The sequence below is a fragment of the Lissotriton vulgaris genome, chromosome 7, assembly GCF_964263255.1.
Source record: "Lissotriton vulgaris chromosome 7, aLisVul1.2, whole genome shotgun sequence".
Taxonomy (NCBI): Eukaryota; Metazoa; Chordata; class Amphibia; order Caudata; family Salamandridae; genus Lissotriton; species Lissotriton vulgaris.
In genome coordinates this window covers 1,360,861,974-1,362,015,406 of record NC_141695.1, presented here as the reverse complement: position 1 = coordinate 1,362,015,406, position 1,153,433 = coordinate 1,360,861,974, and the positions used below count along the sequence as shown (strand labels likewise).

The window sequence follows — 1,153,433 nt, the reverse complement described above, 5'->3', positions numbered from 1 at the left end:
ACTAGAATTTTGAACAAAATCCTGTCGGCGACCGGGAGCCAGTGGAGAGCACAAAGCAGGGGACGGGCACTGGAGCGCCTAGGTGCATTAAACAGGAGTCTGGCGGCGGCGTTCTGAATGACCTGAAGGCGGTGAATCAGGTATGCCGGCAATCCACAGAACAGTCCGTTCGAGTAGTCTAGCCTAGAGAGAATTAAGGCACGGATGACTGTCTCTTTTGCTTCTTGTGGTAGAAGAGGGAAGAACCTACGTAGGGTTTTTAGGGTGGCAAAACAAACCCCGTGAGTTTCTTTATATGGTCCTCGAAGCACTAAAACATATAATCTAGAGCATATGTTTTACAATCCCCCCAAAAATACATGAAATGCATTTAAAAATGGTTGTACTCAAAAAGAGCATTTGTACAGTATGCATTTGAAAGCAATGATCTCATTTGTAAGCATATGATATGATAATGGTAATGCTAACCGAATGAGTCGGGAAATTCACATTCATGAAATGGCTCTAAATACAGAAAAAAGGTTGAGACCATCCCATAGCAGAATATACAAACTGTTTTAGCTTTGGTATGTGTATTAGGTCAATATTATTCCTAGGAAGTATTCAAAGAATTCTTGTTCTCTAAGAATAGTTTTACTTTTAGAAGATTGCATCGTGCCAAAGTTCATTTTGTTTCGGAAAAAAGTCAAATCAAAATCTTAGAAAAATGCAGTCCCAAAGTTAGTAGTAGTAGTAGTAGTAAAAGTATGTTTATTAGACCATTGGTCTCCAAACAGAATACATATTACAATAAATAGTTTAAAAACATGTATAAAAAATTCTGCAAATACTTTAAAAGAGACAAATTTTCCTACAGCACTACACCCCATATTGTAATCAGCAATACAGTGAAGCTTTAACTTAGGGATAGCGTTCCGCCCTAGACACAATTTTCTAGAGCGTGACCTACTATTACTTCATGCCAATTTCTATCCAACTATATTTGGATCCAACAGAGTCCTTTTTACCGCCTTCATATATTTTGCCATGGTGATTGCTATATCAAGATTTGGTATGTAAGTAGGTTAATTGCTAAGAGGCGCTCAGTTATACCATATTTTAAAAACAAGGGTCGCAAAAACAGTTTCCGCTGTGACACCCATTTTTGACAGTCTAGTAAGATATGTAGAATATCACACTTGGTACCTAATCCACAGCGGCATTTACCATCCGGTTGTACCAATTCTGCTTTTCTGTTTCTCAGAGAAACCCAACAGTTAATCCCTATTCTCCATCGGAGCACCTCAGCTCTTAATCCAGCATTAGGTAGTGTATCCAAATAGGGATATCATGTATCATTCTCCCAGCTATTTATCATATAATGGACTGACACTTTCTTTTTCAAATATATCATATAATTTTGCCTGGATATTTCTCTTCCTGCTGTTCTAAGCTCCGCATTTGAGGCTTCAACCGACAGTGTCGCCTGGTCAAATTTTCCATTTAAGTTTTTACACAGTGCACACAATTTCATTCTGATCCTGCTGGCCCAATTTAATTCACTGTGCAAGATCTCCTCTTTACACCATTGTGACACTTTTGTGACTTCCTCGGATCCCAATCTTTCCCAAAATCTTAAAAGGGCCACTTGTACCTGTATGTTCCATGAGGTCACGCCTAATTCCATTCGGATTGCCTGAATCATAGAGGAGCCGGGTAGTGACATCAACGGTTTTACACATTTCCCCTCCTCAATGTCCCAATTATTCTTCCCGCTCAAATATAGAACTTCGGCTCCATACTGCACTTGTGGGGGTATCATTGCCTTATAGGCTTTCAGTAATGGTCTATGTGACATATCCCCGTAAACTTGGCTAAATTTCCTTAGCCCGCATCCTGATGTATGGGCTTTGGCAGTCTGGGCTACTAAATGGATATCCCATTTTAAAGACTTTTCAAACCAAATACCGAGGTATCTGTATTCGTTCACACTTTCTAGTTTAGTAGTTCCCAGATACCAATTAGAATTCAGGGTTTTGTTCCCAAAACATAGAATTTTAGTTTTATCCATATTTACCGTCAGGCGTTTAGCCAAGCAATATTTATTGAAGGCAGCTAGCTTCCTTTGCAATCCGATTTCTGTTTGGTCAAAGATTACCAAATCATCGGCGTACAGCAGACAGGACAGATGTTTCCCATGCATTTTGGGGCTAGCACTTCTACTCACTTCTAGAATAGATGAGAGATCAGCCAGGTATATTGAAGATAATAAGGGGGCTAACACACATCCCTGTCTTAGGCCATTCTTAATCAATATTTTAGGAGTCAAGGCTCCATCTACATCTTTAATGACTTGCGCCCAGTTATGTTTATGTAACTCCTGGATAATTTTCAAGAGCCCCTCGGGGATATTAAGTTTTCTTAGGGACTCCCACAGGCAATTCCTGTCTACTAAGTCGAATGCTGCGCGGAAGTCTACGAAACAGCAGCATAACTTCCCCTGCTTTTCCACAGACTTCCTCGCAACCGCCCACAATGCGAAGCAGTGATCGATCGTGGAGTGCCCCTTCTTGAAGCCTCCTTGCTCCACTGGCACGATTGACCACCACTCCGCCCAGTCTTCAAACTGCCCAAAATTATTTTGGAGAATACCTTTTCCCCGACATCCAGCAAATTAATGAGTCTATAATTTTTGGGCGCTTTTCTATCGCCCTTCTTGTGGATCGGTCTGATTACTGCTCCCCTCCAGTTTCGGGGATCATGCCTGACTCCAATATAGCCAGAAACATGTAGGAGAAAAATTGCGCCCACCAATCTTGCTGGGATTTTATAATAATTGCTGGCAGGTTATCAGGACCTGCAGCACGGGTTAGGTTTAAACTTCTTATAATTGAATATACCTTTTCTGTTGTAAACAAAGGTTTTAAATCTACTACCGCCTCCGTCCAAGGACCAACATCCCCACCTTCTTCTTCAGCGTATGTTCCATATAACTCACCTAGATATTCTTCCCAAGCGGCTTCCTCTACTACATAAGGCATAGCCCCGTTAGCCTGTCCGGATGCTTCCTTTATCAGATTCCAAAACTTACGCAAGTTTTTAGATTCAATAATATCCAGCAAGTTTGCCCAGCATTTCTCTTTGAATACCCTCTTCAGGTTTCTAACTAACATTTTATAATCCTTCCTCATGTCACTTAGATTTTTATGCCTTATTGGATCATATTTTTCCCTCAGGGTTCTTTCTTCTCTTCTTATTTCTCTTTTCTTGTTAAGACACTCCTCATTGAACCAACTTGGCTGTTTACCTTGCTTATTGTTTAGTAGTGGTATATGAGTTCTTGCTTTTTAGGTCTACCTTAAGGCACTGCGCCATTTCTTTTATCTTTTTCTCGAACCACGGCACTTTCTTAGTCCTTGCGTCTTCCAAACCCACTTTATGTTGGAATCCTGCCAACTTTTCCATATACGGCTCGGTTAATCTTGTTGTCAGCCGTTTAGGGTACTCTACTTGTTGAGGGAGCACCAGTTCTCTAGAGCTTGGGGGTCCCCATGCTAATGAAAATTGCAAAATATTGTGGTCACTACCGTCACAAGGGGTTATCTGAAACCCCTTGATAAGGTCAAACTTCCACGCTTGCATAAATACGTAATCGATCGGACAAAGTTGGGAACCAAACTTAAAGGTCTGCTTTGCCGGACAGTCTGTTTCCCATCTGCCGTTTAAGCAAAACAGTCCTTTTTGCCCCAAAAGTTTGCCCAACTTCATGTCTTGTTTGGAGATTATACAATTTGGAAACAATGCTGGGGGTATGTTATTTGAGCTCAAGAGATCTTTAAACCATTGATAATTTCTCAAGGGGTTCAATTTATGATTGAAATCCCCCATTAAGATTATTGCATAGTTTCCAAACTTTTCACACAGTATATCCAGGTCATGTTCAAAACATCGCATTTCACTCTCATAGTCTTCATTTGATTCCCATTGCATATAAACATTTACAATTATCATGTGATCATTCAACCCTTCCGAGCCCAGCAAGGATACATCACTAACCAGTAACCATTTGCAAGTCGCATTTACAGTCGTGACCCTTTTTGCTGTCTTAGTCAAGACAAGCGTCATAATGCCCCCAGCAGGACGACCAAATCTTTTCCTTCATGCTGGCTTATGTAGTTGTACAAAACCTTCAAAAACAGGGGTATTGTCGCATAGCCAGGTTTCCTGCAGCCCTACTATTTCAGCATCTCGGGCTTAGAGTTAGAGGTTTTTTGTTTTGAAAAAATTGAAGGTCAAATTTTAGAGATCTCAATGAATGCAGTCATCAGGATTGGTAGCTGTTGGGGGCAACACAACACATGAGCCGTTATCGGACTCAGTAATGCATCAACATTCGTTGGCATTGTCAATGGTAGTGTTAGACAGATATCTAACACGCATTCCTCTCCACAAAGCAGGCATCATAGAACAGGTAAGATGCAATCCTGCCAGATTGGTCTGAATGACAGGAACCATGTGGTATTCAGATCTCTTAATCGAGCCAAGCCAAGGATCTGTGTTATTCTGTCACAATACCGCATGGCCTGGGGAGCATTCTCCATGTTGACTTGGGTATCGCTGGTGGCCGGACATGCCATAATGGAGCAGGAGGAATAAAAATAGGATCCCTGCTGCGAGTCCCGAGATGAGAGGCAGGCCGCCGAACACAGAGTGTACGAAGTTAGGAAAAAAGCCCAGGGCTGCTTCAAAGGGTGCTAACAGTCCCGAAAAAATCACCTTAAATACATGTACAATACCACTGGTATCAGACATGTTTAAGATACAACCTAACATTTCTGCGAAATGTATTGGGCAGTTTGTTGTTTATAATGCATGTATCTCTGCAGAAGTACTTGCAACTTGCAGATCATACGTCTCTCTGGACGAGGTCAGTGGCACTTTTTTTTGTAAAAGAATAGCTTTCATTCTGCTTAAAGTATCAATTCGTATAGAAGAGATGTTCAGTGAAGGCCATAGTTGTTTGAAGAATCCTCACAGGCTCCATGTAAATTAATGCCTTGACACAGAAGTGTACCGCTTAATGTGGTTTTACAGTTTTTTCCACTAAGAAATGCCTCATTTCCCCCACTCCAACATTTGTGTGTGAATGGTAAATCCCGGATCGACTTAATGTATTCTTTACCCAACCTTTCATACAGGCCTGCTGGTATCTGTCGTAAGCAATACTGAAACTGGAAAATCGTCACTGGTATCGTGATGATGCCATGTATTATCCATTCAACTGATGGTTTCTCAGAAACGGTCAATGGTAATCTCTCCAGTTTTTCTATGCTTAGCACCGTATAGTCTGCTCCCCTCTATGCCAAAGAAATGTGTTTATCTGTAAGGTTAAATACAGTAAACAATGACGTAGTGTTGATTAGACGCCAAGGCACATAGCAAGAACGAAGGTTTTGTAACGTCCTACCTAGCAGCATTATAGAACGTAATTGAGACTGGCCATGTTGTAACATAAGCAAGTCCTGTTCCATTATGTCTTTGACAGATGATACAATGCTGTCCAAAGACTTAATTCTGGACGACAGAGTTGTTAACCCATTGTCAACTACAGAGAGTGCTTTCTCTAAATTAATACGATCAATTCCTCGTATTCTTTCAGCTGTTTCCATTTGCGTGACTTTCCGTGCTTCATTATAAGCAGCGTATATACCGGCGTATATGAAACATTTATGGCGTGGATTACGAGGTCCAAGTAAGAAGTTTCGTAAGTTAACGCCATCTTTAAGCAAAGATAAGTGTTGTTTTATTTCTGGGAGTGTAGATTCTTTTAGTCATTCAAGTCATAGTTTTCCTACACTGTAAGTTGTTCTTATCCCTGGATGTTGTCTTTGGATATATCTTGGATCTGGACGAGTTACCGTAAACCTTTGTGTCTTGTTCAGGAATTTATCTTAACAGATATTCGTGTCTGTAGGCCAGATTAACAATGTTTTCCATTCAGGATTTGTTCTGTTTTGAAGTAAAATATAATTTACGTCTACCTCCTCATCTGAAGTTACATTACCATCAGGTGTGGGCTTAGGTATGGACGGTTTGTTTAAATCTTTTATCTTAGCCAGGCCAAGACAAGATGTCTGTTGAACAGTTTCATTTAAGAACAGTATTTGTTCTGGGATGATGCAGGCTCTGAACAATGCTTCTAAACCAGTCTTTTGTGCCCCAAACTGTTTTCGTCTCAATGTTGTCTTTCCAAAAGTCAAAGCCTAATGTGGACAATTGAGCATAAAAGGCTGCAGAATAAATTTATTTAGTATTTGTCAACATACTTTTCATGCCTGTCTTATTAACGTTTTTGAAGTAAAAGCTGTCTGGGTTTGTGATATTAAAACCAGTAAAATATGGAAATTTTTTATAGAATGTTTTCGAACTACCTTTTGGAGGTGGCGGACAATGTTCCCATTGATTATAAGTAAAAACATTTCTAGGGTTTGCAGATTTATGCAAATAATGATGACCAAAATGATTAAAACAATACATTTCTTCAAAATTTGATGAACCTTCTAAGTATAAATTGCTTTTCAAATTTTGCTGACATTTCTAAGACTTCCATCATGTTATTAACAGTCTCAAAGTCCCAATCATCAGAAAATGTACTAGGTGAAACAAAATCACTCAAGGAAACCTTAAATTGATGTGAAATTTTCAGCAGCTCGACAGGGCCCTAAATATCATAATCAGTTCTATCCCATGCTATTCCACTAGGTAGTGGAACCGCTGTGATGTTCACTGATGACAGGTCTCGTTGTTCACGATGAGATGATTTGTGAGGTTTCAGGAGCAAGTTGATGTTCTTACTTGCTGTGTCCATTTTAATGTGTTTTCCATCTATCAGCTTTCCCAAATTTAAAACAAGAATGAGCCATAGCAGGAGATATAGTACACCTAACCCAATCCAAAATTTAACCCATGGTGAAACCAGATATGTTTTTGCAAGCTCTTGACCAAGTTCCCTTAATTGTTCCTCGAAGGTTTTGTTTGTTTGCACTGTTTCAGGTTCACTGGGATCCTCAGAAAAGGTATCGAAGTTGATGAAATAGCCATAGGCAGTACTGTCAATTGTTGGTATTGCATCCGGATTATTTGAAATCGTTTGTGCTGCTTGTTCCCTTGACATATTCGCATAGTCAGATGCTACATCATTGTAGATGGGAGTTTCTTGACGAAGTGTTATTTGGGTTTCACGAGGCACAAGTTCCATGGCTTTGTTGCACAGTCCTTCTTTTTTCACTGCAGAATCTTCAAAGGTGATGAGTCTTTCAGTTTGAACCTCTTGGATTGGCGCTAGATTTGGTCGTCTCCTACATCTTGGGAGTCCACTGGGCCTACTACTTATTATCGGCCACATGATGTGGTTTTACCAGGTCAATTGATACAGACCAGTTCTCCTTTCTACAACCAAGGGGCGGCAGTAACACTCTTCTTGATCCGTGGACTGCTAGTACAGGTACTGGTTTTCAGTAAGGAGGTCCAAATTCCTTATTGTCTGCTATTTTTTCTCTGACCAGATCCCCAATCTTTGGAATCCAGACAGGTCTTGCTGGGACAGGTGTTTTTTCTTCAGTGGTCCTTGGCTTATCACTGGTATTGCTTAGACTTATTTTTGTTTCATTTAAGTCCTGTAAAACAGCCAAACGATCTTTGATACCAAAGGGTTTTTGTTTCACCACTGAAGTATGACGATCGAGGTCTTAAACCAATATTCTAGTACCAAAAAGGATTTCATATGGAGTGATTCCACCCAGCGAATTTCTTGGCAGGTTATTAAGACTACGTTGGACACTTGTTAGATGTTTGACCCACCCATCACCCGAACCTAATACCCTAGCTGGTATAGATTGCTTTATGTCATGGTTTTTTCTCTCCACAACCGAATTTCCCTCAGGATGGAATGGACTCGAAAATCGCAAGGCAACGCCCAGATTGGCCATGGCCTCCTTGTAAGCTTAGGAGCTAAACGCAGGACCCTAGTCAGAATGTAGCGTGCCAATTGTGTATGTGGCGATAAAGACTCGCAAATCTTCAATAACAGTTCGGGCGTCAGCCGAGCGCTGAGGCCACATCCAAATGAATCTTGTCCTAGTGTTTGCAGGACCGCTTTTGTCCATAGGGACATTTGAGCGTGGATAGTCTAATGCTATCTAACAGTGGTGTCTGTACTGGGCTGGCTACTCTGTAGTCAGGAATCTGGTGGTGCTCTAAGCTGTGATATTTGTAACAGTCACCACAATTAATTTCCGAATTCGTATACGTGAGCTTTCATCCCTGGCCACCAGTACATCTCTTCTAATTCCAATAGAGATTTTGAGATCCCTTGATGTATCAGACCCTCTCCCGTATGTGCTTCGTTAATCGGAGCACCTTTCCGGTTCCTGTTTGGAATTACCCTATCCCCCACTCCAGGGATTCGAGCAAAAGGAACACAGTTTGCATCAATTATGTATGTATGCGCGAGTGGACAATTTAGAGGTAACGCAGCTCCACTGCCTTTGCTTGTGACAATGACAGCGCGCATGGTTTCACCATCTATATTTGTTTTTGAACAAGTTATTGCAGCTACGGAAGCCGATAGCACGGCTGCCTTCACGGCTTCATCAGCCAATGAATTCACTTCAAGGTGAACACCATCACGCTGATGACTCAGTGTATGGATCACGTGAGTCTTTTGTAGTTCTTTCTATAAAAGAAAAAAGCCAAAGTCAACAATACAAGGAGTACAATTCTTGACACAGAAGTGCTGTGATAGAGGTTTAATGTTTTAAAGGTCGCTCCACCGGTGATATTTCCGACCCGGCAGGGCCCGTGACCATGTAGAGGAATAGTCTCAGTACGTGTAAAACTAATCGGATAGTCCTATCGTTGGAACACGGCGACCCGGGAGCACTCGAAACAGACGTCCTACTGATCCTAAACTGAAATTGGATTCACCTGGGGCTCACCCGCTCCAGTGAACTTTCACGGGAACTTCTCCCGGGATATGAGCTTTCTTTTCACATGACCATGGCGTACTATCATTTATTGACGCAGAGACGAATTTGATATTGGCAGATCTACTTGAACTCTTGAAGGAGCATTTCTTCTTTCCCAATTAGTTTTACAAGTACTGAGACTATTCCTCTACATGGTCACGGGCCCTGCCGGGTCGGAACTATCACCGGTGGAGTAACCTTTTGGCCAGACTTATTATATCGCAGCCCTGAGGAGTCGCGCATACACTGTTCCTATGCGACGAAACACGTGTCGGCTGGCTGTGGAATCATTAAACCTCTATCACAGCACTTCTGTGTCAAGAATTGTACTCGTTGTATTGTTGACTTTGGATTTTTTCTTTGTGTGTGCCATAACTGTACACGACTGTGAAAGACTTCTGTCCATGTGTGCATAGGCATTACTGTTGCAAGTTTTTTGTAGGTTAGTTCCCATTAACTTACTATTGAGCGGTTAGGGGGTCTTCTCCGCTCGCCTGTTGCACCTTATTTACTCCACTTTAAGAATCGCACACTATTAGTGTGGGGAATTCGCGATCGGTATTTTCAAGTGCAATCTTGAAAGCTTGTAGTTCAGCTCGCTGAGCTGTACAATCTCCGAGAGATTGAGTTTTTGTGACCATGGGTCTGAATTTACCATCACGCCAGTGACCTTTAACAATCACGTGCGCTGCACTATAAGCTTGTTTTCACCCTATTGCGGGATGTGCTGATCCATCTGTATATATTATACAGCCGTAATGTTCTAGAGGCAGAATTTCAGTTGGCAGAGTGCATTCTTGTTCATATTGGAGAAATTCTTGTGTCTTCAAGTAAGGATCGAAAACGTATTCAACGTCTGTCGCAGAAAGAGAATTAACCCATTGTATTCATCTTGGATGTAAAGCTTTTGCATTTGGAATGCTTGCCTATGTCACTGCCTCTAAGACAGGTACATGAATAACTATTTTTATGTGTTTACCCTGCGCGAGGGCTCTTTCTTTTGCTACCGCAGTCTGAACCGCTGTCAGAATTCTTTCAAGCTATTGGTACCTTTTCACCTTCATTAAAGGTTAGGTATGTGAATCCGCATTTCCCTGGGATGATCTGGATCACAAGGTTGCGTACATTGTCGCGTGTTTGTCTGTGTTTTGTTACCAACATGTCTGTATGTACTGAACGCAAAATTTCTGTATGTTTTTGAGTCCAATTAGTTGGTTTGAAATCAGGTTTGATTAGTTCGTAGAGAGGTTTAACCCTTTCTGCGTAGTTTAAAATGTAAGTTCTTCTGAAATTCAGGAATCCCAGAACTGACTGTAAGTTTTCAGCGTTTTTGGAGGTTGGAGCAGCGCACATTTTTCTAAAAAGTTTGCTGCCAGGCCTTTGCCTTCACTTGAGAGTTTGTATCCCAAGAATAGGATGTTGAGGTGGGCAATTCTTGATTTTTTAAAGTTGAATTTATACCCTTCAGAGGCGAATCCAAGTATTATGGTGTTCACCCAAGTGCCTGTTCAAGTCATCATCTGTAAGATAGATGTCATCGACATAAGATAATGCCTCATCATCATATGTTTGTAGTAACTCTGTTACTCTGGCTGAAAATAATCCAGGACTGTTCTTGAACCCCTGGGGGAGACAACAAAAGTGTCATTGTGTCCCCATTATTGAGAAAGCGGTCAGATTTATGCTTTCTGGTGCAATGTTTTGACAGAAGAAAGCGTTTGAAATATCTAATGTTGTTTTGTATTTTTTCGAACGATATTATTCATTAGTGCTGCACTGTGTGAATTTTGTACTGCAAACGTTTTGCAGCAGGAGTTTATATGTCTGTAATCCAATATTAGACAATATGTATTGTCTGGTTTAGAGACAGGAAACAAAGGATTGCTCATTGACAAGGTGCATGTTTTAATCACCCCTTGGTATTCAAGTTGATCTAATATCTCCCTGACTTGTTTTCCTTGCTTCCTGCTTTACTGGATACTGCCTCTGAGCAGTAGGTTGATTTTTTAACTGGATTTTATGGTGAGGAGAGTCCTCATCCCATCCCACATGATTTTTATATAATGCTGGAGCCTGGGCCACTGCCCATTTTCTGGCATAGGTGTATTTTTTATGAATAGGAATATAATTAGAGAAGCCTGGCATAATGATTTCTTCGCCATGTGGGCACTCCCCGACACATTTTGGTGGCCAGTCTTGTTCAGCCTGAAGGATGCCAGAAGGATGTCATAGCCCTTAGATAGTTTTTCCCAAAAGAGCGCTTTTATTTTCCTAGTTATGTCCCACTCTATCCGGAGTGTCACTTCGTATAACTTATGGGGTGCACTAACCCTGGTGTCGGCAGTTTCAACCTGAATGTATTTATTCAGATCCACTGTCTCCAGATGATCTTTCAGGATCCTGCGAGCTATGGTGACCTATGCTGCGCTGTCCAGCATTGTCTGGGCCCACTCCCCGTTTTTGAGGTGTGTCCTCAACATCCTCGGCATGTCTGATTTTAATACTTGCTTCCTTCTTTTTGGAGAATTGAGTTTTTTTGATTTTCGGAACGTGTTGATCGTCTTTGGACTTCACGCGTTCTTCCTTGTGTTCTGATCGTCCTCTTCTTTTGGATTTCTGCGAGGAAGTCTGAAAGGTACGAGAGGAGCTTGTATCAGTATCTTGATATCTATCAGGTTTTCTTAAATTATCCTTATTTCTAAGGTTATACCTTTTTTCAGAGTGCTCCTTTTGAGGAGACCTACCTCTGGATTGAGAACGCTTCTCTTTAGGAAGAGACTGTCTAGTATTTTCCCACTTCTTTTTAGGTGTAGTGAGGTTGTTTTTTATAAAAACTTTTTCAGGATTTTCTGTTAGTTCAGGTTTTACTGGTTTCCCATCCAAACTATCTCTTCCTAGTTCTTCATAGGATTTTTCAATAATTCTGGCAAGTTCATATGGTTGCTCAGTAATATCGAGTTCTTTTAATTTTTGTCGGATTGCCACGGATGCTGCTTCACCTTTAATGTTAGCTAATAATATAGCCGAGACCTGTTTGTAATCTTTTAGTAATTTCATACCAAGATTCGAGGCAGGTTCTGGTCCATATTCATTTTGAATCTGTTTCAGGATGTCAGGTATTACCACCATTGACAGAACACCATGTGTTTTTGTGTAGATGGAAGCAAAAACTGGGCCCCAAGTGTCACAGTCCTCTAAGTGTGGTGCGATCTCCATTGGTAAACAGATTGTTAAAATCCTGTGTTTCTCTTGAGGTGTACTATCGGGAAATACTGCGTCTATAACAGCAATCTGTTATTACATCTTGAAACAGACACAGATCCAGATCATCTGGAACTTTTGACTACGACGGCAGAAGACTTGGGCATTGATATTTTTCACTCTAAACCAAATACACTAAAGAAAAAATCTAAATTCACCCCCTCACTCCCAGCAGCAAATTGCTATGCGGGGACACAACGCAGCCACATTACGAACACAGTCTCCCTAACATACGCCAGACTGCTCCCAATTACCAGCGAGCAGGCGTTCCAACTGCACCATTGTACAAGCCTTTAGACGAGGCTCTTAATACAGCACCGTCCCGATTACGCCCCTCTCAGAGTAAACCTACTGAGCATGATTAAAGCATCCAGTAAAATCTTCTCTGGCCTGACATAATTGCTTTCTTGAAAACATGTCAAGTTGTTATTTAATCATGTCCACAAACAAGACACTATTTGGAAGTCACCATTGGGCCATCTAATGAAAAGGTTACTGACTTTAAATATAAAAACTTATGAATAAACTGTATAGAAATGGACATATATTTCATAAGATCACAATTGTATTTTTTAAAAACTTGGTTAAATGTCCGACCAGATTATTTCCTGACTGAGAAACAAGATAATGCAGTTTTCTAATGACCAAGATACAAACTGGGTTTTTTAACAAAAACTTTATTTAAAAAAACTTTATCTAAAAATGTAAATACATTGTGTCAACAGGTTAACAAACCGGAACTTATGGTGAAATTTAACATGCACAGATTGCGGCAATATGCAAAATTGTAAATAGGTATGAAATGGATAATGTCTTCCTCTCCTTGACTCTTTTTCTCTGTCTCACCACGTCCCGGTACCTTGTTCATTCACTGACGGAACACTCTCTCTTTGATTAAATTGGCGGAGGTATCTGCCCACCCCTTGATGTCTTCTATCTCACATAAATCAAACTCAAAATCTCAGGAGTCCTGCACCTGCTCAGCATAACCCGAGGTGGTGGAACTCTCCGGAAAAAATTTTCTTGACTGATTTTCCCTGCCTTGATCTTCTCTGCCTTCCTTAGGGCGGATTTTTCCTTTCCTGGTACCAAGGTGCCAAGGAATTTGCACTTTTTGATCCACTCTGTCTTTTCGATAACTTTGCACGGTCTGTTGGGGTCTTAGGCGTTTTTCTCTTTTCCTTTCCTTTTTGACTTGATGGACACTCACACCCGTTTTATTGTGATTTATTACAGCCTTGAGAAAGCCCTGGCGCAATTCGCCACAGGGGCGAAACACGTGTCGGCTGTCCACGTTTGTATCATCATTAATAAAGAACTATTTTTCTACAAAGAATTGGCCACTTTGATCTTCTTCATTTAAAAAAGGATTGAGCCCAAGGATTTTAAATTGCAACACTGCACACACTCATCATCCCCTCTAAAGACTTTGTTGTTTGAAAACTCAAGAGGTCCAGAGTTTTCTTGAGTGTGGTAGCATCAACAAACAAACAGTGAAAACTAATGTGGACTTGGTCTCCTTTCGTGGACCACCCCCCTATGTCTAATCAGCTCCGTACCTTAATTTGGAATGAAGAAGGTCAGGCTCTGGACTTGATTTCCCAACAACCCGCAAGGGTAGCTTGGAAACACTGGAGCTGGATTTCTCGGCAGGAGAAAAGACAGTGTCTCATGCGTCTGCTGGAGCGTCGGCTTCCTTCTGTACTTGCAGTAGCAGGATGTGTCGGGCAAGTAGACAGTCGAACTGGTCCAAACCACTGTGTGTTTGCTAAGGCAAGTGTGGGCATATTTATACCTTGAAGTTGCAAAGTATGTCATAAAGGTGGACATAATAACGTCATAAAAGAGTCTCAGTTCTTTGTAAACTCCATGAGTTCTTGGACAAGTCAGTTCTCGAGCAAGGGGAAGTCCCTAGCTGCAGGAACCGAGTTTTCCAAGAAATCGTTGTAGATTTTCAGAACTAGTGGAAGTAGCCCTGTCGTATTTGGACTGCATGAGCTATGTCTAAATATGATTATGATTCTTATGCCTATATAAGGATTTAGTGATTTATACCTATATAAGGCCATGAATCGGGAAAATTACAATATAGTCCTAAAATGTTCCACAACACCCTGATGTATCAGACCCTCTCCCAGATGTGCTTTATAAATCAAAGCTGCTCTTCGTTCCATGTTTGGAATGATCCAATCCCCCACTCCAGGGATTCGAGCAAACGGAACGCTGTTCGCGTCTATTATATATGAGTACTAGCAGCCCGTCCCGACGTTGTCCGGGTATGAATTGCTGCCGGCCAGTAGTATATTGTTTTGTAGGATTTCGTTTAGATAGCATTTCTTATCGGTGACAGGCCTGTGAAAAGATCCGATTCACAGTGCACTGCTGATGCACTTAAGAGTGCGCGTTCAGTAGTGTGTGAACTCGAGTTTCCCTACTTTATTTTTCCTTGCAATATTATATAGCGCTCGACAACATGGCATGAGCACAATTTACATTACAGAAGAACACATTCATTTGTGGTAGGCACGGGGAGACAAATTGATTCACCTGGAATCACAGGATGTTGAGCTGATGCCAAGATTTGAACGTAGCTCCCCAGCTCTAAAGTTCGCAATTCTAGAACTTGTGACGGGAGGTGTGTCTAAAAGTGTACGTCGGTGCTGGCTATCAATGAGAGAGACCTGTGCATTTTTCAAATGGGTGGTGAAAAAATATGAGTATGTTGCTGGAGATGTGGGCCGCCATGCCACCAATGTACTTACCGGGGGAGGGTAAACACCCATTATTCCGCAACTTTCTTTCCGCATACCATAACTCCACATACTTTCATTACGAAAGTACCATGACTCTGCAATGCCATTATAACGCATGGCATTACATTTTATATGCTTTTACCACGCATACATTTACAACGAAATTCGTTGTAAATGCATGAATGGTAAAAGCATGTTTTTTTCTAATGTTTGGATAAGGTTAGTATGGGTATAGGGGTATATGTTTTGGGGTACTGAGGTATATGTTTTGGGGTGTTTGGGTATTTTAAGGGTTCAGATATAGTTTTGGGTTATGGGGTACAGGGGTAGTTTTAGGGTTTAGGGGTAGGTGTGGGTTTTGAGGTACAGGGTTATTTTTAGGGTTCAGGGCTAGGTTTAGGTGTACAGGGGGATTTTTAGGGTTCAGGGGTATGTTTTGGTTTTGGGGTACAGGGGTATTTTAGGGTTCAGGGGTAGGTTTGGATTTTGGGGTACAGTGGTATTTTTAGGGTTCAGGGCTAGGTTTGGGTTTGAGGTACAGGGGTATTTATAGGGTTCAGGGCTAGGTTTGGGTTTTAGGGTACAGGGGTATTTTTAGGGTTAAGGGATAGGTTTGGGTTTTGGGGGAGAGGGTATATTTATAGGGTTAAGATGGGTTAGTGTTTAAGGGTGTTGGGGTATTTTAAGGAGTAAGGGTGGGTTATGGTTATGGGGTGCAGGGGTATTTAAAGGGAACAGGGAGGGATTAGCACACGATATGAGACATGGCATGAAGGGCGGAACGTACCACACGCCCCCAGCGTTTGTCACTCCCCCAGCACACGCCCACAGCACAACGCAGACACACCCACAAGGGACTACTTTGCTGGCACGGTTCTTTTACCTTTTAAATGTATATGGTGGGCGTCTGCATAGCCTATGTCCTTTGCTGCAACTGCCCTTTCCAACGCTGTATTGGGTGTTGTGATTGGTGCTGTGGTTCCTGAGATTACCCGCCTCAAAGGTTTGGGCTCTCTCTTTATTATATTAGTATGGATTTGAGTGGAAACTTTTTAGGTAACGCTGCACCACTGCCTTTGCTTGAATTATTGACAGCCTGTATTATTTCACTGTCTATTTTCGTTTTTGAACGAGTGATTGCAGCTATTTAAGCCGCTTGCACAGCCCCTTTCGCAGCTTCATCAGCCAATGAATTCCCTTCAAAGTGAACGCCATCACATTGATGACTCAGTGTGTGTATCATGTGAGTGTTTTGTAGTCCGTTTTGCAACTGAACTACTTCTTCCCAAAGCATTTTGTGCTTGATTGTGCCACCTTTTGCATCTTTGAAACCATTTTGAAACCAATTCTGTAAATATTCATTTTATGATTGAACACAGTAAAAGGAATCGCACACTATGAGTGTGGGGAATTCGGGATCCGTATTTTCATGTGCCATTATGAATGCTTGAAGTTCAGCTCGCTGAGCTGTACAATCTCCTAGAGATTGCATTTTTGTGACCATAGGTCTGAATTTGCCATGGCGCATACCACCTTTAACGATCGCGCATGCTGCACTATAAGATTGTTTACCCCCCATAGTGGGATGTGCAGATCCGTCAGTATAAATTAAAAATGTGTACTGGTCAAAAGGGAGAATGTCAGTAGGCAGAGGACATTCATGTTCTTATTGCAGAAATGCTTGTGTTTTCAAATAAGGATCAAAACATATTCAACATCAGTTGCAGCAAGATAATTAACCCATGTATTCATCTTGGATGTAAAGATTTTGCATTCGGAATACTTGCTTTTGTAACTGCCTCTAAGGCCGGTACTGGGGTTACGACCATAATGCTTTTTTCCCTGTGCTAGGGCTCTTTCTTTTGCTACAGCGGTTTGAACTGCTGTCAGAATTTTTTCTGTCGATGTAAATTTCATTTCTGCTTGTCTATACAAATGTTATTTGTATGCAATTGGTACTTTTTCACCTTCGTTAAAAATTAAGTAGGTGAATCCACATTGATCCGGAACGATTCGGATCACTAAGTTGCGTACGTTTACGCGTGTTTGTAAGTGATTTGTAGCTAACATATCAGCTTGAAGTGAACGCAGGATATCTGTGTATTCCTGTGTCTAATGTATGATTTTAAAATCGGGGTTGATTAATTCGTAGAGAGGTTTAACCCTTTCTGCGTAGTTTACAATGTATGTTCTTCCAAAATTCAGGAAACCTAGAATCGACTGTAAATTTTTCAGCGTTTTTGGAGGTTGGAGAAGCACACATTTTTCTAAAAAGTTGGCTGCCAGGCTTTTGCCTTCACTTGCTAGTGCATATCCTAGGAAAAGGGCGTTGAGATAGGCAATTCTTGATTTTTTTAAATTGAATTTATAACCTTCAGAGGCAAAGCCCAGTAAAATGGTGTTCACCCTGTTCAAGTGCCTGTCCAGGTCATCGTCTGTCAGATAGATATCATCGATATATGACAATGCCTCATCATCATAAATTTTTAGTAACTCTGTTATACTTGCTGAGAATAGGCCCGGGCTGTTCTTGAACCCTTGTGGGAGTCGACAGAAGTGACCCTGGGTCCCCATTATTGAGAAATCTGTCAAATACCTACTTTCAAGTGCTATGTTTTAACAAAAGAAACCGTTAAGAATATCTAATGTGGTTTTATATTTTTTACGCACAATGTTATTTATTAATGCTGTACTATATGTATTTTGTACTGCAAATGTTTTACAAAAAGAGTTTAGGTGTCTGTAATCCAAAACTAGACGATGTGTAATGTGTTATTTCATATAACCTATGTGGAGAGTTAACCCTGGTGCCTGCAGTCTCAACTTGAATGTCCTCATTCAAGTCCACTGTCTCCAGAAGTCCCTTCAGGTTCTGGTGAGCTATTATTACTTCTGCTGCACTGTCCAGCATTGTCTGAGCCATTCTCTTTTCTTGAGTTGTGTTCTCAGAATCCTCGGCATGTCTGATCTTCAGACATGCTACCTTATTTTTTGTGAATTGAGGTTTTGGTTTGTTTTTCTGAACTTGTTGATCGTCTTTGGACTTTATGCATTCTTCCTTGTGGTCTGACTGTCCTCTTCTTTCGGATGTCTGTGACGATATCTGAAAGGTATGAGAGGAACGTGTATAAGTATAATGATACCTATAAGGTTTTCTCAAATTATCCCTATTCCTGAGGTTATACATCCTTTCAGAGGCCTCCTTTTGAGGGGACCTACCTCGGGATTGAGAACGTTTTTCTTTTGACTGTTGTTTATTATTTTGCCACTTCTTTTTAGAAGAGGTAGGACTGTGTTTAATAGAGTCCTTCTCAGGACTTCCAGACAGTTGTGGTTTAACTGGTTTCCCACCCAAACTGTCTCTGACTAATTCTTCATAGGGATTTTTCACTGATGCTGCTTCTCCTTTAATATTAGATAATATTATTGTTGAGACTTGGTCAAAGTTTTTCAGTAACTTCATACCTAAATTCAGAGCAGGCTCTGCCCCGTATTCGTTTTGAATCTGTTTCAGGATATCAGGTATTTACACCGTGGACGGAACACCATGTGTTTTAATGTAGATTGCAGCAAAAACTGTGCCCCAAGTGGTAGTCTTCCAGATGTGGTGTGAGCCCCAATGATAATCAGATCGTTAAGATCCTGTGTTTATCGTAAGGGCTAGTATCAGGAAATCCTGCTTCGATTTGAGTAATTGTTTGAGCTATCCAGAATGGAATTTGTTCACGTTTTGCAGGCAATTTACCCATGACTGCGTGTAAAGTCTGTGGAGTGATTTTTAGTTTATTCTCTTGGTGAGAGGTTTGTTTTGGAATAACTATTGGAGGTTGGACTGTGAAAGTCTGCATGACATATTGGACCAATTATCTGTAGATTTTGATTAACTCTTTGAGTTGAGCAAGTAATTCTACGGCTGTCATGCCTTCGATTTCAGGATGAGGTGTGTAACCTGCTAAAACCGTCCATGTTGCTCCTGGTCTACTTAGTGGACCGAGCCTGGTAATGTGATTTAAATGTTTTAGGGCGTCTTTAAACCATAGCTCAGGCTCCTGGTATGTGAGTGGAATTTCAATATCCTCGAAAGGAATATATTCCTCAGGTGGATCATCTTCTTTGTAGAAGTGAAACATTTTAGTTACTGGATGTGATTCAGGGAATACTATCCATGAGTAGAATACCTCTGTCTGGTGAGATTCATGTGCCTTTATTACAAGAACTGCTCTACCACCTCTTGGTGTTAGACCATGCCTTATAAGTTTTAGAGTGATGGCTCTCCTTAAATTAAGAGGAATGAGTATAGCATTCTCATCGGTTGTATCAAAACCTGTAAAGTTAAAAGCTGGTGCGCCGTTGTCGCCTGTAGCTCCACCGGTTTCGATGTTCTTGTCGCTATCCGACATTGTTTAATGAAAAATGCAGGACATGTTTCAAGGGAACAAAAGTAAGGTGCACAATATTTTGGAACACTGTATCCTTCAACGTTGAACACACCAAAAAGCTAATACATAGGATTTTCGACCTACTCAGGTATGGCGGATATTATCCCTACCCCCTCCAGATGTCTTATGGAGTATTATGAGTAGAGAGTCTCTGAGAAAAGCACAACTGAGTTACTTCAGTATCTAGCGTTAAATGAGTGCCTTACCAAACTGTTGGGTGCCATGATCTGTAGTTCCTATATCCCTGATAGGCTCTGTGCATTGGAATAATATACACTATAGTTTTGACGTAGGACTGAGGTCAGTATGTCTCTATCGAGTACATTAAACTTAATTACTTGTGTGTGCCAGCTAACTAAGAGGTCACTAGAAACTTCTTGAATAAACAAGAAGGGATTAGTTTCTGACAACCGCATTAACATGACTATTTTGTTTACCTTAGAATCGGAACAGTCTCAGAATCGTGGAAACAATAGATAACAGTTTCACTAAAAAGGGTTTATTTACCAGTCTTATTTTTCGTGCAAGAGATATAAACTGCTACAATCGTAAGACAGATTACGAAGTATAATACGTACAGGGTTAGCAGTAAGATACAATACTACTGCAATAGCATGGTTTATAGCTATGACATATATTCATTAAAATACATACATAAATAACACAGGCTAAAATGTGAATACTCATCTGGTGCTTCTAGCTAGTTCTACCCCAGTATACCTAACCTAAGTGTAGTACGAGGTGAGAGGTAGGTGCTGCTTTCTATAGTCTAGTGTAGCTATAATTTGGACTGGTGTTGCCAAGATTTGCCAAAAGTCCCTCTAGGTTCTAGTCCGCTCCATACCTTAGAATGAGAGAGGTTGGAATCTCTTTCCGGGGCTCGATCGCTAACACCCCGCAAGGGGAGTCAGAAACACTGGTGCTGGATTCTCTGCGAGGAGGATGACAGCGTCTGGTCAATGTGTCAGGCAGGGACTCGATCTACTTCCGAACTTGCCTCGGCGAGCCGCATAGCTATGCCGTGCAAGTATAAAGCTGGAACGTACCGTAGTTTGCCATGGCAAGTGGAGGTATATTTATACCTTGAATGTGTTTAGGAATGCCAGTATTGACGTAAAAGTCGGGCAAAGGAACATCATGAATGAACCCCTAAGGAATAGATGTTCATGCATAATAAATGAGTTCTTGGAGACATCAATAATCCAAGCAAGGGGAAGTCCTAAAGGCTTAAGAGTCTGTTTTTCCAAGAACTCGTTGTGACGTGGATGGACGGATGTAGGTGGCCAAGCCTGTATTTGGTTAGCATGGATAATGACTAAATAAGAGTTGGATTTCTGAGCCTAAATATGTGCAATGCGAATTGTGCCTATATAAGGACATAAATCGGGAAACCTATATACGGTATCTAAATCAACACACAACACTGTGACCCTGGTAAGTCTTATTGGCACTGTGAAGCTTGAAGCTATATAATAGTAACAAATACTATGGGTAGCATGACGTGGAGAGAACATTTAGAAGTAATTTTCAACTGCCGTAAATCGCATGTATCGCTATTGCACAAATTAGGATAATTCGGTAACAGGAGGTGATCTTGGGCTGTAGATTTAAAATGTACAAATTTCACTAACACTGAGTAAGTACTATACGCTGCTTGAGTTTTTCAAAATGTAATGGGAAGTTGTACTCGCTGAGTAAGAGCAGCTGCAGCTCACAGTCATATAAGTATCAACAACAAAATTCAGCCACTTGATCAGCCCCACGTGTTCTGCAAGGGTATCCCTGGATCCGTCGATGTTGGCTCTCCTAACTGCTGCAGCCCAAGGGAAATGTCTGGGCAGGGCCGGACTGACCTGGGATTACACTGTGCATTTCCCCAGTAGGTTGCAGCCAGTGCAATCCGTGTTTGTAGGCAGGGGGGCTACTGCTGTAGTCTGCCATCCACCAGCAATGGCCTTCTTCTGCCTAGAAAAACCAGCCCAGGGTTTTCTCAGAAATTACAGCAGGCACAAGAGGGAGAGGGAAGAGAGAAGAGGAGGGAAGTGGGGGCAAGGGAAGGGAGCGGGGCTGGTTTGCACATTTTGGCAGGGCTGCTTCTGGTCCCCCAGTCCAGTCCTGTTTTTGGGTGTGCCCGGTTGTAGGGTAGAGTACCTTCTGTCAGTCTTTCAGTGGCACCTACAGCTATCTGTTGGCCTTCACTTTTTGCTTATACTTGCCATCTGCTTGCACCTCAGGACCGCCTCATCGTTGCGGCAACCCAGGAGAGGACTCAAGACCTGGCTGTTCTCTTCACCACGAAGAAGTAAGCATCTCCAGCGCCCTGAGACCCTCGTCGGTGATTTTTCTCTCCTTATAAATCCTTCATTGAACTTGCGTCCCCCTGTCAAATACTGCTCTCCGGTGTATCAGCACTGACCTCTGTCTCCAAACTCCTCAAGAGACTCTGTGACGTGAAAGCCTTACCTATCAAACGCAGTTGTCTATTTTCAGTTTTCTCCAGTAGGCTTCAGGGTTTTTGAATGTCCTGCAGCAGGTCACAAGAGGCACTCTGTCAATGGATCTACCAACAACCCCATCTGCCCTGCCAACAGCTTGGAACCGGCGTGATGGAGCTAAGCTGTAAGTGAATTCAGGCGAGCTAAGGAAGGTGCAGAGAAGCTTGTGTCAGAAGCAAGGTGAGCAAAAGAATGATGGATTAATCCCAGATCTGTGTCTGGGGGTGAGTGGTTGAAAAGTTTCAGCACTTCGTCTATCATCTTGTTGTATTTGACCTGTGTTTATTGCTGCCCACGGCTCATAGGCTTTGCCCGCACTCCCACATCTATCTGCACAGCACCTTTCACTCAGTGCCACATATTATGTTAACCACGATTTGCATAGCGCTGTATTTCCATTAGTATGCCTCGCAGAGCTGTCAGAATCCTGCATCTTCTCTCCTTCGGCTCGAACATTCCGTCGGAGACCAGCGTCTGTTTTCTGTTTGAGTCAGACAATTAGTATTGTTTGTGACTTTTTTGGTCAGGTTTTAGTATATGGAAAGCAGGCACCCCTGTGTGGTGAAATTCGCATGAAAATAAATGAGCAATATGCATTTTCAGGGGCATGTCAGAGACAGTTGTTGAATGTGGATTCTCCGTGGTCAGCTGGAAAGGAGGGCAGCTCCTGGTGTACTATCGGCTGCTTATCATGTACATGAAATATTGGGCCTAGCTTCTCATGTAGGACTGCTGCCCTCTAGTGGCGAGAATGGGCGTGACTCCACCATAGATCTTTTCTCCGACAGTGACGGCAGGCTATGCCTGCAAGATACATCTGAGGCCCAAATATACAATGCTAAAAGCTCCAAGTGTAAAGTTAGCTGTTTTTGAGCCGTCTTTTTAAGTATTCCGGCGCCAGTGGCTGTTCCATCCCATCCAATTTCCCGACACTTTTCTGAAGTCCGTTTTATCACAGCCAAGATACTGCTCTACAAAGCAGGCAATTAGGAACTATTCACAAATGACATACATCTACTTGTCAAAGCGCCATTCTTCCGATATGACTTTGCAATCCAGTGCATTGGGTTGCGTGCACGGCAGGAACTTGTATTATTAACTGGAAATGATTCTAAAATCCTATTTTTGGTCTTTCAAACCACGGCTAGATAAGCGTTATCAGACTGTTTTCGAACATACATCCTTTCCTGGTGTTAAAGAAGATGTTCTAGTGTCCCGCAAGAAGGCCATCGTCTTTATGTTCAAAATAAGTATTTTTTTAAGTTCAAACAGTGCGAATAACAACATAAAAAACAGGTAAAGAACTGGGCCAGACAGACCTTTTGTTCCACTGGGCACTTCCCCGGTAGGCTGAAGCCATTGAGGGTGAGGTTTAAAGCCTGGGCCTGCTCTGGGTGCCTCGGTAACTTTCCAGAACTCCCCGAGGTTAAATGGAGCAGATTTCACGAGAAGGAGGGAGGGTGAGTAGAGGGAAATCGAGCAGACAAGAGTAGTGTGTGTGTGTGTGAGAGAGAGAGAGAGAAGGTATTGATGGAAAGAGAGAGATTGTTCCCGGAAAGTAGGGACTGGTTTGAGCAGTTTTTTCTGGGACTAATTTTGGCTCCTCAAGTGTGTCCCAGGTGAAGTAAGATTCCATACAGAGGTTGGTTTGTGTGACTGTAGTAGTAGTAGTAGAAAAGCTTTATTCGATTTCACAATTTTATAAAATCATAAAAGCGACAATTCATTCAATAATTGATACAATCAAACGAATTACAGTTCATGTCAATTATACATCCATAAAAATTTTTTAAAAAGTTGAACTTTTCGTTTTCCTCAAGATACCTTTTAAGAAACTGGTTATTATACCAACACAGTACATATCATTTAAAAGTTGTAAAAACAATAGGGCCAGGCAACATTGTCGCCATTAACCCTGCTTTAAGGAAGGTTTAATCCATCTAGCCCTTTGTGATGAATAAAACTTAAAAAAATATATCACGTCCAATGTAGTTTGATCAGATAGGTTATCGCACGGACATTTGCAGAGCTTTCTGAACCAATCATTTGTTTTAGGAAGGGTAATTAAACAAAAGAAGTAATCAAATCTGAATCTGGTCAGGATGTACCTATCAAACCCCTCTTGACCCCAGACTAGGTAAGTTTGAATTGAGGCTGAGACCAGGGTAAGTTGATGTTGAACTACAGTTTTCTTGTTTAGCTCCACTCCTAATCTTAGGGTATCAAAATGATACCAACAGAGTGCCTTTAAATCTTTCCTAGATATAGTATATAAAGAGTCTGGTTTAACGTAAAACTCGCGCCTCCCCATATCATTAGTGAGGTTACGGATGTAGTTCAGCCGTGGGATCTTTGTGGCCTGGTCTAAGCCCATAGAATCTTTGATTATTTCCCTGTTTAAAACTAGATCAGGTGAGGTCCATGCTGATGCCATAACAATAGGGGTTGCATATTAATTACATCACTGATGTATCAAATCCCCAATTCTGTGTGACAGTTAAAAATAGATGTACTTTGAGGAATAGCTAAAATGAATCTTAAAAAAGCATGTTCTACCCTTTGAATAGGTGATGTATCATAGACTCCCCATACGCCTGCTCCATATACAGCTATACTAATGCACTTGGCCTGGTAAATTTTCAAAAGGATTTCCGGGGGGCTTTTCCCCATCTTTTTGGCGAATATCATTAAGGCCGCTGTTGATCTTTTAAACAGCAATGCCCTGTTTTTTATGGCTGGTCCCCAGGATCCTAATTCCTCTAAAACAATACCTAGGTAGGAGAATATTTTAGTAGGTGTGATTTTCTCACTCCCAGCGCCCAAGGGACAAGATCTCTTTTTTCCTCGACCGCAGGACATAACAAAGGTTTTTTTAACGTTAAGTTTCAGTCCCCGATTATTCATGAAATTTATATAGGTGTCAAGTGCCGTCTGAAGACCAATTGGGTTCTCGCCATTAAAACGGCGTCGTCAGCATATAAGAGCGAGACAATCTGATTGTTTTTAACCTGGGGTGAGTCTCGTACTCTGGCCACCAGTTCCTTTTCCCAGTCATTGGTGTATAGAGTAAAAAGGAAAGGGACAAGGACACAGCCTTGTCTAACTCCTTTTCTTACGTGGAAGGGCTTGGTGCATTCTCCTTTTAAGCCAAATCTCACCTTAGCCGTAGAACCCGCATACAGTTGTCTTAAAAATAATATAAGTACCTGATCTACCTTTAGATCTGCTAAAATCTGCCATAACCGGCTATGAATTATGCAGTCGAATGCCACGGTTAAATCGACAAATACTGCGTACAATTTACCTTTCTTGGCCTGAATATATTTTCCTTGTAAAACGGAGAAATGTAACACCTGCTCTACAGTGCCCCGCCCCTCCCTGAACCGATATTGAACTGGGGTTAGGACATTCTTGTCTTCTGCCCATTGTTGGAGGCGGTTCAACATGACCCTGCCTGCGACTTTCATGAATGAGCCGAGCAAGGATATGGGGCGGTAACAAGCGGGGTTGTCTCGGTCCCCTTTTTAGGTCTCGCTGCGAAAAGCATGCGAAAGCGCGCTCTCGCTGAGAGCCTATAGCTGTCGGTTCAGCCGACTTCATCCGACAAGGACTGGAGACAGAAGCTGGCCACGCGCACCACGCGCAGCATTGAAACAGCATGACAGAGTCATGGCAGAGTCGGATTACAACGCGCGCTTTAGGATTTGGTCACGCGCGTGAGCTTCTTAAGTTTCGGTTTCGTTTTTACCTCGGAGACCCAGTGTGAAGAGGGGCAGGGCAGCGGGGAGTTGGGGACGAGCGTCGGCGCCCGCGGAGGAACCACGACGAGCAGCAACGGAGGCGGAGGAAGGGGTAATGCTTGTTTTTAGAGCTTGCCGGGGGCCTCCTGGCTGTCATCGGGGTTGGCGAACTCGGGCAGGGGCTCGCTCGGGGGCTCGCTCAGCTCTCTGTCTTAAGTGGCAGCCGCCGCCTCCTCGCTTCTCGCCTCTGCCTTCATCTCATTCTGCAGCGACAGCAGCGCGGCTTGCTGACTTGTCCAGCTATCATGGATCCTAGGGGTTGGTGGGGGAGACAAAAGGGAGCCGGGAGAGGGGGAAAAAGTGTCAGAGGGCTGTCAGGGGGACGCTCTCTGCTCCTCTCAGGCACACACGCAGAGGCGCTCTTATCTGCGCTGCTCCCGCTGTTACTGCCAGCTGCAGTCAAGTGAAGAGCTATTACTGTTCCTGTGGCTTTTTCATTTACCCCCCACCCTGTTAAAGCTCAGCCGCCATGCGGGGATTCGGGATGTTGGAGGGGAGGCAACGTCTTGAAAAATACCATTGGAACTACCAATGCTTCCTCTGATCGTGGTTTGCACCTTTCCCACACCTACCCCTTTCTCCGTATTCCGGCCCACGCTCACTTGTCAAGGCGCACACTTGTTTTAAATATAATCTAATATTGATTCTATCTTTGCTTTGATTTGCGCATGGTGAATAACATGGCATCATATCTTCCAATCTCTTGTGCACATCTTATTTAAAACCCCTCCCATCAGTGGTGAAAAACTGCAGCATTTTCCGATAGGTGGACAATGGTGTTTCATAAATGTAAATGTGCATTCCTGTGATAATCCTAATTATAGGCACTGCATAATACTATGCCCATGACTAGCATGTGTGACCGGTTGGGTTGTATTAAAAAGTAATAATCCAGCTTGCGATGCAAGGATTTGTATAGTTTTGGAATGTGTGTGTGAGCGTACCTTCGTGTTAAGTGTAATGCTCGTAGATCTGTGTTCCGAATGGAGTTGCCAATACAGAAATCCACGATGCAGACAAGTCATGAAAGTGCCGCCTCTGGGGCCGCATTATGTCTGCACTAGAAGGAGGTCTTCCTGGAAGTCTTCTGAAAAGTTCTTTAATGTACTGCATCCGTGTTAGATGTAAAGCTCATGTTTTCATACTGTTTAACTTCATCCTGCTGCTAATTGAAGCATACCGTGTTTTTTTTTATTGCTGTCTCACGTAATTTAGAGCCGATTAGCTAGCTATTTTTGCAAACCCAGTTTCAACCCAGTTTTGCGGACATAGTCAAATTTGCATACGTACATTCTCAATGCCTGATCCACACATTCAGAATTTCTATTGAATGTGGACAGTTTGGCATTATGGCTTAATGGCTAGAGCAGTCGACTTCGAAGCTGTGAAACCTAGTTCGAGTCTCGGCAGGGACGCTCAACATCCTGTGATTCTGGACAAATCACTTAATATCCCTGTGCCTAACAAAATGAATGTGTCTGTTTGTAAGACAACAGGTGCTCATGTAAAGCACTCAGATACATCCAGGTCTAGTTCCCTCTATATAAAACTACCGCCCTCCGCTCCCCCACCCCAAAAAAACTGCACACTTTGGGTTAGGCATATGGTTGTGGTCATTATGGATGGATCTGCCTGTAAGATTGGGTGCATACCCTCAAATTCCCCTCCACCTACGTGTTTACTGACATATCATTCACAGCTAATTTACATTCTTGCCCTCCTCTTAACACACAAGTTTCTGCCTCAATGGTATCAACATAGGACCTGTGACACTCCCAGTGTGCTTGCCATCAAGTTCCAGCACACACGTTTACCATCAGATCAAAGCAGGGCTTTAATTGGGATGAAAAATCTGGGGGGTCTCGCAAAGGGGCGTGGCCAATGTAATTCAGGGTGTGTTACACCACAACCTCTATTCAATGAATATGGGTACAACCCCGAGCTTGCCCCTGAGGGCACAGTAAACCTGCATTACAAGATGTCTACAAGCTCTACACAACGTGCCGTGCTTTTGCTTGTTTCTCTCAGAGCTTCACTACGAAGCTACAGGGCTCAAATTGCTGGCACACATTATTTACGAACAGAGCTGTATGTACGAGGCAACAATGGACCTATAAGATGCACCGGACTGTCACCCGCTTGTTTTAGAATGTCGCTCAGCTAAACAATGATCTAAATGTACCATAAAATCTCTCAGCTCTTTCTTGTTTAATCTGTATTAATCAATTGATAAAACCTTTCACACAGGTTTAGTTGAACTGATCTCGTGTTGTAAATTAGTGACTACATCTAAGAGTTAACCTCATCACTGCTTGAGCGATTCCTCTGCTGTGCTGGACAGCAATAAAAACGGGTATGGTCATGACGAGCTCAGCTCGTCATGAGCACAGGAGCACTGTGCTGCATGACGAGCTGAGCTCGTCATGAGCATGGAAGGGGTTCAGATAATGTGGTATCCAAGTACAAGGCACAGATAGGAAAGATAACTAGGCAGTCTGTCAGGGTACACTAACCTGGAAGTCAGGATCCCACAGGAGCAGGAATATTTTCCATTATTCATCACACTCACAGCCAACTCTACAATACTATTGAGGAGTTATACAGCAGGCCTGGGGGAAGGGGAATGATAAAAGAGAGAGTAGAATAGACACTGGATAAATTCTCAGTCCAGGTTGTACAGCTAAACTTAATGTACACTTCTGAAGTGTTCATCTCTTAAAAGCAAAGGACAGCTTTAGTATAACTGTAGTTTGAACATTTGTTTTAACTTGAAGTGTTGTCTATGATATAGCTGCTGGTACTCTGTATTCTCACTCTGTATTCAATTTGAAACTAGGCCATTCTTCTAAGCTCTATCTATCTATCGCCCTCACTCTATCTATCTATCGCCCTCCCTCTATCTATCTATCGCCCTCCCTCTATCTATCGCATCACCACAGCAGCACTCAGCACCACCACAGCATCACTCAGGGGCACCACAACATCACTATGCGCTACCACAGCATCACTGAACGCCAGAGCATCACTCGTCGCCACTACATCACCCAGCGCCACCACAGCATCAATCTGTGCAACCATTCAACAACAACTGGTTCAAATATGTTCTCTCAATGTTTCAAGCTTTATTATAAATGTCACAAAAAGATGTTAATATTTCACTTCTGTTCTTGGATTTTCGTCACAATAAAATACAATGAACATAATCTTCACAAAAGTTATTTAGAAATGTTTAAGCTATTGCCAATTTAAATTACAATAACTTTTATTTACGTATTAATTATTTAAAAAAATTAAAAGCCATTTTTATTTGTAATAGCAATACATCTAAGTCACGTAAATACAACACATATTGTATTACAAATGCTATGTTATGTTATGTTATGTTATGTTATCCTGCATTTGTAAAGCGCACAGTTACTCAGAGTATCCCAGCGCTGTAGGTGTCACATTTGCGAAAGTTATTACTATTGGCATTGTAAATGACAAAGCTATTAATTTCGCTATTTTCAAAACCAACATATAAATAAAAAATGTGTCATTCACAATACCAATAGCTCAAACTTTACTAATGCAAGACCTATTGCATTGCAAATGCTTGTTTAAAAATGGGGATGATTATTGACTCAGACCAAGATTTGATGAAACCCTTCTCACAGCTTGCTTCAAGGTCTCAGGTTAATAATGGGGGCCAAAGCTCGGTGGAGTATTTATATAAGTCAATCGGGGTCCCATCCAGGCCCGGCGCTTTGCCTCCCTTACTATCTTTTATGGCTGCAAGTACTTCTTCATTTGTAATGTTGATATTAATTGGTACAAATTTTGCTACCCCCTCCTGGATGTCATGTTCCGTAGCTACTATTTTGTTTATTCCCCCTGGTTGTACACTTCTGAAAATAAATCAATCCATGAATCTTCAGAGATAGCCACCTCAATTCTTCCTCCGTCCCCCGATCTAAAAAAAGGTGCCTTGATAGCTACCCAAAAAAGGGAGCAGTCCCTCATTTGCGAGGCTTCATACAGATTAGTCCAGGCCGGTTCTTTAATTTCCCTCTTGCGCTTAGTTCTCGCTAGGTTCTATTCCTTCCTGCGCCTCCTAACTTCCTCGCTGTCCCTCAAGGTTCTTTGGAGGGCCATTTTTAAAAGGGAATAAGCCTTAGTACAATTAGAGTCAAACCATCCATTTTTTGGGGGGTTTTAAATCTCTACATGGGCAATTCAGAGTTTTTTGGATTACCCTCTTAATGTCGGTAAAGGAACCAATATATTGGTATATGATGAATCATCTTGCAGGCACTTTAACATTGGGATTTTTGCCTGTATCATTATTTTCAAATTAGTAGCCTCTGGGTCGCTCTTGGCCCATCGTAAAGAAAACCCATTCTGTCGTTCCAGCACACACCCTTGAGTCCGGGCTAAACTCTCAACCAGAGAACTTGCCTTTTTATGGGGAAATGAGATATTGATGCTAAGCAGGAGATGGTCACTAATCTCAATTGTGTGTGTAAGGAAATCCGCTGCCCATGTTGCATAACAGTTAGAAAGGATAATGAAATCGATCAAAGTACTATGACCTCTTCATACAAATGTGGGGCTGAAATCGACAGGTGGGGAACACAGCATGTTTGCAAATCCTAGGTTGTGTGTTGCCATAACTTCATTAAAACTGTCTCCCCCCTTGGAATGGATAAAATGGGGCTGGTGGTCCATGTCATCAATCTCCCAATCGCCGCACCCGCACAAGGACTGTTGGCAGAGGTTTTTATTAAAATCCCCGCCCCATATAAAGATGGAATCTTTCCCTGGGTTATCACTTAAACTCTTAAGTTCCTCGTTAAGATCATGTAACATATCAATAGCGGAACCCTTATCCATGTTATTATACATATTAATGATAACTAATTCAACTAGTGGAGACACTTTGATGACAACAATTTGATAACAACTTGACGATTTTACCATTTTTATCCCCACAATCCCCTACAGATTGGTAACGTACACTCAAATTCCCCCTTGACTCGATCAACCCACTGGGACATGAAACGTTCTAAAACCATCAAGATGAATTTCCTCCAAAGTCCAGGTCTCCTGTAGGCACATAATATCAAAGTTCCTGATAAAGTCTCCCCAGATTGGGTTATTAATCTTGGATTGGAGCCCAGATATATTCCAAAAAGCTACCCTTGCCCGCCCCTGGAAATACGACTATTGGATTCCACATGATGCAACACTCCCTATCCCAAATTTCTCCCTTCTTGTTTCTCTAGGGACTAAAATGTTGCTCACATGTCTACCAGCTGTTCTTGAATCTGATTGTAACAATTTATTCAGTTGTACATTTTGTACCTGCTCTTCCATAGCCATACTCATATTGTCGCCACCGGGGGGGGGGGGTGAGATGCTGCAACTATTGGAGCTTTAAAATGGACCTTCTTTTCCTCATTTGGGGGGGGCTGGGTAGCAAGTGTTGATTTTACATTTTCGAGGAGCCCTGGCTTGTATATGTCAATCCACATCCTCTAACAAATGTAGGGGACCAAACCTATTTGATACTTCCAGGTTATATCTCAGTGGGTTGTTAAGAGGATGACCAATTGAGGAGATGTTATACTTGTCGGTCATCTTAGGTTGATAGAAAAATCCAAGAGGGAGCACGTTTATCCCTTCAGCCCACCTTCTGTTAGCACCTACCCAGTTCAGGATTTCTTGTACTACGGGAGGAGAAGCAATTGATAGCACTATACAATCCCCGTCAAAAGACTTTCTGCTCGATCCTAGCCACCTCACTCGTCTCACCATTTTGAATGAATGAAACATTTCTTGAGTGAAACCTGTCTTCTGTCCTATAGCTTTATTTCCTAGCGTTTCCCAGTTTTCCCTCTCACCCTCCTCCAATAGAGGGACGTTAGCCAAAACCAAGGTGTAAGGGGCTGCTGCTGGGGGGAGGTTCAAACTGGGCAAAATATTACCTTGAACCTGATGGTAAGGTTTTCTATTTTCTATTTTACTAGGCTTATCTGCGGCGGACGAGGAGGTTCTTTGCCCACTATTTATATGGTTCCTGGACACAAGAAAGCAATCTCTGGACGGCTGACTAGGCTGTATATTACTAACCCTACCAGGAACAACCTGTTTGCTACTTTCATCTTTCAGTTGTCCTGTAAGAGTAGACAAGCTGGACTCTATTTGACCCAATCTATTTCCCATTGCAGCTACAGCTTCTTTAACAAACATAGTGAGGTCAGCAATGGATTTCACAATATCACCAAGTTCTTAATTTTTCAATCCTTTACTTAAATAGTGATTGCTAGCAGGTTTTGGACAAACTTTTGTTCTATTTCTTGCCGCCTCTTTAGCTGAACCCTCCTTTCCGGTCAAGGCTCTCCTTTTAGTCTTTAGGTCTTTGGGTGTTAACGGAGCTTCATGGATCTGAGGGGTAATACAGTAAGGGCAGGTTTCTTTGATACACATACTCTTTTGTGGGGGGGGGGGGGGTAATTCTGCCCCCTCTGGATCGATTACAGAAATCTCATCGCTACCCTTCTGCACTCACCAACTACGAAAATCGTGGGGAGATTCATTTGCTATAGTAATAACTATTTCGCCATTTGATTCATGGCAGGGAGAATCATTTATACTAGTGGCGGTCAAGCCAGACAACCCCTTGTTAAGTTTCTCCTCAACATTGGAGATTTGTTTCTCTAAGGCTCCTACTGCCGCCGTCAGATATTTCATTAAGGATGTACTGGATTCTTTAGCCTTGGACATTCTTGTACCCGGAGGACTAGAGTGCAACTTTCTTTTCCCCATTTTAAATAACCGGTACGTAACAACTACTCCTTGGTCAATAGTATGGAGCTAAAACCTTTGTCGTGACTTCAGAAGAGAGTGAAATATATACAGTTATGCAATTACCCCTCATAAACAACTAGCTTTGCTATACAAAAGAGATAAAAGCACACGGGAGTACACGACTTTTCGTACAGAATGGTTCAAAATTGCCCACAAGCTCTTATTCACAATCCCCTGGTGGCGCTCTTAGTCTAATTAGCGGTGACAAGATGTATACAAGTCCCGAGTAAGTGGGGACTAGGAACAAAGGCAAAGATGGTATAAAGTAATGAATGTTACCAAACTTTCAGATGTTCGTGCAGTTCCACTGAAGAGGAATGAAGCCAAGAGTCCTGGCCCAGCCCGGCCTCCTCCTCCGGGCGCTTGCAGATGACGGCGTTGGTCACATAAGACCTGTACCTATCTCCCCGCTCAGCATTCTGGAAGTGCATATGTTGCATGTGTGAATCAACAAAATTCCTTTTGTAAATAGATTTTTTCTTGGCGGACAGGTCTTCTGATACTGGTCTTTTTACCAGTAAATGTCCAAATGGGTTTTCATTGAAATGACGGTTGTGCACATGGTGCGCTGTCGTCATTACAATGAAAACAAAACTGAAACTTAGTTTCAGTTTCACAGTTTTGGTGCTTGTGGGGCTATCTCCGCCCCGAGCACCGAAAAACATGGGAGAGGTATCATTGGAAAGGGGAGAATCTCCCCTTTCCAATGGTACCATTCCCCCACTAGCCACCTGGGGGGGGGGCCTTGGCAAGGGCCTATGCTCCCTCCAGAAAGTTTTGCCAGACAGCCTTTCTGCTCCCCGCAGGAACAGATGGGGGCAGTAGCCCCCAATCTCCCCCCCCCAGGGGTGCAGAAATCACCCTAGGCACCAGGGATATTTTGTATGCCAGGGGCATATAATGCCCCAGAATGGGCATGCCAGTGTCCCCACCTTACCCCCCAAAGAAGGCACAAGACTTTCTGCCCCCCAGAGGCAGATGGGGGCAATAGCCCCTGATCTGACCCGGGGAGGGGGGGGTAGGAAAGCCCACTAGGCCCCAGGGAATTTTTTATTTTATATATATGCAGGGGTGGGGGCTGTCTAGAAAGGGCCTGTCAATGCCCCCACCTAAAAAAATACTACAGTCTTTCTTCCCCCCGGGGCAGCAAAAGGCAGGGACAGCTCACAAATGCAGTAGGCCTTTCAAGCTTCCCCTTCATGGACACAGCCCATCCTGGGGGAGGAGGCATGATACCTCTGCCCATGATGGGCTTTGTCCCTGGATCCAGAAAGTGGAAGCTCTCTAATCAGGGATCAAGAAACCTGTCTGGTGGTGGCAAATGGTTGGCCTCCATTCCGAAACCACACCGGGCTGGTCGTTTTACATCTCTAAGATGCCCCTGAGTGCATTCTACATCAAATTCCATACTGGCATGAGTGTGGGTTTAATGTGCTGAGAACTTTGCTACCAAAATTCCCAGATTTTAGTAAAGGCATTATGGATCTGTGGAGTACTTAATGACCAACTTCCAGACCATATTCTCTTTATGGCTGTACTACACTTACAATGTCTAAGAATGTAGACACGGTAGGGGTACAGGAGTATGCCACTGTCCGCTCACCTGAGGCTAGTGCACAGCCTGTTAGAGGGGTGACTTACCTAAGCACCAGGCAGTGCGTTGCAGTCATGACACACAGGGATGTGTGCTATGTTGACTCTTCACTTTTCTCTGCACCAAAGAAGGCAGCCTGCAATGGCAGTGTGTGGGTGTTAAGGTACAGGGCATCAAAGGGTGGCACAATAGGTACTGCAGCCCTTAGAGACTTTCCCTGTTCACAGTGCCTTTGGGCCCCATGGCATCTTTTACTAGGGGTTTACCTGTGGCCAGAGATGTGCCTATTGTGGGTACAGAAGTATAGCTTTGGGAAAGAATACAGGTCCTGGGTCTCATTGCTCATTGCACACCAAGTCAAAGGTGTATAAAGTGTCAGGCAAAAAGTGGGGGTAGCCATGCAAAAAGGGGCCCTTTCCTACAGTAAACGTTATGTGCTTGGCACAGAAAGGGTTAAGTGTGAAGTGCGTTTGTAGGCTGGCTCCCCTGTGCCTTGAGCCACTCACTGTGAAGGCAGGTGCAGGCTAGGAAGCAGAAAGAAGTATACCTTGCATGTGTATATCACCAGCCAGCCCCATACTTTAACAAGCATTACAAATGCAATAGGTCTCGCCTTTAATTAAGTTAAAGCTATTTGCTTTACTATACAATACCGTTAGAAAAGCAAATGGTTTAAACTTAATGAAACCCCCTCCCCCAGCCCTGTTACTTCCTTACCTTCATCCTTCATCGGGTGACCCGCTTCCGATGTGTTGGCTAAACAAAACTGCAAGCTAGCGGCATAGATCCACGATACCTCGGTTTAATTGAATATTAATTATGGACATCCTGTTAGCGGGAGTGGCTGCGCATCCGCATGGGAGGAAGAGAAAAGTGTAAGAACAGAGGCAGCCATGTTTGCACATTTTACATCTTGTCCAAACAGTTGCCCAGAAGCAAGAACTTGTGAGCGATGAGGGTGACTTGGAGTCTTTTTTCAGTTTCACGTATCCCATGGCTCATTTAAAATATACAGCGCCTTGATACCTTCAGGTTGAGTGCGCTTTATAAATGTAATTCCATTTAATTTCAAAGCAAGGGGAACAGCTGACACCCTGGCACTGAATATAGGGGTGCTGGAAGACTGCAGGCAGGAATTAAAGGGACTACCAGTGGATAATGTCACAATCAATCTCAAAACCCTAGAAGACGTCATCAAAGAAAGTATCATCCTAGAACGCCTGCTGTTCTACTGTTGCTGTTAGTTAGTTGTGGAAATAGACACTATACTCCGCAGCCCTTTGAAGTGCATTCCCCATGCAAATCACATAACGAAGCCCACTGACCCTGGGTGATACAGATATTTGACCTCGGTCAAGGCTGATGGGAAAACTATACCAGTTACTTAATACATGCCACGGCCCAATCTATATGAAGAAACAGTCCGAAACCATCATTATCAGTTCTACCTTATTCGGAGATTGTCTTAATCACTTTGTCACCATCCAGGTGGCCCATCTGCTCATGCTAGACCTACAACCAAAAACACAACTTTACTATGCATGTGGCTCCTCTCTCCAAATTTACTCCCTCGACCTGCCCTTTGCTGCAGCCAAACATTCCTGCCTCAAGCAACACACAGCAAGAACAAGCTTCAGTCCCTTCCAGAAATTAGCCTTCCTCGCCTATCACATCTGCTTCAACTTTACCCCCTGCTCCCTCGCTGCTATCATGCCCACCCAGACTGCCCCTCCGCTCCACACACCCATAGGGCCCCTCACCTGCTCTTCGCAGTTGACCGCCTCCTGCATTCGGCTTCCAGGTTCCCCATCCATTTCACCTCCCCTGACTCCTGCCTCCCCACCACGCTCTGACCCCCGGCGCACCCCCGCGGCTGCCCCTTGCTTGCTCCTCCTCCTTGTCATGATACTCTCTCGACCGCTCTTATCTAACGGACTCGCACAGACAACAGGCAATATGGCGGCACGTTGGGCTCCGGAGGGGTAAAGGTCAGCACCACCAACAGCGGACCATTATTTGATATTTGATATTTATTTGATATTTATTGGTTTGTATAGCGCTGAACTGCCCATGAGGGTATCTTGGCGCTGGGGACGGAGGAACATCAGAACAGGAGGGAAGAAATTTAGAAGAGGTGGGTTTTTAACCTCTTTCTAAATTGAATCAGATTGTTTCCTGAGCGTAACTGAGGAGGCAAGCTATTCCAGAATCGGGGGGCAAGATAAGAAAATGCCTTGCCACCACTGCAAGCCTTTTTTGATTCCGAGAATGGTGAACAAATGTTCGGTGCTAGACCTGAGAGTTTGTGACGGGATATAGGAGGAGAGCTTGTTGGTGAGATACCTGGGGCCCTTGCCATTACTGGCTTTGTGAATAATACAACCTATTTTGAACTGTACCCTTTTCTTTATGGGGAGCCAGTGAAGTTAATTGAGTAGGGGTCCAGAGGGTGTTCTAGATTGGACATTGTTGGTGAGTCGGGCAGCAGTATTCTGCACTACCTGGAGTTTATTAATGGCACTTTCGTTGAACGAAAACAGGAGGGCATTACAATAGTCAAGCCTACTCAATATTAGGGCCTGCATGAGTGTTTTTTTTGTAGAGGAGGGTAAAAGTGGAAAAATCCTACGCAGAAGGCCAAGAACATAGTAGTAGGAACCTGCGGTGTTATTGGCATGTGCGTTATGTGTGAGTTTGTGATCAATCTTGACACCTAGGTTCTTAACCACTTCTTTGGGAGAGGGGGCGGTTCTCAGGTCTTCTGGCCACCAAGTAGGTGACCAGAGAGTGGTAGCTCCTCCAAACAACATGATCTCTGATTTGCCCCCGTTGAGTTGTAAAAAGTTGTTATGCATCCAGGCAGCGATAGATTTTATGCCTTCGGAAAACAATAGGTCAGTGTTAGGTGTATTTTTATCAAATGTTAGAAGGAGCTGGGTGTCATCTGCATATGAGATTGGAGTGAACCCCAAGGATCTCATGAGTCTAGCCAGGGGGGTGACATATATATTGAAAAGGGTAGGGCTTAGGCAGGGTCCCTGTGGGACCCCCTTGCTCACTTCGATAGTGGCAGATGTAAAAGATCCCATGGTAACTGTTTGAGTTCTATCTGTAAGAAAGTTGGTGATCCACCTCAGTGCTAGCCCCTGAATGCCTTTGTCTTGGAGCCTTTCCAGTAGGGTGTGATGTGAAATGGTGTCAAATGCTGCTGACAGGTCAAGCAGCCCCAAAAGTGCCGCTTGACCGTTGTCAGTAGCCATGCGTATATTATCGGTAACCTCAATAAGGGCGGACTCTGTACTATGTTTAGCCCGAAACCCAGACTGAGAAATATCCAGTAGTTTGTGAGTTTCCAGATAATTAGACAGGTGTATATTGATGTACTTTTCAAAGAGTTTGGACTGAAAAGGTAAAAGAGATATGGGTCGATAATTAGTGATTTCGGTGGTTGGGGCCTTGGGGTCTTTACGTATGGGTTTAATTTGCGCATCTTTCCAGGCCGATGGAAGGCGGTCCTCCCTAAGGGAGCAATTCAGAATAGAGCAGATCAGGAGAGCTAGTTGTTCCGCAAATTTAGCATAAATCCTTGCAGGGATGGTATCCAAGGGTGAGCCAGATTTCATTGCTTCTATAAGGGATATCACTTCCTTCATATGAAGCTTGGGAAAGGTGTGAAGTTGGGCAGATGTGGTGTAAGTGTCAGGAGGGCAGACCGAAGGGGAAAGGGAAGAAGTGTTAGCAGCAATGATTTTCTGGTGAATGGCATCAATTTTGAGGATAAAATGCTCTGCGACATCATTGCATATGGACTGTGAGAGGGATTCTACAGTGTCACATGCTGATGGGCTAAAGTAGGCTTTTACTATTTTAAATAGTTCCCTGGAATTGGATCCAGCCTTCTCCAATAAATGAGTAATGTGCATTTTGTGCGCTGTTTTAATGGTATTATGATAAACTGCTAATGCGCATTTGTATTTAGTTCTATCTTGTTCTCGGTGTGTGAGTCGCCAGGTGCGCTCCAGTTTTTTACATTCACTCTTTTCAATCCGTAGGGCCGGGGAGTACCATTCTGTAGTAGCAGTAGAGCTTTTGGGGGGGTGAGTGGCCGGCTTTAAAGGTGCCGCTTCATCCAGTACGCTGGAGATAGTGTTGTTAAAATGGTTTAGCTGTTGTTCGTCATTGAAATTGCGGGTGTCAATGTCCCATGTCGAAAAAGAAGAGGCAAGGTGATGAGCTTTGATTTTATGCCAGTGTCTGTACCACCTACCTGTAAGGGGTAGGGAAGAAGGTGAGATAGGGGGGCTTGTCAGATGGAAATTAACTACAGAGTGATCCAACCAAGTAAGCCGTTGAGTATCTCTATATTCAATGAATTGAGAGTTGGAAAGAATTAAATCAAGGGTGTGTCCTGCTAGATGAGTGGGATCACTGTTGAGCTTGAGAAGCCCCTGGGATGCCCAGTCATCTAGACAAGTTTTGGCGTCTAAGTTGTTTAAGTCCTCACTATGAATATTAAAATCTCCTAGAAGTAGGAAATTTCGGGTAGCAGCAATATGGGGGGGCAATACATTCTAAAAGGTGACCATTAAAGTTGTTTATTGGTCCAGGGGGCCTATAAACCAGTGCTCCTTTCCAACTCAGTTGGGGATGTAGTTCAATTTTAAAAATAAGACATTCGAATAATTTCGAACAGAACTGGTCAAGTATGGTAACTGGTATATGTTCTTTATGAATGATGGCTATACCTCCGCCCGCTCGTTCTAGCCTATCAAGTCTTTGAATGCGAAAGCTGGGTGGTAGAGCTAGAGCTATCACAGGAACCGCATATGGTTTAATCCAGGTTTCCGTGAGAAATCCCAGATCTGGGTTAGTATCCTCTAAAAGATCCCAGATGGCGGTGACATGTTGGGGGAGCAATCTAATGTTTGCTAGGAGGCCTATCCATGTAGTATGGTGTGGTGATTCAGCGGGGGGGTTCGTGTAGGGCCATGTCTCGGCGATAGAGGGTGGTCTGGAAGTGATAGAATTAGCTTTTGTTCTTATATTCTTCAGGGGGGGGGCTGGTACTTACAGTTATAGCAAGAAAAAGGTCCTTCGGGCCATCCTCCAAGGGAACATAATTGAGGGGCTGGTCTAAGCTTCAACAAGAGTTCTCTAGTATAGGTGAGCATAGCTAAGGCTCGAGAGGAGCTATCAGGAATGAGCAGGGGTCCTGGCTCCTGACGACGGACAGGCGCGGACGGGCGCAGACGGGCTTGCCTTAGGCGCGCCTTTGGCGCGCCAGCGGCGTGCCCGCTGCGCGTGTCCGCTGCGCGTCTGGGAGTGCATGGGATGATATAGTGGGTGGGCTAACAGCTGTAGGCACCTGATTGGTCGCCCGGCCAGGAAGTTGTGAATCACTTCCTGTAGCTCGGGTCTTTGTCCCGCCTCCCTCCACACAAACCAAACAATTGGCTGTGGACCGGGGAGAATGGGATGACAGTTATAATACAGTGAGTGCCTTTTTAAAAACAGCGGCGATTTTACCCTTGTGCTTTGTTTTAAAAGTTCTGCGTGAGCCCTTTCCGGCGCTCCAAGTTATCTCCAGCTCGTCCACTCGCGTCTGGGAGTGCATGGGATGATACAGTGGGTGGGCTAACAGCTGCAGGCAGCTGATTGGTCGCCCGGCCAGGAAGTTGTGACTCACTTCCTGTAGCTCGGGTCTTTGTCCCGCCTCCCTCCACATAAACCAAACAATTGGCGGTGGACCGGAGAGAATGGGATGACAGTGATAATACAGTGAGTGCCTTTTTAAAAACAGCGGCGATTTTACCCTTGTGCTTTGTTTTAAAATTTCAGCGTGAGCCCTTTCCGGCGCTCCAAGTTAGCTCCAGGTCGTCCACTCGCATCTGTGAGTGCATGGGATGATATAGTGGGTGGGCTAACAGCTGCAGGCAGCTGATTGGTCGCCCGGCCAGGAAGTGGTGAATCACTTCCTGTAGCTCGGGTCTTTGTCCCACCTCCCTCCACACAAACCAAACAATTGGCAGTGGACCGGGGAGAATGGGCTGACAGGGATAATACAGTGAGTGCCTTTTTAAAAACAGCGGCGATTTTACCCTTGTGCTTTGTTTTAAAAGTTCAGCGTGAGGCCTTTACGGCGCTCTAAGTTATCTCCAGCGCATTCACTCGCGTCTGGATGTGCATGGGATGATATAGTGGGTGGGCTAACAGCTGCAGGCAGCTGATTGGTCGCCCGGCCAGGAAGTTGTAAATCACTTCCTGTAGCTCGGGTCTTTTTTCCCGCCTCCCTCCACACAAACCAAACAATTGGCGGTGGACCGGGGAGAATGGGCTGACAGTGATAATACAGTGAGTGCCTTTTTAAAAACAGCGGCAATTTTACCCTTGTGCTTTGTTTTAGAAGTTCAGCATGAGCCATTTCCGGCGTTCCAAGTTATCTCCAGCGCATCCTTATGACCTAGAAAAAGAGGGGCCATCTTGGAACGGAGATTGGTTTTGGCAAATGAGACGAACAAAAAAAAAAAACATCTCCCGATCACAAAAAACGCATTGAATTTAACAAGAAACAAAAGAAGCGTTAATGTATGTTTTTTAATGTAATCATAGCTGGGAGATAACATAATCAACTAATTATGTATTCATGAATACACCCTAGAAGGATTTTAGAGACTGAGGTTAGTGCCTGGCATGGTGTGTTGCACTTGCTATGTAAGTGAAGCCTGAGTGTTTCCTGATGCGGCTTCCCGCATGTGGGCTTAGGGCCCCAAGGCGAATGCGCGGCAGCCCAAGCCTCTCCAGGTCGCGGTCCCTGGGATACATGGCAGAGATGGGGGTTGGGGGGGATAACATACTAACCTGTTGCCCTCCGTTCCCGGGGGGGGGGGGCTGGCAGGGTCCCGCCGTGGAGCCTGAAGCCTGTGTAAGGAGGAGCTCGATCTAATATGGCTGAGGCCTGCGCTGGGGAGCAGACTGTCCTGCACAGAGCTGACACACAGAACAGTCCGAGGGAGGTACTGCAGCAGCGCACACACTGCCAAGAGCACAGCCAGGGACCCAGCTGCATGCAGGAGCAGGCAGGCGGAGGAGGAAGAGGAGGAGGGATAGCACTGTATGGAGCCCTACAGATGCCGAGGAGCAAATGCTGCTGTATACACACTGACAGGAGTGTGGAGATTCAGGAGAAGTCATCCCAAAGAAAGGGTCTCTTTGGCGAGGTGAATGGAATACAGATTCCCCAGAAAAAGTCACAGTATTGCTCAAAGAGTCCCACAGCCGTACTGCAACCTACAGCTGCAGTATCGCGTGGAGCTCTCCGAGCCCTAACATCGATGGAGTTTGCTGCGCATGCATGTCCTCGACAGAGACTTTTCTCTTTTGAAGCCGTCCCACTTGAACGGACTACCCTGCTTGCGTAAAAGGTTTCTTATTTTCTTTATGGGGCCATCTGTTTGGACCCATAAAGAAGATAACAAAACTTTTATGCCAGCAGTAAGTTGGGGAAGTCCGTCCAAGTGGGACGGACTCCAAAGAGAAAAGTGTACGTCACAGGACGCTCTTTTCCAATGGCTGACCACTGTTTACCCTAAACGGTGACGCCAGCCAATGGAAAACAGGGGCGGGCTTAAAGCCCGCTAGTGAAAGTCACCTAAAACCATAAAATCTCACCAGCGAGACTGCGCAAGCGCAGCCTATGCATGCCGATATCTAAAAATGGTGCAGTGAGGCTTCTGTGTTGTTGCATAGGTATGTGCACCCATCCGCCGCCTGTCCTCCTGCATTGTACTTGTATGAGGGAGACTAAAGGCATACATCCAACACCACCACAAGTCAAAGATTTAAAGAACATGTCTTCAATGGCTCAATTCCTTCCTTATAGGAGGAATGGAGAAAGTCAGCCTAACCCCATACACCTCTGAATCCACTGAGCTGATCTATGGAGTCCCCCAGGGCTCATCACTCAGCCCCAGACACATTATTATCTACATGGATGGGGGCGTGGCCAGCCAAGATGAATATGTGGCCGTAATCCATGACGGTTCCGCTGCCGAGGCCCCATTAAAGTATGATTAAAAGACAAATCTGCATATGAAATCAATGATTCTCACCTGGAGACACTCAGTGAGTGGTGTCACGGACCAGGACTGCTCAAGAGCTGCTGGTGAATGCTGGATGAAACCCGATAGCAGAAAGGCTAGTGCGAGCTAGGCCCGGGGTGGAGATCAGCCCGCTGCCATGACTGAGACAATCTTAAGCGGAATCGCAGCTGCAGCCCAGCCCTGCAGGGTACCACTGAACGATCAAATTACCACATTTCCAGAAGAACGCCCAGTGAAGCCAAGCACCGTCTCTGTGGTATCGGTGAGTGAGGAGTGCGTGACCTGGTATGTGGGAGGAAGGAGGCACCTACTTCAAGCGTAGAAGCGTGGTCTGCCGCAACTGACTCCAAAGCAGTCCCAGTGACGGAGAGACAGAGGCACAATCACACCGTGGAACCAGATGGGATCTGCTGACCGGAGGCTCAGAGGTGATCCGAAGTGACAAAAGCTGGATGCCTGACTACAAAATGGCACCCAGCCAAGATACTCTATAGACAACAGAGTACGCGGCCATATCCACAGTGATACAAGAGTGTTTTAAGGTGTGGCCAAAAGCAGTACACATCTCTTGAGCACCTACCTACTCGCCCCACCAAGGAAATAACGGCGCCCTCCACTCGCCCAACAGGTTGACTCCCAGACCAGTGGTGGGCCCACGATCGCAAGAGTAGAGGCAGCAAAGAAGTGAGAAAATAGAGGAGTGGGGCCGCACTATGCAGTGAGAAAAAGGTGCTGAGACAAGCCCCAGCACAACTCAACCCTGCTGAAAGAACCACCCTATATGCGAGTACAGAGTGAAAGTGCTGGGTCCCTTCAATAATGTGCTCAGGGAAAAACTGGACACCAGCGAAACCTGTAAAGACATAGGACTCATCTATGCCGCCAAGAAAACAGCAAAGCAACAGAGTCTCCTCCTACTTCGCCCCTACAGAAAATAAAGATCCACAGGTACCCACAACAGGGGAGAACAACTTTGCGCTATCTAAGGAAGAGCTTGTGTTTTCCTGAGGGAATTCAAACAAGAACTGTAAGAGTAGTTAAAGGCAGACATAGCACAATCCATGGACTCGCGCAGGGCCGACCTTTGTGGTAGGCTCACTAATTTGCAACAAGATGTCGACTTGGTGGGAGCCAGAGTAATGGGTATAGAGACCACAGCCGCGTACCTGGAACGGAGAACGGACCACCTGAAAACAACTACACGGGACCTCCAAACTCAACTACAAGCCGTCGTGCTGAAAAACAAGGACTTGGAGAACAGGCCAAGATAGAAAACCATCTTAATTCGCAATCTTGAATAAGGAGCGGAAGGGCCAGATCGGAGGCCTTTGTCATGGGTCTGTTCACTGAAACTATAGTAACAGAAACGACAAAAATAAAAATAGAAAGAGTTCATAGAGTGGAGAGGCCCAACCAAGGAGAGAATCGTCAACCACAAGATATCTCGGCAAAGCTGCACCCATTTAAGACCAAAGAGGCCATATTACAAGTGGCCAGGAAGCTTGATGCAGTGAAGTTCCCAGGGCACATCTGTTAACTCTAACAAGATGCAGCACCAGCAACTCTGGCACGCCGTCAACAACTAAGATCCTTCACGGAGAGTCTCAGGCAAGACAACATCAGATACAGCTTGACCTACCCTTTTGGATTAGGCTTCAAATATCGTAAAAGGGTACATTATATATAGAAGTCAAGGAGGCATTCAAATTGATGGGCCTTCCGACACCGGAAACTGATGCATAGGCGATTGGCGACGGCCAACAGGATGGCCCCCTACAGGGAGTGGGAAAAGGGAAGTGTCGTGTCCTTGTAGCCGGACTGCCAATACACCACACACGGGACTCAGGTTAGTGTATGCAGTATTCTTTATTGTGTTTGCAGCAGCGAGCCTCAGCATGTCCGTCCCCTTGCTCAGTCCTCCTTGTGTGTCCGTCCCCTTCCTGTCCCCTACCAGGATGTGGAGTCTGGTGACCTGGTCACCTCCCTCATGACCCACAGAGTCCTAGTGTCCCCTCCTGTCCAGTCGCCCATCTGTCAGGTCACTACACCTCCCCCCTTGTCGCAAACAAATCTTTGGTACATACAAACAAATCTTAGGTACATTTCACTGGACATTGTCACCCGCTTTTATGTTGACAGTCTTTGCTGATGATACTGGAGAGGTATAGAGAGAGAGAGAGAGAGAGAGAGAGAGAGAGAGAGAGAGAGAGAGAGAGAGAGAGAGAGAGAGAGAGAGAGAGAGAGATAGAGATAGACATTGATATAGGGGAAAGTGTGTCCACAGGTCTCCATTTCTTTGCATCTCCTCAATCAATCTCTTGGGCTTCTTGTCTTCTCTTTTTGGTCTTTGTTCCATTAAGTCCTCTTGTGCTGCTTTCCTTTGGGCGTCTTTCTTCAGCCCATGTTTCGGCCGCTCTTCTTCTTTTGTCTTTAATTCTCTAGAGTATGACTCATTCCTGGTGATGTGGTATTGTCCTGCTGACGCCGTTATCATTTGCCCTTCCACTTCCGTTACCGTCAGTGGGTCTTTTGCGAAAATGCTGTCTGACTTCCGTGGTTGTCTTTGTCGGACTAGCGCAGTGTCTCCTTCTTTCGCTTTTGCATCTGTTGCATGTCTCTTCCGATCAACATACACCTTCATTCTTGTTTTCGCTTCTTTGTCTCTTTCAGCTATGTCTTTTTGTTCCATCCTTTCCACTTCTTTCACTTGGGGCACCCTCGTTCCACTTGATCACCCCAACACCAGCTCCGCAGAGCATCTTCTTGTGGGGTTGTGAGGGGTGTTTTGACAGTCTCTCAGCACCTGACATAGTGCTTGTCCAATTGAGATCTGTGTTGGCTTGTTGCTCTGTGTTGCCTTTTTGATCGTTCCCATAGATCGTTTGGCCATTCTGTTTGCTTGCGGCCACAGAGACGCTATTCGTTGATCGTTGATCCCAAGGTACTCCATGAACATTCTGCATTCGTCACTAAAGAATGGTGGTCCATTGTCTGTTTGTTGTGTCTGCGGTGACACCCATGCTGCCAATATGTCATCCAGAGCTATTCCGTTCTCGCTTTCTAATAGTTCTTCGCTAATCTTTTTGAACGCCAACAGCTCTTCCTTCAATACTTTTTTTTCCCAGCTGTTGTTGTTGTTGGGGTGCCTCCACCTTTGCTCTTTGGTCACCTTCATTATGGTCTGCATGGTGATGTCTTTTTTTGTCTCTCGTTCTAGTTCTTTCATTGTTATCGTTGCCGGTGTGTTACGCTTCGGTGCAAAGTTTAGATGTTCCTCCGCCATGGTTGTCGCTTGGGGCACTTGTGGTAGCGTTTGCTTTGATATATCGTCTGCTGTATTGTGTTCCTTCCCCGTCTTGTGTATCCTTTTGAAGTTATGATCCATCAGTATTGTCCCCCACTTCTCTATCCTGGGCGGTCTCATTCCTTTTCGGTGTCCGCCTGTTGTTACCAGTGCTTGGTGATCTGTTGTTATTTTGAACAGCTTTCTATGGATGGCCATGTGGTAGCGTTCACGCGCCCACACTGCCGCCAGGCTCTCTTTTCCCGGCTGTGGGTATCCCGGCTGGGAGTATCCTTCTTCTACGTTTGATAGACTTTTGCTCCCATATGCCACCATGTGTCTCGGGGAATCTTTTCCTTGTTTGTGTTGTGCCAATATTGCTCCCAGTCCCACTGGGCTGGCATTTAGAGTCAGTTTAGTGCGCTGCTTGAGGTATTCTTTTAGGATGCTTCTTCTTTCTGGCATGTTGTATGTCATGGCCATGAGACCCATTGTTGGAGCTGTGATGATTCCCAGCAAACATGGCGCCGTGATGTCGCCCTTCAACACATGAATGTCCTCTTTGATCCTTTGGTCTTTGTGTGTCGGCTCTTCTGTAAATTTCCCCATGTTTGTCACTTGTTTCCGTGACCCCCTAGTGAAAACCTCGACTCGGGACAGTCTCGACGTCTGCTTTCTCTTCGTCTTTACGTATTCCGATACACACATGATTTTACATGTTGCACCACTGTCCAATACAAACTTTGTTTTGTGTGACCCTACTCCTATAGTCACGTACTCTGTCTTTTTCATTTTGCTTTTGCCCACCAGGCACCTTCTTTTTCCTTTTTCATCTTCATCCGTTAACTCTGTGGTAACATCCATCATACGATATAGTCCTATAGTCCTTTCTTCTTCTTCTTCTTCTTCTTCTTCCTCTTCTTCTTCTTCTTTCTCGCCCGATTCTAGTGATGAGCTCCTTATTCCTTTTTCAACATGTCTACTTGTTGACACTTGCGTTCTCCATAGTCTTCCTCTGTCGTTCCTGAACTGCACTCCTTGGCGTGCGCTGGCATAATCTTTTCTCCCGTTCCATTTCTTGCACATGTGGCCAAATGTTAGGCGTGGGCCTCGATGTGGAAATTCAAGTCCACTTCTGTAGCATGTTCCTTCATGGTGTTTCCTCGTGGCCTGTTCATTCCTGTCTTTTTTCCAGCTGCCTGCGCGATCTTGTCCCACTTTTTTGTCTTTTCCTCGCTTCATTTCCTTAACGTGTGCTGTCGCTCTTGCCTCCACTCTTGCTAGCGACGTGATATTCTCTAGTGACGTTTGTTCTCTAATTCCTACTTGTGGCTCAAACAACTTGAAGAGTGGCGGTCTTCTGTATTGTGCACTTTGTCCTTCTGGTTTAGTTTCTGCCATCTCTTCTATTCTCTGTGCTCTTCCTGGCACTTTTTTTCGTGTGCTCTTCCTGGCACTCTTTTGTTGTTTCCCGTGCTCTTTCTGGCACTCCTCTGTTTTCTGTGCTCTTCCTGGCACTCTTTGTCTGTTTCCTGTGCTATCTCTTCTTTTCTGTGCTCTTTCTGGCACTCTTTGTTGTTTCTGGTGCTCCTCCTGGCACTCTTCTATTCTCCGTGCTCTTCCGGCACTCTTCTATTCTCTGTGCTCTTCCTGGCACTCTTTTGTTGTTTCCGGTGCTCCTCCTGGCACTCTTCTATTCTCCGTGCTCTTCCGGCACTCTTCTATTCTCTGTGCTTTTCTAGGCACTCTTTTGTTTTTTCTTGTGCTCTTCCTGGCACTCTTCTATTCTAGGTGCTCTTCTTGGCACTCTTTTGTTCTTTTCTGCGTTTCCTGTTTCTTTTGACCTTTTCTCTTTGTTGTCTCTCCTTTTTCTTTTTTATCTATTTATTTATTTATTTATTTATTTATTTCATTTGCCTGTGCTTCATTGCTCCATTGCTGCTTGAGTTGGCACTTTTTTTCTGCTTTTCTCTCCTTTCTCTGAACCTTTCTTTTAGCTTCTCTTGCTCTTATTTCACTCTTTTGGCACCTTTCCTTCTTTTTCTTCTTTTGCCTGACTCTGTTATGGCTGCTCTGTTGTTTCCAATGCCCTTTTTTTTTAATGTCCTTTTTAAAATGGCCGCCGCTCTTCTCGCGAGATTTCGCGCTCGAAATCTCGGTCTCGCCTGACTCTAAAATGGCCGCCCACCACGCTCTCGCCTCCTATTGGTCCAGCCGCCTGGATCTAAAATGGCCGCCGAGACTCTCAGCCTCTCGCGAGAGCTCGCGCGTCTAATTTCGAAGCTTCGCGCTTACCGCAAATTTCTTTTGCCTGCTTCAGAGGCGGTCGGGTGGGCTCCGATATCGCTCCTCTCCTCGTTTCTTCGTTTACTAGCTTATCCAGGGTGGGCACCTGGTTACTCCTGATGGCAAGGTCAGCATGCGAACGTCGATCCACGCGTCGATCTGCGCGTCGGCTCGTTTCCCTTCGTTGCCAGTTGTCGTGTCCTTGTAGCCGGACTGCCAATACACCACACACGGGACTCAGGTTAGTGTATGCAGTATTCTTTATTGTGTTTGCAGCAGCGAGCCTCAGCATGTCCGTCCCCTTGCTCAGTCCTCCTTGTGTGTCCGTCCCCTTCCTGTCCCCTACCAGGATGTGGAGTCTGGTGACCTGGTCACCTCCCTCATGACCCACAGGGTCCTAGTGTCCCCTCCTGTCCAGTCGCCCATCTGTCAGGTCACTACAGGAAGCACTGGCATACCCACCGCCTTCCCAGATCACAGAAGAAAGAAATCACCTCTGAGATAACCTGAGAGGCCCGGACCCAAGATTGGACCAACAGAACCTACCCCAAACTCAATCACCACACAACAATTTGATGACGGCAGCTAATGCTGTTCCGACAAAAACGAAGAATATAACACCACTCTTTATTCCTATTCTGAGAAATCGATCATCACTGACAGTTGAAGGTTTGAGGCCTGACGACTGGAAATGCGTAACTGGAATATATCCACAGGGCTCAAACCGAAGAAGCAGGACTTGTCTTACGATGTAACTTCACTAAACGGATCTCAGCGGCGGACTAAGGTCCAACTCGCCTCAAATACCGGACGGACGCTCGGTTGGTGACCCGAACTGGGGACAAGTTGTCCCAACGTTAAAAATGTTGAACATTGACACCATTTTCTTTTTTAATTTTTTTATATTTTTCCTTTTATTGTTTTGTTTCTTGTACGGGGACCTGGGGGCGGGAGCAATGCTGATGGTGCAAAAAGGGGCTACACATACTGGAAACGCTGAGACGAAAGACCGGCAGGGAATGGAGGTGAGAGATGGCCTCTGAAGGGGAGCAAAGAGGGGGGCTCACAGGTAAAGGAAGGTGAACAATGTTTAACAACAGTGTTCACCCAGCCAAGATGGTGATCTGTACGTTGACATGGAATGTTAGAGGTATGAATGCCCCCTCGAAACACCAGAAGATATGGAAATATACACACTGACCAACACTACAATGTGGTGGCACGCCAGGAGACCCACCTTAAAAGATCAGAAAACCACAGAATAAAACACAAGACATATCCACTAATATAAAAATCATCGCTTCTACAAAACACAACAGAGTTGCCCTCCTCTTTCACTCATCCCTCAAATTCCAGCCAACAGATTACAAAACTGACAAGGAGGGGAGAGTAGTGATTGTAAAGGGCTGAATATAGCAGCACCTCTGTACGTTTGCGGCGGTATACGTACCCAATACGAACCAGGCAGCCTTCATCCACAATACCCTGACCCTATTGGGGGGCTCTGGGGAAGGAGATATAATGATGATGGGATCACAGTATGTTGATAAGGATGAAATCGCACACAAGTGTTCTTTCTATTTGTTTTAATGGATATGTGGATGGTCCTCCTACCAAAGGAGCAAGAAACCAGCCGAAACGTGTTTCGTCAGATCGGGTGTTAACCCGTGACTCTTCAGGGCTGGGGGTTACACAAAGAAAGGGAGGGGAATGGTACAGTAATAATGCGAAAGAACACTTTTCAAAATACCAGGGGAGATGTACAGACCGGTGATTGAGAAAGGACACCTAGTGTACGTGGAAACCATGGGGAATGGTGAAGAGGGGCAAATGTAGTGACTTTCAACTCTGTGAAACAGACTGTTAAACAACCTTGTGTGAGATTAAAAAATATGTACACAAATGGTGGTGAATATGAATACATATAATGACAATAGTGACTGGACTGTAAAAACGGAGATAGAAATGAGCACGGGAGGAAAAGGAAGAAAACATTGCCAAGTACATTAATAGTGCCTGGGTTCTGAAAAACAACCGGTAAAGAAAAAGAAAAAATGTGGCAAAATAATGCGTAGCACGGGTGAGTGGAGTGATGTGAATCCCTGAGTGGAAAAAAGGAATTGATGAGGGTAATTACTTAATAGCGATAATTACGCATAACCCCCTCATGAAGAAACGCGAGGGAGGCCAACTCTGGTATCTTGGGAGAAAAACATATATATATATATACGCTCTGTGAAGGAAAGGACAGGCATGGTAACATACAAACATGAACTGACTGAGTATCCCCGGTTCGTTTCCTCGTCAGTATCACTCGGTGGAGAGGAAACAAAAGCAAACATAATCTGAGCCAGAGCATGTTATGTTATTTTGACAGATAACGAAATGTGGTATTAGCTGAGACATGTGATATCATTTCACAGATTCCCACAGAGCAGTAGAAAGGGAAGGAAGGCCTGCTGTGTACAGGTCGGAGAATAGAAAAAAGGAGAGAGCAAGTTTTAAGAGGCGGAAAGTCGTATTGAATAAAATGAGAAAATACTAGCTGGGGGAATTTAAAAATGAAAATTAAAGATACCTGAAAACATGTGGGATAACGTGGTATCTGTGGGTGAAGAAGGAAGAAAAAAACGGGGTTTAAGGGTCCGAAAAATGCACTGTGGGTTCAGACCTGAAAAAAGGGAGTCACGGGTTAACACCCGATCTGACGAAACACGTGTCGGCTGGTTTCTTGCTCCTTTGGTCTCCTTTGGTAGGAGGACCATCCACATATCCATTAAAACAAATAGAAAGAACACTTGTGTGCGATTTCATCCTTATCAACATATTGTGATCACTCATATCATTACACCTATTTTGTGCTCTTGACTTTGCTTCCATTTACCAGAAGGGTGAATTTTCTCCACCCTTTGTTCTCAGAGTATTGGGTTTCCTCTGAACAAGCAGCACCAACCACTATCACTGTATCTCGCTTACGCAACCACTACCTGTGGTGCCCAATTCATTTCTGAACACTCAAAACCCATCGCTGAACTCTAATAATGATGATGGGAGACTTCAATCTTACATGGCATTCCGGTAATCACAGCACACATTCACATAGAGCCCATACAGGAAGCTTCCCAAAGAACTTGAAGCAAACTAAACAAGAACTATGTCTCGGAGACACCTGGAGGGAAGTACACCCAGAAGATAAAGATTACACATTCTTCTCCCACATCCATTGCACCTATTCAAGACTCGACTACGTTTTCATGAGCCACACCTTAAACAAGCTAGTTCAAGAAGCCACCATACACCCTATTATCATCTCCGACCATGCACCAATGGTGGTCACCTTGGAATGGCACAGCCATAAACCTAAATTTAAAAGATGGTTTACTCAATGCGGTGGCACGAAACAAAACACTACGCAACACCCTAAGCACGTCAATCAGGGAATTCTTTCAGCTAAATGATCCCCAAGACCCGTCTCCAATGAACAATTGGGACGCATTCAAGGCTGTGACTATGGACCAAAGCTTAAAACTAATGGCAGCTCTTAATAAAGGAAGAAAACCAGAAAGAATGACGCTAGAAGGGGAATTGAAAACACTAGAACAAACACACAAGGCCAACCCCACACACGCAATCCAAAGAAAGGTCCCAGCCCTGAAGGGGAAATTCCACGCGATCTATTCGAACAGGGCAGAATTGACACTGCTAAGACGTAAACAGACCTCATATGTGCAGAGCACATCTGGCACGTCAATTACAAATTAAGAGGGAAAAGGACTACATTGGAGACATACCGGAACCCTCAGGTACACAGACACAAGAAGACTCAGGAAAAGCAAGAGTCTTCAGGGACTTTTATAGTACACTATACAGAGCTGATCAACCCTATTCCCAGGCGTGACAGACTATCTCAGCACCGTGGAGCTCCCACAGGTCACACCGACTCAAAGTGAACAATTGGGGTAACCTATCACAGAAGAAATACAGAGAGCGATTGGAAGTCTAAAGCTACACAAATCTCCTGGCTCTGATGGCCTGAAAACACAATTCTACAAAACATTCGAAAGAGAGCTAATCTCCCATCTGACCTCTATTTTTTTTTTTAAATATTTTATTTTTTAAAACAAGGCAGTTACAATGGCAGGTATACCTTCAGTAATATAACAAAGTTACGACCATTTATCCTTACATAGTCCAATAAACAGTACTTATAGTGGCAGTAATACATTTTGATCTCCGTCATTGACAGTTCCCCCCTCACACCCTAATTCAATCATCATCTACCTCCTCATCCAAACTACCAACGTCCTCCTCAGGCAGTGGTTCACATATTTCCCCTCGAAACATGTTCCATTGAGTCCATATCTGATTCCACTTACGCGGACTCCCTCTGCTGGCATACACTGAACGTTCCGTGATCATTACCAGGTCCATAGGATTACACCATGCCGACAATGTAGGCCTATCTGCCGCACCCCATTTCTGTGCAATGTCTCTCTTAGCAATCATCATACCTAGTGTACCCCAAACCTGTCCGTGGCAAGTGAGATCATTCGGATCCCACATATTAAGAATACATTTTTGTGGTTCAGGTAGGAGGGATACCTTTAACGTTTGTGAAATGGTGCGCATCACCTGCCACCAAAATTCAGTTATTACTGGACATTCCCATAAAGTATGAAATAGGGTACCCTCATCCCCGCAGCCTCGGAGACAGAAGGGGTGTTGCGCGTGCTGTAGCTTATATAAAGTGGTCCTGGTGTAATGTATTCATTGTAATATTTTAAGCTGCACTAGTCAAAACTTAGCTGAGATGCCCACTTCCTTAGGAGATGCCAGGGCCTCCAACCATTCCGTATCGTCCATTTCACCCACTTCCCCTACCCACTTCTCACGTAGTTTAAGCGTTGGATCCGGTAGACTGTTAAGCAGTTTTCGGTGTGTGAGTGAAGTGGCACTGTGTTGCATATAGTCAGTTAATAATCGATCCTCCAATGGGGAGGCTTACGGGACATCGGTATCTGCCGGGAGCGCTGTTAGAAATGCATGTCTAATTTGCACGTACCTATACGTTTCAGTCGGACCCAGTTCGTATTGCTGCCGAAGTTGTGCAAAAGGAATCACTGTTCCCTTGTCCCAAAGGTCTCCCACCGTGGATAGGCCAATATTGTCCCATTGTGTAAAGCCCTTACTACTTCTCAATTGACCCAACACCTTGGTGTCCAACAACGGGGTGAGTTTGGTTATAATTCCTTTCCACCCCAGTCTCGCTTGTGCCGTAAACCAGAGTGTGACAGAGTGTTTTGTGGGACCTATCACTTTTGCGTTAAGTCCTCTATTGTAGAGCACCGCAAGCATGTTGTTCGAACCCAGCTGTGCCCTATGCGCCCTATATCCCGGATCATCTTGGGGTGCATGGATCCAATGATTGAGGGTTTTCAGCTGTGCCGCCCAATAATATAATTGTAGTTTAGGCAACACAATCCCTCCATCATACCAGCTCTTGTTCAATTTAATTTGCGCTATACGGGCCGGGCGGCTACCCCACAACAGGGTCGAGACCAGAGCTGCTACTTGTTTAAAAAAACTTAATGGAACCGGGTAAGGAGTGTTATCAAGTGCATAAAGAAATCTTGGCAGTGCCATCATTTTGTATAGCCCTGCCACATCTCGTCTCAGTCGCTCTAAAGGTGGTACCAAATTTTTTCAAAGAAGTCAACCGCTTCTCAGGTAACATATATACCTAAATATTTAAAGGAGTTCTCCGCTAGCACAAGAGGGCAATCAACCGGGAGTGAAGGAACTGGCCCCTTCAAAACATACAGTACTGATTTGGACCAGTTTATTGTGTATCCCAACGCTTTCCCTTGGGCGGTACAGAGTGCAAGAAGTTCAGGGATTCCGTGCTCTGGGTCCATCAGATACACCAACATGTCGTCGGCGTAGAGCGAGAGGCGATCCTCCCATCCCTCCTTCCAACTAATACCCCTCAGCAATGGGGTTGCTCGAATTAAGGTCGCCAGAGGCTCCAGGACCAGTGCAACCAACAAGGGTGATAAGGGACAACCCTGACGCGTCTCTCTGGCCAGTGGCACCGTGTGTGATAAATGCCCGTTGGCTGTCACCTGAGCCACTGGGTTAGCGTATAAAAGTCTTATCCAGGCCCTAAATTTAGGGCCGAACCCCATTCGGGACAGGACCGCGAAAAGATATTGCCATTCCACCATGTCGAATGCCATTTTGGCATCTAATGATAGTATCACTGCCGGTTCCGATAACGATGAGGCTCGTGCTAGCACCCCGTGGACCCGCCTGAGATTGAGGGCAGTGTTTCTGTTTGGCATAAAACCTGACTGATCCGGATAGATCAACTGCGGCAGGTGGGCCATCAACCTGCTGACTAACAACTTCGCTAAAATGTTAGCTTCCGCATTTAGCAGTGATATCGGGCGATATGAGGTGCATTCCGGTGGGGGCCTGCCGGGGTTTTTGGAATTGCCACGATCGTCACGATACGTTGTGACCTCTCTTTTTAATCACATAGCAACTACTAAACAAATAACACAAACTATGCATGAAGCACTCATTACCTGATTCCAAAACCTGGAAAAGACCCAAGGCAATGTGGATTGCACCAACCCAAATCGCTTCTTAACCTAGACGCTAAATTATATTCTAAAATCTTAGCCACCCAACTAGAAAACTTGATGCCCGGTCTGATACACCCAGACCACTCAAGGTTTATCAAGGGCAGACAGGCACACAACAACATGTGCATAGTGACTCACCTAATAGAAAAAACAACTAAAAGAAAGATTCCCCACAGTTCTTCTCGTCTTAGACGCTGAGAAAGGCGTTTGACCGAGTAGACTGGCGCTTTCTCTTCCAGCCCCTTCAAAGATTTTGTTTCTGTGAGACGTTTATTGGCATGATCAAGGCCAATTTTGCAGCCTCAAGTGCAAGAGTCTTAGTTAATGGAGTAGGCTCTGACCCCTTTCTCCTAGAATAGAGAACAAGGCATGGTTTCCCCTTATCCTCGCTCCGCTTTGCACCTAGCATTGAACCGTTAGCCACACAGCTCAGAGTGAATCGAGGACTTAGGGGAATCACATTTGGTGCAGACGAACATAAAATCTCACTGTTCACCAACAAAATCTTATGACAATATCAGACCCACAACGACCTATAATAACACTCCGGGAAGAATTGGGAAGGAGGTAGCAGGATTCTGCAACAATTTACAATTTTACTCCTTAACCTGACACTACTGGAGGCGGAGATGGAAGACCTGGTAGCTTCAACCCTCTTCCAGTGGGCCAAGAAAGACTTAACGTATCTGGGAATAAAATGGACCCCTAAAAGCTCAGGGCTATTTGAAGCTTACTATCCTCCACTCCTATGCCAGCTCCGGGCTGACCTTCGGAGATGGACACGCCTCTACCTTTCCTGGTTGGGTAGAATACATGCCGTGAAGATGGTAGTGCTACCGACATTTCTTCATCTGTTTCAGAGTCTGCCCATTGAACTCGAAAGAGATTTCTTTCGTGGGGTCCACACATTATTAAGGACATTTATATGGCAGAATAAAAGAAAGGCTTCCGTTCAGCCTTCCTCGGAAGTATACAAATGAGGGTGGCTTGGTGATGCCCGATCTGAACCTCTATTACAAGGCAGCACAACTTCGGGTCATGGTTAAATGGTCCAAACGTGAGTCAGATATACACTGGCTACACATGGACCGAGCAATCGTGGGTAGAGTAATATGGGATTTACTATGGAACCGGACCGACGAGCGAATGCATACATTAGTACACCCACTAAAACGACGTTTAAAACATGGCAGACGGAATGGACCACATTCCCCTCGCCATTCACTCCCATACACTAAAACCCGGCTTTCTCATCAGCACTACAGCCGTGCCCCTTTGATGTGTGGTGAGAGGGTGGTTGCCTCATTATAGCTGACTTGTTTCACAACTGGGACATTCTAACATTTAAACACTGCCAAAGGGACTTCTACAACCCAACACAGAATGCTTTGGGTATCTTCAATTGCGTCATTGGGTCCTACAACCCGAGTCAAATAGTAATGAAGGTTCTTAGGTAATACCTGTAGAGATAACTACAAGAGATGTGAATTGGATCAATCCAATAGAATCTGTATATGGTAATAGATTTCTGATAGCTATATCCGAATGCAAAGTCAAAATGTATTACCATGCTTGTTGATTGATGTTTTGTACAACTTAATAAAAACAAGTTTGACAAAAAAAATATCTACATGGCCCCACTCCCAACATTGTGCAAACCTATGGAATCAACATCATCTCCTACACCAGCACACAACTCATCCCTTTCCCACTGAAAGTCACCAGCAGCACCAAAGCAAAGTTCACAGAATGCATGACAGAAGTTAACTTTGAAATCCAACTGCCTTAAACTCAACTCATATAAGATGTACTTACTACTCTTGATAGTAAATTGCTTCCCTTGCTGCACAGCTTTGCCTGGTAGCTGTTGCCCCCTGACCCTTCCAGGTCCTGAGTTCGAGGCCCTGATCCCTGGTGGTCCAGTGAGGAGCCTCTCTGCTGCTGCTCTCTGCTGTCCGTTTTTCTGCTTTCTGCCTTTTAGCTCCTCTGCTCCTTTTTCACCTTCCTTTTTATCCATTTTATTGCTTTTCTTATCTGTTATTGCTTTTGTCACTTTCTCTGAGTTCTCTTTTTTGTGCCTTTTTTCCCTGTCCGTGCCCTTGCCACCGCACATCCCCTGGTGCTCTGCCCACCTCCAGTATAATTTTCCCGCTTCCTGCCTTCCAGCTGTCCAACCCTCCACAAACACTACGTAATGGCGGCCGCTGGCAAACCCGTCTGTGCCCGTCCATGCCTGGACCGCCCCCAGCGCCATAGACCCTGGTCCTCAGACCATCCACCACTATGACTCCAGCACCCACCACGCCCTCAACACTGGACTTTCCACTGCCTGCCATCTTGCATTGTCGAAGAACACCCAAGACCGGTTCACCTGCTGCAACTGCAACTTTGCCTGCTTCCGCAAACCAGATCCACCAACTGCATGACCCTCAAGAACCGGACCCGACCACCTCAGATGCATCCTACTCAAGACCTGGTCCCTCAAAAGACACACCTTGGAGGTCTGGGATCTGCTTGACTCCATCTCCCCGGAAATCACCTTCTTTATGGAAACCGGGATGAACTCACCTCAGCCCTAGACATTGCAAAGGTCATCCCCAACTGCTAGAAAATCATCCACAAGGACCGCATCAAGTGACTGGGAGGAGGCATAGCCAATCTTACACAAAAACACTCTCCGCATCACAACCAGCTCTAACAACCACTCATCTGACATGGAGCACCTCCACTTCCAAATTCAGACCAACCTGAACAACACCCTCGTGTACAGATCTCCTGGACTCTGCCCCCTCTTCAGCGAAGCCATAGCTGATGTCATCGCTCACCAGGCTCTTGCCTCAATGTGCTACATCCTCCTCTACTACCTCAATTTCCGCCTGGAGAACCTCAACCACCATAACACCTCATCCCTTCTGGAGAACCTCGCCACCATCAGACTCAAACAACTGGTCACAATCCCAACTCACTCAGCAGGACACACGCTCGACCCCATCTTCTCCGCAAGGAACAACATCTATGTAAGCCACACCTCTGAGCCACACTAGACCGACCACCACTGCATCCATTTCTTCTTCACCAAACCCTTTGTATGCCACCACGTCCAACGGGATCCTCGTAGAAGCTTAAACAAGGTCACCAAAGACCAGCTCACCATCTCCACCAGCAAAACACTACCACCGACATTCACAGATGCCAACACCTCAACAAGCAACCTCCACTGCTGGATCTCCAAGTGCACCAACACACTGGCTCCCCTAAGGAAACCTTCAGGCAAGCAGCCCTCCAAGATAACCAGCTGGTTCTCCTCCACCCTCCAAGAGTCCAAGCGCACCTGCAGATGGCTCGAGAAAAGATGAATGAACAGCAAGATCATAGCAAACCACGCAGCCTTCAAAACCACAGTCACTGACACTCCTACCTCATCAGAACAGCAAACAAAGTAGCCATCCAGGAACACATCAAAGACAATGCACACAACAGCAAAGAACTCTTTGCCGTGGTCAAAGAATTCACCAAACCCAGCACAGAGACAGCAGACATTCCCCCCTCTAAAGACCTCTGCGACAACCTTGCCACCTTCTTTAACCACAAGATCAAGGAGATCTACGACAGCTTTGCAACTCAAGATCCACCCACCCCACCCGCAACCTTAGCACCCAATGGCTCCAGACCCCAGCAGACCATGACCACCCTCACCTTGGACGACACCCTCAGGATCACGAAGAGCATCCACTCCAGAGCCCCTTCGGATCCCTGTCCTCATCTTCAACAGACCGCATCTTCAACAGAGGCTGCACCTCCACACCTGAACTCTGCTGCACCATTAACTGCTCCATTGAGTCTGCCACCTTCTCTGAATACTGGAAGCACACAGAGATCAGCTCCCTCTTGAAGAAACCCTTTGCTGACCTGACAGACCTCAAGAACTACAGACCCATCTCACTGATCCCCCTCCCAGCCAAAGTCATTGAGAAAGCCATCAATGCCCAATTCTCTGAGTTCACTGAAATTAACCAAATCCTGGACCTCTCCCATTCGGGCTTCAGAAGCAACCAGAGCACCATGACCACTCTCCTTGCCACTGCTGATGACATCCACACCCTCCACGACCAAGGCAAATCTGCTGCCCTCATCCTCCTAGACCTGTCAGCTGCCTTGACACCGTCTCCCACCACACCCTCTGTGCAAGACTCCACGACACTGCCATCCACAACAAAAACCTAGAATGGATCTGCTCCTTCCTCACCAGCTGAACGCAGAGTCAGACTTCCACCGTTCAACTCAAAACCCACAGAGATCAGCTGCGGAGTGCCTCAGGGAACCTCCCTGAGCCCCACCTTCTTCAATATCTACATGGGCCCCCTTGCAGCCATTGTTAGAATCTACGAACTCAACATAGTCTCCTACGCCAATGACACCCAGCTGATGCTCTCCCTCACAGGCGAACCCACAGCCACCAAGAGCAACTTTCACAATAGGATGAAGGTAATCACCAAATGGATGAAGAACAGCTGCCTCAAGCTTAACTCAGACAAGACCGATGTCCTCATCCTGGGCACACCCCTTCCAACTGGGTAACCCCTGGTGGCCCGCAGTGCTCGGAACCCCACCCATGCCCACAGACATGCACGAAACCTCCGCATTATCCTGGAGTCCTCACTTTTAATGAATCACCAAATTAATGCTGTTTCATCCGCATACCTCCATACGCTACGCCAGCTTTATAAGATTTTCAAGTAGATCTCACGGAGTCCAGAAAAACCCTGATGCCTTTTTTCTCTTTTTTGCATTTCTTTGTGTCCAGTCTTATGGGGTCCTGGCTGCCTGTGTGCTGAGAGTTGCTGGAGATGATGAGGTCTTGTTTTGTTGGCTTTAGTGATTCTGCAGCTGGTGTTAAAGATGATGCAGGCTGATAAGGGAAGTCAGCAGTGTTCTCTCAGGGTGTTGGTGAAGAGCCAAATCTCTCCCGGCTCTTCATGAGTCATGTTAGATGTCAGTAAGTGGGGTTAGTGTGAAGTTGGGTGGCCTGTAAAGCAAGGCATTTTCATTATACATATGTGAGAGTATTTGGGTGAATGATCTACCACATATCCTTATTGCGGCCACACAACCATGCTTGAACCACATGTTGGGATGGGGGTGATATGGCCCAGTGATGTGGGCCTTGCAAATATTGGTCTCCTTTACCTCCAGTTCACAGGGGGCTGCCTGTTTCCACATTTGTCAGTCTAGCCCTGGGGAGAACCCCTTAAACTCCCTTAGTGGTGACAAGTCTATGCATGGGGGCTGGAATCATAGCTTTTTTAAGGGCTACTTTTGGTACCCGATCAGTCCTTGCTTTCAGCTTTAGTTCATTCCACAATGCATTTTCTGTCTAGTTAATGGAACTCACACCCAGAACATAGAATTCCTACATTGATTACAGCAACAGTCATGCCATTCCCATTCCACAATGTATTCCAAAATTAGCTCTTTTAAAACAGATAGAGCCACATGTACAACAGGTTTTAGCAGTTGCAAATGTAAAATCATGCTGTTTGCAACTTTTAAAGACATTTTTGGCCTTTTACTAACCCTATAGTATTTGCCAGTCGGTATAAGGAAGGGAAGTGTTAAGGGAGTCCTTGCCTAACAGCGAGTCACAGAGGTATGTATGTTTTGTGACCGGAATGCGGTCACCAAACATTTGCAGACTCCCGCCTACTTCAAGTAGGTGGTAAGCCAGTCACAACAGGAATGGGTCCCCAGGGGATCTTGTTGGAATACATTTTTTTAGCTGTGCTGTTTATGTATTGTATGTCTTAAGTTAGCATTCGCAATACCATTTTATGTTTAGCCGCCATTTTGGACCATGATCGAAACACATTTTTTCTCTGCCTCTGCTGAAAGCAGTTGTGGTAGGTTTTGTTTCCCCAAGGTTGGGCCTTGCTGTACTAATGAATGCACTGTTCTTATTAGCGCATACCTTTCCCAAAAGATAGAGGCCTACTCCCACCTTAGGAGCAGCGGGCACAGGCAGAACGACCTTGGCATTGAGATAGTGGGTGCCCGGTCTCAGGATCGAAACTCATCCTTCTGTGCCTTCTTTGTCTAACTGCCTCCAACTGGAAACTTCCAGTCAGGGTGTGTCTTCATTGGTTCTGAATTGTACATAATGTATCACCATGTTTGCTGAAGTCAGTCCGTCTGCAGCAATCCCAGGAGGCTGGTGAGACTGGACTCAGCTCGAGTGTACCTGAATAAATAAACTTGGTTTGCATTCTCTGCTGTCTGACCGACTCTTCCTTTGTATGGAAGGCTGAGAGGTGGTTGAGAATAACCTGGAACACTTCCTTTAACCTCTTACCCTTTAGTAAATGGTAGCGAAAACATTTTTTAAGAGCAGGCAGTACTCCCGCAGACCGCTGCCTAATCTTAAAAAAAGAAACTGAAAGGTTTCATTATTCTGTTTGAAATGCATCCCATTTACCTTTAAAGAAAACGGGCTGCAAAAAAGTTGCTTCATTGAAAACAAACACAGACATGGTGGTCTGCTGGCCCCAGCAGGCCACCATCCCTGTCTTTTTAACGATTCCCAAGGATTTGCAAATTGCGACCTACCTCATGAATATTGGTGAGGTAGGTCAATTAGGACCCCATTAGGAATCCCCAAATGTGGCTGAGACACATCGGTACATCACATTTTGTGACTTCCTACTTGTGAGTCGCAAAACGTCACAAATAGGGAACTTGCAAAATCTGGGAGTCGTACATGTGGTTAACTCTACGCCATTTTAGCGAGACGTGAGACAAAGATATGTTGTCATCCCTGCTATCACCACCTACTTTTACTCCTAGTTTTCTTGGTGCGATTCCAAGAATTGGACGAGGATGGCTAACTCACGCAATATGACATGCTTCATCATTTGCCACCTCGTCCTACGCTGGTAAGATGATACTACCAGGGTGGACTCAACCTTGGGCTGGGGCTTATCGAGGAAGGTCGTAGATATAGCTTGTCTGGATAATGCTGTGATCCAGCTGACTGATTAAAAATACCTAAGGATAAAACACAAAGGTGTCCTTTATTCTGGTGGTATCCCAGGTATATTAAAAAGTTGCTAAAGGCCTAACTACACGAGGCATATATAGGTGTGATGACTGATATGCGTCTCTGTATATGCCCCAAAACAACTAGGAGTAAAAGTGGGTAGCGATAGCAGGGATGGCAACACAACTCTGTCTCATATCTCACTAAAATAGAGTACTGAGCTAAGCACCTGGGTGTCACGCCATTTTTGTGGTTTGATTATTGACTAAGGGCAGGCGTTAACCCACTAATGCCCTGTATCTCTCCCCGAATGAGATAGAATAGTCGTACATGTGGCCCATCATTCTTTCAAAAAGGAATGCACAGTGAAATAAAAGCCAATGGTCCTTAATGTAAAGCAGGATAAAATATATATGTTCGTTATTAACAACAAACAGGTTCATCACACCAGCAAATGTGTTAAGACACTTTTATAATAAACTTAGATGCTAGAATATGCATTGAATACATTTAACTGTAACAAAATAACATACAAATAAATGCAATTTAAGCACAGATGGAGAAGTGTATTAATAAATGTTGTTTTAATAGCTTCTTGTAAGAAATTGTAGCAATTGCAGTTTGCTAATCTTTTGAAATCATGAAGAGTGCCTTAAAAAAGCCAAAAACTTAGCAAATAGATATTAGCTGCACTGCAACTGAAGCAAGCATTGGCAAAGCCAATAAATCTGGATTTGTATTAGGGGAATTATTTGGTAATATGAGACGATCTTGGTGTAGCCCCAGCCAGTGCTTTAAGTTGGCCGGTACTGAGCGCCGAAGAAACGTAATACTTTAAATTGGAGAGTACCTGCACTCAATTCTTCCATTTCAAGCACTATATTAAAAAGAAAATCCCATGATGAAGCAACATCTTGAGATACAATATTGTGGATGCTGGGACTAGGGTACCTTTTCTTATTTGAACTGCAGTCGCAGAGGTCACTTTTACCCACGCAAAAGAATGTTATGAAAAAGTCAGAAAATGAAGTCTGAGATGTAAGTGATGAACTTATAAGGCATACACAGCAAAATATCACATAGTAAATACTTTAGACAAAACAGCAGTATTTTTGTTGAGCATTTAAAAAAGCCTATGAGGGGACATGTCTTTATTTTGCAAATATAATGAGCTGTAAATCCAAGAACAGGTTATCAAGATGGCAAAGTTAAACAAATGAATGACTATGGATGATTAGTCCTGCAAAAACTAGCAGTATGTATTACTCACACACTAAGGCATACAAATAGCATACATTTCCTAAACCAGTTGTCTTTAAATTGTGGGTGGGACCAGGGTCTGGGAGGGGGGAGATTGATCTGAGGGGGCTCTGGCCAAAAGGAGCATTTATTATGACACGGGGGAACAGAGGCAAAGACCACACAGAAAACATTGCTTTGTTTATATTGAAAGAAAACAGTTTTGCAGTGACCCACTCTGCAATAGCCCATCAGTAACGTCTTTTGTCACTCATATCCCGGCTGGGAGTAGGTTTCAAACAGTGTGTTTTGTTGTAGATGTCTTTTATTAATTTTATCCAAAAATAGAACAAATGAGCCAATATGTTCTGCAGTCATCGGGTTGCAACCCGGCACATCACTATTGTGTGCTTCAGGCCTTATCAACAACAAAGGGGAAAACAACTCCACCCTCCTCCCCAGAAAATGAAGAAAGACAATCTAACAAAGAAAAAAAGAGTGTCACTGCCCAGCCATCGGATCCCAAAGACGGCCAGGTAGCAGAGCCAGCAGTGACAGGCGCCGGGGGAGGATCCACCAACCTTAACAATCTAAGATATTTGGGACAAGGTAACTCTGTAAATTCGGATGTCAAGAGTGCGAGGAGTGGTGCTCACAGCTCGTGGAATGAATCCCTGGGTTTGGTTAACGCGAGAGAGATTTTCTCCATCCCCAAGATGGACCATAGCTTTTGGATCCAGCCCAATCGTGTAGGGACTGTGGTAGAACCCCAGTGTGAAAGGATATTTCGTACTACTGCGCCCACAGTGAGCGCCATCTGTTTGCCTCTCTTAGAAGTGAACGGGAAGGTGATGGCATTGGGGAGGACCAAGAGTATGTATGCTGGAAATCTTGGGATCTGGTTGTCTAAGTGGGAGTCAACCTCATCTAGAATTTGTTGCCAGTAGGTCCCCAATTTGGGGCTGTCCCAAAGCAAATGAGTGAGAGTACCTAGCGCACCACAAGCTCGCCAGCACAGAGGGCTACATGCAAGATTACCCTTATGGAACCTGACGGGGTGAGATATCAGTAGGTGGCCAACTTAGTGGCTATTTCAATGGATGAGACAATGCGGGCCGTGTAACGGGCTCTATAGTAAATATCCATCCATTCTTTCAATGAGCGCTCCCTACCTAACTCCCCTTCCTAGCGTAATTGGCCAAAAGATTTCCCAGTGTCTGAGGTGTTGCGGACAAATTTATACAGAACTGATGTTAAATGTATATCATCGTGCCTTGTAATTAACCATTTCTCAAACGGTGTGAGCCGTCTCTCCGCTCCCTCCAGCACTCCCTCCAGCAGAACCCAATGTTGTATCTATAGATACCAATAACGCTCTGTTTCGGGAAGCCTATGGTCAGTACGAAAATCTCTGAAGGGGTGTATACTGTTGTAATTGAAGTAGAGAGGCGGATATCAAAGTAATAATAGATGAAGGATATTTATTAAGTACTACAGAGAATAACTGGTGTTCCCATCAGAAAGCCAGGGAGCTAACTGACAAGGAAGAATCCAGACAAAGCAAAGCACAATATGACATCAGAAACATAGAATGTGAGTCTTAAAGCGATACAGCAAAATACAAGTAAAGAGAATACAACATATCCTCTTCCCTTCGCATAAAAAAGAAAGAATGATAATAAAAAAAACAAAATAATAAGCACATGCTCTTCACTACACGAACAAACGTCACTCACAAACGAAATCCTGTAAATAACTCGGAGGTCTCCTTTCCCTCCGACTTCTACTAGCACCACTACAACCACTTTTGTTTGATTCTAACACCCGGTTAGACTGAGGCAAATCAACCCCTCCTTCAGCCTTCTTATACAGTGCCACCCGCCTCAGATTCCAACTCTCTCCATTAAATAAAGTCACAAACCTCTTATGCACAGACTTGACTTTGAACGGATCCCTGAACTTCGTCAACCCAACACCAACTCGTCCAGGTTTTACTTTCACCCAATCATTCACCGCAAAATTACACTTATTGGCTGGCTCTTTTCCACCTTCACGCTTCTCGAAGACGCCAGTACCCAAACTAAGCATGAGCGAATTTTGCGGATCTCGCGTTCGCGAATTTGCGGATTTTTGAACTCGCAATCCGCAAAATCCGCGAATTCTTGCGAATTTGCGGATTTTTTTTTTTTTTTGTGTTCGCAAGGATTTCTGCCAGTTCGCGAGGGTTTCGTACCAGTTCGCAATTGCGAACTTACATTTCGTCGCGCAACGGTCGCGAATTATGTTGTTTCTACGTCTGGTTCATCATCACAGGTTCCCAGCACCCTCTGTTTCACCACTGCAACCCTCTGTTACATCAATGCCACCCTCTGGTTCATCATTACTGTAGATTATGGGGGGGAAAAGCAAGCACACCATCCCTGCTTCAACTCAGATGAATTAATTTGGGGTTAGTTTATTAATGTGTCACTGTTTTAAAATTCCAGTCTGGCACCTGCTTCCTTATCTGTAATTTTGCTTTCTGTTGCAGTGCATTTTTTTTCCCCAGGACCTTCTTTGTGGCCTACTTGTAGCTATTGTATGAGCCTGCTGTGAGGGTCAGAGCAGGGTCATACAATTGTTGCAACTAGCAACTGAATTCTGGAGGGGCCCCAGTCAGGAAGCACTACCGGGAATTGTTACTAATGATGAGTTTGAACTCTTGCCCCTGCCGAGTGCTTTCACTTTTGAAAAACTCGTTTTTCTGCAATTTCGCGGGGTTCGCGGGGTGCGAACACGCGCAAGATCGGATTCGGAAGCCGCAAATTCGTGCGAATATGCAATTTGTTTTTTTTGCAGCGTGTTAGTTGGCAAGGTTTTGTGCGTTTTTGCGAGCCGCTCGTAGCGCAAGACGCGAAGTTACCCTCGCGGTCGTGCAAGGGCGCAGCCATCTTGTTTGCCTGACGTATTTCCGTTTCCGGGCGCGAAGTGTAATCTCGCAAAGTCCGCGGTTTGCCAGTACAGTCTCGCGCGTGTTCGCAAGGAAAATCTCGCGCGAACTTACCCGCGCGGTCGTGAACGGGCGCGGCCATCTTGTTTCTCATTCATTGCTATGGTTCTGGGCATGGTCTTTGTATCCTCTGTCAATCTCTGCCATCCTTTGCTTGTTTGAAGTTTTTTTTTATCTATTTTACTTATTATCTATCCCTCTATTTTTCTAGCCCTATATTTTTGTGTTTACTGCTACTTTTGGTTAATTTTAAACTACTTTTGTAAACTCTTTTCTTTTCTTCTCTTCCCTATTCTATTTTCTTTATTCCTTTCCGCCCAGACCATGGTGAAGGGAGCCGGGAAGCATCCCGAGAAGGGGAAGGGTCCCGCACCCCGTGTCCGGCTCCCGTGCGGGCGTTTGAGGGGGGAGCTAGTGATGCCACGGGAGATCTTTACCCCGGAGGAGGTGGGCCAGCTCATTTTTTATGTTCAGCGCCGCCTCCCCAGGACCATCATGGGAGGCGGCAAGATCAGTGCCGGGTACGGGGCCCGGGAGCGCCGGAAGCGGTGGGAGAAGGTGTGCCAGGCCATTTACCACCACTCTCGGGTCTGGCGCACCTACAACCAGGCCACCCACCGCTGGACGGATGTCCTGACCCGTGAGCGAGATCTGCTCGACCTCCTTGGCCTTGAGATCCCCGGGCTTGGTGAGTAGTAGTAGCTATGTCTTTACTACTATGTTTTCTCCTGCTGTGTTATTATATTGCAAATTTTTGTTTTTTTTACAAGAGCAATAATGCTGCTCATTACATTGTAGGTACATTTTATTTCAAAATCTTCTGTGCATTTCAGGTACACTGCTCTCCTTCTCAGTAGTGTTGCTACTATGCTTATTTGTTTTAGATTTTGTGTTCATTTCATTGGCCTGTGAAATTATGTATGAGTGTAGTTGAAAGAACTGCGCAATGCTACACACTAAGGTTCAGATTTTTAATTACCGGCGCATCCCTGCAAAGTTGCAGGGATGCGCCAGTAATTGTGCGTCACGCCACCATCACCCATGGTGCGCCGTATTACAATGCGGCGCGCCATGGGCCCAAAACGTCACCAAAGCGTTACGCATCTGTGCCGTAAAGGTGGCGCATTGCTGGAGTTGCGTCGCAACGATGGTGCAGCTCCATCAATTCTCTGGGGTGCCCTATCTCCCCAATGCTGCGTCAAGCCGTACGTCTGCTTCAAGCAGGCGCAGGGTTTGAGTCACGCATCATTGTCCTCAAAGTGACTGATTGAAATCTTGTAGATTTCCCTCAGCCACTTTTAGGATGCGTTCCTGCGCAGGAACGCCCTCCCTTGCGCCGGAACACCCCTATTGGCGCAGGGCTTTACAACGTGATGCATCTCCCAGATGCGTCACGTTGTTAATATACGCCGCACCATTGCGCCTCTTATGTGCTGTCGCTGCGTCACAAAAGTCACGCAACAATGGAGCAAAAGAGCCGCAAGGGCCTTATAAATCAGCCCCTACAGACTCAAGTCCAGTCCTTCCTTTGTACACATGGCGATAAGAAGAAATAGTGGTGGTGGATTAATAGTTTGAGTATTTTAATGACTGGTGAATGTAGTAGGAAACTTTAGTGTTGTCGCTGATCTTCAATCACAATGGACTTTGGCTGTCACTTTGCGTGCTGCGGACTGCTGCCTGCCAATCCTAGGCAAACCTTTTTAGTACTTTGTTTAGTGAGTTACATAGGGTAGTTTCCAATTCGACGGTCCGCAAATCAAGCAATACTAAAGTAATGACGTAGTCGACCACATGAGATTGGTCAATAATATATCCCGTGGAGTCGTTCCCTATTTGCTATTTCGCAAAAATATTTTGTTACTTTGTTAGTTCTTTTTTAAATGTTTGATTTGGTTGAGAAATAAATATCATCCATGTTTTCTGTTTTTCTTTCTTTCATGTTGTACATCAGCTTCCCCCAGGGGCAAGAGGAGGACACAGGAGGAGGAGGAGGAGGAGGGTGCTGTTGTCGATGCAGGCCAGGACCGGGCAGTCGAGGGCTCCTTTGCTGGCCCCAGTAAGTTTTAATTTTAATATAGAGTACTTATTTTTTCCTAGCGTTCCTCATTCGATTTTTTCTAAATCGTCTTTGATCTTCTTGTAGACAGGATCTAAATTCTTATCCCTATGACTCCGTGTGGTATTACTAGATTATTCTTATTAGTCTGTCTGTGTAGCTAACTAAGATTGCACATTTGGCATTTCCATTGGACTCCCATTCTAGTCAGCAATAGCTCTATGCACTGAGTGTAGTCCTCTGGGATTGTCCATATTGTCTTTTCAAGTATTCTAAATGTTTATGCTTTGACCATTGCCAACAATAAAAAGGTGAATGACCACCACCAAGAAATAATAAGATACTACTTTACTTTTGGTTTGGATAGGACAATCCATTCTACTACTGTTGCAGGGACAAATCTGCACAAACAGAACTATGGACACTAAATAATGCATCGCTTAGCTTATCAATTATAATAGGTGCTGTAACTGTTAGACTTTCCACATACCTCAGTGATAACAGACTTTGTAGTTGAACCCCGGCCCCAATCTCCTTACTGACTAGATAGTGTGGCAGAGTCATTTAGCTCCCAAAGTCACCGATGGCAGAGGCACGGACTCATGCTTGCAAAAATTCGAAAACCTTTAGCTCATCCACTCTAGTCTGGAGGACCAAAAACCACAGACTCTATTTAATTTTAAAAGCTTTATTAAAAGTAAACACATTTATTAAATTCAAGTTTGTCATAAAAGTGAACGTGTAACTGAAAATGGAAAAGTGCTTAGTGCTGACGATTAATTGGACACATTTCTTGTGGTCGAGCCGAGCTCTCACCTGGTTTGAACTTGATCCTGCTCGTGTTCTTAGAAGTCAAGGTTCTGTCTGTTAGGAGAAAAAGTGGTGCGTGTTAAAAAGTAAAAAGCAAACATTCATCAGTTGTGCCAAAAAGTGCAGCAAGACAACAGCCTTCCCTGGAAAAAGGGACCTTTTTACTCTAGAGTAGACAGTCAAAAATTATTAAATTGTACACTTTTTTTCACATTTCTTTCTTCCTCCTAGACCAAATATTATATAGTAGTGAGTGGTGTATTCTAACATTATTAAATGTACTTTGTAGGTGGAACATCTGGAGACGGGGCCAGCGCGGAGGTGGTGGCATTGGACGAGGAGGACAACTCTGGGGAGGAGGCGGTGCAAGTGCCGGAAAAGGACATGCCTGTGAGGGTTCACACGGTGGTGGCGGGCAGAGGTAAGCTATACATTCCTTAGTCATTGAGATTGAAGACTGCAGAGTGTGCTTTCTGCACGGGTGTATTATAAAAAAAGCAGGTAGTAGCCTCCTCTAAATGTACTTCGACTTAGCTGTGAAGTTTTTGGCGAGAAGAATCCCAATCAGATCTGAGGTGAACTTGATGGATGGGATGAACGAAAAGCGAAAGAAGGGTGTAAGTAAGTGTGGAAGCACGAGAAATGTAATGATGACTGGCAAAGAAGAATGATATGTGTTTGCTTGGTCCCCGAGGTGGCTGGGAAGGTAAGAAAATGGTATGGTGCATGGCTGGGTGAATGATGAAGCAAGGATGGGTGGAAGGAGAACAGCCTGGGTGGGTGAGACAGAAACTGTATGTGTGCAATATACTTTGAATGGATGGATGCCTGGATCATTCATGGTACTATCTGACTCTTAGATAGCATATGTGAATCTAGAGAGAGTAGACGGTCACTGGATGAACTAAGTGTTACTTTGAAGAGCATGTAACACCGCACCCGCACGTCCGTTCCAGTGTAGGAAAGGCAAGGAAAAGAAGTTGTAACGTTGTCCAAAGACTACCATGAATAGTAGCAGTAGTTTGTATTGCAACTGCAAGCACAGCATATATCCAGTTATTACGGTGGGCACTCCCTACCTCCCTTAATAACTTTAGTTTAGTAGTAGTACGTCATTCATGTGTGGGGGTATCACTGTTCACTCAATAATAAGCAAAGCACCTAAAGTCATCCCATATGTCATCAAATACATCCCATGTGAAGTGATAGATAATCAGATAATTTAGCTTCTTCATTTTCCTTTTCTAATACTCATTTGCACTGTAGGGTGAAAGCTAAATTAATTAAGCAGTAGCCCTTTTAACAGAGTATTCTCAGTGCCACCCGTAATAGAAAAGTAAGAGCTTCACCACCTGCATGTACTGGACCGGTACAGTAACGCAAGTCTGTCTCACTCACCATGGTGTGCGTCTGTTTTTCTCGGGTGCAAGTTCACTGCGCTGGCATTATGCCGGCTTGCATAAGATAACGTACCAATTGTCCTAAACAAGAGAGAAGAAGAAGAATAAGAGTGGTGTACTGTCATAGTCGACTGTAATAGAAGTCCATAGTGCTCGTAGAATTTGTTCCTTAAACTCCCACTAATGTTAGAGCAAGGATGAAGAAGTCGGAGGTTACATAGATACTGTCCTCAATAGTTATGCACTGTGCTTTCAATTTGCTACTTGTACTGTGACAACTTTCTGCTCAATCATTTTGTGTTAATCTTAAGGAGCATTGGTTACAGACTATGTCTTTCTTTTTTCATGTAGTTGCTCCTTCCAAATCCAAGACACCATCAAGGAGGAAGGAGCAGGCTCGAATGGCCCGGCAACGGAGGCTGGATGCCACTGTTGCTGAATATCGGCGGCTGGTGGCCCTGGAGGAGGAGGAGACGCAGTCTGGAACAACAACAACGTCCACTGGGACAGCTGCCTCCTCCTCCGTGCGGGCTGCCAGCCAGCGCAGTGCTCCAGCGGTACGGAGCCGGGCTACCAAAGCCAAACGCCACCGCCCAGCAGCAAAGAAAGCAGCTGCCCCTCACAGGAATTGCAAGGCACACCGGCGCCGCTTATCCCTCAGACTGTCCTACCTGGAGCAGGAGGTCCATAATTATAAGAACGTGGTGGAGGGCCTCCGCTTCGAACTTGCCACCCTCCGCAAGGAGCATGATGCCCTGGCTGCTAATTCCAACAGCACCCTGCCATAGTGTCCCTTGCCCCTTTTTTAGAGACTTTTGGGGGGTGGGAATTGGGAGTTGTGATTTTTGGGGACTTTTGAAGGACAATCGTTGGGGTTAGGGAGGGTCTTGCGGGAGATTCTTTTGTTAGGGCTATAAAAATATACTTTTTGAAACTTTATCTGACCATACCTGTTTTTTACTGCTTTTGAGTCTGGTGGGTGGGGGTTTAACATAACAGTAAGTTTGTTTTCCTGAATAGTCCTAGGACTTTAGTAGTACTACCGTCAATCAAATCTCTCGTCTCTCCTAATACTCCATTATACTACCTCCAACCAAACGCCTATCTTACCTGTAATTTCTGTTTGCAAGTAGGGCTAGGCCCAGGGCTGGCTCCACGGGAAACAGCAAATAAGGTTGGCAATCCTGGGCGGATAAAATTTCCTCATAGCGGTGGTACTAGTGGTGTGACACAGTGGCAGTTGCTTGCCTATGAAAAAAAGAAAATGAAATCTGGTTTGTGCTCCTGAGCAATACAAAGGTACAATACAGAATATAGCAGGTGACAGAAGTACACTAGAACAGTGCCACGTTGTAGCCTAACAAATGTTAAAGTATAACTAATTCGGTTGAAGTTCTTTGACATTAGCCATGGGTCTTTGTCAAGCAGAGTAAGAATATATCATCGGATTTCTTCACCAGCCTGTTGCTATCACCTTATCCTCCCCAGCAAGTGTGTGGATTTATTGCTGTAATTTAGTCACACATCAATCAAAACCACACAGCCCGGGGGAAGAGGGTTAGGGTTTGAAAAATGGATGGGTACGGGGGTTTTTGGGAAAGGTTTTGGGAGACAAGAAAAAGTAGCACAGCATGGACGAACAATTGTGAACATAAACAAATCTTTGGGTACAAACCTATCCATCAATCTTTGAAAGTGCATACACTACTGTAACTGCATGCATGTCAGTTAAAAGTAATTAGTACTTTCGACAACTGTGGAAGAAAGAATGCGACAGTACAGGGCGTGGGTGGAAATATTGATAACTATATTCAACATAAGGTCTCTGTAGCCAGATACCTGAGAGCCTTGCTGGTCACTATAAATCCATTCACAACAACACTCAATGGGGTTGGTCTGGAAGGTGTCAGGTTTACTCCCCGTGATCCAGTCGATGCAAATATGGTTCCACTTCCAAATGTCACCAACACCCAGAAGTGTAAACACAGGGTGTTCGAGGCATTAGGCGGGGGAGAAAAATAACAAACTAAAATAAAAAATGTGGGATGGGTAAAGGTAGGGTCAGCAGGGAAAGGATACCTGTAACAGAAGACAAGACAGGCATCAGTGAAGTGCTGTCCTAACATACAAGGGTACTCTCATATAGTCTCACTAAATAGTCTGCAAGTCTCCCGCCTACTCATGGGAAATGTAGTTTCATAGTACGGTAGGCGCTTAGGGGCTGCGTAACCTGACAGAAGGTATAGTAGATAGAAAAGGAGAAATTGCTTTTTTTCTAGGTGTCCCCTCACTCACCAGGGTTGCCCCTTGGTGACATGCTTCATCATTGGGGCCATCCCAGTCCTCTACGGCCTGGGGCGTGCTGCGACTTGCGAATTACGTAGGAGCACTTACAAATGACTATGTGTGGTGCAGATGTGATAGTGGAGTGGACTAAGTGATGTGTTAAGGGATCAATGTAGAAGCAGAGAGAGAGCCAAGAAATGCAGTCACAGTCAGAGAAAAAGGCAAGGGATACTGTATCTATGTGGTTGTAGTGGTCCTGTTGGAAGTGGTAAGTAAGTTGCCCGCAGAAAAAAAATCCTCCTATTAGCGGCACTCCTCCATTGCAGCCGACGCTTCGTCCATCGATGTTGGTCACCAGAAGACACCCTGTCCACTGCCTGCCTGATGCTGAATTGTGGCTCGCTACTGTGAAGCCTGACTCCATCCTTTTTTCCCCATTGCAGAGACTGAAACCCGGCCTGTAATTATTCAACGAAAAACAGGAAGTGATATAATATTACAACACCACTGATAAATAAATATAAGGCATGTAGGCTGTGGAGTGCAAAAAGTCACAATTTGTTTTTCCTAGTAGACAGTACAATGTTTTTGAAAGTGCGTACTCTGAGTCACCTTTTGAAGGATGTATGGGCAAATTAATGTATCGGATCTTGCCCCTCAAGCTAGGTGTACTGTAAACTGTGTTTTAGAACAAAATTAGATCTTCCTAGCAGTGCTCCCACCCAGACCCTTACTAAAGCCAGTCGCAAAAATGTAGAAGACCCCCAATCAAATCTCAAAAAACGAGGCCTAGCAGAAAACTGGTGACAAAACTTACTTTGAAAGTAAAAGTAGGCCGAAGTACCCTAATTACCCATTACCCACCGTGGATTGCATTCAAACCACTTGCAAGCAACCAAGCAAAAGTAGCCATAGCCAGCATCGCTCCAAGACTCGAAATCCCCCCCACTCAAACACATGCAATAGAAATACTGCTAACCCTAACGAACCCTAAGTTAAGAATAGTGGCAAAGGCTTTCTTTAACTATGCCAAATCCCCCCTTTCCCACCATGGATTTTCTTCAAATGACTTGCAACCAAAATTACACATTCTCACGAGTGCTCTAAGACCCCAGAACTCAGTTTGAAAAATCTAGAACACCCCGAAACACATGCAATCCTGCTGCTAGGGCTAACCCTAACGAACCCTAAGTTACAAAAAGTGCCAAAACTAAAGGCTTTTCCGCGCGGATTTTGTCCCAACCACTTCTACCCGGTATTAGACCTTCCCAGGAATGCCCCAAGACCCGGCAACCCACCCGCCAAGAAGCGTAACACCCCCAAACAGGCCAAAAGCAAAATCTCATACTTGCAATATTTCTGGGCCTTCGGTCCAAACGCGCTGCGTAGCTAGGCCATAAGTCGGGGTTGGCACGACGGATTTCCTGAAAAGCAAATGCAATCAAGATTAGAGTGTCCCAGCAGTGCTCCCAGACCACGAAACTCACCCGCAAACAGACGGAACCCCCCCTAAGAGCACCTCAAAGGCAAGCAAGTCATCAAAAACACAAAAAAAATTCCGCCTGGGATTTGGTCCAAAACACTTTTATCCGGTATTAGAGCTTCCCAGCAATGGCCCCAGAGCCGTCAACCCAGGAGAAAACGAGTAGAAGACCCCCAAACAGCCAAAGAGCAAAAGTACAAAAATGGGGACTTAGTCACTTTTTCACAAATTTCCCAAATCACTCCGCGCGCGCTCTGCAGCTAGGCCCTAAGTCCCCTCAGCCACCATGGATTTGCTTCAAACCTCTTGCAAAGTAAAGTATATATAGCCAGCAGTGCTCCCACACCACGAAACTCACCCGCAAACACCAGGAAGCCCCCCAAACAGGCCCCCGAAAACGCTACATAGAGCAAAATGTCAGAAATAGCCCAAAAAAAAATCGGCCTGGATTTTGTCCCAACCACTTCTACCCGGTATTAGACCTTCCCAGGAATGCCCCAAGACCCGGCAACCCACCCGCCAAGAAGCATAACACCCCCAAACAGGCCAAAAGCAAAATCTCATACTTGCAATATTTCTGGGCCTTCGGTCCAAACGCGCTGCGTAGCTAGGCCATAAGTCGGGGTTGGCACGACGGATTTCCTGAAAAGCAAATGCAATCAAGATTAGAGTGTCCCAGCAGTGCTCCCAGACCACGAAACTCACCCGCAAACACCAGGAAGCCCCCCAAACAGGCCCCCGAAAACGCTACATAGAGCAAAATGTCAGAAATTGCCCAAAAAAAAATCGGCCTGGATTTAGTCCCAACCACTTCTACCCGGTATTAGACCTTCCCAGGAATGCCCCAAGACCCGGCAACCCACCCGCCAAGAAGCATAACACCCCCAAACAGGCCAAAAGCAAAATCTCATACTTGCAATATTTCTGGGCCTTCGGTCCAAACGCGCTGCGTAGCTAGGCCATAAGTCGGGGTTGGCACGACGGATTTCCTGAAAAGCAAATGCAATCAAGATTAGAGTGTCCCAGCAGTGCTCCCAGACCACGAAACTCACCCGCAAACACCAGGAAGCCCCCCAAACAGGCCCCCGAAAACGCTACATAGAGCAAAATGTCTGAAATAGCCCAAAAAAAATCGGCCTGGATTTAGTCCCAACCACTTCTACCCGGTATTAGACCTTCCCAGGAATGCCCCAAGACCCGGCAACCCACCCGCCAAGAAGCATAACACCCCCAAACAGGCCAAAAGCAAAATCTCATACTTGCAATATTTCTGGGCCTTCGGTCCAAACGCGCTGCGTAGCTAGGCCATAAGTCGGGGTTGGCACGACGGATTTCCTGAAAAGCAAATGCAATCAAGATTAGAGTGTCCCAGCAGTGCTCCCAGACCACGAAACTCACCCGCAAACACCAGGAAGCCCCCCAAACAGGCCCCCGAAAACGCTACATAGAGCAAAATGTCAGAAATAGCCCAAAAAAAAATCGGCCTGGATTTAGTCCCAACCACTTCTACCCGGTATTAGACCTTCCCAGGAATGCCCCAAGACCCGGCAACCCACCCGCCAAGAAGCATAACACCCCCAAACAGGCCAAAAGCAAAATCTCATACTTGCAATATTTCTGGGCCTTCGGTCCAAACGCGCTGCGTAGCTAGGCCATAAGTCGGGGTTGGCACGACGGATTTCCTGAAAAGCAAATGCAATCAAGATTAGAGTGTCCCAGCAGTGCTCCCAGACCACGAAACTCACCCAGAAACACCAGGAAGCCCCCCAAACAGGCCCCCGAAAACGCTACATAGAGCAAAATGTCAGAAATAGCCCAAAAAAAAATCGGCCTGGATTTTGTCCCAACCACTTCTACCCGGTATTAGACCTTCCCAGGAATGCCCCAAGACCCGGCAACCCACCCGCCAAGAAGTATAACACCCCCAAACAGGCCAAAAGCAAACTCTCATACTTGCAATATTTCTGGGCCTTCGGTCCAAACGCGCTGCGTAGCTGGGCCATAAGTCGGGGTTGGCACGACGGATTTCCTGAAAAGCAAATGCAATCAAGATTAGAGTGTCCCAGCAGTGCTCCCAGACCACGAAACTCACCCGCAAACACCAGGAAGCCCCCCAAACAGGCCCCCGAAAACGCTACATAGAGCAAAATGTCAGAAATAGCCCAAAAAAAAATCGGCCTGGATTTAGTCCCAACCACTTCTACCCGGTATTAGACCTTCCCAGGAATGCCCCAAGACCCGGCAACCCACCCGCCAAGAAGTATAACACCCCCAAACAGGCCAAAAGCAAACTCTCATACTTGCAATATTTCTGGGCCTTCGGTCCAAACGCGCTGCGTAGCTGGGCCATAAGTCGGGGTTGGCACGACGGATTTCCTGAAAAGCAAATGCAATCAAGATTAGAGTGTCCCAGCAATGCTCTCAGACCATGAAACTCACCCACAAACAGACGGAACCCCCCCTAAGAGCACCTCAAAGGCAAGCAAGTCATCAAAAACACAAAAAAATTTCCGCCTCGGATTTGGCACAAACCACTTTTAGTGCTTCCCAGCAATGGCCCCAGACCCGTCAACTCACCTGCAAAGAGGTAGAACAACACCCCCACAAGTGCTGAGTCTTTCTTCATTGGGCGTAAACCAGCCCTCTGCTTTGATGGAAATAGGAGTCTGGAGGAGGAGGATAGAGGAGCATGTTCTTCTGAACTTGTGAACCTGAGGAATGCAGACTGCGGCACCTTCAAATAAATTAGCAAACAAGTGAAGACAGTTCTGCTGATGGGCTTGTCTTTGTGATTATCTGATTAAAGTTTGAATTATATTAACTGTGCACAACAAAGAAAGACAGACACACAGGAATAAAAGTGAATAAGGATGAAAAAGAAAGTTATTGATTCGTTGTCTCATTTTCAGGGCTCGAAGTCGGAATCACGGTCCAGGAATAAGAATAAGGCTTCGTCATCATACTCTGCGAATTCAGCCCGGGTGAGGTCAGTGCCACCTGACAGAGTAGAAATTCCCTCATCTATGGTGCTGGCCACCTCCTCTTCATCCGGCACGCTCTCTCGTACTCTTATATCTGGTGGTATGAGGTGCTGATTCATCTTGATCATTGTTAACCTCTCCACATTTTTGGGCGAGAGGCGGCTCCGTTTGGGAGTTACAATCCCACCAGCCGCACTGAAAACCCGTTCAGAAGACACACTTGCGAGTGGGCAAGACAAGTAGTTTAAAGCCAGGTTGGTGAGCTGTGGCCACAATTCTTTTTTCCCATGCCAATACGCCAATGGGTCAGAATTAACATAGACCTCTGTGGAGTCATTCAGATAGTCCTTCACCATCGACTCAAGGTCCTCCTCCAAGGTTCCTCCACTTTGCGTAGCTCTTGCTGTGCCTCTGGCCTTTTGAGAACCAAACCCACGCAGAGCTAGCCAATCCTCTTCAGCCTCCAATGTTTCTGCTGCCTTTCGTGCAGATGATGCGGTTGCCGGTGTCTTTAACGGCTGAGAGGTCACTTGTGCCACAGCCACAGGTGCAGAAGTGGATTGTTTTGACTGGGGATGGCCTGCTGATGTACTGCCATTTCCTTCAATTTCCAGCCGTTCTGTTTCAAACTTCTTGGCTGACAAGGCTAGCCAACGTTTGTACTTTGTAACATCTTCATCAGCAAAAGGAAAGAATGCTCTGCCTGCCAGCGCCTTTTTGTAGCGTGGATCCAGAATAGTAGCACAAATGTAATGCTGTTCTGAGTGGATCTTTTGAAGACGTTCATCACCTTGTAGGAGCTCTAATAATGTCTCAGCCAGAAGCAAAGAGTCTTTCTTTTTGTCATCTTTTCGAAACACAGAACACACCTCCTTCAGTTGGTCCTCCAGCATGTACAACAATGGGATAGCTTTTCCCAAATTAGAGTCCTCCTTGCTGACTGCACGTGTGAAGACCTCAAAAGGACGAAGCATGCGTGTTAGGCTTTCAACTATGTTCCATTGCGGCCCACCCATCCTCAGCTCCTCTATACCCTCTTTCAAGAAAAATTGATCGAGTTGCGTATACTGCTCATACAGACGCTCAAGCATGTAGAAGGTTGAGTTCCAACGTGTTACCACCTCCTGGATGAGTGCTTTCACTGGCATTTGACTTTGATATAGCATGCTCCTCAGCTGCTTGCGGGCCTTAAAAGAATGCCTGAAATGCTTGCAAATTTTTCGGCAGTTCTCCAATACACTGTACGCTGCACTGCGTTTATTACCCAAGAATTTTTGGACAACCAGGTTTATACAGTGCGCCAAACACGGCACTCTGAAATAGTAACCGTCCCTCATGGCCTTAACTATATTGGAGCCATTGTCTGTGGAAACATAACCAACCTTGCGTTTTAGTGGGGACAGACAGTTAAGGACCTTTGTGTTAAAGACATCCAAAATGTTTTCTGCTGTGTGACGTTTCTCCAAACCAAACATGGCTAGTGTTGCATGTTTCCGAGCACCTTTAAAAACAATGTTAGTGTCAACACCTGAGTTTAGCTTTGCTTTAGCCCCTGAAAAAGAGACCCAGTGTGCAGTGATGCACATGTAATCAGCGCCTGCGCCACTGGTCCACATGTCTGTTGTCAGATGTATAGTGTGAACAGCACTCTTCTGCAAAGCTGCCCCAATCACCTTCAGAACATCTTCATGTAGTGCTGGAACCGCAACTCGGGCAAAATAGAACCGGCTAGGAACCTTCCATTTAGGGCAGAGCACTGTCACTAATTCTAGAAAACCAACCCCTTCTACAAAAGAAAAAGGGAGAAGGTCCAGAGCTAGCATTTTAGCCAGCTTAGTGTTATACAGACGGGTCATTGGGTGGTTGCGTTCATATTGCGCTTCTGTAAACAACATCTTTTTAATGTTGCCCTGGACCAATGATTTACGGGATGATGATGATCTCTTCGACCCAGTTACGCTCGCTGATGAACTTTTCCGCATTGATGTCTCACTCTCTCCCACACTCTTAGTGTGGCTCCCATGGGGTGTGCTGCTGACATGGGAACTGGGTGTAAGTGAAGTGTTTGAATCGTCTTCTACCTCCTCGTCATCAGCAGATGACAAATCAACGTTTTCATTACGTGCAATTCCGGCTTTCTTGACTGCCTCTAGGTGCGGAAACCATTCGACAGGGTGCCTTCTCTCAAGATGACCTCTCTGGCCTCCGGTACCATAGTTAGAACCAAGCTTACCACGACTAAATCGAAGCTTACAAAGGCTACAAATGGCTACGTTTTCCTTTTTTGGGCAAACACTAAAGAAGTCCCAAACTGGAGACTTGAAATGTCTTCGGGGGCCGGAGGAGGCGGCGATACTGGTGGTGGTGGTCCTGCTGCTAATGACAGATGAAGTGGAGGATGTGGATTGCCGAACTTCAGTACGTTTTGCACTTTCACCACCACGAATTGAGGTCGAGGACGAGGTGGGTACCTTCTTGCGAGGAAGAAATATGGAAGCGGTAGGTTTTGGTGTACTACTTAACTCCAAATCTAATGATTCCATTTCCATTGCCTCCTCGCCGACATCATCATCACGCTCAGCAGCTTCTCGGGATAGGGTCAAAATGTCTCTTTGCTGCATGCCCGGTGGGGCTGCAGTGACCTTTGTGATGACTGCCTCGTCGTCATCGTGAGAGGCTTCATCACCAGCAGTATCTGTCACTTCTTGTTGAGCCTCATCACACTCCATAGGTTTGAGTTTTTGGACGACCTTCCTTTTACGCTTAGGTACCGGTGGCAGATCATGGTGTGCCTCTGCCTCACTGTCAGACCGCAGTTGTCGTGGTTCCCAAGACAGATCACTTGCACCAGAACGAGGTGGGCTTGAAGAAGATGTAGACACCCCCCTTGATCTTTTCCTTGCTAGGGATGTGGAAGACAATGAATGATCATCAGGAGGAGTGGCTTCCAATGATACCTCAGCTTCATTGTCGATTTCCAAATGTGCCCCTACTTCGGGAGGAACAACTATTGTGGGCACTTGTGAACGTCCATGCACCTTTGCTTGCGCATCTCCTTTTGCTGCCTCTCCTTCCACATGTACTTGGGCGTGTACTTGCACATGGTGTTGTTGTTGCGGCTGTGGTTGTTCAACACTTGTCAGATGAGTTACAACAACCTGTGTTGATTCAGGGACATTGCTGCTACTTTCTTGCGATGAGCCAACATCACTGGTCGATGGTGATTGGAGAAGTACACTGACTGCCTCTGAAGCACTCAAGGGCTTTGACTTAAGTTGGCGTGGTGGTGGAGGCACTGAACCCAATGGAGCAGGGGTGCTGCTCTCAGGTTGGTCCCCAGCAGATCCTGCTGCTGCAGGCGTACTTTTTTTTTTGCTCCCAAAAAAAGTGGCGGGTGGCACACCAGCCTCCTTGGTAACTTGCTTCTTCTGCTCCTTACTAGCAACTTTCTTGCTAGAGGAGCTACGGAGAACTTTCTTTGGGGCCATCTTCTTCAGAGCAGGTCAGACAGCAGGCCGCAGTTGCACGAATTGTAGAGTTGTCTGAGGCCAGACGTGACGTCGCGTGACGTTATGCTGCACACACACACCGCTGCAGGACTTCTTCCTGGCACTGGTGGTTCTCTTGAGTCTTGTGCACCTAAAAAAAATGGAAGACAGAGGAACATCAGTTCAGTTATAGAGCACAAAAAAATCGAAAAACACTGCAAAATCAGCACAATCCCAATCCATCCATGCCCTCCATAATGTTTAAATTCAAGACAACCCACAGAAAGACTAGGCCCATGCAAGACTCACTACCCCTGGGCATAAATAAAGGTTGAAAAGTAGGCAAAATGGTTGGAGGCCTAACAACAAAGCCTGCATTCAAAATGGCCACTTGCCTGCCAAGCACATGGCCAGTGCCTGTAGCTGCACTCAAAATGGCCACCAGCCACATGGCATGTCCCTCCCCATGAACACCCCCAAAAATCGAAAAACACTGCAAAATCAGCACAATCCCATTCCATCCATGATGTTTAAATTCAAGACAGCCCACAGAAAGACTAGGCCCCATGCACCACTCACTACCCCTGGTCAAGGCCCCAACAACAGGTCAAAAATCGAAAAACACAAAATTTTACAAAAAAAAAAAATCGAAAAACACAGAAAAATCAGCACAATCCCAATTCATCTATGGCCTCCATGATGTTTAAATTCAAGACAACCCACAGAAATACTAGGCCCATGCAAGACTCACTACCCCTGGCATAAATAAAGGTTGAAAAGTAGGCAAAATGGTTGGAGGCCTAACAACAAAGCCTGCATTCAAAATGGCCACTTGCCTGCCAGCACATGGCCAGTGCCTGTAGCTGCACTCAAAATGGCCACCAGCCACATGGCATGTCCCTCCCCATGAACACCCCCAAAAATCGAAAAACACTGCAAAATCAGCACAATCCCATTCCATCCATGATGTTTAAATTCAAGACAGCCCACAGAAAGACTAGGCCCCATGCACCACTCACTACCCCTGGTCAAGGCCCCAACAACAGGTCAAAAATCGAAAAACACAAAATTTTACAAAAAAAAAAAATCGAAAAACACAGAAAAATCAGCACAATCCCAATTCATCTATGGCCTCCATGATGTTTAAATTCAAGACAACCCACAGAAATACTAGGCCCATGCAAGACTCACTACCCCTGGCATAAATAAAGGTTGAAAAGTAGGCAAAATGGTTGGAGGCCTAACAACAAAGCCTGCATTCAAAATGGCCACTTGCCTGCCAGCACATGGCAAGTGCCTGTAGCTGCACTCAAAATGGCCACCAGCCACATGGCATGTCCCTCCCCATGAACACCCCCAAAAATCGAAAAACACTGCAAAATCAGCACAATCCCATTCCATCCATGATGTTTAAATTCAAGACAGCCCACAGAAAGACTAGGCCCCATGCACCACTCACTACCCCTGGTCAAGGCCCCAACAACAGGTCAAAAATCGAAAAACACAAAATTTTACAAAAAAAAAAAATCGAAAAACACAGAAAAATCAGCACAATCCCAATTCATCTATGGCCTCCATGATGTTTAAATTCAAGACAACCCACAGAAATACTAGGCCCATGCAAGACTCACTACCCCTGGCATAAATAAAGGTTGAAAAGTAGGCAAAATGGTTGGAGGCCTAACAACAAAGCCTGCATTCAAAATGGCCACTTGCCTGCCAGCACATGGCAAGTGCCTGTAGCTGCACTCAAAATGGCCACCAGCCACATGGTATGTCCCTCCCCATGAACACCCCCAAAAATCGAAAAACACTGCAAAATCAGCACAATCCCATTCCATCCATGATGTTTAAATTCAAGACAGCCCACAGAAAGACTAGGCCCCATGCACCACTCACTACCCCTGGTCAAGGCCCCAACAACAGGTCAAAAATCGAAAAACACAAAATTTTACAAAAAAAAAAAATCGAAAAACACAGAAAAATCAGCACAATCCCATTCCATCCATGGCCTCCATGATGTTTAAATTCAAGACAACCCACAGAAATACTAGGCCCATGCAAGACTCACTACCCCTGGCATAAATAAAGGTTGAAAAGTAGGCAAAATGGTTGGAGGCCTAACAACAAAGCCTGCATTCAAAATGGCCACTTGCCTGCCAGCACATGGCCAGTGCCTGTAGCTGCACTCAAAATGGCCACCAGCCACATGGCATGTCCCTCCCCATGAACACCCCCAAAAATCGAAAAACACTGCAAAATCAGCACAATCCCATTCCATCCATGATGTTTAAATTCAAGACAGCCCACAGAAAGACTAGGCCCCATGCACCACTCACTACCCCTGGTCAAGGCCCCAACAACAGGTCAAAAATCGAAAAACACAAAATTTTACAAAAAAAAAAAATCGAAAAACACAGAAAAATCAGCACAATCCCAATTCATCTATGGCCTCCATGATGTTTAAATTCAAGACAACCCACAGAAAGAATCAGTCCACCCACCACTGAGTACCCCTGGGAAAAGGCCCCAAAACAGCCCAAAAATCGAAAATCCCAAAATTTTAGTTGCAGCAACTGTAATGCCCCAAACAAACTTACTTGTAAAATTTCTAATCCAACAGTGATCCAAAGAAAGTCAAAAAGGCCTCAAATCCAAAGATCCAGCAGCATCCACAAAAGGTAATCCTTCCAGGTCCACATCCGAATGAAAAGTGACCAGGAGATGGACAAAGCACTGGGAGGAGCCTGCTGAACAGGAACAGGAAGTTGAAGACTATGGGGCACTTCCTTCCTCCCACCCCCCTGCCCCCTCCCCAAAATGGACTCCTCGCTAAAAAAGTGCAGGCAAATGTCAAACTAAGGAGTTATTCACATAAAAATCATCATTTCTAGAAGGTTTATGCTGCTTGCTGGTGGATTTCTTGTGCAGAATTGCAAATTTATATTTTCGCTCGCCGCATCTCAAATCTCGCAAATTGCGAAGTACCGCGAGACGTGATCTCGCCGTACTCGCGTTGACAAACTATCGCTGGCAAGCCGCGATGACGTAATCGCGCTCGCCAATTCCCGCGGGATCACACAGCAAGATCCAAAATGGCGCAGCACTCGCAAACTATCGAAAAAAACAACTCGGCAAACGATGATAAACGCCGCGCGCCGCAAAAATTGTATCACCAACGCCGCGCGCCGCCAAAAAAATCCGCTGCGTGCGAATTTGCGGATTTTGCGGGAAATCCGCAAATCTCGCGGATTGCGGATTTCCCGAAAATCCGCAAAATCCGCGAGCGGAACGGATTTTCCGCCCACGCTTAACCCAAACACTCTTTCATCCATGCGGCGACAAATTTGGTACCAGCTGAACGCCCTCTCATCATACAAAAGGGAATCTTCCCAGTCACACCATTCTCAGTAGTTCTATAGGCCCAAACCAGATCATTAACTAACTCTCTCACATTCGCCCTAGATGAGAGGGCCATCTGGATCGCTCCTTTAACCATTCGGTTCGCCCTCTCAACTATACCATTACCCTGTGGGTTGTAAAGTGAGGTCCTCGAATGTACAATACCACATTTTTCCAAAAAACTAGCCATCTCCACAGAAGTCAATTGCGTCCCATTATCAGTGATTATTAAGTACTACAGAGAATAACTGGTGTTCCCATCAGAAAGCAAGGGAGCTAACTGACCAGGAAGAATCCAGACAAAGCAAAGCACAATATGACATCAGAAACATAGAATGTGAGTCTTAAAGCGATACAGCAAAATACAAGTAAAGAGAATACAACATATACCAGAAAGGTGAAAGAAATGTCCTATGGAGTGGATAGCCTCGTCGTCCAGCGGTGGAATTCCCCATAGTCTAGGCCAGGCGTGAAGTTCGGATTCTGCACAATGGGTGTAAAGGGAGATGGGAAGGTAGTGAGCCCCCTGGTGATCGCAGTTTTATCCCAGGCTAACATTGTGTGACGGATTACCTCCGACAGATACAGGTTGCGAGGCCGTCCCCTGCGAGGGAGGAAAGGAACTCCCCACAAGGATCGGCCTGCAAGCAATGTATCCATGAACAACCAGTGTTTCTCTAATACGGGACATAACCACTCCACCAATGCTCGTAATTGAGCCACCCTCCAGTATGCTAAAAGATCAGGAATTCCCAGGCCCCGATTCACAGGGTCCATGTAGGTAAGAGCTCTACGCATCCGAGCCCTCTGATCCCGCCATATAAAATGCTCTATGTCCCTCTGCATGGCACGTAGCACTCCAAGGGGGGGCATCAACGGAAGAGTGTGGAAAAGGTAGAGGATTTGTGGCAGCAACACCATCTTCAATGCCGCTATCCATCCCAGCCATGAGAGGGAATGGGGTCGCTATCTGCGGAGGGAGTCCCTGACCTGTTTCAACAATCTCGTGTAATTCGCCTGGTGATAGAGATGGTGGGAGCCACTCGAAGGCCTAGATAAGTGATAGCGTCATGGACCCACTGGATATGGAAATTATGCTTTAGAAGTTCCAATGTCTCGGGTTCCAGTGATAAGTTAAGGGCTTGCGATTTATGCATATTAATCTGAAAGCCCAAGGCTAGCGCAAAACGAGCTAATTTATCTAAAAAGCCCGGCAAGGACTACTGAGGCTGTTTTAGGGTCGCCACCACGTCATGTGCATACAGACAGAGCTCATGTTCCGAGCTCCTTTGAGCTAGACGCTCCATATAGAGGGCGAAGAGGAGCAGCGAAAGAGGGCACCCCTGTCTGGATCCCCTGCAAATAGAAAAGGCTGCCGATGACACGCCGTTCACCCGCACTGTGGATGTGGGATGTGCATAGCCCTGAAAGACCTAATCTATGAAGCGGGCTGGTAAGTCAAAGTGAGCTAGCGTAACTCAAAGATACGGCCAGTGGACCCTGTCGAACAACTTTTCGGCGTCAACTGATAGAATCCTGCGTTCTGCCGGAAAGTGCTCTGAGCGGTCCATCAAATGGGGGAGTCGTTTGGTATTATTGGAGCATTGTTGCCCCGGAACAAAGCCCGATTGATCCGGATCTATCAGACTGGGAAGGTGGCGAGCGAGCCTCCAAAATGCCGGTAAAAATTGTTAGGTCCACATTGAGGAGAGATATAGGGTGGTAAGAGCCTATCATTGGTTTGAGAATCACAGTTGTTAAGGCCTTTAACACAGAGGAGGGGATAGAAGAGGCCGGGGACAACCCAACAGAGTTAAAAACATGGATGAGAAGCGCAGCTAATATCAACGAATATTGAGGGTAGAACCCACTATCCTCAAGGCTGAGCACTCTTTTTACGAAGAAAACAAGTTTCTACTCCAAGTTTTTCTTTTTCAAGTTCATCAATTTTATTTGCATAGTTCAAATCTTAGTTGTTGAAACGTTGGATATTTGTAAGCAAAAATTCATAGCGAACATAATTCCATTCTTATGTCATCATAAACTGATTCTCTCAGAAGTTTCCATTCACCCAATGCATTTCGGGTCCACAACAACATGACCCTTCGTCAGGGGTCTGAAAATTAAGCGCAAACAGGACCAAATTAGTCACTCTTATAATATGCTACAACATTAAGCATAACACTTTGTTACAACATGATATCAAACACTCATCAAGTGATAACTCCATGAAAATTAAACCGTAAATCACGAACATTTAGAGTTAACTAGCGGCTATATTTAACTCTACCAACTGAAACTCAAGAAGTACATTTAAAAACTCTAAATCAAACATTTTGACACTTACGAGTAACGGGACGCAACAGCGTCTTCACGGTTGGGATTCAAATTCCGCGTGTGTGAACGGAAGTGTGGGTCACGAGATTTAAATCACCTGATCGGGCCCGCGGCCAATGGCGGCCCAGTGACTCCGATCATGTGAGAAACCTTTTCTGTTTTTCAAGCGATGAAGTTAAAAGAAAATTCCGAACTTGAATCTCAAAACTTTATCACATTGTGTTATGCTGAACAAAAGCTGAAATGCTTGCTAAGATCAACAGACAATTCAAACATCGAAATACTGTGAGACTGTACGGGGATCAGAAAATGTCAAAAGTCAATGCTAAAGTTCCAAATCATAAAAAACATGTATGTCCAATCCGGTCATTTAGCCCGAAGGGCTGAGTTGAATTCAGTTTTTTTATCCAGTAAAATTCTGCCCTTAGTCTCTGTTTCACAGGATCCATGTCTGGGCGTTGCTGGATACTCTCGATAACCATGAATTTTAACTGAGAAATTTGGTGGCCCATTTCTTTCCAATGGCTTGCCAACGCAGATTTCACGTTGCTCAGTCTAATGTTGCTTTTGTGTTCCGTGATGCGGACTTTGATCTTTCGCTCTGTTTGTCCAATGTAGATTTTTCCGCATGGGCATTTGATTAGGTAAATGCAATTGGCAGTATCACATGTACTGGAGTGATGCAAATTGATTGGAAAACCTTTTGTCGGATGACTGATTGTTCTTCCCGTAATAACATTATTGCAATGAATGCAGTTGAAACATTTTTTTGCTTACAAATATCCAACGTTTCAACAACTAAGATTTGAACTATGCAAATAAAATTGATGAACTTGAAAAAGAAAAACTTGGAGTAGAAACTTGTTTTCTTCATAAAAAGAGTGCTCAGCCTTGAGGATAGTGGGTTCTACCCTCAATATTCGTTGACGTTTGAAAGGCACGTTAAGACTACGTGCGACGACTTGAGCACCGCCTTAAGAGTTTAAACTGTGTCAAAACTTCAAAAAAACAGTGCACCGGGATAACATTTCTCTTTGAAGCGCAGCTAATATCCCACAGAACATTTTATAAAAAAAGGAGGTAAACCCATCGGCCCGGCGATTTATTCACCTTCAGGCGAGAAATCGCCGAAATAACCTCTTCCAAACAGATGGGGGCTTCCAGGTCGGCTGACTGAGAGGGTAGCAAGGTAGGAGTAGCTACATCATGGAGGTATCGGTCTGGTTCAGACTCAGGCAGCACTTGAGCCGAATACAGTGTTTCGTAGAATCGCCGGAAGGCCTCTATGATCGCAGAATCTTCGCTACATTCACCCACTCTAGGGTCTTCTACTGTGGCAACTCTATGAGCCTGTCTTTGCTCGTGAAGTCGGTTTGCGAGAAGCCGCCCACAAAGATCACCACCAATGTAGAAGGCATGCTTGAGGCTGAGAGCCGTGGACTCAGCTCGATCAACGTCCAACCCCGCTAGCTGTGCCTGAGCTGCCTTTAATTGTTTCCAAATCCTGGGCGCACCCGTTCGCTGATGAATACGTTCTAACTCAAAGACCTCACTCATCAAATGTTCCCTTTTCTCCCACCTATCCCTTTTGTCGGCTGCTGCAATACTAATAAAGATCCCTCGGATAACCACCTTCAACGTCTCCCATAGGGTCGTCAAAGAAATGTCCGGTGTGTCCTTTCGGGCTAGGTAATCGCCCATGCGCTCCTCAATCTGCTGTACCACTGAGGGACGCTGCAACATAGTCTCCTGAAGTCGCCAGAAGCGGTGAGTTGGGCAGCGTGGTGGCATGGTCAAAGAGAGCCGCAGGGCAGAGTGATCTGACATCGGACAAGGAAGGATCTCCACATCCCGGACCCGTTGTGTTAGGGAATCAGAAGTAAAAATATAGTCAATTCTGTTATATGTTTTATGTGGATGGGAATAAAATGTGTAGGCCCTAGTGGTGGGGTGCTGAAGTCTCCAAATATCGGTGAGCCCAGCTTCCGCCAGCAACCATTTACCAGCATTGGATAGAGTCCTAGTCTGGCCCCATCTTTGCCCAGAGCGATCCATGCTGCCATCTAGAACTATATTGAAATCCCCTCCCAACAGAACCATTGAGTCCGGTAGATTTGTGAGTTCCTGGATTGCTGTCTTGATGAACCCCTCCTGCCCACTATTGGGGACATATACTGAGGCTACTGAGAACGTGTGTGTGTCTAAGGTAAAAGTCTAAGCCAGCAGTCTCTCCCTAATTTCAGCTTATTTGCTACCACACAGCCCGGAAACTTAGAGGAGACCAGGATAGCCACACCAGCAGTTTTGGAAGTGGCTGCCGAGAACATCTGGTGGGGGAATACCTTAGATCAGAGCCTGTGGGTATCAGCAGGGAGCAGGTGTGTCTCCTGGAGTAGGCAGATGTGTGCGTCGGAGCGTTCCAACTAGGACAGAAGGACCCGGCATTTGGTCGGATCATTTAGCCCTTTCACATTAAGGGACACCACATGAGCGTCAGGGAACCTGGCGGTGGGGACTCAAAAACGCCGTAGGCGGCAACACCGCGCCAGTAGATGTGGGAGGCGTAGTAAAAGTGTGGTACAACCTGGAATGGTCCTTGGAGGAGGAGGAGGCAACCCAACAAAGAAGGAAAAAACAACCCCCATGAACGAACATGAAGAAAAAGTCAGTCATGTAAATAGCTCACAAATGTCCCAGGCTATCCGCCTGAGGTGAGACATGGGATGGATAGCAGGAGCCCCACCGCCCCCCCAACCATACTGACTGATGTGACCATACAGGGCAATGAAATCGACAACTCGGAAAGGAAACAAAAGATCAGTCCGCGGAGTTGGAGCCCTTGGACAGGGACTGGAGGACTGCTGAGTGTTCTTTGGCCATCGTCGCTGGATCCGGACGAGGGCTCATCGTCGCGTTGCCAACCTTCTGCCAACGGGTGCTGTCATCACAGCGAGGAGACGTAGAGGCCTTCACCGCATCCGCGTGGTCAACCTCTGGTAAACGTAGGAGTGACGCCGCCTCCTCCAGAGTGCGCTATTTGGCTAAGTTTGCCCTCCCATTTGAAAATAAGCCTGAACTGATGTTCCCAAGAGTAAGCAATGTCTTATGCGCGGTGAAATGCGGAAACAGGGCGGAAGTCACATCGCTTCTGTAAGGTAGAGGCAGACAAATCTTGGAAGAGAAGAGGTTTGCAGGAGCGAAATTCAATGGGATGGTGAGACCGTACCTCGCGCAAGCCTAAAATCGTGGACGCACGTCAGGATATCAGGAGGAGGGGCCTTAGGTGATCTTTTAAGGCCCACTCGATGTGTCCGGTCAAGCCAAATCTCCTGATCTGGGGGATCTCCCAAAATGTGGTGAAACAGAGCCACGACAAAGGCCTCAAATCCGTGCTCCTCCGCCCCCTGAGGCACCGCCCAAATCCGTATGTTATTGCGGCGGGAGCGGTTCTCCAAATCCTCTGTGTGGAACTGAAGGTCTAAGTTTTGTTCTCTTAGCTTGAGAACTTCCTGCTGGAGCTGAGATACCTCGTCATCCCTCACCGCAGTTTGGTTTTCTAGATTGTCTACCTGCTCTCCCATGGAATTGAGGTCCTTGCGCATCTCGCGGAACTCGGCTGTAAGGTCCCTCTTCATTGTATGAAACTCCCTGGTAAGCTCCGCAAAGAATGATTCCAGGACACTCCATGTAACAGGTCCATCGGGCTCAGCCGTCCCTCTCCGATCGCCGGCTCCACCAGTCTGGGACATTAGCGTGTGTGATTTTGGGAGTAAACATCCCCAAAAGTCCTGCCCCATATTTCTAATAAAGGATCACACTGTGGATTCTTTCATGCAGAGACTTGGCTGCCAAGAGACTGTTGGGAACAAAGTATTTGTGTAGGGAAACGTTACCATAACTGCTGTGTTTGACATAATATATGCTCAGGGCTGTCAATTTTATGGGATAATTGTATGAAAATGTTTGTCATTAGGCGGAGACCCAACAATTTTCTTTTTTTTTACACGGGTGAGGGCATGGCATTAAAATGTGTGAACAGGGCATCCGGCATTTTCCTGGGAGGCTGGAAAGGTGGGGGCCATTTTTGTCACTGGGGGGACGATTTTGGCGCAGTGCGGCATTATTGGCCCCAGGAACAAAATCAGCAGGCCAGCATAATCCACTCCGCATTTACTTTCGTTTCCAGACTCCCTGTACCTTGAAAAATGATATCAGTTCCCAGCAACAATAAAAGTGTCAAGATATCTGTGGCGATTAATATTCCTGCTGGAGAGGGATCAGAGTTTTGCCTAGTGGCAGTTTTGCCTTATCTAAGGTAGCACAGAGGGTTAACATGCCTGCTGCAAAACATGCATCACGCAGATGACAGGACTACATTTTATGTGCATAGCTCTGTGGATTACTGCTTTTGTCACAGAGATCCATTTGTTATTGTGAAGGTGATAATTTGCAAACGTAACCTAGCTCAGTGAGCTAAGAACTAAAGTCAAAAAGCTTCATGAAAACTGAATGGCACACGTTAGAAACATGTTTTTCCCCAGTCTTTCATTTTCCTAATGTTTTTTTATAAAGACGTGTTCGGGTAGAAATACATTCTTATTAGTAAAGTCAACCCTAACCAGTGTGTTATGTTTTGAATCCTGAGTTGCTGCTTCTCCAGATCAAGCACTCTTAAAAATGCCTACACCTCATAGTCCCCTTTGTTTCATGAAATGTTTCTCTATGTGTGTGTGATGTAAAGTGCTCAGATACCCTACAGTGATACGAGAAGTGCTAACATGTGAGAAAGGGGCTATGGAGAGATGAGGGGCACTGTTGGAGGCTGATAGTGAGGGAATCATTGAAGGGCCCCAACAAAGATTGTCATATCCTGGTGCACTCCAAGGTCATTATATGCTGTGCTTTAAAAGCTAATACAGTCGACTGTATATTGAAAAATGTGTTGTAGAATCCAATATTGCCATTTGTTTCGATATTTTCTTGGAGGGAGAACTGATAAATTCCCTTTATAGTGGGCAGGCACGCACACTACGCTCCCTTGCTGAGCAATATAAGGAGGCTGGTCTGACAAAATTTGCCAGGGCTGCTTTGGGTTCCCAGTGCAGCCCTGTGTGTGAAACTCATTGTCTTGAAGTATTAAAAGCCATAAACCAGCAATTAAATTGTTGATGACATGAGATTGTCTGACAGCTAATGATGTCTACAGCCAGACCTAAAAGCATGTGATACAAAAGTTATTTAAATCAACGTGCCACAACAAGAGCAATGCTTTGCCAATGTTATTACACAACCGTCAAGCAAACAAGTGCTATCCTTGGCCACATCCTCTTTTCTCTCTTCAAATTAATTCTGGCTTCCCGTACTACCTTTACTAATGAGTCACTGCATTCCAGTCTAATCATGTGCCTCGCTTCCATAATTTATGGGATCGCCTGTACTTTGTAGTGCTGTGTTACCAAGAGAGCACCTCTTTGCCGCCTCCATTGCACCAAAATCATTTCATTTCATTCCCTCCACACGCCATAATATCATATCTACACACAAGTGCCAGTTGACCCTCTGGTCCTTAGAAACTGGACTAATGCAACAAGCTCCTCACAGATCGCTCTAGTCCTGTTACTCTCTTCACATCTTTTAAGAATGTTGCACTTTCTAAACCATACTTTCTGATTTTCTCTTCCTTCTGCCCATTTTTCCATGTTGCCGTATTATTTTTTGGGGGATCTTGCCTTATATCATGTACTCGTCATAATAATGCTACTAGTGCGCCGTTATACATTACACGTGCCCCCCTTCCCTCCTGAGATAGTATTTGCTTCACTCTACAGCACCTAAAATTGCTTTCTCGACATACCCTTTTCGGCCGAATTGTTTATTCCCGCCAACAGATGTACCATGTTTCTCTACTCCTTCCTGTCTCTGATTTCTCTCTCACCCCCCATCACCCCTTTGTTTTAAGCGCGCCGCTCGAACCACCCACCCCTTTGTTTTAAGCGTGCTGCCCGCTTTTCGTAAGTAGAGTTGTTTTCCTTTGCCGTTACTTCAGTCTCTTCTAAAAGATTCCGTTCCCCTACTTCTGTGTACCAAGATGGCAGAAATAGCAAAGGCCTTCAGATAAGGCTCGGCTTGCTTTCGTCAGTTTCGTGGACGTTCGGGGACGGGCAGAGAAGGAAAAGGACTGTGTCGCTTCCTTACTGCCCAGAGAAGACACAGACAATGTTCTCTTCTTTTCTGTGTTGGAAGCTGCCCCCCCCCCTTCCTATTATTCCCTTTCTTTCTGTCTTGCTACTCACTTACCGAAACCGTGACTTGAAGAAACGGTTCACAACCTCTCTTTCCTTCTTTCATTTAGTTGCTTCCCTGTGAAATGGATTAAAAAAAGAACAAGCATTTATAACGCAAAGGTCTCGCCTTTGAAAAAGTTAGAGCTATTGGCATTGTAAATGACAACATTTTTATTTATGTGTTGGTTTTGAAAACAGATAAATAAATGGCACTGTCATTTACAATGCCAATAGCTTAATCTCTCGCAAACGCCACACACAAACACACAGACCCACACAGTCCCACACACATACATACCTACAGAGCCACACGCAGAGCCACACACACATACACAGAGCCACATACACAGACACATACAGCTACAGACACACACACTTCATCCACCCACTAAGTCCATCCACCTAGTCACCACTCAACTCCATTCCTCCACTGACTCCATCCTCCCAACCACACCTTGTTGGGTGACCTTGAGTACTGTAACTGGTGCACATGTAATGGCTCAAGTAACTCCAGGTCGAGATCACTCTATAACAAAACAGCAGAAAAGTGCACAAATAGGTGAAAACAAAACCCTATCATAAGGAAAGACAAATTGATACCCTTTTACTGGCCGATGTGTTCACTGTGAAAGCAGAAAACCTGGATAATTCACAGCGGCCCCACTTAAATTGTGTGATCTTAGGTAAATATGTTATTTCACCAAAAGTCTTTTTTCTTCATTATCTCATAGGAAAAAACGTTCAAATGTATGAATTCTGATACCAGTTGTTCAAAAACCTATTATGTTTAGTTGAATAAACTATAATGTTGCTCTATAATAATCTTGCCACGTACATGACAATTGTTTTGCCTCTTAATTGACTTATATTTCATGTTTAAAAAGTACTCTTTTAATAAGGTGCTGTGCGATGCTGCCACATGTTAAAGAAATACATTTTTTTGAATTTTGGAAGAGACTTTTTTCATATCTTTATCATTTCCAGGTGTATGATTTAATTAATAAATATTTTCAGGACTCTGGATGTCAATTTCTTGGCTCCACCTCTAGTTTCTCGTGCTGCTTTTTAAGATGATGTAATCATCGCCAATGACGTTGACAAAACCTCCTGACTGTTCTTTCACCCAAAATCTTTACGGAGAAACTAATTTGAAGTTTTATGGACTTGTATTTTGCGCATAGGCACTTCAATTACAAATTCCCATTGTGTGTAGTAAGCCGCGCCCTCCCTGTCTTCCAGTAAACAACAGATGTTTTGTTTTAATCAGTCATTCATTATTCGTGACATTAAACCGGAAATGGTGAGTAACCTCACCAAGGGTGAGGCAGCGTGCGCGCGGGCTTGAAAGCCATTTTTCCAGTTTAAGATTTACAAAAGCTGCCTCTGTGCCGTAGGTGACGTTTAGAAGCACTCAAACCTCTGCTCATTTGCATACACATTCTCAGGCCCTCCTCGGAGCCTGGAAATGCTGCAATTGGCACTTTCCTGATGCCCCATCAGCATCATACCCAAAAGGTACGCACTACGTTTAGTGTTATCAATTAAAAGCTGCGTAATGGCAAACGGAAAGAGCAACCGGAGGGCAGACGTTTGCCGCATGCCATTTGTTTTAATGGCTCATCCCTTGCATTTTTAATGCGGAAGTGTTTCCACAGAGAGCCATTTAAACATTCTTCAAAGGAGATTATTGCTGCGCTGGAGGATGATCGCCTCGGCTTGTGTTCAGACAAATAACGAGTACCCCCTTAGCTCGCTTTGACTGCCCAGGAGTGGCATGCGCCTCCCAGCTCGCACCAAGCTGGAGCAAGGGTCCGGGCAGGGAGGAGATCGTTCGCCAGTCGGGAGAGTCAACCACATTGGTTGGAGGGGGAACACCACGAACAACGTAGGAAAAAAAAACAAGGCCACGGACAGTGGGCGGGCGGGAGGGAGGAGGCACGGACAGTGGCCGGGCGGGAGGGAGGAGGCACGGATAGTGGGCGGGCGGGAGGGAGAAGGCACGGACAACGGGAGGGAGGGCGGGGGATAAACAAGGCACAAAAAACGGGAACGGGAGGATAGAGAACATGGACAACAGGGAGAAGGAGGTTAACAAATGGATTGCTGATGGCGGGATAACTCCTCGGCGAGAGGGAGGGTGTGGGGGGCGGTACTTAAAAAAAAGAGACTGAAACGCCCACGAATCGCGTTGTGACGGGGAAAAGAGTGATTGACAACCTTCTCTTCCAATGGCTAGCCTCCATTTATGGAGCTAGCCAATGGAAGAGAGAGGCGGGTTAAAGCCCCCTACTGAAGCTCAAAAGATTTCGCCTGCGCGAACACTGCTGCGCAGTGGATGCCAGGCAAAACCTAAACAATCTTGCGGGGAATACCCTTTTTCTGACATTTTTCTATTCCAATGTGCAGCCTTGGGATGGAGAGAAATAAAAGGTTTTAAATATGAAAAATAAATACATAACTAAATAAAGCAAGACAGAGTATATCGCACGCTTACTCTGCTAGCATTCGTGACCCGATTTCACCCTTAGACTATGTGTCACTCTTATTGATTATCCCCCTTTGGCATTAGGTTCTGGTTAATCATGCTCGATTTAAGCTTTCTGTAGCTTTAATTTTCGTGGTTGTCTTCTGAGTCATCTTGTTTTCCAAGATGGGCGATTTCATCTTTTTTTGTTTTGAAGATGGTTTAAATTTGCTTGGGATTGCAAACCATTTTTTAATTGGTTTAAAAAATGTAGGCACCACTTGTGTGTGGTCAGTGATATCAAGAGAAGTGTTGTTAAGCAACATTTATTAGTGTGAATTTCAGTCCTCACTACATAACACCACAGGCAGCCTGCATGCACCACTCGTGTGGTCATCTGACTCATTGCCCACTATGATGTGCTGTCATTTCCAGAGTTGCACAGAGAGCCCAAACCCAGCAGGTGTTGCATCTGCAGCTGCCTTTGTTGTTTTGGTTACATTAGGGGAGGGAGGGCTAATATCCATCTATCCCATGTGATTACAGCTTTAGCTTTGGTGCCAGTTCACAAATGCAAGGTGTGCAAATAACAGCAGGTAACATCAGCTAGAGAGGGCGCTAAACTCTGTATTCCCATGAACAGAGAACAGTAAAGCTGAACTATTATTGCTCAGTATTGGGCCTTGCTTATAATGCAGGTAAAAATAGATACCTTGGATTAACACACTATTCGCAATACATCACTATTGCAAAAATAACGGCAAGTGACTTAAGCCTGAGATTGTCTTGTGATACGGGGGAGAGAACCATTTAAAAACGAACTGCCTCGTTTTAGAAGCGCTGCAAAAACACATGGGTAACAGTCCAGCCTGATGTTTAGTGCAGTGCAAGCCTGGTTCTTCATTCTTTTATAATTGGTTAAAAAAAACAAGCATTGGCATAGCCAATAGGTCTTGCCTTTGGGACCTTATAAGTGTTTAGCCATGCAACAGTTGAAGTTGTTGCACCAAGGATATTGTGCTGCATAACTAAATACTTACAAGGTCCCAAACGCAAGACCTATTGGCAATGCCAATGCTTGTTTTTGTGGGCAAGAGGCGATTAAGTGATTTGCTCAGAATCACAGGATGCTGAGCCAACGATTAGGCAATGCTGAGACTCATACCTGGTTCTCCATTTCCAAAGTTGCCAGCTCTGGCTGTTATGCCACATCTTCCCCTCTAGTTGTGAAGTATTGCTGATTAAAGATGCCTATACTGTATTTTTAGGCACTTTTAAAGGGAGCATTTCATTAAGCGTTCCTTTTTTATATCATTATAGCACCAATCACTGGTTAGGTTATGATGTTTCTCATTTTCTGCAATGTGTTGCAGGATAACTTAAACAAGCATTGGCATAGCCAATAGGTCTTGCCTTTGGAACCTTTTAAGTGTTTAGTTATCCAGCATAATATCTTTGGTGCAACAACATCAACTGTTGCATGGCTAAACACTAATAAGGTCCCAAAGGTGAGACCTATTGGCTATGCCAATACTTGTTTCAGACGTGTGCCCTATAGCTACAGCTGTCTCAAAGGCCAGGCCGAACCAGTGCTTAATTTCAGCCGGTTATTTACGGTGCTCGGCACCGGCACTTCAATGTCAGCACCAGCCTTTGTGACAGCCTACCACAAGGCGGTGCTGTCTGGCCATTTTCAAGATGATCAATACAAAAGTTAAATATAAATGCAGTATAGATATAAAATTACTATTACCTGCTGCCAAAGCCATTTTTAGGTCCAGCCTGGGCAGCGCATGCGCTGCTCTGCATGCTGTATTAACTTGAAGCTCCGCCGGCTCCCCGCCCATATTTGTCATTGGCTTGTGTCATTGATCTTTGTAAATGCTGGTTTCTGCTTCGTTAATAGGCTTGTTAGTCCCTCCTTAGTAGCACCTTATCTTTATTTGTACTCTCCCATGAGGACTGGCCCTTTTATTTCAGTTGTTACACGGTGATGCTTTTTTAGTCTTTAAGCACTATTTTCTTTAATGAGTCTTGTCCTACGGCAGGCACTACATGCTGTCCTACAACATTCTGCTCGCCATGCGGGCTTTCACTTTCAAAGCAATTGGGACAATGGTGGACGCTGCTTTGCAATGCAATCGGTCCCGCAATAATAAGAGTTTGAGCTATTGGCATTTAAAATGACAATGCGGGGGGCGTGGCTTAGGCGCGAATGTAAACGGACGCGCCTTCAGAGAGCTACGGTACCCCGCTGCTTTCATAAGCATTTATAGCGGAGTTTCGGGGGCTGTGACGGGACCCCCTGCCTGCCGAGGGGTCACAGACACTGGTGTGACCACTGGTGGGCCAGCGACGGACCTGGGTGCCGGATTGAGGACCCTGCGGGGCATCGGGCGCGACCTTCCACGGCCCGCCATCTTGTCCCCTCCTGCGCGGGCACAAGCGCAGCCCTTGGCGAAATCTACACGGAGGTGCCCTGTGGATCGGCAGTGACATCGGGCTGCAGTGCGGGGGCCCGGAGGACAGCGCCTGCAGGCTGGTGAGCCCTGCGTCGCCCAAGCGGCTGGGAGGCACCCCGGAGTCCCCAGGCGGGAAGAGCAGCCGAACCGGAAGTTGCTGCGGACCGGCCAGGCGCACGGGGCCAGACCGCGGCTCCCCACGAGGCGCTAGGCCGCACTGGACGCGGCGAACAGACGGAGGAGCCGGCAGCCACACGGAGGGCGGACCCGACGCGGGGGACCGGGAGGCGGACTAAAGGATTGCACTGCTGCGCTCCGGGCGCTTCCCGGCTCGTAGCCCGCGGCTGTCTGCCTGCGGTGTGCCGGTCCCCCAGCCTTGCCCGGGACCTGGAATGGCGCCTCCGCCTTGACGTGCCCTGGCCTGAGGCTGCGTGCAGCGCCCGGGCTCTTCCATCGGCGGACTCCCCCTCCACAACAGCGAGAAAGAGGTAGCCCCTCACCCGATGCCCCAACTGCCCTGGAGGGCGAGATTCCCTGCGGGGGTTCCCTACTGCGGCCTGGGATCGGCCCGACTTGCCTGACCTCAAGATGGCGGCGGCTCCTGGGGGACGGGGCGATCCCCGATGTCCATGCTGACAGCCTCAACGCCTCACTCCTGTCATCCCCCACTTCACCCAGCGCCTTGAAGGGATCTTCTTGATCGGCTGCAGTGGGTGAGCCCACCCCCCTCTCTGGGGTCACGTAGGAGGGAGCGAGTGGCGAGCGTGACGAGCAGTGACTGCGGCCTGCGACCGGGGCGAGACTGGACACCTGGGAAACCTGCTGGGAGTGTTGACGGAGAGTGCCTGCCTCCACTCCACGAATTGGGGGCCCGGATCTTGGCGCGCCCGCCCGGGTGCGTGCAAGTGAGGCACCCCCTTGCAGCCTCGGACCTGTAGACTGACCGCGCTGCCCTGGTGAGTGCAGGGGGGTGCGAGAAGGGCAGAGACCTCCACATTGGCTGCTGGCGGACCCCGGGAGGAGACACTTTGGGGTGGCTCGGGACGGCCCCGTGCCTGGCTTGGCGACACTGGTGGCTGGGAACTAGACGCCCCGTCCCGGACCGGAGATGACTCGAGGAAGAGGGGGCAAGGCGGACCAGGCGGTGGCGCCGAAGGGTACCTCGGTGGTCGCAATGTGGGGCAAGGCGGGAGCGACTGCTCCGGTCGAGGAGCAGCCACACCCTGAGAACGACTCCCCGCCGGTGACACAGGCCTTTATGTCCTCCTTCATGGCAGACCTCAAGTCCGAAATTGGATCCCTACGCACGGAAGTGCACTCGTGCGTGAAAGAGATGCGCAAAGAGGTAACAGAGCTGGGGGACAGAGTCGACAGTCTCGAAAAAGTTATGGACACCCGCACAGAGGACCTTGAGCAATTGTGGCAGAAAGTGGCAGCCTTGGAGGAACAAAACATAGAGCTCCAGGTTAAGCAGGACCTCGAAAATAGGGGTCGGCGCAATAATCTCCGCATCCGGGGCGTGCCACTCGATGAGGAAGGGACGGACATCATGGCTTACGTCGCGCAGCTCCTGCACGAGGTGCGGGCGATGAGGAGGCCTCCCCACCGCTGCTGGACCGCGCCCACCGAGTCTACGGAGCCGGAGCTAGATCGGGGCTCCTCCCGGACATCCTGACCCGTGTCCACTACTTCACGGAGAAAGAAGCCATCTTAAAGGCATCGAGGGAGAAGCCGGATCTCCGTTACGGGGGACACAGAATCCAGATCTTTCAAGACCTTGCCCCCAACACCCTTCATAGGAGGAAGGTCTTCCGCCCAGTGACAGAGAGGCTGCGTTCGCTCAACATCTCCTACCAGTGGGGGCACCCATTCGCCCTCATATTCCGATGGGAAGACAAGCGGCGAGTTATCCGATCCTACCATGAAGCGGCACAGCTCCTTCAGCTTTCGAAGTCCCCGGCACATAGCCCCTCCCGCCCCAAGCAGCAAGAAAGGACCCCGGCTCGCCCGGAGTGGACCAGTGTGCCCGGGCGGCGCCGAACGTCCCCAATGGATGAGCACTCCGCTTCACAGGCCAAACAGGACATCATCGAACACATCCGCTCTCTGGAAGATGATCGCGACAGCCAGGCGTCGCGGCCTCGCACCCCGTGAGTTGAGCCGACAAGCCTCTTGTACACCACTGTCAAACCCATCCGGATTGACCCTACGGAGTGCCTCCATGAGAAGCCGTGGAACGATGCTGGTCCCCTTGGGGCGAACGTGAGGACACGTCCGGGCGGCCCTTGCCGCAGAGCTCTGACCCCCGTCAGTAGACCCAGGTAGCCTTATGGATTTTATTTTGCTCTCCCCCTCTTTGTACTGCACCAGATTCGCTTCCCCCGAAACTGTCTTGGGCAGCGGGGCGGGCGGGCTCCGAGGCTACAGGGACCTCTACCCTCAACACAACCCCCCCCCCCCACTTTGTCCCATAGGAAGTGACATTCCTGCGACCATCCAAACCCTCGGGCAGAGGATGTCCGGAACGTGGGACACTACGCTAGGGCCCTGTTGGCCCGCTATGGTTCTTTACTCTCGTGGTTCTTTCTGTTCTTCCTTCCTGACTACTCTTCCTACTTTTCTCCTGAGCTGTCCCTACGCTGTCCCCTCTTCTGCCTTTGGATGGGGTGGTGGCCCGAGGCTTCTGTGGGTGTGCAAGCGGTTTGTCAGCAGTGGTTATGGGGGAAGGAGACTGTCTCCAACCATGCGGGGTGGAGGACATCGGGTGGTAAGGCGACAACACCCCCCCTAGTGACGACGAATGTCCCCAGGCCCCTCAAGATCATGTCGCTTAATGTCAAGGGGCTGAATTCTCCCAACAAACGGACTCTGGTATGGCTCTACCTTCTCCACCACTCCCCGGACATCATATTCCTACAGGAGACACATCTCCTGTGGGGAGACACTAGGCGCATGACACATCCTAGATACCCCACACAATTTTGGGCATCGGCTGACACTAAAACGGCAGGGGTGGCAATCCTGTGCAGAACGGGCTGCAGGCAGGGACCCAACAAACCATATAGGAGCAGTGATGGGCGCTTAATCCGGGCTACGGTGCAAATGGGGGGGGTACAGTTCACCCTGGGTAACGTATATGCACCCAACCAGTCGCAGGACAAATATCTCCAGTCGCTCCTGAGAGACCACTTCAAATCCGACGAGCCGCGTACAATCTTGGGAGGAGATTTTAATCTAGTGTGGGACCCGGATGTAGATCGTGGGGCAAACGCGTACAGCGGTGCGGGCGCGATGTCCTCTACGCTCAAGACACAAATCACGGACCTGGGACTGGTCGACGTGTGGCGTTATCACAACCCGGGGGTCCGAGACTATACCTTTTATTCCCACTCCCATCGAACTTATTCGCGCATCGATCACATCTTCACCTCCCTAGATCTTGTCCGGGACACATTGCAAGCTGCCATCTCAGATATCTCGCTGTCGGATCACGCGCACGTGGAACTCACGCTGCAAGACCCCCGGGGGTGCGGCCCTCGGGAGCGACGCTGGACCCTCCCGCCGGGTATCCTTCGAGACCCCGAGGACGTGAACAGCATCTGTGAAGCCATAGACTCGTATTTCGCCGTTAACGATCGGCCGGAGACGCCCCTCTCAGTAGTGTGGGACGCCTTCAAGGCCACTATACGGGGTCACATCACGTCCCTAGCGATTGCAAGGCGACGAGAGGCCCACAAGCTGGAAACTAAGCTTACGGGCGAAATTAAACAGGCGGAGACGCGCAATAAGACTCGACCCTCCCTAGCGTCTAGAAGGGAGTTAGCCAACCTCAGGGGGCAATTGCGCCTGTTACGCACTAACAAGGCGGAACACTCCCTGCTAACGCTGAAACAGAAATACTATGAGGGTGGGGATAAAGTGAGGCGCATACTGGCAAGACGGCTAAAAGCGAGAACGGCTAGAGCTCATATCACTAAAATCCACTGTCAGGATGGCTCCACGGCTATCTCGGAGAGAGCAAAGCAGGACGCCTTTGTGACTTATTACACCTCCTTGTACGCGGGGGCACCCACGTCGCGGGAGACACGAGCGGCTGTCCTCGACACCTACGAGGGGCCTCTGTTGCCACCGGCATGTGCAGCAGAACTAGAGGAGCCCATACTGGACGAGGAGATCTCGGCGGCAATCAAAGAACTCCCCACCGGGAAAACCCCAGGGCCAGATGGCCTCCCGCTGATCTTCTACCAAATGTTCCAAACCCAGCTCCGCCCCTACCTGCTTCGGCTTTATCATTCTTTCTCTGCCGAGTCGGGTCCATCCGCTGACATGGGAATGGCGGAGATCGCGCTGATCCCAAAACCTGGGAAAGACCCTGCGCTTTGTGCCTCCTATAGGCCTTTGCCCTCTTAAACACCGACTTGAAGATATACACCAAGATACTGGCCAGGCGACTGGACCCCTACATGCCGGAGCTCATAGACCCGGACCAGGTGGGCTTCATCAGGGACAGACAGGGAGCTGACAACGTCCGCCGACTGGCACACCTGGTAGGCAAGGTGCGACATTGGAATATCCCGGCCTGCCTTCTCTCGCTTGATGCGGAAAAGGCCTTTGACTGGGTGGACTGGACCTTCTTGAGGGACGTGCTCCAGAAGCTTGGTCTAGGTCCTAGAATGATAACTAGCATTATGGCTCCGTACCTTGGGCCGCAGGCCAGGGTCAGAGTAAACGGCCAATTGACACCGCCGTTGCGGATACATAGAGGCACGAGGCAGGGATGTCCGCTTTCACCACTCTTGTTCGCCCTTGCGGTGGAACCACTGGCAGCAATGATACGACGCGACCAGAGAATACACGGCATACCCCACGGGGGGAGAGTGAACAAGGTGGCGCTATTTGCGGATGATTTGATCCTCACTCTCACACGCCCTTGCGAATCCCTGCCGGCGCTTCACGAGGTTCTGTGTCTGTTTGAGCAGGCGTCAGGCCTCAAAATAAACCACACCAAGTCCTGGGCGCTCATCCTCACTATTCCTGGGGATGAGGTCCCATCCCTGAAGGAGGCGGAACCATATCAGTGGGCGGAGGACCGAATCAAATACCTGGGCCTCACGCTAACCCCCCACCTGGAATCCTGGTCCTCGGTCAACTGGACGGAGTGTCGAAAAGCGGTGCTGGAGGATCTCCGGAGGTGGAGACCTCTGATGATCTCCTGGCTGGGGCGCCTCAACGCGGTTAAAATGTCGATATTGCCAAAAATACTATACCTCTTTCAGTGCCTGCCCACTCCGATACCGCTCCACTCCATCCGGGGCCTCCAGCGGGAGATCACCTCCTTCATTTGGGGCGGGAAGCGCCCCCGGTTCTCGCAGAAAATCCTCATGGACCCGAGGGACAGAGGCGGTCTAGCATGCCCCAACTTGGTTCATTATTACTGGGCGGCGCACCTACGCTTCGTAGTGGAATGGGGTGCATGCGCAAGTGACAAGCACTGGTTCCACATGGACCGGGCAGTCACGGGACGCACTATATGGGACCTGCCATGGCTCCCGCGGGCAGCGCGCTCTAAGAGTGCGTATATAGCGATCCCCACAAAAACGGTCCTGGACATCTGGGATACTATTTCTGTGTCTAGGGGCCTCACAACGTTCCCGTCCCCGCACACGCCGGTAGCGGGACACTCACCCTTCCCACCAGCACACCGAACTCGGGCGTTTGATAAGTGGACACAGGGAGACTGCAGAGTCATTGGGGACCTCTTCCTCGGGGGCTCACACAAGACCTGGGAGGAATGCAAAGAGGAATTCGGGCTCCCGCCGTCGGCTGCTTTTCAGCACTCCCAGCTACGTCACTGGACCGCGAGCGACGAGGTACACCAGGCGGCCACCAGGGCCTTCACGCCCTTTGAGAAACTGGCCCGCTCCCTCGGGGGGCTGAAGAGACTCATCTCGCAAATATATCGCATCCTACAACACCTTACGTCACCCCCCGCACACCCATACCAGGAACAATGGCAACGGGCGACGGGTGTAGACATCGAGCCCCCGCAGTGAAGCAGGCTATGGCTCGATATTCCTAGCATCTACCGCAGTGTCCCGCAACAGGAAAATGCCTATAAATTACTCACCCAATGGTACTACACCCCGTTGCGACTTAGTAAAATGTTCCCTAGGGCCTCGCCGCTGTGCTGGAGATGTGGCTCTGCGACTGGTGATTTTGTGCATATATGGTGGGCGTGCCCAACTTTGACGACCTTTTGGAAGGAGGTACTTAGTCACATCAAAGGGGTGCTAGGTTTCCCCATACCTGAAGAAGTGCCCACAATCCTACTAGGCATACACCCTAGCACACTCAAGGCGCTTACTCGCAGCGATTGGATACTCACATTACACATGCTAGGCGCGGCTAAGCAACTTATAGCCCTGTACTGGAAACGACCTGTAGCACCGCCCATAGCCTCTTGGTTTGTACGCCTATGGCAGGTGCTAGCGCTAGAGCTGCTCACGGCAAGACTGCAGGCAAGAGACACACGCTTTACAGCAGTTTGGAAACCCCTAGTGCGATACATTTGCTCTATACAGTACACACGATACATGCCCCCTAGATATCGTACGCTACGCCTTGTAGAGGACGCCATTGTCCCTGCGGATCCTGCTAGACTGCGTCCTTGAACGTCATACACACTACAGTCTCCAGCACTGCCGCGCATGCCCCTCCGCTCTACCCCTTGGCACGCCATCCACAACTACCGTTCACTCTCCTTTCTCTCCTCCCTGTCCTCAGATTTCCTTATTCCGACTATTTCTTCTCTTCCTCCTTGCCGCTCTGACCTTCGTCTCGTTCTGAGACGGTTGTGCCCCGTTGGGCTGTTTCTTGCAGTTGGGCTAGTTGCCTGCTACCTACTTCCCATGCATAGCGGGCGCGTGCTTGCGTGCGAGGCGCTTCTGGATTGCTTCCCCATAAACCACGCGGCCGGCTCTATCAAGAGAGTTGTAGGCATGGCGCTGTGTTAAGGCTCCGAGCCGGCTCCAGTTGATACGCAAACACAGGACTCCTTATAAACGTGGCCGGCCTCACTGAGAGGTTGTAGGCTTAACGCTGTGTTCCTGAAAATAAATAAATATGGCCTGCTTGGGCCTGAAACAAATAGTATCCTAACGAGAAACTCTAAATCTTGCAATTTTTGCAACTTTTGAAAGCTATGCAATCAATGTCAATGCAATACTGACCACAGTCCATGTACCCCATCACTGCTGAGAGTACCTTCACCACATACAACCGTTTCCACAGCCTCTCACCCACACATGTCTCTACTATCCAATATCCTGCTAATGATCCATGATCTCATCGCTGCCAACAGTGTCCTGAACACACTGCATCCACCCGTTCACTGCGGCAAAGAAAAACAAGGAATACAGAAGCTTAACAAGTGTACAATGCTTTTTTTTAATAATATGCTCAGAATAGTATCCACTTACAGACAGACACGGTGATTGGGTGGATTACCCGTGTCAGTGGCATGAGGTTCTGAACAGTGTGTGAGACAGCTGAGAATATATATTTTACCCTTTTCAAAATTTAGTTGCCTGAGCTGCTGTTATGCACAATGTTGCATTTGGAATTTCACCTCAGTAATATATAAACATCATGCAAGCACCAACCAATGGAACGAATACTCTTCTTTGATAAATGGCTAGAACCAAAACCATGTGTAAGGAGATTTTCAAATATTTGACTGCTGACATAATTTTAATGTGAGTAAGTTGAACTGGAAAACAAAATGAACTGCAAACAAACTTAAAAACATCCACTAAATCAAATGTGTAGAATTTTGTAAAAAAAAATAAGTATTTGTCCAAAGAACAGGATGCTTCAGAAAATCGACTTATCGTGTAAAAAATAATCTGTTCCTTCTGGCACTATGCAATGAAGTGATACATTATGACAGCTTTCTCATTATAATAGAGATATAATAGTGCTGCCGATTTTGTGGTCATTATTTCTTATGCGGAAAAGAATTCACATAAGTGTTCTAGGAGTACTTTCCAGGCATACTTCTATAGACTCTTGTGTATACTTGAAAGTTGAAAAGCTGCACCAATTCAAGGTCACGGATTGCATTACGAATGGGAACCCCTAATTTATTTTCATGATGTTCATGTTGTTTTACATCACTTCTTTATCTTTCTTACTTTAATATAGTTTCATTTTATTCTAATTCTGTGTTTGCCCGATTAGCTGCATGTTTCTTCCACAGGAGTTTCTACTTTCAATGTCTCATTTATTGGCTGGTTGTACTCCCATGAATCAGTGGAACTCCTCTGGTGGGGAAGGGGGGAATCGGGGTGGTATTAGAGGCTTATGGTTTCTTGACTCTACCCAATTATTGCGTGTTCTTGTTGTAAAATAGTAGGATATTCTTGCCATGGAAACTATGTTCATCCAGCCTACTTTGTTATAAAAAGCACTGCTTTGATTATTACTGCTTTGTAGTATTACATGCTTATGCTCTATACCATGTTATTTGTCAAAACCCTAATAAAGATTTGTTTGAAAAAAATCTTATTTAAAATGACAATGCCTTTTATTTGTGTTAATTTTCAAAACAGATAAATAAAAGGCATTGCCATTTACAATACCAATAGATTAAACTGTCGCAAATGCGAGACCTATTGCATTGCACATGCTTGTTGTATATTTGGGGGCTAAAATAGTCCGATTTGTCACACTTGTAGGAGTGTGGTGGTTAGTAGTGTGTTGTTACTGTCATTGGTAGCACAGCAGGGGCAAGAAATGTGTGGTGGATGCTGTATTGGCCTCCTGACGGATGTACCATGTTACTCCGCATACTTTTACTCCGCATACCGTTACAACGCGACTTTTACAACGCATACCATTACAACGCATAGCGCTTTGGGGTGCTGGATAGTGGTAAGTATAATTTACTATTCTAACTCCAGTCCCCGTGGACCCTAGGGAAGGTGTTGGATAGTAAATTATACTTATTCCCTATCCTAGAGCGCCCCCCAGCGCAATGCGTTGTAATGGTATGCGGAGTAAAAGTCGCGTTGTAATGGTAGTGCGGAGTAAAAGATGCGTTGTAATGGGTGTATACCCCTCCTGACGAGAGCCCTGGGACTCAAGTTTTTACAAATTAAGCACTTGAGCTAAAATATGTAGTTCCGCATACCCAAACTGTGCCAGTGATCTCGATCCATCAATCAGAGTAGATGGCTGCGGCCTGAGTGAAGCATTTTTTCCCACAGTGATTCTGACATGGGTGAGGTTTGCGCTGAGCGGATATATCTGTAAAAACTTGCTGTGAAGTCCACGCACTTGGGCGCGGCTGCTGCTAACAGGCTCTGTCACAACCCTGGCTTTGAGAGGTGGCTGGAGCTTACAGCGCCACTATCAGGGGCACACGTTCAATCTATTGCGGCGAGGGAGGATAAGGCATGTTTCATCCCAGGAATGACTGATTAAGACCCTTTTACCAGCCCAGGGAGGAGACAGCAGTATTCTGCTGTGGCTGAACGGACACCATGTAATCAGAACCGCATGGAGGGCGGCGCAAATGGCATTAAATAGACAAGCATTGACAGGGGGCGGGGTGTAAACATGAGGTCCTGTGGCTGCTTAAGAGACACACAGCAGCCAGGGCGTGCAAATACAAAATTTACAGAAAATGGTTCAATACAGCCTAGAAACAATTTTCTGAAAATGTAACATTGAAATAATAGTTCAGCAGCTGGTTCCTTTTTCCCCTCAAAGGTAATCAGTTTGAAGAAAATGCCTCTTTTGCAGGCAATCACTACTCTGCCTCAGTGTTTAAAGAGGACAACGCTACAATCTAAATAAGCAATGGAAAGAAGCTGAGACTGGTGCTCGTGTGAGCGCCTTGTGCCCGCTGTGGCGAAAGTGAAAGCGCCGCATTTGCCCATCTGTTTCCAAATAACACGACAGCGAGATGCGGTGCGATAATTGGAAACATATGGCACTCATGCTCGCTCCCCCGGACCCTAGGCCACAGATCAGAGAAGGCGGGACATGCACCCCCTTGGGCCAATTACATGCTGTCTTTCTTAGAAAGACAGCACGCAAAGCCCAATAGCAAGTGATAAATTCCAAGCACACGCACAAGTGTGTGTTTGGAATTTAAAAGCCCTCACAAAATGCCTCACAGAGTAGCGCAAGCGCGCTGGCTCAGCCGAGATCTAAAAATGAAAAATAGGACAGACTCCTCTTGGCAATGTAAATCAGCTCTTCACTGGTGCGGCAGGAAGAGCGACTGTCTTCACACAAGTAAACAGCCGACCTCCATTTGCTGCTTCACAGGCAGCTATTTTATTACACAGTTAAACAATGTTTGTTACAAAAGTTCAAACAATGAATTACTAGGCAGTTACACATTGGTACACATTAGTGATGAAAAAACATGAAGTCACCTGTGACCCTAGACTTCAACCTAATTCTCTACACATCCTTCATTGGAATTCTAACAATGCTCAACAAACCAATTCTTATTCTAATTTTTAATGCATGTGTATTAGGGATGAATGGATGTTTTGTGGTTTGAGTGCTTTATCATTGTGGTCCTAAGAGCTATCAGATTCCGTGTGTCTTGGCTAATTCAGTCTCCTCCTAGTGTCTAAATATTTACCAATCTATTGAAAACACAGAATACTTGCAGGTGTGCTAAGGCCATAAATTATAAATTCCTTTAAGCTTACTAAATGCGATCTTTCCTTTAACTATGACCTTACAGGTCTTGCTGGTCTCAGCAAAGGATTTTGGCCAGCACTGGTCTTTCGCCATGTATAGCTGTGTGACACTCTTTACTGATGTTTGCTATTGCGCCGTGTTTTCATATTTCATTTCCTCCTTAACAAATAATACGTCACCACCACCTACCACACAGCGACCTGGAGGAACACTGGGTGGTAGGAAATTTGTGGATCCATGCAGATTCCAGAACTTTCCCACACAGAAATTTGGGATAAAAGGTTTTTTTTTCCAGCTAAATTTGAGGTTTGCAGTGGATCCTGGATAAGAAAACGTTGAGGAGATCCATGCAAGCCATACCTCGCTGGACTCCCTCGGGTGTCTAGTTTTTAGAAATATGTGGGTTTGGTAGTTTCCCAAGATGGCCAACGAGCCTGGTGCCAAAAACCCAGGTGACCCCGTGCAAAACTAGGTTGTTTTGTGATAGGTCATTTTGAGGTCTTCTCAATACATTTTGAGCCCTTGCCTGTCGCGGGTACTTGACTCACCCACGCAAGTGAGGTACCATTTTTATCCGAAGACTTGGGGGAACGCTGGGTGGTAGGAAATTTGTGTATCCATTCAGATTCCAGAATTTTCCCACACAGACATTTGAGAAAAAAAAGATTTTTTCAGCTGAATTTGAGGTTTGCAGGGTAGGAAAACGTTGGGGAGCCCACACAAGCCATACCTCTCTGGACTCCTCTGAGTGTCTAGTTTAAAGACATGTGTGGGTTTGGCAGGTTTCCCTAGATGGCCTCTGAGCCGGGGACAAAAACCCAGGTGACTCCCCTTGCAAAACTAGGTTGTTTTGTGATAGGTAATTTTGATGTCTCCGGAATACGTTTTGGACCCTTGTCTGCTGCGGGTACTTGACCCACGCATGCAACTGGAGAACATTTTTATCAGGAGACCTGGGGGAACGCTGGGTGGATCCATGCAGATTCCAGGACTTTCCATCACAGAAATGTGAGGAAAATGTGGTTTTTGACAAAGTTTGAGGTTTGCAAGGGATTCTGGGTAACAGAACCTGGTGAAATCCAGACAAGTCACCCTATCTTGGATTCCCCTAGATATCTAGTTTTCAAAAATGTATAGGTTTGCTAGGTTTCCCTGGGTGCCGGCAGAGCTAGGGTTCAAAATCCATGGCTTGACACTTTGCAAAAAAAGGGTTCGTTTTCACTGTTAAAATGTTGTGTGTCCACGTTGCGATTTGGGCTGTTTCCTGCCACGGGCACTAAGCCTACCCACACAAGCCAGATACCATTTTTATCTGAAGACTTTGGGGAATGCGAGGTGGGTGGAATTTTGTGGATCCACTGGCTCGGCGGCCATCTATGTACATCCTACCAAACCCACACGTCTTTAAACTAGACACTCGGAGGAGTCCAGCGAGGTATGGCTTGTGTGGATTGATTGATTGATCCACGCAGATTCCAGAACTTTCCATCACAAAAATGTGAGGAAAATTAGTTTCTTTTTTTTTTTTTACAAACTTTGAAGTTTGCAAAGGATTCTGACAGAACGTTTCTTTCCCCCTCCTGAGGCGGAAGCCGGGAGGTCTATTCTCTCACTTTGCGCTTTTAATATTGCGCGTTTTAAATTTGGCTTGATTTAATAAGCTTTTACTTTGTTCTGCATTACCTTGTGCTTTGTGACCTCTCCCCCCCTCCCTTCGCCACCGGACCGCTCTCGGCCGAGTATTGACGCTGAGAGCTGGTTCCTGGTTTGGCGTGTGATTGACGGCGCCATATTGGGTGTGGGCTATTGCGGGGACGCGCTCTAGTTGCGCTTAAAAGGGGCTTAGAGAGCCCGGCGCTCGATCCTGACAGAACGTTTCTTTCACCCTCCTGAGGCGGAAGACGGGAGGTCTATTCTCTCACTTTGCGCTTTTAATATCGCGCGTTTTAAATTTGGCTTGATTTAATAAGCTTTTACTTTGTTCTGCATTACCTTGTGCTTTGTGACCTCTCCCCCCTCCCTTCGCCACCGGACCGCTCTCGGCCGAGAATTGACGCTGAGAGCTGCTTCCTGGTTTGGCGTGTGATTGACGGCGGCCATTTTGGGTGTGGGCTATTGCGGGGACGCGCTCTAGTTGCGCTTAAAAGGGGCTTAGAGAGCCCGGCGCTCGATCCTGACAGAACGTTTCTTTCCCCCTCCTGAGGCGGAAGCCGGGAGGTCTATTCTCTCACTTTGCGCTTTTAATATCGCACGTTTTAAATTTGGCTTGATTTAATAAGCTTTTACTTTGTTCTGCATTACCTTGTGCTTTGTGACCTCTCCCCCCCTCCCTTCGCCACCGGACCGCTCTCGGCCGAGTATTGACGCTGAGAGCTGGTTCCTGGTTTGGCGTGTGATTGACGGTGGCCATATTGGGTGTGGGCTATTGCGGGGACGCGCTCTAGTTGCGCTTAAAAAGGGACGGCCATGCCTCCGCGCAGCGGACGCGTGCAGCGGACGCGCCGGACCTGCGCCGGAGTCGTGCCAGAGTCCTGCCCGTCTGCGCCTGTCCGCGCACAGCCGGGCACACCGGCTAGATTCTAGTACTTTTACTTTAACTTCAACCATTCTGACCAAGCTAAAAGAGACTGGAATCATGTGTACTAATAGGAGCATGCCTGTGATTCATTCCAGTCTAAAACTAACTAGCCTGAACACTAGATCATTACAAAAACACCATCTCGAAATTTTTACCCTCCTTCAGAATGAAGACATAGATGTTCTAACCCTCACAGAAACGTGGTTGGGCGACAGCTCTCTACCCGATATAATAGCCGCCCTCCCAAATGAATATGACGCTATGTGCATAATCGTCCAGATAACGCCCGAGGAGGAGGTGTGGCAATTCTGTTCAAAAAACATCTAACTGTCACTAAATTAATGGCAGAAACAGTGGATTTAGCTGATATACTTGGGGTGAAGATTACTTTGAAAAACACCTGTCTTGTTGTCCTCACAGTCTATCGTCCCCCAAAATCTACCCCTGTGTTTAATGACCTACTGGCCCCCATTATTTCAGATATTTGTACACGCTATCAAAAGGTCTTAATAACAGGAGATTTTAATGTCCATTGGGACAAAACGCTTAAGGATGTGGCAACTCAACAGTTGGAAACCACCATGACCACACTTGGGCTCCAACAATTAGTAGAGGCACCCACACATAATAAAGGAAATACCCTCGATCTTATCTGGACTTTAGATCCGGATGTAGCTCTGACAGGTATCCTACCCTGTATATGGTCAGACCACTACCTGATAAATTGCAATATCCCAATAGATGGGTATCTGTCTCAACCACCACCCCCAAAAACTAAAAAAGTACGTCAATGGAGGAAAATTGACTCAGAAATTCTGACGGACACCCTCCTCAAAAATATACAGTTACATGATACGCATGGTAATATAGATCAGGAACATGCGAATGTGATGCAAAATCTTAGTCAGGCCATTGATCAAATTGCACCCAAAAGAAAGCAAAAGATAAAAAGAGCTGTAAAAGGGGCCCCATGGTTTAATCTTTCCTTGAGGGAACACAAAATAAAGCTCCGCCTTTTAGAGAGACGCTGGAGGAAAACAAATGATCCCATGGACAGGGATCATTATAAAACATTTCTTAAACTGTATAAAAACTATATTCTGTCAGCAAAAGCAGAGTACTATGAATCCCGAATTAACAAAGCGGAGAATATTCAGAAAGAAACCTTTAAGATCTTAACAGAGTTGAGCAAGAGGGTAGAAAAATCAGAATCCCCGATAGATTGCAACACCTTTCAAAACTACTTTCTTGATAAGGTAAAAACTATCCTCTCTTATATCAAGAATACCTCCAGCAGTCACCCTTCATTTTCCCACCTTCCAACCACCCCCCCAGATTACACCATTTCTAAGTTTCCTTTGATTGACTCTACAGTCTTAGGACAGCTTATGAATCGAACCAAGTCAGGCTCACCAGCAGACACATGTCCCCCTAGCATCTTTCGCCTGGCGCTCCCTACTTTACAGAGTCATTTTGTCTCCCTACTGAACAAATCATTAGATATCGGCCAGCTTCCTTCCAGTTTTAAAGAAGCACGAGTTAGGCCACTAATAAAAAAGCCAGGGGCCGATCCCACAAACCCAAAAAATTATAGGCCAATATCCCAGCTACCTTTTCTGTCCAAGATTCTGGAACAACATGTCTTGATATCCCTCTCATCATTCCTGGAGTCACACCATCTACTCCAGGAGCGTCAAGCAGGGTTTCGGGTGCACCACAGTACCGAATTGGTGATGCTTTAAGTGCTGGATGAGCTCAGAGGTATGGCTGACAGTAAAAAGCCGAGTGCCCTGATATTATTAGACCTGTCAGCGGCATTCGATACTGTCAGCCACATGCTGCTTCTGGACAGACTGGCCGCTTTCGGGATACAAGACACAGCCTATAAATGGCTAAAATCCTTTCTTTCTGGAAGAACTCAAAGGATTCAATTGGAGGACTGTATATCAGACTTGGGTACCCTGGAGTGTGGAGTCCCTCAGGGATCTGCTTTGTCCCCACTCCTTTTCAACCTTTACCTCCAGCCCTTAATCAACTCCTTGGTAAGCATGGGCTGCAAAACCTTCAACTATGCCGACGATACTCAGTTGTTACTTAGCATTGACAACACGGCATCTGCACAGACCCATGCGCAAAAAATTCTCAGACATACAGTGAGCTGGATGATAGCAAATTCGTTGAAGATCAACCCAGACAAAACTGAGGTCTTGGTGGTTTCAACTGAAACTTCTCCTTGGGGAGACTTGTTCTGGCCTCAAGACCTTGGCCCCACCCCGAAACCATGTTCTAATGTTAAAAGTCTAGGCATCAAGATCGATCATGAGCTGTCAATGGCCAGCCAGATTTGCTCCGTTGTTGGGACCTGCACAAATTTAATTAGACAGTTACGTAAACTGGTCCCTCTCCTTTCCTCCTCCACGCTTCGTACAATTGTCTCCGCCACAATAATTTCAAGATTAGATTATGGGAACGCCCTGTATCTGGGTCTGCCCAAAACATTGATTAATAGGCTACAAGTGGTCCTTAATGACACAGCCAGGCTGATTTTCAGGCTACCTAGACGGACTCATGCACCTCCGCTGCTGTGTAAGCTACATTGGCTCCCCATAAAACACTGCGTGGAGTTCAAAAGTTTATGCATCGCCCATAAGGCAATCTATGGCCAAGCACCTGCTTACATCAAAGAACGCCTTGGGGTTTATAACCCCACACGATCATTAAGGTCCTCAAACACTCAGCTGCTGTCTTGTCCCCGCTATAAATTAGCAACGAAGGGTGGCAGATCTTTTTCAGTGGTGGTTCCACAGATCTGGAATAAACTTCCAGAGTCTCTTCGTAAAGAATCAAATCTGTTGCATTTCAGGAAGTCTCTAAAAACACTCCTGTTTAGGGAAGCCTTAAGCACCGCTTAGTGCTACGGCCACATGCATCTTTCCTTTTACCTACTCTGCTAGTATTGTCTTCTTCTGTCACAAGCGCCTTGAGACCTGACGGTGATTTGGCGCTATATAAAATGTAGTTAACAATAACAATTAACAATAACAATAACAGAACCTGTTGAGAGGCACACAAGTCACCCCATCCTGGATTCCCCTTGCTGTCTAGTTTTAAAAAATATACAGGTTTGCTAGGTTTCCCTATGTGTCGGCTGTGCTAGGGCCCAAAATCCACAGGTAGGCACATTGCTAAAAACAAGTTTGTGCCTAGTGAGCTTTCTGACTCCCTGGGGGAGAAATTGGGGGGTGGGAGGGGGGGGGGGGGAGGAGTTGTCGATGTAAGGGAAGCAGAAAGACTGTGGCTATTTGTTTGGGGGGTGGGGCAGACCCCAACCCCAGGCATAAAAAAGCCTGTGTAATCATTGGCGCCGAGTGGCCTCTGACACCCCCGGGGGGTCAGATGAGGGGCTACCGCCCCATCTATCTCCTGGTGGGGCAGAAAGATTGTGGCACTTTGGGGTGTTGGTGGGGACATTGGCATGCCCATTCTGGGCCACCCATACCTCTGAATTAAAAAACAATATATTCCCTGATACCTATTGGGCTTCCTGTCCCCCTGGAGGCAGATAAGGGTTTTTTGACCCTATCTGCCTCCAAGAGGGGGTGAAGAATGACTGTGGCAATTGTTTTTGGTGTGTGGCATTGGCATGCCCATTCTGGGCAGCCTCCAACTCTATGTATATATACAAAGGTATCCCTGGTGCCTTGTGTGCTTTCAGCCACCCCCCTGGGGTAGATCAGGGGATCCTGCCCCATCTGCCTCCTGAGGGGCAGAAAGATTGTGGTATTTTTTGGGGGGAAGGGGGCACTGGCATGCTCATTTTTGGTAGCCCCGCCCCCGCGTAAATATAAAAAAATTCCCTGGTGCTTAGTGGGATTCAGCCCCCCCCCCCGCCCCCCGGGGAGCAGATAAGGGGCTTTGCACCATCTGTCTCCCAGGGGGGGAAGAAAGACTGTAGTATTTTTTTTAGGTGGGGGCATTGGAATGCCCTTTCTAGACAGCCCCCACCCCTGCGTATATATAAAATACAAAATTCCCTGGGCCCTAGTGAGCTTTCCTACACCCCCCGGGTCAGATCAGGGGCTATTGCCCCCATCTGCCTCTGGGGGGCAGAAAGTCTTATGCCTTCTTTGGGGGGTAGGGTGGGGACACTGGCTTGCCCATTCTGGGCAGCCCCCACCCCTGGCATATAAAAAATATCCCTGGTGCCTAGGGTGATTTCTGCACCCCTGGGGGGGGGGGGATTGGGGGCTACTGCCCCATCTGTTCCTGAGGGGGAGCAGAAAGGATGTCTGGCAAAACTTTCTGGGGGTAGCAAAGGCCCTTGCCCAAGGAGCCGCTCCCCCCTCCCTGGTGGCTAGTGGGTGGATGCATGCTTGAGGATCACCCACCTGGGGCGATACCAAAGCAGGGATCCACTAGGGAACGGTACCATTGGAAAGGGGAGATTCTCCCCTTTCCAAAGATACCTCTCCCATGTTTTTCGGTGCTCGGGGCGGAGATAGCCCCACAGGCACCAAATCTGTGAAACTGAAACTAAGTTTCAGTTTTGTTTTCATTGTAATGACGACAGCGCGCCATGTGCACGACCGTCATTTCAATGAAAACCCTAACATTGCTTTGGGAGGTTGGGGACTTTTTAAAGTGTGCTCTTGACGGAATGGTTCCGTCATGAGCACCCTTGCACTTATGCTCATAACGTAACCATTCCGTCATGAGCATGGAAGAGGTTAATCCACAGGGACAAGTAATAATGTAGATTACATTTTCTGAATTGCAGTTAATGTGTCTGTTGAGTTTCCCTAGTGTGCGTATGCCCAGGGTGATGGTCTTGGTAGTCTTTGGATCTCATGCATGGGATATGACGCTTTACCTGGGTGTCGGCCAAAAGTGTTGTGGTTTTGGGTTCAAGATAGCGTTCATGTGTTCTGGCGAGTACAAAGGAATCTTGTGAATTATCCCCTTGTTTGAAGGAAAACAGGTTTTCAAATGTCAAATTTCATGATATCAAACTTTGGCATTTTTTACTGGGCTTTTGCTTTTTACTCTAGTAGACGTGGAACTATAGGTAGCAAGACAAATCAATCAGTCTTCTTGTTTTCTGGCATTTGTTTGTAAAAGAGCTTCTCCATCATTGTTATTGGCTCATTTTTTGGCTTTCTAAATAATCCTGTGGTGATAGTGATGATTTTGTGATTTCTTACACAGTTCATCTGTTTTTTTTCATAGTCACCCCTAATGGTACAGTTGCACCAGACTCTCAAGATTGGCCAATCTCAAGATTCTCCCTGTAGAAGACTGAATGTCTTAATAATTCCAAGGAATCAAGAGAAGATAAAATAGGAAGTTTATTCCATAGGTTCCAATCACAAGAGGAACGCCTCATCAGCCCGGAGTCCGACAAGCAACTGAAGATGCCCAGCGAACCCCCGGCTTCAGAAGGCTCCCCACAATCAAAGCAATACATTCTGTGCATGCGATAGTGCATGCGGTACAAATACATTCTAAGCACGAGATACAATTACATTACACTACACTCCCGCAGATGCAGTGGATGGAATATTCACTATTTGGGTACCACGCATCATTTTCCAATTCAAAGTCTAAAGATTCTTCCCATATAGATCTAATTAGCGCAGAGGTTCTGATAATTTCTGAGAAAACACACAGATAGTTGAAGCTCACGGATGCCTGGAGTGGGCAAGCTTTATTCTACAGAGTTCTAGAATTGAGAGTGGAGCCCAACACTAACAGGACTGGTTGTATAGCATTTTGTAGACAGGTGACAAGAGGATGAAAGTGTGGGAGAGGTATTGCATATAATTCTTTTTTTGGGAATCTTTTTATTAAAGGCAAAAGACCAAATACACAACTCTTCACTGTTCCATACACCAGATACATTTTCGAAATTTGAAGATATTTACACCGTTTATTCTCATCCTTCCATATTGACCATTCCCCCTCATTAGTCTGGTTCTGATAACCGTACACAGGCTCTCGTGTCATCCAATAGGTAATTCCCATTGCCGCTACCTCCAGCAGTGCGTCCCACCCACACCAGAGTTTCTCCCATTTCTTGGGGCAACCTCTACTTTTGTAAACCACTTTTTTGGCCAGCATACGCCAATCCATATCTCTTTTCCAACATTCAACATCAGATAGGGGCCCCGTTCCCCACTCCTTGTCAATGTTTCTTTAAGCAACACTCAGACCAAGGATTGTCTAGATTTTCTGATATTTCGGTGCCTCTGCTTTCCCAAAATTTTTAGTACATATCGTTTTGCTGTATCATTCAGGTCTGTCCCTCCCACTTGCTTCATACATTCAGTAAGGTGCACCAAGAACATTTATATCGTCGGGCAGGTCCACAATATATGGAAGAATGCACCCTCCTGCCACACTCCGCAGGTATCCCTTCCCATTTTTGCTAAAGTCGTTCTTGAGTAGTAAGAGCGGTGCAATATCCAGAGATCACCAAATGGATCCCCAATTTGACTGCTACCTCCCTTGGGGCCCTAAGTGTCTCCTCCCACTTCCCCCTCCCAGTTCATCCTTACATTTTGCAGAGTATTATACAAATGATTTAGAATCTTTCTGTACGTCTGGGACACAGCTTTTCGGGGCATAGGGTCCCCTAGTAATATACCATTCAATGGAGAGGACTCCTCCAACTTCTCTCCCCTTGACATTAGTGCTTGCTAGGCCAGTGAGCTCTCCGGTCTTAGACAAGTTGTATTCTGTCACCAACTTGGAGAGAAGGACGTCCCCCCTTCCCGCAAGTCTCCAACCATAGAGATACCAATTAAGTACCATCTATTGAACCCTTGCAACCCATTTAAGGACTCCAGTGCTGCTGCATTTCATATAGAGGTCATTCAAGTGACAGTTCCTTCCCACCCCAGGTATGTTGTCCCCTCTTTCTATAAAAGTATGACTGTGCCGGTGTGCGGGGGCATTTCGACTAGGGATTTTCTCCCGTAGAGTGCCTGTGGGTATCCTCTGTCCCCTATCACGTCTATCCATCCTCAATACAGGCTCTAACTGGACCGTAAAGCCCCAGTCACTGACCGTCACCAACTAGGATGCCCAATAGTATTTCTGAAAATCGGTTTGGGCTATTCCCCCATCCCATCAGCTCCTTATCAGCTTTGTCAGGGCTATTCTAGCTGGGCCACCATCCCATAACAGTAGGTTCTGCCTTTATTCTATTAAAGTATCTTTTGGAAATCTCAAAGGGGGTATTCTGTGACACATATACAAAGCAGGGCAAGGACATCCCTTTAAATTGAGTGGCCATGTGGTCCAGTGTCTCACATAGCCCTCAATCCCTTTTACGAGAGGAGTCACGTTCTGCTCTTGGAAAAGCTGAGCCAGCATCTCTAGTTATATAGATGGTGAGGTATTGGAAGCCCCCCATCATCGCCTGCATTTCACATCCAGGGGGTAGTCTCAGCTCCAACAAGGGAGAGCACTTGGGACTTGTGCCAATTTATCACATAACCAGAGTATTTACCAAAATTTGTGATAATTTGCATGAGTCTGGAAACTGTCATCTCAGAGTCGGCCACATTGAGCAGGACGTTGTCTGCGCATAGTGATATTCTGTCTTCCCACTCTCCTCCCTAGTCCTGTCCCTTGCCCAGCAGGTCCTGCCAAACCCAGGCTGTCAGTGGCTCTGGCGCCAGGGCAAAAATCATTGGTGATAGAGTATGCCACTGTCTGTTTCCCCACATAAGTCTGAAAGTTGATGATTAGACCCTGTAAACCCTGACCCTTGCCATTGGGCCGATATAGTGGAGGCTGACTCATTGTCGGTAAGAGGACCTTAATTCGAACCTCTCCAGCACTGTGAACAGGTAGTCCCACTCAAGGGTATCAAATGCCATTCTGGCGTCCTAGGACACCACCACTGTGTCCTCCTGCAGAGCTTCTATAACCCCTAGTATACCATGTAAGCAACAAAAATTAAGCCTTGTACTATGATTGAGCATAAAGGCTGATTGATCAGGGTGAATGAGCGAGTAAATCAATTTACACAAGCAGGCCGCCAGGACTTTTGCTAAGTTCTTGAATTCCGCATTTAATAATGAAATAGGCCAATAGAAGGCACATTCATGCGGGGGCTTCCCCTCCTTGGGTATCACCACTATAATAGCCAATCTTTAATCTAATGGGAGAATACCCGTAGCTTTACTCTTCTCATACATATCCATAGGCTATAGTCTAGTGCAATTCGATAGTAAGCATGTTAGGACCCATTGCCTTTCCTGCCTGCAGTTCATGAATCAAAGTCTCAATCTCAGTCAGCTTAATGTTGGCTTCTAAGTAACCTCTGTTGTCTCTGGACAGCCTTGGCAGTCAAATATCCAGAACAAACTCCACTGCTGTGCTTATTACGACCTGCGAATAATATAGTAAGTGGCAAACTCTTTCACAATATTTTCGACTCCTCTAAAGGAGGCACCTACTTCATTCCTGACTTCCAAGACCCAATTTCGGTACTGGACCCGCTTATCAAGCCAGGCCAGAAACCTCCCTCCCAACATTGTACAAGTGCCTCAAATGCTGTGTTAGTTACTAGATTCTGTTATGTCGTGTGGGGCACACACAACACAGGATAGGGCCAGTGCAGGGACAGTGGAACCACCACTAAGGCCTATAGCAATGATCACACAGACACGGGTATGCTCTGCTCTTCGTCTTCCTCGCCATCGCCAACTGGCGTACGTGCGTGCGTAGACGCTATTTATTAGAACCGATGTCACGTGACTGTGACGTGTTCCGTCGGTTACGCCACCGACTACAACACTACATTCCTCCCCAACAAACATAAAACAACCATCAGTAACAAGGTCGTAGTTCTTCAATGCGCATGCGTATGTAGTCTGTAATTCGCAAGAGTTTCTGCATGGCGGAATATTATTCAAGATTATAAAATAAGAACAGTCTTACATTACATAGTCTTTCAGGCGACTGGAGGGCGCCGGGTTCCGTCGCAGCCCATATTGGGACAGTCCTCGGCTCTGGGTCTCACCAACACTGGACTCCTCCTCGACTCCACTGCTTTCCGGCACCGGCTCTGGTCCTGGGTCACTGCGATCAACGTCCTCACTGTCCTTGTTACCACCACAACAAAAAGAATCATCATCCATCTACTAGCCCTAACTTGTGGGCACTCTTGAACTGCCACAATGTTCATATCTTATTACAGACTTGATATCTACGGGTGTTCTCATCCATAATGTTCTGATTGACATGTATAATACCATTTAGGGAGGGCGGGGCACACAAGTGTTCTATCTTTTACCAAGGTTATAGCATGATTACAACGTTGCATATGTTTTATAAAAAAGTGGTGGGTTAATTGGTGTCTCATATATGGCATTATGGGACTCATAGCATAAGGGTGTTTTCACCTACCGTTTCATTGGTTGAAAATAGCAGGGCGGAGTCCCGAGGAACACTTATTAATGATGAGCATGTTGGAAAGTAGCCTAAGAACTCATTTTTAGAAACTGAAGGCCGCAAGGACCATAATCGAAGGTATGAAATAACTGAATTGCCCACATTCACAGTTTTATTAGAACGGGATAACATCCACGTGATTTTGGTTAAAGCTTACAGTGCTTTACTTAGCGCATAGAGGGAAAATGTCTTTTGGAAAATGTTTACTGGCATATGTAATAAGGCTATGTTTACGATATAGTTGGGACATGATTATACTTAACAGTGATGTTTATATAAATTTGTAGTGATCCCCTGAAGAAGGGCTACATTATAAGCCCGAAATGCATTGGGAACCAGCAGAATCACCAAAGATTTGTTTGAAAGTACAAGCATGCGACAGCAAGAAGTTTCTGAACACAGCTGCCGTGTAGAAGCAATGTTACTTTTTACGTCTACTTTGTAATAAGCACAACTGAGGAAACAATTCGAATACAAATAAAAGGATGAAAACTTGAAACTATTGATGAACTTTTGATATACGCCGTTCCGGCAAATGCGGCGCGCTCGAACTTGAAGTTACTCGCTTCAATTTCATTCGCTTGTTACCACCCCGACATGGAGTTTCATTTGGAGCAGGTGGAGCTTCAGTGGAGTTCAATATGTCCGAGGGAGCCTGAGGGCTACTGGGGTCTCTGCCTGGTGATGGGTATCTGACCGGGGATGGCGCGGAGCCCTGGGCCATCAAGGGTGTCGCTCTGGTTTCCAAGATCTGGTATTTCTTGAAATGTGACACGTTGCGGGTTACCCTTTCCCGGCCTCGGATTGCAGTGATTCGTGTGCCTTTGACACTGATGACGGTCCATTGATTGGATTCATAGGGGAGGCGGAATTTGCCACTGGTGATCCTATTCTTCATTATCACCACGTCCCCTTGGGCAATCTGGGATTGCTGGGCCCTTCTCCGTCGACTGGTTTGCGCATATGATCTTTGTCGGCGGGACTCCACCTGACATTCATCAGGAGGCGCAGGCTGCCATTGCGGATGGTGATGTATTGAATCCATGATCACACGTCCCATGAGCAAATGTCCGGGAGCAACACCGGTAGTGGAGTGGGGGGGTCTGCCGGTAGCATCTCAGGAATGTAAAGATGGCCAGTTCGATGGAGTGACCCTTGTCATGGGCAATCCTAATGACCTTGTTGAGAGTTCGCATGAACCTTTCGGCCTCACCATTGGCTTGCGGCCATCTTGGAGTGATCCGCCGATGCTGGATGCCTAGTGCGTTCAAGTAGTTGGCAAGTTCCTGTCCTTGGAATGGAGGTCCGTTATCGGTTCGGAGTTCTCCTATGATTCCATGTGTTGCCATGATCTTTTCTAGCTTCGGAATCAGTTCTGCGGCAGTGGTGGTGGACACGATTTCTACCGGATACTTGGAGTGATCATCTATTAATACCATCGTATGGCGACCATCTGGAAGGCTGCCAAAATCAAGACTCACACATGTTCAGGGAGATTTGGGTCGTGGTTCCACCAATATCGGGGCTGGTCTGGGGAGTTCTCCAGTTACTTGGCATGTGGCACAGGATCTGACGGTGGCCTCGACGAGATCATCCATCAATGGAAACCACACCTTTGTCCTAAGGCGCGATTTCGTCTTCACCATGCCTTGATGGCTTGCATGAGCTAGTTGAACCACTTGGTCTGTTAGCGATGATGGTATTACCAGACGATGTCCTCGTAGTAGACACCCCGTGTGGTCTTCATTCAGCTCCTCTCTCACATGGTACAGACTGTCCATTATGCGTTGGGCCCCAGGAGTCAGGATCTTCCACTCCTCTTTTGCCTTGTGCCAGTTTCCTGTCTGCACGGCCCCGATGGCTCGCTGAAGGCATTCATCTCTTCTCGTGGCTTCTGCGATGTGTTCTATGGATATGGGCAGCGGGCATGAGCAGGCCGTGATACACCTTACATATTCTTTCGTGTCAGTGGCATCCTCCATTTCCTCCCTAGTGGCTGCTCTGGGGTGTCGTGATAAGTAATCGGCAGGGTTGCGGGACCCGGGCTGGTACTCCACCCGGCAGTTGTAGTTTTGGAGCTGTAGCATTCATTTTTCAATGCGGGGCGGCGGTTTAGTAGAGGTCCCAGAAAACAACGCAACCAGTGGTTTGTGATCTGTGGCAACGACAAATGGCTTTCCATATACATACAGATGAAAGTGTCTGCACCCCCAATATATTGCGATCACCTCTTTTTCAATTTGGGAGTATCTCTGCTCCGTCTCTGTAAAGGACCGGCTGGCAAACGCCACGGGGATCCAATCTTCATCCGCTCGCTGACGTTGCATCAGTACTGCCCCTAATCCAACAGGACCAGTGTCTACCGCTACCAATGTTAGTTCCGTGGGTCAAAGAAGGCCAATGAGGTTGCTGCTGACAGGGCCTCTTTGATGTCACGAAAAGCTTTGTCCTGTTCCGGGCCCCATCTCCACGGCGTGGCTTCTTTGGTTAGTTCTCTCAGAGGTAATGTCAGATTGGCCAGGTCTCTCATGAACCTCCCGCAATAATTTACCATTCCCAGAAAACTTCGGACTTCGGTGACGGTGGTGGGGGGAGCGGCCTCTTTGATATCTTTTACTTTCTCTGGGTCTGGGTTTACTCCTTCGATTGAGAATGTGTATCCGAAGAATTGTATTTTCCGTTTCAGGAATTCACATTTTTCCCTGTGCAGTGTAAGCCCTGCATCCCGTAGCTTGCAGAGTACTTGGGTAAGGCGATTGTTGTGTTCGGGTATGGTTCTCGCGTGTATCATTATGTCATCACTGACATTTATCACCCCGGGGATATCAGCGATGAGTTCTTGTATTACATTTTGGAATACCTCTGCCGCGCTCGAAATCCCGAAACTCAGGCGAGTATACCTTCGGAGCCCTAGGTGTGTTGAAAACGTGGTGATGTTACGTGAGGACTCATCCAGTACCAGCTGGTGGTAGCCTGATCGCAGATCCAGTTGGGAGAACCAGCACGCTCCCGCCATTTCACCTATGAGGTCGTCGATGGTGGGGGTGATGTGGCGTTCCCGCTTGATGGCGGCGTTGGGAAGCCGCATGTCTACGCATATCCGGACCGCCCCCGGCTGTTTGGGTTTCCGCGTGGCTATGATCGGCGAGACCCAGGGAGTTGGGCCGGTTACTTTCTCAATTATTCCCGCATTTTTGAGCTTCTTCAGTTCTTCTTCGACCAACAGTCTCAAGTGAAACGCTATTCGGCGATGCCTCAGAGCTAGAGGTTGCACGGTGTTGTCAATGTGAAGGTGGATTTCCTTTCAGCTGAATTTTCCAATCCCCTTGAACACCTCGGCAAAGTCCATTAGTAATTGTTGAATGGATTCTTGATGTACTCCGAATGCGAAGGATACGACTCCTAGGTCTTCAGCCGCTTTGCACCCTAGCAGCATGCCCTGTCCATCTTCGGACACGAATGCATTGGCAGTGACCGAACGATCTCCATGGGATATTGAGGTCTTGAATTTTCCCTTGATCTTTAGGGGAGTGTTTTGTCCATATGCGAACACAGTGATGGCTGATGGGAGTAGAGCCTGCGGTGGATTCAGATTTTTGTACATGGCCGAGGCCATTAGGTTGATGGTCGCCCCTGTGTCCACGACGGCCAGGACCTCTTGCTTGCCAATCCTGGACGCCACACTGGGGTAGGCTTCTGTTTTTGCGGGTGGCGGTGCCTACCATGTGTACTTTGTGCACTGTGCGCTCCTCCTCCTCATCATCATCCATGTCACTTTGAGTCTGGTCTCCCTCTGGCACCGCGTTTACAGTCTGGCGTGGTTTCCTAAATTTCTTCGCTCGACACACTTTTTCGAAGTGATTGAAGCGGCCGCAGCCCGAACACCGCTTTCCTCTTGTGGGGCACTCTGCCGGTGTGTGTGGTGGTCCCCCACAGTAGCCGCATGACTTGGGTTGGCCTACTGGAGGTGCTCCACAACCCTTCTCGGCCCATTTCGTCGGGGATTTAACCGTGACTTTGTTGACTGGTTCCGCTTTCACCGGCGCCAAGAGTCGGTCCACCCAGTCTTTCCACCTGGGGGCTAATGAGGATGGGGAACCCTCCACCACAAATGGCTCAATGAGGGTATCGTGGCCATGCTGGGACCCATGCACGTGGCGTTCGAGGTGTGTCCGGGGGTGACGATTCTAGCATCTCGTTGAGATGTCCTGCGCAGTGGAAGAGATTGCCCCTCCCCCACTCGCCGTGAGCCACGTGGCGCTGGGCCTAGAGTAGGCCAAGACTCGATCCTCGAGCATGAGGGCCGGCGCACCTCACCTGGTGGCTTCGCGCACTGTCACTGCAGTTGCGGTGGGTCCTTCTTCCCTCCGATGCACGGAGACAGCCGCACTTTGGGGAGGGGTCCGCCGGGCACGAGCGCCGCGAGCCGGTGGCCAGAATCACGACCGCGGCACTGCAACAGCGAGTTGTTATGTCATGTGGGGCCCACACAACACAGGATAGGGCCAGTGCAGGGTCCGTGGAACCAACACTAAGGCCTATAGCAATGATCACACAGACACGGGTATGCTCTGCTCTTCGTCTTCCACGCCGTCGCCAACTGGCGTACGTGCGTGCGTAGATGCTATTTATTAGAACCGATGTCACATGACTGTGACGTGTTCCGTCGGTTACGCCACCGACTACAACACTACAGATTCCTCTATTACTGCTGCATAGGATCCAATTGATGTTTCTGGGTGTCAGACGCCTCTGTCAGGAGCTGGGACTCTAGTTCCTGGATCTTTCTCACTAAATCTTCCAGTGATTTCAGTTTTTCTTTCTACTCTTCAACTACAAGGGATTTTACCTGCCCTCTGACAACTGTTTTATAAGCTTACCACAGCATGAGGGCCGATTCACTCTGATCCCTCATTTTTGGTAACATAGTGGTTGGTGCATAAGAAACCAGGGGCTGAATGGCCATACCCTATACCGGCTGCCTGGCATATTTTGTTTGATTGCCCACAGCAGTAAATGATCAGACACACCCCTTGCGAGGTTTCGTACCTCAGACTAGAAGTTTACCTGTATGTGATGTGTAAGGACATAGTAAATTCTGGAGAAATGTTTGAGTGCCCCTGAGTAGTATGCATACTGCTGCTCTTGCGAGTTATGCGCTCTCCAGAGGTCCACCAGGCCCCCGGCCATCAGAATGTCTTGAAGAGGGCTAAGCCTTTCATGTATGGTTTTGTCAAGCAACCTATACCAGTCCTCTCAGCACCAAATTAAAGGCACCCCCCCAAAATAAGGATGCCTTCCGGGAGCTGCATTAAGAGGGAGCTCACCTCCGGCAGGGTGAGGGTATGCAGTTTAGATGGAACATATATTGAGCATGTTTTAAACTTTGGCCCCTCCCAGTGTCTGGAGAAAGCCACATTCCTTCCCTGTGCATTTTTCCGTGTTCGTTGGGGTATGAAAGGAATCGTCGTTTTGACTAATATGCCCACCCTTCTAGAACCTGTAGTGGATCCCACATGGACTATTGTTTTGTATACCCTTCTATCCAGGGCTTTGAAGTTGTTGCCCTTCATATGCAATTCCGGGAACAACACTACATGTGGGGCTTGATGTTTGAAGCACTGGAGCACCACCCTCTCTTAATCTTGTCCCCAAGCCCATCAACATTCCATGACAATATGGTCAGTGCTTTGACACAAGTTAGTTGCAACTATTCCAGTCCCCCGCAGGGACACCTCATGATGGGGCATCACCCTAAGTCGCCTGTACAATCACCCACAGAGGACCCAACCATGTCTCGTATTCACCCTTCTTGACAGTGAAATAAAAGGACAGAAAAGTGAACTGAACAATAAACCTACTCCTATTGTCCCTTTCCCTTTGGTGCATAGTGAGATTAAACTCGCCTCCCCAACTTTAAAGGGTGCCTGTCGGCCTTTGAGAAACATAGTCCGATAGTCTGAACCTGTGGAATGGACAGTGCCACTCCAAAAACACAGTTGGTCCCCTTACTCCCACACATCCAATTTATACACAGTACTGTTTCACTTAATGAGTCGAGGCATAGTTTTATCAAATCAGGGTTCAACAAGCACTGGACCATCCAAATACCTTGTACCCGCAAACTGGGTGTTAGCACGGCCAGGCTTTGCCAGAGGGCCGACACCTGCTATGTCATGAAGTCCTTATTTGGAGCCGAGCCGGCCTCTATTATACATGACCCACCAGAATTCTCAGGTGATGCCTGCAGGTTACTTCTTTCGGCCCCTGCTGAATCACCCCATCAATGTTGGCGGTACCAGGTGGGTTTCCAACAATCCATTTTCGTTGTGGTTTGCCATTGCATTGCATGAAAACATTCTTTTAGTTATTTTATTTTCTAGAAGAAAGCAAGCCTGGCACAGGTAAGCAATAAATACTTTACAGTCGTCATGCAGTTTGTAAACAGTTTGAATTGTAATTGCATATGCACTTTGTTTTGACTTACAGTATGGTTGCAGAGAAATGCAATACTTTGTAAATACAGTACATAGACTTGAATGGGCTTTTCAGTAAATTACCAGGTAAGTTACTTTTTAGATTACTTTTCTCACTCGGAGTAGTATACCCGGATACTACTCTGGGACATTTCCTGTCAACGGTAAGTAAAATCGTTTTGGTTAAAGAGTACAAATTTAAAGAATTTCTTTAGGTTTTCAAACTCCACACTTAGATACTTTTCCAAGAAAAACAGTCAATGTTATACTATGGAGGAAAATAGTGTTATCGGTTTTGAGGTAAGTATTTGGTAGTGGGAGTTAAGGTTCTGGGGATGGACTCAGGGGTCCCCCAGAATCAAGGAAGCACTCTCGTTACACCCTAAGCTGCACTAGGGCGGCTGGTGCAGAGTGCTGAGGCCCAATGTTATACAATGAGGGATAGTGGGCCTCCGGTTGGTGGCTGCTGGCGAGCAGGCCACAAGGTTTTGGGAATCAAGTTACTGGTGTTAGGCTCAGGGCAAAAGAGGATCCTGTTTAGCACAAAATTACATCTGCAGCGGTGCAGGGGCGGCTGAGTGCAGGGTGCTGATTTGGCGTCAAGTGCCCTGTTGTTTTCAATTGGGATTTTCAGCTGCAGGCTCGGTCCAGGAGGACTTCCAGGTGGGACCAACAGCTGGGCAGATGTGGTGTCCTCTGGCTTACTTCTTGTCAGCCACAGGTTCTGGAATGTGGTGAAGGTTGCCAGGACAATGTTTGAACTTGAAGACAGTTGCCCTGGTCTTACTGCTGGATGGGGGTCTCAATCTTGGTTTCTTCTTAATAAAGTCTCTACTTCAAACTTCATCTGCTTAAAGAAGTTACTTTCCGAGAGACTAATCTTCACATTTTTGGCGACGATGACCCACACTTCAAAATGAGACCCCAACAGCATTCTCTGCATTTCAGTAAATCTTCGCTACCCATTAAAAAATAAAAAACGGCGCGCACAGCTATCACAGCTTCCAGCTGTTTAGAATTTACTGCGTGTCAGCACCACTGTGACAATTCACATTTTATAACGCTGATACACACAGCATTATCAGTGTGTCAGTGGCTCATCAATGCTTAATAAAGACAACGCTGACACACACAGCTTTAACAGCATCCAGCTATTTAAAACATTACTGTGTGTCAGTGAATTCTCACCATTTGATCAAGACACAAAACGCTGATATACATAGCTTACATTATCATATTCTATCTCACATTGTCTTATTCAACACTGGTTATCTCATCTTTAAGCTTATTACAAAGTGTGTTTTATCTTTGTTATAATACTAATTTGATTTGCATTTTTCTCTTGCATATATATATTTTGTGTGCTTTACATTATGCAGAACGTCACAGCTCCACCATTGTTTCCCTCTTTTCCTGGTTCTCCTCCCATTCCTTGGAAAAAGGTTTTCTCTCATTCTGCTCGTGTTTGCGGCACATCATCAAGTGCAGAGAGGAAAACTTCACTTCTCATGCACTGTCTAGGTGCTGAGGGTCAAGAAGTTTTTGAACATCTTCCCAAGCTTCCCGATAGTGAATCTGCTTAACTTAATGAATATGAGATTTGTTTACAAAAATTAGATTTGCATTATCTGCCTAAAATCAGCACAGTACTCGAGCGTTATCACTTTGGTAGAAGGATGCAAAGACCAGAGGAATCGGTTGTGGACTATGTCTCAGTTCTACGCAAGTTAGCTTCTGCGTGCAATTCTGGCCCAACATTGGACGAACGCCTTAGAGACCAATTCATGTTGGGATGTGTTCTTGACAAGACCAGAGACGCACTTTGGCAAAAAGATAATCCCTCGCTGCAAGAAGTGATTACCGCGGCTAAAACCTATGAACACTCAAAAGCTTGTGTTGAGATCATAAAAAAGGAAACTATCACTGAGAATAAAGACAGTCCTGAAGTTAAAACAGTTGTTGACAGATCTACAAAGTCGAAAACTGTTCCTCTCAGAAAACCTGTCAATCAAAAAGTTTTTCAAGGTAAATGTTATAGATGTGGAGACTCTGATCATATGGCTGATTTTAAAAGTTGTCCAGGGTGGAAAGTCTTTTGTAAAAAATGTGGGGAAAAAGGGCATGTTACGAAATGTTGTAGATCAAGCTCTAACCAAAAATCAGTGAAAGAGATTGACCTTTTTGATGGAGAATGTGAGGAAGTCATAGTTCACCAAATTTTGGCTAATAGATCTGATGGCCCTTATGAGGAAGTTCTTATCAATGGAGCTTCGGTCACAATGTTGTTCGACTCTGGAGCAAAAATTACACTTATCCCTAAAGTATTCTATGATAACAATTTACACTGTAAAGTGTCCCTGTTAAAACCTGATGTTAAACCAAAAGGTTATGGGGGTGTTCCCATTGAGTTGAGTGGTTATTTTTGTGGATTTATCAATTTCAAGGGAAGGATCGTGTCTGGGAAGATATATGTTTCGGTGAAAGGGGACTCACTTATTAGTTGGTTGCACCAGAAGGAACTACATGTTTTTCTTGATCCTAATTAAGATCCACAGGTTCGACTGAAAGAATTACCAGTGATCAGTGTAGTTGAAGAACCTGCTCACGTTCTTGTGAGTTTCCTAGGGTTTTTGCCAAGGAACTTGGTTGTTGCAAAAACTATGTACATTGTATAAAATTGAAAAACAACTCTATTCCCCGAGTTGCCAAAGTTAGGAATGTTCCTCTCTTGGCTAGGGATAGTATGAGGTCAGAATTGGAGAAACTCAAAGAGAAAGAGATTATTCAACAAGTTGAAGCTACAGAATGGGTCTCTCCGGTTGTTATGGCACATAAGGCCAATGGAGAGGCCCGGCTCTGTGTTGACTTGAGAGAGCTGAATAAAGCAGTAATTGCCCATCGCTATCCACTACCAAATTACTGAAATGTTGTGCTCTCTGGACAGTGCAAAACACTTTTCATCGTTAGACTTGACCTCGGCTTATCACCAGGTTAAGTTACATCCCTCATCACAAGATTTGACTGCGTTTGTGACGCCATTTGGCACTTTAGATTTCTGAGAATGCCCTTCGGCTTAATCTCAGCTGCCTCCTTCTTTCAGAGAGTGATGGAGGACATTTTTGGGGATCTGAAAGGAGTAAATGTATATCAAGACGACGTACTTATTTTTGCGTCAAATGAACAAGACCATGACGTAAGACTCAGGCAGGTGCTAAGTAAACTGCAAGATGCTGGTCTCACCCTTCGAGATGATAAATGTAAATTTTATGTAAAGAAGACTGAGTATCTTGGTCATTGCCTTTCTGCATAAGTCATTAGAACGAAGTCGGGTCTGGTTAACTCTATCATCAAGTTGCGTTCACCTTCTACTAAGGATGAACTCATTAAATTCTTAGGTATGGCTGAGTTTTACCAAAAATGTGTTCCAAACTTTGCTGGGAGGACTTTGGCGCTTAGATCTTTGTTAAAAAAAGGCTATGAGTTTGAGTGGTCTGAAGTTTGTGAAAAGGAATTCACAGATATCAAAAATTTACTTAACGCTTCTTCTCTGAGCAGCTTTAACCCTTCCAAGCCTTCTTATCTAATGACAGATGGCAGCTCAACTGGAGTGGGTGCTGTCTTGTTGCAGAAGATTGATGGAGTTGAAAAAAACCATCTTGTTTATCTCCAGGCCTTTAAGAGGTGCAGAATGTAAATACTCGGTTATAGAAAAGGAAGCATTGAATGTTTAGGAGCCCTCCGACCTCTCGAGTCGCGGCAAACTCTGGGTCACTCTTGCTTGTGCGATAGCCAAACGTAATATTGCACAACTCTGGGGTGCTGTTCGGGCGCCTCGGGTTGGGAAGTGGATGGAGGACCTCGACTGGTGTATGTTCCGGGAGATGTATGTGTCGAGGGGGTAACCCCGCAAGTGGGGTAAGGTCTGGGGAGTTTGGAACGCTTATCGCCGGGACATTTGTACACCACCTGATGTGGATCCTGCCAGCGTGGAATCGGAAGACGCCTAAGCCCATTCTTTACATTTTGCTTTATTGGTCTTACACGGAAGTCTATGTTCTCTATATGTATATTTGCAGTCACTCAATGCACTCTGGTCAGTTTTGAGTTGTGTAATGTTCCTTCTTTTGTTCAATAAAAAGATGTTTAAAAAAAAAAAAAGAAAAGGAAGCTCCTGGTGTGTTCTGGGCTGTTCGGAAATTACAAAAAATGTTGTGGGGTAAGAAATTTAAAGTCTTGTCTGACCACAAACCTCTTAAGGAGATATTTTCAAAAAAAGGCATTGATGTTGACAGTCATCGGATACGTAAGTGGGTAGTAGCCCTTCAGGAATTCGATTTTGATCTCACATATCTTCCTGGAGCTAACAATGTTTTAGCTGATTGTCTCTCTAGACTGGGAAGTGAGAATGAGGATAAGTGTGATGATGTTGAATGGTTTGGTGATGAAGAACTAGAAGAAGAAGTCAATGTGTGCATTATAACTGAAGGTATTATTTCTGAAGACGAATGGAAGAATGGTCTTGGGGCTGATACTATTATACAAAATGTCATTACCATGGTTAAAGGAACTTGGTGTGAGAAGAAAGATTGTGATGATGCCCTCAGGGGTTTCTGGCAAGTCTAAGATGACTTGTCGTTTGTAGATGGGGTATTGTTACGTGGCAGTAAACTGGTTCCGCCTCTTGTCTTAAGAGAAAAGATAGTTAAGAATGCTCATGCCTCTCATATGGATATTGCCAAAACCAAAGAGAGGATAAGAGCAGTATATTGGTGGCCCAGGATGGATGTCTATGTAGAAAGACTTGTTCGAGAATGTGCGGATTGTATGAATTGTGATAAGTCATTGAAGTGCAGAACTCTACCCATGGTGATTAGGGACCAAGCTACAGCTCCTTGGTGGGACATTTGTATTGATATTTTGGGACCTGTAAGGTTAAATTCACAAGATCGTTATGTCATAGTCTGTCTGGATATGTATTCACGACGGCCAGAGATCAAGGTGGTTAATTCAGTTGAGTCCTCTGTGGTGGTGAATTTTTTAGATGAACTCTTTGAACGTGAGGGATTTCCTTGCACCACCCTGTGACCCCTGTGCCCTCGCAGGCGGTCGCTCCCTTCACGCTGCTCTGCCGCTCGCCTGCATGCTGCCCTAGCTGCTGCCTGGCCGCTACCTGCTCGCTGCCTGCTGCCCTAGCTGCTGCCTGGCCGCTACCTGCTCGCTGCTGACCTCCGCTCACCTCCTCCGCATCAGGCTCGCCTTCTGCCCGCAGCCTGCCGCCTCTGCCCCCGCTCCTCTCCGGCCCCGCTGCCCCGGTCACCTCCGTGATTCCCACCACCGCTTACCAGTAGCTCCACCTCCCCTCCACTCCCATTGGTCCTCCCGCCTCCCCGCTGACCCTCCCTCCTGGCTCCTACTTAAGGGGTCCCTGCCGGGTCTCTCACTGTGACCCCTGTGCCCTCGCAGGCGGTCGCTCCCTTCACGCTGCTCTGCCGCTCGCCTGCCTGCTGCCCTAGCTGCTGCCTGGCCGCTACCTGCTCGCTGCCTGCTGCCCTAGCTGCTGCCTGGCCGCTACCTGCTCGCTGCTGACCTCCACTCACCTCCTCCGCTGACCTCCGCATCAGGCTCGCCTTCTGCCCGCAGCCTGCCGCCTCTGCCCCCGCTCCTCTCCGGCCCCGCTGCCCCGGTCACCTCCGTGATTCCCGCCACCGCTGACCAGTAGCTCCGCCTCCCCTCCACTCCCATTGGTCCTCCCGCCTCCCCGCTGACCCTCCCTCCCGGCTCCTACTTATGACGCCCCCTCAGCGACCGCGCAGCGGACGCGCGCAGCGGGAGCGCCGATTGAGCGCCGAAGGTGCGCCAAAGGTAAGCCCGTCTGCGCCTGGACCGTGCCCAGTGCCAGGACCCCTGGCCCCCGCCGTCACCAGCCCACCCGCCGGACCTACAACGCCACAGAACTCAACGCCGGCCGACTCCCGGACTGTTAACGAGCCAACCCGAGACGCACCCACGGACCCTTCTGCTGCAACGCCTGCAAGTTCACCTGCATCCGGACCTGCACCACTCCAGCAGTGCTCAAGACCTCGACGAGCAACAGCAGCAACCACCTTAAGTGCATCCTGCTCAACACCCGCTCCGTCCACAGACACGCCGTCGAGCTCTGGAACCTGCTCGACACAACGTCACCAGACGTCGCCTTCCTCACGGAAACCTGGATGAATGCCTCTTCAGCGCCCGACATAGCCATCGCCATCCCAGACGGCTACAAGATCATCAGGAGGGACCGCATCAACCACACCGGAGGAGGCATCGCCATCGTCCACAGGAACACCATCCGCATCACGACCAACACCGACGACACCCTCGCAACCGCCGAGCACCTGCACTTTCAGGTCCACATCAACCCCAAGACCACCCTCAGAGGCACCCTCATCTACAGACCCCCGGGACAACGCACACAATTCAGCGAAGACATAGCCGACTTCATCAGCCCGCACGCCCTCTGCTCCGCTGACTACATCCTCCTCGGGGACCTCAACTTCCACATGGAGAACAACAACGACCGCAACACCACCACCCTGCTGGACAACCTCGCCAACCTGGGACTCAAGCAACTGGTGACCACCCCCACCCACTACGCCGGACACACACTCGACCCCGTCTTCTCATCCAGCAAGGACATCGCCTTCAGCCACGCCACCGGACTCCACTGGACGGACCACAGCTGCGTCCACTTCAGCTTCGCAAGGACCACGATCCACCCCCACCAGCAACAGGCTGCACGCAGGAGCTGGAACAAGATCACAGCCGACCAGCTCGCGTCCTCCCTGAGCATGAACCCTCCCACCAGCACAACGAACCCTAGCCAGGCGGCCACCAACCTCACGAAGTGGATCAGCGACTGCGCAGACGAGCTCGCCCCCCTGAGGACCCCGCCCAGCAGACCCGATAGCAAGAAAGCCCCATGGTTCACCGACGAACTCAAGAGCTCCAAGAAGAACTGCCGAGCCCTCGAGAGAACCTGGTGCAGAGACCCAACACCGGACAACATGACTGCCCTCAAGCTCGCCACCTGAAAACACCACCAACTCATCCGCGCCACCAAGAAAACTGCATTCAAGGAACGACTGGACAACAACGCACACAACAGCAAAGAACTCTTCAACATCGTCAAAGAGCTCTCCAACCCCAACGCCGGAAACAACGACATCACCTCTTTGCAAGACCTCTGCAACTCCCTCGCCTCCTACTTCCACAACAAGATCGCGGACATACACAACAGCTTCAGCACTCAACCGACGAACACCACGACCGAACCACCGCCCCCCACCACCACCCTCCGCGCCTGGACTCCGATCAGCACCAAAGACACCGTCCGCACGATGAACTCCATCCACTCCGGATCTCCGACCGACCCCTGCCCTCACCACGTCGTCAACAAAGCCGACGCTGTCATCGCACCCCACCTGCGGGACATCATCAACACATCCTTCGACACCGCTTCCTTCCCGGAGAGCTGGAAGCACGCCGAACTCAGCGCTCTACTCAAGAAGCCATCGGCTGACCCCACCGACCTCAAAAACTACCGCCCCATCTCGCTGCTCCCGTTTCCTGCAAAAGTAATCGAGAAGATCGTCAACAAGCAGCTGGCCGCCTTCCTCGAGACGAACGGATCCCTCGACCTCACAGTCTGGCTTCCGGGCCAACCACAGCACCGAGACCGCCCTGATCGCAGTCACCGATGACATCCGAGCGCTGCTCGACAACGGAGAAACAGCGGCCCTCATCCTCCTCGACCTCTCCGCGGCCTTCGACACTGTCTGCCATCGTACCCTAGTACAACGCCTCAGCAACGTCGGAGTCCAGGAGAAGGCACTGGAGTGGATCATCTCCTTCTTTGCTGGAAGGACACAGAGAGTCCGCCTCCCTCCGTTCAGATCTGAAGCCACCGAAGTCATCTGCGGCGTCCCTCAAGGCTCCTCGCTCAGTCCAACCCTCTTCAACATCTACATGAGCCCCCTCGCAGACATCGCACGCCAGCACAACCTCAACATCATCTCCTACGCCGACGACACCCAGCTGATCCTCTCCCTTACCAACGACCCCGCCACCGCCAGAGCCAACCTTCACGAAGGGATGAAAGAGGTAGCCGAATGGATGAAGAACAGCCGCCTGAAACTGAACTCAGATAAGACGGAAGTCCTCATCCTGGGATCCTCACCCGCCGCTTGGGACGACTCCTGGTGGCCCCCCGCCCTAGGCAGCGCACCCAAACCAACAGACCACGCACGCAACCTGGGCTTCATCCTGGACTCCTCCCTCTCCATGACCAGACAAGTCAACGCCGTCTCCTCGTCGTGCTTCAACATCCTGCGCATGCTACGTAAGATCTTCCGGTGGATCCCCACCGAGACCAGGAAGACGGTCACCCAGGCCCTCGTCACCAGCCGTCTGGACTACGGCAACACCCTCTACGCCGGAACCACCGCCAAACTCCAGAAGAGACTCCAGCGGATCCAGAACGCCTCAGCACGACTCATCCTGGACATCCCCCGCCGCAGCCACATCTCCGGACACCTGAGAGACCAGCACTGGCTCCCGGTCAACAAGAGAATCACCTTCCGTCTCCTCACCCACGCACGCAAAGCCCTACACAGGCAAGGCCCAGGATACCTCAACAGCCGCCTCAACTTCTACGCTCCCAAACGCCAGCTTCGATAGACCAGCCACGCCCTCGCCGCCGTCCCCCGCATCCGTAGAGCCACCACAGGGGGACGGTCCTTCTCCTACCTCGCCGCCAAGACATGGAACTCCCTCCCCACCCACCTCCGCCTGACCCAGGACCACCTCGCCTTCAGGAAGCAACTCAAGACCTGGTTGTTCGAGCAGTAGCAGATCCCCCTCCCCCAGCGCCTTGAGACCCACTGGGTAAGTAGTGCGCTATATAAATGCGATGATTGATTGATTGATTGATTGTCAGATAGCTGGGTCCAATATACATCTAATGTCATGGAAGACTTTTTGACCTCGAGAGGAATTATTCACAAGAAACCTTCTTTATATCATCCACATAGTAATGGTGCTGTGGAGAGGCTTATAAAAGTTCTTAAAGAACCTCTGCAACAAGCTAGGTCTTGTGGTGCTTGTTGGGAAACTGCTTCACGAAAAAAAGTGAGAGAATATCGTTTCACCCCTCATTCTTCAACAGGGGTAGCTCATTTTCGCCTATTTAAAGGGAGAGTAGCCAATGTTGAGATGACTCCATCCTGGATCTCAACTAAAAGGATTTTGATTGATGAGAACGTTGATAGCATTGATGGTTGGAAACATAGGGAAAGAAACAAAATAAATGAGAGGAAAATTCGTTACGATGTAAGAAAGGCTGTTAAGAACAGTAATATCAAAGTTGGTGATTGGATCAAAATTAGATTACCAAGGAAGGGGTCAGGTATGTTTAAATTCAGTCAACCCATTTGAGTGATTTAACTTTTTAAGAATGCCATACAAATAAGTGACCACAGTATATGGAATTTGAATAGGGTGGCGAAATGTTCATATTCTCACTCCACATGTAAGGTAAGGTAAGGTAAGATTTATTGTACAGTTAATAAAAACTCACCATATAAAACATACAAATATATAAAAAAAACAATCATGATTACAGTTAAGATTTATAAAGCAAGTGGGGCTACCTGTTGAGATCATAGAAAAGTCCCCATGAATTTTGTTCGAAACAATAGGGTTTTGGGAAACAAGGTGCTCCAGGGGACTTGGCTCAGCATTGAGTTAGCTGGTGCTTATTGTCAGCCAAGTGTCTGGTTCGTAAGCCTTCTGGCCACTATGTCAAAGAATTTAGTTAGTCTACAGTTTAACTGAGTCTCCTCAGGGTTAAAACACAGCATCACAGCCTGCCTGCAACTTGTTATGCCCTTCTGGTTCCATAGGGCCCGGAGTAGGGATCGTTTTATGTCCATTAGTTTTGAACAGATGCAGATTATATGGATAAGATCCTCTTTTCCTGATAGGCAGAGTCGGCAGTGGCTTGCTGAGCTTCCCCTTTTCCAAGGTGCCAAGTGCAGTAGTATAGGTATAATGGCAAGGCGCATATTTAAGAACTTGTTTTTATTTGACTGCGTAGGCCCTTTTTTAGATATTTTTGTGGTTTCAGGGCACTGTAGTCTTTCAACATGGCCCAACCATGGGCCCTCTTTATCAAGGTGGCTTTATCCTCTAAAGATGAGATCAACTTGGTTACTTTCGTTACCACTTTTTTGAAGGTGTTAAGATCTATTGACGACTCCCAGAGGTTTGTTAGATCCAGGATCTCTAATGAATCTTGAAGGTATTTCTTTGCGGGAGAGTTACCTCTGGTGGATAGTTCACTCCAGAGATGGGCTTTTAGGGATCCGTGGTCGGCGTCTGATTTTCCGCCACGTTTTAACGTATGCCTCCCCTCCTCTCCACTGTTTGTTTCAGGAGCCCAAATTCAAGGCGAATTTGAGCAGGCGAAGTGTAGGTGGTTAGTTGGAATATTGCCCTATATGCGTGACTGATGGTGTTGTCTAATAACGTGGCATCTTTTCCTTGTAGTGAATCGCTGCCGTACGTAAGCATGGGTTGCAGTCATGCTCTTATCACCTGCAATAGGGGGCCGAATGACCGGTTTGGAAGAACTTTCTTCAGGGGTTTGATTGCCAGGTAGAAAGTCGTGCCCTTCCGGCGGATGGCCTCTAGTTGGGGCTTGAAAGAGCCTCAGCTGTCTATAAAGACGCCTAGGTATTTATAGGTTGCTACCTGTTCTAGCCTCTGACCGTCCAGGAACCAAGTAAGTTTCCTTTTTTTGTTGTAGTTCATTGACTTAACTTTTGTTTTGTTTAAGTTGATGGTTAGTGAGTTGTTTATGGAGAATAGGCTGGTTGTATCCAGAAGGTTTTGGAGACCGATAGGAGACCAGCTGATAAGAACCAGATCATCGGCGTATAGGAGGTTTGAGAGTGTGATGTTGCCTAGTCGCGGGGCATGGGATTTGATTTTCTCTAGTTCCCCCGGGAGGTCGGCCAGGAAGAGGTTGAACAGCATTGGGGCTAGGACACAGCCTTGTTTCAAGCCTTTGGTGGTACTGATTTTCCTTGAGATGTGAGTTCTGGAGCCCAATTTGATCCTAACCCAGGTGTTGGTATGTAGCATGATCAACTGCTGTAAGAGTGGGCTTGGTATCCCCCATCTTTCCAGCTTCTGCCAGAGTTTACTCTGGTCTACATGGTCAAATTCGGCGCTATATTCAATGAAACATAGGTATAGTGGGCTCTTGATGGATTTTGCTGCATCTGTCAAAAGGGTTAGCGCCATGATGTTGGTCGTTGCGCCCTGACCTCTGCGGAATCCGGTCTGGGATGCTGGGATGATGTGTTTTTTGTTTGCCCAAGATGTTAAATCCTCCAGAACGAGGGCCGCATAATACTTTGCCTCTATGTCAACTAGTGCTATTAGTCGGTAGCTGCTTGGGTTATTCCTTCCACCCTTTTTGTAAATCGGGCTTATTATGGAACCTCTCCAGGTTTTTGGGCATGTTTCTGTTTCCCTTATTTCCTGGAAGACTGGTGCCATGATGTTGCTCCAAAAATCAGCGTCTTGTTTGTATATTATTGACGGGATCCTGTTAGGGCCCGGGGCACCCTCACGTTTGCCCTTAATAATTTGTGTTCTGATCCTAGCTGCTATGTCCGGATATGTGTAGTCCTCTCTGTTAGTGGTTGGTGCGAGGCTTGTTGTTGCTTCCTCGGTCAGCATACGAATGTGGTGTGGGGATGGTTTCCTTGTGTGGACGTTAATCAGTTCCTTGTTGTTTGTGCCAGTTTTGTTGGGGGCCTGTTCCAGACCAGAGTTCTGGTCTTTGCCTCTGGGCCAGCACCCCACTAAGTTTTCGGTATTGAAATGAGCTGATAGGTAGTTTGCCAAGACTTCTTCAGAGATGTTTGAGATGACGCCTTTATGATCTGGGCACTGGAGGGAGTGAATTCGTTTCCAGAATCTAGAGCTGTTCTTTTCTTTGGAGTCGTGTAGGATTTTTGCCCAGAGGTTATCGTTCAGCTGCCTTTTCCTTTCCCATGTTTTTTTCTTTAGCTGTGCTTTTAGGGTGCGCAGCATCTTTTGCGGACCTTCGTTGTTTGGGTCTTTACGGGGCTGTCTCAATGCCTGGTTTATTCCTCTTTTTAAGGTTTTTATCTCTGGTGTTGTTACATGGCCGACTGTGTTCCGTGATGTTTCCCTTTGACGATCTTTTGTACTTTGGCATGTTTCGCCCCGAGTTCCGCTGTGAATTCTCCCCAGGCATCTAGTGACCTTTTGTCTGCGCTAGATATCAGGTGCATGATTGTTCTAGCACTACTTGATAGTTCCTCAGCTTCGTCTGTCTTACACCTTATTCGCCTATAGTTTGAGGTGTACTCTGTACAGATGTTTGTTCTTTCCGCCACCCGATTCCTGCAGGACATGCTCAGTTTCACTTCTAGCTGCAGATGGTCACTTTGGCCACTGTCTCCTACTTTGAATGAGATGATTTTTCCAAACAATGGTAGGGCCGTGAGAGCAAAGTTGAGGTGAGAGGAGGTGGTTGAAGACAGGTATGTTGGAGCAGTTGGGGTGTCCTCTGCAACTCGACCGTTAAGAACTCTCAGGTTTAACTGATCAAGATCGATCAATAGCTGTTTTGAGATTTTTGTGTGCTTGTTTGATGAGGGAGTTACTTGGTTTGGGATCTCCCATGCGAGATCCATTTTCTTTGTCATCTCGTCGATTGGTTTCTTTCCAAAAAGATGGAGGTTAAAGTCATCAGCTACCAGTATGTTGTCCATTTCCCTTTCCGCCATAAGTTTTGCTAACTCGCTGACGAGTTCCCTTGCCGCCGGTTGTCTGTGCTTTGGGTGTATGTATGTGTTAATGAGAAATAATAATTGGGTAGTCTGATTAATTGTGTTTGTTATAGCTCGTGCCTGAGCCGCACTTGGGGGAGTAATTTTTATCACTATTTCTTCCATTGCTCCAATGGTTGATATTGAGGCGAATGACGCCAGGCCTCCTGAGCAGTGGCCGTAATTGGAGCCTCTAATTGTCGGATGGGTTAAGGTTGTGTAATCTTGTAGTGAGATCTCCTGTTCTTCCCAAGTTTCTTGTAGTAAGATCAAATCAAAGGATTTTAACCCCTTCGATGCTCATGACGGAACGATTCCATCATGAGCATCGGTTGAGCTGTGCTCATGATGGAACCGTTCCGTCATGACCACGCCCGTTTCCATTAGGGCTTAGCACCCGGCGGTAAATCGTACCACACGGATATGGTTAAGTAAGTTAATGTTTTGGGGTCCTCTAGTTTGTCTGAGAGGCCATTGATATTTCAGGTACATATATTGATTTTGCAGTTGGCAGCTGTCTTGAAGGTTGATGCTGTTGCTCTGTGTCAATTTGTCTCCCTTGTGGGTATTGTCCGCCGTATTGTTATTCTGTTTGTTGTGATTCTTCTCAGCTGTTACAGAGACAAAGTAATGAAAATGTTGGCGCTTTTGGGAGCACAGATAGGCCAGAACATTTGAAGCGTGCTCCCCTTTACTTACGTGACTTTGTTGCTTAATTTGTAACGTTGTACCCAGTAGCATGTTATTTATTTATTTATTAATTTATTTGTTGTTGTTGTCATTATTCTGTTTATTCATTGAGGGGAAGGTGATGTGGTGTCCTCTGGCTTCCTTCTTGTCAGCCACAGATTCCAGGTTCTGGAATGTGGTGAACGTTGCCAGGACAATGTTTGAGCTTGAAAACAGTTGTCCTGGTCTTACTGCTGGATGGGGTCTCAATCTTGGTTTCTTCTTAATAAAGTCTCTACTTCAAACTTCATTTGCTTAAAGAAGTTACTTTCCGTGAGACTAATCTTCACAGCAGGTAAGTTGGAGGGCTCGGGGACGTAGGTGCACCTCGGGTGCTGTGCTCCAGGGCGCAGGGCGGCTGGATGCAGGGGTGTCTTTTGAGGTCGGATTTCACCTTACCGGGCCACTCGTGGTTGGGGGGGGTCTCCGTACAGAGGCTGCAGGCGACGTCGGGGAGTCCTGGAGGGGTCAATCCACGGTGGACTCGGACTCTGGGGCACCTCGCTGAGACCGGTGGGCCACTCAAACTCATGCCTTAGGCGACGGGTGCTGTGGTGGTTCCAGGCGTCTGGTTTCTTTTTCCTCAGAAGGCTCAGAGTCTTTTTTGGGGTTTCTTCTGAACAGAACTGCTTTTCACAGGAGATCTGGTCTTTGTTGAAGGCAGTTAGTCCTACCAGGGGTTCTGGAGGTCGCTGGTTGCAGGATAAGACGATTTTTGGTGCAAGATCTCTGGATACTGCAGAAGGGCCGGTAGGGCTGGGGCCAAGTCAGTTGTTCTCTGCAATCTCCTCTGCTGGGCGCCTTCTTTAACCCCTTAGACACGGCCACGATTCTGCACCTGTGCTGCACTTTTATTGAGTGGGCGGGTTCATGACGGTCCCCAGCCGTCATCAGCACACGAGCACCGTGATGCATGATGGCCCCCGGCCGTCATCAGCATGGAAGGGGTTAATCCTTTTTCTTCTTAGGTTGCGGGAATCTGCCTTTTTGGTCCAGGGCTGTCCCCAAAATACTGTATTCAGGGGGCATTTTAGGGGTCTCGAGTCAGTAGCCAATGGGCTACTGACCTTAGGGTGCTCACCCCACGTGGGGGATTGAGCGCAATCTCTAATCCTGATTGGGGACTGCCTGCCATCTTCAAGATGGCTGGCACTGAAGAGTGGGCTTCACCTCGCCTTCCCCACCTGAGGGGTGGAGTTGGCAGAGGTGGGCACACCTTCTCGACTGGCTAGTTTTTTCCGCTGAAAAGGAGGGGAGACAGGAAGGGGGCCTGCTCCTGATAGCAGGAGAGGCTGGGGGGTCGCAATACAAAGGCTGCTAGGCCTTTGAAGCTCCCCTGCCACAGAGGCCACATCCTGGCCTAGGGGAGGTGTGAACACCTCTGCCTGGGAATGGCTTTATTTCTGGGCTCAGGGAGCGAAGGCTCCCACCCTAGGGGTCCAGAAACATGTCTCGTGGTGGCAGGCTGGTGTGTGCAATCAGAAAACCCACTAGAGGCTGGTCGTTTTTCCAGGGGGCATCCCTAAGATGACCTCTGTGTGCATTTTTCATTAAATCCCACACTGGCATCAGTGTGGGTTTAATGTGCTTTAAAGTTTGATACCAAACTTCTGTTTTCGGTGTAGCCATTATGTTGCTGTGAAGTTCATAATGACAAGCTCCCAGCACCATATACTTTTAATGGCAGCCCGCACTTACAATGTCTAAGAATGGACTTAGACCCTGTAGGGGTAAAGGGCTCATGCACCCGGACCCTCTCCACTGGCATATGGCACCCAGCTAGAGCGGTGATTGATCTATGCCAGGGCAGTGGGTTGTAGGCATGGCATACAGGGATGTATGCCATGTCCTCTCTTCACTTTGTTCTGCACCAAAACATGCAGCCTGAAAAGGCAGTGTATGTGTGTAAAGGCACAGGGCCTCTAAGGGTGGCACAATAAGTGCTGCAGCCCTTAGAGGCCTTCCCTGGTCACAGAGCCCTGGGTACCTGTGGTACCATTTACCAGGGGCTGGCCAGAGATGCGTTAGTTTTGGGGAAAGAACACAGGTCCTGGGAACCAGACTGGCAGGGACCCAGGGCACATCAATTCAAAGTGCATCAGTAGTCTGGCAAAAAAGTGTGTGTGTGGGGGGGGGGGGGTTACTGCAAAAGAAACCCACTTTCCTACACTGATGCCCTGTGTGCCCGCTCTACTGAGAAAAACTTTGAGAGCCCCTTGGGTTTCAGAGTGTTCATGATCAGGTCTTCTAAAAAAAGAGGTCTACACTCAGCCCCTCCACCATCTCCAGGCCCCTAAACACTCTAATGTTGTTCTTCCTGAAATGTGTCTCGAAATCCTCCAGCTTGTCCTACATTGCCTCTGAATCTATAATCAGGCGGTATACTTGTTCCCTAAGGGACTTTGTCTCAGTGCGAAGTGGAGCCAGCTAAGCCTCATGTTCTAAGACCCTATCACCCATTTTCCGCTCATCAGCTCGCAGGAGCGCAAGCTCAGTTGTCACTGAGTCTATTTTAGGTGTAGGGAACCACGCATCCCTTGTTTCACTGCCATTATGTCCTTGAGTGGGGGTTCTACCTCTCCTTGCTCCTTCTCCCTATTTGGGGCATGGGTCCCTGAATGGGGTGCAACTGCCATCAACATTTTCGGTGCGGCGTATTTGTCCAGTTGCAGTTGTTGCATGCATTTTCCATTATCACCTCCAGTCATATCAGTAGTGCTGAGTGTACCCAGGGGGCCCGTAGCACGGCACAGAGAGGGGCACACCCTCCATTTCCTGTCAGGGTGTCCCCTTTGTGATTCGGCCATGGTCCTTCTGGGGTTCCCTCCTGCTTCCCAACGTTCTGGCCTTTCAGGTCCCAAGTGGCCTCAATCAGTTCATTAGGGGTGTTCAGTCACCTTTCCCCACTGTGGCTGATATGCCTGTAAATATCATCAGACCCCCAAATATACTGCTTGGAGATCCCGTCTTCTGGTCACTCTAAGCACTTCCGCCCTCACATTTTCTGTTGTCTACTGCTTCAGTCGCTGGGCCCACCTGGATGCTTGCTGCCTCCCTCAGTGTGCGCTGCCGAGACAGCTCTCCAAACTGTCAGCTATGTCGGTCCAATGCCCCAAGAGGACCTCTGCCGATCAAAGCCGCCTTCATTTATCTGGGGGTAACTGAAGACTCCCTGATGCGTCCTTCAAATACTCACTGAAGGGGCTGTCTCGCCTCCTTGCGTGTGCAACCGTAGCTTTCCCTGAGGAGGTGCCGTCACCACCATCGCCGGGTACATCCAGCTGCACAGCGTCTGCATCCATTGGCCTTGCCGGCTCCGCTGGAATTCCCCAATATCTGAGGAATTCCAGCAAGTGGTATTTACAGGAAGATCTGAGACAAATTGGGGTCCATGTGGCAAAAGCATCAAGTCAATGCGGCTGATTAGGATGGCAGTGAGATCGCCACTGACAGCCTGTCTGTGGCAGTCTCACTGCCATCCTAAGCAAGTTTTTCACCCGTCACATTAGGATGACGGGCGGTTTGATGGTGGTCGGCAAGACCGACGGCCATGCATCCGATGGGCTCCTTGAGCCTGCTGGTGAGGCGGAGTAATGCATTGGCAATATGATATTCCTTTTAGTCAGCCCTTTCATGGTGGTGAACCCGCAATGAAAAGGCAGTCGGAAAGGGACATTGGTGGCCAGTAGCGGCCCCCTTGCCCTTAGTTTTGGTTTTTAGGGGCACCTATGGCACCCCCCTACATATCCCTGCACCATGTGGTAGGCACAGCATGGTGCCTGCCACATAGTGCAGGGATATGTACAGGGTATATTCTTTGCAAAGCGGTGGGTGCTGGAGACAGCAGCACCCGCTGCAATGCGGTCGCATCATAATCCCTATGGCGGGACCACCGAGTCTGGCCCAGAAGCAGTATTTGCAGATGTATTCCTGCTGAAATGGGTAAAAGGAACTGTATGTTTTCCCCTTTCATTAACATCCAGAGGGATCACGCACACGCCTGTCAACAGGTGGGAATACCGGATTGTGGTTTACCCTAGTAAGGGTAAAGATTCTAGTGTCTGCAAAAGAGTAACTGTCACAGCAGTATTAATGATGGCACACTGGTAGTTTGTCAATGTTATTTAATATGAATAGCCTTTATTTCTGCCTTTTGATGGCTTATCAAACAGGAGTTGATTGTCCTTAGGTTTATTATTTCTTTGTGTATTTGTCTCTATAGTAGATGTCTGAGTGAGTGGTGGTGTGCAAAACGTTCAAGGAGTGCTGAAGCACAGTTGATACTCAAGGAAGAAGGTGTACCTTCACAACCACTTAGTTAGAAAAAATTAATTAGTAAGAAGAACGCAGATCAATCCGTTATTCTTAGCCTATAACTTTGGCTGATTAGTATTTAATTATTCAACATTTTTTATGAAAGAAAGAAGGACATGTAATCAACTCGACAGAGAATACATCATTGCACAGTTGATGTCATCAATAGAATGTTGATGCTGAAGAGAATATATGGCAGTTGGGATTAGGGGGCTGACGAGATAAAAGCCAGTAGTAGAATCAGTGAAGGGGCAGAGCCCAGGAACTGCAGATTTTACTGATGACAGAACCCCTGGTAAATCTGAGATAACATGTATTTAGAGTTCAGACAATAACAAGGCTAACCATTAGAATTTAACAGCCATGTATACAGTAAATTGTCTTATTGCCAACATTTGCTTTGCAACTTTAAACAATCGACCACTGCTTCCTCAGAGCAAATCATTTATACTTTCTAATCCAGTATAAATCAATCATATTTCGCAATTTTAAACATTTCAGATGTCATCAATTTGAATAAACAAACACAACACACAGACAAAGAGAGGAAATAAGGAGGGATATATCTAGTGGGGAAAAACGTGGTTTTGGTGGAAATAAATATTTTTAACCTGTTCATGACAAGAATAAACTCTTTTCTTCCAAGGGAGACATTCAAATGACATTTTCTTTAATTCACGAAACCTATTTGGATGCCTACCCACATTCTCACTTCACCCAGACTCTGAAAGAGGTTTCCGTTTTTCAGTCCTCAAAGAACATTTTCAGTTCTAAGTGCTCCAGCTCCGTTGATGGATATAATTTATTCTGAGGGCATTCAAGTATTCCCATATATAGATGATTGGTCAGTAACTGCCTCTTCTTTTACCAAAGCATGCACAGCTATGCAAAGAGTCTGTGGTGCACTTCAGGGACATAGATTCCTATTCAAATTGGAAGAGTCATACCTGGTTCAATCTCAACATTTTCAGCTTAGTTTGGCAGCTTTTAAACAGATGTGAGGAAGATACACCTTCCGGCTACCAAAACACTCAAGTTGTCTTCTCATCTCAGTGCCTTTGTGGATCTACCACGGATGTGGCCAGTGAACGGCTAAAAGTCTAGAGATTAATGGTAGCTCGTCTCACTTTGGTTCATTTGTTATTGTTATGTTATGTTATTAAGATATTTATTGAGCGCGCTATCACCGATTGGTTTCTTGGCGCTAAAGTCAACAGTAACATAAGCGTGGATGAGGATTGGAGAGTTATTAAAGTGCTTGTCTGAAGAGCCAGGTCTTCAAGGCTTTCCGGAAGGAGAGAAGGTCTTGGCAGTTTCGAATCTCCAGAGGGAAGGTGTTCCATAGGTGAGGGGCAAGTGTTGCGAACCTGCGGCCTCCAGCGCGCTTAAGTTTGAAGGGAGGCGTCAGCAGAAGGCTCTGATGGAGTGAGCGTAGGTTTCGCAATGGTGTGTATCTGATGATTAATTGGTCAATGAATTTAGGGCTTTTACAATACAAAGATTTAAATATCAGACAGCCAGTTTTAAAGGCACAGCGCTGAGTGACTGGGAGCCAGTGCAATTTCCTAAGTAGGGGAGTGGCTGCCTGCCACCTTGGCTGATTTAGAATTAGCCTCGCTGCATAGTTCTGTACCATCTGGAGACGTTTAGATAAGTAGTTAGGAAGACCTAGATAAATGGCATTCGCGTAATCCAGATGGGACAGAACGGTGGAAATCACAACCTGGGTGATTGCCTCGGGCGTGAGTAGGCGACGGACCTTCCGAATTTTTTTTAGCTGAAAAAAACACTTGGAGACCACCTGGCCTACTTGTGCTTTCTGTGAGAGTTCGCAGTCAACGATGACTCCGAGTGTTTTGGCCGATGAAGAGGGTGTCGGAGCTGGACCTAAATCCGAAGGCCAATAATGTGGGCCCCAATGCTTGGAGCTGTCCCCAGTAAGAACCAACTCGGTTTTCCCTGGGTTCAGTTTCAGCTGGTTTTGGTCCATCCAAGATTTGATGAATCGCATGGTTGACTGAAAATGCAGAATGGAGTTTTCAGTATTGTCAATGGTGAACAGTAGTTGTAAGTCATCGGCGTAGTTAAAAACCCTCACCTGTTCGTCTCTAAGGGTCTGAATCAGAGGAAGTATGTATAAATTGAATAGGTGAGGTGATAAGGAGGAGCCCTGTGGCACTCCACATGTGATGGGTTGTTTAGCACCTGTTAGGTCTCCAAGACGTACTGCTTGACTGCGGTTTTCCAGAAAGGACCTCAACCAACAAGCCGCCGTGTCCCGTATGCCGGCCTGTCCGACACGGTCGATCAAGATGTTATGGTCTACCGTGTCGAATGCGCCCGACAAATCCAGGAGCACCAAGGCCTGTGGGGAGCGTCTATCAGCACAATCTCGCAGCGTATCCAAAACTGTAGTGACTACTGCCTCAGTTGAGTGTGCTGGCCGAAAACCTGCCTGATGAGAATCAAAGCAGGAGGACTCCTCAAGGAAGTTGGAGATGCATTTAGCCACATGAGCCTCCAGGACTTTAGCCAAGTAAGGCAGTAAAGAGATGGGTCTGTAATTAGCTTTACACGCTGGGTCAGCCCCGGGTTTTTTTTTAGGAGCGGGATGACAGTGGCCTCTTTAAACGCTAAAAAGACTACGCCGGAGGACAAGGAGTCATTCAGGAGTGTAAGGGCAGGGGCCGGGTGTGTGGAGAAACACTCTTTCAAGATGTGGGGAGGGCAGCTGTCTGAGGGTGCACCAGATTTTACTCTTGTCATAAGTTCCTGAAGTTGGTCCAGGGTTAGAGGTGAAAAACAGCTAAGGGTGCCGTTGTTAGGCTTGATTGTCATACCCGTGGTAAGAAGGGAAGACGGTTGGAGAATGCTAGCTTTGATATCTGTGATTTTATCAGTGAAATAGGTGTTGAGTGAATCACAGAGAGACTGGGTGGGAGTTATCTTGGGGCAGACTTAGTCCAAATTTGTCAGTTCGTTAAGGATAGAAAAAATATCCTTAGATTTATTTGAAGATTCTAGGATTCGGGACGAGAAGTAAGCCGCCTTGGCAGCGGAGATGGCAATCATATACTCCTTCCTGGCCCTTGTATATTTCAGTTTTAACTCAGGGATATATTTGCGGCGCCATTGGCGTTCTAACTGTCGCAAAGCTAGTTTCATGATTTTTAGGTCGGAGGAGAACCATCTGTTAGCGTTAGCCCGCCTTGCCAATCTGACTTTTTTATAAGGGGCATGAAGATCACTAGCTGCTTGTAACCAGCCAGGAAGAGTGGATACTGAGGAGTTAATCTCACTCTGAGACGGTGGGATGGTATTAGCTAATGACTTTAAAAAAGCAGTTTTGTCCATTGCGTTCCAGTTCCTGGCTAACCCGCCAGCCGTTGGTGTGGTAGTTGTAGCAGGGATAGTGCATAGTTTGGATTTAAGAAAGAGATGATCTGACCAGAGGCATGGCACAATGGTAGGGGTAGTTACGCAGGTGGTGTTAGACCACACCTGATCTAAGATGTGACCCTTGCAATGGGTAGGGGAAAGAACTAGTTGAGTGAAGTTCAAGTTAGTCATAAGATCAGTCAGTTTAGCCGATTGAGGGCCCTCGAGGGTATCTTTATACCAGTAGTTTAGATCTCCTACTAGAAAGACCCTGGGATGTTCGAGTGCCAAATTGGCAATTTGGTCACTCAGGGACATAGGGAACGATGGCATTGAGTTTGGGGGTCTATATAAGAGGACACACGCTATCGTCATGCAGGGGGTGGTAATTTTCAGCACTAGGTTGTCTGTGTTTTCTAACGAGAAGCTGGTCAGGGTAGGGACGACCAGATTAGACCGTATAATTGCCGCAACTCCACCCCCCCCCCTTTCCCCGTGGCACGGTCTGCGTGAATAATATAGTAGTTAGGTGGGAGGGCCGCTATTATATCGGGGGCAGAATCAGGGGTTAGCCATGTCTCAGTGAGTAAGAGGATGTCCGGTTTCTCCATGTCTAACAGCAGAAAAATGTCCAGCTGGTGTTTGACAAGGGAACGAGTGTTTAGGTAGAGAATAGTAAGCGAGGGGAGAAGTGGGACAGACTGAACCTGGTTGTTTGCAGGGGTTGTCAAATGGCAGCCTTGACTCAGGATGCCATACTTGCAGAGTCGACTAAGAGTCTCCCTCGATAGGAGGCCCTGGGCGCTGTTTCTAAAGTCCATTAGGTCGGACCTGGAGTAGTGAATAGGATGGGCGGCATGGCATGCCCCTGGTCCCGGCAGGGCGCGGACGGGCGCAGACGGGCTTGCCTTTGGCGCGCCCGCTGCGCTCGTCCGCTGCGCGTACGAAATGGCGCCTGCATATATACGTAGTGGTGGGCGTGGTCAGGAAGTTACTAGTCCGTACCCCCCAGTGCCTACCAATCAGCGCACGGGACGGCCACAGCAGCTCCAGTCGTCTGTGAGGGCGGGGGGACTAGCGCGATATACAAACGAGTGGTACACAAGTAACAAATGTGCAAAACAGGCAAGTTTAAAAAGGTTTAAAAACAGCAGTAATCCTTTTTCCCGGCTTCCGCCTCAGGAAAACATCCTTACGCTAGTTAGTGCAATCAACCGGCGTTAGGGAAACTCGCAGTTTAAGTAGTAGTGTGGGCGGGGTCCTGTGCCTACCAATCAGCGCGCGGGACGGCCACAGCAGCTCCAGTCGTCTGTGTGGGTGGGGGGACTAGCGCGATATACAAACGAGTGGTACACAAGTAACAAATGTGCAAAACAGGCAAGTTTAAAAAGGTTTAAAAACAGCAGTAATCCTTTTTCCCGGCTTCCGCTTCAGGAAAACATCCTTACGCTAGTTAGTGCAATCAACCGGCGTTAGGGAAACTCGCAGTTTAAGTAGTAGTGTGGGCGGGGTCCTGTGCCTACCAATCAGCGCGCGGGACGGCCACAGCAGCTCCAGTCGTCTGTGTGGGCGGGGGGGACTAGCGCGATATACAAACGAGTGGTACACAAGTAACAAATGTGAAAAACAGGCAAGTTTAAAAAGGTTTAAAAACAGCAGTAATCCTTTTTCCCGGCTTCCGCCTCGGGAAAACATCCTTACGCTAGTTAGTGCAATCACCTTCATATACAACCCCTAATTTAATATATTTTTCAGAATTGGAATTCCGTCTCTAAAAACTATGAAGTTCAACCATCTAATTACACCTCATTGCAGGCAGCATTAGGGGTGCCTGGCACCAAGGAATCTCAAGAAATTAGTTTCCCTGGAGGAGTCATCTCCCACAATAAAACAAAAAATAAGAATGAGGGGGCCTACTCTGGGGAAGGAGTGTCAGTCCTAGGTGATTGATCCCTGAAAGAAGCAAAAAATCTTACAATTGAAGGGAGCTTGCTGGGATCTTCTATGCCATGGGTCTTTTCTGTACTGAGAGGTAATAATGTTCAATGAAACATATTGAGAGGTACTAATATTATTAGTGATGTATAATTTAAATTTTGTTTTAAGTATATTAATTCAACCAAGCAAAAGCTTCCTAATTTAATAAGCTGGGCTACACACAGGTGAGCTACTCCGAGATAGCTGGAGAGCTACAGTAGCTCACGAGCTACAGGTTGGTGACCCCTGCTCTACGCCCTACAGCATTTCTCTTCCTTGCTTTAATGCCAGTCAGTTTGTGACAAGGAAGCCCAAGTCTACATAAATAGTCAGGAAAATTGGGGAAGAAGGTTGTGACTCTGGAGTCTAGTAGCCCAAGCATTAGAGAGCAGGCAATGGGTAGAAATCAATATGCATTCACTGAAAGCTCTGTATCATCTGAAGAATGAGACTGGGCCTTTGAAGTGTTTGAGTCAGACCTTTCCTTCCTCTGTATTGCTGCCTCAGTTCCATTCTATTTCCAGTGACAGCAGCATGGAGCAGTCTTTCTTAGCTGGATCTATGTGTGTCAGTGGAGATTGTACTACATGCTTTTGCAACCTGGTACCCTCTAAAAGTGTAGTGGAAGAATGCCCCCATATGCTTCTAGCCTCAGGGCCTATATTACAGTTTTCCTTCATTCCAGATGATCCTGAGTTTTACATAAATTCATCGATCAAGCCCTTCGCCTAGGTGTCTAGAGCTTGAGAAGTTAGCCCTTCAGGTGAAAGATTGTTCCATAAGTGGTTCACTGTTCTCAAAAGCATCGACATGCAGACACTCTTAAAGCATATGCAATAACTTTGAGAACTGGATTTCTTCCAAAGCTATTATTTTGATTTCCTATGAGATTGCAAAGATTTCAAACTTTTGGAGACCGCTTTATGCTGGGTGTAACTTTTCTACTGTAAGGAGCCACTGGGTGGCTATTAAGTAATATGGGATTTTAGAAGAAGCAAATGTAGAAGATTTGGGGTCTCATCTTCCTAGAAGCTTTTTCTACCACGTCCAGTAATTCATTCCCCAGCTCCCCCTAGTTATTTGCCTTTTGAAATAAAGAATCTCCTAGTTGCGCCTTTTGTTTGTGTGTTTTTAGAGTTTTATATAGCGCAAACTAGACCCGAGACATCAGGTATCAGAGCGCATTTAAAAGGGCACCAGTTTCATTACAGATGGACACATTCATTTTTGCTAGGCACAGGGAGAATTAAGCGATTTGCCCAGAATCACAGGATGTTGAGCGTCATTGCAGAGACTCAAACCCAATCCCCCAGCTTCCAGATCTACCGCTCTAGCCATAAAGCTACATCCTCTCCCCCAAAAGGCCTTTTGAACCTATAGATACAGTAGACTTTCCTTCTGCTAACGCTTTATTGCTAGAGGCTATTTGTTCCGGGCATCACATCAGTGAAACAGGAGTTCTACTGCAGATGTCTCTTTCCTGCATTTTTTCCCCCAGTTATGGAAGTTTGCTGTACACACCCTTCGTTTTAACCTAAAATTCCTCCCACCCTAGATCTTGTATGGTCAGTTTCCCCTTTCACCCCACTCCAACCCCAGTAGATGAAATCATACTTCAGTTTTTTAAATGGTCGTTCAGCAGTTCTATTTATGTGGCTCAAACTGCCTCCCTTCATGAGGTGGCTGCTTATTTGTTACTTATGGTTTACCCACTCACGGTTGTGGCTGGCCTACAGCTAGCATTGGTGGTTACAGAATATTGGCAATTGCAATGACTTAACAAAAATACAAGTAAATATGCCTATTAACATAGACTGGAAATTAGGTATGTTTCTGTAAGTAGAACCTATGGTAGGAATAGGATGAGGGATGCAGCAGTAATGTGCAGGTGCTTGTGTGTTAGAGTCTCCCAGTGTTGATGAACAATGGGAAAGGATGTCCAAGTGCAGGGGTATTGTCTACCCCCCCCCCCCCTCAACCCTCGCTTGAGAGTAAGCTTAATTTTCTAAATGTGCCCGCCCTCCTGCCAAAGGTTGGGCGGGGGGGAGTGGGGGCAGGGGTGGGGGTGGGGGGGAGAGGGGGGGAGAGGTATGTGTTTTTTTTATTTTTACTCTCTGCCAATTTCCATAAAAATCAATAGAGATGTAAAAGAAATTGTCTCTAAGATGGTGCTTTTATCTCCCCTCCCTTGAAAATGGTTATGCATACATCGATCCCTTTTAAACCTGTGCCTTTCCCAAAGATACTGAGTATATTAGTTAATTACCCCCATCTTGCCCAAGTTTAGGAGTAGGGCATGCACCCCCATCTCAAGTGCTGAAGCATATGTAGTTCACTCCTGATGTGGCCTAGCAGTTTGTTTTTTAAACTACCTCTGCAATAGTTTTCTTTTTTTAACTATGTCTGCCTTGCAGAAGAGACATAGTACTATCCACCCTCTGGACCAATTGCATGGGAGAATCACTGGGATTCTTCAGCCCCCTGCTTTGCCCAAAGACAGGAGAATAGTACATTGCGCAACACGCTTGCTTTGTCCAGAGGTATATTTTACGCTTTAACACCGCTGCCTTGTGCAATGGTTGCCTGTCAAATGTTGCAGGAATGCTCTTTAGTGACTCCAATATTAAACTCCCCTGCTAGAACTCTATGATGACTCTAGAATGTACCCCTAAATTCAGTGTGAAACGTGGGATTCGACAGGGTTGTGTTTTGGCCCCCCTCCATTTTATATTATTTATTAATGAGGGCGACGCAATCTTACAGAATGTAAAAGCTGATGCCCCCCAGATTAATGGTGTTTCTGTCCCGGTGTTATTATATGCTGATGACGCAGTCTTAATTTCAAGAACTCCCCTAGGTCTGTGCGCCTAATTGACAGATTCTGTAAGTTCATTCAAGATAGGAAACTGTCCATTAATAAGGGGAAGACGCACACCATGACCTGCGGGGCTAGAAGCAAATTCTCTAATGCCTTTTTTATTGATCATGAAAAAGTGCTACACGTGGAAACATTTTGTTACCTTGGTATTACCTTTTCAAGAGACAGAAAATGGACTGATGAATTTAATAATGTTAGTAACAAAATGGCAAAGAACGCCTATGGTGTTTTTAGATTCGCTGCAAAAGTAGGAGACAGGCGTACTAAGGACATGCTTCAAATTTATCAAGCTAGATGTACCTCAATAGCATTATACGGGGCAGGTATGTGGGGTCATAGATATACCCAAATTTTGCAAACGGAGGAAAACTCCTTTTTGAAAAAGCTTCTGTGTCTACCTCCGACCGCCCCAACTGAGCTGATCCACCGGGAACTGGTTATTTATTATCTAAGTGACCTATTGTCTTTAAGGCCACTCCTGATTTGGCGTTCCATCTGGCTCCAGGAGGAGAAGTCTTTTAATAGAGCCATCATTGAGGACTGCTTATCATTGGATCACTATAGGAAAATTCCCTGGTTAAATTATGTTGTTGATTGTTATTCAGAAAAATTTAGTCTTAATGTCCTGATTGACCCAAGAGCCGCATCTTTATCTCTAAAGCTGAGTTGAAAAGTAAATTTCTGGCCAGCAGAGCTAAGACACGGTTGTCAGCAGCAGGATCTATGACCACTGTCTTGTTCTACAATAGATATATCATTTCGGAAGGTTCACCATTTTACCTATCCACGGTGATTAGGCCATCTCATAAGTTTGTGCTTACAAGACTGAGGTTCGGAGTAGCACACCATTTAGTGGCCCTACCAATTCTTAAACAACATCCAATAGGGCCATGTCTGTGCGATGGCGTATCTAAAGAGAGCACTTTGCACTTTTTACTATTTTGTAAACTGTACATACATTTTCGTATCGCCCATTTGAAACCATTGTTTTTTAAATATAGTGTGTGTACAGTTAATCAGGCTATGAGCTTATTATGTAATCTGAATTCCGCCGACATTTGTTTTTATACTGCTTCCTTTTTAAACAAATGTATTTATGCAAGGAAAAATATGCTTTTTAAAATCATATGGACTGTATCTCCACTGATATCTGTTTTAATTGTCAATCTGAAACTTTGGTTATTTTGTTTGTCTGTTTTTTTGTGTGCTTTTATGGTCATGTTTCATGTACCGAATAAAGCTTCATGAATTTAATTGAATTGATTGGTTTAATTTTAGTTCGAATATTAGATTGACAATTTGCAGATTTACATACTATTCAAGGGCACAAGGGCATTACACTGGCGAAAGAGGCCCAATACAATATTTTCCAAGCATGTGTACTCTCTTGCACAACAAACTTTGCTGCATTCGCATGCACAAAGAAAGCTTCTTGTTGTGATAAACGAAGAGCTACTTCATCGTGTTTGTTTTAAAACAATGTTTATTATTGTATATTTTCTTTTTTTTGTGCGATTTATTTTCTTCAGTGTAGCAATTTTTATAACCATGAGTGATACCAACATGTACGACTGTGCAGCTTCAAATCAGGTTTGCGCATCCAGTCTAATCGATTGAAGATCTGATGACTGCCACCTTTTTGAGGCCCAAAATAACAATTACTGGTGTGAAATATCGACGGAGCAGTGGGCATGGAATTGATTTACAACATAAACCCATTTAAAAGAGTTTCTCAAACCACCAATATTATTGTTCTGTCGGAGAGCTTGTACCTCTCCAGTAAAACTGTATGTTTGTTGGATAACATAAAGATCTGGATTGTGCCAGACAGATTCAGTGCACACCTTCGGATATGTAGGCCTGTATCCCTGCTAGCCCACAGTGCACCCTTTGGACCCCTACCATTACAGGGTAACAAATAAGGTGCAACCTCAGAAGATCACAACCCTGATTCACCCACAAGGAAATTGTAGTAACAGATCTAGAACCCTTTCGTTTGGATTCTCATGCCTACCCAAAGAAATGCACAAGTGCTCATCAAGGCGTTTCAATACTTAATGAAGCATTGTGATACTTGTATAAAATACATGTGCCTCGATAATCAGTAGAATGAAACAGAATAGTGTAATTAACATGAGAACAATGAAAATGATAACTGATTCCACCATTGAGCTATAAGAGTGAGTATATGCGGGCATATAACATGGGGTCCGCCCCATGTTATATGCCTGCATATACTCAATCCTATAGCTCAATGGTGGATAGCTCAACTCCCAGGACATATTGTTTAGGGTCAAGGGCAACAAGTTTTCAAGTTTATTTTGTCCTTGGAACAAGTAGGCTCCGCCCCCTGCAACACAAACCCTTTAGATGCCAGTTTACAGCACCACATTAGGGAACAATGAAGGGCATTGTCTGAAGTTAAAGTAATTGTTTCAATATGTTAATGCTATTCGAACTTGTATTCATGGTTCATTAATACAAAGCCTTTCTTATTAGGGTGATTGCTCTAAGGAAATGTTGAAAGCTTGGACTGCACTACTGACAGTATGTCCAGTGTAAACATGTGTACATACGTTTACAAAATGTAACAATACGATGCAACTTACAATGCTCCCAGAACACTCTCTAATTAGAAGCAAATATTTGCAGACACTACAAAGAGATTAAAGATCCTTTTTGTTTTAAAAATAAAAAGTTCACAAAAAATGCAACTAGGAAAATTCTTTTGCTGAATTACTGTGAAATTGTAGGTTACATTTCTTTGACGCATCAATTAGTAAAATGTGTTGATGCATGCTAGTATTTACCAAAAATATTCATAATGGAAAATCAGTGTAGCCAGTTTCAAAATAATGGGAAAATGAAAATAGACAAGCATTGGCAAAGCCAATACGTCCAATATTGGTGGTCAGTCTTTTGTTTTCGTCAATGCAGGTCTTGTTTTGATATGGTTTGTGTAAAATTTTGTGGGAGCTGCCAGTCCGTCACTATTATAAAAAACACTGGGAAAAAGCAATAATATTTTTGGTCTTAAAACTCACACATTGCCACAGTGGTCCCTGGCACTGAGCAAAACTACTTTGTGTTCCGATATGCTCCTTGTGAAAGAGAGGAAGCCAGTCAATGTAAAGATAGAGTGATAGAATTGTGATAAAACCAAAAGGTCTCTGTTAACTCCAGGAACTAATTAGGGGCCCAATGCTTAAAGAAAGTCACAAAATTGCACCCACAGTATATGTCCTTTCATTAGTTTAGATTTATAGCTTTCATGAATTCACATAAGTACTACAGAAAATTGTACTCCTAGAAAATATTTGTGAACTACTTTTTAGACGAGCAAATATGCAGGTGTAGATTTCCTCATGCGAAAATCTGTTGAGTGTTTAACAAGTTCACTTTCCCTCCAACCACTTTTTTCCTAACCCTGGAAGATGTTTTACTTCTACCATTATCAGGAGTAAATTTCCAACCTCTCTCAATATGGGAAACAATTAGAGAACAGCTAGTGAAAGCCCCTGAAACATGGAATTTATTAGGTTTGCACAGACTCAAAAGGGCAACCCTAGACCTATTCCATAACGCTACCTCCAGCCCTAGTATGTTGATATGGAGAAAGGTGGCAAAATAAGTAAATTGCTAAAATTCTAACCCTACTATAGTATGAGCCCTGGAATAATCCTAAAGGCTTATATCAGAGCTTTTATTTAATGAGATTGCTGCCATAATTTGTCACTGCACTACGTGTCACCAAAGGAACAAGTGGATTTTTTTTTTACAGGACAGATTTATGAAGCAACCTATCCCAAGGACAAGTAGATATGTAATTAAATTCCACACCACTGATATAAGTACTGTGCATAGTGTACTTCTATCTAGCGCTCCCTAACCTAGTCTTGCCTAGGGTGGGCAATCTGCCAAATCCCTGACTGGTGGATTAACTCCTCATTACCTGCAGGCAAGTGTCATCAAGCTGCCCATCTTGGTGTAGAGCTGGACATCCCTTGTGTTGCTAAACAAGGATCAGCTGAGCTGGAATTCCAGCATGCAGTAACCTTGCAGCGTCAGCTGAGTGCTTCTATCTATTAAACAAGGAAATGGTGCTGTATATATAATAAACCAGTGGCCATGTCACAACCCGTCAGGCTGCAATTGTTTACTCTAGTTTGATAGCTTTGTCGCCTACCGGACAATAACAATAGTTACATTTGTGCAGTGAACTTTATCCCTTGTACCGGATGTTGAAGGTGTTGTGATAGTGTGCCAAGGAAGTAGAAATGTAAGGAATGTTGATTCAGATGTTATTTATTTATTACGTTTTATATAGCAAAAACGTGACCCTCGAGGGTATCAGAGTGGTTTACATTACAACATTCGGAAACACTAGATGGTTGCGGGGGTAATATACATACATTCAATGTTCGACATTCAATACAAAAAGAGGTAGACAGTGATAGATAGGATAACATAGGTTGCTAACAGTAACATATAAAGTTTTAGGATGTGAATTTGTGCATTAGAAGCATTTTCCTTCTTTTTTTGAAGGAGGAGGAAGGGATTCTGCGTACAACTGAAGGTAAGGAGTTCCAAATTTTCTGTGCAATACCAGAGAAGGCTCTGCAGCTCGTTCTCTTTTTTTGGAAGTGTTAGAAACGGGACCCCTGGCTGGCCACGGCTCGCGCCAAAGTCAGTCAGAGATCACCATTCCCAAGTCAGGGCAAGGGAGTTACACACCAAGATAACCCCTGCTCACCCTCTAGGTAACGTGACACGAGCAGCAAGGCTAATCTCGGAGGCGATGTGTAAAGCGTTTGCGCGCGCACCTAGCAACAACACCCAAGGCCCACCACAAAGGAAACTCCACACAAGGTTATATAAAAAAATAGCCTTTGTATTATAGCAAAACACCTTCGATAACAAGCATTTTCAATGCAATGGTTTCGCCTTTGGAAAAGTTTGAGCTATTGGCATTGTTAATGACAAATTTTTTATTTATGTGTTGGTTTAGAAAACAGATAAATAAATGGCATTGTCACTTACATTGTTATTAGCTTAATCTCTGCAGTCTCTATAACTCCATAACACTCCCTAGTTACTCTACACTCCCTAGCACTGTGCACTTCCTAGCACTCTCTAGCTTCCCTAGTAACTTCACACCTCTTAGCACTCTGCACTCCCTAGCACTCTCTAGTCACTTCCTAGCACTCCTTAGTCACTTCCTAGCACTCCTTAGTCACTTCCTAGCACTCCTTAGTCACTTCCTAGCACTCCTTAGTCACTCCTCAGTCACTCCTTAGTCACTCCTCAGTCACTCCTCAGTCACTCCTTAGTCACTCCTCAGTCACTCCTCAGTCACTCCTTAGTCACTCCTTAGTCACTCCTTAGTCACTCCTTAGTCACTCCTTAGTCACTCCTTAGTCACTCCTTAGTCACTCCTTAGTAACTCCTTAGTCACTTCCTAGTCACTTCCTAGTCACTTCCTAGTCACTCTGCACTCCCTCCCTAGTCACTCTGCACTCCCTCCCTAGTCACTCTGCACTCCCTCCCTAGTCACTCTGCACTCCCTCCCTAGTCACTCTGCACTCCCTCCCTAGTCACTCTGCACTCACTCCCTAGTCACTCTGCACTCCCTCCCTAGTCACTCTGCACTCCCTCCCTAGTCACTCTGCACTCCCTCCCTAGTCACTCTGCACTCACTCCCTAGTCACTCTGCACTCCCTCCCTAGTCACTCTGCACTCCCTCGTCACTCTGCACTCCCTCCCTAGTCACTCTGCACTCCCTCCCTAGTCACTCTGCACTCCCTCCCTAGTCACTCTGCACTCCCTCCCTAGTCACTCTGCACTCCCTCCCTAGTCACTCTGCACTCCCTCCCTAGTCACTCTGCACTCACTCCCTAGTCACTCTGCACTCCCTAGTCACTCTGCACTCCCTAGTCCCTCTGCACTCCCTAGTCCCTCTGCACTCCCTAGTCCCTCTGCACTCCCTAGTCCCTCTGCACTCCCTAGTCCCTCTGCACTCTCTAGTCCCTCTGCACTCTCTAGTCCCTCTGCACTCTCTAGTCCCTCTGCACTCTCTAGTCCCTCTGCACTCTCTAGTCACACATACACACTTAGAGACACACACACCCCCCTCCAAAGCCACACACACCCCCCCAGAGCCACACACACACCCCCCAGAGCCACACACACATACACACCTAGAGCTACACACATATCCAGAGCCACACACATACACACTGATTACAAACACACACAGAGCCATACACACACACAGAGCTACACATACATACCCAGAGTCACACACACCTAGAGTTACACATACACCTTTCCACTCTCGCCTGCTTGAGTCTTCTCTCTCCTGTCCGTCTCACTGAGCAAGGTTCGGGTACAAAGTCCTTTTACGGAAGTCCAGAATCTATGCAGGAGTGGGAGGCAGGACTAATGGGGTCAGTGAGCTAATGGGTGCGAGGAAAGGATACCATATGTCAGGATGTCAGGCCAATCAAATTGCAATTAAAAGTAAAATTTAGAGGCTCATCGCAAACCGCACCCGGTCAGAACCGAGCCGTCTCTGCAGGCTTACCCCCTGTGCCCCACTGGTACAAGCGGTTCTGTCTCTCAGCTGCGCTTCCCCCAAGATCCACCGCTTGTTACCTCAACTGTGCCTCTTAGCTGTCCCCAGCTGTCTCCACCGGGTGCCAAAATCTCCACTCCCGGCCAGGACGGCGTCGGCGTCAAAAGGCTAAACTGCCGCGCTGCGGCAACAGCGGAAACACGTACTGGCGCTGTCAACGAGGAGAGGATGAGATGTGCTGAAAATCACCATGTGTTGCTCAGCTGAGCTGACACAGAACTGTACCTTTCCAATGCCATGTTTGCATATGTGTGCCAACTGCCGAGCCGGATTGAATTCAGAGGGACTGCCCGCCCTGCAGACGTGTCTGATGTTTTCTTGTTTCCGCTTCAGCCTTCAGAATAATTCCTTCAACAGCACTGCTGCAGCCGAGTAAGTGCAAATGTAAAATATTTAACAACTGCTAAAATGATGGAGTAGAGTAACATGAGACAGGGTTATATCACGGACAGCGGGAGGGGGTGGGAAAGGGCTCGGACAGCGGGAGGGGGGGCGGGAAAGGCTCGGACAGCGGGAGGGGGGGCGGGAAAGGCTCGGACAGCGGGAGGGGGGGGGGCAGGAAAGTCTCGGACAAAAGACAACACGAGACGGGCATTGGAAATAACAACAACTTCAAACTCGCCAACCACTTCGGCCAAAGGCTTTTCCAAAATGACGAAAACATCACGGGACAAAAAAAATAAAAAATAAGTACACGCCCTGTAAAATCGGAGAACCTAACCTTCGGGAATGGTGGAGCCCGAACCCTTCTGACTTGTCATTTCCGGCTTCTCCACAGAATTACGAGTGGGAGCACGGAAACGAGACTGCAAGCGAGTCCGAGGAGAACGGCCCCTTTAAGTGGGCGTCAAAATCCGCGGAAGAGGCCCCGGCTATACACGACGTCACAGAGACCACATTGGTCAAAAAGGAGGAAATCTTGTATACAGGGTGTGGAAACACCGCGGAAAGGAAGGCGGGAGCTGGAGAGACGAAGAGCAGAAGTGAAGCCGAAGACGGAGACCGAGGAAGCCGTGCTGAAGATTTCGGAGGAGCAGAAGGAGGAACCGAGTCCCGAGGCGAGCCAGGAGGCCAACGGGATTTGGCATACTCAAACCTAGAGAAAGCCCAAGCCACTCAAAAACGGTACTATGACAAGGGGAAAAAGTGGAGGACTCTAGAAAAGGGGGATTGGGCCTTGGTACTTCTACCCTCATCCACACAAAAATTTCGGAGCGAGGGAAGGGTCCCTATGAAGTTGTAGAGTCCTTTGGGCGTACCACCTACAGCCTACAAATGTCCCCAAATAGGAGACAGACCTTCCACATCAATCTCCTCAAGAAATGGATTGGTCAATGTCCCCGCCCGGCTAAGCTAACCGTACCAGCCGGTAGTACCGGGTCAACCCTGGAACAACTGCCAGTGAACACAGAATTGACCGATGCAGAACGAGGGGAGTTGATATCAACTTTACTCCCCTTCTCTCCAATCTTCTCAGACACCCCGGGATGTACCCATTTGGCGGAACATCAGATACACACAAAAGAAGGACAGATAGTAAAACAGAGGGCCTATCGCATTCAAGCCGCTAAAAGGGCAGATGTGAGGAAGGAAGTGCAGGAAATGCTTCGACTAGGGGTGATAAGACCTAAGAGTAACTGGTCCTCTCCCATAGTCATGGTTCCCAAACTCGATGGGTCTACCCGTTTTTGTATGGATTTTAGAGCCCTGAATGCTGTGTCTTCTTTTGATGCGTTTCCGATACCCCGGGTGGATGAACTAATAGAAAGGATAGGGGACGCCCGATATATTACCACCCTTGACCTGACCAAAGGTTATTGGCAGGTGCCACTTAGGGAGGAGGATCGCCACAAAACAGCCTTTGCAACTGAAGATGGGCTCTTTGAATTTACTGTGCTACCTTTTGGACTCCATGGAGCCCCCGCTACTTTCCAGCGGTTAATGAACAGGGTACTGGCCACACACACACCTCATACAGTTTGGTGTATCTGGATGATATAGTTATCTTTAGCTCCTCCTGGAAGGACCATTTAAACCATGTATCTAATGTCCTAACCGCTTTACAAGCAGCCGGTCTCCATGTGAATGCAAAAAAATCGAGAGCAGCATACCCAAAAGTAAAATATCTGGGGTTCATGCTAGGGGAGGGAGTCATAGCCCCTCAGGAGGAAAAAAATCAAAGCTATAACCAACACTCCTTTTCCAACCACTAAAAGGGAATTAAGAGCATTCCTGGGTCTCATAGGATATTATAGGCGATTCATCAGGAACTTTGCTGACCTTTCTAGTCCCCTAACAGACCTCTTGCAGAAACACATAAGGAACACTCTAACGAATCCTCCATCAGAGGAGGCCCACAAAGCCTTCCAGACTCTAAAAACAGCCCTTACCACGAGCCCGGTCCTCATACCACCGAACTTTGATAAACCCTTTTCCCTAGCCACTGATGCCTCAGACACAGGCATTGGGGCCGTGTTATCACAGGAGGGGGATGACGGAGCCGAACATCCCATACTCTATGTAAGCAGAAAGCTTCACCCCAGGGAACGGAAATATCCCACGGTGGAAAAAGAGTGCCTCGCCATCCGGTGGGCGATAGACAAGTTGAGGTACTACCTAGAAGGCAAAGCTTTCATTCTATACTCAGACCACGCACCCCTTCAGTGGATGCAAAGAAACCGGTCCCAGAACGCTAGAATATTGCGCTGGTTTCTCTTCCTACAACCTTTTGCCTTCACAGTAGTGCATCGGAAGGGGGTGGACAATGGGAATGCCGATTTCCTCTCCAGGATGCCCATTCTCCCCGAACGGGAGAAACCAGGGGGGGAGGAATGTAAAATCGGAGAACCTAACCTTCGGGAATGGTGGAGCCCGAACCCTTCTGACTTGTCATTTCCGGCTTCTCCACAGAATTACGAGTGGGAGCACGGAAACGAGACTGCAAGTGAGTCCGAGGAAAACGGCCCCTTTAAGTGGGCGTCAACATCCGCGGAAGAGGCCCCGGCTATACACGACGTCACAGAGACCACATTGGTCAAAAAGGAGGAAATCTTGTATACAGGGTGTGGAAACACCACGGAAAGGAAGGCGGGAGCTGGAGAGACGAAGAGCAGAAGTGAAGCCGAAGACGGAGACCGAGGAAGCCGAGCTGAAGATTTCGGAGGAGCAGAAGGAGGAACCGAGTCCCGAGGCGAGCCAGGAGGCCAACGACCCTGCGGACCGCCGTGCCACACTCCCGAGGGAGGAGTGTGGCTGTCACAGGTACGGCGGCGTTGGACGGCCTGGGTGGGAAAACGTAATGCTAGTGAATAGTGCGTAAATATTCCTTTTTGTTCCCGTATCACTGACCCTTTCCATTCCTACCCTCCAACCCCCCCCCCCCCTATTTCCCTTCTCAATCCCACCTCTCTTACACGGAGCTCTGCAATTGATATAGTGAGTCACCGGGTGTACACCTCACACTCCCTGGGCGCAACCCTAATAGAGGACTGTGACCTAACGGCCTTCCGTCTTGTTGGTCTTTCTTTTGCATGTGGCGAGCCCCTCGGTGCCTGAAGTGAAGATCCATATTCCGAGGAAGAAAACCGGTAGAAGACCAGCGCCACGGACCCCAGTACCTTTGCATGGGAGAGACTGACATTTAGGACCAGAAAGACGTTCGTTACAAAACCCTTAAGAAACTTAAAAATAAAACCCTCGTTAAACCCTACAGCTGGTGTCACGGTCGTCCCTTCACCCACGTCCACACGCCCACAGCCACATGACGTCAGAAAAGAGGCAGGATGAGAAAAACATTGCCGAAACGCCCACGAGTCGCCTCGCAGGATGACGGACGCCTCTGTTTGCCAATGGCTAGCGTCCATTTATGGAGCTAGCCAATGGGAAACAGAGGCGGGACGAACATCCGTACTGTTAACAAAAGATTTCTCCTGGGCGGAGCTAGCGCTCCGGCCCCAGGCGAAACCTAAAAACACACACTTTACAATGTGCCAACAGGCACGGGCAGAATTTACAGGAGATTATGTACAGGACAGGGCCACCTGGACCACTGTCAGGGGTATGCACTTTTAGAACTAGCACTTGTAATTAGTACTTTGTAGGAGTAATAATACTTGTAGGTATAACACTAGCACATAGAACATATAATGACTGTAGCACCAAAATAGTACATGTAGCACACAACCAGTGATTACTGGTAAAGGTAAGTACCTTCTACGCCATCCTAACCACCTTAAGTAAAATCACGCAGGGACCTAGGACCTTACTAGCAGGACCTATAGAAGGAAAAACAATCACCTAAGCATCAAACACATAGCAAAGGGAAATAAGCAAAACACATGATGCATAAAAACATTCAAAGGTGCAGGAGAACACAATTGCGCAGAAATCACATTAGCAAGTAAATCACAAATTGCGCAAGGTGCACATAGGCACAACACTAGAACTGTCCCTCAGGCCAACTGGCCTCTCAAGGGCTCAAATGCCCTTAGTCCAAAATGTCAGGGTAGGCTGCGCAGGCAGCCAAGAACACAAGCCTAAACGTGGCAACTGCCCACTAAGTGCTGGGCAGCTGAAAGGTAATGATGGGGCCAACATTAGAGCCTCGTGGGCTCAAGAACAACAATGGGGCCAAACACAGCGTGGGAGCCTCGGGGCTCTAACCAACTGACTCGTGTCCCCCAAGAGCCTTGTGGCTCTAAATAAACAGAATGGCCCCCTGAGCCTCTCTGGGCTTGAACACGGTATGCCTGGAGCCTCTCTGGGCTCCTCAACAACAGCTGTGGCGCCTGAGCCTCTCGGGCCCTAAATGACAAAATGTGGGCGTGGAGCCTCGTGGGCTCTGAGAACAAGAATGCGCCTGGGAGCCTCGCAGGCTCTGAATCAAATATGCCCCTCACGTTGGAGTCCCTCCTCGGGGGACTCGATATCGCAAATGCCCCCTCGAGCCTCGTGGGCTCTCCAGAAATGCTCCCGATACGGTGGAGTCCCGCCTCTGGGGACTCGGGTCGCAAACAGCCCACTGGAGCCTTGGGGCTCTAAAACAAACGGGCTGCCACGAGCCTTCAAACAATTATGCCCCTCGTTGGAGTCTCGCTCGGGGGACTAAGAATCAGGAATTGCCCCCCCAAGAGCCTCTCAGGGCTCAATTAGGAATGCCCCTAAGGTGGGAGCAGCCCGCAACTGTGGGCCCGCTCGGAACAGGAGCCGGGATGGGACCGGCCCCTCTGTTACCCTCGGGGAGCCACACCAGCCCTCTGTGACTCACCGGGCGGTTCCGGGGACTCTGCTTCTCGTCGGAGCCCCGCTCTCCTTCTCTCGGCGGCTGCTCCTACCAGCGACTTGGGCTCTCTCTCCTGGGCAGCGGGGCTCTCCTCCCTACGACGGAGCCCCGCCTGCACCTTCCGCGCCTCCTCTACTACCCGCACTTCTCCCTGCCACCCTGGAGCGCAGGGTGGGCTCCCGTCCGCTTCCGGTTCTCGGGGGCGGGACTTCCGGGTGGCCACGGGCAGAGCGGCGGCCCACAGGGCACTCTTTGGCGATCTGGGCCAAAACGAGGGGTAGGCTCCCTCGGGAATGAAGTATAAAGCGAGGTAGGCACTCGCTCGGGGTACAACCGGCAATAAAAACGGGTCAAATGCCGGGTGGGCACCGACAAAGAGCGAGTGAAGCGCTCTCAAGCACTAAGGACAAAGAAAAGCGCTCTCAACGCTAGGCAGGGAATCACAGCGCTCCCCAGCGCTGAAGGAGAAGAGAAAAGCACTCCCAGGTGCTAGGGGCAAGAATAAAGCGCTCCCAGCGCTACAAGCAAGATAGAGCTCCAGCCAAGGTCTGGAGGCAGGCAGCGGGGGCAAGGCTGGGCCCAGAGCCAGCTCACTGGGCCTCCAGGCAGGGAGGCAGTCCAAGCGGCGGTCCTCCTGGCGCCCAGCAGCAGCAACAGCCCCCCTCAGACAGGATCCTGGAAGAGAACAAATTGTAAGGGGACACAGCCCCTTTTTATACAAGTAAATCCTTTGTCTTTGCTCAGGGTGAGTGGAAAAACCAGTCGCAGCTGGTTTGGGAGCACTCTTGACAGGGGCGGCTCTAGGCTCATGGTGGCCCTGGGCAGGGAGCGTAGGTAGGGGGCCCTGGAAGAGGGGGTCTGGGCGGGGCGGAGGCCAGTGAAGAGGGGGGGGGGGGTCAGGGTGTTTGCACGTAGAACAGAGCCGGAGGCCTCCAAATCCCTGCCAGGGGCCACCACGCAAATATGAATCCATCCTCAGAGGATTATTATATTAAGGATATATATTGGTGTGGTGGCCCCTGAGGTTTGGTGGCCCTGTGCAGGTGCACAGCTTGCACATGCCTAAGGCCGGCCCTGCTCTTGATGTGCTCATCCCCTCACACTATTCACTGGCAGGGCTAGGGTCATTAGACGCACCACAGGGGGTGGAGCCAGCATTGTGTGGGGAAAGCCCAGCCCTATTCCGGACCCAGGTGCACCCCTCCCTCACATCACTCCTGCTAATCTCTTCACTCACCACCGGGCAGACCCATCCAGACTCCTGGAGCCAGGCTCACAAGCCAGCTCCAGCCAATCACACGCCAGCACACTCACTGCACACACACGCCAATGTCTAGAAGTGGCACTTCCCCACTAGACACATACACGCCGCATACATCATTGCGCAACATTCAATCTCACGAGTTCGCACATACCAAACTCGAGCCTGCACTCCCCACACAAAAGGAATTAACATGGACACACACATTCCCCATGCATTCCTATGGGAGGGCAGGCCAGCCTCACTACACGCACGCACTTTACTCTGGGACACAGGGAAAAAGTGCGCAGAGACAAAAAATCACTAAAACAGATCACATACTAAAAGCAAAAAGATTAGGGGTGAACCTGCCAGAAGGGCCAAGTCCAACAGGAAGGATGTTATCTTCCATTGTCACGCACATAAATATATGCCAAAAGTCATTGTGTGTAAAGGAGAAGGCAACTTAAGAAACATCAGCTTGTAAATGGTGTTTCTTAACGCGCCTATCCTGACCATGTGACAGTTGTTAAGGAAACGCAAGATGTGCAAACTGATATAATACTATGGTACCATTTTACAGGTTGCAGATATGATCCACATAATCAAAAATGGTTGGCTAATTTCATGTTTTGAAAGAAATGTGTTATTGTATCTTGTAATCCTTCCAAACTAAGTATTTTATACCAGAGCAAACAAATGCCTGTTGCACACTAAATTAAAAAGGTACAGAAGTTCGGTGTCTCAATGGACACTTTGAATATTTCAAAAAAACTGTACTTAAATAATCATTTAGTTCGAATTCCAATCTTGAAACCGAGACTAATTTCCTCCTATTCTCTGAAAATCTGCTCTCTATGAGACTTACTTGAGGTAATGTTTGTACAACCACCAAGAGTGACCTCCAAATAACGACCACTATGAGGTAATGTTTACGTACTACCTAAATGATTTGCATAGTGGTGAGGCATCCACATAATGTGAATTATAATGTGTTAAGATGCCATTTCAAGAAAATGTTATTGCAGAATTGTTTGCAACTCATACCCTAAAATGATCTCAATAATTGCCATATATATAGAAACTGTGACTTAAGATACATTTTGTTAATTGAGCTAAATCGCTAACCGGTTTGTTAAATATTGCAGAACCGACGCATGAACCCCTTGCTCTCTGCATGTTGTGTACACCACGTGCATCACGTGAACCTACCCTCCGAGCATGATACGATAATCTTCTATCACTGGTTTTTTCTTTTGAATTTTTTCACACACAATATATTCACAATGGTATTCGCCATATTGGATAGGACACTACACACATCGCTGGCACTACTGACGCTCTAGTCACTTAAATCCGGGACATTCCCGTCCTACTTAATCACTTCCGGGTCATTGAATACGTGTCCGTACCCGGAACCACACTGCAGGAATACTCCTCCTGCCGGGTTCCCCACACACCGGGTAAGATAAGATCCGTCATATTTCTTTCCACCATGAAATTCTTAGGCGGTTTAATCTACAAAATAAAAACTTGTAGAACTGCTTTCAATTTGTACCTAACGTAGAGAGTTAGGAGAGATACGCCGAGCAACTCGTTTATTACTATTTTGTGTCATTATAACAGATAGAGAGCGTCCGATCTCATGCTCTAGTCTTTTTTCTTTTTATTCCCTCTCTTTGCCACTATACGTATACATCTAGAGCATCTAATTTACTGGGAGCTTCCACACTCCCCGTGACTGGTTAAGTGGACGCCAACATACCTACACCATTGGAAAGAACCTACCGCACAACAATATCACCCTACAAACCTTCATTTTAAAGGGGAGATGCTGATCCACTATTATTCTGATATGGTGAACCTGATCAGTCACACACAACTTGCATTTAAACTCGAACAGGCCCTTAACTCCCTTTTGTCTACATTCCTTTTATTTGTATCTCCTTATTTTCCAATGGGCATGAACAATCCTAGAATTGTACTGACGGCGATTTGGACCCATTCTCTTTACCTGGTCTCGAGCGGGGCCGGGTCGGAATTATCACCAGCAAAGCGGTGAGATTTCTTTCAACAATTAAACTCACTTTATCTAAATTTTGATAACTACCACTCACCATTAACTTAACTTAGTACTGAGTATTCAGAAATGATTCTTAAGTCGTGCCCCTCTTTCCTCCCCCCTCTCCCCTTTTGGTAATTATATAGACCTGCGGTCCGCCACCCTTTAATTACAGGTAGGACGCACGCCATCTCTTGCACTAAAGGATGTTGAATAGAACTAATAATAGGATCCACGAACATCCTTAACTCCTTTATAAGTTTTCTTTCTCACCATTTCAATAATTGTCTTGTTACCACACACGTTTCCACTTTTTTCGTACTTTCCCCTTGTGTCACTCAGACACGTTTCACCAAAGTTTAAACCGATGTTATACTATGTCACTTTCGAATTCACATTCCTGTTTGCGTCTCTACCTTTCTCTACCTACATCGGTATGGGGTACGGTGTCTGGTTCATCCACTACATTTTGTTTGCTCGTTTTTACGATTCTTTCATTTATCCCAGCACCTTCACATAATAAGTTCACTAAAGTAATTACTATGTACATTGTGTTATTGTCATGCACTCCATCTGTTTTCATCTTGTATCCTCCCCAGCCCTGAGGAGTCGCGGAATTACAGTATTCCATTGCGACGAAACACGTGTCGGCTGGCCAATTTAACACAATAAAAGAGGATCCGAATCACACAAACACTTGTGTTTTCTCTGACAGCGGAAACTTGAACTTCAAAGTGTCCATTGAGACACCGAACTTCTGCACCTTTTTTATTTAGTGTGCAACAGGCATTTGTTTGCTCTGACATAGCGTGTGGTCCTTACCACACACTTCTGGAGGGGTTATAGGGCTTTTCCCCTCACCTGTGTTTCAAATATCAGTACAAACCCTTTTGCGCTTTAATCAAAAGCAGTGCGCCCAGTATCTCCCTCATTCTAAAAACCCTGTTCTAAATAAAATTCTTAAGTATTTTATACCCTCAATGACTCTTTGTCCAAATTTTGTCATGAAATTTATTAGATTATCCATTTTTCAGCAGTTCACTTAAAATTACATGTATCCCTGAATAGGTATCACTGATATCTGAATCCCTGCAGAAACTAACAATTAATTGTATCTGTGAATTACACAGGCAAATGTGAATCTCAGTTACTGAATAGATAAAGAAAGGCTTTGTTTAATTAAAAAAAGTAAAATCCAGGTCTAAAAATATGACCTGCTCTCCCTGTTGATCAGCTAGCATATATTGTTCAATAGTCAACGAAGCGGTTGAACATCTTTAGCTAAAATACGGAGAAACTGAAAATGCGCAATTACACAATGTTTATGTTTTAGCAAATTTCAATATTAAAAAGCAATGACAAAGTCCATAGGTTTGGTTTACACGTTGATATTTGACTAAATTATTAAAAACCTAGCTCTCTAATAACAAAAATAAATAAAAATGATTTGTTTCTGTATAAAATTCACTTATGAAATAAACATTCTGTGTAAAGATTCAGACTACTTTTGAGGAACAGATTATTCCCTTGCCCGTTGCAATGCAAACACTCCATAGGAGGTGGAATAATACACCAAACAAAATATACCTATGTGGTGAGAAATAAATACTCCTTTGGGTAGAGCCAAAGCTTACTCTATGCATATTATAAATAATTGGTCACACTAGGACATCCAACTAATGTTGTCAAACCAGACCTAAAAACAAGCATTGGCAAAGCAAATATATTTCGCCTATGTGAGAGCTATTGTGTTTGCAAATATCTTCCAACAATGTTTTGCAGCAGCGTAGCTGCTGTTCCGCACTGCTAAACATTAGTGGCATGGTCTGCCGTAGAGCACAGTGGCAGAGAATGGTGTATAATACAGTGATGTGGTGTAGAGGATTTAAAATAATGCAATTAGTAATTTTTACTGTCCTAATTGTGACCTGACTGAGTACAGGTCTTCCAGGGAACCCCACCTTTAACTACCACAGCTCTCTACCGACTCAAAGGCCATCAAAAGAAACAAAGACAAGCGTTGCTGTTTGTTGTCTGACTAAAGGCATATGTGCCTACACAGAATTCACCAGCTGAGCTTTCAAATAGAATCTAGAAAATGGAAAATTAATAAAGTGGAGATGCCAACACATTAATATGTGTGTGTGTATATATATTACCCACTGGCAATAGCCAGTAGGTATATATAGTTAGGACCTAGTTTCCATAGAAAATCCACAACATTCTATTGGGAATAACTTTGGCGTAGATTGAGGAAATTGCGTGAAATTTTCCAAAATTTTGGCCAGCTCAGTTGTGCTCCTTCCCTGAAAGTTTTGGGGGGATTTGTCAAGTGGGGGCCGAGAAAAAAGGGGGTCCCAAAACGTGTTTTCCCCATGTTAATTTCCATAGGACGTTCAGACACGGCTACAGCCCGAACCGCCGAATGGAATTACACCAAACTTTGCAAAATTGTATGGACTGGTACGCAGAAGTGCCTTTTCTATATTTGGTGAAAAATGCTCCAGTGTTTTTTATGAAAATTAACTTCAAAAACACATATATATCTATATGCGCGCTTCGAGAGCTTACCTGTACGCATACCGGGGATCGCACCCGGCGTGCCACGAAAGTGCATGAGCGGAAAGCTGATTGGCTCTCGGGTGTCTGAACATTCCAAACGGTCCGGAGAGTCTGCCATCTTGTGTCTTGGTAGAACCGAGACACAAGAGGTGAAAAACAAAAGGGGAAAACTATAAAAGGGGGCAGGGTAGAGACCCCCCAGGTTTTCTCAGGGGGGGCGAGGAGGACCCCGAAGGGCAAAAGAACTAAAAATAAATTTTTTAATTTTGCGGAGTACGCGCTGGGTGCGATGCCATGTACGCTTACAGGTACGCGTACCCTGAGCGTACCACAAGGAAAACCAAAAAACAAAATTTTTTGGGGGGCTGGGGGGGTCCTTGTGGGACCCCCTGAGCAGGCCTAGGGGGTCAGGGTGCTTCTACCCTGCCCCTTTTGCGTGTTTTGCACCTTTGTTTCACTGCTTTCTTGTGCCTTGGTTCTACCGAGGCACAAGATGGCTGCCAAACCTTCCTGGTTTGGAGTGTTGACAGACAGTGGCAGCCAATCAGCATGCCTTTCACAGGAAAGCAGCATGCTCATTGGCTGTCAACACTTCTAACCAGGAAGTGTAGGCATTCATCTTGTGCTAGGTAGACCGAGGCACAAAAGAAGCAGAAAAACAAACGTGTAGAATGCAAAAAGGGGGCAGGGTAGAAACAACCTGACCCCCTAGGGCTGCTCAGGTGGTCCCACAAGGATATTAACATATTTAAACGTTATCCGCTAATAGAATTAGCATTTAAAAAACCTTGCAAATTCACTGAAAAAACCATAGGTTTCAGGCCTTATATAGTTAGGAATTAGCATTAAAAAAAACCTTCTAAATTCACTGAAAAAACCATAGGTTTCAGGCCTTATATAGTTAGGAATTAGCATATAAAAAACCTTTGAAATTTACAGAAAAAAACATAGGTTTCAGGCCTTATATAGTTAGGAATTAGCATTTAAAAAGCCAATGAAATTATATAGTTAGCTGTACTAACTATATTTTGCGCACCCGCAATCCACTGCTGATGAGGTCACACATTAGATCATTCATGACATGGTCAGTGACATCACTGATGACATCATCCATGTGACAATCACATACACCTTATCATACACTATTAAAATCTTTCATCACTCTTTGTAAAATACAGAGTATCATATTTGAATCCATTGTCACAGCAATACAAGTATCTAAAAATCCACTCAGTGATTCATACATGCATACACACAACTAATCACTTACCTGTAGATTCACTCATACATGCTGTCAATGAACAATAGAACACTATCAAAAATACTTATACACCTATACCGACGTTAAACAACAGCACACATCCTATTCACATTGGAAGTCATCCTACTCACTTATGCAAACAATGGATCATACTTACATATTTACTTAGCAAAACACTTATACAAGAGTTTTATGTACACTTATTTATATACAACTGACACATACACTGCCTTTTATTTTTCTAGTTTGTTGGACATGTACCATTGAGAAATATATTTGCTCATCACCACACCCAAAAAGAGATTCACTCACCCAAACTGTTAGAACATGTAGTTTTAACTTCATATATCTTCATATATCTACTGAATCAACTAGTCACACATCTTTGGACAGTCACACACCTCCCACCGAACCACACACACTTTCACACTCCCATACAAATACTCTGTAACTAATCAATAACTAATATAGACTTTCACATAGCTAGTAACCAACTGTAGAATCAGTTCACACAACAACTGACAAAGTGATACAGATATTCACAAAATTTAATCACTATCCACTATATTTAGTGAGACGCTATAAATTGGTCAAGTAAACAGTCAATAACACTGCTACTAAATCCTCCATCCAAATATTTCTTTATATATATCCACTCATTCTTTAATGCAAATTGCTATATATATATATAATGCATATTTAAACAACAAAGCAAACCACATTCACCGGATGATGTCATCAGGGATGTCATTTGAGATGTCATCAGTGATGTCACTGACCATGTCATGAATGATCTAATATGTGACATCATCAGCAGTGGATTGCGGGTGCGCGAAATATAGTTAGTACAACTAACTATATAGGAACAATTTCATTGTTTTTTTAAATGCTAATTCCTAACTATAGAAGGCCTGAAACCTATGGTTTTTTCTGTGAATATATATATATATATATATGAATCGACAAATTGCCCTGAAGCATCGGAGGAGCACACACGGTGTTCAGCCATCCTGCTTCTGGGCACTTTGTATAATATATATATATATATATATATATATATATATATATATATATATATATATATATTTGCGCTCCTATTTCCTTTGCTCAAAGAAAATCAGCACTTGAGTCGGCGTTTGAAGAACTTTATTTCTCCAGCAACAAGCAACAAACGCGTTTCGGCGATCTGCCTTCTTCGGTGTTACTGACACACCGGAAGAGACCATGTTTAAAACCATTCATTTGTGCATAACAATCGAAAAGGGACCAGCGGGATTGCGCCAACATGAGCTCCATTTTGTAATGTCTTATGTACATACATTTTATATAATACGGCTCAATTCATTATGAATACATTATGTTTGGCCACAGAATTACATCTATTTGTAAAAATCACAATCAATTAATACAGTGATTATAGATTTGTTGCCCAAAATTCATACCCAAGCATATTGCTCTAACAGCAACAGCCGTGTATCGGCCTGAGCAAAAGTATGGCACAGCGGTGTTCTATAACGGCAAAATTATATAACAATATTGAAAGAGGAAGACTAGAATAAAATAAAAGAATTAAGAGGCCAAATGAAGAGGAGACTATTGAAATACGAACAAAAGATCAAGTTGAGAAAGCAGGAGAAATTTGAGCAGGATGAAAACGATTATCTACAAGGACAAATTTTTACGTTTGCCTGCAAATTTGATGGTCCAAGAAAAGAACTAACACAAAGATCAAATAGAGTGACAACTCCCAGAGTGGAAACTTCTGAATCTGACCTGACCGAAAATGATCGTGCCAGCGCACCGGTGGAAGGAAGAAGGACAAAGACTCCTTTTCACGACGAGTTTCAGATAATTCGTCAGTCATGGCTACAAGGGGGGAAAAACAAGGCACCGGAAGAAAGCACTGAAAAACGCGACGAGCAGGAGGGGGCAGAAAGAGGAAAGGTACAAAGCAGCAGGAAATCCAACAAACTGCAATAGAAACCACAAATCTGACGGTTGTCAACCTTACACCTAAATCTCTAACAGAGACAGAGATCAAAGTATTAGCTTTGGGGTTAACATTCTGCCCTAGCAGTCACCTGAAAAAAAAAAAAACAAGGATCGAGCTTTTCAGTTTCATACGGAAGTTAAATTACACAAATATTTCAAACTGAGATCCACTATTAAAGAAACATAAAAAGTGCCACTGAGAATAACGGCTACAGATATGTTAATTGGACAAGACCTACCAACCATTGAACTTTTAGAAAATCTTCGCTTAGAACAAGAGAACTCTGTTGTCAACGAAAACATGGCACATAGAGCTAGAGAGGTTGGGATTGAGCAAGAAATGGAAGAAAGCCCATTCACACCTAAATCCCTTTCCATACCACAAATGCCGCTAGATGAGATTTTCTCGGAAACCATGGCTAACGACCTGTTAAAATTTAGATCTAAGAAAATAAAGGGTCCAATGAAGAGCAATGTAACGGTGGAAGAGAAATTGGCATTACAAAATGTGATGCAGGGTACTTCCATAATAATAAAGCATTCTGACAAGGGCGGGAATGTTGTTATTCAAACAAGGATACAATATTGTATGTAAGCTCTGAGGCAAATGTCGGATGAAAAGTATTATGAAAATACGACAAGTGAAATCTACCGAAAAAGCATACGAAGTTATGACAATTTAATCAAAAAATAGGACGATACATCAATCCTGGGAACTGTTGAGCACTTGTTCCTCCGGAACACTAATCCATTCTTCCCAACATTTTACCACATTCCCAAGCTTCACAAAAGTAGCCTATGTCCGCCAGGCAGTCCGATTGTGTCCTCTCAGAACAGTCTTACCGAACATTTATCTATGTTCATCGATCATTTTTTGTCTGTATTTGTGGTCCAATTGCAATCATATATAAAAGACACAAAGGACTTTTTGAACAAAATCACAGAGGTGAGATCCCTCAAATCAGCTAATGGTGCTGGACATCACCAGCTTATACACTTGTATAAGCCATGAAGATGGTTTATAAGCTGTACAGTCCTTTTTGAATAAGCGACAATTACGCATTGCAGAACACAATCTGATGCCAATTGAGTTTTTAAGGTTTTATCTTACTAATAACTTTTTATTTGAAGGTAAATATTACAGGCAAACCTCTTGTACCATTATGGGCACCTGCTTCGCCCCCAGCTATGCAAATCTGTTCGTTGGTGGGTGAGAGGAGCAGGTGCCCAAGTCCTACGAATGTGAGACCATGAGTGGTAAAGTGGTTGTTTGGCATCGATATATCGATGATCTATTCATTGTGTGGCAGGGGACAACTGAATCAGCTTACGAGTATATTAAAGCCTTAAACATGAATAAACTAAACTTACACTTTTCAGGAACAGCTAGCCCAGTGGCAGTGGACTACCTGGACCTGAAGGGGTTCATAGCAGAGGGCATGCAACACACAGCATTGTACTGTAAATCCAAAGCAGGGAATTCAACCCCATTTGCGACCAGTAATCATGCACCTAAACTTATACATAGCATACCTTACGGCGAGCTTCTAAGATTAAAAAGAAATAGCACGAGAGAGTTTGATTGCGAAGCGGCCGCTAAAGACTGCATGGCTAGGTTTGTGTTGAGAGGATATGAATTGACAGCATTGGAAAAAACATTTAACAGAGTAAAAGGGATCCCCAGAGATGAACTATTGATGGAGAAGAACAAATATTTGAAAAATGAAAAAGAGGGTAAGTTCAGGATGGTAACTACATACTCAGCAGAAGCAAACTTTTTGAAACGCATGCTTATGAAGAACTGGCATATTCTTAAAACAGATATCATCTGTGATGACATTCCTGCCTATCCCTTGGTGACCTTTAAAAAGGCAAGATCATTAAGAAACATGCTAGTAAAAAGTCACCTTGACAAAGTACCGCAGCCAATAAGCACCCTGAAGGAAATTAAAGAGTTTTTTCCGTGCAGGGAATATAAAGCCTGTTCATATAGTAAAAGGGTTCTGTCATATAATATACCTGACATAGAAAAGAACAAAACAATAACGAAGTTCCTACCCTGCAGTACCACATATGCAGTGTATTGTTTATTATGCCCATGCGGGTTACGTTATATAGGCAGCACGATTCATCTACTCAAGATCAGAATACTAGAACATCTTAGGGCGATTGACAAAACAAATGCAGCATACCCCGTGGCATGTCACTTTGCTGACAAACATTCAAGCAATAGAAATAAGCTTCCTGATGTTAAGATTATGTGTAACTGCAAAATAAAAAATATTTTAAAAGTAAAAAAAAAAAAAAAGAAATAAGCTACAATATTATGGTCCGGACTTTGTTCCCATGAGTGTGAGAGGAGGGGACAGAACTCGTAAATTGCGCAGATTAGAGTCTCGCTATATCATAGACCTGCAAACCAAATTCCAGAGGGGACTAAATAGTGGGGAGGAACTGGCTTCACATTTAGGATCATGATCTGTCAATGTATTTTGTCTGGCTGATACACAGCGTGATGAGCTGCAGCGCTTGTAATTAAGTTTATTAATTCTGTATGAACATTTTCAGGGTCTACTACAATAGTGCATTAACAAAATGTCAAAAATTAGGGACCCCTGCCCATCCACAGCAAGATTATAGAACACCACTGTGCCATACTTTTGCTAAGGCCGATACACGGCTGTTACTGTTAAGGCAATATGCTTGGGTATGAATTTTGGGCAACAAATCTATAATAACTATATTAATTGATTATAATTTTTACAAATAGATGTAATACTGTGGCGAAACATAATATATTCGTAATGAATTGAGCCGTATTATATAAAATGTATGTACATAAGACATTACAAAATGGCGCTAATGTTGGCGCAATCGCACTTGTCCCTTTTCAATTGTTATGCACAAAAGTAATGGTTTTAAACATGGTCTCTTCCGGTGTGTCAGTAACACCGAAGAAGGCAGATCGCCGAAACGCAGTGGTTGCTGAAGAAATAAAGTTCTTCAAACGCCCCCACGAGTGCTGATTTTCTTTGAGCAAAAGAAATAGGAGAGAAAAAAAATTGCGGAACACACAGCCGCACACAAGCACCCGCCCGAGAGTGCTTCACATGGAGGTGAAATTGGAGTGTATATATATATATATATATATATATATATATATATATACACACACACATACATACATACAGTCTTATTTTTTAAGTTCACATGAGTTACAAATCAAAATTACCTCTCTGGCAGAACACTACTGATTTTAACTTACGCTGCAAATTACTTGTCGAGGCACCAAAACTGTCAGAGCACAGACAAAAACGTGTTTGTGATCACATGGAGACATGCCCAAAAACCTAATCACGGTGTGAAATCGAACATACCACTAGTTAGGCAAATGTCTCCAAGCTGTCCTTTGAAAGGTGTAAAACTATGATTTAAAGCACCACCTTGAGGGTCCTGGGCACTGATCCTCAGGTGCAAACCACACTCACAAGTTTGTGGGAAGTGAGACCTGAAAATGCTGGTGCTGGTCATTTATTACTAGTACAGTCCTTACCCAGATGACCAGGGAACAGCCCTAGCCTTTCTATTAAGGAACAAAAAAGAAGTGACAACTATGGGTGCTACCTAAACACAGGCCATTTAGTGTTTTGCTAACCATTTTTTGTGTTTTTCTAATCTGAGGCAGCCAAGAGATGGCCCGTGGAGGAAAAAAAAAAAAATCATGTAAAACTGTCTGGATTCTTTTGTAAGATGATCATTATCACTGTTTTCTCCAACAGTCATTCTGCAAAAATTTTGACAGCTTGTGAATACCTTTTAACTGATTTCCTTGTGTAATTGCTGCTTTAAGTTTAGGCAGGGCTTTAAGTGGGCCAGGTCTCACAGGTGCTGAGCACCAGCAGTTTTTTTAAAGGGGGCCTCGAAACAGGCCTCTATCGTGCTGAGCACCAGCATATTTTTTAAAGGGGGCCTTGCGTCGGGGTACCACGTGGGTGGACAGCGTCCCCCCACTTACTTTGCCGGGGGGGACACCATCCCCCTGCCAAACAGCTGGACTTCACTCTTTGGCCTCTCTGGGATGAGGAGCTCGGCACCTTTCGTGACGTCACTTCCGGTCGTGACGTCACTTCCAGTGACAGCGTCCCCCACTTCTATTTTTACTACTTGTGCCCTGGGGCCTTGAAACAGGTATCTATCGGGCTCCGTTTTGTGACAGGCAGTCCGTTTTTTTTCCAGACTGCAGTGACATCAGGCACATTGATGTGTGGGTATGCACACTGCTCACTTCTCTCTAGTGGAGAAGTTAAATCATGAGGTCATGCCCTGTGAGCGTTGTAGGGGGAAGAGAAAACCTCTGAAGAGTCATTTTCGCACTGGATTTACCTCCTCCTTTGTAAATTCAGGAGCAGCAACATTGTGGTGTCACCAGGGCTTTAAGTGGAAGCTTTTTCAACATTATATACAAGCCATAGTTGCTGCTTATTTACCTTATGCAACTAACAGTCATTGACAAGGCCAATAGTACTGACTTGTAGGTATGCTGTTTCTTGTATATGGATGAAATGACAGAAACAGCTAAATACAAGTCGGGCAGCACACTAAGCTAAGCACAGATTTTTAGCTTGCGTGTTTTTAAGCCAAGCCTTTAATTACATGGCCACACCCCTTAGAGAGACCCCCCTAGTTTTTTCATCCCACTTTAAGCTCCGAGTTTAGGTTTCGGGCGGGGGCGCTGGAATGTCGCTGCTTTTCCCAATATTTTACTACCCTGAATTTAAAAATACAAGTTAGGCATGCAAAAAATAAAATAAAAAACTGCCAGGTGGTAACCCTATATAAAAAAAAACTCAAAATCTACCTTATCTACTTAATCACACGGGTTCTAGCGGGCAAAAGGCTGAAGCAATAAGGAAGTCGTACGCATCTATGACACTCGGGGTGTGGCAAGGGTGTCCCTCACTAGAACGCCAAAAACCTAGAAGTGTTAGCATATACAATAGTAAACACTCATGCACGACAAGGAGTGCATTGTTTAAGCGTTTAAAAGGGTAAAAAAAAAAAAAAAAAAAAAGGTAAAAAAAAAAACAAAGAAAAAAAAACGACGTTGACATGCGTACGGGACCCAGTATATAACACCGCAACGTGCGCGCTGAGGCCCATGTTAGTCAATCGTCATTAACTCCAACAGCCAGCGTGAGAAGCGTCTAGCACTCCCGCCTCCGTTCCAAAATACAACCCAGCATTGCCCCAATTGTGCCCATCGGCCGGTAGGCTCCCACGACAAGCCCCAATGCCAAAAACTAGTAAATTTCCCAACCGAATATGCGCACCTGCTGCTAGAAAGCAAATCGAAATCTGGTCCCCTTTTTTTTTTCGTTGAACGCTACTACCTTCGTGACAGCTTCAAATGTGCTATTTCTTAATTGAAGCTCACGCTGCGGGCATGGATACGAAACGAATAATACTTCAACTCAGAAAAAGGAAAAAAAAACTAGTAAAATCGAGGGACTCTCCGACAGTAAGGCCAACATTTCCTTTTTGACTGTCATAACCCGAACACAGCTGCAAAGCTCCTGGACAACACAGCCTGACCTCTGACAACAGACGTCACCACGCACGCCAGGCGCGACCACGCCGCAATCGTCAGTGCAAGCCTCCTAAGACGCGGTTTCCCAACTGCAGATTCGTCGCTAATGTGGAATCGGACAGGAGCCCGTAAGAAGAGAGTAATATTTCTAAAGGGACGACCGAGGGTCTGGGATGGGTCAGAAAAGGTTAAGATTACCTCTATTAATTCTTCTTCCAAGAGGAGATTTTTACCAGTTGTAAGTTGTGGCTATTGGGTGGGTTTGGAATATGCCTAAGCGCATACGTGACTAGCTGTCCCCCTTGTTGTGGTCTCCTACTCCTTAACGCAGTGTCCTGGGCCTAGAGGAAAGGCGCTATCTAAGTGGGGGGGCGATCCGGAGGCCTCCGGAGAGGATTACTGGTAATCGGAGGGCAGCAGGCAGCGCCCGGTGGTTCCGGGACACACGCCTGCGGTCCAGCGGGATCCGGGTGAGTGACAGTCTGACAGGAGCTTCGTCACGCATGCGCAGGACCAGTACATCAAGTGCACGCCTCTTTTTGTGCCCCGCGCTCCTGTGACGTCACAGGGGGGTCAGGCGAACCGAGCGAGCTCCCGTGATGTCACTTGGCGGGACTTGGGCAGAACTGTGATAGCCGCGCGCGGGAAGAAACGGTTTTATGTTATCCGAGAAGAGAAAAGCCTACTAAGAAGTAACAGCGCATGCGCGGGTCGCGTACAGAATGATGTCGCGTAGGCGGCCGTTGTGACGCACAATGCGAGGAGACGGGGCTGGAGCCGGGGCTTGTAAGAAGTGGTTATAGAGCGGGGCCAAGGGGGGCACCTGGAGGGGTGCTGAAGTGGATGACGCCTGTGACGCACCCACACAACGAAACAACGCGTCACAGCACTGAAGGACTGCGCTGGAATCTGACCAGAGGGATGCAAAAGTAGACAAGGGGAGCAAGAAAGGTTGTGACAGACTAGAAGGCATCGGCATTTGAGGAACGCAGAGGTAGGATAGGAGAGAACTTGGAAAGTGTATGAGATTTTAACAGTGAGTGGCATGTTGTGCTAAGATAAGAGAATACAACTTTGTTTTATTTATACAGTTTTATATAGCGCATAGATTGAACAAGGACGTAAAAACGCCTTGCATTAAAAGTGTTCTATTGGGCCTCTCAATTTCTGCATTTCGCCTGCACCACTTCTTACCTTAAAAAAAAAAAAAAAAAATCAGTTATTGTGATAAATTATTGCAGCAATCTCGTTATATAAGAGCGCTGAAATAGCCTCTCAGATTATTGCAGGGCTCCTTCCATAGTAGGGTTTGAATACTAGCAATTCCCTTGTGTTGCCAGGTGTTTGCAGATCTACATACTGGAACTGAAGGTAATGGTAAGCAATAGTTCTAGGGTTGGAATGCCCTTTGAGTCTGTGCAAACCTACTAACTTGCACGTTTTAAGGGTTTTCACCAACTCTTCTCTAATCTTTTTCCATACTGAGAAAGGTTGGTTATTTACTACTGACAATGGCAGACATAAACGTCTTCCAGGGTTGGGGTAAAAAATGGTTTGAGGGTAAATAATCTTGCAAACACTCAGATTTTCGCATGATCAAATCTACACCTGCATATTTGTTCATGTTAGAATGCAGTTCACAAATATTTTCTAGGAGTACAATTTTTTTGACTTACTTCTGTGAAGTCTTGTGAATTCACGAAAGTTGTATATCTGCACTTAATCCTAGGACATGTGTGCACTTTATTTAATAACTGGTCCCCATATTAGGTCTGGCATTGACTATGGCCTTTTGTGTTTATTAACATTTCTCTCTCTCTCTGTTTATCGGCTAGCTTTACTGAGAGAGCATTTTGGTCTTTCACAAGGAGCATATTGACACAGTCGTTTTGTTCAGTGTTAGGAACTACTGTGCAAGGATTGCTTTTTGAGATCATAACAATTTTTGCCAATGTTTTTGTTATAATAACGAGGGCCCGCCAACAAAACCAAAAGGCTGACCAACAATTTCAGATCTACTGGCTTTACCAATGCTTGTTTATTTTTGTTTCCCATAATCTTATTAAAACTGGTTACATTGATTTTCCATTGTATTTTTGGGAAATACTAGTGTACATCAATACACTTTACTAAGTGGTACTGCAAATAAATGGTACCAAAATAATTTCAGTAGTTTAGCGAAATGTTTTAGCATTTTTTTGTGAATGTTTTATTTTGAAAGCAAAGAATCATCAATCTTGCTTTCAAGCTTCTGCAAATAGTTGCCTTTAATCAGCATTCTGGGAGCCGTATACAGAGACTCATATTGCTAAACATTGAAAATGTGTGTACACATTTTTATACTCTTACCGCTGTCGGTAGTGCTGTCTGAGCTTACAACATTTACTAAGAGCACTCACTCTAATAATAAAGCCTTTGCATTAATGAACCATTAATCCAAGTTTAAACAGCATTAACAAATTAACACAAATACTACCTTAACTGCAGGCAGTGCCTTTCCCTCTTCCATAATATGGTACTGTAAACTGGCAGCCACAGGGATTGTACCATATGGGTTTGGGCCTACTTGTCCCAAGGACAAAATACACATGAAAACTTGTTACCCTTGACCCCAAACAATATGTCCCCGGTGTCGAGCTATATAAGTATGTAAAGTAAAAAATCTTTATTGCATGATTAACTAAAATCTTTTCAAAATAGTACGTTTAAATTAGGTCACATTTACCAATACATTTGTTAAAAGAACCTCAATGTACATTACAATAATAACAGTTCATTATCAATCACAAGTTTTATCGAACAGTTGGCTAGGGTAAAAGCAGATGAAAACTTCTGATTTAACTGTCATAATTATTGTTTGTGTCCGTAGTGCAGTGCCCTGCATTGTGCTCCGTTGGTTTTTGATTACGATTTCCAGTTAGAACCGCAGTTTGAGAGTTGCGGTTTCTTCCTTTTAAAACCAGATCTGTTATGTTACAGTTAAAATGGACATAGCTTTTGCAAAATTAACACATTTCACCAATCTGCATGCTAATTGGATGTCACTTCAATCAAAACAGGCTTTTAATGCTTGCCAGCGGGTTCGGATCTCTCTCATGTTCCAGGGTGGTTTTAATAGCAGTTTGCGCTCTTTATCTAAGCAGCTGCACAGCAAATGGAGGATATCGTCTTTGGATTCGCCACAGATATTACAGTTTATAATTGTGTCTAACCTTTGCCAAGGTGGAAGGTGCTGGTTGACCTGTAAAACTCCCATCCTCAGTTTCAGAAACGATTCCTTCACAATCTTTAAGAATACTGTTCCCAAGTAAGATTGTGGTGCAGCCCTTGTGTAACTTTGGATGACAACCCACCCTTGCGTTCTTTTGGATAGGATAGATTTGTCTTCTTCCAGAGACAATAACTTTACTGTTTTATTTACGAATTACTTAAAGGTTTTCTGTGGGCCATTGATCTCCCAAAGCTCTTGCAGGGCTAGGTGGTTTATTGCAGTTTGCAGATGAACTGCAGCTGGATTATCTTTGTTTTTGTTCATCTCTTTACTTACTTATGAGTTCATAGAACCGTTCTCTGCTCCCTTTATTTTGTACCAACACTTTGCGTAAGTCCCATTCCGTGCTACTTGTTGTTTTTGGAGGCCAAATTCTAATCTTAGCTGGGCTGGAGAGACGTATTGAGGGAGGATAAAAATTAATCGCATTGATTTCGACACTACTTTATCCAGAACTGTTTAGTCTCTTCCTCTCATGCATTTGCTTCCATAGGTGATGGTAGGAAGCAATTTTGCTCAAAGGACTTCTAGAAGAGGCAATAGATCAGGGCCTGTTATTTTTTGCTAGATTCTTTTTAGTACTACTGCCAGTGCAGTCCCTCTTGTTCTAATAGTTGCTTTGTGTTGTCCAAAGGAACCCTTCCTGTCAAAAATGATACCCAGATATTTGTACTCATCGACCACTTCCAACAATTTCCCCTGAAGTTCCCATCAAGGTTGCCCTAGTTTCCTTCGATTCAAGATCATCACTTTTGATTTCTCCAAGTTTATCTTTAGCCCGTTTCTGACTGAAAAGTTGCTTGTAGTATTTATAAGGTGTTGAAAGCCGACTGGAGTTCGGCTGATCAATATTAAATTGTCTGCATACAGTAAATGTGATATTGTTTGGCCTCCTAAATTTGGGGCGTGGTGGATGCAGTAGTCGAGCTCTGCAGAAAGATCAGACAGGAAGACGTTGAACAGGGTCGGGGTAAGGACACATCCCTGCTTCAGCCCCCTGGTGGTCGTTATTTTCCTCGACAGGATGTTACCGGTACCTAGTTTTATTTGGATCCATGTGTCGGAATGAAGTACGATTAGAAGGTTCAGAAGTTGAGGGTCGATTTTCCAGCCTGATGGCTTGGAAGAGAGTTTGCCCCTGTCGATGCTATTGAAGGCAGGCGTAAAGTCAATTAAACAGACAAATAGTGGCTTCTTCATTGTTGCTGAGGCGTCTATTAATAACGAGAGAGCAAGAATGTTAATCATTGTCCCTGTACTTCTTTGAAAACCTGTTTGGTTAATAGGAATTAATCCTCTCGTTGATATCCATTCGGTGAGTTCTTCCAGTAATAGACCTGCAAAGTATTTTGCCTCTATGTCAATTAGGGCTATTAACCTGTAGTTCTTTTCTTGATTTTTACTGCCTTTTTTAAAAATGGGGGACATAATAGATCCTTTCCAGGAGTTTGGGATTCTCCCCCCATCCAGGATGTCTTTAAAGAGGGGACGTAGATGTTCGACCCAATAGTCTGGGTCTTGTTTGTGTAGACTAGGAGGAATTCCATTGGGCCGCCTGAGCACCCTCTTTCTTGTCCTTTGAAATTCGATTTTTGATCTGTTTGATTGTAAATATCGTGGGATTCTCTTCTCCTACGTTCTTTCGTGATTGGAGATCGCAATTGAAGGCCTTGGTGACTTGAGTAATTTTGTCTGTATTTTTGTTAAAGTGGTGCTGTAGGTACTTAACTCAGTCTTCTTCTGTTATCTGTGAGTTTATTTCAAAAGACTTTGGGTTGTCTAGGTTGTACGCTGTGCACCAGAATCTGGCGCTGTGCTTAGTTTTGACGTCGTATAGCAGTTTGGCCCATGTCTTCTCTGTAGATTCATGCCATGTTTGCCAAGCAATTTTGTTCTTTCTGCACTTTAGCTTGTCGGGGCGCCTCTGGTGCAATTTGCGAATTACTCTATTGATTTCCCTTTTTATTTGCCTCAGGTTATGGGCTTGATTAGATAGAGGTGTCTTTCTTTGTTCGGTCTTATCATCTATGGGTAGACTTTGATGATTCTTAATTCTGCTTGTGGCTACTCCTGTGTTTGAATTAGCATTGGTTGAGCAGAGGTTTTCTAAGAAGTTCTCCCACGCCTTGATGTTATATCCTTCATTTATTCTATTTTCTTCCCAGCAAGTGTCGAGCTATAGGAATTCCACATCCTGACTACCAGCATGTAAGCTCACTTTGGGGAGTGGAAAATGGATTAGTTGACACCAGGTAGGGTGGCACCTCATTCCATGTTATTATGGACAATGGTTTCACTCCTGGGATTTGGAATTTCAAATTGTTGCTATAAGGTGTGTAAATCAAATATGTTAAATACATTCAAACCATTCCTTCTACACTCCAAACATATTGCTTTGTTGTGTGAGATTCAGTGACTGGATGTGTTGTCGGTGATTATATGAAGCGAGGCAAGCACTGTAACACCAGGTAGGGATAAAGGACCAAATGCATCAAGGTCAACTTTTGGAGTTCACTTGGGACAAGAATAAAGCAAGGTGAGGGTTTATCTCTGCCTAATGAGTGAGTGTTTTCTAAAGAGGTTTAATTTTTTTTCAGTTTGGTGTTGTACACTGGATCGACCTGTCACCATAATCTGATTGCAAATTACCATTACTTAAGAATGCACTGATGGCTTCCAGTAAAGGATTGGTGCTCCAGTGGGCTCTGGATAAAATATACTTCCTAGATGTAGCAGAATCTGCACCCTTTGTCTGTATGTGCTTACAGATGAGCCAATTTCTCTTCCACCCAGAGAGATCCAAGTCCTGAGATCTGGCACCTTGGACCATGGTCAACAATTCTGAGTAGTCACTGACCAAGCCACTTAGCCATATTTTACGGGGTGTGTTTCTTCCAGTGAGGTTTGAAAAGTGGAGTTTGCAGCAGCTTAATATCCATCTGCTGTGCAGTTCTACCATTGAAAGGCTTGTCTCTTTAGGTACTTTAAATAAATGTTATCGGAATGAGCTAGAAAACTGAAAAGATGCAGGAACATGCAAGAATTGTATTAGTGAATGCTGTACTTCTGGTAGTGGTACAACGTAAGGAAAGTACAGGTTCACGAGAAGCCACTTGTGGAAAGTCCAGCTGCATCACGATTTTGAAGCCAGGAGAAAAATTCAACAGTTGATGACCACTTATTGTGAATTGATGGTATCGCCCAAGAGGTTACTGCGGAACAGGTACTCATGTAGTGCTGTCAGCATTTTATTCTCTCCGAATTGTTGGCCTGCTCTCATGGTTGTCACAAAAGTATTTCAAACCCACAAAAGGTGATGGGTGGAGTGCTTGAAATGCGCTCGTGGTAGCCCCCAACCCATTGTTCTTTTGCTCACCATGCTACCTTAGTTTGTCACAAAAGAATTGTCATTACATAAGCACCAATCTGGTAGTTGTAGTTTCTGGGGCTGCTAAACTGCTGTAGAAAACAGTCACAAAGTGAGTGCCTGATGTGTTAAGCTGTTTACCGAGGTTGCCATCTCAGTTCAGTTTGGCGAATGAAGCAGTGATGTCTATGGGTAGAATGAATCTTTTCATTTTAAAGTATCCACGCAATTTCCTGGCAGGAAATGGGTGTCCTTTCTACAGGAAGGAGTTTCATGAGTGAATTGTAGGAAATCCTAAAAAAATAATGCATTGCTGATGTCTGCTCATGGTTGTACACATCAGATTTTAACATGGCCAAAATATGAAGTTTTCCACTCGAGGTCACTGGGTTATCACCTGATAATCTCCTACTTTGAAGACCATTGTTTGCACTGTACCCTCCTATTCCACCTTGTCCTGAAGCCAACTGATCATGAACATATTGAAATTGATAATGCCTTATGAACGAGAACTGTAAAAATGGAGTGCGAAGCGTCACGGATGGTGACGTGGTAACTAGAAAATTCTGCATGCTATGAGGGACTCCGTTCAGTCGCTTTTGAGATATGTGCTGTAATGTGCCTCTGGTGTCGTAGTTTCAGTTGGCTGGGTGATCATTGCTGAATTGAGTCATCAAGTCATCCAGTCTGACAACAACCAATGGTGAAAGATATCCTTTTCAAAGGCCAGTAATTCCTACATATTTAACAAACTGATGCCTCTGAGGACCATTCCTCTTCCCCACAATTCTGAAAGTACTACCTGAAAGCGCATAGCGAGGCTCCTGTCTGAATAAAAAAAGTTCCATACTTTATCCCTTCTACTGCCATTGAGAAAACTTTGTACTAGGAGCTTTATCTTTTTGTGAGACCATGATCTCTGTACTTCTACATTTGGGATGAGGTTTGTCCTGGTTGTACTTTGAGGGGTTGTGACATCTGAGGATTGTCCGTGTTTTATCCAGTGTGACAAAGTTTATAGTTCTATTTTTAAAATGGATTGTGTGCCCATGTTAGTCCTAGAACTCTTAACATCTAGGTCGTGAATGCACACATAAATTCCCAGGAATGCACAGTTGCATCCCCGGCTAATAAGGGTTCAGTCCTCACCACCAATGCATCTATTGTAAAAACGTGCAGCCAGTCATAAGTGAGGGTGTTGTTTTGAGCTTCTTTGCCATCTCTTCCTATAATTATGCATTAATACTTTCCTTTAGAACCCAGACAGGCCTTGGTGTTGCGATAAAAACATTGAGATCTGCAAGCACATGATCGTTTTTGTGTGGTTACATCTTAGAGTTGCAACCATGTTTTTGTATGTGGGGGGGTGGGCTTATTTTATTTATCCTATACCATTAAACTGTTGATGCTTGTAGGCCGTGGGGTCTCAAAATCATCATGCATGGGCTGGTGTCATCCCAATTGGTAAGTACTGATGAGTGTGTTTTGTATGGGTCTTCTAGCTATATGAAGGTATGTGTTTAGGATGACCTGTTTCTACTTCCGGTCAGCTTTTTTACTTTTCCTTGAGTGGATAATGTGTGTGTGTGTGTGTGTGTTAAGAGCTTTCTCTGAGATAAGACCTGCAGAGTCTGAGAGTCATCCACTGTACTGTTCTTGACTGTATTGTCTGTTCAAAGTTGTGTTTGTGGGAGTGCCTTCTTGCCCAAATTGGAAACTGAGGTCCCCGTGTCTTAATGTTACTGTTTTATAGTAATAAGAGCATCTTGATCTTACTTTCAGATTCTACTCTTGTTGAGGGTGAAGGCTTCGACTCTCTAAAGCACACTTTTGCATGAGTACAAAGTCCAATATTACTTTTCTTTAGTTTTTTTTGAGAAACGGTTGACTGTCTCTTTTGTTCTCTGTATCTCAGGTGTCTACTGCGAGTCTGAAGAGGCAGTAGACCAGTTGGGGACAACAGTAACCTATTTCCTTTGTTATGCTTATGTTTTGAAGAGGGCTAATTGTATTCTGCTTGTAGGTGAGACCACCACAATTTTGACAAAAAGAAAGTTAATAGAAGGCATATCTCTTCTTACAGAGGTTTGAACTGCACCCCTCATTATGAGTTCTGGAAACAACACTTTCTTCTGTTAAGATGATAAGTGGTGTAAAGAACAGTGGTGTCTAACTTTCAGGTGTAAGCATCAGAATGAGATTGCTTGTATCTTGTTAGGTCTCGCCTAGATGGCGTTTGCAATGTTTTTTTAAGACCTGTTGTAAATACTTTGTGGACTTGCAGCCCCCTTTTCATTTTTTTTTCTTCAATAGTTCTTTGAAAAGCCTTGCTTCCTAGTGGTTAATCTTTCCTATTTGTCCCTCCTTTTCGTGTGTTGTTACTTCCCATGGAGCACTGCCCCATTACTTGTAGCATTAGACTTGTCGCATTTTAGTAACTGCTTTAGGAACTTATTCTTCTTTGTTTGTCTTGGAGCACTTTTAACGAGCACTCCTCTTTTTACTCGCTCCAAGCTTTTATGTAAACAAGTATGTCATTATTTTCTTATCTTGTCACATTTGCTGTTCATTCAAGATCAAATGCCAGATGCTGGTTCCCAGAGGGCGCCTGTTTCTTCTTTCTTTGACCTCAAAGTGAGAGAATCCATCCTCCCACCCCCTCACTCAGCGCTGCTGTTCCCCTACTTGTTAGGGTCTGTTGCTGCTCTGACTTGAAAGCTGTCCTCTGCAGGTCACAAGGCCCTGAAATACTGCTTTACAACGACTCAATGCAGGCTCATTCGGACCTGCTGCTTTAACTACCCCGTATTCTTCTGTCTGGAGCTCTGTTGGCTTCAAGTTAAATTCCTGACTGGATTCTTCAAAGTGCTGCTGCTTTTGGTTACATTGTGCAAGCTGCACCATCTCGAACTGTGCTCTCCGCTCTTTTTCCTTGTGACGTTTACCACAAGAGGATTTCTGCATAGATTCTTCTAAGCGTTTCTGAAAGAGCCCATTGAGGGACACGAAAACAGAGTGCACCACGGGACTGTAGAGTGACACATGAAAGGGTCTGCTTCCCATAGAGCAGGCACCAGCATAAACAGCCCCATAATACTTAGCCAGTTGGCACACCTAAAATATTAGATTAGCCAGCCAGCTTTACATGTGAAATTATGTATTTTGGAACAGCAGCATTACTAATCGTGTTTTTGTTAAGATTTACATTGTTAGAAGAAGGGTGGCAAAAGACAACTACTGAAACATGTTCGCAGACAGTCAAAGATTAGGGATTTTCTGTAATTCTTTTGATCCATCACACCTGTTCTGGAAGAGGTAGTTGGAAACTTGCTGAATAATATATAAAGTGCAATTTTTAGATCTTCAGGGGTGGGGGTTAGCTGGGATTAGCAAAGAAGCAGATATGGTATGCATATATGTGCAGCGGCAGGGTGTATGTGCATAATGGATGTATCACACTGGAAACCTGGTGTGTATAGCAATATTAATCATAATCATGAAAATAACAAGAACAATAATATTACAGCTACTGCTAATAATATATTAGTACATAATCAAAGCTGATCCGCAATTTATCTAGAGTGAAAGCTTTATTTGAAGCTTAACGCTTCAGCAATCGATTGAATTTAATTTGAATGTAAAAACATTTGTAGAGCGCACTTATACCTAGCGGTTTCTTGGCGCTAAGGATTTATTGAACCCAGATAACAGCTGTGGGAGGACTAGGCTGGGAATGCTTGCAGGAAGAGAAAGGTTTTTAAGGCCTTACGGAAGTCAGCATAGAGTGGAATAGATCGAACATTGGGAGGGAGGGAGTTCCAAAAGATGGGGCCAAGAACTGCAAACTTCACCCCCCCATCCTCATCTTCCTGTAACGAGGGACGGAAAGGAGGGATTGGGAAGATGAGCGGAGCTCTCTAGCAGGAGTATAGCTGGAGATTGCCGAATTTATGAAGGCTGGGGCAGTTCCTGCTCGGGCCTGGTAGGCAGTGCAGCCCAGTTTGAAAAGAGCCCTCTCCCTAATAGGCAACCAAGGCAAGTTCTTTAATACAGAGGTGACATGATGGAATTTAGGGAGGCCATAAATGAGGCGTGCTGCCTGGTTCTGTACCAGCTGTAAGCTTCGAAGAGCGTAGGCTGGGACGCCATTGTACAGGATGTTCCCGTAGTCCAGCCGTGATAAGACCATTGCCATCATGATGAGTTTGAGAGCGGGAAAAGAATCTAGAGATTTTCCGGATAGTGCGAAGGGTAAAGAAGCAAGAGGACACCACTGTACTGATCTGGGTGTGCAAAGTTAGATTCTGATTTAACCCTTTCCATGCTCATGACGAGCTCAGCTCGTCATGAGGCACAGTGGAGCTGTGCTGATGACGAGCTGAGCTCGTCATGAAATCATGTAAATCTGAATTCTTCAGCACCGGAGGGGAAAATGGGCAGCAGCGATGTGGTTAATGTGATCCCAAGTGTTTTAACAGAAAAGGAAGGTGAGGGGGAGGGACCAAGTGAAGGGGGCCAGAACATAGAAGTCCAGGAACTGGATACACCCCCAGTCAGAACCAACTCGGTTTTGTCTGGGTTAAGTTTAAGGTGGTTAAAGTTCATCCAGTCCCTGATAAAGATCATAATTGATTGGAAATTAGAAATAGATTCAGGAGAGTGTGAAAGGTTAAAGATCAGCTGGAGGTCATCCGCATAGTTAAAGACGGTGACTTCCAGACGTTGTAGTGCAAAGATAAGGGGAAGAATATAGAGATTGAATAAGAGAGGGGAAAGGGAATGTCATATGGTTACTACGTTTCTATATATTGTGTTAAGTTAGCATGTGCTTATTAAATGTTTAAACGCCATATTTTCTTTCTGCTTCGGTTTTGCACACAACATCTAATTGTTATTGCAGCTTTTAACCTAGACGAAAGATGTGATTTATTTGAGAATAGTATGTTATTGCACTGATATCAGTCGTGCTTGGTACACTTGGTACAACTGTCTGCACACTGAGAACTGCACACTCTCAGAATAACCTAACACAAGGTTGCTGTAGGCCTGATCCTCGCACCACGTTAGTCATAACACAAATAATGTTTGTGCCAACAGATGGCTCTACGTGGGTTTAAGATACAGTTACAGGGAATGAATCAACACACTTGATGCTTCGCATGCTGAGAGCTGGTAGCGGTTGATGTGATCTCCTACTACTGAGAATTAGAGGTATGGGTCCGCCCTGCTAAGAACCCAGATGAGACCTTCTTAGATATAATATAATATGCTAATTAGGGTGCGCGAAATATAGGTGATACAGAATTCTAAAGATCTCTGCATCATAACATGCTATCACCTTTTGCTTATTATGGATTAGTGACTATGCTGCTAACTCTGATTTTTATAATATGTATGTTGATATTATATAAGATACTGCGTTTGAGAATGTTGCATTGAAAAATAAACATTTCAAACTTGCACGTGTGTTCTCTGCCTCCCAGTTTCGGTTTGTAATGATAATATAACGAAAGAGTGTTCATGTGTTCCACGATACCTGAGGTATTCTAAGTTCATGTTCTGGATTGTCTAAGGCATTGGGAAGTATTTACAACCGATGCGACACTGTAGCTAGCTTAGTAAGGGGATTTCTGAAACAAAGGTGAGTTGTGGGTCACCCTAACTCACCCAGGTTCTAGGTCTCTGTGCACAGTTCTGTGAGAGAACGGAAACCCTGCGACATGGCGCCCATACGTTGATTGGCCTTATATCATGACACTCGAGTAGTATATCATTCAAACCTTAACGCCTACATTCCCGTTTCCGGAAAACGGCAGTGTCGGAAAAACCTACCTATTTTTGAAATAGGTCTTTTTCAAGCTTGAATCTATCTAAAACGGTTTCTTTGGATTACTACCCAGTTGTGCTACAAAGTATTATTATTATTTTTTTTTCTTGTTCCTGTGCTGACATGGCTCAAGCCGTGGACATCCCGCAGCATAGTCGCATTGCGGTGCGTGACCATTTGCGGATGTATGATGTTCCTCTAGAGGGCTTGGCTGTGATTCTAGTGGTGAGTGCGGAACATGCTTACCCGTACGAACTGTTTTATTCGTGGGTGACATTTCCGCCGGTGGACGCTAATTCTGGTGTGTTCCACTCATACACTGCTTCAGATGTACCGGCTGCGTACGCTCCGTACAGAGCACTGGAAGTACCTATTGACGCTTGGCAGCATGGAGTTTGGTTTGGTGGCGCCCTACCGCACGCTTTAACCGCTCCGAGGTTAGGTCCATTGTCCATTCCGGGCGCTCCGTGGCCCGCTTTGGCTGGGTTTACTCCTCACCCCCGACGTGCCACTTGTAACGTGGGAGAACTGCGGCGGCTTCATGAAGTCGCGGTGGAAGTGATTAGAGCACTTGTTCATTACACTAGCCGTAATGTTCAGGACGCGGCCCCTAGGGGCGCACAGCTTCGTGCAGAACATGCTGGTCTGAAAATCAATCCGGTCATGGTTAATTCCGTGATGGGTAAGAAGCCCCAAGAAAAGGATGATTTTCCTTTCTGGCTTGCTGAGAAATTCGGCCAGCTGGAGGCTGTGTTTCCCAATACGAGTCCGGGTGATAAACACCGGATTCTTACACTAAGTTTGCCGAAGGATCTGGCTCCTGACCTTGCTGACTGTGAAACCTGGGGAAAAACTTTTGCGGCGGTCTATTCGAGGTGCTATGGCTCCCCGTCTGTGACCAATCTAGGTGGGGTCCTTAAACGGGTTCAAGACGAACACGGACCAGAGGCGGCTGTTGAATTGGGCATGCGCCTGTGTGGCTCATTTGAAGTAGTTTGCGATCTGATCCTTGCGAATGTCAAGGGGGATGCAGTGAACTTTCAGGTAGCTAACTCGTTGGCGTTGGTTCAAGAGGCCGACCGACCCCGACAGTTGGCAAAGATTATTGTGACTGCTTACAAAATGGTTGGCCGCAATGCGAAGGGGGTTAAAGCTTCTCCGGATAAGGAGAAGAAACAGCCCCAGGGTCAGACATCGGAAACTAGTGGTCAACAAAAGTCCAAAAAGCAAAATTGGCCTAAAAAGCAGAATCAGGGTAAGCAACAGCAACAACAAACACAGGTTTCTGCTCCTGCGTCTCCGTTGCCTGCGCAGTCGGATCGAGTTTATGATTTGCGCGACCGCGCGATGATTAAATCGCCTGAAAGGTTTCAGGCTTCTGACCAACGCTCTCCTCGTTCCTTTCAGGACTCATCGGCACCGTCAACCGGTGGTGGAGGGGGCGGCAGGGGCCGGGGTGGCCAGCAAGGACGTGGTCAGCCCCGCCCGCGCAACGGTGGAGAGCAGCAGGAAGGCTCTACGCCCAAGAGACCACAGTTTGCCACGAAGAAAGTCGCTGCCCTGACCGCGCATCGTTATGCCCCAGATAGTGAGAGCGCGGCTTCGGAATCTGACGTGGGCTCTGACCTTGCTGGACAGCGCAGCAGAGATTACCATAGTGAGAGAGGCCCTCCGTCCACTGTTGAAGGTGACAGCGACTGATTCTTCTGTTGTGATTGAAACTGCTGATACGCATGTTGCTCCCCCTGAACGACTTTTTGAAATTTTCCTGTTAATTGAAGGTGACATGCAGCGAACTGTAAAAGGGGTATTTTGGGAAAATCTCTCGTCTACATATGACATTTTGCTTTCGGAGGCTGACTGGCACCCACCTTTTGTTCTCGCAGCTCCGCGAGGGGAGGAGGTAATCCTACCCAGTTTCGCGCAGACTGTACCGAGAGTGGAAGCGCTGCATTTTGCAGAAGAGTGGGCTCTGGCGCTTGCGCCGGCTGTGTACCGTAATCAGTGTGGCTGGGATAAATTGTCACCTTGCCACGAGATTCCTTTACGGTCTCAACCACAGCCTCAACCTCAATATCCCATACGGCGTGAAGCGAAAGCTTCAGTCGCGGCTATCCTTGAACAATTGGAATATCAAGGTGTAATTGAAACGTGTGTGTCACCGATGAATAACCCACTTTTTACTGTGAACAAGCCGGACGGCTCATATCGTTTGGTTTTGGATTATAGGCATTTGAACTCGCATTGCCGTAACTGCGCAGTACAGAATACTCATGGCTCTGCGTTAGTGAATAGTCTTGAGCGTAAACGGTTCAAAACCACGCTTGACATTTCCAATGGTTTTTATGCCCATAGATTAGACGGTCTAAGTTCCCAATGGACCAGTTTTACATGCGGCGGTGTGCAAAAAATGTTTCGGCGTCTTCCAATGGGCTATAAGAACAGTCCTGGAGTATTCTCCGCCCGCATTGTCTCTCTTCTGGAGAGCTTCGACCCAGTTGCTTGTTCGTATGTGGATGACATTTATCTCACAGACGGCGATCTTTGGGAGCATCTGTGTCGAGTAAATAGCATAATTTGTAACTTTGCAGACGTCGGTTACAAGTTTAACTTTGCAAAATCTCACATTGCAGAGTACACAGTGTTGTTTCTAGGTTACGAGCTTAACAACGAAGGAAAGGGTTTAACACCTCACTTCCTGGAGAAATGCGCACAATTGCGATCTCCGACAACACTGAAAAAATTACAGTCTTTGCTGGGATTTTTGAATTTCGGGAGAACATACATTCCGGAATATGCCCAGCGTATCAAGCCTTTGTATGCTTTGATACAACCATCTTTTTTCAAATCATGCTGGCTGCCTGAGCATTCGGCCATTCTGCAATCTTTGCAGGCTGATTTGCTCGCTTCTGAATACTTACAGACTCGTGATAACCAGACCAACCTGGTGATTAGAATTATCCCTGGGGCGGTGGGTTTCACGTACCTGACTTTTAATGAAGGAGATACAGTACCTATTGCTTACAAGTCACACTTATACACTTCGGCTGAACTGCGATTTTCCACTGTAGAAAAAGTTTTAACGGCTGTGCAGATGGCTATCCTTAAAGAACGTGCCCTGTCACAAGGAAAACGCATGTTGGTTGTTACCCCGTGTCCTGCCTTAGAGGCGGTTACGAAAGCCAGTGTACCTAATTCTAAAGCTTTGCACCCTCGGTGGATTCAATGGGCGGCATCCTTGACGTCCCAGGATGTCACGTTCATTTTTGACGCCACGTTACGGTCGCAGGAGTATTTACAGTATGAATTTGTTCATCCTGCTCCTTTAGCAATGCAGCCGTTGGAGGATTTCCATTGCATCATTTACACTGATGGTTCGGCGCAGGTGGCGCATGGCTCTAAACATGCCTACGTTTCCGCATGCGCCATTGTGGTCGGTGCCATGGTGAACGATGAGTTCAAGTCCAGTGTCGTGCACACGCAGACACTTGGGGACTGCACCGCACAATTAGCAGAGCTTCGTGCTCTGATGCTTGCATTAGAGTACGCAGATCCTAGTGTGACGACTTTAATCGTAAGTGACTCTTACTACTGTGTCCAGTCTTACAATGAAAACTTGTTCTTTTGGATTCAGAATGAATTTCGTGACTCCAAAGGTAGCACAATAAAACACAAGACGATCTGGGTACGAGTGGCGGAACTTAAAGAGAAGCTGCCACTTGTCTTTGTAATTCATACTCTCGGTCATCAGCGCGTGGGGGTCCACGCTGTTGGCAACTCGCTTGCTGATGAAGCAGCGAAGTCAGCGGTATTGAAATACCTAGTTGCAGCAGTCACGAGGTCCAAAAGCAAAATAGATGATGACATCTTGGCAGTAGTTGCTGCAACACAGAAGGGAAGTAAATATCCTGCGGGGTTCCCTTCTAAATACACATACCACTTAAGTCCCGATAAGGTTCCTTATGTGAAAATCCCTGAAGTTGGCGAACGTCTAGTTCCCAACTCGGATCGCAGGGCTGCTTTGATTACAGCGGCTCATGAAGGCATGGCGTCTGCGCATGCGGGCGTCTCGGCCACTGTAACTCAGCTACAACAGAGATTCTGGTGGCGGGGACTGTACCAACAGACGCGTGAATATGTTCTTCAATGTGACATTTGCCAGCAGATTAAGCCTTCAACTGCTGCGCGTCCGCCTCAGACACAGTTGTACATCTCGAATAAACCACTTGATGTGTTTATTTGGATCACTGCGGTCCATTTTCTTCTGATACTGCATATAAGTACATCTTAGTAGCAGTTGATTCATGCACACGCTTTGTGTGGGTATGGCCGCATCGGAGCGCTGATTCACGTACTGTCATTAAGGATTTGCGAGTCTTTGTGGGAATTTTTGCCTGTGGTACCTTCCATTCGGATCAGGGTCCGGCATTTGCCTCTAAGGCGTATAAGGATGCTATGGTTTCGATGGGGGTCCAAGTCAAATTTTCGAGTCCCTACAGACCTGAGGGTAATAGTGTAGTTGAACGAATGAACCGCGACTTAAAGCAATCTTTGACAGCTCGAGTTATAGGCACTGGCAGAAACTGGTTAGCCCACCTCATAGGCGTGCAGCGTGCGCTTAATAATCTCCCTAGAAGGTCTCTGGGTGGGCGGACCCCATACGAAATGCTCTTTGGTATCAAGATGTATGTACCTGACCTCGATGGGCTAGACAGCAAGGCCCAGGCCATGGCCTTTGACGTAGATGAACATTGCAATGTTTTACAGAATCTACAAAAGACCAGAGACAGTCTTGCAAAGGAACATTTGCCCTCCACATCGGATGATGCGCTGCAGATCCCGGTAGTTGTCTGGCTACCCCAAGTTGGAGAACTGGTTCGAGAGAAGATCGATAACAAGAAAGAGTTTGGTCCCTCATATCGAGCACCGGTTCGAGTTCTTGGAGTGAAGGGCACACGAACAGTCATTTTACCACCACTTCCAGGTCGTAAGGAAAACAGATTTATTTCTATTGACAATGTCAAGACACACAGGGTGGCCGATTCTTCATAGCATGACACCGGCTGTATCCTGTCCTTCCATGGTGAGGCACTCTGTGCTGGCTATTACATCTGGTGCAGAACAGGAGGTGTCCCTCGAGATGCCTGCCATTTCCAGTCCTTTATTAAATACTATTCCTGATACTAACATTGATGAGCTAAACTACACTTATCCTGCTGATTTATCGATGCCTGATTTACAGACCTGTTTGGCAGGCCAGTCCAGATTCTCTTTTGACTCTGTTTCGGAAACTTCAAAGAAACCCACAAACATTGCAAGATATGCCACGTTGTTCAAAAAACATTTTTTAATTCCGCCTTGGACATACATTTGGTTGATTCTATTTTCATTCTATCTTTTTATGTCAATTGGTTTTGTGTTTTATTTTTTCCGCCTGATTGATGGTCACTACGTTAAAGAAAGAACAGGAGTTCGGTACCTTAATGGAACATTGGCCCCTCTTTCCTCTTCACATTCTGCGCACAGACTGAAACGAAACTTAAATACAGTTAACATTACTGCTTGGCCTGTCCTTGATGGGATTGTGTGGGATGCGGTTAGGTTTCAGATACATGGGCCTACTGAAGTGATTAATGTTCCAAATGTGCTTAGAGTAAACATGGGAGATGTAATTAAACAGAATATACGCTCTGATGATTGGGATATTCAGGCCGTAGAAGCATTATTCTCTGATTTAAAGTATTATGCTGCCTTCGATGCTGAGGATCTGTACACAGATTCTATTAATTATGGTGATTTGTTTTGTTTTCAACACTATGGTAATCATTTTTTACATAAAACAAACTCCAGGAGGGTTGCTGTAAATTATACACAATGGGAACATTGCCCTACTCCATTTTGGGGCAGTTCCAATACGTTTCTGAAAAAATACACCTATTTTACAGACTTTAATCAATCTAATCCCGAGTCATTTTATTTTAAAATGACACAAAAGTCCATGCCCAAAGTTAGACTTACCGATACAAAATTGCTGTATTCGAAGTCCTTTCTAGACAGGTTGGCTGTAGATGGCTACGAGTTTTGGAAAGGAACAATTGACCTTAAATCGATTTGGGGTACCAAAGATTGGCAGGTACAAGGCACTGAGGCTTTGCACCGTGCATGTCTCATCCCGAATCACATGTTGTTTTTAAATTCATCCATTTTCCAAACAACATGCTTTGGATTGGCTACTTCTAAAAAATTGAATACACCAACCATCCCAGATTTGGAGGAATATACAGGTTGGGGTAATTTTACTGATTTGTCCATTCATGAGTTGCAAACTCTTGTACACAATTCGTCCTTTAACATATCCAGTTTGGATTCGAAGGGTTGGCTGATGTGGCATAAAAGTGCTGATTCTTGCCAACGCCGTTTTCTAGGTTTGGCTAAGGGGTTCACAAAAGTCAGACTCGATCCCCGTTTTGAAGAAGACTATACTGTCACGACTTATTCTGTGGGGAAGCTGTGTCAGAATTGGTTACAACATTCCACTTTAGCTGCAGTTAAAATACATCTGTCTCTATTAAATGATAATGTGGATTTGAACGATTTTATAAAAGGCCCAGCTAAAGGTAGATCTAAACGATGGCTGTATGCGATTTATAATGAAATTTGGAAAGTTACCCAGGTTGAGGCTGCTAAACACCTGAGAGCTATTGATCAAGCAAATTTAGAGAAGGTGCTTGCAGTTGTTGATAACAGCATTAACACGCTTTCTTCCCGAATTTACACGTTAAATAATATTGTGTCTTCTATTGTTGACATTGTACATGATGAAATGTCCGTGTTATATCATGGTCAAAATCAATTGCGTTCTGTGATGCAATTTGCGTGGACACTACAGACTCTTAAGTCTGGTCGAGTGCCATGGACTTTTATGAACGTCTCATCATTATTTACCCCGTTTAATCTGACTGAAAAACAGCGCATGCTATCAATGAGAGATGCAACATTTTCTATGTTGCATATTGAAAAATTAGAATCCCTACCATTTTCTGTGGCTGAAGTGACTGCTGCAACGTGGCTTATTCATGGTGTTATAACATTACCTTTTGCTTTGTATAAATTTACAAATTGTATGAAATATATAGCCATTGGGCGATATGAACCATTAGGCAGCGCTTTCCTCCATGAGACATGGTCTTTACCATACACTTACAGATGCCTTAAGGAAGGAAATGAAGTGAATCTGAATGGTGAAGAATGTACACAGTCGCCTGACCGCTCACTAATATGCAGACACATCCAGTTGCATGGTTCATGTAATCAGGACAAACCTAATTTGGCCTGTGTTTTGAAAGGGTCACCAGTTCCTGCAATAGTTCCCACGTTCACTCGGTTGTCCAACGGTAGTTATTTACTTTTGAATAACGAATTTTGTTGTGGGTTAGAGGCCGGTATCGCATATGTGGTTACCGTGTCAGAGAGGGTAGTTTGCTGCAAGAATGTGTTGTATCCACCCACGCATGGGAATTCAGAAGTTTTAATTTGGCCGAGGATACCAACCTTGAGAGCTGAGTTCAATGGTTTAGGCCGTATAAGAGCCCTTTTGTCTCAAAAACAGGTGGCCCTGAGCTCTGCACGCGAAACTTATGTCCTTCACATAGCAAACACACGCACAGAAGTACAAGCACTTTTAAGTACTGATTTGCCGTTTCATTTTTGCGAGCTGGTTCATCAGATCTTTAATGCCTCCTCCACAACGGGCCTGGCTCATTTTTTTAAAATGGTTAGCAGTGGTCTCGTGACTACATTTGAAAAAGTATTTGGTATTATCCCTGCGTTCTTTCATTCTATATTTGCTAGCCTGTTTGGCGGATTTCCTGTTTTGCTGGCTTTGGCTGCAGGCGTTCTGGTGATATTTTATTTTATAAAACATGGATGCCCATCATGCGCAAGGAAACGCACAGCCCCTACTGATGCAGTTTCGCAACCGGATGCTTGATTACTATGGATCCTTGCCTCTTGCGACATTGAGCACGGCTTTTGGATTATCCTTCAGATTTTCCTATTTTACCTGTGTCCAGCCTGTGTTTCATTGCCTGAGCTGTGATTTCGACTGGGCCATTGATTTGTGTCTCTGTTTACCGACTTCTCCTGACGTCAACTTTGATCAGCTGATGTACCCCGTAGTGGCTCACGAGTTGGTCTGTTCTGGCGAAAGGGTTATGGCTGTAGCAGCGATGCATGGACTAATGGGTCAGTGGGACATATTCGCAGCGGCGCATGACTTTCTGGCACAGAGCGTTCTCGAGAACCCACTGAGTTGTCCTCTGATGATGCTAGAGGAATCAGTGTTGGAGGAGCACGTATGTTCTTTCCCATTGCTTAATTGGATGGCTGAACTGTTTTCGGATGATGGCAGTGATTTCATGTTGGAAGCTGTAGCTACCTATTTTGCATATTCATTCAACGAGGAATGACTCTGAATACTTCCATCTGGCACGTGACTTTTTAGTAATTCTGAATGGTGCCTTTTTTAATATGAACATTCGATTTTTTCATATGTTCTAGGCCTGTTAATTGAAATTAGGCCTCAAGTTCGACTTTTTATGTTTTGTGTGGCCACTATAGGCATTCATACATACATTTTTGTGTTTTTAAATTTTACATACATTTACATACATTTAGCTTGGCTCAATATCATTGAACTCTGCTTTCATGTCTTGCCTCTCATAGGGTATTGGCTTATATTTTCCTTTTTTAACCGTCCTCGGATCATTGGGGGGGTGTCATATGGTTACTACGTTTCTATATATTGTGTTAAGTTAGCATGTGCTTATTAAATGTTTAAACGCCATATTTTCTTTCTGCTTCGGTTTTGCACACGACATCTAATTGTTATTGCAGCTTTTAACCTAGACGAAAGATGTGATTTATTTGAGAATAATATGTTATTGCACTGATATCAGTCGTGCTTGGTACACTTGGTACAACTGTCTGCACACTGAGAACTGCACACTCTCAGAATAACCTAACACAAGGTTGCTGTAGGCCTGATCCTCGCACCACGTTAGTCATAACACAAATAATGTTTGTGCCAACAGTTGGCTCTACGTGGGTTTAAGATACAGTTACAGGGAATGAATCAACACACTTGATGCTTCGCATGCTGAGAGCTGGTAGCGGTTGATGTGATCTCCTACTACTGAGAATTAGAGGTATGGGTCCGCCCTGCTAAGAACCCAGATGAGACCTTCTTAGATATAATATAATATGCTAATTAGGGTGCGCGAAATATAGGTGATACAGAATTCTAAAGATCTCTGCATCATAACATGTTATCACCTTTTGCTTATTATGGATTAGTGACTATGCTGCTAACTCTGATTTTTATAATATGTATGTTGATATTATATAAGATACTGCGTTTGAGAATGTTGCATTGAAAAATAAACATTTCAAACTTGCACGTGTGTTCTCTGCCTCCCAGTTTCGGTTTGTAATGATAATATAACGAAAGAGTGTTCATGTGTTCCACGATACCTGAGGTATTCTAAGTTCATGTTCTGGATTGTCTAAGGCATTGGGAAGTATTTACAACCGATGCGACACTGTAGCTAGCTTGGTAAGGGGATTTCTGAAACAAAGGTGAGTTGTGGGTCACCCTAACTCACCCAGGTTCTAGGTCTCTGTGCACAGTTCTGTGAGAGAACGGAAACCCTGCGACAGGAAGAACCTTGGGGGAACACCACACTGCACCTTACGTGGGGGAGAAGAAAACCCTTCGAGATGGATGGCCTGGGTACGGTCACTCAGAAAGGAGGTGAGCCAGGCTAGGGGAGACCCCCTGATGCCCGCTGCCCTGACACGGGTGAGAAGGATGGAGTGGTCAACCGTGTCAAAGGCAGCGGACAAGTCAAGCAGGACCAAAGCCTGAGGATGGCCCCCGTCCATTCCCTCCCTAAGGCTGTCCAGGACCGAAGCCACTTGTCTCCAACTGATTCAGAAAAGGGGGTGGTGATGAACAGAGTGTCTGAATTAAGCAGACCACTCTTACCCAGTCCAAAGATTAGGGCTTGATCCATCACCGTTTTTTAGCTCACTGCACCATCCCAGCTCAGAACTTGGCTATATGCAAATTAGTCTGACCCTGGCCCAGTGCATCATGGGAACAGGGCAGACCAAACTACCAAGCCAATTCTTATACTGGGAAGGAAACAAGCTACCGGGGACCGGTTTCTGGCATTTCAGCCGTCTTCGGCCCGGCTTGCTTGAATCCTGATGGTGCAATGAGCTAGGGACTCACATCTGAGTATACCCTTCCACGCTTATGGTGGACAAAAATGATTCAGAAAAGGGGGTGGTGATGAACAGAGTGTCTGAATTAAGCAGACCACTCTTACCCAGTCCAAAGATCAGGGCTTGATCCATCACCGTTTTTTAGCTCACTGCACCATCCCAGCTCAGAACTTGGCTATATGCAAATTAGTCTGACCCTGGCCCAGTGCATCATGGGAACAGGGCAGACCAAACTACCAAGCCAATTCTTATACTGGGAAGGAAACAAGGTACCGGGGACCGGTTTCTGGCATTTCAGCCGTCTTCGGCCCGGCTTGCTTGAATCCTGATGGTGCAATGAGCTAGGGACTCACATCTGAGTATACCCTTCCACGCTTATGGTGGACAAAAATGATTCAGAAAAGGGGGTGGTGATGAACAGAGTGTCTGAATTAAGCAGACCACTCTTAATCGTTTTTGGCCACTATAGGTGTGGCAGGGTATACTCAGACATGAGTCCCTTTCTTACTGCACCATCAGGATTCAAGCAAGCCGGGCCGAAGACGGCTGAAATGCCAGAAACCGGTCCCCGGTAGCTTGTTTCCTTTCTGGTGAAGAATTGGCTTGGTAGTTTAGTCTGCCCTGTTCCCATGATGCACTGGGCCAGGGACAGACTGATTTGCATATAGCCAGGTTCTGAGCTGGGATGGTGCAGTGAGATAAATAACGGTAATGGATCAAGCCCTGATCTTTGGACTGGGTAAGAGTGGTCTGCTTAATTCAGACACTCTGTTCATCACCACCCCCTTTTCTGACTTGTCTCCAACTGGTCATATCAAATGTAGCATTTGTTGTATGACCATCAAAAGCATTCACTTAGGTTAGTAACCATATCCAATAGAAAAACCAACCAAAGTAGGTCTTTCCGTTGTGCTGTAAGAAAAGTGTGTCTTTCATTGGTAGTCCTACAAATTAAGGAAATATAAACAAGGTTTGTTCTGCTTAACTTAAGAATATGGACTAGCCATTAGGGAAATATTTGGCATTCTCCTGAGGAGCTCTCACTCGCATATCTGTTCCTGCAAATCGGAATGAGTGTTCCTTTGTCTGTTTTCCTTAATGGATACTCTTATTTGAGTCTTTTCAGCTCTAGTTGTATTGCGTTCATTTTGTTTGTGGCTATTATAGACCATTGACAAAGCCGAAAACAACAGACCATACTTGGGCGCAACCAATTGGTTTTGCCAGTGCTGTTTTTTTGGTTTTTGTTTTGTTTCATTCCTTGTGTGTGAGAATATAGTATTGTGTGCATGAGCGATTCCTGTTAATGGGTGGAGCAGAACACACTGGTTTTCTACTTGTAGCTCTTATAATATGACTTAATTAAGAAGGATGGCGCTATTGCTCAGCGATAGTGAGGCCAGGGATGTAAGAGATCTTCTACCTTGTAGCTGCTGTCCCTTGAATGGGTATCCTTGCATGAACTCAAGATGGAAATCCTTTCTCCTGTGTTATGTGGTCTGCTTGCTGTTTAGATGGCTCAGTGAGGTAGACACTTGCAATGAGTTGGTTTGAAATTGCAAGCAATAAAATTGCCTCTGGGCAAATGATAATACACATTATGTTTTTTATCCAGTGGCAATTGCACCACCCTATTCCGATTTCCGTGTTAAAATGAGTAATAATATGTCAAAACAGTTGCCTCGTGAAAATTCTCCATCTTTCCCCTGTTGCAGCCTTTTTTTCCCCATGCGGATTTAGCTAGATGAAAGCTGTCAAAACGTGCCTGTGCTACCCACACGGATGTCGGGATTCAACTAAAACAATATTTGTGCCCTGTCTCGGTATTTCTGACCTACTCGTAATTAGGGCCATAGTGTTGACTTGGTCCTTAATCATTGCCATGTTGTTAAAGAATACCATTAAATTGTGTATTAGTGATAATTGTAATTAGGAGTGTTAGGAAAAACTTGTAGGGTGCCAACTGAGAAACACAATATCACTAACACTTCATTTTTCCATCGTAGGTTGTGCCCTGACTCGTCATGTGATCTTTTCAAATGCCCCATACATTTGGTAAGTGCCATTGTATGAACATTGCTTTCCATCAGATTTGTTTGTTGCCTTTATCGCTTGCTGCGCAGTTTGCTGTTGTGGCATTAAGTCGTTCTTTCCCAGTATAACCTGTTACTTTTGCGTTGATTCTTTTATGTGACCATCCAAAACTGATGCAACGATGTAGTGCATTAGTTCATGTGTTGTCCATGATTCTTTCTGTTAGAGATAAAGTATGTTTAAAATATAATATTTGCCTAACACAACCTCACACTCAATTATATGACAAGAATGTCTGTACTCATACAGGTCACACTGTAAGGCTATTTGAAGACACATTCATCTTTAGCATCAGAAGTGATTTGTAAGTGACAATCCTATTGGTGAATGGTCATGCCAAGGTGTACACAATTTGAGTTTAAGAATTTTTCTCGAATTCTAACTTAACTTGAGATCGCATCTGTAGGTGCACCATAGCTGACTTAAAGGCCACATTCCCGCTAAATTTGCCCCCCTAGGGTGTTGCAATGAGTTGACGTGTATGAGTGAAATTATAATTTCTTACATTTTTCATCGCAGATGTTTTTTCTCTTATTGTCATCTGAAATGTGTGTGGAACTCCTGTTCCAGCAATTGTTCTCATACCCTCTATACCTCTAAAGTTAATTTTGACCTCTTCAAAATCTTTTCTTTTTAGGTTTCGACCTGGCTGGAGCACTGCGAAGCAGTGCTCCGCCCAGGCGAAAGCTTTTGTTTACAGTATGGGGGACTTGAATCCGCCCCTTCTTCCATTGGCTAGCTCCATAAATGGAGGCTAGCCATTGGAAGAGAGTGGCTGTCAATCACGCTTTTCCCGTGAAAACGCGATTCAGGGGCGTTTCCGTGTCTTTTTTTAAGTCCCGCCCTCTCCTCTTCCCATTGGCTGGAATTTTACCTTCCAGCCAATGGGAAGGGGAGAGGGCGAAAAACACGCCCCCGAATCTGCCGGCCGGGACACCCCGTGACGTCATTCCCCGGGCCGCGCTGTGATTGGCTGCCGGCCCGGGACCTGATTTGTTTTCCCCCGTAAGGGTCCCTTCTTGGAAATTCATTCAAGGATTGTAAAGTCACACTTTATTGAAGGAGAGATGTGTCATGCTTTGAATGCATTAAGCAATGTTTATTTATATACCCTTCCCCTCCCCTCCCTCCCTCCCTTCTCTTTCCGCTGCGTCCCCTCCCGCTTGGAACTATGGTATGTTCCTGGAATGCTGGAGGTGCGTGGATTCGGGGAAGAGGATGTGATGTTCATGCAGGAGTCTGCTTTGGCAGCTGACGAGCATAATAAAGGCTGATTGCTTTATATTACTTCTCCGGGTTTTGTCCCATGCGACAGGCACCGCTCAGGTGTCAGAATTTGTCCTAATTTGCAGTGATGCCTTTTAACTCTCCTTAAGATCCCAGCCTCGTCTCCGGTTTCCAGAAGGCGATCCCTCTTAAAACAAGTGCTGGAGATAAAAGCGATTTATTATTGAAGAGAATAAGTCAGTGAGTGCACCCCCTGGCAGGCACCGGCAGAGTCCTCAGCAGCCGGTCCCGGGATCCTGACACCTCGGCGTGGAGATTTAAAGGGAAACAGATGATAAGGAAACATAACAAGGTCTGGGTAACCTCTGGGGCAGCGCCGCGAGAGTCTTGCGTGCGCCAAGGCTTGATAACAGGCGGGCCCCCTCCCGGTGCCGGGGCACGCCGTCGTGCAGATGACATGCGGCGCAGGGGAGTTTAATGTACTGTCTGTAATCTCTCTCGGTGCTTTAATCCGCTCGTATTTTTCCTGCTGTCAGGTTGTTAAAGTGACGCAGCAGATAACGAGGCATTCGTCGCCTCATAACCGCCCGCCATTGTCAGGACAGTCTTATGCGGTGTCATCCCGCAGCTAATTAAGTGCCAGTCGGTGACCGTCTCAACTGGTACCCGCCGCAGCCGGCAGCAGCTTTCAAGCATTTGAACCCGCGACCCCTGGTGTAATGGAACCCCAAGGGGCCCCCCGTTCACACTTCCAAGTACTGACTCTGCTGCTGCACCGTGGGGGTCACCGAAAGGGCAGCTCCGGGCTCTGCTGCATGCCCCCTTTGTAATATGAAAGCTCCCCTGAGTGCGAACGCCCGGTTTCTCTGCCCAGGCTCTTCCGTAATAGGAAAGCTAGTACTGGCCATGGAGTAAGACGTCCACCCGAGACTGCTTGGTCTTTGGGGCTGAGCGTGTGCCCCTGGGACTGTCAGAGCTTTTCACCGGCGCTTACTACTCACTCTTGAGTATGGAGGCCCCTGTGATGACACCAGACCTCCTCATATTTATGACAGAATCACAGAATGTTCAGTGTCCGTGCTGAGACACAAACCTGGCTTGCCGGCTCCGAGGTCGACCGTCCTAGCCATTAGGCCACACCACTTACTGTGTCCTATGCTGAATATAAAAAAAACTACAGTTTAAAAGTATCTTCCCTCTGTTTCAAGCTATCAAATGATTCCCCACTCTGAAAAAGATTTCTTTTGTTTTGAGTGGCACATACATATGGGCAATGCAATAGGTCTCGCATTTACGTGAGTTTGATCTATTGGCATTGTATATGACAAGGCCATATATGTTTTGGTTTTTAAAACATAAAGGCCATTGTCATTTACAATGCTAACTGCTTAAACTCTCGCAAATTCGAAACCTATTGCATTCCAAATGCTTGTTTTAATGAGCCTTCATCCAAAAGAAGTTCTATATTTTCTGTTTTCCCTTGCTGCTTGTCTGATTTGTACTTAAGCGCAGTATGAACAGGTACATAGTGGATGCACCTTGTACTCGTTGACATTTGTTTCCTAAGTAGATGGAAAAACAAAAAATAACCTGACCCCTTCAGTATATCCGTCCATTTATGCACAGCGCAACAGATCCTCAAAGTGAGGTTTTGGTGTCAAAGTTTGCTTTAAGTGACGTTTTACTGATGCTTATGCCTTCCTACTTCACTCCAATTGTCCTGTTGAACACCACCTATATTCAGAGCTTATTTTAGCATGTGAAAAATGTTACAGGTAAATATGGTGGAAGATCACTTTCTCGTTGAAATATTATGTCCATATTACTAGTGAGATTCCTTTCTTTGCATCGTTTTCTACCGAGACATATTTGTTCTAATTTTAATTGGCCAATGTGGCAGCTGAGTACAACTACGTTTTGGTTCTATCTGTGCCATTTGACAATTTGATGATTATGCCTTTTAGTAGCTCAGTACTAGAGCACTACCGCACTGGTTTCCTTGGGCTGTGAATGTGCGATCACGTTTTAATCTTTCATATGCTAGTTTGGATTTGGATGACATATTTGTGTTTTATATATACAAATGTGTTGTTTTATCACAACCCTTTGGGAGCGGGGGGGGGGGGGGGGTTGGTCAGACACTTCAGCCCCTTTTCCATTTAGGAGGTTGAATAAAATGCTGCTGCATATTGGTTTTTTTCAGCCCATCTCCGAGTACATTATAAAAACGTGGGATTCACTAAAATCCCTGGCCTGTGAAGGACACCGTTTTGACCTGGATGTGACCTGTGGGCAAGGATGCTGCTTACCTGCTTCTCTCTGCTTTGCCAATGAAGTTGCATGGTTTTGTGTTGATGTGGTCTTCGAAATTTATCAGTAGTAGCCTTTTGAAGTACATTTTGTTTTTTTTATTGTGCTTCCTTTTTAAACTGGGGGAGTGGGGTGATTTGGTATGCTGGGGGTGGGGAAGTGATTCGGTATGCTGGGGGTGGGGAAGTGAAGTGGAAGAGATACCGTGAGATAATTGTTGCATTGCCAGATAAGCCTTAAATTAATCTGCTGCTAAATGAGCACAATCTAGAATTGTTTGTCATCTCAGAAACGCGGACGTATGATGCATTGGGCCCAGCTATTTCACAACGCCTTTGCTAAAGGCTCTGATAGTACTAATAAGGATAGGAAAGAGTGACTAAGGGGTTGCCATTGCCTTTAAATAGCACTTATAGGTAACAGTTGATGACACCCTAGATCCTGGTTAAAATTCAGAGAGATTTTCGGCTGTTAATGCTATATGCCAGCTTCTTATTTTATTTACTGGTTAACAGTTTACACACCACCTAACTTTACTGTAGCATTAATTGAAAGGCATTCTGAAGTTGCCAATCTTTTATTGATCAAATTATTGTAAGTGATTATTTTATGTAATTTTAACTTGTAGTAGGGTGCCCCGCAATCTGGCTCTGTATTGGCCTTTTTAACTTAATGGCCACTTGTAGGACTAACACCTGTAGTAAATCAGTAGACCTAGTATCATCATACAATGTACCTCCTTTTTGGTTTTCTCAGCTTGATTGAGTTTAGATCTTCAACCACTATTGAATGGATGGAAGGTTTTATGATATTATTTCATACACAGTTTTGTTTAATTGTAAGTTTTGTATTGGCCTAGTCAGCCTGCTTTCCATCCCAACCTTACATAAAAAACAGGTTCTGCCCTACTCAAAGACCAAACTGGAAACAGGACAATCATCAATTCAAGAACAAAGATTCCATGTAGAAAAATAGCATATAAGACAACATATGATATGTATTCAATGTAATAATTAGGACTCGTTCCACGTGAGTAAAAGGAAGGAAAATCACACACTTTACAGTTGTGCAACATTTTACTGCTAAGAAGAAGGTTCTCATGTGTGCTCACACAAGTGTAAATTATGTAAAGGAATAAAGTGTGTATAGTAGCAAATTGACAAAGGAATAATATAAGGTAAAACAACTTGCTTAACTCGCCTTATAAAGTCTTAGCCTGAAGACTGCTGGTTCATGCTACCACTAGGATTGCTTTCTAAAAGGTTGACTTTACAACCATCATCAATAAGGGTCGATTAGACTGGTGCAAGGTGCCCACTAGAACTAGTGCACATCATATGCCAGGCTAATTTCTCACACCGTAGACCTACAGTGTTAACAAAAGTGTGCAAAAGGTGGACCGAGATACCCATGTGCATGCTTTTTTACTCTAGAAGGGAAAAAGGATGTGAAAAAAGGGGGAGAACGGGACAAGAATAGTGCTGGCAGGAGACGTATTAACGATATTGTGTTAAAGTTATTCACGGGTATTGATGAAAGTGGCGTGATGATGGACTGATCGTGCTTTGGTCTTACCCGAGGAAGTGGACATGCAGTGTTAGGAGGGTTCATGCAGGATCAGAGCATGCTTGATATAAATGGAAAGGTGTGGGTGCAGTGCGGGGGAAAGAAGGGAAGGGAAGGGGGGAGGGGAGGGGCGGGTGCTGCGTGGGAAAGAAGGGGGGCGGGTGCCACGTGGGAAAGAAAGGAGGAGGTGCTGCGCGGGAAAGGAGGGAAGGGGGGGTGGGTGCTGTGTGGGAAAGAAGGGGGGCGGGTGCTGTGTGGGAAAGAAGGGGGGCGGGTGCCACGTGGGAAAGAAGGGGGGCGGGTGCCACGTGGGAAAGAAGGGGGGCGGGTGCCACGTGGGAAAGAAGGGGGGCGGGTGCCACGTGGGAAAGAAGGGGGGCGGGGTCCCACGTGGGAAAGAAGGGAAGGGAAGGGAAGGGAAGGGAAGGGAAGGGGTGGGTGGGGGTGGTGGTGGTGGTGGTGGTGGTGGTGGTGGTGGTGGGGTGGGGTGGGGGGTGGGTGGATGCCGCGCGGGAAAGAATGGGGGGGGGGGGGGTGCCGCGCGGGAAAGAATGGGGGGGTGATATAGTAGTTCAACTGTTGATTCATTACGTTTCTGAAATGTGGAAATACCAGTTTACTATAGGCTTTTTGGAAGCTCTCCAGTATCAATATAGATGCAGTGCATGAAGTTTCAAGAATGAAGTTGGCCGATAATGCTGCTTTGTGTAACTAAAGCGATACAAAAGGGGATGATGGACGGAGCGTTTGAGCAAATCAAACACTCACCCCCAGTCAACAGATCTGGGTTTAATCCATCACCTTTCTTTAGCTCACTCAGCCACCCCAGTTCAGACATGGCCATATGCAAATCAGTCTGACCCTGTGCCTCATGGGAACAGTCCAGCTCGAACTGCCAAGACATGTCTTCCCTGGACCGGAAACAAGCATCCTGGGACCAGTTTCAGATTCATAATCCTCATCAGCCAGGCTATCTTGAATCCAGTGGCCAAGTGAGCAAGGGACTCACGTCTGAGCATACCCTGCCAACTTAGGGTGAACAAAGCGATACAAAAGGGGATGATGGACGGAGCGTTTGAGCAAATCAAACACTCACCCCCAGTCAACAGATCTGGGTTTAATCCATCACCACGCTTTGTGTAACTAACATTTCTTTGCAGGTAATAAATAGTGAACCCCTATGAAAAAATTAACAAGTTAATTGGTATGGGCATGACCTCGAAATCATTGACACTGCAAAAATAAAATCTTCTCCATTCCTATCTGGACTCCATGGACACACTGCTACCATTTTTGTTCCCATGGGTGGTTTACCCACCTACATCTATACTGTCTTCATCATCCTTTCCGCTAACTGGGAAGCTGGGTGCTTTGGTAGGAGGGATTGGGTTAGGTTGTTACCCTAACTATGTTCTGACGTCCCAGCAGACATGAAATTACCATCACGCTCCTAGGTACATAGGAAAAGTAATAGGTGGAATCACAAATGGTTGTAATAACTCTGGATCGCATTCAGGTTTATTGTTCTTTTTTTTAACGTTCCATCTTAGACAGGAACCAGCCATATGCAAATCTGTCTTGATCCTGCTCTAATGCGAACGGTCTAATCTGAACTGCTAGGCCTTGTCCCATTTGAACAGGGAACACAGGCTGCCTTAAACCAGTTTTGGCCTACTCGCATCTCTTCAGTAATGGTGTAGCTTAAGTCCTAGGGCACAGTGAGCAGGGGAACCGCACCAGGGCTTATCTTTTGCTAAGGTTTATTTTGCTCCAGATGAAAAAAACGTTGAGACGAAAGCTGATCCTTCTGGCTCAAAATAGGGCTCAATTCAACCTCCACCCATTGTTTGTATTTGAGCTCCAATGCGGGAGTTAATTTTGATTAATACTCCTTAACTGCTTTAATAAAACATTTTGAGCCACCAAGTCCGGTGGCAATAAACATGTTATTCAGCGCCAAGATATCCCAGTGGTGTGCATGTGCTTTCTAAATACAGGCGCTGTGTGGCTAATTGACATCACCTTTTGAAACTATGGATTATTTTGTTTCAAGCAATAAACACAAAAACAAAATGAGACTTTGTGTAGTGGTGGGCACATTTCAGCTGCTTTGATAGAGCTGAATGGCAGCATTACATTGTAGGTGGCCCTCATTTGGTGCCTAAAATGTTTGCTGCACCCAGGGGGTCTGTGTTTTTTCCTTTAAATGGTGAAAAATAAGCAGTTAGTAGGTGGCCAACTGGCAGAAGGTGTTTTTCTTACAGACCATCCAGCATCTGCATTTAAGCTCCAGAAGGATCAGACTGGAGTATTACACAATCTGCCCACCTCATGAGTCAAAGTTGCTTTTCAGTGGTTGATATAGTGTTTGGCGTAACAGGAGTCATAAGGTAGTTCTTGTGCGTCAGCACTAGTCCAGTTATCTGCAGCTATTTGGATGTATCAGCAAAGATTTCATCTCTAAAGTGAAGTGTTAAATGCTCACCCCTACTGGAGTCCATGTGCCCAAATTAATGACTTGAACTTTGTGTTTTTCCACATGCTTTTGAACACTGCATCTGTGAACCCTAGGTTCGTTATCTGCCTGTCCTTAAACCTAATATAAAATACGTTTCATGTGGACACTACCCAGCTCCAGGAAGTTGTGGGCAATTTGCATTTAAAGCTGCTGTTTCAACAATGAAATGGTTAGGGAACCTTTTTAGGGCTGACTTTTGGGACTGTAATAGCTATATTGTCATTCTCTTTTGTTTTTTCAAAAATCATACACAATATGAGTGCTGGTGTGTCCTGTGTAATAATTATCGCACATGATCAAATCCATCACCGAGAGGTTTGTATTACATCATATGTGATAATTGTCTATCACATGTTCTGCCCACATATTCGGGTGTATTATGTGAATTTGGGTGCTTGCCACACTGAAATTAACATGTCTGTATTTCACGGCCATATTTCGCCTTGTTATTTTTGGTTGATTGCGCTGCTGAAATATATTCCAGTGCAAAAAATTAATGGGCGGAATGCAGAACAATGTCATATATTTACCCCAGTACAGAGATCTGGACCTAAATCCATCGTTTTTTTGCTCACCATGCCATTCCAGTTTGGAATCAGTCTTGACCCTGCGCCCAATGGGAACAGTCCAGCCCAAACTGGCATGCCAGGTACTCCCTTGCCTGGAAACAAGCATCCTAGGACTGGTTTCGGGCTGGTCCAAACTAGGGTGGTGTGGTGAGCAAAAGAATGATAGATTAAACCCAGATCCTGTGACTGCGGGTGAATGTTTGGATTGTTCAGCATTCCGTCCATTAATTGTTTCTTTCGCATATGTCGACCTAAGTGGGAAGGATATGCCCAGACGTGGGTCCCGTGCTCACTACACTGGATTTTAGCTAGCCTGACTGATAAAGGGTGATGCCCTGAAACTGGTCCCAGGATGCATGTTACGGTCCAGGGGGGACACGGCTTTGCAGTTCGGGCTGGACTGTTCCCACTAGGAACAGGGTCACAACTGATTGCATATGGCTTGATCCAAACTGGGGGGGTGTGGTGAGCAAAAGAATGATGAATTAATCCCAGATCCTTGTGACTGCTGGTGAATGTTTGCATTGTCCAGCATTCCGTCCATTAATTGTTTATTTTGAAATATTTTCCAGGGCATGCAGATTTGATCACAACTGGAATTTACCAAGCTCGATAAAATTCACTCCACTCATAATGCCAATAGGTGCATTATCAGAAGTTGCAGTTCATATAAGAATTATACTGGGCACTTGTAATGAGGTCCATAAAAGGCCTTTTTGGTCAGCATGCTTAATCTGTTGGGCTCTTGAATTGTAATTCACATGTTCCTTCTGCCCACTACAGCATGGGGCAGTTTGCCCACTTTAACTGACTGCAAACATCCTGTCTACATTGTTCACATCCGCCTGAAAATTGTTCCTTTCTGTTCAATGTGTGTGTTTTTTTAAAATTATCTTTAGATGGCCACTATTTATTTTGCTGACGCTTAGGCTTCCCAGTTGGATGATGTTTTATGTTTCATCTCCATACTTAACCCCTTTGCTGCTAGGCTGACCCCAGCCCCCATATGCTAAGTCTTTTTTATGCTTTTTGGGGTTGTTCGCGCTTAGGTCCCTGTAACTTTTTATCCACATAAGGTATCCACGTCAAATTTGCGTCCTTTTTTTCCAACACCCTAAGGAATCTAAAGGTACCCAAGGTTGTGGGAATGGGAACAAGTGCTACAGAAGAAAGCCTCTAGTTTTTTCTCTGCAAATGGTATCAACAAAGGGTTTGTGGTGCTAAAATCACCATCATCTCAGCTTTCAGGGCCAGCCAGGCTTTTGTCACAAAAATGTTGGCATTTTATTGGGACATAGCCTATTTTACTATTTTTTTGTGCTTTCAACCTCCTTCCAGTTAGTGGTAGAAATGGGTGTGAAAGCAATAATGGATCCCGGAAAGCAATACATTTCTGAGAAGTAGACACAATTCGGAATTCAGCAAAGGGTAATTTGTGGAGATCCTTCAAGGTTTCCCTATAGAAACTAACAGTTAAAATAAAAAAGATTGAAATTGAGTAAAAAAAAAAACAGCCTTTTGTGCCGAAGTTTTCGCCTGTAACTTCTTTTAAGTATGGCAGATTTTTGAAAGCAATATACTGTTACGTCCGCTGGACCCTTCTGGTTGTGGTGATATATAGGACTTGTTAGTTCACTAAGAACCCATGGTACCCAGAGCCAATAACTGAAAAATAGATATCAAGGACACCCATGTGTTTCCGAATTGGGAACAAAATACAGCGTTTTGAAGCAGTAGTTATTTGCACATCTCCCAAATCGTAGGTCCCCATAATAGTATGTGAATTAGAGGACATTTCTCAAAGTGACTACTTTTTTACACATTGTCTTATATTTGGAAGGTAGAAATGCATGGAAAGTCAATTGGTAATAACACTTGTTTTACAACTCTGTGTTCCCCCAACTCTCCTCATAAAAATTATACCTCACTTGTGTCGGTAGGCCTAGTGCCCGCAACAAGAAATTTCCCAAAACGCAACATGAGCACATCACATTTTTCCAGTGAAAACAAATCCTTTTTTCGCAATGTGCCCAGCTGTGGATTTTGGACCCTAGCTCAGCCGGCACCTGGGGAAACCTAGCAGACCTGTACATTTTTTAAAACTAGACACCCAGGGAAATCCAGGAGTGGGTGGCATGTGTGGCTCTCACCAGGTTCTGTTACCCAGAATTCCTTGCAAACCTCAAACTTTGTAAAAAAAACCCAGCATTTTTCTCACATTTCTGTGATGGATAGTTTTGGGATCTGCGGGAAGCCACAAACTTCCACCAACCCATCATTCCCCAAAGCCTCCTGATAAAAATGGTACCTCACTAGTGTGGGGGGGGGGGGGGGCAAGTCCCCGGGGTAGGGAAGGACCCAAAAAGTATTGTGTAGACATCAGAATTATCACAATACAACCTGGTTTTTCAAGGGAGTCACCTGCCTTTTTGGTCCTGGGTTCGGCGGCCATTTAGGGAAACCTTCCTAACCCAGACACTTCTGAAAACTAGACAGACAGGGGAGTCCAGGGAGATATGGCTTGTGTGGATCCCCCAACGCTTTTCTACCCAGAATCCCCTGCAAACCTTTTTGTAGATAGACTGCCCTGCTATTCCTAACGGTTCTATGCTTTACTCTTAGCCTCTTGAATTCATTGTGACTTGCAGTAGGTAGCTTCTGAATTTCCACTAAGTGCAAGAGCAATATTAATTTTCAAGATTTAAAACGTATCTAAAGACCAGGGGAGGATGGAGTTCCATATGACTGGAAGTTGGCTTCTTTCTTCCTGAGCTCTACTTTGTGGCTGCTCCTTTGTGTTGCCCTAATTAGGGTTTGGAGACTGTGATGGTAGAATGCTGCAGAGGACTGAAGCAGGCTGAGTGGGCTGATATACAGGTGTTGCAGACCAGGGTCTCACTGATAGTGTGACCTAACCCCTGCCCTTCCTTTCACCAAGCCAAATAAAATGTTGAGAAAGAATCCTAAAATGATTCTTGCCCAGTGGTAATTACTCTGGCCCACATACAGCTTCAGAAATATACTTGCTCTGTAAGCAATTCCATATGTCCTTTTAGGTGCAATGCATTGAGATGACAAATTATAGCAGTTTTCTCATTATAACAGAGCTCTGGTAACACTAAGTTAGGGCTCATATCCGGGTTTGGATTCTAGAAAAGTTTTGATTTTGCCTTATTTCTGAAAATCCGACCAGAGGGTCTGTAGGAAGTGGTACATCCAGGGTTGGAATGACCTATGAGTGTCTGTGCACATGCAGACTAATATGTGCAAGTTTATTAACTAACCCTCCTCAAATCGTTTTCCACACAGGAAAAGGTTGGAATTTTATCCCTGGCTAGGGCCAGAGTTTCATTTCTTTTTGGGTGGGGGGGAAAAGGGCGTAGGAAAATGTATTTGCAACAGCTCACAAGTTTTCGCATGAGCAAATATGTATGTGCTCATTTACTTCTGGAATTTATGAAAAATTGCTAGCAGTACACTGTTCAGGCCCATTCCGGCAACTATTTAGGATTTCTAAAAGTCGAAATGCTGCTCAAATGCAAGGATCTATACGTGAGGCATTTGTGATATTTAAAAAAAAATTAGGCTCATAATTCATGTTGCACATAATGTTTTTTTCACTGATTCTCATTTTTATTTGAAAGCAGACTATCACCATTGGTACTGCCATAGTTGCGTATGAATTGTCATGTAATCAGAGAGAATTTGTAGAGCATTAGAAATGGCTTCACATTGTTAAATATTGGAAACAGGCTTTCACATTTTTCTACTGAACCCACTGTCAGTGATGCAAGCTGGGCTCACAGCATTTCCAGTTAATACTTTTTTGCAGATCTACATTGTGGTATTGTAAACTGCCAAACAAAGGTTTTGTGCTGCTGGGAATTGGGCCGGTTTGTCTAGTGGACAACATGAATATTGAAACCTGTTTTCTTTGACCCTAACAATGTCTGGGGCATCAGGTGATAGGATTTCTCCAGCAATTGAATTTTCCTAAATTTACATGCATAAATATTTCCGTGTCCTGTGGCTGGAACTCCTCATGAGTCCACCATACACCACTTGTAGCATAATGACCTTCTTTAATGACACAAAGTCTAATCAACCAAGTAGCTAAGCAGTGATATCTACTCCATCGTAGAGGTTGCACTGCCAGCTTTTCTACTGCACATTGGTGTGAGAACTCCTTAAAATCTCTGCTCCTGTATTTTTGTTTATTTTTGAACAATTTTACATTGAAATCTAAATATTTATTATTTTTATGTAAAACATTTTTCATATCTTGAAAGCATTCCAGAATTTCAGATAATATATTCAGTCAGTTTCGGAAAGTGTACTAAATATGGAGCAAGGAAGATCTACATAGAAGGTAAGTACATAGGGTAAATTACATTTTCACTCCATGAACTTGAGAACAGAAAATGTGATATTAGTGTTGCGTACACTTATAAAAATAATAATGTGAAAGAGAGATAGGTTTATTCTTGCGCTCTTGGAAGAAGAAAATAACTCTTCCATTAGAACTTCTAAACAAGCATTGGAAATGCAATAGGTCTCGGATTTATTTGAGTTAGAGCTAATGGCATTGTAAATGGCAATGTCTTTTAGCCATGTGTTATGGAGTGTATGCATGTGGTGTGTAGTGGAATTATGTGGGTTGGATTGGAATTGTAGCAATGGTGGCATGCTGCGCTTTAGTTGAATATGTTTAAAAGTAAAGTGCACCATACTGCAATTGCTACAATGGTTAATTGTGGATGCGTTAACAATTGATGTGTGCACTGATGGCGTATGTGCCTGTAGAAATTGTTCGCTGGTGGTGTGTGTGCTTGGTGGAAGCGTGCACTGCCGGCTGGAGGTGTTGTATTGCATGTTCTGTTTTAAAACTAAACGCACGCAAAGGCCAATGAGAACGGACCTTGGGAATCCACAAGCACGAGCGTTGTGGAATTCAAGGTCCATTTTCAAAAGCCCTGAGAAAAGGACTCTGGGCTACGCCCACACTGCTTACGAGGTGTAGGCTAGGCCCGAGACCTAAAAAAGATTTCCTCTACATCGACTGTGGTGAATGCCTCCACTAAGGTGCAGTGTTCAGGTCAGCCGCTGTTGCCTGCCTGTGGGGAATATATAGTTCAGCTTCCTCACTGTTTGACCAGCTACTCCAAAGAAGTGCACTTTTAAAACAAAAAAACAACCTCACCTCCGTTATCTTAAACTCCTGTCACCTTCGTTATTCTAAACTCCTGTTAAGAAATCTAGAATATCTTTTACCTTTTAGTTGAGGAGCCTGAATTCACTGTCACTGGTGTACTCAAAAGCACAGGCAAAATAGATCAGTTTGATATACGTTCAAAACTGTCTTAAATCGGTTGCATCATCGTTGAGGCCCCTATGAAGGCAAGTCTATCCTTGACGATCGCGAAAAAGAAAAAAACGGGCTTTAGTGTCCACTTAGCAGCCGTTGAATAAGTCATGGAAAATGATATATCCATTTGTAGTATTGTTGTCTCATAGTTGACTGCCGCATTGTCTACTGCTATACTGGTAGTGTCCACATAGTTTGTTGCAGCAATTCACGCTACCACTGTATCCGCTCCTTTGCATGTATCTACAAATCGTTGAGGTTCTTAATCAAAATCAGCGGCTCATAAACCGATTGCACTCTTGTTGATTGCTAATGCGGACATGCATTTAAATGCAAAGAATACCATTTTGACAACAATAGCTATTTTGCCCCTTCCCTCCATTTGACCTATCCAATTATTTAATGGTATTACCTTTGGGGATATCCTAACGGACCCCAGAACTCTTGCTTCAAGAACTGGTTCTTGTGGACGAAGATTAGTATGGTGAGCATGAAGGGGCGAAGTCAGATTAAAGCTTTCTTTTAGGGCGCTATAGGAGAGTAGGGTCTGCTTTCCTATGGTCACCCCATTTTTTGCTTTTTGCTTCACTGGTTTTCGACTTAATGTGGCTGTGGGCCTGCTAATCAGACCCACAGCCTGCTGTTCTCTCTCTAAATTCACAACCATTTACTTTAGGTACATTACCAATTGGACATTGGGTCACCCTATCAGCCCCTGTACAGTGTACTATAGGTACCCAGGGCATAGGTGCATCCAAGGCCTACCAGGGGCTGCAGCATATCTTTTGCCACCCCTGGCTGGCTATCCAATCTGACACAACTGGCTTATCACTCAGCTGGGGCAAGGTGGTGTAATCACCCCTTGCTTAGATATAGTATACCTATATCTAAACCTATATCTGGACACATATACACCTATAAGTCACTCCTATGGCAGGCCTTAACAATCCTGGAGGCAGAGTGCTTGGTTTTATGTGAGATGGTGCTCTAGCATGAGCTGAGCCTGTCTGCAGCTGTCGGGACCAATTCCCTAAGCTGTTCCGGGATATTGCCATACCATATACTCTTAAGTGCATTATAATCCATCGCGGTTATGTGCTTACTTTGGTTTGGCTTTATCAAAACATGTCACAAGTCATAAGGTAGTTCTTGTGCGTCAGCACTAGTCCAGTTATCTGCAGCTATTTGGATGTATCAGCAAAGATTTCATCTCTAAAGTGAAGTGTTAAATGCTCACCCCTACTGGAGTCCATGTGCCCAAATTAATGACTTGAACTTTGTGTTTTTCCACATGCTTTTGAACACTGCATCTGTGAACCCTAGGTTCGTTATCTGCCTGTCCTTAAACCTAATATAAAATACGTTTCATGTGGACACTACCCAGCTCCAGGAAGTTGTGGGCAATTTGCATTTAAAGCTGCTGTTTCAACAATGAAATGGTTAGGGAACCTTTTTAGGGCTGACTTTTGGGACTGTAATAGCTATATTGTCATTCTCTTTTGTTTTTTCAAAAATCATACACAATATGAGTGCTGGTGTGTCCTGTGTAATAATTATCGCACATGATCAAATCCATCACCGAGAGGTTTGTATTACATCATATGTGATAATTGTCTATCACATGTTCTGCCCACATATTCGGGTGTATTATGTGAATTTGGGTGCTTGCCACACTGAAATTAACATGTCTGTATTTCACGGCCATATTTCGCCTTGTTATTTTTGGTTGATTGCGCTGCTGAAATATATTCCAGTGCAAAAAATTAATGGGCGGAATGCAGAACAATGTCATATATTTACCCCAGTACAGAGATCTGGACCTAAATCCATCGTTTTTTTGCTCACCATGCCATTCCAGTTTGGAATCAGTCTTGACCCTGCGCCCAATGGGAACAGTCCAGCCCAAACTGGCATGCCAGGTACTCCCTTGCCTGGAAACAAGCATCCTAGGACTGGTTTCGGGCTGGTCCAAACTAGGGTGGTGTGGTGAGCAAAAGAATGATAGATTAAACCCAGATCCTGTGACTGCGGGTGAATGTTTGGATTGTTCAGCATTCCGTCCATTAATTGTTTCTTTCGCATATGTCGACCTAAGTGGGAAGGATATGCCCAGACGTGGGTCCCGTGCTCACTACACTGGATTTTAGCTAGCCTGACTGATAAAGGGTGATGCCCTGAAACTGGTCCCAGGATGCATGTTACGGTCCAGGGGGGACACGGCTTTGCAGTTCGGGCTGGACTGTTCCCACTAGGAACAGGGTCACAACTGATTGCATATGGCTTGATCCAAACTGGGGGGGTGTGGTGAGCAAAAGAATGATGAATTAATCCCAGATCCTTGTGACTGCTGGTGAATGTTTGCATTGTCCAGCATTCCGTCCATTAATTGTTTATTTTGAAATATTTTCCAGGGCATGCAGATTTGATCACAACTGGAATTTACCAAGCTTGATAAAATTCACTCCACTCATAATGCCAATAGGTGCATTATCAGAAGTTGCAGTTCATATAAGAATTATACTGGGCACTTGTAATGAGGTCCATAAAAGGCCTTTTTGGTCAGCATGCTTAATCTGTTGGGCTCTTGAATTGTAATTCACATGTTCCTTCTGCCCACTACAGCATGGGGCAGTTTGCCCACTTTAACTGACTGCAAACATCCTGTCTACATTGTTCACATCCGCCTGAAAATTGTTCCTTTCTGTTCAATGTGTGTGTTTTTTTTAAATTATCTTTAGATGGCCACTATTTATTTTGCTGACGCTTAGGCTTCCCAGTTGGATGATGTTTTATGTTTCATCTCCATACTTAACCCCTTTGCTGCTAGGCTGACCCCAGCCCCCCTATGCTAAGTCTTTTTTATGCTTTTTGGGGTTGTTCGCGCTTAGGTCCCTGTAACTTTTTATCCACATAAGGTATCCACGTCAAATTTGCGTCCTTTTTTTCCAACACCCTAAGGAATCTAAAGGTACCCAAGGTTGTGGGAATGGGAACAAGTGCTACAGAAGAAAGCCTCTAGTTTTTTCTCTGCAAATGGTATCAACAAAGGGTTTGTGGTGCTAAAATCACCATCATCTCAGCTTTCAGGGCCAGCCAGGCTTTTGTCACAAAAATGTTGGCATTTTATTGGGACATAGCCTATTTTACTATTTTTTTGTGCTTTCAACCTCCTTCCAGTTAGTGGTAGAAATGGGTGTGAAAGCAATAATGGATCCCGGAAAGCAATACATTTCTGAGAAGTAGACACAATTCGGAATTCAGCAAAGGGTAATTTGTGGAGATCCTTCAAGGTTTCCCTATAGAAACTAACAGTTAAAATAAAAAAGATTGAAATTGAGTAAAAAAAAAAACAGCCTTTTGTGCCGAAGTTTTCGCCTGTAACTTCTTTTAAGTATGGCAGATTTTTGAAAGCAATATACTGTTACGTCCGCTGGACCCTTCTGGTTGTGGTGATATATAGGACTTGTTAGTTCACTAAGAACCCATGGTACCCAGAGCCAATAACTGAAAAATAGATATCAAGGACACCCATGTGTTTCCGAATTGGGAACAAAATACAGCGTTTTGAAGCAGTAGTTATTTGCACATCTCCCAAATCGTAGGTCCCCATAATAGTATGTGAATTAGAGGACATTTCTCAAAGTGACTACTTTTTTACACATTGTCTTATATTTGGAAGGTAGAAATGCATGGAAAGTCAATTGGTAATAACACTTGTTTTACAACTCTGTGTTCCCCCAACTCTCCTCATAAAAATTATACCTCACTTGTGTCGGTAGGCCTAGTGCCCGCAACAAGAAATTTCCCAAAACGCAACATGAGCACATCACATTTTTCCAGTGAAAACAAATCCTTTTTTCGCAATGTGCCCAGCTGTGGATTTTGGACCCTAGCTCAGCCGGCACCTGGGGAAACCTAGCAGACCTGTACATTTTTTAAAACTAGACACCCAGGGAAATCCAGGAGTGGGTGGCATGTGTGGCTCTCACCAGGTTCTGTTACCCAGAATTCCTTGCAAACCTCAAACTTTGTAAAAAAAACCCAGCATTTTTCTCACATTTCTGTGATGGATAGTTTTGGGATCTGCGGGAAGCCACAAACTTCCACCAACCCATCATTCCCCAAAGCCTCCTGATAAAAATGGTACCTCACTAGTGTGGGGGGGGGGGGGCAAGTCCCCGGGGTAGGGAAGGACCCAAAAAGTATTGTGTAGACATCAGAATTATCACAATACAACCTGGTTTTTCAAGGGAGTCACCTGCCTTTTTGGTCCTGGGTTCGGCGGCCATTTAGGGAAACCTTCCTAACCCAGACACTTCTGAAAACTAGACAGACAGGGGAGTCCAGGGAGATATGGCTTGTGTGGATCCCCCAACGCTTTTCTACCCAGAATCCCCTGCAAACCTTTTTGTAGATAGACTGCCCTGCTATTCCTAACGGTTCTATGCTTTACTCTTAGCCTCTTGAATTCATTGTGACTTGCAGTAGGTAGCTTCTGAATTTCCACTAAGTGCAAGAGCAATATTAATTTTCAAGATTTAAAACGTATCTAAAGACCAGGGGAGGATGGAGTTCCATATGACTGGAAGTTGGCTTCTTTCTTCCTGAGCTCTACTTTGTGGCTGCTCCTTTGTGTTGCCCTAATTAGGGTTTGGAGACTGTGATGGTAGAATGCTGCAGAGGACTGAAGCAGGCTGAGTGGGCTGATATACAGGTGTTGCAGACCAGGGTCTCACTGATAGTGTGACCTAACCCCTGCCCTTCCTTTCACCAAGCCAAATAAAATGTTGAGAAAGAATCCTAAAATGATTCTTGCCCAGTGGTAATTACTCTGGCCCACATACAGCTTCAGAAATATACTTGCTCTGTAAGCAATTCCATATGTCCTTTTAGGTGCAATGCATTGAGATGACAAATTATAGCAGTTTTCTCATTATAACAGAGCTCTGGTAACACTAAGTTAGGGCTCATATCCGGGTTTGGATTCTAGAAAAGTTTTGATTTTGCCTTATTTCTGAAAATCCGACCAGAGGGTCTGTAGGAAGTGGTACATCCAGGGTTGGAATGACCTATGAGTGTCTGTGCACATGCAGACTAATATGTGCAAGTTTATTAACTAACCCTCCTCAAATCGTTTTCCACACAGGAAAAGGTTGGAATTTTATCCCTGGCTAGGGCCAGAGTTTCATTTCTTTTTGGGTGGGGGGGAAAAGGGCGTAGGAAAATGTATTTGCAACAGCTCACAAGTTTTCGCATGAGCAAATATGTATGTGCTCATTTACTTCTGGAATTTATGAAAAATTGCTAGCAGTACACTGTTCAGGCCCATTCCGGCAACTATTTAGGATTTCTAAAAGTCGAAATGCTGCTCAAATGCAAGGATCTATACGTGAGGCATTTGTGATATTTAAAAAAAAATTAGGCTCATAATTCATGTTGCACATAATGTTTTTTTCACTGATTCTCATTTTTATTTGAAAGCAGACTATCACCATTGGTACTGCCATAGTTGCGTATGAATTGTCATGTAATCAGAGAGAATTTGTAGAGCATTAGAAATGGCTTCACATTGTTAAATATTGGAAACAGGCTTTCACATTTTTCTACTGAACCCACTGTCAGTGATGCAAGCTGGGCTCACAGCATTTCCAGTTAATACTTTTTTGCAGATCTACATTGTGGTATTGTAAACTGCCAAACAAAGGTTTTGTGCTGCTGGGAATTGGGCCGGTTTGTCTAGTGGACAACATGAATATTGAAACCTGTTTTCTTTGACCCTAACAATGTCTGGGGCATCAGGTGATAGGATTTCTCCAGCAATTGAATTTTCCTAAATTTACATGCATAAATATTTCCGTGTCCTGTGGCTGGAACTCCTCATGAGTCCACCATACACCACTTGTAGCATAATGACCTTCTTTAATGACACAAAGTCTAATCAACCAAGTAGCTAAGCAGTGATATCTACTCCATCGTAGAGGTTGCACTGCCAGCTTTTCTACTGCACATTGGTGTGAGAACTCCTTAAAATCTCTGCTCCTGTATTTTTGTTTATTTTTGAACAATTTTACATTGAAATCTAAATATTTATTATTTTTATGTAAAACATTTTTCATATCTTGAAAGCATTCCAGAATTTCAGATAATATATTCAGTCAGTTTCGGAAAGTGTACTAAATATGGAGCAAGGAAGATCTACATAGAAGGTAAGTACATAGGGTAAATTACATTTTCACTCCATGAACTTGAGAACAGAAAATGTGATATTAGTGTTGCGTACACTTATAAAAATAATAATGTGAAAGAGAGATAGGTTTATTCTTGCGCTCTTGGAAGAAGAAAATAACTCTTCCATTAGAACTTCTAAACAAGCATTGGAAATGCAATAGGTCTCGGATTTATTTGAGTTAGAGCTAATGGCATTGTAAATGGCAATGTCTTTTAGCCATGTGTTATGGAGTGTATGCATGTGGTGTGTAGTGGAATTATGTGGGTTGGATTGGAATTGTAGCAATGGTGGCATGCTGCGCTTTAGTTGAATATGTTTAAAAGTAAAGTGCACCATACTGCAATTGCTACAATGGTTAATTGTGGATGCGTTAACAATTGATGTGTGCACTGATGGCGTATGTGCCTGTAGAAATTGTTCGCTGGTGGTGTGTGTGCTTGGTGGAAGCGTGCACTGCCGGCTGGAGGTGTTGTATTGCATGTTCTGTTTTAAAACTAAACGCACGCAAAGGCCAATGAGAACGGACCTTGGGAATCCACAAGCACGAGCGTTGTGGAATTCAAGGTCCATTTTCAAAAGCCCTGAGAAAAGGACTCTGGGCTACGCCCACACTGCTTACGAGGTGTAGGCTAGGCCCGAGACCTAAAAAAGATTTCCTCTACATCGACTGTGGTGAATGCCTCCACTAAGGTGCAGTGTTCAGGTCAGCCGCTGTTGCCTGCCTGTGGGGAATATATAGTTCAGCTTCCTCACTGTTTGACCAGCTACTCCAAAGAAGTGCACTTTTAAAACAAAAAAACAACCTCACCTCCGTTATCTTAAACTCCTGTCACCTTCGTTATTCTAAACTCCTGTTAAGAAATCTAGAATATCTTTTACCTTTTAGTTGAGGAGCCTGAATTCACTGTCACTGGTGTACTCAAAAGCACAGGCAAAATAGATCAGTTTGATATACGTTCAAAACTGTCTTAAATCGGTTGCATCATCGTTGAGGCCCCTATGAAGGCAAGTCTATCCTTGACGATCGCGAAAAAGAAAAAAACGGGCTTTAGTGTCCACTTAGCAGCCGTTGAATAAGTCATGGAAAATGATATATCCATTTGTAGTATTGTTGTCTCATAGTTGACTGCCGCATTGTCTACTGCTATACTGGTAGTGTCCACATAGTTTGTTGCAGCAATTCACGCTACCACTGTATCCGCTCCTTTGCATGTATCTACAAATCGTTGAGGTTCTTAATCAAAATCAGCGGCTCATAAACCGATTGCACTCTTGTTGATTGCTAATGCGGACATGCATTTAAATGCAAAGAATACCATTTTGACAACAATAGCTATTTTGCCCCTTCCCTCCATTTGACCTATCCAATTATTTAATGGTATTACCTTTGGGGATATCCTAACGGACCCCAGAACTCTTGCTTCAAGAACTGGTTCTTGTGGACGAAGATTAGTATGGTGAGCATGAAGGGGCGAAGTCAGATTAAAGCTTTCTTTTAGGGCGCTATAGGAGAGTAGGGTCTGCTTTCCTATGGTCACCCCATTTTTTGCTTTTTGCTTCACTGGTTTTCGACTTAATGTGGCTGTGGGCCTGCTAATCAGACCCACAGCCTGCTGTTCTCTCTCTAAATTCACAACCATTTACTTTAGGTACATTACCAATTGGACATTGGGTCACCCTATCAGCCCCTGTACAGTGTACTATAGGTACCCAGGGCATAGGTGCATCCAAGGCCTACCAGGGGCTGCAGCATATCTTTTGCCACCCCTGGCTGGCTATCCAATCTGACACAACTGGCTTATCACTCAGCTGGGGCAAGGTGGTGTAATCACCCCTTGCTTAGATATAGTATACCTATATCTAAACCTATATCTGGACACATATACACCTATAAGTCACTCCTATGGCAGGCCTTAACAATCCTGGAGGCAGAGTGCTTGGTTTTATGTGAGATGGTGCTCTAGCATGAGCTGAGCCTGTCTGCAGCTTTCGGAACCATGTCCCTTAGCTGTTCTGGGATATTGCTATACCATATACTCTTAAGTGCATTATAATCCTCGCGGTTACTTGCTAACTTTGGTTTGACTTTATCAAAACATGTCGTGTAAGGTGTCATACGCTTTGGAATACTACCCCCTCGCCAGTCCTGGCGGCGGGGGTAGCATCCACCCTTCTAGAGGGAGAAGACATGTTACTTTCCTTAAACGCGGTTAAATCTAACCAGAGCCTCAGCATCACAAAATGGATGCTGCTGCCACAGACACAAGTCTGGCCTCCTGCTGCTGCCCGAAACTCTGGCAGGGGAGGCCTGGACAAAAGGTTTCCTGTCACAGGGAGGTGTTACACCACCCCAGACAGGAGATAGTGGATTGGGGCAGGGAGGGCTGAATGAAACTAGACACTGCCTGGGGCACACAAGGTGTCCCATGCAAAGTCCAGTTCAAACCGGTGTTGGGGCTCTCCAGCCCCAGCGCGAAACTGGACAAAGGGAAAGGGGTGTAACCACCCCCTTCCTGGGTCCCACCCATAGGAGGCACCTAGCAGGTGATCCAGCCCCTTGATTTGGAATAAAGTTAGGAGCTGTGCCAATGCACAGCAGATCATCCTGACTGAAACTTTGAAACAAAACTCTGGACCCTTCGACATCCTACTCAACGTAGAAGACTGAAGAATCTCCCTTGTGGTCAAGGAGGGGCCACCCTGTGCAAACAGGCACCATCAGCGCATCGAGACTTTCTTTGTCGTTGCTCCTGCCGGAGCTCGAGCGACAGAGTCCGACAAGACCCAGACTCCCAGACATCCGACAGCCCGATCCACAGTCCCAGCAAAGCTGAGACCCGTGGAGGCAACACAAGACGTGGGACCGGCCATCTTGAAAAGTCGACTAAGTGCTTCCTGTGCAGCTCCCGAGGCACCCTCGACGCTGTGCATTGGGGTTTGAGAAGCCCCAGCCCTGAACAGCCTGTGCTCCAAAGATCACCCCTCCACACTCACCGAGTGCTGCGTGGGGCCCTTTTGCACTTTTCCTGCTCGACGCGTTGTCCGGTCACTTGCTCGTTGGCTAGTGGCCTCTGAGACGACGAACCTACGATTTTGAACTGCTGGTCTGGTTGCTCCAGACTGGCCCTAGCTCCTCTGAAAAGGAGCCACCGATTTGACCTTCCCGGTCCGATCCAGAAGACCTCTTCGAGTCCTGCGTGGCTTGGTGACGCCGATTCGAGAACCGACACCGCCGACAGCAAGAGCCTTCGTGGGACAGCTCGTGTTCACCAGCTGGTCATACTCGATCCTTCCTGGTCCACGTGGCAGCGGAGACAAACTACTCGACAGCACCTGATCGCAACCCGACATTGCCTGGTTCCGTCCTGGTTCCATCCTGGTCACTGGCTAGTGACCCAGACTCTGTCCCTTCTGCTTTCAGGTACTCTACATCTTCGATTCACCCTTGGATCCAACCGGACTCTTCTCTCCTGGCCGCCTGCAGCATCTTTTCCTCCAGGCTCCATAGAACTTCACGAAGAAACCCAACGCACTTTGGCACCTATGCACCCGCTTCCTGTGGGTGAGGTAACGAGGGTACTTCGGTGCCCCTGTAGTGATTTACATCCCTAGTGTCCTAGTTTCAAGTGGCTAAGTTCTAGTCCAGTCGGAAGTCTCTTAAACCTCTAACTTTCAGATTTTTACTCACCATTGACTTGTATGGTAAACGCGGTTGCCTATAGACACTGCACCCGCATCCTGTGGGCCTCCTATGTCCTAACCTTCGTTAGCCCAGTGTAGGCCCAGCGATTCCCAAGGGCCTAGGCCTTACCATTGTTCGTGACGTGGTACTTATACCACTTTTTTAATATATGGTTTGAATGGCCACCCGGCCTATCCATAATTGTGCAGCTTATTGTATGTAATATTGAGTTCTTTGTTTAACGCTTGTGCTTCTGTGCTCATAAAGAGTATAGGGGATTATTCTAGAAATAAATACATATATTTTGTAATATATAACTTGGGTGGTGTCCTTTCATTTGGTATTTAAAAGGATTGCATATGGTAAAACAGCTGGCTTCACATGCCCTCTTGAGTTTAGCCTAAGACTGCTTTTGTCCATGCTACCCCTAGGATAGCTGGTCTAAGGTTGACTTACAACCAATCACCATAAGGGTCGTTTGGACTGGTGCAAAGTGCTCACTAGAATAGTGATCATCATACACCAGGCCAACGTCTCACAGGTGCAATAAGGGAATGAGTATCATTAAGCTACAAACCATCATCTGCTTTATATCCGCTATATTGATTATTGGTTGGCCAATAATGATGTCACCAACATTGCACTTGTATATCAACAGTAACATTTGCTGAATTATTCTGTTCAGTTAACACATACACCCCCTGCATAGGCCTATGATAAATAATATAGGTCTCATCCATCTTCCAGTGGTTCAAGTGCTGATATTTTTGTTTTCAATCCATGATGAAAATGTTTTCCGGAATGCTCCTCTAAGCCTCAACAACCCTAGCCTCCATAGTAACACAAACAAACCTCAACTGTCTTTAATCAGAAAGAAAACAAAAACTTATCAACACCAAATGAGTATCCTATCACAGCCCATCCTGTTAACCATAGCAATGTGGATGAGCGTGCTCATGATATTTGAGATGATGAGGCAGCAAGTAATCCAGCAGATGATTCCAGTGAACCTAAAGAAAATCTCGGATCTATATATATGCCTAAAAAGCTTGAGTTTGTGGCACCTGAAAGTAAACCATCGGAACCAATGCCCAAAGATTTGCTTTCAGATGATAATGGAAAATACCCTTACCTAGTTGAGAGAGTAGCAAAATATTTTTCTAATAACCAAATGTTATTCGTTTTAACAAGTATCCGCATCACCCCCCAACAATCGATTAACATCACCACAGTATGCATCGGATATGTGGACCTAGTATATACATTAGCAATGATCAACATCATTACATCATTAGTCCGTGATGTGCCCACCACCCACTCGTACCGTATCATGTTTTCGCGAGCATCCCACGTACAGTGTAGATCTGCTTTTCCTGGCACGCACACCAGTGCACCCATTTCCTCCAACCTTCCAACGAGGGGGCTCCGGCAGTTTCCAGGTGTGGGCAATATCCCTTTTGGCCACCAGTGTGGCTACTCGAATAAATGTCCTTTCCATTCTCAGCCCACAACTTCCTCCAAGAGACCCAGCAAGGCTGTCCACGGGCCAAGATCAATCAGGCGGCCCAGTTCCCATTATCACCCCCATGCCCTTAACTCTGCTGGTTTAATTGGTGCCACTATTCCTGAAGTTGACATTGACGTTAAAAAGTAATTCCCCTCTTGCTTACTGGTGTGTATAGTCTGATGTAGGCCACTGCACTGCATGTCCAATTTTACTGACTGAATGAATATGCAGGCCTTGGCACCTCATATAACCATTGTTAGTCGTTTTGGATTTTAACTTTTGGTACAACAAACCTCCTGCAAATTCTGAGTAGAAAGAGTTCTTTGACCTTGTGTTTTCTTTTTCTTTCATGCAACCTGTTCAAATCAAATCAAAATCAACTTTATTCGGGTTTAGGTGCAGAAAACCTTAAGTTTCACAACATCTAGATTTCATTCAAAACATGATACGATATAATTATATACAAAATACAATTCATATCAATAAAAGACAGAAAAAGGGCCCTGTTGAAGTACCTCACATACTAAACAATAAATCAATAAAACGGAGGGGTTGCTAATTGTCCAGACAGGCCCTAGTTCTCACCGTAGATTTCAGGTAACCCACGATGAAAAAAATACAATTAGCCTTCAGCAATTGCAAATACAGAGGGTATACAGAGTTATTTCTACCATGCATTAATTGAAGCTGTCATACCCCTACTGATGTAGGTCTTTTTTAAGTATAGGAGATGTAGCTACTGGTACTTCAGCAAGGGGGTATGACAGCTTCAATTAATGCATGGTAGAAATAACTCTGTATACCTGCCATATTGAGGATTTTTAATAACAGGTATTTTTCTCCTCTTTAAGATGGCCACTATAGTGATGACACCTGTCGTGACGTTAACATGGCCGACACCATCTGTTGCAATAGGTCATCTGGGGAGATTTCTGTATACATAAACACTTCCCTTTCTCAATAGATCTCATTTAATTAATTGTTGCACATGATTAATTAAAGAGCCTTACATGTTTTTACTGTAAAAAGGTAGTATCTATCCAGATAAAACATTGTGGAATATCAGCCTCCCCACTCCAAGATGTCTGACACGATAACACCTCGTGATCGGACATAAGATAATAGCGAAAATGCCTTTAATTTACGAATACGGTCGTCTTCTACTCAGAGGTAAACAGTTTTTCGCCCTCGTTTTTTTTTTTTTTTAAAACACTGCATTGTAAATAGGTAGTATTAACTCGACTAAAACATCGAGAATCACCAGCCTTCCCATCCCAAAATGGCCGACACGATAGCATCACGTGATCGGTACTAAAATTAATTCATATAATGCCTCCAAACTAAGGACAAATTTATTTACAACTGAAAGGGAAGCATTGTTTCTCCGTCTTATTATATAATCTGGAATTAGAGAGCAAAATGTTAGCAACTTATAGGAGTTGGGGATACTTGACCTCTGACCCCGAAGACGGGCCCTTTTAACCGCGACCTCGGTTATGGTAACCATCCATATCCGGAAGCTGTACCGACGAACGATGACAGGGAGGCCGTCCATCTAATCCAAGGTACACTACTACCACGCGGTGTTCATGTTGTTTTTTCCCGTTCGGTTGTAAGATGCCAACCCGGGAGGGTATAACTAGATAGATGCGTGCGGTATGCGCTTAATGTAGACAGGAACGCGTTTGGTCCTATTGGAATTAATCACGCCCCGGCCACCGTTTTTATGAAAAAAAAAATTCATATGTATCTTTTTCGCACACAACACCACTAAGCTGTAAATAGTGCGGGGCTAGATTGCGCCTAGAGATCAGTAGTGTAGACGCTCTAACACCGTTGTAGACGATTTGCAGTAGTTGTTTAATTTAAATATTCTAAACCCGAGGGAGATCGATCAGCAACCATTTTGTTTCCCGCATGATAATACAAACGACGAGGCATCAGCAAAGAGCACGTTTTTTTGTATTTGCAAAGGATTGAATTCCAGGGCAATTTACAATAAAACAGTAGTAATACTATAACTTTTCTCCTTAGGCTATTTGATTATTTGAATACAAGAAACAGACGGTCAGGATACGAGAAACAAAAAGAAGTTACTCGTCCTCAAGCCCAGTTGCAGTATGAAGTTATGACACCACTAGATCCCACGATTGGATTGTATTTTTTTACCCTAAGAAAAGGTAGAGATTTATTATTAAAAAAAACCATACCATTTTGGTTTCACATAAAGACTTCCGGGTAATAGACAGCATTCTATTTAAACAAAATCTTGTATTTCTGTCCATCTAGCTTTGTACTCTTGAATTACTATGCAATCACATATATGGTGGTCATCCTTGGTACAGCCTCCTTTTTTATCTATGAAAGCCCAACTACAGGTATGGTTTCGAATATGCTTCATTATCTGATTTCATAGATTATTTATTAGTACCATTCTTTAAAATTCTTATGAAACAGGTGGATGCTCAAAAGACTCGCACCGACATCAGACAACAGCCCAAATGATTAAGCAGCTTGGTCTTCCCCTTTTTAATCAATACTAATACTAGTCCCCAGAGACTAGAGGTATGTCTTGTATTTATATCTTCAATAGTGATCAAGTTATGGAAAATTACTTAATATGATGAGGGTCACTTTATCTTGAAATGATAATAGGTGGTGATAAAACAAATAGAAGAAAATGTAAACATTGTATATTAAGTTGTTCGGAAGGTGTAAGATGTTAACCTATGTTTTTTTTAATTAATCACTTCAGGTATATGAGAAATGATAGAGAATGGCTCTCTTAGATACCTAGACCGTACTGTTTTTAATGATTAACCATGTTTACGTCAGTATTAGTAGTGAGCCTGTATACTATGTAGTTTTTAGGTCTCGCAGAGAGACCTAATGCCGTCCATCCACAAAGCTGACTTTTTACGAGCCGGATTTGTAGAAGTGCACGTTCTCGTGACCGCGCTTCTATCACAGCCATCAGCCTCCCTCCCACGGGCAGCTTTGCCTCAGGCATTCACCCAAGCGCGACTTCTCCTCCCCCCTAATTACATCCCTGCTGTTAACTTCTTTGACGGCCGGGAGGCCGTGCTTCAAAGGATCCGCTCCCCCATCCTGCTTTAATTACATTAGCAGTAAAGGGCTTGCTTATTTTCACCTCCACCTCCTTCGTGCCACTTCGTCTCTCGCCGATCACCCCCTCCACACACACCTCGTCGTCCCTGCTAACGTGAGGTTTCTGCGCTTCCCACAACTCGCGGGATCAAGCGAGATTTGTAATAAACCCTCTTGGTAATCCACTGGAACCCGGCATCCGGGAGATCGCGTAATTGGCAGCCGCCCACCTCTGCCGCCTAGCCTACCCCACCACCCACAGAAGCAGGCACACTTCACAGGCACAGCTGTGATGCCCCCATTACCGGGACTTACTGAGCAAGAGGCCAAGCTTTTTCAAGGGGAGCTTTGGCACCGTTTCATATTATTTGAAAACTGGGAATAAACGGGGCACTTCAAAGCACATTTTCCAGCGCCACCACAGCATCACTCAGCGCCACCACAGCATCACTCAGCGCCACCACAGCATCACTCAGCGCCACCACAGCATCACTCGGCGCCACCACAGTATCATTCAGCACCACCACAGCATCACTCTGGAACACCACAGCATCACTATGCGCTACCACAGCATCATTCTACGCCACCACAGCATCACTCAGGGCCTCCACAGCATCACTCAGAGCCTCCACAGCATCACTCAGAGCCTGCGCCACCCCAGTATCACTCAGCACAACCACAGCACCACTCAGCATTACCACATAACTCAGCTCTACCCCAGCATCACTCAGCACCACCACATTATCACTCAGCACCACCACATTATCACTCAGCACCACCACATTATCACTCCGCACCACCACAGCACCACTCAGCACCACCACAGCACCACCACAGCACCACTCAGCACCACCACAGCACCACTCAGCACCACCACAGCACCACTCAGCACTACCACAGCACCACTCAGCACCACCACAGCATCACTCAGCGCCACTCCAGCATCACTCAGCATCACCACAGCACCACTCAGCATCACCACATCACTCAGCACCACCACAGCATCACTCAGCACCACCCAGGGTCTCCACGTCATCACTCCGCTCCACCACAGCATCACTCAGCACCACCACAGCATCACTCAGCACCACCACAGCATCACTCAGCACCACCACAGCATCACTCAGCACCACCACAGCATCACTCAGCACCACCACAGCATCACTCAGCACCACCACAGCATCACTCAGCACCACCACAGCACCACTCAGCACCTTCACAGCATCACTCAGCACCACCACATCATCACTCAGCACCACCACAGCACCACTCAGCACCACCACAGCACCACTCAGCACCTCCACAGCATCACTCAGCACCAACACAGCATCATTCAGCACCACCAGAGCATCACTCGGGAACACCACAGCATCACTATGCGCTACCACAGCATCACTCAGGGCCTCCACAGCATCACTCAGGGCCTCCACAGCATCACTCAGGGCCTCCACAGCATCACTCAGGGCCTCCACAGCATCACTCAGGGCCTCCACAGCATCACTCAGAGCCTGCGCCACCCCAGCATCACTCAGCACCACCACAGCACCACTCCGCATTACCACATAACTCAGCTCTACCCCAGCATCACTCAGCACCACCACAGGACCACTCAGCACCACCACAGGACCACTCAGCACCACCACAGGACCACTCAGCACCACCACAGCATCACTCAGCGCCACCACGTCATCTCTCAGCGCCACCACGTCATCTCTCAGCACCACCACGTCATCTCTCAGTACAACCACAGCATCACTCCGCACCACCACAGCATCACTCAGCACCTCCACAGCATCACTCCGCACCACCACAGCATCACTCAGCACCTCCACAGCATCACTCCGCACCACCACAGCATCACTCCGCACCACCACAGCATCACTCCGCACTACCACAGCATCACTCCGCACTACCACAGCATCACTCCGCACCACCACAGCATCACTCCGCACCACCACAGCATCACTCAGCACCACCACAGCATCACTCTGTAACACTACAGCATCACTCTGTAACACTACAGCATCACTCAGGGCCTCCCCAGCATCACTCACGGCCTCCACAGCATCACTCACGGCCTCCACAGCATCACTCACGGCCTCCACAGCATCACTCAGGGCCTCCACAGCATCACTCAGGGCCTCCACAGCATCACTCAGGGCCTCCACAACATCACTCGGGGCCTCCACAGCATCACTCGGGGCCTCCACAGCATCACTCGGGGCCTCCACAGCATCACTCGGGGCCTCCACAGCATCACTCGGGGCCTCCACAGCATCACTCGGGGCCTCCACAGCATCACTCGGGGCCTCCACAGCATCACTCGGGGCCTCCACAGCATCACTCGGGGCCTCCACAGCATCACTCGGGGCCTCCACAGCATCACTCGGGGCCTCCACAGCATCACTCGGGGCCTCCACAGCATCACTCGGGGCCTCCACAGCATCACTCGGGGCCTCCACAGCATCACTCGGGGCCTCCACAGCATCACTCGGGGCCTCCACAGCATCACTCGGGGCCTCCACAGCATCACTCGGGGCCTCCACAGCATCACTCGGGGCCTCCACAGCATCACTCGGGGCCTCCACAGCATCACTCGGGCCTCCACAGCATCACTCGGGGCCTCCACAGCATCACTCGGGCCTCCACAGCATCACTCGGGGCCTCCACAGCATCACTCGGGGCCCCCACAGCATCACTCGGGGCCCCCACAACATCACTCGGGGCCCCCACAACATCACTCGGGCCCCCCACAGCATCACTCGGGGCCCCCACAGCATCACTCGGGGCCCCCACAGCATCACTCGGGCCCCCACAGCATCACTCGGGCCCCCACAGCATCACTCGGGGCCCCCACAGCATCACTCGGGGCCCCCACAGCATCACTCGGGGCCCCCACAGCATCACTCGGGGCCCCCACAGCATCACTCTGGGGCCCCCACAGCATCACTCTGGGGCCCCCACAGCATCACTCTGGGGCCCCCACAGCATCACTCGGGGCCCCCACAGCATCACTCGGGGCCTCCACAGCATCACTCGGGGCCTCCACAGCATCACTCGGGGCCTCCACAGCATCACTCGGGGCCACCACAGCACCACTGAACACCACAGCATCAATCTGTGCAACCATTCAACAACAACTGGTTCAAATATGTTCTCTCAATGTTATAAGCTTTATTACAAATGTCACAAAAAGATGTTAATATTTCACTTCTGTTCTTGGATTTTCGTCACAATAAAATACACTGAACATAATCTTCACAAAAGTTATTTACAAATGTTTAAGCTATTGCCATTATAAATTACAATCCATTTTATTTCAGTATTAATTATTTAAAACAATTAAAAGCCATTGTTATTTGTAATATCAATACATCTAAGTCACGTGAACACAAAACATGTTGCATTACAAATGCTATAGGTGTCACATTTGCAAAAGTTATAACTATTGGCATTGTAAATGACAAAGCTATTAATTTAGCTATTTTCAAAACCAACACATAAATAAAAAAAATTGTCATTTACAAGACCAATAGCTCAAACTTTCCTAATGCGAGACCTATTGCATTGCAAATGCTTGTTAATTTATGCATTTTTTCTGTAGAGAAAACCGTCCTGAAGGTGTCACATCCACACAAACACTGAAACGCTGCGTCAACTTTTTGGTTTTTCTACAAATAAATTGTATATTGTGTTGTTCATGTACTGCTGACAGGGCTATGCCTTGTGTTTTTTAATAATAAATATTTGATGTTTTTAATAATGAATAATTTTTCTAGTGTATTGTATTTTACAGTGCTCCCCTGACGATCTGTGTATTTTTTTATTGCTTAGTATGGAGATCTGTGTGATCCGTTAATTTGGTCTGTTTTACCTATATTCAGGTAATTGTTACTTACTGCCTCCTATATGTCTACTATAGCAGACGGTAATGCCACATTAGTGATAATTCAGATCTTGTAATATGGACTTGTTTAAACCTTCTGGGGACCTACTGTGAAGAGAAACTTTTTATTGGGCCGCATCACTACTTGCAATATATAGGATTTAGTTGTTAATTGCTAAATCTCGGGCCCCCATGAAATTTAAGAAAGCGTCAAGCAGGGATTGAAGGCCCCAAGCAGTTCTGGATATAAGGACTGCATTGTCCGCGTATAGTAGGACGGGAAGACCCCGTCGCCCTACTTACGGAAAATCTGCCCCTGAGTCTGCTAAAGCTCTATCCAGGTAATTGGTATAGAATTTAAACAAAAAGGGGTCAAAATACAGCCTTGCCGTACCTAGTCTCCCGATGTTAAAATCCCTGGAAACACGAAGATCCTGAGAGTATCTAACGTTGGCCTTAGTGGCCCTGTGCAGATCCTCTAGTAAGTTAACGATATTGCTCTTCACCCCATGGCCCTCATGAACTGCCACAGTTTGGCCCGGTTGACACAGTCAAACGCGGATGAAAGGTCCATGAAGGCCAAGTAGATCGTATCTGGGCGATCAATCGTGTACTTACCAAGGATCATATAAAGGTTGAGCCTTTGCACAGTTGACCGCCCTAGGCAAAATCCATATTGAATATCAGAAATTATTTTGTGCTACTCTGCCCAGGAAGATAGTCTGTCTAATAATAACCCTCCCAGAACCTTTACCACTGAAACAAGAAGGGAGATCGTCCTATAACAAAAGGTGCTGTTGCGGTCCCTCTTTTTAAACACTGGCACAATGGTTGAAGTGGCCCAGGTCTCAGGACAGCCATCCCTGGCTGCTGCATTAAACACAGCCATAAGCACCGGTGCCGAAAAAGGAGGATCCGATTTAAAAAGGTCCGGTGGGATGCCACCCGGGCCGGGTGCTTTGTTACGTGTCAGCACGGCAATCCCAGCCTCAACCTCTTTCTGCTCAAAAACCACAATGGCCTTGTCTGTCTGGTGAGATTGTTACGTAGGGCCCTTAAACATAATTTTAAAATGGGACACCCAATCTTCCTCAGTGATATGGGAGCCTAAATCACCCCCTACATCACGCTCAAAAAGCCTGTTCAATTACCCACCCATGCTAGGGTCATTTTTTAGGTCGAGCAATTTATTGCTCTAAACCTATTACATGTGACCAAACTCTCTTGAACAAGCCCGGATTCTATGCAGTTCATGAGAAATGCGTGTGCACAGAAATCTGCTCCCCCACCAAGCAAGACAAGCCAAGAACATCAAAGCGACCGGGCGCTTTGAGTCCATTTGCCACCAGCCACTTCACGCAGGTCATAAACAGGACAATCTGCTCGTGAATGCTGGCATGCTTGCCCAGCCCCCTCACAGCGCTCGTGGCACATGCATTCCTTGTTTACTTAATCAGTGGATCCTCATTCACTGTCTTCCCCAATCCTATCTCTCTCTCCCATGCTCCTCATTTTTTTTTCTTTGTCATCTCGTCTCCCATTTATCCACTCTTAATCTCTTACTCGCACACGGCATCTTCTACTCCGCATTAAACTTATTTATTCCAATCATGTGGAACTCTTAAACGAATTTGGAAACTTGGCAGGACTGAAATGTCCGTGCTGCTGCTCTACTCTACTGGACTGCTGCCACTGGGTGGCAGGCGAGCGCGATGGTGGAAGTGGCTTGACTTGCCACGTGCTGAGAGCCCCCTTGCACAACCTTAGCTGTCTCGGAGCGCTTTTCATGAGCTCCAGTTGCATAGACGGCCACAATCCGTTTGTCATGCACAGTCAGTTTAGTGATTTGCCCAGCATCACGGGTTGTTGAGCGGCTCTGACGAGACTCGAGCCCAGCTTCGAGGTCAACCACTCTAGCCGCTAGGCCACATCCTTTCTCTCTTTTGAAGGGACTTGTATTTGTTGAAGGGACTTGTATTTTTGCATTTAATGGAATTGCTAAACACTGGTTTCACCTCACAGCTTTGTTAACGGCACAGGAGCAGCAGAATGAATTTAGAATGGGCATTATTACCGCCGGCTAATTAAAAGGAAGAGGGATCTCCGCCCACACGTCATTGTGTGGAGGTGTTTGCTGTCATTTTAAAGCCTACCCTATGTTTCCTGCGTGCTATTGTTTGCTATGGATTCCCTTTGATCTCCGCTTAATGGTGGGTAAACTGCGGGACACTTAACTCCAGTAACGCTAATTTTGGGCTAAAGCTGCAACTGCCAGCGCGGAGCTCTGACCATGAGGCGTTAATTGGCTTCACTGCGGATCCCGGGGCAGAGTCGCAACATGCGATTGGATGTGTTTACAGCTACGGCATTCCATCCCAGACCACCACAAATACCGGAAAAGCAAGTTATTTGCCCCAGCATGTTTTCAGACAAACTCCCCATGCTTAAACAGAAACAAGGGTACCTGTTCCTGTGTTAAGTAACATTTTACATGTGAAGAGCTGGTTCCTCTATATTCATTTTTTTTTGGTTGCGCAAAATGCCAGGTGAGTATGTTTTAGCACAGGTTGTCTATGTTTTGGATTCTTGTTGTTGAGGAAACATAGCACACATGTTTCCAGGTGCATACTTCAGTAGTATATGTTTGCAGTCTGAGGCTGCTAGTTCTGTTTATCCGATTATGAAATTGGGGCTACAAATTTCCAGAGTGCAAAGCAAAAACCTGACTGGTGTTGGGTTGTGTTTGGTTGTCTGCGAGTACCTCAGCCCGTAAGTTATTAATTTTCTATTTTGCCGTTGCATCTCACACGCTTCAGAAATGGTGAGTTTATTCTGTTATTGTCCATTTCCTTCTTATTCATTTAACACAGTTCAGCAAGGTCGCAGTACGTAGTCAAATATCCAAAATCAATGCATCTAATTAATCGCTCCCACCGACATTGTGGCTTTCCTGTTCTCACTCGCTCTTTCTTTTCACACTCTCTTCCTGTACTCTCTCTCAGGCCTGCTTTCCACCACAGCCTTATTTAACCCCTTGCATGCTTGTGACGGAACCGTTCCGTCACAAGCCTCGGTGAGCTGTGCTTGTGACGGAACGGTTCCGTCACGGCCCGCTCGCCGCGCCTGCGCGACGCGAATTCCGCGCCTGCGCTGACTATTTAATGGGCGGGCGGGTTCGTGATGGAACCGTTCCGTCACAAGCACAGCTCACCCGCGAGCCGTGACGGAGCGGTTCCGTCACAAGCACGGAACCACCGCGCGGCCGCCCCACCCCCTTAGCGCTGCGGCAGAATAGCCGCCGCAGCGAAGGGGTTAAGCTGCTTTTCCCTATTTTCGCCCAACCCTCTTTCTCTCTCTCTTTCTTTTACACCGTGTCTCCCAGTCCATGCCCGCTTTGTTCCCCTTATGCTTCCTTCGGCACTATTCACTAGCCCTCTTTCATAGAGAGTTATTAACTGAATGGGCAGAGTTCCGAGGGGACCACTCCAGGGGACAGTTTATGGCAAAGCAGTTTAGTTTCACTGATATTTACACCACTGATAACCGAGCATGCTTGAGCCTGTGTCTACTAGGATGTTGTTAGCTTACGTTAATAAAAGATGAAGCAGGTGAGAGGTTCACATTTCCTCAATCCTTATCGCAGTCTAAATAAAGCTTCTTAAATTTTAAGAGCTAGTCTTTCAAAACCTAATTCAGCCTTAGTAACTACAACCGCCAACAATGACATGTTTGCTGAAATATTTCCGAAGTTTACTTTCCATAAACTTTAAGATTTGACATGTGAAATGCATTGTCATAATAACATAAAACGGTTATGAAGGAAAATTTACAAACATTCTCCTGCATCACTCAACACAACGGCATCACTCAGCACCACTCAACGCCACAGCACCACTCAACGCCACAGCACCACTTAACGCCACAGAACCCCTCAACGCCACAGAACCCCTCAACGCCACAGAACCCCTCAACGCCACAGAACCCCTCAACGCCACAGAACCCCTCAACGCCACAGAACCCCTCAACGCCACAGAACCCCTCAACGCCACAGAACCCCTTAACGCCACAGAACCCCTCAACGCCACAGAACCCCTCAACGCCACACCACCACTCAACGCCACACCACCACTCAACGCCACGGCATCACTCAACGCCACGGCATCACTCAACGCCACGGCATCACTCAACGCCACGGCATCACTCAACGCCACGGCATCACTCAACGCCACAGCATCACTCAGCACCACTCAACGCCACAGCAGCACTCCACGCCACAGCACCACTCCACGCCACAGCACCACTCCACGCCACAGCACCACTCCACGCCACAGCATCACCTAGCACCACTGAAGGCCACAGCATCACTCGGCACCACTGAAGGCCACAGCATCATTAAGCACCACTAAAGGCCACAGCATCACTAAGCACCACTCAGCACCACTGAAGGCCACAGCATCACTCAGCACCTCTGAAGGCCACAGCATCACTCAGCACCACTGAAGGCCACAGCATCACTCAGCACCACTGAAGGCCACAGCATCACTCAGCACCACTAAAGGCCACAGCATCACTAAGCACCACTCAGCACCACTGAAGGCCACAGCATCACTCAGCACCTCTGAAGGCCACACCATCACTCAGCACCTCTGAAGGCCACAGCATCACTCGGCACCACTGAAGGCCACAGCATCACTCAGCACCACTGAAGGCCACAGCATCACTCGGCACCACTGAAGGCCACAGCATCACTCGGCACCACTGAAGGCCACAGCATCACTCGGCACCACTGAAGGCCACAGCATCACTAAGCACCACTAAAGGCCACAGCATCACTAAGCACCACTCAGCACCACTGAAGGCCACAGCATCACTCAGCACCTCTGAAGGCCACACCATCACTCAGCACCTCTGAAGGCCACAGCATCACTCGGCACCACTGAAGGCCACAGCATCACTCAGCACCACTGAAGGCCACAGCATCACTCGGCACCACTGAAGGCCACAGCATCACTCGGCACCACTGAAGGCCACAGCATCACTCGGCACCACTGAAGGCCACAGCATCACTAAGCACCACTAAAGGCCACAGCATCACTAAGCACCACTCAGCACCACTGAAGGCCACAGCATCACTCAGCACCACTGAAGGCCACAGCATCACTGCGCACCACTGAAGGCCACAGCATCACTGCGCACCACTGAAGGCCACAGCATCACTCGGCACCACTGAAGGCCACAGCATCACTCAGCACCACTGAAGGCCACAGCATCACTCAGCACCACTGAAGGCCACAGCATCACTCGGCACCACTGAAGGCCACAGCATCACTCAGCACCACTGAAGGCCACAGCATCACTCCGCACCACTGAAGGCCACAGCATCACTCCGCACCACTGAAGGCCACAGCATCACTCAGCACCACTCAGCACCTCTGAAGGCCACAGCATCACTCAGCACCTCTGAAGGCCACAGCATCACTCCGCACCACTGAAGGCCACAGCATCACTAAGCACCACTCAGCACCACTGAAGGCCACAGCATCACTAAGCACCACTCAGCACCACTGAAGGCCACAGCATCACTCAGCACCTCTGAAGGCCACAGCATCACTCAGCACCACTGAAGGCCACAGCATCACTGCGCACCACTGAAGGCCACAGCATCACTGCGCACCACTGAAGGCCACAGCATCACTCGGCACCACTGAAGGCCACAGCATCACTCAGCACCACTGAAGGCCACAGCATCACTCAGCACCACTGAAGGCCACAGCATCACTCTGCACCACTGAAGGCCACAGCATCACTCTGCACCACTGAAGGCCACAGCATATCACTGCACCACTGAAGGCCACAGCATCACTCTGCACCACTGAAGGCCACAGCATCACTCTGCACCACTGAAGGCCACAGCATCACTCGGCACCACTGAAGGCCACAGCATCACTCGGCACCACTGAAGGCCACAGCATCACTCGGCACCACTGAAGGCCACAGCATCACTCGGCACCACTGAAGGCCACAGCATCACTCAGCACCACTGAAGGCCACAGCATCACTCAGCACCACTGAAGGCCACAGCATCACTCCGCACCACTGAAGGCCACAGCATCACTCAGCACCACTGAAGGCCACAGCATCACTCAGCACCACTCAGCACCACTGAAGGCCACAGCATCACTCAGCACCTCTGAAGGCCACAGCATCACTCCGCACCACTGAAGGCCACAGCATCACTAAGCACCACTCAGCACCACTGAAGGCCACAGCCTCACTCAGCACCTCTGAAGGCCACAGCATCACTCGGCACCACTGAAGGCCACAGCATCACTCGGCACCACTGATGCTGTGGCCTTCAGTGGTGCCGAGTGATGCTGTGGCCTTCAGTGGTGCCGAGTGATGCTGTGGCCTTCAGTGGTGCAGAGTGATGCTGTGGCCTTCAGTGGTGCAGAGTGATGCTGTGGCCTTCAGTGGTGCAGAGTGATGCTGTGGCCTTCAGTGGTGCAGAGTGATGCTGTGGCCTTCATTGGTGCAGAGTGATGCTGTGGCCTTCAGTGGTGCAGAGTGATGCTGTTGCCTTCAGTGGTGCAGAGTGATGCTGTGGCCTTCAGTGGTGCAGAGTGATGCTGTGGCCTTCAGTGGTGCAGAGTGATGCTGTGGCCTTCAGTGGTGCCGAGTGAAGGCCACAGCATCACTCGGCACCACTGAAGGCCACAGCATCACTCGGCACCACTGAAGGCCACAGCATCACTCAGCACCACTGAAGGCCACAGCATCACTCAGCACCACTGAAGGCCACAGCATCACTCAGCACCACTGAAGGCCACTCAGCACCACTGAAGGCCACAGCATCACTCAGCACCACTGAAGGCCACAGCATCACTCAGCACCACTGAAGGCCACAGCATCACTCAGCACCACTGAACACCACAGCACCACTCTCTGCAACCATTCAACAAAAACTGGTTCTAATATGTTCTCTCAATGTTTCAAGCTTTATTGCAAATGTCACAAAAAGATGTTAATATTTCACTCCTGTTCTTGGATTTTTATCACAATAGAATTCACTGAACATAATCTTCCCAAAAGTTATTTACAAATGTTTAAGCTATTGCCATTATAAATTACTATAACTTTTATTTAAGTATTAATTATCAAAAAAATAAAATCTATTGTTATTTGTAATATTAAAACATCTAAGTCATGTAAATACAACACATATTGCATTACAAATGCTATAGTATAGGTGTCACGTTTTCAAAAGTTAAAACTATTGGCATTGTAAATGACAAAGCTATTAATTTAGCTATTTTCAAAACCAACACAAAAATTAAATATCTGTCATTTACAATACCAATAGCTCAAAATTTCCTAATGCGAGACCTATTGTATTGCAAATGCTTGTTGGATTTGGTATGGTCACCACAACACACCTATCAAGAAGATATTGGTCACCCCTTGAGTATGGTCAGGATCACCACCTCATCAAATGGAAGCATTTCTCAGGACTGACTCTTCATTGAGTAATGCCTGCCTTATTTCCTTGTGGCTAGTACCTTCTGTGAAACATGCCCAGTCACCAACTCCTTTGTTGAACAGACTTCTGTGTTTTTTTTTGGTTCCCATACCACTATGCGAGCTTTGTATAACAGCCAACTCTCTGTTAGACCTTTAGCATAAATCACTTGATCAGGGCATTGTCCCTGACAGGTTTAAAGCTGGAATTATTATGCCTTCCTTGCAGAAGAAGCTGGGTGATGACCCTAAGTTGCTGAAACATTATCTTCCCCATTTCAATTCTTCTCTATGCAGCCACAAGTTTTAAAAGTTTTGTTACCCAGGAACAATGCTGGTTCCTTTAATTATCCACCTTTCTTCATCTATTGCAAGCACGTTTCCTCCCAACCCACAGTTCAGAGACGGCGATGATTTATGTCCTTGATGATCTACAATGGGAGTTGGATTGGGGACAAGTGTGTACACTAGTTCTCCTAGATATATTGACTGCGTTTGATGCGGTCGACCATGCAAGCCTGTTGAATTGTCTATTGGGTAAGGCTCTGAGTTTGATGAACCAGAATAAGACTGAGCTGTCTATTCATTATCACAGGATGGATCTCTGGGCTTCTACTGGCTAATGAAGTAGCTGCTGGAAAACAAGCTGTGTCAGGTGTAGGCATAAACAAACAACATTGCAAACTTATAACCCAACTATCTTACCAACGTGTCCAAAAACACTACAAGCCATCAACACGTCCCAGTCTACCAGAATGTTTCAAAGTAGCTAAGAACATGGATCTTCAACTTGATGCTGCGGTCCGCAAAGCTTTTTTAACTGAATTTATCAAATCGCTTATTCGGTGCGCACTGAAGGATGAAAAAAAGCCAGTACCTACCTGGGCTGAAATTCGTGTTCTGATTTCCCAAAATGCTGCCCCTACTGAAGAAGGTTGGGTTTTTACCAGTAATACCATCTCTAGTCACAAACTACGCAATAGTAGACACAGCTCAATTTTTTTCTCCAAAATGTGCGTGTTCAGCTTGAAGAGCAGCCTATCCTGCCAATTCTTCTGCGATGGTGCTTTCCATATTGTAGCTGACATTTGTATGAGCAGTCAAGGAGGATTTGGTGATCTTTACCCAATGATAGGTGTTTTCCACATGACTAAAGTTGCGTTGCGGTGTGCAGGAAGTTATCTCAGTGGATGTGACATAGGCAATGTACTTATTGTGTCAGAAATCTTTGGAAGCAAAACTGTCCCATCAGTATTAAGCAGAACTCATTATGTTTCTTCGTTACAAGGTATGCTCATCATCTCCGAGGCTATAGAAACATTGTGATGGAATGATTTCTGGAACAAGATTGACAAATTAGGCATTGTATGTCTTAACTCAGAAGTGAACAAGGCACAGGGTGCACTTCAATCAAAAGACATAATGCAAAGCCAGGCAATGTTCAATACACTCAGTTAAAAATCAGAAAACCTGAAAACCAAGTTCGTATAGACTGTCAAAGAATGTGAAGAATAATCAGAACTTTGCAAGTACTGGGGAACTGTTTTACACATGATAGCTGTAGTGAAAAATTGGTACATGCTGATCTGGATGGTGATTCTGAGCTGCATATGAAGACTGTGGAGTCACTGATTTAATGTGTTTTCCAAATTTGTTTGTATAAACTATCTGAGAAATGGGTCCTGGTATTTGGAAAGAGTGAAGCCGCTAGATGTGCTAAAACCCTACCTCTACAGAAAATTCATCCAAAGACATTTGTGGTGAAAGACAGAGAGGGAAGGTTCAAAGCTATGTCTCCAGATATGAAACTGGAACAGACAATCCAGAGATCATAGAAAAGCTCCATGGTAATTGTTGGTCAGAGTCGTAAAAGTGAATATTTTGCTCAAAGTCAGCTACTTTACCATGAAGTCCTTTCTATTTGCAATGTTTTCAGGGAGATCACAAATTCAAAACCATCGTGAAACTCTTCCTCCCCACGAACCTGTGAGAAAGAGAGGGGAGCGTTGTAATAAACAAGTTGACAGCTGCCTTTATTTCATGCAACAGTATGGAAACCGTTTTGAAATGACTGAGCCTGTGCGACTATACAACTTCGTGACCAAATAATATGCGGATAATGATATAAAGACACGTCTACTAGATGCCCTGGAACATGAATCGAAACTATATGAAGAACTGATGCATAAGATATTTGTATTGAAAGAGAAATTAGCTGTTTGACATCACTAAATCAGAAGTTCCACGCTTTAATTGTCATAGAAAAAGTTCTGTCCAGCCAGCCGCTACAAAACAGATTACAAAAAAACAACTTTCGCTAGCACACAGACATGAACGTAGCAAAAGAAAGGGGTGAATTTTTCAAGGGCATTCTGTTGCATGATCTTCTCCCAACAAACAAATTATTTGATGGAGATGCTGCAGCCAAACGAGTGAAGCACAAACTTGGACAAGAGCTAGAAAAAAAACCTTTCAAACTGAAGAATTTAAATTCGAAAAGGTATTCTCATTGAAAACTGCTTTTGTGGACTATGTCACAATTGGAAACGGTCATCAATGCAAAACTTTGGTGAGGTTTTTCAGACTGTTCTACAGATGGCAAAGTCCAAGAACTGCACATTGTCTTTGACAGTAGTCTTGAACTATCTGTCAAAGAATGTGAGAAAATCAGATGAATGTCTACAAATGGAACAATTGACCTTGCCTGCATTAAAAATCGAACTCCTATACCTGTGCAACTTGATAAATTCTGGTCATCAACATCGAACAAGATGAACTTGGAGATGTTAACTCGCCAAAACATTGCTGATGCTCCAGTGAACACTGAATTGCCAGTTATTGCTAGTGGAATGATTGTCAATGAGGAGTTGGTGCCTGCAGAGAGAGTTTCAAAAGGTACAGGTTATATTGTTCAAGAACTTAATAGCAAATTGGAGGAAGCTGACCTTCCTGTTGTGCCACATGCTAAGTGGGCTGTTCTAAATGGTTTCAATCGAGTCATTTACTCTTCAAATGACACAGATGTCATTATTGTGCTACTTAGATTTGTTGCAATTTTCGTAAGTCAAGGATTGTCAGAGCTATGGATACTTTATGGGAAAGAATAGACCGATAATCCTGCTTCATATTCTGTACAAAAAACGTGACCCAAAGATGTGTTCTTATCAAGGCACATATTTTTACGGGTGATGACACTATGAGTAAAATTGTAACAAAGATTGGACCTTTAACTGCTGAACTTGTGAAGTTTCTGAAAGGATTTCCTGAGACAGAAAAAGAATGTGACTTTAAAGACATAGAAAAATACCTTGTTCATGTGTGGAAAACGAGTGCAGACTGTCTCGCATTTGACGATCTTCGTTACAGTGAGTTCAAGAGATCAGTCCCGCTAACTGACCTTCCACTTACGTCATAGTCTGTGCGTGGCCACATTAAAAGAGCGTTGTACTTGATCAGATGATGTGTAAATGTTTTGGATCATGCATATGTAGAGAAAGATCTGTGTGGATTTGGTTTGAAAGATATTGATGAGGTGCTAAAACTTGCAAAATTTCTAGAGCCTCTACCCACAGGATTTACACGTACATGTACTTGCAAAGCCAGTGCTACAAAAAGATGCCCCTGTCGATATGCTCTTAATGTTCACCATTCTGCACATGTGCCACAAGTGAATGCTGAAACAAATTAAGTGAACTATGCAAGTGAGTCCAAAACATGAGTGATATATATTTTTTTTCATATTCGGATCATAAACATTGTTTGGTGTACACATAAAAGGATTAAAAAACATGTTATTTGTTTATCTTTTTTAGAAAATGACGCATGGGTTGCATAAGGAGTTCTTTTCTGTCTCTATATGACTACTTGACCCCCAAAACCTATTTTTTCACACCAAAATGAAGTATATAGGTCTCATGGTTCCTGAAATATTACATCATCCTCCATTTCTAAAAAAAAAAGCTGTCCAGAAAAATTTGCCATTGATCACTGATGTCTACCCATGCTAAATTACTTATCTAATGATCCAAAATTACAAATGAGAAATGAAAATCTCTTGACCACAATTTATTTACTCTGGTATATCAGAGTGCCAGTATTACTTATACCCATTTAGACTATTGATTAATCAGAGCACCATCACTCAAGAATGGGTAAGTACGCAGCTCAAAGAACATGTTTACACCTTTGCTTGGTGATCAGTCAGAAGAAGTAGATTTTATCACTGACTTCCAGTATTTCTCAGAGTCAGGATTCTCTTGGAAGAAGAAAAGGTTTACTTATCCATTGAACGAGATCAGAAATTGATGAGTATGGTAGCATTTATCTAAAATAAGTCTGTAATAGTAAGAAAACGTTCAAAGACAAAGCAAATGTGTCTACATTAGCTGCCAACCTTTTGGCTTGATCAGTGCTTGTATTAATTTTCAATTTGTTTGTAACATCATAGTGTTGGTGTAGCTGCTCAGCCATTGCTAGTATAAAATATAAGCATTGGTTAAAAGCGGATACATTTTTTTGGTCTAAAATGCACACATTGCTGCAGTAATCCCTTGTACTGATGGGAGCTACTTTATGTGAAGATCTGTTCCTTATGAAAGAGCAGAATATAGTCACTCACTGTGAATTAGCCAGTGACTGAAATGAGCTGACCCATTGACCCATGCTGTAGGGGGTGGAAGAAGAAAGAGTGAAGGATACAACTGAACAATACATTGAGAGAACAGACTGAATGGCCCCATAAAATCAAAAGGTCGTGGCTAACCCTAGACCTAATAAAGGAGTTGCTGGGAAACATTTGCCTGTTACTCCACTGCAGCCTTGGAATGAGACCAGTGTAAGAGAAACTAAACAAGCTGTGGATTCAAGTTGAAGGAGACCGAGGATAGAACTGTGGTCAAGTACCTCCCAGCCCCGCCAACACCCAAATTAAACCATCTCTGCATTAGTGGGGAACTCCCAAAATATTTTTGCAGGCCAAATATACTGGTTTCACAATCTGAAGTTTCTCTCACTATGGGCAAATCCCTATTGGGTGAGGGTGCTAACTGAGCAGGCGTCATATCTGCAGTCTCTAGAAGATACCAGTTATAAGAACGCATTGCATTTAAAGGCAGTCTTGGATTAGCATTCAAACACATCTGCTTTTGGTGCATAACAAACATGTTATGTTCTGTATAGACAGTCCAACCATAATGTTTCATATCAGAAAACTGAGATCAGATCCATCCCATTCTATAAAGAAGCTCAAGAGCTTGGATTTTGGACTATAAAGTTCAGGGTGGACATTTCAGCAGAGCAAGTTCCAAATGCACTCATCTCCACGGATCAACCACAGATAGCAGTCTGGCAACTAGAATTGATATTTCGCGGATGGGGAAAATCAGAATGGGATCTTGGTTCGAGGCATGTGGGCTGCTAAATTCATATCTTTGCATTAGATCGCCACCTAGTGTTGGGTCCGGATGATCGCACATTGTTGTCCTGGAAGAGTCTTCGAAGTATCCTGAGATGGGTGGCTCCTCCCCTGGACTACAGTGCGCATGGGCATCGGCTCCATCCCCAGATTGTTTTTTTCCGCCATTGGGTTCGGATGCGGTCTCGACGTCTCTCCGTCGGAACCGAATAAACATCACTTTTTACGGCCAAAAGGCTTTGGGTTTTTTACGTCGGTATTGTTTGCGTACGGTCTCGAGTTCTTCCGTCTCTCGGAGCCGGAATCACCGGAGTTTTTACTACTCTTCGGACATCGAGGCCTTCTCATCGCGACTCGACACTAAAGTTCCCAACATGGAGCGGAGTCCCTTTAAACTCTGTCCGCTCTGTGGGTCCAAATACCCACATATAGACGTACACCCGGTCTGTAATAAGTGCCTTTCGCCAGACCATGACGAAGGTAGTTGCCGGGCCTGTGCGAGTTTCAGGTCGAAGAAAACTCTCACGATTCGGCGCGCAGTGCGCCTGGTGGCCAAACAGGCGGCCCCGGATCCAGATAACATCTTCGACGACCAAGAAGAGGAGGACCAGAGCCATCATCTTCAAATCTCCCCGCCTGAGACGGAGGTCGAGGCTGATCCGGAATATGACGACGACGGAGTCGTGGGTCAAGGCCTTGAATACGTCGACGAGGTAGGGGACGACGTTATGGTTTATGGGGCCGAGGAAGATAGCTCAGAGGACGAGCTATGCCCCGAAGTTGACGAACATCAGGAGAGGGTCGCGGGATCGCCTGTCGGCCTTACCCAAGACCCTGTAGCGCAAGCCACGGCCCCGCCTGCTGGCCCGGCCACGGACTTACTTGCTGCGCCGAGGATTTCGAAACCGAAACTGAAAGCAACGGTCTCGACTGCACCTAAAATGGCCGACCCGAAACCGAAACTGAAAGTTAAGGAAAGCGTCCCTAAGATGGCGGTCGCAACGGGAAAAACAAATAAACCGGCGGCCTCATCGACTCCGTCGACCTCCGGTCCGCAGAAGTCGAAGAAACACGGCGATTCCACAGGGTCGAAATCGGCGCCGGAGGAGAGATCCTCTAAAAAGGGTGGCACGCACAAGACAAGCGCGCCGGCGCCGGCGAAGCCTGCCAAGGCATCCGACACAACCCCGGCTCCAACGGGGACATCTGCGCATCGCTCCAAAGACTCAGGGTCGGCGCCGTCCATCCCTCCAAAAGACCAACGGAACGTCGCATCCGAAGGCAAGGCCACCTCGTCGGTGCCAAAGACATCGGTCACCGACGCATCTCTCGTGGCTGCTTCGCTACAAAGAATTAAGGACAAGGCTTTTTCTTCGTCGACGCCAACGCCATCGACGCAGAAGGCGGCAGACGTCCCGGTCAAGCCGGCAAGTAAGCTCCTCTTCCTCCTACCGCCAAAAGTGGCGCCAAAGGTTTTTTCCTCGAAGTCGACGCCAAAGAAGTCGGAATCTTCTACGGCAGGGACATCTTCAGGTCAAGTGCTCGACCCTGAAGAGGATTCGGAGTGCTTCATAGACGCGGACACGGGGAAGTTAACCCTTTATAAAAGGAAGATCACTTCGCAGCCGGTGGAATCCTATGTCATTCCCCTAAAGAAGAAAAAGTTTCCACAGGACGCCTCAGGCCTCATGGAACCTATCCTGCCTCCTCTGGGAAGGAGCCCAACACCGTCTCCAGACCACTCTGACAGTGAGGGATATGGTGAAGATGAACAATACACGTTCCCAGTAAATGAACCTGATGCACAGCCAGATTCTTATTATGGCATTGGGGACCAAGGCACCCAAGATGTGGGGCAAGACCCACAGACTTTCACTACACGTGCATCCCCAACGGAGGATTCTGCAGGTTTTCATGCACTCATTGAGAGGGCAGCTGCTAATCATGATGTGGACATGCATGCTGACCCAGTTGAGGAAGACTTTCTATTCGACACCTTTTCAGTTTCGGAAAGAACTGTAAAGACCCTGCCTATGCTCAAAGGGGTCCTCAAGCATGCTGCGGACATCTTTAAAGAGCCTACCAGGGCGAGGGTGATCAACCCACGTATTGAAAAAAAGTACAGACCGGCGCCTGCAGACCCTGCATACATTCGAGGACAGTTGCCGCTTGACTCCTTGGTGGTAGCAAACGCACGCAAGAGGGCCAACTCCCAAACGACGGGTGAAGCTCCTCCCCCGGATAAGGAGTCCAAAGTGCTAGAGGCAGGAGGCAAAAGAGTGGCTGCGCAGGCTGCCAATTTCTGGCGTATTGCAAATACACAGGCTCTACTGGCGCGTTATGATAGATCACATTACGACACACTAGAGCAGATTGTGGAACACCTGCCTCCGCAGTTTCGAGAGGGCACCAAAATGATTATACAGGAAGAGCAACTGATCTCCAACGCGGCCATAAAGTGCGCACTTGATGTCGCGGACACAGCCGCTAGGGCCATTAACACCAGTGTCATGCTCAGAAGACAGGCTTGGCTCCGTATATCGGGGTTCAAACCTGACATACAAACAACCATACTTAATCAACCAGTCAATCCGGATAGACTGTTTGGTCCAAATGTTGACACCACTCTGGAAAAAATTAAAAAGGACACTGAAACCGCTAAATCTATGGGGGCCCTACAATCTCAGCAGTTTCGTGGCAATAATTTTCGTCGCTCAGGTGCCCGTGGAGTCACCAGAGGACAGATGGGTCAACAGTCCCAGTTCCCTAGAGGTGGAGCACAGTCCTCGTACCCCAAACAAAACAAGAGGGGCTACAGGGGAAACAGCAACAAAGGACGTGGCAAAGGAGGCAACAATTCACGCTCCTCTGCCCCAAGCAACCAGTGACTCTCTGTCACTGCCCCCCGACCATTTAACACCTGTCGGGGGGAGAATACAGCAGTTCCTGCCCGTCTGGATCAACATCACCACAGACAGGTGGGTGCGACAGCTTATCCAGTACGGTTATTGTCTAGAGTTAAAGTCCACTCCACCCAACATTCCACCAAGGCAAAGACCTATGTCCGCAGAGCACTTGCACTTATTGCAGCAGGAAGTGTTGGTGATGCTGCAAAAAGGGGCAATCGAGCTCGTGCCAGCGGGAGAGGAAGGCACAGGGGTTGTTTATTCCCTGTACTTCCTCATCCCAAAGAAGGACGGATCTCTCAGACCAATTCTGGATCTCCGTCCCCTCAATCTGTACATACTGTCAGAGCATTTCCACATGCTTACACTGCAACAGATTCTTCCTATGTTAAACAAAGGAGACTTCTTAGCAACCTTGGATCTCAAGGATGCTTATTTCCACATTCCGCTACATCCGTCCCACAGAAAGTACCTCAGGTTCACTATCCAGGGCACGCATTATCAGTTCAAAGTCCTACCCTTCGGAGTCACAACTGCCCCAAGGGTCTTTACCAAGTGTCTGGCGACTGTAGCAGCGCACCTCAGGAGGCAGAACATCCATGTCTACCCCTACCTCGACGACTGGCTCGTTCAAGCCAGGTCGGAACAACAGTGCGCCGCGGACATGTCGACTACCATTCACCTCCTTCACGACCTGGGTTTCTCGTTGAATTACCCGAAGTCCCACCTTCAGCCGGCACACGTCCGGCAGTTTCTGGGTGCGACTATCAATACCCTGACGGCCACGGCACAACCAAACCAGGTCAGGATAGACGGCATACAGTCTTTAATCCAGAAGTTCAGACCGGGACACTCACTTCCAGCAAGAGTGTTCATGCAGTTGATAGGCATGATGGCCTCCTGCATCTTCATAGTCCCTCACGCACGGTTGCATGTGCGCCCGCTCCAGGAGTGCTTAGCAAATCAGTGGACACAGGCTCGGGGACAATTAACAGACCTAGTGTTGGTTACCAGTCGGGCATACAACTCTCTGCATTGGTGGACTCCACGCAACCTTTGCAAGGGCCGACTGTTCCAGGAGCCAGTGCCACAGGTTATCCTAACAACGGACGCATCTCTCCAGGGATGGGGAGCGCACCTGCTCACTTACACAGTGCAGGGACTATGGACGACGCAGCAACAGAAGATGCACATCAACTATCTGGAACTGATGGCGATCTTCATGGCACTCAAGTCCTTCATTGTACATCTGTGCAACAAAGTGGTGTTAGTCCGGACGGACAACATGACCGCGATGTACTACATCCAAAAACAGGGGGGTACCCACTCACCACAGCTGTCTCACCTGGCTCAGAGCATGTGGAAGTGGGCCATTCAGAGGAACATCTTCCTCATGGCAGAACACCTCCCGGGGAAGGACAATCAGATGGCGGATCTGCTCAGCAGATACAGTCATCAAATGCACGAGTGGGAGATACATCCATCGGTACTCCAGCCGTACTTCCAAAGGTGGGGGCGTCCAGACATAGACCTGTTCGCCACAAGGGAGAACGCAAAATGCCAAAGCTTCGCCGCCAGGTTCCCACACCCCCTATCGCAGGGCAATGCGATATGGATGAACTGGTCAGGCAAATTTGCTTACGCTTTTCCCCCGACACCCCTGATACCACTGGTGGCGAGGAAACTACGGCAACACTCCATGACACTCATCCTAGTTGCTCCAACGTGGGCGCGCCAAGCATGGTACACCACGTTCCTCGAACTCTCAGTGGTCCCGCATCAAAGACTGCGCCTCACGCCCAGACTTCTGACGCAGAACCATGGAGAAATTCAGCATCCAGATCCGCAACAGCTCAACCTAGCGATCTGGCTCCTGAAGTCTTAGAGTTTGGTTACCTAAACCTACCTCCTGAATGCATGAACATCATCAAGGAGGCGAGGAAGCCGTCAACCAGAGCATGCTATGCCGCAAAATGGAAGCGTTTTGTCATTTACTGTGCAGACAATTACATAAACCCGCTAGATGCATCTATTCCTAACATCATTTGCTATCTGTTACACCTTTATAAGTGCAAACTAGCGTTCACTTCTATTCGGATACATCTATCCGCCATCGCAGCTTACCTTCAAAATAGGCAGCATCTCTCAGTCTTCAGGGTGCCGGCCATTAAAGCGTTTCTTGAAGGCCTAAAACGAGTCATTCCCCCAAGAACACCGCCAGCTCCCGTGTGGAACCTCAATGTGGTCCTCACCAGACTGATGGGACCACCGTTTGAGCCAATGCACTCGTGTGAACTGCAATTCCTAACGTGGAAAGTTGCTTTCCTAATTGCCATTACGTCACTAAGACGCGTGAGTGAGTTGCAAGCACTCACGATACAAGAGCCATTCATCCAGATTCATCCAAATAGGGTAGTACTACGTACTAACCCCAAATTCCTTCCTAAGGTGGTGTCACATTTTCATCTCAACCAAACTATCGATTTGCCAGCATTCTTCCAGAACCCACAAACAGTGGCGGAAAGGATGCTCCATACGTTAGACGTACGGAGGGCACTGATGTACTACATAGACAGGACACAACACTTTAGGAAGACAAAACAACTCTTTGTTGCCTTCTCACCACAACACAAAGGCAACCCAATTTCCAAAGCAGGAATAGCCAGATGGATTGTTAAGTGCATTCAAATCTGTTATCATAAAGCCAAGCGCACTTTAACGATACCCCCAAAGGCACACTCCACACGCAAGTTGGGGGCATCCATGGCTTTCCTTGGAAACATTCCTCTAGAGGACATTTGCAGAGCAGCCACGTGGGTTACACCACATACCTTTACAAAACACTACTGTGTTGATGTACATTCCAAACAGCAAGCGGCTGTAGGGCAGGCTGTTCTCAAGACACTTTTTCAGGTTTCTGCAGCTGGCACGGGCAACCGCCGCTGATGGAGGGACTGCTATGTATTCTATGCAAAGATATGAATTTAGCAGCCCACATGCCTCGAACTGAATATGCTACTTACCAGTATGCATCTGTTCTTGGCATGTAGGGCTGCTAACATTCATATCGCCCGCCCTCCTCCCCGGTGCCTGTCGCAGCTGCAGATATACTATTGTATTCAATCATTAGCATGGACATCCTTTACACTTTTCACTCCATCCTCTGCCACAATGGCAAAAAACAATCTGGGGATGGAGCCGATGCCCATGCGCACTGTAGTCCAGGGGAGGAGCCACCCATCTCAGGATACTTCGAAGACTCTTCCAGGACAACAATGTGCGATCATCCGGACCCAACACTAGGTGGCGATCTAATGCAAAGATATGAATGTTAGCAGCCCTACATGCCAAGAACAGATGCATACTGGTAAGTAGCATATTCATTGCCACCAATCAAACAAGTGTCCAGTATTCACAAGCAGATTATGTAACCTATGTTTAGTTGGAGAAGCATTTTCCTTGGACTGGGGAAAAAGTTTCTATATGCAGTAGTTTCTGCAAATTTCAGCACTAATTTCAAGAGTACTCCACAAGTTTAGTAGAGCCTTGTAAGATGATTTAGTGCTCTGGCATGGCCCAGGCATCATTGGTTCCCACAGCTATGGGAAATGTCGAAAGAAACACTGATCCAATTTAAGGTGGACCAACACCTACTTTTGAAGCAGTAGGGATGAATAAGTCATCCTAGTCCTTGTTCATTACGTCTCACTGTTTGGCTGCTTGCAGTCTGTTTCAGTCCTTTGATATATATTTTTGACTGCAGACAAATATTACAAGCTGCTAGAGCTCAATCCGCAATGAAAAGCAGTAACTTAAAATGAATGAGAGTTCTGGTGTGAGCATGTTCAAATAAATTAGTCAGTGTTCTTTGCTGTTCATCACTTCTTTTCATGTTACTTCTATTGCCAAATCAGGACTTAGCCATTCTTCATTGAAAGCCCACCTCTCAATAATGTTGATATACAGATCAAAGGTTTCTGTTAGCAACCAGAATTAGTAAGCAGTTCATTAAGGTGAATTTTTCATAATCCCCCCCCCCCCCCCCCCCCCCCCCCCATAAATAGATGCCCGCCATCAGGGGAATGCAACACCGTTTTAGTAGCACTTACATGGTCCTATCAAACAAATTCACAAATCTCCATTAAACACTTGTCATGATAGACTCTTTTCTGTTAGCTGTTACAGGAATAAGAAGAGTCGGCGAGCTTCAAGCTTTTGCCATTATAGAGGTGTTTTATGGTGCTACAATGAACATTTTATTTTAAAAGCTAATCTAAGATTAATTCCAAAAGTTGATTTCACTTATGTCCTAGATGTACAAATCTGACCAACCGTTTTTTAAAATGTAGAATTAGCACCTGAAAAAGCCTTTCTATTCCATGAATATCGAAATGTATGTGAATTCCTGTCTTGGTAAAACCTCAGACAGTCTGATTTAGGTGTTGGTGGCTTTTGGTAAACATAAAAATAAAACAAAAATATTGAAAGAAGAAAGCTCACTGGAATGTGCCATGTATTCTGGAAACAAATGTGCTAATAGGTCCCAGTCATTTATCCAATGTTAACGCACATTTAACCAGAGGCATAAGGGCTACACATATTTTTGCAGAAATTCCACAGACACTTGTAAGGCTGCAAAATGTAGCGGACAATGTCTTCCACTGTACGAATTGTACTACTGTTTTAATTTGTATTCAGGCATTTGAATCTATGAAGGATCAAATGCTGGATTGGATAGGCAAATGTGGTCTCTGGCCTTGGTCAGAGTTATTTAAGTGCTTTATCAGGCACTCTTAAAGTTGTCTACTGAGGATTCCCAGCCTTGCGAATATTCAAGCATGTAAATCTATGAAAGATAACAATGGTGGAGAATTGTGGTTCTTTTCCTTTCTTTCTAAATCCCCAACTTCTGTCTGTCTGGAATTTATGCTACTGAGGGAGGTGAGGGAGGCTGTTCTTATTTTGTTAGGTGTAATTATTAATCTGAAAGAAACACGTTAGTGATAGATTCCTTACCTTAGAATATCCCCAGGCATCAGACTGGATCCGGAAAGTATTCGTCAGCAGTACCCCTGCACGTCGGAAGGTGGTGTTGTGCGGCTCCGTGTCCTTCGCTGGCATCGTAGGTGTCGAGATGACGTCACAGAGACTACTTAGGCGCCACCCATGCGCGCTGACGTCCGTTCTTTCTTTTTCCGCGCCAGCAAGCTCAGATCCGGTTAGAGCACGTATCCTAGTCACTTTTTGACTATCCTTTTGAGACTTTTTGTCTTCTCCTTTTGAGTCTTTGACTCCTGGTGCCACATAGGGATGCCTGGGTTTAAGTCCTGCAGGCCTGTCGCTGAACGATGTCGGTGGCCGGCCCCCATGGCATCTGTCTCTACTGTCTCTAGTGCGACCATGACTCCCGGTCATGTTCCGACTGTCTGGCCATGGCTCCGAAGGCCTTATGGGAGTAGTCCTTTAAGCTGCTAGAGGCTCGGCAGTCGTCTCCGTGCCGTTCGATATCCAGGGGTCGATCAAGGGACCGATTGCGGAGCCATCATCATCGCTCCTCGAGGTCGAAGTCTTCACACTCTGAATCGTGTAAGTGACGACATAAGAAGTCGAACAAGTGTTTCCGCTCTCCGATGTCTCCCCGTCGGTCTCCGGATGCAGACGAGGGGACAGGGGGTACCACCCCCACGGCTCATTTGGAGCCTGTGAGTCCCGTAGCCTACCCGCCCTGTCCAGGTCCGTCGGTGACTCCTGCCCAAGATTTTCATGCAGCCATGGACCGCCTCTTCAGGCCTCAGGCTCCCACTGGCGTTCCTTCGAGCCCGCGGTCCCAGTTGAGGGCCTTCCTTGCCGCCGGTGCCACTGCAGGCGCCGGCTCCGGCGCCGCAGGGACCTCCGCTGGCAGCTCTGATCCTGGTGGCGCACTGGGTTCCGTTCGTTCCGCCACCGCCTTTCCCCTGGTTTCCGGACAATTTTGCACTTGGTTGGGACCCTAATTGGGACACAGAGCCGGACCAACGCTGTCCAGCTGCGTTCCCGGCGCCATGTGGTCAATTTGTATTCCCCCAGTCCCTCCCCCGCGGCAGCCTGTTCCATGGGCATTGGAAGAAGGGGGCGATTGGGAGGGGTCTAAGGACCCTCTCGGACGGCAGTGCGGGTCGGAACAGGAATGGACAGAAGAGCTAGAGGATGCCATGGCCTTGACCTCTCCTCTGACCCTGGTTTTCTTTCTCCTCCTGCTGTTGCCATGGAGGAGGGGGCTACATACACTGTGGTGCTCTGTAGAGCAGCTGAGGCCCTTGACCTCGACCTGCCTACAGTGAACCTCAAGACTAATCTCCTCACTGAAGTACTAAAGCCAGCGGCAAGCTCTTTGCAGGCCCTGCTGTCCATCAATGATGCCTTAACTGACGTCTTGATGGGCACCTGGTCTAGACCAGCCACGGGGGTTACCGTGGATAAGAACGTAGCCAGGTGCCATCGCCCGGTCCAGGGTGACCCTGCTTTTCTGCCTACCCACCCAACCGCGGAGACCCTGGTCATCCAGGCCTCAACTTTCCAGAGCGCATTCCCTACCACTCCACCAGATAAGGAATCCAAGAAGCTGGAACAGTTCGGCAAGAAACTGTTTTCATCTGCCAGCTTAGGGCTGCGGTCGGTGAACACCGCATGCCTCTTCAGCCGCTATTGCCACGCTGTGTGGAACATGGTTGCGCAGGTGCTGCCTCAGTGTCCAGAGGAGGCTCCATATCAACTTTTTGGAGCTTCGGGCGATCTGACTTGCATTGAAAGCATTCCTTCCCTCTGTCCGGGGAAGTGTAGTGCAGGTGTTCACGGACAATACCTGGCAGGTTCCTTGAACGTCAGGGCGGACAAACTCAGACGCCGGTGCATGATGGATCATGAATGACGTCTGAACTCTGACGTGGCGCAAGGTCCCTTTCTGCAGTGGGGAGTGCCTTGGTTAGATCTATTCCCCACTGAAGATTACGCGCAATATCATCAGTTCTGTGATTTCCAAGGCGGCGATTGCTCGGCGACGCTTCTCGTCACGAGTGGAGCTGCGGTCTGTTGTACGCCTTTCCGCCTATACCACTTCTGCCCAGAGTGCTGAAGAAGATCCGGCGTGACCGGGCCCAAGTTCTTCTTGTGGCTCTGGATTGGCAACGAAGCTACTGGTATCCCGATCTACTCAGCATGACGATCGATCCTCTGATCCGACTGCCTCTTCGGGAGGATCTTCTGTCGCAGCAGCAGGGAACGGTCCTCCACCCAAACCTGTCCAGCCTCCACCTCCATGCGCGGAGATTGAGCAGCGACAGTTGACAGCTTTCGACCTTCCTTCTGAAGTTTGTGATATTATTATGGCAGCCAGGCGTCCCTCCACTAAGACGGTATACTCCTACAGGTGGAACAAATTTGTGACATGGTGCTCAGCAAAGGCTGTGGATCCCCTTTCGGCCCCTTTTTCCGAGGTTCTTCTGTTCCTTCTCTCTTTGGCCCAGTAGGGCTCTGCTCTGGGCACTATCAAGGGTTATCTCTCAGCCATTTCCGCCTTTCTACGGCTTCCAGGTCAGCCTCCTCATTTTAAGTCCCCAGTTGTTAATCGCTTCCTGAAAGGCATTACACACGTTTCCTCCCATGCCTTTCCTAATGCCTCAATGGGACTTAAATCTTGTCTTGACCTATCTAATGTGTGCTCCCTTTGAGCCCCTTCATAACTGTCCCTTATGTCTTCTCACTCTAAAGTCCGCTTTCCTGGTAGCTATCACCTCTGCCAGAAGAGTGCGTGAGCTCCAGGCTCTGTCTTCTAAACCTCCTTTTCTCTCTGTTCATCCGGACAAAGTGGTTTTAAGGACTCGTCCATCTTTCTTGACAAATGTTGTCACGCCCTTCCACATCGGGCAGACCATCACTTTGCCCACCTTCTTTCCGCATCTTTCAAAAGAGGAAGAGAGGCTCCACCGTCTGAACCCAAAACGTGCGCTCTCGTTCTATCTGAAGCGCACACAACAGTATCAGGTGGATGACTAACTTTTTTTGGCTCCGTGGGCGCCAAGAAAGGTTGGACCGTGCACAAACGGACCATCTCTTCGTGGGTCGTTCTGTGCATCAATGCCTGTTACTTGTTGGCTTAGAAGGAGCCTCCTGTGGGGCTGCATGCCCATTCTAGCAGGGCAACGGCAGCCACTACTGCCTTGGGCCGTGGCCTTCCCTTGCAGGACATCTGTCAGGCAGCTACTTGGGCCTTGCTGCACACTTTTACCAAGGACCACTGCTTGGACAGCCAAGTCCGGAGAGACTGCTTCTTTGGCCGTTCTGTTCTCCGAGACTTTCCGGTGTGATCTTGGTTTGCAGACCCTCCTCCCGGATTGGTATTGCTGGGGTATCTTTTCTAAGTTAAGAAATCTATCACTAAAGTGTTTCTTTCTGATGCACAAGTTACTTACCTTCGGAAACGATATATCTGTAAGAAACATTAGTTAGTGATAGATTCCTTACCGTCCCACCCATCCTCCCCGTTCTGCGAACTGATTTCTAGGGTTAAGGTCATCCCTTTCAGGGCCCTAGTTTCATGGCACCAGTGGTCAGTTTCTTGCATGGCTGTTTGTTCCTTGCGCGGAAAGTCGTGTACAGAACTGACGGCAGCGCGCATGGTTGTGGTGCCTATGTAGTCTCTGTGACGTCATCTCGGCGCCTACGATGCCAGCGACGGATGCGAAGCCGCACGACGCCACCTTCCGACTTTCAGAGGTACTGCTGAAGAAAACTTTACGGATCCAATCTGACGTCTGGGGATATTCTAAGATAAGGAATCTATCACTAACTAATGTTTCTTACAGATATATCGTTACCGAAGGTAAGTAACTTGTGCATTAAGAGACATACAACATGTTCTTTGTTTAATGTTGTTTTAAGCAGCTTCTAGATCCTCTTTAGTTGTACAAAAGTCTCTAACGTAGAGAGTTGAATACTACAATCTGAAAATGTTTGATGGCTCAAAGGAAAGTCTGCTAGATAATAAACATTCAGGTGTGAGTTGAATTGTACTGGAAAAAGGGTAAACCAATAAATATTGCTGTTCATTAAAGCATGTCTGCTTAAACTGTCAAACTCTGCATGCAGGAAAGCATCTATTCTTACTTGGATCTTTTCTTCCAACAGAGTAAATGAGTCAGAATGGAACAGGACGGTGGGGGAGACTTCCAGAAGACCCCAAATTTTCAGTGGAAAAGCTATAAACTGGTAGCGGATCCATCTTTAAGAAGAGCCAGCCAGAAAATATACCGATATGATGGCGTTCATTTTAGTGTTCCGGTAGGTTCCTTGATTCTCGCCTTCACAGATGCTTAGGCTCCATTATATTATGTGTAATATGTTGAAACCACTTTCTCCTACCATAAGTTCTTCTCAAATCTCTGAGCATGGGCAGTAAAGAAAGTGAAAAGGGATCACAAAAATGGAAAGGAAGCATTCGATTGAAAGAATGACAAAGGAGCTGTGTAGATAATGTGGCATACTTCTACACACAATTTTCTCACTTGGCTAATTGCTAGTGTTGTGGATATAATTCCTTGGTTGTCTGATTTGCATGTAGAGCAAGAATTAGCAGAAAAAGTGAAAAGGGGGTAGGGAAGCAGTAGGGTGGAGAAGTTGAGAGGTGGAAGTCAGTGAGGCAATATGACTTGAGGAACCAAGCCTCATGAAGACTTTGAAATCATAATACTCCTAGAGATCAACTGGTGCTTGCCACTGAGAGTCCTTGCAAAATCGAAAATACTATTCACTGCCCTTCCTCCATCACAAAGAATTATGTACGAAAGGGTTTTTAGATTAAGGGGAAATACTGGGCGCTCTGCTAACTGTGAACGCAAGGGTATTTGAGGATAACGGCTTATGAAGTGGTGCAACAGGGCGAGGTGATAAGCCCCATAACCCCCCAGAATGTGTGTTGCAGAGCCAACACACCGTAAAATTGCAACGAGGTACCACTGGATACACCAGAATGAGTAAAGCAAAAGTGTGTCCCTGTGAACACTTGTGAAATTCAATACACAGCTGACCGAAAAAACCACAATGTCTTTATATTTGATGGGGAAGTTTAGGTCTTCATTTAATTCCTTTGACAAGCCAGCCGACACGTGTTTCGTTGCAAAGGAATGTTAATTCCACGACTTATCAGGGCTGTGTAGCGGAAACAAAAGAAGTAAAAGTCAGAAATGGAGAAACCCAAGGTATGGGTTCTCGAACGTCTTAAACGTAATTTCAGACCAGTGGTGGAGCCCCGGTTGGCCCTTTATGCAGTCGAAAAGCAGTATAAATAGCTTGTTGCTAAGCGGTCCCGCAGGCTGGCAGACGAAATTTCAGAGAGCGAGTGATCTCCCATAGGCTGGATCTACTTGTATAGAGCAGTGATGTCGGTCGTAGTATTGCGGGCCGACCTAAACTTTCCCATCAAATATTAAAACATTGTGTTTTTTTCGGTCAGCTGTGTATTGAATTTCACAAGTGTCCACAGGGAAACACTTTTGCTTTACTCATTCTGATGTGTGCAGTGGGTACTTCGTTGCAACTTCCGCCATCACAATGCCAGTCAGACCTATCATAAAAGTCTCCCTTTTAAATATGTTTTTGCTGTGTGATTCTATTCTAATTTGACATTATGTGACTCTTTCTGTCATTTAGTGACTGTGCTCAGTTTATTAAGCATTGTACAAGGGTCATATCGACATGGCTTTTAACAATTTTGATGTGAAATCTACAGCTTCCTGCATTGTCAATGCTATCTTGAGTTCGTTTTTCCTGCAGTCTGCTTCGGAACTGCTTACATGGTCAAGGTAGAAGGAAATAAACTGCAACTCTTCTGTGACTACAAAGCATAGTTTATCATATCCTATGTACATAGATGCCCAACTTTGTCCAGTCTATTGCTGTGTCTTCGTTTCTTCGAGACCATACCATGCAGGGAAAAGTACCATCCATGTTTTGCATGATGTGTTGAGTTGGTAGTTTTTCAAACAATTATTGGATTTTATGGCTCCATCAGGACAGTGACAACTCAATGTCAGGCTTTTGCTCAGCAACTTACCAATATCATAAACAGGCAGACCATTTCTGGGGACGATTGACTTTATGGCATTTGGGTCTGAGTCTAAAAGCATTGGGACCAACGTGTGTTGCTTTCTTAAGCTGCACAGTTAGATCCAGTCTTCCAATTTCAAAGCGGAGCCTCTTCAGATTTGCACTTGTTTATTTAGGGTGAGGATGAACTGTTTCACTGTTATTGTAACTTTGTAAGAGATCTATACCACCAATGTCGATTTAATAAAATGTTTTCCAGAAGGTGACCCACAAAGGGCCCTGCTGCCATTTCAGAACTGTGAGCCTTAAGGCAAAAACAATAATTTATTTTCCTTCACACCACAGATGTTCTTCTCTACACCAGGCAAATCATTGCTTTATGTCAAAAATCTTTCTCCGCCTGATCCTAAGTAGGGTTTTTGAGCTGCATTAAAGCTTTTAATACTGTCACTTCCTCTGGGCCCACAGTCTTGAAGTACATGATTTCACTTTAAATTAAGAAAGTCAGCCAAAAAAAGGGTGGAGTATGACTCCAAAAAAAGATTCTACTTGCTTTGTAAGAAGGTTGTTCCCGTTATAATTTTAGAACCATTCTAGTCCAGTGCACCCATCTTCCCTGATGGATTGGACTCTGATCATGCTGCTCTGCAGAGTGCAGCTCATTGATTTGGGGTACATAGGAAGAAAAAAACATATCTGATAGAGACCTCTAGCTGTAGATTCCTTGCCTTTGAACTTCCAGGCGTCCGGGTGGATCCGGAAGATTTTACTCCGCAGTAGCTCTGCGCGCCAGTAGGTGGTGTCGGTCGACTCTGCGTGATGTCGTTGGCGCCGTGTTCGTTATCGTGACGTCTGCGTCCTCGGAGCTACCCCATGTAATTTTTTGACTGACTTTTTCGACCTTTTGTCAACTCCCTCTGATGTGTAGGATGTCCATAAAGAAAACCTTGGGGTTCTAACTGTGCAGCGCATGTCACTGCGCCATGTCAGTCACAGACCCCCGCTTGATGTGGAGGAGTCCCAGTGAGTTCCGCGCCTTCGGCCCTGGCCTCCAATTGGACCGGCACCGATCGCACTTCCTCAGTGGCCTTCCCCAGCACCATGTTCACTGCCGAGGTCCCCGCCGGCACCAACCGGCAGCGTCTCCCCATTCCTCATTTATGACTCTGAGCCGGTTGTGCAGCCTCCGACGTATAGACCGGCGTCGACTGAGCCATATGGCTTCATGCCGTTCAACCTGCCCTGTTCTTAGGAGTTATGTATGGATGAGGAGGATTGGGAGGGGGAGCGGGATCCCTTAGAAATCCAGTATCCACAAGACATGGACTCGTATGAGAAACTGGGTGATTCCAGTGGTCTGGACATCTCCCCAGATTCTGGCACGCTGTCTCCACCTAACCTGTCTACGGAGAAGGGAGCATAGTTTGCCAAGGCGGTGCGTAGGCCTGCAGAGGTCTTGTACCTGCAGCTCCCTATGATGTCCTTCTGGGCACCTGGTCCATACCCCAGCATAGGGGCTCCTGTGAATGGGACAATTTGCCTCTGCCATCACCCTGCACCGGGTGACCCAGTTTTCCTCACTGCCAAACCCTCCCCGCAATGCTTGGTGGTTCAGGCTTCTACTTTCCATGGTGCATTCCCTTCGGCACCCCTGCACAGGGAATCCAAGAGACTGGAAAGCTTTGGGAAGAAAATGTTTTCTTCTGCCAGTCCGGCTTTGCCGTTGGTGAACCCTGCATGCCGTTTTAGGCCCTTATTCCCATTCGATATTGGACAGGGTCTTGGAGGAGGACCGGATCCTACTCTCCCATACTATTTCAGAAGGAAGAGATGCAGCCAAATTCGCCATCAGATGTGGCTTGGACACGACCGACTAGCTGGGCAGCGAGATTTCCACGGCTTTGGCCTTACGTTAACACTTCTGGCTGAGGACATCTGTTTTTTTGGGGGATGTCCAAGCTAACCTTATGGACATGCCCTTTGATTGCTCCCGTCTCCTCTGAGGCAAAGCAGATGCCTCCCTTGAGCGTTTCAAGGACTTGCGGTCTATGGCCAAGTCCTTGGGCTTCACCACACATCCTGACCCGTGCCTGCGTTTCGCTCTTTCATGGCGACAGAAAGGTCTTCCAACCGTACCAACCCTATTCCAGCCAGAGGGCCCCTCAAGCTTTGCAGCTTCTTTGGGGCCATGGACACAGTTCACCCCGGCCCAGACCAGAAGTCGGGCCAAGCCACGATCCCCCCCCTCCTTCACCACAAAACCTTCCTAGTCCGATCCCCCAGGATCATCTCCAACACTGGCGAAACATCAACTTGGACAAGTGATTATTGCAAATAGTCCGAAGGTGCTACTCCCTCCCCTTTGAGACTACCCCTCAAGCTATGCATCCAGTGTAAAATCGTCCGACGGAGATCACCTTGCGCTGCTCTGCGAGGAAGTCAAGACTCTCTTGGCTAAGTGAGCTATAGAGAGGGTTCCTGGCTAGACATAGGCTGTGGCTGTTATTCCTGTTGATTTCTGGGCACAAAGAAGGACAGAAGCCTTTGTCCTATCCTAGACCTCAGAGCCCTCAACTACTTCCTCAAAAAGGAGAAGTGCAAGATGCTCACCCTAGCTCAGGTCCTGTCTGCCGTGGACCCCCTAGAGACTGAATGGTAGAGCTAGACATGCAGGATGCCTATTTTCATATCCCCGTCCTGCCTGTCCATCCTTGTTACCTGCGGTTTACGTTGGGCCATAAGCACTTTCAGTTTGCTGTGCTACCGTTCGGCATTACCAGCGCCCCTCGGGTGTTCACAAAGGTGATGGCGGTGGGCGCAGCCCATCTGCGAAGATCAGAGGATCCAGTCTTCCTCTATCTCGACGACTGTTTGTTGAAGGAGGGCTCGCCCCTAGCAGTCGTCTCCCACCTCCAGACTACAGTGAGTTTCCTGCATTCGCTGGAGTTCACTATCAATGTGCTGAAGTCACACCTGACTTCCCTCTCAGACGCTCCCTTTCATTGGGGCGGTTCTGGACACGGTGCTGTTTCGGGCTTATCCTCCAGAAAGGTGAGTCCAGGACATTAAGGTTATGATACCAATGTTTCAGCCTCTATCCTGAATGTCGGTGAGAATGACTCTGAGGCTATTGGGCCTCGTGACCTCCTGCATCCTGCTAGTGAACCATGCACGTTGGCACATGCAGGCTCTGCAGTGGGACCTGAAGTTCCAATGAGCACAGCATCGAGGAAATCTCACCGACCTGGTGCAAATGTTGAAGGGCACTGCGAAGGACCTGCAGTGGTGGCTAACATACCGCAATTCGGTCAGAGGCAGACTCCTCTCTCTTCCCCACCCAGATCTCTCTGTAGTGATGGATGTGTCTCTTCCGGGATGGGGCGGTCATCTGGGGGAGGTGGAAATCAGAGGACTCTGGTCTCCGACAGAAGCCAGGCTCCAACTTGCTGGAGCTTCGGGCAAACTGATAGGCACTGAAAGCCTTTTTACCATCCATAAAGGGAAGGCTAGTTTAGGTGTTGACGGACAATACTACCGCCATGTGGTACTGCAACAAACAGGGCAGAGTGGGGACGTGGACTCTTCGTTCAGAGACCCTGCCCAGCGTCTCTGGACTTTGTTGGACCAACAGGGCATTTCCCTGGTGGTTCAACATCTGGCTGGTTCTCTGAATCCCAGAGCAGACGAGCTCAGCCTAAGTTGCCTTGTGGATCACGAGTTGCGTCTCCATCCGGAGGTGGCACAAGGTGTCTTTCAGCTCAGGGGAGAGCCTTGGCTAGATCTGTTCGGCTCTAAAGAGAAAGCACAATGTCAGAAGTTTTGCGCGTTGGAGTTTCCATGACCGCTTTCGCTTGGCAAAGTTTTTCGTCGCAAGTGGAGCTCAGGCCTCCTGTATGCATTTCCGCCCATATCACTCATGCCCAGACTGCTCAAGAAGATCAGGAGCAACCGGGTGCAAGTAATTCTCGTGGCTACGGATTGGGCACAGAGAGTTTAGTATTCCGAGCTTCTAGATATGAGCTTCGATCCTCTGATCAGGGGCCCCTTCGGGAGGATCTTCTGTCGCAGCAGCAGGGGAGGGTCCTCACCCAAACCTATCCACTCTCCGCCTCCATGCGTGGGGATTGAGCGGTGACAGTTGACAACTTTTGACCTTTCTCCTGAAGTCTGTGAGTTTATTCTGACAGCCAGGCGTCCCTCTGCGAAATCTGTATATGCCTGCAGATTGAGCACATTTTGTAAATATTGTACAGAAAGGTCCATTGACCCTTTTTAATGTGCTCCCCGTGTGAGCCGATGCACAACTGTCCTCTATGGTTGCTCACTGTCAAAACAGATTTTTGGTGGCATTTATCTCTGCCAGGAGTATAACCAAACTGCATGCATTGTCATTATAGCCTCCTTACCTGACAGTTTTCCCGGACAAAGTGGTACTGAGAACTAGGGTGTCCTTTTTGCCCAAGGTTGTAATTCCCTTTCATCTGGGAAGTCCGTTACTCTGCCCACTTTCTATGCACCTCCTCATCCTTCCAAGGAAAAGGAGGGTCTCCACCATCTAGACCCAAAAAGAGCGTTATCGTTCTACCTTCGATCGCACAGAGTTTCGGGGATGACCAACTCTTTATAGGATATGTGGGCGGAAAGAAGGGGCGTGCTGTCCAAAAGAGGACCATATCACGCTGGGTTTTCCTCTGCATTAAAATGTTTGATGCCTTGGCAAAGAAGCAGCCTCCTGAAGGCCTTTGGGCCCACTCCACCAAGGCAAAAGCAGCCACCATGGCCCTTCAACATGGTGTTCCTTTTTCTGACTTCTATCAAGCGGCCACGTGGGCATCTCTGCACACGTTCACCAGACACTATTGTCTGGACTCTTAAGGTCCACAGAGAGGTCCTGTTTGCCTGCTCTGTATTACAGGATTTCCTTGTTCAAAGCTTTTCCTCTGTCCCACCTCCGAGGGAGGTATTGCTTGGATATCTGTTCAAAGGTAAGGCATCTGCGGCTAGATGTCTCTATCAGATGGACAAGCTACTTTCCTTCGGTAACGCCTTATCTGGTAGAGACCTGATCCAACTGCAGATTCCTTACCGACTCACCCATCCTCCCCACTCTGCGGAATTGTCTTCTAGTCTCAGGGCTGTTACCCTTCAGGGCCCTAGTCTTTTTTAACGCACCATGGGCTGTTAATTCATGGCTCTGCGCTTCTCCTGTGAAAAGTACAGATGTCAGCGCGCCGGAGTGGCGGTTATTTTGACGAAGCAGGACGTCTCGATAACTACCAACACGACGCTGACCACCTCAAGCAGAGTTAACTGATGCCACCTACCGGCACAGGGGTACTGTTGAGAGGAGCTAGGTTATCATCTCCAGTATCTCATGAGGAATACAATAAAGTGGCTGTGGCTGTGGCAGTGGAGGAGGCATCCTTAATCCCCTGCATGAATACCACAGTCTAAATGCACCTATTTTTGTGTCATAATTTTGGGTGTGGTGGTGAGTAAGTGGAAGTTTGTGAATATTGCATAGAATTAATGACCAGCCCCATAAATCACAAACCATGACGGACTTTCATGAAATCCATCTACAACCCCCATCTCTCCAGAGGTGGCAGCATCTAGCTTACTCCATTGGTTTCCCCTGCTAAAAAAAGGGCTTAGAGGAAGGATAGTAATCTGAAATATTCTGATCAGTCAGGTGTCTTTTTCCTAAACTGGTGTGCAGGTCTCCTTGGTACCAAGACAAGAAAGATCGAGTCTTATGCCAGTATCCCTCTGGTGTCTGAGGCAGGATACCCGAGTCAATTCTGATGATCAGCAACAGTTGATAATGTATATTACCCTTCAATCCTGAATGTTCATTGTATCCTTGTCGTCCAGGGTTTGTTGTTTTCCAAGACCAAATACCTCATTCAGACCATTCTAACTGTTCGAGCTGTTACCACGTATGTTGGCCTCAGACCCAAGGACAAATCTGCTCGTGATAATACTGAGAAACAGAGGGCCCTGATTAGTTCCTTTTTGCGCCTGGTTTTCTTATTTTTTTTCAGTGCTGCTCATTTGTATTTGCAGCGTTAAGATCTGCTGTCATATTCACTGTAGGCGTGGGAGGGGGGCTGGGGACACTCTCTAGGATGGTGACAGGTGCAGCAGCAGTAACAATCTGACCAGTATACTTCTTTAAGCTTGGCTTTATTTTGATAGTACGTCTGGTTCGATAAGTTAGTCTCTCCCTGGCAAAGTCTATGTTATCCGTGGTGGAGGTCTTCTTTGCGCGGGTGGCACTATGCTCGGGACGTCCTATGGGGTCGCCTTCCCAGGTGCAGCGTCGCAGGTACCCAAGAGAAAGAAGACGAACAGAGAGAGGCCGTTAGTCGCTTATCTGACGCTGCTCTACACCCAATGGGACCCAGTGATTGTGAGGGAACACCGGTGTTGTATACAGGCACACTCGTGTTCGGTGCTCAGGGAGGGGGAGGAATGAAGTGAGGAATAGGGGTATGGGGAAGGTGGGGGAAGCGGGTAACGGAAAGCGGGGGTCGGAAAACACAGAGGCAAGTCACACACGGGGTTTTATGCACTATGTACATGGGGCACTCTTTCTCCCCACCCAGGTCGCCCAACGCTGTCGTACGTGACTAAGCCACACTCCTCCCTCGGGAGTGTGGCACGGCGGTGTAGGAAGGTACCTCCTGACTATGGTTGCCCCCAACTTTTTGCCCTGTGTTTTAGCTGGTTTTTGACATAGTCGACCTGGGACCCTGCCAATCAGGACCCCAGGCCTACTGCTCTCTCTGTAAAATGGATTCCATGTACCCTAGGTACATTTCCAATTGGGACTGGACCACCTTATCAGACCCTGTAACTCAGGGCATAGGTGTACCCAGGGCCTACCAGGGGCTGAAGCATGTATTATGCCACCCCTGGCTGGCCTCCTAAATTTGACACAACTGGCTGCGTGACAGCTGGGGCAAAGTCGTGTAATCACCCTTTGCTGTAGGTGTAGTATACCTATACCTAACCCTAAAATGGACACACAGATTCCTATCAGTCACTCCTATGGCAGGCCTTGACAATCCTGAAGGCAGAGTGCTTGGAATCGTGTGAGATGGTGCTCTGGCATGAGCTGAGCCTGTCTGCAGCTTGCGGAACCAAGTCCCAATAGCTGTTCCATGATATCGCATACCATATACTCTTAAGTGCATTATAATCCTCGCGGTTAAATGCTATCTTTGGTATTGCTTTATCAAAACATGTCGAGTAAGGTGTCATACGAATTGGAATACTAACCCCTCGCCAATTCTGGCGACGGGGTTAGCATTCCACCCTTCTAGAGGGACACGACATGTATGTAACTGTGAACCCCGGTTAAAGTTAAGCGAAGCCTCAGCTCCACAAAATGGATGCTGCCACCACAGACACGAGTCTGACCCCCTGCAGCTGGGAGTCCTCCCAGTGAAGGGAGCCTGGACAAAGGGTTTCCTGTCAGGGGCGGTGCTAGCACCGTCCCAGACATGGTTTTGTGTATCCTGGGTAGGCAGGGCTTTTCAGGAAGGTGACTGCTGAGTGGCACCCCGGTGCTCACTACGCATAGGCCGGTCAGAACCAGTTCCAGGGGCACACCAGCCCCATGCCTGGGGAAAGTCCGGCATGGCAGAGGGGTGTAACCACCCCCCTCCTAGTCCCACCCATAGGCAGGACCTAGTCACCGGGTCAGCCCCCTTTTTTAGTATAAAGATGGGAGCGGGCCCCCTGTTCAAATTAGATCATCTTTGGAATCAAGACACGACTTTCTACGAAAGGACATCAAGATTTCTTCTTCAAGATTCTCCCTTGTGGCTAAGGAGTAGTCACCCTGCATCCGCAGGCACCATCCTAAGAACACTGCGGTCTGCTGCAAGTCCTTCTTCACGAATCCGACGACCCAGCTCGACGAGACCCGGCTTCCCTGGCACCTCTGACCTCTACTCACCTCTACAGCAAAGCTGAGAACTGTGAGTGCGACGAGACCTCGAGGGACCGACGATCGCCAAGACTGCACGACTTCTTTGTAACAAGCCCACCGAGTCTTCCACTGGTGAGTGCTTTGGGGTCCGAGAAGCCCCAACCCTGAGCAGCTCCCGCACCGAAGATCAGCCCTCCAGCATCTCCACGATCTGCGTGGGGCCCTTCTGCTTTTGCGTGCTCACCGCGCTGTGTGGCTACTAGCCGGCTGGCTTGTGGCCTTCTTCACGACGCCCGACGACATCACTGCTGCTGGTCTGGTTGCTCCAGACTGGCCCTTGCTTCCTTCTTCAAGAGAGGCACCCCGGACCCTCCTGGTCCACTCCAGACGCCATTTTGAGTCCACCGCGTGGGCTTGAATTTGCCAAGGCTTTGTTGCCCAATCCTGGGTCCAGCGACGCCGACAGCTTCAATCTTCGTGGGACAGCTCGCTCCTCCATCCTGGTCGCCGACAACGCCTCCTGGTCCGTGAGATCTGCGAGCACAGCGTCACCCACTCACCTAGTCGAGGTGGCTACCATCCGGTGCCCTCCTGGTGCCCACTGACTACTGGCTAGTAGTCTCGAACTTGGTCCCCTCTGCTTTCAGGTGTCATCTTCCTTCGATCCAGGCTTGGATCCATCAAACTTTCTTCACTGGTCGCCTGCCAGCAACTTCTTTCTTCCAGGCTCCTGGTCCGTCTACGAGGATTCCCGACGTCTTTTGAGACCTATGCAGCTGCAGCCCCTGGGCTAGGTAACTTCGGCATTTCGGTGCCCCAGCACAGCCTCACTATCCAAGGGTCAGGATCCACTTTCGTTTTCCTCCTACCAGGTCGGGTTCGCCCGAGAACACTAACTTTGTCATTACTAGCTACCATAGACTTTGTCCCGCATCACGCGTGAGAGTGCACACTCTGCACCCGAGTCCCCTAGGCCTCCCAGAAGTAATCTGAAGATTCTATAGTGAAGTCCTAGCGATTCCTAAGCCTATTAGTACTGTACTCACCTGCTAGTAATTTCGCATTCCACTTTCAGAGTATATGGTTTTCCGTGCCCCTCGGGCATTTGTATATACTGTGCTAACTTAAGTATTTTTGTAAGAGTTTTGGTTTGTGCTTAGTACCCTGTCCTCATAAAGAGTACAGGGCTGTTGTGATTTTAATAAATACACTGTTTATTTTCATAACACTTGTGTGGTGTCCTTTCACTGGGTATTCAAGGGGTATATGTGTGGTATAACAGCTGGCTTAACACGCCCTCTCGAGTCTTTAGCCTTAGACTGCTCGTATCCACGCTACTAGGATAGCTGGTCTATAAGGTTGACTTACAACCAATCATCAATAAGGGTTGCTGGACTGATACATAGTGTTCACTAGAATAGTGACCACTGCATATCAGGCCACCTTCTCACATTGGTGAGCAGCGGGTGGGATTTGAGCTTGCTGTTGTTTTACCACACGTATCCTAAGAATATCTTGTTGAAAGATCACATAAGTACTGTTAGGTACATATAACTTAGCTTAGAATACTCTGAGTTCTACTGAACCAGCTGTTGTAGCTCCTCAAGGCTTAGCACACCTTGGCTGCAACTCTTAGCAAGGGATCAGTAGGCAAACCCATAGTGTAGGTAGGTGCATCACTTACACCACACTAGAATCAGCATGGCAGACAGAGGAGGAAACTCTGAGTATCCCCTTGTGTCAGTGGACCCTCCACAGGTCACTTCTAAATATGCTGCTCTTAGCTTCCATGAGATGAGACAAGTGTGTACCCTCAGGAAGCTAAAACAGGGGTCTAACCCCACCACTTCCTTTCTGATTGGTCTCTTAGAGGCTTATGATGCCAGTAGGGCTGGTAACCCAGACCCTTCTAATCCAGAAGGAAGTTTGCCCTCCTTACAGGGACCCTTTGATAGCCAGGACCATCCCCTCCAGGAAGCAGATGATGCTGAGGATGAGGATGAGGACCAGTTGTCAGGGGATGAGGCAGATAAGGGACAGCTAGAAGTCAGTAGACTAAGCAGGTCCAACTTAAGCAGACATGAGCTTGGTACTGGGGGACCCCTGGGCCCACTCTCAGGTCAGCTTAACATTGGGAATGGACGAGTTAGGTCTCTATCAAGAGGCTCTAACAGATCCTTTCGAACCAATGGCTCTCTCAACTCTTCTCACAGAGGGATGTCTTCCCCTAAGAGGAGAGTGTATGAAGCTGAAGAAAGGGCAGTCAAACTGAGGATTGAAAGGGAAGAACTTGCCCTGGCCAAAGAGAGACTTGCCCTTGCTAGAGAGCAAGAATTATGTGGGCTACAGCCCACTGGTGGCAGCAATAAACCTAGCAATAGGGAAAGGAGTTTTGATACAAAGCACCTGAATAAGATAGTGCCCCCCTTTAAAGAAGGGGATGACATCCACAAATGGATTACTGCTTTGGAGAGAGCCTGCACTGTGCAGGGTGTTCCCCAAAGTCAGTGGGCAGCTATCTTGTGGCTCTCCTTTGATGGTAAAGGTAGAGATAAGCTCCTCACCACAAGGGTGGAGGATGCTAACAATTACAAAATCTTGAAGAATACACTGGTTGATGGGTTTGGTTTAACCACTGAACAATACAGGATACTGTTCAGAGACACCCAGAAAACTCAGTCTCAAGATTGGACTGACTTTGTTGATTGTGCCACTAAGGCTTTTGAAGGCTGGCTACTGGGTAGTAAGGTTACTGATTTTAAAGGGTTGTATAATCTAATTATGAGGGAGCAAATCTTAAATAATTGTCAGAACCAGTTATTACATCAGCACCTGGTAGACTCTGATCTGACCTCTCCACAGGAATTGGGTAAGAGGGCAGACAAATGGGTCAGAACCAGGGTTAGGCCTAAAAACCAGGGTGGTGACCAGAAAAAGGAATCAACCAAGCCTCAAGAGAAGGGTGGGGATAAATCCACAGAGAAGACTTCCCAAGGGCCCCAAAACTCCAACAAGGGTGGTGGGTCCCAGAACACTCCTTCAGAACAGAAGAAACCTTATTGCCATACCTGTAAACAGGTGGGCCATTACAAAAGTGATGCCAGTTGCCCTAAAAATGGCAATAAGGGAAATATACCCCCAGGTAATACTCCTAAACCTCCTGTTACCACTAGTGGTAATCCCCCAGGTGGTGGGAGTGCCCCCAAGAATGTGGTGGGCATTACTTTGGGCCATCAGGAGGACTATGGCCTAGCCAGGTTCCCTGACCACACTCTTGTCTGTGAGACTGGCATGGGGTTTGCCAACTTCACTACTGGACCCCACATTTTGGGAAAGTATAGACAAGAAGTTTTAGTGAATGGTCAGAAAGTTGAGGCATTCAGAGACACAGGGGCCAGCCTCACCATGGTGAGTGACCATCTGGTCCCCTCTGCTCAACTGACCCCTGGTTTTACTTATCAGGTGACAGACATTCATGGAATGAAAAGAAGGCATCCCATGGCAGTAGTCAAGCTCAGCTGGGGTAATGCCACAGGGCCCATGAGAGTGGCAGTGACAGATAACCTACCTGTAGATTGCTTACTAGGGAATGACCTGGAACTCTCAGCATGGGCTGAGGTGGAACAAGAAACTCATTCCAGAATGATAGGCCTATCCAGACAGGTTAGTGGGGCAGTAATAGCTACAGCCCCAGTCCAAGCACCATTCCTCCCTGAAAAGGTTGGAAGGGCAGTGGTAGCCATTGCCCAGGCTCAGACAGACTTTCCAGAACAGGATAGGAGGGCTGTGACAGTCACAGCCCAAACACAAACTGAGTGCCCTCCTGAAAAAGTTGGCAAGGTTGAAATGGTCTCAGCCTCTACTCAAACAGATAGTGAGGTTGTGAAGCCTGAAACAATGGATCACTCCACTCAAACAGAGAGCATTGAGGAGGAAGAAGAGTCTTCCCCCTCCCAGACACTAGGTGAGAGCCAGCCTCCTCAGGGAACTGACTCTACCCCTGTTGAAGGAACTGCCCCAGAGGTAGTCAGGCCTAGCCTGGCAGAGCCTCTGATGGCAGTGGACCCTTCCCAGGTCGGACCCAGTCTGGAGCAGGTAACTTGCACCTCTCTACCCTGCCTCAGTCAGCCCAGGGCTGAAGAGGTCAGGGAGGCCAGTGGTGGACCCCAAAGGGCCCCCTGTCCAAAAGAACTCCTTAATCAGCAGATTAGGATCACTGAAGCTGGTAAACCTAGCCAAGTGAAAAGAAAACAGACTCCTGAGGGATCCCCCTTAAAAGTAGTTAGGGACCTCCCACAGCTGGACACTGTTGGGCACAGCCAAACATGGGGCCTAAAAACCCCAGACCTGACCTGTCCCTCCAGTAAGCCAAACAGAGGGACTCAGCCTCCAGCTTTAGGTAGCCAGAGGCTGACCCTGAGAGCTCAGTGCATCTCGGCTAAAGAAAGAAAGGCACACATGATGAATGGTGATTGGAGGAAGTTGAGCCCAAAGGTAGAGGAGCCTCACTTCAGTACTCCATCCCAGCATCAGCCTTTTACTTTCCCAAGACACACCAGAGACAGAGATTCCCTATGGTGGAGACCCTCAGATACCCTTAGGGTGAGGGGTTGCCTAGTGGACCATGACACAGGGGGAAACCAAGCCAGAGCTGGTCCTTCCTTATATGGCCACTTAGGTAATAGAGGCTTATCTGGACAAGGATAGCCTTATCTCCTTTCGTTTGGGGGGGGGGGGGTTGTGTAGGAAGGTACCTCCTGACTATGGTTGCCCCCAACTTTTTGCCCTGTGTTTTAGCTGGTTTTTGACATAGTCGACCTGGGACCCTGCCAATCAGGACCCCAGGCCTACTGCTCTCTCTGTAAAATGGATTCCATGTACCCTAGGTACATTTCCAATTGGGACTGGACCACCTTATCAGACCCTGTAACTCAGGGCATAGGTGTACCCAGGGCCTACCAGGGGCTGAAGCATGTATTATGCCACCCCTGGCTGGCCTCCTAAATTTGACACAACTGGCTGCATGACAGCTGGGGCAAAGTCGTGTAATCACCCTTTGCTGTAGGTGTAGTATACCTATACCTAACCCTAAAATGGACACACAGATTCCTATCAGTCACTCCTATGGCAGGCCTTGACAATCCTGAAGGCAGAGTGCTTGGAATCGTGTGAGATGGTGCTCTGGCATGAGCTGAGCCTGTCTGCAGCTTGCGGAACCAAGTCCCAATAGCTGTTCCATGATATCGCATACCATATACTCTTAAGTGCATTATAATCCTCGCGGTTAAATGCTATCTTTGGTATTGCTTTATCAAAACATGTCGAGTAAGGTGTCATACGAATTGGAATACTAACCCCTCGCCAATTCTGGCGACGGGGTTAGCATTCCACCCTTCTAGAGGGACACGACATGTATGTAACTGTGAACCCCGGTTAAAGTTAAGCGAAGCCTCAGCTCCACAAAATGGATGCTGCCACCACAGACACGAGTCTGACCCCCTGCAGCTGGGAGTCCTCCCAGTGAAGGGAGCCTGGACAAAGGGTTTCCTGTCAGGGGCGGTGATAGCACCGTCCCAGACATGGTTTTGTGTATCCTGGGTAGGCAGGGCTTTTCAGGAAGGTGACTGCTGAGTGGCACCCCGGTGCTCACTACGCATAGGCCGGTCAGAACCAGTTCCAGGGGCACACCAGCCCCTGGCCTGGGGAAAGTCCGGCATGGCAGAGGGGTGTAACCACCCCCCTCCTAGTCCCACCCATAGGCAGGACCTAGTCACCGGGTCAGCCCCCTTTTTTAGTATAAAGATGGGAGCGGGCCCCCTGTTCAAATTAGATCATCTTTGGAATCAAGACACGACTTTCTACGAAAGGACATCAAGATTTCTTCTTCAAGATTCTCCCTTGTGGCTAAGGAGTAGTCACCCTGCATCCGCAGGCACCATCCTAAGAACACTGCGGTCTGCTGCAAGTCCTTCTTCACGAATCCGACGACCCAGCTCGACGAGACCCGGCTTCCCTGGCACCTCTGACCTCTACTCACCTCTACAGCAAAGCTGAGAACTGTGAGTGCGACGAGACCTCGAGGGACCGACGATCGCCAAGACTGCACGACTTCTTTGTAACAAGCCCACCGAGTCTTCCACTGGTGAGTGCTTTGGGGTCCGAGAAGCCCCAACCCTGAGCAGCTCCCGCACCGAAGATCAGCCCTCCAGCATCTCCACGATCTGCGTGGGGCCCTTCTGCTTTTGCGTGCTCACCGCGCTGTGTGGCTACTAGCCGGCTGGCTTGTGGCCTTCTTCACGACGCCCGACGACATCACTGCTGCTGGTCTGGTTGCTCCAGACTGGCCCTTGCTTCCTTCTTCAAGAGAGGCACCCCGGACCCTCCTGGTCCACTCCAGACGCCATTTTGAGTCCACCGCGTGGGCTTGAATTTGCCAAGGCTTTGTTGCCCAATCCTGGGTCCAGCGACGCCGACAGCTTCAATCTTCGTGGGACAGCTCGCTCCTCCATCCTGGTCGCCGACAACGCCTCCTGGTCCGTGAGATCTGCGAGCACAGCGTCACCCACTCACCTAGTCGAGGTGGCTACCATCCGGTGCCCTCCTGGTGCCCACTGACTACTGGCTAGTAGTCTCGAACTTGGTCCCCTCTGCTTTCAGGTGTCATCTTCCTTCGATCCAGGCTTGGATCCATCAAACTTTCTTCACTGGTCGCCTGCCAGCAACTTCTTTCTTCCAGGCTCCTGGTCCGTCTACGAGGATTCCCGACGTCTTTTGAGACCTATGCAGCTGCAGCCCCTGGGCTAGGTAACTTCGGCATTTCGGTGCCCCAGCACAGCCTCACTATCCAAGGGTCAGGATCCACTTTCGTTTTCCTCCTACCAGGTCGGGTTCGCCCGAGAACACTAACTTTGTCATTACTAGCTACCATAGACTTTGTCCCGCATCACGCGTGAGAGTGCACACTCTGCACCCGAGTCCCCTAGGCCTCCCAGAAGTAATCTGAAGATTCTATAGTGAAGTCCTAGCGATTCCTAAGCCTATTAGTACTGTACTCACCTGCTAGTAATTTCGCATTCCACTTTCAGAGTATATGGTTTTCCGTGCCCCTCGGGCATTTGTATATACTGTGCTAACTTAAGTATTTTTGTAAGAGTTTTGGTTTGTGCTTAGTACCCTGTCCTCATAAAGAGTACAGGGCTGTTGTGATTTTAATAAATACACTGTTTATTTTCATAACACTTGTGTGGTGTCCTTTCACTGGGTATTCAAGGGGTATATGTGTGGTATAACAGCTGGCTTAACACGCCCTCTCGAGTCTTTAGCCTTAGACTGCTCGTATCCACGCTACTAGGATAGCTGGTCTATAAGGTTGACTTACAACCAATCATCAATAAGGGTTGCTGGACTGATACATAGTGTTCACTAGAATAGTGACCACTGCATATCAGGCCACCTGGGTCGTTGGCCTCCTGGCTCTCCTCCGCTCTCGGGTCTTCTGTTTCCTCCGTCGTCTCCTTCCTTCTCCGTCCGGTTCTCCTCGCGTTCTCCGTTCCTCGATCCGTCGGTGACGTCACACGCCGCGTATAGGGCTTCCCCCGTTTTCACCCATCCAGGAATGCCCACGTCAGTAGTAGGCGGGGCCTCACCGCAGTCGTCGTACGCCCACTTAAAGGAACAAGTGAACGTTTCCTCGGTCGGTTCCTGCTGTGGTTCCCATTCATCCCTCGATGTTCCGGTGTGTAGGGCAGAAGGGTATGTATAATCAGGGGTCCACCAGTCTTCCCGGCCTCCCGTTCCGACCCCGTTACATCCACATTATAAGAATGTTCTGGCAGTTGTCCGCTGGGGCTATTAAAGATAAGTTCTGTCCTACCTTTGTTCACCAAATAACATTTGGATTGTGATTTCTCCTGGTTACATAGGTGTGTAAGAAAGTTGCATCATTTTAGTTCTACAAACCCCTGTTGCGCATTCTCCTGCCATCTAGTATTGGGTTCAGAATAAAACACTTTGCATTTCTTTGAAGTCTTTATTTCAAGTGTGTGTCAAATGTTTATGGTTGCTCAACCCCTAAATTTAAAAGTACACCAACTCCACCTTAGATTGCATTTTTCTGCCATTGGTTTTGGAGTTGTTTAGTTAAAAATAGTATTCACTAAAGGCGAACACTGGACACCAAAGACCGTATTGGAACAAATATGATTTGCTTTATAAGTATAGGAAAACGGTATGACTCAAAGGGATAGAAGTGACCAGATGGTTGTAAAGGCTTCCTTCAATCACCACAAGGTGCCTTTCGAGATGAGTTCAGAGGTAACATAGCTGCCAGTTAGGGGTTATTAAATGAAGTGAGCATAGTAATGTGGTTGAAACCGAGTTAACTTTGCTGCATAGTGAAGAATGGAAGAGTTTGGTTTATGGAGTTTATCAAGTTCTGTATATTACACAGAAACTCACAGACGAGGATAGATCCTTTATATATGATGCACTCAAAGCATACCATTTAAACACCAGAGCCATCAAAATGTACTCACGCATATTCTTGTATTTCTACACAAAGTACAAAAAAGTGCTTTATGGCTGGTGCCAAAACGACTTGAAAAAGACTATCAACCATGAGGAGAATTTTGATTTCCTCTGTGTCACTGGACTTGAGGAGTCTTAGCTTCATGAAGAAGACTGGCAGTCAGGAAGAGCATCAATTGCACAAAGATCCCAGTCTTTTGCTTGGAAAGAAAATGTAAGGCAACTATCCTGTATCCTCTTTACATTTGAGGACATGCTATTAGATTCCATCGTAATTTTACAGAACTAGGAAAACTTTTCATACTGGCTAGCAGATGAACCTCGCCTGGACGAAAAGAGCAAGAGAATAGAATCGGTGAAGTCAAGAGCAGCATTGGAGCCGCTATGAATTTGAAAATTGCAAAGTCAAAAGCTTTGCTTAGTAGATGTGCTCACCATCCTTCGACGGTCCATATCCTTTTGAGTTCAACGTGGATGAAAATAAAGAAAAACCGATATTGATTGCCAAGAACACCATCCGTACTAGAAGTAGGCTTTATGGTTTTAAGCTTCAACCTATTTCCTCTGGCAAAAAAATGTGGGCTTTAAAGTTGAAGCCTCAAACAACACAAATCCCCCTCTAGCTGGCAGTGTAGACTGTGTGAAAGTAATGTAGGCAGAAATGTGAGTAGTCCTCTCCCTTCGGAGTTGCTTTTGGGTTGTTTGCTGAAGTGTGCCACTGCTATTTTTTACCTACTGGTACAAGCTGGTAACTCCCCTGTGTCCAGTGGCTCATGTACCTGCTGTTCCTTCTCATGCTCCTCTTATCACTCCTGCTTGCTCCCAGGCACCTGATGCCTATCCCTTTAGCTCAGCTCCTTCTCCTTCTCCATCTCCTGCTGAAAACCCCTAAACCCAGCTCTTCCTCAATCACTTTTTTGCTTTCATGCTTTGAGTCCTCAATACGATAGACCTGCTTTAGTTACTTGCCTTAACATTACTTTGTGTTCCTTCTGGGCTGCTTGCTCTTAGTTAATTGATTACCATCACTTGTTTTGCAGGATTTGAGCACGTTCTTGCAGTAAACTCTTTACCACCCTACAGCTTTCACTCTAGAGTAAAGAGCTTTGGGGTGAATTAATCATCTCATTGTAAATCATTTACAGTAAAGTAGCATTGACTTCTAAGAGTCTCATCCTAACTGAAACATTTAGCAGCAATCAGAGCGAAAAACTCAGAAATGTGTAGATAATTAAGTTAATGTATTTCCCTCTTTACCAATTGCCTGATGCAAGGTGGTGTGTGGTTGAGGATTTAATGTGTACAAAATTCTGGTTTGCAATATTGGATTAAAAAAAAGTAACCAAAAATACTGAAAAACTAATTTCTAGACCAATTTCTTGAACTCCAAATGAAAGCCCCTTTCTGTGCCTCATTATCTTATCAACCCTTCATCTATCCATCCCTCCATCTGTCCTCTTTTCAACGGTCGTTATGGACCTTTGACTTGTCTAATGGAATCTTGACTTACTCCAGTATTGGAACCTTTCATAGATTCACATGACTGAATTATTCCCAGTCGTCGAGATAGGAGTCCCACGGTACACTGAAACAGCTATGTAATTTTTAAGGCCCCAGGCCCTCTAGTTTTGTAACAGATCTGTCTTTCTTTAAAAAGACAAAAGTTAAGTTTCAGTTAATCAGGTTGCATTGCCCTCTAGAACACCCCTGTGAGAAGCCCCATTTCCTCAGATTTTATACTGCAGGTCGTGTTAGGGAGTCTCTCCTGAGCTCTGCTCAGTTATATTTGTTCTACACTTTACCAATGAATCCTATCTCCTTTAGTGCTTCGAAAAATGCAGTTTTCACTTTAACATCAACTTGGGTCTCTATTTATTTTACTTTTGATTCTGACTTTGTCATGTCAGAGAAGGAAAAGACTAGCCTTTTCAGGGCCCGGGGTATGTGTACTAAGAAGAGGCTTCATTCAGATGACCCTCAACAGTACTGTATTTATTGCCATTATCCAGATCCTAAGGCCAAGGAATGTAAGGTATGTTGTACCTTTTCTACCAAAACTTTAAAAAAAACCTTGAGGGGCGGCTCCTAATATGTCTACAAAAGCTTAAAGCAAGGAAAGAGCCAGTATCTAGTGACGAGCGCGAGGATTCGTCATCATTTTCCAGAAGATCGCATAAGAGAGAGTGGTCATCCCATTCTCGCTCCTCTCTAAAGCAGCCTAAGAAAACCTCAAAAAGGACCACTCATGGGTCTTACAGGGGTCACAGCCGTTCCAAATCTCCTCAGGAAAAACGACAGGAGAAGAAAGAACCATCTACCTCCTTAACTGCTAAAAGAGCGAGGTCTGAGCCACTTACACCACCTTCTCAGGTTCAGCTATCTTTCAAAAAACCCTCTTCAGTGCCATCCACTGACAAAACGTCAAAGAATGTCTCCCCGTCAGCGAGAATATCTTTGTCAGCATCGTTGTCGATTAAGCTGTGCATGGCAACTTGGACAATGGCTACTGCCAGCACCGTTACTACGCTGTGTATGACCTACTGCTTCGGCGACTACCTCCTCGACAACGGCTCTAGTCCCTAAACCGTTGATGCTGACAATTACTATGACTTTGTCATCGGTGAAGACGGCTTCACCGACAGAGAAGACGCCCATCCCGTGTACACATTTCTTTTGCGTTGTGGCTTAAAGCATCGTCGATCAGAGATAAAAGTAAACAACATGGAAAATTAAGGCATTTGACCCCTGAGCGCAACTTTTTAGGTCTCGCCTGAGCCAGCGTGCATGCGTTGCACTGCGAGGCTTATTGTAAGGACTTCCAACTCCCAGACCTTTTCCCTTGTGTTTTTTTTGTTTTTACTGCCACGCATTTGATTGGCCATTGTGTAAGGCTTCCACAAAAGAAAGAAAGCAAATGGCCATAGGCTCGGGTATGTCTTGCCTTATCTTTAAATGTCCTCCCTATAGCCTGCATGTCTCTGGAGCGAGCGCACTAATTAGCCTTTGTGCAGTGTGCCAGCTGCACGGCAGGTTGCATCCCAGTATCGGGTTACTTTCGCCGCCACTGTGACAGAAGCCAGACATAGCACCCCTCCTCCATGTGGGTTAATGCGCTGCCACATTAAACCAAATGGCCATGGAATTAATTGATTCATAAACCGCTAGCATGCTGGCTGACTCGAGGCGCTTTCGGCAGACGAGGGGACAGTCATGGGTCGTGAAAAAGACATGTCATGCACTCTTTGCTGTTGGAAATGAGAGGATGTGGCATAACTGTTAGAGCTGGTACTTTGGACCTGGAGAACGAGGTTCCAGTCTCTGCTCACCATCCTGTGATCCTTGGCAAATCACTTACTTGGCCCATTCGTGTATATATATGTGACTGTGTAATGTAACCGGTGCTCTTGTAAAGCGCTGCAATACCTTTGGGTAGAGTTTGCGCTATATGAAAAATGCAAAAATATATTCTAGCCGAAACTAAACTGGCTAAACACTTATAAGGTCCCAAAGACGAGACCTATTGGCTATGCCAATGCTGGTTTAGCAAGGTGTCACCATTGCTACCAGCCCATCAATTGGAAGGAGAGGACTCGGATGAGGATGGGGTCTTTGGGTTTGCCCACAGCACTTCCGAACTTCATGTCATTTATGAAGAAGAAAATGACGAACAGAGTTTTTACGCATCTCAGGAGCAATACAGACAACAATGTCTGGATGATGTGGTAGGCTTGCCTTCATCATTAGTTACTGACTTACACTTTTATAGGAAAGGGCCCCTTTTTGCATGGTTGCCCCCACTTTTTGCCTATTGTTGATGCTCGTGGTCTAAGTGTCCCCTTGGTTCCTGCCAACCACGTACCCAGAACCTATGTTCTTTTCCTAAAACTGTACTGTTGCAACCCAATAGGCAACTCTGGCTACATGAGTCTCTTGTAGAGGGTGCAATCAAGGTATAGGACTCGCACCGCAATATATAGATGAAATTATTACGTGCCCCCATAATTCAGACCATATATTGTTTTTCTGTTTAGATTACTCCCCTGACGAAAGACTATCACAGTCCGAAATGCATTGGGACTGATCATGCGGAATGATTAATGTTTGGATTGGAATAATATATAATTTTCATTGGAATGAAATTTGCAATTCCATGAAGAAACACGGAACTTGTTCAAATCTATAAAGAAAAACTGCAACAAACTTTATTTGATCTTATTTGTTTATTGACTGTAATACCTAACTGGTAACATTGAAGCGGTGCGCAGGGGGACAACCCTTAATGAGGGTTGCTTATTGATCTCTTGTAGAGGGTACCATAGGTACCAAGGACACTGTGGCCAGGGAAGGCCTCTAAGGACTGCAGCACATGTTGTCACCCTTGGAGGTCCTGTACACTGCATGATGCGTGTTTTGGTGCAGAGTAAAGTGAAGAGTCGACAAGGCACACATCCCTGTGTGCCATGTCTACAGTCTACTGCCTATGGCATAGGTACGCCACTCTTCTAGCTCGGTGCACTATCCCACTGGTGAAGGTAGAGGTGCATAAGCCCTGTACCCCTACAGTGTTGAAGTCCATTCTTAAACTTTGTAAGTGCAGGAAAGCCATAAAGGGTATATGGTCTGAGAGTTTGTCATTACGAACTCCACAGCACCATAGTGGTTTTACTGAAATCTGGGAAGTTTGATATCCAACTTCTCAGCACATAAAACCCACACCGATGCCACTGTGAGATCAAAACAACTCTTCTGACAGCGGTTTTAAACTCATGGCAATCTTCTCAAGATTATTATTTCTTTTTTTTTAAAACAGATTTTATTAGTTGCATGACAGAATTATAGTACGTAACTCTCTGAGCACCAGAGACAATCACCAGAGCAAGTGATCAATAACACAGCATGCAAGCATTTTCATAGGCGACAAATCAGGAGAAGAATGTAAACAAGGAAATGTCCAATTATACAAGAAACCCCTCCGCCCCTGTCCGCCCACCCTCAACTCGCCCCCCCCCCTCCCACACGTGCTGCTGCCTACTCCGTCCGTGTAGTGCCAAGCGCTGCATATTGTTCGCCAGTACAAAGGCCGTAAGGCCATCAGACATACTGTAGGGTTCTCAAGATTATTAATTGCTCTTCAGTTAGGTTCTTATCGATGTACTGGTGGGCCTCTGGGAAAAATCAGGATCTTGTCCTCCTGTTAATGGTCATGTGGCAAGACAACACAGACCACCTCCTGGAGATCTTAATTTTTTTTTTTTATAACACCGTACTCCGTAGAGTCTTTTAGTACAGGCATCTATGAGTCGTACACACCCGATGGTTTCCCTATCACTCAAGGAATAAAATAAAATGGAGGCTTCTACAAAAATATATATTTTTTTCAACCAGCCTTGCTCTCAGATCAGTAAGTACATCTTGTCTCCTGGAGAAATACTCGCACTCCTTATGGGAGAAAGATACTGCCTTCTCTGATGAGTTCTGGCAAATCCTACAGCGTTTAATTGGATGGATTGGATGCTGCACAATTTTCCATAAAGTCAGGTTTTTGCATTGCTGACTTTAAAGGTAGAGTAGGTGGAACCATTGTGGCAAAAGTGGAATCAGCCTTTCAAAGGATCAAGGAGAGTAAGGCTACTACTCGTTCTTTGGGCAGTGGCCTTATTCTCCTTAGCTTTACTAACTAGGCAGCTCCCCAACAACAGCGCTGATCTCTAGGGTTTGAAAGAGGTTATCTGCAAAGACAAAACAAGTATTCTTGTGAGCAACCACAGAGCCTCAATCCCATAGGTCGGGAGATGGCCAACAGTGTTTAGGTTCCCTACGGTAGCATTATTCCCAAGCCCCAGGCGCATCCCTGCCGCTCCCCCACACCTTTTCTGCATCCACTGCAAAATGCCATTAATTTCACCTTCGCAACACAAGATTGACCTTTTGGAGGTTGAATCATCTTTTACCTCCCCGGATGGAGGGACATCACTTCGGATCAATGGGTGCTCTAGGCAGTGGAAAAAGGTTACTCCCTATCCTTCCTTTTCTGGCCTCCAGATTTAGGAGAAGCTTCGGCTCTCTTTTGCCAAGGAAGCAATTGAGAGGTTGCCGATTTCAGAAATCAGGACAGGTTGTTGCTTCCATTACTTTCTGATGACGAAGGACGGATGCCTTTGCCCCATCCTAACTTTCTCCCCTCTGAACTACTTCCTAAGTAAAGACCAGTTCAAGATTCTCACACTGGCCCAAGTTCTATTTCCCCTAGATCCAGGAGACTAAATGGTTGTGCTGAACCTGTGGGATACAAGTTGATGCTGAAACTTCAGCAAACCATGTTGGTAAACATTGTAGCATTGTCATATACAGTGTTAGTATCCATAAAGTTGCTACAGAGTATTCAAAAAGCTCCACAGACTCGCTAGGCAATGTGCATGCGCAGGTTACGATAGCACGTTAAAACTAGGCCAATCCAGGCTTCCGTAACTAACACCTCCGTGTTGTCGACATGGACGATAGCGATTGCATCTAAGGTAAGAACCGGCGGGTCCGGCAAAAGTTTGAAATAGTGGACGCGCATAATTGCATTTATTTAGTTAAACTGCACTTATTTAAACCGCGAACGGATGTAAACCACGAGGGGGTACATCTGAAAGGATTTAAGACGCAAGCGATAGAGCGGCAAAAAATGAGTTCGGTATGAGCTATACTTAGAATTTCAACCACATAGGGATACTTAGAGCACAATCACTTTCGTTTAACTAAATTGTTCGCATTTACCGTTGAACTATCGATTGTAACAACTTTTGAACATGGTTATGGCACAAACCGACATTGTATATTAAGGGTGAACTCTAACTTTAACAATTGTGAAAATGTTGAGGTAAACGCCTTACAGAATTAGATACGAGCTCACATTGACATGCAATTACTAATATGATGTATTAATATGAATAGTACAGTATATAAGATGGATTATTTGTATGATTTCAGATTTCCCTGATAAAGGTGCATGGGGCACCGAAATGCATTGGAGAATTTAAAGTTTGGCAAAAATGTTTCTACATTACCATGTGAAGAAAACATGAGGAATCCATTTGGAATAATGCAATAAATTTAAATTTAGAAGCAAAGTTGAAATTATTTGAAAAGAAAATTTTGAACATCGTTTGCTGAAGTTTCAGCATCAACTTGTGCCCGGGGAGAGAGGACTATGGTGTAATAGAATAGTCCTGCTACACTTGGAATTGTCGGATACTCCCTTGGAGGAGGGAGATACCCAGGAGCACGGATAAATTGCAACAAAACAAAGGCTGTGCACATCCCATTACCTACAGTTTGAACCTGTGGGATGCACATTTCCACACTCATTCTGCAATCTCAAAGGTGCTTTAAAATGACAGGGCTGACAATCTCAGCTGACAGTGCCTTGCGGATCACATATGGCAGTTCCACTCGGAGGTGGCACAAGGCATCTTCCGGCAATTGGGAAAATCCTTGGTCGATCTGTTCACCACCTCCGAGAATGCGCAGTGTCCAAACTTATAAGTGATTGAGTTCCCAAGGCAGCCTTCCTTAGTAGATGCCTTTCGCCTACAGTGGTACTCAGGACTCCTGTACTTGCTGTTGTCTGAATAGACAATGTTAGCACTCTAGTAGTTAGAACTCTGCATTGACGTTACAGTTGATTACTAGGATGTTAGCTAACAGACTGCTGCTGGTGTTGGAAGAACATGTTTCATCCTGCATGTCAGAATGTTTTACAGACATAGATATAAAGATAATTGAGAACTCAAGCTGCAGTAGAATAGTCGGTAATCAACGGAGATGCTACTGTCGCTGTCAGAAGTGCATGTTTTATTTAGGGTAATAGACTTTATTGCCACATGGCTGAGGGAGATAATATCAATTCATAGAAAATGTGTGTTTAGCTTCTGAAGCGCCTTCTATAATCTCAATCAGAAAATCATGGGAGAAAACAGTTTTCCTCAAACATGGTTCGTCAAATCCCAGCAGGGGGAATCCACATTTTTCTCAAGGTAAAATCCCCTGAGACCTTAACAGAATTCCTATTATGGGTACAAAACAACCACCAACTGGTGTATTTTGTGAATAAAATTGTTTATCACCCATAGAATAGAATAGAATAGAAGCCATTTGTAAAGCGCCTGGTTACTCAAAACAGAGTGTCCCCGCGCTGAAAACGGCAAAAGGAACCTGGAGGAATGAATACAGGGGAGAAAAAGGGGGAGGAAGGGAGATCAGATGCAGGGGAAAAGGAGAGTTTTCAATTTTCCTCAATCTTGTTTCATACGTGTTCCTTTTTGTGACCGTAAATAACAGGCTTTCACTACAATGTATTTCAGTGGGGTTATGACCCCAAGTCTTGCTTTGACTGCCACAACATGTTGACACAATGAGATGATGAACGAAGCGCTGAAACTTTTCAGACACTCCCCCATACCCCCCTCCCCCCAGTCACATATCTGGGTTGAATCCATTATCATTCTTTAGCTCCTTTGCCACCTCAGTTCAGACCCAGCTATATGCAAATCAGTCTTGACCCTGTGCCTCATGGGAACAGTCCAGCCCGTACTGCCAAACCAGGTCTGCCCTGGGACCGGTTTCTGGGTAACACCCTTCATCAGCCAGTCTATCTTGAATCCAGTGGCAAAGTGAGCAAGGGACCTATGTCTGGGCATACCCTGCCAACTTAGGGCGAACAAAGCAAATACATATTAATTATTTAATTAAATTAATATTAATAGCTGCAAGTATGTTTTGTCAGATTTTGTCATTCCATTTTTTTGTGTTAAAAAGAGCAGCTTTATATTCACTTCTATCCTCCTTTATCTCTTCCCAAACATGACCCTTGATAGTGGTATTCAATTTAGACTTGGCTTGTTTGAAATAGTCATTGATCCACTTGACCTCCCTAGTCACAGATGCATGGTTTGTAAAATATATTTTGTAGTTCTGCAAAAAACAGTCTGTGAATACTAAGAATTTGAATGTGAATATTTGTGAGATTTATCAAAACCAGATAGAAAAGAAACAAACAATTCATAAATCTTAGGGCGAATAAAGCAAACACAAGGAGTCCATGGTGTGGCCAGTCAATCAAGGTGGGGTCCACATGCTCCTCCCTCCCTTTCCACATACACATGGGGTTGACGTGCTCATTCTACCCCCTGTTATTTTTAAAAAAATATATATTTTCAGGATGCAAGTAACATTTCCCTGACTTTTGTCATTGCTGCCACAACATATTGTTCATTTGGTGGCCAGCCAATCAGGAATTACTAGTTCATTTTAAAGTGACAAATCATAGCCTGTCTGGACACCAACAGTCCAGCTGAACCTAACTTCTTAATCTCTTCATGTGCCACCCAAGCTTCTCTTTAACCACTAATTCCTCAAAATGGCTGACGGATTTACATAAAATAACAAAAAGTACACTTTATGCGTAAAGTTCTGACTTTCTGCTAAATTTGGGGTTATTCAGTTGATTAATTTTTTTTCTGGATCTGAGAGCTGAGCATCTTATGGGAATTAGTATGAGAAATCAGAAATCCCACTTTTTCGACCTCTCATTTTCTTTATCGACGCTTTATGGATCAGCACAAAACTTACCATGAAAAAGCAAACTGGGTTAGCCTTTTTTAGGTCTCGCGACCTATCGATGCGCGCAAGCGCATCGAGCGGAGCGAGAATTCATGTCGGCAAAACACAAGTCAAACCAAGGGCTTTCAGGCCCGCGGTTTTCTTGCAGTTCGCGTGTATCACGTGAGCAAACATGCACGCGCATCGCATGCAAGCCCAGCCTCTCGCATTCCCAGGCTCTCCCTCCCCCATCCGGCATCAGGCACTCCTCCCACACCTCTGTTCATTTCTCCTCCCCCCCTCCCCAGCCAGCTTCCCCCAGGCCCCTGCTGCTTCACACCCTCATTGCCGCTCGGCCCCCTCCCATGCACGCCGTGTCAGGTTTCTCCTCCCCCCTCCCCTTCTCTGCCTTGTTTTTTCTAATGTCTTACTCTCCTCTGTCCTGCCAAACCTATTTCCTTTTTTCCCATAAACAAACTCACTCTCTTGCTACACCTCGCTTTTTCCTGCATTCTGCCCATGTTTTCCTCTCATCCTCTTCAGTCCCCTTCTGCCCTCTATCAAGCCGACTCCCGCATTCACTCCTCTCCGTTGACCCATGCTCCTCCTCTCTCGCCCTCAACTTACCCATAGGATCAGTATTGTTAAACAGCTGAGAAATGCTGCTGTCCGTATGTCATGACTACAGTAGCCCGGCAGAGACACGTGTGTATTTCGAACCTATTCTTGAATTGCCAATGCTTGTTAGAATGTATTGTGACTACGAAGGGTGTGCTACAATGTGCTTTCAGAAACTACTGTTTTATAGCGCTGTAGTGCTTTGTCATTTTCGTTTTGGCACTAATTTGGCTTTTTTTTTCTAAATGCCACGTTGCCCACTTCATTGGTCGCTATGCGCATATATTTAATATGCATGGGTGCCACGGCGCCCACTTTCATCATTAACGACAACCCTCCCACCTCCAACACAGCATGGACGCGCACAGCAGCATTGTCACTTTGAATCCCTTGTTAAAGTTGTTTGCTTTTCCTCTCTTGCTTTGCATTAAGAGCCTTCCCCCCTCCCCACTCGTCGCACACACAACCTTTCCCTTAATGAGGCGGCAATGCCTTTTCAATACTCACTCCTCCTCCGCAGCATTTGCCTCTCTGCCCGACCTCCTCCCTCCACCCCCAGAGTTCTCCCCGCTCCGCCATGGCACAAATCCGCCTTCACTTTGTAAGTTCACATATTGTTAATTAATCACACTTTCTTAATCAGTTCAGTTGCATTTCTGTCTATTGTCTTTGGTTGTGCGTGTTTGTGTCTGACGCTTATTGGTTTGCGTGTGTGAGAGACTGTGTGCACGTGTGTGTGAGAGACTGTGTGCACACGTGTGTGTCTGTGTTTGGGGTGAGCCTCACTCTTGTTACTTGTTTGACATGTTCCTTAACGGTCACCATCCTTACCTCTGCCCGCATTCACCCTTGAAAGACTCCTGTTGCTAAGTGACAACTGGCACTGCCCGCATTTTCACCTTCTGCCTTGAAATAGGGAAGAAATCATTTGCAGCTGTAGGCAGCCGAGCTCTGTATTTCTGATGCAGAAATGATTGTTTCTCAGCCGGCTATTAAAAAAGTTAAAGCCTGCACATCTCCGCCGAATTCAGGAGCTCATAATGGGCAAGATCATAAAATGGGCGAGATTATAAATCTCGGTCTATTGTCCCTTCTCCGATTTGCATATATGCTACATGGGGAGAAATGAAATAGTGAATTTCACTGGTCCTGGTGGCAGCACCTTAGGGGAAACTATTGTTAATGAATGACCCCAGGACTCGTGTTTGTTAATGTTGGCACACTTGTCTGAGGTGTAGGTAAGTTAACAACATTGTGAATACTTCTCTGTGGCGCTACTTAGCTCGGTTCCTTCATTCGGCAGCTCATTTCGCTGAGCTTGAGAATGAGGCTTGAAAGACCCCAAAAGGACATCTGAAGAAACAGGACTGGCTAAATCACACACTGTAAGCTCCGCTATTGCTAATTATGTGGGCTGTGGTTAGGAAATAACGGCAACAATGCCCTTTGAATTGGGAGTTTATCACCAGCCGCGTCTGTCAAGCAGAATTATGTAGTGTTTGGTAGGTCTCCACACACAAAATGTATCTTGTTTTATCTTGGAATCATCATGCGTTAACTTGAGATTAGTTGTTTTTTAAAAATGTGCTTCTTAGAAACGTTGGCAACTGAAGCACTATTCTAGAAATTGCAGTGTTTGCTGCTCATGTTGTGACGTTTGCTTTGCCTGTAATGCATGATATTATTATAAAAAGAATGCAGGCCCTTAGAAGCAAAGCTTTTATAATGCAATTTGACCCTGATGTAATCATCAGGTGGGTTATTATTTTGTTCAACTGCATCAAGGGTTAAAAAAAAAGCACTTATAATACGTGCTCAATTGAGAGCTTGTCGGTCTATGTCAGTCTATGTGGCTTTTTAATATGCTAACGTGTGTAGGCCCTTATTATTCTCTAGTTTTATCATTATTTCCTTTTACGTTTAACAATGTACATATGTATACACTGCACCACGTTTTCTGTTCGAGACAATGCTAAAATCTAAAACAAAACATTTTGATCACGGTTTACATATAAATGTTGTTTTTTTCTAATGTATTCACATTTAATTTCTTCTGAATTTTGCAACGCAATAGGTCTCGCATTTTTTATTTTCATGTTGGGTTAAGTCTTCACAAGGACGTCAGGCTTAGCAGGAACCCGTGCCCCCTCTAACATAGCAAAGGCCGCATCTGTGGTTTCTAGAAATGGGTTCCATGTATAGGATTCATTGTCTGACTTCAGCGTGCACCTTCTCACAACCCCTTCGAGCACTGTTATCTTAACATTTGTGTTTCTCTCTCTTACGATGTCTGCCCTGCCACTATTTACTTGGTACCCTCACACCTCCTCACCCTCACACACCCTCAAACCCTCTCACCCCCTCACACACCCTCACTCACCCTCACTCACATTCACCCCTCACACACCCTCACTCACCTCCACCCCTCACACACCCTCACTCACCTTCACCCCTCACACACCCTCACTCACCTTCACCCCTCACACACCCTCACCCACCCTCACTCACCCCCTCACTCACCCTCACACATCCTCACACCGTCACCCTCTCACACCGTCACCCTCTCACACCCTCACCCGCCCTCACACCCTCACCCACCCTCACCCCTCACACACCCTCACAGCCCCTCACCCACATTCACACACCCTCACCCTCACACCCTCACACCCTCATCCTCACACACCCTCACACCCGCACCACCCTCACAACCCTCACCCCCTCACTCACCATCACACCCCCTCACACACCCTCACTCACCATCACACCCCCTCACACACCCTCTCACCTCACACACCCTTTCACACTAAGATATATACATCTAAGTCACGTAAATACAAAACATGTGGCATTACAAATGCTATAAGTGTCACATTTGCTAAAGTTAAAATTATTGACATTGTAAATCACTCAACATAAATATAAAATGTCATTTACAAAAACCAATAGCTCCAACTTTCCTACTGCGAGACCTATTGGCAACGCCAGTGCTTGGTTTTTTTTGGTAAGGTTTTGTAAAGATTTGTTAAATCGGTGATACTCAAAGTAAGGCCCGGGGGCCTCATGCGGCCCTCTTGACCTTCACATGCAGGCCCCCTGGTGAACGGCAGCACGAGCTGCTTTTTAGTTACTGAGCACTAATATTCAGATTTATTTTTTTACTGTAAATGGGCAAGTATTTAACCTGCAAATAAATGCTTACCAGTTTATTGTCATTTTTCTAGACCTCCTTACACAATCCCTGACACACCCAGCCCCCTACCACCACCCTTCTGGCATTAGTGCGGCCCTCCGTCACACCACAGACCGTCCTTTGTGGCCCCTGGGCACATTTTTGCTAGTGCCCATGTGTTAAATGTTGCCAAAGTTATTAGCGAAACAAAATAAATGCTCTTTGTGTTAAAATCTGACCTAAGCATACATAGTGACGACCACCACTGCGGAGTATTTACAATGTGCGAATATGTAGGTGCGCATATACTGTGTGTGTGTATATGTATAAATGTGTGCTTATATGTATATATGTGTGTATATATATATATATATGTTTTCACATGACAAAAGGTGAGGGTAATTCTTTTGTGTATTTATTCAAACTTGTCTTTGTTTTGTCGATTAAAAATGACATAATACAATCTGGGGATGGAAGGGGACAGCTGTGTGGTAATAAAATATTTAATGTATTAATAAAACAGACTTGAACATGTCAATCTTGCCATCTTATTAGCTAGGAAAAATGTAGGAGCCCGTTCAGTTTGCTCATAGTTTGTTTCATTTTATGCAACACTTTAACGATAAAAAAGTATGGCCCTTTGAGCAAACATTGCTTTAAAATATGAAGTTTCACTGCTCAGTTGTGTGTTTTGTTGTTAATAACTTTGTAATGTGACCTGTATGGCCCATCTTCCTTTAGGATTCTGGGTTCTTGCCTGTGGGAGATGTGCGAGACCCACGAGCGCGACGGATTTGGTCCAAGCACCGGGACCTCTCTCTCCCTGTTCCCAAATTTAAGGTAAGCTCTTAAATCCTTCACATGCCAATACTTCAATGTGATGGGTGGACCAGGCAAGGTATATCTACGAGTAATGGGCCTAGTGCCTTTTGACTTGGTCTTTTTTTTTTTTAGCTTCTCCACTTGCGAAGATCTGATCCAACTCCCATAGATTGTTAGTTTTACCGGTAATGCTCAGTACCTTATCGAGTCATTTGTCCAAGGTACACCATGATCTCTAAAAAGCTAAACACATTATGTTCTGCCTATATTGAGACTCATACCTGAGGGCTTTGAACAATTTATTTTAAACTAGAAAGTCACATTTGTGGAATGTAGACAGTAGTGCTTGCAACCGTTTGCTTGGATGTGTCAAGTTGTGCGCAGTGACATCTGCAAAGAGAACCTCCTTATCATGACTGAATCCAGAGGTCATCCCTTAAAGGCGCAGATTAGAGTTTTTGGCTTACCCTTAACATCCCCCCCCATTTTATCCTATTAAGCATTTAAAGGTTCTGCTGCCATCCAAATATTTTACCTACATCAGACGTCATGATCTCTTTTCAAGCCTCACTTTGTAAAAGTTTTCTTCTTTGATTATTTCTTTACAAGAATAACCAATTCCTCTTGTATTTTATTCTGAGCACAGTTGACATGTATGTTGCTCTTTCTGTAGTATTTAATCAATTTCCTATATGTGATCTTTAGAATTATTTCTTTGCTGCATGCACTGCTTTAGATACACATACCCTGCATATTTCTGCCTTTTAGTGTTTAGTGTGGATGTTCGCAAAATGTTTTTCTTCAAAAAGGTCTTTGGTCTTAAGGCATCTAGTGACTCCTCCTTGGCCCTAAAGCACCATGATGAAGACTCCACTTCAGATTTTTATTTTTTGTGCCATCTGGTTTGGGCGTTTAGCTCTAACTTTTGGACCATTTACTATTTCTGCTTTCCTTTAGGTTCCTGACATCAAATATCCTGACCCATCATCTACTTTAGCATGGATGACAGTGTTTCTTTGTTTTCAAACCATACCAGGGAGGGGTTCTTTCCAGGGGTCAGGTTGTATTGAAAATCAATGTTAAGGGGAGGGTAGGATAGTCACACACCCTTTCAGTTTTGCCCACAATGTAATAGCAAATACCAGTGGTCGGATCACTACCCGGGCTGCAGCCCTTTGTACAAGGAGTTGATCTGCTTTGTTTGCCTGGCGTTCAAAAAGACTATTAAATATTGCAGAGAGCACTGTGGCCTTATCACTAGATGCATAGTTGAGACTCCACCGACAATCTGTCAATCTGTCACCCTGAAGACATTGAGAAGAGTCTACTAGGAAGTAGATGGCGTATTGGGCATTTTACAAGCAAGCATGTCCAAAGACTTGGGTTACTACCTTGGGGGGGCTCTGATATAGAGGAGGAGATTTTAACTCCACAACCACTTCAAGGGCCCAGAGAATGTCTATGCCTATGAGGGTCCAACTGCGGAATCCCTGTAGGCGGGCCTACTCTCCCAAAGTGCCACAATCCCACACTGGGGTTTGCTGGGTCAATCTGTCCTTCCAGCCCAGTGATTTGGTGGCGACGTGCCACGCTTTTACCACCAGCTGGGTGTGGGCAGGGAGCGATTCCCCCTGCTTCCATGATACAGCTCCGTCCGGTGCCCAATGGTTCCCATTGCCTGACAGTCTACCCGGTATGCCGGGTCAGAGAGGGGAGCAAAGACCCAGTGTGAGAAGTTGGCCTGATATATGATGTCTCCAATTCTGGGGGCACCTTGTATCAGTCCAAACAATCCCTTATGGTGTCTGGTTGTAAGTCAACCTTATAGACAAGCTATCCTAAGGGTAGCATTGACTAAGCAGCCTTAAAGGCTTAACTCAAGAGGTCGTGTTAAGCGAGCTGTTTTACCAATCACAATCCTGTAATATCAAATAAAAGGACACCACACAAGTTATATATTATAAAAAATATATGTATTTATTACTAGAATAATCCTCTATACTCTTTATGAGTCTAGAAGCACAAGCGTTTAAACAAAAGCACAGTTAAACATATAGAAGTTGCACAATTATGGATGAGGCCCAGGGGCCACTCAAACCATATATCAAAAAAGTGGTATAAGTATCACTAATCGAACAGTGGTCAGGCCTAGTGCCTGGGGAATCGCTGGGAGCAGTCGGGACTAGCAATGCTGAAGTCGGGAAAAGCCCGCGGGATTCGGGTGCAGCGCTTAAAGCACACACATGCACCAATGCAAAGTCAATGGTGCGTAAAAGTTACAAAGTTACTGTAAAAGGAGACTTCCGTCTAACCTAGAAGGAGGAAACTTTAGACATATACACTAGAGGTGTGTACCAGTGCAGGAGCACCGGCGTTGCTGAGTTACCTCACCCACAGGAAGCGGGTGCACGGGTGCAAAGTAGTGTTGGGTTTCGTCACGCAGGTTGATGGTGCCTGAAGATGAAGATGCTGCAGGCGTCGAGATGAGAAGTGTCCGGTGTGATCCAAGGGTGGATCGAAGATGTAGATGATCTGAAAGCAGAGGGGACAGAGTCTGGGTCACTCAACAGTGACCAGGGTGGAACCAGGAAGGAACCAGGCAATGTCGGCGCAATCAGGTCGATGTCGTGAAGCTTGTCTCCGCTGCCACGTGGACTCTGGGGCACCGAGGATGTCCAGGAGTGGATCACGAGCTGTGCCACGCAGGCTCTCGCTGTCGGCGGTGTCGGCTTCTGGATTGGAGCAAACAAACCTTGACAAGCTCAACCCACGCAGGATTCGAAGATCGCTTCTTACTCGGACCAGGAGGGTCAGAGCGGGTGCTCCTTTTCAGGGGAGCGAGGGCAAGTCTGGAGCAACCAGACTCACAAGTCCGATTTCGAGGTTCGTCGGTACTGGGGCCGCTAGCCAACGGGCAAGCGACCGGACCAACACGTTGAGCCAAAAGATGCAGAAGGGCCCCACGTAGCACTCGGCGAGTAAAGAGGGGTGAGCTTCGAAGCAAGAGTGGCTCAGGGCTGGGGCTTCTCAAACCCCAATGCACATCTTCGAGGGTGCCTCGGGAGCTGCACGGTCAGCGCCTCTTGGTCTTTCCAAGATGGCCGGCCCCACGCTTCATGTCGCCTCCACGGGTCTCAGCTCTGCTGGGACTGTGGATCGGGCTGTTAGAAGGCAGGCACGCTGGGTCTTGTCGAACTCTGTCGCTCGAGTTCCGGCGGGAACTGCAACAAAGCAAACGTCGAGGTGCTGGATGGTGCCTGTTTGCACAGGGTGGTCACTCCTTGACCACAAGGGAGATTCTTCAGTCTTCTACGTCAAGTAGGATGTCGAAGGGTCCAGAGTTTCGTTTCATAAGTTTCAGTCAGGATAATCTGAGTGCGTTGGCACTGCTCCCATTCTTATACCAATCTAGGGGGCTGGATTACCTGCTAAGTCCCTCCTATGGGTGGGACCCAGGAATGTGGTGGTTACACCCCTTTCCCTTTGTCCAGGGTCGCGCTGGGACTGGGGCTGGTGTACCCCAGAACCGGTTTGACAGGATTATGCAAGGGTAAGCCTTGTGCGCCCCAGGCACTGTCTAGTTTCTTTCAGCCCTCCCTGCCCCAATACACTATCTCCTGTCTGGGGAGGTGTAGCACCTCCCTGCGACAGGAAACCCTTTGTCCAGGCCTCCTCTGCCAAGTTTCGGTCAGCAGCAGGAGGTCAGACTTGTGTCAGTGGCAGCAGCATCCATTTTGTGATGCTGAGACTCTGGTTAGGATTAACCGCATTTTAGTAAAGTAACATGTCTTCTCCCTCTAGAAGGGTGGGATGCTATCCCCGTCGACAGGACTGTCGAGGGGATAGTATTCCAAATCGTATGACACCTTACACAACATGTTTTGATAGAGCCAAACCAAAGTTAGCACATAACCGCGATGGATTATAATGCATTTAAGAGTATATGGTATGGCATTATCCCAGAACAGCTAAGGGAGTTGTTCCCGACAGCTGCAGACAGGCTCAGCTCATGCCCGAGCACCATCTCATGTAAAACCAAGCACTCTGCCTCCAGGATTGATAAGGCCTGCCATAGGAGTGACTTATAGGTTTATATGTGTCCAGATATAGGTTTAGATATAGGTATACTATATCTAAGCAAGGGGTGGTTACACCAACTTGCCCCAGCTGAGTGATCAGCCAGTTGTGTCAATTTAAGAACAAGCCAGGGGTGGCAAAAGCTATGCTGCAGCCCCTGATAGGCCTTGGATGCACCTATGCCCTTGGCACCTATGGTGCACTGTATAGGGGCTGACAAGGTGTCCAGTACCAAATTGGTTATGTACCTATAGTACATGTCTGTGAATTTAGAGAGAGAACAGCAGGCTGTTGGTCTGATTAGCAGGCCCACAGCCACATTAAGTCGAAAACCAGTGAAGCAAAAAGCAAAAATTGGGGTGACCATAGGATAGCAGACCCCACTCTCCTACACCCCCCCCCGCCCCCAAAAAACGCAGGGACATTAAACTTAACTTTGACCAGATAAATCTTCTTGTTCTAAGTGGAAGTACCTGGAGAGACCATCTGCATTACCATGGTCAGTGTTCCACTGTAAAGTCCATCCCCTGTAGGGAAATGGACCACCTGAGTAGTTTGGGGTTTTCACCCTTCATCTGATTTAGCCACAGGAGGGGCTTATGGTCTGTCTGAATTAGGAAGTGAGTGCCAAACAAGTATTATTATTATTATGTTTGAGCTTGTAAAGCGCACTGTTACCCGGAGGTTTCCTGGCGCTGTGTAACGCTGGGGAACCCGTCCTGGCTTTCCCTGTGGGATGGTCCCTGCTGGGAGTCCCCAAGGTGGAGCCAAGCATCCCCGGCGTTGGAGGGGCCGTTGTGGAGATTAGGCAAGCTAATGCCCAGAGTTGCCGAGTGGGACCCCTGATTAGAGTAGGCACCGAAGCGAGAATTATCGAGTCCGCTGACCAAAGTCCATGACCCTGCCGCGTCGGGAATTGAACCCTGGTCCCGGCCGACTTCTGCTCCCGGGTCTGCCGCCTCTAACCAGTGAGCCACACCACTCCACAAGTATGGTCTCAACTTCTTCAGGGCCCAAACCACAGCAAAGGCCTCCCTCTCAATAGCTGACCAACGTTTCTCCCTGGGGGTCAGCCTTCTGCTAATAAAAGCAATGGGCTGGTCTTGACCATCTACATTAAGTTGTGAAAGCACAGATCCCACCCCCAACTCAGAAGTATCTGTTTGAACAATGAACTGTTTACAGTAGTCGGGACTCTTCAGGATAGGTGCAGAGCACATGGCCTTCATCGGAAAGAAACACGTTAGTGTTAGATTCCTTACCTTAGAATATCCCCAGGCGTCAGTCTGGATCCGGAAACTTTTGCGTAGCAGTACCCCTGCGCGTCGGTAGGCGTCGTCTGCAGGCGTCCCCTGCGGCTCCGCGTCCGTCGTCGGCGTCGTCCGCCGTGATGACGTCGCTGGAGTATATAGACGCCGCCTCCGCGCGCTGACGTCAGTTCTTCTTTTTTCTGCGCCAGTAAGCGCAGATCCGAAGAGCAGTACTCCGGTCTTTTGACCAAGTTTTGTCAAACTTTCTATATCTTTTTGGTGCCTGGTAGGATGCCCGGTTTCAAGAATTGTGACGGTTGTGACCGCACGATGTCGGTCACGGACCATCACCGACTCTGCCTCCGGTGCCTGGGCCCCGACCACGACGTGGACGCCTGCGTCGATTGCCGGGCTCTGACTAACAAGGCTAGACGGGAGCGGTCCCGCAAGCTACTCGAGCTTCGGGTGTCGGCCCCGCGTCGGGAGCGGTCCCGGTCCGGCCGGAGGTCCAGGGAGCGTTCGAGGGAGCGGTCGCGGAGCCGCGCCGGACGCTCCGGAAGTCGTCACCATTCGTCGGGCTCTTCAGGTAAGAAACACAAGAAGTCGGGGCGTCGTCATCGCACCCCCGACTCCCCCCGACGCTCGCACGACGCGGCCAGGGGTTCGGGTGACCCCAACCCCGCGGCTCCGCGAGAGTCACCGGCGCGGCCTGCCCCATACCCTCCGGTCCCTGGGCAAGGTGCGACGCCTGAGGAGATTGAGGCGTTCCTCATGGCCATGAGGGCGCTCACTTCTCCGACGGGGCCTACGGTGCCTTCGGGCCCAGTGCTACCTTCTGGGGGCCCTGGCGGTTCGGGTGTCCCTGACTTGACGCCATCGGGTGCTCCGGCCCCGGTGCCGCCGACGGCTCCGACCCCGGCGCCGCAAGGGCCTTCGGGGTCGACGCCGGGTGGTCTGCCGGCCGCTCCGGCGCCGATTCCATCGGGGTTACCCCCGACGCCGCCCCCGCGCGGCGCCGGTTCTCCTGCGCCGGCTCCGGGCGGCGCCGTCCCCATGCCTTCCCCGAATCCGGACGCGGAGTCGAACCGACGTCGCTCGATGCCGGGCTCGACGCCGATGGGGCCTGTGAACCCCGAGGAGCCGGTCTACATCGTTGACTCCGAATATGGAGATGATGAAGAGTACGGGGAAGGTTGGGAGGGGTCTGAAGACCCTCTGTCACGTGAGTGCCAGTATGACGTGGACTGGACAGGTGATTTGGGGAATGCCAGTCGTCTGGACGACTCACCTAACCCTGGCTTTGTCTCTCCTCCTTCCGTGGCATCCGAGGAGGGAGCTGCTTATTCAGTGGTGTTGATGAGGGCTGCCAAGGCCTTACACCTTGAGCTCCCCGTCGCGGCCGTGAGGCCTAACATCCTCACTGAGGTCTTCAAACCGCAGTCATGCCCACAGGAGCCACTGCTGCCGTTTAACGAAGCCTTGTCAGACGTTCTGTTGGGCACGTGGTCCAGGCCCTCTTCAGGTTCGCCTGTTGATCGGAACGTGGCCAGACGCCACCGTCCTTGTCCGGACGACCCCAAGTTCCTGTCCACCCATCCCACCCCTGAGAGCCTGGTGATCCAGGCCTCGACTTCCCAGACCGCATTCCCGTCGGCCCCGCCCGATCGGGAATCTAAGAGGTATGACCAGTATGGCAAGAAGGTCTTCTCGTCCCTGAGTTTGGGACTGCGGTCTTGCAACACCGCTTGCCTCTTGGGCCGCTACACCCACTCTGTGTGGGATACGGTCGCGGACCTGCTGCCAGAATGCCCCATGGAGGTGCGGGCGAAGCTCGGCAAAGCTGTGGCTGAGGGCCGAGATGCAGCAAAATATTCCATACGGTGTGGTCTTGATACGACCGACTCGCTGGGCAGAGCTATGTCAACGACGGTGGCGATTCGTCGCCACGCCTGGCTGAGATCCACCAACTTTTCGGCAGATGTCCAGAATGCTTTGATGGACATGCCGTTTGATGGCTGTCGCCTGTTTGGTGACAAGGCGGACCACGCGCTGGAACGCTTCAAGGACTCCAGGGTCACGGCCAAGTCCTTGGGTCTCTCGACCCAGCGTCAGCAAACGGGTTCGTTTCGCTCCTTTCGTGGCCACGGAAGGGGCGTCCCCACACGTGCTGCCAGCCACGCGCCGCAACAGTCTTTTCAACGCGGTGGCGGCCGTGGAAACCGCCGTGGAGGCGGTCGGGGTCAACGGCGGGGTCAGGCCACACCTCCCCCCGCAGCATCTGCCTCCAAATCCTCCTAGTCCGTGCTTTCGGCCCCATGTGACGCCAGTGGGTGGCAGGGTTCGCCATCACCACGCTCACTGGCGCACAATCACATCGGACAGGTGGGTGCTGCAACTCGTCCGAAGGGGCTACTCCCTCCCCTTCGAGACCACTCCTCCAGCCATGCCACCGCAGAACCACCGTGTGTCGGGGGACCACTTGACACTTCTGCAGGAGGAAGTTTTGCAGCGTGAATCTTTCTGGATTCACTATGCTGTGCATATTCCGCGGTCTTGTGGTTGGGTCCGGATTCGTAGTCTTCTTTGTTTTTTTTTTTGTAGCCCTTGTGGGCGTCGGCGTCACACCTCCTCGGGTGCATTTCCGGTGACGTCGGCGTGCTTCCTGCGGAAGCTCCCACTCTTGGGCGCCATCTTCAGATTCTTTTTTCCGCGGTCGGGTCTGGATCGTTCCCGTTGGGCTCCAGACATTTTTGGAGAAAGTACTGAAAAAGCAAAAAAATCGAGAAGACATTGGAAGAAGACGACTAAGGAAGACTTCGCAGACCATTGGCGAAGAGAGAAGAAGGAGAGAACGTCGAAGTCTTCGACGATCGTCGACATCCACGCGGTCAGGGAGGCCTGAAACGCTAGAGGATGGACAACACGCCTTTCAAGTTCTGCCCAAACTGCAGACACAAGTACGCGCAGAAAGATCAGCATCCGGTGTGCAACCTTTGCCTGCCGGTGGACCACAGAAACGAAGACTGCAACGCCTGCTCCGTCTTCGCTGCGAAGACCCTTCGTGTGAGGAAGAGCCAGAGGGTAGCACACGCCACCCTCGAAGGAAAAGCCCCGACACCATCGCTGTACGACCTGGGGATGTCCTCGGAGGAAGAGGACAACGCTGCCGCCGAGCACGACAGCTACACGGTCGTAGAGACCGATTTCAAGAAGACACCTGATAAGGTAGGAGACTCGACGTCCCACAAGAACACAAGAGACCCTGAGTCTCGAAAGAACGAGGGCCAGACCCCGAAGGCGCCGACGCAGCGACATCTGCAGTCCGCGACCACACACAGGCCCAGCGGATCCTCGGAGAAGGAGTCCCTGGCGCCGAGAGCTGTTGAACAGCAGAAGGCGTCGAAGATAGTCTCCGAAAGGGACCGATTGACGTCGAGGGAGAAAGACCCAAAAGCCTCGACGACGTCCAAGGACCCGAAACCAAGTTCGACGTCCAAACCATCGACGCCGAAAATCTCGCCGCCGACCCAGGTGCGGAAGAGAGGGCCCAAGCGTTCCGAGGCCGAGAACGCGGCCGAAAGGGAAAAGAAAAGACGGCGATTGGAGGCAGAGATGGCGAGCATCTTGCAGCGGAGGAAAGATTTCGACGCCGAGATGAGTGCCTTTACAATTCCACACAAGACCAAGCACGCTGTGCTAGATCAGATCGAAGAGGAAGAAGAACTCGTAGACGGACAGGGGCCGGGCGCCGAGATGTTCGACGACCAGGGAGATGAAGAGAATCCCTACGAGGATTACGGCTATGACGAGGAGGAGGGCAGTAGGTTGGACGCCGAGTCGGCCACCTCTGACCCACACGAGGAGGATTACCTAGATATCGACACCGAGAGCCCGGAGGAGGCGGTCGACACATACCCCTCGAGGCCCTCGCCGCCGGACGACATCGGGGCATACAATTCGGCGATACAATCTGCCGCAGCTGCATTCAAGCTAAAGCTCGACGAGGAAAAGCAGAAGGCAGACTTCCTGCTCGAGACTTTGCTCCCAACACAAACAAGGAGCCAGTTCCTCCCAATGCTCGAGAGCGTCTTGGCTCAGGGAAAAGAAGCATTCAAGGAGCCCGCAACATGCAAGGCGGTAATCCCTAGAACGGAGAAGAAATACAAACACTCCACAAAGGACCCGGCCTACATTCGAGGCGAGGTCTCCGCAGACTCCATTATCACGGCCACAGCGAGGAAGAGGGCGAACGTATCCACTACCTCAGGCCCGCCACCGGATAAGGAGAGCAAGAGGATTGATCTGGTGGGCAGAAGGATCGAACGGAATGCCGCGACCCACTGGCGCATGGCTAACTCCAATGCCCTTTTAAACAGGCACATGTACCAGATCATGGAGGGCCTGGGGCACTTGGTGAAGGACCTACCCCAGGAGGCCAGGCAGAAGGCCGAACAGTTGGTCGAAGAAGGAAAAAATGCGGCAAATTCTTGCCTCAGGACGGCCCTGGACGGAGCAGACACCGCCAGCAGGCTGATGATGATGGGTGTCACGGAAAGGAGACACGCCTGGTTCAGGATATCAGGGTTCAAACCCGAGGTGCAACACAGTATCCTCAACACACCGTTCAACGGCGACACGCTCTTCGGAGCAACAGTGGACGAGAAACTCAGCCAACTCAAAAAAGATAATGAGACGGCAAGATCTATGGGGGCGTTGCAGTTTAGAGGCAACAAAAGAGGCAACCCGTCACGGAGGCCCGGCGGGAGAGGTGGAAACCAGCCAGGTACATCACACCAGGCTTTCCAGCAAACGCACCAGGCAGACTCACAGGGCCAGCAAGGTCAGCAGAAGCAGTCCTGGCAGTACCAACCAAGAGGTCAGTCCTTTCGAGGGAGAAACGGACGTGGCCAGAATAGAAGAGGGGGACAGCAGCCCACCTCGAAGTGACTTCACAGAACTCTGGGTGCCCAGCCACAGAGAAGACCCAGGGGGGCACCACGTACCAAGGGGTCGGGACAATCTAAACACCTACGACCACATGACACCAGTGGGAGGAAGATTGAAGTTTTACCTCCAGGAATGGAGGGAAATTACATCAGACAAATGGATCCTAAACATTATCCAATTCGGGTACTGCTTGGAGTTGGAGAAAAGGCCACCAAGCAGAAAACCAAGGGGAAAGCCACCAGCAAGAGAACAGCTGGCGAGGCTTCAGGAAGAAGCAACAGAACTTCTAATAAAACAAGCCATAGAAAGGGTTCCCTTCAAGGAAAGGAACAAGGGAATTTACTCAACGTACTTCCTGGTACCAAAGGTAGACGACAAGATGAGACCCATCCTAGACCTGAGGTTCCTGAACAAATTCATAAGGACACAGAAATTCAAAATGACCTCCCTGCAGGAGGTGCTACCGCAATTGCAGGTCGGAGACTTCATGGTCACGATAGACCTCAAGGACGCCTACTTGCACATACCAATGAAAGGGAAGCACAAGCATATGCTCAGGTTCACTATCGGAGGAGGCCACTACCAGTTCACAACGCTAGCCTTCGGACTAAAATCAGCACCGAGGGTATTCACGAAGTGCCTCGCGGCAGTCGCAGCGCACTTACGAAGACAAGGGATACACGTATACCCTTACCTGGACGACTGGCTGGTGAAAGCAAACTCGTACCAGAAGTGCAAGCAACATGCGCATACGGTGACAAGCACGCTCATAAACCTAGGGTTCTCCGTCCATTGGAAGAAATCATCGATGGAGCCGGAGCAGGTGAAGATCTTCCTGGGGGCAGAGATCAACACCTTACAGGGCAAGGTGTTCCCCAGCGAGAAGAGAACAAGAGCGCTGGTCAAGGAAACTCGCCTCTACCGGAAGGGGCAAGCTCGGACAGTGAGGACTGCGAGCAAGATCATGGGGATGATGGCATCATGCATCCACCTGGTGCCGAATGTGCGCCTCCACATGAGACCCATGCAAGAATGGCTCCAGGAACAATGGTCACAGGCTTCTGGGAGTTGGGAGGATCTTGTGGTGATGACGCACGCAGTGCAGAAGGAGATGGCATGGTGGACCAGGGAGAACTTAACAAGGGGAAAGCCTCTAACACCCCCAACTCCGACAGTGACCATCACCACGGACGCATCCCTGAAGGGATGGGGCGCTCACATGGAGGAACTCAAGGTGAGGGGTCTTTGGACGCCAACAGATGCGACGAAGCACATCAATTACCTCGAATTAAAGACAGTCTTCCTTGCACTGAAAGCCTTCCAGACGAGACTGTACAAGCAGAAGGTGTTGCTGCAGACAGACAACACCACGGCGATGTTCTACATCAACAAGCAGGGTGGAACACAGTCAACAACGCTTTCAACGCTGGCACAGGAAATATGGAGATGGGCCATCCCTCTCCAGATAGACCTGCTAGCCATACACCTACCAGGGAAGGAGAACATTCAGGCAGACTGGCTGAGCAGGCAGACATCGGCGTCCCACGAGTGGGAGCTCAATGCTCAGGAGACAATGTGGCTGTTCAACAGGTGGGGAACACCATCAGTGGACCTGTTTGCAACACGCCAGAATGCGAAATGCCGAAACTTCGCATCCAGACAACGCGAAGAGGGGTCCCTTGGGAATGCCCTATGGATAGATTGGTCCGGGACATTTGCCTACGCTTTTCCCCCGATACCACTGATACACAGAGTACTGAGCAAGTGCAGAGTGAGCTCCATGACCCTGATACTGGTCGCGCCACAGTGGGCGAGGCAGACATGGTACTCGCAGATCTTGGAGATGACACAGTGTGCACCCCACAGATTCGGCAGAAGAAAGGACCTACTCTCCATGCAGAACGGAGAGGTGCTGCACCCAGAGCCAGAGAGCATGAGCCTAGTAGCATGGCTCCTGAGGACATAGAGTTCGCACATTTGAGACTGCCAGAGAGCACCCTCGGGGTCCTTCGGGAGGCACGAAGGCCCAGCACACGGAAGTGCTATGTCGCTAAGTGGAAAAGATTCACGATGTGGTGCAGGCGAGAAAGACTTCACAATAAAATGAAGAAGGACTCCACAGTGCTAAAATACCTGACGCACTTACTGGAGAAAAACCTCAGCTCGTCCTCCTTGAGGGTTCACTTGGCTGCTATAGTGGCCTACACGAGGGGTGAGATGGGCAGAAGCTTCTTCACATCACAAGTTGTCAAGAGGTTCCTGGAAGGAGCGAAAAGGATCGCACCACCCAAGCATGTGCCGCCACCAGCATGGAACTTGAACGTAGTCCTGACGGAACTCATGAAGGAGCCCTTTGAACCGCTTCACAAGGCCTCCTTACAGATGCTGACTATGAAAACAGCTTTCCTGGTTGCAATAACATCTTTACGCAGGGTAAGCGAGCTGCAAGCGCTTACGCTACAGGAACCCTACATACAAATACACAATGACAGGGTTGTGATGAGGACCGACCCACACTTCATGCCGAAGGTGGTGTCCAAATTCCACATGAACCAGTCCATACAGATTCCGAGTTTTTTCCAAAAACCAACCAGCAGCGCAGAACAAGCTCTGCACACCCTAGACGCCAGAAGGGCGGTCATGCATTACATCGAGAGAACAAAGGGACACAGGAAAACGAAACAATTCTTTGTGTCGTTCGCCAAGAGTTACATGGGCAAAGCAGTAACAAAGAACACTATTGCGCGATGGATCGCGCAAACAATTCAACTCTGCCATAACAGGGCAGGACAAGGACTGGCGGAGGGGGCGCGTGCCCACTCCACCAGAAAGAAGGGGGCTACAATAGCCTTCCTGGCCAATACGCCCATTCAGGACATATGCCAGGCGGCAACATGGGCTTCGGTGCACACATTCACAAAGCACTACTGCATCGATGTTCAGATGAAGAAGGAAGCACAAGTCGGACAAAGGGTGCTCCAGCATATATTCAGAAACCAGAGCTCATCTTCCACCCAGCCGCCACAGAAATGAGAAACCGCTACAAAATCTATGCACAGCATAGTGAATCCAGAAAGAATCACGCTGCAAAACGAATAGTTTCTTACCTGTCGGTGTAGTTTTGCAGCTTGAAGATCTTTCTGGATTCACTAGCGAACCCACCCACCTCCGCCAGAAAGATGAGGCTGGAGAGGGAAGAGGTGGTTAAAAAAAAAAAAGAGAAGGTACAGAAGTAAGAGACTTAAAGGACAAAGCGGTAAAATTCTCACCTAAATAGAACATTGCCATTGCTTCGGAAACGAAAGGAACACGGAAAAAAGAATCAGAAGATGGCGCCCAAGAGTGGGAGCTTCCGCAGGAAGCACGCCGACGTCACCGGAAATGCACCCGAGGAGGTGTGACGCCGACGCCCACAAGGGCTACAAAAAAAAACAAAAAAAAAGAAAAGACTACGAATCCGGACCCAACCACAAGACCGCGGAATTTGCACAGCATAGTGAATCCAGAAAGATCTTCAAGCTGCAAAACTACACCGACAGGTAAGAAACTATTCGTTACGGCCCTCTTGGCCAAGGGGGCCATCGAGCGCGTTCCTGGGCCAGAAGTAGGGCGTGGTTGCCATTCCCACTACTTTCTGGTACCCAAGAAGGACAAGGGGGGCCTACGTCCTATCTTGGATCTACGGAACGTCAACGGCTTCCTCCGGAAGGAGAAGTTCAAGATGTTGACTTTGGCTCAGGTCTTGGCTGCTCTAGACCCGCAAGACTGGATGGTAGCGTTGGACTTGCAGGATGCGTATTTTCACATCCCCGTCCTGCCGGCCCACCGGCGTTACCTGCGGTTCACGGTAGGCCAGGAGCACTTTCAGTTTATCGTGCTCCCCTTCGGCCTTACCAGCGCCCCACGGGTGTTCACAAAGGTGATGGCGGTGGTCGCAGCCCATCTGCGCAGGTTAGGGGTTTCAGTCTTCCCCTACCTAGACGACTGGTTGTTGAAGGCGGGCTCGCCCCAGACAGTCGTCCACCACCTTCAGATGACGGCAGACCTCTTGCACGACCTGGGGTTCTCCATCAATGTGCCGAAATCACACCTGTGTCCCTCTCAAAAGCTCCTTTTCATCGGAGCGGTTCTGGACTCGGCGCAGTTTCGGGTTTATCCTCCGGAACGGCGGGTCCAGGATATACAGGCTTTGATTCCCATCTTTCAGCCGCTATCCCGGGTTTCGGTCAGGTTGACGCTGCGGCTGCTGGGGCTGATGGCTTCCTGCATCCTTCTGGTGCATCACGCCCGGTGGCGGATGCGGGCTCTGCAGTGGGACCTGAAGTTTCAGTGGGCCCAGCATCAGGGCAACTTGTCCGACCACGTCTTGATCCCGGAGGGCACTGCGAGTCAACTGCAGTGGTGGCTTACGGACCGCGATTGGGTCAGAGGCAGATCCCTCTCTTTTCCCCAACCGGAGCACGTTGTCGTGACGGACGCGTCCACCAGGGCTGGGGAGGCCACTTGGGAGAGGCGGAGATCAGAGGCATCTGGTCTCCGGCGGAGTCCCGGCTCCATATCAACCTGTTGGAGCTACGGGCGATTCGTCTAGCACTGAAGGCATTCCTCCCCTTTGTCAACGGGAGTGTAGTGCAGGTGTTCACAGACAACACCACCGCCATGTGGTACTGCAACAAACAGGGCGGGGTGGGGTCGTGGACCCTTTGCCAGGAGGCTCTGCGCCTCTGGCAGTGGCTGGAACGTCAGGGCGTGACTTTGACGGTTCAACACCTGGCAGGTTCTCTGAACGCCAGGGCGGACGAACTCAGCCGTCGGTGCTCGATGGATCACGAATGGCGTCTGAACTCGGACGTGGCGCACGGCCTCTTTCGGCAATGGGGAGAGCCTTGGTTAGATCTATTCGCCACAGAAGAGAACGCGCAATGTCATCAGTTCTGCGCGTTGGAGTTTCCAAGACGGCACTCGCACGGCGACGCCTTTCGGCGCGAGTGGAGTTGCGGTCTGTTATACGCCTTTCCGCCTATACCACTTCTGCCCAGAGTGCTGAAGAAGATCAGGCGCGACCGGGCCCAAGTTATCCTTGTGGCTCCGGACTGGGCTCGAAGGTACTGGTATCCCGAGCTACTCAGCATGTCAGTCGGTCCCCCGATCCGCCTGCCCCTTCAGGAGGACCTTCTGTCGCAGCAGCAGGGGACGGTCCTCCACCCGAACCTGTCCAGTCTCCACCTCCATGCTTGGAGATTGAGCGGCGGCAGTTGCGGCCATTTGACTTGCCTCCTGAAGTCTGTGATGTAATTCTGGCAGCCAGGCGTCCCTTCACGAAGTCGGTATACGCCTGTCGGTGGAACAGATTTGTGGCATGGTGCACAGCAAAGGCTGTGGATCCTCTTTCTGCCCCTCTTTCCGAGGTTCTTCTGTTTCTTCTCTCTCTCGCCCAGCAGGGCTCTGCTCTGGGCACTATCAAGGGCTACCTTTCAGCCCTTTCAGCCTTTCTAAGGCTTCCTGATCAGCCTTCTTTGTTCAAGTCCCCAATTGTAACGAGATTCTTGAAGGGCATCACACACATGTATCCACCTGTTCCGTTTGTGATGCCTCAGTGGGACTTGAACCTGGTTCTGACCTTTTTGATGTGTGCTCCCTTTGAGCCCCTTCATTCTTGTCCTCTCCGTCTCCTGACTTTAAAGACGGCTTTTCTGGTTGCCATCACCTCTGCCAGGAGAGTGAGTGAGCTCCAGGCTCTTTCTGTCCAACCGCCTTTCCTGTCCATTCATCCTGACAAGGTGGTTCTCAGGACTAGACCTTCTTTCCTGCCCAAAGTAGTTTCTGCTTTTCACATCGGGCAGTCCATCACCCTCCCCTCCTTCTTCCCGCCTCCGCATCCCTCAAAGGATGAAGTGCGGCTCCATCGTCTGGACCCAAAACGTGCCCTTTCATTTTATATGGATCGCACACGCCAGTTCCGGGTGGATGACCAACTGTTTGTTGGCTACGTGGGTGCGAAGAAGGGACAGGCGGTGTGTCAAGTCAAGTCAAGTCAAAGAATTTATATAGCGCACTACATACCCAGGGGGTCTCAAGGCGCTTAGGGAGGGGAGGAGGATTACTTGTCAAATATCCACGTTTTAAGTTGCTTTCTGAATGCTAGGTGGTTCTGGGTAAGGCGAAGGTAAGTGGGGAGTGAGTTCCATGTTTTAGCTGCCAGGTATGAGAAGGATCTGCCTCCCATGGTGGTCTTGTTGATGCGAGGTACAGTGGCGAGGGCTTGGCTGGAAGAACGTAGTTGGCGGTGGGTCGTTCTGTGCATCAAAGCGTGCTACTCTTTGGCTCGGAAGGAGCCTCCTGTTGGGCTGAGGGCCCATTCCACTCGGGCCACGGCGGCTACTACTGCCCTGGGCCAGGGAGTCCCTTTGCAGGACATTTGCCAGGCGGCTACGTGGGCCTCGCTGCACACCTTTGCGAGGCACTACTGCCTGGACAGTCAAGTCCGGAGGGATGGCTTCTTTGGCCGTTCTGTCCTCCAGGACTTTCTGGTGTAGGAATGTATTGGTTCGCAGACCCACCACCGGGGTTGGTATTGCTGGGGTATCTATTCTAAGGTAAGGAATCTAACACTAACGTGTTTCTTTCAGATGAACAAGTTACTTACCTTCGGTAACGATATATCTGTAAGAAACATTAGTTAGTGTTAGATTCCTTACCGAACCCACCCATCCTCCCCGTTCTGCGAACTGATACCTAGGGTTAAGGACATCCCTTTCAGGGCCCTAGTTTCAAATGGCACCAGTGTTGGTTCTCTCATGGTTTTGCGTTTTCTGGCGCGGAAAAGCTGTGTACAAAGAATTGACGTCCGCGCGCGGAGGCGGCGTCTATATACTCCAGCGACGTCATCACGGCGCACGACGCCGACGACGGACGCGGAGCCGCAGGGGACGCCTGCAGACGACGCCTACCGACGCGCAGGGGTACTGCTACGCAAAAGTTTCCGGATCCAGACTGACGCCTGGGGATATTCTAAGGTAAGGAATCTAACACTAACTAATGTTTCTTACAGATATATCGTTACCGAAGGTAAGTAACTTGTTCTTCAGGTCATCAAATGCCTTTTGACAGCTAACTGTCCACTGAACCTTTTTTGGCATCTTGTTGGATGTCAAGTCATTTAATGGTGTCACAATGGACCCATAGTTCTTTACAAGCTTCCTGTAATACCCAGTCAGGCCCAAGAAGGCTCTGACTTGTGTCTGGGTAGTTGGAGGAGCCCAGTCCTTTATGGTCTGGATCTTACTCTCCAGTGGTTGAACCTGACCCCCACCTACTAGGTGGCCCAGGTACACAACCTTGCTCTGCCCTATCTGGCACTTGGTAGCCTTGATAGTCAGGCCTGCCTTTTGCAGGGCCTCCAGAACCTTCTTCAGGTGGATCAGGTGATCCTCCCAGGTGGAGCTAAAGACAGCAATATAATCTAGATATGCTGCACAAAAGTCATCCAACCCAGCAAGGACTTGATTCAGGAACCTTTGGAAGGTGGCAGGTGCATTCTTCAAACCAAAGGGCATTACCACAAACCGATAATGTCCACTAGGGGTAAAGAATGCTGTTTTGGCTTTAGACTCTTCAGCTAACCTGATTTTCCAATAGCCAGCTGTCAAATCAAATGTGCTCAGAAATTTGGCAGAAGCCAACTTATCAATGAGCTCATCTGCCCTTGGAATGGGATGAGCATCTGTCCTAGTGACAGCATTGAGACCTCTGTAGTCCACACAAAACCTCATTTCTCTCTTTCCATCTTTGGTATGGGGTTTTGGCACAAGGACTAAAGGGCTGGCCCATGGGCTCTCTGATGGCTCAATCACTCCAAGTTCAAGCATTTTCTGCACCTCAGCCTTTATACAATCCTTGACATGGTCAGGGTGCCTGTAGATCTTATTCTTCACAGGCAGACTGTCACCAGTGTCCACCTCATGGGTGCACCAGTTAGTTTGACTGGGTGTGAGAGAAAACATACATCTATGGGCCTGCAACACCTGTCTGTAGTCTATCTGTTGCTGGTCAGTGAGGCTGCCTGCCAAGGCTACTCCATCAACTGAACCATCTTCAGGGTTCTGGGACAACAAGTCTGGGAGAGGGTCACTCTCTTCCTCCTGTTCCCCATCTGTGGCCATGAGCAGGCTCATGTCCTCCCTGTCAACAAATGCTTTCAATCTGTTAACATGGACCACCCTGTGGATCCTCCTTGGTTCCAAGGTCGACCAATTAGGTGACCTCTCCCTTCTTTTCAATTATGGTGTGGGGTCCAGACCATTTGTCTTGGAGAGCTGTTGGGGCCACTGGCTCCAACACCCTCACCTTCTGCCCTGGCTGGAACTCAACCAGAACAGCCTTTTGGTCATGCCAAGCTTTCTGTAATTCTTGCTGCCCTCCAGGTTTTTGGATGCTCTTTCCATGTACTCAGCCATCCTGGAGCGGAGACCAAGTACATAGTCCACAACATCTAGCTTAGGCTTTTTGAGAGGTAACTCCCATCCTTCCATGTTGTTTTTGGCCAGATGGTCAGTGAGTACGGCGTTCGCATGGGCTTCAGCTAATTTAGACACCCACAGGAGCAGTGAAACTGGTCTGTAGTTTTCCGGTTTTGCCGGGTCTAGAGTGGGTTTTTTAATAATGGGAGTAACCCAAGCCTGTTTCCAACATGTGGGCACAGTGGCTGATGAGAAGGAAAGATTAAGGAGTTTAGCCAATGAAGGTAGGAAGAAGTCCAACGCTTTTAAAAAGTGGGCTGGTCTCATGGGGTCTGAGGGAGAACCCGATTTCACCTTTCTTCAGATTGTAGCTAAGTTTTCAAGAGAGATAGCTGGTAGAAGGGTGAGCTTAGAGCCTTGGAGGGCCTCATTGGGATCCGCGGTGCAGACAGAGGGGGTATGAGAGAAGGTGTTGTAGATCTTCCCCACTTTTTCTGTGAAGAAGGTGGCCAGGTAGTCGCACTGTTGAGTGGAAGAGATGCATGAGGCTTGGTTGCCACTGTTTTGTAATTTTTGCACCAATTTAAAAATAGTTTTCGTGGGGTTGGGGCTGGACTCAATTTCTTTAGCATAAAAAGAGGCCCGAGACATGCGGATAGCTTTGTGGTATCGCTTGAGTTTGGCCAGATAGCATGCTTTCTCCTCGTCCCTATAATCTTTCCTCCACTGGCGTTCGGCCTTTTTACACTCTTTCCTGATATTTTTCAAATTCTCATCATACCATGGATTAGAGGGGGTACTCCGTCCTCTAGTCCATTTAGCTGGTATGGTAGTGTCGAGTCCTTTCGTAATCCACTCTTGAAAAGCAGCGTATGCCATATTGATGTCGCTCGCAATATCCAGATTAGGTTCACCTAAACTGGCAGGGAAGTCCGTATTGTGGAGTTTATGCCAGGGCCGATTAAAATGGGAGACGGGCAGCGCTTTTTTGGGCTGAGTGGCGGTCGTGATCACAAATGTGACCAGAGAGTGGTCTGTCCATCCCATAGGTTTAGGAGGGTCCACCTTCACTTCCGGAATATTGGTAAAGACCGGGTCGAGTAGATGGCCAGCAGAGTGAGTGGGGGATAGTATGCGAGGGGTCAGTTGTAGTGCAGTAAGGTCTGTTAGGAGATTACTAATGGTCGGATCCTCGAGGGCGTCAAAGTGGAGGTTTAAGTCCCCCAAGATCGTAAAGTTAGGTGAGCTGGCAACTAGGGCATGGGCTGTCTCTAGGAGTTCCTCTATAAATTTGGAGGTGGGCCCCGGGGGTCTATAAATGAGAAGGCCAGTTAGGGAGAAGTGAGGGCTAGTAGTAATTTTAAAGCGAGCACACTCGCATCCCGTAATGTCTTCCTTCACAAAGGTACAATTATATGACGTTCTATATATTGCTGCAATACCGCCTCCTCTCGAGTCTCTATTGATAGAGGTCATAGAGAATCCAGCCGGTAGCGTGAGATTAGGGATACTGGTGAGTTCATCTTTGAGCCATGTTTCGCTTAAAAACAAGATGTCTGGGTTGTCCTCTATAAGGAGCGTATGAACCTCAGGATGATGTTTAACTAGGGACCTGACATTAAGGTGAGATATTGTCAGCGAGGAAAGCTTCCTACTACTATCCCTGTGTCTGGGGAGATTTGGTTCAGCAATGAGTAAGTTACAGGACGTACAATTGAGGGCGGTCTGTCCCAAGCAACCCTCTAGTTTGTCACATCGTGGACCCGGGTTTAGTGCCAAGAGTTGACTTTTCCCAGAACAGTGTGTCGCTAGCGTATTTTGAGCAGGGGGTCTGGCGAGAGGCGATGACTTGGCGTGGACGGGCGAAGACGGGCTTGCCTTAGGCGCGCAAACGGCGCGCCCGCTGCACCCGTCCGCTGCGCGTACGGTAGTGACACATACTTTTATGAGGAGGAAGGGAGGGGCATGGCCTCCAAGGGGGCGTGGCCTAATCGCACGCCGGCAATGGCGCCGTGTTTGTGAAGAACCCGCTGACAGCGCTGGGCAGCTGTGCGGTAAGTTTACAGGAAGGAGTCCTGTGAAGCCAGGTGATAGGTGCTATTAAAATCAGCAAAGTAAGTTTTGGTGACACACAAGAGTAAAAACAGTTCGTATCTATCTCCCGGCTTTTCGCCTCAAGAGGTTCAAAGGTTCTGGCAGGTGACGCTTTAGCTCAGTGCTTAAATACCTGCTCAAGAAAAGGGGCGTGGCCTCCAAGGGGGCGTGGCCTAATCGCACGCCGGCAATGGCGCTGTGTTTGTGAAGAACCCGCTGACAGCGCTGGGCAGCTGTGCGGTAAGTTTACAGGAAGGAGTCCTGTGAAGCCAGGTGATAGGTGCTATTAAAATCAGCAAAGTAAGTTTTCGTGACACACAAGAGTAAAAACAGTTCGTATCTATCTCCCGGCTTTTCGCCTCAGGAGCTTCAAAGGTTCTGCCGACGACACCCAGCTCTTGTTTCCCTTCCAGACTCTTACCCCAGAAATTAAGAACTCCTTTGCTGAGGGCATGAGAGCGGTGTCCAACTGGATGGCTTCCAACTGCCTCCAGTGTAATTTGGGCAAGACAGAAGTCATGCTCTTCGGGAAATCTAATCTCCTATGGTCACCAGACTGGTGGCCTTTGGAGTTAGGACCCGTTCCCTGCCCAAAGCAATCAGTCAAGAATCTGGGAGTGCGACTGGATCAGAACCTGGTTCTAAAAGAACATGTGAACCTGGTGACAGGATCCTGCTTTCGGACAATTGGTCTCCTAAGAAGGGTTTTTCCCTTCCTACCAGACGTCTTTAGAAATACGCTAGTCCAGGCCCTTGTAATAAGTCGGTTGGACTACTGCAACGGCCTCCTCATCTCTGCGAATGAGCATGTGCTCTACCGACTTCAAGTGGCCCAAAACACAGCGGCCAGACTGGCCCTTAATGTCCCCTCGAGAACACCATCCAGACCCCTCTTAGAATAACTTCACTGGTTACCCGTAAGTCAGCGAATCAAATTTAAGATTTGCTGCATTATACATAAGTCTTTTTGGATCGGGTCCTTATTACTTGACCCAAAAATTTCAAACTCACATACCGAAACGCCTTCTGCGATCCAGTAGCCAGCTTCTATTAAAAATTCCTCCCATTAAGAAGGCCAGGCAGGGTGGCAGAGCACTTTCTTACATAGGGCCTTTCCTCTGTAACAAACTCCCCATTGATATGCGACAAAACACCATTCTCCTTTCCTTTAGGAAAGCACTTGAGACACATCTCTTCCGGGAGGTATAGCCTCCTGTCTGTACATCTAAAAGGCACTGACTTTGGCACCTACAGCGAGCCAAGCGCGGAGATACCCCTTCGGGAGTCGAGTCCAGCGCTATATAAGCAAATAAATAAATTTAAAAAAAATAAAAGACTGGCAGGTGCAAGGTTTAGAAGCCTTATTCAGAGCCTGCATTATCCAAGAGCAAATAATGTTTTTAAATAACACTGTTCAACAAACATCTTGTCTTGGCATGGCTAAGATAAGATTCAAACAAACCGTCCATACCTTAGCCCACATCTGATAGTCATAGCACTACAGATGAGGAGGTAGACGTAAATCTTATTTTACAACAGAACTAATCCTGATTGGAAAAAATGGTTAATCTGGCCCACAGACACGAATAACTGTCAAGATAGATTCCTGAACAAAACACAAGGGTTCACAGTGAATAGGCCAGATCCAAGATATTCCCACAGACAACATCCAGAGATAGTAACAACTAATAGTGTAGGAAAGCTATACCTTGAGTGGCTACAGAAATCCACACTTCCAGAAATTAAACAACACTTAACTTTACTTAAAGGAGGCGTTGATTTACGAGATTTCTTACTTGGACCTCGTAAGCCACGTCAAAAACGTTTCATATACGCCGGTATATACGCTGCATACAATGATGTATGGAAAACCACGCAAATAGAAGCTTCAGAAAAAATATAAGAAATTGATCGTATTACTTTGGAGAAAGCTCTCTCCGTAGTGGACAATTGGTTAACGACTCTGTCCTCCAGAATTTATTCTTTGGACAGCATTGTATCCTATGCCATTGACATAAGAGAGCAGGACGTGCTAATGTTACAACATGGCCAGTCTCAATTACGTTCTATAATGCTGCTAGGCTGGACGTTACAAAACCTTCGTTCAGGCTATGTGCAATGGCGTCTAATCAACACCACGTCATTGTTTACTGTATTTAACCTTATAGATAAACAAATCTCTTTGGCACAAAGAGGAGCAGACTATACGGTGCTGAGCATTGAAAAACTGGAAAGATTACCATTAACTGTTTCTGAGAAATCAGTTGTAGAATGGATGATACATGGCACCATCACGATACCAGTGACGATTTTCTAGTTTCAGTATTGCTTAAGACACATACCAGCTGGCCTGTAGGAAAGGTTGGGTAAAGAATACATCAAGTCTACCTGGAATTTACCATACACACACAAATGTTGGAGTGGGGGAAAGGAGGTATTTCTTAGTGGTAAAAATTGTAAAAACTCATTAAGTGGTACACTTTTGTGTCAAGGTATTAATTTACACGGAGCCTGCGAAGGTTCTTTAAATAACCTGTCTTGCCACCTGCACGGTTCACCAGCAGCAGTGATAGAACCAATTTTCAGGCAGCTCTCCAATGGCAGCTACGCTATGCTCAATGATCACAGCTGTTGCGGCATGTTGCCAGGAAAAGCGTATCTAGTTAGTGTGTCAGCCAGGGTCACTTGTTGTATGCAAGTATTGTATCCAAAAAGCAAGACAGACTTGGAGTCGGCGTTATGGCCTTCACTGAATATCTCTTCTATACGAATTGATACTTTAAGCAGAATGAAAGCCATTCTTTTGCAAAAACTGACTGGGCCATTGACCTCGTCTAGAGAAACGTATGATCTGCAAGTTGCAAGGACTTCTGCAGAGATACATGCATTTTTATCAACAAACTGCCCAGTACATTTCTCACAAATGTTAGGTCAAATATCTTAAAAATGTCTGATACCAGCAGCATCGCACATGTATTTAAGACGATTTTTTCGGGACTGTTAGCACCATTTGAAGCAGTCCTCTGCATTTTTCCAAATTTCGTGCACTCTGTGTTCAGCGGCATGCCTCTCATTTTAGGCTCGTAGCAGGAATTCTATTTTTATTCCTTCTGCTCCGATATGGCAAGTCCAGTCACCAACGATACCCAGACTACCTTGGAACAAGCCCTCCTAGCCATGCGGTATTGTGAAAGGATTACACAGATTTTTGGCTTGGCTCGTTTGAGAGATCTGAATACCACTTGGTTCCTTTCATTCAGACCACTCTGGCAAGATTGCATCTTACCTGTTCTATGATGCCTGCTTTGCGGAGAAGAATGCGTGTTGGACATCTGGCTTACACTTCCATCAGTACTGCCATCGTTTGTTGACGCCTTGCTAGGTCCGGTAACGACTCATGCATCGTGTTGCCCCCAACGGCTGCCAATCCTGATGACTGCATTCATTGAGGTCTCACCAGCAAGTCTAACTGATGGTGGGATACGAGGAACAACAGGCACACAGGTACCATCTGATATGAACATTGCTAACGCGGCACCTGGCGCTGACTGCGATGTTTCTAATCTGTGCACATTTGATCTGCTTGATGAAGTAGTTCCACTTTCGCCTACTATGGTAGATGGTTTCTTTGCCAGCCTAGACCATCTGATGTTTTCTCCAGACACCGAGAATAACTTTTGAATCTTGAACACAGCGTTCCATGAACTCTGAAATCCGACCTTCTCTTTTTCAAAACAAACATTCTAAATTGGTAACTCTATTTTTCTATGATTCAATTTGAACTTTTTCCAAATTAGAACTAATTATGACACAGAGTAATCTGCTTAAAGTAGAACTATTCTTAGAGAACAGGAACTCATTGAATACTTCCTAGAGACAATATTTGGCCTTGTCATCAAAACCAAAAAAGTTTATATATTATGCTGTGGGATGGTCTCAATTTTTTTTTCTGTACTTAAGAGCCATTTCATAAATGTAATTTCATGATTCATTTAGTTTGCATTACTGATATCATACTTTATGCTTAAGAATGACATCAATTCTTTTAAATGCTTTAGATATGTTTAGATGCTTATAATTTAGTAATGTTCAACATATTAAAGTGGGGTGGGTGTTGTGTATGAATTTAGGACCCTATTGTAATTTTCCCGATTCATGCCCATATATAGGTATAAATCACCCTATCCTTATATAGGCATAGAAATCAGAACCATATTTAGACTTAACCAGTATTAGGGGTGTCTTTCATAGATTCACATGCCTGAATCATTCCCCGTCGTCGAGACCGGAGCCTCCGGTACATAAAAAAGTAATGTCCTATAGACATACATAGAGACAAGCATTGGAAATGCAATAGGTCTCGCATTAGAAGAGTTGGAGTTATTGGTCTTGTAAATGACATATTTTATTTATTTGTTGGTTTTTAAAATTGCTAAATTGATGGCTTTGTCATTTACAATGCCAATAGTTATAACTTTCGCGAATGTGACACCTATAGCATTTGGAATGCAACATGTTTTGTATTTACGTGACTTAGATGGCAGCTCTGGTCGTTAGGCCACATCTCCAGAGAGCAGGAGATGCAGCAGGGGAGAGAAGCACAGCAATGCAATAGGTCTCGCATTAGGAAAGTTTGAGCTATTGGTATTGTAAAGGAGACATTTTTTATTTATGTGCTTGTTTTGAAAATAGCGAATTAATAGCTTTGTTATTTACAATGCCAATATTTTTATCTTTCGCAAATGTGACACCTATTGTAACACAATATGTGTTGTGAGGGTGGGTGAGGGTGAGGGGTTGAGGGTGAGTGAGGGTGAGTGAGGGTGAGTGAGGGTGAGGGGTTGAGGGTGAGTGAGGGTGAGTGAGGGGTTGAGGGGGAGGGGTCGAGGGTGAGGGGTTGAGGGTGAGTGAGGGGGAGGGGTTGAGGGTGAGTGAGGGTGAGGGGTTGAGGGTGAGTGAGGGTGAGGGGTTGAGGGTGAGTGAGGGTGAGGGGTTGAGGGTGAGTGAGGGTGAGGGGTTGAGGGTGAGTGAGGGTGAGTGAGGGTGAGGGTTGAGGGTGAGGGTGAGGGTGAGTGAGGGTGAGGCTGAGGGGTTGAGGGTGAGTGAGGGTGAGTGAGAGTGAGGGTGAGGCTGAGGGGTTGAGGGTGAGTGAGTGAGAGTGAGGGTGAGTGAGGGGTTGAGGGTGAGGGGTTGAGGGTGAGTGAGGGTGAGTGAGGGTGAGGGTGAGGGGTTGAGGGTGAGTGAGGGTGAGGGGTTGAGGGTGAGGGGTTGAGGGTGAGTGAGGGTGAGGGTGAGGGTGGGTGAGGGTGAGGGTGAGTGAGGGTGAGTGAGGGTGGGTGAGTGAGGGTGAGTGAGGGTGAGTGAGGGTGAAGGGTTGAGGGTGAGTGAGGGTGAGGGTGAGTGAGGGTGAGGGGGTGAGGGATTGAGGGTGAGGGGTTGAGGGTGAGTGAGGGTGAGGGTGAGTGAGGGTGAGGGTGAGGGGTTGAGGGTGAGTGAGGGTGAGGGGTTGAGGGTGAGTGAGGGTGAGGGGTTGAGGGTGAGTGAGGGTGTTGGCTATTGTGCGCCGGGGTTTACACTACTTCAGTTAGGGCCGCACACTGCATGTCAGAGAAGAGAGAGAAGGGGAGGGGGCTGTGTTATCTCAGCAGGGTCCAATCAACAAACGGAACAGTGCACCGCCGTTAACATTCTAGAAGTGGACATCCAGAAAAAATACAGGGATGGTTGGAAAAGGTTAATTAGCTCGTAGCCCACACGCTGGAGTCAGAGCAAAGTCTTCAATGTTTATCCAGGCGTACTTGACATTAACATACCGTATGATGTTTAATATCCGCTCCCCTTTTTAAAAAAAAATTCAGCCACAAAACAGCACATGGCGCTTATGATATATCAGTGGGTTGGAAACATTACCGGCGCGCTGGAGCGCCGCTGCGGCGCGCAGCGAAGCACTTGCCCCACTAGGTTTGGGGGAGAGATTGAATTATTGGACAAGCTGTCAAAGATGCATTTTGGGAATGCTACAAAACGCGCAATTACCCAGCAGCTCACGGCTGCCAAGAGGCACTTCCGGAACTGAGCTCTGAAATGGGTTGGGGAATGAGAGGGGGTGAGGGGAGGGAGAGAGAGGGGGGAGGAGAAATGCGACACGGCGGGCAGGGGAGGGGGCTGTGTTATCTCAGCAGAGTCCAATCAACAAACGGAACAGTGCACCGCCGTTAACATTCTAGAAGTGGACATCCAGAAAAAATACAGGGATGGTTGGAAAAGGTTAATTAGCTCGTAGCCCACACGCTGGAGTCAGAGCAAAGTCTTCAATGTGTATCCAGGCGTACTTGACATTAACATACCGTATGATGTTTAATATCCGCTCCCCTTTTTAAAAAAAAATTCAGCCACAAAACAGCACATGGCGCTTATGATATATCAGTGGGTTGGAAACATTACCGGCGCGCTGGAGCGCCGCTGCGGCGCGCAGCGAAGCACTTGCCCCACTAGGTTTGGGGGAGAGATTGAAGCATTGTACAAGCTGTCAAAGATGCATTTTGGGAATGCTACATAACGCGCAATTACCCAGCAGCTCACGGCTGCCAAGAGGCACTTCCGGAACTGAGCTCTGAAATGGGTTGGGGAATGAGAGGGGGTGAGGGGAGGGAGAGAGAGTGGGATTCGAAAGACAAAAGGGGGAGAAAAGACAGGGTAAGGGAAAAGAATAGGAGGAGAGGAGGGGAGAAAGAGACGAAAAGCGAGTGAATAAAAGGGTTTTTTTGTGACAAAGAGGGAAAGTGGTAGTAAAAGGAAGGAGGGGGGAATTTAAAGGGAGCGACAGGAGAGGGAATGGAGGGGTGAAAGGCAAATGGTGTACACGGTTTAAGGAGGATGGATTTGTTGCAAACTACAGTGGGAAGGAGGGGAGCCCGCAGAAGAGTTGGATGAGAGAAGAAATATGTCAAACAGCACAAAATGAAGGAGTCCAGAGTGGAGTGGTAAAGGAGAATAGAAAGGGAGAGTGGGCAGGGGAGGGGGCGGAGCGGGGAGAGGGAACAGACGGAGCAAAGGCAGATAAGGGGAGGGGGGAGGAGAAATGCGACACGGCGGGCAGGGGAGGGGGCGGAGCGGGGAGAGGGAACAGACGGAGGGAAGGCAGATAAGGGGAGGGGGGAGGAGAAATGAGACACGGCGGGCAGGGGAGGGGGCGGAGCGGGGGCCTGGAGTGCGGCTGAGGGAACTGATGTGCACGCGCTTTTAAGCTCAATGCGCATGCGCATTGAGCTTAAAAGTCACGGGCACTGCAAGGAATCGCCACGATTCCTTGCAAGTTGGTTAAAGAGTGGATAAGCCCCCATAGTCTCGCTTGCTCGATGCGCATGCGCATCGACAGGCGAGACCTAAAAAGGGCCTAAGGGCCTCCCCTTAGTAGCCTTTCCTTGTCCTTATGTAAAAAGGACCAAACTCTCAGTCAGCCAATCAGCTCCGACCTCCCTCTAGAACCTTCCTGGGAGGAGCCTCAGTCCTTCAGATTTTCTACCACACGTTGTGCTAGGGAGTTTCCAGCCTGAGCTCTCCTCAGGATTCCTTCAAATTCAACAGACTTTCTTTGAAAGTGATATCTGAACCCTCACTTCTTCAAGGATTACTTCACTACACTGTCTTAGCAGTAAGTGTTTTTCTTTCCACTGCTTCTTCCATGTCTGAATCACAGAAGAAAGCCCTTTTCAGGGCCTGCTCTTCCTGTGGGAAGAAAAGGATCCATGTGGATGACCAGCACGACCTGTGCTTGTATTGCCTTTACCCGGACCATGTCTCAGACAAATGCAAGATTTGTAGATCTTTTCCTAAAAAGACCGTGAGAGATAGGGAAAGTCGCCTTCTCATTTGGCTTGACAGGCTTAAGGACAGAGACAATCTGGAATCTTCTGTGAGCAGTGCTTCCAGGACCTCAGCTGTCTCTCAAAAGCGGCCTAGGGTGTCCTCCCCTGGCCCCTCAGACACTCCTCCTAAGAAGACCCACAAGAAGTCTTCAGAGGCGAGATCTGCGACATCTTCAGTGTCTGCTAAGGGTGATCAAACCTTTAAGAAGCCTGCTCCGTCATCTAGACAAGCCCAGAGGACTACCCCAGTCACGACCACAGTGTCTACCACATCAGCGTCGTCGCCTTCAGCGTCGACGACGACGACATCTTCCTCATCTTCAGGTAGACCTGTTTCCTCTATTATACTCCTAAAATAGTCGTCGACGACAAAGACCATGTCGGCAACGAAGACTACACCGTCGACGACGCCGTCGTCATTGACGAGCCCACCGTCGTCGAAGACGTTGCCAAAGATCCCACCGTCGACGACGAAGATGTCGACGAGCGACTCGACGAGGACGTCGTCTATGAAAACACCGTCGACTTCGCAGTCGTCGACGACGACCAGAAATACATCGCCCGCTCCACCGTCGACGAGGACCTCGTCGACGACTCCGTCGACGAAAGACTCGTCGTCGACGTCGAAGACCCCGTCGACGACGAAAGACTCTTCGTCGACGGCGAAAACTCCGTCGACGACGGACTCGACGACGACAACACCGTCGACGGAAGCCTCGTCGTCGAAGATGGCAGAGCCATGGAAAAACTCGAAACTTCGGAAGTATCGACCCTCATGCTGCCGCCGTCGACGGCTCCCTCGACGACGACGGGCTCTGATGCGAAGTCTGGCAAGCCTAACAAACTGCAAATTACCCCGGAAACAACATCTCCGAGCAAAGTGGAAAAGCAGCCACCTCAGGAAATCTTCCAAAGTGAAGAATCCGAAGAGGATGACCACCTAGATCCCGCTACTTCGGTCTCAGACCTTCACATAAAATGCCAAAGCACTGATGAAGAACAGGAAGACTTCACCTATCAGGAACACTCTGTCCATACTAGCGTCCGCACGGAAGTCACCCCCATGATATGCTTACCGGCGACCCTTGTCAATGACTTGAGATTCCTTGTACAGGATTACAAACAACGCTTTCCGGATGCGGACAGAGGCAGTCAAGCGCCTACGCCTCATGCGCCTGAGGACAAGGGGAATCAGACACCTACAGTCCAAGTACCAGTGTCAGCCCCAAAACAAATTCACCCTCACCCTCAGACTCACCATGCCGTCCAGCCTCAGGTGGTGGTCTCTTCAGACGATGATGAGGAGGAAGAGGAATTGGAGGAAGGAGAGGTCCAGGAGATACACTCGGACCAGGATGAAGAGGATGAGTATGTGGCATCATCCCCAGCTTCACCACAACCGCGTCAAGTGGACTCCCCGCCTGTGGACATTGCCGGCTTCCATAAACTTGTGGAGAGGGCAACGAAGAGATTCCATATGGCTGTGGAATCAACGGAAACGGACTGCTTCTTGCATGATTTCAAAGAACAGACACAAAAGTCCACCAAATCGATTCCGATTATAGAGTTCTTGTGGGAACAAGGAAAGAAGTTAATGCTAACACCTGCTTCTGTACCGGCGGTGGTTCCTCGCCTGGACAAGAAATACAGAGCACCACTTACTGCGGCGGCTTGCCTCAATGGTCACCCCAAACCAGACTCGGTGGTGACACAGGCAGCCCAGAAACACTCCCGCAACCCTTCCTCCCCACTGTCCGCTCCCCCGGACAAGGAAGGCAGGAAACTTGACACGATTGGAAAACGCTTCACAACCACATCGGCCATGACCATCAAGGTGGCCAACTCCATTGCCTTGTTGGGCCGTTACAATCGCCAACTCTGGGAGGACATAGCCCCTTACGTGAAGGAACTGCCTGACACAGTCCAGGGTGAGGTAAAGGCTCTCCTGGTGGAAGGTCAATCTTCAGCGGCGGAACTAATTGACTGTGCTATCGACGCAGCCATGACTGGTTTCCGTCAGCTTGCGGGGGCTGCAGTCCTACGACGTCAAGGGTGGCTGAGAGCGACATCTTTCCGCCAGGAAGTGCAATCGAAGGTTCTGGACATGCCCTTTGACGGACAACACCTTTTTGGGGAAAAAATCGACGAGGCACTGCAGACCATTAAGAAGGACACCGACACGGCGAGGGCACTGGGCACTCTGCAGTCCAGAAACCAGTCCTTTCGAGGCAACAGATCCAGAGGTCAGTCTTCTTATCGAGGTTCCTATCAGAACAGGTCCTCGTATTCATATAATAACAAAGGCCAATACCAACACAAACGGCAGCAAGGCCGCCAATCTTCGTTTGGACGATCTAACTACAGAGGAAAAAATACCAAGAGGGGCGCTGGCGGCCGCCAGTGACCGATTACTCCAGCCAGTCCAACCACCCTCTCCATCCTTTCAAATTGGAGGAAAACTGACCCATTTCCTCACCAATTGGCAGTACATCACCACAGACCGGTGGGTTCTTCAAATTATTCGATTCACCATTCTCTCGAATTCACCTCCATCCCTCCCAATACACCTCCACGCAGACGGACGCACAAACAACTGCGCCTGCTTCTCAAGGAACTTTCGACAATGCTACAGAAGGGAGCAATCGAAAGAGTGCCAGCATCCTCAAAGGGGAAGGGATTTTACTCCCACTTCTTTCTTGTACAACTAAAAGAGAACAAGTGGAGGCCCATCCTGGATCTCCGGGCGCTCAACGCCTTCCTACGGAGCCAATCGTTCAGGATGGTGACGATTCAAGAAATACTGGGCATTCTAGAAAGAGGAGATTTCATGACATCCTTATATCTCCAGGATGCCTACTACCACATCCCCATCCTCAGAAGTCACCGGAAATTCCTGAGGTTCGAGGTGGCGGGCCGTCACTATCAGTTCAAAGTTCTGCCATTCGGCCTCAAGTCCGCGCCGCGGATTTTCACGAAGTGCCTTGCACCGGTGGCAGCCTTCCTACGTCAACTGGGTCACCAAGTCTTCCCCTACCTAGACGATTGGCTGGTGAAAGCACCCTCACCTGGAGACGCAGCCGAGTCCTCTAACGCCTGCACCAATCTTTTTCGGAGGCTGGGATTGACGCTCAATCTCAAAAAATCCTGCATGGTCCCCTCAAAGAGAATTACCTTCCTAGGGGCCACCTTGGACACAAAGTGCACAAGAGCCTTCCCCTCGAAGGAGAGGACGGACAAGATCTTATCTCTGGCCACGGCTGTGGCGGCAAAGACACACCTAAAAGTTCGGACTTACACCTCCCTCCTAGGGATGATGTCTTCCTGCATACTCCTTGTGAGAAGGTGGCCTGATATGCAGTGGTCACTATTCTAGTGAACACTATGTATCAGTCCAGCAACCCTTATTGATGATTGGTTGTAAGTCAACCTTATAGACCAGCTATCCTAGTAGCGTGGATACGAGCAGTCTAAGGCTAAAGACTCGAGAGGGCGTGTTAAGCCAGCTGTTATACCACACATATACCCCTTGAATACCCAGTGAAAGGACACCACACAAGTGTTATGAAAATAAACAGTTATTTATTAAGAATCACAACAGCCCTGTACTCTTTATGAGGACAGGGTACTAAGCACAAACCAAAACTCTTACAAAAATACTTAAGTTAGCACAGTATATACAAATGCCCGAGGGGCACGGAAAACCATATACTTGAAAAGTGGAATGCGAAATTACTAGCAGGTAAGTACAGTACTAATAGGCTTTGGAATCGCTAGGATTTGACTATAGAATCGTTAGATTACTTCTAGGAGACCCAGGGGACTCGGGTGCAGTGTGTGCACTCTCACGCGAGATGCGGGACAAAGTCTATGGTAGCTAGAAATTACAAAGTTAGTGTTCTCGGGCGAACCCGACCTGGTAGGAGAAAAACGAAAGTGGATCCTGACCCTTGGATAGTGAGGCTATGCTGGGGCACCGAAATGCCGAAGTTACCTAGCCCAGGGGCTGCAGCTGCATAGGACTCAAAAGACGTCGGGAATCCTCGTTGCCGGACCAGGAGCCTGGAAGAAAGAAGTTGCTGGCAGGCGACCAGTGAAGAAAGTTCGATGGATCCAAGCCTGGATCGAAGGAAGATGACACCTGAAAGCAGAGGGGACCAAGTTCGAGACTACTAGCCAGTAGTCAGTGGGCACCAAGAGGGCACCGGATGGTAGCCACCTCGACTAGGTGAGTGGGTGACGCTGGGCTCGCAGATCTCACGGACCAGGAGGCGTTGTCGGCTACCAGGATGGAGGAGCGAGCTGTCCCACGATGGATGAAGCTGTCGGCGTCGCTGGACCCAGGATTGGGCAACAAAGCCTTGGCAAATTCAAGCCCACGCGGTGGACTCAAAATGGCGTCTGGAGTGGACCAGGAGGGTCCGGGGTGCCTCTCTTGAAGAAGGAAGCAAGGGCCAGTCTGGAGCAACCAGACAAGCAGCAGTGATGTCGTCGGGCGTCGTGAAGAAGGCCACAAGCCAGCCGGCTAGTAGCCACACAGCGCGGTGAGCACGCAAAAGCAGAAGGGCCCCACGCAGATCGTGGAGATGCTGGAGGGCTGATCTTCGGTGCTGGAGCTGCTCAGGGTTGGGGCTTCTCGGACCCCAAAGCACTCACCAGTGGAAGACTCGGTGGGCTTGTTACAAAGAAGTCGTGCAGTCTTGGCGATCGTCGGTCCCTCGAGGTCTCGCCGCACTCACGGTTCTCAGCTTTGCTGTAGAGGTGAGTAGAGGTCAGAGGTGCCAGGGAAGCCGGGTCTCGTCGAGCTGGGTCGTCGGATTCGTGAAGAAGGACTTGCAGCAGACCGCAGTGTTCTTAGGATGGTGCCTGCTGATGCAGGGTGACTACTCCTTAGCCACAAGGGAGAATCTTGAAGAAGGAAATCTTGATGTCTTTCGCGGAAAGTCGTGTCTTGATTCCAAAGATGATCTAATTTGAACAGGGGGCCCGCTCCTATCTTTATACTAAAAAAGGGGGCTGACCCGGTGACTAGGTCCTGCCTATGGGTGGGACTAGGAGGGGGGTGGTTACACCCCTCTGCCATGCCGGACTTTCCCCAGGCCAGGGGCTGGTGTGCCCCTGGAACTGGTTCAGACCGGCCTATGCGTAGTGAGCACCGGGGTGCCACTCAGCAGTCACCTTCCTGAAAAAGCCCTGCCTACCCAGGATACACAAAACCATGTCTGGGACGGTGCTAGCACCGCCCCTGACAGGAAACCCTTTGTCCAGGCTCCCCTCGCTGGAAGGACTCCCAGCTGCAGAGGGTCAGACTCGTGTCTGTGGTGGCAGCATCCATTTTGTGGAGCTGAGGCTTCGCTTAACTTTAACCGGGGTTCACAGTTACAAACATGTCGAGTAAGGTGTCATACGAATTGGAATACTAACCCCTCGCCAATTCTGGCGACGGGGTTAGCATTCCACCCTTCTAGAGGGACACGACATGGATGTAACTGTTAACCCCGGTTAAAGTTAAGCGAAGCCTCAGCTCCACAAAATGGATGCTGCCACCACAGACACCATACTTGTTTGGCACTCACTTCAAGATTCAGACCGACCATAAGCCCCTCTTGTGGCTAAATCAGATGAAGGGTGAAAACCCCAAACTGCTTAGGTGGTCCATTTCCCTACAGGGGATGGACTTTACAGTGGAACATAGACCTGGTACTGATCATGGCAATGCCGATGGGCTCTCCAGATATTTCCACTTAGAACAAGAAGACTCACCTGGTCAAGGTTAGCTTATTGTCCCAAAGTTTGGGGGGGGGGTCATGTAGGACTCAGGATGCGCCCGTTGCAGGAGGCACTCACGAGCCAATGGACTCAAAGTACTGGCTCCTTCGAAGACATTATTCGGATCACTCCAAAAACTTCCAAAGGTCTGGAATGGTGGAAACGTCGCAAGAATCTAACCGTAGGGTTACCGTTTCTCCTTCCAGCATCACCTCTGGTGATAACCACAGACGCCTCCCTAGAGGGATGGGGCGCTGTTCTCCAGGACCTTCAGATCAGCGGCAAATGGGCCACTCAGGAAAAATTGCTTCATATAAACCTTTTAGAGCTGAGAGCCGTGTATCTGGCTCTCCAGGCCTTCTTGCCACGCATCCAGAACTCCCCGGTGCTCGTCAGGACAGACAACACCACGACGATGCACTATCTCAACAAACAAGGGGGAACGCGTTCGCTCTCTCTCTCAAGCGAATCGCAAAAGATCTGGAACTGGCTAGTGCTACACGGAATCCCGCTCAAAGCGGAATATGTACCCGGAAAGGACAATACCATCGCGGACGCCCTGAGCAGGCAAAGATCCCTCTCCCACGAGTGGGAACTATGCGACAGCGCTCTGACTCACATCTTCTCTCAATGGGGAGTCCCAAGAATCGACCTGTTTGCCACCAAGGAGAAGGCCAAATGCCCAAACTACGCAAGTTGGCATCCCCAACAAGGGTCACTAGGAAATGCATTTTCCATCGGATGGTTCAGCGCATTTGCATACGCTTTTCCTCCATTCCCGATGATCCCGAGGCTCCTCAGGAAGATGAAGGCGGAGCCCTGTACCCTGATCCTAATTGCCCCGTTCTGGCCGAGGCAACACTGGTTCTCGGATCTGCTTCGACTCTCCATCAGATCACCGATTCGCCTGAAACAGCACCCGAACCTCCTGACGATGTCCAACGGGCAAGTACAGCATCCGAACCTCCAATCGCTCAAATTATCGGCCTGGCTCCTGAGCACAGTTCGGTGGCCTGAATATCCCACAGGACTGCAGGGATGTATTAGCTAAAGCAAGGGCGGACAGTACAAACAAAACCTACACTCTCAAATGGAAGAGGTTCTGCATTTGGTGTTCGGACCGGGGCCTGCGGCCCCTCACCATCACCCCTGATCAGATATTACCATACCTCCTGCATTTGGCTCAGTCGGGGCTAGCGCATGCGTCCATTAAGGTTCACCTAGCGGCTATCTCGAGGTTCACCAGAACTGTCACAGGGCCTTCTCTGTGGTCCAGTCGGCTAGTCAAGCAATTCCTGAAGGGGCTCTACAGATCCTTTCCGAGGCCTCGGAAAGTCCCTCCTACATGGCAGCTTAATCTGGTACTCAACCAACTCATGCGTCATCCGTTTGAGCCCATTCATCGGGCATCTATTAAACACATCTCATGGAAAACAGCACTCTTGCTCGCTCTAACATCTGCCAGAAGGGTTAGCGAGCTGCAAGCTTTGTCCATTCAGGAACCATATATGCAATTCAGACAGGACAGGGTGATACTGAGACCAAACCCTAAATTCATTCCAAAAGTACCTTCAGACTTTCATCTCAATGAACCGATAGTCCTTAAGTCCTTCTTTGCCAACCCTTCAACAGCAGCGGAACGGTCGCTGCATTCTTTGGACCTTATGAGATGCCTGAAGTTCTACCTGGACAAGACTAAGGCTCTCAGGAAATCTTCACAACTGTTCGTGGCATACAGCAGACCGAGAATGGGCCTGTCTCTCACGAAGCAAAGCATCTCCAGATGGATCTCCTCTGCGATTTCATTCTGCCACGACAAGGCCGGCCGGCCTTTGAACGATCATGTCACTGCTCATTCCACCAGAGCGATGTCCACGTCAGCAGCACTGTTCGCTGGAGTGCCGATCCTGGACATCTGCAGAGCGGCGACCTGGAAGTCACCGCACACTCTCTCCAGACACTACTGCTTGGATATCGAACTCCAGAAGGATGCAGCAGTGGGCCAGGCGGTGCTTCGCCATCTCTTTCAGTAAGGTGAGCCTTCCTACATCCCGCCATCCAGGTATGCACATTCTTGCTCTTGTGATATTCTATCTATGCTGTCTCCATGTTGTATGATATTATATGCATTATCTAACATGACGGCAGAGCAACTTTACTTTACAAATGTGCTCCTATGATTGCTAGCTATTCTGATTCAGGCATGTGAATCTATGAAAGACACCCCTAATACTGGATAAGAAATGCGTTACTTACCTGTAACAGCAGTTATCCAGTATTGGTGTCTTTCATAGATTCACATGCAACCCTCCCGCCTCCCCTGGAAGGACTCACTTCCCTCTCGGACTATATTACGCCAACCTAGCTGGGTGCGTACGAAAATCTGAGGGACTGAGGCTCCTCCCAGGAAGGTTCTAGAGGGAGGTCGGAGCTGATTGGCTGACTGTGAGAGTTTGGTCCTTTTTACATAAGGACAAGGAAGGGCTACTAAGGGGAGGCCCTTAGGCCGTTTTTCTCTATGTATGTCTATAGGACATTACTTTTTTATGTACCGGAGGCTCCCGTCTCGACGACGGGGAATGATTCAGGCATGTGAATCTATGAAAGACACCAATACTGGATAACTGCTGTTACAGGTAAGTAACGCATTTCTTAGCCTATGCAGTCCAAATACGGCATGGCTACTTCCACTAGTTCCGAGAATCCACAACGATTTCTTGGAAAAACCCGCCTTCAGCAGTCAGGGACTTCTCCTTGCTTGAATATTGATTTATCCAAGAACTCAAGGAGTTTTCAAAGAACTGAGTCTGATGACGTTAATATGTCCAACCTTACGTCAATCTCGGCACCTCTAAGGTATAAATATGCCCACATTTGCCCAGGCAAAGACACAGTGGTTTGGAGCAGTTCGACTATCTACTTGCCCAACGCCCTGCTACAGCAAGTGCCGAAGGAAGACGACCCTCCAGCTGACGCACTGAGAGAGACGCTGTCTTTTCTCTTGCCGAGAAATCCAGCTCCAGTGTTTCCAGGCTACCCTTGCGGGTTGCTGGGAAATCGAGTCCTGAGACAGAGATACAAGACCTCCTTCATTCTAAACCAAGGTACGGAGTTGATTAGACCCTTAGAGAATTCTTGGAATAGATTCTTGGCAAAAAGAATACTAATCTTAAGCTACAACTCACTTACTTCTTCCCTCGTACTAGACCTCGGTTAGGTACACCGGGGCAGGCGTATTTTAGAAACACCAGTTGAGTACTTTTAGTCAATATTTATTAATGTTTTTATTCAATGTTATTTTATATGGCTTAGAAACCATACCATGCTTTTACAGTATTATTTTATAATACTCTTTGAACTGTACGCATTGTACTTAGCAACCAGTATTACGATTGTAGCAGCTCATTTCTCCTGCATGAGGAAGAGGACTGTTCAATATATACTTTTTATTGAAAACGCCCGTCCCTCTATTTCTGGGGAAACAGAGTTGTCATGTTTATGCAGTTGTCAGAAACTAGTCCCTTCATGGAAATTCGAGAAAGTTTCTAGTGACCTCTGAGCTACTGGCTCTCACAATTAAGTCTAACATATTCGATAGAGACTTAGTCGACATCAGTCCTACGTCTAAACTATACTATATGTTATTCCAATGCGCATAGCCTATTGGGTATATAGGAACTACACTACAGCCTATGCCGGAATGCAGTGCCTATCATTCTGCTTTTACTGTCCAGCTCACTGGTGAGGAGCAGCATTTCCTACCATCTGCCAGCATGGAAGATAATTTTTTTTAAAAATTATTTTTATTTATTTTGCAACTGTTGGTAATCAAATCACATAACTAATAGTACCTACCCACTTGGATGGAAGATAATTTTAAAGGGCATCTGGGCTGTAGATACTGCTCCCACCCCCTCAAATTCTACTGAGGTGGATGGATCCTTCCATGTTGGACTGCTAGTCTAAGTAACAGTTACTCCATAGAGTCACATGCTTGAATCCTTCCTAATGTTCGAGATTTGAGTCCTGGTACCGTATAATGGTAATTGGGAGAAAATGGGGTTCTGTTGCAGTATCCTCCACTTTTTGCATTGCTTTTGATGCAACTTTGACTGTAGAGTATTGGGTCCCTGCTGTCCAGGCTCCCAGTATTAGTTTTCTTCCCCTAAAAACATGTTCACGATTGGTACTTCTGCCCCCCGTAAGTCCCTAGTAGGCCCCCCCACACACCTAATGGCTTTACTTTGCACATTGAAAAACAAGTCCATTACTTGTTATTAAGTGTTTTAACCCATGGCTTAATTGTCAGCTTTGTTTCATTTTTTTGGTCAAAATAAAAATATTCAATCTCTGCATCCTGAAGAGCCTGATTGATATACTCATATTGGAATTCACTACAAAAATGTACTGATGTCATTTTCTTTACCTATTTTTTTACTTATATTCCCATTTTTAATCTCCGCAATTAATTTATTGGGTAAACCTTTAGCAATGAGCATTAATATCCCCTTACTGAATTCAGAATTTCCTCTACTACTCGTCATGTTACAGCTTTCCGAGCTCCCCTGTGGGGTTTTCACTGTTTTCCTTCACAAATAAAAAACATTGACAAATACTTAACAAGTTGTAAAACTCAAGTAAAAATCTATTCTTTTTAGGTCTCGCCTGTCGATGCGCATGCGCATCGAGCTTGCGAGACTATGGGGGCTTAAACAGTCTTTAACCAACTTGCAAGGAATCGTGGCGATTCCTTGCAGTGCCCGTGAAATTCAAGCTCAATGCGCATGCGCATTGAGCTTAAAAGCGCGTGCACATGCCCCCAGCCGCCTGCCTTGCATGTATTTTCCCTCAGGCGCACTCCTCCCACACCCCCGCTCCGCCCCCTCCCCTGCCTGCCGTGTCGCACCTCTCCCCGCTCCGCCCCCTCTCCTGCCCGCCGTGTCGCATTTCTCCTCCCCCCTCCCCTTCTCTACCTTCCCTCCGTCTTGTCTCTTTTGGCCCCCCTCCTCCTCCTACTCTCCTCCCCACTATCTCTCTCACAGCCTCCCCCAGCTCCGCCCCCTCACTTCCTCCCCTACTCTCCTCCCCCCTCCTCCTCCTACTCTCCTCCCCCCTCCTCTTCCTACTCTCCTCCCCACTCTCTCTCTCCCAGCACAACCTTCTTTACTTTTGTCTTCCTGTGAAAACGCACGTCTGTATCTGTCTGATTTTTTCTCAATAACTAGGGAGATAAACCTGCGTTAAATGAACAATTTGCTGAGTTCCACGTTTTGGGGTGTGCAGGATGTTAGCTAGTATTTTTTAACACACCGGTGTGCACTGTGGAGAGGCTTCCGTGACGGTATAGGTCATGGGCGCTCATGTGGTTAAAGATGGCGATAGGCAGTGTGAGTGAGCAAAGAGCTGCTTCTGTGCGTGTTTTCAGCCGGCAGTAAGCATCTTTGTGAGACTGCTCTGCAGTTGTTGCTTTCCCAATCGGCATTGTGTTTCCCTTAATGGCCATTTGATTTCAAATGTTGCTGCTTGCAAATGATGCGTGTGAGAGACCCCTCTGGGGGCCTCTTATGTTCGTCATAACTTCCTAGTGGGATCGCCGTTGTCGGCCAAGACTTTTGGCGGGGCTGTTAAAGCGAAGACAGCGGAAAACGAGCCATTCTGATTACGTGCAGCACGGCCTCCAACTCAGCACGATCACAAGCAAAACCTCTCCCTGCTCCTGTCCAGTGCTAAGGACGTACCTTTTATGGGCTATGAGACTATATCTTGGACGGGCTTTGTGCTTTGACCTTCTCTTGTATTCGTCACTCTCTTGTAACCAACCCTCTATCATTCAAATAGGTTAGTATTTCCCACCACTTTCTTCCAAACATCCTCTAGGAGGCAGGATACAAACGGTTAATGTTGCCTGCATAGATTTTAATACGTGAGGAAAGTCTAACACGGCGCCCGATTATTGCCCTTCATATCTTCCCCGACTTTTTTTCTTCATTTCCTCATGTTTGTCAGTTCGCAGTTTTCCCTGCAAAATGACATTATTATTTCTCAGTGCAAGTTGGCACTGAAAGTGGTTGAACTCCTTTCTCGCAATTTTATTTCAACACCACTTGCCTCGCGAATTTGATGGATGTTGGAGATCTTTATTTTCTCACGACATTTTAAAAGGGAAGCAAAAGTCCTGATTTTAATTTGAAAACACAAATGTAAAAAACTCTGCGAACTCCAGGTAGCAATTATGCATTCGCAAGTATTACGAAAAGTTTACTAGAGAGACATTTTGGTTTTGCACATCCCTTATTCAATGCGTGACTACTGCAATCAAGTCTAAAGCCAGTTTCTGAGCTGTCATTGAAATTGAAATAGTCAATTGTTCCAGAAACTAAAGCATGTCGTTGAGTGTGTAACATCCATGTCATTCAATACAACAGCCATGCTCTAGATCAGAAGCTTTTCATCCAAACACCTCCCTTGATCTAAACCAATACAATGAGCTAACAGATCACTAACTTATAGGTGGAGTGTGAAAAATAAAATATCAAGGAAGCAAACCTGTATTACGCCTTGAAAATGGAGCAACACCCTTCTACACATAATGCTTGCACCTTCATTTCTATAATTCAAAAAAATCTGAATACATCTTTCTTGAACATTTTCAAAAAATATTTCATCCATTATCCATGATTAAAAGAGCACCAATTTGCCACCTCGGAATCCACTTAGATTACATTTACCTTTCTTCTGCTATCATCTGTATTATGCACAAAGTCATATCACCTCTTCCCCAAGTTCTACATACGTTCATTTTTAGGCCTCGCGTAAGGCCTCGCGTACCGACAGCTCATGTATGCTCATGTATCCCGCTTTCACCACATCCACAACCACCACCACCACATCCACCACCACTTTCACCACATCCACATCACCACATCCACCACCACCACATCCACCACATCACCACCACATCCACCACCACATCCATCACCTCCACCACCACCACATCCACCATCACCACCACCACCACATCCACCATCACCACCACCACCACATCCACCATCACCACCACCACCACATCCACCACCACATCCACCACCACATCCACCACCACCATATCCCCCAGATCCACCACCACCACATCTATATGTGTGTGGCTCTGTGTGTGTTTAGGTGCAAATGCAATGTTCTTGGATTTTCGTCACAATAAAATACACTGAACATAATCTTCACAAAAGTTATTTACAAACGTTTAAGCTATTGCCATTATAAATTACAATAACTTTTATTTAAGTATTAATTATTTACAAAATTAAAAGCCATTGTTATTTGTAATATCAATACATCTAAGTCACGTAAATACAACACACATTGCATTACAAATGCTATAGGTGTCACATTTGCAAAAGTTAAAACTATTGACATTGTAACTGACAAAGCTATTAATTTTGCTACTTTCAAAACCAACACATAAATAAAAAAGTGTCATTTACAATATCAATAGCTCAAACTTTCCTAATGCGAGACCTATTGCATTTCCAATGCTTGTTTTCCTTCTTGTTTATTTTTTTTTCATGTTTTAGCAAATAGGTTTTTTGCACAGCACTTTTTTTTTAATGAATTTGCAACAAAAGAAATGCCAAATGTTGGCTGTTTTCCCAGGACCATTCATGAACAATGTGATTTGGCATGGATATAGTGTATTAATAATTTGAAAGTGCTTGCCACTGGTTTGACAGAGAGGGAAAAGTTCACAGCCTCTAGTATTATGTGCAGGTGAGGACCAAATAATGTGATAGCGTGGACTAAATTACTTGGCCAGAAAAGTCAAATTATGCTGCGTAGTACAGCACAGATTATGATAGTATTACTTCATAATGTTGTCATTTCTGCACTTAACACTGCAGCAAGATTGAACCCCATTGGTACCGATTTAACATCCAAATACCGCAATAGGCAAAAGATCAATCAATCAATCAATCATAACACTTGTATAGCGCACTACTCACCCAGAAGGGTCTCAAGGTGCTTGGGGGAAAGGGGTCCGCTACTGCTCGAACAGCCAGGTCTTGAGTTGTCTCCTGAAGGCGAGGTGGTTCTGGGTCAGCCGAAGGTGGATGGGGAGGGAGTTCCATGTCTTGGCTGCGAGGTAGGAGAAGGATCTGCCTCCGGCGGTGGCTCGTCGGATGCGTGGTACGGCGGCGAGGGCGAGGCTAGTAGACCGTAGCTGGCGGGTGGGCGTGTAGAAGGTCCAGTTGGCTGGTGACGAGGGCCTGGGTGACCGTCTTCCTGGTTTCGGTTGGGATCCATCGGAAGATCTTGCGAAGCATGCGAAGGGTGTGAAAGCATGATGAGGAGACGGCGTTGACTTGTCTGGTCATCGAGGGGGAGGAGTCCAGGATGAAGCCCAGGTTGCGTGCGTGGTCTGTTGACTTGGGAGCGGTGCCCAGGGCTGGGGGCCACCAGGAGTCGTCCCAGGCGGAGGGCGATGGTCCCAGGATGAGGACTTCCGTCTTGTCTGAGTTCAGTTTCAGGCGGCTGTTCTTCATCCACTCGGCGACGTCTTTCATCCCTTCGTGTAGGCTGGTTCTGGCGGTGTCGGGGTCACTGGTGAGGGAGAGGATCAGCTGGGTGTCGTCGGCGTAGGAGATGATGTTGAGGTTGTGTTGGCGTGCGATGGCAGCAAGAGGTCTCATGTAGACGTTGAAGAGGGTGGGGCTGAGTGATGATCCTTGCGGGACGCCGCAGATGACTTCGGTGGCCTCGGATCGAAACGGGGGGAGGCGGACTCTCTGTGTTCTTCCGGCAAGGAACGAGATGATCCACTCCAGTGCCTTCTCTTGGATGCCGATGTTGCTGAGGCGTTGGACTAGGGTGCGGTGGCAGACAGTGTCGAACGCTGCAGAGAGGTCCAGGTGGATGAGGGCCGCTGTTTCCCCGTTGTCGAGCAGGGCTCAGATGTCGTCGGTGGCTGCGATGAGGGCGGTCTTGGTGCTGTGGTTGGCTCTGAAACCGGACTGCGAGGGGTCGAGGGATCCGTTTGTCTCGAGGAAGGCGGCAAGCTGTCTGTTGACGATCTTCTCGATGACTTTGGCAGGAAAAGGGAGGTGCGAGATGGGGCGGAGGTTTTTGAGGTCGGTGGGGTCCGCTGTTGGTTTCTTCAGTAGGGCGCTGAGCTCGGCATGCTTCCAGCTCTCCGGGACGGTGGCGGTGTTGAAGGAGGTGTTGATGACATCCCGGAGTTGGGGTGCGATGGTGGAGTCGGCCTTGTTGAAGACATGGTGCGGGCAGGGGTCGGTTGGAGATCCGGAGTGGATGGTGTTCATCGTGCGGGCTGTGTCTTCGGTGGTCACCGTGGTCCAGGTGCGGAGGGTGGCGGTGGGGAGCGTTGGTTCGACGGTTGGGTGCGTGGATGGAGCGCCAAAACTGTTGTGGATGTCGGCAATCTTGCGGTGGAAGAACGAGACGAGAGAGTCGCAGAGATCTTGTGAAGGAGTGATGTTGTTGTTGCCGGTGCTGGGGTTGGAGAACTCCTTGACGATGCTGAAGAGTTCCTTGCTGTCGTGGGCGTTGTTGTCCAGTCGCTCCTTCAGTGATTTCTTCTTGGTGGTGCGGATGAGCTGGTGGTGCTTGCGGGTGGCGTGTTTGAGGGCGGTCATGTTGTCGGTGGTCTGGTCGAGGAGCCAGGCTTTCTCGAGGGTGCGAGTCCTTGAGTTCGTCGGTGAACCAGGGGGCCTTCTTGCTTTTGGGTCTGCTGGGAGGGTTCTTCAGTGGTGCGAGGTCGTCGGCGCAGGCGGTCAGCCACTGCGTGAAGTTGCGGGCTGCTTCCTTGGGGTCCGTTGTGCTGGCAGGTGGGTTCTGGCTGAGGGAGGTGGTGAGCTGGTCGGCGGTGATCTTGCTCCAGCTCCTGTGAGGAATCTGTTGCGGGTGGTGGTGGGTTGTGGTTTTTCTGAAGCTGAAGTGGACGCAGCTGTGGTCGGTCCAGTGGAGTTCGGTGGAGTGGCTGAAGGTGATATGCTTGCTGGATGAGAAGACTGGATCAAGCGTGTGGCCGGCGTAGTGGGTGGGGGTGTTGACCAGTTGCTTGAGTCCGAGGTTGTCCAGCAGGGCGGTGGTGTTGCGGTCCTTGTTCTCCAGGTGGAAGTTGAGGTCCCCTAGGAGGATGTAGTCGGCGGAGGGGAGGGCGTGTGGGCTGATGAAGCCCGTGATGTCTTCGCTGAATTGTGTGCGTGGTCCCGGGGGTCTGTAGATGAGGGTGCCTCTGAGGGTCGTCTTTGGGTTGGTGTGAATCTGGAAGTGGAGGTGCTCGGCGGCGGCGAAGGTGTCGCTGGAGTCGGTCGTGATGCGGATGGTGTTCTTGTGGACGATGGCGATGCCTCCTCCGGTTTGGTTGACGCGGTCCCTCCTGATGATCTTGTACCCGTCCGGGATGGCGATGGCGATGTCGGGGGCTGAGGAGACGTTCATCCAGTTTTCCGTGAGGAAGGCGATGTCTGGTGATGTTGTGTCGAGGAGGTTCCAGAGTTCCACGACGTGTCTGTGGACGGAGCAGGTGTTGAGCAGGATGCACTTGAGGTTGCTGCTGGTGCTTGGCTTGGCGGGCGCGGTGCAGGTTCGGAGGCAGGTGAACTTGCAGGTTCTGCAGGTGAAGGGTCCGTGAATGTGTTTCGAGGCGGCCCGTCAGCAGGTGGGATTCCGGCCGGCATTGAGTGCGTAGAGGGCAGCGGCGTCGTGGGTCTGTCGTGTCGTCTTGCATCGGTGGGGGCCAGGGGTCCTGGCACTGGGCACGGTCCAGGCGCAGACGGGCTTACCTTTGGCGCGGAGCGAGGGAGGAGCAGCTGGGAGGCGGTAGCGGGGTGGCGAGTGGGGAGGGTCGAGGAAACCAGCAGGAGTGGGGGGGGCCGCGGGGGAGCAGCGGCAGGGAGTGGGGTGGGCAGCAGGGGGGACGGAAGCGCTGGGGAACAGAACAGAGACAATCCCAACAGGGCAACACTACGGCGAACGGGGGCAGGGCAGTACACGGGGCAGGCTTAACAGGACAATCAGGACAGCAGCACAATACAGATAAAACAAATCAGTGCGATATTACAGACCAGGCAGGGCAGTACACGGGGCAGGCTTAACAGGACAATCAGGACAGCAGCACAATACAGATAAAACAAATCAGGGCGATATTACAGACCACAGTGGGGGCACAATCAGGGCAGCGATGCGAGCAGCGGCGGCAGCAGCAGGGAACCGGTGACCAGTCAACCTTGGGAAGGGCCTTCCATTGAGCAGCAATACATGTCGCTGTGTTTTTGTTAGTTTTGTGTATACTTGTGAGTTAGAAACTATTTTCTCTTCAGATCGCAGAATATGCTGCAGATGACAGATTATTTGGAATATACAGCAAATTCACAGGTTTGTGGAAATGGCTATGGCTGTAGTAGTAATAGAAGTAGTAGTAATAGTAGAAATATATTTATTCGATTTTTATAAAACCATAAAAGTATATCAAAAAGTACAGTCATGAATAATATCAAGTCACCCGTTCTGATAGTGATATTGATGGTTCTGTTACATGAATTTTTTCGCATACGTTTTGATTGGGAGTTTCCTCAGCCCATGAAACCGAGTGCACAAAGCAGGGCGGCTTGCCAAAGTTTACACCACAAAGGATGTCAACATTGTATCATTTGCACACCAAAAAAACCTTGTCATGTGCAACGATTTCCTCAGGCCCGTTAGTAAAAACAATCTCATTACAAGATTAAGTTAAAACAACCAATACTTAAAACTTTGTAAAAGCTTCCTATCATTACAAACTGCTAAAATCTGTTAATACTATTCCACAATGGTAGCAAAAGATAGAAGCAAACACATTTCAGTGCATCATAGTCCATTCAATGGCTATTGGATAGTTTCAACATCCTGGTCCTTAGTCTCCAAGCATATAGCAGATATCTGGATACAATGAAAGTTAGCATCTCAGTGCAGTCACTTTTTAAAATCCTATTAATATTTTTTAAGCGATTTGCAGCTAGAATTCAGCTTATCGGAATTAACCAAGTTCTTCTAATCTGAGTGTATTAAGTACAGATGGCTGTAATATTGCTTAATTCCAGTGACTCTGGAGAGGAGTCTCTCTACACTTCAGGGGTTGAAGGAAAAGGGCCAGTTTAGACAGTTTTCTATAGGTTTGTGTTAAGACACCATTTCTTGCTATTATATTTACCCTAAAATAGTATTTAGTAGTGGTATTTTCATCCAAATGTCCTGCATTTTGAACTTTCCCTGATGGGTTAAAAAAAATTGTAAATGTTGCCCAGTTTTTTTTCTATGTATTCTATCTTATATTTGAAAACATGATTTTTGTATTAAAAAGACATGGAAAAGAAGAATCCCAGCTCCCTTCCTAGACCTATACTACCTCTCAATATTTTACAGAGACTACCCTTGGTGAAGAATGTATGAGGCAGGCTCTTTTTTTATAGTGGTCCAAAACGAGATACATTGTGTGAAGAGGCTAGGCAAACCCCACTTGGGTTACAGAGGCACAAATTATATCCCAATAGTCTGTTTTTTAATAGTGTGGGTGAGCAATTAGGCTTATCAGAGGGTAGTGCTAAGCATTGGTTTTATTTACAAAGGCAATAAATGAGACACACACTCAAAAATAAATAAGAGACCAATTTAGACAAAGAAGTTCTATTTTAGTATAAATTTTGATAGCAAGAACTTTGATAAGTAAGTACTTTCTTAAAATATTCAGTTATGCAGGTTAGTAAAACAGTCGCTTAAATGCGCCTTTACGCACAATGCTTTCCCATGGAGGAAAAGGCATAATTAGCATCCTAATATTTACGGTCAGCTTCTGAGTGTCTCCTTCAGATCTTAGGGTCATAGGGGACCAAAATCCAAAGTGCCTCAAACAGTTTCTTTTTACCTTCCCTGGGGTGTCTGGTTGTAGAGGTGCTGATAGCTGTGTGAGCTATGCCAGTAAAGGGGGGGGGGGGAACCTGGAAACAGACTGCAGAGGGGGACTTTGGGACAAGTGTGTGATCTCCCAACTGGGGGCTCTTGTCACAAGGTTCCTTTGTAAAAAGGGAGCATAGTTGGTTTGTTTGTACCTGGGCTAGGACGCTCAGCTGATAAGTGCAGTGTCGGCAGGGTTTGGTGTGTCCTACAGCCTTGTTGTTGTCTGTCTCGCTGGTTGAGGGTGCAAAAATCAGGTCAGCTGGCCCCTCTGGAAATGGGTCTTTGCAGTATTGACGTCATTCGGCTGCTCGGTGTTGTAAGAGTCTGGACTCTCACTCTTAGTGTGCTGCAAGGGCTTCCGGTACCAGAGTATTGGTCCTGTGCACGTCCGGTTGGTCCTGGTGTCCTCTCACTTGGCAGGGGACTGATCCGACCTTCAGGAGCACAGGTTGCTCTTCCTGAGGGGCTGCAGCGTCGGGCTGGCTAGTGAGCGGCAACTCATTGTACTTAACTTTGCTTTCTCGATTCCTGCTGATTGCTAGGGAGTAGCTCCTCTACTCCAAGGGAGATTGCTGGCAATTTGGGAAAGCCTGGCCGTCTTTCGGGGTTCTTGGAAGCTGGTCAGCTGCAGGGTGATACATTGGTCACGATTGTCAAGACTTGGTGCAGGTGGGCAGGTTTTGGCGGCAAAAGTCCACAGTCTAATTTGTGGTCTCGCTTTTTCTTGTGGCTCTTCTTTATGCTCTCTTCTTGATCCGTCGACTCTAAGTTCGTGGTGTCAGGGGTGCCACCTAAATACTCAATTTAGGGGCGTTGCGGAGAGTGACCGGTAGTAGCCAATAGGCTACTTACCTTTGGGGGTTTACACCCTCTAAATGACCAGTGCCTGAAGAAAGTGGGCATAAACCTGATCCAGAGAGCCTAATTCCGCCAAAACTAAGATAGGGTAATTATAAAAAGTAGTGTTCACTTCAGGTATCTCATCTTAGAGGTGGTACTATTGATCATACGAAAGGTCAGGGACGAACACCTCACAATCAATGAAAAATTCAATGGGCCCATTTACACAACCCGATTTCCTGGCTGTTTCGTTGGGGGTCAAGTTTTGTAATTTCACTTCAATCTTTGATTAGTAAACTCACTTGTAAACTCAAATTATTTGAGAGATTGGTTCAATATCTAACTAATCTTGACAGATCAACACTTTTCGTATGGTTGATGGACCATTAGTTGAGTAGTTTATGGTGATCTGAATAATTGACTAACTCATTTAGTGATTTTAGTGAAATAACCACAGACTCTCGGTACGTTTCAATGAATTTTATCTAAATCTCAGTCATGAATGAACGCTCATTAATATAAATTCACAGTGCAAACATCATCAATTTTTATGGGAGAGCAAATTCATTAGGAAATACATTGAATTCACAGACTCATTCAACAAATCGTTGCATTAAGAGTGAATAGATGAAGAGACAAAAGGCATAATAAATCATACATTTGCAAAAGTATGCAAATTAGAGACAGAATTATAGTTACCCAATGGTGATAACGGAAAACCAACTCTCTGGCCAAAAGGGCTGGTGGAGGTCTTCTGATTAAGAATCAGGAGCCAAACACTATAGGACAGGATCAGGGCAGAGCAACATTTACTAAACTGGTCTACAAACCCGATGCACCGGGGCACATCTCTCACATATACTCTCTCCCTCCTCGATATTCTTCTGGAATCTTCAATATTATCAGGTTGCCATTTAAGTATGAATCTTCCTAGTCTGTTCTCTCCTTTTCCTCATCAGCAGCAGCTCTCGCCTTTCTCTCTCGCTTGCAGCAATGTCAATCTCTCCTCTCTCATTTTTTTTTTTTTATTTTTTTTTACAACTCCCTTTAGTCACACTAGCTATAGTCTTTATTTCTGCATGTCCCACCCTCAAAAGTTACAAATCTTGATAAAATGCGAACTCTGATTGGGCAGGGACAGGGGAGTTGTCAATCATCTCATGCTGTCATATTCAATTTAATAATCATCTTTTGTCTAACAAACCCTTCCCCTCATTCATTATTCTTTCTTAATTCCTTTCCCATATATTTAATGTTGCAAATCAAAAGAACACTCTGAATGTAGTTCCACAGTTGAGAAGAGGTTTCACATGGTTTTTTGTTCCTTGGCTCTTGGCAGTGCTCTATATGGCACAATACGAGACCCTGTTTGTAGATAACAACAACCCATATAAGGACAAGATTCTACAATGGTGGCGATACATAGATGACGTCTGGCTCCTGTGGCAGGGGAGCCAGACCGAACTTTTAGCATTCCACGATTGGATCAACCATAGACATTTTGACATCAAATTCTCCATCGAAACAAGTACCACGAAAATGACGTTTTTGGACGTCGAGGTCACCTGTGAGGAGGGTAAACTTAAAACATCTTTGTTTAAGAAACCAACTGACAAGAACACCATCCTCCATCACAAAAGCTACCACCCCAGAAGTTTGAAGTCTAACTTGCCGTATGGGCAAATGTTACGTATCCGGAGAAATTGCTCTGACATAGGCGACTATGACCAACATGCACAGACATTCTGTAATGAAATGATCCATAGAGGATATCCACGTAAACTTTTGAAAAATTCTTATAAGAGGGCGAGATTTACTCCTCGGGAAACTTTATTGCAAACCAAGGAGAAGAAAGAATTGGACAGATTGGTATGCGTTGCCACCTTTGGGCCTGACACCCACAAGCTCAGACAGGCAGTCCTAAAAAACTGGCACCTGTTGGAAGACCTAGAATGTTCCTTCCCACGCCCCATTTTCGCATATAAAAAGAATCTGAGTTTGGGCCAACAAATCGTGAGAGCAGATCTCCCGAAGTCTCAACCAAAACATGATCTCCGTGCGCTATGGGACATGAAACCATTAGAGGGACACCATAGGTGTGGCAATTGTGTTTCATGTGGCAGTACTGTTGAAGGCATTGAGTTTCAACATCTAAGAATTAAATGGAAGCATCTTGGTTTTTCAAATTGTAAAACCAAAAACATAATTTACGCCCTCATCTGCCCATGTTCCAGGATTTACATAGGCAAAACAAATCAGCAGGTCAATCTCCGAATAGGACATCATAGGTCAAGGATCAAAAAGAAAATACTAACAGCCCCGGTGGTTAAACATTTCATTGAGATGTCCCACAATGAGAATGACTTTAAGTGGACTGTTTTACACACAATGAGTCACGTACAGCGCCCCGCTGACATTGACAAAATGCTACTCGAAAAAGAAGCATACCTCATTTTGAAATTCAACTGTATAATGACTGGCTTGAATAACATGTCAGAATTGTCAAGAATATGAGACTTTGTGTCACACTGCCGGGTCGTCACTGTTAAGACGACTTTATGTTTCCAGGAAGGATGTAACACTTTTGTTCTGATTTAAGATAGTGTGATGTAATCACACTGATGCGTGTCTGTGAGGGAACTTGCCTGCATCTTATAAGTTTCCATTGTGGGCACTGTCAGATCAACTCTGTTTAGCCTGCAAAACACTTGACTTTGTACTTTACGTACTTCAAATCCCAGAATGCACCCTTCCCATAGCGGCCTCCCTTTAACTATGGCAAAAATGGCCGCTGCTGTCACATACGAACAGCGAGCAATTGAGGAGCATCGTACTAACGCAGCTGAATTAGAAGGCTGACTAAGGTAAGCAATACAAACGGCCGCGCCGGTCAGTTTTGTTTATAACATCAATCCCACCAACCGCGCAGTGACCTTGAATGCGTCTTTTCAGAAAACGACGGATTCGTGATCGGAAGACGCCGATTACAAAAAGAAAGCGATTCCGACACCCTACAGCCCCGGCTGGGGCCGTAGACTGGGGGCGAGAGGTGGTGCCTTGCTCAGCAAGTTTAAAGGTACGAGATCCACCGCATTCCGCTCGTAGGATTTAATGTATGTCAGCACGGCAACTATAAACAACCACACACTGACTAGTGTATTACCCATACAGGCACATGGGAGATTCATTGACGGACAAACAAAGTATCCCCACAGTGGTGCACGAGACAGATATGACAAGTTCGTCAAACATAAAAACATCCGATTGTTTATCTAAGCATCTCCATCTATGTCAAGCAGGTATGTGTTGTCTACACAGGATTTAAAGAAAAGATATCCCTCCGCCCCTCCCTATGTTGCAAGACCGCTCAACTTAAAGTATGAATTCCTTAATTTTTAACAATAGGTTGTTTGCAATGCCCTAAGATCACGCATTGTAAAATGTGGAAAACACCTTTTGTTCATTCTCTAGATTGGTGTTTGTGTTGAAGTGGCCCCGGTTGTGACCTGAATTAAGGATTGTGTCCGTCAATAGAAACTACCACAGGCCAACCTCATAGGAACTTCCAGGTATTTTTAATTCCATCCATACGGTGCTATCTTTGAAGAAGGGGCCATTTGGTTGTATTAAAACGCGTTTTTCTACATCCCAACAGAATATTAACAAGAGCCCTGATGATAGTTTGGACACTTTTGGCCCGAACTTGAAACTCGTCGCATCGGCGGCAAATCCAGCAAGAGCTAATCACAACATTTAGTGTGTTTCAAAATACAATTGCCTCATGCTTTCTTGCTCTTGTATTGAACTGGCTCTCCTTACATCAAAAGTCTTTTACGAAATGGTTTATTGTATATTTCAAAATTGTGGCACTGTAATATGCATTGTTTGTTGGATGTAACACTTGAAGTTTTCTTTTTGTGTAATTTGTAAGTGTTCTTTTGTTAATTGTGGATTGAATAAGATTGTTAATAATTTATTGTATTTTGTATTCTCTTTCTGCCATTCAAAAAAACTTCAAATAATTGTTTAAAAAAAAGGTATAAATAAACATACCGATGCACCGGGGCACATCTCTCACATATACTCTCTCCCTCCTCGATATTCTTCTGGAATCTTCAATATTATCAGGTTGCCATTTAAGTATGAATCTTCCTAGTCTGTTCTCTCCTTTTCCTCATCAGCAGCAGCTCTCGCCTTTCTCTCTCGCTTGCAGCAATGTCAATCTCTCCTCTCTCATTTTTTTTTTTTTTTTTTTTTTACAACTCCCTTTAGTCACACTAGCTATAGTCTTTATTTCTGCATGTCCCACCCTCAAAAGTTACAAATCTTGATAAAATGCGAACTCTGATTGGGCAGGGACAGGGGAGTTGTCAATCATCTCATGCTGTCATATTCAATTTAATAATCATCTTTTGTCTAACAAACCCTTCCCCTCATTCATTATTCTTTCTTAATTCCTTTCCCATATATTTAATGTTGCAAATCAAAAGAACACTCTGAATGTAGTTCCACAGTTGAGAAGAGGTTTCACATGGTTTTTTGTTCCTTGGCTCTTGGCAGTGCTCTATATGGCACAATACGAGACCCTGTTTGTAGATAACAACAACCCATATAAGGACAAGATTCTACAATGGTGGCGATACATAGATGACGTCTGGCTCCTGTGGCAGGGGAGCCAGACCGAACTTTTAGCATTCCACGATTGGATCAACCATAGACATTTTGACATCAAATTCTCCATCGAAACAAGTACCACGAAAATGACGTTTTTGGACGTCGAGGTCACCTGTGAGGAGGGTAAACTTAAAACATCTTTGTTTAAGAAACCAACTGACAAGAACACCATCCTCCATCACAAAAGCTACCACCCCAGAAGTTTGAAGTCTAACTTGCCGTATGGGCAAATGTTACGTATCCGGAGAAATTGCTCTGACATAGGCGACTATGACCAACATGCACAGACATTCTGTAATGAAATGATCCATAGAGGATATCCACGTAAACTTTTGAAAAATTCTTATAAGAGGGCGAGATTTACTCCTCGGGAAACTTTATTGCAAACCAAGGAGAAGAAAGAATTGGACAGATTGGTATGCGTTGCCACCTTTGGGCCTGACACCCACAAGCTCAGACAGGCAGTCCTAAAAAACTGGCACCTGTTGGAAGACCTAGAATGTTCCTTCCCACGCCCCATTTTCGCATATAAAAAGAATCTGAGTTTGGGCCAACAAATCGTGAGAGCAGATCTCCCGAAGTCTCAACCAAAACATGATCTCCGTGCGCTATGGGACATGAAACCATTAGAGGGACACCATAGGTGTGGCAATTGTGTTTCATGTGGCAGTACTGTTGAAGGCATTGAGTTTCAACATCTAAGAATTAAATGGAAGCATCTTGGTTTTTCAAATTGTAAAACCAAAAACATAATTTACGCCCTCATCTGCCCATGTTCCAGGATTTACATAGGCAAAACAAATCAGCAGGTCAATCTCCGAATAGGACATCATAGGTCAAGGATCAAAAAGAAAATACTAACAGCCCCGGTGGTTAAACATTTCATTGAGATGTCCCACAATGAGAATGACTTTAAGTGGACTGTTTTACACACAATGAGTCACGTACAGCGCCCCGCTGACATTGACAAAATGCTACTCGAAAAAGAAGCATACCTCATTTTGAAATTCAACTGTATAATGACTGGCTTGAATAACATGTCAGAATTGTCAAGAATATGAGACTTTGTGTCACACTGCCGGGTCGTCACTGTTAAGACGACTTTATGTTTCCAGGAAGGATGTAACACTTTTGTTCTGATTTAAGATAGTGTGATGTAATCACACTGATGCGTGTCTGTGAGGGAACTTGCCTGCATCTTATAAGTTTCCATTGTGGGCACTGTCAGATCAACTCTGTTTAGCCTGCAAAACACTTGACTTTGTACTTTACGTACTTCAAATCCCAGAATGCACCCTTCCCATAGCGGCCTCCCTTTAACTATGGCAAAAATGGCCGCTGCTGTCACATACGAACAGCGAGCAATTGAGGAGCATCGTACTAACGCAGCTGAATTAGAAGGCTGACTAAGGTAAGCAATACAAACGGCCGCGCCGGTCAGTTTTGTTTATAACATCAATCCCGCCAACCGCGCAGTGACCTTGAATGCGTCTTTTCAGAAAACGACGGATTCGTGATCGGAAGACGCCGATTACAAAAAGAAAGCGATTCCGACACCCTACAGCCCCGGCTGGGGCCGTAGACTGGGGGCGAGAGGTGGTGCCTTGCTCAGCAAGTTTAAAGGTACGAGATCCACCGCATTCCGCTCGTAGGATTTAATGTATGTCAGCACGGCAACTATAAACAACCACACACTGACTAGTGTATTACCCATACAGGCACATGGGAGATTCATTGACGGACAAACAAAGTATCCCCACAGTGGTGCACGAGACAGATATGACAAGTTCGTCAAACATAAAAACATCCGATTGTTTATCTAAGCATCTCCATCTATGTCAAGCAGGTATGTGTTGTCTACACAGGATTTAAAGAAAAGATATCCCTCCGCCCCTCCCTATGTTGCAAGACCGCTCAACTTAAAGTATGAATTCCTTAATTTTTAACAATAGGTTGTTTGCAATGCCCTAAGATCACGCATTGTAAAATGTGGAAAACACCTTTTGTTCATTCTCTAGATTGGTGTTTGTGTTGAAGTGGCCCCGGTTGTGACCTGAATTAAGGATTGTGTCCGTCAATAGAAACTACCACAGGCCAACCTCATAGGAACTTCCAGGTATTTTTAATTCCATCCATACGGTGCTATCTTTGAAGAAGGGGCCATTTGGTTGTATTAAAACGCGTTTTTCTACATCCCAACAGAATATTAACAAGAGCCCTGATGATAGTTTGGACACTTTTGGCCCGAACTTGAAACTCGTCGCATCGGCGGCAAATCCAGCAAGAGCTAATCACAACATTTAGTGTGTTTCAAAATACAATTGCCTCATGCTTTCTTGCTCTTGTATTGAACTGGCTCTCCTTACATCAAAAGTCTTTTACGAAATGGTTTATTGTATATTTCAAAATTGTGGCACTGTAATATGCATTGTTTGTTGGATGTAACACTTGAAGTTTTCTTTTTGTGTAATTTGTAAGTGTTCTTTTGTTAATTGTGGATTGAATAAGATTGTTAATAATTTATTGTATTTTGTATTCTCTTTCTGCCATTCAAAAAAACTTCAAATAATTGTTTAAAAAAAAGGTATAAATAAACATACCGTACTAGATTTAAAGAAATTGTTTATTTGGTCCTCAAGTATAAATTCATTGAGAGAGGGGGCAAGCTTTTTGTACTTCAAATTTATATAGGGTCCAGCCCTCCCTCAGCTCTGCTAAGGACCTATCTCCCTTTGTGCGCGGATTTTTAGTAATAAACATATCTGCTGGATCTTTGAGAAATAGAATATTTTTTGGAAATAAATACTTGTGTAAATTTGGAATTTGTTAAACAGAATTTCGAGGATGTCTGACACTGAGTGGTGTAGATACTATGTATAAACAGTATCTGGTAATATCTAATATTTGCTGTGCTTTTTTTTGTGTTTTCTCTTTTTAAATAGGGTGGATTTAGAAAGAGGAAACACAGTACTGTTGCGCTTTTAAGCTTAGAGGATGATAAAAAAGAACATGGTTTTTGCCTTTAACAGAACACTTAAAGAATATAGTTTAGTGTTCAGAGAACCTGCACTTATGAGGTGATATTTCGTGCTTAAGAATTAAGTGAAGACTCTTGTGACTTGTAACTAGAATTGTGTTTAGCTATTGCTTACTTGTTGCTCAAAGTGTGCACTTTTTCCAAAATGTACCATTCTGGTTAGTGTGCGAGAAGAGATGAGGAACTGTAGTCTCTGTCTACCCTGCAGTCATCTGTTGTATCATTCTCTGACCTATGCTCTTCTCTTCTTTGCCAGTTGGACGAGCATTATGTTGGGCAAATTCCTCTAAAGGAGGTAACCTTTGCCCGTCTCAATGACAACATCAAGGAGCATTTTCTATCCGAAATGTGCAAAAAGTTTGGGGACATTGAAGAGATAGAGATCCTCTACAATCCCAAGAACCGAAAACACCTGGGACTGGCAAAGGTTCTCTTCACGAGCACTCGTGGCGCCAAGGAGACTGTGAAGAATTTGCACAACACCTCAGTCATGGGCAACATTATCCACGCCCAGCTAGATATCAAAGGTGAGTGAGGGTTTATTGGCACTTTTTATCACCTTTTACATAGTGAACACCCCTAACATCACCTTTTGTGAGTAGATTCCCTGCACCAAGCTGGTGATTCAGATATTTTTTAGTTATTCAAGCAATCAGTTTTTTTCTTAGAAAATGGACATACTTTTGAACAGTACAGAGTCTAATGTCCACAGTGAGAATCGTTAATATATTGTAGGTGTTTTTGAGGTTGGATTACCATGTTCTGTGTTTAGTTGATTTAAGCCACAGATTGACATCTGTTTTCAGTGCACTAAATGTGTTTTTGTATGCAACAGTAATTTTTAAGTTCAGCTCCTACTGTTGAGCCAAGGCCCTTTGGCTTGCAACTCTTCTTTGATTCAGCTGTACGCAGTGGAAGAGTGCTTTTTGACTTCGAAGACTACCCAAGAAGAAGCTTGGTGAGTTGTTTGGTGGATTAGGCTGCATAAGTTGAATTCCTCAGAATGTATTAATATGCCCTGGGCCATATCCCGGCCAGTGAAGCTTCATTTTCTGTAGGTCAGACCACTCCTCCCCCATTCAAGGGGCCATGTGGCAGTCAGGGGCCATGTCACTGGAGGTAAAGGTTGTTTGTCACGGTTGTCCCTCGGTCCTTCCTACTATGCCTCTGCAAACCAGGCCAAGTACAACCTGTTCAGCACTTTAACTTTAATCCGTGCTCGGAACCCAAGTCTCAGTGGTTCCTCCATCCCATCTTGGGGGTAAGTGGTATTAGCTTTATTATGGCACCAGAGGCAGTTACCACTCCTGAAGTTATTGCTCGGTCTTTACTGCTCGAAGTTATTGCTCTCAGTCTTTACTGCTCAGTCTGTTTTTAGTTTTACCTCACATGGTGCATCAGTCAACGATGAATCGGTACAGCCGCCCAGCTTCCCATCTCCTGTGCGCTTGCACCTTCTCTTTTTAGAGGTGGTTTGCCAGCCATCAGGTTTGTTCCCTCACCCCTTCTGCAGTCCTGCGCTATCATAGTCCTTATACATAAAACGTGTGTATTAAAAAGTACATTTCTCTTTCAGGTGATCCTCATCAATAATCATAAGCACTGAATATTCCTGCCCATGTGCGGGACCCCGGAAACAATATAAAAATATATATGTAAAAACACATATATCTCGCTCCACATATATGTACGTACATATATTATTTTACTCACACCAATGCAGCCCCAAAACTGAGGCTAAAACAATACTGCAATTAGTAAGGAAACAAAAAACACATTAGGTCAAATATCCCTTAACTTTGTGTTTTAATGAGTAAAACCACTCATAAATCCTGAAAATTGCTAATAAATAGACATTGTTAGCCCTCAGGCTGCATTGTTAAACAATTTATTTAACAACAAGGGGTGGTGAGGGACAGAGTTTCTGAATTAAGCAGAATACTCTCACCCATTCAAGAGATCAGGGGTAGATCCAACACCTTTTTTTAGCTCACTGCACCATCCCAGTTCAGAACCCGGCTATATGCAAATAAATCTGTTCCTGTCCCAGTGCATGATCCTTCAGTCAGGATCCTGGTGAAACCGCTCCCTTTTCTTTTTGACTTTCAGTCAAAAAATATTCTTATTTTACTACAGTTTTTGTTTCACTCGACGTCTTTTGGTTACTACTACCTTTTTTAGGCTTAACATTTTTTTTTCTGTCAAAATGCCTTCCCTCTTTGACAAATGCCCTTCATCTGGCAGGAAGAAGGCCAAGACTGACAATCATCCAGTCATTCTTCAAGTTCCTGCGAACACTGTCAGTTTTTATCATCCAGAACTCTCAAAGACAGGGAACAACACATTTAAAACAAGTCCAAAGTGGCATAACACAAGTAGAAATTTCGTCACATCAGAGAAGCCCCTTAGGATAGCATAAGGACAAGTCACCACCAAGTTGTTTAGATACAACTACTATGCATGATTATGTTGATCATGGTGATGATGAGGAAGGACCTGAAGTGGGTGATTATAATCCAGGATCAAGCAACGAGCACAAGAAGTGAATGTGCCAACTATGTGACACGTGTATCGGCTTCTCCATTCCTTCTTGCAGCTAGCTCACCACCAGATGATTTAGGGGGAATTCCATGCTATTTTATAAAGAGCTGCCAAGAGGTTTGATCTACCGTTCTCGTTTCAGCAAACACGCTGTTTCCTGTATGACTTTATGGAGTCAACCAGAAAATCTGTGAGATCCATACCAATTACCAACTATATTTGAGCTAAGAGCTTCCAGGTGATGAAGAATCCTGCTACAGTGCCAGCGGTAATATCCAGACACAATAAGAAATTCAATGCACCAGATAATTTGCCAGGCTATTTTATTGGTCACACTATACTAGAATCTGGTTTTGCAAGCAGCACGAAGATCAGAAACCCTGATACCACCTTGTTCAGCTCCTCCTGACAGGGAAAGCCGGAGGCTAGTTAACATAGGAAAGAACCTTTCTGCCATGGAGGCTATCATCATAACATTGTCCAATGCTTTGGCTATACTGGGCAGGTATGACCGTCGGATGTGATCAGACTTAATGCAGCTCCTAGATTCTCTGCTGAAGGAAAAGAAGGGGGCAAGAGCTATCCTTCAAGAACGAGAAAGAACATCCTCTGAAATTTTATGTACTGCAACTGACTTAGCTCTCACTAGTTTTAGACAAATGACTGGAGCAGCTGTACTGAGAAGGCAGGGTTGGTTCAAGGTAACTTATTCAGACCTGAGTACTATAGGAGACAGTGACAATGCAGTGACACTGGTTGCCTCTGTCGATCTAGCACCCTTGAATTTAAGAGACACTCAGCAATTATTATAAATATTGGAAGTCCATCTCGTCCGACAGATGAGTCTTGGACATCATTCTGTATGGACACACTCTAGAATTTATTCAAAAATCCCTTTGCAATTCACCCAGCAGGAGGTCATATTGATATCTTTGTTAAGAGAGGAAATACAATTTCTTATGCCGAAGGGGGCAATAGAAGAGGTCCCTCAAGATAATAGCATTAGTTTCTACCCTATCAAGAAAAAAAGACATACTTCTGTCAGGCAATACAAATCATTCCTAGGGTTGGTATCCTCATGCATTCTTCTGATCCTAAACTGTTGCTTGTTCAATAGGGCTTTGCATGAACAGATGGACAAAGTGGATACAAGACAAGGATTTACTCAACGATGTTATTCGTATATCAAGGGAAAGGATACAGGCTATGAAATGGTGGGCAATAGAGGACAACATTTCAACTTTTCACACCAAACTACTTTGTCATGACATCAGATGCTTCCATGGAATGTTGGGGAGCACATATCCAAGAAATTGAAGTAAGCAGGAAGTGGCAACGAGGAAAAGAAGCAGCACATACATTTCCTAGAACTGAAAGCGGTAGCCTTGGGACTTCGGGCTATCTTACCAAGACTAAAGAAGTCTGATATCTTGATTTGAACAGACAAAACAACCACAAAGTTTTTTCTGAATAGGCATGGTGGACTGAGCTCACACCTTCTGTCCAAGGAGGCACAGGACATTTAGAACTGGTGTTTCCAACACAAGGTCTCCATGAGAGCGGAGCATGTACAAGGCAAGGAAAACCAGTGGGCGAACAACTTATACAGGTCTCTGAAAGATTGCCACGAATGGGAACTGCCAGAATATAAGATCAACAGAATATTCAACACATGGGGAACACGGTCTCTAGACCTGTTTGGTACCTCGGCAAACAGAAAATGCCAATATTATGCAAGCAGATTCCCGCACAAGAGATCATGGGGGAATGCACTCCAAATATCATGGACAGGTATGTTCTTGCATGCCTTTCCGCCAATACCTCTAATTCCAAGAGCTCTGAATAAGATGAAAAGAGAGCTGTGCCAGATAATCCTGAAAGCTCCGACGTGACCAAGAGAACTTGGGTATACAGAGCTCGTACTAATGTTCGAACAGTGTCACACTCCACTCAATCCAGTCCCAGGATTGCTCTCTGGAAACAATTGGCAAGTGAGTCACTCAGTTTAGCAGCGTGTATCCTGAATACGACTTTCACCCGCTGAACATTTCTCAAGAATGCAGTGACATACTGGCACAAGGCAGAGCAGTGTCAACCGATAAATCATATGAAGCAAAATGATTACGGTTTTTTAATTGGTGTTCCTCTAAGTGTCACCCTTTCTCTTCAACACCTGCACAGGTGTTACCGTACACCTACTAAGCTCAATTTGGATTGTCTCATAGCTCAACCAGAGTCAATCTGGTAGCAATTTCAAGAATCTGGCATTCCAGAAATCAAAAGATCTCTACGGTTAGACAGACTGATAAAGGATTTTTTAAAAGGACTTTTTAGGGCTTATCCTCCAATTAGGAAACCACCAATTCCATGGCAGCTGAACACATTCTAGTTCAACTAATGAGGAGGACGTTTGAGCCTCTACATAAGGCAGATAGCAAACATCTTACATGGAAACAGCTCTTCTCGTAGCCCTTACATCTGAAACAAGAATTAGTGCAATACAAGCTATTACAGTTCAGAGGCCATACTTGTATCTCAAGGACAGAGCTATCCTACGTACTAATCCTTGCTTCATCTCGAAAGTGCCTACAGATTTCCACCTCAAATAACCTATTGTCTTAAAGTAATTCTCTAAAAAATCCTAAAATGAAGCAGTAAGACCACTTCATACCTTAGATTTTAAGATGTGTTTTAAAATTCTATATAGAAAGAACAACAACTTTCACAAGGTCCTATCAACTCATGCTTGCCTTTGCATCTCCGCAGAAGGGTTAGGCAAGTTCAAGAGTTGGTGTAGCAAGATTGGTGTCTGCGAAAATAGCTTTCTGATACACTAAAGCGTGAAGACCACTTGCATCCAAGGCGTGCTCCCATTCAAGAAGAATTGTAGCAACCTCTCCTGCTCTGTTCGCAGGTGGATCCTTGCCAGACCTAGGCAGAGCCGTCACATTGACGCTCAGGCATACCTTTACCAGACATTACTGCCAAGATGCTGCAAACAATAATGATGTGGCGGTGGGGCCAGCAGCTCTTCACAGTTTATACACTCGTTCTTCGAAATCTGAGGTGTGGCGTCACTGTAGAGGAGGAATGAGGCAGAAGCTTATCTCTGATTGGTTGAACTTTGATTCTACTCAAAACGATGTGGATTGATTTATATATTCCTATGGGACCTGTAACTTACATTCTAAAGCAATTTACTACTAGTTACAATTACTGTGAGACTCCCACCTCGGCGACGGACGATTCAAGCATGTGAATTTATGAAAAGTAAATACTGGAGAACCACAGTGTACAGATAAACAACTTTTTTTTCTTTTCAAAATGATCTGAAGACTCCTCTGTTATGAAATTACCAGTTGTATTCTGTTTCCTGGCTTTTCTACCCTAACCCATGCCTATTAATTTCTCCCATTGGTTCATTGTTAGGCATGTCTGCTCTTTTCTACTAATTCTTTGTTAATTGTGCCGTTTGCAAAAGCACCACACTACTGAATTATTCTGAAAACAAACTAAAAAGCTTGTCAAATTTATAGCTGATTGGGGAGTAATTGTTTAAATAATTACTTTTCTGTCTTACCAGCTCCAAAATTCCAACTCGCTTTTCACATCCCAAAACTACTTGATCCCCTCATGTGGTTCAAGAACCAATTTTAAACAGCAGCAAGCCTTTAAAAAAATGAACTAAAACCTGTGTCCCACACGTTTCCTGAGGCTCTTAAAATGAAAGAAGCCCATTTGATTAGGCAGGTATTCCCCTTTTCTCCAATTACTCCCAATTTCCATAACCTTGAATAAACCTGCCAAAACTTTTTTTCCTCTCTAAAGTTACTATATCTTAACAATGGAGTCTTCGTGTAGCTCATGTTGTCCTACCATTCTTTATAATGTTGTAAAGTTATTTTTGGAGTTGGGGAGTGCCCACCCCCTTAACTAACACAGTGCTGTTTTCTTTGATCCACACAGGGTACTTCGAAATAAGCCAATAATTTCTTGAGTCTCTTAATAAATTAGCCTTGAGAAAAACTTTTGAGGTACTGCTGTTTGTTAAATATTTGACTCCCCATTGTGAGAGGATATTTCACTGAGCCTCAGAATTATCCATAATTTCCCCCCAAAAAGTGTTGCAATCAACATAGTATAATGCATCCTAACATTTCAAAGCAGTAGCTGTTCTATTGACATTTATATTCGGTTTTACATATTGATTTTGTATTCAGAAATAAAAGGAAATTCACTAAGAACGTCTGGCAACCTTGTTATTTCAGTTTTGTTGTTCTGTTCAGATGTCAGTCACATTCCTTAGATTCTCCTGAAATACAGGGGCTGTCGTGAAACCCGTTATATACAGCCAAATACTGAATAAAACCTGCAAATAAAATTGGAGAAAGTGACCCTGTTAAGTGCCCCTACTGAATTCACACAGGACCCTTTTCTTTTGACAAGTAACCGATTGCAAGCCCAATTTCACAATTTTGTACACCTCTCTTTTTCTGTGAGATCTCCATGGAAGTTTTCTTCCACAATAATCTTTTAATTAATGATATGATTATTAAGCACCTCTATTCCCTTATTACCTCTGTGCTTATGTTTGGTAAGATCATAACACATAGTTCTGTTACATGCTTTCACTGTGTGAACTTAATTGTTTTTCACCTTCATTTTCTTCTATCTTGTGAGACAGATATGTCTTTCAAGAATCATTGAAATTGTTCCCAAACTATATTGCACTCACCTGTTTCTTCATTTAATGCAAATAAATCCTTAACCTGTTCTCTACAATTTTAAGGGAAACAAATGGAGTAGCTAGTAGCCACCCCCATCTGCCATACGAGAGGGATTGAGGAGTTGTGGCCTCAGCCAATCTCATACTAGATTTCATGATAATGAAATGGTCTGAAAGAACTGCTAGTGCAATTTTAGCTTGAGGCAAATTGGAGACTGGTGTAAGAAAAAGGCCATTCCTTCATTTACTTTGGTGCTGTTAACTTGCATATGTATAGGGAGCCAAATCTAAATATAATCACTGCCAAATAGCAAACGGACCAATGTTTGACACAATACCTTATCGATGACCCCCATAGTTATTTAAGTTTCCTTCAATCCACAGGCATGATGGGGGCTCTGCATACTTAATGGTTAGTATTTAGAGATCTTGGATCATCACTGATGGTCGCTTGTTGCTCACCGAAGTACATTCAAGGATGTTAGTTAGCTGCCTTTTATTTACAGTTGGATCAGTCACTGATCTATTTTATCGATTGTTGAACTCAAAATGTGAAGTCAAAATCTACTGACCATCCTTGCCACATTACTCTGTATTAGAATCTACTGCATGAGTTTTGGTTCAGTTGCAATCAAGCACCACAAGGTTAAAGCTACGAAATCCTCAGTTGTGAGTTTTTAGAAGAACTGCTTAATAATGGTACAATTGCACCATTGAAACTGTGTAGAAGGGAAATCTTTGCCAGTAGTGTATAATCCTACCATCGATTCAACAACACTAAATCCACCATACTTGTAAAATATTTCTAAGATCTTCTAGAGCAGTTGCATGTTTCATAAAGTGTTTTCTAAACATTTCATAATTTAGTTTGAAAATGTTGGTTGGTCACATTAACTGTACTTCATTTCCTTTGTTCACAGGGCAGCATAGAAAGAAGTTCTACGATTTGATTGTTAATGGCTCCTACACCCCTCAAACTGTTCCCACCGGCCTGAAGCCCGGGAGTGAGAAGCATCAGCCACCTCCTCCTCCACCCCCGCCTCAAGTTGATGTGGTAAGGGAGCCCCACCACTGTATACCCGAATAGGGTTACAAGTGGAGGTTAAAACGTTTGTAGCTTTAGCCTCTGTTCCACCTTTTTGCTCTTGATTTTAGTTTGATGTGGGACCATTTGCTTGGCGAAAGATTCAATAGTGTGACCGATTTTTCTTTTACTGCTTCATCAATGCGGTTGGAAGTTTCTAACATTTTAATTTCCTACAAAAATTATTTCCTGGCATAGTCTGAACAACATGCTAATGTTAAAGTGACTCGTCTTGTTTAGCACAAATAAAATTTTTAGAAAGATTGAACAAGTGGGTATTAGCACATATGGGATGTATGACATTCTACCAGAAAAGGAAAATTAAACTTTGTGAACACATTACCCTTAGTTTGTTTATTGTTTTGTATCTTTCCTAGATTAATTTATTCCCTGACCTCCGACCTGGAGAATATTATTCTCCATTAACATTTTTTAAATTCATAACTGTTCAATATATATTTTTTAAAGTATGTATTTTCAAAAGTATAATCAGTTCGATAAAAAAATAAACCAATGAAAGGCAACACAGTTTGTATTAGCTTTTTTAGACACCAAGTAGACCTTATCAGTCAAACTTAAGTACACTAGCACGAAAACCACTCCAGAAATGTAATATAAGTGAAAAAATAAAACTGGGAATCAGTAATATATTCAAACAACAATATACAGAGACATTTGTCTAGCATTGCACCTTGTTCATTGTGTTGTCACGTAATTGTGTGAACCATAATCTGTCCAATGTTGCAGATGAGCTTTTTATCTCTGCTATATCCCCATCCCTCACATAAACGCTTTCTTTGCGCAGATCTACTACTCTTAAAATAAAAGAAAAGACATAGGAGCTCAGAATTCTCTTTGCCGCGTTTATGGGTAATATCTGGTTTCTGATTGGTATAGCTCACTACAGATTCTTTACCATGTTGAATATCTCAAGGTACCAGACTGGATCAGGAAAGTTTTTACCCCAGATCCCCATGTGCCTGTAGGTGGTGTCTTGTGATTGTGTCGGCTCCATAAGTGACGGTCGAAGCCACATGTAAGGGACACACCTGCACACAGACTTCCGTTCCTTTCTTTTTGAGCATTAGGATCTGGGTTAGGAGCTAGCTCCCAACCTTTTCTCTTCAATTGACACATTTTTTAAATCAAAATTCTTATTTTCCAGTGTTCAAAGGAACATTTCCCCCTCTTAAAATTACACAGTTTAAACCTTGTAGGGACTTTCAGAAACAGTTGTCTGTGGCTGATCCCCGAAGAGGTGTGTCTTTTTGTGTGTGGCTTTGGGCCACAGCTCTGTGTCTTGCGAAAAGCGTGCCTTTATGAATCTGGAAGGTGATCCGGGATCCTGAGGCCAGACTGTACATTGCTGAACACCTGAAGTTGTGCCAGTCTTGTTCACGCTCGAAGTTGAACGTGTGAACACGTTCCTGTTCTAGGTGATGTTCCCACAATAGGTCATCATTGCAGTTCAGGTGTTCTGGTAAGTGTAAATCAACAATGACTCATAAGAAGCACATGTGAAAATAGTCCCATTCTCACCACTTTCTTTCTGATTAGTCATGAGAATGTTAAGGTGCCTCTTGCTTCCAGTCCTCTACTGAGGAGTCGATTCTGCAGCTTAAGCTGATGCACCCCAAATTTCGGGGCTGTCGGCGATATTGCACCACAGAAGATATGTTATGAATCTTTGGCACCCTTGTGGCTCCCTTGGGTGCGCCTTCTGGTCTTATCCGTAAAGGCCTCCAGTTGAGTTGCCACCTGAAACCAGTCTTCTGTGCCTCCTGAACTTGTTTTCGAGTTCAGCTCTGATTTTGGAACCAACTTCAATCTGAGTGCCAAGATCCCGGTTACTTCTGGCCTCAACACTACCAACTGATGTCAATCCTACTGTCTTGTCCGACTTTGGAACGGATTTAGTCTCAACCGAGGTAGTCTCATTGAAAAGTTCTGACTTGCCCAGTACCATTCACATGTGTGTGAATTCATTTGTTGACTGAGTTTGTACATCAAATGCTTAACAATGACCTCTGATACTGCCTTACTGCTCGACCAAGCTACCACTTTAAAGAGTAAGGTTCTATCTAACTTTAGCCTCTGCCAAAGCTTTGAATACCCTTGAACTCTATACAAACTGTACCTCACTGTGGTGCAGTATACATAGAGCCAGTTTCCTTCAAGGTGGCTGTATAGGGGCATCATCATGTTCTCTTCCAGGGGATCCTCATCAATAGTCATAAGCACTGAATATTCCCGCCCATGTGCGGGGACCCCAGCAATAATATAAAAATTATATATGGAATCACGTATATCTAGCTCCACATATATGTATGCACATATACCATTTTTTTCTCACACCAATGCAGCCCCAAAAAGGCGGCTAAAAAATGTAATTACCCATATAGAGACGTTATTTGCAAGCATATAAACAAGCATTTGCAATGCAATAGGTCTCGCAATAGAAACGTTTGAGCTTTTGGTGTGTAAAATGTAAAAAATTTTAAATTTTTGTTTTGTTTTTCAAAATATAAAAATATTAATTTTGTTATTAGAAATGCCAATAGTTATAAAGTTAGCAAATGTTACATCTATAGCATTAGTAAAGGTACATGTTTAGTTTTCCCCTGTCTTACATGTATTGATCTGACAAATCACAATGTTTTAACAAGAACAGAAGTGAAAACATTTAACATCTTTTTATGACATTTGTAATAAGCTTGAAACATTGACTGAAAATATTTGAACCAGTTGTTGAATGGTTGCACAGATTAATGCTGTTATGCGCATAATGATGTTGTGGTGCCCCTGAGTGATGCTGTAGTGGTGCTGAGTGGTACTGTGGTGGTGCTGAGTGGTGCTGTGGTGGAAGTGTGCACTGCCGGCTGGTGGTGTGTGCCTGGTGGAAGCGTGCACTGACGGCTGTTGGTGTGTGTGCCTGGTGAAAGCGTGCACTGACGCTGGTGGTGTGTGCCTGGTGAAAGCGTGCACCGACTGCTGGTGGTGTGTGTGTGACTGGTGAAAGTGTGCCCTGATGTGGTTGTGCATGTGGTTGTATGTGTGGTAGTATGTTGTATGGCGGGCGTGAAACTTCAAGTGCAGCCGGTCGGCCGTAAAAAATAATTAGGGGAGGAGAAGCCCTTTGATGTGGTGTCACGGCCTGGCGGCCGTGAAAAAATGCAATTGGGAGAGTAGTGGTGAGAGGGGAGAGGGGAGAGTGGTGAGAGGGGAGGTGAGAGTCAGGCCTGGAGAGAGTGAGGAGAGGGGTGAGTGAGGAGAGGGGAGAGAGGCGAGAGAGAGGTGAGTGAGGAGAGAGAGAGGGATTGGAGAGGGAGTCCTCAGAAGGATGAAAGGCTGAGTGGACCCACCAATATTTGAATCTGTGACCATAAGGTGAACACAGGCCGCTACAGTGGTTGCATTCGTCCCCCTGAACCAGAAGACTCGGCATAGCAGGATCGAAAACCAGGTTACGGAGTAGCAGGCCAAAGCATGTCAAAAGGGACCGAACCGGTGAGACACGTGAGACAGGGGATGGCATGTGAGAAAGTACAAGGAGATCAGCGAGAAAGACGGGAGCTGAGATAACGGAGGAGAAGAGGGTTAAAGAATACCGCAAGAGATGACAGATACTCCAGCACAAGACCAAATGTTATGTAGGCAAGGAGGGCCTGGGGAGAGCGCAACGGGGGTGGGCATGAGAAGCAGATGCGAGTCACGGCCTGCGGCCGTGATGGTGAGGGTGGGGGTGCTGATTAGGGGGGAGGAGAAGGGAGGCCGGCCGAGCGCACGCTGGGGAAGCCTGTGGGAGGGATGGTTTGATGAACATCGATAAAATTCCTGCAAGGAGCCACGAGGAAGCAGCACAAGCGAAAGAGGAAAAGGGGAAGGGTGGGAGTGGAGACAGCGAGCAAGTAATGAAACAAACAAGTACGGGAAATGCAAGCTGCGGGGGGGGCGGGGAGCGGAGGGACAGAGAGGAGGAAAGGTGGGAGGGAACACGGCCTGGGGGAAGCTGGCTGGGGAGGGGGAGGAGAAATCCGAGTAAGGCTGTGTTCCTTCCTTGCTCGTTTGCGGCATTGGGTAATCGAGTGTCAGGATGCTTTCAAGCTAAGTAGTTCGGCTGATCTTCAGAGTTTCCCCGGGTCCAGACTATGCGTTCAGTCCGAAGTGCAGGTGGTTCCCAGAAGCGAAGGTTCAGGGCCTCCTGTCCGGTCAAGCAGTACACAGTGGCCTGCTGATCAGGGCACGCATGCTGTCTTCTCGGGTGTGCTTGTTGTAAAGTTCTTTCTTAATTTTGGTGAGAGGGTGCGGGCACTTCACGTGTTTGGAGTTGGGCAGCAAAATGGAGAGGGTGCGTGCCACCGTTTTACAGACTTGTATGAAATGTTTGGTAAAAAAAAAGTAGTCTGTCTCCAGCCAAATCTGTAACAATCTGCAACAGAACTTTTCACATTGACCGGTTTGAAACATGGTTATATCACAGAGAAGTGGCTGATGCTGAGTTTGGGCTCCAGCAGGGGGAGGCCCCCATAAAATGCTGGCGTTTATTGCTTCAGGAAGGGGCGTCCGGTGTCCGCCTGGCAGTTTGATTAGTCCTGGCGAAGGGCTCCCGGCCTGTTTCTAGGGCCCACAGGATATACACGGCCTGGGGCGAAACTAGAGATATGGGGAGCGAGGGACGGAAGAAGGAAGGAAGATGTGCCGAAGTCGTGCCATGCCCCCACTGACAGTTTTCATAGTCTTGCATACATAAAGAGCGCATGCGCAGAACCCAAACAGTAAAAATGCCCATATTAATGAGACAAGATGAATGATACTTTCACCTTCGAGTCTGAGACAAAAGAGATGTAAGGGAGTTTGTATGAGAGTGGTATGTTATAAAGAACACAACGAAACAGAGAGCGAACAGGGAAAATGAAGATGAAATTAAGAGGTAGTGAACCTCTGGATTGGAGGAGGAATAACGAAAGAGGCGAATAAAGCGAGAAGGAGTGAGAAAGAGGAAAAGGGGAAGGGTGGGAGTGGGAGTGGAGACAGCGAGCAAGTAATAAAACAAGCAAGTACGGGAAATGCAAGGGGCGGGGAGCGGAGGGACAGAGAGGAGGAAAGGTGGGAGGGAACACGGCCTGGGGGAAGCTGGCTGGGGAGGGGGAGGAGAAATCCAAGTAAGGCTGTGTGCGGGGAGAGAGAGGGGAGGTGCTGGAGCTGGGGAACAGATGGCCGTGAAGCAGGGGGCGGGGCAGCGGAACCCTTTGATGTGGCCTGGCGGCCGTGAAAGGAGAAATGCTGCTGCCAGGGGGAAGTCTTGTGCATGAGAGCAGGTCACGTGATTGTGATTCACGTGAACTGTCCAAAATCCGCTGGAGGAGAGCCCTTGGCCTGAAGTAGTGGTTCAGCGGCATTAGACTCGCAATTCATTCCTTGCGGAATAGAATAGGCGAGACCTAAAAACACATTGTCAAATAGCACTTGAACTCTGTGTTTTAATGAGCAAAACACTCCTATATCATGAAAACCGCAAATAAACTAGACATTGTTAGCCTACAGGCTGCATTGTAAAACAATAGCATAGAAAATGAAAGCATTTTCAACAAAAAACTGGCACCATGCCTTTAAGGCAGCCATGACCCCCGGCTTCCCATCATGCCTCAGGGGTGACAGTTAGGTCAGTTGTTCTTTCCGGCTCCTTCAGTCAGGACCCTGGTTTTTCAGCTCCTACCTTTTTTGACTTTCTGTCAAATATATCTTGATATTCTTCAGGTTTTTCACTTTCACTCGACGTCTTTGGACTTTAGATTGCTGGTGCTGCCTTTTATGTTTTTCAAAAAAGTTTTATTTTTGTCAAAATGCCTTCCCTTTTGGATCCTTGCCCTTCCCGTGGCAAGAAGGAGCCAGGACTGATACACACCCTATGTGTATCCTCTGTCTCCCTGAGACACATTCTTCAGACAGCTGTCATCACTACAAGAACTTGTCAAGGAGAACCCTCAAAGACAGAGAGAAAATTCGTATTTATGGCCTCTCTGAAAGAGGTAGGTCTCCTAAAAGGCAGCAGAAGAGGAGAACCCAGTCGATGTGGAGAGAAGTCCCGACCTGTTCTCCGTCGGCGTGGGACCGGCGTCGAGGCTGCCTGCGACGAAGAAAACAGCATCGAAGATGACGCATCATCCTTCGACTGGGAAGACTTCGACATCGAGAATTCAGGTCCCTCCGTTGACGTCAACCAGGCGGCGTTCAACGTCGAGAGGCAGGTCTCCGTCGTCTCCAGGTGGGCATACGACGTTGAGGCAGATAACTTAGTCGTCGCCACGGCGATCGACGTCGAGGCACAGCGCTCCGTATATGCATCGGCATTCGACGTTGAGGCACAGGGCTATGTCGTCGCACCAGCGATCAACGTCAAAACACAGAGCTCCGTCGATGCCTCATCACCGGTGTTCGACGTCGAAGCAGGTTGCTGAACCGGCGTCTCAACGGCATTCGACATCGAGTCACAGGTCTCTGCCAAGGACGGTTCACCATTCTTCGGCGTTGAGACCCCAGACACCACCTTCAGCGTTGTGGCAGACGTTGACCCAGCGTACCGCAACGTCGAGGCAGAGGACGCCTGAAAGAACGACGTTGAGATTGACAACGTCACTGAACCATCACCGGCCGCTGTCGAAGCAGAGATCTCCAAAGCCGATGTCAAAAAAAGAAGCAGCATTGGCGTTGGAGAGGCGTTCTAAGTCAAAGGGACGTTCTCCTGTTCGCTCGAGCCCACCTTCTAAGAAGAGGAGGTCTTCTTCAAGGCAGGTGTCCCTGTCAAGACACCAGGCACCACAGAGTCGCTCCAGATCTCACTCTAAGTGCCCTTCAGGAGAGGCCTCTCCTCCAGTGAGCCTATCGTCATCTCCCTCAGGCTCTCATAACTCTCACCGTGGATCAACGTCTAGGTCCCTGTAGGTTGTAATCTTGTATTCTGACAGTGCAGTGTCAGAACATTCACCAGCAAGGTCACTACATGAAGAGGTGAACCCATCTCCTCCAGCACGTTCCCCTGAGAGGAGAGAAAGACAGAAGTTGCCTTTCATCAGTTTGTCACCTAGATGGTACAGACCATTACATCACTGGGCTCCCGACAAAGATACAGCAGCTCGGTTAACTCAGCAAGTGGATCGGGATCGACCCCCTTCCAGGCCCAGAGAGCGAACGCGCACCCCGGTGCGCTCAAGGAGACGGAGATCCATATCAAGGAGCAAGAGAAGAGAGCACAGATCTCCTACTTCTTCCTCGTCTTCTTCTCACTCATATAGAGACTATTCTCCAACACTGACTGACAGTCCACCTTCGAGAATCTCTCCGGTGGACGACATCTTCACTTTTCAAGACATTTTAGGCAGAGGGGCACTTAAGCTGGGGATTCCCATGCCAGTTCGCCAGAGCAAGTCTTAAGTGATTTTCGAAACACTGCATTACAAGGCAGCGGCCAAACCTCTGCTTCCCTTGGTTATGGGTATCATAGAACCAGTCATGGACGTATTCCGCACACCAGTGACGATCAAATCCGTTCCAGTGAGGATTCTCAAAAAATATTGTTCGCCAGAGGAGGATCCACTCTTCCTCAGAGCCGACCTTCCCCCGGATTCAGTAATAATCGCGGCGGCGAAAAAGACCCATGCTGTGGCATCTTCCTCCACTGTACCACCAGGCAAGGAGAGCAAGACGTAAGACTCCTGGGGACGGAGGGTATGCGGCACCTCTGCCTCCTTGCTGAAGGTAACCAATGCGGAAGCGATCCTGGGTCGCTACGATAGATCCTTCTGGGATTTTGAGGAAATCCTTACGGAGGGCAGCCTGGTTTCCAATCAGATCATTAGCGCTGCAGCTGACGGAGCTACCCTTTCGGCGCATGGATATGCTCATGGGGTATGCGCAAGGAGGTCATCTTGGTTGCGTCTTGCCGCGCTAAATCCAGAAGCGCAGTCTCGTATCATGAACCTGCCTCGCTGTGGGTCATCTTTATTCGTTTCACACACTGATGAAGAAATACAGCGTATGAAAACGGAACTGGACACACTAAAGGCCGTTGGCCTAGAAAAGAAAAAAGAGTTCCGTAAAAGATTCCGCCCCTACAATAGGCGATCTTCCCAGCAGAGGGTTCAAACCCCTCTGTGGCAGAAGAATCAAGACCAACAGGGGCAACAAAAATCACAATACAGAGGCAGGCGCTCCTCAAGAGGTGGAGGAAATCAGCGTCAAGGCAACAACTCCAACAAGACGCAATCCAAACCATGAGTTCTTCCTTCCCCCAGCGCCATTGAACACTCCAGTGGGGGGGAAGCATCACAAATCATATAGAAGAGTGGCGTGCCATTACAAAAGATCGCTGGGTGTTAGCTACGCTTCAGAATGGTTACTCTCTTCGTTTTCAACATCAACCTCCTTCTATCCCTCCAATGCCAACATCGGGTCATCAGTTAAAACTCCTGCAAAAAGAGGTTACCACCCTTCTCAAAAAATCAACCATTGAGAGGGTACCAATATCTCAAAGAGGGAAAGGAGTTTTTTCAAGATACTTCCTGGTCAAGAAAAAGGCCCAGAAAGCAGAGTACAGACCCATTCTGGACTTGCGGACACTCAATCTTTATGTCAAAAAAGAAAAGTTTTGCATGTTGGCGCTTCATCAAATATATCCACATCTCAGGCAGGGGGATTGGATGTGTTCGCTGGACCTACAAGATGCATACTTCCATGTCTCGATCACTTGCAGTCACAGGCAATTCCTGCAGTTCCGGGTGGGGACCTCTCATTACCAGTTCAAAATCCTCCCATTCGGGTTGAAATCAGCCCCCGAGTGTTCACAAAGTGCATGGCGGTGGTGGCAGCCGTTCTGCGCCGCAGGGGTGTCTTCGTGTACCCATGTTTAGACGACTGGCTGTTGAAGGGTCCCTCCCCAGACAGTGTAAGGAACCACTTTATGAGCTGCATCAATCTGTCACCGGTTGGGTCTACATGTGAATTTCAACAAGTCAACTCCACAGCCGACACAGAAATACATTTCCTAGGAGCTCTGCTAGACTCTGAGGCAGGAAAAGTGTTTCCTTCGGAGGAGAGACAGTGTTCCATCATTCAGAAATGCCAACTGGTTCTGCGCAACAAGGATCTGACAGTGCAATGGATTGCCTCCCTGCTATGGTCGATGGCATCCTGCATCTTTCTGATCCCCAATGCCAGACTACCGATGTGTCCTCTCCAGCAGGATCTGGAGGACAAGTGGGACCAGCAGTCAGCTCGCTGGGACGACAAGATAACTTTGTCAAACGCAGCTCGAGAGTCCATACCTTGGTGGATAAAAAGACGAAATTTGCAAGTCAGAATTCCGTTCCATCAACCTCCACCTGCCCAGACGCTGATCACAGATGCCTCTCTGCAAGGCTGGGGGGCACACATTGGTAATCTCCAGACGCAAGGGCTGTAGTCTCCCAAAGAGCGATCCAACCACATCAACATGTTGGAGCTGAGGGCAGTCGATCTAGCCCTTTCCTGCCCTCTATTCAAGCAACATCAGTGTTAGTAAAAATGGACAACACCACCACTTGAACAAACAGGGAGGAACAAGCTCACACACCATTTCCCTGGAGGCACACAATCTGTGGCATTGGCTCCTGGCTCGGAATCTCTGTCACAGCAGTCCATCTACCAGGAGAACAGAACGTGAGAGCTGGCGCTCTAAGCCGGCATTTCGAAGACGGAGAGGACTGGGTTTTCAACGACGAGGTATTCGAAAACATCTTCCAGTCATGGGGTTGTGCCTCCATAGATCTTAGCGGATGACGAAAACACCAAATGCCGAGACTTCGCCTCATGGTTCTACCAACCAGGATCGAAAGGGAATGCCCTTTTGATAGACTGGTCAGGGGAATTTGTGTACGCCTTTGCACCCCTTCCGCTGATCCCGAAGGTGGTGAACAAGCTAGTTCACTCGTACACAAAGATGATTCTCATTGCCCCAGACTGGCCGAGACAGTGGTGGTACATGGTGTAGGAAGGTGGATACCTGACTATGGTTGCCCCCAACTTTTTGCCTGGTGTTTTGCTGGTTTTCCGACTTAGTTGGCCTGGGACCCCGCCAATCAGGACCCCAGGCCTACTGCTCTCTCTCTAAAATGGATTCCATGTGTACCTTAGGTGCATTATCAAATTGGAACTGGGCCACCTTATCAGACCCTGTCACTCAGGGCATAGGTGTACCCAGGGCCTACCAGGGGCTGAAGCATGTATTATGCCACCCCTGGCTGGCCTCCTAAATTTGACACAACTGGCTGCATGACAGCTGGGGCAAAGTCGTGTAACCACCCTTTGCTGTAGATATAGTATACCTATATCTAACCCTAAAAATGGACACACAGATTCCTATCAGTCACTCCTATGGCAGGCCTTGACAATCCTGAAGGCAGAGTGCTTGGAATCGTGTGAGATGGTGCTCTGGCATGAGCTGAGCCCGTTTGCAGCTTGCGGAACCAAGTCCTAATAGCTGTTCCATGATAACGCATACCATATACTCTTAAGTGCATTATAATCCTCGCGGTTAAATGCTATCTTTGGTATTGCTTTATCAAAACATGTCGAGTAAGGTGTCATACGAATTGGAATACTAACCCCTCGCCAATTCTGGCGACGGGGTTAGCATTCCACCCTTCTAGAGGGACACGACATGTATGTAACTGTGAACCCCGGGACCGCCGCGGCCGGTCACACTGCCCCTACTGCGACCGGCCCCTTGGGAGAAACGAGTTTGGAAAACTCTTTTAATATCAGACTGGGCCTTATCTAATGAGGTAAAAGTGGCAACGAATTTACCCAATTCTCTCACAAAGGGGTCCTCAAACAGGCCCCCTTGGGCTACAGCTCCTGCCTCGGAGGACGCCAAGTCGCCCAATTTTGGGTCGAGCTTAATGACCAACGAGCGTTGGCGTTCTGTCGACAGGGCGCAGTTGGCATTCCCCATAAAGGCTATTGCCCTCTGCGCCCAATTGGACAGCACGTTGGAGGAGATGACAGAACCTGTCACTTTTGCCTCTTCTGCCATGTCTAAGATATTCGTCATTGGGCCAATGGCGTCCAAGAGCTTATCCTGGCAGGAGCTCCAGGATCGGTCAATTCCCTTGCGGGGTCTTTTATATACTTCGCAAGGAAAGTAGCCATTTTTGAGTCCATTTCGGGGGTAAGGGCCACTTTCCCTTCTAACGTGGGACGCGGACAATCCGCCCTGAGGCATCCCTGAGCTTCCTTTTCCAGAGGCTTGCGGAGGCGTACTGCCACAAACTTGACCACCTTGTCCCCAGGTGCCCAGACTGCGGAGCGTGGATGCATAATTTCATCTGGATTCAGCATACCTGAGGCATCCTGAGGCAAAGTGCCCGCAGAACTAAACTAGCTGGACGCCAAGAACGCGAAGACCCCTCATCGTCGTAGGTGTCAGTAGGGGAACCTCCATCTTGAGAAGGGGAAGAAGGTGCTGTAGACACTGCGGGCTACCGTGGAGTGGTAGGCGCAGAAAGGGGCGGCACGGTCTTGGCCAAGAAGGCACTCTTCAGGCGCTCGAAGGCATCCTTGTTCACCCCTGGCGCCCCCTCCGCGCCACCCTCCCAACATACCTTCTTTGGCGGTCGGGCACCCTCCTCTAATAAAGGAGCTGGTGCGGGGGAAGCTGCACCCACGTGGGCCTGAGCCAAACTAGCACACTCCACTACGATGCGGCTAGTCAGGCGCTCTTCCATAGGGGCTACCACCTCATTAACACACCTGAGGATGGAGCTATCTACAGCCGCAAAGAAGTAGTCATCCAGGGGTAGGTACTGTGTAGCCTCCTCTTCCTTATAGTAACTCCCCTGCTCCATTTTACCAGGGTACTTGATAGACAAGGGTTAACACTCCTAATACAACAGGCAGCACTTAGGGATGACCTCACAAAACACTAATTGTGGAACCCATCAACTGTTAGTGGACCGGCCGAGCCTGGATACATTTTTTGGCAGATCAAAGTGCTGCAGGCTTTAGGTGCGGGCAAACCCGTTATGGGTGGTACACACACCCTGAGCACGCAGGCCGTCAGACAGACAGACACGGCCTAGCTGCCACCTAGTGCGCTCCAAGGGAACGAGTGCACTGTTTCGCCGTAGGCTATCTATGAGGGAAGACTCCCTTGATACGGACCCCAGATGGCATGGAATTAGCGTAAAAAGGGGCAATACAGACCCGAAGGGCGCTCAGGTTTGGCGGCAGGGGACAGGCTCCGGCAAACTCGTCTCTCGCGGCGCGGCTCCGCTTTGACGTAACCACGCTGAGGGAGCAACAAGATGCGCGGGCGCCCCCTGGCGGGCTACAGCGCTCGCCGCAAGTGGGCCTGCCGCGTAGGAGTCATGGACAGTGTGGAAGGACCCTGTTACTGTGTTATCCCTGAGACTTAAGGGAGTTGATGTTTATGGACTGGATTTACTTGTTTTGTTTGTGAGAACAAATTATGTTTTTCTCTCTTTAAGAAAAAGTCATTTTTAGGTCTCTCCTATTCTATCCCGTAGGGATGGATAGGCGAGATTATAGTAAGCGGTCCGAGAAGTCTACCTAGCTGCAGATCGCGTACAGTTCATGTGAGCCAGGCGCGTGCACATCGCACACCCACACCATTGCCAGCCACATCCCGCACCATTTGTCTGAGCCTCGGCATTAGACTTCAAAGGAAGCCGCTCCTCGGCTCCCCCCCTCCCATCAGGCTCCCGCGCCACACAATGCCTAGAGCTTGTTTTTCTTGCCCTCTTTTGTTTATTTCCACTTTCATATCTTTTCTCTCCCCCAGTTATGCCCCCCCCCTAGCTCATGTCCCCCTCCTCCTTTGCCTATCCATTCTCTATTGCATCTTCTTCCTCCATCATCGGGTTATATTCCCTTTTGTCCCTAACTTCTCCATTCTCTCTACCTGTTTCTTTGTTTCCCTCAGTTTCCATCACTGGTGTACCCTCTCTCGCTCTCTCCTTAGTTCTGCATTGTAACTCACTATTGTTTGGTCCCTGTGCTCCCTTTCTCTGTTGTCTTAGTTCTCCAGTATTAGGGGTGTCTTTCATAGATTCACATGCTTCAATATTCCCCTTCGTCGAAGTGGGAGTCCCACGGTACCTAAAATAGCAGTAATATATGCATATATAGATCAAAAAATTACATAATCATACATATATACATATAGAGCAATAAGATATAAAGATATCATCACGTTAAGAAAGTACCATAGAACAGAAATAGGCCCATAGCAGCCTAAGGGAGAGTTCACTTTAGTAACATATTAGTCATTTTAATGGTCCACATTCCAGCCAATCAGGCTACAGCACCCTCTAGAACCTTCTCTTCAGAAGCCCAAGCCCAAGTCCTCAGATTTTCTACCGCACTCCGTGTGAAGGGGGTCTTCCTGAGCTCTGCTCAGTTTTTTCTACTTCATAGCTCATTTCCACTTGACAAATGTCTTCCTCAAAGAAATCCTTATTTAGACAATGTTCATCCTGTGGCAAACTGAGACTGTTTCATGAAGATCCACACAGTAAATGCATTTACTGTCTCTATCCGGACCATGAAGTCAAAAACTGTAAGTACTGCCGTACTTTTTCTAATAACACTTTAAGAGACAGAGAGGCCCGTCTCCTTCTGTGGCTACGGAGGTTGAAGACATCTGACTCAGTGGTCTCGGAGGTTGAGAGTGTCTCTACTTGTCATTCCAAGACCTCTCAGAAGCGTGGGCCAGAGACGGAGATGCCCTCTCCATTCCTCAAGAAAAGAAGACTTGCTGAAGTCTCTAAGAATGTCTCCCCACAGGACTTGCCTCCAACGCCTACGGGTCCTGGTTCTCTGGCGTCACAGTCCAAAGCCGTGCCATCATCTTCTAAAACGGGCACTGGCTCGTCGACGGGCTCGTTGACGTGTCCGTCGACGACATAGACGACGACCAAATCAGTTGATGCAGTCTCTACGTCAACGACGACATGTTCTATATCTTCTGAAACTATGTCGACGACGTCCACCTCGTCGATGACAACCCATGAGGTGAGACCCATTGCTTCCATCATTAAGATCTCGTCGACGACTGCCAAGACCTCCTCGTCGACGAAAAAGCCTCAGTCGACACGTCCATCTTCGCCGACGCGTACATCTTCGTCGACAAAAGCTACACCTTCGTCGACGGGAACCTCTTCGTCGACGGTGACAACTCTTTCGACGGTTGCATCCTCGTCGACGGTCGCACCTTCGTCGACTAATAAAATTCCGACGACAGCATCCTCGTCAACGGTGACATCTGCGTCGACGCCACCCTCTTAGTCGACGGCGTCGTCGATGGCGAAAAAACCTTTGTCGACGAAGAATAAAGGGAAGTCGCATCCAGCTTCGGATTCTTCATCAGCAGACCCAGCGCTGACAATTCAGCTTCCTTCAGAATCTTCTGCCGCTTCGTTGACGAGCTCGTCAACCTCACACCATCCACTGGCCACATTCACCACTTTCACAGTGGTCACCGCTTCAATGTTCAAAAGACGGGTACCTCTTCTGCATTTAAGTCCTGTAAAGAGTGGCTCTGCTCTTCCTGTACAATCGTTTCAGTCCGCGGAGGAGGACTCTAATGACGACTCATATGTCGATGATGCGTTTCGACCTGCGTCTAGCCCCTCTGAACTTAACATTAAGTGCCAGGACTATGACGAGGAGGAGGAAGAGGAAACCGAAGATTGGGCACATCTTTTCCCCATAGATCATTCTGAAACACCCATAACGGAACAGATGACACAAATACCACTGTCTTTAGTGTCTTAATTTGCAGCACATGCTGGATGATTATAATCGCAGGTTTCCGCCATCTAGACCTGCTTCTCCAACTCCGCATCCTCCTCCACAACCGCAAGTTTCTGTACCTACAGTAACACCCAAATCACCAGTACGCCTTCAGCAGGATACTGATAATGAGGACCAGGACCCTCAAAACGCGGATCAAGATGATGACGACGACAACGTCCTCGCTGATTGGGATGACTACAGGGCCCAAACACCGTCTACTCCGCCTACATCGCCAAGAGCTTCGCCTCCAATGGTCATTGGCAGCTTTCACAACTTGATGATCCGTGCTGCCAAAAGGTTTCACCTCACTTTAGAAGTCCAACAGACAGACTGTTTTTTATATTATTTCAAAGACCTTCCTCAGAGGCAAGCCCACACCATTCCGATCATCGATCACATTTGGAAGGAAGGTCTCAAACTAATGGAGCGGCCTAATTCGATCTCGGTCGTTTTACCTAGACTTGATAAAAAATATAAAGCGCCTGCAAACTCTCCAGCACGCCTCGTTTCTCAGCCAAAGGCGGATTCCGTCATAACACAGGCGGCTCAGAAAAGGTCCTGCAATCCTGCAGTCCTGCAACACCACTCACATCTCCCCCCAATCAAGAGGGCCGCAAATTGGATTCGATCGGGAAAAAGTTTACCACTATGGCGGCAACAACAGTTAGGGTGGCTAATTCCCTAGCAATTCTTGGACGGTATGACTGCCAGATGAGGTCCGAAATTGCAGCGTTAATTCCACAATTTCCGGAGGCCATCCGCGCGGCTGCGCAAGCCATTGTGCAGGAGGGAGAGAAGATCTCTTCAGAGATCATCGACTGTTCTGTCGACATCTCATCTACGGGATTCAGGCAATTGGCGGGGGCCACTGTGTTGCGACGCCAGGGATGGTTGATGTTAACTGCTTTTCGTCCAGAGGTCCAAGCACGAGTTCTTGATCTACCCTACGATGGCGATTCGCTCTTCGGCAAACATGTCGACGACGCACTCGAATCCATTAAAAAGGATACGGATACCGCCAAGGCTTTAGCAAGCTTCCAATATAAGAAACAGCCGTTTCGAGGAGCACGTGGTAAGGGTGGCAGCTCTTCCACTTTTCGTGGCTCCAGCCAATATCGTTCCTATAACGACAATAGACAACGAAATAACTACCAGTCTCAGTCGCCAGACCAATTCAAGACCATACCAGAGAAAAACCACGTACAGAGGTGGTTCCAACGCTAAAAAACATCGACAACCCCAGCGTAAAGTACACACCGTCTGTGAATTGGAGGTCGGATCTCCAAGTCCATCTTAAATTGGTCAAACATCACCTCCGATCCTTGGGTCCTGGATGTGATCTCAAAGGGACATACTCTATAATTTATAAAATTTCCTCCCACCCGCCCACCTACTGGTCCGCCCCCACCTCATTACAAAGAACTATTGTCTCAAGTCAAATTGATGATCAAAAATGGGGCTTTCGAAGTGGTACCGCAGGGGCAGCAGGGCAAGGGCTTTTACTCCCGCTTCTTTTTAATCAAGAAAAAGTCGGGAGAGTGGTGCCCTATTTTGGACTTGTGGGCCCTGAACAAATTCATCACAGCAAAAACATTTCAAATGTTAACACTACTCCAAATATTAAATTACCTCAATCCCGGAGAATTCTTCTCCACTATCGACCTCCAGGACGCATATTTTCATGTGCCGATCCACCACAAGCACAGAAAATATCTTTGTTTCACAGTCGGACATCTGCACTTCCAGTTCAAAGTACTTCGTTCGGCTTTCGCTCAGCACCGAGGGTCTTTACAAAGATCATGGTAGCTGCTTTTCTGCGCCTTCAGGGCATCCAATTTTACCCGTACCTAGACGACTGTCTTATAAAGGCTCCGTCATACCAGGTGGCGAATCAGCACACTCCGGTCTGCATCTCGCTTTTTCGCACCTTGGGCCTTTCAGTCAATCGCCAAAAGTCACACTTTCGCCCATCACAGCAGCGAGATTTTCTAGGAGCCTTGCTAGATTCTCAACTAGCAAAGGTGTTTGTCTACCAGGAATGACAGGACCGCATTCTCAAAATGGTACTTTCCCTGCAGTCAAAACAGTACATTTCTGTCCGGACGTTAAAACCATTCCTGGGCATGGCCTTCTCTTGCATACATCTGATTCCACATTGCAGACTACATATGAGAGTCGTGCAAGAGGAACTAGACAAGCAGTGGAAACAGATCTCAGAGTCGTTCAACTACAAGATTCACCTCACGCCCCGCTTTCAATCTGCACTGGAATGGTGGGCACACCCTCCAAACATCTCCATGGGATGGCCTTTTCAAGAGACGACTCCGACACTGACGCTCACGACAGACGCGTCATTGGAGGGTTGGGGAGCACACCTCGAAGGTTTGTCCGTCAAAGGAAAGTGGACTGCGCTCCAACGCACATGGCACATAAATCGCCTAGAACTTCAGGCAATTTTCCTTTCCCCTAAAATCGTTCCAGAGGGTAGTGCAGGGCCAATCGCTGCTGGTGCGGACAGACAACACCACCAGCATGCACTACCTCAACAAACAGGGCGGCACGAGGTCTCTTTTGCTCTCCAGGCAAGCACAAGAAATATGGGACTGGGCGATTCACCATCAAGTCCATCTCTCAGCGATCCATGTGCCGGGTGTCTCCAATGTCCTAGCGGACTCACTCAGCAGGTCTCTCACAGACAATCACGAGTGGGAACTCAATCAACCAACTCTAGAGTTCATCTTCCGTCAGTGGGGCCAGCCACAGATGGATCTTTTTGCGACTGCCTCCAACAGGAAATGCCAACGCTTTGCAAGTCGTCATCCCCACAGAGAGTCGAGCGGGAATGCACTTTTGATCAATTGGTCGAACGAATTAATCTACGCTTTCCCTCCGCTCCCTCTAGTTCCGCGCCTGTTACATAGGATGAGGCTTCAACCCTGTCATGTCATCCTAATAGCACCCAGGTGGCCACGGCGCCCATGGTTCACGGATCTCCTCCTGTTTTCTCAGAGCGATCCAATTCCGCTTCATCCTCTGCCTCACCTCCTGACAATGAAGCAAGGGCAAATCTGCCATCCAGATCCGGCGTATCTCCAGCTACATGCCTGGAACCTGAACACAATGAGTTTGCACGTCTAAACATCAACGCAGATTGCAGAGAAGTGCTGGCTCATGCTCGTGCTCCATCTACCATTAAAACCTATCAACTAAAGTGGAAGCGTTTCTGTGTCTGGTGTCACACTAAAGCCTTGGATCCAGAGACCGCCAAGCCTGAACAAATTCTACCTTTTTTCCTGTCCCTTGTGTAGGAAGGTACCTCCTGACTATGGTTGCCCCCAACTTTTTGCCCTGTGTTTTAGCTGGTTTTTGACATAGTCGACCTGGGACCCTGCCAATCAGGACCCCAGGCCTACTGCTCTCTCTGTAAAATGGATTCCATGTACCCTAGGTACATTTCCAATTGGGACTGGGCCACCTTATCAGACCCTGTAACTCAGGGCATAGGTGTACCCAGGGCCTACCAGGGGCTGAAGCATGTATTATGCCACCCCTGGCTGGCCTCCTAAATTTGACACAACTGGCTGCATGACAGCTGGGGCAAAGTCGTGTAACCACCCTTTGCTGTAGATATAGTATACCTATATCTAACCCTAAAAATGGACACACAGATTCCTATCAGTCACTCCTATGGCAGGCCTTGACAATCCTGAAGGCAGAGTGCTTGGAATCATGTGAGATGGTGCTCTGGCATGAGCTGAGCCTGTCTGCAGCTTGCGGAACCAAGTCCTAATAGCTGTTCCATGATATCGCATACCATATACTCTTAAGTGCATTATAATCCTCGCGGTTAAATGCTATCTTTGGTATTGCTTTATCAAAACATGTCGAGTAAGGTGTCATACGAATTGGAATACTAACCCCTCGCCAATTCTGGCGACGGGGTTAGCATTCCACCCTTCTAGAGGGACACGACATGTATGTAACTGTGAACCCCGGTTAAAGTTAAGCAAAGCCTCAGCTCCACAAAATGGATGCTGCCACCACAGACACGAGTCTGACCCCCTGCAGCTGGGAGTCCTTCCAGCGAGGGGAGCCTGGACAAAGGGTTTCCTGTCGAGGGCGGTGCTAGCACCGTCCCAGACAGGGTTTTGTGTATCCTGGGTAGGCAGGGCTTTACAGGAAGGTGACTGCTGAATGGCACCCCGGTGCTCACTACGCATAGGCCGGTCAGAACCAGTTCCAGGGGCACACCAGCCCCTGGCCTGGGGAAAGTCCGGCATGGCAGAGGGGTGTAACCACCCCCCTCCTAGTCCCACCCATAGGCAGGACCTAGTCACCGGGTCAGCCCCCTTTTTTAGTATAAAGATGGGAGCGGGCCCCCTGTTCAAATTAGATCATCTTTGGAATCAAGACACGACTTTCTGCGAAAGGACATCAAGATTTCCTTCTTCAAGATTCTCCCTTGTGGCTAAGGAGTAGTCACCCTGCATCAAGCGGGCACCATCCTAAGAACACTGCGGTCTGCTGCAAGTCCTTCTTCACGAATCCGACGACCCAGCTCGACGAGACCCGGCTTCCCTGGCACCTCTGACCTCTACTCACCTCTACAGCAAAGCTGAGAACTGTGAGTGCGACGAGACCTCGAGGGACCGACGATCGCCAAGACTGCACGACTTCTTTGCAACAAGCCCACCGTGTGCTCCACTGGTGAGTGCTTCGGGGTCCGAGAAGCCCCAACCCTGAGCAGCTCCAGCACCGAAGATCAGCCCTCCAGCATCTCCACGATCTGCGTGGGGCCCTTCTGCTTTTGCGTGCTCACCGCGCTGTGTGGCTACTAGCCGGCTGGCTTGTGGCCTTCTTCACGACGCCCGACGACATCACTGCTGCTGGTCTGGTTGCTCCAGACTGGCCCTTGCTTCCTTCTTCAAGAGAGGCACCCCGGACCCTCCTGGTCCACTCCAGACGCCATTTTGAGTCCACCGCGTGGGCTTGAATTTGCCAAGGCTTTGTTGCCCAATCCTGGGTCCAGCGACGCCGACAGCTTCATCCATCGTGGGACAGCTCGCTCCTCCATCCTGGTCGCCGACAACGCCTCCTGGTCCGTGAGAACTGCGAGCACAGCGTCACCCACTCACCTAGTCGAGGTGGTTACCGTCCGGTGCCCTCCTGGTGCCCACTGACTACTGGCTAGTAGTCTCGAACTTGGTCCCCTCTGCTTTCAGGTGTCATCTTCCTTCGATCCAGGCTTGGATCCATCGAACTTTCTTCACTGGTCGCCTGCCAGCAACTTCGTTCTTCCAGGCTCCTGGTCCGACTACGAGGATTCCCGACGTCTTTTGCGACCTATGCAGCTGCAGCCCCTGGGCTAGGTAACTTCGGCATTTCGGTGCCCCAGCATAGCCTCACTATCCAAGGGTCAGCATCCATTTTCGTTTTCCTCCTACCAGGTCGGGTTCGCCCGAGAACACTAACTTTGTCATTACTAGCTACCATAGACTTTGTCCTGCATCACGCGTGAGAGTGCACACTCTGCACCCGAGTCCCCTAGGCCTCCTAGAAGTAATCTGAAGATTCTATAGTCAAGTCCTAGCGATTCCTAAGCCTATTAGTACTGTACTTACCTGCTAGTAATTTCGCATTCCACTTTCAGAGTATATGGTTTTCCGTGCCCCTCGGGCATTTGTATATACTGTGCTAACTTAAGTATTTTCGTAAGAGTTTTGTTTGTGCTTAGTACCCTGTCCTCATAAAGAGTACAGGGCTGTTGTGATTCTTAATAAATATCTTGTTTATTTTCATAACACTTGTGTGGTGTCCTTTCACTTGGTGTTCAAGGGGTATATGTGTGGTATAACAGCTGGCTTAACACGCCCTCTCGAGTCTTTAGCCTTAGACTGCTCGTATCCACGCTACTAGGATAGCTGGTCTATAAGGTTGACTTACAACCAATCATCAATAAGGGTTGCTGGACTGATACATAGTGTTCACTAGAATAGTGAGCACTGCATATCAGGCCACCTTCTCACACCTTGCAAAATCAGGACTTTCTCATTCCACCCTTAAAGTCTTCTTGGCGGCACTCTCCCGCTTCCGTCATGATGGTTCCACGTCATTATATTCCTCTCGAATTATCCACCAGTTTTTCAAGGGCCTTTTTAGGATGTTTCCGCCCATTTGCCGCCCTCCGCCTGCTTGGTGCTTAAATTTGGTCCTATCTCAGCTCCTCCTACCTCCTTTCGAGCCCATCCATTCAGCGGGCTTAAAATTCCTCACGTGGAAAGTTGCTCTTCTACTAACACGAACATCCTCCAGGCGAGTAAGTGACATTCAAGCATTTACGATCCAACCTCCTTTTCTTCAGTTTTCTAAAGAAGCGGTTACACTACGCACCAACCCAAAATGTATTCCTCAGGTTCCAAGCGATTTCCACCTTAATGAACCTGTCCTCCTTAAGACATTTTTCCCTAATCCTCAGTCTCCTGCATTCATTGGACTTAAACCGTTATTTGAAATTCTACATTCAGCGCACTGCGCCTTTTCGAAAATCAGATCAGCTCTTCGTGGCCTATGGCCCAATCTGCAAAGGACAGCCAGTTACCAAACAACCCTTCACTAGGTGGTTTTCTTCTGCCATTGCTTTTTGCCACCAACGGGCTGGAAAGCCCCTCTCTACTCCTGTACGAGCCCACTCTACAAGGGCGGTGTCAACTTCCACAGCCCTCTTTGCCGGAGTGCCTCTACGCCACATCTGCAGAGCTGCAACGTGGTCGAGCAGACACACTTTCACGAAGCACTACTGTCTCGGATCAGCAGACGCCGCTTGTGGGACAAGCGGTGCTACGGAATCTTTTCCAATAAGGTGAGCCTCTGTTGCTTCCCGCCTCCAGTCATAAAGGTTTTTTCTCAAACTAATCATAGTATGCACAGTTGTGTTATGTACTTTGCTTATGCTACCTTTATGACTCATGTTGTGCGTTACTGCTTTCTATTCTTATTCAAGCATGTGAATCTATGAAAGACACCCCTAATACTGGACAAGAACATAAGTTACTTACCTGTAAACTGTGGTTCTCCAGTATTGGTGTCTTTCATAGATTCACATGCGACCCACCCTTCCTCCCCTCAGAGGCTCTCTTCTCCTCATGCACTCTTGAACACTTTGTGCTACGAAATTCGGAGGACTTAGGCCTCTGAGGAGAAGTTTCTAGAGCGTGCTGTAGCCTGATTGGCTGGAATGTGGACCATTAAAATGACTCTAATATGTTACTTAAGTGAATTCTCCCTTAGGCTGCTATGGGCCTATTTCTGTTCTATGGTACTTTCTTAACTTTATGATATCTTTAGATCTTATTGCTCTATATGTATATATGTATGTAATTTTTTCATCTATATATGCATATATTACTGCTATTTTTTGTACCGTGGGACTCTCACTTAGACGACGGGGAATATTCAAGCATGTAAATCTATGAAAGACACCAATACTGGAGAACCACAGTTTACAGGTAAGTAACTTATGTTCTTCTGCCTTACCTATTCTTTCCTTTCACAGTTTTCTTTCTTTCTTTCCCTCAGTATACCTCCTCTGTGACCCCTTCGCCCTTTCTTTCGTTTTCGCGTTGTATGTCCCCACAGCCTCTTTATTTAGCTTTGTTGTTCTCCGCCCTCCACCCTCTTCCATCTGTCGACGCCCCTCTTCTACATCACATGCCGCGCGCCACCCTCGTCTTATACACATACACACACAAACACACAACATCACCTCGCTAAACAAACATACTCTCTCCAAATAAACTGTGGCAACAGTGGGGCGGGGATTCCAGGATGGCCGAGTGGGGGGCAGGAAACAGATGTCACCCTCGCGAACAACCCTGGGAGGTAACCGAGTCCAGCCTGCAGGGATGCAATCTATCCTCACCCCCTGCTCTCATGACATCACCCCTGGCAGATGTTTGAGTTCGAAGTAAAACATATGAGAGGGACCCCTTTACAAAGACAGGGGAAATGAGGTACTTCAAACCAGAAAAGCAGAACTTTCCCCTGACGCACTGTTCTGACGTGCAGAAATACACGTGTCAGACTCTATGTTCACTTAATTAAAAAACATTTTATTTTCATTGATGAAAATAAAATGTTTTTTAATTAAGTGAACATAGAGTCTGACACGTGTATTTCTGCACGTCAGAACAGTGTGTCAGGGGAAAATTCAGCTTTTCAGATGTTTGAGCTCGGACATGGTGTTTCTGTGAATGTTGTACATGCCCAGTACAGCCTCACGCAGCTTCCTCCCTACCACCCAGAACTGCACACGCTGTGCCCCGATAGGACAAGTGACAATAGGCGAGTATATTCAGAATTCAGAGTGCACTATTTACCTGAGGTGATAATGTCATGAGTTAAGGGTCTACAGGTATTATTAGCCCAAATAACTTTTTACTATTTAAAAAACCTCACTCTACCGCCCTCACTCTACCGCCCTCACTCTACCGCCCTCACTCTACCGCCCTCACTCTACCACTGTACCGCCCTCACTCTACCGCCCTCACTCTACCACTGGACCACCCTCACTCTACCACTGTACCACCCTCACTCTACCGCTCTACCGCCCTCACTCTACCGCCCTCACTCTACCGCCCTCACTCTACCACAATACCGCCCTCACTCTACCGTCCCCACTCTACCACTCTACCGCCCTCTCTACCGCCCTCACTCTACCACTCTACTGCCCTCACTCTACCACTCTACTGCCCTCACTCTACCGCCCTCACTCTACCACTCTACCGCCCTCACTCTACCGCCCTCACTCTACTACTCTACTGCCCTCACTCTACCTCGCTACCGCCCTCACTCTACCACTCTGCTGCCCTCACTCTACCACCCTCACTCTACCGCCCTCACTCTACTACTCTACTGCCCTCACTCTACCTCGCTACCGCCCTCACTCTACCACTCTGCTGCCCTCACTCTACCGCTCTCACTCTACCACTCTACCGCCCTCACTCTACCGCCCTCACTTTACCGCCCTCACTCTACCACTTTACCGCCCTCACTCTACCACTTTACCGCCCTCACCGTCCTCACTCTACCGTCCTCACTCTACCGCTCTCACTCTACCACTCTACTGCCCTCACTCCACCACTCTACCACCCTCACTCTACCGCCCTCACTCTACCACTCTACCGCCCTCACTCTACCACTCTACCATCCTCACTCTACCACCCTCACTCTACCACTCTCACCCTCCCTCACCTCCGTCACCCTCACCCTCCCTCACACCCCCTCACCCTCACATCCCCTCGCACCCCCTCACCCCCTCACACCCCCTCACCCCCCCACACCCTCACAACCGCACACCCTCACAACCCCACATCCTCACAACCCCACATCCTCACAATCCCACACCCTCACAATCCCACACCCTCCCCCTCACACAGTCACCCTCACACCCCCTCACCCTCCCTCAACCCCCTCAACCCCCTCACACCCCCTCAACCCCCTCACACCCCCTCACCCTCACCCCCCCTCACCCCCTCACCCCCCCACACCCTCCCAACCCCACACCCTCACAATCCCACACCCTCCCCCTCACACACCGTCACCCTCACCCCCCCTCACCCCCTCACACCCCCTCCCTCACACCCCCTCCCTCACACCCCCTCCCTCACACCCTCACCCTCACAACCCCTCACCCTCACAACCCTCTCAGCCTCACACCCCCTCACACCCCCTCAACCTCACAACCCTCTCACCCTCATTCACCCACACACACCCTCACCAGCATAGCATAACACAGCATAGCATAGCATAACAAAACAAAGCATAGCATAGCATAGCATAGCATAACAAAACAAAGCATAGCATAGCATATCAGAACAAAACATATCAGAACAAAACATATCAGAACAAAACATATCAGAACAAAACATAGCATAACATAGCATAACAAAACATAGCATAGCATAACAAAACACAACAAAACATAGCATAGCATAACAAAACACAACAAAACATAGCATGCATAACAAAACATAGCATACATAACAAAACAGCATAGCAAAGCATAGCAAAACATAGCATAGCATAACAAAACACAACAAAACAGCTTAGCATAGCATAACAAAACACAACACAGCATAGCATAGCATAACAAAACAAAGCTTAGCATTGCAAAACATAGCATAGCATAACAAAACATTGCATAACAAAACATTGCATAGCAAAACGAAGCATAGCATAATACAACAAAACATAGCATAGCATAACAAAGCATAGCATAACAAAGCATAGCATAGCATAGCATAACAAAACAAAGCATAGCATAACAAAACATAGCATAACAAAATATAGCAAAACACAACAAAACATAGCATAGCTTAACAAAACACAACAAAACATAGCATATCAAAACAAAACATAACATATAATAGCGTAGCAAAACATAGCATACCAAACACAACAAAACATAGCCTAGCATAGCATAACAAAACATAGCATAGCAAAACAAACCATAGCATAATAAAACACAACAGAACATAGCATAGCATAACAAAACATAGCATAGCATAACAAAACATAGCATAACAAAACATAGCATAGCATAACAAAACAGCATAGCATAACAAAACACAGCATAGCATAACAAATCAAAGCATAGGATAGCAAAACATAGCATAGCATAACAAAACAAAACATAGGATAGCAAAACAAAACCTAGCATAGCATACAGCATCACTCATAACCACCACAGCATCACTCAGGGGCACCACAACATCATTATGCACTACCACAGCATCACTCGTTCGCCATCACAACTTCACTCAGCGCCACCCAGCATCAATCTGCGCAACCATTCAACAACACCTGGTTCAAATATGTTCTCTCAATGTTTCAAGCTTTATTACAAATGTAATAAAAAGATGGTAATATTTCACTTCAGTTCTTAGATTTTCGTAACAATAAAATACACTGAACATAATCTTCACAAAAGTTATTTACAAAAGTTTAAGCTATTTATTTAAGTATTAATTATTTAAAAAAATTAAAAGCCATTGTTATTTGTAATATCAATACATGTAAGTCACGTAAATACAACACATATTGCATTACAAATGCTATAGGTGTCACATTTGCGAAAGTTAGAACTATTGGCATTGTAAATGAGAAAGCTAATAATTTCGCCGCTCGGAGTCGTTGCTACAGGACGCACAGAACTGCTGCCTGCTATCACGGGACACGGAACACCCTCCACACGAACGGAGTAGCTGGGGCTAATCAACATCGGGCGTGCAGAACTACAGGCGGACTGTGAGTCCCAGGAGCCGCGGCATTCTTGGAGCCGCACCTGGGGCTCTTCCGCCTGACCACGCCTCCCGCCCCCTGGGTGCTACTTCACGACTTGCGGCCCCCGCTTCGCGGGTGCCGCTCGGAGTCGTTGCTACAGGACGCACAGAACTGCTGCCTGCCATCACGGGACACGGAACACCCTCCACACGAACGGAGTAGCTGGGGCTAATCAACATCGGGCGTGCAGAACTACAGGCGGACTGCGAGTCCCAGGAGCCGCGGCGTTTTTGGAGCCGCACCTGGGGCTCTTCCGCCTGACCACGCCTCCCGCCCCCTGGGTCCCACGCCTCCTTTCTACCAATAACAGAGGGGCATTGGACGCGCATCGCGGGACGTGCGCGGGCCAAAGCGCGGGGCGAAGACCGGGCAAAGAGTGGGCCGTTTGAGGCCGTTCGAGGACGGCAGAGACCGGACTGGGCCCCCCCTCTTTGTGCCCACTCTCTTTGCCGGCGTTCTGGCATTAGGATCTACCCAGTCTGCATAAATAGCCGCTCCACTATGAGTAAAATGGAGACCAGGAGCAAAACAAACTTGGCTGCGGCTGGACCCGTCACAGCTGGAACCGCCCAAGGTAAAATAGACAATTATTTCCTTAAGGCGGGATCCCTCTTGATCGACGATATTACTGTTCTAGAAAGACGTATCTCCCAGGAAATCGAGTGGGTCAGGAGGTCATCCATGGGTATATTAGCGTTAGCCAAGACCCCTGAGGAAAGGTTGGATGTTAATGGATCGTTGGCTGGGGCTTGTGGGGGCGACCAGCCACCCGCCAACTTGGATCTCTCCGAGGAAACCCTAAGCGACCTCGAAGACATGAGCCTACTGAACCTCCCATTGACCCAAACCGCACAACCCTCAACTTCTATTATTGAGGAACTCCCCCAACAAACCCTTAACTCACCCAGGGAGGAAGTCCCGCTGGTAACGCACATCCTAGACACAGTAGATTCACCAAGCAGAGCTAGGGGAGTAAGGGAAGGGGCTATACAAAAAAGGAAGATGGGGGGACCATGCAACAGAGAAAGGAAGGCCAAAATACCGAGATTAGGCACTACACAAGATAAGGGCAGCCCCGATAATACTAGAGCGGAGACTTCCATACTAGACAGAACTGAACCTCCTCCACTAGTTAACGCTTCAATCGAACCTCCACCTCTCACAATGGATGACACCTCGGAGGCAGTTGGAGAGGATATCGCACTTGCAGATATAAGCAACTTGTTCAGGTCATTGCTCAGCCCCATAGAAGCTCGCCTGATCAGGATAGAAGCAAGGCTGACCAACTTTGAGAAATCTACCACTCAGTTTGTGGATAGTTGGAAAGCCGAGAATAATCGCCCTTCAGTAAGCGTAGACCCAAAGCCTAAGAAGGGTGTGGAGTCTCAAAACCTGATTAAGAAAAAGGGGATAGAAACCTCCAAATCCCTAAACCCAAATCCAAAGCAAAAATCTGCTACCCAGCAGGTGCCTAGTGTAAAGGCCAGTAACCCTCCCCCATGCCCACAGCCACTAGTAACATCCACCGATGCAGCACACTCACAGCCATTAGCCACTCCACTACCTAAATCTTCACAAATTAATTCCCAAAACCCCAATAGTACATTACAGAAGATACAAAAAACAGTAACAGTAAATCTTCCACCAGAGGTAGCTGCATATACTGTAATTTTGGCCGGGGTACCGGAACTAAAACCAGCGACCATTGAAACAGGGGCCTCGTTAAAAAACAAGGTCATAAATTGGCTATCCACATTTAGGCCACTCCCTAGAGGCATGACTAGCGACATTCGCATGGTGAGAAGAGTCTCATGGGTAGGGAAGAGGCCCAAAACAATTAGCGGCGACTGTATACTGGTTAGTTTCAAAGAACCAGGAACAGTCTCCTATATTTGTGGTTGCTTTCTGGATGATGGGAATAATATCCAGCAGCTCCCCCTCTCATTCTTCTATCCATCAAACACCCATATAGGTAATGAACAGAGATGGGGATACCCACAGGATCAACTGGGAAACTGGGGGGACAATCAAGGAGGGAGGAGGAACCCATACCATCAAAGGCGAATGGCATCGGGCCATGCTTTGATACACAACGAGGCTGAGGGCTGGGAAACTGTCACCAGGAGAGGGTTGGGAATGGGCGGACGAGAGCGAGGAGCACCCTGGCCCCCTAGATACTATCAGCCCCCATTTCTTCCAACTTTCAACCGCTTTGATTGCCTCGAAATGGTGAATTGACAGTACGAGTCGAAAGATAGGGCACATTCTTATTTTCACGAGCAAGCCGCACCCAATACTACCGGGGGTGGCGGGTACAAGCCGTGTGCCATATTATGCAATACTAACCATGGGGAAGAGCAGGCTGCCTGTACAAACCTAGGAGATTCCCCAAAGAGAGTAGAAAGGGCACTAGATTCAGTGGATGACCATAGGGAACAAGGGCCCATACGGGGGACATCCCCGAAAGACCATAACAACTCAACGATAAATCCAGGTACACTGGAGTGCACCCAGAATGCCGCCCAAACAAGAGAGTATCACACGCTAAAGCTGCTGTCATGGAATGTAGCTGGATTGGCCAATAAAATAGATTCCCAATCATGGGCTGACCTTACCGATTCTAAAAGTGTATGTCTCTTTCAAGAGACTTGGGCAAGGGAGGAGCATACCTCCCGGGGTTTTGAGATATTTACGATACCGGCAAAATGGGGAGGGAGGGGTCGTCCATCGGGAGGACTTGCAATCTGGGTGGCATCGCACTTGGGTTGTCTAGCTACACGCCAAGATGTGGATTCAGAAGACATATTGTCCGTCCTCCTTGAATGGCCCAGATCATTCAAACTTCTTATAATAAATGTCTATTCCAGACCACTCCCTATATCCAGTCTCTCAAAAACCATAGAAGAATTGTCCTCTTTTCTGGAGGCCATTCCGGATGGTTCACCATATGTAGTGGGGGGGGGGATTTCAATTCGCATTTTGAGCCATTACCGGGCCTACTTGATGGACCCTTCCTAGAGGAGGATTTAAGTTGGCAGGTTCCTCCCACAGAGGCCCCCCTCCGAGAGCATGGACACCACTAGCCGTGCAGATAAATACGCTCACCCTTACCCATGGCCTCAGGGCTTGCAATGGCGGCGTCAAATCGGATATCCCGAGTAAATGTACATACAACAAAACAGGGAGAGAATCAAGATTAGACTATCTCCTGGTACAGTTATCCGCTTGGAAACAGATTATAGACTTCAGAGTAATACCCAGAGAAGACAGCGACCACAACGCCCTGGAACTGGAATACGTCAACCCCCGTACTGAGGACAGGGTACAGGACTAACAAAAGCCCCGGGAAGGACACCACCTAGAAAATTATAGAAAGAGAATAAGATGGGAGAAGCTGTCTACTAGAGACGATAAGCTAGCTATCCTCTACGCTAGGATTACACCGATTTTAGCAGAGGTATTCGCCTCGTGGGCGCCATTGAGTACGCAGGAAAATAGAGAGCACCTCCGGAGTTTACATGAACAATTAATTAAAACTTTAGAGATGGATCTGTTCAGTAGTGGACCCTCTAGGACCAGGGGAACATATAAAGATACCTGGTTTAACAATTCATGCCGAAACGCCAAACGCGACCTTGTGCTTACTATCAAAGCGGGAGGATCGCGGGAGGAGATTCGTGCTAGAAGGCGGGCGTATAAGACACTCGTGGCAAACGCCAAGATAGAGTGGGATCTCCAACATTGGGAGAACCTCTCTGAGTTACTAGCAATCAGGGACTCCCGCAAATTTTGGCGTGTAGTTAATCATGGTTCTGAAAATCTTCCATCGGCAATCGAACCAAACATTGCCCCGAGAGTGTGGCAAAACCACTACCAGTCTTTATTCGCCCCGGAGGCTGAAATGTCGGAATCCCCACCCCAAATCATGCAAAGTAATCAGGCACCGGAGCCTTTCACTGAAAAAGAGGTAAGGGCGGCGATTGCAGGGTTATCTTCTGGTAAGGCACCGGGGCTGGACGGGGTGCCGGGAGATTTATTTAAACAGGAACCAGACATCTGGGCGCCCTACCTTCTGTTGATGTTCAATGCAGTTCTTGAGGGGATGGAAATACCTGATACTTGGCTGGGGGCGGAGGTGGTCCCGATATTTAAAAAGGGATCTCCCCTGCTTCCAGCCAACTATCGCCCAATAAGTCTCATTGATGTATCGCAGAAGTTATTTGGCAGGCTAATACTGAATAGGCTACAGACCTGGTTGGACGAGACAGACACCCTTAGTCCACTACAAGCAGGATTCAGAAGAGGAGTCTCCACAGTCGACCAAATATTTCGATTAAATATCATTTATTGGAAGACAGCACTGATCGAGGGCGGCACTCTCTACGCGGTCTTCGTAGACCTATGTGCCGCCTTCGATTTGGTCCCCAGGGCAAAACTGTGGGAGGTAATGGTCGAGCTGGGCGTCCCGGGAGACATCCTTGAAATCCTAATTAGACTCCACAAAGACAACTACGCACGAGTTAGATGCGGGAAAGGTGGCAAGCTGACTGACAGGTTCCCCGTTCGCAGAGGGGTGCGCCAGGGTTGTCTGCTAGCCCGACCCTGTTTTGCCTCTTTGTGAACGGGGTGATAGAACATCTGAGGAGGATTGCCAATAAAGATGCACCAAAATTGAACGGCAGCAGGTTGCCCGCAATTATGTTTGCGGATGACACCCTGCTGCTGTCCAAATCGCCAATGGGGCTACAGAGGGTCCTAGATGGCTTCTTAGGCTTTTGCAATGAAAGGGGGCTTGAAATTAACCCTGCAAAGACGAAATTTATGATTCTTAACACTAAGGCCAACAATCGCCCAAATCCCCGCCTGGGCACAACATGTCTGGAAAGGGTTTATACAATAGAATATCTTGGAATAACCCTAAACCAGAATCTAACATGGTCGGCCCACATAACAAAAGCTAGCACGAAATTAGCTCAGAGGGCGGGAGGCATCACGAGAATTGCTAGGAAATCCCCACTTCACCCGTTGGCACCTGCCATCCATATTTATAAAGCTCAGGCTCGGGGGGGAATCATCTATGGTAGTGAGCTGTGGGGTCATACATCGACACACACTATACAAACCATAGAAAACAAATTCATTAGACAGCTGGTTGCCCTCCCCCCAAGTACTCCACTTCTCCCATTAAGACTAGACCTGGCTCTGAGACCTATTACGGAAGAACTGGGCCTCAAACCCCTGACCTACTGGCGTCGCCTGTGGAGTAGCCAGGACCTTGTCAACTATAGAGTGGAGCTTCAGGAATTTCTTATGTTACCTAATGCCACTAAAATTCCTTGGCTAAAGTACATAAGGAGAATGTGTGTGACTCTTGGAGTTCCTGAGTTATGGTCAGATCCGGAAAGTGCGTCCGCAAGGATCTCTAGAAAAGGACTGTCCACTTTGTTTTACAACTTTATGCTTCAAAAAACACTGAACACTACCCGGGAAGGGTCCTTAACTGATCTCTTCACTAAAATCAAAGACTCATACAGTCATGAATGTGTTTTGGATGGCATGACACCGGTGTTCACACGGAAGATCTTTCTGCAATGGAGGTATGGGTCTCTCCCCCTAAGGTCCTTTACAAAGGCTTGGGTAGGTGGATCAGAGACAGGGGCGTGCCCGGCTTGTGCATATAAACTGGAGAGCGACTTGCACGTGGTTCTGTTTTGTGGAGCCTATACCAGAAATAGGAGACACTGGCTGGCTCCTCATCTAAAAAACTTGGGCTTCAGAACATACGCTCCGGCTTATAGAGTCCTAAAGACGGATCTATCTTCGCCAACAGTCTTTGCTATGGCAACATTTCTGACTGCAATGTGGCGGGTACGCGCACGAATAATCAAGGACACCACAACACAATTCTGTGAAACACCTCCTCTATCTCCCTTGTATTTGGCATAACTACTTTTTAGAACTGTTTTTTATATAGTATATTTGTATACTGCTTCTATTGTGTCTTACACGTATTTTAATGATCAATTTATTGTGTATATCTTTTATGATCTTTATGATCGAAATAAAGATTTTTGAAATTGAAATTGTAATATCAATACATGTAAGTCACGTAAATACAACACATATTGCATTACAAATGCTATAGGTTTCACATTTGCGAAAGTTATAACTATTGGCATTGTAAATGAGAAAGCTAATAATTTCGCTATTTTCAAAAACAAAACATAAATAAAAAATGTGTCATAATACCAATAGCTCAAACTTTCCTAATGCGAGACCTATTGCATTTCAAATGCTTGTTATTGCTTTTCTGGCTGCTGTGTTTTTTACATAAGAATAAAAGGGAAGGAAAAAAAGCATAATCGGAGCCTCCGGTCCTGACAGTATTTGTATAGGGAAATGAGAAATTAATTTGAGCGGTGGACATGTGAGTCTGTTAGTTGTATTGAAAAGGATAATGGTGGGATAGAAGAGGGAAGGGGCTAGAAAGCGTTTATCTGGAGATCATAGCATTAGGAGGAGGTTTGATCACCCTTTTTATTTGGAAACTTTTATGAAGATTCGTTAAACAGCGCCAAAGTTAATAGCAAACCAAAAAACGCTCAAACCATTGTAACCAGGTCTTAACTAGAACTACACAGTGGTGACTACTTCTATATGTTTGTATATACAACTCTATATTTTAGTTAATTCTAAGTTTGTGCATGTGTTTAAAAGGGTTTAAGTATGTTTGTAAGTAGCTTCGCATCAGTGAATATTTAAATTTGTACCCTTTGTAACCATCTTTAAATGAACTGACATGTAAAAGCACTAGCTTCCGGTTCTCTTTGTATACCTTCAGCCACACCATTACTCAATAGTCTTTTATGACCGTTGAAGAATTGGTAGTAAAATTACTTTCTGTGAATTTTGTAAAACCAATAGTATACACCTAAAGATAACAAAATGAAAGCTGTAGAATAGGGTGTACTGAAAACTTTTAATAAACTTTTGCCTTGGGAAATTTGGCTTAATCTATTGTTTATAATGTGGATCACTTTTGTCTATTTTTAAAACAAAATAAAAACTGGTCCTATTGTGGGCAAAATTGCTCTCCTAGTAGGAGCACCACTTTGATTGTTTTGAAAGAATTAATTGTGAGAGTGGCCTTGCTATACATTTTATAATTTTATCTGCCAGAATTCTGCACAACAACCCTGAATGGCGTGGCACTATAGTGTATAATTAAAAGTATGTTTTATTTATATATATTTTTTTAACTTGTACATGACGCAACTCCTAATTTTGCTGGGCAATATGAAATGTGAATGAGAACTTTAACTCGCCAAACAAAAATTCATTGTTACGGGTTTACCTGGAGACTAATGTTCATTGAACCAAATTGAGTGAAATTGTAGCTAATGATTACCAAACCCAGGATTTGGAATTCTGCTGTTCCTGGAAACCTAACTTTCACACTTCCTAGCCAATATTTATTTGAACTATTTACAGGTTTATCCTGATCAATTTATTAGCTCATACAAAACCTTGATCAAACAAAGCCTCAGTCCCTGGATAGATGATACCTATTTTATCACTTCTCTAGAAGAGTTTCTCATATTGAATTTAAAACATCCCTAGCAGACTTGCCCTATTTACCCAAGCCTTTTTCCAACCCAATGCGCTCTGTGTGCTCAGTTGAGACTGAAAGTATTCTTTCTAGAGAAACCTCAGTAGAGCTACTGTAAGTATTTTAATTGTGCTTGTTGTAAAATGCAGCTGTCAAGATGTATTCATAAAAAAGTGCATAGTCCTATATTTGAAAAGGTCAACTAAGCTATTTAACCTCTACATTTTTATAGAGCATTTTTTAATGCTTGAAAATATGAAAATAGTTTTAAATTGTCAGTTATTTTTTATTTTACTATATACATTGTTACATTGTTGCCTTCTCCTTGAGTGCTTCATTATAATGGCCAATCGGTGTCAGCATGTATCCAATTGGTATGATTGGGTGAATGATTGAATAATATGGAATTTCACAGAGCCTAATATAGGCGTTATATTTTGGTTCACCTATCTTCATGAAATGCTTTAGGCATTATCATAATGTGTACTGTTTGTTGACCAATTATTTCTCACTCCGCTGATTGCTTGATTTTGGAGGTTATTGTGAGAAGTTGGCCTGGTATATGATGTCCAGTGGGCACCTTGCACCAGTCCAAACGACCCTTATGGATGGTAGGTTATAAAGTCAACCTTATAGAAAGCTATCCTAGTGGTAGCTGTGGAGAGCAGCCTTCAGGCTAAGACTTAGAGGCGAGTTAAGCAAGTTGTTTTACCAATTATAATCTCTTGAATTATCAAATGAAAGCACACCACACAAATTATACATTAAATATATATGTATTTATTCTAAACACAACCCCTCTGGTCTCTTTATGAGGTCAGAGGAAAAGGTACAATACAAGAAACTTAATTAGCATACGATAAGTTGCACAGTATACGTTATACCCAGGGGCCTCTAAAACCATATGCTAAAATAGTGGTATAAGAACCACGTGAGAATTAGAGAGCAGGCCTAGGGCCTGTGGAATCGCTGGGGCTGCCTAGAACCTCTATAGGTTAGGATGTAGGAAGACTACAGGAGACGCGTGCAGTGTCTAAACACAGCTGCGGGTTACCATTGACTTTCTATGGAGAACGAACAAGTTACAATTTTAAAGATTAGGGGCACTTTTAGACTAGGACACTTCGAGAGCCAAGACCCACGGGAGCACCAGAGTACTCGTGTTACCTCATCCAGGGAAGCCGGGTGCATAGGCGTCTTTTGGTGTCGGGTTTCGTCGTCGATTCCAATGGAGCGCTGCGAAGAAGTGCTGCAGGCGACCAGAGGAAAAGTGTCCGGGTGGATTCAAGGGTGGATCGGAGATTTGAAGAACCTGAAAGCAGAGGAGACAGAGTCTGGGCCACTAGCCAGTGACCAGGATGGCGATAGGAAGATGCCAGCCGATTTCGGGTGACTTCAGGTGAAAAGGTGCAGCTTGTCTCTTCAGCCACGAGGACCAGGAGGCGTTGACGACGACCAGGAGCTGGATTCGAGGTGTCCCACGAAGGATGTAGTTCACTGCAGTGTCGGAATCCGGATTGGACCCAACAAGCCTTGACAAACGCAATCCACGCAGGATGTCGAGATGGGCTTCGGTGCAGACCACCAAGGTCTGAGGAACTCCTCCTTTGGAGAGGAGTTGGAGCAAGTCTGGAGCAACCAGGAAAGCTCGAGAAAGTGAAGATTGGTCTTCGTGGGGGCTCACTAGCCAACGGACTAGGAACCGCGAAGACGCGTCAAGCTGAAATTCACAAAGCAGGCCCAAGGGACACTCGTTGAGTGTGGGCCTCTGATCTTTGGTGCAAAAGGTGCTCGGGCAGGGGCTTCAAATACCCTAATGCACAACTTCGGGATTCTTCGGGAAGTAGGCGCAATAGCAAAAATGCAGGATGTCCAGGAGTTCGTTCCCACGTCTCTCGTGTGCGCCACAGGTCTCCGCTTTACTGGGCGCGCAGGTCAGCGTCAGATGTCTGGAAGTCTGTGTCCTGTGTCGCAAATTCTTCGGGATCTGGCGGGAGCCTCGAAAATGCAGACCGGCAAAGATGCTGTTGGTGCTTGTTTGGACAGGATGGTCACTCCTTGACCACAAGGGAGATTTCTTCAGTCTTCCCGTCGAAATGGAATGTCGAAGGTCCAGGAATTATGTATCAGAGTTTCGTCCATGGTAATCTAAAGTCCTAGGGTCTGGGGTTCTATACTTATAGCAAGTTTAGGGGTTGGACTAACTCTAAGGTCCTTCCTATGGGTGGACTTGGGGAGGGGGTGGTTACACCGCTTCGTCCAGTTTCGGGCCAGAGCTGGGGTTGAGCGCCCCAGCAACCGGTTTGAACTGGGAAATGCATGGAGCACCTTGTATGCACCAGGCAGTGTCTGAAAAGCATTCACTGAATGCAACCCACCCTGCCCCAATACACTAAAGCCTGTCTGGGGAGGTGCTGGCACCTTCCTGGACAGGATACCTATGTACAGGCCTCCCCTGCCAGAGTTTTGTCCAGCAGCAGGAGGGCAGACTTGTGTCTGTGGCAGCAGCATCCATTTCATGATGCTGGGGCTCTGTTTAACTTTAACCGGGTTTACCAGTAGCTACATGTCTTCTCCCTCTAGAATGGTGGAATGCTACCCTGGCTGCCAGGACTGGCTGGGTTGGGGGGGGGGGATAGTATTCCAAAGTGATTGACACCTTACACGACATGTTTTGATAAAGCCAAACCAAAGTTAGCATTAACCACAAGGATTATAATGCACTTAAAAGTATATGGTATGGCTATATCATAGAACAGCTATAAGGAGATGGTCCCGAAAACTGCAGAGGGGCTCAGCTCATGCTAGGGCACCCTTTCACACAAAACCAAGCACTCTGCCTCCAGGATTGTCAAGGCCTGCCATAGGAGTGACTTATAGGTTACTATGTGTCTATATATAAGTTAGATATAGATATACTATATCTAAGTAAGGGGTGATTACACCACCTTACCCAGGCTGTAAGTACAGAGCTGTGGTGTCAGTTTGGAAGGCTACCCAGGGGTGGCACAATACATGCTGCAGCCCCTGGTAGGCCTTGGTTGCACCTATGCCCTTGGTACCTAAGGTACCATATACAGGGGCTCACAAGGGTGACCCAGTAACCAATCTGGTATGTACCTAAAGTACATGGTATCAATTTAGAGAGGCTGTGGGCCTGATTAGAGGGCCACAGCCATACTAAAGTGGAAAAACCAGTGAAACACAGCAAAAAGTGGGGGTACCATAGGAAGCAGACCCTACTCTCCTACAGTTATCTTCTTGTTGCAGGGGTTTCCTAGAATTAAATGAATTTTGGGTCATGAGTGGTCATACTTCCTATGCATGCAGTTGTACTTTTCCCTGATTTCTCGTTTCCCTCTTGTAGACTGAGACCAGACGGCGCCTCTCGACTGACACCGCCTTCTCCGCCAGCTCGGTGCCTTCAACTCCTGGAAATGGCACCCCATCCTCCCAGGATACAGCTTTCTCCACTGGACGTCAGGATACCTCTTCCCCATATGGTCAGTTCACACCTGGGTCTACGCAGTCATCCCAGGGGACACCCTATACTCCTCGAGGAGGAACCCCATTTTCACAGGATTCAGCCTACTCCAGCAGGTGCTTACTTGGAAAAGTTTGTTCATCTTTCTTACACAACCATCATTTGTGTGTGACAAGTGGTAGACTTATTTTTCCATGAATTTATGCCACATGTAAAGACAGAAACCTTTTTTTTTAATTATGTCTTTACTGTGTAGATTATTTTGTTGTGTTTCAACCACCTCAACATGTAAAAGCGTTTCTCTTCCCTTAGAGGAGGCATTGCTAAGCCTTGTCTGCATGAGGACAATAGTTCAAAATGGTTCTTTTTCCATTGCAGCTCCTTATTCTTTGAACTATTCAAAACAAATGCTGGTATCCCTGAAAGCTTTTACATGCTGTAGGAATGGGGATTTACCCTTAAGTTTTTTTTTGGTCATAACGCAACCATAATCTCAGTATCAAGTTTAGGCCATTGTCCCCTCTCGTGCAAAAATAGTAGATTTAGGGTCAATATTTGTGTCCACATCCAAAGGTATAATGCATAACACATTGCATCTTTCCCTGGAATCAATATTGAATCTTTGAGGGTGCAGAAGTTGTCTGGGGGTGGGGGAAATGGTGCTCAAGAGGGGTAGGGAAAGGCAGTCATTAACTGTATTTTTTTGTTCATAATCATGCCCCTGTGACACCTCTTCCAACCACCTAGCTACCGCCCCCATATCGTGTCAAATTTCTTAGGGCAGCCTCAGTCTTTATATACTGCTTTTTCCAGGACTATGCATGAGTCCATACCTCTCTTCCAAACACGTACCGTAGGGGTTGTCGTGCCACCCCATTTTTGGCTTGTGTACCCAGTACCCACCATATACCTGAGGTTCATGAGTAATGTTTTTTAACTGGTGGCTTCCACATATTTTCATATCCCCACATGTATCTTCCTTTCTGATAGATACATCTGCCAGTGGATTCCTCACCTTGTGAATATCCCCCGTCAGCAACATTCGGAAATTGTTTTTTGCAGCTTCGCGCCAACGTGGTCGACGTCATAGAGGCACGGCATCGCACGCGACTCCGCTGACGTCACCGACACCATAATAGGCCCACACCGGCGTGATGACATCAGTTCCCTTTTTTCCGCGTCGTCGACGCTAACGGATGCGGGGAATCTCTGTAGCTGTTGGTAACTTTGTTACTGTTTTCTCGTTTTTCCTGCTTCTTTGTATCTCTAACGATGTCGACTAAGAAGACCGGGTTCAAGCCTTGTAGAGAGTGCAGCATAATGATTTCTATCACGGACCCGCACGAGGATTGTATCTGGTGCCTGAGTTCAGACCATGATTTCGACGGCTGCTCTTCGTATAAAAAATGAACCCGAAGGCGCTTCGTGAAAGAGAGACCAAGCTTCTGATGGCGAAGTTGAGAGGTGGTAAAGAAAAGAAGACTTCGCGATCATGTTCGAGAAGGTCGAAGTCGAGGGCGAGGTCGCGATCAAGATTCTGTACGGCGTCGCTTCGAAGTCTTCATCTGGTCATGCTTCGAAGTCGAAGAAGAAACATAAGAAACGAAGGCATGAGTCTCGACGTCACTCCGGTAAGAGTTCAGACTCGAGACCGAAGTCGCCTAGGAGGAAGCATGGAAAGGATGTTATCTCTCCATCACCGGAAGTCTTGAATCCAGAAGGTGAGGCTTCGCCTTTGGAGTCGCGGGCTAATTCACCGACTCCGGCTCCGAATCTTTCTACGGCGCCGACCCCGGCTCAAGAGGATGAAGAGGTCCCTTTGAATGAGGGTTCGGTACCTGTGGAAGAAGAGGCGATTCCGGATCTTCTAAAGGGTCAGTCTGAGGGTTCTTTCCTTCCTTTCCCGGCTCCAGGTCAGGACCCTTCTGCATTCTTGAATGCTATGTATGGTGTCTATTCCAGAGCATGGTACCCCTCTGGTGCACCTTTGGGTCCTATGGGTCCTCTGGCTTTTAATTTAGGAGTTCCTCACTCCTATGCTCCAGCTCCCTTTATGCCTTTTATTCCGGCTCCAATGCCGCCTTGGCAATGCCCGGCGCCGCCGAGGTCGTCGACGCCGATACCGACGTCGCCTGCCCCGAGTCGACCTCGAGAACAGCGCCCTGGGACTACGGATTCCATCCCGACGTCGATTCCGGCGCCGTCATAGTCGTTTACGGATCCATCGGCGCGGCTGTTGAAGGAGAGATCCAGGAGGGATGCTCAGCAACTCTTGGAAGAACAAAGATATAGGGAGGCTGAGGCTGAGATGGAGGAAGGTGAGCTTCAGGATGATTGTTTTGAAGATCTAGGAGAAGCAAGTGGTCTCAAACTTTCTCCTGAATGGGAGCTGCCATCTGTCTCTGATGCCCCTTCAAAGGATGTTAAGCCATGCCACATGGTCATGAGGAAGGCTGCAGAACTTTTAAATTTGACTCTGCCTACGGTGGAATTTAAATCTAATCTCTTGACTGAGGTTCTCCATTCCCCAAGTTCTGTGACTGAGCCGTTGCTTCCTTTTAATGAGGCTTTAACTGAGCCTATTTTGGAGGTTTGGAACAAGCCTCTGACAGCTCCTGCAGTGTCTAAAAGTGTTGCAAGGAGGTTTAGAGTTGCACCTGGGGACCCTGAATTTTTAACCACGCATCCTTTGCCTGAAAGTCTGGTTATTCAGGCAGCCTGTTCTAAAAAGACTGTGGGTGCTTTCCCTCAAGTACCTGGGGAGAAGGAAGCCAAGAAACAGGATCAGACTGCAAAGAAGTCCTTTTCTTTAGCAAGTATGGCATTAAAGTCAACCAATGCCACTTGTCTTATGGGAAGATACATTCATGCCCTAATGGATTCGTTGCATCTGTTGGCTCCTAAAATCCCTGATGACAGCAAGAAGGATTTTTAGGAGGTGCTGTCTGATGCACAGGCGGCTACACGGCAGGTGATCCAGAGTGGGCTGGACACTGTTGATTTGGTTGCTCGCATCATGGGAACCGCTGTTGCCTCTAGGAGATCTGCCTGGCTGAAGTCATCAGACTTTTCGGCGGATGTTCAGGCTGCATTAATGGATCTACCTTTTGATGGTGTTGGACTTTTTTGGAAAAAAGCTGACGCAGCTTTAGAAAGATTTAAGGACAGTAGGGCTACTGCCAAATCTTTGGGGCTGCAGTCCAGAGGTTCTTCTACCAAAAGGTATAGAGGGTTTGGACGCTCTTCTTTTCGTCCCTACAGGCAAGGCCAACAGCAGCAGCAGCAGCAGCAAAATCCCCTGTACAAGTCTTACAGGGGTAAGAAAATAGCTCGTCCTCGGACGTCAAGCCTCTTCCTCCTTCACCTCTTCCAACCTCCCAGCCACAGAAAAGCAGCCCTAGATCCCCCATTCAGGATCATGCGGGTCCAGTAGGGGATCGGCTTACCTATTTTCTACAGCATTGGGAATCGGTTACATCAGATCTTTGGGTTCTCAATCTCGTAGAAAATGGGTATGCTCTTCCCTTTCGGGAATTCCCTCCAAATTACCTTCCTTGCCAAGGTTTTTGCACAGGGGAACACCTGTTACTCCTGCAGGAGGAAGTTCAGACACTGTTAAGGAAGGGTGCGATAGAGTTGGTTCCAGGGCAGGAAAGGGGTCAGGGATGCTACTCCCGGTATTTCCTGATACCCAAGAAGGATGGCAGGCTTTGTCCAATCCTGGATCTCAGGATCTTGAACCTTTACCTAAAACAGGAGAAGTTCAAGATGCTCACCCTTGCACAGGTTCTTCAGGCGTTGATGGAAGAAGACTGGATGGTGTCAATAGACTTGCAGGATGCATATTTTCACATCCCTATCCTGCGGTCGCACAGGAAGTCTCTCCATTTTTAAGTGGATTCACTGCACTATCAGTTTGTGGTCCTACCGTTTGGTCTTACTACTGCGCCTCGAGTTTTCACCAAGGTGATGGCTGTGGTGGCGGCCCATCTCAGAAGATCGGGGATAACTATATTTCCGAATCTGGACGTTTGGCTGATCAAAGCCGAATCTCCAGAGATAGTGCTCCATCATCTGCAAGAAACAACTCAGTTGTTACACAGGTTGGGTTTTTCGATAAATGTACCCAAATCTCACCTGGTGTCCTCCCAGCGCAACCTGTTCATAGGTGCGGTACTGGATACAACTGTGTGTCGTGCATTCCCTCCACCTCAAAGGATTCGCGACCTACAGGAGATGATTCCTTCATTTCACAATGGAGCGGTCGTTCCAGTCCTGAAGGTCCTTTGCCTGCTCGGTCTGATGGCTTCCTGCATTCTGTTGGTCAACCATGCACGCTGGCACATGAGGGCGCTCCAGTCGTGCCTCCGCAGGCAGTGGTATCAACACAACGGAGATCTCAGGGAAATCTGTGAGGATCCCCAGAGAAACTGCAGCGGATCTGACTTGGTGGGGAGTGGAAGGCAACCTATCTCAAGGGAATCCCTTTCAACTGCCTCCAGCTGTGGCCACAGTGATAACGGATGTAGCCACTCTAGGGTGGGGTGCTCATCTGGGGGATCTGGAGGTCAAGGGTCTTTGGTCTCCAGAGGAAAGGTTGCTTCACATCAACCTTCTGGAATTGCGGGTGATACGTTTGCCACTCAAGGCCTTCCTCCCTTCCCTTTGCGGTCGGTCGGTTCAAGTCCTAACGGACAACACCACCGCGATGTGGTATGTCAACAAACAGGGAGGAGTAGGGTCGCAGTGTCTCTGCAGAGAGGCTCTGCGTCTCTGGTCCTGGGTTCAGGACTATCAGATGTGTCTGTTGGCAAATCATCTGGCCGGAGTTCTGAACGTGTGTGCAGACAGTCTCAGTCGGCAGTTCTCAGCTGACCACGAGTGGAGGCTCCATCCGGAGGTAGTTAGTCACGTCTTTCGGACGTGGGGAACTCCTCAGGTGGACCTGTTGACCACTCGCGAGAATGCTCACTGCCCGTCGTTCTGCAGTCTCCAGTATCTTGCAGGGAGCTTTGGGGGGCGCGTTTCAGTTGAGTTGGGACTCACGGCTCCTTTATGCGTTTCCTCCCATACCCTTGATTCCTCGGGTTCTGAGGAAGATTCGCCAAGACCGGGCCCAAGTTATATTGGTCGCCCCGTATTGGCCAAGAAGGGTGTGGTACACAGATTTTCTCCACCTCTGCTCCTGCCCGCCGCTCCGTCTCCCTTTTTAGGGTAGATCTCCTCTCTAAGATGGAGGGGCAGGTTCTACACCCCCACCTCCAGACCTTACACCTTCATGCCTGGAGATCTATTCGTACAGATGGTCTAAATTTGTCTCTTGGTGTGGAGAGAAATCTGTTGACCCTTTAAAGGCTTGTTTGTCTGATATACTACAGTTTGCTCTTTCTTTGGCGCAGCAAGGGTTTGCTGTGGCTACAGTCAATGGCTATCTTTCGGCATTATCGGCATTTCTCTGTTTGCCGGATCAGCCGTCTCTTTTCAAATCTCCTGTGGTTTTAAGGTTTCTGTAGGGTCTCACTAATAAATTCCCTCCTACTCCCTTTATTGTGCCTCAATGGGACTTAAATCTTGTCTTAAACTACTTGATGGGTTCTCCCTTTGAACCCTTGCTTAAGTGTCCCATGAGACTTTTGTCTTTTAAGACGGTCTTCCTGGTCGCAATTACCTCGGCAAGGAGGGTAAGGGAGCTTCAAGCTCTTAGTTCAAAGCCCCCCATTCTTGACCATTCATGCTGAACGAATGGTTCTTAGGACCAGGGCTGCTTTTCTGCCTAAGGTGGTGACTCCTTTCCATCTAGGACAGTCTATTACCCTTCCTACCTTCTATCCTCCCCCTCACCCTTCCAAGGAGGAGGAGAGACTACACCATCTGGACCCTAAGAGGGCGGTGAGCTTTTATCTCGATAGGATTAAAGACTATCGTGTGAATGACCAGCTTTTTGTTGGGTTTGCTGGCAGCAAGAAAGGAAGAGCGGTGCACAAGCGCACCCTTTCAAGATGGATTATTCTATGCATCAAGATCTGCTACTCCTTGGCGGGTAAGGACCCTCTAGAGGGTATAAGACCTCACTGTACTAGAGCAAAGTCATCAAAATCTGCTTTGTCTACGGGTGTTCCTGTTGAGGACATTTGTAGGGCGGCTACTTGGGCCTCCCTCCACACTTTTGCAAAGCATTACTGCTTGGGTGCTGAGGTGAGAAGGGACGGCCACTTTGCGTGATCTGTCCTCCAGGATTTTCTGGTATAGGAGAGTGGACACCCTCCTCCAGGAGTGGGGACTGCTGTGGGACTCTATTCACAAGGTGAGGAATCCACTGGCAGATGTATCTATCAGAAGAACAAGTTACTTACCTTCGGTAACGCTTTTTCTGGTAGATACAGTATCTGCCTGTGGATTCCTCACTGATTCACCCGCCTCCCCGTTGTCCACTCTTATATACCTGAGTTACTGTGTTGTAATGTATATATATGTTCGAGGCATGTGGGCTGCTGAATTCATATCTGTGCATAGATCGCCGCCTAGTGTTGGGTCCGGATGATTGCACCTTGTTGTCCTGGAAGAGACTTCGAAGTATCACTAGATAGGTGACTCCTCCCCTGGACTACAGTGCGCATGGGCATCTTCTCCATCCTTAGATTGTTTTTTTCCGCCATTCGGTTCGGATGTTATTCCTATACTCCAACTTCGGAATCGAAACAAAACTTTTCTAAACGCCAAAAGGCCTTCGACTTCGACAGTATTGTTCTCGCTCGGTACTTATTGACTCGATCGAACTTTCCATCTCGGACCGGTCGTCGACGCGGGCCATTGGGCCTTTTCGACGCCACGTGGGCCCGCTGTTGATGGAAAGGAGCCCGTTCAAAAGGTGCCCACAATGCCACTCCAAGTTCCCGCATACTGACAAACACTCAGTATGCAACAAGTGCCTATCACCAGACCATAGGGAAGAAAACTGCCCATGCCCAGCCTGTGCCCAATTCCGTTCGAAGAAAACCATCCGGATTAGACGGGCCGCTAGGCAAGAGATGCAGCGACAGGCTCCGGAACCAGACAACATCTTCGATGATGACCAAGAACTTCCAGAAGTGGCAGATTCGGACCTAGAGATCGTCACCGTCGAGGACCACTCGGACTCCGATGACGAAATCTCAGCAGGGCAAATCTTGAGTACACTGCCCCGACACCGATTACCCCTTTACCAAAGGCTCCGGGCGAGGCATCGCCTACAGGCCTTAGCCAAGATCCAAAGAAACATTCTGCAGCCCCGCCGTCCGGCTCGGCTCCGAAACCAAAGACTAAGCCTTCAGAGACCCCAGGGCAGAGTAACGTTATCCCTAAAAGAAGGTTCTAGAACCCAAAACGGTCATCGACCCGAAGGGCGTAGAACCGAAAAAGGCCGTACAGCCTAAGGGCGTCGACCCGAAAAAGGCCGTCGAGCCAAAAGGCGCCGAACCTAAGAAGGCCGTCGAGCCAAAAAGCGCCGAACCGAAGAAGGCCGTCGAGCCAAAGAAGGCCGCTGAACCAAAGGGCGCCGACCGGAAGGAGGCAGTCGAGCCAAAAAAGGCCGCGCTGCCGAAGGCAGTCGACCCGAAGAAGGTCGCCGACGCAAAGGGCGCCGTATCGAAGCCTGTGGTCCAGCCGGAGAAGGCTATCGAACCAAAGACAAGTGCTCCAAAAAGACAGGTCGATCCAAAAAAAGCCATCGACGCGACAAAAGACAGTCAACCAAAAAAGCCTGTCGAGCACAAGAAGAGTATCGACCCTAAAGACCCGGTCGATCCGCAATCACTCGTCGACCCGAACAAAGGGTCCGAGCCGAGAAAAAGCAATAAGGCACCGAAAGTCGTCGAACCAAAAGAGGTTATCGACCCGGAAGAAATAGTCGATCCACAACAGACTAAGCCAAAGAAGTCAAAGACACAGCAACGGACAGTGGAAGAAGAATTCTTCCATCCAGATCCATCAGACGACCAGGCAAAAATATATATAAACCCTGAGACTGGTAAAGTCACACTCCTACACAGAAAGAAGAGACCATTGGACACGGGCTCTCATTCCCCCATTCCTCTAAAGAAGAAGGACTTTGGGACTTCTCCCTCTAGACCCTTCATTCCTTTCTATCCCACTATACCTACTACGCCTTTTGCTCCTTACTCTCCTTCTCAGTCTGGGGACAATGAGGGCGACACAGGGGAAGATCCTCAATATGATTATAACTACCCAGAGGATCCTAACCCTCAAAATGAACCATGGGCAGAGCGAACTGATCCATATGACACGCATCCCATCCCTGAAGTCTCCTCATACCCAACAAAGCAGTCACCTACTGACGAAACCATTGTCTTCAACCAGCTAATTGATAAAGCAGCGCATTAACACAACGTAGATATGCACAATGACCCTATAGAAGAAGACTTTTTATTTGACACCTTACCTACTTCTGAGAAAAATGTCAGGACCCTTCCTATGCTAAAGGGGGTATTAAAACACGCGCCTGATATATTTAAACATACAGCCCGGGCACGCGTAATCAATCCCAGGATTGAAAAGAAATATAGAGCAGCCCCTACAGACCCTTCTTATATCAGGTCAGTTACCATTAGACTCACTGGTAGTGGCTAATGCACGCAAAAGGGCCAACTCACAGACAACAGGAGAGGCTCCTCCTCCTGATAAAGAGTCCAAAATACTAGAGGCCTTGGGTAAAAGGGTAGCATCACAGGCCTCCAATTCATGGAGAATTGCAAATACATAAGCTCTACTAGCTCGTTATGACAGAGCACACTATGACCAGCTTGAAGCCTTGATGCAACACCTACCTCAGCCTTTCAAAGCCCAAGCCAATGACCTCATACAGGAGGGAAAATTTATTACAAACTCCTCCATCAAATGTGCGCTTGACACAGCTGACACTGCAGCCAGGTCCATTCACACTAGCGTTTTACTACGACGACATGCATGGCTGCGTATTTCGGGCTTTAAGAACGAGGTGCAGTCCACCATTCTTTACCAACCAGTCAATAAAGACTTCCTTTTTGGCCCTGCAGTCGACACCATTTTAGACAAAATGAAAAAGGATACAGAAACTGCAAAATCAATGAGTGCATTGCAGTTTCAACAACACAGAGGTTCCTTTCGACGCTCCTCATACAGAGCAGCTACACGGGGCAATACTTCACAGACATCATCTTCATACTAAGCCCTGAACTAGTCATGTCGGGATTGTTGGACCTACAAGGTAAGGGCTTGGATGATAAAACAGCATTTATTTTCTATGCTATATTGTTGGCCCGGAGAGAGATATGCAGAAACTGGGTCTCGACAGACCCTTCAACAGAGTTGAGTTGGTTAAGAGCGTTGAGTGCTATTGCTAGGTTGGATATTGTGGATCGGCAGAAGAAGAGATAACATTTTTGGACTCCTTTTCTGTTATTTTTTGGGTGTAGGGCAGATTTGTAATGGTAAAGGTTAAGGTGTTTCTGAAGTCCTATGATGAAGCTTTCTCAGATCTCGGCGGGTAAAAGTCTCGTGGAAGACCGGTAAAGGTGGTATACTTCCTCCTAAGAGATAAGAAAACCCCTCATATGAGATAAGTTGCCCTAGGGCGGTACCGCGAAATTCAGGGGCGAAGAGATGGCAAATGAGGACCCAAACAAAAAAAAACAGAGGTTCCTTTCGACGCTCCTCATACAGAGCAGCTACACTGGGCAATACTTCAGACATCATCTACATACAAAGGCATCACCCAAGGTTCCTTTAACAAGAACTCCAACAGAGGAGGTTAAAGGGGCAACAATAACAAGGGGAGAGGGCGTGGAGGCAAGAACACCAGAGCCTCCACTGCCACTAAACAATGACTTCATCACGCTACCTCCAGACCACCCAACACCGGTCGGCCCTCACTCTATCTATTGCCCTCACTCTATCGATCTCCCTCCCTCTATCTATCTATCGCACTCACTCTATCTATCGCACTCACTCTATCTATTTATTGCACTCACTCTATCTATCGCATCACCATAGCATGACTCAGCACCATCACTCAGGGGCACCACACCATCACTCAGGGGCACCACAACATCACTGCGCTACCACAGCATCACTGAAGCCACAGCATCACTCGTCGCCACCACAGCATCACTCAGCGCCACAACAGCATCAATCTGTGCAACCATTCAACAACAACTGGTTCAAATATGTTCTCTCAATGTTTCAAGCTTTATTATAAATGTCACAAAAAGATGTTAATATTTCACTTCTGTTCTTGGATTTTCGCCACAATAAAATACACTGAACATAATCTTCACAAAAGTTATTTACAAAAGTTTAAGCTATTGCCATTATAAATTACAATAACTTTTATTTATGTATTATTTAAAAAATTAAAAGCTATTAAGTGTAATAGCAATACATCTAAGTCACGTACATACAACACGTATTGCATTACAAATGCTATAGGTGTCACATTTGCGAAAGTTATAACTATTGGCATTGTAAATGACAGAGCTATCAATTTCGCTATTTTTAAAACCAACACATAAATAAAAAAATTGTCATTTACAATACCAATAGTTCAAACTTTCCTAATGCGATACCTATTGCATTGCAAATGCTTGTTTGTCGTAGTTTCCGGTTGTGTTCTTTCTATGGCATGCGCAATGAAAACTATTAAAAGCAATTCACTTTCCCGGCAGCATGTTTATAAAAATCACAGTCCACTATTAAACGCTGCACTTACAAACGTGTTTTTTAAAATAGTTCCAACGCACATAAAAAGTTTGCTGTCACATAACTTGTGCCACTGCTTTGGTTTTACGTCTCCTATTATGCACCGTGAGTCCCTTCAAAATATGCGAGCATGAAACCAATATCTCCCTGATCATTACAAAAAAGGGAACACAAATTGTTACTGATAGATAACTAATTTCTAATAATTCCTTCAAATGTGCCCTAGATTTATCGGTCACAGCTGTCAACGGTAGAAACATCAATTTGATTGTATGGTTTCCTTTCAATCAGAATGGTTTGAGTCTCTGTTGCGTCCATAAAGAGAATTGCTAAATTTGGGGCATTTTGCAATTGCCTTTATGAACTCAATAGAGATTCAAACCATTCTGGCTGAAAGGAACCCATACATTGACAACTTATTACTGTGGAAGAGAGATATATAGATATCTTCATGATTTGGAAGGGTGATGAGAACACCTTAACCACATTTATCACTTTGCTCAACACAAATTATAAAGGACTTGCATTTACATTCCAATCCAATAGCAAACACATTTTCTTTCTAGACTTACTGATAAACGACAATGATGGGCAGCTGTACACTACCCTATTCTGCATACCCACTGAACGAAACACATTACTAGCATACTCAAGCTTTCATCCCAAAGCACTGAGAGACTCACTTTCATACTCGCAATTTCTTAGGATACTTAGAAATTGCTTTTTCAAAGAGGATTTTTGCAAAGAAGCAGAGGTGCTCAAGGCCCCTGGCCAGAGTTTACCCACGCAAAACTTATCACAAAACCCATTAAGAGGACATGGTACAATCCACGTGAGTTACTACATTCCCCTAACACTAAAAAAACCTCAAACAAAATGGTATGCATGACCACTTTTTCACCAAGTTCTAATGAACTCAAAAAAACTATCAAACCTCATTGGCATACATTAAATACTGATGAATTATCCTTTGAACGCTCACTTTTAGCCTTTTAGAAAAGCAAGAACATAAAAGAGCACTTAGTTAGGGCATGGCTTCCTCCTACTTAGTCATATTTAACATTGTACGACCTGTGGGGATCCACACCTTTGGTTGAACATTACAAATGCGGAGAATGCAGTGTGTGTTAATACACAATTAGAACAAGAGTTTGTTCACAACAATGTGTGAAATGTTTTAACTGAATTTTTTTAACTGCAATACCCAGAATGTTATTTATGTTATTGTGTCCTTGCAAAAAGGGTTTTTGTAGGGCAAATCACACAAAAAATACACATCCGAATTTACCAATACAGGAGTCGATTAAGATGCAAGATGGCAAATGCCCCACTGGTGAAGCATTCTCAAAGGTGTGGACATAATGAAAATGACAATAAATGTCAAGTCGTGGAATTCGTAAAGGCCCTTCAACAAAACTGAACTGAAATGGATTCTGAAGATGGATAGTTTTCAAAAAGGACTAAAGCAGATGGAAGACTGATCTACGCTTGTGTGGTCATAATCATATAACTGCATTACTGGCTGAATGCCCTAAATGACCTTGGCACACATTCATAGAATATGATTTTGTAAGCATTATGTCAATTTGATTAATTTTTATTACAATAGGATTATTTGCTCACCTGTGGAGATTATGACGACAAGAGAATGACTTCATTTAACAATATATTTAATATGATATTCATAATAATAGGACCCCCATTTTGTATTCTCACTATTCAATTGATTGTTTCTCAATAAGGTCTATCGATAATAAGAGCCCTTCAAAGAGTGCCGCTGTCTTCTCAAAAACATTTACTATTCCTATTTGAACCAGTCCTATTTTTACTTCCTCTGTTTGTAAACATGCTCTGCTTTCCATTTTGAGCTTGTCCTATTTCTACTCCCTCTGTAAGCATGCTCGGCTTTGCACATTGCTGTCGGGTCAGCATGACACACATACTTTTTTTTTTTCGGGACCACTTCCCTATTAAGGTAGGACCCACCATCCGCACTGATAATTTATTTCTCTTTTACCGAAAAGATGCTCTCCATAATCGGAGGAGATATTTTTTACACATTGCTGTCATGCTAGATTTGTTTATGTAATTCTTCTCTGGACAGGCATTGATTCCCACTTGTGGTTTACTTTTGCATCGTATTTAAAACGCGTGTAAATAGAAGCAGCACTAGTAAGGGTCTTCGGAATTATTACTATACTAGTCTCTTACACCAGAATATACATTATACTCACTCAATTCCTTTATTTTAGAAATTTATCGTATTGTTATATGGGTGTTTATTTGTATTTCTCCCAAATCCGACACTAATTTTGGATACAACAGTACACTGCCTTGTAGGTATATCTACCCTTATATTTATCAATTCTTCACATGTGCAGGGGACTGCAGTCACACTCTTACCAGTCACCTTGACGCTATGGATTGATCCGTACATATCTAGTAATCCATTTGTTGCCAGGGCGCAAGATAGCATTTTGCCCCAGTCTCACTGTTCATGCAGGATTGTTTTTTGGTCCTTTGCTTCCATTACTTCAAGAGAGCTTTTCGCAGTGCACATCTCTCGAATTTCACGGCCCTAATATACATATTTTAAAAATTAAAATGGTTTCTTCGTTCCCCTAATTCTCATTCCCATGCTTTCCTTTTCTCTCCCTGTTTATTTTAGGTGCTTCATCTTCGTATGATACTCATGAAAATACACTAATTGCTTTGAAAAAGCCTGTTTGCTTAATTTCAGATTGTTGAAAAATCAGGCGCTTCATGTATAGATCAATTGATACTGCCAGGCAACTAATCCTCAGTCCTGATGATAATCCCATATTTTTACGGGATCAAAACGTCGTCGATATACACTTTGACCTGTTACATTATTCTTTGTAGTATTTTTGTTTTCGGTGCAGTAGTGTTTTGCTTGTAATAAGAAGTCACCTATAGGTGTTATATTAATGTTGGTCACTGTTTACTTGCCTGTATATGTCTATATATTTTTTGTTATCAGTTTTTAACTCTTGGTTTTCTGTGCATCATTGTTTTTTGCTCATTGTTTGTTTCAGTTCATTGTTTGTTTGCTCTCTTGATCTTTGGTTTTAAAAATTATTCCGGTTGGGGTAATTCAAATTTTTGTTCGAATTGTAGTAATAAAATTGAAAACTCTGCTCATTGAATCTGTTTATGGAACTGATTTTTGTATCCAGAAGAACTGTATTCAATGTTTTGTTAAGAGGCTGCTTTCTCTAGAATTACTAAAGTACCCTTGGTCCCTTACTATCTTTGCATTTCCCTTGTGTTCATATACCAAAGGCATAAACACCTGCATATTACTACGTAGGCATGCATGGCTGCTTGGGTCTGGATTTAAACCAGCGGTACAACTAACTTTACTAAATGTACCATTTGACAAGGAACATCTATTTGGTTCCCAGATGTACTAACCATTAGAAAAAATGAAAAAGATAATGAAGTATCCAAATCAATGGGGGCTTACAAACCTCCAATACTCGTGGCTCCTATCTGTGTCCCACTTATAAGCAAGGCACCAAAACTACATCTTCCGATGCCTCTACATCATCCTACAGTAAACAAAAAAAATCAAGTTTCCCCTTTTAGAGGATACTTTAGGGGTTCATTCAGAGGGAACTTGGTAGAGGTGCCTCTACACGCCCACACCCTCCACCTCAAAGAAATGACTCCCTTCTCATTCCATTCCCCTGCCCATTTAACACCAGTATGGGGTAGACTACAACAATTTTTAAAAAATTTGGAAAACAGTAACATAAGATCAGTGGGTGTTGGACATTAGCCAACATGGTTATTGTCTGGAGCTGATTACCACAACTCCAATCATTCCACCTTGCAGACACAATCTTTCTCTAGAGCATCAGCACCTCCTAAAACAGGAATTTGAAGATCTCTTGCTAAAGGTAACCATAAAACCAGTATCTAGGCGCACAGGAGTATACTCCCTATACATTCTCATTCCAAAAAAGAATCATTACGGCCCATATTAGACCTCAAGCCTTTAAATCATTATGTACTATTACAACACTTCCATATGGTGACTCTTCAGGGTTTGATTCCATTTCGTCAGTAAGGTGACTTTGTTAGCACTAGACTGTAAGGACGCTTACTTCCATATTCCCGTTAATCCATCTCATCGCAAATACCTTGAATTTGTTAAAGCAGGAAAACATTTCCAATTCTAAGTGCTCCCATTCGGAGTCACAACTACTCGTCTGTTCACCAAGTGCCTAGCGCTCAACTGCGGAGACAAAACATTCATGTCTTCCAATATTGCGATGACTGGCTCATAAAAAACAACACGCTTCTCCTGTGTCAAATGCAGACTCAAACCATTCTAAAACTTCTTAATTAATTGGGATTCACAATAAACATACACAAATCACATCTTCAACAATTGCAGGTTCAACCATACTTGGGGGTCATACTAAACACAGTTTGATTTAGCCTACCCATAGCTCACCAGAATCCAAAATATTCAAATGGTGTTGCACAAACCTACCCACATCTCACCAGAATATAAAAATATTCAACTTGTGTTGCACAAATTCCAGCCCAATCAAAGCATAACCTGTCCAGCCTGAAATCTGGCTCTCCATTGGACCCCTGTCCTGCCAAGTGTCTTGCGACCCTGGCACCTGCCCTAAACCCGATCATCAACCCTATCATCAATGCATCTTTGAACTCGGGCAAGGTCCCTTTATCGTGGAAACAGGCCCTAGTTCTGCCCCTTATTAAAAAACCGAATGCAGATGCTAAACTTCACTCTAACTACAGGCCAATCTCGTTGCTTCCTGCCCTGGCCAAAATTACGGAAAAACATGTTCATACCACCCTCACCAACTTCCTAGAAGAAAACTCCTTATTACATCAGTCTAAGTCCGGGTTTAGATCTAACCTGAGCACTGAAACCGCCCTACTTGAGGTAACCGAGGCTGTGAAGGAGACTCTCGACAGGGGTGGAAAATCCCCTGCTTATCATGCTAGATCTGTCGGCGGCCTTCGACACCGTTCCCCACGACCTTCTCCTAACAAGACTCTGGGAGATTGGCCTGCGGGGAACGGTGTTCGCTTGGTTTCAGTCTTTTTTGGCCGACCGGAGACAAACGATCTGGGCCCCCCCTTTCTCCGCCCTGATGCCGCAGCTTGAGGTGGGGGTCCCGCAGGGCTCCATCCTCAGTCCCTCCCTTTTTAACATCTTCCTTACACCTCTGGCGGCACGGGTGGAGGAGCTAGGGGCCCAGATCATATCCTATGCGGATGATACACAGCTCCTGTTCACTTGTGACCGGGGCTGTGACTTTGACGGAGCAGCTATCTGGAAGTGTCTGGAGTTTGTGTTTGATTGGTTCGGGAAAAGCGGCCTCAAATGCAACTCCGACAAATCCGAGATATTGTTCTTTGGTTGCCCGGCAGACCTGAGATGGAAGCAATGGTGGCCGTCGGCCATGTTCCCCCCTGCTAGTGTCTCGGTTACAGCAAAGAATCTGGGCATAATGGTTGATAACACTTTCCTTTAAAGCCCAGGTTGCTGGTCTGACCGGGAAGTGCTTTGCCATCTTAAGGATGTTGCGTAAGTTTTTGCCATACCTATCTTTGGAGCACAAGAAGATCACAGTGCAAGCCCTGATAGGCTCTCGCTTAGACTACGCTAACATCCTTTACTTAGGTCTTCCTGAATATCTGCTGACTCGTCTGCAGATAGTTCAAAATTCAGCAGCCAGGGCAATTTTTGGTCTAACTAGAAGAGCCAGGGCCAGCAATCTCCTTGTCTCTCTGCACTGGCTGCCGAGTCGTAAGCGCATCTCCTTCAAGACCTTAACTACAGCTTTTAAGGCGCTTCACAATATCGGCGCTGGTTATTTGCAGAGAAGGGTCAACTTCTATCTTCCATCTAGATCTTTGAGGTCCGCTGCCCAGGCTAATGCCAACGTCCCAACAGTGAAACGTGCTCGCTGTGGAGGTCGTTCCTTTAGTTACCTCGCACCCCGTCTTTGGAACGCGCTTCCCCTGGCATTGCGGACATGCTCCAATCTTTCTGTCTTTAGAAAGGGACTTAAAACGTATCTTTTTGCCCTGTAATACTGTTGCGTTGTACTCTTTGCCGTTTTGGCAGTGTGTTAGTTGCTGGTATTTAGTGTGATGATCTTTAGCGCCGGGACGCTCCTTGGAGCAGCTGAGCGCTCTATAAAACAAACAGTAACATAACATAACAGTCAAAACGGTTATGCAACTTCTGGGTATGATGGCATCCAGCATTGCAGCACATGCTCTGCTGCACATGCGGCAGCTGCAAGCATGTTTAACACACTACTGAATCTAGTGGAGACAGCTGCACTCCTCGCTCTCTGCCGTGGTGGAACACACCAAATTTGTCCAAGGGGCAGCCTTTTCTTATTTGTGTTCCCCAGACATTCTCACAGCGGATGCATCCCTTACAGGATGGGGTGCTCACCTACATCATCTAACAGTCCAGGGTCTTTAGGAACCCAAACAGCAGGGTCTCAATATCAATTACCTCGAGCTACAATCTGTTTCCTTAGCATTAAAAACCTTTCTATGTCACATCACATGCAAAGTTTTCTTGAACCGCACAAACAGCATGACAATTGGTCCTATCTATAAAAACATGAGGAGGGGAGAGAACTCTGCAGTTGTCACGCCTATGTCGGCAATTTGGCGTTGGGCATTATGGCACAGCATTTACCTACTAGCAGAAAACCTTCCTGAAAGGGCAACCAGATTCCTGACCTCCTCTGTAGGATGCAGCAATAAATTCATGAATGGGAACTCTGCCCCCAAGTCCTTCTCCCATACCTTCACAGGTGCGGGTTTCCTCAGATAGACCTCTTCCCAACGGCAGAAAACGCAAAATGCCCAAACTTTGCCTCCAGGTTGCCATACCCTCAGTCCAAGGGCAATACTTTATGGATGAACTGGTCAGGGATATTTCTCTATGCTTTTCCACCTCTCCCTCCTTTACCATTTGTGGTTTATGAGCTCAGGCAAACGTATCTCACCCTTGTCCTGGTAACACCTACTTGGGCTCGCCGGCTATCAGTAGTTCTCCACAAGACGCTTCCTCTCCACCCAGAACTTCTCACTCAGAACCTTGGAGAAATTCAACACCCAAAGGAACTCAGCCTTGCTATTTGGCTCCTAAAATGATAAAAAATATTTAAATCTAAGATCAGAATGTATGACCATTTTTAAAGAAGTTCAGAGACCAACAACTAGAGCGTGGTATGCAGCAAAATGGAAACAGTTTTTTTTCTATTCTCATAACAAAAACAATAATCCACTTGACACAACTGTATAAAACATTGTCTGTTACCTTCTTCAATTACAGGCCCCTGGCCCTGCTTATACATCCATACGTGTACATTTAACTGCAATTGCAGCCTACTTGTAAAATAGGCAACAACTATCTCTGTTCAAAGTGCCAGTTATTAACCCCTTCGATGCTTATGACGGAACGGTTCCGTCATCAGCGTCGGTTGGGCTGTGCTGATGACGGAACCATTCCGTCACGACCACGCCCGTTTTTAGAACCTTCAGCACAGCGCGAAAATTCGCGCCTCGCTGAAGGTGTTAAGGTGTTTATGAAAGGCCTTAAAAAGTAATCCCGCCTAGAGTTCCACCATCACCTACTTGGAATCTATTGTACTTACTAGACTTATGGGTCCATCATTTGAACCATTGCACAAATGCTCCCTACAATTTTTATCTTGGAAGGTTGCCTTTCTAGTGGCTATAACCTCACTAAGACGTGCCATGAGCTCCAGGCTTTAACCTTGGAGGAACCTTTCTTCCAACTACATGAAGATAGGATGGTTTTTCAAACAAACCCAAAATTTCTTCCAAAGGTGGTTTCATCTTTTCACCTTCATTCAATCAATTGAACTACCTGGTTTATTTCCACAACAACATTCAGTTGCAGAACGGGCCCGTCATATGTCAGAAAAGCTCTTATGTATTATTTTAACCCAGCTAAACAGTTCCTTAAGACTGAACAGCTTTTTATTGCTTTTTCGCCCCCTCACACAAGAAAGCGCATATCAAAGATAGGCATTTTTATATGGATATTTAAATGCATTCAAATGTGCCAAAACTAAAAGAACTTTGCCCACACCACCTAGGGCACACACTACTCGTAAGATAGAATCTTTCATAGTTTTCCTGGGAAATATTCTAATAGCTGATATTTGCAAAGCAGCTACATGGTGTACAACGCAAACTTTCTCTAAACATTGTGTGGATGTTTTAGCGTGCCAGCAAGCCAATGTAGATCATGCAGTGCTACATACTCTCTTTCAAACAGCTGCAACACCTACAGGTTAGTCACCGCTATTTAGGAGGGACAGCTTTACAGTCTATTCTAAGCATGTATAACTAAAGCAACACAAGCTTTGAACGGATTATGTCATTTGCCCTGTAAGCATCTGTTTGGGGCATGTAGTGCTGTAGAATCTCATGTGTCCTCCTCTTCCATGGATACCTGGGACCATTGCAGTCTGTTTACATTACCCTACTTGCATTGAAATCTCTTTACTGACACTTTTACTTCATTCTCACCCGCATGTGGGAAAATAATCTCAAAGTGAAGCTGATGCCCATGTGCATTATCACCGAGTCGAGGAATCACTTTACCTCCTATCCGAAACACTTGTTATAAGAAAAGCAACTTGCACACATCTGGACTCAACACTAGATAACGGAAGTATGCTAACCATGTAAATCTACAGCACTCCATGCCACGAATAGGTTCTTATCTGTTACGTGACATAATCCTTATTGGTCTCTAGAAATGGGTCCTGTTCCTATCCCATACGTGCTAGAAGCCTTGGTGTTATGATAGGTTTCAACCTCTCCGTGAAAAAGCATATTTGGCCTGTGGTTTTGAAATGCATTTACAGGCTGAAATTTATTAGGAATTTAGTTCTTTTCCTACCTCAGGAAGCTCTCAAAATGACAACAGCCTTTATCTCTCCAGACTTGATTATGATAGTTTCATCTATCTAGGCTGCACTAACAACATGGTCCACAGATTAGAAGTGATTGAAAACGAGGCTGCTAGTTTAATGTATAACTTTCTAGAAACGTCCATGTCCCCTCGCTGCTGAAGCAACTTCAATGGCTATCGGCAAAACAAAGAATTCATTTTAAATCTTGTTGGCTAATGTTTAAGGCTTCAAAACGGAATGTACCCCTCTTTTTGTAGCCAGAAGGTTTAAGTACATCCACTGACTATCTGATTATACCTAGATACCAAAGAAAAGGTATGGCCGGTTTTCAGTGCAAGCACCACTTGCATGGAATTAACTTCTGGAACATTTGCGCCAGGAAACCGATCTTAGGATAATCAGGAAAAATCTGATGACATGGTTATTTAAACAAGCTTATCATGTTAACATTCTTCTCTACTTCAAATCCTATAGCCTTTTCCAATTCTTACTTAGAGCAGAGAAACCTTTGTTGAATGTGCGCTTTATTAGTATTGCTTAACATTACACAACATAACAGAGTCAAGAAAAATGTATGTCAACCTGCAGGGGTGCCGCTTATACGTGCAGCTCTGAAGTCCCATCTGGAGCGGAATAGTCAATGCGGAGCCACACAGGCCAATTAGCGGCGCAACGTAACAATGCGGTTTAAATCTTTTGGATGCAGTGCGGCACCTTCTGTTCTAAGGTTGAGGAATATGCGGCTAGAGTGTCCTCCAGAAAGAGCATTATCATGTTAAATGGAATGCATGTAAACGTATTCAGTATGATACCAGAAGGTTCAATATACATATAGTGGCCTGAGTTCAAATGATTTATTGGCGGGGAGTAGAGAACGTTACAGTGACCAATGGTGTAGCAGAACACAATAATAATAATAATAATCCACATTTATAAAGCGCAAACAATCACCCGTAAGGGTCTCTAGGCACTGGGGGCCGTTGGGAAGATTAAGCAAGCTATTGCCCAGAGTCACATGGTGCTAGGCTAACCTGCCGCCGGAGCCGGGGATCGAACCGTGATCCCCAGATTCCAGCGTCAGTCGCCCTGGCCGCGGCGTCACACCTCTCTCTGCACATCCATATTCCTGTTAAAATTTGAAAGACTCGATGGTTAGAGAACAGATGAGGAATTGTAAAAATTATCACTTTTGGGTAGGTTCATGGGGACCTGTGACCTCTGACCCACACTGAAGTTGGTTCTAGACATTTCTAGCAGATCTGGTTTGAGAATCAGATTAAACCAAGGGCCCTGAAAACTTCTTATTGCTTATTTGATCCTTGGTCTAAGCCTCACACCTCATGGAGAGGAAGGGAATATGCTATCCTTTTCAATGTCCTAGAAATGTATTTAGAACAGATTTTGCATTATCCGAATCTACCTGATATACAGGAGCCACAGACTTCTAGACCTGGACAAAACACTCATGTCAGTTTCATTTTACAAGATGATTTGACCAGTGTCCTAACTCTGTCTACCCAGACACTGATCGGTAGACTGGTCCGATACTGATGTATCTCTGGATGGTGACAGGAATGGACCTAAATTAACTATTTGTTTTTGCTGGTGATAATGATGCTTCCAGTTCGAGGCATGTGGGCTGCTGAATTCATATCTGTGCATAGATCGCCGCCTAGTGTTGGGTCCGGATGATTGCACATTGTTGTCCTGGAAGAGGCTTCGAAGTATCACGAGATAGGTGGCTCCTCCCCTGGACTACAGTGCGCATGGGCATCGACTCCATCCTCAGATTGTTTTTTACCGCCATTGGGTTCGGATGTCTTGGGTTCCCTCTAGTCGGAATCGATAAAAACTTTCTTGAGACCAAAAGGTCTTTAGTCTATTACGTCGGTATAGTCTTGCGTTCGGTCTTAGTTCTCCAGCTCGGTTCCGAGCCGGATTCTCTACACCCGCGTGCTCTCGGCGCGGAAGGCCCAGTCGACGCTCAAGACCTATCGACCTTCCATCATAGACCGAAGTCCATTCAAGAGATGTCCCGTCTGCAACTCGAAGTATCCCCACATCGACGTCCACCCGGTGTGTAACCAGTGTCTGTCGCCGGACCACGATGAAGCCAAGTGTATGGCTTGTTCCCGCTTCAGGTCCAAGAAGACGCTTAAGCTTCGACGCGCTGCGCGCCAGGAGGCCCAGCATTCTGCACCGGCGCCTGTGGACATCTTCGATGCAGGGGATGTCGAGGACAAATCTATCCAGGACATTACTGAGTCGAATCCCGCGTCGGACATCGACTACGACTATGACGCGGATGCAGAGATGCTCGAGGCCGAAGAAGTCGTCGACGAGGTAGGAGACGACGACGGGGCCCTTGGGGCCATGGAGAATAGCTCGGATGAGGAGCTTCCTCAAACTGACTCTGGGGCCGTGCCTATTCATGAGGCTCAGGTCGAGGGATCGCCTTCGGGCCTTACCCAAGATCTCACTATGGGTTCTACGGCCCCGCCTTCGGGCTCGGCCACGGACATTGCTGCCGAGCCACTCCCTGGAAAATCGAAACCGAAACTGAAACCTACGGTCTCGACTCCAGACACTGCACAGGTGCCGTCCTCGAAACAGAAAGTGTACTCGGCGCCGAAGAAGCCGAAGGTGGCTGTCGAGCCGAAGGCTCAAGTCAAGGGCGTCGAGACGAAGTCTGCCAGGCCGAAGTCTAAAGTGAAGGTGGTCGAGCCGAGCGCGTCGGCGCCGAAGACGGTCGACACCGGCAAGGGCCTCGGCGACCCAAAGAAGGCTATCGGCGACCCAAAGAAGGCTATCGGCGACCCGAAGAAAGCTCTCGGTGACCCGAAGAAAGCTCTCGGTGACCCGAAAAAACGGCTGGATGACCCAAAGGTTCTCACGACTCCGCGTCAGCAGGACAAGGCCAAGGGCACAGCGCCCCGAGAGTCGACTCTAGGTGTGGCCTCGAGGGATTTCACTGAACCGGCGCGCCCATCCGCCGAGTTCACCAAGAAGGTGACGGACTCCCTGCAGCGCATCAGGGACGGAACCGCGTTGGCTGGTCCGAAGGATCCTCCGCCTACGAAACCAGTGGAGAAGCCACTAAAGGCACCCACGCCTATCCATTTCACGTTGCCGCCGAAGACGGCGCCGAAGGCTTTCGCTCCTAAGGCGGTCGCCAGCGTGCCCGAGAAGGTCTCCTCGGCGCCGAAGTCGTCAGCGGTGGACCCCGGCCCACATCCTCGACGACCGTCAGTGGAAGAGCATCAGGAACACTTCATCGATGCCGAAAAAAGGCAGGCTTTCCCTCCACAAGCGGAAAATCGCCCCTGAACGCCCAATGGAGTCTTACAAGATCCCTCTCAAGAAAAAGAAGGACTCTGCTTTCACTCCTGTTCTGGTGGAACCACTTTCCCCACAGACTCATAATGTTTCGCCCACTTACTCTGATGTGGACGCTGGTGAGGGGGATGAGGATGAGTACAGTTATCCTGTCTATACAGACCCTGAGGATACCAACGAACCCTGGGCCGCTGGTGGTGACCCAGGGGATCCTCAAGCTGGACAAGACCCTCAACTGTTTTCTGCAAAAACATCCCCTACAGAAGACTCTGCAGCTTTCAATGCCCTCATTGAACGGGCAGCAAACAATCACAACGTCCAGCTCCATGCTGACCCTGTGGATGTCGACTTCCTTTTTGATACCTTCTCAGTTTCAGAAAAAACTGTTAAGACTCTGCCTATGCTGAAAGGTGTTTTAAAGCATGCTGCTGAGATCTTTAAAGAACCTACCAGGGCGAGGGTGATAAACCCTAGGATTGACAAAAAGTACAAGTCGGCGCCTACTGATCCTACCTACATCAAAGGACAGTTGCCTCTAGACTCCCTTGTTGTCTCGAATGCCCGGAAGAGGGCTAATTCTCAGACTACGGGTGATGCTCCTCCCCCAGACAAAGAATCCAAGGTCTTTGAGGCCGCGCGGAAGAGGGTAGCAGCACAGGCAGCCAACATCTGGAGCATTTCTAACACACAAGCGCTTCTGGTGCGCTATGACAGGGCACACTACGACACACTGGAGACCCTGTTGCAGCACCTGCCTGATGAATACAAGGAGGGGGCTGAGATGCTGATTCAGGAAGGGAAGCAGATCTCTAACGCTTCTATTAAGTGCGCTCTGGACGCGGCTGATACCGCCGCCAGGGCTATAAACACTAGTGTTATGTTGCGGCGACATGCCTGGCTGAGAATCTCTGGCTTTAAGCCAGAGATACAAACCACCATCCTTAACCAAACCGTCAACCCAGATCACCTGTTTGGCCCGGAGGTTGACACCACCCTAGAAAAAATTAAAAAGGACACGGAGACTGTGAAATCCATGAGTGCCTTACAGTCCCAGCAGTTTCGGGGTGGGTCTTTTCGTCGCTCAAACACTAGAGGCGTTTCAAGGGGCCAGCTCTCCCAGTCCACGCAGTACTACAAGGGCAACACTCAGTCCACATACACCAACAAGAGTCGAGGTGGATATTGTGGCAACAGCGCCAAGGGCAGAGGTCGTGGAAACAACAGCTCCAGATCCTCTGCCACCAGCAAACCGTGACGCCTTGTCACTGCCCCCCGACCACACAACACCAGTCGGGGGGAGACTCCAGCAGTTCCTGCCGGTCTGGAAGTCCATCACCACAGACAGGTGGGTCAGGAGACTTATTCAATACGGTTATTGTCTGGAGTTAACATCCACTCCACCCAACATGCCCCCAAGAAACCGTCCTATGTCGGCCGAGCATTTGCACTTATTGCAGCAGGAAGTCACCGTTATGCTGCAAAAAGGAGCAATAGAACTCGTGCCTATGCAAGAAAGAGGCACAGGGGTCTACTCCCTATACTTCTTAATACCAAAGAAGGACGGGTCCCTCCGGCCCATCCTGGACCTCAGGCCACTCAACCATTACATCCTCAGAGCACTTCCATATGCTGACCCTGCAGCAAGTGCTCCCGTTGCTCAGTCAGGGGGATTTTCTCGCAACTTTAGACCTAAAGGATGCGTACTTTCACATTCCACTGCACCCTTCACACAGGAAATACCTCCGGTTCACCATCCAAAACCAGCACTACCAGTTCAAGGTTTTGCCTTTCGGTGTCACCACGGCACCCAGGGTGTTCACGAAATGCCTGGCGACAGTGGCGTGCACCTCAGGAGACGGAACATCCACGTCTACCCTTATCTGGACGGCTGGCTCATCCAGGCAAAGTCAGCCCAGCAGTGTGCCGCCCACATGTCCCATACCATTCACCTCCTGCACGATCTGGGATTCTCACTGAATTACCCCAAATCCCACCTCCAGCCCGCCCACATATGGCAGTATCTGGGTGCGACGATAAACACTCTGGCGGCCACAGCACAGCCGAATTCAGTGAGAGTCAGCAGCATTCAATCGCTGATACAAAAATTCAGACCTCAACACTCGCTTCCAGCAAGAGTGTTCATGCAGTTGATAGGCATGATGGCCTCCTGCATCTCCATAGTCCCGCACGCGAGACTACATATGCGCCCGCTTCAGGAGTGCTTAGCACGTCAGTGGACTCAGGCTCACGGACAGTTGAAAGACCTAGTGTTGGTGAGCGGTCGGGCATACAACTCTCTGCATTGGTGGAATCCACAAAACCTTTGCAAGAGCCGACCGTTCCAAGAGCCTGTGCCACAGATCATCCTGACCACGGACGCCTCTCTCCAGGGATGGGGAGCTCTTGTACTCCATTACACTGTGCAGGGACTATGGACGCAACAGCAACGAAAGATGCACATCAATTTTCTCGAACTGATGGCGATCTTCATGGCACTCAAAGCCTTCAAAGTACATCTGTGCAACAAGGTCGTGTTGATCCGGACGGACAACATGACAGCCATGTACTACATTCAAAAACAGGGAGGAACACACTCTCCGCAGCTGTCTCATCTGGCTCAGAGCATGTGGAAGTGGGCCATTCAGAGGAAACATCTTCCTCATGGCAGAACACCTCCCGGGCAAGGACAATCAGATGGCGGACCTGCTCAGCAGGCACAGCCACCAAATGCACGAGTGGGAGATACATCCATCAGTACTTCAACCGTACTTCCAAAGGTGGGGTCATCCAGAGATAGACCTGTTCGCCACAAGGGAGAACGCAAAATGCCAAAGCTTCGCCGCCAGGTTCCCACACCCACAGTCGCAGGGCAATGCGATATGGATGAACTGGTCAGGCAAATTTGCGTACGCTTTTCCCCCAGCACCTCTGATACCGCTGGTGGCACGCAAACTCAGGCAGCACTCGATGACTCTCATCCTGGTTGCTCCAACGTGGGCTCGCCAACCATGGTACACCACGTTGGAATAGGGCGGATCTTAGTAAACTCACTTCCCTCCTTAGCACATCTGCCCCCTCTAGCTCTGGATCTATTGACACACAAGCCCAGGACTTGACCAGCTGGCTCACCTCTGCCTCCGACTCTGTGGCACCTCTGAAGTCGGTCAGAACCAGGCGCCGCCATGACGCCCGAAGGTGGTTCACTGAGGACCTTAAAGCCTTGAAACTTGGGCTCCGACAGGCTGAACGGCGTTGGCGCTGGGGCTATAGCTCAGATACAAAACTGACATTCTCCACCTTACTCAAAGAGTACAAGGCAGCTATATCTTCAGCTAAGACGGTGTATTTCTCCCAAAAAATCCTGGATTCGGCCAACAAATCTAAAGATATCTTCTCCATAGTAGAGGAGTTATCTAATCCCAATAGAGTCACCATTGCACCTCTCCCTTCCCAGTCACTTTGTGACTCCCTTAATCAATTTTGTATTAAGATAATCAAGATTAAAAACAGTATCCCTGCTCAAGCCTTGCCCACCTTCCCTCTACTGGACGCTTCTTGTCTTCTACTCGATTCCCATACCTTATCCCAGATCCCTCCCATTTCTAAGGAAGGCTTTCTTACTTTGTTACATAAAGTCTCCTCTGGCTCACCGAGCGATTGCTCCCCCCCCATTGTTCTCCGCGAAGCCTTCACCGTCTGCCCTGAACCCCCCCTGGCCCTCCTGAACAACTCTCTTGCCATGGGTGAGGTCCCCTGATCTTTTAAGCAGGCAGAGGTGGTGGCTATCCTAAAGAAACCCTCGGCAGACCCTTCGATTATGAGCAATTTTCGCCCTATATCTCTTCTTCCCTTTCTCAGTAAGGTGCTGGAGTCACATGTCACCAACACCCTCAGCTCCTTTATTGAGGAATCTGGTTTTCTGGACTCCCAGCAGGCCGGGTTTAGACCTGCGCATTCCACAGAGGCTGTTATACTCTCTGTTATGGAGGTATTGCGCAGAGGGGCCGACGCTAACATCTGTCAGGCCCTGGTACTGCTGGATTTGTCGGCCGCCTTTGACACGGTCGACCATGGTATCCTTGTCGACCGTGTCAGAGAGGCCGGCATCCGGGGCACTGCCCTTGACTGGGTCCACTCTTCCCTGTCTTACCGCAAACAAGCGGTTAGGCTGTCCCAGTTTTCAGCTGACCAGGTTGGGCTAACCTGTGGCGTCCCCCAGGGCTCTTCCATGTCCCCACTCCTTTTTAATTTATACCTGGCTCCCCTGATCCGCTCTCTCCATAGGCTGAATGTCACCGTGTTTAATTACGCGGATGACATCCAACTGGTCTTTACCATCGACCCCTCGGATCAGTCAATTTCCACTTTCCAAACCACCCTCTGTTTCATCAGTGATTGGATGAGCTCAAACCATCTCAAGCTCAACCCCGACAAGACCGAGCTGGTTCTTGTCGGGGGATCCTCTAACCCTTGGCAACCTTCCTTCTGGCCGACAAGACTGGGCAGTCCCCCTCGCCCAGTCAACTCAGCAAAAAGCCTGGGGGTCATTATCAGCAGTGACCTCTCAATGAAGTCCCAGATCCGTGCGGTAGTGTCTTCCAGTCATTTCCAGCTCAGGAAGATCCGTAAAATCTCTCGCCTCCTTACCACCGAGGCCCTCACTCTGGCTCTGCTTGCGCTAGTCATTTCACGAATTGACTACGCAAACGCGCTCTATGTAGGCATCCCTGACTACCAAGCCAAGAGACTGCAGCTGATCCAAAACCAGGCCGCCCGCCTCATTTTTCACCAACCCAGACATCAACATGTCCGTCCCCTCTTAAAAAGTTTACATTGGCTTCCGGTCACTGCACGCTGCAAGTTTAAACTAGGCTGCATAATTTTCAAATCCCTTGCAGGCGGAGGCCCCTCATTTATCTCTTCCCTTCTTCACCCCTATGTTCCTTCTCGTAGCCTTCGTTCGTCTCAGCTGGCCTTACTGACAGTCCCCAGATTCAAGAGGAAGAAACACGGTGGCCTCAGGTTTTCTTTCCTAGCTCCTTCCTTCTGGAATGCCCTCCCCCTCTCTCTAAGGTTACCTTCCCCCTACACCAGGTTCAGATCTCTCCTTAAAACCTTTTTGTTTACTGAAGCCTACAATTAGCCCTCTATCCCCTTTCTTTTCCGTTCTCTCCACACAAGCGCCAAGAAACCTTCAGGTGTTAGTCGCGCTCTACAAGAACCTTTCACATCACATCACATCACGTTCCTAGAACTGTCCGTGGTACCGCATCAGAGGCTACGTCTCACGCCCAGCCTTCTGACGCAGAGCCATGGCGACATTCAGCATCCAGATCCACAACAGCTCAACCTGGCGATCTGGCTCCTGAAGTCCTAGAGTTTGGCTACCTGCACTTGCCTCCTGACTGCATGGACATCATTCGTGAGGCAAGGAAGCCCACCACCAGAGCATGCTATGCGGCAAAATGGAAGCGGTTTGTCATTCATTGTGCAGACCACAACATTAACATGCTAGATGTGTCTATTCAGAATATCATCTGTTACCTTTTCCATCAGTACAAATGTAATCTGGCCTATGCTTCCATTCGCATACATCTATCTGCAATGGCCGCTTATCTCCAGAATAGGCAGCACCTCTCACTCTTCAGAGTGCCTGCCATTAAGGCCTTTCTAGAAGGACTCAAACGAGTCATTCCTCCGCGGACTCCACCACCTCCGGAGTGGAACCTCAATGTGGTCCTCACCCGGCTGATGGGTCCTCCCTTTGAACCGCTGCATTCCTGCGAGATTCAATTCTTGACGTGGAAAGTGGCTTTCCTCATAGCGATTACAACGCTGCGGCGAGTTAGTGAACTGCAAGCACTAACTATCCAAGAGCCATTTATTCAAATTCATTCTAACAGGGTAGTGCTTCGCACTAACCCTAAATTCCTTCCTAAAGTGGTGTCAATTCCATATCAACCAGACTATTGAATTGCCTGTTTTCTTCCAAAATCCTGAGTCATTGGCGGAGAGAATGCTCCACACCCTTGACGTCAAAAGGGCCCTGATGTATTACATCGATAGGACCAAGGATTTTAGGAAAACTAAGCAACTCTTTGTTGCCTTTGCACCACACCACAAAGGTAACCCCATCTCCAAGGCTGGTATTGCTAGGTGGATCGTTAAGTGTATCCAGATCTGCTATCTGAAAGCCAAGCGTACTCTCACCATTCCACCGAGGGCCCACTCCACCAGAAAGTTGTGGGCCTCGATGGCATTCCTTGGAAATATTCCTTTGGAAGACATATGTAGAGCAGCCACATGGTCTACCACACACACATTTACAAAGCATTATTGTGTTGATGTGCACTCCAAACAGCAGGCAGCTGTAGGGCAGGCTGTTCTAAAAACACGTTTCCAAACTGCTGCAGCTGGCACGGGCGACCGCCGTTAATGGAGGGACTGCTATGTATTCTATGCACAGATATGAATTCAGCAGCCCACATGCCTCGAACCGAATATGCTACTTACCAGTATGCATCTGTTCTTGGCATGTAGGGCTGCTGACATTCATATCGCCCGCCCTCCTCCCCGGCGCCTGTAGCAGCTGCAGAATTTACACATACTTCTAGCATGGTCATCATTCACTGAGTTCCACTCCATCTTGGCCACAATGGCTAAAAACAATCTGAGGATGGAGTTGAGGCCCATGCGCACTGTAGTCCAGGGGAGGAGCCACCTATCTCGTGATACTTCGAAGACTCTTCCAGGACAACAATGTGCAATCATCCGGACCCAACACTAGGCGGCGATCTATGCACAGATATGAATGTCAGCAGCCCTACATGCCAAGAACAGATGCATACTGGTAAGTAGCATATTCGTTCTGCATGCTGCTTTTCTTCATAATCAACCCAATTGTACACCCGTCCAGTTCTTTTGGATGCTTCTCCGTAGAGCAGGTGTTCGCCCTAGAGGCCTCTGAAGTAGTCTTAATTCTTGTTATGTCTAAGCAGACATCTCTGATCTGGTATTTTATGAGATTAGGAATACATTTCTCCTTAATGCAGCGACCTGTAATTTTTTTTTCTGTTAACTCCCTTGAGATTTGGTCATTTGTTACACCTGTGACTCACCTTAATGTTTAGTTTAGTGACTGAGGAGTCCTACAGGAGGCCTGCACAGGCCTTAATAGTTGTGAAGACTGTCCAGAATCTCAAGTACTCTTTTGCGTCTAAGCACCAAACTGGAAATTCCTTTGAGAAGGGAGCACATCCAATGACGGAGCTACACCCCTCACCTTTTGTCTAACAAACTCAGACATTTGGATTGCATACTTTCGGGCCAGTTTTTCAATGGCACAAACCGTGCTTGTCAGCTTTGAAAAACTGGCCATGATCCTAATACCTTCCCCCATTGTCTCTCAACAGAGGCACGAGTGGTCAGGAGTAAGTAGCGGTCCAGACATCCTGTTTCAGAGAGAGACAAATAATCCATTGGAGAGATCTCCGCACACTGCAAAGAGAATACTAGTCTCCTGGAGCAGAGGAATAGGGTTGATGGTGTGGATGCAAATGGAGTGGAGCCTGCATATTGGCTTTTAATTTGTCCTTTCATTTTTCTGGTTTGCTGAGCAAGGGTTTTTAGGTATCTGACTTTCAGACAGGACATACCATTTATCTGGAGGTTGTGTGGCTCTACCTGTAATTGTGTAACATGAAAGTAAACTCTTCACCATATTTGGATCTTCTTTGAATTCACATTCTAAATCAATGGTTCTTAACCTATGGTCTGCCGATCACTTGGGGTCTGTGACTATTTGCTCAAAATTAAATTTTATTAGCAAATTAATAAATTATATACACATAAAAAAGACCAATTTAAAAATCTAATTTGCAAAACCCTGTAAATATGAAGGATTTTGAAATTGGATCCTAAAAATTAAGTTGTCATCCTTAGCTTGGCTTGTTGGAGCACAAGACGTACAGCAAGCAGGAGTATGAACGATTGGTGGCCTCAGTTGAAGCACTAGTATTTGCCAACAAAAAGAGAGGATATATTAGGAGCAAAAAAAGACAAAATAATATGTTAGTCTGGTATAGTGCTCTGTCTTTTATAAATAAAAATAAAGTCTCCAGTTATTATAATAAAAATTACGACTTGTGTATATTTTTGTTCGTGAATTAAAGAAAATAGATGTTGATCCTGGGCAAGCAAGCCTTAGGTTTATTGTTAAGTGATTAATGCTAGAGTTTAGTAATTTATCCATGTTGGCTGTATCAAATGCCTGTTAGACCAATTTAATGAATTAATGCTGCAGACCCAAATGAGTGATACTCCTGGATGCAGATATTTTTGTTTTGTAACTGCAAAAGTTAGTTAAAAGTTGCATGTTGCTTTTGTATTATCTTTTGAATCTGATTTCTGTATATTTTATCTTTCACAGGCAGGGTACACCTAGTTACAATATTCCACCTCAGGAGTCCAATTACAAGTCCAGGAGGCATGAGAACAGTTATCGAGACTCCTATTCCCAGAGGACCAATCTGCAGTATTCTCACACGTCTGCTCCGTTTCAAAGCAGTGATCCTCACTATCCTGCTTATAACCAGCAGTATGACAGCGGATCTGCTTCATCCTCGTCCACCACTCTCCTTTCTCTCGTCCCGCCTGTCTCCTCCACATCTTCTTTGTCCTCTCATCACAAAGGGGGCAGCAGCAGGTACCTGCGGCATTCTGAGGGACGCTCCTACCACAGCCAGCGTGAGGAATTATCTGCTCACAGGTCCCACCACCGAGAGGAATCTGCTTTTCACCATCGGCATAGAAACCACACCCAACGGGACGAACTGGCAACTGTGACAACAGCAGCTTACCCGCCTCCGCCTCCTCCCCCTCCACCTCCCCCTCCACCTCCTCTACCTGTCTCAGACGGCCCTCTCTTCCAGAACAGCCATGGATTTGGCAAGCAGGGTGAATGTTTTGTGGTTCAGAATACTTACCCCTCCTATACAAATGTGAATGAGGCTCCACCTCCTCCACCTCCAGCAATTCCTGCCTTGATGGATCAAGTCTTTGACCAGCATGCAGGGGATAAAGATTATAGACTTCCCCCCTTGTCCTCTGCTACTGCTCCTCTATCTGATTCTTTCTTATTGAACAATGTGGCAGTTTCTGAATTTTTTGCTCAGGAAAGAAAAGAGTCTTTGAGCCCTGTTGCTGCTGCCCCTCCTCCTGTTACTCTACTTCCAACCCTCATGGAGGACAGAATACAGTCCCCCAATCCAGTGCCTGTATCCCCTGCTCGGTCAGGCTCCCCTGCACCTGACTACACCAATGAAAGTGTCCCATTTGCTCACCATACTAGCCTTGATTCTCGAATTGAGATGCTGCTGAAAGAACAAAGGTCAAAATTTTCTTTCCTAAATTCGGACTCTGAAGATGAAGAGAAGGAATCGCCCAACCCAGCCACACCCCCGCCACCTCTTTCCCTCAGCTTTGAGGATGTCAGTGTAGGCCTTGTCACAGGGCAAAATACTGACCTTTTGACAACGAATGGTCAGGACAGGGTAAGTAATATATTATGAGGGAATTGAATTGTTCTGCTGTCATTTAACTGCATTGTATTGTGTTCCTGCCCAGGTTGCATAATGAATATCCTAGAGGCACTTTTGAAGCAAATTCTAAAATATAGAAGCAAAGTGATGCAGAAAAAGATGCAGAAAAAGTTTTGTGTATGCCAAATATCTTAACTTTTATTCAAAATTGAGCTAAATTTTTCTATCACTGGATCTTCCTTAACATTTATACACATTGATTATTTGAATTTTTTACGGCATCTGAACACTCCAGTTATAGAAATACAAGTCTTACATGAAGTCGCCTTTTTAAATATTTTGTTATTGCTTTATGAAAAAAGATATATATTTTTTGAACGTTGGAAAACTATAATAGGTTTAGATTATTGTTGTATTGGAATAACCACCAAAAGCAAAATGGATGCAGAAAACCTTCTTGTGTTAAAAAAAATAATAAAACCCTACTGTTAAACATACAGGTTACATCTCATACCAAGATATCCAGATCGTATCCTACTCACTCCCTCTAGAAAGAATCTGGGACAATGTGATTGGGAGATTGAATCAAGGTTTGTAATGGTTACACAAAGTGGGACATTCAGATATTTAAATTTCATTACCTATTGCCCAGTACTTCAACCAAGCACTAAAACTAACACTCAAAAGCACGGTGCTGAGCGCAACTATTCATGGTTGTGTTTAGTCCTATTTTCCAACATTGAATATTTCATAGATTCACATGCCGGGATAATTTCCCGTAAAATAGCAATTCTAGGCATTGACAGCTGTAAAAGCCAGAGGCAGTGGGCACTTTTTTTTGCCATCCAACTCATTCCTGAAGGGCCCAAATGTCAGCCAGTGTGGTGGGGGTGCTCTTTGACGCCCCCTCCAAGATTACTTCACACCTTAGATTTCTACCGTAGGAGTGTACAGGGAGTTTCAGAGCTTTGCTCTTCTTCAAAGCAACCTTTTAGCCCTTTTCTTGGACTTTAGATGTTCTCATTGCCTTATTGCCTCTGAGAAATGGCATCAATGGATACATCCAAAAGGGTCTGTTTAAGGCTTGTGATTAATGCAGCAAAACAAGGGGTTTCTCTATTGACCATCATAAGAGATGCATATAATGCCTCTACTCAGACCACAAGGCCAAAGATTGCAAGATATGTAAATGTAAATGTAAATGTAGGTATACTTATATAGCGCAACCTGTCACCACAAAGGGCATCCTGGCGCTTGCCTAGGGAACCCGTCCTGGTATTCCCCTGTGAGAAGCCCCGACAGGGTGTCCACAGGGTGAAAGTCAGGCATCCCGCCGCGAGGGGCCATTGTGGAGATTAAGCAAGCTATTGCCCAGAGTCGCAGAGTGTGAACCCGTGAGTCGAGGAGGCACCGGGACGAGAATTATCGAGTCCGTGGAATTTTTAGCCCAAGACCCGCCGGGGCGGGGAATTGAACCCTGGTCCAGGACCGATCTCAGATTCCGGGTCTGCCGCCTCTAACCCCTGAGCCACACTTCTCCTGACTGAGACAATGAGTGGAGACTTATCAGATGGATTCAAAAGAATAAAACATCTGAACACCCCTCATAGTAGGATAAATCTGAGACTAGTTTCTCGAAATTTGAGTGGAAAGAAGAAAAAAGAAACCCCAATGAAGTGAAATATTGAAGGGCCAAGTACAAGCTAAAGCGCTTTCTTCAGGAGAGCATGAGATAAAATAAAACAAAAGTGTTTAAAAAGTCAACAGATATGACTTCCGCAGAAAAACAGTGGAAAAATAGGCATTTTCCAGTTTTAATGCCGCCATTGCCATTACCGCGGACTAAAAAACGGAAGGTAATTTCACAGTTGATGACTACTGCATCTGAAAGAAACTCGTTAGTTATAGATTTCTTACTGTAGAATTACCCCCATGCGTCAGACTGGATCCGGAAAGGTTTTTCCTCAGCAGTTCTTCTGCGCGACGGGATGACGTCACAGCAGCTACTTAGTCGCCGCCCTCGCGCGCTGACGTCAGTTCTTTCTTGTTACGTGCCAGCCAGCGCAGATCCGGGCAGAGCGGTACCTCAGTCATTTTTTGACTACCTTTTTCTCGACTTTTGACGACTTCTTGTTTTAAGTCTCCAACTCTGAACAGGTGCATGAGGGATGCCCGGTTTTAAGGTCTGCGGTTTCTGTAACCGACTGATGTCAGTGACGGACCCGCACCGCGTGTGCCCCTTTTTTTGTCTGGAGCGCGACCACGACCCCAAGTCGTGCTCCGACTGTCGGTCGATGGCACCGAAGGCTTTACGGGAGCAGTCCCAAAAGCTGCTTGAACGCCGACTATCGGCTCCACGCCGTTCGAGGTCCAGGTCGAGGGAACGGTCGCGGAGCCACCACCATTCCGGTTCGAAATCATCAAAGTCTTCGCATTCGGGGTCAGGTAAGTCGAAGCATAAGTAGTCGAAGAAGCATCGTCGCTCTTAGACTTTTCCTCGTCGGTCGGCCGATAGATGAGGTACGCGGGTGGGGCCCCTTCCGTGGCTCCGGGTGCGGAACCCGCAGAGTCGACTCAGAGTTTGGATCCAGGCCTGGATCCGGATCGGTGCCGGGTGACCTTGTTACACCTCCACCAGCCCTGATCCTTACGGCACCACTACCGCCTTGGGCACCGGTCAGCTCCTGCTCCGTTATCGGCCCGGCCTCCATCCCGACGTGGACACGGAGCTGGACCGGCGTCGTCCAAAGCCGGATCCGGCGCCGGTTCAGGTTTTTGTGCCCCTTTTCACTCTTGGGGTCCCTTTTCAACAACAGTGGCACCCAGAGGATGATGAGGAGGTTTGGGATGGGTCAGGTGACCCTTTCACTGACCGTTTAGATACTGAGCAGGACTGGAGAGAGTAACTGGGGGATTCCAGTGGTCTTTACACCTTTCTTGACCGTGGCATGTTGTCTCCTCCTACCGTGGCTACGGAGGAGGGAGCGTCATACGAAGTGGTGTTGCATAGGGTGGCGAGGCTCTCAACCTCGAGCTTCCTACGGTGGCGGTAAGGACTAACCTCCTGACAGAGGTGCTTCAACCAGACAAATACATATATATGTGTAAATATATAAAAATAGTACATAGTACTAAAAGAATTATACACATATACATGTATAAACTAATAATATGCAGCCCTAATCATAACCTATAGGCTAATAAAGTCATAATTACATACTTTCTACAGAATGAAAATAATCTATACAAACCAATGCAAGAAAACGGCATGAGTCTTAAATGCATTCCAAGGTTTCTTCAGACTTTCAAATTAATCAGACTATAACTTTGCCGACTTTCTTTCCAAATCCTCCAGAAAGATCTCTCAACTCTTTAGATCTTAAGAGGATTCTCAAGTTTTATTTGGACAGAACAAAGACATTGAGAAAGTCAGACCGTTTGTTTGTTAACTATGGTCCTATTAATACAGGCTCTGCGGCTTCCAAGAGATCCATATCTAGGTGGATTGTTTCTTGCATTGTACTAGCCTATCAATTAGCTAACAGGTCTTTGTTAAGAAGGCCAAAGGCTCATTCTACGAGAGGGAAAGATTCTACCAAAGCTCTTCTTAGGAATGTTACTATGGCAGAAATCTGTAAGGCAGCTAAATGGTGTTCAGTCCATACTTTTACTTGCCATTACTATCTTGATTTTCAGACACGCAGGCAGATGCTCAGGTTTGGCAGGCATCACTAAGAAACTTGTTTGCTAATACTGTGAGAAGTTGGCCTGATATATAATTATAATGCACTTAAGAGTATATGGTATGCGTTATCATGGAACAGCTATTAGGACTTGGTTCCGCAAGCTGCAAACGGGCTCAGCTCATGCCAGAGCACCATCTCACACGATTCCAAGCACTCTGCCTTCAGGATTGTTAAGGCCTGCCATAGGAGTGACTGATAGGAATCTGTGTGTCCATTTTTGGGGTTAGATATAGGTATACTATATCTAAAGCAAAGGGTGATTACACCACCTTGCCCCAGCTGTCGTGCAGCCAGTTGTGTCAGATTTAGATGGCCATCCAGGGGTGGCATAATACATGCTTCAGCCCCTGGTAGGCCCTGGGTACACCTATGCCCTGAGTTACAGGGTCTGATAAGGTGGCCCAGTACCAATTGGAAATGTACCTAAGGTACATGGAATCCATTTTAGAGAGAGAGCAGTAGGCCTGTGTTCCTGATTGGCAGGGCCCCAGGTCAACTAAGTCGGAAAACCAGTAAAAACCAGTAAAACACCAGGCAAAAAGTTGGGGGCAACCATAGTCAGGTATCCACCTTCCTACACAACCCCCCCCAAACGAAAGGAGATAAGGCTATCCTTGACCAGGTAAGCCTATATTGCCTGAGTGGCCATATGAGGTGGTACATGCACTGGCATGGTTACCCCCCTGTATCATGGTCCACTAAGCAACCCCTCACCCTAAGGGTATCTGAGGGTCTCCACCATAGGGAATCACTACCTGTGTGTGCTTTGGCAAAGTAAAAGGTTGGTGTGGGAATGGAGCACTGAAGTGAGACTCCACTACTGTTGGGCTCAACTTCCTCCAATCACTATCCACCATATGTGCCTTTCTTTCCAGTACTGAGTTGCTATGAGCTCTCAGGGTCAACCTCTGGCTACCTAAAGCTGGAGGCTGAGTCCCTCTTTTTGGCTTACTGGAGGGACAGGTCAGGTTTGGGGTTTTTAGGCCCCAGGTATGGCTGTGCCCAGCAGTGTCCAGCTGTGGGAGTTCCCTAACTAAGTTTAAGGGGGATCCCTCGGGAGTGTGTCTTATTTTCACTTGGCTAGGACTACTAGCTTCAGTGATCCTAATCTGCTGATTGGGGATTTTTGGACAGGGGGCCCTTTGGGGTCCACCACTGGCCTTCCTGACCTCTACAGCCCTGGGCTGACTGAGGCAGGGTAGAGAGGTGAAGGCTACCTGCTCCAGACTGGGTCCCACCTGGGAAGGGTCCACTGCCATCAGGGGCTCTGCCAGGCTAGGCCTGACTACCTCTGGGGCAGTTCCTTCACCAGGGGTAGAGTCAGTTCCCTGAGGAGGTTGGCTCTCACCTAGTGTCTGGGAGGGGGAAGACTTTTCTTCCTCCGCAATGCTCTCAGTTTGGGTGGAGTGATCCATTGTTTCAGGCTTCACAACCCAACTATCTGTCTGAGTAGAGGCTGAGACCATTTCAACCTTGCCAACCTTTTCAGGAGGGCACTCAGTTTGTGTTTGGGCTGTGACTGTCACAGCCCTCCTATCCTGTTCAGGAAAGTCTGTCTGAGCCTGGGCAGTGGCTACCACTGCTCTTCCAACCTTTTCAGGGAGGAATGGTGCTGGGACTGGGGCTGTAGCTATTACTGCCCCACTAACCTTTCTGGGTAGGCCTATCATCCTGGAGTGAGTTTCTTGCTCCACCTCAGCCCATGCTGAGAGTTCCAGGTCATTCCCCAGTAAGCAATCTACAGGTAGGTTATCTGTCACTGCCACTCTCATGGGCCCTGTGACATTACCCCAACTGAGCTCGACTACTGCCATGGGATGCCTTCTTTTCACTCCATGAACGTCTGTCACCTGATAAAGGAAACCAGGGGTCAGTTGAGCAGAGGGGACCAGATGGTCAATCACCATGGTGATGCTGGCCCCTGTGTCTCTGTATGCCTCAACTTTCTGACCATTGATAAAGGGCTCTTGTCTATACTTTCCCAAAATGTGGGAACCAGTAGTGAAGTTGGCAAACCCCAAGCCAGTCTCACAGACAAGAGTGTTGTTAGGGGACCTGCCTAGGCCATAGTCCACCTGGCTTCCCAAAGTAATGCCCACCACATTCTTGGGGGCACTCCCACCACCTGGGGGATTACCACTAGTGGTAACAGGAGGTCTGGGAGTATTACTTGGGGGTATGTTCTCCTTATTGTTGTTGGCCTTGGGACAACTGCTGTCACTTTTATAGTGGCCTACCTGTTTGCAGGTATGACAATAAGGTTTCTTTTGGGTTTTGGGAGAAGTTTGGGACCCACCCTTTTCAGAGGAATTTTGGGGCCCTGTGGTTTGATCAGAAGATTTATTCCCACCCTTCTCTTGAGGCTTGGTTGATTCCTTCTTTTGGTCACCACCCTGGTTCTTAGGCCTGACCCTGGTTCTGACCCATTTGTCTGCCCTCTTACCCAATTCTTGTGGAGAGGTCAGATCAGAGTCTACCAGGTGTTGGTGTAATAACTGGTTCTGACAATTACTTAAGATTTGCTCTCTCATAATTAGATTGTACAATCCTTTAAAATCAGTAACCTTACTTCCCAGTAGCCAGCCTTCAAAAGCCTTAGTGGCGCAATCAACAAAGTCAGTCCAATACTGAGACTGAGTTTTCTGGGTGTCTCTGAACATCAACCTGTACTGTTCAGTGGTTAAACCAAACCCATCAACCAGTGTATTCTTCAGGATTTGGTAATTGTTAGCATCCTCAGCTCTAGTAGTGAGGAGCTTGTCTCTACCTTTACCTTCAAAGGAGAGCCACAAGATAGCTGCCCACTGACTCTGGGGGACACACTGTACAGTGCAGGCCCTCTCCAAAGCAGTCATCCATTTGTGGATATCATCCCCTTGTTGAAAGGGGGGCACTATCTTACTCAAGTGTCTAGTATCTAAACTCCTGTTTTCCCTTGGGGGAATGCTGCCACCAGTGGAATCTAGTCCACTTAACTTTTGCTCTCTAGCAAAGGCAAGTCTCTCTTTGGCCAGGGCAAGTTCTTCCCTTTCAATCCTCAGATTGACCTCCCTCACTTTGGCTTCATATACTCTCCTCTGAGGGGATGTCATCCCTCTTTGAGAAGAGCCCTGAGAGCCATTGGTTCGAATGGATCTGTTAGAGCCTCTGGATAGAGACCTAACTCGTCCATTCCCAATGTTAAGCTGGCCCGAGAGGGGCCCCAGGGGTCTCCTAGTACCATTCTCATGCCTGCTTAAGTTGGCCCTAGTTAGCTGGCTAACTACTTCTGGACCTTTGTCTGCCTCTTCCCCTGACAACTCATCCTCATCCTCAGCATCATCTGCCTCTTGGAGGGGATGGTCATGGTTATCAAAGGGACCCTCTAAGGGGGGCATATTCCCTTCTGGATGAGAAGGATCTGTGTTACCAGCCCTCCTAGCATCATAAGTCTCTAAGAGACCAATCAGAAAAGGAATGGTAGGGTTTGCACCCTGTTTTAGCTTCCTGGATGTACAGATTTGTCTCATCTCCTGGAAGCTAAGTGCTGCATATCTGGACATGACCTGTGGAGGGTCAACTGACACAAGGGGAGACTCAGAGTTTCCTCCTTTGTCTGACATGCTGCTTTTCTAGTTTGGTGTAAGTGATGCACCTACCTACACTATATGTTTGCCTACTGATCCCTTGCTAAGAGTTGTAGCCAAGGTGTGCTAAGCCTTGAGGAGCTACAACAGCTGGTTCAGTAGAACTCAGAGTATTCTAAGCTAAGTTATATGTACCTGGAGTACTTATGTGATCTTTCACAAGATATTCTTAGGATACGTGTGGTAAAACAACAGCAAGCTCAAATCCCAACCGCTGCTCACCAATGTGAGAAGTTGGCCTGATATATAATGTTCACTATTCTAGTGAGCACTGTGTATCAGTCCAAACAACCCTTATGGTGATTGGTTGTAAGTCAACCTTATAGACCAGGTATCCTAGTAGCGTGGATACGAGCAGTCTTCGGGCTAAACTCTAGAGGGCGTGTTAAGCCAGCTGTTATACCATCACATATACCCCTTGAACACCAAGTGAAAGGACACCACACAAGTGTTATGAAAATAAACAGTGTATTTATTAGAATCACAACAGCCCTGTACTCTTTATGAGGACAGGGTACTAAGCACACAACAAAACTCTTACGAAAATACTTCAAGTTGCACAATTTACACAAATGCCCGAGGGGCACGAAAAACCATATACTATGAAAGTGGAATGCGAAATTACTAGAGTGGTGTGGCTCACTGGTTAGAGGCGGCAGACCCAGAAGCAGAGGTCGACCTGGGACCAGGGTTCGATACCCGACGCGGCAGGGTCTTGGGCCATGGTCAGCGGACTCGATAATTCTCGCCTCGGTGCCTACTCCAACCATGGGTCCCACTCAGCAACTCTGGGCAATAGCTTGCTTAATCTCTACTAACGGCCCCATCAGCACCGGGGATGCTTGTCTTCACCTTGGAGATGCCCAGGAGGGACCATCTCACAGGGAAAGTCAGGATGGGTTCCCCAGCGGTATACAGCGCCGGGATGCCCCTTTGCTGGGGCAGCTGTGCGCTTTACAAGTATACAACATTTAACATTTAACTAGCAGGTAAGTACTATACTAATAGGCTTTGGAATCGCTAGGACTACGTTACTGAACCTTCAGATTACTAGTAGGAGGCCTAGGGGACTCGGGTGCAGAGTGTGCACTCCCACGCGGGATGCGGGACAAAGTCTATGGTAGCTAGGTTTCACAAAGTTAGTGTTCTCGGGCGAACCCGACTAGGTAGATCGAAAACGACAGTGGATCCTGACCCTTGGATAGTGAGGCTATGCTGGGGCACCGAAATGCCGAAGTTACCTAGCCATGGGGCTGCAGCTGCATAGGTCTCAAAAGACGTCGGGAATCCTCGTAGACGAACCAGGAGCCTGAAGAAAGAAGTTGCTGGCAGGCGACCAGTGAAGATAGTTCGAGTGATCCAAGCCTGGATCGAAGATGGATGACACCTGAAAGCAGAGGGGACCAAGTTCGTGACCACTAGCCAGTAGTCAGATGGCACCAGGAGGGCACCGGATGGTGGTCACCTCGACTAGGTGAGTGGGCGACGCTGTGCTCTGCAGATCTCACGGACCAGGAGGCGTTGTCGGCGACCAGGATGGAGGTGCGAGCTGTCCCACGATGGATGAAGCTGTCGACGTCGCTGGACCCAGGATTGGGGCAACAAGTCTTGGCCAATTCAAGCCCACGCGGTGGACTCAAAATGGCGTCTGGAGTGGACCAGGAGGGTCCGGGGTGCTCCTCTTTTGGAAGGGAGCAAGGGTCAGTCTGGAGCAACCAGACTAGCAGCAGTGATGTCGTCGGGCGTCGTTAGGAAGGCCACAAGCCAGCGGGCTAGTAGCCAAACAACGCGGTGATTAGCAAAAAGCAGAAGGGCCCCACGCAGATCGTGGAGATGCTGGGAGGCTGGACTTCGGTGCTGGAACTGCTCAGGGTCGGGGCTTCTCGGACCCCAAAGCACTCACCAGAGGATCCCTCGGCGGTCGTGCTGGGAAGAAGTCGTGCAGTCTTGAAGATGGCCGGTCCCTCGAGGTCTCGTCGCACCCACGGTTCTCAGCTTAGCTGTAGAGGTGAGTAGAGGTCAGAGGTGCCAGGGAAGCCGGTTCTCGTCGAGCTGGGCAGTCGGATTCCGGAGGAAGGACTTGCAGCAGACCGCAGTGTTCTTAAGATGGTGCCTGCGGATGCAGGGTGACTACTCCTTAGTCACAAGGGAGAATCTTGAAGAAGAAATCTTGAAGTCCTTTCGTAGAAAGTCGTGTCTTGATTCCAAAGATGATCTAATTTGGAAGGGTCCCCGCTCCTGCCTTTATCCTAAAGAAAGGGGTGGGTACGCGACTAGGTCCTGCCCTAGGGGTGGGAACATGAAGGGGGGTGGTTACACCCCTCTCCCATGCCGGACTTTCCCCAGGCCAGGGGCTGGTGTGCCCCTGGACTGGTTCTAGCCGGCAGATGCGTAGTGAGCACCGGGGTGCCACTCTGCAGTCACCTTCCTGTAAAGCCCTGCCTACCCAGGATACACAAAACCCTGTCTGGGATGGTGCTAGCACCGCCCCTGACAGGAAACCCTTTGTCCAAGCTCTCCTCGCTGGAAGGAATTCCAGCAGAAGGAGGTCAGACTCGTGTCTGTGGTGGCAGCATCCATTTTGTGGAGCTGAGGCTTCAGTTAACTTTAACCGGGGTTCACAGTTACATACATGTCGTGTCCCTCTAGAAGGGTGGAATGCTAACCCCGTCGCCAGAATTGGCGAGGGGTTAGTATTCCAATTCGTATGACACCTTACTCGACATGTTTTGATAAAGCAATACCAAAGATAGCATTTAACCGCGAGGATTATAATGCACTTAAGAGTATATGGTATGCGTTATCATGGAACAGCTATTAGGACTTGGTTCCGCAAGCTGCAAACGGGCTCAGCTCATGCCAGAGCACCATCTCACACGATTCCAAGCACTCTGCCTTCAGGATTGTTAAGGCCTGCCATAGGAGTGACTGATAGGAATCTGTGTGTCCATTTTTGGGGTTAGATATAGGTATACTATATCTAAAGCAAAGGGTGATTACACCACCTTGCCCCAGCTGTCGTGCAGCCAGTTGTGTCAGATTTAGATGGCCATCCAGGGGTGGCATAATACATGCTTCAGCCCCTGGTAGGCCCTGGGTACACCTATGCCCTGAGTTACAGGGTCTGATAAGGTGGCCCAGTACCAATTGGAAATGTACCTAAGGTACATGGAATCCATTTTAGAGAGAGAGCAGTAGGCCTGGGGTCCTGATTGGCAGGGCCCCAGGTCAACTAAGTCGGAAAACCAGTAAAACACCAGGCAAAAAGTTGGGGGCAACCATAGTCAGGTATCCACCTTCCTACAAATACTAGCTAAGATATGTGTGTGAAACTGATTTAATCTCCATTTTCTGCTCTCTCGCTTGGAAGTGGGTATGTGCTTGCTACTCTATTCAGTGCTTATGACTATTGATGAGTATCCCCTTGAAGAGAAGGATTAGTTACTTACCTGTAATCCTAGTTCTCTTCCAGGGGTATACTCATCAGTCATAAGCACCCTCCCACCTCCCCGGGCGAGCAGTAGCATTATGTTTTAATATGTTATTATTGCATTTCTGTATGCAGGTTCCTGCAAGGTTTCCTATACCGTACAAAAGAACTGACCTAACTGCCACCTGTGGGGGATGATGGGAGCAGGGTTCCCCTGGAGGCCTTAAAGGCAAAGTGTTCAGATTCTCTGAGGCCTTAAAGGCGAGGTGACAGTCTGCTTTTCTGTACAGGGATGTTATTTCTTTATGCAGCCTACTTAGGCTAATTGTCTTTTATTACATGTTCTTTGATGTAAATAAGATTGTTTGTCTGTGGAATGCATTTAAGGCGCACGCCGTTTTCTTGCATTGGTTTTTATAGATTATTTTCATTCTGCAGAAAGTATGTTATTATGGCTTTATTAGCCTATAGGTTATGATTAGGGCTGCATATTATTAGTTTATACATGTATATGTGTATAATTCCTTTAGTACTATGTACTATTTTTATATATTTACACACATATATATGTATTTGTCTATATGTTCCGGGTTCCCGCTTATGGGCGGAGATTATTCAGTGCTTATGACTTTGATGAGTATAACCCTGGAAGAGAACTAGGATTACAGGTAAGTAACTAATCCTTCCTCTCCCAACACCCAACCCCTGAGAGCTTGCTAGTTCAAGCTTCTACCTCAAAGCGCCTTCCCTACCGCTCCACCGGAAAGGGAACCCAAGAAGCTGGACCACCATGGCAAGTAAACGTTCTCTTCCGCAGGCTTAGGTCTGCGGTTTGTATACACTGGATGTCTCTTGGGCCGTTATTCGCACTCAGTGTGGGATGTGGTGTCGCATGTGCTTTAAGTGTCCGGAGGAGGCCCGGGCAGTGCTCTCCCAGACCGTTGCCGCCGGGAAAGATGCAGCATAGTTTACAGTCCTTTGTGGGCTGGACACCGCCGACTCTCTGGGCAGGACTATTTCAATGTTGTTAGAGGTTCGTCCCTACGCCTGGATGAGGTTCACTGGCTTTTCAGGGGATGTCCAGAACACTTGATGGGCATGCCCTTTGATGGCCGTCGCCTTTTTGGCAACAAAACAGACAACGCCCTGGAGCTCTTTAAGGACTTCTGGGCTACAGCCAAGTCCTTGGGGCTCTCCTCTCGTCCGGCGGCGTCTGCTTTTTGCCCCTTTCGTGTCTACGGAAAGGTTGCTCCGCTATGCCCCACCAAGGGCCACAGACCGCAGCAAGTTAACCAACCTTCGTACGGCCGGGGACGTGGAAACAACCGGCGAGGTTCCGGGGGCCAGAGGGCGGGCCAGTTCACCAACCCCTTCCTCTGCAGCAGCCTCCAAACCCTCCTAGTCTCACCGTTCAGGCCCATCAAGTGCCAGTTGTCGGAAGGATGCGCCATCACCTCCCCCACTGGCGCACCATCATGTCGGACAGGGGGGTTTTACAAATAGTCCGAACAGCTAATCCCTCCCCTTCAAGACTACCCCTTCAGCCATGCCACCACGTTACCATGGCATGTCGGAGGATCATCTGGCTCTTCTCCAGCAGGAAGTTACGTCTCTCTTGGCCAAGGGAGCCATTGAGCATGTTCCTGTCCCAGAATTGGGTCGCGTTTGTTATTCCCACTACTTTCTGGTTCCCAAGAAGGACAATGGCCTGCGTCCTATCTTGGACCTCAGGAACGTCAATCGCTTCCTCCGGAAGGAGAAGTTCAAGATGTTGACGCTTGCTCAGATCTTGTCTGGCCTCGACCCACACGACTGGATGGTAGTGTTGGACTTGCAGGACTCTTATTTTCACATCCCGCTCCTGCTGGCTCACCAGCGGTTCACAGTAGGCCACGATCATTTTCAGTTTACCGAGCTCCCCTTTGGCCTTACCAGCGCCCCTCGGTGTTGACGACAGTGATGGCCGTGGTCGCAGCTCATCTGCTCAGATCCGGGGTTTCAGTCTTCCCATATCTCGACGACTGGCTGTTAAAGGCGGGCTCACCCCAGGCAGTCGTCACCCACCTCCAGACTACGGCTGGCATCCTGCATTCGCTGTGGTTCTCCATCAATGTGCCCAAGTAGTACCCAATTCCCTCTCAGAAGCTCCTCTTCATCGGAACGGTTCTGGACACGAAGCGGTTTTGGGTCTATCCTCCCGAACAGCGAGTCCGGTATATTCGGACTATGATTCTGATCTTTCAGCCTCTATCCCGAGTGACGGTCAGGCTGACACTGAGGCTGCTGGTCCTCATGACCTCCTGCATCCTGCTGGTCGATCATGCCAGGTGGCATATGCGTGCTCTGCAGTGGGATCTGAAGTTCCAGTGGGTGCAGCATCAGGGGAATCTGTCCGATTGCGTCCAGATCTAGGAGGGCGCTGCTCAACAACTGCATAGTTGGTGGCTTACGAACCAGGATTGGATCAATGGCAGATCCATCTCCCTTCCCCAACCAGACCGCTCTGTGGTGACTGGCACATTCCTTCTGGGATGGGGCGTCCACATGGGAGGGATGGAGATCAGAGGCCTCTGGTTTCTGGGCTTCACATCAACCTTCTGGAGCTCCGGGCGATTCGTCTTGCACTGAAAGCATTCCTTCTCTCTGTCCGGGGAAGAGTAGTGCAGGTGTTCACGGACAACACCACCGCCATGTGGTATTGCAACAAACAGGGCGGGGTGGGGTCGTGGACCCTACGTCAGGTGGCCTTCTGCCTCTGGACATGGCTGGAACATCAAGGCATTTCCTTGGTGGTTCAACACCTGGCCGGTTCTCTGAACACCAGGGCAGACAAACTCCGCTGCAGATGCATGATGGATTACAAATAGCATCTTCACTCTGAGGTGGTGCAAGGTCTTTTTCAACAGTAAGGAAAACCTTGGTTTGATCTATTTGCCACTGAAGAGAACGCACAATGTCAGCAATTCTGCATGTTGGAATTTCAAAGGCGGCACTCGCTCGACGACGCTTTTCGTTGCGAGTGGAGTTGCGGTCTGTTGTACGCCTTTCCGCCTATACCACTTCTTCCCAGAGTGCTGAAGATCAGGCGCGACTGGGCTCAAGTCATTCTTGCGGCTCCAGATTGGGCACGAAGAGTCTGGTATCCCGAGCTGCTCAACATGGCTATTGGTTCTCCGATCAGACTTCCTCTTCGGGAGGATCTTCTGTCGCAGCAGCAGGGGACGGTTCTCCACCCGAACCTGTCCAGTCTCCACCTCCTTGCGTGGAGATTGAGCGGCGGCAGTTGACGTTTTCGACCTGCCTCCTGAAGTCTCTGATGTAATCTTGGCAGATGTAACGACCGGATTTTCGGACCAGATAGAATCAGCTCACCAAGACACCACCAACCCAGCCGAAACGCAACCACCTCCCTCCTTAGGACCTATTTACAATAGGTATCTGTGTTCCTACCTAAGGATGGGGAATTAGCAATATACAAGCTCATATCATCAGAAAAACCACTAAATCTATAGGGATTACTAGGAATACTCACTGATTACTAAGGACGTGTCCATGCCCTACACCACACTCATACCTTATAGTCTTGCGGCAACTCAGACCCAGACTATGCTACCCTCCTACTCATACTGGAGGGGGCAGTTCCAATAACTTACCATTACACACTGACCATAATCAGTACTCTCTCAAGCCACAATCCTGTGGGTATACACACTGTGTAGTCCCAGTGCTCTCTCTATTTCATACATACACAAGCCACAATCCTGTGGGTATACACATTGGCTACAATCAATGCTCTCATTAACGCCGCTTTCCCTAGAGGCGATCTCACTACACACCGTATCCCCCCGGTGCTCACTCAAGCCACAATCTTGTGGGTATGCACATCGACTACAGTCAATGCTCTCATTAACGCCGCTACACAACGACGATCACTTACCTATGAATACCTTCAGCTCTCTCTCTGTTGGGAAGTTTCTCTCATACATCTAATACCTATTGGGAATGTCTCATATATTTTATGTGGTACACAAGAATGGCCAAATCACAGTATGTAAGAGTTGTTATCAAATACAAGTTCTCCTCTTCCCCCTCATTGTTCAGTTACCATTTACCTGGACGGGAGTCGCATCCGTTCACATAACAGCATCTGACTAGAAGAAAGGTTAACCTTACCATAAGAAAGCAACAGTTACACATTAGTTCACTAAGAACTGGGGCATCTGTATTCAACAATATAACACATAGCCTGAAAAGTAAAAGGGGAATAGACACATACACAGATCTGCGGGGTCTCTTTATTATAATGGAAAGCTTTATTACTATAACACATCCACATGTAACTGACAGGGACTGTAGATAGCTGAAAAGGGAATGGATTATCACACCGCTGAAAGAAAAAGGATTAATCAGTGTAACACTACAATAGGGAATCTAGCCTAAGAAATAAAAGACAAGATTAATGTTTAAGTGGGCACTAATATAACAGGACAGATATCACTTGATTAGTATGAAGTCTTGCTCTAGCTGTCATCTGGGTTCCTCTCTCGTCTGTGCCTTGGCTCATCTCAGATTCTCCCCTGCACTCTGGACATGCATCTGCGCTGATCACTCTGCACTGGATTCCTCTCCCCCACGAACTGTCTTCACCTTCCAGCTTCAGTCTAATGATATAGTTTCTGCCGCTCTGATAACCGTTCGCTGATAACCGTTCGCTCCACTAGCTTCTTCACTCTGTCTGATTATCCCAGCTTCAATGTCCAACTCACTCCAGCTGCTCCCACAGACTAATCCACGATATAACTTCAGTCTCTTCAAGTAACTGCTTCTGACTGCTCTCTTCAGCTCCAAACATCATCTGCCTTCTCTCTCCAGCTCCAAACACCATCTGCTCACAACTGCTTCTGACAACTCCAGCAATCATCTGTCTTCTCTCTCCATTCCAAAGACCAATTGAACTGCTCCAAAGACTAACTGACTGCTCTCTCTCTGGTTCCAACTCACTGACTTCTCTCTCTCCAAGAACCGACTGACCTCTCTCTGTTCCAAACACCAACTCACTTCTCTCTCCAGCTTCAACTGACTGCTCCGCCTCTTCTGCACTTCACTAATATGGAATGCTCTCCCCTCATGGAAATTTCCAACAGAGGGCTGCCTCCCACCGAATTTCTGTGCCAGCTCCGAGGCCTCCTGCGCAGCCTGCAGTGACCATCTGCATGTTACGTCTAGGCCCAAGAGACAAACACATTCTTTCGATAAGACCCAGTCTCGGCTGGTTTTCCCCTAGCGAACCACACCTCATAACCAAAACATCACCTTTACCCTGCAAGCATCTCAGTCTGCAGGGACAGAAAGCAAAATGGAGTCTCTAGTTCTGGGCCTTGTAGGCCCGAAAAGGATGAAATAACACTTAGCTCTGTCAGAGTACATACACAAACCATACCAATATGTAATATAAAGTCAAGACTACAGGAACCACCCTCTACTATAGGTAGGATGATGAAAGGACACATAATTATGTCAAAGCCAATAGGCAATAGATGGATTAGAGTCAAGAATAAGGGATCTATCATCATATAAAGCAGCTATCCTCTAGTTTATGCTTCTAGGTCTGAAAAGAGGCCTAAAAGGACCAAAACAAGCTAAGAATAAGGATCTAGGGTGGTAGCAAGCTTAAAGTCACCATCACTCAGAAATGGAGCCAAAAACACGGTCACTACAGCAGCCAGGCGTCCCTCCACCACGCCTGTAGGTGGAACACATTTGTGGCATGGTGCACAGTAAAGGCTATGGATCCCTTTCTTCCCCTCTTTCGGAAGTACTCTTGTTTCTTCTCTCTTTGGTCCAGCCGGGCTTTGCTCTGGGCACTATCAAGGGCTATCTTTAATCCATCTCTGCCTTCCTTCGGCTGCCACATCAGCCTTCTCTTTTCAAGTCCCTGGTAGTTAACTGTTTCCTAAAAGGCTAAATGCATATTTTCCCTCCAATCCCCTTTGTTATGCCTCAGTGGGACTCGAACCTTGTGATAACCTATCTCATGTGTATTCCTTTTAAGCCACTGCATAACTGTCCTTTACGCCTTCTGACTTTTAAAACTGCTTTCCTGGTAGCCATCACTTCTGCTAGAAGAGTGAGTGAGCTCCAGGCTCTTTCTTCACAACCTACTTTCCTATCTGTTCATCCGGACAAAGTGGTTCTTTGGACCCGTCCATCCTTTCTTCCTAAGGTTGCCACTGCCTTTCACATCAGACAGATCATTACTTTGCCCTCCTTCTTTCTGCATCCTTCAAAGGAAGAAGAGAGATCCACCGTCTGGATCCAAAACGTGTGCTCTCCTCTCTGGATCGCACAAAACAGTCCTGGGTGGATGATCAACTCTTTGTTGGTTACATGGGTGCGAAGAAGGGTCGGGCCGTACACAAACGCACCATTTCTTGATGTGTTGTGTTGTGTATTAAGGCTTGTTACTCTGTAGCTAAAAGCGAGCCTCCAGTCTTGCTACGGGCACCCTCCACCAGGGCGACAACAGGCACTATTGCCTTGGGAAGGGGAGTGCATCTGAATGACATCTGTCAGGCAGCCACGTGGGCATGGCTGCACATGTTCAACAAACACTACTGCCTGGACAGCCAAGTCTGGAGAGACGGCTTCTTTGACCGTGCTGTTCTCCAGGATTTTCTGGTGTGATCTTGGTTTGCAGACCCACCACCGGGGTTTGTATAGCTGGGCTATCTATTCTATGGTAAGGAATCTATAACTAACTTGTTTTGTTCAGAGGCACAAGTTACTTACCTTCTGTAACGATATATATGTAAGAAACATTAGTTAGTTAAAGATTCCTTACCGCCCCACCCGTCCTCCCCGTTCTGCGAACTGATTTCTAGGGTAAAGGACATCCTTTCAGGGCCCTAGTTTTGTGCATCAATGGTCCGTGTCTTTCGTGGTTCTGCGTTTCTGGCGCAGAAAGTCGTGTACAGAACTGACGTCAGCGTGCGAGGGCGGCGTCTAAGTGGCTGCCGAGACGTTCTCCCGGCAACCACGAAACCGATGACGGAGGCCACCTTCCAACGCGCAGAGGTACTGCTGGCGAAAAAACTTTCCTGATCCAGTCTGACACCTGGGGGTAATTCTAAGGTAAGGAATCTATAAGTAACTAATGTTTCTTACAGATATATCGTTACCGAAGGTAAGTAACTTGTGCATTAATATCAGTGGGCAAAGCTGATTATGAGACAACATAGTGAGAAGATATTGGACGCTCCAATAACACTGAAGCAGAGGAGGAATCTGATCCTGATCATCCTGCGGAGCAGGTTATATGATAGGATAGGTTAACATCAAGTGCCAGGACACAGAAGGAACAAGCATATTCTCCGGCTCAATAGCCTGAGACATACCACCCACAGTTCACACCACAAAGATAAGAAGACAATGAATACTTTGACCTCGCCACTATGACACTCATATAAGTGCATATGACAATTATGAGATAAGGCCTGGAATGAGAGTAACAGTGGTCCTTATTAAAGATCTGAGGCACATGCTGTCGTAGTATCATACACGGTTTCTAACTTGTCCTCAACAGGCACCTTTGTTTGTTCCTCCTCAACAAGCACCCAGTTCTCCTGCACTACAAGCATCCCAGGAAGTCGATCACCATCCACGTCCGGTGAAGGGAAAAATGCACAGCAAGTTACGGGAGCCACAGACTCCAGTCACGGCCGGTCTCCGAGAGCTCCTTCAAAGTAAGCTGAAGTGGTGTTAGAGGATGGAGGGATGATGACTGAGTCTCTACGGGCCCTGCTTCCAAGGTGAAGCCCCCCTGTCACCCCTTCAAAGCCGACAGGTTTTCCTCACCAATTATGCCACGGGGCCCTTGGTCCAAAGCTTCCAGTGCGACAAGGATCCCCAGGCAAAACAGCTACTCTTCATAGACCCCTGTGCGTCCTAAAGCAAGAGGGGAGAGGGGGAACAACCAACAGAGCCACCGTACATAGTACCCCCTCCCCCATAGCCCCAGCAGACAAGCACAGCAGCTCCACTCACCCTGGTCCAGGCAGGTTGTCTCCGGTCCACCCCAGGAAGGGTGTACGCAATGCGCCAGGCGAAGGTCACCGTCTGCTGATGCCAGCACTCGCCAGGCTCAGGACGTGCGGCAACTCTGCAAGCTTCCGTTGTGGATTGTTGAGTAGGCGCGGACCACTATATTCGCTCACTGGTATAGCCACCCCCTGGGAGAATCAAGCCACCCATGGGCGTAAAGGAATCCAATAAGGCTCGGTGCACTTGGACTCGGGGACAGAGCTACATTGCCGTGAGGAGTGAGGCCTCCAACAACACACGGGACCGCCCTTTTGCTGGGCTACAACTCTGCTGCTCTGAGAGAGAAACGTACGACCTGCATGCGTGCTGCAGTCCAAGGAGGCTTGTGGCGCCGGCTGCACTCTGGCTCAGGGGTGGGGCCACTGCGCTGCAACAGCCATGGTAGCGATGGCTGGACGCTTATTTTGACATCCCCATCCTGCAGGCCCATAAGCATTACCTGCAGTTCACAGTAGGCCACAAGGCTTTTTTGCTTTCTCTGCTCCTTTTTGAACATACCAGCACCTCTTGAGTATTTAGGAAAGTGATGATCGTGGTAGCAGCACATCTAGGAAGGTCAAGTGTTCCATTATTCCCCTATCTCAACGACTGGCTGTGGAATGCAGGCTTGCCCCAGGCTGTCTTCAATCGCCTCTAGACTACGGCGATCATCTGGACATCCTTTGGGTTCACTATCAATGTGCCCAAGTCACATCTGACTCCTTCGCAGATGCTCCCCTACATCGTAGCCATTCTCAATTAAGTGCAATTTTGCACCTGTCCCCGCAGTGTAGAGTTCAGTACATCCGTACTATGATACTAATATTTTATCTTCTGTATTTTCTCTTCTGTCTTGCATCTCACTGAGGCGGACTCTGCGGGTACTGCGTCAGATATCCTCCTGTATCCTGCTAGTGCACCCGATAGCATTAGTGGACTGTACAGTGGAATCTGAAGTCCCAGTGGGTACAGCACTGGATGAATAGTTCCAATTAGGTCCATATTTCAGAGGAGACTGCAAAATATCTGCAGTGGTGTTTGTGGGACTACGACTGGGTAAGCAGCCGACTTCTCTCCTTACACCTCCTGGAGATCACAGTTGAGACTGAAACATCGTGTCTAGATTGGGGTGGTCATGTGGGAGAAGTGTAGATTAGAAGCTTGCAGTCTGCAACGGAGGCCTGGCTCCATATCAACGTTCTGGAGCTGAGGGCCATCCGCTTGGCATTGAAAGCCTTCCCTGAGCCAGGAGGCTTGTGTCGCTGGTTATGGCTGCACCGCCAAGGCATTTTTCTGGTGATACATCACCTGCTGGGTACCCAGAATGCCAGAGCAGACAAACTACGCAGTTGATGCCTTGCGGATCACAAATGGTTGTTGAACAGGGAAGTGGCACAGAGTCTTTTCCACAAATAATGAGAACTTTAGCTCGGTCCTTTTGCTATGGCTGTGAACGCTCAATGTTAGCTCTTGTGTGCATTAGAGTTTCCAAAGTATCTCTTGTCGGAGATGCATTCTGTGTAGCGTGCAACTTTGCCCTTCTGTAATGTTCCCCCGGCATTTCTCCTGTCCAGAGTTGTGAAGATCAGGACTGCCCGGCTCGAGTATGGTATTCCGAACTCCTGGGCATGAGCATTTTTCCTCTGATCAGGCTGCCTTTATGGGAGGACAGCTTAACAGTAGAGCAGGATTTTGCACCGGAACCTGTGCACCCTACATCTCGATGCTTGAATTTTGAGCGGAGGCAGTTGTGTGTGTTCAACGTTCCTGCCTAAGTTGTGGATATTACCTTGGCAGCCAGGCATCCCTCAACCAAATCTGTAAGTTGTGGCTTGGTGCGCTGCTAAATAAATTGATCCACTCCATTCCAAACTGTCTGAGGTTCTGTTGTTTGGGATGTCTTTCACCCAGCAAGGTCTTGCTTTAGGCACTGTTGAAGGGTACCTATTGATATTTACGGGCTTTTTACGGTTGCCGGACCAGTCATTATTATTTAAGTCACCTGTTTTGATGAGTTTCCTCAAAAGGTTAAAACCTATGTTTCCCTCTTCTCAGTGTATTATCCATAATAGAACTAAAATTTGGTCCTCACGTTCCTCATTGTGCGCCTTTTGAATCTCTCCACAGTTGCTCTCTTCGGCTCATTACACTCAAAACAGTATTCCTTGTCACCATAACATCTGTGCGATGGGTGAGCGAGCTACATGCCCTGTCTGTTAATTTGCCCTACACCGCTTTCTACCCATAGAAGGTGGTTCTACATACTTGAGCCTCCTTCCTTCCAAATGTAGTAACTACCTTTCATGTTGGCCAGAACCGCACCCTTTCTGCGTTCTTTGGTCTGCCTTGCCCCTCTGAGGAGGAGAGACTTTACCAGTTAGATACAAAAGTGCTCAGTTTCTACATTGATCGTACCAAAGAACACTTGGTGGACTATGAATTCTTAATCTGATTCTGTGGAGCAAAGAAAGGCAAGGCGGTGCATAAAAAGGCCATCTTGCATTGGATCGTTCACTACATTAGGCTTTACTATGTACTTGCTCAAAAGCCCCTTAACGTTTGGCAGGCTCATTCTGCCAGAACTAAGGCTGCTACCACTACTTTAGCATGCAGTGTGCCTATTCTGGGTATTTGTCAGGCTGCTAAATCAGTGTCACTCAATATGTTCATGAGGCCCTATTGTCTACACAGCCAATTCTGCTGGTAGGCACTTTGCCTTCTCTGTCCTTTATGACTTTTTGAATTACGCCATACTACAAAACCACCTCCTGGAGGTATTAATCTGGTATCTATTCAGAAGGTTAGGAATCTACGGTTAGAAGTCTCTATCAGAAGAACATGCATTTATAATTGCCTCAAATGTTGCACCACTCATGACATGTTCTATGACACTATCAGTAACATCACTGCAACATCTGAAATGACATCTTTGGTGGCACCACTGTGCATGGCAAGGGTGCGAGTTATTGTTAATTTGGGGCACAAGTTATAGTTACTTGAGATGACTAAAATTAGTGAATTTCAGTTGTATTGTACTTAAGAATGGTATGTTTTAATTGACATTTTCACAAACTATAGCATCCCCTTAATCTTTGTTTTGTGTGTGAGTGTGTGTGTACATAACGTGTGTGATGTATATAAATGTGTGTGTGTGTGTGTGTATATGTATATATATATATATATATATCTTGTAGGAAGCTGACTGTATATACTACACCACAGTGAGGTATAGTGTGCACAGAGTCCAGTGGATCCCCAGAGGTATAGCAGAGGCTAAAGTAAATAAAACCTTTCTCTTTTTTGGTAGTGTGGTTGAGCAGCCATATTTGTTGTACTCACTCAGACAAGAAATTATGTCACACACTCAGACTGAATCCAGACCAATGGTTTGTTTATAAAAGTTGCTGTATTGTTGTTTTATTTCTTTAACCAAGATTTACTAGTAGCGGGTAATTAAACTCTATGTTACTTTTCAAAAACTGTGAATGCTGGATTTGTAGGAACATACTTTTGCAGTTTTAAACAGTTCAAAAACACTTGAAATTGCTTGTAGATTACTTTTGGATTACTTGAGATTCTCCAGTATTTGGGGTTTCTTTCATAGATTCACATTCCTGAATCATTCCCCGTCGTCGGAGTGGGAGTCCCACGGTACATAAAAAAGTATCCGTTCCAGTTCTCATCTTACTTAGAGGCACACGCATGGAAATCCTTTCTCTTTACTTCTAATAACTCCATTATTTCCCATCATGGCGAAAACAATCTGAGGATGGAGTCGATGACCATGCGCAGTATTGTCCAAGGGAGGAGTCACCTATCTCGTGACTACAAAGACTTCTTCCAAGAAGACAACAACCTGCAATCATCCGAGCCCAACACCAGGTGGCGATCTAATGCTAAGTGTACGACTTTGCAGCTCTACATGCCAAGAACAGATGCATACTGGTAAGTAGCATTTTCCTTCTGAGGTAGGCAGTATTGCCTCCGGGTCTTCTACAGCTTCTAGGAAGAGAGCTGCTGAAGAGGTGTTATCTTCTCCTGGGGCCAAGATTGTGAATAAGCAACAATCTTCTAAGGGGTCTGAGAGGCCTTCTACTTATCCAGTATCATGGGTGTCTTTCATATATTCACATGCCTGAATCATTCCCCGTCGTCGAGACGGGAGTCTCCGGTACATAGAAAAGTAATGTCCTATAGACATATATAGAGAAAAATAGGCCTAAGGGCCTTGCCTTAGTAGCATATCTATGTCCTTTTGTAAAAAGGACCAAACTCCAGAAGGTAGCCAATCAGCTATCACCTCACTCTAGAACCTTCCTGTCAGGAGCCTCAGTCTCTCAGATTTTCTACTGCTTTCATCATTTGGAAACCAAAACTGTCCTGAACCAATAAAAAGTGTTATTTTTAGGTCACATGACCCGACGCGCTTACGCTACGCGCCCCGGGGCGCCTACATAGCGCGATCGTATGCGCTCGGGTGCTTCCGGGTGCGCTTACGCCGTGCGTATCACGCGGACGCGGCTACGCGATACGTCACGATGATGTGTTCGTTCGCGGCAATAGCGCTAATGGGACGCTCACCGGGACGCTCACCGGTACGCGCACTGGGACGCGCCGCAGGACTGCGCTTACCGGTGCGCTCACCGGTACGTGCACCGGGAGCGCTCAAAGGCAAAAAATAAATAAATAAATATACATATAAAAAATATTATTACATAAATATACAATATAGGATTCATTATAAAAAATATTATATTTCATAGCAATAGAAATTTGCTATTAAAAAAACTTTGAAATTCACTGAAAAAAACATAGGTTTGAGGCCCTATATATAGTTAGGAATTAGCATTTACAAAACCTATGAAATTCACTGAAAAAACCATAGGTTTGACAAAAGTTATAGTTAGCTGGAAATTTTACTGACATAAAACCATTGAAATTCCCACGTTATAGTTAGTTGGACTCACTTTAACTTGCGCGCCTGCAATGCACTGGTGATGACGTCACATATTACATCACTCATGACATGTTCAGTGACATCACTCATGACATCACTGATGACACCATCCTTGTGACAGAGTGACAGACCTCCTTTTAGTGTAATGTAACCCTTGAAACACATATTCAAAAATAGAAACTAACATTTTCAAAAAAATGGACATACCCATACCAGTTACAACAACCAATTCAGTAATTCCACCATCTATATACACATCCACTCATTCAGCAACAGTTCTATATATTCACTCATACATATACTCACTCATCATATGTAGTGATACACATTTACATCCTGTTACACACTGACAGTCATCCAAAAGTTACTCACACACATATTCACACATGCAAATAAACTATTGAACATCCATTTATTTGCATATACAGCTATACACACACTAGCACATTACTTCTAAGGAAACTTACACTTCTCTTCCAGGGGAATCCGCATCAAAGTCATAAGCATTAGAATATTCCCGCCCATGTGCGGGACCCCGGAAACACTATATTATATGTGCCCCACATATATATATACATATATATATATAAATCATATATATATAAAAAACATGCAATAGCAGCCAAATAACATCAGAGCTGAAATATGCTGTGAAGAATTTCCACCATACATGTAATAATAAGCATTAGAAACATGAGAAACAACACCATAGATTGTTTAGAAACTGTTTTAATGCTTAGAAAGCAGTAGAAATTCTCATAACTCACTGGAAGCATAGGAAGCTCCCAGGCTGCATTGCAAACAGTCTAAAAAGACTGAAAAGCTAACCTGTAGCTTAATAGCAATAAACTGACACCGTGCCTTTAAGGCACTCATGACCCTCTGTATCCCATCATGCCCCAGGGGTGACAGTTAGGTCAGTTGTTCTTTCCGGCTCCTTCAGAGAAGGACCCTGGTTACACAGCTCCACTATTTTTCTGGTTTTTGACAGAAAAATACTTAACTTTTGACAATTTTTGCTCTTACTTTGACATTTAATATCTAGTCAAGTAAGATACTGCTTTTTTCAGTCAGTTTAGTGAACATTTTCTGAGAATGCCTTCACTCTTTGACAAATGTCCTTCTTGTGGCAACAAGAAGGCGAAATCAGACAACCACGACGTCTGCATCCTGTGTCTGCCTGAAGATCATGATCCAGGCACCTCTCCTCATTGTGAGCACCTGTCAGGAAGAACTCTCAAAGACAGGGAGAGGATTCGCATTTATGGCCTGGCTCACAGGGCTTCAAGAGGAAGATCACCGGTGAAGAAGGGCTCCAAGAAGGTTCATACATCTTCAAAAAAGAAGTCTTCTTACCCTTCAACTTCAGCGTCGGGCTCGGCGCTGAGAAAAGAACCACCGGTGGAGTTTTTCTCTTCTTAACTACCGTCGACGGCGGGCTCGCCGTCGAAGAGAAGACCAGGTATGTCGACGACGTCGAAGGATCCAGCTCCGTCGTCCAGATCCCCTCCGCCGGCGTCAACCGGGCGACGATCGGCGTCGAGGAAGGCTACTCCGCCGCCGTCAACCGGGCGACGGTCGGCGTCGAGATCCATAACCCCTCCGCCGTCGTCACCCAGGCGATGACAGGCGTCGAGGGAGGTTACTCCTCCGCCGTCGTCATCCAGGCGACGACCGGCGTCGAGAAGTGTGACCCCTCTAACGTCGTCCAAGAAGAGACGTCCGGCGTCGAGGACCAAGACCCCTCCGCCGTCGACAGTAGCTAGTCGGTCGGCGTCGAGGACGCAGTCTCCGTCAGTGCCTCGTCGGCGCTCGGCGTCGAGGGTGCCCAATACCCCTCCGCCGTCGTCGCACAGGCACTCGACGTCGAGGCAGAGAACTCCGTCGACGGCCGGTCATCACCGTTCGACGTCAAGGCAGAGAGCTTCGTCGACGACAAGACATTGTCTTTCGACGTCGAGAGAGAAGCCTCTGTCGGCGACTGGACATCGTCGCTCGACGTCGAGAGAGAGGGCTCAGTCGACGGCCGGTTATCGACGTCGAGGCAGAGGACTCCGTCAACGGCTGCTCATCGCCGCTCGACGTCGAGAGACCACAGACCCTCTCATGGACATTCGAGGTCGAGATTGTTTGACCCTCCGACTCCTCAAAGGCGTTCGACGGTGAGGGAAGAACGATCGACGTCGAGGCATTCAGATGCGGTCATGGTGACGGAGTCTGCTTCCCGTCATTCATCTTCACGGTCCTCTGGCTCCTCAACTGAACCTTCAAGGTCCAGAAGTCCTGTACACAGATCTTCTGAGCGTCGGCCAGATCCTTCAGCTGACCAAATCAGACTATCACCTAGATGGTATAGGTCTTTGGACCATTGGAGAGATGCTGGGCCCACCAAGCGTATGCAGGAATATGCCAGTCCGCATCACCGGTCTCCTCTTCAGAGTCTGGTGGAGGAGATGCACAAGCGAAGCCCTCCCAGGCAAAAATCACCTGTGAGACCATCAACCATGTCTCCCAGAAGATCCAAATCACCTGTGAGACCATCAACCAGGTCTCCCAGAAGATCCCGATCTCCCAGAAGAAGGCCTCGGTCGGAAGATCGGATCAGGTCTCGCTCTCCTAGACGGGAAGAGCGTTAAAAAAGATCGCGGGAGCGGAGACACAGTGCTCACCGTAGACGTACTCCATCTACGTCGTCTACCTCGTCTACCAGGTCGTCCCAGAGGGACTACTCCCCTACGTTGACGGACAGTCCTACGTCCAGGTCCTCCCCAGTGGATGACATTGGCACGTATCTGGATGTACTACAAAGAGGAGCACTGAAACTGAACATTGAAATGTCTGTCCCTCAAGTAAGAACGACAGTCATTTTTGAGACTTTACACAAGAAAGCCATCTCCCGGCCTCTGCTACCTTTAGTCCCGGGGATTATGGATCCTGTCAAGGAGGTTTTCCTAACCCCAGCGGCGATCAGAGCGGTACCAGCTCACATTCAGAAGAAGTACAAACCGGCATCTTCTGACCCGGTGTTTGTAAAATCTGATCATCCAGCAGACTCTGTAATTGTGGCAGCGGCGAGGAAGACGCACGCTGTTGCTGGTTCCTCTTCAGTCCCACCAGATAAGGACAGCAAAGCTCAAGACTCCTGGGGTCGAAAGGTTTGCAACTCAGCTGCTTCCACTCAAGGTTTCTAGTGCGGCTGCGCTTCTGGGTAGATACGACAGAGCCTTATGGGACTCTATGGAAAGATTCAAAGCCAAGCTGCCAAAAGAAGACCAGCAGGACTTTGAAGAGGCTATTACAGAGGGGTGTCTGGTGGCGAATCAGATGATAAGCACGGCTGCGGATGGTGCAGTGCTTTCGGCTCATTCCTATTCACATGGGGTTTGTGCCAGAAGATCAGCCTGGTTGCGCCTTACAGGTCTGAAGCCGGATGCTCAGCATCGCATCCTTAATCTCCCCTTTTCGGGTTCCGCACTCTTCGGGGAGCATGCGGACGAAGAGATGACCCGAATGAAAACGGAACTGGATACGGTGAAGGCGGTGGGCTTGGAGAAGAAAAAAGAATTCAAGCGCCGCTTCAAGACCAACAGGGGGAGAGGGGCTCAACAGAGGGTTCAAACCCCTCAGTGGTCCCAAAATAAGAACCAAGGGAAACCCCAGTTTCGAGGCAAGCCCAGCAGAGGTAGAGGAGGTCACCAACAATCCTCCAACACCACAAGAGGAGGAAAGGCCTGAACAGTGGCTTCCTCTGGCGCCGTTACCCACTCCAGTGGGAGGAAGTGCTTCACAACACCTGGCAGAGTGGGTCAGCATCACAAAAGATCAGTGGGTGCTGAATATACTGCGCAATGGATACAAGTTACGTTTCCGTGCTCCTCCGAAGAGCATACCTCCAAAGAGCTCTTGCCCTCACCAGCTAAGCTTGCTCCGAAGAGAGGTGAAAGTCCTACTGCAAAAAAGAGCGATAGAGGAGGTTCCTCCCGCTCTAAGAGGAAAGGGAGTTTACTCCAGATACTTCCTTGTCCCCAAAAAAGATCAGGAGGACAAGTTCAGACCAATACTCGACCTACGACGATTAAACAAAGTCATCGTCAAAGAAAAGTTCCGCATGTTAGCGCTTCACCAAATATGTCCATATCTTCAAGCCGGAGATTGGATGTGTTCGGTGGATCTGCAAGATGCGTACTTTTTTAAACCTTTATTCGCAACAAGTAATGGAAGACAAGCATGAGATCATCAATGACATACATACAAAGCACACAAAGATACAGGTGTAGCGTAGTGCAGCGGCCTACATACAGTGTCCAGGTGTCATATCGAGAAGGGGAAGTACAGTGGGCAGACATGAAGTCATGACAACAGCAGTGGTTTGTAACGTAACACATCATTACAGAGCATATAAACGCATCAAGAATACAATACATAGCACATACATGTCCAAAGAGGAGGGCAGCGACAGGGCCGCGGGCATGCAATCACAGTGCAGTAGTCCCTGAGGTAGGGCAGAGTGAGCTGCACCACAAGAGAGAAGGCTGTAACACCCCGCTCCCTCGCCGGCAATCATAGCATACTCCCCATATCGAACGAAGCAGCAGTGCAAATAGAGGGACCCTCACATCATGTAGATTGAACAAGTGGTAGGGAAGCGTGCAATTCCAACAAACGAAGCCCCATTAACCCACCCCGACCCGATCAGCACTGTCCGAGTCAGAATCCTGCACAGCCCTGGTAAGGAGGTACACCTGCAGTGGACTCCAAAAGTCTCTGGGCCTACAACGCACAGGCATCAACTCTGCATAAACATTATATTGGTCCTGACAATAAACGACATCTTTCAACCAGTCTTTGAACTGCGGTATCCTGCCCCTACCCCAGCAGCAGGCCACACGCCTCTTTGCCAGCAGCAGAGTTACATCCACAAACCTACGATACAACGCCGGCACCGCCTTGGTGTATCCCAATAACAGGACCATGGGGTCAAGCGGCACTCCACCGCCGGTCATAACCTGGAGAGCATCATGGACCTGCACCCAGTACTCCGAAACTACCCCACACTCCCACGCCAAATGAAGAAAGTCGGCACCTGGCATATGACAACGAGCACACCTATCATCCTCCGCTAGCCGGAACCTGAGCTTCCTAGCCGGGGTGTAGTAAAAACGCTGTATGAACTTGTAGTGTATGATCTTTAGGCGGCAGCTAGAGGAGATGTTGGCGGTCACACCACAACAATACTTCCACTGATCATCAGAAATGGAAATGCCAAGCTCAGCATCCCATTGAGCACGCGCCCGTCCAGGCGAGATAGCACGTTGTTTCCTGATGGCACGATACAATCTAGACACCAAGTGACGTCCATCAGAAAGTAACAGCACATGAAGCGGTAGGGTCACCCCCGGCTCCCCGGGAAAATCAGGCAACAGCGACCTCAGGCCCTGTCGCAGCCGGACATAATAAAACATTTCGAGCGGGGAGTACGCCCCATCCCCGAAGAACTGCTCCAAGGTACGGAAGGTGCCCTCATGAAACAGGTCACCCCAGGTATGTATTGCAAGACGACTGCACAGGCGTTGGAACCCAGTTTCCTGCAGTAGAGACAGAGCAGGGTGATATATCAAAGGCAACGCAGGTGAATAGAGAAAAACAACATTCAGCGCCCTTGCAATACGCTTCCATGCATCAACAGTGCAGGTAACCGTAGTTTGATGTGTGTCAATGTCCCCAACAGTACCAAGGATCATGCCCTCCAATGGGAGAGGATTAGCAACCCACTGTTCAGCGGCCACCTGAGGCATAAACGGCGTGGGGCGCATCCAGTGGTAGGCGTAGTGCGCTTGAGCGCTGACATAATAAAGTTCAAACTCAGGGACGTCAAAGCCCCCGTCAACGTAAGGCAGCGTCAGCGTAGCCCACGCCACTCGTGGCTGTTTGCCCCCCCAGAACAGCCGAAGCAACTCTGAGCGGAGACGTGTGAAAAAATAAGCCCCAGGATAATACGGAATGTTTTGAAACAAATATAAGAATCGAGGTAACACCACCATTTTAATGAGAGACGCTCTGCCCGCCATAGACAATGGTAAGGACATCCACCTCGTGACGCTATCCGCCAAGTTAGTTATAGCCACACCGTAATTAAGCCGTAGCGTCTCCTCCTTGAGCAAGGACACAACAATACCCAGATACCGCAAGTCCGAGTCACACCATTCCAGGGGGTAGTCAAGTGGGAAACGATGAACCGCTGCAGTGAGTGGAAAGAATTGAGATTTCTGCCAATTGATATGAACTCCAGATATACCGCCAAAGACAACAAACTCTCGTAGCAGCGCATTAAGATTCGACTGCGGGTCCTTCACATAAAGGGTAACATCATCAGCGTACAGGGATATGCCAATCTGCCGCTGAAGACAATTAAACGCGCTCTGTTGATGCAATTGCCGAATTCTACAAGCAAGAGGCTCTATAGCAATGGCGAACAAGAGGGGAGAGAGTGGACACCCCTGTCTGGTCCCCCTCGTGATCGGGAAAGGGGAGGACAACACACCATTTACAACCACTCTGGCCATAGGGTCAGTATAGAGTAGTTTAACCCATGAGATAAATATTCTGGGAAAGCCCATCCTGCACAGGACGTCAATCAAATAACCCCATTCCACCGAGTCGAACGCTTTTGTCGCGTCTAAAAAAACAGCAGCCATCGGGAGCTCCGGGGATATGGTTGGGATCAAGGAGAATAATGTACGAAGATTATGGGACGTCGCCCGTCCAGGCACAAAACCTGACTGGTCAGGCAGCACTATAATGGGCATAAGTTCAGAGAGACGCATCGCCAACACCTTGGCCAGAATTTTAACATCGCAGTTGAGCAATGAAAGAGGCCTATAGGAGCCCACATCAAGGGGATCCTTTCCGGGTTTGAGCAAAGAGGTGATAGCGACCTCCCTCATAGAGCCTGGCAGGCGCCCCGCCTCTAGGGATTCCTCGAAAACCTCCCGCAACACCGGAGCCATAATATCTACGTAACATTTATAAAATTCGGCGGGGAGACCATCCAGGCCTGTAGCCTTTCCATTATTAAGAGACATGATGGCACTTCTGACCTCGTCTACCTCCAGGGGCCTACCCAGAAAAGCCCTATGATCATCAGAGAGCCAGCAAAGCGACAACTCATCCAAAACCCTCCATATCTCTCATCTCCTGAGTGCTGAGAAGTGTATAAGTGTGTGTAGTGTTGCAGAAACGTGTCTCGGATAGCCGTCGTGTCCGTACAGCGCGTACCATCCGCCAAGACCAGTTCCAAGATATCCGAGCTATGCCTCTGGTGTCTAGTAAGAGCAGCCAGTACCTTCCCTGGCCTTTCTCCCTCACAATACCGTCTAGCCACCCAGTGCTTACCCCTATGCTTCGCCTCCCTGGCCGCCTCCTCCTCGTAATCCGAAAGTTTACTTCTAAACTGGTGCATGAGATCAGGGTCAGAACCAGCAAGCAGTCCACGCTCCAGGCGTCGTAGGTCGGCCTCTAAGTTAGCAAGTGTACGAACAATAGTCCTGAGTACCCCACAACTCTTGGAGATTGTGACCCCCCGGATCGTAACTTTGAATGCCTCCCATAGTACCTCCACACTGTCTACAGACCCCCTATTCCTCGGGAAGAAAGCCTCTATTTCCTCACCCAGCTCTGTCTTAAAGATGGGGTCCAGAAGGGCTGACGGGAAGAGCCGCCAGGGCGGGCGCGGTCGGTGCAGTCCAGGCACCGATACTACCACCCGAACCGGACAGTGATCGGAGAATGTCCTGGGGAGGTGTGTCACCCCATGCAATCCAGCCACTAGCCCTCTGGAAATGAAGATATAATCCAGCCTCGCCCAGGTGCGGGCCTGTGTCGTGAAATGCGTGCCTTCCTTAACAGCGGGGTGCAAATATCGCCAGCTGTCTACCAGCCCTGCCTCTTCTACAATGCCCCGCAGGACATCCCTGGCTTGCATGTTGTACTGATGACTCCCCTCCGATCTGTCCTCAAGAGCCACCATTGCCAGATTAAAGTCCCCCCCCATACAACATGGGAAGCATCCACAGCAAGTACATGACCCCACAGTTCAAGAAAAAACGTAGGAGTATCAACATTCGGTGCATAACAATTGACAAAAAGCACAGTGATCTGCCCAATCCGCCCCCACAACAGTACATATCTCCCGTCAGAGTCTAAGTGTGATCCCAACTCCTGGAAGGAAAGTGATTTTTTAATCAATATTGCAACCCCCCTTGCATAAGATGAGTACGATGAGAATTTCCTCACAGTGGCCCACCTCCCTCCAAACACAGGAGCCGGTGACCGGCGCAGATGAGTTTCCTGTAGAAGCGCCACCTGTATGGCATGTCGGTCCAGATACTGCAACACATTACGACATTTTCTGGCATCATTGAGCCCACGCACATTCCAAGAAAGAATCGATATCCTATCCAACATTTCGACCGACATTACTCATAAGGAATACGTGCCAAGGAACCCCGAAACCCTGCAACATGCACACCACACGAGCCAACACAGTAGGCCGTAGCCGCCGCACATTCACTCCACCCAGTAACATAAAAAGCACAACCATCCATGCCGCCTTCCAACCCCAGAACCATCCCCCCCTCCCAGAACCAAACAGAACACAACCGTGCAACAGGCACGCAGCGCCACACGAGAACAGTCCGACCGTAGCACATCCAGCAAGTGAATGTAAAAGGTACCAAAGTGTCCCTACCTCCCACCACCCACCTGACCAACCCCAAACTGTCAGGACCCCCTACCACCCCCCCTCCCCACACCCCAGACATCCATCCATCCGTCCAGAAAAGCAGTCGCACAACAAAGTAAAATGTGAACATAGAAGGGGAATTCCCGTTAGGGGTGCCCACCAGAGGTGCACTTCCCCACCCTCCCACACTATGCTGCCGTTCCAGCCGAGTAGGCAAAGATACAAGGCAGGCACAGCGCTGGGGTGGGTGCCCGGAGCAAAGAATAGAAAAAAACCAACCATCGTCATCCCAACAGACACACCATACAGCCTCTCGGTTAGGTCCAGAGGCCCACCCATTCGCTCGCAATAACACAGTTCTATGGAAAGACAGCAGTTAGCGGCAGGTGTAGCAATACCCATAGGAAGCGTTCAACACAGTCATCATGCCATCAAAAACCTGCTCAGGAGTCCTCTTCCTCTCCCGCCGATTGGCGATCATTCTGTCCCAGTCCATCTTGGCGGTCAGCAGCAGCCCGTTCCCTCTTCAGCCGCTTCACAAAGTCTTCCGCCTGCTGCGGATTTGTGAAAAAAGTCTGCTTCGCCTGATGAGTGATCCTTAATTTTGCAGGGTAGAGCAAGGCATAATCCACCTGGAGGTCCCTAAGCTTCTTCTTAACCGCCAAGAATTTACGCCGTTGTTCCTGCACCATCGGAGTGAAGTCCGGATATATGGTGAAGTTGACCCCCTCGAAGGAGAGGGAGCGGGAAGTGCGAGCTGCATGAAGAGCCGCATCACGATCCCGATAGTTCAGGAGGCGAGCAATGATAGGGCGCGGGGGCGCACCAGTAGCCGGTCGCGGTCCAAGCGAACGGTGTGCCCGTTCCACAATAAACTGGGTAGAAAAGGCTTCCGCCCCCACTGCCCCAACCAAGAGCCTCTCCACATACGTTTCCATCTTACCAACATTCGTCGTCTCCGGCACACCTACTACGCGAATGTTGTTGCGCCGACTTCTCGCCTCCAACTCCTCATTCTTGGCGGCTATCACTCGTAGGATATTGTCCATCCTCGCCAATTGAGTGGTATGAGTGGCCGTAGTGTTGTCGTGATCCGAAATTCGTTGCTCCGCCGTCGTTAGGCGCTCTTCGTGGACGTCAAGTTTCTGTACCACCGCGTCCATGCAGGAGGATAGTTTGTCCACTTTGTCCACTATGGTGGCGAAGCCCTGCCGCATCTCCTGCATCATCTGCTGGAAATCAGGGGTGGCCGGCTGCGACACAGCATCAGCGACAGGCGGAGGTGGAGATCGTGAGGTCCCAGCCTCCTGTGCCAGGCGGGCACCCCTTCTGGAAGCCGCCGAGTCAAAGGAGAGCTTAGGTTGCTTATTGTCAGGTTTGCCCATGGTGCTACGCACACCGCAAGTATTAATGGCGTGAACAGGGAGGCAGGGGGGTCGATCCTCGAGAGCAAGTCCACGGTCAACCCAGCAAAGCACCCAACAGGAAACGCAGGGCAAATAATGTCAACAGGGGGTAGTAGAATGTACACCTCCGCCCAGAGCCACCAGCCTCCTCAGTGCAGCCACAGCAAGCAGACACTGCCAACAGAGCAGCCGATTCGAAGATATAGGGCGTAGTCCAGAGGGGCACAGTGATGACCCTGTCTACCACACCACAAAGTAGAAAAGGCAGCGCCACTCACAGCTCTTGAACCCAGACAGCGTGTAGGAATTAGCTCCAACAACGTTTCGCAGGGTCCAGGGCGGAGCAATCCAGGATCAACGGGCAAATCAGGCGCAGCAGGGGACAGCCGCGGCAGGCGAATGGCGCCAGCGCCGTGACACGCAATGGAAGGGCCTCGCCGCTAAGTCCGATACAGCAGGCTCCGCAACACAGCGACCGTTGCAGTAGCAAAAGGGCGCCAAATGGTAAAAGTCTAGGTGCGCCGTGTCATGCTAACTGATCCATATGTAGACCCTATGCCAGTTTAAAACGATGAAGCACAGCAGGGAGTGACCGCGTAGTGAGTGGGGCACACCGCCAAAATAGCGAGTATGGCAGGCTCTGCAATCGCCGCAGCGATAATGGCGCCAAATGAGCGAAAAAAGCTGCCCCCCCGCAGTGCAAGCAGAGTATGTCCTCTCACCAGCAGCAGCTAACCTCCGTTCGTGTCTCGAAGACCGCAGGCATCCAGGGACAAACCACGGAAGGGGGCACGAGCAGGCATGCATGCCCCGCCACTCCCCTCCGTGTAATGGCCGGTGTCCCACCAAGGGGGTGGATCGACGCCCCTGTCACAGCTCCACAGTCACAGTTCAGAGTGACCTCCGCGATACCGCCGCTCCCCCTGTACATACACGCACCAGCCTCGTGTGCCGCCGCCGGTCGCGTCCAGGCAGACAGCGAAGGAGAGTACCTGAGGGGGGAGGGGACAGGCCACCTCCCCACATGTCAAGCAGCGGACTGGAGTGAGCCGGGACGCCGGATCGCGGAAAGGCCGACCTCCAGAGCTTCAGACGGTAACTCTGCGGGAGCCTCTAACTCCGGCCAGGAACCACCAAACGGAGCAGGGATTGGACCGAGTGCAGACCATAACTCCCCAAAGCAGAATCTTGAATCAGGTCAGGGGACGGCGACGATCCCAGTGGGAGGAAGTGCTTCACAACACCTGGCAGAGTGGGTCAGCATCACAAAAGATCAGTGGGTGCTGAATATACTGCGCAATGGATACAAGTTACGTTTCCGCGCTCCTCCGAAGAGCATACCTCCAAAGAGCTCTTGCCCTCACCAGCTAAGCTTGCTCCGAAGAGAGGTGAAAGTCCTACTGCAAAAAAGAGCGATAGAGGAGGTTCCTCCCACTCTAAGAGGAAAGGGAGTTTACTCCAGATACTTCCTTGTCCCCAAAAAAGATCAGGAGGACAAGTTCAGACCAATACTCGACCTACGACGATTAAACAAAGTCATCGTCAAAGAAAAGTTCCGCATGTTAGCGCTTCACCAAATATGTCCATATCTTCAAGCCGGAGATTGGATGTGTTCGGTGGATCTGCAAGATGCGTACTTTCACATCCCAATTGCTCAACAACATCGCAAGTACTTGAGGTTTGTCGTAGGGAACAAACACTACCAGTACAAGGTGTTACCCTTCGCTCTCATGTCCGCACCACGAGTCTTCACCAAATGCATGGCAGTGGTGGCGGCTTTTCTTCACAAAAAGGGTCTCTTCATCTACCCGTACCTGGACGACTGGCTCCTAAAAGGTCCATCTCCGGTACAAGTAACGCACGATCTGCAACTGTGCCTGCACCAGCTACACAGACTCAGCCTCCATGTGAACCTGGAGAAGTCAGTCCGGCGGCCTACACAGTCCATCCACTACCTAGGCTCCGTTCTGGACACAAGCTTGGGAAAAGCGTTTCCTTCGGAGGAGAGACTTTTTTCCATGAGTCGGAAATGTGGGGTTCTGCTGGAGTCTCTGCTCCCAACAGCCCGACAAGTAGCATCCCTGCTGGGTTCCATGGCGTCCTGCATTTTTCTCATCCCAAACGCCAGGCTGAGAATGCGTCCTCTACAACAGGCTCTGGAGGATCAGTGGGACCAAGCGACAGGAGGCTGGGAAGACCGTATCACTCTTTCCCAGGCAACAAAAGATGCCATCAAATGGTGGACTCGGAGAAAGAATGTGCTGGTGGGGGTTCCGTTTCACCAACCCGTTCCTTCCCAGTCTATAGTGACGGATGCCTCCCTGCAAGGCTGGGGAGCACACATGGGTCCGCTTCAAATTCAAGGACAGTGGTCTGCGCAGGAGCAGACATACCACATCAACATGCTGGAACTCAGAGCGGTATTCCTGGCTCATCACTGATGACACCATCCAGTGAATATGTGTCTTTCTGAAAAATAAATATTAGTGAGTTATGTTTAAATATTTAAATACATATATTAGTGTTTCACTTTGTGTATAAGTGGCTACATGTGTTGATAAGTAGCTACATGCGTATGTATATGGGTTATTTGATATTTTTATTAGTATCAGTTTGAGTGTCTATATGGTTTGGTGGGGGTATTACTTAGCACATAGATGCATGAGTGACTGACTCTTTGTTTGTATGTGTTTTGAAGACAGCATATGTACAGGACTGTATGGGTGGATGAGTGTCTATATGTGTTTGTTAGTGAGTGAATGACTGTCTCACTAGTGTCTTTATCAGTAACTACATATGTTTTAATCTAGTATATATGAATATTGATGTATATAAGTGAGTATATGTGAGAGTAAGAGATTGTAAGAGTTCCTGTTTAAATAAGTATGTGTTTCTACAAGTGATTGTTTAAGAGAATAAATATGTGTAATTTTCAATAGAAGTAAGGTGGAAGTGTGTGTATAACTCTATATTCAAATAAATGGTTGTTCAATAGTTTATTTGCACGTGTGAATATGTGTGTGAGTAACTTTTGGATGAATGTCGGTGTGTAACAGGATGTATAGGTGTATCTCTTCATATGATGAATGAGTATATGTATGAGTGACTATATAGAACTGTTGGTGAATGAGTGGATGTGTATATAGATAGTGGAAGTACAGAATTGCTTGTTGTAACTGATATAGGTATGTCCATTTTTTAAAAATTTCAGTTTCTATTTTTGAATATGTGTCTCAAGGGTTACTTTACACTGAGAGGAGGTCTGTCACAAGGATGGTGTCATCAGTGATGTCATGAGTGATGTCACTCACCATGTCATGAGTGATGTAATATGTGATGTCATCAGCAGTGCATTGCACGCGCAAGTTATAGTGAGTCCGACTAACTATAACGTGGGAATTTCAATGGTTTTATATCAGTAAAATTTCCAGCTAATTATAACTGGTGTGAAACCTATGGTTTTTTCAGTGAATTTAATAGGTTTTTTAAATGCTAATTCCTAACTATAACCGGTGTGAAACCTATGGTTTTTTCAGTGAATATATATATATATATATATATATATATATATATATATATATATATATATATATATATATATATACGTATGTATGTGCGGCCAATGCGAAATGGCAGGCGCTGACTCCGTGAGTATAGAACAAGGTGATTTTTATTAACAACGGCAAGCCGCCTTTGTCACGACGGGCATCACACTATTTAACCATTAAATAACTGAGTCGCTTGGGAGGGCATCACAGCAATCGCGCTTGTAATAGACATAGAAGTGAAAGCAGAGCACAATGCATATTTCAGTGTAAAACGAGAATAAGAAACCTATAATTAATAAATGATATATAAGCACAGATTATTATGACAAAATTAAGTGCAAATCGAAAAGCAAACAAAACAGAAGAAAGTCAGATGTTACTCCACAACTGATCTAGACAACAGGCTATTAATATATCAGTTCTCTCGTGCTTCAGTCTCACGCATGTTCTAACAAAGATCAACAGAACACCAAAAATCCAGTAATTATATTTGAGTGCAAAACCAAATGAGTGCGATGTGCATTGTTCATAAGAAATTAGTTGAACATCAATGGTCCCATGAAAGCTAATGAAAAAATAAATCTATTAATAACATCATACGAGCATGATACAAATGATTAAACGGATGTAAAATAAAACGCCACAGTTATATCATATTTTAGACAAATCACATACATCTAAGGGAATCGACCCCCAGTGGGCATTGAAGAAAGGTGGCATGATGCCCTGGTAGGCCAGCAAGGGGCCAAACAAGTAACATCACAGTAAATGGGCTCTCAATTACTATACAAAAATGGGATAAAGAGGTGTTGAGTCAAAAGCAAAAAGAAGAATAAGAAAAATAAATAAAAAGGTGAAGCCTGAAGTAAAACAGAGAGCTGGGCAAGGAGCAGGACTTATAGATGTGTAGAAAGGGCTTCATCCGCGTTCATGTCATGGGGGATCTTGGTGTTAAGGTGAATTCTATATTTAGATTCAAGTCTCCGGAGTGCTAGCTTACTGTTCCCCCCTCTCAGAATCTTAGTAACAGAGTCAATCACAAATTAAGAGATATCTCTAGCATTTCCTCCATGGTATTGATTAATATGCCTCGCTACTGGGTAATTGGGGCCATCTTACCTGATGGCCCTTAGATGTTGCAGGATACGGACATGTACGTGGTGGATAGTACTACTCACATACTGCTTTATGCAAGTGCATTGTAGAACATACACTGCAAAATCACTCTTGCAAGTGTATGTACCTCTTATTACAAAAGGATATTGCCTCAGAGGTATGTGAATCTCTTTGGTGCTAGCACCGTAGCGGCAGGCTTTGCATTTAGAACATTTTATAAAGCCTCTATGGGTTTTAAGCCAATCCATATCTTTGTTGTTATTAGGCGCAATGATTTGTCTCGCCTAAAGGAGATTGGGGGTACTCTCTGTATTTTGGATCCAAGCACCGGGTCACTTCGCACAATCTGCCTGTGTTTATAAAGCGTGTGTGTGTGTGTGTGTGTGTGTGTGTGTGTATATGTATATGTGTATATGTATATGTGTGTGTATATATATTTAGATATATATGTATATGTGTATATATATTTGCTTATATACAGAAAAGCCCCAAGCCAAATCGGGCATCGAGCCAAAGCCTTCGGGGTCGAAGACCAAATCCGGCACCGAACATCACCACTCTGTACCGAAAACAAACTCTGATCTGAAAACTCCAACCAAGAAACCATCGCCACTGAAACCTTTGGCGCCTAAACAGACTAAGACTCCAAAATCACCTAAAAAGCATGCTTTCGGTTGAGCCACTCGAAAAACCGGATCCAAAATAGAAAATTCTGGTTATACATTAAAAAAACGACATATTACCACCAAAGTGACATTAAAAAGGGGTGCTACTACAGAAGAGGAATGCCACATTCCAAAAAAAAGGGAACTGTTGGGACAAATCCCTCCCCTCTTCCTCTTTCTCCACCACCTTTACCCCAGTCTCTGCCTGTTCCAACTGTACCTGAGGACTCACCACCACATATACCTGACTGTCAGGATGATAGGGATGGGGATGGGGATGGGGATGATAATGACAATCATCCCGGACCTACAGATGAGTGGGATGACTATAACACTTTTATCCAGATCTATATCCTTTCCAGACCCTTGCCACCAGATGACAGTGTAGGCTTTATTGAACTACTAGGCAGGGTTGCTAATTACCATGGGGTCCAACTCAATAAAGAATCCTTTGAAGAGGACTTTCTTTTTGAGACATTAAATAGCACACAGAAATCTACACACATATTGCCCATGTTGAAAGGAATGACCAGATGTAGCGATCTCGTGGTCAAGGGGGCGCATGCCATACCATTCTAGGATACCCCATAGTTTGTGTGTCCAACATAGTGTGCGTTACAACGGCCAGAAGCACTACAACTACCAGCATGCTAAGGGGCAGGTACACGGAGCCATAGGGCGGATTTTACAAAAGCACCTCCCTCTCAAGGGGAAGGTGCTTGTCAAACAACCTGGATCGTGTGGAGATGGCGGATGGTGATCCCCGCCGGAGTTCAGCTTGAAGATAGAAGCCTGCTGTGTTTGGACAGCGTCTTGGACTTTGTTTCCTGGATTTTGGGTGCAGTTCGCGAATTGCGCGAAGTACTGGAAAGAAAGGATTGCGGGCTCGCCTCCTTCGTGTTTAATTCCGTTCCTTTGTTCACTCTGTCAGGGTATAGCCGCGGTGTCTTTTAAACGCGCGGTTTGCGTTTACCTGGCATTGGCGGGTAAAGAAAGGTCATTATTAGGCAACGCGTCTGCTGGTTAAAGACGCGCTCTCTGAAATACCTTTCAGAAGTAGCAAGGGTCACGTTTTGGGTGTCGAGTTTCTCATTGATTCTGTACTGTTTGTCTCGTGAAAAGGGAAATCCTACCTGGATTGCTGCTGTTTTGTTTGTACTTCACAGAGGAGCATTACTAACAGACAGTTCTTGAACTCGTGTTGTGCAATTAACAACAAGACCTATTACCTTGATGAACTTCGTTTCAAATGCGCTCTTGTCGTTTTGTTCTCTGGCGGCATATGTAGAAGGTCCTTTTGGGAGGAATTACAATTCAGCATTTCTCCTACAGGCTGAAAGACGCTTTCCCTGTTTGTTTGATATGCAGTTATGCCAAGAGCCGGAATTACATGGTTTGGCTGTATGACATTCTGGTGAGTAAAGGGAGAAGGCTTCTGGACTTTAATATTTCTCACCAGAGGATTGGTGTTAATCCTTCTGTTTTGTCGTTCCCCTTTGCAGTGTGGACATTCCTCCTGGTATCACGCAGTCCTTTTGTCCGACCCTTGAGGGACCCACAGAAGACCACCACAGCCTGTTTATTATTTTATCCACTTCCCTTTTCCCCCCTTGGCACAAAGTCACGTAGAGGGTTAGTAATTCCTCTGTTGGGAACGTGTCTGGGCGGGACTGGGGCCCTATCGTCAGACATCGTTTCTGCCGGTCATCAGAACAAGGTTAGTGGCGACTATTTATTCTTGCGCTGCTGCCAATCCTGACACCAGACATGTAGATGACATCTTTAAGTATCCTGTCAGAGCAGGTTTCCTCCCCTTGGAGGAGGGAAAAATTCCAAGACTGCCCCATCGGATCCAGTCTATACAAGAGGACAACTACCCTTAGACTCAGTAGTTTCTAATGCACTTAAAAGGGCAAACTCTCAGACTACTGGAGACGCACCACCCCCAGATAAGAAGTCCAAACTCCTTGATGCTTCAGGGAAAAGGATAGCCTCCCAGGCAGCTAACTTCTGGCGCATATGTAACACTCGAGCATTGCTAGCAAGATATTACCGCGCGCACTGGGATGAAATGGAACAACTAATTCAATTTCTACCCCAAGAACACGGATCTAAAGCACAAGACCTGGTACATGAGGGACAATTGATTTCTAATAATCAAATTAGATGTTCCCTAGATGCTGCTGATACATCTGCCAGAGCGGTGAACACTAGTGTTCTTCTAAGAAGACATGCCTGCCTGCGCATATCAGGGTTGAAACCAGAGGTTCAGACCTCAATATTAAACACACCTTTTGATAAGGAACACCTTTTTGGGCCGGTGGTAGACTCTTCACTTGACAAAATAAAGAAGGATACGGAAGTGGCTAAATCCATGGGAGCCCTTCAGTTTCCACAAGGCTGTGGTTTGTTTTGGCACTCCTTTTATCGAGCAGGGTCCAAAAATACTTTCATGGACACTGCGTCCACCTATAAGGGCAATAACCAACCCTCAGGTTCCAAAACTGTCTTTAGAGGCAATTACAGAGGAACCAAGGGCAGAGGTAGAGGTTCCAATACACGTACCTCTCCCTCCAATACAAAGCAGTGACTTGCCCATAGTTCCCTCGACCATTTAAAATCTGTGGGGGCACGACTCGCAATTTCTACCAAAGTGGCGGTCAGTAACAACAGACAGGTGGTTTCTCCAAACTATCCATTCTGGTTACTGCCTGGAATTCATCAACACTCCTCTAAACATTCCCCCAAAGCCGCACAAACTTTCACCGGATCATCTATACCTTCTCAAACAAGAGTTACAATCCCTACTACTAAAACAAGCTATAGAGCCCGTACCACCACAACATCAAGGGTCAGCGTCTACTCCTTTTACTTCCTAATTCCCAAAAAGGAGGGCTCTCTCAGACCCATATTAAAATCTCAGAGAACTACATTTTTACATACAGTCAGACCACTTCCACATGGTAACACTTCAACAGGTACTACCTCTTTTGCAAAAGGGCGACTTTCTTTCTACTCTATATTTAAAGGACGCCTACTTTCATATTCCAATCCATCGGCTTACCGCAAACTTCTCAGGTTTGTGGTAGCAGGTCAACACTACCAATTCAAACTCCTCCCATTTTGAGTCACCACTGCCCCCGGAGTCTTCGCAAAATGTCTGGTGGTAGTAGCGGCGCATCTCAGAAGACAAAGCATACTTGTCTTCCCCTATCTGGACGACTGGCTCAACGTAGCCAGCACCTAGCAATGTCTCAAGCGCACTTCCGTAACCATTCAGCTGCATCACCAGCTAGGATTTTCAATCAATGTATTAAAATCACATCTTTAGCCAAACAAAATTCAGGATTACCTAGGAGCCACTCTGGATACTCAAAGGTCTCTGGCGTTTCCCAATGCAGCCAGAATTCAAAACATTCAGGTGCTAACTCTCAAATTTCAAGCCAATCAATCACTTCCAGCTCGAGTGTGTATGCAACTGTTTGGAATGATGGCATCATGATAGTTTCCCACGCCAGATTGCACATGCGTCCACTTCAAGAATGCTTAGCTAGTCAGTGGAACCATGTCACACGGTCTATTACCGGATCTAGTGTTGGTAAGCGGCCGTATTCATCGCTCTCTGCAAAGGTGGAACACCCAAAATCTGTCAAAAGGACAGTGGTTCATAGACGGTATCAACAGCGGATGCATCACTCACTGGCTGGGAAACTCCTCTTCAACAACACACAGTTCAAGAGCTGTGGAGCCACCAGCAAAAGTTGCTCCACATCAATATTTTAGAGCTCATGGCAATCTTTCTAGCTCTCAAAGACTTTCAAGATCACCTTTCTGGCAAAACTGTATTAGTCTGAACCAACAATATGACAGCTATGTTTTACATACAAAAACAGGGGGGGGCACTCTCTTCAACTGTCCCACTTAGCCCAAAACATCTGGAAGTGGGCTATTCACCACAACATTTATCTCCAAGCGGAACATTTCCCATGAGTCAACAATCGGATTGCGGACCTACTCAGCAGGCAGAGGTATCAAATACACAAGTGGGAACTTCACCCTCAATTTCTCCACCCATACTTCCAGTCCTGGGGAGTCCCTCACATAGACCGGTCCGCAACACCTGAAAACGCAAAATGCCAAAGCTTCGCCTCCAGCTATTCACACCCGTTGTCCAAAGGCAATGCTCAATGGATGAACTGATCAGGGATATTTGCCTATGCTTTTCCACGTATCCTACTCATTCCATCAGTGGTTCCGAAACTCAGGCAAACATCCCTCATGCTAATACTAGTAGCTTCAACCTTGGGCTGTCAACCCTGGTTCACAACCCTGTTGGAACTCTCTCTGGTACCACATCAAAAAATTACATTTAACTCCCAGTCTTCTCACAAAGAACCATGGAGAAATGAAACCCCTAGATCCCAAAGAATTGAACTTTGCGATTTGGCTTCGGAAGTCATAGAGTTTGTTTATCTGAACATTCCACCAGATTGTATGAACATTATCAAGGAAGATAGATAGCCTACCTCAAGAGCTTGCTATGCAGCCAAATGGAAGTGAATCGTTATCTATAACAATAACATTAACCATCTGGATGCTTCCATACTAAATATTATCTGCTACCTGTTAGTTACAGCAGTAGCCTATACATCCATTAGACTGCATCTCACTGCAATTGCAACCTATCTTCAAAATAGGCAACATTTATCGCTCTTCAGAGTGCCTGTAATCAATGCATTTATGAAAGGACTGAAAAGTTATACCACCAAGACTTCCACCTGCCCGAGTGTTGATTTTAAAAAAAATGTTTCATTTATTTTTATTATATATTTTTCTTTTATTTGGCAGCGTATAAGAAAACGGTACATGTTCATGTTGATAATCAAACCACACCAGTAATACTGCCAACACATTTGTATACAGTCACAGTTCCTATACAACTATCATTTTGTTTATCAGAGTATCTATAAAGCACAATCCTCAGTTGGTTTGTTACACAGCACACCATCTGTCCGTATTTATATTCTAGCCAGTCGCTAGCGTCCGATCCCTCGTCCTCTTGGGGGGAGGGGGGGATTGTAATAACCATATCTTGGCACCATTTCTGTAGGGTTGGGTACTGTCCGAACCCCCAGTTTAGAGCGATATTGCGTTTTGCTAATGTTAGGCCGAGAGTTACCCAGTCCTGGTCCGATTAAGATCTGTAGGTTCCAAAATATTAATAAGACAGCATTTTGGTTCCGGGAAGACCTCTATCCCGGTGACCTGCGAGATCGTGCACATTATTGCTTCCCAGTAGGTCTGAATGGTTGGGCACCCCCATATGGTGTGTATACACGTCCCTGGGAGGCTGCATTGCAGTAGGCATAGTGGTGTGCTGGCATTTCCCAATTTATGCTGAAGTGTACGTGTATAATATGTTCTACGTAGGATTTTTAATTGTAGTAGCCGCAGCCTTGAGGGGATTGCTACCTCCCTTGGAGATGCTAATGCTTCCTGCCAGTCTGCCTCCTCCAGGGGCCGCAGATCCTCCTCCCACCGTTCTTTAAGAGTGAACGTAGGATCTTGTTGGATATTTACTATCTTTCGGTACACTTGGGAGATGGCTTTTTTGTGTAAGTAGTCTGTGAGAAGTCTATCCTCAAGTGGCGAGGCTTCCGGCAGTTGTGTGTCACGAGGTATGATCTTCTGTAGTGCGTGCTTTAACTGTAAGTATCTATACCGTTCTGTCTGCGCCAATCCATACGTTTCTAATAGTTTATCGAACAGAATTACTGCCCCCTTTTTCCAGATGTCTCCCTCTTTAGTGATATCTATTAGGTCCCATTGTCAGAAACCTTTCGTATTGCTCAGTTTGCAATGCCGCTGTGTGTCCCAGATAGGTGTGGCTTGCTTAATTACCCCTTCCCACCCTAATGCACGTTGTGCCTCGAACCATATTTTTACAGTGTGTACTGTAGGGCCTGTAAGTGTAGGTCACAGTTGTTTAATGTAAAGTGTTCCCATGAGACTCTCCCTCTCAAGTAGATGTTTATCCAATTGGAGCGCTATGTCGTCCTGAGATACATGGAGCCATTGATTTAAGAATATAAGCTGTGTCGCCCAATAGTATTGGTCAACATTGGGATGTGCAATCCCTCCGTCATACCACACTTTCATGGGCTTTCTTAAGGCTATCCAGCTCGTCCTGCCATCCCACAATAGTTTGTTTACCTCCGCATTAATAGCCGTGAAATAAGTGGGTGCTATCGGGAACGGCATGTTTTGGTGGGCGTAGATAAATCTAGGGAACGCCATCATTTTAAAAAGGGCAGCCCTACCGAGCAATGTCAAAGGCATGGAGTGCCAGTGTATGACGTTGTTTTGGAGTTTTTTTTGAGCGGTTTTGTAAGATTTTCTGCCATGAAGCGTGTCTTGAGTGTGTGTAATGTACATACCTAAATATTTAAATCCTGCCTTCGCTGTCTGTATGTTGTAATGTCGTGGGAGTTTTGGCACCGGAGTGAAGTAGTGTGGCTCACTGGTTAGAGGCGGCAGACCCGAGAGCAGAGGACGGCCCGGGACCAGGGTTCGATTCCCGGCGCGGCAGGTTTCTGGACCAGGGTCAGCGGACTCGATAATTCTCTCGCCTCGGTGCCCACTCTGATCAGCGATCACACTCGGCAACTCTGGGCATTAGCTTGCCTCATCTTCACTAACGGCCCCACCAGACCGCCGGGGATGCCTGGTCTCACCCTGGAGATACCCATTAAGGGACCATCTCTCAGGGAAGCCAGGAAGTGTTTCGCAGCGGTCGAAGCGCCTTGGGACCCTACGGGTAAGTAGTGCGCTATATAAATGCCAATACATTTACATTTACATTTACCGTGTAGTACGTAGAGAAGGGATTTTGTCCAGTTTATCGTGTATCCTGAGGCCGTCCATACGACGCACAGATATCTAGCAGGCAATTTATGTATCGCGTAAGGGTAGTCAGGTAGAGAAGGATGTTGTCTGCATATAACGAAATGCGGTCCTCCCATCCCATGGTCCATTGCAGGCCCCGTATGACTAAATTCTGGCGGATCCAGGCCGCCGGGGGCTTCAGCACCATCGCGACTAGTAACGGTGACAGAGGACAGCCCCGTCTCGTCCCCCTCCTCAATGGAAATTCTGTTGAGATACGGTCATTTACCACCACTTGGGCCAGTGGCTTGGTATATAAAAGTTCTAACCACTCGCAGAAGTTAGGGCCAAAACCCATGCGCCTGAGCACTGCGAAACGGAAGGACCACTCCACCAAATCAAAGGCCATGTGGGCATCCAGCGAGAGGATCACTGCATCTTATGCAATTGTATCCCCCACGTGCCATTGCGCCATTCAACCTGCGCAGGTTAAGTGCAGTGTTGTGATTTGGCCTGAACCCCAATTGGTCAGGGTGGATTAAAGTCGGTAAGTGTACCTGGAGTTGAGTAGCCAAAGCTTTTGCTAGAATCTTTGCTTCAGCATTAATAAGAGAGATCGGCCTATATGACTCACATTCTTCTGGGGGCTTACCTGTTTTGTGGATAGTGACTATTGTGGCCAGGCTCTGGTCTCTTGGTAGTTCTGCCTCCTGTAAACTGTGTGTAAACATGCAGAGCATATGTAGTGCGAGCTGTACTGACAATTTTTTAGGTCGAGCTGGAGAAAGCATGCATAGCATGCTGGAGTCCAACTCGACAACTATAGCCGCCCGTCTCCTGGGAATCTGAGACCGGGGTCGGGCACGAGCGTCGACTTCACCTCGTGGGCGCGCACGCCCAGCCCGGCGCCGTGCACATCCCCTGCCTCAGATTCCCTGAACACACACATACACACACATACACACGCAGGCAGGCACACACGCAACAGCCACACGCGCACACACAGAGACACATACATACACACACACGCACACACGCGCACACCCATTCCCCCCTCACACCCCACTTTCCATGCCTAAGCGCACTAGTGGGCCCCACTCACCGGGCTGCTGTGCGATGCCGAAGCACACCCCGCTTCTCCACTTCACCCAGGCCCTCTCCTGGGACCCGGGACTTCTCTGCATTTCCAACGGTACCCGCGGGCTCTCTCTTCCTCATGGGAGCCCCGCATCAACGCGCAACACCGGCCTCTTCCGGCCGCGTCACAGGCTCCGCCCATGTCACGGCCAAGGATGCCTGACTTTCTTGTTTAAGTCGAGTCAGCCGCCTGTATCTTGTTTAGGACTTGTGCACGGACTACGGGAATGGCACGGCACACCGATACTGGGGAATGTCAGCAGCGCTTTATTTCCTTTAGTCAAATGCAGGCCACTGTCCGCGTCAGAGGTCTTGCGCGTGGAAAGGAACAGCCATCCGAGCTAGTCTAAAGCACTCACCACCTGCTCCTCCCGTGGCTGAATGAAGCGCAAGCAGTACGCCGAGAACCAACCACCGAGAGGGGAGTGGGCAACAGTCCCGTTAGCCCGTGCCTCCTCTGCAGCCAAGATCTACAAGGACAGAAGTCACGTGCAGAAACAAATCACTACTGCCCACTAGGCTAAAGGTAACTCGCAGGCATCACAAAGGCGCACCAGAGGGGTGAAGGGTGGCAGGCCAAATGCCGGCGAGCGCCCGGTCCCTCCACCACCCCAGGGAAAGGCGCAAGAAAGCAGGGTTTGTTTCAGAAACTGACAGTGACATACTCCAGCGTGCTCCCTGCCTGCAGCTGGCTAAAATCTGCACACAGGCCAGGAAATCCACGTGCCCACATTAGGCTTTCTCCAAGCAGGGTCATGGCCAGGCGTGAAGGGTCCTAGTCGCTCAGTTAACCATTATTTCAATCCAAGGAACTGATCTTTGAATACATTAAATATATAGCTAACAGGGTGTGCTAATCCGTGTCCCAATCTCGGTTTGCCAAGGTCATTTGATGCAAACGAGGCATGGGCTGCTGAAAAGTCTCACTATGGTCTGGTGTCTGTCCTTCCTACAACTCCGAATAATCTTTGGAAATATACTGTATCCGTTCAGCTGCATCTCTAAAATGCGCTAGCAGCGGATCTGAAACCAGTACTTCAAAAGGAATAGTTCCCGTGAGTTTATTATTGCACCTTTAGATAATGTGATCAAGGCCCGAGAGCGTCACAGCACTTTACAGCTGCGATATTCAGTTAGTAGACTATGTGAAGGAGACACATAGAAGCAACTGCAGACACATCAGTTCCAGTCACATGGATTATTTAAATAGTAAGGACATAGCCCAATTATGTAAAGAAAAGAGGGAGCAATCACTCAGAGCAGGACTAGAAGATCAAGAAACTGCATATAAAATAATGTATTAAGGAAAAAATTGAAAGGTAAAAATGGAACTAACCAATACTAAACGTCCAGAGAATATGGCTATGATCACAACACTGATTAGATAGAGCTGTGTTGAAAAGGTCGTCAAAAAAAAAAGAATTAACAAATAAAAGTTTAAGTACTTCCATTTTGTGAGAGAATTGCTGGAATGCAGTGCATAAAGGCGTGAATTTCAAATTCTGAAAAAGAGTAACTTCTACTTGTCTTGAGGTTTGAGAAGAACAGATTGGATGCTGCAAAGTGATCAACGGCCTCACAAATTTGAGATTAATAATCAGGTAAAGGAGTGGCCGTGTGCAAGAGTTTGATCTAAGTATTACACATGTATCATGTTTCCATGACAATTAATTTGATTGTAAAACATGGGTAATGTAATCTATTTTTTCCGTGACAAAGACACCTGTAATTAAAGGCTCTTTAAACCATTGAATAGGAATTTTGTTCCTTTGTTGGTTGATTGAAAGATCAATCTTTTATGAAATAGACAAGAGTAGAAGTAGGAGAAGCAGACTTCCGACATTATAGATGTTACTTTCAGATGGGGATAGCTAGGAGAAGCAGACTTCTGACATTATAGACGTTACTTTCAGATGGGATAGCGAGGAAACACAGACTTTCACAAACTTGGATTTGTATGTGCTTTAGTAGATGGAGAATATAAGCAAATACATTGTAATTTGGTCTTAAAAATGATTCTAACCTGCATTGGGAAAATATTTTGTTGAACAAAACGGCCTACCAACCTGCCATAACTAGTTTTTAATAAAACAGCAAAACTCAGAAGAAAACTGCAGAGAAAGTTTTGGGAGTAGGAGAAATTCTGAAACAATTGAATATCCAGGGCCCATTCTTATAGCAGTTGCAGTTAAAGAAAAGGACAGGATTTATAATTTAAGCTGGATAGTGGCTATCACATCACATACCGGACAACAGATAACTACTAAAGTATTTCTTATTCACACTTTCTGTAGAAGTACCAGTTTGTAACAGTTTCCAAGCACTTGAGTAGCACATTTAATGAGGAGCAGTCAGTCAAGCAGTTGGAGCAGGACATAACAGGTGGTCTTCGTGTTGTGAAGGTAGGACTGACAGGTAGTCAGCCTATATTTGATTTATAGACCACTTAGGTAATGAGAAGTAAGTTTCACCCAAGCTGTGAAGTATCCAGTCTGTGGGGGCTGGTACAACTACATCCTCAATATTTCCACATGGCAAAAACCGTTCCTGTTACCAACCGGAGTGAACCGTAGGCTGTAGTAATAGTCACTTGTGGTTGGGAACATGTTGATCCTTTCCCAGTTACTGTTGTGCACTAGATGTTTAGCAAAGTGTTAGTTATTGGGCTGGCAAAGCGATTGGGACTCACGGATGGATCAGAGCGTTGATTGGGTGATGTGTGTGTGTGTGTGCATGCACAGCTAGGTGACGTTTAAGGGGGAGTGCATGGTACGGGGCCGTGCAATACATACCAGGGACTGCAAGCTTCTTGTGGACTCATAGAGCAGGTGCTCAGCCGTGCCCCCAACAGGTTCATATACGCTGTTGGCCCTTCTCCATAAAGAATATTCAGACTGCATGGATGGCAGAGGAAAGATTTTCCTCTTTTGTTAAGCATTGATTTTCCCAAAGTGAGATCAGTGCGTTTGCATTCACTACCACCGCAGCACCACTCAGCACCACCACAGCACCACTCAGCACCATCACAGCATAACCACAGCATCACTCGGCACCACCACAGCATCACTCAGCACCACCACAGCATCACTCAGCACCACCACAACATCACTCAGCACCACCACAACATCACTCAGCGCCACCACAGCATCAATCTGTGCAACCATTGAACAACAACTGGTTCAAATATGTTCTCTCAATGTTTCAAGCTTTATTACAAATGTCACAAAAAGATTTTAATATTTCACTTCTGTTATTGGATTTTCATCACAATAAAATACACTGAACATAATCTTTACAAAAGTTATTTACAAACGTTTAAGCTATTGCCATTATAAATTACAATCACTTTTATTTAAGTAATAATTATTTTAAAAGCCATTGTTTTTTGTAATAGCAATACATTGAAGTCACGTAAATACAAAGCTTGTTGCATTACAAATGCTATAGGTGTCACATTTGCAAAAGTTATAACTATTGGCATTGTAAATGACAAAGCTATTAATTTAGCTGTTTTCAAAACCAACACATAAATAAATAAATTGTCATTTACAAGACCAATAGCTCAAACTTTCATAATGCGAGACCTATTGCATTGCAAATGCTTGTTATATAGTTCCACTGACTGCCTGTTGGGCCCCAAGGCTTTCCCTGAGCGTAAGGCTCCAATTGCTTGTTGTAGCTCATCACTGGTAAGCTTTGCTTCAAGCCCCTGTGCGTCCTCTGGTGCCATTGAGGGCATTTGTATGTCTTCGAGGAATTCTATATTGTTCTCCACTGTGTCTGTTGTAGTGGGCGTGTATACTGTCTGGAAGTGTGCTGCTAATGTCTCAACTATTTCTCGGGGATCTGATGTAAGGCTACCGGATTGTGTCCGTATCTCCGCCACCAATCTGCTCGCTTTTCCTTTTTTGTCTAGCCATGCTAGCAGCTTCCCAGCCTTATCTCCTACCTCATAGATGATGATCTTTGTGTGTGTGTGTTTATTTTTTGCCTCTTCCCAGGCATACACTTTATATTCTTGCTGTGCTAATCGCAGCATATGCGTTGCAAGGGTTCCTGCATCTAGTACCTGGTCTTCCTAAAGTTAGTATACTCATTGTTCAAGGGACTCAATATGTTGTCGTTTTTCCTGTTTGTGGCTGGCAACCAAGGATATGGCTTGTCCCTTTATCACCGTTTTGTACGCCTCCCACAGTTTCGTAGGGGATGTCGCCGTGTGCGCGTTTTCATGAAACAGTGTTTAGTAGGTTCGAGGCATGTGGGCTGCTAAATTCATATCTGTGCATAGATCGCCGCCTAGTTTCTGATAGATACATCTGCCGTGTGGATTCCTCACCTTGTGAATATCCCCCTTGCGCCAGCAACGTTCGGAAAATTCTTCGTAGCACGCCGGCGTGGACGACGTCATAGGAGCATGGCATCGCGCGCGACTCCGTCGGACGTCACCGACTCCTCATAAGGCCCACGTCGGCGTGATAACGTCAGTTCCCTTTTGTTCCCTTTTTTCCGCGTCGTCGACGCTAACGGTTTCTGGGATCTTCTGCGATACTTTTGTATCTTATCACTGTTTAGCTGTTACAGTTTCTCTGTTTAGATTTGCTTCTTCGCCGAGGATGTCGTCGAGGAAGACGGGTTTCAAACAATGTGGTTCCTGTACCCGTATGATGTCGATCACCGATCCGCATTCCGACTGTCTGTGGTGTCTTGGATCGGATCACGATGTAAAGAACTGTCGTTCCTGTTTCAAGATGAACCCCAAGGCTTTGCGGGAGCGGGAGGCGAAGCTTCTGCTCGCGAAGGTGAAGGAAAGAGAAGCCGGAAGGTCTTCGAGGTCGGTGTCCAGGCGCTCGAAGTCGAGGCAGTTGTCGCGGTCTAAGTCGAGGTCGGCTTCGAGGACCAAGGCGAGGTCGAGGTCCAGAGAGAGATCGAGGTCCAGAGAGAGGTTGAGGTCCAGAGGGAGGTCGAGGTCCGGATCCAAGTCGGCCTCGGGCCATGCTTCGAGCTCCTCGAGAAAGAAGCATAAGAGGAGTAAACATCACTCCAGACATCACTCTGGCAAGGAGTCTTCGGATTCGAGGAAGAAGTCACGTAAACATCACAAGGACTTCGTGTCTCCTTCTCCGGCTCAATCTCATGTGGGTTGTCCAGTTCAGGAGCAGGAACAGGATCTGGAGTCGCACCACTCTTCGGTGCATGAAGAAGAGGTTCCTCGAACACCGACTCCGGTTGTGGAGCCTGAAGATCAAGAGGGCCGGGGTGCACCTTTGCCGGATCAGCCTCCTTCGGAGCGGCCGTTGGGTTCGTACCCTCCCTTTCCAGGTCCAGGTCAGGATCCCTCGCAGTTTTTAAATGCCATGTTTGGTGTGTATTCGAGGGCTATGTACCCCACTGGTGCGCCTGTTGGTCCCATGGGTCCTTTGTCTTTTAATTTAGGTGTGCCCCAGGCTTATGCCCCGGCCCCCTTAATGCCGTTTATGCCGGCGCCTTGTACTCCTTGGCTCGGTACGGCGCCGCCGAGGTCGTCGACTTCGCATGCGGCTTCGCCGACTCAGGATCGGCTTCGTGGTGATTCGGATCGTGGTGCTTCCCGTCCTCAAGCTCCTCGCTCGACGTCGGCTCCGAAGCCGTAAGAGTAGTTGCCGGATCCGTCGGCTTCGGTCCGCATGGAGTGGTCGAGGCGCAGGGCACAACGCCTCTTGGAGGAGAAGGAGTATATGGACTCCGAGGTTGAGGAAGGAGAGTTGCAAGATCAGGGGGATTGTTTTGAGGACCTCCAAAGCGCAAGTGGCTGGAACTTTCTCCTGAATGGGGTTTGCCATCCGTTTCAGATACTCCATCTAAGGACATAGCACCCTATCACGTTGTTATTAGGAAGGCTGCGGATTTGCTAGGCTTGACTTTGCCCACAGTTGAATACAAGCCCAACATCCTTACGGAAGTTTTGCATTCGCCTTCTTCAGTTGTGGAGCCTACACTTCCTTTTACGGAAGCATTGACTGAGCCAATAAAGGAGGTTTGGAAGAGACCTTTGACTGCTCCTGCGGTTTCCAGGTCGGTGGCAAGGCGTTACAGGGTGGCTCCTGATGACCCTGAATTTCTTTCCTCGCATCCTGCACCGGAGAGTCTGGTTGTGCAGGCCGCCTGTTCCAGCAGGGCTGCGGGCTCTTTCCCTCAGGTGCCGGCTGACAAAGACTCTAAAAAATTGGACCAGTCTGCTAAAAAGATTTTCTCCTCGGGTAGCATGGCCTTGAAATCCACCAATGCTACTTGCCTATTGGGGAGATATGTTCATGCGTTGATGGACTCTGTGAAACAACTTTCATCTAAGCTTCCAGAGGACGGCAGGAAGAACTTTAACGAAGTGGTCTCTGATACTCAGGCTGCAGCTCGTATGGTAATACAGAGTGGTATGGACACGGTGGACTCTGTTGCCAGGATTATGGGCTCTACTGTTGCAACAAGAAGGGCCGCATGGCTTAAGTCCTCCGATTTTTCTTCTGATGTTCAGTCTACCTTGTTGGACTTGCCATTTGATGGGACAGGCCACTTTGGTAAGAAGGCTGACGTAGCTCTGGAGAGATTCAAGGACAGCCGGGCTACGGCGAGGTCTTTGGGCCTTCAGACAAGGGGCTCTGCGACTAGGAAGTTCAGGGGATTTGGCAGATCCACTTTTCGTTCCTACAACCAAGGTCAGCAGCAGCAGCAGCAGCGACAGAATCCTCTGTATAAAACCTACAGAGGAAAGCAAAGGGGCCGTGGTCGTGGACGCCAGGCCTCCTCCTCCTCCTCTTCCTCTAATAATCAACCCCCTCCCTCTGCAGCAAAGCAGCCCTAGATCCGCCATTCTGGATCATGTGGCTCCGGTGGGGGGTCGGCTTACTCATTTTCTACGGGATTGGGAATCGGTTACATCAGATCTTTGGGTTCTCAATCTCGTAGAAAATGGGTATGCTCTTCCTTTCCAGGAGTTCCCTCCCAATTACCCTCCTTGCCAGGGTTTTTGTTCGGAGGACCACCTTATTCGCCTGCAGGGAGAAGTCCTGGCTTTGTTCAAAAAAGGTGCGATAGAGGTGATCCCGGAGCAGGAGAGGGGTCAGGGGTGCTACTCCCGGTATTTCCTGATCCCCAAGAAGGATGGCAGGTTACGTCCAATCCTGGACCTCAGGATTTTGAATCTCTATCTCAAGCAGGAGAAATTCAAAATGCTCACTCTTGCGCAGGTTCTTCAAGCGCTGTTGGAAGAAGACTGGATGGTGTCGATCGACTTGCAGGATGCGTATTTCCACATCCCGATCCTGAAGTCGCACAGGAAGTATCTCCGTTTTACGGTGGGTTCGCAACACTACCAGTTTGCGGTCCTTCCGTTTGGACTTACTACTGCGCCTCGAGTTTTCACCAAGGTGATAGCAGTGGTGGCGGCACATCTCAGGAGGTCGGGGATACCTGTATTCCCGTATCTGGACGACTGGCTGATCAAAGCGGAGTCGCCCGAGAAGGTGCTTCATCACCTGCAAGAGACATCGCAGCTGTTGTTCAGGTTGGGTTTTTCGATAAACGTGCCCAAATCTCACCTTGTGCCCTCCCAGCGCAACCTGTTCATAGGTGCGGTACTGGACACTGTATGTCGTGCATTCCCTCCTCCACAAAGGATTCGCGACATTCAGGAAATGATTCCTTTATTTCACAATGGAGCGGTTGTTCCGGTTCTGAAGGTCCTTCGCCTGCTCGGTCTGATGGCTTCTTGCATTCTCCTGGTCAACCATGCACGCTGGCACATGAGGGCACTCCAGTGGTGCCTCCGCAGGCAGTGGTATCAGCACAACGGAGATCTCGGGGAGTCAGTGAAGATCTCCAGAGAAACTGCAGCGGATCTGTCTTGGTGGGGCGTGGAAGGCAATCTGTCTCAAGGAAAGCCTTTTCAGCTTCCACCATCGGTGGCCACGGTGATAACGGATGCATCCACTCTAGGGTGGGCTGCTCATCTGGGGGATCTGGAGGTCAAGGGTCTTTGGTCTCCAGAGGAAAGGTTGCTTCACATCAACCTTCTGGAATTGCGGGCCATACGTCTGGCACTCAAGGCCTTCCTCCCTTCCCTTCGCGGTCGGTCGGTCCAAGTCCTGACGGACAACACGACCGCGATGTGGTACATCAACAAGCAGGGAGGAGTAGGGTCGTGGTGTCTTTGCAAAGAGGCTCTGCGTCTCTGGTCCTGGGTTCAGGACCACCAGATTTGTCTGATGGCAAATCATCTGGCCGGAGTCCTGAACGTGCGTGCAGACGTTCTCAGTCGGCAGTTCTCTGCCGACCACGAGTGGAGGCTTCACCCGGAGGTTGTTCACGACATCTTTCAGATGTGGGGAACTCCTCGGGTGGATCTGTTTGCCACTTGCGAGAATGCTCACTGCCCCTCTTTCTGCAGTCTCCAGTATCCGATGCAAGGAGCATTGGGGGACGCGTTTCAGTTGGGCTGGGGAGGTCAGCTCCTTTACGCGTTTCCTCCCATACCCTTGATTCCTCGGGTTCTGAGGAAGATTCGCCAAGACCGGGCCCGAGTCATATTTGTCGCCCCGGATTGGCCAAGAAGGGTGTGGTACACAGATCTTCTCCACCTCTCCTCTCACCCGCCGCTCCGTCTCCCTCTCAGGGCAGACCTCCTCTCTCAGATGGAGGGGCAGGTTCTACACCCCCACCTCCAGACATTACACCTTCATGCCTGGAGATTGAACGGGGCAATCTGAATTCCTTCTCTCTCCCTCACGATGTGGTGGATGTCATTCTTTCTGCCAGGCGCGACTCTACCAAGTCCATCTATTCGTATAGGTGGTCTAAGTTTGTCTCTTGGTGTAGGGAGAGGGATGTTGAACCGTTAAAGGCTCATTTGTCTGACATTTTGTTGTTTGCTCTTTCTCTGGCACGGCAAGGGTTTGCTGTTGCTACTGTCAAAGGATATCTTTCGGCCTTATCGGCTTTTCTCTGTTTGCCGGATCAGCCCTCTCTTTTTAAATCTCCTGTAGTATTACGATTTTTGAAGGGACTTACTAATAAGTTCCCTCCTTCTCCCTTTATTGTGCCTCATTGGGACTTGAATCTTGTGTTACCCTATCTGATGGGTTCTCCGTTTGAACCCTTACACAAGTGTCCAATGAGGCTTCTTTCTTTTAAGACGGTCTTCTTGGTTGCAATTACCTCGGCAAGGAGGGTAAGTGAGCTTCAGGCTCTTAGTTCCAAGCCCCCGTTCTTGTCCATCCATGCTGAAAGAATGGTTCTCAGGACCAGGGCTGCTTTTCTGCCTAAGGTGGTTACTCCCTTCCACCTGGGACAATCTATTACCCTTCCTACCTTTTATCCTCCCCCACACCCTTCCAAGGAGGAGGAGAGGCTTCATCGCCTGGACCCGAAGAGAGCGGTTAGTTTCTATCTTGATAGGACTAAAGACTATCGTATTGACGATCAGCTCTTCGTGGGTTTTGCTGGCTGCAAGAAGGGCAGAGCAGTGCACAAGCGCACTCTTTCCAGGTGGATTATTCTCTGCATCAAGATTTGCTACTCTCTGGCGGGTAAGGACCCTCCTGAGGGTATTAGAGCTCATTCAACTAGAGCAAAGTCTGCTACTTCTGCATTGTCTGGAGGTGTTCCTGTTGAAGACATTTGCAGTGCCGCGACATGGGCTTCCCTCCACACTTTTGCGAAGCACTACTGCTTGGATGCTGAGGTGAGGAGGGACGGCCACTTCGCGCGCTCTGTTCTCCAGGATTTCCTGGTATAGCAGAGTGGTCACCCTCCTCCGGGAGTGGGGACTGCTGTGGGACTCTATTCACAAGGTGAGGAATCCACACGGCAGATGTATCTATCAGAAGAATAAGTTACTTACCTTCGGTAACGCTTTTTCTGGTAGATGCAGTATCTGCCTGTGGATTCCTCACTGACCCGCCCGCCTCCCCGTTGTCCACTCTGCTATACCTGGGTTTGTGTGCAAATGTATTTATGATTTGGTATATCTGAAATTGTATAGTTTTGCACTTCAATTATTTTTGGTTGCATGTACTGTGTACATTGTATATATATATATGTACTTGTTGGTCCGTCCGGGTGCCTCGAAGGCACGGAAAAAAGGGCGGAACTGACGTCATCACGCCGACGTGGGCCTTATGAGGAGTCGGTGACGTCAGACGGAGTCGCGCGCGATGCCGTGCTCCTATGACGTCGTCCACGCCGGCGTGCTACGAAGAATTTTCCGAACGTTGCTGGTGCAAGGGGGATATTCACAAGGTGAGGAATCCACAGGCAGATACTGTATCTACCAGAAAAAGCGTTACCGAAGGTAAGTAACTTGTTCGTTGGGTCCGGATGATTGCACATTGTTGTCCTGGAAGAGTCTTCGAAGTATCACGAGATAGGTGGCTCCTCCCCTGGACTACAGTGCGCATGGGCATCGACTCCATCCCCAGATTGTTTTTTTCCGCCATTGGGTTCGGATGTGATTTCGACGTCTCCTGTTCGGAATCGATAAAACAACTTCTTAAAGGCCAAAAGGCTTTCCTTACTTCGTCGGTATTGTTCGCGTTCGGTCTCGTGTATACTCCGGCTAATCGAGTCGGATATCGGAGGAGTCGGGTGACTCTTCGGTCATCGAGGCCCTGTCGACGCAGCAAGACCCTGACGATTCTACGATGGAACGGAGTCCGTTCAAGTACTGCCCCGTGTGTGGTTCTAAGTACCCACACATCGACGTGCACCCTGTGTGCAACAAGTGCTTATCGCCGGACCACGACGAGGCCAGCTGTATGGCCTGTTCCAGGTTTCGATCGAAGAAGACGATCAAGCTTCGGCGCGTGGCGCGCCTCCAGGCCCAGCGATCGGCACCGGTGGACATCTTGCTCGCCTGCGTCGGGGCTGTCGAAGAACTTCACCTGCAGATTTCACCTCCATCGGCGGAGGTCGAGGGCGACTACGAAGAAGACCAAGACCTCGAGGAAGACGTCGAGGAGGTAGGGGACGGCGAAGAACCTTTTGGGGCCGTGGAAGATAGCTCGGAGGATGAGCTATGCCCCGAACAAACTATTACAAAGGGTCAGGTCACGGGATCACCACAAGGCCTTACCCACGACCCTACACCTCGCTCCTCGGCCCCGCCTCCTGGCCCGGCTACGGACACCTCTACGGAGCCGCCATTGCCCAAATCGAAACCGAAAGTGAAACCTTCGGGATCGACCAAATCTAAGATGGCCGACGCAGCGCCGAAACCGAAGACGCCATTGACGGCGTCGTCGTCGGAGCCCTCGAAGCCGAAGAAGGCTGTCGAACAGGCTAAAGCGCCTAAGGTGGTCAAAGAGCCAAGCTCGAAAGCAGTCGCCCAGCACTCCAGTAAGCTGGTCGATTCGAAGTCGGCCGTCAGCGGTCAGGCCTACCGCATCTACAGGCAAACCAGCCGTCGAGGCCAAATCGGCAAAGGGCACCGAGCCAAAGTCTGGAGCCACAACGCCGAAGGGAAAGTCCGCCGATCCAAAGCCATCGACGTCGACGCATGGGGCCGTGGATGGTGGCGGACGCGTAGTTGTCGAGACTACATCTGCGCCTCCAGCAAAGAACATGCACTCATCGACGTTCCAGTCTTCCCCTGGGGGTGGATCGAGGTCCTCAATCGGGTCGACGAAGCCCTCCGCTTCTTTTACAAAGCAAGTGGCTGACTCCCTCAAAAGGATTCGGGAGAAAGAGCTAACGTCGGTGCCAAAGACGCCCTCGGTACCTACTCCGGTAGCGGCACCGAAGAAGACCTCCAAGCCGCTCCTCTTTACTCTACCCCCCAAAGTGGTGCCAAAGGCCTTTGCACCACGGTCGGTGCCTAAGGACTCAGAAGGAGTGGGGCATACTCAGCTGAGTGGCAGTTTGAGTCGACAACCCTTATTAGAAGAGCAGTCGGAACAGTATATCGACGCCGACACAGGAAAATTGACGCTCTATAAGAGGAAGATTACTTCACAGCCTTTGGAGTCGTTTGTAATCCCTCTGAAAAAGAAAAGGCCAGCGCCAGAGACGCCGGAACTCGTTGAGCGCATTCCTCTGCATCCTGCAAGGAGCCCATCGCCTTCACCCACTTGCTCAGATGGAGATCTAGGTGATCAGGACGAGGAGTATACTTTTCCCGAAAACACAGACCCTGATGAGCAACAGGACTCGTGGTTAGCCTCAGGTGATCAAGGGGACCAACAAGCTGTCCATGACCCACAAGATTTTGGCACAAAGCCTTCTCCTACAGAAGATTCTGCGGCGTTCAATGCCTTAATTGAAAGGGCAGCTGCAAACCATAAGGTGGAGATGCATGCTGACCCTGTGGACGTTGACTTTCTGTTTGACACTTTCTCTGCTGCTGAGAAAACCGTAAAAACACTTCCAATGCTTAAGGGTGTTCTTAAGCATGCCACGGACATTTTCAAAGAAACAACAAGGGCACGGGTTGTAAACCCTAGAATAGAAAAAAAAAATACAGACCGGCACCTGGGGACCCAACTTACATACGGGGCCAGTTGCCTCTGGACTCTTTGGTGGTCTCTAATGCTCATAAAAGGGCGAACTCACAAACAACAGGTGAAGCTCCTCCCCCGGACAAAGAGTCTAAAGTGCTGGAGGCATCGGGGAAAAGGGTGGCAGCGCAGGCAGCAAACATCTGGCGCATATCCAACACACAAGCTCTGCTGGCCAGATACGACAGGGCACACTATGACACCTTAGAGCAGCGTTTACAACACCTTCCAGACGAGTTTAAAGAAGGAGCTGAGATGCTTATCCAAGAAGGCAAGCTCATCTCCAACGCTGCAATTAGATGTGCGCTCGACGTTGCGGATACGGCAGCTAGAGCGATAAATACTAGTGTGATGTTACGGCGTCAAGCATGGCTCCGCATCTCAGGGTTCAAGCCAGAGATACAGACTACTATCCTCAACCAGCCCGTTAATCCAGACAGACTGTTTGGCCCTGAGGTGGACTCCACCCTCGAAAAAATTAAAAAAGATACTGAGACGGCTAAATCCATGGGTGCACTTCAGTCTCAGCAATACAGAGGGAGCACTTTTCGTCGCTCAGGCACTCGGGGTGTTACCAGAGGACACTTGGCACAACAGGCGCAATTCAGTAAAAGTGGGGCACAGTCCTCATACACCAAGCAGGGTAGAGGAGGTTACAGAGGAAACAACGCCAAGGGCCGGGGCAGAGGCAACAACAGTTCCCGTTCCTCTGCCGCCAACAAACAGTGACTTCCTGTAACTGCCCCCCGACCATCCAACACATGTCGGGGGGAGACTCCAGCAGTTCCTGCCAGTCTGGAAGTCCATCACCACAGACAGGTGGGTAAGGAAACTTATCCAGTTCGGCTATTGTTTGGAGTTAACGTCCACTCCACCCAACATACCCCCAAGACAACGTCCTATGTCGGCAGAGCACTTGCACTTATTGCAGCAAGAGGTTCTTGTGATGCTGCAAAAAGGCGCAATAGAGCTCGTGCCACTGGAGGAACAAGGCACAGGGGTTTACTCCCTGTACTTCTTAATCCCAAAGAAGGACGGGTCACTCTGACCCATTCTGGACCTACACCCCCTCAACATGTGTATTCTTTCAGAACACTTCCACATGTTAACTCTGCAGCAAGTTCTTCCACTGTTATACCAGGGAGACTTTCTCGCAACCTTGGACCTCAAGGATGCTTATTTTTACGTACCACTCCATCCATCCCACAAAAAATACCTCCGGTTCACCATTCTAAACAGGCATTACCAGTTCAGGGTCCTACCCTTCGGTGTGACCACTGCTCCCAGAGTGTTCACAAAGTGTCTGGCAACGGTGGCGGCGCACCTCAGGAGACAGAACATACATGTCTACCCTTACCTGGACGACTGGCTCGTTCAAGCCAAGTCGGCACAGCAGTGCGCCGCAGACATGTCCCGCACTATTCACCTTCTTCACAGTCTGGGGTTTTCGCTCAACTATCCAAAGTCGCACCTTCAGCCAGCCCATGTGCGGCAGTATTTAGGCGCGACTATAAATACTCTGACTGCTACAGCTCAGCCGAACACAGCGAGGATCAACAACATCCAGTCGCTGATACAGAAATTCAGACCGCAGCACTCACTCCCTGCGAGAGTGTTTATGCAGTTGATAGGCATGATGGCCTCCTGCATCTTCATAGTCCCGCACGCGAGGTTGCATATGCGTCCGCTCCAGGAATGCTTGGCACGCCAGTGGACTCAGGCTCAAGGGCAGTTGAAAGACCTAGTGTTGGTGACTGGTCGGGCATAAAACTCTCTGCATTGGTGGACTCCACACAACCTTTGCAAGGGCCGACCGTTCCAGGAGCCTGTGCCACAAATTATCCTGACAACGGACGCATCCCTCCAGGGTTGGGGAGCGCATGTACTCCACTACACAGTGCAGGGGCTATGGTCGACACAGCAGAAGAAGATGCACATCAACTACTTAGAACTGATGGCGATCTTCATGGCACTGAAGTCCTTCAAAGTACATCTGTGCAACAAGGTTGTGTTGATCCGGACGGACAACATGACGGCAATGTACTATATCCAAAAGCAGGGAGGCACACACTCTCCACAGTTGTCTCATCTGGCTCAGGGCATGTGGAAGTGGGCCATTCAGAGGAACATCTTCCTCATGGCGGAACACCTCCCGGGCGTGGACAATCAGATGGCGGATCTGCTCAGCAGATACAGCCACCAAATGCACGAGTGGGAGCTACATCCATCAGTACTCCACCCGTACTTCCAGCAGTGGGGTCATCCAGAGATAGACCTGTTTGCCACAAGGGAGAACGCAAAATGCCCAAGCTTCGCCGCCAGGTTCCCACACCCACAGTCGGAGGGCAATGCGATATGGATGAACTGGTCAGGCAAATTTGCGTACGCTTTTCCCCCAGCACCTCTCATACCGCTGGTGGCACGGAAGCTGCTGCAACACTCGATGACACTCATCCTGGTTGCTCCAACGTGGGCACGCCAGCCATGGTACACCACGTTTCTGGAACTCTCCGTGGTACCGCATCAAAGGCTGCGCCTCACACCCAAGCTCTTGACGCAGAACCATGGCGACATTCAGCACCCAGATCCGCAACAGCTGAACCTAGCGATCTGGCTCCTGAGGTCTTAGAGTTTGGCTACCTTGATTTGCCCCCGGAATGCATGGACATCATCCGGGAGGCACGTAGGCCAACAACCAGAGCTTGCTATGCAGCAAAATTGAAGCGGTTTGTCATTTACTGTACAGAACATCATATCAACCCGCTAGATGCATCCATTCCTAATATCATCTGCTATTTGTTACATCTTTACAAATGTAATCTGGCGTATGCTTCCATTCGGATACACTTATCCGCCATAGCGGCTTATCTCCAAATCAGGCAGCACCTCTCAGTTTTCAGGGTGCCTGCCATCAAAGCATTTCTGGAAGGGCTGAAACGAGTCATTCCCCCCCAGGTCCCCACCAGCTCCTGTGTGGAACCTCAATGTGGTCCTCACCAGGTTAATGGGACCACCGTTTGAGCCTCTACACTCCTGTGAGATTCAGTTCTTAGCATGGAAAGTGGCTTTTCTCATTGCCATCATGTCGCTACGGCGTGTTAGTGAGCTACAAGCGCTCACAATACAAGAGCCATTTATTCAAATTCATCCTAACAGGGTAGTGCTGCGCACTAACCCTAAGTTTCTCCCTAAGGTGGTGTCGCAGTTTCATGTCAATCAGACCATTGAACTACCCACATTCTTTCATAATCCTGAAACAGTAACAGAAAGAATGCTCCACACGCTTGATGTCAAACGAGCATTGCTGTACTACATTGACAGGACCAAAAGCTTTAGGAAGACACAACAGCTATTTGTTGCCTTCTCAGCCCAGCACAAAGGCAACCCCATTTCCAAGGCAGGAATAGCCAGGTGGATCGTTAAGTGTATTCAGATTTGCTACCACAAGGCTAAGCGCACTTTAACGGTCCCCCCCAGGGCCCACTCCACAAGCAAGTTAGGGGCCTCCATGGCTTTCCTAGGTAATATTCCTTTGGAAGATATTTGTAGAGCAGCCACGTGGATTACAAAACACACGTAGGGCTGCTAACATTCATATCGCCCGCCCTCCTCCCCGGCGCCCCTAGCGGCTGCAGGTCATTTCTTGCATTCAATCATTAGCATGGACATCATTTACACTATTTCACTCCATCTCTACACAATGGCTAAAAACAATCTGGGGATGGAGTCGATGCCCATGCGCACTGTAGTCCAGGGGAGGAGCCACCTATCTCGTGATACTTCGAAGACTCTTCCAGGACAACAATGTGCAATCATCCGGACCCAACACTAGGCGGCGATCTATGCACAGATATGAATGTTAGCAGCCCTACATGCCAAGAACAGATGCATACTGGTAAGTAGCATATTCATTCTGAGTAAGTCCTTCCTAATTTTGGGTTGTTTGAGATAGCCAAGGTGCAGTGGGAATATGCGCTTTCTACCCGGGAAGCGGGAGATGTATGTAAGAAAAACACGAGTGATCAGATATGGCCCTTGGGAGGTGCGTAACGTCCCCCACCTTACCAAAGCTTGTCGCCAGTGTGAATATGTAGTCGATTCTGGAGAGACTGCCATGTGCTCACGAAAGAAACGTGTACTCCCTCCTCACCGGGTGTTTGGCCCGTCAGATATCTGTGAGACCGGTTGCCTCTGCAAAGTCTGATAGCTTGAAGCCCTGTCTATCAGGATCTCTGGGGGGTTGCCTATCCATGGATGCGTCCATGGTGGTATTGAAGTTTCCCACCAGTATGAGTTCTCCCACGGGAGTACAGAAGAAACACACCCAGTGCCGGCAATGCTGCACACTGTAGTGCTGGGGGGATATAAATTGATACCAAATTGTATGTGCATCCTTCCCACTGGCAGGTCAGGGCTGTAAAGCGTCCCTGGTTACTGTCCTGGACCCCTGAATTATTAGTGGGAAGCGTGTATCAATCAATATGCCAACTCCCCGTGACCTAGAAGTGAATTCTGAACGTACTGCCATCTTATAGCCCCACCTATCTAATGCTTTGCACGCAGAGCCCACCAGGTGCGTCTCATGTATGAGGGCTACCGCCGGTCCTTTACGTTTTAAGTATTGGAGTACCAATCCTCTCTTTATTTTATCCTCCAGCCCATTCACATTGCAGGAAAGTATTGTAAAGGGGGGGGGGGGATATGTTGTGTGCTGTGTGGGACATCCCGAGTTATGTCCTGTCTTCGTTGTCACTTCCTGCAGTTGTGTCATCCTTTGTATGAAGGTGTGCCTGCGTCGTTTCTTAGCACGATTTTCTCTATACTGCAGTGATAGTCTGTACCGTTGTCATTAAACAAAAAGAAGAAACAATCCCGTAACAACCCTGTTCCCCCCCTCTCCCTCTCTGCCTCCCTGCATAGCGGATTTAAAACTACCCGCCACCCCAACTCAGCAGAGCGCTTCCAACCCATAACTATATACTTGCGTTGGGGGGTGGAGACTCTTAGCGCCCATCTGGCGGACGCCCCCGGTAATGTCTTCATTCTTTGATTGAAGATGGATGTGTGTCTGTCCAAAATGATGCCACTCCTCCGGATTTCATAGTGGGTCTATATACGAAATTATAGTATGACGAGGGTTAGCTGTCCTGAGCTCTACTTATTTTAAAGCAGTTGTCCAGAGTTAATCAGAGTCCTCATCCTCATTCCATCGTGTGTTCGGATCTGGTTCTGTCCATTGGGCGGAGGCCGTTCCTTCCGTTGTCGAACTATGATGTGGTCTCCTTCTGTCTTTTCCTTTTGGGCCGGGTGCCGGTCTCCAACCTCCCAACCAATTCTGTACCTCCTCGGTTGACAAAAACCTGCTCTTCCCTTCCGCCTCTACCCTAAGTTTATCAGGAAAGAGCATAGCAGATTTCAGTTCACGATTGCGCAATTCTTTCTTAATTTCAAGAAAGTTTCTACGTTGGCTGGTGACTGTCGTGGTGTAATTTGGGTATAGTGATACTGTGGTATTCTCCACCTTTAGTGGGGGGGGGGGGCACACATGCCGTTTGTAGAATCGTATCTCTGTCGCGATAATTGAAGATGCGGGCCAGTATTGGTCTGTGGGGCGCCCCTGGCTTGGTCCTACCCGCGGGAAATCTGTGAGCTTGTTCCACAGAGAAGAAACTAGACAGTCATCAGGGCTGTAGTTGAGTTTTCACTAGGTCTTCTTAAGGAGATCCAGTGTGGGCCCCTGATAGCTTCTGGCACTCCAACCAGGCGGATGTTACAGTGTGGAATCTTAATATAGCCCTCACAAGGTTAATGGGCACACCATTTGAACCCGTGCTCAAACCTGAACTACAGTTCCTTACTTGGAAGACTGCTTTCCTCATTGCAATCATTTCCTTGAGGAGAGTGGGTGAACTTCAGGCACTAAGAATAGAAGAACCATTTTTCCAGCTACACAAAGACTAAGTAGTTCTTCGCTCCAATACTAAACTCATACTTAAGGTAGTATCTGCACTTCACATTAATCAGTCCGTGGAATTACCTGTTCTCTTCCCTCAACCTGATTCTGTTGCCGAAAGAGCTGTACACACCCTAGATGTTAGAATAGCACTGTTGTATTATATTGAAAGTGCCAAAACTTTTTGTAAGACGAAACAACTTTTTGTTGCTTTCGCACCACCCCACAAGGGCAATCCTATATCCAAATCAGGTATTGCTAGGTGGATCGTTAAATGTATCCAGATTTGCTATGCAAAAGTCAAAAGGACTCTTAACTGCCTCCTAGAGCACATTCCACTCGTAAACTAGGAGCCTCCATGGCTTTTCTAGGCAACATCCCTATTACTGATAATTGCAAAGCTACAACATGGTCCACACCACACCCCTTCACCAAACACTATTGTGTGGATGTGTTAGCCAGACAACAGGCTGATGTGGGCCAAGCAGTGCTTAAAACGCTGATTCAGACAACTTCATCAGTTACAGGATAGCAACCGCTTAGGGGAGACTGCTGTATAGTTATGCATTAGCATGTGATCTACAGCTCACAAGCCTCGAACTGAAAATGCTACTTACCCAGTATGCATCTGTTCTTGGCATGTAAAGCTGTAGAATCTCATGCGCCCACCCACCTCCCCGTGTACCTGTAGCTGATGTAGTTCTCTTGATACTATACATACTTACACATGGCCATCTCTATTCTTTACTACTACGCCATTCTCTCACCCTCTGCGGGAAAAGAAGCTGAAGATGGAGTCGATGACCATGTGCACTATCACCGAAAGGACTCACCACCTACCTTGTGACTAGAAAGACATCTTTGAAGAAAAACAAAGTACAAACATCCGGACCCTACACTAGATGGCGATCTATGCATTAGCATGAGATTCTACAGCTCTACATGCCAAGAACAGATGAATACTGGGTAAGTAGCATTTTCCTTCTCTCCATAGGAATGCATTGACTGTTTTCCCTTGAAAATTGTTCTTAGTGTGGAGTTGATTTGTATGAAGACCGGAAAAACTTTATCTATGCAAAATTGATTTTACTTACATTTTCTCTAGGAAAGGTCCCAGTGTGATAACTAGGCATATCACACTGAGTAGAAAAAAAGAACAATAAGTAATCTGAAAAGTAACTGAAGAGTAATCTTGACATTTTGACTTACCTGTCATTCAATAGCATTTGAGCCTGCATTCAATTGTAAAACACTGCATAAGATTTTGCACAGCATTTATTTCACTTACCTGTTGCTTGGCTTGGTTCTATAAATAACATAACTTAATAATATTTTATACAAACAAAATTGGTCTGAGCTCAGTCTTTGAGTGTGTGACACCATTTGCTGATTGAGTGTGTACAACAAATGCTAAACACTACCCTCTGATAATGCCTTTTTGCTTGCTCACTGTGAGAGGTTGGCCTGATATATAATGTTCACTATTCTAGTGAGCACTTTGTATCAGTCCAAACAACCCTTATGGTGATTGGTTGTAAGTCAACCTTATAGACCAGCTATCCTAGTAGCGTGGATACGAGCAGTCTTCGGGCTAAACTCTAGAGGGCGTGTTAAGCCAGCTGTTATACCATCACATATACCCCTTGAACACCAAGTGAAAGGACACCACACAAGTGTTATGAAAACAAAACAGTGTATTTATTTAGATCACAACAGCCCTGTACTCTTTATGAGGACAGGGTACTAAGCACACAACAAAACTCTTACGAAAATACTTCAAGTTGCACAATTTACACAAATGCCCGAGGGGCACGAAAAACCATATTTTATGAAAGTGGAATGCGAAATTACTAGCAGGTAAGTACTGTACTAATAGGCTTTGGAATCGCTAGGACTACGTTACTGAACCTTCAGATTACTAGTAGGAGGCCTAGGGGACTCGGGTGCAGAGTGTGCACTCTCAATCGTGATGCGGGACAAAGTCTATGGGAGCTAGTAAAGACAAAGTTAGTGTTCTCGGGCGAACCCGACTAGATAGGCTGAAAAACGAAAAGGATCTGGACCCTTGGATAGTGAGGCTATGCTGGGGCACCGAAATGCCGAAGTTACCTAGCCCAGGGGCTGCAGCTGCATAGGTCTGAAAAGACGTCGGGAATCCTCGTTGTAGTCTATGGAGCCTGAAGAAAGAAGTTGCTGGCAGGCGACCAGTGAAGATTGTTCGAGTGATCCAAGCCTGGATCGAAGATGTATGACACCTGAAAGCAGAGGGGACCAAGTTCGTGACCACTAGCCAGTGATCAGATGGCACCAGGAGGGCACCGGATGGTAGTCACCTCAACTAGGTGAGTGGGCGACGCTGGGCTCTGCAGTCTCACGGACCAGGAGGCGTTGTCGGCGACCAGGATGGAGGTGCGAGCTGTCCCACGATGGTTGATGCTGTCGACGTCGCTGGACCCAGGATTGGGGCAACAAGTCTTGGCAAATTCCAGCCCACGCGGTGGACCAAAAATGGCGTCTGGAGTGGACCAGGAGGGTCCGGGGTGCTCCTCTTTTGGAAGGGAGCAAGGGCCAGTCTGGAGCAACCAGACCAGCAGAGTTATCGTCGTTGATCGTCGTCGAGAAGGCCACAAGCCAGCGGGCTAGTAGCCAGACAACGCGGTGAGCAGCAAAAAGCAGAAGGGCCCCACGCAGATCGTGGAGATGCTGGGGGGCTGGACTTCGGTGCTGGAGCTACTCAGGGTCGGGGCTTCTCGGACCCCAAAGCACTCACCAGAGGATCCCTCGGCGGTCGTGCTGGATAGAAGCCGTGCAGTTCTGATGATGGCCGGTCCCTCGAGGTCTCGTCGCACCTACGGTTCTCAGCTTAGCTGTAGAGGTCAGAGGTGCCAGGGAAGCCGGGTCTCGTCGTGCTGGTCGGTCGGATTCCTGAGGAAGGACGTGCAGCAAACCGCAGAGTTCTTAGATGGTGCCTGCGGGTGCAGGGTGACTACTCCTTAGCCACAAGGGAGAAATCTTGAGAAGAAGTCGAGAGTTCCTTTCGTAGAAAGTAGTTTCTTGATTCAAAGATGATCTAATTTGGAAGGGTCCCCGCTCCTGCCTTTATCCTAAAGAAAGGGGTGGGTACGCGACTAGGTCCTGCCCTAGGGGTGGGACCAGGAAGGGGGGTGGTTACACCCCTCTCCCATGCCGGACTTTCCCCAGGCCAGGGGCTGGTGTGCCCCTGGAACTGGTTCTAGCCGGCAGATGCGTAGTGAGCACCGGGGTGCCACTTGCAGTCACCTTCCTGTAAAGCCCTGCCTACCCAGGATACAAAAAACCCTGTCTGGGATGGTGCTAGCACCGCCCCTGACAGGAAACCCTTTGTCCAAGCTCCCCTCGCTGGAAGGACTCCCAGCTGCAGGGGGTCAGACTCGTGTCTGTGGTGGCAGCATCCATTTTGTGATGCTGAGGCTTGAGTTAACTTTAACCGGGGTTCACAGTTACATACATGTCGTGTCCCTCTAGAAGGGTGGAATGCTAACTCCGTCGCCAGAATTGGCGAGGGGTTAGTATTCCAATTCGTATGACACCTTACTCGACATGTTTTGATAAAGCGATACCAAAGATAGCAGTTAACCGCGAGGATTATAATGCACTTAGGAGTATATGGTATGCGTTATCATGGAACAGCTATTAGGACTTGGTTCCGCAAGCTGCAAACGTGCTCAGCTCATGCCAGAGCACCATCTCACACGATTCCAAGCACTCTGCCTTCAGGATTGTTAAGGCCTGCCATAGGAGTGACTGATAGGAATCTGTGTGTCCATTTTTAGGGTTAGATATAGGTATACTATATCTAAAGCAAAGGGTGATTACACCACCTTGCCCCAGCTGTCGTGCAGCCAGTTGTGTCAGATTTAGATGGCCATCCAGGGGTGGCATAATACATGCTTCAGCCCCTGGTAGGCCCTGAGTACACCTATGCCCTGAGTTACAGGGTCTGATAAGGTGGCCCAGTACCAATTGGAAATGTACCTAAGGTACATGGAATCCATTTTAGAGAGAGAGCAGTAGGCCTGGGGTCCTGATTGGCAGGGTCCCAGGCCAACTAAGTCGGAAAACCAGCAAAACACCAGGCAAAAAGTTGGGGGCAACCATAGTCAGGTATCCACCTTCCTACACTCACACTACCATAGAGAGTAATATCTACTTTTACCTCTGCCTACCTTTGGGATTCCACTGGACTCTGTGCACACTATAGCTCATTTTGGTATAGTGTACACAGAGCCAGCCTCCTACATTCAGCCATAATCATTTGCCAGTCGATCTCCCAAAAAGCGGTTCTCTTTACCCGCTCATTAATAATTCACAGGCCAACATTCGAATCAGTGTTCATGACTAAAGATGCATGTCATTTCTTTCAAAAGGGGTGTACAGTTCACCCTGATAGTTATTCCATTTCACCCATATTTTCGTCCATTAATTTGGGCAGCCCCTGCTTTCATAAACCTCTCTCTTTCTGCCAGCATGCACCAATTCACGTCTCTCTTCCAATCATTTACTTGTTGTGCTAGTTCAGCCCTCCACATCTGCGCATTGTTGTATTAGGCCACCATTATTCTCATTGTCATCCATATCGGATCCATATGAGTGAAGTCTGTTCTTTTCTAGAAAATCGAGAGGCACCACTTCGCTGAATCCTTCATGTGACTTCCACAAATGTTATTTCAACATGCTACCGCTGATTCCCAGTAGCGCTGAATTCCTGGGCAACTCCCTAACATGTAGAAAAACGTCCCTTCGTGGCCACAGTGCCCGGCGCCTAGCGTGGTTGTTGCCCTGCCCAACTGTATGCTAGTAGTGCATGCACAGTAACAAGGGTGTAAAATCTTTAGTTTCACTAGGCAGAACCTGGTCCTTATAGCCATCACCCTAGGGGATGCCAAACCATCAGGCCATTCATCATCCTCCAGGCCCTCAAGGTCTCGCTCCCAGTGCTCCGAGAGACTGGCCAGTGTATTAGGTGACTTATAGATCAGTTTTTTATATGTGCAGGAGATAGGTTATTAGGTGATCACATTCCTAAAAAAGCTATCTTTGAGTAGAAGCTGGTTGCCCTTACGTAGTAACTCCCTCTGTAGTGCATGTTGTATTTGCAAATATCGGTAGGTTTCAGCGGGTACTAGCTGATATTCTCTTTGTAGGTCAGCGAAAAGGATCACTCCTCTCTGCCGCCACAGGGCTCCCACCCTGGATAGCCCAATCAGGTCCCATTTATCAAAGCCTTTCTGTGTTGCCAGTATGCCCAGCTGTGCAGCGTCCCACAAAGGAGTTGCCCTCGTAATCTTGCCCCACCAGCACAAAGAGCTCAGTGTTGTGTGCCAAAAGGTAAGTGTGACTGCAGTGGGTGTCGGAAGGACGTGTTACGTGTCCCCCCATAAATGGCCCTGAGGTAACCTCATGGTTGCATTATCAATCTTTCCAGTTGATAGGCTGGTTTCTCCACGGTGAGGCCAACCCATTGGTTGATAGTGACGAGCTGTGCCACTTAGTAATATTTTTGTATATCGGGCAGGGCGATCCGGCCGTTGTACCAGACCCTTGTCAGTTTTTCAAACACTATCCTTGCTGGTGCCCAATCCTAGAGTAGTGAACGAGTTTTACTTCCAATTACCTGAATATTGGATGTCAAGACGGGGTAGGGAGTGTTATGGAGCACCGAAAGAAAACAGAATGGTGCTATCATTTTAACTAAGGTGGCTTTCCCCAGTAGCGACAGTTGAAGGGTTATCAAATGCTGGATATCTTTCCGAGCAAGTGGTGGCTCTAAATTGAGTGTGAAAGGTGCCTGGATCTCTAGTAATTTAGATCCATAGGTAGCAGAACCTGTCAGTGGAAATGCGAGCTGCACAGTCATTAGGCAATTTTGGTGTGAGGCCATGTAGGAGATAAATCCGGGATTTATTCCAGTAGAAGGTGTAGCCTTAATAGTGATGGAGCAAAATAAATATGTGCCGAGCCATACAGTAAAATGTTGTCTGCGTATAGAGATCCTATTTTCCCTGTCCTCAGTTCACCCCAGTCTTCTGATCAGTTGTTGGTCCTAATCTAGGCTGCCAAGGGCTCCAGGACCTTGGCAATGATCAGGGGGGAGAGTGGGCATTCCTGTCCTGTTCCTCGTTGGAGTCTGAACAGCAAAGATGGGCCACTGTTCGCCGTGACTTGGTTAAGGGGATCATTGTAAAGGAGCCATGTCATGTCATGAAATGCGGGCAAAAGTCCAGTTTGAAAAGTACATTTAATATGAAAGGCCACTCAATTGTGTCAAAAGCCACACATGTGTCTAGTGAGAGCACAAGGTCATCTTCATTGATCTCATCTACGTGACCTAGAACGCTGTGCAGGTGCCGCAAATTGAGAGAGTTGTTTAACCCAGCAATAAAGCTGGATTGGTCTAGATGAATCCGTGTCCAGATTGCTTGAATTAGTTGAGATGCCAGTAGCTTTGCTAGGATTTTGAACTCCACGTTTAACCACGAAATAGGCCGATATGAGGCTCTATCTTCCTTGCGTTTTGCCATTTTTATGTATGACAACTATAGTTTGTCAACCTTTGGTCTCTGGGCAAGAGGTAGTCTGCGACCTTCTATGAATGTATGTATGAGGTGGGGAGAAAACTTTTGAGGCAGAGAGTTTGTAGAGTTCAGTGGGTAGGCCTTTAGTGCACATGGCTTTGCAAGTCTCGGATTGCTTGTATTATATCTGCTTCTGTGAGTTCTTGTTCTAGGAGCTCCCTGTCTAAGCAACAAAGTCACTAGCAAATCCTTGTCTGTTCCTAACCCGCTCTACCCTTTCCCACAGTACTTCAAGTACCCATTGATTTGCTCTTTCCCTTCCAGCAAGCCAGGCTAAGAGCTTCCTGGCACTATTCTCCTCCTTGTATAGGCAATGTTCTGTAGTAGGGGATCTCTGTTATAGCCATAATCTAGTGAATAGTCCCGCTCATGTGCGGGGACCCCGGAGCAATCAAAAATTATCTCTTAAGCTGTCTTTATGTGAAGTCCTGCATAGACACTTAAGAGAGAATTTAAAGACAAATAACGCAGCCTATACCTATCAGGCTACACTGTCCAGTACTTCAACTAGATATTCCACCAAAATTAAATTCAGCACAGCCTGCCAAGTTTCTCTCATAGAAAAACGTCCCCTTTTACCAAGAAAGCCTCTGGAAAGATAGAGAGGAAGGGGTGGACAGACAAGCCCCATAGGCTGCCATTATGTGGCTCAAAAAGGGATACTGTGCCTTTAAGGAAACTTTCTAGAACTCTCAGTATCCCAGAATGCACAGCAGGTCCCCTCCACTTTCGGTTCTTTTTCAGGCTCCTGCGAGCAGGACCCTGGGGCATTGAGCTCTCCCTTTTTAGGGTTTATTTCGATTTTTTTGCACTTTCAAAGTGTTAGAGTGTGTTCACTCGATATGTTCTTGTGCTTTCTTCAATTACTGGTGTTTTTCTGGTAATTCTGAGCCCTCATTTATCAAATAGGCCTTCTTTTTTTGATAAATGCCCTGAGTGTTCCAGGAAGAAGGTCAAGTCAGATCCACATGATGTGTGTATTCTGGGTCTCCCTTCTTCACATGTTCCAGAGTCTTTTGAGATTTGCAAGCTATTCTCCAAGATGACCCTGAAGATCAGGCTCCAACGACTGGAGCTGAGGAAGCAGCAGCGTGTGAAGGTGGGTCTGGGCGTGATGGGACTTCGTCATCTGCCCATGCTGAGGCCTCTGGGGGGCTCCCCAGCGAGAAGGCCTGAAAATGCCACCGGTCTCCGTCGACGTCGATAGAGAGGAATGACCACAGTCTGTTCCCTGTCTCCCCAGGGCTCTGGGTCGAAGCGGCGTCGACGTTCGACGTCGAGGGGACTGACGTCGAGACCTCCGTCGAGGTCGACGTAGAGTACAGATTCATCGTCGTCGAGTCATCGGCGTCGAGAGGGGTCACGACGGCGCCGGCGCTCGCCGTCAAGGCGACACCGCCGTTCAACGTCGACTCGGCGGTCGATGTCGAGAAGGTCATCGATGTCGAGACGAAGAGCTTCGAAGTCGAGGCGAAGAACTTCGACGTCGAGACGTCGATCTTCGACGTCTGTCTTCGACGGCGAGACAGAGGACTCCAACGGCGAGACAGAGGACTCCGATGGCGAGACATAGATCATCGACGGCGAGACATAGATCATCGACGTCGAGAAGTCGTTCGTCGACGCCGAAGAGGCGCTCGGAGGCTAGGAGGAAGGCTTCGTCCTCCAGGAGGCGTTTCGACGCCAGAAGTTCCTCCAGATCATCGGGGGCACGGCGGCGACGTCGTTTGCCGACAGGGGGTACGGCATCTCTGTCTCCCCAGTCAGGTCAGGCGAGGAAGAAGAGAGTGGAGAAGTCTCCGGGCTCGGTGTACACTGTGGTATACTCGCCCCCTAAACCGAAGTCGCCTTCACCACCACCTCCGTTGCCAAAGGATCCGCCCCCTCGGATTCCGACACCACCTCCACCTCATTGTCATCATCCTCCTCCCCCGCCGACTCCACCTCAGCCGCCTCATGGGCTACCACCTGCTCCACCGAGGTCGGTCTCGTTGACGCACTTTCCGACTCCGCCTACGGGGCCTCCTCTTCCAAGGCTCCCGGTCAGGCCGCCACAACTTCCGCCCTAAGACCTGCGGAACGCCCAAGACTGAGGAGGTCTAGATCTCGCTCCGGACGGAGAGGGAGATCCAGGAGTCGCCGTCGTTAGTCTACAAGAACTAGACGGCGCCGCAGGAGGGACAGGTCTAGGCCCCGTACGGATTCGTCCAGCGCTAGGGACTACTCGCCTACCCTGTCAGAATCCCCTTGGACGAGGGTGTCGCCTGTGGATGACATAATCTCCTTCCAGGATGTGCTGCTGAGAGGGGCGAACAAGCTGGGCATCACGCTTACTGTGCCCACCCCTACGACCTCAGTCCTATTTGAGACCCTTCATAAGAAGCAATTGTCTTGACCTCTGTTACCATTAGTGCCGGGATTGGTAGAGCCCGTCATGGAGGTATTGCTCACTCCTGCGACTACGAAATCAGCCCCAGTCAGGCTACAAAAGAAGTACAGGGCTCCTGACTCGGACCCAGCGTTTCTCAGGGTGGATCCGGCACCGGATTCGGTGATCGTGACGGCGGCAAGGAAACATCACGCCACCACCCAGTCATCTACAGTACCTCCAGACAAGGAGAGCCGCTGGATGGATTCGGCAGGCAGGTAGGTCTGCGGGACGGCTGCCACCTTCATGAAGGCCACCAGTGCCTCAGCGTTGTTGGGACGGTACGATCGGGCTCTATGGGAGTCCCTCCAACAGTTCGCTGACCTCCTTCCCAAGGAGAAGAGGGAGAATTTCATGGAAATCCTGAACAAAGGGCTGCTGGTCTCTGATCAACTGATCAGCGCAGATGCGGATTCGTCACTCCTGGCAGCCCACGGATACTGCCATGGAGTCAAGCAGAGACGTCATGCCTGGCTGCGGCTTTCGTCATTGAAACCTGAGGCTCAACAGAGGGTGGCCAACTTACCCTTTTCGGGTGAGACCCTCTTTGGAAAGCACGCTGACGATGAAATGGCCAGGATGAAGGCAGAGGCTGAGACCCTGACGGCTGTCTGATTGGAGAAGCCCAAGGAACAAAAGAAGACCTACCGCCTGTTCCAGAGATGGTACGGGGCGCAGGGCAGAGGACGAGGCCAGCAAACTGGACAGCAACAACAGCAGCAGTTCCAGAGGAGGCCCTTCCAAAATCGTCAGAAGGGCCGGGGTGGGCAGCAATCTGCCACCGCGACCAAAGGCCCGGCCGGGTCTAGGCCCTGAGCTGTTACTTCCCCGTCATCCGTTACCCACTCCGGTGGGGGGGGAAGTGTCCAATACTATCTGGCAGAGTGGAGAAAAATTACTCAGGACAAGTGGGTGCTGAATATTGTTTGCAATGGATACAGTCTTCGGTTCATCAGCCCGCCTCCAGCAATTCCACCGGTTTGCTCGCAGTTTATGCTGCACGAGCTCCAGGCAAAGGCCTATACCCTGTTGAGGAAAAGGGCGATAGAAGACGTCTCTCTGTCTCAAAGGGGAAGAGGTCTTTACTCACGGTTCTTTCTGGTATGCAAGAAAGACAAGAATGAGTTTAGGCCCATTCTGGATTTGCGACAAGCAAACAAATGGATTCGCAGGGAAACGTTTTGCATGCTGTCTTTGCACTAGATTTACCCTCAACTGCAAAGGGTAGACTGGCTGTGCGCGATAGACCTACAGGATGCATACTTCCATGTGCCCATTGCACAGAAACACCGGAAGTTCCTGCGATTCCAAGTCGGCGCCAATCACTATCAATACAGAGTACTACAGTTCGGGCTGAAGTCTACGCCAAGGACCTTTTCAAAATGCATGGCTGTGGTAGCGGCACACCTGAGAAAGAACAAGGTGTTTGTCTACCCGTACCTGGACGATTGAGCTTCCGAGAAGGAGGATGCCTTGATCAACCAATCGCACTTCCAGAAGACGTCCGTTCTCTTGAACAAGCTGGGGTTGCACATCAACATGTCCAAGTCTGTCCCGACTCCGGTCCAGTACCTCCAGTACTTGGGAGCCTCCATCAATACGCTGTCAGCAAGCGTGTCTCCTTCGGAGGAGAGACGTTTATCACTCCTTCGGAAGGCTCAGGCTCTTATGACCATTCCATCTACAACAGTGAGGACGGTATCTTCTCTACTGGGGTCGATGGCCTCCTGTATCTTCCACACGCCACACGCACGGCTGCACATGAGACCGCTGCAGGAGTGTCTGGAGGATCAGTGGGACCAGAGGCGAGGAAACTGGGACGACAAGACATGACTCTCTGCATGCTCTACCGTCTCTGAAATGGTGGTGTTCAGCGGAGAACCTCATCAAAGGGGTTCCCTTCCACAAGGACATTCCCACTCAGACCATTGTATCGGATGCTTCTCTCCACGGCTGGGGAGCACATTCCGGAGAGTTACAGATACAAGGAACGTGGTCCCCGACGGAGTCCACGTATCATGTCAATTTCCTGGAACTCAGAGCGGTTCACTTGGCACTGAAGGCCTTTCATCCGTCCTTTTAGACCAACTCTCTGCTTGTACAGACAGACAATACGACCACGATCTATTACCACAACAAGCCGGAGGGTTCGAGATCGTGCACTCTGTCGCAGGAGGCGCAGGCGATTGGGCACTGGCTGCGAGCCAGAGGACTAACGATAACGGCTACCCATCTGCCAGGTGTGCAGAATGTTCAGGCGGACGCACTGAGCAGACTGATTCAGGAAAACCACGAATGGGTCATAAACGACGAAGTACTCCGAGACATCTTCGCCAGGTGGGGCACTCCAGACATGGATCTGTTCGCCACCGCCGAAAACAGCAAATTCCGAGACTTCGCATGAATGAAATGAAAATAGGATTTATTGAGCGCTACAGCTGCCCTCAGGCGTCCAGGCGCTAAGACTAAAAGAGTGCCATTAAAGGAAAACAAGGGGTTCTAAATTACTGAAACAGAAAAGTTTTGAGCTGTTTACGGAAGCTAGATAGATTAGGATTGATTCTCATGTACAGAGGAAGAGTGTTCCACAGCTTTGATACATTATAAGAGAAGGAACGGCCTCCTGCTCTGGCTCTGTAAATTCTAGGCATCCAGGTATTACGAGCAGGGGACGCTGGGGAATGCACTATGGATCAACTGGTCGAACAGCTTTCTGTACGCTTTTCCACCCATTCCCCTGATTCCGGCGGTGCTCATCAAGCTGTCCCAGTCCAGGGCGCGGATGATCCTAATTGCCCCGGAATGGCCCAGACAGTGGTGGTTCACGGACCTGCTTCACCGGTCTCTTCTTCCTCACATACGGCTGCCGTGCCGGCCGGACCTTCTTACAAAGTTCGAGGGACAGATGGTACACCGCAACCTCTCGTCTTTGAGTTTGGCAGCATGGCTCCTGAGATAGTGCAATATGGCCACTTGAATCTGCCTGCAGATTGTATGGACATACTGAAGGGACATACTGAAGGAGGCTAAGAGACCTTCCACTAGGACTTCTTATGCTTACAAGTGGAAGAGATTCTGCATCTGGTGCAAGTCCGAGAACTATGATCCGACGACATATAAGGAAGATGTCATCCTTCCATATCTTTTGCATTTGGGGCCGTCTGGCCTTAACTTCCATTCCATTAAGGTCCATCTAGCTGCGCTGACTGCCTACAGGAAATGCCCTTCACAGACTTCCTTTTTCCAAATTCCTGTGATAAAGGATTTTTTGGAAGGCTTGAAGAAAGCGTTTCCTCCTGTTCGTCTTCCTGTGCCTTCATGGGAATTGAATGTGGTGCTGTCCAGAGTGATGAAGGAACCTTATGAACCTATTCATAAGGCTTCGCTACAGCACCTGTCCTGGAAGGCGGCGTTCCTCGTGGCCATTACATCGGACCGCAGGGTGAGTGAAATTCAGGCGTTGTGTTGCCAAGAACCTTATACTGTATTTCATGCTGCTATGGTTGTAATGCGTACTCACCCTAAGTTTCTTCCTAAGGTTATTTCTGATTTCCATGTTAACCAGACTATAACGTTACCTAATTTTTTCAGAATCCTTCCACTCCAGCGGAAAGATCTCTTCATTCCCTGGATGTCAGAAGGGTGTTGAAATTTTATCTGAATAAAACCAAGGATATTCATAGGTCAGACCAATTATTTATCAACTATGGGTCAATCAGGACTGGTCTTGCTACCTCTAAACAGTCCATCTCGAGGTGGATTGTGTCCTGTATACAATTGTGTTATCAAAAGGATAATAAGACCTTAAGGGGTAAGCCTAAGGCTCATTCCACCAGGGGCAAAGCGGCCACAACAGCTTTGCTCCGTAATGTTCCCATTGCAGAGACCTGCAGGGCTGTCACTTGGAAGTCAATCCATACCTTTGCTAAGCATTACTGTCTGGACTCTGATGCCAAGGCAGATGCTCAGGTTGGGCAAGCTTCGCTGCGAAATCTGTTCGCACAGTAGTGGTGTTGTATTTCTTCTTCTCCACCGCCGCTTTGGTGTTGGGGATGGGCTTGCCATTCTATTCGCTAGATTATGACTATACACAGAGATCCCTTACTACAGAAGGAGTAGTTTCTTACCTGTAACTCCAGTTCTGTAGTAGCGGTATCTCTGTTATAGTCATAAGCGCCCACCCTCCTCCCAGGTGGAGAAAGATGTTCATGTACTGAATGCTACAGGTCTAGCTTTATACTCCTCCAAAAAGAACTGAAAGTGGAGGGTACCTGCTGTGCATTCTGGGATACTGAGAGTTCTAGAAAGTTTCCTTAAAGGCACAGTATCCCTTTTTGAGCCAGATAATGGCAGCCTATGGGGCTTGTCTGTCCACCCCTTCCTCTCTATCTTTCCAGAGGCTTTCTTGGTAAAAGGGGAGGTTTTTCTATGAGAGAAACTTGGCAGGCTGTGCTGAATTTAATTTTGGTGGAATATCTAGTTGAAGTACTGGACAGTGTAGCCTAATAGGTATAGGCTGCATTATTTGTCTTTAAATTCTCTCTTAAAGACAGCATAAGAGATTATTTTTGATTGCTCCGGGGTCCCCGCACATGAGCGGGACTATTCACTAGATTATGACTATAACAGAGATACCCCTACTACAGAACTGGAGTTACAGGTAAGAAACTACTCCTTATAATGTGTGGTAATTGGCCTTAGCAGCTTCTGTTGCGGTGTTACTGTACTCCTTTTGTTTCAGATTCAAGGTGTGGTGTGGGCCATCTTGTTCTACGTCAGTGAGCTGGATCTCGTTCAAGTGTCTCTAGACAGGCATGTTTTCCTTTTTGTGCCCCGTTGTCAATGATAGACCTTACCCCTTATAACTTGTTTTTATGCCTCCCGCAGGGACTGCTGGATCCACTGAAGGCTCTCAAAAATGCACAACATTTTTAGGTATCAAGAACTGAGCACAATGTGCCGAAGTCTGTCCCGGGCAGGCAGGCCATAGACTACTCATACTGGAGAATGATCAGAAATGCCCGTAGGGAGGTGGCAAACCTCTCTGAAATGAGGGAGTTGGTGAGATAAGGTGAAAATGTAATCTATATGCGAGAAGCTACTGTGGGCACACAAATGAAACGTGTATTGTGGAATTGTATGTGCTCCACTTATCAGCAAGACCCAGGACCACTAAGAAATCAGTTTATAGTCGAGGGAAGGACCTGGTTTGTCTACAAGCCAAAGGCCATTGGTATCACATAGGGCAGTGTTAAAATCCCCCGCCTTTAACAATTCGCTGTCAGTAAGGCGGAGGAAAGGTGGGATGAGATCAGTGAAAGCCACGTCTTGGAGTCTTGTGGGAATATTCACTGAAATGACTTTGTGTCTGGCCCTCCCATTTTCCTGAGAGTGCTATATATCGTCCTTGTGTCAGACCATGTGTTTTGTACAGTGGATGGTAGTGACTTGTGTACTAGGATACCAACTCCTCTTGAGCCTAGGGTGTAACACGCGTGGACCACCATATTATATCTGTCTGTCATGCGCATGATAAGTGTTCCCCTTAAGGTGAGTCTCCTGGGAGTAGGACCATGTCCGGAGAGTGTCTCTTGAGATATTGCATCACTACTCCGCTCTTTAGCTCATCTCCCAGCTCATTGCCATTCTAGGACATCACTTTGACGTTAAATGCTGTTAATGTGTCGCCCATGAATATATTGTAGTAAAGGGCAGTGGGTAGGGTCGGATCCTGAGCTCCTCTCCGGGGCTGCTGGTGTTACAATAGGAAAATCAAATGGACTGTTAAACCGCTATCTTGGTTGTAAAATCCTACGAATATACCCCAAGACGCCTCCGGGCAAAAGAGAGCTCTACAAAACCTTAATTCTAATCCGAGTGGGGTGGCGTCTGACCCCATCTAATGGTGGGATGGACCAAAGGTCAGGATGAGAGTGTGAAATGATGGTGCAAATGCGGGGTCAATGCTATAAAATTACAGTCATACATTTGAAACATAACTGTAACAAAAAATGTCAACCGAAAACCCAATTCTGCCCCCCCCCCTCTCTCTACCTCCCTGCATGGCGGACTTGAAACACTGCAGATCGACTGTCGTCACAAAACATAATACAAACTTTGGGAGGCTGTGGTTGTTGCCAAGTGGTCACCTATCCACCGCACTGCCACTAAGAAGGAAAAAGATGTTATCAAAATGATTCACCAACATGTGAAGTGTTCTTGTTTCCAGTCAATGTGGCTGCAAGAGTAAAGATCTGAGTGCAAACGCCCACACCAGCATGGCCTCAGTATGACACAGTACCAGTGTCAGATCCATGGGGTACTCTCGGTAGCTACTTCCTAGACCCAGCTGGAAGCTTGTGGAGCCGCTAGGTAGGATGGTAAGTTGAGATCTGTTGCTTTCACTGGTCTCCTGATTCTTGTGTTCTATCCAGGGTAGTGGAGCTGCATCGTTGTCGTACTGGTTTAGATAGAGGTCCAGCACCTCCTACCACTCTCCCTCCATTCATCCAACTAATCCAAAACCTCATTAGGTGTTGTAAAGTACCAGGTCTTTCCATCTGCTACCACTCGCAGTTGCGCAGGGAAGATAATAGAGTATTTTATTTCACATCTCTTAGGGCCCGTTTGACCTCAAGAAAGCTGCTGCGTAACCTTTTGACATGCAGTGTGAAGTCTGGGCAAAAATGTGACTGACGTTTTCGTATTGGGCTGGTGGTGCATAGCGAGCAGTCTGTAGTATGACGTCGTGGTTGCGATAGTTAAAGATGTGAGCTATTATTGGGTGTGGAGGTGCACCTGGCTTCGGCGGGGTACTTGTGACACGATGGGCTCGTTCAACATAAAGATAATTGGAGAGGCCATTGGGTTGCATCTGTTTGAGGAAAAGATCAAGAGCAGGTCCCTCCAATCTCTCAGGGACCCCTATTACGCAGACGTCTTTTCTCGAGCGACCATCAAAGTCTTTCAGTGTGGCCTCTAAAGCAGTTATGGTCTCGTGTAAGTCTTCGACTTGAACCTTTAATGTCGCAGTTTCAGCCTTGAGGGTGGTAATCGAGAACTCTGCCTTCTTTACTCAAGCTCTCAGATTACGGAGGTCAGCTGTTATCAATGCAACTAAGGTAGAGACCAAGCCTATTTTATTCTCAAGGGCGCTCTGCACCCCTTGCATCGCCCCCATTATGTCTACAAGTATGAGCACTTTGTCGCCTGGGGAGGCCTGCGCTGTCGAAGCCTGCAAACCAATAGTCACTTGAATCATGGCAGAATCTCTAGGGAGTGTATACTTATCCAATTTGGCTTGATGGGCGCTGCGGGCTCCCCTCCCACTGGTCATGTTGACCACATTCTTCTTGAGGCTTTTAGCCACAAAGCAGCAGCCTTGCACAGGGGAGGGGGGTGCTGTCGGCTGCCATGGGGCAACAAGTGTGTACACTTCTGCTTACCCCTGAATCTTCTGGTGTCACAGTGGGGGCCTCTGGGCTGTTAGAAGAAGAATGTAATCCAATATTGCTGTAGCAGAACCCCCACTTATAAGCAGGCCGGTAGGGCTGTTTCACACAGGGTTACCTTGGCTGGGGTGGCAAAAGTCCAGCTACCCTCTGCACATGGTGTGAGCTGAAGACGGGAGGGCCCAGCACAGTGCGTTGTATAATGGCAGTGCACATGGATTGGCGAGGCTGGGCAGGGAGGAAACAGGCGTCTGCTTACATCTTTCACATGAGAACATGCAAAGTTCGGCTAGTTGAAGGTGAGGTGCAATGAAAACTGTTTGCGCTGCAAGAAACAATAGGAGGGTCTCAGTGTGCCGGTGAATGGTAGGCTGCTGGATTTCAAATTCGGGCTCAGTGATTTGCCACACTCCCAGCTGCGATCACTGACCTCTGCTCATCACTAGTGGCACTTAGCCATGGATTGGGGCCATCCACACCCTTTGAGTAACGTAGGAGCCGAAGGTCTACTGCCCCGAAGATGTCATTTTCTCTCTACTGCTCCACTTTATTGATCCGGGTCCCCAGGTCAGTATGGAAGCCATGATTTAGCTGCTGGAGCACCAGATTGCTACATGGGAGAAGGGAACCGTCAAAGGGCTCCCACCCACGGGGCAAATTGGCTCACTCTGGGGCAGTGAAATAAGCAAGAGCAACTGAGGTCGGAGGCTGACTCGCGAGTCTTGCGGTCCCGAGGCCGGCAGTGGAAAGCCACGTCGTTCTTCCTCTCCAACCCTGTTCGCCTCCAATGCCTAACTGATAAGATGCTGCCCCGGGGGCTCTCCAGTGGTTCACATCGGTTCCCCAATGCCACTGACAGCCAGTCCTCTTGCGCTCCTGTGTGCATCTTGCCTGCACAGCGTCAGTCGCCTCAAGCCTTGTGTCGCCACTCAAGGCTGCTCGCTTCACAGATCTCACCTCTTCGGCAGAGACCGGATCAGCTAGACATCACCATTTTTATATTTTAGCTGCTTCAGAAAGCGGCCATCTTCCTTGGCGGTTGACTATGCTCTCTACCATGGTATTCTTGGTAAACATCCCCTTAACCGATGTATGTAAGCCAGCAACATGGTCAACACAACACACGTTCTAAAAGCATTACTGCGTGGGCATATTAGTGCCACAGCAAGTTATTGTTGGCCAAATATTTGCCTCATCTGCCCACTAGCCACCCCTGGTAGGACACTGCTTTGCAAAGCATGTGTATCTACAGCCAGTCATGCAATGAACAGAATATGTTGCTTAATCCGTAAGCATCTGTTTGTAGCCTGTAGTTCTGTAGATTCACATGCACCCACCTTCCTTCCCAGAAATGGGCACTGATTGTATATGTTTCCTTGCACTAGCTATAATCTACAAGACACATGTAGTTGATACACTATATTTCATTTTCACCTTTCCTTGCTGCATGGAAAGCAGTCTAAAGGTGGAGTTTGTGCACATTCACATTGTCATCTAGGGGTGTTGTCACTCCACACCCCATGACTTGGACCTTCTTTAAAGGAAAACAACTTCTAATGTCCAGACCAAATACTAAGTAGGAGTATGCAACGCATGTGTATCTACAGCACTGCACACGATTTATAGATGCTTATACGGTAAGTGACAGTTCAAGGCATGTGGGCTGCTGAATTCATATCTGTGCATAGATCGCCGCCTAGGGTTGGGTCCGGATGATTGCATCTTGTTGTCCTGGAAGAGACTTCGAAGTTTCACGAGTAGGTGGCTCCTCCCTTGGACTACAGTGCGCATGGGCATCCTCTCCATCTTCAGATTGATTTTTTCCGCCATTGGGTTCGGATGTTTTTCCTACACTCCAAGTTCAGAATCGAAACAAAACTTGTTTAAAGGCCAAAAGGCCTTCGGACTCGACGGTATTGCTTTCGCTCGGTGCCTAATACCTCGGTTAAACTTCATACTTCTCTCCAGTCATCGACGCGGGCCGTTGGGCCTTTCGACGCCAAGTGGGCCTATCGTCGATGGAACGAAGTCCATTTAAATTCTGCCCACAATGCCATTCCAAGTATCCGCATACTCACAGACCTCCAGTATGCAACAAGTGCTTGTCACCGGACCATAAAGAAGAAGATTGCCTGGCTTGTGCCCAATTCCGTTCCGAAAAGACAATCCGGAATAGACGGGCCGCTAGGCAAGAGATGCAGAGACCAGCACCAGAACCGGAAAACATTTTCGACTACGACCAAGAGCTCGTCGACGTAGAAGACTCGGATCTAGAGATCGTGGCCGTCGAGGACGATCCGAAAGACGAACAGATCCCGCAGGGGCGAACCGTGAGTACACTGCCCCTGAAACCCAAAGTCTCCGGTCGAGGCATCGCTAACAGGCCTTAGCCAACATCAAAACACTGATTCAATAGCCCCGCATTCAAGCTCGGCTACGAATACCAAGAAAAAACCTTTTGACCCACCAGGCCCAAGTAACGTTCTCAAAAAACCAAAGGTTGTCGATCCGAAGGCTGTCGGACCGAAGGTCATCGTACCGAAAGACGCAGACCCAAAGGCCGCCGAGCCGAAGCTCGACGTACCGCTTATGCCTTTACAACCAAAGGCCGTCGACCCGAAAAGGGGTGTCGACTCGAACGTCGCTCCGAAAAAGGCGGTCGAACCGAAACTGAAAGTCGACGAACCGAAAGCAGTCCAACCGAAGAAGGTTGCGCCAAAGCCATTCAACACGGGCACAACTGCTCCGAAGAACCCAGTCAAACCGAAGAAACCAATCGATTCGACAAAGGACAAAGAACCAAAAAAGGTCAAACCTCCGAAAAAAACGGTCCGTCCTAAAAGTCCGGTCGATCCGAAAACAAACCCCGACCCAAAGAAGACTGAAAAGATACCTAAGCCTATCAAACCGACAAAAACTGTTGATCCGAAAACAAACGTCGATCCAAAAAAGAGAAAACCCAAGGATTCGACTCCAAAACCAAGGACAGTGGAAGAAGAACTCTTTCACCCTGATCCTACTGAATAGAAACAAACAAAACTGTACATAGACCGTGAGACTGGCAAAGTAACAGTTTACCGCAAAAAGAAGAGACCAGTGGACACTGAACCTTCTTCACCAATTCCTGTAAAGAAAAAGAAAGACTCTGCCACTTCTCCACTTAGACCTTTCGAACCTGTCTCTCCTACTATGCCTACCACGCCTTATGCCCCTTACTCTCCTACACAGTCAGAGTATAATGTAGATTATGCAGAAGAGGATCCTGAGAAGGATTATAACTATCCACAGGACGCAGAGACACAAGATAACACATGGGACAATCATCAAGACCCATATGATACACATCCCATCCCTGACACCTCCTCCTACCCAGTTAAACCATCACCCACAGATGATACAGTGGCATTTAACCTACTAGTGGATAGGGCTACACTATACCACAATGTTGATATGCATAGTGACCCAATAGAGGAGGATTTCCTTTTTGATACATTTGCCTCTTCTGAGAGAACAGTTAGAACACTCCCTGTGTTAAAGGGTGTACTAAAACACGCAATTGATATCTTTAAGGATACAGCTAGAGCACGTGTTATCAACCCTAGGGTTGAGAAAAAATATAGGCCTGCCCCTACAGACCCTCCATACATTAGAGGTCAACTACCGCTTGATTCACTAGTTGTATCTAATGCACGAAAGAGGGGTAACTCCCAAACAACTGGAGAAGCACCACCTCCTGATAAAGAATCAAAAATTCTTGAAGCCTCAGGAAAAAGAGTAGCTGCACAGGCAGCCAATTCATGGAGAATAGCTAACACACAGGCTCTACTAGCTCGCTACGCTAGGGCACACTACGATAGACTAGAGAGCATACTGCAACATCTACCTGAGCCATTCAAAGAACAAGCTGATGCTCTTATTCAGGAGGGGAAGCTCATCACAAATGCTTCCATTAAATGTGCATTAGACGCAGCAGATACCGCAGCAAGTTCCGTTAATACTAGTGTCTTGCTAAGACAACACGCATGGCTACGCATCGCAGGCTTTAAAAGCGAGGTGCAATCTACTATTCTAAACCAGCCGGTCAATCCAGACTTTCTCTTTGGACCATCAGTAGATAATATTCTGGATAAGATGAAAAACACTGAAACTGCAAGATCAATGGGTGCGCTACAGTTCCAACAGCATAAAAGCTCCTTTCGGCGCTCATCATACAGAGGAGCTGCACAAGGCAACACGTCACAAGGTGCCTCAGCATATAAAGCCAATACCCAGTCCACCTTCAATAAACGTCCCAATCTGGGTGGATACCAAGGAAATAGCAATAAGGGTAGAGGACGTGGAGGCAATAACTGCAGAGCCTCCACTGCCACAAAACAGTGACTTCAATACACTACCTCCAGACCACATAACACTGGTCGGAGGAAGAATACAACAGTTCCTACCAGTCTGGAACACCATTACCAAAGACAGGTGAGTAAGACAAATTATCCAGTATGGCTACTGTCTAGAACTGACTTCTACTCCACCCAACATACCACCCAGACACCGTCCAATGTCCACGGAACACATTGCCCTGTTACAACAAGAGGTGAAAAGCATGCTGGAAAAGGGGGCCATAGAGCCAGTCCCTTTCCAGCACCAAGTAACAGGAGTATACTCACTATACTTCCTCATTCCCAAGAAGGACGGGCCCCCCAGACCAATACTGGACCTCAGACCCCTAAACCAGTATATACTTTCGGAGCACTTCCACATGATCACTCTACAGCAAGTCCTCCCGTTGCTAAGGCAAGGAGACTTCCTAGCAACCTTAGACCTCAAGGATGCATACTTCCACATACCTATACATCCTTCTCACAGGAAGTATCTCAGGTTCACAATCCAAAACCAGCACTATCAATTCAAAGTTCTCCCCTTTGGGGTGACCACAGCTCCGAGAGTGTTCACAAAATGTCTAGCGACGGTAGCTGCCCATCTAAGGAGACAACACATTCACGTTTATCCATACCTGGACGATTGGCTGATACAAGCAAAATCGTACGAACAGTGCAAAAGCCATGTCTCAAACACTTCAGCTGCTACACAGCTTAGGCTTTTCAATAAACTACCCGAAATCCAACCTACAGTCATCCCACATACAGCAATATCTGGGAGCTACTATAAATACCTCGCTGGCAAGGGCATATCCAAACGCAGCAAGGATAGCCAGTATGCAAATGCTCATTCGCAAATTCCAACAGCAACACTCCCTGTCAGCTCGAGTGTTCATGCAGCTCATAGGCCTGATGGCCTCCTGCATTTTCATTGTTCCTCATGCCCGACTTCACATGCGTCCACTGCAGGAATGCCTAGCAAAACAGTGGAACCAAGCTCAAGGACTATTAAAGGACCTAGTGTTGGTAAACAGTCGTGCAAACAACTCTCTGCAGTGGTGGAACCCACAAAACCTTTCCAAAGGAAGACTGTTCCAAGAGCAGGTTCCACAAATAGTGATAACAGCGGACGCATCACTGTTAGGTTGGGGAGCCCACATACTCCAATACACAGTGCAAGGGCTATGGACAACCCTACAGAAAAAAATGCATATCAACCATTTGGAGTTGCTAGCAATATTTCTAGCTCTGAAAGCATTCCAGAAACACCTGTACAACAAGACTGTGTTGATCCGGACGGACAACATGACAGCCATGTACTACATACAGAAACAGGGAGGAACGCACTCTCTACAACTGTCTCACTTAGCGCAAAGCATATGGAAGTGGGCAATTCCCAAAAACATCTTTCTCATGGCAGAACACCTCCCAGGGAAGGACAATCAGATAGCGGATCTACTCAGCAGACACAGACAGCAACTACACGAATGGGAGATTCACCCTCAAGTCCTCCAACCATTCTTTCAAAAATGGGGGCACCCAGAAATAGACCTGTTTGCCACAACAACAACAAAACTCAACATTTTTTGCCGCCAGGTTCCCACATCCATTGTCACAGGGCAATGCGATATGGATGAACTGGTCAGGCAGATTTGCGTACGCTTTTCCCCCAGCTCCACTAATTCCGCTAGTGGCACGCAAACTACGGCAACAGTCAGTCACAATGATCCTAGTTGCTCCAACATGGGCAAGGCAGCCATGGTACACAACGTTCCTAGAACTCTCAGTAGTGCCTCATCAAAGACTAAAACTCACATCCAGTCTTCTGACTCAGAGCCATGGAGAAATCAAACACCCAGATCCCAATCAGCTGCACCTAGCGATCTGGCTCCTGACGTCTTAGAGTTCGGATACCTTAACTTGCCTCCAGACTGCATGAACATCATTAAGGAAGCAAGAAGACCCAACTACTAGGGCATGTTACACAGCTAAATGAAAAAGATTTGTTATTTACTTTAACAATAACCAAATCAATCCATTAGATGCTTCTATACAAAACATCATATGCTATCTATTTCACCTTCAAAGGTGCAACCTAGTTTATTCTTCTATAAGACTACACTTAGCTGCTATAGCAGCTAACCTCCAGAACAGACAACACCTTTCACTGTTTAGAGTACCAGCAATAAAAGCGTTCATGGAGGGCCTTAAAAGAGTAATTCCTTCAAAAAACACACCTTCACCAGTCTGGAATCTAAACGTTGTACTCACCAGACTTATGGTGCCTCCTTTTGAACCGCTACATTCATGTGAACTACAATTTCTCACATGGAAGGTGGCTTTCCTTATTGCTATTACCTCACTTAGAAGAGTTAGCGAGGTACAAGCACTAACTATTCAAGAACCCTTTATGCAAATACACTCAAACAGGGTAGTACTTAGAACAAACCCTAAGTTCATGCCAAAAGTCATATACAATTTCCACATCAACCAATCTATAGAACTGCCAGTGTTCTTCCAAAATCCACAGTCAGTAGCTGAAAGAGCCCTACACACCCTAGATGTCAAAAGAGCTCTGCTATATTATATTGACAGGACAAAGGCATTCAGAAAGACAAAACAGTTGTTTGTTCCTTTCGCACCACAACATAAAAGAAATCCCATATCAAAGTCAGGAATAGCCAGATGGATAGTTAAATGCATTCAAATATGTTATCAAAAAGCTAAATGCACTTTAACAGTCCCCCCCAAGAGCACACTCCACGTGCAAAATGGGGGCATCCATGGCTTTCCTAGGGAATATTCCTCTTGAGGATATCTGTAGAGCAGCCACATGGTCTACCATACACACTTTCACAAAACATTATTGTGTAGACGTACATTCCAAACAGCAAGCTGCTGTAGGACAGGCTGTTCTTAAAACTCTTTTTCAAACTGCTGCAGCTGGCACAGGTGACCACCGCTAGAGGAGATACTGCTATACAGTCTATGCACAGATATGAATTCAGCAGCCCACCTGCCTCGAACGGAATATGCTATTTACCAGTATGCATCTGTTCTTGGCATGTAGGGCTGCTGACATTCATATCGCCCACCCTCCTCCCCGGTGCCTGTTACAGCTGTAGCATTCTCTCTTTTGCATGGACATTTCTTACTGTACTATACTCCATCTCTGCCACAATGGCGAAAAACAATCTGAAGATGGAGAGGATGCCCATGTGCACTGTAGTCCAAGGGAGGAGCCACCTATCTCGTGATACTTCGAAGACTCTTCCAGGACAACAAGGTGCAATCACCCGGACCCAACACTAGGCGGCAATCTATGCACAGATATGAATGTCAGCAGCCCTACATGCCAAGAACAGATGCATACTGGTAAGTAGCATATTCCTTCCCTCTTATCCATTGCAATAGTTAATTATCAAGTTATCCTCCACCTAATCATAACTGTAGAATGTTTCCTCATTGTGGCGCCCTGTTTGAAAATTCTTAATTTGAGGGAGATGCTTATTCTGTCAACTAGAATTTAAGGTAAGTGTACTTTCAGTTGATGAGCTTGAGTCAAATAATCAGCCTTTTTCTAATCCTGGTACCCCATCTAATATTGCCATTCTAAAAAATGTTCCTTTGGTCTTATATACTGCAGCATTTACATGCTCTTTTCACTAGAATGCACTTTGGTGGAAGGTCTAAAATCCTTTGTTTATCTACCAAAATATTCTCTAAGTATAAGCTATCAGAAATGTTGCAGGCACAATTTACGTTACCCCTGTAGAATGTTTATATTTGACATCCAAATAATAAAGACATTACAGAACTTTCAGTGCTGGTCATTAAAACAGACTCTTGCCATTTGCAGGCCTCTCAGCAGTCGTCAGGAGAGGATATGGAGATCTCAGATGATGAAGCAGAAGATCCAGCTCACTCAGGACAGCAGCACTTTCCTGTTCTCCCTTCAGCAATGGGACACCTTTCCCTTGGTGTTTCAGGTTTTGCACATCCGCCTCTCCCACATGCTGGCACGCTCCCTCAAACTGGCTACCAACTTCAGTCCCCTACCGCCATCCCCCAACCTGTACCCCTCCACAGCAGAGCTGAGGGCGTGCCTCAACAGCAGATTCAGGATTTTCCCCAACCCGGTCTTCATGTCCAACATAACCCAGACGACTATCCCCAGGCTCCTCCACCTCACATTTATGACTATGTAAACTCTATGGAGTTGATGAACCGCTTGGGCAATCAATGGGGAGGCATGCCAATGTCATTCCAAATGCAGACGCAGATGCTGAGTCGTCTCCACCAGCAGCGGCAAAGCAAAGGGCAGAGCTCCTTTGAGGAACCGTTTCATGGTTTTCCCCAAACCCAGGATTCCTCATTTGGGACACAGCCTCTTTATGACCATTACCCCATGGAGCAGGACAGTCAGCACTTTGACAATGAAAATCTCTTCATGGCACAGCAGCTTCAACAGCAGCTACATCAGAACGATGATGATGACCATAGGCTTTATGACTACCGGACGTTGCAGTGGCAGTACCAGGAGGAGGAGAAAGACCCACATGCTGCCACAGTGGATAGTGTGCTTGCCACTCTCGTCCAGGAAATGAAGAACATTATGCAACGTGACCTGAATCGTAAAATGGTGGAAAATGTGGCCTTTAGCACTTTTGATGAGTGGTGGGAGCTTAAGGAGCAGAAAGCCAAGGTATGTGGTCCACAACAGGTCTCTCATCTCATGTGTAACTGCTAATCACAGTGCTTGGCAAGTTTGTTACATTTAAATATATTACTGTGTAAGTAACCCCAGCATGTAATGAATGTGTGGTATTCTTGTGTCTCATCGCCTTTCTTTGCATATATGATTAACTTCTTACTGTCCTGATGTCACGGGTCCTGAGGTACCATATATGATCTTCCCATATTACATGAAGTGGTGTTATGCAACTCCGCTAAATTGCTGCACAGTGCAGCCTGGCGCCAGTGACATGATGCTACTTTGAAAAAATTCTGCTTCCAGTTTGGCTTTTGCGTTGGCTGTTCATTTAAGGAATCTGCAGGAGCTGCCACATCAGAACAAGCATTAGAAATGCAATCGGGCTCGTATTTATTTGAGTTCGAGCTAATGGCATTTTAAATGGTAATGTATTTTTGCTAAGTGTTATGGAGTGTGTTAATGTGGTGTGTAGTGGATTTATGTGTGTTAGATTGGAATTGTAGCAATGGTGGCATGCTGTGCTTTTACATGAATATGTTTAAAACTAAAGTGTACCATACTGAAATTGCTACAATACTTAATTGTGGATGCGTTAACAATTGATGCATGTACTGATGGCCGTGACTGCCTGTAGAAATTGTGCACTGATGGCTGGTGGTGTGTGTGCTTGGTAAAGTACTGCACTGCCAGCTGGAGGTGTGTGTGCCTTGTGGAAGGGTGCACTGACGGCTGGTTTGTGTGTAGTTAGTAAAAGCGTGCACAGATGGTGTTGTACGCCTGGTGGTGTTTGTTGTTTGTGCAGAGACGAAAGTATGTTGACAGAAACCAAAGCCCTCCTGCCCTCATAAAACTGAAGGGAACATCTGTTTAGTGTTAATCACTTCTTATCTCATCTTCTCACAGTAGTGTCACATTCCTACGCTTCCCTCATGCTTGAAAGAGAGGGGCCCAATAGATTGGATGCTTTGTTCTCTGACTAAGGCAAGGATAAAAAAAAAAAACAGCAGCATACTCTCTAAAACATAAGTCCCCTCAAAGTTTTTGTTTAATAGGAAATGTAATGTTTCAAATTATGTGATGCTTGTAACTTCTATACTGCAAACGTAAATGAAGATAACTTAGACCACATTCACACATATGAAGGATATTTGTAATCACCTTTCAAAAAAACATCATGAGACATGTTTTGTCTCTCTCACTTGTAGTGCTCTATCCTTTGGAGTGGAGCCTTTTACTCTGGCACCCCCCTTTTCACCAAGAGCTAAATATGTCAAATAATGAATCAGAGAAGCTGTTAGAGAGAGCTCTATTTCTACATTAACGACAAGCATTTTCTACTGTCAGTACACCCTTTCACCATGGTCTACACACACCACCACCTGTCAGTGGAGCCTTTAAAAAGGCACTGCTGCTTGTGCTGTACCTGTTTGATGTATGTATGAGTGAAGCTTGAACTGCTTGTGCTGTACCTGTTTGATGTATCTATGAGTGAAGCTTGCACTGCTGCTTGTGCTGTACCTGTGCTGTACCTGTTTGATGTATATATGAGTGAAGCTTGCACTGCTGCTTGTGCTGTATCTGTTTGATGTATATCTGAGTGAAGCTTGCACTGCTGCTTGTGCTGTACCTGTTTGATGTATGTATGAGTGAAGCTTGCACAGCTGCTTGTGCTGTACCTGTTTGATGTATGTATGAGTGAAGATTGCACTGCTGCTTGTGCTGTACGTGTTTGATGTATCTATGAGTGAAGCTTGCACTGCTGCTTGTGCTGTACCTGTTTGATGTATGTATGAGTGAAGCTTGCACTGCTGCTTGTGCTGTACCTGTTTTATGTATGTAGGAGTGAAGCTTGAACTGCTTGTGCTGTCCCTGTTTGATGTATGTATGAGTGAAGCTTGCACTGCTGCTTGTGCTGTACCTGTTTGATGTTTCTATGAGTGAAGCTTGCACTGCTGCTTGTGCTGTACCTGTTTGATGTATGTATGAGTGAAGCTTGAACTGCTTGTGCTGTCTCTGTTTGATGTATGTCTGAGTGAAGCTTGCACTGCTGCTTGTGCTGTACCTGTTTGATGTATGTATGAGTGGAGATTGCACTGCTGCTTGTGCTGTACCTGTTTGATGTATGTATGAGTGAAGCTTGCACTGCTGCCTGTGCTGTACCTGTGCTGTACCTGTTTGATGTATGTATGAGTGAAGCTTGCACTGCTGCTTGTGCTGTACCTGTTTGATGTTTCTATGAGTGAAGCTTGCACTGCTGCTTGTGCTGTACCTGTTTGATGTATGTATGAGTGAAGCTTGCACTGCTGCTTGTGCTGTACCTGTTTGATGTATGTATGAGTGAAGCTTGAACTGCTTGTGCTGTCTCTGTTTGATGTATGTCTGAGTGAAGCTTGCACTGCTGCTTGTGCTGTACCTGTTTGATGTATGTATGAGTGAAGATTGCACTGCTGCTTGTGCTGTACCTGTGCTGTACCTGTTTGATGTATGTATGAGTGAAGCTTGCACTGCTGCTTGTGCTGTACCTGTGCTGTACCTGTTTGATGTATGTATGAGTGAAGATTGCACTGCTGCTTATGCTGTACCTGTTCGATCGATGTACGTATGTATGAGTGCAGCTTGAACTGCTTCTTGTGCTGTACCTGTTTGATGTATGTATGAGTGAAGCTTGCACTGCTGCTTGTGTTGTACCTGTGCTGTACCTGTTTGATGTATGTATGAGTGAAGCTTGCACTGCTGCTTGTGCTGTACCTGTTTGATATATGTCTGAGTGAAGCTTGCACTGCTGCTTGTGCTGTACCTGTTTGATGTACGTATGAGTGAAGCTTGCACAGCTGCTTGTGCTGTACCTGTGCTGTACCTGTTTGATGTATGTATGACTGAAGCTTGCACTGCTGCTTGTGCTGTACCTGTTTGATTTATGTATGAGTGAAGCTTGCACTGCTGCTTGTGCTGTACCTGTTTGATGTATGTATGAGTGAAGCTTGCACTGCTGCTTGTGCTGTACCTGTTTTATGTATGTAGGAGTGAAGCTTGAACTGCTTATGCTGTCCCTGTTTGATGTATGTATGAGTGAAGCTTGCACTGCTGCTTGTGCTGTACCTGTTTGATGTATGTATGAGTGAAGCTTGAACTGCTTGTGCTGTCTCTGTTTGATGTATGTCTGAGTGAAGCTTGCACTGCTGCTTGTGCTGTACCTGTTTGATGTATGTATGAGTGAAGATTGCACTGCTGCTTGTGCTGTACCTGTGCTGTACCTGTTTGATGTATGTATGAGTGAAGCTTGCACTGCTGCTTGTGCTGTACCTGTGCTGTACCTGTTTGATGTATGTATGAGTGAAGCTTGCACTGCTGCTTGTGCTGTACCTGTTTGATGTTTCTATGAGTGAAGCTTGCACTGCTGCTTGTGCTGTACCTGTTTGATGTATGTATGAGTGAAGCTTGCACTGCTGCTTGTGCTGTACCTGTTTGATGTATGTATGAGTGAAGCTTGAACTGCTTGTGCTGTCTCTGTTTGATGTATGTCTGAGTGAAGCTTGCACTGCTGCTTGTGCTGTACCTGTTTGATGTATGTATGAGTGAAGATTGCACTGCTGCTTGTGCTGTACCTGTGCTGTACCTGTTTGATGTATGTATGAGTGAAGCTTGCACTGCTGCTTGTGCTGTACCTGTTTGATGTATGTATGAGTGAAGATTGCACTGCTGCTTATGCTGTACCTGTTCGATCGATGTACGTATGTATGAGTGCAGCTTGAACTGCTTCTTGTGCTGTACCTGTTTGATGTATGTATGAGTGAAGCTTGCACTGCTGCTTGTGCTGTACCTGTTTGATGTATGTATGAGTGAAGCTTGCACAGCTGCTTGTGCTGTACCTGTGCTGTACCTGTTTGATGTATGTATGACTGAAGCTTGCACTGCTGCTTGTGCTGTACCTGTTTGATTTATGTATGAGTGAAGCTTGCACTGCTGCTTGTGCTGTACCTGTTTGATGTATGTATGAGTGAAGCTTGCACTGCTGCTTGTGCTGTCCCTGTGCTGTACCTCTTTGATGTATGTATGAGTGAAGCTTGCACTGCTGCTTGTGCTGTACCTGATTGATGTATGTATGAGTGAAGGTTGCACTGCTGCTTGTGCTGTACCTGTTTGATGTATGTATGTATGAGTGAAGCTTGAACTGCTGCTTGTGCTGTCTCTGTTTGATGTATGTCTGAGTGAAGCTTGCACTGCTGCTTGTGCTGTACCTGTTTGATGTATGTATGAGTGAAGATTGCACTGCTGCTTGTGCTGTACCTGTGCTGTACCTGTTTGATGTATGTATGAGTGAAGCTTGCACTGCTGCTTGTGCTGTACCTGTGCTGTACCTGTTTGATGTATGTATGAGTGAAGATTGCACTGCTGCTTATGCTGTACCTGTTCGATCGATGTACGTATGTATGAGTGAAGCTTGAACTGCTACTTGTGCTGTACCTGTTTGATGTATGTATGAGTGAAGCTTGCACTGCTGCTTGTGCTGTAGCTGTTTGATGTATGTATGAGTGAAGCTTGCACTGCTGCTTGTGCTGTACCTGTTTGATATATGTCTGAGTGAAGCTTGCACTGCTGCTTGTGCTGTACCTGTTTGATGTATGTATGAGTGAAGCTTGCACAGCTGCTTGTGCTGTACCTGTGCTGTACCTGTTTGATGTATGTATGACTGAAGCTTGCACTGCTGCTTGTGCTGTACCTGTTTGATTTATGTATGAGTGAAGCTTGCACTGCTGCTTGTGCTGTACCTGTTTGATTTATGTATGAGTGAAGCTTGCACTGCTGCTTGTGCTGTACCTGTGCTGTACCTCTTTGATGTATGTATGAGTGAAGCTTGCACTGCTGCTTGTGCTGTACCTGTTTGATGTATGTATGAGTGAAGGTTGCACTGCTGCTTGTGCTGTACCTGTTTGATGTATGTATGAGTGAAGCTTGAACTGCTGCTTGTGCTGTACTTGTTTGATGTATGTACGAGTGAAGCTTGAACTGCTTCTTGTGCTGTACCTGTTTGATGTATGTATGAGTGAAGCTTGCACTGCTGCTTGTGCTGTACCTGTTTGATTGATGTACATATGTATGAGTGAAGCTTGAACTGCTGCTTGTGCTGTACTTGTTTGATGTATGTATGAGTGAAGCTTGCACTGCTGCTCGTGCTGTACCTGTTTGATGTATGTATGAGTCAAGCTTGAACTGCTTGTGCTGTACCTGTTTGATGTATGTATGAGTGAAGCTTGCACAGCTGCTTGTGCTGTACCTGTGCTGTACCTGTTTGATGTATGTATGAGTGAAGATTGCACTGCTGCTTGTGTTGTACCTGTTTGATTTATGTATAAGTGAAGCTTGCACTGCTGCTTGTGCTGTACCTGTTTGATGTATGTACGAGTGAAGCTTGCACTGCTGCTTGTGCTGTACCTGTTTGATGTTTGTATGACTGAAGCTTGAACTGCTTGTGCTGTACCTGTTTGATGTATGTATGAGCGAAGGTTGCACTGCTGCATGTGCTGTACCTGTTTGATGTATGTATGAGTGAAGCTTGCACTGCTGCTTGTGCTGTACCTGTTTGATGTATGTATGAGTGAAGCTTGAGCTGCTTGTGCTGTACCTGTTTGATGTATGTATGAGTGAAGCTTGCACTGCTGCTTGTGCTGTACCTGTTTGATGTATGTATGAGTGAAGCTGCACTGCTGCTTGTGCTGTACCTGTTTGATCGATGTATGAGTGAAGCTTGAACTGCTGCTTGTGCTGTACCTGTTTGATGTATGTAAGAGTGAAGCTTGCACAGCTGCTTGTGCTGTACCTGTGCTGTACCTGTTTGATGTATGTATGAGTGAAGCTTGCACTGCTGCTTGTGCTGTACCTGTTTGATGTATGTATGAGTGAAGCTTGAACTGCTTGTGCTGTACCTGTTTGATGTATGTATGAGTGAAGCTTGAACTGCTTGTGCTGTACCTGTTTGATGTATGTATGAGTGAAGCTGCACTGCTGCTTGTGCTGTACCTGTTTGATCGATGTATGAGTGAAGCTTGAACTGCTGCTTGTCCTGTACCTGTTTGATGTATGTCTGAGTGAAGCTTGCACTGCTGCTTGTGCTGTACCGGTTTAATGTATGTATGAGTGAAGCTTGCACAGCTGCTTGTGCTGTACCTGTGCTATACCTGTTTGATGTATGTATGAGTGAAGATTGTACTGCTGCTTGTGCTGTACCTGTTTGATTTATGTATGAGTGAAGCCTGCACTGCTGCTTGTGCTGTACCTGTTTGATGTATGTATGAGTGAAGCTTGCACAGCTGCTTGTGCTGTACCTGTGCTGTACCTGTTTGATGTATGTATGAGTGAAGATTGCACTGCTGCTTGTGCTGTACCTGTTTGATGTATGTATGAGTGAAGCTTGCACTGCTGCTTGTGCTGTACCCGTTTGATGTTTGTATAAGTGAAGCTTGAACTGCTTGTGCTGTACCTGTTTGATGTAAGTATGAGTGAAGCTTGAACTGCTTGTGCTGTACCTGTTTGATGTATGTATTAGTGAAGGTTGCACTGCTGCTTGTGCTGTACCTGTTTGATGTATGTATGCGTGAAGCTTGCACTGCTGCTTGTGCTGTACCTGTTTGATGTATGTGTGAGTGAAGCTTGAACTGCTTGTGCTGTACCTGTTTGATGTATGTATGAGTGAAGTTTGAACTTCTTGTGGTGGTGGTAGTACTGGTGGTGGTAGTACTGGTGGTGGTGCTACTGGTAGCAGGAGTACTGATGGTGGTGGTACTGGTAGCAGTAGCATTGGTGGTGGTGGTACTGCTGCCTGTAATACTGGTAGTGGTAGTACTGGTGGTGGTGGTACTGGTGGTGGTAGTACTGGTGGTGGTAGTGGTACCGATTATGGTAGTAATGGTATTGGTAGTACTGGTGGTTGTGGTTGTACTGTTGGTGGTGGTAGTGGTAGTACTGGTGGCTGTAGTAGTGGTAGTACTGGTGGCTGTAGCAGTGGTAGTACTGGTGGCTGTAGCAGTGGTAGTACTGGTGGCTGTAGTAGTGGTAGTACTGGTGGTGGTAGTACTGGTAGTACTGATGGTGGTGGTACTGGTAGTACTGGTGATGGTGGTGGTACTGGTAGTGGTAGTACTGGTGGTGGTGGTAGTTGTAGTACTGGTGGTGGCGGTACTGGTAGTACTGGTGGTGGTAGTACTGGTGGTGGTAGTGGTACTGGTTGTGGTAGTACTGGTACTGGTAGTACTGGTGGTGGTGGTAGTACTGTTGGTGGTGGTAGTGGTAGTACTGGTGGCTGTAGTAGTGGTAGTACTGGTGGTGGTAGTACTGGTAGTACTGATGGTGGTATTACTGGTAGTACTGGTGATGGTGGTGGTACTGGTAGTGGTAGTACTGGTGGTAGTAGTACTGGTAGTACTGATGGTGGTATTACTGGTAGTACTGGTGATGGTGGTGGTACTGGTAGTGGTAGTACTGGTGGTGGTGGTACTGGTAGTGGTAGTACTGGTGGTGGTACTGGTAGTACTGGTGGTGGTGGTACTGGTAGTGGTAGTAGTGGTAGTACTGGAGGTGGTGGTGGTACTGGTAGTGGTAGTACTGTTGGTGGTAGTACTGCTGGTGGTAGTACTGGTACTGGTGGTGGTGGTACTGGTAGCAGTAGCATTGGTGGTGGTGGTACTGCTGCCCGTAATACTGGTAGTGGTAGTACTGGTGGTGGTGGTACTGGTGGTGGTAGTACTGGTGGTGGTAGTGGTACTGGTACTGGTAGTACTGGTACTGGTAGTACTGGTGGTGGTGGTAGTACTGTTGGTGGTGGTAGTGGTAGTACTGGTGGCTGTAGTAGTGGTAGTACTGGTGGTGGTAGTACTGGTAGTACTGATGGTGGTATTACTGGTAGTACTGGTGATGGTGGTGGTACTGGTAGTGGTAGTACTGGTGGTAGTAGTACTGGTAGTACTGATGGTGGTAGTACTGGTGATGGTGGTAGTACTGGTGGTGGTAGTACTGGTGGTGGTGGTACTGGTAGTGGTAGTACTGGTGGTGGTGGTACTGGTAGTGGTTGTACTGGTGGTGGTGGTACTGGTAGTACTGGTGGTGGTGGTACTGGTAGTGTTAGTAGTGGTAGTACTGGAGGTGGTGGTACTGGTAGTGGTAGTACTGTTGGTGGTAGTACTGCTGGTGGTAGTACTGGTAGTGGGGGTACTGGTGGTGGTGGTACTGGTAGCAGTAGCATTGGTGGTGGTGGTACTGCTTCCCGTAATACTGGTAGTGGTAGTACTGGTGGTGGTGGTACTGGTGGTGGTAGTACTGGTGGTGGTAGTGGTACCGATTATGGTAGTAATGGTATTGGTAGTACTGGTGGTGGTGGTAGTACTGTTGGTGGTGGTAGTGGTAGTACTGGTGGCTGTATTAGTGGTAGTACTGGTGGCTGTAGTAGTGGTAGTACTGGTGGTGGTAGTACTGGTAGTACTGATCGTGGTAGTACTGGTGATGGTGGTGGTACTGGTAGTGGTAGTACTGGTGGTGGTGGTACTGGTAGTGGTAGTACTGGTGGTGGCGGTACTGGTAGTACTGGTGGTGGTGGTACTGGTAGTACTGTTGTTGGTGGTACTGGTAGTGGTAGTAGTGGTAGTACTGGAGGTGGTGGTACTGGTAGTGGTAGTACTGTTGGTGGTAGTACTGGGGGTGGTAGTAATGGTAGAGGTGGTACTGGTGGTGGTGGTACTGGTAGCGGGAGTACTGGTGGTGGTGGTACTGGTAGCAGTAGCATTGGTGGTGGTGGTACTGCTGCCCGTAATACTGGTAGTGGTAGTACTGGTGGTGGTGGTAGTACTGGTGGTGGTAGTGGTACTGGTTGTGGTAGTACTGGTACTGGTAGTACTGGTGGCGGTGGTAGTACTGTTGGTGGTGGTAGTGTTAGTACTGGTGGCTGTAGTAGTGGTAGGTAGTACTGGTAGTACTGGTGATGGTTGTGGTACTGGTAGTACTGGTGTTGGTGGTAGTGGTAGTACTGGTGGTGGTGGTACTGTTAATACTGGTGGTGGTGGTACTGATAGTGGTAGTAGTGGTAGTAGTGGTAGTACTGGAAGTGGTGGTACTGGTAGTGGTAGTACTGGTGGTGGTGGTACTGGTGGTGGTGGTACTGGTGGTGGTAGTACTGGTGGTGGTAGTGGTACTGGTAGTACTGGTACTGGTGGTACTGGTGGTGGTGGTAGTACTGTTGGTGGTGGTAGTGGTAGTACTGGTGGCTGTAGTAGTGGTAGTACTGGTGGTGGTAGTAGTGGTAGTACTGGTGGTGGTAGTAGTGGTAGTACTGGTAGTACTGGTGATGGTGGTGGTACTGGTAGTGGTAGTACTGGTGTTGGTGGTACTGGTAGTGGTAGTACTGGTGGCTGTAGTAGTGGTAGTACTGGTGGCTGTAGTAGTGGCAGTACTGGTGGTGGTAGTACTGGTAGTACTGATGGTGGTAGTACTGGTAGTGGTAGTAGTGGTAGTACTGGAAGTGGTGGTACTGGTAGTGCTTGTACTGTTGGTGGTAGTACTGGTGGTGGTAGTACTGGTAGTACTAATGATGGTAGAAATGTTAGTACTGGTGATGGTGGTGGTACTGGTAGTGGTAGTACTGGTGTTGGTGGTACTGGTAGTGGTAGTACTGGTGGTGGTGGTACTGGTAATACTGGTGGTGCTGGTACTGGTAGTGGTAGTAGTGGTAGTACTGGAAGTGGCAAGCTGATCTTTGCTGATGTACTATGCAGGGCTGCTCTGTGTCTTCATCCTTCTTGGGTCTGCATGCAGCCGCTGCCTGGCACTGAAGCCTGATCTGTGCTGATGTATTATGCAGGGCTGCTCTGTGTCTTCATCCTTCTTGGGTCTGCAAGCAGTCGCTGCCTGGCACTGAAGCCTGATCTGTGCTCATTTATTCTGCAGGGCTGCTCTGTGTCTTTATCCTTCTTAGGTCTGCAAGCTGCCGCTGCCTGCCACTGAAGCCTGATCTGTGCTGATCTAATCTGCAGGGCTGCTCTGTGTCTTCATCCTTCTTGGGTCTGCGAGCAGCCGCTGCCTGGCATTGAAGCCTGATCTGTAAAAAAATGCACACAGGAGGGTTGTCGTTCCTGGTGCTTCTCTTTTGCATGGCAGGTGGTAGGCAGGGTGGCCCGAGCTTCGCAGATACCGATGAGGGAGGGGGGCGTGGGCCCCCGTGTCTTGCTGTCTCAGCCCTGGATCAGTGAGGCTAATGAAGCCCTTTCCCGGCCTGGCATGCAGCAGCTGCGAGCACTGCTGAATGGTGAACGCGCCCCGCCATCTGGATTCACTTAACGAAGCACCCTGACAGCTCCTAATTGATATTTATGGACTGCTGTGCGCGAAACCGCAGAGAAAATGCCCCACAATGGCGGACGCAAATCACATATAGCCTATCGCGTCAAGGCTACTACAAAGGCAACACAGCGAAGACGAATCACTATGCAGATGCCATAAAACAACCACGCGCACTAAAGAATGTTTGGAATGTTTCTGGCCAGAGCCCTAAAGAAACCTTTTTTTTTTTTTATAACAATAGAGCTCGAAGCTACGCCTCCCCTGCTGACGCAGGGTTGACGTAGGCCGAGCCCTAAAAATGTTTTGCTGATGGTAAGTAGCTTGAAGTAGTTTATTTGAAAACCTAATTCATGTAGTGCCATTTTTGTTTCTGATAGATACATCTGCCAGTGTATTCCTCACCTTGTGAATATCCCCCTGCGTCAGCAGCATTCGGAAATTCTTTTTTGTAGCTTCGCGCCGATGTGGTCCGACGTCACAGAGGCACAGCATCGCGCGCGACTCCACTGACGTCACCGACACCATAATAGGCCCACGCCGGCGTGATGACATCAGTTCCCTTTTTTCTGCGTCGTCGACGCGAACTGTTTTCTGGGATCGTACAGTAGCTTTATAGTAACTTTGTTACTTCGTGATTATTTTCACTGTATCTTCGTCTTTTGTCGAGATGTCTTCGAAGAAGACTAGTTTTAAGGCTTGCGGGGAATGTGGCAAGACTATGTCCATAACTGACCCGCATGAATGCTGCGTCTGGTGCTTAAGCTCCGACCATGACGTCGAAGATTGCCAATCGTGCAAGAAAAAGACTCCTAAGGCCCTTCGAGAGAGAGACGAAGCTCCTCGTCGCGAAGCTTAAGAACAAAAAAGAAAAGAAGTCTCCGAAATCTCGGTCTCGACGTTCGAGGTCTCGATCGAGGTCGAGATCGGAGTCGTCATCTGCCCATGCTTCAAAGTCATCTAGGAAGAAGCGTAAGAAGAGGGGTCATGAGTCACATCATCACTCAGGAAAGGACTTCAGTTCGCTACCAAAGTCGCAAGTGAGGCTTCTTCGAAAGGAAGTGAAGGTTTCGGCGTCGGAAGCTCAGGGCACAGATGGTGAGGCTTTGCGTCCAAATTCTCCAGGGTCTCCGAAGCAGCAAGCGAACCCTTCTCCGAATCCGTCTAATCCTTCTGGTCGGGAGGATGAAGGTGAGGTGGAGGAGGTTGGTGATGATGAGGTGCAAGTGCCAGCGGGTTTGTCGACCCCAGTGCCGCAGGTCGAGGAGGAGGTCAACGTTGTGACGACTCCGCCTCCTCGAGAGCAACCAGGTGGACCTTATCCAGCCTTCCTAGCTCCTGGTCAGGATCCATCCCAGTCCCTGAATGCAATGTTTGGAGTTTACTCCCGGGCTATGTACCCCTCTGGTGCACCTGTTGGTCCCACGGGTCCTATGGCATTTAACTTGGGCGTTCCCCAGGCTTTTGCTCCTGCGCCCTTCATGCCTTTTATGCCGGCTCTTACACTGCAATGGCATTTTCCGACGCCGGCGAAGCCGTCGACGCCGCACCATTCGACGCCAATTCCATCGACGCCGGTGCGCACGACTCCGAGGCAGGATTCTGTTCGACCTCCACTTCGCCCGACTTCGGGTTCGACGCCGGCTCCGGCCCCGGCGGAGTCGGTTCCGGATCCGTCGGCCTCATTTACTAAGTAGAGGTCAAGGCGTGAAGCCCAGAGACTTCTGGAGGAAGAAAGGTATCAGTTTGCTGATGCTGAAGAAGGGGAGTTACAGGATTCTGATGATCTTTTTGATGACCTGAGAGAGGCCAGTGGGCTTGAACTGTCCCCTGAGTGGGATTTGGCTTCTGTGTCGGATGTACCTTCCAAAGATGTGATGCCATATCATGTTATTAAAAAGGCGGCAAGCTTATTGAATATCACTCTGCCCACTACGGAGTATAAGTCTAATCTTCTGACAGAAGTCCTACACTCACCTTCTTCAGTTGTTGAGCCAATGCTGCAGTTTACTGATGCTTTGGCTGAACCCATCTATGAGGTCTGGAAGAAGCCTTTGACAGCTCCAGCTGTTTAAAGGTCTGTGGCCAGGAGGTATAGGGTTGCGCCTAGTGACCCGGACTTTTTGTCAACACACCCTCTGCCTGAGAGTCTGGTTGTGCAGGCTGCCTGCTCGAAGAAGTCTGTAGGGGCCTTTCCGCAGGTTCCTGGGGAAAAGGAATCCAGAAAGCAAGACCAGGCGGCCAAGAAGGTCTTTTCTTCAGCCAGTATGGCGTTAAAATCTACCAACGCAACTTGTCTTATGGGACGGTACATCCATGCCTTGATGAATTCCGTAAAGCAGCTAGTGCCAAAAATTCCTGAGGTGGACAGAAAGGATTTTCAGGAAGTAATTGCGGACACTCAGGCTGTTGCGAGACAAGTTATACAGAGTGGGCTGGACACTGCGGATTCGGTGGCGAGAGTCATGGGCTCTTCGGTGGCCGCTAGAAGAGCTGCATGGCTAAAAACATCGGAGATTTCTGCAGATGTACAGTCTGCTTTGATGGACTTGCCATTTGATGGCTCAGGATTGTTTGGCAAGAAAGCTGATGCTGCCTTGTAGCGTTTCAAAGATAGTAGGGCCACAGCAAAATCTTTTGGACTAAAAACCAGGGGTACTACTGGAAGGCGCTTCAGAGGATTTGGAAGATCTTCCTTTCGTTCCTATAAAATATCGCAGCAGCAGCCACAACAGCAGCAGAATACGCTGTATAAGTCCTATAGAGGAAGACAACGAGCTCGTCCTAGAGGTCGTCAAGCCTCCTCCTCCTCCTCTTCCCCTTCCCAGCCCCCTGCCACCGCAGCAAAGCAGCCCTAGATCCGCCATTCCGGATCATGTGGGGCCAGTTGGGGGTCGGCTTACCCATTTTCTACGAGATTAGGAATCGATTACCTCAGATCTTTGGGTTCTCGATCTTTTTTGTTCGGAGGACCATCTGCTACTCCTGCAGGAAGAAGTCCTGGCTCTGTTCAGAAAGGGTGCAATAGAGGTGGTACCAGAGCAGGAGAGGGGTCAGGGGTGCTACTCCTGGTATTTTCTGATCCCCAAGAAGGATGGCAGACTCCGTCCAATCCTAGATCTCAGGATCTTGAACCTTTACCTGAAGCAGGAGAAGTTCAAGATGCTCACCCTTGCACAGGTTCTTCAAGCGCTGCTAGAAGAAGACTGGATGGTGTCTATCCACTTGCAGGATGCGTATTTTCACATCCCAATCCTGAAGTCGCACAAAAAGTATCTCCGTTTCACGGTTGGTTCGCAACACTACCAATTTGCGGTCCTTCCGTTTGGTCTTACTACTGCGCCTCGAGTCTTCACCAGGGTGATGGCATTGGTGGCTGCGCGTCTCAGAATGGCCGATCAAAGCAGAATCTCCAGAGATAGTGCTGCATCATCTGCAGGAGACAACTCAGTTGTTGCACAGGTTGTGTTTTTCGATAAATGTAGCCAAATCTCACCTGGTGCCCTCCCTGCGCAACCTGTTCATAGGTGCGGTACTGGATACAACTGTGTGTCGTGCATTCCCTCCTCCTCAAAGGATTCGCGACATACAGGAAATGATTCCTTTGTTTTTCAAATGGAGTGGTCGTTCCAGTCCTGAAGGTCCTACGCCTGCTCGGTCTGATGGCTTCTTGCATTCTGTTGGTCAATCATGCACGCTGTCACAAGAGGGCACGCCAGTGGTGCCTCCACAGGCAGTGGTATCAAAACAACAGGGATCTCGGGGAGTCTGTGAGGATCACCAGAGAACTGCAGCGGATCTAACTTGGTGGGGCGTGGAAGGCAACCTGTCACAAGGAAAGCCTTTTCATCTACCTCCATCAGTGGCCACAGTGATAACGGATGCATCCACTTTAGGGTGGGGTGCTCATCTGGGGGATCTGGAGGTCAAGGGTCTTTGGTCTCCAGAGGAAAGGTTGCTTCACATCAACCTTCTAGAGTTGCAGGCGATACGTCTGGCGCTCAAGACCTTCCTCCCTTCCCTTCGCGGTCAGTCAGTTCAAGTCCTGACGGACAACATGACCGCGATGTGGTATGTCAACAAGCAGGGAGGAGTAGGGTCGCAGTGTCTCTGCAGAGAGGCTCTGCGTCTCTGGTCCGGGGTTCAGGACCATCAGATTTGTCTAATGGCAAATCATCTGGCCGGAGTTCTGAACGTGTGAGCAGACCGTCTCAGTCGGCAGTTCTCCGCTGACCACGAGTGGAGGCTTCACCCGGAGGTAGTTCGTCACGTCTTCCGGATGTGGGGGAACTCCTCGGGTGGACCTGTTCACCACTCGCGAGAATGCTCACTGCCCATCATTCTGCAGCCTCCAGTATCCGATTCAGGGAGCCTTGGGGGACGCGTTTCAGTTGAGTTGGGACTCGCAACTCCTTTACGCGTTTCCTCTCATACCCTTGATTCCTCGGGTTCTGAGGAAGGTTCGCTAAGACCGGGCCCAATTTATATTGATCGCCCCGGATTGGCCAAGAAGGGTGTGGTATACAGATCTTCTCCACCTCTCCTCGTGCCCTCCGCTCAGTCTCCCTCACAGGGCAGATCTCCTCTCACAGATGGAGGGGCAGGTTCTACACCCCCACCTCCAGACCTTACACCTTCACGCCTGGAGATTGAAACGGGCAATCTGATTTCCTTTTCTCTTCCGCACGATGTGGTAGATCTCATCTTGTCGGCCAGGCGTGACTCTACCAAGTCCATTTATTCGTATAGATGGTCTATGTTTGTTGCTTGGCGCGGGGAGAAGTCTGTTGACCCTTTAAGGGCTCGTTTGTCCAATTTACTCCAATTCGCACTTTCTTTGGCCCAGCAGAGTTTTGCAGTGGCAACTATCAAAGGTTATTTGTCCGTCTTGTCGGCTTTCCTTTGTTTGCCAGACCAGTCCTCTTTGTTTAAGTCTCCTATTGTTTTGCGTTTTATTAAGGGCCTAACGAATACATTTCCTCCTACACCATTTATTGTACCTCAATGGGACTTGAACCCTGTTCTAACGTTTTTAATGGGTTCACCTTTGGAGCCTTTACACACATGTCCCTTGAGACTTTTGTCTTTCAAGACTGTTTTTCTGGTGGCAATTACCTCGGCAAGGAGGGTAAGTGAGCTTCAAGCTCTTAGCTCTAAGCCCCCGTTTTTATCTATCCATACTGAAAGAATGGTTCTAAGGACCGGGGCTGCTTTTCTGCCTAAAGTGGTTACTCCTTTCCATCTGGGGCAGTCCGTTACCCTCCCTACCTTTTATCCTCCCCCTTCCAAGGAGGAGGAGAGACTTCACCGCTTGGACCCTAAGAGGGCGGTGAGCTTTTACCTGGACAGGACACGGGAGTTCAGGTTGGATGACCAGCTGTTTGTAGGCTTTGCTGGTTGGAAGAAGGGGAAGGAGGTGCACAAGCGCACTCTCTCGAGGTGGATCATCCTCTGTATTAAGATTTGCTACGCCCTTGCGGGTAAGGATCCTCCAGAGGGTATAAGAGCTCACTCTACTAGAGCAAAGTCATCAACATCTGCTTTGTCTAGGGGTGTTCCTGTTGAGGACATTTGTAGAGCCGCGACTTGGGCCTCCCTCCATACTTTTGCAAAGCATTACTGCTTAGATGCCGAAGTGAGGAGGAAGGGCCACTTTGCGCGTGCTGTCCTCCAAGATTTTCTGGTATAGGAGAGTGGACACCCTCCTCCGGGAGTGGGGACTGCTGTGGGACTCTATTCACAAGGTGAGGAATCCACTGGCAGATGTATCTATCAGAAGAACAAGTTACTTACCTTTGGTAACGCTTTTTCTGGTTGATACAGTATCTGCCTGTGGATTCCTCACTGACCCACCTGCCTCCCTGTTGTCCACTCTTTTATACCGGAGTAACTATAATGTATTTTCTTTGTTTTCAAGGAATTGTTTATTACAAATGTTTATTTGCATTTGATTCACACTGTGTGTGTTACCTTGATATTTGTGTATTGTGTATACTATGTATATCTCTACTGTCATTGGTCCGTCCGTGTAATAATAATATCTCCTCTTCTGAGTTATCTAATCATAGTACAGAACTTGTTGGTCTCCCTTCTTTGCTCTAACTGATGCTCCTCTGGAATCATTTATTCCATTTCCCCCTTTTATATATGCCAGAAGAAGATAAAGGGGGAATCTCCTGGAGAAGAATTGGGGCAGATGAGAGGGTAAGACCGTAAAGATAGGGGTGGAGGAAAGGCGCAGATAATTCTTATCCTGTCTCGGGAAGCAGGAGATTTGGGATATTGGTCCCTAGTTTTATCTTTGCTTCATTCTTAGAAGTATTACTCTCATTTAATTCCACAATGGCAAAATACTTCATTCTTAGCTTGGATTCATAACTGAATGTGTTATTTCAATGTCCATACCTGACATGATAAACCTAGATGCTTGCAAAGAGCAAATTATACTGTATTTGCTTCCAATGCAGGTAATCCGTCCCAGTTAAGATCAGTTCACAGTTTACATTTGAATATTAGATTGGCATCTGTTTGGACAGTTTCTGATTTAATTGGTGAAACTGAAACTAGTGGTCAAGGAAACAATATTCTAATATAAAAAGCATCAATGAAGCAGTGTGGACAAGATGAAGCTTTTCAGGGTAAATTTTATGTTAGGTTTATCTCCGTTCTAATGTATGTGGTTAAAAGCAACTTAATTTTGGCCACTGTAAGGATTGAACCCTGTTAAATTAGTAACGTCTATTCGGCTCCAAGATGCTAGGACTTCCACCCTTTCCAGTTTTTAAAAAAAAAATTTTAAACAAATTTTACTGTCATATTTGCATAAGCAACACAGGGCCCTGTCACCCAGGGGAGCCTGCAACAATAAATATCACGATATCAATTGCAATTGACATTTTCATGGTATAATCAAACATTGCAAAAAGTAACAAAGAACCACCCCCCACCTACCCAACCCCCCCCCCCCCCCCCCCCAATAGTCGCACAGCTCCCAATAGGTCCAAAAACCACTCCAGCATGTATTACACCATACACATAATAGAATGGAGGCAATCCATTCGTCCCGTCCGTTCCATGCTCCAGACTCTCCCACATAGCCCCTCTCACCCATCCTGAGGGAGATCATCCTGCTCCGCTGGGGGCTCTAGCCACACCCCCCTGTAATCTGCCCAGCGATTCCAAATTTTAAAATGCTTCTGCGGGCAGCCCCTAGCTACAAAGATCGGGCGCTCCAGGCCCATGTAAAAATCCAGACCCCTCTTCCAGACCGTCATCTATGGAGCACGGGGGTCTTTCCACCCTTTAGCTATGTCTCTCTTAGCAGTGGTAAGGCCTAGTAACATCAAGTGTCTCTTGTATATGTTTCCCCCAACCCCATCCATGACATGCAATAAGGCAAGTTGTGGCGTGTTCGGGAGCTCCCACCCCAACACCTCAGCTAAACAGACCAGAACCCCCCTCCAGATGCGCGCCACAGTCCTGCATCTCCACACCGTATGAAGGAACGTCCCTTCCTCACTATGACAGCGGAGACAGTTCAGCGAGGCAATCAGACCCGCCCGATAAAGGCGAACTCTTGTGTAATAGACCCTGTGTAAGTATTTGAACTGGATTAAGCGGAGACGCACCGCTATGGCGGTGCCCCTGGGTGAAGCCAATGCCTCCCTCCAATCCTCCTCCTCCAACCCACCCACGTCCTCTTCCCAGTGTTCCCTGAGCTTCTGAAGTGTGGGAGAACTATGTTTGACTAGCGTCTGATATATGCGAGAAATTTTCTTTGTTACAAGGTCCCCCATAAACACTTTCGCCTCCATGGGGTTGAAGTTCGGGAGAGTCTTCAGTCCTACCAAACTGGGGGACAGGGCGTGGCAAAATTGAAGGTATCGAAAACATTGGGAGTTGGGCATATCAAAATCATCTCTGAGCTCTTGGAAATATTTCAACGTGGTGTCGTGCATCACATCCCCTAAGGTCGAGATGCCCACATTGTCCCACCCCGTAAATCCCTGTATGGAGACTAGTGCAGAGAAGCGGCCATTGTGCCATAAAGGCGTCTCTGCCGTCAGAACGTTCCACCACCCTACACGGCGCAGGGCCTGCCTCCAAATGAGAAACACCGCCAGAGTAACCGTTGGCAGTGCACTACGCAGGGCTGCGGAGTAGAGGATAGTTTGGAGTGTGTTGGAGCCCATCAAAAAGCGCTTCATGGCATAGGCCGGATCCGCACGATCGCCGTACCACCAGTCATTTAGTACCAATAGATGAGAGGCCTGATAATAGGAAAGAATATCCGATGTGGCCTGTTCTCCACAATAGGTGGAGAGGAAGCACGTGCGCAATGCCACATGAACCGCACCCCCTTCCCATAGGAACTGCCCCAAAAGGGAATTGACCTGGCGAAACAAGCTCCGGGGAATTGGATACAGGTGGTTCTGGAGTTGATATAGCAGGCGCGGAAACTCCACCATTTTGAAAATTGCCGATCTGCCATAAATGGTAAGCGGCATACGCGACCAGGTCTTAAGTTCTGCTAGTACTCGATCCCACATCGGCACTAAATTCTGTTCCCAAGACACGGCCGGGGCATCTGACAGAAAGACCCCCAAGTATTGAAGCCCTCCAACCGCAACCTTAAGCGGAGCGGCCCAATCCCCTACTACCGAAGTCTGCTCTCCCAATACCCACAGGGTAGATTTGCGGGGATTCATGTATAGTCCAGAGGTCTCACGAAAGATCTGTAGAATTTCTAGGAGGCGCGGCCCCGACCTATGAACTTCTGTAAGGAAGAGAGGACATCGTCCGCGTAAAGTGCTATTCTGTCGGACGGGCCCCGCACCCAGTCAAACCCACTCAGCTGTGCGTCTATCCGCACCCATGCAGCGAGCGGCTCCATGGCCAAGGCATACAAGTAGGGCGACAGCGGGCACCCCTGCCGGGTACCGCGCCGAATATGGAATGTAGAAGACACAGCTCTTGCCACCCGAACCGAGGCCGTCAAGTCAGTATACAAGAGGCGTAGGTAGGATAGGAAGCGAGGGCCCAGGTTAAGCCGCGGGAGCAAGGAAAACCGGTATACCCAGCTAAGGGAATCGAACGCTCTATCTATATCGGCTAGGAGAAGCGCCGCCCGCCACCCTGTGCCCCTAATAGCCTCCATCGCCACATGGGCCTGTCGAATGTTGTGTCTGGTTGCCCTTTGTGGCATAAAGCCAGCCTGGTCCGGATGCACCAGGTCCGAGATATACGGAAGGAGCCTATTAGCCAGAGCCGTGGCCAGCACCTTGGCCTCCACGTTGAGAAGCGAGATGGGACGATTTATTTTTTATTTATTTAAACTTATAATGCGCACAGCTACCCGCAGTGGGTTTCCCGGCGCCAAGGGACAGACTAAAGAAGAAGGACTAACAGACTGAATTTACTGGTAAGTAGCCTCTAATCACTGCTGAAAAAGCAAAGTTTTAAGTCCCTTACGAAAACGAAAAAGATTAATTTCCGTCTTCAAGGTCACAGGTAGAGCATTCCAGAATTTAGGACCCAGGTGGGAAAAAGAGCGGCCTCCCATTTTTGCTAGCCTAAATCTGGGAACGGAAAAATCACCATTCCCTGAAGATCGCAGATTGCGACTCGGCTTGTAGGCCTGAACTAGGCCCTGAAGATATTTGGGGGCTGAGCCTTGTTTGATCTTAAAAATGTGAGAAAGGGCTTTGAATTTAATTCGGCTCGGAATTTTGAGCCAGTGAAGGTCACGAAGTGCAAGAGAGGCGGATGTTCTCCTAGGGACATTGCGAAGGAGCCGGGCAGCCATATTCTGGACTACTTGAAGTTTCTTTATCGTTGTCAGATCGGCTCCACGATAGAGAACATTGCCATAATCCAGGCGTGAAACAACCAATGCCTGGACTACGGTTCTCTGTGTGGAAGGGGGCAACATCCACAAGATTTTTTAAAGCCATCTCAAAGTGGCAAAACAAATTGAGGCCACCTTCACGGCCTGCTGTCTCATTGTGAGTTTATCATCAATGAGAAACCCGAGATTGCGTACTACAGTAGCGGGCTGAGGGGTAGGTCCCATATCGTTGGGCCAATGGTGGGGGCCCCATAGATCCTTTCCCTTGCCCAGTATCACAACCTCGGTCTTGTCACCGTTTAATTTCAGGAAATTGCTCTTCATCCACTCGGAGACTCGAGTCAGACCTACTTTCAAAGCTGAAATTTCATTGCACTCCTTGTTAGAAAGGGAAAAAATAATTTGAGTGTCGTCAGCGTAGGAATATAAAGTGAGACCGGCTTCCTCCACAATAGTGGCCAGGGGTCTCACATAAATATTAAATAGTAAAGGACTAAGTATAGACCCCTAGGAGACGCCGTGCGCCGATGGACAAACTATAGAGGAGGCAGAGGCAGAGAAGACCTGAAAAGTACGGCCACTTAGAAAAGAGGTCGCGAGGAGGATGGAATGGGACACAGTGTCGAACGCAGCGCTCAAATCGAGAAGAATTAGAGCAGATGTGTCTCAGTGATCGACACTGTGTCGCAGACTCTCGGTAACTCCTAGAAGTGTGGTTTCGGTGGAATGATGTGCTCTAAAGCCTGACTGAGATGAGTGTAAAAATCCCGAGCTCTCAACAAGGTGGGTTAATTGCATATTAATATGTCTTTCCAGGATCTTTGAAAGAGCAGGAAGCAATGAAATAGGCCTGAAGTTAGATAAGTGGCAGTGCTGCTCTGGGGGCCGTCCCGGTTTATGGAACACCACCACCACCTCCGCATGCCGCCAGTCTGGGGGAAGCCTATCCTGATCCCTAGCCTCCTCCAAAGCCGCCCGATAATGAGGGACCAGTTGGGTATTATATTTCTTAAAAAATTCACTGGGGAAACCATTTGGACCGGGGGCCCACCTTTTGAGCCCATGCACAGATACAAACCACAGTTCCTCTCTTGGAAAACCGCTTTCCTCATTGCAATAACTTCATTAAGGAGGGTAAGTGAACTACAGGCATTAACCATACAAGAACCCTTTTTCCAACTACACAGAGACAAAGTTGTTCTTTGTACCAACCCCAAATTTTTACCTGAGGTAGTATCTGCATTTCACATAAATAAGTCGGTAGAATTGCCTATATTCTCCCTTCAACCGGATTCAGTTGCAGAACTAGCACTACACATCTTAGATGTCAGAAGAGCACTTTTGTACTACATTAAAAGAACTAAATCTTTTCGTAAAACAAAACAACTTTTTGTTGCTTTTGCGACACCACACATGGGCAATCCGATCTCCAAGTCGGGTATTGCGAGGTGGATTATTAAGTGCATTCAAGCTTGCTATGCGAAAGCAAAGAGGACTCTAACTGTACCCCCTAGGGCGCATTCCACTCATAAGCTAGGGGCCACTATGGCTTTCTTGGGAAAATTTCCCATAGTTGACATTTGCTAAGCTGCAACATGGTCTACACTGCACACATTAACTAAGCACTATTGCGTAGATGTATTAGCGAGACAACAAGCCAATGTGGGTGAAGCAGTACTTAAAACACTGTTTTAGACAACTCCAGCAGCTACAGGTTAGCCACCGCTTTGGGAGGATACTGCTATATAGTCTGTGCACAGCATGTCATCTACAGCTCACATGCCTTGAACGGATAATGTTACTTACCCAGTAAGCATCTGCTCTAGGCATGTTGAGCTGTTGATTCACATGTGCCCACCCACCTCCCCGGATACCTGTGGCTGCTGTAGTTCTCTATTAATTTACATACATACGCATGGACAGTTCTATTTTTTACTATTACTCCATTCTAACCCTCTGCGGGAAAACAAACTGAAAATGGAGTCGACGCCCATGCGCACTATCACCGAAAGGAGGAGTCACCTACCTTGTGACTGGAAAAGACTTCTTAGAAGAAAAAGAAATTGCAAACATCTGGACTCAACACTAGATGGCGAGCTATGCACAGCAGGTAAATCTACAGCTCTGTATGCCAAGAACAGATGCTTACTGGGTAAGTAACGTTATCTTCTGGTGTATACTTGCACCTACCTGGTTATTCCCCACCAAACTTCCCACCAGCCCCTCTTCTGGTGAAAGTGTTAACACCCTTTCTAATAAGACTGGAATTTAGTTAAGTGCTACACCACTAAACAGGAATATTTATGTTCTAATACTGCTCAACTGCTGCAACTAAAAAACAGAGTAGAGTTAATGAGCTATTCTCATGACCCCAATTGTGAGAAAGGGCCCTCTTTCTGCATAGTAGCTGTGAGAAGTTGGCCTGATATGTAGTGCTCACTATTCTAGTGATCACTGTGTATCATTCCAAACGACCCATATTGATGATTGGTTGTAAGTCAACCTTATAGACCAGCTATCCTAGTAGCATGGACAAGAGCAGTCTTTAGGCTAAACTCTAGAGGGCGTGTTAAGCCAGCTGTTATACCATCACATATACCCCTTGAACACCAAGTGAAAGGACACCACACAAGCTGTTATGAAAATAAAAGGATATTTATTTATAACACAACAACCCTGGACTCTTTATGAGGACAGGGTGCTAAGCACAATACAAAACTCTTAATGAAATACTACAAGTCGCACAATTTACGCAAATGCCCGAGGGGCACGAAAAACCATATACTATGGAAGTGGAATGCGAATTACTAGCAGGTAAGTAACAGTTCTCAGAGACTTTAGAATCGCTAGGCCTACAATGCTGAACCCTTAGATTAGAAGCAGGAGGCCTAGGGGCGCCGGGTGCAGAGTGGAAACTCTCACGCGCAATGCGGGACAAAGTCTATGGATGCTAGCAAATGCAAAGTTAGTGTTCTCGGGCGAACCCGACTAGGTAGGTCAAAAACGAAAGTGGATCTAGACACTTAGAGAGTGGATCTACGCTGGAGCACCGTGGTACTCGGTTTACCTAGCCCAGGGGCTGCGGCTGCATAGGGTTCAAGTGTCGTCGGGAATCCTCGTTGACGAACCAGGAGCCTGAAGTGGAAGTTGCTGGCAGGCGACCAGTGAAGATGTTCCGGGCTGATCCAAGGACTGGATCAGTGAAGAAGAGTACCTGTAAGCAGAGGGGACCGAGTTCTGAATCACTAGCCAGTGATCGGATGTCTGCTGCTGGCGATGCTGGATCCGGTGAAGGAGGCAACAAGCCTTGGCTACGGCAAGCCCACGTGGCGACACAAAATGGCGTCTTGAGTGGACCAGGAGGGTCCGAGGAAGGTCCCTTTCAGGAGGAGACTAGGGCCAGTCTAGAGGAGCTAGACCAGCGGTGAAACAAACGTAGGACGTCGTCTGGAGGGTCACTAGCCAACGGGCAAGTGACCGGACAACGTGGCAAGCGACACAGAAGCAAAAGGGCCCCACGCAGATCTGGTGGATGCTTGGGGGCTGGTCTTCGGTGCTCGTGCTGCTTGGGGTTGGGGCTTTTCTTACCCCAATGCACCCACTCGAGGGTCCCTCGGCGGTCGTGCTGGGTCAGTGTCGTGCTGGTTCTGATGGTCACCGGGTCCTCTGGTCTCGTCGCACCCACGGTTCTCAGCTGTGCTGTAGAGGCAGGTAGAGGTCAGAGAGGGTAGGGAGTCCGGGTCTCGTTGTGCTGGTCGGTCTGGTTCCGGAGGAAGGACGTGCAGCAAACCGCAAGATACTTAGTTGGTGCCTGCTGATGCAGGGTGACTACTCCTTAGTCACAAGGGAGAAATCTTGAGAAGAAGTCGAGAGTTCCTTTCGTAGAAAGTAGTTTCAGGATTCAAAGATGATCTAATTTGAAAGGGTCCCGCTCCTACCTTTATTCTAAAGAAAGGGGCTGGTACGCGACTAGGTCCTGGCCATGGGTGGGACCAGGAAGGGGGGTGGTTACACCCCTCTCCGGACTTTCCCCAGCTCAGGGGCTGGTGTGCCCCTGGAACTGGTTCAAGCCGGCAGATGCATAGTGAGCACCGGGGTGCCACTTGCAGTCACCTTCCTATTCAGCCCAGCCTACCTAGGATACACAAAACCCTGTCTGGGATGGTGTTAGCACCGCCCCTGACAGGAAACCCTTTGTTCAAGCTCTCCTCGCTGGAAGGACTCCCAGCAGCAGGAGGTCAGACTTGTGTCTGTGGTGGCAGCATCCATTTTGTGATGCTGAGGCTCGAGTTAACTTTAACCGGGGTTCACAGTTACATACATGTTGTGTCCCTCTAGAAGGGTGGAATGCTAACCCCGTCGCCAGAATTGGCGAGGGGTTAGTATTCCAATTCGTATGACACCTTACTCGACATGTTTTGATAAAGCGATACCAAAGATAGCAAATAACCGCGAGGATTATAATGCACTTAAGAGTATAGGGTACGCGTTATCATAGAACAGCTATTAGGACTTGGCTCCGCAAGCTGCAGACGGGCTCAGCTCATGCCAGAGCACCATCTCACATAATTCCAAGCACCCTGCCTTCAGGATTGTTAAGGCCTGCCATAGGAGTGACTGATAGGAATACATGTGTCCATTTTAGGGTTAGATATAGGTATACTATATCTAAAGCAAAGGGTGATTACACCACTTTGCCCCAGCTGTCGTGCAGCCAGTTGTGTCCGATTTAGATGGCCAGCCAGGGGTGGCATAATACATGCTGCAGCCCCTGGTAGGCCCTGGGTACACCTATGCCCTGAGTTACAGGGACTGATAAGGTGGCCCAGTACCAATTAGATATGTACCTAGGGTACATGGAATCCATTTTACAGAGAGAGCAGTAGGCCTGGGGCCCTGAATAGCAGGGTCCCAGGTCAACTAAGTCGGAAAACCAGCAAAACACCAGGCAAAAAGTTGGGGGTAACCATAGTCAGGTATCCACCCTCCTACAGTAGCCCAACTTTTTGCTGAACTGCTGATGTTCTTTAATGGAGTGTGCCCTGGGCTCCTGCCAATCAGGTGCCCAGAGCCTATGTTCTTTCCCTAAACCTGCATTAAAAGCAAAACCCAATTGGCATCCTGGCCACAAGTCAGCCCCTGGTAAATGGTGTAGGAAGGTGGATACCTGACTATGGTTGCCCCCAGCTTTTTTGCCTGGTGTTTTGCTGGTTTTCCGACTTAGTTGGCCTGGGACCCTGCCAATCAGGACCCCAGGCCTACTGCTCTCTCTGTAAAATGGATTCTTTTTTTTTTTTTTAAGTTTTATTATTTTATTGCAAGGAAATACAGCAAAGCATTATAATAAACAACACACAAAAAACTATAAGAAAAAAAAGAAGAGCAGAGTGTCATCAAAAAAAGAAAATCAAATTATATGATAAATTTTTAACAGAAAACAGTTTGGAATAACAACTATAGAGTACATAAGAATTAAATCAAATCCACTCGGCAATTGGTGCCCATATTTTTTCCCCCATGATTCTTTTTTTTACCCCCTTGAGCTTATAGATAGCAGATTCCATATTAAACATAAATAATAATTTTTCCCTCCACATAAAGAACGTGGGGGGATCCTGACTAATCCATTCTTTGGTGATACAAGATCTAATTGCGGCCATACATAAAAATAAAAAATAAGAGATTGGTCTAGGCCGAGTAGTAGTGTGGCCTATACCAAGCAATACTAATTCATTAGTTAACTTTATATTACATTTCAAAATAATAGACAAAAAAATTTCAATTTGTTGAAACAGCAATGATAATTTAGGACAAAAAAAGAACATATGCAATTCATCGGCTGCGTACAATCCGCATCGGCTGCAATTCGTGCCTGCCGATGTACTCCATTTAACTACTTTTTTAGGAGTATAATAAAGGCTGTGGATACACATGAAGTGTTGGGATTTCATCATCCCGGTTATAAGACATTCTGCAGCCATTCTTATTGACAATAAAATATCCACATCTACTATGCCTAGACTGTTGGCCCATTTAATCTGGCATTGGCCTATATCATCCCCAAATTCCTGCATTAGACTTGAATATATAGCACCTATTCGAGGTTTTCTTTGTAAAAGCTCTAATAAAGAATTTTTAATCGGTGGAATTGCGGGATGGCCCTGTAAGAAGCTACGAAGTTGTAGGTATTTAAAAAAATCATTTCTTCCCACAGAAAAATTGGTCATTAAATCCTGAAACGAAATCATTTGCCCATTACAAAATAAATCACCCAGATGCTTTATTCCTTTCTGCTGCCACCTAAACATAATTAAATCATAAAAAATTTCCGGAAATAGCTCCATTGATATAAGAGGAGTATAGAAATTTAATTTCGTTAATTTAATATGTTTTCGAATTTTCTGCCAGACTCCTAAAGCTGATTTCAGAATCTTATATTTGGTTTTTTTGTGATAGCTGGGTTCTACTATTCTCAAAAAGCTACCCTTAACTTTCTCACCCAGAATCATTTGGTAAATTGATGGGGTCTGGCATTCTGCAAGTTCAATTCTTTCACCCAAAATTAGAGGGCCAATGTATTGTAAGACAGCAGAAAAGTAATAAAAAAGAAAATACGGTACGTTCCATCCGCCACATTCCTTGCTAAGAATCATTTTTTTAGCAGCTTTTCTATGGCGTTTATAGCCCCAAAGAAAGCGAAATATGGTTCTTTCTAAATTTTTGAAAGAGTGTAGTTGGAAATCCAGAGGAATTGTGCGGAATAAGTATAAAACCTTTGGTAGAACCAGCATTTTTAAGATGTTGGTTCGGCCATAGAGGGACAACCGTAAATGATCAAGACGCTGTAATAAAGTGTTGATTTGGGTGATAATAGGGTTTAAGTTGCGCTCTGGTATTTTTTCTATAGGTAGCGAGATTTTAATTCCTAAATAAGTGACTTCTAAAGTAGTGGGGATATTAGCTGGTGGGTTTTCTCCGGAGCACAAAACTTGAGTCTTTTCCAAATTAAGTTTATAACCCGAGAAGAGCCCGAATTGTTTAGCAATCTGATCAATAATAGGTAAGGCTGTTTGGGCATCTACTGTAGTAATCACGATATCGTCGGCATAAGCAAGGACTCGGTAGTTAATATTGGCTAAATGTATGGGTTTGATATTAACTTCTGAAAAAAAACGATTAATTAAGGGATCAATATAGAAAGCAAAAAGTAAAGGAGAACAGGGACATCCCTGACGGGTACCCCTGGAGATTGATAAAGGTGAAGATAATTGTCCATTGATTCGAATGTATGCTTTTGGGGTAATATACAAAGTTTTCAAAGCTTTAATGATCCCCTGACCTAATCCCTTCCTGAGCAGAATTTCCCAAAGATAATCCCAAGCAACCCGGTCAAAAGCTTTTTCAGCGTCTAAGAATACGAGTCCAATATTAGACCGAGTTGCTTGGGACCAATCCAAGAAAGAAATCACACGTCGAATGTGATCCGCGGTGTCTCTGGCTGGGATAAACCCATGTTGGTATTTAGAGACTAGAGGGGAAATAATATTAGAAAGTCTAACCGCTAAAATTTTAGAAAAAATTTTGCTATCAGAATTTATAAGTGAAATAGGACGAAAAGATGAGGGCAATAGAGGAGGTTTGCCTTTTTTAAGAAACACCGTAATAATAGAATCGTGCCATGATTTGGGGGGAGTTACCTTGCTGTGCATTTAAACATAAATCCAATAATTCTGCTTTCAATACATTCCTAAAGAGTTTATAAAATTCTAACGGAATGGCGTCAGGTCCTGCAGCTTTTCCTGAAGCTAGGGACATTAGGGAGAGTTCGATCTCCTCCCAAGTAAATGGCAGATCTAGTTTCTCCTTCTCTTCAGTAGATAGAATAGTATTCAATACTGGATGGATAAACTGATTGATCTGGTCTAAGCAATCAGGACGATCATCATCCGTATATAATTGGGAATAGAAATTTCTGAAAACTCTCAGAATATCTTCCAATTTACTAACTGTTATCCCTAGATGGTTATCTATTTTATTGATACTAGCAAAAGCTGCTTTCTGCCTTGCCCTCTTTGCCAAAATTTTGCCCGAATTCTCTCCAACTTCATATAACTCTGTCCTAAATGCAGAGACTTGTTGTGCAAGTTTCGTAGCATATCGTTGGTAAATCGTATTTTTTAGAGCTGCTAATTTCTTTATAATAGTTTCCGTAGGTAATCCTCGCTTACATGACTGCATAAGTTGAACCTCTAAAGATCTAAGATTTTTAAGTTCAGAAGTTACCTGGTTTCGGGTCTTTTTTTGTTTACTCAGAGAATAACTAAGTGTTTCACCCCGAACCCCGCATTTGAAAGCATCCCAAACTATTTCTGATAATGCAGTGCCTTTATTATTAAGAAAGAATTCCGGAATCCACACGAGTAAGCAAGATGGCGGCCGCTACTGCAGCCGTGTGAGGAGCTGCTCGTGTTCTCTCCGGGGATCTGACCCAGCCTGGCGTGAGCGTGGAGCCGGCTGCCGCCCATCTGTGAGCCGAGTGTTGGAGGTTATGCTGGAGAAAAGGTCGCTCTGTTCTTTGGTTGCTTTCGTGTGAATCCGGGCTGCTGGTCCGAGTTGCAGGACTGAAGCCGATTCCTTTCCCCAGTTTGAGCGTCTGCGGTGCTTTAATCTGCCTTAATCACGGCGTCCCAGACACAGCTTATCGCAAAACTTCAGTTTGCTGCAAGGCGAGGCAAGCCGAGTGAATTGCTGTGAGACTGGTGGAGGAGGCAGCGTGGGCGTCTGTGCTGACGGTGGAACATTGTAACAATCCCGCCCTGAAGGATTCTGCCGGTGCTTTTTTGCTACATTGCTAAGTTCAAAGATCCGAGGTAAGACGTCAGCGGTGCTTGAACAACCGACTGGCGGTGCTATATTGTTGCAATTCCACCCTGAAGGATACTGCCAGCGCTTCAGTTACATTGTTTAAATTTAAGTTTTAAGACGCGATTAAAGGCGTCGTCAGCAGTGTTTAAAGAAACAATTGTAACAGTTTTCCTCTTTCTGCTACAACGCTTGGATAAAGACACCTTGGTGAGTGGAGAAAGATATCTTTTGTTTTCTGAATTTGCAACATTGTGGTGCTTGAAAACTTTCATTGAATATCCAGCAAAGTCAGAAAGTATCGAACTCTCAGAACTCTCAGAGGTGATTTAAGTGACTAGGAAAGATTAGGAAAGACTCCTCCTATTCTTCCAATTCTTTTTTCTTTTGACATACTGTTTGGGATATTTCACTATTCACTTAAACATGGCTCCCAAAGGCAGAGTAACCAAAAAAAATACCTCTAACTCAGTTAACTCCACAAATGCTGTGAATTCTGCAAACGCTCCAAACACTAACACTAGCAATACAGCAGACCCAGAAAACTGCAATTTACAAACAAATGGAGTTTCTAAAGAGCCCACAATACCTGAGTTATTTAAGAAAAAGCCTACAAACATCCCTAATAAAGGCTCTACAATTGAATTGACCCCATCAAAGGTTACAGCACGCTCTAACCCCGATAAAATCAACTCGAACCAATTAGCTAAAAATGATGCCGTTATAGCTCCTGTTGATGAAGATGCTGGTATAAGAGGGGAAGTCAACGACAATGATGCAGTATCTGAGCTTTGCCTTGCTTTAGAGGGAGTCAGAGTTTCACCTAGACCAAACGACCTACAACAACAACATGATGCAGAATCTGTAGAGTCTGGGGGCCAATTCTTTTCAATGTCTGATTTATCAGTTACATCAGAAGGTGATCTTGAGGAGGAGCTCCTAAATGAGGAGCATCCTCAGGCAAAAGATTGGGCGGAGGAGTGTAATCAAATCACAGAGGAAGATATGCTCGGCCCTGACTTTCTGACTAATGAAGGAGCTTCAAATACAGTCCGTAAGGTCATAGAGGAAAGGGCTAAGGAGAATTTAACAGCAATGAATCAACCTCAATGGGATGGGGCTGATGTAAATAATGAACACAATCATGAAAATTCTGAAATTCCTGAGCTATTAGAAGAGACTGAGGAGATCACTTTAAAGTCCATATACAAGTTACAGGCCTCAATGTATCGTATGATTCTAACTCACAGAGAAGAAACCAAGGCAGAGGGTCTTCGGACTCAGGGAGCAGTACGCAAACTTCAAAATGTTGTTCGACGATTGGCCAAGTCTAGTACGGACACTAATATTAGAGTGCAAGAGACTGAGACACGTATATCAGCGGTTGAGGATGAGCTAACGCTACAAAAGAACTCAATTAAAGACTTGGACAGTACTAGGCAAGATGTGGACTGGAAGCTAACCGATTTAGAGAACCGCGCTCGGCGCAATAATCTGCGCATTTTGGGAATTGCAGAAAAATCAGAAGGGAAAGATACTCGACGTTTTGTAATAGACTTGTTTGCGGATGCTTTTCAGGATCTCACTGGATGGGACTGGGATAAGGAAATTATAAGAGCCCATCGGTTCCCATTTAACCAAAAAACAGACCAGGAAGGGAGGAACAAACATCCAAGAGCTATTCTCATCTGTGTGCAGAACTATCTTCTCCGTGAAATTCTTTATGATTTGGCAAGACCTTCTAAACCTAGAAAAGGCTTGGGGCACGAATTTTTTGTGAGACCAGATTTCTGTGCTGCAACTGTTCAACAACGTTGGAGACTAAAACAGCTTATGGCACCAATGCAAGCTAAGGGGGGTCAAACCTTCTTACTTAACCCTGCTAAACTCAAAGTTGTGCATAAAGGAAGAACCATATTTTTTGTATCGGAGATAAAAGCGCAACAATACTTAGAGACTATGTAGTAAAATGTTATAGGAACGAAGTTTCGTTCAACATTGCAGTTAGTTTGAATAGGCTGACCCCCTTAGCAATATATCTTGATACTTAACTTGCTGTTTTCTTTTTTTTATATAGCTCCAGATGCACTGTATTTTCTTTTTGCTATTTTTGTCAGGAGGGTCAGACCCGGATGGAACTCACAGCTGATACTCACATGCCATCAATGAGGGCAATAGCCCTTACGCTTCTGGTGGGGGGGTGGTGGGGGAAGGGAGGGGTGGGGGGGTACCAAGGGGTGGGTGGGTGGGAAGAATTTTTTCTTTTGGGGTGCAAGGTCATACAGCTGAAACATGTACTTGTCTTTTGTTTAAGATTCATTCTTGGTAGATATCGAATTTCGGCAGTTGTTGCTCATATGTGTGTGGTTAGTCTAGTTCACTCAAAAATATTTTATAATGGCTAAATTGTCAATATACTCTATCAATGTATGTGGTTTGAATGATAAAAGAAAAAGAGGTATAATGGCCCAGATGCTATCAACTATGCGGGTGGATGTAGTTTGCATTCAAGAGACCCATATTGCTTGGTCCAATAGAGGGACCCTAAGAGATCTTGGGTTGGAAGTGGTAGGATGCTCTCGTCAGGGTGCCACAACACGTGGGGTTCCAATACTCAAGAGGCGTGGAATGGGGGAAGTTAAAAGAGTTAAAGAGGATTTATCTGGACGGTGGGTGATTGCAGCACTTAAAGTTGGAGGTTTTGTAGTTACTATATGTTCCTTGTATGGATCTATATTGGATGATTCTGGTGCACTTGATTTTTTAAGTGTAGAGCTGGCACAATGGTCACCCAATATTATTTTTTGTGGAGATTTTAATCTACATTTGGAAGAAACATTTGATATTCATAGTAGGATTCCATACAAGGGTAGGAAAAAGAAGGTATTTACAGCACTTAAAGGGATCATCGAAGAGTACAGACTAACTGATGTAGGCCATGAGAAGCGAGGAGGTATGTTTGGACACACTTTTTTTTCTGCACCGCACCAAAGATTTTTTAGATTAGATTATTTTTTTGTATATAAGGGATTATATGATGATTTAGCTCAAATAGAATTTGAGGTCCTTCCAAAAGTTATCTCAGACCATAATCCGTTAATATTCAAGTTTGCACTGAATATGGTTAATACTACCCGCTCATGGTCTTTTGACCGCAAATTACTGTTTGACCCAGTTTATGTTGATCGTCTGTAAAATGGATTCCATGTACCTTAGGTACATATCCAATTGGTACTGGGCCACCTTATCAGACCCTGTAACTCAGGGCGTAGGGGCTGCAGCATGTATTATGCCACCCCTGGCTGGCCATCTAAATCTGACACAACTGGCTGCACGACAGCTGGGGCAAGGTGGTGTAATCACCCTTTGCTTTAGATATAGTATACCTATATCTAACCCTAAAAAATGGACACACAGATTCCTATCAGTCACTCCTATGGCAGGCCTTGACAATCCTGAAGGCAGAGTGCTTGGAATCGTGTGAGATGGTGCTCTGGCATGAGCTGAGCCCGTTTGCAGCTTGCGGAACCAAGTCCTAATAGCTGTTCCATGATAACGCATACCATATACTCTTAAGTGCATTATAATACTCGCGGTTAAATGCTAACTCTGGTATCGCTTTATCAAAACATGTCGAATAAGGTGTCATACGAATTGGAATACTAACCCCTCACCAATTCTGGCGACGGGGTTAGCATTCCACCCTTCTAGAGGGACACGACATGTATGTAACTGTGAACCCCGGTTAAAGTTAACTCAAGCCTCAGCATCACAAAATGGATGCTGCCACCACAGACACAAGTCTGACCCCCTGCAGCTGGGAGTCCTTCCAGCGAGGGGAGCTGGGACAAAGAGTTTCCTGTCAGGGGCGGTGCTAGCACCATCCCAGACAGGGTTTTGTGTATCCTGGGTAGGCAGGGCTTTACAGGAAGGTGACTGCAAGTGGCACCCCGGTGCTCACTACGCATCTGCAGGCTAGAACCAGTTCCAGGGGCACACCAGCCCCTGAGCTGGGGAAAGTCCGGCATGGGAGAGGGGTGTAACCACCCCCCTTCCTGGTCCCACCCCTAGGGCTGGACCTAGTCGCGTACCCACCCTTTTCTTTAGGATAAAGGCAGGAGCGGGGACCCTTCCAAATTAGATAATCTTTGAATCAAGAAACTACTTTCTACGAAAGGAACTCTCGACTTCTTCTTAAGATTTCTCCCTTGTGGCTAAGGAGTAGTCACCCTGCATCCGCAGGCACCATCTAAGAACACTGCGGTTTGCTGCACGTCCTTCCTCCGGAATCCGACTGACCAGCTCGACGAGACCCGGCTTCCCTGGCACCTCTGACCTCTACCTACCTCTACAGCTAAGCTGAGAACCGTAGGTGCGACGAGACCTCGAGGGACCGGCCATCATCAGAACTGCACGACTTCTTTCCAGCACGACCGCCGAGGGATCCTCTGGTGAGTGCTTTGGGGTCCGAGAAGCCCCGACCCTGAGCAGCTCCAGCACCGAAGACCAGCCCCCCAGCATCCACGAGATCTGCGTGGGGCCCTTCTGCTTTTTGGCTGCTCACCGCGTTGTCTGGCTACTAGCCCGCTGGCTTGTGGCCTTCCCGACGACGACCGACGACATCAACACTGCTAGTCTGGTTGCTCCAGACTGGCCCTTGCTCCCTTCCAAAAGAGGAGCACCCCGGACCCTCCTGGTCCACTCCAGACGCCATTTTAGGTCCGCCGCGTGGGCTTGAATTTGCCAAGACTTGTTGCCCCAATCCTGGGTCCAGCGACGTCGACAGCATCATCCATCGTGGGACAGCTCGTACCTCCATCCTGGTCGCCGACAACGCCTCCTGGTCCGTGAGACTGCAGAGCCCAGCGTCGCCCACTCACCTGGTCGAGGTGACTCCATCCGGTGCCATCCTGGTGCCCATTTGATCACTGGCTAGTGATTCAGGACTTGGTCCCCTCTGTTTACAGGTGTCTTCCATCTTCGATCCAGGCTTGGATCCACCGAACAATCTTCACTGGTCGCCTGCCAGCAACTCCTTCTTTCAGGCTCCTGGTTCGTCAACGAGGATTCCCGACGTCTTTTCAGACCTATGCAGCCGCAGCCCCTGGGCTAGGTAACTTCGGCATTTCGGTGCCCCAGCATAGCCTCACTATCCAAGGGTCCAGATCCACTTTCGTTTTTGACCTACCTAGTCGGGTTCGCCCGAGAACACTAACTTTGCTTTTACTAGCCTCCATAGACTTTGTCCCGCATCCCGCGTGAGAGTGCACACTCTGCACCCGAGTCCCCTAGGCCTCCTACTAGTAATCTGAAGGTTCAGTAACGTAGTCCTAGCGATTCCAAAGCCTATTAGTACAGTACTTACCTGCTAGTAATTTTGCATTCCACTTCCATAGTATATGGTTTTTCGTGCCCCTCGGGCATTTGTGTAAATTGTGCAACTTAAAGTATTTTCGTAAGAGTTTTGTTGTGTGCTTAGTACCCTGTCCTCATAAAGAGTACAGGGCTGTTGTGATCTAAATAAATACACTGTTTATTTTCATAACACTTGTGTGGTGTCCCTTCACTTGGTGTTCAAGGGGTATATGTTTATTTATTTTATTTTAAAAGTTTTATATAGCGCGGACAAGATCTTTGCATATATCAGAGCGCTTTACATAGAGGGGTACATGAGGGGGCATAGTCAGATAGATAAATCAATAAATCAAACAGTACAAATAGGTTACATAAAGGGGTATATGAGGGATCATAGTCAGATAGAGAAGTCAGTAAATCAAACAGTACAAATGGGTGACTGCAAAGCCAATCATGTGAGCAATGAGACCACTCATACAAGTAGGCAAAGGGGTCAAGCATGTAGTATAGATCGGTGTCGAGTGTTAACAGAGTTCTAGATACTGGTTCAAGTGTATTTAGCCATGAGGATAGCTTTTACTTATTTTTTTTAAAGAGTGTAGTGGAAGAGATAAGCCTGGTTTCTGAAGGGAGTGAGTTCCAGATCCTGGTTGCCATTCCCGAGAAGGAGCGCTTATATGTTTTTTCCTTCAGGAATCTTTGCGGTTTCAGCAGAAGATTGTGTGTGCCTCTAGTGTTTCTGGTTCCGCCAGAGATTGTCAGTTTCTGGGCGAGGTAGCCGGGTGATTTTAGGTGAACCGCCTTGTGTGTTATGCAGGCGATTTTCAGGTGTATTCTGGCTTCAAATGGCAGCCAGTTCAGGGATTTCAAGTCAGGGGTAATGTGGGAGTGCTTTTTTGACCCAGTGATGAGTCTCGCTGCAGCGTTTAGGGAAGCTCTTAGTGGTGCGGTTGTGGTTAGGGGGAGTCCGCATAGGGCGGTGCTACCGTATTCAATTCGGGGGATGACTATTGCTTGTACTGCGGTTTGGAAGTCTTTGGCTGGGAGGAAGGGTTTAAGTTTCCTCAGAGTATTGATCTGGAAGTTCGCTCCCTTAGTTGCCTTGCTGATATGTTGCTGCATGTTGAGATTGGTGTCGAGTGTTATGCCTAAAGATTTTGCTGAGTCCACGATGGTGGGTTGGACATTGAGTGCAGTTAGGTGTTTAAGCCAGGTTTGAGTGGTGGAGATCTTAGCTGGAGGTGAGATCAGAAGGAACTCTGTTTTCAGGGCATTGAGTTTGAGGTGATTGTCGGCAAGCCAGGATTGGGTGCATCTGATTGTTGAGTTCAGGAGCAGGATGTCATTGGGGGATTGTAATTTGAGATAAAGTTGGGTGTCATCGGCGTACATGTGAAAGTGTACATTGGATGCTTGTAGCAAGGTGGTGAGTGGTTCCATGACTAGGTTGAACAGAGTTGGGGATAAAGAGGAGCCCTGGGGGACGCCTAGCGTTACAGGTATTGGCGAGGACATCAGGTTGTTGCTCTTGAATTTCTGCGACCTGTTGTGAAGAAAGGAAGTGAACCACTTGAGAACAGTTCCAGATAAACCCATTCTAGTATTTAGTGGTTCTAGCAGATTCTCATGTTTAACGGTGTCAAATGCTGAAGAGAGATCAAGAAGGATGAGGAGGCAAGTGTTGTTTTGGTCTAGCATTTGAAGTGCGTTGTCAATTATGTGCGTCATGGCCGTTTCTGTACTGTGTCCTGCTCGGAAGCCTGACTGGTGAGGGTTGAGGAGATCAAATTGTTCAATGTGTTTAGTCAATTGTAGTTGTGCGCATTTTTCCAGTAGTTTGGCGAGAGTGGGAATATTGGTAATGGGTCGGTAGTTGTTGAGATCAGAGGGGTCGGCTGTGGGTTTCTTTAGTAGAGGTGTGACTTGACCAACTTTGAGGGAGTCAGGTATGCTTCCTTGTTGGAGAGAGCTGTTGACAATTTTAGTCCAGAGAGGGAGAAGCAAAGGGGTAAAGTCATTTACTGCAGAAGCAGGAAGGGGGTCCGTGAGGTGATTGGATGGTTTCAGGGTGCTGAGCAGTTTGCCAATTTCTTCTTCCGAGTATGTGCCAAAAGTTGACCATGTAGCATTGTTTTTTAGTTCAGCGGGTGCTAGGCACTGGGGTTTGGAGTGGAGGCTTGCGTCAATAAGGAGATCGCTTTTTATGTTGTCAGTTTTTTGTATAAAGAAAGCAGCGAAGTCTTCACAGGAGGGTGCTTTACTCACAGTGTTGAGTGGTTGGGGTTGTTTCTTGGATTGTGATCTGATTAGCTCAAACAGTTTTCTCGGGCGGTTTTTTGCTTGGTCGAGCTGGAGGCTGAAGAAGTCTGATTTTGTACGTTTTATTTTCCTGAAGTAGGCGTTTCTCTTTTTCTTCAGGTCTTTTAGGTGCATTGCAGAGGGAGCTGATCTCCAGATACGCTCTGCCATTCGCATGTCTCGTCTATCCTCATTGAGACTCCCGTCGTACCATGGGTTGGAGATTTTAGTAGAGACTCTTTTTAGCTGCATAGGTGCAGCCTCATTAATTATTGAGGTCATAGCGTTGAGATAGTGGTCAGTCAGGGTTTGAACGTCCGTATCGCCTGTCGGTGGAAGTAGGAGGTTGCACTTGTTAGGGGGCAAAGAGCCTGGGTTGAGTTTTTCATGTCTCTTTTCAAGACTTTCGGCCTTTCAGAGTTGAGCCGGGTTAAATTTAACTTTTTCATTGATGAAGAATGTGATAATATGGTGACCTGACCAATCGCAGGGTTGGATGGACTCGAGTAGGATAGAGTCCTCTTTGGAGATGATCAGGTCAAGGATAGAGCCTTTCTCATGGGTCGGGCTGTTGCATATTTGGGTGAGGTTAAGGGCGTCGAGGAAATTTTTGCCACCGCGTCATTGCGATCGTTCCAGTGGAGGTTAAAGTCCCCAAGGTATATTTGGGTGAGCTGCCGCCCGGAATTGGTTGAGATCATATCCATGATTTGTTCGGAAAAGGTGAAGTTGTCCCTGGGAGGGTGGTAAATGCTGTGAAGAGAACATATCGGTTTGCCCTCACTGATAATGTCGAGGCAGATGTGTTCACAGGATGTTGGGGATGGTAGTGAGGTGGAGTTGGCTCTCAGCACAGAGATGTTGTTCCTGTAAATGCATGCTATTCCACCACCTAATTTGCCTGATCTGTCGAGCCTGATATTGTGGTAGTTGGGAGGAACTAGGATGTCCATTATAGGTGTCGAAGATTCAGTTAGCCAGGTTTCAGTCAGGATGATTAAGTCAAGGTCTAGCGATAAGAGGAGATCAGCAATGGCGGCGGAATGTTTCGAGGCCGATCTGCAATTGAGGAGGGTGCATTTGAGACAGGGTGTGTTGGGGGTGGTGGGTAGTTCTAGAGCGAGGGGGACTCTTCTAAGGTTATTGGGGATGGAGGATCTGCTGTTTAGTGTGGGGGGTCTAAGGGGATTTGAATGTATCGTGGGAATGGTGAGGTGTGGGGTGGTTGTGTCATTTTGGGGTGCTGGGTCATAGGAGCGGAGAAGGGTGAGTGTGTCGAGGTCAGAAGTAGGGTTGTGGGTACGACGAGGGCGGTTGTTGCGATTGCGAGCTGGGATTGAGGTCCGGTTGGGGGAGAGTTGAGTGACAGTTAATCGGGAGGGCGGAGGACAAGTTGGGCTGGGAGGTGAAGTTGTGTGAGGAGTTGCAGGGACGACGAGGGGGCCGAGGGCAGTTGTTGTGACTATGAACAGGGATTGACGCCCGGTGTAGGGCGTGTTGAGTGAGGGTGTCGGCCGAAGGGGAAGTGGCCAATTTGGGCGGGGACATGGGGGTGGGTGAGGGGTGTATGGGGTGTGTGGAGAGTAGTTCTTTGATGATGTGTATGTCTTCTTTGATCTGGAAGAGAGTGGCCATGATGTTGTCCATCGTTGGGTAGGTGGAGGGGGTGTTGTCCATCGTGGGGTAGGTGGAGGGGGTGGGGGTGGGGGTGGGGGTGGCAGTCAAAGGTGAATGACTGACCAGGGAATTTGCGTGCTGGTGGGAGAGTGGGCTGGTGTTCGAACAGGGTTGCGTTGTGTTAGTGTACCGGGTGGTGTTAGGGGGGAGAGAAGTTTTGGGCGGGAGGGGTGTGGATGAGGTAGGTAGGAGGTTGGTGGTATGAGTGAGGGCATTGATGGTAGGCGGGAGGGTCAAGGTGTAGGCTGGGAGACTGATGGTGGTGGGGGTACAGGACGGGTAGTGGGGGCTGAGAGTAGGAGGGGAAATGGGATTGGAGGTGGTCCTGTTGTGGGGAGGGGGAGTTAGATTAAGAGAAGATGTGTGTTCTGCGTAGTTAGTTAGAGGGTAATGGGGGCTGAGTATGGGGGGGATAATGGGGGGATTTGTCGATAGGCGTGTTGTTCTGGTGTTGAACTAGGTTAGGTGTGTTGTGGGAGGGAGCTGTGCTGTCGGGGTGAGCGGAGTGTTAAAGCCATCTGTAGGTGTGAGAGGAGTGTTGATGAAAAGTGTGGATGCCCGTGGGTTGGTAGAAGGGGTGGGGGTGTGGGTGGTGTATGAGGGGGAGCAATCTGTGTCTGTGTTTGAGGCGCGTGTGGCACCTGCCAGGTGCTGAATTGGGATAGAAGAGTTGCGGTGGGAGATGGGGGGTCCGGGGTAATAGGTGTGTCCCTGATTGCGATGTTGTTCCGCGAGTTGGAGAGGTGCTCTTTGAAAGTGGGGAACAAGTTGTCTAGTAGTTCCAGGTTCCTGTCTGTGGATTGAGATAGGACAATCCCGTTATTGTAAATAGTGATGGTGGCTCTGCCTGGAAAGAGTTGGGATGGCGTGATGGAGAGAGTTAGGCTGTGAGAGGATTTCTTGGTGGAAGAGACGGTGAGTAAGGTGTGGAACGCTTTTCTCCATTGAGCTCTGCGTGTGGTGTGGAAGATGATATCAGTGTTCAGGGATCCATTGACCGGTGAGAAGTAGGTGTCAGCAAAGGGTGTTTCAGGGTGTGTCCTAAGGAAGTTGTGTGTAAAGCGTTTAGCGGCTTTTTTGGTGAGTGTCAGTGGGTAGTTGATTTTATATGTGTGATTGCCGATAGGATCCATGATGGGGCGGTGGTTTAGGTGGGTGTGGGAGAATACAATATAGTGGTATACATGTACAGGAAAACAAGTACGTAAAGTACGTTACACAGTAACAAAGTGGTACTAGTGATCAGTCAGCATACCCAAATATAAGAATGTGCAGACACACAAATACATACAGAAGTTACAAGGTACCGGAGTGACAATAGTGATCAGCCAGCGTAACCAAAGTATAAGAGTGTGCAGTAGAGCAAATACATTCAGTATATTGCAAAGTACAAGAGTGAGGTATAATACTTCAAGTAGAAGTATAATACTGGGACAGGATACAGATGCACATACCAGTTACATGGATCAACAGTGATCCTAGGGGGCAGAAGTGACACTAGTGAGCATCCAGAAATATAAGAGGTAGTAGTTGGTGCATTACAGGAGAGAAGAGAAGAGTGAGAGTGGGTGCAGGTTGTAGCACTGTGCAGAGTAGTGCAGACTACAGTAGAGGTATATTGTATGTGAGGTAGCAGTCGGTGCGTAACAGGAGAGAAGAGTAGGAATGGGTGCAGGTAGATGAAATGTGCAGAATAGTGCAGAATACAGGAGAAAGTATAATACTGATAAGAGCAAGATACAAATGCAAACCACAATTTACATGAGTCAAAAATCAAAAATCAACATTAGTTAGCAGCCAGAATATATGAGGTAGCAGTCCGCGCATTACAAATGTTCAAAATACAGGCAGAAGTGACACTAGTGGGCAACCAGAGATATATAAGGTCTATGAGGTAGCAGTCGGACTAATAGAATATAGGAACAGAGTACAGATGCAGACAATAATGTATATGAATCAAAAATCAGAATCAAAGAATCGAAAGTGACATTAGTTAGCAACCAACATATATGAGGTAGCAATCTGTGCATTACAAATGTTCAGAATATAGGTAGGATTATAATACTGCAATAATAGGCCGAGATTCTTTCATATATGAGGTAGCAATCTACATTACAAATGTACAAAATATAGGTAGAATTATAATACTGCAATAATAGGCAGACATTCTTTCATGTATGAGGTAGCAATCAGTGCATTACAGAAGTTTACAATACAGGTAGAGGTATAGTACTGCAATAATCGGCAAACATCCTTTCACAAGATGGTGTGAATACATAACTGAGCACAGTAATTGGTAGTTGAGATTAGTCTAAAATGCTAGGTTCTTAGTGTCTGTTCAGATAATGATGCCCGCCCGAGAGAGACTAGTCAAAAATGGCCGCCAAATAGATGGGTTAGAGACAGTAGTCCTCTGTTTGTTGCTGTTGCTTAGCTAGCAGGGAAGAGCAGTTTCCCTTCCCCTTCATGAAAGCAGGGGAGGTGGAGATATTAGTCCTCTGACTGCTGCTATTACTTAGAGCATAGGGGAAGGAATTTCACTTTCTATCTAAGCCAGCAATGCTCCAGCTCGCTGGGTGGAATGCTTATCTCTGTGTGGGGGAGTTAATCTGAGGAGCCTCGTGGACAGAGGTACCGGAGGGGATTTATTGTTACAGGTTTATGGCTCCAGCCATTTTGAACAAAGGTGGTATTTTAAAAGTGGGCAGGCGGGTAGGCGAAATAAATACCTTGAGTGTCTGTGTGCCTTTTGAGTCTGTCAGCAGAATTTTTCAGAAGCAATGATTTAAACCACAACGTGTCTCAGTCTCTTCCGATTTGCCGAAATATGTAAATTGTGTGTAATTAATCTCCAAAGATTAGAACATGGCTCCTAGTCTGTATTACCGTGAGGGCAGCGCAGGTAATTGCCCGGTATCCAACGGAGCCGAAGGGGGCAGGCTCCGGTCTTCTGTCGCATCTACTGCTCTTGTTGGTCTCAGGGCTCCCTTCGGTCGCTCCTCTGGGTGGCGGCGGCGCCACAAACTCCGGTCGCATCCCTCTCCTGAGCCCGTGTCCTGTCTCCGGTGCTGCAGTGCGGGGGGAGGGAGGGGAGACTGCCACGTCCCTTTGCTCACCCGACGTAGCAGCCGGTGTCCTCCACCGTGGAGTGGACCGGGGGGGGGGGGGGGCACTTATCAATCCTCCGGCGTCGCTGTAGCTCCTTTGTTGTGGCGCGGCCGGCTTTACTCAGCCCTCTGAAAACCCCTGAGACTCAGCTGTGGTGGAGCGGGCGGGCGGTGCCGGCTCAGCAGGCTCACGGAGCTTTAGCCGCCTCTGCGAGGGGGGGGGGTGCTCTCCTAAGCTGGCGGGGGTGCCCTCCTATGCTGCCGTGTATGCCTTTTGGTGTCCTATGCTGCTGAGGGATGATTCCGCAACCGCGCTCCTGTACCTTCCTCTGCCGTGTAACGGGCGAGGGGGGGGGGACCTCTCCCAGCCCTCCGGTGTCTTCGAGCGGTCGGGACCAGTCTCCCAGAGCTTCATCCGCCCCTGCGACGCGCCGGGGGTGCCCTCTTATGCCGCCTTGGATCCAATGCTGGGCTGGTGGCAGGATGGTCCGCAGTGTCGGCTCGGCAGGCTCCCGGAGCGTAAGTCCGATCGCGGGGCTTTTCAGGCTCCAGCCTCCGTTGATCCGGTCAGTAGGCAATCCAGTAGGCAATCCAGTTACTCTTTCTGCTTTCCGCTTTCTTTCCGTCGTGCTGGTGGGTGCTAACAGGGATAATGACCGAAATGGGATCCCAAGCACTGGGAGCTCTTCACAGGAGCTCCTACCAGGCGGCCATCTTTCTCTATATTGATACATCTTTCTCCATCTTTCTCTATATTGTGATGGTATAGCAGCTGGCTTAACATGCCCTCTAGAGTTTAGCCCGAAGACTGCTCTTGTCCATGCTACTAGGATAGCTGGTCTATCGGTTGACTTACAACCAATCACCATAAGGGTTGTTTGGACTGATACATAGTGATCACTAGAATAGTGAACACTGAATATCAGGCCAACTTCTCACATTGGTGAGCAGCGGTTGGGATTTGAGCTTGCTGTTGTTTTACCACACGTATCCTAAGAATATCTTTGTGAAAGATCACATAAGTTAAGGTACATATAACTTAGCTTAGAATACTCTGAGTTCTACTGAACCAGCTGTTGTAGTTTAACAAGGCTTAGCACACCTTGACTACAACTCTTAGCAAGGGATCAGTAGGCAAACAAATAGTGTAGGTAGGTGCATCACTTACACCACACTAGAAGCACGTCTAACCACGGAGAGTCTTCAGAGACCCCTCTTGTGGTTGTGGACCCTCCACAGGTCACTTCCAGATATGCTGCTCTTAGCTTCCAGGAGATGAGACAAATTTGTACATCCAGGAAGCTAAAACAGGGTTCTAACCCTACCATTCCTTTTCTGATTGGTCTCTTGGAGACTTATGATGCCAGGAGGTCTGACAACACAGATTCTTCTCATCCAGATGGAAATCTGCCTCCCTTAGAGGGACCCTTTACTAACCCTGACCACCCCCTCCAGGAAGCAGATGATGCTGAGGAGGAGGAGGAAGATGAGTTATCAGGGGATGAGGCAGTCAAAGGTCAGGTAGAAGTCAGTAGACTCACTAGGACGCACTTAAGTAGGCATGAGAATGGATTTGGGGGACCCCCAGGGCCACTCTCAGGCAGACTTAACATTGAGAATGGACGAGTTAGGTCTCTATCTAGAGGCTCTAACAGATCCATTCAAACCAATGGCTCTCAGACCTCTTCTCGTAGAGGGATGTCATCCCCTAAGAGAAGGGAGCATGAAGCTAAGATGAGGGAAGCCAATCTGAGGATTGAAAGGTAAGAACTTGCCCTGGCCAAAGAAAGGCTTGCCTTTGCTAGAGAGCAGAAATTGTGTGGGGCAGACCCCACTGGTGGCAGCATTCTCACAAGAGAAAAAGACAGGAGTTTAGACACTAGACACCTGAGTAAGATAGTGCCCCCCTTTAAACAAGGGGATGATATCCGCAAATGGATGACTGCTTTGGAGAGGGCCTGCACTGTACAGTGTGTCCCCCAGAGTCAGTGGGCAGCTATCTTGTGGCTCTCCTTTGAAGGCAAAGGTAGAGATAAGCTCCTCACTACTAGAGCTGAGGATGCTAACAATTACCAAGTCCTGAAGAATACACTGGTTGATGGGTTTGGTTTAACCACTGAACAGTACAGGTTGATGTTCAGAGACACCCAGAAAACTCAGTCTCAGGATTGGACTGACTTTGTTGATTGTGCCACTAAGGCTTTTGAAGGCTGGCTACTGGGAAGTAAGGTTACTGATTTTAAAGGATTGTACAATCTAATTATGAGAGAGCAAATCTTAAGTAATTATCAGAACCAGTTACTACACCAGCACCTGGTAGACTCTGATCTGACCTCTCCACAAGAATTGGGTAAGAGGGCAGACAAATGGGTCAGAACCAGGGTCAGGCCTAAGAACCAGGGTGGTGACCAAAAGAAGGAATCAACCAAGCCTCAAGAGAAGGGTGGGAATAAATCTTCTGATCAAACCACGGGGCCCCAAAATTCCTCTGAAAAGGGTGGGTCCCAAACTTCTCCCAAAACCCAAAAGAAACCTTATTGTCATACCTGCAAACAGGTAGGCCGTTATAAAAGTGACAGCAGTTGTCCCAAGGCCAACAACAATAAGGAGAACATACCCCCAAGTAATACTCCCAGACCTCCTGTTACCACTAGTGGTAATCCCCCAGGTGGTGGGAGTGCCCCCAAGAATGTGGTGGGCATTACTTTGGGAAACCAGGTGGACTATGGCCTAGCCAGGTCCCCTAACATTACTCTTGTCTGTGAGACTGGCATGGGGTTTGCCATCTTCACTACTGGTTCCCACATTTTGGGAAAGTATAGACAAGAGCCCTTTATCAATGGTCAGAAAGTTGAGGCATACAGAGACACAGGGGCCAGCATCGCCATGGTGATTGACCATCTGGTCCCCTCTGCTCAACTGACCCCTGGTTTCCTTTATCAGGTGACAGACGTTCATGGAGTGAAAAGAAGGCATCCCATGGCAGTAGTCGAACTCAGTTGGGGTAATGTCACAGGGCCCATGAGAGTGGCAGTGACAGATAACCTACCTGTAGATTGCTTACTGGGGAATGACCTGGAACTCTCAGCATGGGCTGAGGTGGAGCAAGAAACTCACTCCAGGATGATAGGCCTACCCAGAAAGGTTAGTGGAGCAGTAATAGCTACAGCCCCAGTCCAAGCACCATTCCTCCCTGAAAAGGTTGGAAGAGCAGTGGTAGCCACTGCCCAGGCTCAGACAGACTTTTCTTAACAGGATAGGAGGGCTGTGACAGTCACAGCCCAAACACAGACTGAGTGCCCTCCTGAAAAGGTTGGCAAGGTTGAAATGGTCTCAGCCTCTATTCAGACAGATAGTGGGGTTGTGAAGCCTGAAACAATGGATCACTCCACCCAAACTGAGAGCATTGAGGAGGAAGAAAAGTCTTCCCCCTCCCAGACACTAGGTGAGAGCCAGCCTCCTCAGGGAACTGACTCAACCCCTGGTGAAGGAACTGCCCCAGAGGTAGTCAGGCCTAGCCTGGCAGAGCCCCTGATGGCAGTGGACCCTTCCCAGGTGGGACCCAATCTGGAGCAGGTAGCCTGCACCTCTCTACCCTGCCTCAATCAGCCCAGGGCTGTAAAGGTTCGGGAGGCCAGTGGTGGACCCCAAAGGGCCCCCTGTCCAAAAGAACTTCCCAATCAACAGATTAGGATCACTGAAGCTAGTAGACCTAGGCAAGTGAAAATAAAACAGACTCCTGAGGGATCCCCCTTAAAAGTAGTTAAGGACCTCCCACAGCTGGACACTGTTGGGCACAGCCAAACATGGGGCCTTAAAACCCCTAACCTGACCTGTCCCTCCAGTAAGCCAAACAGAGGGACTCAGCCTCCAGCTTTAGGTAGCCAGAGGTTGACCCTGAGAGCTCATAGCAACTCAGTCATGGGAAGAAAGGCAGATTTGTTGAGTAGTGATTGGAGGAAGTTGAGCCCAAAAGTAGTGGAGCCTCACTTCAGTACTCCATCCCAGCACCAGCCTTTTTCTTTGCCAAAACACCCCACAGGTAGTGATTCCCTATGGTGGAGACCCTCAGATACCCTTAGGGTGAGGGATTGCTTAGTGGACCATGATACAGGGGGTAACCATGCCAGTGCATGTACCACCTCATATGGCCACTCAGGCCATATAGGCTTACCTGGTCAAGGATAACCTTATCTCCTTTCGTTTGGGGGGGGGGGGGGGTTGTGTAGGGAGGTGGATACCTGACTATGGTTGCCCCCAACTTTTTTGCCTGGTGTTTTGCTGGTTTTCCGAATTAGTTGGCCTGGGACCCTGCCAATCAGGACCCCAGGCCTACTGCTCTCTCTGTAAAATGGATTCCATGTACCTTAGGTACATATCCAATTGGTACTGGGCCACCTTATCAGACCCTGTAACTCAGGGCATAGGTGTACCCAGGGCCTACCAGGGGCTGCAGCATGTATTATGCCACCCCTGGCTGGCCATCTAAATCTGACACAACTGGCTGCTTGACAGCTGGGGCAAGGTGGTGTAATCACCCTTTACTTTAGATATAGTATACCTATATCTAACCCTAAAAAATGGACACACAGATTCCTATCAGTCACTCCTATGGCAGGCCTTGACAATCCTGAAGGCAGAGTGCTTGGAGTCGTGTGAGATGGTGCTCTGGCATGAGCTGAGCCCGTTTGCAGCTTGCGGAACCAAGTCCTAATAGCTGTTCCATGATAACGCATACCATATACTCTTAAGTGCATTATAATCCTCTCGGTTAAATGCTAACTCTGGTATCGCTTTATCAAAACATGTCGAGTAAGGTGTCATCCGAATTGGAATACTAACCCCTCACCAATTCTGGCGACGGGGTTAGCATTCCACCCTTCTAGAGGGACACGACATGTATGTAACTGTGAACCCCGGTTAAAGTTAACTCAAGCCTCAGCATCACAAAATGGATGCTGCCTCCACAGACACGAGTCTGACCTCCTGCTGCAGGGAGTCCTTCCAGCGAGGAGAGCTTGGACAAAGGGTTTCCTGTCAGGGGCGGTGCTAGCACCATCCCAGACAGGGTTTTGTGTATCCTGGGTAGGCAGGGCTTTACAGGAAGGTGACTGCAAGTGGCACCCCGGTGCTCACTACGCATCTGCCGGCTAGAACCAGTTCCAGGGGCACACCAGCCCCTGAGCTGGGGAAAGTCTGGCATGGGAGAGGGGTGTAACCACCCCCCTTCCTGGTCCCACCCCTAGGGCAGGACCTAGTCGCGTACCCACCCCTTTCTTTAGGATAAAGGCAGGAGCGGGGACCCTTCCAAATTAGATCATCTTTGAATCAAGAAACTACTTTCTACGAAAGGAACTCTCGACTTCTTCTTAAGATTTCTCCCTTGTGGCTAAGGAGTAGTCACCCTGCATCCGCAGGCACCATCTAAGAACACTGCGGTTTGCTGCACGTCCTTCCTCCGGAATCCGACTGACCAGCTCGACGAGATCCGGCTTCCCTGGCACCTCTGACCTCTACCTACCTCTACAGCTAAGCTGAGAACCGTGGTGCGACGAGACCTCGAGGGACCGGCCATCATCAGAACTGCACGACTTCTTTCCAGCACGACCGCCGAGGGATCCTCTGGTGAGTGCTTTGGGGTCCGAGAAGCCCCGACCCTGAGCAGCTCCAGCACCGAAGACCAGCCCCCCAGCATCCACGAGATCTGCGTGGGGCCCTTCTGCTTTTTGGCTGCTCACCGCTTTGTCTGGCTACTAGCCCGCTGGCTTGTGGCCTTCCCGACGACGACCAACGACATCAACACTGCTAGTCTGGTTGCTCCAGACTGGCCCTTGCTCCCTTCCAAAAGAGGAGCACCCCGGACCCTCCTGGTCCACTCCAGACGCCATTTTAGGTCCACCGCGTGGGCTTGAATTTGCCAAGACTTGTTGCCCCAATCCTGGGTCCAGCGACGTCGACAGTGTAGGAAGGTGGATACCTGACTATGGTTGCCCCCAACCTTTTGCCTGGTGTTTTGCTGGTTTTCCGACTTAGTTGACCTGGGGCCCTGCCAATCAGGACCCCAGGCCTACTGCTCTCTCTCTAAAATGGATTCCATGTACCTTAGGTACATTTCCAATTGGAACTGGGCCACCTTATCAGACCCTGTAACTCAGGGCATAGGTGTACCCAGGGCCTACCAGGGGCTGAAGAATGTATTATGCCACCCCTGGATGGCCATCTAAATCTGACACAACTGGCTGCACGACAGCTGGGGCAAGGTGGTGTAATCACCCTTTGCTTTAGATATAGTATACCTATATCTAACCCTAAAATGGACACACAGATTCCTATCAGTCACTCCTATGGCAGGCCTTGACAATCCTGAAGGCAGAGTGCTTAGAATCGTGTGAAATGGTGCTCTGGCATGAGCTGAGCCCGTTTGCAGCTTGCGGAACCAAGTCCTAATAGCTGTTCCATGATAACGCATACCATATACTCTTAAGTGCATTATAATCCTCGCGGTTAAATGCTATCTTTGGTATTGCTTTATCAAAACATGTCGAGTAAGGTGTCATACGAATTGGAATACTAACCCCTCGCCAATTCTGGCGACGGGGTTAGCATTCCACCCTTCTAGAGGGACACGACATGTATGTAACTGTGAACCCCGGTTAAAGTTAACTGAAGCCTCAGCTCCACAAAATGGATGCTGCCACCACAGACACGAGTCTGACCTCCTGCTGCAGGGAGTCCTTCCAGCGAGGAGAGCTTGGACAAAGGGTTTCCTGTCAGGGGCGGTGCTAGCACCATCCCAGACAGGGTTTTGTGTATCCTGGGTAGGCAGGGCTTTACAGGAAGGTGACTGCAAGTGGCACCCCGGTGCTCACTACGCATCTGCCGGCTAGAACCAGTTCCAGGGGCACACGAGCCCCTGGCCTGGGGAAAGTCCGGCATGGGAGAGGGGTGTAACCACACCCCTTCCTGGTCCCACCCCTAGGGCAGGACCTAGTCGCGTACCCACCCCTTTCTTTAGGATAAAGGCAGGAGCGGGGACCCTTCCAAATTAGATCATCTTTGAATTAAGAAACTACTTTCTACGAAAGGAACTCTCAACTTCTTCTCAAGATTTCTCCCTTGTGGCTAAGGAGTAGTCACCCTGCACCCGCAGGCACCATCTAAGAACTCTGCGGTTTGGTGCACGTCCTTCCTCAGGAATCCGACCGACCAGCACGACGAGACCCGGTTCCCCTGGCACCTCTGACCTCTACCTACCTCTACAGCTAAGCTGAGAACCGTAGGTGCGACGAGACCTCGAGGGACCGGCCATCATCAGAACTGCACGACTTCTGTCCAGCACGACCGCCGAGGGATCCTCTGGTGAGTGCTTTGGGGTCCGAGAAGCCCCGACCCTGAGCAGCTCCAGCACCGAAGTCCAGCCTCCCAGCATCTCCACGATCTGCGTGGGGCCCTTCTGCTTTTTGCTGCTCACGCGTTGTTTGGCTACTAGCCCGCTGGCTTGTGGCCTTCTTAACGAAGCCCGACGACATCACTGCTGCTGGTCTGGTTGCTCCAGACTGGCCCTTGCTCCCTTCCAAAAGAGGAGCACCCCGGACCCTCCTGGTCCACTCCAGATGCAATTTTGAGTCCACCGCGTGGGCTTGAATTAGCCAAGACTTGTTGCCCCAATCCTGGGTCCAGCGACGTCGACAGCTTCATCCATCGTGGGACAGCTCGCACCTCCATCCTGGTCGCCGACAACGCCTCCTGGTCCGTGAGACTGCAGAGCCCAGCGTCGCCCACTCACCTAGTCGAGGTGACTACCATCCGGTGCCCTCCTGGTGCCACCTGATCACTGGCTAGTGGTCACGAACTTGGTCCCCTCTGCTTTCAGGTGTCATCCATCTTCGATCCAGGCTTGGATCACTCGAACAATCTTCACTGGTCGCCTGCCAGCAACTTATTTCTTCAGGCTCCTGGTTCGTCTACGAGGATTCCCGACGTCTTTTGAGACCTATGCAGCTGCAGCCCCTGGGCTAGGTAACTTCGGCATTTCGGTGCCCCAGCATAGCCTCACTATCCAAAGGGTCAGGATCCACTGTCGTTTTCGATCTACCTAGTCGGGCTCGCCCGAGAACACTAACTTTGTGAAATCTAGCTACCATAGACTTTGTCCCGCATCCCGCGTGAGAGTGCACACTCTGCACCCGAGTCCCCTAGGCCTCCTACTAGTAATCTGAAGGTTCAGTAACGTAGTCCTAGCGATTCCAAAGCCTATTAGTACAGTACTTACCTGCTAGTAATTTCGCATTCCACTTCCATAGTATATGGTTTTTTGTGCCCCTCGGGCATTGGTGTAAATTGTGCAACTTGATGTATTTTTATAAGAGTTTTGTTGTGTGCTTAGTACCCTGTCCTCATAAAGAGTACAGGGCTGTTGTGATTCTAATAAATACACTGTTTATTTTCATAACGCTTGTGTGGTGTCCTTTCACTTGGTGTTCAAGGGGTATATGTGATGGTATAACAGCTGGCTTAACACGCCCTCTAGAGTTTAGCCCGAAGACTGCTCGTATCCACGCTACTAGGATAGCTGGTCTAAGGTTGACTTACAACCAATCACCATAAGGGTCGTTTGGACTGATGCATAGTGATCACTAGAATAGTGAGCACTACATATCAGGCCAACTTCTCACAGACAGCATCATCCATCGTGGGACAGCTCGCACCTCCATCCTGGTCGCCGACAACGCCTCCTGGTCCGTGAGACTGCAGAGCCCAGCGTCGCCCACTCACCTGGTAGAGGTGACTCCATCCGGTGCCATCCTGGTGCCCATCTGATCACTGGCTAGTGATTCGGGACTTGGTACCCTCTGCTTACAGGTGTCTTCCATCTTCGATCCAGGCTTGGATCCACCGAACAATCTTCACTGGTCGCCTGCCAGCAACTCCTTCTTTCAGGCTCCTGGTTCGTCAACGAGGATTCCCGACGTCTTTTCAGACCTATGCAGCCGCAGCCCCTGGGCTAGGTAACTTCGGCCTTTCGTTGCCCCAGCATAGCCTCACTATCCAAGGGTCCAGATCCACTTTCGTTTTTGACCTACCTAGTCGGGTTCGCCCGAGAACACTAACTTTGCTTTTACTAGCCTCCATAGACTTTGTCCCGCATCCCGCGTGAGAGTGCACACTCTGCACCCGAGTCCCCTAGGCCTCCTACTAGTAATCTGAAGGTTCAGTAACGTAGTCCTAGCGATTCCAAAGCCTATTAGTCCAGTACTTACCTGCTAGTAATTTCGCATTCCACTTCCATAGTATATGGTTTTCCGTGCCCCTCGGGCATTTGTGTAAATTGTGCAACTTGAAGTATTTTCGTAAGAGTTTTGTTGTGTGCTTAGTACCCTGTCCTCATAAAGAGTACAGGGCTGTTGTGATCTAAATAAATACACTGTTTATTTTCATAACACTTGTGTGGTGTCCCTTCACTTGGTGTTCAAGGGGTATATGTGATGGTATAACAGCTGGCTTAACACGCCCTCTAGAGTTTAGCCCGAAGACTGCTCTTGTCCATGCTACTAGGATAGCTGGTCTATCGGTTGACTTACAACCAATCACCATAAGGGTTGTTTGGACTGATACATAGTGATCACTAGAATAGTGAACACTGAATATCAGGCCAACTTCTCACAAATGGTACCACAGATACACAGGGCACTGTGTCCGGGGAAGACCTCTAAGGTTGCAGCACTTAATATGCTACCCTTAGAGGGCCCTGTACCATTACACTCACAGACTGTCTTTGCAGGCTTCATGTCTTGGTGCAGAACAAAGTGAAGAGTCAACATGGCACACATCCCTGTGTGCATAGATTAGTCACCCCTCTAGTTGGGTGCCCTATATCAGTAGTGAGGGTACAGGTGCATGAGCCTGTACCCCTACATTGTCTAAGTCTATTCTTAGACATTGTAAGTGCAGTCCTGCCTTTGAGAGTATATGGTGCTGGGAGTTTGTCATTACAAACTCCACAGCACCATAATTGCTGCACTGAAAACTGAGAAGCTTGATATCAAACTTTGCAGCACATTAAACCCACACTAATGCCAGTGTGGGATTTAATGAAAAATGCACGCAGCGGGCATCTTAGAGATGTCCCCTGAAAAACGACCTACCACTAGTGTCCAGGCTGAGTGGCTGCTTTCAGCAGCCACCACCAGACATATTTCTGGACCCCTCGGTATAGAGCCTGCTGCTCTTGGGGGCCTGAAACAATGCACATCCTTTCAGCAACTGGTCCCCACTGGTTCTGACCCCCACTTTGAGCAGGAGAACCGGCGGGATAAACAAGCGAGGAAAAGAGGTGTGCCCACCTCTGCCATTTCCACCCCTCAGGTGGGGGAAGCAAGGTGAAGCACAAATGTCAGTCCCTGCCATCTTGCAGATGGGGGGACCCAGCCAACCAGGGAAAAGCTTATGCCACCCTCCAACTGAAGGGTGGCATATAGGGGGTATATTCACCCCATGGAAGGGACCCATTGGTCCCAACCTTTTTACTTACCTGTAACACCCTAAATCTAGTATTTAGGGGTACCCCTGAACCTTGCTTCCTCAGACAAGAAACCAAAAGAAGAAAAGAAGAATGACCAAACATCTGCCCGAAGCTAACAAGAGGACGCCGCCCACTGATTTGGCCCCAGCCCTACCTTCCTGTCCCCACCTTGAACCTGCTCCAGCGAAATCCTGGTGTGTCCTGCAGCCAGCAACCTCGAGAGACCCGGGGGACCTGCTTGCCTTCAATCCCAAAGACTGTCTCCCGTGAAAACTTGATTTGTTCAAACTACAGACTCCAGCTCCGCAAGGATCTGCGTGTTTCCACCACTCTGCACTCGATGCCCACAGCCTGAGTGGCTTAACACCAAGAGGAGGTCTCCCTGTCTATCCTGAACCGAGATCCGGTGACCCCTGACCTGCCTCAAGCCTCAATCCGATGCCTGCAGCCTCAAACCGGAAGGTCCCCCCAACTGCGACCCAGAGCTGGTTAGACGATCCGACCCTCTAAGGCACCCATGCACCCTATGCCCCAAGGCATTCGGTGGGCCAACTAACCGTGCCTAACCAACCCCCAACATCCCAACCTCTCCAAGCTGTGGTCGCTCCCAGAAGACCTTATCCAGAGCCTGTAGTGCTTTTGTAAACCGGAGACTCTCCATTGAAAGCTACAGGGCAACTGACACCAAAACAGCAGTCTGCACCTGGCCCCCCAGTGCCTCTAGGGGTGCATCTTTTGTGTTTGCCTAAACCCCCATTTGCCCTGAGCTTAATTAAGTCCATGAGCTTTGGTCCCACAACCTAGTCGCATGCTTGCCAGCAGCCACCAAACGGAGGCCCCCTATCCCCCATTGGATAACATTGTGCCTCAGCACTCTGCACCCGCCCCCCTAGTGTCGCTGAGGGTGTAACTAGAGTGCATCCTTGACCCTGGGGAACCCTTGAGTGTACCCCCTGAACCGCAACTCCCACTACCAAATATTTACCACAAAACCGTTAACACTATTTTCCTCCTTAGGATAACATTGCCTGTTTTTCTGTGAAAAGTTTTCAAGTGCGGAATTTGAAAACCTAAAGTAATGTTACTGAAAATCCCATTCAAAGTATATGTACTGTATTATGTAAAGCATTGCATTATCAGTAACACTACTGTAATCAAATCAAAGTACATTAATGTTATACCTTACTTGCTTGTATGACATGTACTCTAGCCCTGCTGCCTCTAGCTGCTCAGCCAGAGTGTGAGTTGGCCATTGGAATGTTGGCGTGCCTGTGATGCGTGGAATGCCTGGGTGTCTGGGTGGAATGAATGTTGGCAGTTAGAGATGGGCTGAGCAGCTAGGCAGGCTGCTCCTGGTGGGGCTGGTACCACACTAGGCTGGTTGGAGTCAAGACTGATGTATCCTGAACTGAAGACTTAATAAAGAAGACCTAAATATACATCCTGGCTCCTGGTGTCTTATCTAAATCGTACACAACATAATTTACTATTACAATCCAAACTGTGTTACAATCTGTATATTTACTGCAAAGAACTTATCACTTACCTATGCCAGGCTTGCTTGGTTCAAGGAACTAAAGTAACTAAAAGAATATTTTTATACAAATACAATTGTTCTGAAGTTGTCTTTGAGTGTGTGAATTCATTTGCTGACTGAGTGTGTGCAACAAATGCTTAACACTGTCCTCTGATACTGCCTTACTGCTCGAACACACTACCACAAATAGAGAGTGAGGTACTATCTAAGTTTACCTCAGCCTACCTTTGGGGATACCCTGAACTCTGCACACTATACCTCACTTTGGTATAGTATATACAGAGCCAGCTTCCTACATTTCCGCTCTACGTATTGCAGTGTTTTTAGTTCTGTTTTTTCGCGAAACCAACAACTGCAAAGTGTTGCCGGATCACTAGTTCCTTTTTGTCACCTTTTTGTGTACTATCGTTTTTTGCTTTTAAACATTTTAAAATTACCTGATATGGCTGCTTTCCCACAGTGGAACTTTAATTAAAGAATTGTTGCCATGCGTCATTACACATGTGAAAACATGTGTGTCGATACACTCTTTCCCATCAGCATTCATATGAATGAGTTTTCTTAAATAATAACTCGAGTTAAGATTGCCAGCAGGCAAGGTAATGCGTGTGTTCCGATACATGCTTGCATGCCATTAGCACTGCTTTTTAGTGGCAATACCTATTTACTTTATATGAAAGAAACACATAGTGATATATTCCTTACCTTAGAATTACCCCCAGGCGTCAGACTGGATCCGGAACGTTTTCGTCGGCAGTAACCCGGCGCGTCAGTAGGTGGCGTTGTGTGGCTCCGTGTCTGTCGCTGGCCTCGTGTCTGCCGCTGGCCTCGTGGTCGCCGAGATGACGTCACTGGCACTACTTAGACGCCGCCCACGCGCGATGATGTCCGTACTTTCTTTTTCCGCACCAGCAAGCGTAGATCCCGGAAGAGCAGGAACCTCCAGTCAATTTTTGACTGACTTTTTGAGGCTTTTTGTCTCCATTTTTCATCGAGTCTTCGACTCCTAAGGTGCCGTTAGGATGCCCGGTTTTAAGTCCTGTGAGGACTGCCATCATATGATGTCGGTGACGGACCCACACCGAGTGTGTCTTTTCTGCCTCAGGGTCGGGTAAGGCGAAGCACAAGAAGTTGAAGAAACAACATTGTTCTCAGACTTACCCTCGCCGGTCGCGCAACACTGCTGAGAGTGCGGGTGGTTCCTTCCTGTGGCTCCGGCGGAGCCTATGCAGTCGCAGCCGGCCTACCCACCCTTTCCGGGTTCGTCAGCGACTCCGGCCCAGATACAGGAATTCCTGTCGGCCATGACTCGCCTCTTTGGGCCGTCGGGTCCCGCGGTTCCGGGTGGGGGTCCTCGCCTTTCACCGCCAGTGGCTCCTGCTTTGCCGTCGGATCCGGTGCCACAAGACCCCCCTGGATCCAGGCCTGGATCCCGGTCGACGCCAGTTACCTTATAACACCTCCACCGACATCGACCCCCCAGCATCACTTCCGACGTCGCCCGCTTCTCGGGACGACGTCGGCCCCGGTTTCAGCCCCGCAGTGGACACGACGTTTGCCCGGCGTCGCTCGATGCCGTTTTCGACACTGCTCGGGGATTTCTATCTCCTTGTCCCTACTGCTTATTTTCGACCTTTATACCAGCCTGAGGAGGAAGGGGAGGACTGGGAGATGTCTGAGGACTCTCTTGCAGCTGCTTGCGTGTCTGAACAGGATTGGGCAGAGGAGTTGGGGGATGCCAGTGGTCTGGTACCTCACCAGACCTTGGCATGCTGTCTCCTCCTACCGTGGCTATGGAGGAGGGCGCTAGTTATGCCGTGGTGTTGCGAGGGGCGGCCAAGGCCCTTCACCTCGATCTCCCTACTGTGGCCATCAGGACTAACCTCCTGACATAAGTCCTTGAGCTAGCAGCTACTCCTGCGATCTGCTGCATCCCTTCAACAAACCACTTCTTGACGTTCTTTGAGCACTTAGTCCAGGCCCACCACAGGGGCTCCTGTCGATAGGAACGTGGCCCGACGCCATCGCCCGGCTCCAAGTGACCCCATTTTCCTCTCCCTACACCCCACCCCTAAGAGTTGTCCAAGCCTCTGCTTCCAGGACTGCCTTCCCTTCCGCACCCCCGGATAGGGAATCCAAGAAACTGGCTCAGTTTGGAAAGAAGAATTTTTCTTCCGCCAGTTCTGCACTGCGGTCCGTGAACACCACATGCCTCTTGGGCCGTTATTACCACTCTCTGTGGGATACGGTGGCACAAGTGCTGCCTCAGTGTCCGGAGGAGACCCGGCCAGCTGTCTCCCAGGCTGCTGCAGAGGGGAGAGACGCAGCTAAGTTCATGATTCGTTGTGGCCTAGACACCGCCGACTCACTGGGCAGATCGATGGCAACGAAGGTGGCGGTTCGGCGCCACGCCTGGTTGAGGACCACTGAATTCTCCGGGGATGTCCAAAACACACTAATGATCAAGTAATAGTCCCACTTGCACACTCTGTTTGCACTAAATATTCAATTCCAGTGTGCTCTAGGGTGCACCCTCCGTGCTGGAGTGCATCTAAATCAAAGTACAACAAAGTACACACTTATGGACATGCCCTTTGATGGCCGTTGCCTCTTCGATGACAAAGCAGACCAGGCGTTAGAGCGGTTTAAGGACTCACAGGCTACAGCCAAGTCCTTGGGGCTCTCCTCAGCCTGCCCTCCTACGCAGGCTGCTTTTTGCTCCTTTCGCGGCACTGGAAGGGGCGCCCCGCAGCATTCGCCACAGAACCACAAGCCTGCGCAGCAACCAAACCAGAGCAGACGCATATTTCGCCGCTGCGGACTAAGGGGCCAGCGGGTGGGTCAGACCACCTCCACCCCATCCACCACTGCCTCCAAACCTTCCTAGTCTGAACTTTCAGGCCCATCAGATGCCAGTGGGCGGCAGGCTTCAACATCACCTCCCCCACTGGCGCACCATCACATCGGACAGGTGGGTTTTAGAAATAATCCGAAGGGGCTACTCCCTCCCCTTCGAGACCACCCCTCCAGCCATGCCACCTCAATACCACCGCATGTCGAGGTATAACTTGGTGCTTCTTCAGCAGGAAGTTGCAGCCCTCCTGGCCAAGGAGGCCATTGAGCGCGTTCCGGCGCCAAAAGTAGGTTGGGGTTGCTTTTCCCACTACTTTCTCGTACCAAAGAAGGACAAGGGCCTGCGTCCTATCTTAGATATACGGAACGTAAATCTCTTCCTCCGCAAAGGGAAGTTCAAGATGCTCTCTTTAGCTCGGGTCTTGTCTGCTCTTGACCCACAAGACTGGATAGTAGCTCTGGACTTGCAGGATGCTTACTTCCACATCCCAGTCTTACGGGCCCACCGGCGTTACTTGAGGTTCACGGCAAGCCGCGTGCATTTTCAGTTTACAGTGCTCCCCTTTGGACTTACCACCACCCCTCGGGTGTTCACGAAAATGATGGCGGTGGTCGCTTCATCTGGGCAGATCAGGGGTTTCAGTCTTCCACTATCTCGACGATGGTTGTTGAAGACGGGCTCGCCCTAGGCAGTCACCTTTCACCTCCAGACTACGGCCGACCTCCTGCATTCGCTGGAGTTCTCCATCAATGTGCCGAAGTCACAGCTGATTCCCTCTCAGAAGCTCCTCATCATCGAAGCGGTTCTGGACACGGCGCAGTTTCGGGTCTATCCTCGCGAACAGCGAGTCTGGGATATTCAGGCTCTGATTCTAATCTTTCAGCCCTTATCCCGGGTTTCGGTCAGAGTGACCCGAGGCTGCTGGGCCTCATGGCCTCCTGCATCCTACTGATCAATCATGCAAGATGGCATATGCGGGCTCCGCAGTGTGACCTGAAGTTCCAGTGGGAGCAGCATCACAGGAACCTGTCCGATCACGTCCAGAACTCGGAGGGCAATGCACAACATTTGCAGTGGTGGCTCACGGACCGGCATTGGGTCGACGGCAGATCCCTCTCCCAACCCCAACAAGAGTTCACAGTAATGACGGATGCGTCCCTCCTGGGATGGGGAGGCCACATGGGAGAGGCGGAGATCAGAGGCCTCTGGTCTCCGGCAGAGTCCAAGCTCCATATCAACCTTCTGGAGCTTCGGGTGATCCGGATGGCACTGAAGGCATTCCTTCCCTCTGTCAAGGGGTGAGTAGTGCGAGTGTTCAGATAACACCACCGCCATGTGGTATTGCAAAAATCAAAGCAGGGTGGGGTCGTGGACCCTATGGCAGGAGGCCCTGCGCTTCTGGACATGGCTGGAACATCAGGGTATTTTCCTGGTGGTTCAACACCTGGCAGGTTCTCTGAACGCCAGGGCGGACGAACTCAGCCGCAGGTACATGATGAATCACGAATGGCGTCTTCACTCGGACGTGGTGCAAGGTCTCTTTTGGCAGTGGGGAGAGCCTTGGTTAGATCTATAAGCCACTGAGGAGAACGTGCAATGTCATCAGATTTGCGCGTTGGAATTTCCAAGGTGGCACTCGCTCGGCTATGCTTTTCATCGCAAGTGGCATTACGGTCTTTTGTACTCCTTTCCGCCTATACCACTTCTACCCAGAGTGCTTAAGATCAGGAGCAACAGGGCCCAAGACATTCTTGTGGCCCCGGACTGGGCTCGAAGAGTTTGGTATCCCGAGCTACTCAGTATGAGCATCGATCTTCTGATCAGACTGCCTCTTCAGGAGGATTTTCTGTTGCAGCAGCAGAGTTCGGTCCTCCACCCGAACCTCTCCGGCCTCCACCTCTTTGCGTCGAGATTGAGCGGCGGCAGTTGATTCCTTTTGACTTTCCTCCTGAAGTTTGTGATGTCATTCTGGCAGCCAAGCGTCCCTCCACTAAGGTGGTATACGCCAGCAGGTGGAACAAATTTGTGGCAGGGTGCACTGCAAAGGCTGTGGATTCCCTTTCTGCCCCTCTTTCGGAGGTTCTTTTGTTCCTACTCTCTTTAGCCCGGCAGGGCTCTGCTTTGGGCACTATCAAAGGTTATCTTTCTGCAATCTCTGCCTTTCTCAGGCTCCCTGATCAGCCTTCTCTTTTCAAGTCACCTGTTGTAAATAGATTTCTCAAAGGCATTACACACCTTTTCCCTTCTATTCCATTTGTGATGCCGCAGTGGGACTAAAATCTGGTTCTTACTTATCTCATGTGTGCTCCTTTCGAGCCCCTTTATAAGTGTCCTCTTGACCCTGAAGACTGCCTTCCTGGCTGCCACCACCGCTGCTAGGCGAGTGAGTGAGTTCCAGGCTCTTTCTTAAAAGCCTCCTTTTCTATCGGTCCATCCGGACTCGGTTGTGCTCAGGCCCCGTCCTTCCTTTTTGCCAAAATTTGTTAGGGCCTTTCACATTGGGCAGACTATTACCCTGTCCACTTTCTTTCCGCACCCTTCCAGGAAGGAAGAGAGGCTCCAACGTCTAGACCCAAAATGTGCGCCTTTCTTTTATCTCAACCGTGCACAGCAATTCCGGGTGGATGACCAACTCTTTGTTGGCTACGTTGGCACCAAGAAAGGTCGGGCAGTGCATAAGAGGACTATCTCGCGCTGGGTCGTCTTATGTATTAAAGCCTGTTACTCGTTGGCTATAAAGGAACCTCCGGTGGGGCTACGTGCTCATTCCACTAGAGCAACTGCTGCCACTTCTGCATTGGGACGTGGTGTCCCCCTTCAGGACATTTGTCAGGCAGCCACATGGGCCTCGCTGCACACATTTACTAAGCATTACTGCCTGGACAGCCAAGTCCGGAGAGACGGCTTCTTTGGCCGTTCTGTTCTCTGGGAATTTCTGGTATGATCTTGGTTTTCAGACCCACCACCGGGGTTGGTATTGCTGGGGTATCTATTCTATGGTAAGGAATCTATCACTATGTGTTTCTTTCATATGAACAAGTTACTTACCTTCGTTAACAATATGGCTGAAAGAAACATTAGTAGTGATAGATTCCTTACCGCCCCACCCTTCCTTCCGTTCTGCAAACTGATTTCTAGGGTTAAGTTCGTCCCTTTCAGGGCCCTAGTTTCAATGCACCAGTTGTCAGTTTCTTGCATGGCTCTGTGTGAGAAAGTGCCCTCTTTCTTGCATGGTATGCTCTCACTTTTTACTGAATTTCTGATGTGCTTTGACTGAGTGTGCCCTGTGCTCCTGCCAATCAGGTACCCAAGACCTGTGTTCCCTCCCTAAAACTGCATTGAAGCCTGAACCCAATTGGCATCTCTGGCCACAGGTAAGCCCCTGGTAAATGGTACCACAGGTACCCAGTGCTCTGTGACCAAAGAAGGCCCCTAAGGGCTGCAACACCTATTGTGCCACCCTTAAAGGGCCTGTACCCTGACACTCACAAGCTGCCTTTGCAGGCTGTGTGTCTTGGTGCAGAACAAAGTGAAGAGTCGACATGGCACACATCCCTGTGTGCCATGCCCACAAACCACTGCCTTGGCATCCATCAGTCACCCCTCTAGCTGGGTGCCCTATGCCAGTGGTGAGAGTACAGGTACATGAGCCCTGTACCCCTACAGTACTCAGATACCCTGTAAGTGCAGTGCTGCCATTAAGAGTATATGGTGCTGGGAGTTTGTCATCACAAACTCCACAACACCATAATTGCTACACTGAAGACTGAGAAGTTTGGTATCAAACTTATCAGCACATTAAACCCACAATGATGCCAGTGTGGGATTTAATGTAAAATGCACGACAGAGGGCATCTTAGTGATGCCCCCTGAAACTCGACCAACTCCCAGTGACCTGACTGAGTGGCTGCCTAGGCTGCTCTCGGGCCTGAAACAATGCACATCCTGGGACGAGGTGCCAAGCCTCCTCCCCCAGGATGGGCAAGGTTCACGAAAGAGAAGCTTTAAAAGCCTGTCGTCTTTGTGAGCCTCTCCAGAGCATTTTCTGCTTTCAGCAACTGGTTCCACCCCCCACTTTGGGCGGGAGACCCGGCCGGAAAAACAAAGTGAGGAAGAGAGGTGTGCCCACCTCTGCCAACTCCACTAAGGTGGGCAAGGCGAGATGAAGCACAACCTCGAGTCCCCGCCATCTTGAGGATGGGGGGACCCAGCCAACCAGGGACAGGCTTCTGCCTCCCTCTCACTGGAGAGTGGCAGAATAGGGGGTGTAACCACCCCACGGAAGGGACCCATTGGTGCCCTTACCTACCTGTAACGCCTCTAAATTTAGTATTTAGGGGCACCCTGAACCTTCCTTCCTCAGATCCAGCAACCACAAGAAAAGCAGAGAAGGACGAGAAGTTGTGCAGACCTAACAAGAGGACGACGCCCACTGACATGGCCCCAGACCTACAGGCCTGTCTCCCCTCGAACCTGCTCCTGCAAAACCCTGGCGTGTTCAGCGGCAAGCAACCTCAAAAACCCCGGAGGACCTGCCTGCATTCACATTCCAAGCTGTTTCTATTGTGAACACTGGACGTGTTTGACCTGCAGCTTCTGGTGCCAGCCAGAAACTGCGACTCCCGCCCACCCTGCACCCGCCGAGCCCAGTCCGAGTTTGAGTGGAAAAACACCACGAGGAGGTCCCTCTGGCGATCCTGACCCGAGATCTGGCGACCCCTGATCTGCCTCAAGCTTCCAGACGACGCCTGCAGCTTCAATCCAGAGAACCCCCCCTACCTCGACCAGAGCGGGTAAAATAATCTGACATCCACAGGCACCCCTGCACCCGACGCCCCACAGCCTTGTCTGCCAAACCAAGTGGTGTCTAACCAGCTCTCTACATCCCAACTTACCCCTCAAAGTGGTGGTCACTCCTGGAAGATCCTCGTCCCCGAGCCTGCAGTGTTTCTTTGTCCAGGAGAATCTCCGTTGAAATCAACAGGTCATCCGACCTCAAAACAGCACCCTGCACCCAGCCACCCTAGTGCCGCTGAGGGTGCCCCTTTTGTACTAACTTGGTCCCCAACTTGCCCTGAGCTTAACCCTAGGGGATTTGCTCCCACAACCCGGTGGCCTGCTTGCCAGCAGCCACCAACCGGAGTCTCCCTATCCTAGATAGGATAAAATTGGGCCTCAACACTCTGCACCCGGCTGCCCTAGTGCATTTAGGGTGCAACAACAGTGCATCACTGACCCTGGGAGACCCCTGAGTCTAACCCCAGGACCCTAACTCCAAAGACCGATTACCTACCTGGAAACCGATAACCTCTTTTTCCTCATAGAATAACATTGACACGTTTTCTCCCAAAAAGTTTCTAAGTGTCGACTTTTGAAAACTACAAATATTCCTTAAAAATCAGCCGAATAACAAAAACGCATTTTCTCAACTGTTTTCAGGAAATGTCCCAGTGCTGAATCTAGGATCCAGCACTGAGTAAGAAAAGTATCGATAACCTAACTTACCTGCTAAGTGAATTTCCTCCCATTAGATGACAATGGTGATTCTATGTGAAAAAGTTTTTAAGTATCAACTTTTGAAATGCAATAATATTCTTTAAAAATCCTACCTCTAACTAAAACGCATTTACTCGCCTGTTTTCAGGAAATGTCCCAGGGCTGAATCTAGGATCCAGTCCTGTGTTAGCAAAATTAATCTGAAAAGTAATTAACTGCATTTTATTTAAAAAGCCCATTCATTTGAATGTACTATACCTGCAATGTGTTGCAAACTGCTTACTTAAAACGGTAACCAAAACCAGCACACTGCAAATTTGAACTGTGTTCATACAAGTAATTTACTACTGAAAAGTATTTTTATGTTTACTTGTACCAGGCTTGCTTGGTTCTAGAAATAAAACAGTATATTTTCTATACAAAACAATTAGCCTGGAGTTCAGTTCTTGAGTGAGTGAGACCATTTGCTGACTGAGTGTGAACGAATGCTTTACACTGTCCTCTGATACTGCCTTACTGCTCGAGCAAGCTACCACTTTAGAGAGTAAGGTTCTTTCTAACTTTAACCTCTACCAAACCTCTGGAGACCCTTGTACTCTATACACACTGTACCTCACTTTGATGCAGTATATATAGAGCCAGTTTCTTACACTCTACGTTCCTGGCGTGGAAATTCTTGTACAGAACTGACGTCAGCACGCGTGGGCGGCGTCTAAGTAGCTCCCGTGTTGTCCTCTCTGCGACCACGACGCCAGCAATGGACGCGAAGCCGCACAATGCCACCTACCGACGCACAGGGATACTGCTGACTAAAACTTTCCGGTTCCAGTCTGACGCCTAGGGGTAATTCTAAGGTAAGGAATCTATCACTAATAATGTTTCTTACAGATATATAGTTACCGAAGGTAAGTAACTTGTTCGACAGTGCTTATTCTGTTTTACTTTCCTCCTTCCTTATGAGGGATGGGCTTCCCATTATATTCACTGCTTAAGATTTTCCTAGATGACCCCATGAAAGAGAAGTAATGGTTGTTTACCTATTAGGGGACTTAACCTTGAACTCGTAAGCAACGCCCGTCCTTCCCAGGGGAAAGAACAAGGATTTTGATGGTGCATGTAGCAGTATATTGTACATCCATTGAAGGAGAGCTGGAGCAACTGCTACTGGCAGAGCGGGACAGGACTCTAGTAGATTAGGTGTTCTAAAAGCAGCAATGTCTGTTTCCCAGCCTTCTGTGGCTGCAGTCCATACATCTTTATTGCCTTAGTTTTTCCTTTCATTTCCTTAAAAAAAATAAAAAGGTTTGTGTATGTTTTTATCCTATTACCTGGTTTATTTGGTGACCTCTTACATATGTAAATACCCTGTTTTTCTTTTAAAGAAAATAAAAAGAGTTGGCTGGCTTAGCCTTTTATTAGGCTGTTAAGTTGTTTATTGCTGGTCAATTATTTTTCTAACAAAAAAGAATTGTTTGAAAGTGTTCCAGAAACCCACACGTGTAGGATGTTTTGGTTATGCTTTCTATGAAAATTCCCCTGACCGAGAACTGAAATTACAGCTAACTAACTATTCATTCATTTGTATCCAGCATATAAAAGTAAATACCTTGATTATTTTTCTTCCTTTCTATTCTTTAGCCTTTTCAAAATGCAGCCAAACAGCTGGCCAAAGAAGAGGAAAAGGAGAAGAGCAAGTTAAAAGAGGCAGGACTGCTTTCGCTGGTTGACTGGGCCAAGAGCGGTGGTGCAGGTGGACATGAGGGCTTTGGCTTTGGCACTGGATTGAGGGGCACTCTTAGACTTCCATCTTTTAAGGTATTGTTCAGTCCATCCTTGTTTTCGGTCACTACAGTGTCTGTACCGTGGTACCTTCACTTCCTGCTTTAAGTATACAAAATAGCTCATGACACTTTCTTTTGAATGTACTGTCTGACTTATACATAGAAAACACTTGATTTGTAGACTTGTGTGTGTACAAGAATTAGGCTATGCATTCCAAACCACAACCAAAGACTGACATTTTCTGACTTCACATTTGAAGGTCCTGAAAAGCATTTGAGTTTAGATGATTGCAGCGATAGAGTACAATTTTCCAGGGACCTAACTTTTATCCAACATTCAATCTTTTATAGATCCACATACTTGATAACGTCCCTGTCATCAAGCTGGAAACCCTTTTTACTTTAATATTAAAACTGTTGCCTACTGCCTCCATTAAAAGTATCCCCTTAAGTGCTGAACCCCCCCCCCCCTTCTCCTGCCATCACTGGGCCTATTTTTATGTTGTATATGCGGGTAGTTCGAGCTTAAGCCATAATAACTATTTCTACTTTGAAAGATGTCTAGAGCAAACTTGCATACATTTTTCTTCACATATAGCGAATCCTAAAGGAACCCATGGCTTGTGAATTCCCCTGGAGGAATCTGAGAAAACTGTGAAAAATGCAGTGTTTTTTTTAATTGGAAAAATTAGGGAAATGTGCTGGGCAATAACAGTTATTTCCTTCCGGTTACTGGCGGACCATCACAAACTGCACAGATGGGTCCTCCAGATCGTCCAACAGAGCTCTGTTTTTAAATGGAAGGACAGGCCCTGGGGATGGGGTCCTCTGAGCCAAAAGTGGCCCAGGAAAAGGGGGCCAGGCGACCCCCCCCTCTCCTGTATAAGATAAACAAAAAATAAAAAAAGGCCATGCCCCAGGTTGAGATGTCATCAGTGATGTCACTGAGCATGTCATGAGTGATGTAATATGTGACGTCATTAGCAGTGCATTGCGAGAGCACGAGTTACAGTTAGCTCTACTAACTATAACGGCCGAATTTCTCAGGTTTTATACGAGTGAAATGTCCAACTAACTATAACGTCCCTAAAACGTATGGTTCGAGGCATGGGAGCTGCAGATAGGACACTGTGCATTAGATCGCCACCTGGTGTTGGGCTCGGATGATTGCAGGTTGTTGTCTTCTTGGAAGAAGTCTTTGCTAGTCCCGATAGGTGACTCTTCCCTTAGACAATACTGTGCATGGGCATCGGCTCCATCCTCAGACTGTTTTTTCCCGCCACTGGGTTCGGATGAAAGTTTCTCCGCTCCGGCCAGGAACAGTTTTTCTGCAACTGCGACGCGCAGAACTTCATAAAACAACTACTACCTGCCTTCGACATCGACGGCGGCACCTTCCGACGCCAAAGTTTCCATTCCGGTCATCCAAGTGGGCCTCTACGCCTATCGACGCCGTGCGGCCTACACCATATGGAGAGGACACAGTTCCGAAAATGCCCGAAATGTCAAGCAAAGTTTCCACATAGCGACCACCACGAGGTCTGTAACCTCTGTCTATCGCCGGACCACGAGTCGACCTGCACAGCCTGTGCTTCCTTCCGCTAGAAGAAAACCATCCGAGACCGGAGGGCCTGTCGACACGAGATGAGGAGCTCAGCCCCAGCACCGGAAGGCATCTTCGACGACGAGGCTCCACTCGTTCCCGAAGAAGACTCACCGGATCTCCAGATCGTCTCTGAGGCAGATGACTCCACGACTCCATTCCATCGGGTCAGCGCGTGAGTACTACTGCCCCTGCACCACATACACCCAAGCAGAAGGCAAAGGTCAGTACTCCACCCGCTGGGCCCAGTCGAGACCGATCATCTACTTCGAAAGTCCCGCCTTCCGGCTCGACTTCGAAGAAATATTTTACGCCTTTTGGTGCCTCGACACCGACCAAGAGTCTTTCTTCGGCTCCAAAACATGGTCCGCCGCCATCCCGTGCCTCGCCACCAAACAAGGCTCCGTCGACACCAAAGCCAAAACACCCTTCGGCTCGGACTCCAAAAGAAGTGCCGACGCCGAAACATGTTTCGGCACCAAAACCGAAACCAAAAGACGCACCGGCTCCGAAGCCGCACACGGTGCCGAAAACAACAAAGCCTGATTCCAAGGTCTCCGAGCCCGCGAACACGCCTTCCAAGCCAAAATCGACGCCTTCGGCGCCGAAACCTAAGCCACAGGACCCTCTAATACCTCCTAAGGCTAAAGACACTCAACAACCTACGCCGGCACCGAAAAAACCAGCGCCGAGGAAGGTTGCGCCTCAAGAGGACCTTTTTCGACCAGATCCTCAACAGAAACAGATCTTCATCGACCCGAAAACTGGTCATGTTGGTACCACACCACTCAAGAAGAGACCTGCAGCTACACCACCTACACCTGTGGTTCCTGCCAAGAAGAAGGACTGTGCAACCTCTCCTCTGCACTTTTCCTTTCCTGTCTCTCCTCCTTCTCCCGCTCCTCCTTATGTTTCACCTTAAAACTCTCCTATACAATCTCCATTATCATCACATTCACCACAGATTGATAATGAATACGATTTAGGTGGAGGGGACGGGGAAGGAGACAATCCATACCCTGAAGGTTAGGGCACATGGACTTTTCCATACACAAAACCTGTGCCTAGGTGGGAGTTTCCATACCCTACAGATGACCCTGATGTCCCTGAGGCACCCTTATACCCATCTAAACCTTCTCCTCCTGAGGATACTATTGGGTTTGGCCAGCTGATCAACAGAGCAGCTACATATCCTGGTGTCCCCATGCATTTTGAGGCCATTGAGGAAGATTTTCTCTTAGATACTTTTGAGCAGTCTCAGAGATCCGCTCAAATTCTTCCCATGATCAAAGGGGTGGTTAAGCATGCTACTGAGGTCTTTAAAGATCCTGTGCGTACCAGAATTTTAAACCCCAGAATTGAAAAGAAATATAGATCTGCACCCTCAGACCCAGTCTATATTAAAGGACACCTACCACTAGACTCATTAGTGGTGTCCAACGCACGTAAAAGGGCCAATTCTCAGACTTCTGGTGAAGCACCCCGCCTGACAAAGAATCCTAGATTATTGATGCGTCAGGCAAAAGAATAGCTGCGCAGGCTTCCAATATATGGCGCATAGCTAATACGCAAGCCCTCCTTTCCCGTTATGATAGGGCTCACTACGACCAATTGGAGAAATTGCTTGAACACCTCCCAGATCAGTATAAAGATAAAGCTACTGACCTCATACAGGAAGGCAAATTAATTTCTAACGCTTCCATCAAATGCGCGCACTAGATGCCGCAGACACAGCATCTGGAGCTATTAATACCAGTGTCGTAATTAGGAGACATGCGTGGCTACGCATTTCGGGGTTCAAACAGGAAGTCCAAACCACCATTTTGAACCAGCCTTTTAACCAAAACCAGTTATTTGGTCCGGAGGTAGACACTACCCTCAAAAAGATGAAAAAAGACACAGACACTGCCACGTCTACGTGGGCCTTACTGTCTACCCCAGCTCGAGGCTCCTTTTGTCGCTCCTTTTACAGAGGCGGCTCCAAACAAACTGGAACAGACACTAACACGTCTTTCAACACACAAACCTCCTCTAACAAGAGTTACTACAGAGGAGGATACAGAGGCAATAATAACAAGGGCAGAGGCAGAAGTAATAACAACACTCGAGCCTCTTCTGCCTCTAAGGAATGACTTCCCTGCGCTCACCCCCGCAGCATTCCACTCCTGTAGGGGGCAGACTAACACAGTTCCTGCCTGTCTGGAACTCCATTACAACAGACAAGTGGGTAAGACCGATTATCCAACATGGCTACTGCCTAGAACTTACAGCAACCCCTCCACACATCCCTCCCAGACAGCGTCCAATGTCTAACGATCATCTACATCTGCTCCCGCAGGAGGGTCTATCCCTTCTGCAGAAGGGTGCGATTCAGGTAGTTCTTTTACAGGAACAAGGGACGGGGGTTTACTCGTTGTACTTTCTAATTCCCAAAAAAGACGGGACCTTGAGACCAATTCTAGACCTCGGGCCCTTCAACCATTACATACAATCAGATCATTTTCATATGATCACTCTGCAACAAGTGCTTCCACTGCTGCAACAGGGAGACTTCCTTGCTACACTAGATCTGAAAGACGCCTACTTTCACATCCCAATACATCCTGCTCACATGAAATACCTACTGTTTGTACTGGAAGGGCAACACTATCAGTTCAAAGTCCTTCCATTTGGAGTGACAACGGCACCAAGAGTATTCACGAAGTGCCTAGCAGTCGTAGAGCACATCTGAGAAGACAACAGATCAATTTCTTCCAATATCTGGACGATTGGCTCATAAAAGCCAAATTGGCCAGCCAGTGCGTTGCACACACACACCAAACGATCCAGATGCTGCACAACCTAGGGTTTACAATAAACTACACCAAGTCGCACCTAGAGCCTTCGCACGTACACCAGTATCTAGGGGCTATAGTAGACACGTCAACAGCTCTAGCTTATCCCAGTCCAGCCAGGATACAGAGTATTCAAAACTTAGTTGCTGTTTTTCAACACCAACAATCTCTCCCAGCCAGAGTGTTCATGAAACTCATAGGCATGATGGCATCTTGCATCTTCATAGTTCCACACGCAAGATTGCAAATGTGTCCTCTACAAGAGTGTCTAGCACGACAGTGGAACCAAGCTCACGGTTAATTAACAGACCTGGTGTTGGTGAACAGCCGCACACATCGCTCTCTGCAGTGGTGGAACACCAACAACCTGACAAAGGGGCCGCCGTTCCTAGAGCAAGTTTCACAAGTAGTGCTCACAACAGACGCATCCCTCACAGGATGGGGAGCTCATCTCCTACGACATACCACTCGGGGTCAATGGTCCGCTCAACAGCGGCTACTACATATCAACCATCTCGAGCTGCTAGCAATATTCCTAGCACTCAAGTCCTTCCAACTTCACGTGCAAGGCAAGGCTGTCCTCATCCGGACAGACAATATGACAGCCATGTACTACATTCAAAAACAGGGGGGGGACACACTCTCTGCAACTGTCCCAGCTTGCACAAGACATTTGGAGATGTGCCATTCCTCAAAACATACATTTGTTAGCAGAACACCTTCCAGGAGTTCAAAATCAGATCGCAGATATGTTGAGTCGACAGGCACAACAGATTCACAAATGGGAATTGCATCCACAAGTTCTTCAGCCATTCTTCCAACGGTGGGGTCATCCACACATAGACCTGTTCGCCACCCACGAAAATACAAAATGCCCAGCCTTCGCCACCAGGTTTCCACACCCACTGTCCGAAGGCAATGCAATATGGATGAACTGGTCAGGCAGATTTGCGTACTCTTTTCCGCCTCTCCCACTAATTCCATTAGTGGTGCGCAAGCTCAGACAACAGTCTCTCAAACAGATCCTTGTAGCTCCCACTGGGCACGCCAACCGTGGTTCACCACGCTGCTGGAACTCTCTCTAGTTCCACACCAAAAGCTGTGGCTCACTCCATCTCTGTTAACACAGAACCATGGCGAAATCAGGCACCCAGACCCGCACCAACTGAATCTAGCGATCTGGCTCCTGAAGTCCTAGAGTTTGGTTACTTAAACCTACCACCAGACTGTATGGCCATTATTGAAGAAGCCAGGAAACCCACTACCAGAGCGTGTTACGCTGCTAAATGGAAGAGATTCGCAATTTATTGCACAAATAATCAAATTGACCCCCTGGATGCTTACATCCAGATTATCATTTGTTACCTTCTACGTCTACAAAGATTTAATTTGGCTTATTCTTCCATACGCCTGCACCTTGCAGCAATTGCAGCTTATTTACAGAACAGGCAACATCTGTCTCTCTTCAGAGTTCCCGCGATTAAAGCGTTCATGGAAGGCTTAAAAAGGATAATCCCACCCAGGTTGCATCCTTCTCCTGTGTGGAACCTAAATCTTGTCCTTACCAGACTTATGGGACCCCCTTTCGAGCCCCTACATAGATGCGAGCTGCAATTCCTAACATGGAAAACTACTTTGCTTGTTGCTATCACTTCTCTCAGAAGAGTAAGTGAAATACAAGCTTTCACTATACAAGAACCATTTTTTCAAATGCATCCCAACAAAGTGGTTCTTAGGCCTAATCCAACATTTCTCCCAAAAGTCGTCACTCCTTTTCATCTCAATCAGTTTGTCGAGCTACCTGTGTTCTTCCAAAACCCAGACTCCGTAGCAGAAAGGGCTTTACACACCCTAGATTTTAAAAGAGCTTTACTCTACTACACCGACAGGACTAAATCATTTCGAAAAACTAAACAACTGTTTGTTGCTTTCTCTCCTCCGCACAAGGGCAACTGTAGGAGAGTAGGGTCTGCAATCCTATGGTCACCCCAGATCTTTGCTTTTTGCTTCACTGGTTTACGACTTTCCCTGGCTGTGGGCCTGCTAATCGGACCCACAGCCTAGCTGTCTCTCTCTAAATTGACATCCATGTACCTTAGGTGCATTTACCAATTGGTATTGGGTCACTCTTGTAAGTCCTTGAACAGTGTACCATAGGTACCCAGGGCATAAGTGAACCCAAGGCCTACCAGGGGCTACAGCATGTATTATGCCACCCCTGGCTGGCCCTCCAAATCTGACACAACTGGCTGATCAATCAGCTGGGGCAAGGTTGTGTAATCACCCTTTGCTTTAGATATAGTATACCTATATCTAACCCTAAAATGGACACATATACTCCTATAAGTCACTCCTATGGCAGGCCTTAACAATCCTGGAGGCAGAGTGCTTGGAATTATGTGAGATAGTGCTCTGGCATGAGCTGAGCCGGTCTACAGCTTTCGGAACCAAGTCCTTTAGCTGTTTCCATGATAACGCATACCATATACTCTTAAGTACATTATAAACCTCGCGGTTATTGCTAACTTTGGCATAGCATTATCAAAACATGTCGAGTAAGGTGTCATACGAATTGGAATACTACCCCCTCGCCAATTCTGGCGACGGGGGTAGCATTCCACCCTTTTAGAGGGACACAACATGTACCTAACTGTGAACCCCGGTTAAAGTTAACCCGAGCCTCAGCATCACAAAATGGATGCTACCACCACAAACACAAGTCTGACCTCCTGCTGCTGGGAGTCCTTCCAACGAAGGAGGCTTGGACAAAGGGTTTCCTGCCTTGGGAGGTGCTAGCACTACCCCAGACAGGATTTTGTGTATTGGGTAGGACAGGGCTGAAAGGAATGAGACATGCCTGGGGCACACAAGGTGTCCCTGTGCATACACCGGTCTCAACCAGTTCCTGGGGCTCTCCAGCCCCAGCTCTGGCGCAAGACCGGACAAAGGATAGGGGGTGTAACCACCCCCCTTCCTGGTCCCACCCATAGGAGGGACCTAGTCGTAGTGCAGCCCCCTTTAGCAGGATAAAGGTAGGAGCTGGTCCCATTCCAAATGAGATTAATCCTGAACTGAAACTCTACAAGAAGAAACTCTGGACTTCGACTTTCTACACAGAAGACTGAAGAAATCTCCCTTGTGGGCAAGGAGTGTCCACCCTGCACAAGCAGGCACCATCAGCGTCCAGCGGCTTCCCTTTGTCGTCTTCCCTCGAGGATCCAGACTTCAGAGCCCGACGAGACCCGGATTCCCAGACCTCTCCGACCTCTACCTACATCTGCAGCGCAGCTGAGATCCGTGGGTGCGACGAGACACGTGGGATCGGCCATCTTGGAAGAAGCAGCACTTCGCTCCAGCACGACTCCTGAGGTAACCTCGGCCAAGTGCTTTGGGGACTGAGAAGCCCCAGCCCCGAGCTGCTCCTGCACCGAAGACCAGCCCTCCAGCATCCACGAGATCTGCGTGGGGCCCTTCTGCCTGTTTGCTGCTCGACGCGTTGTCTGGTCACTTGCCGGCTGGCTAGTGGCCTCCTAGACGACGAACCTCGAATTCCAATCTGCTGGTCTGGTTGCTCCAGACTGTCCCTTGCTTCCCTGCAAAGGAGAAGCACCCCGGACCCTCCTGGTCCACTCCAGACGCCGTTTCCACTCACCGCGTGGGTTGCCTTTGCCAAGGCCTGTTGACTCCAAATCCGGATCCGACACCGCCGACAGCGAGAGCCTGCGTGGGACAGCTCGTGCCTCCATCCTGGTTGTCGAAGACACCTCCGGGTCCACGTGGCTGCAGAGACAAACGTCCACTCTTCACCTGATCGCGACGACGACATCTGGTTCCACTCCTGGTTCCGCTCCAGTCACTGGCTAGTGACTTTGAACATTGTCCCCTCTGCTTTCAGGTCCTCCTCTTCACTGATCCACCCTTGCACCGGACATCTTCCTCCTGGTCGCCTGCAGCATCTTTTCTTCCAGGCTCCATAGACTTCAACGCCGGAACCCGACACGACTTTGCACCTATGCACCCGCAGCCTGTGGGTGAGGTAACAAAAGCCTTTCGGTGCTCAAGGGTAGATTGACTCTCCTAGTGTCCAGTTCCACAGTCGTTTTAGTCCTAACTAGTCAGGATTGTCTGTACTCACCTTTTACTTGAACTGTACTGTCCATAGACGTTGTTACGCATCTCGCGTGTGAGTTCACACTCTGCACACGCGTTCCGTGGGCCTCCTGTTACTTACCTAGAGTTAGGGTAGTGTAGTCCCAGCGATCCTACAGCCTCTGGACAGCTCCATTCCTTCTATCGACTTTCACATTTCACTTACTTTTGTTGTGCCCCTATGGCAACATTGTAACTTGTGCAACTTAACGTATTTTTCTTAAGAGTCTTGTCATGTGCTTAGCCCTCTGATCTCATAAAGAGTTCAGAGGTGTTTGTTAGTTAATAAATATCTTGTTTATTTTCGAACTACCTGTGTGGTGTCCTTTCATTTGGTATTCAAGGGGTTATATGTGGTAAAACAGCTGGCTTCACATGCCAAAAGAGTTTAGCCTAAGACTGCTGTGTCCATGGTATCATTAGGATAGCTGGTCTATAAGGTTGACTTGCAACCAATCACCATAAGGGTTGTTTGGACTGATACAAGGTGATCACTAGAATTAGTGAGCATCATATATCAGGCCAACTTCTCACAGCAACCCCATCTCCAAAGCGGGATTGCACGGTGGATTGTAAAGTGTATACAAATATGCTTAATAAAAGCTATACGTACACTAACAGTTCCTCCTAGAGCGCACTCCACTCGCAAAATAGGATCCTCCATGGCTTTCTTAGGAAATATACCACTAGAGGACATATGTAAGGCAGCAACATGGTCTACACCACACACCTTTACTAAACACTATTGTGTTGATGTGCAAGCCAAGCAGCAAGCTGCTGTAGGCCAAGCTGTCCTTAGCACCCTCTTTCAAACTACTGCAACGGAAACAGATGACCACCGCTAAAGGGGATACTGCTGCACAATCGATGCACAGTGTACTATCTGCAGCTCCCATGCCTCGAACGGAAAATGCTACTTACCAGTATGCATCTGTTCTTGGCATGTAGAGCTGCAGAGTAGTACACGCCCTCCCGCCTCCCCGAGACTTGTATCCGTTCCAGTTCTCATCTTACTTAGATGCATACGCATGGACATCCTTCTTTTCTTTACTTCTACTGACTCCATCATTTCCCATCATGGCGAAAAACAATCTGAGGATAGAGCCGATGCCCATGCTCAGTATTATCCAAGGGAGGAGTCACCTATCGGGACTAGCAAAGACTTCTTCCAAGAAGACAACAACCTGCAATCATCCGATCCCAACACCAGGTGTCGATCTAATGCACAGTGTACTACTCTGCAGCTCTACATGCCAAGAACAGATGCATACTGGTAATTAGCATTTTCCTTTTTTTCCTGTGAATATATCTATATATATCTCTTAGAAATAGAGGACCATTGCACAATGGACAGTGCAAACAATTCAGACATGGTTCGAGAAGGCAGAAGTGACACTAGAGTAGAGAAACTAACGGCGCACTCTATAAGAAAGATGGGAGCAGCCCTGGGTTTTCTGGCAAATGTGTCCGTCAACCATATATGTGTGGCAGCTACCTTGTCGTCTGAACACACCTTCACAAAACATTACTCTGTAGGCATCCAAGTCAACAGAAAAGCACAGTTTTAGCACTTCTTCTCTTGTCTGTTCGAAAGCAGCAATTATTTTCTACCCTGCCTCCATAAGAAGACAAATACCGCTACAAAATCAATGCTCAGCATTGAATCCAGAATAGATTCACACTGCTAATGAAATAATTAGCTGTTGGACTAGTTTTGAAGCTTAAAAATTTTTCTGAATCCACATGTGACCCTCCCACCTTCCCAGAAATGAAGGAGAGTGACATGAGAACCATGGAGGAAGAAACACACTAATAACAAAGTTTAAAGAATTGCAGGCCACCAGGGGGAAAAAAAATCTGAAGATGGCGACCAGGTACAGGAAACTTTTGATACACAAGTCTGATGTCGCAGTGGGACGTACAAATGCCGCCGGGCAGTAGTTGGGGACAATGCCCACCACAATACAGAGAAATGAAACAATATTTGGGACCTAATCATTACGGGGCTGAATAAATATTCAGCATGGGGATCCCAAAAATTGTTCAATTTGCAAACGACTCCTGCAAGTAAATAACCATTTCGATATTATGGAAAAAGAGACCCAACCTTTATTATGTGAGGTGAATTTGTGCAAGGAGGAGAGTAGGAAGGCGACATGTGTCTAGGTCCCCATGTCCTGCTCCAGTGACTGACTGTGAAAAGAATGCATGCGATGCTGAAATCTAGGTGAGGATGTGGCTTAACGGCTAGAGTGGTAGACCTCGAATCAGGGTAATGGGGTTCGAGTCTAGGTAGGATGCTCAACATCCTGTGATTCTGGGCAAATCACCGTATCCCCCGTATCTAACAAAATATCCCTCTGTAACGCAACTGGTGCTGGTGTATAGTGCTCTGTTACCTGCTGGCCGAGTTTGCGCTATATAAAACTCTTGACAAAGAAAAACAAGCATTTGCAATGCAATAGGTCTCGCAATAGGTACGTTTGAGCTATTGGTTTTGTAAATGACAATTTTTTGTTATGTTTTTGTTTTGATATTAGTTAAAGTAATATATTTGTCATTTACAATGCTAATAGTTATAAGTTTTGCAAGTGTGACACCTATAACCTGGGTAGCACTGAGTGATGCTGTGGTGGTGCTGAGTGTTAGTGCGGTGGTGCTGAGTGATGCTGTGGTGGTGCTGAGTGATGCTGTGGTGGTGCTGAGTGGTGCTGTGGTGGTGCTGAGTGATGCTGGGTTAGCGCTGAGTGATGAAGTGGTGATGTTGAGGCTAGAAAGGCACAAAAAAAAGAGTGTTACAGAGGGCAGAAGGTCAGTAAAACAAGGGATAAAAAATGCTTGTGTTGTAAATGTAGGTATTGTGGACAAATTAACACCACCTTTTTTGTACTAGATAATTACAATTTTGTTTTTTTCCCACGAGACAAAAAACGTAATCCTTGTGAAGAAAACAAGACTGGGAGGATGGAAGTACAATAAGCTCTTGTTATTGCTGTGGGGAGGGGGATAGTAGAAATCTGAGACATGGCCTGGTAGTCGTTAAAATTGTGAAGCAGTGGGCGGTTTTGAGAAACATTAGGACTTGTTCATACTTGAAAGGCATACTTAAATGGCCTGCGTTAAAAAAGTGAACAGCATTGGTAAATGTTTAGAAGTTGTGCGGCATACTTTGTATTTATGATGTGATTTGTATCACATATTTGGATGTATTGACGCAAGCATTAAAATACAAGTTGTTGCCACACTTTGTATTTATGATGTGACTTGTCAAATATATTTGGATGGAATGACTTAAAGAGCAAAATACAAGTCTTGCAACAAACTTTGTATTTATGATGTGACTTGTATATTTTTGTGATGCAATGATGTAAACATGCAAAATATAATTCTTTTGCCACACTTTGCAATTATGATGTGATTTGTATTACATATTTTGATGTAATGACGTAAACTGCAAAATACAAGTTGTGCGCCACACTTTGTATTTATAATGTGTATCACATAATTTAAATCAAAGACGGAAACAGCAAAGTACAATTTGTGGGCCACACTTGGTATTTATGATGTGTATGACATATTTGGATGCAATGATGGAAACAGCAAAGTGCAAGTCGGGTGTCATAATCTGGTTGTGCTGAGTGGTGCTGTGTTGGTGATGAGTGGTGCTTTGGTGGTGATGAGTGGTGCTTTGGTGGTGATGAGTGGTGCTGTGGTGGTGCTGAGTGGTGTTGTGGTGGTGCTGAGTGTTAATGTGCTGGTGCACAGTGATAATGTGGTGGTACTGAGTGATGCTGGGGTAGCGCATAGTGATGTGTTTATGTTGAGTGGTGCTGTGGTAATGCTGAGTGTTGTTGGGATGGTGTTGAGTGGTGCTTTGGTGGTGCTGAGTGATGTTGTGGTGGTGTTTGGTGGTGATGTGGTGGTGCAGAGTGATGGAGGGGTTGCGCTGAGTGATGCAGGGTTGCATTTCGTGCTGCTGTAGTTGAGTTGAGTGATGCTGGGTTTGCGCTGAGTAATGCTGGATTTGCGCTGAGTGATGCTTTGTTGGCGCTGAGTGATGCTGTGCTGGTGCTGAGTGATGATGTGGTATTGGTGCTGAGTGTTGGCTGTGGTGGTGCAGATTTATGCTGTGTTGTTACTGTGGTTGTGCTTAGTGGTGTTAAGTGATAATGTTGTGATGCAGAGGCCATAGTGAGTAGGTCTTATGTCATTTGTAAAATAAAGAATAGCTGACCAGTTACGTGCATTCCTAACTTTGTAAGACACTTTTTTCTTGCTTTTCTCCTCTCCTTTCTTTCTTCACTGCACTTGCACTCACATTGTATTTGTGTTTGGACACTTCTTCTTCAGGCTTGATGACTGCCGATGATGAGAACAGGGCAATTCTGTTGAGTACCAAACAGATATCCCGATGGTGGTGCGCCCGTGAGGGGTCATCTCGCCTTTTCACTATTTTTTTAGGCACAGTAAAATAACAGTTGTTTATTCTTTGTTTGACTCTCAATGTGGGATGCTGGTGAATGAGCACCACTCAGTGGTGCTGTGTGATTCTGTGCTGGTGCTAAGTGTTGTTGATTGATAATATGGTGGTGGTGAGTGATGCTGTGACAGTGCAAATTGATGCTGTGGTGTTGTTGCTGAGTGGTGCCTGTGGTCCTGCTGAGAGATGCTTTGTTGGTGCTGAGTGATGGTGTGCTAGTGCTGGGTGAGAGATGCTTTGTTGGTGCTGAGTGATGGTGTGCTGAGTGATGGTGTGGTATTGGTGCTGAATGTTGCCTGTGAGGTTGCTGATTTCTGCTGTGCTGTTACTGTGGTTGTGCTTAGTGTTGTAAAGTACTAATGTTGTGGTGCAGTGGCCATAGTCAGTAGTTTTTATGTCACTTGATAAATAAACAATAGCACGCAAGTAATGGAGCAAGTCTGTGGCCTGAGTAATGGGGTTTGAGATAAAAAAAAAATGGAGAGCGAAGAGCGTGCATGAGAGGAAGGGGGGGGTGGAATGGACGAACGTGCATCTGACTGAGAGAGAGGCTGTGGTTTGCGTGTTTGCGCAAAAGCATGAAACTTGTATCATATATTTGGATGCAATGACAGAAACAGCAAAATACAAGTCGTGCGCCACACTTTGTACTTGTGTGACTTGTATCACATATTTGGATGCAATGACGGCTTGTATCACCTAAAAGAATAGCACGCAAGTAATGGATCAAGTCTGTGTCCTGAGTAATGGGGTTTGAGATTAAAAAAAATGTAAAGAGAAGAGTGTGCACAAGAGTGAGGGGGGGGTCGAATAGACGAACGTGCAGCTGACTGAGAGAGAGTCTGTGGTCTGCCTGTTTGTTCGCAGTAAAGGAAAAGAAATGAAATGTACCAAAAGCATGAAACTTGTATCATATATTTAGATGCAATGACGGAAACAGCAAAATACAAGTCGGGCGCCACACTTTGTACTTATAATGTGACTGTGGATGGGCCATTTTGTTTTTCATTTCCTTCAGCTCAGATTTGCATTTCACAGCGGATGGCGCCAACAGATAAGAATCTTTATGGCTGAGCTTAAAGCACTCCAGTATCCTGGTGTGGTTTTCGTCCCCAGACGACCCCCCCCCCCCTCCCACGAAAAAAAACATGATGGTACACACAATTGCAGAGCTTTGTGTTAGTCTTTGTTACAAATGTCCTGTGGTGCAGAGGCCATAGTGAGTAGGTCTTATGTCACTTTTTAAATCTTTATTAGCGCGCATGTTAAGGAGCAAGTCTGTGGCCTGAGTAATGGTGTTTGAGAGAAATGACTCTTCTGCCATAGTGTGTTGTCCTCCATTCTTTGCAAATTGTGAGGGTAGCTTCCACTGCGAATGTGAGTAAAGGATGCACTGTTGCTGATGGCCCCCTCTCTGTCTTGTGAATGTGAGGGAAGGTTTCACTGAGTATGTGAGATGCTTGTTCTGTGTATGTGAGAGAAGCTTGCACTAATGTTGATTGTGCATGCCATTATGTATGTGTGGGGTTGGCAAGTGATGCTGGGGTGGTGTATGTGCGTGGAAAAAGCATGCACTATCGTCTGATGGGATGTGTGCGTGGTGTAACCATGTCTCCATTGGCCTGGTTGTGTGTGTGCTAGAAGGTAATGTGGTGTTGCTGAGTGGTGATGTGGTGGTGCAGAGCGTTGGAGGGGTTGTGCTGAGTGATGGAGGGGTTGCGCTGAATGATGCAGGGTTGCGGTTCGTGCTGCTGTAGTTGAGTTGAGTGATGCAGGGTTTGCGCTGAGTGATGCAGGAGTTGCGCTGAGTGATGAGTGATGCTTTGTTGATGCTGAGTGATGCTGTGCTGGTGCTGAGTGATGATGTGGTGTTGGTGCTGAGTGTTGGCTGTGGTGGTGCAGATTTATGCTGTGTTGTTACTGTGGTTGTGCTTAGTGGTGTTAAGTGATAATGTTGTGATGCAGAGGCCATAGTGAGTAGGTCTTATGTCATTTGTAAAATAAAGAATAGCTGACCAGTTACGTGCATTCCTAACTTTGTAAGACACTTTTTTCTTGCTTTTCTCCTCACCTTTCTTTCTACACTGCACTTGCACTCACATTGTATTTGTGTTTGGACACTTCTTCTTCAGGCTTGATGACTGCCGATGATGAAAACAGGGAAATTCTGTTGAGTACCAAACAGATATCCCGAAGGTGGTGCGCCTGTGAGGGGTCATCTCGCCTTTTCACTATTTTTTTAGGCACAGTAAAATAACTGTTGTTTATTCTTTGACTCTCAATGTGGGATGCTGGTGAATGAGCACCACTCAGTGGTGCTGTGTGATTCTGTGTTGGTGCTAAGTGTTGTTGATTGATAATATGGTGGTGGTGAGTGATGCTGTGACAGTGCAAATTGAAGCTGTTGTGGTGTTGCTGAGTGGTGCCTGTGGTTGTGCTGAGAGATGCTTTGTTGGTGCTGAGTGATGGTGTGCTGGTGCTGAGTGGGAGATGTTTTGTTGGTGCTGAGTGATGGTGTGCTGGTGCTGAGTGATGATGTGGTATTGGTGCTGAATGTTGCCTGTGATGTTGCTGATTTCTGCTGTGTTACTGTGTTTGTGCTTAGTGTTGTAAAGTACTAATGTTGTGGTGCAGAGGCCATAGTCAGTAGTTTTTATGTCACTTGTTAAATAAACAATAGCACGCAAGTAATGGAGCAAGTCTGTGGCCTGAGTAATGGGGTTTGAGATAAAAAAAAAATGGAGAGCGAAGAGCGTGCATGAGAGGAAGGGAGGGGTGGAATGGACGAACGTGCATCTGACTGAGAGAGAGGCTGTGGTCTGCGTGTTTGCGCAAAAGCATGAAACGTGTATCATATATTTGGATGCAATGACCGAAACAGCAAAATACAAGGCGTGCGCCACACTTTGGACTTGTGTGACTTGTAGCACATATTTGGATGCAATTGTAGGAGAGTAGGGTCTGCAATCCTATGATCACCCCAGATTTTTGCTTTTTGCTTCACTGGTTTACGACTTCCCTGGCTGTGGGCCTGCTAATCAGACCCTCAGCCTAGCTGTTCTCTCTCTAAATTGACACGTGTACCTTAGGTGCATTTACCAATTGGTACTGGGCCACCTTATTAGTCCCTGTACCCAGGGCATAGGTGTACCCAGGGCCTACCAGGGGCTGCAGCATGTATTATGCCACCCCTGGCTGGCCATCTAAATCTGACACAACTGGCTGCACGACAGCTGGGGCAAGGTGGTGTAAACACCCTTTGCTTTAGATATAGTATTCCTACATCTAACCCTAAAATGGACACATGTATTCCTATCAGTCACTCCTATGGCAGGCCTTAACAATCCTGGAGGCAGAGTGCTTGGAATTATGTGAGATGGTGCTCTGGCATGAGCTGAGCCCGTTTGCAGCTTGCGGAACCAAGTCCTAATAGCTGTTCCATAATAACGCTTACCATATACTCTTAAGTGCATTATAATCCTCGCGGTTATTTGCTATCTTTGGTATTGCTTTATCAAAACATGTCGAGTAAGGTGTCATACGAATTGGAGTACTAACCCCTCGCCAATTCTGGCGACGGGGTTAGCATTCCACCCTTCTAGAGGGACACAACATGTATGTAACTGTGAACCCCGGTTAAAGTTAACTCGAGCCTCAGCATCACAAAATGGATGCTGCCACCACAGACACAAGTCTGACCTCCTGCTGCTGAGAGTCCTTCCAGCGAGGAGAGCTTGGACAAAGGGTTTCCTGTCAGGGGCGGTGCTAGCACCATCCCAGACAGGGTTTTGTGTATCCCAGGTAGGCAGGGCTGAGGAGGAAGGTGACTGCAAGTGGCACCCCGGTGCTCACTATGCATCTGCCGGTTTGAACCAGTTCCAGGGGCACACCAGCCCCTGAGCTGGGGAAAGTCCGGACAAGGGAGAGGGGTGTAACCACCCCCCTCCTGGTCCCACCCATGGGCAGGACCTAGTCGCGTGCCAGCCCCTTTCTTTAGTATAAAGGTAGGAGCAGGCCCCCTTCCCAAATTAGATAATTCCGAATCTTGATGACTTTCCACGAAAGAACTCTTGAACCTTTCTGAAGACTCTCCCTTGTGGCTAAGGAGTAGCCACCCTGCACCAGCGGGCACCATCTAAGCACATGCGGTTTGCTGCACGTCCATCCTCCGGGTCTAGACTGCCCAGCTCGACGAGACCCGGCTTCCCTGGCACCTCTGACCTCTACCTACATCATCAGCCCAGCTGAGATTCGTGGGTGTGACGAGACCTCGAGGGACCGGCCATCTTCAGAACTGCACGACACTTATCCAGCACGACCGCCGAGGGATCCTCGAGTGAGTGCTTTGGGGTTTGAGAAGCCCTGACCCTGAGCAGCTCCAGCACCGAAGTCCAGCCTCCCAGCATCCACAAGATCTGCGTGGGGCCCTTCTGCTCTTTGCTGCTCACTGCGTTGTCCGGCTACTTGCCTGCTGGCTTGTGGCCCTCCTGACGACGAACCACGACACTTCCATCGCTGGTCCGGTTGCTCCCGACTCGCCCTTGCTCCCCTCCAACAGAGGAGCACCCCGGACCCTCCTGGTCCACTCCAGATGCCATTTTGAGTCCACCGCGTGGGCTTGTATTTGCCAAGAGTTGTTGCCCCAATCCTGGGTCCAGCATCGCCGACCGCAGATACCTTCGTGGGACAGCTCGCACCTCCATCCTGGTCGCCGACAACGCCTCCTGGTCCGAGAGACTGCAGAGCCCAGCGTCGCCCACTCACCTGGTCGAGGTGACTTCATCCGGTGCCATCCTGGTGCCCATCTGATCACTGGCTAGTGATTAAGAACTGAGTCCCCTCTGCTTTCAGGTCGTCTCCATCTTCGATCCAGGCTTGGATCACATCGAACTTCATCACTGGTCGCCTGCCAGCAACTTCTTCTTTCAGGCTCCATAGACTGTAACGAGGATTCCCGCCGTCTTTTGAACCCTATGCAGCCGCAGCCCCTGGGCTAGGTAACTTGAGTATTTCGGTGCTCCAACATAGGTTAACTATCCAAGTGTCCAGATCCTTTTTCGTTTTCAGCCTAACTAGTCGGATTCGTCCGATAACACTAACTTTACGAAATCTAGCATCCATAGACTTTGTCCCGCATCCCGCGTGAGAGTGCACCCGATCCCCCTAGGCCTCCTGCTCCTAACCTGAAGGTTCAGTAGTGTAGTCCTAGCGATCCTAAAGCCTCTGGATCCTGTTACTTACCTGCTAGTATTTCGCATTCCACTTTTAGAGTATATGGTTTTTCGTGCCCCTCGGGCATTTGTGTAAATTGTGCAACTTAAAGTATTTTCTTAAGAGTTTTGTTGTGTGCTTAGCTCCCTGACTCATAAAGAGATCAGGGTAGACTTGTTATAAATAAATATCCTTTTATTTTCATAACAACTTGTGTGGTGTCCTTTCACTTGGTGTTCAAGGGGTATATGTGATGGTATAACAGCTGGCTTAACACGCCCTCTAGAGTTTAGCCTAAAGACTGCTCTTGTCCATGCTACTAGGATAGCTGGTCTATAAAGTTGACTTACAAACAATCATCAATAAGGGTTGTTTGGAATGATACACAGTGATCACTAGAATAGTGAGCACTACATATCAGGCCAACTTCTCACAGCAATGACGACTTGTATCACCTACAAGAATAGCACGCAAGTAATGGATCAAGTCTGTGGCCTGAGTAATAGGGTTTGAGATAAAAAAAAATGTAAAGCGAAGAGCGTGCATGATAGTGAGGGGGGGCGGTGGAATAGACTAACGTGCAGCTGACTTAGAGAGAGGCTGTGGTCTGCGTGTTTGCACGCAGTAAAGGAAATGAAATGAAATGTACCAAAAGGATGAAACTTGTATCATATATTTAGATGCAATGACGTAAACAGCAAAGTAAAAGTTGGGCACCACACTTTGTACTTATGATGTGACTTGTATCACATAAAAAAATAGGACGCAAGTAATGGAGCAAGTCTGTGGCCTGAAGGGGCATAAAAAAAAATCCACGGCCGCAAAATGAAAGCCTTTGATGCAGCAGGGGGCGGAGCGGAACCCCTTTAAGTGAAGCTGCTGGCGGCACCACGCTGGGGAAGTAACAGATGGCTTGGAAGTGAAGCTCTTGGAGGCAGGCGGCTCGGACAAAAGCTCGGGCACGCAAACACATGCACTCGTGGAAATCCGCTTTTTTGGAGAGCTTAGTTTTAACTCTTGGTTTCACCGCAATAGACTCGTCCTATTCATTCCTGCGGAATGGAATAGGCCGAGACCTAAAAAGAGGGGACAGTGGTCAAGGGCTACTTCTCCTGAAACAGTAACTGACTGTGACATGAATGGACATTGTGAGCCAGCAGCTTATGTGGCTTAGTGTGATATGAATTGATATAACGAGAAAAGCAGGAGTCTGCACAGTTGTCCACTGAGTCACTGCCTGCGCCAGTGACTCACTTTAACATTAATACATTTGAAAGTAATGGATGTAATGAGGAGAGCTAAGATGTGACCTGTGTCCAGGGCCCTATCTCCTGTTATAGTGACTAGTTGTAGAATAAATGGATGTATTGAGGAGAGTTGGCAGGCGATAGAAGTTTCCAGGATTCCTTCTCCAGCGACATAATGCGATGTTTTTGGGTATAATGAGGCCAGTAAGTTTTGAAGCGGGCTAGGGCACAGTACAGCTTATGTTACTGACCATAACATGAAGGGATGTAATGAAGTCGGTGGAGAGTTGAGGAGGACCAGGGCCTCCATCTTTTGAGTTGCAGCCTACCTGTGCCCTAGATTACAGTGAGCAGAGTCTAGGAAGTGTTAAGGATACAGACTGGTGCTGTCTCTTCCCCAAAACAAAAGTTGTTAAAAAAACTATTTTCCCTTTCTGTGATTACTGTCTTTGCCTGTGGTTGTTAGTCTAAAATGGTAGTTTTAATCTGCCTGTGGTTACATATTTTATCACCTGTTTTGTGTTTTAAACTTGTGGTTTTCCCTGCCCATGATTGCTTCCATTTAACGTGTTGAATTGTGGGATTTGCAGTCCAAACACTGTAGTTTATCCCTCTCATTCCTGGTGACAATTCAGTTTTCCCTCCAAATTTCTTCTTTGCTCTGTGCTAAGACCTGTATGTTAAACAGTGCACCCCCAGCCACCATTTTGTGTTCACACGCCAATGAAACCACCCCTCTGTTGTCTGTCCCCCCCCCCCCCCCCCCCACCAGCAACAGGGTTATTCAACATCAGAGGGTGCTTCTGTGAGCTGTTTAAACTGTGTTTACTAGGGACTGTGCACTTCGTTTTTTGGCCAGGAGAGGGAGTACAGTTTTATTCAAACAGTATTGTTAGATTTCAAGTTAGTGAGGCCTTTACCTGCAGAAGTCCAAAGTGTGGATTGAGCCTGTCTGTCTCCTAGGAGGTTCTGAACAGGGGAAGCAGCTTCCAACTCCCTGGCCAGCAAACCTTGTCTGAGGTCGCTAGGACCTTATATGGTCTGCTAGTGGTTGATACATGTGTCCACTGATTGCTGGCTGTATCTGGTGTTTCCATTGGATTAGGGTTAGTGTCCTCATTAGTTGGGTATTTGAGGGTTCTGATTGGTTTCTGGGTCTGTGATTCAATCAAAGTAGAATTTGGGGCTAGGGTTAGGATTTCCAGGGGTGTGGAATTTATTAAAATATCTACTTATCCATGGGGCAAGTTGCTTCAAAAATCTACTTGTCCTCTAACAAAATCCACTTGTCCCTTTGGTGCCATGTGGTTCGGCGACAAATTATGGCTGCAATCTTATTATATAAGAGCTCTTATATAGACTCTCTGATTATGCCAGGGCTCATACCATAGTAGTTTTTGAATACTAACAATCCCTTTATGTTGCCACGTTTCTGCAGATCTACATACTGGGACTGAAGGTAGTGGTAAGCAATAGTCCCAGGGTTGGAATGCCCTTTAAGTCTGTGCACATCTAGTAACTTGCATGTTTTAAGGATTTTTAACAACCCTTCTCTCATTTTTTCCCATACTTAGAAATGTTGGAAATCTACTCCCGACAATGGCAGACGTAAACCTTCTTCCAGAGTTGGGAAAAAAGTGGTTGAGGGGAAAATGACCTTGCAAACACGCGGGTTTTCGCATGAGCAAATCTACACATGCGTATTTGCTCATGAGAAACTGCAGTTTTCAAATCTTTTCCAGAAGTACATTTCTTGCCCTACTTCTATAAATTCTTGTAAATTCACGAAAGCCATACAGCTACACTTAATGCAAGGACATATACTAAGGGTGCACTTTTGAGACTTTCTTTAATATTAGGGCCCCTAATTTGGTCTGGCGTTAACCACAACCTTTTGTTTGTTAATTCTCTCTCCCTCTCTCTGTATCGGCTGGCTTTACTGTGAGTGACGGCATTAAGCTCTTTCACAAGGAATATATTGGCACACAAAGTAGTTTTGTATAGTGGCTGTAACTAATGTGCCAGTGTGTGCTTTTTTTAGACAATTTTGTTGTTGTTGCTTTAGCCAATGCTTTTTATGGTGAGGGCCCGGCAGCTCTCACATCAAGAAGGCTTTACAAAAACCATGCCAAAACGTATTTGCAAAACTAAAAAGCTGATCACTAATTTCAGACCTACTGGCTTTGCCAATGCTGTTTATTTTTATGTTTCTCATAATCTTATTGAAATGGTTACACTGATTTTTCCAATATGAATATTTTTGCGAAATACTAGCATGCATCAACACATTTTACTAAATGATGCTGCAAAGAAACGGTACCTGAAATTTTACAGTAGTTAAGCAAAATGTGTTTTTTTCCTACTTTCATTTTTTTAGGAACATTTTATATTGAAAGCAAAGAGTCCTTAATCTTGCTCTCAAGCTTCTGCAAATATTTGCATCTAACCAGAGAGCATTCTGGGAGCATTATGCATAGCTTCATATTGCTAAACTTTGAAACAGTGAGTACACATTTTTATACTGTAACCACTATCTGCAGTGCGATCAGAACCTACATTTACTTAGAGCGCTCACCCTAATAATAAAGGCTTTCAATTAATGAACCATAAATATAAGTTTGAACAGCATTAACATACGCACACAAATAATAACTTAACTTCAGGCATTGCCCTTCCCTGGCCCTTAATGTGCTACTGCAAACTGGCAGCCAAAGGGTTTGTGCAGCAGGGGGTTGGACCTACTTGTCCCAAGGACCAAATACACATTAAAACTTGTTGCCCTTGACCCCAAATAATATGTCCTGGGCGTCGGGCTATAGGAATTCCACATCCCTGAAATTTCTATTGGAAGTAGGGACTAGGGCTTCCTATGTTATTGGTTGTTGGGAATAGGGTGGCACTAGGGCTAGGGTTAGACCTTTAATTTGAAGTAGTGATTAGGGCTTCTGGTGTGATTGGTTGCTGGACTAGTTGTGGGACTAAGAGTAGGGTTGGGCTTTCTATTGGAACTACGGACTAGGGCATCTTGTGCCATTGGATATTTGGACTTGAGTTGGGACTACTGATAGGGCTAGGGCCTCTATTGGACGTAGAGATCGGGGTTTTTTAACTGATTGGGTGCTTGGACTAGGGCTAAGATTGGCTGTAATTTCCTGACTCGTTCCTATTGGTTCTAGATTTTAGGGCTAGTGTTGTGATTGGATAGTTTTAGGGCTAGGGTCCCCATTGGCTGAAGGGGTCACCTGATTACTAGGGCTATAAAAGGCCAGGGTTAGGGCGTCGAGGCTAAGGGCAGAGAGGACAAGGGCAGTTGCCTGTTTGAGACTGACCAGGGCCAGAAATGCTGCCCAATATACTTACCTCCTTTATGTATCTATATACTTTCAATGTACTTATGGATCTATATATTTATCACTTTCTTCTAATTTAGCATTTCCAATGCACTACCCTATTCCTCAGCCTATACTTCTCTCAATATATCTTCTAGCCCAACCTTCTGACTCATCTCAAACATCTTTCTACTACTCTTTCCAATGCACTACCTTATCTCCCATCCTATACATCTATCAATATATCCTACATCTACTCTCATTTATTCCAAACCCCATACCACTACTATGATCCCCAAAAATAACCCTTTCTTAGACTCTCTCCTACTCTACCCCTCCTTGCATCATCTGCCACCTCTTTTACTATACCGATACCCTAAAACAAACCGTTCTAAACTCTTCTCTCTGACTCCTCCCCTCCAAAACTCCTTTTTACTCATCCAAAAGCCTCCTCCTACTGCAAAAAACAAAAACAAAACAAAACACATCTTTCACTCTTTTATCCCTCCACTATCCATTTCAATCAAAAATAACAGACTAACATGTTCACTTCTCAAATTCTATATTCACCACTAATCCTTTATGGGTTCCGGAGTGCCGTGCTGCTCACCAGAAAAGCGCTTCAACACCCATCTGAAAGAGACACGTTCGTGATAGATTCCTTACCTTAGAATATCTCCAGGCGCCAGACTGGATCCGGAAACTTTTGCGTAGCAGTACCCCTGCGCGTCGGTAGGCGTCGTCCGTGGCTCCGCGTCAGTCGTCCGCGTCGTTAGCGCCGGAATGGCGTCGCCGGAGCACTTAGACGCCGCCCTCGCGCGCTGACGTCCGTTCTTCTTTTTTCCGCGCCAGCTAGCGCAGATCCGGAGAAGCTCTACCCCTAAGTCACTTTTTGACTAAACTTTTTTGATCTTTTGATCTGTTTTTCTTGAGTCGTTCGACTCCTACGGTGCCGGTAGGGATGCCCGGGTTCAAACCCTGCTCCAAGTGCAGCCGACTGATGTTAGTTACCGACCCCCATCGCCAGTGTCTAGGCCTTGACCACGACGACCGAACCTGCTCTGACTGCCGGGCCCTGACGTCTAAGGCTAGGCGGGAGCGGTCCCGCAAGCGGCTTGAGCTCCGGCAGTCGGCCCGCGCTGTTCAAGGTCCCAGTCCCACAGGAGGTCGAGGGACCGGTCGCGTGGTCGGAGCCCTCGTAGATCCGAGAGTCCGCATCGGTCTTCGGGATCAAGATCCTCAGGTAAGAGGCATGAGAGGTCGGAAAGGCGTCATCGCTCTTCCGAACCACCCTGACGCTCGCGCGACGCGGCCGGGGGTTCGGGTAACAGCACCCACGTGGCTCCGACGGAGTCCCAGGCGTCGCAACCTGTCCAATACCTTCCGGTCCCTGGGCACGATGCGACGCCAGAGGAGATAGAGCGGTACCTCATGGTCATGAGGTCTCTCCCTCTTCCGCCGGCCTCCGTGGCGCCTTCGGGCCCAGCGGTCTCGGCTGGGGGGCCTAGCAAGTCTGGTGCTTCGGCTCCGACGCCGTCGGGTGCTTCGGTCCCGGCGCCGCAGGCCCCCACTGGATCCGGTTCCGGATCGTCGCCGGTCGACCTCACCGACGCCGGCCCCTAGGGTGTCGCCCCTGGCGATGCCTTGCCGATCCTGCCCTCGATTCGGTTCCGGCGCTGCTCACGACGTCGTACGGAGACTTTTATTTACACGAACCGGCCCCATCCGTTGAACCTGAATTTCAGGTGATGGGTGACGAGGGCGATTGGGAGGGGTCTGTGGACCCTCTGGCACAGGAGTGCCAGTCTCAACAGGACTGGACATGTGAGCTTGGGGATGCCAGTGAACAGGACACTTCGCCAGACACTGGTTTTGTCTCCCCTCCAACCGTAGCTACGGAGGAGGGGGCTGCCTAAAGTGTAGTGTTGAAGCGGGCGGCCAAGGCATTGGGCCTAGATCTCCCCGTCGCGGCCGTGTTGACTAACCTCCTCACTGAGGTCCTTCAACCGCAGGCAAGCTCGGCTGAGCCTCTACTGCCGTTTAATGAGGCCTTGTGTGACGTTCTTTTGGGCACTTGGTCCAAGCCCGCTACAGGTCAGCCTGTAGATAGGAACGTGGCCAGACGCTACCGACCGGCTTCTTGTACTCCCACCCCACCCAGAGAGCCTGGTTATGCAGGCCTCTACTTCCCAGACCACATTCCCGACGGAACCCAAGAGGTACGAGCAGTTTGGTAAGAAGGTGTTCTCGTCCCTGAATTTGGGACTGCGGTCAGTCAATACCGCATGGCTCTTGGGCCGCTACACCCACACTCTTTGGCACACGGTCGCGGACGTGCTGCCACAATGTCCGGAGGAGGGCCGGACTAAACTCGCCCAAGCCCTTGCGGAGGGTCGAGATGCGGCACACTATTCCATCCGGTGTGGGCTGGATACCACTAATTCACTAGGCAGAGCGATGGCAATGACGGTGGCGGTTCGACGCCACGCCTGGTTGAGGACCGCCAATTTTTCGGCTGATGTCCAGGCCACCCTTCTGGACATGCCGTTTGATGGCCGTCGCCTCTTTGGCACAAGGCAGACCATGCGCTTGAGCGTTTTAAGGACTCCAGGGCTATGGCCAAGCCCTTGGGCCTCTCGGCCCCACGCCAGCAAACGGGTGCCTTTCCAACCTTTCGTGGCCAAGAAAGGGGCGATCCCACAAGTGCTGCCAGCCACGCACCGCAGACTAATACACAGCGCGGTGGTGGCTGTGGAAACCGCCGTGGCGGCGGTCAGGGACAACGGCGAGGCCAGTCCACACCTTCCCCAGCAGCATCCGCCTCAAAACCCTCCTAGTCCGTGCTTTCGGGCCCATGTGACGCCAGTGGGGGGCAGGGTTCACCATCACCACTTCCACTGGCGCACTGTCACGTCGGACATGTGGGTGCTGCAAATCGTCCGAAGGGGCTACTCCCTCCCCTTCGAGGCGACCCCTCCAGCCATGCCAGCGCAATACCACCGCGTGTCGGGGGATCACTTGCAACTTCTACAAGAGAAAGTTACGGCCCTCTTGGCCAAGGGGGACATCGAGCGCGTTCCTGGGCTGGAAGTAGGATGTGGTTGTTACTCCCACTACTTTCTGGTACCCAAGAAGGGCAAAGGGGGCCTGCGCCCTATCTACGACCTACGGAACGTCAACGGCTGACATTGGCTCACGTCTTAGCTGCCCTGGACCCAGGAGACTGGATGGTAGCGTTGGACTTGCAGGACGCTTATTTCACGGTAGGCCACGAGCACTTTCAGTTTACCGTGCTCCCCTTCGGCCTTACCAGCGCCCCACGGGTGTTCACGAAAGTGATGGCGGTGGTCGCAGCTCATCTGCGCAGGTTAGGGGTTTCAGTCTTCCCCTACCTCGACGACTGGTTGTTGAAGGCGGGCTCTCCCCAGACAGTCGTCAGCCACCTCCAGACAACGGCGGACCTCCTGCACCAGCTGGGGTTTTCCATCAACGTGCCCCTCTCCGAAGCTCCTCTTCATCGGAGCGGTCCTCGACTCGGCGCTGTTTCGGGTTTATCCTCCCGAACAGCGGGTCTGGGATATTCAGGCTCTGATTCCAATCTTTCAGTAGTCCTCCCGGGTCTCGGTCAGGTTGACGCTGCAGCTTCTGGGGCTGATGGCCTTCTGCATCCTTCTGGTGCATCACCCCAGGTGGCGGATGCAGGCTCTGCAGTGGGACCTGAAGTTTCAGTGGGCGCAGCATCAGGGCAACCGGTCCGACCATGTCATGATCTCGGGTGCAAGAGTTTCTTGCTGCCATTTACCGCCTGTTTAGGCCCCGGGCTCCCGCTGGTGTACATTTGGGCCCCGCGGTCCTGTGTCAGGATCCTGCTGGGCCGTCGACACCACCGGTGGCTCCGTCTGCCGCCGGCTCCGGCCCGCAGGATCCTGCGCCGTCTGCTCCGGCCCCGACGCCAAGAGGTCCTACGCTGTCGGCTCCGGCTCCGGCCCCAGCGCCGTCCTTGACCTCGCCTGTGGCGCTGCAGTGGATGCCGGTGGTTCCGCCTCTGCCCCGGTTCCCGTACGGTTTTGTCCCCGCCTGGGATCCGAATTGGGACCTGGCGCCGGCCGGCGCCTTTCCTGACGCAGTGTGTTTCTCCCCCGGTCCCTGCCCCGCCGCCGTGGTCTTCACGCACATGGCGGAGAACGAGGACTACTGGGAGGGGTCCGAGGCCCCTCTTGCTTGTGAGTGCGACTCAGAGCAGGATTGGGCGGATGACTTGGAGGAGGCCGGCCGCCTCAACGATTCCTCTGACCTGGGGTTTGCCTCTCAGCCGTCCTCTATGGAGGAAGGTGCCTCGTATACGGTGGTGCTCCGTCGGGCAGCTGAGGTCCTTAACCTTGATCTCCCTATGGTGGCCCTGAAAACTAATCTCCTCACAGAAGTGCTGCAGTCGGTGTCCACTTCATCGGAGCCACTGCTGCCTTTCAAAGACGCCCTCACTGATGTCTTGTTGGGCACTTGGTCGCGGCCGGCCACAGGGGAGCCTTTGGATAAGAACGTCGCCAGGCGTCATTGCCCGGTGCCGGGTGATCCTGCCTTTTTGACTACTCATTCTACACCCAAGAGCCTGGTCATTCAAGCTTCGAAGTCCCAGAGTGCCTTTCCCACAGCGCCGCCGGATAAAGACTCTAAGAAGCTGGATCAGTTCAGCAAGCGGTTCTCGTCGGCCAGCCAGGTGCTGCATTCGGTGAACACTGCATGTCTATTGGGCCGCTATTCCCACACGGTGTGGGATACCGTTGCTTAGGTGTTGCCCCAGTGTCATGAAGAGGTCCCAGCTGTGCTGTCCCAGGCCGTGGCCGAGGGTAAGGACGCGGCTAAATTTGCCATTCGTTGTGACTTAGATACCGCAAACACTCTTGGTAGGGTGATTTCTATGACTGTGGCACTGCGTCTCCATGCCTGGTTGAGATCTACCGGGTTCTACCCGGATTTCCAGAGCTCGCTCATGGACATGCCCTTCAATGGCACTCGCCTGTTGGGTGATAAGGCCGACCGTGCGCTGGAGCGTTTTAGGGACTCTAGAGCTCCAGCTAAGTTCTTGGGCCTTTCCGCCACGCACCCAGCCACGTCTACCTTTCATGGCCAGGGAAGGGGCGCCCCTGCCCGTTCGTTCAGTCAAAAGCCTCCGCAGAATCAAACTTGGCGTGGGCGTGGTGGCCGGCGTGGCGGCTCCGGGGACTGGCGCGAGGGCCAGTCCACCTCTGCACCCGCAACTTCTGCCTCAAAGCCTTCCTAGTCTGAGCTTTGGGGAGCACCCCACGCCTGTGGGTGGCAGGATTTTTAATTCCCTTCCCCATTGGCATTCTGTACCTTCAGACTAGTAGGTGCTGCAACTCGTCCGGAGAGGTTACTCCCTCCCCTACGAGGTTACCCTCCCAACCCCCCTCCCCTTTCGGCCATGCCATTTCAGTTCCACTGCATGTCGGGGATCACTTTGCGCTTCTCCAGCAGAAAGTTAAGGCCGTCTTGGCCAAGGGGGGCCATCAAGCGTGTTCCTGGGCCAGAAGTAGGGCATAGTTGTTATTCCCACTACTTTCTGGTAGGACAAGGGGGGCTTGCACCCCATCTTGGATGTCAGCAACGTCAATCGCTTCCTCCAGAAGGAGAAGTTCAAGATGATGACTCTGGCTCAGGTCTTGGCTGCCCTCGACTCTGGAGACTGGATGTTAGCGTTGGACTTGCAGGACGCCTGTTTACACATCCCCTTCCTGCCAGCCCACTCGTGTTACCTGCGGTTCTCGGTAAACCTGGAGCATTTTCAGTTTGCCGTGCTCCCCTTCGGCCTTACCAGCGCCCCTTGGGTGTTCACGAAAGTGATGGCGGTGGTTGCATCTCATCTGTGCAGGTCAGGTGTGTCAGTCTTCACCTACCTCGACGACTGGTTGTTGAAGGCGGGCTCGCCCCAGGCAGTTGTTACCCACCTACAGACTACGGCCGACCTGCATTTGCTGGGGTTTTCCATCAACGTGCCGAAGTCGCACCGGAGTCCTTCTCAGAAGCTTCCCTTCATCGGAGCGGTTCTGGATTCGACCCGGTTTTGGGTTTATCCTGCCCAACAGCGAGTCCGGGAAAGTCCGGCTATGATTCCGGTCTTTCAGCCTCTATCCTGGGTTTCGGTCAGGATGACCCTTCGGCTCTTGGACCTGATGGCCTCTTGCATTCTTCTTGTACAACATGCCAAATGGCATATGTGGGCCCTGCAGTGGGACCTGACGTTCCAGTGGGCACAACATCAGGGCAACCTATCCAATCACGTCCAGATCTTGGAGGGCACTGCACGACAATTGCAGTGGTGGCTCACGAACCACGATTGGCAGATACCTCTCCCTTTCCCAACTGGAGCACACAGTGGTGACGGATGTGTCCCTCCTGGGATGGGGTGGCCACTTGGGAGAGGTGGAGATCAGAGGCCTCTCGTCTCCGGCGGAGTCCCGGCTCCATATCAACCTTTTGGAGCTGCGGGCGATTCGTCTTGCACTGAAGGCGTTCCTTCCCTCTGTCCGGGGAAGTGTGGTGCAGATGTTCACGGACAAAATCACCGCCATGTGGTATTGCAACAAACAGGGCGGGGTGGGGTTCTGGACCCTTTGTTAAGAGGCTCTGCGTCTCTGGACATGGCTGGAACTTCAAGACATTACCTTGGTGGTTCAACACCTGGCAGATTTTCTGAACACCAGGGCGGACGACCTCACCCGCAGGTGCCTGATGGATCACGAATGGCGTCTGAACTCGGACGTGCCGCAAGACCTTTCTGCAGTGGGGAGAGCCTTGGTTAGATCTATTCCCCACTGAAGAGAACGCGCAATGTCATCAGTTCTGCGCATTGGAATTTCCAAGGCAGCACTCGCTCAGCGACACTTTTCGTCGCAAGTTGAGTTGCGGTCTGTTGTACGCCTTTCCGCCTATACCACTTCTGCCCAGAGTCCTGAAGAAGATCAGGCGCAAATGGGTCAAGTCATCCTTGTGGCTCCTGATTGGGCACAAACATACTGGTATCCCGAGCTACTCAGTATGATGGTCGATCCACCGATCCGTCTGTCCCTTCGGGAGGATCTTCTGTCGCAGCAGTAGGTAACGGTCTTTCACCCGAACCTGTCCAGCCTCCACCTCTATGCGTGGAGATTGAGCAGCGACAGTTGGCGGCTTTCGACCTTACTCCCGAAGTCTGTGATGTTGTTATGGCAGCCAGGTGTCCCTCCACTAAAACGGTATACGCCTGCAGGTGGAACAAATTTGTGGAATGGTGAACAGCAAAGGCTGTGGATCCCCTTTCTGCCCCTCTTTCTGAGGTCCTTCTGTTCCTTCTATCTTTAGCCCAGCAGGGCACTGTTCTGGGCACTATCAAAGGTTTTCTTTTGGCCCTCTCAGCCTTTTCTATGGCTTCCAGATCAGCCTTCTATTTTTTAAGTCCCCGGTTGTTAACCGTTTCCTCAAAGGCATTACGCATAAATTTCCACCTGTGCCTTTCATAATGCCTTAGTGGGACTTGAATCTTGTTTTGACCTTTCTGATGTGCACTCTTTTTGAGCCCCTTTATAACTGTCCCTTACATCTTCTCACTCTCAAGATGGCTTTCCTGGTAGCTATCACCTCTGCCAGAAGGGTGAGTGATCTCCAGGCTCTCTCTTCCAAACCTCCTTTCCTCTTTGTTCACCCCGACAAGGTGGTTCTGAGGACCCGTCCTTCTTTCTTGCCAAAGGTTGTCACACCCTTTCACTTCGGGCAGACCATCACTTTGCCCACCTTCTTGCCTCCGCATCCCTCTAGGGAGGAGGAGAGGCTTCCCTCTCTGGACCCAAAACGGGCGCTCGCTTTCTATCTGCAGCGTACACAACAGTTCTGGGTGGATGGCCAGCTCTTCGTTGGATACGTGGCCACCAAAAAAGGTCGGGCTGTGCACAATCGGACCATCTCTCGGTGGTTCGTTATGTGCATCAAATCATGTTACTCCTTGGCTAAGAAGGAGCCTCCTCTGGGGCTGCGTGCCCATTCCACCAGGGCAATGGCAGCCACTACTGCCTTGGGGCGCGGCGTTCCCTTGCAGGACATTTGTCAGGCAGCTACATGGGCCTCGCACACGTTTTCCAAGCACTACTGCCTTGACAGTCCGGTCCGGAGAGACAGCTTCTTTGCTGTTCTGTTCTCCGTGACTTTCTGGTGTAATCTTGTTCGCAGACACACGACCGGGGTTGGTATGTCTGGGGTATCTATTCTAAGGTAAGGAACCTATCACTAACATGTCTCTTTCAGGTGCACAAGTTACTACTTGTGTACCAATATATATGTAAGAGACATTAGTTAGTGATAAATTCCTTACCGCCCCGCCCTTCCTCCCCGTTCTGCGAACTGCTCACTAGGTTTAAGGTCATCCCTTTCAGGGCCGAGTTTTATGCACGAATGGTCAGTATCTTGCATGGCTCTACGTTCTTGGCGCGGAAAGTCGTGTACAGAACTGACCTCAGTGCGCATGGGTGGCGCCTAAGTAGTATCCGTGATGTCATCTCGGTGCTTGCGACGCCAGTGATGAACGTGGAGCTGCAGGACGCCACCTACTGAAGTGCAGGGGTACTGCTAAGCAAAACTTTCCGGATCCAGTCAAACGCCTGGGGATGTTCTAAGGTAAGGAATCTAACACTAACCAATGTCTCTTACAGATATATCGTTACGCAAGTAGTAACTTGTGCGATGTCATGAAAATCACATTTTGTTCCAGAGTTAGTGTCGTAGTTCGACGTTAGTCAGACTTGTTCCCATCTAACTCTATTTTTCCAATATCCCTCTTTTCCAGAAGACTTCTTTAGGTTCTTCACAATGTTAATAGGTTATTGAAGTTTTACAGATTTTTTAAACTAATGACATTAGTATTTCAAAACTAATCTTACTCTCAGGTACAGCTTTGCGTGGGTTTAGCCTCTTTAAACAGCCTTTAGAATTATTGTTTCTTGGAATTGGAGAAGGAATAGATTGAAAAGTGGCCAAAACAGCCATTATTAGACAGTGCAATGCTTTATTTTGTCTTTAAAAAAGTAACTAATCTAAAAGAAAAGTATGATATATAGTTGAAAAGTGCTCTGGGATCCCGCAGATGGGTGGGGCAATTTATTGCTTATGATAATGAATAAGAGAGGATGTGGTCTAACGGCTAGTGCGGTCGACCTCGAATCTGGGGAACCAGGTTCGAATCTCAGCAATGACGCTCAACATCCTGTGGTTCTGGGCAAATTCCCTTAGCTCCCCATACTTAACAACAACAAAAAAATGAATGTGTCCTTGTGTAACGCAATTGGTGCTAATGTAAAGCGCTCTGATACCTAATATCTTCGGGTCAGGTCTGCGCTATATAAAACTCCGAAAAAAAAGAACAGGTAAGCAACTACTGCTTTGTCTAGAAGGTCTTTGAAATGTTTGTCCACCAGGATAATACCGATCTTTTCTGTGACAACTAAATAGAATGGCAACTAAACAGTATGCCAGCTAAGTGAATAGATCCTGCTTTTGAAACCATGCACAAATCTCCCTTCGGATATTGGTCATTTAAAGTAGCATTCCTTGTTGAAGGATTATCTCCGAGCAGAGTGTGTAAGATTCAATTTTAAGGCAACAATGACCCTATACAGTTATTCATGACAGTAAAGTTGTGTATTGATCCTACCTATCCCTCTTTCCATTCAAAAGTAGTGTCAGGTTTTCATGATTTTTATACTATTTTTAAATATTTTTAATGGCTCTTTAGAGGTAATTTTAATTTTGGTAAGATTACAAAACCTACAGAACATATCCCAAGGTTCAAATGGGACTGGCTATTTTGTTGTATTAATTAAAAAGTCATTTTCAAAAATGAACGATTTCTGTTATTAAAAGTATTACGGAATCCTGCACAGCTTTAAAGCTGGACAGCTCTTCCCTTGCAATTTTTTCTGGGCATCTCTTTGCATTTTTGCTTCTTAGCAATCTTTAAGCCCCCTGAAGGTACTCCTGTTTTATTAAATTTCCACTGTAGCACTAGATGTTAAATTCACTGGAGAGTCATGTGAAAAGATCTATTACACTCTGCCATACATATTGTACTAATTCTTAATTGCTGTATTCTTTTTACAAGTTTCTTTGAGTATTGTCATTGTCATTTTTATTCGGAAAAGATTCATCATATTTTTCTTGCATATGAATAATTTCTGCCTGTATTATATGCACATTCATCATGTAAAAGCTAAAACAATTTTCCTTTTTTAAGATCTTCTTACTGATAACATCCATTAGTATGCCACCATTTTTTGAGTGCCTTCTGGTAAATTAAAGAGCCTAGTGCCCTTTCTTATGTTTCTATCTCTTTCTGAAACAAAATCACCATCTCTTCTGCTTGTTCTATAAGCATTGCCATCAATTCCTCAGAAGTCTTATCTAACTTTTGTTCCCCCTTTTTAACATGATGATCTGTTAAATCCTCAACTACAGGTAAAGTATTAATACGGAGACCTTGTGGTATACATTTAATTTCTAAGTATTTCCTTAAAACTCTAATGTCCCACAATTTGTTCGCTTCTTTGATCTAAAGTCTTTCTAATTTTTTTGAATACCCTTTTATTCACTGCAATTTCCTTTATTTCAGTTTTGACTTTGTAATAGAAGTTTGGGCATTTCTGTTCTCTGTGTAAACCAAGATATTCGTCTTGGGTTAAAAACAAAAAAAAACACGAGCAGAACGTGCTAATTATTTATTCAATACTTCAGATTGGGAGAATAGGAATCATAGGAACAGAATAGAAACTAAAAAAGGCTTTAAAGTTGTTTACCAAATTAGAATAACTTGTGATCAAATAATCGAACAAATGGTGGGGTATTATGACGTCAAAGAAATTAGAATTTAAAAGTATACCATGAGGTTTTCGGGATCATATTTTTTCTGCAGTTGAGGATTTAGCAGTACATGTTATAAATGAGAACAAAAGTTAGATCATACTTCTAAGAATTGATGCCAATGCTTATTGTACGAACAAAAGTAAAGGTGATTTTGTTACAGAAAGAGATAGAAACAGTGAACGTGGAGATTAAGCTTAATCTGGAGACCAACGCCCTGTTAGAGCAAAATCAGGCTGGCTTTCGAAAACATCACAGCACGGAGCTGGTGATGGTATCCATTCTAGACGAACTAAGATGTAGAGCTGACAAAAAGATCCCGGGGCCCTGTTGCTCTTAGATCTCTCAGCCGCGTTTGACACAGTGAATCACAACCTACTGTTGAGACTCATGAGAGATCTGGGCATCGGGGGGACCGCGCTGGGCTGGCTAACATCATTCCTGCAGGGAAGATCGCAGAGGGTCCAGCTGTCAGACTTGGTCTCTACACCTGCGGCGATAACATGTGGAGTGCCGCAGGGATCTGTCCTCTCACCGCTCCTTTTTAATATATACTTACAGCCACTGATTTCTGCTTTAAATCAAACGGAATGTCAAATTTACAACTACGCCGACGACACACAGATCATCATACAAATTGAGGAGTCACCTGGTACCCAGGCTAGGTTACATAACATCTTAAAATTCACGAGTAACTGGATGTCTTCCAACTCCTTGAAGATCAACCCAGAGAAGACCGAAGTATTGCCCATTACCATCTCGGGCAACCCTTGGAACGACCTTCTCTGGCCTCAGGAGTTGGGTAGGACTCCGATACCAGCGAGAGTGGTGAAAAGCCTGGGTATCCACATTGATGGTAATCTAACCATGAAAAATCAAGTGTCGTCGGTGGTTGGCACATTTGTTGGCCTCCTAAGGCAACTTCGGAAAATCTTCCCAATGCTCTCATTCTCCATGCGAAGGACGGTGGTGTCCGCAATGATTTTAGGACGTCTGGACTACGGGAATGCCCTCTATGTAGGGCTCCCCCAGCAACAACTCTCGAGATTGCAAATAGTGATGAATGATGCAGCTAGACTGATCTTCGGAAAATCCAGAAATACCCAGGCCTCTCCCCTTTTACGTCAATTACATTGGCTTCCTATCAGACAGAGGATCTTATTCAAAGGTCTGTGCATCGCTCATAAAGTGGTTTACGGCAATGCGCCTAACTATATCAAAGCCAGACTGGTGCAGTACACCCCTAGAAGGACCCTGCGCTCGTCTGAGGACGCTCTTCTGGTAAGCCCGCGCTATCGTTTGACCACCCTCGGTGGACGGGCCTTTTCAACCACTCTTCCAGCAGTCTGGAACAAGTTACCATCAGGCCTTAGGAAGGAACCAAATTTATTGTCTTTCAGGCGATCATTAAAAACGGTGCTCTTTCGACAAGCGTGGGGTGTGATATACCTCGGTTGTCTGCTCTCTGTAAGGATTAGTTTCTCAAGTACAAGCGCTTAGAGACCAATCGGTGATAATGCGCTATACAAATGTAATAAATAAATAAATAAAATAAATAAGCTCCTTACTTTACTTGAAGGTACACAAAAAAAGCTGTCATACTAGAGGATGTTCTCAGTAAACATCAAGAAGATATTAAAAAAGAAATTACGGTTTTTGTATGATGATTCCAATTACTTAATGGGCAGAATTTATTCATATGCAAGAAAATATGTTGTCCTTGCAAGAGTATGACAAAATTCAAAAAATTCTGTAAGAAGCACAGTAATAAATTAAGAATGTACCCAATATGTATAGAAGACTACTATAGATGTTTTTATATGACTCTCCACCAAATGTAGCATTTTTTGTTACAGTGGAAATTGATATTTAAAATTATGAAGGGAACTGTTAACCTCTGTGTATTTCGAGTCTCTAGCAGGGTCACTGGTATTCTTTTGAATGCCTTTTATTGTCTCTATACATTTCCCTTTATTTCAGTTTTGGCCCCTTTTATACTGTTGATATACATTTGAGTTAGACTTCCTTGTGGAAGTGGCCCCCAAAGTTGCTCCCGTCTTAGTAAGGGTGAAAAGTGCTCTTTCAACCCAGGCTATGAAACACTAACACTGCTGGCACAGCATTATCTACAGTCAGTGGTATAGGTTTTTTCCATCTACCCTTTGGAAGAATGGCCCGCAGACTCCTTCCATGTGGTCTGTGCAGTCTCATCATCATGATTTCAGTGACATGCAAGATGAATGTTTGCTCATGTGCCTCAAGAGGTTACTGGTATAGTCCACCCGACTAGATTAAACTCCATGTGAGGGTGCTACTAATTATGGCTTCCAAGATTTTATGAGATGTTTAATGTCTATCTCGACCATTGGGCCCTGCACATACACTTTTTTATCTTGAAGATAAAAATGCTTCTTTTAAATGTTTGACAGGTGTTTGATTTCCTTTTTTTGCCATGACCTTAAAGTTCGTCCTTCATGAAAGGGGTTTTAAGCTGATGTTTGCTTTTCTCTCGTAGGTGAAAAGGAAAGAACTATCTGAAATTTCTGACACTAGTGATGAGAAGCGACCACGTCCTTCTACACCCATCGACGAGGATGATGATGGTAGGTCTCTTCATATAGTGTTTTCACACTATTGCTACATTCCTTGAACAGACCCTGCAGTGTCACATAGATGGAGCAACAGGATGATAACCAGTGTATACATTTGGCACTTTCTTACATTGCATTTCATTGTTTTGTCACGCTGTATGAGCTTTGAGACAAAATCTTTACTGCATAGTATTTTTAAACTATAAAAAAAAGTTTCACCATTCTTCTTACTTATTGGCGAGAGAAGAAAACAGTGGTTAGTGTAACAGCAGATTCATCTTAGTGTAACAGCAGATTCATCTCTATCATGTGATTTCCATTGTTACTTATCAACAACGAATATGTCTCTGTGAGGCATTTAGGAACAGTTTTCTAAATGCAGTGTAGGAAAGTATCCCTTTTTGCGGGGCTGCCTCCACTTTTTGCCAAACTGCTGATGTACTTTGAGCGTGCCCTGGGTTCCTGCCAAACAGGTACCCAGGGCCTATTTTCTTTCCCTAAACTGTGCTGTTACACAATTGGCAACTCTATGGCCACCTTTAAGTCCCTTGTAAATGGTACCATAGGTTCCAAGGGCACTGTGACCAGGGAAGGCCTCTAAGGGCTGAAGCACTTATTGTGCCACTCTTAGAGACCCTGTACCTTTACACACACACACACACACACACACACACACACACACGCACACACACACACACACACACACACACACACACTTCCCTTGCAGGCTGCGTTTTTTGTGCAGGACAAATTGAAGAGTCGACATAGCTCACATCCCTGTGTGCCATGCCTACCATCTACTGATCCTGGCATAGGTAAGCCACCCCTCTAGCTGGGCGTACTACACCAGTGGTGAGGGTACAGGTGCATGAGCCCTGTACCCATACAGTGTCTAAGTCAATTCTTATACATTGTAAGCGCAATAATGCCATAAAGAGTATATGGTGCAAGGAGTTTGTCAGTGCGAACTCCACAGCACCATAATGGCTTTACTGAAAGCTGAGAAGTTTGGTATCAAACTTCTTAGCACATTAAACCCACACTGATGCCAGTGTGACATTTAATGAAAAATGCACGCAGATGCCATCATAGAGATGCCCCCTGAAAAACTAAGGCTAGTTTCCTGGCCGAGCGACTGCTCTCCAGCTGCTACCACCAGACGTGTTTCTGGACTCCTGGGTCAAGTGCCTGCCGCTCTCGGGGGCCTGAAACAATGCACATCCTGGGACGAGGTGCCAAGCCTCCTCACCCAGGATTGGCAGGGTCCACGAATGGGAACCTTCAAAGGCTTAAAGCCTTTGTGAGCCACCCCAGCCATTTGCTGCTCCCAGCAACTGGCCTCCACCGGTTCTGACCCCCACTTTGGGCAGGAGAATCGGTGGGAAAAACAAGTTCTTCAGTATTGCGGCATCGTTCCTAGGAATCCTACATCTTATGCAAATCAAGTTTGTTGTCGTATACCAGGTCTGCTACCAGCCAGTGGCCCACCATCACCCCCACCCCCCTGTCGCGGTTAGCATCGGAAATGAAACCCAAGAAGAGAACACACAAGCCACTAACCTGAGGTATCTAGCCAGCGGGGACCACAGCGTGACGATAATCTTCCCAATACCCAATAGCACAAACCTTCCCTGTGTGAGCCTACACACCAGGGACAGGTAGTACTCCGGGAAAGGGGAAGGGTTAGCTAATCAGGGAGGTTGTTGAGAAGACACCCCTCAAGGTCTGGTCAAAGGTCTCGGAGGTCTTCGGATTCACAACAGTTCTAGAAAACATAAGAGCCACTGATTAGATTATGATTTGCTAATACGCCCCATCTGTCTGTTGTAATACGGTAAGGAGAACACTTACAGAATGCCCACGCTATGATAGCCTGATTTTCGTCGTCGTTTCTTTCGTGGGCCTCAGTGGTTCTGTCGCTGTTCCACCACAGCACAAACCAATAGGAATACAGGATAGCGTTCCACACCCCCCAGATAGTTAATGTCACTACTGGCAAGCAAGGCTCGAAGTGTTCCAAAGTCAAAAGGAAAATATAATCTTGTTCCACCAGGGTCAAAGAATAAAGAATCAGGAAGGACCAAACAACAATACTAGCACGTCCGTGCTTTAGTAAGAGGTCCTACCTCTTTATCACGGGAAACAGAACGTCCGCGGCAATCAGTCTTTGGTTCCACAGCGTCCTCCAGCGGGAAGGAAAGCGTCCGCTCACCCTTACACACGGCGTCCTCCAGCGGGAAGGAAAGCGTCCGCTTACCCTTACACACAACGTCCTCCAGCGGGAAGGAAAGCGTCCGCTGACACCTGCACTTGGCGTCCTCCAGCGGGAAGGAAAGCGTCCGCTCACACCTGCTCTACACTCGAGGAATAAACTACACAAGCTCAGTCACAACTACCGGAAGGATTGACAAGCACCCGGCAACATCAGGGGAGTGCTCTTATCGCTGCACGGGAGGTGAGTACCGGTTCGTAAGGACCCAGGGCGTTCTGGGAGTTGTAGTGCCGCAGCGGTGTCGGCCTTTTCTCACTCTGTATGTACTTCTGCTGGAAATCGCTACAGAACCCCCTCTCAAGGACCGCCGACCCGGCGGTCGACCGGGCTTCCCTGGATGCAACTGGTGGAACTGCGCTACCAAGTCAGGGCAATGGAGATTCTGCTCCGGTTCCCAAGTTCTCTCCTCGACCCCAAAACCTTTCCAACCCACCAGGTACTGGACCCTACCCCGGTATAGCCTGGAATCCAACAACTCCTCAACCTCATATTCTTCCAAACCCTCCACCAGCACCGGGGGAGGATGAACGGGCAATCTAGTGTCCACGGGACAGGGTAGGAGTAGAGAAACATGGAAAACGGGGTGAATATGCCAGGAACGGGGGATAGCCAATTTCAGTGCTACAGGATTGATGACCTCCTCTACACTATAGGGACCAATGTATTTAGGCTTCAGTTTGTTAATACCCCGGAGATGTATGTTTTTAGTGGAGAGCCATACCTTGTCCCCCACCTGGTAGACCGGTTCAGGACTGCGTTTCTTGTCAGCATAGCGTTTTTGAGAGACTTGAGCATCCGACAAATGATGCATCGCATCGATTCGAACAGCCTGGAGATGCGCATGATGTTCCTGAATACTGGGCAAATTAGAAGACACCGGCCAGTCGAAGGGGAGAATATTCGGGTGATACCCCAGGAGGCAGAAGAACGGGGAACAACCCAAGGTGGAATGGTCAGAGTTGTTATATGTGAATTCCGCTAACCACAGGAGGGTGACCCAGTCCATCGAGTTTTGTAAGGTAAAACAACGCAGGTATTTTTCTATGGTCTGGTTGAGCCGTTCCGTTTTGCCATCCGTCTGCGGATGGTAACTCGTCGAGAGCCTGGCATCGATGGCTAAGGATTGGCAAAGAGCCTTCCAAAAACGGGACGTGAATTGCGATCCCCTGTCCGTAATGAAGACCCTTGGAATGCCATGTGCTCTGACGAGGTGCTGAAGTATCACCATTGCCAGTTCAGCTGACGTAGGTAGTCCATCCAATGGCACGAAATGGCCCATTTTGGTCAAGTGATCAATGAGTACCAGGATTGTTGTTTTTCCTTGACATAAGGGCATTTCCACGATGAAGTCCATGGAGACCGTGTGCCACGGTTTAGGGGGACTGGGAATAGGACGGAGTAGACCCGTAGGTCTGGTATGTTTCGCTTTACTCTGGGTGCACACCGAACAGTTCCTGACGTATTTCTTGACGTCGTTTCGTAAGGTAGGCCACCAGAACGATCGCTCAATGGTGGCTATTGTTTTGTACACACCCCAATGTCCCCCTAACACCGAATCATGTGCCCAATTGAGCACCTGCATTTGTAAACCAGGGTCAGGTACATACAAGGCATGGCGGTAGTACAAGAGTTCGTCAGTTTGTGACCGCCATTGGGGCTCAACCTGGAGCCAGGCCTGGGCATCGACCTCCGTTAATGCCACCCTGATGTCCTCGATGAAGTCTGAGGACGTGAGCAAGGCAATGGTGCTTTCGGGAAAGGACCCATCAGGCAGAATAGAAGGTGGTTCCGCAAGGACTACTGACTGAGGGTCTTGGGTGTCTTGATTCCGAGCGAGGGCATCGGCCTTTCCGTTTTGTGGGCCGGGACTGTATTTGATAACAAAATCATAGTCCAAGAAAAAAAGAGTCCATCTGAATTGTCGGGGTGTGAGGGCCTTTGCTGTTTTCAGGAACAACAAGTTCCTGTGGTCTGTGAAGATTTCGATGGTATGCCGGGCTCCCAACAGGTAGTGTCGCCATTCCTGACATCCCCTTTTGATGGCGAGCAGCTCTTTATCGGTGATGGAATATTTAACCTCACTCGGATTGAGTTTCTTGGAGTAGAAGGCCACCGGGTGGATCTGCCCTGTTGTGGGGGGGCGTTGCGATAGCACCCCTCCCAATGCATATTGGGATGCATCGGTTTCCAAAATGAATGGAAGCTCGGTGTCCGGATGGCGCAAGATGGGGGCTTGGGTGAACCGTTCCTTGAGGATCCGAAAAGACTGTTCAGCTTCATCACCCATACAAATGGAACGTTTTTCTTTAGTAGACTGGATATGGGGTGGATAATCCTGGAGAAGTCTTTTATAAAACGCCTATAATAGTTCGCAAAGCCTAAAAAACTTTGCACAGATTTGACGCTCTGCGGGGTTTTCCAGTTCGTGATGCCCTCGACTTTTCCGTTCTCCATCTGAAAGCCATTGGCATTTATCACGTACCCTAGAAAGGACACCTCAGTTGCATGAAAAAGGCACTTTTCCAGTTTGGCGTACAATTCGTGTTGTTGTAAACGACTTAATACGTCCGTGACGTGTTGCTCATGTTCTTGGAGGGTACGTGAGTAGACTAGGATGTCATCGATGTACACCATGCATACGGTATCCAGCAGGCCCCTGAGCATTTCGTCCATAAAGTATTGGAATGCCGCAGGGGCGTTGCAGAGTCCAAAGGGCATAACCTTTTACTCGAATAGACCGAACTTGGTTCGGAACGCAGTTTTCCACTCATCGCCCCACTTGACCCGGACTAAATGATAGGCCCCACGAAGGTCCAGCTTGGTAAAGTAACAAGCTCCTTTTATCTGGTCCATCAATACCGAGATTAAAGGAAGGGGATATCGGTTCTTGACCGTGATGTTATTCAAGGCCCTATAATCGATACACGGTCTCAGCTCGGCACAGTCTTTTTTCGGTATGAAAAACAAGGGCGACGAAGCCGGAGAAGTAGAATGACTTATGAATCCTGAAGCCAGATTCTCCTCGATGTAGTTCTTTAAATACAGGTTTTCATGTTCGGTAAGGGCATAGACACGACTGCATGTAATGGCCGCCTCGGGAGTAAGTCAATGCAGCAATCGTATACCCTATGCGGGGGTAACCGGGTAGCCTTCTGTTTGTCAAAAAGGGAACGAAACCCCTCATAGACCTCGGGCAGGCTGGTGGCGCTGCAGATGTGTTCCCCTGTACACGACATAGCCAGGTGGCAAGCGCCGGGAAACACTTCGCCTTCCGTTGCCAAAGTGGGACGACTGTGACAATGTTCCTTACAGTAGGTCGAGTTCAAAGACACTGTAAGTGCGGACCAGCTCACATCAGGGTCGTGTAGCGTTAGCCAGGGCATACCTAGTATAAGGCGAAACTGAGGTGCCGCAATCAAATCAAATTGAATATACTCCGAGTGTTCTTCATGCTGCATGCGCAGAGGGAGAGTATGCTTTGTTACAGGTCCGGAGGTTAAGGGGGAACCATCCACAGCCTTCACATGTTCAGGTTCGTCCTTCTTCTCCCATGCTTTTCCTAGGGAGGTTGCATAGTCTATGTCCATGTAATTACCCGTTGCTCCGGAGTCCAGCAGAGCATCCATATGGGTGACCTTGTCCTCTGTGGTCCACAAAGACACTATCATATTTATAAGAGCCACTGCGGGCATCATAGTATTTGCGAGAAGCGAGGAGATCGATGTCTGTCGAACGTCCACCCCAGTGACCTCCACCCGGTTAGGACGCTTTCGTTTTCCGACGTCTCTCTGGTTCCCATGACGGCAGGTTTTCGAGGAGCCGGACTTCTTTCTGATTGTTGGGCCCTCGCCCTGCATTCCCTTATGAAATGTCCTCCTTTGCCGCAGTAAAGACATAGTTTCATCTTGCGTCGTCGATCTCGTTCCTCAGAGGACAGGATACCTCGGATTCCTCCGATTTGCATGGGTTCGGTCCCGTCTGTGCCTTTGGTGCTGTCCTCCAGCGGGAGTTTTGGTTTGAGGTACCATCCTCTTCCTTCACTCCTATTCCGATCGCCTCTTCTTTCCAACAGGCGATGGTCTAATTGCACCGTGAGGTCGATAAGTTTCTCACAAGTCGCCGGCATCTGGACTACCTGCGATAAGACGTCCTTCAATTCGCTTCTTAGTCCTTGATAGAACAAGGAAGTCCGTTTCTCTTGCGGCCAATCGCTTTCGGCCACGAGTCTGTTGAAGGCCGTGATATAGGACAATAGATCTTGTGACCCCTGGCGCAGCGTAAGGAGTTCTTTATCCAAGGACAACATATGTGTCTTTCGGTCAAACAGTTTTCTTAGGGCAGAACAGAAATCAGTGAACTGATGTAGGACTGGACCGTTCTTTTCCATTAAGGGTATCGTCCAGCTTGCGGCGTTCCCGCCCATATAAGACATCATAAATGCTGTCTTAGCCGCGTCGTCCTGGAACACAGTAGGTTTGCAAAGAAAGTGGAGACGGCACTGGTTCAAGAAAGTCTCGAATTTCTTGGGATCCCCGTAAAACCGTTCAGGAGGGGCTAGAGGAATTCCAGTATTCTGTATCACGTGCACCGTTGGGGAGTGGTCAGTTGAGGACGAAGGTATGGCTGAAGGGGAAAAGAACCCTCCCCCGGTTGCTATCGGGGTAGAAGGCTGAGATACTGTATGACCGGGAGGGGGGAGCGTAGCTTCCCTAATATAAGACCCTGCTCCAAGGCTTTTACGTGACATGCCAGCGACTTCCCTGCGCATGGTATTCATGTCCTTTCTCAGTTCTTGATTCTCCACTCGGGAAGCATGAACTTCCTGTTGAAATACGCTGAAGCTCTCAAGCAGTGAGGCCAAAGCCGCACTCGTGTCCATGGTCCAGGCTAGGCTTCTTTCCTTGGGCTTGTCAATCTGTCGCGGTTAGCAGCGGAAATGAAACCCAAGAAGAGAACACACAAGCCACTAACCTGAGGTATCTAGCCAGCGGGGACCACAGCGCGACGATAATCTTCCCAATACCCAATAGCACAAACCCTTCCTGTGTGAGCCTACACACCAGGGACAGGTAGTACTCCGGGAAAGGGGAAGGGTTAGCTAATCAGGGAGGTTGTTGAGAAGACACCCCTCAAGGTCTGGTCAAAGGTCTCGGAGGTCTTCGGATTCACAAGAGTTCTAGAAAACATAAGAGCCACTGATTAGATTATGATTTGCTAATACGCCCCATCTGTCTGTTATAATACGGTAAGGAGAACACTTACAGAATGCCCACGCTACAATAGCCTGATTTTCGTTGTCGTTCCTTTCGTGGGCCTCAGTGGTTCTGTCGCTGTTCCACTACAGCACAAACCAATAGGAATACAGGATAGCGTTCCACACCCCCCAGATAGTTAATGTCACTACTGGCAAGCAAGGCTCGAAGTGTTCCAAAGTCAAAAGGAAAATATAATCTTGTTCCACCAGGGTCAAAGAATAAAGAATCAGGAAGGACCAAACAACAATACTAGCACGGCCGTGCTTTAGTAAGAGGTCCTACCTCTTTATCACGGGAAACAGAACGTCCGCTGCAATCAGTCTTTCGTTCCACGGCGTCCTCCAGCGGGAAGGAAAGCGTCCGCTCACCCTTACACACGACGTCCTCCAGCGGGAAGGAAAGCGTCCGCTGACACCTGCACTTGGCGTCCTCCAGCGGGAAGGAAAGCGTCCGCTCACACCTGCTCTACACTCGAGGAATAAACTACACAAGCTCAGTCACAACTACCGGAAGGATTGACAAGCACCCGGCAACATCAGGGGAGTGCTCTTATCGCTGCACAGGAGGTGAGTTCCGGTTCGCAAGGACCCAGGGCGTTCTGGGAGTTGTAGTGCCGCAGCGGTGTCGGCCTTTTCTCACTCTGTATGTACTTCTGCTGGAAATCGCTACACCCCCCTACTGACAAATGCTCCCAACGAGATCTAAATGGTAGGTGAGCTAAACCTAGAGGGCCTACCAAGAGCATTTATGTGATCAACGTTGCCAGGTTATTACCACACATGAGACATGAAAAAGAAGACTCTCTAATTAATAAATGCATACATTAAATTCGCCATATAAGGGGGGGGGGGTTGTCACTCATTGATCAGAGAGGATATCTAGGGGCAAAATGGAATAATGGATTTAATTCCCAGACAGACTGTATAGAGCTGCACCTAGTTGACGTGAACCTGGCCCACATTTTAATTGCATTGAAGGCCAGGACAAATCCACCAACCCACACTAGTGTACAGTTAAAATATCGCCCAATTAAGCAAACATTGTTGTTATCCACCTATCTTTTGGTACCTCGTCAGGGCTCTGGTTTGCTCCTTGATACAAACGAGTGACTTGCACACCAAATTATCCCAGCAGGCCCCATCTCTAGACCTTCCCTCCATCAAAAAATGGTCTCAAACTGCACTGCAACTTAATGCAATAACCCTCGAATTTGGTTTGAAGGCTACAAGTGGCTGTCTTAATTCAGACGACAAGTCAGGAGCAAATACCTATAACTGGACCACCAACAAGAGCCGTATAGACTATTTTCTGCTAAACCCGAGATTGTGGCCCAAAGTAATTGATATTGTTGTAGGCACTACTACGGAAAGCAACCATAATCCCCTTGAGCTTACTTTAATTTCCCCTTGGGCCAGAAGCTTATATCCTCCAAATAGTACTCTTGCCACCAGGGTGGTTTGCCCTACCGATGATAACAAGAGTCTTAAATGAGCTTGTGTATCTATGGACCCAGAGAAGCAAGACCTCATTAATACAAATTTGGAGGCTAGTATCAGTATGATACTTAGTCTGCTAGAACCCTCAGTGGATTTTACCAAAGATTGCGGACTGTCACACTAATTTTTTTAACCAGTTTGCCTCTTATTTTAAATTATCACGACGTACGCAGGGTTAGACTAAAAGTTCAAAGCCACAGTTTGCCTGGTTTAATCAAGAGTGCAGAGACCTCAAATCCAAATTGGCTATTGCAATTTGAAAAAAAACAATGTGGTCGTAGTGAGGTAAGCTAGGAGAACTTACAAGAAAGTGCTAATTAAAGCTAAGAAAAGGAATGGGAAATAGCTGGTTTTGATCAGTGAAGCTTGCATCAAAAACGACACACAACGATTTTGGCTCCCAGTAACAAGGGGAGATGGTAAAAGACCCCAACTACCCGACAATAACATTGCCATCAAGGCTTGGCACCTTCATTTTTCCTCACTATACACTCGAAAGCTCGAGAACGTCAATGATGCTTCTATCGTCTCTCCAGGATCCTCCGGTCTTCCACGGCCAACCACTTTGAAATTCCAAAGATCAAGCTGTCACGCATGGGTGGCAAGTCCTTCTCATTCCTTGGACCTTCACTTTGGAATTCAATGCCACATACACTGCGGTCTGAGCTGAGCTACATTAAATTCAGAAAGGCCTTAAAAACGTGGCTGTTTAATATCTAGTATTCTGAAGCCATATTAACAATTGGATCTACTGCGCCGGGAAACCCTTTGTTGGGTAGCTGTGCGCCCTATAAATGCAAGAAATAATAATAATAGTTGAATATAATAGTCCCCAGATTGGTGTTTTTTTCAGCTTAGCCGAAATAAGATCCAGGTCCAAAGCCCCCACAGTCCCATAATGGCTGCACTGAAAACTGAGAAGTTTGCTATCAAACTTCTCAGCACATTAAACTCACAGTGATGCCAGTGTGGGGTTTAATGAAAAATGCACATAGAGGGCATCATAGAGATGCCCCCTGAAAAACGACCTACCACTAGTGTCCAGGCTGAGTGGCTGCTTTAAGAATGGGCAGGGTCTACGACAGGGACGCTTCAGAGGCTTGCCTCCTTTGTGAGCTTCCCCAGGCCTTTTGCTGCTTCCAGCAACTGGTCACCACTGGTTCGGACCCCAGCTTTGGGCTGGAGCACTAGTGTGAAAACCAAGTGAGGAAGGGAGGTTAATTCACCTCTGCAAACCCCATCCCTCAGGTAGGGGAGGCGAGGTGAAGCACAACTCTGTCCCTGCCATCTTGCAGATGGGGGACCCAGCCAACCAGGGTGATGCTTATGCCCCCCTCCCACTGGAGGGTGGCATAATAGGGGGTTTACCCACCCCAGGGAAGGGACACATTGGTCCCACCCTTTTACCTACCTGTAACGCTCCTAAATCTAGTATTTAGTGGCACCCCTGAACCTTTCTTCCTCAGACAAACTACAAGAAGAAAAGAAGAAAGACCGAAAAGCTGTGCCAAAGCTAAGAGGAGGTGGATGCCCACTGACTTGGCCCAAGCCCTACCAGCCTGTCCCCACCTTGAACCTGCAGAAGTGAAACTCCGGTGTGTCCTGCAGCCAGCAGCCTCAAAAACCTCGAGGACCTGCCCTGCCTTCAAAAGAAAAGACTCGGTATCACGTAAACACCGGATTTGTTAACCAACAAACTCCAGCTCTGGCAAGATCCGCGAGTCTGCACCTGACGCCCATGGCCCGAGTTTGAGTGGCCCAATACCATGAGGTTGCTCACCGGCGATCCTGACCCGAGATCTGGTAATCCCTGACCTGCCTCCAGCTGACGCCTGCACCCTCATACCGGAAGGTCCCCCCCGACCACGATCAGGAGCTAGTAAGAAGTTTCAACCCTAAAAGGCACCCCTACACCCGTCACCCCACGGCCTTGGGTGGCCCAACCGATGGTGCCTAACAAACCCCCAGCATCCCAACTTACCTCTCCAAGTGGTGGTCGCACCCAGAAGACCTTTTTCCCCGAGCCTGCAGTGTGTTTGAAAGCGGAGATTCCCCAATGAAAGTTACAGGGCACCCAACACCAAAACAGCACTCTACACCCGGCCGCCCCAGTGCCGCTGAGGGTTCACCTTTTGTGCTGGCTTGAACCCCCATTTGCCCTGAGCTTAAGTTTAGGAGGTTTGCTCCCACAACCTTGTGGGCTGCTTGTAAGCAGCCTCCAACCAGAGGCCCGATCCCCCTTTGGATAACATTGGGCCACAGCACTCTGGACCCGTCCGTCCTAGTGCAGCTTAGGGTGTAACAAGAGTGCATCCTTGACCCTGGGGCACCCCTGAATCTACCCCAGAATACCAACTCTCACAACCGAATACTTAGCTTTGAAGTAATAACCCTTTTTCGGGGCATATGAGTTGTAGGTTGTATACTTGTGCATAGATTGCCATCTGGTGTTTAGCTCGGATGTTCGCACTTTGTTTTTGTCTTAGAAGAATTCTTTGTAGTCACGAGGTAGGCGACTCCTCCTTAGGACGATAGTGCGCATGGGCATCGACTCCATCTCCAGATTGTTTTTTCCGCCATCAGGTTCGGATGTGATTTGCTGCGCTCCGGGTCGGTGTCAGTTTCGAACGTCGAAGCAGCCCACGTCGACGCCCTGTCAATGGCGTTCGTCGCCGAGGCAGCCTCCGTCGCATTCAGACAAGCGGCATTCGACGTCTAGGCACCCTCCGTCGCCGCCAGAGCAACGGCGGTCAGCATCGAAGCAGCCTCCATCGTCATCGAGCAGGCATCCTTTAACGGCGAGACGCTATATGTCGAAGGACAGTCATCGACACCCGAGGTCGGCGTCGAGGAGATCACGGTCGACGTCGAGAGAGCGTCTATCTGCTCGGCGCTCGGCGTCGAAACAGCCACCGTCGACGGATCAGCGGAGATCCAGGGAGCGGGGCGTCTCGCAGCCAGTGAATATCTTTCCTACAAGATCACAGGAGAGGTCGCCTTTGAGGCAGGTGGTGCATGAGATGGAGAGTGAACCATTGGACCAGTCTCAAGTCCTAAGGTCTCAACTGGGTTCCCCAGGATCAGCATCTGCTGCGGAGGTGGAGAAACCACCATCACAGGATCCTCCCGCCAAGAGAAGGAGGGTCTCAGAAGAGAGAGGTCGGTCGAGGTCTAACTCTAGACGGTCTGTAGTGAGCCTGTCCTCATCCTCCTCGGCATCTCGAAGTGGCAGATCCTCGGATGGGGAAAAACGCTATCCGGTTAGGGAGAGGTCAAAGTCCCCTGCAAGGTCGCAGCAGGATCAAGCGAATCAGCCTCCTCCACGTTCACGTTCGCCAGTGAAGGATCGCACCCAAAAATCTCCTCCTGTTCGTCTTTCCCCAAGGTGGTATAAACCTCTTCACCACTGGGCCAAGGACAAGGAGACGGCGGATCGGTTGAGGACGTATCGAGATCAAACCTCCCGCCGCAAAGAACGGTCTTGTTCTAGAGGGAATTCAAGTAAAAGAAGATCTAGTCACACGATCTCGTTCTAGAACGCGCTCAAGTAGGAGAAGATCTAGGTCCAGGTGGACTCATAGCTCTTCAAGTTCATCGAGGACCCGATCGCACAGGAATTACTCTCCGACCCTAACAAACAGTCCACGCTCGAGAATATCTCCAACTGTGGATATTTTCTCGTTCCAAGACCTCTTGGGCAGGGGAGCCCTGAAGCTAGGAGTGCCTATGACAGCTCCGTAGATCAAGACGACGGTCATCTTCGAAACCCTGCATCACAGAACGGCACCCAAACCCTTATTGCCTTTGGTCCCGGGTATCATGGATCCGGTGAATGAAGTCTTCCTGACTCCGGCGACGGTGAAGCCAGTCCCAGCGAGGATTCTCAAGAAATATCGCCCTCCTGAAGTGGATCCCCTGTTCCTCAAGTCCGATCCACCGCCAGATTTAGTAATCATTGCGGCGGCTAAAAAATCCAATGCGGTGACCTCCTCATCCACGGTACCACCGGATAAGGACAGCAAGTTACAAGACTCATGGGGGAGAAGAGTATGTAACACCTCAGCTTCTTTCCTCAAGGTCTCCAATGCGGAAGCTCTGCCGGGCAGATATGATAGATCTCTGTGGGACTCGCTTCAGAGGTTTTCTGCAAAACTTCCTCAGGAAGATAGAAAGGACTTCGAGGAGATTCTGATGGAGGGCAGTCAAGTCTCCAATCAGATTATAGGGGTGGCGGTTGATGGAGCAACGCTGGCAGCGCATGGTTATGCGCATGGAATCACAGCAAGGAGATCCTCGTGGTTGCGCCTAACAGCATTGAAACCAGAGGCTCAAGCCAGAATACTGAATCTTCCTTTTTCAGGCACATCTCTCTTTGGAGCAAGTGCTGATGAGGAGATGCAACGGATGAAGACGGAGTTAGACACCCTTAAAGCCGTGGGGCTTGAAAAGAAAAAGGAATTCCGGAAGAAGTTCCATTCTGACAACAAGGGCTCTTCGAAGCAAAGGGTTCAAACCCCTCACTGGCAGAAGGGCCAGAACCAGCAAGGCCAACAAAAATCGCAATATCAAGGAAAGCGCAATTCCAAAGGAAAGCTTCAATAAGCCTCAGCAGAAGCAATGAGTCTTCACTTCCCCCAGCGCCATTGTCCACTCCAGTGGGGGGAAGCATTGCGTATTAAAGGACAGAGTGGCAGGCTATTACAAAAGACCAATGGGTGTTGTCTACGCTGCAGAATGGGTACTGTCTTCGTTTCCATCGTCTACCTCCATCCGTTCCTCTGATGGCAACGTCAAGCCACCAGCTACAAATGTTAAAGAAAGAAGTAGCGACACTCTTCGAAAAATCAGCCATCGAGAGGGTGCCGGTGACTCAAAGGGGGAAAGGAGTATATTCGAGGTATTTTCTCGTCAGAAAAAAGGGCCAAAAGGCAGAATACAGGCCCATTCTGGACTTGAGAACACTCAATCTACATGTCAGAAAAGAAAAGTTTTGCATGTTGGCGCTTCACCAAATATATCCACATCTCAGGAAGGGGGATTGGATGTGTTCGATGGACCTTCAAGATGCGTACTTTCATGTCCCGATACGACCCGATCACAGGAGATTCCTCCGATTCCGGGTGGGGACCTCCCACTACCAGTTCAAAGTCCTGCCGTTTGGGTTGAAGTCGGCCCCCAGGGTGTTCACGAAGTGTGTCGCTGTGGTGGCAGCAGCTCTATGCCGCAGGGGGTCTTCGTATACCCATACTTAGACAATTGGCTGTTGAAAGGTCCAACTCCAGACAACGTAAGGAATCAATTCCAGACATGCATAGAACTCTGTCAGCGTCTAGGTCTGCATGTCAATTACAGCAAGTCTGTCTCCCAACCCACTCAGAAGATTCACTTCCTAGGAGCTGTGCTAGACTCCGAGGTAGGAAAAGTGTTTCCTTCGGAGGAGAGACAGTTTTCGATAACGCTCAAGTGCCAGCAAGTTATTCGTAACAGGACTCAGAAAGTGCGAAAGATAGCCTCCCTCTTAGGGTCGATGGCTTCATGCATCTTCTTAGTACCGAACGCCAGACTTCGGATGCGTCCTCTTCAGCAGGATCTGGAGGACAAATGGGACCAGCAATCAGATCGCTGGGACGATCAGATCACTTTGTCGGAGGTAGCTCGATCTTCCATCCCGTGGTGGACAAAGAAGCAGAACATGCAGGTGGGAGTTCTCTTCCATCAACCTCCTCCTGCACAAACAATCATCACAGACGCGTCTTTACAAGGCAGGGGGGCGCACATGGGGCCTCTCCAAGTGCAGGGTCTGTGGTCGTCCAAAGAAAGCACCTACCACATCAACTTGCTGGAATTGAGAGCAGTCCACCTGGCTCTCAAAGCGTTCCTTCCCTCGCTTCAGGAGGAAATGGTTCTAGTACAAACGGACAACACCACCACGATGTACTATCTGAACAAGCAGGGAGGAACACGCTCAAGGAGTCTATCACTGGAAGCTCAGCGCATCTGGTATTGGCTTCTGGCTCGCAAGTTGTCTGTTCAAGCAGTCCACCTCCCAGGAGAGCAGAATGGCAGGGCGGACGCATTAAGTCGGTGAGAAGTTGGCCTGATATATGATGCTCACTAGTTCTAGTGATCACCATGTATCAGTCCAAACCACCCTTATGGTGATTGGTTGTAAGTCAACCTTATAGACCAGCTATCCTAGTAGCGTGGACAAGAGCAGTCTTTAGGCTAAACTCTGAATGGCATGTGAAGCCAGCTGTTTTACCACATATAACCCCTTGAATACCAAATTAAAGGACACCACACAGGTTGTTATGAAAATAAACAGTTATTTATTAACTAACATACACCTCTGAACTCTTTGAGGTCAGAGGGCTAAGCACATGACAATACTATAAAGGAAATACGAATTCACACAATATTTACAAGTGCGCCTTAGGGGCACTGTGGGAAGTTGGCCTGATATGCAGTGTTCACTATTCTAGTGATCACTATGTATCAGTCCAAACAACCCTTATGGTGATTGATTGTAAGTCAACCTTATAGACCAGCTATCCTAGTAGCGTGGATACGAGCAGTCTTCGGGCTAAACTCTAGAGGGCGTGTTAAGCCAGCTGTTATACCATCTCATATACCCCTTGAATACCAAGTGAAAGGACACCACACAAGTGTTATGAAAATAAACAGTGTATTTATTTAGATCACAACAGCCCTGTACTCTTTATGAGGACAGGGTACTAAGCACACAACAAAACTCTTACGAAAATACTTCAAGTTGCACAATTTACACAAATGCCCGAGGGGCACGGAAAACCATGTACTACAAAAGTGGAATGCGAAATTACTAGCAGGTAAGTACTGTACTAATAGGCTTTGGAATCGCTAGGACTACGTTACTGAACCTTCAGATTACTAGTAGGAGGCCTAGGGGACTCGGGTGCAGAGTGTGCACTCATATGCGGGATGCGGGACAAAGTCTATGGGAGCTAGTAAAAGCAAAGTTAGTGTTCTCGGGCGAACTCGATAAGGTAGGTCGAAAACGACAGTGGATCTGGACCCTTGGATAGTGAGGCTATGCTGGGGCACCGAAATGCCGAAGTTACCTAGCCCAGGGGCTGCAGCTGCATAGGTCTGAAAAGACGTCGGGAATCCTCGTTGACGAACCAGGAGCCTGAAGAAAGAAGTTGCTGGCAGGCGAGCAGTGAAGATTGTTCGATATGATCCAAGCCTGGATCGAAGATGGATGACACCTGAAAGCAGAGGGGACCAAGTTCGTGACCACTAGCCAGTGATCAGATGGCACCAGGAGGGCATCGGATGGTAGTCACCTCGACCAGGTGAGTGGGCGACGCTGGGCTCTGCAGGCTCACGGACCAGGAGGCGTTGTCGGCGACCAGGATGGAGGTGCGAGCTGTCCCACGATGGTTGATGCTGTCGACGTCGCTGGACCCAGGATTGGGGCAACAAGTCTTGGTAAATTCAAGCCCACGCGGTGGACCTAAAATGGCGTCTGGAGTGGACCAGGAGGGTCCGGGGTGCTCCTCTTTTGGAAGGGAGCAAGGGCCAGTCTGGAGCAACCAGACCAGCAGTGGTGATGTCATCGGGCGTCGGCGGGAAGGCCACAAGCCAGCGGGCTAGTAGCCAGACAACGCGGTGAGCAGCAAAAAGCAGAAGGGCCCCACGCAGATCTCGTGGATGCTGGGGAGCTGGACTTCGGTGCTGGAGCTGCTCAGGGTCGGAGCTTCTCGGACCCCAAAGCACTCACCAGAGGATCCCTCGGCGGTCGTGCTGGATAGACGTCGTGCAGTTCTGATGATGGCCGGTCCCTCGAGGTCTTGTCGCACCTACGGTTCTCAGCTTAGCTGTAGAGGTAGGTAGAGGTCAGTGGTGCCAGGGAAGCCGGGTCTCGTCGAGCTGGGCAGTCGGATTCCGGAAGAAGGACGTGCAGCAAACCGCAGAGTTCTTAGATGGTGCCTGCGGATGCAGGGTGACTACTCCTTAGTCACAAGGGAGAAATCTTGAGAAGAAGTCGAGAGTTCCTTTCGTGGAAAGTAGTTTCTTGATTCAAAGATGATTTTATTTGGAAGGGTCCCCGCTCCTGCCTTTATCCTAAAGAAAGGGGTGGGTACGCGACTAGGTCCTGCCCTAGGGGTGGGACGAGGAAGGGGGGTGGTTACACCCCTCTCCCATGCCGGGCTTTCCCCAGCTCAGGGGCTGGTGTGCCCCTGGAACTGGTTCTAGCCGGCAGATGCGTAGTGAGCACCGGGGTGCCACTTACAGTCACCTTCCTGTAAAGCCCTGCCTACCCAGGATACACAAAACCCTGTCTGGGATGGTGCTAGCACCGCCCCTGACAGGAAACCCTTTGTCCAAGCTCCCCTCGCTGGAAGGACTCCTAGCTGCAGGGGGTCAGACTTGTGTCTGTGGTGGCAGCATCCATTTTGTGATGCTGAGGCTTGAGTTAACTTTAACCGGGGTTCACAGTTACATACATGTCGTGTCCCTCTAGAAGGGTGGAATGCTAACCCCGTCGCCAGAATTGGCGAGGGGTTAGTATTCCAATTCGTATGACACCTTACTCGACATGTTTTGATAAGGCGATACCAAAGATAGCATTTAACCGCGAGGATTATAATGCACTTAAGAGTATAGGGTACGCGTTATCATAGAACAGCTATTAGGACTTGGTTCCGCAACCTGCAAAGAAGCTCAGCTCATGCCAGAGCACCATCTCACACGATTCCAAGCACTCTGCCTTCAGGATTGTCAAGGCCTGCCATTGGAGTGACTGATAGGAATCTGTGTGTCCATTTTAGGGTTAGATATAGGCATACTATATCTAAAGCAAAGGGTGATTACACCACCTTGCCCCAGCTGTCGTGCAGCCGGTTGTCAGATTTAGATGGCCAGCCAGGGGTGGCATAATACATGCTTCAGCCCCTGGTAGGCCCTGGGTACACCTATGCCCTGAGTTACAGGGTCTGATAAGGTGGCCCAGTACCAATTGGTAAATGCACCTAGAGTACACGTTGTAATTTAGTGAGAGAGCAGCTAGGCTGTGGGTCTGATTAGCAGGCCCACAGCCAGAGAAAGTCGTAAACCATTGAAACAAAAGCAAAAAATCTGGGTGATCATAGGATTGCAGACCCTACTCTCCTACAGGCACGACAAACCATATACTCAAAATAATGGAATGCGAGGAAAGAAAGTACTGTAAGGAGATCCAGAGGCTGGAGGATCGCTGGGACTACGCTACAAACTAGGTAAGTAAGGAGCAGGAGGCCCACGGGACTCACGTGCAGAGTGGAAACTCTCACGCGGGATGCGTACCAACGTCTATGGATACAACAGTTTAGAAAGTTACGGATTCCGGACGAACCCGGCTGGATGGAGGGAAAACAACAGTGGACCTGGACACTAGGATAGTGTACACAGACTTCAGCACCTAGAAGCTTTAGTTACCTAACCCACAGGCTGCGGGTGCATAGGGCTGAAGTTGCGTCGGGTTTGCTGCGTTGATCCCGGTGATGCCTGAAACAAGGAGTTGCTGGCAGGCAGCCAGATGGAGGAGTCCGGTGGTTCCAAGGATGGATCTTGGAAGAAGAAGTCCTGAAAGGGAAGGGGACAGAGTCTCGGTCACTAGCCAGTGACGGTGCTGGAACCAGGAGGGAACCAGATGCTGTCGCCGCGTTCAGGTGGAAAAAGGGTCGCTTCTCTCTGTAGCTGCGCGGACCAGGAGCTGTTCTTCACGACAAGGCTGGAGGCACGAGCTGTCCCACGTAGTCTGCTGCTGTCGGCGGTGTTGGATCGTCGATCTGGTCAACAGGTCTTGGCTAATGCAAGCCACGCGGTGGAACAAAGATGGCGTCTGGTGCGGACCAGGAGGGTCCGGGGTGCTCCTCTTTTACAAGGAAGCAAGGGCCAGTCTGGGGGACCAGACCAGCAGTGGTGAAATCTTCGGATCTTCGGATCGTCGTCTCGGAGGTCTCAGGCCAGCCGGCAAGTGACCAGATAACAGGAGATGCAGCAACCAGGCAAAAGGGCCCCACGCAGATCTCGTGGATGCTGGGGGGCTGGTCTTTGGTGCAGGAGCTGCGTCGGTGTGGGGCTTCTCAAACCCCAATGCACTCACTCGAGGATCCCTCGGCGGTCCTGCTGGAAGCGCTCTTCAGGTTTCTCAAGATGGCCGTCTCCACGTTGCTCGTCTCCACGTTGCTCGTCGCACCCACGGGTCCCAGCTGTGCTGTGGGTGTGGGTAGAGGTCAGAGGAGTCTGGAGGTCCGGGTTTTGTGGAGCTGAGTCGTCGGATTCCGGGATGGAAGGACTTGCAGCAAACCGCACAGGAGCTTGATGGTGCCTGCGAAGCAGGATGGTCACTCCCTGACCATAGGGGAGATTCTTCAGTCTACTTATGGTTCAGGAGGGAGAAGGTCAAGAGTTCTTCGTAGAAGTTGTCAAGAGTAATCTAGTTTGGAATGGGATCAGCTCCTACCTTCATTCAGCTAAAGGGGGCTGCACTACGACTAGGTCCCTCCTCTGGGTGGGACCAGGAAGGGGGGTGATTACACCCCCTTTCCTTTGTCCGGTCTTGCGCCAGCTCTGGGGCTGGAGTGCCCCAGGAACTGGTTTAGACCGGCGTATGCACCGGGACACCTTGTGTGCCCCAGGCATGTCTCATTCCTTTCAGCTCTGGCCTACCTAATACACAAAATCCTGTCTGGGGTGGTGCTAGCAGCTCCCAAGGCAGGAAACCCCTTGTCCTAGCCTCCCTCGCTGGAAGGACCCAGCAGCAGGAGGTCAGACTTGTGTCTGGGGTGGCAGCATCCATTTTGTGATGCTGAGGCTCGAGTTAACTTTAACCGGGGTTCACAGTTACATACATGTCGTGTCCCTCTAGAAGGGTGGAATGCTACCCCCGTCGCCAGAATTGGCGAGGGGGTAGTATTCCAATTCGTATGACACCTTACTCGACATGTTTTGATAATGCTATACCAAAGTTAGCAATAACCGCGAGGATTATAATGCACTTAAGAGTATATGGTATAGCGTTATCATGGAAACAGCTAAAGGACTTGGTTCCGAAAGCTGCAGACAGGCTCATTTTAGGGTTAGATATAGGGATACTCTATCTAAAGCACCCAGGGCCTACCAGGGGCTGCAGCATGTATTATGCCACCCCTGGCTGGCCATCCAAATCTGACACAACTGGCTGATCAGTCAGCTGGGGCAAGGTGGTGTAATCACCCTTTGCTTTAGATATAGTATCCCTATATCTAACCATAACATGGACACATATCCTCCTGTCAGTCACTCCTATGGCAGGCCTTATCAATCCTGAAGGCAGAGTCCTTGGAATTATGTGAGATGGTGCTCTAGCATGAGCTGAGCCTGTCTGCAGCTTTCAGAACCAAGTCCTTTAGCTGTTTCCATGATAACGCTATACCATATACTCTTAAGTGCATTATAATCCTCGCGGTTATTGCCAACTTTGGTATAACATTATCAAAACATGTCGAGTAAGGTGTCATGCGAATTGGAATACTACCCCCTCGCCAATTCTGGCGACGGGGGTAGCATTCCACCCTTCTAGCGGGACACGACATGTATGTAACTGTGAACCCCGGTTAAAGTTAACTCGAGCCTCAGCATCACAAAATGGATGCTGCCACCACACACAAGTCTGACCTCCTGCTGCTGGGAGTCCTTCCAGCGAGGGAGGCTTGGCCAAAAGGTTTCCTGCCTTGGGAGTTGTTAGCACCACCCCAGACAGGATTTTGTGTATTAGGTAGGACAGGGCTGAAAGGAATGAGACATGCCTGGGGCACACAAGGTGTCCCTGTGCATACTCCGGTCTAAACCAGTTCCTGGGGCACTCCAGCCCCAGAACTGGTGCAAGACCGGACAAAGGATAGGGGGTGTAACCACCCCCCTTAATGGTCCCACCCAGATGAGGGACCTAGTCGTAGTACAGCCCCCCTTAGCCGGATAAAGGTAGGAGCTGGTCCCATTCCAAATTAGATTATCCTGAACAACTTTACAAGAAGAAACTCTGGTCTTCGACGTTCTGCTCCACAGAAGACTGAAGAAATCTCCCTTGTGGGCAAGGAGTGTCCACCCTGCACAAGCAGGCACCATCAGCGTCCAGCGGCTTCCCTTTGTCGTCTTCCCTTGAGGATCCAGACTTCAGAGCCCGACGAGACCCGGATTCCCAGACCTCTCCGACCTCTACCTACATCTACAGCTCAGCTGAGATCCGTGGGTGCGACGAGACACGTGGGACCGGCCATCTTGAAAGAAGCAGCACTTCGCTCCAGCACGACTTCTGAGGTATCCTCGTCCAAGTGCTTTGGGGATTGAGAAGCCCCGACCCCGAGCAGCTCCTGCACCAAAGACTAGCCCTCCAGCATCCACGAGATCTGCGTGGGGCCCTTCTGCCTGTTTGCTGCTCGAAGCGTTGTCTGGTCACTTGCCGGCTGGCTAGTGACCTCCTAGACGACGAACTCCGAAACCTTCACTGCTGGTCTGGTTGCTCCAGACTGGCCCTTGCTCCCTTCCAAAAGAGGAGCACCCCGGACCCTCCTGGTCCACTCCAGACACCGTTTCCACTCACCGCGTGGGTTGCCTTTGCCAAGGCCTGTTGACTCCGAATCCGAAGCCGATACCGCCGACAGCGAGGGCCTGCGTGGGACAGCTCGTGCCTCCATCCTGGTCGTCGAAGACCCCACCTGGTCCACGTGGCTGCAGAGACAAGCGTCCACCTTCACCTGATGGCGACAACGACATCTGGTTCCACTACTGGTTCCACTCCAGTCACTGGCTAGTGACTTTGAACATTCTCCCCTCTTCTTTCAGGTTCTTCTCTTCACTGATTCACCCTTGGATCACACCGGACATCTTCCTCCTGACCGCCTGCAGCATCTTTTCCTCCAGGCTCCATAGACTTGAACGCCGGAACCCGACACGACTTGGCCCCTATGCACCCGCAGCCTGTGGGTGAGGTAACACGAGCATTTCGGTGCTCAAGGGTAGCTTGACTCTCCTAGTGTCCAGATCCACAGTCGTTTTAGTTCTACCTAGTCAGGATTGTCAGTACTCACCTTTTTCTTGAACTGTACTGTCCATAGACACTGTTACGCATCTCGCGTGTGAGTTCACACTCTGCACACGCGTTCCGTGGGCCTACTATTACCTACCTAGAGTTAGTATAGCGTGGTCCCAGCGATCCTACAGCCTCTGGACAGCTCCATCCCTATTATCGACTTTCACATTCCACTTACTTAGTAAAATGGTTTGTCGTGCCCCTAGGGCACCATTGTAATTTGTGCAACTTAAACGTATTTTTCCTAAGAGATTGTCATGTGCTTAGCCCTCTGATCTCATAAAGAGTTCAGAGGTGTATGTTAGTTAATAAATACTTGTTTATTTTCATAACAACCTGTGTGGTGTCCTTTCACTTGGTATTCAAGGGGTTATATGTGGTAAAACAGCTGGCTTCACATGCCAAAAGAGTTTAGCCTAAGACTGCTTTGTCCATGCTACCACTAGGATAGCTGGTCTATAAGGTTGACTTACAACCAATCACCATAAAGGTTGTTTGGACTGATACAAGGTGATCACTAGAACTAGTGAGCATCATATATCAGGCCAACTTCTCACAGTGGTGCCTCGAAGGATTCCGTCGAGTCGACGCAGCCGTCCGCCTCATTCTCGAAGCAGGTGGCAGACTCCCTAAAGCGCATCAAGGACAAGGCCTCAAGTGTCGGGCCTAAAGATCCTCCACCTTCGAAGCCTGCCGAAAAACCTCAGAAGACGTCAACGCCCATCCACTTCACGCTGCCGCCAAAAGTGGTGCCCGAATGCTTTTGCCCCTAAAATGGCCACCGACGTGCCCGAGAAGGTGTCCTCGGTGCCGAAGTCAACAACAGTGGTTCCGGCCATGAAGCATCGACAATCCTCGTTGGAAGAGCAACAGGAACAGTTTATCGATGCCGAAACAGGCAGACTTTCTCTTTATAAGCGGAAAATCGCCCCGGAACAGCCAATGGAGTCCTATAAAATTCCACTGAAGAAGAAAAAGGATTCTAGTTCGACGCCTGTTCTTGTAGAACCGGTATCTCCACGTGGCCATGATGTCTCACCCACTTATTCAGATGTGGACACCGGGGAAGGTGATGATGATGAATACAGCTATCCTGTATACACTGATCCAGATGATACCAATGAACCCTGGGCAGCTGCTGCTGACCCAGGTGATTCTCACTCTACCCCAGACACTCAAATGCATGCTGTAAAAACGTCGCCTACTGAGGATTCGGCAGCATTTAATGCCCTCATTGAAAGGGCAGCTAAGAATCATGACTTCCAGCTCCATGCTGACCCCATTGAAGTAGACTTTCTTTTTGACACCTTTTCCGTCTCAGAGAGGACTGTCAAGACTCTGCCTATGTTGAATGGTGTCTTGAAGCATCCTGGGGAAATCTTTAAGGAGCCTACAAGAGCCAGGGTGATAAACCCCAGAATTGAAAAGAAATACAAACCGGCGCCTGGAAACCCTACTTACATCAAGGGACAGTTGCCGTTGGACTCTCTTGATGTTTCTAATGCCCGGAAGAGGGCTAATTCACAAACAACGGGTGATGCTCCTCCCCCAGATAAGGAATATAAGGTGTTTGAGGCATCAGGGAAAAGGGTGGCAGCTCAAGCGGCCAATATCTGGCGCATTTCAAACACTCAGGCACTTCTAGCCAGGTATGACAGGGCACATTACGACACACTTGAGACCCTGTTACAGCACCTGCCAGATGAATACAAAGAGGCAGCTGAGATGCTCATCCAAGAAGGGAAGCTCATATCAAATGCTTCTATCAAATGTGCACTGGACGCAGCAGACACCGCGGCCAGAGCTGTTAACACTAGTGTCATGCTGAGACGACATGCCTGGCTCAGAATCTCCGGGTTCAAGCCAGAAATACAGACCACCATTCTCAATCAGACAGTAAACCCTGATCATCTATGTGGCCCAGAGGTGGACACCACCTTGGAGAAAATCAAGAAGGACACTGAAACTGCTAAGTCCATGGGGGCTCTACAGTCCCAGCAGTTCCGGGGTGGTTCTTTTCGTCGCTCAAGCAATAGAGGTGTTTCCAGAGGCCAGCTCTCCCAAACCACACACTACCATAAAGGCGGCACGCAGACCACATACTCCAAGCAAAGTCGAGGTGGATATCGTGGAAACAGCGCCAAAGGCAGAGGTCGTGGAAACAACAACTCCAGATCCTCCGCCACTAACAAACAGTGACGCCTTGTCACTGCCCCCGACCACGCAACACCTGTCGGTGGGAGACTTCAACAGTTCCTGCCAGTCTGGAAGTCCATCACCACAGACAGGTGGGTCACACAGCTTATCCAGTACGGTTTTTGTCTGGAGTTAACATCCGCTCCACCCAACATACCCCCAAGACACCGTCCTATGTCCGCCGAGCATTTGCACTTATTGCAGCAGGAGGTCCTCGTCATGCTGCAAAAAGGGGCAATCGAGCTCGTGCCTGTGCAAGAAAGAGGCACAGGAGTTTACTCACTGTACTTCTTGATACCAAAAAAGGACGGGTCCCTCAGACCCATACTGGACCTCAGACCCCTCAATCAGTACATTCTATCGGAGCACTTTCACATGCTGACACTGCAGCAAGTCCTACCGTTGCTCAGTCAGGGGGATTTTCTCGCAACTTAAGATCTAAAGGATGCGTATTTTCATATTCCGCTGCACCCGTCTCACAAAAAATACTTCCGGTTCACCATCCAAAACCAACATTACCAGTTCAAGGTTCTACCTTTCGGAGTCACCACGGCACCCAGGGTGTTTACAAAGTGCCTGGCGACGGTGGCGGCACACCTCAGGAGACTAAACATTCACGTCTACCCTTATCTGGACGACAGGCTCATCCAGGTAAAGTCAGCCCAGCAGTGTGCCGCCCACATGTCCTACACCATTCACCTTCTTCACGATCTGGGATTCTCACTGAATTACCCAAAGTCCCACCTGCAACCCGCCCACTTACGGCAGTATCTGGGGGCGACGATAAACACTCTGGCAGCCACAGCACAGGCGAATTCAGTGAGGGTCAGCAGCATTCAATCGCTGATACAGAAATTCAGACCTCAACACTCGCTTCCAGCACGAGTGTTCATGCAGTTGATAGGCATGATGGCCTCCTGCATCTCCATAGTCCCGCACGCAAGACTACATATGCGTCCGCTTCAGGAGTGCTTAGCACGTCAGTGGACTCAGGCTCACTGACAGTTGAAAGACCTAGTGTTGGTGACCAGTCGTGCATACAACTCTCCGCATTGGTGGAATCCACAAAACCTTTGCAAGGGACGACCGTTCCAAGAGCCTCTGCCCCAGATCATTCTGACGACGGACGCTTCTCTCCAGAGTTGGGGAGCTCATGTACTCCATTACACTGTGCAGGGACTATGGACACCACAGCAGAGGAAGATGCACATCAATGTTCTAGAACTGATGGCTATCTTCATGGCAATGAAAGCATTCAAGGTACATCTGTGCACCAAGGTCGTGTTGATCCGGACGGACAACATGACGGCCATGTAATACATCCAGAAGCAGGGAGGTACACACTCTCCACAGTTGTCTTATCTGGCTCAGAAAAGGGGGTGGTGATGAACAGAGTGTCTGAATTAAGCAGACCACTCTTACCCAGTCCAAAGATCAGGGCTTGATCCATCACCGTTATTTAGCTCACTGCACCATCCTAGCTCAGAACCTGGCTATATGCAAATTAGTCTGTCCCTGGCCCAGTGCATCATGGGAACAGGGCAGACCAAACTACCAAGCCAATTCTTCACCAGAAAGGAGACAAGCTTCTGGGGACCGGTTTCTTGCATTTCAGCCGTCGTCGTCCCGGCTTGGTTGAATCCTGATGGTGCAGCGAGCAAGGGACTCATGTCTGAGTATACCCTGCCACACCTATAGTGGCCAAAAACGATTCAGAAAAGGGGGTGGTGATGAACAGAGTGTCTGAATTAAGCAGACCACCCTTACCCTGTCCAAAGATCAGGGCTTGATCCATCATCTGGCTCAGAGCATGTGGAAGTGGGCCATTCAGAGGAACATCTTCCTCATGGCGGAACACCTCCCGGGCAAGGACAATAAGATGGCGGACCTGCTCAGCAGGTACAGCCGCCAAATGCACCAGTGGGAGATACATCCATCAGTACTCCACCCGTACTTCCTAAGGTGGGGTCATCCAGAGATAGACCTGTTCGCCACAAAGGAAAACGCCAAATGCCCACGCTTTCCCGCCAGGTTCCCACACCCACAGTCACAGGGCAATGCGATATGGATGAACTGGTCAGGTAAATTTGCGTACTCTTTTTCCCCAGCACCTCTAATACCGCTGGTGGCACGCAAGCTGAGGCAGCACTCGATGACTCTCATCCTGGTTGCTCCAACGTGGGCTCGCCAACCATGGTACACCACGTTTCTGGAACTATCCGTGGTACCGCATCAAAGGCTGCGCCTCACACCCAAGCTTTTGACGCAGAGCCATGGCGACATTCAGCATCCAGATCTGCAACAGCTCAACCTTGGGATCTGGCTCCTGAGGTCTTAGAGTTTGGCTACCTCAACCTACCCTCCTGACTGTATGGACATAATCGGGGAGGCAAGAAAGCCCACCACCAGACCATGCTATGCGGCGAAATGGAAGCGGTTTGTCATTTATTTTGCAGACCACAACATTGACCCGCTGGATGCATCTATTCAGAACATCGTTTGTTGTCTCTTACATCTGTACAAATGTAATCTGGCCTATGCTTCCATTCGTATACATCTATCCGCAATGGATGCTTATCTCCAAAACAGACATCACCTCTCACTTTTCAGAGTGCCTGCCATTAAAGCCTTTCTGGAAGGACTCAAACGAGTCATTCCTCCGCGGACACCACCAGCTCCCGAGTGGAACCTAAATGTGGTCCTCACCAGGCTGATGGGTTCCCCTTTCGAACCACTGCATTCATGCGAGATTCAGTTCTTGACATGGAAAGTGGCTTTCCTTATAGCGATTACGTTGCTACGACGAGTTAGTGAACTCCAGGCACTAACTATCCAAGAGCCATTTTTTCAAATTCATTCCAACAGGGTGGTGCTTCGCACTAACCCTACGTTCCTTCCTAAGGTGGTTTCTCAGTTCCATATCAACCAGACTATAGAACTACCTGTGTTCTTCCAAAATCCAGAGTCAGTTGCGATGAGGATGCTCCACACACTTGACATCAAGACGGCCTTACTGTACTACATTGATAGGACCAAAGATTTTCGGAAGACTAAACAACTATTTGTTGCCTTTTTGCCACAACACAAAGGCAACCCCATTTCCAAGGCTGGTATAGCCAGGTGGATCGTTAAATGTATTCAGATCTGCTATCAGAAAGCCAAGCGCACTCTCACCATTCCACCGCGGGCCCACTCCACCCGGAAGTTGGGGGCCTCCATGGCTTTCCTTGGAAATATTCCTTTGGAAGACATATGTAGAGCAGCCACATGGTCTACCACACACACATTTACAAAACACTACTGTGTTGATGTGCACTCCAAACAGCGGGCAGCTGTAGGGTTGGCTGTTCTAAAAACACTTTTCCAAACGGCTGCAGCTGGCACAGGCGGCTGCCCTTAATGGAGGGACTGCTATGTATTCTATGCACAGATATGAATTCAGCAGCCCACATGCCTCAACCGAATATGCTACTTACCAGTATGCATCTGTTCTTGGTATGTAGGGCTGCTGACATTCATATCGCCCGCCCTCCTCCCTGGCGCCTGTAGCGGCTGCAGCATTCACACATACTTCTAGCATGGTCATCATTCACATAGTTTCACTCCATCTTTGCCACAATGGCTAAAAACAATCTGAGGATGGAGTCAATGCCCATGCTCACTGTAGTCCAGGGGAGGAGCCACCTATCTCGTGATACTTCAAAGACTCTTCCAGGACAACAATGTGCAATCATCTGGACCCAACACTAGGCGGCGATCTATGCACAGATATGAATGTCAGCAGCCCTACATGCCAAGAACAGATGCATACTGGTAAGTAGCATATTCAATATGGGGAGCGAGATATGTGTTTTTACATATATATTTCTATATTGTTTCCGGGGTCCCGCACATGGGCGGGAATAGTCAGTGCTTATGACTTTGATGAGGATAACCCTGGAAGAGAACTAGGATTACAGGTAAGTAACTTATCCATCTTCGATGCTGGCCGTTGTGCCTATCCGCGCCAACCACGTCTGCAGTCAATGGAAAGGTCTCCTCTCCATAAATGCCCCGGCTGTGGCGCTAAGTTCTCACACACGGACTTGCATGAGGTTTGTAACCTCTGCCTCTCCCCGGAGCACGAAGACCAGAACTGCGAGGCCTGTTCATCTCGCATCTTCAGGCTCGACGCCACGAAATGTCTTGCGGAAGAAGCTCTATTTCAGACATCTTCGGAACAGATCCCAATGTCTAGCCGGATCAGCAATGTGATGAAGAAGACCTCTCCATCTCCGAGGACGATGACTCCCAACGTCGAAGAGGAGATACTCACCCCTGCTCAGTGGTCTGTGAGTACCGAAACCCCTCTCCAAAAAAACAAACCTAAGGCTCCGGTAACACCCTCGGATCGACACTGGTAACATTTCGCAGATGCCCCACTCCCAGGCCCGGCTATGAAACCAAAAGATAAACCTTCCGGCTCAGGCTCGAGCCAACCCCTTTCCGGTGCCGAAAAGTCACCTTCGGCACCGAAGCTGCAACCAAAGATATGCCAAACCCTTCTTCATCGACACCGAAGACAGCCTCGACGCAGAAGCCCTTAGTGTCGAAACATACCAAGGCCAAACTTTCGGAATTGAAAAAATCTTTAAAGCCGAAAAATTTGTCGGAGCAGAAAAAAGTCTTGGAGTCACAAACTCCTATAACAAAACCTAAGAAGTCGAAAACCCCACAGAAAGCTTTAGAAACTCGGTCCAAAGAACATTCTGACCCAAAATAGTCAGCACCGAAAAAAGACATTTTACCCACACAGCCTGTACCTGATTTTTCAGTTCCAAAACAAAAAACTCTTTATTGACCTAGAGACTGACAAAGTAGTCTCCAAGCCTCCAAAAAAAGAGGAAATTGGACACTTCAGAGGAATCTGAAATTCCCTTGAAACAAAAGGAGATGAGGATTAACACCTCCTCCAGTTGATCCAAATCTTCTAATTTCTCCACCATACTCCCCACAACATACTTTTTCACCTCAACATCAGACACCTAGGATGATTATACCGATAGAGGTGGGAATATAGATCCACATGGGGATGATGATGCACATACCATCAAACACGTCGTAGACCTTGGGTTGACTACAACACAGATACAGACCCACACAATGACCCGGGCCTCTGTCCAACTAGGCCATCACCACCAGATAACAACCCAACTAATCAATAGGGCTGCCCAATACCACAGAGTACAGTTACATTCTGATCCCTTAGAGGAAGACTTTTTACTTGAAACCTTTGCACCCTCGCAAAAGTCCACGCAGACCCTGACAATTTTAAAAGGCATGCTCAAACATGTGCCAGAAGTTTTTAAGGACCCTGTCAGAGCCAGGATTCTCAACACCAGGATAGATAAAAAGTATAAGGCAGTTCTCTTCCAGGGGATCCTCATCAATAGTCATAAGCACTGAATATTCCCGCCCATGTGCGGGACCCCGGAAACAATATAAAAATATATATGTAAAAAACACATATATCTTGTGCCAAATATATGTAAATACATATATCATTTTTCTCACACCAATGCAGCTCCAAAACCAAGGCTAGACAATGTAAACACTTGTATATGTACAGCTATTGGAAAGGAAAACAAAAACACATTAGGTCAAATAGCCCTTGAACTTTGTGTTTTAATGAGTAAAAACACTCATAAATTCTGCAAATTGCTCATAAAAGTCATTGTCAGCCATAAGCTGCATTGAAAAGTGAATAACGCAGAAAACTGAAAGCATTTTCAGTTAAAACTGGCACCGTGCCTTTAAGGCAGCCATGACCCCAGGCTTCCCATCATGCCTGAGGGGTGACAGGTCAGTTGTTCTTCCGGCTCTTTCAGTCAGGACCCTGGTTAAACAGCTCCCACCTTTTTTTGACTTTCTGTCAAAAATGTTTGGTGTTTTCCTTCAATTTTTGTCTTCACTCGACGGCTTTCAGCCTTAGAGAGCTAGTGCTGCCTTTTTTGGGCTCAAAAAGGTAAATTTTTGGTCAAAAATGCCTTCGCTTTTTGATCCCTGCTCTTCCTGTGGGAAGAAGAAAGCTAGGAAAGATACACATCCTGTGTGTATCCTCTGTCTTCCTGACTCTCATTCCCCAGAAAGCTGCGATCACTGCAAGTCCTTGTCAAGTAGAACTCTCAAGAACAGAGAAAAAAATCAGGATTTATAGGCTTTCTAAGAGAGGTAGGTCTCCAAAGAGACAGAAAAAGCGGAGGGCACGGTCGACGTCGAGAGATGTCCCGGTTTGCTCTCCTTCTGCGTCTGGATCGGCGTCGAAGGTTCCACCGACGACGACGAGTCAACTCCCCTCGACGGTGGACTTCAGCGTCAAGAGTCAAGGTAACTCCGCTGCTGTCGACCGGGCGACGTGCAGTGTCGAGGGAGAGGACGACGTTGAAGCCTAGAAGATAGACGTTGAGACCTCTGTCGTCGAAGCCTCAGGTCCAGTCTTCGACGTCGAAGCCCCTGTCGACGCCTAGTCACCGGCGTTCGACGTTGAGGCATCCTCTGTGGCATCTCATCATCGACGCTCGACGTCGAGGCACCCTCCGTCGTCGCCAGGTCATCGGCGCTCGACGTCGAGGCACCCTCTGTCGTCGCCAGGTCATCGGCGATTGTCGTCGAGACATCCATCACAGTCCAGTCGAGGGCATTCAGCGACCCAGCGTCCTCCGCCGGCGTCCAGTCATAGGCGCTCGACGTCGAGGACTCCGTCGGCATCTCTCCATCGACGCGCGACGTCGACGCCTAGTCATCGGCGTTCGATGTGAAGGCATCCTCTGTCGGCGTCTCATCATCGACGCCTCATCATCGACGCTAGACGTCGAGGCACCCTCCGTCGTCGCCAGGTCATCGGCGATCGTCGTCGCCAGGTCATCGGCGATCGTCGTCGAGACATCCATCGCAGTCCAGTCGAGGGCATTCAGCGACCCGGCGTTCGACGTCGAGACATGGGACTCCAGTGCAATCTCTTCTGATTCATAAACAAATGGTGGCGCAACACACCGAGACATCGAGCCGGCCGGCTCAGTCTTCGAGTCATGGGCCTACATCTCAGAGGATCTGAAGAACAGCTTCAGCTGCAGAAGGGGACCAGGGCTCTCCAGAAAGCATCAGTCACGCTGCCAAGAGAAAGAGAACTCCAGAGCATCGTGGTTCTCACAGTGGCACTGCTTCTCCTGTGAGACTGTCTTCCTCATCAATTTATTTATTTATTTATTTATTGCCATTTATAAAGCACGACAAATACCCGCAGGCGTCTCGGCGCTAGTCAATTTGCATAGATTCAGATCGATGTTAATTTGCTCAGACAAGTTACCTACATTTCATGGAGACTATTGGGAGAACAGCCAAGTCTTTAATCTCTTACGAAACTGGATGAGTGTAGAGCTTGATCTGATATCTTGGGGCAGGGTGTTTCAAAGTTTAGGAGCAGCGACCAAGAAGCGACGATCACCCCAGGACACTGCTTTGGAGCGAGGAATCACTAGATGATTAAGATTAGAGGACCGAAGCTGACGGGAGGGTTGATATGGAACCAGTTGGTCTGTTAAGAAATGCGGGCCTTGATTATTTAGCGCTTTGTAGACTATACATAGTGACTTAAACTTGATCCTGTTCTGGATCGTCAGCCAGTGGAGTTGTTTGATGGTTTCTGAAATGGCCGCAAATTTATGGATTCCAGAAAGCAGGCGTGCTGAAGCATTTTGTGTCGACTGCAACTTCCTCGTGACCCTGGCCTGACTGTTTAAAAATAGGCCATTACAATAATCCAGTGACGACAAAACCAAGGAGCTAACCAAGGTTTTAATGGCGGCTGCTGGCAAAAACGGACTGATTTTTCTGATCATGCGTAATTTATAGTGGGCTGTGGAGGCCACTTTATTCGCATGATCCATGAAATTTAGGCCTTCATCAAAGGTGACTCCCAAATTTCTGACCTTGGTTACTGGCGTTGGGAGTGCTCCAAATGTGGGAGGCCACCAATATGATGACCAATCTGGTGAAAGAGGTCCGAAGATAACTACCTCGGTTTTTTCTGAGTTGAGTTTCAGGCAATTTGTTGCCATCCACTCTCCTATCTCCAACATTCCATTTTGGAAACGTTGGGCGACCTCCCCTCCGTCACCTTTAATGGCCAGTACCAATTGCGTGTCGTCCGCATAAGAGGTTAGGCTCATCCCATGTGCTTTGATGACATTAGCAAGGTCCGACACATATATATTAAATAGTCTCGGACTCAGGGATGAGCTTTGAGGTACCCCACATGGCAACGAAAGCTTAGCAGATTGGTAAGGCCCAAGGGTGACGGCCTGGGTTCTGTCTGTGAGAAACGAGGCGAGCAGATCTCTTGCTGTATGGCAGATGACGATCTTTTCGACACGGTCGACCAAGATCTTGTGGTCGACCGTGTCGAAAGCGGCTGATAGGTCCAGCAGTACCAAAACTGCTGTCCCACCCTGGTCTCGAATTAATCTCACATCATCTGAGGCTTTAATTAAGGCAGGTTCGGTTCCATGATATTTCCGAAATCCGAATTGTGTATCGTCAAGCAATCGATGTTTCTCAAGATCATCTTCTGACCTGGATGTGATCATTTACACGTTGGGCGGCAAAGAATCAAGACACTCCCCTTCACCTCCTCCACAGGGGCGAAAGGATGTAGCGCCTGCACGCTCCCCAGTGAGGGACGCCGCACAGCAGCCTCCTACCATCAGACTGTCTCCACGATGGTATGCACCGCTGCACAACTGGGTTACGGATAAAGAGACGGCATCTCGATTGCCTATCTCTAGACCTAGAGAACGGTCTCGCTCTCCGGTGAGGTCCAAAGGAAGATCACACACTCCGGAACGCCGTAGGGAAAGATCACGCTCTAGAGTTCGTGCCTCCAGGCGTAGATCCAGATCTAGGAGAAGGAGGAGAGAACACAGATCACCGACTACCTCTTCTTCTTCGACACGCTCCCATAGAGAATACTCGCCCACTCTGACATATTCCCCTCCATCAAGGGTATCTCCGATCGACGATATCTTCTCCTTTCAGGACATACTGGGTAGAGGGGCTATAAAACTGGGAGTTCCCTTAACAACTCCGCAGGTCAAGACCTCAGTGATTTTTAAAACGCTGCATCACAGGTCAGCACCTAAACCCCTTTTGCCGTTAGTGCCTGGCATTATAGATCCGGTGATGGAGGTATTCCTCACTCCAGCAACGGCCAAAGCGGCTCCGGCGAGGATCCTGAAGAAATACAAATCTCCAGAAGAGGACCCCCTGTTTCTTCGAGCTGATCCTCCCCCGGACTCGGTAATCATCGCAGCAGCGAGGAAATCCAGTGCGGTTTCCTCTTCTGCTACTGTACCTCCGGACAAAGACAGCAAGACGCAAGATTCGTGGGGGAGACGAGTCTACAGTACTTCAGCGTCTTTTCTTAAGGTTTCTAACGCAGAGGCCCTTTTGGGACGTTACGATAGGTCCCTATGGGATTCTCTACAGCGTTTTGTGGACAAACTCCCTCAGGAAGACCGTAAGGACTTTGAAGAAATCCTTCTGGAGGGCAGTCAGGTCGCCAACCAAATTATAGGTGCCGCAGCGGATGGGGCGACTCTGGCGGCTCATGGATATGCCCACGGAATATCGGCAAGGAGATCATCCTGGTTGCGCCTAACGGCTTTAAAACCAGAAGCCCAAGTGCATATTCTGAACTTGCCGTTTTCGGGGACTTCACTGTTTGGAGCGAGCTCGGACGACGAGATGCAGCGCATAAAAACAGAGCTGAATACTCTCAAGGCGGTAGGTCTTGAAAAGAAAAAAGAATTCAAAAAGAAATACCGCTCCTACAACAAGGGCTCTTCCAAACAGCGGGTTCAAACCCCTAACTGGCAGAAGAGTCAAGACCAGCAGGGTCAGCAAAAGTCCCAGTATAGAGGAAAGCGTAATTCCAGAGGAGGAGGGAATCAACGCCAGGGCAACAACACCGGCAAAGCTCAGTCCAAGCAATGAGTCTTTCCTTCCCCCAGCGCCGTGGACCACTCCAGTGGGGGGAAGCCTTGCGGGTCTTTTGGAAGAGTGGCAAAACATTACAAACGACAGATGGGTGTTATCTACACTTCGGAATGGATACTGTCTTCATTTCAGTCATCAGCCTCCGCCTGTTCCCCCAATGGCAACATCGAATCATCAGTTACACCTTCTGCAAAAAGAAGTGGCCACTCTTCTCGAGAAGTCAGCCATCGAGAGAGTGCTGGTGTCTCAAAGGGGAAAAGGGGTATATTCCCGATATTTTCTGGTCAGAAAAAAGGGGCAACAGGCAGAATTCAGACCTATTCTGGACTTGTGAACTCTCAATCTGTGCGTCGAAAAGGAAAGATTTCGCATGTTGGAGTTTCACCAAATATATCCACATCTCAGGGGGGGAGATTGGATGTGCTCGCTGGACCTCCAAGATGCCTACTTTCATGTTCCAATACACCCCAGTCACAGGAGATTTCTTCGGTTCCGCGTGGGGACCTCCCACTATCAGTTCAAAGTCCTGCCGTTTGGGTTGAAGTCGGCTCCCCGAGTGTTCACAAAGTGTGTTGCAGTGGTAGTAGCCGTTCTACGCCGCAGAGGGGTCTTCGTATACCCTACCTGGACGATTGGCTGTTGAAAGGTCCCTCCCCAGACACTGTAAGAAGTCAGTTCCAGACTTGCATACAGCTCTACCAGCGATTAGGTCTACATGTCAACTTTGGAAAATCAGTCTCTCAACCCACCCAGAAGATTCACTCCCTAGGAGCTCTGCTCGACTCTGAAGTAGGAAAAGTGTTTCCTTCGGAGGAGAGAGAGTTTTCGATAACCCAGAAATGTCAGCTGGTGCTTCGCAACAAGGCTCAGAAAGTGCGCCGGATCGCCTCCCTGCTAGGGTCGATGGCATCATGCATCTTCCTGGTCCCGAATGCCAGACTTCTAATGCCTCCTCTTCAGCATGATCTGGAGGACAAGTGGGACCAGCAATCAGCTCGCTGGGACGATTACATCATTCTCTCAGACGCAGCGCGAGCTTCCATTCCATGGTGGACCAAAAGACAAAATATGCAGGTGGGAGTTCTGTTCCATCATCCTCCGCCTGTGCAGATTCTGATCACGGATGCTTCCCTTCTAGGTTGGGGAGCACACATGGGTCAACTGCAGGTGCAAGGGCTGTGGTCGCACAAAGAAAGTACCTACCATATCAACATGCTGGAGTTGAGAGCAGTCCACCTAGCTCTCAAGGCGTTCCTTCCCTTGATTCACGAAGCTTCAGTTCTAGTACAGACGGACAACACCACCACAATGTACTATTTGAACAAGCAGGGGGGAACGCGCTCACGAACTCTGTCGCTGGAAGCACAATGGATTTGGTATTGGCTTCTGGCTCGCATGTTGTCCATCACAGCAGTCCACCTCCCAGGAGAGCAGAATGTGAGGGCGGACGCTCTAAGCCGTCATTTCGACGACAAAGAGGATTGGGTGCTACACAACACAGTGATAGAAGAAATTTTCCAAACCTGGGGTCGTCCCACCATAGCCCTGTTGGCGGACGACCAAAACACAAAATGCCAAGACTTCGCCTCCAGGTTCTTCCGGCCAGGGACGAGAGGGAATGCTCTTTTGATCGACTGGTCAGGGGAATTTGTGTACGCTTTTCCACCACTTCTGCTGATCCCGAAGGTGGTGAGCAAGTTAACACACTCTTGCACAATGCTGATCCTCATCGCCCCGGACTGGTCGAGGCAATGGTGGTACACAGACCTGATTCACCTGTCGGTGACTCCTCACAAGAGGTTACCATGCAGGCCGGACCTGTTGTCCAAGATAAACGAGAGGATTTACCACCCCAACCTTCCGTCACTGAACTTGGCAGCATGGCTCCTGAGGTCATACAGTACGGGCATCTAGAGCTGCCAGAGGACTGTATGTTAATCCTAAAAGAGGCAAGGCGGCCCTCCACAAGACATTCTTATGCATGCAAGTGGAAGCGATTTTATATGTGGTGTATACAGAATGGTCATAATGCTGTGCAATGTCCGGAAGAAGCAGTGCTTCCTTATCTGTTATATCTGGCTAAAGCAGGTTTAAAGTTTAATACCATCAAGGTGCACTTAGCTGCTATAACCGCTTATAGGCAGTCACCTTCTCAAACCTCTTTTTTCCAGTTACCATCTGTAAAAGACTTCCTGCAAGGGTTAAAGAAAGTATACCCTCCAGTACATCCTCCTTCTCCTCCCTGGGAGTTGAACCTGGTGCTATCGAAGCTAATGGGTCCACCTTTTGAACCCATTCATAAAGCTACTTTACAACATCTTTCGTGGAAAGCAGCTTTTTTGGTAGCAATCACGTCGGCTCGCAGAGTGAGCGAGATTCAAGCTCTCTGTTCCTCTGAACCCTATACGGTGTTCCATTTGAATAGAGTGGTGCTACGGACGCATCCATCTTTCTTGTGGTGTCAGATTTTCATGTAAATCAGATAATTTCTCTGCCCACTTTCTTTCACAATCCCTCTACACCAGCTGAGAGGGCTCTGCTTTCTTTAGACCTGAAAAGAGTTTTAAAGTTCTATCTAGATAGGTCTAAGGTTATTCGTCACTCTGATCATCTTTGTTAACTATGGATCGATCAGGACAGGTCATGCTGCCTCGAAGCGTTATATCTCAAGATGGATCCTTTCATGTATTAAACTTGCTTACCAGCTGTCGCAGAAGCCCTTGGGGGTTTCTCCCAGAGCGCATTCCACCAGAGGGAAAGCTGCGACTGCGGCTTTCCTCACTAATGTGCCTATGTCTGAGATTTGTAAGGCGGCGACCTGGAGGTCCGTCCATACATTTACCAGACATTACTGTCTTGATTCTGACACGAGAGCAGATACCCAGGTAGGCCAGGCCCCCTTGAGGAATATGTTTAACAGCTGATTCGGGCTGTTGTGATTGGTCTTTTTAAGTTGGGTCATGTACTTCTCATTTACCTGCAGGTGGTTGATGGTCTTGCTATTCTATTCAGTGCTTATGACTATTGATTAGGATCCCCTGGAAGAGAAGGATAAGTTACTTACCTGTAATCCTAGTTCTCTTCCAGGGGTATCCTCATCAAAGTCATGGGCACACCCGCCCGCCTCCCCAGGTAATTGAGAGATGCACATTTCTGACTTGTAGTTTAGCCCTGACTTCAGGGTTATGCAAAGAACAACTGACCTAACTGTCACCCCTGAGGCATGAGGGGAAGCCTGGGGTCATGGCTGCCTTAAAGGCACGGTGCCAGTTTTAACTGAAAAGGCTTTCAGTTTTCTGTGTTATTCACTTTTCAATGTAGCTTATGGCTGACAATGTCTTTTATGAGCAATTTGCAGAATTTATGAGTGTTTTTACTCATTAAAACGCAAAGTTCAAGAACTATTGGACCTAATGTGTTTTTGTTTTCCTTTCTAATTGCTGTACATATACAAGTGTTTACATTGTCTAGCCTTGGTTTTGGAGCTGCATTGGTGTGAGAAAAATGATATATGTATTTATATATATTTGGAACATGTGAATCAATGAAAGACACCAATACTAGAGAACCACAGATTACAGGTAAGTAACTATTGTTCTTCCAGTCCATGGAGCACCTGGTCTGGCAGTTCGGGCTGGACTGTTCCCATTGGGTGCAGGGTCAAGACTGATTTTCGTATGACTGGGTCCAAACTGGAATGGCATGGTGAGCAAAAAACGATGGATTTATGTAAGAAACTGGCTCTATATATACTACAACAAAATGAGGTATAGAGTCCAGGTGACCCCAGAGGTAGGCAGAGTTTAAAGTTAGATAGAACCTTTGTGAGAAGTTGGCCTGATATATAATGTTCACTATTCTAGTGAGCACTTTGCATCAGTCCAAACAACCCTTATGGTGATTGGTTGTAAGTCAACCTTATAGACCAGCTATCCTAGTAGCGTGGATACGAGCAGTCTTCGGGCTAAACTCTAGAGGGCGTGTTAAGCCAGCTGTTATACCATCACATATACCCCTTGACCACCAAGTGAAAGGACACCACACAAGTGTTATGAAAATAAACAGTGTATTTATTTGAATCACAACAGCCCTGTACTCTTTATGAGGACAGGGTACTAAGCACACAACAAAACTCTTATGAAAATACTTCAAGTTGCACAATTTACACAAATGCCCGAGGGGCACAAAAAAAACCATATACTCTAAAAGTGGAATGCGAAATTACTAGCAGGTAAGTACTGTACTATTAGGCTTTGGAATCGCTAGGACTACGTTACTGAACCTTCAGATTACTAGTAGGAGGCCTAGGGGACTCGGGTGCAGAGTGTGCACTCTCACGCGGGATGCGGGACAAAGTCTATGGGAGCTAGTAAAGACAAAGTTAGTGTTCTCGGGCGAACCCGATAAGGTAGATCGAAAACGACAGTGGATCCTGACCCTTGGATAGTGAGGCTATGCTGGGGCACCGAAATGCCGAGTTTACCTAGCCCAGGGGCTGCAGCTGCATATGTCTCAAAAGACGTCGGGAATCCTCGTAGACGAACCAGGAGCCTGAAGAAAGAAGTTGCTGGCAGGCGACCAGTGAAGATATTTCGAGTGATCCAAGCCTGGATCGAAGATGGATGACACCTGAAAGCAGAGGGGACCAAGTTCGTGACTACTAGCCAGTAGTCAGGTGGCACCAGGAGGGCACCGGATGGTAGTCACCTCGACTAGGTGAGTGGGCGACGCTGTGCTCTGCAGATCTCACGGACCAGGAGGCGTTGTCGGCGACCAGGATGGAGGTGCGAGCTGTCCCACGATGGATGAAGCGATCGACGTCGCTGGACCCAGGATTGGGGCAACAAGTCTTGGCAAATTCAAGCCCAAGCGGTGGACTCAAAATGGCGTCTGAAGTGGACCAGGAGGGTCCGGGGTGCTCCTCTTTTGGAAGGGAGCAAGGGCCAGTCTGGAGCAACCAGACCAGCAGCAGTGATGTCGTCGGGCGTCGTTAGGAAGGCCACAAGCCAGCGGGCTAGTAGCCAAACAACGCGGTGAGCAGCAAAAAGCAGAAGGGCCCCACGCAGATCGTGGAGATGCTGGGAGGCTGGACTTCGGTGCTGGAGCTGCTCAGGGTCGGGGCTTCTCGGACCCCAAAGCACTCACCAGAGGGTCCCTCGGCGGTCGTGCTGGATAGAAGTCGTGCAGTTCTGATGATGGCCGGTCCCTCGAGGTCTCGTCGCACCTACGGTTCTCAGCTTAGCTGTAGAGGTAGGTTGAGGTCAGAGGTGCCAGGGAAGCCGGGTCTCGTCGTGCTGGTCGGTCGGATTCCTGAGGAAGGACGTGCAGCAAACCGCAGAGTTCTTAGATGGTGCCTGCGGATGCAGGGTGACTACTCCTTAGTCACAAGGGAGAAATCTTGAGAAGAGTCTTGAGTTCCTTTCGTGGAAAGTAGTTTCAGGATTCAAAGATGATCTAATTTGGAAGGGTCCCCGCTCCTGCCTTTATCCTAAAGAAAGGGGTGGGTACGCGACTAGGTCCTGCCCTAGGGGTGGGACCAGGAAGGGGGGTGGTTACACCCCTCTCCCATGCCGGACTTTCCCCAGGCCAGGGGCTGGTGTGCCCCTGGAACTGGTTCTAGCTGGCAGATGCGTAGTGAGCACCGGGGTGCCACTCTGCAGTCACCTTCCTGTAAAGCCCTGCCTACCCAGGATACACAAAACCCTGTCTGGGATGGTGCTAGCACCGCCCCTGACAGGAAACCCTTTGTCCAAGCTCTCCTTGCTGGAAGGACTCCCAGCAGCAGGAGGTCAGACTCGTGTCTGTGGTGGCAGCATCCATTTTGTGGAGCTGAGGCTTGAGTTAACTTTAACCGGGGTTCACAGTTACATACATGTTGTGTCCCTCTAGAAGGGTGGAATGCTAACCCCGTCGCCAGAATTGGCGAGGGGTTAGTATTCCAATTCGTATGACACCTTACTCGACATGTTTTGATAAAGCGATACCAGAGATAGCATTTAACCGCGAGGATTATAATGCACTTAAGAGTATATGGTATGCGTTATCATGGAACAGCTATTAGGACTTGGTTCCGCAAGCTGCAAACGGGCTCAGCTCATGCCAGAGCACCATCTCACACAATTCCAAGCACTCTGCCTTCAGGATTGTCAAGGCCTGCCATAGGAGTGACTGATAGGAATCTGTGTGTCCATCTTTAGGGTTAGATATAGGTATACTCTATCTAAAGCAAAGGGTGACTACACCACCTTGCCCCAGCTGTCGTGCAGCCAGTTGTGTCAGATTTAGATGGCCATCCAGGGGTGGCATAATACATGCTTCAGCCCCTGGTAGGCCCTGGGTACACCTATGCCCTGAGTTACAGGGTCTGATAAGGTGGCCCAGTACCAATTGGAAATGTACCTAAGGTACATGGAATCCATTTTAGAGAGAGAGCAGTAGGCCTGGGGTCCTGATTGGCAGGGTCCCAGGCCAACTAAGTCGGAAAACCAGCAAAACACCAGGCAAAAAAGTTGGGGGCAACCATAGTCCGGTATCCACCTTCCTACACAACCCCCCCCCCCCCCCCCCCCCCCCCCCCCAAACGAAAGGAGATAAGGCTATCCTTGACCAGGTAAGCCTATATTGCCTGAGTGGCCATATGAGGTGGTACATGCACTGGCATGGTTACCCCCTGTATCATGGTCCACTAAGCAACCCCTCACCCTAAGGGTATCTGAGGGTCTCCACCATAGGGAATCACTACCTGTGGTGTGCTTTGGCAAAGTAAAAGGCTGGTGTGGGAATGGAGTACTGAAGTGAGACTCCACTACTGTTGGGCTCAACTTCCTCCAATCACTATCCACCATATGTGCCTTTCTTTCCAGTACTGAGTTTCTATGAGCTCTCAGGGTCAACCTCTGGCTACCTAAAGCTGGAGGCTGAGTCCCTCTGTTTGGCTTACTGGAGGGACAGGTCAGGTTTGGGGTTTTTAGGCCCCAGGTTTGGCTGTGCCCAGCAGTGTCCAGCTGTGGGAGTTCCCTAACTAAGTTTAAGGGGGATCCCTCAGGAGTGTGTTTTATTTTCACTTGGCTAGGACTACTAGCTTCAGTGATCCTAATCTGCTGATTGGGAAGTTCTTTTGGACAGGGGGCCTTTTGGGGTCCACCACTGGCCTCCCTGACCTCTACAGACCTGGGCTGACTGAGGCAGGGTAGAGAGGGGCAGGTTACCTGCTCCAGACTGGGTCCCACCTGGGAAGGTTCCACTGTCATCAGGGGCTCTGCCAGGCTAGGCCTGACTACCTCTGGGGCAGTTCCTTCACCAGGGGAATAGTCAGTTCCCTGAGGAGGCTGGCTCTCACCTAGTGTCTGGGAGGGGGAAGACTTTTCTTCCTCCTTAATGCTCTCTGTCTGAGTGGAGTGATCCATTGTTTCGGGCTTCACAACACTATTGTCTGTCTGAGTTTGAGCTGTGGCCATCACAACTCCACCAACCTTTTCAGGGAGGGACTCAGTTTGGGTATGGGCTGTGACCATCACAGCCTTGCCAACCTGTTCAGGAGAGGCATCTTTCTGGGATAGGGCTGTGACTGGCACAGCCCTCCTGACCTGTTCAGGGAGGGCATCTGGGACTGGGGCTGTGGCCATCACTGCCCCACTAACCTTACCATGGAGGTTTACCATTTTAAAATGGGTTTCTTGCTCTACCTCAGCCCAGGCTGAGGTCTCTAAATCATTCCCCAGTAGGCAATCCACAGGCAAGTTTGGTGACACTGCCACTCTCTTGTGACCAGTGACACCTCCCCTGCTGAGATTTACCACTGCTATGGGATGATCTCTCTGCACTCCATCAATGTTCACTACCTGGTATGTGGCACCAGGCATAAGTTGCCTTGAGGGGACTAGGCTCTCAGCCACCATGGTGATGCTAGCCCCTGTGTCTCTGTAGGCCTCAACTTTTGAACCATTGATGAGGGGCTCCTGTCTGTACCTGCCCAAAGTGTTGGGACAGGCTGTGAAGTTGGCAAACCCCATGCCAGTCTCACAGACAAGAGTATCTAAGTCAGGGGACCTAGTTAGGCCAGAGTCCCCAGGTACTTCCCAAGAAAATGCACCCAGATTCTTGGGGACACTCCCACCACCTGGGGGATTACTACTAGTAGTAACAGGAGGCTGGGAAGCTTTATTTGGGGGTATGTTCTCCTTATTGCTGTTGGCCTTGGGACAACTGCTGTCAGTTTTGTAATGGCCTACCTGTTTGCAGGTATGACAATAAGGTTTCTTTTGGGTTTGGGAGAAGTTTGGGACCCACCCTTTTCAGAGGAATTTTGGGGCCCTGTGGTTTGATCAGAAGATTTATTCCCACCCTTCTCTTGAGGCTTGGTTGATTCCTTCTTTTGGTCACCACCCTGGTTCTTAGGCCTGACCCTGGTTCTGACCCATTTGTCTGCCCTCTTACCCAATTCTTGTGGAGAGGTCAGATCAGAGTCTACCAGGTGTTGGTGTAATAACTGGTTCTGACAATTACTTAAGATTTGCTCTCTCATAATTAGATTGTACAATCCTTTAAAATCAGTAACCTTACTTCCCAGTAGCCAGCCTTCAAAAGCCTTAGTGGCACAATCAACAAAGTCAGTCCAATCCTGAGACTGAGTTTTCTGGGTATCTCTGAACATCAACCTGTACTGTTCAGTGGTTAAACCAAACCCATCAATCAGTGTATTCTTCAGGACTTGGTAATTGTTAGCATCCTCAGCTCTAGTAGTGAGGAGCTTATCTTCAAAGGAGAGCCACAAGATAGCTGCCCACTGACTCTGGGGGACACACTGTACAGTGCAAGCCCTCTCCAAAGCAGTCATCCATTTGTGGATGTCATCCCCTTGTGTAAAGGGGGGCACTATCTTACTCAGGTGTCTAGTATCTAAACTCCTGTTTTCCCTTGGGGGAATGCTGCCACCAGTGGAATCTAGTCCACTCAATTCTTGCTCTCTAGCAAAGGCAAGTCTCTCTTTGGCCAGGGCACGTTCTTCCCTTTCAATCCTCAGACTGACTTCCCTCACTTTGGCTTCATACACTCTCCTCTGAGGGGATGTCATCCCTCTGTGAGAAGAGGCCTGAGAGCCATTGGTTTGAATGGATCTGTTAGAGCCTCTGGACAGAGACCTAACTCGTCCACTCCCAATGTTAAGTCTGCCTGAGAGTGGCCCTGGGGGTCCCCCAAACCCATTCTCATGCCTACTTAAGTTGGACCTGGTGAGTCTCCTGACTTCTACCTGTCCCTTGTCTGCCTCCTCCCCTGACAACTCATCCTCATCCTCATCCTCAGCATCATCTGCCTCCTGGAGGGGATGGTCATGGTTATCAAAGGGACCCTGTAAGGTGGGCATATTCCCATCTGGATGAGAAGAATCTGTGTTGGCAGACCTCCTGGCATCATAAGTCTCTAAGAGACCAATCAGAAAAGGAATTGTGGGGTTAGACCCCTGTTTTAGCTTCCTGGAGGTACACACTTGTCTCATCTCCTGGAAGCTAAGAGCAGCATATCTGGAAGTGACCTGTGGAGGGTCCACTGGCACAAGGGGAGACTCAGAGTTTCCTCCTTTGTCTGACATGCTGATTCTAGTGTGGTGTAAGTGATGCACCTACCTACACTATTTGTTTGCCTACTGATCCCTTGTTAAGAGTTGTAGCCAAGGTGTGCTAAGCCTTGAGGAGCTACAACAGCTGGTTCAGTAGAACTCAGAGTATTCTAAGCTAAGTTATATGTACCTGGAGTACTTATGTGATCTTTCACAAGATATTCTTAGGATACGTGTGGTAAAACAACAGCAAGCTCAAATCCCAACCGCTGCTCACCAATGTGAGAAGTTGGCCTGATATATAATGTTCACTATTCTAGTGAGCACTTTGTATTAGTCCAAACAACCCTTATGGTGATTGGTTGTAAGTCAACCTTATAGACCAGCTATCCTAGTAGCGTGGATACAAGCAGTCTTCGGGCTAAACTCTAGAGGGCGTGTTAAGCCAGCTGTTATACCATCACATATACCCCTTGAACACCAAGTGCAAGGACACCACACAAGTGTTATGAAAATAAACAGTGTATTTATTTGAATCACAACAGCCCTGTACTCTTATGAAAATACTTCAAGTTGCACAATTTACACAAATGCCCGAGGGGCACAAAAAAAACCATATACTCTAAAAGTGGAATGCGAAATTACTAGCAGGTAAGTACTGTACTATTAGGCTTTGGAATCGCTAGGACTACGTTACTGAACCTTCAGATTACTAGTAGGAGGCCTAGGGGACTCGGGTGCAGAGTGTGCACTCTCACGCGGGATGCGGGACAAAGTCTATGGGAGCTAGTAAAGACAAAGTTAGTGTTCTCGGGCGAACCCGATAAGGTAGATCGAAAACGACAGTGGATCCTGACCCTTGGATAGTGAGGCTATGCTGGGGCACCGAAATGCCGAGTTTACCTAGCCCAGGGGCTGCAGCTGCATATGTCTCAAAAGACGTCGGGAATCCTCGTAGACGAACCAGGAGCCTGAAGAAAGAAGTTGCTGGCAGGCGACCAGTGAAGATAGTTCGAGTGATCCAAGCCTGGATCGAAGATGGATGACACCTGAAAGCAGAGGGGACCAAGTTCGTGACTACTAGCCAGTAGTCAGGTGGCACCAGGAGGGCACCGGATGGTAGTCACCTCGACTAGGTGAGTGGGCGACGCTGTGCTCTGCAGATCTCACGGACCAGGAGGCGTTGTCGGCGACCAGGATGGAGGTGCGAGCTGTCCCACGATGGATGAAGCTGTCGACGTCGCTGGACCCAGGATTGGGGCAACAAGTCTTGGCAAATTCAAGCCCACGCTGTGGACTCAAAATGGCGTCTGGAGTGGACCAGGAGGGTCCGGGGTGCTCCTCTTTTGGAAGGGAGCAAGGGCCAGTCTGGAGCAACCAGACCAGCAGCAGTGATGTCGTCGGGCGTCGTTAGGAAGGCCACAAGCCAGCGGGCTAGTAGCCAAACAACGCGGTGAGCAGCAAAAAGCAGAAGGGCCCTACGCAGATCGTGGAGATGCTGGGAGGCTGGACTTCGGTGCTGGAGCTGCTCAGGTTCGGGGCTTCTCGGACCCCAAAGCACTCACCAGAGGGTCCCTCGGCGGTCGTGCTGGATAGAAGTCGTGCAGTTCTGATGATGGCCGGTCCCTCGAGGTCTCGTCGCACCTACGGTTCTCAGCTTAGCTGTAGAGGTAGGTAGAGGTCAGAGGTGCCAGGGAAGCCGGGTCTCGTCGTGCTGGTCGGTCGGATTCCTGAGGAAGGACGTGCAGCAAAACGCAGAGTTCTTAGATGGTGCCTGCGGATGCAGGGTGACTACTCCTTAGTCACAAGGGAGAAATCTTGAGAAGAGTCTTGAGTTCCTTTCGTGGAAAGTAGTTTCAGGATTCAAAGATGATCTAATTTGGAAGGGTCCCCGCTCCTGCCTTTATCCTAAAGAAAGGGGTGGGTACGCGACTAGGTCCTGCCCTAGGGGTGGGACCAGGAAGGGGGGTGGTTACACCCCTCTCCCATGCCGGACTTTCCCCAGGCCAGGGGCTGGTGTGCCCCTGGAACTGGTTCTAGCCGGCAGATGCGTAGTGAGCACCGGGGTGCCACTCTGCAGTCACCTTCCTGTAAAGCCCTGCCTACCCAGGATACACAAAACCCTGTCTGGGATGGTGCTAGCACCGCCCCTGACAGGAAACCCTTTGTCCAAGCTCTCCTTGCTGGAAGGACTCCCAGCAGCAGGAGGTCAGACTCGTGTCTGTGGTGGCAGCATCCATTTTGTGGAGCTGAGGCTTGAGTTAACTTTAACCGGGGTTCACAGTTACATACATGTCGTGTCCCTCTAGAAGGGTGGAATGCTAACCCCGTCGCCAGAATTGGCGAGGGGTTAGTATTCCAATTCGTATGACACCTTACTCGACATGTTTTGATAAAGCGATACCAGAGATAGCATTTAACCGCGAGGATTATAATGCACTTAAGAGTATATGGTATGCGTTATCATGGAACAGCTATTAGGACTTGGTTCCGCAAGCTGCAAACGGGCTCAGCTCATGCCAGAGCACCATCTCACACGATTCCAAGCACTCTGCCTTCAGGATTGTCAAGGCCTGCCATAGGAGTGACTGATAGGAATCTGTGTGTCCATTTTTAGGGTTAGATATAGGTATACTATATCTAAAGCAAAGGGTGACTACACCACCTTGCCCCAGCTGTCGTGCAGCCAGTTGTGTCAGATTTAGATGGCCATCCAGGGGTGGCATAATACATGCTTCAGCCCCTGGTAGGCCCTGGGTACACCTATGCCCTGAGTTACAGGGTCTGATAAGGTGGCCCAGTATCAATTGGAAATGTACCTAAGGTACATGGAATCCATTTTAGAGAGAGAGCAGTAGGCCTGGGGTCCTGATTGGCAGGGTCCCAGGCCAACTAAGTCGGAAAACCAGCAAAACACCAGGCAAAAAAGTTGGGGGCAACCATAGTCAGGTATCCACCTTCCTACAACCTTACTCTCTATTTGTGGTAAAGTGTTCGAGCAGTAAGGCAGTATCAGAGTACAGTGTAAAGCATTTGTTGTACACACTAAGTCCGCAAATGAATTCACACACTCAAGGACTGAACTCTAGACCAATTGTTTTTGTATAAAAAATGTACTGTTTTATTTTTAGAAGCAAGCAAGCCTGACACAGGTAAGCATTAAATACTTAACTGTAATACGTTGCTGATTGTAGAACAGTTTGAAAATGCAATAGGAATTGTACTATGTTCGATTTACAGGGGATGCAGTAGGTTGCAATACTTAGCAAATACAGTAAAATTGAAATGATTAGGCTTTTTCAGTAAATTACAGGTAAGTTACTTTTTATGTTAATATTCTAACTCAGTGCTGTAAGTAAATACATTTTGGTTATACGTGCGATTTTTAAAGAATATTTTTAGATTGCGATTTTTAAAGAATATTTTTAGATTTTAAAACTCCACACTTGGAAACTTTTTGAAAGAAAATTGTCAATGTTAATATATGGAGGAAAAATAGGTTATCGGTTCAAGGCGTCGGCTGGGGTCTTGAGGCTGGTCTGGGATCTCCGAATCTTGGGGCATAATTGCCGGGGAGAACTCCTCGTGGTGTTTATCCACTCAAGTTTTGGCCGGGTTCGGCGGGTGCAGAGGGGGCTGGATTCGCGGTCTCCGGCTTTTGCCAGAAGTTGCAAGTTGAACAGATCCGCTATTCTCGGGAGACACAGTCTTGTGAAGTGAAGGCAGACAGGTACTCCAGTGTTTTTGAGGTTACTGGCTGCAGGACACACCGGGTTTCACAGGAGCAGGTTCGAGGGAGACAGGCCTCTAGGGCTGGGCCAAGTCAGTGGGCATCGTCCTCTTGTTAGCTCTGCACTGCTCTTCGGTCCTTCTTCTTATCTTCTTTCTTGTTGTTTCTGGATCTGAAAAACAAAGTTCAGGGTGCCCCCTAAATACTAGATTTAGGGGCGTTACAGGTAAGTAAAGGGCAGGGACCAATGGGTCCCTTCCCTGGGGTGGGTACACCCCCCTATTGTGCCACCCTCCAGTGGGAGGGGGGCAGGAGCCTGTCCCTGATTGGTTGGGTCTCCCTGTTCTCAAGATGGCGGGGACTTTGAGTTGGGCTTCACCTCTCCTCCCCCACCTGAGGGGTGGAGTTGGCAGAGGTGGGCACACCTCTTTCCCTCACTTGTTTTTCCTGCTGGTTCTATCGCCCAAAGTGGAGGGTAGAACCAGTGGGGACCAGTTGCTAGAAGCAGCAAATGGTCTGGGGAGGCTCACAAAGGCGACATATACAAACGAAGAACAGAGAGGCAACAATATATAGTGCAGTACATATATTAAGTAATTTTCAGGAGAATATTCATCTATGTTCACACAAAAGAGAGAGTAATGATCCTTCAAGTGATTCTTCAATTTTTATTTCAATCTTCAAACATAATCTTGACAAAGATGACAGCCAACGCGTTTCGCCCAGATCGGGCTTCCTCAGGGCAAAATGATTTGATGAGTATCAAAGGAACTTCAGTATGATGTCACCATGAGGACAAACCTAATTCTTCGGTATTGAATTAGCAGCTGTCTATGAGTAAAAAGATCCACGCGTTTTCTATTCAGTGATGGATGCCAGTAAGCATCATACATGAACACGGCACTGATGCAGGAAAGACTTTTTCTTTACAAATCGATTTTTCTCCAATTCATATAGTAGTCAAGTCTGAACAGGTAGTACATGGATTTCCGGGTGGACACTATAATAGGTGTCACTGGATAAAATGAGTTAAGTCGCAAGGCGCGAGACAGCCATCCGACACCCGGTTGAGAGCCTTCGTGAGGCTAGGTCAGGTAAAGAAAACCGCGCGGTCATGTCTACTCGTCACTTTGTTCTGCACCAAGACGCGCAGCCTGCAAAGGCAGTGTGTGTGTGAAAAGGTGCAGGGCCTCTAAGGGTGGCACAATAAGTGCTGCAGCCCTTAGGAGCCTTCCCTGGTCACAGTGCCCTTGGTACCTTTAGTTCCATTTACCAGGGGCCCACCTAAACCCAATGCCAATTGGGTTTATGCTTCAATGCAGTTTTAGGGAAGGAGCATAGGTCCTGGGTACCTGATTAGCAGGAGCCCATGGCACACTGCGTCAATGAACATGAGCAATTCATCCAAAAGTGGGGGCACGCTGTGCAGAGAGAGGGCATTTTCTCACAATTTAGGCCCAGATCTCTTCACTAGGGTGAATGTACGACATTGTTCTGCATTCTGTCCATCAATTGTTGTTTTTCCACTGGAAGGGGATACACCGTGACTACCTCTCCGCTCATAACACCCACTTGCGACAGGCTGATGCAGGACCATCTCTCCTTACGTCACCTGGAAGTGGTAGCTCTCTTGGCCAAGGGAGCCAACGAGAGGATGCGGACGCCAGAAGTAGGTCATAGTTTTTATTCCCGCTTCTTTCTGGTGCCCAGGAAGCACGGAGGAATTTCTCCCTGAAAAAGAGCAATTTGAAATGCTCATGCTTGCTCGAGTTCTGTCTGCCCTTGTCCCAGGAGATTGGTTGGTAGCAATGGACTTGCAGGACGCATACTACCACATCCCGGTGTGGCCTGCCTACAAGCAATGCCTGCGGTTCATGGTGGACCACAAGTTTTTTCAATTATCTGTACTCCCTTTTGGCCTTACCAGCTCCCCTCAGGTCTTTTTCAGGGTAATGGCTGTGGTTGCAACTCATCTGCTGAGATCAGGGGTACCAGTTTTCCCCTATCTCACCGACTGGCTGTTAAAGGAGGGCTCACCCTAGGCAGTCATCTAGCGTAGCTCCTGCACTCACTGGGGTTCATTATCTACGTGCCGAAGTCACACCTGAATCTCTCTCAGATGCTACCTTTCATCAGAGCTGTTCTGGACATGGTGCAGTTTCGGGCTAATCCTCCCAAATGGCGAGTCCTGGATATTGAGGCTGTGAAATTGATGTTTCAGCCTCTATCTGGGGTTTGAGGGAGACTGACTCTGAGGCTGCTGGACCTCATGGCTTTATGGCCTCCTGCATCCTCATTGTGACACATGCCCATTGGCATATGCGTGCTCTGCGGTGGGACCTGAAGTTCCATTGAGCGCAGTATCAGGTTGATCTCTCCGACATGGTCAAGATTTCTGAGGGAACTGCATAAGATCTGTAGTGGTGGGTAATGAACCACGATTGGGTCAGCCGCAGACCCCTCTCCCTTCCCCAGCCGGATCTGACAGTACTGACAGATGCATCACTCTTGAGATGGGGCAGCCATCTGGGAGAGCTGGCGCTCTGAGTGATCAGCTGGCATTGAAAGCCTTTCTACATTCCATCAAGTGAAGGGTAGTATAAGTGTTCACAGATCACACCAACGCTATGTGGTACTGCAATAAACAGCACAGGCTGGGTTTGTAAACCCTTTGTCAAGAGGCCCTGCACTCCTGGACATGGTTGGAAGATTCTGGCATATCCCTGTTGGATCACCACCTGGCGGGCTATCTGAACACCAGTGCAAACAAACTCAACTGAAGATGCCTAGCAGTTTTTGAATGACTTCTCCTATCGGAGGTGTTGCAAAGTCTATTTAAGGAGTGGGGAGAGCCTCGGTTAGATCTGTTTGCCTTAGCCGAGAAAGTGCAATGTCAACAGTTTTGCTTGCTTAAGGTTCCAAGGCACCTCTCGCTTAGAAAGCTAATGTGTCCCAAGTGGAGCTCAGGCCTCTGTGTATGCCTTTCCGCCCATACCACTACTGCCCAGAGTTCTCAAGAAGATCAGGAACAACTGCGCCCAAGTCATCCTCGTGGCTCCGGACTGGGCTCAGAAAGGTTGGTATCCTGAGATGTTTAGCTTGCCCATTGGTCCTCTGAACAACTGCCCTTTCAGTAAGAGCTTCTGTTGCAGCAGCAGGGGAGGGTTCTCCTTCATGTGTGGAAATTCATTGGCAACAGCTGATAACTTTCGACCTTCTGCCCGAAGGCTGCAATGTTATCTTGGCAGCCATACATCACTCCACCAAAACAGTATACACCTGCCGTTGGGCAGGTTTGAGACATAAGTGTGCAGAAAAAAACAGGTTGATCACCTTTCTGCTCCCCTTTTTCTAGTCCTTTTATTTATTATTTCTTTTGCCCAGCAGGTCTCTGATTTGGGCACCTTAACCCCTTCGACACTCATGACGAGCTCAGCTCGTTATGAGGCCCAGTGGAGCTGTGCTCATGAAGAGCTGAGCTCTCTTAACTGCCGCGGAACGCCCACGCGAGGCTAATTCCCCTCCTGTGCGGGCGTTCTACAGGAGTGGGCGGAGTCGTGACAAGCTCAGCTCGTTATGAGCACAGCTCCACTGTGCAGCATGACGAGCTGAGCTCAACAAGTGCGCCGTGCGTGACCCCCCCCCGCACCGCAGGGGAATTAGACCCACGTGGAAGGGGTTAAAGGACTATCTTTCTGCCATCTTTGCCTTTCTACAGTTGCCAGATCAGCCATCCCTGTTCAAATCCCCTGTTATAAATAGATTTTTGAAAGGTCTTCAACACATGTTCCCACCTTCACCCCGCCTCATTGGGACCTCACTCTAGTACTCGCCTTTCTGATGTTTGCTCCTTTTGAGTCACTGCACAACTGTCCTCTCAGGCTACTTACCACCAAGAAGGGTCGGTAAGCTCCAGGCTTTGCCATCTAAGCCTACCTACCTCAACATCGTACCTGATAAGCTGGTCCTTCACGCCAGAGTTTACTTCCTTCCAAAGGTGGCCTCTCCCTTTCATGTAGGCCAATCAATCACCCTGCATACCTTTTTGCCTCCACCACATCCCTCTCAAAAAGAGGAGCGACTTCACTGACTGGATGCAAAAAGAGCATTTTCATTCTTCGTTGACCGCATGAAAGAATTTCGGGTGGTCGACCAACCCTTCGAGATATATGTTGGATCAAAGAAGGCTAATGCTGTGCAGAAAAGAACCCAGTCCTGATGGATCATGCTCTGCATTAAAATCTGCTATTCAATGGCCAAGAAGCAACCCCCTGAGGGTTTGCATGCTCATTCCACCAGAGCTAAGGCAGCGACCAGTGCATTAGCACTCTGAGTTTCATTCCTGAACATATGCCAGGCAGCAATGTGGACCTCACTACATATATTCGCAAACACTATTGCTTTGGATGGTCAGGTCCTTTGGGATGGGCATTCTTCGGTCCTGCAGGACTTTTTGTTGTGAAACGGTTTCTCAGACCCACCACCGTGGAGTTATTGCTTGAGAATCTATTCTAAGTTAAGGACTCTGCGTCTACAAGTCTCCATCAGATAATCAAGTTACTTACTTTTGTTAAAGACTTCTCCAGTAGAATCTCTATCTAGCCGCAGATTTCATACCGACCCATCCCTCCTCCGGGCTCTGCAAATGGATTTCTAGGCACAGGGCCGTTCCCCTTTCAGGGCCCTAGTTTTCTACACCAGTGGTCGGTGTTCTTTGTCTTTGCGCTCCGCTCGCTGTGGGGGCGCCTATGTAAGCACTAGGCTTGTCATTTTCAGCATGGACAATGCCATGCAGATCCGAATGACGCCATCTTCAGATGCACAGGGATACTGCTCCCGAAAATGTTGCCGGATGCAGCCGGTCACATCGCGATAACTATAAGGTAAGGAATATGCAGCTAGATGGGGTCTCAATCAGATAAGGCTATACATTAGTAAGTAACTTTTTCATTTATTGCCGAGCGAGAGTAAAGTCTTAAATGAAGGCGCTTTTTCCACACTTTGAAAACAAACACGCACGCTTACCATCAGAGACCGGTGGCTTAATAGCTCTTTGATTAGATATAATTTCTGGAGCTATATCAAAAGTTGCCTCCATTAAACCATTCCTTTGTCTCCAGCATTTTGTTTAAAAAATGCATTTGAAAGTGCACTAAAACACTTTAAAGCATTTACATCCTAGGATTTATTTTTCACTGGGTTTGATTTTGTTTTCTTACATGCTTTTACATAGGCAGAGGGGCTTGGTTACTGTGGTTTCCATTAAAAGGAAGAGCTTGATGTGATGACTGTATATCCATACTCAAAGTACACTGTGGAGATAATGGAGAACCAGGTTTCCAAAGTTTAAATCTACACACTGTGTGTGGCCTAATGAATGGTATATATCAAAGAGGTGCTAATAAATAAGCAGCCAAACCTTGACAGTGCTCAAAAAGTCACAGTGAATACAAATACAGTTCATTTTTGTCAGCTGCTATTGGAGCCAAACGCCACAGCCAGGCTGCCAACAAACTCGCCCATCTCAGCGAGCACACACCTTTTCACAGGTAACATAATCAATTCAAAGTTCTTAAAACAACACAATGGATATTCACCAATGCCAGTGTTTCTCACACTTCTTTCTGTATTTGGATGACTGGCTGATCAAGGGAAAATATTTGACAGTCTGAATCTGGCACTCAACCATTTTCAATCCAGTTTCTAGGTGTTCTCCTTACTACCAGGGTTGGTAAAGCCTTTGCTTCCTCTTTGAGGAAAGAATTGTCTCTTCAGTCATTTGCAAAGCAGATCAGTGGTAGAAAACATTTGTCTGATTGTTCAAGTAGTTGCTGGGAATAATGCCACCTTGCTGTTAACTAGTACTTTATTTTCTGCCAGCTGCAGATGTGACTTCTGCAACATTGTTTGCATGCCATTTGCTCCAATGGATTAGGTGTTTAGACGGAATCGAAATCAAATCTGCATAAACTCGGTGGTTGGAGCGATCAACTTTCACCAAGTGTTTACTCTTTCTGTCAGAAATATCACACTTCGTCATGACATCTAAGGCATCCAGAACAGTGGACTGCTCACCTTGAGGAACTAGAAGCAAGTGCTCATTGCATGATCCAAAAGAAGAACCAACATATAAATGTCCAGGAAGTCAGAGCAGCAGTTCTAAAGGGATTACAATCCTTGTGTCTTAGGTTGAGGAATTTGTCAGCCTGGTAAGCACAGGCCACACTTCAGCAGTGTTCTATAGCAACATGCAGGGTGGTCCAAGATCGCACCCACTTGTTTGAGAATCGCAGCTCATTTAGGACTGGACAGCAGTTTAAGGAATCATACTAAAAGCAGAATACCTTTAAGTACTCATTAACTCAGTAGTTGACCCATTAGCAGGCTTGAAAGCATCTCCTATGTGTGGGTATGGAAACTGGTTTATGGCTGATTAGCCATGATATTTCCCAAAAAAGGTCACCAAGCCCTGGTTATATTTGCGACACCATCAAACAACTGGCAGTGGCATTCGGGAACGAGGGGGGATATTTTAAATTTCATGGTTGAAGACATTTTCATATGCATTTCATCCTCTTCCCAACAACGTCATGAGAGCTGTGATGGCTGAACCTGACTGCACCAGTCTGGCTCATCTGTATAGGTACATAGACCTCCGTCAACTCTCAGAAGTTCCATCCATTCCTCTGGAAATACGACACATTGTACTTTCGGAAGGCAAAACAAGATTCTGCATCACTAATCCACATCTTTGAATTATAGGTCATGACTCTTGAACATCTGGAGTTTGTACAATTAGCCTTTCAGCAGGATTGCTGATACATTCTAGTTTACTCTTTCCTTGGAGCGTCTACTGAAATGGTACCATGGTGCTCCCAACAAGAATGATTCAAACATTTGGACCGTGAAACAAACCTACCCTAGAGAACTGTAGTTCGAGGTGAGTAGTTGTTTTCTTCCTGGATGTAGTTAAGTAACAGTTATACAGAGATTTTACTTTTTCTACGCCAAAGGGAAAAAACAGTTTGGAAGGCCACTCTTACTAGGAATATTTTTTTATCTGGGAGCAGCAGCTTTAATTTTTTGATTTGCTAAGATAAAGGCTCATGCCAAATTCGCATTTGTGAGCAACAAATTGGGGCCACATACACAGGAGTTTCTAGGATAATTAATGTTCCCTTTATTCAGCTTTCTCTCATGCTCATTTCCTAATTTCTTGTTTCAGAGAGAGAGAAAGATCTCAACAGACAAGGATCCACCCCTTCGCACAGAGAGCTGGAGAGAATGCAGGCTAAGGCCAAGCATAGGAAGCCTTTTGATCTTGACAGTGAGGGTGAAGAGGCATCAGAGGAATCCTCTTCTGAAAAGGTTGGTGACTGTAGCCTAGCGCACTTAATGCAATGGTTTTTGACAACTTTTTCTTGTGGAGAGCATTTAGTTTTAAGCACAGTGGTGAATCACTGTTATTGTTATGAAACCTGAATAAGTGGAGAGTTGTGTATGTGTGTAGCTGTGGAAAGGAACTGCTTTCTGAATGTCTTCAGTTGTTATTTTTGCCTCTGCATATTAGGTTTTTCATTGATAGTCATGAACGTAAAATATTCCTCCTACGTGCAGGAACCCTGGAACACTTCTTTGTGTATATGCTTCTGACATTGGAGGCAGGCACCCCAGTGATTAACGCGGATAGACTTTGGGGCCCTAACAGGGATACTACGTAATCACTCCTCTGCATGGTATTGGTCACCTGTGTCACTATGAACTCCCTCAGGTTCCTCTCCCTGCTTTGTCCTTCAATCTGCAAGGGCTTTGTTCCTTATTGTGAAACATTGTACCCTTCCCGCATCCACTCTCTGTAATGTCTCTCTCACCCCTTGGTTCGACAACGCTTGCCCCATCTCATATGTTTAATGGCTCTTCTCCCAGAACACTGTCCCTCACTATGTCAAAGATTTGTGATGTGCAGCTGTTTTGTACCCTTGCATTAACCTGTCTATATTTTTGAGACTCCAATGCAGTGTTTTTTTAATGTCACTGTTTCTCCTCCCTCCTCTCCCCCCCCCCCTCTTCTTTTCTTTTTCTTCTTCCTTTTCTTGTTTTTTTCCCCCCATCTCCCCCTCCCCCCCATGTTGTATTGAATAGCTTTGGTTCGAGGCATGCGGGCTGCTGAATTCATATCTGTGCATAGATCGCCTCCTAGTTTTGGGTCCGGATGATCGCACATTGTTGTCCTGAAAGAGTCTTCGAAGTATCACGAGCTAGGTGGCTCCTCCCCTGGACTACAGTGCGCATGGGCATCGACTCCATCCTCAGATTGTTTTTTTTCCGCCATTTGGTTCGGATGTATATTGGTTCCCTCTAGTCGGAATCGATAAAAAACTTTCTTAAGGCCAAAAGGTCTTTAGTTTTTTTCGTCGGTATAGTCTTGCGTTCGGTGCCTAATTCTTCCAGCTCGGTTCAGAGCCGGATTCCACACACCCGCGTGCTTTCGGCGCGGAGGGCCCAGTCGACGCCACAGACCCTATCGCCTACTCATCATGGACCGAAGTCCATTCAAGAGATGTCCCGTCTGCAACTCGAAGTATCCCCACATCGACGTCCACCCGGTGTGCAACAAGTGTCTGTCGCCGGACCATGATGAAGCCAGTTGCATGGCTTGTTCCCGTTTCAGGTCCAAGAAGACCCTTAAGCATCGACGCGCTGCGCGCCAGGAGGCCCAGCACACTGCACCGGCGCCTGTGGACATTTTCGATGCCGGGGATGTTGAGGAGGAAGCTGACCGGGAAGTCGGTGAAAACCTGTTGAATCCTGCGTTGGAGGTCGAATACAACTACGACGCGGACGCTGAGATGTTCGAAGCTGAAGAAGTCGTCGACGAGGTAGGAGACGATGACGGGGCCTTTGGGGCCATGGAAGATAGCTTGAGCGATGAACTACCTCAAACTATCGGGCCCGTACCGCTTCATAAGGCTCAGGTCGAGGGATCGCCACTAGGCCTTACCCAAGATCTTACAATGGGTTCTACGGGCCGCCTTCGGGCTCGGCTACGGACATTACTATTGAGCCGCACCCTGCAAAACCGAAAGTGAAACCAACGGTCTCGACGCAAGCAACAGCACTGGTGCCCCCCTCGAAACCGAAAGTGCGCATTACTTTGGTCGGATCCAAGGCCTTGGAGCCCTCGGCGCCGAAGAAGCAGAAGGGTGGTGTCGATCCGAAGGCACAAGTCAAGGGCGTCGAGACGAAGTCTGCCACGCCGAAGACAAAGGTCAAGGTGGTCGAGCCGAGTAAATCGGCGTCGAAGACGGTCGACACCAACAAAGGACTCGATGATCCGAAGGTTCTCGAGACTCCGCGTCAACAAGACCAGGCCAGAAGCGGCGCAGCCCGCGAGTCCACGCCTGGTGGTGGCTCTAAGGATCCCGTTGGATTGACGCATCCGTCCGCCGCTTTCTCCAAACAAGTGGCGGACTCCCTACAGCGCATCAAGGAGAAGGCCTCGGCTGTCGGCCCGAGAGATCCTCCACCTTCGAAGCCGGTCGAGAAACCTCACAAAGCTTCGACGCCCATTCACTTCACTTTGCCGCCGAAGGCTTTCACCCCTAGAACGGTCGCCAGCGTGCCCGAGAAGGTGTCCTCAGTGCCGAAGTCGACGACGGTGGTTCCCGCCTTGAAACATCGGCAATCTTCATTAGAAGAACAAGAACACTTTATTGACGCCGAAACGGGCAGACTTTCCCTCCACGAGGCGGAAAATTGCCCCGGAACAGCCGATGGAGTCCTACAAAATTCCTTTAAAGAAAAAGAAGGACTCTACTTCAACTCTTGTCCTTGTGGAACCACTTTCTCCACATGCCCATAATGTCTCGCCCACTTACTCTGACGTGGACGCTGGGGAAGGCGATGATGAGGATGAGTACAGCTATCCTGTCTACACAGACCCTGATGATACTAATGAACCCTGGGCTGCTGGTGCTGACCCAGGTGATCCTCATTCTGCCCCAGACACTCAGCTTTATTGTGTGAAGACATCACCTACAGAGGATTCAGCAGCGTTCAATGCCCTCATTGAACGGGCGGCTAAAAACCATGACGTCCAGCTCCATGCTGACCCCATTGACGTGGATTTTCTTTTTGATACCTTTTCAGTCTCAGAGAGAACTGTCAAAACTCTGCCTATGTTAAAGGGTGTCCTAAAACATGCTGGGGAGATCTTTAAGGAGCCTACCAGAGCCAGGGTGATATACCCTAGGATTGAGAAGAAAAATAAACCAGCGCCTACTGATCCTACTTACATCAAGGGACAGTTGCCTTTGGACTCTCTGGTTGTTTCAAATGCCCGGAAAAGGGCTAATTCTCAAACAACGGGTGATGCTCCTTCCCCAGACAAACAATCTAAGGTGTTTGAGGCATCAGGGAAAAGGGTGGCAGCCCAAGAGGCCAATATCTGGCGCATTTCCAATACACAAGCGCTTCTAGCGAGGTATGACAGGGCACACTATGATACACTGGAGACCCTGTTGCAGCACCTGCCAGACGAATACAAGGAGGCAGCTGAGATGCTCATCCAAGAGGGGAAGCTAATATCCAATGCTTCAATTAAATGTGCACTAGACGCGGCTGACACCGCGGCCAGGGCTGTCAACACTAGTGTCATGTTGAGACGACATGCCTGGCTCAGAATCTCGGGTTTAAGCCAGAGATACAGACCACCATTCTTAATCAAACAGTAAATCCAGATCATCTGTTTAGCCCAGAGGTGGACACCACCTTAGAAAAGATTAAGAAGGACACCAAAACTGCTAAGTCCATGGGGGCCTTACAGTCCCAGCAATTCAGGGGTGGGTCTTTTCCTCGCTCAAGCACTAGAGGCGTTTCCAGAGGCCAGCTCTCCCAAACCACGCAGTACTACAAAGGCAACACGCAGTCCACATACACCAAACAAAGTCGAGGTGGATATCGTGGTAACAGCGCCAAGGGCAGGGGTCGTGGAAACAACAACAACTCCAGATCCTCTGCCACCAACAAACAGTGACGCCTTGTCACTGCCCCCCCACCACGCAACACTAGTCGGGGGGGGGGACTTCAGCAGTTCCTGCCGGTCTGGAAAACCATCACCACAGACAGGTGGGTCACACAGCTCATACAGTACGGTTATTGTCTGGAGTTAACATCCACTCCACCCAACTTGCCCCCAACACACCGTCCTATGTCCAACGAGCACTTGCACTTATTGCAGCAGGAGGTCATCATCATGCTGCAAAAAGGGGCAATCGAGCTCGTGCCTATGGAAGAAAGAGGCACAGGAGTTTACTCACTGTACTTCTTGATACCAAAGAAGGACGGGTCCCTCAGACCCATTCTGGACCTCAGACCCCTCAATCAGTACATTCTATCGGAACACTTTCATATGCTGACCCTGCAGCAAGTACTCCCGTTGCTCAGTCAGGGGGATTTCCTCGCAACTTTAGACCTAAAGGATGCGTATTTTCACATTCCGCTGCACCCGTCACATAGAAAATACCTCCGGTTCACCATCCAAAACCAACATTACCAGTTCAAGGTTTTGCCTTTCGGGGTCACCACGGCACCCAGGGTGTTTACAAAGTGCCTGGCAACAGTGGCAGCGCACCTAAGGAGACAAAACATTCATGTCTACCCTTATCTGGATGACTGGCTCATCCAGGCAAAGTCAGCCCAGCAGTGTGCCGCCCACATGTCCTACACCATTCACCTTCTTCACGATCTGGGATTCTCACTGAATTACCCAAAGTCCCACCTGCAACCCGCCCACATACGGCAGTATCTGGGTGCGACAATAAACACTCTGGCAGCCACAGCACAGCCAAATTCAGTGAGGGTCAACAGCATTCAATCGCTGATACAACGATTCAGACCCCAACACTCGCTTCCAGCGCGAGTGTTCATGCAGTTGATAGGCATGATGGCCTCCTGCATCTCCATAGTCCCGCACGTGAGACTACATATGCGTCCGCTTCAGGAGTGCTTAGCACGTCAGTGGACTCAGGCTCACGGACAGTTGAAAGACCTAGTGTTGGTGAGCGGTCGGGCATACAACTTTCTTCATTGGTGGAATCCACAAAACCAAAACCTTTGCAAGGGACGACCTTTCCAGGAGCCTGTGCCACAGATCATCCTGACGACGGACGCTTCTCTCCAGGGATGGGGAGCTCATGTACTCCATTACACTGTGCAGGGACTATGGACGCAACAGCAACGAAAGATGCACATCAATGTTCTGGAACTGATGGCAATCTTCATGGCACTAAAGGCCTTCAAAGTACATCTGTGCAACAAGGTCATGTTGATCCGGACGGACAACATGACGGCCATGTACTACATTCAGAAGCAGGGAGGAACACACTCTCCACAGCTGTCTCATTTGGCTCAGAGCATGTGGAAGTGGGCCATTCAGAGAAACATCTTCCTCATGGCAGAACACCTCCCAGGCAAGGACAATCAGATGGCGGACCTGCTCAGCAGGTACAGCCACCAAATGCACGAGTGGGAGATACATCCATCAGTACTCCACCCGTACTTCCAAAGGTGGGGTCATCCAGAGATAGACCTGTTCGCCACAAAGGAGAACGCAAAATGCCAAAGCTTCGCCGCCAGGTTTCCATACCCACAGTCGCAAGGCAATGCGATATGGATGAACTGGTCAGGCAAATTTGCGTACGCTTTTCCCCCAGCACCTCTGATACCGCTGGTGGCACGCAAGCTGAAGCAGAACTCTCTGACTCTCATCCTGGTTGCTCCAACGTGGGCTCGCCAACCATGGTACACCATGTTTCTGGAACTGTCCGTGGTACCGCATCAAAGGCTGCGCCTCACACCCAGGCTTTTGACGCAGAGCCATGGCGACATTCAGCATCCAGATCCGCAACAGCTCAACCTGGCGATCTGGCTCCTGAGGTCTTAGAGTTTGGCTACCTCAACTTACCTCCTGACTGTATGGACATCATCCGGGAGGCAAGGAAGCCCACAACTAGAGCATGCTATGCGGCAAAGTGGAAGCGGTTTGTCATTTATTGTGCAGGCCACAACATTAACCCGCTAGATGCATCTATTCAGAACATCATTTGTTACTCCAGTATTGGAACTTTCATAGATTCCCATTGCTTGTATCATTCCCCGTCGTCGGAATGGGAGCCTCGGTAATAATATATATATATATATACCTAGGTAAATACACCCTAATAGGTGTAAAAAAGGTAAAAAATTAGGCCTAGGCCTCATTATCTTTTGCAGCCTATTGCTGTCATTATGTAAAAAGACCCAAAGTCCCCTTAGCAACCAATCAGATCAGCCTCACCCTGTAGAACCTTCCTGAGAAAGCTCAGAGCCTCAGATTTTCTACCGCTTCGTTGGTGACAGGGAGTCTCCTTAGAGCTCTGCTCTAACTTCAACTTGAGGTACTGTTTAAACAGTTTTCTTTAAGGATTTCTTTCAGCTTTGTCATGGCTGATAAGGAAAAGAAGAGCCTTTTCAGGTCTTGTGCCACTTGTGGCAAAAAGCGACTTTATACAGAGGATCAACATCAAGACTGTATTTACTGTCTATACCCAGACCATAAGGTCGATAAGTGTAGTATATGCAGGAGAATGTCTGTTAAAACCCTCCGTGATCGTGAAGGACGGCTGCTTCTGTGGCTCAGGAAGTTGGAAAGGAGGGAGGAAGTAGTGTCTGGTGATGAGGAAGATGCCAGATCAACATCTTCAAAGACTTCATTGAAGAGGGGCGGATCGTCTGTGGACACTTCAACTGAACCCCCCTTAAAGGCTGTGCGTGTGACCTCTGATAGGTCTGGCAAGCCAGGGCCTATCGAATCTCCTCACGTGAGTGTAAAGGAGAGGGAAAGGCAGGCACTGCAGGTGCAAAAGGCTAAACTGGATGAGAGCTCGGCTGGGCCTTCCCACCAGGTTAAAGTAGCCAAGTCCGTCAAAAAACCGACTGTAGAGGCTTCTACAGGGGTCAAGAAGGACTCTAAATCATCTGAGGTGATTTTGTCTCCTCAGTCGTCGACGAGCCATCCAGCGACGACGAGGACGACGACGAGAGCGTCGACGAGGACCTCGATGTCGATTCCGTCGACGAAGACTGGATCGACGACGGCGTCGTCGACGATGACCACGTCGACGGTGACCACCACGTCGACGAAGACCATCCCGTCGACGATGACTATTCCGTCGACGGTGGCAATCTCGATGACGACGATCCCGTCGACGAGGCCGGTGAGCCCGTCGACGACGACAGCTCCGTCGACGAGCCCGTCGACGATGGACCCGTCGACGATGACAGTTCCGTCGACGATCCCGTCGACGGTGAACCCGACGACGATGATGGTTCCGTCGACGATGCCGTCGACGGTGAAGGGACTCTCGTCGACGATGCCGTCGACGACGATTCAGAATATAGAAACGGTGGATTTGTTTTCAACGCCGTTGACGACAGGAGCGCCAGGGAACAACAGAAGGAGGAGGATAACCCCAGATATGACTTCTCCAAGGAAGGTACCATCATTACCTCCACCCCTTTTGTTGGATGAAGATGACTACTCAGAAGAGGAAAATGAGATGTATGGGGACGCTTACAGTCCATCACAATTGAATCTGAAATACCATGATTCGGATTTGGATGAGGAATATTATTATCAAAAGGAACAGCGGCCAGAGAGACAGGTTGCATACCAAGATACCCAACCACAGCAGGGCATGGTATCGATGCCTATAAGTCTTTTGACAGACTTGAGGGCTATGCTGGAGGAGTATAGGAGCAAGAAGGGGTCGCAACCTGTGGAAGGTCAAGCACAGGTTCAACCGCAGGTGGTGGCAGCGCAGTCAGTGCGGCCTGCACAGGAAGAACATGAGAGAGCATATCCTCCGCAAGTCCAAGTGGATACCTCGGATGAAGAGGAAACGGGGCAAAACCAAGATCAAGAGAGTGAATGGAACCAATATATTGCTCCGGATCCGGCTTCACCAGTGCCAGACCCGGTCGATTCGCCTCCGGCTGATGTAGGAGGTTTCTTCAGCCTGATGGAAAGAGCCACAGCGCGCTTTAAGTTAGCGATGCCGACAACATCTACAGATTGTTTTTTATACGATTTCAAAGAGGCATACCGTAAGGCCGTGCGCTCGATTCCCATTGTGGAGCACATATGGGAGGAAGGGAAGAAAGTGATGCAGACCCCAGCGACGGTCATTCCAACTCTTCCGCGCTTGGAGAAAAAATATAAAGCTCCAGATGACAGTCCCGCCTGTTTGATTGGACAACCTAGACCTGACTCGGTCATATCGCAGGCGGCACAGAAGAAATCGCGGAATCCTTCGGCCACCCTCACGACTCCGCCGGATAAGGAGGGTAGAAGGTTGGACAACGCTGGGAAGCGTTTTTCGTCGATGGCTAGCTTGCTGGTCAGAGCGGCGAATGCCTTGGCGATCCTAGCAAGGTACGACCGCCAGATGTGGAGTGATGTGGCACACTATGTGAATCTGCTAGCGGATGACCAGAAAGCGGAAGCACAGAAACTTCTGGAAGAGGGACAACGTTCCTCTTCGGAAATGATTGACTGCGCGATGGACATCGCCACCATCTCTTTCCGTGCCCTAGGCAGTGCAGCGGTTCTTCGGCGACAAGGATGGCTGAGAGCTACATACTTCCGGCCAGAGGTCCAGAATAGGATTTTGGATTTGCCCTTCGACGGGGACATGTTGTTTGGGAAACATGTCGACGATACCCTACAGGGTATAAAGAAGGACACAGAGACAGCAAGGGCTCTGGGGAACCTGCAATATAGAAAGACACCGTTCCGTGGAGCACGAGGAAGAGGTTTCTCTTCACCTAGAGGAGGTTATCAGCAACAGCGATATTCACAGCAGTCGCAGTCTTACAGGCCCCAGTACGGCAATCAATACTATCAGAGGCAGTCGCAATCCCAGTCTTTCTCTCGCCAGAACGCTCGTGGACGACAGGGGCGTCAGGGAAAGGACGCTGGCAAGCGTCAATAGCGGCCTCCCGACTCTGCCAACTGTTCCTCCGCTTCTGGGATCTCCAGTGGGCGGCAGGATATCACAACATCTGAGCAGCTGGGAAGAGATTACATCGGATCAGTGGGTATTAAATATCATCCGAAATGGGCATACTCTAGAATTCCAGGACTTTCCACCTACAAGAGCTCCCCACGCCGCTACTTCCAGCCATCTGAACCTTCTTCAAGAGGAAGCTCAACAAATGCTTCAAAAAGGGGCGATCCAGCGTGTTCCCCTATCACAAAGGGGAGAAGGTTTCTATTCCAGATTTTTTCTGATCCGAAAGACAAAACAAAAGTGGCGTCCTATCCTGGACTTGAGGGAGCTCAACACCTATCTCACGAAACTATCGTTTCGGATGATTTCACTCCAGGACATATTGCGCCTCTTGAACCCAGGCGACTACATGGCAACATTAGACCTGGAAGATGCCTATTTTCATATCCCGATCCATCCAGCTCACAGACGTTTCCTTCGCTTTACAGTAGGCAAGAGTCACTTCCAGTTCATGGTGCTCCCATTTGGATTAAAGTCCGCTCCTCGGATATTCACAAAGGTGCTGGCACCGGTAGCGGCATTTCTGAGAAGACAGTCGCTGGAAGTATTCCCGTACTTAGACGACTGGCTGCTGAAGGCCCCAAGCTTGCAAGAGGCATCGAAGGCAGTGGACAGGTGCTTGAACCTCTTTATTCATCTGGGTTTACAACTCAACAAGGAAAAGTCAGTTCTTCAGCCTGCAAGTACGGTGAAGTTCTTGGGAGCGATACTCAATACTCAGGAGTGCAAAGCCTTCCCATCGGAAGAGAGACAGATGAAACTCATATCGTCAGCCACCCGTTGCCAAAAGAGAAGTTGGATGACAGTCAGGATGTACAAATCTCTTCTAGGGTCGATTTCATCCTGTATTCAATTGATTCCGCATTGCAGACTGCGAATGCGCCCCCTGCAGGAGGAGCTGGACCTTCAGTGGAGACAAGTGGAAGGTTCGTTCGACGACAGGGTGGCGATAACCCAGCGGATGAAACGGTCGGTTTCATGGTGGATGAAAAGATCTCACCTCACTGTGGGACTCAGTTTCAAGGCTGCAAGGGCTCCTCAGGTCATTACCACGGACGCTTCTCTTCAAGGTTGGGGAGCGGTCATGCAAGACCTCCAGGTCAGTGGTCACTGGACTCAGGAAGAACGTCATCTACATATCAACGTTCTGGAGTTAAGAGCTATTCGACTGGCAATGTTGGCTTTCCTCCCAAGGATTACAGATTCAGCAATCCTGGTGCGGACGGACAACACCACCGCAATGCATTACGTCAACAAGCAGGGAGGCACAAGATCGCCACTGCTTTCACAGGAGGCCCAAATACTGTGGGAATGGGCGATAGCGCAGAACATCACACTCGTAGCAGAACACCTTCCAGGAGTATGCAACACGAAGGCGGATACGCTAAGCCGCCTGAGAGCAGTCTCGCACGAGTGGGAATTGGAGGACGCAGTGATCAAGGACATCTTCTCCCGTTGGGGGACCCCAGCGATCGACCTGTTTGCAACACCGGGGAACAAGAAATGCCGGTGTTACGCAAGCAGGGAACACCATCGAGGGTCACTGGGGAATGCCCTTTCGATGTCCTGGTCAGGCGCGTTTGTTTACGCTTTTCCGCCATTTCCCCTAATTCCTCGAGTCCTCAAGAAACTCAAGATGGACAGGTGCAGGATGATACTAATAGCGCCTGCCTGGGCTCGCCAGTTTTGGTACACGGAGTTGCTTCTCCTATCAGAGACGCCACCCATTCATCTGCAACCCAAACTGACACTTCTGTCTATGTACAACGGCCAAGTTCTTCACCCGAACCCGAGCTCGCTTCAGTTGGCGGCTTGGCTCCTGAATACAGAGAGTTTAAGGATTTAAACATCCCGGAAGAATGCAGGACCATCTTGGCACAGGCACGAGCCCCTAGCACTAATAAGACATATAGAGCGAAATGGAAGAGGTTCCATTTGTGGTGTCAGAGGGAAAAAGTACATCCTTTCTCGTCAGCTCCGCATCAACTCTTACCATATATTCTTTCATTGGCACAAGCAGGTCTGGCTCATGCTTCTATCAAGGTCCACTTGGCAGCTATTTCCAGGTATAGGAGAACGAGATCGGGTCCCTCTCTATTATCAGCGAGAGTAATCAAACAATTCCTGAAAGGACTGTTTAGAGTTTTCCCGCCAGTTAGGCCCCCACCTCCGGTGTGGCACTTGAATGTGGTCCTGGCTCAGCTAATGAGACCGCCATTTGAGCCAGTGCATAAAGCGGACCTGAAGTTCCTATCATGGAAAGTGGCGCTTCTTTTGGCACTCACCTCTGCAAGGAGAGTAGGAGAGCTTCAGGCTTTAACCATCAAAGAACCCTTCTTACAGTTCAAGAATGATACAGTTATCCTGCGGATGAACCCCAAGTTCATTCCGAAGGTACCGACAGACTTTCATCTTAACGAGCCAGTGGTTTTGAAATCTTTTTTTCCTCGGCCTTCAACCCAGGCTGAGAGGACACTTCATTCTCTGGACGTTCAGAGATGTTTGAAATTTTATCTACAACGCACAGCTGGATTTCGAAAAACACCCCAACTGTTTGTGGCTTTCGGAGCCCCAAGGAAAGGATTTCCTTTGTCAAAACAAGGGATATCTAGATGGATAACTAGTGCGATCCGGTTCTGCCACCAGGCGGCAGGCAAACCTTTACAAGGACAGGTGAAGGCACATTCCACAAGGTCGGTCTCAGCATCAGCGGCACTGTTTGCTGGAGTATCCATAAAGGACATTTGCAGAGCAGCCACCTGGAGCAGTACGCACTCCTTCACGAGACATTACTGCCTGGAGGCGGCTGCAAAGGAGGATTCGGCTGTAGGACAGGCAGTCCTGAGAAATCTCTTCCAATAAGAGGTGAGCTTTCCTCTCTTCCCTCCTCCTGTTTTTTCAAACATTTCGTTTATTATACTTTGTTACTGCTTTATAGTTGTTATAATCTGTGAGGTCATTGGCTGATAATGATTCTATACTGTGCACGAAATGTTTGAGGTATGCTAACTGCTATCTACTCTGATACAAGCAATGGGAATCTATGAAAGTTCCAATACTGGAGTAAGAAACAAGTTACTTACCTGTAACTTTAGTTCTCCAGTATTGGTAACTTTCATAGATTCCCATGCGCCCACCCGCCTCCCCTGGGAAAGCTCACTTTAGGGCTAGGTGATTATGTGGCAAAGCAACGGCTACGAAAATCTGAGGCTCTGAGCTTTCTCAGGAAGGTTCTACAGGGTGAGGCTGATCTGATTGGTTGCTAAGGGGACTTTGGGTCTTTTTACATAATGACAGCAATAGGCTGCAAAAGATAATGAGGCCTAGGCCTAATTTTTTACCTTTTTTACACCTATTAGGGTGTATTTACCTAGGTATATATATATATATATTATTACCGAGGCTCCCATTCCGACGACGGGGAATGATACAAGCAATGGGAATCTATGAAAGTTACCAATACTGGAGAACTAAAGTTACAGGTAAGTAACTTGTTTCTTATCTTTTACATCTGTACAAATGTAATCTAGCCTATGCTTCCATTCGCATACATTTATCCGCAATGGCTGCTTATCTCCAAAACAGGCAGCACCTCTCACTTTTCAGGGTGCCTGCCATTAAAGCCTTTCTGGAAGGACTCAAACGACTCATTCCTCCACGGACTCCACCAGCTCCTGAGTGGAACCTCAATGTGGTCCTCACCCGGCTGATGGGTCCCCCCTTTTGAACCACTGCATTCCTGCGAGATTCAATTCTTGACATGGAAAGTGGCTTTCCTTATAGCGATTACGTCGCTGCGATGAGTTAGTGAACTCCAGGCACTAACTATCCAAGAGCCATTTATTCAAATTCATTCTAACAGGGTGGTGCTTCGCACTAACCCTAAATTCCTTCCTAAGGTAGTGTCTCAATTCCATATTAACCAGACTATTGAACTACTTGTGTTCTTCCAAATCCTGAGTCATTGGTTGAGAGAATGCTCCACACGCTTGACGTCAAAAGGTCCCTAATGTATTACATTGATAGGACCAAGGATTTTAGGAAAACTAAACAACTCTTTGTTGCCTTTGCGCCACAACACAAAGGTAACCCCATTTCCAAAGCTAGTATAGCCCGGTGGATCGTTAAATGTATTCAGATCTGCTATCTGAAAGCCAAGCGTACTCTCACCATTCCACCACGGGCCCACTCCACCAGAAAGTTGGGGGCCTCCATGGCTTTCCTTGGAAATATTCCTTTGGAAGACATATGTAGAGCAGCCACATGGTCTACCACACACACATTTACAAAACATTATTGTGTTGATGTGCACTCTAAACAGCAGGCAGCTGTAGGGCAGGTTGTTCTAAAAACACTTTTCCAAACTGCTGCAGCTGGCACGGGCGGCCGCCGTTAATGGAGGGACTGCTATGTATTCTATGCACAGATATGAATTCAGCAGCCCACATGCCTCGAACTGAATATGCTACTTACCAGTATGCATCTGTTCTTGGCATGTAGGGCTGCTGACATTCATATCGCCCGCCCTCCTCCCCGGCGCCTGTAGCAGCTGCAGAATTCACATATACTTCTAGCATGGTCATCATTCACTTAGTTTCACTCCATCTTGGCCACAATGGCTAAAAACAATCTGAGGATGGAGTTGGTGCCCATGCGCACTGTAGTCCAGGGGAGGAGCCACCTATCTCGTAATACTTCGAAGACTCTTCCAGGACAACAATGTGCGATCATCCGGACCCAACACTAGGCGGCGATCTATGCACTTCCCAGTTTTTAGTAAAGCCATTCTGTAGCTGTGGAGTTCGTATTGACCAACTCAATCACCATAAACTCTTTATAGCTTTATCACACTTACAATGTCTAAGAATGGACTTAGACACTGTAGTGGTACAGGGCTTATGCCTCTGTACCTTCACCTTAGGGCATCCTGCTAGAGGGGTGATACCTAGGCCTTAGGCAGTGGATTGCAGGCATTGCACAGAGGGATGTGTGCCATGTCGACTCTTCACTTTTCTCTGCACCAGAACATGCAACCTGCAGTGTGTTTGTGTTAAGTTGCAGGGCCTCTAAGGGTGGCTTAAAAGGTGCTGCAACCCTTTGAGACCTTCCCTGATCACAGGGCCCTTGGTACCCATGGTGCCTTTTAAAAGCAACTTACTCGTGGCCATGGAAGTGCCAATTGTGGATACAAAGGTACAGTCTTGGGAAAGAACACAGGCCCTGGGAACCTGATTGGCAGGGACCCAGGGTACATCGTCAGGTTGCATCAAAAGTCAGCAAGGGAGGGTGGACCATGCACAAAAGGGCACTTTCTTACAGTAGTGCAGGGCGTCTTCAACCAGTGTGAATCAACCTGGCCAGATCTGTTCGCCACCATCAAGAGTGCACATAGTTTGAAGTTTAGTGTCTTGGAGCTCCCTCAAAGGCTACCATCAGATGCATTCTGTTTGATATGAGTTACACAGCTCTTGTAAGCATTTCCTCCCAGAAGCGTTTTAAGGCATATGCAAAGTGGTCTCTATCCCAGAGCCCCCACCTTTCAAAAGGTCCCCTCATTAGGCTTGTGTGGCAGTCCTAGACTGTATTAAGATTTCAAATAACCAATTTGTTTTCTTATGGTGTTGGCCAGCCAGAGAGAAGCTGTTTGTTGCAGGATTGTACCCAAATGTTGATTTGCCAAGGGAGAGATGTTGATTGGCCAAGGGAGAGGATTGTCAATTATCTCACCATAGTTGCAGAGGTTGTGAATGAGCTAAAAACGTATAATTCAGATTTGTTCTGAGTAGGGGGCCCAAATTATGTTCAGCCCCGGGCCCCGAAAATACTTAAGATGTCCCAGTTTCCACAGCTAACTCTCCTGCCTCGAGGTCTCAGGAAACTAATGGCTGACCAAGCCCAGGTCATCTTGATTGACCTAGACTGGGTGCAGAGTGCATGAGCAGTTGTTTGACAACGATTTGGGTCACCTTCGGGAGGACCACCTCTCACCAACAGGGCAGATCCACGCACCCCAACATCTGCAACCTACACCTCTGTGTGTTTAGATTGAGTGGCGCAAGTTCAATGTATTCTGTATACCGACCAAGGTGGTGAATAAGTCAGCCGTATGTCGGACATACTTCATTATGTCCATCTGTACTGAGCTCTGCTCTGTCACTTCTGGGGTAGCATGGAGTCACAGCGAAACACCAGAGCACCATCTAGCGGCACAAGTGATCATTGGGGGTAAGATTCTCTGGATCCATGCTGGTGCATGGGCGAATAGTCAAGATGAGAAATTTGGGATTTGATGGAGTATCCATCAGTAGGAACGTTACTGAGAGTAAGTAACTTGTACATTGCCAATATTTGAAGAGCCTTGGTTATTGGTCTGAGGTGCGCCTTACAACCTGTTGAACTATCAGCACAGTTATTTTGTGGTTCCAGTGGCAGATGTGGTAGGAGATAAGGCCACCATCAAATACAGAATTTGTCGTCCTCTTCAACTCCTTCCACTGCCAAACCACTTTACTTTCACCTTCTGCTCTGCTGCCATGTAAGTCGTTAAAGAGCAGGATTCAATTTTATCTTCACAGCTGGTGTGTGATTATTTGGACCAATGGGTCCTTCAGAATGTTCAGTCCTGTTACGCCCTCCCTTTCTAGATTCCTCCATCCCACATTCCTCTAGTTTTTGATCAGATTCCAGCAGATCATACCAGTGTCCTTGCCATCGAATTTCTTATGTTTCTTGTCCGCTTTGTAATCATGATGGGGCCTAGTGAAAGGTAGCTGGGAGTATATATTCCCTATACCTCCTGTTCCCCAAGAAGGGCATTGTGCAGACCCCAGGCTTTTGAAGAAGTTAAAAATGAAACAAGCCCACAACTGGTTGACTTGGAGCCCAAAGGCTGGTTGATGCAATTATTTGGAATTATTGCCTGGAAACTCAGCAGCCTGGTCTCCACTGACTAATTTGCTAGTCTTGTTTTTTGGTGCCACAACATTAGCAGAGCAGCAAGTGAGACATTATAGAAAGAAAGCTAAATTGCACCCCATAGGCTGTCATTTCTTCCATTAGGTTTAATCGTACCTGAACAGCTGGCGCCTTAAAGTTTTTTTAGACGTGCACCTCCGAAAGTGAAACAACTTTTTGACTACCTGATCATTAGTGAGTGTTCTGCATGGGAGTGATTGGTAACAGTGTGCAGATAACAATTCCTACACCAGTGACATGCCCCACGTTTCAGTGAAAGATCCAAAACAAAGCAGGATTATCACTTCTGCATTTGTTGTATCTGAGTATTTTTCCAGATTCTTCATGTGACAGCATCATGCTTTCCAGCCTCCAAAATGGTCTGCTTTAACCTTACAAAAATATTGTTTGCAAATTACAGCACACCTGCAACTAATTCCTTGTACACACTACGTTGGAAAAGATTCTGGGTGTGTTGGCTGTCCTGCCATAACACCTCTAACATGAAATAGAGGTGTTATTGAAACATCTGGTATATGTGTCACAGGGATGCCTGCAGTGCATTTCTTTTCGCGTTCCCATTTTGATGATTGCTGCAATTAGAATATTGCTCACCTGTATAGCCTTTTTAGATCGTGTCTATTCACAGCTTTAGGTCTTTGTTATTGGAGAACTATTGTTTTCAATACATTAAAAGGGATACATATAGTAGGCATGGATCAGCCCATTGTCCTTCATTGGGTGAATTCCTTGTCTATCTTATTTCCCTGCTTCTTATTTAAAGGCTTTCCTTCCTATTCTTTTTGTACCTCTTCTGGAGCATTTGTTTACCAAGTCTTGATTAATGACTTGTGTCCTTCTGCTGACATCCGGAAAAAAATGTTCATTAATTTTTAGCACTTCTGGCTGCGCATGCCTCTCCTAAGTCTCTTTACCATTGCTCATCCCTCCTCCTTCATTTTTTTTTAAATTTACCTTTTTATTTTTTACGTGAATTGTTTTGGTGATCTCCAGCTGTACATCCCTACTGGACCGCTTGCTTCATGCTTGTTCTCTCTACTACAGTTGCAGTTGTGTGTGCTGAACAAAGTGGAAGGCAGACTATCACATCAACCCTTGTGAGGTGGCTTGCTGGGGTGCACCGGCTTGTTTAATATGCAGACAGGTTCCTAAATGGGCACAAGGTCCATTCCTCTTAAATGCACAAATATTACACAGTGTGTGCTTAGGGCCAAGCAAGGAACCCAATAATGGTTGACTGGTCGAACCATTACAGGGATGACTAGTAGACACCAGTCGCCACAGGGATTAATGTAAAAAGATCTTCATCTATCACCTTTTAATCCATGAACACCTCCAGTTCTCTTCCAGGGGATCCTCATCAATAGTCATAAGCATTAGAATATTCCCGCCCATGCGCGGGACCCCGGAAACACTATATTATATGTGCCCCATATATATTTATACTTATATATATATATAAATAATATATATATAAAAACAAGCAATAGCAGCCAAATCACATTAGAGCTGAAATATGCTGTGAAGAATTTCCACCATACATATATAATAAGCATTAGAAACATGAGAAACAACACCAAAGATTGTTTAGAAATTGTTTTAATGCTCAGAAAGCAGTAGAAATTCTCATAACTCACTGGAAGCATAGGAAGCTCCCAGGCTGCATTGCAAACACACAGTCTAAAAAGACTGAAAAGCTAACCTGTAGCTGAATAGCAATAAACTGACACCGTGCCTTTAAGGCACTCATGACCCCCTGTATCCCATCATGCCCCAGGGGTGACAGTTAGGTCAGTTGTTCTTTCCGGCTCCTTCAGTGAAGGACCCTGGTTACACAGCTCCACTATTTTTCTTGTTTTTGACAGAAAAATACTTCTTTTTTGACAACTTTTACTCTTACTTCGATGTTTAACATCTAGTCAAGTAAGATACTGCTTGTTTTCAGCAGTTTAGTGAACATTTTCCTCTGAGAATGCCTTCACTCTTTGATAAATGTCCTTCTTGTGGCAACAAGAAGGCAAAATCAGACAACCACGACGTCTGTATCCTTTGTCTGCCTGAAGATCATGAATCCAGGCACCTGTCCACATTGTGAGAACCTGTCAGGAAGAACTCTCAAAGACAGGGAAAGGATTCGAATTTATGGCCTGGCTCACAGGGCTTCAAGAGGAAGATCTCCAGTGAAGAAGGGCTCCAGGAAGACTCATACATCTTCAAGAAAGAAGTCTTCATACCCTTCAACTTCAGCGTCGGGCTCGGCGCTGAAGAAAGAACCACAGGTGGAGTTTTCCTCTTCAAAACTACCGTCGACGGCGGGCTCGCCGTCGAGGAGAAGACCAGGTACGTCGACGACGTCGAAAGATCCAGCTCCGTCGTCGAAATCCCCTCCGCCGTCGTCAACCGGGCGACGATCGGCGTCGAGGAAGGCTACTCCGCCGCCGTCAACCGGGCGACGGTCGGCGTCGAGATACATTACCCCTCCGCCGTCGTCAACCAGGCGACGAACGGCGTCGAGGGAGGTCACTTCGCCGTCGTCAACCAGGCGACGACCGGCGTCGAGAAGTGTGACCCCTCCGCCGTCGTCCAAGAAGCGGCGATCGGCGTCGAGGACCCAGACCCCTGTGCCGTCAACAGTAGCTCGTCGATCGGCGTCGAGGACGCAGTCTCAGTCAGTGCAGCATCAGCGCTCGGCGTCGAGGGTGCCCAATACCCCTCCGCCGTCGTCGCACAGGCATTCGACGTCGAGGCAGAGATCTCCGTCGACGGCCGACCAGCGCCGTTCGACGCCGAGGCAGAAAGCTCCGTCGACGACAGGACAGCGTCGTTCGACGTCGAGAGAGAAGCTTCCGTCGACGACAGGACATCGTCGTTCGACGTCGAGGCAGAGAACTCCGTCGACGGCCGGTCATCGCCGTTCGACGTCGAAGCAGAGGGCTCCGTCGACGGCTACTCATCGCCGCTCGACGTCGAGAAACTACAGATCCTCTCATGGACATTCGGGGTCGAGATTGTTTGATCCTCCGACTCCCCGAAGGCGTTCGACGGCGAGAAAAGAACGCTCGACGTCGAGACATTCAGATGCAATCATGGTGACGGAATCTGCTTCTCACCATTCATCTTGTCGGTCCTCTGGCTCCTCAACTGAACATTCAAGGTCCAGAAGCCCTATACACGGAACTCCTGAGCGTCAACCAGATCCATCGACAGGGCGAATCAGGCTGTCACCTAGATGGTACAGATCTTTGGACTATTGGCGACATGCTGGTGCTACCAAGCGTATGCAGGAATATGCCAGCCCAGACCACAGGTCTCCTCTCCAAGATCTGGTGGAGGAGATGGACAAACGTAGCCCTCCCAGGCGCACATCCCCTGTGAGACTACCCACCAAAGCACCAAGAAGATCCCGATCTCCTAGAGGGGAACCTCGAATGGAAGGTCGGATAAGGTTGCGCTCTCCTAGGGGCAAATCGCCCGTGAGATCACCGGCCAGATCTCCCAGAACATCCCGATCTCCTAGAAAGGAACCTCGGACACAAGATCGGATCAGATCTCGCTCCCCTAGACGGGAGGAGCGTTCAAGGAGGTCACGGGAGCGGAGACTCAGTGCTCACCGTAGACGTAGACGTACTCCGTCTACTTCTTCAACCTCTTCTACCAGATCGTCCAAGAGGGACTACTCCCCGACTTTGACGGACAGTCCAACGTCCAGGTCCTCCCCAGTGGATGATATTGGCACGTATCTGGATGTGCTGCAGAGAGGAGCGCTTAAACTGAACATCGAGATGTCTGTCCCTCAAGTAACAACGACAGTCATTTTTGAAACTTTACACAAGAAGGCCATCTCCAGACCTCTGCTGCCTTTAGTTCCGGGGATTATGGACCCTGTCAGGGAGGTTTTCCTAACCCCAGCAGCAATCAGAGCAGTACCGGCACGCATTCAGAAGAAGTACAAACCGGCGGCTTCTGACCCGGTGTTTGTAAAATCTGACCCTCCAGCAGACTCTGTGATTGTGGCAGCGGCGAGGAAGACACATGCGGTTGCTGGTTCCTCTTCAGTCCCGCCAGATAAGGACAGCAAAACTCAAGACTCCTGGGGTCGAAAGGTTTGCAACTCTGCTGCTTCCACTCTTAAGGTCTCTAGTGCAGCTGCGCTTCTGGGTCGATATGACAGAGCCTTATGGGACTCGATGGAAAGATTCAAAGCCAAGCTACCAAAAGAGGACCAGCAGGACTTTGAAGAAACTGTTACAGAGGGGTGTCTGGTGGCGAATCAGATGATAAGCACGGCCGCGGATGGGGCAGTGCTTTCGGCTCATTCCTATTCCCATGGAGTTTGTGCCAGAAGATCGGCCTGGTTGCGCCTTACAGGTCTGAAACCGGATGCTCAGCATCGGATTCTGAATCTTCCCTTTTCGGGTTCCGCTCTCTTCGGCGAACATGCGGACGAAGAGATGACCCGAATGAAGACTGAGCTGGATACGGTGAAGGCGGTGGGCTTGGAGAAGAAAAAGGAATTCAAGCGCCGCTTCAAGACCAGCAGGGGGAGAGGGGCTCAACAGAGGGTTCAAACCCCTCAGTGGTCCCAAAACAAAACTCAAGGGAAACCCCAGTTTCGTGGCAAGCCCAGCAGAGGTAGAGGAGGTCACCAACAGTCCTCCAACACCACAAGAGGAGGAAAGGCCTGAACAGAGGCTACCTCTGATGCCGTTGCCCACTCCAGTGGGAAGAAGTGCTTCACAACACCTGGCAGAGTGGGTCAGCATCACAAAAGATCAGTGGGTGCTGAATATACTGCGCAATGGATACAGGATACGTTTCCGTGCTCTTCCAAAGAGCATCCCTCCAAAGAGCTCTTGCCCTCACCAGCTAAGCTTGCTCCGACGAGAGGTGAAAATCCTGCTGCAAAAAAGAGCGATAGAAGAGGTTCCTCTCGCTCTAAGAGGAAAAGGAGTTTACTCCAGATATTTCCTTGTCCCCAAAAAAGATCAGGAGGACAAGTTCAGACCAATACTCGACCTACGACTCCTAAACAAAGTCATCGTCAAGGAAAAGTTCCTCATGTTAGCGCTTCACCAGATATGTCCACATCTTCAAACCGGAGATTGGATGTGTTCGGTGGATCTGCAAGATGCGTACTTTCACATCCCGATTGCGCAACAACATCGCAAGTACCTAAGGTTTGTTGTAGGGAACAAACACTACCAGTACAAGGTGTTACCCTTCGGTCTCAAGTCCGCACCACAAGTCTTCACCAAATGCATGGCATAAGCGCCGGGACGCCTCTTGGCTGCGGCATCCGTGCGCTTTACAAAATAAAATAACATAACATAACATAACATAACATGGCAGTGGTGGCGGCTTTTCTTCACAAGAAGGGTCTCTTCATTTACCCATACCTGGACGACTGGCTCCTAAAAGGTCCATCTCCGGTACAAGTAACGCACGATCTGCAACTGTGCCTGCACCAGCTACACAGACTCAGCCTCCATGTGAACCTGGAGAAGTCAGTCCGGCGGCCTACACAGTCCATCCACTACCTAGGCTCCGTTCTGGACACAAGCTTGGGAAAAGCGTTTCCTTCGGAGGAGAGACCTTTTTCCATGAAACAGAAATGTGGGATCCTGCTAGAGTCTCGGCTTCCAACAGCCCGACAAGTAGCATCTCTACTGGGTTCCATGGCGTCCTGCATTTTTCTCATCCCAAACGCCAGGCTGAGAATGCGTCCTCTACAACAGGCTCTGGAGGATCAGTGGGACCAAGCGACAGGACGCTGGGAGGATCGAATCAATCTTTCCCAGGCGACAAAAGAGACCATCAGATGGTGGACTCTGAGAAAAAATGTGATGGTGGGGGTGCCGTTTCACCAACCCATTCCTTCCCAGTCTATAGTAACAGATGCCTCCCTGCAAGGCTGGGGAGCACACATGGGTCCGCTTCAGATTCAAGGCCAGTGGTCTGCGCAGGAGCAGACATACCACATCAACATGCTGGAACTCAGAGCGGTATTCCTGGCTCTCAAAGCTTTCCTACCAGTGATCAAATCCAACTCAGTCCTGGTTCAGACGGACAATACAACAACCATGTTCTATCTGAACAAACAAGGAGGCACAAGATCTCGCCCACTATCTCGAGAGGCTCAGGCAATATGGCATTGGCTTCTCGCTCGAGGTCTCACAGTAGTGGCGGTGCACCTTCCAGGCGAGTTGAACGTCAAGGCAGATGCACTCGGCAGGCACTTCGAAGAACAGCCAGACTGGGTGCTAAGCGACGAAGTAATAGAAGAGCTTTTTCGTTGCTGGGGGCGTCCATCCATAGACTTGTTTGCAGACGACGAAAACACCAAATGCCACGCCTTCGCGTCCAGGCTCCACAGGCCAGGGACGCAGGGGAACCCTCTACTGTTGGATTGGGCAGGGATGTTCGCATACGCGTTTCCTCCCCTAGCGCTGATTCCGAGAGTAGTTTCCAAGCTCCTCAGGACGAACATGGAAATGATCCTGATTGCTCCGGATTGGCCTCTGCAGTGGTGGTATCCGGACCTTCTGCATCTGTCTGTATGTCCACACAAACGGCTCCCTTGCAGGCCGGACCTGTTGAGCAAAATGAACGGGAGGATAATGCATCCCAACCTCCCATCATTGAACCTAACAGCATGGCTCCTGAGGTCCTGCAATATGGACATTTGAACTTGCCTCCCGAATGCATGAACATTTTAAAGGAGGCTAAGAGACCGTCCACGAGGGCATCCTATGCATTCAAGTGGAAAAGGTTTTACTTGTGGTGTAGAGATCATCATTTGGATCCGACTAAGGGGCAGGAGGACGTCATCTTACCATACCTCCTTTCCCTCGCAACTGCTGGTTTAAAGTACACTTCAATTAGAGTGCATTTGTCAGCTATTGTGGCATACAGAAAATCACCTGATCAGGTGTCTTTCTTTCAGGTTCCAGTGGTCAATGATTTCCTCCAGGGATTGAAGAAAGTGTATCCCCCTGTGCGAAATCCTTCTCCTCCGTGGGAATTGAACCTAGTTCTATCAAGGTTAATGTCTCCACCTTTCGAGCCCATCCACAAGGCTTCCTTACAACATCTCTCTTGGAAGGCAGCTTTTTTGGTGGCGATTACCTCTGCGCGCAGAGTAAGTGAGATACAAGCTCTCTGTGCGAAGGAACCATATACTATATTCCACCACAACAGAGTAGTCCTAAGGGCTCACCCATCTTTCTTGCCTAAGGTCATCTCTGATTTTCATATAAATCAGTCTATTTCCCTCCCTTCCTTTTTTCCAAATCCTACGACCCCAGCCGAGCGGTCACTTCACTCCTTAGATCTTAAAAGAGTGCTCAAGTTTTATTTGGAAAAGACTAAAGGGATTAGGAAAACGGACCAACTGTTAGTGAACTATGGCTCAATGAGAACAGGTTTTCCAGCAGCCAAGAGGTCCATTTCCAGATGGATTGTCTCTTGCATTAAATTGGCCTATCAACTAGCGGGCAAACCTTTGTTGATGTCTCCAAAAGCGCATTCCACTAGAGGGAAGGCCGCTACAGTGGCTTTCTTGCATGACATTCCAATGTCGGAAATATGCAAGGCTGCAACCTGGAAATCAGTGCATACCTTTACGAGGCATTACTGCCTCGAATCTGATTCCAGGGCCGATACTCAAGTAGGGCAAGCCTCCTTGAGGAATCTGTTTGGGTAGTCTATAGTCTACTCAGACTTATTGATGAGATTACTGTCTTATCATTCCTTTGCCCGCAGGGATGAGGAGAGGCTTGCTACTCTATTCTAATGCTTATGACTATTGATGAGGATCCCCTGGAAGAGAAGGATTAGTTACTTACCTGTAATCCTAGTTCTCTTCCAGGGGTATCCTCATCAAAGTCATAAGCAACCCTCCCGCCTCCCCGGGCAAAGGATACTCTTTAATAAGGAGATATTGTTAACCTATTTTGTTATTGGGTTTGTTTTCAGTCTCTGAAAAGAACAACTGACCTAACTGTCACCCCTGGGGCATGATGGGATACAGGGGGTCATGAGTGCCTTAAAGGCACGGTGTCAGTTTATTGCTATTCAGCTACAGGTTAGCTTTTCAGTCTTTTTAGACTGTGTGTTTGCAATGCAGCCTGGGAGCTTCCTATGCTTCCAGTGAGTTATGAGAATTTCTACTGCTTTCTGAGCATTAAAACATTTTCTAAACAATCTTTGGTGTTGTTTCTCATGTTTCTAATGCTTATTATATATGTATGGTGGAAATTCTTCACAGCATATTTCAGCTCTAATGTGATTTGGCTGCTATTGCTTGTTTTTATATATATATTATTTATATATATATATATATATATGTATATATATATGTGGGGCACATATAATATAGTGTTTCCGGGGTTCCACGCATGGGCGGGAATATTCTAATGCTTATGACTTTGATGAGGATACCCCTGGAAGAGAACTAGGATTACAGGTAAGTAACTAATCCTTACTCCATCCCCTAGGAAGATTGAGTGGTTGCTGCCTTTTTTGTAGCTTTAGGGGAGAGGGGGGGGATCAATGGGTTGTACCAGTTTTCAGAAGATCTGCTGTTGAGTACAGTTTGATAAAAGCACTGTAGTAGGTTCTTAATGTAAACCAGTTGAAGAAAATTGATCGAACAGTGTGAAACAGGTTTTAAAGCCATGGAGAGGATTTTGGTCTGAAAGGAACAATATCTCTGCTTTTGTTGTTTCCTGGGATGAAGTCATACCTGTATACCTCAGGAAACTACATAGATGTTATGTTACTTATCGGAAGTGTGCCCTTGAACTGCATTTTTCAGTTCATCCATTAACCATTGCACTGTAATACATTTGTATTTTTCCTTGAGGGCAGGCTTAGAGCTTTGGGTTATGCAGGCCATATTTAGGAGGCATGGGCTCCAGGAGAGGCAAGAATATTTGAGCTCATTCCAATTTACCATTTGGGAATTTTGGTAAAGTCCACTAGGTAAATTCATTCTAAATTCTTTTAAAAGAGACATATTTTGGATAAATAGCTGTTTTGGGACAACAGGGTACAGTCGAAGAAGTCTGAATTTCTTTCTGATTTGCATATAAGGCAAATAAAAAAATTAAAACCAGTGAGTGATTGTGGTGTGTATATTTCTTCATCTGTGTATGTCTGGCTTTTCTGGACCTGAGGCTCAGCCTAGGGTATTTCATGGCAATTTTTTCAGTTTTCGCTGTCATTGTTTCTGTAGATTTTTTTGTGTGTCTAATTATGCATCTGTTAGAGCATTTTAACTTTATTGAGACTTTATATATTTCACAAGTGTATTATTCTGTTAAAGGAGGATGAGGAAGATGAAGACCTCGACATAAGCGATAAAGATGAGTCTGAAGGTGAGATTTCCTTTTTTGTTCGCAAAGGTTTTTTTGAAAATGGACAAAGTCAGTAAATATAATACAAGATTGTATGACAGATCAAAGTACTACATTCGGTATGCCACTAGAACCACTCAGCTGATATCTTAATGCATATGTAGAATGTGGTGCTTCTCCTTTTCCCGTCTAAATTACGTTAACTGGCCACTAAATGCTGCGTACAACAAAATTTGCATTTTTAACTCCAGCGCATCTGAAATTATGAAAATCACAGAGAGTAAATATGTGTCTCCCTGCCTGGTGCTTTGCGAAATTAAACGGTCTCCTTTCAGAATCAATCCCAACCAACATGGAGAGCCCTGCAAAATATTACATCAACAATCATTAGTTCATTGTCACTTGTGTCCAGTAGTGCAAGTCACTCCGTCTTGATACATACTTCATTCAGTCAATTATTACACAGAAGCCATAACGTTGAATCCCAAAAATGTTTTTATTCTCCACGCTTAAATATCCAGCCCAGCCAACACATTTCATCCTTCCAAGAGTGCTTCATCAGGGTCTGTGCCCTTTGTTGCAGCACCGGCCCAGGGAAGGGGCAGAGGGCAACAGACTGTCCTGACCAGACGCTCCTTGCAGCTCTCTTGGGGGAGGAGAAGGAGCAGGGGGTTGCATTTGACCCAACCTGGGAGAGACTTAAGTCAGGGAGAGGGCGCTGCAAGCCCCCACTTCTCCTGGAAGCTGACACACTGCTACAGCCAAGATGGATTTGCAGTGCCTGCAGGAATGAGGCGATGTGCGTGTGTGGACAGGATGGTCTGTTGCCCTGTGCCCGCTCTTTGGGCCAGTGCAGCAAGAATGGGCACAGATCTTGATGAAGTTCTCTTGAAAGGACAAAACGTGTTGGCTGAGGTAGAAATTTATGCTTGAAGAATAACAAATGTTTGTGGATTCAACGTACTGTATGAAGAATCATCTGTTCGAGAAATATTCCTTTGGAAGACATATGTAGAGCAGCCACATGTTCTATCACACACACATTTACAAAACATTACTGTGTTGATGTGCACTCCAAACAGCAAGCTGCTGTAGGCCAGGCTGTTCTCAAAACTCTTTTTCAAACTGCTGCAGCTGGCACCGGTAGCCACCGCTAGAGGAGATACTGCTATACAGTCTATGCACAAGATATGAATTCAGCAGCCCACATGCCTCGAACGGAATATGCTACTTACCAGTATGCATCTGTTCTTGGCATGTGTGGCTGCTGACATTCATATCGCCCGCCCTCCTCCCCGGTGCCTGTAGCAGCTGCAGCATTCTCTCTGGCATGGCCATCTCTTACTTTACTATCTCCATCTCTGCCACAATGGCGAAAAACAATCTGAGGATGGAGAGGATGACCATGCGCACTGTAGTCCAGCGAAGGAGTCACCTATCTCGTGATACTTCGAAAACTCTTCCAAGACAACAAATGCAATTTATTTATTTATTTATTTATTTATTTATGCGATTTTTAAAGCGCTGCAATCACCCATAGGTGTCTCGGCGCTGTGAGCTAAGTCTGATACCAATAATGTAAATCTCTGAAGCAATATTTTGTGTATTTTATGAATAATCAAGTCATTGAGAAAACAACCATGTCTTTAGTTGCTTTCTAAAGATAATCACCGTGGGACTGGATTTTATGCTCAAAGGAAGGGAGTTCCATAATTTTGCAGCTGCGATGGTAAAACGTCTGTCTCCCCAGTTGACTTTCCTTGTTCTGGGTATATGAAGCAGATGAGCAGTATTGGAACGAAGCGTTCTGGGGGTAGATAGAGGCTTGAGTGAACTCCTAAGAAATTTAGGTCCAGTGTTATTTATTGCCTTGTAGACAATACAAAGGGACTTGAATTTCGTGCGACTTCTGACCGGAAGCCAATGCAGTTGATCCAAATGTCTGGAAACAGAGTTAAATTTTGGAATGCCCAGTAAAACTCTAGCTGAGGCATTCTGTATCATTTGAAGTTTGGAGATGACCTTTTCTTGTGCGTCGAGGAAGAGGGCATTGCAGTAGTCAGTGCGTGAAAACACCAGTGTTGAGATTAGTGTTTTTCCTGTAGTTGTGGGAAGATATGGAAGAAGTTTCTTTATTTTCCTTAAGATGTTAAATGATGATGAAACTACAGCGTTCACATGATGGTGGAAAAGGAGTTTGTCATCAAATATTACTCCCAAGTTTCTGACTTTACTGACTGGTTCAGGTGGAGTGCCCATTTCCTCCGGCCACCATAAGGGAGACCACAAAGGCTGAATCTTACCAAACAGCATTACTTCCGTCTTTGATGAGTTAAGTTTTAGACAGTTGGAAGCCATCCAACTGCTGATGGCCCTCATGCCATCTTTGAAGTTTGCTGCTATCTTGGGACCGTTTTTATGTATGGATAATACCAACTGGGTATCATCAGCGTATGTTGTTAGGTTGATGTTGTAGGCTTTTATTACCCTCGCTAAGTCCGAAACATAGATATTAAAAAGGGTCGGACTTAGCGAGGAGCCCTGTGGAACTCCACAAGGGAGGGTGAAGGTAGGAGAGGTGAATGTGCCTAACTTAACTGCCTGTTTGCGGTCGGCCAAGAAAGATGTGATAAGATCTCTGGCTTTGTGTTTAATACCGATGGCCTCGACACGGCCGATCAAAGTAGAGTGATCGACCGTGTCGAAAGCCGCTGATAGGTCCAACAAAATCAACACAGCCTGTCCGCCGTTGTCCATCGTGGTTCTTATTTCATCTGCAGCCTTAATCAGGGCCGTTTCTGTCCCAAGACCTTGTCGGAAGCCGAACTGAGTGTCATCTAATAGGTCGTTGCTTTGAATGTAATCAGACAGTTGTTTATTCATGACGGATTCAATGATTTTAGCTGGGAACGGCAAGGATGCGATGGGACGGTAGCTGGAAGGTAATAAAGGATCAAGCGATGGTTTTTTGAGAGGTGGTTTAATTATGGTGTTTTTCCAAATGGTTGGGTATGAACCTGTTGAAAACATGACGTTACAAATGTGTGTCAATGGTAAAGTAATGATATCTGGGATAGTGTTGAGTATAGAAGGGTGACAGGGGTCCAATGGGGAACCAGATTTGATTGACGAAATTAATTTATGGATGTATTGTGGATGTATCTTAGTAAATTCCGTTAAAGATGTTGAGTACAAGTTTGTTTGTGTGTTAATTGGTTCAATGATATTGGAATTTGGGGTGAAATCCTTAAATATGGATGTAACCTTATCAGAGAAAAAATCAGCCAGTGTATTACAGAGAGTTTGAGATGTTTCAGTGGGCGGGTTAGATGGTTCAGCGAGATGGTTTACTACTTCGAACAATTTCTTAATGCTCGATTTAGCCTGGTCTATTTGGGTGGTATAGTAGATGTTTTTTTCTATAGCTATTCTCTGCTTATAGTTATGGAGTGCAGCTTTATATATTATTTTATCTGATGAATTATAATGTTTGCGCCAATGGCGCTCTAAATTACGGCAGTGTTGTCGTTGTAGTCTAAGTTGTTCAGTAAACCAAGGGGCCGAGGGGATTTTCCTATTGTGTTTGGATGTTCTGGGTGGAGCTAGTGTTGCGAATGCCCCTTCCAGAATGGAAGTGTATCTGGTGGCTGCAATATTTGGATCAGTTTCAGTATCTGTGCCCGTGAAAGCGTCAGTAAGAATCTGTGCAAGATGAATATGATCTAGATTTCTCCAGTCTCTAGTAATTTGATAGGGATTCTGTGATATGTTTTTACATGCCGTTGTTTTGATTGTAATGTCAAATAGGATGGCGGAGTGGTCAGACCATATAAGGGGTAATATTTTGTTCATGGTGATATGTGGATTGTTGGTGAAAATACCATCAAGCGTATGTCCTGCCTTGTGTGTTGGAACCGTTATCAAGTGTCCAAGTTCCACAGAGGAAAGATCATTGATGAGCTGGTCGGTGTCTTTGTCAGTCAGGGATTCTAGATGGAAATTAAAATCGCCTAATACGGTGAAATATTTATGTTCAACAGCTAACTCACTCAGTTGATGAAGTTGTGATAGAAATACCGTGCGAGAGCCTGGGGGTCGATACAAAAGGGTACCCGTAAATGTTTGATTGGTAGCAAGCGTAACAGTGAAGGCAAATGCCTCACAGCTCGCATGCTTTAGATCGATAGCTTTAACACGGAGGCTGTTGCGGTACATTATTGCAAATCATCCGGCCCCAACACTAGGCGGCGATCTATGCACAAGATATGAATGTCAGCAGCCCTACATGCCAAGAACAGATGCATACTGGTAAGTAGCATATTCCTTTCCTCTCATCCCACTCATGTCCACAAAGTTTGGTGGTACAAAGTTATTACATCTCAAGACTCAACCCAGGGGCCTTTCCAAAACACCTTCCGGATAAGGAATCCAAAAAAACTTGAGGATTAGGGCAAAACATCTTTTTCAGATGGAAGCCTCACCCTTAAATCTCTAAATGATGCCTGCTTGCTTATCTGCTACTCACATGTCCTTTGTTATATGGCTACTTTAGTTGCTCCTAGCCTACCAGACTAAACCCAAAGACCACTTTATGGAAGTGGTGAAAGATGGGCAGGGTATGTCAGGACATTATGTAAAAGCCAGACTCAACGCCCATGACTGTGTATCCAGAGATATGGGTTGAACTGTAAATGTCCAAAGACAGGTCTCGATCTGCTGAGTGCTCCACAGACACTCGGAATACCCTTAAGGACATGCCCTTTGATGGAGGATGTCTCTTATATCAGAAGGCAGATGCTGACCTGGAACATTTTAAAGAAGGCAGTGCCACCGCCCGATCACAAGACTTGCAGTCTTTTACAGCCTCCTTGCTCTTTTTTCATCTTTCGATAACAATGCTCCTTTGCAACAGGAAATATGGTATTCTTTGTCTGTCCCAAATTTTGACCTCAAGTTCCTGAATTGTTTCCTATCAAAAGACTCATTCAGGATTTTATCTCTGGCTCAGGTTGTACTGGTGTTGGACTCGGACGACTCGATGCGGTCTATCGACCTATTGGACGCATGCTTCTACATTTTCATCCTGCAGGCCCACAGGAAGTTTGTACGTTTTGTGGAGGGTTCCTCCCTTTACTAGTTTTCAGTACTTAATTTTATAGCACCTCAAGCCTCCCCACAACTGGGATGGTGGTAGTAGTAGCCCATCTCAGACAAGCTGGGATTGCAGCATACACATATCTGCACGACTGGCTCATCAAAGCCAATTCACCTGAGTTGGGGTCTCACCAGTTTCTCTCTAACTTTGCTGTGTATGACTTGGGATTTTCAATCAATTCTCCAAAATCTCACCTAGAGCCCTTCGAATGCCTCCTTGTTCATTGGAGCATTAATGGATACTACCAGGCTTCCAACCTTTCCTCCTGTACTAAGGATCAAGGATATATAACACACTTTACCAATGTTTCGAGCGGTGGCTTAATTACTGTACCTGAAGGACCTATGTTTGCTCGGTCTGTTTGCTTCTTGCGTCCTCCTGAACACTCCTACTCGCTAGTACATGGGGGCTGTTTAATGAGGCCTCCCCTGGCAGTGTTTTCAACATCAGAGAGACTTGATGGAAAGTAATTGTGCTGTCCAAGGACACTGCAAATTGCTTGAGCTGGTGGGGGAAAGAGGAAACCTGTATTCGAGGAAGTTCCTTCAGTTCCCTTCAGCAGTGACCACAGTAATACAGCCATTCACTTAGCAAATTTCTGAACACCAGAGTCGACAGGCTGAGTCAATGATGTATTGTCAACTACGAGTGGCGCCTTCACCCAGAAGTAGTCCATGGTCTTTGTCCTTTGGGTTGTACCTCAGGTGCACCTGTTTGCCACTCAAGTTAAAGCCCTTTGTTTGAGATTCTGAGCCATCCAGTAACTAGTGCGGTGAGCTTTGGTAGACACATTTGAGTTAATATGGAAGTTTCGACTTCACTATGCACTTCCCCCTACACCCTTGATTCGTCGAGTTCTGAAGATTTGCCAACACCAGTCTCAAGTAATTCTCAGCATGCTGTACTGGACGAGAAGGGTGTGCTACACAGACCTGCAGCACCTCACTGCAGCATCCCTTTTTCGTCTTGCTCTCAGAGGGGATCTGTTGTCCCAATTGGGCAGGCAGATTCCGCATTCTAGTCTTCAGAGCATACACCTTTATGCATGGAGATTATTTGGTGCAATCTGAGCACCTTTCAGATTTCACCAGATGTGGTACATATAATACTTTTGACACGTTGCCCCTCTACTAAGTAATTGTACTAAGGGAGAGGGTACACATTTGTTTGTTAGTGGACTAAATTAAAGGTGGATTCTATTAAATCATCCATGTCTAGTGTTCTACAGTTTGCTTTGTCCTTGGCTCAACAAGTGTAAGAAAGTGGCTCTGTATATACTGGACCAAAGGAAGGTAAAGTGTGCACAGAGTCCACAGTCCCCAGATGTATGGCAGAGGCTAAAGTTAGAAGTGGTAGCTTGGTCGAGCAGTATGGCAGTATCAGAGGACAGTGTAAAGCATTTGTTGTACACACTCAGTCGGCAAATGTTCTCACACACTCAAGAACTGAACTCTAGGCCAATTGTTCTGTATATAAAAATATATAGTTGTTTATTTTAGAACCACAAGTAGGTATCTTAAATACTTTCTCAGAATGAGATGTTGCAATTGAATACTTTCAAATAGCAATAGACTTTTAGATGCAATCGATACAGTTTTTGCAATATGCAACACAAGTTAAACACAAAATAACATTGAGCTCAATGGAAAGCTTTAAGTAAATGCAATAAAATCACTTTACAAATGTTTTTCTTACTCAGGGCTGGATCCTGGATTCAGCCCTGGTGCATTTCCTGTAAACAATTGAAAGAAATAATTTTCCTTACACAGGCGATTTTTATGGAATATTTGTAAGTTTTGAAAATCAACACTTAGGTTCCTATGGAGGAAAAATGAGTTAACAGTAAATCCCTGTTATAATTACTTTTCAGGTTCAGTGCTGGTCTCCAAGATACAGCACTGTGATCTCTCCTGATAGCAGGTGAGTAATCTTGTTTTCGTTGATCGGCTGATTTTTATTAAACTTTATTTTCAAATTTTCAGAATGTATCACAATAGTTCATTTATAACAATGTCACAGTGTATCAATACCCAGGTTCATCAATCCCTCCCATCTAATATCCAATGATAGCATGTTCAGTATACATCATACATTTAATATGCACAACAATAACCCTACTTTTGTACCATTAGGAACACATGAATGGACTCGGTGCCCTGGAGGGTCCGCATGAGTGCAAGGCCCCATACCTGTAGCCTATACGCACACACCTCTGGAATTAATATGGTAACACCTCAGTCAGTATCTGTGTTTGCAGTGCCATGTAGCAAAAGATACCTTTGTAGGGGCCCCCAAATATCTCTAGGTTGGGAAGCTATTGGCAGCAGTTCGGCATATGCGGTACTTTGCTCCTGACGGTATATTAAACCTCCCATCCATTTCTTAAATTTTGGGGCTTGTCCCCTGCCCCACCTGCATGCTACTCTCCGTTTAGCGAGCAATAGAGAGATAGCTATGAACTTCCTACGCTGCGTAGGTATCGGTGCCGTGTACCCCAGCAATGTAAGCAGCGGATCCCTTTCCAAGACACATCCAGTCATATTATCCAATGCCGTTAGAACTTGCTCCCAATATTAATGTACAGGTGGGCACTCCCAAGCTAAGTGAAGAAATTCTGCTCCTGCCTGCCTGCACCTTTGGCACCTATCTGTATCAGCCAATTTGAACCGAAAATTAGTCATGGGCGTATAATATAATCTATGCAAATATTTATAATGTATGATTTGCAGCCTATAGCTGGCCGAGATCTGTGCCGTTTGTACACTACAGTATTGCCATTGATCATCAGTAACTTCCCGCCTTCAATCTTCAGCCCAATGTACACGTGACCTACTGACTACCCCTACTCTGTGTGTGCGGATGCAGCTGTATAATCCGGACACAAGGTGCTTTCCATCTGTGGACGCCAGCATTTGATGTAGTGGTAAGAGGCATTCAGGTTCCTTGGGGAAATCAGGAAGAATAGACCGCATCCCTTGCCTAAGCCTTATGTAGAGGAATATATCCAATGGTGTAGTCTGCACTCCTAAAAAATGCTCCCCCATTGAACGGAACATCCCATCATGGAATAGGTCTCCCCAGGTGGTTATATTGGCCCGCTTACATAGTCCCTGAAAACCTATCTCCTGTAGCAATGAAATAAAGGATAGGCAACTCCAATAATGTAGTTATCCGATGCCACACATTTACCGAGCCATTGACTGTAGTAGGGGGCGCCGCCCGCATGGTGGCAGGTTCATGCATCACACCAGTGAGCGGCACTGGGTCAGCCGTTGCTGTTTGTGGCATATACAGAGGGGGATGTATCCAATAGTAGGCATAATGTGCCTGTGCACTTAGAAAGTATAACTCAAAATCTGGGATGACAAAACCCCCCTGCTCGTATGACCTCGTCAGTACCGACCAGCAGAGTCTTGACTGCTTCCCCCCCCCCCCCCCCCCCCCCCACCCCCCATAATAACAGTAGCAACTCAGAGCGTAGCGTTTAAAAAAAGAACCGCCCCGGAGCATATCGGACATTCAGGAACCGGTATAGGAACTGGGGAAGCACAACCATCTGGATAAGGGAGGCTCTACCGGCAAGTGATAGAGGCAATGATATCCAGCGAGTGACATTGGCATTAAGACGCGTTATGGCCGTGCCATAATTGGCTCGTATGGTTTCCTCCCTATCTCTAGTCACCCGTATGCCAAGGTACCTCAAATCCGTGTTGCACCATTCTAGCGGGAACTGCGTTACCGCTGGTGTAAGAGGGAAAACTTGGGATTTCCCCAGTTAATACATATCCCAGATAGTCGGCCAAACTTTATAAAGTCCCGTAAGATGGGGTTAATATTCTGTTGTGGGTCTCTTTTATATATAGCATAATATCGTCCGCATACAGCAACACTAAGATTGGTCAAAGGCAGCATCGAAACGCTTTCTCCTTATGTAATTGTCTCAGCCGACACACTAGGGGTTCAACCGCAATGGCAAAAAGAAGGGGGGACAACAGGCACCCCTGACGAGTGCCTCTGGAAATAATAAGGGATTAAGATAAATGGCCATTAATCAGGACCCTAGCCGTGGGACGGTGATACAGCAGTGCAATCCAAGACAAGTACACCTCTGGGAACCCCATCCTCCGGAACACCCCAAATAAATAATCCCACTCTACCGAGTCAAACGCCTTAGTGGCGTCTAAAAATACTGCGGCGAGTGGGAAGTCAGGCGCCACATTCTGGATCCATGAGAATAAAGTCCTAAGGTTATGGGAGGTGGCCCTACCAACATAACTGTGGGACACCTTTTTGTTCCACCTCGTGGCACAGCATTCTTTAATTGCATTTGCAGCCATATATTTCAATCTTCAATGTTTCATCTTTGTGCTTTTGTTTGTAATCCTTAATCTTTCCACATTCATCCTTCTTTCCAACCTCAAACCAGGAAACGCAATTTTCCAAAATGTTCTCATGTTAATGTTGGGCCATCCGAACCTCTTGACAAAAACACGTACTGATGCCAGATTCCATTTAAAAAGCAGTTTATTTGAACCCAATGCATTTCAGGCCACTAAGGGTCTTTCTTCAGGGGTAACTGAAAGTACAAAATTAAATGCCATTAAGATTCCATCCACCCGTGGTGAAACCACAGTATCATGCACATCAATTATTATTATCAAGTTTAACATTATGAGTTTGTGTTTAAAATAAGCTTCAGGCAAATTACACACGAGAATTCACTCTTACATAACCCCGAGTTTACACATTGCTACCTTCGTGAGTTGCACGCCCTGTATTTATGAAACCAACTATTTGCTCTCTAATTAATTAGCTATCCCTCTGCAAGTCTAACCTTTTCACTGGTTCCCGTTACAAAACACTTTTAAACATTTCCTGGCTTACCTGCTGTTATTAAAACAGCGTGCTCACTACCGCTCAGAGACAAATGATCTCTCTTGCATCCTCTCAGTTTAAAAACGTGGCTTTCACTCCTCCCTCCTTGAATTCCCCACTTAGTGCAACTCTAATTATCACCTGTGGCATACTAAACCTCGCCCATTCCCATCGGATTACTCACATTCCCATAATGCATCATGAATCTAAGCGAACTCACACAATGGAATATTTTTCTATGCTAAAATACGTAACGTTATTTGGCACTGCTACGACATTACATTGTTCATAAAGTACTTTCAAGTACCAGGCACAAACCCTGACTGATTGGGTAAGACAAGTTTATCTAATAAGAGGGACAGCCTATTGGCTAAAACCTTAGCCAATATTTTCGTGTCGCAGTTCATCAATGACAGCTGCTACAGAAATCGCAGGACTCGGGGGTCTTCCCAGGCTTTAACAACAACATTAATATCACCTCTCGCATCGAGGAGGGGATTATACCCACCTCTAAAGACTCCTAATATACCTCCTTCAAAACTGGTGCCATAATGTCAATCTACGCCTTATAGAATTCAGCCGGAAGGCCGTCTGAACCAGTAGCCTTCCCATTCTGAAGCTGCATTATAGCCTCCCTAATTTCATCAATCTCAAACGGAATGCTTAAAAACTTCCGTTGTATGTCCCCAAGCTATCCGAGTGCCACATCTCCCATGAAGTCCCCCAGATCTATAGTGCCCTGCCTCTGAGATGTGTAGAGCGCAGTGTAGTGCGCAGTGAATGCCTCCAATATGTGTGTGGTGGCGTACCTTGCACCTGTATTTCCAGCACATGTGTGCTGAATCGAGGGCCTTTTGTCACTGCAGCCAACGCCTTACCTGGCCTTTCACCTTCCCCAAATTTACGCGCTGTCCAGTACTTCCCTCAAAACTTCACCTCCCTGTGCGCAATATCCTCCTATTCAGTGAGAGTAGCAGGGAAGTCCTTCTGTACCTGCCCCACCTCTCCCTGACCCATCCGCATCTCCAGGTCTCTCAAATCCTGCTCCAGCTTTCATATCGTGTTCTGCATGTCCCTTAGCACCCCGAAGCTCTTTGACCTTCAGTAGCCTCGAATCGTTACTTTGAATGCTTCCCTTATCATTTCGACACTTTCTACAGAGCCCTTATTCCGCACAAATTAATCTTTGATTTCTTTGCCTAATTCTGTTCGGAAAACCCCTTCTAACAAGGCCGTGTGTTGCAATCGCCAACTCAGACAAGGCCTATCATACCTCTGCAGAGACAGCAAGACCTTAACTGGACACTGATCCGAAAAAGTCAGAGCCAAATGCGTGACATTACTATTGGTCGAACGAAGTCCCCTAGACAGTAGGCAGTAGTCAATGCGCGCCCAAGTTCCCGTATATGAGGTAAAATGCAAGCCCTCCTGCTGCAGGGGATGCATGTGTCTCCAGCTGTCTATCATCCCTCCCTCCACCATAATACCCTGCAGAACCTCCTGTTCCCTGGTGTAATGCTGCAGACCCGCATTGGATCTATCTAACTGTGGATGGAAAGCTACATTAAAGTCGCCCCCCCACATGATGGGAGTTGATCCTACCAACAGGATTTACCCCATAAATTGGTAAAGAAGTCTGGGCTATCTACGTTAGGGCCATAACAGTTGGCTATTGTGACCGTATCTCTACCCAGCTGCCCCCAGAGTAGAACATAACGTCCTTGCGGGCCCTCCAACACCCCCATTTTCTCTAACCGTGTGTGTTGATTACATAGTATGGCCACACCCCGGGCCTAGGAGGAGTATGAGAAAATCACCCGACAACTCGCTCATCGAGCAGCAAAATTATTTGTGGCCCTCTGTGCTATATGTGCCACGTGAATCTCCTGCCTATTCAGGTAGGCTAAGACTTTCCTCTGCTTTCTTGGGTCCCCAAGGCCCAGAACATTCCATGAAATGACCCTGAGGGTGCTACTATCCATCTGGGGCTGCATGCCCAACATGTCCCCCCTGAGTCTCACTGAGCGGTTGTACACATTCCATCACCTGCGAGCACAACAAGACATACTTAGCATTGAAAACCTGTGCACTTGAATCACTGCGACAATCAAACTCACCTCCCCCCTCCCACTGAAGCATCGCAGCCATGCCGGTAATGAGCACCCCTCCCATACAACCCACATCCTCTCATCAAGACCAACTGGGCCGGAGTCTTCCTCTTGTGAACCTGAGTGAAGACTCATGAAAACCAATAACCGGGTTACAACAATAAGGGGGTTCTCCCAAGTGGGGAATACGCCCAGGTAGCTTACGAATACCTCTCGTTGGACCAAGCGCTATAGATCACCCAGCGATACCCCAAGTCCAACTAAAGTGTGACCGACCAGTTCTCATTCTTTCTCACCCTCCAAAGTATCTGAAAGCAAAAGGCTGAGCAGTGAACTTGTGTAGTGTCTTATCCCATTACCTCAATGCTGCTCAGTATGCCAATCATATCCACAAAGCATGGGGTACACTTTCGCAATATAATAATATCTTGTGCCATGAGTCTCATTCTCCGCTTGGCGATTGTGATCTAGGGGAATCCTCCTGTTCCGGTAGCACTCTCTTCTGCCGTTTAAGAAGCTTCAGATAATCTTCCACATGTGGATTAGTGAAGAACTTCTGTGTCCCTTGATGGGTGACACGAAGGCGAGCGGGATATAGCAGGGCGTAGTCTATTTGAGCTTGCCTGAGTTTCTGCTTAACTCGCAGAAATTTGCGACGCTCTTCTTGCACTTGAATTGTAAAGTCCGGGTGCATAGTGAAGGATCTGCCATCGTGGGACAATTGCTTTTTCTCTCGAGCGATTCTCAGGGAGGCGTCTCTGTCCCAATAATTTAATAGGCCAGCAATAATGGGTCTAGGGGCACTACCAGGGGGAGGTCTTGGTCCCATCGACTGATGCGCCCTTTCAACAACAACAACAAATTGAGGAGAAAGTAGATCAGTGCCCACCACGGCCTTGAGAAGATTTTGAATGTACTCCTCCATCCTTCCTGTATTTGTGCTCTCCGGTATGCCTTGCACCTGTATGTTATTTCTCCTACTTCTTGCCTCAATGTCCTCGTTTTTTGCTGCTATAATCTTTAGTAGTTTATCCATTTGTGCCGTTGCCATTTTCAGCTGTGTAGTGGTATCCTCTATATCGGAGACTCGCTGTTCCGTCTCCTTGATACGTGTTTCGTGGCCTTCTAGTTTCCTCACAATGGCGTCCATTCGTGTTGACACCGTGTCTATTTTATCTGACATGGTCGCAAATCCTTGCCGGACTTCCGCGAGGAGCGACTTAAGATCATCACTCGGCCGTGGTTGACAATCTTGTTGAGGGATCTCTGCCGCAGCATCCCCATCCTAATGTGGCTGCTTAGCAGTTTTTTTTTAGCATCAAAGGTAAGTCTCGGTTGGCGGGCATCCAATCTCCCCATCGTGTCCCTGGGGTTAGACCCGATCGTCTGCACAAGATGACCCCAGCAGTGCTCCTTGCAATACATGACGTGTGTGTGGATCGTCCACTCGGCCACGTGCAGGTGGGGTCAGAAGTTGCCCACCACTCCCCAGCAATGTGGACTTCCAAATCACCCGGACTCACTCTGGCCCGTTCTACGCACCTCCTGATAGCGATCCAGTGCAAATGCTGAGTGAGCAGGCCTCTCCCCTGATAGTGTCGCCCAGCAGCGGTGCTCCGTGTCACACTGCTCACCACTTCTCAGTCCAGCTCCCAGGGCGATAGGATAGGTACCACACCCCTTCTGCTACTTACGTCTATACACCTTTAGGGGCCATATCTTGACCAGGCGGCCATATATCATCTGCAGCCAGGTTGTAGTGTCCCAACCAACCAGTTCTGTGTCCACCCCAGCCACCTGTACAATCTGCAAAGTTCTCCCACACCCTACTCAACACCGTCCTTGTAGAGGCAAAGGCTGCGACCACTTCGCCCCAAGTAGTCTATGCGTACCGCTACTCCCAGCTCCACTTCCTACTAGTGCTTCGGATCTCACACTCTTTCCTTGACCACGACAGCAGCTCTAAGTGCAGGGTCTTCTTTTCTGTTGCCCCCCCCCAAGCCGTCACGCTCTTCCAGCAGGGCCACTTGCCTCCCGCATCCTATGCAAACAGAGTCCCCATCACAGTGAAGCAGCGCTTCTTAAATATGCGCTTCTGCACTGCGCTCAGCAAATGGCGGCTCCCTCACCACCAGCTCACCCCTGCAATCCCTCCAACTCGGCTAATATTGCAGAATAAGTCAAAACTCACAGGCCCTGGGAAGAAGCCAAATCCACCTCCCAAGCCAGCAAGCAGGCCAGCAGCGGGTGACACCTTCGACGAAGTCTGCTACTAAGATGGCCGCCCACCGCAGTCTTGGGCTGCTCCTTACCGCACCCAGGTGCCACGGACCAGTCCTCAGCCAGCAGAGCACCGGTCAACACTCGCCGTTACGTTACGTTAAAAGCATTTATACCGCGCACGTTCACCAAACGGTTTCATGGCGCTCCTGACAAAACGGTAACTTGGGCGGAGGATTTACTCAAATGCTGAATGAAACAGAAGGGTTTTTAACAGTCTGCGAAAACAATCATAGCTGGGGCAGAGACGAAGTGCTGTTGGGAGGGAGTTCCAAGTGGTGGGGGCCATGACAGAGAAACTCAGACCTCCATGCTTTTTCCGTCTGGTTTTGGGAACAACAAGAAAATTAAGAGATGCTGAGCGGAGATCTCTTTGGGGGACATAACGTGTCAGGCAAGAGGAGATAAAGGCAGGGGCTAGGTCTGATAAGGCTTTGTAGATGGTACATCCGAGCTTGAAAGTGCAGCGTTTGGTGATAGGGAGCCAATGGAGGCTACGCAGAAGGGGGGTGACGTGCTGATGTTTCGGCTGGTGGAAGATCAGGCGGGCTGCCTGGTTCTGCACCAGTTGTAGCCTGTGGAGATGGAATGCTGGAATCCCGACGTACAGAGTGTTAGCATAGTCGAGTCTGGAGGTAATAAGAGCTAGGATGACTAGAATCAGGGCATCTCTGGTGAGGAACCTGCTGATTTTACGGATCCGCCTTAGATGGAAAAAACAGGATGAGGTGACTGCGTTGATTTGTGGCCTCATAGAAAGATCATCAGAGATGACCACCCCCAGACTCTTCACAGTGCTAACAGGACTAGGTGGCGCCCCCAGGGATGAAGGCCAGAAAGTGGAATTCCGCGGATTAGTGGGACCCCCCACCAGTACAAGCTCTGTTTTTGTGGGGTTCAGTTTCAATTGGCTGTGAAACATCCACTCTGCAATGTCAAGCATGGTAGACTGAAAGTTAGAGCGGGAGGAGGGAAGAGAATCAATGGGAAAGATTAGCTGAAGATCGTCCGCATAGTTGAAAATAGTGACCGGGGTATTGGGGAGGGAAGGTAAAAGGGGCTGTAAATACAAATTAAACAGTAAGGGTGATAGCGCAGAGCCCTGAGGGACCCCGCAGGTTAGAGACGAGTAGGGTGCAGAGAAGGTAGACAGGTGAACTGCCTGAGTCCGGTGGTCCAGGAAGGATCTGAGCCAATCGAGGGCCACCCCCTGGATGCCGGCATTGTTGACACGGTCGATCAAGATAGTATGATCGACCGCGTCAAAAGCTGCCGACAGGTCCAGAAGGACAAGGGCCTGTGAGATGTTTTTATCGGCACCTTTCCTAAGGGCATCCATAACGGCCACTATGACCGCCTTGGTGGAGTGGAGAGGTCTAAAGCCCGCTTGTTGAGCATCCAGGAAGGAGGAGTTCCCGATAAACGTGCTCAGACAGCGGGTAACATATGTCTCCAAAATTTTTCCCAAATAGGGAAGAAGGGAGATGGGTCGGTAATTGCTTAAGGTAGTGGGATCAGCATTAGTTTTTTTAAGGATAGGTATGACAGCTGCCTGTTTGAAGGAGCAAGGGACCTCCCCAGTGGCTAGAGAGTTGTTGAGCAGGGCTAATGGGGGGCCAGGGCATGCCAGAAAGGCCTCCCTCAGAATCTGAGGGGGGCAGCAATCGTTAGGGGAACCTGATCTAACTTTATGGAGTAGCGAAAAGAATTCTTTTGGAGAGATTGGCGGGAACTCTGTCAGACGACTAGGGTTCATGGAAGGAAGAGGTGGAGGAAGAGGGGATGAAGGGGAAGGGATGTTGTTTTTGATAGTAGTGATTTTATCTATAAAGTAAGAGTTAAGGGAGTCGCACAGGGTTTGGGTCAGTTGGGGTTGAGGTGTGACCCTATCAGGCAGGGAAAGCTCGTTGACAATGGAGAAAATCTTTTGCTTTAGTATTGGAGTCCAGTATTTTTTGGGAGAAGTAGGCAGTTTTTGCTGATAGGATGGATTTTTTGTAGGTGTTCAAAGATTCTACATAGACAAGTCTAAGCTGGGGATCATAATTGCGCCTCCAACGGCGCTCTGCCTGCCGGAGAGCAAGTTTATCTGCCTTAAGCTGGTCGGAAAACCACCGCTGAGCGTCATGAGGACGCTTGGCTTTAATGGTTTTGTAAGGGGAACTTTGTCACAGGCGTATAACAGCCATTCTTCAAGATGGACAGCTTGGTCAGCCACCGAGATCGAGGGTGTGGGAACGGTGGAGGCCAATAAGGCATGGAAATCGCTCATATTAGCTTTCTTCCAATTGCGAGCAGATAGGTTGTTGATAGGAGGAGGGGGACAGGATATATAAAGATAAAGCAATGGTCGGACCAAGAACAGGGAAGTACGGAGGGAGGGGAGATATCAAGATTGGCCGTCCAGACTTGGTCTTGAGTGTGACCCTTACGATGAGTTGGAGTATTGATGTGCTGGTGAAAATTCATGCCTGCTAAAAGGTCAGTGAACTCCGCAGAAAGATGGCTTTCGCGGGCGTCGGATGGCCAGTAATTGAAATCACCAATGATCATGATGTTAGCATGATTGATTGTGAGTTGGGAAATGGATTCGCCCAAGAGTTGAGAGAAGAGGGGCATGTAGTCGTGGGGCCTGTAAACAAGGACACAGACAAAGGCGGACTTGGGTGAAGAAAATTTAAGAGTGAGACAGTCAACTTTGGGAATAGGGGTCATAGTCAATTCTATAAATTTATGTTCAGAGCGAATGATGGCCGCCACCCCGCCACCGGTCTTCCCGGCAGGTCGGTTGGCTTGCATGATATAATAACCGGCAGGGATTGCTGCAAGGATGTCAGGGGCTGAGTCCTCGGTTAGCCACGTTTCGGTTAAGAGGAGAATATCAATGGCACTCTCATGCAATAATTGAAATATTTCTAACTGATGGCTCACTAAGGAGCGGGTATTAAGATAAGACACCATCAAAGGAGCAGGTTTCAGTGACGTGGAGGAGGAAGGGGATGGAGAGAATTCATGGTAGGAAGGGGTTTCCAGAACAGGAATATCAGAAGGGACAAAGATACCACAGTCCTGGGCGGCCCTGGCAGCACAGCCTGAAATAGGCCCTGGGAAGTTAAGTCTTTGGAGGTCAGTGACGGAGTAAGTATAAAATTGGGCATTACGACTGAGCCCTAGGCCCGGTCGGCCACGGACGGGCGCAGACGGGCTTGACTTATGCGCGAATTCGGCGCGAAGTCTGCGCTCCCGCTGCGCTCGTCCGCTGCGCTTCCGCCATACCGCCATTTTATACTAAAGGTGAGGGAACACTAGACCGCTAACCTGCGATGAGTAGGTGCAGGGCGGAAGTGGTGTCATGAGCAGGAAGTGACGCTCCTCTAGCTGACCCTCCGCACAAACGGCACAAAGCCGGGGCGGAACGGGGCCACGAGCGAGTCAAAATACAGGTAAGTATGAGCGCTACAATATGCCCACCATAAATGCAGAAATGAAGATTTTTCGCTCGATGTCCAGGGCTCGCTCATGGACATGCCCTTTGATGGCTCCCGCCTCTTTGATGACAAGGCTGACAATGCCCTGGAGCGCTTTAAAGACTCACGGGCCACGGCCAAGTCTTTGGGTCTTTCCGCAAAGGACTCTGCCATGCCTGGGTTTCGTTCCTTTCGTGGCCAGGGCAAAAGCACTCAAACACGCTCCTCCACAAAACCTGTGCAGACCCAGGCTATGCACGCCCGTGGCTTCCGTAGAGGCGGGTCTGGTAACCAGCGAGCGGGTCAGTCCACCTCCACCCCTGCTGCTTCCACCTCTAAGCCTTCCTAATCTGAGCTTCAGGGAGCACCCCACGCCGGTGGGTGGCAGGGTCCGCCACCACTTCCACCACTGGCGCTAAATTACTTCAGACAAGTGAGTCCTGCAAATAATCTGCCGCGGTTTCTCGCTCCCCTTTCTATCCTCCCCTCCAGCCATGCCACCTCGGTGCCACCGCATGTCGGGGGATCATTTGGCTCTTCTCCGTCAGGAAGTCACGGCCCTCCTGGCCAAGGGGGCCATTGTGTGCGTTCCTGTTCAGGAAGTAGGGAGTGGTTCTTATTCCCACTACTTTCTGGTTCCCAAGAAGGACAAGCGGGGCCTGCGCCCCATCTTGGACCTCTGGGACGTCAATCGCTTCCTTCGGAAGGAGAATTTCAAAATGCTGACTCTGGCTCAGGTCCTGGCTGCCCTGGATCCACCATGCACTGGTGGCTGAGTTTGTCCGACTTGGCGTTCAGAGAACCTGCCAGGTGTTGAACCACCAAGTTAATGCCTTGATGTTCCAGCCATGTCCAGAGGTGCAGAGCCTCCTGACATAGGGGCCACGACCCCACCCCTCCCTGTTTGATGCAATACCACATGGTGGTGGTGTTGTCCTCGAACACCTGCACTACACTTCCCTTGACAGAAGGAAGGAATGCCTTCAGCGCAGGCAGGATCGCCCGCAGCTCCAGAAGGTTGATATGGAGCCGGGACTACGCCGGAGACCAGAGGCCCCTGATCTCTGCCACTCCCATGTGGCCTTCCCATCCCAAGAGGTACACATCCGTCACTACTGTGTGCTCCGGTTGTGGAAGGGAGAGGGATCTGCCACATACCCAATCGTGATTTGTGAGCCACCACTGCAACTGTCGTGCAGCGCCCCCCGAGATCTGGACGTGATCGGTCAGGTTGCCCTGATGTTGTGCCCACTGGAACTTCAGGTCCCACTGCAGAGCCTGCATATGCCATCTGGCATGTGTCACCAGCAGGATGCAGATGGCCATCAGGCCTAGAAGCCGGATGGTCATCCTGACTGAAACCCGGGATAGAGGCTGAAAGAGCGGAATCCTAGCCTGAATATCCGGGACTCGCTGCTCGGGAGGATAAACCCGAAACAGCGTTGAATCCAGAACCGCTCCGATGAAGGGGAGCTTTCGAGGTACTCCTGTGCGACTCCGGCACGTTTATGTAGAACCCCAGCAAAGGCAAGAGGTTGGCCATAGTCTAGAGGTGGTTCACAACTGCTTGGGGCGAGCCCGCCTTCAACAGCCAGTCGTTAAGGTAGGGGAAGACTGACAACCCTGACCTGCACAGATGAGCTGCGATCACCGCCATCAAATTTGTGAACACCCGAGGGGCACTGGTAAGGCCAAAGGGGAGCACGGTAAATTGAAAATGATCGTGGCCTACTGTGAACAGCAGGTAACGCCAGTGGGCCGGCAGGACGGGTATGTGAAAGTAAGCGACCTACAAGTCCAACGCTACCAGCCAATCTTCCGGGTCGAGGGCAGACAAGACCTGAGCAAGCGTCAATTACTTTAACTTCTCCTTCTGGAGGAAGCGATTGACGTCCCTGAGGTCCAAGGTAGGACACAGGCCCTTGTCCTTCTTGGGAACCATAACATGGGAGTAACAACCATGACCTACTTCTGGGATAGGAACGCGTTCAATGGCTCTCTTGGCCAAGAGAGCCATATCTTCCTGCTGGAGAAGGGCCAGATGATCCTCTGACATGTGGTGGTATCTCGGTGGCATGGCTCGAGAGGTAGTCTCGGAGAGGAGGGAGTAGCCCCTTCGGACTATTTGCAAAACCCACTTTTCCGACGTGATGGTGAGCCAGCGGGGGAGGTGATGGCGAATCCTGCCACCCACTGGCGTTTGATGGGCCTGAAAGATCGGACCAGGAGGGTTTGGAGGCTGCTGCAGGAGGGGGGGGAGTTGGGAGTTGGTGGACTGGCTCCCAGAGCCACAACAGTTGTTCCCTTGTCCCCGGCCGCGTGAAGGTTGGGTAACTTGCTGCGGCCTGTGGCTCGGGTCGGGTGGGACGTAGCGGGGCACCCCTTCCGTAGCCACGAAAAGGGTGAAAAGCAGACGGCGCAGGGCGAGTGGAGAGCCCCAAGGACTTGTCTGTAGCCTGTGAGTCATTAAAACGCTCTAGAACGTGATCTGCTTTGCCCTCAAAAATGCAACGGCTGTCGGGCGTGGACGTTATCCAGGCAGAATCCCAAGTTCCTCGGAAGTGAAGATAGTGTCACTCTCCTTCAATAAGATACCACTCTCTAGGTGACTCAAAGAACACCAAAGAGAAGGTAACTATCTCACCAAAAGAGAGAGACCAAACCAACAGGTCTACTCAGCAGGGAAGGGGTAGTGGAGACCGGGGTTCAAGTCAGCGCAGCTCACTGCAGTGTGGAGAAACACAAACACAACATAACAGCTATTAGTGGCAGGGTTAATAAACAAGGTTTTACACTTCTATGCAATAATGTGCTGCCTCAAACTCACCAGACCAGTAGACTCACAATGCCTCAAAAGGATCCAAATTGTTCCAAAAATGTAAACAAACAGATAAAAGAAATTTGTTTGGTCTCTCAGAATGCAGCAAAAGTATTATATGAGGATATCTCCTGGAATCTCCTTTGTACTTCAGGCTCCAAAAAACGGGGAAACCCTTAATCCAATTATCCTGAAAATAAGACACGTCCTATGTCTTTCGTAAGCAATTACGAGGACTCAATTACACTTGCAACAGAAAAGAAAAGAAGAACGCAATTTCGCGTCTTGGAAATATTCAATGATATCGTCCAGGAGTCTTAATGGCGCCAAAAACGCTTCCGGGTGTCACTTTCTCAAATGTCTTGCAAAAACGCTCCCTCGCATTTTTCTAAAGTGATCATAAAAATTAATCACCAAACTAAACGCATTCTTACTTTAAATAAAAGGTGGCGGGCACAATATCCCTGATGTGCTGAGCCACGGAGGTTCCAAGAAGGGAAACAACAGGGTGGGAATCAAAAAAAGGACATTTGTTCGCCCGGCTCACTACGGGTGTGGTATTGCGGTTTGCCAGCTTTGTCAATAAAGTTTGTTGTTTTACTAGGGACGGGTTGTTCCGTAAGGAAGGCGGCTGCAGATCGAAAAACGGGTCTCTGAGTTCTGGGATTAGTCGGGGAAGAGGAGGATCCGAGGATGACGGGTATAGGTCCTGCACCCTGCAGAAAACGGAACACTCGGTGCGGAGCAGCAGAGGAACGATATCCAGGAAACGGGGAATCACAAGGAGGGACAGGCAAGAAAACCAAGCGTTGCCATTTTGGTAGGAGGGGTTTATGAACCTCCCCTCATGTCTGTGATTGGTATCCATGCATCACGAGACTGCACATCTTTTGCAGCCTACCGCAAGCATTCTGGGGTATGTAGTACAGGGAGTTTAAGTCCGGATGAGACAGCACATTCTACCTCCCTGGTATGACATTATGGGAGTCGTGTTGTAAGGAGGTCTATACGTTCCTATTCCTAACAAAGGCCATCAAAGGGCATGTGTGTAGGAAGGTGGATACCTGACTATGGTTGCCCCCAACTTTTTGCCTGGTGTTTTGCTGGTTTTCCGACTTAGTTGGCCTGTGACCCTGCCAATCAGGACCCCAGGCCTACTGCTCTCTCTGTAAAATGGATTCCATGTACCTTAGGTACATATCTAATTGGTACTGGGCCACCTTATCAGACCCTGTAACTCAGGGCATAGGTGTACCCAGGGCCTACCAGGGGCTGCAGCATGTATTATGCCACCCCTGGCTGGCCATCTAAATCTGACACAACTGGCTGCACGACAGCTGGGGCAAGGTGGTGTAATCACCCTTTGCTTTAGATATAGTATACCTATATCTAACCCTAAAATGGACACACAGATTCCTATCAGTCACTCCTATGGCAGGCCTTGACAATCCTGAAGGCAGAGTGCTTGGAATCGTGTGAGATGGTGCTCTGGCATGAGCTGAGCCCGTTTGCAGCTTGCGGAACCAAGTCCTAATAGCTGTTCCATGATAACGCATACCATATACTCTTAAGTGCATTATAATCCTCGCGGTTAAATGCTATCTTTGGTATCGCTTTATCAAAACATGTCGAGTAAGGTGTCATACGAATTGGAATACTATCCCCTCGCCAATTCTGGCGACGGGGTTAGCATTGCACCCTTCTAGAGGGACACGACATGTATGTAACTGTGAACCCCGGTTAAAGTTAACTCAAGCCTCAGCATCACAAAATGGATGCTGCCACCACAGACACAAGTCTGACCCCCTGCAGCTGGGAGTCCTTCCAGCGAGGGGAGCTTGGACAAAGGGTTTCCTGTCAGGGGCGGTGCTAGCACCATCCCAGACAGGGTTTTGTGTATCCTGGGTAGGCAGGGCTTTACAGGAAGGTGACTGCAAGTGGCACCCCGGTGCTCACTACGCATCTGCCGGCTAGAACCAGTTCCAGGGGCACACCAGCCCCTGAGCTGGGGAAAGTCCGGCATGGGAGAGGGGTGTAACCACCCCCCTTCCTGGTCCCACTCCTAGGGCAGGACCTAGTCGCGTACCCACCCCTTTCTTTAGGATAAAGGCAGGAGCGGGGACCCTTCCAAATTAGATCATCTTTGAATCAAGAAACTACTTTCTACGAAGGGAACTCTCGACTTCTTCGCAAGATTTCTCCCTTGTGGCTAAGGAGTAGTCACCCTGCATCCGCAGGCACCATCTAAGAACTCTGCGGTTTGCTGCACGTCCTTCCTCCGGAATCCGACTGACCAGCTCGACGAGACCCGGCTTCCCTGGCACCTCTGACCTCTACCTACCTCTACAGCTAAGCTGAGAACCGTAGGTGCGACGAGACCTCGAGGGACCGGCCATCATCAAGAACTGCACGACTTCTATCCAGCACGACCGCCGAGGGATCCTCTGGTGAGTGCTTTGGGGTCCGAGAAGCCCCGACCCTGAGCAGCTCCAGCACCGAAGACCAGCCCCCCAGCATCCACGAGATCGGCGTGGGGCCCTTCTGCTTTTTGGCTGCTCACCGCGTTGTCTGGCTACTAGCCCGCTGGCTTGTGGCCTTCCCGACGACGACCGACGACATCACCACTGCTAGTCTGGTTGCTCCAGACTGGCCCTTGCTCCCTTCCAAAAGAGGAGCACCCCGGACCCTCCTGGTCCACTCCAGACGCCATTTTAGGTCCACCGTGTGGGCTTGAATTTGCTAAGACTTGTTGCCCCAATCCTGGGTCCAGCGACGTCGACAGCATCAACCATCGTGGGACAGCTCGCAACTTCATCCTGGTCGCCGACAACGCCTCCTGGTCCGTGAGACTGCAGAGCCCAGCGTCGCCCACTCACCTGGTCGAGGTGACTACGCCCGGTGCCATCCTGGTGCCCACACAATCACTGGCTAGTGATTAAGAACTTGGTCCCCTCTGCTTTCAGGTGTCTTCCATCTTCGATCCAGGCTTGGATCCATCGAACAATCTTCACTGGTCGCCTGCCAGCAACTCCTTCTTTCAGGCTCCTGGTTCGTCAACGAGGATTCCCGACGTCTTTTCAGACCTATGCAGCCGCAGCCCCTGGGCTAGGTAACTTCGGCATTTCGGTGCCCCAGCATAGCCTCACTATCCAAGGGTCCAGATCCACTTTCGTTTTTGACCTACCTAGTCGGGTTCGCCCGAGAACACTAACTTTGCTTTTACTAGCCTCCATAGACTTTGTCCCGCATCCCGCGTGAGAGTGCACACTCTGCACCCGAGGCCCCTAGGCCTCCTACTAGTAATCTGAAGGTTCAGTAACGTAGTCCTAGCGATTCCAAAGCCTATTAGTCCAGTACTTACCTGCTAGTAATTTTGCATTCCACTTTCATAGTATATGGTCTTTCGTGCCCCTCGGGCATTTGTGTAAATTGTGCAACTTGAAGTATTTTCGTAAGAGTTTTGTTGTGTGCTTAGTACCCTGTCCTCATAAAGAGTACAGGGCTGTTGTGATCTAAATAAATACACGGTTTATTTTCATAACACTTGTGTGGTGTCCTTTCACTTGGTGTTCAAGGGGTATATGTGATGGTATAACAGCTGGCTTAACATGCCCTCTAGAGTTTAGCCCGAAGACTGCTCTTGTCCATGCTACTAGGATAGCTGGTCTATCGGTTGACTTACAACCAATCACCATAAGGGTTGTTTGGACTGATACATAGTGAGCACTAGAATAGTGAACACTGAATATCAGGCCAACTTCTCACAATGTCCATCAATGTGTTCTGGACAACCCCTGATAAGCCAGTGGACCTCATCCAGGCATAGCGACGAAATAGTTCTGCCCAGAGAGTCAGCGGAGTTCAGTCCTCAACGTATCGTAAACTTAGCTGCATCCCTCCCGGCTGCAGCAGCCTGGGAGGACACTGCCCGGGCCTCCTCCAGACACTGAGGCAGCACCTGCGCCACGGTATCCCACATCGAGTGGGAATAACAGCCCAAGAGACATGCAGTGATTACGCACTACAGTCCTTGCGGAAGAGAACATTTTCTTGCTAAGGTGGTCCAGTTTCTTGGATTCCCTTTCCATCAGAGTGGTAGGGAAGGTGCTTTTGGAAGTGGAGTCTTGGACTACCAAGCTCTCCGGGTGGGGTGTTGGGAGAGGAAAGTGGGGTCACCCAGAGCCGGGCGGTGGCGTCGGGCAATCATCCTGTCCACTGGGGGCCCCGTGTTGGTCCTGGACCACATGCCCAAAAGGACGTTGGTGAGGTCCTCAATAAACAGCAGCAAGGACTCCGAAGAGCTCGCGGCCGGTTGAAGCACCTCTGTCAGAAGGTTAGTCCTGACCGCCACCGTAGGAAGCTCGAGGTTGGGAGCCTCAGCCGACCTGTGCAACACCTCTGCGTATGACACACCCTCCTCAGTAGCCACGGTAGGAGGAGACAACATGCCAAGGTCAGGTGAAGTGTCAAGACCACTGGCATCCCCCAGTTCCTCTCTCCAGTCCAGGTCAGAACCTAGTTGGACAGTTAAAGGGTCCCCTGACCCCTCCCAGTCCTCCTCCTCATCGTCTGGATGCCACTCAGGTTGAAAAGAGGCTCCAGGAGTCAATAGGGGCACAAAAACCCCACCCGGGTCGGCTCCGTGTCCACGTCGAGATGGAGGACGGGGTCGAAGCCAGCTGGGGGGCCGACCGGCATCTAGCACGGTAGTAAAGCCGGAGGAAGCAGCGTCGGTGGTGGCGTAATGAGGTCAACCAGTGCCGATCTAGGCCTAGATTCATGGGGGCCTTGCAGCGCAGGGGCCGAAGCCGCCCGCAGCGAAGACCTAGGCCCCCCAACTGAGTCAGTGGTGTCATCTCATGCATCACCTCGTAGAAAGTACAAAGCTGGGCGGGATTTGCTCCAGGTCCCGGAAAAGGAGGGAACCTCGGAGTCAACTCTGCAGACTCCGCGCCCGGAGCTGCGGGAGAAGCACCACCAGCTTGTGCCTCTTGGGATCGCCTGACCGACGATGTCGAAGAGCGACAATGCTTCTTCGACTTCTTCTGATGCTTCAAGTTACCCGACCCGAGTTCCTTACTGCCCCACCCATCCTCCCCGTTTTGCGAACTGATTTCTAGGGTTAAGGATATCCTTTCAGCGCCCTATTTTTGCGCACCAATGGTCAGTTTCTTGCATGGCTTTGAGTTTCTGGCACGGAAAGTCGTGTACAGAACTGACGTCAGGGCACGAGGGCGATGTCTAAGTAGCTGCCTCGACGTCATCCTGGCGACCATGACGCCAACGACTGATGCGGAGCCAACCGACTCAACCTTCCGACGCACAGAGGTACTGCTGACGTAAAAACTTTACTTATACAGTCTGACACCTGGGGGTAAGGAATCTATAACTAACCTGTTTCCTTCAGATGAGGTCCTTAAGACTCCGAAGGGAATCTGTTTCTACTCCTGTTTCTTCCTAGTGTGAAAAAAAGTCTGGAGACTGGCGTCCTAACGTAGCTCTTCAGAAACTCAACAAATAGCTGAGGAAACAGTCCTTTCACATGGTCACTCTGCAAGATATTTGCATCTCCTCAATCACGGGGACCATATGACGTCCTTAGACCTCCAGGACGCTTACTTCCATGTACCAATTTTTCAAAACTTCGAAGTACCTAAGGTTCAAAGTGACCGCACCCACTTCCAATTCAAAGCCCTCCCCTTCTGATAGATACATCTGCCAGTGGATTCCTCACCTTATGGATATCCCCTTGCGTCAGCAACATTCGGAAATTCTTTTTGTAGCTTCGCACCGACGTGGACGACGCCACAGAGGCACGGCATCGCGCGCGACTCTGATAAAAAGTCACCGACACCATAATAGGCCCACGCCGGCGTGATGACATCAGTTCCCTTTTTTCTGCGTCGTCGACGCTAACTGTTTCGGGGAATCTCTGTAGCTGTTGGTAACTTTGTTACTGTTTTCTCTGTTTTCTTGCTTCTTTGTCTCACTGAAGAAGTCTACTAAGAAGACTGGATTCAAGCCATGTAGAGAGTGCGGCAAAATGATGTCGATTAAGGACCCGCACGAGGACTGTATCTGGTGCCTGAGTTCGGACCATGATGTCGATAGCTGTTCTTCGTGTAAAAAGATGAATCCGAAGGCACTTTGAGAGAGGGAGACTAAGCTTTTAATGGCGAAGTAAAGAAAAGAAGACTTTGAGATCCCGTTCGAGAAGGTCAAAGTCAAGATCGAGGTCGAGGTCAAGATACTCGGCGTCGCATTCGAAGTCGTCATCCGATCATGCTTCGTAGTCGAAAAAGAAGCATAAGAAGCGAAGGCTTGAATCTCGGCATCACTCCGGTAAGGATTCGGACTCGAGACCGAAGTCGCCCAAAAGGAAGCATGGGAAGGATGTGGTGTCTCCATCACCAGAGGTCTTGGATCTGGAAGGTGAGGCTTCGCCTTCGGAGTGGCAGGTTCAATCGCCAACTCCGGTTTTGAATCCGTCTCAGGCGCCATCTCCGGCTCGAGAGGATGAAGAAGTTCCTTTGAATAAGGGTTCGATGACACAACCACCTGTGGAAGAGGAGGCGAATCCGGAACCTCTTAAGGGTCAGTCTGTGGATTCTTACACACCTTTCCCAGCTCCAGGTCAAGACCCTACTGCGTTTTTAAACGCTATGTATGGTATCTATTCCAGAGCGTATAATTTAGGAGTTCCCCACCCCTATGCTCCAGCTCCCTTTATGCCGGCTCCGACGCCGCCTTGGCATCACTCAGCGTCGTCGACGCCGATACCGACGTCGCCGGCTCCGAGTAGACCTCGAGAACAGAGCCCTGGGCCTACGGATTTGATCTCGACTTCGATACCGGCTTCGTTGGAGTCGTTCACGGATCCAACGGCACAGCTGTTAAAGGAAAGATCCAGAAGGGATGCTCAGCGCCTCATAGAGGAGAAAAGATATAGGGAGGATGAGGCTGAGATGGAAGGTGAACTTCAGGAGGACTGTTTTGAAGATCTAGGAGAAGCTAGTGGTTTGGAACTTTCTCCTGAATGGGAGTTACCATCTGTGTCTGATGCCCCTTCAAAGGATGTTAAGTCATACCACATGGTCATGAGGAAGGCTGCAGAACTTTTACATTTAACCTTGCCTACAGTGGAATATAAATCCAATCTCTTGACTGAGGTTCTCCATTCCCCCAAGTTCTGTTATTGAACCGTTGCCTACTTTTAATGAAGCATTAACTGAACCTATTTTGGAGGTTTGGAGCAAGCCTCTTACAGCTCCTGCAGTGGCTAAAAGTGTTGCAAGGAGGTATAGAGTTGCACCTCGGGATCCTGAGTTTTTATCCTCGCATCCTTTGCCTGAAAGTCTGGTTATTCAGGCAGCCTGCTCAAAAAAGACTGGGTGCATTCCCTCAAGTGCCTGGGGATAAGGAATCCAAGAAACAGGATCAGACTGCGAAGAAGTCTTTCTATTCAGCAAGTATGGCTTTAAAATCGACTAATGCCACTTGCCTTATGGGTAGATACATACATGCCCTGATGGATTCATTGCGACTGTTGGCTCCTAAAATTCCTGATGACAAAAGGAAGGATTTTGATGAGGTTTTGGCTGATGCACAGGCGGCTGCACGTCAAGTGATCCAGAGTGGGCTAGACACAGCTGATTCAGTTGCTCGCATCATGGGAACTGCTGTTGCCTCAAGAAGGGCTGCCCGGCTGGAGTTATCAGACTGTTCGAGGCATGTGGGCTGCTAAATTCATATCTTTGCATTAGATCGCCACCTAGTGTTGGGTCCGGATGATCGCACATTGTTGTCCTGGAAGAGTCTTCGAAGTATCCTGAGATGGGTGGCTCCTCCCCTGGACTACAGTGCGCATGGGCATCGGCTCCATCCCCAGATTGTTTTTTTCCGCCATTGGGTTCGGATGCGGTCTCGACGTCTCTCCGTCGGAACCGAATAAACATCATTTTTCACGGCCAAAAGGCTTTGGGTTCTTCACGTCGGTATTGTTTGCGTACGGTCTCGAGTTTCTTCCGTCTCCCGGAGCCGGAATCACCGGAGTTTCTTACAACTCTTCGGACGTCGAGGCCTTCTCATCGCGACTCGACACTAAGTTCCCAATATGGAGCGGAGTCCGTTTAAACTCTGTCCGCTCTGTGGGTCCAAATACCCACATATAGACGTACACCCGGTGTGTAATAAATGCCTTTCGCCAGACCATGACGAAGGAAGTTGCCGGGCCTGTGCGAAGTTCAGGTCGAAGAAGACTCTCATGATTCGGCGTGCGGTGCGCCTTGGGGCCAAGCAAGCGGCCCCGGATCCAGATAACATCTTCGGCGACCAAGAAGAAGAGGACCAGAGCCATCATCTTCAAATCTCCCCGCCTGAGACGGAGGTCGAGGCCGATCCGGAATATGACGACGACGGAGTCGTGGGTCAGGGCCTTGAATACGTCGACGAGGTAGGGGACGACGCCATGGTTTATGGGGCCGAGGAAGATAGCTCAGAGGACGAGCTATGCCCCGAAGTTGAAGAACATCACGAGGGGGTCGCGGGATCGCCTGTCGGCCTTACCCAAGACCCTGTAGCGCAAGCCACGGCCCCGCCTGTCGGCCCGGCCACGGACATACTTGCTGCGCCTAGGGTTTCGAAACCGAAACTGAAAGCAACGGTCTCGACTACACCTAAAATGGCCGACCCGAAACCGAAACCGAAAGTGAAGGACTCGAACGTCCCTAAGATGGCGGTCGCAACGGCGAAAACAAGTAAGACGACGGCCTCATCGACTCCGTCGACCTCCGGTCCGCAGAAGTCGAAGAAACACGGCGATTCCACAGGGTCGAAATCGGCGCCAGAGGAGAAATCCTCTAAAAAAAGTGGCACGCACAAGACAAGCGCGCCGGCGCCGGCGAAGCCTGCTAAAGCAACCGACACAGCACCGGCTCCAAAGGGGACATCGGCGCATCGCTCCAAGGACTCGGGGTCGGCGCCGTCCATCCCTCTAAAAGACCTCCGGAACGTCGCATCCGAGGGCAAGTCCACTCCGTCGGTGCCAAAGTCATCGGTCACCGACGCATCTCTCGTGGCGGCTTCGCTACAAAGAATTAAGGACAAGGTTCTTTCCTCGTCGACGCCAACGCCATCGACGCAGAAGGCGGCAGATGTCCCGGACAAGTCGGCAAGCAAGCTCCTCTTCCTTCTACCTCCAAAGGTGGTGCCAAAGGCTTTTTCCTCTAAATCGACGCCAAAGAAGTCGGATTCTTCTACGGCGGGGACATCTTCAGGTCAGGTGATCGACCCCGAAGAGGATTCGGAGTGTTTTATAGATGCGGACACGGGGAAGTTGACCCTTTACAAGAGAAAGATCACTTCGCAGCCGGTGGAATCCTACGTCATTCCTCTAAAGAAGAAGAAGTTTCCACAGGACGCCCCGGTCCTCATGGAACCTATTCTACCTCCTCAGGGAAGGAGCCCAACACCGTCTCCAGACCACTCTGACAGTGGGGACTATGGTGACGATGAACAATACACGTTCCCAGTAAATGAACCTGATGCACAGCCAGATTCTTATTATGGCATTGGGGACCAAGGCAACCAAGATGTGGGGCAAGAGCCACAGTCCTTCAGTACACGTGCATCCCCTACGGAGGATTCTGCAGGTTTTCATGCACTAATTGAGAGGGCAGCTGCTAATCATGATGTGGACATGCATGCTGACCCAGTTGAGGAAGACTTTCTATTCGACACATTTTCAGTTTCGGAAAGAAATGTAAAGACACTGCCTATGCTCAAAGGGGTCCTCAAGCACGCTGCGGACATCTTTAAAGAGCCTACCAGGGCGAGGGTGGTCAACCCACGTATTGAAAAAAAGTACAGACCAGCGCCTGCAGACCCTGCATACATTCGAGGACAGTTGCCGCTTGACTCCTTGGTGGTAGCAAACGCACGCAAGAGGGCCAACTCCCAAACAACGGGTGAAGCTCCTCCCCCGGATAAGGAGTCCAAAGTGCTAGAGGCAGGGGGCAAAAGAGTGGCTGCACAGGCTGCCAATTTCTGGCGTATTGCAAATACACAGGCACTACTGGCACGTTATGATCGTTCACATTACGACACACTAGAGCAGATTGTAGAACACCTGCCTCCGCAGTTTCAAGAGGGCACCAAAATGCTTATACAAGAGGGACAACTGATCTCCAACGCGGCCATAAAGTGCGCACTTGATGTCGCGGACACAGCCGCTAGGGCCGTTAACACCAGTGTCATGCTCAGAAGACAGGCTTGGCTCCGCATATCGGGCTTCAAACCTGACATTCAAACAACCATACTTAATCAACCAGTCAATCCGGATAGACTGTTTGGTCCAGATGTTGACACCACCCTGGAAAAGATTAAAAAGGACACTGAAACTGCTAAATCGATGGGGGCCCTACAATCTCAGCAGTTTCGGGGCAATAATTTTCGTCGCTCAGGTGCCCGTGGAGTCACCAGAGGACAGATGGGTCAACAGTCGCAGTTCCCTAGAGGTGGAGCACAGTCCTCGTACCCCAAACAGAACAAGAGGGGCTACAGGGGAAACAGCAACAAAGGACGTGGCAAAGGAGGCAACAATTCACGCTCCTCTGCCCCAAGCAACCAGTGACTCTCTGTCACTGCCCCCCGACCATTTAACACCTGTCGGGGGGAGAATACAGCAGTTCCTGCCCGTCTGGACCAACATCACCACAGACAGGTGGGTGCGACAGCTTATCCAGTACGGTTATTGTCTAGAGTTAAAGTCCACTCCACCCAACATTCCACCAAGGCAAAGACCTATGTCAGCAGAGCACTTGCACTTATTGCAGCAAGAAGTGTTGGTAATGCTGCAAAAAGGGGCAATCGAGCTCGTGCCAGTGGGGGAAGAAGGCACAGGGGTTTATTCCCTGTACTTCCTCATTCCAAAGAAGGATGGATCTCTACGGCCAATTCTGGATCTCCGTCCCCTCAATCTGTACATACTGTCAGAGCATTTCCACATGCTTACACTGCAACAGATTCTTCCTATGTTAAACAAAGGAGACTTCTTAGCAACCTTAGATCTCAAGGATGCTTATTTCCACATTCCGTTACATCCGTCCCACAGGAAGTACCTCAGGTTCACTATCCAGGGCACGCATTATCAGTTCAAAGTCCTACCCTTCGGAGTCACAACTGCCCCAAGGGTCTTTACCAAGTGTCTGGCGACTGTAGCAGCGCACCTCAGGAGGCAGAACATCCATGTCTACCCCTACCTCGACGACTGGCTCGTTCAAGCCAGATCGGAACAGCAGTGCGCCGCGGACATGTCGACTACCATTCACCTCCTTCACGACCTGGGTTTCTCGTTGAATTACCCGAAGTCACACCTTCAGCCGGCACACGTCCGGCAGTTTCTGGGTGCGACAATCAATACCCTGACGGCCTCGGCACAACCAAACCAGGTCAGGATAGACGGCATACAGTCTTTCATCCAGAAGTTCAGACCGGGACACTCACTTCCAGCAAGAGTGTTCATGCAGTTGATAGGCATGATGGCCTCCTGCATCTTCATAGTCCCTCACGCACGGTTGCATATGCGCCCGCTCCAGGAGTGCTTAGCAAATCAGTGGACACAGGCTCAGGGACAATTAACAGACCTAGTGTTGGTTACCAGTCGGGCATACAACTCTCTGCATTGGTGGACTCCACACAACCTTTGCAAGGGCCGACTGTTCCAGGAGCCAGTGCCACAGGTTATCCTGACAACGGACGCATCTCTCCAGGGATGGGGAGCACACCTGCTAACTTACACAGTGCAGGGACTATGGACGACGCAGCAACAGAAGATGCACATCAACTATCTAGAACTGATGGCGATCTTCATGGCGCTCAAGTCCTTCATTGTACATCTGTGCAACAAGGTGGTGTTAGTCCGGACGGACAACATGACCGCGATGTACTACATCCAAAAACAGGGAGGCACCCACTCACCACAGCTGTCTCACCTGGCTCAGAGCATGTGGAAGTGGGCCATTCAGAGGAACATCTTCCTCATGGCAGAACACCTCCCGGGGAAGGACAATCAGATGGCGGATCTGCTCAGCAGATACAGTCATCAAATGCACGAGTGGGAGATACATCCATCAGTACTCCAGCCGTACTTCCAAAGGTGGGGGCGTCCAGACATAGACCTGTTCGCCACAAGGGAGAACGCAAAATGCCAAAGCTTCGCCGCCAGGTTCCCACACCCCCAATCGCAGGGCAATGCGATATGGATGAACTGGTCAGGCAAATTTGCTTACGCTTTTCCCCCGACACCCCTGATACCACTGGTGGCGAGGAAACTACGGCAACACTCCATGACACTCATCCTAGTTGCTCCGACGTGGGCGCGCCAGGCATGGTACACCACGTTCCTCGAGCTCTCAGTGGTCCCGCATCAAAGACTGCGCCTCACGCCCAGACTTCTGACGCAGAACCATGGAGAAATTCAGCATCCAGATCCGCAACAGCTCAACCTAGCGATCTGGCTCCTGAAGTCTTAGAGTTTGGATACCTGAACCTACCTCCTGAATGCATGAACATCATCAAGGAGGCAAGGAAGCCGTCAACCAGAGCATGCTATGCCGCAAAGTGGAAGCGTTTTGTCATTTACTGTGCAGACAATGACATAAACCCGCTAGATGCATCTATCCCTAACATCATTTGCTATCTGTTACACCTTTACAAGTGCAAACTAGCGTACACTTCTATTCGGATACATCTATCCGCCATCGCAGCTTACCTTCAAAATAGGCAGCATCTCTCAGTCTTCAGGGTGCCTGCCATTAAAGCGTTTCTTGAAGGACTGAAACGAGTCATTCCCCCAAGAACACCGCCAGCTCCCGTGTGGAACCTCAATGTGGTCCTCACCAGGCTGATGGGACCACCGTTTGAGCCAATGCACTCGTGCGAACTGCAATTCCTAACGTGGAAAGTTGCTTTCCTAATTGCCATTACGTCACTAAGACGCGTAAGTGAGTTGCAAGCACTCACGATACAAGAGCCTTTCATCCAGATTCATCCAAATAGGGTGGTACTACGTACTAACCCCAAATTCCTTCCAAAGGTGGTGTCACATTTTCATCTCAACCAAACTATCGATTTGCCTGCATTCTTCCAGAACCCACAAACAGTGGCGGAAAGGATGCTCCATACCTTGGACGTACGGAGGGCATTGATGTACTACATAGACAGGACACAACACTTTAGGAAGACAAAACAACTCTTTGTTGCCTTCTCACCACAACACAAAGGCAACCCAATTTCCAAAGCAGGAATAGCCAGATGGATTGTTAAGTGCATCCAAATCTGTTATCATAAAGCCAAGCGCACTTTAACAATACCCCCAAAGGCACATTCCACACGCAAGTTGGGGGCATCCATGGCTTTCCTGGGAAACATTCCTCTAGAGGATATTTGCAGAGCAGCCACGTGGGTTACACCACATACCTTTACAAAACACTACTGTGTTGATGTACATTCCAAACAGCAAGCGGCTGTAGGGCAGGCTGTTCTCAAGACACTTTTTCAGGTTTCTGCAGCTGGCACGGGCAACCGCCGCTGATGGAGGGACTGCTATGTATTCTATGCAAAGATATGAATTTAGCAGCCCACATGCCTCGAACTGAATATGCTACTTACCAGTATGCATCTGTTCTTGGCATGTAGGGCTGCTAACATTCATATCGCCCACCCTCCTCCCCGGTGCCTGTCGCAGCTGCAGATATACTATTGTATTTAATCACTAGCATGGACATCCTTTACACTTGCCACTCCATCCTCTGCCACAATGGCTAAAAACAATCTGGGGATGGAGCCGATGCCCATGCGCACTGTAGTCCAGGGGAGGAGCCACCCATCTCAGGATACTTCGAAGACTCTTCCAGGACAACAATGTGCGATCATCCGGACCCAACACTAGGTGGCGATCTAATGCAAAGATATGAATGTTAGCAGCCCTACATGCCAAGAACAGATGCATACTGGTAAGTAGCATATTCATTTCGGCTGACGTTCAGGCTGCGTTATTGGATTTGCCTTTTGACGGTGTTGGTCTTTTTGGTAAAAAAGCTGATGCAGCATTGGAAAGATTTAAGGACAGTAGCGCTACTGACAAATCTTTGGGGCTGCAGACAAGAGGTTCATCTACCAAAAGGTATAGAGGTTTTGGACGTTCTTCTTTTCGTCCCTACCGTCCAGGTCAACAGCAGCAGCAGCAACAGCAAAATCCGCTGTATAAATCATACAGGTTGTAAGCAAAGAGCTCGTCCTCGAGGACGTCAAGCCTCCTCCTCCTCCACCTCTTCCAACCCCCCCAGCCACAGAAAAGCAGCCCTAGATCCGCCATTCCGGATCATGCGGGTCCTGTAGGGGGTCGGCTTACTCATTTTCTACGGGATTGGGAATCGGTTACATCAGATCTTTGGGTTCTCAATCTCGTAGAAAATGGGTATGCTCTTCCCTTTCAGGAATTTCCTCCGAATTACCCTCCTTGCCAAGGTTTTTGCATGGAAGAACACCTGTTACTCCTGCAGGAGGAAGTCCAGTCACTGTTAAGAAAGGGTGCGATAGAGATGGTTCCAGAGCAGGAAAGGGGTCAGGGATGCTACTCCCAGTATTTCCTGATACCCAAGAAGGATGGCAGGCTTCGTCCAATCCTGGATCTCAGGATCTTGAACCTTTACCTAAAACAGGAGAAGTTCAAGATGCTCACCCTTGCACAGGTTCTTCAAGCACTGATGGAAGAAGACTGGCTGGTGTCAATAGACTTGCAGGATGCATATTTTCACATCCCTATCCTGCAGTCACACAGGAAGTTTCTCCGTTTTACGGTAGGATCACAACATTACCAGTTTGTGGTTCTACCGTTTGGTCTTACTACTGCGCCTCGAGTCTTCACCAAGGTGAAGTCTGTGGTGGCAGCACATTTCAGAAGATCGGGGATACCGCTATTCACGTATCTGGACGATTGGCTGATCAAAGCGGAATCTCCAGAAGGTGCTCCATCATCTGCAAGTGACAACTTAGTTGTTGTACAGGTTGGGTTTTTCGATAAATGTGCCCAAATCTCACCTTGTGCCCTCCCAGCGCAACCTGTTCATAGGTGCCGTACTGGATACAACTGTGTGTCGTGCATTCCCTCCTCCTCAAAGGATTTGCGACATACAGGAGTTGATTCCTTTATTTTTCAATGGAGCGGTCGTTCCAGTCCTGAAGGTCCTTCGCCTGCTCGGTCTGATGGCTTCCTGCATTCTGTTGGTCAACAATGCACGCTGACACATGAGGGCACTCCAGTGGTGCCTCCGCAGGCAGTGGTATCAACACAACGGAGATCTCAGGGAGTCTGTGAGGATCTCCTGAGAAACTGCAGCCGATCTGACTTGATGGGTAGTGGAAGGCAACCTGTCTCAAGGGAAGCCTTTTCAACTGCCTCCAGCTGTGGCCACAGTGATAACGGATGCATCCACTCTAGGGTGGGGTGCTCATCTGGGGGATCTGGAGGTCAAAGGTCTTTGGTCTCCAGAGGAAAGGTTGATTCACATCAACCTTCTGGAATTGCGGGCGATACGTTTGGCACTCAAGGCCTTCCTCCCTTCCCTTCGCGGTCGGTCGGCCCACGTCCTGACGGACAACACCATCACGATGTGGTATGTCAACAAACAGGGTGGAGTAGGGTCGCAGTGTCTCTGCAGAGAGGGTCTGCGTCTCTGGTCCTGGGTTCAGGACCATCAGATTTGTCTGATGGCAAATCATCTGGCCGAAGTTCTGAACGTGCGTGCAGACAGTCTGTCGGCAGTTCTCAGCCGACCACGAGTGTAGGCTCCATCCGGAGGTAGTTCCTCACGTCTTTCGGACATGGGGACTCCTCAAGTGGACCTGTTCGCCACTCGCGAGAATGCTCACTGCCTGTCATTCTGCAGTGTCCAGTATCCGATGCAGCGAGCTTTGGGAGACGCGTTTCAGTTGAGTTGGGACTCGCAACTCCTTTACGCGTTTCCTCCCATACCCTTGATTCCTCTGGTTCTGAGGAAGATTCGCCAAGACCGGGCCCAAGTCATGTTGGTCGGCCAGGATTGGCCAAGAAGGGTGTGGTACATGGATCTTCTCCACCTCTCCTCGTGCCCGCCACTCCGTCTCCCTTTCAGGGCAGATCTCCTCTCTCAGATGGAGGGGCAGGTTCTACACCCCCACCTCCAGACCTTACACCTTCATATGCCTGGAGATTGAAGGGGGCAACCTGACTTCCTTTTCTCTCCCACATGATGTGGTGGATGTCATTCTTTCGGCCAGACGACTCCACCAAATCAATCTATTCATACAGATGGTCTAAATTTGTCACTTGGTGTTGAGAGAAGTCTATTGACCCATTGAAGGCTTGTTTGTCGGATATACTGCAGTTTGTTCTTTCTTTGGCGCAGCAAGGGTTTGCTGTTGCCACAGTCAAGGGTTATCTTTCGGCTTTGTCTGCATTTCTCTGTTTGCCGGATCAGCCGTCATTGTTTTAATCTCCTGTGGTTTTAGGATTTTTGAAGGGCCTTACAAATAAATGTCCTCCTACCCCCATTATTGTGCCTCAGTGGGACTTAAATCTGGTGCTTACTTTCCTGATGGGTTCTCCTTTCGAACCTTTGCACAAGTGTCCCTTGAGACTTTTGTCTTTTAAGACGGTCTTCCTGGTTGCTATTACCTCGGCAAGGAGGGTAAGTGAGCTTCAAGCTCTTGGTTCGAAGCCCCCATTCTTGACCATTCATGCTGAACGAATGGTTCTTAGGACCAGGGCTGCTTTTCTGCCTAAGGTGGTAACTCCTTTCCATCTAGGACAGTCTATTACCCTTCCTACCTTCTATCCTCCCCCTCACCCTTCCAAGGAGGAGGAGAGACTTCACCGCTTGGACCCTAAGAGGGCTGTGAGTTTCTACCTGGACAGAACAAGAGAGTTCAGGGTGGATGACCAGCTGTTCGTTGGATTTGCTGGCTGCAAGAAAGGAAGAGCTGTGCACAAGCGCACACTTTCAGGATGGATCATTCTATGCATTAAGATCTGCTACTCCCTGGCGGGTAAGGAACCTCCAGATGGTATAAGGGCTCACTCTGCTAGAGCAAAGTCTTCTACATCTGCTTTGTCTAGGGGTGTACCTGTAGAGGACATTTGTAGAGCGGCGACTTGGGCTTCCCTCCACACTTTCGCGAAGCATTACTGCTTGGATTCCGAAGTGAGGAGGGACGGCCACTTTGTGCGTTCTGTCCTCCAGGATTTTCTGGTATAGGAGAGTGGACACCCTCCTCCGGGAGTGGGGACTGCTGTGGGACTCTATTCTCAAGGTGGGGAATCCACTGGCAGATGTATCTATCAGAAGAACAAGTTATTTACCTACGGTAACGCTTTTTCTGGTAGATACAGTATCTGCCTGTGGATTCCTCACATGCCCACCCGCCTCCCCGTTGTCCACTCTTTTATACCTTAGATAATGACAATGTTTGAATGTATATATGTTATTCTTATTGAATTGCTGCATTGTCTTTACACTGTTTGTGTTATCTTGAATATTGTATACTGTGTATATATATCTACTGTTTTCGGTCTGTCCGTGTGCCTCGAAGGCACGGAAAAAAAGGCGGAACTGATGTCATCACGCCGGCGTGGGCCTAGTATGGTGTCGGTGACGTCAGCGGAATCACGCGCGATGCCGTGCCTCTGTGACGTCGTCCACGTCGGCGCAAAGCTACGAAAAGAATTTCCGAATGTTGCTGACGCAAGGGGATATTCACAAGGTGAGGAATCCACAGGCAGATACTGTATCTACCAGAAAAAGCGTTACCGAAGGAAAGTAACTTGTTCTTCGGACTAAAATAGTCTCCCCCTTTCTTCACTAAGTGTATGGCTCCAGTAGCAGCTCATTTGAGATAGAAAGGAGTCCAGTATTCTCATACCTGGATGACAGGCTAAAAAAGGCAGTTCTGTCTCAGCAGGCCTAAGCAAATATTTCCCCCTGCCTTTCGCGCTTCAAAAAGCTGGGTCTCACAGTCAACAAGAACATTTTCTATCATGGATACCATACAGAAAAAGGCATTCCCGTCACAAGAACATCAGAGCAGGATACAACAGCTGGCTCAACTGCAAAGCAAAAGAAAGTACATTTCAGTTTGGCTGTACAAGTCATTCCTGGGAATGATATCCTCTTGTATTTCTTTTGATTCCCAATTGGCGGCTTCACATGCATCCTTTGCAGGAAGAGCTAGACAAGCAATGGGTGCAAGTTCAAGGGTTCTTCAACTTCTTTCGGATAACCCCGACCATGATAGCACCCATGCAATGGTGGACTCAGAATGGTAACATTGCCAAGGGTCTCACATTCCTCTCCCAAGTCTCAGACTTTGTAATAACAACTGACGCATCCTTGGAGGGTTGGCAGGCACGCTCAACTTCAGGGACTTACCTTCAGTGTGAGATGGAACAGTGTAGAAAAGGAAATGCACAACAACTTGGTGGAGCTCAAGGCCGCATAGCACTGGCCCTACTCTGCTTCCCTCCCCAGGATAGCAAGCTCATCTTTGCTAATCCGCATGTACAATACCACCAGCATGCATTACATAAATAAGCAGGGAGGAATAAGGTCATCAGCTCTGTCACTGCAAGTGGAAGAGATTAGGAAGTTGACCCTGCACAACCAAATAACAATAAATGCAGAACGTGTACCCGAGTAACCAATGTCTTAGCGGACATACTAAGCAGGACGACTACCAGCTGCCATGAGTGGGAACTCGATCAGCAGACTTTAGACAACATCTTTGAACTCTGGGGCAAACTGAACCCAGTTCTGTTTGCAACCAAGGTCAATCGGAAATGCCAATACAATGCAAGCTGGCTATCACCAGGAGGGGTTGTGGGGAATGCCTATTCGATCAGGTGGCTAAAACTCTTTGCATATCTTTTCCCCCATCCCATTGATCCCCAGAATTCTCAAAAAACTAAAGACTGAAGCCTGTCAAATTATCCTGATTGCTCTCAAATGGCCAAGATAGTTCAGGTTCATGAAACATTTGCCTTTTTAATAACAAGTATTCCAAGCATCAGTAATTTGTAGTTTACATAGGCAGATGGACATCTGCCACAGGTAGTGCGAACAGGGTCTAATGACTTTTGTCACTAGTGATCTTTTCATTCTTTTTAATAACAAGAGCACATTCAGCTGTCACCCAAATCAACTTTACTAACGATGAACAACTGCGAGGTGCGTCTTCCTAATCCAACAACACTGCACTTTCCGGCCTGGCTCATGAATTCGTACAGTTAGATATCCCAGAAGACTGCAGAGAGATACTCTCAAAAGCTAGGGCTGATATCACTAATAATACATATAAGCTCAAGTGAAAGTGTTTTTGTCTCTGGTGCCAGGACAAAGTTGTTCATCCCATTGCATGAACCCTGGAACACATCTCACCTTATCATCTTCAACTGACAAAGTCCAGTCTAGCTCACTCATCTTTCAAAGTGCAGTTAGCAGCGTATCCCAATTTCGTAGATCAAGTAATCTACCTTCTCTATGGTCAGCTAGAGTGATCAAAACAAAAATTTTGCAAGGGACTTCTCAGGGTGTTTTCTCCTGTAAGGGAACGTCTTCCTGCTTAGCTTCTCAATATAGTACTAAGTCAGGTAATGAAGGCTTCATTTGAACCAGTCCATCAAACAGACTTTAAATACCTCACATGGAAGACTGCACTACTACTGGCACTAACATCAGCAAGAAGAGTTAGTGACATCCAAGCGTTCAAATTTACAGAGCCATTCTTGCAATTTAACCAAAACAGAGTAATTTTACAAGCTAATCCAAAGTTCATACCAAAGGTCCCTGCCGGACATCCACCTTAATGAACCCATCATATTAAGTACATTTTTCCCAATCTACAGGCTAGGGTGGAAAATACTATGACGCATACTGGACGTAAAGCTCTGTATCAAAGTCTACTTACACCTAACCAAACCACTCCTTAAAACAAACCAGTTGTTTGTGGCTTAGGTAACAGTACGGAAAGGGTTCCCAGTGTCAAACATTGCAAGACGGAGCGCACCGACTATCCAATTCTGTCGCACACAAGCAGGGAGCCTTCATTATGCAAGGTTAAGGCTCATTCTACTAGAGCCGTTTCTACCACTACGGCTGTCTTCGCTGGTATGCCTATTCAGTAGGTATTCCAGGTGGCAACATGGTCCACAAGACACACCTTTATGCAGCATTACTGCCTAGAATCCTCTGACAAGAGTGTTACGGCTGTGGGACAAACACTAGTGCAACTATCACAAATAGGAGTTGCAGCTGTAGATAGAATATGAGTCACAGTATTCCTACCTCAAAGCAAGCAAATGTAAGTCCAATGAGGACATTACATAATTCTTGTCCAAGGGCATGGGGAAGGGAAGATCATCCTTATGGAAGAGGAAGCCTCACACACGTAATTGTGTCATTCTTCCTCATCTGCAACCTCTCTCCACTCTGATAGGACAGTGGCACCAGGGCGGACTAGACCTCCTGTTGGGGTCAGGGTAGGAAGGAGTTCTTAGGTTAAAAAAAACTACTGGATAAAGATGGATCCAGATCAAGTGAATTTAGAGTGCCTTGTAGTTCCCTGGCGAGACACCTTTATTATGTGGGGAACGCAGGTACTATTTCAAAAATCGAGGTGATATGGTTTTACAGAGCAATGACTCACACCATCTCTATAGTTAGGCATAATGTTTCTGCCCTATTAGATAGCCCTACCAGGTCTGGGGGTGTTCCTCAGGGCCAAGGATCCCTAAATGCGTCCTTATGGCCACTTTATCGATTCTTGTTCTATCATAAAAAGGGGGACAAAAAATAATAGTAATACACTCAGGTGAGTCCTACCTGAGAGGAACAATTCTTCTATTAACCCTAAACTTTATGAGATACTGACTCCTGTTCAAAGAGGGACACAATGTCCTTTATAGTCACACATACTCAAAAAAATAAAACCTGTTTGTGCCTGCTCTTTTCCACTGGTACCAAAGTCAGGTATGACTCACCTCAGTGTATTACTATTGTTTTTTGTCCCATGAACCTGGGAAACTGGATGGTAGCGTTAAAGTTGCGGAGCTCAACCTTCAACTCCTACCTGACCACAGGCACTGCTTGCGGCTCACAGTGGCCCAGTATCCCTTTCAGTTCACTGTGCTTCATTTTGGCCTTACCAGCAACCCTTGGGTGTTCCCCAAGGTGATGGCAGTGGTTGCAGCTCATCTGCGGAGATCGGGGTGCCAGTCCCTCCCCATCTCGACGACTGGCTATTGAAGGCCAGCTTGAGCCAGGCTGTCGACTTTCAACTCTAGACTACACCAGCTTCCTGCACTCTCTGGGGTTCACTGTCAATGTCCCGAAGTCACACCTGACTTCCTCTCAGACTCTCCCTTTCATCGTAGCTCTTCTGGACCCAGTGTAGTTTCGGGCCTATCCTTATGAACAGCGAGTCCAGGATATTCAGGCTATAATACTGATGTTTCAGATTCTCGCCTGGATTTTGGCGAGACTCACTCTGAGGCTGCTGGGCTTCATGGCCTCTTGCATCCTGCTTGTAAAACATGCCCGCTTGCATATGTGAGCTCTGCACTGGGGGCTGAAGTTCCAGTGGGCACAGCATCAGGGGAATCACTCCGAAATGATCTAGTACACAGAGGGAACTACAAAAGATCTACAGTGGTGGCTATTGAACCGCGATTGGGTCAGAGGAACTCTCCTCTCCCTCCCTCAGCCAGTTCTGACAGTGGTGACTGATGTATCACTCCTAGGATGGGGCAGCCATCTGAGAGAGATGGAGATCAGAGCACTCTGGTCTCCATTGGAAGTCAAAGTCCACATCAACCTAGTAGATTTACTGGTGATCCAGCTCGTATAGAAAGCCTTTTGACCCTCCATCAAGGAAAGGTTAGTGCAGGTGTTCACGGACAATACCACCGACATGTGGTACTGCAACAAATAGGGTGGGTGGGTGCATGGACTGGACCATTTGTCAAGAAGCCCTGTGTCTCTGGACATGGCTGAAATGTCACATCCTATCCCTGGTGGTTCAACACCTGGCAGGCTCTCTGAATGCCAGGGCAGACAAACTCAGCATAAAATACCTAGCAGATAACTAATGGTGTCAACATCCGGAGGTGGTGGATGGTCTAGTTCAGCAGTTGGGAGAGCCTTCATTAGATCAGTTTGCCTCAACGAAGAACGCACAATATCTGATAGAGACATCTAGCTACAGATTCCTTACATGTGAACTTCCAGGCGTCAGGCCGGATCCGGAAGATTTTTGATAGCAGTATCCCTGCGCGCTGATAGGTGGCAGAGGCGTCTGATTTGTCGTGACATCCGCGTCATCTATATAGGCGCCACCCCAGCTCGCTGACATCAGTTCTTTTCTTTTCACACCACCCAGTGCAGAACCGTCGAAGAGAGCTACACTCTGCCAATATTTGACAACCTTTTTTTTTAAAACCTTTTGCCTGACTTTTTGATGTTTAGAAAGTCTAATGAGAAGACCTCTGGGTTCAAACTGTGCGGCGCCTGTCACTGCACCATGTTGTTTGGTCACGGACCCCCATCTGGTATGTGCTTGATGCCTGGAGCATGACTACAACCTGCAGTCCTACTCAGACTGCTGTGCCATGGCACCGATAGCTTTGAGGGAGTAGTCACTAAAGCTGCGTGCAGCTCGGCGTTCGGCACCACGGAGATCTCCCTGGTCGAGAGAAAGGTCCGAGCACTGCTCCGGTGGATCAAGTTGTTCTTCCTTTCACTCGAAGTCTTCGAGGTCAGGTAAGAAGCACCATAAAGAGTGCAAGTCGAAACAAGTTTCGATTTCGCCCCGTCTGTCACCCGACAAGACGGAATAGTCTCGGCATTCAAGGCCTGCTCCCCGGAGCGGGTGCCTTCGTCGACTCCACGTTTCTCTCCCATTCTAGGACCGAAACCGGCGCCGTTGGGCTCAATGACGTGTCCTGAGCATTATTCTGAAGGGCTAGGACTGAATGAAGATTGGGAGGTGAAGCAGGGTCCCTTAGAAATCCTGCTTTACAATGAGGAAATAGACTGGTACAAGGACCTGGCTGATGCCAGCAGGTTGGACACCTCCCCAGAGCCTGGCATGCTGTTGCCTCCTAACCTGGTTATGCAGGAAGGGGCTTCCTTTGCGATGGTGGTGCGTAGGGCTGCTGAGGTCTTGGACCTGCAGCTTCCTACAGTGGTAGTCAAGACCAATGTCTTGATAGAGGTCATGCAGCCTGGTGTCTCCACCTCGGAACCCTTGCTGACATTTAAAGGGGCCTTGACATATGTTCTACTGAGCACCTGGTCCAAGTCCAGCACATGGCCTTCTCTGAACAGAACTATGGCTCTGAACAGAACTATGGCCCCCGCCATCGCCATGCTCCGGGCGACCCCTCTTTCCTCTCCAACCACCCCACCCTGGAGAGCTTGGTGGTCCAAGCCTCTACTTCCCATGGAGCGTTCCCTTCCGCACCTCGGATAGGGAATCCAAAAGGGCTGGACAACTTTGGTAAGAAGATCTTTGTAGGAAAGTTTACTTTTTTGCATGGTTATCCCCCACTTTTTGCCTGACATTTGATGCACTTTGACTTAATGTGCCCTGGGTCCCTGCCAATCAGGTTCCAGGGCCTGTGGTCTTTCCCAAAAACTTTGTACCCACAATTGGCACATCTCTGAGTAGAGGGCCTCTGCTCTCTGGGTCTAGAAACAAAGCCAATCCTGGGCAGAGATGTCATGCCTCCTCTCCCAGGATGGGCTGGGTCCACGAAATAGGGAGCTGTAAAAGGCCTGCTGCCTTTTTAAGCTGTCCCTGGCTTTTGCTGCCCCCAGCAACTGGCTCCTACCGGTTCTGACCCCACTTTGGGCTGGAGAATCTCGGCGGGGAAACAAAGTAAGAGGAAAGGTGTGGCCACCTTTGCCAACCCCACCCCTCAGGTGGGTGAGGCGAGGTGAAGCACACATCTCAGTCCCCTCCATCTTGAAGAAGAGGGGACCCAGCCAATTAGAGAGAGGCTCATGCCCCCCTCCCACTGGAGGGTGGTATAATAGGTGGTGTACTCACCCCAAGTACAGGACCAATTAGTTCCGACGGGCACAATCCTGTAAACGCCCATAAATGTAGTATTATTGGGTGACCCTGAACCTTGCCTCCTCAGATAGGAAGAAGTAATAAGGACAGAAGAGCCAAGCTGACCCAGAAAGAACAGGACACCAACTGCTTTGGCGCCAGGCCCTACCAGCCTATCCCTACTCCAACCTGCCTACAACGGAAACCCCAATGTGTCCAGAAACCCCCAGAACCTGTAGGACCTGCCCTGCCTTAATCTCAAAGACTCTGTCTCCAGTTAGCACTGAATTTGCTTAACCCAAGACCCCAACACAGAACCCGGATCCAAGCGGCTCTGCGGTTCTGCACCACTCTGCACCCAATGCCCACAGCCCGATTTCGAGTGGCCCAACACCTTGAGGAAGTCTCCCCAGCGATCCTGACCTGGGATTTGGTGATCCCTGTCCTACCCCAAGCTTCAAGCCGACGCCTGCAGCCTCAACCTGAAGGTTCCCCCTGACCGAAGCTAGTAGCTGGTAAGAAGATCCGACGCCTAACGACACCCCTGCACAGACGCCCCATGGCCTTGGGTGTCCCAACCGACGGTGTCCAGGCATCTCCCTAGAACCTAACTTACCTCTCCTACCAGTGGCCGCCTTCAGAAAACCTTCTTACCCAAGCCTGCAGCCTTTTCTTTGAACTGTAGATCTCTATTGCAAATCACAGGGCTCCCGACGTCTCCTTTCGCAATTTTAACAGGTATGTTGCTGAAACGCGGGACACTCCTCCCCAGCCAATACTCTTCAGTAGATCTTTGGAAGTTTATCATAGTTCATTGGCGTAGATTAAAAAGAAGCTTCCCTGCCACCTTGTCTTTCCTGGACAGGATGGACCAATGACAAAAATTCAGCTATATGGACTTGGGAAAACGACCTTGTCTGTCTGTTTTATTTTTATTTTCTATTATTGGTCTGTCTGTACATGCACCATCTCTGCTGTAGCTAAACGTCAACCAGGTATGGGTATAGGAAGCCTAGATCAACTTCCGTAACCCAGGAGCAATACCTAGGAGAATGAGTTTATATAAAGGCAGTACCTGCTTGCTCAGTTTAAAGCTGTGGAATAGTGTAATCAAGCAGCAATATGTTATTTTTCAAAAGCTTTGCCTTCTTTATTATCTGTAATGGAGGATTTGGCTTGAAAATCTTTTTTTTTTTTTTTAGCGGGAGGATATTATTAGATTTGATTGTCATTCAAGTGCTGCTGTAGAGCTGCTTTAAATGTTGCCCTTTACTGTCCTTTATGGCAATCATGCTGACGTTGCCAAGATTTGAAAGCAGCTCTTTTTGTGATGAGGAGCAAGAGGACTCCCTCACTGTGATTCTGAATCACTACCGTATCACAGTATTCATTATCAGTGGTACAAGACAATTAAAAAATCTGTGCCCAGGCAGTCGACTTTTTGGAAGACATTATTAAGGTATTAAACGTTTATGCCTTAAATTTGTCTCTGGGATATGATGTTATACTGCCTGTAGCTATCAGCTGCACTGGGAAACCGTGCTTGCCGTATTTAGAGGTGTTATATTATGGGCTTATCCATTTAGGATCGGAGTTCTTCTCATGCACAACATGGAAACAATTTCCACATAGGATCAAAACAAGGACAACATCCTAAACAATGTAACATGCTGCCCATGCAGGCAAGCGCTTCAGTGGCCTATATATGGGAAGTAAGCACTGTAGGAAGGTGGATACCTGACTATGGTTGCCCCCAACTTTTTTGCCTGGTGTTTTGCTGGTTTTCCGACTTAGTTGGCCTGGGACCCTGCCAATCAGGACCCCAGGCCTACTGCTCTCTCTCTAAAATGGATTCCATGTACCTTAGGTACATTTCCAATTGGTACTGGGCCACCTTATCAGACCCTGTAACTCAGGGCATAGGTGTACCCAGGGCCTACCAGGGGCTGAAGCATGTATTATGCCACCCCTGGATGGCCATCTAAATCTGACACAACTGGCTGCACGACAGCTGGGGCAAGGTGGTGTAATCACCCTTTGCTTTAGATATAGTATACCTATATCTAACCCTAAAAATGGACACACAGATTCCTATCAGTCACTCCTATGGCAGGCCTTGACAATCCTGAAGGCAGAGTGCTTGGAGTCGTGTGAGATGGTACTCTGGCATGAGCTGAGCCCGTTTGCAGCTTGCGGAACCAAGTCCTAATAGCTGTTCCATGATAACGCATACCATATACTCTTAAGTGCATTATAATCCTTGCGGTTAAATGCTATCTTTGGTATCGCTTTATCAAAACATGTCGAGTAAGGTGTCATACGAATTGGAATACTAACCCCTCGCCAATTCTGGCGACGGGGTTAGCATTCCACCCTTCTAGAGGGACACGACATGTATGTAACTGTGAACCCCGGTTAAAGCTAACTCAAGCCTCAGCATCACAAAATGGATGCTGCCACCACAGACACGAGTCTGACCCCCTGCAGCTGGGAGTCCTTCCAGCGAGGAGAGCTTGGACAAAGGGTTTCCTGTCAGGGGCGGTGCTAGCACCATCCCAGACAGGGTTTTGTGTATCCTGGGTAGGCAGGGCTTTACAGGAAGGTGACTGCAAGTGGCACCCCGGTGCTCACTATGCATCTGCCGGCTAGAACCAGTTCCAGGGGCACACCAGCCCCTGGCCTGGGGAAAGTCCGGCATGGGAAAGGGGTGTAACCACCCCCCTTCCTGGTCCCACCCCTAGGGCAGGACCTAGTCGCGTACCCACCCCTTTCTTTAGGATAAAAGCAGGAGCGGGGACCCTTCCAAATTAGATCTTTGAATCAAGAAACTACTTTCTACGAAAGGAACTCTCGACTTCTTCTCAAGATTTCTCCCTTGTGGCTAAGGAGTAGTCACCCTGCATCCGCAGGCACCATCTAAGAACTCTGCGGTTTGCTGCACGTCCTTCCTCCGGAATCCGACTGACCAGCTCGACGAGACCCGGCTTCCCTGGCACCTCTGACCTCTACCTACCTCTACAGCTAAGCTGAGAACCGTAGGTGCGACGAGACCTCGAGGGACCGGCCATCATCAGAACTGCACGACTTCTATCCAGCACGACCGCCGAGGAATCCTCTGGTGAGTGCTTTGGGGTCCGAGAAGCCCCGACCCTGAGCAGCTCCAGCACCGAAGTCCAGCTCCCCAGCATCCACGAGATCTGCGTGGGGCCCTTCTGCTTTTTGCTGCTCACCGCGTTGTCTGGCTACTAGCCCGCTGGCTTGTGGCCTTCCCGACGACGCCCGACGACATCACCACTGCTGGTCTGGTTGCTCCAGACTGGCCCTTGCTCCCTTCCAAAAGAGGAGCACCCCGGACCCTCCTGGTCCACTCCAGACGCCATTTTAGGTCCACCACGTGGGCTTGAATTTGCCAATACTTGTTGCCCCAATCCTGGGTCCAGCGACGTCGACAGCATCAACCATCGTGAGACAGCTCGCACCTCCATCCTGGTCGCCGACAACGCCTCCTGGTCCGTGAGACTGCAGAGCCCAGCGTCGCCCACTCACCTGGTCGCGGTGACTACCATCCGGTGCCCTCCTGGTGCCATCTGATCACTGGCTAGTGGTCACGAACTTGGTCCCCTCTGCTTTCAGGTGTCATCCATCTTCGATCCAGGCTTGGATCACTTCGAACAATCTTCACTGGTCGCCTGCCAGCAACTTCTTTCTTCAGGCTCCTGGTTCGTCAACGAGGATTCCCGACGTCTTTTCAGACCTATGCAGCTGCAGCCCCTGGGCTAGGTAACTTCGGCATTTCGGTGCCCCAGCATAGCCTCACTATCCAAGGGTCCAGATCCACTGTCGTTTTCGACCTACCTTATCGGGTTCGCCCGAGAACACTAACTTTGCTTTTACTAGCTCCCATAGACTTTGTCCCGCATCCCGCGTGAGAGTGCACACTCTGCATCCGAGTCCCCTAGGCCTCCTACTAGTAATCTGAAGGTTCAGTAACGTAGTCCTAGCGATTCCAAAGCCTATTAGTACAGTACTTACCTGCTAGTAATTTCGCATTCCACTACCATAGTATATGGTTTTCCGTGCCCCTCGGGCATTTGTGTAAATTATGCAACTTGAAGTATTTTCGTAAGAGTTTTGTTGTGTGCTTAGTACCCTGTCCTCATAAAGAGTACAGGGCTGTTGTGATCTAAATAAATACACTGTTTATTTTCATAACACTTGTGTGGTGTCCTTTCACTTGGTATTCAAGGGGTATATGTGATGGTATAACAGCTGGCTTAACATGCCCTCCAGAGTTTAGCCCGAAGACTGCTCGTATCCACGCTACTAGGATAGCTGGTCTATAAGGTTGACTTACAACCAATCACCATAAGGGTTGTTTGGACTGATACATAGTGATCACTAGAATAGTGAGCACTGCATATCAGGCCAACTTCTCACATTGGTGAGCAGCGGTTGGGATTTGAGCTTGCTGTTGTTTTACCACACGTATCCTAAGAATATCTTGTGAAAAATCACATAAGTACTCCAGGTACATATAACTTAGCTTAGAATACTCTGAGTTCTACTGAACCAGCTGTTGTAGTGTAACAAGGCTTAACACACCTTGACTACAACTCTTAGCAAGGGATCAGTAGGCAAACAAATAGTGTAGGTAGGTGCATCACTTACACCACACTACAAGCATGTCTAACCACAGAGAGTCTTCAGAGACCCCTCTTGTGGTTGTGGACCCTCCACAGGTCCCTTCCAGATATGCTGCTCTTAGTTTCCAGGAGATGAGACAAGTGTGTACCTCCAGGAAACTAAAACAGGGTTCCAACCCTACCATTCCTTTTCTGATTGGTCTATTAGAGACTTATGATGCTAGGAGGGCTGCTAACACAGATCCTTCTCATCTAGAAGGGAATATGCCCACCTTACAGGGTCCCTTTGATAACCATGATCACCCCCTCCAGGAGGCAGATGATGCTGAGGAGGAGGAGGAGGAAGAGGAGTTATCAGGGGATGAGGCAGACAAGGGACAGGTAGAAGTCAGGAGACTCACCAGGTCCAACTTAAGTAGGCATGAGAATGGATTTGGGGGACCCCCAGGGCCACTCTCAGGCAGACTTAACATTGGGAGTGGACGAGTTAGGTCTCTGTCCAGAGGCTCTAACAGATCCATTCGAACCAATGGCTCTCAGACCTCTTCTCATAGAGGGATGTCATCCCCTAAGAGAAGGGAGCATGAAGCTAAGATGAGGGAAGCCAATCTGAGGATTGAAAGGGAAGAACTTGCCCTGGCCAAAGAGAGGCTTGCCTTTGCTAGAGAGCAGAAAGTGTGTGGGGCAGACCCCACTGGTGGCAGCATTCTCCCAAGAGAAAAAGACAGGAGTTTAGACACTAGACACCTGAGTAAGATAGTGCCCCCCTTTAAACAAGGGGATGATATCCACAAATGGATGACTGCTTTGGAGAGGGCCTGCACTGTACAGTGTGTCCCCCAGAGTCAGTGGGCAGCTATCTTGTGGCTCTCCTTTGAAGGCAAAGGTAGAGATAAGCTCCTCACTACTAGAGCTGAGGATGCTAATAATTACGAAGTCCTGAAGAATACACTGGTTGATGGGTTTGGTTTAACCACTGAACAGTACAGGTTGATGTTCAGAGACACCCAGAAAACTTAGTCTCAGGATTGGACTGACTTTGTTGATTGTGCCACTAAGGCTTTTGAAGGCTGGCTACTGGGAAGTAAGGTTACTGATTTTAAAGGATTGTACAATCTAATTATGAGAGCAAATCTTAAGTAATTGTCAGAACCAGTTATTACACCAACACCTGGTAGACTCTGATCTGACCTCTCCACAAGAATTGGGTAAGAGGGCAGACAAATGGTTCAGAACCAGGGTCAGGCCTAAGAACCAGGGTGGCGACCAAAAGAAGGAATCAACCAAGCCTCAAGAGAAGGGTGGGAGTAAATCTTCTGATCAAACCACAGGGCCCCAAAATTCCTCTGAAAAGGGTGGGCCCCAAACTTCTCCCAAAACCCAAAAGAAACCTTATTGTCATACCTGCAAACAGGTAGGCCATTACAAAACTGACAGCAGTTGTCCCAAGGCCAACAACAATAAGGAGAACATACCCCCAGGTAATACTCCCAGACCTCCTGTTACCACTAGTGGTAATCCCCCAGGTGGTGGGAGTTCCCCCAAGAATGTGGTGGGCATTACTTTGGGAAACCAGGTGGACTATGGCCTAGCCAGGTCCCCTAACAACACTCTTGTCTGTGAGACTGGCATGGGGTTTGCCAACTTCACTACTGGTTCCCACATTTTGGGAAAGTATAGACAAGAGCCCTTTATCAATGGTCAGAAGGTTGAGGCATACAGAGACACAGGGGCCAGCATCACCATGGTGATTGACCATCTGGTCCCCTCTGCTCAACTGACCCCTGGTTTTCTTTATCAGGTGACAGATGTTCATGGAGTGAAAAGAAGGCATCCCATGGCAGTAGTCGAGCTCAGTTGGGGTAATGTCACAGGGCCCATGAGAGTGGCAGTGACAGATAACCTACCTGTAGATTGCTTACTGGGGAATGACCTGGAACTCTCAGCATGGGCTGAGGTGGAGCAAGAAACTCACTCCAGGATGATAGGCCTACCCAGAAAGGTTAGTGGGGCAGTAATAGCTACAGCCCCAGTCCAAGCACCAGTCCTCCCTGAAAAGGTTGGAAGAGCAGTGGTAGCCACTGCCCAGGCTCAGACAGACTTCCCTGAACAGGATAGGAGGGCTGTGACAGTCACAGCCCAAACACAGACTGAGTGCCCTCCTGAAAAGGTTGGCAAGGTTGAAATGGTCTCAGCCTCTACTCAGACAGATAGTGGGGTTGTGAAGCCTGAAACAATGGATCACTCCACCCAAACTGAGAGCATTGAAGAGGAAGAAAAGTCTTCCCCCTCCCAGACACTAGGTGAGAGCCAGCCTCCTCAGGGAACTGACTCTACCCCTGGTGAAGGAACTGCCCCAGAGGTAGTCAGGCCTAGCCTGGCAGAGCCCCTGATGACAGTGGACCCTTCCCAGGTGGGACCCAGTCTGGAGCAGGTAGCCTGCACCTCTCTACCCTGCCTCAGTCAGCCTAGGGCTGTAGAGGTCAGGAAGGCCAGTGGTGGACCCCAAAGGGCCCCCTGTCAAAAAATCCCCAAACAGCAGATTAGGATCACTGAAGCTAGTAGCCCTAGCCAAGTGAAAATAAAACAAACTCCTGAGGGATCCCCCTTAAACTTAGTTAGGGAACTCCCACAGCTGGACACTGCTGGGCACAGCCAAACCTGGGGCCTAAAAACCCCAAACCTGACCTGTCCCTCCAGTAAGCCAACCAGAGGGACTCAGCCTCCAGCTTTAGGTAGCCAGAGGTTGACCCTGAGAGCTCATAGCAACTCAGTACTGGAAAGAAAGGCACATATGGTGGATAGTGATTGGAGGAAGTTGAGCCCAACAGTAGTGGAGTCTCACTTCAGTACTCCATTCCCACACCAGCCTTTTACTTTGCCAAAGCACACCACAGGTAGTGATTCCCTATGGTGGAGACCCTCAGATACCCTTAGGGTGAGGGGTTGCTTAGTGGACCATGATACAGGGGGTAACCATGCCAGTGCATGTACCACCTCATATGGCCACTCAGGCAATATAGGCTTACCTGGTCAAGGATAGCCTTATCTCCTTTCGTTTGGGGGGGGGGGGGGGGGGGGGTTGTGTAGGAAGGTGGATACCTGACTATGGTTGCCCCCAACTTTTTTGCCTGGTGTTTTGCTGGTTTTCCGACTTAGTTGGCCTGGGACCCTGCCAATCAGGACCCCAGGCCTACTGCTCTCTCTCTGAAATGGATTCCATGTACCTTAGGTACATTTCCAATTGGTACTGGGCCACCTTATCAGACCCTGTAACTCAGGGCATAGGTGTACCCAGGGCCTACCAGGGGCTGAAGCATGTATTATGCCACCCCTGGATGGCCATCTAAATCTGACACAACTGGATGCACGACAGCTGGGGCAAGGTGGTGTAATCACCCTTTGCTTTATATATAGTATACCTATATCTAACCCTAAAAATGGACACACAGATTCCTATCAGTCACTCCTATGGCAGGCCTTGACAATCCTGAAGGCAGAGTGCTTGGAGTCGTGTGAGATGGTACTCTGGCATGAGCTGAGCCCGTTTGCAGCTTGCGGAACCAAGTCCTAATAGCTGTTCCATGATAACACATACCATATACTCTTAAGTGCATTATAATCCTCGCGGTTAAATGCTATCTTTGGTATCGCTTTATCAAAACATGTCGAGTAAGGTGTCATACGAATTGGAATACTAACCCCTCGCCAATTCTGGCGACGGGGTTAGCATTCCACCCTTCTAGAGGGACACGACATGTATGTAACTGTGAACCCCGGTTAAAGTTAACTCAAGCCTCAGCATCACAAAATGGATGATGCCACCTTAGACACGAGTCTGACCCCCTGCAGCTGGGAGTCCTTCCAGCGAGGGGAGCTTGGACAAAGGGTTTCCTGTCAGGGGCGGTGCTAGTACCATCCCAGACAGGGTTTTGTGTATCCTGGGTAGGCAGGGCTTTACAGGAAGGTGACTGCAAGTGGCACCCCGGTGCTCACTACGCATCTGCCGGCTAGAACCAGTTCCAGGGGCACACCAGCCCCTGGCCTGGGGAAAGTCTGGCATGGGAGAGGGGTGTAACCACCCCCCTTCCTGGTCCCACCCCTAGGGCAGGACCTAGTCGCGTACCCACCCCTTTCTTTAGGATAAAGGCAGGAGCGGGGACCCTTCCAAATTAGATCATCTTTGAATCAAGAAACTACTTTCTACGAAAGGAACTCTCGACTTCTTCTCAAGATTTCTCCCTTGTGGCTAAGGAGTAGTCACCCTGCATCCGCAGGCACCATCTAAGAACTCTGCGGTTTGCTGCACGTCCTTCCTCCGGAATCCGACTGACCAGCTCGACGAGACCCGGCTTCCCTGGCACCTCTGACCTCTACCTACCTCTACAGCTAAGCTGAGAACCGTAGATGCGACGAGACCTCGAGGGACCGGCCATCATCAGAACTGCACGACTTCTATCCAGCACGACCGCCGAGGGATCCTCTGGTGAGTGCTTTGGGGTCCGAGAAGCCCCGACCCTGAGCAGCTCCAGCACCGAAGTCCAGCTCCCCAGCATCCACGAGATCTGCGTGGGGCCCTTCTGCTTTTTGCTGCTCACCGCGTTGTCTGGCTACTAGCCCGCTGGCTTGTGGCCTTCCCGACGACGCCCGACGACATCACCACTGCTGGTCTGGTTGCTCCAGACTGGCCCATGCTCCCTTCCAAAAGAGGAGCACCCAGGACCCTCCTGGTCCACTCCAGACGCCATTTTAGGTCCACCGCGTGGGCTTGAATTTGCCAAGACTTGTTGCCCCAATCCTGGGTCTAGCGACGTCGACAGCATCAACCATCGTGGGACAGCTCGCACCTCCATCCTGGTCGCCGACAACGCCTCCTGGTCCGTGAGACTGCAGAGCCCAGCGTCGCCCACTCACCTGGTCGAGGTGACTACCATCCGGTGCCCTCCTGGTGCCATCTGATCACTGGCTAGTGGTCACGAACTTGGTCCCCTCTGCTTTCAGGTGTCATCCATCTTCGCTCCAGACTTGGATCACTTCGAACAATCTTCACTGGTCGCCTGCCAGCAACTTCTTTCTTCAGGCTCCTGGTTCGTCAACGAGGATTCCCGACGTCTCTTCAGACCTATGCAGCTGCAGCCCCTGGGCTAGGTAACTTCGGCATTTTGGTGCCCCAGCATAGCCTCACTATCCAAGGGTACAGATCCACTGTCGTTTTCGACCTACCTTATCGGGTTCGCCCGAGAACACTAACTTTGCTTTTACTAGCTCCCATAGACTTTGTCCCGCATCCCGCGTGAGAGTGCACACTCTGCACCCGAGTCCCCTAGGCCTCCTACTAGTAATCTGAAGGTTCAGTAACGTAGTCCTAGCGATTCCAAAGCCTATTAGTACAGTACTTACCTGCTAGTAATTTCGCATTCCACTTCCCTAGTATATGGTTTTCCGTGCCCCTCGGGCATTTGTGTAAATTGTGCAACTTGAAGTATTTTCGTAAGAGTTTTGTTGTGTGCTTAGTACCCTGTCCTCATAAAGAGTACAGGGCTGTTGTGATCTAAATAAATACACTGTTTATTTTCATAACACTTGTGTGGTGTCCTTTCACTTGGTATTCAAGGGGTATATGTGATGGTATAACAGCTGGCTTAACACGCCCTCCAGAGTTTAGCCCGAAGACTGCTAGTATCCACGCTACTAGGATAGCTGGTCTATAAGGTTGACTTACAACCAATCACCATAAGGGTTGTTTGGACTGATACATAGTGATCACTAGAATAGTGAGCACTGCATATCAGGCCAACTTCTCACAAGCACTATAAAAAATTTGCAATACAATACCAGTAGATTTGAAGCCTTACAGCCAAACTTTATTCATTATTTTCCTCTGTAATATCTCCAACATATCTACACAATTTGCATTAATGTGGTTGAGCTTTTCCTACCCAGTGGCCACGCAATGTTCTCTTGTGGGTAGTAAACATTTTGCTTCTAATACCTTGTTGCCTTTGTTTATTGGCTAGATACCCTGCCCTTGCTACCCCTTTCATCTGATTTATCAATCATTGAACCGTGTGTCAATTCAATTTAATTTGACTTTATTCGGTTAAAAGCAAATAACCATTAAAGTACACATAAAAAAGAAGGTACATTATCAATACAACCACAGTTAAAAGATACAAAAATTTCAAGTTCAAATTGATTTACGCAGTATAAAAACATTTTTAAAATATTCGGAAATAGAAGCCATAATTAAGACAACATCTAGTTTCTGCAGTATTATAAAAGTTGGGCGACAGCGACTTACTTTCATCTCCTTTAAAATGGGGAAAATCAATCTTTTCTGGGGCAATGAATAAAACTTGCAGAATAATAAAATATGGATGTCCGATTGCTCAGATAAATCATCACACGGCATTTAATTAAATCACGGGACCAGGAATTCATAAAGGGGAAACTTAAAGCTCTATAAAGAATATTTAGCCTAAAACGTGTTAAGATAAACCGCTCATGGTCACTCATGTAGAGTGTTAAGTATGGTTGTATTTTACCCTGGGCCAATATGAGTTGGTGAGCTACAACAGTTTTTTTCTTCATTTCCTCAGTCACTCTAATATCTTCCAGGTATTTCATACAATGTACTTTCAATGACTTCTTCGAAATCTTACACATTGAAAGAGGGTCATCATAATAATTCTGATAACCTATTTTCACAAGAAAACCTCTTACATAAGAAAACCATCTTATTCTACTCACATGGTCCAGACTTAATGCATCCTTTACAATAGCGCGGTTTAATATACATTCATCGATGGTCCAAACCCTGTGCCATAGTAATATTGGCTGGACCCTAATTGTGTCTTCGATGTAGTGTTGACCTAGTTCCGCGTGCCAGATATAGCCTGAGACACTCTCAGGTACTGCCAAGATGTACCTCAGGAACATGTTTTCTGCCACCTGGATTGTTTTTACATTATCATACCCCCATATACCAGCACTGTAGACAGCAATTGAAATGCACGTAGCGTTAAGAATTCGTAAAAGTTCAACAATTGGTTTTTTCCCTATTTTTTTTACCAGAGTTTTTTATGACCATAATCGCTTTGCAAAACAGAAGTTTCCTTGCTTTTATGGCACTTGTCCATGTACCGGCTTTGTGGAACAGGATACCTAAATAAGAGAAAGTGGGGGTAAAGTCTAAGGGATTAGCATTAATATACATAGCCTTCTTTTTCTTATTAGGACAAGGGCCACAATTCATAGAGAATGTGTCAATGGGACTGCTTTGGGCTTTGTACTTTATTTCTATTTTAGTCCTGTATTCTCTAGAACACCTAAAACCTCTCTAGAGCAGCAACCCAAATTAAACTTCCTTTAGCGGTCAGATTCATTGTTGAATTCTGTCCCTCACAAAAAAGAGCGTTATAGAAATTATTCCACCTAGCCAATTTGCTATCTAAATTTATAGGTCAAGACAAAGTAACTTTATTTCGGTCAACATGACCTAAAAAGTACAGAATTTACAGTGTTCATTTACGAAAGTACATCAGGAGAGTTAAAATAAAAACTTGTTACATTTATGAGAACCAAAAAAAAGACACTATAAATAACATTATAAGAATACCTAAGATCAATAATTATTTGATTTGAAAAGCAGAGAGGCTAGTATACAATGAAAGCCCGTCACATATCCATAAAAGATTTCATTTAAAGTCCATAGGGCTTTAAAAATAAATTAATCAAGCTAAAAACATTAAAAAAGAAAAACATCTTCAGTTAAATGATATGTAACATTATAAGGGGAGATTTTATCAGTTGTTAAAATTAGACCTGACAACTACTAGTTCTAATCTGATGGGTCGCTTACTGGTTTCAGAAATACACTTCTTGCACACCACATAGAAAACAAGAACCCCGCAACTGAGTAAACGATTGGGATATTGAGATCATATTTCAATATCCCAAACACTTCAGCGCAGCGTCTACTGCCCAGATTTCTACAGATCTGCACCAACCATCTTTTTCTCGCTTTGCTGTATCCCGGACAGCCAAAGAAAACATGTAACTCAGACTCCACGGGATGGTCACAAGCAGGAAAACTGTGCTTATTTTGCGTTTTCCACTTTGAAGTGAAACAACGGAGAGGCAGAACCCCAAATATAAATTGCAGATAAAGTTTTCTAGCAGTCGGAGGTTTAATGAGGTCGAAAACCTTTTCATAGACAGAATTGTCCTTTATTTCCAAAAAGGTTGTGGTTAGTGTACCTATATTGGAGTTAGAATGTAATAAGGCCATTCTTTAGTTCTCATATTTGGCCTTCATTTGTTTCTTAGAGATTTGGGGCATGCTACCTTTGGATCAGTCCAACATTCCCCCAGACCCATGTCAGTTGACAGCTGTTTCATGTGGGAAAACCAAAGAAGTCTAGCAGCACCCCTTATTTCTAGAACTTTAGACAATTCTTCTCTATATGGGAGAAGTTCAGGTGTCGACCATACACGACGCCAGTATAGAAGGGGTCTGAGACATAGGACTTCCTCCAATTCCATCAATCCCCGGTCTAAACGTAATGGAATTAGAGGAGTACTACGTGGCAATCTGAATAGATTCCTAATGTATTGATTCTCGACCTGCAGTAGGGATTTAGGCTTACAGTGGCCCCAGAGTTCTGCGCCATACAATGCGCCCCCACGTGCCTGAACCTTATAAATTTCTAGCGTCGGGCTGACAGCGCTCTTGACTTATTTATTGAAGACCTTCAAGATGCCCCCTGTTGACTGGGCTAATTTTAATGTTGCCTTCACTATATGTGCCCCCCCCAGTCCATGAACTCAGTGATTGTAATGCCGAGATACGTAAAGGATGTTACACTTTCCAGGGGTTCACCATTAAGTAAAGGATTTCGACGAGTACTCTTTGGTTTATTAAACACCATACATTTCGTTTTCTGGAGGTTGATCTCAAGCCCTCTTTCTTAACAGAACAACTGAAATCTGTCCAAAACCCTTTGGATCCCCATAGGAGATTTAGACACCAGGAGCGTGTCGTCGGCAAACATCATAGCTGAAATTCTACGTGAAGCTTGTTTTGGGGCATCTAGGTCTCTTTCTTGTGACAGGGCATTAATCAGATCGTTAATATAAAGGCTGAACAATGTTGGAGCGAGTACGCAGCCCTGGCGTACGCCACGTTTAATAGGTATGGGTGCTGTCAGTTTTCCATCCCTACTGAATCTTATTTGTGCAAAGTTGTTTTCATGCAGACGTCTAATGAGATATATGAGATACACCGGGGCCCCCAACTCGAGTAAGACAGACCATAATTATTCCCTTGGCACCAAGTCGAAAGCTGTCCTCAGATCCACAAATATTAAGTACAAACTACAATCCTCCAGAAAAAACGTCTTCCAACGAAGTAGTTGTAGTCTTAATACTTGATCCAGGGTTGACAATTTTCCCCTAAACCCTGCCTGGAGCGGAGAAAGAATACTCTCATCATCCATCCAGGATTGAAGTCTGAGGAGAAGAACTCGTGCACATTTTTTTTGAGGGATATCAATTAGACTGATTGGCCTATAATTACTTGGTAGTAAAGGGGAACCCTTTTCAAATATTGGGATTATCTCCACGCCCGCCCAACTTGTAGGGATCTTCATACCCATCAAAATTGCATAAAGAGGACCCAAAGATAAGGGGCCCAGATGGATGGCACGCTCCTAAAGAGATCCCCAGGGATCTTATCCAAACCGGGGGCTTTACCTGGGGCTATTTTATCTATTGCAGCCTTTACTTCCTGTATGGTTATAATCGGTCCTGGGGTATCATCAGAGTGGTGGTTACTTGGGAGCACCTCTGAGATCTCCTTCTCCTTATACAGAGATTCGAAGTGTTCTCGCCAGACCTCTTCTCCTACATTAGGTTCTAGTGCTCTTCTGGGTACCGTCGAGCCAGAGTTGACAACTCCCCAAAAAGTTCTCATATCTCTTTCCCCAAGAGAAGTTTTTAGTAGGTCCCAATTTTCCATTTCCCACCTATGTTTGGCTCCCTGAACAGCTGCTTTGTAAGCCCTTCTCAGGATTTTGATTTGGGGGCGATCCTTTAATTTAATTGATGCCACCAATGCACTTTTAGCTTTACGACAAGATGTATTATACCACGGTGGGGCACAGGCCTACTAGATCTTTTTAGCTTACTGGGAAAAAAGTGATCTAGTAAAATTACTTTTAATTTTTCAAGGTTTAGCCCAATCGCCTCTTTATCCATAAGGTCCCTATACAGTTATATAGGGTAGAGGCTTCTAAAAACACCGGAAGTAGAGCATCGTAGAGGGTGCCCATGTTTTCCTGCGATTGGATAAAATTAATCCATCGTACACGCCTCCTACAGTTTGAGACAGTTAACCTAAAATCGTCAGGGGTATCGACACAGTGCGATCCCCTAGAGGTAACTATTTGGAGGTCGACTACTAACGCATCGTGGTCGCTATCAATACGGGGGAGAATTCTAAAATCAAGCATCCTGTCCCAGAAGTTTGTATTTAGCAGGATGTAGTCCAGTATGAACCCACGGTCCTTGCTATGTAACGTGTAGCCACACAATGTTTTGGAGGGCGATCTGCCGTTGCATGCTCTTAGTGAGTGGTTTGGGGTAAGACAGTTCATCTGTGTTACCAAGGGTGTCCAAATTTATAGGGAAAATGATGCATCTGCCCACTAACCACCCTAAAACTTCAGTCATTTTGCACACTTACTATTGTTTAAAAGTTAATTCTGTAAACACCCTCTGGTTTTTCTGGTCATTATTTATCACTAGATATTTGAATATTTATCTTAAAATATAATATGTGGAAATAGAGTAGACTGTAAACCCTGTTGGACCATTGGGGGAGAATTGATTGTAATGAACAATAGACTTCTAAGTATTGAACCTAACAATTTCCTTATGTTTCTGCCATATTGCCAATTATGGGATTAATGACCAACAGTGAGTCTTCCTATTTTGTAGATTCATTTGGCAGGTAAAATATCATTAAAATCTCCTTTACAAACTGGTCCCATAGATGTTGTACCTCACTGACCAATTTGGATACATTATGTTCGAGGCATATGAGCTGCAGATAGTACACCTTAGCATTGGACTGCCACCTGGAGTTGGGCTCGAATGATTGCAGGTTGTTGTTGTCTTGGAAGAAGTCTTTGTAGTCATGAGATAGGTGACTCCTCCCTTGGACAACAGTGCGCATGGTCATCCACTCCATCCTTAGATTGTTTTTTTCCGCCACTGGGTTCCGATGAAAGTTTCTCCGCTCCGGCCAGGAAAAGATTTTTCAGCAACTTCGAAGCGCAGAACTTCCACAAACTTCAAGAAACTACCTTCGACATCGAAGACAAAGCTTTTCGACGACATAATTTCCATTCCGGTCATCGAAGTGGGCCGTTAGGCCTATCGACGCCGTGCGGCCTACACCACATGGAAAGAACTCCGTTCAAGAAATGCCCGAAACGCCAGGCAAAATTCCCACATAGCGATCACCACGAGGTCTGCAACCTCTGTCTATCGCCGGAACACGACGAGTCGACCTGCACAGCTTGTGCGTCCTTTCGATCAAAGAAAACAATCCGGGATCGGAGGGCCCGTCGACACGAGATGAGATCAGCCCCAGCACCGGAGGATATCTTCGATGAAGAGGTTCCCCTCGTTCCCGAAGAAGACTCTCCTGATCTCCAGATCGTATCAGAGGCAGACGACTCCGACGACTCCATTCCATCGGGTCAGCACGTGAGTACTACTGCCCCTGCACCACACACTCTGCCCAAACCGAAGGCTAAGGTCAGCACTCCACCCAAGGGGCCCAGTCGAGACCGAAAATCCACTTCGACAGCCTCGCCATCGAGCTCGGCTCCGAAGAAAACAACAAAGCCTTATAGTGCCTCGACACTGAGTAAAATTCTCCCGTCGGCACCGAAACAGAAAGACACCTCTGCGCAATAGCCAAAAGACCCTTCGGTACCGAAGCCAAAAATCGTATCGGTACCGAAACCGAAAGAAGCACAGGCTCTGAAGCCGTCCACTTCTACATCGGCGCCGAAAACAAAAAGCCTGATTCCGAGGTAAACAAATCCTCGAACATGCCTATGAAGCAGAAAACAACTCCTTTGGCACCAAAAACTATGCCACGGGACGTTACAACACCTCCCAACGCTAAAGAAAGGCCACAACCTCCGCCGAAGCCGAAAAAATCTACGCTCAGGAAGGTTGTAGAAGAGGAACTTTTTACACCAGATCCTCAACAAAAGAAGTTCTATATAGACCCAAGGACAGGACGTGTGGGTACTACACCTCAGAAGAAGAGACCAGCAGATACACCACCCACACCTGTGGTGCCTGCAAAGAAGGACTGTGCAACATCTCCTATGCACCCTTCCTCTCCTACACCTCTTCTTTCTCCTTCTCCTCTTCTTCCTCCTTCTCCTCTTCTTCCTCCTTCCCCTGTACCTCCTCACACACCACCTCAGATATCTCCTACACATTCTCCAGTATCATCACATTCCTCACAGCAAAATGATGATGAATACAACTTAGAGGGAGGGGACAATGAGGAAGAGCCTAGCTCATATCACACAGATGAGGAATTATGGGATTTTTCAAACCCCAAAGAGGTACCTATATATGACCCACAGGGTATGCATGACATTACAGAACCGCACTCATACCCATCAACGACTTCCCCTCCAGAAGACCATTTAGTTTTAGTCATCTGCTAAACAGAGCTGCTATCTACCATGGAGTACCTATGCATTCTGATGATATTGAGGAGGATTTTCTCTTGGATACCTTTGAGCACTCTCAGAGGACTGCTCAAATTCTTCCAATGATTAAGGGAGTAGTTAAGCATGCTCCAGAAGTATTTAAGGATCCTGTACGCACAAGAATATTAAACGCTAGAATTGAAAAGAAATATAGACCAGCACCCACAGACCCAGTCTATATTAAAGGACACCTACAACTAGATTCATTAGTGGTGTCCAATGCTAGGAAGAGGGCAAATTCTCAGACCTCCGGAAAAGCGCCCCCACCTGATAAAGAATCAAAGGTCATTGATGCATCAGGGAAAAGGGTAGCTGCACAAGCTGCAAACATGTGGCATATAGCAAATACACAAGCCCTACTTTCTCGCTATGATAGGGCTCACTATGATCAATTAGAAAAACTAATTCAACATCTACCAGATCAGTATAAGGATCAAGCAACTGACCTTCTACAAGAAGGCAAGTTAATATCTAATGCCTCAATAAAATGTGCACTAGAAGCCGCTGACACAGCATCTAGAGCTGTAAATACTAGTGTCATACTTAGGAGACATGCGTGGCTACGCATTTCAGGGTTTAAACTAGAAGTGCAAACCAGTTTAAACCAGTCTTTCAATCAAAACCAATTATTTGGTCCTGAAGTAGATACCATACTAGATAAAATGAGACACCAACACTGCCAAGTCTATGGGAGCTTTACAGTATACAACAAACAGAGGCTCTTTTCGTCGCTCCTCCTACAGAGGAGGCTCCAAACAGACTGGAGCAGACACTACAACATCTTTTAAATCACAAACATCCTCCACCAAGGGATACTTTAGAGGAGGATATAGAAGAAACAATAACAAAGGAAGAGGTCGCGGTAACAACAACAACCGATCCTCTTCCACCATCAAACAATGACTTCCCTCTGCTCCCCCCGCAGCATACCACTCCTGTAGGGGGCAGATTAACACAGTTCCTACCTGTCTGTAACTCCATTACAACAGACAAGTGGGTTAAACAGATTATCCAACATGGCTACAGCCTAGAACTTACACCAACCCCTCCAAACATACCTCCAAGACAGCGTCCAATGTCTACAGGCCATCTAACTCTGCTTCGACAAGAAGTGCTAGCAATTCTACAGAAGGATGCTATTCAGATAGGGGAATGGGGGTTTACTCACTGTATTTTCTAATTCCCAAGAAGGACGGAACACTGAGGCCAATTCTGGACCTCAGGCCCCTCAACCATTACATATAATCAGATCACTTCCATATGATCAGTCTACAACAAGTGCTTCCACTGCTACAACAGGGCGACTTCCTTACAACACTAGATCTAAAGGACGCCTACTTCCATATCCCCATACATCCTGCTCACAGAAAGTATCTAAGGTTTGTACTAGAAGGACAACATTATCAGTTCAAAGTCCTTCCATTCGGGGTAACAACGACACCAAGAGTATTCACAAAGTGCCTAGCAGTAGTAGCAGCACATCTCAGAAGACAACAGATACATGTCGTTCGAGGCATGTGGGCTGCTGAATTCAAATCTGTGCATAGATCGCCGCCTAGTGTCGGGTCCAGATGATCGCACATTGTTGTCCTGGAAGAGTCTTCGAAGTATCACGAGATAGGTGGCTCCTCCCCTGGACTACAGTGCGCATGGGCATCGACTCCATCCTCAGATTGTTTTTTTCCGCCATTGGGTTCGGATGTATTTTGGTTCACTCTAGTCGGAATCGATATAAAACTTTTTTTTTCGTCGGTATAATCTTGCGTTCGGTGCCCGAATCTTCCAGCTCGGTTCCGAGCGGGATTCCAGAGAGCCGCGTGCTTTCGACGCTGAAGGCCCAGTCGACGCCACAGACCTTATCGACGGATCATCATGGACCGGAGTCCAATCAAGAGATGTCCCGTGTGCAACTCCAAGTATCCCCACATCGACGTCCACCCAGTGTGCAACAAGTGTCTGTCGCCGGATCATGATGAAGCCAGCTGCATGGCTTGTTCACGATTTCGATCCAAGAAGACTCTTATGCATCGTCGCGCTGCGCGCCAGGAGGCCCAGCAGACTGCACCGGCGCCTGTGAACATATTCGATGCCAGGGATGATGAGGGAGCTGACCGGGAAGTTAGTGAGAACCTGTCGAATCCCGCGTCGGAGGTCGACTACAACTACGACGCGGACGTTGAAATGCTCGAAGCGGAAGAAGTCGTCGACGAGGTAGGAGACGACGATGGGGCCTTTGGGGCCATGGAAGATAGCTCGAGCGAAGAGCTAACTCAGACTGACATTGGGGCCGAAACGCTTCAAAAGGCTCAGGTCGAGGGATCGCCACTAGGCCTTACCCAAGATCTTCCAGTGGGTTCTACGGCCCCGCCTTCGGGCTCGGCTACGGACATTGCTATTGAGCCGCACCCTGCGAAATCGAAACCGAAAGTGAAGACACCGGTCTCGACGCAAGTGAAAGCACTGGTGCCCCCCTTGAAACCAAAAGTGCGTATTGCTTTGGTCGGATCGAAGGCCTCGGGCCTGTCGGCACCGACGAAGCAAAAGGGCGTTGTCGACCCGAAGAAACAGGTCAAGGGCGTCGAGACTAAGTCTGGCACGCCGAAGACGAAGGTCAAGGTAGTCGAGCCGAGCAAATCGGCGCCGAAGACGGTCGACACCGACAAAGGGCTCGGTGATCCAAAGGTTCTCGAGACTCCGCGACAACATGACAAGGCCAAGAGCGGCCCAACCCACGAGTCCACGCCTAGTGGTGCCTCGAAGGATTCCGTCGACTCGACGCGGCCGTCCGCTGCTTTCTCCAAGCAAGTGGCGGACTCCCTGAAGCGCATCAAGGACAAGGCCTCAAGTGTCAGGCTAAAAGATCCTCCACCTTCGAAGCCTGTCGATAAACCTCAGAAAGCGTCGACGCCCATTCACTTCATGTTGCCGCCAAAAGTGGCGCCAAAGACTTTCACCCCTAGGATGGTCACCAACGTGCCCGAGAAGGTGTCCTCGGTGCCGAAGTCGTAGACGGTGGTCCCGGCCATCAAGCATCGACAATCTTCGTTGGAAGAACAGCAAGAACATTTTATCGATGCCGAAACAGGCAGACTTTCCCTTCATAAGCGGAAAATTGCCCCGGAACAGCCAATGGAGTCCTATAAAATTCCACTGAAGAAAAAGAAGGATTCCACTTCGACTCCTGTTCTTGTGGAACCAATTTCTCCACATGGCCATGATGTCTCACCCACTTATTCAGACGTGGAAGCTGGGGAAGGTGATGATGATGAGTACAGCTATCCTCATCTTCACTAACGGCCCCACCAGACCGCCGGGGATGCCTGGTCTCACCCTGGAGATACCCATTAAGGGACCATCTCTCAGGGAAGCCAGGAAGGGTTTCGCAGCGGTCGAAGCGCCTTGGGACCCTACGGGTAAGTAGTGCGCTATATAAATGCCAATACATTTACATTTACATTTATCCTGTCTACACTGAGCCAGATGATACCAATGAACCCTGGGCAGCTGGTGCTGACCCAGGTGATCCTCACTCTACCCCAGACACTCAAATGTATGCTGTAAAAACATCGCCTACAGAGGATTCAGCAGCGTTTAATGCCCTCATTGAAAGGGCAGCTAAAAATCATGACGTCCAGCTCCATGCTGACCCCATTGAAGTGGACTTTCTTTTTGACACCTTTTCCGTCTCAGAGAGGACTCTCAAGACTCTGCCTATGTTGAAGGGTGTCTTGAAGCATGCTGGGAAGATCTTTAAGGAGCCTACCAGAGCCAGGGTGATAAACCCTAGAATTGAGAAGAAGTATAAACCAGCACCTAGTGACCCTACTTACATCAAGGGACAGTTGCCTTTAGACTCTCTTGTTGTTTCTAATGCCCGGAAGAGGGTTAATTCACAAACAACGGGTGATGCTCCTCCCCCAGATAAGGAATCTAAGGTGTTTAAGGCATCAGGGAAAAGGGTGGCAGCTCAAGCGGCCAATATCTGGCGCATTTCAAATACACAAGCACTTCTAGCAAGGTATGACAGGGCACACTATGACACACTGGAGACCCTGTTGCAGCACCTGCCAGACGAATACAAAGAGGCAGCTGAGATGCTCATCCAAGAGGGGAAGCTGATATCCAATGCTTCTATTAAATGTGCACTGGACGCGGCTGACACCGCGGCCAGAGCTATCAACACTAGTGTCATCCTGAGACGACATGCCTGGCTCAGAATCTCGGGATTTAAGCCGGAGATACAGACCACCATTCTTAATCAGACAGTAAACCCTGATCATCTATTTGGCCCAGAGGTGGACACCACCTTGGAGAAGATCAAAAAGGACACTGAAACTGCTAAGTCCATGGGGGCTCTGCAGTCCCAGCAGTTCAAGGGTGGTTCTTTTCGTCGCTCAAGCACTAGAGGTGTTTCCAGAGGCCAGCTCTCCCAAACCACACAGTACTATAAAGGCAACACTAAGACCACATACACCAAACAAAGTCGAGGTGGATATCGTGGAAACAGCGCCAAAGGCAGAGGTCGTGGAAACAACAACTCCAGATCCTCCGCCACTAACAAACAGTGACGCCTTGTCACTGCCCCCCGACCACGCAACACCGGTCGGGGGGAGACTGCAACAGTTCCTGCCAGTCTGGAAGTCCATCACCACAGACAGATGGGTCACACAGCTTATACAGTACGGTTATTGTCTGGAGTTAACATCCACTCCACTCAACATACCCCCAAGACACCGTCCTATGTCCGCCGAGCACTTGCACTTATTGCAGCAGGAGGTCCTCGTCATGCTGCAAAAAGGGGCAATCGAGCTTGTGCCTGTGCGAGAAAGAGGCACAGGGGTTTACTCCCTGTACTTCTTAATACCAAAGAAGGACGGGTCCCTCAGACCCATACTGGACCTCAGACCCCTCAATCAGTACATCCTGTCGGAGCACTTTCACATGCTGACCCTGCAGCAAGTCCTACTGTTGCTCAATCAAGGGGATTTTCTCGCAACCTTAGATCTGAAGGATGCGTATTTTCATATTCCGCTACACCCGTCACACAAAAAATACCTACTGTTCACCATCCACAACCAACATTACCAGTTCAAGGTTCTGCCCTTTGGGGTCACCACGGCACCCAGGGTGTTTACGAAGTGCCTGGCGATGGTGGCAGCACACCCAAGGAGACAAAACATTCACGTCTACCCTTACCTGGACGACTGGCTCATCCAGGCAAAGTCGGCCCAGCAGTGTGCCGCCCACATGTCCCACACCATTCACCTTCTTCACGATCTGGGATTCTCACTGAATTACCCAAAGTCCCACCTGCAACCCGCCCACATACGGCAGTATCTCGGGTGCGACGATAAACACTCTGGCAGCCACAGCACAGCCAAATTCAGTGAGGGTCAGCAGCATTCAATTGCTGATACAAAAATTCAGACCTCAACACTCGCTTCCAGCGCGTGTGTTCATGCAGTTGATAGGCATGATGGCCTCCTGCATCTCCATAGTCCCGCACGCAAGACTACATATGCGTCCGCTTCAGGAGTGCTTAGCACGTCAGTGGACTCAGGCTCACGGACAGTTGAAAGACCTAGTGTTGGTGAGCGGTCGGGCATACAACTCTCTGCATTGGTGGAATCCACAAAACCTTTGCAAGGGACGACCGTTCCAAGAGCCTGTGCCACAGATCATTCTGACTACGGACGCTTCTCTCCAGGGATGGGGACCTCATGTACTCCACTACACTGTGCAGGGACTATGGGCACCACAGCAAAGGAAGATGCCCATCAATGTTCTAGAACTGATGGCGATCTTCATGGCAATGAAAGCCTTCAAAGTACATCTGTGCAACAAGGTCGTGTTGATCTGGACGGACAACTTGACGGCCATGTACTACATTCAGAAACAGGGAGGAACACACTCTCCGCAGTTGTCTCATCTGGCTCAGAGCATGTGGAAGTGGGCCATTCAGAGAAACATCTTCCTCATGGCAGAACACCTCCCAGGCAAGGACAATCAGATGGCGGACCTGCTCAGCAGGTGCAGCCACCAAATGCACGAGTGGGAGATACATCCATCAGTACTCCACCCGTACTTCCAAAGGTGGGGTCATCCAGAGATAGACCTGTTCGCCACAAAGGAGAACGCAAAATGCCGTAGCTTTGCCGCCAGGTTTCCACACCCACAGTCGCAAGGCAATGCGATATGGATGAATTGGTCAGGCAAATTTGTGTACGCTTTTCCCCCAGCACCTCTCATACCGCTGGTGGCACGCAAGCTGAAGCAGCACTCGATGACTCTCATCCTGGTTGCTCCAACGTGGGCTCGCCAACCATGGTACACCACGTTTCTGGAACTGCCCGTGGTACCGCATCAAAGGCTGCGCCTCACACCCAGGCTTTTTTGACGCAGAGCCATGGCGACATTCAGCATCCAGATCCGCAAGAGCTCAACCTGGCGATCTGGCTCCTGAAGTCTTAGAGTTTGGCTACCTCAACTTACCTCCTGACTGTATGGACATCATCCGGGAGGCAAGGAAGCCCACCACAAGAGCATGCTATGCGGCGAAATGGAAGCGGTTTGTCATTTATTGTGCAGACCACAACATTAACCCCCTGGATGCATCTATTCAAAACATCATTTGTTATCTCTCCTACATCTGTACAAATGTAATCTGGCCTATGCTTCCATTCGTATACATTTATCCGCAATGGCTGCTTATCTCCAAAACAGACAGCACCTCTCACTTTTCAAGGTGCCTGCCATTAAAGCTTTTCTGGAAGGACTCAAACGAGTCATTCCTCCGCGGACGCCACCAGCTCCAGAGTGGAACCTCAATGTGGTCCTCACCAGGCTGATGGGTCCCCCTTTTGAGCCACTGCATTCCTGCGAAATTCAGTTCTTGACATGGAAAGTGGCTTTCGTTATAACGATTACGTCGCTACGACGAGTTAGTGAACTCCAGGCACTAACTATCCAAGAGTCATTTATTCAGATTCATTATAACAGGGTGGTGCTTCGCACTAACCCTAAATTCCTTCCTAAGGTAGTGTCTCAGTTCCATATCAACCAGACTATAGAACTACCCGTGTTCTTCCAAAATCCAGAGTCACTTGTGGAGAGAATGCTCCACACACTTGACGTCAAAAGGGCCCTAATGTACTACATTGATAGGACCAAAGATTTTAGGAAGACTAAACAACTATTTGTTGCCTTTGCGCCACAACACAAAGGTAACCCCATTTCCAAGGCTGGTATAGCCAGGTGGATCGTTAAATGTATTCAGATCTGCTATCAGAAAGCCAAGCGCACTCTTACCATTCCACCACAGGCCCACTCCACCCGAAAGTTGGGGGCCTCCATGGCTTTCCTTGGAAATATTCCTTTGGAGGACATATGTAGAGCAGCCACATGTTCTATCACACACAGATTTACAAAACATTACTGTGTTGATGTGCACTCCAAACAGCAGGCAGCTGTAGGGCAGGCTGTTCTAATAACACTTTTCCAAACTGCTGCAGCTGGCACGGGCGACCGCCGTTAATGGAGGGACTGCTATGTATTCTATGCACAGATATGAATTCAGCAGCCCACATGCCTCGAACTGAATATGCTACTTACCAGTATGCATCTGTTCTTGGCATGTAGGGCTGCTGACATTCATATCGCCCGCCCTCCTCCCCGGCGGCTGCAGCATTCACACATACTTCTAGCATGGTCATCATTCACTTAGTTTCACTCCATCTTGGCCACAATGGCTAAAAACAATTTGAGGATGGAGTTGGTGCCCATGCGCACTGTAGTCCAGGGGAGGAGCCACCTATCTCGTGATACTTCGAAGACTCTTCCATGACAACAATGTGCGATCATCCGGACCCAACACTAGGCGGCGATCTATGCACAGATATGAATGTCAGTAGCCCTACATGCCAAGAACAGATGCATACTGGTAAGTAGCATATTCGTGCCCTTATCTAGACGACTGGCTCATAAAGGCAAAATCGTTCAATCCGTGTGTTCAGCACACACAACAAACAATTCAAACATTGCACGACTTAGGGTTCACAATAAACTACCCCAAGTCGCACCTAGAGCCTTCGCACATACATCAGTATCTAGGAGCTACACTAAATACGTCTACAGCTCTAGCGTATCCCAGTCCAGCCAGGGTACAGAGCATTCAGGCTTTAGTCGCCATGTTTCAACACCCTCAGTCTCTGCAAGCCAGGGTGTTCATGAGACTAATAGGCATCATGGCATCTTGCATCTTTATAGTACCATACGCAAGACTGCAGATGCGTCCCCTGCAAGAGTGACTAGCACAACAGTGGAACCAAGCTCAAGGTCAACTAAACGACCTGGTGTTGGTAGACAGCCGCACATATCGCTCTCTGCATGGTGGAACACCAAAAACCTGACAAAAGGACGGCTGTTGCTAGAGCCTGTTCCACAAGTAGTGCTTACAACAGACGCATCCCTCACAGGGGGTGGGGCCCATCTCTAACATCACACAACTCAAGGCCAATGGACCATTCAACAGAAACGGTTCCATATCAACCACCTAGAGCTACTGGCAATTTTCCTAGCACTCAAGACTTTTCAACTTCAAGTACAAAACAAAGCTGTTCTAATCCAGACGGACAATATGACAGCTATGTACTACAAACAAAAACAGGGGGGACACACTCTCTGCAACTGTCCCAACTTGCACAGAACATTTGGAGATGGGCCGTTCCTCAAAACATACATTTGCTAGCGGAACACCTTCCAGGAGTCCACAGTCAGATAGCAGATCTGTTAAGTCGGCGGGCACACCAGATTCACGAATGAGAACTGCATCCACAAGTTCTTCAGCCATTCTTCAAAAGGTGGGGGCATCCACACATAGATCTGTTTACCACCCAAGAAAACACAAAATGCCCAGCCTTCGCCGCCAGGTTCCCACACCCACGGTCCGAAGGCATTGCGATATGGATGAACTGTTCAGGCAGATTTGCGTAAGCTTTTCCGCCTCTCCAACTCATTCCATTAGTAGTGCGCAAGCTCAGACAACAATCTCTCACACTGATACTGGTAGCTCCCACATGGGCACGCCAACAGTGGTTCACCACACTACTAGAACTTTCTCTAGCTCCGCATCAAAAGCTACGCCTCACACCATCCCTGCTCACACAGAACCATGGAGAAATCAGACACCCAGATCCAAACCAGCTGAATTTGGCTATCTGGCACCTGAAGTCTTAGAGTTTGGTTATCTAAACCTACCAACAGACAGTATGAACATCATTAAAGAGGCTAGGAAACCCACTACTAGAGCATGTTATGCCGCTAAATGGAAGAGATTTGCAATCTATTGCAAAAATAATCACATTGATCCCCTGGATGTATCCATCCAGAATAACATTTGTTATCTGTTACATCTACAAAGGTCTAATTTGGCATATTCTTCCATACGCCTGCATCTTGCAGCAATTGCAGTATACCTACAAAACAGACAACATCTGTCTCTCTTTAGAGTACCAGCAATCAAAGCATTCATGGAGGGATTAAAAGAGAATAATCCCACCAAGGTTACCACCTGCTCCTGTGTGCAACTTGAATGTTGTACTCACAAGGCTCATGGGACCCCCGTCCGAGCCTTTACATAAATGTGAACTGCAATTTCTTACATGGAAAACTGCTTTCCTTGTTGCCATTACTTTTCTTAGGAGGGTAAGTGAAATACAAGATTTCACAATACAAGAACCTTTTTTTCAAATACATCCTAACAAAGTGGTTCTTAGATCCAATCCAAAATTTCTTCCAAATGTTATCACTTCTTTTCACCTAAATCAATCCGTAGAGTTACCTGTGTGTGACTCTGTGGCAGAAAGAGCATTACACACATTAGATGTTAGGAGAGCTCTTTTATACTACATAGATAGAACTAAATCCTTTAGGAAGGCAAAACAACTGTTTGTAGCAAACTCTCCTCCTCATAAAGGCAACCCCATCTCTAAAGGTGGGATTGCAAGGTGGATTGTAAAGTGTATACAAATATGTTATGCTAAAGCAAAACGTACATTAACAGTTCCTCCTAGGGCGCATTCCATTTGCAAACTAGGAGCCGCTATGGCTTTCTTAGAAAACATACCAATAGAGGACATATGCAAGGCAGCTACATGGTCTACACCACACACTTTCACTAAACACTATTGTGTTGATGTACAAGCCAAGCAGCAAGCTGCAGTAGGCCAAGCTGTCCTTAAAACTCTATTTCAAACAACTGCAACGGATACAGGTGACCACCGCTAAGGGGAGACACTGCTGCACAATCAATGCTAAGGTGTACAATCTGCAGCTCATATGCCTCGAACGGAAAATGCTACTTACCAGTATGCATCTGTTCTTGGCATGTAGAGCTGCAGAGTTGTACACGCCCTCCCGCCTCCCCGGGACTTGTATCCGTTCCAGTTTTCCTCATCCTACTTAGATGCACACGCATGGACATCACTTTCTTACTGTATCTCTACTAACTCCATCATTTCCCATCATGGCGAAAAACAATCTAAGGATGGAGTCGATGACCATGCGCATTGTTGTACAAGGGAGGAGTCACCTATCACATGACTACAAAGACTTCTTCCAAGACAACAACAACCTGCAATCATCCGAGCCCAACACCAGGTTGCGGTCTAATGCTAAGGGGTACAACTCTGTAGCTCTACATGCCAAGAACAGATGCATAGTGGTAAGTAGCATGTTCCTTTACCCACATCAATTTGTTAGTGATTTATGAATGTTACAGGGTATCAGGGCAGTTTACCTTTCACCAGATGTTTGCCAGTGAATCTCACTACCATCATAAATTCCTTTTATAATACAACTGAAGAAGTAGTACAACCTGTTACTACTGAATTTATTGTTAGAAATACACATTCAGGTCTGCCTTCGTAGGAAAGATCGTGAGATTATCAAAAATATTAAATCCATTGCTATAAAGTGTTTTTTTTTTACAGTGCTCCGTGTGGCAGAGAAAGTGAAAGTTCTGTAGTAATTTATAAAATGTAGGGTCATCGTTCAGTTTCCTATATCTTGGTACATTGCAAGTCAATATTTTCTACTGCTCCAAACACAGTGTTTGGCATAGTAACAGTCGGTGGTCTGATAATTGGTTAATCAGTTTCACCAAGTGTGCCCTCATGTAGCAGGTCTTCACCCTGCTTCCCAGTACTCTTCCTTGTACTGCTCCCATCCATGTGCAACCATCAGAAATCTTCATGAGTTTATCTTTTACAGTTATTAGTGGTTACTGTTAATGTCATTGATGTGGCAGTTATTTTAGGGCTTAAAACTATCACTGTAATTTATTCTTATCTGAGGTTATCACCCCAGAAGCTCTTCCTCTTGTCTGCTTTATTTATCCTGTGGGTAAACGTAGCTTTCAATGTAGAATAATCAGTTCAGCCCCACAGAACATAGGGCAGCAGTTTGCTAAATGGATGCACAGTACAATAACGAGGACATGTGACTCGCTTTCAAAATGAACTGTTGGACTTGATTGCCAAGACAGGCAGTAGTTTCCTGTGCACCAGTTGCGCCTGTGGAGGAAGTGTTCAAACTCTAGAAAATACAAAACTCTGAAATGGATTAACTGTCTTTTGCTTTGTGAAACGTTTCTGGATTTACATCCTGTGCATTGTTCCGCCATCTAGTGGTTGGGTCTGGTATACTTCTTAGTATTTTTGTGTTTTTTTGGCTACTGGGCATTTCCTGACGTCCAAAGACACCCCAGCACCCGGCGCCCCACGGCCCCCTGTGTCCAACTCCTGGGTGTCTACCCATTCTCCAAGATCCCAACTTACCTCTCGAAGTGGTGGTCACACCTGAAGAATCTCCTTCCCCGGGCCTGCAGTCTTTGTTCAATTTCCACGTCTCCCATTGAATAACATTGGGCGCCCAAAGGCACAAAAGCACCCTGTACCCAGGCGCCCAAGTGCCGCTGGAAGTGCAGCAACTACCCTACTCTACTCCCCCACTTGCCCTGTGTAAGTGACCAGGAGCTCAGCTCCCACAGCCGCGTGGTCTGCCTGCTAGCAGCCACTAACCAAAGGCCCCCTATGCTCCATAGGATAACATTGGGCCTACTCACTCTGCACCCGGCTGCCCCTGTGCCGCTGAGGGTGTAGCAGCTGTACTTACCTGACCCTGGGAGACCCCTGAGTCTACCCCAGAACCTTAACTCTGACAGCCGAGTACTTACCCAAAGACCGATAACTTCATTTTCTCCATAGGGTAACATTGGCTGGGTTTCACTCAGAATTTCTTCCAAGTGTGGAGTAAGAAAAAGTATTGTAAAGTAATTTTATTGCATTTACTTAAAAACTCCCATTGAGCTCAATGTTATTTTGTGTTTAACCTTGTATTGCATATTGCAACAACTGTACCTATTGCATTTAAAAGTCAACTGCTATTTGAAAGTTTTCAATTGCAACATCTCATTCTGAGAAAGTATTTATGATGCCTACTGTGGTTCTAAAATAAAGTATCTATATATTTTTATATACAAAACAATTGGCCTAGAGTTCAGTTCTTGAGTGTGTGAGACAATTTGCTTACTGAGTGTGTACAAATGCTTTACACTGTCCTCTGATACTGCCTTACTGCTCGACCAAGCTACCACTTTAGAGAGTAAAGTTATATCTAACTTTAGCCTCTGCCATACCTCTGGGGACTGTGGACTCTGTGCACACTGTACCTTACTTTGGTCCAGTATATACAGAGCTACTTTCTTACAAGCTCCTCTTCATCGGAGCGGGACTGGACACGCCACGGTTTCGGGTCTATCCTCCCAAACAGCGAATCCGGGATATTCAGGCTATGATTCCGATCTTTCAGCCTCTATCCCGAGTTTCAGTCAGAATGACCCTTAGGCTGCTGGGCCTTATGGCCTCCTGCATCCTGCTGGTTGATCATGCCAGGTGGCATATGCACGCTCTGCAGTGCGACCTGAAGTTCCAGTGGGCGCAGCATTCAGGGGAATCTGTCCTATTGCGTCCAGATCTCTGAGGGCACTGCGCGACAATTGTTGTGGTAGCTCAGGAACCAGGATTGGGTCAACGGCAGATCCCACTCCCTTCCCCAACCAGATCACACGGTGGTGACGGACGCGTCAATTCTGGGATGAGGCGGCCACAGAGGCCTCTGGTCTCCAGCGGAGTCCGGGCTCCATATCAACTTTCTGGAACTTCGGGCAAATAATCTTGCACTCAAAGCATTCCTTTCCTCTGTCTGTGAAAGAGTAGTTCAGGTGTTCAGGGACAACACCACCGCCATGTGGTACTGCAACAAACCGGGCGGGTGGGATCAAGGACCCTATGTCAGAAGGCTCTCTGGACATGGCTGGAACATAGGGCATATCCCTGGTGGTTCAACACCTGGCAGGTTCACTGAACAACAGGGCCGACTAACTCTGCCGCAGGAGGTGCGTGATGGATCACAAATCGCGTCTTAACTCGAAGGTGGTGTAAGGTTGCTTTCGACAGTGGGGAGAACCTTGGTTAGATCTATTCACCACCGAAGAGAACGCCCAATGTCAGCAATTCTGCGCGTTGGAATTTCTAAAGCGGTACTCACTAGGTTTCGCTTTTCGTTTCAAGTGGAGTTGCGGTCTGTTGTACGCCTTTCCGCCTATACCACTTCTGCTGATAGTGCTGAAGATCTGGCGCAACCCGACCCAAGTCATTCTTGTAGCTCCGGATTGGGCACGGAGAGTTTGGTATCCCGAGCTGCTCAACATGGTCATCGATCCTCCGACCAGTCTGTCTCTTCGGGAGGATCTTATGTCGCAACTACAGGGGACAGTCCTCCACTCTAACCTGTCCGGCCTCCACCTCCTTGCGTGGAGATTGAGCGGCGGCAGTTGACATCATTCAACCTGCTTCCCGAAGTCTGCGATGTATTTTTGGTAGCCAGCCATCCCTCCACTAAGACGGTATAGGCCTGCCGGTGGACCAATTTGTGGCATGGTGCACAGCAAGGCTGTGGATCCCCTCTCTGCCCCTCTTTCGGAGGTTCTTTTGTTCCTTCTTTCTGTGGCCCAGCAGGGCTCTGCTCTGAACACTATCAATGGCTATCTCTCGCCTTCCTTCGGCTCCCCGATAAGCCTTCTCTTTTCAAGACCCCAGTGGTAAATCGTTTCTTGAAAGGCAGAACTCCTCTCTTTCCCCCTATTACTTTTGTTATGCCTGAGTGAGACTTGAACCTAGTTTTAACTTATTTAATGTGTGCTCCCTTTGAGCCGCTTCACAACTGTCCTATGAGGATCTTAACTCTCAAAACTGCTTTCCTGGTGGCCATCACCTCTGCCAGACGGGTGAGTGAGCTTCAGACGCTTTCTTCTAAGCCTCCTTTTCTATCTATGCCCCCGGACAAAGTTGTTCTCAGGACTTGTCCATCCTTCCTACCCAAGGTAGTCCCTGCCTTCCACATCAGGCAGACCATCACTTTGCCCACCTTCTTTCCACCTCTGCATCCTTCGAAGGAGGAAGAGAGGCTCCACCGTCGCAACCCAAAACCTGCGCTTTCCTTTTATTTGAATCGCAACAAACAGTTCGGGTGGATAACAAGCTCTATGTTGGGTACGTAGGCGCCAAGAAGGGTCGGGCCGTACACAAATGAGTTATCTCCCGATGAGTTGTTTTGTATATCACAGCCTGCTATTCTTTGGCAAAGAAGGAGCCTCCAGTGGGGCTGTGCGCCCATTCCACCAGGGCGACGGCGGCAACCACTGCTCTGGGACGAGGCGTTCCTCTGACTGACATCTGTCAGGCAGCTACGTGTGCTTCGTTGCACACTTTTACGAAGCACTACTGTGTTGACAGTCAAGTCCGAGAGATGCCTTCTTTGGCCGTTCTGTTCTCCAGGACTTTCTGGTGGGATCTTGGTTTTCAGACCCACCTCCGGGGTTGGTATGGCTGGGGTATCTATTCTAAGGAAAGGAATTTATAACTAACGTGTTTCTTTCAGATGAAGAAGTTACTTACCTTTGGTAACAATATATCTGTAAGAAACATTAGTTAGTTATAGATTCCTTTCCGCCCCACCCATCCTCCCCGTTCTGCAAACTGATTTCTAGGGTTACGGTTATCCTTTCAGGGCCCTAGTTGTGTGCACCAGTGGTCAGTGTCTTGCATGACTCTGAGTTTCTGGTGCAGAAAGTCGTGTATAGGACTGACGTCCGCGCGGCGTCTAAGTAGCTGCCACAACGTCATCCCGGCAACACGACTGACGCAGAGCCGGCCAACGTCTTTCCGGATCCAGTTTTGACGCCTAGGAGTAATTCTAAAGTAAGGAATCTATAACTAACTAATGTTTCTTACAGATATATCGTTACCGAAGGTAAGTAACTTGTTCTTTTGGAATAAAATCAGCACAAAGTGCTTGGCATAGATTCCTACCTAGAAGATTAACTAGTAAAGGCGAACACTGTCAGAAGGACATCCAAACAGTAATACAAATGACTACACAGTCTAGGGTTCTCCACAGAGCTCGAGAAATCACCTCAATTACCAAAACAGGCAAAGGTATTGTTAGGCGCAACCATGAATTCAAGCAAGAGAAAGAGCTTTCACATTAAAAGGCCATACTAACCTTTACCAGAGGGGTAACTCTGACATTGAGAACTGTGATAAACCTAATGGGCTTTTTGCATACTAAGTTATTCATGCACCTTACTGATGAGCCCTACCTAAGGCGAAACTAGTCCTAGGTTGCTACTGTACCTGTTCAGGGTGGGCTTGGCATTTCGGGCTGGACTGTTCACATTGGAGCAGTTGCATGACTGATTTGCATATAGCTGGGTCCAAACTTATGTGGCATGGTGTACAAAATAACAGTGCACAAGGGGGGAGAGAACACGCTGCTTCTCATCCCAGCACAGTACTCCCCAACTGGGAGGACATTGTGGTATCACCGTCCCTCCCAATAACCCGGTTGGTCAACTGGCTTATGATGACTAAAACAGTCCCCCAGCATAGACCAACCATACAACAAACCACCAGTAGAGCTTGGCATAAAGTCTGCCCAGATTAACTTGAAGAGGCGATCTCTGCTACCCCATGTCATCTGGAGAATAATGTAGATCATAATGTTGATATTCTCTCTTGCTGGCTTAATACTGCGTTGGATAAGATAATACCCATCATTAGCAAAACAGTAAAAAGAAAGATGTCCCAACCCTGGTATAATGAGAATCTGAGACTATCAAGACAGGAATGTCGTATACAGGAACAAAGATGGAGAAAAAACTATGGGGTAGAGGGGAAAATTACATATAAAGCCAAACTTGCTAGGCATAAAAAAGATATCATAGAAGCAAAAACAGAATACTTCACTAAGAACATAAAAAATGCTTGCAATACTAATAAACCCCTTTTCTCGGTTATCAATAAGTTGGTCAAACCTAATAAAGCTAGTCATATGGAATCAAATCAAAACTTGTGCGATCTACTGGCTAATTTTTTTCAAGAGAAGGTGGTCAACATCTATGACAAATTTGTGGATATCAACACTCAGATTAAACATACATCTGCTACTAGGAAAAACATAGATAGCCTTTCTGTTTTTAGGAATCCCTCGGAAGACCAATTAAAAGACCTTATCCTGTCAATTAAGTCTGGCTCCCCATACAACCCCTGCCCGCCTAGCATAATGCATTTGATACCCACCCAACTGGCATTGCATTTGGGGCAAATAATAAAGTGTTTTCATAGCGGAATTTTTCCCGCCCAATGGAAACGTACCTCAATTTTTCCACTTTAAAAAAAAGAACCTGGACAGCACCAAACCCAGTAATTAACACCCTATTGCAAGACTCCCTTTTGCCGCCAAATGTATAGATAAATGAATGAACAAACAAATTGCAGGACACATTGAAAGAAACTCATTGCTAGATGAAACACAACATGGTTTCAGGAAGTATCCTAGTACTTAATCTGCCCTTATCATAGCAACTGAGGATATCCGTGTAATTCTTGATGGAGGTGGATCGGCTGCTTTGGTTCTTCTTGACCTTTAGGTGGCCTTTGATACGGTCAGCCATGAGATCCTGGCTGACCGTCTCCAGGAGGCAGGAGTAAAAGGCACAGCATTTGAGCTTTTAAAATCATTTTTATAAGATCGACAGCAAAATGTAGCAATGAGGCCAGCAATCTCCAAGCAGTTCTCCCTATCATGTGGAGTTCCTCAGGGTTCAGCCCTGAGCCCCACACTTTTTAACCTATATGTAGCGCCGCTAGCCCTGATTATAAAAGAAGTTTCTCTTTAGCTTCATACACTGATGACACACCCTCCCTCTGGGTGCCTGAGTGGTGGCCACCAGTACTGGATGCGCTGTCCACACCCTCCACCAAAACAAAGGACTTGGGCATCCTCATAGACAAAGAACTCAAATTCAAAGAACAAATCAGCAAAGTCACATCTGTTTCCTTTTGTGCCATAAGACTAATCAATAAAATTAAGAAATTCATACCAGGGGAACTCTTGAAAGCAGTGACCCTGGACATGGTCCTGTCACGTATAGAATATTGCAATAGCCTTTATCTCACCCTCAACTCAGGTCTGGTCAACAGGCTCCAGATCATACAAAATGCGTCAGCCTGTCTAATTTTAAAGATCCCTAAAAATGTATCAGCAAGACAAGCTTTAAAAAAAACTGCACTGGCTACCGGTTAGGCAGAGATGTAAGTGTAAAGCCCTCTGTCTGGCTTTTAAATCTTTGCACGGTCAAGGACTAGTACAGTTTAGGAACAAACGAAAGTGGTATCCTAACAGAACCTTACGGTCAAGACTGGCTAGGAAGATGGTAGTTACCCCCTTCAAGAAGGCCACTTGGAGAGGTAGGAGCCTCTTCAGATCAACAGCAATGCTTTGGAACAAATTACCTATTACCCTAAAGCAGCTTCATCCCTGCTGAGTTTCAGGAAAAACTTCAAAACTTGGCTATTTACACAGACTGCATTAACTAAATAATCTTTTCTTTGCCTGTCGCCAGCACTAATGTCCCTTCTGTCCTCAGTAGTTATAGAGCCAAGATGCCTTCGGGCAGTAGCTGTGCTTTATAATTCAGATATCTGAAAGAGACGCGTTAGCGATAGATTCCTTACCTTAGAATATCCCCAGGCGTCAGACTGTATCCGTGAAGTTTTCCTTAGCAGTACCCCTGCGCGCTTAGTAGGTGGCCTCCTGCGACTCCGCGTCTGTCACTGGCGTCAGCGCCTGGATGACGTCACGGAGTGTACTTAGGCGCCACCCATGCGCGCTGACGTCAGTCTTTCTTTTTCCGTGCCAGCAAGCGCAGATCTGGATTGAGCACGTACCTTAGTCCCTTTTTGACTACTTTTTTGAGACTTTTGTCTCCCCTTTTTTCTCCTGGTGCACGTAGTGATGCCCGGCTCCGACCCCAGCGCCGCATTTGCTCCACCATCGACGCTGCACTGGGTGTCGTTTATCCTGCCCCGGTTCCCGACCATTTTGTTCTGGCCTGGGATCCGATTTGGGAACTGGCCCTGGCCTGCGGCGTTTTCGGCGCTGTTCGTCCCTTCTCCGGCTCTGCCGCCGCGTCTGGCTCCCTCTACTGCAGAGGCGGAAGACTGGGATGGGTCCGAGGACCCTCTTGCCCGGCAATGTGACTCCGAGCAAGATTGGGTGGATGACCTGGAAGACGCGGGTGAACTCAATGTATCTTCTGACCCGGGGTTTGCCTCTCCTCCGCCTACTATGGAGGAGGGTGCTTCCTACACTGTGATTGTCCTTTCGGGCTGCGGAGGCTCTCAATCTCGACCTCCCTACTTTGGCCCTCAAAACCAACCTCCTTACAGAGGTGCTCCAGACGGCATCTGCATTGTCAGAGCCGCTGCTTCCTTTCACTGAGGCCCTTACCGAAGTCTTCTTGGGCACTTGGTTGCGACCGGCCACGTGAGCGCCGGTGGATAAAAACGTCGCCAGGCGTCATCGCCCGGCGCCTGGTGATCCCACCTTCCTGACTACTCACCCTACGCCTGAGAGCTTGGTCATTCAGGCCTCGACGTCGCAGACTGACTTTCCCACGGCTCCGCCGGATAAGGACCCTAAAAGGCTGGAACAATTTGGTAAGAGGTTGTTCTCTGCCAGCTTAGGGCTGGGTCGGTTAACACTGCCTGCTTGTTGGGCCGTTACTCCCACGCAGTGTGGTATTCCGTTGCTCAGGTCTTGCCTCAGTGTTCTTAGGGGGTCCAGGCTTTCCTTCCCCAAGCGATTGCTGAAGGAAAGGATGCGGCTAAGTTTGCCATCAGGTGTGGTTTGGAAACCGTTGATTCGTTGGGCAGGGCGATTTCCACGACTGTTGCGGCGCCACGCCTAGTTGCGTTCGACTGGGTTCTCACCCGATGTCCAGGGCTCGCTCATGGACATGCCCTTTGATGGCTCCCACCTCTTTGGCGATAAGGCCGTGTAAGGTTTGTCCGAGCGGTCAACACAACAAACTTAAGGTAGTCTTGGGGTTTTTTCCAAACGTCTTTATTATCTTGGGTGTTTTAGGCACTCTTATTTAGTCAAAACTGGGGAGTGGCTGAAATATGGACAAAACAGGGGATGATGTTCGGATGTTCTCCCGGGCGAGCTGATCTGCGTCTTGGGGTACCGTCTTGCCTTTGCGTAGGTCTTCTTCCCGTGGTACTCCTCGGAAGGGCATATGAAAAATATAAGGGACCGGGATTAATCACATCCGTCCTAATAAAGAAAGCTTTGTGCTACCGTCAACATACGCAGTGAAGGAGGGGAGGGAGGGTTTGTGAAGGAAGGAGTACGACGTGGTTTGGAGGGTACTACCTCTCATCACCCCACCAGAAGGCGCCTCTTAATGGTACTTGCCTTGGGCCACGGCCCGTCCACAGGGCCGTGGCGTCCGGACCCGGGGCGTGTGCTCCATTCCTAGGGCCACCGGGTGTGTGCGCCTTGAAGGTATGTGGAGGGCTTTCCCTTGGGTTCCGGTCCTCGCCGAGCCTGCTCCCTCCTGGCTCCTCTGAAGGCCGCTCCTCTCCGATGTCGGGACTGCTGGGCTCCTCTGTCACTGGCTCTGCTCCTCCTCCGTGACAGCTGGGCTCTACCTGGCTCTGCTCCGCTCCACCTCCGGGACAGCTGGGCTCCTACGGACTCTGCTCCGCTCCACCTCCGGGACAGCTGGGCTCCTCCGGACTCTGCTCCGCTCCACCTCCGGGACATCTGGGCTCCACCTCCGGGATCAGTACCGCTCCTCCGGGCTCTTCTTTTTCCTCCGGGCTCCAGGGTACTGCTTCCTGATTAAGCCGCCCGCCCTCTGTTGGAGGCGTGCTTTTATTGTCCCACCTTGATTTCCATGCCTGCCTGTTCTGGAAAACAGCTAGACCGTCGCCTGCTTCCGGGTAGTCGCTGGTGTCTCCTCCCGAAATGGCCCACTTCCGGCCGTCATCCCCGGTCGGCTCCCCGTCCTTATCACAGATCCTCCCCCATAGGAATGGACGATGGGGCCATTCGAAGGACGGATACCGGGATAGGTAGTCCGCACCGATCTGCTCCGCCCCAGGAACGTGAACGGTCTGAAATGAGAAAGGTTGTAGAGCAAGGAACCACCTAAGGATGCGAGCATTGGTGTCTTTATGCCTGGATAGCCAGGTCAGGAGTGCGTGGTCAGTGAGGACAGTGAACTGCCTACCCAACAGGTAATATTGCAATGATTCAATGGCCCACTTGATCGCCAGACATTCTTTCTCGATAGTCGAGTAGTGTTCTTCCTGTGGGAGCAGTTTCCTACTGATGAACAAGAGGGGTCTGAGCTCGTCTGAGCCATCCGGCTGGGACAATACCGCTCCCATGCCATGGCCTGATGCATCCGTCTGGAGCACAAACGACCGCTGGAAGTCCGGACATTGTAGCTCAGGGGCGGTGCAAATAGCATGTTTGAGGTCCTGAAAGATGTTTTTCCGGACTGTGGTCCATGATCGTATGTTCGTGGGACTGCTTTTGGACAGTAGATCAGTAAGGGGGCTAGCAATGGTGGAAAAATTAGGTATAAAGCGTCTGTAGTATCCTATGAAACCCAGAAAGAAGCAGACCTCCTTTTTCGTGGTTGGCCTGGGGACCGACTGTATGGCTTCGACTTTGTTTATCTGTGGTTTCAGACATCCCTCACTAGTGGTGTAGCCTAGGTACTGGATCTCATGTGTGCCTAACAGAGATTTTTCTGGGTTAATGGTGATAGACGCGTTCTGTATTTCTGAAAAGATGGCTTTTAGGTGTTCTAGGTGTTCCTCCCACGTTTAACTAAACACCACAATATCATCCAGATATGCAGCTGCGTATAACTTGTGGGGTTTTAGGAGGCGGTCCATCAACCTCTGAAAAGTTGCTGGTGCCCCATGCAACCCAAAGGGAAGCACCCGAAACTGGTATAGGCCGAGGGAGTTGCAAACGCCGTTTTTTCCTTCGAACAGGGGGCTAATGGGATCTGCCAATACCCTTTCGTTAAAGCAAGGGTCGATAGGAAACTGGCCTTTCCCAAGCGTTGAATCATTTCATCGATTCGTGGCATGGGATATCTGTTGAATTTCGTGATGGTATTTACTCGTCTAAAATCAATACTGAAGCATATGCTGCAGTCCGGTTTTGGCACCAGTACCACAGGAGAACACCAGTTGCTTTGGGATGGCTCTATAATGCCCGCTTGTAGCATGTTGGACACTTCCTGTTCTACGGCCCCTCGGCGCGCTTCTGTAGGGTTTCAGTTTTACGATATCGGGGACTAGAAAAGTGATCTTATGTGGACCAAGGAGGTGAATCCTGGACGTGTAGAGAACAGACCGGAAAAAGATGTTAGTAGGGCCGTGACCTGAGTTTTCTGGTTTTCTGTCAATGTCGTGCCTGTGGGGACTGGATGATCAGAGTGCTCCTGTACTGGGGAAGGAGGAATGTCTAAGGGAGGGTAGGAACAAGCCAAGACAGCCGTATTAGTAACCCCTGAGGGGGAGGGAGTGTGGTCTATCCATTCTTTCAATAGATTGACATGGTATATCTGTTTACCTGTTGCTCGATGTGGCAGGAACACGCTGTAAGTGACCGGAGTCACCCTTTTTTCTATGTGTAGGGTCCTTGCCATTTCATCAAGAGCTTGTCCTCTGTGGAGGGAAGCGAAATAGGGACCCTGTCGCCTGGCTGGAATTCCCTGAGTTTGCTGTTACGGTCATAATACTTCTTTTGGGTGTTTTGTGCTTTCTGCATATTGTCATGTACTATTCCCCAGAGTTCTGTAAGGGAGGCATACTTTAACAGGGGTTTCCCTTCTCCGTCTTCTTGCTCCCACTGTTCTACCGCCATATCCAACAGAGTTCTTAGTTTCCTTCCAAACAATAGTTCGAAGGGGGAATACCCTGTAGACCTTTGTTCATGAGCTCTTAGGGCGAAAAGAACCAGAGGGAGCTTCTGATCCCAGTCCCTGCCAGTCTCCGAGACTGCCTTGCGGAGTAGGTTTTTGATGGTTTTGTTACATCTCTCCACAAGGCCATCCGTCTGTCGATGATAGATCGAAGTGCGGAGTCTATGAATCCCTAAAACGTCACAGATTTGGCCCATCATTCGGGAGACTAACGGGGTCCCCTGGTCCGTTAAAATCTCGAAGGGGAAGCCGACTCTGGAAAACAGGGTGATCATGGCTTGGGCAATTGCCAGGCTGGTCATGCTTGATAATGGGATGGCCTCGGGATACCTGCTAGCGTAGTCGATAATGACCAATATATAGCGATGGCCTCTAGCTCACAGTGTTAGGGGTCCTACTAGATCCATTCCAACCCTCTTAAAAGGCACGTCTATAATGGGTAGGGTTGCAAGGGGGCTTTTTGGACACCTCGTGGATTCGAATACTGGCACCTCACACAAGCAGCACAATGCTTGGCAACGTCTTTATACACACCTGGCCAGTAGAACTGTTCTAATAGGTATTTGAGGGTGTTCTCCTTCCCATAGTGTCCCAGAGACACCCCCCGCCACACACACAAGCGTGCCGAACACCCCCCTCTCCCCCCGCAGCAACACACGAGCGCACAGAACACACCCCCTCCGCCGCACACACGAGCGCACAGAAACACAAACCCCCCTCCCTCCAAACCCCACTCACCTCATCGGCGCAACTCTAAACTTCAGCCGCCACCGCGGGCTCTCCCTCGGGCATGGGAGCCCCGCGTCACCACTGCTCCTCTGGCCGGGCACTCCGTGGGCGTGGGCTTCCAGCAGAAGCCGGAAGTACCACCCCACGACAGCTTTCGGAAAGGCACGAGCACGTCTTGTCTTCATTCATGTTCTTCTGTTGCGAGGTTGCTCTAGTGAATTATCGACTCTGCACGTCACTTCCAAGAGTTGCTGGAGACTGGCGTGATCTGATCTGTCCTACACCTTAAAACCGGGCATACTTTACCGTTCGTCCCTAGTCTTTAAAGCCTTTGAACTTTGACCTTTTCCCAGTCCCTTCTTTCAGGCGGACACCAGCACTGCCCACCCACCCCTCACGGGCAGCTGTCGATGCAGACGGAGTTCCCTTTGTGTTTAACTTGTTTTGCTGTTTGTACAGCGCTCTGATGCCCGGACTGTGTTGTTTTCGCGCTATATAAAAATCCTAAAATAAATTAATTTGCCCAGCAGTTGTTTCACTAATGGCCATGAGAGGTGCTTGTGAATTCCTCCAGGGGTCACCCTCTGCTCTTGCTGCCCTCAGTCCGCCCAGCTGACTCTTGGTTGCGGCTTCTTGCCAGGCACCTGTCGGGTGTCTTGGTTGTGGGCAGAGGAGCTGTTAAGACCCGTTCCTCTGACACGGATCTATGGCAAGGCCCTCCTGCTCGTATGTTCATTGGAGAAATTCACTGCGCTCCCGTTAGAAACCAAACCCACTGTTGTTTGTCCCTTTAACTCCAGCAGAATTAGCACACCGAGAGCTCTCCACCGTCTTTTAAGTCACTGCTCCAGGCTGGCACTGCCATCTTTGAGGTCCCTTGTGGCAGACTAGAGCCTGACTGGAGCAGCAGAGAGCCTGGTCATAAGGCCGATATGTTTACAGCAGGACAGTGATACTCGAATATGCTTCCGCATTCTAGTATGAACATAGGCGAGAAAGCAAAACTTTAAATAACAAAGCATACATCGGGTAATTAAACCTGGAAATGGAAAACCGTGATGCAGAAAATGATGCTGAATAAAGTACGTTCTTCTGACTGTGAAATAATACATCTGTGGTGTTCAGGTACGTGAAGGAGGTATTTTTAAGCATTTCTTGAAGAGGGCTTTTGATGGAGGTGGGTACTGCATTCCATATTTCATTTTTACGCCCAGAGAAAGACTATTTTAGGCACAGAGAAGAGTGATGTAACGTGTGATGGATGCGTGTGTTAAGCGTGTCAAGGGAGCCATGGGCCCCTCTGCATGGGATTGTGTGTGAGGCTGCAATGTTCTGTGAAGAGAGAGGTGTTACACAAGAGTGCCAGAACCAAGAGGGGCGTGGGTGAGCGGTTCACGGGTGTGGTTGCACTGGGCTTTGGGTGAGTGGCAGGCAAGTAGTTACAGAGGAGATGAGGGAAGACAGGTTTACAGGATGCTGATCAGGTGGTGAGGGTACAAATGTAGCGCTCCGAGCTGTCACTTGCAGGGATAGCGCTATAAAGAGAGCAGAGAGCTCTCGAGATCGCACATGCAGCCTCGGAGTTACCCAAAGACGTTGTAGTTCTCAGAGGAGGGTGTGTAGCCTTCTCCTGTTAGGGGGAAGGGATGTAGTTGGTGCACGTGGACTTGGGTGTAGTTCCAAACCCTCAGGGCACAGGAGGAGACTGCTTGACCCCTGGTCGTGGTGGGCATGCACATCTGGGATTCCAGTTGCGCTGTTCTCCTGCACATTTTTCGTGCCCACGGGAAGCCTTGGTCCTGTCTGGCAGGCACGTTGAGGTGTCAGGTGGCTTTGTAGATGCTGCAGCTGATTGTGAAGCAGGCACATCTGTTCTTGGAAGGTTGGCATGTGGGCACCACAGACCCCTGAACAGGTGTCCTTCAGCATCCCAGCGAGTAGTGAATCCACTATTCCGGCAGTACATGACCTGTGCATAGTCCCCTGGTGCGAAGGGCTTCACTTCAATGCACTTGTGTCCCAGACCTCGTGATACTGGTGAACACAAGTACATCATGGCACTGGGCTAAGAGGGAGTGTGGTGTTTGTGTATTGTGAGTCTAGACCCTTGCTCCCCACCTCCTATATCCTCCTACTGCATGGACATGACCCCATGTCCATGCAGTAGGTGTGATGGCACATCCCTAGCACTCCTACCTTGTGGAAGTGGTCATGCAGAGAACGTTTATAGGCAGATCACATTTTATTTGGTTTAACACCGAACTGTAAAGAAGAAAACCTGCTCAGGTGACTTTAGGGGAAAGAGGTGGTGTCCTCTCTTTCCACCGAGATGGCGCTGTTTTAATACTCAAACATGCCTTTCTGTTGGTTGGGAGAGTAAAATGTTGGTGTGTTAAATGCCATCTGTCTGTGTCTCGGTGACCCCGGATGCTTTATGAAAAACAAAAAATGCCTTGCGCATATATGTATTACAAAAAACAGAAAGCTTACATCCCTCTTCAAAGACTTATCTCATGGCACTACAGGTCTAATCTGTTTTAGTTCTAAACAAAACAACTCTCAATAAACACAATTTGACCATTGTTGGGTTTGGTATTCTGCTTGCACTCAAAAGCAGATAATTGGGGTGCAAAATAGAGTTCTTCTCTTTACTCCACAGCACCCCTCCCCTGGACAGGCATTCAAGAGGTAATGTTGGTGCGTGAGGGACAGGAGTTTGTGCTTTGTTGTGGTGATCCGGCTAACCGGTTACGTTGCATCCTGGCTGCCTAGCTGCTTTTCATAGTAATTAAGTTAGTCAAAGTAACTGTTGGCAAAGCTTGTTTGTAGGCTGTACATAGCCAAAAATGTGCTGTGATCTGTAGTCATGGAGAGGGCGGTGAGTGCAGTGCTGACACCAGGAGGGTCATCTATGTGAACAGAGAGTAGCTCTTAACAGTAAAATAGGCGTTCTCTACCCGTGAACCAAGCCTCATCCTCACAATAATTGCTCTGTTTACTTACGAATTTTCAGTTCTAGTGATTGGATCCTATTGTGTCTGTTACTGATCCATAGTCTGTACGTCCTAATGACACATTGGGCATCTCACGTTTCCTCCTCTCCAGTGCTAAAGACGTGACCTGGACGTCCGAATGAATCTTTTTTTCCCTAAAGAGCATGGCTACTCGACGGAGTGCCCCGGCGCTAAGCTAGAGGAAAGACCCAATACCAAAACGTAACCAGGAAAGTCATTAATAAACGGAAGAGAATAGCCAAGTTTTCATCTTCCTATGGAAGACTTCCTCCGAAGGAAGGGAGCTGGTTCCAGGCTTTTAGCAGCCAAAATTGAGAACGCCTTACCTTCTTCTTCATTCGTGGCACTACCACCAGAGCTGCTGCCGCTGACCGCAAGGATCTAGCAGGACAATATGGAGGAATCTGCCTGCAAGTTATCCAGGGCTGGCTTGAAACAAAGCAAGATAAACCAAAGGCTGGGATTTGAAAATATTGTGTTACTTAGTAGCCGGTTAGTGAAGAGATCTTAACAACGAGGTGGTCGACGTCCATCTTGGAAGTCTCAGAAAAAGATGTGCCGCTGCGTTTTGCACAACCTGGAGGCGAAGCAGCAAAGCTTCAGACACCCCCGGTTGAGAGCATTGACGTAGTCCTTACTGGAATTAACCAACGTAAGTACCACTGACTTACTGCAGGGAGTAAGTGCAAACATTTCTTGAGGGTCCGGAGCAAACCAAAGCAGGTGCCGACCACAGCCGAAATCTGAGGTAACAGAAATTGTACATTGTACAGTTTGACTTCCATATTTTTAGCTACTGAAGATGAGCGGACGGTAAAGAGGGTGGCCAGGCCGCTTCCTATCAGTTAGCTGTGTGGGACCCTAAAAGAAGAATTGCAATTTGTCCTCGTTACCTTTCAAATGTAATGCATTCAATCGAAGACCGCATCCATGAAGTCCCTGAGCGTCTTCTCCATTTGAGAAGAGGCTCCCTCAGAAGCAAAGAGCGATTGGTGTCAACTGCGTACGAAATCACTTTGCATCCTAATGATGCCGCCAACGTCCTGAACAATGGAAGGGTTCAATTCCCAGCACCTATAAACCTTAAACATAATGCCTCTTTGGCAGCCCTAGTGGCGCTCATGCGTTTGTCTTGGGCAGTTATTCACAATTTTGTCAACGAGGAATAGATGTTCAGCCAGTGATTGTTGAGAGAGAACTGACTTTTCAAATCAAATCAAAATTACTTTATTCGATTAATACAAAATGAATCATAACAGTTCACAGATAAAAACTGTAAAAACAAACAATCTCAGCAAGTAATTATTTTCCTAGTTCTCAGGGACGCACATAAAAAGGAAGCAACACAAACAGGCTAGAGGATTAGGCAGCATTCATAACAAGCATTGAAAATGCAATAGGTCTCGCCTTTGATTAAGGTAAAGCCATTTGCTTTGCTAATGGTATTGTATAGCAAAGCAAATAGTTTTAACTTAATAAAAGGAGAGACCTATTGCATTTTTAATGCTTGTTTCCCTTTAAATACTCATCAAACATAGGGTGATCGGTCCCTATGATTACGGCCTCTGGCAGGGAAGGAATCACTCCTACCTTCTTAAGGTGAGGGTCATTATTTATGTCCAACAGAACTTCGGTTACTGGGTAGGACTTCGTATCGCCATGAACACAAGTTACCCTTACATGTTCTGAGTGTAACAAAGGGGGGGCCTTGAAGAGCGACCCGTCTACCACCGTGACGTGACATCCTGTGTCCAGTAAGGCTTGCCTTTTTTTCCATTTATGTAAACCTCGGTTTTATACCGCTGGGGACCTTCCTTGGTTAGGAATATCCTGCATCGTGAAAAGTCCACTTCCATGGGTTCTGTGGGTGGGTGTTTTTGCAGACAATATCTGGCTATGTGCCCCCATTCAGAGCAGTGAAAACATTGTGGGGTCTGACCACTGATGTTGGAAGGGGTCAAGCCTGGCTTCGGAACAGGATGAGAGGGGATTAGAGGTTTTGGATGCGGTTTTACCGGGAACCTAGGATGGGAGTAAGAGGGGGTTCGGGAAGGAGGAAGGGAGAGCTGAGGTCGAGGGTTGCCTACTCTGAAATTAGGGGATCTATGGAAGGCACATGCGAATTCTACTGCGGAGGTAGTGTCCAGGTTGGAATGTTGCTTTACCCATGAACGGGTGGAAGGTGGTAATGCTTCCAGATATTGCTCGAGATAGACCTTTTCTACCACTTCTCCTATTGTAGATACATGGGGTGTTAGCCATCTATTCCCCATGTCCCGTATCCTGTAATACAACGCTCGGGGGTTGTCCCCTGTGGCCAATTTCTCCTTCCTGAACTTAAGACGATAGTGTTCCTGATCAAACCCTAGTCTCTCCAATATGGCCTTCTTCAGGTCGTCGTACTCCGTAGTTCCAGTCGGGTTGGCGGCTTGGTACGCCGCCTGCAGTTCGCCCGAGAGCAGTAGGGCAATGTACTGGCCCAATCTCTCTTTGGGCCAGGCTGTCGTGAATGCTACTTTAGAGCTCAAAGTTTAGAAAGAAATAGTCAGGGTCCTCCCCTTGGTATTTCTGCAATACCGTCCCAGGAACCATTGGGTGGACCCGGGCATTGACAATCGCGTCAGTGAGTCTCAAGACAGCCGTGTCTTGCACTTGTTGATTGGCCGAGGTTATGGTAGCTTGCTCTTTTAGGGCATCTTGTAAGGCTTCCCTTCTTAGTCGGGCTTCTTGTATTTGTTGTTCTAGCACCAACTGGAGGTGTCTTTGCCCTTCGGCCAGCTGGGTGACCATCTCGTCTAGCTGTATGGGCTGTGTCATGGTTTAACCCGCTTTGTGGGTTTGAATCCCACTTCTGACACCACTTTGTAAGGTTTGTCCGAGCGGTCAACACATCAAACTTAAGGTAGTCTTGTTTTTTTTTTTAAACGTCTTTATTATCTTGGGTGTTTTAGGCACTCATATTTAGTCAAAACTGGGGAGTGGCTGAAATATGGACAAAACAGGGGATGATGTTCGGAGGGTTATTCCTTTCCCTTTCAGTCTTCCCCTCCAGCCATGCCGTCTCGGTGCCACCGCATGTCGGGGGATCATTTGGCTCTTCTCCAACAGGAGGTCACGGCCCTCTTGGCCAAGGGGGCCATCGAGCGCGTTCCTGTGCAGGAAGTAGGTAGTGGTTGTTATTCCCACTACTTTCTGCTCCCCAAGAAGGACAAGGGGGGCCTGCGCCGCATCTTGGACCTCTGGGACGTTAGTCGCTTCCTCTTGAAGGAGAAATTCTAAATGCTGACTCTGGTCCTGGCTGCCCTCGACCCTGGAGACTGGATGGTAACGTTGGACTTGCAGGACGCTTATTTTCACATCCCCGTCCTGCCGGCCCACCGGTGTTACCTGCGGTTCATGGTGGGCCAGGTGCATTTTCAGTTTGCCGTGCTTCCCTTCGGCCTTACCAGCGCCCCTCAGGTGTTCACGAAGGTGATGTCTGTGGTCGCAGCTCATCTGTGCAGGTCGGGGGTGTCCGTATTCCTCTACCTTGATGACTGGTTGTTGAAGGCGGGCTCACTCCAGGCAGTCGTCAACCACCTCCAGACTACGGCCGACCTCCTGCACTTGCTGGGGTTCTCCATCAACATGCCAAAGTCGCACCTGAGTCCCTCTCAGAAGCTCCCCTTCATCGTAGCTGTTCTGGATTCAGCGTTGTTTCGGGTTTATCCTCCCGAGCAACGAGTCCAGGATATTCAGGCTATGATTCCGATCTTTCAGCCTCTATCCTGGGTTTCGGTCAAGATGACCCTCCGGCTTCTGGGCCTGATGGCTTCCTGCATCCTGCTGGTGACACATGCCCGATGGCATATGCGGGCTCTGCAGTGGGACCTGAAGTTCCAGTGGGCGCAACATCAGGGCAACCTGTTCGACCACTTTCAGATCTTGGAGGACACTACATGACATTTGCAGTGGTGGTTCACAAATCGCAATTCAGTCAATGGCAGATCCCTCTCCCTTCCCCAACTGGAGCACACAGTGGTGACGGATGCGTCCCTCCTGGGATGGGGAGGCCACTTGGGAGAGGCGGAGATCAGAGGCCTCTGGTCTCCGGCGAAGTCCCGGCTCCATATCAACCTTTTGGAGCTGCAGGCGATCCGGCTTGCACTGAAGGCATTCCTTCCCTCTCTCCAGGGAAGTGTAGTGCAGGTGTTCACGGACACCACCACCGCCATGTGGTATTTTAACAAGCAGGGCGGAGTGGGGGTCCTGGACCCTATGTCAGGAGGCTCTGTGACTCTGGACATGGCTGGAACATCAAGGCATTACCTTGGTGGTTCAACACCTGGCAGGTTCTCTGAACGCCAGGGCGGACAAACTCAGCCGCCGGTGCATGGTGGATCACGAAAGGCATCTGAACTCGGACATGGTGTAAGGTCTCTTTCTGCAGTGGGGAGAGCCCTGGTTAGATCTATTCGCCACCAAAGAGAACGCGCAATGTCATCAGTTCTGCTTGTTGGAATTTCCGAGGCGCCACTCGCTCGGAGACGCTTTTCGTCTTGAGTGGAGCTGCGGTCTTTTGTATGCCTTTCTGCCAGTACCACTTCTGCCCAGAGTGCTGAAGAATATCAGGTGCGACCGGGCCCAAGTCTTTCTTGTGACTACGGACTGGGCTTGAAGAGTATGGTATCCCGAGCTACTCAGTATGAGCATCGATCCCCCGATCTGTCTGCCTCTTTGGGAGGATCTTCTGTCGAAGCAGCAGGGGACTGTCCTCCACCGGAAACTGTCCAGCCTCCACCTCCATGCGTGGAGATTGAGCTGCGACAGTTGACGGATGTTGACCTTCCTCCAGAGGTCTGTAATGTCATTCTGGCAGCTAGGCGTCCCTCCACTAAAACTGTATACGCCTGCCGACGGAACAAATTTGTGGTATGGTGCACAGCAAAGGGTGTGGATCCCCTTTCTGCCCCTCTTTCTGAGGTTCTTCTGTTACTTTTGTCCTTGGCCCAGCAGGGCTCTGCTCTGGGCACTCTCAAAGGTTATCTTTCTGCCATCTCTGCCTTTCTACGGCTTCCTGATCAACTTTCTCTTTTTAAGTCCCGGGTCGTTAACCGTTTTCTCAAAGGCATTACACACACGTTTCCTCCCGTGCCTTTCATAATGCCTCAGTGGGACTTGAATCTTGTCTTGACCTATTAGATGTGCGCTCCATTTGAGCCCCTTCATAACTGTCCCTTACGTCTTCTCACTTTAAAGACTTCTTTCCTGGTAGTTATCACCTCTACCAGAAGAGTGAGTGAGCTTCAGGCTCTTTCTTCCAAACCTCCTTTCCTTTCAATTCATCTGGACAAGGTGGTTCTAAGGACCTGTCATTCTTTCCTGCCAAAAGTTGTTACGCCCTTGCACATCGAGCAGACCCGTCTCCACCGTCTGGACCCAAAACGTGCGCTTCCATTCTATCTGCAGCGTGCACAGCAGTTCCGGGTGCATAATAGGCTCTTTGTTGGCTACGTGGGTGCTAAAAAAGGTCGGGCCATGCACAAACGGACCATCTCCCGGTGGGTCGTTCTGTGCATCAAAGCATGTTACTCCTTGGGCAAGAAGGATCCTCCGGTGGGACTGCGTGCCCATTCGACCAGGGCTACTGCAACCACTACTGCCTTCACAGGCCACAGTACCACTCCACAGGCACACAGGTGCATTCCAGGATAGCTTGTCAGCTCATTGGCCGGAGGGAGCCTTTTAAACACAAATGGGAAGGGTCCACACTAGCGTACTGCATTTACCTGGATGCAACGGGGAGAACTGTGCTGGGATGAGAAGCAGTGTTATCCCTCCCTCTTGTGTACAAAATAACAATGGACTGGGATGGGGCTCCAAGTAATTGCCAGTGACTGAGATTAATTAAGGGATTCCATCCATCCCTTTTTTGTATACTTTAGTCTATTGATGGACTAGTCAGGGACATTTTCCCTTCAGCCCCTGATACCATTGATGATAAGCAAATGCAAAGAATCATTTGTGACATTAATCTTGATAGCACCACAATGGGCAAAGCAGATGTAGTACTCCTTCCTCATGGAGATGTCACTGGGAGCTTTATTAAAAATTGGTATGCCACCCGGAGCCAGCACGCCCCAGACAAGCAACTTGTTTGAGTCTCAGAATATGAAGCTCTGAAATCCTAAGGAAGGCCAAAAAAAAAACTCAAAAAGGTTCTACATAGAAAAGTGGAAAAGATATGTTAACTGGTGCAACAGGGATTAGACTGTAGAACACAAGACAATACAGTTATTAAATACCTTACCTACATTCTAATAATGGCCTCACCTGTGTATCAGTCGGAGTTCTCCTGGTGGCCATTATTGCATGTACTAGGGGTCATATAGGAAAAAGCTTAATACTATACCAAAAATCAAGAGTTTTCTGGGGGGAGGGTAGAGAATATCTCCACCACGGGCAATAACCGTACCTGTGTGGAATTTAAACTTAGTCTTACTCAGCTAATGAGCGTCCTTCAAACCAATGCATAGGGCCGAAATGAAGTCCTTGATGCTAATGGCTATCTTTTTAGTAGCGATCACATTTCTGTGAAGTCAATGATTTGCATGTGCTGACTACAAAGACGTCTTATTTGCAAATACACAGGGACAGAGTGGTTATAAGAACAAATCCATGCAAATAACAATTTCTATTGCTCCAGCAAGCAAGGGTTCACCATGTTGAAGAGAACCATAGCAGGATGGATTGTGGAGACAATTTTAAGAAAGTGAAGGTGACAAGGAGGACATCTCATTCCACAAGGAAAAAAGGGGCAATATTTGCCTTTTTTGGCCAACGTTTTAGGCAGCAACATGGCCATCCATATATACTGTCAGAAAACACTATTGTGTGGACATTCAGACAGAGAGAGAGAGACACAAGTGGGACAGAAGGTTTTAGAGCACCTCTTTGCTAACACACACTCATTTCAATACAGCCTTCTGCAGGAGGGGAATACAACTTCGAAATCAGTGCATAGCATTTGACTCCAGAAAAGATTCACACTGCAAAATTAATTAGTTGCTTACCTGAAATAGTAGTTATACAGCTCGAAGAATAGTCTAGATTCTTGTGCGACCTTCCGAGAAAAGGCATCTTCAGGAGCACAAATAGGAAGAAATCATGTAAACAGTAGGAAGGCAAAGGCAAAAGTCTTAAAAGGGGGAAAAAGAATTTGAAGATGGTGACTGTAGGAGGGTGGATACCGGACTATGGTTGCCCCCAACTTTTTGCCTGGTGTTTTGCTGGTTTTCCGACTTAGTTGACCTGGGACCCTGCTATTCAGGGCCCCAGGCCTACTGCTCTCTCTCTAAATTGACATGTGTAACTTAGGTGCATTTACCAATTGGTACTGGGCCACCTTATCAGACCCTGTAACTCAGGGCATAGGTGTACCCAGGGCCTACCAGGGGCTGCAGCATGTATTATGCCACCCCTGGCTGGCCATCTAAATCTGACACAACTGGCTGCACGACAGCTGGGGCAAGGTGGTGTAATCACCCTTTGCTGTAGATATAGTATACCTATATCTAACCCTAAAATAGACACATGTATTCCTATCAGTCACTCCTATGGCAGGCCTTAACAATCCTGAAGGCAGAGTGCTTGGAATTATGTGAGATGGTGCTCTGGCATGAGCTGAGCCCGTCTGCAGCTTGCGGAACCAAGTCCAAATAGCTGTTCTATGATAACGCGTACCATATACTCTTAAGTGCATTATAATCCTCGCGGTTATTTGCTATCTTTGGTATCGCTTTATCAAAACATGTCGAGGAAGGTGTCATACGAATTGGAATACTAACCCCTCGCCATTTCTGGCGACGGGGTTAGCATTCCACCCTTCTAGAGGGACACGACATGTATGTAACTGTGAACCCCGGTTAAAGTTAACTCGAGCCTCAGCATCACAAAATGGATGCTGCCACCACAGACACAAGTCTGACCTCCTGCTGCTGGGAGTCCTTCCAGCGAGGAGAGCTTGGACAAAGGGTTTCCTGTCAGGGGCGGTGCTAGCACGATCCCAGACAGGGTTTTGTGTATCCTAGGTAGGCAGGGCTGAATAGGAAGGCGACTGCAAGTGGCACCCTGGTGCTCACTATGCATCTGCCGGCTTGAACCAATTCCAGGGGCACACCAGCCCCTGAGCTGGGGAAAGTCCGGACAGGGGAGAGGGGTGTAACCACCCCCCTTCCTGGTCCCACCCATGGGCAGGACCTAGTCGCGTACCAGCCCCTTTTCTTTAGAATAAAGGTGGGAGCGGGGACCCTTTCAAATTAGATCATCTTTGAATCCTGAAACTACTTTCTACGAAAGGAACTCAAGACTTCTTCTCAAGATTTCTCCCTTGTGACTAAGGAGTAGTCACCCTGCAGCAGCAGGCACCAACTAAGTATCTTGCGGTTTGCTGAACGTCCTTCCTCCGGAACCAGAGCGACCAGCACGACGAGACCCGGACTCCCTGCCCTCTCTGACCTCTACCTGCATCTACAGCACAGCTGAGAACCGTGGGTGCGACGAGACCAGAGTACCCGGTGACCATCGGAACCAGCACAACACTGACCCAGCACGACCGCCGAGGGACCCTCGAGTGGGTGCATTGGGGTAAGAGAAGCCCCAACCCCAAGCAGCACAAGCACCGAAGACCAGCCCCCCAGCATTAGGGTGACCAGATTATCAAAACAAAAAACGGGGACAGGTGGTTGACATAGAAGTAGAAGTAGGACTATGGTTTGGGTTTGCAGTAACCATGGACATAAATGTAGGATTATTTGACAGCTGTCATAGACCTAGAAAAAGGACTACAATGACAGCTCCCTCCACAGACCGAGATGAAGCATTACAGACAACAAATCTGAGGTCTTTAATTGGCACCCCTCTCCTTTACACAGCAGCATTAGTACTTATTATTACATTTACACTTTTAAAGACTATAGCATATATTTGCCAAAAATCAATAAAACATCAGAGGCTAGCAAATGCCAGTGCAAAGAGAGCATGCGCGTGCATGCTCCACCGGAACAATGAAAAACAGGGACATTTCTGTGTTTACCTGGGACACGGTTCGAAAACGGGGACATTTGAGTCACTTGGAGAAAAGTGTCGGGACACGGGGACACTTCTCCAAAAACAGGGACCGTCCTGGGAAAACGGGGACGTCTGGTCACCCTACCCAGCATCCACCAGATCTGCGTGGGGCCCTTTTGCTTCTGTGTCGCTTGCCACGTTGTCCGGTCACTTGCCCGTTGGCTAGTGACCCTCCAGACGACGTCCTACGTTTGTTTCACCGCTGGTCTAGCTCCTCTAGACTGGCCCTAGTCTCCTCCTGAAGGGGACCTTCCTCGGACCCTCCTGGTCCACTCAAGACGCCATTTTGTGTCGCCACGTGGGCTTGCCGTAGCCAAGGCTTGTTGCCTCCTTCACCGGATCCAGCATCGCCAGCAGCAGACATCCGACGTGGGACAGCTCGCAGACCTCCAGCCTGGTCGACATCAGCGCCCCTGGTCCGTGCAGCAGCAGAATCCAGTGTCACCTCTTCGCCTGGCTGGTGCCCACCTAATCACTGGCTAGTGATTCAGATCTCGGTCCCCTCTGCTTACAGGTACTCTTCTTCACTGATCCAGTCCTTGGATCAGCCCGGAACATCTTCACTGGTCGCCTGCCAGCAACTTCCACTTCAGGCTCCTGGTTCGTCAACGAGGATTCCCGACGACACTTGAACCCTATGCAGCCGCAGCCCCTAGGCTAGGTAAACCGAGTACCACGGTGCTCCAGTGTAGAACAACTCTCTAAGTGTCTAGATCCACTTTCGTTTTTGACCTACCTAGTCGGGTTCGCCCGAGAACACTAACTTTGCAATTGCTAGCATCCATAGACTTTGTCCCGCATTGCGCGTGAGAGTTTCCACTCTGCACCCGGCGCCCCTAGGCCTCCTGCTTCTAATCAAAGGGTTCAGCATTGTAGGCCTAGCGATTCTAAAGTCTCTGAGAACTGTTACTTACCTGCTAGTGATTCGCATTCCACTTCCATAGTATATGGTTTTTCGTGCCCCTCGGGCATTTGCGTAAATTGTGCGACTTGTATTATTTCTTTAAGAGTTTTGTATTGTGCTTAGCACCCTGTCCTCATAAAGAGTCCAGGGTTGTTGTGTTATAAATAAATATCCTTTTATTTTCATAACAACTTGTGTGGTGTCCTTTCACTTGGTGTTCAAGGGGTAAATGTGATGGTATAACAGCTGGCTTAACACGCCCTCTAGAGTTTAGCCTAAAGACTGCTCTTGTCCATGCTACTAGGATAGCTGGTCTATAAGGTTGACTTACAACCAATCATCAATAAGGGTCGTTTGGACTGATACATAGTGATCACTAGAATAGTGAGCACTGCATATCAGGCCAACTTCTCACAGTGACCTATTGCAAGGGCATCAAGGTGTAAATCTAAAAGACACGAGGGAAATAACTTACCTCCAAGTGGTCCTCTTAGAGGCCCAGCAGCAAAAATAAAAAAAAAGTCTGAGAAGAGTCCTGGTCCTAACCACTGTGTCGTGGAATCATGCACTCATATAATCCAGGAAAATCTTCAAGCTGCAAAACTACTCCTGCAAGCAAGCAACCATTTTGACTGTGTTAGATACTACCCACTGTAGGATTGATAGCTAATTTCCCTTTTCTCTGATCCTTTTTTAAAAACTGTTCCCAAATAACTGCATAATTCACCAAGTTTGAACAAAAACATCCCCCAAAGATAAAGATGCCATTCAAATTGCACACTACAGTGAACTACACTGTGGAAGCGGGGTTCTTTGCATGTAGGAAATTTGTCTCGTAGTCTGAGGTGGTCACATTGGGAGCAGAAACATTTCTGTCTTTGCAAGAGCTTGTCCTTGAAGAATTTTTCTGATCGAGCCGTTAACTTCAGATTATACACCTCAAAATGTTCCTCAGGCTTTCAGACTGGAAAATCGTGAGCACTACTTCTACGTGCCAAAAGGTGACGTCGGTCGGCTCCACTTCGATGTAGTCTGCCTTGAGTTTGACAGCGCAACTTCTATATGTGCGGCACGTTTACATCAGTTTACTACTGAGCGGATCCAGAGAGCTACCACAGTCATATGTTGATCGACTTTTTTGTTGACTATTTTTGAGTATTGGCGCCCAGTGTACAAGGGGCATGCTAAACCTTCTAAGAAGGAGAAACTCCATTGCGTGGACCAACAAGACCTCTCTTTCTACATCGATCTCACCAGAGATCCTGGGGTGGATGATCAGCTCTTCATCTGGTTCTCCGAAGCGAAGGAGGACAAGACTGCAGAAACTTACCATATCTCGATGGATCATAATCTGCATTAAGATCCGCAACTCCGCTAAGAACCAGCCATCTGAAGTCTTGAGGGCACATTCTGCCAGGGGGAAGGCCACTACTACTGTGTTGGGCTGCAGGGTACCTGTCCTGGGCATCTGCCTAGCTGCTAAGTGGGTGCCACTCCACACGTTCACAAAGTTTCACAAAGTACTACTGCTTGGACAGTCAGGTCTGTCGAGGTGAGCATTTCACCCGATTGGTCCTCCAGGACTTTATGATTTCAGCAACTTCACAGACCCTTCTCCAGGGAGGTATTGCTTGGGTATCAGTTCTAAAGTAAGTCATCTGAAGAAGTCTCTGTCAAAAGAACAAGTTACCTTCGATAATAGTTTTTCTGGCACAGACTGTAACTGCAGGTTCTTCCCCGCTCTGTGAACTGGACTGTTTACCTGAAAGATCCCTTAGGGACTGCACACTGGTGAAACATTATGTTTTGTTACTCCGTGTTTTAGGCACGGAAATAGTCCCGAACTAAACTGATGTCAAGGGCCCCGGGCGTGGCAGAAGCATATATTGGCACTACAACGTCACTTCTCATGCAGACAGCATTGATGTGGAACCAATCATTAGTGCTCAAGGTTTTCCGTATCATTCTGATGCCTCAGTTATATTCGAAGGTGAAGAATTCTTGGTTATCATTACCGAAGGTAAGTAACTGGTTCATTAGTAAGTTCATAGATCCTCCAAAATGTGTTATTGCCAAAACTAAAATCCCTACTTTCTGCTCAAAGCTTCTTCCGTTTCTTTTAATGTTGTGAGGAATTTTTCCATGGGATAGCCTGAAAATGTGAATACCAGCACAATGACCTGTTATTCTTTGCATTCCTTTTGCCTGGATAGTCATAAACTGAAATAACGTTATACAGCAACAAAAATGCCCCAAAAAAGGAAGGGAAAAAGAAATGTCAGGCAGCTCCACATGAAAGACAGGAATCACTTGACTCCAAGGTTGAGATGGTTCATTTCACCTAATGCATGTAATAGATAAATGTAGCCACTTTGATTATACTATTGTAGGACCTGTACAGATCTCCGAAGAATTGAAAATGCCAAAAACTGATAGTGAAATATTTGGATCATCTGACCTTGTTAAATTTACGCCAGAAAGAAATGTGATATAAGACACCCACCAGCCTTTAAATCTGGAGCCCTTGCTGATGTTAGGCTCTCCATTATTGTCACCAGGCAGTAATAACCAACGTGCGCGAAATTGAAGACTCTATAGTGTTGAAAGAACGTGCAAGCTACAGCACCAAGTAACAGATTTTTAGTCAGACACAGCTTAAACTTTTCTTATTCGTCTTTGTTAATAAATTGTGCCTAATTAGTTATCTGAGTTGTGTTAACATTTCTGAGGGACAAGATTTAGATGTAAACCATTTGTTAGTGGCATGTGAAGCTGTAGATAAACATACTATGCATAATCCTACCTGCTGGTGTTGGGAACGGATGTGTGCAACGTGTTTTTCAAAGAAATCCTAGTGTCATGAGGTATAGTGATTCCAACTATTGCTGGTTTTACATGTGGGCATCGGCTACATTGTTAGATTGTGTTTTTTATGCTCTCTGGTTCGAATGTGCTCCACTGAGCTCCGGGTCGACATTTCATAGTCCTCAACTTCGGGCCTTGTCGCTTCCTCTGCATCTGATTGTAAAGCAGTCGCCATGTCTCCTGCCGTTTCGGTATTGGCGCTCTACCTGTCGATTTTGACAACTGGAAACTCTTCATTGAGCCGTTCAAGACCTCACCCCTTTCCGGCCTACACCGTTAATGGAAAGGACTACATTTTAAGACTGGCATCACTAAAGCACCAAATACCCCTGGGCATCCTATCACCAGTTGTGTAAGCTTTCTCTCGCTCTGGATCACAACGAGGCCTCCTATTCTGCCTACCTCACCTTGAGGTCAAAGAAAATGCTGCATACCGTCAGGCTCGATGCCCAGCATCACAACTCATGGTGCAGTGGCAAGGGGATGACACCCTTGATCTATTCAGTGACTGGGAGGTCTAGATTGAACCTCAGCCAAGGACTTTGGGCGCCAAGCCTGAGATCTGGTCTCCCGAGGCAAGTTGTTGCTCAGAATCCGAAGGCTAGGATGCAGGCCCAAATAAAGACTTCAGCTGTGAGTACAAAACCTCACCCTCCTCTGCCCATCTGGCACCGAACGAAGGCTGAACACCACCTGTACGAGGGTCAGGCATTGAGTCTTGAAGCCCAGCACCAGGCTCTCAGTCCACCACTGCCTTAGGGCCATGGTTGGAACAAAAACACGGATCCAGCACCCAGCTTACTCCAGGTGCCTGGGAGTAATTCTATGGTAAGGAATCTATAACTAACATATGGCTCTTAGAGATTCATCGTTACCAAAGGTAAGCAACTTGTTCTTCAGATAGGCCCAATGGGTCCTTTCCTTGGGATGGATACACCCCCTATTATGCCACTCTACAGTGGGAGGGGGGCATAAGCCTCACTCTGGTTGACTAGGTCCCCCATCTTCAAGATGGCGGGGACTGAGAGTTGTGCTTTGCCTCGCCTTCCCATCCTAAGGGGTGTGGTTGGCAAAGGTGGGCACACCTGTCCTCCTATCTTGGTTTCCTCGCCTATTCTCCCAGCCAAAGTGGGGGTCAGAACTGGTGGGGGAAGTTGCTGGGAGTAGCAAATGACTGGGTCAGCTCACAAAGGCGGAAAGCCTTGGAAGCTTCCCCTTTGTGAACCCTGCCCATCCTGGAGCTAGCCACCTCTGCCCAGGATGTGCTTTGTTTCAGGATCCGAGACGGGAGGCTCTCTGCCCAGGGGTACAGAACCATGTCTGGGGTGGCAGCTGACGAGCAGCTAGTCTGCCAGGATACGAGAGTTAGGTGGTTTTTCAGAGGGCATCTCTAATATGCCCTCTGAGTGCATTGGGTATTAAATCACACACTGGCATCAGTGTGGGTTTAAGGACTGAGGAGTTTGATATCAACCTTCCCAGATTTCAGTAAAGCCATGATGGTACTTTGGAGTTCGTAATGACAAACTCCCAGACCATATATTCTTTATGGCTTTACTGCACTCCTTAATGGCAGCACAGCACCTACAATGTCTAAGAATGGACTTCGACTCTGTAAGGGTACATGGCTCCTGCACCTGTACCCTCATCAGTGGTATAGTGCACCAAGCTAGAGGGGTGGCTTACCTATGCCATCGGCAGTGAATTGTAGGCATGGCACACAGGGATGTGTGCCAAGTCGACTCATTAATTTACATGCACCAAAACACCATCCTGCAGGGTGGGTGTGTGTGTGTGTTTCTTTGTTTATTTGTTTGTTAAGATACAGGGCCTCTACGGTTGACACAATATGTGCTGCAGTCCTTAGGCCTTTCCTGCTCACAGTGCGCTTGGTACCCATGGTACCTTGTACAAGGGATTTACATGTGGCCAGAGAGTTGCCAATTGGGGTTACAGCAGTACAGTTTTAGGGAAATGACATAGGCCCTGGGTGCCTGGTTGGCAGGAACCCAGGGCACACTTAGTCAAAGAGCACCAACATCAGGCAAAATGTAGAGGGCAACCATGCAAAAAGGGGCACTTTTCTACAGTCCTGTAATGTCAGTCATTGAATAGAGTGGATACTGTGTTACGACTTTTTAGAGGGAAACAACCTTTACCGCCCATTACCATTACCATTATCACAGTCATTACTGCACAAGGCCACTACGACACATTGCCTTTACCATGCAAGTTTTTACCATACATATGTCTTTACCACACACACATACATGCTCACGTGTTTGGAATTAGGGTAAATGTGTTTTTAAGGGTTATGGGGTGGTAAGGGAATTTAATGGTGAGGGTATTTTTAGGGTTTAGGGTGGGCAAGGTAAGTGAGTGGTAAGTGTGTTTTTAGGGTTTAGGAGTGGGTAGAATTATGGGTGGTGAGAGTATTTTTAGGGTTTAGGGGTTGGTAAGGGTATTGGGCGGTAAGGGTATTTTTACAGGTTCGGGTTGGGTAGGGTATTTGGTGATAAAGGTTTTTTTTAGGGTTTAGTGGTGGAGAAGGGTATTGAGTGGTAAGTGTGCTTTTAGGGTTTAGGGTGTGTAGGGGTATTGGGTGGTAAGAGTATTTTTTGGGTTTATGGTGGACAAGAGTATTGGGTGGACAGGGTATTTTTAGGGCTTTGGGGATGGTAGGTTGGGGTAAGGGTGTCTTTAGGGTGTAAGGATGGGTAAGAGTATTGGGTTGTAAGGGTATTTTTTGGGTGGGAAGAAGTATTGGGTTGTAAGTTTATTTTTAGGGTGAGTAGGGGTATTCGGTGGTAAGGGTATTTTTAAGGTTTAGGGGGTGTAAGGGTATTGGGCGGTTAGGGTATTTTTACGGTTTTGGTTGGGTAGGGATTTTGAGTGGTAAGATCGTTTTTTAGGGTTTAAGGGTATTGGGTGGTATGGGTATTTTCTAGGGGTGTAGTCTGGGTAGGAGTTTTGGGGTAAGGGTGTTTTTAGGGTTTAAGAGTATTGTGTTGTAATGGTATTTTTAGGGTGGGTGGCATTTTGGGAGATTATGTAACAATTTACCTTATTTGTTTCTAAAGTGTATTTGACCACAACGACTATGCCATTGGTATTCATGTATCTGAGGTGATGTGGGGAGTTAGCCTACTGGGGCTGGATTCCTTTAAACCAATGTATTGGTTTGTTGATAAATCTTGTTCTTTTATATAACCATGATAATTAGGCCACTTGGGCATAAATACATTATATCACTTGAGTGGTTGTGATATACTTTGTTCCTCATTGCTAGGTCTAATGTAGTAGTAAGCTCGATTGGGCTTAATCCCACTATAAGATGCCATTACATTAATAGGTTCAATCCCCGTGGCTTCAAACAAGAATATGTGTAACCATGCATGGTCTATCATGCCAATATGTACTTGAATTTCGGCCAGTTGCATGCCCACTGGGGCGCAGTGCAACTTCACTTTAAATGTTGAATTTGTAGTTTCAATGAGATTTCTTGTCACTTTGGTAATCAGGCATATGCAGTTAGATAAAGTCTGAGTATGCCCATTAGGGCTGAATTCGACTCTATGCCAAAATCATCATATTTCTATTGTGCACTTGAGTCATGCTGTTTACTAATTTAATGACTTTTTGTGTTTCTTTGGAAATTGGGTATGCACAGTTAGAGTAAGTCAGCATGTAACCAGAAGGGCTGAATTTAGCTTTATTTTATGTCAAAACACTGTGTTTATCTTATTGTGTACTTTAACCCCTTCCATGCGGCCGCGATTCCCCTGGTGTGCTGTAAACAACACGAACAGGGGCGGGCCGTGACGAACCCCAGCCGTCATCAGCACACGAGCACCGTAGTGCATGACGGCTGGGGTTCGTCATCAGCATGGAAGGGGTTAATCACATTGTTTACTAGACCATGTATCTTAAATACAAGATGAATATTACTGAAAATGCAGTTGCTCTGTATGTATATGTGAATAACGCATGATCTCTGTGCTGACAACTTAAGTTTCTTTCCACACTACGGCATGGAATGTAAATATGATTGGAAAATGGCGCTTAACCAGCGGTGAGCAAGGCAGCAGCTCAGCCGAAACGTGTCCGATGGGTCTAATCAGGAGCACTTAAATAAACTACTTTCAACTGAGAAGTATTTGCAGTCCTAAAATTCCTTGCATGCAGCGTTGGCTTCTTTGCCAGTTTTTGGTGGAGATATATATATGAGAAACGCAAATGTCCTTGGCGCGGGGAGCAGGCAGCAAGCTGATGCTGGTGGCAGGAAAAAGACAATCCTGTAATTAATGTCCAAACAAAAGCAATAATTTACGCCGCAAAGCTACCGTGAACAGGAACTGTAAAGTTCGAAACGCGTAGGAGTGCGAGATGTAATGGTCAATAAACCTGTTTTTTCAACTAATCAGGAAGAGTGTGGCGTAAATTATTGCTTTTGTTTGGACATATATATCCAAGCTCCTGTTACACCACTTACACGGGTCACTCTTAAAAGTGGGTGCTGTTACGCGGTGGCGTCCGCGTGTACAAATAGCGGCTCCAATTTCCTCTAAAATACCCAGCCGGGTTCGAAGAAATACAGCACTCTCGGGTTTTGCAGCATTCAGCAAAGGAATTTATTACAGAACAAACGCGTTTCGGGAGTGAAATCCCTTCGTCAGTGTTCACATCAGAGAACGCTGCGCGGCACCATTATCTGTGTTTGTTAGAATCATTGAGACAAACAATGGACTTCAGCGGTCATTCAATTTTACGCGCCATCTTTGAATATGTTACACTTTACAGTTTGTCATTACAAAGTTTCACAATAGGCTGTTGCACCATCGATTCACGCCGTGTATCGGCAAGATTAAAGTCTCCAATAAAGATTCATTCACTGTAAGCTAATGGACATAATTCATCCAAACTTCAAAATCCTGAGAAACAAATAGCGTTGTGAAACCACAACGTCATCATCATTACGTATATCGTACTATTCAATAACAATTTTGAACAATATCTTGCCGTGTATCGGCTTATGCAGCCCCAATGGCTGCCAGAATCTCAGTTTGAAATCATAAGCTAAATGGATTAAACAAGCCTCAAACATTTCTAATGTCCAACTAGAATTCACATCTGGGTGCATCTTCAATAATAATAAACCCTTCTTCAATTCATATTCTTTATATTTCACATAATATACTACTGTTCAATTCGACAATTTTACAATCACATTTTCAATACTTATATTAATCTCTTCATCCCAGATGGGATGCCAGTTCCTGTCCCATATTCAGACCCCTTGGCGCCCTAGTCTCTAAATCGATAATGTACCGAGATTCCAATCTCCTGAGTATCTGTAATTTATTACCTCCCCTTGGATTCTCAACGACACAGTCCAAGCAGAAGTACCTAAGAAGATCCCTGTTGCTATTGTGTTTGATTGCAAAATGACGGGCCACCGGATATGAGAAGTCTTTATTCACGATGGCCCGCATATGCTCCAACACCCTCAATTTAACAGGGTTAATGGTACTCCCAACGTACCTCAGTGGGCAAGGGCACATTAAACAGTAGACCGCATGATCTGTGTGGCAAGACATGAATTTATTAATTTTCTTGCCACCTTTACAACCTGTTGCATCATACATCAGAGTTCTCTTACTGGCTGAGCAGGCTTTACATTTTCCACAAGGGAAAAAACCTTTGGCATCTTTCAACGTACCTTGTTGTTTCTCAAGCGGCTTCAGATGGCTATGAACCATGTGGTCTCGTAATGATCTGGCCTTCCTGAAAGTTATTAGTGGGACATCTGGTATGTCAGGCCCTACGATTTGATCAGATTTTAAAATATGTCAACACTGTCACTAGCTTCGAACAAGCAGCCAGTGACAGTGTTGAAAGATTCTTAGATAGAGGTTATAACCCGAATCTTACAGGATGCACTGAATAGAGTCAGGAAATTACCCCGCAGTACCTTCTTTGTGAAAAAGACCCGTTCTATTACAGATGGAAAATTCCGCATGACAACACCATATTCAGCAAATTCTTTTAAGTTAAGATCCATCATGACCAAACATTGGCATATTTTAAAATTACAGATACTCAGGAGATTGGAATCTCGGTACATTATCGATTTAGAGACTAGGGCGCCAAGGGGTCTGAATATGGGAGAGGAACTGGCATCCCATCTGGGATGAAGAGATTAATATCAGTATTGAAAATGTGATTGTAAAACTGTCGAATGGAACAGTAGTATATTATGTGAAATATAAAGAATATGAATTGAAGAAGGGTTCATTATTATTGAAGATGCACCCAGATGCGAATACTAGTTGGACATTAGAAATGTTTGAGGCTTGTTTAATCCATTTAGCTTATGATTTTAACCTGAGATTCTGGCAGCCATTGGGGCTGCAAAAGCCGATACACGGCAAGAAATTGTTCAAAATTGTTATTAAATAGTACGATATACGTAATGATGATGACGTTGTGGTTTCACAACGCTATTTGGTTCTCAGGATTTTGATGTTTGGATGAATTATGTCCATTGAATGAATCTTTATTGGAGACTTTAATTTTGCCGATACACGGCGTGAATCGATGGTGCAACAGCCTATTGTGAAACTTTGTAATGACAAATTGTAAAGTGTACACAGAAGGATACAAAGTTCCCCGGGGAGAGTACTACAGTGTGGAGAAGGAAATAGACGTGCAGAGTCAAGGAACTAGGAAGGTTCCCTTGTCGGAACTAGAGAGCCTCACACACCCAGAGCGTTAGGTGTGAAACACACCCTGACTGTAGGATGTCCAGTTTCATCATCGGCTCACTGCTCCTCGTCAGACCGGCGCTGCAATGTCTGACGGAGTGCCGAAAGGCACTCTTTTAGCGGAGTTCTTTTGTTCCTTGCCGATGGTGTGTGTGAGTGAAAAAGAGAGGAAGAGTAGTCGGTGCAAAGTGAGTGAATATTAAAACAGGGTAAGCAGTCCACAATGAGTTTTATTGACGTTGCTGATTCCCTGATTAAAAGGGGTGAGAGGGGAGCTAGAAACTGTGGAGGTGTACAGAAAACGAACTCAACCCCCTGGTGTGGTCAACATGTTTCTCGCCAACCGGCGATTCGTCAGGACCTAAACAAGGTACTACACAAGAAGAAAGGTGATACAATGCTCATTCAGGAAGTAAAAAGCAAATGTAAATACAACCTCACTGGGTCGGGTACAAAGAGGGCCAAGGGGTCCTGCTCTAATTAGGCGACCCTAAGGGAGAGTAACACAGGCCTCGCAGCATGCTCCCGTGAGGCCAGCGCTGTCTGGTGGGTGTACCTGTGTACAGACGCTGGGACGGCGGAGACACCTACCCCTCACGCTCGCGGCACCTGGTCAGGGTGCGGAGCAACTGTAAAGTGTAACATAGTCAAAGATGGCGCGTAAAATTGAATGACCGCTGAAGTCCATTGTTTGTCTCAATGATTCTAACAAACACAGATAATGGTGCCGCGCAGCGTTCTCTGATGTGAACACTGACGAAGGGATCTCACTCCGAAACGCGTTTGTTCTTTGCTGAATGCTGCAAAACCCGAGAGTGCTGTATTTCTTCGAACCCGGCTGGGTATTTTAGAGGAAATTGGAGCCGCGATATTTATATATATATATATATATATATATATATATATATAGTCTTACTTAGCTGATATATATTTAGATTTTCTTTGTAAAGGTTTGCGTGGTAAAGGCATATGTGTGTTAATGATTCACATGGGAAAGGCATATGTGGTTCTGTCACACATTCCCTTTTTTTAGTGGTGTGTGGCCCTATGAAGAAAAGAGCAATGTTATGATTGATGTTCTACTAAGTAATGCGCAAACCTTGCGGCCCAAGCAAGCACCACCCAATCAAACTGTTGTTTCCCTTGCAGAAAGTTCTCCTTACTGTACTTCCATGTCATTCTTTATGTGGTAGGTTGTGATCCTGCTCAGTAGAGAGGCACAAGTCAATGGATTCCAGTTGCAAGTGGATAGGGTAGTGTTAAAATGATAGTTTTAGTGATGGTGATATGTCTCTCAGAAGCTGTTGGTCACAGTTGAGATGCTTCAGTGGTAGAGGCCTATTCATGTTTTAACTGCTTGTATAGCAGTCGTTAATTAAGGGAAGGAGATCCTGGCCTTGTATAGCCATAATAGCATGAGTCAAAGCCCAGGCTTTAGGCTTTGTATGCGTTGTGTATTGGTTCTCTTCCAGGGGATCCTCATCAATAGTCATAAGCAATGAATATTCCCGCCCATGTGCGGCGACCCCGGAAATAATATAAAATTATATATGGAAATCACATACATCTAGCTCCACATATATGGATGGGCAAATATCATTTTTTCCCACACCAATGCAGCCCCAAAACTGAAGCTAAACAATGTAATTACCCATACATAGACTGTATTTGCAAGGATATAAAAAACACATTAGGTCAAATGGTACTCTGTGTTTTAATGAGCAAAACACTCATAAATCCTGAAAATTGCTAATAAATAGACATTGTTAGCCCACAGGCTGCATTGTAAAGCAATAGCATAGAAAATGAAAGCATTTTCAACAAAAACTGCCACTGTGCCTTTAAGGCAGCCATGACCATCATGCCTCAGAGGTGACAGTTAGGTCAGTTGTTCTTTCCAGCTCCTTCAGTCAGGACCCTGGTTTTACAGTTCCTACTTTTTTTTTACTTTCTGTCAAAAATATATTAAAATTCTACAACTTTTTCACTTTCACTCGACGTCTTTTGACTGAGTGCTAGTGCTGCCTTTTTGTGCTGCCTTTTTTGTTCTTCAGAAAAGGTTTTATTTTTGTCAAAATGCCTTCACTTTTCGATCCTTGCCCCTCCTGTGGCAAAAAGAAGGCCAGGACTGACACACATCCTGTGTGTATCCTTTGTATCCCGGAGACTCCTAATGCAGACAGCTGTCACCATTGTAAGATAGAATCTGAATTTATGGCCTCTCTGAAAGAGGTAGGTCTCCTAAAAGGCAGCAGAAGAGGAGAACGCGGTCGACATCAAGAGAAGTCCCGACCTGTTCTCCGTCTGGATCGGTGTCGAAGCTGCCTGCGACGGCGAAAACATCTTCAAAGCCACATTCTTCGACGGCGATTAATCTTGCTTAGAAGTTGGATAAATGATCTTAACTACCAACTGAAAGTTGGATAAATGATCTTAACTTCCAACTGAAAAAACATTGTCAGTTTGACACATATACTGTAGAGCATACTTGAGAGTCACTTACTCAGTTTGGGACAGTGTGTTATATCCACTTGTAGATACCCCTGCATGTCTGGGGCTTCTATAACAGGGACTGGATAGTCCAGTAAAATGAAGTGGGCATTGGCTGTAGCTTTAGTGAGTGATATCTCTGGAACCAGAGCAGTTAAATGCTGATTCCAAACTGTTACTTAATCGGGTATACTTCCACCCACAGAAATGGAACTTCTGCCTTCCTCTCGCCATACATCCAGATGCAGGATAGTTTTTCTAGCTTCCCCAAATTAGGACAGGTTCAAATGAAGTTTGTAAACCAAGCACAAGTTCCACACCTGGATCTTTCATTCTTCTCTATTCATGCAGATGAATATGACCTCCTTAATGATGAGTCAAACATTAAGCAAAGTACTAGCTAAGGTAGACAAGGCCTGGCCATTCAGATATTAGTTTAAGTTGACTCTCGTGAATGATAAGTGGCTTGGTCTAGAGATCAATCAAAAAGTGATGGTAACAGGGAGGAAAGGAAGTGGTCTGGCTTTCATTCTGTCAAGGAGAGTTCAGCAACGTGACAGTGGTTAGAGCTGATTTTCTCTTCCACTGCCAGGCAAGCCTAGCTTCAGAGATGGGGATAGGAGATGTGCATCTGCAGGCTGGAATTTCCAAAAGGTCATCACCAGCCCTGCACATTGTAACAACCAATTGTGCAGCTACACGAGAAGTCCAGTGGAATCCAGTACCACTCAGTCCATTCAAAACACAGTAAACCCTCACATGCTCGACATTCAACACAAGCTGACGCCATACATGGCCCAGATAATAAGGCATCCTGTTAGATGTTTTTAATACAAGAGTCGTTTTCAAGGGGGTACGGGTTATATACTTGAACACATACTTCAGTTTTTTACCAACATAAGTTTATCTGAAATTAGCTTAATGCATTTAGAAAATGTATTCTCTAATGTCCTTGAAAGGTTGAAATATGCATGTCAATTGACCATATTCTAAAGCATATAGTTCCATGCCTACAAACTGTGTTGCAAAGAAGACGCTTTTTCCCTCCCATTCAATTATAGTTTAATCCTCTCTTCTAATAGATGAAGTGGCAAGTGACAGCTCTTCTAAAGGAGACGAGGACAGTGAGACGACATCAGACTCTGAGAGCAGCTCTTCTTCCTCTAACGAAGATGATGATGATGATGATCTAGCTGGTGAGAGCCTGGGCGAGACTGCCGAAGATACAATGGATGATTCCACCATGGATAGCTGTCCATTGGAAGATGAGGAGAAAGTGAAGAGGAAGCCTTTGAAGAAAGAATACAAAACTCCAGCTTTCCTTTTGGACCATATGGAGGAAGAAGAGAGTGAAATCCTTTCTGGTAGGTGGCAAATGCATCACTTAAATATTAACATGCTTCCTCAGAGGAATGTGTTCTAAAGTAATTGAGGTAGACTTTTTGCTGTAGAACCAAAATGTAAGCGCACGGTCGAGGGGTTGTTCTGACGAAAAAAACTGGCATGTGCAATTAAATTAAAGCAACAGTGCTTCAGAGTTGTAAAGGAAACCATCATTAAAGAGTTCATCACAGGGAATGAGACACCTTGGACAACCGACAACCAGTGAGAGGCTCCAGTGTCAAGCCTGTAAGAATAAAAGCATTGGGAAGTTCCATTGTCACCTGCATTCATATAGCACTGCATTCACTATGTACTTGATCTTTTGAGGATGCAGCACATTCAGAGAAGAGGCTGCGAAACAGAGTGAAGGCTTAAGATCCTGCACCTTTAACTTTTCAGATTCACATGCCGCTTAGGGAATCCCCTGGACTCATGTTAAATGGGAGTTATAGATAACCACTTATTTATAATTGACATACATTAAATGCAGTTACCTATCCATCTCAATATATGACCCAGACTCACGCTGGCTCAATGAGTGGGAGAGGCTCTGAACACCACTTCTTACAGAGGCCTCCGTAGCTTAAGATTTGTTTTACAGCAAGTGCTGTAAGAAAGAAATACCTTGAGCTTCACTTTGAACAGTATTTTCGCTTCTTTAACTCAGATTTGTCAGTTTCTCTTGACTTCTTAACACTACCAAACTAGTATGTATATATTGTTTTTGTTTTGGGAGGGAACTTCGCCTCCAGGCATCCGCATCCACAGACCAAGGGCAATGCACTATGGATGAACTGGTCAGGGGTATTTGCATACGCTTTTCCAATTCTCCCACTCATTCCATATCTGGTCCGGAAATTCAGACAAACATCACTCAAGATGATCCTTGTAGCTCCAACCTGGGCGTGACAATCCTGGTTCACAACATTATTTGAGCTGTCCCTAGTACATCACAAAAAGCTTCCTAAAGTACCAGATCTTCTCAGTCACAGCAAGGCCAGTGTCAGGCACCCAGGCCCCAAACTACTCAAACTAGCAATTTGGCTACTGAAGTCATAGAGTTTGGATATTTCCAATTGCCCCCGGAGTGCATGAACATTCTTAAAGAGGCAAGGCGGCCAACAACAAGAGCATGTCATGCAACCAAATAGAAACGTTTTAAACATTTTTCTATTGGTCAAAACAAACCCATGTATGCCTACAGTGCAACAGCTAGTATGCTATTTACTACATCTCCAAAGGTCACATTTAGCGTACACTTCCATAATACTACATCTTGTAGCCTTTGCAGCTTTTCTGCAAACTCGCAAACATCAGTCACTTTTAAAAATACCAGTAATTAAAACTTTTATGAAAGATTTAAAAAGAGTAATTCCACCACAAACACCACCAGTCCGGTCATGAAACTTAAATGTGGTGCATTTATGCCCTTTGTGGTTTCTGTCTTGAAAGGTAGATTTCCTTGTACTGTAACTTCCTTAAGAGTTAATGAAATGTGTGCCTTAACCATTGGGGAACCTTATTCTCAAGTTTTCCAAGATAAGGTTTGAGTTGGCAAACATTAAAAATTCCTAGCAAATGTCATCTCTCCTTTTCACCTAAATCAAACACTGGATCTGCCAGTCTACTTTCCAAAACCAGAAACGTGGCAGAACGGGCCATTCATACACTTGATGGTATTTGGGCAATCATGTATTACATTGAGAGAACAAAACAATTTTGAAAGACACAACAGATGTTCCTAGAAAAGGTAATCCCATTTCAAAAGCAGGAATTGAAAGGTGGATTGTCAAGTGCATCCATATCTGAAAGAAACAGGTTAGCATTAGATTCCTTACCGTAGAATATCCCCAGGCGTCAGTCTGGATCCCGAAATTTTTGTGTAGCAGTACCCCTGCGCTTCGGTAGGCGTTGTCTGCGGCTCCGGGTCCATCGTCGGCGCCGGGATGACGTCGCCAGAGTAGTTAGACGCCGTCCTCGTGCTCTGACGTCAGTTCTTCTTTTTTCCACGCCAGAAAGCGCCGATCCGGAATAAGTGGTACCCTTAGTCAATTTTTGATTAAACTTTTTCGATCTTTTTGATCTGTTTTTCGAGTCGAACGACTCCATCGGTGCCGGTAGGGATGCCCGGGTTCAAACCCTGTGCCGACTGCAACCAACTGATGTCGGCTACCGACCCCCATCGCTGGTGCCTGCATTGCCTGAGGCCCGACCACGATGACAAGTCCTGCCCCGACTGCCGGGCCTTGACGTCGAAGGCTAAACGGGTGCAGTCCCGTAAGCGCCCCGAGCTCCAGCAGTCAGCTCGCGTCGCTCGAGGTCCAGGTCCGGAAGGAGGTCGAGGGACCGGTCGCGGGGCCGAAGTAATCACAGCTCGGTGAGTCGACACCACTCGTCGGGCTCCAAGTCCTCAGGTAAGAGGCACAAGAAGTCGAAGAGGCGACACCGCTCTTCTGACTCCCCCTGACGCTTGCGCGACGCGGCCGGGGGTTCGGGCGACCCCGCCCATGCGGCTCCACCGGAGCCGCAGGCGTCGCGGTCTGCTCCATACCCGCCAGTCCCTGGGCAGAACGCGACACCGGAGGAGATCGATGCCTTCCTCGTGGCCATGAGGTTGCTCACTCCTCCATCGGGTTCCGCTGCGCCTTCGGGCCCGCGGTCCAGACGGGGAGCCCAAGCGGGCCAGGTGCTTTGGCCCCGGCGCCGTCGGGTGCTTTGGCCCCGGCGCCGTCGGGTGCTTTGGCCCCAGCTCCGTCGGCGACTTCGGTCTCGACGCCGCAGGGCCCCACTGGATCCGGTTCCGGATCCCGGTCGCCGCTGGTCGACCTTACGACCCCTAGGGTGTCGCCCTCCCCGGACGACATTGTCCCCGATCCCCCCCTGGATCTTGTTGCGACGTCGGAGCGGCGTCGATTGACGCCGCATTTGACGTCGGGAGAAGAACATTTCTTCTATGATCCGGCCACATCATTTGAGTACCAGGAGATGGGAGACGAGGCGGATTGGGAGGGGTCTGAGGACCTTCTGGCACGGGAGTGCCAGTCTTTTCAGGACTGGGCAGGTGAGCTAGGGGAGGCCAGTGGTTTGGACACTTCGCCCTACACTAGATTTGTCTCCCCTCCTACCGTGGCTACGGAGGAGGGGGCTGCCTATAGTGTGGCCTTTGCTCTTGAGCTCCCCGTCGCGGCCGTGAGGACTAACCTCCTTACTGAGGTTCTTAAAGTGCATGCAAGCTCTTCGCAGCCTCTGCTGCCGTTTAATGAGGCCTTGACTGACGTTCTTTTGGGCACTTGGTCCAGGCCCGCTACAGGTCCCCCTGTAGATAGGAACGTGGCCAGACGCCACCACCCGGCATCGGGCGACCCTTGCTTCCTGTCCACCCACCCCACCCCCGAGAGCCTGGTCATCCAGGCCTCTAACTCCCAGACCGCATTCCCGACAGCCCCACCTGATCGGGAATTCAAAAGGTACGAACAGTATGGCAAAAAGATGTTCTCCTCACTGAGTTTGGGGTTGCGGTCAGTTAACACCACGTGCCTTTTGGGCCGTTATACCCACTCTCTGTGGTACACGGTCGCGGACGTGCTGCCACAATGTCTGGAGGAGGCCCGGACTAAACTCGCCCAAGTGCTTGCGGAGGGTCGAGATGCAGCACTGTATTCCATCCGATGTGGGCTGGATACAACGAACTCGCTAGGCAGGGCGATTGCAACGACGGTTGCGGTTCGCCGCCATGCCTGGCTGAGGTCCGCCAACTTTTCGGCTGATGTCCAGAGCACCCTTATGCCGTTTGATGGCCGTTGCCTTTTTGGCGACAAGGCAGATAGTGCGCTTGAGTGCTTTAAGGACTCAAGGGCTACGGCCAAGTCCTTGGGCCTTTGGGCCCCGCGCCAGCAAACTGCTGCTTTGCGCTCCTTTCGTGGCCAAGGAAGGGGCGCCCCCACACGTCCTGCCAGCCACGGGCCACAGACTAACATCCAGCGCGGTGGCGGATATGTAAATCGCCGTGTCGGTGCCCGGGGACAACGGCAAGGCCAGTCCACATCCAGCCCCGTAGCATCCGCCTCAAAGCCCTCCTAGTCCGAGCTTTCAGGCCCATGTGACGCTAATGGGGGGCAGGATTCAACATCACCTCCTCCACTGGCGCACCATCACATTGGACAGGTGGGTGCTGCAAATCGTCCGAAGGGGCTACTCCCTCCCCTTCAAGGCAACCCCTCCAGCCATGCCACCGCAGTACCACCGCGTGTCGGGGGATCACTTGCAACTTCTGCAAGAGGAAGTATCGGCCCTCTTGGCCAAGGGGGCCATCGAGCGCGTTCCTGGGCCAGAAGTAGGGTGTGGTTGTTACTCCCACTACTTTCTGGTTCCCAAGAAGGGCAAAGGGGGCCTACGCCCTATCTTGGACCCGCGGAACGTAAACCGCTTCCTCCGGAAGGAGAAGTTCAAGATGCTGACTCTAGCTCAGGTCTTAGCTGCCCTGGACCCGGGAGACCAGATTGTAGTGTTGGACTTGCAGGACGCTTATTTTCACATCCCCGTCCTGCCGGTCCACCGGGGTTACCTGCGGTTCACGGTAGGCCACAAGCACTTTGTTTACCGTGCTCCCCTTCGGCCTTACCAGCGCCCCACGGGTGTTCACGAAAGTGATGGCGGTGGTCGCAGCTTATCTGCACAGGTTAGGGGTTTCAGTCTTCCGTTACTTCGACGACTGGTTGTTGAAGGCAGTCGTCGGCCACCTCAAGACTACCGACAAACTCCTGCACCTGCTGGGGTTCTCTATAAATGTGCCGAGGTCACACCTGTGTCCCTCTCAGAAGCTCCTCTTCATCGGAGCGGTTCTAGACCCGGCGCAGTGTCGGGTTTATCCTCCCGAACAGCGGGTTCGGGATATTCAGGCTCTGATTCCGATCTTTCAGCCTTTATCCCGAGTCTGTCAGGTTGACACTGCGGCTTCTTGGGGCTGATGGCCTCCTGCATCCTTCTGGTGCATCATGCCAGGTGGCGGATGCGGGCTCTGCAGTGGAACCTGAAGTTTCAGTGGGCCCAGCATCAGGGCAACTTGTCTTGATCTCAGAGGGCACTGCAAGACAGTTGCAGTGGTGGCTCATGGACCGCGATTGGGTCAGCTGCAGATCCCCCTCCCTTCCCCAACCGGGGCACATAGTTGTGACGATGCGTCCTTCCTGGGCTGTGGGGGCCACATGTGAGAGGCGGAGATCAGAGGCCTCTGGTCTCCGGCGGAGTCCCGGCTCCACATCAACCTTCTGGAGCTGCGGGGGATCCGGCTTGAACTGAAAGCATTCCTCCCTTCTGTCCGGCGGAGTGTAATGCAGGTGTTCACGGACAACACCACCGCCATGTGGTTCTCCCAACAAACAGGGTGGGGTGGGGTCATGGACCCTATGCCAGGAGGCTCGGCGCCTCTGGCAATGGCTGGAACTTCTGATAGATACATCTGCCTTGTGGATTCCTCACCTTGTGAATATCCCCCTGCGTCAGCAACGTTCGGAAAATTCTTTGTTGCACGCCAGTGTGAACGACGTCATAGGAGCACGGCATCACGCGGGACTCCGTCTGACTTCATCGACTCCGTCTGACGTCATCGACTCAGTCTGACGTCATCGACTCCTTATTAGACCTACGTCGGCGTGGTGACATCAGTTCCCTTTTTTCCGCATCGTCGACGCCAACGGTTTCTGGGATCTTCTGTGATTCAGATAGTAACTTGTTGCTATTTTGTGTTACTGTTTCTCTGTCCAGTGTCTGTTCTTCATCGAGGATGTCGTCGAGGAAGACTGGGTTCAAACTGTGTAGATCGTGTGCCAGGATGATGTCTATTACCGATCCGCACGACGATTGTTTGTGGTGTCTTGGTTCGGACCATGATGTCAAGAGCTGCCTAATCTGCTTCAAGATGAACCCAAAGGCTCTACGAGAACATGAGACGAAACTTCTGCTGGGCAAGGTGAAAGGAAAAGAAGTTGGAAGGTCTTCGAGGTCAACATCTAGACGCTCGAGGTCGAAGCAGAAGTCGCCTTCGAGGTCGAGGTCCAGAGTGAGGTCGATGTCCAGATCAAAGTCGGCTTCGGGTCATGCTTCGGGCTCCTCGAAGAAGAAGCACAAGAGGAGGAAGCATAGCTCAAGACATCACTCTGGCAAAGAGTCTTCGGACTCGAAGCCTTCTTAAGGCTTTCTGATCAGCCCTCTTTGTTCAAGTCCCTGGTTGTAAATAGGTTCTTGAAGAGCATCACTCATATGTTCCCCCCTGTTCCTTTCGTGATGCCGCAGTGGGACTTGAACCTGGTTCTGACTTATCTGATGTGCGCTCCCTTCGAGCCACTTCATAACTGTCCTCTTCGTCTTACTCTCAGGACTGCATTCCTTGTTGCCGTCACCTCTGCCAGGAAAGTGAGTGAGCTCCAGGCCCTTTCTTCACAACCTCCTTTCCTTTCTGTCCATCCGGACAAAGTTGTGTTGCGGACGTGACCCTCTTTCCTGCCCAAGATAGTCACAGCCTTCCACATCAGGTAGTCCATCAACTTGCCCACCTTCTTTCCGCCTCCGCATCCCTCAAAAGAGGAAGAGAGGCTCCACTGTCTGGACCCAAAACGTGCGCTTTCATACTATCTGGATCGCACAATTTAGTTCCGGGTGGATGATCAACTCTTTGTTGGTTACGTGGGCGCTAAGAAAGTTTGGGCGGTGCACAAGCGGACCATCTCTCGGAGGGTCGCGTTGTGCATCAAGCTATGCTACTCTTTGGCTAAAAAGGAGCCTCCTGTTGGGCTGAGGGCCCATTCCACTCGGGCGCCGCCGGCTACTACTGCCATGGGTCGGGGAGTCCCCTTGCAGGACATCTGTCAGGCAGCTACTTTGGCCTCGCTGCACACGTTTGCTAGACACTACTGCGTGGACAGCCAAGTCTGGAGAGATGGCTTTTTTGGATGTTCCGTTCTCCAGGACTTTCTGGTGTGATTATTGGTTCGCAGACCCACCTCCGGGGTGGGTATTGCTGGTGTATCTATTCTAAGGTAAAGAATCTAATACTAACCTGTTTCTTTCAGATTCACAAGTTACTTACCGTCGGTAACAATATATCTGTAAGAAACAGTAGTTACTATTAGATTCCTTACCCCCCCACCCATCCTCCCCGTTCTGCAAACCGATATCTAGGGTTAAGGTAATCCCTTCTCAGGGCCTTGGTTTTATGGCACCAGTGTTGGTTTTTATCATGGCTCTGCGTTTCTGGCGTGGAAAAGCTGTGTATAAGAACTGAGGTCAGCGTGCGAGGGCGGCGTCTCAGTACTCCGGCGACGTCATCCCGGTGACGACGGACGCGGAGCCGCAGATGACGCCTACCGACGCGCAGGGGTACTGCTACGCGGATGTGCAGCCACAATGTCCGGAGGAGGCCCGGACTAAACTCGCCCAAGCCCTTGCGGAGGGTCGAGATGCGGCACGGTATTCCATCTGATGTGGGCTGGATACAACGGACTCGTTAGTCAGGGCGATTGCAACGACGGTGGCAGTTCGCCGCCACACCTGGCTGAGGTCTGCCAACTTTTCGGCTGATATCCAGAACACCCTTATGGACAAGCCGTTTGATGTCCGGCGCCTTTTTGGCGACAAGGCAGACAGTGCGCTTGAGCGCTTTAAGGACTCCAGGGGTACGGCTAAGTCCTTGGGCCTGTCGGCCCCGCGCCACCAAAGTGCTGCCTTTCGCTCCTTTCATGGCCAAGGAAAGGGCGCCCCCGCACATCCTGCCAGTCACGGGCCGCAGACTAACATCCAGCACAGTGCCAGATGTGGAAACCGCTGTGGCGGTGCCCGGGGACAACGGCGAGGCCAGTCCACATCCGCCCCGCAGCAGCCGCCTCAAAGCCCTCCTAGTCCGCTTTCAGGCCCATTTGACCCCAGTGGGGGGCAGGGTTCGCCATCACCTCCTCCACTGGCGCACCATCACATCGGACAGGTGGGTGCTGCTAATCGTCCATAGGGGCTACTCCCTCCCCTTCGAGGCGACCCCTCCAGGCATGCCACCGCAGTACCACCGCATGTCGGGGGATCACTTGCAACTTCTGCCAGAGGAAGTATCGCCCCTCTTGGCCAAGGGGGCCATCGAGTGCGTTCCTGGGCCAGAAGTAGGGTGTGGTTGTTACTCCCACTTCTTTCTGGTTCCCAAGAAGGGCAAAGGGGGCCTACGCCCTATCTTGGACCCGCGGAACATCAACGGCTTCCTTAGGAAGGAGAAGTACAAGATGCTGACTCTGGCTCAGGGCTTAGCTGCCCTGGACCCGGGAGACTGGATGGTAGCGTTGGACTTGCATGATGCTTATTTTCACATCCCCGTCCTGCCGGCACAAGCACTTTCAGTTTACTGTGCTCCCCTTCGGCCTTACCAGCGCCCCACGGGTGTTCACGAAAGTGATGGCGGTGGTCGCAGCTCATCTGCGCAGGTTAGGGGTTTCAGTCTTCCCCTACCTCGACGACTGGTTGTTGAAGGCGGGCTCGCCCCAGACAGACGTCAGCCACCTCCAGACTACGGCCGACCTCCTGCACCTGCTGGGGTTCTCCATCAATGTGCTGAAGTCACACCTGTGTCCCTCTCAAAAGCTCCTCTTCATCGGAGCGGTTCTTAGACTCGCGCAGTTTCAGGTTTATCCTCCCGAACAGCGGGTTCGGGATATTCAGCCTCTGATTCCGATCTTTCAGCCTTTATCCCGAGTCTCGGTCAGGTTGACGCTGCGGCTTCTGGGGCTGATGGCCTCCTGCATCCTTCTGGTGCATCACGCCAGGTGGCGGATGCGGGCTCTGCAGTGGGACCTGAAGTTTCAGTGGGCCCAGCATCAGGGCAACTTGTCTGACCATGTCTTGAGCTCGGAGGGCACTGCAAGACAGTTGCAGTGGTGGCTCATGGACCGCAATTAGGTCAGCGACAGATCCCTCTCCCTACCCCAACCGGAGCACGTAGTTGTGACCGATGCGTCCCTCCTGGGCTGGGGGGGCACATGGGAGAGGCGGAAATCAGAGGCCTCTGGTCTCGGGCGGAGTCCCGGCTCCACATCAACCTTCTGGAGCTGCGCCCGATCCGGCTTGCACTGAAAGCATTCCTCCCCTCTGTCCGGGGGAGTGTAGTGCAGGTGTTCACGGACAACACCACCGCCATGTGGTACTCCAACAAACAGGGCGGGGTGGGGTCGTGGACCCTATGTCAGGAGGCTCTGCACCTCTGGCACAGGCTGGAACTTCAGGGCGTGAACCTGGTGGTTCAACACCTGGCAGGTTCCCTGAACGCCAGGGCGGACGAACTCAGCCGTCGGTGCATGATGGATCACAAATGGCGTCTGAACTCGGTCGTGGCGCAAGTCCTCTTTCAGCAGTGGGGAGAGCCTTGGTTAGATCTATTCGCCACAGAAGAGAACGCGCAATGTCATCAGTTCTGCGAGTTGGAATTTCCAAGGCGGCACTCGCTCGGAGACGCTTTTCGTCGCGAGTGGGGTTGCGGTCTGTTGTACGCCTTTCCGTCTATACCACTTCTGCCCATAGTGCTGAAGAAGATCAGACGCGACCGGGCCCAAGTCATCCTTGTGGCTCCAGACTGGGCACGAAGATACTGGTATCCCGAGCTACTCAGCATGTCAGGTGATCCCCTGATTTGTCTGCCTCTTTAGGAGGACCTTTTGTCGCAGCAGCAGGGGACGGTCCTCCACCCGAACCTGTCCAGTCTCCACCTTCATGTGTGGAGATTGAGCGTCGTCAGTTGAGGCCATTTGACTTGCCTCCTGAAGTCGGCGATGTAATTCTGGCAGCCAGGCGTCCCTCCACAAAATTGGTATACGCCTGCACGTGGAACAAATTTGTGGCATGGTGCACAGCAAAGGCCGTGGATCCACTCTCTGAGGTTTTCGTCTTTCTTCTTTCTCTTGCCCAGCAGGGCTCTGCTCTGGGCACTATTAAGGGCTACCTCTCTGCCATTTCCGCTTTCTTAAGGCTTCCTGATCAGCCCTCTTTGTTCAAATCCCCGGTTATAAATAGGTTCTTGAAGGGCATCACTCATATGTTCCCCCCTGTTCCTTTCGTGATGCTGCAGTGTGACTTGAACCTGGTTCTGACTTATCTGATGTGCGCTCCCTTCAAGCCATTTCATAACTGTCCTCTTCATCTTCTTACTCTCAAAACTGCATTCCTGGTTGCCATCACCTTTGCCAGGAGAGTGAGTGAGCTCTAGGCCCTTTCTTAACAAACTCCTTTCCTTTCTGTCCATCCGGACAAAGTTGTATTGCGGACGCGACCCTCTTTCCTGCCCAAGGTAGTCACAGCCTTCGACATCGGGCAGTCCATCACCTGGCCCACCTTCTTTCCTCCTAGGATTCCTTCGAAAGAGGAAGAGAGGCTCCACCGTCTGGACCCAAAACGTGCGCTCTCATACTATCTGGATCGCACACGCCAGTTCCGGGTGGATGACCAACTCTTTGTTTACGTGGGCGCTAAGAAAGGTCGGGCGGTGCACAAACGAACCATTTCTCGATGGGTCGTCTTGTGCATCAAGGCTTGTTATTCTCTGGTTAAAAAAGAGCCTCCTGTGGGGCTGCGCCCACTCCACTAGGGCCACGTCGGCTACTACTGCCCTGGGTCGGGAAGTCCCCTTGCAGGACATCTGTCAGGCAGCTTTGTGGGCCTCGCTGCACACGTTTGCTAGACACTACTGCCTGGACAGCCAAGTCTGGAGAGATGGCTTTTTCGGACGTTCCGTTCTCCAGGACTTTCTGGTGTGCTTATTGGTTCGCAGTCCCACCACCGGGGTTGGTATTGCTGGGGTATCTATTGTAAGGTAAGGAATCTAATACTAATCTGTTTCTTTCAGATTCACTAGTTACTTACCTGCGGTAACAATATATCTGTAAGAAACAGTAGTTAGTATTCGATTCCTTACCGCCCCACCCATCCTCCCCGTCTGCGAACTGATATGTAGGGTTAAGGTTATCCCTTCTCAGGGCCCTAGTTTCATGGCACCAGCGTTGGTTTTTATCATGGCTCTGCGTTTCTGGCGCGGAAAAGCTGTGTATAAGAACTGACGTCAGCGCACGAGGGCGGCGTCTAAGTGCTCCGCCGATGTCATCCCGGCGCCGGCGACAGACACGGAGCCGCAGACGACTCCTACCGATGCTCAGGGGTACTGCTACGCAAAAATTTCTGGATCCAGACTGACGCCTGGGGATATTCTAAGGTAAGGAATCTAATACTAACTACTGTTTCTTCCAGATATATCGTTACCGAAGGTAAGTAACTTGTGCATTTGCTATATAAAAGCAAAAAGGAATTACCAGCTATTCTAAGAGAACATTCAACAAGAAAGAAAAGTGAATCGGTGGCTTTCAGGGCAACAGTCTCACTATTAGATGTCTGCAGAACAGCTACAAGGACAAAACCTCACTTGTTTATAAAACACTACTGTGTGGATGGTCATGCCAGACAATCTCTGATCTGGCAAACCGTTTTACGTACATTATTTCAAGCAACTGCTCCATCTAATGCCTAGAGCCACCGTAAAAGGAGTACTACTTTGCAGGCTATGCATAGCATGTGTATCTGCAGCCAACACAAGCTACAAATGGAGTAAGTTACTTAACCTTTAAGCATCTATTTGTAGCATGTAGAACTGTAGATTCACATCCTCCCTCCTGCCTCCCTGGCAAGTATAAGATGGCAAAAAAACAATAGATTTTGGCCCAGACCTCGGTATTGAGGTGTTTGACATTGTTCAATATTCTGTCCATCAATTGTTCTTTTTGCAAGTGTAAGATGGCATCAGATGTACACATATATGTACTATTGCAGTATTACACTGATGTTTAACGCCAACTAATATCCTACAACACTACATCCTCTCGCCAATATGGCAGGAAAACAAATGGCCAATCTAACAAAAGAGCCAGTAGACCTGCACTTTCTCTTGAGGAGGTGGAGACTCTACCTCACACCAGCGATAAAAAAACTCTTGGAAGTGACCTTGCTCATACTCTGCTGTTGTTTTTTTTCTGTGATGATGCAAGCACTCCCAGTGCCTTATAAGAACAAGGTTGTTTCATATATATCAGAGAACCGAGTCTGTATGACTAGAACTACCATGACTATTATTAATATGCAAGTTCCAGTAGCAGTTGTATATCTTATTGTGTTTGTCAGTAGCCAGCAGTGATCGGATGTAAATCTTGTCTTGATTGGATAAAGTAAGTCACTCTAGTGACAATTATCCTTTATTTATGTCTTTGTTGTAGGTGGAAAACAGGACGTGCAACCTCCAATTAAAGAAGAAAACAACACAGTGGCTTCATTTACTCCAGTGTCAGCCCAAAAACCTGAAGAGCCACCCTCTTCACCAATTCTGCTCTTACCGCCACCCAAGAAGAGACGGAAAACGGTCTCCTTCTCAGCTTTGTTTGAGGAAGAGCATGGAAAGATTACTGTGGAGAAGCTGACAGAAGGTGAACCTGCATTTCCGGCTGCTGTTGAGCCTGCCCCTCCAGCTGCGGTTGAGCCTGCACCTCCAGCTGCCGTTGAGCTTGCCCCTCCAGCAGCCGTTGAGCCTGCCCCTGCGGCTGCTGCGGAGGCTGCTCCTCCTGCTGCAGTTAGGCCTGCTCCTCCAGCTTCGGTTGAGCATGCCTCTCCGGCTTTGATTGAGCCTGCCCCTCCGGCTTCGGTTAAGCCTACCCCCTCGGCTGAAGGGAAGCCTGCCCCCTCGGCTGAAGGGAAGCCTGCCCCCTCGGCTGAAGGGAAGCCTGCCCCCTCGGCTGAAGGGAAGCCTGCCCCCTCGGCTGAAGGGAAGCCCCCCCCCATGGCTGAAGGGAAGCCGGATGTTGTGACTGACGTGAAGCTCGACATTCAAGCACACATGAGGTCTCCCATTGCTGCCGAGGCGAGGATTGATGTGCCAAATGCGTTAAAACAAGGTATCTTTGTTGATGAAATAGCTACTAAAATGAAGCTGTGTGTCCCAGCGGATATAGTGGCTGAAGTGAAGTCTGACATTAAAGTTGAATCTCAACATGCTGTCCTAGCAGGCACAAAACGTGGCGTACCAGCTATAGCCTCTCCTAAGGTAACTAAACGTGCTGAAGAACCAAGTATCCATACAGTGCCTGATACCAAGGGCAAAAACCTGCCTGCTCAAATATCTGATCCATCCACTGTAAAATCTCCATCTAAATCTGAAGTGCCCTTATCACCCTTTTTACCTTCATCTCCCAAGAATCTCTCAGAAGCAATGACCCTATTGAGGAAATCGCCACTGAAGTCACTGTGTACATTTGGAAGCACTCTGATGAGCCCTTTGAAGACGGACACTCCTGTAACTCCAGTGTCTGAGGCATTGTTCAGCCAGGAATCTTCTAATTCCACATCTTTTTCCATCTCTGAATCCGCTGTTAAGCCACTTATTGTTTCACCACCTCTTAAACATGACAGTCATAAGCCAAGCCACAGAACTATTCGTAATTTGCCCTTAGATCATGCATGCATGGTGAAATCATGGGATGACTCTGCTGTCCGTGGGCGATCACGCAGCCGATCACGTGGTTCTGAAACTGGCCCAGGACCATCCCTTCATGACATGCTATACCCAGGATCCCCAGAGCTGGATGATGAACACCAGAGGCGAAGAGAACAGCTTAGCAGAGCGAGTTCCCTTCTGGTTCTAGCCAACACCTCTTTTTCACCAACCCACCTATCTTCCAAACAAGCACCTTCTTCTGCAACAGACCTCTCAGTTCTGGCTGATCTTGCTTTAAAGACTCCTTTATCCCAAGAAAAACCTTGCCGTGAGTTAGACTCTGAAGACACAGAGACTTCTGATGAAGCTGAAGGGTCCCTGGTACAAATCCAAGAGTGCCATAAGTACATTTTCCAGGAACACAACTATGCTTTGGCTCCTGCCCCACCCCCAGAGAAAATTGTAAAAACAGAGGTCAGCACAGAGGCTCCTGAAATTATTCATGTGAATCTTTCTAGCCACCCGGCTGGTAATGTTCTGGAAGCACCTGAAGAGGTTGTGGCCGTTATCGATCCAACAGAGTGCACCCTTAAGGATGAACTGGAGATTGGGATTCTTAGCCTCTTGGCTGAGATTACGCCACCACCTCTACCCCTTGCTAGTTTGTCCCCGCATGAGCCCACCCCTCCTGAGTCTAAGAGTGAGAAGTCCACAAATTGCCGGGAAGAGAAGAGTAAGAAGAAAAAACACAGAGACAAGCAAAAAGAGGAGGTAAATGATGTTGATGCTTTCACTGATCTTGGAGAGGTCCTCATCTCAGATAGTGAGGAGGAGAGTGGGCGGAAGCGCTCATTGCGGTCTCGACACAAACCTAGGCCAATTTTTGAGCCACGGAGTGAGTTTGAGCAGATGACAATCCTATACGACATCTGGAATTCTGGTATTGATGTGGAGGATATGTATTACCTGAAACACATGTACGAGAAGCTACTGCAAGAGGACAACAGCACGGACTGGCTTAATGATACACATTGGGTCCATCATACTAATATCCTTTACTTAAGCTGTGTATTTTAAATGCTTTAAACCCCACACACGAACCGTCACTGATGTAGAACAAGAGGGTAAATTGTTTTACATCACATGCACCCCTTTTTAAAAATCTAAACTTTTCTGTCATTGAAGTCATGGGATTCTCAGTGATTACCATAAATAACAGAATACACTTACATACAAAAACCCCGTAATACTTTTTAAATAGTTTTTTTTTTTAATCAAAGAAGCCAACCATGCCAATAAGAGACAACTTTTCCTTTGTTCATGTAGTTGTATGTTTTTTACATACATCCAGTGAGGCAAATTAGAACTGAAAAAACAATTGGCTCAAAAACAAGAATATTGTAAACCTTTTTTTAAAACTGGAAATTGTAAACCCTAGTAGGCTGACCCTACTTAGCCCTAACTGCCTGCACCCTTTCACCCAACATAGTTGGGGGGGGGGGGTTAATTGGGGTGAGTTGAAGCAGCAGTCTGACATCATATCAGTCTTAGAACTGTGTGCCATCCATTTGGCTTTCAAGCCCCTTCTGCCTTTGATCAATGGTCGGTCGTCCAGTTCCTGACAGATGCAAGGACAGACAGGTTGACCCTCTTCATGCCAAACAGTCTGATGTTCTTTTGTTCTTTTTGTCTCTAGCCCTGCAGTTCTATATGGTTTTCACAGTTAAGCTTTACTTATCAACACTTTCTTTATTTGCACGATCAGTTCTCTTTAGTCAAGTCACCCTTTGTGACCATTTCCCTATATGTGCATTCTGCTTTATTAATTATGCTACAATGAGAACTTAATTTGGGCACCCACCACTTTTGGGAGGGTAATGATCTCTTACCTATTCAAAAAGTGTGGAATCTGCAGTTAGAAGTATCAGTCAGACAGCCATCAAGACTGATACTGACGCAGCCAAATTTTCAGCACCCTCCAGTACAGGAAGTTCCCTTTTTGGCGGGGCACGCAGATGAGGTTTCTCGACTTACAGGGGTGGCGGTTAACAACACTCCCGCCCATACCAAACCTGCCAGCCCCAATTTAAACCTGCCTATCAACAGGGTTATTGTCAACCAACCACAGTGGGTTATACTGGAACAAGGTCCTTGCAGAAAGCCACTGTCCCAGAACCGGGATATGGGCCACAAACAGTAACAGCAATAAAGTACTTGCTGCACCACCTTCATCACTGTAGGTGCAAACATCTCCAACTACCTGCACAGTGGAGAAACCTCACATCTGACAGATGGGTATTAGACCTAGTTGCTTATGGCCGTACCATGGGGATTAATAGAAAGGCCACCAAACACTCCGCCAACGGAAACGCACCCCTTTTGTCAGTACTTGTTGAAAAAGGAGGCCCTCACAATGCTTAAAAAAGGAGCAATAGAGAAGGTTCTGGTTTCTCAAAAGGAAATGGTTTTTACCGCCGTTTTTCCTCATATGCACGAAAACAGGAGATCTGAAAGAAACAGATCTGAAAGAGACACGTTAGTGATGGATTCCTTACCTTAGAATATCCCCAGGCGTCAGACTGGATCCGGAAACTTTTGCGTAGCAGTACCCCTGCGCGTCGGTAGGCGTCGTCTGCGGCTCTGCGTCCGTCGTGGGCGCCGTGATGACGTCGTTGGAGTACTTAGATGCCGCCTCCGCGTGCTGACGTCAGTTCTTCTTTTTTCCGCGCCAGCAAGCGCAGATCTGGAAAAAGCAGCACTTCTAGTCACTTTTTGACTAACTTTTTGGATCATTTTGATCATCTTTTCGAAGTTGTTCGACTCCGATCGGTCCCATAGGAATGCCCGGCTTTAAGCACTGCGAGGATTGTGAACGCACGATGTCGGTCACGGATCCTCACCACCTGTGCCTAACTTGTCTAGGAGTCGACCACGACGACAAGGCCTGCTCCGACTGCCGGGCCCTCTCTTCGAAAGCCAGGCGGGAGCGGTCCCGCAGGCGACTCGAACTCTGGCAGTCGGTCCCGCGCCGCGAGAGGTCCCCGTCCCACGGGTGGTCGAGGGACAGGTCACGGGCTTGGAGCCACCGCAGCTCCGAGAGTCGGCACCACTCCTCCGGGTCGAAGTCGTCGTCAGGTAAGAAGCACAAGAAGTCGAAGAGGCGTTATCGCTCTTCTGACTCCCCCGACGCTCGCGCAATGCGGCCGGGTGTTCGGGTGATACCGCCCACGCAGCTCCATCGGAGACGCGGGCGCCGCGTCCAGCCCCACACCCTCCAATCCCTATGCGAGATGCGACGCCGGGGGAGTTCGAGCGCTTCCTCATGGCCATGAGGTCCCTCTCTCCTCCGACGGGCTCCGCGGATCCGACTGGGGCCCCTAGTGGGTCGGGAGCTTCGGCCCCGACGCCGCCGGCGCCTTCGGGCCCAGTGCCGCAGGGCCCCACGGTCTCGACGCCGCCGGCGCCTTTTGGCCCGGCGCCGCAGGGCCCAACGGTCCCGACGCCGCCGGCGCCTTCGTGCCCAGCGCCGCGGGACCCCACTGGACCCCATTCGGGATCTGGGTCGTCGCTCTCGACGGCGCTTGGGGAGTTTTACTTGAATGAACCGGCCCCATTAATTGACAACCCTGAGTATCAGGAGATGGGTGATGAGGAGTGTTGGGAGGGGTCTGAGGACACTCTGACCCGAGAATGTCAGTCTCAAGAGGACTGGACAGGTGACCTTGGGGATGCCAGTGGTCTGGACACCTCTCCAGACACTGGTTTTGTCTCACCTCCTACTGTGGCTTCGGAGGAGGGGGCAACCTACAGTGTGGTGTTGATGAGGGCTGCCAAGGCCTTGGGCCTTGAGCTCCCCGTCGTGGCCGTGAGGACTAACCTCCTCACAGAGGTCCTTAAACCGCAGTCATCCCCGACAGAGCCTCTGCTGCCGTTTAATGAGGCCTTGACCGACATTCTTTTGGGCACTTTGTCCAAGCCCGCTACGGGTTCGCCCGTAGATAGGAACGTGGCCAGATGCCACCGCCCGGCCCCGTCGACCCAGTTTTCCTGTCCACCCACCCTACCCCCGAGAACCTGGTCATCCAGGCGTCCACTTCCCAGACCGCATTCCCGTCGGCTCCGCTGGACAGGGAATTCAAGAGGTACGAGATGTACGATAAAAAGGTCTTCTCCTCCCTTAGTCTGGGACTACGGTCTTCCAACACCGAATGCCTTTTGGGCCGCTACACCCACTCTCTGTGGGATACGGTTGCAGAATTGCTGCCAGAGTGTCCGTTGGAGGTACGGGCCAAACTCGGCCAAGCCCTTGTGGAGGGCCGGGATGCAGCAAGATATTCTATCCGGTGTGGGCTCGATACCACCGACTCACTAGGTAGAGCGATGGCAACGACGGTGGCAATTAGACGCCACGCCTGGTTGAGGTCCGCCAACTTTTCGGCAGATGTCCAAAACACATTGATGGACATGCCGTTTGATGGCCGTCGCCTTTTTGGCGACAAGGCAGACCATGCGCTTGAACGCTTTAAGGACTCCAGGGCTACGGCCAAGTCCTTGGGCCTCTCGGCTCCGCGCCAGCAAATAGGTGCCTTTCGCTCCTTTCGTAGCCAAGGAAGGGGCGCCCCCACACATGCTGCCAGCCACACGCAGCAGACTACCATCCAGCGCGGTGACGGCCGTGGAAATCGCCGTGGAGGCGGTCGGTGACAACGGCGAGGCCAGTCCACACCCTCCCCCGCAGCATCCGCCTCTAAACCCTCCTAGTCCGTGCTTTTCGGCCCATGTGACGCCAGTGGGGGGCAGGGTTCGCCATCACCACTCTCACTGGCGCACTGTCACTTTGGGCAGGTGGGTGCTGCAGATCGTCCGAAGGGGCTACTCCCTCCCCTTCAAGACGACTCCTCAAGCCATGCCACCGCAACACCACCGCGTATCGGGGGATCATTTGCGGCTTCTCCGGGAGGAAGTTTCGGCCCTCTTGGCCAAGGGGGCCATCGAGCGCATTCCTGGGCCAGAAGTAGGACATGGTTGCTACTCCCACTACTTTCTGGTTCCCAAGAAGGGCAAAGGGGGCCTACGCCCTATCTTCGACCTACTGAACGACAACGGCTTCCTCCGGAAGAGAAGTTCAAAATGCTGACTCTTGCTCAGGTCTTGGCTGCCCTGGACCCAGGAGACTGGATGGTAGCGTTGGACTTGCAGGACGCCTATTTCCACATCCCCGTCCTGCTGGCCCACCGGCTCTACCTGCGGTTCACGGTAGGCCACGAGCACTTTCAGTTTACCGTGCTCCCCTTCAGCCTTACCAGCGCCCCACGGGTGTTCACGAAAGTGATGGCGGTGGTCGCAGCTCATCTGCGCAGGTTAGGGGTTTCAGTCTTCCCCCACCACAACAACTGGTTGTTGAAGGTGGGATCGCCCCAGACAGTCGTCAGCCACCTCCAGACGACGGCAGACCTCTTGCACCAGCTGGGGTTCTCCATCAATGTGCCGAAGTCACACCTGTGCCCCTCTCAGAAGCTCCTTTTCATCGGAGCGGTTCTCGACTCGGCTCAGTTTCGGGTTTACCCACCCAAACAGCGGGTTTGGGATATACAGGCTCTGATTTCAATCTTTCAGCCTTTATCCCGAGTTTCGGTCAGGTTGACGCTGCGGCTTCTGGGGCTGAGGCTTCCTGCATCCTTCTGGTGCATCACGCCCGTTGGCGGATGCGGGCTCTGCAATGGGACCTGAAGTTTCAGTGGGCCCAGCATCAGGGCAACCTGTCCGACCATGTCCTAATCTCTGAGGGCACTACGAGACAGCTGCAGTGGTGGCTCACGGACCGCGATTGGGTCAGAGGCAGATACCTCTCCCTTCCCCAACCGGAGCACATAGTTGTGACGGACACGTCCCTCCAGGACTGGGGAGGCCACATGGGAGAGGCGGAGATCAGAGGCCTCTGGTCTCCGGCGGAGTGCCGGCTCCATATCAACCTTTTGGAGCTGCGGGCGATTCGTCTAGCGCTGAAGGCATTCCTCCCCTCTGTCCGGGGGAATGTAGTGCAGGTGTTCACGGACAACACCACCGCCATGTGGTACTGCAACAAACAGGGCGGGGTGGGGTCGTGGACCCTCTGCCAGGAGGCTCTGCGCCTCTGGCAATGGCTGGAACATCAGGGCGTGACCCTGGTGGTTCAACACCTGGCAGGTTCTCTGAACGCCAGGGCGGACGAACTCAGCCGCCGGTGCATGATGGATCACGAATGGCGTCTGGACTCGGACGTGGCGCAAGGTCTCTTTCTGCAGTGGGGAGAGCCTTGGTTAGGACTGTTCGCCACCGAAGAGAACGCGCAATGTCATCAGTTCTGCGCGTTGGAATTTCCAAGGCGGCACTTGCTCGGAGACGCTTTTCGTCGCTAGTGGAGTTGCGGTCTGTTGTACGCCTTTCCGCCTATACCACTTCTGCCCAGAGTGCTGAAGAAGATCAGGCGCGACTGGGCACAAGTCATCCTTGTGGCTCCGGACTGGGCACAAAGGTACTGGTATCCCGAGATACTCAGTATGTCAGTCGATCCCCCGGTTCGTCTGCCTCTTCAGGAGGACCTTCTGTCGCAGCAGCAGGGGACGGTCCTCCACCCGAACCTGTCCAGTCTCCACCTCCATCCTTGGAGATTGAGCGGCGACAGTTGAGGACATTTGACTTGCCTCCTGAAGTCTGTAACAACATTCTGGCAGCCAGGCGTCCCTCCACAAAGTCGGTATACGCCTGCAGGTGGAACAGATTTGTGGCATGGTGCACAGCAAAGGCTGTGGATCCTCTTTCTGCCTGCTCTGCTCTGGGCACTCTCAAGGGCTACCTCTCTGCTATTTCCGCCTTCTTAAGGCTCCCTGATCAGCTCTCTTAGTTCAAGTCCCCAGTTGTAAATAGGTTTTTGAAGGGCATCACTCATATGTTTCCTCCTGTTCCTTTCGTGATGTCTCAGTGGGACTTGACCCTTGTTCTGACCTATCTGATGTGCGCTCCTTTCGAGCCACTACAGAACTGTCCTCTTTATCTCATTACTCTGAAGACTGCTTTCCTGGTTGCCATCACCTCTGCCAGGAGGGTGTGAGAGCTCCAGGCTCTTTCCTCTAAACCTCCCTTCCTTTCTGTCCATCCGGACAAAGTTGTGTTGCGGACATGACCCTCTTTCCTGCCCAAGGTAGTCACAGCCTTCCACATCGGGCAGTCCATCACCTTTCCCACCTTCTTTCCGCCTCTGCATCCCTCGAAAGAGGAAGAGAGGCTCCACCGTCTGGACCCAAAACGTTAGCTCTCATTCTATTTGGATCGCACACGCCAGTTCCGGGTGGATGACCAACTCTTTGTTGGTTACGTGGGCACTAAGAAAGGTCGGGCGGTGCACAAGCGGACCATCTCTCGGTGGGTCGTGTTGTGCATCAAGCTATGCTACTCTTTGGCTAAAAAGGAGCCTCCTGTTGAGCTGAGTGCCCATTCCACTCGGGCCACGGCGGCTAATACTGCCTTGGGTCGGGGAGTCCCCTTGCAGGACATCTGTCAGGCAGCTACGTGGGCCTCGCTGCACACGTTTGCAAGACACTATTACCTCGACAGCCAAGCCAGGAGAGATGGCTTTTTCGGCCGTTCCGTTCTCCAGGACTTTCTGGTGTGATCATTGATTCGCAGACCCACCACCGGGGTTGGTGTTGCTGGGGTATCTATTCTAAGGTAAGGAATCTAATACTAACCTGTTCCTTTCAGATGCACAAGTTACTTACCTTCGGTAGCGATATATCTGTAAGAAACAGTAGTTAGTATTAGATTCCTTACCTTAGAATATCCCCAGGCGTCAGACTGGATCCGGAAACTTTTGCGTAGCAGTACCCTTGCGCATCGGTAGGCATCGTCTGCGACTCCGCATCCGTCTATTGTTAAATTGTTTTCTTCCGCCATCAGGTTCAGAAGTGTATTGCTGCGCTCCGGTTCGAAGCCGGACTCCATTCAAATTCTGCCTTTGGTGCCACACCAAGGATCTGTGCACTGAATCACACGAAGTATGTAACTTGTGCTAGTCTCCGGAGCACAACGAACAGGACTGTGATGCGTGCAGATCGTTCTGATAAAAAAAAACACTCCGTCTTCTGCGAAGAATCCGAGCACGAATTCGACGCCCAAGGGGCCTAGGAAGAACAAGAAGAACTTGCCTCCATTCCAGAATCGGACTCCGAGTTGGATAGAAGACTTTCCACAAGGTCAACGTCCTGTGAGTACCGAACCCCCTTTAACCCAAACTCCAAAACAAAAGGCTTCAGTCCCAACCCTGTCTTCGGGCGATGGTCGGCACTGACAATATGTTTCTGATGCCGCGCACTCCGGCTCGTCACCGAAACACGTCACTTTGCCTTCCGGCTCGGGATCGAGTCGGCCAAAGTCTGTCACGAGCCGAAACCTTGAGGCTTGAAGCCGAAAACTGCTTCTGAGCCGAAATCATTGACACCGAAAACAAAACCTCCTTCGGCACCGAGACCTTCAGCGCCGAAAAGTCATTCTACCCCGGCACCGAAATCCTCAGTGTCGAAACCTAAAACTGTTCCTCCAAAGCTGCAGGATTCGATTTTTGCTGCCCCAACACCCAAATCAACCCAAAACAAAAGGAACATCATATAAATCCAGATACTGGACGTGTTCTTACTAAATCACCTCAGAAACGCAAACCTGAGTCAGAGGACACCCTTTACCATATTTCTTTGAAGAGGAAAAATGTAGGTACTAACCCCTCCCCTCCTCCTCCACCATTTTCCCCTACACCTACCTGTCCCACTTTGCACCCTTTACTGATTACACCAACTCTCCACCACCTGATGATGATGATGATGGAGATGGGGGGACAATATTTTACCAATAGACCCCTGAAGGATTGGAGCACGGATTCACCTACAGATAACGACCCAGATCTTCGCCCTGTAAAGCTTTCCCCTCCTGTCAACATTGTAGGATATCTAGAATTACTTGCTAGAGCTGCAGAAATCATTGGGTACAGTTACACAAGGAATCTCTAGCGAAAGATTTCCTATTTGAACCGCTCAGTAGCACACAAAGGGCTAGCCACACACTACCTATGCTTAAAGGTATGATAAGACATGTTGATGATATCTTTAGAGATTCAGTGCGTGCTCGCATTCTCACCCCCAGAATTGATCAAACATATAAGCCTGCTCCCTCAGATATCCAGTCTTTATGAAAGGACAGTTACCACTAAACTCCTTGGTGGTCTCCTATGCCCGTAAACGGACCAATTCACAGACTACATGGGATGCTTCCCCTCCAAACAAAGAGTCAAAAGTGTTAGACACCTCTGGTAAAAGAGTAGCCGCCCTAGCAGCAAATCATTGACACATTGCCAACACCCACGCCCTGCTACCCAGATATGAAAGGGCACACTGGGGCGAAATGGAACAGTTGCTACAACATCCTCCCAGACGGGCACAAAACAAAAGCCCAGGATTTAGTCCAGGAAGAGAAGCTTATATCCGCTTAATCAATTATATGCGTTTAGATGATGCAGACACCGCAGTTAGAGACATCAACACTAGTGTGTTATTAGGGAGACATGCATGGTTGAGGATTTCTGGTTACAAACCCGAAGTATAAAAGTCTATTTTAAATAATGCTTTTGACACGGAACATCTTATCGAGCCCAAAGTATATAAATCATTAGAAGAAATGACAAAAGACACAGAAGTAGCCATGTCTATGGGAGCTCTGCAGTCTCTTTCTAATCGGGGCTCCTTTCATCGCTCATTCTACTGTGGAGGGTCGAGAACCATGCCCTCAGACAATACTGCTGCCTCTCAAAAAGTCTAGAATCAATCTTCCTCTACAAAGGGCTTCTTTAGAGGAGGATACTGAGGCAACAACAACAAAGGTGTAGGCAGGGTTTTAACACCACGTAATTCCCCCTCACCCCACCAAGCAGTGATTTGCCTACACTTCCCCCCCAATCATTTAGCACCTGTCGGGGGATGGCTCCTACAATTCCTTCCCATTTGGCAATCTATCACCACAGGCAAATGAGTGTTAAGAATTATCTAACATGGTTATTGCCTGGAGCTTACCAGCAATCCTCCAAACATTCCACCACGTTCTCACAAAATGTCATCAGAACATTTACATCTACTTCAGCTAGAGGACAAGTCTCTCCTGTCCAAAGGAGCTATAGAAACTGTACCTTTACAACATCAAGGGACCAGTGTGTGCTCCCTGTACGTTCTCATCCCCAAAAAGGATGGCTCCTTGAGACCTATTCTAGACCTCGGGGAACTAAATCTCTACATACTTTCAGAGGATTTCCACATGCTGACACTTCAATATGTGCTCCTACTTCTACAACAGGGCAATTTTATTTCTACTCTAGACTTAAGGCGCATATTTCCACATTTCAATTCATCCCGCTCATCGCAAATACCTCAGATTCATGGTAGTGGGTCATCATTACCAATTCAGAGTACCGCCGTTTGGAGTCACCACTGCTCCCAGGGTATTTACCAAATATCTGGCAGTAGTCACAGCACATCTGAGAAGACAGCACATCCATGTCTTCCCAAACTTGAAGCCAGAACTTTCCAAAGGTGTCTCCTACACACTCAAACCACTATACACTTACTTCACCACCTAGGGTTTACAGTGAATGCGTTGAAGTCTCATCTACATCCTTCCAACACACAAACTTATTTGGGAGCCATGATAGACGCTTACAAAGCTCTAGCCTCTCACAATACAGCCAGGATTCACGATATTCTGTCCCTTCTCACTCAATTTCAGCCCAACCAATCATTGCCAGCAAAAGTATTCATGCAATTGCTAGGAATGATGGTGTCTTGTATTATAATTGTTCCCCACGTAAGACTTCACATGTGCCCCTTCAAGAATGCTTAGCAAGTCAGTGGAACCAGTCGCAGTGTCAGTTGACAGATCTAGTGTTGGTGGCCGCACTCCTCGCTCTCTACTTTGGTGGAACCCAAAACATTTATCCAAAGGGCGGCCCTTTCTCTACCCTGTTCCACAGACAGTGCTAACAGCAGAAGCATTGCTCACTGGTTGGTGCGCTCACCTACAAAGTCACACAATCCAAGGATTATGGACTCTAAGGTACAAGAACCTCCATATAAATCACCTAGAGCTACTAGCAGTGTTTCTAGCGCTCAAAGCCTTTCAAACTCGCCTTATAGGTAAAATTGCCTTAGTCTGCACACACGAGCGAAAAAACAATGGTTCTGTTGGGAATCACGTGTAATTAATTAAGCATACTTAATATGTATTATGAAATTACATCGGTCATTAAATGTTGTAAAGCAAAACACACAACACAACTTAATTCAGAGGAAAAGTTACTTTTTTAATTTTTAGAAATACAAGTAAATAACTGACTGTCCAAAATATAGAACTGCAATGGAGCACGTGATAGGTGATACAATTAGTGACTGGTCGTGATCAGTGACATGGTGCTGTACAGAGGTGACATGAATAACACATATTTACAAGTTTGAACGTATGAACCTGATGTATTAGGCTGTCAAATTGCAGGCCTTCTCAGCAGACAAAGACAGCACATCCACGAGTGGGAACTTCATCCCCAAATTCTTCTTCCCTACTTTCAGGAATGGGGATTTCCCCACATCGATCTGTTTGCCACAGCTCAAAATGCCCAAGCTTCGCCTCCAGGTTCCCGCACCCGCTCTCCAAACACAAAGCGCTATGGATGAGCTGGTCAGGGATATTTGCCTACGTTTTTCCGCCTCTCCCACTCATTCCGCTGGCAGTTCTGAAGCTCAGACAACCATCCTTCAAACTTATTCCATTAGCTCCCACATGGGCACGTCAACCTTGGTTCAGCACTCTGCTAGAGCTCTCAGTAGTTCCACACCAACAGTTGCATCTCAACTCCAGTCTCCTCACTCAGAGCCATAGAGAAATTAAGCATCCAAATCCCAAGGAACTCAACCTAGTGATTTGACTCCTGAAGTCATAGAGTTTAGTTATTTACAATTACCACCAGACTGTATGAATATCCTAAAGGAGGCTAGGAAAAACCTACTACTAGGGCATGTTATACAGAAAAGTGGAAACAATTTGTTATATACAGTAACAATAACCATATCGATCCCCTTGATGCTTCAGTGCAAACATCTTCTGTTATCTCTTACACTTACAGCAATCTGAATTAGCCTACACATCGATTTGATTGCATTTAGCAGCAGTAGCTGCATACTTACAAAACAGACAACACTTATCTCTATTCAGTACCAGTGATTAAAGCATTTATGGAAGGACTAAAAAGAATAATTCCACCAAGATTTCCAGCTGCACCAGTATGGAACTTGAACATAGTCCTTACAAGGCTAATGGGTCTACCTTTTGAACCAATGCACCAGTGTCAACTACAATTTCTCTCATGGAAGGTTGCTTTTCTTATTGCAATCACTTCCTTAAGGAGAGTTGGTAAACTCCAGGCACTAACTATACAAGAGCCTTTCTTTCAACTTCACAAATACAAAGTGGTTCTTTAAACCAATCCCAAATTACTTAGTAAAGTGGTTTCTGCTTTTCACATCAATCAATATTTTGAGTTACCCGCGTTGCTTTCTTCAACCCTGATTCTGTTGCAATACGAGCTCTACACACACTAGATGTTAGAAGATCTCTACTATATTATGGTGAAACAACAAAAGATTTTCGTAAGACAAAACCGCTCTTTGTTGCTTTTTCGCAACCACACAAAGGCAATCCCATTTTTAAATCGGGCATTTCAAGATGGGTCGAGAAGTGCATCCAAACATGTTATGTGAAAGCGAAAAGAACCTTGACAATACCCCCTGAAGCGTATTCCACTTGCTAAATAGGGGCTACTATGGCATTCTTAGGGAACATTTCCCTAGCTGACATCTGTAAGGCAGCAACATGGTCTAGATCGCACACATTCATCAAACACTATTGTGTAGATGTGTTAGCGAGGCAAGCAGCTAATGTAGGCCAGGCAGTATTTAAAACACTTTTTCATACAACTGCAACAGCTACCGATTAAGCCCCCGCTTGGGAGTTACTGCTGTATAGTCTATGCAAAGCATGTGATCTACAGCTGCCTAAAACGGATAATATTACTTACCCAGTAAGCATCTGTTCTTCGCATGTAGAGCTGTAGATTCACATGTGCCCACCCACTTCCCCGGGTACCTATAGCTGTTGCAGTTTTCTTACTTTACATATATACGCATGGACATCTCTATCTCTGTTCTATCTTTACTAACTCCATTCTCACCCTCTGCGGGAAAACAATCTAACAATGAAGTCGATACCCATGCGCACTATCACTGAAAGGAGGAGTCACCTAACTCATGACTGGAAAGACTTCTTCAAAGAAAAACAACTTGCAAACATCCGGACCCAACACTAGATGGAAGGAGTATGCAAAGCGTGTGAAACTACAGCTCTACATGCCAAGAATAGATGCTTACTGGGTAAGTAACAATATCCTTTTAGAGTATAGTCTAACTGCAGATTCCCAACCACTCGCTCACCTCATTGTTTTGTCTGGTAGACTTTGGGTAGGTGATAGGTTCCAAGCTAGAGTTTGCACTCTGTCAGCATCACAGTTTGTCAGTTGTTTAGCTTTTGATGGTGAAGAAGTCTTTGGTTTATACACTAACATCTGATAGAACACGTTAGGTATAGATTCCTTACCTTAGAATTACCCCCAGGCGCCATACTGGATCCGGAAAGTTTTTTCGTCAGTAGTACCTTTGAGCATCGAAAGGTGACGTCTGTCTGCTCCTCGTTCGGCGTCGTGGTCGCCAGGATGGCGTTGCGGCAGCTACTTAGATGCCGCCCTCCCGCGCTGATGTCATTTCTTTCTTTTTCCGCGCCAGATCTGGGAAGAGCGGTACCTCAGTCATTTTTTAAGTACATTTTTGTCGACGTCTTGTTCAGAGTCTCCGACTCAGAAAAGGTGCCTGAGGGATGCTCGGTTTTAAGGCATGATTCCTGTAACCAACTGATGTCGGTGACGGATCCCGCCCGCATCTGCCTCTTTTGCCTGGAGTGCAACCATGACCCCAAGTCATGCTCCGACTGTCAGTTGCTGATGCCGAAGGCTTTGCGGGAGCAGTCCCAAAAGCTGCTTGAACGACGCCAGTCGGCTCCGCGCCGTTCGAGCTCCCGGTCGAGAGGGAGGTCTAGGGACCGGTTGTGGAGCCTCCATCATTCCGGTTCAAAGTCACCCAAGGCTTCGCACTTGGGGTCGGGTAAGTCGCAGTATAAGAAGTTGTCGAAGTAGCAATGTAGCTCTTCGTCTTCTCCTCGTCAGTCGACCAACTCGACGGGGCGCGCGGGTGGTGCCACACCCGCGGATCTGAGCGCAGAGCATGAAGGGTCGACTTTGAGCTTCCCTCCCTTTCCGGGACCTGGAGCGACTGCCGCCCAGCTTCATACGATCTACAAGGCGATGCATACCATCTCTGGGCGGACCGACACCGCTGGCGTGCCTACGGGCCCCGCGGACCAACGCCGATCGGCCCTCCCTGCCGGTGTCGACCCAACCTCCTACCCGATGTGCACACGGCGCCGGGTGGGGTTTTCATGTCCCAGTTATCTCCTGGGGCCCCTTTCCAACCACAGTGGCACCCAGCGGAAGATGAGGACTGGGAGGGGTCAGGGGACCCTTGAACTGAACAGCTTGAGCCTGAGCAGTACTGGAGAGAGGAACTGGGGATGCCAGTGTTCTTGACACTTTACCCGACCGTGGCATGTTTTCTCCTCCTACCAAGGCTACAGAGGAGGGAGTGTTATACTCTTTGGTGTTGCGTAGGGCGGCCGAGGCTCTCAACCTCGAGCTTCCTATGGTGGCGGCCAGGACTAAACTCCTGATTGAAGGGGTTCAACTGGCAGCGAGCTCTTGGAAGCCCCTGCAGCCGTTTAATGAGACCCTCACCGACGTCCTTTTTGGGCACGTGGTCCAGGCCCAACACAGGGGTCCTGTGGACAAGATGATCTGATTTCTAGGGTTAAGGACATCCTTTCAGGGCCCTAGTTTTGTGCACCATTGGTCAGTGTCTTGCATGGCTCTGTGTTTCTGGCACGGAAAGTCGTTTACAGAACTGACCTCAGCGTGCGAGGGCGACGTCTAAGTAGCTTTCGCAACGTCAGCCCGGCGACCTCCACGACTGAGGCGGAGCCGACTGACGCCACCTTCTGACGCTCAGAAGTACTGCTGATGAAAAAACTTTCCGGATCCAGTCTGACGCCTGGGGGTAATTCTAAGGTAAGGAATCTATAACTAACTAATGTTTCTTACAGATATATCGTTACTGAAGGTAAGTAACTTGTGCATCAGGGAGCAGCGGTGATGCTTATATACAATTTCATGACATTTGTTTCGGAAGTGGGATGGAGTTTGAGGCGCCACTGGCCATCACACAACCTATTGTAGAAAGTTTACCGGATACAGTCTAGTTCCTGGAAGGATTCAAAAGGTGAGGGCTCCACCAGAAAGAGCGTTACTGAAGGTAAGTAGCATGTTCATCTCGGGCAGATTATGCATTTATTCTTAAACTGCGGTGCTGTCCCTACAGGTATGGCTTCTATTAAACTATAGCTTGGTGGATTGTATCTTGCTGAATCACTTGCTATCTAAAGATTACTAGATTTTTGCCCTCTCCGCTGCGGGGAAAGTAGCCACAACTATCTTCTTGAGAAATGTTTCTACAACTATACCTAGTGGATGGGTACTGCTGTAAGGCTCCAGTTTAAACCGTCTGTCTTTTGTATAACCACCTCCATAGAAGGGTCAAATGATCTATCCTGTCATATATCTAGCCCACAACAAGTCTTTCAACCCAGCATTATTGGATTGTGTAACAACTGTCAAATTGTTAGGTAGGCATTTCAGTAATACAAACTAACAGCTTTTTGTGCTTATATGCTCTGTCATGCTTCTTTCAACAAGTCTCTTCTATTGTCGGTTTGTGCAGTGTTCACCTCCAACAGAATACCTTGTTTAATCCAAATTATAGTGCCCTTGTTGTACGAAGTGTATATGTTATAAAGAAAAATGTCCTGTGCTGAATTTTTTTTTAATTTTGCACACTCCGCTGGTGTCTAATGGGTTTCTCGAAGAAGGTCAGATTCTACACCTTTCCTCCTCAGATATCTGTACACTTTGATTTTTGTCTCTGGTATCCATGCTCCTGTCATTCCATGGCATGAAGTTATAACTACTTTCAGATGGCATTGACAAGAATAGAAGGCAAGGCAAATACCTGTACACTCAGGCATCCTGTAGTATGCATAACCATTGTTGCATCCATAACTTCGCGTTTATGGATGCTGCCTTAAGGGTAATTAAGGGCACCCCCTACCCCTAGGGCAAGACCAGAACTTAAGTTGGACCAACAACAAGAACCAATAACCCATCATTTCATCCTCTTGAGTAGAGAAAATGGCAAGAAGTTTAGACTCAAGGCAGCAATCTTGCCCGACTGCACCCACTTTGCATCTTCTGCCCTGCATTCAAGATTCCACGGGTCAAATACTTGTTTTCAAATATCCAAAACATCTGATCCCAATTTGACCAAGGGCGATGTATCTTTAATTCTCTAATAACCTTTATTGGGGAGCCTACAAAGCCCCAGTCCAGGGCTAATTAATGTGTTTGTACCTCTCAGGTCCATTGAATTACACACTGTCCAGGATGTCTCGAACTGCATCCAAAAGCACCACTCAGGGACATCGCCACCATAGGACCACTCGATAAGCTATGCTCTGTGCTTGATAGTAATGCAGGCATAAATTGTTGCTGGGTTGGCTTGGATTGTTTAGACTTAACCATTGAAGCGCAGTGGGAGTCAGAGGTTTGCACCACCATCTGCAAGAATGCCCTTCATCAAGAAGTTGACCCAGGATTCCAGTTTAGCAAAGAATTGTAGATCTCCTTCGACAACATCAGCAGCCTCAGAACAATCAGTCAGGACATGGGGGGGGGGGGCCTGGGGGAGGGGGCAAGCCTGCCCAGTTAGCTGCTCGTCCTAGTCCAGAAAAACTGCAAATGTTCACTAGCACTGGGCCAGTGGATGCTCCTGTGCACAAACATTCACTCCGCCCCAGTAAGACCAAGAAAAAGCAAAACCACCTCAATGCCACCTCTATGGAAACTCTAGTGCTTCCATGCCTAGCCATTGGCAGGCCTCTGCCGCAGGACCCATGCTGCGATAAATGCAGTTCCTTAGTCCAGGACCTTGGGGGTGCCCCCAATAAAAACCACAGCCCTTTGATCCTAGTCAGGGATCAGGAGTTGGCACAGCCACATGCTGCCTCTCATCTGCCAGTGAAGCCTTGTCTCTGCTGGCTGGTAATCTGGACAAAAAGCAGGATAGATATACTTTTTTAAAAGGTTAAAACAGTGCTGTTCTGGCCAAATTAAATCTGAAACACATTTGGATGAATTGCATGTAAGTAAACCCCCCCCCCCCCCCCCCCCAAATGTATTGTTTCTTACAAGCATTGTTTCCTTTAATGTTTCCTGGATAACCACTATTATTGAAAGGGTTCTGGGTATCCTACATGTGTTTGGAGATGTTCCATGGTTTATGAATTCAGAGAGAATACCCATTACAGAGAATTTGGCTTTTGTTTTATCGTTTCACTGCAACAGTGTCTTGCTTGAGGTCAGATTAGTGTTTTTCAATCTGAAAGCATCCCAAATATATTACTGGTATTTTAAATGGTGTATGGATATGAGTGGTATTATGCAATTATTAAAAGTAAGTAGTTTTTAATTGTCCAGCACAGCTCCTTTCCCCAAACTCTGCAACCACCTTATCTCTCTGCCTATTGCCTGAAAGCTCACCAGATATGATAGCATCTTTTTAAAGCTCTACTTGTTAGAAAAGGTTCTAAAACATTAATTTGGTCCATTATGTTGCAAATTTCTAAAATGCCAGCCATATGAAAAAAAATCAGAATGATTGAATCAATTTTAAATGGAAAAATTCAAGTTCATTAGCACAAAGGTGCCTTGTTTCATAAGCCTGCAGCATTCATAGTAGTTGTTCTCTACTGGGCATATGTGAAGTTAATTGCTTCTGCTTTTAAGGTATCAGTTTTACACAGATGCAGGTGCCTCAAATTATTTTCTTGATTTGCACAAGGCAGTTTGTAATATTTAAGCCAACTTTGGTCTTCATTGCATCTCCTTTCAGTTATTCCTATGTGCCACTTCAGTTTTATATTGATTGATTGAATAATAAACATTAATTTCAGTGATACATTTAGAACCTTAACTGCAAGCAGTTAGACTCCCCATGCAGGTGTCCAGCGGTTAACTGGATGGACTGGCAGGGAAGTTTGCAAGTCCATATTAGTTTTATGTGAAGAGGTACCTCTACATACCTGGAGGCTAAAGGGAGAGATGGCAAAGGAAATAGACCTTATGGGTACCCCGAATTGAATACTGTCCACACAAAATCTTACAGAAGGTGAAGATTTGGTAAGATTATCTGATGTTATCAAGTAACATGTAGTTACATCTACTTGAGGAAGGCTTACAAGCTTTTGGATCAGAATCCTATTAAGCTGTATCACGGAAACAGGAGAAAATAGGACATTAAAAACGTTGAGCCCTTGCAGGAGTGGCGAAGGGTGTACTCAAGCTAATCTGATAGAGACGGCTAGCCACAAATGTCTTACCTGTGAATTTCAGGTGCCAGACTGGACCCGAAAATGTTTCTACATTAGTACCTCTGTGCGTCGGTAGTGGAGTTTCTGTGACCATGTCATCCACCTGATGTGACGCAAACAGAGTCCATATAAGCCCTCGTCTGACACGCTGAAGTCCGCTGCACTTCGACGCTGTTACCTCTGGCAATTTTTGGCCAATCTCGATGTTTGTCGACTACACTGTGCTTTTTTTCTGGATGTTTTTGGGTTCCGGTAGACTACGATGTCGACCCGCACCCTGGTTCTGTTTGCATGTGGTGTCTGGGCGAGCACCGGGACTCCAAAGGGTGCGGATCATTTCAACAGCTTCTATCAGCATTGCAGGAGCACCGCTGACTCTGTTAGCGGCCCGTGGTCGAAGGTCCCTCGCCGGTTGCAGTCCTCTTCTCCCTCCCAGGACCCCTTGAGTGCCAGCTCTCGAAGTTCATAGTCTTTTCTGTCGACTGGTAAGTCGCGCCATAAGCGGTCAAAGTCACAGTCTTCTCCGACTTTACAGCATATGTGCGGTATCTCTGCAACGCCTCTTATTTCTCTGGTTATGGAGTTGGAGCGAGAATCTGCCCATCACCTTACAATTTTCCCAGGCGCAGAGGCAACTCTGGATCAGATGAGGGAATATTGCTCCCTTCATGCTATTTTCAGTTCTCCGCCTCCCCCTAAGCGCGTTTAGGCCCAAGGAGGCCTGATAAGCTTTGACTGACTCTAAGCCAGCAGGGCCTCCCTCTGTGTCAGAGAAGTCCTCTGAATCAGTCATCAAATCTATCTTGGATCCGGTGCACAGCCCAATGGGTTTCCAACCTTTGATGTCAGTTTTGGCTCCATCAACCGTGCCAAATGTCGCTACTATGCCTCTCCTACCCGACACCGACGGTCACTTCTTTGATGCTGGGCGAAGTTGGCAGAGCACTTCTTTTTTTGCTACCTTCCTCCGCCTTTAGGACAGCCCCTTACTATTTTCCCCTCGGTAAACAAGTATTTTGGTTATGTCTCTGATGACACAAGTGACATCAGCCTCCTCTGGAGTTTCATTGGGTGTCTGAACTTGGTGAGGCTAGTGGCCTCGACCCTTCACAATCCTCAGGTTTGTTTTCTCCTCCTAGACTCGCTACTGAGGCTAGCTCAGCTTTTGCTGAACTTTTGCGGAGAGTTGCTGTGATTCTTGAGCTGTAGCTTCTTTCTGTAGAGGTGGCCTTTGATCCCCTACTTGTGGTTCTTCATCAGGGCCAGCTGGGGGCTGAACCTGTGCTCCCCTTCAATGAAGCCCTCTTTGATATTCTTTTGGACTCTTGGACTAAGTCCATTTCAAGGGCTTCTGTGAACTGCTCTATAGCTCATAGGCTCCATCCTGCCCATGGAGATCTGCTCTGCCTCTTCCGACAGCTTCACTTTGTCGGTCAGGCTGCTGCAGCCTCCCATGACATCGGCGCCCTGCCTGAGGTCCCTCCAGACAGGGAGTCTAAAAGTCTAGATTCTCTTGCTCGATATATCTTTGCTGCCACCAGTTCCACTTTGCGGTCTCTTAATACTGCATTTGTTCTAGGCCGTTTTTCTCATGTGTTGTGGGATTCGGTCTTGCACCATCTCCCCTCCGTCCCTGATGATACCCGGGACACTCTTACTCAGCTATTGCATGATGACTGTCAGGCGGCTAAATTGATGGTTCGTGGTGGTATGGATAGCACCGATTCTGTCCGACGAGCCATGGCTCTGTCTGCAGCTCTTTGCTAACATGCCTGGCTACAAACCTCTGGTTTTTCAGAGGCTGTTCAATCCACCTTGGTGGACATGCTGTTTGATGGTCAGCATCTGTTTGGCTTTCAAGCTGACTCCGCTTTACACCATTTTCGTGACAGTCGGAGTGGAGCGAAATCTCTGGTCCTTCTTGCTATATCGTCCCCTACTTTTCCCTATACTCAGTCTGTCTAGGGATGGTATTTTGTTTCCTTATAGGTGTAAGCCTTTCAAGAGTGGTGCCCCTTAATTTCTCTTTTCACTCGTCAACTCAGAGTGGTGTTCCTGCCCCAGCAGGTATTTTCTTTTCTTGTATTCTTACCCTGTGGATGACCGGTTGTTGTCCCTGGTTGTTTTTTGTTATGCGTCTTATTTTTTGCCCTGTTGAGTTTCTATGCTGGTGTCTGCATCATGTTCTTTTGCTTTCTATCCAAGTTCTAGTTGGAGTACAGGTTTCTGGACCAGGGTCAGCGGACTCGATAATTCTCTCGCCTCGGTGCCCACTCTGATCAGCGATCACACTCGGCAACTCTGGGCATTAGCTTGCCTCATCTTCACTAACGGCCCCACCAGACCGCCGGGGATGCCTGGTCTCACCCTGGAGATACCCATTAAGGGACCATCTCTCAGGGAAGCCAGGAAGGGTTTCGCAGTGGTCGAAGCGCCTTGGGACCCTACGGGTAAGTAGTGCGCTATATAAATGCCTATACATACATACATACATACATGGTATTGTGCGGATGCACTGTTGCCTCTTTCCCTGTCCCAAAGTGTACTTCGTTTGTATGCCTTACAGGTAATTCTCCATATGTTTCTGACAATTTTGTACCCCCTCTAGGGGACGCCACATGCTGCACTTGGTGCAGTGGTGCAAGTTGGAAGATGGTGCACAGGGTCTTCTTTTGGCAATCTCCCCATCAACCCCCCACGCCACCCCACCCGTTGAGTGTTTCTCCACACTAGCCAGGCAGGTCTTTTCTTCCACTCTATCTGGTCTCTCTTTTTCCTAGCAGACACAAGGGATAAAACATGGTATTTGGCCTAAGGTGCATCGTCTGGTCCCGACCTAGCTGGTGATTTTTTTCTTTACTCTCTTTAGGTGTTAGCACTTCTTGGTTTAGTTCCTGCTATACACAAGCAAGATGGACTCCTGTCCTTTCTCTCTTTGCAATCCTTGCGGACGTACCTTGTCCGTTTCTTGGCAAGGGTGGCCTACTCTGCCGACCCCTTCTCTTCTATGACTCTGCATGTCCTGTTTTAATTTGCTTCAGCCCTGCACGAAGCTGCTGTTGCTTTTTCGCTGTTGGACAATTTTTTGTGCTTGTTAGAGACGTTTCTATTATATTACCAATACCAGCCCTAATGAATAATTACTGACCTGGCTGTTTTTCAGATGTGCCTATAACCCTTTTTGGGGGTGTATGGCTAGTTTTCATCTTCAGTTTCTTCTCAAACATGGGTTCTTGACCACCCACTCTAGGTTGGTTCGTATGGAGGTTGGTGATTCCTTCAGATTTTCTCCGTCTGGTCCGCTGCTTCAGCCAGGTCACTTCGACTGTTATTCTTTCTTTTAAGATGGATACTACTTATCTGAATGGGCCCAGGGGTGTGGAATTCAACAAAATATTTACTTGTCCATACTTGGCCTGCAAAAATATCCACTTGTCCCTTTGGTGCCATGTAGTGCGGCGACAAATTATATGGCAGCAATCGTACTTTGTAAGAGCTCTGCAAATAGCCTATCTGATTATGGTAAAGTTCATACTACAGTAGGGTTTCAACATTAACAATTCCGTTAGTTTGCCACCTTTTCGCAAATCTACATACTGTGGCTGGAGATAGCAGTAATCAATAGTTCTAGGGTTGGATTGCCCTTTCAAGTCTGCTCAAGCTACTAACTTGTATGATTTAGGGTTTTTTACCAGCTGTTCTCTAATCTTTTACCAAACGGAGAAAGGTTGGAAATCTACTTCTGACAAGGGCAGAAGTAAAACTTCTTCCAGTTGGGAAAAAAAGTGGTTGGAAGAAAAGTGAATTTGTTGATGCTCAACAGATTTTCACATGAGCAAATCTACACATGCAATTTGCTCGTGCTAAAATGCAGTTCACACACATTTTCTGAGAGTGCAATTTCCCTGCCCTATCTCTGTAAATATTTGTAAATTTCTGAAAACTATAAATATGCACTAATGCAAGGACCTACACCATGGGTGCATTTTGTGACTTATTTTAAGAATTCGACCCCTATTTAGGGTTAGTGTTAACTAAGACCTTTTGTTTTGTTTTAAAATTATATTCCCCTCTGTTTAACAGCGGGCTTCACTGTTAGGAACATATCCGCACACAGTAATTTTATTTAGTGCTGTGGACTACTGTGACAAGGTGTGATTTTTGAGACCCAAAAATATTTTTGCTCTTTGGATATTCTTGGTATGATGGTGAGGGCCTGGCTATACCCACAAAGTTTTACAAAAATCATGTCAAAACAAGACACACAGTGACAAAACCAAGACTGACTACCAATGTCAGATCTATTGGCTTTGTCAATGTTTTTTTCATGTTTTTCTTAGTCTTGTTGAAACTGGTTACACTGATTATCCATTATGAATATTTGTGGGAAATACTAGCATGCATGAATACATTTTACTAAATGATGCTTCATAGAAATAGTTCCTAAAATTTCACAGTAGTTTAGCAAAATATTTATTTCCTATGTTGCATTTTTTGTGAACATTTTATTGTAAAAGCAAACAATTATCAATATTGCTTTCAAGCTTCTGCAAATATTTGCACATAATCAGAGTATTCTGTGAGCATTATACGTAGCCTCATATTGTTAAACTCTGAAAACAGGTAAACACATTTTTGTAATGACTGTCAGCAGTGCAGTCCGAGCGTGCAACATTTCGTTAGGGCACTTTCCCTAATATTAAAGGCTTTGCATTAATGAAACATGAATACAAGTTCGAACAACATTAACTTATTGACACAAATATTGCCATAACTGCAGATAATGCACGTATTTGATCCATAATGCGGTGCTGTAAACTGGCAGCCAAAGGGTTTGTCCTGCAGGGGGTTTGGCTTACTTGTCCCTTGGACAAAATTCAACGTGAAAGCTTGTTGTCCTCGACCCCAAACAATATGTCCTAGGTCTCGGGCTATAGGAATTCCACCCCCCTGATAGGCCTCCTCTGTGTTGGCCTTGTTCAACTCACGCTTTTTACAATCTTCCGTAATAGCCTTTATTTCTCTCTTCTAGCGGTGTTGTTTCTCCCCTTCTGTTTTCTTTTTAACTGTCTTTCGGCCACCTGATTGTTTATCCAGTATTATGGGTATCTTTCATAGATTCACATGCCTGAATCATTCCCCGTCGTCGGGGTGGGAGTCCCCGGTATATAAAATAGTAATGTCCTAAAGACATATATATATACTAATAGGCCAGAGGCCTCACATTAGTAACCTATCTGAGTCCTTTTGTTAAAAAGGACCAAACTTTGGCCAGGAGCCAATCGGCTACTACCACCCTCTAGAACCTTCCTGGAAGGAGCCCTAGTCCCTCAGATTTTCTACCGCACGTCGTGCTAAGGGAGTCTCCACTGAGCTCTGCTCAGGTTTCTGTTTTTTCTGGATTTTATCCATATTTTTCTCTTGATATTTACTCTTGTGAAGGAGGGCTAGAGTCTACTATGTCTACCACTCCTAAAAAGGGGCTCTTTAGACCTTGCGCCTCGTGTAAGAAGCTGAGACTGCATGTAGATGACAAACATGAAGACTGCCTCTACTGTCTCTACCCTGACCATTCTGCCAAGGACTGTAAGGTCTGTCGCACTTTCTCTGTCAAGACTCTTAAAGACAGAGAGGGACGCCTGCTTCTGTGGCTTCAGAGACTGAAGGACAAGGATCAAGCAGTCTCCTCAGGTGAGAGCGAGTGTTCCTTTAGGAGCTCACACTCCTCTTCTAAAAGGCCGAGACAGACTTCTCCAGGTCCGTCTAATATGCCTCCTCAAAAAAAGACGCCTAAGTCTTCAGAGGGTCGTCCAAAGACCATGGCAGTGAAGACTTCTCTTCAGGAAACTACCTTCAAAAAGCCTGTGCTAGTGTCTTCTGCCATGCCTGTGACAGCGTCGACAGTCACCATCTCTACGTCGACAGCTTCTGCCTTCACCGCCTTGACAACATCTACTTCAACTTCGTCGTCTGGTAGGTCTATAACATCTGTTATTCCTGTCAAAAGATCGTCGACGACGCCTCCGTCGTCGACAGCTCCTTCGTCGGCGAAGCCATCGTCATCGACGAAAGCCCCTTCGACGTCGACGACCACCTCGTCAATGAGGCCATCGACGACGAAGCCATCGACGTCGACACCAGCGTCAACGAAGCCGTTGACGACAAGACCATCGACGAAACCGTCGACGACAGTACCGTCGATGAAGACGTCGACGACAGTACCGTCGAAGAAGACGCCAACACTGCCGTCGACGAAGAAAACACCGTCGACGACGATACCGTCTACGACCTCGTCGTCGGAGAAAACAGAGAAGTCTGCGGTGGCCGTCAGTTTCTCACCGTCGACGACCACCCCGTCGACGGAAGGCTCTCCCAAGCTCAAGTATATTTATACACACTTCAAGATGTCAACGCATACGCTGATGCCAGAAGCAACGTCTCCTAGCAGAGTCCAGCCACTGCCGCCGGCCAATTTACTGGAGACTGAGGACTATGATGATGGCGCCATGTTCCCAACTGCAACAAGCCCATCACAGCTACTTGTTAAGGTACATGAGAGTTCGGACAACGAAGACATGGATCAGGAAGACATTCCATATCAAGAGGAAGATCATTCGCCTCCTCCTTCACAGCCTATGGTGAGCCTCCTGGCTTCAATTGTCACGGACCTCCAATTCCTTATAGCGGACTACTAACAGCGGTTCCCACCTGCTCCGCCACCTCCAGTGGTGCCACCTCAAGATGTATCATCTGCCCCTCCTCCTCGCCATAGACCACCTCCACTGGTGATTACCCCAGATCCTGTGTCTCTGCCTCCGCAACAATCTTCAGACGAAGAGGAAGCAGTGGAAGAAGACGAGGAGGGTCAACAGGAAGAGGGAGAAATACAGGATGACGAGTCGAACGAATAAGTCATCTCACATCCAGCTTCCCCAGACCAGGCACAGGCGGACTCCCCTCCAGAGGACATCGGGGGGGTTTCACAATATTTTATAGAACGTGCAGCAGCAAGGTTCAAAATAGAAATGACCACACAACCTCAGGACTGCTTCTTATACGACTTTAAGGAGCCATTCAAAAAGATGGTCCGGTCAATCCCGATTATTGAACACATCTGGGACCAGGGAGTAAAGATAATGCAAAACCCCATATCTCTACTTCCAGTGCCGGCCAGACTTGATAAGAAATAAAAGGCCCCGGACAAGGCACCGGCATGCCTTACAGGCCATACTAAACCGGACTCCGTGATCACACAGGCCGCGCAGCGGAAATCCAACAATCCGGCGGCCGCACTGACTGCACCTCCGGACAACGAAGGCCGTAAACTTGAAAACATCGGGAAGAGGTTCTCCTCGATGTCGGCCATTAACGTCAGAGCAGCAAACTCGTTTGCGCTCCTGGGACGCTACAATCGCCAGATGTGGGCAGATGTAGCACCATACCTAGGCTCACTGCCAGAGGAGCAGAAAGAAGAGGTCAAGAAAATCCTCCTTGAAGGAGAGCGGTCCGCCTCGGAGATTATTGATGTGGCGATGGATATCGCCTCAACAGGATTTCGCCAGCTGGTGGGGGCGGCTGTCCTTAGGCGCCAAGGTGGCTGAAAGCTACATCTTTCCGGCCGGAAGTCCAAGCCAAGGTCCTGGATATGCCGTTCGACGGCAAGCTTCTCTTCGGGAAGCATATCGACGAGATGCTCCAGGGTATCAAGAAAGATACCGAGACCGCAAGGTCCCTGGGAACACTCCAGTACAAGAATACTTCCTTTCGAGGCTCCAGAGGAAGAGGCCAGCAAACAAGAGGTGGATACCAGGGGTACAAATCCACCTACGGCTCGTCCCAGCAATACAAACCTCAATACCAACAGAGGCAACAACAAGGCCAGTCTTCTTACAATAAGTCCTCCTTTCGAGGGAGAGGAGGAAAGAAAGATCCCCCCCAGAAGACAGTGACTTCTTTCTCAAACAGGCCTCCGCTTCTTCTCCATGTTACGTAGTTGGAGGAAAAATTTCCAACTTCCTCCACAATTGGCAAAAAATAACTACGGATCGTTGGGTTCTCCAACTGGTTCGGTTCGGGCATACTCTGGAGTTTGTGGACACTCCTCCTTCGAACCCTCCATGTCCCATGCCACACAAGAATCTTCATCTTCTTCAAGCGGAACTCTCACTAATGCTTCAAAAAGGAGCCATAGAGAGAGTTCCCAGAGGTCAGAGGGGGAAAGGATTCTAATCACGGTTCTTCGTGGTACGGAAAAAGGAGAAGAAATGGAGTCCTATACTGGATCTAAGGAACCTCAACACATACCTCAAAAAACAATCGTTCCGTATGGTATCCATTCAAGAGGTGTTACAACTACTCAATTCCAGGGATTTCATGGTGTCCTTAGACCTCCAGGATGCCTATTTCCACATACTCATCCACAAAAGTCACCGCCAATTCTTAAGGTTCACTGTGGCGGGCAGACATTACCAGTTCAGAGTGTTGCCTTTCGGCCTAAAGTCGGCGCCACGCATTTTTACAAAATGCCTATCTCCGGTGGCAGCCTACCTTCGCTAGCAGCATCACCAGGTATTCCCCTACCTGGACGACTGGCTCATCAAGTCTCCTACTCTAGAAGGTGTGAACAGGTCTTCCAACGCCTGTCTTCAGCTCTTCGAGAGTCTAGGACTTACACTCAATCAGGAAAAGTCAGTACTGCAGCCCTCTCAACGCCTCACTTTCCTGGGAGCAATTCTGGACACACATCAAGAGAAGGCCTTTCCATCACAGGAACGTCAGGCCAAACTGAGGTCGCTGGCAGCACACATTCAGCTCAAAAAGACCATCAAGGTGCGACTTTTCAAGTCACTGCTAGGAATGATGTCCTCCAACATCCTCCTAATTCCACACTGCCGCCTTCGTATGCGTCCCTTACAGGAGGCATTATCAGCTCAGTGGATTCAAAGTACGGGATCCTTCGACGATCGACTCAGGATCACCCCGTTCATGGTGAAAGCCCTGCACTGGTGGCTTCAAATAAAAAACCTGAACCAGAGCCTTCCATTCCTGCTTCCAGTCTCCCCACACGTGATAACAACAGATGCATCATTGGAAGGATGGGGTGCGTTCCTGCAGGAACTTCAGATACATGGTCAGTGGTTGCCAGCAGAGAAACTGCTCCACATCAATCTGTTAAAGCTGAAGGCAGTATACCTGGCTCTTCGAGCTTTCCTGCCCAGAATCAGGAACTCCCCAGTGCTTGTGAGGACGGACAACACCACCACAATGCACTACTTAAACAAGCAAGGGGGAACTCGATCCATGACGTTGTCTCAAGAATCGCAGCGAATTTGGAAGTGGCTACTCCAACACAACATCTCGCTGAGGGCGGAGTACGTCCCAGGAGCAGACAACACCCTGGCGGACTCTCTAAGCAGGCAACGCTCCATCTGCCACGAGTGGGAGCTCGACCAACATGCCCTTGACGCAGTGTTCTCCAGATGGGGCAGACCTCACCTGGATCTGTTTGCGACAAAGATCAATGCAAAATGCCAACATTACGCAAGCTGGCTTCCCCAGAAAGGGTCTCTCGGGGATGCATTTTCGATGACATGGTGCAACGTTTTTGCCTACGCTTTTTCACCATTTCCCCTGATCCCCAGGGTCCTTCGGAAACTGAAAGCAGAGCATTGCACTTTGATCCTGGTAGCCCCAGCGTGGCCACGCCAACACTGGTTTACAGAACTCCACCTTCTATCGCTGGAGCCTCTGATTCCTTTCAGACCTTACCCGCATCTCCTCAGCATGAACCAGGGGCAAGTCCAGCATCCAGATCTGACATCTCTCAGATTATCGGCTTGGCTCCTGAGTTCAGAGAGTTCCAGGACTTAGATATACCTCAGGACTGCAGGGTTGTCCTGGCCCGGGCCCGGGCTGACAGTACCAATAAGACATATTCCCTTAAGTGGAAGAGATTCTGTTTATGGTGTAAAGCTAACAAACTGAACCCGTTCTCGTCCTCTCTGGCACAACTGCTGCCCTACCTGCTTCACCTAGCCAACTCGGGACTGGCCCATGCCTCAATCAAAGTCCACCTGGCAGCCATATCTCGATTCAGACGTTCTTCGTCTGGTGCCTCTCTATGGTCCAATAGACTGATCAAGCAGTTTCTAAAAGGCTTATTCAGGAATTATCCTCCAGTGAGACCTTTACCACCTACATGGCAGCTCAATCTTGTCCTGGCGCAGTTGATGAAGCACCCCTTCGAGCCGATACATAAAGCGGATCTCAAATACTTGTGATGGAAAACCGCTCTCTTGCTGGCTCCCACGTCAGTAAGGAGGGTGAGCGAGCTACAGGCTTTCTGTATTCAGGACCCGTTCCTTCAGTTCAAACAGGACAGAGTCATTCTATGGACTAACCCCAAATTCATACCAAAGGTTCCGTCTGCTTTTCATCTGAACGAACCTATTGTCCTGAGATCTTTCTTCCCTAATCCATCTTCTACAGCAGAAAGATCTCTACATTCCTTAGATCTGAAGAGATGTCTAAAATTCTACCTACATAGAACAGAACAATTTCGCAAATCCAACCAATTCTTTATTGCCTTCAGCAGGCCCAGGAAGGGCCTACCATTGACAAAGCAGAGCATTTCAAGATGGATCTCTGCGGCTATCGCCTTCTGCCACCAACAAGCGGGTCATCCTCTGCCAGCCAAGGTTCGGGCTCATTCCACTAGAGCGGTTTCCACCTCCATGGCGCTCTTTTCTGGAGTGCCCATTGTCGACATTTGCAGAGCGGCGACATGGAAAACACCACATACGTTCACCAAACACTACTGCTTGGATTCTGAACTTATGAAGGATGCAGCAGTGGGACAGGCGGTGCTCCGTCATCTATTCTATTAGAGGTGAGCCTTCTTCCTTTCATCCCACCTTTCCAATTTTACTGTTTGCACATTTCTTATCTTGCTACTGTTTGCTGTTTCTTCTGGTGCACTATTGATAAGTTATTATCAGGTGTCTTACATACTATATTATACGAAATGTGCTGCCTACTACTCGCTACTCTGATTCAGGCATGTGAATCTATGAAAGATACCCATAATACTGGATAAGAAATGCGTTACTTACCTGTAAATGCAGTTATCCAGTATTGGTATCTTTCATAGATTCACATGCAACCCACCCGCCTCCCCTGGAAGGGCTCACCTTGGTTCTCTCAGTAGGTACTAGTTAGCACGGTGCTTACGAAAATCTGAGGGACTAGGGCTCCTTCCAGGAAGGTTCTAGAGGGTGGTAGTAGCTGATTGGCTCTTGGCCAAAATTTGGTCCTTCTTTACAAAAGGACTCAGATAGGTTACTAATGTGAGGCCTCTGGCCTATTAGTATATATATATGTCTTTAGAACATTACTATTTTATATACCGGGGACTCCCACCCCGACGACGGGGAATGATTCAAGCATGTGAATCTATGAAATATACCAATACTGGATAACTGCAGTTACAGGTAAGTAACGCATTTCATCTTTTCAATCGGTTGTGTTATTTTCTGTCTGCTTATGTTGTTTTCTGGAGTGTGTGATTTTCACCCCCTCTATTTCTTTTATACTGGCCATGTGGCTGGTTGCCAGCTCGCCATAGTTCCATCTCCGGGCCATGACCATGCTCATTTATACATACACCGTCTTTGGTACATCTTATTTTACAGTGTTATTTATGTGTGTGTGTGTATATATATATATATATGTGTGTGTGTATGTATGTATTAATAAGTTATACCTATTTTTATTAGGTATCTCTTTAGTAAGTGCTGTTTTCCTACCTCTCTTATGGAGGAGTGAGTTTTTGCTCATGTTGCGCTCTTCCTCGTGTCCTGGATAGACTTCCGCATGTTTGTTGCTTTGCACTCGGTGCACCATCTCCCCTGAAGATTCTATGTTGGATAGTTCCAGAGAGCTTCTCTCTCTTGAAGGGTTTCCTCTGACCACATTTAGTGTGTGGCCTTAATTGCTGTTATCAGTTGCAATGCTTTCTTAAACTATTGGTTGGTGCTCTCTGCATTGCTTGCTTCTATGGCTAGGGTCTTTGGGTCAGTTGTTTTAGCTATTACTCAAGTATTGGAACTTTCATAGATTCCTATGATTGAATCATTCCCTGTCGCCGAGATGGGAGTCCCCGGTATACATAAAATGGCAATAAAAACCATTACAAAAAAAGAAAATAGGCCTAGTCTCATTCTAGTTTTGTAACATATCCACCTCTTTTTGTAAAAGATACCAAATCAAATGAACAACCAATCAGATAAGCCTCAGATTCTCTACCGCACATTGTGCAAGGGAGTCTCCACTGAGCTCTGCTCAATTTTTTCCTACTAGAGTTTTTTCACCTGTCTTTCTAAAAACCTGCTTGGCCTACAAGTCAATATGTCCGACGAGGAGAAGAAAGCCCACTTTAAAGCGTGTGCAACCTGTGCTAAGAAGAGACTTTATTTAGAGGACAAGCACAAGGATTGCATTTACTGTCTGTACCCAGAGCATAAGGCAGCAGACTGTAAAATATGCTGGACCTTCTCAACGAAGACCTTGCGAGACTGTGAGTGGCGTCTCTTGATCTGGCTCTAGAAGCTTAAGTCAAGGAAGGAGCCAGTTTCCAATGTTAGTGATGAGGCCACCTCTGCTTCATCTCCTAGGAGGTCTGTGAAAAGGGGTAGGCCTTTCCCTTCACCTTCTAAGGACCGTGCCAGTAAAGCCTTGAAACAGATCTCTCATGGGCCTGGAAGGCGTAGTCCTAGGAAATCTCCTCGCCGAGGTGTAAAGGGAAGGACTATAAGCAGTGTCATCAGAGAGGAAGTCCAGCTCAGTTCCTCCATCTTCTCCTCCTGCAGCTTCTAAGGCCTTCAAAAAGACCTCATCTGTCTCTTCTGAGGGAAAGTCTGTGAAGAAAATGCATTCGTAGACGACGCTGTCAACTACTCCGTCGACGAAGACTTCAAAGGTACAGTCAAAGTCCTCGTCTCCTTCAGTTCCGGCTCCGTCGACAGTAATTTCCTTGTCTCCTTCACCTACGCTGCATGGTTCGGTGGTGACCACAATCTCAACAATGGCACCGTTGATGGCGTTCTTGTCTACGTCGACGACTTTTACATCATCGTTGACGACCCCGCTGACGAGGGAAAAAATTGAAATTACGATCAGTAAGCGTCAGATTACCCCTGAGATGACTTCCCCCAGGAGCGTAACAGCTCTACCACCTGCACTCCTTCTTGAATAGGAGGGATCTGAGGAAGATGACTGGTCATATGGGTATGCAAAAAGCCTGTCTCAGTTGCACGTTAAGTGCCAGGACACATACTCTGAGGAGGTGTACGCAGAGGAGCAGCAGTATGATCCTCCCTTAGGTTATCAAGAGGTCTACCAATTCAATTCAAATATTTATTAAGATTTAAAACTCAAATGAGGTCCACATAAAATGCATACAAATGAATACAAGAAAATGTAAATATAGCAGCACTCATTCCACAAACAGTAAACGGAATAAAATGGCAAGATGTATCCTGAAAAAGAACTAAAGTGAACGGGGGGCAATAAATATCAACAATTTAAAATACTAGATAAAAATGTAGAATTCATCCTCAGCAGCCTATTTGATTTTAGCAGCAAACAGAATTCATAAAGCATATCCTATCCTAACCAGAAAGAAATACAGTAGCAGCAATACTTAGGTAAACGCTGTCCAGTATCTCACTTTATCTGAGACTTTAGGCTAGCAGCGGAACGGAAGGTGGAAAAAGAACACAGCATCTCCCTCTTGTGCAAACAGCCGCAGAAAACAGGATTAAAATATACACATAAACTCCTTAAAATAATTAAAATGTTTAAAACACACTGCTTCATTTTTAGGACAAAATAGAAAATCGCGTGCTGAAGTTACATTTTTGACGCCATTTTGTAAGAACATTGGTCGTAGCCAACGGCGGCGGCTCGAGGTCAATGCGGGACATGCAAACAAGACATGATCCAAGGTCTGAACACTCAGATTGCAAAGGTTACAGATTTTTCCATTACTCACATTTGGGGACCAGTGTGCAGTTAGATCGTTTAGAGGTAGAAGATTCATGCGACATAGTGTGAGAAGTCTTCGGGGTCCATGCTGTAAATTACAATATACATATTTTTGGGGAGTTTTTGGTGTGTTTTCCCTTACAATTAACTCAAGTCTCTTTTTGCAATTACAGAATTCAATGTCTCTATTAAAACTAATCTTACCACTAAAGGTTTTTAAGAAAGATTTAAATTCTAAAGGAAGAAGAGTACTCACTAAATCTTCTTGTATAGAGAAGGTTTTTTGTGCAAATAAAAAATCATGATAAAAGGAATAATTAGTTGCCCGAACACCAAAAACTTCTTGACACATGATCCCTCTTAATGAGTCTCGCTCTGAATTTTTCAACTGGTATCCCCAAAGTAAAACCCTAGCTAAACCTTGAATGTAGGAGCTTATTAAGCTAAATTCTAGCCTAATAGCAGCCGATGGAACTAAAGTATTAAAATTACACAATTTGCGTAATATCGGACCTTCGATTCTGTCCAAAAAATTCCAATCTTTGATGGGGATGGATTCAATGGCATAAAGTAGCGTTAATGGAATTTTTACTTTAAAAACCATTAATACATGTAAGAAATGCCTTCTACCCATAGCATTATAAAAAATATGCAAACCATTGGCGTGTGATACTGCTTTAGCTGCGCTGTGTTCAATATGGAGTTTCTTTGTGCTACCTGCTATTAATTTCCCTAAATAAGGATATGAATCTACAACCTCCAATTTTTCATAACCTATGTGCCAATTGAAATTACAAAGTTTTCTATTTTTCTTACTTTTCATTACTAAAATTTTACTTTTTGAAACATTTATTTTTAAAAAGTGATCGACTGTATAGTTCTGCAAGGAAATCAACTTTCTGTTCAACCCAATAGGGGTTAGGTCCATTAATACAATATCATCTGCATAAAGTAGGCATACAATTGACTGGTTACATATCTTTGGGGCGTCTCCCTCGGCACAATTAAAACAATCAGGTAGATCAGCTATATATAGCGAAAACAGCAACGGTGCTAACAAGCAACCTTGTTTCAGGCCATTTTCAGTAGGAATAGCTTCAGATAAGCCTTGATTTCCACCCATTAGTATCTTGCACCAAGTTTGTGAATGTAGTGCAATAATTAGAGATAACAGTGGGTGGGGTACGCCCATTTTTTGCAATTTTCTCCATAATCAAGGGCGATCTATCTTATCAAATGCTGTTGAGAAATCTATGAACGCCATATATACATTTGAATTGCGGAAGAGGTCTACCAGCAACAGATGGTCTCTATGCCTTCCTCCCTACTAACAGACTTACAATTCATGCTTTCGAGCTATAGGCGGAGATTCCCAACACAATCTCCAGCTCCGGTTGGGGTGCCAGTTACAGCTATTCTTCCTGCACTTCCTTCTACCCCTCAATTGCCACCTCCTACACCACTGCCCGTGGCTCCGGGTACACCGCAAAACGTCCCTCTCATCCAGGATGACACCTCTGATGAGGACCAGGGCAACATCACTCTTCCAGATCTAGACACAGAGTGGCATGACTTTATTATTCCTGATCCAGCTTCGCCTTCTCCAGCGCCAGTGGATTCTCCCCCTGGAGACATAGGGGTTTCCATAATTTGATGGAAAGGGCTGCTGAGAGATTTGAACTGCCCATGCCCACAGCGCATTCTGAATGTTTCCTTTATGACTTTAAGGAGCCTTACAGAATATCTGTTTGGACCATTCCTATTGGTCATGTCTGGGACGAGGGTCTAAAGGTGATGTAGTCCAGCCACGGTGATTCCAGTACTGCCTCGCCTTGGAAAGAAATATAAGGCTCCTGAGGATAGCCCGGCCTGCCTGGTCAGTCAGCCTAAACCGGACTCTGTCATCTCCCAGGCAGCCCAAAGAAAGTCCAAAAATCCTTCGGTCCCCCTCACAACACTTCCAGATAAAGATGGCAGACACCTCTCAATAACGCCGGCAAGAGGTTTTCCTCCATGTCCAGCCTGATGGTCAGGGCTGCAAATGCCTTAGCAATACTTGGTCGCTACGATCATCAGATGTGGTGCAACCTTTCCCCCTATCTGGATCAGTTGCCGGAGGATGCAAGAGTGGAGGCAAAGAAGATTCTTCAAGAAGGGGAGAAAGCCTCATCTGAGGTAATTGACTGTGCAATGTACGTTGCAACAAATGCGTTCCTCTCCTTAGCGGGAGCTGCTGTCCTTCGTCGCCAAGGCTGGCTTCGCACTGCATGGTTTTGTTCAAAGGTCCAAAACAAAATCTTGGCTCTTCCCTTCGATGGGGAGGCGCTCTTTGGGAAGCATATGGATTTTGCGCTCCAAGATATTAAGAAAGACCGCAAAATCCTTAAGGACTCTGCAATACCGCAAGGTTCCCTTTCGTGGGGCCAGAGGCCTTCCTACCTACAGAGGAGGATACCAGCAACAACGGTATTCTTCATATGCATCAGCCTCTCAATCTTTCCGCCCGCAATACAACTAGCGGCAGGGACAATCATTCTCGATCTAACAACAGAGGATGACAAGGACGCCAGGGGACGAACTCTTCTAAGCGTCAATAGTGGCTTGCTGGCTCTGACTACTGTCCCTTCTCCTGTAACACCAGTTGGAGGCAGAATCTCTTATTACTTCCACAACTGGCGGAAAATAACATTGGATCGTTGGGTTCTGAACATTATTCAATACGGCCATACTCTGGAGTTTGTCCAGGCACCGCCTTCCAAGCCCCCTCGTGCCACTGAGTCAAAACATCTTCTTCTACGTATGGAGGTCAATCAAATGCTCCTGAAAGGGGTGATAGAGCTGGTTCCTCTCTCTCAGCGGGGAGAGGGTTTCTATTCCCGGTTCTTTCTTGTTCGGAAACCCTTAGAGAAGTGGCGCCCTATTCTAGATCTGAGGGAGCTCAACACCTATCTCAACAAACAGTTGTTTCGAATGTTTTTTTTAAAGGACATCCTTTGACTCCTCAACTCAGGAGATGACATGACCACATTGGATTTAGATGACGCATACTTTCATGCACCCATCCATCCAGTCCACAGGAAGTTCCTTCGCTTCACAGAAGCCAAGAGCCACTTTCAGTTCAAGGTCCTGCCATTTGGACTCAGATCTGCTTCGTGGATCTTTGCAAAAGTACTAGCTCCCGTAGCAGCTTTTCTGCAGAAGCAACAACTTCAGGTTTTCCCTTACCTGGACGACTGGTTGCTAAAGGCTTCTTCCAAGCACGTAGCAGAGGAATCGGTTGCGGCGTGCACACTCCTTTTCGACAATCTGGGTCTTAATCTCAATACAGAAAAGTTGACTCTGTCCATCCAGAACAACCCGTTTCCTGGGAGCCATTCTGGACATGTCCCTCAACAAAGTCTTTCTGACCCTGGAGAGATCAGTAAAACTGATGGTCATGGCCCATTTTCTTCTAAGAAGGCAGTCACTTTCAGTTTGCCTCTACAAATCCCTCATAGGGTCCATTTCTTCCTGCATTCCTCTAATTCCTCACTGCAGGTTACAGATGCGCCCTCTCCAGGAGGAGCTAGAGTTACAGTGGCGCCAAGTGGACGGCTCCTTCGAGGATAAGATCTTCGTGACCGCATCTATGAGGGACGCCGCATCATGGTGGACGAATAAGGAAAACATTTCTCAGGGTCTCTCCTTCAGGGTTACACCAGCCCCTCAAATAATAACTACTGGTAACTCGCTGGAGGGCTGGGGAGCCGTCTTGCAAGACCTTCACGTAAGCGGGCGTTGGCTACCCAAGATCGCCTTCTGCATATCAATCTCCTAGAGCTCGGAGCGATTCGCCTGGCCTTGCAGGCTTTCCTCCCGCAGATAGAACAGTCTGCAGTCCTGGTACGAATGGACAATACGACGGTCATGCATTACATGAACAAGGAGGGGGGTACCAGGTCTCGTCCTTTATCAAAAGAAGCTCAGACAATCTGGGAATGGGCGATCCAGCATGGGATATCGCTAAAAGCGGAACATCATCCGGGCATTCTCAACAAGATGGCGGACACGCTGAGCAGGCTGAAATCTGTCAGCCACGAATGGAAACTGGACCAGTCCACTCTGAAGCAGGTTTTTCGCCTATGGGGCAGGCCGTCCATAGACCTCTTTGCCACGCCGGAGAACAAGAAATGCTAATTCAACGCAAGCAGACTTCCCCATCTGGGATCATTGGGGAATGCGCTATTAATGGCCTGGTCAGTTGCCTATTTTTACACTTTTCCCCCTATTCCGCTGATTCCCAGACTTCTCAGGAAGCTCAAGGCAGAACCTTACAAAATGATTTTGATAGTTATTGCGTGGCCCAGCTAATTTTGGTTCACAGAGCTGCATCTCCTCTCCCTGGAACGTCCACTTCCTTTGCAGCCGATTTCTTCGCTGCTAACAATGTCCCAGGGCCAAGTCTGGCACCCGGATCCTCGATCCCTGCAACTATCGGCATGGCTCCTGAGCACCGAGAATTTCTTGGTTTGACCCTTTCGGCAAAATGTAGAGACATACTTTCTCAGGCACTGGCCCCAAGTACCAACAAAACATACCGGCTAAGGTGGAAGCAGTTCAGCCTTTGGTTCCAGATGAAGGCATTCATCCTCTTTCTTCTGCACCGCATGAAGTTCTTCCTTACATCCTTTTGTTAGCGAAAGCAGGGCTGGCTCTCTCATCCATCAAAGTTCATCTGGCCATCATCGCTCGCTTCAGACTCACATCTTCTGGTCTTTCCCTCTGGTCGGCAAGGATAATTAAACAGTTTCTCAAGGGCCTTTTTAGAGTTTTCCCTCCAGTCAAGCCTCCGCCGCCTCTTTGGCATCTTAATTTGGTTCTCACCCAGCTCATGTAGCATCCCTTCGAGCATATTCATCGGGTGGACTTGAAATTTCTCTCCTGGAAGGTGGCTCTTCTGCTAGCTTTGACTTCGGCTAGGAGAGTAGGTGAATTACAGGCACTCAGCATTCAGGAACCTTTTCTACAATTTAAAAATGGGACCGTGGTACTCCATACCAACCCAAAGTTTATACTGACCGTGCCTTTAGACTTTCGTTTGAATGAGCCGGTCATACTCAAAACTTTTTTCCCTCAACCTACTACTCCAGCAGAGAAAGCACTGCACTCACTGGATATTCAGAGGTGCTTAAAATTCTATCTTCAGCGTACTAAGGACTTCAGGAAGTCACCTCAGCTCTTTGTGTCTTTCAGTGTACCTCGTAAGGGATTTCCCCTTTCCAAGCAGGGGACTGCTCGTTGGGTTAACGGCGCTATCCAATATTGTCACTGAGCAGAGGGAAAGCCCCTTGAAGCTCGGGTCCGTGCTCATTCCACAAGGGCGATTTCTTCTTCGACTGCCCTCTTTGCCAGAGTTCCTATCCGGGAGATCTGCAGAGCAGCAACCTGGAGCAGTACCTGTGAGAAGTTGGCCTGATATATGATGCTCACTAGTTCTAGTGATCACCTTGTATCAGTCCAAACAACCCTTATGGTGATTGGTTGTAAGTCAACCTTATAGACCAGCTATCCTAATGGTAGCATGGACAAAGCAGTCTTTAGGCTAAACTCTTTTGGCATGTGAAGCCAGCTGTTTTACCACATATCACCCCTTGAATACCAAGTGAAAGGACACCACACCGGTTGTTATGAAAATAAACAAGTATTTATTAACTAACATACACCTCTGAACTCTTTATGAGGTCAGAGGGCTAAGCACATGACAATCTCTTAGGAAAAATACGTTTAAGTTGCACGATTTACAATGGTGCCCTAGGGGCACGACAAACCATATACTAAGTAAGTGGAATGTGAAAGTCAATAATAGGAATGGAGCTGTCCAGAGGCTGTAGGATCGCTGGGACCACGCTATACTAACTTGAGGTAAGTACTAGGAGGCCCACGGAACGCGTGTGCAGAGTGTGAACTCACACGCGAGATGCGTACAAACGTCTATGGACAGTTCAGTTTGAGAAAAAGGGGAGTACGGACGTCCCTGACTAGATAGGACCAAAACGACTGTGGAACTGGACACTAGGAGAGTCAAGCTACCCTTGAGCACCGAAATGCTCGTGTTACCTCACCCACAGGCTGCGGTACATAGGTGCCAAGTTGTGTCGGGTTCCGGCGTTGAAGTCTATGGAGCCTGGAGGAAAAGATGCTGCAGGCGGTCAGGAGGAAGATGTCCGGTGTGATCCAAGGGTGGATCAGTGAAGAGAAGAACCTGAAAGCAGAGGGGACAATGTTCAAAGTCACTAGCCAGTGACTGAAGTGGAACCAGGAGTGGAACCAGATGTTGTTGTCGCGATCAGGTGAAGGTGGACGCTTGTCTCTGCAGCCACGTGGACCAGGAGGTGTCTTCGACGACCAGGATGGAGGCACGAGCTGCCCCACGCAGGCTCTCGCTGTCGGCGGTGTCGGCTTCGGATTCGGAGTCAACAGGCCTTGGCAAAGGTAACCCACGCGGTGAGTGGAAACGGCGTCTGGAGTGGACCAGGAGGGCCCGGGGTGCCCCTCTTTTGGAAGGGAGCAAGGGCCAGTCTGGAGCAACCAGACCAGCAGTGAAGATTTCGTAGTTCGTCGTCTAAGAGGTCACTAGCCAGCCGGCAAGTGACCAGACAACGCGTCGAGCAGCAAACAGGCAGAAGGGCCCCACGCAGATCTCGTGGATGCTGGAGGGCTGGTCTTCGGTGCAGGAGCTGCTCGGGGTCGGGGCTTCTCAGTCCCCAAAGCACTTGGACGAGTATACCTCTGAAGTCGTGCTGGAGCGAAGTGCTGCTTCTTTCAAGATGGCCGGTCCCACGTGTCTCGTCGCACCCACGGATCTCAGCTGTGCTGCAGATGTAGGTAGAGGTCGGAGAGGTCTGGGAATCCGGGTCTCGTCGGGCTCTGAAGTCTGGATCCTTGCAGGAAGACGACAAAGGGAAGCCGCTGTACGCTGATGGTGCCTGCTTGTGCAGGGTGGACACTCCTTGCCCACAAGGGAGATTTCTTCAGTCTTCTGTGGAGCAGAACGTCGAAGTCCAGAGTTTCTTCTTGTAAAGTTGTTCAGGATAATCTAATTTGGAATGGGACCAGCTCCTACCTTTATCCGGCTAAAGGGGGCTGCACTACAACTAGGTCCCTCCTCTGGGTGGCACCAGGAAGGGGTGTGGTTACACCCCTTATCCTTTGTCCGGTCTTGCGCCAGCTCTGGGGCTGGAGTGCCCCAGGAACTGGTTTAGACCGGTGTATGCACAGGAACACCTTGTGTGCCCCAGGCATGTCTCATTCCTTTCAGCCCTGTCCTACCTAATACACAAAATACTGTCTGGGGTGGTGCAAGCACCTCCCAAGGCAGGAACCCTTTGTCCAAGCCTCCCTCGCTGGAAGGACTCCCAGCAGCAGCAGGTCAGACTTGTGTCTGTGGTGGCAGCATCCATTTTGTGATGCTGAGGCTCGAGTTAACTTTAACCGGGGTTCACAGTTACATACATGCCGTGTCCCTCTGGAAGGGTGGAATGCTACCCCAGTTGCCAGAATCGGCGAGGGGGTAGTATTCCAATTCGTATGACACCTTACTCGACCTGTTTTGATAATGCTATACCAAAGTTAACAATAACCGCAAGGATTATAATGCACTTGGTATAGCGTTATCATGGAAACAGCTAAAGGACTTGGTTCCGAAAGCTGCAGACAGGCTCAGCTCATGCTAAAGCACCATCTCACATAATTCCAAGCACTCTGCCTTCAGGATTGATAAGGCCTGCCATAGGAGTAACTGATAGGAGGATATGTGTCCATTTTAGGGTTAGATATAGGGATACTATATCTAAAGCAAGGGGTGATTACACCACCTTGCCCCAGCCGATTGATCAGCCAGTTGTGTCAGATTTGAATGGCCAGCCAGGGGTGGCATAATACATTTTGTAGGCCCTGGGTGCACCTATGCCCTGGGTACCTAAGGTACACTGTACAGGGACTGAAAGGTGACTCAGTATCCAATTGGGTATGCACCTAAGGTACATGGTTGTCAATTTTAGAGAGAGCACAGCTAGGCTGTGGGTCTGATTAGCAGGCCCACAGCAGGGAAGTCATAAACCAGTGAAGCAAAAAGCAAAAATCGGGGGTGACCATAGGATTGCAGACCCTACTCTCCTACAGTACTCATACATTTACAAGATATTACTGCCTGGATTCTTCTACGCAGAGTGACACAGCAGTGGACCAGGGAGTCCTGAGGAACCTCTTTCATTAAGTGTTGAGCTTTCCCCTTCAGCCCTCCTACTGTCTTTCTGTTTATGCTCTTAGCACATTTTTGAAGTTTATTTGCTGGTTTCTTCATTTTTTCCTTATGTTTATAAATATGTTTAATGACCATTGACTTTCTGTTCTAATTGTCAATTATGTATAAATAAGGAATAGAGGTTAAAAAATGTGCTCATAACTGCTAGCTACTCTGATTCAAGCATGGGAATCTATGAAAGTTCCAATACTGGAGTAAGAAAACAAGTTACTTACCTGTAACTTTGGTTCTCCAGTATTGGAAACGTTCATAGATTCCCATGCAAATCACCCTCTTCTCCTTGGGAAAGCTCAGCCTTCAGCATCTTCAGTTGTATAATTACATAACGGCTACGAAAATTTGAGGTTCTGAGGTTCTCTCAGGAAGGTTCTAGAGGATGAGGCTAATCTGATTGATTGGTTCATTTTATTTGGTCTCTTATACAAAATGAGGTGGATATGTTGCAAAACTAGAATGGGCCTAGGCCTAGTTTCTCTTTTTGTAATGGTTTTTATTGCTATTTTATGTATACCGGGGACTCCCATCTCAACGACAGGGAACAATTCTAGCATGGGAACCTATGAAAGTTTCCAATACTGGAGAACCAAAGTTACAGGTAAGTAACTTGTTTTCTTGTGCTTGGCCCTCTGCCCGTTCTCTTGGTCCAGTTGACAATAGGGGAGCGATATAGTATTATGTTTATATGGAGTGGTCTTTCCAGCTCACTTTATTCTCTGCCATGGTATAATTTTCCCCTGTTTTTTGCACTGTTGCGGATTTCAGTTCCGTACTCGGTTCTACGCTGTTTCTGGTGGGATGTCTTCTTCCTCACCCCACTTCATGGCAGCAAGTCTTTCTCTTCTTTTCTTATAACTTACCAGATAGCCTAGTCGGGATCTTCATGGGATCGTTTCGCAGACCCACCTCCGGGCAATGGTATTGCTTGGGTATCTCATTCAAAGGTATATAGTCTGCGGCTAGACTTCTCTGTCAGATTAATAAGTTACTTACCTTCGGTAATGCCTTATCTGGTAGAAACCAGATCTAGCTGCAGATTCCTTACCGGCCCACTCATCCTCCCCGCTCTGCGAACTGATTCTCCTTTTGTTCCAGATCCTTTCTATGCACTCTTGTGCCTTTCATTGGTGTATATATATATATATATCTGCCCTAGATCAAGAAGACTGGATGGTAGCGTTGGACCTGCAGAATGTGTATTTTCACATCCCCATCCTGCCAGGCCACAGGCGTTAGCTGCGGGTCAAGGTAGGCCACAAGCACTTTGTTTACCGTGCTCCTCTTCGGCCTTACCAGTGCCCCTCGGGTGTTCACCAAGGTGATGGTGGTGGTTGCAGTTAATCTGCGCAGGTTAGGGGTTTCAATCTTCCTCTACCTCTGTGACTAGCTGTTGAAGGCGTACTTGCCACAGGCTGTCGTCTCCCAGCTTCAGACTACGGCAAACCTCCTGCATTCACTGGGGTTCTCTATAAACATGCTGAAGTCACACCGGACTCCTTTTTTGAAACCCCCTTTCATCGAAGTTGTTCTGGACACAGTGCAGTTTCAGGGCTATCCTCCCAAGCAGCGGGTCCAGGTAATTCAGTTTATGATTCTGATGTGTTGGCCTCTATCTTGTATTTCTGTGAGACTGACTTTGAAGCTGATGGGCCTCATGGCCTCTTTCATCCTGTCAGTAAAGCATGCCAGGTGGCATAGGTGGGCTATATAGTTGGACTTGAAGTTCCAGTGGGCACAGCATCAGGTAAATCCCACTAATTAGGTTCAGATCTCAAAAGGAACTGCAAAAGATCTGCAGTGGTGGTTGAGAAACCGCGATTGGGTCAACGGAAGACCCCTCTCCCTTCCCCCAACCAGATCTCACAGTCGTGACAGATGCATCACTTTTGGGATGGGGCGGCCATCTGGGAGAAGTGGAGATCAGGAGACACTGGTCTATGGTGGAGTCGATGCTCCACATCAGTTTGTTGGAGCTCCGAGCGATTTGATTGGCATTTCTTTCTTCTGTCAAGGGGAAGTTAGTGCAGGTGGTCACGGACAACACCACCTCCATGTGGTACTGCAACAAGAAGAGCGGGGTGTTGTCGTGGACCCTTTGTTGGGTGGCTCTGTGTCTCTGGTCATGGCTGGAACAGCAGGGCATAACCCTAGTGGTTCAACACCTGGTAGGTTTTCTGACCGCCAAGGTGGACGAACTCAGCCATCGGTCTGAGGTGCAGCAAGGTCTTTTTCAACAGTGGGGAGAACCTTGTTTAGATTTGTTTGCCTCCAAAGAGAACACGCAGTGTCAGCAGTGCTGTGTATTGGAGTTTCCAAGGCGGCTATTGCACGCTAACGCTCTACGTTGCAAGTGGAGCTCAGGCATGCTGTATGCCTTTCCGCCCATAACACTCCTGCCTAGGTTAGGACGAAGATCAGGAACGACCAGACCCAAGTCATTCTTGTGATTCCGGACAGGGCGAGTAGAATTTGGTATCCAGCGCTTCTGAAGATGAGCATTGATCCTCCGATCAGGCTGGCCTTTCGAGAGGATCTTCTGTCACAGCAGCGGAGGGTTCTCTATCCGAACCTGTCAACTGTCCCTCCCTGCGTGGAGATTGAGCCGCAGCAGTTGATAGCTTTTGACCTTCTTCCCAAAGTATGCAACGTTATGTCCGAGGCATATGAGCTGCAGATTGCACAATATGCCTATATCGCCACCTAGTGTTGGGCCCGGATGTTTGCAGTTTGTTGTTGTCCTGAAAAGTTCTTTGGAAGTCACAAGATAGGTGACTCCTCCTTAGGACCACATTGCGCATGGGCATCGGCTCCATCCCCAGATTGTTTTTTTCCGCCATTGGGCTCGGATGTCTTTCCTGTGCTCCAGTTTGGAACCGATTTTCCTTTGGCGCGCAATCCTCACCCAGTTTGACAGTATTGTTTCGATCACGCTACATTGACGCGATTCTCTATCACTTCGAAGTCTTCGATTCCAGTCGTCGACGAAGGCCTTCGGGCCTACCTAGGCCTTACTTTCTGGCTCATGGAAAGAACTCCATTCAAGAAGTGTCCTCAATGTGGGTCGAAGTTTCCCCACACCGATCTACATGAGGTGTGCAACCTTTTCCTTTCACTGGAGCACGAGGCCAAAGACTGTTCGGCGTGTGCCTCATTCCGCTCCAAGAAAATCATTCGGGACCGATGAGCCCAGAGAACTATGGCTCGCTCGTAGGCTTCGATCCCCAACGAAATCTTCGAAGAGGGCGTCGACGTGCCAGAACACCAGCACGCCAAAGAGAGTATCGGATCCTCAGATGCCGAAGACTCCGACGTCAAGGACATCACTCCAGCTCAACGGGTCGTAAGTAAGACCGTCGACCCCAACCCTTCCTCAACACCCTCAAAAAAGGCTTCGGTCACACCCTCACCTTCGGGCCCGAGTGCACACCGAGACACTGCTTCCCATGCCCCGCCTTCGGGGCAGGCAAAGAAGCCCACTAAGCCTTCAGGCGGCTCGGGCTTGGGCCAGCCTATTCCCGGTGCCAATCCTATACCGACACCGAAGAAGAAGCCATCTTCCTCTACTACACCGACCGTTACTCCGACACCTAAGCACACGGCGCTAAAGACTGGCAGCGGCTCATCAATGCCGAAACCGCACTCGGAGGCGAGTAAAAAAAACGCACAAAGTGCCAGATTCACACTCGTCGAAGCCGAAAAAACACCCAGAACCGAAAAAACAGGTTCCGGTAAAAGACATTGCAAAGGGCACACTCCTAAGCCAAAAGACTCGACACCAGCTACCGACTCGGTGCCGAAAAAACCTACAGAGCCGAAAACATTGACGCCTGAGGATTTGCCCCACTCAGAAGAACTTTTTACACCGGATCCCAATCAGAAAACTCTTGTAAAGGATCCTAAAACCAGACAATTGACCCTTATCTCCAAGAAGAGACCACTTGAGGCGCCAGCACCTCCTCCCCCTCCAAAGAAGAAGGACATTGCAACCTCTCCATTAAGGATCCCTTCTCCACCACCTCCCCATATTGTTCCTCCTCCTACACCTCCGCCACCACATCATTCACCTACACCATCTACTAATCCAGATGATGATGTAGACACAGATTCTGACGACATAGGTGGGGGTGTACACGACCCAGCAGGCACCAGTAGTCCCCCTCAGTCACCTAATCCATGGGATGATTACAACACCCCTGATGTGCCTTACGTCCCACAAGATGATGTATACCCTTCCAGACCTTCCGCACCAGAGGACACTATACGGTTTAACCTACTAGTCTAAAGGGCTGCACAATATCATGGGGTGGACTTACACACCGATGCAGTGGAGGAAGATTTCCTACTAGACATTTTTGATAACACGCAAAGGTCTACTGCCATTTTACCAATGCTTAAGGGTGTCATCAAGCACTCAACAGAGGTTTTTAAGGATCCTGTCAGGGCTAGGGTCCTCAATCCTCTCATTGAGAAAAAATATAAAGCTGCCCCTGCAGACCCAATTTATATTAAAGGTCCAGCACAATTAGATTCTCTAGTAGTGTCTAATGCACATAAACGTGCTAATTCCCAGACATCAGGTGAGGCCTCACCATCAGACAAAGAATCTAAGCTCCTTGACGCCTCCGGCAAGCGAACAGCGGCACAAGCAGCTAACATCTGGCGCATTGCCAACACCAAAGCGTTGCTGGCTAGATATGACCGGGCACATTACGATGAACTAGAGTCCGTAATGCAGCACCTACCAGACAAATACAAAAACAGGGCTAATGAACTTATACAGGAAGGTAAAAATATCACTAATACTTCCATTCGTTGTGCCCTAGACGCTGCAGATACCGCCTCAGTGGCAATCAATACCAGCACCCTACTATGTAGACATGCCTGGCTACATCTTTCAGTTTTTAAACCTAAGGTACAAACTCCATCCTTAATCAGCCATTTGATGAGACACATTTATTTGGCCCAAATCTTGACGTTTCTTTAGAGAAAATGAAAAAAGACACTGATACAGCAATATCTATGGGAGCCCTCCCCCCTCCCCTTCCCCTCACACTCCCCCCCCCAACATTCCACTCTTGTGGGGGGGAAGACTTCAACAATTCCTGCCTGCCTGGATCAACATCGCATCAGACAGGTGGGTGCGACAAATTATTCAGTCAGGTTACTGTCTAGAACTAACATCAACCCCCCCAAACATACCACCCAAACAGCGTCCAATGTCACAAGAACATCTATCACTGTTAAAGCAAGAAGTAGTATCCCTGCTAGAAAAAAGTGCAAGAGAACCAGTTCCTCTGCAGGAGCAAAACATGGAAGGTATCTCAGATTTTGTAATAGACGGGCAGCACTATCAATTTGAAGTACTCCCATTCGGAGTCACAACAGCACCAAAAGTATTCACCAAGTGCTTAGCAGTAGTGGCAGCGCATCTACGAAGACGGCACATCCATGTCTTCCTGTATCTCGACAACTGGCTCATAAAAGCAAGCTCATACAATATATGCGTGGAACACACTCATGCCACCATCCAACTGCTCCACAACTTGGGGTTCACAATAAACCACACCAAGTCTCATCTACAGCCATTCAAAGTACAACAGTACCTCGGTGCCACAACAAACACCTCAACAGCGCTAGCTTATCCCACTCCAGCAAGGATAGCCAGCATGCAAACTCTTCTAACAAAGTTTCAGCTACAACACTCCCTCCCAGCACGAGTGTTCATGCAACTCATAGGGATGATGGCCTCTTGCATCTTCATAGCACCCCATGCAAGACCTCAGATGAGTCCGCTACAAGAGTGCTTATCACGTCAATGGAACCAGGCTCAAGGTCACTTAACAGACCTAGTGTTGGTAGACTGTCGGACTCATCGCTCTCTGCAGTGGTGGAACACCAAAAACCTTTCCAAGGGACGACCGTTCCTAGAGCCTGTTCTTCAAATAATCTTGACTGCGGACGCATCGCTCTCCGGCTGGGGAGCCCACCTACTGCAACACACCATGAAAGGCAGGTGGACACCGCAACAAAAATTACTCCACATCAATCATCTGGAGTTACTAGCAATATTCCTAGCACTAAAAGCTTTCCAGAAGCAAGTAGCAAACAAAGCTGTGTTAGTCCGCACAGACAACATGACAGCAATGTACTACATACAGAAGCAGGGAGGCACACACTCCCTGCAACTCTCTCAACTAGCACAGGACATATGGAGGTGGGCTATACCTCAAAACATATTCCTCCTAGCTCAGCATGTTCCGGGAGTACAAAATACTATAGCGGATCTGTTAAGTCGTCAAACGCAACAGACCCACGAGTGGGAACTTCATATGCAAGTTCTTCAACCATTCTTTAAGATGTGCGGACGACCTCAAATAGACCTATTTGCCACCCACGAAAACGCACAATGCCCAAGCTTCGCCTCCAGATATCCACACCCACTGTCAAAAGGCAATGCGATATGGATGAATTGGTCAAACAGATTTGCGTACGCTTTTCCACCTCTACCACTCATGCCACTAGTAGTACGCAAACTACAGCAGCATTCTCTGACCCTCATCCTAGTTGCTCCAATGTGGGCCAGACAACCGTGTTACACCACAGTGCTACAACTGTCTGTAGCATCGCACCAAAAACTGCACCTGTCTCCACACCTCTTAACACCGAACCGTGGAGAGATCAGACACAGACCCAGCTCAGCTCAACCTTGCGATCTGGCTCCTGAAGTCCTAGAATTTGGATATCTAAACCTTCCTCCAGACTGCATGAATGTCATTAAAGAAGCTAGACGTCCAACCACTAGGGCATGTTACGCGGCCAAGTGGAAACGATTTGTGATATATTGTCAAAGCAACAATATTGATCCCCTTAATGTGTCTATTCAACACATCATAGGATACTTACTGCATCTCCAAAGATGTAACTTAGCCTATACGTTTATTAGACTACATCTTGCTGCAATAGCAGCATATCTGCAAAAGAGACAACATCTATCTCTTTTCAGAGTGCCTGCCATTAAAGCCTTTATGGAAGGCCTTAAAAGAATAATTCCTCCCAGACTACCACCTTCCCCTGTGTGGAATTTAAACGTGGTTCTCACACGGTTAATGGGACCTCCCTTTGAACCTTTACACAGAAGTGAATTACAATTTTTAACATGGAAAGTTGCTTTCCTCGTAGCTATTACTTCTCTGTGGAGAGTTAGTGAACTACAAGCACTAACCATCCAAGAACCCTTCTTGCAAATGCATCAAAATAAGGTAGTTCTACGTACTAATCCAAAATTCCTGCCCAAGGTAATTTCTCCATTCCATCTCAATCAATCTGTGGAACTGCCCGTTGTCTTCTCGCAACCACAGTCAGTAGCAGAAAGAGCTCTTCAAACATTAGATGTCAAAAGAGCATTGCTATACTACATAGAAAGGACACAACCTTTTTGTAAGACAAAACAACTTTTTGTGTCTTTCTCACCACCACACAAGGGTAATCCCATTTCAAAATCTGGGATAGCTAGATGGATTGTCAAATGCATACAGATTTGTTACCACAAAGCTAAACGTACGTTATCTGTTCCTCCTAAAGCCCACTCTACAAGAAAAATAGGGGCTTCAATGGCATTGTTAGGGAGCATTCCCCTAGATGACATCTGCAGAGCAGCTACATGGTCTACACCGCACACATTCACAAAACACTATTGTGTAGATGTGCAAACAAAACAACAAGCTAATGTGGGCCAGGCTGTTCTCAAAACATTATTCCAAACTACTGCAACAGATAGGGGTGGTCGCCGCTAAGAGTGGGTACTGCTATACAATCTATGCATAGTGTGCAATCTGCAGCTCATATGCCTCGAACGGAAAATGCTTCTTACCAGTATGCATCTGTTCTTGGCATGTAGAGCTGCAGAGTTACACACGCCCACCCGCCTCCCCGGCTACCCTTGTCTGTTCCAGTATTATCTTAATTAGATACAAATTACATGGGCATCCTTCCTTTTCTTGCAAAGCTCCACGGACGCGAGCTACTACTGTGGTTGGTTCGCGCTAGCTGCTAGTCTGCTGCTAAGTTTTTAAAAATCGTTTTTATCCTGTATTAGTTGCTCACAATTGTTTAGCTCATTTATTCTTTGCCATATGTGTACACTTTCCCTTCTCACCTTGTACTTTCAGCTCTCTCCCTCCTACCCCGGTCCACCACGGGCTTTGCCCGATTGTTGTGGAGGGTAGCGAGGGCGTCCGTGCACCATTTCAGGTCACGAGGGTGGAGTCGGGGGTTAGCAGGCTAGACTATTTAGTTGCCTGCAGTCCACGACGTGCAGCGGACGCACGCTACTATTGTGGTTGGTACGCGCTAGCTGCTAGTCTGCTGCTAAGTTTTTAAAAATCGTTTTTATCCTGTATTAGTTGCTCACAATTGTTTAGCTCATTTATTCTTTGCCATATGTGTACACTTTACCTTCACACCTTGTACTTTCATCTCTCTCCCTCCTACCCCGGTCCACCACGGGCTTTGCCCGATTGTTGTGGAGGGTAGCGAGGGCGTCCGTGCACCTTTTCCGGTCACGAGGGTGGAGTCAGGGGTTAGCGTGCTAGACTATTTAGTTGCATGCAGTTCACGACGAGCAGCGGACGTGCCGATGGCAAGCCCGTCTGTGACCATCCGTGCCTGGCCCACGACTAGCGCTAGCCATACTGCTGGCTGCCTCCGACTTCCCGGCACTGCTGGTCCAGGTCTCAGCTTCTGAGACTGAGAAACGGCGTTTGTACTCCTGAAGTACGATGTCATCTTTCTGAGCGTGAAATGCAGCATTTTAGTTGCTTACATTGCTCTTTTGTACTGGAACCCCCCAGAAAATGTACCAACATACAGGTCCGGAACCCTAGGCCATGTAGTCCCCCTGTGACCTTCAGGGCTGGGCTGCTTAATTGTCGCTCTCTCCCCCGCCATGCCAGTGATATCTGGCTTTCACTCTACCCACGCTTGGGATATCCTGTTTTTGACAGATTCTTGGATTAAAGATTCTTCCGATCCTGATATCAACCTGGCTACCCCCCCAGGCTATCGCTTTGTGGGAATAAATCGTGAGGGCACGAAGGCGGGTGAGGGGATCGCTGTGATTCTACAATCTCATTTAAAAATGACTACCAGGAAAATCGCCAACTTAGACCTCATTGAAGCAATGTATTTTACCATCCTGGATACTTCCTCCATCATTTTAGCGGGTGTATTGGTGTATAACCCTCCTGGGGTCTCTCCCACCTCGCTCTCTGCCACGATTGCAGACCTTTCACTTAAGCATCCTCACTTTACTGTTTTAGGAGACTTTAATCTGCACGTAGATGTTGCCACATGCACACGAGCCAGTAATTTCCTGGAGTCTATGCTTGGACTGAACCGGACTCAGCTTGTCCAGGGCTCTACACATTTAGCTGGCCACACCCTTGATCTTGTGTTCTCTAATCACCCTGGCCTAACTACTCTTCTCTCGCTACCTCTTACTTGGTCTGATCACTACTTGATCGCGTTTGAGCTAACTTTGTCACATCAATCTGGCTCTCCATCAAAAGTCAGGGACAATGGTAGAAAAAGGCCTAAGGTCACCTGTAATGCCCTAGATCCCATCTTTACTAAATTGGTAGGACAGCCCTCCAATGATCTGAACTCAGACGTATCCAAGTTCAACGCCTCCCACTCCTCCTCTATTGATCTTATCGCTCTAATGCTACCGCTAGCTTCCTTAAGATCAACGCCGTCGGCACCTTGGTTTTCTATGGCATTGCGCGAGGAAAGGAGCAGATGTAAAAAATTGGAACGTAACTGGTGACTGACGTACGATGCGGCCGCTAAAACTATATATATAACAGAACTAAAGAATTTCCACAAACTTAAGCGCGCCACCATGAGGGAATATTTTGTAGAGAAAATCAAGGCTGCCTAAAATTCATCAAAGACATTATTTAATATCATTAAGGAATTGTCTAACCCCCCAGCCTTGGCCTGTCCGATTGCCCCCAGTCAGACCCTTTGTGATGGTCTCTCTCTGACTTTTTTCATGATAAGATCATTAACTTTTTTTCCACATTCAATCAGGACTGGGGTCCTCCCTTGCTCGATTCTAAAGCCGCTCAAGAGGTGACATTCGCCTCATTTAAGAATCTAACCATGGAGTCTGCTCTGACTTTGTTACGCCGGTGCAAATTTGGGTCCCCCCTTGACCCGGCCCCAGCACAGTTTTTAGGCAGCCTTGCCCCCCTAGTGATTAGCCCACTCCTTGCTATTTGGAACACCTCTCTACTCACTGGCCAGTTCCCCTCTGCATGGAAGCAGGCTATGTTGATTCCAATCATTAAAAAGACAGACGCTGACCCGACACTGTTCAGTAACTATCGGCCTATTTCAGGCCTCCCTAAGCCAGCAAAAATTCTGGAGAAAGTGGTGCAGGAGCAATTTGCAGATTACCTTAAATCCAAACAACTTCTTCATGATTCCCAGTCTGGCTTCAGACCAGGTTTTAGCACCGAGACGGCACTGCTTGAGGTGTCTGAGTCCATTCGGGAGTGCGTGGATATTGGCGAGGAGGCCATGTTGGTCCTCCTCGACCTGTCCGCGGCTTTCGATACCATGTCTCATGACATCCTATTGGACAGTCTGCGCAATATTGGAATTGGGGGTACTCCGCTGGCCTGGGTTAGATCTTTTCTCACGGGTAGATCTCAGCAGGTCTTCCTTCGGCATTTTGTCTCCGAAGAGAAACCTCTGCTCTGCGGTGTTCCGCAGGGCTCTGCTCTGAGTCTTTTGTTTTTTAATGTCTACCTCTCTCCTCTGGCGGAAGTGATTGAATCCTGGGGGGTCAGAGTGATCTAGTATGCTGATAACACTCAGCTCGTGTTTTCTTTTAGAGATCACTCTGACGGCAGCCTGGCCAACTTTCGTCGCTGCCTCATCAACATCTCCTCTTGGATGACTGCCAACAATCTTAAACTTAATACGGACAAGACCGAAGTCTTGTTCTTCAACCAGAATTCTCCACTCTCCTCCACACTGTGGGGGCCTTCGGAGTTAAACCCCCCACCTGTTCCAGTTCAAGCAGCGCGTAACTTGGGTTTCCAATTTGACAACGCCTTATCTTGTAAGACCCAAATCAACAAAGTTACCGCAGCCTGCTATGGTAAACTCCGCATAATTAGGACTATTTTTCCTTTCCTCCCCCTTGATTCTCGCAGGACCGTTATTCACGCCTTAATCACTTCTGATCTTGATTATTCCAACAGTCTGTATGTAGGAGCTCCAGCCTACTTGATTAAGCGCCTGCAGATTGTGCAGAACGCTGCTGCCAGGCTGATTTGCAACACCCTTACCGCCACTCGATCACTCCGTATCTGGTGAAGCTTCACTGGCTGCCAGTGACCAGTCGTATTCAATTTAAAGCATTGGTCTTTGCCGTTAGGTCCCTTAATGGCCTTGGCCCGGTTTACTTGAGAAATAGGCTTAAACCTGTTCACTCTACCAGAGCTCTCAGATCCAACCATCTTCGCCTTCTCTCTACCCTGCGCTTCAGCCGTTCTAGAATGGGGGGGGTAGAGCTTTTGCAGTAGGGACTGCAAAACTCTGGAACAGCCTTCCACTAGACCTTCGGCTTTCCACTTCGGAACCACAGTTCCGGAGTAAACTGAAAACCTGTCTGTTCGCCAATCTCTAGCTGCGTTCATTCCCTCTTGTTGCCTGCTGTCTGCAGCGCCGGGACACCCCCGTCGGGGGTAGCCATGCGCTTTATAAGCTTCAAAATAAATAAATAAATACATTTCCCTAATGGCGAAAAACAATCTGGGAATGGAGCCGATGCCCATGCGCAATGTGGTCCTAAGGAAGAGTCACCTATCTCGTGACTTCCAAAGAACTTTTCAGGACAACAACAAACTGCAAACATCCGTGTCCAACACTAGGTGGCGATCTATGCATAGTGTGCAACTCTGCAGCTCTACATACCAAGAACAGATGCACACTGGTAGGTAGCATTTTCCTTTGGCGGCCAGGCGGCCCTCCACTAAGACATAATACGGCTGCGTTTGGCTGTAATTTGTATTATACTGTACAGATAGGTCTAGTGACCCTCTTTCTGCTTCTCTTTCCACTGTTCTTTTATTCATTCTGACCATTGCCCAGCAGGGCTCTGCTTTGGGAACTCTCAAGGGTTACCTCTCTGCTCTGTCTGCTTTTTTGCAGCTGCCAGACTTGCACTCTGTCTTTAAGTCTTCAATTGTACATAGGTTTTTGAAAGGGCTGGCTCACATGTTTCCGCCCACGCCCTTTGTTATGGAACTATGGGAACTTAATGTAGTCCTCACCTACTTGATGTGTGCTCCCTTTGAGTCTTTACATAACTGTCCGTTTTGGCTGTTGACCATCAAAACAATCTTTTTTGTGGCTATTACATCTGCCCGGAGAGGGTGAGTGAGTTGCAGGCGTTATCTTGCACGCCTCCCCATCTGATGTCTTTTCCAGACAAAGTGGTGCTTTTCACCCCGGTTTCCTTTTTAGGTCGATCCTAGAACAGCACATGCGCTGTTGCTTGACTTTTAGTAAGGGATTTTCAAAGTGCTGCCAGCCACTGGCCTCAAGCTTGCGTGCATGTGTGCGTGAACACGCGCAGCCGCCATCTGTCTTTGTTTCAAACACATGGCCCCAGTTCATTTTTGCATCTGGCTTTCACTTTAAAGTGAAAGCGAGATGCAAAAATAAACCGTGGCTGCCTGGCGAGCTCTTGTTTTGTAATCTTCCCCAAGTGTCTATAGCCAGATCTGCTGAAACTTTTGATTTTTTTTCTAATCTTCCCCAAGCTTCAAACTTGGATCCAGGTTAATGCTAAAATCAATCAGCTGTAATTAGTTTGCAGCTGCTGCCTCCCATCCTTGTTCTGCAGTTCCTATGGATCTCTCATCCGACCCCTACTTGCCCTACGACGGGGGTGGAGACAGTATTCCTCTCAGGGAGCTACATAAAAGAGGTACGCGTGTGAAGTGTTGTATGCCTTGTCTGTGAGCTACCGAACTGTGAGGTTTACTCTTTAACGAGGGTGTTTTTTAGATCATTCGTTTATTTAGATGCGCTAGTTACGCATTCTAGGCGGAAGGCTTCTCTCCCCCTCTACTAAACCACCCCTTATATGTTGACGATTAGTGCTGCTTCACATACCAGCAGCCTGAGACCCCATCTTAAGCGTAAAGCTGCATGATGTTTCCAGCACCCCCCCCCCCCCTCGTTTGTAATATTATTTCGTTTTTTCGTTTCCCGTGAAGCACTGTCTTTTTTCATTTTAATACAAAATTACACAAATTGTGCAATATGGTGAAAAGGGCTGGCATAGACAGACTGTGTCAGAAACCTGCACGACGGGTTGGTTGCGAAACGCCAACGCACACCCTTGTATTGAAGTTTAAAGGCCTTTGTGGAAGTATCTGAGTGGCTTCTCTACAAAGGCGACGTAGAGTGACACTGTCAGTTTATAATATAGAGACCCACGTATTCCTCTATTGCGTCTTTAAACTGCCGACCGATATCTGCATTTTTCTCGTCGTGTTTGGCGCACATGTTCTTCATGTTTGCACAAATTCATTTGCTCAAGCACTTTCAGTGGTTGTCATAAAATGTTTCCGTTACGGCATGTGAGCTATGGCTCCAGGTTGTGCATTTTAAATTATTCAGGCATTTGTTCTAACAAGCTGCATTTGCTGCCTGCAAGTTGCTGATCAGTTAACTTAGCTTTTTAACGACTGTGGCATACTTTGATAATTCACAGTAAAGTACACAAGTGTGAGCTGTGTTCTTCTTCTCTGTAAGGCCGCTTTTACAGGATTGAACACAAACAGGGGCCCTCGCCATCTTTTGATCTGCTCCTAAGCCTATTCTGACTGGGGTCCCACAGAGCTCGGTTTTGAGTCTTATTCTCTTTAATCTGTGTATGGCACCCTTTGCGTACCTATAGAGTCCTTCTGACGACACTCAGTGGGTTGTTAGACTGAACAACAATCCAAAACCGACTGCACTGAATCTCAATGACTGCCTGTAAGGAGAATCAATGTGGATGAGTTTTAACTTACTGCTCTTTAAAAACAGTAAACCTGAAGAACAAGTTACTTACCTTCCGTAACGCTTTTTCTGGTGGATACAATATCTGCCTGTGGATTCCTCACCTTTTGAATACCCTCTGCATCAGCTTTCCGCGGGAAATTCTTTCCTAGCTCTACCCACGCCGATGAGGACGTCACAATGGACCGGATCCGCACGTGGCATCGCGCAACGTCACTGGAGCTACAAAAGGACCTCGTCGGCGTGATGTCAGTTCCACCCATTTTACCTTGCCACCGAGGCAGACGGGCGGACCGACACATTTTCAAATATATAAATAACATATCAAATATATACATACACAAATGCAAAATCACAATTGCATTATCAATAAAGGCAAAGAGAAAAAGCTAGCATAAAGCATTTCTCATCATTAAAACTTAAACATGAATCAAATTAAAAAAAAACGTTTTTTTTTCTTTTTTTGGTAGAAACAGGTGGACAATGGGCAGGCGGGTGGGAGCATGAGGAATCCACAGGCAGATATTGCATCCACCAGAAAAAGCGTTACCGAAGGTAAGTAACTTGTTCTGCTGATGGATACTTCTGCCTGTGGATTCCTCACCTTTTGAATAGATTCCCAAAGCCGTACCTCTCCCAGAGGAGGGTGTCCACCTGACTAGACCAAAAAATCCTGCAAAACAGAACGAGCATAATGGCCATCCCTCCTGACCTCAGAATCCAAGCAGTAATGCTTTGCAAAGGTGTGGAGGGGGGCCCAAGTTGCTGCTTTACATATATCAAGAACAGGAACACCTCTAGCCAAAGCAGAAGAAGTACACTTAGCTCTTGTAGAATGAGCTCTTATACCTTCCGGAGGTTCTTTCTTGGCCAGGGCGTAGCAAATCTTGATGCACAAGATGATCCGCCTTGACAGCGTCCTCTTGTGCACTGCCTTGCCTTTCATTTTCCCAACTTAGCCCACAAAGAGCTGATCGTCCAGTCTTCGATCACTAGTCAGATCCAAATAAAAGCTGATAGCTCTTTTAGGGTCCAATCGATGCAACCTTTCTTCGTACTTGGAAGGATGGGGGGGGGGGATAAAAATTAGGCAAAGTAATAGATTGTGCCATGTCAAAAGGGGTAACCACTTTGGGAAGGAAAGCAGCCCTGGTCCTTAGAACCAACTTGTCCGCATGAACGGTCAGGAAAGGAGGTTTGGAGCTAAGAGCCTGAAGCTCACTTACCCTCCTAGCCGAGGTAATGGCAATCAAGAAAACTGTTTGAAAAGTGAAAAGGCTCAAAAGGAGAACCCATTAGAAACGTAAGGACTAGATTCAAATCCCACTGTGGCATAATGTAAGGAGCGGGAGGAAACATATTTGTAAGGCCCTTAATGAACCTCATTACAATGGGGGACTTAAATAAGGATGGTTGATCTGGCAAACATATAAAGGCTGACAAAGCCGATAAATAGCCTTTGACAGTAGCTACAATGCAACCTTGCTGTGCCAAAGAAAGTGAAAATTCCAAAATGTTAGATAAATGGGCCTTAAGAGGATCGATATCCCTCACTTCACAAACCTGGACCAACGGGAAGAGTAAACAGTTAGCGGAGTGTCACCTGGACGATAAAATAACATCCACTATCTCTGGTGGGAGAGAGAAAGAACTCAGGTTGCATCGTTCAATCTCCAGGCATGAAGGTGCAGGCTCTGGAGGTGGGGGTCTAAAACCTGCCCCTGTGACTGCGAGAGAAGGTCTGCCCTGAGAGGGAGATGGAGCGGAGGGTGCAATGAGAGGTGAAGTAGGTCTGTGTACCACACCCTTCTTGGCCAATCCGGGGCGATCAATATAACTTGGGCCCGGTCTTGGCGAATCTTCCTCAGAACCCAAGGAATCAAGGATATGGGGGGGGGGAAACGCGTAAAGAAGTTGAGAGCTCCAATCTATCTGAATCGCATTCCCCAACGCTCCCTGCAACGGACGCTGGAGACTGCAGAACAGGCAGGGCGCGTTCTCTAGAGTGGCAAACAGGTGGGACCCAGAAGACCCCCACATCTGAAAGATGTGATGGACCACCTCCAATGAAGCCGACACTCGGGATCGGCAGAGTAACTCAGACAGAGACTGTCCGCACGAACATTTAGTACCCTGGCCAGATGATTTGCAAACGCACAAATCCGTTGGCACTGAGCCCAGGACCAGAGCCTCAACACCTCTCGCGGCATAGACCGAACGACCCTACACCTCCCTGTTTGTTGATGTACCACATCGCTGTAGTGTTGTCCTTCAGGACCTGAACCGACCAACCGCGAAGGGAAGGGAGAAAGACCTTGAGCGCCAAACGTATCGCCCGCAGTTCCAACCGGTTAATGTGAAGCAACCTTTCCTCTGGAGACCAAAGACCTTTGATCTCCAGATCCCCCAGATGAGCACCATACCCTAGAGTGGAGGCATCCGTGATTACTGTGGCCACCGGCGGAGGAATCTGAAAGGGCTTTCCTTGAGACAGGTTGCCCTGCACACTCCACCAAGACCGCTCCGGTGCAGCTTCTCTGTCGATTTTGATCTTCTCCCCGAGGTCTCGGTTGCTCTGATACCACTGCGTGCAGAGGCACCACTGGAGTGCCCTCATATGCCAGTGTGCATGGTTGACCAACAGAATGCAGGAAGCAAACAGACCGAGCAGGCGAAGAACCTTCAGGACTGGAACAACCGCTCCATCGTGAAATAAAGGAATCATTTCTTGTATGTCGAGAATCTCTGCAGAGGTGGGTATGCTCAACATACAGACGTGTCCAGTATTGCACCTATAAACAGGCTGCTCTGAGAAGGCACCAGGTGAGATTTGGGTACATTTATCGAGAAACCCAATCCGAACAACAGCTGAGTTGTTACTTGCAAATGGCGCGAAACCAACTCTGGAGACTCCGCTTTGAGCAGCCAGTCGTCCAGGTAGGGGAAAACAGGCACCCCTAACCTTCTGAGATGTGCCGCTACCGCTGACATCACCTTTGTAAAGACAGGAGGTGCTGAAGTTAGACCAAACGGGAGGACCACAAACTGGTAGTGTTGCGATCCTACCATGAACCGATGCAACTTCAGGATGGGAAGATAAAAGTACGCATCCTGCAGATCGATGGACACCATTCAGTCTTCCTGTTGCAGTGCAAGAAGAACCTGTGCTAAGGTTAACATATTGAATTTCTCTTGCCTGAGGTAAAGGTTCAAAATCCTGAGGTCCAAGATTGGTCTCAAACGACCATCCTTTTTAGGAATCAGAAAATACCAGGAGTAGCAACCCTGACCCCTTTCCTGCTCTGGAACCACCTCTATTGCACCTTTTTGAAGGAAAGTAAGAACCTCAGCTGTAAAAGCAGTAGATGGTCATTTGAGCACCCACTCTGGCGAGGAGGGTAAGGAGGAGGAAACTCCTGAAAGGGAGGACACACCCATTCTCTACAAGATTCAAGACCTAACGATCGGAAGTGATCAATCTCCAATCTTGTAGAAAGTGGGACACCCGACCTTCAACCGGACCAACATGCTTGAAGATGGGGAATCTAGAGCTGCTTTCCTGTTGTACCGACAGTGGTGGGAGGGGGGAGGTAGAGGAGGAAGAAGAGGATGGCTTACGATTAGCTCCTTTGAAGCCTCTTTTATTTCTTACCCTGTACGATTTGTACAACGATTTTGCCGTTGTTGACTCTGCTGGGCTGTTGTCGTCCACGACGTTCTTTTGGGCACCTGGTCCAGGCCCGCTACAGGTCCGCCTGTGGATAGGAACGTGGCCAGACGCTACCGCCCGGCTCCGGGCGACCCTTGCTTCTTGTCCACCCACCTCACTCCGAGAGCCTGGTTATCCAGGCCTCTACTTCCCAGACCGCATTCCCGACGGCTCCGCCTGATCGGGAATCCAAGAGGTATGAACAGTTCGGTAAGAAGGTGTTCTCGTCCCTGAGTTTGGGACAGCGGTCAGTCAATACCGCATGCCTCTTGGGCCGCTACACCCACACTCTGTGTGACACGGTCGCGGACGTGCTGCCACAATGTCCGGAGGAGGCCCGGGCTAAACTCGCCCAAGCCCTTGCGGAGGGTCGAGATGCGGCACGCTACTCCATCCGGTGTGGGCTGGATACCACGGACTCACTTGGCAGAGCGATGGCAACGACGGTGGCAGTTCGAAGCCACGCCTGGTTGAGGACCGCCAACTTTTTGGCTGATGTCCAGGCAACACTTCTGGACATACCGTTTGATGGCCGTCGCCTCTTTGGCGACAAGGCAGACCATGCGCTTGAGCGCTTTAAGGACTCCAGGGCTACGGTCAAGTCCTTGGGCCTCTTGGCCCCACGCCAGCAAACGGGTGCCTTTCGCTCCTTTCGTGGCCAAGGAAGGGGCGCTCCCACACGTGCTGCCAGCCACGCGCCGCAGGCTAATACACAGCGCGGTGGCGGCCGTGGAAACCGCCGTGACGGCGGTCGGGGACAACGTCACGGCCAGTCCACACCTTCCCCTGCAGCATCCGCCTCAAAACCCTCCTAGTCCGTGCTTTCAGGCCCATGTGACGCCAGTGGGGGGCAGGGTTCGCCATCACCACTTCTACTGGCGCATTGTCACGTCGGACGTGTGGGTGCTGCAAATCATCCGGAGGGGCTACTCCCTTCATCCCCTTCGAGACGTCCCCTCCAGCTATGCCACCGCAATACCACCGCGTGTCGGGGGATCATTTGCAACTTCTGCAAGAGGAAGTTACGGCCCTCTTGGCCAAGGGGGCCATCGAGCGCATTCCTGGGCCAGAAGTAGGGTGTGGTTGTTACTCCCACTACTTTCTGGTACCCAAGAAGGGCAAAGGGGGCCTGCGCCCTATCTTGGACCTACGGATCGTCAACGGCTTCCTCCGGAAGGAGAAGTTCCAAATGCTGACATTGGCTCAGGTCTTAGCTGCCCTGGACCCAGGAGACTGGATGGTAGCGTTGGACTTGCAGGACGCTTATTTCCACATCCCCGTCCTGCCGGCCCACCGGCGCTACCTGAGGTTCACGGTGGGCCACGAGCGCTTTCAGTTTACTGTGCTCCCCTTCGGCCATACCAGTGCCCCACGGGTGTTCACGAAAGTGATGGCAGTGGTCGGAGCTCATCTGCGCAGGTTAGGGGTTTCAGTCTTCCCCTACCTCGACGACTGGTTGTTGAAGGCGAGCTCGCCCCAGACAGTCATCAGCCACCTCCAGGCAACGGCAGACCTCCTGCACCAGCTGGGGTTTTCCATCATAATGCCAAAGTCACACCTGTGCCCCTCTCAGAAGCTCCTCTTCATCGGAGCTGTCCTCGACTCGGCTCGGTTTCGGGTTTATCCTCCCGAACAGCGGGTCCGGGATATTCATGATTCCAATCTTTCAGCCTTTATCCCGGGTCTCGGTCAGGTTGACGCTGCGGCTTCTGGGGCTGATGGCCTCCTGCATCCTTCTGGTGCATCACGCCAGGTAGCGGATGCGGGCTCTGCAGTGGGACCTGAAATTTCAGTGGGCCCAGCATCAGGGCAACCTGTCCAACCATGTCATGATCTCGGAGGGCACTGCGAGACAGCTGCAGTGGTGGCCCACAGACCGTGATTGGGTCAGCGGCAGATCCCTCTCCCTTCCCCAACCGGAGCACGTAGTTGTGACGGACGCGTCCCTCCAGGGCTGGGGAGGCCACATGGGAGAGGCGGAGATCAGAGACCTCTGGTCTCCGGCGGAGTCCCAGCTCCATATCAACCTTCTGGAGCTGCGGGCGATTCGTCTAGCACTGAAGGCATTCCTCCCCTCTGTCCGGGGGAGTGTAGTGCAGGTGTTCACGGACAACACCACCGCCATGTGGTACTGCAACAAACAGGGCGGGGTGGGGTTGTGGACCCTGTGCGAGGAGGCTCTGCACCTCTGGCAGTGGCTGGAACGTCAGGGCATGACCCTGGTGGTTCAACACCTGGCAGGTTCTCTGAACGCCAGGGCGGACGAGCTCAGCCGAAGGTGCATGATAGATCACGAATGGCGTCTGAACTCGGACGTGGCGCAAGGCCTCTTTCTGCAGTGGGGAGAGCCTTGGGTAGATCTATTCGCCACTGTATAGAACGCGCAATGTCATCAGTTCTGCGCATTGGAATTTCCAAGGCGGCACTCGCTGGGGGAAGCCTTTCATCGCGAGTGGAGTTGTGGTCTGTTGTACGCCTTTCCGCCTATACCACTTCTGCCCAGAGTGTTGAAGAAAATCAAGCACGACCGGGCCCAAGTCATCCTTGTGGCTCCGGACTGGGCGCGAAGGTACTGGTATCCCGAGCTACTCAGTATGTCAGTCGATCCCCCGGTTCGTCTGCCTCTTCAGGGGGACCTTCTGTCGCAGCAGCAGGGGACGGTCCTCCACCTGAACCTGTCCAGTCTCCACCTCCATGCTTGGAGATTGAGGGGCGACAGTTGAGGCCATTTGACTTGCCTCCTGAAGTCTGTAATGTCATTCTGGCGGCCAGGCGCGGCCCTCCACAAAGTCGGTATACGCCTGCAGGTGGAACAGATTTGTGGCATGGTGCACAGCAAAGGCTGTGGATCCTCTCAATGCCCCTCTTTCTGAGGTTCTCCTCTTCCTTCTTTCTCTTGCCCAGCAGGTCTCTACTCTGCGCACTATCAAGGGCTACCTTTCTGCCCTTTCAGCCTTCTTAAGGCTACCTGATCAGCCTTCTTTGTTCAAGTCCCCCATTGTAAACAGATTCTTAAAAGGCATCACTCATATGTTCCCTCCTGTTCCTTTCGTGATGCCCCAGTGGGACTTGAACCTGGTTCTAACTTGATGTGCGCTCCCTTTGAGCCGCTTCATAACTGCCCTCTCCGTCTTCTTACACTTAAGACTGCTTTCCTGGTTACCATCACCTCTGCCAGGAGAGTGAGTGAGCTCCAGGCTCTTTCCTATAATAATAATAATCCACATTTGTAAAGCGCACAATCACCCGTAAGGGTCTCTAGGCGCTGGGGGCCGTTGGGAAGATTAAGCAAGCTATTGCCCAGAGTCACATGGTGCTGGGCTAAACTGCCGCCGGCCCAGGGGATCGAACCGTGATCCCCAGATTCCGGAGTCAGTCGCCCTAGCCGCCTCCTCCTTTCCTTTCTGCCCATCCGGACAAGGTTGTGTTGCGGACAAGACCCTCTTTCCTGCCCAAGGTAGTCACAGCATTCCACATCGGGCAGTCCATCACCTTGCCCACCTTCTTTCCGCCTCCGCATCCCTCGAAAGAGGAAGAGAGGCTCCACCGTCTGGACCCAAAAAGTGCTCTTTCTTACTATCTGGATCGCACACGCCAGTTCTGGGTGGATGACCAACTCTTTGTTGGTTACGTGGGCGCTAAGAAAGGACGGGCGGTGTACAAGCGGACCATCTCTCGGTGGATCATGTTGTGCATCCAAGCGTGTTACTCTTTGGCTAAGAAGGAACCTCCTGTTGGGCTGAGGGCCCACTCCACTCTGGCGACGGCGACTACTACTGGTGTGATTATTGGTTCGCAGACCCACCACCGGGGTTGGTATTGCTGGGGTATCTATTCTAAGGTAAGGAATCTATCATTAACGTGTCTCTTTCAGATGCACAAGTTACTACTTGTGTAACGATATATCTGTAAGAGACATTAGTTAGTGATCGATTCCTTACCGACCCACACATCCTCCCCGTTCTGCAAACCAATATCTAGGGTTAAGGTCATCCCCTTTCAGGGCCCTAGTTTCATGGCACCAGTGTTGGTTCTAGCATGGCTCTGCGTATCTGGCGCGGAAAAGCTGTGTATAAGAACTGACGTCCGCGCGCAAGGGCGGCGTCTAAGTACTCCGGCGACGTCATTCCGGCTCTAACGACGACTGACGCGGATGACGCCTACCGACGCGCAGGGGTATTGCTACGCAAAAGTTGGCGGATCCAGTCTGATGCCTGGGGATATTCTAAGGTAAGGATTAGTTACTTACCTGTAATCCTAGTTCTCTTCCAGGGGTATCCTCATCAAAGTCATAAGCATTAGAATATTCCCGCCCATGTGCGGGACCCTGGAAACACCATATTATATGTGCCCCACATATATATACATATATATATATATAAATCATATATATATAAAAAAACATGCAATAGCAGCCAAATAACATCAGAGCTGAAATATGCTGTGAAGAATTTCCACCATACATGTAATAATAAGCATTAGAAACATGAGAAACAACACCAAAGATTGTTACAAACTTTTTTAATGCTTAGAAAGCAGTAGAAATTCTCATACCTCACTGGAAGCATAGGAAGCTCCCAGGCTGCATTGCAAACACACAGTCTAAAAAGACTGAAAAGCTAACCTGTAGCTGAATAGCAATAAACTGACACCGTGCCTTTAAGGCACTCATGACCCCCTGGGTGACAGTTAGGTCAGTTGTTCTTTTCGGAGACTGGAAAACAAACCCAATAACAAATAGGTCAACAATATCTCCTTATTAAAGAGTATCCTTTGCCCGGGGAGGCGGGAGGGTTGCTTATGACTTTGATGAGGATACCCCTGGAAGAGAACTAGGATTACAGGTAAGTAACTAATCCTTCTCTTCCAGGGGATCCTCATCAATAGTCATAAGCATTAGAATAGAATAGCGAGCCTCTCCTCTTCCCTGCGGGCAAAGGAAAAATAAGACAGTAATCTCATCACAAATCTGAGTAGACTATAGACTACCCAAACAGATTCCTCAAGGAGGCTTGCCCTACTTGAGTATCGGCCCTGGAATCAGATTAGAGGCAGTAATGCCTCGTAAAGGTATGAACCGATTTCCAGGTTGCAGCCTTGCATATTTCTGACATTGGAATGTCATGCAAGAAAGCTACTGTAGCAGCCTTCCCTCTAGTGGAATGCGCTTTTGGAGACATCAACATAGGCTTGCCTGCAAGCTGATAGGCCAATTTAATGCAAGAGACAATCCATCTGGAGATGGACCTCTTGGCTGCTGGAAAACCTGTTCTCATAGAACCATAGTTCACAAACAGTTGGTCCGTTTTCCTAATCCCTTTAGTCTTTTCCAAATAAAACTTTAGCACTCTCTTAAGATTTAAGGAGTGAAGTGACCGCTCGGCTGGGGTCGTAGGATTCGGAAAAAAAGAAGGGAGGAAAATAGACTGATTTATATGAAAATCAGAGATGACCTTAGGCAAGAAAGATGGATGAGCCCTTAGGACTACTCTGTTGTGGTGGAAAACAGCATATGGTTCCTTCGCACAGAGCGCTTGTATCTCACTTATGCAGAGGTAATCGGCACCAAAAAGGCCGTCTTCCAAGAGAGATGTTGCAAGGAGGCCTTGTGGATGGGCTCGAAAGGAGGTGACATAACCTGGATAGAACCAGGTTTAATTCCCAAGGAGGAGAAGGATTTCGCACAGGGGGATACACTTTCTTCAACCCCTGGAGGAAGTCCTTAACCACTGGAACCTGAAAGAAAGACATCTGATCAGGTGACTTTCTGTATGCTACAATGGCTGACAGATGCACTCTAATAGAAGTGTACTTTAAACCAGCAGTTGCCAGGGAAAGGAGGTATGGTAAGATGACGTCCTCCTGCCCTTTAGTCGGATCTAAGTGATGATCCCTACACCACAAGTGAAACCTTTTCCACTTAAAAGCAAAGGACGCTCTCGTGGAAGGTCTCTTAGCCTCTTTTAAAATGTTCATGCATTCGGGAGGCAAGTTCAAATGTCCATATTGCAGGACCTCAGGAGCCATGCTGTTAGGTTCAATGATGGAAGGTTGGGATGCATTATCCTCCCGTTCATCTTGCTCAACAGGTCCGGCCTGCAAGGGAGCCGTTTGTGTGGACACACAGACAGATGTAGAAGGTCCGGGTACCACCACTGCCACGGCCAATCCGGAGCGATCAGGATCATTTCCATGTTCGACCTGAGAAGCTTGGAAACTACTCTCGGAATCAGAGCCAGGGGAGGTAACGCGTATGCGAACGTCCCTGACCAATCCATCAGTAGAGCATTTCCCTGCTTTCCTGGCCGGTGGAACCTGGACGCGAAGGCGTGGCATTTGGCGTTTTCGTCGTCTGCAAACAAGTCTATGGATGGACGACCCCAGCAACGAAAAAGCTCTTCTACTACTACGTCTTTTAGCACCCAGTCTGGCTGATCTTCGAAGTGCCTGCTGAGTGCGTCTGCTTTTACGTTCAACTCGCCCGGAAGGTGCACTGCCACTACTGTGAGCCCTCGAGAGAGAAGCCAATGCCAGATTGACTGAGCCTCTCGAGAGAGTGGGCGAGATCTTGTGCCTCCTTGTTTGTTCAGATAGAACATGGTGGTCGTATTGTCCGTCTGAACTAGGACTGAGTTGGATTCGATCGCTGGTAAGAAAGCTTTGAGAGCCAGGAATACCGCTCTGAGTTCCAGCATGTTGATGTGGTATGTCTGCTCCTGCGCAGACCACTGTCCTTGAATTTGAAGCGGACCCATGTGTGCTCCCCGGCCTTGCAGGGAGGCATCCGTCACTATAGACTGGGAAGGAACGGGTTGGTGAAACGGAACCCCCACCAGCACATTCTTTCTCCGAGTCCACCATTTGATGGCATCTTTCGTTGCCTGGGAAAGAGTGATACGGTCTTCCCAGCCTCCTGTCGGTTGGTCCCACTGATCCTCCAGAGCCTGTTGTAGAGGACGCATTCTCAGCCTGGCGTTTGGGATGAGAAAAATGCAGGACGCCATGGAACCCAGCAGGGATGCTACTTGTCGGGCTGTTGGGAGCCGAGACTCCAGCAGAACCCCACATTTCTGACTCATGGAAAAAAGTCTCTCCTCCGAAGGAAACGCTTTTCCCAAGCTTGTGTCCAGAACGGAGCCTAGGTAGTGGATGGACTGTGTAGGCCGCTGGACTGACTTCTCCAGGTTCACATGGAGGCCGAGCCTGTGTAGCTGGTGCAGGCACAGTTGTAGATCGTGCGTTACCTGTACCGGATATGGGCCTTTTAGGAGCCAGTCGTCCAGGTACGGGTAGATGAAGAGACCGTTTTTGTGAAGAAAAGCCGCCACCACTGCCATGCATTTGGTGAAGACTCGTGGTGCGGACTTGAGACCGAAGGGTAACACCTTGTACTGGTAGTGTTTGTTCCCTACGACAAACCTCAAGTACTTGCGATGTTGAGCAATTGGGATGTGAAAGTACGCATCTTGCAGATCCCCCGAGCACATCCAATCTCCGGCTTGAAGATGTGGACATATTTGGTGAAGCGCTAACATGCAGAACTTTTCTTTGACGATGACTTTGTTTAATAGTCGTAGGTCGAGTATTGATCTGAACTTGTCCTCCTGATCTTTTTTGGGGACAAGGAAGTATCTGGAGTAAACTCTCTTTCCTCTTAGAGCGGGAGGAGCCTCCTCTATCGCTCTTTTTTGCAGTAGGACTTTCACCTCTCTTCGGAGCAAGCTTAGCTGGTGAGGGCAAGAGCTCTTTGGAGGTATGCTCTTCGGAGGAGCGCGGAAACGTAACTTGTATCCATTGCGCAGTATATTCAGCACCCACTGATCTTTTGTGATGCTGACCCACTCTGCCAGGTGTTGTGAAGCACTTCCTCCCACTGGAGTGGGTAACGGCGCCAGAGGAAGCCACTGTTCAGGCCTTTCCTCCTCTTGTGGTGTTGGAGGATTGTTGGTGACCTCCTCTACCTCTGCTGGGCTTGCCTCGAAACTGGGGTTTCCCTTGGTTCTTATTTTGGGACCACTGAGGGGTTTGAACCCTCTGTTGAGCCCCTCTCCCCCTATTGGTCTTGAAGCGGCGCTTGAATTCTTTTTTCTTCTCCAAGCCCACCGCCTTCACCGTATCCAGTTCTGTTTTCATTCGGGTCATCTCTTCGTCCGCATGCTCCCCGAAGAGTGCGGAACCCGAAAAGGGGAGATTAAGGATGCGATGCTGAGCATCCGGCTTCAGACCTGTAAGGCGCAACCAGGCCGATCTTCTGGCACAAACCCCATGTGAATAGAAATGAGCCAAAAGCACTGCACCATCCGCAGCTGTGCTTATCATCTGATTCGCCACCAGACACCCCTCTGTAACAGTCTCTTCAAAGTCCTGCTGGTCTTCTTTTGGCAGCTTGGCTTTGAATCTTTCCATAGATACCCATAAGGCTCTGTCGTATCGACCCAGAAGCGCAGCCGCACTAGAAACCTTAAGAGTGGAAGCAGCTGAGTTGCAAACCTTTCGACCTCAGGAATCTTGAGCTTTGCTGTCCTTATCTGGTGGGACTGAAGAGGAACCAGCAACAGCGTGCGTCTTCCTCGCCGCTGCCACAATTACAGAGTCTGCTGGAGGATCAGATTTTACAAACACCGGGTCAGAAGATGCCGGTTTGTACTTCTTCTGAATGCGGGCTGGTACCGCTCTGATCGTCGCTGGGGTTAGGAAAACCTCCTTGACAGGATTCGTAATCCCCGGGACTAAAGGTAGCAGAGGCCGGGAGATGGCTTTCTTGTGTAAAGTCTCAAAAATGACTGTCGTTGTTATTTGAGGGACAGACTTTTCAATGTTCAGTTTCAGTGCTCCTCTTTGTAGTACATCCAGATACGTGCCAATGTCAACCACTGGGGAGGACCTGGACGTAGGACTGTCCGTCAACGTAGGGGAGTAGTCCCTCTTGGACGACCTGGTAGAAGAGGTCGACGACGTAGATGGAGTACGTCGACGTCTACGGTGAGCACTGTGTCTCCGCTCCCGCGATCTTTTTGAACGCTCCTCCCGTCTAGGAGAGCGAGACCTGATCCGATCTTCCGACCGAGGTCTTCTTCTGGGAGATCGGGATCTTCTGGGAGACCTGGTTGATTGTCTCACAGGTGATTTGGATCTTCTGGGAGACATGGTTGATGGTCTCACAGGTGGTTTGCGCCTGGGAGGGCTTCGCTTGTCCATCTCCTCCACCAGACTCTGAAGAGGAGACCTGTGATGCGGACTGGCATATTCCTGCATACGCTTGGTGGGCCCAGCATCTCTCCAATGGTCCAAAGACTTATACCATCTAGGTGATAGTCTGATTTGGTCAGCTGAAGGATCTGGCCGACGCTCAGAAGATCTGTGTACAGGACTTCTGGACCTTGAAAGTTCAGTTGAGGAGCCAGAGGACCGTGAAGATGAATGACGGGAAGCAGACTCCGTCACCATGACCGCATCTGAATGCCTCGACGTCGAGCGTTCTTCCCTCACCGTCGAACGCCTTCGAGGAGTCGGAGGGTCAAACAATCTCGACCTCGAATGTCCATGAGAGGGTCTGTGGTCTCTCGACGTCGAGCGGCAATGAGCAGCCGTCGACGGAGTCCTCTGTCTCTACGTCGAACGGCGATGACCGGCCGTCGACGGAGCTCTCTGCCTCGACGTCGAACAGCGATAACCGGCCGTCGACGGAGCCCTCTCTCTCGACGTCGAGCGACGATGTCCAGTCGCCGACGGAGGCTTCTCTCTCGACGTCGAAAGACAATGTCTTGTCGTCGACGAAGCTCTCTGCCTCGACGTCGAGTGCCTGTGCGACGACGGCGGAGGGGTATTGGGCACCCTCGACGCCGAGCGCCGACGAGTCACTGACGGAGACTGCGTCCTCGACGCCGATCGACGAGCTACTGTCGACGGCGGAGGGGTCTTAGTCCTCGACGCCGAACGTCTCTTCTTGGACGACGGCGGAGGGGTCACACTTCTCGACGCCGGTCGTCGCCTGGATGACGACGGCGGAGGAGTAACCTCCCTCGACGCCGGTCGTCGCCTGGTTGACGACGGCGGAGGGGTTATGGATCTCGACGCCGACCGTCGCCCGGTTGACGGCGGCAGAGAGCCTTCCTCGACGCCGATCGTCGCCCGGTTGACGCCGGCGGAGAGCCTTCCTCGGAGGGGATTTGGACGACAGAGCTGGATCCTTCGACGTCGTCGACGTACCTGGTCTTCTCTTTGACGGCGAGCCCGCCGTCGGCGGTAGTTTAGAAGAGAAAAACTCCACCGGTGGTTCTTTTCTCAGCGCCGAGCCCGACGCTGAAGTTGAAGGGTAAGAAGACTTCTTTTTTGAAGATGTATGAACCTTCTTGGAGCCCTTCTTCACCGGTGATCTTCATCTTGAAGCCCTGTGAGCCAGGCCATAAATGTGAATCCTCTCCCTGTCTTTGAGAGTTCTTCCTGACAGGTGCTCACAATGAGGACAGGTGCCTGGATCATGATCTTCAGACAGACACAGGATGCAGACGTCGTGGTTGTCTGATTTTGCCTTCTTGTTGCCACAAGAAGGACATTTGTCAAGAGTGAAGGCATTCTCAGAAGAAAATGTTCACTAAACTGACTGAAAAAAGCAGTATCTTACTTGACTAGATATTAAATGTCAAAGTAAGAGCAAAAATTGTCAAAAGTGAAGTATTTTTCTGTCAAAAACCAGAAAAATAGTGGAGCTGTGTAACCAGGGTCTTTCTCTGAAGGAGCCGGAAAGAACAACTAACCTAACTGTCACCCCTGGGACATGATGGGATACAGGGGGTCATGAGTGCCTTAAAGGCACGTGTCAGTTTATTGCTATTCAGCTACAGGTTAGCTTTTCAGTCTTTTTAGACAGTGTGTTTGCAATGCAGCCTGGGAGCTTCCTATGCTTCCAGTGAGTTATGAGAATTTCTACTGCTTTCTAAGCATTAAAACAGTTTCTAAACAATCTTTTGTGAGAAGTTGGCCTGATATATAATGTTCACTATTCTAGTGAGCACTTTGTATCAGTCCAAACAACCCTTATGGTGATTGGTTGTAAGTCAACCTTATAGACCAGCTATCCTAGTAGCGTGGATACGATTAGTCTTCGGGCTAAACTCTAGAGGGCGTGTTAAGCCAGCTGTTATACCATCACATATACCCCTTTAACACCAAGTGAAAGGACACCACACAAGTGTTATGAAAATAAACAGTGTATTTATTTTGATCACAACAGCCCTGTACTCTTTATGAGGACAGGGTACTAAGCACACAACAAAACTCTTACGAAAATACTTTAAGTTGTACAATTTACACAAATGCCCGAGGGGCACGAAAGACCATATACTATGAAAGTGGAATGCGAAATTACTAGCAGGTAAGTACTGTACTAATAGGCTTTGGAATCGCTAGGACTACGTTACTGAACCTTCAGATTACTAGTAGGAGGCCTAGGGGACTCGGGTGCAGAGTGTGCACTCTCACGCGGGATGCTGGACAAAGTATATGGGAGCTAGTAAAAGCAAAGTTAGTGTTCTCGGGCGAACCCGACTAGATAGGCTGAAAAACGAAAAGGATCTGGACCCTTGGATAGTGAGGCTATGCTGGGGCACCGAAATGCCGAAGTTACCTAGCCCAGGGGCTGCAGCTGCATAGGTCTAAAAAGACGTCGGGAATCCTCGTTGTAGTCTATGGAGCCTGAAGAAAGAAGTTGCTGGCAGGCGACCAGTGAAGATTGGTCGTTGGATCCAAGCCTGGATCGAAGATGGATGACACCTGAAAGCAGAGGGGACCAAGTTCTTAATCACTAGCCAGTGATTGTTTGGGCACCAGTATGGCACCGGGCGAAGTCACCTCGACCAGGTGAGTGGGCGACGCTGGGCTCTGCAGTCTCACGGACCAGGAGGCGTTGTCGGCGACCAGGATGGAGGTGCGAGCTGTCCCACGATGGTTGATGCTGTCGACGTCGCTGGACCCAGGATTGGGGCAACAAGTCTTGGCAAATTCAAGCCCACGCGGTGGACCTAAAATGGCGTCTGGTGTGGACCAGGAGGGTCCGGGGTGCTCCTCTTTTGGGAGGGAGCAAGGGCCAGTCTGGAGCAACCAGACCAACAGTGGTGATGTCGTCGGTCGTCGTCGGGAAGGCCACAAGCCAGCGGGCTAGTAGCCAGACAACGTGTTGAGCAGCAAAAAGCAGAAGGGCCCCACGCAGATCGTGGAGATGCTGGGGGGCTGGACTTCGGTGCTGGAGCTGCTCAGGGTCGGGGCTTCTCGGACCCCAAAGCACTCACCAGAGGATCCCTCGGCGGTCGTGCTGGATAGAAGTCGTGCAGTTCTGATGATGGCCGGTCCCTCGAGGTCTAGTCGCACCTACGGTTCTCAGCTTAGCTGTAGAGGTAGGTAGAGGTCAGAGGTGCCAGGGAAGCCGGGTCTCGTCGTGCTGGTCGGTCGGATTCCGGAGGAAGGACGTGCAGCAAACCGCAGAGTTCTTAGATGGTGCCTGTGGATGCAGGGTGACTACTCCTTAGCCACAAGGGAGAAATCTTGAGAAGAAGTCGAGAGTTCCTTTCGTAGAAAGTAGTTTCTTGATTCAAAGATGATCTAATTTGGAAGGGTCCCCGCTCCTGCCTTTATCCTAAAGAAAGGGGTGGGTACGCGACTAGGTCCTGCCCTAGGGGTGGGACCAGGAAGGGGGGTGGTTACACCCCTCTCCCATGCCGGACTTTCCCCAGGCCAGGGGCTGGTGTGCCCCTGGAACTGGTTCTAGCCGGCAGATGCCTAGTGAGCACCGGGGTGCCACTTGCAGTCACCTTCCTGTAAAGCCCTGCCTACCCAGGATACACAAAACCCTGTCTGGGATGGTGCTAGCACCGCCCCTGACAGGAAACCCTTTGTCCAAGCTCCCCTCGCTGGAAGGACTCCCAGCTGCAGGGGGTCAGACTCGTGTCTGTGGTGGCAGCATCCATTTTGTGGACCTGAGGCTTCAGTTAACTTTAACCGGGGTTCACAGTTACATACATGTCGTGTCCCTCTAGAAGGGTGGAATGCTAACCCCGTCGCCAGATTTGGCGAGGGGTTAGTATTCCAATTCGTATGACACCTTACTCGACATGTTTTGATAAAGCGATACCAAAGATAGCATTTAACCGCGAGGATTATAATGCACTTACGAGTATATGGTATGCGTTATCATGGAACAGCTATTAGGACTTGGTTCCGCAAGCTGCAAACGGGCTCAGCTCATGCCAGAGCACCATTTCACACGATTCCAAGCACTCTGCCTTCAGGATTGTCAAGGCCTGCCATAGGAGTGACTGATAGGAATCTGTGTGTCCATTTTAGGGTTAGATATAGGTATACTATATCTAAAGCAAAGGGTGATTACACCACCTTGCCCCAGCTGTCGTGCAGCCAGTTGTGTCAGATTTAGATGGCCATCCAGGGGTGGCATAATACATGCTTCAGCCCCTGGTAGGCCCTGGGTACACCTATGCCCTGAGTTACAGGGTCTGATAAGGTGGCCCAGTCCCAATTGGATAATGCACCTAAGGTACACATGTCAATTTAGTGAGAGAACAGCTAGGCTGTGGGTCTGATTAGCAGGCCCACAGCCAGAGAAAGTCGTAAACCAGTGAAACAAAAGCAAAAAATCTGGGTGATCATAGGATTGCAGACCCTACTCTCCTACATGACCCCCCCCCCCCCAAACTTTGGGACAAAAAACTAACCGTGACCAGGTGAGTCTTCTTGCTCTAAGTGGAAATACCTGGAGAGCCCATCTGCATTGCCATGATCAGTGCCAGGTCTATGCTCCACTGTAAAATCCATCCCCTGTAGGGAAATGGACCACCTAAGCAGTTTGGGGTTTTCACCCTTCATCTGATTTAGCCACAAGAGGGGCTTATGGTCGGTCTGAATCTTGAAATGAGTGCCAAACAAGTATGGCCTCAGTTTCTTCAGGGCCCAAACCACAGCAAAGGCCTCCCTCTCAATAGCTGACCAATTTTTCTCTCTGGGGGTCAGCCTTCTGCTTATAAAAGCAATGGGCTGGTCATTACGATCAAAATTCAGTTGAGATAGAACAGCTCCCACACCCAACTCAGAAGCATCTGTTTGGACAATGAATGGTTTGGAGTAGTCTGGACTCTTGAGGATAGGTGCTGTGCACATGGCCTGCTTTAGGTCATCGAATGCTTTTTGACAGCCTGCTGTCCACTGAACTTTCTTTGGCATTTTCTTACTTGTCAGTTCATTAAGTGGAGTCACAATTGATCCATAATTTCTGACAAACTTTCTGTAGTACCCAGTCAGGCCCAAGAAAGCTCGAACCTGAGTCTGGGTGGTTGGAGGAGCCCAGTTCCTGATTGACTGTATTTTGCTCTCCAGTGGCTGACCTTGGCCTCCACCTACCAGGTGGCCCAAGTATACAATCTGTGTCTGCCCTATCTGGCACTTTGTGGCCTTGATAGTGAGACCTGCTGCTTGCAGTGCCTCTAACACTTTCCTCAGGTGGACCAGGTGATCCTCCCAGGTGGAGCTAAAGACAGCAATATCATCAAGATATGCTGCACAGAAGTCATCCAGCCCAGTGAGAACATGATTCACCAGCCTTTGGAAGGTGGCAGGTGCATTTTTCAAACCAAAGGGCATTACCACAAATTGATAATGCCCACCAGAGGTAGAAAATGCTGTCTTGGGCTTGGCATCCTCAGCTAACCTGATTTGCCAATACCCAGCTGTCAGGTCAAATGTACTTAAGTAGTTGGCAGAAGCCAATCTATCTATAAGCTCATCTGCCCTTGGTATTGGGTGGGCATCAGTCTTAGTGACTGCATTGAGACCCCTGTAGTCTACGCAAAACCTCATCTCTTTCTTACCACCCTGGGTGTGAGGCTTTGGCACTAGAACTACTGGACTAGCCCAAGGGCTATATTAGGGTTCAATGACTCCCAACTCCAACATTTTCTGCACTTCAGTTTTGATGCAGTCTCTAACATGGTCAGGCTGCCTGTAGATTTTACTCTTAACTGGCTAGCTGTCACCAGTGTCAACCTCATGGGTGCACCAATTGGTTTGGCTGGGTGTTAGAGAGAACATACGCCTGAAGGATTGAAGAACTTGTTTGCAATCCTTCTGTTGATGTTCAGAGAGGCTGCCACAAAAGACAACACCATCTACTGATCCATCATCAGGATTCTGAGTGAGCAGGTCTGGGAGAGGGTCACTCTCTTCCTCCTGTCCCTCATCTATGGCCATGAGCAAGCTCATGTCCTTCCTGTCGACATATGCTTTGAGCCTGTTTACATGGAGCACCCTGTGGGGGCTCCTGGGAGTTCCAAGGTCCACCAGGTAGGTGACCTCTCCCTTTTGCTCAAGGATTGTGTGGGGCCCAGACCATTTGTCTTTGAGTGCTGCTGGGGCCACTGGCTCCAGCACCCACACCTTCTGTCCAGGCTGGTATACAGTCAGGACAGCCTTTTGGTCATGCCAGGCTTTTTGAAGTTCCTGGCTAGCCTCAAGGTTTTTAGATGCCTTTTCCATGTACTCAGCCATCCTGGAGCGGAGACCAAGTACATAGTCCACTATGTTGGTTGCAGGCTTTTTGAGAGGTCTCTCCCATCCTTCCTTCACCAAACACAGAGGTCCTCTTACAGGATGTCCATACAAAAGTTCAAAAGGGCTGTAGCCAACCCCCTTCTGTGGGACTTCTCTATAAGCAAATAAAAGGCAGGGTATCAGGACATCCCATCTACGCCTGAGCTTTTCAGGTAGTCCATGAATCATCCCTTTTAGGGTCCTGTTGAACCTTTCAACAAGCCCATTGCATTGTGGATGATAGGGTGTAGTGAACTTGTAGTTGACACCACATTCCTTCCACATAGCAGTTAAGTAGCTTGACATGAAGTTTGCACCTCTGTCAGAGACAACCTCCTTAGGGAAGCCCACTCTGGAGAACACTCCAACTGGGGCTCTTGCCACAACAGGTGCTGTAGTGGTCCTAAGGGGAATAGCTTCAGGATACCTGGTGGCATGGTCCACCACCACCAGTATAAACTTGTGCCCTGATGCTGTCTGGGGTTCCATTGGACCAACAATGTCAATCCCCACTCTTTCAAAGGGCACCCCCACCACAGGCATTGGTATAAGGGGGGCCTTTGTTGTGCCACCTGACTTACCACTGGCTTGGCAAGTGACACAGGAGCGACAAAACTCCTTGGTATCCTCATTCATGTGAGGCCAGTGAAAGTGTGAGACAAGTCTGTCCCAAGTCTTTGTCTGGCCTAAGTGTCCTGCTAAGGGAATCTCATGGGCCAAGGTAAGAAGGAAACCTCTCTGAGACAAGGGGATAACCAGCCTCTTGGCCATGCCAGGCTTGGGGTCTCTTGCCTCAGTGTACAGGAGTCCATCATCCCAGTATACCTTGTGGGTACCTGTGGCGTTCCCAGCAGCCTCAGCAGCAGCCTGCTGTCTGAGGGGTTCAAGGGAAGGGCAGTCTAATTGTTCCTTCCCCAGGTCTTCTCTTGAGGGTCCCCCTGAGCCCAGAAACTCAACTTGATCAAGTTCAAATTCTTTAGGCTCAGTTTCCCTCAATTCCTGTAGGTCAGCCTCCTCTGAGACTTGATCCTCAACCTGGGGCAAGGGGGAAGGCAATGCCTTAACCCTACTGCTCTTCTTCTTGGGAGGTGTCTGGTCCATTGTTCCAGGATCCAGCACCTGTTCAGTGGGGCATTTTCTGGCCTGTGACCTAGTCACAGCAAGCACATGTGCTGGCAAGCCTAACATCTCCATGTGAGTCCTCTGCTCCACTTCTGACCATTGTGATGACTCCAAATCATTGCCCAACAAACAATCCACTGGGAGGTCTGAACTAACTACAACCTTCTTTTGGCCATTTACCCCTCCCCAGGAGAAAGCAACAATTGCCATACTATGACTGGTAGTGACGTTGCTGGCATTGGTCACCAGGAAATCTGTACCTGGCATGATCTGTCCAGGGTCCACAAAGTTAGGTGTCACCATGGTGACACTGGCACAAGTGTCCCTATAGGCCTGAGCCATTTTTCCATTTATCAAAGGTGTCTGCCTGTATTTGCCCAAAGTATTGGGACTGACATCAGGGGATATATCCATATCCCCTGTACAGACAAGGACAGCCTGAGTGAGTGTGCCAACTAAGTTGTCATACCCCTCAGAACCCAAGGTTAACCCCACTAAACCCTTGGGAGGTGCACTACTACTGCTGGCTGTACTAGGGGGCACAGGTGCCTTAGGGGCTGCAGTAGCAGGAGTCTGCCCTCCTTTCTTGGTGCACTCACTAAACCAGTGAGTTTTACTTTTACAGTATTGGCACCACCTTTTTGACTGGCCTTCTTGATTCTTCTTTTTCTGGGAAGCCTGACCCCCACCCTCTTTGGGTTGTTGGGGACCTGTTGAAGACTTCTGGTCATTTTGTTCACCTTTAGAATCTTTACCCTTCTGGTCTGCTTTCTTCTGACCACCCTGGTTCTGGCCCTGGTTTTGCTTAACCCTTGTTCTGACCCATCTGTCTGCCTTCTTTCCCAATTCTTGGGGAGAGGTCAGATCTGAGTCAACAAGGTGCTGATGCAACAACTGGTTCTGACAATTGTTTAAAATCTGTTCCCTCATGATCAGATTGTACAATCCTGTATAATCAGTAACCTTACTGCCCAGCAACCAGCCCTCCAAAGCCTTAGTGGCACAATCTACAAAGTCAGACCAATCCTGAGACTGAGTTTTCTGGGTATCCCTGAATAGCAACCTGTACTGCTCAGTGGTTAGGCCAAACCCATCTATCAGTGTATTTTTCAGGACTTGGTAATCATTAGCATGCTCAGCTCTAGTAGTGAGGAGCTTGTCTCTTCCTTTACCTTCAAAGGAGAGCCACAAGATAGCTGCCCACTGACTCTGGGGGACACACTGTACAGTGCAGGCCCTCTCCAAAGCAGTTATCCATTTGTGGATATCATCCCCTTGTTTAAAGGGGGGCACTATCTTACTCAGGTGTCTAGTATCTAAACTCCTGTTTTCCCTTGGGGGAATGCTGCCACCAGTGGAATCTAGTCCACTTAACTTTTGCTCTCTAGCAAAGGCAAGTCTCTCTTTGGCCAGGGCAAGTTCTTCCCTTTCAATCCTCAGATTGACTTCCCTCACTTTGGCTTCATACACTCTCCTCTGAGGGGATGTCATCCCTCTGTGAGAAGAGGCCTGAGAGCCATTGGTTCGAATGGATCTGTTAGAGCCTCTAGATAGAGACCTACCTCGTCCATTCCCAATGTTAAGCTGGCCTGAGAGGGGCCCCAGGGGTCTCCTAGTACCATTCTCATGCCTGCTTAAGTTGGCCCTAGTTAGCTGGCTAACTACTTCTGGACCTTTGTCTGCCTCGTCCTCAGATGGCTCTAGATCCTCATCCTCCTCTTCACCTTCTGCAGAGAGATGGATAAGGTCAGGGTCACCTGTGGTTCCCTCTAGGGGAGGCATTGTCCCATCTGGATTAGAAGGGTCTGGGTTACCAGCCCTCCTGGCATCATAAGTCTCTAAGAGACCAATCAGGAATGGGATTGTAGGGTTAGAACCCTGTTTTAGCTTCCTGGAGGTACACACTTGTCTCATCTCCTGGAAGCTAAGAGCAGCATATCTGGAAGTGACCTGTGGAGGGTCCACTGACACAAGGGGAGATTCAGAGTTTCCTCCTTTGTCTGACATGCTGTTTCTAGTGTGGTGTAAGTGATGCACCTACCTACACTATTTGTTTGCCTACTGATCCCTTGCTAAGAGTTGTAGCCAAGGTGTGCTAAGCCTTGAGGAGCTACAACAGCTGGTTCAGTAGAACTCAGAGTATTCTAAGCTAAGTTATATGTACCTGGAGTACTTATGTGATCTTTCACAAGATATTCTTAGGATACGTGTGGTAAAACAACAGCAAGCTCAAATCCCAACCGCTGCTCACCAATGTGAGAAGTTGGCCTGATATATAATGTTCACTATTCTAGTGAGCACTTTGTATCAGTCCAAACAACCCTTATGGTGATTGTTTGTAAGTCAACCTTATAGACCAGCTATCCTAGTAGCGTGGATACGAGCAGTCTTCGGGCTAAACTCTAGAGGGCGTGTTAAGCCAGCTGTTATACCATCACATATACCCCTTGAACACCAAGTGAAAGGACACCACACAAGTGTTATGAAAATAAACAGTGTATTTATTTAGATCACAACAGCCCTGTACTCTTTATGAGGACAGGGTACTAAGCACACAACAAAACTATTACGAAAATACTTTAAGTTGTACAATTTACACAAATGCCCGAGGGGCACGAAAGACCATATACTATGAAAGTGGAATGCGAAATTACTAGCAGGTAAGTACTGTACTAATAGGCTTTGGAATCGCTAGGACTACGTTACTGAACCTTCAGATTACTAGTAGGAGGCCTAGGGGACTCGGGTGCAGAGTGTGCACTCTCACGCGGGATGCGGGACAAAGTCTATGGGAGCTAGTAAAAGCAAAGTTAGTGTTCTCGGGCGAACCCGACTAGATAGGCTGAAAAACGAAAAGGATCTGGACCCTTGGATAGTGAGGCTATGCTGGGGCACCGAAATGCCGAAGTTACCTAGCCCAGGGGCTGCAGCTGCATAGGTCTGAAAAGACGTCGGGAATCCTCGTTGTAGTCTATGGAGCCTGAAGAAAGAAGTTGCTGGCAGGCGACCAGTGAAGATTGTTCGTTGGATCCAAGCCTGGATCGAAGATGGATGACACCTGAAAGCAGAGGGGACCAAGTTCTTAATCACTAGCCAATGATTGTGTGGGCACCAGGATGGCACCGGGCGAAGTCACCTCGACCAGGTGAGTGGGCGACGCTGGGCACTGCAGTCTCACGGACCAGGAGGCGTTGTCGGCGACCAGGATGGAGGTGCGAGCTGTCCCATGATGGATGAAGCTGTCGACGTCGCTGGACCCAGGATTGGGGCAACAAGTCTTGGCAAATTCAAGCCCACGCGGTGGACCTAAAATGGCGTCTGGTGTGGACCAGGAGGGTCCGGGGTGCTCCTCTTTTGGGAGGGAGCAAGGGCCAGTCTGGAGCAACCAGACCAGCAGTGGTGATGTCGTCGGGAAGGCCACAAGCCAGCGGGCTAGTAGCCAGACAACGCGGTGAGCAGCAAAAAGCAGAAGGGCCCCACGCAGATCGTGGAGATGGTGGGGGGCTGGACTTCGGTGCTGGAGCTGCTCAGGGTCGGGGCTTCTCGGACCCCAAAGCACTCACCAGAGGATCCCTCGGCGGTCGTGCTGGATAGAAGTCGTGCAGTTCTGATGATGGCCGGTCCCTCGAGGTCTCGTCGCACCTACGGTTCTCAGCTTAGCTGTAGAGGTAGGTAGAGGTCAGAGGTGCCAGGGAAGCCGGGTCTCGTCGTGCTGGTCGGTCGGATTCCGGAGGAAGGACGTGCAGCAAACCGCAGAGTTCTTAGATGGTGCCTGCGGATGCAGGGTGACTACTCCTTAACCACAAGGGAGAAATCTTGAGAAGAAGTCGAGAGTTCCTTTCGTAGAAAGTAGTTTCTTGATTCAAAGATGATCTAATTTGGAAGGGTCCCCGCTCCTGCCTTTATCCTAAAGAAAGGGGTGGGTACGCGACTAGGTCCTGCCCTAGGGGTGGGACCAGGAAGGGGGGTGGTTACACCCCTCTCCCATGCCGGACTTTCCCCAGGCCAGGGGCTGGTGTGCCCCTGGAACTGGTTCTAGCCGGCAGATGCGTAGTGAGCACCGGGGTGCCACTTGCAGTCACCTTCCTGTAAAGCCCTGCCTACCCAGGATACACAAAACCCTGTCTGGGATGGTGCTAGCACCGCCCCTGACAGGAAACCCTTTGTCCAAGCTCCCCTCGCTGGAAGGACTCCCAGCTGCAGGGGGTCAGACTCGTGTCTGTGGTGGCAGCATCCATTTTGTGGAGCTGAGGCTTCAGTTAACTTTAACCGGGGTTCACAGTTACATACATGTCGTGTCCCTCTAGAAGGGTGGAATGCTAACCCCGTCGCCAGAATTGGCGAGGGGTTAGTATTCCAATTCGTATGACACCTTACTCGACATGTTTTGATAAAGCGATACCAAAGATAGCATTTAACCGCGAGGATTATAATGCACTTACGAGTATATGGTATGCGTTATCATGGAACAGCTATTAGGACTTGGTTCCGCAAGCTGCAAACAGGCTCAGCTCATGCCAGAGCACCATTTCACACGATTCCAAGCACTCTGCCTTCAGGATTGTCAAGGCCTGCCATAGGAGTGACTGATAGGAATCTGTGTGTCCATTTTAGGGTTAGATATAGGTATACTATATCTAAAGCAAAGGGTGATTACACCACCTTGCCCCAGCTGTCGTGCAGCCAGTTGTCAGATTTAGATGGCCATCCAGGGGTGGCATAATACATGCTTCAGCCCCTGGTAGGCCCTGGGTACACCTATGCCCTGAGTTACAGGGTCTGATAAGGTGGCCCAGTCCCAATTGGATAATGCACCTAAGGTACACATGTCAATTTAGTGAGAGAACAGCTAGGCTGTGGGTCTGATTAGCAGGCCCACAGCCAGAGAAAGTCGTAAACCAGTGAAACAAAAGCAAAAAATCTGGGTGATCATAGGATTGCAGACCCTACTCTCCTACATCTTTGGTGTTGTTTCTCATGTTTCTAATGCTTATTATTACATGTATGGTGGAAATTCTTCACAGCATATTTCAGCTCTGATGTTATTTGGCTGCTATTGCATGTTTTATATATATATATATATATATATATATATATATGTATATATATGTGGGGCACATATAATATAGTGTTTCCGGGGTCCCGCACAGGGCGGGAATATTCTAATGCTTATGACTTTGATGAGGATACCCCTGGAAGAGAACTAGGATTACAGGTAAGTAACTAGTCCATCTGTAAGGGACATTAGTTAGTGATAGATTACTTACCGACCCACACATCCTCTCCGTTCTGCAAACCAATATCTAGGGTTAAGGTCATCCCCTTTCAGGGCCCTAGTTTCAGTACTCCGGCGACGTCATTCCGGCTCTAACGACGACTGACGCGGACGACGCCTACCGACGCGCAAGGGTATTGCTACGCAAAAGTTTGCGGATCCAGTCTGACGCCTGGGGATATTCTAAGGTAAGGAATCCATCACTAACTAATGTCTCTTACAGATATCTCGTTACACAATAAGTAACTTGTGTATCTGGCCCAAAAATATAATTTATAGCTGCTAAACTGAGACCGCCGTTGTTATTCCCCCTACCCCCCCCTCGAGTTTCTTTCAGGAGAGCTAGCATCCACCTCCACCCCACAGTTTCAGATAAAGGTATTAATTTTGGATTGGAGGCCTTTTATATTGATGTAATTAAAACTCAGTGGGATATGATTAAAGATGTTAGTAATTGTTTCTTTCTTTTTCCTTCTTCACTAAACAATGAGAGATTGTACCAAATTCTTGCACATTCTTCTGATCCTTTTAATTGCACCCAAAGTTCTTCTCAGATTGGCTGTTTAACCCAACAGATCATCATCCCCTTTGGTATCGCTTTGTTCGCCCTAAGTTGGCAGGGTATTTATTTATTTATTGCCCAGACGTGGGTCCCTTGCTCACTTTGCCATTGGATTCTGTCACAAAGCTCTGGTGCTCCAACTCTTCGCAGGGGCAGTAGTGACGAATGTCCCAATCACCCCTCCACCGGTACTCCCGCTTCTTGAGCAAGACCACCAGCAGAAGGGAAAGGGGAATTGGACAGAGAAGAGAAACCTTGGCTCCAACTGTCACCTGTACCTTCGAGAGACTGTAAATACTTCCTGTCGTCTGCTCTGGAGGTGCCTAATACACAGAGGAGGGAAAGAAAGAGAATATACCACAAACCTTCCTTCACTACGCAGTCTTTTCTTAAAAGTAAAACAAAACTTGTCCTACCAGTTTTAGCCAAAGTATTTGCCCCTCTTCTATAAATGTTGATAAGTATCTGGCTGAGCTTCTTGCTGTGAAGGAATACACACACATTAGTCTCTCTACCTCGTAGAATCCCTTCTAACTCTCTCTCTGACTGAACTAATACCTGTGAAGCCTACTGCCAGATGTGGTCTTGAGGGTTCTGTTAGAAGGTTGGAATTCTTTAGTTCAGTTCGAAGAATTGTTCCCTCATGTCTCTTCTGAAGCGCGCAAAAAAGAAACCGGGAGGAAGAGTGGGGAGGGAAGAAAGTAGGGAAAGCGCAAGGGGAATGTCCAGGGACAACGTCGTGTGTGAAGTTCAAAGTTAAGGTTCTTGCACTCGAAGGCAATTAGTTATATTGAATTTTAACGCCTTACTTGTCGAATTCTGCAACCTCTTCTCCTGAACAGAAGTTTCTTCTTCCTGTAGTTGAGCATTACTGGATTCAGGAATTTCTCAGGAACCTGCTATGCCGTGCTTGCTGTACGACCTCTTGCCCCTTTAGAATGTAGGGCAGTCAGAATGCTTTACCACTGAGACTCTGTCAAAAACGCTGTCACCTCTCTGGACTGTGAGAGCGCACTGCGGGAAATTAACTGTTCTCAAAATAGTCTCTGAGATACTCTGCTAAACTCTGTACTATTCCTCACTCCGACTACTCCCGTCATGAATTTCTGACGCGGAGCGGCGGCAAGGAACAGCTGCTCGAACGGAAATCTTTGTTGAAGTGCGCAGTTGGAAGCGCGCGACTTCCCGATACCCACTAGAGGGCGCAGCACCCAGGTTGGTCTTAACGGGGACATTGCGCGGCCATCTTAGGGAGGTGAACTATTTACAATCTTAAGCAGTTTTCGGTTTAGTATTCCAGATTCCCCCTAGAACTTCTAAGCTTCCCAGAGGAGCAAGGGAACCAGACATTAGCCCGTGTAAAACGGGACATAGCCGGGAAACTGGATTGTTGTCTTGAAGAAGCTACAGTGGCTACCCGGTGAATCCTGACAGATTCAAGCTAGCCTGGCTGATGACGGCTGAAATGCCAGAACCCGGTCCCAGGATGCTTGATTCCGGTTCAGGGAAGACATGGCTTGGCAGTTCGGGCTGAACTGTTCCCATGAGGCACAGGGTCAGTCTGATTTGCATATGGCCATGTCTGAACTGGGGTGGTGGAGTGAGCTAAAGAATGATGGATTAAACCCAGATCAGTTGACTGGTGTGAGTGTTTGATTTGCTTAAACGCACCGTCCATCATCCCCTTTGGTCTCGCTTTCTTCGCCCTAAGTTGGCAGGGTATGCCCAGACGTGGATCCCTTGCTCACTTTGCCACTAGATTCAAGCTAGCCTGGCTGATGACGGCTGAAATGCCAGAAACCAGTCCCAGGATGTTTGATTCCGGTCCAGGATGCTTGATTCCGGTCCAGGGAAGACATGGCTTGGCAGTTCGGTCTGGACTGTTCCCATGAGGCACAGGGTCAAGACTGATTTGCATATGGCCATTTCTGAACTGGGGTGGCTTGGTGAGAAAAATAACGATGGATTAAACCCAGATCTGTGACTGGGGTTGAATTTTTTGCCATTGTGCAACATTCCGTCCATCATCTTGTGTGTTTTGCTGTTAACCCAACAGATCATCAGAATACAGGGCTCCCTTGTTAATCAGCTGGCCAAACTTAAGGGAATACCTTTCTCCTCTTACTTAATCACCTGTGCTAGTGGTTCAGTATATAGGTTTAATGTAAAGGGGATACCTGGTGTAGGAAGGTGGATATCTGACTATGGTTGCCCCCAACTTTTTGCCTAGTGTTTTGTTGGTTTTTGACATAGTTGGCCTGGGATCCTGCTATCCAGGACCCCAGGCCTCCTGCTCTCTCTGTTAAAATGGACTCCATGTACCTTAGGTACATATCTAATTGGTATTGGGTCACTCTTGTAAGTCCTTGTACAGTGTACCATAGGTACCCAGGGCATAAGTGTACCCAAGGACTACCAGTGGCTGCAGCATGTATTGTGCCACCCCTGGCTGGCCATCTAAACAGACACAACTGGCTGGTAACACAGCTGGGGCAAGGTGGTGTAATCACCCTTTGCTTTAGATATAGTATACCTATATCTAACCCTAAAATGGACACATATACTCCTATAAGTCTCTCCTATGGCAGGCCTTAACAATCCTGGAGGCAGAGTGCTTGGAATTATGTGAGATGGTGCTCTAGCATGAGCTGAGCCTGTCTGCAGCTTTCGGAACCAAGTACTTTAGCTGTTTCCATGATAACGCTATACCATATACTCTTAAGTGCATTATAATCCTCGCGGTTATTGCTAACTTTGGCATAGCATTATCAAAACATGTCGAATAAGGTGTCATACGAATTGGAATACTACCCCCTCGCCAGTTCTGGCGACAGGGGTAGCATTCCACCCTTTTAAAGGGACACGACATGTATGTAACTGTGAACCCCGGTTAAAGGGAGGCCTGGACAAAGGGGTTCCTGCCTTGGGAGGTGCTAGCACCACCCCAGACAGGATTTTGAGTATTAGGTAGGACAGGCCTGAAAGGAATGAGACATGCCTGGGGCACACAAGGTGTCCCTGTGCATACCCCGGTTCAAACCAGCCTCAGCTCTGGCGCGAAACCTGACAAAGGATAGGGGGTGTAACCACCCCCCTTCCTGGTCCCACTAATGGGAGGGACCTAGTCGCAGTACAGCCCCCTTTAGGAGAATAAAGGTAGGAGCTGGTCCCATTCCAGATTAGATTATCCTGAATTGAATCTACAAGAAGAAACTCTGGACTTCGACGTTCTGCTCCACAGAAGACTGAAGAAACCTCCCTTGTGGCCAAGGAGTGACCACCCTGCACAAGCAGGCACCATCAAGCGTTCCAGCGGTTCACTTTGTCGTCTTCCCTGGTGGATCCAGACTTCTGAGCCCGACGAGACCCGGACTTCCCGACCTCTCCGACCTCAGCTCACATCTGCAGCACAGCTGAGATCCGTGGGTGCGACAAGACACGTGGGACCGGCCATCTTGAAGAAACTGCACTTCGCTTCCAGCACGACTTCAGAGGCATCCTCGACAAAGTTCTTTGGGTATTGAGAAGCCCAGCCCCGAGCAGCTCCTGCCCAGAAGATCAATTCTCCAGCATCCACGAGATCTGCGTGTGGCCCTTTTGCTTGATTGCTGCTCGACGCATTGTCTAGTCACTTGCCGACTGGCTAGTGGCCTCCTAGGCGATGATCCTTGAAATCTACACTGCTGGTCTGGTTGCTCCAGACTGGCCCTTGCTTCCCTGCAAAGGAGAAGCACCCCGGACCCTCCTGGTCCGCACCAGACGCCTTTTCCACTCACCGCGTGGGTTGCCTTTGCCAAGGCCTGTTGACACCGAATCCGGAACCAACATTGCCGACAGCGAGAGCCTGCGTGGGACAGCTCGTGCCTCCATCCTGGTCGTCGAAGACTCCTCCTGGTCCACGTGGCTGCAGAGTGAAGCGTCCACTCTTCACCTGATCGCGACAACAGCATCTGGTTCCTTCCTGGTTCCACTCCAGTCACTGGCTAGTGACTGTGAACATTGTCCCCTCTGCTTTCAGGTATCCTTCTTCCTTGATCCACCCTTGGATCACTCCGGACATCTTCCTCCTGGTCGCCTGCAGCATCTTTCTTCCAGGCTCCATTGACTTCAACGCGGAAACCTGGCACACTTTGACACCTATGCACCCGCAGCCCGTGGGTGAGGTAACAAGAGCATTTCGGTGCTCAAGGGTAGATTAACTCTCCTAGTGTCCATATTTGCAGTCGTTTTAGTCCTACCTAGTCGGAACTTGTCTATTACTTACCTTTTTCGTAAATTGTACTGTCCATTAACTTAGTTATGCATCTTGCGTGTGAGTTCACACTCTGCACACGCGTCCCGTGGGCCTCCTATTACTTAAGGTTAGGGTAGTGTAGTCCCAGCGATCCTACAGCCTCTGGACAGCTCCATTCCTTCTATCGATTTCCTTATACCACTTGTTTAGTATATGGTTTCTCATGCCCCTAGGGCACCATTGTAATTCGTGCAACTTAAACGTATTTTTCCTAAGAGTCTTGTCATGTGCTTAGCCCTCTGATCTCATTAAGAGCTCAGAGGTGTTCGTTATTAATAAATATCTTGTTTATTTTTATAACAACCTGTGTGGTGTCCTTTCACTTGGTATTCAAGGGGTTATATGTGGTAAAACAGCTGGCTTCACATGCCAAAAGAGTTTAGCCTAAGACTGCTTTGTCCATGCTACCATTAGGATAGCTGGTCTATAAGGTTGACTTACAACCAATCACCATAAGGGTTGTTTGGACGTATGCAAGGTGATCACTAGAACTAGTGTTTATGAAAAAACGGAGTCTGGTCCTGGGACTAGGGGGCAGCTGGACCGAATTTATACGTGCAAAAAATAGGATTGCTAGCCCTCCCAATAATTTGATCTCTCAAAGTTTTGAGAATACAAAGAAAAATGAATCATCTGTTTGTATGGGTAATTTTATTTGAACCCTTTTAAACTTATTTCAATAATTTTTGTATATTTTTCATAGGTGAGAAGAACACTTTACAAAAAAACATTTACACATATTTACAACTACTATACAATTGACATATATACAAATAAACGAACATTTATACACAAACTTCTTTTACAAAAGAATATAGTGATTATATATCCACAAATAATTACTCTTTGCGAAATTTCAAACCACTATCGTACCCACAAGGTGAAAAAATGGCAACAAGAATTAAATTTTTCTTATTGTTTGGCAATTAACTCAAGGATAATGAATAATCAATTCAAGAGCTAATAGTTTATGGTGCCTGATTGCCGTTTGCCGACGCGTTTCGAATCTGTCAAAAATCGCAGATTCTCCTCAGGGCTCTTTCATTGTAGATGATCTATATAAATAGAAATATAAAGGAAGTTCGTTTCAATAACTAGAAACTAATACATTCAGGGCCCCCTATAGTTGCTGGAAGTCGCTAGACTAGTTACCTTCATGAATGGGTGGCGCGGTCTCGCGGTCCAATTATTCACGAGGGGCTGTAAGCCACGGTATTTCAATGTAACAGATGACCTGTTGTGTAAAAAATTAACTTGCTTACTAGACCACCTGAGGCAGCACAGTGTGACTGGCTCCGGGACAGAAAAACTCAAATTTCCTACCTCTATCCGTTACGACGGTGAGGCTATATCTAGATTCACTCTGCGGTCAGTATACTCGTGGTGCAATTCCGATGATATCTGTAAGGCACAATGATTGTGCTCGGTATTGAATTAGTTTTACAACATGTACGCATGGTTTTTGGCGAGGGAGTGAAGAGAAACATACCTATTGTTGTTAAAAGGTGAAGCGGAGATCGTCGGTCGGCATTGCGAGAGTGAATCTAGATATAGCCTCACCTATTTTTTGCACACTAGAACTAGTGAGCATCATATATCAGGCCAACTTCTCACACCTGGCACCCCTAGCATGTCCACTTTTATATCCTAAAATTCTGTGTTAAGTCATCATTCACATCCTGATTTTCCCCAGGAGCCTTATATAACCCTTGTATTGCAGTCACAACCTTCCCACTTATACCAAGTTCATGAAGGGCCTCCTACAGAAATATCCAACTGACCCTGTCGAACATCTTGGCGGGGTCAACAGTGAATATAGCAAGGTAAGCTTGTGTCTACTGCTAGGTCTATCATACTAATAAGTAGGTGGGTAAGGTCCTGCATTGGCCAAACAGATATAAAACCCTTTTGGTCCTCATGAGTCAAAGAACCCATCACTCTTCTCAATATTCTAGCAAGTATTTTGAATTCACTGTTGAGCAGGAAAATGGGTCTGTAAGACTCAAAATTCTTTTTGGTAATGTCCTCTTCCGCTATAGGGGCATTTAGATATTTGAACTCCTTATTGGGGAAGATAGAGTATGCTGTTGCAAGAAAAGCGGACATTGATGTGGATAAATGGTTTCCTCTTACTTATATGCTCCCCAATTCTCTAATAGCCCCAAGGTATGATCTCCTTAATCTGCTTTGTGTCTGATGTAACCCGTTGCAATTAAGAGTAAGCTAGCTTCACTGTGTTATTCCTTGCTGTACCTGTCCTAGCTTTCCAGGCCAGGAAAGCTCCACTTTTATCTCCATACTCAAAATGACTACTACAACTAACTTCCCGTTTTTTGCATATCCTGTCTTCCAGTTTAGTTTTATATTACTGCCTCAAGGTCTTTACTAAGTTTTTTCTCACCTATCCAATTATCTGTAGTTTGCATCTCCAACTAAATCTTTCTAATATTCGCCTTCAATGCTTCTTTTACCAACTTCAGACTTAGCTGCCACCCGGATATTGAGGTAGCCACTCCTCATGTATGCCTTATACTCCTACCATGCTACTCTGGGAGATACTGACCCATTAGTAAGATCAAATAATTCTAGCGACTTTGCCTTAATTTGACCTACAGTACCATTATCCCTTAGAAGTTCACGCTCAAATATCCATCTACTTTGCCTGTGTGGTGCCATGGTTTTAATAATAAGCCTCACCACAGTATGCTCAGAGATGTAAGTATGGCTGTGAGATATTTCGACATGTTACCTACAAAGTAGAGTATTCAATAGTACAAAATAAAGCCTTGAAACAACCATTTTTTGATTTTTAGTAAACCTGTAACATTTCTGATTCTCCATATTCTCTCTCCATTTATCTTGGATACCTAGAATTTGCATGATATTGTGGATTTGCTTCCTCATCTTGATGGTATAGTCTGCCAATCTGCCCACTTTAATATCTATTAATGTATTAAAATACCCCCACACACAATATAGTGCCCATCAATCTACCCAATTTAATATCTATTAATGTATTAAAATACCCCCACACACAATATAGTGCCCATCAAATGTATGGAGAGATTAAATCAGAGCTTTTTTAGATAACCAATTTTTTAAAAAAAAATATTTGAAAGGTTAAACTGAAGTAACAAAATAAACAAGCCAAGTACACAGTTTAATCAATTCAGTACTGTATATTATCAAGCACATTGCAGTAAGACTGCCTTTTCCCCCGAATTGTCCTGTGTTAATTCAGTATACCATGAGCTTTGTAAATTGGTTCCTCCAAGTTAGCGCACCAAGGGTCTGTGGTCCTCAAAAGGCTGCTTGCATCTTCCAGGATAATCAGCAGAGCGCTACAGGGAAGCGATTTATTGGCTGCGCCAGTACTCTAAAAAGTGTCAAGAAAACTTTAAACCATTAACATACAATATCTGAAAGAAATGGGTTAGTATTAGCTTCCTTACCTTAGATTATCCCCAGGCGTCAGACTGGATCCGGAAACTTTTGCGTAGCAGTACCCCTGCACGTCGGTAGGCGTTGTCTGCAGCTCCGCGTCTGTCGTCGGCGTAGTTTGCGCCGGGATGACGTCGCCGGAGTACTTAAACGCCAGTTCTTCTTTTTTCCGCGCCAGCTAAGCGCAGATCCAGAGAAGTAGTACCCTTTTAGTCATTTTTTGACTAAAACTTTGATCTTTTTGATCTGTTTTTTCGAGTTGATTGACTCCGACGGTGCCGGTAGGGATGCCCGGGTTCAAACCCTGCTCCAAGTGCAGCCGACTGATGTCTGTTACCGACCCCCATCGCTGGTGTCTTCAGTATCTAGGCCTCGACCACGACGACCGAACCTGCTACGACTGCCGGGCCCTGATGTCTAAGGCTAGGCGGGAGCGGTCTCGCAAGCGACTTGAGCTCCTGCAGTCGGGCCCATGCCGTTCGAGGTCCCGGTCCCACAGGAGGTCGAGGGACAGGTCGCGGGGTCGGAGCCCTCGTAGCTCCGGGAGTCTGCATCGGTCTTCGGGATCAAGATCCTCAGGTAAGAGGCATGAGAGGTCGGAAAGGTGTCATCGCTCTTCCGACCCACCCCGCCGCTCGCGCGACGCGGCCAGGGGTTCGGGTGACACTACCCACGCGGCTCCGATGGAGTCGAGGGCGTCGCAACCTGCCCCATACCTTCTGGTCCCTGGGCATGACTCAACGCCAGAGGAGATCGAGCGGTACCTCATGGCCATGAGATCTCTCCCTCCTCCGTCGGGGTCCGTGGCGCCTTCGGGTCCAGCGGCCCCGGCTGGGGGGCCTAGCGGGTCGGGTGCTTCGGCTCAGACGCCGCCTGGTGCTTCGGCCCCTGCGCCATAGGCCCTCACTGGATCTGGTTCCGGATCCGGGTTGTCGCCAGTCGACCGCGCCGGCCCCTAGGGTGTCGCACCCGGCGACGCCGGCCCCGATCCTGCCCTCGATTCGGTTCCGGCGCCGCTCTCGACGTCGTATGGAGACTTTTACTTTCACGAACCGGCCCCATCCTTTGAACCTGCATACCAGGAGATGGGTGACGAGGGGTGTGAGGACCCTCTGACACGGGAGGGTCAGTCTCAGCAGGACTGGACAGGTGAGCTTGGGACTGCCAGTGGACTGGACACCTCGCCAGACACTGGTTTTGTCTCTCCTCCCACCGTGGCTACAGAGGAGGGGGCTGTGAGAAGTTGGCCTGATATATGATGCTCACTAGTTCTAGTGATCACCTTGTATCAGTCCAAACACCCCTTATGGTGGGACTACACTATCCTGACTTTAGGTAAGTAATAGGAGGTCCACGGAACGCGTGTGCAGAGTGTGAACTCAAACGAGAGATGCGTAAAAACGTCTATGGACAGTACAGTTCAAGAAAAAGGTGAGTACGGACAATCCTGACTAGTTAGGACTAAAACGACTGTGGAACTGGACACTAGGAGAGTCAAACTACCCTTGAGCACCGAAATGCTCTTGTTACCTCACCCACGGGCTGCGGGTGCATAGGTGCGAAGTCGTGTCGGGTATCTGCGTTGAAGTCTATGGAGCCTGAAAGAAAAGATGCTGCAGGCGACCAGGAGGAAGATGTCCGGTGTGATCCAAGGGCGAATCAGTAATGCTGAAGAGCTGAAAGCAGAGGGGACAATGTTCAAAGTCACTAGCCAGTGACTGGAGTGGAACCAGGAAGGAACCAGAGGTTGTCGTCGCAGTCAGGTAGAGAGTGGACGCTTGATTCTGCAGCCACGTGGACCAGGTGGTGTCTTCGACGAGTAGGATGGAGGCACGAGCTGTCCCACGCAGGCTCTCGCTGTCGGCGGTGTCGGATCTGGATTTGGAGTCAACAGGCCTTGGCAAAGGCAACCCACACGGTGAGTGGAAAGGACGTCTGGTGCGGACCAGGAGGGTCTGGGGTGCCTCTCTTTTGGAAGGAAGCAAGGGCCAGTCTGGAGCAACCAGACCAGCTGTGTTGATGTCGTGGATCGTCGTCTAGAAGGCCACTAGCCAGCCGGCAAGTGATCAGACAACGCGTCGAGCAGCAAACAGGCAGAAGGGCCCCACGCAGATCTCGTGGATGCTGGAGGGCTGATCTTCGGTGTAGGAGCTGCTCGGGGCTGGGGCTTCTCAGTCCCCAAAGCACTTGGTTGAAGATACCTCAGAAGTCGTGCTGGAAGCGAAGTGCAGTTTCTCCAAGATGGCCGGTCCCACTTGTCTCGTTGCACCCACGGATCTCAGCTGTGCTGCAGATGTAGGTAGAGGTCGGAGAGGTCTGGGAATCCGGGTCTCGTCGGGCTCTGAAGTCTGGATCCTCGAGGGAAGACGACAAAGTGAAGACGCTGATGGTGCCTGCTTGGGCAGTGTGGACACTCCTTGCCCACAAGGGAGATTTCTTCAGTCTTCTGTGTAGAAAGTCGAAGTCCAGAGTTTCTTCTTGCAGAATTTCAGTTCTGGATTAATCTGATTTGGAATGGGACCAGCTCCTACCTTTATCCTGCTAAAGGGGGCTGTACTATCACTAGGTCCCTCCTATGGGTGGGACCAGGAAGTGGAGTGGTTACACCCCCCTATCCTTTGTCCGGTCTTGCGCCAGAGCTGGGGCTGGAGTGCCCCAGCAACTGGTTTGAACCGGTGTTTGCATAGGGCACCTTGTGTGCCCCAGGCATGTCTCATTCCTTTCAGCCCTGTCCTACCTAATACACAAAATCCTGTCTGGGGTGGTGCTAGCACCTCCCAAGGCAGGAAACCCTTTGTCCAAACCTCCCTTGCTGGAAGGACTCCCAGCAGCAGGAGGTCAGACTTGTGTCTGTGGTGGCAGCATCCATTTTGTGATGCTAAGCCTCGAGTTAACTTTAACCGGGGTTCACAGTTACATACATGTTGTGTCCCTCTAAAAGGGTGGAATGCTACCCCCGTCGCCAGAATTGGCGAGGGGGTAGTATTCCAATTCGTATGACACCTTACTCGACATGTTTTGATCATGCTATGCCAAAGTTAGCAATAACCACGAGGTTATAATGCACTTAAGAGTATATGGTATAGCGTTATCATGGAAACAGCTAAAGGACTTGGTTCCGAAAGCTGTGGACAGGCTCAGCTCATGCCAGAGCACTATCTCACATAATTCCAAGCACTCTGCCTCCAGGATTGTTAAGGCCTGCCATAGGAGTGACTTGTAGGAGTATATGTGTCCATTCTAGGTTTAGATATAGGTATACTATATCTATAGCAAAGGGTGATTACACCACCTTGCCCCAGCTGATTGATCAGCCAGTTGTGTCAGATTTGGATGGCCAGCCAGGTGTGGCATAATACCTGTTGCAGCCCCTGGTAGGCTTTGGGTTCACTTATGCCCTGGGTACCTATGGTACACTGTACAAGGACTTACAAGAGTGACCCAATACCAATTAGATATGTACCTAAGGTACATGGAGTCCATTTTAACAGAGAGAGCAGGAGGCCTGGGGTCCTGGATAGCAGGATCCCAGGCCAACTATGTCAAAAACCAACAAAACACTAGGCAAAAAGTTGGGGGCAACCATAGTCAGATATCCACCTTCCTACACCAGGTATCCCCTTTACTTTAAACCAAAAGTGACCCAATACCAATTGGTAAATGCACCTAAAGTACATGGTTGTCAATTTAGAGAGAGAACAGCTAGGCTGTGGGTCTGATTAGCAGGCCCACAGCCAGGGAAAGTCGTAAACCAGTGAAGCAAAAAGAAAAAATCTGGGGTGACCATAGGATTGCAGACCCTACTCTCCTACAGGGGCTGCCTACAGTGTGATGCTGACGCGGGCAGCCAAGGCCTTGGGCCTGGAACTCCCCGTCGCGGCCGTGAGGACTAACCTCCTCACTGAGGTCCTTAAACCGCAGTCAAGCTCGGCTGAGCCTCTGCTGCCGTTTAATAAGGCCTTGTCAGACAGTCTTTTGGGCACGTGGTCCAAGCCAGCTACAGGTCAGCCTGTAGATAGGAACGTGGCCAGACACTCTGGGCGACCCTTGCTTCCTGTCCACCCACCCCACCCCCGAGAGCCTGGTCATCCAGGCCTCCACCACCCAGAACGCATTCCCGACGGTCCCGCCCGATCGGGAATCCAAGAGGTACGAGCAATACGGTAAGAAAGTATTCTCCTCCCTGAGTTTTTGGACTGCGGTCAGTCAACACTGCGTGCCTCTTGGGCCGCTACAACCACTCTCTGTGGGACACAGTCGCGGACGTGCTGCCACAATGTCCGGCGGAGGTCCATACTAAACTCACCCAAGCCCTTGCGGAGGGTCGAGCTGCAGCGCGGTTTTCTATCCGGTGTGGGCTGGATACCACCGACTCACTGGGCAGAGCGATGGCAACAACGGTGGCGATTCTTCGCCACGCCTGGTTGAGGGCCGCCAACTTTTCGGCCGATGTCCAGAACACTCTTATGGACATGCCATTCGATAGCCGCCGCCTTTTCGGCGACAAGGCAGGCCATGCGCTTGAGCGCTTTAAGGACTCCAGGGATACGGCCAAGTCCTTGGGCCTCTAAGGCCGCCGCCCGCAAACGGGTGCCTTTCGCTCATTTCGTGGCCAAGGAAGGGACGCCCCACACGTGCTGCCAGCCATGCACCGCAGACCAACATACAACGCGGTGGCGGCCGTGGAAACCGCCGTGGCAGCGGTCGGGGACAACGACGAGGCCAGTCCACACCTTCCCCCGCAGCACCCGCCTCTAAAGCCTCCTAGTCGGTGCTTTCAGGCCCATGTGACGCCAGTGGGGGGCAGGGTTCGCCATCACCACTTCATCTGGCGCACTGTCACTTCGGACAGGTGGGTGTTGCAAATCTTCCGAAGGGGCCACTCCCTCCCCTTCGAGAGGACCCCTCCAGCCATGCCACCGCAATACCACTGCGTGTCGGTGACCACTTGCAACTTCTGCAAGAGGATGTTACGGCCCTCTTGGCCAAGGGGGCCATCAAGCTCGTTCCTGGGCCGGAAGTAGAGTGTGGTTGTTACTCCCACTACTTTCTGGTACCCAAGAAGGACAAAGGGGGCCTACGCCCTATCTTGGACCTATGGAACGTCAACGGCTTCCCCCGGAAAGAAAAGTTCAAGATGCTGACACTGGCTTAGGTCTTAACTGCCCTGGACCCAGGAGACTGGATGGTAGCGTTGGACTTGCAGGACGCTTATTTCCACATTCTCGTCCTGCCGGCCCACTCGCGCTACCTGCGGTTCACGGTAGGCCACAAGAACTTTCAGTTTACCGTGCTCCCCTTTGGCCTTACCAGCGCACCACGGGTGTTCACGAAGGTGATGGCGGTGGTCGCAGCTCATCTGCGCAGGTTAGGGGTTTCAGTCTTCCCCTACCTCGACGACTGGTTGTTGAATGCAAGCTCGCCCCAGACAGTCGTCAGCCACCTCCAGACAACGGCAGACCTCCTGCACCAGCTGGGGTTTTCCATCAATGTGCCGAAGTCACACCTGTGCCCCTCTCATAAGTTCCTCTTCATCGGAGCCGTTGTTGACTCTGCGCGGTTTCGGGTTTAACCTCCTGAACAGCGGGTTCGGGATTTTCAGGCTCTAATTCCAATCTTTCAGCCTTTATCCCGGGTCTCGGTCAGCTTGACGCAGCGACTTCTGGGGCTAATGGCCTCCTGCATCCTTCTGGTGCATCGCGCCCGGTGGCGGATGCGGGCTCTGCAGTGGGACCTGAAGTTTCAGTGGGCCCTGCATCAGGGCAACATGTCCGACCATGTCCTGATCTCAGAGGGCACTGCGAGACAGTTGCAGTGGTGGCTCACGGACCGCGATTGGGTCTGCGGCAGGTTCCTCTCCTTACCCCTACCGGAGCACGTATTTGTGACGGGCGCGTCCCTCCTACGTTGGGGAGGCCACATGGGAGAGGCGGAGATCCGAGGCCTCTGGTCTCCGGCGGGGTCCCGGCTCCATATCAACCTTCTGGAGCTGAGGGCGATTCGTCTAGCACTGAAGGCATTCCTCCCCTCTGTCCGGGGGAGTGTAGTGCAGGTGTTCACGGACAACACCACCGCCATGTGGTACTGCAACAAACAGGGCGGGTGGAGTCGTGGACCCTCTGCCAGGAGACCCTGCGCCTCTGGCAGTGGCTGGAACATCAGGGCGTGACCCTGGTGGTTCAACTCCTGGCAGGTTCTCTGAACGCCAGGGCGAACAAGCTCAGCCGACGGTGCATGATGGATCACGAATGGCATCTGAACTCTGATGTGGCGCAAGGCCTCTTTCTGCAATGGGGAGAGCCTTGGTTAGATCTATTCGCCACAGAAGAGAATGCGCAATGTCATTAGTTCTGCGCGTTGGAATTTCCAAGGCGACACTCGATCAGAGACGCTTTTCATCGTGAGTGGAGTTGCGGTCTGTTGTACGCCTTTCCGCCTATACCACTTCTGCCCAGAGTGCTGAAGAACATCAAGCACGACCGGGCCCAGGTTATCCTTGTGGCTCCGGACTGGGCACCAAGGTACTGGTATCCCGAGCTACTCAGTATATCTGTCGGTCCCCCTGTTAGTCTGCCTCTTCAGGAGGACCTTCTGTCGCAGCAGCAAGGGAAGGTCCTCCACCCGAACCTATCCAGTCTCCACCTACATGCTTGGAGATTTAGCGGCGACAGTTGAGGCTATTTGACTTGCCTCCTGAAGTCTGTACTGTGATTCTGGCAGCCAGGCGTCCCTCCACAAAGTCGGTATACGCCTGCAGGTGGAACAGATTTGTGGCATGGTGCACAGCAAAGGCTGTGGATCCTCTCTCTTCCCCTCTTTCTGAGGTTCTTCTATTCCTTCTTTCTCTTGCCCAGCAGGGCTCTGCTCTGGGCACTCTCAAGGGCTACCTTTCTGCCCTTTCAGCCTTTTTAAGGCTACCTGATCAGCCATCTTTGTTCAATTCCCCAATTGTTAATAGGTTTTTGAAGGGCATCACACACATGTTTCCCCCTGTTCCATGCCCCAGTGGGACTTGAACCTTGTTCTTACCTATCTGATGTGCGATCCCTTTGGGCCACTTCATAACTCCTCTTCGCCTTCTTACTCTGAAGACTGCTTTCCTGGTTGCCATCACCTCTGCCAGGAGAGTGAGTGAGCTCCAGGCTCTTCCAAACCTCCTTTCCTTTCTGTCCATCCAGACAAGGTTGTATTACGGACAAGACCCTCTTTCCTGCCCAAGGTTGTTACAGCCTTCCACATCGGGCAGTCCATCACCTTGCCCACCTTCTTTCCGCCTCTGCATCCCTCAAAGGAGGAAGAGCGGCTCCACCGTCTGGACCCAAAAGGTGCGCTCTCGTTCTATCTGGACCGCACATGCCAGTTCCGGGTGGATGACCAACTCTTTGTTGGTTACGTGGGCGCTAAGAAGGGACGGGCGGCGCAGAAGCGGACCATCTCTTGGTGGGTTGTGTTGTGTATCAAGGCATGCTACTCCTTGGCTAAGAAGGAACATCCTGTTGGGCTGAGGGCCCATTCCACTCGGGCCACTGCGGCTACTACTGCCCTGGGCCGGGGAGTCCCCTTGCAGGACATTTGTCAAGCAGCTACGTGGGCCTCGCTGCACACGTTTGCAAGACAACTACTGCCTGGACAGTGAAGTCCGGAGGGATGGCTTCTTTGGTCGTTCCGTCCTCCAGGACTTTCTGGTGTGATTATTGGTTTGCAGACCCACCACCGGGGTTGGTATTGCTGGGGTATCTATTCTAAGGTAAGGAATCTAATACTAACCTGTTTCTTTCAGATTAACAAGTTACTTACCTTTGGTAACGATATATCTGGAAGAAACAGTGGTTAGTATTAGATTCCTTACCGACCCACCCATCCTCCCTGTTCTGTGAACCGATATCTAGGGTTAATATCATCCCCTTTCCGGGCCCTAGTTTCATGGCACCAGTGTTGGGTTTTATCATGGCTCTGCATTTCTGGCGCGGAAAAGCTGTGTAGAAGAACTGACGTCAGCGCGCGAAGGCGGTGTCTAAGTACTCCGGCGACGTCATCCCGGCGCAAACGACGCCGACGACGGACGCGGAGCCGCAGACGACGCCTACCGACGCGCAGGGGTACTGCTACGCAAAAGTTTCCGGATCCAGTCTGACGCCTGGGGATATTCTAAGGTAAGGAATCTGATACTAACTACCGTTTCTTCCAGATATATTGTTACCGAAGGTACGTAACTTCTTCACTTGGACACTCAGATACCTTATGAAAGAAGTTAGTTATCACTAGCACATCTAGGACAGACGGGCAAGGGAGGTGCACCCATCCTCCAAAGGCGCTGGGCATTGAGGTGGGATGACTGTAAATATTGCAGTTGTATGAGGCGTAGATGGAAAGGGATGACCAATTCACCCATGGCCATCCTGGCATTCCTGCAGTCTCTCTCATATCCTAAAGGGCCCGCCCAGTCTTCCCACTCAGATGCTAAACGATACTGCGTAATAATCACCAGGGATCTATAGATGGTCAAAATAGTGTCCCAGCCTAGTAGGTTGAGGGTAACTTTGGGTTCCAAAGGGGTGTATTCAGGCAGGTCGACCAGCGCTGGCTGATATACTGGCAAGGCATGGCGTAGTTGTTGCTATTTTATCAAATTTGGTTTTATGGAGTTCAAATTCAGTCTGGAGCTCCTGGAACAATTTCATCTGTGAGCCACTCCAGACATCATCCAGCCACGAGAGACCAATCAGGTTCCACTAGTTAAACCACTCTAGACTGGTAGCATGGAGAAGCCACCCTCCCTGCCATAGGAGAGTGTCCTGCAAGAGTTTCTGATCCCATTGAAATCCAATCTTTTTTGCGCCCACAGTCATCTTGATTGGGACCATATTAATTTGCACAGACATATAACTCATTAAAATGTTTAACTTTGGCTACTATTCACCATTTGGAAATATCTATTTCAGTCTCTACAATATCAAGATTAGGAGGTACCCCAGCTATTATTTCTACCCCTTTGTGATCCCCACAAAATCTGTACTAACTGCTTGTTTTGACCAGCTCTCCTTTTTTAAGAGTTTTATTTAACTTTTATATAACTAATGCCCTTCTGCTGTTTCATTCTAGATTGCTAACTGTTTACATTCCAGCGCATAAACTTAAATATATTGTAAGAACTGAATCTCTTCCTGAACGATTTTACTGACTCCCACGTCTGGTGTTGGAGGGCTCAACTTCTCTATATTTTCTCCTTCCACCTATACTACACACCAGTGTATCCCCCTCTCCTTGGGATTGTCTTCTGATTACACTAAGGAAGTATCTGCTGCGCCCCTCCCTCAGTTCAAAGAAATCCATACTAAACTAAACTTCTGTAACTTTCCTTGCCTACATTGCATATGCAAAGTCAGTGCCCTCAGCTCTATTTATTATGTTTAATCTCTTGCATGAAACCATCTACTTCCTCCTGAAATTATTCATTTTATTTTGCCTCATTAATTTTAAATGGGCCTGAAGCCTCATTTGGTTGTCCTCATCAGTTACAATTCTGAGATGGGCTTCTCCAGCTCCCACTGTCTCTTTCGTGGTCCTGCATATATCAGACTGTATCACAAAGGAAATATTACTGGCTTCCTGCACTTTATTTATCCAGTATTAGGGTATCTTTCATAGATTCACATGCCTGAATCATTCCCCGTCGTCTGGATGGGAGCCCCCATCCCGACGATGGGGAATGATTCCGGCATGTGAATCTATGAAAGATACCAATACTGGATAACTGCAGTTACTGGTAAGTAACGCAATTCTTCTCAGTGCTATCGCAAAGATGTGTTCTTTTACAGCATACTTTTGGAAGAAGACCAGAATCTTCCTTGTTTTCTCCTGAATGGGTTGTAGCCTAAAGGAATGTTTATGGATCCTCTGAATTTCCTTCTCTAAATTAAAATTTTGATCATCTTTATACACCAGTTCTTTTAGTAGAGAGGTGACTACAAATTGTTTGATATCACTACTCTCTGACCCTTCCGTAATTTTTAGTAGCTGTAGATTGATTTTTCTTTAGTGATTCTCCAGCCTATCTTGGCTCCCCATCATGCTTTTATCCTGCAGTTTTAATTGACTTATTGCTTGTGTGTTCTCCTCAGCCTTCACCTTAGTACACTGCACCTCTGCTACCAGTATAGCAGTCCTACACCCCACATATTTTATTGTTCTCTCCAACACTTTGTAACTCTCTTTTCTCACTCTCTGATTAGATTCTGAGGTGTTAAAGCTGGCTCTCATCTCCACTGCAAGGTTAGTCAATATCCTCTCTGCAAGTGTATGCTCGCCATTGGAATTCTGTATCTCTTCCCGGAATTCTATAGACTCATCGTCACTCCTGCTGTTATTGTTGGCAGCTTTAACTATAGATGTATTAGGTTCTATTGGGATCTCTCGCAGGTTTACCACTTGCTTCTCTCCTCCATGTTTTCCACCAGGGTTATCGCAACAGCCAAGCACTTCAAATGTATTATCGAGTGCTACTTATGGGCTATTTGGTTTTCTGGCTATGCATGCTTCCCTAACATCTCTATTAGAAAATCTCCTTGTAGGAACTGTTATTCAACACCTTGCAAATGCTGGCTTTTATATGGGACACCACCCTTCTCACCGTTAACCATGCTCATTTTAGTTTTTGCACAAAAAAGCTCTGCACGGACGGAGTAACTTTAATGGAAGTAGGCATACCTTGCGGCCTCTCTATACCCTTTTAAAGTGTTTCATGTGGCAGTTTGTGTTGTAGCACCTTGACTGGCTTTTGAATTTTAGCTGCAGATATCAGTCTGTTTTAGTGCAGCAATGGAAGAGCTTACAATAATGGGTTGGGGGGGGGGGGGGGGGGGTTGAGAATCCACCTCGGATTGTGTTTTTTTGAGGGGCTTTTTCAGTTTAGTTTTCAATTGTGGTGACTTGGGCTTCATATCTTATATAGAGTTCACCCTATTTTCATCTCCTACTGTCCCTATTGTTTCCAGCAGTTCCTTAATACGATTCAAGCCAGGCTCCACTGTAGGGACTAACCTGTCTTTGCTTGATTGATCATTGGCATCCTTACAGTTCCCTCTGCTGCCACTTTTCCTCCCTAGTGCGTTCCCCTGTGTGAGCTCCACCAAGCCAAAACTGTGGAACTGCCCAAATCTTCTCTGTTCTTGGAGTTTCTGCTCCTTCCTCGTCTCCCAGTGCTGACCGTTCCACTTGTGACCCCCATGACCGCGCCCTTTGAAAAGGATTCTACGGTTTGCCGCACGGTCCCTGCTCAGGTGCAGTGCTGCATCAATCCAACTACTGGCATCCTGCAATTCCACAAAGGGGTCCTGGGGGAAAAAAGAAGGTAGGACTTTCACCCCATAAATTCAGTTGTCAACGTTCACTTATGGGATCTGGAGAGAGCTTGGCCGTGCTGTCTACCTACTCATTTAAACAGGTGTTCCGGCACTTCCTGCTGCACCTTCCTCCACAATAAAAAATAAATCTAAAGTCCAGGCCTATAGCACTTAAGCCATTTGAACATAGGCTCTGCTAACATGCATCTGATAGAGACTTCTAGCCACAGATTCCTTATCATATAATATATTCCCCAGGCATCAGACAGGATCCAGAAGCTTTCGAGCAGTACCCCTGCACACCAGGAGATGGCGTTGTGTGGCTTCGCGTTTGCATAACACTGTAAACAGCGTTTGCTGTACCTATATTGGTACTACTGTGGTGCACTGATGTCAGCTTTCCTGTCAGTGCCAGGGAGCACTGATCCAGTCAGAGCTACCCTCAGTTGTTTTTTGACAGATTTTTTTGTTCACAACTTCTTGGCTGCACCTTTTTGAGAGATTTTCTGTCCTAGTGTGACAGTATGTCCCTTAAGGAACCAGTTGGTTTCAAACCATGGAGTGCCTGTCGCAAGCAGAGGTTTGTGACAGAACCACACTTGGTGTATTTATGGTGCTTGGGGATAGACCAGGACTAGAAGACTTGTAAGGACTGTCATGCCACGCACCCAAATGCACAGAGAAAGCAATCCCTCAAGTCATTTGCTGCCGACAACTGTTCCCCCTTAGTTAGCTCAAGACCCTGATCGTGCGGAAGGCTTTTGTGGAGCCACACACAGCTATTGTTGTCACACTCAAAGTCGTCGGGAAACTTGGGTATGTCCCACAGAAATGCGAAGTCGGCGGTCTTTATCTGCACTCCAAACTTCGCGCTTTGGCGGATCCTGAGTCAGGGTCCATCCAAGCTTCTCCGGAACTGGAGCGACCCTTGCCCAGTGCAAGGAATTTTATGAGGCCATGCACCACTTATTTGGGCAGCCCGGCCCCTCTGTAGAGGCCTTGGGCCCCACAAGTTTGGGAGCAGCCCCCTCTGGATCCTCACCAGCAGTTTTGCCGTCAGCGCCAGTCTGGCAATTGGATTCATTGTTGGATCTGGAGCAGAGCTGCCGGCGAAACTGAGAACTTCCTCGTCGCCCACTCTAGTGCTGATGCCCTTTAGTGATCCCATCCCCATCATTTTTCCCGACTACGACATGGAGGTGGACCGGAACCATGTTCTGCAGATAGGAGCCAGTCCCTTTTGCATATGACAGCCTGGAGAGGGATATGAGATCGAGGGGTCTGAGGACCCTTATCGATACCAGCATCCCCTAGATAAGAAGAAGGGCCAAACTGGTATAAGGAATTGGTGGAGACTTGTGGGTTATACACCTCACCTGATACTGGCTTCTTCTCCCCTCCTACAGTGACTACGGAGGAGCGAGCCTCTTTTGCTGTGTAGTGCGTAGAGCGGTTGAGGTCCTGGACCGTCAGCTACTCATAGTGGCAGTCGAGATGAACGTCTTGATACAGGTGCATCAGCCGAATCACCCCGTCTCAAGCCCTTCACGATGTCCTACTCGAGCCTGGTCCAAGCCCTGCACTCTGACTCCTGCACATAGGACATTTTCCCGCCGCCATTACCCCGCTCCTGCTCCTTACCCAGCACTCCGCCCTGGAGAGGATGGTGGTAGAAGCCTCCATCCCTAGGATCAATCCTGTCGGGTTCCCTACCTCTCCGCCGGATAGGGAATCCAAGAGGTTGGATACCTTTGGCAAGAGAATGTTCTCTTCCGCCAGCCTTGCTGCGGTCATTGAAAACTGCATTCCTTTGGGACAATACTCCCATACGATCTGGGTTTCATTTGTGTAATTTCTGCCTAGGGTCTCAGAGGAGAATTGAGCCTTACTCCCAAGCTATTACGAAAGGGAAAGACGCAGCAAATTTCACCTTGCGATGTGGAGTGGACATGATCAACTCGCTGGGTAGAGCAATTCCATTGTACGTATTCTTATGGCGCCAAGCCTGGCAGAGAACTTCTTGAATTTTCAGGGTGTGCCGACGCCTCGCTTATGGACGTGCACTTTAATGATGCTCATCTTTTTGGGGAGAAGGTGGACTCTGCACTGTAGCTCTTTAAGGACATTAGAAGTATCTCCAGGTCCTTGGGCTTGTCTATGGCTCTTCATCATCCCCAGTCCTCCTTTCGTTCCTCTCTGGCCACAGAATGGAGACTCTACCGAGCCCATACTCTCCCAGCCACCGCAGCCAATCAGCTTCATAATCTTTTCCTGACCAAGGTCTCGGGTCCCATAGACCACGTGGGGCAGGTAGCCAGAGGTCAGGCCAATCAGTTGTTCCCTTTTGGGAGGATCTTCTGTTGCAGTAGCACAGGAGAGTTCTCCTCCCAAACCCGTCAACGGTCCACCTTCATGCGTGGAGAGTGAGGGGCGACAGTTGACAGCTTCTGCCTTAAGTCTGCAATATCCTGGCAGCCAAGCGTTCCTCTACCAAGTCTGTATACCCCTGCCGTTGGGGCAAATAAGGGGCATTGTGTGCAGAGCAGCAAGTTGAACCTCTTTCTCCTCCCTTCTCTCAGATCCCTCTCTTTATCCTTTCTCCTACCAAACAGGGCTCTTCTCTGGTCACCCTAAAGAGCTATCTTTCTGCCATCTCAGCCTTTCTGCGGTGCCAGATCAGCCATCCCTCCTCAAACCCCCTGTTGTAAGTAGGTTCTTGAAAGGGTTGCTACACATGCTCCCACCTTCTCCCTTCATCATGCCTCAGTGAGACCTTAATATAGTCCTAACTTTTCTGATGAGGTCGCCCTTCCTGCTATTGCACAATTGTCCTCTCTGGTTCCTTACCATCAAGACAGCCCTCCTGGTGGCAACAGCAGTGAGTTTATGGCTTTGTTATCCAGTCTACCCTGACAAGGTTGTTCATTGCTATAGAGCTTTCTTTCTGCCGAAAGCTGTCACTCCCTTTCATGTTGGCCAGTCCATCACCTTGCGTGCTTTTTGCAATCCGATGCATCCCTCCAAGGAAGAGGAGCGACTTTACCGTCTGATCCCAAAAAGAGTGTTGTTGTTCCACCTTGACCACTCACAAGAGCCCAGGGTGGACAACCAACTCTTCGTTCGAGGAGTATGTCGGAGCACAGAAGGGAAAAGCCATGCAGAAGCAGACCATCTCACTGTGCATCATGCTCTACATTAAAATCTTCTATGCATTGGCCAAGAAGCAACCCCCAGAGGGCCTGCATGCTCATTCCACCAAGCCAAAGCTGCAACCACTGCTTTAGCATGTGTAGTTCCGGAACTGGATATCTGCCAGGTAACTACGTGTGCGTCTCTGCACATGTTTACTAGGCATTACTGTGTTTTGCCAGTTCGGTCCTGAAGGACTCCTTTGTGTGAAATTGTTTCACAGACCCACCTCTGTGGAGGTATTGCTTGGGTATCTATTCTAAGGTAAGGGATTTGCTGCTAGAAGTCTTTACCAGATGAACAGGTTACTTACCATTAATAGTTTCAGTGTTCTTCATGGTTCCTTGCATCTATACTTCATAATTTCTGATCACAGAGTAATCACAGTTACTTACGAGGCCACCTCCTTTTCACAAACTCTGCGGGAATCATGTAACAAATGCAGGAAATAGTGCCCATTAAAGAAAAAGTTATATGCCTTTAACAACTTTTTTGTCATAAAATAGTTGATTCCTTTTTACCCTCCAGCCTTCACTCTCTGAGTATGATTAGTGGTTGTTTTCTGTTTTTCCCCCTTTTGGTTGGCTCCGACATAGTCTACTCATAGCTCCTATAATTTACAGACAAAATGGACTGAATTGATGTTACTTGCAGCACTTCACATGTGAACTATGACATCAATTATTGTGAAACCACCACCACCTTGCCCACTGACTAAATATTACTGTGAAATAATTTCCAGGTCCAGTGTAGTGCTTTGGATTTTTTCACGTAGAGGGTCTAGGAAAATCTGCACACTCATTAGAAAGTACTAGTAACCTAGGGACGTTCATTAGTGTGGACCAATGCAAATTTACCATATTGCTAGAACAGAGAACACCAACTGTCTGGATTTTGTATCCAGGTTTCTATAGACCCAGTCCAAGGGTATAAAGCCCTTTTGTTCGATCATCGGTTTTTTCCTTTTCCATGGATTTAGCTAATACCAAAGACGCTCAGCAAGCTGAAACAATCCAAGATGAGAATTACCCTGATTACATTGGAGTGACCTCACTTGTGCTGGGCTCAAAGCTACCTGCACCTCTACGAAGAATCACTCACTGTGCCATGTAAACTGGATTTCCGATCCACCTGTGAAATTTTCTGCCTAACAGTCTTTGAGCAGGCAGACTGGACCAGCAAATATCCACAATGATCACCATGACCTTATCAATCGCTAGGTTAGAGACGTAACATTCTTCCACTACATTTTCATGTAGAAATGTTTTTGCATCAGTTTTTGTGAGAAATCTATCCTTGTGACCTGCCAGTATTTGCCCACACTATCTTCTTTGTTTGCCCAAATGTGGATTGCAGTTTTCTGTAGTTAACTACTTCTGATGACTGCTTTTATAAGAAAAACCTTTTGTATTGGTGAATCTTTTATAACTTCACATGCTCTTTTTAAACCTCTATTAGTGTGGAATTATTGAGGCAGATTCCAAATACCATAACAGCCAGTCAAGTAAGTTTGTAAAATTATTTTTCTACTGAGCCTGAACAAGTGTTTTATTTTGTTTAAATAGGTCTGAGTACTTTTTCACACCTCATTTGCAAAGTGACTGGGCACTTCACATCAAATTGTGTCTTTGTGAGTGTTATTTAAGAGCATAATCACATCAGTCAATAATGTTTGTGTATGTGTCTGAGATGCTGTAATGGCATTGACCAAACAAAGGATTTCAGAAAAATGTAACTGCTGTTTGTTAACTTTATTTACATTTCAAATGCAAAGATGCCAACGTTTGGAATAGTTAAATTGTAATTCCGTTTACAGATGTTCAACTTGCTGCCAAGGCTGGTGTAACATTGTTACAGATAACGGACTGTAGGTAGCTGGCTTTTTATGTAGTGTATCAAAATTAGGTAATCTTTGTAGAAAGTCCAGACGACCCTTATTGGCTTACAGGGCTTAAATTGATAATCCCAATGCTGTCTTTTGTGGTAGTGCGAGCGAGCAGTTTAATCTTATCAGAGGGTAGTGTTAAGCATTTGTTGTACACACAGAGTCAATAAATGAGACACACACTCGAGAAGAAACTCAAGGCCAGTTTAGAAAAATATTTTTTGTAGGATTTTAGACACCAAGAACTTCGTAATCGGGTAAGTGCTTTAGATGTTATCAAATTTCACAGTAGAAAATGACAGGTGTCAGATTTGAGGCATGAGCCTCGAACACAGTGTGAGAAGTTGGCCTGATATATGATGCTCACTAATTCTAGTGATCACCTTGTATCAGTCCAAAAATCCCTTAATCCTGACTAGTTAGGACTAAAACGACTGTGGAACTGGACACTAGGAGAGTCAATCTACCCTTGAGCACCGAAATGCTCTCGTTACCTCACCCACGGGCTGCGGGTGCATAGGTGCGAAGTCTTGTCGGGTTTCTGCGTTGAAGTCTATGGAGCCTGAAAGAAAAGATGCTGCAGGCGACCAGGAGGAAGATGTCCGGTGTGATCCAAGGGTGGATCAGAGATGCTGAAGACCTGAAAGCAGAGGGGATAATGTTCAAAGTCACTAGCCAGTGACTGGAGTGGAACCAGGAAGGAACCAGAGGCTGTCTTCGCGATCAGGTGAAGAGTGGACGCTTGACTCTGCACCCACGTAGACCAGGTGGTGTCTTCGACGACCAGGATGGAGGCACGAGCTGTCCCATGCAGGCTCTCGCTGTCGGCGGTGTCAGATCCGGTTTTGGAGTCAACAGGCCTTGGCAAAGGCAACCCACGCGTTGAGTGGAAAAGACGTCTGGTGCGGAACAGGAGGGTCCGGGGTGCCTCTCTTTTGGAAGGAAGCAAGGGCCAGTCTGGAGCAACCAGACCAGCAGTGTTGTTGTCGTGGATCGTCGTCTAGGAGGTCACTAGCCAGCCGGCAAGTGACCAGACAACGCGTCGAGCAGCAAACAGGCAGAAGGGCCCCACGCAGATCTCATGGATGCTGGAGGGCTGGTCTTCGGTGCAGGAGCTGCTCAGGGCTGGGGCTTCTCAGTCCCCAAAGCACTTGGTCGAGGATACCTCAGAAGTCGTGCTGGAAGCTAAGTGCAGTTTCTCTAAGATGGCTGGTCTCGTCGCACCCACGGATCTCAGCTGTGCTGCAGATGTAGGTAGAGGTCGGAGAGGTCTGGGAATCCGGGTCTCGACGGGCTCTGAAGTCTGGATCCTCGAGGGAAGACGACAAAGTGAAGCCGCTGGACGCTTGATGGTGCCTGCTTGTGCAGGGTGGACACTCCTTGCCCACAAGGGTGATTTCTTCAGTCTTCTATGTAGAAAGTCGAAATCCAGAGTTTCTTCTTGCAGAATTTCAGTTCAGGATTAATCTGATTTGGAATGGGATCAGCTCCTACCTTTATCCTGCTAAAGGGGGCTGTACTATCACTAGGTCCCTCCTATGGGTGGGACCAGGAAGGGGGGTGGTTACACCCCCTATCCTTTGTCCGGTGTCGCGCCAGAGCTGGGGCTGGAGTGCCCCAGCAACTGGTTTGAACCGGTGTATGCACAGGGCACCTTGTGTGCCCCAGGCATGTCTCATTCCTTTAAGCCCGGTCCTACCCAATACACAAAATCCTGTCTGGGGTGGTGCTAGCACCTCCCAAGGCAGGAAACCCTTTGTCCAAGCCTCCCTCTCTGGAAGGACTCCTAGCAGCAGGAGGTCAGACTTGTGTCTGTGTTGGCAGCATCCATTTTGTGATGCTGAGGCTCGAGTTAACTTTAACTGGGGTTCACAGTTACATACATGTCGTGTCCCTCTAAAAGGGTGGAATGCTACCCCGTTGCCAGAATTGGCGAGGGGGTAGTATTCCAATTCGTATGACACCTTACTCAACATGTTTTGATAATGCTATGCCAAAGTTAGCAATAACCGCGAGGTTATCATGCACTTAAGAGTATATGGTATAGCGTTATCATGGAAACAGCTAAAGGACTTGGTTCCGAAAGCTGTAGACAGGCTCAGCTCATGCTAGAGCACTATCTCACATAATTCCCAGCACTCTGCCTCCAGGATTGTTAAGGCCTGCCATAGGAGTGACTTATAGGAGTATATGTGTCCATTTTTAGGGTTAGATATAGAGATACTATATCTAAAGCAAAGGGTGTTTACACCACCTTGCCCCAGCTGATTGATCAGCCAGTTGTGTCAGATTTGGATGGCCAGCCAGGGGTGGCATAATACATGCTGCAGCCCCTGGTAGGCCCTGGGTGCACCTATGCCCTGGGTACCTAAGGTACACTGTACAGGGGCTGATAAGGTGACTCAGTATCCAATTAGATATGTACCTAGAGTACATGGAATCCATTTTACAGAGAGAGCAGTGGGCCTGGGGTCCTGAATAGCAGGGCCCCAGGTCAACTAAGTCGAAAAACCAGCTAAACACCAGGCAAAATGTTGGGGGCACCCCTAGTCAGATTTCCACCTTCCTACATAACCCCCCCCCTACCCCCCCCCCCCCAAACGAAAGGAGATAAGGCTGTTCTTGACCAGGTAAGCCTATATTGCCTGAGTGGCCATATGAGGTGGTGTACGCACTGGCATGGTTACCCCCTATCTCATGGTCCACTAAGCAATCCCTCACCCTAAGGGTATCTGAGGGTCTCCGCCATAGGGAATCTCTACCTGTGGTGTGTTTTGGCAAAGTAAAAGGCTGGTGTTGGGATGGAGAACTGAAGTGAGACTCCACTAATGTTGGGCTCAACTTCCTCCAATCACTATCCACCATATATGCCTTTCTTTCCAGGACTGAGTTGCAGTGTGCTCTCAGGGTCAACCTCTGGCCACCTAAAGCTGGAGGCTGTGTCCCTCTGTTTGCCTTACTGGAGGGACAGGTCAGGTTTGGGGCCCTTAGGTCCCAGGTTTGACTGTGCCCAACAGTGTCCATCTGTGGGAGGTCCCTAACTAAGTTTAAGGGGGATCCCTCAGGAGTTTGTTTTTATGTTCTCTTGGCTAGGTCTGCTAGCTTCAGTGCCCTTAATCTGCTGATTGGGGAGTTCTTTTGGACAGGGGGCCCTTTGGGGTCCACCACTGGCCTCCCTGGCCTCTACAGCCCTGGGCTGACTGAGGCAGGGTAGAGAGGGGCAGGTTACCTGCTCCAGACTGGGTCCCACCTTGGAAGGGTCCACTGACATCAGGGGTTCTGCCAGGATAGGCCTGACTACCTCTGGGGCATTTTCTTCACAAGGTGTAAGATCAGTTCCCTGAGGAGGCTGATCCTTTCCTAAAGTCTGTTGGGAGGGAGATTTCTCTTCCTCCTCAATGCTCTCTGTTTGATTGGAGTGATCCATAGTTTCAGGCTTCACAACACTATCATCTGTCTGAGTTTGAGCTGTGGCCATCACAACTCCACCAACGTTTTCAGGAAGGGACTCAGTTTGGGTATGGGCTGTTACCATCACAGCCTTGCCAACCTGTTCAGGGAAGGAATCTGTCTGAGATTGGGCTGTGACTGGCACAGCCCTCCTGCCCTGTTCAGGGAGGACATCTTGGACTGGGGCTGTGGCCATCACTGCCCCACTAACCTTACCATGGAGGTTTACCATTCTAAAATGGATTTCTTGCTCCACCTCAGCCCAGGCTGGGATCTCTAAATCATTCCCCAGTAGGCAATCTACAGGCAAGTTTGATGACACTGACACTCTCTTGGGACCAGTGACACCTCCCCAGCTGAGATTGACCACTGCCATGATATGATCTCTCTGTACTCCATCAATGTTGGTCACCTGGTATGTGGCTCCAGGTATAAGTTGCCTTAAGGGGACCAGGCTCTCAGTCACCATAGTGATGCTAGCCCCTGTGTCTCTATAGGCCTCAACCTTTAGACCATTGATGAGGGGCTCCTGTCGGTACTTGTCCAAAGTGTTTAGACAAGCAGTGAAGTTGGCAAACCCCATGCCAGTCTCACAGACAAGAGTATCTGGTGTAGGGGACCTGGTTAGGCCAGAGTCCACCTGGGTTCCCCAAGTATACCCATCCAAATTCTTGGGGGCACTCCCACCACCTGGGGGATTACTACTAGTAGTAACAGGAGGTGTTGGAGTATTACCTGGAGGAATATGTTCCTTATTGTTGGCCTTTGGGCAACTGCTGTCAGTTTTCCAATGGCCTACCTGTTTGCAGGTATGGCACTAAGGTTTCTTTTGGATATTGGAAGGATTCTGGGACCCACCCTTTTCAGAGGATTTTTGGGGCCCTGATGTGGTTTGATCTGAAGATTTATTCCCACCCTTCTCTTGAGGCTTGGTTGATTCTTTCTTTTGGTCACCACCCTGGTTCTTAGGCCTAATCCTGGTTCTGACCCATTTGTCTGCCCTCTTACCCAATTCTTGTGGAGAGGTCAGATCAGAGTCTACCAGGTGCTGGTGTAATAACTGGTTCTGACAATTATTTAAGACTTGCTCTCTCAAAATAAGATTATACAATCCTGTGAAGTCAGTAACTTTACTTCCCAGTAGCCAGCCTTCTAGAGCCTTAGTGGCACAATCAACAAAGTCAGTCCAATCCTGAGCTTGAGTTTTCTGGGTGTCTCTGAACATCAACCTGTACTGTTCAGTTGTTAAGCCAAACCCATCAATCAAGGCACTTTTCAGGACTTGGTAATTATTAGCATCCTCATCTCTAACAGTGAGGAGCTTGTCTCTTCCTTTACCTTCAAAGGAGAGCCACACGATAGCTGCCCACTGACTCTGGGGTACCTTCTGTACTTTGCAGGCTCTCTCCAAAGCATTCCTCTATTTGTGGGTGTCATCCCCTACCTTAAAGTGGGGCACTATCTTACTCAGGTTTCTGTTATCAAAACTCCTGTCTTTATCTCTAGGGATAATGCTGCCACCAGTGGGTTCTAACCCACTCAATTTCTGCTCTCTGGCAAAGGCAAGTTTCTCTTTGGCAAGGGCAAGTTCTTCCCTCTCAATCCTCAGATTCACTTCCCTCATCTTAGCTTCATGCTCTCTTCTCTGAGGGGATGTCATCCCTCTCTGGGAAGATGCCTGAGAGACATGGGAGTGAATAGATCTGTTAGAGCCTCTGGAGTGAGACCTAACTTGTCTATTCCCAAGGTTAGGCCTGCTTGAGGATGGGCCTGGGGCTCCCCCAGTTCCATTCTCATGTAGGCTTAAGTTGGCCCTGGTAAGTCTGCTGACTCCCTCCTGACCATTGTCTACCTCTCCATCAGATGAGTCTCCATTCTCCTCCTCCACTTCTTCAGTCTCAGGGAGATTAGAGTCATCTTCTACTGGGGGTATGCTTCCATCTGCTGGATTAGAGGGGCCTGTATTAGAAGCCCTTCTGGCATCATATGTCTCTAAGAGACCTAACATAAAAGGAAGGGTAGGGTTAGAACCCTGTTTCAGTTGCCTGGAGGTACACAATTGTCTCATCTCCTGGAAGCTGAGGGCTGCATATCTTGAAATGACCTGTGGAGGGTCAATAGCCACAAGGGGAGCCACTTTGTTCTCTTCTGTGGTAGACATGCTTTCTAGTGAGGTGTAAGTGGTGCACTTACCCACACTATGGGTTTTCCTACTGATCCCTTGCTAAGAGTTGTAGTCAGGGTGTGCTACTCCCTTTCTACTACAACAGCTGATTCAGTAGAACTCGGAGTATTTCTAAGCTTTGTTATATGTACCTATGGTACCTTATGTGATCTTTCAAATGATATCTCAAGTTAATATTTGGTAAAAACAACAGCAAGCTCAAATCCCAACCACTGCACACCAATGTGAGAAGTTGGCCTGATATATGATGCTCACTAATTCTAGTGATCACCTTGTATCTGTCCAAACAACCCTTATGGTGATTGGTTGTAAGTCAACCTTATAGACCAGCTATCCTAATGGTAGCATGGACAAAGCAGTCTTAGGCTAAACTCTTTTGGCATGTGAATCAAGCTGTTTTACCACATATAACCCCTTGAATACCCAAATGAAAGGACACCACACAGATAGTTATGAAAATAAACAAGATATTTATTAACTAACAAACACCTCTGAACTCTTTATGAGATCAGAGGGCTAAGCACCTGACAAGACTCTTAAGAAAAATACGTTAAGTTGCACAAGTTACAATGTTGCCCTAGTGGCGCAACAAACCATATACTAAGTAAATGGTATAAGGAAGTCGATTTAAGGAATGGAGCTGTCCAGAGGCTGTAGGATCGCTGGGACTACACTACCCTAACTTTAGGTAAGTAATAGGAGGCCCACGGAACGCGTGTGCAGAGTGTGAACTCACACGCGAGATGCGTAACAACATCTATGGACAGTACAGTTCAAGAAAAAGGTGAGTACGGACAATCCTGACTAGTTAGGACTAAAACGACTGTATAACTGGACACTAGGAGAGTCAATCTACCCTTGAGCACCGAAATGCTCTTGTTACCTCACCCACGGGCTGCGGGTGCATAGGTGCGAAGTCGTGTCGGGTTTCTGCGTTGAAGTTTATGGAGCCTGAAAGAAAAGATGCTGCAGGCGACCAGGAGGAAGATGTCCGGTGTGATCCAAGGGTGGATCAGAGATGCTGAAGACCTGAAAGCAGAGGGGACAATGTTCAAAGTCACTAGCCAGTGACTGGAGTGGAACCAGGAAGGAACCAGAGGCTGTCGTCGCGATCAGGTGAAGAGTGGACGCTTGACTCTGCACCCACGTAGACCAGGTGGTGTCTTCGACTACCAGGATGGAGGCACGAGCTGTCCCACTCAGGCTCTCGCTGTCGGCGGTGTCGGATCCGGTTTTGGAGTCAACAGGCCTTGGCAAAGGCAACCCACGCGGTGAGTGGAAAAGACGTCTGGTGCGGACCAGGAGGGTCCGGGGTGCCTCTCTTTTGGAAGGAAGCAAGGGTCAGTCTGGAGCAACCAGACCAGCAGTGTTGTTGTCGTGGATCGACGTCTAGGAGGTCACTAGCCAGCCGGCAAGTGACCAGACAACGCGTCGAGCAGCAAACAGGCAGAAGGGCCCCACGCAGATCTCGTGGATGCTGGAGGGCTGGTCTTTGGTGCAGGAGCTGCTCGGGCTGGGGCTTCTCAGTCCCCAAAGCACTTGGTCGAGGATACCTCAGAAGTTGTGCTGGAAGCGAAGTGCAGTTTCTCCAAGATGGCCGGTCCCACGTGTCTCGTCGCACCCACGGATCTCAGCTGTGCTGCAGATGTAGGTAGAGGTCGGAGAGGTCTGTGAATCCGGGTCTCGTCGGGCTCTGAAGTCTGGATCCTCGAGGGAAGACGACAAAGTGAAGCCGCTGGACGCTTGATGGTGCCTGCTTGTGCAGGGTGGTCACTCCTTGGCCACAAGGGAGATTTCTTCAGTCTTCTGTAGCAGAAAGTCGAAGTCCAGAGTTTCTTCCTGTAAAGTTTCAAGTCAGGATTAATCTGATTTGGAATGGGACCAGCTCCTACCTTTGTCCTGCTAAAGGGGGCTGTACTATCACTAGGTCCCTCCTATGGGTGGGACCAGGAAGGGGGGTGGTTACACCCCCTATCCTTTGTCCGGTGTTGTGCCAGAGCTGGGGCTGGAGTGCCCTAGCAACTGGTTTGAACCGTTGTATGCACAGGGCACCTTGTGTGCCCCCGGCATGTCTCATTCCTTTCAGCCCGGTCCTACCCAATACACAAAATCCTGTCTGGGGTGGTGCTAGCACCTCCCAAGGCAGGAAACCCCTTGTCCAAGCATCCCTCGCTGGAAGGACTTCCAGCAGCAGGAGGTCAGACTTGTGTCTGTGGTGGCAGCATCCATTTTGTGATGCTGAGGCTCAAGTTAACTTTAACCGGGGTTCACAGTTACATACATGTCGTGTCCCTCTAAAAGGGTGGAATGCTACCCCCGTCGCCAGAATTGACGAGGGGTTAGTATTCCAATTCGTATGACACCTTACTCGACTTGTTTTGATAATGCTATGCCAAAGTTAGCAATAACCGCGAGGTTATAATGCACTTAAGAGTATATGGTATAGCGTTATCATGGAAACAGCTAAAGGACTTTGTTCCGAAAGCTGTAGACAGGCTCAGCTCATGCCAGAGCACCATCTCACATAATTCCCAACACTCTGCCTCCAGGATTGTTAAGGCCTGCCATAGGAGTGACTTATAGGAGTATATGTGTCCATTTGTAGGGTTAGATATAGAGATACTATATCTAAAGCAAAGGGTGTTTACACCACCTTGCCCCAGCTGATTGATCAGCCAGTTGTGTCAGATTTGGATGGCAAGCCAGGGGTGGCATAATACATGCTGCAGCCCCTGGTAGGCCCTGGGTGCACCTATGCCCTGGGTACCTAAGGTACACTGTACAGGGGCTGATAAGGTGACTCGGTATCCAATTAGATATGTACCTAGAGTACATGGAATCCATTTTACAGAGAGAGCAGTGGGCCTGGGGTCCTGAATAGCAGGGCCCCAGGTCAACTAAGTCGAAAAACCAGCTAAACACCAGGCAAAAAGTTGGGGGCAACCATAGTCAGATATCCACCTTCCTACACACAGTACAGGAAAAACATTCACTGCATAGGGTCACTTGCAAGTGACTAACAGGTCTGTTCTTCTGGTCTTAAGGGGAGTAGGGGCCAAGATCCTAGAAAGCGCCAAGAGTTCTGTATTACCTGCCATGAGGTGTCCGGGTGTAGAGGTGCTTTCTGCCGTGGTAGCCTCAGATGCTAGACAGTGTAGTCAATGGGGAACGTACCAGTAGGAAAGAGGCTGCAAAGGGGGACAGGGGGACCCGTCCGGCAGAACCCAAAGGGGGGTGGGGGGGGCTGCACTCTTGGGGGGTTGGGGGGGGATCTCGGGCTACAGAGGCACCATCTGTTTCCGTGGACTTGGGTGCTCGGGTGCATAGGTGTTTTGTCTTGCAGGAGAGTCCGAGGCTCCCATGTGCACCTCCAGAAGATGGAGAAGAAACACAGCAAGATGACTTCTGGTGTGGAACTGGCCTTTCGTAAAGTCCCTCAACATGCAGGTCGGTTTTGGTAGCAGTGATGTTCGGACTAAAAACAAACAAGCCTTGGTGCCTGCAGCAGGCTCTGATACCTCGGGTATTTGTGTAAGGCAGCTCCTTAGGGGGTCTTGGCATCTCCACACTTGGTAGGGAGATGGATCTGACCTGGAGTGCGGTGACCTTTTCCTGGGTGGCTGATGTGTCGGTGGACCCAGTTGTTAGCAGATCAGTGTGCCGGACTTCGCTGTTTGGTGCCTTCAGACTGCAGGGAAGTGTCTCCCCCACTTCAATTGAGATGCGGGCTGGTTGACAAAGAGCTGGCAGTCTTCCAAGGCTTTTGGAAGATGCACAGCTGCAGGACGAGTTGGATCTGGGCGATTGTTGGTGCAGAAGCAGGCAGGGTTCAGTGCCAAAGTCCACAGCTAGTCCTCTGTTCTTGCGTTCTTCGGCTTTGCTTTGTCCTTCTTTTGGAGTCAGTTGCATTGGAGTTCCTGGTGTCAGGGGGGCCACCTAAATACTGAATTTAGGGGCATTAAGGGGATTGAAGGATAATAGCCAGTAGGCTACTTACCCATGGGTGTCGCAACACCCCCTATATGACCCCTTCTTGTGGGAAGTGGGCATAACACTGTCAGAGTTCCTAATTACACCAAAATCAAGATGGTGGAAACCTTTTATTGTGGGGCATATCAATCAGCGTTCCAATGGGGTGTAACTAGCTTGGTGGTGCAACATGCCTACTTGCATAGCTGATTTCCCACCTGTCCTGATGCTAAATGTTCTTCAGTGCAGTGGATAGCATCTCCCAGATCTGGGGCAAACTGGAGTCGCATTTCACGGGAGGCAGGGTCTTTGAAGGTCCTGGCCTTTGCATGCTAAATCACTAGCCATCTTGCTGGAGGAGACATGAACAATCAGACATTGTTTCTGGCCTCAGAGAACGTGGGCTCTCACCTGGAGGGGGGTCAGAAACATGTCTGTATGGCAGGCTGGACAATGTCAGTCAGGCAGCACACTCAATAGTGGTAGGTTTTTCAGGGGGCGCCTCTAATGTGCCCTGTGGGTGCTTGTTTTAATAAATCCACTACTGGCATCATTATGGCTTTATTAAGACAAGTGTTTGTTACCAAACACCACAGGTTTCAGTAAAGCCATTATGTAGCTGTGGAACTCACAATGACAAGTACCCAGTACATATTCTTTACATGGCTTCCCTTTTCACTTGTTATATCTGGTAATTGAACTAGACCGCACATGGGGTATATTTGCTCATGCAGATATTTCCTCAAATGTAATGCAATACACCCTGCTTTAGGGCACCTACTGTAAGGGTGACTTACATATATTGCATGCAGTGTCTGGGGGCATGACACACAGGGTGTATGCTGTGTCATGTTTCCTTACTTGTTTGCACCATCTCATACAGCCCGCAGTGGCAGTCTGCATGAGTTTAGTGGTGAGTACCATAGGGTGGCGCAACACATGCTACAGCCCTTAGGGACCCTCATCTGATAGACTTCTAGCTGCAGATTCCTTACCTTTGAATTTTCGAGGCATCAGGCTGGATCCATAAACGTTTGCTGCACAGTATCCCTTTGGAGTGCCGTTGGGTGGCTCCATCCGGCTCCGAGTGACGGCGTCGGTTATGACGTTGCAGTACCTATATAGGTGCCAACCAGGGGCGAGGATGTCAGTTTTTTTCTCTCTGCGCCAGCTAAGCGCCGATCCTGGAAAAGCTACCTCTCTGTCTGTTTTTGACAGGTCTTTTCTCAACTTTTTGTCAAATGTAGAATTTTATTTTCTTCTAACTTCATGTGCGAGGATGTCTTCAAGGAAGACATGGTTCAAGCCTTGCGATGCCCGCCACTGCATGATGTTGGTTACCGACCCCCACCTCGTCTGTCTATGGTGTCTCGAGCGCGACCATGATTCGAGGTCATGCTCGGACTGTTAGGCTATAGGCTCTGAAGGCCTTGCGGGAGCAGGCTTTGAAGCTCCTTGAAGCCCGACAGTCAACACCGTCCAGCGAGACTCTAAGGAGGTCCCGATCGAAGAAGAGGAGGTGATGGGACCGCTCCCAAAGTACTCTTCGTCCCACTCGAGGTCTTCGATACACTCGGGGAAGAGGCACAAGAAGAAGTCCTAGCAGACTACATCTTCATCCCAGCTGTTTGTCGACGTAAGAGGTAATAAGTACCTGTGCTAGATGCATGGTTCTGGGGAGCCGGAGCCAGGGTCGGCTTTGCGCCTCCCTCCCTTACCGTGAGCTGGAGCAACCCCCGCTCAAATGAAAGAGTTTTGTCAGGCCATGCGCTGCGTATTTATTCAGGCTGACCCCTCTGCTGAGCCCTCCGGCCCACGTGGTCGGAAGGGGCCCCATCGTGTCTGCTGCCGTCAGTTCAGGCCACAGCGCCGGTGGGGCCTCAGGGATCCGATTCCGCATCCGGGTCCTACGCTGGTCATGCCATCGCGACCTCCTCTGGCGTCGGACCCAAAGTATGTGCCGCCGGTGCAGAAAGCCCCATCCTTATCCCCGACGACACAGAGTCGGAACTACGACGTTCAACGCTGATTCCTGCACCAATTGAACACAGGGGTTCTATGTTGTTGCCTGAACACTTTGAAGATGTGTTTGGATTGGGAGAGGAATGGGAGTGGTCTACGGACCCTGTGGAACACCAGGATGATTGCAGAGCTGTTGGACTGGTATGGGGAACTTGGGGGAAGCCAGTGGATTGGACACTTCTCCAGATACTGGCAGGCTCTCTCCGCCGATTATGGCTAAGGAGAAGGGGGCATCCTATGCTATGGTGGTTAAAAGGGCAGCTGAGGCCCTAAGACTAGAGCTGCCTTCAATGCAGGTCAGGACTAATCTCCTGACCGAAATGCTTCAACCTGTGGCTTCCACATCCAAACCCCTTTTGCCTTTTAACAAAGCACTAACTGATGTCCTTCTACGCACGTGGGCGAAGTCTGGTTCCTGTGAGTACGACAATTGCATGCTGCCATTGTCCAGCTCCTGGCGACACAAAGTTCCTCACCCAACACACCACCCCGGAAAGTTTGATGGTGCAGGTCTTCATATCCCAGTGTGCATTCCCTTCCGCCTCGCCGGATAGGAAATCCTAGCGGCTAGAATAATTTGGTAAGAAAATGTTTTCTTCCTCCAAGTTGGCATTGCAGTTGGTGAATACTGCATGCTTATTGGGCCGTTTCTCCCACTCCCTTTGGGAGACGATTGGGTAAGTGCTGCCACAAGTCCCGAAGGTGGACCGAGCTGTGCTCTCTCAGGCAGTTAAGTACGGGAGAGATGCAGCAAAATTTGCCATAAGGTGCGTCCTTGATTTGATGGATTCACTGGGCAGGTCGATTTCCACATCAGTGGTCTCAAGGCGCCATGCCTGGCTAGGGACAACAAGCTACTCTGGCGATGTCCAGGCAAATTTGCCGGCATGCCTTTTGTTGAGACCTGTCTTTTTGGGGGGAAAGGCCGATTCGGCCCTAGTGAAGTTGAAGGACTCTCAAGCTACGGCCGGATCCTTGGGCCTCTCTTCTACTCCTTGTGGCCAGTCTACAGTTTGCCCCTTTCGTGGCAACAAAAGAGGTTTCCCTCCGCTTCAGACCTATCCCAGCCACTGTCCTGCGCAGACTCCCCATGCGGTGCTGGGACATGTACGCAGTTCATTCCGACCTAGGAATGGAAGCCAGAAGTCGTCGGCCACCCTGCCCTCGGCAGACGCAGCCTCCAAGCATTCCTCGTTTGACTCAGCAAGACCACACCAATCCATAATCATCTCCCCCACTGGAGATCCATAACATCTGACAAGTGGGTCTTGCAGATCATTCAGGAGGACTATTCTCTGCCTTTCCTTTCTTTACTTCTCCCACTCTGCCAAATCAGGAACGGCTGATGGAGAATCATTTGAAATGGCTCCAGGAGGAAGTTAAATCTCTCTAGGCCAAGGGAGCTATAGAAAGGGTCCCGGGTTCAGAAGTAAGCAGTGGCTGTTATTCCCGCTACTTTCTGATTACGAAGAAGGACAAAGGGTTGCGCCATATTTTAGATCTTAGGACAGTCAATCTCTTCCTCAAGAAGGAGAAATTCAAGATGCTTACTGTAGCTTATGTCTTGTCTTCCCTAGATCAAGAAGACTGGATGGTAGCGTTGGACCTGCAAGATGTGTATTGTCACATCCCCATCCTGCCAAAACACTGGCGTTACCTGCTGTTCAAGGTAGGTCACGAGCACGTTCAGTTTACTGTGCTCCCCTTCGGCCTTACCAGTGCCCCTCGGGTGTTCACCAAGGTGATGGCAGTGATAGCAACTCATCTGCGCAGGTTAGGGGCTTCAGTCTTCTCCTACCTCGACGACTGGCTGTTGAAGGCGTCCTCCCCCAGGCTATCGTCTCCAACCTTCAGACTACAGTGGACTTCCTGCATTCGCTGGGGTTGTCTATAAACGTACCGAAGTCACAGCTGACGCTCCCTTTTTTTGGAGCTGTTCTAGAGACAGTTTTGTTTCAGGCCTATCCTCCCGAGCCACGAGTTCAGGCTATTCAGTTTATGATTCCGATGTTTTAGCCTCTGTTTTGGATTTCAGTGAGATTGACTCTGAGGCTGTTGGGCATCATGGCCTCCTGCAGTGAGATCTGAAGGTCCAATGAGCACAGCAACGAGGAAATCTCACCCACATGGTCCAGATCTTGGAAGGAACTGCGAGAGATCTGCAGGGGTGGTTGACTGACCGCCAGTGAGTCAACGGGAGACCCCTCTTCCTTCACCCAACCAGATCTCACAGTTGTGACAGATGCATCGCTTTTGGGATGGGGCGGCCATCTGGGAGAGGTGGAGATCAGGGGACCCTGGTCTATGGCGGAGTTGAGGATCCACATCAGTTTGTTGGAGCTCCGAGCAATTTTATTGGCATTTCTTTTTTCTGTCAAGGGGAAGTTATTGCAGGAGTTCACGGACAACGCCACCGCCATGTGGTACTGCAACAAGAAGAGCTTATAGTCTTGGCAGATGTCACTTCTGGGTAAGGGTGGAGATTAGGAGACACTGGTCTCCAACGGATTCGGACTCCACAAAATTTGTTGGAGCTTTGAGCAATTCAATCGGCATTGAAAGCATCTATTCCCTCTATCAAGGAGAAGTTAGTTCAGGTGTTCACGTACAACACCACTGCCATGCGGTACTGCAACAAGCAGGGCAAGTGGGGTTGTGGACCCTTTGCCGAGAGGCCCAGCATATCTGGACATGGCTGGAACAGCAGAGAATAACCCTGGTGGTTCAACAACTGACAGGTTCTCTGAACTCCAGGGCAGACAAACTCAGCTGTTGATGCCTAGCGGATCACAGATGTTCGCCTCTGAAGAGAACGTGCAGTGTCAGCAATACTGCACGCTGGAGTTTCCATGGCGGCTATTGCTTGGTGAGGCCTTTAGTCGCGATTGGAGCTCAGGCCTCCTGTACTCATTTCCGCCCATACCACTCCCAAGTCTTCCTTGTGGCTCCAAAATGGGCAAGGAGAGTCTGGTATCCGGAGCTTCTGAAGATGAGCATTGTTCCTTCAATCAAGCTGCCCCTTCTGGAGGATCTTCTGTCCGAGCAGCAGGGGAAGGTTCTCCACCTTAATCTGTCAACTCTGCGCCTCCATGCGTGGAGATTGAGCAGCAGCAGTTGATGGCTTTTGACCTTCCTTCCGAATTATGTAACGTTATTTTGGCAGCTAGGCAGCCCTCCACTAAGACAGTATACGCCTGCCGTTGGCAGAAATTTGTATTCCACTGTACAGAAAGGTCTATTGACCCTCTTTCTGCTTTTCTTTACGCTGATCTTCTATTCATTCTAATCCTTGCCCAGCAGGGCTCTGCTTAGGGAACTCTCAAGGGTTATCTTTCTGCTCTGTCTGCTTTTGTGCAGCTAGCAGACCAACCCTCTCTCTTTAGGTCTCCGATTGTAAATACTTTTTAAAGGGGGTGGCACACTTGTTTATGCCCACGCCGTTTGTTATGCCGCAGTGGGACCTTAAGTAGGTCCTCACTTATCTTATGTGCTCCCTTCGAGCCTTTACTTAACTGTCAGCCTTTTTAGTGGCGATTACATCTGCCCGGAGGGTGAGTGAGTTGCAATACGTTATCTTGCACGCCTCCCTACATGATGTCTTTTCCAGACAAAGTAGTGCTTTGCATCCGTGCTTCATTCTAGCCATTTGGATCTATCCATCATGTTACCCACCTTCTTTGCTCCCCCACATTCCTCTAAGGAAGAGGAGCTTCTCCACTGTCTGGACCCAAAAAGAGCGTTGTCGTTATACCTTGACCGCACAAAAGAGTTCCGGGTGGACGACCAAACGAGCAAGGGACTCACGTCTGAGCATACCCTGCCACACTTATGGTGGCCAAAAGCGGTACAAAAGGGGGTGGTGATGGACAGAGCATCTGAATCAATCAAACACTCACACCCAGTCACTTTGCCACTGGATTCAAGCAAGCCGGGCTGAAGACTGCTGGAATGCCAGAAACCAGTCCTCGGAAGCTTGTTTACGGTCCAGGGAAGACATGGCTTGGCAGTTCGGGCTGGACTGTTCCCATGAGGCACAGGGTCAGACTGATTTGCATATAGCCATGTCTGAACTGGGGTGGCAGAGTGGGCTAAAGAACGGTGATGGATTAAACCCAGATCTTTTGACTGGGTGTGAGTGTTTGATTGATTCAGATGCTCCGTCCATCACCGCCCCCTTTTGTACCGCTTTTGGCCGCCATAAGTGTGGCAGTGTATGCTAAGACGTGAGTCCCTTGCTCACTTTGCCACTGGATTCAAGCAAGCCGGGCTGAAGACGGCTGGAATGCCAGAAACCGGTCCTCGGAAACTTGTTTACGGTCCAGGGAAGACATGGCTTGGCAGTTCGGGCTGGACTGTTCCCATGAGGCACAGGGTCATACTGATTTGCATATAGCCATGTCTGAACTGGGGTGGCAGAGTGGGCTAAAGAACGGTGATGGATTAAACCCAGATCTTTTGACTGGGTGTGATTGTTTGATTGATTCAGATGATCCGTCCATCACCACCCCCTTTTGTACCGCTTTTGGCCGCCATAAGTGTGGGAGGGTATGCTCAGACGTGAGTCCCTTGCTCACTTTGCCACTGGATTCAAGCAAGCCGGGCTGAAGACGGCTGGAATGCCAGAAACCGGTCCTCGGAAGCTTGTTTACGTTCCAGGAAAGACATGGCTTGGCAGTTCGGGCTGGACTGTTCCCATGAGGCACAGGGTCAGACTGATTTGTATATAGCCATGTCTGAACTGGGGTGGCAGATTGGGCTAAAGAACGGTGATGGATTAAACCCAGATATTTTGACTTGGTGTGAGTGTTTGATTGATTCAGATGCTCCGTCCATCACCACCCCCTTTTGTACCACCTCCAGACGATGGCGGATCTCCTGCACCTGCTGGGGTTCTCCATCAACGTGCCGAAATCACACCTGTGTCCCTCTCAAAAGCTCCTCTTCCTCGAAGCGGTTCTCGACTCGGCGCAGTTTCGGGTTTACCCCACCGAGCAGCTGGTTCGGGATATTCAGGCTCTGATTCCGATCTTTCAGCCTTTATCCCGAGTGTCGGTCAGGTTGACGCTGCGGCTTCTGGGGCTGATGGCTTGCTGCATCCTTCGGGTGCATCACGCCCGTTGGCGGATGTGGGCTCTGCAGTGGGACCTGAAGTTTCAGTGGGCCCAGCATCAGGGCAACCTGTCTGACCATGTCCTAATCTCGGAAGGCACTGCGAGACAGCTTCAGTGGTGGCTCACCTACCACGATTGGGTCAGCGGCAGATCCCTCTCCCTTCCCCAACCGGAGCACGTAGTTGTGACGGACGCGTCCCTCCAGGGCTGGGGAGGCCACATGGGAGAGGCGGAGATCAGAGGCCTCTGGTCTCCGGCGGAGTCCCGGCTCCATATCAACCTTTTGGAGCTGCGGGCGATTAGTCTTGCACTGAAGGCATTCCTCCCCTCTGTCCGGGGAAGTGTGGTGCAGGTGTTTACAGACAACACCACTGCCATGTGGTACTGCAACAAACAGGGCGGGGTGGGGTCGTGGACCCTATACCTGGAGGCTCTGCGCCTCTGGCAATGGCTGGAACATCAGGGCGTGACCCTGATGGTTCAACACCTGGCAGGTTCTCTGAACGCCAGGGCGGACGAACTCAGCCGTGGTTGCATGATGGATCACGAATGGCGTCTGAATTCGGAATTGGCGCAAGGCCTCTTTCAGCAGTGGGGAGAGCCTTAGTTAGATCTATTCGCCACAGAAGAGAACGCGCAATGTCATCTGTTCTGCGCATTGGAAATTCCAAGGCAGCACTCGCTCGGAGACACTTTTCGTCGCGAGTGAAGTTGCGGTCTGTTGTACGCCTTTCCGCCTATACCACTTCTGCCCAGAGGTTTGAAGAAGATCAAACGCGACCGGGCCTAAGTCATCCTTGTGGCTCCGGACTAGGCACAAAGGTACTGGTATACCGAGCTACTCAGTATGTCAGTCGATCCCCCGGTTCGTCTGCCTCTTCAGGAGGACCTTCTGTCGCAGCAACCGGGGACGGTCCTTCACCCGAACCTGTCCAGTCTCCACCTCCATGCTTGGAGATTGAGCGGCGACAGTGGAGGCCATTTGACTTGCCACCTGAAGTCTGTAATATCATTCTGGCAGCCAGCCGTCCCTCCACAAAGTCGGTATACGCCTGCAGGTGGAACAGATTTGTGGCATGGTGCACAGCAAAGGCTGTGGATCCTCTCTCCCCCCCTCTTTCTGAGGTTCTTCTCTTCCTTCTTTCTCTTGCCCAGCAGGGCTCTGCTCTAGGCACTATCAAGGGCTACCTTTCTGCCCTTTCAGCCTTCCTAAGGCTGCCTGATCAACCATCTTTGTTCAAGTCCCCTATTGTAAATCGTTTTCTGAAGGGCATCACACACACGTTTCCACCTGTTCCCTTCGTGATGCCTCAGTGGGACTTGAACCTGGTTCTTACCTTTCTGATGTACGCTCCCTTTGAGCCACTTCACATCTGTCCTATCCGCCTTCTTACTCTGAAGACTGCTTTCCTGGTTGCCATCACCTCTGCCAGGAGGGTGAGTGAGCTCCAGGGTCTATCCTCTAAACCTCCTTTCCTTTCTGCGATCCGGACAAGGTTGTGTTGCGGGCAAAACCCTCTTTCCTGCCCAAGGTAGTCACAGCCTTCCACCTCGGGCAGTCCATCACCTTGCCTACCTTCTTCCCGCCTCCGCATCCCTCGAAAGAGGAAGAGAGGCTCCACCGTCTGGACCCAAAACGTGCGCTCTCCTACTATCTGGATCGCACACGCCAGTTCCGGGTGAATGACCAACTCTTTGTTGGTTACGTAGGTGCTAAAAAAGTACGGGCGGTGCACAAACGGACCATCTCTCGGTGGATTGTGTTGTGCATCCAAGCGTGCTACTCTATGGCTAAAAAGGAACCTCCTGTTGGGCTGAGGGCCCATTCCACTCTGGCCACGGCGACTACTACTTGCCCTGGGCCGAGGAGTCCCCTTGCAGGACATTTGTCAGGCAGCTACGAGGGCCTCGCTGCACACGTTCGTAAGACACTACTGCCTGGACAGCCAAGTCCGGAGGAATGGCTTCTTTGGCCGTTCCGTCCTCCAGGTCTTTCTGGTGTGATTATTGGTACGCAGACCCACCACCGGGGTTGGTATTGGTGGGGTATCTATTCTAAGGTAAGGAATGTATCACTACCGTGTCTCTTTCAGATGCACAAGTTACTACTTGTGTAACGATATATCTGTAAGAGACATTAGTTAGTGATAGATTCCTTACCGACCCACCCATGCTCCCCGTTCTGCGAACCGATATTTAGGGTTAAGGTCATCCCCTTTCAGGGCCCTAGTTTCAATGGCACCAGTGTTGGTTTTTGACATAGCTCTGCGTTTTTGGTGCGGAAAAGCTGTGTCTATGAACTGACGTCAGCACGCGGAGGTGGCGTCTAAGTACTCAGACGACGTCATCACGGCGCCGACAATGGACGCGGAGGCGCAGAAGACGCTTACCGATGCGCAAGGGTACTGCTACTCAAAAATTTCCGGATCCAGTCTGACGCCTGGGGATATTCTAAGGTAAGGAATCTATCACTAATTAATGTCTCTTACAGATATTTCGTTACAAAAGTAGTAACTTGTGCGACGAAGTCACGTGAAGCTGAATGGAGCCACCCGACGGTGTGCACAAGGGGTATTGCTCAGCAAAGGTTTCCGTATCCAGCCTGACATATGGGAAATTCAAAGGTAAGTAATCTGCAGCTAGATAGTCTCTACCAGATAATGCATTACTGAAGGTAAGTAACTTGTTCTTAGTACCCATGCCCTAGGTACCAGGGATACCTTTTACTGGAGACTTACAGAGGTGCTAAAGGTCTTGCCAATTGGGGTACAATTGAACAGTTAACTTGTTTTAGGGATAGAGCACGGACACTGGGGACGTGTTTAGCACGAACCCAGTGCACTTCAGTCAGAATTGCATCAAATACCAGGCAAAAAGTGGTGATCATGTAAAAAAAGGGGCATTTTCCCACCCAACTTCCCTACCCACCCCACTCCTCACACCCCCCAAACGAAAGCGAATGAGACTAACCTTTCCCAAGAATCTTAATCTTCCCAGTGGCAAAACCTGGGAATGCCATATTGCATTGGCATGATCAGTTCCAGTTTTGTGCTCCACTGTAAAGTCTGTTCCCTGTAGGGACATGGACCACCTCAAAAGTTAGTGGTTTTCACCTTTCATTTGCATCAGCCATCTAAGAGGCCAGTGGTCAGTTTGTACAAGGAAGTGAGTACCAAACAGGTATGGTCTCAGCTTCATCAGCGACCAAACCACAGCAAAGGCATCCTGTTCGATGGCACTCCAATGCTGTTCTCTGAGGAGCAACCTCCTGCTAATGAAAGCCACATGCTGGCCATAGCTTATATCGTTGTCCTGGGATATGACCACTCCTATCCCATGTTCAGAGGCATCAGTCTGTACTATGAACTGCTTAGAATAATCGGGAGATTTTAGAATTAGTGCTGAGCACATTGCTTCCTTCAGAGTGTCAAATGCCTTTTTGACAGCTCATTGTCCAGTTTATCTTCTTTGGTTGCTTCTTGGAGGTCAACTCTGCGAGGGGTGTAACAATTGAACCATACCACTCCACATAACTCTTGTAGTACCCCGTAAAGCCAAGGAATGCCCTAACTTGAGCCTGGGTTGTTGGAGTACTCAGTCCACAATAGTTTGGAAGTTGGGCTGTAAAGGTTGAACTTGGCCTTCACCTACATGGTGGCCCATGTTTTCATCAGATCCCTACCATATCTGGCACTTGCTTTCCTTGATAGTGAGGCCTGCACTGCCACACCTCAAGGACCTTGCCAAAGTGCATCAGGTGATCCTGCCACGTGGAGCTATGCAGAGCAATATCCTCAAGATATGCTGCCCTAAAGACTCCAACCTAGCAGGGACTTTTTTCACCAACCTTTGGAAGGTGGCAGGTGCGTTCTTTAATCCAAATGGCATTACAGTAAATTGGTAATGTCCATCTGGGGCTGATACACTGATAATGCTGATTTCTCTTTTGCTCCTGGGGTCAGACCTATCTGCCAGTACCCTGATGTCAAACCAAAAGACCTGAGGAATTTGGCCGCACCCAACCTGTCAATTCATCAGCTTTTGGGATAGGGTGCGCATCTGTCTTGGTGACAGCATTGACTTCTCAATAGAATCCACATGGCTGACCCTGCAAGAACCCTAGTAAGTGCCTAGGTCAACCAAATAGGTGACCTCCGCTTACCTCTCACGGATATGGTAGGGATCACTCCATTTGTCCTGGAGGACTCTAGGAGTCAAAGGCTCAAACACCCATACCTTCTGCCCCGTTTGAAACTCCACCAGTGCAGCATTTTGGCCATACCAGAGCTTCTGGAGCTCTTGGCTGGCCTCAAGGTTTTTAGTTGCTTTACCTATGTACTCTCCCATTCTTTAACATAGGGCAAGCACTTAGTCCACAATATCTACCTTGGGCTCTATGAGAGTTCTCTACCAGCTTTTCTTGACTAGACATGGTGGTCCTCTGCCAGGATGACCAAGCAGAAGCTTAAAGGGACTAAAGCCCCCTGCTTTCTGTGGCACTTCTCTGTAGGCGAAAAGCAGGCATGACAAAAGAACATCCCATCTCTTTCTGAGTTTTTCAGGTGAGCCCAATGATCATACCTTTCATGGTTTTGTTGATTCTCTCAACTAAACCATTGATTTGTGGATGACGCGGCGTGGTCATTTATAGGTCACCTTACATGAAGGCCATATGGCTTTTACGTAGCCAGACATGAAGTTACTGCCTCTTTCACCTCCTTAGGAAAACCCACTCTAGTGAAGATACTGAATAGGACCCTGGCAACTGCTGTAGCAGTGACAGCCCTAATCGGAATTGCTTCAGGATACCTGGTGGATTGATCCACTACCACCAGTATAAATCTATCTGTGTCCTTATGCTGTGGGAGGGATAAAAAGGAACCAGCTATGCCTGTCACTGCCCTTACAAAAGGAACCCCGACCACAGGAAGTGGAATTAAGGGGGCCTTTGGCTGGTTACCTGATTTGCCACTGGCTTGACAATCCACACAAGTTGCAAAACTCCTTCACCTTTTGGGACATGTTTGGCCAGTAGAGGTGGGCAACTAGCCTACCCCAACTTTTTGCCTGGCCAAGGTGCCCAGCAAAGGGGATGTCCTGTGCCAATGAGAGTAAGAACTTTGTTTTGCTGAGGTACTACCAGTCTCCTAGTGGCACCATGTTTGGGATTTCTGGCCTCAGTATACAGGAGCCCCTTCTCCCAGTTGGTCCTGTGGTAGCCACGGACATCTACCTTTTCCTGTGCCGGAGCTTGCTTTCTCAGGATTTAAAGAATGGGACAAGATGTGCTGTCCCCGGCACAGCTCCTCCCTAGATGGTCCCTCTGGGCCCAGGAGCTCCTCTGTGTAAGGCCCAAGTTCCTGGGGCTCAGTTCCCTCCGGGCCGACAGGTCTTCTCCCTGTGGAGAGGGAACCTGAGTTTGTGGCTGCTCAGAATTTGGTTTCCCAGCCTTGACTTTCTCTTGGATTATTGGGCCATTGTTCTAGGCTCCAATTCCTCTTTTTCACCCTGAGCTTTACTCTGTGCTCTTGTTTTTGCACACCCTCATTCAGGTATCGTTAGCATTGCTGCATGGGATCTTAGCGATACCTCAGCCCATGCTGAGGGCTCCAGATTATTTCTCAGCAGACATTTAACAGGAATTGCAAAGGACAGGACCACCTTATTTTGGCCAGTAACCCCTGCCCAGTCTAAGTTCACCACAGACAAAGGATGAACCTTAGTGTGGTTATCAGCATTGGTGACTGGATAAGTTTGTCCAGCCAAGTACTGCTCTGAGGATATCAGTTTTTCAGTCACCATGATGACACTTGCCCCTGTATCCCTCAGTGTGTCTACACTGTCCCCATCAATATGTGGCTGTTGTCTGTATTTCTCCAGGTTATTGGGCCAGACATCCAGGGCAGCTACAACCACCCCTCCGTCTGAGATTAAGGTAGCTTCAATATGCTCTCTTACCTGGTCAGGGCATACCAAGAATCCCATCTGGAGACTCATCACCCCAGTGGTAAATGGGGGTGCACTAGTGGAAGTCTTTTTGGGACAGGAAGGGTCCCCAGTTCGTTCTCCATTCGCCCTACAATTGAAACACCAAGCCTTTTTGGGATCCCAGTTCTTACCCTGGTACTCCACCCATTGATTGTGAAGTGTCTCTGGGCCCACTCTTCTGAACCAGTTTTTGGTGGCCTATAAATAACACTTCACTTTTTTCTTTCCACTGTCCCGCATATTTCCCTTGGGGGGATTAGCAACCCCTTTCTTTAGGTCACCTCCATCATGAGACGTTTTGAACACCCCAGTCTTGACCCCCTGGTCCACTTTCATCCACAACTCCTGGGGAGAGACCAAATCTAAGTCCACCAAATATTGATGCAACTTTTCAGAAGTACTGTTACTGAACAGATGCTCTTTCGTAAGTAGATTATAAAGTCCATCATACTCTTGCACCTTAATTTCTTTTAATCAACCACCTAGTGTCAGTTTCATCTTCACTGACATGGTCATCTTCAGTATTGGCAACATGTTCTTCTCTTGCTGGGGCTCTATCAAACTCAGCAAGCAACCCCTGAAGTTGTACTTTGGTTTATTTAGACTCAGTTGCAATTTTGCAAGCCTTGCAGAGGTCTTTTAACTGCCCTTTCCTCTGCGATTGACATGTTTTACTTTAGTTGGGAACTTTTTAGAACATCAACAAAAATTCTAAAACATTCCCAACTACTAGTATACGTTTTCAAATTGTTAATACAATGGACTTGGAGGGGGGGGGGGGGTGCACTTAATTCAAGACCCTAACAGTTCAGATTAGAAACATTTGGAAAAATTCTAAATTTGAGAAATTTGTGAAGAATGTTTTTAACTAAAGTAAATTGTGGGTTTCTTTGTGGAATCACCTGTTGACCATGACCAAGTGGTATCAGCAAATGCAAAGTCTTACACACCACCGATGATCCACCAATGTAGGAAGCTGGGTTTTTATGTAGTGTACCAAGATGAGGTACTCTGTAGAAAGTCCAGACGATCCTTCTTTCTTAAAAGGCTTAAATTAATCATCCTAGATGTTCTCTTTTGTGGTAGTGTGGGTGAGCCGTTTAGGCTTTTCAGAGGGTAATGTTGAGCATTTGTTGTGCAAACATAGTCAATAAATGAGACACACTTAAGAAGAAACTCGAGACAATTAAAAATATATATATTTTAAAAAGAATTCTTGACACCAAGAACTTTGTAATCGGGGAATTACTTTAGACATTATCACATTTTATAGTAGAAAATGACAGCTGTCAGATTTGAGGCATGAGCCTTGAACACGTTAATGACATCCTATGGGAGAAACATTCACTGCATAGGGTCACTTGCAAACTGCTTAAATGACTGTTCTTCTGGACTTTTGTTTTTGGAGGAGGCCAACGTCCTAGAAAGCACCAAGAGTTCAGTTTTACCTTTCCTGGGTTTCAATGGACTCAGGCTGGGGGGCTCCAGTGCATAGGTGTTTTGTCCAGCGGTCGTCGAGTTTGAGGCTCCCGCGGTCCTCCGTGCACCAGCAGAAGAGAGAGAAAAAATACAGCAAGATTATTTCTGCCGTGGAGCTGGCCTCTGGTGACGTCCCTCAACATGCAGGTCTGTTTTGGCGGCGGTGGTGGTGTTCGAATTGAACTCAAACAATCCTTGGAGCTTGCAACAGGGTCCGGTACCCTGGTGTTGGTGTAGGACAGATCCTGGGGGTCCTGGTGTCTTTTACCTGGTGAGGAGATGGACCTGACCGCCTGGAGCACCGTGACCTCTTCCTGGGTGGCTGTTGCATCTGTGTGCCCGGTGCTCAGCAAATTGGTGCACCGAACGTCCTGGTCGGTGGCTTTAGGGAAGTGACTCCTCCACTTCAAGTGAAATGCCATCTGGTTGATGAAGAGCTGGCAGCCTCCCGAGCCATTTGGAAGAGTCACAGCTGCAGGATGGGTCGGGTCTGGGCGATTGGGTAGGAGCAGGGAGGGTTTGGCACCAAAGTCCACAGCTAGTCCTCTGTTCTTGCGTTCTTCGGTTCTTCTTTGGTGGTCACTCAAATCTGAGTTCCTGGTTTCAGGGGGCTATGTAAATACAGAATGTGGGGGTATTAAGGAGAGTCAAGGGTAGTAGCCAATGGGCTACTTACCCTTGGGTTCATGACACCCTCTACATGACCACTTACTGTGGGGAGTGGGTATAACCCTGGTCCCAGAGTTCCTAATTTCACCAAAATCAAGATGGTGGAAAACTTCTTTCGTGGAGCATAACAGGCAGCCCACCTTAGGGGTATCACTAGTCTGGCAGTGCAACACACCTACTTGCATAGCTAATTTCCCACCTAACCTGGTGCCAAATGGGCCACAAGCAGTGGGTGGAATCTCCCAGGTCTGGGGGAGGGAGTTGGGGTTGCATATAAAAGGTGGCAGGGGCTTTGAAGCCCCAGGCCTTGATATGCTAAATCAATAGCCGTCCTGCTGGAGTGGTTGTGAGCACCTTCCTCCGGAACAGGCATTGTTACTGGCCTCTGAGAGTGTGGGCTCACATCTGCTGGGGGTCAGAAACATGTCTGGTGGCAGGCTGGAGGATATGGATCAGCAAGCACACTAGATACTTGTAGGTTTTTCAATAAATCCACTACTGGCATCAGTATGGATTTATTAAGACAATGTATTTGATAACAAACACCACAGGTTTCAGAAAAGCTATCATGTAGCTACTAATGACCATTGCCCAGTACGTATACATAAGATGGCTTCCTTGTTCACTTGCACTCTTTAGTAAATGAACTAGAGCACACAGGAGCATATTGCAGATATGTCCTCACATGTAATATAGTGCACCCTGCCTTAGGGGTTAAAGGCCTGCTGAAGGGGTGACTTACATTTATTGCGTGTCTGGGGGTAACGCAAAAAGGGTGTGTGCCATATCATGTTTTCACACTTGTTTGCACCATTTCACATAGCCTGCAATGGCAGTCTGCATGAGTTTGATGGCGGGTCCCATAGTGTGGCACAATACATGCAGCAGCCCTTAGGGACCCTCTTTAGTACCCATGCCCTAGGTACCGGGGATACCATTTACTAGGGACTTAGAGAGGTTCTTTGGATCTTGCCAATTGGGGTACAATTGAGCAGTTACCTTGTTTTAGGTAAAGAGCACTGGAGACCTGGTTAGCAGGAACCCAGTGCACTTCAGTCAAAATTGCATCAAATACCAGCAAAAAGTAGCGGTGACCATATCAAAGGGGGGCGCTTTCCTACAGCAGCGTTTTTTTCCCCTTTCCTGGCAAAAAATCTTCATTTGCTTTTACTTTGCATCTCACTGCTTGCAAATCCTTTTGCACTTGTGTTCTGTTCTCCTAATTTTACCAAATTGAGTTGGTCTTTGAAAGTGTTTAAGCCTGGGTACTGTAGAATTTTCTTTTACTGTTTTAAATTAATTTTAGCACATAAAATGGATGTCAGTGGACAGATAGTTGTTTTTCTGTCAATTGGCATGCACACTTTGGTTTCTCTTTCCTTAACCCACTTCCTCTACTTACCAATATCGCAAACCCGAAGAGAAGGAGGAAATCTCAGGACGGTCTGAGGGAGCATGCTACCGGCTGTGCTCGCAGTGAAGGCTTTTACACAATCAGCAAGAAGGACAAGGACAAGTACCTCGACAACTATCCCATGGCAGTGCAAGAGTTGGATGCTTTGGACTCACAGGTAGACTCCTTTTAACAGAACTCCTACACAAAACTTGCACTTTCACCTAATTGGTCAAGATTTTATTTGTAGATTATGTAAATCAGATTGTTTAATAAGGAAGGGTTCCTTCCCTTTTTATTAATTCTTATCTTCCAGACCAAACCACTGCAAGACTTACATTTTATTAAGCTTTTGTTATATATATATAAAACACATCTTATAGAGGATACTATCTGCAGATGCCTTACCTTGGAATATTCTCCCGACGTCAGACTGGAAGTGGAAATTTTCAAAGCAGTACCTCTGCACGCTGGTAGGTTATGTCGAATGGCTCCACGTCAGCATAGTCCGCTCCGGATGTGACGTGCATAATGCTTATATAGGTGCCACCCTAGCCCGCTGACATCCAGTTCTTTTCTTTCCGTATTTTCAATACAGATCTAGAGAGAGCTACTTCAATCCACTTTTTGGACTTGTTTTTCAAATTGTTTGGCTACTCTTATTGTACTTTTTACTCCCAATATGTAAGGAATGCCCCCCCAAAAACCTGTGTGGTTTTAACCCTGTGGTTCTTGTCACAGACAGATGTCTGTGACACACTTGGTTTGCGTATGATGCCTTGAGCGGAGCCTACTCCCAAGGCCTGTGCCGACTGCAACTGCATTAATACAAAGGCTGTTTGGAAGTGTTCCCTGAAGCTCCTGGTCGCTCTGTGCCAGTCAACTCCATCAGGTTTCAGGTCTAGGTCAGGTAAACGGTTCAAGGCCCCGTTGTGGAACCGTTTCCAGTGCTCATAATTGTGCTCTAAGTCAATGTCGGCTACGTCCCACAAAACAAATCTAAAAACTAGAGAGACCCCCACTCAAATAAAAATAATTTTACATTCTGGCAGCCAGGGTTCCCTCACCCAAGACAGTATATGCCTGTTGATGGGACCAGTTTGAGGCTTGGTGTACTACCAAGAATGTTGAACCCCTCTCTGCAGCCTTGTCCGAGGTGTTGTTAGTTGTTCAATCGTTTGCCCAGCAATGCTTTGCTTTGGGCATAATTGAAGGGTATCTTTTGGCTAGATCTGCTTTCTTGCAGTTGCCGGATCAGCCTCCCCTGTTCATTTCACCTGTTGTGACTTATTACCCAAAAGTACTGCAATACATTTCCTCCGAAACCCTTAATCACGTCTCAAAGGAACCTGAACGTAGTCTTGAAGTTTTTGATCTACTTGCCCAATATGCCCATGCATAGCTGCAGTCTGTCTTTTGATCACCAAAACTGCCTTTCTACAGGCCATTGCATTGGCCAGGAGAGTTAGCCTTGGCCCAAAAAGTGTGTTATCGTTCTGCACAGTACCAAAGAACACCAGGTTGACAATCAACTCTTCATTAGGTTCGCTGGAGCAAAGAAAGTAAAAGCTGTGCAGAAATGTATCATCTACAGATGGATTGTACTCTGTTTTACTGTCTGCTATGCTCTGGATGGACAGCAACATCCTTTGGGCTTGCAGGCTCATTCCACCGGAGCCAAGGCTGCAGCCTCAGCCATTCTGGACCTTAGGCCAAGTATATAGTCCACAATGTCTTGCGTGGGTTCTAGGAGAGGCCTCTCCCAACCTTCTTTCTCAAGACAAAGGGGTCCCCTTACAGGCTGACCAAACAGAAGTTCAAAGGGGGAAACACCTACTCGCTTCTGTGGCACTTCCCTATAAGCGAAGAACAGGCATGGCAACAGGACATCCCATCTCCTCTTGAATTTTTCAGGGAGTCCCATGATCATACTGTAGTAATCCACGCAAATACTTTAAATATTCAAGTTGAAGTATCTTTAATGGAGTACAAGTTATATGCAGCAACCATCAGCAAACCCACCAAGTACTGGTTTACATTAGAACATTCACTGCGATGCAATTCCACTGCATCATGACTGCATCATATAATTCTAAACATTACCACACATACCTTTCAATGTCTTGTTGAACCTTTCAACAAGACCATTGGTTTGTGGATGGTATGGGGTAGTGAACTTGTACTGCACTCCACACGCCTTCCACATATGCTTTAGGTATGCAGACATTAAGTTAGAACCGGTCTGAAACCGCCTCCTTAGGAAACCCTACCCTGGTGAAAACACCCAGGAGGGCCTTGGCTACTGCAGGAGCTGACCAACTCCTTCACCTTTTGGTGCATCTTTGGTCAGTAGAAGTGACTAACTAGCCTATCCCAAGTTTGTGTTTGCCCCAAGTGTCCAGCTAGGGGGATGTCATGAGCCGTGTTATGAGGAACTCCCTGTACTTCGGTGGCACTACCACTCTCCTGGTGGCTCCAGGAGAGGGGTTTCTTGCCTCAGCATACAGTAATCCCGCTTCCCAATAAGCTCTGTGGGTACCACTGACATCTCCCTGTGCTTCTGAAACAGCTTGCTGCCTCAGGCTTTCAAGAGTGGGACAGTCTCGCTGACCCTGGCACAGCTCCTCCCTACTGGGTCCCCCTGGGCCCAGGAGTCCAGCCTGGTAAGGCTCAAGCTCCATGGGCTCAGTTCCCTCTAGGGTTTCCAAGTCCTCTCCCTGAGGAGAGGGGTCCTGAGAGGGAGGCTTGCTGTGTAGAGAAGCTGGTCCCCTAGTCTTCTTGCTTTTTCTCTTGGTTGGTTGGGCCATACTTTCATACTCCAAACCTACTTGTTCACCCTTCCGTTTGCTCTGGGCTCTGGTTTGCACACACACCAGTCTAGGAATACCAGGCATGGCTTATTTGCTCAACTTCAGCCCAGGCTGAAGTTTCCAGGTCATTTCCAAGCAGACAGTCTGCTTGTAGCTGTGGGGAGACCACCACTAGTTTCAGGCCAGTAACCTCCCCCCAACCTACTGTCAGCATGGCCATAGGGCGGTTAGTGGTAACACTGTCAGCATTGGTGACTGGGTACGTTTTCCCAATCAAGTATTGCTCTGGGGAAACCAGTATATCCTTCAACATAGTGACACTGGCACCTGTATCCCTCAGGGCTTCTACTCTAGTTCCATTAACAGAGGGGTATTGCACAGACTTCTTCAAGTTGGGTGGTAACCCAGCTACATTGGGAAACTCCATTTCCCCCAAGGTGACTAGACTAGCTTGAGTGTATTCCCAGATTTGCTCTGGGCACTCCTCTGATGCCATCTGTAGTCTAGCTGTCCCTGGTGTAACTGTACTGGGTGCCTTAGGGGCTTTGTTGTAGGGGCATTTTTTGTCTACAGTTAATGTCCCAACTTCTTACAGTTGTTACAATAAGCCTTGTTAGGATCAAAGTTCTTCCCCCTATAGGGCTGAGGCACATAGGGAGTAGTTTGGGACCCACCCCCCTGTCCAGGAGTTTGGGGCCCTTTGAAAGACTCAGACTTTTTAACTTGGGGTTTCTCACCACCTTTTCCCTGGGGAGGTTGTGTAACCACCTTCTTTTGGTCACCTCCAGTGGCTGTCCTAGTCACCCTAGTCTTGACCTATGGTCTGCCTTCTTTCCCAATTTTTGGGGAGAATTTAGACCTAGGTCTACCAAATGCTGATGCAACTTTCCATTTGTGCAATTACTCAGTGTGTTCCTTCATAAACAAATTGTAAAGTCCAGAAAAGTCATGCACATTGTGTCCAGTTAACCAACCACCCAGTGTCTTTACTGAGTAGTCTACAAAATCTATCCAGGATTGGGTCTGGGTTTTGTGAGCCCCCCCTGATCTATTTCTGTACTCCTCAGTAGTGAGCCCAAATCCCTCAATCAGAGTTTTCTTCATGAGGTCAAAGGACCCTGCATCTGGCTCAGAGAGGGTCAGAAGCCTGTCTCTGCGGTTCCCAGTGAACAGTTCCCACAGGAGTGCCCCCCAGAGAGGTTTATTTAATCTTCTCATGTCATAAGCCCTTTCAAAGGATGTGAACTACTTGGTGATATCATCACCTTCCTCAAATTTAGGGACAATCCCTTTGGGGATTCTAGGATCATAAGATTGCTCTCCGTCCTTGTTATTGGTATTGCTGCTATCAGAGATGGGGGTTAGGCCCATCTCTTTTCTTTCTTTCTCCAGAGCCAGGAGTCTGGACTCTAGATCTAATCTCTTGCCCAACTTTGCTAAGAAGTTGTCCTCTTTATTGGGGCTCTCCCCAATGTGTTCTCTAGGGCCTAGCCCACCGGTGTGGTGCCCAGGCTCCCAGAAGTTGACTCTTGGAGTTAAGGGCATGGGGCCTTTACTTCCCTAGAGATGTGGGGGGATCATTCTCATCATCATCCTCCTCCTCCTCCTCCTCTTCTTCCTCTGACTGGGTGTCACCCTGCTCAGAGGGATGGCCTTTTGCATACTCAGCCAGGAGCTCCTGGAGCCCTTGTTTGGTTGGATGCAGGCCCACAAGTAAGGTGTGAGGTCGAGCTCCTCAACCACCAGGTCCATGGAGTTATTTATGTATTTATTATTTATTCAGGAGTTTTATATAGCGCTGGCTAGACCCGGAGGTATTAGAGCGCTTTCCATGAGGTTCCACAAAAATTCCAATTACAAGATTACATCAGTTCCAATTTACATCAGTTGCTAGACAAACAATTGCAAGAGACTAATTGAAGTGTAGAGGGGAAGGGTAAAGGGATAGGAGGGAGATACGGCAGAGAGACAAAAGGAAAGTCTGTCCAAAGTGCGGCTGGGTAGGTGACGGTCGAGGGGGAAGTCCCAAAACCCATCTCCTCTATAGCTATCAGATAGCTCCACCGGGCATTGGCCAAATAGCTCGGTCTCAATGGGAAAAGTAATTAAAGGAACATGTAGGGCAAAATAAATGGAGCGTAGAGGGGAGGGGGCATGGAAGGAGAGAAAGGGGGGATAGGGGAAGAGACAACAGGGAGAGACGAAATGAGGTCTGTCTAACGGTCGACTGGGTAGGTGACGACCAAGGAGGGAGTCCATGGTCCATCTCCCCTATAGCTAAACCAGGTAGCTCCATCGGGCATTGTTCAGTCTCAATACATTGGGAGAGGAGAGAAGGAGAGACAAAAATAGAGGGAGAATGCGGGAAGAGACTACAGGAGAGACGAAAGGAAGTTTGGTTGAAGACCGACTGGGTAGGTGACGTCCGAGGAGGGAATCCCCGACCTGTCTCCCCTATAGCTAAACTAGGTAGCTCCATCTGGCATCAGACAAAGTGGCTAGATCTCAAATGACGAGAGAAAAATTCACAGATAGACAGGGTGGGGACTAAGGGCCAGGACAGGTGATGGCAGAGGTCAGCAACAAGAAAGTGTAGAGGAGTAGAGCGAGGCGATAAACAGGGTGGGGAATAGGGCCAGGACAGGTGAAGGCAGAAAAGTAGTTCGGCAGGAAGTTCCCATGGATCTGGTGGGCTATAGATCGCGGTCCTGGTGTTGCGTCACGAGGTCAAGGACCCTGGTGCCCACAGAATCCACATCTTGCTGCAGGGACGACACCGCTCCGACCAGGCCGAACGTAGATGATCCATTGAGGATTTGATGTCGCGACTGATGTTACTGCGTAGTTCAGCTTTGTAGTCCTTGAGCATGTTCAGGCCATCGGCTTTTTGAGAGTTTTTGTCGCTGCGCCTTTGTCTCATCGAAGTGTAGATCGTTTTTCAGAATTCGGTAAGAAGTCCGAGACCTTGTTTAAAGACTAGCCCGTCGCCTACTTATGCGGCATATGGCTCAGCCCCCAGAGCGTTTGGGACTACGAAGGTAGATTAGCACTAAATTCAAGGCTGCAGACCGTCGCGGCACGTGAATATGGAAGGCCTCGCGTCAGGGAATGTAGGGTCAGACGGCTGGTGCTTGGTAGTGAACATTGTCAACACCTGCGTACCCGAAGGCAAAGTACTGTGGCGGTCTCTCCAGAGGGCAGAGGTGGATTATGCAGTGCGTGCAAGGAGAGGACAATATGTGATCCCCAGATGTTGATGCTCGCCGAAGGGCCTTGGGAGTATAGGATCACACGGTCAGTAAAGCCTGGGAAGTAGGGGAGGTGTGTTATGACTCCAGCACCCGAGTAGTTGAAAGATCCCGCACCCCAGAGGTTCAGAAGACACCCTCACCCGAGCCATCCATGCGGTGTTCCCCCTCGGGCTATCAGGCCGCCATCTTAAGGTCAGGCGCGCGGGGCTAAGGAGGCACAGTTCAATATTAAAGCCTCGCAGCAGCCACAATCAACCCCGCCGTCGCCTCTCACCTCAATTCCACCTCTGCTCCGCTCATTCGGGCGCCAGCAGCAAGCCATCCAAGGGGCGTCTGCAAGAGCTCTCTCCGCATCAGAGCTTACGCCGCCATTTTCGCCTCCACCATGAGCGCACACCGGGGAAGCGATCGCGGCTTGCAGGGGCCAGTTCTCAGGTCTGCCAGCATCTGTGCACGCCTGCATCCATCCAGATATTTCCCCAATCGTTCCGGTGCCCAAAACAGTTTTTTTTGCGAGGTTGCAAGACATGGTGCATTGCAAATGCTTGTTTTGAAGATTGCATTCAAGCAAATAAGTGTTTAGGTGGCAGTTGTGTTCCATGAAAGATCAGCTAATAGCTGGGCTCCGTTGAGAAATTCTAACCTGACCGTTCTACCCCTCTACCCAAGCTGTAGTGACTTTTTATTTTTCTAAAATCTTAATTGGACTTATGCAAGGCCCTACCAGACTTTTAGTATTTTGGAAAAACCAATTTCGGAATTCTAAAGGCAATTTATGAGTTCTGTCGTGTGATCAGATGGTAAACAAGTAGTCCAACAAATGCAAGTTTGTATCACACCGCTGATCCACCAATGTGAGAAAGTGGCTCTATATTTACTGGACCAAAGTACGATACAGTGTGTATAGAGGCCACCCACCCCAGAGGTATAACAGAAGTTAAAGTCAGGGCTGACCTTACTCTCAAAAGTGGTAGGTTGGTCGAGCAGTAAGGCAGTACCAGAGGACAGTGTAAAGCATTTGTTGTACACACTCAGTCAGCAAAAGGTTTCACACCCTCAAGGACTCAACTCCAGGCCAATTGTTTTTATATCAAAAGATATAGTTGTTTTATTTTTAGAACCAACAGGTATCAAAATACACTTGTCTCAATTATTAGTGATCTCAGGTAATTACTTTGCAGAAAGGAAATAACTTTGTAAACACAACAGGTACAGGGGTTGCAGTAGGCAACACAATTCTAAACACAATCTAACATTGAGCTCAATGGGGTTTTCTACACAAAATGCAGTTGATTACTTTGTAAATTACTTTTGTAATTCCAGGACTGGTTCCTAGATTCAGTCCTGGGGTCTAAGCTGAAAACAGTTTAGTAAAATAGTTATGGTTATTGCAATGATTTTTAAAGAATATAAAGGTATTTCAGAAGTTCACACTTAGAAACTTTTCTGTGAAAATCTAGCAATGTTCTCCAATGGGAGAAAATTCAGGTTACAGGTAGAGTATGTTCTCGTTACTTTAGTAATCCAGTACTGGGCTCCTAGGTCCAGCACTGGGATCTCTACTTAAGACAGGTAAGTAATTACGTTTCCGTAGTAGGTATGATATTTAGGAAATATTTCAGTGTCAATACCACTGGCCTCCCCAAGCTCATATGTCCAGTCCTTTTGAGACTGGCACTCCAGTGCCAGAGGGTCCTCAGATCCCTCCCAATCTCCCTCGTCACCCGTCTCCCGTCTCCTGTAAAACAGGATTGTTTGACCTGGCCTTTTTGGCAGGTTCACCCCGAAACTTTTTGCTTTTTCCTAGCCTGTTTCTGGAACCTGGTGTTGGTGATTTTAGGCCTCTGCGCACTTTTTCACTGTGGTACAGTGTAAAGTGCTTGAGCTCTCTGTGTATGTATGGTGAGTGACCTGCCCTCCCATAGGAATGAATGGGGAATATGTATGCCCATGGTAGTTCCTGATGTGTGGGGAGTGCAGGGTCGAGTTTAGAATGTACGAACTCGTGAGATTGAATGCTGCGTAATGATATATGCGACATGACTGTGTCTAGTCTAGAAGTGCCACTTTTAGAAGTTGGCATATTTGTGTAATTTGTGTCTGGCGTGTGATTGGCTGGTGAGCCTGGTCCAGGAGTGCCTGGACCTGCTTGTGGATTGACTGTCTGGTTTGAGGGTGGCAGGGGCTGGGGAGCCCAGGAGGTTGTCTGAGTCAGCCCGTGGATGAAAGGCTGAATCTGCTGCCAGGGAAGTGGGAGGAGATGGCACCTGGGAGTGACCAGGGCTGTGCCTGCCTGACCACAATGCTGGCTCCACCTCCCGCTGGGCGACTGTCACCTCTGTCCCTGACACTGAAGAGAGTTCCCTATAACCAGTTCTAGCTGGTTCTCACACTGCCTGCACAAAGACTTCAAAGACTTTTCTCTGTATAAGAAGGGGCTGTGTCCCCTTCCAATTTGTTCTGGTTTTCAACTTGAATCTGCCAGGGGCGTGCTGCTGCTTGGGCCCAGGGGAATCCCTGGGCCCTGCCCAGCCCCTGGACACCTGATGGACTTTCCCTGGTGACCTTTGCCTGTGGTCCCCTGCTGCAGACATCTGGGAACTTTCTCTTGCTTTTGCCAAGGCCTGTTATAGCCTAAAGTGTCTGGAAGGACTTGCTGCATCCCCTGAAGAACTTCTGTGGACCCTTCTTGCTATAGGGGTAATTTCTAGGGGCCTGTGGGTGCTACCAGTGCCCCCAGCGCGATGGAAGCGCTTTATTTTCTCTCCTAGCGCTTGAGAGTGTTTTTGCTGAAGGGCGAGCGTGTCGCCGTCACGCATTTTGCGTGAGAATTGGCAGGTGCCTACCCTGCGACTTTGCCCGCTGATGTGATCGTTTTGCGAGTGCCCACCTCGCTTCACTATTTTTATTTTAATGGCGAGGGTGTCCACCCCTCGTTATGCTCCTTTGTTCAACGCCGCGGCCCGAGCTGTGTGTCATGGCCGCCGAAGATGCCGCGCTGTGATTGGCGGGCCTGGGAGGCTCGCCCAGTGAGGCCGCAAAGTGATTGGGCGGCTTGTGGAGGTTTGTCTCGGAGCGCCGCGCTCCGATTGGTGGATTGGCCAGAAGAGGTTGCCGCGTCACGAGGGGCTCGTTTGGAGAGCCGCGCCCTGATTGGGAGATCTGCCTTCCGTTCTCCCGTTTGCAGGGGGAGACCGGAGATTCTGCCGGCCCGGGCCTGGAGGCGGAAAGAGGAGAACCAGAAGGATTGCCGGTTGCGGGGCTCCCGTGTGCTGAGGGAGCCCCGAGTGAGGAGAGCCGCTGATCGCCGAAGAACCGGTGAGTGGTGCAGAAGAGAAGGGAGGGGCGCCGGGACACATTGTCGGTGTCCGTAAGCCCCCCCCCCCCCCAAGTAGCGCGATCTCGCGCTTGTTGTCAGTAGGAAGCCACGAGGGCTTCAAGGGCTGCCCCGGTTGGCAGTGGGTCGCCCCAACGTGGAAGGAGAGCCTGAGAGAGGCTCTGGGGGCATGCTTTGTTCTTTGGAGCCCCGAGAGGCTCCCGCCCCTATGTTGATTCACAAGCCCAGCGAGGCTCGAGGTGCCATGGTTTTCAGAGCCTGAGGGCTCCATAGTGCATATATAGTTTTAGAGCCTGTGTGGCTCCAACGTCTGGGGCATGTGATATGCTCAGAGCCTGTGTGGCTCCAACAGTTGGCGCAGTTGGCGCCTAAGGGTCAGTTAGGACCCTGTTGACGTTTTGAAGTTCCCAGCTGCCCAGCAATTAGTGGGCAGCTGCACCATTTAGGTCTTGTGTGTTTCCAGGTGCCCAGCAAGTAGTTGGGACCTGCTACGTTTAGGTTTTGCGCCAGTGGCGCACCCCTGACTGGCGCTTCATGGCAGCGCGCCCTGACATTCTGGACACAGGGCTCTTTCAGTCCCTTTATTAGATGGGGACTGGTATGTGATTTCTGCGCAATGTGATTTCTATGTTTTCAATAGTAATTGCTAATGTGAGTTTTGCGCAATGTGGTTACCTGCTATGTTTAGGATGGTAATTGCCTACTGTGTGTTTTTGCGCTATTGTATTGTTCTGGCACCTCTGAATGTGTTTAGGCATCATGTGTCTTCCTTTTCCCTGCGATGCACCTCTGAATAGTTTTAGGCATCACGTGATTCTTGCGCTATTGTATTGTCCTGGCACCTCTGAATGTTTTTAGGCATCAAGTGTCTTCCTTTTCCCTGCGCTGCACCTCTGAATGTTTTAGGCATCATGTGTCTTCTTGAGCTGCACCTCTGAATGTGTTTTATTGCATCATGTGCTTTGTTCTGAACACCGCTGAATGTGTAGGTTTATGCATCATGTGTTTCCCTTGTCTTACACCTCTGAATGTTTTTAGGCATCATGTGTTTTTCCTTTATTACTCCTCTGAATGTGTTTCATGCATCATGGGTAATGTGTTCTTGTTTATACCCCTAGGTGCTGTGTGATACTTAGGTGGTTGTTCTTTTTAGTACAGGTGGTCCTAGTGAGGTCCTGGTTCCTGTTACCAGTGGTTACTGGTTGTGTGCCATAGTTGCTAATTTGTGCTACTATGATTTTTATTCGTTATTATTCTTTATTCTAAAAGTGCTATTTCTGATTCTGACAGTGGCCCATGTGGCCCTGTCCTGTACATAATCCCTTGTGAATATTGTCCGTGCCAGTTGGCACCATGTATATTGTGTGATACTATCTGATGTGTTTTTACAATACAAAAGTTATTTTATAATAACGTTGTGTGGAGTTCCTTTTGTGGTGTGCCTAGGATGTTGTTGCTGTTGTGTGCTGGCGCAAATGCTTTACACATTGCCTCCGAGTTTAGCCTTACTGCTCGTGCCAAGCTACCAGGGGGTGAGCAGGGGTTATCTTGGCCTGTGACTCCCTTGCCCTGACTAGAATGGTGGTTTCTGCCTAGCTTTGGCGTCAGCCTTAGCCAACCAGAAATAGCCAGTTCTGACATTGTTGGTCAGCGGTGTGGATTTGGACTTGTGTTTGCGCAGTGCCACAGCGACAGCTGGCTACATTACAAAACTCTGCAGTTTATAGATAGTCACATGTTTGGGATTATTGTTTTTGATTTTTGTTTTTCCTCAAGAGTGTCATTTTCAAATGTGTTCCTGCGTTTTATGTTTAGTGGTAGATGAGAGAAAGTGACAGGGCGGGACGCCAGTAGAGGGGGAGGTTCCCATAGATTAGGAATCCCTTGCTGGGTCCAGTGCCCAATCCCTGTTCCTGTTCCTGTGTGGGTAGATGGAAGAGAGGGAGTGTGGAGGAGAAATGGCTAGCTTGGGAGGGTGGTTATCCCCTGAGTGTAGTGTGTGTGTCTGGATTCCCCAGTATGGTAGGATCCAGTGGTGGCAGCTAAAATGTGTCCAGTGCATGTGAAGTCCCATTCCCAGTTCCCAGAGTATGGTGCCTGGTGCTCAGTAAGAGGGGTACAGGTTGAGAGTCAGGGGCAGTGAGGAACTGTCTCACCAGTCTGGAGGGGGGAGTGTGTGGATGAGTGGTGTCTTGACCTGGAGGAGTTGGTGTGAGTTGTTTTTTTAAGGAGCTTGCACGTGAGGTGTACCTCTGGTGGTGTGCAGGAGGTCCTGCAAAGGCACTGGACAAGAAGGTGGATGTCTGGCGGTGTGCTAGATGTCTTGCAGAGGCATTAAGGAGTGATTCTAAAAGGAGTGGCTTGTGGATCTGATGATCCTGTGAAGGGGAAGAGGTTTATGTGTAACCCAGCTAGGTCCCAGTAGTATGGTAGGGGTGTAGGGGCTCACGCCCTGTCTCAGTGGAGGCGGAGTGAGTGTGGGACGGTGTGTCCCACGTTGGCCCGAAACCCTATCTCAGGGCCTGGAGGGTTCCCTAAGGGAGCGCCAGGTCAGGGGCCTAGGCTGTACATACAGGTCATTTGAGGAGGATCTTCCTGTGTCTAGAGGACGGGGAGTGTCTGTAACCAGAACTCCGGCGGTCCTAGTGTTGGGCAGTACCGCTCCTAAGTGGAGGGTGCAGAAGTCCTGGCTCGCTGAGCATTTGACCGTCTAGAGTGCTTGACCATTTGTGGGGCCTCTGGAGGTTGTTCCCCGAGGAGGGGGGAGGCCAGGTTCAGCCTGACCTGGAGGGAAGGGCATCTGTACTCAGTGTCCTGACCGGTTTTGGCTTCTAGGGGTACCGCTCCAAGGTGGGAGGGTGCAGAATTCTGGAAGAGGGTGCAGAGGGACGGTGTACTTCTGACCCTGGTACAATCTGAGGGTTTAGATCCTAGGTTGGGAGATTAGGAAGCTTCCAGGTCAAGAGGAATCTCTACCAAAGTGGATCAGCTGAAGAGACTGAGGGGGCTGCCCTTGCTGTGTGATCTGGGGCTCACCTGCAGTTTGTTGTTTCCACTAAGGTAGAGGAAAGGGGACTTTGCTGTGTGCTGTGTCCCCCCACCTGCTTGAAGAGGAACTGTGCTGTGTGCTTTGTACCTCAGAAGTGAAATAGTTTCCAGGTGGTAGACCAGTGAGGGAGTGAGGTCCTGATCTGGTAGGAGAAAAGAGTTCTGGTTTGGAGGTAACCAGGTGGGTTCAGAGTGGCGAAAAACCGGAAGGTGTCCCTGCCGTACTGGCCCGTGTCCGTGTTTTGTCACCCAAAGCAGTGAAGCCCATCAGTGGAGTGATTGGTCTACCCTGCGTTTTGGCTGGAAGGGGGTTGTGTTGGACCTAGCCCTTTTGGCAGGTTCACCCCGAAACTTTTTGCTTTTTCCTAGCCTGTTTCTGGAACCTGGTGTTGGTGATTTTAGGCCTCTGCGCACTTTTTCACTGTGGTACAGTGTAAAGTGCTTGAGCTCTCGGTGTATGTGTGGTGAGTGACCTGCCCTCCCATAGGAATGAATGGGGAATATGTATGCCCATGGTAGTTCCTGATGTGTGGGGAGTGCAGGGTCGAGTTTGGTATGTACGAACTCGTGAGATTGAATGCTGCGTAATGATATATACGGCATGACTGTGTCTAGTCTAGAAGTGCCACTTTTAGAAGTTGGCATATTTGTGTAATTTGTGTCTGGCGTGTGATTGGCTGGTGAGCCTGGTCTAGGAGTGCCTGGGCCTGCTTGTGGATTGACTGTCTGGTTTGAGGGTGGCAGGGGCTGGGGAGCCCAGGAGGTTGTCTGAGTCAGCCCGTGGATGAAAGGCTGCATCTGCTGCCAGGGAAGTGGGAGGAGATGGCACCTGGGAGTGACCAGGGCTGTGCCTGCCTGACCACAATGCTGGCTCCACCTCCCGCTGGGCGACTGTCACCTCTGTCCCTGACACTGAAGAGAGTTCCCTATAACCAGTTCTAGCTGGTTCTCACACTGCCTGCACAAAGACTTCAAAGACTTTTCTCTGTATAAGAAGGGGCTGTGTCCCCTTACAATTTGTTCTTGCTTTCAACTTGAATCTGCCAGGTGCGTGCTGCGGCTTGGGCGCAGGGGAATCCCTGGGCCCTGCCCAGCCCCTGGACACCTGATGGACTTTCCCTGGGGACCTTTGCCTGTGGTCCCCTGCTGCAGACATCTGGGAACTTTCTCTTGCTTTTGCCAAGGCTTGTTATAGCCTAAAGTGCCTGGAAGGACTTGCTGCATCCCCTGAAGAACTTCTGTGGACCCTTCTTGCTATAGTGGTCATTTCTAGGTGCCTGTGGGTGCTACCATTGCCCCTAGCGCGATGGAAGCGCTTTATTTAGTCTCCTAGCGCTTGAGAGCGTTTTTTCTGAAGGGCGAGCGTGTCGCCGTCACGCATTTTGCGTGAGGATTGGCAGGTGCCTACCCTGCGACTTTGCCCGCTGATGTGATCGTTTTGCGAGTGCCCACCTCGCTTCACTATTTTTATTTTAATGGCGAGGGTGTCCACCCCTCGTTATGCCCCTTTGTTCACCGCCGCGGCCCGAGCTGTGTGTCATGGCCGCCGGAGATGCCGCGCTGTGATTGGCGGGCCTGGGAGGCTCGCCCTGTGAGGCCGCGAAGTGATTGGGCCGCTGGTGGAGGTTTGTCTCGGAGCGCCGCGCTCCGATTGGTGGATTGGCCAGAAGAGGTTGCCGCGTCACAAGGGGCTCGTTTGGAGAGCCGCGCCCTGATTGGGAGATCTGCCTTCCGGTCTCCCGTGTGCAGGGGGAGACTGGAGATTCTGCCGGCCCGGGCCCGGAGGCGGAAAGAGGAGAACCAGAAGGATGGGCGGTTGCGGGGCTCCCGTGTGCTGAGAAAGCCCAGAGTGAGGAGAGCCGCTGATCGCCGGAGAACCGGTGAGTGGTGCAGAAGAGAAGGGAGGGGCGCGGGGACACATTGTCGGTGTCCGCCAGCCCCCCTCCCCCCCCCCCCCCCAGTAGCGCGATCTCGCGCTTGTTGTCAGTAGGAAGCCACAAGGGCTTCAAGGGCGGCCCCGGTTGGCAGTGAGTCGCCCCAACGTGGAAGGAGAGCCTGAGAGAGGCTCTGGGGGCATGCTTTGTTCTTTGGAGCCCCGAGAGGCTCCCGCCCCTATGTTGATTCACGAGCCCAGCGAGGCTCGAGGTGCCATGGTTTTTAGAGCCTGAGGGCTCCATGGTGCATATATAGTTTTAGAGCCTGTGTGGCTCCAACGTCTGGGGCATGTGATATGCTCAGAGCCTGTGTGGCTCCAACAGTTGGCGCAGTTGGCACCTAAGGGTCAGTGAGGATCCTATTGATGTTTTGAAGTTCCCAGCTGCCCAGCAATTAGTGGGCAGCTGCACCGTTTAGGTCTTGTGTGTTTCCAGGTGCCCAGCAAGTAGTGGGCACCTGCTACGTTTAGGTTTTGCGCCAGTGGCGCACCCCTGACTGGCGCTGCATGGCAGCGCGCCCTGACATTCTGGACACAGGGCTCTTTCAGTTCCTTTATTAGATGGGGGCTGGTATGTGATTTCTGCGCAATGTGATTTCTATGTTTTTAATAGTAATTGCTAATGTGAGTTTTGCGCAATGGGGTTACCTGCTATGTTTAGGATGGTAATTGCCTGCTGTGTGTTTTTACGCTATTGTATTGTTCTGGCACCTCTGAATGTTTTTAGGCATCATGTGTCTTCCTTTTCCCTGCGCTGCACCTCTGAATGGTTTTAGGCATCATGTGATTCTTGCGCTATTGTATTGTCCTGGCACCTCTGAATGTTTTTAGGCATCATGTGTCTTCCTTTTCCCTGCGCTGCACCTCTGAATGGTTTTAGGCATCATGTGTCTTCTTGCGCTGCACCTCTGAATGTGTTTTATTGCATCATGTGCTTTGTTCTGAACACCGCTGAATGTGTAGGTTTATGCATCATGTGTTTCCCTGGTCTTACACCTCTGAATGTTTTTAGGCATCATGTGTTTTTCCTTTATTACTCCTCTGAATGTGTTTCATGCATCATGGGTAATGTGTTCTTGTTTATACCCCTAGGTGCTGTGTGATACTTAGGTGGTTGTTCGGTTGTTCTTTTTAGTACAGGTGGTCCTAGTGAGGTCCTGGTTCCTGTTACCAGTGGTTACTGGTTGTGTGCCATAAATGCTAATTTGTGCTACTATGATTTTTATTCGTTATTATTCTTTATTCTAAAAGTGCTATTTCTGATTCTGACAGTGGCCCATGTGGCCCTGTCCTGTACATAATCCCTTGTGAATATTGCCCGTGCCAGTTGGCACCATGTATATTGTGTGATACTATCTGATGTGTTTTTACAATACAAAAGTTATTTTATAATAACCTTGTGTGGAGTTCCTTTTGTGGTGTGCCTAGGATGTTGTTGCTGTTGTGTGCTGGCGCAAATGCTTTACACATTGCCTCCGAGTTTAGCCTTACTGCTCGTTCCAAGCTACCAGGGGGTGAGCAGGGGATATCTTGGCGTGTGACTCCCTTGCCCTGACTAGAATGGTGGTTTCTGCCTAGCTTTGGCGTCAGCCTTAGCCAACCAGAAATAGCCATTTCTAACAAGGATCAACAGACGGGGCCTCCTCATGGAAATAAAAATCTCCAAAGGCCGTCGGAAACGGCGCCGATCTGGCGCCAGAGACGGAGCGAAGGGAACATTAGGGACGGTGGGCGCCGGGGGCGACACCCGTTGGGCCGGCGCCGATGAGGTCGTGAGGTCGACCGGCGACGATCCGGAACCGGGTCCGGTGAGGTCCTGCGGCGCCGGGACCAAAGTCGCCAGCGGCATCGGGGCCGAAGCCCCCGACCCGCTAGGGCCTCCGGCCGGGACTGTTGGGCCCGGAGGCGCCACAGAACCCGACTGAGGAGGGAGGGACCTCATGGCCACGAGGTACCGCTCGATCTCCTCCGGCGTCGAGCCGTTCCCAGGGACCCGAAGGTGTGGGGCAGGCGGCGACGCTTGCGACTCCCTTGGAGCCGCGTGGGCGGTGTCGCCCGAACCCCCGGCCGCATCGTGCGAGCGTCTGGGTGGGTCGAAGGAACGATTACGTCTCTCCAACCTCTAATGCCTCTTACCTGAGGACTTGGAGCCTGACGACCGATGTCCACTCCCGGAGCTGCGATGACCCCGCGACCGGTCCCTCGACCTCCCGTGGGACCGGGACCTGGAACGGCGTGGGGCCAACTGCCAGAGCTCCAGTCGCTTGCGGGACCGCTCCCGCCTAGCTTTAGACATACGGGCCCGGCCGTCGTGGTGGAGGCCTAAACACTTCAGGGACCGGCGATGGAGCTCCGTAACCGACATCAGTCGGTCGCACTTCGAACAGGGTTTGAACCCGAGTATCCCTACCGGCACCGATAGAGTCGAAGACTCAAGGAAAGAGATGATCAAAAAGTTCAGTCAAAAAATGAATAGGGGTAGAGCTTCTCCGGATCTACGCTAGCTGGCACGGAAAAAAGAAGAACTGACGTCCGCGCGCATGGGCGGCGTCTAAGTACTCCGACGACGTCATTCCGGCGCTAACGACGCCGACGACGGACGCGGAGCCGCAGACGACACCTACCGACGCGCAGGGGTATTGCTACGCAAAAATATTCCGGATCCAGTCTGACGCCTGTGGATATTCTAAGGTAAGGTATTTATCACTAACTAATGTCTCTTACAGATATATCGTTACGCAAGTAGTAACTTGTGCATCAGGATCATCAAAATCAGGTAAGTACATTTGGAGATAGAAATGTTTATAGTTTTTAAAAGTCGACACTTAGTGCTATTTTCAGAAGCGGCAATATAATATTCCAGAGGAAAAACAAATTCTGCATACAAGGACTTTACAGTGACTTACGATACCTGTGCTTAAGGCGAATATGGGGTAAGTCCAAGGCAGCACCAACAGTTCCTTGGGAAGCACTGAGGTGGCCGAGTGCAAGTGTAGAATACAGTGTCAGGTCGGAATGGGGATCAGTTTGGTTGAAAAAAGGCTGCAGGCTAGAACTGGGGAACCTGTCCGACTGACCCAACAAGAGGGCTCGGGTCCCTAAATGCTAAATTTAGGGGATTAGGAATGTGTAGGGTAGTAGCTAATGTGCTACTTATCCCTGTGGTCGCTGCGCCCCCTTTACGACAACTTCCTGGATGACTCTGAAATTTCGTGTCCACATCAGGTAACTCACCTTATGGGTGAAACCAGCCTGAAGGTGAACAGGCCTCTCTGACTACTAATTTTGACGCCTATCCAGGCGCCACATGGGCCGTAGTCTCATTGGTGGCATCCCTCCCAGGGAAACCAGATTCGCATACCAAAGGCTCTTTTGAAGCTCCTGACCTTGGAATGCTAATATACAGGTTATCCTACTGTAGCGGGTGAAGAACACTACCAGAGGAGGCTTTGTTTCTGACCTCCTGAGAGCGTGGACCCTCACCCTGGGGTCAGAAAGTAGTCCGTGGTGGCAGGCTGGTCAGAACCATCAGTCCGCACACTAGTAGTCAGTAGGTGTTCAAGGGCCACCTCTAAGGTGCCATCTGGGTGCATGTATTAATACATCCATCACTGGAATTTGTGTGGACTTATTAATATAAGGTGTTTGATACCAAACATCTTTGTTTTCAATGAAGCCATCATGTCGCTCTGGGATTTCTTTTACCCCAGTGTCCAGCACATGTATTTAGAATGGCTTCCTTGGTCACTTGGACTGGCAGTAATTGGACAGGCGAGCACAGGGACATATCTGCTCATGCAGATAGATATGTCCACACATGTAGCATGGTGCACCCTGCCTTAGGGCTGCAAGGCCTGCTGTAGGGGTGACTGTACTGCATGAAGTGTCTGTAGGGATGGCACACAAGGATGTGTGCCATGTCGTGTTTTCACTTTTGTCTGCACCAAGACACTCAGCCTGCAATGGCAATCTACATGTGTAAGGGAAGGGTCCTGTAGGAGGACGACTCAGTTTATAGTGTCCACTTTTCACACAAGAAAAAAACACACCTCCGCAACCTTCCCGGAAAGCTGGAAACATGCCGAACTCAGCGCCCTCCTGAAGAAACCCACAGCTGACCCCACCGAACTCAAAAACTACCGCCCTATCTCACTCCTTCCATTCCCGGCCAAAGTCATCGAAAAAGCGGTCAACAACCAGCTCGCCGCATTCCTCGAAACCAACAAATCCCTCGACCCCTCACAATCCGGCTTCCGAGCCAAGCACAGCACTGAAACCGCCCTCATCGCAGCAACAGACGACATTCGAACTCTACTGGACAATGGAGACACAGTCGCCCTCATCCTCCTCGACCTCTCCGCAGCCTTCGACACGGTCTGTCATAGCACCCTTTTACAACGCCTCAGAAACGTTGGAATCCAAGGAAAAGCACTGGAATGGATCACCTCGTTCCTCACCGGAAGAACCCAGAGAGTCCGCCTTCCACCATTCAAGTCAGAGGCCACTGAAGTCATCTGCGGCGTACCACAAGGATCTTCACTCAGCCCCACCCTCTTCAACGTATACATGAGCCCCCTCGCGGTCATCGCACGCCAACACAACCTCAACATCATCTCCTACGCCGATGACACTCAACTGATCCTCTCACTCACCAAAGACCCGAACACTGCCAAAACCAACCTGCATGAAGGAATGAAAGAAGTAGCCGAATGGATGAAGCACAGCCGTCTGAAACTGAACTCAGACAAAACAGAAGTCCTCATCCTAGGCACCTCCCCATCCGCCTGGGATGACTCTTGGTGGCCAGAGGCCCTTGGAAAAGCACCCATCCCGACGGACCACGCACGGAACCTGGGCGTCATCCTGGATTCCTCACTCTCGATGAACAGGCAAGTCAACGCCGTTTCTTCATCTTGCTTCAACATTCTTCGCATGCTCAAAAAAACATTCCGCTGGATCCCCACCGAAACTAGAAAATCGGTCACCCACGCTCTGGTCACGAGCCGACTGGACTACGGAAACACCCTTTACGCAGGTACCACCACAAAACTCCAGAAAAAACTCCAACGCATCCAGAACGCTTCAGCCAGGCTCGTATTAGACATCCCGCGTAAAGAACACATCTCTGGTCACCTGAAAAACCTCCACTGGCTCCCCGTCAATAAGAGGATTACTTTCCGGCTTCTAACCCACGCACACAAAGCACTCTACGAAATCGGACCCGAATGCCTCAACACACGACTGTCCTTCTACACCCCCTCCCGCCAGCTATGATCCTCCAACCAAGCCCTTGCCACTGTACCTCGCATCAACAAAACCACCATGGGAGGTAGATCCTTCTCCTACCTGGCAGCTAAAACCTGGAACTCACTTCCCACTCACCTTCGCCTTACTCAGAACCACCTAGCATTCAGAAAGCAACTTAAAACGTGGATATTTGACCAGTAATTACCCACCCGTCTTCAAGCGCCTTGAGACCCTCTGGGTATGTAGTGCGCTATATAAATTTAATGACTTGACTTGACTATAAAAATGCTTTGTATTTTTTACTACACACTAGACATTAATTTGTTACATCTCCTGCCTGGAGATATCACTTACACAAGAAATCATTCAGAAATAGGTAAATAGCATAGTAAGACACATATGGACCAACCGAGGGGGTGAGCAAACCATATACTGAAATAGTGGGGAGTGAGTTACGTACCAAACAGGACTAGTGCCCAAGGAAGACCCCAGGGGAAACAGCGAACCACCCAAATTAGGAATTTTGCAGTTCAATGACCCTTCCCAAAGGAACCACTTGGATTGATGAGTTAGAGAGCCACCCCACCCGTGCATTCTTCAGGAACCAGGGTACCTGCACCAGGGAGCCCAGGTGCATAGGGATGAAGTGGTGCCAGAACAGCCCATAGACGTCAATGGAGGTTCATGGAAGTTCAGGAGCTATAGCGTCTCTTGGGCCAGGCCAGTGGAACCAGGACGTAGAATATAATTGAGAAGAACCTGAAAGCAGAGGTGGCAGAGTCCAAACCACCCAGAGGTGACCAGGAGGCACAGTAACACAATACCAGCTCTTGTCTTTGGTTCTGGCTGCAGCATGGTGATGATGAAGCAGCAGCTATGAGCCCAGGCGACGATGCAGGTGCACAGGAGCCTTCCAAAATCTGTCTAATGCTGGGTGCAGGAAGCTCAGTGGCCGACCGGACCACCAACAAGCTTTGGCAGACGCAAACAACTGATTGGGGGTGAAGATGCTGTGTTGCAGACCAGCAAGGTTTGTGGGACTGCCCCAGCAAGAGTAAGTCAGGGCCGTCCCTCTGCACACAGGAGAGCCAGCAGGAATTGATAAAGCTCCCTCGAGGGCCCTCTGGTAGCAGGCACAGGAAGTCCAGGGAAGCCTCAACAGCACTAAGGAGATGAAGGCATACGATGCAGAGGATGCAGTCAGGATCTCATTCTTGGAGCTGTGCGATGCTGGGGCTTCTTGGAGCTTGAAGATATTTTGTGAAGAGAGCCAACAAGTCTTGGCATCGACAAATGGATGTGGTGCACAGGGGGGGGGGGGGGGGGGGGTCACGTCAACCGGAGAGGAATTAGTCACCCCACTTGTAGGGGCGGCTGGTCAAGCCTCTGAAGAACCAGGAAACCACCACCTGGTTGTAGAGCTGAGCGATGTCCGTGGGACAACAAAATCTGCAAACCGGTAATTGTCGTAGAGTTGTATGCGGATGCAGGGAGGTGACTCCTTCACTCCAAGGAAGCTGTCTTCTGGCTGGGATGCAAGCTCAGTCCTTGGTGACTCGGAGGATGCATGACCACAGTGTTGCAGAACTTGAAAAAGCATTGGAAAGAAGATGTAGCAGGATTCTTCCCACCGAAGCAGTCTTGTCTTTGGTCCTGACTCAAGGAACAGCAGAGTTCCAGTGTCCACCAGCAGAATAGTCATTGGACAGTCTTCAGGTGACAGGCAGTGAATCGTGAAGTTGTTGTTGGGAGAAATCTACGGTGCTACCCTCAGGGGACCCCCTATGTAACCCGTGAAAGGGAAAGGCCTTCTTCTGTGGTGACCCACTTATCAGAGGGGTCAGGGACGCTACTTGTCTGTCCTAGCCAGCTAGGGACCATGATTCAACATGGTAGAACCGAGTGGCCACCTGGAGGAGCTCTAGGCACCTCCTTAACCCCTCCCATGCTCATGACGAGCTCAGCTCGTCATGAGGCACACTGGAGCTGTGCTCATGACAAGGTGAGCTCGTCATGAAATAATGCCTTTCAAGCTTTTCCAGCACAGGACGGGAAAAGCCATAGCAGCCAAGGTGTTAAAGAGGAGCTGGACAGGGTGGTCACTCCCCTGTCCTTTGTGTAGTTTCACACCAGAGTAGGAACCAAGGGCTCCTGAACTGGGTAAAACTGTTTTATGCAAGGAGGGCACCAAATGTGCTTTTAAATGCAGTCGGGTGGCTCGAGCAAGCACCCCCACCCTACCTAATTCTAAAGGAGAGGTGGTAACTCCTCTCTTTCACAGGAAATCCTTCTGAGTGAAGCTCATCAGGGGGCAGAACACCGTCTAGGGTCGACAGCAGTGCGGGCTGGCAGTCAGACCCTGTAAGGCTTCACAGGTATGTATTGGGGGCTCTTCTAAGGAGCCCCCCAGTACATGGTATCATGCAGCTAATACTGGAATTGGTGTAGTTGCATGATACCAAACATGACCAGGTTTGGGGCAGCCACTGTGTAGTAAGACAACTTGACTTGGCCGTGTTCATTGCATACCTTACAATGTCAGCCCGGCAGTTCCAAAGCACAGATAATGGAGTCCAGGGTTTGTAGGGGTACCTCTGCTTGTGCAGGAGTACCCGCATACTTAGAACCATGCATCCTGCCCTTGGACAAAAGGGCCTTCCTTAGCGGGTGACTTACAGGTAAAAACTTTAATGACCGGGATATGAGGAAAGCCAAGCAACGTTCCACGCAGACTGCAACGACAGCTCTGCAGACAGTTTGCATGGGCTCCCATGGGTGGCATAATACATACTGCAGCCCATGGGAGTGTACCAATTCCCTTGGTACCTCCGTACCATATACTAGGGACGTATATTGGTGCCCCCGTATGCCAATTGTGTGGTGGTCAATGTACTTACCATGGAATTTAGAGGCAAGTGAGCACTTCCACTGGGATCCTGGTTAGCAGGATCCCAGTGAACTACAGTCAAAACACACTGGCACCAGGCAATAAAGGGGGGTGTCAGTGCCAGAAAGTTTCTACTTTCCTACAAGTCCCTTAAGATAGCACAATATATGCTGCAGCCCTTGGGGACCCTCCTTAGTACCCTGGCCCTAGGTACCGGAGGTACCATTTACTAGTGAGTTACAGGGGTGCTACAGGTATTGCTAATTGGGGGAACAATTGTGCAGTTTTAGGGAAAGCTATCTGGTACAGGGGACCTGGATAGTAGGAACCAAGTGCACTTTATCAAAATTCCATCAGATACCAGGCGCAAAAGTGGGGATGACCACATCAAAAAGGGCACTTTTCTAGAGACCTCCCATTTGATAGCTTCAAATTTTTAGGAGAAAAGGTGAACTCCGCCGTGAGCATTTTCAGAACAGCTTAGCTACTGCTCGATCTCTTGCATTACAGACCTAAAAGAGTGACCACCAGGGATCTTGTACGTGCAATGGCTTTTGAAAGAGGTATCAATTTTAGACAGCTATCACACAGCAGCAGGCCAAACCCCCCTTTGATGCGGCAGTAGAGGGGCCTTGGGACCACCTTCTCAGCCCTGCATATGTATTTCCATTTACTATTAAGTCCCACTGGAAATAATTCCTATTTGTGGTGAGTTGGACACTCTAAAAATGTGCGGTTGTTCACATTGGCCTGACATCTGCACCACATATATTCATGTCAGTAATGTCAATGGTGGCAGCCCAGGTGGTCTCAGAGTCCAGTTTTTTCCTACTTGGACAACAGACACCTGAGAGCTAGAACTCCACAGATGGCACGGTCCCATCTGCAGTTGGCAGCATTTCTGCTGTACCACCTAGGCTTTTCCATCAATGTGTCCAAATCTCTCAGCACATCCTGTTCGTAGGGGCAGTACTGGACACCTACTTCACAAAAGCATTTTAATGCTAGCATTGATGACTTGAGGCATCCATGCAGGCTCCTGTGTTTTCAGTAAGATGCTTGTGTTCCAGTCATGTGTGTCCTACTCCTGCTCCGTCTGCTCCCTTCTTGCATTTAACTGGTCACTTATGCCTGCTGGCACCTGAGGGCCCTCCAGTGGTGCCTCAGCAGGCATCTGTTAGACTCAGTAGTTGCTCTCCAGGGCACTGCTGCAAAAACAACAAGGTGATGGAAGGAATGCTTGCATTAATCTCAGCCTCTGGCGATCACTCTAGGCCGCATAACAGACCTTCATTTTTGTGGGACGTTTATGCCCAGACATGGGTCTTGTGCACACTGTGACACTGGAATCCCATTATAACCAAATGATGAGCCCTAATAAGGGTGAAAACTGGAGGGCTTGGCCTGACTTTTCGTGCTTGATTGTTCCTATTCAGGTAGGGTCAAGACTAATTTACATTAGCAAGCTGAGGTGTCATGGTAAGCAAAATCACAAAGGACTTGGGTGCTGCCCTGTGTAATTTCCAGTGGCTGAGATTAATTCAAGCATTCCATCCATTGCCTTTTTGTTTACTTCTCCGTGGACACTACTGCATAGTTTTCCTGGTTAGATGTGGAGGTGAACCTATCCAGTGGAAATATCCTTCCAACTTCCTCGAGCTGTGACCACGGTTTTGAATGTCTCCAGTACTGGGTGGGTATCTCATCTGGAGAAACTCCAAACCAGAAGCCTCTAATCTCCAGCAGAGCAGAACTTTCACTTCAGTCTGCTCAAACTCAGGGCTAGCTCTGAGGCATTCCTCCCTTCCATTCGCAGTTAATCAGTCTAAATTTGCCAGACAGTATGACTGTAATGTGGTATATCAACAAGTAAGTGGGAGTGAGGTCTCAACCTCTGTCGAAAGACGCTGGGTCTCTTGCACCAGCAAGGAATCTGATGGTTGTGAATCATCTCACCTACTCCATTAACACCAGGGCATTTTAACGACCTTGATTGGTGCCTGTATCCTTACATTGTGAGGAGCATCTTTGATCAATGGGTGCGCCCTACATGGATATATTTGCCACTTGTTCCAATTCTCATTGCCCAACTTTCTGTGCTATTCAGAAGCTGATTCCAGAGTAATTGTGTCATTTCAAGTGGAATTTGCCTCTTTTTTCATGTTCCCTTCCATACCCTTGACCTGTGGAAGATTAGCATAGACTGAGCTCAAATGATCTTATCTTGGTGGCTCCGAATTGACCGAGAAGGGTGCGCTACGCAAACTTTCTGCATCTCTCCCTTTGTCCCCTGCTGTGTCTAACTCTCTCTAGGTGGACCTTCTTTCCCAATCTCGAAGTTAAGTCCTCCTGCTGAAGCTCCTGAGTCTATGCCTTTAAGGATGGAGATAGATTTGGGACTTTTACCTGTTTTTCAGCTTCCTAAAGTCATGCTGGATGACCTCTTATCTGCCCGTTGATTTTGTTTTTTACTAAATCAGTCTACTTCGGGAGGCGGCCTAGGTTTGTCACTTAGTGCACAGACCACCAGACTTACTACTTGAAAGTATGAGTTTGAGGCATGTGTGGCTGTAGAAACACGTGCTCTGCATACTTTAGCCATCTATTGTTGGGTCCGGATGTGTAGCAAGCTGTTTTTCTTCGAAGAAGTCTTACGAATCACGCGACCGTGACCCTTCCTCTGTCGTGTCGTGGCTATTTCGCCGTTCCGAAGCGCCGCAAAACACATGCAGACATCGGAAAACCTCACTTCCGGGCGGAAGTGAAGTTCCGGTCTAGTTCTCTGCCACCAAAAAAGCACTTCCGGGGGAAAACGCTTAAACGCGTAATGTCCCGCCGGATCGGGGCTTCTAATTCTTTGCTGAACCCGTCCTGAGCCCAGCAGGTCACAGAGGTCCGTCTCTCGCTGCTTTTCGTGACGACCTGGCAGTTCCCGCCTGGAAGTGAGACCCGGTAACGCAAACAGTGCAGCTGCGCTGTTGGTGACTTTTCCTTTCGCCGCTTTCTGGCGCTCCATGTCCTGTTTCCCCTGGGGTTTTCGTGCCGCGCAGGAGCGCTGTACATATCCCTTTCGTGTTGACAGCTAAGCATTTCCCGGATATATCCTTTGTTCTTGCAGCCGCGCAGGAACGCTGCTGCTCATGTTTGTAGTGCACTTCCCGGAATATCATTTGTTATTGCAGCAGCGCAGGAGCGCTGCTGCTCATGTTTATAGTGCACAGGAGAACTATTGACTAGATACTGGGCCGAGCTATAGCGCTTACCCTGGAGCTTGTTATTAGGGACACACCATGCAGGAGCGCTCTTCCTTGGTTTTCATTCTCCGCGCAGGAGCGCTATACCTTGGTTGTTCTATTACACACAGGAGCCTTTGTACATTGGTGGTTTTTTCTTGCTTTCTTCGTTTATTGCGCAGGAGCGATTTCCATTGGTAGCTTGCAGAAGCGCATGGACGCTTAACTTGATGGCCTTTCTTCATTGGTCCTGCACGTATAGCACGCCGTGACGTGCCCAGATCCTAACAAACTCCTCTTCCACCAAGTCTCCTCCGTTCCTTTTTGACTCCCTTCGCTGGTTCCATCTCGTCCTTGCTTGGTCCACTCTCCGCACAGGTTAGGTGGGTACAGGGCCGGGTGTCCTTGTCGTCTCTGCGGAATTGCTTCACAAGCCCAGGTGAGTCTTGTGGGGCACCCGACAGAATTAGAAGCCCACGTTATTCATTCTGCCCAGACGACATGGGCGACCCAGAGGTAACCCTGCAAGACATTGCAACCTTGCTGGCTGCCATGCAAGCAGAGAACCTCAGTTTAGGCCATGATATGACTGATCTACAGGGCCAGATGGCGACCGGTATCACCAGCCCTTGGGGAACCACTCCTAGCCCCAGAGTCAGACAAGAGGGGTTGTTACGTTAGCCTACGTTCACCTTTGGGGGGTCCTCCACCGCCACCTATCAGGATACAGGTAAACAAGTAGTCACACCCCACCCGGTGCAGCTGGCTTCGCCCGAACGCTTCTACGGCGACAGTACCAAATATGACGTCTTTATGCATCAGTGCCATCTGCACTTCGTGGCCAGATCGTCAGCTTTTCCCGATGATGCATCCAAAGTCGCATTCATATTGTCGTACATGAGTGGCGACGCCGCTCAATGGTCCATCTCGCTGGTCGAAAAAGACGACCCCATGCTTAACGTCCTGCCAACGTTTAAGGAAGCCATGCGACGGATGTTCGCCCGTCACACTTTTGTGCAAGCCGCAGACAACGAGCTGCTTAACCTAAAGCAAGGCAACAACGACTTGCTGCACTACATTACAATGTTCAGTAGACTAGTCATCAAGGCCCATTGGCCAGAGTCCAAGAAGGTATCGGTGTTCTACCGAGGACTGCGTGATGATCTTAAGGATCTCATCTCACAGCTACCCAACCCGCCTGATGAAATAGGCCCCTTCATAGAGCTGGTAGTTAAAATGAACTTCCGTTTGCAGGAACGGAGAACCGAAAAAGGGAAAAACAGTGACAATCGCTTCCTATCCTTCGGGGACAAGGGCACGGAAAAAAGCAAGGAAGAAACCACTCCTCCAGGCGATAATCCGGAACCTATGCAAATAGGTGGCATCAGAGGACCCTTGACCAACCAAGAAAGAGAAAAGAGGAGGAAGCAAAACCAGTGCCTGTATTGTGGTAAGAGCAGACATTTCGTCAGGGAGTGTCCGGTGAAACCTACACGCACACGGAACAGAAGGCCCTTCGCGTTACCCATCGACAAAGGAAACAAGACGGGAAACGAGACAACCCAGTAGACAAAGGGGTCCGTCCTCTGGGTTTTTCTTCCTACAGCAAAGCGATCCCTGCTGTTTTCGACGGCAACCACCACATCGGAGTGGAAGTGACCTTGAAGAATCAGACAGGTGAAACATGGCTGGTGACCGCCATGTTGGACTCCGGTGCAACCTGCAACTTCATCGATACAGTCTACTTGCAAACACTGGGCATGAGCACGGTGCAGAAAGCACAACCAGAAACAGTCAAGGCAGTTGACGGAACGGACCTGACTTCCGGCCTTATTAGGCATCAAACCTAGGACATGACCATGATCCTCTCGAATCACCATGCTGAATCAGTCAGCTTTGATGTAATCGATGCACCGCAGTTCAGGGTCATTCTGGACCTGCCATGGTTGGTACACCACAATCCCCGAATCGACTGGGTGTCTAGGGTTATCAACCTGGATTCAGAACACTGCTGCAGGAACTGTTACACCAAGGACGGCCTTCCGGGTATTCGTACCATACAAGCGCACTCATTGCCCTTACAAGGCATGGGGATGGTTACTCAAGCAGAAGTACCCGAGGCCTATCAGGACCTGTTGGATGTTTTCGATAAGAAAGGAGCCAACACCTTGCCCCCACATCGATCCTTCGACTGCAGGATTGACTTGATACCCGGCTCCGCGTTACCATGCAGTAGAATTTATTCCTCACGGAAAAGGAGAACGTCCATCTATGCTCCTATCTGGACGAGTACCTTGACAACGGGTTCATCAGACATTCCAGGTCCCCGGTATCCTCTCCCCTTTTCTTCGTGTCGTAGAAGGAAGGTGATCTGAGGACTTGTAACGTCTTTAGAGCGATAAACGCCATCACGGTGAAAAAACGGTTCCCTCTACCGCTCATCTCCAACCTCTTGGATCAGGTCAAGAACGCCTCCATATACACCAAACTGGACCTACGGGGAGCCTACCATCTAGTCAGAGTCTGGAAGGGTGATGAATGGAAGACCGCCTTTCGGACTAGGTTTGGCTTGTTCGAGTACCAGGTCATGCCTTTCGGACTCTGCAACGCTCCTGCAGCGTTCCAGTTCTTCATCGATGAGGTGTTAAGAGACTACATCGATGTCTTCTGTATAGTCTACATCGGTGATAGCCTGATTTTCTCGCAGACACTCACCGAACACGTACAACACATGCAGGCTATCCTCCAACAGCTGGGAAAGCATCGATTGTACGTAATGCTGGAGAAGAGTGTATTCCACGTTAACACAGTTGAGTTCCTGGGGCATATCATCACTCCGGCTGGCATCCACATGGATAACAAGAAGGTGGAGGCCATCTTGTCATGGCCCTCTCCGGAGTCAGTTAAAGGAGTCCAGAGGTTCCTAGGGTTTTCCAACTACTACCGTCGGTTCATCACAGGATTCTCCCAGATAGTGGCTCCTATCACACGCCTGCTGCGCAAAGGGGTACGCTTTGGTTGGGACCAGAAAGCTGACAATGCATTCCAAGAATTAAAGAGGCGGTTCATCACAGCCCCTGTTCTGGTACATCCGGACACTGAACAGCCCTTCATAGTTGAGGCAGACGCCTCAAAGGACGCATTAGGGGGCGTGTTGTCCCAAAGGAACGCCAAAACAGGACAGCTACACCCGGTGGCTTTTTATTCCAAGAAGCTTCAACCCCCGGAACGCAACTACACTGTCTCTGATCGAGAGCTCCTGGCTATCAAAACGGCGTTCGAAGAATGGCGCCACTACTTGAAAGGCGCCAAACACACTGTCACCATCTACACAGATCACCGGAACCTCCAGTTCCTACGCTCAGCACGTGCTCTCACAGCCCGACAACTCAGATGGACCCTGTTCTTTAACGAATACAATTTCACGATCACATACCGACCCGGAAAAGAAAACGCCAAGGTGGATGCCCTTTCACGTCTGGAGGAAACCGGTGACGCTACTGAAAGCACCGAGCCTGTTCCCATCATATCGGAACAACACTTCCAGGGCGTCGTAGCATCCTGAGTTCATGACTCGGGTACAAAAGGACAGGAACCTGACCGATTCCGCCATCTTAGCGGAAGGACACAAGGATGTGACCTGTGAGAACGGTTTCCTGTACAAAGGAGACAAACTGTACCTGCCTGGGGCGCCTTGTCAACAACATGCGATATGAATGTGTCACGATCATGTCCTCTCTGGCCATCCTGGTTACCACAAGACTCTTGACCTGATACAGAGACAGTTTTGGTGGCCGGCTATGGAGGCTGACACAAAAAAACACGTATCCAGCTGTGCCATTTGCCTACAGGGCAAGAACAGGTCAGAAACCCCTGTAGGCCTGCTACGTCCCACTCTAGTACCACCCTATCCGTGGCACACCATTTCCATGGACTTCGTGGTCGAACTCCCTCTCACCAAGACCGGCCATACCACGGTGCTTACTGTGGTAGACCACCTCTCCAAGATGGCCCATTTCGTGCCTTTGGAGAAGATACCCACGGCAGCCAAACTAGCCCTGATCTTCGTAAACAATGTAGTTCGCCTCCACGGCATCCCCTCGGTGGTGATAACGGACAGGGGGTCTCAGTTCGTATCCCGCTTCTGGAAGGAAGTCTGCAGGTTGATGGAGCTGGACGTGTGCCTCTCCTCCGCGTACCACCCCCAGACGGATGGACAAGCAGAAAGAACAAACCATACCATGGAGCAGTACCTCCGTTGGTTGTTGCCTGTGGTAGAGCAGGAGTGGTCGGACGTATTGTGGATGGCGGAATACGCATACAACAACAGCAGGCATTCGGCCATCGGCATGTCTCCTTTCTTTTGCCTCCAGGGACGACACCCCCGCACCTCTGTTTGGGAGAAACCATTGGACAGCCCGTTACCCACGGTACGAGCTTATCACGACACCCTGTGTGGCCTATGGCAACAAGCCCGGTTTGAGCTGGCCAAAGCGAAGGACACCTACAAGGCGCAAGCCGACGCTCATAGACAGAAGGAACCCGAGTATCGCGAGGGCGACAGGGTGTGGCTTTCCATACTGCACCTCAATGTGCATGGCCCCAAGAAACTAGTGCCTCGTTTTGTGGGTCCTTTTGTCATTGAGAAAGTGGTCAACCCAGTGGCTATGAGACTGTCTTTCCCTGCTCACATGAAGATACACCCGGTCTTTCATGTATCCCTTCTGCGTGCGGTCCGCACCGGGTGCACCGTTTCCTCTCCTCCTTCCCCTGTGGTGGTGGAGGACCATGTGGCGTACGAGGTCAGGGCCATCTTGGGGTCACGTCGTACCAGGGGGAAGCTCTACTACCTGGTGGACTGGAAGGGGTACGGTCCCGATGAGCGCTCCTGGGAACACTTGTCCCATGTTCGCCATGCTCCTGTTTTGATCCGTGCTTTCCATCTGAGTCACGCTCTTAGCCCTTGCCCTGCTTCCTCTTTCTGACTCCCGGGGAAGGGGTACTGTCATGTCGCGGCTATTTCGCCGTTCCGAAGCGCCACAAAACACATGCAGGCATCGGTAAACCTCACTTCCGGGCGGAAGTGAAGTTCCCGTCTAGTTCTCTGCCACCAAAAAAACACTTCCGGGGGAAAACACTTAAACGCGTAATGTCCCGCCGGATCAGTGCTTCTAATTCTTTGCTGAACCCGTCCTGAACCCAGCAGGTCACAGAGGTCCGTCTCTCGCTGCTCTTCGTGACGACCTGGCAGTTCCCGCCTGGAAGCGAGACCCGGTAACGCAAACAGTGCTGCTGCGCTTTTGGTGACTTTTCCTTTCGCCGCTTTCTGGCGCTCCATGTCCTGTTTCCCCTGGGGTTTTCGTGTAGCGCAGGAGTGCTGTACATATCCCTTTCGTGTTGACAGCTAAGCATTTCCCGGATATATCCTTTGTTGTTGCTGCCGCGCAGGAGCGCTACTGCTCATGTTTATAGTGCACTTCCCGGAATATCCTTTGTTCTTGCTGCCGCGCAGGAGCGCTGCTGCTCATGTTTATAGTGCGCAGGAGCACTATTGACTAGACACTAGGCCGCGCTATAGTGCTTACCCTGGAGCTTGTTATTAGGGACACACCGCGCAGGAGCGCTATTCCTTGTTTTTCGTTCACCGCGCAGGAGCGCTATTCCTTGGTTTTCATTCACTGCGCAGGAGCGCTATACCTTGGTTGTTCTATTACACACAGGAGCCTTTGTACATTGGTGGTTTTTTCTTGCTTTCTTCGTTCATTGCGCAGGAGCGCTTTCCATTGGTAGGTTGCAGAAGCGCATGGACGCTTAACTTGATGGCCTTTCTTCATTGGTCCTGCACATATGACGTGACGTGCCCAGATCCTAACCTACTCCTCTCCACCAAGTCTCCTCTGTTCTGTTTTGGCTCCCTTCCCTGGTTCCATCTCGTCCTTGCTGGGTCCACTCCCCGCACGGGTTAGGTGGGTACTGGGGCGGGTGTCCTTGTCGTCTCTGCGGAATAGCTTCACAAGCCCAGGTGAGTCTTGTGGGGCACCCGACATCCTCCTTATGATAGTGCGCATGGGCATCGACTTCATTATTGTTTTCTATCCACCTGCGGGTTCAGACGTGTTTTGTGGCACTCCAGTTGGAGACCTTATTTCCTGTTCCTTTCGGTTCGCAGTTCATTTTCACCCTCGTCGGTATTGTTTTGATCACGTTTTCCATCCTTGCGTCTTGAAAATAAGAGAGCTTTTGCCCGTCGTTTCAATGTGCTCCCACGTGGACTTCGGGCGTACTCTTTATCTCAGCCCAGTTTCAACAGAGAATATGCTGCTAATAGAACCATCTCCATTTTGATTCTGCCTTAGCTGCCATTCAAAGTACTCAAGAACCATCCTCCATCAGGTTTGCAACTTATGTCTGTATTAGGACCATCAGGAAGAAGACTGTGAAGCGGGTCGATCTCTCTAATTGAAAAAGACATTATGGGACCGTCGGATGCTTCGCAGAGAAATACAGCGCAAAGAGATCAAAGAGACATCTTCAGTCAAGATGTCGAACAGGAAGAACCTCATGAGGTCTCTGCAGCGGAAAAAGAGGCCATTTCCATCCATGACCCCGAATCATGCACCACCTCCAATCCCGTCCTCCACTCTGGACTCCAGATACACAACTTTCCTTTGGGGGCAGTGTACAGTGAGTACCACAGCCTCAATTCCACCTCCCAAAAAATATTCGATTCAACCAATTCTTCAGCTGCTGTGCCACCACTGCCAGCGGGCCATAGTAGGCACCGATCATCTGCTACGGATGCCTCAGGCTCGGCACTCAAAGCTAATCCGAAACAGATGGCTCCCGCACTGAGCTGATCAGACTCCGCACTGAGTCGACCACAATCTGAAAGAGACACGTTAGTGATAGATTCCTTACCTTAGAATATCCCCAGGCGTCAGACTGGACCTGGAAATTTTTGCGTATCAATACCCCTGCGCGTCGGTAGGCGTCGTCCGCGGCTCCGCGTCCGTCGTCGGCGTCGTTAGCGCCGGAATGACGTCGTCTGAGTACTTAGCCGCCACCCAATGGCGCTTACGTCAGTTCTTCTTTTTTTCCGCGCCAGCTAGCGCAGATCCGGAGACGCTCTACCCCTAGTCATTTTTTGACTGAACTTTTTGATCTTTTTGATCATTTCTTTCCTCGAGTCTTCGACTCTATCGGTGCCAGTGGGGATGCCCGGGTTCAAACCCTGTTCGAAGTGCGACCGACTGATGTCGGTTACGGACCCCCATCGCCGGTGCCTGAAGTGTTTAGGCCTCGACCACGACGACCGCACCTGCTCCAACTGCCGGGCCCTGACGTCTAAAGCTAGGCGGGTGCGGTCCCGCAAGCGATTCGAGCTCCGGCAGTCGGCCCGCGCCGTTCCAGGTCCCGGTCCCGGTCCCACGGGAGGTCGAGGGACCGGTCGCGGGGTCGGAGTCATCGCAGCTCCGGGAGTGGACATCGGTCGTCAGGATCCAAGTCCTCAGGTAAGAGGCATGAGAGGTCGGAGAGACTTCATCGTTCCTCCGACCCACCCCGACGCTCGCACGATACGGCCGGGGGTTCGGGCGACACCGCCCACGCGGCTCCGAGGGAGTCGCAAGCGTCGCCGCCTGTCCCACACCTAAGGGTCCCTGGGCACGGCGCGACGCCGCAGGAGATCGATCGGTACCTCATGGCCATGAGGTCCCTCCCTCCTCAGTCGGGTTCCGTGGCGCCTCCGGGCCCAACGGTCCCGGCTGAAGGCCCTAGCGGGTCGGGTGCTTCGGCCCCAGCGCCGCAGGTCCTCACCGGATCCGCTTTCGGATCCGGGTCGTCGCCGGTCGACCGCACCGGCGTCGGGCCCACGGGTGTCGCCCCCGGCGCCCACTGTGGACGCCGTCCCCAATGTTCCCCTCGGTCCGACTCTGCCGCCGGAACGGCGCCGCTGGGCGCCGCTTCCGACGGCCTTTGGAGATTTTTATTTCCATGAGGAGGCCCCGTCTGTTAATCCTGTTTTACAGGAAACGGGTGAAGAGGGAGATTGGGAGGGGTCTGAGGACCCTCTGGCACTGGAGTGCCAGTCTCAACAGGACTGGACATATGTGCTTGGGGAGGGCAGTGGTATTGACACTTCGCCAGACACTGGATTTGTCTCCCCTCCAACCGTGGCTTCGGAGGAGGGGTCTACTTACAGTTTAGTGTTGATGAGGGCGGCCAAGGCCTTAAACCTTGAGCTCCCCGTCGCGGCCTTGAGGACTAACCTCCTCACAGAGGTCCTCAAACCGCAGTCAAGCTCCAGCGAGCCTCTGCTGCCGTTCAATGAGGCCTTGTGAGACGTTCTTGTGGGCACTTGGTCCAAGCCCGCCACAGGTCCGCCTGTGGATAGGAACGTGGCCAGACGCTACCGCCCAGCCCCGGGCGACCCTTGCTTTTTGTCCACCCATCCCACCACGAGAGCCTGGTCATCCAGGTCTCCACTTCCCAGACCGCATTCCCGTCAGCTCCGCCCGATCAGGAATCCAAGAGATATGAACAGTTCGGGAAGAAAGTGTTCTCGTCCCTAAGCTTAGGGCTGCGGTCTGTCAATACCGCCTGTCTCTTGGGCCGCTACACCCACACCCTGTGGGACGCGGTCGCGGACGTGCTGCCACAATGTCCAGAGGAGGTCCGGGCTAAACTCGCCCAAACCCTGGTGGAGGGCCGCGATGCAGCGCGATATTCCATCCGGTGTGGGCTGGATACCACGGACTCACTGGGCAGGGCGATGGCAACAACAGTGGAGGTTCGACGCCACGCCTGGTTGAGGTCCGCCAACCTTTCGGCCAATGTCCAGGCCACACTTCAGGACATGCCGTTCGATGGCCGTCGCCTCTTTGGCGACAAGGCAGACCATGCGCTTGAGCGATTTAAGGACTCCAGGGCTACGGCCAAGTCCTTGGGCCTCTCGGCCACACGCCAGCAATCGGGTGCCTTTCGCTCCTTTCGTGGCCAAGGAAGGGGCCCCCCCACACGTGCTGCCAGCCACGCACCACAGAATGTTCAACAGCGCGGTGGCGGCCGTGGAAACCGCCGTGGTGGCAGTCGGGGACAACGGCGACGCCAGTCCACACCTCCCTCCGCAGCACCTGCCTAAAAACCTTCCGAGTTTTCAGGCCCATGAGACGCCAGTGGGAGGCAGGGTTCGCCATCACCTCTCCCTCTGTCGCACTGTCACGTCGGACAGGTGGGTGCTGCAGATCGTCCGATAGGGCTACTCCCTCCCCTTCAAGGCGACCCCCTCCAGCCATGCCACCGCAATTCCACCGCGTGTCGGGGGATCACTTGCAACTTCTGCAAGAGGAAGTCACGGCCCCCTTGGCCAAGGGGGCCATCGAGCGCGTTCCTGGGCCAGAAGTAGGGTGTGGTTGTTACTCCCACTACTTTCTGGTACCCAAGAAGGGCAAAGGGGGCCTACGCCCTATCTTGGACCTACGGAACGTCAACAGCTTTGGCTGAGGTCTTAGCTGCCGTGGATCCTGGAGACTGGCTGGTAGCGTTGGACTTGCAGGACGCTTATTTTCACATCCCTGTCCTGCCGGCCCACCGGCGTTACCTGCGGTTCACGGTAGGCCACGAGCACTTTCAGTTTACCGTGCTCCCCTTCGGCCTTACCAGCGCCCCACGGGTGTTCATGAAGGTGATGGCGGTGCTCGCAGCTCATCTGCGCAGGTTAGGGGTGTCAGTCTTCCCCTACCTCGACGACTGGTTGTTGAAGGCGGGCTCGTCCCAGACAGTCGTCAGCCACCTCCAGACTACGGCCGACCTCCTGCACTTGCTGGGGTTCTCCATCAACGTGCCTAAGTCGCACCTGTGTCCCTCTCAGAAGCTCCTCTTCATCTGGGCGGTTCTAGACTCTGCGCTGTTTCGGGTTTATCCACCCGAACAGCGGGTTTGGGATATTCAGGCTCTGATTCCGATCTTTCAGCCTTTATCCCGAGTCTCGGTCAGGTTGACGCTGCAGCTTCTGGGGCTGATGGCCTCCTACATCCTTCTGGTGCTTCACGCCCGGTGGCGGATGCGGGCTCTGCAGTGGGACCTGAAGTTTCAGTGGGCCCAGCATCAGGGCAACTTGTCCGATCATGTCTTGATCTCGGAGGGCACTGCAAGACAACTGCAGTGGTGGCTCATGGACCGCGATTGGGTCAGTGGCAGATCCCTCTCCCTACCCCACCCGGAGCACGTGGTTGTGACGGACGCGTCCCTCCAGGGCTGGGGAGGCCACATTGGAGCGGCGGAGATCAGAGGCCTCTGGTCTCCGGCAGAGTCCCGGCTCCATATCAACCTTTTGGAGCTGCGGGCGATCCGACTAGCACCGAAGGCATTCCTCCCCTCTGTCCGGGGGAGTGTAGTGCAGGTGTTCACAGACAACACCACCGCCATGTGGTACTGCAACAAACAGGGCGGGGTGGGGTCGTGGACCCTATGCCAGGAGGCTCTGCGCCTCTGGCAGTGGCTGGAACATCAGGGCGTGACCCTTGTGGTTCAACACCGGGCAGGTTCTTTGAACGTCGGGGCGGACGAACTCAGCCGTCGGTGCATGATGGATCACGAATGGCGTCTGAACTCGGACATGGCGCAAGGCCTCTTTCAGCAATGGGGAGAGCCTTGGTTAGATCTATTCGCCACAGAAGGGAACGCGCAATGTCATCAGTTTTGCGCGTTGGAATTTCCAAGGCGGTACTCGCTCGGAGATGCTTTTCGTCGCGAGTGGAGTTGCGGGTCTTTTGTACGCCTTTCCGCCTATACCACTTCTGCCCAGAGTGCTGAAGAAGATCAGGCCCGACCGGGCCCAGGTTATTCTTGTGGCTCCGGACTGGGCACGAAGATACTGGTAACCCGAGCTACTCAGCATGTCAGTCGATCCCCCGATTCGTCTGCCTCTTCGGGAAGACCTTCTGTCGCAGCAGCAGGGGACGGTTCTGCATCCGAACCTGTCCAGTCTCCACCTACAAGCCTGGAGATTGAGCGGCGGCAGTTGAGGCCATTTGACTTCCCTCCCGAAGTCTGTGATATCATTCTGGCAGCCAGGCGTCCCTCCACAAAGTCGGTATACGCCTGCAGGTGGAACAGATTTGTGGCATGGTGCACAGCAAAGGCTGTAGACCCACTCTCTGCACCCCTTTCTGAGGTTCTCCTCTTTCTTCTTTCTCTTGCCCGGCAGGGCTCTGCTCTGGGCACTCTCAAGGGGTACCTTTCTGCTCTTTCCGCCTTCTTACGGCTACCTGATCAGCCTTCCTTGTTCAAGTCCCCCATTGTAAATAGGTTTTTGAAGGGCATCACACACATGTTCCCTCCTGTTCCCTTCGTGATGCCCCAGTGGGACTTGAATCTTGTACTTACTTACCTAATGTGTGCTCCCTTTGAACCACTACATAACTGTCCTCTCCGTCTTCTTACTGTGTAGACTGCTTTCCTGGTGGCCATCACCTCTGCCAGGAGAGTGAGTGAGCTCCAGGCTCTTTCTTCTACACCTCTTTTCCTCTCTGTCCATCCGGACAAGGTTGTGTTGCGGACGAGACCCTCTTTCCTGCCCAAGGTTGTCACGGCCTTCCACATCGGGCAGTCCATTACCTGGCCCACCTTCTTTCCACCTCCGCATCCCTCGAAAGAGGAAGAGAGGCTCCACCGTCTGGACCCAAAACGTGCGCTCTTACTATCTAGATCGCACACGCCAGTTCCAGGTGGATGACCAACTCTTTGTTGGTTACGTGGGCGCTAAGAACGGAAAGGCGGAGCACAAGAGGACCATCTCGCGGTGGATCATCTTGTGTATCCAGGCATGTTACTCCATGGCCAAAAAGGAGCCCCCTGCTGGATTGCGGGCTCATTCTCCTCAGGCCACCGCGACTACAACTGCCCTGGGCCGAGGAGTGCCCCTGCAGGACATTTGCCAGGCAGCTACGTGGGCCTCGCTGAACACGTTTGCAAGACACTACTGCCTGGACAGCCAAGTCCGGAGGGATGGCTTCTTTGGCCGTTCCGTCCTCCAGGACTTTCTGGTGTGATTATTGGTTCGCAGACCCACCACCGGGGATGGTATTGCTGGGGTATCTATTCTAAGGTAAGGAATCTATCACTAATGTGTCTCTTTCAGATGCACAAGTTACTACTTGTGTAACGATATATCTGTAAGAGACATTAGTTAGTGATAGATTCCTTACCGACCCACCCATCCTCCCCGTTCTGCGAACCAATATCTAGAGTTAAGGTCATCCCCTTTCAGGGCCCTAGTTTCATGGCACCAGTGTTGGTTCTATCATGGCTCTGCGTATCTGGTGCGGAAAAGCTGTGTATCAGAACTGACGTCAGCGCGCATGGGCGGCGTCTAAGTACTCCGACGTCATTCCGGCGCTAACGTCGCCGACGACGGACGTGGAGCCGCGGACGACGCCTACCGACGCGCAGGGGTATTGCTACGCAAAAATTTCCGGATCCAGTCTGACGCTGGGGATATTCTAAGGTAAGGAATCTATCACTAACTAATGTCTCTTACAGATATATCGTTACACAAGTAGTAACTTGTGCATCCGTTTCCACTGCCTTCAGCTTTGTCCACCTCGTACCCTAAAAAGAGAACTGCTTAGGCACTGAAACCTTCAGCTTTGGCATCCAGGTTGCCTCCATTGCCAGTTCTCCAGATCATTCAGTAACTGCACAATCAGAAGCAGAAGAATCTACATATACAACCTCGAACTTGCCATATTGTACCTCAGACTGTTCACTGGACGTCAAGATTATCTAACCTTCGGCTTTCCTTTGCGGAGGCTCTAGATGTACCAGGAGGACATTTTAACCAGACCTTTGCATCCTCCTCTTCCTCCTTCCCCACCTCCTCCTCCCCTCTCTCTATCACCACCTTCACCACATCATTTACAGGAAGAACCAGAAGACTTCACGCCACAAGGTTTTCCACAGTCTCCTACAGATGATCAAGGGGAAGGAAATGATTCATAGCCACAGTCCACAGATCCTTGGGACAATTATGATGTTTATTACCAGCGCAATACTGACCCAGATGTCTACCCAGCTAGACCATACCCCTCTGATGATGCTTCATCTTTCCAAGACGTCATCAATAGGGCAACAGCTTATCACCAGGTTCCCCTACACAAATGCCCTATTGGGGATGCTATCCTTTCTTAAACTTGATCTAATACGCATAGAGCAATGCAATGCCTGTCTATACATACAGTATGCTTAGACATGCTGACATTTTCCAGGACCCAGTGGGCGCATACATAAGCTCGCCCAGGGTTGACAAAATGTATAAGCCTGCACCCTCAGAACCTATGTAAATGAAAGGTCTGCTCTCCCCAGACTCATTAGTTGTATCTAATGCTTGTAAAAGTGCTAATTCTCGATCCTCAGCAGATGCTCCTCCAACTGATAAAGAATCCAAACGCATTAAGTCTTCGGAGAAGGAGGTGACAGCTCAATCTTCCAATCATTGGCGTATCACTAACACTCAAGCCTTATTTGTAAGATATGACTGGGCGCATTGTGATGAAATGGAGGAAGTCCTTCAACATCTACTTGAAGTTTATAAAAAAAGGGGGATCATGAGATTGTAAATGAGGGAAAATTAAACTCTAATAACTACATTAAATGTGCATTAGACTCAGGAAAGTCAACACAAGTGTTTTGTTGCGTAGACATGCAGGGTTACGTATATCTGGTCTCAAGCTAGAGGTGCAACAAACACTATTAAATCTGCCTTTTGATAAAGAGCATCTATTTGGTCCCCAGGTGGATCAAACGCTAGAAAAAATGAAAAAGCACACACCGAAGTAACTAAATCAATGGGGGGTTCTACAAACCCCTGCTTCGTGGGGCTCCTTTTGGCGTCCCTTCTACAAACGGAGTGCCATATCTAAATACCCGATGCCTCTACCTCCTCCTATAGGCAACAACAAACCTCCCCCTCAAGGGGATGCTACAGGGGCACATATAGAGAGAAAACAATTCAAAAGGTAGAGGTCAAGGAACTTAAATTCACTCTGCCCCCTCCACCTCCGAGCAGGGACTCTGCTTATTCCCCCCAACCACTTAGCACCTGTTTGGGGACAACGCCAGCATTTCTTCCCCACCTGGAAGACCATAGCGTTAGATCATTGGGTGTTGGACATTATCCAACATAGTTATTATCTGGAGCTCGTAACTACAGCTCCAAACATTCAGTCTTGCAAGCAGTCTTCCTATACAGCCTCAAAACCTGCTTGAACAGGAAGTGGAGGCTTTTAATTAAAGAAGCCATAGATTACGTCCCTCTTTAACATCAAGGTACAGGAGTGTACTCCGTATACTTTCCAATTCCCAAACAAGATGCCTCAATACGGCCTATCTCAACTTTCGGCCCATAAATAATAACATACGATCAGAACTCTTCCATATGATCACTCTTCAAGACCTAATCCCACTGCTTCAGCAAGGCAACTTTGTCATCACTAGACTTAAAAGACGCTTAATTCCACATTCCAATCCACCCAGCTCATCACAAATACCTCTGATTTGTTATAACTGCGAAAGTATTACCAATTCAAAGTTCTTCCATTCTTTGTCACTGCTGCATCCCGGGTGTTCACCAAATGTCTAGCAGTAGCAGCAGCACATCTGCGCAGGCAGAACATTCTTATCTTCCCATATCTGGACGACTGGCTCATCAAAGCTAGTACACATCTCCGATGTCAACAACACACACCGACTACTCTCCATCAACTGGGATTTACTGCCCACATACAAACATCGCACCTTGAACCTCTACAAATTCACCCGTATTTAGGGACCATAATCAACACACCATTGGTTTTAGCATACCCAAATATAGCCAGGGTTCAAAATATCAAAACATTGCTAAAGCAGTTTCAACCCAGCAACCACATAAGTCAAAACAGTTATGCAGCTCTTAGGCATAATGGCATTGTGCTTTGCAGTAGTACCATCTGCTCGACTGCATATGTGACCACTGCAAGAATGTTTGGCGCTCTAATGGTCTCAATCACAGGGTCATCTACAAGATCTAGTGTTGGGGACAGCCACTCTCATCGCTGTCTGCAGTGATGGAACACACAAAATCTCTATCAAAGGGGCTGCCATTTTTGACCCTGTTCCCCAGATCATTCTCACAGCAGATGCATACCTTACAGGATGGGGTGCTCACCTTCAGGATCTGACAGTTCAGAGTCTCTGGGTTTCCAGTCACCAGGGTCTCCACATCAACTATCTCGAGTTTCAAGCTGTTTACATTGCATTGAAAGCCTTTCTAACTCACCTGGCAGGCAAGGTTGACTCGGTCCGGACGGACAACATGACAACCAGGTATTATTCACAAAAACGGGTGGGGGGGGGTGGCACTTTGTACAGTTATCACACCTGTCTCAGATGGTTTTGTGTTGGGCAATACTTCACAACATCCATCTGCTGATGGAACGCTTCCAAGGGATGGACTACCACTTTGCCGACCTCCTCAGCAGGATGCAGTAACAAGTCCACAAGTGGGAACTCCACCCACAAGTCTGTCTCCCATACTTTCCTAAGTGGTGGACTCCACAAATAGACTTGTTCTCCATTACAGACAACGCAAAATGGCCAGACTTCGCCTACAGGTTCTCACACCCACTATACTAAGACAATACTCTATGGATGAATTGGTCAGGGATATGTGTCTATGCTTTTTCGCCTCTCCCTCTTCTTCCGTTCGTGGTTCGGAGGCTCAGGCAAACATCTCTCAACCTCATTCTAGTAGCTCCCTCTTGAGCTCGCCAACTTTGGCTCACTACACTGTCTGTAGTCCCAACCAGAAGCTTCTCTGCATTCTGGACCTTCTCACTCAGAACCATGCAAAAATCAGGCACTCAAATCTAAAGGAGTTAAACCTTTCGATTTGGCTCCAGCGGTCATAGAATTTGGTTACCTTTATCTTCCCCCTGAATCTATGACTATTCTTAAAAAAGCACGTAAACCTACAACTAGAGCATGTTACGCGGAAAGTGGAAAAGGTTTGTTTTCTACTATCGCAGTATGATTCCATTTGATACAACTGTGCAAAACATTGTTTGCTATCTTCTACTTTTGCAGACTTCTGGTCTAGCTTTCATTTCCATATGTCTACATTTATCCACGGTTGCTGCCTATCAGCAAACAGGCAACATTTACCCTTGTTTAAAGTACCAGTTATTAAGGCATTTATGGATGGCCTTAAACAAGTATTTCTACCTAGAGTTCCACCTGCACCAACATGGAATATCCATATAGTAGTTACCTGTCTTATGGCTCCACCAGTTGAACCATTGCACAACTGTTCCCTGTAATTCTTGTCTTTGAAATGTGCTTTTTTTAGTGGCTTTTACCTCACTTAGACCTGTAATTGACGTCTAGGCATTAACCTTGGAAGAACCTTTTTTCCAGCTATACAGAGATTGGGTGGTCCTTATAATCAACGCCAAATTCCTTCCAAAAGTGGTTTAATCTTTCCACATTAATCAGTCAGCTGATTTGCCTGTTTTCTTTCCACATCAGGATTCAGTTGTAGAAAGAGCTCATCATACCCTCGATGAGGAGCCCTCTAATGCATTATATTGACAGAACTAAATAATTCCGTAAAACTGAACAACTTTGTTGCTTTTTGCCCCTTCACACAGGAAAGATCATATCTAAGACAGGCTTTTCTAGATGGGTAATTAAATGCATTCAGACATTTTATGCCAAAGCTAAAAGGACTTTTCCTAAACCCCTTAGGGCACACTCTACTTGTAAACTAGGGGCTTCCATGGCTTTCCTGGGAAATATCCCATTAGCTGATATTTGTAAGGCAGCTACATGGTCTACACCACACACTTTGAACAAACATTATTGTGTGAATGTTATAGCATGCCAACGAGCCAATGTAGGGAGACAGTGCAACATACTATTTCAAACAACTGCAACACTCACAGGCTAGCCATTGCTTTCTGAGAGCGGCAGCTTTACAGTCTAGGCAGAGTATGTGTAGCTACAGCAACACATGCTTCGAACAGAATATGTTACCCTGCAAGCATCTGTTTGTGACATGTAGTGCTGTAGATCCACCCTCTTCCCCAAACACATTTGGCATTTGCAGTTCCCTACACTATTTTATTACTATGGACATATCTACTGATACTTGATTTCACTCCATTCGCACCCGTCTGCTGGAAAACAATGTAACAATGGAGTCAATGCCCCTGCGCATTACCACCAAGAGCAGAAGTCCATTTGTCTTGTGACTCGAAAGACTTCTTAGAAGAAAAACAACTTGCACACATTTGGACCCAACACTTGATGGAGGATGTATGCAGAGCGAATTTACAGCACTACATGCCACAAACAGATTCTTACAGTATAAGTAACATATTCCTTGGTATGGTGAAGGGATATTAGACTGTCTTGTCGACCTTCCTCTGCCTCTTAGATCATCCATCTCGTTTCAAATCCCCTATTGTGTTGAGGTTTTTAAATGTATATGTTTCTTATGATTCCTTTTATTATGTCGCAGTGGGACCTAAAATTTGATGTTAAACTTTTGTATGGGATCGTCGTTTTAGCACTTACATAGATGTTCCTTGCATCTCTTTACTCTTAAAGTTGCCAGTACGTCTGCCAGTTGGGTCAGTGAGTTGCAAGCACTGAGCATCAGAACCACTTTTACTTCCTTCTGTAAAAAGCTTGTTACTCAGACTCATGGCTTTCCTTTCTAAACTGGTGACCCCCCCCTTTCTAAATGGTCAGTTACACTCCCTTCCTTTTTCACCTCTACAAAGGAGGAGGGGCTGGAGAGGCTGGATCTGAAGAGGGCGGTCCGTTTATATTTACTGCATAAAAGAATTCCGGGTGGATGACAACCTCTTTTTTTTGGGTATGTTGGCATCAAAAAGTGCTGCAGAAATGATCTTATACAGATGGATTATCCTTTGTATTTTTGATTTTCTGTGCAATGGCCCAGGAGGAGCCCACCTAATGGCATTAGGGTCAATCCACAAGACCAATTCTTCAATATCTTCCTGTTGGTGACATCTGCAGAGCGGCCACTTGGACATCCCTTCCCACCTTCACCAAGGGCTATTGCCTGGATTTGGAAGTAAGGAGGGATGGCCATTTTCCCGATCTGTGCTACAGGAAAAAAATGTGTACAACCACGCATCTGGCACCCCCGTTCCTGGTTGGTTTTGTTCAGGAATCTGTTTTAGCAGGTGAGGAATCTGAAGGTATACTTATCCCTCAGAAGAAAGTTTCTTACCTTAGAATATCCCCAGGCGTCAGACTGGATCCAGAAATGTTTGCGTAGCAGTACCCTTGCGTGTCGGTAGGCGTCGTCTGTGGCTCTGCGTCCGTCGTGGGCGCTGTGATGACGTCGTCGGAGTACTTAGACGCCGCCTCAGCGTGCTGACGTCATTTCTTCTTTTTTCCGCGCCAGCAAGCGCAGATCTGGAAAAAGCAGTACTTTAGTCACTTTTTGACTAGTCTTTTTTGATCCCTTTTGATCATTTTTTCTTGAGTCTTGCGACTCCGGCGGTGCCTAGGGATGCCTGGTTTCAAGCCTTGTGAGGATTGCGACCGACTGATGTCGGTCACTGACCCTCACCGTCGGTGTCTTCACTGTCTCGGCGTCGACGAGACCTGCCCCGACTGCCGGGCCCTGACTTCGAAAGCTAGGCGGGAGCGGTCCCACAAGCGACTCGAACTCCGGCAGTCGGCCCGCGCCGCAAGAGGTCCCGGTCCCACAGGAGGTCGAGGGACAGGTCGCGGGGTCAGAGCCATCACAGCTTCGAGAGTCGGCATCACTCCTCCGGGTCGAAGTCGTCGTCAGGTAAGCACAAGAAGTCGAAGAGACGTCCTCGCTCTTCTGACCCCCCCCCGACGCTCGGGGGTTCGGGTGACACCGCCCACACGGCTCCGTCGGAGTTGCGGGCGTCGCGGCCTGCTCCATACCCTCCGGTCCCTGGGCAGGACGCAACGCCGGGGGAGATCGAGCGCTTCCTGATGGCCATGAGGAACCTCTCTTCCCCAACGGGTTCCGCAGCGCTTTCGGGCCCAGCGGACCCGTCTGGGGCCCCTAGCGGGTCGGGGGCTTCGCCCCGATGCCGTCGGGTGCTTCGGTGCTGGCGCCGCAGGGCCCCACTGGATCCGCTTCAGGATCCGGGTCGTCGCCATTTGACCTAATGACCTTATCTGAAAGAGACACGTTAGTGATAGATTCCTTACCTTAGAATATCCCCAGGCGTCAGACTGGATCCGGAAATTTTTGCGTAGCAATACCCCTGCGCGATGGTAGGCGTCGTCTGCCGCTCCGCGTCCGTCGTCGGCGTCGTGAGCGCCGGGATGACGTCGTCGGAGTATATAGACGGCGCCCATGCGCGCTGACGTCAGTTCTTCTTTTTTCCGCGCCAGCTAGCGCAGATCCGGAAGAAGCTCTACCCCCAGTCACTTTTTGACTGAAAACTTTTTCGATCTTTTTGATCCTCTATTTAGTCGATCCTCGACTATCGGTGCCAGGGATGCCCGGGTTCAAGCCTTGCTCGAAGTGCGGCCGACTCATGTCGGTCACGGACCCCCATCGCCGGTGCCTGAAGTGCTTAGGCCTCGACCACGACGATCGAACCTGCTCCGACTGCCGGGCCCTGACGTCGAAGGCTAGGCGGGAGCGGTCCCGCAAGCGTCTCGAGCTGAGGCAGTCGGCCCCGCGCCGCTCCAGGTCCCGGTCCCGGTCCCACGGGAGGTCGAGGGATAGGTCGCGAGGTCGGAGTCATCGACGTTCCGGGAGTGGACACCGATCGTTTGGTTCCAAGTCCTCAGGTAAGAGGCATGAGAGGTCAGAGCGACACCATCGATCCTCCGACCCGCCCCGTCGCTCGCACGATGCGACCGGGGACTCGGGCGACACCGCCCATGCGGCTCCGCGGGAGTCGCAAGCGTTGCCGCCTGCCCCACACCTTCGGGTCCCTGGGCACGGCGCGTCGCAGGAGGAGGTCGAGAGGTACCTCATGGCCATGAGGGCCCTCCCTCCTCAGTCGGTTCCCGTGGCGCCTTCGGGCCGATCGGCTCCGTCTGGAGGTCCTTCCGGGTCGGGCGCTTCGGCCCCGACGACGTCGGGTGCTTCGGGCCCGGCGCCGCGCGACCTCGCTGGATCCGGCTCCGGATCCGGGACCCCGCCGGTCGACCTTACGACCTCGCCGGCGCCGTCCCTTCAGGTGTCGTCCCCGGCAGCCGATGTGGTTGCCGACCCCAATGCTTCCTACGGTCCTTCTCAGGAGTCGGAGGGGCGCCGCTGGGCGCCGATTCCGTCGGCCTTCGGAGAATTTTATCTCCACGAGGAGGCCCTGGCTGTTAATCCTGGTCTCCAGGAGCCGGGTGACGAGGAGCAATGGGAGGGGTCCGAGGACCCTCTGGCACGTGATTGCCAGTCACATCAGGACTGGACATATGAGCTTGGGGAGGCCAGTGGTATTGACACCTCGCCAGACACTGGATTTACGTCGCCCCCGACTGTGGCTTCGGAGGCGGGTTCTGCTTACAGTGTAGTGTTGACGAAGGCAGCTAAGGCCTTAAACCTTCAGCTCCCCGTCGCGGCCGTGAGGACTAATCTCCTCCCTGAGGTCCTCAAACAGCAGTCCGGCTCCGCGGAGCCCCTCCTGCCGTTCAACGAGGCCTTGTGTGACGTTCTTCTGGGCACTTGGTCCAAGCCCGCCACAGGCCCCCCTGTGGACAGGAACGTGGCCAGACGCTACCGCCCGGCACCGGGCGACCCTTGCTTTTTGTCCACCCACCCCACCCCCGAGAGTCTGGTCATCCAGGCCTCCAACTCCCAGACCGCATTCCCGTCGGCCCCGCCCGACAGGGAATCCAAGAGATATGAGCAGTTCGGGAAGAAGGTCTTCTCGTCTGTGAGCCTAGGGCTACGGTCAGTGAACACCAACTGTCTCTTGGGCCGCTACACCCACACTCTGTGGGACACGGTTGCGGAGGTGCTGCCACAATGCCCTGAGGAGGTCAGGGCTAAACTCAGCCAAACCCTTGCGGACGGCCGAGATGCGGCACGTTTTTCTATCCGGTGTGGGCTGGATACCACGGACTCACTGGGCAGGGCGATGGCAACGACGGTGGCGGTTCGACGCCACGCCTGGTTGAGGTCCGACGCCACGCCTGGTTGAGGTCCGCCAACTTCTCGGCCGATGTCCAGGCCACCCTCCTGGACATGCCGTTTGATGGCCGTCGCCTCTTCGGCGACAAGGCAGACCATGCGCTGGAACGTTTCAAGGACTCCAGGGCCACGGCCAAGTCCTTGGGCCTTACGGCCCCACGCCAGCAATCGGGTGCCTTTCGCTCCTTTCGTGGCCACGGAAGGGGCACCCCACCACGGGCCGCCAGCCACACGCCGCAAAATGTCCAGCAGCGCGGTGGCGGACGTGGGAACCGCCGCGGCGGTGGTCGGGGTCAGCGGCGAGGCCAGTCCACACCTCCCTCAGCAGCCCCCGCCTCAAAACCTTCCTAGTCCGAGTTTTCAGGCCCATGTGACGCCTGTGGGAGGCAGGGTTCGCCATCACCTCTCCCACTGGCATACAGTCACTTCGGACAGGTGGGTGCTGCAAATTGTCCGAAGGGGTTTCTCCCTCCCCTTCGAGTCTTCCCCTCCATCCATGCCACCTCAATGCCACCGTGTGTCGGGGGATCACTTGCGACTTCTGCAAGAGGAAGTTTCGGCCCTCTTGGCCAAGAGGGCCATCGAGCGCGTTCCTGGGCCAGAAGTAGGACGTGGCTGTTACTCCCACTACTTTCTGGTACCCAAGAAGGGCAAAGGGGGCCTACGCCCTATCTTGGATCTGCGGAACGTCAACGGCTTCCTCCGTACGGAGAAGTTCAAGATGCTCACTTTGGCTCAGGTCCTGGCTGCCCTGGACCCAGGAGACTGGATGGTAGCGTTGGACTTGCAGGACGCCTATTTCCACATCCCCGTCCTGCCGGCCCACCGGCGTTACCTGCGGTTCACGGTAGGCCTCGAGCACTTTCAGTTTACTGTGCTCCCCTTCGGCCTTACCAGCGCCCCACGGGTGTTCACGAAGGTGTTGGCGGTGGTCGCAGCCCATCTGCGCAGGCAAGGGGTGTCAGTCTTCCCCTACCTCGACGACTGGTTGTTGAAGGCGGGCTCGCCCCAGACAGTCGTCAGCCACCTCCAGACTACGGCCGACCTCCTGCACTTGCTGGGGTTCTCCATCAATGTGCCGAAGTCACACCTGTGTCCCTCTCAGAAGCTCCTTTTCATCGGAGCGGTTCTCGACTCGGCGCAGTTTCGGGTTTACCCACCCGAGCAGCGGGTTCGGGATATTCAGGCTCTGATTCCTGTCTTCAGGCCGTTATCCCGGGTCTCGGTCAGGTTGACGCTGCGGCTTCTGGGACTGATGGCCTCCTGCATCCTTCTGGTGCGTCACGCCAGGTGGCGGATGCGGGCTCTGCAGTGGGACCTGAAGTTTCAGTGGGCCCAGCATCAGGGCAACCTGTCCGATCATGTCCTGATCTCGGAGGGCACTGCGACGCAACTGCAGTGGTGGCTCACGGACCGCGACTGGGTCAGTGGCAGACCCCTCTCTCTACCCCAGCCGGAGCACGTAGTTGTGACGGACGCGTCCCTCCAGGGCTGGGGAGGCCACATGGGAGAGGCGGAGATCAGAGGCCTCTGGTCTCCGGCGGAGTCCCGGCTCCACATCAACCTTCTGGAGCTGCGGGCGATTCGTCTTGCACTGAAGGCATTCCTCCCCTCTGTCAGGGGGAGCGTGGTGCAAGTGTTCACCGACAACACCACCGCCATGTGGTACTGCAACAAACAGGGCGGTGTGGGGTCGTGGACCCTTTGCCAGGAGGCTCTGCGCCTCTGGCAGTGGCTGGAACATCAGGGCGTGACCCTGGTGGTTCAACACCTGGCAGGCTCTCTGAATGCCAGGGCGGACGAACTCAGCCGCCGGTGCATGATGGATCACGAATGGCGTCTGAACTCGGACGTGGCGCAAGGCCTCTTTCGACAGTGGGGAGAGCCTTGGTTAGATCTATTCGCCACAGAAGAGAACGCGCAATGTCAGCAGTTCTGCGCGTTGGAGTTTCCAAGGCGGCACTCGCTCGGAGACGCTTTTCGTCGCGAGTGTAGCTGCGGTCTGTTGTACGCCTTTCCGCCTATACCACTTCTGCCCAGAGTGCTGAAGAAGATCAGGCGCGACCGGGCCCAGGTCGTCCTTGTGGCTCCGGACTGGGCACGAAGATACTGGTATCCCGAGCTACTCAGCATGTCAGTCGATCCCCCGATTCGTCTGCCTCTTCGGGAGGACCTTCTGTCGCAGCAGCAGGGGACGGTCCTGCACCCGAACCTGTCCAGTCTCCACCTACAAGCTTGGAGATTGAGCGGCGGCAGTTGAGGCCATTTGACTTGCCTCCCGAAGTCTGTGACATCATTCTGGCAGCCAGGCGTCCCTCCACGAAGTCGGTATACGCCTGCCGGTGGAACAAATTTGTGGCATGGTGCGCAGCAAAGGCTGTGGATCCCCTCTCTGCACCCCTTTCGGAAGTGCTGCTCTTTCTTCTTTCCCTTGCCCAGCAGGGCTCTGCTCTGGGCACTCTTAAAGGGTACCTTTCTGCTCTGTCAGCCTTCTTGAGGCTACCAGATCAGCCTTCTTTATTCAAGTCCCCTATTGTGAGTAGATTTCTGAAGGGCATCACGCACATGTTTCCTCCTGTTCCCTTCGTGATGCCCCAGTGGGACTTGAATCTGGTTCTCACCTATCTGATGTGTGCTCCCTTTGAGCCACTTCATAACTGCCCTCTTCGTCTCCTTACTCTAAAGACGGCCTTCCTGGTTGCCATCACCTCTGCCAGGAGGGTGAGTGAGCTCCAGGCTCTTTCTTCTTCTCCACCTTTCCTGTCTGTTCATCCTGATAAGGTGGTGTTGCGTACACGACCTTCCTTTCTGCCCAAGGTTGTCACGGCCTTCCACATCGGGCAGTCCATCACCTTGCCCACCTTCTTTCCGCCTCCGCATCCCTCGAAAGAGGAAGAGAGGCTCCACCGTCTGGATCCAAAACGTGCGCTCTCCTACTACCTAGACCGCACTCGCCAATTCCGGGTGGATGACCAACTCTTCGTTGGTTACGTGGGCGCGAAGAAGGGAAAGGCTGTACACAAGAGGACCATCTCCAGGTGGATCATCTTGTGCATCCAAGCATGCTACTCTATGGCGAGGAAGGAGCCCCCGGCTGGATTGCGGGCTCACTCCACTCGGGCCACGGCAACGACAACTGCCCTGGGCCGCGGTGTCCCCCTGCAGGACATCTGTCAGGCAGCCACGTGGGCCTCGCTGCACACGTTCGCAAGACACTACTGCCTGGACAGTCAAGTCCGGAGGGATGGCTTCTTTGGCCGTTCCGTCCTCCAGGACTTTCTGGTGTGATATTGGTTCGCAGACCCACCACCGGGGTTGGTATTGCTGGGGTATCTATTCTAAGGTAAGGAATCTATCACTAACGTGTCTCTTTCAGATGCACAAGTTACTACTTGTGTAACGATATATCTGTAAGAGACATTAGTTAGTGATAGATTCCTTACCGACCCACCCATCCTCCCCGTTCTGCGAACCGATATCTAGGGTTAAGGTCATCCCCTTTCAGGGCCCTAGTTTCATGGCACCAGTGTTAGTTCTATCATGGCTCTGCGTATCTGGCGCGGAAAAGCTGTGTTATCAGAACTGACGTCAGCGCGCATGGGCGCCGTCTATATACTCCGACGACGTCATCCCGGCGCTCACGACGCCGACGACGGACGCGGAGCCGCAGACGACGCCTACCAGCGCGCAGGGGTATTGCTACGCAAAAATTTCCGGATCCAGTCTGACGCCTGGGGATATTCTAAGGTAAGGAATCTATCACTAACTAATGTCTCTTACAGATATATCGTTACACAAGTAGTAACTTGTGCACCGGCGCCGATCCCTCAGGTGTCTCCTCAGGCGGCGCCGTCCCCGATGCCTCCCTCGCTCCGCTTCCGGCCTCGGAACGGCGCCGCTGGGCGCCACTTTCGACGCCGCTTGGGGAGTTTAGCTTCTATGAATCAGCCTCATCGTTTGACAACCCTGTCTATCAGGGGATGGGTGAAGAGGAGTATTGGGAGGGGTCTGAGGACCCTCTGACCCAAGAGTGTCAGTCTCAAGAGGACTGGACAGATGGACTTGGGGATGCCAGTGGTCTGGACACATCACCAGGCACTGGTTTTGTCTCACCTCCTACCGTGGCTACGGAGGAGGGGGCAACCTACTGTGTGGTGTTGATGAGGGCAGCCATGGCCTTGGGCCTTGAGCTCCCCGTCGCGGCCGTGAGGACTAACCTCCTCACTGAGGTCCTTAAACCGCAGTCAAGTTCGGCCGAGCCTCTGCTGCCGTTTAATGAGGCCTTGACCGACGTTCTTTTGGGCACTTGGTCCAGGCCCCCTACGGGTTCGCCCATAGATAGCAACGTGGCCAGACGCCACCGCCCGGCCCCGGGCGACCCATGTTTCCTGTCCACCCACCCCACCCCGAGAGCCTGGTCATCCAGGCATCAAATTCCCAGACCGCATTCCCGTCTGCTCCGCCGGACAGGGAATCCAAGAGGTATGAGCAGTACGGCAAAAAGGTATTCTCCCTTAGTCTGGGACTGCGGTCTTCCAACACCGCATGCCTCTTGGGCCGCTACACCCACTCTCTGTGGGATACGGTCGCGGAATTGCTGCCAGAGTGTCCGTTGGAGGTACGGGCCAAACTCGGCCAAGCCCTAGTGGAAGGCCGGGATGCAGCAAAATATTCTATCCGGTGTGGGCTGGATACCACCGACTCACTAGGTAGAGCGATGACAACGACAGTGGCGATTCGTCGCCACGCCTGGTTGAGGGCCGCCAACTTTTCGGCTGATGTCCAGAATGTACTGATGGACATGCCGTTTGATGGCCGTCGCCTTTTTGGCGACAAGGCAGACCATGCGCTTGAGCGCCTTAAGGACTCCAGGGCTACGGCCAAGTCCTTGGGCCTCTCGGCCCCGCGCCAGCAAACGGGTGCCTTTCGCTCCTTTCGTGGACAAGGAAGGGGCGCCCCCACACGTGCTGCCAGCCACGTACCGCAGGCTAACATCCAGCGCGGTGGCGGCTGTGGAAATCGCCATGTAGGAGGTCGGGGACAACGGCGAGGTCAGTCCACACCCTCCCCCGCAGCATCCGCCTCAAAACCCTCCTAGTCCGTGCTTTTCGGCCCATGTGACGCCAGTGGGGGGCAGGGTTCGCCATCACCACTCTCACTGGCGCACTGTCACGTCGGACAGGTGGGTGCTGCAAATCGTCCGAAGGGGCTACTCCCTCCCCTTCGAGACGACCCCTCAAGCCATGCCACCGCAACACCACCGCGTATCGGGGGATCATTTGCGGCTTCTGCAGTAGGAAGTTACGGCCCTCTTGGCCAAGGGGGCCATCAAGGGCGTTCCTGGGCCAGAAGTAGGATGTGGTTGCTACTCCCACTACTTTCTGGTACCCGAGAAGGGCAAAGGGGGCCTACGCCCTATCTTGGACCTACGGAACGTCAACGGCTTCCTCCGGAAGGAGAAGTTCAAAATGCTGACTCTGGCTCAGGTCTTAGTTGCCCTGGACCCAGGAGACTGGATGGTAGCGTTGGACTTGCAGGACGCTTATTTTCACATCCCCGTCCTGCCGGCCCACCGGCGCTTCCTGCGGTTCACGGTAGGCCACAAGCACTTTCAGTTTACCGTGCTCCCCTTCGGCCTTACCAGCGCCCCACGGGTGTTCACGAAGGTGATGGCGGTGGTCACAGCTCATCTGCGCAGGTTAGGGGTTTCAGTCTTCCCCTACCTCAACGACTGGTTGTTGAAGGCGGGCTCGCCCCAGACAGTCATCAGCCACCTCCAGACAACGGCAGACCTCCGGCACCAGCTGGGGTTTTCCATCAATGTGCCGAAGTCACACTTGTGTCCCTCTCAGAAGCTCCTCTTCATCGGAGCGGTTCTCGACTCGGCGCAGTTTCGGGTTTATCCTCCCGAAACGTGGGTTTGAGATATACAGGCGCTGATTCCAATCTTTCAGCCTTTATCCTGAGTCTGTCAGGTTGACGCTGCGGCTTCTGTCAAGTCAAGTCAAGTCAAATGATCTTTATTCGGAGTAGATACATCCATAAAAGTACATATACATTAAAAATAATCATAATTAAAACAGCGAGTACATTATATTAGGGCAATTAATAAAGGACAGTAGTGATTGGTACAAAAGTTGTGTAAAAGTTAAAAATATCATTTCATATAGAGCAGAGCCTCCACAGATCCATACATTAATATACAACCATCAAAAGTACAAAAAAGAAATTGTGCAAAGGATGCAGTTATACTGATTTCTTCAAAGTGGATCCATGGTAGCACGGGAGCGAACAGCAGCTTTAAGAAAGCTACTTACACAGAATATCTCCTCATCCGAACTTAACAATTGAAAGGTTTTCAATGCCAGATTAAAATCTCTAAATTCGTGTCTACGGCAATGCGGCATTAAGTATCGGGAGGTGTACAGCCTGTAAAAACCACAAAAAAAGAAGAAATGTACCAAGCTTTGTTTGCCACCCGCCATGCAAGGGCAATCCAACTTACCAAGATGTTTATTATATCCAAGTGGGAAATTTAACAGGTTCACAATGCTACCATCCCGGAACCGGAACAAAAGGCTCCTGTTCCATCTACCTAATGTAGTAAGCAGATATCTCTGCGGGGATGCTGATGAGCCAACATTGGATTCATGGAGGGTGGAGTACCTGATAATTGATGGTTTAAGGTATTCAGATCTTGCCCGTTCCACACCATAAAGGTTGTACAAGGCCCCCTTAATTATGTTCTTGTGAGAGCGGTCGATGGTGTTGGAAAAGGTAAATAAAGAACCATGCCCCACACTGCGGCTTCTGGGGCTGATGGCTTCCTGCATCCTTCTAGTGCATCACGCCTGTTGGCGGATGCAGGCTCTGCAGTGGGACCTGAAGTTTCAGTGGGCCCAGCATCAGGGCAACCTGTTCGACCATGTCCTGATCTCGGAGGGCACTGCGAGACAGCTGCAGTGGTGGCTCACGGACCATGATTGGGTCAGCAGCAGATCCCTCTCCCTTCCCCAACCAGAGCACGTAGTTGTGACGGACGCGTCCCTCCAGGGCTGGGGAGGCCACATGGGAGAGGTGGAGATCAGAGGCCTCTGATCTCTGGCGGAGTCCCGGCTCCATATCAACCTTTTGGAACTGCGGGCGATTCGTCTAGCACTGAAGGCATTCCTCCCCTCTGTCCGGGGGAGTGTAGTGCTGGCGTTCACGGACAACACCACCGCCATGTGGTACTGCAACAAACAGGGCGGGGTGGGGTCGTGGACTCTCTGCCAGGAGGCTCTGCGCCTTTGGCAGTGGCTGGAACATCGGGGTTAGACCCTGGTGGTTCAACACCTGGCAGGTTCTCTGAACGCCAGGGCAGACGAACTCAGCCGCCGGTGCATGATGGATCACGAATGGCGTCTGAACTCGGATGTGGCGCAAGGCCTCTTTCAGCAGTGGGCAGAGCCTTGGTTAGATCTATTCGCCACCGAAGAGAACGCGCAATGTCATCAGTTCTGCGCTTTGGAATTTCCAAGGCAGCACTCGCTCGGAGACGCTTTTCGTCGCGAGTGGAGTTGCGGTCTGTTGTACGCCTTTCCGCCTATACCACTTCTGCCCAGAGTGTTGAAGAAGATCAAGCGCAACCGGGCATAAGTCATCCTTGTGGCTCCGGACTGGGCACGAAGGTACTGGTATCCTGAGCTACTCGGTATGTCAGTCGATCCCCCGGTTCGTCTGCCTCTTCAGAGGACCTTCTGTCGCAGCAGCAGGGGACGTTCCTCCACCCGAACTTGTCCAGTCTCCACCTCCATGCTTGGAGATTGAGCGGCGACAGTTGAGGCCATTTGACTTGCCTCCTGAAGTATGTAACATCATTCTGGCAGCCAGGCGTCCCTCCACAAAGTCGGTATATGCCTGCAGGTGGAACAGATTTGTGGAATGGTGCACAGCAAAGGCTGTGGATCCTCTCTATGCCCCTCTTTCTGAGGTTTTTCTCTTCCTTCTTTCTCTTGCCCAGCAGGGCTCTGCTCTGGGCACTATCAAGGGCTACCTTTCTGCCCTTTCAGCCTTTCTAAGGCTGCCTGATCAACCTTCTTTGTTCAAGTCCCCTGTTGTTAATCGATTCCTGAAAGGCATCACACATACGTTTCCACCTGTTCCCTTCGTGATGCCTCAGTGGGACTTGAACCTGGTTCTTTCTTTTCTGATGTGCGCTCCCTTTGAGCCACTTCACAACTGTCCTATCCGCCTTCTTACCTTGAAGACTGCCTTCCTGGTTGCCATCACCTCTGCCAGGAGAATGAGTGAGCTCCAGGCTCTATCCTCTAAACCTCCTTTCCTTTCGGTCCATCCGGACAAGGTTGTGTTGAGGACAAGGCCCTCTTTCCTGCCCAAGGTAGTCACAGCCTTCCACATCGGGCAGTCCATCACCTTGCCCACCTTCTTTCCGCCTCCCTCGAAAGAGGAAAAGAGGCTCCACCGTCTGGACCCAAAACGTGCTCTCTTACTATCTGGATCGCACACGCCAGTTCCGGGTGGATGAACAACTCTTTGTTGGTTACGTGGGCGCTAAGAAGGGAAAGGCGGTGCACAAGCGGACCATCTCGCGGTGGATCATCTTGTGTATCCAGGCGTGTTACTCCTTGGCTAAGAAGGAGCCCCCTGTGGGACTAAGAGCTCATTCCACTCGGGCCACGGCGGCTACAACTGCCCTAGGCCGAGGAGTGCCCTTGCAGCTACGTGGACCTCGCTGCACACGTTTGCAACCATTAAGATAATGGGGTAACCCAGAAAGGTACAGGACCTAGGTATAACACGTTATTAGAAAACAATGGTCCAAGACCTCTATAATTTACAAACTGAATTCATCAGTGAATGTTAATTAATTAAACAAATTTAGGAGCGTATACACATTGATCAGCTCTGTCCAATAATGCATATGTTCATAAAACAATATAATAATATGGGCATAAAGATAATCAACAGTATCAATAAAGAGCAATATTTTTAATCCATTGCCTATCGGTCAGACAAAATCAAAAAATTCGTAGCTGCATTACAGTTCATAGTGGTTGCCCCAAGCGGAGCGTGCAACATAGCAAAGGGGTGCAAAAGGAATGTGTATGGTGGTTAGAAAGAAAAAGAATTCAAATAGATGGTGACATAAAATATCCCAATGGATTAAAAATATTGCTCTTTATTGATACTGTTGCTTATCTTTATGCCCATATCATTATTGTTTTATGAACATATGCATTATTGGACAGAGCTGATCAATGTGTATACGCTCCTAAATTTGTTTAATTAATGAACATTCACTGATGAATTCAGTTTGTAAATTATAGAGGTCTTGGACCATTGTTATCTAATAACGCACACGTTTGCAAGACACTATTGCCTGGACAGCCAAGTCCGGAGGGATGGCTTCTTTGGCCGTTCTGTCCTCCAGGACTTTCTGGTGTGATTATTGGTTCGCAGACCCACCACCGGGGTTGGTATTGCTGGGGTATCTATTCTAAGGTAAGGAATCTATCACTAACGTGTCTCTTTCAGATGCACAAGTTACTACTTGTGTAACGATATATCTGTAAGAGACATTAGTTAGTGATAGATTCCTTACCGACCCACCCCTCCTCCCCGTTCTGCGAACCGATATCTAGGGTTAAGGTCATCCCCTTTCAAGGCCCTAGTTTCAATGGCACCAGTGTTGGTTTTTAGCATAGCTCTGCGTTTCTGGCGCGGAAAAGCTGTGTCTAAGAACTGACGTCAGCACGCGGAGGCGGCGTCTTAAGTACTCCGACGACGTCATCATGACGCCGACGACGGACGCGGAGCCACAGACGACGCCTACTGACGCGCAAGGGTACTGCTACGCAAAACATTCCGGATCCATATTCTAAGGTAAGGAATCGATCACTAACTAATGTCTCTTACAGATATATCGTTACACAAGTAGTAACTTGTGCTTCTGGTGGATACTCTTTATCTACCTGCAGATTTCTCACAAATCACTTCCCTGTTTTCTGCTGGATGATTATGGGCCTCTAATAAGATTCCACTTTTTATGCTGCTGCACTATGTTTCATTACCCAGTATCACTCCCAACCTGCTGCTTTAGCTAGATCTGCTTGTCACTGGAGTGTCAACAATTCTGTGCATTGGCTTTTCTTCCAAGGTGCTCAATAGGTGTCTCATTCTGGCGAGAATTGAAGGACGGGCTGCTGCACTCCTTTCCTCTGTTCTCTCTCTTTTGGTTTCAGAGAAAGTAGGTATCAATTATTCTTATCATCCCATACTGAGCCAAGAGAGTGGGATACCAAATGATTGTGCACCGTAACATTTGTCCTCCGATCAAGCTTCCTCTTCGGAAGTACCTTCTGTCTCCACAAAAGGTCAGTTTCTTGTTCCCAAGTCTCCACAACTTATACCTCTGCGTGTGGAAATTGAGCAGCGTTGGGTATATGAATTAGATGTGCCTACCTAGCCAGATAACCTTCTATGAAGCCTATCTTTGTTGGGCCCTGGACACGTTTGTCACTTAGAGTGATGACCAAAACAAAGACTCCTCCCAAACTAAGCTTTCTAATGTCATTTTTATTATTTTACTAGCCCACCAATGCCTATCAATGGGCACATTGAAAGGCTTATTGTCATCCCTTTCAGCCTTCTTGTGTTTACCTGAGCAACAGTCATTGGGGTGATTTTTCTGAAATGTTTGGCCTAAGTTTCCTCTCCTCCCCACCACCATTGCCAATGTCAATATACGATTCGGATTTGCGATTGGGAAACCTCTAAGCTGGAGTGCACCCTTGCAAAACCATGTGGGACTTTCCCGTACCAACAGTTGCCTATTAGAAAAAAGGCAGGACTAACACACAGGACATAGAGATCTTGTGAGGGCTCCCACAGATGGTCGCCTTATCTTTTTAAGCCCCTTCCTTAATGTTCTGATATTTAGAAAGTTATTTGCTGAGTAATACTTCTAATCTTTGTCCCCTGTAGGCTGTGTGCATGCCCGCATGTGCATCCTACCTTCAACATGCGCCCTGTGTCTCTCCAAAAGCGCACACGCTACCCTGCACCGAGAGAGATCTAATCGGCCACTGCTTTAAAAAGAATTGCTGCTTTTTAATAGTCTGTTATTTTTATCTCTGAGTGCCGCCTGTTACTTGAAGCATTGTAAAGTTCTGACAAAATTAATTTCCCTGCAGAGCTTAAATGAAGACTAATATCACCTATGATTCCACCCTAAAATACGAACTTTGACCTATTAGGAGTTCTTTGGCGCTCTCAGAGGAACAAGATTAGAGTGAATATTGCTTCTAACCGCAGATTTCTCACCTCAGAATACGCCCTAGACACCAACCTGGTTCCAGAGCAAAGCCTTCTAGCAAACCCTCCAGCAAAGCTCCCATACACCAATATTGACACCATGCAGCTCCATGTTGACTCCGTACAGTGATGGAGCGGAGCCGCATATAAGCTGATATCAGTTCCTTTCTTTTTGCACCTTCCGACACGAATTTTTATTCTATTCTACGAATGTAGGAAACAGAAATTGGTCACCGACCTTCACAAGGTGTGTCTGTTGCTTGGGCTCGGGACAAGACTCAGATTTGTGTGACAAGTGTGCCCTTAAGCACACAACGGTAATTCAGGACCAAGAAGTCAAGTTGGACACTGCCGAACACAAGGAAAAGTTATTTTGTGGGTCCTGCTCCCAGCTGAGGGCATATACTTAATCCAGAGATCACTCCCATGAGAGTTCAACTTCATTATACTCTAGTAAATCAAAATGAAAGTGCAAACACAAAAAAGTGATCCTGGACTCAACTCCATCCTGCTACTTTGTGTCAAAAAAGAAGGCACAGTTTGACCCACTTAGAGCAGTTATGGGTCCATACAGACTCCGGTAAAGACTTCCACTCTGGCTCCACCATCTTCGCCTGTCCCTCCCTCTTCAACATTGGTACCAACGCTACTGGTGCTGGAAAAAGTTCTGGTGCTTATTCCACGGTCTGATACCAAAACGACTTCAGCCCCATTGTGACTGATGATGCGCTGCAGAATTCCTAAAGTGCAACTGGTCACCATATAGCCTGATTCTGATCCAGTGCCTTTACTAGGGAGGACGTGCCATCAGAGGCTTCACTCTGAAGTGGTGGATGCCCTCCTTGCTGGCAGACACCATTTCCTAAAGTCAATGTATGCCGAGCAGTCAAACAAATTTAGGAGCTTTTTAACCACATGAGTGACCCTTTGCAGTTCAAGCTTTCGGATGTTATTTAGCTTATTTTGTCTTAAGCCCACAAAGGCCTTACCGGGGGGCACTGTTGAATGTAATTTGCTGGCCCTTTCAGCCTTTTTACATTCACCGGATCAACAGTCCATCTTTAAGTCACCTGTGGTGATGAGGTTTATAAAAGGATTGACACACTTTTCCTCCTGGACCGTTTGTGATGCTACAGTGGGACCTACGTTTCCCATGTGCATGCCCTTCGAGCCAAAGCATAGCGGCTAGCTGCATCTGTTGACTTTGAAGACTATCTTCCTCAATATGATTACTGCAGCTCATCATAAGTGAGCATCGTTCACTTCAGTTGCGTCTGCCCTCAATCACCTTTCTTCTAGACAAACTGGTGTTAAGAACTCTGGCAACCTTCTTTCCTATAGTGACTTCTTTTCCAAGGTGCGCGATCACACCGCGTACGTTCTTTGCCCCTCCTCACCCCTTGAAAGAAGAAGAGGCTTCATTGGCTGGATCCCAAAAGGGCTTTAAGCTACTACGAACACCATCTGACAAATTAGCTTTAGGTGGGGTTCTCTGGTGCGATGAAAGTGAAGGTTGTGCAGAGGAGGATCCTGTTGAGGTGGCTAGTCTTCTCTATTAAGATCTGCTATAGCCCCTGGAAGGTTTGAGAGCCCATTCCACCAGCGCTAAGGCTGCTGCTACCACTGCATTACCAATCGGAGTGCCTGTCCTTGGCATCTGTTAGGCAGAGATATGGGCGTTCGTGCATATGTACGTGAAGCACTACTGCCTTGATCGCCAGGCCCAGCTGGAAGGACTTTTAGCCTGCTTGGTCCTACTTGACTTATGGGTCCAAGTCCACTTTACAGACCCTCTTCCTTGGGAGGTACTGTTTTGGTATCTATTTTAAGGTGAAGATTCTGCGGTTAGAGTTATCCATCAGAAGACCAAGTCACTTAATATTGGTAACACTAATTTCCGTAGATAATGCAGTTTACTGCAGATTCCTCATTGGCCTCTTACCTCCAAGTTCATAGAGTGGCATCTTTATAACAACCAAACAGGTCCCAAGTTAAGTATTTGTGCACTGGTACTACCATTTACTTTCCAGGTCATGGGGGTGCAGAAAGAGACAAGCAAGAAACTGACATCAGCATGCAGGGACCCTCTTGAATGCTGCTCAGCTCTGTCACTTTCGGGGGGTACGGAGTCAACACTGAACTGAGTGGCATGCAATGCTGTTACAGTAGAAAGGTTTTCTGGCTCTAGTGTGGCACATTAGGAGTATTCTAATCAGCGGAATCCATCATTGGAGTATCCACCAGAAAGAGTGTTACTGAATGTAAGTAACTTGTTCATTTATATTGCATAACAATTATAACTAAGACCTGTGGTGTAGTTGGAGCATGCATTTAGAGTTAGTGTAATAAGTGTTTTAACCGCTTAACCACGGCGGCAATTCCGCAGTGGTGCGGCGGTTTAGCGGAGTGGGCGGGGACACGGCGGCCAACAGACATCGAAGCACTACGGAGGTAGTGCTCGCGACAGCCGTTGGCCAACGAACGCATCGAAGGGGTTAAGGAGCCTTTTTAACAGCGTATTGCAATGCAAGGGAATACAGTAGCCTAATTTTTATAATTTGCGTGACTGAAAGTCAGTGTGCACATTTTAGCAGCGCGTTTATATTCTGGTTACTCCTTTAATTCATTTAAAGTGTTTTCACTGCTGTGTTTTAGTTGTGTATGATAATAATTCTCTGTTTCTGTCCTGTAATGCACACATTTTTATTTTCTGTGCCCCAGGGAACTAACCGTGTGTTATCGGAGCGCCGGTCAGAGCAGCGCAGGTTGTTGAGTGCCATCGGGTCATCAGCCTTACTGGACAGCGACCTCTTGAAACTGAATCAGCTGAAGGTAGGGCCTGCTATAGTCTCATTTTCAAGATGCCATCACTCTAGGAATTATTGGAGCTGATTAAGAGAATTTTTCCCCAGACCTAGAAAAATGATTTGGCATGCTATAAATATTGTAGTGTGCTATGCACCTTTCATTTGCTCGTGTGGGAGAAAGTTTGCCTGCCAAGTGAGTGTGTATGATTCTTTAAATCCTTTGTACATGTCATGTGTGGTTTGCAAAGACACTGGCTTTGGTGATCATGTGTGTATTTGGAGACAAACCTGCACTGTACCTGCTGGCTGGCTTGGGGAGGGGTGGGGGTGAGCTGTTGGAAGCTTGTATTGTGTCTAAACCAAGTGCACGTTCTGTGTATTTGGGGAGGGACTTGCATTGCCATGGCTGTCCTGTACCTGTTCTCTTTATGAAGGAGATCTTCATTTGCTTTCCTCTTACTATTGAGTACAGCTTTTGTATTGTTTCTTACACTTACCTAAAAAGCTCCATTTGAGGTCTTAGTGCTACCTCACAGAGATTCACATTTGAAGACTACAAATGACCATTGAACGGTTGTTCTTTACCGCATTCACCTTCTACCAGTTAATGCTTTTAAATGTGATTTCTGGTGATTTCTCTCCAGTTCCGTAAGAAGAAGTTGCGATTTGGACGGAGTCGTATCCATGAGTGGGGTCTCTTTGCCATGGAGCCCATTGCAGCTGATGAGATGGTGATCGAGTATGTGGGGCAAAATATCCGACAGGTATGACTCATTCCACCCTGAGAATCATAGAGTAAGCATAGCTTATCAGACCTGCAGTCACCTCAGAAAACTAAACTCTCTTCCAAACAGCATATCCTAAGGCAGAGCTTTCCAAACTGTGTCCCCACACAGTGTGTCGCGGGATGACTCCGGTATTATTGGGCACTTAGCACATAACTGCTGCTAATTAAGAGGCATTCCTTTGAAAGTGTCAGCAAACTCAGCCCCGCAGTAGCGCGGACTCCCCCACACTCTACTCTATGGGGGCCGGGAGATTCACAACAAAGCAGTAAATGGTCTTTTAAAAACCTGCGAAGTACTGAAGTGTGGCTTTGTGTGTGTCCAGGAAGCTGTCTCTGCCCAGGCTGAAACACACGTGGGGTGACAGGCAGAGGGTGACAGGCAGAGGGTGACAGACGGAGGGTGACAGACGGAGGGTGACAGACGGAGGGTGACAGACAGAGGGACGGAGACAGAGAGGGAGGGAGGGAGACAGAGAGGGAGGGAGGGAGACAGAGAGGGAGGGAGGGAGACAGAGAGGGAGGGAGGGAGACAGAGAGGGAGGGAGGGAGACAGAGAGGGAGGGAGACAGAGAGGGAGGGAGACAGAGAGGGAGGGAGACAGAGAGGGAGGGAGACAGGGAGAGAGACAGAGAGGGAGAGAGACAGAGAGGGAGGGAGACAGAGAGGGAGGGAGACAGAGAGGGAGGGAGACAGAGAGGGAGGGAGACAGAGAGGGAGGGAGACAGAGAGGGAGGGAGACAGAGAGGGAGGGAGAGAGGGAGGGAGACAGAGAGGGAGGGAGACAGAGAGGGAGGGAGACAGAGAGGGAGGGAGACAGACAGAGGGAGAGAGGGGGGGAAGAGGGAGAGAGAGAGGGGGAGGGAGACGGAGAGAGGGAGACTGAGAGAGAGGAAGGGAAACAGAGAGAAGTAAGGAGACATACAGACAGAGATAGAAACAGGGACAGACTGAGACAGAGGGAGACAGAGAGGGAGGGAGAGAGAGAGGGAAACAGAGGGTGACTGAGGGAGGGTGACTGAGGGAGGGTGACTGACTGAGGGAGGGTGACTGTGGGAGGGAGACTGTGGGAGGGAGACTGTGGGAGGGAGACTGTAGGAGGGAGACTGTGGGAGGGAGACAGACAGAGAGAGACAGTCAAGGGGAGACAGAGAGACTAAGGGGGCGACAGAGGGACGGAGACAGAGGGACGGAAACAGGGAGACATAGGACGACTGACAGAGGGAGGGAGACAGACAGAGGGAGGGAGACAGAGGGAGAGGGGGGGCAGAGGGCGAGAGAGAGAGAGAGGGAGAGACAGAGCGGGAGACAGGGCGACAGACAGAGGGAGGGAGACAGAGGGAGGGAGAGAGGGGGGCAGAGGGAGAGAGAGGGGCAGAGAGAGGGAGAGACAGAGGGAGGTAGACAGACAGAGGGAGTGGGAGACAGACAGAGAGGCAGAGGGACGGAAACAGGGTGACAGAGAGCTGGAGACAGAGGACGACAGACAGAGGGAGACAGACAGACTGAGACAGACAAGAGGGAGACAGACAGAGGGAGGGAGACAGAGGGGGGCAGAGGGAGTGAGAGAGAGAGAGAGGAAGGGAGACAGACAGAGAGACAGAGATAGAAACAGAGACAGGAACAGACAGATAGAGGCAGAGACAGGGACAGACTGAGACAGAGAGGGAGAGGGAGGGAGACAGGTAGAGAGAGGGAGACAGGTAGAGAGAGGGAGACAGGTAGAGAGAGGGAGACAGATAGAGAGAGGGAGACAGATAGAGAGAGGGAGACCGGTAGAGAGAGGGAGACCGGTAGAGAGAGGGAGACAGAGGGTGACGGAGGGAGACAGAGGGAGACAGAGAGAGACAGCCAGGGGGAGACAGACAGAGGGAGGGAGAGGGAGACAGAGGGGCGGGAGATAGATGGAGGGATACTGAGAGAGACAGACAGAGAGGGAGGGAGACAGAGGAACTGAGACAGAGGGAGACAGAGAGCGGGAGTCAGAGGGCGACAGACAGAGGGAGGGAGACAGAGTGAGAGAGACAGAGGGAGTGGGAGACAGACAGGGAGGGAGAAAGAGGGACGGAAACAGGGAGACAGAGCGGGGTACAGAGGGCGACAGACAGAGGGAGGGAGACAGACAGAGGGAGACAGACAAAGGAAGACAGAGGGAGTGGGAGACAGTCGGAGACCGAGGGAGTGGGAGGAAGTCAGGGGGAGACAGAGGGAAGGAGAGGGAGGGAGACAGAGGGAGAGAGAGAGGGTGACAGCAATGGAGACAGGGGCGGAAACAGAGGAAGACAGAGAGGGAGGGAGGGTGACGGGGAGCGAGACAGACAGAGGGAGAGAGAGGGAGGGAGGGAGACAGAGAGGGAGGGAGGGAGACAGGGAGGGAGGGAGACAGAGAGGGAGGGAGGGAGACAGAGAGGGAGGGAGGAAGACAGAGAGGGAGGGAGACAGAGAGGGAGGGAGACAGAGAGGGAGGGAGACAGAGAGGGAGGGAGACAGAGAGGGAGGGAGACAGAGAGGGAGGGAGACAGAGAGGGAGGGAGACAGAGAGGGAGGGGAGACAGAGAGGGAGGGAGACAGAGAGGGAGGGAGACCGAACAAGAGGAAGACAGACAAGAGGGAGCGAGACAGAGGGAGAGAGGGGGGAAGAGGGAGAGGAGAGAGGGGGAGGGAGACGGAGAGAGGGAGACATGAGAGAGAGGAAGGGAAACAGAGAGAGGTAAGGAGACATACAGACAGAGATAGAAACAGGGACAGACTGAGACAGAGGGAGACAGAGAGGGAGGGGAGAGAGAGAGGGAAACAGAGGGTGACTGAGGGAGGGTGACTGAGGGAGGGTGACTGAGGGAGGGTGACTGAGGGAGGGTGACTGAGGGAGGGTGACTGAGGGAGGGTGACTGAGGGAGGGTGACTGTGGGAGGGTGACTGTGGGAGGGAGACTGTGGGAGGGAGACTGTGGGAGGGAGACTGTGGGAGGGAGACAGACAGAGAGAGACAGTCAAGGGGAGACAGAGAGAGACTAAGGGGGCGACAGAGGGACGGAGACAGAGGGACGGAAACAGGGAGACATAGGACGACTGACAGAGGGAGGGAGACAGAGGGAGGGAGGGGGGCAGAGGGAGAGAGAGAGAGGGAGACGGACAGAGCGGGAGACAGAGGGCGACAGACAGAGGGAGGGAGACAGACAGAGGGAGGGAGACAGAGGGAGAGGGGGGCAGAGGGCGAGAGAGAGAGAGAGGGAGAGACAGAGCGGGAGACAGGGCGACAGACAGAGGGAGGGAGAGAGGGGGGCAGAGGGAGAGAGAGGGGCAGAGAGAGGGAGAGACAGAGGGAGGTAGACAGACAGAGGGAGTGGGAGACAGACAGAGAGGCAGAGGGACGGAAACAGGGTGACAGAGAGCTGGAGACAGAGGACGACAGACAGAGGACGACAGACAGAGGGAGACAGACAGACTGAGACAGACAAGAGGGAGACAGACAGAGGGGGCAGAGGGAGTGAGAGAGAGAGAGAGGAAGGGAGACAGACAGAGAGACAGAGATAGAAACAGAGACAGGAACAGACAGATAGAGGCAGAGACAGGGACAGACTGAGACAGAGAGGGAGAGGGAGGGAGACAGGTAGAGAGAGGGAGACAGGTAGAGAGAGGGAGACAGGTAGAGAGAGGGAGACAGATAGAGAGAGGGAGACAGATAGAGAGAGGGAGACAGATAGAGAGAGGGAGACCGGTAGAGAGAGGGAGACCGGTAGAGAGAGGGAGACCGGTAGAGAGAGGGAGACAGAGGGTGACTGAGGGAGGGAGACAGAGAGAGACAGCCAGGGGGAGACAGACAGAGGGAGGGAGAGGGAGACAGAGGGCGGGAGATAGATGGAGGGATACTGAGAGAGACAGACAGAGAGGGAGGGAGACAGAGGAACTGAGACAGAGGGAGACAGAGAGCGGGAGTCAGAGGGCGACAGACAGGGAGGGAGACAGAGTGAGAGAGACAGAGGGAGTGGGAGACAGACAGGGAGGGAGAAAGAGGGACGGAAACAGGGAGACAGAGCGGGGTACAGAGGGCGACAGACAGAGGGAGACAGACAAAGGAAGACAGAGGGAGTGGGAGACAGTCGGAGACAGAGGGAGTGGGAGGAAGTCAGGGGGAGACAGAGGGAAGGAGAGGGAGGGAGACAGAGGGAGAGAGAGAGGGTGACAGCAATGGAGACAGGGACGGAAACAGAGGAAGACAGAGGGAGGAGGGTGACGGGGAGCGAGACAGACAGAGGGAGAGAGAGGGAGGGAGACAGACAGAGGGAGTGAGAGACCTCCCCCCCCCCCCCCCCCCCCCCCCCCGAACCACCCTAGGTGGTTCGCGCTCGCTCGCAATGATCGCTCGCTACACTGCCTTACTGTGTCACAAAATGATGCATCTCCAAAAAGTGTGTCGCCAACATGAAAAGTTTGGAAAGCTGTGTTCTAAGGTAATTCACCGAGGCCTCACACTAGCCCTTAATGTGGTTGTCCTACATTCTCAGGCATACAAAGCCCAGCATTTTTTATGTTATCACATATCAGTAAGATAACTGTGTATCAAAATGTATGAAATAATATTGCCAGTGTCATTCAACATTTTGTAGACCGTATTTTGTTTCTGCCATTCTGTGTCTTGCCTCTTGCTTTACCATTTCTTGCCAAATTATGTACAGTGTTAGTTGGTCAAGAGCGGGCTGACTATAGCACTTTGTGAAACATGTTGGCCATCTTGACTTGTTTTCCATTTGTCTGCTATTACCTTGATTTATTTACAACAAGGGGTGGTGAGGGACAGAGTCTCTGAATTAAGCAGAAAGCTCTCACCCAGTCAAGAGATCAGGGCTAGATCCAACACCGTTTTTTAGCTCACTGCACCATCCCAGTTTCAGAACCTGGCTGTATGCAAATTAGTCTGTTCCTGTCCCAGTGCATGATGGGAACAGGGCAAACCAAACTACAAAAGCCAATTCTTACACTGGGAAGGAAACAAGCTCCCGGGGACCGGTTTCTGGCATTACAGCCGTCTTCGGCCCGGTTTGCTTGAATCCTGATGGTGCAATGAGCAAGGGTCTCACATCTGAGAATACCCTTCCACGCTTAGGGTGGACAAAAATATTTACAACAAGGGGTGGTGAGGGACATGGAAATAATATTGCCAGTGTCATTCAACATTTTGTAGACCGTATTTTGTTTCTGCCATTCTGTGTCTTGCCTCTTGCTTTACCATTTCTTGCCAAATTATGTACAGTGTTAGTTGGTCAAGGGCGGGCTGACTATAGCACTTTGTGAAACATGTTGGCCATCTTGACTTGTTTTCCATTTGTCTGCTATTACCTTGATTTAGGTAGTTATACGTGAAACTCCTTTGGGCGCACTGGAATCGAAAACTTTGAAAACACTATCCCGTGGCGATTGGCTCCAACTTGACGCCTGGGTCCCACTGAATGACATCATCAGATACATATAGATGCTGACCTGATGTAATTTCCTTTTTTTCAACATTTTTGGATGCAGATATAGAGTAGCTCCTGATGTAATATTTTCCCCCCACAATTCCAAATTTTTTGCACTTTGCAGAGGTCATTCCACCCAAAAAAAAAGTAGAGTGTCAAATCTTGTAGCTCATATCAGGCACAGATGTCCATTTTGGGCACCCACAACGTAGACTGTGGTGCATGGTAATGAAACACAACATGAAGTAATGCGGCCAGCACTGCTCGTACACTGCAAGTTCATTAAGCTGCAGAAGCTAAAGGGGCAGGTGAGCGACAACTGTTGGCTCATCGTCAATCCTAGTCCTGGTCCAAATCCTTAACCAGAAAGTGATTGAAGCATGCATTGTTGAGAGATAAGACAAAGAAACACAATGGGAACCACTATAGGAGGGATTCCTCAGCATCCAGGCATTGATCCAGCTCTAGGAGTAGGTCTCCAGGTGTACATTATCGTTCCACTGACTCAAGCTTTGCTGTCTTTGCCAGCACCAGAGCAGCTGGCTATCCCCTGTGTCACCCCCTACACCTTTGCTTCTAGCCCAAACTCATGGCTTGGTATTGCCATTGGCATGCCAAGGGTTCTCTCTTCCTGGCTCTGACCCAATGCAAGTTCTGGCCTTCACCCAAGCTGCATTGGCAGTATCCTGCCCTCTCTGGTTCCTTCTAGCATCCCTTTGGCTCCCACGAAAACCTTAAAGCCTCCAGTTGGACTTTTGCCTGTAGGTGTTTACTCTGAACCATTTGACCCCAGACAACATACCTCTGGCATCGTTCTGGCTGGTGCCAGCCAACCACTGAAGGCCTCGCCAGTGGTGCCTCTGCCGCCGTCTGTACTGGTATTGTATGTTATGCCTTCACCAGCGTTGGATACCCACCTGAAGACTACGGCCATCCTCATGCACTTTTTGAGGAAGATACAGAGGATGGTAGAGGATTCCCTGTACAAAGAGGGATCTCAGGTACACGCCTTTGTCCAGAGAGTATTTCCACTGGATGAATTATATGTTCGAGGCAAATGACCTGTATGTTATATACTTGTGCATAGATCGCCATCTGGTGTTGAGCTTGGATGTTTGCAGTTTGATTTTGTCTTGGAAGACGTCTTTGTAGTCACAAAGTAGGTGACTCCTCCCTAGGGTGATAGTGCGCATGGGCATCGACTCCATCTCCAGATTGTTTTTTTCTGCGATCGGATTCGGATGTGATTAGCTGCGCTCCGGGTCGGTGTCCTTCTCGAAGCCTCTTCGACGCGCCGTCTCTCACCATTCAACTGTATTGTCTTGATCGCTTTTCCTTTTCGATGCACATCTTCGAAAATATAAATTAATCGACCTAGATCTTCAACACTGGCCGTTGGGCCTAACCATGCATATCACGCCAGCAGTCAATGGAAAGAACTCCTTTAAAAAAAATGCATCGAGTGCGGCGTGATGTTCCCACACACGGACTTGAACCAGGTTTGTAATCTCTTCCTCTCCCCGGAGCACGAGGACAAGAACTGCGAGGCCTGTGCATCTTTCAGGTCGAAGAAAACCATCCATGACAGGTCGGGCTCAACGTCACAAAATGTCCTGCAAAAGCAGCTCGGTTCCGGACATCTCTGGAGCAGATCCTGAAGCTAACAAGCTGGTAAAGGAGAGATCTCCGTCTCCGAAGCAGACGACTCCGACATCGAAGATGAGACAGTCTCATCAGCTCAGCGGTCCGTGAGTACCTTGACCCCTCTTCTACCCAACCCCAAACAAAAGGCTACGGTAACACCTTCGTCCTTAGGCTCAGGTTGACACCGGCAACACATTTCAGACGCCCGCCCTCGGGCCTGGCTATGAAACCGAAAGAAAAGCCTTCGGGCTCGAGCCAACCCCGTTCCGGTGCCGACAAGTCATCTTCGGCACCAAAACCAAAGATGTGCCACACCCTTCTTCCTCAGCACCGAAAACAACCTTGACGCCGAAGCCCTCAGCGTCGAAACAAACAAAAGACAAACATTCATAGCCGAAAAAACCTTTGGACCCGAATAAACCTTCAGAACCGAAAAAGGTCTTGGAGCCACAAACTCCTATACCGAAAGCTAAAGAGTCCAAGACCCCGAAGAAAGCTTCAGAAACAAAGGCAAAACAACATTCTGACCCTAAACCTTCAGCACCAAAAAAGGATAGTGTATCCAAACAACAGTCTGAGCCAGATTTTTCGTATCCAAAGCAAAATACACTACACATTGACCCAGATACCGGTCACGTTGTCGCCAAGCCTCCTAAAAAGAGGATATTGGACACTTCACCAGACTCTGAAATACCCATTAAACAGAGAGAAATGGGCACCAATACTTTTCCAGCTTCCTCTCCTTCTCCAGCTGATCCTGATTTGTTAATTTCTACAGATCACTCCCCACAACATACATTTTCACCTCAACCACAGGAGGATGAAGATGATTATAATGAGGGGGTTGGGAACGGAGATCCAGATAATGATGACGCACATACCATCCCACACGATGTAGATCCTTGGGATGATTATAATAGCAGATCCAGATCCACACAATGACCCGGACCTCTATCACTCTAGGCCATCACCACCAGATGATAATATTGAGTTTGCACAACTAATTAATAGGGCTGCTCAATACCACAGGGTACAATTACATTCTGATCCCTTGGAGGAAGACTTTTTATTGGAAACATTTGCACCCACACAAGTCCACACACACCCTACCAATGCTAAAACATGCACCAGAAGTGTTTAAAGACCCTGTTAGAGCCAGGATCCTGAACACCAGGGTGGACATAAAATAAAAGGCCGCTCCCAATGACCCAGTGTACATCAGAGATCTGAAAGAAACAGGTTAGCATTAGATTCCTTACCTTAGAATATCCCCAGGGAAAGTGTTATTAATGGATCAGACATTCTGGCTTTGCAAGAAACCTGGTCCACTGGTCCAGTGTTTTTAAGTGGGTATAGAAGTTTCTTCACTCCGGCTGTGGGGGGTCAATATAGGAGAGCAAAGGGAGGTTTAATTACGTTCCTCTCAAATCGGCTCAAGTATGAGCAGGTACATGTTATGTCAAAATCTAGTTACTATCAAGTAATTATGTTAAACAATAAGGGAATTAATTTTGTTCTCATAAATTTTTATAATAATATCCCTAAAAATGAAATCCTTAGCACCTTAAAAATGCTGAGGGAGGATATACAACATGAAATTGATAAAAAGGACAGGGAGGTAGCAATTTTATTGGGGGGGGGGGGGGGGGGGGGGTTTAATTGTCCACTCTGTAAAAAGGGCAAACAAGGCATCTGCGGCCTAATGTTAGAGCAGGACATCAATTTAACGCACTTCGATCATTCTCTGATGGGGGGGATACATTAAATGAAATATTGTTTATGTATTGGGATATGCCAATGAAATTGCCCAAAAACCAACCCCTTTTGCCCCCACATTTATAGGTAGAAGGGTATTTACCACAATTGATTTTATTATTTCCTCAAATAGCTATAGCCACAAGATTAAGGGGTTAAAGATTATGGAGGTACCATTAAGTGACCATCTGCCTTCAAATAATGGAGGTTGACAACCCATTTCTTGAGCAGCATGATGATATGCACCCCTTATGTACAGTCTCTGATGTGGTACTTGGGAGACAGAATGGGTATTCTCTAAAATGGGGAAAGGTGGTCCCAGAAATGTTCCTAGGAAAATTGTTGAACATCTGTTCGGATAGCTTTGCAATTTGCCTGAACGAGCAGTCTAATAGCGAACAGATTATAGAGCATTTCAACATTATAGCTTCCACAATCAGAAACAGCTTGTGTGTGGAGGCAAAAAACAGGGTGAAGGGTAATAAAAGTTGGTTTGACAAAGCATGTACAAGGGCACTAACTGATTTGAAACACGCTATTCATAGGACACCCCGATATCCCCTACAAATAAGAGCCTTTAGGAAAATATATAATGAGGTCTTAAAGAATAGGAAAGATGTAATAAAAAAGGAGGCCCTAGAAGCTTTATGTGCAGCGTCACAGTCCAAGGATGTATCTGCTTTTTGGAGGGCCGTAAATGCCCCCCTTCTCTATGACAACTGCAAGCCACGAATAGAGATTGCTATCGCTGAGGAGGGTTGGGTGGAACATTTTTCTAACCTTTATAGGTGCCAAGATGATAGTCCTACAATAGGTCCTATTACAATGGGTAATATAGGGGCAGGGGATGAGAAATTGGTGATAACTCTAGAGGAAGTCATGTCGGGTTTGAAAGCAACTAAAGGAGGCAAGGCCGCAGGTCCTGATGGGATCCCAGCAGATCTATATAAAGCCAATAGCGAGATCTGGGGCCCCATGCTATTGCAACTTTTTAATGCAGCACTAGCAAGCGGGTTGAACCCGTCTTGGTTTACCTCGGTCATTGTACCGATATACAAGAAGGGAGACAGGCAAAACTGCGCATGCTATAGACCAATCTCCCTCTTGGACTCTTCTATAAAAATCCTTGGCAGAGTTATCTTTGCAAGACTCCAAAGTTGGGCCGAAGACAATGAGATAATGAGTGACCTACAGTTTGGATTTCAGAAGGGCATAGGAACAATCGAACAATGTTTAAATTTAATGATTGTTCAACAAAAATATACTAGGGTAAAAGGAGAACGCCTGTACCTTACGTTTGTTGACCTTACGTCGGCGTTCTACTGCGTGTCACATGCGAAATTGTGGGAAATTTTAAAAGGGTTGGGCGTGGAACTTCCAATCATTTGCTTCTTAAGAGAATTACATGCGGGAGCTACGGCATTGGTTCGTTATGGAAAGGGGGGCGAATGTACCAGAAAATTTGGTGTTGGTCGAGGAGTACGCCAGGGGTGTGTCCTGGCTCCTTTTTTATTTCTGGTTTACATTAATGGACTTGAGCGGCATCTGCTACAAGAGTGCAGGGATATGCCTAGGGTTGGTAAGAGATCAATCCCTGCACTCTTGTATGCAGATGATGCAGTCCTGATGGCACGGTCCCCCCTGGCCCTTCAAAATTTGATCACATCATTTGAGAAGTTCATGATGAGTCTAGATTTAAAAATTAATTGCAGTAAAACCTTCTCCATTAACTGTGGTAAAAGAACCGGAAAGCAGATGAGAAGAATGTTCATAAATAACGTTCCCTTGGAAAACACCTCTTCTTTTCCTTATTTTGGCATTTTGTTCCATGATTCGGGGGTTTGGACAAGTGCAGTAAAGTCCAGAACTCTTTTGTTCCTAAAAACAATAATGGCCTTAAAGAATTTTATAAACAAGCTGGGTAAAAAGCCGATAGGAGAAATCCTAACTATATATAATGCCACGTGTAGATCGGTAGCTTTGTATGGCTCGGGTTTACGGGGATATTCGAACATAAATTCAATTCAAATAGCCGAAAATACGTTTGAGGGATGTGTTAGCAGTACCACAAAGTGTAGCGACTTATATCTGCCACACTGAACTAGGACAACCTCATATATCAGATATAATTAGAACACAACCCATCCTTTTGTGGACAGGGTGTGGACAACGAATGAGTGTTTTGTGAATCAGGCTATGTTGCAGGATGTGTTAAAATTGGAAAATGTGGGTTGGTTTGAGTGGCTAGATTACGTCAAACGTTTTCTTATTGAAATTGGTTGCCAACAATATTATGATGATCCGCTCACTATGTTTAATACATCTAGGAAATTGTTGACCTCGGTGAGAGGAGAAGGCAAGATGAAATGAAGAAAAAGACAGTTACCTCGCATCTCCTGTTAATAACTGGTGACAAGATACAGCCGTATTTAACCCTACCGATGTCCAACTATGACCGATTTCTCTTGACCCGTTTTAGACTAAATATTGTTTTTAGACTCTTGTCCTTCCCAGAAATTAATTCATGTGATGAATCTTCATCCCAATCTGATATCCATATTTTATTTTTCTGTAAATTTTACATTTTACCACGTAGAAAATTCCTTATCCCAATTCTCAAAGAAATGAATTTAAATAGATGTCGCTCAGCATTTTTAGAACTTCAGAGAATGGACACTGTTTTAACTGTTGCAGTAGTTTTAGGCTTTTTTAAACTTGCTTTTAAATTGCGGAAAACAATTGGTTTTAATGAAATATAATAGATTTGTTCCATTTTTAAATTTCCCCTGTGTAAACTGTAAATCATGTTGTGAACTTTTATGGTTATTGTCTTTTAACCGAATAAAGTACTTTTTGACTTAAAAAAAAAGAATATCCCCAGGCGTCAAACTGGATCCGGAAATTTTTTGCGTAGCAGTACCCCTGCGCGTCGGTAGGCGTCGTCTGCGGCTCCGCGTCGGAATGACGTCGTCGAAGTTCTTAGCCGCCGCCCTCGCGCGCTGACGTCAGTTCTTCTTTTTTTCGCGCCAGCAAGCGCAGGTCCGGAGAAAGTGGTACCCTTTAGTCACTTTTTGACTAAACTTTTTCGATCCTTTTGGATCCGTTTCGAGTCTACGACTCCATCGGTGCCGGTAGGAATGCCCGGGTTCAAGCCCTGTACCGACTGCAACCGACTGATGTCGATGCCTACATTGCCTGGGGCACGACCACGATGACAAGTCGTGCCCGACGGTCGGGCCTTGAAGTCGGCGGCTAGGCGGGAGTGTTCTCGTAAGCGCCTCGAGCTCTGGCAGTCGGCCTCGCGCCGCTCGAGGTCCCGGTCTGGAAGGAGGTTGAGGGACCAGTCGCAGGGCCAGAGTCATCACAGCTCTGCGAGTCAACACCACTCGTCGGGCTCCAAGTCCTCAGGTAAGAGGCTCAAGAAGTCGAAGAGGCGACATCGCTCTTCTGTCTCTCCCGACGCTCGTGCAACGCGACCGGGGGTTTGGGTGACACCGCCCACGCGGCTCCGCCGGAGCAGCAGGCGTCACAGCCTGCTCCATTCCTGCCGGTCCCTGGGCAGAACGCGACGCCGGAGGAGATCGATGCCTTCCTCATGGCCATGAGGTCGCTCTCTCCTCCGTCCGGTTCCGCGGCGCCTTCGGGTCAAGCGGCCCCGACTGGGAGCCCAAGCCGGCCAGGTGCTTCGGCCCCGGCGCCGTCGGCGACTTCGGTCCCTACGCCGCAAGGTCCCGCTGGATCCGGTTCCGGATCCGGGTCGCTGCTAGTCGACCTTACGACCCCGCCGGCCCCTAGGGTGTCATCCCCGGCGTCGTCCCCGCACGATTCCGTCCCTGGTTTACCCCTCGGTCAATCGACGCCGGCCAAAGCAGAGTACTTCGAGGATCTGGGTCCATCCTTTACACCTGAATTTCAGGACATGGACAACGAGGGGGACTGGGGGGGGGGGGGGGGGGGGGGGGGGCGGGGTCTGAGGACCCCCTGGCACGTGAGTGCCAGTCATTTTAGGACTGGACACAGGAACTTATGGAAGCCAGTGGCCTGGATACCTCCCCAGACACTAGTCTTGTCTCCCCTCCTACTGTGGCTACGGAGGAGGGGGCTGCTTATAGTGTGGAGGAGGGGGCTGCTTATAGTGTGGTGCTGATGAAGGTGGCCAAGGCCTTGGCTCTTGAGCTCCCCGTCGCAACAGTGAGGTCTAACATCCTCACAGAGGTCCTTAAACCGCAGGCAAGCTCCCCAGAGCCTCTACTGCCGCTTAATGAGGCTCTCACGGACGTCCTGCTGGGCACTTGGTCCAGGTCCACTAAAGGTCCCCCTGTAGATAGGAACGTCGCTAGGCGCCACCGCCCAGCCCCGGCCGACCCTAGTTTCTTGTCCACCCACCCCACCCCGAGAGCTTGGTTATCCAGGCCTCTACTTCCCAATCCGCATTCCCGACGGCACCACCAGATCGGGAATCCAAGAGGTATGAGCAGTTCAGAAAGATGTTCTCCTCCCTTAGTTTGGGGTTGCGGTCGGTCAACACCGCGTTCCTCTAGGGCCGTTACACCCACTCTTTGTGGGATACAGTTGCGGCCGTGCTGCCTGTGGGCCCGGAGGGAGCCCGGGCGAAACTCGCTCAAGCCCTCGCGGAAGGAAGAGACGCAGCGCGGTACTCTATACGATGTGGACTGGATACCACGGACTCGCTGTGAGAAGTTGGCCTGGTATATGATGTTCACTATTCTCGTGAACACCTTGCACCAGTCCAAACAACCCTTATGGTGATGGTTGTAAAGTCAACCTTATAGAACAGCTATCCTAGAGGTAGCGTGGAAAGTCTTAGGCTAAAAGACTCTTAAGGGCGTGTTAAGCCAGCTGTTTTACCATATGTAACCCTTAAATGTCAAATGAAAGGACACCACACAGGATATATATAAAATATATATGTATTTATTTACAAACACACTCCTCTGAACTCTTTATGAGATCAGAGGCAAAAGCACATAACAAGTTACACTTAGAAATACTTTAAATAGCACAATTTACAGTTAGGCCCTAGGGACACGTAAAACCATATACTAAGTAAGTGGTATAGGAACCACGACTTGGGAAAGGAAGAGGCCTAGGGCCTAGGGAATCGCTGGGGCTACACTATCTGACCCTTAGGTTAGGAGTAGGAGGCCCACAGGCGGCGCGTGCAGTGTCAGTACACTCACGTGAGAGTCAATAGAAAGTCAATGGGAACTTAGAAGGTAAGTAAATGAAGATTTAGGACACTTCCGGTCTAGCTAGAAGGAAACCACTAAAAACCTAGACAGTTGGATAGTCAATACCCTTGAGAGCACCGAAGTACTCGCGTTACATCACCCACAGGAAGCGGGTGCATAGGTGTGAAGATGTGTCGGGTTTCGCCGTTGAAGTCTATGGAGCCTGTGAAGAAAGATGCTGCAGGCGACCAGGAGGAAGATGTCCGGGTGGATCCAAGGGTGGATCAGAGTGGAAGAAGACCTGAAAGCAGAGGGGACAGAGTCTAGGTCACTAGCCAGTGACCGGGTGGAACCGGGAAGGAACCAGACGTCGTCGAGGAGCAATCAGGTGCTGGGGTGAAGCCACTCGGACCAGGAGGCGCCGAGGACGACCAGGTGCTGGAGAGGAGCTGTCCCACGACGGTTCTCGCAGATGGAGGGGTCTGCTTCAAGATCGGAGCCAACAAGCCTAAGCAAAGGCAACCCAAGCAGGATACACAAAAAGCTTCTGGTGCAGACCAGGAGGGTCTGAGGTACTTCACCTTTTCAGGGAAGCAAGGGCCAGTCTGGAGCAACCAGACCAGCGATGGAGTTTCAAAAGGATCGTCGCCAGGGGGCTAATACCCAAAGGGCCACCTACCGGACAACGCGACGAGCAGGACACAAGCAGAAGGGCCCCACGCAGATCTCGTGGAGTGTGGGGGGCTGGTCTTCGGTGCAGGTGGAGCTCTGTGTCGGGGTGTCTCAGTCCCCAGTGCACAGCTTCGAGAAGGCCTCAGGAGCTGCGGTTTTAGCAGGTTGAAGACTTTCCAAGTTACCTGCTTCCACGGTTTCCAACGCCTTCCACGGGGCTCAGCTGTGCTGAAGTTGTGCAGTGGGGTCAGAGAGGTCCGGGAGTCGATGTCTTGTCAGGCTCTGTGCTCGGGTTCCGGCTGGAACGGGGACAAAGTAAGCCGTCGAGTTGCTGGATGGTGCCTGGTTGCCCAGGGTGGGCACTCCTTGGCCACAAGGTAAATTCTTCAGTCTTCAGCTCAGGTGAATGTCGAAGGGTCCCGAGTTTCGGTTCAAATCGATTCCAGGATTAATCTAAAGTCTCCTGTGTCAGCTCCTACCTTTATACACCTAAAGGGGGCTGGTTTGGTCACTAGGTCCCTCCTATGGGTGGGACCCGGAAGGGGGGTGGTTACACCCCCTTTCCTTTGTACAGTTTCGGGCCAGAGCTGGGGCTGGAGTGCCCCAGCAACCGGTGTGAACTGGGGTATGCATGGAGCACCTAGAGTGCTCCAGGCAGTGTTGGATTCTATTCAGCCCTCCCGGTCCCAATACACATCCTCCTGTCTGGGGTGGGGTATACCACTTATGCCCAGAGTGCTGAAGAAGATCAGACGCGACCGGGCCAACATCATCCTTGTGGCTCCGGACTGGGCACGAAGATACTGGTATCCCGAGCTACTCAGCATGTCTGTCGATCCCCTGATTTGTCTTCCACTTCAGGAGGACCTTCTGTCGCAGCAGCAGGGGACGGTCCTCCACCCGAACCTGTCCAGTCTCCACTTACATGCGTGGAGATTGAGCGGCGGCAGTTGAGGCCATTTGACTTGCCTCCTGAAGTCTGTAATGTTATTCTGGCAGAGGAAACCTCACTTGTGACAAAACTTGGCCATTAACTACCTGGACGGCAGCGCAGGGGGAAGACTTGGTGTTTCTCTGCACCAATTGCCCGGATGCCGCAAATCACATTTAGCAGCGCGCACCCCCGCGTCGCGGGACGAGCCGGGCGAAGCCCGGGACAAGGGTAGGGCCGTTAGTGGCCAGAAGAGGCCGGGTCGGGTCACCTCTCTTGGCCCTACGGACTGGACTGAAGTGGGGCAAAAGGACATCTCATATACTCAGTAAGACTTTACCTCCATCTGGCTATTGCTATTTGCTAACTCTGGTGAACTAGAACATAATGCAATATTAAGTCCATCTGCATTTAGTACGGAGTATTAGATGTGGCAATCTTACACAGCTATACACTAGTATTTGACACAGTAGGCAACTTAGTTCTTTTTTCTAATGCCTCCCCCAGAAACAAAGAAACAGATGGCTACAAAACCCCCTATTACTCCAAAGAATTGACTCAGTAAAACTGGAACCAAACTATCAAATACTTATTTTGCACCAAACTGGTAATAGTGAATTTTTATAATAACCAACCCACGGTTGACCTAATAAGTGTAATTAAGGAAATAGGCCTCTGTCTCCATGAACTAACCACTAAGGCCCGCAAGGAGCTGACCATACTTTGGGGTGGGGACTTCAATCAAACCTTGTGCAAGCACAGCACCAACCTACTATGTGGTATAGCGGACGAAGACAACGATCCGATAACCCACTTTCCTCATGCTTCAGTTGGGAACATCTTGAATGAAACCCTGTGTGGCTTAGATCTCGCCATCGCTAAGAATTTAGTAAACCCTCCTGTACCTGTTGTTCCTACCTACAACGGTAGAGGAAGGCTTAGTATAATAGATTTTATATTTATATCTGGGACAGTGGGAACGGCCCGCCTAAACTGCAAAACACGCGATATCGCTGTCAGCGACCACTACCCGAACAGCATCACCTTAAAATCTCCCAAGAATTATCAGAAGCCCAATATAGAAACCCTCCTGACCCAGAATAATCTTATAATGGACAGAGTAAATGGCTACTCATTAAGATGGGAGAAAGTGGATCCGCTGGCTATCACAAGAACGTTGGTTACAAGTTTTATGCAGGAGTTCGCAAATTGTTTAGACCCAGCAACCACAAGCGACAGAATACTGGTTAATTTTTCCAAATTGCTGACAGCAATTAAGGACAACCTTTTAATTAAAACGAAAACTGGTAAAATTAGTGCTAAGGGGTGGTTTGATAGTTCCTGCACAAAAGCACACCGGAACCTGAAACTAGCCCTAAGTAGTGAAGACAGAACGCCAAAGGAAATCGCAGTTCTTAGAAAGACTTATAATCGGGACTTAAAAATCAGAAAGAATACCCTCAAACAAGAACTCTGGTCACAACTCCATAGATCCTGTACTGTAAGAGATAGTACAGCTTTTTGGAGAGTTGTGAAGTCCACTTTCTTAACAGTTACTTCGGATAACCCCAGTATTGAAGTTGCGGTTGATGAGCAGTCGTGGGTTGAGTATTTTGAGCGGATATTCAGCCTCCCTTTAACTGCAAATCGACCGGCTTCAACTGGGTCTGAAGAAAGGCACTTCGCGTTGCCTATCCATATCACCCACGAGGAGGTAGAACTCGCCCTAAAAGCCAGTAAGAACGGCAAGGCGCCAGGCCCTGATGGGGTCCCAATTGACCTTTTTAAGTACAGCATGGATCTGTGGTGCCCAATTTTAACCAGGGTCCTTCAAGCAACATGTGACCTTGGGCTTATTGAATCATGGTCCCAGTCAATTCTCGTGTCTATTTTCAAGAAGGGGGAACGCCAACTCCCATCTTGTTATCGTCCAATATCTCTCTTGGACTCATTGGGGAAAGTGGCCGGTCGTGTTATCTTAGAGCGCCTCCAATCGTGGGCTTCAGATAGCAAAGTTCTTTCTGACCTGCAATTCGGGTTCCGGGAGGGATTGGGAACCATTGAGGAAGCACTTAATTTGTCCTTATTGATAGGGAAATATGTAAGCGCTAAGGGAGGGGCCCTTTACATGGCATGTGTTGACCTCTCTGCAGCATTTGACTGTCTCAACCACAATAAGCTGTGGACTATTTTAACTGACATGGGTATAGAGTCCACTCTTTTAACATTCTTGCGGGAACTATACTCAGATGCCACAGCCAAAGTCAGATACGGTATGGGGGGTTGTGAGAAGTTGGCCTGATATATGATGCTCACTAGTTCTAGTGATCACCTTGTATCAGTCCAAACAACCCTTATGGTGATTGGTTGTAAGTCAACCTTATAGACCAGCTGTCCTAGTAGCGTGGACAAGAGCAGTCTTTAGGCTAAACTCGGAATGGCATGTGAAGCCAGCTGTTTTACCACATATAACCCCTTGAATACCACATGAAAGGACACCACACAGGTTGTTATGAAAATAAACAGTTATTTATTAACTAGCATACACCTCTGAACTCTTTATGAGGTCCGAGGGCTAGGCACATGACAATACTAAAAAGGAAATACGAGTTCGCACAATATTTACAAGTGTGCCTTAGGGGCACGACAAACCATATACTCCAAACAATACTCCAAACAATGGAATGAGAGGAAAGAAAGTACTGTAAGGAGATCCAGAGGCTGGAGGATCGCTGGGACTACGCTACAAACTAGGTAAGTAAGGAGCAGGAAGCCCACGGGACTCACGTGCAGAGTGGAAACTCTCACGCGGGATGCGTACCAACGTCTATGGATACTACAATTTACAATGTTACGGATTCCGGACGGACCCGGCTGGATGGAGGGAAAACAGTGGACCTGGATACTAGGAGAGTGAACACAGACTTCAGCACCTAGAAGCTTTAGTTACCTAACCCACAGGCTGCGGGTGCATAGGGCTGAAGTTGCGTCGGGTTTGCTGCGTTGATCCCGGTGATGCCTGAAACAAGGAGTTGCTGGCAGGCAGCCAGATGGAGGAGTCCAATGGTTCCAAGGATGGAACTTGGAAGAAGAAGTCCTGAAAGGGAAGGGGACAGAGTCTCGGTCACTAGCCAGTGACGGTGCTGGAACCAGGAGGGAACCAGATGCTGTCGCCGCGTTCAGGTGGGTCACTTCTCTCTGTAGCTGCGCGGACCAGGAGCTGTTCTTCACGACCAGGCTGGAGGCACGAGCTGTCCCACGTAGTCTGCTGCTGCTGTCGGCGGTGTTGGATCGTCGATCTGGTCAACAGGCCTTGGCTAATGCAAGCCACGCGGTGGAACAAAGATGGCGTCTGGTGCGGGCCAGGAGGGTCCGGGGTGCTCCTCTTTTACAAGGAAGCAAGGGCCAGTCTGGGGGACCAGACCAGCAGTGGTGAAATCTTCGGATCGTCGTCTCGGAGGTAGCAGGCCAGCCGGCAAGTGACCAGACTACAGGAGATGCAGCAACCAGGCAAAAGGGCCCCACGCAGATCTCGTGGATGCTGGGGGGCTGGTCTTTGGTGCAGGAGCTGCGTCGGTGTGGGGCTTCTCAAACCCCAATGCACTCACTCGAGGATCCCTCGGCGGTCGTGCTGGAAGCGCTGTGCAGGTTTCTCAAGATGGCTGTCTCCACGATGCTCGTCGCACCCACGGGTCCCAGCTGTGCTGTGGATGTGGGTAGAAGTCAGAGGAGTCTGGAGGTCCGGGTCTTGTGGAGCTGGGTCGTCAGATTCCGGGATGGAAGGACTTGCAGCAAACCGCACAGGAGCTTGATGGTGCCTGCGAAGCAGGATGGTCACTCCCTGACCATAGGGGAGATTCTTCAGTCTTCTGATGGTTCAGGAGGGAGAAGGTCAAGAGTTCTTCGTGGAAGTTGTCAAGATTAATCTAATGTGGAATGGGACCAGCTCCTACCTTTATTCTGCTAAAGAGGGCTGCACTACGACTAGGTCCCTCCTCTGGGTGGGACCAGGAAGGGGGGTGGTTACACCCCCTTTCCTTTGTCCGGTCTTGCGCCAGCTCTGGGGCTGGAGTGCCCCAGGAACTGGTTTAGACCGGCATATGCACAGGGACACCTTGTGTGCCCCAGGCATGTCTCATTCCTTTCAGCCCTGGCCTACCTAATACACAAAATCCTGTCTGGGGTGGTGCTAGCACCTCCCAAGGCAGGAAACCCTTTGTCCGAGCCTCCCTCGCTGGAAGGACTCCCAGCAGCAGGAGGTCAGACTTGTGTCTGTGGTGGCAGCATCCATATTGTGATGCTGAGGCTCGAGTTACCTTTAACCGGGGTTCACAATTACATACATGTCGTGTCCCTCTAGAAGGGTGGAATGCTACCCCCGTCGCCAGAATTGGCGAGGGGGTAGTATTCCAATTCGTATGACACCTTACTCGACATGTTTTGATAATGCTATACCAAAGTTAGCATTTGACCGCGAGGTTCATAATGCACTTAAGAGTATATGGTATAGTGTTATCATGGAACAGCTATTAGGACTTGGTTCCGCAAGCTGCAAATGGGCTCAGCTCATGCCAGAGCACCATCTCACATAATTCCAAGCACTCTGCCTTCAGGATTGATAAGGCCTGCCATAGGAGTGACTGATAGGAATATATGTGTCCATTTTAGGGTTAGGTATAGAGATACTATACCTACAGCAAAGGGTGATTACACCACCTTGCCCCAGCTGTCGTGCAGCCAGTTGTGTCTGTTTAGATGGCCAGCCAGGGGTGGCATAATACATGCTTCAGCCCCTGGTAGGCCCTGGGTACACCTATGCCCTGGATACCTAAGGTATACTGTACAGGGACTGATAAGGGGGCCCAGTACCAATTGGTAAATGCACCTAAGGTACATGCTTGTCAATTTAGAGGGAGAACAGCTAGGCTGTGGGTCTGATTAGCAGGCCCACAGCCAGGGAAAGTCGTAAACCAGTGAAGCAAAAAGCAAAAATCGGGGGTGACCATAGGATTGCAGACCCTACTCTCCTACAGGGGTCAATTAACGAAGTCGTTCAAAGTAGAGCGAGGGGTAAGGCAGGGTTGTGTCCTGGCCCCATTTTTATTTAACTTGTATACTAATGGCCTGGAAAAAGCTATGCTGACGGGTAGCCAGGACCTCCCCAAAATACATGCGCCCGATCCCGGTTTTACTCTATGCGGACGACGCCGTAATTTTGGCCCGCACCCCCATGGAGTTACAGCGTGCTCTTACAAGATACCACACATTTATGGCTACTCTCAATCTAAAGGTGAACATTAAGAAAACCTTTGTGATGGTAGCAGGGTCGAGAACTAATAACATCAAGCCTATGTATCTCGACTCACAAAAAGTAGAGACGACCCTTACGTACCCTTACTTGGGTATCACATTTGACCATAAATGCTTTTGGAAGTCTGCCATAGATTCTAGAAAACTGTCCCTTATTAGAACAACTGCTGCATTATGTAAGTTTGCGAATAAACTGGGCAGGCGCCCCACTATAGAACTATTAGAAATATACAGAGCCAAAAGCATATCAAGTGCACTTTATGGGGCGGGGCTTTGTGGACACACCAAGGTCGAGGAGCTGCAAAAAGTGGAAAACACTTTTCTACGTTTCCTTTTGGCAGTGCCTCAGGGCACATCAACTTATGCTTGTCATTTGGAAGTAGGCATGTCCTATGTAGTAGACCTGATTCGGATCCAGCCTCTTCTTTTGTGGCACCGCATATGGATGGCACGTGAGACCACTCTTTGCTGAGGAATCCTAGAGGATTGTCTTTCCCTAGATATGGCTCTTAAGATTGGCTGGATCGCTTATGTTAGAAAATTCTTTACCGACCTTGGCATGATCCAGTACTATCTTTCACCCACCTTAATAGCTGTCATCCCGAGAAAGAAGTTTAAAAAGATCTGCCTGGCCCACTTAGAATCTCTTCGACTTGTTAGTGAGGTCTCAAAAGTTACGGTCCAGCACTCACTTCAGATACAAACATCTTTTAAGGTCCAGCCCTACCTAACCTATAATTTTACGGGCTATGAGAGATTGTTGTTAACGAGGTTTAGACTGGACATCTTCCACCATCTGGTCACTTTTCCCAAGACAAACATTTGGAAAAAACCTCTTCAGCCCTGTCCCTGTGATGACAGCTCACCCCAAACGACAATTCACATAATACTGTTCTGTAAGTTTTACAAGGAACTGGGGCATTATTGACTTTTGCCTATCCTTAAAGTCATGGGCTTACGTAGGTGTCACCCAGCTTATTTGGCATTACAATTCTTAGACGTTGAACTTTTTGCCAGACTGGTAGCAATATTTCTGAAACTAGTTATTAAACACAGGCAGAACTTGGACTGAATTGTTTATGCCAAAACACGCTGCGGTATGCCAGCCTTCAGAAATATAGATCCGGGTGTTAGACTCTTGGATCTTAGATTGTGCTATCTTAATATTGCTTTTACCTTTTGAGTTCATTTGTTTAGCATCTTGTATACGGGTAGAATCGTGCAATGTGTAAAGACTTAATATACAATGTGAACGTGTCATTCATTTTTAGCTTGTTTTTATCTGTTTTAGTCACTATCTTTTTAATCGAATTTTAACTGCAACCTTTCTATTTGTATTACAATGTGCTTTTATGGTTGTTCACTATGCACCCGAATAAAGCTTGAAACTGAAACTGATTCTGGCAGCCAGACGTCCCTTCGCAAAATCGGTATACGCCTGCAGGTGGAACAAATTTGTGGCATGGTGCACAGCAAAGGCTGTGAATCCCCTTTCTGCCCCTCTTTCAGAGGTTATCCTCTTTCTTCTTTCTCTTGCCCAGCAGGGCTCTGCTCTGGCTACTCTAAAGGGCTACCTCTCTGCCATTTCCGCCTTCTTAAGGCTCCCTGATCAGCCCTCTTTGTTCATGTCCCCAGTTGTAAATAGGTTTTTGAAGGGCATCACTCATAAGTTCCCTCCTGTTCTTTTTGTGATGCCTCAGTAGGACTTGAACCTTGTTCTGACTTATCTGATATGCGCTCCCTTCAAGCCACTTCATAACTGTCCTCTTCGTCTCCTTACTCTTAAGTATGAATTCCTGGTTGCCATCACCTCTTTCCTTTTTGTCCATCTGGACAAAGTTGTGTTGCGGACGCGACCCTCTTTCCTGCCCAAGGTAGTAACAGCCTTCCACATTGGGTAGTTCATCTCCTTGCCCACCTTCTTTCCGCCTCCGCATCCCTCGAAAGAGGAAGAGAGGCTCCACCATCTGGACCCAAAACGTGCGATCTCATTCTATCTGGATCGCACACGCCAGTTCCAGGTGAAAGACCAACTCTTTGTTGGTTACGTGGTCGCTAAGAAGTGACGGGCGGTGCACAATCGTACCATTTCTCGATGGGTCGTCTTGTGCATCAAGGCTTGTTACTCTCTGGCTAGAAAGGAGCCTCCTGTGGGGCTACGTGCCCATTCCACTCTGGCCACGGCGGCTACTACTGCCCTCGGTCGGGGAGTCCCCTTGCAGGACAACTGTCATGCAGCTACGTGGGCCTCGCTGCACACGTTCCCAAGACACTACTGCCTGGACAGCCAAGTCCGGAGAGACAGATTTTTCGGCTGTTACTTTCTCCAGGACTTTCTGGTGTGATCATTGGTTAGCAGACCCACCACCGGGGTTGGTATTGCTGGGGTATCTATTCTAAGGTAAGGAATCTAATACTAACCTGTTTCTTTCAGATGCACAAGTTACTTATCTTCGGTAACGATATATCTGTAAGAAACAGTAGTTAGTATTAGATTCCTTACTGCCCCAGCCATCCTCCCCGTTCTGCGAACCGATATCTAGGGTTAAGGCCATCCCCTTTCAGGGTCCTAGTTTTCATGGCACCAGTGTTGGTTTTTATCATGGCTCTGCGTTTCTGGCGCGGAAAAGCTGTGTATAAGAACTGACGTCAGCGCGCTAGGGCGGCGTCTAAGTACGCCGACTACGGACGCTGAGCCGCAGACGACGCCTACCGACGCGCAGGGGTACTGCTACGCAAAATTTTCCGGATCCAGTCTGACGCCTGGGGATATTCTAAGGTAAGGAATCTAATACTAACTACTGTTTCTTACAGATATATCGTTACCGAAGGTAAGTAACTTGTGCGTCGGGTCCCTTTAGATTCTCTTGTAGTGTCTAATGCACACAAGAGGGCTAATTCACAGAGCATAGGTAACGCCCCTCCTCTTGATAAGGAATCAAAACTCATAGACTCATCTAGCAAACAAATTGCGTCACAGGCTGTGTGAGAAGTTGGCCTGATATGTGATGTCCATTATTCTAGTGGGCACCCTGTATCAGTCCAAACAACCCTTATGGTGATGGTTGTAAAGTCAACCTTAGAGACCAGCTATCCTAGTGGTAGCATGGACAAAGCAGTCTTAGGCTAAGACTTCAGAGAGCATGTGAAGCCAGCTGTTTTACCATATGTAACCCCTTTAATACCAAATGAAAGGACACCACACAGGTTATATATAAAATATATATGTATTTATTACTAACACAACCCCTCTGAACTCTTTATGAGGTCAGGGGCACAAGCACATAACAAGATACTTAATTATCATATAATAAGTTGCACAATATACAGTAGGGCCCTAGGGGCACTTAAAACCATATATTAAAATAGTGGTATAAGAACCACGTCACGAACAAGGAATAGGCCTAGGGTCTAGGGAATCGCTGGGGCTAAGCTGTACTACCAAAGGTTAGGAAGCAGGAGGCCCACTGGAAGCGTGTGCAGTGTCTTAACACACACGCAAGTTACCATAGGGATACAATGGGAACGAAAGAATTGGAAATTAGTTGTTTTAGGACACTTCCGGATGGACTAGGAGAAAGCTACTGAAAACTAGGACACTAGGATAGTCAATACCCACAGGAGCACCAGAGTACTTGCGTTACCTCACCCACAGGAGCCGGGTGCATAGGTGTCAAAGTGTGTCGGGTTTCGTCGCTGAATCCTATGGAGACCTGTGAAAAGATGCTGCAGGCGACCAGGAGAGAAGTGTCCGGTTGGATCCAAGGGCAGTTCGAGGATGAAGAGTACCTGAAAGCAGAGGGGACAGAGTCTGGGTCACTAGCCAGTGACCAGGAAGCAACCAGGCGATGTCCTGAAGCAATCAGGTGATGTCGTGAAGCTTGTCTCTGCAGCCACGTGAACCAGGAGGTGTCGACGACGACCAGGAGCTGGACATGGACTGTCCCACGAAGGATCTCGCTGTCGGCGGTGTCGGCTTCCGGATTGGAGTAAACAAGCCGTGGCAAAGGCAACCCACGCAGGAATCGAAGATGGCTTCTGTTGCAGACCAGCAAGGTCTGGGGGGCTTCTCCTTTTCGGGGAAGCAAGGGCCAGCCCGGAGCAACCAGGCCAGTGGTGTAGGTTCCAAGGTTCGTCGTCACAGAGGCCACTAGCCAACGGGCAAGTGACCAGACAGAACCGTCGAGCACAAAAACACTAGCAGGCCCCACGCGGCACTCGTGGAGTGTGGAGGGCTGTGCGTCGGTGTAGAAGGTGCTCGGGCTGGGGCTTCTCAATCCCCAATGCAAAACTTTGAGGGTGCCTCGGAAGCTGCACAAGTAGCAAGGTGCAGGTTTTACAAGATGGCCGGTCCCACGTCTCGTCGCCACCACGGGTCTCAGCTTTGCTGTGGATCGGGCTCAAGGAAGTCTAGAAGTCTGGTTTTTGTCAGGCTCTGTGCTCGGGCTCCGACGGGAGCGTCTACAAAGCAAACCGCAGATCGCTGGATGGTGCCTGTTTGCACAGGGTTGTCACTCCTTGACCACAAGGGAGATTCTTCAGTCTTCTAGTTGCAATAGAATGTCGAAGGTCCAGAGTTTCGTTTCAAGTTTCAGTTCAGGATTAATCTAAAGTCTCTGGACTCAGCTCCTACCTATATACTAATCTGAGGGGCTGGATTACCTGCTAGGTCCCTCCTATGGGTGGGACCAGGGAAGGGGGTGGTTACACCCCTTTCCCTTTATCCAGTTTCGCGCCAGAGCTGGGGCTGGAGTGCCCCAGCAACTGGTTTCAACTGGACTATGCATGGAGCACCTTGTGTGCCCCAGGCAGTGTCTCATTTCATTCAGCCTTCCCTGCCCCAATACACTATGGCCTGTCTGGGGTGGTGCTAGCACCTCCAAAGACAGGAAACCTATTGTCCAACCCGCCCTCGCTGGAAGGACTCCCAGCAGCAGGAGGTCAGACTTGTGTCTGTGACAGCAGCATCCATTTTGTGATGCTGAGGCTCTATTGAACTTTAACCTGGATTAACAGAAACAACATGTCTTCTCCCTCTAGAAGGGTGGAATGCTACCCTCGTCGCCAGAACAGGCTAGGGTGTAGTATTCCAAAGCGTTTGACACCTTACACAACATGTTTTGATAAAGCCAAACCGAAGTTAGCTTTCAACCGCGAGGATGATAATGCACTTAAGAGTATAGGGTATGGCTATATCATAGAACAGCTATAAGGACATGGTTCCGAAAGCTGCAGACAGGCTCAGCTCATGCTAGAGCCTCATCTCACATAAAACCAAGCACTCTGCCTTCAGGATTGTTAAGGCCTGCCATAGGAGTGACTTATAGGTGCATATGTGTCTATATATAATGTTAGATATAGGAATACTATATCTAAGGAAGGGGTGATTACACGACCTTGCCCCACCTGAGTGATCAGCCAGTTGTGTCAATGTGGATGGTCAGCCAGGGGTGACATAATACATGCTACAGCCCCTGGTAGGCCTTTGATGCACCTATGCCCTGGGTGCCTATGGGACACTATACAGGGGCTCATAAGGTGACCCAATGTCCTATTGGAGATGTACCTAAAAGTACATGGAGTCCATTTTACAGTGAGAGCAGATAGCCTGGGGCCCTGATTAGCAGGATCCCAGGCCAACTAAGTCAAAAACCAGCTAAACACTAGGCAAAAAATCTGGGGTAACCATAGTCCGGTATCCACCTTCCTACAGGCTGCAAATCTCTGGCGGATTGCCAACGCCCAAACTTTGTTAGCCAGATATTACAGAGCTCACTGATGAGCGTAAAAAGTTTATGCAACATCTGCCTGACCAATATAAAAGCAAAGCCAATGACCTTATACAGGAGGGTAAACTAATAACCAACACATGTATAAAATGTGCCCTCGATGCGGCTGAGACAGCATCTCGGGCTACTAATACCAGAGTTTCTGATAGATACATCTGCCGTGTGGATTCCTCACCTTGTGAATATCCCCCTTGCGCCAGCAACGTTCGGAAAATTCTTCGTAGCACGCCGGCGTGGACGACGTCATAGGAGCACGGCATCGCGCGCGACTCCGTCTGACGTCACCGACTCCTTATAAGGCCCACGTCGGCGTGATGACGTCAGTTCCCTTTTTTCCGCGTCGTCGACGCTAACAGTTTCTGGGATCTTCTGCGATACTTTTGTATCTTGTTACTGTTTAGCTGTTACAGTTTCTCTGTTCCACTATTCTTAATCAACCTTTTCAACCAACTGCATCTTTTTGGGCCCACAGTCGACACATCTTTAGAAAAGATGAAAAAAGATACTGAGACTGCCAAAGATCACAGGAGCAAATATGGTGACAGAGAGATGCTGTAACATACACCTCCAGACAACAAATGGCATCAGATTTCACACAAAACATACATATCAGGTCATCCTTGGAGTGGAACAGCCAAAACCATCACACACCTTTTGGCTTCTGCGAAAGGTTCAGATTTCGCTGATGTTTATTATTAAAATTGCAAATCTTCATGTTCTTCCCCTAGAGGCTCTTTTTGTTGCTCCTTTTACAGGGCTGGCTCAGAACATCGCACTTCATCATATAAAAGTCCCAATCAAACTACCTCCTCCAGAGGATATTTTCGAGGAGGATACAGGGGTAACAACAATAAGGGAAGAGGCCACTGTAACAACACCTGCGGCTCCCCCACCATCACAGTTTCTACCTGTCTGGAACTCCATCACAACAGACATGTGGGTAAGCCAAATTGTCCAGTATGGTTATTGCCTGGAACTCTCCTCCACTCACCCAAACATTCCTCCCAGACAATGTCCAATGTCCTTGGAACATCTGACTCTTTGTTATCGTGGGGCGAGTGCGGGCCGGAATAACAGGCGTGGAGGCCGTATATAGTGGGCTATGTCTTTTTATTTGTTCGTGCACAAAGTCAAGGATAGACAAAAGTCTGGATAGGGGTAACCCCAACACGGAAGTTGTTTGGTTGAAGTTCCCAGTGACGGCTCCTGGATGTGGGCGGTAACACGGGTGGACGTAGAGCGGGGCGTCGGCCTGGCTCCTTCCGCGGGTGGTGGTTCCTCAGAGGTGGGCAAGGAGAGAGAGAAAAAAGGGCCGTTAGTCTGACCGTTCTGAATGGTATGGGCACCTATTACCGTCACCAGGAGTGCAGAAGTAAAAGCGAACAGTGAAGGAGGTAGGGGGGGAAGGATACAGTCGGGAAGGAGAGGAGGGTGTCGGAAGGTAGAGTCAGTGCAAGGCGTATCGTACAAGTGCCGGTGATCGCGAAGGGTTGCTTTATACTATATACAGTGTTCAGTGAGACCCAGGGAGGCGGTGTCAGTTTACACTAGGGCTATTCACAGTCTAGATACACAAGAGGGGATCGTTACTCACATGCCCCCGCCGCAACTCTCCCGCGAGTTACGGCTGCTCGCCAGCGTCCTCCACAGGACTCGACCAGTCCTCCGTCCAGACCTCGTCGTCTTCTCGTTCTTCGTTCTGCTTCACAGGGGTGCCACCGTCCGTCTTCTGCCACGAGTCGAACTCTCTGCACACACCGCCGTCCTCGTTTCCTGCTTTTCCTTCCTCCGTCGTCGGGTAGGGGGTGGGACTTCCAGGGTCACTCGGGAGTCCTTCCGGTTTTTCGTCCTTCCGGATTGGGTCCTGCAATGAGGGAGAAAACAATGGAGTCCGGGTTGCCAGGGACGCGTCGGATCAGCCCGCGAGGCTCTGGACCTCGAGGGAAGCGTCGGGTCACTCAAGGTAGGGACCGCATTCTGTTCACATCCCCTTCCCCTACCTGTCCTTCTTGTTCGGGGTGCAGGGGGAGGGTATCGGGATAGGTAGTCGGCGTTACCCTGTTCAACGCCTTTCCGGTGCAATGTCTTGAACCTATAGGGTTGGAGGGACAAAAACCAACGTAATACACGGTCGTTATGTCCTTTGTTGCGGGCCATCCATTCCAACGGAGCGTGATCGGTATACAAGACTAATTCACGTCCAGCCAGATAGTAGCGGAGGATTTCTATTGCCCATTTAATGGCCAGCGCCTCTTTTTCTACCACCGCGTAGTTCATCTCCCTTGGAAACAACTTTCGCCTGTTCAGAAAAAGGATGGGTCGTTCGTCGCCGTTGTGGTCGCGTTGGGACAGAACAGCCCCCAGACCTTGATCAGAAGCATCGGTCTGAAGGATAAAAGGTAGGGTATAGTCCGGGCTGATAAGCACAGGACCGGGCAACAAGGACTGTTTAAGGAGGTGGAAAGCTCATAACATACGAGAGTCAGGGCGTTTCAGTGCGTCTTCGGTCTTCGTCGTCTTTTTCAAAAGATCTGTTAGTGGGGCTGCAGTCTGTGAGAAGCCAGGGATAAATCTCCTGTAATATCACAAGAGACCAAGAAATGCACGTAGTTCTTTTCTTGTTTGTGGAAAGGGGATTGACTGGATGGCTGTGATTTTATTGTTCTGGGGGCGGATTACTCCCTCACCTAACAGATAACCCAGGTACTTAACGGCTTGGGCAGCAAGGGTGGTTTTTGCGGGGTTAATGCTGAACCCATAAGAACCCAGGGAGGAGATGACTTCATGTAGGTGATGTAGGTGTTGCCCCCAGTCATCGCTGTAGATGATTATATCATCCAAATATGCTCCCGCATACCGGGAATGCGGTTGCAGGACGTGGTTCATGGCTCTTTGGAAAGTAGCGGGAGCACCGTGAAGGCCGAAGGGCATCATGGTGAACTGATATAGTCCTTCGGGAGTAGAAAAGGCTGTTTTCTTCTTATCCTCCTCTCTCAATGGGATCTGCCAGTACCCCTTACAGAGGTCCAGCGTACTGATGTATTTCGCCTTTCCTATACGTTCAATCATCTCGTCAACACGAGGGAGGGGGTTCGTATCAAAGGAGGAGATTTTATTCACCTCTCGAAAGTCGATGCAAAATCTGATTGAACCGTCAGGCTTAGGGACTAGTACAATGGGTGAATTCCAGCTACTGATGGACGGTTCTATGACCCCCAGGCGCATCATCTGTACTATCTATTCTTGAATGACTGCTCTACGGGCTTCAGGGACCCGATAGGGTTGTTGACGTACCGTTTTTCCGGGTTTGGTTGTATTGGCATGTTCGATTACAGAGGTGCGACCCGGGTAGGAGGAGAAGATCATTTGTAACTAGCTCAAGGATGTCCGTAGATCCTGTCTTTGGTTTTCGGGCAGATCCGGATCGATGCACGCCTCATAGGACAAAACCGATTCGGGTTCTGTACCCACCAGTACAGGGAGAGGACCGACCCTGGCCTTCAGTAGGTTCACGTGGTTAATCTGGGAGATATGTCTGTTAGGGTCTGTTTCAACCTCGTAGGTAACCAGCGTTACTTATCGCAGGATAGGAAATGGGCCCTGCCATTGTCCTAGTAGTTTGTGATCCGAGGATGGGATCAGGAGAAGAACCAGGTCACCTGGGCCAAAAGACCGGGGTTTGGTGCCCTTATCGTACTGGTGCTTCTGTTTGGCTTGTGCGGTCACCATATTCTGCTTTACGATGTCCCGTATTTGCCCCAAATGTGTCTTGAGGTTTTCTACGTACTCAGGGAGAGGTCTGGTTCGGTCTGGTTCGGCCTCCCAGGCCTCTTTGGCCATATCCAAAAGGGTTCGTGGGGGTCGCCCATATAAGAGCTCATAGGGCGAATATCCGGTGCTGGTCTGAACCTTGCAGCGGATCGCAAACAGTGCTAGGGGTAGCATCTCCTCCCACCTTCTGCTCTCAAGGGCCAACAGCTTTTTCAGGGTAGTCTTTAGAGTGGCGTTGTAGCGCTCAACCAGCCCATCTGTCTGGGGGTGGTAAGCTGAGGTCCTTATCTGCTTAATACCTAGTCGTGAACACACCTGTCTCATCAGGGTGGACACGAAGGGAGTCCCCTGATCGGTTAAGATTTCTCTAGGGAAGCCTACCCTAGAGAAAATCGAGATCAAGGCTTTGGCTGTGTTCTGGGTTGTAGGTTGCCTTAAGGGTACTGCTTCAGGAAAGCGGGTGGCGTAATCGACCAGTACTAGAGCGTATCGACAACCGCTTCTGGAGGGCAACATGGGGCCTATAATGTCCATCCCTACTCTACTGAAGGGAATATCGATCAGGGGTAGAGGCTGTAAGGGTGCTCTGGGGGGTCGATACCTGCTATTCTTTTGACACACCGGGCATGTACGGCAGTACAGTTTTATTTGCTGGTAGACACCTGGCCAATAGAATTTCTCCAAGATAGCCTGTCCTGTCTTCTCGTCGCTAAAGTGGCCTCCCAGCAGGTGACTATGGGCGAGAAACAACAACTTGTCTCGGAAGGGTCCCGGGATTATCAGCTGTGGTGTTTGTTGTGCCCCTCCCTTCCTGTATAAAAGGCTGTTCTTTCTAAAGAAATAGGGACCTACTTGTAAGGGGTCTTCGTTGTCCAGGGCCCGTCTCCAGGCGTCTTGGAGGACGGGATCCTCCTGTTGGGCAGCGCGGAACTCCCTGTCGGTTTCCCAGGGGTGTTCTTCCGCTCTGACGGGAAGGACAGTGGCATGGCTCCTTTTCTCCTTCTTCTTTTGGGTTTTTGATTTGTATGGTTTGTCCGAGGTCTCTTGACTTAGTTGGTCGTGTGGAAACGGGGCCTCCAACCACCACTTTTCCAGGGAGTCGGTGGTCTCATGGAGAAGACGAGGTAGTCCAGAGTAGTCGCTGCCCAGTATCACCTGCTCCGGGAGCGTCGGAATAAGGCCAACAGTGAGTGTAGTACCCTGATCCGTCGGGTGTTGAACTCGAACCCTGGCAGTGGGGTATAGTTTTGTGTCTCCATGCACACACTGGATGGCTACCGTACCGGTCACTGGTCCCACAGGGTTTGGCAGCTCCTGAGGACGGAGTACACTTTGTCTGCAGCCTGCATCAGCAAGGGCTAGAACAGGGCGTCCCTCAATCCGTACCGGGCAATGAAATCTAGGAGGGCTAGTTTCTGTAGGGAGGCATACATAGTTCCGGGTGAGACCCACCTCCATTGGTTCGTCTTTCTGGGGACACACTCGGGCGATGTGCCCATATCCCCCACAGTGATAGCACTGTGGACCGGGTGGGGGTGCCCGCGGTACAACAGGGTATGGGAACAAAGGGGTAAGCTCTGGTTTCTTGGGTAGGGGAGGTCTCGGTGTTCGGGTCACGTTATGAGCCTGGGGACGATGGGAATGTTCCTCTTTTGGCCTCTGAAAGTCTTGGGTGCGGCTGTAAGCGCTGGCGATTTCAACCGCGCTCTCCAAGGTGAGACGGGCGTGTTGGCGAACCCATTTTTGGGTGGAAGGATGTAGGGAAGCCAAAAACTGTTCCAAATATATTTTGGAGAGGATTTCTTCTTTCGTGGCGGAGGCAGAACGCAACCAGCGATCGTCCAGGTCCCTGATGCGAAAAGACAGTGCTCTTGGGGTGTCTTGTGGTCCTTCTTTTGGTTGGCGCAGCTTCACCCTGTAGGTTTCATCGTCTATGCCTAGACGTTCCAGGATACAGGTTTTGATATCGGCATAAGGTGTTTGGCCCTGTACATTGGCCTGTTGATACGCAGCTTGTAATTCGCCGTTAATTAGTCCGGGTCTTCTCCCGGGACGTACTTTTGGAGAACCACTGAGGGGAGGGAAGTGACAGGTCTTTGGTGGCCTAATACGTCCGTGAGCTTTCCCATAGCTTGGTCCTGGGCCGCATCTTGACCCTTCAATACGTCATGCAACTGGCCTCGGTCCTCCTCGGCGGTTTTGAGGAATTGCTCCATCATTTCCCCCAGTTGTTCCTGGGTCTCGGCGAGTTTCTTCACGGCGGCCTCCATGCTTCCGGACAATCCCACTTCTGACACCAACTGTTGTCGTGGGGCGAGTGCGGGCCGGAATAACAGGCGTGGAGGCCGTATATAGTGGGCTATGTCTTTTTATTTGTTCGTGCACAAAGTCAAGGATAGACAAAAGTCTGGATAGGGGTAATCCCGACACGGAAGGTGTTTGGTTGAAGTTCCCAATGACGGCTCCTGGAGGTGGGCGGTAACACGGGTGGACGTAGAGCGGGATGTCGTCCACCAGGTCGGTCCGGCTCCTTCCGCGGGTGGTGGTTCCTCGGAGGCGGGCAAGGAGAGAGAGAAAAAAGGGCCGTTAGTCTGACCGTTCTGAATGGTATGGGCACCTATTACCGTCACCAGGAGTGCAGAAGTAAAAGCGGACAGTGAGGGAGGTAGGGGGGGAAGGATACAGTCGGGAAGGAGAGGAGGGTGTCGGAAGGTAGTCAGTGCAAGACGTATCGTACAAGTGCCGTGATCGCGAAGGGTTGCTTTATACTATATACAGTGTTCAGTGAGACCCAGGGAGGCGGTGTCAGTTTACACTAGGGTTATTCACAGTCTAGATACACAAGAGGGGATTGTTACTCACATGCCCCCGCCGCAACTCTCCCGCGAGTTACGGCCGCTCTCCAGCGTCCTCCACAGACCTCCACCAGTCCTCCGTCCAGACCTTGTTGTCTTCTCCTTCTTCGTTTTGCTTCACAGGGGTGCCGCCGTCCGTCTTCTGCCACGAGTCGAACTCTCTGCACACACTGCCGTCCTCGTTTCCTGCTTTTCCTTCCTCCGTCGTCTGGTAGGGGGTGGGACTTCCGGGGTCACTCGGGAGTCCTTCCGGTTTTTCGTCCTTCCGGATTGGGTCCTGCAATGAGGGAGAAAACAATGGAGTCCGGGTTGCCAGGGACGCCGTCGGATCGGCCCGCAAGGCTCTGGACCTCGAGGGAAGCGTCGGGTCACTCAAGGTAGGGACCGCATTCTGTTCACACTCTTATAAAAACAAGAGGTTCTCTCTCTATTACAAACAAAAAAAGCAATAGAACCAGTCCCCTCGCCTCATCAAGGCACAGGGGTTTACTCCCTATATTTTCTAATTCCAAAAAAGGACGGCTCTCCCAGGCCAATATTGGACCTCAGACAGTTAAACCTTTACATTCAGTCAGACTACTTCCACATGGTCGCTCTCCAACAGGTGCTACCACTGCTTCAACAAGGTGTCTTTCTCTCTACTCTGAATTTAAAGGATTCCTATTTCATATTCCCATTCACCTCGCTCACAGGAAATATCTCCGGTTGGTGGTAGACGGTCAACACTATCAGTTCAAAGTCCTTCCGTTCGGGGTTACCACAGCACCCAGGGTCTTCACAAAGTGCTTTAAAGTAGTAGCAGCTCACTTACGAAAACAAAATGTTCGAGGCATGTGAGCTGCAGATCGTACACTATGCATTAGATTGCCACCTGGTGTTGGGCTCGGATGATTGCAGGTTGTTGTCTTCTTGGAGAAGTCTTTGTAGTCACAATGTAGGTGACTCCTCCCTTGGACAATACTGCGCATGGGCATCGGCTCCATCCTTAGATTGTTTTTTTCCGCCACTCGGTTCGGATGAAAGTTTCTCCGCTCCGGCTAGAAAAAACACTTTTCAGCAACTTCGAAGTGCAAAATCTTCCTATAACTGATATCGACATCGAATACAACTTTTGACACCATCGACTTGATTCCGGTTCATTGACACGGGCCGCTGGGCCTATCGACGCCGTGCGGCCTACACCACATGGAAAGAACTCCGTTCAAGAAATGCCTGGTATGCCGAGCAAAATTTCCACATAGCGATCACCACGAGGTTTGCAACCTCTGTCTATCGCCGAATCACGACGAGTCGACCTGCACAGCTTGTGCATCCTTCGATCGAAAAAGACCATCCGGGATCGGAGGGCCCGTCGACACGAAATGAGGAGATCAGCCCCAGCACCGGAGGATATCTTCGACGAGGTTCCGCTCGTTCCGGAAGAGGATTCGCCTGATCTCCAGATCATATCAGAGGCAGAGTACTTCTGCCCCTGCACCACATGCACTGCCCAAGCCAAAGGCGAAGGTCAGCACTCCGCCCAAGGGGCCCAGTCGAGACCAAGTACCTCCTCATGAAGCCCAGCCTTCGAGCTCGGCTCAGAGGAAAACAACTACACCTTCCGGTGCTTCTGCACCGAGCAAACCACACGTGCCGATTCCACCACCTCCATCGGCACCGAAGCCTAAACACCCTTCGGCACCGAAAGCGAAAGACCCTTCGACACCGAAAGCGAAAGACCTTTCGGCACCGAAAGTAAAAGATCCTTCGACGCCGAAACCTAAAAAGGGAAAGGCACCAAAAGAAGCTCCGCCTCCGAAGCCGTCCGCTTCCAAACCTAAAGAGGGAAAGCCAGCGCCCGACGCCACGACGAGGCCAGCTTCCACTCCGAAGAATCCCGCTCCGGTGCCAACACCCACAAGGCCTGATTCCGAGGTTCCCAAGTCCTCGGACACGCCTACCAAGCCGAAATCAACACCTTCGGCACCGAAAACTTTGCCACAGGGCGCTGTAACACCTCCCAAGGCAAATCCCCAAAAACAACCTCCGTCTAAACCGAAAAAGTCGACGCCGAAGAAGGTTGTAGAGGAAGATGAACTGTTTAGACCAGATCCTAAACAAAAGAAGATCTACATAAACCCAAAGACTGGACATGTAGGTGCTATACCTCATAAAAAGAGATCAGCAGAAACACCACCTTCACCTGTGGTTCCTGCCAATAAGAAGGACTGTGCAACTTCTCCTATGCACCCTCCCTCTCCTGTATCTCCTTCCTCTCCTATCCCTCCTTACATATCACCTCAAATGTCTCCTGTCCCCTCTCCTGCATCATCACATTCACCACAGACTGATGAGGAGAATGACTTAGGTGGTGGGGAGGATCCACATGTGGACCCAAATACATATCCTTTAGATGAGGATGTCTACCCTTTTCCACCACATAATGTGCCTGATATCCCTGATCCACAGTTATACCTGTCAAAGCCTTCTCCACCAGAAGACAGCATTGGTTTGAACCACCTCTTACACAGAGCTGCTCTTTACCACAATGTCACAATGCATTCTGATGACATTGAAGAAGACTTTCTATTAGACATATTTGAGCCATCACACAGATCTACTCAAATTCTTCCCATGTTCAATGGAGTCATTAAGCATGCTCCAGAAATATTCAAAGATCCTGTACACGCTAGTGTTCTAAACCCAAGAATAGAAAAGAAATATAGGCCTGCACCCGCTGATCCAACCTATATTAACACCTTGGCTGCTTGAGTGGATTTCCTCCTGTGCTGAAGGATGAAGGTCAATGTTAAAGGGTGTGGTCATGACGAGCGAGCACAGCTCCACTGTGCCTCATGACGAGCTGAGCTCGTCATGAGCATGGAAGGGGTTAAAGGAGACCCTCCATTAGACTCTTTAGTAGTGTCCAATGCAAGAAAACGAGCGAATTCACAGACTTCTGGTGAAACGACCCGACCTGACAAGGAATCCAAAGTTATTGATGCGTCAGGTAAGAGAATAGCGGCCCAAGCCACAAATATATGGCGCATTGCCAGTACGCAAGCCCTTCTTTCACGTTATGACAGGGCTCATTACGACCAATTAGAGACACTACTACAACACCTTCCAGATCAATATAAAGATCAGGCAACAGAGCTCATACAAGAAGGCAAATTAATCTCAAATGCCTCAATAAAATGTGCCCTAGATGTCTCAGACACAGCTGCTAGAGCCGTAAATACTAGTATCATACTCGGAAGATATGCGTGGTTACGCATTTCAGGGTTTAAACAAGAGGCGCAAACCACAATCTTGAACCAGCCTTTCAACCAAAACCAATTATTTGTCCCAGAAGTAGACACTACACTGGAGAAAATGAAGAATGACACTGACACTGCAAAGTCAATGGGAGCTCTACAGTCCACACAGACTAGAGGTTCTTTTCGTCGCTCCTTTTATAGAGGAGGCTCCAAACAAACTGGAGCAGATACAACAACATCTTTCAAGACACAGACTCAAACCTCCTCTAACAAAGGTTATTTTAGAGGAGGATACAGGGGCAATAATAACAAGGGAAGAGGACGCGGTAACAACAGCAATCGCTCTTCCTCCACAACTAAACAGTGACTTTCCTCTGCTCCCCCAACAGCATTCCACTCCTGTGGGGGGCTGATTAACACAGTTCCTGCCTGTCTGGAACTCCATAACAGCGGACAGGTGGGTGAGACAGATTATCCAACATGGCTACTGCCTAGAACTTGCAGCAACCCCCCAAACATACCACCCAGGCAGCGTCCTATGTCTACAGATCACCTGACTCTGCTTCAACAAGAAGTCCTAGCACTTCTACAAAAAGATGCTATTCAACTTGTCCCATTAGAAGAACAAGGAACAGGGCTTTACTCAATGTATTTCCTAATCCCCAAAAAGGACTGGACACTGTGACCAATTCTCGACCTCAGGCCCCTCAACCATTACATACTATCAGATCATTTTCATATGATCACTCTGCAACAAATGCTCCCACTACTGCAACAAGGCGATTTCCTTTCAACACTAGACCTGAAGGACGCCTATTTTCACATCCCAATACATCCTGCTCACAGGAAGTACCTACGGTTTGTAATACAAGGACAACACTATCAGTTCAAAGTTTTTCCTTTTGGTGTCACAACAGCACCACGAGTGTTCACAAAGTGCTTAGCAGTAGTAGCAGCAAATCTCCGAAGACAGCAGATACACGTCTTCCCCTATCTGGACGATTGGCTCATAAAAGCCAAGTCATTCCACCAATGTGTACAACACACTCAGCAGACAATTCAACTGTTGCACAACTTAGGATTTACGATCAACTACACAAAGTCGCACCTAGAGCCTTCGCACGTGCATCAGTATCTAAGAGCTACCATAAACGCGTCTACAGCTCTAGCGTATCCCAGTCCAGCCAGGATACAGAGCATTCAAGCCTTTAAACTCCACTTTCCAACACCAGCAATCTCTCCAGGCAAGAGTGTTCATGAGGTTAATAGGCATGATGGCATCCTGCATCTTCATAGTACCACATGCAAGACTGCAAATGCGTCCATTACAGGAATATCTGGCACAACAGTGGAATCGGGCTCAAGGTCAGCTCACAGACCTGGTGTTGGTAGACAGCCGTACGCATCGCTCTCTGCAATGGTGGAACACCAAAAACTTGACAAGAGGACGGCCGTTCCTCGAGCCTGTTCCACAGATAGTGCTCACAACAGACGATTCCCTCACAGGATGGGGAGCCCATCTCTTACACCATACTACTCAAGGTCGATGGAACAACCAGCAAAAGCTGTTCCAAATCAACCATCTAGAGTTGCTAGCGATATTCTTAGCACTCAAAACTTTTCAACTTCAAGTACAGAACAAAGCTGTCTTAATCTGGACGGACAATATGACAGCGATGTACTATATACAAAAACAGGGGGGGACACTCTCTGCAATTGTCCCAGCTCGCACAGAACATTTGGAGATGGGCCATTACTCAAAACATTTATCTGTTAGTGGAACACCTTCCAGGGGTTCACAATCGGATAGCGGATCTGTTAAGTCGGCAGTCACAACAGATTCACGAATGGGAGCTACATCCACAAGTTTCTTCAGCCATTCTTCCAGCAGTGGGGGCACCCACACATAGACCTGTTTGCCACCCACGAAAATCCAAAATGCCCAACCATCGCCGCCAGGTTCCCACACACACGGTCCAAGGGCAATGCAATGTGGATGAACTGGTCAGGCAGATATGCGTTTGCTTTTCCGCCTCTCCCCCCTCATTCCACTAGTGGTGCGCAAGCTCAAACAACAGTCTCTCAAGCTCATACTAGTAGCTCCCACGTGGGCACGCCAGCCGTGGTTCACCACACTACTAGACCTCTCCCTGGTTCCACATCAAAAGTTACAGCTCACACCCTCGCTGTTAACACAGAACCATTGAGAAATCAGACACCCAGACTCAAACCAACTGAATTTGTCGTTCTGGCTCCTGAAGTCTTAGTTTGGTTATCTCAACCTACCACCAGACTGCATGAACATCATTAAAGAGGCCAGAAGACCTACTACCAGAGCGTGTTATGCTGCTAAATGGAAAAGATTTGCAATTTATTGCAAACATAATCACATTGAGCCACTGGATGCCTCCATCCAAAATATAATTTGTTACCTTTTACATCTAGAAAGGTCTAATTTGGCATACCTGTCTCTTTTTAGAGTACCTGCAATCAAAGCATTCATGGAAGGATTAAAGAGAATAATCCCTCCCAGACTGCCATCTTCTCCTGTATGGAACCTGAATCTTGTCCTTACGAGACTTATGGGACCCCCTTTTGAGCCTCTGCATAAATGTGAACTGCAATTTCTCACATGGAAAACTGCTTTCCTTGTTGCCATCACCTCTCTCAGAAGAGTAAGTGAAATACAAGCGTTCACTATGCAAGAACCATTTTTTCAAATACATACTAATAAAGTGGTTCTCAGATCTAATCCAAGATTTCTACCAAAGGTTATCTCACCTTTTCACCTAAACCAATCTTTAGAGTTACCTGTGTTTTTCCAAAACCCAGCCTCTGTAGCAGAGAGGGCCTTACACATGTTAGATGTTAAAAGAGCTCTACTTTACTACATAGATAGAACTAAATCCTTTAGAAAGACAAAACAATTGTTTGTATCTTTCTCTCCCCCACACTAAAGGTGGGATTGCCAGGTGGATTGTAAAGTGTATACAAATATGCTATCAAAAAGCTAAACGCACACTAACAGTTCCTCCTAGAGCACACTCCACTCGCAAACTAGGAGCCTCTATGGCTTTCCTAGGAAATATACCATTGGAGGACATATGTAAGGCAGCATATATGACATGGTCTACACCACACACCTTCAATAAACACTATTGTGTTGACGTGCAAGCCAAGCAGCAAGCTGCAGTAGGCCAAGCTGTCCTTAGAACACTATTTCAGACTACTGCAATGGATACAAGCGACCACCGCTAGGGGAGACACTGCTGCACAATCGATGCATAGTGTACGATCTGCAGCTCATATGGCTCGAACGGAAAATGCTACTTACCAGTATGCATCTGTTCTTGGCATGTAGAACTGCAGAGTTGTACATGCCCTCCCGCCTCCCCGGACTTGTATCCATTCCAGTTCGCATCTTACTTAGATGCACACGCATGGACATCCTTTTTTTCTTACTGTAGCTCTACTAACTCCATCATTTCCCATCATGGCGAAAAACAATCTAAGGATGGAGCCGATGCCCAATGTGCAGTATTGTCCAAGGGAGGAGTCACCTATATCGTGACTACAAAGACTTCTCCAAGAAGACAACAACCTGCAATCATCCGAGCCCAACACCAGGTGGCTATCTAATGCATAGTGTACGACTCTGCAGCTCTACATGCCAAGAACAGATGCATACTGGTAAATAGCATTTTCCATTCATCTGTTCCCTTATCTGGACGACTGGCTCAAAAAATCCAAGTCACACAACAGCTGTGTGCAACACACACACACAACAATCCAGTTGCTTTACCAATCGGGATTCACAGTGAATCTTCCCAAGTCTCACCTCCAACCCTCCAACACACAACAACATCTAGGAGATATAATAACCACATCTGAAAGAGACACGTTAGTGATAGATTCCTTACCTTAGAATATCCCCAGGCGTCAGACTGGATCCGGAAGTTTTTGCGTAGCAGTACCCTTGCGCGTCGGTAGGCGTCGTCTGCGTCTCCGCGTCCGGCGTCGTGGGCGCCGTGATGACGTCGTCGGAGTACTTAGACGCCGCCTCCGCGTGCTGACGTCAGTTCTTCTTTTTTCCGCGCCAGCAAGCGCAGGTCTGGAAAAAGCAGTAACCCGTAGTCAATTTTTGGCTAACTTTTTGGATCATTTTTGATCATCTTTTCGAAGTCGATCGACTCCGGACGGTGCCTAGGGATGCCTGGTTTTAAGCACTGCGAGGATTGCGACCGCACGATGTCGATCACAGATCCTTACCGTCGGTGTGTCCTATGCCTCGGCGTCGACCACGACGACAAGACCTGCCCCGACTGCCGGGCCCTGTCTTCGAAAGCCAGGCGGGAGCGGGCCCGCAGGCGACACGAACTCCGGCAGTCGGCCCTGCGCCGCGAAAGGTCCCGGTCCCACGGGAGGTCGAGGGACAGGTCATGGGGTCGGAGCCATCGCAGCTCCGAGAGTCGGCATCACTCCTTTGGGTCGAAGTCGTTGACAGATATGAAACATAAGAAGTCGAAGAGACGTCATCGCTCTTCTGACTCCCCCCGACGCTCGCACGACGCGCCCGGGGGTTCTGGTGGAACCGCCCATGCGGCTCCGTCGGAGTCGCGAGCGCCGCGTCCTGTTCCACACCTTCCGGTCCCTGGGCAAGACGCGACGCCGGAGGAGATCGAGCGCTTCCTCATGGCCATGAGGTCCCTCTCTCCTCCAACAGGCTCTGCGGCGCCTTCGGGCCCAGCGGACCCGTCTGGGGCCCCTAGCGGGTCGGCGGCTTCGACCCCGACGCCGTCGGGTGCTTCGGCCTCGACGCCGCCGGCGCCTTCGGGCCCGGCGCAAACCCCCCCACCCGGCGTCGGTCCGTCAGGTGTCACCTCCGGCGCCGTCCTCAGGCGGCGCCGTCCCCGATGCCTCCCTCGCTCCGGTTCCGGCGTCGGAACGGCGCCGCTGGGCGCCACTTTCGACGCCGCTTGGGGAGTTTACCTTCTATGAACCGGCCTCATCGTTTGACGACCCTGACTATCAGGGGATGGGTGAAGAGGAGTATTGGGAGGGGGAGTGTCAGTCTCAAGAGGACTGGACAGGTGGACTTGGGGATGCCAGTGGTCTGGACACATCTCCAGACACTGGTTTTGTCTCACCTCCTACAGTGGCTTCGGAGGAGGGGGCAACTTACAGTGTGGTGTTGATGAGGGCAGCCAAGGGCTTGGGCCTTGAGCTCCCCGTCGCGGCTGTGAGGACTAACCTCCTCACTGAGGTCCTTAAACCGCAGTCATGCTCGGCCGAGCCTCTGCTGCCGTTTAATGAGGCCTTGTCTGACGTTCTTTTGGGCACTTGGTCCAGGCCCGCTACGGTTTCTCCCGTAGATAGGAACGTGGCCAGACGCCACCGCCCGGCCCCGGGCGACCCATGTTTCCTGTCCACCCACCCCACCCCCGAGAGCCTGGTCATGCAGGCATCCAATTCCCAGACCGCATTCCCGTCGGCTTCGCCAGACAGGGAATCCAAGAGGTATGAGCAGTACGGGAAAAAGATCTTCTCATTGTAGGAGAGTAGGGTCTGCAATCCTATGGTCACCCCAGATTTTTGGTTTTTGCTTCACTGGCTTACGACTTTCCCTGGCTGTGGGCCTGCTAATCAGACCCACAGCCTAGCTGTTCTCTCTCTAAATTGACATCCATGTACTTTAGGTGCATTTACCAATTGGTATTGGGTCACTCTTGTAAGTCCTTGTACAGTGTACCATAGGTACCCAGGGCTAAAGTGAACCCAAGGCCTATCAGGGGCTGCAGCATGTATTATGCCACCCCTGGCTGGCCATCCAAATCTGACACAACTGGCTGATCAATCAGCTGGGGCAAGGTGGTGTAATCACCCTTTGCTTTAGATATAGTATACCTATCTAAACCTAAAATGGACACATATACTCCTATAAGTCACTCCTATGGCAGGCCTTAACAATCCTGGAGGCAGAGTGCTTGGAATTATGTGAGATGGTGCTCTAGTATGAGCTGAGCCTGTCTGCAGCTTTCGGAACCAAGTCCTTTAGATGTTTCAATGATAACGCATAACATATACTCTTAAGTGCATTATAATCCTCGCGGTTAAATGCTATCTTTGGTATTGCTTTATCAAAACATGTCGAGTAAGGTGTCATACGAATTGGAATACTACCCCCTCACCAGTTCTGGCGACGGGGGTAGCATTCCACTCTTTTAGAGGGACACGACATGTATGTAACTGTGAACCCCAGTTAAAGTTGACTCGAGCCTCAGCATCACAAAATGGATGCTGCCACCACAGACACAAGTCTGACCTCATGCTGCTGGGAGTCCATCCAGCGAGGTAGGCTTGGACATTTGGTTTCCTGCCTTGGGAGGTGCTAGCACCACCCCAGACAGGATTTTGTGTATTGGGTAGGACAGGCCTGAAAGGAATGAGACATGTCTGGGGCACACAAGGTGTCCCTGTGCATACCCCGGTTCAAACCAGTTGCTGGGGCACTCCAGCCCCAGCGCGAAACCGGACAAAGGATAGGGGGTCTAACCACCCCCCTTCCTGGTCCCACCCATAGGAGGGACCTAGTGATAGTACAGCCCCCTTTAGGAGAATGAAGGTAGGAGCTGGTCCCATTCCAAATTAGATTATCCTGAATTGATTTTACAAGAAGAAACTCTGGACTTCGACGTTCTGCTCCACAGAAGACTGAAGAAATCTCCCTTGTGGCCAAGGAGTGACCACCCTGCACAAGCAGGCACCATCAAGCATTCCAGCGGTTCTCTTTGTCTTCTTCCCTGGTGGATCCAGAATTCAGAGCCCGACGAGTCCCGGACTTCCAGACCTCTCCGACCTCAACTCACATCTGCAGCACAGCTGAGATCCGTGGGTGCGACGAGACACTTGGGACCGGCCATCTTGAAGAAACTGCACTTCGCTTCCAGCACGACTTCAGAGGCATCCTCGACGAAGTGCTTTGGGGATTGAGAAGCCCCAGCCCGAGCAGCTCCTGCACAGAAGATCAGCCCTCCTACATCCATGAGATCTGCAAGGGGGCCCTTTTTGCTTGATTACTTCTCGACGCGTTGTCTGGTCACTTGCCGGCTGGCTAGTGGCCTCCTAGACGACGATCCTTGAAAACTACACCGCTGGTCTGGTTGCTCCAGACTGGCCCTTGCTTCCCTGCAAAGGAGAAGCACCCCGGACCCTCCTGGTCCGCACCAGATGCCTTTTCCACTCACAGCGTGGGTTGCCTTTTCCAAGGTCTGTTGACACCGAATCCGGAACCAACACCGCCGACAGCGAGAGCCTGCGTGGGACAGCTCGTGCCTCCATTCTGGTCGTCGAAGACACCTCCTGGTCCACGTGGTTGCAGAGTCAAGCGTCCACTCTTCACCTGATCGCGACGACAGCATCTGGTTCCTTCCTGGTTCCACACCAGTCACTGGCTAGTGACTGTGAACATTGTCCCCTCTGCTTTCAGGTCTTCATCTTCCTTGATCCACCTTTGGATCACTTCGGACAGCTTCCTCCTGGTCGCCTGCAGCATCTTTCTTCAAGGCTCCATAGACTTCAACGCGGAAACCCGACACACTTTGACACCTATGCACCCGCAGCCCGTGGGTGAGGTAACAAGAGCATTTCGGTGCTCAAGGGTAGATTGACTCTCCTAGTGTCCAGATTTCCAGTCGTTTTAGTCCTAGCTAGTCAGAACTGTCCGTACTCACCTTTTTCGTAAAGTGTACTGTCCATTGACTTTGTTAGGCATCTCGCGTGTGAGTTCACACTCTGCACAGGCGTCCCATGGGCCTCCTATTACTTACCTAAGGTTAGGTTAGTGTAGTCCCAGTGATCCTACAGCCTCTGGACAGCTCCCTTCTTTCTATCGATTTCCTTATATCACTTGTTTAGTATATGGTTTCTTGTGCCCCTAGGGCACCATTGTAATTTGTGCAACTTAAACGTATTTTTCCTAAGAGTCTTGTCATGTGCTTAGCCCTCTGATCTCATAAAGAGTTCAGAGGTGTTTGTTATTAATAAATATCTTGTTTATTTTCATAACAACCTGTGTGGTGTCCTTTCACTTGGTATTCAAGGGGTTATATGTGGTAAAACAGCTGGCTTCACATGCCAAAAGAGTTTAGCCTAAGACTGCTTTGTCCATGCTACCATTAGGATAGTTGATCTATAAGGTTGACTTACAACCAATCACCATAAGGGTTGTTTGGACTGATTTAAGGTGATCACTAGAACTAGTGAGCATCATATATCAGGCCAACTTCTCACACTCATCCCTTAGCTTGGGACTGCGGTCTTCCAACACTGCATGCCTCTTGGGCCGCTACACCCAATCTCTGTGGGATACGGTTGCGGAAGTGCTGCCAGAGTGTCCGTTGGAGGTACGGGCCAAACTCGGCCAAGCCCTTGTAGAGGGCCGGGATTCAGCCAAATATTCAATATGGTGTGGGCTGGATACCACCGACTCACTAGGTAGAGCGATGGCAACGACAGTGGCGTTTAGACGCCACGCCTGGTTGAGGTCCGCCAACTTTTAGGCCGATGTTCAAAACACACTAATGGACATGCCGTTTGATGGCCGTCGCCTTTTTGGCGACAAGGCAGACCATGCACTTGAGCGCTTTAAGGACTCCAGGGCTACGGCCAAGTCCTTGGGCCTCTCAGCCCCGCGCCAGCAAACGGTTGCCTTTCGCTCCTTTCGTGGTCAAGGAAGGGCCGCCCCCACACGTGCCGCCAGCCACGCACCGCAGACTAACATCCAGCATGGTGGCGGCCGTGGAAATCGCCGTGGAGGCGGTCGGGGACAACGGCGAGGCCAGTCCACACCCTCCCCCGCAGAATCTGCCTCAAAACCCTCCTAGTCCGTGCTTTTTGGCCCATGTGACGCTAGTGGGGGGGATGGTTCGCCATCACCACTCACTGGCGCACTGTCACTATGGACAGATCGTCCGACGGGGCTACTCCCTCCCCTTCGAGACGACCCCTCAAGCCATGCCAGCGCAACACCACCGCGTATCTGAGGATCATTTGCAGCTTCTACAAGAGGAAGTTTCGGCCCTCTTGGCCAAGGGGGCCATCGAGCGCGTTCCTGGGCCAGAAGTAGGATGTGGTTGCTATTCCCACTACTTTCTGGTACCCATGAAGGGCAAAGGGGGCCTACGCCCTATCTTGGATCTACGTAACATCAGCGGCTTCCTCCGGAAGGAGAAGTTCAAAATGCTGACTCTGGCTCAGGTCTTAGCTGCCCTAGACCCAGGAGACTGGATGGTAGCGTTGGACTTGCAGGACGCTTATTTCCACATCCCCGTCCTGCCGGCCCACCGGCACTACCTGCGGTTCATGGTAGGACTCGAGCACTTTCAGTTTACTGTGCTCCCCTTCGGCCTTACCAGCGCCCTGCGGGTGTTCACCAAGGTGATGGCGGTGGTCACAGCTCATCTGCGCAGGTTAGGGGTTTCAGTCTTCCCCTACCTCGACGACTGGTTGTTGAAGGCGGGCTCGCCCCAGACAGTCGTCCGCCACCTCATGACAACGGCAGACCTCTTGCACCAGCTGGGGTTCTCCATCAATGTGCCGAAGTCACACCTGTGCCCATCTCAGAAGCTCCTTTTCATCGGAGCGGTTCTCGACTCGGCGCAGTTTCGGGTTTACCCACCCGAACAGCGGGTTCGGGATATACCTGCTCTGATTCCAATCTTTCGGCCTTTATCCTGAGTTTCGGTCAGGTTGACGCTGTGGCTTCTGGGGCTGATGGCTTCCTGCATCCTTCTGGTGCATCACGCCCGTTGGCGGATGCGGGCTCTGCAGTGGAACCTGAAGTTTCAGTGGGCCCAGCATCAGGGCAACCTGTCCGACCATGTCCTGATCTCGGAGGGCACTGCGAGACAGCTGCAGTGGTGGCTCACGGACCGCGATTGGGTCAGCGGCAGATCCCTCTCCCTTCCCCAACCGGAGCACGTAGTTGTGACGGACGCGTCCCTCCAGGGCTGGGGAGGCCACATGGGAGAGGCGGAGATCAGAGGCCTCTGGTCTCCGGCTTAGTCCCGGCTCCATATAAACCTTTTGGAGCTACGGGCGATTCGTCTAGCACTGAAGGCATTCCTCCCCTCTGTCCGGGGGAGTGTAGTGCAGGTGTTCACGGACAACACCATCGGCATGTGGTACTGCAACAAACAGGGCGGGTGCGGTCGTGGACCCTCTGCCAGGAGGCTCTGCGCCTCTGGCAATGGCTGGAACATCAGGGTGTGACCCTGGTGGTTTAACACCTGGCAGGTTCTCTGAACACCAGGACGGACAAACTCAGCCGCCGGTGCATGATGGATCACGAATGGCGTCTGAACTCTGACGTGGCGCAAGGTCTCTTTCTTCAGTGGGGAGAGCCTTGGTTAGATCTTTTCACCACCGAAGAGAACGTGCAATGTCATCAGTTCTGCCCGTTGGAATTTCCAAGGCGGCACTCGCTCCGAGACGCTTTTCGTCGCGAGTGGAGTTGCGGTCTGTTGTACGCCTTTCCGCCTATACCACTTCTGCCCAGAGTGCTGAAGAAGATCAAGCGCGACCGGGCTCAAGTCATCCTTGTGGCTCCGGACTGGGCACGAAGGTACTGGTATCCCGAGCTACTCAGTATGTCAGTCGATCCCCCGGTTCGTCTGCCTCTTCAGGAGGACCTTCTGTCGCAGCAGCAGGGGACGGTCCTCCACCCGAACCTGTCCAGTCTCCACCTCCATGCTTGGAGAATGAGCGGCGACAGTGGAGGCCATTTGACTTGCCTCCTGAAGTCTGTAACATCATTCTGGCAGCCAGGCGTCCCTCCACAAAGTCGGTATACGCCTGCAGGTGGAACAGATTTGTGGCATGGTGCACAGCAAAGGCTGTGGATCCTCTCTCTGCCCCTCTTTCTGTTGTTCTTATCTTTCTTCTTTCCCTTGCCCAGCAGGGCTCTGCTCTGGGCACTATCAAGGGCTACCTTTCTGCTCTTTCAGCCTTTTTGAGGCTGCCTGATCAACCTTCTTTGTTCAAGTCCCCTATTGGTATTGGATACTTGAAAGGCATCACACATACCTTCCCTCCTGTTCCCTTTGTGATGCCTCAGTGGGACTTGAGCTTGGTTCTTACTTTTCTGATGTGCGCTCACTTCGAGCCACTTCACAACTGTCCTCTCCGCCTTCTTACATTGAAGACTGCCTTCCTGACAGCCATCACCTCTGCCAGGAGAGTGAGTGAGCTCCAGGCTCTATCCTTTAAACCTCCTTTCCTTTCGGTCCATCCGGACAAGGTTGTGTTGCGGACAAGGCCCTCTTTCCTGCCCAAGGTAGTCACAGCCTTCCACATCGGGCAATCCATCACCTTGCCAACCTTCTTTCCGCCTCTGCATCCCTCAAGAGAGGAAGATAGGCTCCACCGTCTGGACCCAAAACATGCGCTCTCTTTCTGTCTGGATCGCACACGCCAGTTCCGGGTGGATGGCCAACTCTTTGTTGGTTAAGTGGGCGCTAAGAAGGGAAAAGCGGTACACAAGCGGGCCATCTCGCAGTGGATCATATTGTGTATTCAGGCGTGTTACTCCTTGGCTAAGAAGGAACCCCCTGTTGGGCTGAGGGCTCATTCCACTCGAGCCACGGCTACTACTACTGCCTTGGGCCGACGAGTGCCCTTGCAGGACATTTGCCAGGCAGCTACGTGGGCCTCGCTGCACACGTTTGCAAGACATTATTGCCTGGACAGCCAAGTCCGGAGGGATGGCTTCTTTGGCCGTTCCGTCCCCCAGGACTTTCTGGTGTGATTGTTGGTTCACAGACCCACCACCTGGGTTGGAATTGCTGGGTTATCTATTCTAAGGTAAGGAATCTATCACTAATGTGTCTCCTTCAGATGCACAAGTTAATACTTGTGTAACAATATATCTGTAAGAGACATTAGTTAGTGATAGATTCCTTACCGACCCACCCATCCTCCCCGTTCTGCGAACCAATATCTAGGGTTAAGGTCATCCCCCTTTCAGGGCCCTAGTTTCAAGGCACCAGTGTTGGTTTTTGGCATAGCTCTGCGTTTCTGGCGCGGAAAAGCTGTGTCTAAGAACTGACGTCAGCACGCGGAGGCAGCGTCTAAGTACTCCGACGACGTCATCATGGCACCGACGACGGACGCGGAGCCGCAGACGACGCCTACCGACGCGCAAGGGTACTGCTACGCAAAAACTTCCGGATCCAGTCTGACGCCTGGGGATATTCTAAGGTAAGGAATCTATCACTAACTAATGTCTCTTACAGATATATCGTTACACAAGTAGTAACTTGTGCTTCAAAAGCTCTAGCATACCCCAACCCAGTCAGGATATGCAACATTCAAGCTCTAATATCACAGTTTCAGCCTCAACACTGATTACCATATAGAGTGTTCATGCAGTTAATCGGGATGATGGCCTCTTGCATTCTCATCATCCCTTATGCTAGACTCCAAATGCGTCCCTTACAAGAGTGCCTGGCACGTCAGTGGAACCAGGCTCAAGGTCAGTTAACAGATCTGGTGTTAGTGGACAGCCGCACACATCGCTCTCTGCAGTGGTGAAACACACGAAACGTTCCAAAGGGCAGCCGGTCCTCTACCCGGTTCCACAGATAGTGCTAACAGCAGACACATCGCTCACCGGCTGGGGAGCTCATCTTTAAAACCATACCATTTACTGCATATGGACCCCTCAGCAAAAACGCCACCACATAAATTACCTGGAATTACTGGCAATTTTTCTGGCATTAAAATCCCTCCAACTCCATCTGGTAGGTAAAACTGTCCTGGTCCATACAGACAAAATGACAGCAACGTATTACATACAAAAACGGGGAGGACACACTATCTACAGCTTTCACACCTAGCTCAAAGCATATGGAGATGGGTCATTCCACAGAACATATTTATCCAGTATTGGGGTATCTTTGATAGATTCACTTGCTTAGAATCATCCCCGCCGGCGAGGTGGGAGTCTCGCAGTACAATAAAATATATACATTATAGTCATAATAACATCATACCATAGGCTATATTAGATAGCAAAGTCACTACACTAGCCTATCTTAGTCCTTTTGCAAAAAGAACCAAACTTGGAAACTAGCCAATCAGGCAGCAGCCCCTCCTAGAACCTTACCCGCAGAGAGGCAAACCCTCAGATTTTCTACCGCACCTCGTGTGTTAGGGAGTCTACCTGAGCTCTGCTCAGTTTTTACCTTAAGCCTTTCTTTCTGTGAAGAAATATGTCTGATTCCACGAAGAGTTTGTTTTTGGCCTGTTCTTCATGTGGGAAGAAGAGACTACACTTTGAGAACCCACATAAGGAGTGTATTTATTGCCTCTACCAGCACACAAGGTTAAGGACTGCAGGATCTGTAGAACCTTTCCTGCCAAGACCTTGAAGAATAGAGAAGGATGCCTGCTGGTGTGGTTGGAAAAGTTGAAGGCATCATCTGAAGTGGTATCTGAAGGTGAGGGCAGTATTAGTCCTCAAGTGTCCACCCCCATATCCAAGAAGAGGGATAGATATGGAGATCCTCCTGAGAAGCTGAGTAAGACCTTGAAAACATCCTCTTCTGAGGTGGGTCACTCTTCCTCAAAAAAAGAGAAAGTCTCTTCAGGGGTAAAATCTAGAGATAAGGTGAAGATTTCTCAGAAAACTACCTCAAAATCTCTTCAGGACCCTCCGTCGATGAGTAAAACATCTTCGTCGACGAGAAAATCACCACAGAAGGTGAGTGGATCTTCAGCGTCGAAGAAAAGTATACCGTTGACGAGATCCCCATCGTAGGCGAGTGTCCCTACGCCGTCGACGACTCACATCATGTCGACACCGGCTTCGTCGTCAAAGATACCGTCGACGATGCCTCCGCCGTCGACGGCGGTTATCCCGTCGACGACGAGTATCCCGTCGGCGATGCATCATGTTCCGTTGACGAGCCCGCCGTCAACGACGTTACCGGCTAATCGACGATCTTACCGTCGACGATGATTATACCCTCGACGGCGAGTCCACCGTCGACGACAACTTCAACTATGACGTCTACAACCACATCATTGATGATGTCTTTTTCCGTCAACGACATCTATGATCACATCGGCGATGCCGTCTTTTACAGCCATTTCAGCAGAATATGAATCACCCACCATCGACCTATATTTCTGCCACTTTGAGGCGTAAAAAACCTGCGCCTTTACAATTTACGCCTATTTTGAGCTCTAAATTGTTGTCTTCCAGACAATTTTACCATGATGTCTCTCACATTTCACCTTTACCTCCTTGCCCTTACTTGGAGGAATCTGAAGATGATGAGGACCCCTATGGACAGGCACCTGACCCTTCACAACTCAGGATAAAATATCAAGAGGATGATGAAGAAGAGGAGTACTATGAACCATGTAAGTCTCTAAGAGGGCCTCAAGAAGTATTCCATCAAGAGCCAGTGGTTCAAAAGCCTGCCTCCTTGCTCCAGGACCTTACGGCAATGTTAAAAGACTATAATAGCCGTTTTCCTCCAGTTCCACCTCCACAAAACCTTCTGCACCTATATAGATGCAACCTGTGACACCCGCAACACCAGGTTCGAGGCATGTGGGCTGCTGAATTCATATCTGTGCATAGATCGCCGCCTAGTGTTGGGTCCGGATGATTGCACATTGTTGTCCTGGAAGAGTCTTCGAAGTATCACGAGATAGGTGGCTCCTCCCCTGGACTACAGTGCGCATGGGCATCGCCTCCATCCCCAGATTGTTTTTTTCCGCCATTGGGTTCGGATGTGTTTCGGTTCCCTCTGTCGGAATCGATAGTTGTTTAACTTCCTAACTTGAGACCAAAAGGTCTTTAGGCTTGGCGTCGGTATCGTTTTTCGTTCGGGTTTAACTGTTCTTCAGCTCCGAACTCTTGCTGCCCTTCCGCGTGCTGTCGGCGCGGACGGGCCTACACGACGCTCCAGACATGGAACGAACTCCGTTTAAGAGGTGCCCGGTGTGCACCTCAAAGTATTCACACCTCGACGTGCACCCAGTGTGCAACAAATGTCTGTCGCCGGACCATGATGAGGCCAGGTGTATGGCCTGCTCAAAGTTCCGGTGTAAGAAGACTCTCAAGCTTCGTCGGGCCGCAAGACTCCAGGCCCAGCTATCGGCGCCCCCGCCAGACAACATCTGGTTGGAGACGACACTGTCTTTCAAGTTTCGGACTCTAGCCCGGCGTCAGAGGAGGAAAACTACGACGCGGGAGACGAAGAGTTTGATGAAGTCGTCGGTGAGGTTGGGGACGACGATGGGGCCATTGCCACCGTGGAGGATAGCTCAGAGGAGGAGCATCCTCAAACTGACTCAGGGGTCGATCCCCATTATACGGCCCAGGTCGAGGGATCGCCTTCGGGCCTTACCCAAGACCTCGTTATTCGTCCCACGGCCTCGCCTCCGGGCCCGGCCACGGGCATTTCTGATGTGCCACTCCCGTTAAAGAAAACGAAAGTGAAGCCATCGGGGTCCACACCGACGGTTTCGAAACCGAAAGTGAAAGTCGCGCTGGTGGGACAGTCGGCTCCGGAGGCCTCAAAGTCTAAGAAATTCAAGATGGCCGACAGCAAGAGCCACGCCAAGATGGCCGACCCGAAGACCCCGGTGTCGAAGCCGAAGGCGAAGACGACCGACGCGGCTGCGTCGGCGCCGAAGGTGGTCGAGGTCCATGACCCGAAAAAGGCTCCGAAGAAGCGTAAGGACGACGCCGAAGCTCTGGCTGTGCCGACTCCGGACGTCAAGGCCAAGGATGGTGATGTGTCGGCTCCGAAGACCCTGCCTTTCGCCGACCCGACTCCGGACTCGGGGAAATCGCTCGAGCCGGTCCAGCCCTCCCCGGCCTTAACAAAAAAGGTCGTCGAGTCCCTGCAGCGGATTCGGAAGGACGCTGTGGCTCCCGAACCGAAGGATGTGGTGCCGAAGCCTACAACAAAGCCGGCAAAGGCGCACACGCCTATCCGCTACACGCTGCCGCCGAAGACGACGCCGAAGGCTTTCGCTCCGAAGCATGGGGCCGGGGTGCCTTTGAAGGTGGTGTCCACGCCCAAGGCGTCCTTGGTGGTGCCGAAGCCTCGGCTCCATACACTCGCGGATGAGGAGCGTCGAGAGGTTATCATCGACGCCAACACCGGGAAGCTCTCTCTCCTCAAACGGAAGATCACTACGGAGCCGGTGTTGGAGCATTATCATATACCACTCAAAAACAAACAGGACTCTGCGGGTACCTCTGCCCCTGTAGAGCCTGCATCTCCACATAATTTGGAACTTTCACCTACGCATTCTATCGCTGGGGAAGGTGACAGAGAGGAGGAGGACGAGTACAATTACCCAGCGTACTCGGATCCAGAGGAGGTACATGAACCTTGGTCTGCCGGAGGAGACCCTGAGGACCCTCAGTCGGGTCATGAACCGCAGCTTTTTGCAGCAAAGACTTCTCCAACGGAGGACTCTGCAGCCTTCAACGCTCTGATTGAGAGGGCTGCAGCAAATCATGATGTCGACCTACATTCAGATCCTGTGGATGTCGATTTTCTGTTTGACACTTTCTCAGTGGCTGAAAAGTCAGTCAAGACTTTGCCTATGCTCAAGGGAGTGCTGAAGCACGCATCAGAGGTTTTCAAGGAGCCCACTCGGGCGCGAGTCATCAATCCTCGCATCGATAAAAAGTACAAGGCAGCGCCCTCGGATCCAACGTACATCAAGGGACACTTGCCACTGGATTCTTTGGTTGTATCCAACGCACGTAAGCGGGCGAACTCGCAGACCATGGTTGACGCTCCTCCCCCAGACAAAGAGTCAAAAATATTTGAAGCCTCAGGGAAACGAATCGCTGCGCAGGCAGCTAATATTTGGCGCATTTCGAACACGCAGGCCCTACTTGCACGCTATGATAGGGCGCATTACGACACCCTAGAAACACTTCTGCAGCACTTGCCTGATCAGTACAAGGAGGCAGGTGAAATGTTGATTCAGGAGGGGAAGCTGATCACCAACGCTTCCATCAAATGTGCGCTGGACGTGGCTGATACCGCCTCAAGGGCGATCAACACTAGCGTGTTGCTAAGAAGACATGCATGGCTTAGAATATCAGGCTTCAAACCAGATATACAGACAACCATCTTGAACCAAACGGTTAATCCTGACCACCTGTTTGGCCCCGAGGTGGATGCGACACTTGAAAAAATGAAGAAAGACACGGACACTGCTAAGTCTATGGGGGCCCTCCAGTCTCAGCAGTTTCGGGGTGGTTCCTTTCGCCGCTCCAATAACAGAGGCACCTCAAGGGGTCAGGCATCACAATCCACACAGTACTACAAGAGCAACACCCAAACCTCATACACCAACAAAGGTAGAGGTGGTTACAGGGGCAACAATGTCAAAGGCAGGGGACGTGGAAACAACAGCTCCAGGTCCTCCACCGCCAACAAACAGTGACGCCTTGTCACTGCCCCCCGACCACACAACACCGGTCGGGGGGGAGACACCAGCAGTTCCTGCCCGCGTGGAAATCCATCACCACGGACAGGTGGGTCAAGTCTCTTATCCAGTACGGTTACTGTCTGGAACTTACTTCCACTCCACCAGACATACCTCCAAGAAACCGTCCTATGTCCGGCGAGCACTTGCACTTGTTGCAGCAGGAAGTTCAAGTCATGCTGCAAAAAGGGGCAATAGAGCTCGTCCCACGGCAAGAAAGGGGAACAGGAGTTTACTCTCTGTACTTTCTAATCCCCAAAAAGGACGGATCCCTCAGGCCCATCCTGGACCTCAGGCCCCTCAACTGGTACATTTTGTCGGAGCACTTCCATATGCTCACGTTGCAGCAGGTCCTCCCACTGCTTCGACAGGGGGACTTCCTGGCTACACTGGATCTGAAGGATGCATACTTTCATATCCCCCTGCATCCTTCCCACAGGAAGTACCTCAGATTCACGATTCAAGACCAGCACTACCAGTTCAGGGTTCTGCCTTTCGGGGTCACCACAGCGCCAAGAGTCTTTACAAAGTGCCTGGCGACTGTGGCGGCGCATCTGCGACGCCAGAACGTCCACGTCTATCCCTATCTGGACGACTGGCTCATTCAGGCACAGTCAGAACAGCAGTGCGCCGACCACGTGTCCCGCACCATTCATCTCCTGCACGATCTGGGATTCTCGCTGAACTATCCAAAATCCCATCTCCAACCCGCCCATATACGGCAGTATCTGGGCGCGACAATAGACACTCTGGCAGCCACTGCGCAGCCGAATTCAGTGAGAATCGCCAGTATCCAAACGCTGATCCAACGGTTCAGACCTCAGCACTCGCTTCCAGCGAAGGTGTTCATGCAGTTGATAGGCATGATGGCCTCCTGCATCTCCATCGTCCCGCACGCGAGACTACATATGCGTCCGCTTCAGGAGTGCCTAGCACGTCAGTGGAATCAGGCTCATGGGCAACTAACAGACCTAGTGTTGGTGAGCGGTCGGGCATACAACTCTCTGCATTGGTGGAATCCACAAAACCTTTGCAAGGGCCGACCGTTCCAAGAGCCTGTGCCACAGATTATCCTGACAACGGACGCTTCTCTCCAGGGATGGGGAGCGCATGTACTCCACTACACAGTGCAGGGACTATGGACACTACAGCAAAGGAAGATGCACATCAACGTTTTGGAACTGATGGCAATCTTCATGGCCTTGAAGGCATTCAAAGTACATCTGTGCAACAAGGTCGTGTTGATCCGGACGGACAACATGACGGCCATGTACTACATTCAGAAACAGGGGGGCACACACTCTCCGCAGCTGTCTCATCTGGCTCAGAGCATGTGGAAGTGGGCCATTCAGAGGAACATCTTCCTCATGGCGGAGCATCTCCCGGGCAAGGACAACCAGATGGCGGACCTGCTCAGCAGGCACAGCCACCAAATGCACGAGTGGGAGATACATCCATCAGTACTCCAACCGTACTTCCAAAAGTGGGGTCTTCCAGAGATAGACCTGTTCGCCACAAAAGAGAACGCAAAATGCCAAAGCTTCGCCGCCAGGTTCCCACACCCGCAATCGCAGGGCAATGCGATGTGGATGAACTGGTCAGGCAGATTTGCGTACGCTTTTCCCCCAGCACCTCTGATACCGCTGGTGGCACGCAAACTCAGGCAGCACTCGATGACTCTCATCCTGGTTGCTCCAACGTGGGCTCGCCAACCATGGTACACCACGTTTCTGGAACTCTCCATGGTACCGCATCAAAGGCTTCATCTCACTCCCAGCCTTCTGACGCAGAGCCATGGCGACATTCAGCACCCAGATCCGCAACAGCTCAACCTGGCGATCTGGCTCCTGAAGTCCTAGAGTTTGGCTACCTCAATCTTCCCCCCGATTGCATGGACATCATTCGGGAGGCAAGGAAGCCCACTACTAGAGCCTGTTACGCGGCTAAATGGAAGCGGTTTGCCATTTACTGTGTACACCACGACATTAACCCGCTAGATGCTTCCATTCAGAACATCATTTGTTACCTGTTCCACCTGTACAAATGCAACTTGGCGTATTCTTCCATCCGCATCCACTTGTCTGCAATGGCAGCATACCTCCAGAATAGGCAACACCTATCACTTTTTAAGGTCCCTGCTATCAAGGCTTTTCTGGAAGGACTCAAAAGGGTCATTCCACCTCGGACACCACCAGCTCCGGAATGGAACCTCAATGTGGTTCTTACAAGGCTGATGGGTCCTCCCTTTGAGCCACTGCACTCTTGTGAGCTTCAGTTTCTGACTTGGAAGGTTGCTTTCTTAGTAGCAATTACATCGCTACGGAGGGTTAGTGAGTTGCAGGCGCTCACCATCCAAGAACCTTTCTTCCAAGTACACGCTAACAGGGTGGTACTTCGCACTAACCCTAAACTCTTACCCAAGGTTGTATCTCAATTCCACATGAACCAGACAATTGAGTTGCCAGTGTTTTTTCAAAACCCAGAGTCGCTGGCGGAGCGGATGCTCCACACCCTTGACGTTAAAAGGGCCTTAATGTACTACATCGACAGGACAAAAGATTTTCGTAAGACCAAGCAACTTTTCGTTGCATTTGCCTCACACCACAAGGGAAACGCTATCTCCAAAGCTGGGATCGCTAGGTGGATCGTGAAATGCATTCAGATCTGTTACGCTAAAGCTAAACGCACTCTCACAATTCCACCAAAAGCCCATTCCACCAGAAAGTTGGGGGCCTCTATGGCTTTCCTAGGTAACATTCCCTTGGAAGATATTTGTAGAGCAGCCACATGGTCTACCACACATACTTTCACTAAACATTACTGTGTAGACGTGCACTCCAAACAGCAGGCTGCTGTTGGTCAGGCTGTTCTCAAAACACTTTTTCAGAGTGCTGCAGCTGGCACGGGCAGCCGCCAATAATGGGAGGACTGCTATGTATTCTATGCACAGATATGAATTCAGCAGCCCACATGCCTCGAACTGCAAATGCTACTTACCAGTATGCATCTGTTCTTGGCATGTAGGGCTGCTGACATTCATATCGCCCACCCTCCTCCCCGGCGCCTGTAGCAGCTGCAGTATTTCATATATATTTATACATATGCTCATAGCATGGGCATCACTCACATACTTCACTCCATCTCTGCCAATGGCTAAAAACAATCTGGGGATGGAGGCGATGCCCATGCGCACTGTAGTCCAGGGGAGGAGCCATCTATCTCGTGATACTTCGAAGACCCTTCCAGGACAACAATGTGCAATCATCCGGACCCAACACTAGGCGGCGATCTATGCACAGATATGAATGTCAGCAGCCCTACATGCCAAGAACAGATGCATACTGGTAAGTAGCATTTGCATTTCTGAGCCCCAGGTGACGTTGCCTTCGCAGCTGCTACAAGATGATGACGGGGACACGGCAGCTGAGGATGGAGAAATTCCTAATTCACCCACTACCGCAAACGAATGGGATGAATATTGAATTCCGACTCCAGCTTCACCGATTGCTCCAGCTGCAGACTCTCCTCCTGAGGACATAGGAGGTTTCCATGCCATTATGGAAAGGGCATCTGCTAGGTTTCACCTAAACATGCCAGTACAGAAGACGGAGTGTTTCTTATATGATTTTAAAGACCTAAACAGGAAGTCTGCACGTTCTATTCCCATAATTGATCATATATGGAAAGAGGGAGTAAAGATCATGAAAACTCCATTCTCCATTCCTCCCTAGGATTGACAAAAAATACAAAGCGCCGGATGATGCACCTGCCTGCCTTTCGGGTCACCCTAAAGCAGACTCCTTATTTTGTCAGGCAGCGCAAAGAAAATCTCTGAACCCTTCAACTCCAATAACAGCTCCTCCTGGCAAGGATGGAAGGCGCCTGGACAACATAGGCAAACGTTTTACCACGATGGCAGGCGCTACTGTTCGGGCTACAAATTGTTTAGCCATCTTAGGAAAATATGACCGTCAATTGTGGTCCGACATCTCGCCCTATATAGAAGATCTGCCTGATAAGAAAGTGGAGGCAAGAAAAATTCTCACGGAGGGTGAAAGAGCCGCTTCCGAAATCATAGATATCTCTATGGATATAGCGTCCCTTGGATTCCGTCAACTAGCTGGAGCGGCTACAATTAGAAGACAGGGCTGGCTTAAAGCCACAAATTTTCACCCAGAAATCCAGACTAAAATCCTGGACATGCCTTTTGATGGCGATCTTTTGTTTGGCAAACATATCGACGACGCACTGCAAGATATAAAAAAAGGACACAGACACTGCAAGATCATTGGGTACCTTGCAATATCGGAAGACGCCTTTTCGAGGATCAAGAGGCAGAGGTTCCTACTCCTTTCGTGGGGGTTACCAGAAATACCTACACCAGGGGAACCAGGGTCGATACGGATATTTGTACCAACAACAACAGCAAGCCTACAGGAACCCTCCGATGGCCGCCTATAGGCAACAAGGCAAGAGGCGTCAACCTCAAGGCAGAGATTCTGCCAGAAGGCAGTGACATTCCTATTGCACCAGACATGCCCCAAGCATTCAAAATTCCAATTATTTCCCAACATTTCAACAATTGGATGAAAATAACCAAGGACACGTGGGTATTAGATATCATAAAATTTGGACATACCCTGGAGTTCACCAAATTTCCCCCTCCTCATCCACCTCCAAAGAAAAACCCACTGCATCTTTCTCTACTCAGGAAAGAGGTAAAACCTTTGTTGTCAAAAGGGGCGATAGAAAGAGTTCCTCACTCTCAAACAGGAAAGGGATTCTATTCTAGTTTTTTCCTGGTAAAGAAAAAGTCTGGGGATTGGAGGCCGATCTTAGACTTGCGAATGCTGAACAAGTACCTTCAGAAGAAATCCTTTCGCATGGTAACACTTCAGGAGATTCTTCAGCTTCTAGACCATGCGGATTTCATGACAACCTTGGATCTCCACGATGCATATTTTCAAATCCCTATTCATCCCAAACATCAAAAGTTTCTGAGATTCACTGTGGCAGGTGCACATTTCCAATTCAAATTCCTTCCATTTGACCTGCTCTCGGCTCCAAGAGTCTTTACCAAATTTCTAGCTCCGGTAGCAGCTTATTTCAGGCTGCAAGGCATCCAACTATTCCCATATCTGGACGACTGGCTAATAAAGGCTCTATCCTTTCGCAAGGCTTCTCTTGCAACAACCAAATGCCTGCAAATGTTTCATTCTCTAGGCCTCTCGTTAAACGCCCAAAAATCAAGCCTTTATCCTTCTCAAGTGATACAATTTCTGGGAGCAAGATTAGACACTATTCAAGACAAAGCATTCTTGTCCGCAGACAGAATATCTCGTCTTCTCTCTCTGGCCTCAGACCTTCTAAAAAGAAAGTTCGCTTTAGTGAGAATGATCAAATCTTTTAAGGGGATTTTGTCGTCAGCAATTCTGCTAGTGCCTCAAGCACGGCTAAAGATGAGGCCAATTCAAGAGGGCTAGAAAATCAGTGGCTCCAGATCTCAGGTTCATTCGACGACATGGTTCAAGTAACTCCAGTTATGAAAGAAATGCTTTCTTGGTGGAGGTATTCCAAGAATGTCTCCGTAGGGCTCACCTTTCAGCCTCCAGTTCCGGATTTTATCATCACCACAGATGCTTCCCTGAAAGTTTGAGGTGCGCATCTTCAAGACCTAAGCGTAAGAGGGAAGTGGCCTTCAGCAATGGCGAAAATGCACATCAACCTTTTGGAGCTTCGAGCAATTTCACTGGCCCTGCAGTCTTTTCTACCTCGTCTCCAAGGATCTACAGTTCTCATCAGAACCGACAATACCACTTGCATGTATTACCTAAACAAGCAGGGTGGTACAAGGTCTGACATTCTGTCCCAGGAAGCTCAAAACATCTGGAAGTGGCTTCTCCGGCACAATATCACAATCAAGGTGGAACATCTTCCAGGGGTCCAGAATACATGGGCAGATTCCCTCAGCAGGGCAACGAAATCGTGTCACGAATGGGAACTGAATCAAACAATACTGGACAATATCTTTCAGTAGTGGGGCAAGCCAAATCTGGATCGCTTTGCCACAAAAGACAATCGGAAGTGTCTTTTCTTGGCAGGTTGGGAGCCAGGGAAAGGTTCCTGGGGGAACGCTTTCATGATGAGATGGACGGGAATCTTTGCCTACGCATTCCCTCCCTTTCCTCTGATCAAAAAGCTTCTACACAAGATGAAGAAGGAACCATGCTGCATGATTCTGATTGCACCGAAATGGCCATGTCAGCACTGGTTCACAGAGCTCCATCTTCTCTCCAAGTGCAAGCCTTCTGCCTTCCAATACTACCGGATTCTTCATCCTTGCCCAGCTCAACTGCAACTCCATGCTTGGATCCTGGACTCACAGATTTCAGGGATGTAGACTTACCTCAAGAATGCAGGGACCTACTGAATAAAGCAAGAGCCCCTTCTACATTACCGACATGTGCCTTAAAATGGAAGAGATTCTGTTGAGGGTGCTCTAACAACAGCTTACATCCGCTGGAATGTTCTCCCGATAAGGTTCTGCCTTATCTATTGTCGCTTTCAAAGTCTGGTCTAACGATCAAGTATCTCTCATGGAAGACGGCTCTACTGTTGGCACTCGCCTCTTCCCGACGAGTGAGTGAGATAGAGGCGTTTACTATAAGGCAACCATATTTGAAATTTGCTAATGATTATGTCCTCCTGCGGACTAATCCCACATTTATACCTAAAGTTCCTACTTCATTTCATCTCAATGATCGGGTGATATTGCGGACATTCTTTCCTAATCCGACTTCCGCAGCGGAGAAGTCATTACATACCTTAGATGTCAAAAGATGCCTGAAATTCTACTCGGACTGTGTCCATCAGAAGATCTGATCAGTTATTTCTCTTGTACGATGGACCTAAGCGAGGCTCAGCTGTATCAAAAGCTACCATCTCGAGGTGGATTGCATCCGCTATTCAATTCTGCCATTGTAAGGCAGGCCATCCATTGTCAAGCAAGCCTAAAGCTCATTCTACCAGGGCAATGTCCTCATCTACGGCATTGTTTGCTGGTGTGTCTTTGGACAAGATTTGCCGGGCTGCAACCTGGAAAGTGTACAAACTTTCACTCTGCATTATTGCCTGGATCTGGCAACAGAAGCTGAGTCAGCAGTTGGACAAGCAGTACTACGAAACTCTTTAGATAAGGTAAGCCTGATGGCAGGAATATATTGTTTCTGATATTATACAGATTCTTTATTGTATACAATCATTGTTGTGTATGTGTATGGCATACTCTTTCTCACAGTATAGGTTTGCTTATATATTTTGCAATGGTTTGACATGGTATCTCTTGAACTTCTTATGATACCCACCACCCACTATGTGTATAAGTATTATTTACTGCCAGCTACTCTGATTCTAAGCCTGTGACTCTATGAAAGATACCTAATACTGGATAAGAAAACGAGTTACTTACCTGTAACTGCAGTTATCCAGTATTGGTATCTTTCATAGATTCACATGCGACCTTCCCTCCTCCCCGGAGAGGCTTACCTTATCATTATGGCATACTTATGGTCACTTGTGCTACGAAAATCTGAGCGTTTGCCTCTCTGTGGGGAAGGTTCTAGGAGCGGCTGCTGCCTGATTGGCTGGTTTCCAAGTTTGGTTCTTTTTGCAAAAGGACTAAGATAGGCTAGTGTAGTGACTTTGCTATCTACTATAGCCTATGGTATGATGTTATTATGACTATAATGTATATATTGTATTGTACCGCGAGACTCCCACCTCGTCGGCGGGGATGATTCTAAGCATGTGAATCTATAAAAGATACCAATACTGGATAACTGAAGTTACAGGTAGGATTGCAAGGTGGATTGTCAAATGCATCCAAATATGCTATCTTAAAGCCAAATGCACGTTAACCATTCTCCCTAGAGCTCATTCCACACGTAAACTAGGGGCTTCTATGGCATTCTTAGGGAACATTCCCCAAGATGACAGCTGCAAAGCAGCAACTTGGTCTACGCTACACACTTTCACAAAACACTATTTTGTAGATGTGCAAGCAAAACATCAAGCTAGTGTGGGCCAGGCTGTATTAAAAATACTTTATAAGACCACTGAAGCAGATACAGGTAGCCACTGCTAAGGAGGTAACTTCTGTATAGTCTATGCACAAGTATGTAATCTACAGCTCGTATGCCTCGAACAGAAAATGCTACTTACCAGTATGCATCTGTTCTTGGCATGTAGAGCTGTACATTCATATACGCTCACCCGCCTCCCTGGATACCTCTATCTGTTGCAGTACTATCTTAACTAGATACATCACACATGGACATCTCTTTCTATTTCTTACTAACCCCATCATAACCCTTCAAATGTGACATCATCAGCAGTGGATTGCGGGTGCGCGAAATATAGTTAGTACAACTAACTATATAGGAGCAATTTCAATGGTTTTGTATGAGTGAAATGTCCAGCTAACTAGAACACCCCTAAAACTTATAGTTTTTTGATTGACTTTTAAAGGTTTTTTTAAATGCTAATTCCTAACTATACAAGGCCTGACACCTATGGTTTTTTCAGTGAATTTCAAAGGTTTTTTTAATGCTAATTCCTAACTATATAAGACCTGAAAGCCCACCAGGAATCTCCAGTATGTGCCAGGGGATTGCATTGCAGAGAGGTGTAATGAAGCCACGCCCCTTTTTACACCTCTCTGCAACGCATCCCCCGGCCGTGTTTGCAGAGGGGGAACTAATTCCCCTTGCATACTGAGGGTCCCTGGGGGCCAACTAGCCAAACTTGAACCTGCAGTATGCGCCAGGGAGCTGCATTACAGAGATGTAATGAGGCCACACCCTTTTTACACCTCTCTGCAACTCAGCCACCGTGCATGTTTGAAGAGGGGGAATTAATTCCCCTTGCATACTGGGGGCCCCTGGGGGCCAACTAGCCCACCTGGAACCTCCAGTATGCGCCAGGTGGCTGCATTGCACAGAGGTGTAAAGAGGCTATGCTCCTTGTTACACCTCTCTGCAACGCAGCCCCCTGGCGCGTTTGCAGAGGGGGAACTAATTCCCTTGCATACTGGGGGTCCCTGGGGGCCAACTAGCCCACCAGGAGCCCCCAGTATGCGCCAGGGGGCTGCATTGCAGAGAGGTGTAATGAGGCCAAACCCTTTTTTACACCTCTCTGTAACGCAGCCCCCGTGCCTGTTTGAAGAGGGGGAACTAATTCCCCTTGCATACTGGGGGTCCCTGGGGGCCAACTAGCCCACCAGGAGACTCCAGTATGCGCCAGGGGGCTGTGTTGCTTTGCCCCGGAGGGCGGCGGTCCCCGGGGCAGTGTGGGGTGGATTGGGCAACCCCACACTTCTTTATCACTAGTCCCCCGCGATTTGGTCCCCCTGGGGGGTAATTTTTTAAAAAAACATACCTTGTGGGACCACCTTAACAGGCCTAGGGGGTCAGGGTGTTTCTACCTTGCCTGCTTTTTGTGTTCGACACGTTTGTTTTCTTGCTTTCTTGTGCCTCAGTCTAATGAGCACAAGATGGCTGCGAACACTTCCTGGTTTGGAGTGTTGACAGCCAATAAGCATGCAGCTTTCTCGGAAAGGTACTAGCACCATAAGTAGGGTGAATAAGCATAAGCAGCAGAATAAGTATTTATTGACCCATTCTTGGACGGACAGACGAAAGGGCGGACGGGTGAATAGCGAACAGTTCTAATTGAAATGCATACAGATAGATAAATACAATAATAGAGCGTTACACAGAAAGATGGTGGCCGTGTTTGTTGGTGGTTGACTGGTAGGCGTACAAGTTGATATACAGGTATATAGACACGTTGCGTCAGGATTAATATATGCAGTATGGTAAATCATCATTGTCTAGCTATACATTGTCTACAATGAGAGCCTGTGAACGAATGGAGACATTAAAGAAACTTACCGCGGCAGCAGGCACTATAGTGCTTTATGTGCCCGGCAGCCGTGCACAGATGGAGTGTGATCCGCAGCAAAAGTCTAGAGAGTTGGACAGCGTACATCGCTCCCAATGCTCTCCCCGCGAGCCCTGGGGTCCCCTGCACCAGAATCAGGGGATGAGGATCACTCAAAGATCGCACAAGAGCACATGCGTAGTATGAGCCGGGAATCAGTGGGGTGAGGCTTGCTTCCGCGTCTGTGGACATAAGATCCAAGGGTGACCCATTCGAAACAGCCCCTTCCTATTACGAAACAACTCCCGCATGCTCTGAAACTATCACTCCCGATCCAAACTCCCGAACATAGCCATCGTATCCAATCTCAAATCGATCCCAAAGAAACCCTTTTGACCCCCACCCTGTCCCAGCCGGGACAAGGGCGATGTGGGGGACGGCGGAGTGGGCGCGTGCCAGGCCTCTGCCTGGATGAGCATCAAATGCTGGCCTCCACTAACAGAACGTAGACCAGTATCACACAGCTATTAGCCAGTGCTGGTATGTGTACAGGCATTGCCTTCCAGTGCCACGCATTTCAGCACAGCCACAGCACCCAACATCTCTCCTTGTGCTTTTGCAATATCTGCTGGCTGCCGACGCTCAAAGTAACGGCCATGTCACCTCACTTGTGCGTGCCCCTTATATGCAGTTCCTGTTACTGTGCAGCTGCTCAGATTAGAAAGAAGGCGTATACACACCTTGAACATATTTGTAGATTTAAAGATTCGAAGAGTAACAATCTAGATGGCATACCAGCCCTGGGTTCAAATCCCACCGACCCCTTCAAAAACGGTGTGGAATTCCCTGTGCCTCCGTCACCTCAAGTCATTTGACAAATCTCAACCAAGATGGATGGATTGCTGAATGGATGTTTGTGTTTAGGATGTGCCTGACATTGTTCAAACCTTGAATTTACTGTCAGTGGGTAGAATGCCTATTTATTTATTTTATTTTATTTTTTACGGCGAGTGGAATTAGCAAGTGAATTGATTAGGATCTCGCAATTAGATCAGGAGGAGACGCCAAGAATTCCAACCTAAGTCTCCTGGACAGTTTGTTCCCATTCGCCACCCAAATGTTGGACATCTTCAGAAACAAAAACCAGTGGTGCGCATATGCTTATCTCCTGGAAGCGCATTCATAAGCTGCTCTCAAAGCAAAGACAGTAAGGCAAAATACAGTCCCAGTAAAGGAAAAGAAGAGCATGTCATTGCCTTTTTAGCTTTGACTTCTCGAAGGCAAAGCAGGGACTAATCCTTTCAGCCCACACAATTATACTTTACACACACATAAGTGTTTTTTGTATTTTCCATGGCTATACTTTAAAACATGTAGCTTTCACAGTAACACAACATATGTGCCTAAAGAACGCACTTATAGAGGAGCAATTGCAAAATTGACCTGTCACTACAGCTACTTGGTAAAATGATTTGCTGCATATTATTTACCACATGCAATGGGAGAACAGACTGTTGTGTAGTTCCTATAAACCTTTATAAGATCTGCACGTTTAGACAACATACTCTTTAGGATTGGTGACCAGATTGATTATAGACACCCCTACAGGGTATGTTAGCCTGTATACCTGCTAGCTCACAGTGCCACTAGAAAGCCCTCTTACCTAGGAGAGAATAGCTCTTGCCAACTATCGAACATGACAACCCTGATATCTCAAGATCGTGGAAACCGTGTACTACTTTTCGCTCAGTCACTCGTGCTCACTCTGTCACCGAGAGATACTCAGAATAAACGGTTTGTTCGTTTTTCAATAAGTATTTATTGAGCCAGCTTATTCTAGTGTAAAATAGGTGTGCGGAAACAACCACTAGACAGTAGCAGATATAAATGATTATAAGCACTAAGAGAGCAAAAGGATGGTAGATTTCTACCATAGTGCTAAAACAATGAATACAGTCAAGTTTAAAAAATACATGACAGTAGTAAAATGCTTACTCCTTCAATGCAACCCTAACTAGATGTACCTAAGTGTACCTAGCATGTATGTAGGTATAAAGGCCAAGAATCCCTCTAAGATAAAGTCAATCCCATTACCTGAAGTGAGAGACTGTGGGACCCCGTCTTGGTCTCTAGATGGACAGCCCGCAAAGGATGTCAGACCACTGCGAGCTGGAGTGTCTGTGTGCAGGAACCTCAGTGTCTCGCGTCATCAGTGTGTCAGCATGGAAGTCCTTTTCTCCTCTGACTACCTCAGCAAAATCTGGTGTGTTTTTATACCCAAAGTGGTACCCCCTGGGGATCTACTTGCTGTGTCATGTCAGACTAGGATGACTAAAGAAATGACCCTTATACATAGTTATTATGCAGGAGATGGTAGGCCTGCTATCCTGCTGCGATTCCAAGAATCCTCATGCATAATGAATGAGGCTTGAGCTTTTCAGAGAAAACCCCATGTCATCTTTGGACTACTGTAACTAGGTAAAAGATCAGTACTAAGAACCGTTATGTGGTGTAATATCAGGGGAATGTAGGTGAAAGGTGCATTCATTACCAGAGCCGGTATTGGGGTACCTATATGGAACATAACAAGACGTTTGTGAGGCATGCATTAATGAACGCACATGGGCAAGTTATTTTCAAGTGAGCCACAAAAACTCTGTAAACAGGTTGCAATGGTATGTTTCTTCTGTATAGTAAACTTACCATACAATAAGTATTTCTAGAATTCACCTAACGACCCATAAACACAGGTTGGATGACAGGTGTGGCTTGATCACACACAAAGGGGTATGGGCCAGGGATGTGTGTTCGCACACACTCACTCAAATAAGGCCTTCTAAAAATTCCTTTCAGAAGCGCACCCAGGGAAAATATGGACATTAACAAGAGTGTTTTTTCTGCTCCTAGCAAAACAAAATGTCACTATAAGAGTGAACTAGAAAAAGGTCATCACCCTGAGATAGGGACACCTACTAAAGCAAATTTCATTGCTGTAGACAATCACAGTTTCAAAAGAATGCATAGATTGTTTTTCATTATGCAGTTACACAGAAGGACATATAATGACTCTCCTCTTCTACACACTCCGATATAAAGGTCATGTGGGTAATGACAATATTAATGTTATGTGCAACCCTGTTTGCACCTGGTGGGATTTCAATCTTTATTTGCAGAAAAAAGCTTGCATAGGGAAAATAATGTGCTGTCCTACTACATATACACAGTCAACTTCTACTGAGGGGATGGATCTCACACACATAGGAAGACTTACAAACCCCTCATAATGGACTATGTCCACTAAGGCAACACATCACCTTTTTACCAAGGGAGCCTGCCCTCATAACACAAAGTGAACATGGCAGGCCCTACTACACTAATGTATCACTAAACAAAGTGTTTATCACAAGAACAAAGGGTGAGTCAGCTTCGGTAAAGAAGACGAGTCACAACCACTTTGTTGGGCGTGGCACCCCCAACCATTGTAATCGTTCACTGGGAGAAAAGAAGAAGGAAAAAAGGTGATAGCTCTTCGATGGAAGCGGCTGATCTCGACCAGAATATGAGGCATTGCGACTCCAAAAAAGTGAGTTGACTCCTATCAGGGAGACTGATCTTGGCATTATAATGGGGCCTGTGACTCTTGAAAGGTGTTTAACAGCGTCCTCCATATGTGCCACAATGGGCCGGTAACGGTTTGACCGCAACCGTTCAATTCACCACATAAGGTGGTGAGATGACCCCTCCGCCACATAAAGCACATGGACCCACAGTAATCGATTATCACCTCAAAGCATGCACATGCATACAACATAGCAAGGCAAAGCTTACTGGGACCACACTGTAGGGTCCCTCACAACATCTGGCCCTTCAACCATGCTCTTCTGCTCAGCATAATCTATTCCTGGCAATGCAGTGCAAACACAGTTCTTTACCAGGTTGCTCTTATGTTAAACCACATATAAAGCTACATAAAGGCAAAGTAGAAATATTACAAGGTGCACCTTTCAAACTGTCCTGCTAAGTAATAAATACACGCAGAGTCAAGACAGAACATGCTCAATGGTTACAGTATCTCACCCTGCCCATTATCTGTGCATTAAACAATTCAACTTAAGGTATACATTCACCTGCCGCAAAAATGGTCCATTGGGAAATAGTTTGATCCAAAGCCCCCTTTGCACAGTACAAATTAGGGTAACCATGACCCAGTTGGCAGTTGTTACTGTATTTCACCACACAGCATAAACCGATTTTCAACTGCACTTCTGCTGTCCCAGGAACCAGTCTAACAGTGCAAACTTGTACTTTGGCTAATACTCCACTCCCGCTAGGACCATAACAAGAGATCAGTCCCACACAGGAAGGGGGGGGATACAGCAACAATCAAAAAACTCAAGGGCCGGTGGTTAGCGTACACACTAATGAGGATGCTGTAATTATAATCTGTGACAATTATCGGCGTATCCTAGCTTTTGAAGTTATTACGTCTTTAGTACGTCTTGTTCAACATCTACCTCGCCCCCCTCTTTACGTTGATTGCCAATTGGGGCGTCAAGGCAATCTCTTATGCCGATGACACCCAGTTGGTATTTCCGTACTCAGAGGTGTCGCAGGAGTCCTTCTCGAGCTTCAAGGGCTGTCTCCAAGATGTGGCCTGTTGGATGAATACGAACAAATTAAAACTAAACGCCAATAAAACTGAAGTGATCTTTTTTGGCAAAGGCCCCCCCTCCTCCCTCAGAGCTATGGTGGCCAGCGGAGATGGGCCAAGCCCCCTCACCTAGCCTCACGGCAAAAAATCTTGGAGTGCGGTGGGATGACAGCCTGTCCTTTACCTCGCATATTCAACAAGTAGTCGGTTGCTGTTTGAGTAAGCTGAGGAATCTCCGTAAGATTCTGAGACTTCTCCCGGAGAGTTGTCGGAAAACTGTAATCCATGCCACAGTAACATCTAGGCTGGATTACGCCAACGGACTCTATCTGGGCTTACCTAAATACCTGACTCAAAAACTTCAGTTGGTCCAAAATGCGGCTGCGAGACTGTTATTGCGGATCCCTTTTAAGCATTCAGTCTCTCCGCACCTGCGATCACTGCACTGGCTACCAGTTGCCAGCAGAATTAAATTTAAGGCACTTACGCTGGCCTTCAGATCTCTGTTTGGCACCTGCCCAAAGTACTTGAAAACCCGGCTCCCGAGATACTTCCAGGCCCGTGCGCTTCGGTCCAATAGCCGCGTTCAACTTGCTGTCCCTCGAGCTAAAAGGGCTCGATTGGGGGATCGAACTTTTTCGGCAAATGTTGCAACGCTATGGAACGCCCTGCCCCCAGAAATCCAGCAAGCCCCCTCTGAACCTTGCTTCAAGAGGTTGCTAAAGACTTGGCTCTTTACCCAACCTCGATAAACTCCCGCACTTCTCCCCTCCTGGTCAACTGTGTTCTTCCCAACGCCAGGACACCTCCTCGTGAGGTAGCGGTTTGCGCTTTACAAAATGCTGTATTATTATTATTAATATTAGTCCCTCTGACTTCAGATGTTACTCTGAATCCTTCTGCAAACTGATTTATTTCTGAAAGACTAATCTGGTAGAGACTACTAGCCGCAGGTTCCTTAACGTAGAATTATCCCCAGGCGTGAGACTGGACCCGGAAAACTTTCTTGCACAGCATCTCTGCGCGCCGGGGGTGGGGTGGAACCACGCAACTCCGCCCGATGTCATCCGCGGGCGTGACATCAGCTAGGTCACATAAGCCCCACCCCGGCTCGCTGACATCAGTTTTCTTCTTCTCTGCGTGCAACTCGGACCCGGATTGTGTTCCTGGCCTGTTTCAGGCCTCTTTTTCCACTTTTGAGCTTTTTTCTTGGGAACAGTGTGCGAATGCCTTCGGGCTTCAAGATGTGCTCGTCTTGGGCGCGCCAGATGTTGGCAACGGATCTTCACCCCATCTGCATGTGGTGTTTGGGAGAGCACCACTACTCCACAGACTGTGAGGCGTGTCAGCAAATGAAACCGAAGTCCCGGCGGGAGCGCCGGATGAAAGTCATTTCGGCACACATGTCCAGGTTGGCGGCGGCACCGCGTCCGTCCCCCTTGGACGGCTTCAAGAACCGCTGCCTCCATCTCCGACATCCTCCTTCTCCCAGGCCGCAAGAGCGTCGCTCACCTGTTGGTAAGTGTCGCAGTTTGTCCCCGAGGGCCGGTCCCCGGCCTCTTGGGGGCGTGGGTTCTCCGCGGGTGGTGCGGCCCAGCGCGTCGCCACCCTATCCGCCGTTTCCCGGCTTGGGGGCAACTAGAGCCCAGATGGAGGCCTATGCGGCCGCCTTGCAGGCCTCTGAGGCTCTTCCTTCTTCTCCTCCTCTTCCTGGGACGTCCGCGGATCCGTTGCCGCGTGCGGCGACTTCTGGGGCGGCTCCGGTGCCGACCGGTTCGGAGGATGTGGTGCCGTCGGGTTGCGACCCTCTCGGGATTCCCTCCTTGAGACCACGGCACCTCTGCCTCACCGCAAACCCCAGCAGGAGTCCCTGTGGTGTCGCGGGAGGTTGCTGGGGCGTGTCCTAGAGTCTCCCTCGGTCCTCTGGGCAGGCGGCTGCGGCCTTGTCCGAGGCCGAGGTGACTCCGCCCAGGTGCCGGCGGCTGCTGGCCCTGGCGGCGCCTCAAGGCCTGGCTAGGGGCCGGGGCGTGTCCCCGGGCCCCCCTCGTTTCTCCACGTAGGCGGCTGCCTCGTCTGAGGTTGAGTTGATGCCTTTTCGGCGCCGTTCCTTAGCTGCCCCGGCTTTGACCCAGCCTCGGTCTCCTGCACCGCGCGTTGAAGCGGAGGTCATTTCGGCTTTTCCTTTGGCGCAGGTCGATGTTGACCGGTTGCGGACTCTACGGCGCCAGGCCGGCTTCTGGCCGTTAATTCATCTTCGGACGCCCCCTCTTCTCCAGAGGTTAAGCGGTTGTTTGTTTCATCTTCTCCGGAGACTGGTCGCCGCATCGCGGCTTTTCCCCCGGCGTCTTCTAAGGGCGGCTCTTCACCGTCACCGCCGCAGTCTTCGCCTGAGGCATCTCAGACTCCCCATTCCTCGGTCCCCCTTCCCCCTTTCCAGGCTTGGCCTTTTCTTCCTCCGGTTGGACTGGGGGACGGCCGCCTTAGCTTGTAGCCGTTGCCCACAGAGGAATTACTTTCACCACCGCTGGCCCTACGGAAGCTTGTGCTGCCTTTGCTCAGGCAGGTTTCACGGCTGCAGGAATCTTGCACCTGGGCGATCCAGCTGCCCATTTACCCACGGATCATCTTCTGGAGGTCCTCCATCAGGGTTCTGATGGTCGGGAGCTGCTTCTTCCCTTTGAGGCTTCGGTCCACACTTATCTTTTGGGGACTTGGGGACGGCCCGCCACGGGGGACCCGGTGCCCCAACAACTTCTGCACCGTCCTGCTCCACACAATCCTGTCGGTCTTTACCTCCACCCCTCTACCAGGGGCCCTCTTTTACAGGCTGCCTGTCCCTCCCTGCCATCGGTGTTGTCTCCCCCCATCACCGGAGGCCAGCTGGTTAGATTCCTAGGGGCGCAATATCTTCGCCTCCACCAGTGCGGCTTTGCTGGCCCTTAACACTCTTTGTGTATTGGCTAGAGCCACTTCTTGCATGTGGGATTTGGCGGAGTCCCTTATGCCTGCCGCTTCTCAGGAGGGTGCCTGTGTTGATCTGCGGCACCATGTGTTGGATGGCCGGGAGCTGGTAGCATAAATTCTTCGCTCCACTCTGGACATTTCGGAGGTGCTTGGTCATAACATGGTTTCTTCTGTGGTCTTTCGTCGACATACCTGGCTATGGGATAGTATGTTCCCGGAGAACGTTAGCATTAGGGAATGGCTGGTGGACCTTCCCTTTGATGGCACTCTTTTGTTCCACGCCCCTGCGGACTCTGCCATTCAGAGGTTACTTGCGGGGCTACATCCTCCTCCTCCTCCTCCTCCTCCTTCTCCCCCTCAGTGACCTGTAAGTCGGTCTGGGTTTTGGGAGGTGTTCTTCCGTTGTTTTCTGGGGCCTTGTAGTGGGTAGCCCCAGGTGTGTGTTCTGTGTGGTTGATGTGCCTTCAGGTCCTTTTGTTAGGACTTTGGTGCTGTTGGCTGCTGGTCCGGCCCTTTTTAGGTCGAGCCTAGACGTGCAAGCAATGCGAAGCATTGCTTGCTGTCTGCTCGACAACTATTGTCGCCCGTTTCTGGGAATGTAGACACGAGTCGGACGCGCGCTTTTCCAGTGTCAGTTTTGTCCGTGTGAGCGCGCTTCTGAGACGCGCTTGCGCAGACGCACACACAGCCCCTGCTTTTGCTTGGCTCGCATGCACTAACGGCGCACACACACAGCCAGCCCCCACCCCCCTGGACACACACAGGCGCACGCACACATACACACGCTGCCGCCACCCCACCCCCCTGCACACACACATACAGACACGCACACACACAGACACGCACGCATACACACGCCGCCGCCCCCTACCCCCCCTGCACACACACTTCATGCTGCCGAACTTCCGGTTGCTAGGCCAGGTTTGTTCTACAAGAATGCTGCATATTAACCAAGTCCATCAAAGTAGACGTCCATAATACTTTCTTTTCCATTTTAACTTAATTATATTTTATTATCTGTTCAAAATCAGTTTTTGCGTTTTGAATCGTGGCATTAGTATGTGCTCCGTTCAGCCTTACAATTATCAAGGAAACAGCTTCAAAATGGCCCCTTTTTTTACTTACAATAAACTTCCCTTCCGTTGCTTTACGTGCATGGGTTGTAGGCCCCTGTTGTGCCCAATTAGAAGCGGTTCGGTATGTTTTTTGTTTACATTTTTTTAGAACTGTATTGACAGTGTTCCTTTCGCTCCGCCAATATTAAAAGAAATGTATGCCCCATAACAAAAACATTCAGTAGGGGCATGCATGTTGTGTGTACATGCCAATATAGTTCTCAATAACGACACATACTCTTCTTTGGGGCACACTATAATCTGCTGCTCATATGCAGCCATATGCATCCATCCAATGCCCTCTTTACCAGCTCCTTATACCACTGTGCTCTTTCCTCTACAGCCCTTCTTCCTTTACCTCGGGCTGGTCGAGTAAGGTCCTATCGTCCAACTCAACGCAGTTTATCACTCATGGACCTGGGAAACTTTGCAGCTATGGGGAGAAGGGTGTTTCTGAAAACAAATATTGTTCCCATTGATTAATATTGACGCAAAGGCAAATTTAAGGGGGCAGCTAATATAAGGCACTTTCTAGCCCCAAAAATAGCTAGTCTCGCCAGAATCGTGTCTTTTGGCATGTGTGCATGGTCTAGCCCTGCGACCACTAAGATAGGAAGGGATTTAACATTATGAATTCTCTGAGAGATGCTTACAGCTTTTACATTGTGAACTCTGGCAAATGCAATAGTAAGGGGTTTTACAATTTGAACTTTAAATTGCGCACTGACTGGCATCAAAACATCTAAGTCACGTAAATACAAAACATGTTGCAATACAAATGCTATAGGTGTCACATTTGCGAAAGATATGACTATTGCCATTCTAAATGACAAAGCTATTAATTTAGCTATTTTCAAAAAGAACACATAAATAAAAAAATTGTCATTTACAAGACCAATAGCTCAAACTTTCCTAATGCGAGACCTATTGCATTGCAAATGCTTGTTTGATTTGTGGTTTTGGCTTTTGGTAAGCTGTTTGCGCCCTGAAATTAGGCCTTCTGTGTATTCTTGTTGGTTGATTGGCAAGCCGTCTGCGGTTCCTCTGCAGGTTTTTCTGTTTGTCCTCTGCTGCGGAAACTTTTTCCTAAGAGGGTTCCTATGTTCTTGGGATATAACATGCCCTATGTGGGGTAATGGTAGCTATTATATTGCTCGATCATGTGCAGGGAAGGTGTGGTCGTCCTTCGGACCTCTGCTCTCTGTGGCGTCATGGTATGTTGCAGGTGCGATCCTCTTGCTGTTGGTTTTGGAGTGGCTTGCGTTACGCCCCGGTCTGTCTTCTCCTGGATCGCTGTGTCGCTGGCCTTGTCTGGACTGCTGTCTGCTGCCTTGCGTTGTACCTCTGCCTGGTTCCACTTCATTTGTGGGTCTGTGTGCTGGCCTCTACCTTCGGCTGGCGTCTAGCTTATCCTGGGTGCAACGTTCCATGGTGTTGTCTGCTGCTGGCTGTGCATGCCAGTGCAGGCCTGTTGTTCTTCTAAACCATTGTGCCTTTCTTCGTCCGTCTGCATTGTTAGCAGTGCAGACGTCCCTGTCTTGTCCGATGCTTGAGGCTGGGGTGTGTTCGGATTTTCTTCAAGTGGGACCTGCCTGCTGTACTACCCCTCCTCCCTAGGGGTTGAGGTGGTCCTTGTGTTCCTTGAGGCTTTCGTGCGCTATCTGCCCCTGCTGGGTGTTGGGCAGTTCTCCCTTGGTGGGGCTTAGGATATCCTGGCCTTTCCCTTCTTGTCCCTATGGTGTGTCCCCTTCTGGGGCCCTGTGTCTCTCCTGGTGGGAAGGCTCTCTCGCAGGCCCTCCTCCCTTTTGGGTATGGCTAGGGTATCTATTCTACGTTAAGGAATCTGCGGCTAGTATTCTCTATCCGATGTACAAGTTACTTACCTTCAGTAACGATGTATCTGGTAGAGACAATTCTAGCCGCAGATTCCTTTACGACGCACCCTTCCTCCCCGTTCTGCGAGGACCCTCTGCTTGGGTTTCTGCAGTCGCCCCCCCCCCTTTGGGTGCCCTGTCTTCTGTGGGTGTCCTCTTCGTTTTCTTCCGGTCAGGCATCCCTCCAGCTGGTTTCTCTTCAGCGTGAGGGCCTACTTTTGCTTTTTACCTCTGTTAGAGTTTCTGATCCCCACCTGGTCTTCTCGTTGTTTTTTTTTACCTGTCCTTGGCCTCCTGTTCCTTTCAGATGGCACTGTAGTCTGCGGATGGCTTACCTGCCCTTGACCACCTCCTCCTTTCAAGAGGTATGGCCATTCTTGGCAGTGTAGTCTGGGGATGGATTACTGTTGCTCCTCTGTTCCGGCTTGTGACCCTTCCCCTTGTGGTTGTAGTTGCAGACTCTCTCTTTCTCTATTTCTGTCACGGCGCTTTCACATGCTTGTGCCTACAGGATGGCTCTCGCCTTGGCTTACATGGTGGTTCCACGGAGTGGTTCTTGCGCTTCGCTGCTCTAGCCTTCTGGGGCTTTACTGCCACCTGGTGCTTTTGCCTTGGCTTGCACAGGTTGTGCCTCAGAGTGGTGCTCTGCTCCTTTCCTGCTCTGGCCTGCTGTTGTCGCCTTCTCGTGCCATAGTGCCACCTGGTGGTGTTTTTCACCTTTTGTTTCTCTCTATTTTGTCTGTTTTTTTTGCACACTGTTCCCATGCTCTCCTCAGTTTTGTTGTGATGGCTCCGCGTTGTGGCGCAGAAAAGTTCTCTGAAGCAAACTGAAGTCAGCTCGCTGGGGTGGGACTTATGTGACCTCGCTAACATCACGCCCGCGGATGACGTCGGGGGGGGGAGTCGCGTGGTACCGTCCCACCCCCGGCACGCAGAGATGCTGGGCAAGAAAGTTTTCCGGGTCCAGTCTAATGCCTGGGGATAATTCGACGTTAAGGAATCTGCGGCTAGAATTGTCCCTACCAGATGCATCGTTACCAAAGGTAAGTAATTTGTACTTTGAAACCAATTGACTCTTGTCCTCAGGGCACCAAGCCACGTTAGTCAAAACATTTCAGGTGCTAAGCGTATTTTGGATCGTACTGTCTTCTTATGAGTTTTGAGCCTCGAAAAAGTCATCAATCAACAAAACGGGTCGGCTGTTTCAGTTCTGGATTTCATTCAGATTGAGTATTTATAGAAATAAAAAGCTCTTGGAATTACAGATCCACACAGTGTCTCCATACTTTGGACTCTAAGTCGCTGATTACCAATTCCTTGTTCTCTTGATGACAATTATTGAACCTGTCGGATTAACGGACCATGAAACTCGAATTTTGTGGTGCTCTGGAATTGTTTATCATGTAATAAATATTCGAAAGTTCTTTCTGATATTTTCTATTCACTAGATTGGTGACCTAGTGTTGTATGGCCTTTTGAGCATGTTACACTCTGATTGTTCTATTTATACTTCTCCTGAATTTGTAATGTGCAAGCTGAATTGTTTGACCACTGTCACCACCTTTTGTCTGTAGATAGTTATGTGTATATTTGTGTACAAACTAAAGTTCACCAATATCAACCAACAGCTTACTGTACAAAGACGTTGTCCATATAAAAAAGTGAACCAAAGGTTATCTTGAAGATTTACACGTAAACACATGTATAAGTAACATAATCAGATAATACTTTCCACGTTGCGACAAGACCCAAAACATGGAAAGGTAAGGGCTTGCTACAAAACATCAGCAGCATACACATAGCTTATGGCCGCTACCGAAAGTAGGCATAAAAAAATACATAGAAGAACCAAGCACCCAGCAACCCTTAAGCCATATCTACACAAAGCATTAAGGTTTGGCCCATTACATCACTAAAACTATGAATAGTCTCTGGTTATCTAAACAATGAGATAGTGGTTGGTAACAAGCATACTAAAACAGTACACACAATAAAATAGCCAAATTGCTCTTAAGCCTGAATAAATATGTATGGGCCAAGAGAATATATGAATTTTCACATGCATCCGGTTAACTGCTAGCCGGTAACCACAAAATAGATTGTTTTAGGGTCACATCTATAGATGTTTTCACACACCCACATATGCCGGTATGTATAGGGGTGTGTATATATGTATGTACATTTCTGTATATGCGGATATATATGGATATATGCTATGTAACACAGGGGCGAACACATGCTTTCTTAAAGAGAACTGTTGGTACTATTGGAACTTCAATCCCTCCTCCACAATGTGTAAATACAGCTATGTAATCAATGCATAGTATGTGAATTAAGACGTCTATGCTGCAAAAGAAACTAGTTAGTTAATTTACCTGTAACTATAGATTCACATACAACCCGCCCCGCTTCCCAACGAAGAAGACTTCAAAATTAATAAATAAATATATAAATAAAATAAAATAAAGGTGGAATTGTTTAAAATAAAAAAAAAAGGAATTGGTCAAAAAAGGACAGGGTTCCTGAACCCAAGATCATACACAAGTACATTATATGGACAAGGTAATAGCCAGAAGTGCTACACACATCATCTTAGAATAAAAAGTGACATTTCGTAAGTGGTCCAAAAATATGTGTACCACAGTATATTTGTAACACACAACCACACAACAAGCATTGCTTTAAAAAAAAATATCTTCTTTTCGGTCAACAAGTGACCCTGCACTCTCAGCACACAAAAGAAAACATACAAATATCATGCTTATTCAACAGACATGCACAATTTCAAGGCATAAAAATTAGTTTGAGAGCTTGTGCACTCTCAAAGGGGATTGTGGAACAAACCAAAAGTATTTGGTTTCACACGCACCCATTAATTTTTAATTTTTTTAAAGTTTAAAACAAAACAAGTAGCACTTTGATATTCTAGCCCCTAGATGGCAGAATATATGCCTGGTATGTGAATATGGAAGAGTCAAGGTGCAAAACTATTGTTACAATTAAGTAACTGGTTTCTTATCAGGGGAATCTGTAATTTGGGGTCAAATTTCCGCAGAAATTCTTAGTTTTGGCCTGAACATTCACCTGGTGTTTTCAACTGCCTTTAGCAATTAAAAACTCTGCGAGAAATTTTTTTAAAAGTACAATTTCGATGAGGCCGGTAACTGCTTTTCCCAGCCCCATCAAAGTAAGAGACTACTCATTATGACTTTCTAAATTAGTGCTCCCCACACCCCCCAGGTTCTTGGTAGCGTGAAGTTTTTTTCTGGTGCTGACTTTAATTTCTTACTACTTCTTTTCTTCCAGGTTGTTGCTGACATGCGTGAAAAGCGATATATTCAGGAGGGAATCGGGAGTAGTTACCTGTTCAGAGTGGATCATGACACCATCATTGATGCCACAAAATGTGGCAACCTGGCTCGATTCATCAACCATTGCTGCACGGTGAGAGGGGTTTGGGTGAGCTGCAGGTCACTGGGGGAGCCTTGCTGGTCCGGGGATTTGTTACTCAGACATGTTAGTGTTCTCTTAATTCGCAGTAGTTGCATGGTGTGTCCTCTTTGAGTCTGAATGTTAATTTGTGTTCTCCATTGTGGAAATCTCATTGAAATCATCTTGTCAGTGTACAGGGCTGTGTAGTACCTTTTTAATATAAGTATTTTTTAAAGGACATTATTTCAATACAGCAACACACTGTAGCCCATGCATGAAATTTATTTTTATAATAGCCAAGTTAGAGAGTAAACTTAACTACCTTTATTGAAAAATGAAAAAAAAAAACAGAAAAATTAGGGAAATTGAGTCATATTGGCAGCAGCTCCTTAAAGAAGAAATTTGACCCTGCATCTTTGGGCCACTGTCTAGTTCCATATTCCTCATTCCTTGCTCTAGAAGTGGTCTCTCTTTTTTCACGGCTCAACTGTGGCCATCTCACCCTGTCTTGTTTTATCACCCCCATTTTTTTCGCTCTCTTTTTGAATGTCTTTCAAAGGCAGTAGTGTTCTGAATATTTTTTTGGTGATTAATTCCTCTATTTTTAAATTTTAGTTTTTTTGTTGTTTGTATTGGGTTTTTTCTCAGTTTTGGTGTTGGGTTTTCTCTGAGGCAGAGAGAAAGCTCCACATCCTTTTTCTTGCATAGTAGTACAGTCTGAATTTTGCAAGCATATATTCGGGATGAAAATTTAAGACCATCAAGTAATCTGGCTGCAAGAAAGGTGGAAGATGCCTTCAAACTGCAAACGGATTCTGAGCTGGAATGGGCACGAAAAGTCATTGGGCTCCTTTGCAGACTTGCACAGAGCAAGTTTCTAGGAAAAGTGTAAATAGAACAAGCATTTACAATGCAATTGGTCTCGCAGCATTAAAGTTTGAGTTACTGGCATTGTAAATGACAAAGCTTTGCATTATTATTTTTTTTGTGTGCAATTGGTATATAAACATTGTTTGTGAATGGTTAGTTGTTGCTTATGCTAAGCAAATTTGGCAGTAATATAGAGTGCTAGTCTTGCTTCTTATAAGCATGCTGATTTAAAGCGCTCTGATACCTGCGGGTAAAGTTTGCGCTATATAAAAGTGAAAACTAATAAATAAATTTTAAAAAGCCTACCTGTACCACGTCAGTTCAGCTGAAATACTCATTCCTACAATGTATTGCATGGGACCTTGCACGTTCCAAGTGAAATGCAAACATTCACTTTTGGGGATTGCTGAGAATGTGTTTGATCACGAACATTTGTCATTTGTATCACTGTGTGAATGCCTAGACTGCAGCTGATGCGTTTGAGAGGCATGCAGTTGACCGGAATTACATCATTATTGTGCTGTATTGTGGGCTAGATCCGGGGTATCGGGGGGCCAGAGATTTATAACTATAACACAACATTTCTGCCTGTATTCCCAGAATTTATAGGTTTGCTGTTGGACTCTCAAAACCCAGCTTCAGGCTGCCACTGGAGTAAAAACACATGCAAACTGAGGCCATAACTTGTGATAGACAGTTTATCACAGCGTTTCTGAACGCCCTACCCCCAGGGATTCTGCATTACTGCTGTACTCTTTCCAAACGCTTGTACTAACACATGAACCAGTATCCAATGTGTGCACGCAGTGGGGCACCAGACTTACATCCTCTATGGGGACTCGGACTTCTTTCCCATCCCCAGGCTTCGACCCAAAGCAAAAGAGACCAGTATAAGTCGGATCTAGGGGATCTACATCAAAGATGCGTCGCACATTAGTGGTTCTGAAAAGCTGCAGAGCCCTGCAATGGGGATGTTACACACAGCAGTGGCTCCTTCTGTGCACTCTTAGCGTGTGCGTGCATAAAATCCATCTCCTGACAGACAGTGTGCGTGAACTGCTCAGCAAGGTACTTTTCACTCCAATTTGCGGACCGAGTGCCGCTACACTTTACAATGTGGGGCGTATGTAGATTGTAGGCCTCGCATGTCTAAAGAGGTCCACATGGCGGCCCCCTCCATGGGAAGTCCCCCTTCCTGTGTGAGACACTGAATAGTGAACTCCACGGTTAGAGAGGAACCAAGCGGGACGGGTCACAATTCACACAACCCCGGTCACTGGACACGGCTGGTGACGTCACGTGCTCGTCTTCAAGGGTTGCCGTGATTCCGCCATTTCAAGGGGAGGGCCTGGTATTTTAAGTGAGAATCTTCACCAGGCACGAATCGTGTCTGTTTACTTGTAAATTCCGAGGCTGGCATTTAATAGGCACCTTCACTGCCATGGAAAGAGCACGACGCAACGGGCACACTCACACGGAGGGCCCATGTTTCTCACTGTGCACACACTGACACAGAACCAGCACTTTATACTTTGACAATAAACTAGCAAGGAACGTGCACACTTAGCACAAAGTGACAGAGTGCGCACACTCACCATCAACTGGCGCAGAACATGCATACATCACACTACCCACTGACTGCCACAGAACATGCACATATCACACTGTCCATAGACTGTTATTGAACATGCACATCACACTGTCCATAGACTGCGCTGAAAACGACTGACCCATACGGTGCACGACTCCCTATCCTTAATTTGATTGTGAAGTTTCTGTGCACGCACAGGTGCATACACCGAGACGTGACATTTCACTTAACGTGTGTCTACAGTGAATGGAGCATGAACCCTTCAATAGGTACTCGGACCTTCCTAGACAATGTCTATGTCAGGAAGGCACCAGCGCACGTGACACTGAGCACGCAATCCATCTCCTGACAGACAGTGCGCGTGAACTGCTCAGCAAGGTGCTTTTCACTCCAATTTGCGGACTGCTAACGAGGGTAGAGGCGGGGGTAAGTAGCAAGAGGCGCTACACTCTGCATAATTTCTTGTTGCCATCAAAACGTAAAGAGGCCTGATTCCGTAACTGGGGTGACGCTGTGGGGATGGCAGGGGTCTGAGGTTAGATCGAAAGTGACTTTAATAGGAATCACTCGCTGCCTGGGGTTCTCATTCCATCAGGACTGTGACTGCTGACGGCCGTGAGGGGGAGGGGTCAGTCTTTGCTGAGGGTGCCCTTGACAAAACAGACTGTCTCACCGCTGCCTCGGCCCACAGGGGCTTGCGACGATCCGTGTCTGCCCCCTCGGAGACTCTGCTGAGGCAGGAGGGGGTCTGTGAGGGTCATGGTGGAGGGGTGGGAGTGAAGATAACTGAATTTGGATATGTGATATTAATATTTTATCATGCTACCATACTATGCGATATTATTTTAGACATGATTGTCGCTTTATTCTTCTGCCGCTAGTATGACCTCACAGCGCTTTATGGTATAGCTACTTCTTGATTGCGAGGATTCTGACACAGATTAGTCCAGGTTAGGGCTCCGATCAGCATGGAGCGAAACATTCTGAGAAACGTGAAATCCGCCCATTAATAAAACAATTTCAATCATCGTGGAATTTTCGCTCACGAACCTTTTCTAGGAGATAGTGAAACATCACAAAACGACACGAAGCGCCGCGAATCGATGAAAACTTAAGTATTTTCAACCACGTAGAAATCACAACAAGACGTGCGCGCGCACTCCTAAAAACAAAACCTATCGTGGGGGGCGGGACTTCGTCTTGTGCGCGAAGCCCGCGCCCACGGAGTGCCGGGCCCAAGGAGCAGTGGTGACGCGGGGCTCCCATGCCCGAGGGAGAGCCCCGCGGAGGCTGCAGATGTCCGGAGTGGCGGTAAGTGGCCCTTACTTGTAGGGGGGCTTGGCAGGGGGGTTGTCGGTGCGCTTGTGTGTGTATGTGTGTGCGCGTGTGTGTATGTGTGAGACGGTTGGGGGGTGTCTCTGTATGTGTGCGTGCGTGTATGTGCGCTCGTGTGTGTGTGTGCGACGGCGGGGGGTGTCTCTGTATGTGTGCGTGCGTGTATGGGCGCTCGTGTGTGTGTCTGTGTGTCTGCGCATGCGTGTGTGTTTGCGCTTCCCAGGGGACAGGAGATGGCCACATCGAGCGCGTTCGCGCGCGCATGGCCTGCTCCGATCGCCTTCTTCAAGATGCGCGCGGCCAGCTCCTGTCTCCTGGAAAGCTGTGTCGCTGACAAAAGGTCTCTGGCGAGACCGCACTTTCGCGCGGTTAACGCCACGAGACCGAAAAAGGATGTTCGAGGCAGATAAGCTGCAGATTACACACTGCATAGATCGCCACCTAGTGTTGGGCCCGGATGTTTGCAGTTGTTTTTTGTCCTGAAAAGTCTTTGGAAGTCACAAGATAGGTGACTCCTCCTTTGCACAATAGTGTGCATGGGCATCGGCTCCATCCTTAGATTGTTTTTTTCCGCCATCGGGCTCGGATTTGTTTCCTGCGCTCCGGTTTGTAACCGATTTTTCTCTTCCAGGGGATCCTCATCAATAGTCATAAGCATTAGAATATTCCCGCCCATGCGCGGGACCCCGGAAACAATATATTATATGTGCCCCACATATACATATACATATATATATAAATATATATATATATATACAAATAAGCAATTGCAGCCAAATAAAACAGTAGAGCTGGAATATGCTGTGAAGAATTTCCACCATACATGTGAATTAGCATTAGAAACATGAGAAACAACACCAATGCTTGTTTAGAAACTGTTTTAATGCTTAGAAAGCAGTAGAAATTCTTATAACACACTGTAAGCATATACAGCTCCCAGGCTGCATTGCAAATACCCAGTCTAAAAAGACTGAAAAGCTAACCTGTAGCTGCATGTACCAAAACTGACGCTGTGCCTTTAAGGCACCTCTGCCCCCAGCTTCCCATCATGCCTCAGGGGTTACAGTTAGGTCAGTTGTTCTTTCCGGCTCCTTCAGGAAGGACCCTGGATACACAGCTCTACACTTTTCTGCCTTTTTCAGTCAGAAAATCTTCAAAAGAACAATTTTTTTGATTTACTTTGACTTTTAACATCAGGGTCAAGTAAATAACTGCTTTGCAGTCGATTTTTTGTGAGGTTTTCCTTTCAGGATGCCCTCATTATTTGATGATTGCCCTTCTTGTGGCCACAAGAAGGCAAAAACGGACTCTCATGAGGTCTGTATTTTATGCTTGCCAGAGGATCATGATCCTAAAGACTGTTCTCATTGTAAAAATCTGTCTGACAGAACTCTTAAGGACAGAGAGAGGAACAGGCTCTATGGTCTGGCCCAGAGATCCATGAGGGGAAGATCTACAGAGAGGAAGAGTTCAAAGAGACCTAGAACTCCCTCCAAAGGCAAGTCAGAGCGTCCATCAACCTCAGCACCGGGCTCGGCGCTGAAAAAACAACATCTGATGGACAGTTCGAGAGAAAAAGCTCCGTCGACGTCGGGACCGGCGTCGATGAGGAAATCGTCGTCGAAAAGAAGTTCACCGACGTCGAAGAAAGCTCCGCCGTCGTCAACTAGGCGACGATCCGCATCGAGAGAAGCCACGAGATCGCCGTCGACGAGAAGATCGGCGTCAAGACATAAGTCAACTCCGCCGCCGTCAACCAGGCGACGGTCGGCGTCGAGAGACAGATCACACTCGCCGTCGTCTCAACGTCGACAGGCTTCGAAAGTGTGACACCTCCGCCGACGTCTCCACGGAGGCGCTCGGCGTCGAGGAACAAGAGCCCCCTCGGACGATCGTCGTCGAGGAAGGGATCATCGTCGACGGCGCGTCGGCGCTCGACGTCGAGGATGTCCGATCCTCCGCCGTCGCCACATGCCAGGTCGACGTCGAGGGCATCGTCGACGACAGGACACCGTCGATTGCCATCTCCGTCGCCGACAAACCAACGTCGGTCGACGTCGAGACCTCCGTCGACGGCAGGGCAACGCCGTTCGACGTCGAGACCTCCGTCGAAGGCAGGGCGCCGTTCGACGTCGAGGGAGAAGACTCCGTCATCGGCTCGACATCGCCGATCGACGTCGAGAGACCACGGATCAGCGTCGAAGCGTTCGACGTCGAAGGTTATCACTCCGTCGACGCCGCAGAGGCGTCCGACGTCAAGGGAAAGACTTTTGAGTCGTCCTCCAACACCGGTGAGACGGAGATCTCCTTCAGTGCCTTCGACAGTCCTAGTGACACAATCTGCTTCTCACCATTCCTCCTTAAGTACCTCTAGTTCATCGAGGTCCTCTTCTAGGAGTAGGAGTCCGGTGCAAAAGACACCCCAACGGCGGTATATCACACAAGCAAGACTCTCGCCAAAATGGTATGGTCCGTTGAGTAAATGGAAGGATTCTGGAGCGACGGAGAGACTACGAAAGTACTTGAGTCCAGAACAAAGGTCCCCTCTTCAGCAGCTGGCAGAAGAGGCATACAGACAGAGTCCTACCAGTCACCGATCACGCTCACGAGAGAGGAGAGCGGACAGGTCTCATACCCCCAGGGTCTCCCGATCACCAAGGAGGGAGCAACCCAGATCTCGAACACCGAGAAGGGAGGTACGGACTGAGAGATCTCGATCTCCACGAAGGGAGCATCAGAGGGAATCACGTTCTCCTCGAAGGGAAGAAGGACCTAGAAGATCACCGGTGAGGAAGGAGAAATCTCACCACAGGAGGAGGAGAACTCCATCATCCTCCTCTTCATCTTCATCTAGATCTTCTAAAGGGGATTACTCTCCAACGCTGGCAGACAGCCCTCGCTCCAGAGCTTCCCCTCTTGACGACGTCAACACGTATCTGGACGTCTTACAAAGGGGTGCTCACAAACTTAATATAGAGATGGCTGTTCCAGAGGTGTCCACTACTGTGATTTTTGAGAGCCTTCGTCACAAATCATATACACGGCCTTTGCTCCCATTGGTTCCAGGAATAATGGACCCAATCAAAGAGGTTTTCCTCACGCCAGCAACGATCAGGCACGTATCCAAAAGAAATATAGGCCGGCCGACTCGGATCCTATATTTGTGAAGGGAGAGCCTGCGGCAGACTCAGTTATAGTAGCCTCAGCTAAGAAGAATCACACGGTCGCTCCTTCTTCTTCAGTTCCTCCTGACAAGGACAGCAAGACTCAAGATTCTTGGGGACGCAGGGTGTGCAGCACAGCAGCTTCATCCCTGAAAGTCTCTAGTGCATCAGCGCTTCTCGGAAGGTACGATAGAGCTCTATGGGACTCCATGGAGCGATTCAAAGAGAAATTGCCCAAGGAGGACCAGAAGGACTTTGAGGAAACAGTGACGGAGGGCTGTTTGGTGGCGAACCAAATGATTAGTTCATCTGCAGATAACACCCTCCTAGCAGGACATGCCTACTCACATGGGGTATGTGCGAGGAGATCTTCTTGGCTGCGTTTAACTGGTCTCAAACCAGATGCCCAGCAGCGCATCCTCAATCTGCCCTTCTCAGGATCTTCACTCTTCGGGGAGCATGCCGATCAGGAAATGACCCGCATGAAAACAGAATTGGACACAGTGAAGGCTGTTGGTCTGGAGAAAAAGAAAGAGCCGTTCAAGCGACGCTTCAAGACCAACAAGAACCGGGGAGGCCAACAGAGGGTTCAAACCCCTCAATGGTCTCAAAACAAGCCACAAGGGAAGGCGCAATACAGAGGAGGAAAATCGGGCAGAGGCGGACATCATCAGTCCTCTACCATGCCTAGAGGAGGCAAGGCCTGAGCAGTGGCTTCCTCTGGCGCCGTTGCCCACTCCAGTGGGAGGAAGTGCTTCGCAACACCTGGCAGAGTGGGTCAGCATCACAAAAGATCAGTGGGTGCTGAATATACTGCGCAATGGATATGCGCTACGTTTCCGGAAGAGACCACAACCGATTCCTCCAAAAAAGACTCGCTCGTACCATCTAAACCTCCTCAAAAGGGAGGTGAGCGTCCTCTTAAAGAAAAACGCAATCGAAGAGGTACCCCCATCCCAAAGGGGGAGAGGAGTGTACTCAAGGTATTTTCTAGTCCCCAAAAGAGACCAAGAGGACAAGTTCAGACCGATTTTGGATCTTCGAACCCTCAACAAGGTGGTGGTCAAAGAGAAGTTTCGCATGCTGGCACTTCATCAGATATGTCCTCATCTACAAATTGGAGATTGGATGTGTTCGGTGGATTTACAGGACGCGTACTTCCACATTCCTATAACACCAGGTCATCGGAAGTACTTGAGATTTCTGGTAGGGAACAAGCATTACCAGTACAAAGTGCTTCCCTTCGGACTAAAATCCGCACCAAGGGTATTCACCAAGTGCATGGCAGTGGTAGCGGCATATCTGCACAAAAAAGGTCTCTTTGTGTACCCATATCTAGACGACTGGCTCCTGAAGAGTCCGTCCCCTCGTCAAGCCACCAAAGACTGTCACCTGTGTCTTCAACAACTACACAGGCTCGGCCTTCACGTGAACATAGAAAAGTCGGTCCTGCATCCCACGCAAACTATCCACTATCTGGGAGCAGTTCTAGACACAAATTTAGGAAGAGTGTTTCCTTCGCAGGAGAGACTATCTTCCATGGGGCAGAAATGCAGGAAGTTACTTCAGTTTCATCGTCCAAAGGTGCGAGAAGTAGCGTCTCTACTGGGCTCCATGGCGTCCTGCATCTTCCCAATACCGAACGCCAGGTTGAGGATGCGACCTCTACAAGAGTCTGTGGAAGATCAGTGGGACCAAGCGACTGGAGATTGGGAGGATCGAATCATCCTATCTCAGGCAGCACTGACCTCAATACAGTGGTGGACTCGCCCTCGGAATGTCTTGCAGGGAGTCCCTTTTCAGCAACCTCTTCCTTCGCTGTCTGTGGTAACGGACGCATCTCTAGAAGGCTGGGGTGCTCATATGGGTCATCTTCAGATTCAGGGTCGCTGGTCGACCAACCTTCAGACATACCACATCAACATGCTGGAACTTCGAGCAGTTCATCTGGCGCTCAAAGCGTTCCTTCCAGCAATAACAACGGACAAAATCCTGGTTCAGACGGACAACACTACAACTATGTTCTATCTGAACAAGCAGGGAGGAACTCGATCTCGCCCTCTGTCTCAGGAGGCCCAGACAATCTGGCACTGGCTTCTGGCTCGGGGACTGTCGGTGGTGGCAGTACACCTTCCAGGCGAGCTAAACACAAAAGCGGACGCACTCAGCAGGCACTTCGAAGATCAGCCAGACTGGGTGCTAAACGACGAAGTAGTCGAAGAACTCTTCCGTTGCTGGGGTCGTCCAGACATAGACTTATTCGCGGACGACGAAAACGCCAAATGCCACGCCTTCGCGTCCAGGTTCCACCGGCCAGGGACTCAAGGGAACGCTCTCCTGCTGGAGTGGACAGGAATGTTCGCCTATGCGTTTCCTCCTCTGGCACTGATTCCGAAGGTGGTGGCCAAGCTCATCAGATCGAGCATGGACATGATCCTAATTGCTCCGGATTGGCCGCGACAATGGTGGTATCCAGACCTGTTACATCTGTCGCTGTGTCCACACAGACGCCTGCCGTGCAGGCCAGACCTGTTGAGCAAAATGAACGGGAGGATCCTGCATCCCAACCTCCCGTCGCTGAACCTGACTGCATGGCTCCTGAGGTCTTGCAACACGGACACTTAAATCTGCCTCCAGAATGTATGAATATTTTAAGAGAGGCAAAGAGACCTTCCACAAGGGCGTCTTATGCGTTCAAGTGGAAAAGATTTTTCATTTGGTGTAAGGACCATGGCTTTGATCCCACCAAAGGACAAGAAGAGGTAGTCCTTCCATACCTCCTTTACCTAGCGACATCAGGTTTGAAATACGCTTCTATTAGGGTTCACCTATCTGCCATAGTAGCGTACAGAAAATCACCTACACAAACATCGTTTTTTCAGGTCCCAGTGGTTAAGGATTTCCTTCAGGGATTAAAGAAGGTCTATCCCCCTGTGAGAAATCCTTCTCCTCCCTGGGAGTTGAACCTGGTTCTCTCCAGGCTGATGTCTACACCGTTTGAACCTATACACAAGGCCTCCTTGCAGCATCTCACTTGGAAGGCGGCCTTCTTGGTGGCAATAACCTCTGCGCGCAGGGTTAGCGAGATACAAGCACTCTGCACCAAGGAACCTTACACTGTGTTTCACCACAACAGAGTGGTAATGAGGGCTCACCCATCTTTCCTTCCAAAAGTGGTATCGGATTTTCATATAAACCAAACGATTACCCTTCCTTCGTTCTTTCCTAACCCATCGACCCCAGCTGAGAGGTCGTTGCACTCGTTGGATCTTAAACGGGTGCTAAAGTTTTACCTAGAAAGAACGAAGGGCACCAGAAAGACAGACCAACTGTTTGTCAATTATGGTTCAATGAGGACCGGGTTTGCAGCAGCCAAAAGGTCCATCTCCAGATGGATTGTCTCATGTATCAAACTAGCATACCAGCTGGCTGGCAAACCTTTGTTACAATCACCCAAAGCTCATTCCACTAGAGGGAAGGCAGCCACAATAGCGTTTTTACATGACATTCCGATGTCAGAAATATGCAAGGCTGCGACATGGAAATCAGTCCATACCTTTACAAGGCATTATTGCCTAGAGTCTGATTCCAGAGCGGATTCTCAAGTAGGGCAAGCCTCCTTGAGAAACCTATTTGGGTAGAATAAGGCCTACTTTTGGGCCTATGACTATGAATGTTATCTGTTGATTCCTTTGCCCGCAGGGATGAGGTGAGGCTCGCTACTCTATTCTAATGCTTAGGACTATCGATGAGGATCCCCTGGAAGAGAAGGATTAGTTACTTACCTGTAATCCTAGTTCTCTTCCAGGGGTATCCTCATCAAAGTCATAAGCAACCCTCCCGCCTCCCCGGGCAAAGGACTTTGTTTATTAAATAGGAGATGTTTTAACCTGTTATTACCATGGTTTGGTTTTCAGTCTCCGAAAAGAACAACTGACCTAACTGTAACCCCTGAGGCATGATGGGAAGCTGGGGGCAGAGGTGCCTTAAAGGCACAGCGTCAGTTTTGGTACATGCAGCTACAGGTTAGCTTTTCAGTCTTTTTAGACTGGGTATTTGCAATGCAGCCTGGGAGCTGTATATGCTTACAGTGTGTTATAAGAATTTCTACTGCTTTCTAAGCATTAAAACAGTTTCTAAACAAGCATTGGTGTTGTTTCTCATGTTTCTAATGCTAATTCACATGTATGGTGGAAATTCTTCACAGCATATTCCAGCTCTACTGTTTTATTTGGCTGCAATTGCTTATTTGTATATATATATATTTATATATATATGTATATGTATATGTGGGGCACATATAATATATTGTTTCCGGGGTCCCGCGCATGGGCGGGAATATTCTAATGCTTATGACTTTGATGAGGATACCCCTGGAAGAGAACTAGGATTACAGGTAAGTAACTAATCCTTCTTCGGCGTGCAATCCTCACCCAGCTCTACGGTATTGTCCGATCGCGCTTCCCATCAACGAATCTCTTCGCAAATAGAAGTCTTCGATTCCGGTCATTGACGAAGGCATTCGGGCCTACCTGGGCCTTACTCTCCGGCTCATGGAAAGGACGCCATTTAAGAAGTGTCCTCAATGTGGGTTGAAGTTTCCCCACACCGATCTACATGAGATGTGCAACCTTTGCCTCTCACCGGAGCACGAGGCCAGAGACTGTTCCGCTTGTGCCTCCTTTCGCTCCAAGAAGATGATTCGGGGCCGACGAGCTCGAAGAACCATGGCTCGCTCGTCATCTTTGATCCCGGACGACATTTTCCAAGAGGGCCTCGACGTGCACGAGCAGGAGTAACAACATGGCGTCGAAAGCAACTCCGAGGCCGACGACTCAGACGTCTAGGACATCACTCCGGAACAGAGGGTCGTAAGTACACACGTCGACCCCGACCCTTCCTCGACACCCTCTAAAAAGGCTTCGGTCACACCCTCGCATTCGGGCCCGGGTGCACACAGAGAGACTGCTTCCCATGCCCCGCTTTCGGGCTCGGCAAAGAAGCCTAATAAGCCTTCAGGCGACTCGGGCTCGAGTCAGCCTACCCCCGGTGCCGGCACACACCTATTGGCACCGAAAAAGAAGCCATCTTCCACCTCCACGCCAGCTGCTTCCACATCTAAGCACTCGGCGCCGAAGACTGGCACCGGCTCCTCAGCACCAAAACCACACTCCGAGCCGAGCAAGAAATTCCCACCGAAAGCACCCGACTTCCATGCTTCGGAGCCGAAAAAAACACACGCCCTCCAGATAAAGACACTACAAAAAAAAATGTTTCTAAACCAAAAGATGCTACTGGTTCGGTGCCGAAAAAGCCTCCGGAAACAAAAACCTCTGCACTGAAGGCTCTACCTTCCACAGAGGAACTATTACATCCAGAACCTACACAAAAGACTCTTGTTAAAGATACCAAAACTGGTCGGTTGACTCTTAGTTGTAAAAAACGACCATTAGAGACGCCTGCACTGGCTCCTCATCCTAAGAAGAAGGACATTGCGACTTCTCTAAGAATACCTCCTCCTCCTCCTCCACCACCTCCTCCCCTGCCACATCACTCCTCTACACCATCTACTACTCCATTATATGATGATGATGACGGGGATAACACCTCTGATGACACAGGGGATGGTGCAGATAATGAGCCACTAGATAATCCAAGTCCTCCTGGCTCACCTGACCCTTGGGATGATTATAGTACCCCAGACGTCCCTAACATCCCACAAGATGACATATACCCCTCCAGGCCTTCCCCACCAGAGGACACTATGGGATTTAACCAACTTGTCCATAGAGCTGCCCATTTTCATGGAGTTGACCCACATACTGCTCCAGTAGACAAAGACTTCCTTATGGATACCTTTGATACAACACAAAGGTCCACCTCAATGCTCAAAGGGTTATTAAGCATGCGCCAGAGGTCTTCAAAGATCCAGTTAGGGCTCGAATCCTCAACCCCAGAAGAAGTATAAGGCTTCTTAGATTAAAGGGCCTGCACCACTAGACTCCCTTGTAGTCTCCAATGCACGCAAAAGAGCCAATTCCCAAACATCAGGCGAGGCTCCCACACCAGATAAAGAGTCTAAACTCCTAAACGCCTCAGGCAAGCAAACGGCATCACAGGCAGCAAATATTTGGCATATTGCTAGTACTCTGGCATTATTAGCAAGGTACGACAGGGCACATTATGACTAGTTAGAATCCTGACAAGTACAAGAATAGGGCCAATGAACTTATACAAGAGGGTAAAACCATCACCAATACCTCTATTTGTTGTGCCCTAGATGCAGCAGATACTGCTTCAAGGGCAATTAATACCAGTGTCCTTTTGCGTAGGCATGCCTGGCTACGCATTTCAGGTTTCAAACCTGAAGTACAAAGTGCCATACTCAATCAACCCTTGTTAGAATTGGGGGTCTCTAGTTGGCACAGGTAGGTACTTGTGACAAGCAGGGACCCTCTCCTCTAGTCAGGGCAAGGGAATTACTCTCCCAAAATAACCCCTGCTCACCCTCTAGGCACCATGGCTTGAGCAGTCAAGGCTTATTTCAGAGGCGATATAAGTTAAGCAGTTGTGACCACATACAGTTACCCAGTGACAACACTACAAATGAACACCACACAGGTTTTATATAAAAAATAAGTTATACTTTATATAGAGTTACCACAAGACCAATAAACGACAAAAAGAATCCAGAGTACTATCAAATTTCAAGAGTTCAGGTTTAAAAAGCTTAGTTCAAGGTTCTGTGCGAGTCGGTAGCCTTGTCCGGCTACAGCGTTGCTGAAAAGAACACAGAGTCTAACAAATCCAGCGGACCGCGGCGGTCCGGGCCCACTCAAATGTCGACAGATTCAGTCACAGCACCTTTTCCTTGAGGCGGCCGGCATGGATGTGCGAGCCGGTTCCGGGGTTCGTCGCGGTGTAGAAAAAGAAAGCGTTGCAGGTCACGTTGTCCTTCCAGTCACGGTGCAGGCTACGGCTCGTTGACGGAGTCGGTGAGCTGAGTTTGCGTTGTTCGAGGCGGATGTTCCTCGTTGCGGTGCTTCCAGCTTTGCGGTGCAGCGAACGAGCCGGAGTTCGGGAGCTGGCGTCGGTCAGTCCGGACAGCGGTGCGAGTCGGGCAGTGCGTCGCAAAGCGTGCGAGGCGGTGCCCAACTCCGGTGCGGTCACAGGACTCGAAATCAGCAGCAGTGACCCCGCCAGTCAGACCAGTTCAATTCGGTTTACCGAGACGTTGCACGTCGCGGTGTCCTTCCAGTCGCGGTGCAGGCTACGGCTCGTTGACGACGTCAGGACGGAGTCGGTGAGCGCAGAGCTTGCGTTGGTCGAGGCAGACATTGCTGGGTGCAGTGCCTACATGACACCAGGCCTGTTGTGAGAGTCGGTCACAGCTCCCTGCCTCTGTAGCCACTGGAACAGCAGCAATTCACAAAGGCTGGGTAAGTCCACTGGTCCTGGGACTTCGGTCAGGGGGCAAGCTCCCTTCCAAGCCCTTGGAGATCTTTGCACAAGTTGAAAATTAAAGGTAAAGTCCTTTCTCCTCTCTTTGGCAGTAAGGCAACCACTGCAGGCCAATCCCCCAAGCAGCACTTCAGCTTGGGAATAGTCTCTCCTCAGTTTCTTCAGGTTCCTTCTCCTCAGCAGAGGTTTTGTCTTGTCAGTTCCAGGAGTGATCTAATTTCTTGGGATCAGGGTCCCAATACTTATACCCCAATATCCTTTGTTCTCTGAGGGGAGAGGGGCCTGTGCCCAGTCAAAACCAGTTTTGAAGCACTCTGCTTACCACACTACTCCTTTCCTTTCACAGCACAGGGCAGGCACATCAGACGCCCCAAAGGAGGTGGAGTCAGCATTGTGGAAGGCAAGTACAGGCCAGGAGCACTTTGTTGACAGTCTTCCTTCTCTTCTTTCAGTGTGCAGGGCAGAGACATCAGACACACAACAGGGGGTGGAGCCAGCATTGTAGAGGGAAGGGCCAGCCCTATTCAGGTCCAAGGTGCAACTCCTCCCTCCCATCTTGGATGCAGATCTCCCTATTCACCTCCGGGTAGCCCCAGCCTGTCTCCTGGAATTCCCCAGTCCTGTTACACACAAACCCAGACAAGGAATACACAACCTAGCAGAGACGGGCTCAAATGGTTAGGCAAGCAAAGACCTACTTTCTAAAAGTGGTATTTGCAAACACAGAATATTAAAATTAACTTTACTAAAAGATGTATTTTATTACTCTTGAGTCCTGGCATACTAAGCTCTAATTTCTACCATGTTCCCTGAGTCTGCTAGGATTATAAACATGTAACAATCCAGCAGCCCATTCTATCCTATGGAGAACAGGTAGCCTTGCAATAGTGAAAAACGAAAATGGCTTGAATTCACTATTATGACATGCCACACACATCAGGGCTTGTCCTACCTTATACTTACAAAGCACCCTGCCCTTGGGCCTACCTTAGGGGTGACTAATATGAAGAAAAGGGAAGGTTTAGGGACTGGCAAGTGGGAGCACTTGCCCAGTCAGCATGACAGTACCAGACTGCACGCAGGCTCTGCAGTGGCAGACCTTAGACACATTTTACAAGGCTGCTTCTGTGGGTGGCACAACCAGTGCTGCAAGCCCTCTAGCAGCATTTGGATTTACACACCCTGAGCACACTCAGTGCACTGTACTAGGGTCTAACAAGTAAACCAAATATCCAATCATGGAACCACTAATCAATACATCCATTAATTTACAGTAGGGAGAGCATATACACTTTAGCACTGATCAGCAGTGGTAAAGTGCCCAGAGTCATAAAATTGCCAACAACAGGTCAGGCAAAATAGAGGAGGAAGGCAAAACGTTCAGGGATGACCCTGCAAAAAGGGCCAATTCCAACAACCTTTAAATGGGCAACACTTCTTTTGGCCTAATGTGGACGTATCCCTTGAAAAAATGAAAAAGGATACGGACACAGCTAAATCTATGGGAGCCTTGCAGTCCCAAGCTCCCAGGCGTTCTTTTCGTTGCTGATCCTATAGGGGCACCACTAGAGGCTACTCCTCAGATAGTCCCTCTACTTCTTACACAGCCCCTACCCAATCCACCTACAATAGGGGCTACCAAAGAGGGGGTTACAGGGGTAACAACAATAAAGGCAGAGGCAAAACTAACAACTCCCACTCTGCCGCCACCCCTGCCCAATGACTTCTCTCCACTTCCCCCACCACATTCCACTCAAGTAGGGGGAAGACTACAACAATTCCTTCCTGTTTGGACCAACATCACGTCAGACAGGTGGGTGCAACAAATAATTCAAGCAGTTTCTGTCTTGAACTAACCTCTACCCCCCCAAACATACCACCCAAACAGCGTCCAATGTCACAAGAACATTTGCTACTGCTCAGGCAGAAGACAATATCCCTCCTACAAAAAAGCGCAATACAACCAGTTCCACTGCATCAACAAATCAAGGGAGTTTACTCCCTGTACTTTCTTATCCCAGAAAAGGATGGTTCTCTAAGGTCTATTCTAGACCACAGACCACTAAACCTGTACATAACAATCAGACCACTTCCATATGGTCACACTCCAACAGGTCCTTCCTCTCCTTTTACAAAATGACTTCCTTGCCACAACCGATATCAAGGACTCCTATTTCCACATTCCCATTCACACAGCTCACAGAAAGCATCTCAGATTTGTACTGGAAGGTCCTCACTATCAATTCAAGGTGCTCCCATTCGGAGTCACTACAGCACCATGAGTGTTTACCAAGTGCCTAGCAGTAGTAGCAGCACACTTAAGAAGACAGCACATTCACATCTTCCCATATCTCGACGATTGGCTCATACAGTCAGTGTGTACAACACACTCACACCACCATTCAATTACTCCACAACTTGGCGTTCACAGTAAACCACACCAAGTCCCACCTGCAACCGTCACACGTACAACAATATCTCGGTGCCACAATAAACACCTCAACAGCTCTAGCTTATTCCTCTCCTGCCAGGATAACAAATATGCAAGCTCTTCTTACGAAATTCCAACCGCACCACTCTTTTCCAGCTCGAGTGTTCATGTAACTCATAGGAATGATGGCCTCTTGCATATTCATAGTGCCTCATGCAAGACTACAGATGCATCCTCTTCATGAATGCTTAGCACGACAATGGAACCAGGATCAAGGTCAATTAACAGACCTAGTGTTGGTACACGGTCGAACTCATTGCTCTCTGCAATGGTGGAACACCAAAAACCTTTCCAAGGGCCAACCGTTCCTAGAGCCAGTTCCTCAAATAGTTATGACAGCAGACGCATCGCTCTCCAGCTGGGGATCCCACCTCCTGCAGCTCACCATGCAGGGCAGGTGGACACAGCAACAAAAGTTACTCCACATCAACCACCTGGAGTTACTAGCCATTTTCCTAGCCCTAAAAGCATTCCAAAAGCACATATCGGGCAAAGCTGTCTTAGTCTGCACAGACTTAAATATAACCAAAGGAGGGAGAGAGAGAGAGACAAGTGGATTCGGTCTCCCTAGGTAGTATGTTTAAACAGATTAGAATCCACTCAGAACGTGGTTGTGATCCCTAAAGTGATGGGGAGCACACAGTGTTGTTTAAATGCCCCTCACACACCAACAGGCCCCTTGGTGTCATGCTTCATCATCGGGGCCTTCGCACCCCTCTACGGGATGCGGCGTGCTACGACTCACGAATACGTAGGAGCACTTGATAGTGAACTATGTGTAGGTGTGTGATTAGGGAAGAAAAGTGAGTGGTGAGGTGAGGTGAAAAAAGTGAGGTTTTAATTTAAAAATACCTGGCTCGTAGGAAAAAAATTATTTATTATGTCCTCGGCTGGTATTATTAAAAAAGTGCAAAGTGAGGTTGACAATATACGTATTAGGGTATATCAACCTTTGAAAGCGTCGACATGTTTCAGGGTACAGCGACTCCTTCTTCAGGACGAGGATATGCACGTTATCCTCACCTTACTCACATGGAATGTAGAATGTAAAAGTGTAGTCTACCAAAAACAAAAACTAGGTGAAATGTACCTGCACAGATGGATCTCTGACAGCGCCAACATCATAGCCCCCCTCAAGAAAAATAACACCCATGCCAAGAAAGCTAGATGGTTTACCACCGAACTTAGAGAGTCCAGACGCATTTGCAGTTGCCTCAAAAAGGCCTAGAGGAACACCAAAACACAGAAGCCCACAACAACTTCAGAGTCGCCACCAGCGCCCACCACCAACTCATCAGAAAAATGAGGAAAAAAGTGATTGAAGACAGAATCTCCACTCATGCACACAACGGCAAAGAACTCTTCGACATCATCAACAAGTTCACCCAACCCACCAGCGAGTCCACCGACATCCCTCCCTCAGAAGACCGCTGCGACAAACTCAGCACCTTATTCCACCACAAAATCAAGAGCATCTACCACCACGAAGACAACCAACACACTGAACCCTCACCAACCACCCTGACACCCTAAAGCCAGCGATCTACAACTGGGCAGCCCTCACTACCAAAAAGACACTGAAGACAATGAAGTCAATCCGCTCCGGGTCCCCCACGGACCTCTGCCCCACCACATTTTCAACAGAGCCGCAGACACCATTGCACCCATGCTCTGTCACACCGTCAACCGCTTCCTGGCAACCGCCTCGTTCCCGATGACTGGAAACACGCAGAGATCGACCCCCTTCTGAAGAAACCCTCGGCGGACCCCACCGACCTAAAACACTACAGACCCATCTCCCTGCTCCCGTTCCCAGCGAAAGTCATTGAGAAAGCAATCAACAGCCAACTCGCCACTTTCAACGAAGAGCACAACATCCTCGACTCCTCCCAATCCGGCTTCATAAAAAACCACAGTCCGCCATCCGCACCCTACTGGACAAAGGAGAAACAGCAACCCTCATCCTCCTCGACCTCTCAGTAGCGTTCGACTCAGTCTCTCACCGCACCCTAATATGCAGACTCCACGACGCAGGGATCCAAGACAAGGCCCTCAACTGGATCCGCTCCTTCCTCTCCGGCAGAACGCAGCGGGTCAGACTCCCCCCTTTCCTCTCGGACCCCACACCCACCACTTGCAAAGTTCACCAGGCGTCCTCCCTCAGCCCTACGATCTTCAATGTCTACATGACACTGCTCACCCCCATCGTCAGAACCTACGGGCTCAACATTGTGTCACACGCAGACGAATGCAAAAACCGCAGTTGATGGACAGAATGCAGAACAATGTCATACATTCACCCCAGTACAGAGATCTGGGCCCAAATCCATCGTTTTTTTGCACTCCACACCACCCCAGTTCAGACATGGCTATATGCAAATCAGTCTGACCCTGTGCCTCATGGGAACAGTCCAGCCCGAACTGCTAAGCCATGCCTTCCCTGGAACGGAAACAAACTTCCGTGGACCGGTTTCTGGCATTCCAGCCGTCTTCAGCCCGGCTTGCTTGAATCCAGTGGTGTGAAGAGCATGGGACTCACGTCTGAGCATACCCATCCCACTCGGGGTGACAAATGCAAAAACCACAGTTGATGGACAGAATGCAGAACAATGTCATACATTCACCCCAGTACAGAGATCTGGGCCCAAATCCATTGTTTTTATGCACTCCACACCACCCTAGTTCCGACATGGCTATATGCAAATCAGTCTGACCCTGTGCCTCATGTGAACAGTCCAGCCCGAACTGCCAAGCCATGCCTTCCCTGGACCGGAAACAAGCTTCCGTGGACCGGTTTCTGGCATTCCAGCCGTCTTCAGCCCGGCTTGCTTGAATCCAGTGGTGTGGAGAGCATGGGACTCACGTCTGAGCATACCCATCCCACTTGGGGTGACAAATGCAGACGACACCCAACTCGTCCAATCCCTATCCAACAAACCCAACACAGCCAGACACAACTTTCAAGAAGGCATAGATGCGGACGCCAAATAGATGAAAAACAGCTGCCTCCGTTGACTCTGAAAACTTCAGTGCTGAAACACAGAGAGCCCTTCGGATCCGAAATTGGACACTATCCCGGCAGCGGGCGCGCCGTTTGCGCGCCTAAGGAAAGCCCGTCTGCGCCCGTCCGCGACCGGCCGAGGCCCGAGGCCATACACCCTGCTCCTCGCATTCAATACTCCCACTCGCAACTCACTGCTCATCAAGGCAAGTGGACTCTTCCTGCCGCTATCTTAGCTCGTATTTCTAATCTTGGACTACTAACTTCACATGAATCAGTCCACACCAATATCTTGTCTTCGCCCCTAAAGACCAGTTCCTCTAACTCGCTCCAAGATGTCCTCCCCCCCCACAGCAATTACTGCTATGTATTTAAATACAAGATCGGCTGTAAAACACCAGCTCGATCTTTTCACCCTACTGGAATCCCATAAACCTGACTTATTATTTCTCACCGAGACCTGGTTCTCGGACAGTTCTCTTCCCTCCCTGCTGGCGATACTCCCCCCCGACCTACTATGCCATTCGAGCCGACCGCCCCTCGGGCAGGCCTGGTGGAGGGGTAGCCCTGATCGCCCGTAAGGAGCTTAATTTTCACCCTCTAGCCTCCCCCACCATGGGAATCTCAGACTGCTTAGTGGTTCGATCCCTCTCCTTTACTCCCCCTCTGACTTGTGTCCTCGTGTACCGACCCCCGTCTTCCCCTCAAACGTTCCTTCCCTGCTTCCAAGACCTAATGGCGACTTTGGTTGTTAACCACTCTTCCATCATTGTTCTGGGAGATTTTAATTTCTGGCCCTCCGACCCGGCGGAATGCGCCACATCCAAGGCATTCTCTGAATCTCTTCAGTCGCTCAACTTTACGTCAGTCGTCAATGCTCCCACACATAGGTTGGGACATATCCTTGACCAAATCTGGCAACGCGATTGCCCGGTCAGTTCTCTTTCCATCTCCCCATGTCCATGGTCGGATCACTCACTGATCACCTTTTCCCTATCCCCCGTTCCACCACCCAAGCCCACTCCTGCGAGGAATGTCTGGGCGCGCTCATGGAATCGTGTCGACATCGAAGCCCTATCGACCCTCCTCTCTTCTTCCAGCCCCGATTTGACCGCGCTACCCTCCTCCGGTCAGGTAGACGCTATTACCAATTGGCTGCGAGCCGGGTGCGATACCGTCGCCCCTCTAAAACGCATCGCAACCAAACGCCCTAAAGATGCAAATCGCTGGTTCTCAGACGATCTAAAGATCCAAAAACTCGCTCTCCGCCAAGCCGAACGACAATGGAGACGAAACTACTGCCCCATTGCCAAAACCCGGTATACTGAACTCCTCACTCAGTATAAGAAAGCCATATTAGACACAAAGAAAAACTATTTCTCTTCCAAAATCCAACTCGCGGAGAACCGGCCAAGAGAAATCTTTTCTATCGTCCAAGACCTCGCCTTTTCCGATAGAGCTTCACTCAAACCATCACCGTCTCAAACACTCTGTGACTCCCTCAATCACTTTTTCCTAGACAAAATCACCAAAATTAAAATCAAAATTCCTCCTCCATCCCCGACCTTCACCGACTACCGACGTCCTCCAGCCACTGCACATCTGGACTCAATTCCCCCCCTATCGACCGATTCATTTCTCTCTATTCTTCCGCTGGTCAAGTCCGGCTCCCCGCTGGACCCCTGCCCTGCCTATATCCTAAAGCAGATCTACACCTTCTGCCCCGCACCACCTCTAGTGCTCCTTAACAGCTCACTGGCTCAGGGCATCGTTACCCCTGCACTCAAATCGGCAGTGATCGTACCGATCCTAAAAAAACCTGGAGCAGATCCTTCCGACCCTGCCAACTTCCGCCCAATCTCCCTCTTGCCTTTCCTGGCAAAGGTATTGGAACGACATGTGGTAAAAACTCTGAGCGAGTTCGTGGAAAGCCACGGTGTTTTGGCCTCAAGACAGGCCGGCTTCCGCCCAGCCCACTCAACTGAGTCCGTTATAACATCGGTCCTGGACAACCTCCGTCAAGGAATGGACACCAATCAACAACAGGCCCTGATCCTCTTAGATCTTTCCGCCGCATTCGACACCGTGGACCATACCATCTTACTCTCGCGTGTCGAGGCGGCGGGAATTCGAGGAACAGCCCTACTATGGCTATCCTCCTTCTTGAGCGGCCGGACTCAGGCGGTTCGTCTGGGAGAGTTTTCCGCAGATTCCTTACCCATCCAGTGCGGTGTCCCCCAGGGTTCCTCTTTATCCCCCCTTTTATATAATCTTTACATCGCCCCCCTTATTTTTGCTTTACAGCAACTGGAGGTCTCTGTGTACAACTATGCAGATGACCTCCAGCTCATTTTCCACCTTTCCTCTGCCCCTGAGTCTATGTCAAAGGTTCAGTCCATCATGACCTTCATCCAGGACTGGATGAATTTCAACCACCTGAAACTCAACCCCGATAAAACGGAGTTGGTGTTGACAGGTGGTTGCTCCAGTCCCTGGTCCTCCTCCTTCTGTCCCCCCTCATTAGGTCCCCCTCCCACTCCTGTAACCTCTGTCAAAACCCTTGGTTTCAAAATCAATAACCAACTTTCCCTACACTCCCAAGTCTCTGCTGTGGTTTCCTCAGCCTTTCTCTCACTCAGGACTATCCGCAGAGTCTCACGATTTTTCGCCCCAGATGCGCTCAAACTAATTCTTCTGGCCATGGTGACATCTCGCCTAGATTATGGCAATGTCCTTTATCATGGCATGCCCGACTACCTTATGAGGCGCCTCCAGCTGGTTCAAAATCAGGCCGCTCGGCTGGTTTTTAACCTCTCTAAATCACACCATGTAACTCCTCTCCTCTTTTCCCTCCACTGGCTCCCTGTCCGGCAGCGCGTCTTATTCAAGCTCGGCTGCACCATCTTTAAAGCCAGGACAGGTTCTGCCCCTTCCTTCATCAACTCGGCTATTCAAACCTACACTCCCTCACGAGACCTCCGATCCTCCTCCTACCACCTTCTCGTGGTTCCCCGCTTCAAACGGAAGAAGTGGGGTGGCTCCAAATTTGCAACCACGGGCCCAGCTTTTTGGAATTCTCTCCCATTGTCCCTCAGAACCTGCACCCAATACCCCCTCTTCCGCAGAGACCTTAAGACCTTCCTTTTTACCCAAGCCTTCCCATCCTGAATCTTCACCTCTCCCCTTTTCCGTCCCGCCGAGTAGCTGTTGCCAGTGAGCGCCAAGAAACCGCCAGGTGTACGAGCGCTATACAAAACCCTTCAAATTCAAATTCAAATTCAAATCCCGTTACCACCCAAACTGAAGCAAAAGAAGCTCCATATTAACCCTGACACTGGCCATATTCATGTAAAGCCACCTCAGAGACGCAAGATTCAAGAAGAGGACACTTACAAAATCATCTTGAATAAAAAGTCTGTGGCTATCAGTCCTTTTCATATACAATCTCCCCCACCACCTCTGTCCCTACCTGAGAATCCTTTGCAAATTACACCTCAGAGTTTTCCTCAATCTCCTCATGATGGTGATGCAAATGATGGGGGAATGGACAGTCCAACATATTCATGGACAGATTACACAGTGGATCCCCCAAGTGATACTGACTTACCAAACCATCTCCTACCAGACGACAATATGTCACACCAAGAACTCATTGCCAGGGCTGTACATTACCATGGGGTAAAGCTCCACAAAGAATCACTATAGGAAGATCTTTTGTTTGAAATCTTAGCATCCACGCACAGGTCATCACAATCACTTCCAATGCTTAAAGGCATGATGCAACCTGCTGATGAGATTTTGAAAGACCCAGTCAGAGCACACATCTTAACACCTAGAGTGGACAAAAAATATATGGCCTCTCCTACAGACCCCATTTTTTCAAGGGAAAAGTGCCATTAGATTCCCTAGTCCTATCCAGTGCTCATAAGAGAGCAAATTCTTAAACGTCAGGGGATGCTCTGATGCTTCTGACAAGCGCATAGCCGCTAAGGCAGTAAATCAATGGCACATTGCAAATACCCATGGCCTTTTAGCTAGATATGACAGAGCACACTGGGACGAAATGGAACAACTGCTCCAATATCTTCCAGAGGAGCAAAAGCCTAAAGCACAAGACTTAGTGAATGAGGGTAAGCTCATTTCCAATTCCTCTTTTAGTTGTGCTCTAGATGCAGCAAACACCGCAGCTAGAGAGGTTAACACCATCATCCTCCTTAGGAGACGCTCTTGATTAAGGATTTCAGGTTTTAAACCTGAGGTCCAACAAATCACCCTTACCACACCATTTGATAAGGAACACCTGTTTGGCCCTAGTGTTGACCAGGTGTTAATAAAATGAGAGGACACTATAGTCACAAAATCTATGGGAGTGCTTCAGACGGCATCCAACAGAAGTTCCTTTCATCGCTCCTCCTACAGAAGTGGGTCAAAAACCACACCCCCAGATCAAAATACCTCAGCTTCAAAGGTTACAACCAGTCCTCTACCTCCAGAAGTTTTTTCCGAGGTGGTTATAAAGGCAACAACTTCAAAGGTAGGGGTAAGGGTAACACACCCTGTAACTCTCCGTCCCCCAACAAACAGTGACTTGCCCGCACTTCCTCCCGATTATACCACACCTGTTATGGGGAAGACTTCAAACAATTCCTCCCCATTTGGCAGTCCATAACATCAGACAAATGGGTGCTTGGAATTATCCAACGTGGCTGTTGCCTTGAGCTTACCAGCAATCCCCCAAACATTTCACCTCGATCTCACAAGTTATCTACAGAACGCATACACTTGGTAAAACAAGAGGTCCATCACTTTTACTAAAACGAGCTATAGAGCCAGTTCCAACACAGGACCAGGGGTTTACTCTCTCTACTTTCTCATCCCCAAAAAGGATGGTTCCCTAAGACCTATTTTGGTTCTGAGAGAGCTAAACCATTACATTCTGTCAAAGCATTTTCACATAGTAACACTTCAACAAGTACTCCCACGTTTACAAAAAGCAGACTTTGTCTACTCTAGATTTAAAGGACGCATATCTTCATGTTCCAATTCATCCAGCTCATTGCAAATACCTCAGATTTGTGATAGCAGGCAAGCACTACCAGTTCAAAGTGCTTCCCATCAGAGTGACTACAGTGCCCAGAGTTTTTATCAAATGCCTGGTAGTAGTCGCTGCTCATCTTAAGAAGACTACAAATTCACTTCACGTCTTCCCCTACTTAGACGACTGGCTTTTCAAAGCTAGCCCTCACCAAAATTGTCTGTGGCACACACAGCACAATAGATCTACTTTATTGACTGGGCTTCACCATGAATGCACAAAAGTCTCACATGTACCCCTCACAGATGCAGTGTTACCTAGGAGCCACTCTAGACACAGTCAAAGCTCTAGCCTCTCCCAATGTAGCCAGAGTACATAATATTCAAGCTGCCATTCAACAGTTTCAGCCCAACCAACCATTACCAGCCAGAGTGTTCATGCAACTACTGGGAATGATGGCGTCTTGCATAGCAATTGTACCCCATGCAAGGCTTCACATGCGCCCCCTACAAAAGTGCTTAGTACGTTAGTGGAATCAATCACAGAGTCTATTAACCAATCTAGTGTTAGTAGGCAGGCGCACACATCGCTCTCTGCAGTGGTGGAATCCACAAAACTTAGCAGGCCGGCTTTTCATAGACCATGTTCCACAGATCGCACTCACAGCAGACGCATCTCTAACAGGTTGGGGGCTCACTTCAAAGATTACACAGTACAAGGCTTGTGCAGCAACAAGCACAAGACTCTCCACATCAGCTATCTGGAGCTCTTAGTTGTCTTCCTAGCACTAAAAGCTTTTCAGACTCCTATTGTAACCAAAACTGTCCTAGTCAGGACGAACAACATGATAGCACTGTACTATGTGCAGAAGCAAGGGGGGACACACACTTTCCAACTGTCAACACTCGCTCTAAGCCGTTTGAAATTGGGCGATCCATCTCAACATTTATTTCCTGGCAGAACTACTCCCAGGAGTAAGCAATCAAATTGCTGATCTCCTCAGCAGAAGGCGGCAACAAATTCACGAGTTGGAACTTCACCCCCAGGTTCTACTTTTGTACTTCCATAAGTGGGGATTTCTAAAATTACACCTATTCGCCACAGCCGAAAACACAAAATGCCCAAACTTCGGCTCCAGGTTCCCAAACTCGCAATCAATGGGCAATGTCCTATGGATGAACTGGTCAGGGATATTTGCCTATGCTTTTCCTCCTCTTCCTCTCATTCCATGGGTGGGTTGGAAGCTCAGACAGACATCCCTCACACTAATTCTGGTGGTTCCCACAGGGGCTCATCAACCATGGTACACCACCCTGTTGGAGCTGTCACTAGTTCCACATCAAAAACTATGCCTGAAGTCCAGTCTTATCACACAGAACCATGGAGAAATTAGACATCCAAATCCCAAAGAACTGAATTTATCGATCTGGCCCCTGAAGTCTTAGAGTTTGGGTACCTAAATTCACCACCAGACTGTATGAATATTCTAAAAGAAGCAAGAAAGCCTACCACCAGAGCTTGCTATGCTGCAAAATGGAAAAGATTTGCGGTATATTGTAACAACAACAAAATCAATCCTTTAGACACTTCTATACAAAACATTATCTGTTGTTTGTTACAATCCCAACGAACAGAACTGGCCTACACGTCTATTTGTTTGCACCTATCTGCGTACATACTAAATAGGCAATATCTGTCACTATTTAGAGTTCCAGTAATCAAGGCCTTTATGGAAGGTCTAAAAAGGGTAATACCACCAAGGAATCCTCCTGCCCCACTCTGGAATCTCAACATTGTCCTCACAAGGATGATGGGACCACCTTTTGAACCAGTACACAAATGCCCTTTACAGTTTCTCTTATGGAAAGTCGCATTCCTCATTGCTATCACATCACTGAGGAGAGTTGGTGAGCTACAGGCATTAATGCTAGAAGAACCTTTCTTTCAACTACACAAAGACAGGATAGTTCTAAGCACCGATCCCAAATTCCTTTCCAAAGTATTTTCTGCTTTTCATATAAATCAATCGGTTTAGTTACCAGTTTTCTTTCCTCACCAGGTTCCTTGGCAGAACAAGCTCTTCACACGATAGACGTTAAAAGAGCTTTATTGTACTACATAGATAGAACAAAAGACTTTCGCAAAACAAAACAACTATTTGTAGCATTTGCTCCTCCTCAAAAAGGCAATCCTATCTCTAAATGTGGTATTGTGAGATGAATTGTTAATTACATTCAAACATGCTATGTTAAAGCCAAAAGGACTTTGACATACCCCCTAGAGCACATCCAACTTGCAAAATAGGGGCTTCTGTGTCCTTTTTAGGTAACATCCGTCTAGACTGTGGGTCTACACTACACACATTTACCAAACACTATTGTGTAGATGTGTTAGCACAACAACAAGCTGATGTAGACCAAGCAGTACTTAAAACACTATTCCAACCAACTGCAACAGCTACCGGTTAGCCACCGCTTTGGGAGAATACTGCTTTATAGTCTATGCAAAGCATGTGTATCTGTTATGTTATGTTATGTTATGTTAGGTAATTTTATAGAGCGCACAGCTGCCCCAGCAAAGGGGCGTCCCGGCGCTGGAGGCAAAAGACAGAGGCAGCAGGACTATTACATGGTGAATAGAAGAGTTTTAATGGCCTTCCGGAAAGGAAGTAGGTTATCCGGGCGGCGGGTCTGTGCGGGAAGGGAGTTCCACAGCTTGGGGGCCAGATAGCAAAAAGACCTTCCCCCGGTTCTAGCATGTTTCACACGGGGGACCACCGCCAACAGCTGCTCCGCAGAGCGTAATAGGCGGTTGGGGACATATGAAATCAGCAAGTTGGATAGCATCTCTGGGGACGATAATTTAAGGACTGGCATGACGCGACGCTAGAGGAGATCGATCGCTACCTCATGGCCATGAGGTCTCTCCCTCCCCTGCCGGGTTCCATGGTGCCTTCAGGCCCAGCGGCCCGGCTGGGGGCCTAGCGGGTCGGGTGCTTCGGCTCCGACGCCGTCGGGTACTTCGGCCCCAGCGCCGCCGGCGACTTCGGTCCCGGCGCCACGGGCCCTCACTGGATCCGGATCCGGGTTGTTGCCGGGTGTAGCTCCCGGCGCCGCCTCCGGGCGAGGCCGTTCCCAATCCTGCCCTCCATTCGGTTCCGGCGCCGGAGCGGCGCCGCTCTCGATGCCGTTTGGAGACTTTTGCTTCCACCAACCGGCCCATCCTTTGAACCTGCATACCAGGAGATGGGTGACGAGGGGATTGGGAGGGGTCTGTGGACCCTCTGGCACAGGAGTGTCAGTCTCAGCAGGACTGGAAAGGTGAGCTTGGGACTGCCAGAGGGCTGGACACCTCGCCAGACACTGGTTTTGTCTCCCCTCCCACCGTGGCTACGGAGGAGGGGGCTGCCTTTAGTGTGGTGCTGACGCAGGCGGCCAAGGCCTTGGGCCTTTCGCTCCCCGTCGCGGCCATGAGGACTAACCACCTCACTGAGGTCCTTAAACTGCAGTCAAGCTCGGCTGAGCCTCTGCTGCCGTTTAATGAGGCCTTGTCAGACGTTCTTTTGGGCACTTGGTCCAAGCCAGCTACAGGTCAGCCTGTAGATAGGAACGTGGCCAGACGCCACCGCCCGGTTCCGGGTGACCCTTGCTTCCTGTCCACCCACCCCACCCCCGAGAGCCTGGTCATTCAGGCCTCCAACTCCCAGAACGCATTCCCGACGGCCCCGCCCGATCTGGAATCCAAGAGGTACGAGCAATACGGTAAGAAAGTATTCTCCTCCCTGAGTTTGGGACTGCGGTCAGTCAACACCACGTGCCTCTTGGGCCGCTACACCCACTCTCTGTGGGACACGGTTGCGGACGTGCTGCCAGAATGTCCAGCGTAGGTCAGGACTAAACTCACCCAAGCCCTTGCGGAGGGTCGAGATGCAGCACGGTTTTCTATCTGTTGTGGGCTGGATACCACTGACTCACTGGGCAGAGCGATGGCAAAGACGGTGGCGATTTGTCGCCACGCCTGGTTGAGGTCCGCCAACTTTTCGGCCGATGTCCAGAACACTCTTATGGACATGCCGTTCGATGGCCATCGCCTTTTCGGCGCCGAGCGCTTTAAGGACTCTAGGGCTACGGCCAAGTCCTTGGGCCTCTCGGCCCCGCGCCAGCAAACTGGTGGCTTTCGCTCCTTTCGTGGCCAAGGAAGGGGCGCTCCCACACGTGCTGCCAGCCACGCACTGCAGACTAACATCCAACGCGGTGGCGGCCGTGGAAACCGCCGTGGCGGCGGTCGGGGACAACAGCGAGGCCGGTCTACACCTTCCCCCCGCAGCATCCGCCTCTAAAGCCTCCGAGTCCATGCTATCTGAAAGAAACAGGTTAGCATTAGAATCCTTACCTTAGAATATCCCCAGGCGTTGGACTGGATCCGGAAATTTTTGCGTAGCAATACCCCTGCGCGTCGTTAGGCGTCGTCTCTGGCTCCGCGTCCGTCGTGTGCGCCAGAATGACGTCGTCGGAGTACTTAGCACCCATGCGCGCTGACGTCAGTTCTTCTTTTTTCCGCCCCAGCTAGCGCAGATCCGGAGAAGCTCTACCCCTTAGTCACTTTTTGACTAAAACTTTTTGATCATTTTTGATCCTCTTCAAGTCGTTCTCGACTCTTCAGGTGCCGGTAGGGATGCCCGGGTTCAAACCCTGCTCGAAGTGTAGTCGACTGATGTCGAATACCGACCCCCTTCGCCGGTGTCTGCAATGCCTAGGCCTCGACCACGACGACTGATCCTGTTCCGACTGTCGAGCCCTGACGTCGAAGGCTAGGCGGGAGCGGTCCCGCAAGCGGTACGAGCTCCGGCAGTCGGCCCCGCGCCATTTGAGGTCCCGGTCCCACGGGAGTTCGAGGGACCGGTCTTGGGGTCGGAGCCCTCGCAGCTCCGGAAGTCGGCATCGGTCTTCTGGTTCCTCCTCAGGTAAGAGGCATGAGAGGTCGGAGCGGCGTCATCGCTCCTCCGACCGCCCCCGACGCTCGCCAGACGCGGCCGGGGTTTTGGGTGGCACCACCCACGCGGCTCTGCCGAAGTCGCTGGCGCCGCATCCTGCCCCATACCTTTGGGTCCCTGAGCAAGATGCGACGCGGTAGGAGATCGAGCAGTACCTCATTGCCATGAGGTCGCTCTCTTCTCCACCGGGCCCCACGGCGCCTTCGGGCCCAGTGGGCCCGGCTCCGGGGCCTAGCGGGTCGGGTGCTCCGGCACCGCAGGCCCCGACCGGATCCGACCTTACGACCTCACCGGCGCCGTCCCCGAGGGTGTCACCACCGGCGCCGACTTCGGTCGACGCCGGCCCCAGTCCTTCTGTCGCTCCCGTTCAGCCGTCGACACGGCCCCGTTGGGAGCCGTATGAGACAGCTCTAGGTACATTCCAGTTCCACAAACGGGCCCCGATTGTTGATCCTGGCTACCAGGAATTGAGTGACGAAGAGGACTGGGAGGGGTCTGAGGACCCTCTGACACAGGAGTGTCAGGACCAAGCGGATTGGACAGTGGAGCTTGGGGAGGCCAGCGGCCTGGACCTCTCTCCAGACACTGGTTTTGTCTCCCCTCCTACCGTGGCTACGGAGGAGGGGGCAGCCTATAGCGTAGTGCTGATCCGGGCGGCTAAGGCCTTAAACCTTAGGCTCCCCTCAGCGGCCGTGAGGACTAATCTCCTCACCGAGGTCCTCAAACCGCAGTCAAGCTCGGTCGAGCCTCTGCTGCGGTTCAATGAGGCCTTTTCTGACGTTCTGTTGGGCACCTTGTCCAAGCCCGCCTCAGGACAGCCTGTGAACAGGAACGTGGCCAGACGCTACCGCCCGGCTCCGGGTGACCCAAGCTTCCTGTCGACCCACCCCACCACCGAGAGCCTGGATATCCAGGCCTCTAACTCCCAGACAGCGTTCCCGTCGGCTCCTCCCGACAGGGAATCCAAGAGGTTTGAACAGTTTGGCAAGAAAGTGTTCTCGTCCCTTAGTCTGGGACTGCGGTCAGTCAACACCGCATGCCTCTTGGGCCGCTACACCCACACCCTGTGGGACACGGTTGCGGACGTGCTGCCACAATGCCCTGAGGAGGTCAGGGCTAAACTCGCCCAAGCCCTAGTGGAGGGTCGAGATGCGGCACGGTACTCTATCCGGTGCGGACTGGATACCACTGGGCAGAGCGATGGCTACGACAGTGGCGGTTCGACGCCACGCCTGGTTATGGTGCGCCAATTTTTCGGCCGATGTCCAGGCTACTCTTCTGGACATGCCGTTTGATGGCCGTCGCCTGTTTGGCGACCAGGCAGACCATGCGCATGAGCGCTTTAAAGACTCCAGGGCTACGGCCAAGTCTTTGGGCCTCTCAGCCCCGCGCCAGTAGTCGGGTGCCTTTCGCTACTTTCGTGGCCAAGGAAGGGGCGCCCCCACACATGCCGCCAGCCACACGCCGCCTCAACAGAATCTTCAGCGTGGTGGTGGCCTTGGAAACCGCCGGGGAGGCGGTCGGGGACAACGGCGAGGCCAGTCCGCACCCGCTCCTGCAGCATCCGCCTCAAAACCTTCCTAGACCGAGTTTTCAGGCCCATGTGACGCCAGTGGGGGGCAGGGTCCGCCATCACCTCTTCCACTGGCGCACCGTCACATCGGACAGGTGCGTGCTGCAAAACGTCCGATGGGGTTACTCCCTCCCCTTCGAGGCGACCCCTCCAGCCATGCCACCGCAGTGGAGAAGTGTGGCTCACTGGTTAGAGGAGGCAGACCTGGAAGCAGAGGTCAGCCCGGGACCAGGGTTCAATTCCCGGCTTGGCAGGGTCTTGAGTCCTAAAATGTCCATGGACTCGACAATTCTCGCTCTGGTGCCTACTCAATTCACGGGTTCACTCTGCGACTCTGGGCAATAGCTTGCTTAATCTCCACAACGGCCCCTCGCGGCGGGATGCCTGGCTTTCACCTTGCGGATACCCTGCCGGGGTTATCTCACAGGGGAATACCAGGACGGGTTCCCTAAGCAAGCGCTTAGAAACCGCTCGGTGATTTGCGCTATATAAATTCCTGTACATATAAATTCCTGTACATTTACATTTACAGTACCACCGCATGTCGGGGGACCACTTGCCACTTCTGCAAGAGGAGGTTACGGCCCTCTTGGCCAAGGGAGCCATCGAGCGCGTTCCTGGGCCAGAAGTAGGGTGTGGTTGTTACTCCCACTACTTTCTGGTACCCAAGAAGGGCAAAGGGTGCCCTATCTTGGACCTACGGAACGTCAACGGCTTCCTCCGGGGTCTTGGCTGCCCTAGACCCGCAAGACTGGATGGTGGGGTTGGACTTGCAGGACGCTTACTTTCACATCCCCGTCCTGCCGGCCCACCGGCGTTACCTGCGGTTCACGGTAGGCCTCGAGCACTTTCAGTTCACCGTGCTCCCCTTTGGCCTTACCAGCGCCCCACGGATGTTCACGAAAGTGGTGGCGGTGGTCGCAGCTCATCTGCGCAGGTTAGGGGTTTCAGTCTTCCCCTACCTAGACGACTGGTTGTTGAAGGCGGGCTCGCCCCAGTCAGTCGTCAGCCACCTCCAGACAACGGCAGACCTCTTGCACCAGCTGGGGTTTTCCATCAATGTGCCGAAGTCACACCTGTGCCCCTCTCAGAAGCTCCTCTCCATCGGAGCGGTTCTTGACTCTGTGCAGTTTCGGATTCATCCTCCCGAACAACGGTTTCGGGATATTCAGGCTCTGATTCAAATCTTTCAGCCTTTATCCCGGGTCTCGGTCAGGTTGACGCTGTGGCTTCTGGGGGCTGATGGCCTCCTGCATCCTTCTGGTGCATCACGCCCGGTGGCGGATGCGGGCTCTGCAGTGGGACCTGAAGTTTTAGTGGGCCCAGCATCAGGGCAACCTGTCCGACCATGTCCTGATCTCAGAGGGCACTGCGAGAGAGCTGCAGTGGTGGCTCACGGACCGCGATTGGGTCAGCGGCAGGTCCCTCTCCTTACCACAACGGGGGCACGTAGTTGTGACGGACGCGTCCCTCCTAGGTTGGGGAGGCCACATGGGAGAGGCGGAGATCAGAGGCCTCTGGTCTCCGGCGGAGTCCCGGCTCCATATCAACCTTCTGGAGCTGAGGGTGATTTGTCTTGCTCTGAAGGCATTCCTCCCCTCTGTCCGGGGGAGCCTAGTGCAGGTGTTCACGGACAACACCACTGCCATGTGGTACTCAAACAAACAGGGTGGGGTGGGGTCGTGGACCCTCTGCCAGGAGGCTCTGCGCCTCTGGCAGTGGCTGGAACATCAGGGTGTGACCCTGGTGGTTCAACGCCTGGCAGGTTCTCTGAACGCCAGGGCAGACCAACTCAGCCGGCGGTGCATGAAGGATCACGAATGGCGTCTGAACTCTGATGTGGCGCAAGGCCTCTTTCTGCAGTGGGGAGAGCCTTGGTTAGATCTATTCGCCACAGAAGAGAACGCGCAATGTCATCAGTTCTGCGCGTTGGAATTTCCAAGGCGGCACTCGCTCGGAGACGCTTTTCATCGCGAGTGGAGTTGCGGTCTGTTGTACGCCTTTCTGCCTATACCACTTCTGCCCAGAATTCTGAAGAAGATCAAGCGCGACCTGGTCCAAGTTATCCTTGTGGCTCCGGACTGGGCACAAAGGTACTCGTATCCCGAGCTACTCAGTATGTCTGTCGGTCCCCCGGTTTGTCTGCCTCTTCAGGAGGACCTTCTGTCGCAGCAGCAGGGGGCGGTCCTCCACCCGAACCTGTCCAGTCCCCACCTACATGCTTGGAGATTGAGCGGCGACAGTTGATGCCATTTGAATATCCTCCTGAAGTCTGTACTGTGATTCTGGCAGCCAGGCGTCCCTCCACAAAGTCGGTATACGCCTGCAGGTGGAGCAGATTTGTGGCATCGTGCACAGCAAAGGCTGTGGATCCTCTCTCTGCCCCGCTTTCTGAGGTTCTTCTCTTCCTTCTTTCTCTTGCCCAGCAGGGCTCTGCTCTGGGCACTCTCATGGGCTACCTTTCTGCCCTTTCAGCCTTTTTAAGGCTACCTGATCAGCCATCTTTGTTCAAGTCCCCAATTGTAAATAGGTTTTTGAAGGGCATCACACACGTTCCCCCCCTGTTACATTTGTGATGCCTCAGTGGGACTTGAACCTTGTTCTTACCTATCTGATGTGCGCTCCCTTTGAGCCACTTCATAACTGTCCTCTTTGCCTTCTTACTCAGAAGACTGCTTTCCTGGTCGCCATCACCTCTGCCAGGAGAGTGAGTGCGATCCAGGTTCTTTCTTCCAAACCTCCTTTCCTTTCTGTCCATCCGGACAAGGTTGTGTTGCGGACAAGACCCTCTTTCCTGCCCAAGGTTGTCACAGCCTTCCACATCGGGCAGTCCATCACCTTGCCCTCCTTCTTTCCGCCTCCGCATCCCTCAAAGGAGAAAGAGCGGCTCCACCGTCTGGACCCAAAACGTGCGCTCTCGTTTTATCTGGATCGCACACGACAGTTCCGGGTGGATGACCAACTCTTTGTTGGTTACGTGGGAGCTAAGAAGGGATGGGCGGTACACAAGCGGACCGTCTCTCGGTGGGTCGTGTTGTGTATCAAGGCATGCTACTCCTTGGCTTAGAAGGAACCTCCTGTTGGGCTGCGTGCCCATTCCACTCAGGCCACGGCGGCTACTACTGCCCTGGGCCGGGGAGTCCCCTTGCAAGACATTTGTCAGGCAGCTACGTGGGCCTCGATGCACACGTTTGCAAGACACTACTGCCTGGACAGTCAAGTCCGGAGGGATGGCTTCTTTGGCCGTTCCGTCCTCCAGGACTTTCTGGTGTGATTATTGGTTCGCAGACCCACCACCGGGGTTGGTATTGCTGGGGTATCTATTCTAAGGTAAGGAATCTAATACTAACCCGTTTCTTTCAGATGAACAAGTTACTTACCTTCGGTAACGATATATCTGGAAGAAACAGTAGTTAGTATTAGATTCCTTTCCACCCCACCCATCCTCCCCGTTCTGCGAACCGATTCGTAGGGTTAAGGTCTTCCCCTTTCAGGGCCCTAGTTTCATGGCACCAGTGTTGGTTTTTATCATGGCTCTGCGTTTCTGGCGCGGAAAAGCTGAGTATAAGAACTGACGTCAGCACGCGAGGGTGGCGTCTAAGTACTCCGGCGACGTCATCCCGGCGCAATCGACGACGGACGCGGAGCCGCAGATGACGCCTACCGACGCGCAGGGGTACTGCTACGCAAAAGTTTCCGGATCCAGTCTGACGCCTGGGGATATTCTAAGGTAAGGAATCTAATACTAACTACTGATTCTTCCAGATATATCGTTACCGAAGGTAAGTAACTTGTTCATTGGTTGTACCAAGACCCATGGAATAATCAATCCGCTCTTGATGGGGTTTTCTTAAGCTAGAAAATGGAAAGCAGTACCGTAGAGGACGCTATCGAGATTGATAGTCCTCTGCAAAAAGGTCTGCAAGGCACTGGCCACAAACACCCGTCCGATTGTCTGAGAGCCCACTCCACCAAGGCCACAAGTGCTACTTCTGTGTTCGCGTGAGGGGTGTCAGTCCTTGTAACCTGCCAGTTTGCGACTGAGGTGTTGGACGTTATTTCCACAAAGCACTACCTGCTTTGACATCCAGGTCCAGCGACAAGGACACTTCATCAACTGGGTTCACCATGTTTTTTAGATTTGAATCCACTCCACCACCCCTCCACCTTTGGGAGGTACATTGTAATTATTTATTCTAAAAGTGAGGAATCTGCAGTTAGACATATCCATCAGAAGACCAAGTTACTTACCATTGGTAACACATTTTTTTGTAAATGCAGTGTCTTGCTGCTCATTCCTCGCTGCCCTCCTCCTTTCCTTTTCTGTTAAGTGGCCTCTATTTAACATCTAAATAGATACCTTATTAGAGATCAGCACACTTTCCCCATCAATTTATTTTGACTTGCGCGTCTAATGGAACGGAAACAGATAAGAAACTGACATGAACATGCAGAGGTGGCGCTTACATAAAGCTCCGCTCTGTCACTTCTGGGCTGAATGGAGTTAGTGCAGAACCACCCATGCTATCTACTGGTGTGCAGGAGCTTTTCCGAAAAATTCTCCAGATCCAGTCTGGCACCTGTAGGATATTTTGTTCAAATCTGTTTTTATTGTGAACACAGCGATAAGCCTACAACCCCGTGTCGGGGCCGGCCGCGCATAGAAGAACTTGAAGGCGTGAGCAACCAGAGGGGGGTTGGAGCATTAACATAGCGCCCTGCCTACAACCCCCAGAAGGGGCCGGCCGCGTGGCTTAGGGGTAGTGATAGCAAGAGGCGGCCATGTGCGGGTGCTGCATCGTTGTGCGGGGGAGGCGCGCATGGAAGTAAGAACTGTAGTGTCATGTTTTCCAAAGGCCCAACGGGCCCGAACTGCCCCGTAGGGGGGGCGGAAGCCAGAGTGGCAAGTAGGAAGGAAGAAAAAGTCGGAGGAAGATTGAGCAGAGGCGAGAGGAAGAGGGGCCAGGGGGGAAGATATCAGTCGCCGGTCGGGGGGCAAAAACGCAAGCTGGTGTGCGGTGTGGTAGAGCGCAACAGTGCCTGCACTGGGGGAAGCAGTTAAGGACCCAGTCTGCTCGGGTCAGCGGGGATGAGGGCGTCCTCAAATAGCTGCAGGGCACGAAGCCTGGGGGGCATGTGGCGTGCATAGCTGATGGAGCACAGATGGCGCACGAGGGGTTCCCACACTGCCTTGAAGCGCACGCCCCTCGTTTGTATTCGCGCCGTGAGCAGCTCCATAGTCAGGACCTGCCAGAGGCGCACAAACCAGGAGGCTATCGGCGGCGCCTCAGCCCGCTTCCAGTACAAAGCAATGAGTTGCTTGGCAGCGCCTAACATGTGAAGTGTGAGGATCCAGTCGCTGCGCGTGAGGGCCCTAAGTGCAGGGGGTCGAATGCCCAGCAGGAGCGTGCAAACCTCTTCAGGCAGGGGGAAACCCAACACCCTCTTAATGTGACTGAGGACCTCCTTCCAGAAGACAGCTAGAGTAGGGCATGACCACCAGATGTGCACGAAGTCGCCAGTCGCAGTGCCACACCTCCAGCACAGCGGCGAGGAAGTAGGGAACATTTTGCTGAGTCTCAGGGGGGTATAGTACCATTGCGTAAGCATCTTGTATGCGTTTTCCCTCTGCGGAATGCTGCGGTAGGTTTTAGGGATGTCGTTCCACAGCCTGGCCCACTGAGAAGGCGTTATATCGGCGCCGGTCACCGACTGCCATTGTCTCTGGTAGGGGTGCGCAGGTGGAGCGGTGGGGTGCTGCAGTATGTTATAGATCTGGGAGATAAGCCTTTTCAGCCCCCCTAGGGAGCGTCCCAGTTTCTCGAATGGCGTGTAGGCCCTGGTGGCAGCCCGGTACATGTCATCTCCCATAGTCCAATGACGCAGTTGGGCATACTGTAGGGCGGCGGTCGAGGGTAGACCGAATTCCTCCCTGCAGTCGGGCCATGATTTAGGTGCCCCTCCAAGAAAGAGGTCTCCTATAACTCTGCAGTCCCCTTGTGTCCAGCTTTCAAAAGCGCGGGTCCGGGCTGCGGGGGGAAAGTGCGGGTTACCAGCGATGGGGGTGTGTGGAGAGGGGAACGTGGTGAGGCCTTTGGACACCGCCACCCTGTCCCAGACGTCAAGGACTGTTTTCGTCGGGACCGCCATATATGCACTCCTGGATCGCACCACGCGCGGTAGCCTAGGCAGGTCCCATATGGTGCGCCCCGTGACCACCCGGTCCATGTGGAACCAGTGCTTGTCGCTCTCGCGCGCACCCCATTCTATGACGAACGCGAAGGTGCGCCGCCCAGTAGTAGTGGAGAAGGTTCGGGCAGGCGAGGCCGCCCCTGTCCCTCGGTTCCATGAGGACTTTCTGTGAAAACCGGGGTCGCTTACCACCCCAGATGAAGGACGTGAGGTCACGTTGGAGACTCTTAATGCAGTGGAGCGGGATTGGGGTGGGTAAGCACTGGAAAACATATAGAATACGGGGGAGGACCGACATCTTGACCGCGTTGAGCCTCCCTAGCCAGGAAATCATCAAGGGCTTCCATTTCCGCAGGTCCGCCAGGACTTCTTTGCGGCAAGATGCCCAGTTCCGCGCGGACCATGAGTCCAGGTGGGGCGTTAGGTCCAGACCCAAGTATTTGATGTGGCTCTCCGCCCAACGGTAGGGTGTAACCCCTTTCAGGAAGTCGACCTCCTCCTCAGGGATGGTGAGGTTAAGCGCCCAGGATTTGGTGTGGTTAATTTTAAGGCCTGACGCTCGTTCAAATAGGGAGAGGGCGTCATGCACCGCCGGGAGGGAGTCCCGAGGGCGCGTAAGAGTGAGGATCAGATCGTCAGCGAACAGCGCTACTTTGTTGGCACGTCCCCCGTGGGGGATTCCGTGAATGTCAGGAGTGCGCCTAATCAGCTCCGCCAATGGCTCCACCGCTAGGGCGAACAGGAGCGGCGAGAGCGGGCATCCCTGCCTCGTGCCCCTGTGAATCGAGAGCGGCGGTGTTAGTTGGCCGTTGACCCGAATTCTGGCCTGTGGTCCGAGATAGGGGGCCATGCACCTAGAGATCATGTTAGGGCCAAGACCGAGCTTCTGGAGGACCGCTCGCAAGAAGGTCCAGTCGACCCGGTCGAAGGCCTTCTCCGCGTCTAGCGAGAGGAGGCAGGCCGGTATATCCCAATGCCGTACCTTCCCCACTAAGTGTGCCAACCTGCGCACGTTGTCGGCCCCCTGTCGATCCCGAATAAATCCCACCTGGTCCGGGTTTACTAATCCCGGCATGTACGGGTCCAGCCGTTTGGCCAGGATCTTGGTGTAGATCTTAAGATCGGTATTCAGGAGGGCGATGGGGCGATAGGAGGAGCACAGGTCAGGGTCTTTCCCAGGCTTGAGGATCAGGGCGATCTCCGCCAGGCCCATGTCGGGGGACGGGCCAGTGGTGTCAGAGAAGGAACCGTACAGCCGCAGCAGGTGCGGGCGGAGCTGGGTCAGGAATAAGCGGTAGAAGGCCAACGGCAGACCGTCTGGTCCCGGGGTTCTCCCAGTGGGGAGGTCCTTGACGGCCTCCGTTATTTCCTCCTCCTGCAGGGGACCTTCTAGTGTAGCTGCACATGCTGGGGACAGCGGAGATCCCTCGAAATCCGTAAGAACGGCCTCCCGCGCCTCCGCAGAGGTAGGCTCCTCAGCATATAGGGAGGAGTAGTAGGTGACGAAGGCTTCCTGCTTGGCTTTTTCAGAGGTGGCGCAGGTGCCATCCTGCCGCTTGACGTTGGCGATGTGGGCCCTGGCTGCACGCGCTCGCAGCCTGCCTGCCAGCAGGCGTCCAACTTTGTCCCCGCCCTCGTAGTAGCGTTGTTTGAGCGCCAGCAGGGAGCGCTCTGCCTTGTTGGTGCGCAGCGTGCAGAGTTGCCCCCTGAGGTTGGCGAGCGTTCTCTTAGACGCCTGCGAGGGGGAGTCCCTGTCCCGAGCCTCCGCTTGTTTGATCTCACTAGCCAGGTCGGTTTCTAGCTTAAACGCCTCCCGCCTCCGCGCCACCGCCAGGGAGGTAATGTGGCCCCTAATGGTGGCCTTGAAGGCATCCCAGATCGTATGGAAAGGCAAATCAGGGGTATCGTTAATGGTGAAGTACGAGTCTATGGCGTCACGGATGCTGGCAACATCCTCCGGGTCCCGAAGGATACTCGGCGGGAGTACCCACCTCCGCTCGCGAGTGGCATGGGCCAGGGGACCTTGTAGCAAAAGTTCCACATGTGCGTGGTCCGATAGGGAAATGTCGGATATAGCGGCAGTCAAGGAATCTCGGGCCAATTCAAGGGAGGTGAAAAGATAGTCAAGACGGGAGTACGTCCTATGGGAGTGTGAATAAAAGGAGTAGTCCCGGGTTCCCGGGTTGTGGTAGCGCCACACATCCACAAGTCCCAGGTCCGTAAGCTGCGTTCTAAGGGCAGAAGACATTGCCCCCGTGCCATTAAAGGAGGCCCCCGCCCGGTCTAACTCCGGGTCCCACACTAGATTAAAGTCTCCGCCCAAGATCACACAAGGGTCGCCTGGTGGGAACTGGTCTCGCAGGAGCGCCTGGAGGTATTTGTCCTGCGACTGGTTGGGCGCATATACACATTCCAGGGTGAACTTTGCACTACCCATCTGCACCGTGGCTCGGAGGAAACGCCCGTCAGCACTCTTGAAGGGTTTCGTGGGTCCCCGTCTGAAGCCTGCCCTGCAGAGGATTGCCACCCCCGCCGTCTTAGTGTCAGAGGAGGCCCAGAACTGTGTGGGGTATCTAGGGTGTGCCATGCGCCTGGTATCCCCCTTCAGAAGGTGCGTCTCCTGGAGGAGGATAATGTCAGGGGAGTGATGCAGGAGATAGCGCCATATCTGATTCCGTTTGTTGGGGGAGTTGAGCCCTTTGACATTGAGTGATAGGACCTTCAGGGGCGCGGGGATGTTCGCTGTCATCGCACTAAGGGGGGGCGGGGCTGTACAAGTACCCATGAAGCATCCCCCCCCCGCAGACAGGGCAGCGTCAGTTTCACCTCGCCCCCAGCGTGCCAACCCTCGTAGGTCCCACCATGTCACCCCTCTGCAAGCGCGGGGAGAGAACAGGAAGAAAGGGCAGCGCGAGGGGAAAGTAGGAAGAAAAGAGAGAGAAGGAAGATAAAGGGTGTAAAGAAGAAACACAACCAAAACAGGCCAACAGGGCCATTGTACAGTGTCCCAGGTACCGGACATCCTCTACCCGAGGGTTCGGATGAACACAGGAATGTCACTTCCTACGGGACAAAGGGAGGGAGCGGAGATCTGGGTGGGTGAGATGAAATCCGGTCGTCTCGCAGCCCGTCCACCCCGCTGTCACAAGGAAGTCCGGGGGTAGTTCGAGCCGGGAGGCCCCCAAGTTCAGACCAGGCGCCAAGGGGGCACCGAAGCTCGGCGATGCGGAGCAGGGCCCGAAAGGGGCGAAGTCCATCATCCGCTCCCCCTGACCCCCATAGGGGGGGAAGCCGCGGAGGCGGCCCGCAAGAGAGGGGGGGGACCCCATCCCCAAGAACAGCAGGGTCAGGTCACCAAGGCGTGGTAGGGCAGGTCCAGGTGCCCAGGGGACGAATGCAGGCTTAGGGCAGCGTGAGTCTCAGTAATCATGTTCAGTGGTCTCCTGGAGTTGAAGGACGGTCCCCTCCCTCAGTGCCGGAGGCGAGAAGCTGGGAAGCCTGCTCCTCGCGGTCGCCCTCGAGGGAGCGAATGTGAGCGATAATGTCTTGCTTGGTCTGCGAGGCGGAGAGGCTATCCACTGGGGGGGACCGGCGACGTTTGCGCACAGTGGACCAGTCTGGGCGCGGAGGGGCCCTCTCCGGGTGATGAGAGCGGGATGGGCTGTGGTCCGGGGACTCCGGCATATCAAGCAGTTGCGCCGCTTCTCGGTAGGACCGGAGGGCCCTTCGTTTGCCCTCCCACCTGAAGATGAGGGCAAAGGGGTGTCCCCACTGATAGGAAACGTTGAGGGCCCGGAGTCTCTCCGTGATCGGGCGGAAGACCTTCCTCCTGTGGAGCGTGGTGGGGGCCAGGTCCTGGAAGATCTGGATCTTGTGACCTCCATATCTCAGGTCCGGGTTGTCTCTAGCCGCTTTTAGTATGGCTTCCTTCTCCGTGAAGTAGTGGAGCCTGGTGACGATGTCGGGCAGGAGGCCCGCTTTGCCCCCCGCTCCAAAGACTCGATGTGCGCGATCGAGGCGCGGTGGGGGGGCGTCTTCCTCGCCCCACACAGCGTGCAGGAGTAGGGCCACGTAGGCCATGGTATCAGTCCCCTCTTCGAGTGGCACACCCCGTATGCGGAGGTTGTTGCGGCGCCCCCTGTTTTCTAGGTCCTCCTGCTTGATCTGGAGCTGGATATGCTGCTCTTCCAGGGTCGCCACCCTCTGCCAGATCTGCTCCAGGTCTTCGGTGCGGGAGTCAACCGTTTTCTCCAGACCGTCAACCCGGTCGCCGAGGTCGGTGACCTCCTTGCGCAGCTCTTTGACGCACGAGTGGACCTCCGTCCTGAGGGACCCAATTTCGGACTTTAAGTCAGCCATGAAGGAGGACATGAAGGCCTGAGTCACTGGGGGGGGAGTCGGCAGGCGGCAGAGGCTTCCCCCCTGATGTTGAGGAGCCCCCGGAGGATGGCGGCGAGCCCGCTTTGCCCCACATGGAAGCCACTGATGCACCTCTGGTCGTCGCCGTTGGGGGGTCCGGCTTGTTCCCCTTGCCACGGGTCATGGTCCACTCAGGGCGTCCAGGGATAGCGGGGGGAGGGCAAGCTGTTGCGTGTAGCCCCCGGTCAGCGGTGGTGGAGAGTCCAAGGGAGGTCCCACAGGTGCCCCAGCAATCCAGCCACACAGGGCCCACGATCAGGGGCTCTAGATCGCAAGGCAGGAGATGGCGGGGTGTGATAGGGCCTCCACAAGCATGAGGCAGGGCTGGTCTGTTGTCAGTCTGCGAGGCGCGCCAGGGCAGCGGGGGTCCTGTGTGCAGGGAGGCTGCGTGAGCGAGTGAGATGGCTCTGCCGGGGAGGCAAGGCGGCGTGCAGGCAGGGGGGGTGGTGTAAGACTGTTAGCGGTAGTCGTCCCGCGGTGGCCAGGATCCGGGTCCCGCAGGCTGAGAACCTCCAATGGCTGTGGCAAGACTCGGCCTCTCGTTCCCGCCAAAGTCGGGGCCTTCCCCAAGGGCAGTGCCCGGGCAGCCCCACAGCCCCCCGTCAAGGCTCGCTAGGGCAGCAGGGTGTTCGAGGGCAGGGGGTCGCGTGGGCGAGCGAACTGGCCACCCGCCTCCAGGCGTAGCCCCACGAGCAGCCGATCAGGGGGACAAGATGGCGGTCCGGGCTGAAGCAAGGCCCTCCTATTGCCGGACCCCGCCAGGGACAGACAGGGGGAGGGGGCGGCGCGGAGGCCGTAGCTCACCAGGAGTGTCCCGCGGCGGATGTAGGATCTGGAGCTGGGGCTCGTGAGGGGAGAGCCTCCGGCGTCTTCTCCGGGTCCGGCCTCTCGTTCCCGCCCAAGCCGGGGCCTCTCCTGATCGCAGCGCCCGGGCGGTCACAGCGTCCTCCGCCGGGGGCAGCCCGGCGCCAGCAGCCTCGATGGTGCGCCCAAGCAGCTAGTCGGCACCACGGAGGGAGATTCGCCACAGTGAGGGCTCAGGGAGTCACCAGCACCTCGCCAGCGTCGGTGATCGGCTCCGCTCTGGGAGAGCCGGGCCAGGGGACTCAGCGGCAGACCCCGCGGCAAGATGGCGGCCAGGGGCCGATCGCGGAGGTCCCGGGGCTCCGGGCGTCTGCAGCGGGATTCCCAACGATCAGGACTCGCCTCCGGGAGATGTTGCTGGCAGGGCTCGCAGCAATCGGGGGGCCCCCAGATGGAAGAACCCCCCCAGACGTCGCTAAAACAAGCTGATTGCACAGCGGGGCGACGGAGCTCGCACGAGACGCGTCCGCTCACATCGCTGTCTCGGCCACGCCCCCCACCTGTAGGATATTTTAAAGGTGAAGTATCTGCAGTTGGATAGGGTCTCCACCAGGAAAGGCATTTTTTAAGCTAAATACTTGCTCCTCTGTATTAACATAAAGCTCTTTTTAAAACCAAATTTGTTTACATTGAAAAGGTGTCCCAGAATTTAGATCAGGGTCTGTACAATTGAGATGTTTCAAATCAACGAAGAGTCCTACAATGGAGAAGTAGGATTGCCAGTAAGTTACTCTTTTATATGAAAAGACTCCCACTGTCATCTAATAATAAATAGTTTGTTTTGTTTTTGGGGTACTCATTCCAGGAAAGAGAATCCCATGTAACATAATTATCTGTACAAATGCTTGCCAGCTTCATTCTTTGTTTTCCCCCTCCACAGCCTAATTGCTATGCCAAAGTGATCACCATAGAGTCTCAGAAGAAGATTGTCATCTACTCCAAGCAGGCCATTGGCATCAATGAAGAGATCACCTACGATTACAAATTCCCCATTGAGGAAAACAAGATCCCCTGCCTTTGTGGGACTGAGAACTGCAGAGGCACGCTGAATTAATATCCAAGACTTTGCCCAAAAACGCCTGGCAATCACCGAAGATTGGGTTGCTGCTACTGCGCCAAAGAGATGTCTGGACTGCTTGGGCTGCTGAATCATGCCACACCTTTGTGCGGGTGCAGATGGGCTCATGTGGGTCAGAACCCTATTTGGGATGAGAGAAGCAGGTGTTTGCCTCTGAATAATGGCACAGTCAGCTACATCGAGGGTTGGACCCAAGCTTTGACGTGGCATAAGCCCACCCCATTCTGAAGGAAACAATGGCATTTCTTTTATTTCTTAAATTTTAACTTATTTTTAAACTATTTTTTATTTTGCACTGAAACCTCCCAGCTTTTATACCATGGAACTTCCCTTAATGCAATCTTTTGCATTTGCTGTGTTTTTTTAATGTTTCTTCAAACTTAGGGAAAGCTTTTGTACATGCACCCTACCACTAAACTGCAGGGATATGGGTGGGAAGGGATGTTTCCCTTTGTGTTTCAATTTCTCTCTTGTCTGTCCAGTCCAGATATGTAACCTGTCTCACGTTCCTAGTATTCACACACTGTCATGGAGCAAGTCAAAAATAACTTGTTTCCTCTACTTTAGGTAACGGCACTGTATGGGTGTGCCCTCCTCTATAAGTCCTAGGGACTCCAGGAGGTGTGTACTTTAAGAACATCACATTAACTGGACTGGCAGTGGAAGTAGAATGTGTCAGGAAATTAGGCAGAAGTCCTTCACAATGAGTTTGCAAACTAAAATCCCAAGTTTATGCAATAACATATCTCCAGCATTTTTTAGCAGTCCAATTCACTGATGCGCCGTAATGTCTGAAAGATTAGTCCACTATGACTCTTCCTCGTGTGTTTACCATCCTCACCCTATACCAGATGCACTTTATTTCTTGTCTCTTACAAGGACTTTTCCCAGCTAGTCAGTAACCTCTAACCGTTGTTCATTAGCAATATATTCCTTGAATTTGCATGGCTGTTTAATGTTTTTCTGCACCTGCTGAAGCGAAATAAGCAGATATGACATTTTTGTGTGGGCTTTGTCACTTTTGTATTCGTTAATGGACTGGTTAAGAGTTCCTTGCACTTCCGTCTGTATCTGCAGTCCGATTTCAACCTTTTATTTTTCTTCTTCTTAAAAGAAAGAGTAAGGATAACTCAGTAAAATTATGGTAACCATGACTTAGTAAAATCATGGTAACCTAGCGACCAGGAACTGATTAGGTAAATGGAAAAGATTGGAGTTAATGTTGAGCTGAAAATAGAAAAACAGGGATGGCAGAGAACTGTAGAGAGGTGATTGAGACTGACATGCATTTATTGTAGCCAAAGAAAACATTGCTGCATTTTAGTTGCTATCAGGATACTCTAATAAAGCTAGTAGGCTGTGATCAGGTGCCCCTTTGAGTTATCCCATTTTTACTGTTTTACTTGTTAGAACATCTCCGACAGATTTTTCATCTGGACAAAAGCTTCAGCACCAGCAGTATGCGTCACAGGCCTTCTCAAGCTTCAAAATGTGGTTAATTTGAAGTGCAACCAAGGACTTCACTTTCGTATTCTTTCGGCTAGACATATTTTCATGCCTTGGATTATGAAAGTTAATTATTTCGGTCGCATCTCAACCAGAAGTTAATGTTTACTAAATGTTGTGCCTCTAGCGGTAGGCACTTCCATTACGAAAAACCTTTTGTATCGAATGGCTTTAGGGCTTCATTGCTGTGTTTTTCTCTACTCAGATGTTGTTGGCACTTTTCAATATTCTCTTTCACACGGAGCAAAAAAGTCTGAAAGTCTATTGGAAAAAGAAAAGTAATGTGCTCAATTCCTGTTGTGTGGTGGTTTTGGTGAGTCTTCATTAAACACTGACGAATCTAAGTATCTGGCCTGATGGAGGGGCAAAGGTCAAGCGAGACAGACAGGCGGTGCTACTGTCTAGGGTATGAAATACAACCAAAAATATTAACACAACTCCTAGAGCTTAATCCGTGTGCATATAAGCTGACATGCGTATGTACCTGATATCAGGTGACAGAAAAAGCAAACACTGCTACTATTTTCACATTTCTGCTTGTTGGGATCAAAGTCTTAGTCTTTAACTATAAGGAAAACTGTAACTGACTTGAAAGTTCCAGCCTTTCCTTTAGGCTATTGCGTGTGTCTAGTCTGGGATCCAGGCATGTTATATGCAGATATGCTTATCTTATTGGCTTGTGGTAGGGAACTACATTCTTGCCTGTGGAATTTTCAACAGTGTTTTGTTTAGCAAAGCTTATCTCCTCAAAAATTAGATTTATTCACACAACTGTTGGCCCACTCGATCAGTCAGTGTGATGTTCCCTTCAAAATAGATCATTCCTCTTAATTTGGAAAGACCTGAATTCCAGGGTTTTCCGTGAATCGTGGGGCTGTTCTGATTGTAAGACAAGCCAACACCCCAGAGAATAAATATATTCTCTGAAAAATTCAAGTTAAACTTTGAGTTTGTGAACAGCACTCTAAAATGATCCAGTTGGTGTGAAAGAATACAATGTGGACCAATGCCTGTGTTTTCAATTGATGTGGATCATTTATCTGCCATGTTGATGATGTCATTTCTTAACTGACTGCCCAGATAGGACAAGAAGAAGTCTTGATTCCCAGTAAGGGACTTAGTAGCTTCTGAAAACGTAAAGTATCACCTCATTGCACGTTCCCTCTAAAGATTAATAAGCAAAAACTGCATTTGTATCTGATCTCCCGTGCCATTTCACCTCATTCCCCCCTTCTAAAATTACATAAATGCAGTCCTCTAATTGCAGACCTTGACCCTCACTCTTGGTGTTCCCTGTATTGGTCCCTTTTATGAGCCTAATTAATACATTAAGCATACTTCCTATGTAATGTCCTAACGTTGATGAGATTTTACTTTTTTCAACCAGTCGACAAAGCATGATGTTCTTCTTCTTTGCCTTAGGAGGGATCTTAATAATGTGGTTTTGACAGTCTCTGGTGTATGTTGCCAATGAAAAAGCATATTCATGTTATATATTAACATGGGATGTCCTATAATTTTAATACCTAGAGCAACTCCGCAAACAGTTGTCATTGTGTTTATAATTACCACAAGGATCAGTCCTTTAGTGTAAGTAAGGATGGACCAGTCATCTCTGGTTTGTACTTCAAAAGCCAAGGCTCAAGGACTTTGCTGCCCTCCAACCCTACATAAAGCTATATTCTGCTTCGTAGGTAAGTGGACCTGGGAAGCAGACAATCATATGTATTAGATACAGGGAGTGCTTCCACATTTGTGTGGTCCAAACGGAGTGCGAGGGTTTGAGGGAAGTCTGATTAACAGAGACTATATGCGTCATTGGTTCTGTAGTACTTTAATGACAATTATAGACATTGGATAGTGCAATAATCTTATAATTTACACTGTTCCTTCTTGAACTCTATTTTCTGTTTGTCCTTTGTCCAAATCATTGATCCTTTTTTACTAGGTCCTCTGTGCAGTGTGGTTTAAGGGGATCTGGCATAGAAACAAAGTTTGAGACAAGGTTTACTACTAATACCTAAATCAAAACCAATCTGAACCCTATATGAAACCTCAAATCTCAACTGATTGTCATGAAAAAACTAAGCCGCATGCTGTGGCTAGTATGACTTTTTGGCCTTTGAAAAATTGATTTCTAATTTTAAAACCACTTTTAGACTAGGAAGAGCTGTATACTTTTTCAGAAAGAGCTGGAAGCCTCAGAACAATAAAAGAAACCATCTTCTGTGTTAAAAAAAACAGTGTTAATATTTCTATTTCGAGTCTACGGTCTCAATTCCTCCCCTCAGAGTTCGAGTTAAGTGTGGTTTCATGATAGTTGCATTTAGCAAATTTCTGTTTATCTAAGTGCCCTTTGCAGTACTTAATCTTGGCTTTAAGCCAAAGGGTAAAAAAAATGCTTGGTTTAAATATATGGACAGCAGGCGAACAAAGCATTTAAATAGGGTATATGAAACAAATCTAATTTCCTACAACCATTCCCTTCCCAGGTCTATATCTGCATGAGCTTATTTTTTATCAAGACAGAAGAATATTTTCTTAATTTCACCGCAACAGATTAACATAAAGGAGGAGGCAATATGAAAAGTGCATTGTGACTGCAGGTTTTTTTTTTTCTTATTCTTCAAATGCCATTCAGGGTAACTGAGCTGACAGGAAAAAAAGGACATAATAAAGTTTTTCTTTAGCAAAAAGAAATTTGTGAATATTGTACATTGAAAGGACGTTTCTTGTAGAAACACACATTATTAATATGTAAATATTTGTTTCCATTCATACTTAGAAGATGTAAATAAATTGTATTGTTTTTCTACTGCTGTTGAACTGAAGGTTTGAAATGCCGGATCCATATTCTCCCTACCCTCCTCCCTAAATTGATTGGTGCATTTAAGTACTGTAACGGAATCAGTTTTTCAAAGATGGAGTCTGTTTAATCTTTTTCCATTTTGTATCTTCTGTTCATTGAAAATTGTCTAACGTTTGAGCAGTGACTGGCTCTGGATTTGGTTTTTTGATTTTTAGTTAGTGGGGCACACACGTTGGGCCATTGGTCAACATTCTACCATTGACCGTCCAAAAATCTAAAACTCTGGCAGAAGTTCATTCTCTACTAAGGGTTCTTTGACATGGACAAACAATGTGCATCTCAGACCAAAATAATTGTAAGTTACATACCACATTTTACCTGAAACACTCACCCAGCTAAAGGATAAACACTTTACTGTTTTACCTGAGAATGAACATAGATGTTTAATTTCAAATAATGTAGGCCATGAGAAACTACCACTGTTAAATTTTGTTCTGTGTGCATACTTCAGGCAGTAAAACTTGAACCGAAGTTAGCCCTCCATGGCTACTTAATATATTCTACTTTTTTGCTCCTTTCAGAGCACCCCAAATGCAAGTGGTCTTCTTTTCGCAACAAACCAGTGGGTGGTATTTGTAAGATACAGAACTTTTCAGTCAGCTATTTATGTCCTTGGCTGTTCTGTATAAAAGTAATGCAAGGGCATCCTAGAAATGCTTGCATTGCATTGATCTAAAGTCTTTAAAATACAGTCTGCCATTTCTAGCATTTCTCGGTCTGCTCTGTTTTTGTGTCTACTGCAACATTTGGTTTCTCTGACTTTGAGATTTATAAAATGACACAATCTAGTTAGTTACAAACAGATCTTGATTGGCAGAAGGGTACTCACTGAATTATGCAGTACCTGTAGGACGTTTGGCAAGACTATGCTGATTCTTCTTAAGTCTCTTAACCACCTATTATAAAGTGTCTGAGTTAGCTGGTTGCTTCTGTCAAGACAAAAAAAAGCAAACATAAGTATGGTGAAATAGCACTTCATATCCTGCTGCTAACCTTCCGTTGTAATGTGGTAACCCCTTTTACATACATTTTTAACAGTATCAAAAATGACTTTGTGGAATGGAAGGGTGACAGAATGCCATCACCAAAATTAAATTTACAATAAAGATCCTTCTTTGAAAGCTGAGCTCCTCTTCCCTTTCCTCCTTCCCCATACGTTTTCTAGTGTTAGGTTAGGTGGAATCCTAATGTGTAAATATATACATATATATATATATATATATTTTCTTGTTACCTTTCGGAGAGGCTTGCAAAGCTCTGTATCTCGGTTGAGAATGCATTCTTAAAAGAAAGGCTCCTGGTTTCTGTACATATGTTAATATCTTGTGGATTCAATACTTGGTACCTAATAGCACATTTTTTTATAAATGTCATTAAAATTTTATTGCAAAAAAAAAAAACTTGTCTGATTTCTCAAGAAGCTGTCAATTAATATATTTTAACCCCTTGCTCTACAATGTAAAGCTTAAGAACATAAAAACCTCTTCTTTGTTCCAGGACTCGTACCCAAATCATGTGGTTATGATAGTGATATGTGTCTTTGTCCCATATATTTGTGTATTGCTTTACTAGTTTCTTTTCTTATTGGAATCTTTTGTATGGTCTCATTTACCACACTCTGTACTAATTATGTGTTTGAAGTGGCTATCTAAAGGAGATCTCTTTTGCATCCTTTGTTTATATCAATTCTGTATTCTTTTTTCCAAGATATATAGTAAATAAATGCAAAAGAATTGCATTGGACCGCTTTCATATATTGCTAGACAAGATCTCTCCAACTTTGAAGCGTTCATATATAGATACCCATGCCTGAATTTTGTAGAGCAAAATTTGAAGCTTGAGATCTCTTCTAGATTCACATTTTCTGCATAACCCGCCATGTAGTAGTTGGGTGCAGAAGGGTTCATAGTCTTTTTTTTGTGTGTCTCACCATGATGTCAACAATCTGAAAGAAACAGGTTAGTGTTAGATTCCTTGCCTTAGAATATCCCCAGGCGTCAGACTGGATCCGGAAAGTTTGGCGTAGCAATACCCCTGCGCGTCGTCTGCGGCTCCGCGTCCATCGTTTGCGTCGTGATCGCCGGGATGAAGTTTTCGGAGTACTTAGATGCCGCCCTCGCGCGCTGACGTAATTTCTTCTTTTTTCCGCGCCAGCAAGCGCAGATCCAGAAAGAGCAGTACTCCTAGTCACTTTTTGACTAAACTTTTTGATCTCTTTTGGATCTTTTCGAGTCGCTACTCGACCCTCGTGCCGATAGGGATGCCTGGGTTCAAACCCTGCGACGATTGTAACCACTTGTTCTCTTCCAGAGGATACTCATTAATAGTCATAAGCACTGAATTATCTCCGCCCATGAGCGGGGACCCGGAACACATAAACAATATACATATATATGTGTAAATATAACCAAAAGTACAAAGTACTAAGTAATTATACACATATACATGTATAATAACCATAATATGCAGCCTAACCTTAACACATAGGCTAATAAAACCCAACCTTACACGTTCTGAAGCATGAAAATATGCTGTATATAAATGCAATAAACAGGCATGAGCCTAAATGCATTTCATAGCCATGAAAAACCTTTTATTTTCATCAAAGAACCTGTAGTAAACAGTTATTAGCCTAAAAGGGCTGCATATGAAAAAATGTCTGTGTACAGAAAATCAGACTGGCACCCTGCCTTTAAGGCCCCAGAGAATCTGCACACTTTGCCTTTAAGGCCTCCAGGAGAACTCTGTTCCCATCATGCCCCACAGGTGACAGTTAGGTCAGTTCTTTTTTCCGGCTTGTTCTGTGAGGAACCTGGAACTTGAGCTCTGCTCTTTTGAAGTATTTTCTGTCAGAAATTGGTTTTTCTTGCCTTTTCTTGACAAAATATAACTTTGGTAATGGGTTGTTACCCTTTTCTGACTAAGCTGTTGGTGTTTTTTAGTCAGAATGCCACCTTTATTTTACAAATGTCCTTCCTGTGGGAAGAAGATGTCGAAAACTGACCCACACTCTGTTTGTGTGGTGTGTCTTCCAGCTTCTCATAAGGTGGAAGAATGTTATCACTGCCTCAACCTTTCAAATAGAACTTTAAAAGAAAGGGAGAAAATGAGGTTGCTGGGCCTTCTGGAGAGAGAAAACGTGGTGAGAAGAGTTCTAAAGGCCTATTATCATCTGCCAGGCCATCTTCTCAGCCCAAACGTCGAAGATCAGCGTCTCCAGAAGGTAGAACTAAGAAGCATCGACTCCAGGGAGCGTCACCGTCAAAAAAGGTGCGCTCGACGTCGAGAACAAGATCGCCGTCGACGTCGAAGAGAGCTCCATCGACGTCGAGAACATCGCCGGTGAGGCAGTCGCCGTCGAAATCCTTGTCGACGTCGAGGCAATTGGTGTCGATTGCAGTGAGGACGACGTCGGGAGTGCAACGCTCGACGTCCAAGGATCGTATGAGGTCGACGTCGAGGGACAAGAGATGTCCGACGTCGAAGGATCGTGTGTCGACGTCGAAGGATAAAGGTTCGACGTCGAAGGATAAAGGGTCGACGTCGAAGGATAAAGGGTCGACGTCGAAGGATAAAGGGTCGACGTCGAGGAAGAGTCATCGGTCGACGTCGAGAGGGAGACATACGTCGTCGAGGAAAAGATCGACGTCGAGAGAAAGGATGACGTCGAAGGATTCGACGTCGAGACCTAAAAAGAGAAGGTCAAGGTCTCCATCGCGACGTAAGTCGACGTCGAAGCATGCTTCGGGCTCGAAGCATGGAGTGTCTAGGTCTCCCCCACCTGATCATAGGTCGGAGTCGAGACTATCAAGACCAGCCTCTCAGACCTCAATTAGGTCTTTGTCAAGGTCAGAAATAAGTCCCGAACCTAGAGTGGAAGGTTCCCCGCGTGATCAGCAAGACAACAGATCTGCAGTGGGGCAAGGGATAGTGCACCAGGACTCTTCTGTGGTGGCTCATTCGGGCTCAACCTCAGGGCAGGTGTCAGATGACAGACAGTTGGTGCCCAGACAGCGGACCCCGTCTGGTTCATTGGTCTCTGAACACAGTGCAGCGTCGAGAGCTTCTAAGTCTTCCGCAGAGCTGAATATTGTGCAGGTGTCACCTGAAGCTTCACCTGAGCATGCAGAGCGGCCTATTAACTTGTCACCGAGGTGGTTGGAAAGTTTAAGGCATTGGAAGATGCGTCCGATAATGGGGGAGAGAGCTCCGGTCCCTCGGACAGAACTGCATAGAAGATCACGCTCAAGATCCTTAGTGAGAGAGAAATCTCGTTCAGGGGAGCGTAGGAGGCAGCGATCAGCAACTCCTCAAAGAAGACGTAGAACTCCTACTCCATCTTCTACATCGTCTTCGTCCTCTTCAAGATCTTCATATAGAGACTATTCTCCGACTATATCTTCTACTCCTCCTTCCAGGGTGTCTCCAGTAGACGATTTAAGCACATTTAATGATGTATTATGTCGTGGAGCGAGTAAATTCAGCATCAAAATGGCAGTTCCCCAGGTAGCAACGTCAGTCATCTTCGAAACCTTGCATCACAAGACGACTGGCAGGCCTCTCCTACCGTTAGTGCCCGGTTTGATTGAACCAGCAATGAGGACATTCCTAACTCCGGCCACGGTGGGTTCAGGTCCTTCTAGGATTGCGAAGAAATACAAGGCTCCAGAGGAAGACCCAATGTTTTTGCGGTCTGACCCACCACCAGACTCCCTGATTGTAGCAGCAGTCAGAAAGGCGCATTCAGCAGCATCCACCTCTTCTGCTCCACCTGAAAAGGACAGTAAGAGTATGGATTCCTTGGGGCGAAGGATGTGCAATACCTCCGGATCGGTCATGCGAGTGGCCAGTGCGTCCGCTCTATTGGGCCGCTATGACCGTCTGCTCTGGGACTCAGTGGCTCATTTTGCAGATAAACTCCCTAAAGAGGATCAGAAAGACTTCCTGGAAATAGTGGAGGAAGGAGGTTTGGTGGCTAACCAGAGCATTAGCGCGGCGGCTGATGCTGCGGACTTATCGGCTCATGGCTATGCACACGGTGTTTGCGCAAGACGTACAGCCTGGCTTCGCCTTACGGGGCTAAAGCCGGAGGCACAGAGGAAAATGGTCAATTTACCTTTTAATGGATCAACTCTGTTTGGATCTCATGCAGACGACGAGATGTCTAAGATGAAGGTGGAGTTGGACACTCTTAAGGCTGTAGGCCTTGAGAAGAAAAAAGAATTTAAACGTCGGGGTACTTTTCGTCCCTATGACAAGAGATCTTTTCAACAAAGGAGTCAACAAACAAATTGGTCTTCGCAAAATCAAGGCCAGAATCAACAAAGATCGCAATTCCAGCAGCGGCAGCCTGGACGGGGCAGAGGCAATGGAAATAGGCAGCAGTCATCAGCTGCCAAGCAGCCTCAGAAACAATGAATGGATGCTTCCTCTACAACCGTGTCCCACTCCGGTTGGAGGAAGTATTGTGCGTTATCTGGACGAGTGGAAACAGATCACGAAGGACAGATGGGTGCTGGATGTCATTCAGAACGGGTACCTTTTGAGATTCAAGAAGGCACCCCCTGTCATGCGCCCTCTAAAGATGGTACAGTGGAATATAAAGCGCTTGCAACAGGAGGCGAACGTCCTCCTGAAGAAGAAGGCCATAGAACCAGTCCCTTTCCAGCAGAGAGGTCAAGGCCTGTACTCTCGATTCTTTCTTGTGCAGAAAAAAGGTCCAGTCACAGAGTTCAGACCCATTCTGGATTTGAGGCGACTGAACAAATTCATTCGGAAGGAGAGATTCCGAATGCTGGCTCTTCACCAGATCTTCCCTCAATTACACCAAGGGGATTGGATGTGCTTCATCGATCTAAAGGACGCTTATTTTCATATTCCGGTATCCAGAAAACATCGCAAATTTCTCAGGTTTCAAGTGGCGGCTCGTCATTATCAGTACGCAGTGCTTCCTTTTGGCCTGAAATCAGCTCCCAGGACATTTTCAAAATGTATGGCTGTAGTGGCGGCTTGTCTTCGAAAGAGTCGGATTTTCATATATCCGTACTTAGACGACTGGCTTCTGAAGAGTTCATCCCCATCGCTTCTAGAGGAACATCTGTCGATTTGTCTTCAGCTCATGTACAAGTTGGGTCTGCAAGTCAACTACAAGAAGTCGATAATGAACCCCACCCAGAAGATCCACTACCTGGGTGCTCAGCTGGATACAGAAGTAGAAAACGTGTGTCCTTCGGAGGAGAGGTGGTCATCCATCAGAGCGAAGTGTCTACTTCTCCTTCAAACTGCACGTCCAACAGTTCGGCAAGTGTCCTCTCTCCTGGGCTCAATGGCGTCGTGCATTTTCATCGTGCCAAACGCACGTTTGCAGATGCGTCCTCTACAACAATGTCTGGAAGACCAGTGGAAACAGAGGACGGGATGCTGGGAGGACCGGATTTATCTCCAACAGTCTGCAAAAGATTCCATCCGGTGGTGGATGAAGGTGCACGTGATGAAGGGAGTCCCTTTTCATCAGGACCCACCAACGCAGACTCTGATAACAGATGCTTCTCTCCAAGGATGGGGGGCGCATATGGGCCCTCTGCAGGTACAAGGGCAATGGTCAGACTTCGAGAAAGGATATCACATCAATCTTCTCGAACTCAGAGCGGTCCATCTTGCTCTCAAGTCCCTGGCGCCATCGCTACAGACTCGGTCCCTCCTGGTGCAAACAGACAATACAACTACAATGTATTACTTAAACAAGCAGGGGGGTACCAGATCGAGGACTCTTTCCATAGAAGCCCAGACCATCTGGCATTGGTTACTGGCGCGAGACCTGTCCATAACAGCAATTCACCTGCCGGGGAGTCTCAACACACAGGAGGACGACCTCAGCAGAGACTTCGTCGAAGCGCACGACTGGGTTCTCAACGAAGACGTCGCGCACAGCATTTTCCAGGATTGGGGAACACCAGACATAGATCTGTTCGCAGACGCGGCAAACGCAAAATGCCCCGTCTTCGCGTCCAGGTTCTACCAGAAAGGGTCTCAAGGGAATGCCCTTTTGATAGATTGGTGTCAAAATTTGCTGTACGCCTTCCCACCGACACCGTTGATTCCAGCAGTGATCAATCGGCTGTACAAGACTCACTCCAGAAGGATACTGATTTGCCCAGAGTGGCCACGCCAGTGGTGGTTCCCAGATCTCCTCCAGTTGTCAATAACACCGCACAGGAGATTGCCGTGTCGCCCGGATCTTCTGTCCAAGCAGAAGGGGCAAGTGTTTCATCCCAATCTGCCCTCCCTGCGCTTGGCAGCATGGCTCCTGAAGTCATCCAGTACGGGCACTTACAGCTGAATCCGGAGTGTATGAACATCCTTAAGGAAGCAAAGCGGCCTTCTACCAGACAATCCTACGGATTTAAGTGGAAACGCTTTTACCTTTGGTGTCAGAGTAAGGGTCTGGACCCTATTCATGGTCAAGAAAATGTGGTCTTGCCTTATCTTCTTTACCTTGCTGAATCTGGTTTGCAGTTTAATTCCATCAAAGTCCATCTTGCTGCAATAACTGCCTATAGAAAATCGCCAACACAGATATCTTTCTTTCGAATGCCTGTGGTGAAGGATTTTCTGGAGGGGTTAAGAAAGGTTTATCCTCCAATCAGGTCTCTGTCTCCACCTTGGGAGCTTAATGTGGTATTGACTAAATTAATGGGTTCCCCAGTTGAGCCGATACATAAAGCGTCTTTGCAACACCTGTCTTGGAAAGTAGCGTTCCTGGTGGCCATCACTTCTGCTCGTAGGGTGAGCGAAATCCAGGCTTTGTGTTGCAATGAACCATACACAGTTTTTCATGGAAACAGAGTGGTGCTCAGGACTCATCCTGCTTTCCTACCTAAGGTGGTGTCGGATTTTCATATTAACCAATCCATAACATTGCCTACTTTCTTTCCGAACCCTTCAAGTCCGGCAGAACGGACTTTGCATTCATTAGATCTAAAAAGGGTTTTGAAATTTTACTTGGATAAAACAAAGTCCTTGAGACAGACGGACCGTCTGTTTGTGAACTATGGTCCTACAAATACTGGTTTGGCAGCATCCAAGAGATCCATTTCTAGGTGGATAGTGTCATGTATCTTACTGGCTTATCAGCTAGCCCACAAGTCTTTATCAGGTAGACCTAGGGCTCATTCTACGAGGGGAAAAGCTTCTACCACAGCTCTTCTTAGGAATGTGGCTATGTCAGAGATATGTAAAGCAGCTACTTGGCGTTCAGTGCATACGTTTACACGCCATTACTGTTTGGATTCTGATGCTCAGACTGATGCACAAGTGGGGCAAGCATCACTCAGAAATTTGTTTGCTAATACTAGTTAAACACTGTGATTTTAAAGTATGACTATGCTTTTATCTGTTCGCCCGCTTCTGTGGGTATGAGCTTGCTACTCTATTCAGTGCTTATGACTATTAATGAGTATCCCCTG

The 1,153,433-nt window shown here is 48.2% G+C and overlaps 2 protein-coding genes and 1 pseudogene across 2 annotated transcripts; 1 reads left to right on the top strand and 2 right to left on the bottom strand.

The window, feature by feature from the left end:
* The first annotated feature begins 179,833 nt into the window (after nt 1-179,833).
* On the top strand, nt 179,834-1,140,711 carry SETD1A (SET domain containing 1A, histone lysine methyltransferase). The gene is made up of 20 exons (XM_086932054.1): nt 179,834-180,260; nt 204,025-204,073; nt 261,076-261,228; nt 293,571-293,669; nt 349,868-350,138; nt 357,799-357,932; nt 395,129-395,361; nt 426,725-427,847; nt 518,370-519,215; nt 582,738-582,914; nt 619,148-619,235; nt 674,082-674,224; nt 699,266-699,317; nt 810,960-811,241; nt 823,542-825,800; nt 956,566-956,738; nt 1,017,540-1,017,650; nt 1,018,270-1,018,389; nt 1,096,401-1,096,538; nt 1,140,396-1,140,711. The coding sequence occupies exons 3-20, from the start codon at nt 261,091-261,093 to the stop codon at nt 1,140,567-1,140,569; spliced, it is 6,561 nt and encodes a 2,186-aa protein (XP_086788180.1). The 5' UTR covers nt 179,834-180,260; nt 204,025-204,073; nt 261,076-261,090; the 3' UTR covers nt 1,140,570-1,140,711.
* On the bottom strand, nt 799,990-802,338 carry LOC147703699 (transmembrane protein 120B pseudogene; annotated as a pseudogene).
* On the bottom strand, nt 1,049,470-1,051,198 carry LOC147703698 (uncharacterized). Its single transcript, XM_086928408.1, is given in 3 exon segments — nt 1,049,470-1,049,540; nt 1,049,543-1,050,926; nt 1,051,040-1,051,198. Coding segments are annotated over 3 exon segments (1,614 nt in total).
* Nucleotides 1,140,712-1,153,433: the final 12,722 nt, after the last annotated feature.

What these genes read in the sequence shown, in the direction of transcription:
- SETD1A (XM_086932054.1), top strand. Translation starts at nt 261,091, where the DNA reads ATGGAACAGGACGGTGGGGGAGACTTCCAGAAGACCCCAAATTTTCAG. An exon ending in CAACGAATGGTCAGGACAGG is followed by an intron (nt 427,848 to 518,369) that starts GTAAGTAATATA and finishes TGCCATTTGCAG; the next exon opens with GCCTCTCAGCAGTCGTCAGG. An exon ending in TCATCAACCATTGCTGCACG is followed by an intron (nt 1,096,539 to 1,140,395) that starts GTGAGAGGGGTT and finishes CCCCCTCCACAG; the next exon opens with CCTAATTGCTATGCCAAAGT.